The sequence below is a fragment of the Coturnix japonica genome, chromosome 3 (genome assembly GCF_054131305.1).
Source record: "Coturnix japonica strain WE chromosome 3, WE-NBRP24, whole genome shotgun sequence".
NCBI classification, from domain to species: Eukaryota; Metazoa; Chordata; class Aves; order Galliformes; family Phasianidae; genus Coturnix; species Coturnix japonica.
Genome location: NC_140665.1, coordinates 84,413,745 through 85,567,177, shown reverse-complemented (window position 1 = coordinate 85,567,177; position 1,153,433 = coordinate 84,413,745). Strand labels below are relative to the sequence as shown.

The 1,153,433-nt window shown below is 35.7% G+C and overlaps 1 protein-coding gene and 1 long non-coding RNA gene across 6 annotated transcripts; one reads left to right on the top strand and one right to left on the bottom strand.

Annotated features, from left to right (window-relative positions):
• Window positions 1–183,497: 183,497 nt before the first annotated feature.
• On the bottom strand, window positions 183,498–1,067,136 carry CSMD1 (CUB and Sushi multiple domains 1). 5 transcript variants are annotated; one of them, XM_015859302.3, is made up of 70 exons: window positions 1,066,595–1,067,136; window positions 862,175–862,391; window positions 759,108–759,220; window positions 579,163–579,357; window positions 566,419–566,626; window positions 468,891–469,003; window positions 453,732–453,809; window positions 420,271–420,358; window positions 416,500–416,624; window positions 412,283–412,404; window positions 394,975–395,078; window positions 390,440–390,552; window positions 376,669–376,851; window positions 374,469–374,795; window positions 372,653–372,847; window positions 368,379–368,517; window positions 362,193–362,380; window positions 358,351–358,539; window positions 354,667–354,783; window positions 354,063–354,278; window positions 352,518–352,706; window positions 338,391–338,560; window positions 333,396–333,552; window positions 329,173–329,364; window positions 326,181–326,307; window positions 324,588–324,790; window positions 317,113–317,304; window positions 315,340–315,478; window positions 310,678–310,865; window positions 308,503–308,697; window positions 301,011–301,127; window positions 298,543–298,656; window positions 296,483–296,578; window positions 288,585–288,788; window positions 287,317–287,441; window positions 286,611–286,707; window positions 283,691–283,795; window positions 274,814–274,932; window positions 270,676–270,745; window positions 268,427–268,543; window positions 266,443–266,652; window positions 259,800–259,988; window positions 258,187–258,364; window positions 255,963–256,108; window positions 254,177–254,257; window positions 253,872–253,985; window positions 250,316–250,504; window positions 245,933–246,079; window positions 237,543–237,731; window positions 233,660–233,845; window positions 231,337–231,531; window positions 230,296–230,469; window positions 227,109–227,282; window positions 223,918–224,091; window positions 216,279–216,467; window positions 214,726–214,899; window positions 212,348–212,530; window positions 209,686–209,862; window positions 209,072–209,251; window positions 207,520–207,693; window positions 206,841–207,014; window positions 204,971–205,044; window positions 201,606–201,717; window positions 200,622–200,801; window positions 198,980–199,024; window positions 196,058–196,219; window positions 193,952–194,064; window positions 192,883–192,970; window positions 188,139–188,271; window positions 183,498–185,294 (listed from the first exon to the last, which is right to left on the bottom strand). In XM_015859302.3, the coding sequence occupies exons 1-70, from the start codon at window positions 1,066,659–1,066,661 to the stop codon at window positions 185,135–185,137; spliced, it is 10,677 nt and encodes a 3,558-aa protein (XP_015714788.2). In that variant the 5' UTR covers window positions 1,066,662–1,067,136; the 3' UTR covers window positions 183,498–185,134. The 5 variants fall into 5 exon arrangements, 3 of the variants coding, with proteins under 3 accessions (XP_015714788.2, XP_085400028.1, XP_085400029.1); XM_085543902.1 differs by lacking the exon at window positions 198,980–199,024 and having other exon boundaries at window positions 1,066,595–1,067,135; XM_085543903.1 differs by lacking the exons at window positions 183,498–185,294; window positions 188,139–188,271; window positions 192,883–192,970; ... (17 more) ...; window positions 233,660–233,845; window positions 237,543–237,731 and adding an exon at window positions 240,108–240,246 and having other exon boundaries at window positions 1,066,595–1,067,135.
• LOC146761543 (uncharacterized) lies at window positions 872,704–877,253 on the top strand. The gene is made up of 2 exons (XR_014944903.1): window positions 872,704–872,754; window positions 877,012–877,253. It is a non-coding gene; the product is annotated as an uncharacterized LOC146761543 (long non-coding RNA).
• Window positions 1,067,137–1,153,433: the final 86,297 nt, after the last annotated feature.

The window sequence follows — 1,153,433 nt, the reverse complement described above, 5'->3', positions numbered from 1 at the left end:
CTGCCTCGGGTGTTAGGTTGGATGTGGAAAAATTATGATTCATTGTATTGTCAGTTCTTCTTCCAGAAAGTGAAATATCTGAATTCGATATCAAATTATCATGAGACTAAATTTCAGGAATGTTAAGCATCCTTCAAATATCATTTGATTGAACTAGTAGAAGCTGATGGAGCTCGGACTTCTTTGCATCTAGCTTAGATTTGTTCTTCTGAGCACTGAGCTTTGCTATTGATGTAACAATAGTTCATTCAAGCAAATCTATGGTTTGTAATATCTTTCATGTTTGAAGTCTGGGTTCATGCTTAATCTTAAATATAGGTGATGCCTATTGAGGTAAAGGAAGAGCTGAGTTTGATGTTTTTCTTCTCACTTTCAGATTCTCTTTAGGCAAAAAAAGAAAAAAATAAATAAAATTGTAATACTGCCACAAGAGTTTATCCGTCAAGTTGTGTGTATGACTGAACTGAAAGCACAATAATAAAAGACACACAGTTTAACTGTAGCTATTCTTACACTCATTACTATGTTGTAATAAATAAAATACAAAGAAAATAAACTCTGAACCAGCTGAAACCAAGGCACTTCCATGCTGCCTAGTTATTAAAAGAGAACATACATACATGTGTAAATTATTTTTCTTCGCGGCTGGTGGGATAAAATGCATAATGTATTTTCAGATTAGCTTTCAATTAACACCTGCATTTACAACTGGTTGGAAACAGACAAAGCAGGCGAGCTGTTATGCATTAAAGAAACAATGAACTGTCTGAGGTGTAACAGTGTGTCAAATAATACTAACTAGTATTCTGTAAATAATCATTACGTAGAAAACAATTCCTTTGCAATGGGAAGTAGTCAACTAGTTCATAATCTATAGGTTTTGGCAAACATTACTATTCCTGGACCTAGATTAAGATGGTATTCAAATAAAAGATCATTTTTCCACTGTGGCTTCATGCCATCTTTACTGGAGAGCTATTGCTGAAATAGTATCAATCTCTATCTGGAGGAATCCTACAGGAAAAAAAGCTTTGTAAAAATCATGACTATATAAATGGTACAGTTTATCTGAGAGTCACCAGAATTACTCTTTATATTAATAAAAACTTGAATGATCTTAAGTTATCACTGGCATTATAGGCTGGATTGATTTATTTATTGATTTTCCTGAGATTTGTAGGAATATGTTGGATATATCTTGATCATCTTGTTTCTTTTCAGTGAATGATTACATCATTGTGCATATAATTTATATATATACATACACACACATATATATACATAATTATTACTTTTTATGTTGTTGTATAGTAATGCAATAACCTTGAGGTAACTCTAATCCATGAATGAATATGCTCCAGAAAAGGGAAAAGGATTGGATCAGCTGCGTTGGAAGAACAAATAACTGTTCAAATGGGCAAACAACTTTAAGGTGCTGGCTCAGCTACAGTCCTGATTGCACAAGGTAGAATATGTTGACTAGGCTTCAGCTTCAGGTTATTTACTTAACTATGTGTCACAGGTTACTTAGATTTACCTATGCCCGTGACAAGGGAAGACACCCCGTAGGGCCCGCCCCCCCCCCTCCCCCCAGGGGCCCGGAAATGAGGGATAAAAGGGGAATGGGATAAAAACAGTGGCAATCTAAGGAGGGAAAACTTATTTTACTAAATATGATATCAAAATACAAGATAACACAATATAATATAATTGAGGCTAACAAATCGAACAAAACAGAGAGAGAGAGTCCCCGAAAACCGAGAGGCCTACTGTGAACTCTAGGCAACACAGCTGGAACGCTTCCCACTCTCCGAGAAGCTCGAGAGAAGAAGGAGGGCACTCCAGCCTGGGAACAAGGTTATATAGAGTCCTGGTCCCATTGACTTATCACTATCCGTGTTGTTCTTTGGGATATGTAGTCTTCTTCTGTGGACTGCACATTCAATAGAAGTATCCATGCTTTACATGATGTTATGAGGTGGAATACTGATAGCAAAATTACAAAATTACAAAACCATGACACTATGTAAGAGCTGAGGTATGTAACACTTAAAGTCAAGTTAGGGACGTAAATAGTTGCAACTGAAGTTTCTATATATATTCTATCTATCATTACAAAGAAGGATAAAGTGAAAACTTAGATTTATTGCTTAATGAGAAAGGTGCAATTGATTCAATCATATCTATTATGAATCATTAGTTCACATATTAGCTACCAAGGTTCAGAATAAAAGAAAAACAAAATAATAAAGACACAGCTGAGAAATTAGTAAATGAAATATGTAATTAATCTGAATATTATAAATCAGTGTGAATAGTTTAAATTCAATTTAAAGATCATAAGGAACTACCAGAAACAGCTAGACTTGTTAACAATTTCAAGAATGAATGCAGAATATACAGGATCACACAATGTAGAACAATTTTAGGAAAAATAGGTGTACCAAAAAAGAATAAATGAGTAGATTATTTTCAGCATGAGGAAAAGATACCAGAACATGTATTTTTTTTAATAGTGAATTTATAATAGAATTCAAAATGGATATGTAGAAAATTATGTCACAATATAAATTTTTCTTATTCACAGAGTTGCCAGCCTTGGGGATGAGACGTAAGCATTAGATGTGATATATCTTGACACAGCTTTTGAGACAAACTACTTGGTTATTCTAAAGAGCAAGCTGAGAATACATGCTCTAGAAAAAATTAGAAATAAATTTTAGACTTTATTAAAGACTATGCACCAATAACTCAATGTCAAACTGAGAAAGTACCTTAAGCAAGGTCTCACTGAGACTTTTCATGAGCACTGTTCAATAATTTCATTAATGGCTTGGATGATGGGATACATAGTATGCCTCTTTAATCTCTATGCAGTGTTACCTCGGGAAGAGTCACAAGGATGCTGGAAGACAGTATTGTGTCTTATAACACTACAAAAAAAAAAAAAAAAAATTCAATGAAGGTAATTTTGTTCTACATTTAGGAAAGAAAAGACCTAAAGTACTAGTATAAAATGTTTAAATAGCTAAGAAGCAGTAGTGCAAGGAAAAAAAAAAAAAATCTGAAACTATAATCAGCCACAAATAGAACAGGTGCCAGCAATCTGATGCTTTTAAAAAGGGTAGATAGAATTTTGAAATATTTTAGGTAAAAATGTTATAAATAAGGCTTGATGTAGCTATCCCACTCATTTTGAAACTGAGAAATCCATATGGAGAGTTTGATAACCACTTTTTGGGTCAAATACTTTAAGAAAGACGTAAAACAGATTGGAAAGTGAGAGAGAGAAAAAAATACCTTATTGTAATTTTCAGCAAGAGCGATATAGGTGGCAGATAAAATGCTTTAATTCCAAAGACAGTAAAACCAGAACTCAATAGATGGGGGGGATGTTGAGGGGGAAGGCTATGTACAATCTTTTTGTATTCAACTCTGTCTAATAACTGAGCTTTTTCTAAAGATAGATTAACAAAGAATCTAATTTCTGAAAGTGACAACAAATACATAGGAAAAAAATAAAAGTAAGAATGTAAATGTCTGACACCTATTTCCTCTGCTAACACTCCACGTTCTCATTTAGGAGATTTATTGTTTGTGTATTAAGTTACCACTACCACTGGATCTCTCTTCTATATTATTATCCAGACAAAATTTGAAGCTTTACTTAAGAACATGAGATATTAAAAAAATCTTTTCAGAAAAAAGGTAGTTTGATTCACTGCCATCCTTTCATTTTCAAGTGGGCAACAAATTATTTCTGAGTAGTGCACTACTCTTGTTTTGTAGCTAATGTGCCCTATTCCATATTGTAATGATGATCGTGTTTGAAAATTGGGAATGAATTTCTTGCTCGAACTCCTGTAGATATTTTAGAATTTCTCAGCAATAAAACAGATGAGCAGGCTAAATGTCTTCCCCTTCAGATTGACTAAGTCTGGATCAAAGGAGAAGGGGACAGACTAAAATGTCAGAATAGAATGGCACACTGCTCCTTCTCCACAGATGAAAGAGAAAAACAAGTCTGAATCCAAGGTATAACATCATTCAAAACATCAAAAAGCATGTTATTCATTTGTTTCTCTATTGTGAGAGGTATTAGCAGAGTCTTCCTTAAATTTCTGTGTGATGCAGGGTTTTAATTAAATATGCCTTTCTCTCCTTACCTATCAAATATTTATTGCTTTTTTTTCTTTTAATTATAGATTCCATATGTGTTTGTCTTATCCTTTCCTAAATCGTTTTTCAAAGCAGGCTCCATATTTGAACTATTTTTTGTGTCCTGCAGTTGCAAACCCAACACCAGATTTTCTCTGTAGTGATGTTTCCCTTCGTAATCCTGGAGGTTTTTCCTCTTTAGCCTACCTATAATGAAAAAGTAAAATTGAGTATCAGCTAAAACTGTACAAAATTCACATGAGAATATCACTATAATTTCCATCAGTTATAAAAGAAAAAATAATTTGTGTGTTCTACAAACGCTACTAAAAGAAATGGAATTTTTTTTCCTGTATCTGTATTACATTCCTGTTTTCCATGTTCTCCCTTTGTAGAAATAGATGGAAACATGATTTTCACCATAAATGTATCCAGATTGATAGTATAACTGATAATCTACGGCTTTCCTCAGAATGAAAATTATGAAACCTTGGGGTTTTATATACAAAGAACTGTTTATATCAACAACAACAACAAAAAAAAAAAAACAAAAACAAAAACAAAAAAAAACAACAAAAAAAAACCTGCCAGGTTTGTCATAGTGTCCATGACTGTCTTCTCTTCTGTTTAGCTACCTGGTAACAAATTTCACAGTTCTCCAATAAAATCCACTTGTATTTTTCTTTTTTTTTCTGCAGTCTTCTTCACTTCCTGAATGCATGTAAAATGGTTATTTTCTGGTTCTGACTTGTGTCTTTTCCTATCTCTTTGAACTGAACATGCATCTAGCTTATTTAGTGAGATATCACAATTCCTATGAGTGGGCCTTGAATTCACTAAATGTTCCATCTAGAAGTTTGATCACAGTTTGTAATTACTTACTTATGAAGACTTCTGGTATTAGATAGAACTGTAATCTATCATACAAAAGAATAAAATAAAAGTGGTTTTGAAGTTGCTTTATAAAACTCAAGAAGAAAATTCGTATTTTAAACTGTGAAGGTATTTAACCATTTGTCTCACTCCAATTTGTAGGAGGGAGGGGAGATTCTTTGATATATGTATACCCAGCATGGGATTAAGAAACAACAGTTTAAATGTAGGTCCAACCAGTTTATTACAAGTCCTAGCCAGGGAGGTGGGTAAGGGAAGATGGGCTATAGGAAAGATAGGAAATATAAGCAAGGAGTCTCTGTAGAGAGCAAGAGAGATAGTCATCACCCTGGGTCCAGTCTGTTGATCTCAGGAACTTGTCCGATCACCTCAAGGAATGGGAGAAAGCCAGGAAGTTCAAACATTTAAATTTTCTAATAGAAGAGAAGGTAAAGTGGCATTTCTTTTATTTCACTTTTAAATTATTACCAAAGGGCTGCCTTTTAGCACACTATTTTGTATTTTTTTTTCCTTTTGTCTCAGCCGTAAAGCCTACTTTGTTTTGACAACTGGTAACGAGGATCTGATGAGGAATTAGAAAAACTGCAAATTAGTTCGGTAAATGAGAGTGTTTGATTCAATGGCAAGAACATAAAGAAGCTCAAGTGAGTCTGTTTTAGTCCTTCCTTAATCTACAGATATTCCACTTTTCCACACCATAAATGTAGACATCAGATTTCCATGGCTGCATCATCACAGCATATTCCAGATGGCTTATAATTACTTAAGCTTTACTATGACTGCTTTCTCCCACACCACCAGAAACTCGAGAAAGCTGAGGTTTTATTTTCATTAGTAATTCTTTTCATGGGTAATACAGACATTATAAAATCCTTCTTTTGCACCTTCCTCTATTAAGTTTGGGTAAATGATTGATAATTCTTGCTTTATTTCCTAATACACATACCATGTTATTGCCATTTCCATGGCATTTAGGATGTATTTGTGCTATCACAGAAATATCAGTTTGACCTTTCCTTATGGTATTTCAAGTATATCTCAGATTTCTCTTATAAAGTTTTAGACTTCATTAGGCACAAGGACTATATTTGTGATTAACCTCATGTTCTTGTTGTCTTTTGCTCACAGAGTCAGCTCACACTTTATTGCTTAGTGGGTGTCCTTAATCGAGAATACATCTTTAAATATGGCCAGACATTATAGGTGGACATTATAGCACCTTTCCTTAAGAGTAGGCACTACAAGAAAAGCTGATCTGAAAAATGAAGCTGAAATAAGACTTCCAATTAGTGCAATGAGTGTTTTCATGTGTATGCAAATTCTGGAGAAAGGAATTTTATTTTTTAATATGTACATCTATGGTAAATAAAGGAACATTACAAGAGGGTTCAGACAAAGGACCACTAGTATCCATGCTGTTTCGCATAATAAATGTAGCATACAAATTAAACAGATCAGATAAACTCTGCACAATATCTAGGCATAAGACAAAAATAAATTATAAAGAAAAAAGAGTACTAATAAAAAAATCTTTCTTTGATATCTGCAGTTCTGAAAATATAGCTTTTTTTTTCTTTCTTTCAAATAAGAATGCATATCTGTGCAAAAATAAGCAGTCTGTTTGCCTAATTCTCATTACTATTTTTTCCTTTTAATGCAATCTGCAACCTGCAATAGAAGCAGCAAAGTTATTTGGGAAAGAAAAGGAGTTTGGAAGAACAGAGTTCTAAAATTGATTTATATCAACAATAGTTTAAAAGACAAATTTTAAACAGTGCTGAACACAAAGAGCAACATTACAAAATATATTAGTATATGTATATGAGTATTTATTTTCCTATGGAAAAACAAATTTTGAAACTGTGTTTTAGAAGACAAATGAAAAGATCAGATTTTTGAGTCAGTCAGGATTTTAATGCAAAAGCATCTTACATATTTAGGTACTGAAAACAAGTAGATCTGATATTCTGATGCTTTCACTTCAGTGTGAATAAATTAAGTCCAAAGCAGGTAATTGTCAGATAAAAACCCAGATGACTATTATATATGTAATTACTTGATACATAATCTTTTTACTGTAACATGAGGAAGTCTTTATAACTCATAATGGCAATGACATAGATTTGTCACTTGAACATCAATATATTACAGATCCATATAAGACATTTTTTATGAAATACTATGTTTTTTTGTTTTGTTTTGCTTTCTTCTCCTTAAGGCTGTTCATTTTTAATTAGACTCAATACCTCCAAGGGTGCTTTTTAAAACTTTTTGTCTTCTCTGTGATGTTTCAGTAAATGGGCTTTTCACTGAATATGAGAATTCTCTAAGTGAATTCCTAATACAAAATATTAATACAAAATAGAGACTGTATCCATAAATAATGGAAAGATGTAGGCTACTGATTTACAACAAAATAAATGACAGCACAAGATGTATTTTTTTCTCCCAGATTCATAATTGGGCCTGTTAGTAATGGATATTAAAATTAAATTAAGGATGGGTTACATAAATAATGTAAAAGTATATTAGAAAGAAGTGCAGTGAGATTTTATAACTGGAATTCCCATGTTCATAGAAGTTATTAATCTGCAGAATTGGGGATAAGATTGATGAGAAATTTGCGAAGTCACAGAAATCTGTGAGGCAGACACAGACAGAAGTCTCATTTCTAGATTCTGTGTCTTCAGTGCCTTTCTGCTCATGCCATAAGTTTTAAATTTTAATTTTCTATGACTTTCATTTTGCTGAATTTTTATTCCATGCTAGATTGGCAATGAACAGCGGAGAAGAACGTATGAAAAAATCACACTGATTATATTGTATATTATATTGAATGGCACGGGGATCTCTGTTCCTTTATAAATGTGGCCTTTGTGGACAGCATTCCCAGCATAAAAGCCTTTAGCTAAGACTGTTTTGCCTTTAGACAGACTAGGGAGCTCCTTACAGTTTAGAACGGTGTGGCAAGGATACTTTTCTAGACTGTAAGGAGACAAATAATAATAATCGTGTGTTTACTCATTTTTCATACTCTGTGGACTTTACCTTCCAGTCTTTCTCTGATTCAGTGTCGGTTTCTTGTGTCACCAGACGCTGCAGACCTTACAACAGCTCTGTAGCGTATAATCTTCATCCTGTGGAGGAAATCGTTGTTATTCAGAAGTAAGGCAAAGAAGTGATCAAAGGTCTTACATATCTTTTTCTTACATTCTCAGCTCCAGTTCTTTAGTCTGTGACAGCAAATATAAGTCACTGTTCAAAGAAAAGTGAGCTTTGTTTATTTGTGTGTGACTCTATTTGAACTCTGGCCCAGTACTTCTCCTGTGGGTGCATCCATGGGCTGACACTCCTTTGGTCCTCACCTGCTGCTGTACCCTGGGCTCCTCCATGGCTGAATGGGGAGACCTGCTCTGTGTGGTGCTGATGGACTGCAGGGGGATGGCTTGGTCCTCTGTGGAGCTCTGCTAGGCTGCAGGTAACTTCTGCTCTGACCTCTGTGCCTACAGGGCTTCATCTCTCCCATTTCTCACTCCCAGCTGCTGGCGCTCAGTAGTGTTTCCCCCTCTTCAGCCTGCTTTCCTAGAGCATACCCAGTGTTGCTCATGGCTCAGCTCTAGCAGAGGCAGATCCCTGTTGGAGCATCTGGAACTCTGCTCTGACATGGGGCAGCTCTGTTTACTGAGGCTCTCCCATCCATACAGCCCTGCCCCCATGATCAGCTAGAAGCTGATGTAGGAAGTGCAGCTACCCAGCACTAAACAGCTTGCCAAGTGATGTCATGATATGGAATAGTGATAAAGCCAGGACAGTGAGCCAAACTGCAAATTGGGGATATACAACTGGAAAAGTAAAATGGAAGTTATTTCATAGTCTATTCTAAAAAGTCTATTTCATGTTGTTCTATTTTACATATTTATAATTTCAAAGTTCTTGAAACCCTGTACATGAAAAATCAGCATTGTATTGCAGGCTGGGCTCCATTAATTAATTTATACTCTGTAATGGTGTTCATCCATCATATGTTTTCCTATAAAATCCTTTTGGACATTACCCATTGCTGTTGCCTTTTCCTAAGAATTTCAATATTTATTTATTTATTTCACATATTTATCCTTTCCTTTCCTTTTTTTTTTTTTTTTTTTTTCTCCTATCTTTTATCTTTCTTGTTTTCTTCAGAAAGGTGTTCAAAAGATGTATGTTAGCCAGCATTGGTTCCTTTCCATTCCCGAATTTTCATTTGCACTATAAAAGCAAAGAACAATGGGGTAATAAAACCAGAAAGAGTTGTTCGAGTGACCGATGTTAAAGGCAGAGGTTGTAAGGAAGAAAAATAATAGCAAACAATCATCTAATTGGGATTGGACCTCATGTTTTTCCTCACCTTTTGTCTACAAATCCAAATCTAGGAACAAATTCTCCCCTACCAATTTAACACAACTGAAATGCATTGACCTTGGAAGACACCAAAGTGAGAGTCAGAAGTTGACTATTTAAAAGGTCATTCAAGAACACTAATTATCAACACTGAAGAAGCAGGGAGTCTTGACAAAGTAACCTTCTGGAAGCTGGAAAGTTGTTTGAAAATAAACCATTAGAAGTATAAAACATTCAGGGAAAAAAAAAAAAAAAAAAAAAAAAAAAAAAAGTACAAAATATCTACCAATAAAATCAGGTAAGTGCATTAAAGTTTGTCTTCCCCTGAAAGCTAGCATATAGCCTGAACATACATGAAGAGTAGATAGCAGAGAATGTAGCCAACCTGGTAACTTTTCATCTAGCATATGTTACTCCCCAGATTATAGCTTTAAACATGGAAGGTTTTCTCCTCTTTACACATATGCTTGTATTTCACACAGAGGGTGGTGATGCACTGGAACAGGTTGCCCAAGGAGGCTATGGATGCCCCATAGCTGGAGGTATTCAAGGCCAGGCTGGATGTGGCTCTGGGAAGCCTGGTCTGGCGGTTGGTGACCCTGCACATAGCAGGGGTTTGAAACTACATGATCATCGTGGCCATTTTCAATTCAGGCCATTCTACAATTCTGTGATTCTATATATTGCTGTTTTCCTGGCATATGCGCTTGCTCTTGATTTATTTATTCTCCTAGTGTAGTCTGATGAGAAACAAAAGTTAAGATTCCATGTGTACAAAAGAAAAAAACAAAATATCTAATGCAGTATGTGCTACCTGCATCTAGAACATTATGCCATAGGCTGGGTGAGGATGAAGAAAATTAGTCCCAGTTTCTTAGGTACTATATTATATCTGTTCAATATTCAGGAGGAAAAATGTATATATATGTATATATACATATATATATGTGTGTGTGTGTATCAGTATATGTACTAACTAAATTTAAGATACTATTCAAGTAATATTATTGGCAGAGGGATTTGTCCCAGGAATGATAGGAATTACATAACTCAGTAAAAGTTATTCACCAAGCACTATTGGAAATTTTTTCTACTCTGGCATGAATCACAAGTAATATGCTTACAACTGTAAAGTTAGTTGCAGCATATTCTCAAAGTACAGAATCCATTAGAGGTGCATTATTTGTCATTTCAGACATTCATCTTAGATTTAGTTAAAATTGTGTGCTAGTTAGATAGGTGTTATACACTTAGGTTACAGAAAATACTATGCACGCATTTTTATGCTGTTGAAATTCAGAACAGTCACGTATTGATGCATTTGAATTTGTTCATATCCTTCTTCATCAGAAGGAAGAAAAACCTATTTCTTTCTTTCTTTCTTTCTTTCTTTCTTTCTTTCTTTCTTTCTTTCTTTCTTTCTTTCTTTCTTTCTTTCTTTCTTTCTTTCTTTCTTTCTTTCTTTCTTTCTTTCTTTCTTTCTTTCTTTCTTTCTTTCTTTCTTTCTTTCTTTCTTTCTTTCTTTCTTTCTTTCTTTCTTTCTTTCTTTCTTTCTTTCTTTCTTTCTTTCTTTCTTTCACAGCAACATAGGTATAGAAATTTCAGCCTAACAGGCACATAAATTCTTTAATGAAACTGCACTGATTCCATGCAGTTTCTTCTATGAAGTGCAGTTACTTCTATGTTTTGGAGTATTTAACTGTATTTTGCATGAGTATAACAGAGGCAGTAGCGGTGTCCTCTTAATGACGGTAAAACTGAAACTAGTACATATAGCAGGATTTATTTACAAAATTTCTGACTAGAAAATCCCAGAACTACTATGGAGTTTAACATACTACTGAAAGATTAGATTAAACATCATTCTCTAATTCAAAAGCAATAAAAACTGAAAATATTTATCTACAATTTACCTAGGTGTTTATATTGAATTAAAACAAAACTTTTCAGAAGTCTAGATCTTCCATGTGTGAATGATATTCAGCTCTGTGTGCTCACACTTATTAAAATATGTCACCCAGTGTCTGCCAACCTGAACCAGAGAATAATGAGAAGGATGTGTAATGAATGCTTATGAGTATAAATTGTATGCATAGTTTACTAGATTAATTATCTAACTGAACATATATTTTGTGACACTCCTATATCAAATATTGTACGTATAATGGTTTTTTTGTTCTTTGTTTTTGTTGTTGTTGTTGTTTTCACTAAGGATGTACTTGTTAATAAAACCATCCTAACTAGATTATGAAATAGTTCAGTATGAATAACAGCTGTTGTAGTCCATGAAAAATACATATCTATGAGATGGTGTAGAAGTTGCTCTCTGAGACAGGATGGGAAAGGTTATGAAGGCTAATGGGAAGGGTTTATTTGCAGTTTTTCTAAGAACTTTGCAAGCTGACCATCTGTCTGTAGGGCCAGTGTACTCCTTCTGGCCTACTCTGACCTGGTTTTTCACCCATAATCCTACTTGGGTGAGGAATGTGTATATGAATGTATGTAACGAGTGATGCACAAGCAATTGCTCACCAACCCCCAGGTGATGCCAAGCTAGCTCCTTGAGCAGTGAAAGATGATAAGCTGAACTGCTATCCTCTTAAAAACTCCTTCCATATGATGTAATATCTTAAGGAATGTCCCTGTGGCCAGTCAAATGTCCTGATTCTGTTCCCTTTCAGCTCCTTGTGCCTTTCACTGGGAATGACTTTGGCTCTGTACAATACTGCTTAACACTAACTATAAACATCTGTGTATTATCAACACTGTTTTTCTCCTAGAATCAAAACATAGCATTACACCAGACATTCTGAATAGAACAATTTTGTCTCAGATGAAACTAAGACATAGGTTTTCTTAAAACTCTCTTGGAGCCATAGCTCACTGGGTTCAGTCTTTAGCAGTACTTGGCATTACTTGGATAACTGGATGCTGAACACATTGTATCTCTGAAAAGTTACTATGCTGTGTACAATCTTATATAAACAGATAAGATATACAGGTCACATTCTCACATGAATTATTTTTATGTGACAAAACTGCAGGGAAAAAAAAAAAAAAAATGTAACAAGGCAATTAAAGCCAAAACCAGAATTTTGGCTACCTAATGACAGAGAGAAAATCTGTAGTGGAAAAGTGAAAATGTAGTGAAAAGGAGTTGCAGAGTCACAAATGTCCCACTCCACTGTTATTAGTGGCAGGATTAATGCACACTCAAGCCTTTGATGTAAGCTATTCAGAAAATATATACCGACAAGACATTCAAATTATTCATATGAAATATGTATGCTGCGCCTTTTGAAATAAATGCCAGTAGCGTCCTTGACTTAAGTGAATCTAAGAGTACTGTTACTCCTGTTTGATACACCTCAAATGTGTACATAAATATAAAGCATACAAGGAGCTGGTTAAGATAATTCTCCAAGTTATATAAAACAAACAAAAACAAGCAAACAAAACTCAATGGGAATGAAATAAAAAATAAAAGTTCAGAGAACATTTAGTTGTCTGCTATAGCTAAGGATGCTGAGTTTTTATGCACATTTTCAGCTTTATCAAATGAAAGACTGATGGTGTGAAGCTGATTGTTATTCTGGTCACCATTGTCCTTGTTGATTTTAGCTAGAACTCTCTTCTGCTGTCAAGATCAGTTTATATTCAAGTGTGTCATAGTATCTAGTGACAAGTACTGACAGCATTGAGATATGGTCACTATAATTTGCAAGTGATGACCTTGATTACTTATTTGTCAGACTCTAATTATTAATTTCCTTCACTATTGCCATTTCAAGTTAAAGGAATGGTTAATCCAACCAATACAGTCTCTGTGGATAAATATATAAAAAGGATTTATTCTAGTTTGCATATTGCTGTGAATTTATCTGCCTAAATTTATAAATAGTAGCAAAATGTCCTGGAGCAAAATGCTCCAGGTCTTCCGTACTGCCTTAATTTCCAAGTGCCCTATATATTTATGAAAGATTCAGGATTGACAGAGCTCTGAAATTAAATTTGCTATTTCTTTCCCAAACACTGAATTTCAAGTTGGACAGTGACAGTTAGAGGCTCTTCAAATAAGCCAGATGCTGTCTTAACTTTTCCTCCAAGGAATTGTCTCTACATCTGCAAGGATGTTTGTTCTGCAATCCATTTAATCTTCCTGTCTTTGTCTGGTCATGCCAACTGGTTTGTCAGTCACAAGTTCTGTAATGCTGACACCTCTCCATCAAACAAGGTGTTTGTTTACCATTCATAAACCACGTTAATTTACAAATATCATTTGTCTAATCAATAACAGCTATTTTTCAAGTTATATTTCATATATTTATAGTTAAATTGTTATGGCAGTGTGTTTAAACTTTGCAGTGTTCATACATATACATGCATACATGCATACTGCATACACAAGTATATGTATTTCCTCAGTATATCTATGTCTGTATGTACACGCATAAAGAAAACACGGGCAGGTAGTGTTAGCAAACAGATGGTGTTTGTTCCTGTGGATTTTTTATTTATTTATCATTATTTATTTATTTATTTAGGTGCAAAAATGAAACAGAGCATAAACTGTATTTTATGGAAGGTACTCATCACACTTTTGTTGCAGTTCATGTACAGGATGACATGAATTTTTTTATTTTTTTATTTATTTTTTTGTAAATTTGTTTATTTCCAGGGTAACATAGGCCAAGGAAATTTATAAGGGTATAATCACACATATGTTTGATTGAGGAAACTCTCAGCTACAAAGCACTATTTTTCAACATACTACCATTAGCAACTTGTGCATATGAGCTAGATGAGACTCTCTTCATATCAAGCTGTGAAAGCTGTGTGTGGCCATCTGGAATGTGGCATGTCTTTCATGTCACTGTAACTACTGCTGAACTGGACCATTCCCCACTTAACTCTGCTTACATCCACTTTTTGGTCCTTGTAAGCATTCTGTAAGCATCAATGAATGTCAGTGGGTGCCATTTTTTCCACATGGAGGAGTTCAATGACACACCTTTGCTTTACATACACTTCCATGTCAGATGCTGTTTTGTCAGACTGCCCCTCTGCTGCCATCTATCACACAGTAATGAAATGTAACCCTTCATTTTGTAAAGGCATTAGGTCATACAATATTAAAGACACATGCCCCGGTGTATTTTCCCAGAATTTGTATTTGACTACATTTTTGTTCATTACTTTAGATATTATGTGCACAGGGGGACATTATCTTTTCAAGAGAAGATGGAGTGAATCCTGCATGAAATATGAATGCATTAGTTCCATTTTAGCTTGATAGAGTCTGTAGAGATTCACAATACTGTCTATCATGGATATATCCAAGGAAATGATTTGTAGCAGTGGTAGAGCATATAAGGTCATGATTCAGGACAAAAAGTATAACTATAACACTACAGTTAATGAAGTCTTTGAAGAAAAAGCAAAGAAAGAAGCTATAATCTGAGTAATGGCAAAGGCTGTTATGTTTTTAGACAATATGAGATTAGAATGTTATATTTATGGGAAATAACTTCTTTCAAATTTTGGCTTTAAAATTTAGTCCAACTCTCCTGCAGTGAATAGGGGCATTCACAACTAGATCATGTTCCTCAGAGCCTGATCCATCCTGACCTTGAATGTCTCCAGGAACAGGGCATCCATCACATCTCTGGTCAACGTGTTCCAAACTTCCCTCACTGTAAAAGACTTCTTCCTTTTACCCAAACTTAACTTCCCCTCTTTAAGTCTGAAATGGTTTCCCCTTGTTCTGTCACAACAGATCTGGCTAAAGAGTATCCTCTTCCTTATAGTAACATACCCTCAGATACTGAAAGGCCGCTACCATGTCACCATGGAGTCTTACCTTCTGCAGGCTGAATAGTTCATCTCTTTCAGACTGTCCTTGAAAAGCAAGTGTTCCCTCCCATGGATCATTTTTTGTAGCCTTCCTCTGAATACACTTTTAAAGATTCTTACTTCACCTGTACTGAAGACTTGTATCTGGATCCATGTGAGATCTCACTAATTTAGAGTAAAGGACCTCCCTCAGCCTGCTGACAATGCTTCTTTTAATGCAACCCAGTATACAGTTGGCTTTCTGGGTTATAAGGGCAAATTGTTGTCTCGTGTTCAGTTTGCCATCTATCTCCCTGGGCAGTGCATTCCAGTACTTGATCACCCTTTCTGAGAAGTAATATTTCCTAATGTGCAGCTTGAATCTCCCCTGGTGCAGCTTGAAACCATTGCCCCTAATTCTATCACTGTCTACATGAGAGAAAAGGCTCTTTTCTCCCCCCAGCTCACTACAACCTCCCTTCAGGAAGTTATAGAGAGCAATAAGGTCTGCCCTGAGCCTCCTCTTCTCCAGGCTGAACAATCCCAGCTCTCTCAGCCACTCCTCATAAGGCCTGTGCTCCAGACCCCTCACCAGCTTCATAGCCCTCCTCTGAACGCGTTCCAGGGCCTCAATGTCTTTCTTGCAGTGAGTGGCCCAAAAGTAGTACCTAGACTGTAGTAGTACTAGACCTGTAGTGCTCATCAATCAAATATACCATTAGATTAAATTTGGCTCAAAAATTTAAAGTGAAAACTCTTCAAATTATTTTTCTTCTTCTGACTGCACTATCATGAAACAATCAGTTACAGGCAAATAACATCTTTTCTATAATATTTTTTAAAGTTTCGTTACCTTCCTCAATTGTTAATTTCATAAAGTAACGTCTGTTTAGAGTGTTACTATTGTATGAATAAACAAATGTTGCATATTTTTCCTTACAGTGGGTTTTGGGGGCTTTTTTATTTTCTTAGAAAGATTCACAAATGAAAAAATACATGGCCATATTATGATTGTTATGTAATCTTTTCTCTTACACATCTCAGGTTTTCATTGGACATCTGCCCAGATGCGAATAAACAGATAAGCACACCTCCATCCACTTCATTATACTTTCAATAAGCATCTATTCATTTGAATAATGATTCAAAAAGACTGCTGATTTGAATAGATAGAGTGCATTATTTACTTATCATAATGCCGGATTTCTAATGATTCTGTGAAGACTTTAATAGAGCAGCATGAGCAGGTGGTGTTAAATATTAACTTTGACAAACACTCTCTGCAGCTGGAAAACCAGAAAGAGCTTCTTCTGAGTTGTTTTCCTCAGAAGTGATATCTGAAGTCATATTGCAGAAATAGCATATGTCACATTTTGCCGTGCATGTTTAGATAGATAGCTAGAACTCAGGAGGAAAATAGTGATTCCATGTAGGCTTTTCTGGAAAACAACAACAACAAAAACCAAAAACAAACAAACACCACCTACTAATAATGAAAAACAGATAACTGCTTTTTAAAATCTCACATTGATGCTATTTTCACACCTTCTGAAATATAAGCATAGCTATTAATAATCATGCCTTTTCCTTGCTAAATAGCAGTGGCCTCTATCAGAAATAGTGGTATTTTTAGAGATTATCAACGATATTCAGAAAGTCAAACATCAACTTTTCCTTTAGAACCAATGTGAGATATCAACTACTGGCCTGTAAATATCACTTTCTCACAGGATAAAAAGTATTAGCAAATTAGCCCAGATACACTGATTTGAATTGCTTTACTGTCTTCTGATAAATATCTCCTAATGACTGAAAATATGCTCATCTATAAATGAGATAATCTGTACAATGCTGTAAACGTAACTACTGCTGTATTATTTAACTAGCACTGAATTTCTCCTGATGAAATTTGAAACTTTGTGTCCTACTGGTTTTCACCTGAGAAAAGAGGCTGACAACCTCCTCTCTGCAATCTTCTTTTAGGTTGTAGACTGGTGAGGTTCTCCCTCAATCTTGTTTTCCCTAGACTAACCATTCCTTGATCTGTCAGCCAATCCTCACATCCTGTTTAGTCCCTTACCAAATTTGTCTTCTCTGCTTGAGAAAATCAGTAGCTTTCTCATAGTGAGGGACCCAAAACTGCACAGAGTACTCAGTTGGTCTCACCTTTGCTAAGTACAGAGGGAAAATCCCTTTCCTTGTTATTTCTGATTCAGGGTAAGATGCTGTTGGCTTTTTCCATCACATTGGCACACTGCTGTCTCAAGTTTGGCTGACTGTTAACTTTCACCTTTGTATTCTTTTCTGCCAGGCAAAATTCCAGCCACTCTTCCCTGAGACTATACCCATGCATGGGGTTATTACAACCCCAGTGCAGAATCCTGTTCTGTTGAATGCTATAAAATTGGACAATAACTATCAGTCTATCCTAAATTCCTGTACAGAGCCTTGCTACCCTCAAATAAATCCCACCTACTTGATATTGTCTACAGACTCATTGAGGGTTCACTCAATCATCTCATTGTTTTCATGTAGGTCTCTGCTTGTCCCCACAGTGACTTAGGGGCTTCTCAAAGATAACTCTCTGCCTGCTGTCTCTGTCATCCTGCATGTTTTTGTTATCTGTCTCCTCAGGATTGGAAGCTTGCTTTTCTTCTGCCACTTGCTATGACTTGGTGCATCTGACACACCCTGTCCTGGTTGCTCACATTCCCTGGGGTCTGCTTATGTCCCTTTGTGAGCATTACCCTGCTGCTCCTGGCCTCACCCTGGCCACGCTTTCTACTTTGCTGAGGACTGGTGTCTCCAGGCAGCATTCTCTTCTCCCTGGCTTCTGTTTTCTGGAGCCCCTTGCACTTGGTGATCCAACGTTCTACAGTAAGACATGGCTGTGATATGATCACCTAAAAAAAACAAACAAAAAAACAGCAAGATTGAATTGGTCTGACAAAATCTAAAAGCTAAGCTGTGAATATTGTTCATAGTAAAATAAAATTATCTAAAATATTCTTCAGTTAATTGATCTTCTATGGAGTTTCCTCACAGTAATAAAGGAAAACAAGAGAATCAACCTTTAGTTGTAAATGTTGTGTGATCAGGTCTCCAAAACACTTCACTGAAACTGTTTGAGTGTCATTTTAATTGTTGAAGAGGCAGCTTGGACGTAATGAAAGAAGTTTAAGAAGCTATTGGCAGACAGTCAATTATCGTTTTTCCCTGCTTGTACAAAAACAACTCTTAAGGGATCTCCTCAAATTCTCATGGCTTGTAACTGCAGTTAAGATGCATTCATGCTTGCAGATACTCAGTGCTCTAAGTGGAAGCATGGGAATATTTTTTCCTTATTAAATTTTGAAGCAGGAGTTGACAGTAAACTTTTACATATATCCTTATAAGAAGCAGGCCATGAAACCTAGTGACAGCTATTTTGGTATGTCTTCATGATGTCCCTCACACTGTTAATACATAGCTTGATGAATGGTCATTGTCTTCAGTGTGATGTTTTTAGTCTTGTTACTATGATTTTCTGTTTGGCTCACTTAAAGTTGAGTATGAGGTGGTATTGGTTTTGGCTGAGATAGTTTTCTTCATAGTGGTTGATATGATGCTGTGCTTTGGATTTAGAAGAAAAATCTAAGTTCAACAGATGAAAATGTCAGTTTCTGCACCTGGGATGGAGTAATGCCTCAGAAAGATACAGACGATAGATAAGTGTCTGGAGAGCAGTTTAGCAGAAAGGAATCTGGGGGTATTGGATTATAGTAGGCTCAACGTGAGCCAGCCAGCCACAGGACCTGGCAGCCAAGAGTATGAGCTACAGTTTCAAATGCAACTTGTATGACTGCATATTCATGTATTATAGAAAAAAATATTTCAGCCAGTACTGATATCTTGATAGACAGTACTGATATCTTGACTTTAGCTAAGGCATATTTTGTGCTTGGAGGTAACATACTTGTGATAAATGTAGGAGAGACATTTCAGAGAAAAGATATAGTGATTGGAAACAGCAGAGAAATTTGTACATTGTGCATTTTTGCGAAACAAACAAATAAGAAAAAAAAGAGGGAATATTTAATACATTATTTTGGTTTCTACTTGAGTTTTTCCAAGGAATTTTCTATTTCATATTTACCTTTGAAAAAGATTATGATTTTCAGGCATATTGTTGGTTGTAAAAGAAATGAGATGTTGGAAAGGGGAATAATATAAACATTTAGACTACAGAGTAATATTTGTTCTGTAATTAATTACATCCACATTATTCCTTCTATTTTTTCATGTGTTTTGCTACGGCCTCAGTTTTGTAAACAGTATATATTTCCTCCAAATATCCATAATATGTATAGTTTTCTCCAAATTTTATGTCAAAAAGAAGGAGCTGCACCACATCAAAGTGCATGAGAAATTTTTAAGGAGTACATTACTTACCAACCTCTTATTAATTTTTCTGCTGATACTTGCATGCATAGCAAATGTTAATAATAAAAAAGTATGTATAAAATTATGGTTTTTTTCTCTCAAAATATTTTATAATACTCTGTAGAAGTCAGTACTAGCAATAAGAAGAACAGTGAATGTTTGCTGGATAACAATCTAAGTAATAAACTGACATTGCTGTCTTATTAAAAAGTTTGAGGCATACAGTAAGTATGTTGATAAACGTAAACAAGATTAAATCATATTAATATGGTATCATTAAATGTTCTAAGGGATGAAACTATGCTTGGAATCAAAAGATGAAGGAAAAGACAGAAAAGAGATCAGAAGAGAAATTTCATCTGAATTTTCTGACATTAGTCAGTTTATATGTAAAAATCTACATTCTATTAACAGTCTTTTGCACTATAATATGCTGTTTTATGGCTGTGAAAAATAGAGAAGTAAATGGCAGAATGAGAACAGCCAAATTTGGGCTATGTGACAATATTTCTTCCTTAACAGTGTTACTTTTCTTGTTAATTCTAGAAGCTTAAACTTTGTTTGAACTCTTGAGAGTGTACAAGAAAGGGAATGGGTGAATAAATTTAGGATCTACATTGTAAGCTACAGTATGTACATAAAAAATTAACTAGTGATGTAAGAGCAATTAATCAAATTTAATTCCTTGAGCTGTTTTCTGAGGTCTGAGTTAAAAGGAGTGTTTGACCTGAATGATTTATAACAGAGAAGTTATTGTCCTTGTTTGAATTACTGCTGGTGATAGTGAGTGGAGGTCATTATTGATTGGAAAGAACAAAATTTTCTTTATAGTATGAGGTAGGAATATTTCTTGCCTATCCTGTTTTCATCCCTCTACCTTGAATTGTTTTTATGACCAAGGTCTAATTTTAATTGTAAGAAAATGTTGCATTGCTAGAGATTACAGGACAAGAAGTCGTGTAACAAGAAGTTACCACAAGGAGGAGGTTGTTGGCAGTTATAGTATTTATTAAAGAACACATGAGGAATTTGTAATCCAAGCATAAATTTCTAGAGTATGATATAGCAAGAAAACACTATACTGTCATTTTCTAATACAATACACTTATTTTCTGAGGCATTTGTGGCATAATATTTTGCTATGTTCATTGTTTATTGGATCAAAGTTTGAGTGTTCATCTATGAAATTGTTATGTTATTTTTGTCAGTTACACATGAATAAAAATAATAATGAATAAATAGCTTCTTTTAAGTAGTAACTATATTTGGACAAATGTTAACTAGAAGGAGACAGACTGAAACTTTTCTGCTGTTATCATGTGTTGGGCATCTGTTGGACACAAACCTGCCTGAAAAATGATAACTCAAGCAGTGATGAGGACTAAAGCTGGTCAGTTGCACTTGTTGCTAAAGTCTTGTGAGGAGTGTACTTTCTCCAGAAAGGTTTATCTAATTCGGGGTAGACCATGTTAGTTGGAAAACAAAGGGAAAGAGAAAAGTTGAGCACAGGATATACAGACACAGTCTGATTAAAAAAAAAAAAAAAAAAAGTGGAGGCAGTGAAAAGAAATAAACTTCCTAGTTGTGTTAAATGATGGACTATCAAAAAAACTACAGGCATAATTTCCAGGAAGATCAGCCTGGATTTTGTGCCTGATAAGACTTTGAATAGGAGTGCTTCAGTCTGGCAGGGAGAAGAAACTTCAGAGCTCTGCAAACCAGTAGGGGTGTGCTGAATGGAGAAAGGGAGAGCAGGTGGAATGCAGAGAGGGGATGGATGAGAAGAATATAAACAAGCTAGCCATATGGAACAGAACTGGTCAGTATGTTTGTCTGGCTGAGCCCTGTATCTGACTGAATAAGTTTGCTCTATCTTGTATTACCTCATTAAATTTTTCTGTTTCTCATGCTGTGTATTCGTACTGTTTTCTGTGTGTGTGTTGTAAGAACTATGTATCAGCCACTGGTGACACGTGTCAGTGAGACAAGACTTGTGCCAGTGACAAGAACAGGCCTGAGGAGCTGCCATCTCTAGCCTGTGATGACAGCTATTAGAACAAGTGGGTTTGCAATGTCAGCTACTGCAGTGAAAGTGGGCCCTAGTGTCAGTAGTCCTGGGCTCAAGTAATCTCCTACCATCCAGAAAAACAGCTACAGATTGGTACCAGTGGTAGTAAGGTAAGTGGAAGGGTCCTTTCTGGTGCTTGGAGCAGGGCCTGTGTGCCTGGAGCTGTGTATGAATCTCACCCGAAACTGGTGTATATGGAGCGTGCATCTGCATTCCAGATCATGGTATCAGTCAAGTGGTAGGGTCCTTGGTGATACAACCAGAGGGACTATGAACGTTTATCTCCAAATTGGAGAGATGTGGATTTTAATGGGTGGACCACCCTGTGGATGAAGAATTGGTTGAAAGGCCACAGACAAAGGATTGTGATCAATGATTCATTGTCAAGGTGGAAGCTGGTAATGGGTTTGGAGATCATGATCCTTGAAGTCCCTTCCAATTCAGACCATTCTATGATTCTATGAATGCAGTGTATGTGTGGGATAAGTGTGCAAGTGCTGTGTGTTGGCACCAAACTGATCAAAGAGTAAAGCTGATGATATTGCACAAAAGTGTTCTTATAAGATCTTTTCAGTGTTCACAGCTTGGGGATTAAAGTGAAACAACTGTTTCATAATATCTTTGATAATTACTTATACCTAATTAAACCTGCTGTCATGTAAATCTTGATTTTGTGGAATAAAAACAGATCTATGGACGCCATGTAAAGTTATGTTCATCTCTTTGATTGCTTCTGACAATTTTTCTTTAAAAAATTGTTACACACTGAAGATAAGCTATTTTTCTTAAAGCTTGTGTTAACATTTTTCTCTATGAATCACAGCTTAGAGACTACAGGTTAAGAATCATCTATTTTTTTTGCTTATCAGTTTAACTTCAAAGAATTTTACTTAGCTGGTTCAGGAATTCAATAAACCTTTCCTGTTAGGAATTAGTTTCTTCTTCCAGAAAAGGTAAAGGCTCCAGGAAACTTTCACTTCAGTGCATCTGTTATTTTTTTGTTATTAGTTGACTATTGCCTTCAACTCTTTAGAGTGTGCCACACTGATGATACTATGATTTGTTCTGTTTTACTTGCCTGCCCTTTTCTGATACTTCATTATAAATAGTATCCTGGTTCTCTGTATAACATCAGTGTGTCTCTTATGCTCCCTCCCCCCCCCTTCCTTTTTTTTTTTTTTTCTCTTGATTTTTGAGTGTATTTATTATTACTACTATGAATGTGTATTCAAAGTTCTGGTTTCTGCTCATTTGTTAAACAGATCCCCACTGATTACTGATTTTTATTTTTATTTTGCTGTATATAATTACTGCCACATTATGGCTATTTCTTTCACTGCCTGATTTGATTCTGCCTTCTGATTTGACATTTTACCATTAATATATTCCTACAATTGAATTCTAGTAGATCATCACTGACAACAGTGCCAGTAGATTAGTAGGGTGGATGACTGTTGTTTACATAGGTAGGTACATAGGTAATGGTATGATATATTTCATATACTGCTCCCACTAGGTGGGAATCCCTAAATTTCTAGGATGAAATGATTTGTTTTCTTTTGATCTTCTGTCCCTGTCAGTGTAGTGGACAGATCTTTATAATGAGTATTTCTGCATGTGTTACATATTTATTTTTTATTATTTTGTGGGCTGCTCTGAAAGTAATGCTTCCTGTTTTATGGAATTGTCCAGTGACATCAGAGGTGGATGTTGGTGGTACAGCAGTAGAGGTTGAACCTTCCCATCAATATCTTTTTTCCTTCTGATGCTGTCTGTCACAGTACAACAAAATGTCAGTCTGACAAAATTGTATCTGACATGGAAGCGAGCATGAAGAAAACATGTGGCACTGAATCCCCCCACATGGAATGGGTTACATTCATTGGCATTCACTGACACTTGCTGAATGTTTATGAAGAACAAATAGTGGATAAGGATGAGCACAGTGAGGCAGTGGGTAGTATGTTTCAAAAGTGGTGACAGTGACAGCTGTCACCTACATTGGTTCAGTTTTACTAGTGTGACATGCGCACTTTCATCATTGGCAAAAACGAATAGCTAATGATGGTGACTGTGTTGAGAAAATGTTTTGTAGCTGCAACTTTTTTTTCTATCAAATAGCGTTATTGTACTCTTTGTACCTTTTGTAGTTTCAAAATACATATATATAGGAGGCATAAAGAGAAGGCTGCAAGGTGATCTGATAGCACCCTTTCTATCTCTGAAATGGGGCTTCAGAACAGATGGGACAGAGTCTTTAGCAGGGTTTGTGTAACAAAACAAGGGGAACTGGTTTCAAACTTTAAGGTGGTAAATTCAGGTTGCATATAAGGAAAAGGTATTTTACAGGGAGGGAGGTGAGGCAACAGGCTGCCCAGAAATGTGGTTGATGCCCTGTCCATGGAGACTTTTGAGCCTGAATCTGTCCCTGGGCAACCTGATCTACCTGTGGTGTCCCTGTTAATTTTCCTTGTTAAAAGTTCCTTCCAACTCTAAGGGTTCTATGATTCTATATATCACATAAATTATTCTGCATATCATTACTATATACTTATGTTTTATAATAGTAAAATACAGCTATATTTTTATGAAATATGCAAGTATATATTTGTATACAAGTGTACTTTTTTAACATTTATGAGTTGAAATGCCAGATCATAAAATATATTTTAAAAGATGGTCCAGATTTTTTAAAATTTTTTTTTATTTTTTTCTTCCCCTGGAGTTTAGTGTCTTTGTTTAATCAGTTTACAAGTGTCTCTACTAACCAGCAGTTACTATGGAAACCTGAAAAGACTGGAACTCCAATAAATGTATTTCTTAATAGTGTGATTCTGTAGACTGATATTCCAAGTGACAAGCCAGCACAACCACTGATGTAGAAAAACATCTAAATTAAAGAAAAAGCAATGAAATAATAATATTATTAATAGTAGTAGTAAAAATTAAAGCTGTAAGAGCTATACTATCTTCTGCCTCTTTTTTTTTTTTTTTCCTTAAAGACCAGATGGTCTGATGTCTTTCAGGAAGGAGCAATGTTACAATAAAGGAAACCAAATTGCAAGCAATATTCAACAGGGTATTTAGATATCAAGTGGCCGTTAACGTGCAAAACGTTTGACAGGGTTCTGGGAAAGTTTGACTTGGTTCCATGAATAATGGGACAAGGGTTCCCATGCCTCAGGAGAGAGGTGAAAGGCAGGGAGATGAGCTTAAAAACAAAACAACGTCAATGAGCTGAGGGAGAAAACTAATTTACTAAGTATGATAGCAGAATGTGAGATAACAACATAATACAATATAACTGGAACTGAAGCTAAGAAATCAAATAAAATGAGAGAAACTGTGACTAAAAGCAAAGGCCTTACTTTAATGCTGAAGGTGAGATGGCTAGGGAGCGCACACTCTGCAGAGATAAGCAGGAAAAAAACAAAAACAAACAAACAAACAGGGCAGTCTCATGACTCATGAGCAGTTTTATTTTTCCTTCTAAATGGAATAGTGAAGTCTCCTGGAATTTGTAGTTCTTCTCTTTTGAGAAAGGCATACCCAGAAATTGACAATTAATGGAAAAATTGGAGCATTAAGTGTTGAATTCCCAGTACACTATGGGATGATATGATGTGCAGTCCCAATAAGAATCATAAAACCATGAGAATGTTGCTCTTTGAAGAGTTGCAATGACAGTACAAAAGGGGAGAGATCTAAGTGCATCTATGTGTTCACTAGCAGAGATACTAACATAGCTTGTCTTATAGTGCTGGCTGTTCACTAATGACTTTAGATACTATTGCTCTTTTTCCACAGGAATGGCGTATATAGCTGTTTGATTTCGTGATTGGCTAAAACTGAGGTTAAAGTGGACATACAATCAATAAGTGTACAGAGGTTAGACTTATACAGATGTTTGGTTAAGTAAAATTATTGTGATGGAAAGATAATTGTCATGGTTTTGTAATTTTTGGTATTCCACATCATAACATCATGTGGAGCATGATCTAGATAACTCTGTGACAATAATTAATAATAAATGAAAATGCTCACCAGTGTTGAAGTCTCATGATAAAACTCCACAAATGAGCAACCACCAGCGAGATATCTTTCCCTAGTGGCAATGAGTCCTTAAGTGGAGCGTAGGAGAGGTGCAGCCAGGCTCCACCCCTTCTGGTAGCACAGCTGAATTGCCTTTACCTCTGCTCCTGCGGCTGACTCATTGCTTGCCTCAGGTGGTCAATCAGGGGTTCAGGCCATGATCAACAGTTCCCATACAAGCGGGCTATTGGTAGGAAATACAGTCCAGATAAGAAGTAGTATTGATATTATGTTGCATAAAGACATCTGAAGAGGTGGCATAGGCTTATTTCACTGAAGGATAAGAAAAACGTGATTGTGTCAGCTATGAATTTTTAATGTCTGGCATGTGCAATGTAACAGCTCAGATGCAACATGTAAAAGATTGTACTTTGAAAAGAATAAAATTTATGCAAACTATTATTTTTTTCTTCTGTTGAATAGTATGCTGAAAGATTGAGTTCCGGTGTTTCCTACTGTTCTTTCTCTTTATTTATTTATTTTTTATTTTTTTTTTTTTAATTTAGGGGGAAAAAAATAAAAAGGAAAAACAGCAACAAACAAAAAAGCAGCAGCAGCTACTTTGTCAGAAATCTCCTAGGCAAATTTGAGAAAATGATCTAATATGTATGGAGAGTTTCCAAAGCCACAGGAGCTTGACAATAGCTTCATGAAGAGGAGATACAACCCTTAAGATCCCAGATATATGCTCCTCTTTCATAACTGCTCAATTTATAACTCAGTTTTTGCAAACCTTCAACGTTCATTTGACATTTGAATTCTTTTCTCTGTAGATAGTCTTGCTTCTATACAATGATATCCTTTTTGTTTTAGATTAATGGATTGCTGCCTGGGGCAATGTTTAAATTCTTTAGGGTCTAAACATTAAGGAATAATTTCTTTCTTATGATCCCTCTTGAGAAGTGCTCTCTCATTTTCTTTATTATGTTAAATAATTCCATCTGGGAATGCTTATTCCAGATTTGAAAGGAGAACACATTCAGACAAGAAAGCGGGAGAATAACTGCTTAAATGATTTCATGATTTTTGATGTTAGTTTGTCATTTCATTTCAAAGAACGCTGGAAAGATGCTTGTTTTTCTGGATAAAACAGTTAGGAAAGTTTGGAAAAGGCATCCTATCTACAGATCTTAGTATGGTAATTTAAAGCTATAAAGGTGACTCCTTAAAATCTGTCTTGTTTGACAGATGAGGAATATAGTTCAGGAAAATTTCACCTCTCAACCCTGTATTAAATTAAATTTACATTGAAATTAATCTGTACAGGTACTGTATCCATTTTCTGCCATCATTATCCATTTAGTCTTGTACCTTTGACATGAGAAACAGACCTACTTTGCAATTTATCTATGTTGGGATAAAATCTGTGGCAGCTGTATTGCAGTTGAGAGCTGAATCTAATCCCTTCTACTATATCTTGTAATTCTTCTATATTTCACATGCCCTTTCATCTAAACAAATCAGAATTTTAGGTGTTAATCTTTCAAAAAGTCATAGGATAAACTGTTTTCTACATACTCATCCAGTGTATTTTATATCTTCACTATTCTTTTTGAAGTAGATAATCAACATGTGTTTTATTGTAACTTGATATCGATCTTAAAATATACCCTATATATGCACTATTAAAACTTCCTCTATTCTAAGTTGAAAATATAGAATCATAGAATTGCTCAGATCGGAGAAGACTTTAAAGATCACTGAGTCCATTGGGCAACCTAAGCATACTACCCTAACTCTAACAGCCTTTCACTATATCATGTTCCTGAGCACCACATCCAAACGATTTTTAAACACATCCAGGGATGGTGAATTAACCACCGCACTGGGGACCCTATTCCAGTGCTTAACCACCCTTTCTGTAAAGAAGAGTTTTCTGTTATCCAAACTAAACTTACCCTGGCACACCTTGAAACTATTTTCCCTTGTCCTGTCACCAGTGAGAAGAAACCAACCCTGTTCTCACTGTAAGCAAGGGAAAATAAATGAATGTAAGTGGAAGAAAGGATATTCCTTGCAAAACTGATTTTACTGTGGTTTCCTTTTTGCCTTACAAGAAATAATAGAATTATTTACGTTTGAAAAGAACTGTGAGGTCCCATTTCAGATAACTAGGAGGAAGCTCAACCATTATCTAGAGTCCCATCACTAAACCATGTTTGTTAGTGCCATGTCCACATGCCTCTTAATAAATCTCCGGGGACAGGACTCTACTACCTGCCTGAGCAGCCTATTCCAATATTTGACCACTCCCCCTGTGAAGAAATTCTTCCTAAAATCCATTCTAAATCCTAGAACAACCTGAGGCTGTTCCCTCACATCCTATCTCTTGTCACCTAAGAAAAAATACTGAACTTCCTCCTCCCTGCAACTTCTTTCAAGTAGTTGTAGAGCGTGATTAGGTCTCCCCCAGCTTCCACTTCTCCAGATATAACAGTATCTGTTCACTCAGCCACTTCTCACAGATTTTATTTTCTTGTCTGTCTACCAGCTTCATTTCTCTTCTCTACATATGCTGTAGAAGTTTAATTATCTTCTTGTAGTCAATGAAAGGCTGAAAACTGAGCACAGTATTCAAGGTGTGGTTTTACCAGTTCTATGTACAGAAGGGACCTCCAAGGAAAGGCCCGTGCTGAATTATGCAGTTGCATAATAAGCCACCTTGCTGTGGGATTTGCAGGACCTCACTGTCCAGGGGTAGCTATGTGTATTCAGTCTAGCAAAGCATGGAGTGAGCAGGTACCAGAAGCTACCAATCAGTGGCTCTTTTGGAAATTTTCATAATGGTTATAGTAAATAGCTAGGCATGATATGAAGCAGCAGTAGGTTCCTGAAAAGTCTGATGACTTGCTGGAGGACTTAATCTTTTGATGAGAAGTAGAGAAGGGAATATTATATAGTACTAATAGAGACACTGTGAACCATCAAAGAGCAAATAAGATTGCCCAATAACATTGGGATGCAGGTACAGACCCACACATTTACATGAATGACAGAGTTACAAGGACTGAAAAGATTAAAATGAATGAAAAGGATACTCAGCATCAACAAGCTACTCACTATCTGTTTTTCTCTGTGGTGGAAATGTATGCAGTTAAAATCATCTTTGTTAATATCAACTACATTTACATTAATAAAAGAAAATATACAAGTACTCTTGCTTTGATATCACATAGCATAGCATGATTTGTGTCCATAAAGATGAAAACTCTTCCTATACAAAACAGGGAGGCTGTATCTGTACAGAAATTTGGTAATGGTTCCTGGCACTTATTTACTCCTGAGCCATGAATGGAAAATGCCTAGAAAAGTCATCTGGCCCAACCCAAAAGAGCACAGGGAATGTTCTAACAATTGTAAAGCATAAGTAACTGTAGGTCACACACATGCCCTGAAATATTGGGCTAATTAGTATTGCCATAAGAATGAAAACAGTCTGCAGTTTACGATTACCTTTTGAAGGAGATAAAATCAAACACTTTTGAAGATTATAGTCTATTTAAAATAGATGGATTTAGTCTCCAACACTGGCTCTGTGAATCTGATAAGCCAATCTATACAAGAGAAATGCTATGCTGCATTCTGGTGCTTTTCAAAGGCGATGTGGTTTGCAGTTGTTTCCAACGCTTGCTGGAAAATATAGTATTAATTTATGGTGATAAATTCCTGTCTATTTTCTGAACATAACATGAAGCTCTCAAGGCTCCCAGATATTCTTTTTGATCAAGCTGCTCAGCTGTGGTTCATTCTTCTGTACTAAACTTGTTTCCAGAACAATATGTGGTATGGCTTAGTAAGTAAGTATACAGGGCATTGAAAATGTCCAAGTTGCAGGGCTAGATTTCAGTTGTTTATTTTCTCTTTTGTGCCATTTGGGAGAGTGTTAATACTCAGAAAAAATGACTAGTCTAAAGGCAGACATACTCCAGAATCAGAACCAGACCCCACTGTTACCCAGTAGACTTCAAAATCTTTGATTGTTTTGCTGCTTCTCTAAATGGGCATAATCTGTAGCAAACATGGCCAATTCCATGTATTCCCACTGGGAGCAATTAAACCATCTTCTTCATCAAAATATGAATTCTTTGTAACTGAGTACAGTGGGATGATACTAAGCTCCCAAATCTTCTTGAGAGTTCCATAGAATAGGGAACATTAATTTGTTATGTTTGGCTATTTACTGCTCAGCAGCTGCAGATGTTTGCTGTGATGTTCATTGCTGTCAGTCCCGATGCCTTTTTTCATGTTTATCACATTGTGTCCAAATGTCTACCAAATTTGGCCCAGCAGAGTGCATATTGGTATTCTGGTGATCCAACCTATCCAGGTGATGAATAGTAAAATAGTAATCCTGTAGATATGGCAGGCCTTTTCCAGTGTGACCCTCAGGACTGTAAGATTGAAAGCACAGCATGATTTAGAACAGTAAACTCCTGTGTAAAAGTATTGTACGAATGATGAAAAGTGTGGATTATGACCATGCCTTAGGTGATGCAGTATCTTCTTTCATGTAGTAACTGCTTGTTGTAAATACCAGTAATAGATTATTTGCTATTTCTGTCTAAAATTACACCACATCATTATTACAAATGAGAGGGAAAAAAAAATAACTCCAGGTCACAAAATCTGTCTCAGATCTGAATCACTGAGGGAACTTTAATAAAATAACCACTGCATTATAATATCCAGGCAAGACGTTGGCTTTTTATACTGTGGCAGCCTGATTTAAGAAAAAAAGCATTTATAATAGTCTATCCCTGGAGAAGTCATTATCAATTGTCCAAAAACAAAAACAAACAAACAAAAAAAACCAACCACAACAACCTGCAAACTAAACTGTAAATTCCGTAACAGAGCTGCTGCTTTTTTAAACTTCTTTCCAGAGTGATGTAAACGTTTAAAGTGGTAGTTTTTGTTCAATTGCTTTTCAGGTATGAAAGGTAGAATTGTGAGTCTTGTACGAAAATACTAAGTAATACTCTTCACGTAATCCATAAATTTATACATTTGTTTTATCTGGCATATTTTTGTTAATACATCCTAAATAATTTTCCTATTACATTTTTACAGACAGTATACCTTTTGCTGATTTCCAAGGAGAAAGTACTTGCTATTCTCTTTGTGGGTTTCATTCCATGTTCTTGATCCTTTTCATTATTTGTCCATGAGTCTGTTTTTGGTTCTTTCTACATTCAGCCACATACTTTACTATTCAGTAATAGGATTGTTAAATAGATAGACCTTACATCGCAAGTCCTGGTTTTTGTGCAGGTGAAATTCTTGGTACAGTTACTTCAATAAAGACACTAGCTGCCTAGAACATGACATTAGAACATAAAATTAGGTTTAAAAATGTTTGGAGAAGATGATTAATTTATATTTAGAGAAGAAAATAAGAAAAAAAACATGCATGGCAAATTGAACCATGTTATTTTTTTCTGTGAAAGTAATACTTGCTTGATTTCTGAATAAATAACAATAAGGCATAAAAAACTAATAAAATATTATTAAATCTTATCTGAACTTGAAAGAAATGTATTAATTCCAATTATGCTTATCAGACAAAGGCTTAAAAAATTATCTTTCTTTTAGAATACTAATTTTGGTACAGTGCACGCAATTTGAAAATGAATACAAATTAGAGATAATATTTTTTATTGAATTCAGCATTTACCAAATATAAGTTGAAGTCAACGGAGTACAGATCTCCCTTGACAAAATTAATCTTACTGAAATAAATATTCCCACATTCCATGTCCCCTTATCTGCTTTCTTCTCGTTACTTCCTCTCTTATTTGTCAGATCTATGTCTCTATATGTCCTTGTTTATGTCTACTTCCCTTTCTTATTAACCCTTCTCTGATTGAAAAAGGTCCTTTAGCAGATAGTATTAAAAGAGCAGACACTTTGTCCTTACTTTTACAGTATTATTGTGATAAGTTAAATCATTTGATTCCAATATGTTTTGTAAAATGCCATTGTATGAAGCCAGGACTAACCAATCAATTTGGTAACATATGACTACGTGGTATTAAAATTAGAAAAACGTTAAATTTCACAGTATATCTGTAGCTTATTACTCAACATGAAATCATAATTTTGCATGATTAAGTTGAAGTAGAACTATTCCTTTCAAAATCTGTGAGGTAACACCCATTACTTCTCCATAGTTGTAAAATCTGCTTGGCAAGAAGGAACCAGAGATACAGTTTTGGAAGAATTATGCTTTGCTTGAATTACACATCATTCCAAGTTAGCCACAGATTGACAGAACAGTTAGAAATGTGACCTGCAAAAATGTGATTATAACCATTAGATGAGCCATTGGATCTATGTTGCTGTCAGTAACTGTGGATCACTGACATACCAAGACATGTTTTTTTCCAATAAGAATGTTCTCTCTTCAACAACAATGCCTCTCGTTTTAACACTGAGGGAATGGATCAGCTGCCAATGTATATGCTGTCAAATGAATAGTGGCATAGAAGGAAAAAAACAGGTATAGGGCATAGTAATATTTTTATTTCTGAAAGATTTAATGGTGGAGGTTAAAAACTATCCCCCTACTTCTTATGTAATGCTGTATAGTTATGACTTCATGGAGATTTGTGGAAGAACATTTTCAAGAATATATCAAGTCTAAGAAGTCATTATATATATATATATTTTTTCCCTGTTAACATTGCTATGCAAGTTTTATTATATTTAATTCTTTCTTTATTTCAAAATAATACTTTATATTTATTATATAGTGAAGATTGCTGAAAACTAGTCATGATAAGGGGAAGAGCCAATTACATTTCAGTTCCCTCAGCTGTAATTCATCAGTTCCTATTAGCAGTATTTTCTGTATGAGTATGTGGATACGTCATTACCATTTTTGATAGTTTAATTATTCCTGAAGGTGATATAAGTCAAAGCAGAATATTAACAATAGATATCACTATCTTCAGGAACAGAAGAGTATCTTAAATGAAGAAGTAAACTAAACACTCAATAGCATTTATGTTTAAGGGAAAAATACTGCTAGAAAATTATAGTGGTGTTAAAATGAGGAAAACAGCTATGCTAAATCTAGTAAGGTGGTTTTTAACAATGAAAAAAATCAAAGAACCAGTAAAATATTTTGTGGTTGAAAACATAAATATTAAACATGACGTTTTAAAGCTTGTCTTCAACAACATATCTGTCCAACTGGGAAGTGAGTAAGACATAAATGGTAGCCAGTACTGTTCAGCACTGGAGGCAATGATAAGCAATTAGCACTGTCTTCTGGGAATATGTATAATAATTACAGTGATGGGACATTGAAGTAATGAGAGAATGTTTAAAAATTCTAATGTTTTTTAAACTGTTCTATAGTCTATGTTTTGTCTCAGAGCACAAACCTGAAGAATAGAACGATCTCCCAGATTAAATTCCTCCAGGCTGACATTTAACACTCATTTATCCAAACTGTGAGAAACGAAATATATTATCTGAGATGCCACCTCAGTTTACTCCACTGATTCTGATTTAATGATTTAAGTAAAAACAGGGAATAATAAAACAACAACAAAAAAGCCCAACATTTTCTCTCTGTGACTGCTATTTCTTCAACTCTGTCATCCTGTTGTTGATCAAGTTAAAAAAAACTTAGGAAAAGAAACAGACTAAAGCAACAACAACAACAATACAAGGAAATGTATAAATGTGTTATGCAAGCAGATATTTTGTTTAAGGGAAAACAAATTACTTTGTAAAGCCTGAATTCCAAAAACAGCATAGGCAGAAAAAAAAAAAAAATTCTATCCTAAACACTTTTCTGGCTCTCAATAGTATATAATGAGAATTAAATGGAATTTCTGTTCAAAACGAAATGTTAAGGACTGTACAAAATATGAAAAGAGATGACCAACTTATTGCTACAAAATTATCCAATTATTTCAATTAGCTACTAGTACTGAATCTTCAGGTTTACAGAAAGTTGTTTTCACTGCTTTTGCCTTGAAAGTTGTGTTCTATGGATAATCTTTCCTGGAAGTCCTGCCCAGAAAATACTGTTTAAATAAATAAATAAATGAAAAAACCAAACTCCTCTACAGAGTAAAAAATGTTTTAATTCTAATTGTCATCCCACATTTTGAATACACTTATGTGAAATTTCTCATTCATAATTCATAGTACTAATATATTCTTTTAAAATTACTGAATAATTTGTTTTTATACATTTGGGACAGTAAAATTCTGAAACTTTAAAAATCAAATTATTTTCTCAAAATTTGTATTTATTTCTTTTATGTCAGGAAATTTAGTCAGTGTGGAAATAAAAAATGTAGAAGAAAGATAATCACAGTAATACTGTGATTTTAAACTGGGATGATGGTACTACAGCACAGTTGTTTGTAGTTCAGTGACTGAGAATCTGATTGACAATCAATAACTATTGCCTCTCTAAACAGTATGAAGAGTGCTTTCACTGTGATACGACTGGAGAATAGCCATATGAGAAAGGGCCCAAAAGTTTGAAAAAAGCATTTTACCTTTTTTTCTTCTGTTTAATTGCTTTGATGTTTGAGGCTAAATTCTATTTTGAATTGTATCTGTTTTTCTTCACTGATGTAAGTGGGTTTGACTTTGCATAATGGAATTTGAAGAAGTAAACTGACTTTGCATGAATAATTAAAGCAGCATACTACATTTGAGTTGTATTTGCATTGTAGTCTAGCACCCAATCAAATGCAACTCTTTTCTGTAACAGTGCTTCAAATGGAGAAATTCTGCAAAAGTCAGTTCAAAGACACTGGGATCCAACTACGTTATATGTTTCATGACATTACAAGGCAAGCTCTTTTACCTTTCTCTAACTGCAGGAAAAGATACTTGATATCTGACAACAAATCTCTCAAGAAAGTCAGACTGTCATGAGAAAAAAATACCACTGAATCTTCTAAAAGCTCAGTTTGAAGTCACTGAACTGAAGCCCTAGGAACATTTGAATATTTGCCTAGATATGTCATTTGGAAATGACACAAAAATCAAAGTGAAAAAAAAAAGATCTTGAGCCACTAAAGAAATACCTTAAAAATAGTTTTAGATACTTGTAGAAAAATGACATCTTTCAAATAGGCCACTATTCAGTCCTGCAGCAAAGACGTGACTGTATGTCATACTTTCTGTGTCTGTCTTCCCTTTGATAAATTTCACAGTGGAACAGAAATGCAAGTCAACTAATCTAATTTCTACAAATTTCATAGAAGTTTATTTAATACTGTGTGAGGATTAAGTCCTCTACAGTGATGTTTTCACAGATCATCACAATTTTCACTAGAAGTGCATCCCTGTATGACGACCTAATTTCAATTTTGTTTAATAGCAAATTATCATTTCCTTTTGTTTATTCTTACAGTAGGTAATAATTTTCCTGTTGCCTGGTGCATATAAAAGTGAAATAGAATGGCACATTATACATTGCATGCTACTCTACTTTTGTTGATAATCTCGTAAATGTTTGCCAGCTTGCCCTTCATCCTTGGTTAGTAAACATTTTCTTCCATAATGAGTCATTAAGATCATCCTTCAGTGATCTTTTATTGACATACATTTTTATATTTTTTTTTACTTTTTTTTTTTTTTTTTTTTTTCCTCATGCTTTTGGCTGCATTTGCAACTGTTCCATTTGGAGCAATATTCCTTTATCTTTAATGTACTACATGTAACTCTTTATTTCTCCACACAGTGTTGTAAGTTCAGATAAACTACCTGTCAATTAAATACCTTTTTTTTTTTCATATTACTTCCTTCTAGTTTTCTGTTTTCCATTAAGATATTTTACATATTTTTGAGATGTTTCATTTCTGATTTGTATCGACTTCTTTTCATTAACATATACAGCAACCATATATAACAACATCTATGGCAGTATGTACAAAAAAGAAATTCCTACTGATGTAAAACCCAACCAATGCACAAGTACCTATTCTGAAAAAAAGTTTAAACAACAACTGACTAGTACAAAATTATAATCATGTCATTTTGTTCACTAGTAACAAACATTCACAATACGGTGAAAGAATACATACTTTTATAGTTATCAAAAATATTCCTTGTAGTTAAAATTGTCTCACAGTTTCAAAGGTTAAGGTCTTCAGATAAATTCTAAATAAGATATTAGTGCCCTAATTGTCACTAATGTTTGAATTCTGTGATGAAATAACAATTACTTATCAGAGTTTCACTGCTATTTTTAAGAAAAATGATAATATGTTAAAAATAAGGAAGAAAAGACACTTACTCTGTTAGTTATCTAAATAGTTGTATCATTGGTTATAAAACTATTACATTTTTTTTCAATCAAGAGATATATCCATAGCTGAATTCAGGAGGTCCTTGGTGCAGCATAGGTTTGATGATTAATTTTACTCTGGGCAAGATTCAGAACTACATTCCACATTCTATTTAGCTTATGAATTGTAGAGGATAATGCAGACTGAAAGCATTATGGTCAACACAAGATACTTGATTAATAAACTGGAGATCTGATATGAGTGATATCTGGTATTTAATCGAGAAGCAGAGACAAGACAGTTCAAATCCATTTTCAGACTTTAGTAATTCTAATGTGATTCTTTTAGTCTTCCTTGGAGAGTGTTACTGTTTACTCAATTACTAGATAAAATGAAAACTGTAGTCCTTCCAATATATCTTAAAATCAAAGAACCATAGGGTCATAGAATCCTTAGAGTTGGAAAGACCCTCTGAAGGCCATCTAGTCCAGCTCCTCTGCAATGAACAGATATCTACAGCTAGATCAGTTTGCCTGGGGCCTAATCTAGCCTTGCCTTGAAAGTCTACATGGACGAGGCATCCACCACATAACTGGGCAACCTGTTTCAGTCCCTCACCACCCTCTCTGTAACAGATTTTTTCCTTATACGTAACCTAAATCTACCCCCTTTAAGCTTGAAACCATTTCCTCTTGTTCCTCTTGTTCTATCGCCACAGTCCCTGATAAAGAATGTGTCTCCTTTCCTGTAGTTCCACTTTAGATATTGAAAGGCCATTATCAGATCACACTGGAGCCTTCTCTTCTCAAGGCTGAAGAGCTCCAGTTCTCTCATCCTGTCCTCATAGGAAAGGTGTTCCATTCTGCAGATCATTTTTGTAGCCCTTCTTTGGATGCGCTCCAACAAGTCTATATAATAATGAGCTCCTTTTTCACAGAACATTTCAGAATTGTCCAGATTGTGCATCTCATATGAGTAGAAGCTTCTAACATTTGTTTCTTATTTAGAAATTTGAGCTCAGGGACAGGAAAAAGTTGCAATACATTTCTGTGTTCTTAGTGTTTTCATTCACCTATTCCTGCTTATAACAGGAGACACTGGATAGAGACCCCAGACAGAGTTATGTTTTGGTCATCATTCAAAAAATTGTTATGTCTGTCGTTGCTGAGTTCCAACACACTGCACTATGCCATTGCAATTTTTTGTGGTGAATATGTTCATTAATTTACAAAATGAGTTTGTAGGTAGGATACTGTGCAAATATATCCAAGGATATTTCTAAATATTTTTTAAAAGTTAAATTATACTGAAGCTAAAACAATTCCATTTTTATGCTTGTAAGATGTTTTGGATCTTAGAAAAGCCATGATTTGATCTTATTCAAATCTTATTTTTCAGCTACTCAGTATCATTTGTGATTTTGAAATGTTGATTTTCCTTCCTGAATACATTTATACAGAATACATAACACTTTGGGCTTTCTTTTGTTTTCCAGTTGACATCACTGCAAGGTCATACAATGAAATAAAATGTCATATTCTTGCTGTTTTTGCCCTAATGAAGAATCTGGTGGATAGTGTTTCTAATCCAGATACAAGAAATAGGTGTTTTTTTTCTACATTATGCTTCAGAAAATTATTCCTTTTATGTTTGGACAGTCTATGGTTCACTGCAAAATATCTGCATGACATCAAAGGACCTATCAAAATGAAGGACACCTACTGAGATAAGTTCTTTCAATATACTTTTTTTAACACACATCTCTTTGAGGTTTTCTCATCCTGTCCCATTTGCATTATAAAAACACATAACTTAAAGAAAAGCATCCCACAGTATTATAAGTGAAACCTTTAAAAGGTATTCAAGTGGATATTTCAGAAATCATCATTTTAGTTGCTATTCAGAAAACACAATAGAAGTGCATTGGGGAAGAACATTGAAGGTCAAGAAAATAAAAGGGAAAAGAAAACCCAGAAAACATAATAATTTTGTTTGCCTCCTAAGCCAGGAAGTATTTCATAAATAGATGTATTCTGATTTATATTTCCTTAGATGCAAAAAGTAGATTCCCTTGAATTCCCTGGGGAACACAGAAGAGTATCAAACTGACTCAACTACTACACCAGATGAGGTGCAAAAATAGCTGCCATTGCTGCCTCTCCACATTCTCACCAAATGATTAACTTCTCATACTGTTATTTTGGTGGTCTTCTAAAATAGGAATGCAGTATTGGTGGATAAGGGAAGAGTAACTGTTGTCATCTACCAGGACTCATGAGAAGCATTTCACACTGTTGTGTTTGACACCCCTGAATTTAAATTGGAGAGTCGTAGATTTGATGGATGGATGACACGGTGGATAAGGAGCTGGCTGACTGATAGCACTTAAAAAGTTGTGGTTAATGGCTCAGTGTCCGGGAGAGGAATGGTGATGAGTAGCATTCCTCAGTGATTGGCATGGGGACTGGTGCTACTTGCCATCTTTATCAGTGACATAGATAACAGGATTGAGTGCATTCTCGGGAATTTTGCAGGCAACACCAAGCTGAGTGGTGCAGTCAACATGCAGGAGGAAGAGGAGAGGATATCATTCAGAGAGACCTTGACCTGATAGCACCTAATAAGTGAGCCCATGCAAATGCCATAAAGCTCAACAAGGCCAAATACAAATACAATACAAGCTGAAAAAGTGCACTTGCAACTCAGAAAGCTAACTGTAACCTGATTTTCATCAAAATAAACATGGCCAGGAGCCATCAGTGGTGATTCTGCTTTTCAAATGAGATCTCTCCTGGAGTGCACCTGCTCATTTCTGGGGTCTCCAACAGAAGAAGGACACTGACTTGTTGGAATGAGTCCAGAAGAGGGTTACAAGGGTAATCAGAGCATTGAAGCACCTCTCCTATGAAGAAAAGCTGAGAGAATTGAAGTTGTTCAGCCTGGGGAAGAGTCTAGGGAGCTAAAGAGCTCCCTGTCAAGAAGTTTAGTGATACAAGCAGTAATGGCTTTAAACTAAAGCAGGGCATAGATTAGATATAAGAAAGGTATTCTTTCCTCAGAAGGTGATGAGGTGCTGAAACAAGTTGTCCAGAGAATGTGTAGATGTCCCATCCCTGAAGGTGTTCAAGGCCAAGTTGGCAACCTGGTCTAGTGGAAGATGTTTTTGTCCATGGCAAGGGGCTTGGAACTAGATGATATTTAAGGTCCCTTTGAACCCAAATCATTATATTATACTATGATTTCATGATCCCAGATAGTTCCACTGAGAAAGGGTGGTGTTAAACAAAGAATTAGGAATGAGTTGTAGGAAGAAGAGTAGCTGAATCACCAGAACAAATTTCTTTCATAGAGAAAAACAAGTTATTAAGGAACAATTCCAGTCGCCAGTAAATGCTGGGGACCATCCAGCTGGAAAGAAGCTCTGCAGAAAATGACCCAGACATCTTGTTGAACACTAAGTTGAACTGGAGTCACTAAGAAGGCTAGTGGTGTTCTTGGCTGAATTAGGCAAACTATCCTCATCAGGTCAAGAGAGATGGTCCTTAACCTTCACTCAGTCTCCTTGAAATTCATACATTTCCACTAAATACAACAACTTTTTAGCCAGAAAAAAATCATCTATTTAAACCATTTTGCAAATCCTGGCATACAGTGATTTATTTTCTGTCTAGACTGGAGAAGCTTTGGAGAGGACAGATTAAATCTTTTCTCTCACCTGATGAAAATTTGAGGAATGCTTTTTCAGGTGGGAATAATTTTTATTTTTATTTTTTTTTAATGTCATCTAAATTATTTGTGGCAATTTAAAGTATCAGAATTATTATTTCCCATCATGATAATTTTAAATACACTTATTTTCTGAAATCTATAAGAAGGTACTGCAATTTTGGCCAGAAAGTTATAAAGAAATAGGGTGGAGAACAGGAGAAGAAACTGTATAGTTCACTGAGTCACCCACTCACAAAAGACAGCTATTTTAAAGTGAATTTTAATTATTCATTCTAAAGCAGCCATCCACTTCCTGAACGTAGCCATAAAATATTTAAAACCTGCTTTGAGGAATGAGAAATGAAAGTCCTGTACTGTACTTTTAAAAGTTCACTTCTAACTTCAGAGTTGGTATTAAAATGTTTCTCGATAGCATTATGAGATATAAGAATTTATACACGTCAGTTATGATGGAATTACAGTAAGTGCCTTAAATCTTGACAGCTTAAATATGATGTCACTCATTCAATTACTATCTGAAAGCAATTCTTTATTCTTCTCACAATACAGTAAATATGTATGTGCCACTCTGAGCATATGTAATTTCCTTTTTTTGTTTTGTTTTGTTTTGTTTTATTTTTGACATTGCTATCTCATTCTCCTACCTTCCTGAGATTTCTAATGATCTTACTTTCCTATATCTCTGGGATTTCCACAGGATTACTGCATTCCACTGATGTCAGTTGTGAATGTTGTGAAATGACACGTGGATTGTAATAACACAACCATTTTGCCTACTAGTAAATTCAATTCCTGAGCATAGGTTCTGAAATCCAGATATGTACGTTATTTTGAACATGTGGAATCTGGCTTTGGAGAAATCTTGCTGATGAATTCTGCCTAATCACAAAACAAGATATTTAATTAAGCTTGCATGTTCTCTTATATTTCATTTCAGATTTCACAGAAAAGTTATTGTATAAGAAGAAAATGATTCTGTTAAAGAAATAATGAAGTGAACAGAACATCTTACTATATTTAAATCCTCCTGATATGTAGAATTGAATTTTTTACGTTAATATGTATGTAATGAGACCCACATGAAATTATATTGATATATTTCTATATTTAAAAGACTAGCTGTAAAACTGCATTGTCATATCTGTCTACAAAATAATTTTTATAATTTTTGGAGTGGCAAAATACATTTACTTTGCTCTTTTGTGGTCTCTTTTGAACTTTTTTGACTTAGATTTCAGTTTTACATCAAGACATGTCTTTCACAAAAGCAAAGTGACATTTTTTTTCTTGAGAGTTATTTAACTTTTTTCTTGAGAATTACTTGACTTTTTTGGCAGTATACCACACTGTCCAAACTGTCATTATATGGCTATGTCAAGAGGAAAAAATCTTTTCCTTTCTGTCTCTGTCCGCAATGATGCAATGTCATATTTGAAACACTTATCTTTTATTACTCTTTCCTGCACTTGTTAAACAGTTGTTGTGTTTGGTCTAATTTTCTCATGCCAACATGAATGAAAAAATTTTTTAAAAGTACATTGTTAGGATGACAGTTTTGGAGATTATCTAATGATCTGTACCTCAACTCTGTCCTTTCATATTTGGAAGAGTGAGAACAAGTTTTACCTGTTTTACATATATCCTGCTTGCTAACTAGTTTTTTTCATTCTGCTCACTGCTTGTGTTGCTGCTGCTGAAGAGAGTTGAAAAATGCTCTTCAGCAGCTTTGGAGGAGTCCTATATGTTTTATTTTATTAAATATGTGTAAATCTAAAGAACACTTTTAAATATTGGACAAAAATTCCATATGTGAATAGATCCCCCCATAACTATGAATATTTTGTTTCATTGATAAAGTACAGATTTCTTGAAATCAGAGAGAAATCTTACAGACCATCAATTTTAATTCTTTTTTTGAATGAGGTGCTGATTTTCTGTTTTTCATTCTCACTCCTGGAATAAAAGACCTTTGGCAAAACTTTTCTAACTTTTCTGTAAGTGGGTGTTATGCTTCAGTCCCTAAGAAACATTAAGGTTGGTTTAAGATTTGCAAAGTGGAAAAGATAGCTTCCAGACTATCTATTTCCTTGACTTCAACAGAGGCACTAAGAAATGTGCCTGGGGTATTTAGGACTGCTCTGAAAGTAATACCTTTGGTTATATCATATTGATACAAGGTTGCCAGAGGCGGATGCTAAAATGTCAACAGAGGATGAATTTTCCTACGAATATTCTATTACATTTTGTTGCTGTGCAACAGATAGCCTGACATGGAAATGCATACAAATAAAAGACGTACCATTTAATTTCTCCATTGACATTCATTGACACTTGCTGAAAGTTTATGGAGACTAAATAGTGGATGTTTGCACAGTGAGGTGGTGGTGGGGTTATTTCAGTATTGGCAACAGTGACAGTGGGTTACCTCTACTGGCGCAGATTTTTGCGAGCAGAGCATGCAGGCTCTTGTTCACCACTGTCAAAAATGCATATATACTGGTGGTGAACATGTTGGAAAAAAAAAAATGTTTTGTAGCTGAGAATTTGCTCTCTCTGTGTTATTGTAATTGTAATTTTCACGAAACTAAATAAGATACATTACTTTCAGAGCAACCTAAGTAATTATAATGTAATATAGTTTTAAAGCTATCAATTTATTATCATTATTTATTATATTTATTTACTATTTATTGGTGCTGCAATGGAAGTGAAAAATATTAAAACTGTTTTTGTAATAGCAGCTCAGTGTTCTGACATGATAAATTTCATTTTTATTCACTTTTTTAATGCTATCAAGAAAGTTAAAAAAAAATCTTTGCTGTCACAGATTAAAAAACTTTGAAAATCTGGAAATTTGGAAACACTTGAGTATTTTCTTAAATGAGGAGGAAATTGTCAGTGTGATTGGAACATCTGCTCATTTTTTTATCCCTGCTAACCCGCGAAACTAGATAAACTATTGCTTTTCATGTCACTTGGTGACCGTAGTAGGTATAATGTTAAAAACTTGGAAAAACATCCTGAGAAGAATGAAGACTTCTCATTCTCTTGTCCTCACTTTCTCTATTGCTCCATTTCCTACTTCTGTGAACCTTCATTTCTCTCGTTTTAGTAACAAACTATGTCATTCTCTGTAAAACCCTGGAAATTATTATTTTATCCACCTAGATCGAGATCCTGAAAATATCCTCTGCTTTGGGAGCAGTGGACAATGTGTTTTATGAGCATCTGCAGGAGTCATAGGTTGTGTCTCACTTCAGAAATCATAAGAAAGTGCTGCACAGGAATGGCTTCCAGATAAAAACCACAACACTTTAAGATAGTCCTGTTACTTGTTGGCAGAAGAAATGTAAAATACATTACAAAAATGAAACCCAAAAGAACAAAAGATATATTGATAACATTTCTTTACTATTTTTTAATAGGTTACACCCATTTTCCCTGGTGAAAGTAATACAAGAACATAATTTATGATCCCTCAGGTTCTATTCTACATACTTTCATCTTTATTCAAGATCTCTTAGGAGTTTCCTTCTGAAAATCTGTACACTACTTTTTTAGCATGATCCTGCCTTGTGATGTGTTAGGCTTTTTTTTTTTTTTTTTTTTTTTTTTATGATCTGGAATTTTATCTATTGGGGTATTACATCATCTCTTTTACTGCACTGCAGTGCCTATTGCCTCTTTCACAGACACAGTCAATAAGGGCAAATTAAGTCAGTGAGGGGAACTTTTCTTGCACTCATTGCTAACATGAAGTGAACCAAGTATGCAATGATTCAGTGTAAAAAATAGAGACTTGTATTGTTTTTGTAAAAATTACACAAACTTTTCCACTTCTGAGTCATACAATGAGATTTCAAATGACAGTTGCAAAAAACCTAGATCCTTACAGTATCAATCTTCCTTGACTGTTTACTGCATGGATAATATTTTTACTAAGAGAAATAAATTATTAATAAAATAGATACAATTCAGAGAAAAATAGATATTACAGATTTCTTCACTGAACATTTCTAGAGGTCATCCAGAACTTCTGTCTGTTTTGGGTATGTTTCATTTGACTTTAGTGCAAAATAATCTCTCTTGGTGCTCCAGTACAAGCAGAGTTACTGAGAAGCCCAGAGCAAGGAGGAGATTTTAAATATTTTCAACCATATTTGAATGAAGGCTCTGTATTTTCTTTTCTCTGTTTTCTGTTTTTCCCTGCCATATTTGATCAGAAACAAATTAATCACATTGAAATCAAAATGCAGTTTATCCTCTTGTTAAGTCAACATTCTGACTGAAGCCAATAATTCTGCTGAAATCCTTTCATTTCAGTCACTTTCCTAACTTTTCATTCCCTTGTTTGCCTTTTAAACTCTTATTTTAATTAAATTACCTACCTCCAAAGCTATTTGCTCTCATTTAAAGTGTTAAATCATATTAATCCTATTGCATACAGCTTCATATCATGCCATTCCAGAAGCCAGCTTCTTGAGATTATTCAAGGCTTCTAATTCTCCTGTTTTCTGAATTCTGTGCCATTAAACTCAGATGACATTGAAAGTACACTGAGAATGACTGCATTTTAGCTGTCAAGACATTTACTTCTGCAGAGAACCAGTCTAAAAAAGCACATAATTTTAAATACTTTTCTACTTTGATATTATTATGAAATGTATGACTTGAATTTGAGAAATGTTGATAATCTGCTTATTTCAAACACCCGTCTCTGATGAATTACAATTGATTTATTAATACTTCTATTTCGTCGAGTCAAAACATTATTTTCTAAAAAAGTCTGATAACTTTTGGACTAATGTTCTACTTCTGTTTTTTTTGTTTGGGTTTTTTTTTTGTTTTTTTGTTTGTTTGTTTGTTTGTTTGTTTTTCCCTGTGCTCCAATATTTGAGCACAGAATAATATTTCTTGCTACCTGAAACATTAGCTTTATCTTTATTTTATGTGTGCCCCTGTGGCGCAAGTGGTAGAAGTGCCGCTCTGCTACACAAGGGCTTGAATCCCAGGGGTTGGACTGGATGATCTCTAAGGTCCCTTCCAACCCGATGAGACTATGAGGCTGTGATTTTATTTTATTTTATTTTATTTTATTTTATTTTATTTTATTTTATTTTATTTTATTTTATTTTATTTTATTTTATTTTATTTTATTTTATTTTATTTTACTTCAGTTACTTGCAAAATGAAAGTTAGCTTATGTTCGGGATCTTGTAAAACCAGATGTTAAGGTCTCCAGCTATAGAAATTCCACAACCTCAATGGGCAACTTTTCCAAATGTTTGATCACCGTCATGGTAAAAAACATATATTCTATCTAATTGGAATTTATCTTGTTCCAGCTTGTAGTCATTGCCCATGACTTTTCACTGAGAACCTCAAAGAAGAATCTGGATGCATTTGCTCTGTATCATCAGAGAGTTGAAATCAAGTTGAAATTTCAAATGACAATTATCAACAGATAAATTATATCATATTTATTTCTAATCTAGTTCTAAGAAATATTTATGTGAAAATAAAAATTAAGTTGCAATTTGAAATGAATGAAAACTTTCTCAAAATGTGGTATTGCCTTATTTTTTCTAAACCAAGTTCTGAGCTCCAGCAGCTTTAGTATTTATTTCTTCACATGTTACAGGAGTTATTTCATGTAGTTTAAAGGGAAACTGTGGATAAAATATAACAATTTTTCATGTTTCTTCTCCCAGTTTGTAAAAGTTTCTTTGAACTGTCATAAAGTTACAAATAACACCACTTAAGCTTTCTTGACAATAATTACTAAGAAAACAGATTAAGATTAGCTTTATGGCCACTGATATCTCACTTAGACTTCAAAGTTTTGTTGTAACAAATGAAATTTGAATGAAATTAAATTAATTAGCTTATTCTGATCTTAAGCACATTATACTGTGTGTTCAAAGTACGTAGTTGCCCAGGTAGAAGAAATCATACATCTAAACTCTTTTACAAATATCTTTTACAACTAATTCTAACAGAGACTTTCAGAGGGTTAAAATTATTTGTTTGTTTGTTTGTTTGTTTGTTTTTAATAATATGTTAGATTTACAACTTAAAATTAATTTCAGGACCAGCTACAGGGACTTCAAATGTAGGGAAAAAATACTTGAATATGTAAAACAAAGAAGCTAGTGTCTATTCATTTCACAGTAAGAAATTCTTGTAACATTAAAGTTTTTTGTTTCCAAATTTGCATCAATATATTTGGAAATATTTTTGCTGAACAATGATGTTAAAATACATGGGTGAAGAATTTAAAGCACTTGACTGTCACTTATTTTGTACCAATTTTGTAGAATAGAGAGACGTGTTTGTTATTTTTCAAAGTATGAAACCCTTCCTCTCTGAAAGATTCAGAAGACTCGGAAAATAAACTTGGATCTATACATTAGATGCTTATGATATAACTCAAAAAACAGTCAACAATATAACAATAACTGTAGAAAAGATATTTTTGATTGAGTACATCAGGACAAATTTCAAAAAGTCCTGTGATAAAATCTTTAGTCAAACAGTAGGATCGTATCTAATAACTGCACACTAATGCTGACTGTACATCTACTTCCTATTAAACCGATTTTGGGTGTGGAATCTGCATTCTGCTCGACCTAACCACTTTTCTTCAAGTTTTAGGATGTCAGGTTAACACTTCAGGGAAGAGCTAGTGTCTTCATTCTAATTCCCCTACTGAGAGATAACTACTGCTTTCAATTGTGCACATCATATTGAGAGTGGACAAGAGAATGTATTCACTTTAACCTATCAGGTTGCAAGAGTTGACAGTGCTTAAGTAGAGTTCAGTGAAACTATTAAGAGAAAACATGCCTGTATGTCAGGACTGAGGAGCAGAATATAGCAAATGTGTGAACTTTTCCCTATTTTTTTACTGCATTTTATAACTGCTGGAACACAACTAATATTATCATAATCACATAATTATATTCATATACAATCTCAAGCAGAAAAAGACTATTTTTCTCAGCAATTATCATCCCCTAATCTGCAGACATAATGCTGTTTTTAATACTGCCTGGTTCTTCAATTGAAAATGTAGTACAGCTTTATTGAGGTCTATTTGTACATTCAGTGAAACCAGTATGGTTTCCAAGAAGACCAGTATTCTATCAGTCTTGAAATCGTTAGCCATTGCATATTTCTTATAACTTTAAGAGCTTCATTTGCATGTATAGCTCACCAATACAGTATAACAAGTAAGACCCTAAAACTAGTCCAACATTCTATTAACAGAAATTCCCCAGCTTTGTGCAATGCAACTGAATAAAAAATTTACAGCTCAACTGTGCCTCTAGTTAGAACAGAGATCAGTCCAAGTAAATATTTGATATATGACTTCTTCTCAGCATTTTAATTATTTTAACAGCATTTGAACATTGTTTTTCCAAATATATGGATGGTTGAACAAATGTTTTTAGGGTGGCTTAACGATGTGCATATTTACTAATGTGCCAAATGCTTCTCCTTGAAACCAATTAGGACATTATTTACTAGGCGTATCTTATTTCCTAAAAAGTGCAAAAGATTTTTTCAAAATACATACTTAATATAAACAAAATAATAAGACTACTAAAAAAGAAGAGAAGAGAAGAGAAGAGAAGAGAAGAGAAGAGAAGAGAAGAGAAGAGAAGAGAAGAGAAGAGAAGAGAAGAGAAGAGAAGAGAAGAGAAGAGAAGAGAAGAGAAGAGAAGAGAAGAGAAGAGAAGAGAAGAGAAGAGAAGAGAAGAGAAGAGAAGAGAAGAGAAGAGAAGAGAAGAGAAGAGAAGAGAAAAGAAGAGGAGAAGAGAAAAGGAAAGGAAAGGAAAGGAAAGAAAAGAAAAGAAAAGAAAAGAAAAGAAAAGAAAAGAAAAGAAAAGAAAAGAAAAGAAAAGAAAAGAAAAGAAAAGAAAAGAAAAGAAAAGAAAAGAAAAGAAAAGAAAAGAAAAGAAAAGAAAAGAAAAGAAAAGAAAAGAAAAGAAAAGAAAAGAAAAGAAAAGAAAAGAAAAGAAAAGAAAAGAAAAGAAAAGAAAAGAAGAAAAATCAACTACCACACCATATGGAAAAGATCATACCCCTGTGAAGCTTATAAAAAGTCATATCAGGAAGATATTAATAAAGGGAATAATAGTATGCTTTTGAAAAACATCAAACTAAAAATCCACTTTACTGGGGTTTCTCATGCTTGATTCTTCTTTACATGTGAACAATAATATCATAAAATTATTTGAGGATTAGTGTATCCTAGATCTGTCCTTTTTTTAGGAAATATTCAAAGAATTTCATTTTATTGGAAGTGCTGTGTTGTTGAATATACGATGACACGTATAAGGATCCTGTAAAATATAATGATAAGCAAACACATGAGAAACTATGCAGGTAGAGAAAAAATTGTTTCAGTGATTTGTGTTAGATATTTGAAAATGTTTGAAGTAAACTATAGCTGCATCAGTTGAAGGGTTGACTTTAAATTTGATTTAAAAATGCAGTTTAGTCTATATTTTCTTTGTGTTGCTTTTGTTTGCTGTTTTCACAACAGCACATTTGTTTCAAAGCACAACTGCATTCAGTAATGAGATTTATCTTTTACTCACAGTCTGAATGTCAACTACAAAAGGTATTGTGATACTTTCTTAAACCTTTCACTGTTTTTCATGTGTGCTTCCGTTGCACTAATGATAGAAATTTTGAAAAGAATCACAATCTGACAGTGAAAGGAAAAGGGGGAATAGTTTTAAACTAAAAGAGAGGATATTTAGATTCTTCAGAGGGCTGTGAGGCACTGGCACTGCTGCCCGAAGAAGTTGTGGATGCCCATCCCTGGAGGTGATCAAGGTCAATTTGGATGAGACCCTGGGCAGCGTGATCTGGTGGGTGGCAGCTCTGCCCATTGCAGGGGGTTTGAAACTAGATGGTCTTTAAAGTCCTCTCCAGTGCAAACCATTCTGTGGTTCTATGATATCTCTCATTCCATGAATCAAAGCACTGGTGTAACATAAGAATTGACAACACCTTAACTGCAGTTTGGTCATGTCTTTAGCTATGGAACAAATTTTTCTAAATTAAAAGTCGTATTTCAACAGTGGTATCCTCAAGCAGCCTCTTTCCTTCCCAGCTTATGCTGACTTTTTTATCCAGGCAAAAACTGTGCCTGACACATATATTTGTGGATCAATATAAAATGCTGTGAAGTTGATAACTTTTTTTTTACATTGTGGCTTCTAATGAGGTAATGAGAATTTGGGAACCAAATGGGAAAGGAACTTGAAAATAACTGAGATTATATTTTTTAGTGCAACTTTGCAGCAGGCTAGAGAAAGTTTCAAAAGAGCAATTTCCCATTTACTTTTGTCAAAGTGATCAGGGAACAGTCCTTCTCCCACACTCTATTTGCCTGCCTTCTCGATCTCATTCTTCATGTTTTTCCTGTGGAAGCTGTGTTATTTCTTTTCATTTCTTCTCTGTCAGTCATTTTTCTTTCTTCTAATCAGTAATTTGTGTTCCATAAAGTCGTTTCCTTAAAGTGGATCTCTTCTGTGCAGGCTCTCCCTGTGTGCTTTGCTTAATACTCCCTTCTATCCCCATTTTCACTGTTGCCTTAGTACTTTCTATCTTTTTCCACTCACTCCTTCCTTTAGAACAATAAATATTGCTACTATTTTCAGTACTGTAATATTAATGTCTGTATTTGGTCTCTGTTCATCTATGATAAAGAATCCCTATATGGAAAAATCTGCAGATGTTTATCTCTTGTTACGCTAAAAATGAGGCTGAAACGTCCTCATGTTGGTACAGCTCAAACTATGCAGCTGAAAAAGCTCTCCTCTCTGTCCCTTCTTAGCTGTCAGAGGAAACACTCACTTCATTCCTCTTGCCAGAGCTGGCTTTCTACTCTCTCCTCAACTTTTTTTTCAGCAGTAAACTCTTTAATGCCTTCTAGAGGCAGCAGCTCAAAAGTACTTTGTCACCGAAGTAGGCAGTGTATATTACAGCTGATTAGAAAATAAGTGCATTCTATTGTTCAGATCATACTAAAGTGGGCGCCTATAAAAGATTGTGTTACTGAAGAAGACTGAATATTGTTAGAAATAAATTTAGTTATTTTGCACTTCATATCTATCTATTATGTTGCATAGACATGTTTTGTAAGCATGATGTTGGAAAGGACAGAGGTTACAGTTTGTCTAATGAACCTGAAAAACACTGAAACCAGTGTTAGTCAGCCTACTTTAAGGTGCTCAAATGTAGGAACTTCAATATACTCTGAAAAGAAAGCAGTAAATTTGTAGAATTTTAGCTGCTATCAATACATTGACAATCTCTCTTGAATTATGGAAACCACTGTCAGATATTGCTTGTTTTATAAACTACTCATATAGTAGAAGTGTCTTAGGAAGTGTCTTAGGAAGTCTTCTGATGTTGAGAAGATAAAAATTTTGTGATGAATACAAATCAAATGTAGCAAAAAACAATTATAGTCTACACACAATGCAGCACCAACAGAAATAATGAAGGGTAGCTTCTTTTTGAAAGTGTTCAAATTTCTGTGATTATGGTAGTAACTCTTAAACTTCCTTTACGGAGGATCATTACTTAATGCGCTCTCCTCCTTTTTTCCTAAGATCAAGGCAACTAGAGACAGGATGAGGAGAAATGGCTTTAAACTAGAAGAGGCCAGATTTAGACTAGATATTAGGAAGAAATTCTTTACTGTGAGGATGATGAGATGCTGGAACAGATTGCCTAGAGAGGCACTCTCCCTGGAATCATTCAAGGCCAGGCTGGACGGGGCTTTCAGCAACCTGGTCTAGAGTGTGGTGTCTGTATCCAGAGCAGGGGGGTTGGGATTAGAGGATCTTAAAAGTCCCTTCCAATCCAGCCCATTCTATGATTCTAACTAATGGCTACTCCATCTTCTAACAGAAAGAGTTTACACTATCAAGCAACTTCATGAAGAATGAGTAAATATAAACCTTTATTTGAATTATGAATGTTGTAAATGTTCTCTATTAAGGTAATAAACAGCTTTTTCAGATTTGTCAAATGTTGCAAATGCCTACTCTTATATCCTGTGATGTTTTAAGTGTTCTTGAATTCTAGTAATTATAAAGGTACATGAATTTCATTTTAGTTCAACAGGAACTGAAAATACCCTTCATCTTTTTGAGTTATCTTGAAAATGTGGTTTGCTGTTTTGTGAGGAAAAGCCACTAAATCCAGTAAAACAGTTTATAGAGTTGGCTTTCATTCATATAAATTGTTATTTGCAATGTAATTGATGAAGTGGTTCTAAGATATCTACTGTGAGAGTTGGCTGAAAAATATCTTTTAAAACAAACATTTTAAGAAAAAAATGTTCTGAAAATCAATCATCTAACAGTCAATCTCAGTTACATTCAAAATACAAAGTCTATAACACAGAGGGTTTCACAGAAATAAAATATATTGTACCCTCTCTGGAAAAAGCCCACTCATTGTAGCTTAAGTAACACAATGGAACTTTCTACCCCTCTTATAGTCTTCATAAATAGAATGCATGATTATCATATAGATTCATATATTCTTCCATTCCTTTCATTTTTTCTAATACTTAACTTGGTGTTTTCTTGTATTTTAATTAATCATGGTATCTAGAACAAGAATTATGTCCAAAATAGTTTCTAAATTTCTACTTGTCTTGTGTTTATAAAAATATAAAGAATAACATGCTTATCTTTCAACTGAAAAGAAACCAGACCAACTCCCTGAGACAGCATGAAATGGCTTATTGAAACTGAATAATAGCTTTTCATGAAAATAAGGGAATAATAAGCTTAAAAAGCTTGTTTAAGGAAAATAAGAAAATATCAGTTGAGGAGTATATGTGTCTGAATGATTTTCAGAGATACTACACAACTTGTTATTTTCCAATTTTATAAGGAAACACTTTTCTTTGCTTCTACAGTTTTCCAGCTTGAAAAAATATATATATATATATATATAGCTATGATGCTTTTGAAATACATCGCAGAACCTGCTAAAATTGTGAAGAATAGCTCACTTTAACAACAAATGTTTGCTCCATACTTTCAATTTAAACAAGTATTGTCACATGATAAGAATGCATGTAGAGCATCTGCAAAACATCATGTCAGCATACGCTAGGCATTCTTTGGATTTGGAAGTTGCAACAAGGCATCTGTATTCCAAGTTTTGCAGTTGAAATAGCTAAACCATGGAGATCATCATAAAGAATTAAATACACCTGATCTAGTTACTGAAATAATTTGCAGCTTCACTCTTTAGTTCCTTTTACCTGATCTATACATGTTATACTTTGTTGTTGTTAAATCTAGGAATCTGACAATACCACTGACAAAATCGTGGTGTAACAAGCTTCAGTGTTTATTAACTGAAATAAGGAAGAAACTATTTATAACATCTCTGCTTATTCATCATACATAGAGCATAGAACCACAAGGCAGATCTTAAAGCTGAACCAGTAAGCTTTGGGACTGAAAAACTTCGTAACTACTTTTCATACTCCATTGACCCAGCTAATTGGAACACATGTGTTGCCACACATATATCAGAGCTAAGAGAGTTAAAGTGCTATCAGAAATAGAATTAACTCTCCATGGAGCTGGGTTGTGACAACTAGTTCAGGATGCCCACCTTACACTACAAAAGTTTGGATTATAGGATTATAGGTCCAGTTGGGTGCATCAGGTTTTCTTTAAGAGACAATTGCAGATGGATCCCTACAGGATTTTGCCAGAGTGATGCCAGGTTTCTAGAACTCTTCAAGTGTGGGAAAATAAACACCTAATTGATAAACCTATTAGGAACAGTTTGGATCTAATGACTTCATGTTCTCTAAGACATAAACTTGAAGTCATTCTAGAGAATTTATAGGTTTCCGAAGTCTAGTTCTAACTGAAATTCTTGATCAAAACATTATGAAAATGTTTATCAGATATATGTAAAAAAACATTCACATATACAGGCATATCAAACAAAAACTGAAATGTTGATTTAATCTCATTCATTATTCTGCAAGTAGAGGTTTATATACTGGCATCTCCACTCTGCAATGCTGAGGACTTACCTTGAGTACTGCACCCGGATGTGGAGTCCTCAGTATAAGAGAGATATAGACCTATTGGAGTGGGCAGTCTAGAGAATCTGTGGGTGGATGCCATAAGCCTAAAAGAGTTTAAGTTCAGATTGGGTGGGGCTTCGAGCTGCCTGTTCTAGTGGATGATATCTCTGCCCTGACAAGTAGGTGTAACTAGATAATTTTTAAGTTCCCTTTCAACGCAAACCATTATATGATTCCACAATTCTACAAAGCATTTAGTGTGGAGAAAAGCACCCCTTTAGACTGCTGGGATAAGTGAAGACTTAGTGTAACCTCTAATAAATATAACATACAGAAATAACATCAGGTATTTCTATTCAGCATTGAGACAGATTTAGAAATTTTGTTTACTCTCCAACTATCACAATATGCTACTAAAATCTAATAGAACATTTATGAAGTTTTAACAATTTATTTATTTATTTATTTATTATTTTTCCTAAAATAATCCAGGACAGATTTTTGAAGACTGCAATCAGCCAACACCAAACTATTCTGAAATTGCTTCAGAAAGTCATGTGTTGTAGCTCTACTGCAGACTCATCTACTCAGCAAACAAGCTAAGGAAGTGTTTGAAGCTTACATAATTTATGCAGATCAGTGCTAGACAGAATGGTGAAGGAGAGTTTTAGCTAACAAGATTATTGCTAATGAGCTCATTATGCATATCTTTCACTTTGCAGAAACTGCTCTTCACTCTTGAAACTCTCAGATACATATGCACAGATACACTTTTCTACGCAAGCACAGAAAGACAGACACAAAGAGAACTGGTCTCTATTTACCAATTATGTGCCTGATTATTTTTGGTCAAGAGCTTAAACACTTTAACTCTTTCATACTTGAATGCCATCTTTATTTCTTTTTCTTTGGTCAAAAGACAGAAATTTCCTTCTATTTTTATTTGTACTGATGACAGCGTAAACTCTGTGATATATCTTTAAGATACATAAAGGATATCCGAGTCTCCATTAAGATTAAGCCTGGTTATTTAGTTATAAAGGAACAACCTAGTAACTGATCTATTATTAACTGGGAATAGTTTTACCAAACTTAATTAAAAAAAAAAAAAAAAAGAATTACATAAACATATATCCTTTCTTCACCATTCTATCTGAGAGATGAAAGTCTGAAGGGACAAATTTTCCTTCAGAAGGTCTTCAGTAGGCTATCTCCATTGGTTATGCAGGCAAAATATGCATTTACTGATGGAGTAATGGTTCAGTAAGTAAAACAGACTAGATAGATAACAGCCCCCTGTGGCTGCTGAAATGCCTCTCCAACCAGCAGGTGATCTTGCAGCAGCAGTAGCTTTTTACTCTGCTGTTTAGACTGAGCAGTTCCAATTAAGGAGCAGGATTATCCCCTGCATGGGAGCTGGCAATGGCTCTAATGTCAGAATAATCAGGCTGGTCATACAAAAAAATAAATTGTGATGATGAAAAACACTGGCCTGATTGCACTCCAGCCAAGAAAAAGAACATGGTAATCTAGGGTAACTAGTACAACTGGTTCTGCCTGCAGGTGGCTGGCACAGGAAATTGTTGGCAGGTCTTTTATATACACAGGTTGCTCTGAATGTTATGCCTCCTATTTATTTCCCTGGAAGCTACAACAGATTCAAATAGCAAAATCACATTTTTTGACAGAGCAAATTCTCAGCTAGAAAAGAGTGTTTTTCAACATAACCACCACTATTAGCTATGTATTTTCACTAATGCTGAATAAGAACCTTCATGTCATGATAGTAAATAGCTGCACAGCAACAGGAGCATGCCTTGTGTTTCAAGTCTGTTATGGAGTTATCTAGATCAATCTATGTCTGTGACAGGGGTGTAGTTCCCAAAAATGCGAAGGGGAAGGGGGAAGAGGTGGGGTGATGGGAGCTGAGCTCAAGGAAACAAATAGAGCAGAGGCAACAATCGAAGGAGAAAAACTTATTTTAGTAGCTATGATATCGGAATGAAAGATAACACAGTATAATACAATCTAATTGAAATCAAGGCTAATAAATAAAGTAAAATATAAGAGAGAGTTTTCTGAGGATTGAAATTGAAGGTACATGGCTTGGAAGCACGCCCATACCCGCTGCCAGTGAGCGTCACTTCTGTGATGTATTTTCCTCTTTGACTGTGATGTCCTCTGGGATGTGTAGTTCTTCTTCCCTGTGCTCCACACCATGTTATGATGTGGAATAACAATAGCAAAAATTACAAAATCATGACAATGTCAATGTCACCACTGTTGAAATGCACCACCCACTGCCTCACTGTGCTCATATCCACTGTTTGGTCTCCATAACCATTCAGCAAGCATCAGTGAATACTAATGGGAGCCAATTTTTCTGCATGATAGAATTCGGTGACACATCTTTGCTTCATGTGCATTTCTGTTAGATGCCATTTTGTCAGACTGTCCTTCTGCTACCATCTGTTGCACAACAACAAAATTGAAAAAAATATTAGTGGGAAGGTTCAGCCTCTACTGCCATACTATCAATATCTCTCCCTCTGAAATCACGAGCCAGCATAAACTAGGAAGCATTACTTACAGAACCGCCCCAATATATATCTGTTATGTCCCTACACATGGCGATTTTGCCCAGTCTCTCTATTTATTTAGCTGGAATGAACCACAGTACAATATACATCAGCCATTTTACTTGATTTCAAATATTCAATTAAGATACCTGCCCATTACTAAATATTTGTCTAAATTAATAATGAAAAGAGAGGTTCTTCAGAGAAATTTAGATGCCTTGGTGACTAAAATTATTATACTGAAACCAGGCCTAGCTAGATTGCTGTTACTACAATAAAATTACTGATCTACTGTGTCATTAACTTGGTTTTGCAAGAATCATAGAATGATGCAAAAAATGCATGGCTGGTTTCCAACAAATAAGGGTTTCTATGTGCACGTATTTTCTTTTGGAGTATTCAGTGGGCCCTGGTCTTTGGAATGAGTAAGCAAATATTTCTTTAACTGCATTGCAATGATCACCCCTTTTTTGTGTGATTTAGTTTTGTGTGATTTAGGACTAGTTATCTCTCACTGCCTTTCCTCACATCAGCAGAAGTGGATGGAGCTGTATTTTATTTTTTTTTTAATTACTTTTTTTGTCTGATTCACAACTGATATATATTTGTGGCTGAAATTTGTCTCTTACATGCTTATTGTTATGGAACACATGCACAGAGTATTTCTGAAAATGGAGTTAAACAAATAACAAGAACTTGAGAATATCTCCACCTTGGGGATCTCCTTAGTAGACTGCAAGGAAGAACTTGACTTCATAGCATGAATTTCTGTAAGACTGAAAATTGTGAATTATATGGGAAGAAAAAAGCAATTACAGATACGTACTTCTAGTTTCCTTTTCATAAGATGGCAGTGTGCACTGTGAGAGAAATGCTAATATAGGCCACAGATGACTTTTTCTAGTAATGAGGAAGAGTATTTTAGTGTCATGTTGGCATACTTATTAGTAGTTTGTAGAATTATTCAAACATAGTCCCTCTAAAAATGAGGCACAAAAATTGTTGAAACTGCCACCTACTGCACTTTAAAATAAATTCAAAAAATTATTTACTTTTCCTTTTTTAACATTTATTAGCTGATTGATACTGGTAACAAATTTATTGGCATTAAATGCTGTGAAATTGCGTGTTGATTGCATAAGTACCCAATGGTATAGGTAGGTGATAGTCTAACGACTCATTAGAAAACACTGCCCAGCTCAGTAGTATCTAAATGGCATTAACTCCTAAATTCCTACCGAAATTATGAGCAATGGAAGCACTTCAGGTAAACAAGCTATTTTGAATTTTGCATAGGAAATAATTAAACTTGTATGAGACTTTGGAGTTTTAATCTGTGTTGTGTAAATAGCTTCTTAAATACTAAAAATACTTGATATATATTGTGAATATGTTTCAGTTTTAGGTGTTGAAATATCCAATGTTTGATTACGTTAGAAATACCTTTTGCTTTATTTAACAGAAATCTATTCAAAATAGCCTCTGTATATTATGCTTGTACTTATTTCATATGAGTAAATCTACTTTTAAGGGTAAACTGAGTTACAGAATCATAACTCCATTTACTGATTAACATACATATCATAAATGTATACGACTGCCAAATAATTCATTATAGGGAATGATGTCTACATTAAATACTGTAACAGATATTGTTAGAATTGTTTCAATATTCTTAACTGAAAAAGAAAATATATAGCAAGTGAAAAATAGCAAACATTCACATATATATTCTACTATGTGAGTAATTCTATGAAACTCCAGAGGACTCCTGGTCATGTGTAATTAAGAACGTGTATTTGCAATTAAAAAATCCTGTTTGTAAGTGTGAGAGAAATGTTATTGTGGTGAGTCTGACACTGGAAATTGCTTCATTTCTCTAATTAATCAAACTTCACATTAGTCATTAAAGGATAGCATCCTGAGGGAAGATGTAGATGGCACAGAAGGCAAGGCTATTTGTGGGATTACTCAGTTCCATTTTACAAAACACAATGAGCGTGTGTAGAAATACCAGTCTAGTCTAATAGTTTGTAACCATAGCAACTGCTTCAGAAGCCAGAGGTGGAAACAGAATATTAGGGGTCTCCTTTGTTCAGGCCTTTGCAGTAGAAAATGAGCAAAGAGGAAAAGAAAAGCTCTATGCACTTTTTATTTTTGTCCCAGGAAGCTAACAATGTAAATTGGAGAAGTTACACTGTGCCATCCTCCTCTACTGAGACATTAAGAAGTTGTTGCTTTTTTTATTTTAAAGACTAAGTCCAAAATAATTGAAATATTCAGATGGAGGACATAAGATTAGAAGTGTCAAAGAATCTTCATTAAAGTGCTTCATTACAACCAGGCTTTATTCAGAAGTCATGTGGTTTTTCCTATCTTAGATATATTTAGCTAATTTAATCATAAGAAATATTTTTGTTTCACTCATGAGATATGAGTGATGTTAATGTTTTTATTTTCATGTGAAGGATGCAACCCTTAAAATGAGTACTGCAATATGCTTTCTTCTTGTGTGTATGAAGTCCAATCCTTCAAGTATTTTGAAGACTAATGGGAATTGCTTCTAATGAGAAAATCTGAATTTGTGGTCAGTTATTTTTCCAGTTAATTTTATTGCATACATTGATTTTTCTGTATGAAAGCCTTGTGGATCAAAGTATAACTTTGTTAACAAATCTTTTGTAGTATTCATAGGAATGCTTATATTATTCTTGACAGTTTTATGCCATGCTATTGGGTTGTTCAACCAGCCAAAACATATGGAACTCTATAATTAGAGAATTGTAGGCTCCTGGAGGTTGGAAGGAACCTCTTATCCAGATTTCTGCTCAAGCTGGATTGAGTGCAAATTAAATATATTATTAACTTTAGAGTTTTTATAATGCTCTGTAAATACTAACATTTCTTTGAATTTTCACCAGAGAGAAATACTTGAACTCTGTACTTCCAGTTTATCTACTTAAAGTGTCAATTACTATGTTCATGCCTGAAAAATGCAGATATGGAACATAATATTAGCAGACAAAAAGCTTAATGTAAACAACTGTAATATATCACATCTTACAATTACTGCTGTTGGGACTTGAAATTTCTAATAAAGCTTGTAACTTAAAAATTAAACTTAAATTCTTCGGTTTAAGCATGAATGTGATCTGTCAGTTTTGCCAAATTTTGCTTTGACTTTTTTTAATAGGGCTCTGATTTCAAATAGGGAATGTGAATTTTGGGTTATGTCTATGTAGCACAATGGATAAGCATTATTTTCTGCTAAATTTTTATCTGCTAACTTGAAGATGCACAGATATATTGTTTTTAGGACCTAAACTTGTTCTGGATTTAGTAATGTAGTTTTCTCCTGGAGAAAAAGAGATATTTCCATGAAAAATGGGAAATGACATTGAGATGAATTTTTCAGATCTAAAGATGAGAAGTGAATTGACACAATGCATTTGCTAAGGGAAGTGACAGCAAGAGAGATAATAGGGAATTTCTTGCATTTTTTTTTTTTTGGTATAAAATTCCACTTTGTTTTTCTTCATTTATATCTTTATTTCCTTTTATTATTTATTATTTTTTTTAATCTGAACAATACAAAAAATATGACAATGAAATTCCTCTTTCTACGTGAAAAATTATGATCCTTCAGTGGGAGAAAATACTCATCCAGATGGGATGGCATCCCTTCTACTGTGTCAGCTATACCACACAGCATCATCAGTAAAATTGCTGAAGGTAGGTTCAATTCCACTGTTTATGCTATTGCTAAAAGCACTGAAGAGCACCAAAACATATCACTGGGGACAACGCTCCTGACCAGCCTCTACCGGAACATGTCAGTAATCATAGTATCATAGTATCATAGTCTCGTGTGGGTTGGAAGGGACCTTAGAGATCATCGAGTCCAGCCCCCTGGGATTTGAGCCTCTGTGTAGCAGAGCGGCACTTCTACTACTTGCGCCACAGGGGGGATTCGAACCCAGGGCCTCCGGTGTTGCAACGCAGCATTCCTACCACTTGCGCCACCAGGGCACACAATATTTTCCTTAATACTATTATTTGATTTATTATTCTATTTTTGCCTCCATAATAGGAGCTCACAAGATGTTTTATTCAACCCCCCGGTCCACCTTACAATTCTTTCATGATTGCACATGCAATACTGCCATGGCTGTTCTCAGTACCTAGGTTTTTCCAGGTGGAGAATGGAGGCTCTGTCTCCATTTGTCTAAATATAGTAGATCAAGGGGAATATACAGCTGCTCATTTTTCAAATGTTGTACTTGTAAAACAAAACATTTTCTCCTGGCTGAAACCACTGTCTCTAACTCCAGTTTTTTTCCCATGATTTGCACTGAATAGTGTGAATGCTGATCTAAAAAAGAAATGCTTCAGATACTGAGAGATTAGGAATTTATTAGAAGATTATTAGAAGAAGTAGGATTGGATAAATAATACTTGCCTAGTGTGTATAATTCAAGTGAAGAACAGTGCTCTCTATCCTCAATAAATCATTTTTCATATGGAAAGTAACCTCAAATTCCCTACCTTGAAAGAAATGTTTACTTTTTTCATAACTCAAAAAAATTTCATAACTTCAAGTTATGAGAATTGCACTGCAATAATTTGACTTGACTAAGTAATGGAAGCACAACCATTCTGAAGAAAGTTGGGATTAATGAGTCTTAGATGTTTCTAGGAAAAGGCACAAGGAAGTTCTGTAACAAACTGAATTTTTCAGTTAAATTGCAAATATGGGTGGGGAATGTCTAAGTATAAGGGTGAAAGAAATTTCTTAAATTTAAATGTTTAATTACTATATATATATTAATAAGACAGAAAAAGTAGAGCAAGCAAAAGGCAAAATCTGAAATAGACACATTTGAATATGAGGACTGAGAACTTGAATTCATTGACTACAGTAGCTTGCAGGTTAAAGTCAGGCTAATTCATTTTTATTTAACAGAAGCTAAGAGGATATAATGTGTATTTTATGAGGAAAATATGATATAAATCTAAATGCATTAAAAGCACAGTAGAAGACTGAAAATTCCTGTATGCTTGAATAATTGAGGATGGTGGGACAAATTCAATTTAAAGAAGTAAATAAGTAGTTTGTATGTGATTGAATGCTTTATAATACTAATATTATTCACAGTCATTACAATCTGGGTAATATGGAGGAAACTGTGCACACAAACAGTTACATATGAATTCATTATTATTGTACATGGTTGATTACTTCAAGGTGGAAAGGGATAGGAAACTTATGAGTAGCTAGGCATACATGTAAGACAAATGGGAGGAGGAGGGGGTGGTGGAGGAAGACCTTTATTTTCTTTTTTCCTTCAGAATACCTAGTCTCTCTAAGCTTAGATCCCATCTCAGCACAGCATCCTACTGTCTGGGGTACATACTATAAGATGAAACTTAACCTCTTGTGTATTGGCATCTGTCTTATCAAAAGAGAGTGCCACAGCTTCCTGAGCACATTACTGGCAAGATGAATGAACTACATATGAACTGAAGGAGAGGCAGAAGAGGGTTAAAGTATCATGGTTTTGCTAAAAGAGATTCAGAGATCCCCTGCAGTCCCCTTCAAGTCTGGTGGACTTCATAACTGAAGCCCAAGGCAAAGGCAACACTGAGCTTCAGCCTTGTCTGTATCACTGAATGACCCCCTCAAATTCAGCAGTGGTGTCATTTTCCTTCTCATAATGATGTAACAGTAGAAGCTTTTCTTATTGTCTTTTATGTCCCTTGCAAGCAACAACTCATGTTGATGTTTTGTGATCCCAACCTTACATGCTTAGGTCATATTTCTAAGTTCTCTATTTTGTCACTTATCTCATTCTCCTTCCTATAGACTGCTGGTGTAAGTGAAGCATTTTCAAAGTGTCAGAAAAGTAACTTTTGCTACTTAAGTGTGAAGGCGGAGGGTTTTCATGATTACATCAAGAACTTAGGTAATGTTCCCCACCTGGAGTTGTAATGGGGACACATTACATAACTTATTTCCTTATTTTATTTTATTTTAAAATGTGGCTGTCAAGGAAGATAGAGAAGCTGATCATAACATTTGCATGGATTCAGGATATTAGATTCAGCTATGTGTTCTAGATAGATGAATAAGCAGCATTCTTTGCAACAATAATGAACAGTATTAATTTCAAATAACAAAGCATTGCAACTTATGCCTTAAGTTATTATGAAATCAACTTGTTAATTCCTTTTGTAATTTCAACATGACTGTTCACCTGGGTAAGCTTTGCAGAGTATCTATTGCCTGATTATTTTTGAATAGGCTGGCAGCAGAGTGGACACTAAAATGATAGTATTGTTGCTTAAGTTTTATATTTTAAGTAAATAAAATTGTAGTCAACTTTCTAATTTTTTTAGATTTAATCTAACACTAGTTCACATGTGAAACATCTTATTGCCAAGTGAAAATACAAGGCAGAGAAACAAAGAACTGAGAAAATACATGCAGTTTGAAACTGCTGATTGTTGTAATGACCTTGTCATTACCACACACACACACACACACAAAAAAAACAAAAAAAAAACAAAAAAAAAAAAACCTGCAAAAAGGTATGTAACCTGAATTAACCAGCCTAGGGATTCCTCTAATGTGCCTGTAATTCAAATAAGAACATAGAATGTCCTTTGCTATTTACAGTCCTAACACTCATCACAGCACTATAATGCTGATTCCAAGTATTTTAGAGATAAGCTTAGCCTCAGATGACTCAAAATTTGAGGTGTAATTGCCTTTCTAGAAAAATAAGTTGTCCCACGTTTCTACTATCTTTGCCTTTTTTTGTAATATGTCAATTGCTGTAACCAACACAGAGAATAACCACTTCTTGTCAGCTGTGAAAATTGATATAACTGGTGCAATTCCTACATCTGCACCTTATTGAAGAGACAATGAATTGTATACACATTTGAAGAGAATGTCACTTGGTAGCAGAGCTGACTGTTGTATATTTGCAGCTCTGCAGCATCTGCATCATGGATCAGATGGGCAGAGTGCAGTTATTCATAGAATTTATTGCCAGTAAGCCCTTCAGCACAGATCAGAGAGAGTAAACAGGGATTGCTGGGCTGCCAAGAGCCTATCCTATGATGGCAGGCTCAGACACTCTTTCTGAATACAGACTTTCTGCAGCAGACAGAAGTATTATAGGAAGTTTTATTTGCAAATGTGAGACTTCAACTTTAAAAAAATAAAAAAATAAAAAAATTAATTTTCAGTATTTAAATGTCTTGTACATACATGTTCAAGAATGTTCTTTTTTTATTCTAATAAAATTTAACTTTGCAGATTGTAAGCCTTCAATGTTAATTAAAAAAAAACGAAAAAACAAAAAAACAAAAAACAAACACTCAAGTTCAGTGTCATATTATCAATCACTTTTTTATATGGGAAGGTTACGCATAGGTACCACTCACCCAAGTCTTACATGTGTTTCTTTAAAGTGTCAGTTTGCTCAGCTCGGTAATAGAATAAAGTAGAATAAAAGATGATAAAGATATAACATGCAAAATATTACAATAGCAATGTGCACTGAAAAGCAAACAAAGGAGTATGACAACAGACATGGCAAAGTAGTAACTTTGGTCATCTCATAATCCTTAACCCAAAAAAGAAAATAATTTGATAAAGTAATTTCTCCCTCTCCAATCTTAGTCTCATTCTCCTAAGACCTTAAATACCTTTATGCTTCTGTTTCTACTATGAGCAGAATGTTGTATGTATCTCGAGCACATGTTTTGTTGTGGTTTTTTTTCTTTTTTTTTTTTTTTTTTTTTTTCTTTTTTTTTTTTTTTTTTTTTTTTTTTCCTCCTACCACTTTTTGTCATTTAAGTTTGGTTCAGTTTCAGGTTTTCATTTCTCTGATAAACAATTACACCATTTTCAGGTTATGTTTTTACCTTTGGGGCCTCTCGCACCAAAGAGTTTCTATTAAAGTTGCTGCTATCATGTTTCAATACTTCCCCCACCCCCCAGGAAAAAAAAAAAAAAAAAAAAAAAAAAGAGAGAAAAAGAAAAATAGACTACTTTCCTCTTTTCCCCTTACATAGTGTCCCATTACAGCAACTCAGCAGTATATTAACATACCAGGTTGCTATAATTTGGACTGATACATATTTTTTTTCTGCCTATTCACTGGAAACCGTAGTCATTTCCTTGTTCCTCTATCAGTGTTACACTGCTGATTAATTCTCCTTTTTACTTTGTAACTATGGTGAGGTCTCTGAGGATACATTTTATGCTTTGTCCTCTGTAGGGTTCACAGCTGTAATTTCAACTTCAGGGAACAGAAACTCCACTAATCCAATAATGATGTAATGTAATTCAAATGCTTTCCTAGGTAACAGCAAAACTAAATTTTCCTTTCTCATCTGTTGGAAAACTACTTAAAAATAAAAATAGCCCCACTGTGCTCTCCCAGTGGGCTAGTAGAGCCTGACACAATTACTTGGTTATGCCAGGGTCTTTTTCTAATTGTCAGAACTTGGACTCAAGCACTTTCAAATAGCTGTGTATACTCTAAAGTATCATCATGGTCTCATTAGAATTTCAGCTGGGATAGGCTAGCTACCTCTGTAGCAGTAAAATTTTACACAGTCCAGGAACATCTGGATGCATATGTATATCCTACTCAAGAGAGGAGCAGACTTCGGTTACCCAGACATAAAACATGCCATCTCCAGACCTAAAGAAAGCAAGCAGCCCAATTTATTTACTTATATAAAAATGGTTGATTAAACGCAACTTTGTTCAATAAGCAATTGTCCACAGATTGTTTTCGCTACTCCACTGGTCTTCTGTATTGCATTATCCTTTCTCTAAGAGGAATATTGTGTTGCTTCTTTTTCACTTTGTTTAAAACTCTTTTCACCTTGAAAACCTATTCTAGCTCTTATTTATTATTTTTTATTATGATTTCCTGTCATGTTGTAGAAATCTTAAATTGTTTTCATATTAAATATATTTTTATTATATCTTTGTCTGAATGTTGTACTTATTATTTCAATATGATTATGTTCATATATCAATTAGAACCAGGATCATGTATATTGTTCTGTTTGAAATCATCAGCATCTTCAGTACATGTTCTATCTTTATTTTTGCATATACGGTTTTGGTTGGAAAAGGACATTACTTGCCATCCAGATCCCTTGAATGTCATGCACAGTAGATTTTCATCCACTGTGTACAGCAATGCCATGTCTGCAGTTCTTTCTTAATGTTGTATGTATGTGTCTCGCTCCAATTTAGGAGTGAGGCAAAGGTTCTTTTGATATGTTATGCCTGGCGTGAGAATAAGAAGAAGAGCATTCAAATGTTAATCCGACCAGTTTATTAGAAATGATAGACAACTGAGGGGATGGGGAAGGGAGAGCGACCAATACCAAAATTAGGATGATGGGGACGGGAAAGTAGGAGATAGAAAAAGTAGGAAAAGAACAAGAATTACGTTAAAGCGGGGAATAGTCACCTCCTGGATGCAGCAGTGACCCGTAGCACGTTGTTACGTTGGTAGGGTAGAGCAGCAGCAGAGTAGCAGGCCGCAAGCAGCAGATCGGTGCAGCGCAGAGAAGGCGGTCAGAGTACCATGGTCTCAAGAAGCGGAGTCTCGGGCAGCGAGGTCTCATGGAGCAGAGTCTCGAGAAGCAATCCTAGGAGAGACAGTAGGCAGCAGTAAGATGATGGTGGAGAAATCTGAGGTCAGTTACCTAAAAGGTTCTTCAGCATGCAGGCATTGTCTTCAGCATGCAGGCGTTCACGTAGAGAGGCATCTGATGACAGAAAACCTCCTTGTTTCCGTAGTGAGGCATCTGGTGTCAGAAAACTTAAATTCAGGGTTTGTAAGTGCCCTTTTTATCCTACTTCTTCCCTGCCTTCGTGACATTTCTGGAAGGCTCCGGTCAGAGTCATGTGAATTCCTCGGAGATGGCCATCTTCCTTGAGATAGGCCCACACAAAAAGACCACTTTAGGGCCATTAATCAGCATCCTATCTCTCTTTCATAGCTCCCAGACTTGTCCATCTCTTGAACAAAGGGATTTCTCGAACCTTGGTTCCTGTGTGTCTCAGACAAAGGGAGTCCTGGAACCTTGGCCAGGACTTGACTGAACTTGTCCATTTCAGCAAACTTTGAGACAGTAATGTAAAAAGCATGGCCTCTTACAGTATGAAAAGGTGATTTATTGGGAAATAATAGGAAAGAAAGTACATTGCCTCTGATTTTTTTTCTTTCTTTAAAATCAGTCACCTGCAGTTTCTGTTTTTGTTATTAATTTTGAAATTATTCAACACTCAGTATCTTTCTTCCCTTACATTTTTGTTTAAATCAGAAAAAAAAAAAAATCTTTGTGGAATGTATTTTAATCTAAAGGACAATATGTTCAAATATTAGGTGGCCAAGGAAGCCAGTGGTATCTTGGCTTATATTAGAAATAGTGTTGCTAACAGTAGCATGATTGACCCTCTATACTCAGCTCTTTTGAGACTGCATTCTGAGTACTATTTTCAGCTTTGGGCTCGTTGCATCAAGAAGGATGACAAAGGATGCTCAGGGGAGACCATATTGCCCTCTGCAACTATCTGAAAGGAAGTTGTGGTGAGGTGGGGATCAGCCTGTTCTGTGTAACTAGACACAGAACTAGAGGGAGTCACCTCAAGTCACGTCAGTGGAGATTCAGGTTGTGTGCTAGGAAAAAATGTCTTCTCTGAAAGACTAGTCTGGCACTGGAATGGCTGCCCAGGGAACTGGTTGAGCCACAGTCCTGGGAGGCATTCAAGAAACATTCAGATTATGTACTGTGGGACATGGTTTAGTGGGGAAATATTGGTGGTAGGTGAAAGGTTGAACTGGATGATGTTGAAGGTCTTTACCAGCATTGGTGATTCTGTTCTTCTATATTTTTTATCTTTTTCAGATTTAAAAAATAAAAAATAATTACATAAATTTTACTTTTTTGTTTGTTTTTACCACAGTTGTGAATATTCCTGATAATGCTCATAAAATTATTTTGAAAATGAAAAGTAGAAAGTTCACTGCAACAAAAGCAAGATTTTGCTTATTACAAAAAATGTTAACAGTCAGAAAAGACTATAATAGTGGCAAAAGGAAGACTAATAAAAAAACGTGATGCAATAGAAAGGGCCTAAGTTGAACCAATGTCATAAATCTGAGAAATATGGGAGATATAATCAATGCATCTAAGAGTGATATGTTAAAAATTTTCCCCAGAATGCACTTTTAATAAAATGCTGAGATGCAGAGCTTTTAAATCTATTCCTCTCTCTTACAAAGTCTTTAAAAAGTGTCTTCATGGGGAAATACGGGAGCTAAACTCTCAGTTCTTTTGATCTCTATATACTCAACCAGAACATTTATTTGAAATTTACCATCCTTGGTCTTACAATCATCTTGAATAAAAGGAAAAAAAAACACTAGTCACATTATATTGCTGTCTTCCCTGGATTTGGCAAGATCTTGGAAATAATCTAGAACATAAAAATTGGCTCCATGATACAATATTTGTGTGTGCTTTCTTTCTCTGTTTTATTGTTTTCTTCTTTCCTGCCTCTGACTTTTTTGTCTGTGATAAAATCAGTTTAGTGAAGCAAGACTATCTTTATCAAAAACAGCTTTGAGTCACAGGGAAAGAGTAGCTGAAATGCAATGTGTAGCCTGATGTTTCTGTGAGTTTGGAGGGTCTTAGAGGAGCATCTCAAACTGCCTGTTGTGCACGCTGTTCTTTTCTCCAGCCTTTTGTGTAATTTGTCTTATTTCATCTTGAGCACAGGAAGATCTGAATTCAACAAGGACAGCAATAAAAGCAGCTTTTGACCTTCTCAGCTAACCACTGGGTAGAGCTGATTCTGCCTTAGGGCAGGAACAAGATGACCTTTACAGACCTATAGTCTAATATTGTCCACTTTAACATTTTCTTCTTTTCACAGAAGAGGAACTTATTACCATCTTTATTATCACATAAAAGATTGTCCAACAAGAAGCTTTCTTTAGAAAAATATTTAACAGCTAAAGAAAATGAAATAATGAATATTGTAAAACAAAATCCTTAGTGAATACTGAGAATTTTAAATATTTTAATGTCTTCTTGTTGTAGGTTACATAGGAATCTGAGCAGAACAATAAATTACTACCTAAAACATGTAAGCGATCTGAATTCACTGGTGTTCATCAGTGACACTGAAAGGACTTGCAAACTTCTTTTCCAGTACTCACCTAAAAAGGAGCCCTTGAACCTTCACAAAATGGAGGGAAAAAATGTACAAACTGAGCAGGCAACTACAGAAATTACTGTGCTTTTCTTTTACTTAAATCATTTCATTTCAATCTTATGTAGAGTATGAGATTAAAAAAAAAAAAAAAGTGTATTCATGAATCAACAAATATTTGTTCAAGTGTGCTGGGTCTGTCTGAGATGGAGTCAGCTTTCCTCGCAGCACTCCAGGCAGTGCTGAGCTTTGCACTTGTAGCAAAATACTACTAAACTGATATCAAACCAATGTTTTGTCTGTTGTTGATTACTGCTGGCATAACATTAGTGCTCTCTCCAACCCCTTACTAAAATATTGGGGCTACAGGCAGTCAAGACGTAGGAAGAAGACAATGTCAGGGCAGCTAACCTAAATTGGATGAGTGAACGAGGGGTATTCCTTACCATATGGTACAGCACTCAGCAGTAGAGCAGTAAAGATTGAGAAGGGGAAAGGAGAAGGTGCAGGACTCTCATGAGAGCATTTATTTTACTGAGAAAATGCTATGTGCATTGGCACCTTGCTTCCCAACATGTGACTGAAAATTACTTACAGATGGGAAACAGAATAATTATTTTCTTACTTGGATTCCATGTGGCCTTTTCTTCTTTCTTAATCAAACTGCTTCTTATCTCAACCCTTGATCCTTTTTTCACCATATTTTCTCTCCCTTTTCTTTGGAGGAGGTTGAGACTATAGGGTAATGGAGCTGAGCAGTCAACTATGGTGAAAGGAGCACATCAAAGTTGCGTACAAACTCACTGAAGTTAGTTATTATACAAAAATGTGCAGCAAATGTTGATACCACCACTCAGATTTTCATTTTTGTCCATCATAATCTGAAATTTTTGAGTGATCAGTATATAAGTATTATATATTTCAAAAACATTTCAGTTTTCCTATTTATTCTCATCAATCCTATTATTTGTATGCTTTATTTTAGCCATACTTGAATTTCCAATGAATAGTTTGATTTTCCCATCTATAGATATAATAGCTGTGTTTCTGTGTTTTTGTGCTTGCTTTTGTTTTTAATTGGAATTGCTTGGATTAAAAAAAGAAAGAAAAAATTTCAAATAAAATTTTCAGGAGGCAAAACCAAGCTCTTCATAGAGGTGTATGGTGGGAGGATAAAGGACACTGTCCACAAGCTGGGGGGGAAAAAATAATTAAAGAAATAATAATAATTAAAAGTCTGTATAAGTGACTACTTTTTTTTTTTTTGTTTGTTTTTTAACCATTACAACAGCCCATCAGTGGAGCAGGCTTCCCAGTGATGTGGTACATCCTTTGAAATTTCCAAGACTCTTTCTTGTGTTTAAATCCCTGAGCAACCTGGTCTTACTCCCTGCTTTGAGCTGGAGTCTGGAACAGAGACCTCTTAAAGTCCCTTCCAATCTGAATTATCCTACAATTCTGTGACTCTGTAGTTCCCACATACATAACATTTGTGCCTGCATCAGCTGAAGGAAACCTTAATCTTTTTCATATACTGAAGAATTTCTAGTTTGAGTCCTTCAGGGATTTTAATGACATTCAGTTTCAATACTATTTTAGTCTATCAAATGACAGGATAAAAATGTTCTTTTTTATTTATACTTTAAACATGTTCTGGGATTTTTTATCTAGGTTATGAGGAAATTAAAGACTGTTCTAACACTGTTCTTATTACCAAAGAGAGAATTAGCTTTTTTGTTGTTTTTTTGCTTTCACAGTTTCGTGTAAAAATAAAAATCTGAAAGAATGAATGCATGCAAAAGTTCATCTATATTAGCACTAGACTATCTTGTTCATTGAGGGTGAGCTCCCACTAAGGAATGCTGACTTCCAAGGATGAAGGTAAGTATGAGTTGAAATGTATGGTGTGCTGTTGTCTGAGTGTGGAAAATGTGGGCATTGTTTGAGGGTGAACTAAGTATTAAAGCCCCGTATAGTGTATAAGTCCAATGAAATATATTCCTCTTGGGAGAGTCTTTCGGTGTGAATTATCCTCTGAGTTCCTAGAGAGAGCTTGTTGGAGCAATACAGAGTAATTTAGCACAAACTAAAATTGAAGTAGTATGGAAGATCAAAGGTCAAATACTACAAAAATGTCACGAGTTCCATCTCTTCAGTTCAGCTGTGATAGAGAGACAGAAACAATTTGTACAGTTGTACAAATGATACAACTTAAAATGAAGAATTCAGTTAACAATGTAACATTAAACTATAATTGGACAAACATACCATCATTATGAAGCTTTTCATAAGAACAGCAGTCTTGAAGTAAGTTAAATATGATTCAGCAATCATGAACTGATTCAGACAATATTAAACTTTGAGACAGATAGAAATAAAGCTTACTAGAAACAGTCCTTGGGATTTATAAATATAAATTTCAGGATCCTGACAAACAAATTTCTTAGGCTAATTGGTTTGATACAAGTTTTGAATAAGGAGAAGATATGGATGAACTTTTAAGTAATAAGTGTCAAACCAAATAGAACACATATTCACAGAGCTAACAAGATATTTGTATGACTTTCAGTATGAAAAATCATATGAAAAAGGATTTAATGGGAACAGAGACAAAACAAAGAAACAAAGGGAAGAGGGATGCATTAGGAAAAAGACGTTTCATAGTTAACCTCTGAAAGGAGGTAAAGTCTAAATATTTTGTAGAGTTTAGACTATCACTGGAACCTAAAATATGAAAACTGTTTTTCATGTTAATCCTTACACATTTTCTTTAGATAAATAAAAAGAGGAAATTAAAATAATGGAGGCTTCATTTTACTCGGAACAGAAAGTTAGCAAGGATGACCTAGAAATGGCAAAATAATAATAATAAAATAAAAATATAAAAATAAATAATAATAATAATAATAATAATAATAATAATAATAATAATAATAATAATAATAAATCATAACCTCTATGTTTTGTTTCTCTTTATTTTTTAATTTGAGGGTCATTGTGAGAGTACTATACATTGTCTGCTGTAAATGACACAAATTAGAATACAGAAATTGGAAGCAAAAATGTGATTTCTAAGTGTGAAAGATCTAAAAGACTTGGTATTCTCTATTCAAGCACACTAAATGAATTCATGCATGGTGTTGCAAATCTAGTAGAAACCATTTAAAAATAATCCATAAATCTGGTAATATTAAATTTGGAGAACAAATTTAGTAGCAAGATAAAAAGCAGTGAAGAAAGAATATTACCCAAGTACTTAGTGTCACTGTAATTCCATGCAAGGCATTAAAGCAGATTTTGAACAAGAACTAATTAAGGGCATGAAGGTAAAAGAAACTTACATTACAACAGGGCTTCATCTCATTCAGATTGTGTCAGATCAACTTAATATCTTTTTAGATAACTGACTTCCTAGATCATCTAATAAAATAAAGCTAATCTATTCCAACTTAAGCTAAGCACTTGATAAGACTCCTCAAAGAAAAATTAGTACTGAACATTGTGATGACTATGATCAATGCAAGGTGCAAAATAGACTTGTTAGAAGGGAGACTGTCTCTGGATGTACTCAAACAGCTAGACAAGCTAAAAATAAGTCTGCACAGGTATGTCTCAGCCTTGGCACTGACTGCATGTTTTAGACATAGAAATAAAAAATATTTGCAACCTTTGGAAACATCGAAGCAACAAGATGTTGAGACCAATTAAAAAGAGAAATGTCACAAATTGCATGAAACTCAGTGTTGCAATGTTCAGAGGTTCATTTCCAGTAATTAGTAACAAAACTTTTGCTGTAAAAGGGAATTTGTCAATCTACTATGAAGAATATGCTTCTTATTACAGCATATTTTAAAAGGAAGTGACAACATTAGCATGCATATTTACTCTCTAATAGAAATTAACTGTTACTTTCTCATAGAAATAAACTGTTTTATACTAAGATAAAAAAATACAACCATAGTGTAAAACTGAGAATACAGCATTTAAATACCATGCATAGCAAAACACCATGCTATCAGGTATCTGAAGCTTATTTTCCAATGTTTTGTCTTTGTAGATTAATCATATCATTGTAATCCTATTAAATATTTTGCATTTTCATTTAGTTTGTAGCTAATTTATCAATCTGTATAAATACAAAATAAAGCAACTTATTAGAACTGCAGAGAATATTTGTGATGATATGTAACCTAGAATCTTTGAACATCAAGAATCAAATTTATCAAAAATTTAAATCCAAATCTCACATTTTGTTGAATGAACATCCAGTTTAACAAACTGTAAAAATGGAAACACACAGAAAGATATCACATACGCATATATTAAAGTCTTGTCTTACAAGAATATAGGCTTCAAATGAATATTTACATATTTATATACCAGCTTAGATTATTATACAGGTTATCTGAGCTCTGCTCCTTTTTCCCAAAATTAATGATAATTATTGATACAGACAATTCACTCCCTTGCTTTCACTTTGTTTGACCTGTGTATCAGTGACACCCTAATAAATAATTAGTATAACTGCTGGTATGAGGAATGCGAATGCTAATTTGATTGCAGAGTGAGATGTTTAGTCATTTAGCAAAGAAAAAAATAGAAAATACAGAATTAATTTGGTTTAAATGTGTACATGCACATAGACACAAGGTTTGCTCAGAAAGTAATGCCTCCTATATTATTATGCTGTCCCACAACTTCAGGGCCAGATGTTGGTGGTATGGCAGTAGATGTTAAACCTTCCTGCTAATATTTCATTAAATAAATTCTTCTGCCATGTAACAGATGGCAGCAGGGAGGCAGTCTGTCAGAATGGTGTATCACATGAAAGTGAATATGAAGCAAAAGTGCTACTGAATTTCTCCACGTGGAAAAAATTTGCACCCACTGACATTTAATAATGTTTGCTGAATGTTTCTGGAGACCATACAGTGGATGTTAGAACAGTGAAGTGGTGGGTGGTATTTTTCAACAGTAGTGATAGTAGGTCGCTTCCAATGGTACAGATTTTTACAAGCATGGCATGAAGGTTCCCGTTCATTGTTCATGAAAAGGCCTATCTAATAGTGGTGACACTGCTGAAAAATAATACTTTGTAGCTGAGAATTTGCTCCAGAAAATATTGTTATTGTGCTCTTTGTATCTGTTGCAGTTTTCATGGAAATAAAATGGAGGCATAACTTCTGAAGTGATTTATGCATTTATGTGTGTTTATATACATATGTATATATAATCATATATCCATATGTGTGTGTGTGTGTGTATGTTTATAAACATATTTACATATGTATATACAAGTTACGATCAATTTGATCTGGTCTTACTGTGGCTGTAGTCATGACAGAATAAAGGACTTTCTTTACACTATCTGTATATCTAAGTATTTTCATTCCATCTAGTCCTTGTTTAAGTACAAAGAGGGCATATTCTGCTTTTCCATATCCTAGTATATATCATGACATTATCATAAAACATGATTATTTTTACATACGAAGTAGTATAAGAGGAAAAATATGTCCTTTAGACACCGATTTACAGAAACATTACTAGAATTTAAGATTTTTTTAACCTAGATTCAAATTCACTGTAAGCTCCCAATTTACTGTAATGCTTAATTACATCTGAATATATTTTTACACCTGACGTGCATTTTTACTGAATGAATGTACATTTTTTTCTGTATCCTATAAATACAAGTAATTTTATTCATGACATTCCCCAACTAATATTTTTTACCTGATAAGGATATTAGAGTTTTATTGTGCTTTATAGCTACCCTACACCTTCATATGGTTCTAAACATACTTTAATGAGATAAAATAAGTCTTGTTTGTAGTACAATGCTAGCAAGTTTTGTGTTCTTAATGTTTCTGTGCATAATATTAAGATAATGCATTGATTCCTAACTGTGGAGAACTGTGATTTTATTTCCATCAGAATTTGAGAATGATTTTTTTTTTTTCTAAATGCAAAAGTAATCTTGTGTAAATGTGTACATTTACAAGCCTGAAGTTGTTTATTTATGTGTATATCTAATAATGCTTTTTTGTTTGTTTTTTAGGATAAACATTGAGATAAATGGTTTTTTTTTGCAAATCTATGTCACATATTAAAGTGCTCAGAGTATTATTCCTCTGAATAATTTAAAAGATTATTGAAAAGTTATTCTTTTATTACTAATAACAATGTTCCCTTTTGTGAATCATTAGTAATTCAGATCTGTCAGTTAGTGGAACAAAGGTATTGAAATTGATGCAAATTATTTAATTTATTCACATTTTGTAAACATCTAATTTATTAAAGTCCAAGCAGCTTGATAATTTTCAGTTAAATACATCTGGAAGGGATTTTATTTGCTAGAAAGTCTTTGTAATGCCCTGAAAAACAGACGGGAGCTGTCAAGCCACATAAAGCTTGATTTGGTACCTATATTTGAAAGTAAAGATAAATATGTTTATTGAAAACTGAAGCATGCCTGATATTAAAGAGAAATATGCCAATAATTTCTCCATTATTTCAGTTACTGAAATGATACAGTACTTGGGGAACAGAGAAAACAAGAACTATGATGAAAACAGTCTTTGGAACAGATGGGAACAGAACAGAATATACTAGACTAGACTAGACTAAACTAGACTAGATTAGACTAGACTAGACTAGACTAGACTAGAATAATTTGCTCTGTCCCAGATGCAACTCCATGAATTTCCCTTGGTTGAACTTCATGCTGTTGCATATTGCCAGTGCTTCAAACTACCTAGGTTCCTCTGAGAAGCTTCTCATCCCTCTATGGAGTCAGCAGTACCTCCCAGTTTAGCATGCTTAGTAAACTTGCTGAGGATGCACTACACTTCTACATCCAGATCATTAAAAAAAACACTGAACAAAACCAGCCCTTGAGCTGAGCCCCAGGGAACACCAATTGTGACTGGACACCAGTCAGATGTAGCCTCATTTAATACAACTCTGAGTTCTGCCAGAGCATTTGTGCCACAAGTAGCAATTAAATTTGCTGCCTGTACACACAGAACCTTTTGGATGTTGATTTAAAGTGTATGCATCTACTTAAAATTCTTTGAAATGCGATTTCAATTTCTAGTCATTTTCTAATGAGTGGCTGACATGCCTCATTCTAAAATCGTAGTGTAGTACAGCCAGTCTAGTTCTGTATAAAATTCTGTACTTAAATATTGACAAATATAAATTCCTTCATAATTACCTGAATATTCTAAATGTACTTTTTAGAAACATGAATGAACAATATATTTTTTTTAATATTTAATATTTTGCATTAAAATCTAATTCGATAATCTGTAGGATGGAGAGACAAGATGCAGTCTTCCTCCAGCACTGTTGTGTACTTTCTCAAACACTTACTTAATATAATTAGCATCATGCATTTGGAAGATTTGAGATAAAAATGAAAAAAAGAGCTTGTCAAGTTGTTGTTGTCTAAGCTGCAGATCTAAAAATATTTCATGCAACTGCACAGTATATTTTAAAAGCATTGGAACATCCACCCCATACAGTTCATTCATTTGAAAAGAATAATGAAAAATATTCGTATACTGTCTTTAGTATACATGCCATGTTTTCACTATCATTATTAATCAAAGAATATGGAAAAATCATGATATACGTTTCTATTCTGAAGAAAAAGTAGTAAGCTGTCTCAATTCTCATTCTATGTCTAGCATAGTCTGAGATTCATTTAACAGCTCATCTTAGCCAGTCTAAGATTGGTCTTCTAAGCTTTCCTTACAATCTTTGGAGTTGCTACTCTCCTTTGAGCACTAAAACTCTCTGTATAGTAAGCAGCAGTAGCCAAGGGATAGAGAGACTATCATTTGCCCTTGTCTGCAGAAAGACTAGTTTGGATATGGATATTTTACTGTTTTCAGTAACTGGTGGAGCATAAGTCACATCTTCAGCGCTTTTAGGTTTGCTAATCTAGATTATTTAAAAGCTGTAGAGAGCAATAAGGTTTCCCCTGAGCCTCCTCTTCTCCAAACAATTCCAGCTCCCTCAGCCACTCCTCATAAGGTTCGTGCTCCAGACCCCTCACTAGTTTCATTACCCTTCTCTGGACATGCTTCAGGGCTTCAATGTCTCTCTTGTGAAGGGCACAAAACTGAACACAGTACTTGAGGTCTGAGTATGGAGGGATGATCACTTCCCTGCTCCTGCTCACAGTGCTATTTCTGATACAAGCCAGTATGCCACTGGTCTTCTTGGCCACATGGGCCCACTGCGGGCTCATATTCAGCCAAGCATTGACCAATACATGCAGATTTGTTTCCTCTACTCAGTCTTTCAGCTGCTACAAAACCTGCCCCAAGCCTGTGATATTGCCTGGTGTTGTGGCCAAAGTGCAGGACCTGGCACATGGCCTATTTGCACTTCATCTCACTGGCCTCAGCCCACCTATCCAGCCTGTGCAGATCCCTCTGTGGGGTCTTGCTACCTTGCTACCCTCAGGTAGATCAACACTTCCTCTCAACCTGGTGGCATCTGTAAAATGAGGGTAGACTCAATCCTTTCATCCAGGTCACTGATGAAGATATTTAAAAGGACAGGCCCCAGAATTGACCCCTGGAGGACACCACTCAGGATTGATCTCTAGCTGGATTTGATTTCATCTACCATCACTCTCTGGGCCCAGACATCCCGCAATTTCCTTAACCAACAGTGTACCTGTCCAAGCCATGGGCTGCGAGCTTCTCCAGGAGAATTCTGTGGGATACAGTGTCAAAGGCTTTGCTGAAGTCTAGGTAGACTATGTCAGCAGCCTCTCCCTCATCCACCATGTGGGTCACCCAATCATAAATGAAGATCAGAGATGAAGACTTCTTTCCAATTTAGAGTAGATCTGTGTCATTTTCCATGTCCTAATAGAAAATAAATAAATAAATAATAATAAAAAAAAATTTTAAAAATTGCTTTAATCCAAAGTGAGATGAGAAATTTTGAAACACAATATGGAATGATACTCTCATCTGCTTTCTTGCCCAAGTAGCAATTTAACAGTGGCTGCAAGCTCAAAGTGCTATCATGCAGTTACATGGAGTAGTAGATTAACTACCCCAGCTCTTCTGTGTGTGGCCATCACTAACAGATTTGATCTTCTAGGAGAGATTCATTTTTAGAATTTTAGTCACTAGAGCAAAATTTATTTACAATGAATTTCAATGATGTATTATACCTATAATTTAGAAATGTACATTGTTATTAAAATGCTTCTAACTGTGTATTCTGAATTGTCTTCCTTCCCTCCCTCTTCCAACTCCAAAGTAGCTTCAGTTTACCTCAGTTTATTACATACAAATTCTTTGAGCTTTCTTCCAGCAGAGATTAGTAGTGAACTGCTTAGGCTTTTTCTGTTAGTCAGTGGTATAAGAACCTTTTGAAATTCTTTACACAAAGGACACAGCTGGCTTGTTGATCAAGATTGTTACTTCGGATCTTCAGAGTGAACTTGATTAGACTTTCTTTCTCCTCTCTGATTATGTGATTTATTAATAACACTGCAATACCAAAATGTGCAACCATTTCTGGGAGAAGATTAACACAAAATAGCGTGCCCTCAAATGCTCATAACAAATGTTTGTAAAGTCCCAGTTGTTCTCCAGAAATCTGGTAGCCCTGTTGTCTGAGCCACTCATGGAAGAAATTTATATTGCCCTGGAAGTGCTTCAGATGAGCTTCACAAAAATTTCTGTACAGCTCATAACCTTTTATATCAGTTAAAGCTAAGGTAAAAAGGAGGTCTGAATTGAGAAGAAATGTAAAAGGCATTAACTCTTTGTTTGGCTGGCCTGAATTTTCCCAGCATTCCACCCACACTGTAGTTGTACACAAGCTATTTACATGCACAAGCCTTAATTCAAGTCATTGCAAGGCTTATGTCCGAATTTCTCCAACAGAAACTGAATTTCTCAACCAGTAAGTCAGACACTGGAAGATTAACATGAAAAATAGTGGGAAGGCAGAATGGATAAACATGTACTGAAGACAATAAAATATGGAGGAAAGAACTTAGAGAAGACAGAAATACCTATACACAAGTCTATTTTATTGTGGCTCCTGTGATGTTTCCGGTACTGGGTACTGGAAATATCTATCATCTCCTCATCTTTGAAATGTAAGTAACTGACACAATAAGACCCAATTTTATATAATATGAAAAGATAAACAAAGAAAATAGAATTATCTGTGTGAACACCAAAAAACTGGCATCAGGATCAAAACAGTGCATGCAATTAATTGAAATATTAACACAAAGCAGAATTGGTATTGAGTTGAAAAATGAACAAAATACTGCAATAAAAATAGTTTGGTTTGAATTCCTTCATTATTTGCCTAAATTGTGATATGACATAGTGACAGAAAATCAAGGGACTATTGAAGTACAGTATTATATTAGAAACGTACTCTGAGGAGACTTAACTCACTTTTGTTGGTTTCATTTTTTTTTTGTTGTTTTGCTTTGTTTTTTTCCATAATTTGTTAACCTTTTTTGAAGGTATTAGAATGAAGGCTGAAGAAGAAATAAGTAGTTCAAGGACAGTAAGAGGTGATCGGTGCTGAGGTACCAAGACAAAATTGTTTAAAAAAATAAGAAGAAAAAATAATTTTTCTGGACATTAATCCTGATCAGGCTATAAATATATTATAATAGAATATAGATATTAATATAGCATATTTTTATATATAGTCCATAAATCTATATATCTATACTATAAAGACTGATTTTCTTTCACTAGAGGCATATGACTGTGAAATATAGTACGTGTGTATATATGTATATAGCTCTAATATGTATTTAAATATAAAAAATATTCAAACTTCCAATTTTACCAAAATTCTTGACATGTTGCAAAGTATATGGACTACAGATTTGTGAGACGGGAATCAAATGCCTATTACAGAATTTGAAACCAAGTCATTCCAAATCCTAGGGACATATGAAGTGTGGATCCTAGGGGACAAAAGAAGCTCTCATTCAAGTGCTAAATTGTTCATCCAAAGCACATTTCTTTTTACAGAAGGAATTGTGCAGAAGGTCTAATTCAATTTTTCACTTTTCAACAAATCAATATTGTTTCATCTCACATATTTCCTGAAGCAGTAAATAAATAAATAAATGTATCTGCTGAGTTGTGAGTAATTACAGTGGTTAAGGCAATGGTGCACTTGTTTATTGAACAAAAAATGAAGAAATAAAGCAGTATAGTGATATTTACTTGTACATTAGTTGTTCTTTGCACATTGGCAACAATTACAGAAGAAATTAATTGAAAATCTGAAAGCTTATAACTGATTGGAATATTCTCTGAAAAGCAAGTTATTTATTATAAATTCAAGGAGAAATATTTTTTTTTTATGGAAAGTATCTTACTTAAGAGGTCATCTGATCCAACTCCTCGCTGAAAGCAAAAGCCATTTGCTTGCTCAGGATCTTCTCAAAGAGTCTCAGGAGGTTCCACAGTTCCCCTAGGCAAATTGTTCCACTACTCACATTGCGGTGTTTTGTTTGTTTGCTTTTTCCAAAGAGCTAACTGGAATTTTTGTTGATATAATTGTGTCTACTGCCTGTCATGTAGTACAACAATCAACCTTTCACCATCTTACCCACTAAGCTACATACCTAAGTGTCTCGTCTACCCTTTTCTTGAAAACCTCCAAGGATGGTGAATCCATCAACTCCCTGAGCAGAATATTCCAATGTCTCACCACTCTTTCTGAGAAGAAATTTTTCCTAACAATCAACTTGAAACAAAATAATGATAATATAGTATAATCAGAAATAAAGAGAATAATAAGTATTTTCCTGGAACTTCCTGACTACTAGCATTTGCTTCTTCAACTCATATAACTGATCATGCATGTTTTTATTATTTATTTTTCAGATCAATGCAGAAACAAACATTGCGTTAATGATAATATTAGAACTTTTATAGCTTGTGAACCCCTCTGTGAACTTTTCTTAAAAGTCCTTTATTGTCTAATGTGACTTCAAGAGCTATGTAACTCAGTATTTGATGTATTTCTATCAATACTATGTTACTTGAATAGGCTTTCATCTTTGGAATATGCATGGAATAACAGAATCTCCAAATGTATAAGTCCAGATCAAAAGGATAAACCCACAATTTGATTAACCTATTCAGATACATTGAAAAAGAAGATAGAGATATGTTACTTTTGATCTATATCGGTCTCCTCAGGAAATATGTGCTCAGTTTCACATGCTGTATAGGACAGGAAAAGTTAAAACCTGGGTAAGAATCAAAAAGGCCTAGGGAAGCTAAGAAGCTTATGCTGATTCCATTTTATACAGATAGGAAAAGTAACATATTTGATATTTAGGTTTTATTTTTATTTTTGTTGTTGTTGTTGTTTTTGTTGGTTTGTTGGTTGTTTTTTTTTAATCCATTTGTCTGTGTTCCACAAAATTCACTGAAAGTGAATTTAAAACATTTTTCACTATTTATTTTGGCTTGCTAATATTAAATTTTCTCTGTTAATTTTCCAGTAATTCTTTCCAGTTTACGTATCTTCCACCAGTCACAATACTGTTTGATCTTTATCTAGACGAAAGTTCTCTAAAAAAGATCAGCAATCATCTTACAATCCTCACAGGCCATCAAAAGAAAAATAGGGGCAGCTCACAACAGGCAGTCTTTTCACTATATATAAGATTTTCAGAGTCAGAAGCAGATAACAGTCAATGTTTCTAACTACAACTATAAATTTAAGAGAGTTAATATATAGATGTCTTCATTCATCATGAGTGTCAAACAAGTTGCCAGCACAGTCAGTGCTGTTTCCTTAGGGTAACTTGATTTAATGCCACATCATTTAAGGTCAAGGAAATTTGAAGTCCTGAAAATGACTGTGTTTACCTTCTAAAAAATTGCTGAAATGCAAAATTTGAGGCAGAAAATGAATATATATCCAATTGAGAGAAGGCAGTTGGTAAGAACTATTTAGATGTTGCTTTATTTATTGCTTATATTGGGTAAACGTATAACATTGTTTCAGTAAAAGAAGAATAAATCTTTTTGAGGGTAAACTAAAAGTTCATTAACACCTACAGTCTTTTAAAAGGTACCTCATAATCACTTGAGAAATTTGAAAGGCAGTTGATGTCCCGTGCTTGTCAATGTTCAAAAGCCATTTGCAATGCCCTTCCCTTCCATTCTCTACCCTTCAGGGGGAAAGGAATGACCCAAGGCATGACCTTGCTATGAAGATAAAGAATTATCTAAAGGCAGTTTCATATCATGTTTCTCATCTAATATGTTCTGCAGTTGCCACAAGCTATTAGGAACACACAGATTTTGGTGCTTGTTTTATTGGGTAAAGCCTATCCAAAAATACCACTGTATAAATCAACACCTATACGGAATGGTGTGGGTAGAAAGGGATAATCAGAAACAAATGGAAAATGCTCACCTGTGTAGGCTCACAGGGAAAACTCCAAGAGGAGCAATCTCCAGAAAGAGATCCTGCCCAAATAGCAGTCAGCCCTTACATGGGAGTCTCACCCCAATTTATAGGAAGGAAGGGAGGCTCTTTGGTATATGTACACCCAGTATGAGATTAAGAAACAACAGTTCAAATGTTGCTCCAACCAGTTTATTACAAGTGCTACCCGTTTAAGGAGATAAGGAAGGGAAGATGGGCAATAGGAAAGATATGCAAGGATATGCAAGGAGTCTCTGTAGAGAACAAAAGAGATAGTCACCACTGTGAGTCCAGTGAGGTACATAATAGGTCAGTTGATCTCAGGAACTCATCTGATCACCATGAGGGATGGGAGAAAGCCAGGAAGATCCACAGCAAGCAGGCCTTGGGCGGAGGGGTCCTTCCAAAGAGTTTTTCCCCTCAAGGAATTCTCCATTAAAGGTGTCTTTGGGAGTTTGTCTCCAAATCTCTAGTTTAGTGAGGACTTTTTATCCCGCATTCCAGTGTTGTTTTTTTTTTTTCTTCTTCTTTTCTCTCAGTTAGTGTGACATTCCTGACCCAACAGATAAGCCAGCATGAAGCGGAGCCTTCATTGCCATGCACAAGCATTATCACCTTTTGCAGTGGTCAGCTCCTTCAAGCTGCACCCCTGAAAAAAAACTGTTTATCTCACTTCTGCTTATCTTTACAACCATAAACAGAAATACTGTGGTAATGTGACACCCACCATTCACCACCCTAGATAACTAGCAGTTGCCAGTTATAGTCTTATCACCAGAAAGGCCTCACAAAGCAAGCTTTGAGACCAGAAAAGAAAACCAGTTTTGTCTTTCACAGTGGGGTCTAGGAGAGATGCAGCCAGGCTCCACACCTTCCAGTCACACAGCTGAATTGCCTTCACCTGTACTCCCAGGGCTGACTCATTGCTCACTTCAGGTGGTCAATCAAAAGTTCAGGCTGTGATTCAACAATTCCCATGCAACCACTTGAAGAAATAAGATTTCAAATAGCTCAATTTTCAATTATATTGTATTATATTGTGTTATCCTGTATTTTAATATAGTATTTAGTAAATAAGTGTGCCTCTTTAGATCGTTGCCGCTGTTTTCTTTTCCTAATTAACTTTTTACCTTTCGGCCTAGGGCCCCTGCGAGCCCACGGCCCCTGTCACGGACGCAGGTGGATTTTTCATTTAAACCGTGACAATCCTGTAGATAAAACGTGAAAATAATAGACAGAATTTATTTGTTTATTTATTTATTTAAATTCTTTCTATTTGGGAAGATAAGTTTTACAAGTGCATCTAAAAAGTTCTTGGAAATAAATGAATAACTTGTTTCCATTTCTGAAATGGTATTTAAGAAATATCATATAAAAAAATTTTCAATCTGTTCTCTATTGCCTGTCCCTCAAAAGATATATCAAGGTTTAGATAATAGTATAATAAAATCTGTTGCTCTTTTCTCTTTAATTCTAAAGCAATAATTTTCCTTATTCTTAAAAAAGTCTAGGAGTAGAAAACAGGTATCCCAAGCTCCTTAAATGGGAAATTATCATCAGCTGTGGTGTAATTGAAATATTCTTGTAGTCAAGGCTCCCCAGCAGTTACCAAAAGGTCATTCTTGGACTTGCTCTTGTTGCCAAGTACATATATATGCTCATTTATTAAAATGATGACTTGAGTATGATGAATTCAAGTTAATATCTTTGTAATATGCCATGCCAAGAAGAATTTTATTAAGAAATAATAGAAGTGTCCTCCAGGTCATTCTAACTTGGCCTTGATTAGAGCTGGGTGACCAAGAATCCGAGCTGCAGCAGACAGGTTAACACAAACAAGATCCAAATGCTGCAGGCTTTGGTAGGGCCTTGTAGTAATCAGTGGCAGCAGAAAACTGAGACTGTTTTGGATAGATACATAGAATCATAGAATGGTCTTGGTTGAAAAGGACCTCAAAATTCCACTAGTTTCAACCCCTCTGCCATGGGTAGGGTTGCCAACCACTGGACCAGACTGTCCTGAGCCTTGAATGCCTGCAGGAATGGGGCATCCACAACCTCTCCGGGCAACCTGTTGCAGCAAATCACCACCCTCAGAGTGAAAAACTTCTTCCTAATGTCTAAACTAAATTTCCCCTGTCTCATTTTGAAACTATTCTCCCTTGTCCTATCATGACCAGCACATGTAAATTGTCCATCCTTCTCCTGCTTATACACTCCCATCAAGTACTGGAAGTGCACAGTAAGGTCTCCCCAGAGACTTCTCTTCTCCAAGCTAACCAAGCCCAATTCCCTCAATCTTTCCTCATAGGAGAGGTGCTCCAGCCCTGTGATTAACTGTAACAACACCTAACTACGCTTTAACTTCAAAGGGTAGAGTCTACATATATCGCTGGCAATGAAATAGTTTCCTACAAAATACTGTAAACTAGAGAGTGATTAAAATCTAACAAAATAAAGGCAAGAAAAAAAGCATAGTTTGGCTACTGGGACTGTGAGTAAATTGCTTGTTTTAAAAAGAAAATGTTAATGTGTAACTTGGGGGAAATTGAACTGTTTGATAACTCAGTAGAGAACTGACCCACCTGTATCACAGAATTCCAACAATATGAACTAGTACCATAAATTACAAGAAATGCTTTGTGGGTGTGAAAGTTATAGCATTTATCCTTTAAAGCTGTTGTGTAAGCTAAGATATTTTAGTAATACTGTGAATTGTTTCCACAGATTGTGGAAACTGCATGAAATCATCTAGTACCTAAGCTGATGGTGGCTTTATAATGTTTCCATTATTTGTTTGTTTGTTTGTATGTTTGTTTTGGTAGTGCCTGAATAAAGTAAATTAACAGAGCACTTCCAGTTCAGTGAGCTTAAGTGATCCATTAAGGGACTAGTTAGTGCACGTGTGTACTGAAGGAAACAACCCAAAACTGGCTATTAAGTGAGGGTAATTTGACCCCACCAGATGGCCTAGAATTTCTGTATCAATAAAGAGAGCTACTAATGATATGATGCCAGGGGGACATATCTATATTACGGGATCTGTGGGACAAGCAGGAAACAGTACAACAGTATGCTCAGATGACGTGATTTTTTTTTTCATCATCTCATAATTCAAGTAATTGTCAATCAAGGGACAAAGTGCTATCAAAAGTACAGTAATGTGAAGCAAACAAAAGCAGGTTCTTTTAAAACATAATTTAATGAGACTATAGAAGAGTATATGTAAATTCATTGGTTTGTAAATTAGGATTGAATCATAGAGTCATAGAATAGCTTAGGTTGTAAGGGAGCACAAAGGTTATCAAGTTCTAACCACTCTTCCACTGGCTGACCACTAAATCAGGTGCTAGATCAAGGAAAAAAACAATGAAAATTCCTGTGATATAACTATTCTTGCAACTTACTAAAACATGAAACCTATGAGTCATGAATCCTAGTTCTATGAAAAGTAGTTGTAAATGGCTCTATGTAGAACAGAAGGGTTTAACAAAAGAGCAGAAACTTTGATGGTGTAAATCCACAACGCAACAGATGTATGTGGGTTTATAAAATTTCAGGTTATTGTCCATAGACTACTAGAAGACATTTTCTGGCACACAGTTACCTTCATTTCACAGTTAAATTAAATCTGCAATTATCAAAATCTTACTCATTCCTAAAAAGTCCTCATGATACCTATGCTGCTGTTTTGAAAGAAACACTGCAATATTATTCAGATGCTGGCTATTAAAAGAAAGAGCTCTTCTTTCTTTTGGTAGGAAGAGGTAAAATTTTTCAGATATCAGTGTGGGCCCCAGGTACTTAAGACCCCAGAAAATACAGCAATATATTAGTGAAATATATCAATAAATATAGATATGAAGCTATTAGAGCAATAAAGCAAGTAATTAACATTTCTAGCACATTTTTTCACTCTGGCAGTTTAGGTTGTAAAAATGTATCTATTACTGTGCTTTATTATTTGAGAAACTGTAACTTCTCATGCTCACATAAATGTTTAAAGAAAATCCCCATTAGACAGAGGATACAATTTCTGATATAGTGCTATTACGAAAATCGTGTTTATAACACGTCAATGTTTTAATTGATGGACTGTACTTTCACAGAGTTAAGAACACATCTATTTTTCATGCTACCCTGCTAGCAAGAAGACTGATATTTCAAAAGAAGTCAGAAAGGGACATTACTGGGACAGATGACCCAAATGTGGCAAAGGAACATATGCTATATAATCTCATGATGAGCAATAATAGATGGGAGAAAGAAGGAGGAAGAGATTATCAGAATTATGGCTTTTGTCTTCCCAAGTAACTGTTGGCTATAATGGAAACCGACTTTCTTGGAAATGACTAAACACGCCTGCTGATGGAAAGTCGTGAATGAATTCCTTATTTTGCTTTGCATGCAAACAAAGAATTTGCCTTACCTATTAAGCTGTCTTTATCTCGGTCTACAGATTTTCTCTTTTACTTTGGAAAAAAAAAAAAAAATTCAAGATGATCAAGTAAAACCATTAACCTCTCCTGTTTTGTCCTAGCACTAAGCCATGTCCTGTAGTGCCAAGTCCATTTCTCTCTTAAATACCCCCAGGGATGGAGATTCCAGTACTTCCATGGCAATCCATTCCAATGCTTAACCACTTGGTGTCTCCAGGATTGTTTCTCACATTTTCTCACTCCTCTCTTCCAGCTGCTGTTGGACAGATTTTTTTTCCCACTTTCTTCTCTTCTAGGGACATAAATATTTTAGTCCATGCATTACTTCTGGATATCAGCAGGTCTCGTTTGTAACTGGCTGGAGCTAGATCTTTTCTAAAATGGGAATGCTCCTGCTCTGTTGTTTCTCACAGAAACCACTCCTGCAGCTCTACTCACTCCTACCAAAATTTATTCATGTAAACTCATTAAAACACTCCAAGCGGGCAATATAGATGAGCACATCCTTTTTTTGCAGAATAGATTACCTGTATGCAAGTTCTGCTGCACAGTTTGCTATCAGAACCAGAGAACGGTCCCTGGAAGTGCTTATTGCTATAGACAAAACCCTGTTTGCTATTCAATGACTGCACTGATATAGTACTATAGTGCTAGCTGAATGAACAGAATATTTGCGAGACTGGTTCAAGTCTCATCTCAAGTATATACAGATAATTGGAAATGCTGGGTAGATATAAAGAGTGAGATCCATGTTACCGAATATATTTAATTTCCTTGTAGTCACTGGTTTGCAAGGAAGAAGTCTCCTTAATGTAGTTCCCATCCTGTCTTGTCAAAGGCAAGTGATAGGAGTCTTTCAGGGTCACAAGTAAGATTTTTTTTTTTTTTTCTTTTTTTCTTTTTTTTTTTTCCCCACTTGGGGCACCAAACTTAAGGAATAGATATAGATACAGAACAGATTTCTCTGGTTGCTTTCACAGCCTGCCTCTGAGTACTGTTTGATTCTTTATCAATGATTAAACATTCATCCTCAAAGCAGTTCTGTGAGTTGAAGAGATAGCCTCCATTTATAAGCGTATAACTGAGACAAGGATAGATTAAACAGACAAGTGTTGAAATCTAATAAAGGCTGCTATTGATTTGAATGAGAATTAGATAAGGTCATTTGTGAATTAACTTCCCAAGTGACTGTTAACATCTGTCTAAATCTATTTATAATACAGATACTTTAACACAAGCTTGTCTCTTAAATTCTGTATAGCCACAATTTCTAGGAAAAAAAATAATAAAATTTAAAGTGCTCTGCTATCTTTCAAACACAGGCGTACATTTACCTCTATATAGTAAAATATGTACTGTGTGGGATGTTTCAGTATCTGTTTTACTGGAAATAATCAAAACATTTTTAAAAAGTCTTACATTTTGTCAGACATTAACGCAAATATAGTTGAAGTGGTAATTTAATATTTTTACATTTGTTATATAACATCTATACAAAATTTAACAGTTAAAACAAAAGTTAACAACAGTCTCTTTAAATTTTGAATCTGTAAGTTCCTCTGAAGCAGTGAAAGAGAGGAAAAGGATTTTATATTCATTTTATATGAAATCTATGGCATCTATTCTTCATGTAAATTGTAGCAGCTTCAAGATCTAGAGATCACTGCAAAGCTCTGAAGACATCCCAGAGGAGAAGATGACAGAGCTTTGTGTGTATTTTTAAGTCACAAGTATATAGTAACATAATAAGAATTTCTTTGGGATTATTTTTGGGTGGTATGAAGACCAGTTTTGATGTTGTTAACATTCCACAGCACAGTAGACAAGTATTTCAGTGACTACAGGCATATGATTACTAGAAATAATACAGAAATGAGTATTGACTGTTACTTGTGGTATACAATTATATTGATTTCAAATGGAAAAAAAAAAAATTGGGGAAAAGAAGAGGTCTTATTTCCGTATGTTTAAGAAAAAGCATTTCAGGTGGGAAAAAAAAAAAAAAAAAAAAAAAAGTTCTTATCATAGAAAAAAAAAGGTGTTTTGATAGAAGGAGATGCATGTGAAAACAACATCAGAGTAAAAGGATTCTTTTAAGTCAGACTAAGACTAAATAATTCATTATTTAGTATGTGGTGTAATAGATTAGAATATCTTCATGGGGTGGAAAGACTGTTGCCTCCAGTCATTATATACTTTTGGTGATTTATTTATAAATATTATACTTTAATTTCTCAGTGAAATTATCAAAGATGTTGTTATTGTTACATCAGTAAAGTTTTAATGCAGTTAACAACAATAGATAATTTGTGTTCCAGACTGTTATTAAGCTCTAAGAAATACTAACTTACTTCAAAAGAAAGATGCCAAATCTAATAAGGATCAATCACTGCTCAAAAGCAGATTCTGATTTTATTCTTCCTCCAGCTGAAATCTTCTGTTGAGAGGGACCTGGGCGTCCTGGTGGATGACAGATTGACCATGAGCCAGCAGTGTGCCCTTGTAGCCAAAAAAGCCAATGGCACACTGGGGTCTATTAAAAAGAGCGTGTCAAGCAGGTCGAAGGAGGTGATCTTTCCCCTCTAGAGCATCTCCCCTATGAGGAGAGACTTAGGGAGCTGGGTCTGTTTAGCCTTGAGAAAAGAAGGCTGAGAGGAGACTTGATCCAGGTTTATAAATACCTGAGGTGTGGGAGCCATAGTGGTGAGGCTGGTCTCTTTTCAGTAGTGCTTGGGGATAGGACTAGGGGTAATGGGATGAAACTACAGCATAGGAAGTTCAGCATGAATGTGCGGAAGAACTTCTTTACAGTGCGGGTGATGGAGCACTGGAACAGGCTGCCCAGGGAGGTGGTGGAGTCTCCTTCTCTGGAGATATTCAAGACCCACCTGGACGCCTACCTGTGTGACGTGGTGTAGGGAGCCTGCTTTGGCAGGAGGGTTGGACTCGATGATCTCTAGAGGTCCCTTCCAACCCCTACAATTCTGTGATTCTGTGATTCTGGCCCAGTATTTAGGTATTGTTAGTGACAAGTTTAGATGAAGCTGTTGAGGGGAATGAGCACAGACTGAAACACCAATATCCATGAATTTAATATTAAAGTTGTATCATAGTTAGCATCCTACCTCAGTTCGTTTAGACCAACGCATGCAGTATTTATCAGCAACATGCAAATAATTAAACAAACAAACAAACAAACAAAAAACTCACTTCTGTTGTGCAATTTTTCATTTTTATTCTATGACGTCATATCTAAGACCTTGTCCCATAATGCTTTTTTGAGGTGAATATGTACAGTTACTTACTCCATTTTCGCAGCACTTGGAGAAACAGAAACGCTCTTAGACAAATACACAGTTACATAAATGAAATTTGTCTTCATTAAGAAGTGTATCCTATGTTTATAGGGACACTGGGAAAGTCTTCAGTCCTTCAGATATCTTTTTTCATACTTTTCTTGAGAAAAGAATCTTTTGATCTATCATATGTTACAAAAATTAAACAAAATTTATTGACATTTTACTGAAGGAAAATATATTTTTCGTATTGTATAAACTTTCAGCTTTAGAAAAATAGCTGATGACAAAAATAAAATGAAATGTACATCCCAGTTGGAAAGAGAATTTCAGTTTTTTCTTGTTATGTATATGATGGTAACAAACTAATGATTGAGTGGAATATGACATGAGATAGCTCAGTCTAAATTTCTAAATGTTCTATGGGAATAAGCCCTTTTCTTAAAACTTTATTTTCAAAATCTGCATTCTACTAAGAAACACTCTGTTAAGCAGTCTTTTGGATTGAGCAATTGAATTAAAAAATAAAATATAACAAGGGTTTGTTAGTTTTGGGTTGGTTTTTTTTTTGTTTTTTTTTTGTTTTTTTTTGTTTTTTTTTTTTTTTAGTGTGTCAGAAGAACTGGAAACAGCCTTTACTTTCACTGCAGTTTCATCCTGGAATGACTTATTCATTATTTACAATATCACCATTTGAATACACCAGTTCCTTAGGGAAAGAGAGATACTGCTGTATTTTCTAACTTCTACTTTGCTGCAGAACACTATTTATGCAGAGGTCATGTTTTATTGATTAAAATACATTTTAAAATTATTTACATTGGATTTATATAATGACAAAATCAAGTACATATCTTTAGTATATATCTTTCAGCTGTTTGGACAGTCTCTCTGTCATAATATTTGATTCATTAGCTTCAATTCTAATTATTTTGTATTATAGTGTGTTATCTTGCATTCTGATACCATATTTAGTAAATTAGTTTGTTTCTTCTCAGATTGTTGCCGCTGTTTTTAATTATTTTGGGGTCCCCTTTTTCCCTTTCCTGGAGGCATGGATTTTGTGAAATCCCTCCTCCCCACTAGTCACGGAACTCAGCAGGACCAGCCCATAAACCATTAATAACATCTCAAATCAGACTAGCTGAAGAGTACAGTAAGAGGTCTGAGTGCCAAAAACCGGAGGGAGAAACCATGAGAAGAAGGGACCTGGAGGTCTGGGAAGTCTGAATAGATTGAATATTTGAGGTGTGCTATGAGGTAGCACTTGTTACATGTCTGTGAACAGTGAACTCAGTCCTCATCAGCCAGAGAGAAGAAAGAGAATCAGGATATCTGTGATGCTCAGTGTTTATGTGTGTGGGGGGTGTACGTATATGGATGCTGGTGAAGACAGTGAGCTACATCCATTTGCATTGCATGATGGGTTGTGTTAATACTGTGCATGCGTATGTGTGTGTATGTATGTATGAGACTGACTACTGGCCAGCCTGGAGTCATAGCAGTGGAGCGACTTTGCACCTATGGAAATTGGACTGGGTTCTGAATCCTACCACATTCATAAAATATAACAAAGATGGTTAATTTTACACTTTTTATACATTATAAACTTTGCCTCAAACTAAGTTGAAGAGGTAGATAACATGGATTGGGCAGGCCACCTTCAAATTATTAAGTTATATAATTAGTATAATTAGTAATACAAGCAATAAAGGCAACAATTTCTACCTCAATTTCCTTGGCATCCCTTTGCCACTCGTGTGTATCCTTACATATCCATATAGAAATTTCTGTACCAGAGTCAGCATCAAAATGTTTTGACTGTGCTCACATAAGTATCTGCTCATGTAAGTTTTAAGAAGGTCTGCTTCCCTAAGCAATCCTAAGTATAATTCTCATTTAGGGTAAGAACTTATTGACCAACTTTATTAACTGAAGCATTCTCTCTAATGGATTTAACTGCCTAATTTTTCTATTGGACATATTATTTTAATATAATAATTCATTTTTATAATAATAATAACTTATTACTAAATTATCAAACGTGTTCAGTTTATTTTTAACATTTAATTTTATTTGAAATGAACAGAAGTATCAAGTTTTTCAGTCACTGTCTTTGTCTTGTATATATAAAATGTATATTTAGGCTTAAAATTATTCCAGTGAGAGAATACTTATGCTCTACCTTGCATGAGACATACTTTACTTAAATAGAAATAGCAATAAAGTCACTATCTTCATTAAGCTGCAAACTGTCATGAATATTAGAAGCCTGATTATTTGCCATCAAAAATGCAGTTGAACTTTGTTAATGGCTTGAAAATTATTTGAATATATATAAACACACAAAGATAACATGCTCAAATATATTTTAGTTCTTGAGGAAAGCTGGATAAAAATCAATTCATCAGGCATTCTCATTTCTACCATATCCCATTTAGTCACTCCATGCCAATAGAGTCAGCTGTTAGGCATACATCTGCAACAGCTCTTGCAGAATATCTCCAAGATAGATAGTTTTTCTTTCCTGTTCCCTTCATGAGAGCTACATGCAAAGCCCTTGTGTCCTACTTAACATTTTCACTAGGAGCTCAATATACACCACACTGGCAAAGCATTAAGATTTATTTTTACATTTTGTATTTATCCATGATTTTTTTTTTCTTATTTCACAGATTGACTTCAAGCATTTCAGTAGAATGCTTTATATTTGAATGCTGAAATTCCAGCACTTTGGAAAAGTGGCCTTACTTTCCACTGAAGTCAGTGGAAACTCTTGTTACTCATTAGTTCTAAAATAGACTTCCGCTTCAATAGAGGTGGTTAGATTATGATCAGAGAAAGGATTCTTAAGAGTGTCGAAGGGACAAAATAAAAATCCCATTGAAAGTCACAGGATTTTGAGAGCATAAGTGATTCACTTTCCTTTGAAAATCCTACTTTCAGTGTCTAAAATTAGAGCCACACTTTTAAAGTGAAGCATCTGCCATTTCAAGATTCTGTAATAATTTATTTCTTCCTCAATGAAAGTGATTAAATGGAAGCAGAAAAATGATAGAATTAAAATAAATATTAAAATTGTGAGAAAGCTTACTTAAACAGTAAACTCCTAAAAATGTTACTGGATTGATAGGTCCCAATAGCAATAAAAAACAACAAGCTTTATTTAAATAAATTCCATATGGAATTTTTATGTCCTAAACAGATTTTAAATCTTCTAAGGCTAAGGATCAAATTTAGACCATGTCTATGCATTGGATGTGCTCACACTGAGGGAATACTTTTCTATCCTCTTATTGTCTTTTAATTTAGATTGCTCTTATAAAATATCAGCGACCTGGATACTCTAAAGCAACCCCAGGCTAATCTTTTTGATCCTTTCCATATCTAAAGATGGATATTATTAGCAGTTATCACCTCTCTTCCTATCCCCTTTTGGGTTCCTGCTTTTTACAAGAATGTCATGTTTTAAATAGTTATTCTGGTCTTCATTGTTTCTCTCTTGTGCAACATTTATTATAGGGAAGCTAGGCCAGATGTTTTAGGTAAACATTTCCTATAGGAATTGCCTATTCTTTTTCCAGAGCTAAATGGAGTTGGACAGATGTAGTCCAGGTCTTCATTATTCTGAGTGGGTAGATTTTCCCTGTGACATTATATGCTTGAACAGCTCCACTTTAATTCCTTGATGAGAGAGGGAACACTAATCTTACCAGATAAGGTGCTACAAAACAGTATGCGCTTGTGATTAGATTTGAGGAGGTTACAATTTTCTTCCCCTGTATATCACTATCTTTATAAGCATCATCACGATTCAGAGAGAAATTAATATACTTGAACATTATTAATACTTGAACAGGCCCAGTTAAATTAAGTTCTGAGTATTTAAAAAACAAATAAACAAGCAAAACAAACAAACAAAAACATGGACAAATTTATTCAGCATAGCTCAAAAGTATAAATAGAAAATTTGAGGCACAAGTAAATATCTGTTGCAGAAGAGTCTCTTGTATCCAACATAAATAGTCCATTTCCCTCCTTAACTTTCCTCCTTAGCTCAAGATGCATTATGTCTAATTCACTGTTTAAGAGTCTTTGCGCATCCTTCACAGAATTTAGTTCACAGATGGCTTAACCAAATCCAGTCTAGTGATGGTATCAAATTTATATATTCTGAATGTTACTCCTGGGACCAACTATTTATCTTCTTGGGTACAGCCATGACTCCATTGGTAATATCTAAGTGGGACTTACATATCTCGTGAATATTTATATCAAACATTTTGTCAACAACAACAACAAATCCATAAAAATTCGACTCAGTATCTGATTAAATCCAAAAGATCCTATGAACAAAGATGGTTAGAAGTGATCTGAGTACACTAGAGTCAGAAAATTCTTGCTTTATCTTTTTGATCTCTGTACTGGAAACAAAATCACAAGTGCTTCCTAAAAACTACTTCAAAGACTAAAGCCATAAAAGATCACAACAAAGGTTCACACTATGTATGAATGTAGTTAATTTCATGACTTATTAACAGATTTTCCTCCTAAGAGCTGGGTACCTTCACAACAAAATACAAGCAATAATCATATTTCAAGTGTTTCTCCAGAATGACCAACCTAAAACTAATAATAAATATTGTCTACCATAGCAAGTCTACTTTTTTTGTTTGTTGTTCAATCAAAGGGAAAAATGACATACATTGCAGAATGCATTAGTATTATTTTATTTCTGTCAGTCATGTTAAAAATACTTACTACCCTTTGCTTGTCTACACGGAGCCTTGATTTTCATTGAACCTTTTGAGCATGTAATTGGTAGAGTTCAGTGATTCACAGCTTTATAATTCAACTGATATTTTGGCAAGTTATTAGCCAGCTGTTGTTCACTGAAGCAGATGTTTTGAACCATGAATAAAATTGTCAAGGTTATGCTTAGTACAAAGATGACTACATCCTTCTTTCATCAGAGTTTGTAGCAAAACTATGGACATCACAATGAGAATCAGCTTCAGAAACTTGGTGTTTCTCAAGTTCATCACCCATTGTTTCACATTTTTTCTGAATTTCTTCTTTCATTTTCTCCTTCTAATAGCCAACCTTGTTCAACTTTTCATTGTAGTGAAGCTTGTATTTTGTTTTCACACTCTCAGCTTCCAGGCATCTTTCAAGATGAGTTCTGCACTTAAAAAAAAAAAATCTCCTTCCCTTAGTGCTTTTCAGTCCTTCACCTGTTTTACTTTCTCTGTTATAAAACTGAATATTCAGTAGGGGCTATTTTTTTTTTCTGCCTTTTACAATGATCATTCCACATATCTTAATAAGTCATATAATGGTAGTTTGGAATAATGGACATACTCAAACCTAGACTTGCTACCTCTCTGGGGAAGAGAATGGGGTTTGTGTCTAATACTTTTTATTCATTATAAATAACAGTGTGAAATTGTACTTCTCCACTATAGAATATTATTGGGATTGAAAAAGAATACAACACTATTTCTCTAAAATCTGGGATTACCTATATTTCCTACCTAATACTTCTAATATCTCTGCCACTACCTGAAAGGAGGTTGTAGCAAAGTGTGTGTCAGCCTTTTCTCCCAGGTAACTGTGACAGGATGAGAGTTAAAGGCCTTAAGTTGCACCAGGGGAGATTCAGGTTGGTTATTAGGAGAAATTTCTTCTCAGAAAAAAAAAAAAAAAAGAAAAAAAAAAAAAGGTCAGTTGTTGGAACAGGTTGCCCAGGAGTCACCATAGGTTTTAAAGAAAAGTGTAGATGTGGGTTACTGGGCATGGTGGTGATGGGTCAGTGTTTAGTCTAGATGTTCTTAGCCTTTTCTAACCTTAATGATTTTATGATACTGTGATTTACTAGGAAATATAAGAGGACAATGACAATGCACAGGATAGATAGCAGGAGCTGAATTTAAGAATCGTAACATGAAAAATTTAAGCCAAATACATTTTACCTGCAATTTTTTTCTTTCAGCATCAATTATTCTTTCAACATTCTTACAATTTGCCAATAGAGTAATATAATATCAGTTTGAATGATTACATGGGAAAACAAACAAACAAAAAACACCTATTCTCTGTATCTACCATTTGCCTCAGGAATCCGTGATCCAGATCTACTTGTATAGCTGCTGCCTAAAGACTGCAAATGGTCACCCTTTTTAACTACTATGTTAATTTCAACTGTAATAACTAAGGTTTGAATTTGATTCTGGTGTCAATTTTTCCACACAGAATAGGAACAATATTTGAGATAAACATTGCATACTGTCATAATTAATAGATGAATTACCTTTATAGCATAGAAATGTATTGATATTCTTCACAACCCTGGTTGCTACTGTTATTATTTTATTAGTGTAATTTTAACTGCAGATCAATTCACAAAAACCAGGTAGTCTCTGCACAACAAAAAATCTTCCTCCTTACTCGTATTTTCAATAGATAAATTTTCTCATCTAACTCCTCATTTGTACATAACTAGGTATAATCAGTGCATACACTAATTGCATTCAAATGTCAGGAGTGCTATTATGATTACTCTTTTCCATGGCAATTTAGGAAGTCATAAAATGAATATATGATTCTTGTAGTGCAACAAAATGACCTTCTGCTAGGTTTTCTCATACAGTCACAGTACTAAAACAACCTAGCTTCCAAAGTCCCAGGTGAATGAGACAGAATAGCCATGACTTCTCTGGTGTTTTGTATGCATAAAGAAGTCAATCATAACACATTTTAAATTAAACCTTGAAGAAGTCACAATTTTATGTTCTAAAAATCAATATGATAATTTGGTAAGAGACAAAGTAAAGTCAGATGCTATTCTCAGATTAATTAAAAGCAAAACATCAACAGATAATGAATCTTCTGCTTCAAGTATAGAAATCCATATGTAAGATGCTTGGTGGAAAAGAAACAAATATTTTGAATGCATCTTTAAATTAGAAGAAATGTTAGAATACACCTATACATGCAGAGGCTGGCAGAAGCTAAAATTTACAAGTCACTTGACATAAGAACAATACTGAGATATTAGTTTCTTTGGGTCAGAAACACTGATGTGTCCTTTAAATTTATTAGTGTTTTGGTTTAACCTGGCAGGGATCTAAGTACCACAGACACATTTGCTCCCTCTCATCCCCAGTGGCTTGAGGAAGAGAACTGGAAACAAAATACCATGTGACATAATGTCACTTAACTTGGACTAAACCCCTGCCTAATTCAGAACATCTGTCCTGGCTGCACCTCATGCCACTGTGCCATAATGGGCAGCTCTTTCCTGCCAAGTGACCCAACCCCAAGCAAAACACCCATTGCTCGGTAACAACCTACACAAACCAGGACAGCATGAAAAGCCTGTAGCACAGTTCTTGGTAGTGGTCTTTGAACATGACTTAACAACAACAACTTCTAAAGCTAAACACAGAGTTACACTTCCACATTCTGTAATTAATACTGGAAGAAAATCTCTAGAAGTAAATTTCACACAGCATTGCATTATGCTATCTTCTAGATCTAATTATGAAAGTGAAACAATTTGAAACACAAAGTTTGTCTTGAAATCCCATGGAATTTTGTGTGACAGCTAAGGAATCAGTTACGTAATTTATTTTTGAAAGCTTCTACTTGCTATAGAACTATTCTGGCAATTGTTACGAAGTTTGGATCATCATGAAAAAGGTAAAAAAATAGCTATTTAAATAAATTACAACTTGCTATTTACCTTTTAGTACAATAAGCAGTTATATAACCAACATTTATTTGTTGCTTGAAAGTACTTTGAAAGTAGCAGGAGTATGAAAATGTTCAAAATAATTAAGATGGAAGTAAACGTTATTTTCTAGCTTTGTAAGCTATGACAATACGTAATTCTGGATCTCATTGACAGCTATGCACATAAACTCATTTTATTTCTTAACTTCCCTGTTCCATACTTCCATACTGAATGTGATGGTAAATGTACCCTCAAAGGTATGTAAGTGCTTCCTACTTTTTTGAAGTACAGTGCAGTAAATCACTACGTCCTTAATTCTTCTTTATTACAGAATGTTAAAATCTCTAAATATATTTTCCCTACACACTGATCAAAATGAATTTCACAGAACATTTATTCTATTTGCCAGATGTCCAGTTGCATCCATCTATGAAAGACATGGACTCCTTTATCAGGAAAAGTTTTCCTGAGTAGTTCTAAACTCCCATTGCTGCATCTGTGTTGCTGTTGATGTAGCTATTGTCTGCTTTTCCACACTGAATGATACAGCAAAGATGCAAGTTTGACTTGAATTTGAAAAACTGAAATAAGCATTGAGATTTACAGGTTAAACAGATCAATACCACTCATTTAGATTAATATGAATATATGTATGAAATAATTGTGCATAATTTGATATACTTTACTAATCTGTCAGTGTACTGCTAGCAAACAGCACAAGGCCAAGTATGTACAAATGGCGAACAAATCTATACATGTCCACATGCTTTACTCTCTGTATGTGCTATCATATATATCAACAAATCTTAATATATTCACAGTGAATCATAAATCTTATGACCACTACTCATCATAAAATGTTAATATGACAAAAAACAATTTGCTTGTGTTGATAATGATCAAATAAACTGTCTTATTTAAATAATATCTTGGACACTTCATAAACAAAGCTTTCCCAGTTTTAACAAAATCTTCTTTTCATACATTTTCTGTTACTAAGCACCAAATCAGAATTTTTCAACACAGTCATCACCATTAACTATGGTTTTATTGGTGTTTTTTTTTTGTTTTGTTTTGGTTTGGTTTGGTTTGGTTTGGTTTGGTTTTTTGCTCACTGATTAGCAAGAGTCTGCATCACACACTTGTGTGAATCTGCTTGGCAATCTGGAATGAGGTTTGTTGTCACTGCTGAAGCACAACCCCTATCACCTCACTATTCTAACATCCACTGTTTGGTCACCATAAGTGTTCAGCAAGTGGAAACAAATGTCAGTGGGTGCCCTCTTCTTCCTGTATGGAGATATTCAGTTACATGCCTTTTCTTAATATGCATGGAAATCAAATTGAATATAATATTGTTGGAAAGGTTCAACCCCTACTGCCATACTGCCAACACTTCTGACATCATGGACCAATATAATAAAATAGAAGGCATTGCTGTCAGAGAAGCCCTCATATATGTCTGTCAGCTTCGTCATGTAAACCTTACATACTGGTAGCAGACATAAATGTTTACACAAGGAAAACTATAAACATGACAGATGAATCAATTATTTTTGTTAAAAGCATTATAGACTACAATATATAATGAAATATTAAGGAAAATATAATACAGTAATAGTATTACAAAGGAAAATGAAGAGTAGTCTATTAATTTGATGTTTATATTTTACATAAATACATGCATGGCAAAGATGATTTTGCAATATATTGTGTAATTGATAACCATGATTTCCAACTAAAATGGGTGAGATACACACTTCTGTTTTCAATTTTAATATTTTACACTTACAGACTGCAAAATATTAATATTTAAGGAAAATATCATTTTGAATGTCATCCATTTTTGTGTATAACGATTTCTACTACAAAAGATCTTTAGTATGCTTCTAAACTGCCATTCTCTCCCAAATAAATGTAACAGAAAACAGAACATCAATCTTCAGTAAAATGTTGTTCCTGCAGTTAGAGCAACAGCTGTGAATCAATAGACATTTAAACCACAATATTCTCACTGTTTATTATGCATCACATAAAATTATAATGAAAGGCATTTTTATACATTATGAATACTCACTATAATTAACAATATATCAATTAATATGTAGCAATCTGCATGTCAAAAGTCTATTCAATCAATGATTAAATATACCTGGCATTTTAACAATACAATATTCTTATTGTCACAGTGATAAATGTGTACATTGCAAGGAAAATTTGTCCTGTGTATAAGCCTACTTACTTTTTTGATAAATGAAAAGCAAATTCAAAACAAAATCATTAATAAGTGTCATTTTGCCCGCTGTAGATATGTTTCAGTATAAAATGTGCAGTAAGAGTATGTTTCAAAGCATAAGACAAAGCTGTTAAAGGCTGGAGCTAAATGCAGTCAGCTTAACATTATAAAATGTGGGGGGAAATAATTTTTTATGAAGTGTAGTAATTGGACATCCAGTAAAGGCTATCAACTTAAAGAGAATAGATTTAGATTAGCAGCAAGGAGGGAACTTCAAAACTCTTCACTATGCGGGCAGTGGGAAGAAAAAAAACATTCAAGGCCAGGTTTGACAGTACATTGGCAAGCTCTTCTAGTGGAAGACATCCCTATCCATGATGGGACTCGGAAATGAATAACTTTTAAGCTCCCTTCTAACCCAGACCGTTCTATGGCTTTATGATCATCAGTTTGTCCTTAAATACTGGAGCTGATTAACTGCTTAAAACACTTTTGAAAAGGTATCTCAAGAATTATGTTGGATGCTCTTAATTTTCAAAAAACAAAATCTAAGTTCCAGAATAGCATGTTGCAAATTCAAAGCTTAAAGAGGTCTAGCCTACTAATCTATCATTTTTTAATCTATTCTCTTTCTTTAGAAGAACATCAATATTTACAAATCTAGCTAAAATAAATCTTTAAATCATAGCATGATTTGTTTCAGAAGAGACTGCAAAGATCCAAGCCCTCCACTGTGGGCAGCGCTACCACCCACCAAATCGAGCTGCCCAGGGCCCCATCCAACCTAACCTTGAACGTCACCAGAAATGGGGCATCTGCAGCCTCTCTGGGCAGACTGTCCTAGTGCCTCACCACTCTCTTAGTCAAAAATTCCCCCTAACACCTAATCTAATTCTCCCCTCTTCATTTAAAACCATTCCCCCTTGTCCTATTATTATCATCTGCCCTTATAAAAAGTTGAATTCCCTCTTGTTTATAAGATACAGTTAAGTATTGGAAGGCTGCAATGAGGTCTCCTCAGGGCCTTCTCTTCTCCAGGATTATAGAATCCTAGAATCATGAGATTGGAAAGGACCTACAAGATCATCCAGCCCAACCATACTCCCATTACCATTGCTACCACAAACCACTAAACCAGATCTTGTAACTCCTTATCCAGACACCTTTTGAGCACTGCCAGAGACAGTGACTCCACCACCTCCCTGGGCAGCCATTCCAGTGCCTGACCACTCTCTGAGACAAAAAGTTTTTCTTTATGTTTAATCTAAATATCTTCTGATCCAGCTTACAGTTATTTCCTCGGTATCTGCTTGCTGCCTGAGAGAAGTGGCCAAAACCCTTCTCATCATAGCCTCCCTTCAGGAAGTTGTGGAGTGCAATGAGGTCTCCTCTGAGCCTCCTCTTATCCAGGCTAAACAGTCCCAGCTCCCTCAGCTGCTCGTCATAAGACGCGTTTTCCTGAATAAGTCCAACTAGCTCAGCCTGTCCTCACAGGAGAGGAGAGATCCCTCCAAACATCTTTGCAGCCCTCCTCTGGATGTGCTCCAGCAGCTGTATGTAATTCTTGTGCTGCAGACCCCAGACCTGGACACAGACCTGGCGATAACACCTCTCACTCTGCTGGCCGTTCTTCTTTTGATACAGCTCAGAATAAAGTTAACCTTCTGGGCTAAGTGCTGGCTCATGTTAATTTTATCATCTTCCAGTATCCCCACGTCCTTCTCAGTAAGGCTATCCTCAAAGTGTTATTTTCTCAGTCTGAGCACATATCTGACATGGCCCCAACACAAATGCAACACCTTGCACTTGGAAATAATCCTCTGTATGTTTCATTTTGTTTTTAGTTAAGAAAAAAGATGAAGTTTCCTCAATGTATTTTCAAAAACATAGTCTAAAAAATGCACTTCTATGTTTAGGATACTGAAGTCAGTTATCATTCTACTGGACTCTATAAATACAGAAGTCACTAAGATCAATAAAAAGAAACAATTCCTCAAGGCAAATCACAGACATCACTATTTAAATGCATAACATCTTCATTATGCTTCACAGTTCTCCAGCATTAAATACTCACAAAATAATGACGCCTATTAACTGTGACTGCATTTTAATAGTACAACAGGGGAAAAAAAAAAAAAAAAAAGCAACAGAGCATGAAAGGTTAGCAGTAATCTCTGTCAGAGATTATATTTTACACTGTCTCTGTGAAGGACTTTCCTGAAAATTACACCATGAAGATTATGTCTAACTTTCAGTAACCAAGGTACTATATTTGAAAGAATAATAGTTTGTACTGTTAACCAAATCAGTAAGTAAAAGTAACGATGCTACAGATCTGCTTAAGACTCGCTTAATCCTCTCTGGCAGAAGATAAAGATACCAACAGCAATAACAATTATACTTCATTTATAAAAGCTTAACCCTTTGATGAAATCAAACCGTGTACATAAAAAGAAGCCATTCAACAAGTTCTGTTGAAAAACAACAACAACAACAACCACAAACCAATTCAGTGAATATTTATACCTTAAATCTAAACCAAATTCTGCTCTATCTTTCTATTAACTGTACGTCTATTCTTTCTATTCATGAATTTATAGTGCAAATGAAAATAAATGGAAGAATCTGCAAGCATCTTGAACTACAGCAGCATTTCAGTGGCTAACTAAAGAAAATACAAACAATAGTCATCAGAAGAACATCTAGTTTTATTCCACCAGCATATGCTGACTTTCTGGTGATGTTGCTATTCATTCTATTATTGTCAATTACTTTCTGTTCCTGTGAACCATCATAATGATGCTTGCTTTCTAGGAAAGTAAACTATAGTGAATTATATGAAACTAAAAATGAGATGAAAAACTGAAATATTTAAAGATTCCAAAAAAGAAAAAAAAATCCCTTAATATGTATAATAGTACATAATATAATAGTACTTGCATTCTAAAACCTAATTGTGAAAATAAGTTATAAAATTATTCTTAGAGTTATTACGTCTGAAAAAAATATAAAATGCCACATATATTTGAGGACTGTTGATGTGCAGTTTAATCAGTTTCCTGGGAGATAGTGCAGGGAGAATGTTATAGAAGGGACACATACAAGTTGACAGGAAACAGAATATGAATTTTCCTTATTTTGCTACTGCAGAAGGGTAAATGGAGAACATTAGATTGAGATTGGTCTGTAGAGCAAGATCAATGGGTGCCTGGTTTCTTGGTGTATTGCTCAGGGATCATTGCTGTGGTCAAAACTGTTTAATACCTTGATAATGAAAGGGAATGAATATTTAAAAGATAGTATCAAAGTGGGGGAAGCAGTTTCGTGGTGCTATTCACAAGAACATGAACGTGCCAGATAAATTGGCTGCTGGAAATTCAGTGAGCAGAGGGTTGTTACAGTTAAGGTACTATGGTTCGGCTGTGGTCGGACTTGATGATCACTGAGGTCTTTTCCAATCTGAGTAATTCTATGATACTATGATTATTTTTACCTAGAATGTGTAATAAGGAGGTATAAAGTACACAACAGACTCTCTTCAGCGTACACAGTGATAAGAGTGTGCCTGGTGATGACAAGAACTGCAACAACAAAAAGGTCTAAAGGAGGTGGAATCAAGCTCCAGCTCTTCTGTGAGTGCAGCTAAATTACTCTCACCTGTGCTACTATAGCTGACCCCAACATTCGCCTCAGCTGATTAATCAGAGGTTCAGGCTGTGATTACCAATTTCCCATACAGCCATCAAAGCCCCATTTTTTTTCTTTTTCTATAGCTATGCTGTACTTCCAAAATTAGTAACTCATGTTTTACATATTTTTTAAGTAGACAGCCATAAAAACTCAGAGGTAAAATTCTAAATATACATATATATATACATGTAATCTTCATTATAGTCTTCTTAAAGAATTCTGTAAAACATCACATTACTAATTACTTCAGAGTAGATATTTATAGGCAAAGTTTGAGACCTTTATATCAGATTTTAGGAACTTTTTTTTGTTTGTTTTTGTTTTTGTTTTTTTATGAGAGAATATTAAATGAAGAAGAACATAAGGTACTATTTTTTAACATACCATTACTGGTCACATCATTTACTTAGGCTGTCTATTTTGCTTTGAAATAGTTTCTGTACACAGAGCTTTGAAAACAAGTCTATTATTGTTGTAATAAATTCTGCAGTTTGAAATTCCTGTGATGAAGATCACTATAATTTTAAAAATGATTATTTTTAAAGAGATTATTTCCTAAATAGACATTCCATTTTCATTTAGCCTGGATAATTTATTATCTTTTACTTTTAAAGCAATGAAAAACTTCAGTAAAAACAATGAAAAGCACATCATCATTTTTATCTTCTTGGTCATCTAAAGAGTCATTCCAATAATCTCAGATTCAGAGTTACTTTGATAGTTTGAAAGAAGCAATAAAGTTTATGATTCAACTGGGTGTCATTGGTTAACGTAACTCATGTTGTAGTGTTTAAAATAAAAAACAAAACAAACAAAAAAAAAACCCAACAGCTCAGCATAATTGCATACTGAATATATTACAGTTTTACTATGTATGGTAAATTTATGCAAGAGTGCCAAATTAATATTATTCACTTCTAAAAATAAGGTGAAAACATTGCAAATGGTTCAATACACATAAAAATAAATCTAGTTCTACAGTAGTTTACTCTGGTCATCGCCATCTGTAATTTACTGTATTATTTATTTGTACCTGCAGAATTTTAATCTTTGACTGTGGGATTTGTGATTTCCCATTGCAGTATGCTTATGCTTCATGAGTTAGTGATAATGGCAGGACTGTAGATTTAGGAGTGCTAGATTAACTATCTACCTTCTCATATTGATCTGAGAATTAAAACCTGCTACCTTCGATACCTGAGAAGTACAGTAGGATTACGGGTCTTTCTCATTCTAAGCAGAATATCTGATAAACCACTGTGCTCACAGGAGTCTGCTCTGGCACATACATTTTCACAGACTACTTCACGTAAATTTTTCATTACATTTTTAGAAAGTTCCTCACTTCTTTCAGAGCTGCTTTTTTATTTTATTTTATTTCATTTTATTTTTTGTGAAATCTAGTGTATAGGTTAATGTATCTCTGGACACCCAGGTTCTTCTTTTAGTTAAGTGGCAAGTGAAGGAAAGAATCTGAAGATCAAAGCTCTGTATTTAGATGCATGATCTGTTCAGTCATTCTCTTAATCCTTTTGTTCTCAAATACTGAATATGAACTGTGGTCATATTGCAATCGTTTCAAAATTACCACTGTGTCAACAAAAAGGATATTTACTGAAATTTCTCTTTAATGATTTACTGAAATTGTTGCTTAAAGTACTTTAATATTTCATAGTCAAATATTTCATGAAATGGACTCAAAGCTAAAAGGAGGAGGAGGAGAAAAAGAAGGAGGAGAAGGAGAAAAAGAAGGGGAAGAAGGAAAACAGGGAAAAGGTAAAGGATTTAATGGCATTGACATTCACTGGAGACTTTTTGTTGTTATATAGAGTAAAAGTTTCAATGGATAAAATTTCTCATTTCATCATATAGTGATTTCATTGTACTCCAGTGAATAATTACCACATAGATCTAAGGAAAACAAAATTTTACAAAATAATTCTCTCTGAAAATAGCCTTTATACGATTTTAAGAAAATCAAAATAAAATAAAATAAAAATCTGTATTAACCATTAATCACAATACTGCACAAGGTGTTTTCACTGATGAGAATTATTTTTCTGGAGTTTTTCACTGTCTCTATACCAATAAGCCACACCAAGCAATAATGAAGAAACATCTGATATTCACCCCCAACACAGCTTGCTTTCACTCACTGTGGTTTATTGTACTCTGAAGTTATACCATATTTTATACAAGAAGGACTTGTGCTTTCTTACTGACCATGTATTGAAATGTTATAACAATCATTTGAAAATTAAAGTATTTCAGTTGTTCTTTTCCTTCCTCCATTCCATCCTTTTTTTTTTTTTTTATGCTGTTCCTTCACCTGACCCTTAAAATCCCTTTGTCACTCACAATGTAGCTTTTCTCTGATCCTCCACACACATCTTGTAGTAGTATACAGTATCTCATCTAAACAAAATATTTGAAGTATTTTCACCTGCAATATCCTTGGGGACCAGTAAATTGCAATCAATTTAACTATGCACTGGATGTCACTGTTGCTGTTTAATATGGGGGGGTAGGGGGGGGAAGGAAGAAAAAAATAAAATAAAATAAAATAAAAAAATTTGAAGTATAACCAGAAATAGGGTGTAGAAGATTCCTAACTGAATAATTCTGAACAGGTAGAAACTATCAGCATTCTATATCTTCATGCTTGGAAATATATGCTGGAATTAAAGAAACAGCTTTTCGTTAATGTTTTGTTTTTTATTAAGCACAAATATACAGGTGAAGTGAACACTTAAAGTAAATGGACATCATGGGTATCTGTCACAGGTCTTCCTACACTGTAATTAACATTCCACATTCTTTTTAATCAGAAGGAGGAATAGCACAGAATAAGAGTGATGTTATGGTTAATTTTGTACCCGGCTTTTTGAAAAAATGCAAAATCAACAAAATAACCTTAAAGGAGCTGTTTATTTTGATATCAGGATTTTATTGTTCAATGAGCTTTGAAAGGCATTTTAACATGATAATGAAGATCATAAGTATAATTGCATAAATAAAAGGCTAGACACTAAACAGAATCATCCACCCCCTACTGTCACTTTGAAGTAGTTTTTACCAAAGGCTGAATTTAAAGAACTGGACTTCAGAGTCAGGCACAGTCCCTTTGAGGTCTGCTGGAAATATTACTTTGCCTATGGCTTCAAGCCTCCCTGCAGAATAAACCCCAGTATTAGTATAAATGTAATCTCAAAGAGACAATACCCCATTTTATCATGAACACTTTTCAATTTATTCTGCTCCAAAAACAAATACTATTTAAGACAGTATGCTAGAAAAATTAAGTCCTTAGAAATCTTAACAAGGAATGAAAATTCCTCACTGTACAAGGAAATATTATTCAGTTGTCCTCAAGATGAATCTATCCAAGCAGCTAAGCAGAAGAGCTGAAAAGAGACAGTACGAAAAATGAATGTTTTTTTTTTCTTTTTTTTTTAAAGTTTTTGCAGGAACAACACGCATTGCCTTGCTTTACCCCCACCCCCCCCCCCCCCCCACCCTATTCTCTGAAAAAAAACACCACAACATCCAATCATCAAATATTATTACTGAATTGCCAGTTTACACTTCTTCATTTTAAAAATGAGCACATTCCACCAGATGGTAACCTGCAACAAACAGTAAGCATCCAGATCCACTATCAAACTGATGTGGATGAAGCAGAGCAAATAAATAATTTGATTTTCTAAATAACATCGCAGAAACTTCCCTGGAGAGGTTAAGTAAGTCAGAAATGAAAAGTTTCCATCAAGAAAACTTCAATAAGAGTTCATTATTATATCTCCAGAGAAGAAGGAAAAGAAGGGGAAAAAAAATAAAATAAAAAAAAAAAAAATAAGGATGGATGCAGAACAGCAGTGATCATTCTAAGGCTTTTATCACCCCAGTAATGCTGATTACTATCACTCCTGGTCTCAGCCCAAAGTTAGTAATGAGATACACACACTTATCCCTTTAGATGTCTAGATCAAATATTTTGGCAACACTGAAATTTCTGTAAAATATATTTCAGATATTTCACACTGAGCTGTTAAGGCAGTCACAAAGAAAAGGGAATATTATTTCTTAAGAAAAAATTAATGATGAATACATTTAATATAAGAGATGATCTCTGCTATCAACATTTATCTCCAAAGATATAAGACTGCTAAACCAAAGTGTCTAAAAGTGTCTCCCACATTAGTTAGAAATGTGTAAGTTTAAAGAAATGGGGAAGAGAAGAGGGGCGGAAGAGAGAGAAAACCACTTAGTGCTTCCTGGAGAACTAAAGAAATAAGATTAATTATAAAAGACATCAAATTTCACAGGCAAATGGTTTTGTCCTGTAAAAAGCTTCTTCTGTGAAGAAGATAGTGACTACTTCGTGATGATCTGCTACACATATTCAAGGGACAGAAGTATCAACAGGTATAACAGGAAAGACAGGAGATCTCACAGAAAAGGGAAATGAATTTGCAGAGCTATAGAAGATGTTTGGATGGCATTTAGAGCTGTTGCAGACATACTTGGGTATCAAAATATATATTAAAAAAATCAATTTTTCATACACATTGACTTAAAGCTGCATGGAGCCTGATACAACCCAAAAAGCTGCTGAAAGTTACTGGCAAGCATCTGGAAAGTGTCCCTTTCTTTGAGCCTTTAATTCACATTCAGTGTTACACTTAGTGCTTCTATGCTCCTCTGGGTTTTCTGGAATTGTTCTCTGACTGGCAGATGGGTGCTGAGATAGGTCTGGAGTCACTCTGGGTCAGGTGCTCTTTGGAGCAGACACAAAAATTTAAACTGAAGTTTAGGTCTATATTATGCGTTTATCAGAAATTTTATCTTGGGTTAAAAATGTCTTTACAAAGAAATTTTCTTTGCATTTATCATGATTCTACAAAATATAGTTTCTAGAAATATAACTTCCACCATTAAATCCCAAAGAAATGTTTTTATAGGGGCCAGGTTGTTAATCTTTTCTATTAGTGAATCATATTTGTTTATAATAAGAGTTTGATAATTAATCAATTATGGTCTCTTCAAATAACCTCATGGGCTTATCTTTTGGGCTACAGTAACTCTGTATGAGTTCTGTATCCCTTATATTGCGAAGAATCATACCAACCTATTTGCTGATATTTTCTATTTTACACTTAGAGCTGAATATCAAGATTTATGTGGGGACCAATAATAGCTCTATATGCTCTGCAAACCTGAGATGACTGAGTTGCTCTCAATTTAATCTGACAGCAAGATTTATACAAGAAAGAGTGAACCAATGAAACTTGTGTGTTTTTTTCTTTTCATACTGTCACGGTTTGAACGAAAAAATCCACCTGCGTCCGTGACAGGGGCCGTGGGCCCCGGAGGAGCCCTAGGCCGAAAGGAAAAAGTTAATTAGGAAAAGAAAACCGCGGCAACGATCTAAGGAGGCACACTTATTTACTAAATACTATATTGAAATACAGGATAACACAATATAATACAATATAATTGAAAATTGAGCTAACAAATCAAGCAAAATAGGAGAGAGAATGAGTCCCGTAACCGAGAGGCCTACTGTGAAATCTAGGCAAACGGCAAGGGCTCCCACATACTCCCCTGAACGCCAGAACTCGAAAGACATCAGTCTGTTGACTGATGTCCGACCAAGTTAATATAGAGTCCAGGTCCCGTGACCTATCGTGTTGTTCTCTGGAAGATGTAGTCTTCTTCTGTAAGTTGCAGATTCAGTAAAATTATTCATGCTTTATATGATGTTATGATGTGGAATACTGATAGCAAAATTACAAAATTATTAAACCATGACACATACTTTCTTCTCTACGTTGGGACTGCCATTTTTACTTGTACATGTTAACAACAGAAGAATTATGAAAATTTTCTCTACTGTAGATGCTGGCAAATATTTCCTGAAGTCTTTTTTTTTTTTTTTTTTAATTTTTTTTTTTTTTAATCCTCCATTATTTAAAACTGAAATCGAATGAAAAAAAAGAATATTATCTTGCACATATCTATATGGCTCCAGTATCCATGTGAACACTGGATGGAATAACAAAGGTTTTTGCAAAAAAAAAAATAAGTGCAATACGAGCCTACATTTTATTTATTTAGTGCCATAGTAAAACAATAATAATTGGCAAAAATATACATGTATCTGGAAAAGAGCTAAAAACTGACAGTACATACTTTCCCCTGCTGATCATATTTATCAACGCTTTCATACTTTTATTTTCAAATCAAAATTAAACTACTGTATTTGCAGTGATTCCCACTACTGACATTAGCACTTTTTGCCTCAAAATTATAACATCCTGTTTGTTTATAAAACTTCAGGGATTGAATGCTGACAGCTTGTCAAGTGAATTATTTATTATAGGCATGTGCAACTGCACATATTTTTCAATTCTATCGCAGACTCAGAATCAATCTGCTGAAGCCCTAATCCCTTTGGATTTCTACAGATCTCTTGTAAAGAAAAAAATCAAGAAATTGAGAGCTCGGGCCTCTATTCTCCAGAGCTGTTGCATCACACCACAGAACTAAATGCACCCTCAGCACTTCTGCAGACAACAAGCTGAGTGGTGTAGTTTATACAATAGAAGGAAGGGATGGCACACAGAGAGACCTGGAAAAACTTGAGAAGTGAGTTCATAAGAACCTAATAAGGTTTGACAAGTGCAAGGTAGTACACCTGGGTTGGGGCAATCCCATATATGTGTACTTCTCTGGCAGAAAGGCTGCTCTCAAGCCCTGCAGGGAAGGACTTGGGTGTCCTGGTGAAAAAAAAATCTGGACATGAGCTATCAGTCTGCTCCTGCAGCCCAGAAGGCCAACAGTATCCTGGGCTGCATCAGAAGAGGGGTGCACAGTAGAGAGAGAGGCGATTGCCCCCCTTCTGAGGCCTCATCTGAAGTATTCTGTCCAGGTGTAGGGCATCCTCCACAAAAAAAGTTGTGGAGCTTCTGAAGTGGGTCCAGAGGAGTGCCACAAAGACCACCTGAAAGAATATGTGGGTTACATGAGAAGCTATAGAAGACCACGTCTGAAAGAACAAGGAGATTAAGGGATTGATCAGAAGGGGTGAGTGGGGAAGAAGAAAGAAAATAAAAAATTAAAAATAAGTTTGGTATGACAGCAAACAGGTTTCAATCGGAAAACAAACAACAGGAGAAAAAAAAAAAAAAAAAAAAAAAGAGGACATAAGAGAACATCCTGTGCAAGTTCTCTGGTATGAGACAATGAACTCAGAACTCAGAAGGAAGATTAGTTGTGCTTTATTAGTGGCAGTGCAGATAGAGACAAAAATCACAGCCAGACAAAATGGTTATGGTCCTATGAAGAAGTGGGCTGGAACTGAAAGGACAAGGGGAAAAAAATAAATAAATAAAAAGCTTGGGAATAAGAAAGTGGGCAGATGGTAATAAAAGTTAATGAAAAAGGAAAACAGGACAAAAAATTTGACTACAACTGCAATAAAGATGTTTTTCTTTTCTGTTGGTCACTAATTATGTGTTTTCCGTTATCAAAGTATCTGACAGTGAACAGAGCCGAGGTCCCATAAAAAATACATTGTATTGCTGCACAAGGAAAATCTGTTTCTTAAACATATGGGCAGTAGAGTAAAACAGATTGCAAAAGCTTCTGTCTTCCTGGCATTTCCTGAAACTTTTCACTTATAAAGCTTGAAACAACATTCACAGCATGCAGCCATATACATGCATGAACACATGCACACAGAGACACGTGCATATATATAAAAATAAAACAAAACAAAAAATCACCATCAGAACCAGACATAAAACAAAATAATATATATTTTTTATGTTTTAAATTGAATAAATAAACAATAAATAAATCTGATGAAAGTATTTTACCTTATATTTTCTCTGTTACTTCTTCTCTCCTGGTATTTAAGAAAATCTAGCTCATATTCTATCCTGAAGTATTTTCCCACAACCAGAATAGAAATAAGAAAGAAAATTTTTCATGGCAAGGAGGTCACTAAACAGATGAAGTTTTTAATAAAATATCCAGCCATTTTGTTTCAAACTTAAGGCATTCACATCTCTTCTTTTTCATTCACATCACTTCTCAATAGAGAAGCTCTGAATTTTGTTTGGAAGAGAACCCTTGGTATCCCTGAGGTGTTACATTCTCTGATGAAAAAAAAAAAAAAAAAAAAAAAAAAAAAAAAACTTCTCAGATACAAAAAAAATTAATAATTTAAAAAAAATACTTTCTTAAATTACAGACATAGATACAAAATACTGCAAACTCAGTTAGAGATGTAGAATAATGTCAAGCATCATGTACGTCTGGTCACTGCCCCTCTGAGGAACATAGAGCTGAACACAAAACTCTCTCATAAATTTCATCTTAACAAATATTTTTACATAGTGTAATATGTTGCCAGGTTTTCAACCTAACAGAAACAAACACAAGAATCTAAAACAAAATTATCTGCAACGACAAGGCATGTTTTTTGCTGCTATAAACTGGCTGTTAGCAGTTGACTTATACCAAAGTGGACAAATTATTACAGTGCTTAGTCATAATGCAGTGAGTTTTAGTGGTATTAGTAGTGAATTGTAATACTTCATGATGCAAATCTAGGAGGTAAAGAGCTCTTTCCTGAAAAAAAACACTTAACTTCCTGGCAAAATATAGCCATCAGTAATGAGTAAATGACATTATTTCTAATTTTGGGAGAGAATAACAAGTAATTGAACACTGAGCAGCAGACAAAGAATACTTTGTACTTGATGAATTACCTTGCTAAAATATAGCACAAATCATTAAAATACTAGAGTAATTTGTAATGTAAGAGGATCCATTAAAGTTATCCAGATGCCAAACAAACAAACAAACAAACAAAAAACACTGTAAAAGAAAAATGGATAGATAATGAATAAACGAAAACTTACGGATTGTTTTGATTGTCTGTTCAATGGATGAAGAACTGGTTGCAATGCATACCCAAAGAGTTGTGGTCAATGTCCAGATGGAGATCAGCACTGAGTAGTGTCCCTCAGGGGTCAGTACTGGAACGGATGCTCTTTAATATCTTTATCAGTGACGCTGCCAGTAGGATTGTGTGCAACTTCAGCAAGTTTGTGAATGACAGCAAGCTGTGGGGTGAAGCCAACACACCTGAGGGATGTGATGCCATTCAGAGCGATCAAGGCAGTCTTGAGCAGTGGACACACGAGATCCTCATGAGGTTCAACAAAGCCAAGTGCAAGGTCTTGTGCCTGTGCCAAGGCAAGCTTCATTCACAATTTAAGCTAATGGAAAAAGAGCACAGCCTTGCCAAAAAGGAATTGGGAGTACTTGTGGGTAGCAAGCTGGACATGAGCCAGCAATGTGCACACACAACCCAGAAAGCCATCTATATCAGTTACATCAAAAGGAACATGGTGCTTATAATGCCTACATTTAGTTCCTACAGTAGATGATCTGAATTGAGATAAGCGTAAGACTCAGAAATCCTGGATGTGTGAAATAGAGTATAATCAGTAGGTCAAGGGAGGTTACATTTCCACTCTGTTCTTCCCTGGTGAAGGTACTTCTGGAGTACTGTGTTCAGTTCTGAACTCCCCAGTTCAAGAAAAACAGGAATTCCCTAGGGAGAGTCCAGCAGAGGTCCTTAAAGATGATGTTCCATAAAGATGATGACCCTCATCTTCTGTCCCTCTACTCTACTTTCATGAGAAACCACCTGGAGTATTGTGTCCAGTTCTGGAGCCCCCAGCATGAGAAGAACATGGAGTTGTTGGAGCAGGGCCAGAGAACAACACATGACCAGAGGGCTGGAGCAGCTCCCTTTCAGGCTGAGAGAGCTGGGGTTCATCAGAGAAGAGAAGGCTTTGAGGAGATGTTATAGTAGCCTTCCAGTACCTTAAAGGGGTCTAAAGGAACACTGGGGAGGGACTTTTTAGAAGCAATACAATGGGGGAAAATAGCATTAAACTGGAAAAGGGTAGATTTAAACTAGAAATCAGGAAGAAATTCTTCACTGTGAGGGTGGTGAGATACTGGAACAGGTTTCCCAGTGAGGATTGTGCATACTCCCACCCTGGAAGAATTCAAGGCCAAGTTCGATGGGGCTTTGATGAACCTGGTCCAGAGGGAGGTGTCCCTGCCTATAGCAGGAGGGTTGGAACTAGAAGCTTTTGAAGATCCCTTCCAACCCAAACCATTTTATGATTCTATAGTTCCATAATGAGGGGCCTGGGGCATCTCGCTTATGAGGAAATACTGTGAGATCTGGGACTATTCAGTCTGGGGACAAGAGGGGATCTCCTCAATGTTTATAAATATCTAGCAGGCAAGTGTTAACTGGATGGGCCCAGGTTATTTTTGGTGGCATCCAGTGACAGAACGAGAGGCAAAGGAAACAAATCAGAATGCAGGGGGTTATACACAAACATGAATAAACATTTATCAAAAATGCAACTCCCTTTTATTTGTTTGTTTTTACCTAGGCCATTTAACTACATTAAATTTTTTATATCTAAAGGAAATAAAGTGCAGGCTAATTATAAGCATCATGAAATAATAATAAAATTTTTTAGATAATATTTTAATTCATTTTAGCTTCTACCCACACATATAATTTGTCAGTTGTATAAATAGACAGCATGTTGTTTGAATCAAAATAATATTCTGACAAAATTAGTCTTACTTGGCTAATGTCCGTGCAGTTGATAGAATTTTTGTACGTGGAATAACACTGTTTTTCATTATCTTTGAGCCCCAGCTAAAGTTTTGAAGTAGATTTACTATATATAGTTTAAAATGAGATTGTTTCCTTGCAGCAAACTCTTTTAAATCTAGATTTGCAATATTCAACTATTTCTAGTTATTTTTTTGACTCTTCAGTTTTCAGTAACATGTTTGAAAATTGTATGAGCTTTTCCCATTCATTAACATAAGAAAAATGCATAACCCTGACAAGTGAAACCTATCAACACCACACAGTTAGAAAATATAAGAGTGAATATGTATTGACTATAGAACAGCAAAAATGATGCTGTTAAAATTCTGCAAGTCCTTGCAGAAAAATAATGGCATAGCCTGATTCAACTCACTCCCACACCAGTCTTCAATAGAATTCATTATAGAATGCAAAAGGCTATGAATGTTACCAAACTTTTTACCTTTTCTTTTTTTTCTTCTTCTTTTTTTAATACTATCTACATACCCTGAGTATATTTATTTGTATTGCTACTTACTTCCATTCATGCAGTTTAAAAAGTGAAGCAATACCTAGGTCACCTGCACTACTAGCATTTTGTAATGGAACACTGTAGTTCACCATTAGACCTACAAATGTGTCTAAAAGATAAATTAATCCAATTATACACTGCTTTTCTACAGATGCCCTCAATTTTGATTTCAAATCTGCATGTAAAATAATAATGTGCAATGGCTTCAGAGCAGTCTCTGTTAAAAACCCTTTGTATGCCTGATTCAAAGGCTGTTGAAGTCAATGGAAAAACAGCTTGATATATGCTCAGGATATTAGACAAGTAGCATAAAATGAAGGAAGCACAAACATATGTATTGGTCAAATATTTTGTCAGAAAAATGCATAATAAATTATTCAGAAATTATGACTGAAGTTTGGGTTAGTTTCCACAGAGACTAGATGAACAATAGCAGACCATACATAAAAGCTAGAATAATATTGAAAATGAGTTATATCAATTGTATTCTACACATCTTCACAAATTATTGGACTGAATTTTCAGAACTAGCGAACTGCTGCAACATTTTGATAAACAGTGCATTGTATTTTTTCATATATATTTTCAGAGAATATTATTCACAGAAAATATTGCTTGAAATATTTTTGCACAGGAGTTTGAACGAACCTTGGATAAATGCATGTTTAATTTATTAGACCAGCAGCACAAAATGATTGAATCACAGATATATATATTTGTCAAACATTTCATTAGAAATGTACATAATAAATTATTCAGAATCTGTGACTGAACTTGGTTTATGTCCAATCTCACACTCTACACAAAGCATGAAAGTGCAAACAGAAATAAATGTGATCTACAAAATGATGGAAATTTTAATTCCACAATAGTTATAAATATGTGCATTCTATTAAATAAAAATTAAATTAAAAACGAAGATGATACAAAACTCCCAACCAAACTGCTTGCTAAAACAACAGATTCTGAGTCTAGAAACTTTAACTTCCATATATTGTAGCCCATATAACTTCTCCCATTATGGCTCGCATGGAATTCATAATTTCTTGCTGAGGGAGAATCTCTCAGAAAGATGTCCTGCCTTGATTTTACTGAATTTACTGCCAGCAACAGTAAATTATTCCAGTCTATAATTAAATATATATATTTAATAATAAATATATATATACAATAAATATATATATATATATAATTAAATATATATATTTAATTATATATAAATATAATATATATATATATATATATATATTTAATTTTCACCTTGTGACCAAAAAGGGCTTTTTTCAGGAGCCAGAGAGATACTAAGTGTGTGCAGGAAACATTTACTGGTAAATATTTCAAAGAGTCAATTTTATTTTATACTGAAACAAACAAAACAAACAAAACAAACAAAAATTTAACAAATATATATGGAGCTTCTTAATTGAAAATGTCAATATTAGATTAAATCATAACATTTATTCATTGAAAAGCTAAAATTATAAAGCTCATCTTTGACTAAACTTTGAAGTATATTTTCTCACCTTAGAAGATCATCATCATCATCATAGTATCATAGTCTCGTGCGGGTTGGAAGGGACCTTATAGATCATCGAGTTGTTATTGTGATCTTTAGTTGTTATTAATTTGCCAGAAAGACAAGACAATTTCAGTTTCATATGAATACAGATAATATTAAAGATACATATAAAACACGAGATCTGCTCCAAAAGTAATGCCTCATATTTTATTATGTTGATCCATGGCATCAGGAGCACACATTGACAGCATTACAGTAGAATCTTTTCAGTTAATATGACATTACATTTTGTTGCCGTGAGAAAGATAGCGGTAGAGGGGTGGCCTGACAAAATGGCTTCTGACATGTAAGTGCAGATGAAGCAAAAGTGTATAACTGAATGCTTCCATGCAGAAAGAATGGCGTGCACTGGCATTAATTGATGCTTTCTGAGTGTTTGTGGAGACCAAACAGTGGTTGTGAGTGAGCATGGTGAAATGGTGGGTGGTATGTATGTGGCAACAGTAACAGCGAGTCACCTCCGCTGGAGCAGATTTTAACGAGTGTGGCATGCATGCTCCTGTTCATCACTGGCAAAAAATGCATAGGTAATGGCGGTGACTATGTTGAAACAGTGTATTGTAACTGAGAATTTTGTCTACCGAATAGTCTTATTGTAATCTTTGTATCTGTTTATTTTCCACTGGGAGGTTGGGGGGTGGGAAAGGAGGATGCAAGGATGCAAGAATGCATTAATTTCAGGGCAACCTATGTACTCTGTTCTTTACTGAGACCAATACACTAAAAATATTTTTTTTATTTATTTATTTTTTTTTCCTAAAAGTTACTTTTTAAAATTACTTTTTAACGTTCTGTATTGGCATGAGATAATCATATAGGGCAGTTGAGTACAGTTTGTCACTTACTTCATTTACACTGCAGCAAAGAGACAGCAAATCCTTGCATGTTGCAGTTAACAAATATGGCATCTTATTTTTTTCTTCACAATGTCTAGATAAGTTTATGAAATCTTCAGTTCACTCCATCATAGTAAACTTCCTAAATGAATAAACAAGATAGAGTTACCCCAACAACCATGTCATTTTGATTTTTTACACATTTCCATTTTGTATGTCCTGTATCTCAAAGAAGTTTCAACTCATTAGCTGACTGGCATAAGCTATCAGTCTGTAACACAGCTCAATCTTAAAAATACGTAAAGACAAATAGAAAAATTAAAAAAAAAAAAAAAAGAAAAAAAAAAAAAAGAAACAACACACAAAAGAGGAATTGCCTACAGTCAATTTAAGACTTTCTGTGTCTACAGGTCATCTTTATTCATTAACTTAAAGTACACTGAAAAGGAAGAACCCTCTCAGAAATAGAAGTATTGTGGAATCATTAAGGTTGGAAAAGACCCCTAAGATCATCTAGTCCAGCTGTTCACCTACCACCAATATTGCCCTTTACACCTTATCCCTAAGTAATACAGCTACTCTTTCCTTATACAGCCCTGGAGACGGTAACTCCACCACTTCCTTAGACAGTCTGTTTAAAACAATACTAAATCAAATAGCTATTTTTTAGTCTTAGTCTACCTTCTGTAATTACTCCCCCTCAACCATCCGGGGGAGAGAGACATAGTCATGCATGCCATGAGGTCTTCTCTCAATTTATTGCTGCATCACACTCCTTATATACCATCCTAATTCCTGCGCAGATGAGTAAACCTGATGCATGTGAGAGGACCTATACACACACCTACCTAAACCCCCTGCCCACTAACTCCCTAACCTACAGACTATAACTCAGCTATTCTAGAACTACTCAGAACTACTGTATGCACTCATAAATCCTTACAAAGACAACTTAGTACCCCAACAATTATAGAGTCATAGAATCATTTGATTTGGAAGGGACTCCCAAAGGGCATCTGGTCCAACTCCTCCATATCAAACAAACAAAAAATAAGAGTTTATTTTCAGAGTGCAAATCATTACAGTATCACAAAACAGCACGCGCGCGCACACACACACACACACACAAAACACAACAACCCACAATTCGTCTGCTCATTACACTTCACTAAACCAAACAAAATAACCTTGATGCATGCACTGTATACTGCCCAGGTGCTTTGATACCACAAAACTATGTATGTAGTCAGTTTCTGAAAGACTGTGTGTACTGATTTTGTTTGGTCTCAGCCAAAAACATACATAGTAACACTGTATTTTATAGTATCATTAAGTAGATAATTATTATTTTTAATTTCTAATACTTCTATTTTCATTATTTCAAAGTCATTTTGCTGTAAAATATTGTAAAGAAGCATTGTAATTATGACTGGTTTATTGTGTCAGAAGATTTTTTGTAATAATTGTTATTATTATACAGAGAATACTAAGAACATGTCAAAGGATGAAATAGCTTGGTTTGCTACGTTTTCACCAATTCCACTCCTTGCATACATGCTATTTTGCTCCCAGGTTCTAGTCTGGAGACACAACTACAAGTCTGTCAGCCAGGAATCTTGTACACAGAAGGATAATGTTCTCAAAAGTCTGCACCTTACAGGCAGTATAAGAAGGGAGTGTGACAGATTTTACTTTCTCTGCACAAAGCAATCTTGACATGAAAGTAATGACAGAAATGATTTGTTCAGGCTTGCTTCAAAAATACGTGCTGAACAGAATGCTGCAAATTCCTATAAAACATCCACTTAAACCTCCAGAATCAAGGCATCCTTACAGTTAATGCCATGTACATATGTTTCCATTCTCCAGGAGCACTTGGTCAAGATAGTGTCCCGAAAGAGTCATAATGTCTAGGTAACAAATTTCTGTCCTCACATAGAAGAAAAGTGCAAATTGACATTTCACTCTCAGAGTATGCCTGTCATCAGCTCAAGCAGGCACGCTGTATGTTTATTTTTTCTAGGCTGTCTTATCTTTCACATTCAGACCAGAATGACTGATCTGGTCATCAGTAGCCCAGTTGATTAAATTAGATTTTCAGATCTGGAAAGTATTTGATATTTGTGAGGATCTGATATTTTAATTTGGAGTTGCATGGATTTGTAGATTCCTTGGATTTTCTATTCCTTCCCTAAGCTGCCAGTGCATTCCACTGCCAGAGAGAGAGAAAAGATATTAGGGCTGCAGCAGACACATAAGTCAGTGGGAAGAATGCATGAATACTCAGAGAATATTTGACCAAAAGACACATATCTAAAGATGGCCTTCTCTCTTTCTTTCAGTATTTGCTTTTCCCTCTGGATTAAAAAAAAAAAAAAAAAAAAAAGAAAAGAAACAGTCACAGCAGTCATTCAAAGACCTTAAAATCACGTATCTGACTTTGTCCTCCTTGAGCGCCACTATTCCTCTGTGGCCATCTCCCAGTGCCAGGCCTTTAGAAGTGTGCTAATGTGACATCCCTCATATTGAATTTAATATTTACAGTTATCTGAGATGCTGCTGACAGCACATAAGAAACATGCAGCTTTCTCCTCCTTAGGACCTCTTCCTTCAGTGTTTGCAAGCCAAATGCATGATCTGCAGCCCATAAGGAGCTATACGCTTCATTCTCACATATACATGGGCTCTTTTCCCAGTGTTTATTAGCTTTCCTGATGCTACATACTTAGGACTTCTCTTAGTTGTGACTTCAAATATAGATTTTTATAAACCACCACCTAAGCACTGTACCCCTAAAAAAAAGCTCCACTTTAAAAAGAGCTATGTGGTTGAACTTGAAATCATTGGTCATTTGTAAGCAAAGTTATTTTGGAAAGCAGAAAACACCTTCTTCATAACAGTCATGTTATACATAATCTAGAAAGGCACAGATGTTGGATTTGTCAGTATTTGAGTGATTCACCCTGAGATGAGCAGAATTCATGAAAAGGACTGCTGTTTTTCTCCATCTGTTGTCATTGTAAGCTGCTGGACTGTAACATGCAGAATTAGGTAGCCTGCTTGCATTCATTTTCGAATATCTCCTGGCAACAGAATGACAAAACAACTTTGAAAATTGAAATAAATTGAGATACCAATATACCAGTATTTAGTTATTGAGTTATTGGCCAAGCACAAATACAGACTGGCTGGAGAATGGCTTGAAACCAGCCTTGAGGAGAAGGATTTAAGGGTGTCAGTTGATGAAAGACTCGATGTGAGCTGACAGTGTGTGCTTGCAGCCCAGAAGGCCAGTAGTATCCTGGGCTGAATCAAGAGAAGCGTGACCAGCAGGTCAAGGGAGAAGATCCTGATCCTCTGCTCACCTTTCATGAGACACCACTTGGAGTACTGTGTCCAGTTCTGGAGCACCCAGCATGAGAAGGACATGGAGCAGGGCCAGGGAACAAAGATCTCAGAGAACAAATAATCAGGGCTGAAGCACCTCCCCTTCAAGAACAGGCTGAGAGAGCTGGGACTTATCAGCCTGGAGAAGGCACTGAGGAAACATTATAGTGGCCTTCCAGTACCTGAAAGGGGCCTACAGGAAAGCTAGGGAGGGACTTTTTAGAAGGATGAATAGAGACAGAATGAGGAGAAATGGCTTTAAATTGGAGGAGGGTAGATTTAGACTAGACATTAGGAAGAAATTCTTTACTGTGAGAGTAGTGAGACACTGGAACAGGTTGCATGGAGAGACAGTGAATACCCCCTCCGTGGAGGCATTCGGGGTCAGGCTGGATGGTGCTTTGAGCAACCTATTCTAGTGGGAGGTGTCCCTACCTATAGCAAAGGGCTTGAAACTAGATCATCTTAAAGGTCCCTTCCAACCCAAACTGTTTTATGATTAGATAATTCTGTGACTCACAGAAACATGCCTTATCCATTAACAATATTCTGTGACAATGCAGGAAATATGCTAGTTTTACAGTTACATAGCTTTAGTACAACTTTCCTAAAATGTTTTATAGCATATTCACTTGTTCTACATATTGCTGACTCTTCCAAATACCACTTCTTATTTGCAATTTTTTATTTATTTATTTTTTTCTTTTTGTAGAATATAAATACATTTTACAGGTGCATATGTGAAATTATTTATGTAAGAAGAGTATTTAGGAAATTTTGACTCTGATTCTCTAATTTTGACAAGAGTTAGGTGCACAGTTAAACTGTTTATTTAACTAACTCTTCTGTAATGTTCTGCTTATGTTAAATATTCTGTTTCTATTCAGAATCTGTTATAGAATCCAGAACTGCTACTAGAGTTACAAATTTACAATATTAGGAAATGGAACAGAAAGTTAAAAAGAGAAAAAGTCACAACTTTCATAGTGCTGAGTACTCTAATGACCTTCTTGTATTTTTTAACATGCTGTGAATTCATGCTTTTACAGAAAAAGAAAAATGTAAAATTAGTATATGTGCTATTTCAATCATTTATCAGATAGAATTTACCATATAATTTCATTTGCTATGACTGTTAACATTACTACCAGAATGTACTGCTGTACCTTAGACATTCTGAAATTATCAAGTCACGTTTACATACCTGATAATGCTCTGTATAAAACATAATATTGTTAGTTATGTCTGTTTTTCCTTTGAAACTATGAAAACATAAAATAATAAATATACTTTTTATCATTAATATTTATTATTCTGAGGTTAAAAAAGAAAGGTATCTTTTTCCTTTCTGATTTGAAATAGCCATACTTTTATATAGCTGTCTCTTTCTTAGATGATGCAGTGAAAGCTGCTCCTCATCCCATGCGATGCTGGCACCTAATACATGTTCCATTAAAGAGTTAAGAATATTATTTAATCTGACTTTCAAGGTGGAGATGTATTGATCCATCTGGAGCATGTACATTTTTTTATTTAGTTAGTGTAGAATCCTAGAATTGAAGAAAGATCATAGAATCATAGAATTACTCAGGTTAGAAAAGACCTCAAAGATCATCAAGTCCAACCACAGCCTAACCATAGTACCCTAACTCTAACAACCCTCTGTTAAATCATATCCCTGAGCACCACATCCAAACGGCTCTTAAACACATCCAGGGATGGTGACTCAACCACCTCCCTGGGGAGCCTATTCCAGTGTTTAACTACCCTTTCTGTAAAGAAGCATTTCCTAACATCCAACCTAAACTTACCATGGCACAATTTGAGGCCATTTCCCCTGTTGATGCTGTGTTTTCAACAAATGTTAATATAACAAAGCACATTCTGTGTACAGCGCTTCCAGTGGTGACTCTTCTCCCAAATCTCTAATGGTTAGAGAGTCCAAAACTCTTCACTGTCTCCTCTAGTAAGGTGGTTACAGTTTCGCTTCTTGGTTTCACTCAGCACAAGGTACATGAGTAAACACTACAGTTTTGTCCAACCAGAACCACCAAGTCCAAGAACAAGTCAAACTGCCCCTCATGAGCAAGAAACACCTATTTTTGCCAGCTTTGCTAATCACCACCATAAATACAGCCTTCTGTTAGGGAAGAGGGAAACAGTGCATGCAGATAAGATCTTTTTGAGTTCTTTCCCCCCTACTCCAAGAAACTGAGTGAAATGTCCTCCAGAAGGTCCCTAGATGCTGCTCATATCAGCCTCAAAGGCAAAGCCTGTCTGGACAAACGCATGACTTTGGAGAAGCTGCTATTGATTTAGTCATATAAATTTTCACATGCCAGTGTTCAAATGTTTGCCCTGGTGCTGTTTATTTTACTAACCTGGACAAAGCCTCAGGATTTAATTCTGAATTGTGTGACCTGTTCATCACATTTATTCATTTATTTATTTATATTGTTTCCTCTCTGGACTTATCTGCATTTCTGCATTTTTCCTTGTTTGTTTGTTTGTTTGTTTGTTTGTTTGTTTTTCCTTTCCCTTTCTTCAGTGAGCTTGAACACAATTATTTCCACATTTTGGCCATCTTAAAACTCATGCTGACACAGTAAGTAGAAAATAGCCACCTGAGTTGTGTGTTGCATAACTATCCCTGTTAGACTGTGCTTCACAAAAGGTGAATCAGGAATCACCTGAAGGTGGTCTGTAAAGAGGAACTGATTTATGTAATGCTTCTTTGCCCTCATCTTTCTGCTTCCACATTGTGTAGCATTATTTTATTTGCCTTTTTAAAAGTGAATACTGTCTGGTAGCCAGAGGAGTGCTATGCAATCACAATTCTCATTGAGTCCAAAGAGTTATGAAAGAGTTGGTGCTCTATTCCTAGTCAGGTATCAGAGTAGAGAACATTTTAATATAACTGAAGACACAAAAAGAAAAAAACAAAAACAAAACAAAAAACAACAACAAGAAACGCACAGCTGCATATTAATATGCATATTAATATCTGAATGAAACAAGGTTCGTATTTTAACTCTAAAACTTAAGGTTTCAGGAAAGAAGAAGGCATAATGTTTCTGTGATACATATGTATAGAATTCAGACAGCATCTTTTTCTTGTACTTCAAGAATATCCAGTGTGCAGAGAATACTGGAATATCTAGAAGGTGGTGAAATTCAATCTGTTTCACATCTATATTTCAACAATAATATAAAAACTGTCATGTCTGGTAAATCAAAATAAAAGAGCCAACCCTAGCAAGCAAAAAGAGTTTACAAGGAAAAGTAGAAATTTTTAAAGCATAATAAAATACTGCTCTCTGAAAACAGATATGTTTCTCCTCTTGTCTGTATAGCCTCACCACTTTGACTTATCCTTATGCTCCTTAAAACATTTTTAACATATAGCTGAATTTCTTGGTTAAAGGGAGAGAAAATCCGTACAAAGCCATTAGTATCCTGTGTGTCTATATCCCTTTGGGCCTATACTGTTAATACATCTAATCCAGAATGGACAGAATATGCTTAGATAAAAGTTCAAGCAAATCATGTATTCAGTTAACCCATACTTTGTTCAGCTTTGATATGTATCTTATGAATCTGAGGGGGAACTATATAAAATGAAGATAAAGGATAAATGCAGTATTTAATTTTCATTTGTAACAGTAGAGTTGAAATGATGTCTTGACTCAGAGTTTCAAAGCAAGCTCTTGAAACAGAAACTACAGCACATATTTTCCAAAGATACTTAAGTGAGGGAAAAATAAATCATGCTCACTTCTCTTCCCCCTGCACTTATTCTTCTCGGCAATATAGATGTCTATTTCACTTTTTCCAACATCAATGTTTTTTTTGAGATTCCCTCCTACGTCTCCATGTGCTTACTCTTATGTGTCAGAAAATAGTGAATCTTACAATATCAGTCAATTTCAAATGCATTTTATTAGACATAAGAACAAATACAAAAATAATATCTCAAAGCCAATTCTCCTTTTCTATTTTACTGCTAAGAGAAGAATTCTAAGAAGTAAGAGTAGGGTGGTATTTATTTTTTAAATTGCTTGGAAGGATTACTGAGATTGCATAGCCCATCCATTGACCCATTGCCACCAGACCACTCAGTGATCCCTAGAATTCCCTTCCAACTTCTACAATTCTGTGATTACAATTTGGAAAAATCCATCTTTTTCATAAAGCCCTCTACTGTTGCACTTGTGACTTAAAAATGCAGCATATTATAGACTAGAAACAGATCTATGTAATTCTGTAAGCTATCTGTTACAGAAGTCAGTGAAGGGAGACATCTTTAGTCCCACCACTGAAGTCTACTCCAACCTGTTTCATGCAGAGTGAGCGTATACTCACTTATAAAATTATAAAATCACTACCATACAAGACTCTAAACATGAAGTTAGAAAACCACTCTCACTCCTTTATACAAAGTAAGTTTGCGTTTAAGGAGATGAGACTGCTGTAAAGATATAGCAGGGCTAAATTTCATCCTTATGAGGAAATTCATACTGTCAATGGTTTACGGGCTGGTTCAGCCCAGTTCTGTGACAAGTGGGGTGGAGGGATTTTGTAAAATCTGCATCTCCAGAAAAGAGAAATAAGGGACCCCAAAACAAATTTAAAAATTATTTTAAACAACAGCAGCAACGACTGAGGAGAAACAAAGTAATTTATTAAATATGGTATTGGAATGCAAGATAAAATACTATAATACAATATAATTAGAATAGAAGGTAATACATCAAATATTGTGAGTGTATCTGAAGGCTCTAAGCCTTACAGTCATACTGAAGTAATGCACTCAGGTGGGATGGGCAGCAGTGAGGAGAGGCAAAGGAGAAGAGCAACGAAGAGAAGAGCCTGGTCAGGTGACCTAGCCAGGAATTCTATCTCTTCTCTGACTGTAAAGCCCCCTGGAGAACGTAGTTCTCTTCCTGACAGGTCCTTGGAACTGGAGCATTAAAACTTAAACTCCCAGGGCACTACACGATGTCATGATGTGGAATACCAGTAACCAAAAATCATAAAACCATGACACATACACAGATCTGCCATATCTGTGGCAGGCTCTCTAATCAGAAAGAATAAAAAAAGGCATGAAATACAATCTTCTCCTCTGTGAGCATTTAGAACGTGTTCTCCACCCAAATCTGAAAGAAACATGCTAGATGATGACCCTCTGGGTAATTCTAGGCATGTCAGAGTCATACTGCCCTGAGAGAAAAAAAAAAAAAAAAAAAAAAAAGTTCTTTATATGAGACTGTAATAAAGAGAAAAATGAGACATGGTCTAATTAATAGCAGTTAACATAAATAAAATAGTGTCAAATTTAGACACTGCCCATTAACTTAATGTTTTAATCCTTGCTCCCAGAAATGTTTCATCTTTAACTAATTGATGACTGTGCAAAAGATGTGCAGTGGCGGCCATCAGAAGTTGGGACTAGAGCTCCTTCATTCTACTGTGATTCCATAACTTCTAAGCTATAAAATGATGCTTCTTGTCTACTCTGCTTCTCACATTTACAGTTGTATTACACCCATAGGTTGAAATAAATTATATTCATAGTAATCAGTTTTCTATAGTGTATTTTTAAACGTCCTTTACCAAAAAGAATATTGTTAAAAAGTCATAAGTACAGTTAAGTACCTTGAAAAAACATTGAAAAGCAAATTTACTAATTTTGAAAGGCTGTTGAAAACTTATTTAATCATAATCTACTGCTGTGTATTTGAGGAAGAGCAATATAATTTCAGTTAAATAGAGTAAGTTATAAAAGGATCTGATGTCATCAATTGATTTATGGTCTATATTCATACCGGTTATTTAAATATATGCAAGGACTTTTCTTTGTGGCTGGAATTCTATACCTAATTTGTCTACTTTTTGAATATGGAATGGTTATTGCTTGGCCCAGGTAGCATACTCCTAGACAAGAATGAATTTGAGGACAACCATTTTCATCAGATAATCTGAGTAAAAACATAAACAGTAGAAAGGTTTACAGAGGTTTTACAGCATTGTCTCTGATAAGACAAGAGGTTCACCAAGAAAGTGGAATCTTGACACAATTTATTATAACAAACACCGTCTCCTTCCCTAAGAAAATGGTGTGCATTTTTAGCAGTAACAATTACCAATCTTTAAGACCATAAAAATAATGGCATATGCTTAAACAGCAGTAGTTTTTAAATCAGGACTGGATTCTTTCTAAAAATACTCTTGTCCAAATATCCTATATGGAATAACATTTTATTTTTAGTGCATCATTCCCTTACTTCAATTTTTTTTCCATGAAGTTGTTGTGCTTTTTATTTTTATTTCTTTTTCCTTTGGTGTGATATTGTTACTTCTAGCACAGCTAGCTAGTCTGATTTGCAGATTTTGTAAGCAAGACTTACAGATCCTAAAATTAACAGAAAAATTGGAAACAGCTTTTCTGTGCAGGAAGTAAAAATGACTTGTGCAAAAATGACATCTGCAAAACAGAAGGGAATGGTATGACTATAATCTTTCCTCACGGAGTTATCTAATGTAGCTATTTTAATGCATCATTTATTTATGAAAATAAATAAATAAAAATTAAAGAAGAAAAAATTCTAATAATGAGTACAGAACTCCTTTTTCAGGAGGGGAAAGAAAAAAAAAAAAAGACAACACAAAAAAAATTCTCTGATGAAATAAAAATGTTTTTGGATTGCTTCAAAGCTTGAAAATCAATTTTATTTTGTAATTTAACCTAAAGTTTGCAAGGTAACAAACTATCAAAGGTTAGGCTTAGTCTTTGATCCAAGAAAGCAGTGTCTCTCATATCCAAATTAGTGCACTAAGATTAAAGATACTGTACTAGTCTACCCTAACTAAATGCAGTGAAGAATTAAAAAGCACATCAGGAATTCTGATGAATGGATTCATTTTGTAGTCAGGAATTTTTTCAATTCTTGCAATTATTGTGTCCAAGTTTTAAGCCACTGCAAATAATTCACTAAAAACCATGAGAAATTACATTAATAATACCAAAGGTAAGTGCAATAGTGAAAATGTGGACATCTGCAGTTTAATTGGGTATGATTAAATTGAATAAAATAATTGAATGAAAACCGGCAGAAACTGATTCCAGATCACTGGCTTTCAATGCTTACTGATTTAAAGACACCTAAAAATTTTCCTGTAAAGCTACAGACCACTGCATATTAAATTGGCAATGTTTGCTTTTGTTCATAGTTAACTTTTATAGGTACATCAGAAACAGTCCATGGAGCCTCAGACATTCAAAGACATTTTAAAAATAAATGCATCATAAAATATGCTTCTTTTTATACCTCATGTACATTGCCAAGTGTCTGAGTCAATCTGGTATGCTTTGATATTTCCAGTGACCCTACTCAATAAGGATCATTAGAAAAACACACTTTGAAAAGCAGCATTGCAAACACTCCTGATCCATTAAAGATGACACAAATTTGAGCATTTTGTTGGCTAGTGTCAGTATCTACTTCAGAACTGTCTGTTCCATTCTTTCAGATAAAAAGAACACTGTGACATTAAAGAGCTCCTTTTAATATGGTCACTTGCAAAAATAGCAGAAAAAAGTACCCCCCCAAAAAGTAAAATAGAAATGGTGTTTTTCACAGAAATAATGAAAGATGCACAAGTCTACTTTTCAAAGGAAACAAATTTAATGTCCGATTTTCAAAAAAGGATTATGTCATAGCTTCTCTTTTAAATGTCAAGACCACCACTGCCAGTTCCTATGACAGCATTAAACTCTTGTTTATCGTCTCTTTGACCAATTGATTTAAATTCATAGCTTTGTGCTGGTGCAGCATTCAGAGACAGGACTTTGGAAGATTTCCCAGTTAACAAAAAGTGACTCTGGTTCAAAATCAGGTACCCTACCTGCATATCCAAACTTGTGTATTAGAATTTTGGCTTTAGGCACTGAATTTCAGAAGTCAAGACAAAAGAGACAAAGCGTCTTCCTCAGCCACAAAAAGGAACTTTGCATTTTAGAATGGCAGACCTGAAAGATCAGGCACTTATTGCTGACAAGGTATTTTAATCAATTTATATAATTTAAGTTCATGGTACTAATTGAATTTATCAAAGTTTTCCCTAGAAATTATGTTGACCGAAAACTAGAAAATTTGCTTTTTAACGTACTTGTATGAAACCTCCTCCCTGCCTCGAATAAGGAGAAGTCTAGTCTAGCATTGATAAATTACTGCATGGATAATAGCTTGATGGTGTTAAACCATCCTTTCCCACCATATTTAACTTTAAAAGTTCTCCTCTTTGTGAACTGCAGAAAAAAAATTAAAATCTCAGCTTTTGTTAACTATTTTAGAAGACAGGATGATAATTTGACTTGAAAGAATACATTTCAAATATGAAACAAGAGTTACATATCTGTGTCTGACATGTTAGAGACCCTGACCTCTTCTCCCAGAGGCCGTCCTTGCAGCCCGCTGACACCAAAACTCTGCCATGTAAACACAATCCAAATACATCCAAAGATACTGCTTTTTCTTTTCTTTTTCTTTTTCTTTTTCTTTTTCTTTTTCTTTTTCTTTTTCTTTTTCTTTCTTTTTTTTCTTTTTCTTTTTTTTTTTTTTTTTAAAGATGGTCAACACTTCTAACTGCCATTTGTTACAGCATGGATTAGGGTTTCTGAAAAAATATATATTAATTTATATATATATATATATACATATATATATATATACTAGGTTAGGGAACTTTACTTCCTTGTTCTCTTTTTCTTTCACAAACACAAGTTCTTCTTTCTTATTTTCTATTGCTGTGTAGACTGTTCCAAATCCATTCTCTCAGCCACATCATTTATTTCTGCAGGCATCATTTCAATCTTATCTTTTGCAAAGGTCACTGACAGTAGCAGCTTATCATTTCTGGCATGAATTCATTTGCACACGTGTCTAATAGAGTGCTTGCCTTCTGCAAATTTCAGCGGAGAGTCCTCTGCAAACAGCGATCTCAGGAGTGACAATTCTGGTTGCAATGTGTTGGTTTGGTTTGAAAGCACTAGTTTTCTTCAGTTTTGATTGGTATTTCAGCATGATTCAGTCTGAATACACTATCAATGAACCAGCAAATTGTATTTCTGCAGCACCCAAAGTAAGCCAATCACTGTGCAGGACAGATAGAAAAACAGTGTTCATGATGGACAGGTTTGACTTTTTTTTTTTTTTTTTTTTTTTTTTTTTTGTGCAGAGTGAACAAATAGTAAAGTGTGATCAAGTGAGAAAAAAGTGTCATGGATTTTGGTTATCAGTATTCCACATCATAGCATCACACAGTGCACTAGGAGTTAAAAGCTAAAGCTCCATGTCTGGGTATCCATCCAGGAAGAGAAGAACTACATACCCCAGAGGACTGTTTGGTGTTCTGTTGTTCTGGGGCAGAAAATAAAGGTCCTTTGTAGGTCTCCTGATGTCCCTTTTTGTTTCTCATCATCTGGCTCACCTCTGTTGCTCGTCTTGTCACAGCATTAGTGTAAGACCTTCGGCTTTTGGACACTGTCTCTCACTCCATTTGATTTATTAGCTTCAATTCTAATTATATTTAAGTATATTGTATCATAGCGTGTTAGCTTGCAATCCAATATTTTATTTAATAAAATAGCTTGTTTCTCCTCAGATTGTTGCGACTGTCTTGTTTTTGGGCCTCTCTCTCTACCATTTTCCCTGTTTCCTCTTTCTGGGGTGTTGGTCCTCAGGTCCATCCACCCTGCTAGTCATGGAACTGGAATGAACCAGCCTGTAAACCATTGACAAAAAGAAATTCTATTAATAAGGCTACAAAATCCTCACACTTCAGATTTCTATATCTTTACGTTTGATATGCTGGGGGAGTTGCTTGTGTGTGTCTTCAGTGATACACACCTATGCAAACACACAGATGCACACAATTACACAACTCACCTGCTTCCTATGCACACACATATGTGCATATGTAAGCAGTGTATGTGTATATGTACATATATAAGTATATGCAGTGCATTTCATAGAACCACCAAAGCTGGAAAAGACCTCTAAGATCATCCAGCCCAACTGTTCACCAGTCACCAACATTTCCCACTAAACCGTGTTCCTCAGTACAACATCTAAATGGTTCTTGAACAGTTCTGGGGATGGGTGACTTCACCACCTCCCCGGACAGTCCATTTCAGTGTCTGATCACTCTCTCAGAGAAGCTTCTCCTAAGACCCAACCTGAATCTCCCCTGGTGCACCTTGAGGTCATTCCCTCTAGTCCTATTGCAAGTTACACGAGAGAAGAGGCTGACCCGCACCTCATCACAACCACCCTTCAAATAGTAGTAGAGAGTATGAACATTACATGAGTTGACTGAAAAACAAACAAAAGACTGTGTGCCATACAGAATATAAGGGGAACTTGAAGCTGTTCTCCAACATGGAGACATGTCCATCAGCTGTTTGATAATATGCCTCTGAAGAAGACAGTAATTTATGCAACTGTTAAATTCTGATTTAAAAATGGTATGATGGTTGCTCCTTAATTCATGCCTCCTATTTTATTATGTTTGCCCATTAGGTGGATGCTTGTGGCGTGCCAGTTGAGGTAAAAACCATTTCATATATTATATATCATAAATTTTGTTCCTGTGTAAAAGACAGCAGCAAAGAGGCAGAGAATTGAAGCTATGTAATTGAATCCTATGATGTGGAAAAACTTTTACTTCTTTAGCTGAGAAAATGCTCTATCAAATAGTGTGATTGTGCTCTTTGTATCTAGGAGGCATTACTTTTGGAGCAGCCTATGGACTTCATTTATTTAGAAAGTGACACCTCTTGAAGAAGCTTTCTCCATGATCTCCAAAGACAAGGAAGATGCTATTTTGAGAAATTACATGCTGCTTATTTAGCTGATAATGATGAGCGTGAGACTTTACACCAATGACTGAAACAGGGCGTGAATCACAGTCTGAGTCTGCTATCAGCTGATGGAGGAAGGTGGTGAGCACCTGAATTTTCACAAGTTGGTGTCTCTGGTGTGTATGTGTGTATCTGGTAGCCAACTTCCAGCTGGACTAGTGGAAACTTAAGTCAGGGCTTGAATAACAGGCAGGAAATAGGTTCATGCTGGCAGAAAAGGAGGCCTTGAGAGTGTGATGTACATGTGAGATGACTGTGAGCATGTGTAGCAAACTTTAAGAAGGACAAGATGGTGAGTAAGCAACCTGTGAAGCAGTAAAGAAGGCCTAGGATTAGACAGGGTGCCCTGCAGTTAAAAGGTTTATGACAGCACTTTGGGACTTGGATGAAGTGTGGACAGAGGAACTGTGCCAATATCTGTGGGATCCAGAGAGCTGCTGGAGGGAGAGTAGGGGCCACGCATGCCAGATGCTCAAAGCATCCCTTAATGTTTGTGTTCGTTAAACTACGGAATGCATGCCTATGCTAGTGAATTTCTATCTCTACCATCTTAAGAGAATGAACAGGTCTTGGCTATCTGTCTCTGGAGGCAGCTTGTATAAGCAGCTGTGTCAGTGTCCTGGTTCAAACTGTATGTCTCTGGGAGACATATTCAACTTTTCTATTGGCTGTGACTGCACAAGGGAAAGCCACGGTTACATACCCCAAGCCTGAGCAAAGACCCCAGATGCCTGGGCACTGAACTGGGCACCAGCAGCCAGATTAATTTAATTCATCACAATAATTTAATCCCTGAATTAATAAATGAAACTATTTTCAAAGAATCCTACTATCCTACTATGGCCTAGGTTGATAAGGACCTCATAGATCATATAGTTTCAAACCCCCTGCCACAGAGGCAGGGTCATCAACCACTAGACCAGGCTGCAAAGAATTTGTAGGACATAAATATTCTTGAATAGTGAGAGAGAAGCCAATACAGAATGGGCCATCACTAAGAAGTCTCAATAATGCTAGCTAGACCTGAAGTATGGTATATAAAACTAGTCTATTAATCTTAGTCATCTCTTCCCTTTATGTCATTCTGCAGTACTATATTTCATCTTGCTAAATGTTCATTCCAGCCAAGACAAGGAGGAATGAACACAAAACTAACCCTTAGGACAAGCTTATAGAAAATCTGAAATGTGTTATTAAAAACCCTGGTAGAATTAAACGTCCCAGATTATTTGAATATGGACCAAATTAACAACATAGATTTAAATGCTAGGAGAAGAGACAACTTTTAAGCATATACATTTTCTAGCTTTAATTCTGTGCATAATGATCGACTAATAGAATAAATCAGTTTCAGCAGTTCCTCAGTAATTGTAGAAGTATGAAAAATACTTATAAAAAATAAAAATATTCTGATTAGCTATCAAGACATGAAAATCTTCCACAAAGACATTATTTATACCAAATAAATGTCATTAATTTAAAACAATTCAGTTTTCTATCCCTTGACATTGTGCCAAAAATAGTGGTTCAAAATGCTTCATCCTACAGGATGCTGTCATAAGGAAAAAAAAAAAAATTAAATCCTCATGAAGTTCTTGTAATGCTGTTGCCTTATTATTCTCACAAATTCATTGTGACAGCACATGGAAAACCTATCAAATACGATGCATTTCTACATAATAACCAACCTGCTCCAATGCCACCATGAGATATGAACCTTCTAAACAGAACTCAAATATACCTCAGCAATACCTTACTTGCATGAAGTAGTAAAGGACAAGAACAAGAGAGAAGATGATTCATGAGACAGTGAAGGCTTGCTTAATACCTGAAGGTATCTTCAAATGTGTTCATCTGCCACAGACAGATAGCATATAATAGCAGCTACTTAGTTTGAAGATCTTTAAGAATGAAATGAATGAAATAAACCTCTGGGAATAATAGTAGATAACAAACTTAACACATTGATAACTGTACATTTATAGAAGTGGAAGCTGCCTGCATTGATCCAGTTCACACTATCTTTGAGTTCACTAGGATTTGCATGTCCTCAATTCTAGCTCTTAACCCCACCCAGCAGTCAATTGTATTAACTCTTTATTCTGTAGTAGGCAACTCCTGCCTTTTATTTGAAAAATGGAAAATACAAAGCATGCCAAGTGTTTAAATTTGTTTAAATCATAGAATGGTTTAGGTTGGAAAAAGTCCTTCAAAATCCTCTAGACCAGGCTGATCAAAGCCCCATCCAGTCTGGCCTTGAATGTTTCAAAGGAGGAGGCTTTTACAGCTTTCTTTTACAGCCTTTTCTTCTCCAGGATGACAAGCCCCAGCTCTCTCAATCTGTTCTTGTAGAGATAGTGCTCCAGACTTCTGATAAACTTATCTTCAGAACCTGTTCCAACAACTCCACATCCTTCTTGTGTTGGAGGCTTCAAAACTGGATGCGGTGTCTCATGAAAGCAGAGTTGAAGAGCATAGTCTCCTCCTGTGACCTGCTGGTCACACTTCTCCTGATGAAACCCATGACACAGTAGGAATTCTGGGCTAAAAGCACACAATACCAGGTCCTGCTGAATTTCATCAGCCAATACTCCCCAGTTCTCCTCAGGGCTCTTCTCTCAAGCCATCCTCTACCCAAACTTTACCTGAGTTTGTGAACTACAAACAACATCAGGTGTTATGTAGGTACTTGTCAAACTTGATCTCACAGCCTTTAGATTTGTGATTTGTCCAAGAAAGGGAAACTAAACAACTCAGTATGGAATAGTAGAAATCTAATTGTTGTGAGCTCTGCATATCTTTAAGACACCTTACAGACTTACAAATGCAATAGAACACTTAAAACGGGATTTAGAAATCTAAATTCACCTGTAAATCCACTCAGAGCATGGTATCAATTAAAAACAAAACAAAACAAAAAAAACAAACAAAAAAACCAAAACACAAAGGATATTATGGGAAAGAAAAACTGCTGAGAAAATCCTTAAACACTTTGCATTTCATATTCTTCATAACTCAAGCTATGAGTCAGAGAGGTTAACTAAAATGCATTTACTACTTTCTCTCAGAAATGGATGAGGCTATTGCTTACACTTTCTCAGTGTATAAGTACTTGTACCATATGGTAAGCTTTGCCCAATCTGTAATTTTGCTCTGTTCCTGCATTGGCAATTACCTCCTAAGCTCATTTCGTTCTCACAGTAGACTCTGGAAATGAAAAAACCCTACCAATTAGACAACACTGAGTGTAGCACCTCACTAGTAAGTCACTGGACTGTTCAAATCAAAGCAAATCTGATACACATATCAAATTACTTGAAGTTCTTTATGCAGTATACAACAGGTGCAGTTATATCTATTCCGTACCTATGTCTACAGCCTTAGAAGAAAACAAAACTCACTGTTTTCTCCCCGATTGCTACTTTTACTGTTTTTAGCATCTCCAGCACCTATTCTTGCTTTGTTCCCATACAATAGATCATCTGGTTTTTCTCTTACCTAAGGATCAGCTCTTACACAATTTCAGACTTAGACTCATACTGGCTGCTCTAAAGACATTCCACAGACTAGTTTATCTCACCCAAGCCTTTAAGATGCAAAAAGTGGATACAGATCAAAAACATCTAATTCTCAGAAGTTCTCAACTCACAGTTGTATGTATTTCAACTCAACAATGGGCCTTTGAGTTTTGTTCATGTTGCATAAGTTAATGTACTTGACACTGAGATTGGAAGTCTGAGCTGGAGATATCTAAGTATTTAAATGCTACATTCTGAAGTGCCAGATTATGGGATTAAAAAAAAAAAAAAAAAAAAAGGAATAAGGAATTTGATTTGATGAGAGAAGGCAGACTGCAGAAATAACTGAAGCAAAATGTCTGTGGGAAAAAAGAATATCTCTCGTCTCTTGAAGACACTGCTGAATACCCTGCAGTTTTTGTACTGTCTCAGAATCACCAGTGCACACTCATTATAGTCATAATAACAAGGAGAAATCTGTAAAGTACAAGAACTGATTTCCAGTAGAATATGGATAAGCTTTTTTCTCACCAATTAAATTAAACGCAAAAGCACATGACAAGAGGAGGTGACTAGTATAGTTCAGTAAATTACTTGTACATAATTTCTTCATAAAACTCAGAAATTCATTTCTACATATTTACAATGCAATGAATATCATTGTTGAGGTTCTTATATTAAAGATGAACTGTAAAATCCTTAAATAAACTTGGTGCCAGGCTGCATTGCACTAAGTGGCTAGAAAAAGAATAAAGAACTTACATTTCTCTGGTCTTTCTGTAGACCTCCTATTCTAAATAACATTTGTTATCATAAAGAAGAGAGTATCTAGCAGGATTCAATGGAAAAAGAAATTTATTTGGGGAGGAAGAAGCATGACAAGAACTGGTGTCTGACAAGGTGTTAGATTAATGCAGTTTTCACCAGCTTAAATTTACCAAAGGAAATGGGAAATATCTAATTTTAATCAGATTTGTCTTTATCTTAATTTCTGCTACAGTGAGCATAAACATATGGATAGAATTTAATTATATTTTCACTGTAAATTGAAGTAGCAATCTATTGTGCATAGTAACAATTACTAGAGACAATATATATCAGTTTTGTTACTTATACCTTTGTGAATACTTTATAGCTTTCAGTTTTGTTACTTATACCTTTGTGAATACTTTATAGCTTTAAGATAATTAAAGTCAATAGGAAAAAAAGATTCATTCTGCTGATTACCTTGTATATTTAATCAAATTTCTGAGTTTAGCTGTAGTCATTGTCATTCACAGATCACAACTCTTAGCGATCCAAGTTTTTGCAGCTTCAGAAGTAGATTTCAGGCAATGCTGAGAAACATTTGGATCTGGTGATAAATATGCTTAGTAAGCACTATATGCACCAGATTTTAATAAACAACAGGAAAAAAAAATAACAGCAGAATACTTACAAGGATTTTTTAAAGGTATTCAAGCAGACAGAACAATAGACTAATAAGGAAAAGATGCTGGCGACTGGTATTTTACTTCCATTTATTTTACTGTACCTGAAAAGATCATTATGATCTCATGATGGCTTCTTTAGCACCTTCTTCTTCATTCCTCATTGTTGCCACTTCAACTACTTGTGAGTATGTGAATATTGATTTCTGGAGAGTTTTTTTGTATTGGTCATAATTAACAATCAACATAAAAATATAAGCTTGAGTACAAGAAAAACCTTAAAGCATAATAAAGGAAAAGTTTTTTTGTTTGCTTGTTTGTTGTGTTTTCCTGTTTTTTTTTTTGTTTTTTTTTTTTTGGCATCTTAAATGCCTAATGTTTTCTTCTAAACTTCTTGAAAAGCACACCAAAGAACCAACTTACTGAAACTAAGATACCTCTTTCAGACACCGTACATCATAAAGTGATGTAAAATTCTCTACTCAGAACACAATAGAAAGCACAACAGTAACAATTCAATAAGATCTCAGACTGCAGTGAGTGATAACTCACCCAAGCACAAGAACAACAAGCACAAAAAAGAAGAAATCAGAAAAAGAAACTACTTACCTTCATGACAACCCATGTATGCAGAGATCTCCTACAAGATCTGCTTGCCTGCACTGCCAGCCCTTAAATTATGTGTGGGAACGGGTGGATCCTGGATCCATGCCTTCTGATCTCTCAGCTGCATTGCATACACCTGAGATCCCCTGGGTTGGCCCTGCCTTTGCACCAGGTGCTCCATCACTATTTTCAGGCCATGACTTAGCATTTCCACTACACCATCTATCTGTGATGTAATCAGTTGTGCTTACTTTTCAAATATGAGATAATACTTTAATGTTCTGTAATTGAAAGAGATTGCTCCGTACTTTCTACTGGTTGCTCTTCTTTTTTGTTGCTGTTGAAAGTGTTATAATAAATAAGTCAGTGTTAGTACATTAAAATACAGAATAACTATGAGGTGTAATTCAGATTTCTGTGACCTAGTGCACTCAGTATGAATTTAGTTTAAGATAGATTTATCTATTTCTATTATAGTAAATAGAGAAAAGATAACTCTAAATGCCATTTTGTATAAGTGTGCCCTCGAAGAGTTGTGTGAATGAACAGCAGAAGTGATTTATCTCCTTATTGACTATGAATAAATTTCTACTGATTATTAAAATGAGGTGAAACATATTCTTTTACATATTTGTTTTTCACTTCTAGCCTCCTATTTTTGTGTCTTACTTCAGAAAAAAAAATATTTTGTCCAACATCAAATGAACTTAAACATGAATTTTTAAAGCTGCATTTTACTCTGTCAAATAGGACTGCTAGATACATCCATATGAGAAAGAGCTTTCAGATGAAGGGATAGTTGATACAGTAGAAAGAAATATAAAAAGAGCTAGTAACTGGTTGCTGAAGAAAGATGACTTCCAACAACAGGAATAAAAAAAAAGAACTGTTTTAGAAGTATTCCTGTTGCAATCAATTACTATAATTCTTGCTGGGACAATTAATACAACTGTATTTAGACAGAAACTTTGAACTAAAGCATTTCTACATAGAGTTTGTAAACAGAAAGATCACTATGAAGGCATGCTCTGCAAGCAATAAAAAGCTGAGATCTAATTCTTAGATATATGCTGTGTCCAAAAAAGACAGAGACCTGTTAGAGTGCATCCAGAGGAAGGCCACAAAAATGATCCCAGGGACGGAACACCTCCCATGTGAGGACAGACTGAGAGTCTTTGGTCTGTACAGAGTTGAGAAGAGAGGGCTCTGGGGAGACTTGAGAACAGTCTGTCATTACATAGAGGGAGGCTATAAAAAAGAAGGGGCAGACTCTTTAGTACGGTCTGCTGTGATAGGACAACAGGAAATGGTTTCAAACTAAAGGATTGGATTTAAGAAGAAAGTGTTTTCGGATAAGGGTAGTGAAGCCCTTTAATAGGTTGTTCAGGGTTGTGTTGAATGTCCTGATCCTGGAGACAGAAGGTCAGGCTGTACAGGGCTCTGAGTAACCTAATCTAGCTGTAGGTGTCCCTGTTCATTGAAGGGACAAGCTGGCCTTTAAATGTCCCTTCCAAATCAAACAACTCTATGATTATATGAATCTATTAATATAGTAAACTTCTTCAATTTTTGTGAATGCCTTGATGTAACAATTGCAGAGTTCATCACTTTTATTGCTGATTTGTATTTTTTATTATTAAAGTTAGAAAATAAAAAGAAGTCTAACTTGAAGTATGAAAATCAAATCTGGAAAACAAATGCATAAATAAAATATTATAGAATAATAAGCTTGATGCAGACTATTCCTCATCCTCTATGTAGAGAAATGAGAATATCTGAGACAGAGGTTGCATAGGAATCTAAATGGATAATAAATATGAAAGGAAGAATATGAGGTTGCCAAAACTAGTTAGCAGTTATGTCATGGTTTAATAATTTCGTAATTTTGCTATCAGTATTCCACATCATAACATCATATAAAGCATGAATAATTTTACTGAATCTGCAACTTATAGAAGAAGACTACATCTCCCAGAGAACAACACGATAGGTCACGGGACCTGGACTCTATATTAACTTGGTCGCAGAACAGACTGACATCTTTCGAGTTCTGGCGTTCAGGGGAGTGTGTGGGAGCCTTCAGCCATTCGCCTAGATTCACAGTAGGCCTCTCGGTTACGGGACTCATTCTCTCTCCTATTTTGCTTGATTCGTTAGCTCAATTTTCAATTATATTGTATTATATTGTGTTATCCTGTATTTCGATATAGTATTTGGTATATAAGTGTGCCTCCTTAGATCGTTGCCGCTGTTTTCTTTTCCTAATTAACTTTTTCCTTTCGGCCTAGGGCCCCTCCAGGGCCCACGGCCCCTGTCACGGACGCAGGTGGATTGGTCCATATGTGTACCTTTATGTATGAGAGGCGTATAGGCACCAATGGGACTTGATTAGCATATTTGAACATTTCCATCTACTGGAGTGTAACATGAGAAGGAAACGTGTATCAGGAGCATCCTTTGTTCTGTAATCTCAGTGTGTTGTAGTAATGTACAGAATTGTAGAAGACTCAAAGGGGACAAATTGAAAGATGTAGGTAGGCTTTATGTCTTTTAAAATACATCTTCCTATCCCAAATTCTAGTTGAGTGATGTACTGCACTGGGAACACGGCACAACAAATATAGCTGTTCTAATTGCAGCTGTCTATAAACAGGACAAGAAGTAACACCATAAAACAAAGCAGATTGCAGTGCTTCAGATGTTGTTTTTATGAAAGGTACTATTCTGAAGTCCTCGGGCCAACAATGTAGCTAAGAATTATCATTTATTGCCATTCCAAAAGCCTCTTCCTTTGCGTCTTTTTCTTACTTCTGAGAGTAATAGTTGGTAAACATAATGAGTCTACAATATTGTTCATGAGGCTTTATGACCAATTAAGTTTTTGCCACTGCAAGTGAATGGCCAGATGTTGTTACAACCTAACTTGTAATATTCCATTTTGGTTTAAACTTAGCACAATATATATATATTGAAGCACAATATATATATATTAGCACTATATATATATATTAGCACTATATATATATATAAACCTTGAGGTTTCGTATTCTTTTCTGAAGGACAGTGTTTATTCAAAGACACAAGAACATTTAAAAAAAAAAAAGAAAAAGAAAAAAACAAACCTGATGCTGCGCAGATGCTTCTCTCTGCAAAATATGCAAGATGAGAATAGTTGGTTTTATCTGGAAAATCGTGTCTGTTTTTTTTAAATATGTTATGCTTAATGTCAAACTGGAAGTGAAAGAAAGCACTAATAACATATATGAACTTGTATTAGTTTACAATAACAGCAGCAAAAGTCAAGGCTGCATCTAAATTGTGGAGAACAATGAAGTAAAGTTAGAGTATAAATGTAAATTGTTCTGGCACTAGAAATGTATGGAAGATTGATCTGTTGATTAAGCTGAGGAAACCATTCAAGCAGCAATTCTTCCATTATAGAAAATAGGAAGGAATAATATACGCCTCATTGAGCAGTCTAGACCCTGGTTAAACTTCAAAGTCATTTGTCGCTTCTCAAAACCAGACAAGTGTTCACTCTGCCAAGAACATTACTTAGATGAAAAGTACTCAAGGACTTCTGAATCATTCTTTTCTAAACATCTCTCACAAGTTAGGATACTTCCTTTTGGACTTCTCTATGAGAGTTTGTGTTCTTCAGATGAAATATTAGTATTAATATTGGCTCGATTTCAGCTCCAAATTCGATATATAGCAGCATCAGAATATCAGTGAAAACTTTATTTGTATATCAATTAATCATCGAATCAATACAATGAATTTAATGTTAATAGACAATAATTGATTTAATAGGAATTTATAATGTACTATATTTTATTCAAGGTGATATGCTGTGATCCTTAAAAGGTTTTGTTAAGTGCAAAATAATTATTCAATTTTATTTTCTATTGACCTAATACATTAATAAACTTATGTTATGCTGACTACTGAACAGAAGTGATATATATCAGACCAGCAGAGCTATGGCCAGTGAACAGTGGAAGCGGGGAGTGGAATAAAGAAGAGAAAGGTAAAATGAGCAAGAGAGGAACAGAAAGGGAAAACACTTCAATCAGTTGTAATTTTTAAATATTTATGTTTCATATGTGATTTCAGATGCAACAAATAATTCTTAAATCCAATATTTAGTTGGCTCAAGTTCTTAGTGAGCAAGGAAAGGAAAAGATGACTTTGCCGAGCTTTCTTTTGCTATCAGAGACTGAAAAGGAACCTACAGTTCAGTTAGGTCTGAACTTGTGAGGCAGTGGACAGGGTGCCCAGTGGGGCTGTGGATACCCCTTCCGTGGAGGCATTCAAGGCCAGGTTGGATGGAGCTTTGTGCACCCTAGTCTAGTGGAATGTGTCCATGCCTATAGCAGGGGGTTGAAACTTGATGTTCTTAAAGGTCCCTTCCAACCCAAACCCTTCTATGATTCTAAGATAAGAATTATGAAAGGAATGCTTTTATGATTATCTGATCTGTTTGTTTCCTGAAGATAGGAAGCAAACTTCAACCATTATGTGGTTCAGTAAATAATAAGCACCATATATATTGAACTTTGATAACAATTGAAAAAAAATATAATAATAATTGGACATTGGGAATTTTAGGAAGCTCTGCAAATTCAGATACATGTCATGTGTTTAGGAAGGTACTAGTAAACATTTTGAAATGGAAGACTTTGTGCGCTACTTTAGTAATATAAGTAAATAATAGAAAAAGAGATATTTGAGCTAATAAAGTTTCTAGTAGGGTTAAAAAGTACCACAGGTATCAAAAGGATATTACATGTTTAAACTTCTGTCATAGTACTCTTTACCTTGTTCAAGGAGAAATAGATAATTGATAGCAAGTAGCTTTCAAAAACTTGCTTATTTTCCTCTTATTTTATTATCAATAGGAGAGAAAAATTGTATTTTTATATTACATATTCCAAAATTAATCTATATGTATCATATAGCAGAATTAAAATGAGTGTAATAGCTTAACAAATATGAAAAATCCATATTAAAAAAATAAATATTCTCTTCCAACACTTAGTTGGTTTAGAGTGGAAGATGACTTTTGGCTAGAGAAGAGATGAATCAGACTTTGGCTGGAAATCTGAATGTATTAACGTGAAATACTGAATAAAGATGTCTTCTGTCTAGAGCAAAACTTATGTTGAATTGTTGAATTTTAGAAAAAAGTTCTGTAGGTGTTCTAACTCTCAAAATGTTATCAAGCAGGCTACTTAACATGAAAAGAAAAAATCTTATTTCTTACTGTCTTGCATTATTGTTTATTACAAATCTCTCTGTTACTTATCTTTCACTTGACCATAACACTTTTATAATCTATGCATATTCTTGTCTTTTCAAAGTACTACATTTCATCAGTATGATGATAAGCATTAAATATTACTTTTTTTTTTTTTTTTTAATACCTAACTAGATACATATAGCTTTCAAATATAATAGACTAGCAGAAAATACTGTATGTACACAAATAGTCACTCTTATTTAGGACTTTGGTAAAAAAAACAAATGTACATAAATGTACATAAAAGGCTAGACCATGATAAAAATTAATAAAGAGACTTAAATGTATTTCTTTAAATGTAGATCACTAAGATTTGGATTTATTTGACCCTGTAAACCTAAGGAGAATATATTTAATTAAACCAAAGAGCAGACAGGAATGTAGGTAGTTCAGTAAAAACATTTAGTAGTAGTTAGGTAAAACTCTCCATAAATTTTGTCACAAAAGCCATTAGAAGTAAATAAATAATAGGTTGGCATTCTGACCTTTTGTCTGAGGAAATAGCTCAGAAGTGATCTCATACCTTTCAGATGAAAAAAACTGAGATAATTTCATCTTAAAAGAATGTGGTAACATTTCCTAGATTCACTCTCTTCATCTGAGTTGTTATTTAAATATCACCATCAGTAAGACCGTTTTGTCCTTTAAGCATTTCTTTATTCTCCATGTAAAACTGCATGGAAAAAATTGTCAGGAGCCCAGTCTCTAAAACAGCAAGAAAAAAAAGGCAGGCAGTACCATCAACGCATATGTAATAAGGTATTAAATTAACATTAGTGAGAACAAGCACAGTCATATCACATTCCATAGAATATTATTATTGTATCATTGTATGATAATTATTAGTGAAAAAGTCATTAGGACAGTTTTTATCTTCATTATTGTAGTAAAAAATATAATTGCTTTCCATCAAGATGTATTTCATGCAGTCTTCCTCTCTGATAGGTACTGGGGAAAAACCTTTTGTTACCCTCTGGCAATACTTCATTCATATGCAGAGAGTAGCATGCATTGCTCTTGAAGTAGTTCTCTTCTGAATCCCAAAGGGATAGGCTTAGCAACAGTATAGTTCAGGCATCACTTACATGGCTGTGCTTAGATATAATGAGAGCTGGCTGCTTCTTAACAAACTTTGACTATGCCTGCACTTCTTGCTTCTGTTTCAGTGCTGTAAATGTTGGACATGTCTGTTCTAATAAACGGATTTAAAAGTGTTGGGATATATAATTGATAACTGGATTTTATGTTTATATATTTTTAAAATCTGGATCTTCAAAGCTATGTCTCTGCTGTTTTGAAAATGTACTTCAGATCTTATCAGCCGCTGCACATCCTAAATCCCATCTACCTGCCATCAACAGTGTTACTCTGTAGGAATAGAAGAGGAAGGTATGAAACTGTAAAACTCATATTACTGCAAATAAATTTGTCTTAGGCTTATATATCACTTTCAAATCAAGACATAATTTTAAATCATATAGAAATAAAATTAAAATATGTAGATACAGTGTGTTTAGTCATAAATCTTTTAACCTGGAATATGGACCAGTTTTCATTCATTTCAGGAATGGCTAAAAAGATGTTATCTGAGGAAAAAAAAATAATAGAGCAATGAAGCATTGTTGCATCTAACTTAATCAAAGCATTATGACAAGCACACAGTAATTTCGTATTACTTTATTATATACAATATTTTCTGAAGAGACTAATACTGTAAATCCTATAGATCCGTTTCACCTATTCCCCCTATTTCTCTTATTAACTAGCTAGAGTGTTTGTTAATGCTTAAAGCAGTTCCTGTTACATTTCTCCTGTCACTTATATAGCACAAAGTTGCTGAGACTGACCTCAGAAGTCCTTGTAAAACATCACTGTTTTTTGCTGCTTTGTTGCAAACAGTCCAACAAACTCTAATCAATCTATTTTAATGTCATAGGAAACTTCCTTCCAGGTATACTCATGTAATTGTGAATATTATAACTTTTGACCTTTTCTTATCTCACACTGGTGCTTCTTCTTTCTTCTTTAGACTTTGCCCTTGTTGGCTTTGCTTTCTTTAGGATCTGTCAGCATTTCCAGCATGCTTCTACCTCTCCCTAAAACCCCAAAGGTTCTTTTCCAGAGAGTTATACTGTAACTGTCTGGCCTGATTTGCTCTTCTGTTAAATTTATTCTGAGTCAAGTTCTCTTTTTGTACAAGACTGTCAGGTTAGTGGAAAAAAATGTATTTCTGTTCTTTTCAAAAACCTGACCTGAATGATGCTTTCTCTAATTTGACAGGCAGTGCCAAAATAAAGATTGTTGGCTTTCCTTCCTCTTATTAAAAATGTACGTGCCTCTATCTTGTTCACACAGACATTTTCAATAAACTTAAGACTTCTGGAGCATCTGCAGTAGACTTACCATGGAGAAAATTTCTTTTGTGTCAATCTTCCTTTGTAATTCTGAATAGAGTTCACACATAGGAGCAGATTCCTCCTGGTATAGTTCCACTCCTTCAAGTATATCCTTACTGGTCTGATGATACAGACAGTGAGTGTCAAGAGGGCACATTAGAAAAAAAAGTCAATCCCAAATATGTTCTGGAACTGCACAACCTTACTCAGTAGTTCTGTCTAAAATAGAAATCATCACTGAAAGTCTGTAGCAGTACCAGTCTGAGGAAGTATCAAGGCAGTTGTGCCAGAATGAAAAAAAAACCCTTTTAGGTGACACACAGATAGTCTTATCTTTCATCATGATTATCATACTGATGGCTGTTTACATTGAGCTAACTGGACAGAATTGCTTGTGGTCAGCCAGGAGAATGAGGAATATGATTATAATTCATTTTTCAGGATACCTTAGAAATAAATCCTAAATTTTTAATTCTCTAATATCAGCTAAAATGGTAGGGAAAATAGGGAAATAGCAATCTTGGATATGCAGTTTTTCCTATGAATTTTGCAACCTAGCAAATTTTCAAGTTTTGTTGCAACAGGCACAGACTGATTAGGTTTCCTCTCCCACTCTTGTATACAATTTATTTGTTGAATGGAGTTGTACACAAATATACTTCTTTTTTTAATACACATCGTTGGGATTTAAATAGCTAATATGATAAGTACTCCATATTTCAGACACTGTTGCCAATTACATTTTCACTCATTTCTATAAATCACTGACAGCATAGATTTGTATTTCCATAAAAGTCTCATATATCTCCTTGCTAGAATCCAGTACGATCCAGCCAGCATGGAAAAAGTATGATTTTATCTCCACTGCTTGAATCTGAAGAATTATTTGATGCATAAAAGCATTAGGTAAAAATTAATGACTAAGTGAAAGAGCTGAAGAGTAACTGATCCTGCATTAATGACAGTGTTTGCTGTGAGGTCACTAAATTAATTTTGATTAGTAGCAGAAGTAAGGTCAGAACTCAAAATGCATAGCTAAATGCTTCAGTGATTGATGAATATAATACTTAAGCCAAGCTCCTTTAAACCAGACGCAATGGTGTTCATTTGTACATATTGAGGAATACATTATTACTGTGATATTTTCTTTTAAAATCAGGGAGACAAAAGGGAAAAATCAAGGGTTAAAAGGTGAAAGGGAAGAAGGAAGGGGGTAAAAACTCTCTAGTATGACTTTTGCAGTTACAGGATAAAAGCTACTATTTTTGCAGTCTTCTATATGGGTTTTAAGTTCTGTCTTTGAAACACTTTGAAGGTAATTCACAAATGTTGACATTTTATTGCTCTTATCTGAATCTTCTTGCTCTGCAAATATGTTTTTCTAGAATGTATATCATGCTCCAAAATGTTATTTAATGTATTCTTGCATTTTGAAAGTTTTGGTTTTTTTGTTTTGCTTTGTTTTGTTTCAGCTGTCTATTTCACAATTGATAGATGGGAATAATCTGTTTTCTTACCATATTCAGAATTTTCTTTTTTTATTATTATTTTGTATGTCTGTACTGTTTAATACTCTTACTTTCTAAAGAAGTAACACATCTCCTGGGGATCTATAATTCACAGTTGTGCAATTAGTGATGTTGTTCATGGTCAACTATAGTAAATTTGTACTAGTAAAGAGAATGAGACTCCCTTATGTATACATTATGTTCTTCAGTTTTCTGACTCCTAACTCACTTAGTTTTCCATTGCCTCCTTTTTTTTTTTTTTCCAAATTTAGACATACATTTTTTCTTATTACTGTTGTTTTAACTTATTTACCTTACATAGGTACTGTTACTGATTTACGATTTATGCCTTACTGTGTTTAGAAGATTTTTGGTTTTGCTTTTGTTTTCTGAAAAAGGAGACCATCAATAAACCAACACAACTCAAAGTACAAAACCTACGTAGTGCTTGCAAAGACTCTAATAATGATTTTTTCTTTAAAAGCAAGTTGATAAAAATATTCAAATATTCCAATAGGAAAAACTTACAACACTTAACACTAAATACCACTTAACACTAAAAACATAAATTAATTGATCTCATGTTTACTTTTAAGAAGTACTTGTATTACCAAGGGCTATTATTTCAAATGCCAGGACCCTGTGAGCTACTTCCCCTGACTCTGGCCAAGGTGCAGCACATTGTTTTGGGCACCCAGAAATATCCCCATAGTGTTTCTGGCTCAGGACCCCATTTCAGCCTCCAGAGTCTTCACCCCCTGCTCTATCAACACCGATCTCCAGCTGCCTACAATAGACCTGTCTGACCATAGACCCCACTCAGCTTTGTTGGGCCCACCTGTGGGCCCAAGATCCAGCTCAGCCTCAGGTAATTTCCATAGCTCTTTCAGGGTTGTTTCTCACATTGGTTTCCATCACCATGCCTGATTAGGAACCCCCTTGCATCCCCCATCCCCCGATTCTGTTTTCCTGGTCTGGTTTCCAATTTTCCTCATTATAACTGTCATATAAGTCTGTCGATTTGGATTGTTGACAAGAAATTACATGACCATAACCAGTCAAAAACATAAAACATATTTTGCCAACCCTTCATTTTCTAATCCATTGTATGCCCCTCTCAGAAGCAAAGTGGCTACATCAAAATGTCGTTTCACTCAGAGCTATTGCAGTTCATTCAAAGTGTTTGTGAAATACAACTTTGTAATTACGTCATCTCTGTCTGCTCAATAGAAATGCCCCAAAGCAAAATTAGGAACATCATAGCAGAGATACAGACCAGAATTTACATCTATTTGTGTGGAATTTTAAAAGGCATATAAAAAAGGTGAAAAACTTCCTTCTTGTCATCTGATTTCATAAATGAAAGAGTTGGCAAGATACTGGAATACATGCGAACAGATGGGCTTATGTGAAACGACAGGATAAGGACAGTTAGGTTCGGAGCTCCTCATCTTAAAAATATATGCACTAACAACCATAATAATGTCATGTCAGAGTAAGGATTAAAGAAATTAGATTTGTAAGTCTTACTTTAATAACATTGAGAAAGTTAAAATAAATAAATAAATAAATAAATAAAACACAACAAACCAAAAAACCCCATAACCTTATGGATTCCTGCTCATTCCTTCATCAAAGACCTCTAGCAGTTGGTCCTAAGAGACTTTTTGAAAGTGTAGAAAATAGTGAATATTATGTAGAATATTTTTCTCTCAATTTTAAGCTACTCATCATCAACTTCGGGGCAACAACAAAGAGGAAAATGATTTATTTCTTCTGTTTTTCTTTTGTGGGTTCTTCCCACTTTTCAAATGACAATGTCATTTCTGGGTCAAAAGTGTCTCAGTAAGTCTGAGCAGTAGTTGCAGTCTGATAGAATCATAACCATGAGTCACAGGGATTTTCAAAAGAAGTCTGCTGGAGTAGTAGGATACAGTCTAAAATTGCTGCTAAATTGCATGGGAAAAGATGACACTATAGGTCAGCATCTCATATATACTGGAACTATTTGTGTAAGATGAGATGTCATAGCAGATAGATAAAAATGATGATTTAAAACCATTCTTTTTATACAAGAGAAACTGCAAAGAGGTACAGCCAGAACACGGTACAAAGACTTGCATAGATCGGCTTCGTTTAGTAAAATTAGCTTATTACTTCAGGCATAGTTAGACTATCATAACCAGATTGTCATTTGCTTTTCTACCTCTTATAGGAAAAGTAGAGGGAACATTGTATTTACTGTACATCTGGCAATAAACTAATAATTGCAGTATCTGGAAAATAGTTACTGTATCGTAGATATTGCACTGTCCTGCAAAATTTCAGTTCTCTGTGTTTTCTACTTTCAATATTTAATATTTCTCTCTGCTTCAAGTAAATGAAGTCCGGGGCTTTTAACATTATCAGTGGTGTTTGTTCTTTCTTTCTTATGGAAAACATATCTAATGAAAGACTCAGAAAAGCATGATCTTAAGTGTTCCTTTGTTTAACTATGCTGTGGCTGTGAATCAAAGAATAAACTAAACATGAAAAAGAGTTTACTGTAGCAACAGAACTGATCATCTAACTTATATGTACACTAGAGTGGCCTGGATTTGATGGTGTCTAGATAGCTCTCAGCTACAAGGCAGCTTTGGTTAGAAACCACTCTTAAAATGTAATTTGGATACATCTTTTCTCCAGATTACAGGAGAATTCAATAACGTACAGATAGGTGTTCTGTATCTTTTGACCTTAATGCTGGAGAGTAGTAGTCCTACTTTTATTACATTTGCAACTTACATTTTCCATTATTTTTTTATATTTGGTACCTGAGTGTCCTCGACTCTTTCATTCCTTTGGATATTTCTGAGAAATTTTAATCTCTATAAAATATTTTAAGACTACCTTAAAGATATTTGCAACATTGTGTAAGCTTAAAAAATATAGCACAGGAGCACACACATTACCAATGCATTATTCTGAACTCCATATGGATGGAGTCACACTGTGTTAGCCAGGTTATGAGATGAATCAGATACTACATTGAAGAAAATCAGAACAAACTCTGCTCTCTGCAGCTGCAGTTGCATGACAGTAAGGAGTCATAGTGTCCTAATAAGTCACACCTGGAATCGTTGTGCTGCCACATGAACTGGGAGACAATTCTGTGACATTTGAAAAAGAATACATATGGCAGAGCAAATCAGGATTGCAACACAAGGCTATTCATGTGCACAGAAATACAGGGTTAAGCTTCAATGAAGCCTAAAAGATTACATAGCATTGCAGTTTTTGTATTGTTTCTTCATTTTTCTTTCTTGGTTTAGATTTTGTATTGGATTTCTTCACTTTTTTACACTTTTTTATTTCTTCTTCACTTGAAATGCAGTGAAAGATGTTCGATTAAAGACTTTGGTTTTCTTCTGGTATCTTCTGTAAGTCCTTAATGTAAGTAGTGTACATGATTGACTAGACAAGAAAATTTGTTACTTCCAGAGACAAAGATCAAATTTCTACTTGGGTAATAAAGGAATTAGTATTTATTGGAAATAAAACATTTTATCAGATAGCCAAAGGAAATGTTAGGTTGTCATGAAGTAGCTGCCAACACAGCAAGATATAAACACTCATCTTGATGTCACAAAAGCAAGATTGCTAAATATATATTCATAATTTTTCACTTTAATTAAAGCATTAACAGTCCCAGTTAACTTGTCTAAGTGTAAACATACCATTTAGATGTCTACTATGTTTTAAACAAGTTTCTTCTTAGAGATTTTAAGTGTTCCTATGTGCTTTGCAGATGATAAAAAAGAGTATTTCATTTAGTACATTCTGAGTGTAAGTACAAAAGTAAGTGTCATAATTTTACAAAAAACAAAACAAACAAAAAAACAAGCAAACAAAAAAACATGTCTAATGAAATCTGTCAACCACAGCATTATTGTTTAACCTTAACAGGAAATACAGCCTGATTTTCAGACAACAAATGACTACTCAGATATGTAAGTAAGGCATATATAGATCAATGTTCAAGGAACTTCCATAGGTGTCATAATACCAAAACAAAACAAAAAATGCATTTTAAAAACAAAATGTTTAAAATTGAATGAATAGTAAATATTGATTAGGAAAAATAATTGATTTAAGCAAGCATATGTGAATGTAATTTGGGATGAGGTTCTTTTGGTTTTTCTTTTGTTTGTTTATTTGGTCTTTTTTTCTTTAAACTCATTTCATTTTGGCCCAGTTTGCTGTAAAAGGTTGATCAAGATAAGTACACACAGCTTAAAACTCCTGTAATTTCACTGGTAACGTTTTTATGAAATATATTAGGAATGATGTGTTTAAATACAATCACTTGTAATGAAAATTAGTAACTTTATAAACAGCTCATTCAATTATATTAAATTCTCAGTGTGTACATAAGAACTAAGGACAAGATGAGGAGTACTTTTAAATCTACATGTACTCCCAGCCTGGACCGGAAGTAATTTTATTTTACATTACATGAAATATGCAATATCTCATCATTTTCTTTGTTCCTTCAGTCTCTCTGATTCCTTAGCTCTCAGCTCTCTAACATTCAACTACTGACCTCGAGGATATCTACCATCAGAAAACTACAGCTGCAAACTGCTTCTTCAGTGGAGTTCCATGGAAATTAATTTAGTTGAAATATACCCCTGCAAAGTTATCCAGAATTAATTTAATAGCGTTCAGCTAGGTTTAGGACATATTGAATCTCTAGTCATCTGTAGAATATCTGAGAAGACACTGACTAAAAATAGGACCTGAAAAAGCAAATAAATAAATAATAGAACCTGCCTCAGCTAATGGAAAATCCTGAACACTGTATTGAATTAAATCTCTCCCCACATCAGAGTGTCTGATTCAGTTACACAGAGGCACATGTTTCTAATTATGGTCATAAGTGCTATGTTTTGATTAAATTATTGCTTATACAATAAGAATGTGTAAGGATTCTCCCTAGATTTTACCTTCCATCCAGTGCTTGCTCAGGTAAATGTACTTTGGATTTCTATTCTGCTTGAGAGGACTTGAACCTACTCCTGACTTCTTGTCTCTGTCTACTGCACCTGAGGTTTAACACTTGAACTACAGGGTTGTTTTGTCCAACATCCTATTGCCCAGTGGCTGTGGATATGGAAGGTTTGGACTAAAGCCTTTGATGGCTTTAAAAAGAATTTAAATCCTTTCCCTCCTAAGTTCTGAACGTGCTGTCTACCACTAATGCAATCTTGTATGTACATAAGCATATATATAGCAAGGGCAGGTTTCTATTTTCAGAAACGGTTTTTAAGATAATAAAAAATTAATAAAGGTACATAAGCAACGTAAAATTTCAGAGCAGGTCTCATTAATTTATTTAGTTCCTTGATTAAAATAATCTCTCTTTACAACCTTCCATTGTACTGTTAGGTGCCAAATTCAAACTGCAAATGAAATTTACCAGTTTAGGCATATAAAATTATATATAGCTTTGTGGTACACTGTACTCTCAGTGTGAAAATATAAACACTGGGAGAACGGTGCCCATGGCATTTCTTAGAGTTAAGTCTACTGTAACCTTTACTACATGTTATTTCAAATGTCTCTCTTGATCCCAGGAAGTGCTTGAGGCCAGGCTGGATAGAGCCCTGGGCAGCCTGATCTGTTGGATAGAAGCCCTGCCCACAACAGGAATTTGAAGATTTACAGTCTTTAAGGTCCCTTCCAACCTGAACCATTCTATGATACTATAATTCTATAATTTAATTTGTGGGTGTTTTTTTGTTTGTTTGTTTTTGGTTTTTTTTTGTTTTTTTTTTTTTGCAGGCAACTTTCATTGCACAACATTACTAAGCTATAATGTGCATTGTTATCTTTTCACCTTTTCATTTAACAGTCACTCACCTTTCAATTTGTTTTGCTGTCTTTGGATTCATCATTCTGCAGTTACATATATCAAATGAACATTTGTCATTTCCCTCAGCTCTTTAAATATGTGTCTACAGCATGTTTGCTGGGTGTTTACTTTTTTGTCATTCAAAAGCTGAGCAGTCATTCTCAGAATCATTGGCTACGTAATGGGTACCAAAAGTTGCAAACAAAGAAAACCTGATCCCTCAAGTACGTAAAAAGGACACCGAAGTATTAGAGAGTGTCCAAAGGAGATCTGTGAAGATGCTGAAGGGTCTAGAGGGCAAGAAGTGTGAGGAGCAGCTGAAGTCACTGGGTTTGTTCATTCCAGAGGTAAGGAGAAGTGTCATGGTTGTCTACAGCTTCCTCACAATGGGAACAGATGGGAGGGTGTTAATCTCTGCTCTCTGGAGACAATAGGACCCAAAGGAAGGGCATGGAGACAAGAGAAGTGACGAGAGAAGTATAAAGAATCACAGAATCACAGAATTGCCTGTGTTGGAAGGGACCTCAAGGATCACGAATCTCCAGCCCCCCTACCACAGATGGGATCATCAACCTGCCCATTTAATACTAGACCATCTAGGAGAAACTTTTATATGCATATTTATGTATATTAAATTATTTCTACAGTTCTGCATATGCACAGGTACAGTTTAATCCTTCAGTTGCAACAAGAGAATATATTGCACATGCCATTTCCTTCAGAAGATATCCATTACTGTCTCTTTCTTTTATCATACTTCAAGTGACTGGAGCATGCTTTGGAATATTTCAGTGAATTTTTAAACTACAATCTTATGAGGTACATGCATATGTGCATTTACAGGAAATGCCCAGAGAAGAGCCCCAGCACAGAAGAACCTTACTTAAGGACATAAGTGAAATCATGAGCATCTCACCTTGAGTAAATTCTAAAGCGATATATCCCCAGGGCAATAAAATGTCTACTGTTTCTATTGAGAACAACTAAGTCTCCCAAGAAGAGCTAAGTCACGTCCCAGGTTGAGAGCACTTCCTTTTAACCAGCTTACTCTACTTCCCAGTTGTCAAGCAGATCCTTTAGATTTTATTGAGACATACTAAACCATTCCCAGAGAACAGACAAAATGAGGATAGCAAATTTCCACCACAGAAAATATACAGGCCATGAATTATACACGAAGAGACATAGTTAATATCTATTTTTACTTTTAATGACAAAAGTGTTATTTTCCCTAATACTTTTTTTACACCTGACAACAATCTAACTTATCAGAAAATCATTGAATGGCTTTATTTTGGAAGTGACATTAAATACCATCCAGTTCCAACCCCCTGCCATGGGCAGAGTTGTCACCCACTTAATAAGGCTGCCCAGGATCCCATCCAACCTGACCCTGAGATGGGGCATCCACAACTTCTATAGGCAGCCTGTGCCTGTGCCTCACCAGCCTCAGAGTAAAGAGAGTAAATTTCTGCACAAATTTCTTGCTTATTAGAAAGAAACAGTGATTCAGTATTTTCTTTTTTTCTAAAGGAAAATGTTCAGATTTGAGCATGTCAGTCACTTTTATTTCAAAAAGGTACTGTCTTTTTAGCAACAGTTCTAACTGAAATGCTTTAATTTATCATTTCATGAAGTGTTTTACAGGAAAAAAGGTATCTTGATTTCCTAAAAGCCCCTGACATAACTACTTTCCCTTTCCTTGCTTTGTCTGACTTTACACCAATTTGGCCTCCCTTACCCTCCCTCTTCCTTTCCATTCCCCAACTTGTGATCCCATTCTGAAAGTATTATACAATTTGAAAAGCACTATGCAGATTTCCAATATGTTTGGAATATAGCTGACTAATAAGACATACTTGTTCAACAGAAAAAAAATATGCCTTAGTTCTCACTGCAATGATATCATTTACACAATGTATCCTCCAGTCAGCACCAGCTACTAATATTCATAAAACTTTAAGAAATTAAACAATTTAACAAAGACTGGATTGATGTTTTTCCCTTTTCCTACATTCCCAAAGCAAAAATCTGAGACAATATTTATTCCCTTAGGAAACTGATCTATACAAGGAATTGTTCATGAAGGAGTGAATGAAAAACAACAAAAACAACCTAAACAAACAAACAAAATTAATATATATATATATTACTTTTAAAATACAGTTTCTGACTCTTAAAATCTATCAATTAAGCATACACAATTTAAATAAAATACATTGAATTAAAGCAACAAGAAAGTTTTTAAATTAAAAAAAAAAAAAAATACTTAGCACCATACTTATATATAAAGGAAAATGAACTGCTTAATGAACAAAGGGACAGCTGTCATTAAAATCATTGCCATTGCTTAATGAAATATAACATCTTACAAGCCAATTACATTTGTGATGCACAAAACTACATCCCAGGAAACACGAGATAATCAATCTCATTTATTACCCTAGGAAGTGCATTACAGTATAAAAAAGATCCCATAAATCATTCAATGAAATAATGCATGTGTTACAGTACATTATGAACCAGACATATTGTATTAACATTGCAAATGCAGCTCATTATCTGTATTCTCCAATGAGTACGCATTCACCTAGCTGTACAACCTTCATGTCATTATTACCAGCAGAAGAAAATGAAGGAAAAGCTATCACAGGCATTTATCATACAACCAGTGTGACCAACTTTTCTCTTTCGTTTTTTTTCCTGCTGTTAAGTGTCCTTGTACTCTATGTTTTGTGCAGTTCTGACAGATTTGAAGATCCAGGATGTAAACTTTGACAAGAAAGTCTGTTACATGTCATTTGAAAGTGACACATTGTAATCAGAGTTGCCACAGCCTATCATAAAAGGACAGAAGTAAGAATTACAGGGCTGTCTTTCAAATAAAGTCAAGAATCCTTGTAAACTCAATGCCTAGACAAGGGTTGTGAAAGAAAATATAATGAATATAAAATGACACCATGAATGTTTATCTTGTTCACAAATATAATAATCACTGTATTTCTTATCTTTTTTTTTAATGTAGAATATATTTTAAAAATAGATTATCTTTGAATTCACAGAACACATAATTATGTATATTCAAGGAAAATCATACCATGTTATCTTCAGCCCTGTATAATATTCTGTTTCTTTTATCCACATCTTATCTAAAACACTCATGCACCCAATAAAGGTGCCTGTAATTCATAGGTATAACTAAGTTTCAAATTCTCAAATAGACATCTGTCTGCTTCTTTAGTGATTTATGCCTATAATTTAGGAAGCATGAACGTTATCCAAGTCACTACTATCCTTTAGGAATCTGAGCCCCCTCGGAATTCTTTAAGTGTTGATAACACTAGATACTTATGAACTTGATCAAGGGAACAGCTCACAACAAATACAAATAAAATATAGCATTCTAGGCCTTCACACTGGTAAAATAAGATGAAGTTAAGAGTGTAGTCTGGGGGAGGCAGGAAAGTGAAACTTCTTGCCTGTCATATAGGGTGGTGCTGTGTCCCTCTGTTAAGTGCATCCCTCCATAATATAGTTTAGCAATATTCTGAGTACAATTCTATGCTTTGACATTAAAAATAATCTAAATTCAGTAATGTCAGCTGGATGAGACAGGCTTTTAATAGATGCCATAGCTACATGTAAGTGAAACACATAACAGAATAAGCTCTGTTTTTGGAGAAATTGTATAAATCCTGCCTAAAACTCCTGGAAATATGAAGCTAAAGAGGTGGCTGACGAACTTACTCACCAGGAATTATGCATTTCTGTGGAAAGGTGGAAAATAAAGTGGAAAACAAAACAAAACAAAACAAAACAAAACAAAAACCAACTCCCATTGCATTTACAAGGGAGAAAGTAGAGGCTGACCCAACAGGAAAATTTTACTAACCATATTAAGTATACTGACTGTATTAGGTAAGTAGAGCATTTAGTGGTATTAGACATAGTTGGTCAGCTAAGAAGATTTTTGTCAACTTTCTGTTGCCTTGGCTTCGCCAAAGTTAGGGAGGAAAATAGGAAGAAAGTTTTTCCATTTCACAGAGCAGCTCTGCAGACCAAGTACATTTCTCATTGAGGCTGAAAAAAACAGGCTACAAACATTTTAAAACTGCAACATGAAAAGTTCTAAACTCACATACTGAGCATGCAATTTATGTTTAACACAAGAATCCACATTTATTTTCTTCTTCACAGCTCAATGGAGAGATTTCTGTAAATGTATATATTCATAGGCACCAGTGAAGGAAGACCATGTGCAGTAGCTGTTCTTTAAACTCATTCTGGCCTCTGATCTTTTCAAAGAGAAATAACAAAGTCAGGCTCTAGCCTCTGATAATTTGGTACATCACATTCATAAATTTGCACTGTTGGTTGCTTGTTTGGTATTTGTTTTTTTTGTGGATGATACCTTCTGGTAAGATAAATCAGTCCCCAAAAGAACTTTGAATATTATGACAATACAGAGCTCTGTAAAAATTAAAGACTAACAGAGGCATACATTCTGTAACTCACTTCTATTTTTCAAACATTTGCAACATTCAATGTAAAATCAAGTAAAATAAAATAAAAAAGGAGATTTGCTATGGTTTTCTAAAGCAGTTTGTAGAAAAACACTCTGAAATTTTCAATATGTTAAATTAATGAATAATTCTTTCTATTCCATATTTTGGAAACACATTCTATCATCACATCAAGTGTGCTCAGGTCATACTGAGTAATGATGCACATACTGTAGGTGTGAATAGGCTTTCATTGCAATGATTTACAGTCTTACTGGGCATGTTATTATCACATGATAACACTTTGTTCAATGACTGTAAAAAGCTTTCATTAATGTTAATGTGGAAAATTGATCCCCTAATGTTTTTTAATTAGTGACCTGACAGTGACAGTTTTGTGCAGTATGTTTCTTTGAATCTGTTTATCTATGATAAATACGGGTGTTACTTTGGAAGCTTATTTTCTGTTTGGTCATAGAGAAAAACTTGAACTTGAGTACTGCAGTACTGACTGAATATTAAAGAAGACATGAAGTTGTGACTTCGCTGTCCTTTTCAACCTCAGTATTTTTCTCCTTATATTTGCAGTGTTTACAGTACAATTCTATGAGGGGTGAGGGGTCTGGAGCACAAGTCTTATGAAGAACAGCTGAGGGAGCTGGGATTGTTTAGTCTGGAGTAGAGGAGGCCCAGGGGAGACCTCATCATGCTCTACAACTTCCTGAAGGGAGGCTGGGATGCGGATGGTGTTGGCCTCTTCACTCAGACAACAAAAAGGACCCACGGAAATGGCCAAGAATTGTGTCAGAGGAGATTTAGACTAGAATCATAGAATCACAGAATCACAAGGTTGGAAAGGGCCTACAAGATCATCCAGTCCAACTGTCCTCCCTTTACCATAACTACAGAAAACCCCTAAAGCATACCTCCTATCTCCCTATCCAGATACCTCTTGAACACTGACAGAGAGGGCAACTCCACCACCTCCCTGGGCAGGCCATTCCGGTGCCTAACCACTCTCTGAGAGAAAAAGTTCCTTCTTATGTCCAGTCTAAACCTCATCTGATACAACTTGTGGCCATTTTCTCAGGTCTTGTTTGTTGCCTGGGAGCTAAGCAATGAGTGCAATGAGGTCTCCCCTGAGCCTCCTCTCCTCCAGGCTAAACAACCCCAGATCCCTGAGCCGCTCCTCATAACACTTGTGCTCCAGACCCCTCACAAGTTTTGTTGCCCTTCTCTGGACATGTTCCAGGGCCTCAATTTTTTTCTTGTAGTGAGGAGCCCAAAACTGAACACAATACTCAAGATGTGGCCTCACCAGAGCTGAGTACTGGGGGATGATTACCTCTCTGCTCCTGCTGGCCACACTGTTTCTTATACAGGCTAGGATGGTGTTGGCCCTCTAGGCCACCTGGGCACACTGTCGGCTCATGTTCAGCCGAGCATCAACCAACACCCCAAGGTCCCTTTCCTCTTCACAGTCGTTCAGCCACTCAGCCCCAAGCCTATAGCACTGCATGGGGTTATTGTGGCCAAAGTGCAGGACCCAGCACTTGGCCTTGTTGAATCTCATCCCATTAACCTCAGCCCAGCGATTCAGCCTATCCAGATCCTTCTGGAGGGCCTCCCTACCCTCAGGCAGATCAACACCACCTCACAACTTGGTGTCATCTGCAAACTTACTAAGGGCACACTCAGTTCCCTCATCCAGGTCATCAGTGAAGATGTTAAACAAGATGTGCCCTAGAACTGACCTCCTGGGGGATTCCACTTGTAACAGGTCACCAGCCAGACTTAACTCCATTAACCATTACCCTCTGGGCATGACCCTGTAGCCGAAGAAGAGTGTACCTGTCTAGGCCACAGGCAGCCAGTTTCCTCAGGAGAATACTGTGGGAGACCATATCAAAGGCTTTGATGAACTCTAGGTAGACTACATCAACTGCCTTACCCTCATCTACCAGCCTGGTCACCCAATCGTAGAAGGAGATGAGGTTGGTTAAGCACAACCTGCCTTTCATGAATCCATGCTGGCTGGGCCTGATCCCCTGGATGCCACACACATGCTGTGTGATCTCACCCAAGACGATTTGCTCCATAACTTTCCCTAATACCGAGGTCAGGCTGACAGGCCTGTAGTTGCTTGGATCCTCTTTAAACCCTTCTTGTAGATGGGAATCACATCAGCAAGTGTCCAGTCCTCTGGGACCTCTCCAGTTAACCAGGAGCGCTGGTAGATGGCAGACAGAGACTCAGCAATTACCCCTGCCAGCTCCCTCAGCACCTGAGGGTGGAGCTTGTCCGGTCCCATGGACTTGTTGCAGTCTGAGTGGAGGAGGAGTTCTCTGACTGTCTCCACCTGAATCACTGGGGGTGTATTCTGCATTCCATCCCTGACGTTCAGATCAGGTCATAAAGTGCCCTGAGGACAACTGTTCTGCCCGTTAAAGGCAGATATAAAGAAGGCATTGAAAACCTCAGCTTTCCCCTTATCCTCAGTAGTCATATTCCCTGCTGCATCAAGTAAGGGGTGGACATTTTCCTTGGTTCTTCTCTTGCCACTGATACATTTGTAAAAAGATTTCTTATTCTATTTTACAGTCGTGGCCAGTCTAAATTCTAGTTGGGCTTTTGCCTTCCTAACTTCATCCCTGCATACCTTAGCAACCTCCATGTAAGAAAAATAAGGAAAAACTTTTTCTCTCAGATACTGGTCAGGCACTGGAATGGCCTGCCCAGGGAGGTGGTGGAGTCACCATTCCTGGCGGTGTTCAGGAGGTGTCTGGATGAAGAGCTATGAGATATGGTGTAGTAGTAACAGTGATAGGAAGACGGTTGGATTGGATGATCTTGTAGGCCCTTTCCAAACTTGTGATTCTATGATTTTTTAAATCAGTACAAGTTTCTAAACATAACATTTCCTCAACTATCAAAGAAAATATGTGTGAAGGATTTCCCACTGACATTTTGACAACCTCACATGAAAATATAAATGTTAATCTGCATATTAGAAGTGCTAAACATATGTGTTATTTTTTTATATAGCAAATGAAACATTATTTGCATACAGGCATCATTCTTCATACATTCTCTATATTGTGTTCTGAAACAGAAATAATAATGAAAATTAGTAGATGGTACTTTGGAAAGACTGGAGATTCATGAGGAGAATAAATGGTAAAATTTTACAGTTTTCCTAATGACAAAACATTAAACCACAGGGGAGATTCTTTATAATCATAGTTGAAGAACTAATGATATTGCTATGAACAACACTTTCATAAACAGAGAGCATGCTGCTGTATCTTGTGCTTCCATATTTATAAAAATTACCCTCTATTCTTACGTATTTGGTAGAGTTTTCACTTCAAGTTTTCCTGTATCTTTACTACTGGTAACAACACCAGTAGACCAACTGTCAGTCATTGGCAAGAAGTTACAAGAAGTAATACTGTATCTGCATACAATATCAAGAGTATATTAACATGGACTCAGCCTTAATAACAAATGGGCTAGATCAGTAGATGAGCCCTTCCCACTCAAACACTTGCAAGTAAAGGACAAACCAAATTTACTGACCTCCTGAATAAAAATATTTCAAAGTAGCATAGAGAAAAGGAAAATGTGTGTTATTTTCATTTCTTTTGAGGAGAGGAAGCATGATTGGCAGATCACACCTGTGAAGGAGGTATAGCTGCAAAATGAGATTATTCAGATAAATATTCTTATTCATATAAATGAACTGAAAGTTAAAGTTAAGGGCTGAATTAATACTTTCAATTTGAACATGATACAATTTAGTGCAAAAAAAAAATGTTATTTAGTTTAAATTTATGTTAATATAAACTATATGCAAAGGTCACCTGGCATGAGATGCAATATCAGTTTATTCTTTAATGACATTCTTCCTTATGCTTGTGTATCAGTTGATTTGGATAGTGGTATTATCTAGCACAAAGCTTTGCTTTTAATGAAATGTCACACATCTGCTGCAATTTCCTCTAAAATTTATTTCAGTCTATATGCAAAATCCTGATTGACCAATCTAGTGGGCTTTCTAAACATAATGAGTTTGGAGAGCTATTCATGTATTTCAAGTTAAAGCACACTTAGTTTTCTGCATTTACTGCTCCACTAGCAGCAAATATTTCAATGGTTCTATACAAATAATAACACATTCCAAAAGCTAATTGAAATACGATGTAAAAGAAAGCAGTGTTAAAAATTACACTATATCATTAAGTAAAATTCTATTTTTAAAACAATAAAATTCTATTTTTACTACCAGATTTTTCACAGCTTTTCTATTTTCCTACTCATTTACTGTTGTCCTGGTCTTGATCTACTACATGCTTATGTTGTCTGTTCATTTTACTTCTGCTGCAATGCCAAACTATGCCAGTTCTTACATCCTTTTTGATCTGTACATCTCTACAGGGGATGCAAGCACCTGTGATTAAGTCTCAGCAAGCAAATAAACATGATTGTTTGCATTACTGATACAAATATGAATTAATAGGTAGTCCAAGATAGACTGCAGTGAAAGAACATTACACATTATTAGATCATTGACATGGATCTAAACTCTGTAAACCACTTAGAAAACTCAGAAATATGCATGGATACTCATGGAAATTGCAATGGAGTAATGCAAAAATACTTTAAAAAAACCCAAGATTTTGGCATGAAAAAGTAAATATTCAATCAGAATTTACGCATTTCTAATAAATAAAAGTGAACAACAAAAAATGGCAGTATTGGACCACTGTTTCCATTTTAAATTAAGAATAATCGCAGTTCCAAATTCTATCAATCTACAGCATCATCTCAGGTCTTGTGAGGCTGACAACATGAAAGGAAATTTTATAATCCTGTTTTGAAACCTCATGCATTCACACACACAGGCTCACTCCGATGGCTTATCACTGAACTATGAACAGGTATTTCAAGACATCCTGCTACAGCTGTAACAGCCTTTCAAGATCCAGGGCTGCTAGCTCCAGGAACCCTACTAGTCCTCACAGTTCAGTATTCTGTTTGACAGTCACGTAAAGATCATGCATAAATGACTTCTTGGATTGAAAACAGGTAATTTCATTTCACAGGACATATTTGTTAGCACTTTGTTGAGAGCCAAAGTTTTGAGATATGAGCTAATAGTTTGGAAAACAGTTCTGGTTTTGGCAGGAAAATTTCTCTCAGAATTGTTTCCACTCAAACGTATTTTTATTATCTTTCTGTAAAAATTCAGATTTCAAATTGCTATTTGATTTGCATTATTATTTCCACTGTTTATTCAGCCCTTAGATTGGCAAGACGATCATAAATCATTTTAGTTTAATCTTTTGTTCAAAAAAATGAGCATTCATAGTGAAATTCCTAAGTAAGACTTCTTATAGTCAGTACGGGTTGTTTAGCTCCAACCAAGAGAATTTCTGTATCTATGCAAAATTCTACTACGGAGGATGTGATCCTAACATTAATTTGCAACTGCATTTTTTGAGTACTGACAGAAGGACTTTTGTTACAGTATCTCAATTTGCATTTGTTAACCACATTAGGACTTCAGAAGTCTGTGTGTCTTAGAATTGTATGAATTCATTTTTATGGCCTGCCCAACTGGATGATTTTTTCTGACACTAAATTTCCAACAAGATAAGAGTTTCTGAAAGAAAAAGGTTTTATTAGTCACATGTTCTCTTATTATTGTTGTTGCTGTTAATATGGTACAAGAATATTTCAGAACAAAGGAAAAACTGCCGTATAACATAATATATAGACGTTCATGTAGAGGAGTCATAATAATTTCATGCTAACTATACTTGATATGAATGACAGGAAATTCAGTTAAACAATCAGTAAATTTTGTGAATATTTGAATTATTTTAATCTCAAATATATGGATGTTGTAATGAAATTAAAAATTTAACTTTCCTAGCAATAATAATAATAATAAAATAAAATAAATTATTGATTGAATGTTCTTTGTTGACAAAATAAGGAATTGTTTTCCACTTCATACAAATCCACCTAGATTACTGATTGTAATAAAAATAGCTATGCTCAAAACAATTACAGCAGCAGCAGCATCAGTAGACTATGTAAAAGACTAGAAGTATTTTAATACTCCATTTGAAGATCCCTTTTTTAGGCTACTTTTACCACTAGGAAAAGGAATCTGTAAACAAAGGGGATACACTCAATTTAACTGTACAAAGCAATCATTTAGAGACTAATGCTCAAATATGACAACTTAGGCTAATGAGTTAGTGTATTATTAATATACTCACAGCCCCTGAAGGGATACTCAATTACCCTTATCTGGTCACACATTCATGTTTTATTTTGTTGTTTATTTGTTTGTTTGTTTGTTTGTTTGTTTGTTTAGTGGGGGGAAGGGAGGTTGTGGGTTGTTGTTTGTTTTTTTTGTTGTTTTGTTTTCATTTTGTTTTTGAAGATGTGTTATTTTTGTGGAGTTAAAGAAAAAGTTTTGAAGATAGAATTTTAAGTCAGTCAGTAAGAACTCTAGACAATGTTTTTTCAATCTCTTGTGTTCAGTATTAAGTACAAGTTACCCAGATAGAAAGCCTCAGTAAGTTGAAAAATAGCTTCCCCACAAATACATGTTTTAAAGTACACCTTTCCCTTCATTTAAGGCCTAAGTCTTTGCTTTTGAACAGTCTGCACCCTGCATTTGAAAATTCTCTTTAGCATTATCTGATAAACACTGCACATACATTTTTTTCCACGTCATACTTTGAAATAGTGTCACAAAATCATGGAAGGCAGAAATTTGCAAATAATTTAAACCAAACAGTGAAGAGAACCAGCTTGTTTCTTGGGTGAAAAAATTCTAATTAAAATCATAGAAGTGCAGAAGAATAGTTAGAAACTGTTATTTACAAATCATTGAAAAATAAATATATAAAATAGGATATTCTGATGAACCACAATAACTGTATCTGCAACTTCTAATTTGAAATGTTACATATGGTAACAACCATTGTTAAATTACCCATAACTAATTGGCACTATAATTGTGTATAATCTGAAATAGACAATTAAACATGTTCTGGGCCGTTAACTGGTTCATATTCTATGTATTCAGCTAATACGATGTTTCCTAAACTGTTCATTTTGCATACGATCTTTTTTTCTTCACAATAATCTTGCAATAATGCATTGTTTTCATGTTTTCTGATTACTTGCACTATTGAAAAATTCCCTCAAGAAAGGGATATATATCATCTATATATAGCAATTAAATTAAGTCTTCATCTTATCTGTAAAAATTTAATAAAATTAATAGAATTTTCTTCTCTGAGTAGACTTTGCCTTTCACTTACATCCATGTTTTTTTCAGACTTCATAAGACCTGAAAACAAACAATGTATTTTGTAGAATTTTTTTTCTCATAAAATAGCTACATCATCAGGAAATTCAAAAGCAAGTTTTTTTTTGTTGTTGTTTTTTTTTTTTGTTTGTTTGTTTTTGTTGTTGTTGTTGTTGTTTTTATTTATTTTAATAGAAATTAAAATACTGTAACATACTATTCATGAAAGTTGCTAACTCAAGCAATCATCTGTGTCCTTCATCAGAAGGATTCAGAAAGTAAAAAATTTGAAAGCACTGTAGTCTGCACTAACACATTTGAAAAAATTTTACAAACAGCCTTCAATCAAAGTTAAAAGTGTTTTACACAGAAAATTCACTATGTGTCATGTATGTTTGGAGTCAAAAAGCAAGAAAACAATGTCTCAGAAAGAAACACTTTTAGGGTTGGAGGGAAGTCAGGTTTCAGAAAGAATCTATGTTGGGCAGGGAAGATCTCAAAATGGAGTGGTATGGAGGTAGGGAGAAGCTGTGGATAGCTTTCTGCTTTCAGAAACTATGCTTCTAGTCTCTGTGACTAGCTTTAAAGTTTCAGGTGGGATATTAGAACACAATGCTTTTCGGAGGGAAAGAAGTCTGAATAATAGATTCCCTCAGACATCTGAAGAAAATGACACCTGGAAAAGAAGAAAGCATGATGAAGTCTAATGAGAAGAAAGGAGGAATATCCATTAAAAAACAAACAAACAAACAAACAACAACAACAGAAAAGAAAGGTGGAAAATGAATCATAGAATCATAGATTCCTAGAATCACTCAAGTTGGGAAAGATCTTAAATATCAAGTCCAACCACAACCTAAGCATACTATCCTAACTAACAACCCTCCACTAAATCATGAGCACCTCCAAATGGTTTTTAATCACAACCAGGGATGGTGACTCAGCCACCTCCATGGGTGAGCCTATTCCAGTGCTTAGCTTTCTGTAAAGATTTTCCTGACATCCTACTTAAACCTCCCCTGTCACAGCTTGAGGCCATTTCCCCTCATCCTGTCACCTGTCACCAGTTAGAAGAGACTTGCCCCACTCTCACTGTAAGCACCTTTCAGATACTGGAAGAGAGCAATAAGGTCTCCCCTCAGCCTCCTTTTCCCCAGACTAAACAGCACCAGTTCCTTCACTCTCTTCTCTTAGGGAATATTCCCCCAGCCCTTCACAAGCCTTGCTGCCCTACTTTGGACCTGCTCCAGCACCTCAGTGTTCTTTTTGTACTGAACAGAGTGTCCAAAACTGAGCATAATACTCGAGGTGAGGCCTCACCAGTGCAGAGTACAGGGTCAGGATGACTACCCTAGTCCTGCTCACCACACCATTCCTGATACAAGCCAGGATGCCATTGGCCTTCTTGGCCACCTGGGCACACTGCTGGCTCATATTCAGCTGACTGTTCATCAGCACACGAAGGTCCCTTTCCATCAGGCAGCTTTCCATTCACACCTCCCCAAACCAGTAGGGTTGTCTGGGGTTGTTGTGACAAAAATGCAGAACCCAACACTTGGTCTTATTGAAACCTTTCTGCATCTACTCACTTTACAAACACTTGTACCTCTCTGCATCTGTTAATATTTCATTAGACAATTCAATAGACATTCAAATGCAAACATCCCTACATAAAATCTAGTCTTGTGTAAAAAGCATCAGCATTTTGAAGGCACAAGAATATCATTTTTATGCCATATACAGAAACCTCAGAATATCTAGCATTCAGTATAAACAGAAATGTTTAGAAAAAAACCCAGCTTTTTGAGGGTTAACAAAAAAAAAAAAAAATGGAAATCTGTATCCAAACCAGTTCCAATATCTGTTATATAGCATCAATTTTTCTTCAGTCTCTTTAAATACCATAAATTTAATAAGCCTTTCATACGACAAAGTCCATTTCTCCCTGATGCTCATAATTCTATCTGAATCTGTTGCCTCAGTATTCCCAGGCAATTTGTTTTCAGGAGGGAATATATGTAGAAGAGGTAGATAGATAATCTTTTCCCTTTGCGTACATTTAATTGAGTTACTCCTACTCTGCAAGATTATTTTATATTTTACCCCAACATTCCAATATGTTCTGATGCACAATCACAACCAGACTGCTTCTCTTTTAAAAGTACAATATAAAAACAGAATTTAGAATAACTTGTTCATAGATAAAGTGTTGCATACAGATGATAAAGAGGGGGGAGATGTTGCATACAGATGATAAAGAGGGGGGAGATGTTGCATACAGATGATAAAGATGGGGGAGATGTTGCATACAGATGATAATGAAGGGGGAGATGTTGCATATTGGGTAGGTGGTGCCTGCGTGCACCTGGGGTGGAGTCAGGGAGGTCACGAGTTTCTGCCAGAGGCGGTCACCTGTACCACTATATAGGGGTTGTTGCAAGGCATTAAACTTGTACTTTCGGCGTTACGCACTGTGTGTGTGTCCCGTATGTTCCCCGTGCACAGAGGCACAGTAAAGTCACTAGGCAGCCTTGACTTGTCGCTGGATCAGGAGGCGACAATAAAGTAATAAGTAACGTAACACCAGTGATGTAAATATAACATAGAAGTTTCAAGAATTGAAGTTAAGAGGTCTTAAAAGATAGAGGACTTAAAAAGCTAATATTGAGAGTTTGACTATGTATGAGGAGAAGACAAAGTCAGAGAAGAACAAAGAAAGCAGTAATTTAGGTAACATGAAATTCTTGCTTTCAGAAGAAAAGCTTGAAGAATATCTTGAGGTTATCAGGGATAATGTCATTATTTGGACCTCATGTTGAACCAGGCAAGACAATCAAATTTTGGCATTGACAGAAGACTGTGGCATTGGCAGGAAGAGTGAATGAAATGCAATGTATTAAGACTGAATGGATCTTTAGCAATAATCTTTCTGGCCCTACAAGATAAGGAGAAAACCAGATACTAATTAGCATATCAGGCTCCCAGATTCAACAGGAAATCTTGGATTATTGTTTCTTTTTTGTTCATTAATCTCTTATAATTTTAACAGATGTCCATTTGAGAATCAGCTCTAATGTTTTGAGTACATAATTTCCTGTGTTTAAGAAATTCAGAATCCCCCGAAGTACCAGTGACATTTGTTACAGTTTCCTGTTCCCATCGAAAATCACAACCAGAATACAAAACTGAATAAATATTACTAATTTACGTGAAAACAAGGAGAATACCATTCATGAGAATCCTTGCAATATGAAGATAGTGTTGCATATTCTAAGAAATCATTACTGTACCAGTTTGCCTCTATTACATACCGCTAATTATTCTTCTCCCAATTTGACTGCCCAGCCCCTTCAACACTTTCTGCTACTCTAAGTGACTTGTGAATTGAACCACTTGTTATAAACCATTTCCTCATTTCAGCTGATATGTTTAGACTTAGCAGATGACTGCAATGACGGTTTTCATTCCAGATGATAGAATATATTACAGCTCAAAAACTTCTTATGCCTTATTATAAGAGATTTTACTTGATAGTCTGAATCCATCTGGGATTTATGGTCAGGATAAACAACAACAACAAAAATAAAACAAAACAAAAATTTTCTCATTTTCTCACCTCTGAGCAGGAAAGATGATGGACCAGATCCCCTGGAAACTGCGCTAAGGCCCGTAGAAGACAGGGAGGAGAGAGAGAAGCTGTAAGCATACCACACTCCTTGGCCTCCTCTTTGAACAAACTAAGGGACCTCAGCTGTTTCTCAGACATCTTGCTCTCTAGGACCCTCCACCATCTTTGTAGCCCTCCTGTGGACACTCTCTAATAGTTTTATGTCTTTCTTATATTGTGGTGCCTAAAAATGCACACAGTGCTTGAAGTGAAGTTAGCACTCCGTCTGGAAAGGAGTGTTGTGTCTACTGTACCTGAGAATACAGCCAGCCCTTTTTTGCTGCCAGAGCTCACTGCTGACTCATACTGAACTTACCATCAGCCAGAATCTCCAGATTCTTTTCTTCAGGGCTTCTCTCCAGCATCTCATCCTCCAATCTGTATGTATAATCAGGGTTGTCCCATCCCAGATACAGAATCTTGAAGATGTTTTTGTGAAATTTCATGCAGCTGGTGACTATCCAGACAAATACTTTGTCAAAATATCTCTGTAAAGTCTCTCCATCCCTGAGGGTGAAGGATTACATCCTCTCACAGTTTTGCTCATGACCACTTCATAAGATTTTTACTATAAGCCACTGCATTTTCAAATAGCAAAAGATCTACCAGAAAACAATGCATCTCACTCAGTTAGTTCCTAACTGGCCAAAATATTCAATCTTCTTAATTGGCATGACAATTTTTTAAATTTACAGAAAATTGAAAAAAATCTAAATAAAAATTTTAACTAATTATGAGTTCATATTTATTTTCAGTAATAACTCTATTCATCCAGGACAAAATTATACATACTTCAGTAGGGGTGAGGTCTGACTCATTGCTTTCCAAGCATTCAACTTATTTAAAGCACAAGAAATCAAGGACACAAATTTTGCTATCTTTTTCATGCTGCCAAGACATATCTCTATTTTCTCTAACACTCGTGCTCCTGAAAATTGATTTGTGTCATCTTCTGCTCTTGTTACAAACTTAAGATTAAGAAGAATCACCAGAGAATTTTAACATCTAGTACAGAGAATAAAAAAAATGATTAATTTTGATATACTTGTATAAACAAGAACATTAACTCTGAAACTGTCAATCTTATCTGCTTGTCATTATTCAGTATCTTCATGTTGCTGTAGCTGTAAATATTTTCATTTCAATCTTAAAATTGTGATCAATTTGTTTGATGCTTTCAAAGGACTGTTTTGTGGAAACAACTAATATGGAAACAGATGTCTAAGGATAAATTGGCCATAAAAAGGTAAATGAAAAAGAAAAAGGAGGTAGGAATATGCCAGCTTGAACAAATGCAGGTCTTTAATCTATTTTCAAGAATTACCTTCTTTGATCAAAAAAGCAGTTTTCACATTTTGCATCCTCAATGCAACTTCATGATGCCCCTCAAAAGATGATGCCCCTCCTGTTCCATTCCATGTATGACTGAGATGTCATGACAGAATAATGTCTGCAAACTTGTACTACCAGTTCTGAGGGTAAATTCAGTTTCTAAAGTGTAATTCTTGAGGTTTTCAAATCAATGAGTAGTCACAAACTAATCCGAACCAAGAGAAGATATAGGTCATTTTGTCAGACTTACTTAGACTGTATCTGTACCTGTAACTGAAATTATATATATATATATTTAATTATATGTTTTCAGTGAATTTATTTTCCGATGTCAAATATAAATTCCCAATTTACCTAAGGCATGTTATGAAAAATATAATGGACTTTTGATACTTACCACAAATTGAAGTTTGCATGTCTTCTATATCGTATATGAGATAGAATGTAAAGTACCCCACTTCACTGGTACATATTTTAAATATTAATAATTATGTTGCCCAGATTTGCAGAAAGCATTTATTACTTCTGTGCTTAAGTTAATTTACATTTATTCAGAAAAACTAGAACATTCAGAATGACAGTGGCTGATAGCTTCAGCATTCACCTTGGTACAAATTGTACAGAGTCACTTAGCTGGATGACTGTCCCAGATTGCTTTAGTCTCAATTAAAACATCTGGCTATGTTTTTTATTTGGTGTTTTTCTCAAATCTCCTTGTGGGCTTTATTCACACTATTGACCAGTTCTCTGTACACGGAGCCTAGGTTCTCTTGCCTCTAAAACACAGTATGTTGAGACTTGCAAGATACAAACAGACATGCCATTTTTGCTAGCTATGCAAACTGGTAGGTTGTAGTTCCTACCCAGGTAGCCAGTAAAAAGTCATTGTTTGTTATAGAGAAACAACTTATCAGTTGCCAAATAAAAGCTCCTTTTATAAGCTTCTTATGACCTCTTTACTGTTCAAAATCCTTGTCTTCCCTCTTCTCGTTCAAGGTGAACATTTGTAAGAGTCCAAAACCTCAATTCTTCTTATTTTTTTGAGGAGTACAAGGATTTCAAACTTGCTTCCTTGTCATTGGTTCAATGCTTCCTTCTAGACTCATTTCCTATGCAATACAATTTTAAAAGCTTGTAATATTTACCATCACTTCATTGATAGGAATAAGTATTAATCATATTTTTTGCTGCATGTTTTAGTGAAGTCCGATAACTTTCATTGTTTGATTTCCCAGATTTGTGTATTTGTGTTACAGGGGATGTTTTCAGTTCATATTCAGTGAAGTTTTCTTGTTTCTAGTAGTTTCCTCTCCCTGAATGCAGTTTGGAGCAATGACTTTAGTCTTGCATCATAAATTTAGTGAATACTATCTTAAAATTTTAAGTACTGACACATCTTTGGTGTTGTTGTTCATCAGAAAATTAAATTCAAACCTACATAGAGAAATCTAGATCAAGGGACAGCTTTTTTGAGTTGCAGAGAAAAATCTGCAGTTGTCACTGATGATGAAAAAGGCTACTATTTCTGAAAAAAAAAAACCAAACCAAAACAAACAAACAAAAAAAAAACCCAAACTTTGCCACTTTTATTTATGTTGTGATGTAAATTGTATTTCTGTTCTGTACACATTAGAGAAGCTGTGCTTCATCCATGCTCTACAAGATAATATATATGGATGCTGGGGGAGGAAAACGTTTTCTTCAAGAAATGGAGAGAAGTACAAGCAAAGGCTGAAAAAAAGAGTGAAGAGAATATCATATGTAAAAGAGACTGTGGCACAGGATGTGGCATTTGACCACAGTGATGACATTGTAGAGTAGCTCAGGTCAAAATAGTTGTTAAGAAGGCAGTTATCGTGGCTGAAACAGTGTAGGAAAGAATTACTGCTAAGAAATTACAGGAAAATGGTGTAATAATACTTGAATAGATGATGAATGCAAACTGTCAGAACTAAGAAAAAAGCAAATAAATTCAACAGACCAATGATGGCACAGATATATTATCATGTAATTGAATACTAGGAAGAGAATGACAGCTGGCAAAAAATCATTATTCAGATACATCTCTGAAGTGAAAAAAATTCTAAAATTACCTAAAGGGACAGGAAAGGAAATAGATGGAGGGACAGTGTCTTGTTTTTCATTTTAAGTTCAGCAAAAAGGGACCATAATTTACTTCATACTTAAAGCAAGAAAGCCAACCTAATGGTATTTCATACTTTCAGGTGAGGTTCCAGTGGATGAAGTTCTGGAATACCAAGCAGTCAGCAGCTTGGAGGGAAAATATCTACCAATATAGCTTTATCATTTGCAAATGACACCTCTTCTTCTTCATTTTAAGTAGAAATAAACTGAAAAGACCAAAGGCAAATTTGTTTTCTCTTTAGTCATTCATATGAACAGACAGAGGACAAAAAGAAAACAACAAGGAAGTAGCTGCTCCACTGGTCACTGAAAGCAAGATCTGCAAGATCTCACTACTAAACATCAGAAATCTGGAGGTTATAGCATAGGAAACAATTAGCAAGGCATTTAACATGACAGCCTTATCTCTAAACTGGAGAGACTTTCAAGCCTTTCACCGTGTTTGATTCCCTTCTTGTTAAGGGACGAATTTTGAGGTACTTCCTAAGAATACATAAATGGCATGTAAAAGTAAACAAGACAATAGAAAAAATCATCACTCAGAAATTCATTTGTAGAGGAGAAAAGCATTCGCAACATTGACAGATGGAATACTGGAAGTCTCATATGTAAAGAATTTGTATCTAAACTAAAATAATTAATTGAGTATTATTGGAGAAATACATGCTAAGTTCTGTGACAAATCAAGCATGCCTCCAGAAATCACTGCTGTGGTGTGCCTACGCTTCAGACTGAATTGTTCACTTTGATACTTAATGACTTGTGAGAAAGTATTTGAATTTTATTTTAGATGTGTTTTATCCTTTGAAGGATAAGTAAGGAATAAAGAAGAATATAAACAGGGTGTTAGCTTAGCAATTGGCACAGGAATGCAAAGAGGAGGAAAAACTGGATACATTAAGGAACTAGTTATCAAAAATTGATTCTTCAGAGTTCCATACTGAATTCGCTTTAATTCAGTATTGAAAGCAGAAATAGAAATAGGCTTAATTTCACTAACTTTTTAATGTCAGACACAGGTTTTGAATGCCTTTTTTTGTGGGTTTTTTTTTTGTTTGTTTGTTTTTTGTTTGTTTGTTTGTTTGTTTCCCCTTGATGAGCTAAGAAATGTTTTTTTCAGTTTTGTTCTTAGTCTTTGTGCTTCAGACATTCTGGAGGGTGCCCTGGGCTGCTAATAATAACTAGAAAAAAAGATGCTATTTTTGCTGAAGTCCTGAGGGGGCTAATCTTCAAGGCATTATTAGAAAAATAAAAAAGAAACTATCCTCTTTTTCTTCACCCATCACATATGCAAAACTAAATAAATACATTTTGAAAAGGAATATTTTCTTGTCAAATATGGCAGGAAGCATTTGCCTTTATAACTGTGGGAGATGGAGAGGCCATCTCGACCTTGTCATTTACTGACTTGCTGATAATGAGACTCTGGAAAGGAGACAGAAGTTCTGAAACAAATAGGAATGTCTTGTACCTAGGCAATAGATAAACTCTCTTCTGATTATTAAGACTTGTTATGGAATTTGCTTGCTTTGGATTTGTCTTTTCTCTGTTGCAAAACCACACAAAACAAATGTCCACATGTGCAGGATTCATACACAGAAAAGGTCATTTTTTTGTTAGCTAAACCTCACACACGTTACCAAGCATTTGTAAGTCCAAGGTATAGACTGCTTCTGTTTCAAAAATAAGAGCTTGAATACTATTCATGAGTCAGAATGATGGAATTTAAAGACAGTGTTCACACACCTCTAATCACAAGTTCAGATTGTATTTCTGTAGCACAATGAAAGGAAGGTAAAACTGCCTCTGAAGCTGACACGTTGACAGACACGGGCACAGAAAGTTTGAAATTTCCACTAGGTCTTAAATTACACTTTCAGTACTGAAAGAATCGTGTCAGCACATTTAAATGTTTGCAAAGACATGCACCATTACCACTCTCCTCAACACAGTTGTTGCAAGAACTTTTCAGGTCTTAACACTTCCCCAGCCCTGGAATATGGGATGCTTCTTCAAAACCATTTAATTTATCTGGCACAACTTGTGGCCATTCCCTTAAGTCTTATCACCAGTTGTGAATGAGGCTGAACCCACCTCACCACTTTCAGGGATTTGTAGAGAGATGAAAGGTCTCCCCAGAGCATCCTCTTCTCCAGACTAAATAATCCAATTTCCCTCAGCTGCTCTTTCATAAGACTTGTGCCTTGGTATTCTCATTAGCTTCATTGACCTTCTCTGGAAATGCTTCAGGGCCTCAACGTCTTTCTTGTAGCAAAGGGCCTGACACTGAACACAATACTCAAAGCACAGCCTCACCAGTGTTGAGTACAGAGTGACAATCACTTCCCTGCTCCTGCTGGCAATGTTATTTATAATACAGTCCAGGGTGCCATTACCCTTCTTGACAACCTGGGCACACTGCTGACTCATGTTCAGTTGAGCATCTATCAACACAACAGGTCTTTTTTTTTTTCTTTTTTTTTCCCCCATAGTCTTCCAGTCATTCTGCCCAAGCATCCAATGTTGCCTGGGGTTGTTGTGTCCAAAGTGCAAGACCAGGCTCTTGATCTTGCTGAACTTCATCCCATCGACCTCAGCCCAGCTATCCAGCCTGCCCAGATTCCTCTGTAGGGCCTTACTACCCCCAGGCAGTTCAACGTTTTCTCCCAGTTTGGGGTCATCTGTAAATTTACTGACCAAATCTTAAAACTAACTCACAGGAACTCTGTGTTAGCCTGTGTGGACACAAAAAGTACACAATTCACTAAAATGAAATATTGTTGGTTAAGCATCCTCATTTCAAAATCATTTTCAGAAAGAGTACTGTCTAAATGTAGTTATATTTTTCTCCCCCACCCAACCAAAAAAAAAAAAAAAAAAAAAAAAAATTAAAAAAATCTAACATATTTGAAACAAACAAACAAACAAAAAACACAAGCCAAAACAAAACAAAAAAATACCTCAAAATGTATAATTTACCAGTTCTTTCAGGGACAGGTCAGTAAGTATTTTGAAGGTGAAAAACAGCTTGTGGGTCATTCCTGTGCTACTGGCATGTGAACCTTATGAATAACGTAAGGTAAAAAGAATCTTACTTCAGTCATAAGTAGCTCAGAATGACTGTCAGTAGTAAATTAAGTTGTCTGACATTTCTGCATACCAAGGCATGTCTCAAAATGCAACATAAAAATAAATGAATGTGTACTACAAAAAAAAAAGAGAAAGGATTAACTTTGGTCAAAAGTTCTCAAAATGAATTTCTTGAAGTGACTGGTAAGCTGACAGTATAATAGCTATGGAGGGCTTCTTGTATCCTGTCAAAACTGACTGACTTGGTGTAGAATTTCAACTAGGTACCAAGCTATTGCTAGTAACAGAAAATATTGTCTGATAAAAAGGCATAAAACAAAGTAAATTGTCCTCTGTGGACAAAATGAGGATAAAAACTTAGTATTTTGTCAAAAGTAAATGTAAGATTATACTGACTTAGCCAGTTCACCTTAATTAAAAAAAAAGAAAGGTGGAAGTATACTTATTTTACAGTATCCTCTTACTTTTAATACTCCCTTAAGATAGTGTGAAGATTTATTCCTTACACTGAGAGAAAGTTCAAATGAATCTAAAGGTGACGAACTTCTGCTACCAAATTTAGTAATTTTAAGTGGAGTCTATATAAAAAGGAGTGAGCACATGAAGAACTGAAGGAACTGGAAATTGAAACTTACAGAGTGTGAGTAAAAATAATTGCAAATGAAGAGAGCGTAAAGAGAGCTGTGCTCAAAAGATTACCACAATTGAAAGGGTTTACTATATTGCCTGTGAAGATGAGTACACATTACAATGTACACTACTTAAAGTAGCTTTTCTCTTTAAGAAATACAGAATTTAATGAAAACGCAGTACGCTATACTAGTGTTGATAACTATGGAAAAAAACTGAAAGAAAACACAGAAGGTGTGCTAAATATTAGACATTTCTGGGTTTGTGTTTATAGTTCAGCCCTACATGTCCTTTAAAATCAGGTTTGCTTTTGAATATAGAAATAGTACTGGCAAAAGATCTGTGGGAAATGGAGCAATGGATTCAACAGACACAAACTGGGAAAAAAACATACTGTAAGTAAAGTTGTGAAATGTTTTTGAATAATGAAGTCTCAAAGTATTATTACTTCTCAATAGCCCCTAGTTTACAAATGAGTTGGCATTAGCACTAAATTATTTTAATATTCTTGAAAACAATTCTGAAGTCGTTGTTATGCAATACAGCCTTTTCCCATCTTAGGCTCAAATTTGAATTTTTATTCTATGCTCTTTGGTATTTTGGTACTCAACAACTGTTGAGTTTAGTTTGGTAGCTATCTGGTGCATATCATACTTATCACTAGGAGCGTTCTCCGAGGCTCAAATCTAGAGCCAGTCCTGTGCAACATCTTTATCAGTGATCTGGATGCAGGAATGGGACGCATCCTCAGCAAGCTGACTGATGACACTGAACTGGGAGGTACTGCTGACTCCCTGGAGGGAGAAAAAGCCTTCCAGAAGGATCTAGGTATATTAGAGCACTGATCAGTTAACAACAGCATGAAGTTCAACAAAGGAAAATGCATAGTGTTCTGCACGCTGGACAGAAGCGCAGATGAGTGGTAGGATAGCTACTCAGCAGAAAGGGACCTGGGGTGCTCATAACTTGTGTGATCTAAAAAAATGCAAAGTAAATGTGCTTGTGTGCATATATATGTGATGGAGATTAAGAGCTGAGAAGTGCATGAGCATCTATTTGAATTAAAATTAATAAGTGAACGTCACTTAAATTGAGCAGGTTATTGGTGTGAAAAAGGAGCAGAGAAGGCGAAACTTAAGCAAATCTAAGATGAACAATTCTGAGGTACTCGGGAAATGGAAGACTCTAATTTTCCCATCATCTCTTAGACTTCAAAGAATTAAGGAATAAGTAAGATAAAGCTTAAGGCCTTGAGAGACCAAAGAAATGGTTATTATTACAGTGTTTTTCTACGACAACATCTAAACAGAATGACAGAACAATTGGATGGGAAAACTAATAGATGGAGCAACTAATCCTGTAAATTATTTCCAGGCACATGAAAAACTTCTGTGAATAGCCTGTATGGAATCACAGAGGCGAAATGCTTTACCAACCTGACAATCTTCTACCGTGAATCAGTGACAATACTTACAGGCACAATAGCTGCAATCCACCAAGCCTGCTACACCATAGTTGTAGCTTAAAAAAAAAACCAAAAAAACAAATAGGTAAAATTATTCATCTCCCCTTTCATTTCCTCATACATTAAACTTTTGCCAGCCTACTTGACTCCTTTTGCAATTTTTTTTCTTCATTCTTGCCTTCCAACACCAAGCTCTGTTCCCTTCCCCAGCTACATCTCTACATTTCCAACCTCTATCAGCCTTTGCTATTCCCCGACATGAAAAGCCACAAACAAAATTGTTATGAATTACACATTAGTTTATAAAGTCAGAGCAAAATGGAAGGGGAGTCATGGGAAACAGAGAGGGACCAAAAAAAAGGTAAACAAATAAAGAAACAAACAAACAAAAAAAAAAAAGATGAGGAATTTCTGTCTGGAGATCAGAAAGATCTAACTGTCAGAAAGCAAAAATCCATATACTGTGTAGTAGATAGTAGTGGTGGTGGGGAGAAGGTAGAGTGAACTGGTGTTTGTCCACTTCATTATTTCACCCATGATCAAGATGATCAGAATAAAGCTGGCATTTCTGGGGGATCTTGATTCTCCCTGAGGGATTCAGAAGCTCCTGGAGATTCTGTATCTATCCCTTCCAAAATCAAAGACTTCCTGAAGAATTTATCAACGAAGACCATCAGGAGTGACAACTGACACCTTGTCACCTCCTGCAAATTGTTCCACATCTGGAAGGCTATAAACAGGGCCATTTGGCCCTTCATAAGCCTTTTTAGTTATCTGACCAGTGGCTGAGAAAATAACCTGTCTCTGTATAGTTCCCCAGGTCATCCCCTTCTTTTGACCAAGACAAACGTCTTCTCCAGGTGTCTCTGTGAAATAAACACATCAGACAAAACATGTTAGTGCCCTTTCTCTTTCATTGCAAGTTGTATGAGCAGAGATCTGGCATCTTGTGTTACCTCAGGTCCCTTTCAGGTGGATGGAGTGCAGTTTCTCACCTAGCATATACCCAAGCTTGATTATCCTACTGAAATTAGGACATGTTCTTATGTTAAAGGTTTGGAAAATTTCAGTCTGATGGACTCATTCTACACATGCTTTTCACACAATGAGGAAAGAGTTTGTCATAAAACTCACAGCATCTATTCTATCTTAATTCCAGCTGCTAAATGTGATGTTTATTAGCCTTTATAACAGGATTATGTTTGAGCTCAGTTTGATGAGCACTCCTAATGACAATCCAGCATTTAGAGTCTCTCGAGTCTGCAAGACTCTATTTATCCCAGAAAATTTAGCAAAGAATTCTCCTAAGCATTGGAGTTTATGCTCCAGATCATTTATGGTATTGAATCATACAGTTTGTGTTAACCAGTACTCTCCCAAATATTTCTCAATGTGAGACAATAATTCTTCCTAGTCACTACAGTTAATGTTATCATGTTGTTTTGAAGTCTAAAATAGCATAGATGTAGGCCTGGCTAAGGTAATGGCCTTCAATACAGGGGTATTTAATTTGCTGGCACTGGTATAACCAGTGACAAATACATAGTTCAGATCCTTGTAACTAGGCTCCTGAAGTACAAATTGAAAGACTTATATTTTATAGATTCCAGGTTGAGGCTTTTTCACTTGTTTACTTTTGCTTTGGCATGCTATTTATTATTTTTTTATTACAATAAATGAAAGAACTACTAGATCTGTAAGGCAGAAGTAATGTCTATCTTACATGAAAACATCCAGGAATGGAGAGACAACAAACACATAATTTCTTCTGATAAATATCTTCAAAGGATTATTTTATACAATGGCAAAAGCATTTGCCTAATTTTCCCTTTTAATTCATGTCTACAATTTCAAGTCTACCATTTCTGTTGTGCTTTCTGAGATTAAAAAGCACTTTAGTATTCTCATGAATATACTGTAGTAGAACATAATGAGGTTACTCATTATATACATCTTCAATCAAATAGGCTTAGTTTTTTTTCTTTTTTTTTGGGTAAAGTTATTTCTTCTGGTCCTTAAATCACATTTGTGAAAATTTTCTGACTTCCTATTTCCAAAATGGACTGCTGAAATATTTGCAGAATTTAATACAGTTTCATGTATGGTGAGGCTTTCCTGTTCAGTACCCTAGTTTTATATCTACTAGGTATCAGTACATCATATTTTACCACAGCATCACAGTTAACATTTCTTTTCAGGATTAATTTCTTCTTTCCAGGAGTATTATGTTTTAGGATCTAATACCTCATTTTATAAAGATGGCCTGTATGTCCCATATTTCATTTTCAATTATTTCTGAAGTTATGTTTAAAGTAATAAGTATTACATCAGACAAAAGTCATCATAGAAATATAGAATGGTTTGGGTGGAAGGGACCTTTAAAATCATCTAGTTCCAACCCCCCTGCTACAGGCAGGAACAACTCATGTCCTACTAGACCTGGTTGCTCAAAGCCCCATCCAGCCTGGCTTGAATGGCTCCAGGGTGGGGGCATCCACAACCTCTTTGGGCAACTTGTTCCAGTGTCTCACCACCCTAAAGAATTTCTTCCTCATATCTAGTCTACATCTATCCTCTTCCAGTTCAAAACCATTTCTATTTGTCCTATCACTAAATCTGTTTGTTATCAGACAGAACAAATTGCTGCTTGTTCTCCTGCTGTCACCTGTATTAAATGTATTTTATTTCTTTTCAGATAAAATGTAATTCTCATTTTTGCATTGATGTTGAGTAGCATCAAGCCTACTAGCAGTAGCCCCACGGATATTTTCCACCATCACTCTATCAGAGATAATTCCTCACTATCAGATTGAGAATCAACACTCAAACAACTCATGTAATTGCTGAGGTTATCTATTTGTTAGTTATTGTGTGCAACTCAATCAGTTGCTTTTTTTCATAGAGTCACAAAATTGTAAGGATTGGAAGGGACCTCGAGTTCACCTAGTCCAACCTCCCTGATAAAGCAGGTAGTACAGTAGGCTACACAGGAAAGAATCCAGGCAGATTTAGAATGTCTCCAGAGAAAGATACTCCATAGCCTGTTCTCGTGCTCTGTCAGCTTCACATTCAATTAGTTTTTTTTTTTTTCTATGTTCATATATAACTTTGTCTGTTCCATTTTGTTCCCATTATCACTTGTCCTGTTTCTGGGCACCACCAAGAGCCTGGCCCCACCCACCCAAGTCCCACCAATTAGATACTTATAAGCACATTATTACCTCTTTCCAATCACAAACTTAAGGGTGAAAAATTTAGATGAGGATGAAATATGTTAGTCTTGTTCACTAGTTGTATCTTTAATCATTGCACTTTACAAGTATTTCTTTGCTAAAGCATCTTCTATTCATTACCTTTCTTACAAAATTTCATCATCATCCTAAAAATGTAGCTATGCTATTTTTCTGAAATATTTAGCTTCCTTATTGAAAACTATGTATATAATCAAAGTCAACCCTTTCAGCTGATATATTTTCTCAATCTTTAATTACTTTGAATTTACTTCTAAGGTTTACTACCTCATTTCATCGCTAAAGCAGTTTGCTGTTTGAGTTTTTAAATTCTAGAAGATATTAAATTCTTCTCAAAGGTACTCAGATGAGATATTTTTATATATATATTTCTATTTATTTTCATTACTGTTTAATCTTTCCCTCTAACCAAACTTTAGCTATGATTTTTCACAGCATGAGTAAACTCAAACATTTTGTACATTAAGATATAAAAAAGACTGGTTTTTATTTGACATGAGGTTTTTTGTGGTCAAGGATCATATCCTCAAAACCTTCCTCCAGATGCTATCTGATCTTCAAATCAATTAACTACCATTGTTTCTTCCTGTTAAGTCTACCAGGCACATAAATTCATATTGTGTGGCAAGTTACCCATTTCTTGGGTAGTAGAAGCTTTATCAGGCTAGGACAGATCTCTGTATAATTTGTCTGCAGTGCATAACCCAGGAGTTCTTAGAAATTTTTACCAGGTCAAAAACTGCACTGCAAAGAGGGAGAGGTAAAAACAATTCTTCATCATCTACTTTCAAGAGCCAATTGCCTGTTGTAACTTTCTTGATGATTTGTTAACATCCCCAGGCTAAGGAAACTATTTGAGCTGAGCATATCCAGCTCTATTTGATGTAAGAGGGAAAATAACCACTATCCATTATGTTTTGGGGACTTCTTGGTGAAAATTAAGCATTTAAAAAGGAGCTGATATAAATAATCTGCACAGCTTCCCAAGATTTCTCTTATGAAACCTAATAGAAGTATTTATGTTCTTCAGGACAAAAGTAAGATGCTTAAGTATTTATCTTGCCTTAGTGTTTCTTAGGGATTAAAGAGGGCTCTACTTATCTTGCTGCACCCCATGGATCTTAATAGCAAATTCTTACCTATCCTACCTTATCTTCATGGGCTGTGAGCACACAACTTGATGATGAATTTTCCACCAACCAGTAGAACACATCTGAAAGTTAAGCACCATGAAACTGAGCCCAAGTTGACCCTCCAAGTACATTCACATTTCTATATTATTACTACACACGGCTATATTTAAAAAATTATACACTTGTACAAACATACATGTTTAGGAGTATCTTCTGCTTCGCTACATCATATACACAATCACTTACCCAGAACTAACCACAAGGAACATGTCAGCCAGCAGTTGGCTTTTTGTCTGTCACAGTGAGGTCCAAACTGCAACACTGCTCTTTGGTCAAACACATTTTGTGTTAAGTCTGTGATCTACGAGTTTTCAAAACTCTAATACTAGTTTACTGTTGACTATACGACACAGAAAGTCTTATGAAATAGATCCATAAAACACTTATTGTGTAAATTCTTTTTTCATGTGCGTGCATTACAGACACATGCTTAAAACTAATTTATTTTCCTTGTTATAAGGCAGTGTTCTGCAGAAAACCTCCTTCTCTGACCCCTGTTCTCTCAAGCTTTAAACCATATACATTCAGGCTCCTGTGCTTTCAAGTTAGTAATCACCCTAAAGCATGTACAGTGTATTTGGTGTAGTTTCTTGGAGTTTGAAATTAAAATCAGCTTTAAAAAATGAATTTTCCATCTTTAGCAAGAAAGATGGATAGGAAGCTCTCACATGTGGTACTGTTCATGAGAGCTAGCAGATGCCAGCTGGAAGACAAATACTTTTGTTGCTTATGGGAGCAGCTGAATGTGGCTCTTAAATGATTTTGTGTCCTCAACAACCAGAAAATATTTTATATCAAAATTAAATACATTGTGTTACTTTTCTGAATAGGGGGGAAAAAAACAATTTTCAAAAGCTGACATTGCAGCTTGGCAATACTGAAAAAGCAAACAATAGTTCACTTGTGTGGTGCATACAGAAGATGGTTTGGAATAAGAGGTTAAATTCATGATTCCCTGTCAAATAATGCCTCAATATCTCCTTTGATAATGTCAGTGATTGTACCTTATTTTAGTGTCAGAATGAAAGTCAGATCATTCTGAGAGACGCAAACTTTTAACAACAAAGTATATTACAAAATATTACCTGAAGGATAGGTTGTGAAAATGAGAAAGAAAGCAAGGACATACACATATCTTAAGTTTCTTCCAAAAGCAAATGGCAGACATAATTCTACCACACACTTGAAACCTGAATCACTATTTCCTAAGCTGCCAACAAGGAAATCAAATACTTAAATCCTTTGCATTAGTATATAGTAAAGTAAATAAATGAAATTATTTCAAATTTCAGGTTTTGATTACGAAAACAATACAGATTGTTATGTACGTAAGCATTTTCATGTCAGTAGCACTAAGTACATCTAGGTGCTTTCAGAACCAGCCCTCAGACATCAGAACCGGAAATACCTCTGGTTCCATGTGATCCATCACTCACACAGAGGATGCAAGCTTGTGGGCAAATAAGTTATTTTCTTATAAAATAACTAAAAGATCTGGGATATGAAGTACTATTTTAAAATCTGAATGATAAGTGTAGGATAACAGGAGGTAGGTCCTATACCGCCGCACAACATCCAAAAATTTTTGCCAGGTTACATCATGCTTGGAAACCCAGAGTGGCCCGATGAAGATTCTGCTGAACAATCCAAAGTAATGAAAAATCACCACCTGAAATTATGAAGTGTAAAATCAAACAGAAGGAGAACGTTTGGAAGAACAGGTCACACAAAAGCTGAAAATCTAAAATTAAATATTTAATTAGAACTCTGAGTTTGCTTTCAAGGTAGGTGGAATTGCACAGGCTATATTACAATCTCTTATAGTTTCTTCTCTCTCTCTTTTTTTTTTTTCTTTTTTTTTTTTTTTCCCCCCAAAGAGAATACTGTTTATTTTTAACAGGCCACTTTAATATTAATACATGTGTAATAGGATCCAAACTGAAAATCTGCTAAAGATGGTAAATTTTACATTATTGGGAAAATTACAATTTGTTTTGTATTGTAAAAACATTTATTTTTAACAATTTACCTACATTAATCAAAAAAGTACAGCATATTTAATAATTTTACAAATCCTTCATAAAAAATATATCTCTGTACAAAAAGTTCTTTTGCACCTACTTCATGTCACAGCAGCATGTAGTGAAATGCAGGATGAAATACTGGGAATGAAAATTAGATTGACTTGATCATAATGCCAGCGTTCTTTCCCAATCCCCCCCGCCCTCACCCTCCCACCTATTTGTTGTGTTGTTTTTTTCTCTCTCTTTTTTTTTTTTTTTTTTTTTTTTTTTAATAATAACAGCCTTTATTTGTTTACAAAATATTTTACACAAGAAAAAAAATTATTGCAGCTAGCCTGGAGAAAGGCAAGATGTGTGATACAAGCAGCAGTTTTTAACAGCTTTGAAGCACATAACCTGTTTTTTAAAAAAAAATAGATAGCATGTCTTATTAGCCCATCTTAATGATCTAGTCAACACTTGGGGAAAAGTCTTCTGCATATATCTCAGATTTCCTGGCTGACATTATCTGGCCACCATACAACATGTTAAGAGTCTTATTCTGATGAAGCACCATACACAGCCCTCTGTAAAACAACTTCAGGAGTAAGAGTTCCAACCCGAACAGAAGACTCAAACACATGGAGAAGGAGAGGTATTTGAGGGTAGTGGATAGAACTGATAGAACCATGAGACCTTTCCTTTTACAGGTTCAAGTCTAAAGCTTCTGTTTAAGCAATGCTCCCAACAGACTGCTTGGAATGATTTGTCAGTGTGCTCCGATTCTGAGCATCTCTTATCAGAGAACACTCAGTTAGGAAAAAACATTCTGGAATAACTTCCTAAAAATGTAACACCGGGTAAAGAATGCAGAGAATCTGAGAATGCAAAGAATAAAAAAAGAAAAAAGGAAAAACCAAACCAAAGAATTTAACAGCTATCTTTCTGTGAACTTTCCTTCAATGCATTCCTCAGTGGTTATAATGACATAGTTCACTTAAGAATACATTTACAGAAAATATCAATAGGTAGAATTTTGCACCTCTTTTCAATATTCCCTTTTTTTTTTCCTTTTACTTTTTTCCTTTTTGTCTTCTGCCATCACTACTGCAGAAAGACTTCCAAAGCAGCAGCAATGATTTTGAACACCTGCCAAAAACTTTAATCTCTCAGCAGCTTCCCTCCCTGGCCCGTTGTTTCTAAGGAAGATAATCGTTTGCAGAGTAGCTCCCTGTACATAGGGTGAGATCACAACAATTTTGATATGATTACTTTGTTCTTTCTCAAGAAAGGTGAAGGGGTCTGAGATATGACAGATAAATGAAACTTACTTCAGAAACAAACAAAAAAGAAAGCCAAAAACTATTATAAAATGAAGAAGGAACTTACTGAAAAGGATTATTTATTAAATTCACTTTAAAACTTCTTGCTCATAAGAAGAACATAATATCTGGAGGTCCTACAATGCTGTGTTATATTGCTGGTATTTTTCATCTAACAGATGTAGAGTCGTTGAACTGACCAAGGGTTGGTTATCCTTGGATGTTTCTTTCTGTTCCGCAAATTACTTGAAAATCAGTTATTAGACTTGCACTTCCTTTTTTGTTTGTGTAACAGCCAGAACCACACACACATGGAGTTCACAAATATTTGTCTCCATTTTTACAGAGCAACAGGAATTAAGACACTTTGAAATTTAGAAAATTTAAAAAAAAAAAAAACAACTTAAACTTGAATTTAATAGAAAAGCAACGCAACTTCCTTTTTCCAAACTCAGTGTGTAGGAATAAAATCAAATTTTAGTTCGCTGTCTTCTGTAACTTCCTAAGTTTAAGATTTAATTAATTTTCTCATTGGCGTCTTTTTTTGTATGTTTTCATTCAGTACAACTTCTAAGAAAATGTTAATGATTTACTTAACCATCTCTATTTAGAAATTAAGAAATGTTAAACTTTCTCTGTCAAACTGAGTATAAAAGCAATAAGCAATAATCAAGAAAACAAACAAACAAACAAACAAACAACAAAATCCAGAATGCAAAGAGATGGTTGCACGCTTCTTTGCTCAAAGTAGAAACTGAATAACAGCTTGATATAGATAGTTTACGCTGGGTATACATATGCTACTATAATGTGTTTTAGTTCCATGTAACATGAGAAAATGATGTCATTCTTTCAGGAAAAGAATGAAAAAAAAATGCAAAAGGGAAGACTGTATTATGAGCACTGGCTCATAGGCTTTATGAGCTATCTAAAATAAATTACTATTCACATTTTTACATGGCAAGCAGCAATAGCTGCTAACCCCCCTGCTGTTAAATAGTGTAACACTGACAATTGGTAATTGATGATGGATTTCAGAAGGAAACAATCATACTGCCAATGAAAATTTCCTAGAAATGGGCTCTTGTTCTGGCTGAAAGTCTCCATTGACTTGTAATCATGGTTAGAAATAAATTTAGTTGAACTTTGACAAAAGGTACATTATCCTCTTTTGCACAAGATTTTAACTGGTGCTAAGCATGGGGCTAATAATTTAACATTCCAAGAAAATTTACTGTGGAACGTTTTTGCTTGACAAAAGGTGAGTGAATGTCTATATACAATGAACAGTAGAAACCCTGTATATTTTTACCAGTATCTTAATCAGTCATCCACAACGCTCTAGTGCAAAAAAATTGTGCATTAACATTTTGCAATATAACGGCTGATTGGGAAATTGGCAAACTGCCCTATGTATGAGACACACTGTAAGTTTCTTTGCTTTTCGCAAGATTTCAATGGTAAAGCATTTGCAGGTGTATGCAACCTCAAGGAAGGTTGTCTTCTCCTTCAAGAGAGCTTTATTTCTTCATTTATTCCTGTTCTTGGGGAAAATCTGTGGTGCTATCATTAGTCACAGTACTCAAAGGATTTATCCAGGTGCCCAGAAGAATGCATTGAAAGGCATCCAGCCACATACAAATATGGAAGTCTGAGGCATTAAATATGACTAATTGACGTGACTTGGCAGTCTTCCTTAAAGTGTGCCTTGAGTTGAAGCAGACGCAGCCAGGCATTTTATTCCAACTTCAGGTGAAAAAATATTCCTTCTCTGATCCCCAGAAGACTGACACATTTTTACCAGAAAATTTAGCTGCATGTAGGCTCACAGAAGATGTTAAAGATTACAGCAGCAAAGCCAAGAGAAGAAGGGAAACTGGTATATGGCACCAAAGGAATTACTGCTTGTCCATCAGAGGTATGGCTATGAATCAGTCATATTGGGCACTGTAGGCTATACCACTGTACAAACTGTGTTCAGAGTCGTATCAAACCTCACAGCCTTTGCCTCTGTGGGTTTTAAGTTTGTGTCATACATAGGATTTTCAAATGAAGCCTGTCCATTGCTGTTTTCATGTCCAGCATATCCATTGTACTGTACTTTTGGTCTTGTTCTGGAAAGAAAGGCAAGAAATGGCCATTAGTAAACAATAAAAATTCTACTATTACTGCAGGTTTTATCTTTAATGTTTTCATCCTTTCAATATAAGCTGCACAGCTCTGTCTAGCATAGATAAAGAGAGATCTATAAAGGATGTTATCAAGACTTAAAAAGTAAGATAAATCTGTCAGGAAGTTGTTCTTAGAACATGAAGAATACAAATCCTTAATGGGCACACCAATACCACCAAAGCACTGAGACAGCACAGGCATAATACAGGTATGCATTTTCCCTATATAAAATCTGTCAACAGAATGACAACTTGATAGCCCGTTAGTGCCAAAATTGGCAGGCAGAAAGAAAGCAATGTGCAGCAAGAGAAAAAAGTACCTTGTGAACTGATAACATTTAGAATGTTTTTGTTTTTTGTCAGTAGCAACAATTATGATGGTTTCTGATGACATTTTCATTTTTAGAGTGCTATACTCTGACCATAAAAGAATCTTTCCATAAGTGGAAACATTTATTCCAATCAGTGCAAAGTCATTCTGCGCAGCTTCAGTGAGGCAACAATAGACAGTAAACATACAGAAAAATGCATGCTGTTAGTGGTAGTACCCTTCAGATAAGGGATGCTAATTTTGGTTATTCCATTTCTCTGGCATAGTATACGTGCTTAGCTCCACACATACGTCCAGCAACAAACAGTACTAGACACCTCAGCAAAGACCGTATATATCCGAACATCTGTAATCTGACTGGCCAAATTCTGTCTAATGTTTATAGTTATTTTGATACTTATAGACTGAAGGATTCAAATAATTATCTACTCTTCCATTCTTAATTTTATTTTACCACTATGTAGAACATATCAGAACTTCAGGGATGTTCATATTTTTATGCAAAGTTTTGTTAGAATATATCAAGCCAATAATTAAATAAAAAAATGAAGTAGAATTATTCAGATTTCCCAATTTTATCATTTCAGTAACTGAAATAGGGCCAGAAAATCAATGAAGGAGGAAAAAAAAAAAAAAAAAAGAAAGAAAGAAAAAAGAAAAAAGGATGCTTATTGCTTAATTAATGTTAAACAATTTAGCAAAGAATCTCAAGATAAAACTCCTCAAGAGGGTTTTGAAAATCAGACTCTTCTACAAAATGATTCTGTTTTGGGTAGCAGATAGGGAAAATTCTCACTGGAAATATGTTGGTAATGGAAGTTGACAACTCACAAATAGTTCTAGTAGTTAAACTTTTTTTTTTTTTTAACCCAACATCTTAATTTTAGGAGTAACAGAACATGGTTAGAAATCTTAACATAGGACCTTTCCTAACTGTAAATAATTACTAGTATTTTCATTTTGTTTAGAGAGACCGAGATAGTCTCTACTGAGACACACCCTGTCTGATAGACAAAAGGTATTGAAACTATGTAAAAAAGCTCTAACACCTCTGACTCTAATTAGTTGCTATTAATCTGACATATACACAACAGAAATAAAAGTAAAAATTTTCCATAAGAAAATGCTTTCAAATTCATGGATACAGATAGATTCTAGGGGCATAATTGCTTCTACATCACTTTGCAAAATTCATTTAAAAAAGTCACAGATTCTGTTCTTTACTTTGCAACATCCTTTCTTTCAGAGAAAGAAATCTGCTACTCCCATCCAACATAAAACACTTCACAGAACAACTGCAAAATATACCTATAGGTCATATTACAGTCTTATTAAATTTCACTTAGTTTTCCTCCCCTTTCTAAGAGGAAAGTGTTAGCAATGTTCCCTTTATGTTCCATTTCTTTACCCTACTTGAATAAATATGCCTATTCTTCTGTGGTTCTGTATAAGCTTCCCTCTTTTCAGGGAAGGAGCTAGCTGAGAATGCAGGAATCAAAAAGATATCTTTCAATACCTTTGTCCTGAGGCACAATTCTTAGTTTTTCCTGATCAGTTTTCTTTTTCCCTTTTTTTTTTTTTTTTTTTTTTTCTTTGCTAAGTAATATTTCATTTCTGGACGTGTATTGTTTTAACTGGCGCTAACAAGTTCATGTTTCCTTGCAAAAAAATTAATCACTGATCATCTAATAATTTGAAGTAGGCAGACTGCCAAGTCCATCACAACCCAACAGTGGACATCACTTTGTCCCCTTTTCAAAACCACAGAATACTCCTGTTATCATAATAAATAGGGGTTTATGAGTGTGTTGTTTAAATCAGTATTTCTGTTAAGCAGCATTTTGCAGACTGCTGATAATGCAAGGCAGTCAGAGAATATTGTAACTCAATACAAAACAAAACAAAACAAAAATTGCCCCAGAAAGCTCTAGCCAATAAACATATCAGCTGTATACATCTGCTTTTAAACCTGACTTGATACAAAATGACCACATTTATTCTATTATCTGTTGATATATAGAAGTTTCATACAAGCTGAAGTCTTGCCAATATTAGTAGTATCTGCTAACTTATTCAGCATGCACTGCAAGTAGTCTCATTATTTTTTGGAAAAAAAACAAAACAAAACAACAACAACAACAAAAAACACCTAGCATATATTTAATTTAATAGAACATTAAAATGAAAGAATAAAGCATGATGTGAGATTTCCAGCTGACATTCAAACAAAACAAGATTTATAGGTTTTTGCTTCACAACACATTGACTCATATTTCTAATTCAACTTTAAGAACTTCTCTGCACTGAACCCCTTTGGTGGAATGTTTAGTAATGTCTGCCTTTCTAGAGCAAAGATATTCTTTAAAGCTTCAGTGTTGCATATTCTAGTTACTCATGGTTTTCAAAATTAAGACAAACAGTATATTCAGATCCCAAATATATAAGATTTACAATACCTGTGTTTGTAGAGGTAAAATGCAAACCCTGATAATATTAGAGCAAAAAAAGGTACCAGGATAGCAGCTGCAACAGAACTGCTGTTTGTACCATAGTAGTGATTCGATAGGTCTGTGTCTGCACTTAAGGGACCTAAACAGAAGCAAAGAAGAAAACAAAACAACAACAACAAAAAACAGAAATAAAATTATTAGTTTTTCTACCACAAAATTCTCTTTCTATTCAAAAAGAAAGAAAATGCTGACTTGACAAAATCATTCCTTTTAAAAATACTCTGTATATGACATTCAGTATCACACATATATATTGTTAATGCCACTGAACAATGTATAATTAAAAATTATGAAAACGATTCGAAAAGGGTATTCAGCAGATGATACCTGTTTCAATTTAATTTCATAGTCGTAAACTACATCTATTGGAAATTGAATAAAATGAAGCCCTACATCCTTCTATAACAAATGATTAATTATTTTATGGAAGTATCCTTAATATTAGCTTAGAAGCAACTTGCTACGAGTGACTACATAAAATATGGAAAAGGACAGGAGAACTGAGGTAACTGCAATAAATCACATTGATTCTCCAAAGTTCAGCAGTGCTTGAGCACCACTGTATGTATTCTGACTGTATCACAGTCTCCTTCAAGAGGTGAGACATGAGGTTTAGAGCATCCAGCAGCAGCTTTTGCACTGGTATAAAATTCACGAGCAGAGACTGGAAAGGCATTTACCTGCATCATGACCTCTCTTAGTGTGGACTTACTCCTGCACTTGGGTCATAACAACTCCATGCAGCTATATAGGCTTGGAGAAGAGTGTCTGGAAAGCCACTCTCTTGGAGCGCTGGTTGATAGCCAGCTGAATATAAGCTGGCAACATGCCCAGGGGACCAAGAAAATTGATGGCATCAGAAATATCACGGCCAGCGGAACCAAACAAGGGATTGTCTCTCTCTATATTCACCACTGGTGAGGCTGTACCTCAAGTACTGTTCTCAGTTTTAGGTTCCACAATACAAGAAGGATAATGAGTTGCTTGAGCATGTACAGAGAAGAGCAACAGAGCTGGTGAAGGGACAGAAAATAAAACATACAAAGGAGTAGATGAGGGAACTGAAGCTGTTTAGTCTGGAGAAGAGACTGAGTGGAGACTCATTGCACTCTACAATTACCTGAAAGGTTTCAGCAAGAAGGGTATTGGTCACTTTTTTTCAGGTGACAAGTGATAGTATATACACACAACAAACAAACAAACAAACATTCTCAAGTTGTGCCAGGAAAGTTTTAGATTAGATAAGAGAAAGGGTGTATTCATGGGGAGGATGACCAAGCATCAGAACAGGCTGCCCGGAGCAGTGGTGAGGTCCCCATCTCTGGAGATACTTCAGAGATGTACAGATGTGTCATTATGACACATGGTTTAGTGATGGGAATCTGTAGTTCAGGTTGATTATTGGACTTGATGATGCTGAAAGCATTTTCCTACCTAGATGATATTATGATCCTATGATATTTCAGATTGGAATGGAAATAGCCAACATTTTAGAATACAAATCTATAACTGATTGCATAGGCCATCAGCAATTAAAAAAACAGAAACTAGCAGTGGACTTGCAGGCCTTACAGAACAAGATATTAAAAGATAACAGACAAAAAAAAAATAAAGAAAAATGTTCACAGTAGCAGCAAAACACCCTAAATCACTGAAAGTTCTAATTCTTTTGGCAGATAGATAACAGAGATCTGTTTTCTCACTAAGCTATTCTCTAAGGCTAGAAACAAAAAAAAAAAAAAAACGATTCTGAAAGAGAATAAACAGTACTACAATTAATTTAGTTTTTTTTTCCCCCCCACTTCTCATGATATTCCAAGAATACCATACCCACTAAGCCTGGTCTTTCCCTAGAAATGCGTGATAGGGAATTCTTCAAAGAGTTTAGTCTTTCATACTTAACCAAGTACTTCTCAGCAAATGCTGCTCTTTGAAGTATGCTTGCAGGTGACACATTTTATATTACATTTTATATGCACCAGTGAGTGTGCATACAGAGTTTATGCACAGTTCTGGTTTAGTTTTAAAGGCAGCAAGTAATTTGAAATATGTTAAGTCTTCAGCTTGAGGACATACGAGATCATTACCTCAGCAGAATATTCATGAACACAACACTTTAAATAAATAAATAAATAAATAAATAAATAAATAAATAAATAAATAAATACTTCTGAGTATGACAGTATATGAACAGATGTTATTACCAACGTTGGTCTGAAATTTATTGTGTCCTCTTAACTGTAAGTTCTTCAATGGAGAATAAGCAACCTATAGACATCAGTGTCTAGTAAATCATCACACTAAGAAATCCAACTATATCAATATTTAAAGATAGTATCTGCATTATTAAAAACCTCACTTCTGAGATGTCAAAGCTAAAGTAAAGAAGTCCTCAGCCTAAGAGTGCATGTGTAAAAATAACACTTCAGCTCCTTACTAGCCTTTGGAATACACTGACTGAGCTCTCATGCTACATATTACAGCTCTCAAGGCTGATATTTTTCAGCTATCATAGAATACAGCAATCAGAAAATACTGTAACTGTTGAATTGTCATTCTGCTTCTTCTTCCCTTTTCCTCACTTGTTACTGATTTCACTGCTAAAGCAAATGTATCCAAGCTCTTTTTAGGTTAACTACATCATTGAAGAAGAAATTTGTCTTAGCTGTATATGATTCTTCCCTGCAGGAAACTGCACATCCAATTTGCTGAGCTGAACCTCTTCATAGAGAAGTCTATTGTCTTCCTGGGGCTGGGATGACATCAGGAAAGTACCTCGCCTGGTACAGCCAACAGACCACAACCTCTTACTGCTTTTCAATATAGGGAGAGATGAAGCAGCTAACATGCATGTCCAGGGTTATCAAAAGCGAGTTCAGGGACTTGGGATGATGGCTGAAGGATCTGCATACAAACTCCAAATGTGGAGTCCTCAGTACAAGAGAGATATAGACCTGCTGGAGCATGTCTAGATGCTCAAAAAATGATCCAAGTGATGGAACACCTCTCCTACAAGGACAGCCTAAGAGAGTTTGGGCTGTTCACCCTGGAGAAGAGAAGAAGGCTGAGGTGCCTTGATAGTGATCTTTCAGTATTTAAAGGGGAGCTACAGGCAAGAAGGAGACAGAGACTTTAGCAGGGTCTGCGATGTTGGAGAAGTGTTTTCAAGCTCAGAGTGGGGAGATTTAGGTTACATATATGGAAAAAGCATTTTACAGCAAGGGTGATAAGAAAAGCATTTTACAGCAAGGGTGATGATGCATTGGAACAGGTTGCCTAGTGATGTGGTGGGTTCTCTGTCCCTAGTGACCTTCAAGGTGAGGCTGGATAAGGCCTTAGGCCACTTGATCTAGCTGTGGATGTCCCTGTTCATTGCAGGGGAGTTGGGTTAGATGAACTTTAAAGGTCCCTTCCAACTCTAAAGATTCTATGATTCTAACTGGAGAAGTAGGGATCATTTTTCTGGCCTGGCTCAAGAAAAGGTAAAGACAAGAAGAAAACCCAGCAAACCACAGCCCCACTGTTTAGAGGTATCAAAGGCTTTTTAACAAGATATATGCTTGAATGGATCCTTGTGCTCTACTTTCATATTGTGATTGCTAGTATCAGAAATAAAAAGCAGTTTAGATACAATGACGTGGATTATACAAAAGTACAGGCACATAATCTGTGCAGATTCAGTAACTGGCAGTTCTTAGGGTGAGAATTTGAAGAGTAAGATCTTTTCTCCTTGTGATTAAACACACGTGGCACTATGAAAGTAGTCAAGATGAGAAGATCCTTAGCGTAACTGATTTTACACCAGGTAACAGAATGAAGAAATAGCAGGGAGTTTTGGGAGAACTTTGAAGGCCAGTTGGTACCGCACCGGTGATGTTAGTAAAACTGTGATAATTTGTAAAATGCAGATTCATGCTGGTGTAGAGATGTGTTGGCTAGGCTGCCTATTCCTGCTAGCCCAATACTTTACTGCATAAATACTGTCTTATGTATATGCTGCTCAAGCATCAGAAAATGCAGATGCCTATGGCTGGTATTTCCCAAAAATATTTTATGAATAAATATTTAGGATAAATATTAATATATTTATATTAAATATAAATGTTATACTAATTTTTATGAGAAAAAAAAAATACAGTAATAGTAACTAGTTTTTCACCAGCTCCTGGAGTACTTGTATCCATGGGTGCAATATTTATCCCAGTCATTAATTTCATATTTTTGACAGTGAAGTACACATCTACCCAAATAAATACATATTCTGAAATAAGTCATTTCCTAATGAAACTGTTAAAATCAGTGTTTCTGTCTTTTCAATTTCCTTTATGATTCTGATTTCATTTTATGTATTTGAACCAAATAAAAGCTTTGCATTATGTGACACATCTGTTACATTCAAAAAACCCTTGACTGACAAGGGAACAGTTGTAATTTGGCTTTTTTTAGGAACATCTTATAATCATCATATTACTTTGCTACAGAAGATTAAGTGATAACATATTAAGCAGAATTAACTTAGTATTTGAACTGTAAATTCCAAATACACATACTTTATTATATATTTTATAATAGCAATGGCATGAAATAAACATGCTTACTTTGGCTAGAAAGTTGACAGAGTCATTTGTTGAATTCACTCTTGCAAGACTTAAAAATATTATACGCAATAAAACTCTATGAATGCATTTACCTTGTCTTTGGAGCATAAATTTTCCAAAGTCTTTTCCATGTATGTCACCTTGATAAGTAAAAACACCTCTTTCAAGCCCTGATGACACCTACAATAAATAGAAATAGAAAAAAGAAAATAATCTTGGAAATAAATAAGCTTATTTATGCACTTTTTTTTTTTCTGATTTAAATATCCAGATTTATTACAAATATTTTTTTCCTTAAAATGTTAATGAATTTGTTTATAGAACATTTATAATTTTAAATTTGCAACACTATTAATGTTTATAAAAAACATGGAATGACTTTAAAATATCTGATGTAAATATTGGGCTTTAAAGTTCTTTGACTTATATTCACATAATTGATGAAGTATACAGTTAAATTCACTGAATTTTCTGTCCATTTAAAAAATATTTTATATAGAGAGTATCACAAGGCACAAAGAAGTGCAAAGATGAAAATAAACTCTTTTTCTTCAAGATTAAATACCAGTGCTTGGAATCAGCATTTGTTAAATGACTAGACAAGAAAATATCCTGTGAGTGCAAATTTGAAGCTAGATTAAATAATCTGTTAAAATACTACATCTCTACCCTTCCCTTTATACTGAAACTGTACTGTGTAAATAGCTAAGACTGAACATGTGACAGAACTGTATTGTATATCAATATGGGAAAACAGTTGCAATAACAAATACAACATGGCTCATCCTCACTTTCTGTGTGGCATTTTCTGTTACACATCCATTCCTCAACTGAGAATTCTTTTGAACTAAGACTTTCAGGACAGTGAACTGTTTCACAAAGTACAAATTCCCACTCATATGCAACAAAACAAGGCAAAATCATAGCAAAATATAATTATTAACTCCATTCTTAATTTAATAAACTAGAAATTCTAATGGGAGTGTGGAAGATAGAAGACTGTATACACACTTGGGAAAATAAAAACATTGATTTCTACGTTTATATCTAGAGTGACGTATGTAATATTTATCATATAAAAAGACAGAGTTATACAGAAGGTCACAAATTACTAAAGTATTACACTCAGCAAGGCTTATCAATATCATTCTGGTTACTTACATAACCATCTAGTGCCCAGTTGCCATTTTCAAACTTGTTTATGAAAATGTCATTAGATCCTTTTATCTGAAAAATTTTCAGTAGCAAATGGGCTTCTTCCTTCTTGTAAACACCTATTAACATAAAGGAGGTAACATATGCCTTTTAAGAAATTTTTGAATCAGTTTGTTCAGATTTGCTTTCAATGTCAAATACAATATTTTGTAGAAATCATACTGTATTAACATAGTTTTATAAAAGGTGGGTTTACAGTGCTGTAAAAACAGGATCTTATTTTAATGATCTTTCCCTTTATCATATTTGATAGCAGTATGCAGAGATGTTTTCGCACTGCTTGGTTTTATAGATAAATGCTCAAGAATATCTGTCTTTTCATGCACTAATTCAACACTATTCACAACAATACATATACAATTATTTCCTCTCTAAAATAACTGTCAATTAGAACTGTAATATTAGTTAAAATTAATTTAAAATTAAAAAACTGTGAAATTAGACAAATACTTACATCATAATATATTGCTATGATAAATATCAGAGGTACAGTGAAAGAAAATGTGTTCTATGATAGTGAAATTCTCTCTGAACTCTGTACTGAGTGCATTGATCATTGAGTGATTGATCTTAGAAGGTACTGACCTCTGATGGCCATCTTTACAAATGTAACTGTGATCAGAGGGTGTAAGATTATTTTTTGCACCATTGTCTCAAAACTTGCTGAGGAACACTGATGGACATGTCCTAAGCAAAGGCTGAGAGATCCTCTGAAGGACATAGATGGAAGATGGACATGTCTTGGGCAAGTCCTGGTCAAAGTTGGCAAAATCTTTTGTCTGAAGATTTGCAGGCCAGGGACAATGAGAGAGACATGCTGCAGCTTAATGGCTGGGAAGCAGCTGTTTGTGTGGGCTTATCTCAAGGGAGATGGCCATCTCAGGAGGTGCTGCACATGGCTCTTACCCAAGCACCCAGGAATGCTGCATTGGCAGAAGAAGGATATAAAAGGGACCAAGCAATCCTGAGGTTAGGTGTCTGACATCAGAAGCCTCACAACTTGATGCCTGCATGCAGACAGACTCTCCTGGACCTGCTGCCCGAGACCTGTCTCTTCCTCCTGGACTTGCTCTGCGCTGTACTTTCTTGCTGCTTAAAGCTGGCCACACTGCTGCTGCTCTCCCTCTGTGCTTTTGCCTTGGACTATAGGAACGGCATGCAATGGCTGCTGAATCTTGGTGGTGACTATCCCTACTTTATGCAATTCTTGCTTCTTTCTTACCTTTCCTATCTCTTGCTTTCCTTTCCCCATCACCCTAATACATAATAGTCACCAGTCTCCCCCTCCCCATCTCCCTGATTGATTAAGATTCATAATAAACTTGTTGGACGAACACTTGAACTGTTCTTAATCTCACGTTGGGTATGCATGCATCAAAGAACCTCCTCTCCCTCCTATAAATTGGAGTGAGACAGAGGCTATATCAGAACATGAGTTAGACTTGCTGAAAGAAATACAGGATGTTGATTAAAATGTATGCATAATTTATTTAGCTATTTAATTTATCTGCACCTACTGTACATCACATGAGTTTGAAGACCAAGTTGTTTAAATGCAGCCATTAATCACTGTTGAATAATGGAGCCTCACAGTATGACAAATCTTAAAATGAATTCTTAAAATTCTTAAAATACACTTTGCCTGCCACTTCAATATTACCCATGAGTTCAAAGATCAATACTACCCAGAAGTCCAAGATTAAAAAAAAAAAAAAAAAAAAGCAAACAACAAACATCTCATTACTTATTTGAAATGTAAGGGGAAAAAAAATGTTGAGTAACCACATAAAAATTGACCGAAATCTCTGCTAAAGTGACTGCTATATTTATCAACTCTCCTTTTGCAAAATAAGCAGTAAAAAGTTTGTAGAGAAAAAAAAGGTTTTGCTTCATTTCTGTAAAAGAGAAAATAAAACAAATCTGGACAGGAAAAATAAAAAACAAACAAACAAATAACAACAACAACAACAACAAAAAACAAACAAACAAAAAAACCCAAAATGGACTGCTTTTTTTCTTCTTGTAATATTGAATTCTGAACCTAGAACCTACCTGATAGTTTGATTTGTAGACTGGATGCTTCAGTGAATGTGGCGTTCACTTTGCTGCTTGTAGTGTTAAACCAATCAATGGTAAGAGTAGCAGGCTGTCTTTTTCCTAGATATTCATAAAATCCTTTCCACAGTGAATTTACAAAAAAAACATCTGAAGGAACTGAATGGGCCAGGAAAAAGCAAAAAAAAAAGAGAGAAAGAGAGAGAAAACACACAGAACAGTAAATTACAACAAAGAAATGATCTTTCCATACATAACTATTCTCTTCAGTTCTTCAGTTTATCTGTTACAAAACCAATCTGCTATTCTAAGGAGGTATTACAGTAACAAGTTTACAATCTTAAAGACAGCCAATTTAATGACCTTTCCACACAACAGTCTGCACTATATTATACTCATCCACTTCCACTACAATATATGTTCTTCAGTAATGTTGTATTTCATAGCTTGAGTGCTTCAGCGCATGTCCACAAGACTATGAAAAATAATGAACGATTCCCCTAAAACCTTTAGTATATCATGAAAAAAATAGGTCATTCTCAAGGAAAGAGACAGACTTAGGCCACCTTGCTTGTTTCATGAATAATGCAACACTGTGTGTAATACTCAACTGTTTTCACTGAACTCCAGATAGAGTTTACTGCAAGGTTGTACCATTCTTTTTTAGACCACACATATTTTCTCCACTCATTAATGATAATTCTTATTTCTTTTTTTTTTTCTTTTTTTTTTTTTTTTCCCATGGATCTCAGTTCATAAAAATTATTTGATTACTTCAAAGTTCTTTCAGACTTATTTTCCTAAATATTTGTCATTGCTTAGCTACAACGGTGACTTTCAGTGGATCTGAAACCCAACGTTTTAAAAGTATGTTTGTCTTTTATTCATCATCAATTAAAAATATGTGTCTCAGTTCATTCCTGTGGAGGTGAAGGTCAAGCATTACTGACATGAAACTGCTAACAGCATTGATAGTTAGTATGTAGGACTTTGTTACAAAGGAGCTGACACCACACTTCTATTGTCACATTTAACATCTTCAATATCTGGCATCTCTGGACCCTTTAACTGCCAATAACAGCTGTTAATCTATACTCTGTGAAAACTGCTGTGGAATCACAGTGGCTTTGATCCCATTCTGCTCGGCTCCTGCAACACCCGTGCCTCCCCCACACACTACACAAATACAGAATGAGAAAAATGAAATGGGTTTTGTTATACAAACAGTGAATCAACTATGGATCCCTCTCAGAATGTGAAAAATGGGAAAATCCTGCCTGCTAATTAAAACAGCATCCTAACAAGTTTTGCAAATGCTCAAAACAATGAGAACCATGGGAACCACATACATATTTTAGATCTTAAGCTTCATATAAGTATTGAGAGAACTAGTTATTTAGAACTTGTATTTCATTACAATTCACTGTTAAAATATTACTATTTCACATAAAATCATTAACTGGGAAAACAGCAATTTAACAATAAACTACAATTTCTTTTCAAATATTAAAAGGTGGAAATCGGAAAATTAATCTATTGTGTTATTAAAACTTTAGCTGAGAAATATTAGCTTAAAACCATTAAGACTACAGATAGCAGCAAACAGAATTCTATCAAAAGACAGACTGCATGCTAACATTCCAAAATATATGTTCTATACAAAATAAAATCCATAATTAGGAAAAAAACAAAAACAAAAAACAAAAAACTTAAAAACTTTTACTTGTTAATTACAGTTATTATCACTCAATTTAAAATCCTTGCTTACCACTGTTGGCATGTTCAAAAGTAATAGTCAACATTTTTACAAACATACCTTTCGAATATCACTTATTTATCAAAACAGGTCACAAACAACATGACATGGTGGGATACTGAAGCTCTGCAAAGTGAATGCATTTGATTTGGTCTGTATTTTAATTTGGCACTGAACTTCAAAACCTGTGTGGCAGCAGATTGATGGATACCTTAGCTGTTGAGCAGGGTGAAATCTCCAATAAGTAAAGACTGGTTTTTAATTATAGTGAATACACACTATGGCTTGAATTACTGCAAATCTGTAGAATTGATGTATTTGGAAACAACTAAGCTCAGGTTTCACCTGACACTCTTAATATTAATATCCTTGGGGCAAGTTAATTACTAGCAGAAGTACCATTTCATTTCATATGTTTTACAGAGTCCTTCTGTGAATTGCTGAGACTGTTAAACATTCTTTTTTTCCCGATAGTTTACCAAAATTCAGAATTTACAATTGCAAGCTCCTTTATTTGGTGGGCAAAAAAAAATAAATCTGTTCATAGTTAAATTAAAGCAGTAAAAAGAAAATGTCTCTCATTTTCTGAAAATGATTGGAAGATCTACATAAAGATGCTACCATATGTATTATTATTTTGTCCTTGGCAGGACAAAATTGACTGTGCAAATCTTCCTATTGCCCACACAGTTTAGGAAACCTGGCACAGACTATCTAAGAAATCAAGAGTTTCTATGAATTGAATGTCAAGAAAATGTCTAAAACTGTTTTTTGGTTTGTTTTTTTTTTTGTTTTTTTTTGTTTTTTTTTTCCCCCTAGTAAATTTATAGTCTGTGCTCATTATAAGGCTCTCAGTTATAGCAATCCCTCTGATATAAAACTCATTCAGATGTACTTCTTGTTTATATGATTTATCCTCCTGCCTTGACATTTTTTTCTGTATACATAGTTAACAGAATTGCTAAATTATTGTTTGGGAAAGAATTTGATAGAGTAGGTTAAATGTGGTACTTGCAATTATGAATGACCTCAACATTTGTATTCATTTTGAAATGAGATATAAAATACTTATTTTAAGTATTGGAAGTAGTTTTATCATCCATAGCAATCTAGGGTGTGAATGATTTATTTATTTAGATCTAAAACTCTTCTTGTATACAAACCTGGAGTTTTAGTTATTGTTTCATTAACTTCTCTCACTCCTTTACCTACAAGTAAAAAGACAAATTATCATTTTCATGAACATATTTGTTATTTTTTTAATAGAATGTTAAAACAATGCCTGATTGATGCAATTATCCCTTATGCAATAAAGTTATATTTAAAACAGAAGTAACTGACGTCTTGAATACGTAACATGTTCAAACCTATGCATTTAAACAAAAGCCACCAGAAAATAATTCAGGAAAGCAAAATTTTTACTGTAGAAAGTTGTCTAGTTATATAATTATTTTATAGACTTAGGCCTATAATTTTATATCAGTCTCTGCTATAAAAGAGAGCCTTATGTAGGGGATAAGTACTATATCTAATTATGCATAATATTATGTTAAATATAAATAATTACATTAGTAAGATTTACTGCAGATTAGCAAAAAAACATCTGGATTAAAAGGACAGGATCAGATATCATAGGAAAGAATCACAAGAGATAACATTTGCTTTACTTCTGATGTTCTCACCAGTTATGTCTATTGATTTCAGCTAAAGCTGTGGCTTCACATTATTAGACACTTAAAAATCACTGTCTGGTAGTAGATTTTGTCTAAAATAATTTTTTGTTCTTTTTCCTTCTCTTTAGGAGCAGACATACACAGATTAGAGTGTATAATAGACAAAACAGGACAAAAAGCATGGAGTGCACAAAGAGAATTCTATCTATAGACTGCATGCCAATAAAAAAGAAAATCAACTAAAAGCATACAAGAACTCTTACCTCATTGCACTAATATTACCCATAAAAAATCATCCTTTACTCATCTAGAGTAAGATTAATTTTTATGTGCAGATTTTACTTCTCTAGTTGAAACAAAGAACTTCAAAATGAACTCCAGTTCCAACCTCAAATCTATTCAGAGTTCTTTGACACATTAGAATTACATATAGTGTTGCAACTGTCTTTCCCATGGCATCTGATTGCCTTTGTTTTGAAAATTAGCTACTGAGGTTTGCTGGATTAGGTACCTATTCATGTTTATTCACATGTAGAGGCCAAATTTAGCCCCCAAAATTACATACTCAGAGTTATTCTAAGAAAATGATAGGAAATCTACATGGACATAAATAAAAGTGTAATGAGGTGCAAACATTTAATTTATCTATTTATTAGTTTGCAGTTCTTTTTTATTATGGATGTTTTTATTAGACAAAAAGCATCCCTGGATGAATCTAAAAGTCAACTGTAGGGAAATAATTTTTTTTCATAATTCTAGAAAATCATATATTAATACTGAAGACATTGAAATACTGTTTAATACTATCCCATAAGCATTAGGAGAACTATAGTTAAGAGTAATACTTTGTATTGTGTTGGTCTTTGTTGTTTGCTGGTAAGGAGTAAAATCATGTATCTGTGCATACATATATATAAATACACATACCTCTATGATCTGTTTGATTAATTGTAGATGCTGTGCTTACTTTTAACTTTTAAAATGGTTTATTTCACAAAATAAAAAACTTTTGTGTCATTTGTGTTTTAAAATAGTAATCCAGAAAATTCAGTCCTAGTATGTAAAAGGCAAATATCGGGGAAAATGAAATTCATCCAAATAGGGCACAACATATCACACAATAATGACTTACTTTTACAAATAGGTGATTTTCCTGTCCATTTCATATCTGGCTTACATGTCCGATGCTCTGATCCTCCAGCAAGAAAAAATCCTGGCTGACAGGTGTACACCAAAGTATACCCTAATGTAGGAAGATCTATTGCTTTCACATCTACATGTGCTGGTGTCTCTGGCTGCCTGCATGCATGAGCTGCAAAGGGTTTGTAAGAGTTAGAAAATGATACCAAACAGCATCCACAGGATTAGCTTACTTAACTGAAAAGAAATGCATTCCAACATATTCCCTGTCATTAGGTAAACTTTGTACACCTTTTAGAAACATCAATACCTTGTATTTGTAACAGTCTGTGTGGGCTTGTGGGAAGATGAAAATGATGTTTTTGAGCAATATGCCAAATCATGATAGCAAGGCTGGAAATAATTAGAGAGGGGAAGCACAAGTGACTGCATGCCCTTTGAATATTGTACTGTCACAGCTTCAGGTATCACTTCCATTTTAAAGAAGCTTAATATAGAGTGGTTACCGTGATAAATAAATTTATTATGACTTTCAAACAAACTGAAGTTTCCATATGAAGACTTTATGTTTCTTCGTCTGTTGTACATGGTGTTGGTTTATAAATATCCAAAGTTAATTTGAAATGGGATAAGAAGATAAAAGATTAATCTAAAACAACCAATGCAGGTATGTCACTGAGGAAAAACACTTTTTTTAAAGGAGTAAAGAATTGTGCATTGTGTATTCAAGAAGAAAACAAACAATATCTGTAAAATCTTACTTAAAAGTAATATCCTAAATACATATTTGTTCTTAGAATAGGATGAAAAAGCAAAAGCAAAATTAAAAAAAAAAAAAAAAAAGCATACAGAATACTGTTAAATAAAATTGACTTCTTTGTAGCATACTATTTAATATGATTTCCTCATGCATTAATTTGTAACTCTTTCAAAACTGCACAGTGTACAGACTCATTAGATAGGAAACCGCACTTACGGATACATTCAGACTGTATGCCACTCCAAGTTAAGTTTGCAAGACAAGAACGGGTTGTAGATCCCTGAATATGGTAACCTTTTCTGCATCTGAAAAAGACTGTACTTCCAACCTAAGGATCAAAACAGAATATTAGATGAAAAAAGTAGCCATCATATGTAATTGGACATCAAGACAGTGATAAGCTAATAGAGATATTTCTTTTTTCAAAAGTGCATCCTCTAGTTACTGTTTTTAAGCTTTCTTTTCTTTCTTTTTTTTTTTTTTAAAAAAAGCACTAAGTATTTTATTTCATTTGAAAGCACTAAGTAGAAAAATGTTGAGACATTGAGAATAATAGCATTTCCTCTTATAGTTTCTCAGTGTGACAAACTAAATGAGAAATACGAATCTGTTTGTTGTACCCCACTACACATATTCCAACAGAACTTTTAAAGTCTACTTTAAATGTTTCTCATTGTGTTACTTTATCAAAAATACCTGAAGGGTAAAAAGAAAAAACTGTAAGCAGCTTCATCCATAACTAAATTCAGGAAAATTCCAGGCCACAATTCCTATTACTGCAATTCATTACTATAAAATACCCGTTTTACCTGGGATGTTCAACCAGTAAAGTAACATTACAGATTGACTTTTCAGAGTAAATTGTGACATGGTCTTTACAGTAGAACATGTAAAATAATTGAGAAAGCTCTCTGTAGACTTGCATTGACAGAAGTGTGAAATATGAATAAACATATTTCCATAACATAAGAGACTGTGTGAAAGTTCTTGTAAAACATATTTATTGACAGTAATGACAAAAGAAACCAGAATATAACTCTAGGCCAACGTATCTGAGGATGTGGATAAAACCCATGTTCTCAAAACCATTGTTTTGGTTTTACATAAAATACCTAGGCAGTACAGATCAGGTGAAATGAAAAGGAAAAAAAAAAAAAAAAAAGAAAAGTTAGTACTATATGTAATTATACACTTTATTAATAAAGTAACATCACATGGAAAAATGAAAGTAAGTTAACAATAAGCATTAACCAATGCATACTGATAAAACAGTTTGTACATATATAAATGCTGACACATCTACAATGCAAAACATACTGAAGAACTTCAATGGATAAAAAATAATTGGCAGTACCTTCAACAGAACTGGCTACCTAACTACACAATCAGTTACTTAAAACAGATTATCATGATATATGTTCAGCAAATGTAGCACTGGATCTTCCTGAAGTGACCTGGGAAATCAACTGATGCTTTTAAAGGTCAAATTGATACTGCTTTGCAGGCTTATCCATTTCTAACTGTTTTTAAACAGATTAATCTCTGTGTCTTGCCAAGGACACACAGCATGTCTAGCAGAAACCAGAAGAGCTTATAGCTAGTCTTGACTGTCATTCTGACTCTTTTGAAATTGTCACTTATGATACAGTAAGTAATGATGAGCTGCAAATATTTCCTCACTGATCCAAAAGATGAAGGAATACTTCAAGGTCTAGGTTCAGGGTAGTTACAAATTTCTATTTATTTTTTTTTTTTCATTTTTACAGGAAAAAAAAAAAAATCTATCCCTCTATCTATCTATAAAATTATAATACCCAGATTATAATACCCTCACCACCAAACTGTGCTAACTTCCAGTGTTTGGTCTCCATAAATATTTAGCAAGGATCAGTGAATGTCAGTCTGTGCCATTTTTTTCTGCATGGAGGAATTAAATTCCTCTCCATTGCTTCACTGCTTCAACAGATACTCATGGAAGCTACATGAAGGCACACAGAAGGCAAGGAGTTGATATGGCAGAACCAGCATGGCTTCACCAAGGGCAAATCCTGCTTGACCAAACACGTGGCCTTTTACAATAGTGTCGTTGCATCAGTGCACAAGGGAAGAGACGCTGATGTCATCTATCTGGACTTCACTAAGGCCTTTGACATAGTACCTCACATCGTTCTCTCTAAAGTGGAATGATTTGGATTTGCTGAGTGGACTGCTGGATGAAGAACTGGCTGCAGGATTGAGTCCAGAGATTAGTTATCAACAGCACCATGTCTAGATAGAGATTAGTGACAAAGAGGTGCCCACAGAGGTCAGTGCTGGGGCCAATACTCTGAAATATCTTCATCAGTGACATTGACAGTGGGTTCAAGTGCACCCTCAGCAAGTTTGCTGATGACGTCAAGCTGTGGGGTGCTGTTAACACTCCAGAGGGATGGGATACCACCCAGAGGGACCTAGACAGGCTTGAATAGAGGGCCCAGCTGAACACCAAGAGATTCAACAAATCCAAATGCAAGGTATTGTACCTAGAGGTAACATCCACTACCAGTACAAACTGGGGGATAAAAGGACTGAGTGGAAGGAAAGAAAAGGACAGACTCTAGCAGAACAAGAGAAAGTGTTTTCAAGCTTAAAGAGGATTTAGGTTAAATATAAGGAAAAAAAAAAATAAATCGGTAACATTGAGGGTGGTGAGACATTTGCTTATTGATGTGGTTGATGCTCCATCACTGGAGATTTTCAAGGTGAGGCTGGCTCAGGCCCTGGATTACCTGAACTAGCTGTGATGTCCCTGTTCATTGCAAGGCAGTTGGACTAGATGGCCTTCAGAGGTCCCTTCCAGCTCTAAGGATTCTATGATTCATATGCACTTCCATGTCTGACAGTCCTTCTACTGCCATGTGTCACAAGGCAAAAAAAGGTTATGGAATATAGATGGGAAGATTCAGTCTCTACTGCCATACCCAACCCTCAACAGCTGCTTCTGATATTGCGGCCAACACTGTAAAATAGGAGGCATTACTTTTGGTGCAGCCTTGTAAATAACGATTGTGCACTGCTGTTTGCACCCAGGTTTGTTTCCTCAGTCACTGTTATGAGGTCACTTGAAAAACAAATAATATTTGAGAATCCTAGAAAAGTAGAGTACCTGCATCTACCACACAGAACAACTTTATATTCCTTGACTTTCATTATAATGTAACATTAACTGATAAATGAGTATGGACACTGACTTTTTTGTCAAGGACTTCACAAAAGATCAGACAGATCTTCAGTTGTTAGGTATTTACTGACTATTCATCAGTGTAAGACAGAATTATTATCAAAAAGTGAAGTAATTATATCATGTCATATCAAATTAGGTAATCAATTTATAAATAGTCCTCCTTGTTGAAGTCTCCTAGAGAATACATGATGTATTGCAAGGTTAAAAGTTCTTTCTTCAAACTATATGTTAAAAAAGAAAAGGGTTGAAATTCATGAAAGTTTACATTAGACAATTAAGCCTACAGATAAGTCAATGTATTTGTGATTATTAAATGCATCTTCATTTTAAGAAGCTAATAAATAAGAGAAAGAATTACCTCATAACCTCTGGAACTGTTTTGTATTCCAAAATGCGGAGTGCCGGGGTCTGTACATGTGTTGTGAGCTGGATCTATTGTAATATATAAAACATTTACAGATATTACTAATGCGCAGAAAGAATAGGCTAAAACTGATTGCAAAGATTAATTCATTAATGTACAGTAATAACAACCACATATTTAATACATGTGTTGTTTCAATATACAATGTAATACAGTGGTGAATCCAATAAAGAGATCAATGTTTAATTCAGATTTATAACAACAACAACAACAAATCTGATTTCTTATAGCAAGTAAAATACTTCCATTTTATTGAATTTGTTCTATGTCATCATGAAAATAAATGTTTCATAAGGATATTATCTCAGGTTTTGGTTGAGAACAAAAATAGAACCCTCTACCAACCCCCCCCCCCCCCCCCCAAAAAAAAAAAAAAAAAAAGACACACCAATAGAGTTTGGCTAATTAAATGATAATAAAAATAAATGATCATTTTCATAAGTATAAATTAACACACTCTAAAATCAATTTCGATTCACTTATGCCCACTTCACATTCTGATGGTATATTTTCTCCGGGAGTGCCAAAGAAACAGGTATGATGGATGTCTCTGCTATATGATTCATTCTTGGCAATCAAGTCTGCATTTGTGCAGAATGCAATTTGAAGAACAGAATTTAGGCCAACATTTTATCTGTAAAAATTCGTAATTTTCTATAGAAGAAAAACTGACACATATAACACATGCTATTGCACTCTCAGTCAACATCCCCTTTAGTTGGGGATGATGTAATGCTCTTACTATCTTACTATCATAAGAGCATTACAGTTCAACTATGCTGGCATTACTAAAATCTTCAAAAGAAATATGGAACTGAATTTTCATATACATCTATATTATGCTATATAAAGCATGAACAGAATTGACACGATACCATTTCAAAATTTGATTCACTTTACAGTTTGTTTTTGTAAACCTTCTTGCATCTATTAAAAAAGCATGGATATAACAGTTTGCTCAGCTTATAAAATCCATGGACAGAAGAAGGTTTGAACTCAGTTCAAAGAACTGTACTGAATGCTTATTTCCTAATTTACAAATACAGGCTGGTTTTAATAATCATGAATTTCATCTCTCTGAGTACTCAGTCTGGCTCTTTCCCAAACCTGATATCTCAGACACAGGAAAACACATAACTGGGCTACAGGCTATATTGGAATGAATTTATTTAGAAATATGAGAGTCTTTTCCTATGATCACACCAAAATCATTTTTTATTTTTTTTTTAAAAATCAAGTCACTGGACCAATTGCTGATGCCAGTGGGAGTTACAGGTGTCCAGCATTTCTCACAGTTAAGCTGATTATGTATCATGCTAAAAGCCTATCACTTGTACATCAGTCAATGAGAAATGTGTAGCGCTTGGCAGTTTACCAGAATTTCAAATGATCAGACCCTGCACACTTCACTGTTTTGAACTGTACCGGCCACATTCATAAGGTCCAAACATTTTTTGATCTAGGATTGATGCTGACAAGTGCCTTTAACTTTTCAGTGACAGAATCCAGTCTTTAATCTGCCAAAATCTTCTGTGTATTTAAAAGACTCCATAAATAGATGGAACTAATTTATTGACACTGCATTTCCAGTAGACAAGCAATCATATGAATTTATGAATGACTTCATAAGTGATTGTGTATATCCTATCTTTTTAAACTCAAAATATAACCTTATTTACCCGATTCTTTTTGTTTTACACAGAATTTTTCTGCATTTTGAAAGCTAATTGCTAAACTCATGACATTGTAATACTGTATCAAGAATATTCTAAACAGAAACAGCATAAGTAAAAGTAATTAATACCAATGCATGTTGGTTGTATTCCACTCCAAGTACCATCTGCTTGGCAAAATCTTCTTGAAGAGCCTATCAGAATAAAAGGAGGTCTGCACTGAAAGCTAACTTCAGATCTGTAGGTGAAGCTTTTTCCATTCAAGCGTCCTTCTGCTGGAGTACCAGGGTCACCACAGAACACCGCTAATACATGAAAAAAAAGAAAAGTTCAAGTCAGGAATACTTAATATGAGAAGAAATGCTATCTTATTCATTTATCTGTGTAGTTCAAGTAAATTATTGACAGCAATTTAAAAATAATTGTCACTCTTACAGTTAATATAAGCTTCAATATAAACCTGTAAAAGTAGATCTTTTAATTGACACACTTAAATGCTTATTAGATTTGGTTCACAAAGTAATCTCAAAGTAGTCAGTGCTAAATGCCTGCAGTTTTCACATCATTCACCCCCAGGTGAGCTGAGCTTAACATTTTTGAATTAACTAAGTAAAGGGAAAAATGTTTGCCAGGGTCTTGACAAATTTCAAGTATTGAAGGACAGAATATGACAGCTTATAAAGAATCTGGAAAACAAATGACAAACAGTATGTGATCAAGCCAAATGCTTTTTAAACTGTTAGGAAAAAAGCTGATTGTAAGTTTGAGGCAGTTTGGTGAATCCCAATACAGTGAACCCTGAAAACTTACGCAAACATTGTGGGATGTCTCCCCGCCATATTCCTTGACCCTCACAGGAAAGAATAGCTGTATTAGATAGCTGATAGCCTTCCGCACAGCTGTAACTCACACTAGCACCCCAGCGATAATCAGATCCTTCCACTTTTCCATAGAGTACTGGTGGAGGAGGGCCACAGGTGATAGCTAGATCATAAAAAGAAAAGTTGGAATGTTAATATTTTATATGGTTTAGGAGAATGTAACACAATATCTTGTTATACTTTAGTAACTAATAAAAAAATAAATATATGCTGTTCAGGTCTAAAAAGAAACACAAGTGTCAACACAGCAAACTGTAATAAATAGAAAAGTAATTTAAATACAAAAATACCACCTCTAGGCCTAGGAAGTTCCTGAGCTCTAAGTTGCTGGAAGCTAGAAGACTATACACCTTACCTAGTTCTGAGTCTCCTCTCAACAAATTCACTGGTGATCACTGTTAGTAACAAGCTACCGAGCTAGGTATAATTATTGTTCATACACATTTTAAAAACATATTTACATTTTATTTTAAAGCTCCTTGTATGGCCTTTTCTTGCTTTTTTTTTTTTTTTTTTTTTTTTTTCAGCTGACAATGGACACTGGCTTCATCCATAATTACATGCCTAAGAAAGAATCTTTAGAGCTACTCTGATGTATTCCAGATTCTGAAAAAGCATATAAAACTATGAAATCTGGAGTGATCAAATTTGCACTCATGCATCAGCTCCTCCAATAAAGCACACATCTTTAAATTCACTCACCCAAAGTTTTCTACAACAGAAAATACGGTCTGTCAACTGCGTATGTCAAAATTTAATTATAAGGCTAGACTTAGACACCACTTTGAAGTGGTATTAGATGTGGTAGCATTCTATAGTCAGCAAATGCCCTGAGCTGTTGAATCTACTCTCAGATCTTTGGCAATAGCGCTTAGAATTCTCACCATACTGCCTCACTTGCCTTTCAGCTCCATATCCACTATGACCATTATGTTAGCACTTGGAATCAGCTATTTATCCTAATGATTATTTATGATTAATGCAATACTGGTACACAGGATTCTTTAATGATAAGCTTGGTTTGGTGACTCCCCTTGTGGAATATTGGCCATTTAATTCAAGACAAAAGAGCCAAAAATGTAAATGGATACTTCGTTCTTGAGAATTTTCAGCCAAACGTTTTGGTAACCTTCACTGAAGTCTGTTTTTTGTCCTACTTCAGCCATTAATATCAGTATTATAACTTATTTTTATGCTGTGACATTTACAGAATATAAATATTATACTAATATTTATCCATATGTTTTAATTGCATTTGCACGTTTATCATCCCAGAGATGATATTTACAGAATATAAATATTATACTAATATTTATCCATATGTTTTAATTGCATTTGCACGTTTATCATCCCAGAGAAAACACTGACAATTTTAGTATAAATATACAGATAAATAATCATATATAAACATAGATTTATACTTATTTTAGATATTAATATACAGTATACAAATTGTATTTATCTATTTTTCAAATGCACACCTTTGCAAATTGGTTTACTCTGGTTCCAAGTGCTGTCTTTTATACAGCGCATGGTAGATGAACTGGCAGGCTCCATCACATATCCTGGATTGCACTGATAGCGGACTGTCTTATTAAAGGTGAAATCATTTCCAAACTGAATGCCATTTGCTAACGCACCTGGATCTCCACAGCTGATCACTAGTGAGGAAAAGAAAAAGAAGGAATTTCTTTCAGTAAACATTATGAAACATTAAGCTATATGTAGCTAATGGTTTTTGGTTTTGTTTCTTTTTGACACAGGGAAAGTAAGAGTATTTTGAACATATTTCACACAAAATCAAAGAATTTGTGTTTTTTCCCTAGCTAAAAGTCAAATTTTGATGGATTGCAATAACCTGAGAAAAATTTTGAGTTCAAATATTCTTTGAACCAATGATTTTAAAATCTACAGAATCACAGAAAAGCTTTGGTTGGAAGGGACCTTAAAAATCATAGTGGAATAAATTAGCTTAAACTAGCATGTTCTACTGACACATAAGACTTATGTTAGTGGTAGTTTTGATTGAGACATTTGTAACAATATATCTTATGTAGGTCACTTAATGTAATTTTAGCAGTTATGAAATTCTGACCTGTGCAGTCTGGAGCAGTGCCAGTCCATGTCCCATTAGCAGTACAATGTCGAGTTGTTAGCCCTGAAGTTTTGTAACCTTCCCAGCAGGCATAAATAACTGAGCTGGAGAATAATATTCCATCACTGTATACTATCATACCATTGGCTGGAGTGCCAGGGTTTCCACAAGATACAGCTATGAAGAAAAGGTTAAAAAAAAATAAGTATTTCCTTGATAGGTGATTAGCTGGGAAAAAAAACAGAAAAATTAAAAAAAAAAAGTGATCAACTACTTTTAATCAGCTTGGCTCCAACCTCCTTGCACTCTCCTTTCAAGAGGGAATATGTAAAGAATATATGTACACTGACCTACTCATATCAAACTTTCCTGCAACAATACTGTAAACAACTTTTGCTTTTATGAGCAGGGAGAGAACCACAAATCTTACAATCTCTGCTGATCATGATGCAGTGGATAATGGTTTCATATGGCCCAACAAAGCCTCAACAGAGGAAATAAAAATATAATGTAATCTGGAATAATCCAGTTTTCAGATGAAATATGAAGCGTATCAGTTAATCCAAACAGAAACAGCCACAAATGCTTTCCTTTTACTGGTGAATAGCTGACCATTAACATGCACTTTGAGTCTACCAAATGTTGACTGCAAAATGGTTACTATGTGGCACAGATAAAATTGGTACAACAAAGATAAAAGTGAAACAAACAAAAGAGAGAAAATGAAATTAAGAGTACTGGTGCTCATCCACTATTCCCAGCTTTCTGCTGCAAATATTAGGACGAGGGATCACGATGTGATGGTTAGAGCTCCTGTCTCTTTCTGGACATGAGTGAAATCAATCTACAAACAGAACCCTAATATAATGAACTCCAATTAAATAATAATAACAATAACAATAATAGTAATAGTAATAATAATAATAATAATAATAATAATAATAATAGTAATAACAAAAATAAAAAAAAAACAACACCTCACGCATCCGTTAAAGGTCTATTACAGATCTTCATCTTAAAGCCTGAATATAGCAGAGATTACTAAAACACTATGTTTTACACTGCACTGCAAACTTCTGTTTTAGTTATGAAGAACTTCATGGTTCCGTGCATGATATTCAGTGCAGGTGTTAATGCAAATCTTACACACACTCTTCCTAGTAGGGAACCTTAATATCTTCAAGAAGAAACAGCAGTTCTCAGATTCATACATGAAGGGATGTTTATAGTGCTTCTGAAAATACCTCGGATTCTCACTGTTGTCTTTAGATCTCAAATTTTCTCAAGTATTTGTGTGTGAAAACATTTAACATCAAGACCTTCAGTGGAAAGGATAATGAGGACTAACAACATTTTTTTCGAAGATAGACAAATGTTAGAACTGATATGGAGCCAGGGTTAACAATTCTGAAGTAAAGTCCACTAATTCTGCCTATGAGAAATATGCACTGGCAGGAAGCCTTTAAAATATTCTTGGGTTTTATCAGCATTTTGGGGGTCTTTGATGTTCTGTATTAATTACTCTAGCAAAAATCACCTCATTTTTAAGATCAAACAAAGGGATTAACATACTAAAATTTTATACAGTATGTGACTTCTGGATAGGTGGAATAAATACCAGCTGTGTTTAATGACAGGCTGAGATAAAACCAGTTATAAACTCAGAGGATTTGGCACTGTGACATACTTTACACAGTATACACAGAGCTGAAAAAATGGTTCTCTCATAATCTCATTGTTACTTACGCTGAACAAAAAAACAATGCAAGCAAAAGAGAAAAAATGAAAGAAAGGTGGTTTTTTTGTTGTTGTTGTTTTGTTGTTTTTTTTTTCTCTTTTTCTGGAAACATAAGGATTAAGGAAAAAAAAAAAAAAAAGATACAAAACTCAGCTGCATTTCACAAACCACTGATCGCTGCCATATTTAACATCTCCAAGACAGAAAACAATAAAACATGCTGAAGAACTTCAACTTTCTCCTACAAATATTGATTCTGTGCCTACTGCCATTTTTATATAGTTAGAAAATGAATCTGTACTGAGGAATACCGCAAAAGAATAATTGTTAGATGCTAATAAAATATCATTAATTATCATATTTTATACCACCTTCCAGTTTATAGACTAATATAGCAGACATGAAATACTATAGAATCCATGAGCTATTTTTCTCATTTCACTCTTACGTGTGTTTTCCAGAAATACTCTTTGCTGTTTTTCTTCTGAAAAACCTAACACTGTCTCTCATAATAGCCTCTCATAAAATAAAGTCTCTAATAAAAAATAACTTATGTGGAAAAATATTTATTAATTTGTTCTTAGTTAAAAAATCAACCCCATTTTCTTTTATGTTCAGTCCTTGATGTCTAGACACTACACAGAAAGAGATGAAGATGGATGACGGCTTTACTTTTACATTACTGTTTATATTTACTTTTATATTACTGTTATCATATATTCAATCAGTAGCATTTTTTTTTAAATTTCACATGTTTCTTAGGTATCTCTTCTCTTTTTCCAGTCTCATTAGTTGTTGAACTAGAGTTTCCTCCCAGTATGAAAGCATATTTTTGTGACATATTTCTTTTTAACTAAATAATACAATTCCATTTATAAAGGTATTCAATGGTGTCATAAATACTGTGGCATCATCGATACTTACCCTCACACACAGGCTGTATACCTGACCAAGACCCATTAAGCAGGCACGTTCGTTCTGAAGAGCCTCTTAGTTGATAACCCATTTCACAGGAGAATCGAAGCAAACTTTTTATTTTAAACTCATCTCCTAGTCTAGACCCATGGGCTGGTATTCCTGGATCATCACAGTAACCAGGATTATTTCCTGTAACAATATATCACAGCAGAATTATTGGTACAGATAATACAGGTAATTAGAGTGCAGTACAGATTCTATCTTGTGAATATTACTTCTAGCTAGATTATTTCTACCTCACAGGTCTGATTAACCAGTCAATTGCCTTATCATAAAAAGTGGCTGATACAATAAGAGAACACAAAGTTGTCAAGGAGGTATAGTCTCATTACGAACAATTTATTATTAGTTTCATTAAATTTTTTTTATCATCTATATTTCCTTTGAGAACTATACCTCTTTACCCGTGGCAGTCCTTAAATGGGATCTAGGAGAGGTGCAGACAGGCTCTACCCCTTCTGGTCACACAGGTGAACTGCCCTCACCTATGCTCCCATGGTGGACTCATTGCTCTTCTCAGGTGATCAATCAGTGGATCAGGCTGTGACTCAACAGTTCCCATACACCAAGCAAATACAAGTTTCAAGCATTATACTAGGACTCTTTTTCCTACTCCCTTAACATAAACCTAATCAGCTGTCTCATTTGTCCATGCCTCAAGCATTCTTTGACATTATGAATATATATTTAATGGATATTTAATGGAGTCAGCTTCTGAGTACCTAATAAGAAAAGTGTATTTACTAACAGAATTCTAAATGCTTTAGAGGAGTGAGAAACTTTTAGAAAATTATCACAGCTTTTTAATCAACAGAGATTGGTCTCTCCTTTTCCTACAAAATTCCCTTGCTCACTAGATGGTTTCAGACCCAATTCAAAATTAGATAAATAAATTCTACATCAGTAACAATGTTTTAGTTGCCCTAAATACATCTTTGCCACCGAAGAACATGTTTTTATGGTTTAAAAAGCTATATTCTAATCATATAGATAGAAGTTTCTAAAAATATTATCACACTGACGACTATTATCTGAAGAGTTTCAATTTCTTTCCACCAAAATCAGAATTTCCCTTGTGGTGGGAAACATTAGATAACAACAGTTGAGGGCTCTGACATTTAAAATGTTCAAGTCTTGATGCAATCTCAGATCTGGCAACCTTTACTGAACAAAAAGGTGGTGGGCATAAACCTGAGCTTAAGATAAGTAAGAAAAGGCCAATTCTGTGTGGAAATGATCCAAATGATTGTCCTGCAGAGAATATTTTCAGGTCTAGACCATGACAGCAGTGAGTCCCACAGCTGTGAGAAGATTCTAATTAAACCTTCCTCTTTAAGCAGCAGAGAACAGAAAGGAAACATGATTGATTAAAATTTATTTCCTTTCCCACAGTGCTTCAAATCCTATTCAGCATCCTTAGAGAATCAGTTCATAAATGGACAATTGTCAATTAACTCTTATTTAGAGTTCTCAATTTAAATATCTCACACCTATTTGAATTAATAAGTAAATCAAATCTTAATTGAATCATATCAGTTCAACAGTGAGCATGTTCAAAGGCCTAGGAGACAATATAAGATTCCATAATAAACAAAAATGGAACACTTTTCTCATTAGAAAATTTTCTTCCTCAGCTTCATAGGTAATTGGCTGTTTGTTTCTTTTTTGTTTGTTTGTTTGTTTGTTTGTTTTTCCCTTGGTTTGATTCTCTGATAAAACATTAATACACTAGGAATATCACTAATAGTTACACCAACAACACTAAGTAATGTTCTATGGCTCGTTCTAAATGTGGGAGAAGGAATGAGAATAAACTATACTTACACTTCTTGAAAGCACATAAAAATTGCAGAGGTTTTTCATATTTGCATATTGCATTATTGCTACTAATGAATATTTCTGTTTGTGAAAAGCAATTCATAAGGTAAGAAGTTTCTCAGCTAGTATCTTTGCTGTGATGTTTTATAACTAATCATTTTTACATGTGACAATCTTTGTTTAGTTAGCAGTGAATAAATGCATACACATAAGTCAGAACTCTTAACAGTTTTAAACAGTGTTTTGTGGTGTCTATTTACTGCAATATCCAACAGTATCATCTAACTAAAGAAGAATGTACCAAAGTAACAACGGAGAGAATGAGAGCAAATGTTATTAAATATTTCAATAACCGATTATAATTCATGATAAGTGGCTTTTTGTGAAATTAAAATATACCTGGAAAAGAATCTCAATAAGTATGTGACTACAGTTAAAAATTGCTTGAGAATACTATTATTCATGTAATTCCAAGGTGACATTCAGGTGACAGTGGTTACACCGACCTGAACAGTGAGGGAGAGTCCCACTCCAATGGCTATCTTCTTGGCACTCCCTCGTAGAATTTCCTATGAGTCTTCGACCCGCTGTGCAAGAATAGTGGATTACAGAGCCATATGTAAATTTGTCTCCAGAAAGAAATGCATTGGCAGGTACCCCAGGATGTCCACAAGAAATGGCTAGTGGAGGAAATAGCACAATATTTACAATGTTTTTATGACACAGAAAAAACCTTTTATAACCTTTATGTGTAAAATTGGTACATAAAGTATACTTCTTTCTGGATCTCTGTAACTTCTCAAGTTTCATTGTAACTAAAGATAACATACTGGTCATTTTTAATACTAAGCATAAAAAACTACATTTAAAATAAGTTATCCATCTTCCCCTGTTGTTATACACAGTGTTCTTCCTTCTTTTGTTTCCAGTAATTCTCCTAATGTAGAAACTACACATTTTATATGTTAAGGATGGGAAAGAAGAACAGAAGGTCATTGTTGCAACGTGCTTCTTTATTATAGGTAAAATAACAGTAAGTAGTTTTATCATGCCTATAAAATAACTAGAGGCAATTTGCACAGTACAGAGAAATAAATATATAAATACAATTGTAGAATTATTTTAAAATGTATTACACTAAGTAAGCAAGAAGAAAATATGTTATTGATCATTCAGGTAAATTAAGAATCATATTAAGCAAATGCTTAATCAAGCTTAAGTTAATGCACAGTTTTCATTTGAGAAAAAAAATCCTATACAGTTTGAGTAATTTGATAATAATCTGAAAACTAGATGATCTGTTACATGAGGAAACATTCATAAACTACAGGGGAGGTGGAAATAAAATTCTGAATGCATTTTGTATAAAATTTAGGTTACCCAGTGGAGAAAGGAAAGCAGAGAAATTACATTTTTTCATAACCCTACTAAACAGTCTCTCAACCTAAACAGGTTGAAACACTCAACCCTAACAGGAAGCACGCAAACAAAAGGAACTGAACTTGAGCAGCTATATCAGTTACTGGATCTATGGGTAAAACATATCTACAGAAGAAAAAAAAAAAAAAAAAAAAAAAGATAGTCTCTAAAGTCCATTAAAGTTATTGCTTATTATTTGTGTGATACTGGCTCCAGTGGCAAGATCAAACTCACAGCATGATGGATTTCTACCAAAAGGCATGGTCTTGATCACCTCTCTTTCACAGTTACATGTTTCTGCCTCTTTCCTTGAGCTGACACAAGCATTCATGCGGCAAATGGTAATACTTTTAGATTTCTCTGGTTGTTTTCAGGTATGCACCAAGAGGGAAAACCAATCACTTGAAATCACATCTGGTATTTGAAAGATATGTTTCACTGTTTCCTCTCAAATCACTTTCACATGCATAATAGAATTTACATGGCATCTCACCTTAATGGTTTTTTTATTGAACTGTGAAATTTGCAGTATGTTCCTCAGTACAACTACACTTGTTTTTTCCCAACTATAACTAAAATTCACAAACCATTCTCAAATGTTAAATTTGAATGAATACTGTTAGACTGAAAAAATACTTACACAAACACTTTGGCAGTGATCTGTCCCATAAGCCATTAGATTTACAGGTCAAAGCAGATGAGCCCAACAGATAAAAGCCCTTCTTGCAGTGATAAGCCACACTTGTCCCAAATTTGAAACTTTCAGGATAATTCTGTTGGCCATGACGAATAGCATTTTCAACAAAACCAGGATCGGAACAGTTCACCACTGTAAGACAAGCAGTATTCATCATCATTTTTATCTGGTGAAAACCAAACGGAAATGAGACCGGTACATGGTCTAACAGTTAAAAAGAGAATAAAAATTAGATATCATGAAGATGTACATAAAGCATTTAGTATAACATTATCTAGACTGATGAAGAGGCATGGTTCATATGGAAGAGACCTTTTTCTGAAGTGTAGTAAAGCTATGTAAATCTACAGTCTTAAGTGAAATCATTTGAATTTTGATTAAGAGTGTAATGCTTACATTACAATCTTTATTTCACTTAAATTTTCTACTGCTCACATTTGTGTAAATTTAGTATTATAACCTTATAAATGTTAAAAAATATCAAACTGATTTAAGGTTTTATGAATAGACAAAATAAATATTGTTTAAACTGGAAGTTATTGACAGAAGCCAATAACTTTTATCTCCTGATTATTATTTTTTTCTGTCCCTTACAACAGACAAAAAACAAAACAACAACAACAAAAAACAAACAAACAAAAAAACAACAAACAAAAAAACCCCAAAACAAAGTCCCAAAGCCCTAAAATCTCATGGTCTCATGAAGCTACAAAAGACTAAGCTGTAGAATCTTTTCCACTTGCTGTGAAGAACTCTGAAATTTCACGTTTCTAAAGATATCTAAGTTGATGTATATTTTCAAAATAAGGTGTTCTTTTTAGATTACATTATTTCCTATTGAGTTACATTTTTCGGTTACATAATTTCTTATTGTTTTTTTTGTTGTTGTTGTTTTGTTTTGTTTTGTTTTCCCCCCCCCCCTCCCCCCCCCCCTCCCCCCCCCCCACTGTGACCACTGTCAACTAAGTCTAATTCTGGCACAGACAATAAACCTTTAATTAAAATAGAGATATATGAGGAAGTTTGTCAAACAAACAACCCAATCTCATGAAGTCCTGCTAAGATATTGAGTTAGATCTGCATGAGATCATCTGTCTAAATTAACAGTGCAATTCTTTATTACGGAAACTAGCACAGCTCTCAGAAGCAATGCACGCTGTATCCTAATTAACCCTGTTTCTTAGGCAATTAGTCATCGTGTAGGACTGTGTAGATGCTGCTGTAAAGCCTCCACTTTTGGAACTAATCTGTTTTCTCAGCCTCTTAAAGTTGACTCATACTAACATATCATTAAACTCTCTAGGCATAGATTCTAGATATCTACATATTTATATGCTTTCTTAACACTTGAATTTACAACTTTAAAGCCTTACAAGTTAGCTTCTGCAAAGCCAGTAATAGAAATTAAGAAAAAAGATCATTGTCTCATGAAAGTACGTTGGCCTAAATCTAACAGAAGACCTAATTCTAACTGAATTACCTTTGAAACACAATAGGGAAAACAAAATAAAATAAAATTTAAAAAAAAAAAATCATTTTTCATGCAGATCTGAAATATACAAAGTTTAGGTATTATATTACAGTCCCAAAGAATCAATTTGTCTGTGCATTACTGGTCTCATTCCTGTACCAGTAATGGCTGTTTAGCTAATTCAGTGATAAAATATAGAATAATCACCGAATGCATAATTTAAATACGTGCTCTGTGCAACAACAAAAAAAAAAAAAACAAAAACATCATCATACATGAAGATTTTTATCAAGTAATTATGAAAAGAATCCTACACCCTGTGCTAAAAAAGAAAATATTAAAAAAATAAAAAACACATTGGTGTTATTTGATAACATTTATAGATTTAAAATATATATATTTGTTAGTGTGATGTGGTGAACAAAAGCTCCAGTAAGAAGTAGTTTAGAAAATAATTTAAGTTGGCTGGCATACAGAGCTAAGGCAGTAGTTTCCCTGATTGTTTTTCACCCTGGGGACCCAGTTCTAAATCATAGTGAGAGTAGAAGGAGATTGCTTTCTCTCAATGACAGCTGTCAAGGGTTACATGGGAAATGAATTCTGGCACTCTCAATTTATTCTGTTGAGAAAAGTAGGAGAATGCTTTAAGTCTGCCCTGATGACTTCAAAACCTCATACTGAAAAGATTCAAACCCTTGAGTACAAAGAAGTGAAAAGACCGTGCCAGAGTCCTTTAGGCAGTTTTCTGTTAAAAAGTTGAATGATCACAAAAAAAAAACCAAAAAAACCCCCCAAAAAAACCAACCAAAAAAACCCACATCATTCATAGTATTTCATTTCTTTTTTTTTTTTTTTTTTTTTGTATTGACTGAAACAATGTTAAGCTACTTTTTTTTTAAACTTTTCTCTGTTTGAAAACTACTGCATTAATGTTGCTATCTAGAACATGAATAGGGAATGCCACTCAGAATGAATAAAAGTAGAGAACTCACTTTGAATTTCTGACAAATTCTAAGAACTCCTATCTTTGGAAAAGTGAACACCATTACAGTATTTCCAGTCTATGGAATTTCAGTAAAGTTCAGAGTAAAGTCAACAACACATAAAAATGGCAACTGCTCAACAAGGGAAAGAGAATTTATTTATTTATTTTTAAGCAGCTGTCTCAACTTCACTTTGAAGTACCAGAAACACAGGAATCATTTTATTGCTACTTTTTTGTTCAGTGGGAGCCATCTGGAGAATAAAGTTTTCATACTGATTCTGATCATGTTAACCAAAAATCTGAAGTATTAATTTAGGAAGCAGAGTGCTTTGTGAATAATATTTTTGCATACATTATTAAGATCTGTAAGAAATCATATGTCTTGGCATTGTGTCTTTGATGAACCCAGACCAGAGAAATGTATTACTGTAGTATAACTAAGGTGGGTAATAGTGCAAATTAACATTAATCTGCAGATGAAGATTGGAAGAAAAAAATAGTTTGTATTGCCTTGTGCAACAAAAGCTAAAACACAGCTCATTTGAATTGCATGTCAAAATATTTTGCCATCGATATGAATCTTCCATTGCAAATGCCCACTCTCCCTGGAAGTATTGAAGGCCAAGCTGGATGGGACTTTGAGCAACCTGGTGTAGAGGGAGGTGTTCCTGCCTATAGCACAGGAGTTGGATGACACAGGGGTGAAGCTGCTGGCAAACACTGCTGTGCAGGGCAAAGAATCCCAGGCCATATCCCTGTGCTCTCCTGACTGGCACTCTGATCTTCTCCACAACCCAAACCATTCCATGATTCTATGAAGTGTTCTCTCATTATTAGAAAATAATAATAATAATAATAAATAAAATACTATATTTCCTAAGGGAAAGTTTCTGCCTGTTATGATAACTAGATAGCTAACTCACTTGATACTGACATAAAACTGATGTAAAAAGTACATTAAAAAAATCAATAAATTAACAGTTACTATTCTTAGCTTTGTACAGAGTAGTTTTAATGTTACAAAATTAGTTTAATTCAAAAAAGCTTTTTTTTTTTTTTTTTTTTTTTCTCTTGGATACATAGTAAAGCTCTTCTTTTTAGAAGTTCTGGCTGTATGTCCATTTATCTGTGGGCATATATGTGCAAGTTTTACCAATTTGGTAATTTCTATCAGGATAATACCATCTCAGGAAGAATGTCTTAAAATCTTTCTCTCTAGGTTTTTCCTAATCAGAGCACTGTTTTCCACATGCGAGAAGAACTCTTTGGTTGTACCTAAAAGATGTTTCTGTTACTACATTTTGAGGTGTCTCTGCCAGATCTCCAGGTACGTAACACTCTACAGATGAGTCAACTTAAGTCCTGTGCAATCTCTGCTGCCTTCAGGTAAATAGCTCAGAAAATTTATGGCATCTTTCATTGCACCTCAACTCTTTATTTAGAAATTTTAACAAGCTCTAATTGATAGTAATTAATATTCCTCTTAATATTATCAATACAGCATCAACATGAAGAAATTAAGATCACTTAATATTCAAAGTCTCAACAACAGCCTCTGGCTTCAGAATCACAGAATTATCAAGGTTGGAAAAGACCTAGAAGATCATCTAGTCCAACCATTACCAATACTTCCTGGCTAAATCATATTCCTCAACACCACATCCAAACATTTCTTGAACACTCCCATGGTCAGTGACTCCACCACCTCCCTGGGCAGTGCATTCCAATGCCTGACTACCCTTTCTGAGAAGTAATACTTCCTAATGTCCAGCCTGAATCTCCCCTGGTGCAGCTTAAAACCATTCCCTCTAGTTCAATCACTGATTACACAAGAGAAGAGGCCAAATCCCAGCTCACTACAACATCCCTTCAGGAAGTTATAGAGAGCTATAAGGTCTCCCCTGAGCCTTCTCTTCTCCAGGCTGAACAATCCAAGCTCCCTCAGCTGCTCCTCGTAAGGCCTGTACTCCAGACCCCTCACCAGCTTTGTAGCCCTCCTCAGAAAAATAATACAGAACAAGAGACATCATTTTCTCAGTTTACACGAATCCTTGATATCATAGTTGAAAAACTTATCAAATTCAGAGTTGCTTTATCTTTAGATAACAAGAATCAGTCAACTATTTCAATCTGTCCCAGCCTTCTATCAGCTGTCATCAGAAAGTTAATTTGCCTTGTCAGTAAAAGAGAGGAACACATCATCGTTGATTCAAAAGATTTTTCTTTGTACATACCCAATTTTTGATAAGATAAAAAGTCTGATTAAGCTCTTCAAAAACATATTGTTAATGAGATTTTTATTTAAAAAAAAAAAAGAAAAAAGAAAAAAATTCAAATTAGAAATTCAGTACAGAGGCAGAATATATGAATAAACAGCGATCTAAATCTTTTATTACTAACAAATTTCCTGGAGTTGCTGATACAGTCATTAATATTAAAAAATGTGAGCCCAAACCTCTGTAACATAGCCAAATCCGTTAAAAGTTTTCTGATTTCAAGAAATACATTTTTAATGGGTGAAAAGCTCTTGAATCTCATTTCCAAGAACATAAAACATTTTGGAGATAACAATAGCAAAAAATAACCATATAAATGTTTCCTGAAATGTCAAACCAAAGATCCCAGAGTAAGATAAGCTCCTTCTTGCAAGTCCTTGCACTCCAGATTTGACAAAGAGTGGCATTTAATAGAACAGTTCTTACTTCAAGCATAATATATGGAAAAATGACCTACAGTGCAATCAGAAGTGCAGAGGCCTGACAGGGCCATCTGATTCTTTTCTCATTTCAGTGGCTCTCCATTTTGTCACGTGATGTCATAAAGTATGGACCACGCCTTTGACCAGCTTAGATCAGTTGTCCTGGCTCTGTCCCCAACCAGCTCTGTCTACCCTTCCAGTCCCCATTGCTGGCAGGACAGTATGAAAAACCAAAAAGCTGAAATGTCCTTGACTCTGTATAGTACTGCTCAGCAACAACTACAATATCAGAGCGTTATCACCATTCTTTTTCTCCTAAGACCAAAACATAGTCTCATACCATGCATTAAGAAAAAAATCAACTCTTTTCTAGCTGAAACTAGGACAATATCTGAGTAACTTTCTTTGTAACTGGGGTTTATCTTAAACAAACCATGCAGTCTCTGCTTCTGACTGTCAAACAGAACAGATCTGAACTGAATCTGCAGGATATGTGAAAAAGTATATATTTTCAATAGAAACTCAAATACCTTACAGATAAGATAAAGGACTGTTTTCACCAAGGTCTAGTGCCGCAAAGTAGTACAGAAGGAAAAAAGAAGTAGACAAGTCTAAATATGAACAGCTGACTGGTTCCTGTTTCTCCTTTTACATAATTAAATTGCTCTGCTGGTTAAGTCACTTGAATAAACTCTTCAAGTAGTGACTAAGGGAACTGCCATTTATTCATTGTTTTAATGAGAATGAAAGTTCTAATTCCACACAGACTGAGCTTGAAATTGCATAAGCTATCTATCAAATAATATGATGAGCTAATTACCAAAGACAATTATTATTCTTAGGAACAACTACTGTAATAAAATATGAGTTTTAATAAGTCAACTGAACTTACATCATTTTTAGTCCCAGTGTTACCTGAGCACAGCTTTAATGACTGCAATTTTCTTTAGCACATTAAAGCCAAGTTACAGAAGATAACTGTGACAGAGAAGCAGACAGTGTCCACCTCCACTATTAAAATAAGTGCAACCTTTAGGGAAGATGGTAGTTTCTGGCACTATGTGGAAGTCATAGGCAGAAGCAATTCAGGAATTTCCTAGAATGCAGTGATGATAACTTCTTCATCAAAGTGATAAAGATGCCAAAGAATAGTGCTCTGGTGGACAACTCCATTTGTATGAAAGGAATATGACTAGGTATAACATTTCAAAATTATACTTATTAAAGTTTATGTCCTTCTGTAGAGTTCACAAGAAGATCACTAAATTATATCTAATATCTGAGAACTTTTTCTCAAGGCTTTTGAGATCTTTCAATATATCTTACATGTTTCACTGCATTTTCTGCCTTTCACCTAATTGCATAGTTTGCAGTGAGAAGGTATTTTTCTGCCTTAATGATTCAAAACAAAACATTCCATAGTATTATTTACTATTATAATCAACTTGCTGGACTCAGCACTGAGAAAGTATTTTCTATAGTACAAACTCTTTTGGGAGCTCGTTACTGCTCTCATCAAGACCTTGATATAAGTCTGACATTAACCTCATATTCTACAACTGAGTAAATCAAATAAAAACAGTGGCCATAAACAGAAAGAGTATGAAAGGATAATTTAATAGCATAATATTTTAATTTTATATAAAATTATATAAATATATTATATTATTATTATTATTATTATTATTTAATTTTTAGAATTAAAATATAATTTTAATTCTAATTATGTTACTGAAATCTGAATACATAAATAAAAAAGATGTGATTAAGTATGAGAACTTTTCATTTTCTTAGGTTACAGTGTTACTAAAATGGCTTATTTTCCTTTTTCTCTAGTATGTATATTTTACACAGTTTTTTTTTTTTGTTTGTTTGTTTGTTTGTTTTTAACACACAAACTCTTGCTTCATTCTAAGCTTTCAAAAATTTCAATGTTACACAGAGCATACTAAGGATCAAAACAATAAGAATGAAATCTTCATCAGTTTGTTCTGGGGAAAGAATATTGAGGTTTCAAAAATCTTTTCAGCCATCACAAGGAAATAACAGAAGCAATGTTGTTTAAATGCATGAATATTCACTTGCATAACAATGTTTTAACAGGAGTAATTGGCAATTTAGGAAACTTCCAGAGCACCTATGTCAGGATAGACAGTCACCTGTGATCTAGTAATGTAACATTACTTTTGTGATATCAAGTATACCTTATGTGTCTCTAAACTAAATGCTAGAGATTGCAATCTGAAAACATTGAGCTCAAATACTGAAAAATCAAGACTAGATCTTGTCTCCAATATAGAAATGCAAAAATTCATATAAATAAGGCGATAATGCCATAAATCTTCTTCCAGAATTTTGAAAGCAGAGAAAAGGATCACACATGAAACAAGACCTTAAAGAACAGCAGAATTACAGGGAAGTTTCTTACCTCGGCAGTTTGGTAAAGGGCTACTCCACTGCCCATTGCTACGGCACTGCGCTTGAGAAGCACCCTGAAGTAAGTACCCAGTGTTGCAAGTAAAATTTACAACGTCATTCAAATTAAACTCACTGCCATTAGTCATTCCATGAGCAGGATTCCCTGGATGTCCACACGTGATTGCTGTTAAAAGAAAAATAGACACGCTAGCAACTAAATCAACTAAATGAAAGGCACTGTTTCATGGAATTACTTTCAGGTTGTAGCTGTTTTTCTTTCTGAATATGTCTTTCATATTTATGCAGGAAGTTTAGAAAATAATGGAATACATTTATTCATAGTTCTTAACTGCTATGGGGGGAAAATGTTAATTTTTCACTAAGACATGTAGATTCTACTTTTTTACCTCATGTGGAACTTTTAATATAAATTAATTACATGCACATGCATTTTGATAATACATTGGTATGGATTATACCTTTAAAATATTGGAACATAACTATATTTCCTACTTCTTATTTTTCCTTTAAAATTCAAAATATAGTAGTGAAAAACAAACTGAACTTAATGCACTGCTTCAGAGCACTGCTAAATTCTGAACGTTCCTGTTCCAAATTTCTTGAGTTGCTCTGCTGAAATACTACTGATCCTTTTAATCAGATTTTCTTAAGGCAGTAGAAAAATCACTGTTGACATTAAATCTTTTATATTACGTGTGTGTTAATGTGCTTACATGACACTTAAAAACATTTTATAGTAGTTTAACTATACACTTCTACATAACAAGACACTAAAGTAGTATAGAAAAAAATACAGAAAAAACAGACTGTGGTGATATAAAATAAGAAAGTCATATATATATATACATGTATATGTATATACAGCTTTTCAACATTGCTCTGGTGATAATGATAATACTAAATTGATTTAACAAGTTATCAACAAGTATATTGTTGATAAATTATAGGGTTTCTTTTTCTGTAATGAGCAGATAGGTGGAAAAAAAAAAAAGTGTTTCCTCTTATTTTATCACAGAGTTCAATTACAAAATATTATTTTCAACAATACTGGATCTTTGCAAATCAAATAGGATGCCTTCCTGTATGCACGTTTAAGTATTTAGACCTTAAATTGTATAAATAGATGCACTCTAATCACCTGCATCCCTTTCTGCACTAGCCTTTTTTCAGCATTTGAAAAAGAACCCTTAAACCATAGAATAAAATTTAAGTCTATATGCAGGATCTACCTGTTGCATTTTATAAACTGTTACTAATAAGTATGTTTTGATAACTGGAATAATTTCTGTAGTCACCATCATCACAGTCACCATCTTTCTTATTTAACAGGATATTAAACTAAACATTGCTATTACCTTAGACTTTATGAAGCCTCATGAACAAAATCTATGATACAGAATTTATTACACAAAATTTAGGTATTTTATTTATAAGAAATTGATACCAAATTCTGTTCAGCTGCCCTTTTCAACAAATACATAACATGGTAGCTCAGCGTTAGAATTCACTATTCCTGACAGATGCTATATTTAATATTTTTAAACATAGGTAATTTTGGCACAATAGTGTTTCAAATCACCACTAGGCTTTAATGCAGACAAATTAATATTACTTATCTAAGGACTAGCCAAGACATTTCATCTCAAGGTTATCATCTAAGTGGTGAATAACAAATCTTCTTTTTCCTCCTGAGATAAGGAACTGCCTTATGCATGTACGTGATTATCCAGTACTGAGGTAGAGAAATACCTATGTATCAAAAAACTGCAAAATGAAGGAACCTGGAACACGAAACTAAGAAGATAAAATAGTCATGGGTGGAATACTTTGAATGCTTTATTTTATAATTGGTATCTACTATTAACAAGTATGAAAATTCTTTGAAAGCCAATGATGAACATAAAAGGATATTCTGTGAAAATCATACAAAATGTACCACAGTTTGTCATTAATTTTCAGGGGCAAAGTTCCTGATCCACAATCCTTAATCAGAAGTCCTTTTCAGTATTACATTAGGGAGACGTTTTCTAAGCACTATTACACAGGATATTTTCACTCTCCTTCTCAGAAAGAGCTGAGCCATTTTTACTGTTTCTATTGAATAAATAAAAGGGGGGAACTCATTTGAAGTTTGGTTGCTGCCATTTCAGGAACTACAGTCAGTTCTCAGAACAGTGATAATAATATCAGTTTAACAATATCTCACCGTCCCCTCAGCACTGCCCCTTTCTTTTGAAGGGATTTTATTCACTGCACAGTAAAATTAATCCAGTAGCAGTAATAACACAAGGCGATGGTATTTCTCCTTTGAGGATCGTAAATCATTTGAAGATATAATAGGATATTAAAAGGACAATAACATTTGGCAGATATTTCTTATAGCTTTTTACAAGTAGATTTTTTATTTTATCCACTAAAAAAGTAAATACTGAACATTTTGAAATCCAATGACTTACCAGCAGTATATTTTCTTAAAAACAAAACAAACATACTTATTAAACAGAAAAGATGACTGTTTCAGTAACTATATCTCTGTGTGGATGAAAATATTTCTGTCTGATTTACAGACATCTTAAGAACGTAAATGCTCCATGAAAAATAACAAAATTCTATAGAAATTGTAAGTTTATTATAACAAAAATAAATAAATAAATAAATGTTAGTGCTCTGCAAAATAGAATAATGTTCAGAGAAATTAGATCTGATTAAATGCCTGATGCTTCAGAGAATGTCAGGAAACTTGCCGCACAATTGAGAAAGGAACTGGAACTAGGAACACCTCAAAAATTAAATAAATAAAATAAAATAAAATAAAATAAATAAAATAAATAAAATAAAATAAAATAAAATAAAATAAAATAAAATAAAATAAAATAAAATTAATTGTCAATTTTTAAAAGCAAATGAATTCAGAAAAAAAAAAAAGTTAAAGAGAATAAAAATGTTAATATTTTTCTAACATATGTCATATAATCCCGTGTAATGACTGGGATTGCATTGATAAATATTGGGAGAAGTAGATTATTGTAATGACCTTTACCACTGAAAATACGTTCAATAGATATGTTTTGAACACCTCATTGAATACCTCATTTGAACACCTTTTAACATCCCATACACTGTGAATGTTCAATTACATTAAAAATAATAACATTTAACTGTATAATAAATGATACTTACGGACACAAACAGGAGTTTGTCCAGACCATCTGTGATCCTGTAGGCAAATTCTGACAGATGTACCAACAAGTCGAAAGCCAGGATTACACTGATAGACTACAGTATCACGATAACTGAAGCCATCCCCACTAATATGACCATTTACTATTGGATCTGGAGAACCACAGTGACCAGCTACAATTGAAGAACAACACATCAAATATATAAATCCTTACAAACATTGTCAACATTTACAAGAGTGCTGATTTGAAGAAAATAAGTGATTTGTATATTTAAAATTTTCATATATGTATAGATTCTGCAGATTATGTTCTAGAAATGATGAATTTGTCAGAAAAAAGTATGTTGCGTATAAATTACATATATCTGAAACTACAAACCATACACACCATATATATATATATATATATATACACACATACATATATATATATATATTTCACCTTTTCTTGAACAAAGTTGTCTTTTTCCTCAGAGAAGTGTGAACTACAAATAAAAATTACTGAAAATACCAAACCCACATTATTTCTCCATACTAGTCTGATTCCTCATTTTCATCATTTGCCTTGTTTTTTTTGTGAGTAGACCATTTTGCGTCAGAGTTCAGCCAGCACAGAGCACTCTGTATTCATAAAATGAAAGCATCTTGTCTCCTTGACCAGTAGAGTTGCTAGCAAAAACACACTACCAAGGCTAGTACTGGTTTAAACTACATTGGAGCTGGGGACAATCACAGATTCTGGGAAAGGAAATCTAAGAAATGATTAAAGATATGAAAAGAGCAGCATTTGTTTTATTTTTCTAGACCTAATGTGCAAAATTAAAAACCAGTTCCCTAGTTGTATGCCTTCACAGGCTTTAAATAAGTCCTAAAGGCACTTCTGGAATAAATGTGGTGCATGCTGTCCTTAAAATTTAGAAATACACAACCAGTGGCATTCACATAATTTAGCTTTAAGACTGAAATTTATCTTTCCTAAATTGCTCTCTGGAACAGCCTGCATAGTTCCACTGACCTTGCTGGGAATTTAGGATCTTAGATTGCACACTAAACTGAACCTAAATTAGGTGCATGGTGTTAATATCCCTTATGTGAGAGGATGTAGAGAGGTAGGAAATACAATCTTCTGCAGAAATACAATCTTCTGCAGCATGAATTTGATAACAGACTTTAGACTTCCACATTCAGAACTGTGCAGTATTTTTGGTATTACAGAGCTTGTCTGATTTTGAAATTGCAAAGAATAAATTGTGATTAATAACTGTCAAGACCTAAATGTGATCCTTTCTGTCCAGTAAAGCAGATGCACGTATTTAACATCACTAAGCATTGGCTGCATTCAGCAACGCAATCAATCTGACAAATAGAAACCAAAGTTCATCAAATTCTAAAGAAAAATAAAGTATCATAAAACAATCTTCACTTGTATAGTACTAAAGTTTTCTGCAAGAGCTATTGTGCTCGTGACAGATGGAAACACCTCTGAAGGAATATACAATCTAAAATCATCTTCACAGAAAACTGAGTCCCTCTTCATTTTCCTTACTGCTATCATTTATTATTTGAATTGAAAGAAGAAAAGGCAATCAGTACAACAATAGTAAACCAAGATTCAGGACACAAGTTCATGTCTCTGACAGAAAGTTTCCCACATTTATGCATTTCACTGATACCCCATAACATTTTCTGTGAAACTGCTTATGAAGAGCACCAGTAACATGCAGCTGATAACTTCACATTCTTCTTTCCATCAAGGGTAAATTATTATGCTTTTGATGTTAGAACAATACCGTCTCATTGCCTGCAACACATTTCAAAATAATTTCTCTAATAGCATTTCCAGGCATTAATGATCTCCAGAAATTCAGGATGTCATCCCTCGTACTCTGGTAAGAATCATATTAGTCTGATGATAGTTGTTATTCTTTTTTTTCACAATTACCAGCTATGACAAAGTGGGTGATAACAGAAAATTCTTTTTGGAAGATTAGATTGAGTGTTACGTGGTACCATCAAACCTCGTTACCATGTTGAAGATAGACATTTTTTAATGTTATATTAAAGAAAGGAGAACGTTGTGTTTTCAAAAGCAGCTCTCCATGCTTTGCTCACAGGAACTCTACCTGCTTTGAAATACAATGAAGAATAGTATGGACTACTTATTTACCACTTATTTGTATAGGAAAATGAGCATCAACAACCTGCTGTGCCAAAGACCATCTGTTCATCTATCTGCACACTGAAACACAGTGACCCTATTAACACTGAGGAAGTTGAGTCCCAGCTCCAGTTCCAAATATCTTAGAATGCTCAGCAGCTTTCATTATCACTTTGTTAAGTATGCTGCAATTACAGCTTCCTTCCCATACATCCATACTGACATTGACTGGTTGGAAACGTAGACCAAAATGCTAATTTTGACTCACTTCATAGAAAAGATAACATCTGGGACTCTTCAGCCAGCAAAAACATTTGAGAAAGTAAGGATTAGTAAAAGAGTTTTTTTAATTTTATCTTCTGTTCATTTATTCAGGTGGACAAAAGACTGTGGTTCTTCTTGACATGCTATGAAACATACCCATTCCTAGTTTTTTTTGCTCGTTTTGTTTTGAAGCTCATTATAAACCAACATAAGCAAAACTGAAGATTAAAATAGCTGGCATAAGAACTTAAGGCCCACACTACATACATCTCAGGACTGTGAGGAGACAGAATGGGGTGCTGGTTGTATTTATTTTGGATTATCTCTTGTCTAATCCCCTTGCCTAAATTTTCAGTATGTTGAACATATACTTGTAGTTTGAATGCACTATGCATGCTTCTTTACTGAAGCTCATTTTCCAGCTTAGTTTCTTCATGCCCTCTGGGACTGCTCCATGAATCAAATCAAAGTATTGTAAATGTGGATAACCAAGTAAGTCACAAAAAAATCCTTCTGGCCCAGAAAGCCTTCCAACAACATCAAATAGAATTTGAGAAAAACAACAAAAGCAAATAACAACAACAGCAAAATACCAAAACTATATGTCAATAGAGCATTATAAATCAAATGCAGCATACAATACATTTTATATTTGGGAATAATTTATTTTTCATTGTGTAAAAGTATTGTTGTTTGATATGAGGTGAATTCCAATAATTAATACCACTTTTACTTAAAAAAACAAAATAGAAATAAGCTTTTACCTAGACACTGGGTTTCAGCACCACTCCAAAGACCATTTGCCAAGCATTCTCTCACATGAGAACCAACTAACGTGTATCCAGTGTTACAGGTGAATATTGCAGTGGCTCCATACACTGTTAAGGTTCCAATCTTATTTCCATTTGGTGGAGATGGAAGACCACCACAGGAAATAACTGGGGGAAAAAAACAACAAAATAAACTGAAATTTGAAAATGCTTTTCATAATTCCTTAGACTGGAAAAAAAATAGATCACATTTTCTTAAAAAGTAAATGTAAAACGAATAAATATAAAAGCTCTATTCAACAGTAATACTATGCATTAGTCTTAAAATTATGCTTGGTTTGGAAATGCATGTCCTAAATCAGAAAACTCGGATGACTTCACATCTTGAAAACAGTTTAAATGTAATCTAAATGTCATGCTCGGAAGCAAGACATGAATGTCTGGGAAGGTTGCCATTATATTCCATGCATACGTATTACTGGACATAAGGGTATGGAGAAAGAAGGTATCTACTTTCAGGTTATCTGATCAAGGACTGTTTCCAGTGTAACAAGGGGTAATAGGAAGCCAGTGATGGAAACCAAGTCTGGTCATTCACACCATGAGAGCCTGTAAGAATTCCAGCAGGGTTATCTGATTAACTTTAATCTAGGAGACAATCACAAGAAACAAAACTCTCAATCACACTAACTGATCAGCTAAGAAGCTACAGGTGCTATTTTCAGAAAGGATAAACCACACTGCTGATAGGCAGAAAAGGGTGAAAGAAGATGATTGTTTGCAAACAAGGCTAATCAGTAGCACTTGTCTAGCCAAGTCCTCCAGACGATCACCACAGTCAGTCCTATCTTCCTATATTTTCTCCCTAAATCTTTTCTTAACTATCTTCCAGTGTATTCACACTCCTTACACTTGTTCAAGGACTATGTGCCAGCTCTGACATGTATATATAAATATATATTAAATATATATTTATGAATTAAAATATATGTATTAAAAACCATAGTATATTCTGTAAACAAGTGCGCTGCTTACCCTTACAGATTGGCCTTTCATTGCCTACACTCCAGGTTCCATTAGTCCTGCACTGTATGAGTCTTCGACCCAATAAATAATACCCAGGACTGCAGCTGAGCATGACTTGAGCTCCGTACTCATTCAGTGACCCGGAAATCAGTCTCCAGACAACATGTTCTGAAAGCAGAGTCTCTATGTTGGGGCAAGTTACAGCTGTGAATAAAGGACACATAAATATTAGCATACTGCCACTAATTTTTTTAACAGAAAATATGTCTTGCCATACTGGCAGAAGTCTTTCAATGAAAAACTGAGTGTACAATGTGCAGTTCTGAAATACAAGTTCTAGGAAAAAATAATATTATACAGCAAACACTGCAAATGAGCAAAAATACGTAGTTCAGTTTCATTTAGAGAGATGAGGTGGACAATGATGGACGTGCTCTAACTTTATTTATTTAAACATTTCAGAGACAAAAAAGGCTCCAGAGATGTAAAGAAAAAGCAAATATTATTATGTAATTCTTGCAAAGACTCCATTTATTCAAATGAGTGTTTGGCCAGATTTAAAGTATTGTTTGAGAAAGGTTTTCAAATGGCTATTCAGAGACTCAAGCTTTACATTATAAGAGAAACATTGTAAAACAAAACTGTACTGATTTCAGCCTTCATTTTAATAGACCTGAGGATATAATGAATTCATTCATTACCACTTACTTTTTTTGTGCTGTGTTTGTTGCTCATCAGTCTCAGATGATTCTATCTCTGGAGACTAAACAAATATATCCTTACAGTACTGCAACTTTAAAGAAAGGTTGTTATGAAGATTATCTAAGGTTTTTAGAACTTGCAGGTAAGTAATCTGGAGTAACAAATGTGTCCTGGAAGAGCAATCCATGTTGAAAACACTGACTGTATAATTGCCATGTGTATCATTAGTCTTTTATACTTCAGCATTTGTCACTTTACTAAGTAATGGGAATATTTTAAAAACTGAATAAACTTTTAGAAAGGGTAAAAAAAATTTAAAAGTATTAAACTCACTTAGGACTTACAAATATTAAATTAAACTTCATAATGTAGAAAGCAAAGCAAAACATTAGTAATTTGCTCAGTTTATACAACAGTCACTGTCTGGTAAGGTTCAATAGTTGCAAAAACACTGGCTGTTGTTTTCATTTTTATTTAAATCCAAGTTAATTTGTTTTTCCCTCCAGAAATAAATAAATAAATAAATAAATAAATGAAGTTGATATTTGAGCTCATTAATTATAGAAGTTATGTGCTTTATAACCTGTCAATTTTTATTTTATTTTTTTCTAAGAGAATAAAGTGTAGATCAATGTATGAGACTACTGCTTTCCCTCTGCAGATGGTTCTGAATACAGAGCATGTTTGTGTGATCACAGATGACTTCAAATAATCCTTATGCACTCAGTGGAACTGCTTATTTAGGCATTGTCCTTCAAGAAGGATGTAGATCAACTGGAGGTTGTCCAGAGAACAGTAATAAGAATCACCAGGCCAAACACCGTGAAGTAACAACAAGAATGAATTACAGCAAGACTGTTAACTCTATAGAAGACTTGTATGAGTGTATTCAGTATTGATAGCAGTGTTGGAATGAGTGGAGATGGGATGGCTTCTGTGGAAAGAGGCCAAGGGTTGCCCTTGCCAGATATGCTGATTTCCAGCTGGTTCTGCAAAGGATCCACCACAGGACATAGCTGAACCCATCAGCAAATCTGGTGGCACCTCTGGGAAATGATTTTTAGGAGAAGGAAAGGGGATTTTTTTTTTTAATTTTTTTTTAATTATTTTTTATTTTTATTTTTTTTTAAAGAGTGAGAAGCAGCAGTGTCTAAACCAACGTGAGAAAAAAATAAATAAAAATAAAAATGGAAGAAGTGCTCCAGGAACTGAAGTAGAGAATCTCATGAAGAAGACCATGGCAGAATGAAGGTAGCATTCACTGTTTTGAATCAGTACAAAGACAGATGGAGGTAACCCAATGCCCATGAGATGCCATGTCTCATAGCAAAGGAACCTCCATTATACTTCCCAGTTCTGACAGAAAATTAAGATAAAGACTGAATAACTCTTACCCTGGCTAGTTGTGTACACTATCAGTGTTTCAAAAATAGCTTCTACAATTGATGTTTGTAACTTTACACAGTGAAAACAGAGATAAGAACATTAGCCACAGTGAGATTTTAAGACATGATATGTTACTAAGTGACCGGTCCAGCAGATAGGTACACAGAAAACCTAAACTTCATCGCAGAAGCTATTCCTGTATCAGTTTAAGGGAAATATGCTTGAGAAACACATGCCTACTTACATTTGCAGACAGGTGGCCTCCCTTTGTTGCTCCATAATCCATCTTCTTGACACACTGCTGTTGCTTGTTGACTAGATTCTAGCTTGAAGCCTTCATTACATTCATATATCAATCTACTGCCCAAAGTGAATTCATTACCTATAACTGAACCATTCCCAGGAGAATCAGGAATACCACAAGATACAGCTAGAAAGAAAGGAAGTAAAAGAAAAGATAAAGGCATTTTCTCATGCTGTGTTATTTTATGTTTGCTTAATATTAGCACAACACTGAAATAAGAAATAGAGATTAGTGATTTTCACATAACTCATTCATAGTAGTACTACAAGTTTCTCGTTTCATGACATTCCAATGAATGCAAGAGTATCTGAAACACTGATAAGTATTTTGGAGTGTATCTCACATATATGGTAATTTTATCAAATATTATTTTAGTTAATCCTGTTACTGTATTGGCTGTTTAAACACAGGCAGAAATTTCAACATGGTATACAGGAAGTAGTTGTTTTGATATTCCAAATTATTTTAACCTTTGTTGCTCCTTCAGGTTTTTTCTCCAGATAATTAGTTATTCTTTTAACATTTTAACATTCACTTTGTTTTCCACTCACTAAAGTTTGAGTTGCATCTAGGTGCTGCATTTGTTGTTGTTAGTTTTTTTTTTGCTTATTCATGCTTATTTTTCTTAGATATATTTTTACCACAGTGCAATATGCTTCATTTAACAGTATCTCACAATATACAATCCTAGCGAAGAATATAATTACAAAAATATCAATTTCAGTCACTTTTAGGAAAGGTACCCAAGGCAGGACTTCCTTTTGTGAAACATCTCTGCTCCCTTGATTCTCATAATGAAAAGAAGAAAGGCAACCCTTTGTTACCCCTATTTTTTTTAAAGCTATGTGACTTGTGGCACTGGTAAGGGATAATTCATGGCATCATTTGCTCTGAAAGGGTATTTTCTGTGAAACAGCAACTTGTAGTTAAGAAGATATCACATTGTTGGAATGAATCTACTTAAAGGTATCATAAAAACCAGTGTTTGTGTGTACAGGATCATTACCTTGACTGTGGCACACAGTCTTAGTAAATACACTGAATAAAACACAGCTTTAAAGGCTTCTTCCTAAATATTTATCAATAAAAGGAGTAGTTTTGCAAATTAATGTCTGTTACATATACACTGTAAGGAGCAATTCAACATTTTAGCAGTTAAAATGCCCTATGGATAATTTTCACCCTTCCTCTTGTTACTGTTTTGTTGTTTGTTTGTTCTTAATAAAATCTATATTCCAAAAGAAGAAATGACAGACTTTGTCTGAAATCTGTTTGAGATGAAAATAAACATAAAAAAAAAAAAAAAGAATTGGTTTTCCTTACTGTCTACCCAGTTCAGTGTAAATGACTAATTTCACAACACATTGTAATGGTACCATAAAAAAAAGTCTAAAATTTGTTTTCAATATTTAAAAGTTGTCACATTTGATGCATTTAAATTAAACACAACAGAATGCTTTGCATATAATTATAATGAGGAGAGGTAAGCATTATAAAATGATGAATGGTTAGTTCATTTCTCTTGTTTGCCTCCATCTGGAATCTGTCAAATTGCTAATAGAAATAGAACAGAAGGAACGGAGCAAAATAAACTGCTTCCTTTGTAACACTGTTATCTTGGCACTTTTTGCATTCTAAACAGGACTGCTTCTCTGAAAACTGAGTATTTCAAGTGATAAGAGCTGACCCCCTGCCACCAGAAATAGTAGCAAAGGGACAGCAAATGTGTGGAACTGTGGTAAGTAAGGGGTGCTGGAGACACCCACTTTCTGCTTTTAATTTTGTTAGAGAAAATGGAAAAGCAGAGGAGTAAAAGCAAGCCCTGCTGTGCCCAGGACCAAGTAATTCTATTAGTAGCTTTTTCCCCAGATCTGATGACAACAGTAGTGACCATGGCTCTTCATGGTTCTGATGCATTTAAATTAAGTGTCTGTTTTAATTCTCCATCTACTCCCCTAATGACTAACTTGATTGCTTACCTGCAACTAGAACACTGAGCCTTAGTCATGTAAATAGAATTTTACACTTAAAAAATGTTTATTTGCATGCTGAACTGACAGAAAGCTAAACTGTCACTCCTTCTTCCTACCTCACAACCTAATGATAACCACATCAACCTAATTACATTGTACATCAAGCAGAACAACTCTCAAAATTGACTAGATTAATTACAACAGAGCTTAGGTAGACAGCGATTGACTTTTTTATTTTTCCATTTTTCTAGATACTTGAGATATTCTTAGGTTTCCAAGACAAGTTCAGTGGATAACATAGGAGCTTGTGCCTTTTTGGACTGGTAGCGGGAGAAAAGGCAAAATAACTCTGGACACATCAAATGACACTAGACTTCTGTGTCTAAATGAACTGACCAAAATTTTGGCTCACATACAGATGCTTACATTTAGTCTTAATCTTGAACAGAATTGCAACCTCTACTTTCCACACCTTCTGGCCAAGCTGTAGGGCTAGTCAGTGTTCTAGGTTTTTTAAGTGCAGGAGCTTCCAGCTCCTATACCCAGCATCAGTTTCTTAATCTAAATTACCTTTTCAGTAAACCCAAACGCAGCACGTGCTCTTGAACTAACCTCACATATCCCCCACACAGATTCTTCCATAATGTGGTGACCCTTCAGACAGGTAAAATAATGCCATATGCTATTAAATTGTATGGGATTCCAGATTTCCTGGAATCTGGAAACATGGACATACAGATACTGCTCATAGCACATTGGAAGTCTGAGCTGCTTTCTGGCGTGGTATGAGTGAAGCCCCATGGCTCACTCAGGCATGAAAATGTTCATCCTGAAGAAATAAGTATGAAGAAATAAGCTGCAACAAATCACTATGCATTAAAAATGTCAACTGTACTCCTTCAAGTTCTTTAGTTTTAGCCAAGTAGAACACTCCAAACAGAATAACAAACAGCATATCAAGTGTCAAGTGGAAAATACAGCTGATGTTGCTTGTAGAAACAGCAGAGTCATTCTTGCTAGGAAGCTTGCTAGAAACAAAAACATCTGCCTTGAAGGAGACATGAAGCACTTCTGTTAACATCCTACAAACTGAAAACAGGTTTTAATTAAAGAAGTTCTGACAAGCTGTAAGTATGGATGTTACAGCCATCTGTTTATATAAACAAAGTGATCTATAGGCATGCAGAATTGAAAACATTTTTGAACAGGCAGTATATGTATCATATGACTACAATTATAGCCTTTCTCTTGTCCCCCACATTCTTGACCTTGTTTGATCTACAACTCTTTAGACTCTAATAGCTGTTTACCATTCACTGAATAATTTGTGAAATAGTATTTGTTACAAAACAGAACTGTGCTTATCTGCTTCATGTTATTTTATGTTACTCCTCATCTGTAATTTTTGACAAACATTAATGAATTTTAAGAGATAAAGTAGGCACAGTCTACATCCAGAACACAATTAAAATAAAATAACAAACAAACCAACAAAAAGTCCCAACCAAAATCATCAGTTACAAATTTAAAGCACTACTGAAAACTACTGGATTTGTATGGAATCACAGAATCAAAGAATCATCTATCAAAATGTTCTGTTACGCAATAATATGATGAGTATTAAAAATGAACTTTTCATTTGGGCTGGTTCTGATTGCACCCATCTATTTGTTACTACTTCAGGTCTGCTCACCTTAAGAATGCAATTAGATATGCACCTGGATAAACACCTGATGTCAATGTGTCAATGTTTGACACACAGTAGTACTTATAATGCTGGATCACTATTCTGTGAAATATTACTTGCAATTAAATTATAGAAGCATGCTCGACAAGGAAACATATCTTACCTCGGCAGATTGGTACAGGAGAATCCCACTGATACATGCCATTTTGGTGACGTCTACACGTTGCATTGTTCTGACCAATCATTCTGTATCCTGGCTTGCAGTAATAATGAACTTTACTTCCAGCAGGGCCGCCTGTTTTATTTACAATTCCACCATTCCTCAAGGTAGGGTTTAGGCTGCAATAGGGAGCTAAATGCAAATAAATAAATAAATAAATAAATAAAATAAAATAAAACATATAAAATATATTTGCAAATTTCACATTACTGAAGACAGATATAAATAAACAGTAATATAAATAAATAATAACAATAAAATTAGCACAAAATGCTTTACATTAATTTTGGAATTCTAATAGTACAGTCAGATTTCAGATGAAGTATTCTGAAGTTCAGACACTCACTTTATACCTGCAAAACTCTTTATGCTTTTGTAAAAGGGAAGCTACAACCAGGAAATATATAGTTTATTCAGGAAGTCATTCAAACTTAGTAAATAAACTAGTTTGAATATGATACATTTATAAATATAAATTTATTCATTGAGCAAATAAACATAAAAGTACTTTTGAACTATTTTATTTAAAGAACAACAGCACAGCCATTTAAGTCAAAAATAAACAGTTTTCTTAATATGTTTAAAAAATTAATTATCAAAGTACAACAGAAGAAATAAACAGATGTATTTTTCTCAACTTAAAACTTATGTAAATTTGGTATACAAGTTGCCCCACAGTTATTACACAACAACTGAAAATAATAATAATTCCAAAATAATCTCATTTAGGTGAGTGTAGCTTTTGAAATACTGAATTTGCAGACATGAGACAGCAGTGTATACTTGCAACCCAGAAGGCCAACCATATCCTGGGCTGCAGTAAAAATGGGGCGGCCAGCAAGGAAATAGAGGTGAATGCCCCCCCTCTACTCAGCTCTTGTGAGGCCCCATCTGCAGTACTGTGTCCAGGCCTGGGGATCCCAGTACATGAAAGATGCAGAGCTTTTGGGGCGGGTCCAGAGGAGGGCCATTAAGATGACCAGAGGGCTGAAGCACCTCTCCTATGAGGAAAGGTTAAGGGAACTGGAATTGTTTAGCTTGGGGAAGAGAAGGCTCCAGGGAGACCTCATTGTGGCCTTCCAGTACTTGAAAGAGTGTATAAACAGGATGGGGAATGGCTGATTACATGGGTGGATAGTAATAGGACAAGGGGAAGTTGTTTAAACTGAGACAGAGGAGGTTTAGGTTAGATATTAGGAGGAAGCTTTTTTACACAGAGGGTGGTGATGCACTGGAACAGGTTGCCCAAGGAGGTTGTGGATGCCCCATCCCTGGAGGCATTCAAGGCCAGGCTGGATATGGCTCTCGGCAGCGTGATCTGGTAGTTGGTGACCCTGCACATAGCAGTGGGGGTTGAAACCAGATGATCATTACAGTCCTTTTCAACCCAGACGATTCTATGACTTCTCAAGCGCTAATTAATCTTAAATATTCCAGAAAAGCATAAAAATAGCTGCTGAGGCCTAATCATAATTTTCTACTTATACAATGGGAAACTATGCTAAAAATAACCTCTCAATGCTGCAGTTCTAAACAGAAAATATTTGCTGTATGTTCAACAACCTTAATGTTATATATTGAAACACAATCTACAATAATTTTATTTGCAGTAGTATATTCGTAATATTTTCAAAATTTAAAACTATGATACCAGGTACATAAACTCAATTCCAATTTCTGAGCATTCTGTAATATAAATCATATATATTTGGGTAATTTAAGTTTAAAGAAGTTACTTAATGTAACACATCTCCCACTCTTATAAAGTCTTTGCCAATGACATTTCAAGTATTGCCTGTGGGTGGCTAGTACATCAGTAAGAAATGATAATGCTTAAAGCAGTGCCTGTAGACCTCATCCATACAAAAAGTCCTACCAAAACTAATAGTATTCTGTGCTGTAAAGGCAATGAAATAGAAACAGGAAAAAAACATAGAATCATAGAATCACAGGGTTGGAAATGACCTCCAAGATCATCTAGTCCAACCGAGAGGTTGATAGGCAAACAGTAAGCCTAATTATGTCTTAGTATGTCTAAACTACATATACTTTGAAAAAAAGGAAAGCTTTTGAATTTTTTTTAATCAATTTCCTTCTTAATATATAGATAAGGAATTATTTCCTCCAACTGAACTCCCTTTGGAGTCCAGCATAAAGCATATAGAACACCTTCTAAGAATAGAAATTGATGTACTAACTAAAGAACCACAGACAAGGTAATAAATAAAAAGTACCCAAAGATCTGGAGGGCAAACGAATGCTTGAACAATGTCAGATTGAAAACTCCAACCACTGTCAGCTGAGTTAAAATTCTTAAACAGGATTCTCTACAGTGTGTTCATAAAATACTGAAGTCTTGTGTCAGGGGCCACAAGGATAAAATGTTTTTCCTTCCAGACAGTTTTTGAGAGAGGATCTTCTCTGGAACTTCAGGCTTAGGTGATAATATGTGTAGTAATATAACATTGTCCTCATCTAGGAATTACAGTTCATTTTAACTGCATCATAGAGACAATGTAAATTTTCAAGGTAGCAAGTGAAGAACCCTTCTTCTCAATCACCATCTCTCTGGCAGGCATGTCAAGTACTGAACAAAAGTGTAGGAATTACGGCTGTATTTCTCTTTAATTCATTCATTTCACTGCAACTTAAAAAAAAAAAAAAATCACTGACCTCTTCATCATCATCATCATTATTATTATTATTATTATTATTATTATTATTATTATTATTATTATTATTTACACTGCTTATTTTAGGTTCCTTATTTAGGAATCTGTATGAGAGCTTATAAATTAGTGAGGCAAAAAAAAAGTCCAAAGGTTATGCAAGTAGCATTTAAAGCAATTTTGATGGTTCAGCTCATGTAGTTTCCTAGAAAGTGTTCAGTTCAAACTTATAGAATCACAGATTTTCCCCATTTATAGCTAAATAAGCTATTTCAGTTATATCCAGCTTTGCCAGGAAGTCAACTTCCAGCACCGTCAGAGAAAACTATAACTATTAAAAAAAAAAAAAAAAAAAATTTTTTTTTTTGCATTTGCTTTCAGTGATTTTATTATCATATCTCTCTTACAAAGAAAAAAGTAATTTCTTCCCTACAGCTGCATAAAATTTTAACTGATGCTTCCTCTCCTTGTCAGTTCAATGTAGAAAAGTATTATATAGATTAAGGTTATGCTAATAACTTAGCAATATGTCGAAGCCCTAAAAATAATACACCTCTGCTGTAATAGTACAGCTCTACTCTACAACTATTTAGCAAAAAGTCTGGAACCACAATACAGAACACATACAAGTAACTTTAGACAAATAGTTTACATATGCAAAGCTGTACACTATAGTATATATTAAATATTCTTCTGAAAATTCCTGCACTTTAAAGAAGCATTTGTGACAAAAGTGCAATTTGCAAAATTTTGTGCACACGCATAGCTGGAAAAAAAAAAAAAAAAAAAAAGGAGAGGGCTTTCAGAGAGCAGTAATTCATTTCAATAGGTTCTTCATTATAAGAAAGCTTTCTGGCTCAGACACAGCTGCCATGGTACCAACAGCCTTTTTATGATCTAGTATTTTTCCTTCCCTCATTAAGATTCAAATCCAATTGTTTATGCTGCCACTCACTGTTACTCTTCTTTCATGCTGATTATTTTCATTGAATCTCATTTGAAATATACAGAAGTTTAGAGGAGGAAAAAAAAAAAAAAAAAAAAAAGGCTGCTACTGTTTCTTCCTAAAGCATTGCCATAAGGACTGCATATTTCCCGATGTCCTTCATTTCCCAAATGTTATTATTAGCTGAGGCTAATGCCATAATAATTGATGAACTAAATGTAGAGAAACATATTTTTGTTACACATAAAGTTGTAAAATACTTTCTCATTCCTTAAAAGTCAATCACCTACAGAATTTGATATTTACAAAATAAATTCATGACATGATCTCTATTCTTGTAACACTCATATTACTTTCTTGCTGTAAATTCATAATAGAAGGCCCACTACCTTCCCTTTGTTAAGCTATGCAGGGAGGAAGTTAGGAAGGCAAAAGCCCAACTTGAATTTAGATTGGTCACTACAGTTAAAGAGAATAAGAAATCCTACCACTGGAGAACCAAGGAAAGTGTCCACACCTTACTTGATGCAGTGAGGAATGTAACCACTGAGGATAAGGAGAAGGCTGAGATCCTCAGTGCCTTCTTTACATCCACCTTTAATGGACAGACCAATTATCCTCAGGACATTTTATGAGATGGAATGCAAAATATACCCCCAGAGATTCAGGTGGAGACAATTAGAGAACTCCTCCTCCACATGGACTGTCACAAGTCAATGGAACCTGACATTCTCCACCCTTGGATGCTGAGGGAACTGGCAGAAGTGACTGCTGAGCCACTCTCTGCCATCTACCAGCGCTCCTGGTTATCTGGAGAGGTCCTGGAGGATTGGAGACTTGCTGATGTGATTCCCATCTACAGGAAGGGCCATAAGGAGGATACAGGGAACTACAGGCCTGTCAGCCTGACCTTGGTACTGGGGAAATTTATGGAACAAATCATCACATAGCATTTGAGTGGCACCCAGGGGATCAGGCCCAGCCAACACAGGTTCATGAAAGGTAGGTCATGCTTGACCGAACTTATTTCCTTCTACAACTGGGTGACCAGACTGGTGGATGAGGGAAAGTGTGTTGATGCAGTCTACTAAGATTTCAGCAAAGCCTTAGACACGGTCTCTCACAGTATTCTCCTGGGGAAACTGGCTGCCTGTGGCCTGGACAGATATACCCTCTTTTGGGTAAGGAACTGGCTAGTGGGCCATGCCCAGAGGTTAATGGTTAATGGAGTTAAGTCTGGCTGGCAAACCATTACAAGTGCTGTCCCCCAGGGGTTGGTACTGGGGCCCATCTTCATTGATGACCTAGATGAGGGGACTTAGTACCCCACCCACTAAGTTTGCAGATGACACAAAGTTGGGGGGTGTTGTCCATCTGCCTGAGGATAGGGAGGCCCTACAGAAGGATCTTGATCACTGGGCTGAGGAGAATGGGATGAGGGTCATCAAGGCCAAGTGCTGGGTCCTGCACTTTGGCCACAATAACCCCATGCAATGCTATAGGCTTGGGGCTGAGTGGCTGGATGACTGTGAAGAGGAAAGGGACCTGGGGGTGTTGGTGGATGATCAGCTGGACATGAGCCGACAGGGTGCCCTGGTTGCCAAGAAGGCCGCAGCATCCTGGCCTGTATAAGAAATAGTGTGGCCAGCAGGAGCAGAGAGGTGATCATTCCCCTGTACTCAGCTCTGGTGAGGCCACATCTTGAGTATTGTGTTCAGTTTTGGGCTCCTCACTACAAGAAAGACATCAAGGCCCTGGAACATGTCCAGAGAAGGACAATGAAACTGGTGAGGTATCTGGAACACAAGACTTATGAGGAGCGGTCAGATATCTGGGACTGTTTAGCCTGAAGAAGAGGAGGCTTAGGGTAGACTTCATTGCACTCTACAACTTCCTGAAGGGAGGCTGTGATGAGGAGGAGCTTGGCCTCTTCTCCCACGCAACAAACAGAACCCGAGGAAATGGCTGCAAATTGTACCAGAGGAGGTTTAGATTAGACATAAGAAGGAACTTTTTCTCTCAGATAGTGGTCAGGCACTGGAATGGCTGCCCAGGGAGGTGGCGGAGTTGCTGTCCCTGGCAGTGTTCAAGAGGCATCTGGATGAGGAGCTACAAGATATGGTTTAGTGGTTTTCTGTAGGTATGGTAACAGGAGGATGGTTGGACTTGATGGTAGTAGGTCCATTCCAACTATGTGATTTTATGATTCTATGGATTTTATGATTCACTGGCACATATCTAATGGCTATTATGTGACAAATTCTCTTTGTTTCTTCTTCCACATCCTGATTTCATCTATTAGGTCCTGGATTTACCCTTTTCAATGAAAAGCTAACAGAATCACCTTAGAATCATTACAGTTGAAGAAGACCTCCAAGATCATCCAGTCCAACAATGCCTACCAATACCTACCACTAATATTTCCTCAATAAACCATGTTCCTTAGTACAACTTTTAACATTCCTTGAACACCTTCACCACAACCCTGAGCAGCTCATTCTAGCACCTAACCACTTCTTTAGAGAAGAAATTTCTCCTAACATCCAACCTGATGGGGAGCCTAGTGCAAACTGAGGCCATTCTCTCTAGTCCTATCACTAGTTGCAAGGGAGAAGAGTATGACCCCCACCGCATCACAACTTCTTTTTGGGTAGCTGTAGAGAATGATAAATTCTCCCCTGAGTCTCCTCTTGTCCCAGCTCACTCAGTCACACCCCACAAGACTTCTGCTCCAGTCCCCTCTCCAGCTTTATTGCCCTTCTCTGGACACACTCCAGGGTCTCAATGTCTTTTTTGTAGTGAGGGGCCCAGAACTGAACACAGTACTCAAAGTGTGGCCTCACCAGCGCTGAGTACAGAAGATTGATCATCTTCTTGCTCCTGCTGGGAACACTATTTCTGATACAAGCCAAGATGCCATTGGCCTTCTTGGACACTTGGGCAACCTGCTAGCTTATGTTCAACCAAGCATCAACCAATGTGCTTGAAAACAACTTCCTTTCCTGCAGTCCCTTAGTTTTAGTTTGTTTTTCATAATTCTCCAGATGCTTCTTGCAAGATGAAGATAAAGCTTTCCATAACTAGTTCTATTTTTCTGACCATTTACTGACTGTTCATTGACCTTAAGTTCACAGAATCACAGATTTGCAGAGTTGGAAGGGACCTCAAGAGTTCATTGACTCCAACTCCCCTGCTAAAGCAGGTTCCCTATGATAGACTACAGAAGTTTCCAGAATAATGATCTCTTCTTTCAGCAACATGAGGAATTTTCCAGAGATGAGGTTGAAAGTGTATGGATGATACAGGAGAGAATTATGTGTGAATCATCTCCTTATATAGTGTGCCATTTAATATTTATTTAGCATGTCTGAATGGGATATATTTGGTACTTGGAAAAATATTCTTATAAAATATTCACAGAATTCTTCTCTCTACTTTATTTATATTGACAATTTTTAGCCACCAAATTAACACTTACCAACTCACACATTGTTAATCAAGTCTGAACACAGAAAAAAGCAAATGTTAACAACAGAGAGAGGGTAATTATCACTCTCTATCTACATCATGTTAAGTGATGACTAAACCAAGCCTCCTAGGAGCAGTATTTTGAATGGGTATGTGTGACAACATGTTAAAAAAAGATGCAAGCAGATTAAGAACCAACATCTCCACATGTATATTATAACCACAGAATCACAGAGGCTGGAAGGTACTTCTGGAGACCATCTAGTCCAGCTATTGCTAAAGCAGGTTCCTAGAAGTAGATTGCACAGGAAAATTTGAAGGTGCGTTTTGATAATCTCCAGAGAAAGAGATTCCAAAACCTCACTAAACAGCCTGTTCCAATGTTCTGTCACCACACAGTAAAGAAGTTTTTCCTCATGCTCAGACAGAACTTACTGTGTTCCAATTTGAGCACATTGCCCCTTGTCATTTCACTGGACACCACCATAAAGTGTCTGGAATCATCCGCTTGACACCTACTTTTTAGTTACTTATGAGCACCGATAAGATTCCCTCTGTCTTCTCCTCTCCAGATCCAACAGTCACAGGTCTCTCAGCCTTTTCTCAAAAGGGAGACAGATGCTTAAGGCATGTAATTATCTTTGTCTCTCTTCATTGGACTCCTTCTAGGACATCCCTGTCTTTCAACTGAGGAGCCCAGAACTAGACACCATATTCCAAACGTTGCCTCACCAGGGGAGAGTAGAGGAGGGGAGGGATAACCTTCCTTGACCTCAGCCTGCTGGCCACGTTTTTTAATGCACCAAAGGATCACACTGGCCTTCTTGGTCACAGCCGCACACTGCTGCCTCACGGTCAAACTTTTGTCCACCAAGAATGCCAGGTCCTTCTCCACAGAGTTCTCCTCCATCAGGTCAGCCCCCAGCCTGAAATGATGTATGTGGTTCCTTCTCCTCAGGTTCATCATGCTATACTTCCCTTTGTTGAATCTCGTGAAGTTCCTTTCTGCCCAGCTATGTAGGCTAAGGGCTGCCATTGTACATCTGTGGCTCTTACACTCCTTGCACCATACACATCTCACCAGCCACTCTCTCATGAGGGCTGGAGGCTCCTGGCAGCTCTCTCCTCACTCTGGAGTCTCCTCAGCTTTAGGATCACATGGCACACCATGATCCCTTGCACTGCTGCAGAACATGCTTGCATTGGAGTTGATCACAAAATATAATTTAATGTAAATCATTAACAGTTACCTGAGTAACGGATCTTGAATCCTTTCTTGCTGGTTGCATGATCAGTTGACCAGCGAAGGTATAGCTGATTCATTTTGCTTGTAAAGTTCAGTTGTCCAGTATGATTTCCACTTAAAGCAACCAATAAAGGGCTTTGTCCAGAAGAACCTTCAGAGGTCAAAAATATGGAAGTTTTAAAGCAATACCAATGTAACTGGTGAGTGTGAATATACAAGGAAAGAACAGGAAACCTCATGGCACATTTTGTCAGTAAAATAATTAACAGATCTCTATTTATCTTTCCAGTTTTAGGTTTTCACTGGAGAGCACTATAGGAAATCCTAATACAAACAAATTGACATATAAAGCACTGAGTGTTTCTGCCATAAAGAGTGAAAAATCATTGGAAATGTTTTTGTAATTTACTTCTATTTGCAGAAATTGCTTTGTATGATGTTACAGTTCTACTTATTTTCTCCTTTTCAACTACTGAGTGGTGCTAAATCTGTACATTTCTTGACATTGTGCAGCTAGTACAATTTAGAGCACCACCATATTATACAGCAAAAATATTACTGAAAAAATGTCCTATCACATTTAAAATAATCACATCACTGTGGAATACAGACATTCACAAGTGTTAGTACCTTACAGTACATATATACTAGAGCTCCATACTATTAAAAGATAATTTGTTTACTATAGCATCCATTTAAGTGTAAAAAAGATTTCTTCATGTTGCCATAAAGTAACATACAGGATGCTAAAAAAAATAAAAATTAAAAAAAAAAAAAAAAAAAAAAAAGTGCCCTGGCACCAAACTGCTATCTTCACCACAATAAAACCCTATATGCAGTAAGAATGATTTGGGGGTTGATTACATAACACAACAATACAAAGTATGGAAGCAAAAAATGTGTCAAGCTATTCTCCTTTTGAATGCTTTCTAAAACATGAAATGACACCTTTCTCCATACAAAATTATTTCTCCAGCTGAGCTTCTTTTAGTTTCCTCACTATGTTGTTTACTCTGTATTTTGTCATGTTTTGGAAGTTCAACTAACACAATCTTAGTCACAACAAACTTTTCAAATAAATAGATTGCTTCTTTTCATTTTTGCTGAGCTTTATTAGCTGCAGCCTGATAAGTTCTTCACAGAATCAGAGATTTGTAGTGATTGGAAGGGAACTCTGGAGATGACCTAGTCCATCCACCTGCTGAAGTGGATTCCCTGAAGCAGGTTGCACAAGAAAGCATCCAGGCAGTTTGAGAGTATCTCCAGAGGAGACCCTCCAACATCTCTGGGCAACCTGTTCCAGCACCTTGTTGTTCCCATGTTGGGTGAAAGCACAAAAATAAAACTGATTTATAGGAGGCCTAGAAATTGAATGCAATGTCAGCCTTCTATCCCTCCAATATAAGAAAAAATTTCTGGTTGGGACAATTCAGGTATGAAAGGAAGGATATAAGAGCCACAGAAAACCATAAAGATTTAGACAGCTTACCAGTCCTTTAGAACTGAATTTCGGTTACCATTATGGCAATGATATAGTGCAGGTTCCCTAGTACACCCTCATTTAAATGTTTTGATATTTTGTTTATTATGTGAGGCAGTGTCTGATGATTGCATTGTTGGATAGACAACAAGGACTGCTAAGGTTAATTCCTATTTTTGATGGAGAGAATGATTTAGAACATGACAATTCATTTATTTCTTCTGTGCCTCACCCTCAACAGTAAAATCTGTTTAATACAATTTAATCAGTTCATGAGGTGCTATTACAGCTCTGAAATTCTCAAATAAAGAGTATTACAGCAAATAAAAATCTACCACATATGAATAAGTGAGACTCCTTCCTTGCTAGTGATGGTGAAATTAAATTGTAGCATTACATGCTGAGTAGTCATACGACATTCTTCAGACACTGGAAGATCAGAAGAGTGGAGCTTAACTTTTACTGGAGTTAATTTTCACTTTCTGGACCTTGCCAGAAGGCAGATTTTCAGTTGACATCTGGGAATTAAGCATCAGGTATTCCTGAGTTTGATTTGTTATTATTTTTTCTGAATTTGTCTATAGAAAAATCATATACTCAATTTCTAGGGGGCTGACATGACATATGATGTTCTCCCGCGTGTTAGGTAAAAGTTGACACTACTGTCTAACTGCAGTGATAGAATTACGTTGGTTTATTTGGGGAAAAAAATATCAAAGAATATTTGCTGTATTAAATAATTCCTACTCAATACAAGTAGCCTTAATGCAGTGTTTTCAAGTTAAAAAGTCTTTGGTAATTATCTTCATGGTACATTTATGACTTCTCTGCCTTAGAATATAGAAAGGATTTCCTAGAGTCTTGACTGATAATGGGGAGAGGAAATGGCTAATGGTCATATTGCTCCCAGCTGACCAGACTGGCCTCATTAATGGGATGTGTACTCTGCTAAAGAACTGTAATTCACAATATAGTGAGTCAGGCATACTCACCATTTTCTTTTGCATTCCAAAGTTGCCTTATAAAGTCATCAGAAGTCTGTACCTTAGTGAATGTTATTTCTCTAACATTTTTTCCTGTCAATCTTTATGCCATTTCTATGTAAAGTTTGATTATATATCTTCACGTGAGTTAGAAAAAACAGTTCAGTTACACTAATTTAAACAAAACTATGGTGTTCTGGACCACATACAGTACTAGGATATGATCTATATTTACAGCAAAATCTAGCAATACATAGAAACAGCTAAGCCAGCTTTGGATGAGCTCGTCAGAGTTATATCCATAACTGTAAATGGTATAACCACATCAGCATTGCCTTCTGCCCCAACTAACCCATCATGCTGTGATGTAGAACTAATTAGCCCAGCAAAGCACATTGCTAATGTGGCCAAAGGGACACAAACAAGTATCTCTGCAAGGCACTGCAATGAGCCATATTTAAATATCAACTTGTTGAGAGCGAGCTTAGGGATCTCTACATGGCACTGCATTAAGAGGTTATAAATATGCCATTATCACTCTCATTTAAGTTTGCCGGTAGGTGGTAGAAAAAAATGGTTTCAGTAGAGCTGCACTAGAGATAAGTATATAACAATAAGATTGCATGTCATGAAATGACAATGCTTAAAAATGTAGCAACTATGTTAATTCTTCTCTCAGATGTGTTATTGACAATCTGATTTCATTAAATTTAAATGCAAAAGAAAGAAAAAGAAAATATTCATCAGGATCATTAAGCAGTCTAAGCAGACTTTTCCAAAAGAAAACAAAGTGATTAGATCACTACAAAATTCTCAAGCATGCCATATATTGTCTCAACACTAAATATAAAATAGAGTGGAGAAAAAATATTCTTTTAAGAGACTTTTCAGATGATTTTCTCTGCAAGCCTGACACAGACCAGTACACACATTGTGGCAGAAAAAAAAAAAAAAAAAAAAAAAAAAAAAGAAGAAGAGGAAAAGGACATCCAATGAATCAGAATATTTAAAAGAATGAAAAATATTCTGTGCTTTTCTTTTGAATATTGTTATCAAGAAGTGAAAGTATTTTAATAAGATTTTAGATACTAAAAGCCTTCTATCTAAGCAAAGCAGATACCATATGACCATTTAATATTTTTCATTTTATTGAACTCGCATGGTGATTAATAATTGGTTGTGTAATAGTTATCATATAGTCTTGATTAATGGGGGAAGATATGTTAACGATCTCAAAATGAATAAAAATATATTAAAGAACAATCAGGGACCAGACTTTCTCATCTATCAGTGAGAGAAGAAGTGGTAATAAACTCAGAATTCAAAAGAAACATAAGAATGGGCTGTTAATTAAACATTGCCATCTGAGAGGCTACTGCCATGAATTACATTCTAGAAAATTAGTTTTTGTCATTAACCCTAAAACCAAGGAGCAAATTCCTTAGTACGAGCATTTTTAAACAAGATATAGCAGCAGTTCTGCTATAGCAGGTGGAAGTAGACTGGGTGGACTGGGTGTTTGGACTCAAATTTGAGTATATGGATTCAAATTATTTTATGAAATTGGACTATATGAAATTATACCCCGCAAGTATTTCTGTAGTAGAAATGATCCATTACAAAAGAGCATGTTAACTTCTTTCTGACACCTCCATGCATTTATTTCTCAGCAAACAGAAAAACTGCATGACAATTACTTTTAACAGGAGAGCTGCAGCTGCTCTTCTTCTGAAAATACCAAGTAAAATAAAAAACTTTTTTGACTACATCTATAAAAACTGTCATTAATTCACAGATTTAGATTTAAGGCACTACTCTGTAGATTTTGTTATATATCTCAATATTACAAAACCAATATTTGAAATCAAAGTACTCTCTAAGCTACTGTTCTTTCACAGAAAGATAGAATTCAATTTTTTCTTACCATCAAATACCTCCAGCTCATCAAACTGCTTTTCACTTTGAAACATTTCTACAAATATGGAGATGTTATATCCTGGATCAACCTTTATAGTCCAAGAACAAGTCTGAGAATTGGGATATGTGCCTGGGTAACCTGGACTGAGGATTACTCCTGATGATTCTGTACGGATTTCATTTGCTGGACATTGTGCTAGAAAGGATACAACAAGAAGAACAGTAAGAATAACAACAAAATAAAGTGTTTCTCTTTCATAAAAAGGTTGTATTTTTTTTTCTTTTCAGATATATATATGCTTCACATCCAGTTTTCAATTGAAAACACGTTAAAACATACTATAGATGGAATGAAAAACAAAGTTCCCTTGAGCACTAAAAGAAAACAAGGAACAGCTTTGTAAACCTAGCTTTTATAAAAGAGAATACCAATTACAGTGAATCATCCAAAAGCCTGTCAGAAACCAAGTTGTTTACAGTCAGGAGATCTATAGATGCTGGTGCGATTAGTCACATATAAAAGCTTTACGGCTTTAGGAATCAAATCTGTTACAAAACATGACAATACTTTGGAACTTTTAGGCATATTAGATCATTTGAAAACACGTTTTGTGCAAAGAGTTTATACTGCAAGCTGTCCAAGTCAACCAAGTAAGACCTTTCTGGTTATTATTTTGCCTGTTAGAGGTGTATGAGATGACTGCATATGACTATAGTAAGGAAGTGTATATCACACTAAAATGTCACAAATTTTATATTCTAAATATTGACTTGGATTAAAATATTATTTTTTGGCCATTTTTTTCTTTTAATATTTTGCATCTCATGAAGAACAGCTGCCTTAATGTCTACTTGCATTAAAAAAAACCCACACATCTGCAAAAGCAAGAACATTTGGGAAAAAGATGTAGGACATCTATGGGAAAATATTTACAGGTCATTCAGATCTGGTGCCTGCAAATAAAAACTGGATGTTACACAGGTAGTGTTCAGATAAAACAACAGTCAAGTAACCTTAAAAGATGGAATGTATGATGCTAAGTACTTCTGGACCTTATAGCTGGGTTAATCTAAAAGTTTATTTTCACTGCCATTTATATGGATGCTCTTTCAGTTTCCAAAGACGAGCACTTGAAGTATTTTCTTAATAATTGGTTGTATTAATTTGTGTTTACTTCTATGAAAAATTTGGAATCTGGCACGGAGGATTTTCAAATAAGAAAGATGGAACATTATAGTTTGAAAAATCTTAGATGAGTTTGCTGAAAATGGTCATAAAATGATTGTTGAGATATTCTTCACTGACCCAAGAATATCTGTCATAAGTGTATGACAGAAATGGAACCAGCGAAGGAAATGCAGAGATAAGAAAGTAAAAAAAGAAAAAGACATAGAGGTATTTTCACAATTCCTGAGAAGAATAAATTGCTAGCTTCCTGTTGGGAAAAAAATAAAGAGAAAAAAAAAAATAAAAAATGAGGAAGAAGAAAGAAAGAAAAAAAAAAATAGGTGAGAGGACTAGGGAATTGCAGTGGAAAAGTCATTTTTAAAAAACATGAAGTGTATGTTCTGCCTTTGTCTTTCACTTGCTTTGCTCAATTAATTCTGTCAAATAAAGAACATAAAAGAAAAGAAGATAAAAGGATAAGGAAGGAAAGCTTGTTTGCTAGATTTGAAAATATAACAGTGAAAAATCGTTTCACAAAAAATATTTTTTTGGTGGGATAATATTACAAATCAATAGCGTAAAGTGCATACAAGTCTTAGCCCTGACTAAGCTTCTTGACTTACCTGTCTTATCTTATGTTTGCTACGGAAGGAATTTGACAGTGCCCTAATACCTGAAGTCACATCAAAGGCTCAGCATCTTTCTGGAAAACTAATTTATGCACAATGATAATATTTTCTGTAGGGTGCTTGGGGCTCTGTACTTTAGACAATACTTAGAATGTCATCATGGCATAATCATAATAAGAAAGCCTGTCATCAGACAGTCATCAGACAGTGCTCTGGCTTCTCTTTAAACAGGAGAGGAAAGGGAGCTATAAGAAAAGTATGGCATGATACAATTACAGATGCTCTGAAAGTCATGAATTCAGACTGATGTAGATGTGGTCACTGAGACTGATTTTTCTTGTCTTTTAGGTAAGTCAGAAAACATGTTTTTCACATAATTTCCTGGAATCTGGTTTTCTATCATATAAATGTATTTGTCTACTACAATCTAGTGATATGGCTCAGGAAAATGAAATATATTCTGACATCTTACAAATATGTGAATCTAATCCAAATCACAAACTACAACAGATAAAATGCAGAAATACAAGAAAGCATTCTGAAAACTGTTTGAAAAACAATGTGAATTGCTTAGCAAGTATCAATTTTTCCAAGTCTATTAGGATCAGGTAGCACTCCAATTCCATAACCCACTTCCTCAAAAGAAACATGGTAAAACTGGAGAAAGTATTGAGAAGGATGATAAAAATTATTAATGGTAATATATTCCAGACTGTAGATTCATACCATTAATATGGTGAATAGAGAATAACTCAGTACTCTTTCTTTCCCTGCAAGTACTAAAGAACATGAAGTGAAAATGGAAAGTGGCAGCTTCAAATAAAACGTAAGTGTAAACTTCCTCAAGCACTACATAATTTAAACCCATAAACCTTTATGAATTTAAAACATTTGCATGGGTTTAAAGTGAGATTGAATAAATCCATGGAAGAAATCTCTGCAAGAATCAAATCAGCCTGAGCAGCTTAGCTACAGTTTGTTGGAGGTCTTAATTCATTTTATGCTTGCAATAATCTTTTGACTGCCACTAAATCATTACTGGACAGTGCCATATATGGATCATGACATACATGGATTTCTGGTCTGATCTAGTGTATCTGTTCTTAACAATTGCAGGTTCCCTTTTCTGTTGGTATTTGGTACGAAGTGCAGACTGTCCTTAAATCACTTTTAAATTATCATTTCATTGTTACCGGTTGCATATTTGGATGTTGTTACTTCAAAATATGAAATATGTTCCATTGTTACTAACACATTATATTTAAAAAATAATCACAGTGCACTATGATAATCTTTTATCACATTTTGACTTACTCAGAATAAAACTACCTTACAATTTCAATAATGGCATCACATCAATAAAGTTTTCCCCCCACAAATTTTGTTGCACTTCACTTTTTAAAGCTCTTCAGAGACTGAAGAAAAATCTTTGCTTCGTTGTGAAATACTATTAAGTCATTTAAATGAATTTTAAAATGCAGAGTTTCTATGGTAATGCAGTTAAATGAGACTATTTTTCAATATGCATGTGATAGTGCCTTTGAAAGGCAAAATTCTTTTGATTCTAAAGCATTGGATATCTATCAGAAAATTTTAGAGAGCATTTTGAAATTGATATGTACTTCTAATATACTGAGGAAATAAATGGAAACTTTTATTTTAAAAATTAATGAAAACACAGTGACATAGAGTTTCATATGTAATATTTAGGAAGATAAAATAGAACACATTCCAATCATTTAAAGTCCACAGAAGCAATTATTTACCTTCACAAATTGGAGAAGATCCTTCAAATTGCAATTGTGTATTCAGTTTGCAGGTTAATATATCTTGTCCAACAAGAGTAAAACCAGGCTGGCATTTGTACTTAACAAAATCTCCTGAAAGAGTTATTAACAAAAATAATAATAATAATAAATAAATAAAAAAGTTAAAAATGAAAAAGAAAACTTCAAACTGAAGTATACAAACATCTCAGTTGAAGGGTGAAATATATTAATAGTTTTGTTGAAATTAAGGTGAAAACATGAGAAAGCAGGGAGACACAACACTATTGACACTGTATTATCACCTATTCCAAAGTCGTCATCTTCTGTAAACAAATCTGCATGAGGAACTATTGGTGGAGGCTGGCACTTCTTCAGCTGATAAGCTGCAAATTTAAATGAAAATAAGATTAAGTAATGGTGTGTTATTTTACAGAAACATCACTCATATTTACACCTGCCAAATTACCAAAGCTACACTAGAAATTACAGTCTCTCAGTTAAAATATTTTCCAGTTTAAATGTCATGACATTACACACACAAAGACACATATATATGGAGAGAGAGATAATATATATTTACTTTCAGTATAGACAGTATAGACTCTGCCTACATAGTTATAGATAGATCCACTGTTGGAGTGAATGCAGTTGTGATGCTTATGAGGACATATTTGCAACTATAAGGCTGCTCTTTTACGTGGCTGCCTTTACATGATAAAGCTAATCACAGATTACTTCAATTTCCTGGAAAATCTGTAAATATCAGTTACATTTCTGGCTTGTCATATGAATTCTTCATTTAAGCACACTGGAGAAACTAAGGTTTCACAGGTGTATATCTTTGTGTTAAAAAGAAACAGTAATATTAACAACAACGATCATATTGCTTACAGGTTAAACAAAACAAAAGAACAGCAATGCCTTTAACAAAATGCTTTCTCTACTCTTCAAATGTTTAAAAAAAAATTGTGAGGGAATATGACCAGCTCAGTAGTAGACACTGACCATTCCCTGTAGTTTCCTGTGCAGACACCATCCTGGAATGTGCAAGTCCCCTGCATGATGCCTAAAGGCTGGTACTTCAGCCTTTGCTCCTAAGATAAATAGAGTCTAGACATTAGGCTACATCACATCCTCCTCTTGTGAGAAAAGGGAAGAAAAGACTGCAGAATCTGAGTACTACTTCTGTGAAAACTACTCTATGCAGATTGATATCTTCAGATACACTCTTCCTATGTTTCTGCTTCCTATTCTTGTGAATTAATTCACTCTATCTTTTTGAATTTCAATCCAAAGCATGAACAAATTAATATACAAAATCTGAATGAATTCAGAATTAGAATTCAGAGTTAGAAGTAAAACAGAAATGCTACATTTCATATCTGAGTTACAGACCTGATTTGCCTAGTTCACAAGTGAGAGGCCTAGTTTGCAGGGCCATGGCTACAGCCATGACTTTGAATACAGTACGTTACAGTGTGTGCCCCGGTGGCGCAGTGGCAGGAATGCCTCTTTGCAACACCTGAGGCCCGGGTTCAAATCCCCCCTGTGGCGCAAGTGGTAGAAGTGCTGCTCTGCTACACAGGGGCTCGAATCCCAGGGGTTGGACTCGATGATCTCTAAGGCCCCTTCCAACCCGCACGAGACTGTGATACTGTGTGACACTGTGTGAAACCACATATTAAACTTAAAGCTGCTGTTCAATGCTATTACATCATCCCATCAAGATTTCAGTACACCATCTCTAAATTAATGAGCTGGTGAGGATTTTTGCTATAGCAATATAAATTAATTGATAAACAAATAGGACAAATAAATTAAACAACTCAAAGAATGATACTGGATAGCTGTGACTAATATTAGCAACAGATCATTGCTTATTCAAAGTAAAAATGAATTTTCAGATATTTTTAATGTGTTGTTTTAAAAACTAATCTGTACTGTTATTTTTTAAGAAGCAGCAAACTTACGGAGCCCTGGTAAGCCCTGTAAGTAGATTTAATCAGTACCTCCCACAGTAAAGAATTCTTTTTAAAATTCACCTATTGATTGTGGTAATTAGACATCGATCATAGAAAACAAGCTGACCATGAAAATTGAGAACAAAGAATCCTCCCGTTGAAAAATCACTGTGAAATTTGAGGAGGACTTGATTGGTGGAACTGTATGCTGTTTCCAGAGCTGTGTTCCCACTGAACACACCCAGCTGAGGTGAATTATGGTCAGGACCATCCCTAGAAATGCAAACATGAAAAATCAGCTAAAGAAACACAGTAGTTCACTTTTAAATAAACAGTCTCTTTTCTTTGTAATGTATATATAAATATCTATATATTTGATGAATGCCTTTTCTAATGATTTAGAACACATTTAATTCTACCAATATAATCTTCTTTCTGTCTTTCAAACCTACTATTTGAGAAACCAAGAGTAGTTTATAACTTTGTATTTCCAGGGGGTAAAAAAATGATTGATGGACTTTTTAACATTTGAATTTTTCTGTTTTTTGTTTTTTTTTTTTTTGTTTGTTTGTTTTTTGTTTTTTTTTTTTCCTGCCAATGTTTTCATATATATCAGCAGTGGAAAACAAAACAAAACAAAAAACAAAAGTATCTGAAAAAGTCTTATGATCTTATTGTTCAACTGGATCCTTCAAGACTGTACCCATGGCTTGTATATATAGAAATGTGCAAGTCCATTCTGTTGTTTCAATTCATTCCTAAGAGTCTTTTTAACATAACATCTAGGGAAGTAGATGAAAAGGGGTGGAAAAATGCTGAAGGAAAGGTTAAGTGCTTCTGAACAATAGGATTGATAATGAAAGAGAGCTAGCACAATGAAAGCATGCTGCTTTCATTTTCATTATCATCACGTACAACATTTAGCTCTGAACTTCTAGAGTAAATAAATAAAAACACTGCTTTAATCACTGAAGAATTTTTGGAGCTCTGTGACATTGTCTGTGGCCTTGTACATTACATGCACAGAATCTAAACAGAATCAAAAACCTTTTATGATATGTGTTTTAGATGGCTGGATATTACCTAGAAGCTCGCAGGAAGCATTTAGCTTTTGACCTTTCACTGTCTTTAAGCTAGAGGGATATTAGTTCACCTACAGCTGCACCGTTGAAAAGCCAAGCATTAACTGATTTTTTCTGTTTCAATTCTATCAAGATAATCTGGTTATAAAAAGAAATATCCATTGTATGGAGTAACTGGTTCAAGATTTATGAAAGGATATGTCATGTATACAGCTTTCAATACCATTTGAATTTTTAAAAAATATAATTTAAAGAAATTATTGTTTTCTTATTCAATGAATCAAGATTATCCACGCCTTCTGCCACCTATTTCAGCTCTAGTATCACTGATGGTATGTAAAAATGAAGTACTGCAGACTTCAAATAAAAATGAATTTTCAGCTTCTTCTTGCCTTGTAAATAATTGTCAGAGTAATGAGTATTGAATAAGAACTGGACAATTTACTTGAAGAAAACAGAAAGTTTAATCTTTTATTCAGAAGTGAATGTCAATTACACTAAACAGCCTACTCCCATCACTGATATATCAGAAAATAACTTAAGTTGTAAAAAAGCATGCTTGTGAGTTATGGGCAAACAGGAACTATGATAAATAAGATCTAACATAATTATTTTTAAATCTGACTGAAATAATATTCAGCATATTGTACAGCTAAATATGTTCAAAAAGTTGGCATGATTTTATGATTTAATAGAAAAAGAAAATCATCAATAGAGCATTTTTAATTAATTTATTTATTTGTCTACCACATCAGAGAGGACAGAACAACCTAGGATGCATTTTTGGCATGTTAATGCAAGTACACAATAAAAAATAATGTCAATTTTTTTTTTTTCTTTCTTTTTTTTTTCTTTCTTTTTTTTTTTTTTTTTCTGAAAGTAACAGATATTGCCTTCTATATTCATGGAATGCATACTTTAATATGATGGAGCTTTTTTACATCACTTTGACCTCTCTTTCTTATTTGGAAAACAGGTTACACATAGCTACTGCAAAGTATAACTTGTATTATGCACATTGAGAAGCTCAAAGAAGAAGTGAATGATGAGTATGTTTCCAAGTACTTTCAGAACAATAATATTATGCATTCATACCATGATATACCATGTTAATTATTTACATGTAGAGCTTCTCGTATATGCGATTCTTGGGCATACGTGACAGTCTAAAGGGTAAACTAAGCAAACACCAAAGCTCAGCACAGTAAGCATTCAAGAAATGACTGAAAAAGATGTAACATTTAAATAAATAGATAAATAATCACATACCAAACAGCAATGTAGTCATTCACAGGTTCAGTTTGGAGTAAAGTAAAATTGATATAAATCCCATGGCCTGGAGGAACAACAATCAACCAAGTACAATCCTTGGAATTCGGGTATTCATCTGGAAATCCTGGGGAATAAACCGTACCATTCTGAGCAGACACATTATAGCCACAAGGAGCTGAAAAGGAAACAGATGAAAAGTTAATAAATTCTTTTTTGTGTTAAAAGTAATATATCAAAATGCTTCCAGATTCTAACAGCTCCACTGAACAATCCTATCTAGGTCTTGAAGGCAGCATTTTTTCCTTGGTTGCTAGCTTCTCTGAGATAAAAAGTATTGATATTTCTAATAAGGAAGTTTTCCTGGTGTGTTTCAGATTTTATTGCTTAGAATCCATCAAAATCTACTAGAGATGCTGCTTCTATTGAAATAGTTAAGACATATTTAAAAAGTGGCATCTTCAGTTTGCATTCAGGACGAAGAACAAATAAGCAAAAAAAATCTACCATGTTTCCATAAAACTGAACTCTAACTGAACTCAAATCAGTTCTGAATAAATGGCTGACTGTGCTTCCATTGTCCCAAATACCATCTAAACTTTTTTGACAGCTTTTAGCCACATTTGTGAGTACTTCAGTAGCAGTCTGCATGCTGATAATTCTTTTTGGCAAGTGAAATGAAGATAGAGGCACAAATTAGAATATTCTTGCTGAATGAAATCTGTAGACAAGTCTGAGGTAGGAAAAAGTGGTTGACTCAATTCAAAGGTAGAAAACATATAATAGTATCTTAGAATGACAAAATCATCAAGATTGCAAAAGACCTCCATGATCATCAAGACCAGCTGCCCACCTACCACTATTATTGCCCACTAAATCATGTCTTCAGCTACCACATCTCCACAATTCTTGACCACCACCAGGGACAGTGACTCCACAACCTACCTGGACTGCTTGTTCCAATGCCTGACATCTTTCTGAGAAGAATTTTTTCCTAATATTCAATCTGAGTCCCCTCTGGCAAAATTTAAGGTTATTCCCTCTTGTCCTGGGAAGTTGTCTCTGTGTTTTGGGACCCTGGTAACCACATCAGCTTTCTAGATACACAAAGTCTCTATCTGAGAGTGAGAGCTCAAGAAGGTGGGCTTGTTCTGTACCTCAGATCTGAATCCCAATGGCCAAAACCACCCTTGGACCCAGTTTCTGTCCCTCAGCTAGGAATCTGTGATTTGAACATGTTCCTGGCATCTGTGTGATGTTTTCTCACTGTACATAGCAAGTGATTTTCTCACGCTCTTCAGGGGCCCTCCTAGAAATTTCAAATGCTACACAGCACGTTGCCCTACTTAAAAGAAATAAAGACAATCACACACATTAAAAAATCCTTGAAAAAAATTAGTTGTCATAATCAATAAAAAAACTGAAAGATACCATTTAGAACTATAAATTACTGCTAAGGAAGGTGACTGACAGAAAATTATCTGGGCTTTAGCTTTTTACATTACAGAGTAGCATAAAAGTACAGTTCTTCAGCATGAGCTACATTACAAATAATTTATCAGTAGTCTTTAAGTATTATCACTTCTGAAGTAAGCAAACTCTCAGAAGCTTACCTTCGCATCTGGGGAAATGATAGTTCCAATTCCTGTTGATCCCATGTTGGCATGTGAGAACAGGCTGCCCCCTCAAAACATATCCAGGATAGCATTCAAATGACACTGACTGACCTACACTGTAATCAGAGTTGACTATATATCCATTCAAAAAAGGAGGAGGATCTGGGCAGTTCTGTAACTCGTAAGCTGGAAGACAAAAGTACTTTTTAATGCTTAGTCAGCTCTTAAGAAGTAGTCATTAATATAAATTCCATACTGCAAGTCAACACTGTAATGCCAAAATTCAGCACCAGAATGAATATCACACATATCAATAAGTAAAAAAGTCATCCATATGAATCATTCACATCTTGATAGTGGAATCAAAGAATCAGCTTGAGACAAAGCAAAGGAAAAATCACAATCTGGAATAGAATGCATTACTATTTTAGAAATGAACAGAATAATAAATTTGAAAGAGATCCTCGAAGATAATCAAATCCAACTGTGAAACCACAATGTCACATTTGTTTTGGACTTCCTCTATTGTCAACAGAGAGAAACAGAACATGAAAACTACTGCCTTTTAGGAGTAATAGAAGAAAGAAATGGAATAGAATAGCAAAGCATAGAATAACATAGCATCAAATATCAAAACATAGAATAGAATGAGAAAAGTTCAGTTGTAAAGGACATTCAAAGAACGCATAGTCTGATAAATTTCTAGGCTCAGATCTGGTGCCCATGTTCTGGGAAATAATAGTTTTATAATAGGATATCCAAGAGACATGGAACTAATACCTTTAATAAATCAGAAGGTTATAATTATAGAGGGCATCACTGTGATAGAATTTCTTGAGTAGATCAAGCATTTTCTTAAACTTTATTTCTCCTCCATTTAAATTTGTCAAGTCTGAAATCTAAACTTTTTTTTTTTCCTTTTTTTTTTTTTTTCCTAGGTGCAACAACACTGAATTCAAAAGCTTCACAGAATTAAACTAATAATAAATTTGATCAAAATCAGTAAGTGGCCACTTTTGCACTACTACTGTCAAGATTAAAATTTACCATGTATCAAGGTAAGTGTTCCTTATAGAGTTATGTCCATGCAAAAAAAGTCATGCTAACAATTCATCATCTATATCGTTAGAGTTTACATTTTCAAAGGCCTCAAATAATAATAATTATACTTAATTAATAAAAAATAACATGATGAACATTCAGAGAGAGCCTTTATTAATAACAGTCACTGAGATACAAAGACAGTGTGAAAGCACATTTTTGAGTATTGGAGATATATTCCTTCAAATACTTAAATAATAGGTAATTTTACAGGAACCAAAAAAGATGAGTTTGTTTAGAAATGGTACACAGAATCATTCATAGATAAGCAATTTCATATAGATAGGATAAGCAAGTAACTGCTAAGTACTATTATTGAAAAAATGAATGTCTTGAACCCTGTGTAGTCAATTTACAGTTGTGAATTACTGTAAGAAGAGAGGGAAGTTCAAATGCACAGTAACTGCAGTTATTATATAAATATATAGTAAATATGAGCATACATACAGTCCATGCTCTAAATGTACAGTAAGAAATATGAAGATATGTTTGAAGTATTTTGTTATTTTTTCAAAGCTAATCATGACAATACAACAATATCAAACTTCAGTATGAAAATATTTACTAACTACTGTCTATTAGAATATTTGAACAAGCCATTTCAGCGTAACGAGACAAAACATTAAGTGTATTGTGGTTAAGTGCCTACTTAAAGTAAAGCTTGTACATAGTTGCTTCACTAAAGTATAGGTACTGTCGTGTTGCAGAACTATTCCAAAATCATCAAAGAAATCAGACACTCCTTCCACCAAAAAAAAAAAAAAAAAAAAAAAAAAGTTTTTTTTAAATAATTAAAACTTAACAATCAGAATTAATTGCTACTAGAGAGAAGATACAAAAATCTTTATTCTACTCTAAATACAGTTCATTAAAATCTTGTGTTAAATCTCATTAACTTTTAATAGCATGATTACTCTTGCTATCATTATTCAGATAGAACTATTAAAGCCAATATCATGAACATCATTATGAATTCATTATCAACATCTTTCAACAAAACAGAAGACTAGAAAGATTATTTAAAGAACTTACTAAGATTAATGTATAGAATTATGTAAAGATCTACTTTGAAAATAAAATTAAAAATATATATATTTAATAAACAAATACTTCGGCTCTTATGAAAGGCAGAATGGAAGATGTGGGCAACTACACACCAGTGAGCCTCACCTCTGTGACTGGGAAGATCATGAAACAGATCCTCCTGGAAGCTATGATGAGGTACATGCAAGATGAGGACATGATCTGTGACAGCTAGGACAGTTTCACCCAGGGCAGACTGACCAATCTATTGGCCTTCTATTCTGGAATGGTGACTTCAGTAGACAACGTAACAGTAACTGATGTCATCAACCAGACTTCTGCAAGGCCTTACATACAGTTCCACAATTGTATAAAATTCTGTATATATTTTTACAGCAGAAACAAACAAATGAACAAACAAACAGCAACCTCTAAAGCCTGAAAGGAAGCCTAATATAAAGGAAATCTGTGAGAAAGGTTGTCAAATATTTGAATTTTAAAATGATCTCTTGCGTTGGCATTTGGCATTTCTTTGTGCAATATATTTTCCACTGGTGAGAAATGAATGTAAATTGCTCAAGGAGTATAACTGATTCTCTGCTACCTTGCTTTTATGATTTAAATATATTGCTTTTATGATTTATATGTTTTTTTCTATGTTACACTAGCATCAGGCTGACTTATTTTGCAAATGCTCTTTTACATTCCAATGTGGAAATAATTATTTTACATAAGAATTGCGGACAACTGAGAACAGATGAGAAGCAGATGTTAAGTAATCTCAAAATTAGGACTTCTTAACAATCTTTCTGAATATTGAATGTAACAGCAATAAAATTATAAAACATGCCTTAATTTTGTCATGAGTTAAAAAATAATTTTCTGTGAGCCCCCCCAAGTTAGTGTTCACATCCATTAGTATTTCCTTCTTAGGACAACTTCTGAAATCGTATTTAGAAAAAAAGCAATTTTCCAACAGATCCCTTTTTCCTTCTCAGATTCTCCTGTCTCAAAAACTTCATTATAATTATCCTTTTGCTAGACAGAGTTTGTAAGATTGAATATATTTAAATCATATCGTGTATGTGCATGAATGTGCTCATGCTGTATTTCCTGGAATGCACTGCCTTCCAGATGTAACAAGGTGAGAGATTCTCACCTCATACTCAGCTTTACAGGATACTGAAATTCAGAATAGAATAATTCCAGTCATACAACCTATGATTCACTCAGGAAAGATTATGTAAATAAAATATTTACCTGTTTTCAATAAAGAAGCCTTAGTCCAAATGAGAAAGTTATGTAGAAAAAGTTATGTTCCAGAAATATTAAAAGACTGGAATAACAAACTATAGCCAGAGATTAAAAGTCACAACAATTTCTTTCAACCATTAGACTAACTGTATTATTCTGTGTCCTAAATTCTGTAGTTAATTTCTCAGAGGCCATAATGTTTATTTCTCCTGACCTAGCAAATATCAAGAGTCATTCCAACTACAACTCACAAAACTTCAAGAACATCTTATTCTTACATTATGAATACTTTGAATCAAAACTACACATTCTACATTGTGGCAGGAAAGTTATTTGTGTTTTATATGAATTATAAAATATGATAATTTTTTGAAGAATTACAAAAGAAGAAATAATAGCAACAGAGAGAGCCAGTGCAATCTGAAAGCACAGAAACAACAGTGTGAATTAGTGTTATGTAAAGAAAAACAAGCACATTCAAGAGATTTCATTTTGAAAGAGCAGAAGACCAAAATCTGCTTGTAGAATGCAGAAAAGGAAATAGATGGAAGAGAGAAGATATTTAGAGTGAGTTTATTTGATATATCCTAATCACTTAGAAATAGAATGCGGCAGTGTTAGCAAAAATTCTCATTAGGAAAAGGATCAATAATTACCTTGTAAAATAAATCAATATTAATTCTAGAATATTTAATATGTGTGTATTTTGTTGTGCATGTTCTTTTTTCAAGCTTTGAATTAAGTATGTTTGTCTTAATCCATAGACTAAAAAACCGCATTCTCAAAAAAGCATTCAGGAATGAGTCACCACAGGCTTTCAGAAGTGATGAGTACTGCATGCTACTGAACTGAATGATTGTCCTAACTGCAGAAATTGTTTTGTTTATCACTTATGGAGATGCATTCGGTAATACAAATACATCTAGAAATTAGCATTTTAAGAAACAAAGTATTGAATGCTGATTTTATTTTATATTTGAAATATGAATGATTCAAATGTCAGTTAATTTAACTGTGTCTCTTGGCTCTAAATTTTCTATCTTCTACAGACTATCAGGATAGTTGCTAAAGTCAGTATATTCTCATCAAATTATTATTACTTTTGAGAGCTTCATGATTTTTTCCTGTATTTGATGCACAATTCTGACATTGTAAAATACACAAGCTTCCAAATTTTTATGAAATATTTTTGATGGTTTTCCTTTACACCAGAAGTACTACAACAATTTTCTCCTTCACCTAAGAAGTATTTCATGTTATGCCTATCTAATTATTTTTTTTAATATTTCATAAGCATTGTTCAGGTTTTACATGCATCTCTGTTTATCTATTTAAACGAGGGCAAGTTTTCAATGAATTGATTATGAGTCCTGATAACACTTCTGTCATTAGCTGACAAGTTTCAGACATCAAGAAGAGGGAGAATTTGCCCCAGGCACTGGAGCAGAGATTCCCCTGTATTCAGTGGAGAAAACAACAGTGAAGCAGGTGAATGTAACCTGAAGGAAAATGTGTTCTGTGGAGAGCCTCAAAGGAGAAGGTTCCTGGTCAGAACTGCAGCCCATGGAGGACCCATGCAGACCATTCCTGGAAAACATAACCTGTTGTACAGACCAATGTTGCAGCGCTTCTTAAGGAACTGCAGTCTGTTGGAAGCCCACACTGGATCATTTCATGAAGGACATCACAAGGGAACTTGTGATGGAGTGGGTGAAAAAGCACAGGGAGGAAGGAGAAGCAGATGATGAAGTGTTATTGACTTGCACCATGTGGAGAGCAGAGATAGAATGAGGGGAATGGGAATTGGGTGTTTTTCATTTACCTTTCATTCTCACTGCTCTATACTGTTATTAATTGGCAATAAATTAATTAAATCTTCCCCAAGCTCAGTCTGTTTTGCCTGCAATGGTAAATGGTGAGTGATCTCCCTGTCCTTATCTCTACACATGAGATGTTTGATTGTAATTTCTCCTCCCATCCAGGAAGAAGAGAGAACTGTTTGGCAGTCATCTGATCTCTAGCAAAGGTTAACCCACCGCAGTGCTAATTTGTACTTTGATATGAACTATTGTTTCCATAATCATCATAATCCATGTACAGTAAGTCCATTTTCGTCAAGATACATGAGAAGACATAGAGATACATAAGATATTTTGACTAGAAAGCACACAAATTATTTTATTGTACCCTTGTTTAAAGTGTCATAAAGAAGTGACCACAAGAACATGAACATATGCTTTCTGTGGAAGGGGATAGAAAACTTAGCTGAGCAAAATGGAATGTTACCTACAAATCTGGCAGTACTACACAAACAATTTAAGGTTTAACTCTTAATTTCATGATACGAATTCCTGCCAGTTAGGAGATATTTATACAAGCTTATAACGATCCATTGATTTTCTAGATATGATCTAACGTTTACTATATATCTGTATGTATATGCAAATATCTGCATATTTATATTAATATAGGCTTATATAGATACATATTAAAATCTTAGTTAGGAAATTGGTAGCCTAAAACAAAGTGAACTAGTCATAACATTTTGTTAATCTATTTAAATCCTGCAATGAAATTTAATAGCTTTCAGTAAGATTGCTTCAAAATTTTTGAAATATGCACAGTCATGAAATTTTCATGCCCTTAATGGGGAGGAAAAAAAAAAAAAAAAAAAAAAAAAAAAAAAAAAGAGGCCATGCAGATGAATAAAACATCCAAGAGAAGAAGATCATAAAAATGTCACATGTTCAAATACCAAATATAGCATTTGATAAAACAGGTGAAGAGCAGTTTTCATTTTTTGTTATTTTTTCTATATCTATACTGCCAAAATATAATTTCATCAACATTTTTAAAACAACTCATACTTTACTTCAAAATCCTTATTCATTATACCAAGCATAGTAAGGATATATAAATTCAAAAACAAGACAGCACATCATCTGGTATTATGCCAGAATAGACAGCATTGTCTATTAACAGTAGACTAAAACAGGATGGAAGAGGGCATTTACTACGTGACTTTTCAGCAAATGCCATGACATTGGTTTCAGGCTTTAACATCAGTAAAAGCAATATTTCAATTCATTAGTGAAAGTGTTTAACCTATAGATGAGACAAAATAGAGATTTAGTTTCTTCAATCTATGCATTTTAAAATGTTACAAAATATTAGTAAATCATATAAGTAAATTAAAAAATATCTTGTAAAGTTTTGGTTTTCATTTTTTACCTCAAATTTCACTGCTATATTTCCAGCTTACCTTGGTATGTCAACTTAAATCCTTGCCTGTTTTCTGAGTGGTCACTGTAGAAATGGACAAGTGTTTCATGTGTAGTACTTAGTAAAGGTGATGGGAGTTCCATTCCACTAAACTGGCCAATCATAGAGCTGGTGTGGTAAGGCCCATTCTGAATTTCAAGAAAATCATGATTTGCTTCAGTAGAGAAATTTAGAAATTGAATATGTGCACCTTCAGCAAAAAGAAAAGAAATAAAGGAAGAAAGAGGGAAAGAGAAAAAGTGCAAAAGAAAGGGAGGTGGAAAAAGGAAAGAAGAAAAATTAAAAATATTTATTTCTACAGCATTTAAATACACATACACAAAAAAAAAAGTCAAAATAATTACTATTAGCAGTATGTTTATTTACCAGTCATACTAAAAGTAGGATAATTAAATTTATGAAAAAGCAGTTGTCCCACGTGAATGAAAGCTTCTATTTAATTTTTATTTGTTTGTTTGTTTCTATCTATCGTATTATAAACTTCTAAATAATAATCACACATTAAAGGTCCAGCGAAAGGAAACTGCAAAGGCAGCAACTTGTTATTTGTCACATTCATAAACCAGCCCATGGAAGAACTCAGGAAAGGAACACATCACAAATCCTATTGCACTACAAAATAATCAGATACTGCTGAAATAGCATTTCTCTACAGCAGGATTGGCCTCTGAAGACAAAAACAAAATGATTGAGTTAAAGTGATGTGAAATACTAAATGTCTTAAATTTCTCAATGACTCTCTTATTTAGCAGTAGAGATATATTCTTCATTTCAGAAGAAGATTGTGTAGACCAATTATAAAGGGCAATTAATTCATTACTTTATAAATAAGTTATTGAATTATAATTATTGATTATTATGAATTTTCATAGTTTTTTCTTTCCCACTATCAGTATATTTTCACATAATGAAGAGAGAAGTATGCTCTAGGAGACTTTTAGCTCCTGCAATTTCATTGTTAGACTTTGTTTAAGCACACCAGTGTATTTGTACTAAGTCAATAAATCACATGCTTCACCCAGTTACAAAGTCTGAATAAATATCAGAAAAATTGATGGAAATAAAGGAATGTTTACTGTGAGATGAAGTCACCATGAGGTTAATTATTTCAGAAGAATTTGAACAAGTCAGTACATGATCATGCAAGTTCTCCTGCTCACTTTGTGCACAGTGCCCCTAACTCAGTATCTTATTCAAGTTAAATGAACATAATGTACTTGATGTAGGTAGTAGATTTTACTGCGTAAATACCTGTTGTAAAGCAAATGAAAAGCACAGAAAATAAACCCATTTGCAGAGACGGGTGTAGTGAATTGAATATGAGCATTTAAAAATAATTTTCCTATTTGAGAGAACTAGCATTGAATTTACACTATGGGGGATAACACTTCACAGCAAGAAAACTTATGCAGCTTTTATTTCTGATAATAATAGAAGGATGTTTTATATTTGAAGTTATAGATCACATTATTCTTGATTATCTTCTCAACACAATTATTATTCTTTTTCAAAGATATTTTTGACAATGTTTACAAGGCAAAACTTTTTTCTATTTGGCCACTGTTACCTGGGAGATGGACTAAAACTTTTGAATGCTTTTAAATTCAATGTGCTAGAAATGAAGTTTTGTCAATTTTCTTATAATAAATATCATTAAAAGATCACTTGAAGAACTATGAATGGATATTAACAGAATAACTCAATTTAAATTAGAAGTTAAATTATATGTTTCATCTGAGATATTCCTGTGCAGCATATTTCATTTGCTTTTAAATCAGATTCTGAGACACATTGAGTTTTACAAATAACAAGTTGCTTTGCTAGACACACATTTCTAAACTGCGAAACATTTCCAACTCAAAATGGGTTGACAATACATTCAACTGGATATTATCTGTGTCATAACAGAAATTCTACACAGATTTACACATATACGAAGGCTATCCAAATGTAAGTTTGCTTACCATATCCAATAGGCAATAAAATTTTCCATGTACAATCCAAGTTACTAGGGTAATTTCCTGGAAAACCTGGGCTTAGGATCACACCACCCATGTTTGTCAGAGTTCCACCACATTTAGCTATTAAAACAAAAAAAAAAAAGTCACCATTCACTTTAGTAATATTGATTCTTAATATCTGGAACACTGTTACTTCAAATAAATAAATAAATAAATAAATAAATAAATTTGTATTTTATCCTTGTAATCCCCATACAGCAAAATGTATCACGTCTCATGAAAGAGAAAACCAAAAAAGAATTCGAGTAAAATGCTTAATCTATGCAATATATTAACTGTGATTTTACTGTAACTCTGTAGGTTCATCTGTAGAACGGAAAAGCCATTTTCTCAGGCTTACAGTTGTGCTTAATAATGTCTGATGCTATGTTGAGATAGACTTCATATTCGGAGGACCAGATCTGAATTATGATCAAGATCCATGATGCAGATCTATGACTTGAGTGAAAAAGAAAAAAAACAACAAAACAAGCAGTGAAGTTCTCCAGTTCAGAAATGATGGTCTAATTACATAAAACATCTGCCTTGCTTAGTGTTTGTGTATGTTTTCTTTAACAAGTTCATGTGCATTGAGATTGAAAAGACATTTTCCTTATTCAGGATGAGCTTAAGAAATCTAAATAAAATCTTGTAGTTTATTATTATTTGAGGCAATTTAACACTACTCAGGCCTATGAGCCTTCCTGCCAGCTATTACAGTGATGTACCATCTGGTAACACAACTGTGATACTGTGAATTGTGGCCATTGAACTGAACATCTGAGAATGGTCTACCAGATAAACCACAAAAGAAATTGAATTTAAATTGGAAAACTCCATCAAAAAGATGAAAAATCAGTCTCAAAAAATCTATAATCTCTCTATCTCTCTGTGATGTTAAATACAGCATCAACTAGAAAAACAAATAATAAAAACTCACCAACAATTTTGTTTTGCATTTCTAGAAAAAATAAATAAAATAAATATGTGTATATATATATACACACATATATATATATATATATTATATATATATATATATAAGGTTGATGGGTTTGTTCTAAGAGTTTATTTGTTTTTGTGGAACTTTTAACACCTCCAAGAGAATACTATTCCATGAACTGTTTGAAAATAGGAATTACATTTAATCTTCATTTAAATGAGGATGCTCTCTTTCACACACACACACAAACACACATAAAGCCAACTTACTAAAGAAAATGTCTTTTCCTTCAACTGATTTGAAGGAACTGACCTGCTTTCATGTTAACTGAAAGTGACTGCTTCTGCAGAAGCTGAAAACTCAATTACTATGTAAGTAGGTTCAACTATGATAAGAAATCTTTAAAACCATTTCACATTGATTTTGCTGGATATCATATCCATCTTTTAAATAATATTAAAAAGAGCAGCCCTTGCTAACTGAATGTTAAAGTTAAAAACATTCACGATGAATATATTTCAATACTGCAGTGATAAAATATGATGATGGAATTGTGCTTCTCTTCCCTTAATTTCTGATTTTTATTGAAACGAGCATGCCAAGATATATCAGAATGTTGACTCTCTTAAACTTTGCTTAATCAAGAACCAGTCAATAGAACAACACTGTTACTTACAAAGGGAAAACACAGATCTGCTGAATAAGATCTTTGTGTGCTTAAAGAGGAAGTTAAAATCTTTTAGCAACTTTCTCATATGAAAAGAGCTAGACTCTTTTTCACTCCTGCAACTCTTTGTCATTTCACTATGTCTGATGGCTTGGCTTCTGCACCGCTCTCTATTGCAGGCAAACTGCCTGCTTCTCTGAGAAGTCTCCTAGGCTTTTCCTGACCAGCCTTATGATTTAGAAGGTTCTTCAGTCTCTTTGCTCTGCGAAGAGTAAATGCTGACTTCTCCTTTCTGAAGAAGATTCAGCTCAATTCAACATAGAATATTTATGACAAACAGTTGATGTCTAGGTTTCCTCTACGTATTTTCACAATTATTTTTTTAAACAATATATACATTAAATATAAAATCAATTTTCATGGCTATTTCCCATTTTTCACAGATATAAACAGAAACTTAGCATGTGAAACAGAATTATGTGATGGAACAATAACACAGAAAAAAAACCACAAAACAAACAAAAAATCAGCAACAACAACAACAAAAAGCCAGATGTATTTTCAGATGTTCAGAACACACAGAAAACAAGTATGCATCCATACCAATGCAGAGAGGAGATGGATAGTTCCAGCGTCGAACTGTTCCTGGCATACAAGAGATATGAGAACGGCCCTGTTTGGAAAAAGAAAATATTCATAATGGGACCTTCCAGCAAAGAGATCTACAAAGGATTTCCTTATCTTCCCCACTTCTTTTCATGTATCACCCAACTGTATTATAATCACTTCCATGTAAACTATTTTCAAATACATCAGTTTTCATAATCTTTTTTTACTGTAAAAGTGTTGTAAAATGCTCATCATTTCAACAACTTGAAAATCTCTTCAAATTTTCGGGCTAAATATAAAAGGTATTACAAGAAAGAACCCGCTAACTATGCACATTCATATGGACAAATCAGTTTGCTCTCCACTTCATTCCAAGGTCCTGGTTCACAGTGTAAGCATAATAGTTCACTTTCAGCCTGAAATTTGAAATATGGACTGAGAAATTTGTTCCACATCTGCTGCTACAGATGGTATGGATGTGGATCATGCCAAAACAGTCATCCACAATTACCAGCAGGGCTTGAACTCTCACATGCCCTTACAATATGACAAGCTGCATACATGTAATATCTTGGCAGAGAGCTATAGAAGTACAAATGCCTTTTTATTTAGCTGTCATTTTTAATTTATCCTGCCTATCTTTAAGAAATATCATGTATATCAAACAGAATCACATGGTAGCTTGTAGTGAGAAAATGACATGGCTGTAATCTGCAGAATTTATTCCTATGTATGTCAGGGCGGCTGCCCTGAAATGACTACAGAACACTTCCAGTTTTACTTGCACCAGGAACAGTTCAAGCAGAAAACTCAAGAGTTTGGTTTTTTTGGGGGTTTTTTTTTTTTTGGTTTTTGTTTTCTTTTTGTTTTGTCAGCCCTGTCCTCTGTGGAACTCACTTTATGGTATCTGCTGTTGGAATAGAAAAGCTGAATAAACTGGCAGGAATGAAAGTCTGATGTAATGACTGAGACATGGAACTGAGAGCTAGGTACTGTTATGGTGTTACTCATTTTGATATGTGAAATTTGGGGAAGTTGCATCTTTTCTCATTTTTTCCTATTTAGTTTAGTGAGGTAGCATATTTTGGCAATTTAATATTAAATTTTATTTGAATATTATTTGTCCAAAGCACTCAACTTTAGGAAAAAAAAAAAGGATTCAGTTAGAATGAACAAACTAGTAAAAGAAAATTCATTTGTTGAACTTGCGTTCATTCAGTATGATTACTATAAATTAGGTAACAATAAGGTTCACACAGAGTTGTATCAAATTATAGCAAAAAAACCCAAAACCTGCACATTTAGTTAAATCTGTTTTGACAATCTCTAAAATACAAACTGAAGCACTTCAGAAAAAATGTGTTTGCACGTAAAATTTTGATTTTCACTAAAACTGACAGTAAATCTTTTTCTTATAAACATTTTTAATTTAAAGGAAAAGAGGAAAAGTAGCCACGTACTTATTGTATCTTTTTAGTTACTTTCAAAATGGATAAGTTCTTGAATAATTTACTTAATTAAATATTTCCTGTTTTATTTTATCGTCTCTTCCCATTTTTCTATGATTGCACATTTCTGCTGGGGTTGAGGGGGAGAGCAGTAATTTAACTACCACAGTCAGGAAAACATAAAATGGACCATAAAAGATCTTCTGAAAAATAAAGTGAAATTATTCCTTTGGTTTCAAGCTTCTTTCCAACAAGAGAACACTCTGATTTCAGTCTTTTAAAGTTCCCTCCTGGGGGAAGACACTTAATCCTACAGCTAGCAATTACCTTTCTTATGCATCTCCAGGTGGTAGTTTAAGCTCTATGACTTTTCTGGTAAGTCTCAATTATAAACTAATCCACACCTGATTGTTATTGCTAGCTGTGAATAAGTTCACTAAAGACTGAGGGTAAATCCATACCTAGAGTGAAGAAAAAAACAAAACACCGCCAACAAAAAAACAATTTACACACAAAAGGAACTGCAAATTTATGCTGATCTACAGTCATTGAATAGCAAACATGCTGTATCTTATAGAACTTAATTTCCATTATTTATATATTGTTTTACTTGGAGACATTTTTACTCATCCTGGCTGAAGAACATATTCTACATAAGTGTCTATGAACTTTATTATAGAAAAGTCCATACGGCATACAAATATTCATCATTATTTTGAAAAGGCTTAAAGTCTTTCCTATTTATTTATTTATGAATTTGGTTATTGCAGGCTCTTTGTTTTACACTTAAAACAAGATAATGAAACTATTTTTTGTAAGTCTGTCAGATTCCACAGTTAGGATTAAATTTGTATGTGTGCGGAAATTCAGTTAAGTCATGTCTAATTTAATGAACAATATGCAATGAAATTTTAAAGAGGAATTTCACTGTAGGATCCCTGCAGATATAAAAACATGAGTGCAGTTAGGCATATTCAAGGGCTACAGAAAAGACATGCATATGTGCAAAGGATATCTTGTGAGATTGTGACACGTACACTAAAACTTACCATTACCACACAGATCAATTTCTTATGTCAAAACCTATTCTATACAAACATATTATTGTTGTTTTTTTTTAAATTAATAGTACATTCACAAATTCAGATTATTGTACTTCCTTTAAGTAAAAATTGATCCAAAACCCAAGACATAGCTAACACAATGCGTGTCTTCAAAATATTTCCCATACAAACTCCTACCATTTCTGAAGTATGCACATTCTAATGTTACCACTCCAAATCAACATTTAAGCATTACTATTTTCAGTTCAGTCAGAAAGTACAATGAGGCTGTATCTCAAAGGTTTGCCTACATATAATATATGCAATAAAAAACGGAACCATTCCTTTTTTCATACTCAAAACTCAGATGTCTCATAGCTGAAAACTTAAGGAGAGAATATGCAATGATGGGCAATACAAATAGAAGTCACCCCATCAAATCTAATCAGTGTGAAGTTAGAAAGTTTACCACAAGCAGGTACTTGTCTTAATGCATAATATTAAGGTGAGTCAGCTTTTGGAGACGGGTAACTATTTCTAATGTCTAAAGTTGAATTTAAACAGACATTTCAGGTTAGATAGCTGGTTTTTAGATGGAATAAACTGGATTATATGTAATTTCATCTCAGTAGGAATCAGCATAAGGTAAGTTTCTCACTTTGTTCTATCAGATCACTGGCACTGGCTACACACAATAGTTGGATATTTGTCTATATAAATTTCAAACTTAATGACTCAGAAGCAGTGGAATGGCTCATGGTGAGGAGGTGCTAAGCACCTATCCCAAACTACAAAAACAGCAAATATCTGCCAGTATCATCAGTGATGCTTTCACAATAGCCTGGAACTGAATAAAAGTACTTCAAGAACACAACATACCTTCTCTACAAATATACTAAGGAGGAATTTTTCTAGAAGTAGGCAGAAAGTGTTTACTTTTGTCTTAGTATGACACATTTTACAATAACATTAAATTCACTGTTGTTGAATCAAGTTTATTACAGGCTAATTTCAAGGTAGATTCTTTATTGAAATAGAATGTTCTGTGTCTAGGCATTAAAAATCATACAATGTTCTTAACGCATACAAAAAAGAACTATGAAAACACCTGTACTGGTGGAAGTATCTGGAGCTGTTCTGTAGCCTTGAGACCAAATAATGTTCTTTTGCAATCATCTACATCGTTTTATTCCCCTCGAAAATCATCTCCAAACCATACTGTCATTGCTCAAACTGCTAATTAGGAATAGTCTTTCGTTTGCGATAATTACTGAACTGTGATATATAAACTAGGACAAAACCATGATAGCAAACAAATAGGATCACAAACAAATAACACTGATTATCAAATTTCAACACTCATACCTTTGTTTTGGCTGTAGTAATACAGATGCATCTGTAGAGTATTGCATTTCATCATATACTTAGTTCAGTGATACTTCAAAATGGAAAGAGGTTAATGGTCTTTAAAAGGAAGTCATAATAGAGTTTGGAATCAACATTTAATGGCAGCCAGAGTTTTTGAAAGAACCATAAAATTAAAATACAGTTTCAAAGTTTGTAAAAGAAAGAAAGAAAAACAAACAAACAAATAAACAAACAATAACAGAAAGAAGGAAAGAAAGTAAAAGAAAGAAGTACCTGTAATGTATATCCTGGTTCACACTGAAATGACAAAACATCATTCACCATGTATCTATCTCCTGATTTGATCCCATTGCTAGGAATTACAGGTTCTGGACAGGCAGTAAGTCCTACAGCTGAGCAAAGTAAAAACAAATATTGGAAAATCATAAATAACAGATTCTCACTGATATTTTCTAATGAACTTTCTCCACACCACTGTAGGTTTTGTTTGTATGTTTGTTTTTTTTTAACACAACATTAATTAAAAATGTACTTTGACATTAAACTGAAATGTTGCTTAAAACATGGAAATTTTCAGATCTGTCAGAGCATGACTGAAACACAAATATATACACTATGACCGTAACAATTACTATGTCATGTTGTTTCGAGATATTATGCCTTTGCGTTGTCTTTAACCAGTATGGTAATTCTAGTATATTAAACAGCATGCTTTTTTCTTGTGAGGGAAATAGAGAAAGAATGAATACACTTTATGTATATTCTACCTTTTCAGTGACACAACTACTGAAATTACCTGGTAGAACATTTTGGAACAATATCTAGATACAAAGGCCAAATTTAGTCAACTTGATCTCATCCATTAACTGCAAAGAAGTTCAAACATCTGAAAACAACAATAACAACTGACTGAATGCTATGAATATCTTCCTTATGGAATCCAACCTCTTTGGAGACACAAAATGCAACTTCACACTGTTAAGTACAGAAATCACAGGATATTTGGCTGTACTCTAACCTCAAATGCTTGAGTGTTGCTTAAGATCATGAAACAGTACCTGAGACGCTAATCCTAATGAAAAAAAACACAATTTAATTTGAGATCATGCAATTTATAAATTTGATACAGACAAGGTTTTAACTTGATGCAAATTTATGCATCTACATTTCATTATTGCCTTACAAATTTTAAATATGCATTTAAGAATGTGTGTTGTTTTTTTTTCCTCACTTCATCTAATTTTGTTTGTTTGTAGTTCAAGGTATAGTTGAAATGAAAACATTTTACAAAATGAAGGATACAGGAGTGTGAAGTAGTTTTTATGCATTCTCCAGAAAGTGTTGCCCCCGAGCCATTTCCTGGAGAGAGGTTCCATGTAAGGTCCATACATAAGGTCCAAGGTCTACGCACATTCTTTCTATGCTGTGTGACAGTTATCAAGCTATGAATTTCAGACTTCATAACAACTGCTGCATGAATTATCCACCTAAACATTTTCTAATTTGCACAATGAGAATTATTTAAGAATTAAAAGCTACAGGATCTCCCTGAAGTACTTCTGCAATGCAAGGTTTAATTTAGGAAAATAACTCACTTTAAAGACTTTCAATAATTTTTACCACAGAATTCACAAATAATAGTATTCTACAATACCACAATCTCCCAATTCATGTTACAGTGACTTCACGTGGCCACTAGGGACTTCAAAGTCATTATGAACTGTAATGTTTATACATAGGTATGAGAAAACATCATTAACCCAGTGGTATTCTTTAGCTGCAGTTTTCTAGCATAATGCCTTTTTTCAGTCACTCTGTGTTTAATAATACCATAAATATATTCACATCTGGAAATTTTGTTTGTGTATAGGCACTAAATAGCTGTGATCTTCACCCACACAAACTCATTTTTTGCTCCAGTATTAAGAGAAAGGTAGCATCTAGTTTCAAAAACTACTGTAGCATATAGGCTATCATTAACTAACTTGAGAATCAGTATACAGACACAACTCGAATTGTCATGGTTTTGTAATTTTTGCTATTGGTATTCCACATCATGACATCATGTGGAGAACAGAGAAGAATTACACGCCCCAGAGGACCTCACAGTCAGAGAGGGAAATACGTCACAGAAGGGACAGTCTCTCTCTCTCTCACTGCCTGGCAGTGGGTGTGGATGTGCTTCCAAGCTGTGGCGCCTTCTATTTCAAAGTAAGCTTCTCGGTCTCTCTCATTTTATTTGATTTATTAGACACAATTTCAATTAGATTGTATTATGTTGTGTTATCTTGCACTCTGATATCATAGTTAGTAAAACAATTTTTCCTCCTTAGATCGTTACCTCTGCTCTATTTGTTTCCTTGAGCTCAGCTCCCATCTCCCTACCTCTTCTCCTTTTCCTTTCCCATTTTTTGCATTCAGGGGGTCCATGGGCCTACTGCCTCCCTGTCATGGACATAGATTGATCTAGATAACTCTGTGACATGAATTAAGCTGCATTTTTTAATTTCATCAAATTTCTCACTCTTTATTAGGAAAGTAAAAAAAAAAAAATGTGCTGAAAACTCACCATTCTTAAAGAAATCAGCCCATAGCAAATACTATGATACAAAATTGCTTACAGATAGTGATAATTTGAAGTCTGTGAAAAGAAATTTGAGGCTTACTTCCTGTCTTCAAAAAAGTTCACGTGATTAATCTCAGCTCTCTTTTGCATTGTATTTACAGGCCTGCAACCTAAAGCTGTATCAATAAAACTACTATTGCAGATTTTACTGAGTTACCTGAATAGTTTTGTAACAGTGACGCCATGGCAATGCTAATAATAACATGCTCCTTATCTAGCTCTTTCTATCATTAGTTTAACAGCATATAGAATTTAAATAGACTACGATCAAAAGAAAATCTTCAAAGTAATTTTCAATGCAACTGTTATATAAGGTAGGATACTACATATTTTATCATTAACAGATTTTCATAACTTGCAAAAACTTTCTGCTCTTCGCTTATACTTCGTATTGTTGTCAGTTCCCCCTTTGATGATATAATTTATAATGTAGATATTCTAATAGCATATCAAAAACCAGTATGCAAAACCCACTCATAATATATTTTATTTAACTTACATTAAGAAGCAAAACTACTTCCTCAAAAGCAAAGAGAGATTTGAAAGCAGAAAAAAATATCCCGAGTCCTTCTAATCATAAATTAATACTTGCCTATAATATTTATTTTTGAATAGGTGAACCAAAATAATATGTTCTGTCTTGTTCTTTTCTGCAAAACAATATTTATGTGGAACAGCTGAATTAAATTTTAATTAAATTTATCATAGAGTTCTGGAAAAATCCATGGTACAAGATGCATCATATTTTCAAACTTACATGAATTCAAAACATTTTGATTATCACTCATCCAAAAATCAAATGAATATTTGAGAGAAATCAAACAAATTCTAGTATTTGGGAACAAATGAAAGAACTTGCACATCCATTGACCCTGAAATACATTAAACTAGATTGTGAGCAGTCAGTAATAAAGGGAAAACATGTAATATGTCAAATCCAAGCAATCAAAAAAAGACAAGGATTGCTTAGTGCATTCTCTTCAGAGCTCTGATTCAGCTATACAGTACAAGAGAGAGCAACACATCAATGTCAAGAATTATAACCTTCTCCCTGACCTTCTTCCACTTACTGCCTGATAAATACCTTCTTGGCCTCTGCAGTGGCATAAGATAAACATGCCTTACTTCCACAATTATATACATGCCTACAATCACCTCAAATTCTGTTGAAACATCACTGCCATTGCTGGCAGAAAGAAAAATCCTTGTTGGCATATCTGACAATGTGAATGCCCATTAGTGTCCATTTCAGAAAGCTGCAAACTGAGCAATGTAAGAATTTCTTGACAGCTTGACCGAAAGTCATTGGGGGATTCTCTTTTGATTTCCTTCCTCCCATCGTACATGGCTAACTGAAACACACCGGTTTTTACTACACTACAAATGTTAAGGTGGAGTGAATCATTTCTATTTTAGTGCTGGTGTGTAGCAAAACTCAAGCTGTTGTTCCTCTCAGAACTGCATTCCTCAGATCAGTCTCGAAAATGGATTTATCTCAATGTATTGCTGCATCAGCTTTTACTACAGTGAAACTGACTTTAACTGAGAGGTTCAAACAGCATGCTGCATGAGCAAATATTCATTATTTTCTTATATTTATTACATCACCTTTGTTCATGCATTAAAGGAAATATTGAAACTACTACTGAATCAATAAATGAGATTTTAGGACTACGCTTACATATCGGTGCCCATAAACACAAATGAATGTTTGGATAGTTGATTCCTTTGCTCATTTACATTAAAATTAATTTTATTAAATAGAAGAAATATTTATTCTTTCTAATGTTGTTAATATAAGAAATACAATAATGCATTTTTACTGGACTTGATGGAAGTTGTGAAAATAAATAAGTTATGTATCCTATTACAGTTAGTGAAAAAAGGTCTGCATAGGAAAGATTAGCTTGAATGATTAATTCTTGTCTTTCTTATAGTTACGGGTTGCATACCACTTTATTTCTCACCACAGATACTGCAACCAGCTTAACACCTACAACCCTTCTGAAATAACAAGAAACAATGTCACACAGCGGCTCTCAACAGTACTTACAATTATGTTATAACCAGAATGTTTTTTTCCTAAGGCAATGACCAATTCCTTCCCTTAATTTGAATGAGTTCATGTATCTGACCTACTTAAATAATGAACTAATGAACAAAGAACCTGTCATTGGATGCCCTAGCATACAAAATGGGTAATGCCACTCAACTGGGACAATGAACTTGTATTCTTATGCCTAATTTATATACTTATACTGAACCTAAAAACATCCTAAAGTATGAAGGCTCATTTGCTATCTGCAAATGAGGAGGGCAACAGTAAGACAATGAAGAAAAGAATACAAAGTTCCAAGAAATAAAACAAGACTTATTAAATTATTTAAATTAATTTGGAATATTTAACATTAAAATAAGCTTTGATCAGAGGCTGAAGCATTTATAAAGTATTTATGAAGTTTTTTAACATTACTGTAAAACAGTAAAGCAGAATGTAGTGTGGAATATATGTAAAGAAACAGCAAATTAAGTATATTTTACTGAGTTAAAGCTATTTTCCGTAACACACAAACTTAAAAATCTTGCATCATCTACACTGAAGAATATACATTTTTTAAATAGAAATTCCCTTCCACTGATTCTAAGATACAAATGGGATATTTAATTTCTATTCTAGATAAATAATTTCAGTCCTGAACAAATAATTTAACAGTTGCTTAAGCACACTACTCCATTTATCTTGCTCCTTGAAATTTCTTCTGGGATTAAGAGAATGTTTCTAAATGATCCTCCTTCCTAGTGTCTTAATGAAAACTTCTTTCTTATAAATTTCTGAAAATTTGTCCTTCACCTCTCAAACATTTTTTCCATACATCATTCAATTTCCTCTTACCATGACTGCATGAATTAAACTACAAGCCCTATGAACTGAAGAACTGATAAATGGGAACAGTAGTGTTCAAAATCCATTGTTTTTCTGCTGTCCTCAAAAAATACAAATTGAAACAAAACAACATAGTACAGTCCTGCAAAACAGCTACTGATAACTTATAAAAAGAGGCCTTTTGTTACAGAATCACAGAATCATAGGGGTTATAAGGGATCTCCAGAGATCATCGAGTCCAAGCCCTCTGCCAAAGCAGGGTCCCTACACCAGGTTGCACAGGCAGGCATCCAGGTGGGTCTTGAATATCTCCAGAGAAGGAGACTCCAGAAACCCCCTGGGCAGTCTGTTCCAGTGCTCTGCCACCCTCACCATAAAGAAATTCTTGCACACATTCGTGCAGAACTTCCTATGCTCTGTCTCTTACCCGCAAAGGTTTGGAACCACCTTGCCACTTTTCAAGGAAATATCCTTGTAATAAAAGCATACAAAGAATTTCATCAAAGAAGACAGATTTTCAAGCTCTCTTTTATAATTGCATTCCATAAAATTTTGAGAAGTACTGTAACAAAAACCAAAAACCATGTACTCCATCACCCATTTAAGTATCCCAACCAACAGCCTATATCCAAGAAAAAAACAAATCCACCTCTGTCCTTAAAATGAATACATTAAGTGCAGGTCTCCGACTTCACAATGGGGCATCCTAAATATCACTGATTTACTTAGTTTTATACATCTGATTTTGAGTTATACAGTATTTCTGAGTATATTTTTAAATATAAGCTAAATGATTGATCCCTTCACCTAGTATTTAGAATGCTATTCAAAATTCTGCTACAGCTGTTCAGTTAGTCTTATTAAATCGAACAGGCTTAGATATTGAGCTCCCATACTATGACTACTCAAACATTCAAATTTTTGCAAGAGGATGAAAGAATGTAACTAACAGGTGAATTTCATATCTGTAGAGCATCTTATAAAAAACATTTTGAATCTAGTCCTCCTTTTCTCTTGGTTTAATAGAAAAATATCTGATGTTCTAATACAGCATTTCATGTTGAAAAATGTTTCCAGACATCAGACATTTTTGTGCTTTTTTTTTTTTTTAGTAAGACAATCTATCAAAAAGCAATTCAATCAGAAAGACATTCTAAATTTTAAATTGATTTCTTAACTAAAGCTATTTATTTTTCTAAAGCTACTTCGAACAGTACATGTCTGAATGATCACAGGCTTCAGATTTCATAACCAAACAATAGCAACAATTGCACCTTGTTGCACTGAAATAATATTTTCCTGTTCTGCCTCTTGGTCTAAAAAGGAGACTGTTCAGTACAAAGCAGTAACTTCTTGCCATGGTGATGTGCTCATTTTTTGTATTCACAGACACATACATACAGTTATACTGTACTCCAGTTATCCCTGCAGGGACCATATAACCACACACAAAAGCAAATTATTCTTTCCTGTCAGATTGTCAACAGAATAGTTAACTAAGCTCTGAATGTTGCATTTTGTTACCTTGACCTGCACTGAGCTGCATTTCTAAAAAGCCCAGCATTTAAATATTGGCACTGCTGAAGTCAGTAGATGCTTTAGCAGTGTAAAGTTGAGGGACTGGCAATTAGGAGATCAAAACACTTTTTTATAGAATGATAATAATAAAACTCATATGATAATAATGATAATAATAAAACTCATACAATAAAAGATATGAAATTAACTTCTAAATGTTAATTGTAGAGTAATTTTCTAAAATAAATGTTTACAGTCCAAACAAAATTGTGTGTTTATTACAGGATAAATGAAAGGCTTGAGCAGGTAAGTTTTCAAAATCTTATCAGCTGGGGAGGTAGGCTTTATCATGGGAATGATGAGAAGAAGAGTATAACCGGCACGTCTTTGAGGACATATAGAATACAATATTAATGTGAACAGAGAGACCTCATAAAACATGACAACAGGATGGAAGGGCACTTGCCTCTAATATGTACACAAATACACCCAGACCAGGGATTAAGCAGGATGAAGCTCTATATGTTGTCAGAGAACTGTAACATCACCAAAATGAATTTGCTGTGATAGGACAACTTGCATGTCAGGTGTGCTGGACAGCTTTTCAGGAAAAAAGACAGGGATAGTCTTCTATGTGAAGAAGCTGGGATGTATGGTGCTCCATATGGAATGGTCAACAGACTGGGGGAGAGTTCATTGGTCAGGATCATAAGAAATAAGAATGACTTTGTGGTGGGAATGTGTACTCAACTACTGTTGTACACAGTGAGTACTCAATAGCGATAGGACAAGAAGGAATGGTTTTAAACTGAGACAGGGGAGTTTTAGGATAGATATTAGGAGAAGGTTTTTCACTCAGAGTGTGGTTGCCCAGGGAGGCTGTGGATGCCCCATTCCTGGAAGCATTCAACGCCAGGCTGGTTGTGGCTCTGGGCAGCCTGGTCTGGTGGTTGGTGACCCTGCCTGTGGCAGAGGGGTTAAAATTAGATGATCTTTGAGGTCCTTTTCAACCCAGGCCATTCCATGATTCTATTGGTTCTATGATCTGATACTCACAGACAAGAAATAAATGGTTAGTGATGCATTAGTCAGTGGAAGCCTTATCTGCACTGACAATGCACAGTGCATGTTAAGATCCTAAAGGGACTGAAGAAGGCAAATAGCTGATTGCAGACCCTAGATTTTATGCAGAGACTTTGCTTTAGTCTGGGAGCTGGTGGGCAGATGACATGGCATCCCAGCCTCAGGGGGTCCTCAAAGTAGTTCAGAGACAGGAAACTGTACAGGGCTTTACGTACTGTATCCTTCAAGCACAGGAGTGGCCCTTATACTCAGGAAAGCTCACTGCAAAGCTCCTGTGCATAAAAGCAATATGGAGAAGCAGGGAGAGATTGACAGGGATAAAATTTGGAACCATTAACCAGTTACATATCTCAGCTGGAGCTGGGATTTACAAGGGACATAACTGCCTCAGAGTTCACCATCAGGAACTCTCAAGCTTCTCTGTTTAGAGGCAATGGTTTGAGAGCAGAACTAGAAGTGGATGAGGAGCAACTCTGAGACTAATTAACACTCAATCCATGGGATAATGAACATACAGACTGCATCCTATGGTGCTGAAAAAAATTTGTTTGCATGTTTGGCAATTGCATCAATTTACTGAAAGGAATTTGAAGGAAAGAATAATACAGCAGGGGAGAAAAAAACAAAAAACAAAAAACAAAAACAAACAAACAAACAAAAAAACACAAAAACAAGGTGTTATCAGTTTGGTTTATGCAAATTGGCCAATGGTGAAATAATTTGTGGCTACCTATATTTTGGAATAAGATGAAACAAGTCAAAACACATATACATTAAAGCCCACATTTTTAGAATCTCATTCTGAATTTCTAGCTTGATTGATTATATGCTGCTAATCTGTGAATGCTGATTTCTGTCACTTCCTTTAAAATTTTGATTTAATAAATATCACTCATGTCAGGATCATGCTGAGTAGAGGCTGATAGTCTGAGAAGGAAAAATGAAGAACACCTAGCACAAAACAAACAATAGAAGCAATCTCTCTATCTACACACATGCTTTTTTTCCTGAGAATTTTTTAATGAGCAAGTAGTCTTACTTTTGTATTCCAGGTGGAAACCAGCTGCAGCCACACTAATATCAGAGTGAAAATGTAGATAAAGCTGATTGGAAGTGCTGTTCAACAATGCTGGCACAGTTGTACCTGGAAAAATAAAAGTTATGAAATAAACTGTAACATGCTGTTCTGCCATAGGTTTTTATTGAAAAGACATAACCAGCCTCATTTTCTTCTCATCATGTGCATGGAAATCTCAAGTTATGATACTAAGTGGCTATGAAAATACAATCAAACTGGATTCTATCGTGACTGAATGAAACCTTACTCATTCAGGTAAAAATAAATAAATAAATAAATAAACAAATAAATAACCCCAGAACATCAGTGTAGGTTTTGATTACAAGATCAAGCTCAGCAGCCTTTTTTTTCTGTGTGCTACACAGAAAGCTTATCTCTAATCTTGGACACATCATCATTAGCACTGATAAGTGTGACAGCACATTTTCTTTGTTTCCATACGACTGCTACGTCAATCAAATCATATAGTCCAATGCTGGCAAATCTGTTCTGCTAAGAATTACATCCTTTCTTCTGCATACCCTCAAAAACAGCATAATAAATGGTGGTCATATGAAAAATATTTTCATTTCTTATGGGCATTTGCTGTTTCTATAGCAACTGAGAGCAGCCTAAGTATGATCTTTAAATTCACTCTTAAAAGAAATACTAGAAAGAACTATCCTCAAATTTCTACAATATAAAATAAGAAAAGTAAAATCTTTTGAATCTAAAACTGTAGTAAGCAAAACCTTGATATAACAGTTAAAAAGATGGTTGGTCTTCATACATTGTAGCCCTTTAAAGGAGGCTTTACTGTCTCACATAGAAGCTCCAAGCATAGAATTTCACAAGCAGTACAGAGCATTTATGTCACACAGTAATTACAGTAGAACACAGAAAACAAGGAAACATCTTCTAAAAGAGGAATTTTCATGGTATCCACACAAAATATTTAGCTAAGGTGTCTGCTCAGTAAAGCTGAGAAGACTATTGTAAAAGACTCATAAATGTGGTCTTTTACAATATTTACAGAGACAGATATACCTGCTGAGTTTTACTACTTATGAAATTATGTCACATTGCTGGCACAATTTCGAGAACAGCAGATTTTATCCTATGTTAATATATTCTTTATTACTTTACTCCTACACTACACATTTCTGTTATTTCTATTAAGTCTTATGTTCATGACATGAAAAATAGAAGTCTACAGTAAAGCAGTGCTACTCCATCTCCAGTGAAATATTTTCTATTTTCCTGGAAATTAGGAAAACTTTTAAGTTAAATCAAGATGATATGCTTTTACAGTAGAAAAAGAAATTCTTTTGAGTCTTAAGTGCTGTTAAATAGGATGTTGCTAAATGGATCATTTAATCAGATTTTTATCTACCAGGTCGAAAGCATGTGCTGTACATTTCAATTGGCAAAGAATGATTATATTTCATAATCTCTTTCTTACTTAAAATTTAATTTACAACATAATTATTAGTCTTTGTTACAAAGGCTGCTTCAAAAGTAATGCTTGCTTTTGTTACATAGGCCCACAACATCAGAAGCAGATGTAAGTAGAAGTTAAAATTTCCCACCAATATTTTGTTACATTTTGTTGCTGTGTGGTGGCAGAATAGTAGCCTGAAAAAGTGCACACAAAGTGAAGGTATGTGGAAAAAATGGCACATGCTGACATTCACTGATGCTTGCTGAATGTTTATGGAGACCAAACAGTGGAGGTGAGCACAGTGAGGCAGTGGGTGGTGCATTTCAGTAGCGGCAACAGCAATTTGAAAGACAAACCACGTTCCAGATGATGATGCAGATTTTTACAAGCACAGCATGCAGGCTCTTGCTCACTGGTGCTGAAAACATGAAGCTAATGGTGGTGACTATTGTGAAAAACAGCTTTTTGTAGCTGAGAATTTTCTTTATCAAACACTTTTGTTGTGCTGTTTCTATCTGTTGTAGTTTCCATAGAAATAAATAGGAGACATTACTTGCAGAACAACCTATGTATAAAAATATTTTAATATGTAGACTTTAATGCATGACAATTTATTACATAAATTTTGAAATGCAACATTAAATTGTTCAACTAAATATACAAATAAATATATTGTGTTTATTTTATTTGATCATTAATCTGCACACACAATCCAGTGTGAATCTATTCTTTCAAAGTTTCCGAAGTCAGAAGAGAAGGAATGTTCCACCATTTGGCTACACCAGAAATAGATCAGGCAGTGTACATGATACAATCCATGACATAATCTCATTTTTTTTTTTTTTTTTTTCTTGGCTTGGTTTATAGAACACACTCTTTTGATAAAATTTGTTTAATAAAAGTAGAATAAAATCATATGTGTCTAATGTACTTGTGAAACAAGAAAAGACATCGTTTACTATGTCTCAATCACAATGATTTGTTTTGTTGGGGTTTTTGTTTGTTTGTTTGTTTTTTTGTTTTTTAGTCCAGTGAATTTGGGTAAATGGTGGATGCTTCATCTTTTTCTTGAGAAAGGAGAGCTAAAATGAATAAGCTAAGTCAAAGTTATAGTGGAAATTCCATGAATGTCAGTACCATTTTGCATCACTGTATACTCTCTATAGGAGATATGGATTAAATAAATCACAATTTTTCAAAGTTACTGTCAACTAAATCCCACTAATGAAAGCTAAACAATTTTGCATATGTGCTCCTGAAAATCTCTCTTTCAATACTGATACAAATTTATAACACCCGAAGAACACTCCTCCTTATAATGAGTTTCATAATATCGTAAAATATACCATACAAATATACTCCTTGTGTATGTGTGAACATGCTTCTTGGGCATACACGGGAACCAATGATGGCTTCTCATGCACCTACAGTCTGTATGCTTAGATCAAAGCACATCCTTACCTGAAAAACTCCCAAGACGTGGTGCTGTCATATCTCCACCATCATATATTTCAAGAGAGTCCCAGTTATGTTCAGTGGCAAAGCTAATGACTTGGATCTGCAAAATGCCACCAAAAAACTTCTTTAAACAAACAGGCCTTGTGTATTTTTTAAATGTTCTAAAAACAGCAAAATGAAAGGTGAACATGTACTAAGGAGAATATAACTAAAGAGGTCCTAACAATAATAACTATTTAAAGAAGTAAACAAAACATTAACTGTTACTTTTTAAGTTGTCTTAACTTTTAGAAAATGTGAGTACAACAGTAGGTGACTAAGAAGGATTTTGCCCATATGTTGTATGATTTTAAATAATTACTCAAAGTGCAAATAAGATGATAATGAAGGCCTCACAAGTCCTTTAGTAATATTCTAGCAGATAGAAAGGATTGGCATTCACATATCACATTGAAGAGTTTGCGTTCAGTAGTTTACATAGTTGAAAGAGAAAACTGCTTGTTAACTATTTTTCATGTCATCTGTACAGAAATTAAATCAAGCTAAGCAAAGAACAACAGTGAGATAAACAAAGCACAAATATTTGAAGCAACCCCAAAATGATGCAGCTGGTAACTGTTTTCTGACACTTACAAAGAAATAAACATTTATTTTTTAAACTGAAATAAATATAACTTAGTATTCCATGCTTGACAGAATATAGACTTGCCTGAATACCTGATCCCTCAGTCACTATGATTTTCCACACACAGTTCAAGCTGTTACCATAAGGTTCAGGGTAACCTGGTGATAGAATAGTACCTCTCCGCTCAGTAAAATTCCCACTACATGGCACTGAAAGAAAGCATTATAATGAATTATTACAAAATTGTAATTATTTCAGAGAAAAGTAATGATAATATTATTAATACATTATCATAATTATCTTTCTTAATATAAACTTGCAAACATTAAATAATGAGTTGAACTCAGAAAGTAATGCTATCTAAAACATATTAACAATATGCAGTATTCAGATACACCTTGCATGAATGAATCATTTCAAAGTTACCTTAATCTTGAAAAAGCTAGAAAAACCTAGCAGCTCAACTTAGTTAAGTCTTACCAGCAGATAACAGCAAACAACTGTTAAATCAGAACATTAAACCCAAACTTGATTCACAGAAATCCTGTGAACCTACCTACAGCTTAGGATAGATTTAACGTTGCACCTGGCTGGTAAAACGATGTGGAATATAACATATATTTTTAGCATATGTGGAATTGCTTCTTTATAGTTCAAAAGACCAGAACTAAGCTAAGCAGAAACAGAATGCACAGAAAACAGGACACCTACATTTATTTTTACAACACTCCAATTAATTGTATGGTAGATTCCTATGAATATCAGTGAGCTTTGGATACAAATCCAATGAAGGGTGAAGAAAATCTTTCAACATTTACAAGGACAAATATTATCCCATTGGAGGCCTGTTGATAAACTAGAAAATTAGCTAAGCTTAATAGAGCTGTCATTTCTCATTGTGTATTATGCTTCACTTGAAGGAAAAAAACAAAAAAAAAACAAAAAGAAACCAAAAACAAAACAACAACAACAACAAAAAAAAAACATTTTATGGGTGATAGAAACATCCAACAAATACTGAATAATAAAACAGGTTAAGACACTTTTGGAGAATTAAAATCTGTCCTGTATTTCAAGCTGTGGATGAGTCATGAAAATAATGAATGTTCAAGAAAATGTGCATCTCACTTGTTCATATAATCTAAGTCATTACATGAAACACTATACTGCCTACCAGCCAGCTGGTTCTCAATTACTTTTTGATATGGAACACTGCTCTTTTAAATTGGGCATGACTGATATTAATCGAAGAAGAGTGAATGTCTGTTAAATACTATTTTCTGATATAGTTCCTGAATTCTAATTCAAAGACATACATGACAAAACAGATGAGTTTAAATGTAATTACTTACCTACACAGCTTGGTACTGTGTCATTCCACTGAGCTAAGGCATTAGGTACAGAATGACATCGAATAGCTTTTGAGCCTTGCAGCAGATATCCAGGACTACATTCAAATCGAACAACAGAGCCTGCTGAAAACTCAGACCCAATTCTCCTTCCATACCTAGGCTCTGGAACTGAGCTGCATTGTGTATCACTTGTGCGTGGAACAGCTGCATCAAAAGAAAAAGAAAAAAAAAAAAAAAAGCTATGAACCCAAATGACAATCATCATCTAAAACATAAACAGACTGCTAAATATGCATATTGTTTCTTGTTGAAAATAGTTACATTCTATTTGTTCCTTTTGTTAGCTTTGTAAATGTCATATCAAAGACTAGACAGCGTTTCCATGTCTGCTATCCAAATTCAGGTTTGTTTAGGTTGGGAAAGAGAAGCATGGGGAGACCTCATTGCAACCTCCTGGTACTTGAAGGGAGCTCACAAATGGGAGGGGGAATTGAATTTTTACATGGTCTGATAGTGATAGGACAGGAGAAGGTATTTAGGTTAAATGTTATGATGAAATTTTTTATTCAGAGGCTGGGGAGATGCTGGAGCACGTTTCCCAGAGAGGTTACAGATGCCCCATACCTGCAGGCATTCAGGGCAAAGTTGGGCAGCTTATGCAGGGCAGTTGTAACTGGATGACATTTAAGGTACCCTCCAACGTAGACCACTCTACAATTCTATCAGTTTGGGCTGTGATAGCACTTCATCTGTGAGAGCACTTCATCACATGTGAGTGCCGTGTCAGCTCAGAGGGCAAGAGATGTGGAAATTAAAACCTCAGATACAAGATAACAATAGATATTTCATTCGCCTTCTTCACTTAAACAAACACTGATCCCTATCATCTAATTTATTTATTAAATGAGGAAACTTAGACTTCTCACTAGAGGCCAAGAGAAATAATATACTGTATCAGATATGAAAACTATGCAATATTATATCAGTATTTGATTTGTCATATTGGACAACATTCAGATGACAAACCTTAGAGTAATTACTTTTACAAATAATTTCTGAGAATTCACAAACCTGTTGTAATGATTAAACAGTTAAAGCCTATAGACAACATTTAAACAGCAAAATAATAAAAATAATTAGAAACTCATGCCTTTATTTATTTATTTTCCCTTTTATACTTACTTATAACTGTTTCCTTATAGCAAGCATTTTTTGTACTTCTGGACTTTCGTCACTATGCATGTGTTTGTGTACCAAACTTATTCTGCGTTTTATTTTGCAGTTAGCTAATAGCTGCTACAATTTAAAAATCAATAAATGTATTTACAGAAAAAGTATAACTGTGTGTAATATCATATTTAGACTTTGATAAAATCACGTACATAAAAATAATCTCATTAATATATACACAAATATGTACTCTGAGTGAGTGACATCTTCAGAAGATTTATTTGATCAGTTTAGTATTGCCAAGAATTAATTTCAGGGAATCATCACCAGGGTTGGAAAAAATCTTCAAGATCATCCAGTCCAACAATCCTCCTACCCGTCAGTACAACATAACATATAAATGTTTCTTGAACACCTCCAGGGGTGGTGATTCAACCACCTCCCTGAGCAGCCTGTTCACCTCTCTTTGATAAACTATTCCTAACATCCAACCTGCATCTCCCTTGGCACAACATTCCCTCTAGTCCTATTCCTAGTTACACGGAAAGAGAGGCAAACTCTCACTTAGCCACAGCCTCCTTTCATGTAGTTTCAGAGTGCAATGAGGTCTCCCCTGAGCCTCCTTTTCTCCAGGCTGAACAATCCCAGCTCCCTCAGCTGCTCCTCATAAGGCTTGTGCTCCAGACCCCTCACCAGCTTCCTTGCCCTTATCACTGCATCTAGATACGCACAAAGTAATGCATATAAAAAGTTTTAAATGGGGCTGAGACTTTATTCCTGATAGATTCTCAAATGCAGTGTTTCTCATTCACTAACCTATTTTAAAAACAGCATAAACAGAATAATTTTATTTTACATACCTAAATATATATATTTTTGCTGGCCCTTAATTGAAGAACAATATTCCTTTCTATTCATTAACATACCTGAAATATTTTTTCAGCTACCCTGGCCACTAAGTAACAGACAAATTATGTGGAACCAATATATACATATTTTCATCTTGTCTTTATTTCTTGCACTGTCATTTGTTCTAATCACAATAACAATTATTGAAGTGTAATCATTTCAAGTGCTGGTATTTTCTCTGAAAATTAACATTTATTTTCAATTGGACATAGAACATGAACTGAAATCTATCCCATCTTTCCCATCTTAAATCTAGCATGAAACATGTAACATTTCAGTAGAACTTTGGAAGTTCTCATTTGTGTTTATCTAACATGATTTGGTATCAGTTTTCCATACTTCACTGAGAATAACATTTACATTTACACAAGTACTACTAAGTGCAGATAAAAGCTTGTTAAAAGATTATTTCAATATACTTGGTCTTATTAATAATAACAGTAGAACACATGCTCCCTTTATGAATATGCAATAGGATGATTTGTAAGGCAAGGTCATACAGACACATATATAGATGCCCCCAAGACTGCACCAATGAGAATTTTGCTCAAGACAGATTATTCCTAATCATGCCATGAATAAGCAAGTTTTTTTTCCTCATTTATTTTATTTATTTTTTTCAAGAAACTTCAACTGGATTCTTTTCATTACCAGTTAACACAAACCTCTGACCACTGATTCAAGTGTTCAGGAAAAGGACACAAAAAGTCAACTAGTCACCTAAGTGGACAGTTTTCCCTCCATTTCCCCAGGTTCAACTTCAGTCAAATGCCTACCATCCTCCTTCCTTATAGTCATCCTTGTTTCTCCACTGAGGTGAAAAGCAGCATAGAATGTTGGAGTCATGTGCTCTTTTCTCTTCTTGCTTTTCCTTTGCAGCACTTTGCTTATGTTCTTTCATATGCTTTGTGTCTTCAGGTGTTCCTGTCACTTTTTTTAAGCATGGGTCATCCATCCATCTACCATACTTTTTCAGAAACATTATTTCAGTGCACAGTAAGTCTTCCATAGGATGAGAAACACTCAGAAATATTCTCAGCCCACTGTGAGACAGGCTACAGTATCTTTACAGGTGCGACTCATATGGCATGGAGTGCTTCCTTGCTAGCAACTTCTCCAGCTTATCTCTAAGCTTAGGCCTGACATGCTACATGATTGGTGGAAGCTTGGCACAGTTGTTTATGTAAGTTTCATAGGACGCTGTATCTTAGCATCACATAATAGTTCACGACCACCTTCCACAAAGATCTGCTAGGTAAAATTTCAGCATGACATTTGTCTCCCCTTGCCTGTCATCCTTAAGGGGCTCTAATGAACTGTCCTGACTGTATCTCAGCATCGTTCCTAGATTACTTTTCACTGACTAAAGAGAAATGTAATATAAGCCAGACATAACTTCTTAGAATTGAGTTTTAATTTAATTATGCAGATATAAGTAATCTATGGCAAAATGCAATATTGTTTCAGATATCTTTAAAACACATTGTAAACCAGAACAAAATAGTCTGTGGCAAACCCTTAGGGAACTCCAACAGTCATAACTCTGTTCCCTAATTACACACAGCAGTAAGTATGTGCGTAGATATTTTATTCTAGTCGCAGATCAGGTCAATTTAATAGTTAAAGTTATATTCCTATTTTATTCTTGTTCGGCTTTATCATTCTTCCATAGTTCTTTCTTATTCTAGAATGCTAGTTTTCTTACTAGCTTTCTTTAAAATCTCTGTTGAACTCATAGACTATTTCATGCATCTGTACAGTGGAGCAAGTAAAAGAGATAAGGTTTTTGACGCAAATCATAAGTGACAGCACAGGTAGAAAGTTCATTACCTTGCTTTTTAGGGAAATAACTCTATTTCCGCAGCATAAGCAATATAAAAATACATACTACTGTTTCTCAGATTACATTTTAACAGAAAAACAAGCATAATATAAAGCACCTACTTCCTTGTGCCTCCTCCAAAATAATCCATTCTTAAATGAATTGTTCTTAGTATCACATTTCCACATGTGTGACCCTAATATTATGAAAGAATGGATATTCAGTCTGCTATTACAGACACTCTTTACCTGCTTTATGAAACACCAGCAAACTTCCTCTGAGAAAAAGAACAACATGAGTAGATGTGATATACAACTAAAAAGAAGTTTCTGATACAGTAGCATTGCAAAAGCTATTAAACTGAATCAAATCTCATCTGATGCTAGCTCAAAACAGAAAGTGAAATAATTCAAGATACAATGTTTCCCCTTCTAACCTTCCTTCTACCTTTCTACCTTTTGCCTGTAGCACTGGTAACACAGACTTTTCAAGCTTCATCACAGACTTTTTTTTTTTTTTTTTTTTTTTTCCCTACAGTAATTATCCTTCATCTTTCAGTAAACGTTTCATGCTACTGTGAAACAAAATTGAAATCAGCCCAGTGGAAATGTGAGAAGGGAAGAAGGTCAACCTGAAACAGAGGGCGATAAATAAAGTGACTGACTTTGCAGACCAGATTACTCTGTTCAGTGTGAGAGTGGATGTCCTTCTCTGGAGTATTTAAAATGCTAGGAATTAGACAGTAGTGGAAATATGATTATGATGAAGGACTTAAAAAGAAGATTAAAAAACAAATTAAAAAAAAAAAACAAAAAAATCTCAAAAGAAATTTTATTAAACATCACTAAATTGTTATCATATTAAATATCATTAAGTCATTGACCAATATATATGTGTGTGTATTAAATAAAGCTCCTAAGATACAATTCAAATAAATATAAAAATCAGACTATATAAATATAAAAATATTAAAATATATATAAAAATATAAGAATCAGATAAAAAGAGTGGCTTTACATGACTCATTTTCTGACACTGAAGAGAATATTTCTTTTGTTATGTCTTTTGTTAAGATCTATTCCTTCAAGTTATTAAAAATAAGCATAGTTGAAATTAGTAACTTTATGCTCAACAGGCAACTTATTGTTCCACAGCAATATACATGTAATTTCAAACAAAGTAACTCAAACTAGAAGTGACAAATTAAGTTGAAGCACAATTGTATTGTTTCAAAAACATTATGCTGCATGTACCCACCCAGAGAACAAATTTTTATGAGTACTTCAATATTTTTTATTTTTATTCATGTCATGAGAAACCTGAAACGGACAATACTTGTAGGGAATGATTGATTAGGTGAATGTAACAAAGATTTTCATAACAGCATAAGCTCTGAGACTCTGCTTAGTGACCTGTGCCCTCTCAGTATAAAACAAAACCAAAATATCATACTTTCTCATGATTTTGCTAGAAAATGAACCATTTTTAATACTGTAACCAAAATTGGATGGGAAAACTGTTTCCTGGCACAAAAATCAAGTGCAAATGCATACAATTTACCTTCTGTTTAATTAACTTTCTGTTTTTCAGTCTTTAGAAACCACAGATCTCTTCATCCTAACCACAGGACCTATTTTCTGTGTCTGTTATAATAATGTCTGAATATAAACCAGGTACTGTGTAGAAAATTCACTGGTTGTATTTTTAAGTATTCATTACACTCTAACGTGCAATTAACATTTGTAGGTCAGATTTCCAGTGTTCATTTAATATGCGAGCCAGTGGCATATTTTCTCTTTCATCTCTTGTTCTTAACATAGACAAAATATGCGCCCCATCTGGAGCACAGCAATCTAGTTAATTACATCTAACACAATACTGTTGGAAGATATATATATATATATACAATATGTCATAGTGCTTTCATGAAAAACAGTTCTATAGTCTTGTCCCTACTAATTTTAGTCAAGTAAAATACTGGCTAGATTTATTAGGTACTTCTAGTAGACAGATAAATAACTACAACCTGGCTAGCCACGCACAAATGAAGGTAAGCTGTTCAGGTATGTGCATACAGATGGCATTGTAGGCTGTACGAACCACACAAGATGAAGGTGAGAAATTAGTAGAATGTTGTAATTGAAGTGAGCAGACTTCTGCATAAACACTAATTGAATATGTGAACTTTCCTCAAAACACTAGTGATATTTTTAGAGAGATATGAGTGGCTAGGAACAAATGATCCCATTGAGAGGGAAGAGTCGGAATTAACTCAGAAAACCAATGTAACTTTCCAAAATATTTAAATACAAAAAAGGAGCACACCAAAAATGGAAGCAAGAACTGGCAATAAACCAGGAATAGCTATGTTCCTTTAACTATATATTCCTTTAACAGAGAGAATTTCCCCAATTACTCAGAGAATATCAATATCAAAGAGTAATGAAACTCTTTAAATTACATTGAAACTCTCCTAAATACTAGGTCTGTATAACAAAACAAAGAACCAACAACAAAAATATACAGCTGTGCAAAAATATTTTTTATATTATCCCCTTGAAATGAACATAGTCATTAAATATGCAAAGACAGAAATTTTGACCAGGCTGTAACTTACATAGGTTTAATAATCAGTTTAATTACAGCATTTCTCAGATACTTGGGGGAAAATAAATAAATAAATAAATAAATAAATAAATAAAATTAAAAAAGGGGGAAAATCTAAGCCCAGGGGCAGCAAAAGCCAGCAAGGGACTTTAGAGGAAATGTCCATAGGTATGCTAATATGGTTAAGTTGATGCTTAAGGAGAGTTGAACAGCTTAAGTGATAAATTATACAGAAAAGATTGTCTTCAGAGTTCGTATCATGTGCTGTGTGTGTAGTCTGATATGTGTGAGAACCCTTCTTTGTTTTCTGGCTCAACGCTTGCTTCCTGAGGTATTTCTCATGATAAGACTCTCACTGATTTATAGAGGAGGCAAGTGATGGATGCTACCATGTGACAATCAACATCACTTTGTGGACATTTGCAAACACCTTCCTCCAGAGCTGTCTGCCTCCAGAAGAGAGTGCTCAGGAAGTGCTAGTAGAAGATCTGTCCTGTGACAAAATAGCCTCATCTCAGTATGGGAAAATTAGGGAATGATACCATCGTGTCTTGTGAAAGGATGCAGGTGGGCATCCCTGCTCCCTCTTATCTTCTGGCAAGGCCTGGAAGATGGGAACAAAGGAGTTTCTGCTAAGATCCCAGAGCCAGAAGTTGCCATTCCAAAGAGACCTGACTCAAACACTTTGGATTCGAGCTATCACTTCAAAGAAAGCTGACTCGACCACTTTGGACCTATAAGTTGTCACTACCACTGGAAATTGTCACTGTGGTCACTGTCATCGTCAACAGAACATCGTGTGACTACCCACCACTACTGAATATCAACGACTGAACTATAAAACCACTCTGGATCCATGGTGGTGACTATCTCCCTCTTGCTTCCTGCAAAGACTCCTTGCTACTATTTCCCATCTTTACTATTGTCTGCCTGCCCTTCCTCATCACCCTACATCATAATAGTGTTTGTCCTCCCCTTCCCCATCTTCCTGATTAAGAATTGTAATAAACTGGTCAGACCAATATTTGAACTAGTGTTTCTTAATCTCATGCCGGGTATACATATATGAAAGAAACTACTCTCCCTCCTATAAACCGGAGAGGGACAACATGACAGCAGTTAAGGGAACAACACACAATGGATTCCTGAGAAAGCCTAGACCATACTCAAATCCATGGTACCAGAGAGGATTAACCATAAGGTTACTGCCATTATGAAGCCAGTCTATTCTCACTGGTTCAGAAGAAGTTCCCGATGTCTGGAAAAAGGTTAGGACTACACTTGTGTTCAAACAAATAAGATCTAAGAATCTAAGATCTAAGTTTTCAGAATTATATATACTTGGAAAGACTTGTACCAGTATCTTCCACCAACAGAAGACATAAATTACCTTGGTAAACAAAATGGAACCCCCTTGCTGATGCTCCACTCTTAGCACTGAATCGCAAAAGAATTTGATTAGATGTTGCCAAAGGCAATGTCTCTCCTATGAAGGGAAACAAAAGAAATGAGGTGAAATAGAAACAAATTCTAACTCTTTACTATGTAAACAAATACACTGTTAATACAGTTTATATTTTCTTTTTCCTTTAAAGAAAATGTAAGTCAGAATGCACAAAATGAAATTTACTATTCAAGGTTTAAAAATTGATATGATTAAAAAGACTTTATCATTCACTAACAAACTTTCTGACATTTATTGCAACTCTTGAAAGTAGATCTACAAACTATTTGTTCTGCTGTCTGTCATTGCCAGTAGGAGATAAAATCATTAGAAAAAGTTTTGGTCAAATTTTTCTGTTACTGACAGCTTACTTCAATTTCCAAAACACATTAAACAATGAAAAGGATTTTAAAGGTGTAACAACAGATACTTATGTGATGTCTATCATTTAAAAACTAAAACTAACAAGAGAGAGAATGAATTTATGACTCTTTATACAGTTGCTTCAATAAAAATATGGCCACATATTAAATTACAGTAATAATTTTTTAAAATCATTTCAAATTTCACATACTGAATTGACAATTAATAAAGATGTTTAATATTCTTTGTTTCTCTCCTTCTCTATATGCCTCTAGTCATGATAAATGCTCACTAATGAAGCACTACGTAAATAATTGAATTACTTTTACACTGTAGAGATGCCATTACAAATGACAAATGTTTTATTTGTGTTGGGTTATATCAACACCAATTTTGAGATACTGAAATGAATGATAATTTAGTAAATATATCTCAAAGAGTTGTCCAAATAAGACTGATGATTATTTTATATTATTGCAGCTCTACTGATTTCAGTTAACAGAATCCAATCCTAAACCAATGTAAATCACATGTCATGAAGAAAAAGTACAAATAACAAGTTTAAACTACCTTCAATTATTTTCAAATGTCTGCTGTGGATATATACATTAATTTTGACTTTTTAAAAATGTGTATAATGCAGTAAAATTGGGTGCCTAAATGAGTTCTCTCAAATTTTAAAATTTATAAGTAAATGCATTTTTCTGTTGAAATATTACCAGTAAATACATAAATTTGAAAGTAAATAGCAAGATTCACTACAAGAAAAGGATGAGCTGAATTTTTCAAATAATAAAATCTTTCCTATAAATTGAATAGATATGTTCCTTTAACTATATATTCACTTAAAAGGGAGAATTTTCCTAATTACTCACAGAGAATATCAAGAAGCAACGAAAATCTTAAAACTATATAGAAATTCTCTAAATATTAGATTTGTATTACAAAAAAAAAAAAAAAAAAAAAAAAAAGTTAAAAAAATCATAGAATCATAAAATCTCAAGGTTGGAAAGGACCTACAAGATCATCCAGTCCAACCATCACCCCATAATCATTGCTACCACAAGCCACTAAATCATTTATTGTAGCTCCTCAAACTACATACGCCTCTGCAGAAGTATTTTTATATTATCACCTCGAAAAGAATGTCATCATTAAATACGTAGAGACAGAAATTTTGGCCATGCTGAAATCTGTGTAAGTTCAATTATCATTTCATGAGGTCAAAATTTGGGTATAGTTACCTAAACAGAACAGGTACTCCTTTTTGTCTAAGTGCATGTTTGAGTTCAGATAATTGTATTCTGTGAATCCAAGTTATTTGTGTTCAAATTAGACATTTTGAAAACGTCAATGTTTGGGGGCAGAGAACAACTGTATCATGGAGTAGGGCCTCTTACAGAAAGATCAGAATATTTCATTCAATTATTTCTCCAGCCATCCTAGTGATCAATTCTTGCCTAAAACATATGTTTCAGAAGAATGCCATATTCCAAAGTCTTAGACAGCTCATCCAATTCCCGTGAGATCTTCTTCTACTGACTTTATTATTATATTCCCAAATGAAATTCATAATGTTCTCATAAATTCTTTCTTCCAGAAAAACTGTGCAAGAATCATATGTTCTTTTCCTTATTTCTTACCTGAGTGGGATCCAGACAGTGAACTAAGAAGTCGAGATTGAGAGTTATCTCCATCAAATAATTCTGCCACATCATTCAGAGCTGTTTGGAAATAGGCAAATTGTCCAAACACAACTATATTAAAAAATAAAGAAGAGAGTGAGAAAGAGAGAGAACGTCAGAGAAGATTTATTTTTAAAACTCAAATGTAATTGGATATTATTGCTTGTGTTAGTTATCACTAGATTCCTCCAAATTTCAGGCAAGGTGAAAAGCTTAATATTATCTATCATTATAAAATGTTGCTTTAATCTTCAGTGGTATGAATCTAATATGCTCTTCAGTATTTTCTTATATTTTAAACAAACAAAACAAACAAAGAAACAAACAAAAAAAACCCACTAAAACATTCTTTTGAATAGAAAGTGTGCTTTTGGGAATAAAGTCTTATTCCTTATGGCATAACTACCTATATAAATTATAAAAATAAAATAAAATAAAATTGAAAAAGGATTATAATTTTAACAATCTTATTAACAACCTTAGCAATTATTTGTGAGCATCTACCGTCACACAGGATTAGCTGCTTAACCACCATTAGTATGAGGAAGATAGTTTAAACATTGAATTGGCTGTTTTTGTATCTTTTTGTTAAACTCATTTTATTAAAACAAACACGAACACTGACCAAGTAGTAAAAACAACAGTGCATTACTGTTCTTGACATATTGCTACATTCAATTTGATGCAATTTTAAGTGCATTAAAAAATAAATCAAATAATTATCCAACATTTTTTATTAGTAAATATCAAATGGTTGTAAATATTAGTGAATATCAAATGAATTCAAGTATCAGTCAGCAATACAAACATGAAGTCATTAACTAGTAAAATGAAACCAATAAGAATGTTATTTCATCACAACAGCTATCCATACTTCCTTGATAAAGGAGGAACCTGCTTTAAAGTTACTCCTATTCCAGATTCTCTCTAAAAAGAAAATAAAAATAAAAAAAAAAATCACAGAACTTTGATGCAGCACTTATGTATTATTTTACGTACAGCTTGTATCAGACAGTACTTTCTAGCCATTTTGTAAAGTTTAAATTTTATTTTTTTTTCTTAAACCATGTTTTCCAGCCTCCTAATTTTTAAAAGCAGGGCTAACTTAGAAGGCAGGTCAGAATTGTTGAAGCCTTTTTCTGATAAAGTTTTGAAAACTGACAAAACTTGAGAATCCTAATCTTATTCAATCTACCTTTACTTTAGTCACTACCATGATGAAGAATATTTTCTTTATGTCCAGTTGGAATTTGCTGTGCTCAGCTTGTGACTATTTCCACTTATTCTTTTACTTCTGGAAGAATGTCCTCCTTCACTTAGAACACGTGATCAAGAACACTGTACAATCAAGTCTACGATCAGATAAATTTGCCAATAAGATCTACTAACATTTCCTTTGGAGCACTGCCCCAAGAACCTAAATGACTGAGATGAACCCTTTTGTGTCTTACAACAACTTTCTGGTTATTTTCTCACATCCTATAAAATTCTAAAAACAAAAACAAATCAAACACTTATCTTCATCCAAAAACAGGTCTGTCAACCTTCCCATTTGAAAGTTTTTGTGACAAACTTATTTTTGATAAACTTGTTATTGTGAACTTACTTGTTTACAACATTGTATCAGCACATCTGCAAACACAGCAGGCAAAAAAGAATTCCTGATTTTTTTTTTCTGTATGCATTTTGCTGTTTACCTTGACCTCTGGACAAGCACTCACACCCCTTCCCATCCCTTCTCTGACTCTAGCGGGCCAATGCTAGAACTCCTTAGACTGATCTCTTTTCTTTGTCTCATTCTTTCGTTTACTCTCTTCCTCTTTTTTCTCTCAACCTTTTACTCATTTCAATTGGTAGCCATTGCTCTGGAGACCGCTGTTGAGCAGGGAGTGCCCTATTCAGGAGATTCCAAAGATTCACTTTACTCACAACCCACTGAATGGGATGAGACAACTCTATCAAATTTCACTTTTTCTTAAAGGAAAGTCAAAGCTAAAATAAAGAAAACCATTTTTAAACATTTCTGTAATACAAATTGCAAAGATATTGTTACTTCCATCCCTAAAACATTCATAAGCAAATTTATATGATACATGGAGTCAGTTGTTTTTTTGTTTGATGTTATGATACAACACTAAAATACATTTTAAATACAATACAAACTACTATTATTTGACACTAGTTATTGCAAGTATCTCCTGTGTAACATATTTTTGGCCACTGCCTGCTTAGTTGAAGTCTACTGATTACCCAAGGGAGAAATTAACGTGAAAATTCTAGAAACAATTTATTTGTTGAGAACCCTTTATCTTTTCGATACCCAGTCTACAACATATTTCAAATCTAGAGTCACTGTTTCAAATAAAGGACATCTGAACTCTAGAACAATAATTAGTGATTGCTAAGTCAGTAGAATATATTCTTACCAAATTCTTTAGGTACTGTTATTGAATAATGGCAAGTCTGTCCAGCAGTATAATTATGAGGATAACTTGGTGATAGAACCACCCCCTCTGATCCTGTGTACTGTCCTCCACATGGTGCTGGAAAGAAAACAGAAAAAAAAAAGTGACATGAATTACATCCTACCTATATTAATTCAATCTGAAAATGAAAGAAAACCTACATTAGAAAGCAACAACTCAGTGCTTTTTGCTTGTTTCTCATATAAAGACTGATTTAATCGCTCTTTTCAAGAATAGAATTTTTATAAAAATTGCTTTAAAATTAGAGTTAAAATGTTGAATTTAAAAAATACAGTAGTAGTTACTACTGCATATGTAAGTGGTGTAGTGCAGTCTCCTTGGGTCTCAGAGAAATACATAGATATGTTAACCTGTTTCCTTAAAAAAACTTCAAGTAAATACTAAGAGATGGAGATGATCTTTCTCAGTACTTACAATGAAGTTAGCTTGCATAATTTTCCCCAACCACACAGAATTTGAATCAGGATCCCGCAGTTAATTATTTCACATTACTGGCAACTATCCTTAGGAAATCTTGATTTAAGTATAATTAACATAGCTGCTACTATGGTGACTTTTGCTTTCTCATCCATTGGTCAGGATTAAACAGTACACAACACTTCATAATCATTTCAGTAGTTTTGATCTAATCTAGACATGTCCAACCTGTTGCCTACAGGCCACATGCACCTTGTCAACAAGGCCTGGCATCTCCCCCATGCCATCTGCCCCTCACTGATGCTCTGCCCACCAAGCAGACTGGCCCAGCCCCAAGAGCACAACAATTGCACATCAGTAGTCAAACATCAATGCATTATTAACACTGTCTGGGATGCAACAAGGACATAGGAAGAGCACAGTGCTGAGCTGACTCGAGTTCTAGAAGTAATTGTATGCATTTCGATTCATTGGCTAGAGAGTAAAAAAGCAAAAAATATGCAGCCTTGCTTTTTGTTTTGACAAAGGAATTTGAGAACATGGTTCAAGACTGAAAAAAGAAAAAGTCATCCTTTTTTTTTTGGTGTATTTCAGCTCCGTTTTCGGTCAACATAAGTATATTACCTGGTATTTTCAAACTGAGTGTATAGAGTAGGAATCAGATATTCAATTCAGAAATCTGACTGTGCCTTTTACAAGCACTGTTTTATCAGAGAAAAAACATTCCACACTTCACAACTGCACCTTATTCATGTCATCATTTTTTGACACTAAGTACATTTGTGACTATTTTCAAGGCTGAAGCACAGAAGAACATTTCATTAAAAATCCCTGACAAACACTTTGAGAACTCACTGAGAATTGCAGCCACTGACATCAAACCCAGTACTGATGCATTCGTTTCACAAAAACAAGGCCACATATCCCACTAGTTTTTTTGCTGCTTTTTGTTCAAATAAAAAAAATATTAAAGATTAAAATATGTTTTCTTACTTATATACCTGAGTTATATCATATATTTTACGAGGGTTGTTCTTAAAATAATGCCTCCTAGTTTATTATGTTGGCCCAGAAAATCAGAGGTGGTATTGCAATAGAGGTTGAACCTCCTGGCAATATTCCGTTCCATTTGTTGTCACAGGACAGGTGCCAGCAGAGGGGCAGTATGACAGAATGCCATCTGACATGGAAGCAAGTATAAAGCAAAGGTGTGGAAATTGATTCCTCCATGCAGAAAAAAATACACCCACTGACATCCATCAATGCTTTCTGAACATTTATGAAGACCAAGCAGTGGCTGTGACTATAGTAAGGGAGGGGGTTGTGCATTTCTGCAGCAGTGATAGCAACAGTGGCTCACCTCCACTGCTGTAGATTTTTAATGAGGGCAGCATGCAGGCTCTTGTTCACTGTTGGTGAAAGCTCAGAGTTAAGAGTGATGACTATGTCAAAAGACAACATTTTGTAACTGAGAATTTGCTCTATCAAATAGTGTTGTTGCGTTCTTGCATTTAGTTTCCACAGAAATAAAAGGAGGCATTACTTTCAGAGTGACGTTTGTATTTGAGGCCCAAGACAGTTTCTCTTCAAGGGGGAGGCCCAGGCAAGCCAAAAGGTTGGACATCCATGATCTAAACCATTACAGTGCCTACCTCAAATGCAAGAGCAAGCTCAAACCAGAAAGAAAATATATTTTTGGGTTGTTTTTTTTTTTTTTCCTTATCAGAACATATAGAGAATATAAAAGGATATATCATCTAATAGTCAAACGAAATATTTAAACAATCTTGCTTTCAGTATGCATAACAAAACTCTTTTCCATCTTTTCAGTATAATCAATTCAATTTAGTACAGTAATTTCCCTTCTTTAAGAACATTTTAGAATATTATTACTGCATATGCAATGCTGCATATTTGATATTGATTATTTTTGTAAAGATACAAATAGTAGATTCCTATGTGATACTAATTTAAGTTAAACAATTTGGGCTGCATATTTTCCAGTTTATAGTTTCACTTAGATATAAGAACATCAAGATATATCTGATCATTCACTTTTTAATTTCTGTTTCTTTAGACATAACAATAAAATTTAAAATAGACATCACAATACCCCAGTTGTCACCATGGAATAAGAATTTTATTCACTGAGGCAGAAAGTTGATGTTATGTCTCAGAACTATGCATAACTAATTCATCTTCTAACCTTTGCTTCAGTATTTACACCATAGAAACAGAGAACAATTCTAAGAAATCAAAAGGATTAGTTGTCAAGACAGTTCAGGATTATTTAATTAGGTTGAAAACCAACGTTAAATAAATGTTATGTTTTAGTTATCTATGGTACAATCCTTAAAAAGAGTGCTGTATAAGACATAGCTGTCTATTTTGCTAAAATACTGGTATTTTAGGAGATCCTTCTGTCCAACGCAGAACTTCAGTTAAGTGTAAAAAACAAAGGATTCAAATCTATTCAAATCTAAATATACATATTTCCCTTAATTTTTAATTTTATCTCTTATATACTATTGTAATAAATTATTTTAACAGCAAATTCTTTCTTAATAAATAGGATGTTGTTTAGCCTATGAAGCACTGAAACTGCTTCTGACAAGTTCTTCACAATACCAGGCAAAACATCGTTAGGAATACCTAAAATCACATATGTAGTAAACAACAACAACAACAACAACTTGACTCATCCAGCTGGTGATAAGGGTCTCTAGCTATGGAACACTTCTAAGGAAACAGCCTTCATCCAGGAGATATTCTCCCATCAGCGGCTAGCCATTAAATGAACCCAGGAAGGGGACAGGACCCTGGGTCAATGCTTTCTGGTCAGGTGGGAAGCATGTGTAAATTGTACCTGTGCTTCCTGAGCCAGCCATACCCCTTTACTAGGTGCTCAATCATCAGTTCAGGCCATGACCTATCAGTTCCCTCACATATGCCTAATCCCTAACATATTCTGGTTATAAAATTAAGCAAAATAAACATTGATATGTAAATGTGATTTTTTTAGTTAAACAAGAAATAAGAAAAGTATAAAAATTCAGGAGAGGAATCACAGGTTATTTTTTTTTGTTGTTGCTCTACATTACAGTTCAGTGTTTTTATTACCATTTCGGAAGACAAGGTTAGGGAATACTTAAACTGGACAAATATAAGTTCATCAGGACTGTTAAGACTGCTCCCACAAGTGCTGAGAAAACTGAAGGATGTCACTGGAAGGCCCCTCTCAATTATTACTGAAATGTCATGAAAATCAGGAGAGGTCTCTGAAGACTGAAAAAAAGCAAATGTAGTTCTATCTTCAAGAAATGAAAGAAGGACTCTCCAGGGAATTTGATTAGCTTCACCCTCAATCCCTGGGAAGATCATGGCAAGATTAATCTTATAAACCATTTCCAGACATGTGAAAGACAAGGCAATCAGGGATACTCAGCATGGATTTACAACGGGGAATTCATACTTAACCAACATGATGGCTTTCTAATGAGAGGTGACTAGCTTGGATGAGGGGAAAACAGTGGATGTAGTTTACCTTCAGTAACACTTTGAACAGTTTGCCATAACATCCTCATAGACAAGCTAACCAGTTAAAGGCTAGATACATGGACAGTGAGGTGGATTGAAAACAGTTCAAACAGTGAGACCCAGAGGATGGGAACTGTGGCAAAAAAATCCACCTGGAGACTAGTAACTAGTGCTATACTTCCAGGGACTGATACGAGGCCGGTAACATCTGCATTAATGATCTGAACAATGAAGCACAGAATATGTTCGGGATATTTGCAGGCAAAAATAAATAAATAAATAAAATAAAAAAATAAAAAATAATTGAGAGGAGTGACTGATGCACTATGTGGTTGCACTGCCTCCCAGGAGCACTTGGATAGACTGGAGAACTGAGCAGACAGGAATCTTGTGAAACTGAACAAAAAGAAATGCCATATCATGCACTGAGGGAAGAATAACGGGAAGCTCCAGTATAGGCTGGGACCCTGGTGGACAAAGAGCTGAACAAGATCCAGCAGTGTGCACTCAGGGAAAATGTGTCGATCAGCCTCTTGGGGAGAGCACTAAGTAGAGCATTTGCCACTTAACATAAGCACTCTTTCCTCTCTGTTGAGCACTGATGAGGCCACATTTTCAGTGCTGTGTCCAGTTCTGGGCACCTCAATACCATAAATACATGGACTTAATGGAGAAATTCAATTGAAAAGCTAGAGAAATGATTGGTCCAGGAGATGCAGGAAATGCTAACAGACCTAAGGTTGCTTATCTTAGCAAAAAGGAACCTTGAAGAAATCCCATCAAACTGTAGAAATACCTGAATTGAGAGAATGATGATGAAGGAAGAACCAGACTCCTATTAGTGCCCACCAACAGTAGTGCCAAGGACGGAAAACAGCTTTTCTAAGTTCAAATGTACATGATGCTCTGTCTGAACACAAGCAAATGCTGTTTTATATTTTGTATAATCTAATGCTAACACAGATTAACCAGAAAACTGTCGAATCTCCATCCATCTAGATATTTAAAACCTAACTGGATATAGTGCTTGGCAACCTGCTTTAGATAAACCTGCTTGAGCAAGGGGGTTGGATTAGGTGACATTAAGAGGTCCCTTCCACCTTCAGTGCTGATATGTACAGGGTGAGATCCAGAAGACCACTACAGCATTAGTTTAGACCATCCGGAAGACAGAAAAAAGAACAGAATATAAGCCTAGTACATATAACACAGGTCAGTCAGAGTGTGAAGTCCTAGCACTGAGTTTAATAAGGTCTCCTATGCCTTTAAGGAGAGGGTGTAAGTGGAGATCCCAGCTGATGCTACTAAAGGCAAATAAGACCTATTTGTATTCTCAGAGCCACAACTGCAGGTGTTAAATCAAAATCCACACAAACTGATACTATGTAATTCAAGTGCATAATAATACTAATTAGTTATAGGTGTAATAGTAATAATAAAAATATATACTAATGATAGGCATATACAGTAATGATAGGTATACAATCAGAATTACATAAATAGTAAAAGTAATTTCATTTCTTGTAGGAAATTCTGCTTAGTTTCCAGCTATTAACCTATTTCTCTTGTCTAAAATGCTTGAAAATAAAGTTGCATACTTCTTCATTATTCTGGGTTCTCTATTGATGTTTTTCTGTTTTGCTTACAAAATAATTCCACAGCCTCCATGCCTTTTCCTTTTTGTGGTTTAATCCAGCAGGCAGCTAACACAACCGTCTGTTCACTCCTCCCACCCGCAGTGGGATAGTGGACAAAACTGAAGAATGCAAGTACTCATTGTAAGAGGCCATGCTTTTTATACTATTGCCTCAAAAGTTTGCTGAAATGGACAAGTTCAGGCAAGTCCTGACAAAAGTTCCAGAAATCCCTTTCTCTGAGACACTCAGAAGGACGAGCCCTGGGCAGGGGATGAGAAATCCTTTGTCAGAGGGTAACAGATGGACAAGTCCAGGGGCAACTAGAGAGAGATAAGTAGCAGATGAATGGCCCTAAAGTGGTCTTTTTGTGTGGGCTTATCTCAAGGAAGATGGCAATCACTGAGGTACTCACATGACTCTGACCAGGAATGTCTCGTAGGCTGGAAAAAAGAGCATGGATGAACCACAAAATTAGGTTTTCTGACATCAGTTGCCTCACTATGTAAACGCCTGCATGCTGAAGAACTTTTTGGTTTTTCTGACCTCAGATTCCTCAGTTGTCCTCCTACTGCCACCAACAGACTCTCCTGGGCCTACTGATCGAGACTCTGCTTCGTGAGACCTCGCTACTTTGTGAGACCTCACTACTCCATGAGACCCCGCTGCTCCTTTCCACCAATATGCTGTTTTCGGCTCGCCACTCTGCTGCTGCTCTCCCCTGTGCCTCTTTTGCCCTGGACCAATGAAACTACGTGCAACGGGACACTGCTGCATCCAGGTGGTGACTATTCCCCACTTTTACACAATTCTTGCCCTTTTCCAACTATTCTATTGCCCACTTTCCTGTACCCATCACCCTAATTATGACATTCACCGCTCTCCCTTCCTCATCCCCTCAGCTGTCCACAATTATTTCTAATAAACTGGTCGGATCAACATTTGAATGTTTTTTCTTCTTAATCTCATGCTGGGCATAACATATCAAAAAGAACCTTGCCTCCCTCCTAAATTGGAGTGAGACACTCATGTGTTGAAATAAGGACAGATTAATAAGAAAGAAAAAGAGGAAAAGAAGAAAGATGAATAAATAAAGAAAAGGAAACAAAAAGAAAGAAGAAGAAAAAAATAAAATAATAAATGAAATGAGTGATGCACAATGCAATTGCTCCCCACTAGCCAACCAATGCCCAGTCTCTGAGAAACAGCCTCCTCAGCCAGCTCCCCTAGTTTTTATAGTTGAATGTGGTTGATTCCATATTTTGTGGAAAATCTCTTTCATATGGTTGAGCCAGCTCTTCTTGTCATGTCCCTTCCCTGCTTTCTCTGCATGCCCAGACTCCTTTCTGGTAGGCAGTATAAGAAGTACAAGTCACTGACTTAGTGCAAACACTGCCCAGTAATAACTAAAACATCAGAATGTTAACAATATTATTTTCATAAGAAATCTATAACAGCACCATGTTATCTACTGTGAAGATGATTAATTCTATTGCAGCTGAAATGATCACATCCTTAAGTTGACATAATCCATAATTTTGTAAATATTCTGCTTGCATCTTAAAAGACAAGTTTAGATTATACATGGATGTGTGTATGTGTGAATGTATGTATATATATCTCTGTATGTAATGTCTTCTGTACCTTCGTGCCCATGATGGAAGGACATTAAGTAAGAATGTGCATTAGGTTTTATCTTTCTCTGCTATACACAACCATCAATGTATCTATAATTCTATCCCCCAAATAACTGCACAAGCCACTGTACCTTGTCCAAAAAGACATGTAATGCACTCTTGGTAACACTGTGGAGACAAGAGAAATGGTAAAATAACAGTAGATACCATTACAAGATGGCAGTGCTCTGTTCCATGCTGGCTTTCCATCTGCACCAATTACACATGTAATAGTTGAAGGATCAACAATTTTATATCCAGAGTCACACTGGTAAGTAATAGTTGAACCAAGCTTAAAGTCTGTTCCAGTTCTTGTTCCATTCATGATGTTTCCAGGATCAAAACAAGCTTCCCGTGGTTTTTCTGTTAAAGTGAATAAAAATAAATCTTCCATGCAGTATAGCAGTGCAGAAGCTAATTTAATTTCTAGAATCTACACCTTAATGCTATGAAAACAAAATGGCATACTTGGTATCAGTAAGGTCTGGTTAGAAAGCTGTCATACTATGGAATAACTAAAAATTTTAAAATGTGTTCTTAATTTATTTCTCATACTTAAGAAGGTCTAATACCTGGAGCTTGGAGGGTAATGAAGTAAACACAGAAGTTACTTAAGGATATGAAATCCTTAAATCAAAGTGAGTGCTGACATTGATGTTAACAGTGTTTTTTCATTCATACGCCATATTAAGATACAAAGAAAAGAGAAAGGAGAAAAAATTATATATTACAAACAACTGTTTAAAGAGTATGATTGAGATGATCTTAAAAATGGTAGGATTAAGGGGAAGAATGTTATAAGTAAATAAATGAAAACAAAATATCAGTATTATTATACTATTGATGTCATACATTTTGTTAACAGTGACTTAAATACAACTCAGTTACTTTAAAACCTATGAAAAATATGTCGGATAACTTCTGAAAAAATATTTTGATAAAAATATTTTTGATAAAAATAACTGAACACTAGGAGCGAGGGATGAACCTAGTACAAATGGAATGCAAAGTCTTTTTACTGAAATGTTCAAGGGTGCAATTCATTGTCAGAATTTACACCGTGCCTCTTTCCTTTATTAAATGTTAATATAGATAGTTTTAAAAAATAAATCACTCAAAGGAAATTTTCCAAAAGCCATTCTGGATGTCAATAAGCAGAAATGAAATTAGATACATTTTAAAATAAAATATTAATTAACATAATTATAGTGAAGAAGGATTATGCAGAAACTGCTTATTTATTATAACAACTTCTCAAAATATGTTGTTTTGACAACGTATTTTCTTTTTCTTCCATTCTGACTGCATAAAGACAAGAAAATCAGACTATGCTGTGAACAGAAAATACACGTCAAGCTAGAATATGGAAGTACTTAGTGTGCTTTATCTATGTTAGTAGAGAGTTTCTTTTATCTCTTAATCTCCTTCTGCTCAACTTTCAATTTTCTATCTTTGTAGGCCAGGACTTACAGAACAAGACATTTCATATTTAAAAATATATTTTTTTCTTTAAGTTTAGATAGGGAAAAATACATGAGAATTTCATAATCTATGGCAGTGTGATAACTGCTTTGGGAAGAAAAGGCTTGCCAATACTCAGGATAACGTGTAGCAATGGATAAAAGATGCAGAATAAATATTATGTAACATTTGTTTTTAATCTCCTTCTGCTTCATTGTCATTTCTATTCTCTTCAGTGTTTTGTTTTGGTTTTTTGTTCTAACTTTTTTGACATGTACATTATATATTTTACTTCCATTGTCAAGAATAAGAAGCTGAGGCAGCATCTTTGCTCATGAAAAACAGCTTGACTGAATCTGTGCAGAGATGACATTTAAGTCAAAGACAGCATCTGGACCAGAAACAAGACAGCTTTTAACTTGTGTGTTTATGTGTATGTCTTTAATTAAAAGAAAATATAACCTATTCTATTCTGCAAAGGGTCTCCTGCAATGGTTACTCAAATGCTGATTTTAAAGCACTGTGAAAAGGAAACTGCACTGGTATGCATCAGCAAAGAAACAGCAGCAGTCATGTCTTGCAGTTCAGTGAGACAATTCTTTTGCAAATGCTACTTTTTATGTGCATCTCCTATTTTTATTTTTATTTTTTTTTCTGGAATCTGAAAATGCACACAGTAATGTGAAAGATTTCATGAAAGAGGGCTTCTGTGCTCCTCAACACATTTACAGAAAACTAATTTTAGAACTTGTGTCAATATAAAGGGGTATCTGACAGTTCAATATGAGTACATCTTGAATTAAATAGATTTGAGTCTTAGTAAATCCGAGTTAACACTTCTTGCTTTTCATATGTTACCACAGATTAGGATGAGAACAATACCTTTATAGTCAATAGCAAATCCTGACATTCCAACAGAAGCATCACTGCGAAAAGCCAGAAACAGACTGTTACCGCTGCTCTCTATTCTTTCAGGAGCCTGTGAGCCTTGAAAACTGCCAATTAGAGGACTGTTGGAATCCTCCCCTTCATAAATATGTAGAAAATCATAACTGGGTTCCATATTGAAACTGAAAAGAAAAAGAGAATTAAGTCTTAGATTATTTTCTATGAATTAAACAAGACTGTAATTGTGGCTGCCAATCTTCCACCTAACATGTCTTCTTTTCCAGAAATAAAAGCCTTTTAAGCATGATTCATAGTGAAAATGTATTGTCTTTCGATGGAGTCCTCCTTACCATTGATATGGACAAACTGAGCTTTCCAAAAGATCTACTATAAGGCCAAAGATCTACTACAGCAGGCTCTATCCACAGTCAATATAAAAGAAACATATACTCTCTCCTATCAAAAATACTTTTCTCAAGATGGGATGAAACACCTGCTGCAGAAGGCTGCATTTTACCACTGATGACAGGAATGATCCAGGCAACTTGCTGCAATTTAAGCAATTTAAGTCAAAATTTTAGTTCACTATACTAGATTGTATTAATCCACTAATCACAGACATAAATTCACCACCCTAGAAACTAGAACTGGAAACAGTACTTCAGGTTGGGTCTCATGAGAGCAGAGCAGAGGGGCAGAATCACCTCCCATGACCTGCTGGTCATGCTTCTCTTGATGCATTCCAGGATATGGTTGGCATTCTGGGCTGCAAGCTCATGTTGAGTCTTTCATCAACTGACACTCCCAAATCCTTCTCCTCAGAGCTGCTTTCAAGCCATTTTCTGCCCACCCTGTTCCTGTGCTTGGGATTGCTTGACCCAGGTGCAGGATCTTGAACTTAGCCTTGTTGAACTTCATGAAGCTGGCATAGTCCCACCTCTCAAGTCTGTTCAGTTCTCTCTGGGTGGCATCCCTTCCCCTCTAGAGCATCAACTGCACCACTCAACTTGGTGTCATCTGTAAATTTGCTGAGAGTGCACTCCACCCTCACCTACAAAGACGTTAAAAAGCACCAATCCCAATCCCTAAACCAATACCTGAGGGATGCCATTTACTACCTATCTCCACTTGGACAATGAACTGTTGACCACAGCTCTCTGAGTGTGACCATCCAGTCAGTTTCTTATGCAGTGAGTGGTCCATCCATGAAATCTATTATTCTTCAGTTGGTTGACCAGGATGTCATGCAGAACAGAGTGAAATGCTTTGCACAAGACCAGTTAGACAGTGTCAGTTCTATTTCTCCACCATAAAAGGCCACCAAGTTTGTAAGGCATGACTTGCCACTGATGAAGCCAAGTTGTTGACCACCAATCAACTCATCTTTATTTTCCATGTCCCTTAGCAGGTCCTTCAGGAGCATCAGTTCAATGATCTTGCCAGGAACAGAGGTGAGACTGATTGGCCTGTACTTTCTTGGATCTTCCTTTTCTTTTTTTCCCCTTCTTGAAAATAGGGGTTATGTTTCCCCATTTCCAATTAATGGAAGCCTCACCAGATTGCCATGACCTTTCAGAAATGAGGGACAGCAGCCTGGTAACTTCATCCAGCAGTTCCCTCAGAACCCATGGATGGATCTTGTCGAATCCCAAGGATTTGTGAACCTTCAGGTTTTTTAAGATGGTCTCAAACCCGATCTTCACCTACAGCAGTTTCTTTCCAGAGAGGGTCCACATCCTCCCTCGCCTTTTATCATTGATATGCTTGTAGAATTTCTTCTTGTTTTCCTTATGTCATTAGCTAGATTTAATTCTATGTGGATTTTAGCTTTCCTAACCTGAGCTCTGGCTGCTTGAACATCTACTTAGTAGTCTTCCCAGGTAACCCGTTCCTGCTTCTGCACCATATGGACTTCCTTTTTGTACTTAATTAAGTCCAGGAGCTCCTTGCTAATCCATGGAGGCCTGCAGGCATTCTTGCCAGACTTCCTTTTTCTCAGGATGTGCTGCTTCCAAGCATGGAGGAGATGGTCCTTGAATACCCACCAGCTTCCTTGGGACCCTCTTCCCTCCAGGTCCTTATCCCATGTTACCCTTTTCCTAAGTAATGGCAAATGCAAGTGTCTTCACATAATAAATATTTTATGCTCTATTTTAAATAGCTAGGAGAAGCCACAAAAGAATGTTTGGAAGCTTCAGATAAAACAGAGAAATTTTAGTTGGGAGTAAGAAGAATGAAAAGAAAAAAGAAGTCTAGAGATTGGGAACAAGGAAAAGCAATTTTACTATTCTGTTCTACAGATAAATACTTTTCAGTCTTTCTGTAGACAAAAGACACTTGATAAAATGCACTGCATCTCTGTGTTCTTAGTTCACATTCTCATCCTATGTAGACACTGTTGTCTTCTCAAAGCCATTTCCTTGAGAATAACTCAGGACTCAGCTGTGGCATATTGCCTGAGAATAATAATAATAAAAAAGTTCGATAAAATGAAGACAAACTCACATGTTAAGAATGAGGATTTTGCAGATGTCAAAGAAAATTCAAACAAGTTATTGAAAGGATTGCAGAGAGTTATTTCTTCACTGACATTTTATATAAAACTAGAGGTATTTTGTGATAGTGTAGTGAGTTCCAACACTAAATATATTTCTATTTCAATTTAATTCTCTAGTACAAGGTTACCAGTGTGTACTCAAACACCTTTTCATTAGATAGAAATCTGTATTACTCTTCCCACCCATTTACACTGTAAGTATCTTATTTGTTAAAAATGAAAAATAGTTAAAGCTTTCATTTTAAGTCTGTTTGGTAACCATATATATATAGATGAGAGTGTTAATAAGTTGTATTCCAACTTTATTTTCTTTTTTTTCTTTTTTTTTTTTTTTTTTCTTTTTTTTCTTTTTTTTTCTTTTTTTTTCTTTTTTCTTTTTTTTTTTTTTTTTTTTGTCCAGATTTATGAAAACATTTACAAACGCTGTAATCTGAAGCTTAAAATGATCTATATAACAACCAGCCACCAGAAGACACGATAGTATCCAAGATATTCTACAGCATTACGTAGTTTTGTAAAATGTAGCACCAAAGGACAGGGAAGCTATAGCATAACTTTTTCTTTTACATTTCTAAGGAAAACTTATTCAGAACTGAAAATCTAAGAACTTCTTGTGCAGAATATCAAATTTATGAAAGACTTAAGACAGTCAAGTGTGACTATCAGAATGCAATTACTTGTAACATGTAATGGAATTATAGTATTATTCCATTATGCTTCTCAGATCTGTATTCCCTAAAATATAATTTACAAACAAATCTGAATACTGAGTAACTCTAAATTTATTTCATCTTACTTCAAATGGGACATCCTTTGACAGTCCTAGCTAGCTGGGGATGTCCCATTGAACTAGAGACTGACAAATGTGACACCCATCTTCAAAAAGGGCTGGAAAGATGGCCCTGGCAGCTATGGACCTATCAGTCTCATGTCAGTGCTGCAGAAGGTTATGGACAGCCATCATGGACCATTTAAAGGTCAACCAGGGGATCAGGCCCAGTCAGCATGGGTTTACAAATGGTAGATCTTCTTTGACAAACCTGATTTAATTCTATGACAAGGTGACCTGCTTAATAGATGAATGTAAGGCTGTTGATGCTGTCTATGTGAACTTCAGTAAGGCCTTTGACACTGTCACCCACAACATTCTCATGGAGAAACTGGCTGCCCATGGTTTGGATGGGCATACGCTCTGCTGGGTGAAACACTGGCTGGATGGCCAGGCCCCAAGTTTGCGGTCAATGGAGTTAAATCCAGTTGGAATCAGTGTTCCCCAGGGCTCGGTACTGGGGCTGCTTCTATTTAACATCTTTATTAACAATCTTGATGAGGGGATTTAGTGCACCCTCAGTATGTTTGCAGATGACACTGAGTTGGGAGAGAGTGTTGATCTGCCTGAAAGAAGCGGGGTACTACAGAGGCACCTGGATAGACTGGAGTGATGGGCCAAAGTTAACTGTATGATTTTCAATAGGGCCAAGCATTGGGTCTGCAATTTGGTCACAACAACTCCAGGCAACACAACAGGCTTGGGGAGGAGTGGCTGTAAAGCTGCTTGATGGAAAGGGACCTTGGTGAACTGATGGACAGCCTGCTGAACACAAGACAGCATTGTGCCCAGCATTTGTACTTCTTTTTCTAAAAGAATCATAATTAATCTACAACTATTGAAGCAGAAACCAATATTACTCTCATATTAAAGATCAAATTTAGAATACAAAATGAAACATGAAAAAAAAAAAAAAATCACTTGCCAAGATGATCACATAAATCTAATTCAAATATAAATGACAATCTGGTAATATGAATTTGAATACATTCCTGAATTTCAATTTGCGTTAAAAACATATGCAATGGACCATTTTTCAAAGCTACTTTTTCAGAGGTTACAGCCATTTTTATTACTCAGGTATGTATTTGATATCAAAAGTACATATAACTATGCTAATTTATGTTATTTTGAAGCAACACTAGAGCACATAGATTCAACACATAGCCATAAGATAAGATTTGAAGCTGTAAGAACTGATAATTGATGCCACTTTAAAATGAGAGATTTGAAATTTTGTTAAACAGAGACATTAATCTAGAAATAGTACCTTTTGAATATCAAGGCAATGACAAAGTCAGGGTTTACTTTTATTCTCCAGTCACATTCTTTCCCAGGAGGATATGGCTGTGGATAGTTAGGTGATAAAATAACTCCTGCTGGGCCTGTCAGGTTACCTCCACATGCAGCTGTCACAATGTAAAAAAAAATATATAAATAAATTAAAAAAAAAAAAAAAATCACAAGTTTATGTTAGCTGTTAAATAGAAGTTAATTGATTTCTACATTTAATAACAAAAATACTTTGAACATAGCTTTCCCACTTCCACCTAGAAAAATGTTTGTATTTTCCAGAAATAAAATGAGCTCTTTTCATATTTAAAGTAAGTACAAGAAAAGCTCTTCCTAAAGGAACAAAAATATTTAAGCTTAATAGGAATTGCTGTATATTCTTGCTAGTACTTGATCCCATCTCAGTCAAACTGAAGTTCTTATGTATAGGAAGTACTTTAATGGTTTAACAGTGGAATTCACAATGCAGACCCTTTTGGTCAAAGATATAACAGAAAGCAGTACTGATTCAGTCAGTAAAATTATTTTAAGTAATAATAATAATTTACTTACCATAAATTAAGCTTTACTTTTAAGCACATAAGAAGTCCAGCTTTCAAAGGCAATGATTTCACAGAAGCCTACCTCAGAAGCACAGTAGTCAGCATGGTTGCACATATATTACCAAGTCATGCAGCCTGAACACATCTGTGGAATCAAGCTGTTGGTACTAGGGATTGGGCATCTGTACTAATCTGATTTACTCAACCACTTTTTGACTGAATGCCCATTTGTGCTTGGAATACACTCATGGAACAAATGTTTCACTTTAGGTTCATTCAAAAGCTCCAAGACAATTGTAAATCATAAGCAAAATATTTACTTTGAAAGAATATTCCTAACTTAAATGAAAATGTTCATGAAAATACACCTTCTATTTATTATTATTATTATTATTATTATTATTATTATTATTATTATTATTATTATTATTATTATTATTATTATTATTATTATTATCAATTCAATCTATCTTTCTATAGTTTTGATATTTTAATCATTACTTTTGGTCTATTTTTTCCCATTTGTTAGATTTATTTCTGTTTCTCTTCATTCATAAACAACCATTACAGGAAACGATTTACATGTTGTAAGATCTTGTGATAACTCAGCCTGAGAAAACCATGATCAACATTATTAGATATGAATGGAGCAGGAAACATTATATCAGGAACAGGAGTCTCACAGTGTTCAGAGATAAGCACACTTATTCAACAGAAGTAATCAGCAGCATACTGACTTAACTCTATGGTAACTTTAAAACTGATATATAGCGTCTTCAAGAGAACACCTAAGGTTTCTAATATTTTCATGTCTACAGTAAAGACTCTTTTAATCTGCTTTCCTCTTCAAGGTCACGTTAAGTATAAGGAAAAATAACAATTTGTTCAAGCCTTTTCTCCCAAATAAATCTTGGTCTCTTTTCTCTTTTCCCTTTCCTTTTCCTTCTTGCTTTCCCTTTTGTCTTCTTTATTTTCACCAGATAGGGAGAAATAGAATTTGCAGATCAGAGAAAGTGCATGAATCATCCAGACCTTTAAACACCAGATGTGTTTTGATTTTTATTTAAAGATTTTTAATTTACAGATAGCCCAAGCAAACACTTAGTTTACTAAACACTTTCTATTATTATTTACACATCACCCACTAGTTGAATAAGAAATATAATCTGTATTTTATTCTTAAATGGAGAATAACATCATCTCATTACCTATGCATGTAGGAGGATCAGGTTGCCAGAAGAATCGGTTATTCAGTTGCACGCACGTAATTTTAGCTTGTCCTTGAAGTTGATAACCAGGGTCACATTGAAAGGTAGTAGTATCCCCAGGTTCTCTGCTGTCTCCATATCTGGTACCATTTTGTGGTGTTCCAGGATCATTACAGGTTGATGCTATAGAAGCTTTAAGGGAATCATGAAATTAAAGCTTAAAGATGTAGACACTAAATATTTTTAATTAAAAGCACAACATTTTTACAAGAGCATTCCAAACAAGGCAGTAGTATTAATTCATTGGCTATCATGGAAATGCATTTTGTTTTGTTTTGTTTTGTTTTCTTATGTGAATTTGCCCATTGAAATGCATCACAGTTATTCTGGCTTCCTGACAGTTTCCTCAGTATAAAATATGGCCCAAGCCAAGCAAACACAAGCTTTTTTTCTTTTTCTTTTTTTTTTTTTTCATCCACTTAATGCAACAGTAACTTTTTTTTTTTTTTTTTTTTTTTTTTTTTTTTTACAGGGACATGCAATAACGTTTTCAAAGTATCCTTACATTAACCAATTTCTGTTCTAGTTGTTACCCAAAGTTCTATTCTTAGCAAAGAAATTCCAATGGGTGCAATAAAAAGAAAATAATAATATTCCTCTTATCTTTTATCATTCTATGCAAAACACTTATTGAGTTTGGATATATATTTTGCTTTGTTAAAATAATTAAATAAATACATTCAAAAAGTACAATGGTAAACTGAGCAGAACCATCGTTATGGTATGACTTAAAGCAACTACCTACTAACAACCCTATATCAGAATTCATGTGTTATAATTACTAAAATAGTATATAATAATACTAAATAATAATAATAATAATAAAATACTATAAATAGATATATTTTATTTTTCATTTTATTATTAATCATTTTTTCTCTTTTTTCACCAGAATTTATAAGCATCAGTCTGAGAACTGAAGTAATGGCTATTCCTACTGCTGAGTATCATCTAAGCACTCCCCAGGAATCACCCCGACAATTTAAGTAACATCCCATGTTAGTGAAGTTTACAAAATGTACATATGACCACAGGGAAAGGAAAGCACTGTCATGGTCTCAGAGAAGTTATTTTCTATTTGACAGATAACAACAGCTTAAAAAGTGGATCACTAGTGCACAACTGTTAAAAAAAGCTGATTGTTTTGAAGTGTATTAGTGTAAGTCAATCTCTTCAACAAGTACCTTTTTAAAAGAAATCTTTTAATATCTTCTTCTTTTTTTTTTTTTTTTTTCTCCTTAAAAATCTTCAGCAATCAACAAGTGTTCCCAGTCTGACTGAGTCAAGTATGCACCAATTACTAAGGACTGGTGCCTTTTGAAATTTCTGTCACTCTTAATTGTCATTTATTTCGCAAAAGAGAAGCACCGAAACATTCTAAACATTTTTGTTCTTGCAGCCTCTGAGGCTATTTTCTGTATTTGAAAACATTTTTATTTATCAATCCAAGTACACTTGATCCTAATTAAATTAAACATCAGATATGTAAGCACTGATGTGTCATCTAGAAAAGTGAACATTTAGACAGGCTGTCAACTCTTCAACACATCTCATTTTCAAGTTATTTTACATCATAAAATTGCCAAGAGGTTCTGTAACTGCGCAAAAACTACAAGTCTACCATTACTTCATTTGGTATTGAGAAAGTATCTAGAGGTCATAGTTAAGAATCACTAATTCTTCTGTCATCTATCTCACTTCATAAGTGACTCTTCTCAAACCAGACTGATAAAAAGGCTTGTAATTTAAAGCTGTCATATGTAAGTATGGAAATGGGGATTTTCACACTGTGATGTAACGTTACCATATAAAAATTTTTTAAAAAACTGAGAAATATGGAGACTTGAAGCTGAACACAGCAAGAATCAAATAAGTATATATTTCGGAAAATAACATTAAGATCATTAATAACATTAAGTCCAACCATCAGTCTGACCTACCATATCCTATCATTAAAACAAACATGCTTGGTCATGATCAGCTGGCTGTTAATCAGCATCCCTAGATTCTTTTCTGCACAGTAACTTTCCATTCACCTTCCTCAGGGCTTGTTGTTGCGATCCAAGTGCAAGACCTGGCACTCACTCCTGCTGAGTATCACATGAGGGGATGTAGATCATTTACCCAGTCTATCCAGATCTCTCTGCAAGGCTTGCTGGACCTTAAGCAGATAAGCACGGCTGTCTAACTTGGTATGAACTGAGAACATACTGAAGGTGCACCTAAACACCTCAACCAGAAACTGATAAAAATGTTTAACAAAATTGGCCCCAAGACTGAGCCCTGGGGAGTACCATTTCTGACCAGTCACCAAATGGATTGAACACTATCCGCTATGACTCATTACTGTGGGTATTCACCCAGTTCATCACCCAGCAAATCATACACCTGTCCAAGCCCTGAGTAGCCAATCTCACCAGTAGAACTCTGGGAAATTAAGCATCAATTTAAAACAGAATTAAATTAAAATACATGTGATAAAAATCAGGAAATAAATAACTACATATTTGACTGAAGGATGCTAAATCTAATCAAAATACCATAGCAAGACTTAATTTTTAGAAATGATTGAGAAGAATTATGGTCTTTTAGAACCTCAATGATCCATTGATTCTGAAATAACACAACCAGGAGAAAGTAATTTAATTCTGCTCACTGGCAAAGAACTCGTTTGGTGCTTACCAGCTCTTGTCCACATGTTCTATGCAGTAAACTACAAAAACTCAGTGTTAATAGAATCTTGATCTGTACAGACTTCCCTTCTCCTCCCTAACTCATCTGCTCAGATTAAGACATGCATGTGTATACAGATGATAGAATTAGTGTAAGAAGAATGAGAAGCTGGAAAAAACAAAGGTATCTAGGGAATCATCAGACCTTCATGTGTTGTCAGGCACTGTGTTAAACCTGTCTATTTTTAATTTAATAATCTTACAGAATCTCATTTTGGATTTTATTTTGGATTCAGTCCCCAAACTGCCTTTTCAAAGTTGAATTAAAATGCCACTGAAAATCAATAGCATACTGTTTGAGAACATGATTCACTGTATATCTGTAGCCTAGTGATCAATATGATAGAGTTGAGCCTAATTTATCTTTCACCTGAAGGACATTTCATCTTTAATCAGTTTGTTTAGCTTGTAATGTATTGTACAATAAATAATTAAATAACTAAATTTTAAAAATCACCTTTATCAGTATTGTTTGTATTCTACCTGCGGTATACAATCATGTGAGCATTTGTTTCAGTGTTTTGCTACTGACTCTGCCTTTATCTTTTTACTTCACATAGTTATAGTAATTATGAAGACCTTTCAATAGTTAGGATTGGAAGCTGCAGGCAATGCACAGTCTTCACATGTTTTGACAACAGATTTGAGAAGGATTTTAGCGTATCAAATGCAAGACATTGTACAGAGATGCAATGGAGCAGCTCTTGCCTGACATGGCATCGTTCCTTTATTATCTATCTATATGGTCTATGATTCTGGGAAGCGTTATCACAACATAATTTGTCTTTTATCTGCAGATTGTGTTGGAGCATAACAATGTATCATCCCTCTGTTATCCATACATACAGTGGGACAATCAGGTCTCCCTTGGCCATAGTCAGAGCTCCTGTAACATGGCTAACTGTCAAAGGGAAGAATATGTGCCAAGAGGGAAAGAGGAAGGAGTAGTACCACTGAATCAAAGCCCCCAAAAAACAACAGAAAAAGACTCAAATCAAAGAAAATTACTGACAAGAGTGAATAACGCCATGTTCCTATAAAAAGCAATCCTAAACGAGAACCTTTTGAGCTCTTCAGAACACCAACAGTCTGTGATCCCTGATCTCCCCAGGCTGCAGTGTCTCCCAGGGTAGATTTCTAAAGATTCACCTCTGACAGACATTAACAAAGAGGAGCCTTCTTTAGGTCAGACACTGTTGAAAGGGAAGGTGAGCAGCAGCTCAATACTGGAGGAAATGTTTATCAAACAAGCAGCTGAGTTTAGAAACCTCCCCCTTTCTGGAATCTAACTAAGCCATTGTGTATGATTATAGTAAATTCTTTCAAACAATTGTGATAAATTGTTTGATGATTAAGTGCTGATTGAGTGCTACTAAGAATCACACAGTCTACTCTCACAACTTATCATAAAAGTATCAACAAAAACTAAATTGCTGGTAAATCAGACTTGTGTGAAAATCAGTTCCTGACAATAGGATTTGCAGTAATTTCAGACTAGTCACCACTTCCATAGATAAAAGAATAGCATTTGGACCCAAACAAGAATAATTTTAACTCTTTTATTAAGTCTGAAATAAGAAAGTCCACAAGTTTGAAGTGGACAACTAAAGCAACCAAAGCTTCATTTCGTTTTAGCCCTACAGGAACCAAATGAAGATCTACTTTTCATAAGATTCAGGATGCCTTAACCAGGCTACAGATAAGATTATGGATAAGAAGTATTTTCCATACTAATTAAACTAGCTTATTGTAAGCATGTAATGCAACATTTAGAGTACCAGAGAAAGCAAAAAAAAAAATAAAGAATGATTGGGCTACAGACTTAAAAAAAGAGAACCTTGAAATATGTATTTTAACTATAGTTGTCTTAATGTTTTTTGTTGGTTTTTTTTTTTTTTTTCCTTTGAACTCAAAATTCCATAAGCACATTGGGAGGCACACGTGAATTTCTTTTAAAATGGATTTTTCTGCTAACTCCCTTTTCTCAGTAATACATGTCATGCATCAACCTGAAACAATCACGTAGTGAAGCCCAGAAATGAAAATTCTGTCACTGAACTGTTTACACTTAACTATAACAACTCAAAACTATTAGGTGAGTAATTAAGATCTGTCTCAGCAGTCAATGAACCACATAGAAGATAAAAATACTCTGCAGAGTATGGAAATTTAAAATTTAATTTTAATTTGGAATTTAATCAACAGTTTACACGGGTAGGTAGTGATAGGAAAGGGGGAATGGCTTTAAACTGAAAGCAGGGGTATTTAAATTGGATGCCAGGGAGAAATTTTTTTACTGAGAGTGTGCAGATGTGCTAGAACAGGCTGCTCAGAGAAATTGTGGATGCCCCATGAAGGTGTTGAAGGCCAGCTTACATAGGGTCCTGGGCAACCTGATCTAGCGCCTCATTTAGTAGCTGATAAGCCTGTTTGAAGAAGGGATTTGAAACTAGATGATCTGAGTTTCCTTCCAATCAAAACCATTCTATGTTTCTATGATAAGTAAGTGTTAACTTTCTAAATAAGATACAAGAGAACATGGTTGCTTCTAATATGGCAGATTTCTAGTGAATTAGATTTACAGCTGACGGAAAGATCAAGCAATTTCCAACCAAAGTTTATCCTCTTTACTTTAGACACTTAGAAGAGAATTAATGCAGTTTAGAAAACTTCATTTTCACAATTAACTTAGGTGGGCAGTTTTTTGCTACTAGTACCTGTGTGTCCTCAGAAAAAGCACTCCAATTAACAAATGTCTATACTCTTCTAGTGTTCACTTTCTGTATCATGACAAGAAAGCTGGTTTACATCCCTAGCTTGTAATATGTAGTTTTAATGTACTTAACCCCTAGAGTATAGGTCAGCTTTGTACAGTGAACTTTTATTTTTTATTTTTTAATTTTTGTCTTTTTATGCGTGATTAAATGGTAATTAAGTTTTAATGAAAAGCATTAGACTGATTACAATTAACATAATCACTCTTGTCATTTCATGTCTGCATGCTCTGCATACTGAGCTGAGTGGGCAAGACAAAGGCACTTTTAATAGCATTCAAATGTTTTGTGAGCTTTTTCCATTTATATTTTTTTCATTAAAAACATATATAACTACATATACAATCAACATAAGTAATTCATAGGTAACTATTTTCTGATCTATTTCATACTATACTTTCATTGAACATTTTTTTAGGCAGATGCTATAATAGTATTCTCAAATGTATAGTATGAAAGTAATCAGCATGCACGTAGCACTGTGAAAGAAATTCCCTGCTGAAGACTAGCAATCCAATGCTTTGTTTTTAAGCTGCTTGTTTGACTTGATACTCTCATATGTATATCCTTCATATGATGCTGTAACTGGATTTGACTGACACAGACACTTATCCCAGTTGCATAATCTGATACTGATTTTGCATGCATTAGAATTCTAGATTCTTGCAGGTTTTCCAAGGCTATGGAATTATTAATTTGAAGATAACTTTTTACTTGGTAATTTATGTTTAAATACAATATGCTCATTAATTAAAGTGTCACCTGAAAATCCATCATACAAGTAACAAAGAGACATGAAACTCAAGCAGTTACCACCACAGAAACTTGTAAATTAAACATCTACATCATCTGAAATCACCAGAAAGAAAAAAAAAGAAAAAAAAAAAAGAAAAAAAAAAGTTTAAGTAATAGAAGATTACTTTCTGCATAATGTTAGGAACTACTACTGCAGTGAATTTTCAACATTCTTTGCAGTTTTGTGATTAGCAGACAGCTGAACACACGAATACTAAAGCATGAAAAGATTCTCACATATTCATAGATTAATCAGTTTGAATATTTTACATATCAAGACTGCAGTGGTCTGCTTATGGCCCCAAGGAGACTAAATAAATTAAGCTCTCAGTTTTAGATGAAATATTTTAACACTTACATTATATATTCTTTAAACCCTACTTTTTATTCCTTTAAAAATAAATAAATAAATAAATAAATAAATAAATAAATAAATAAATAGAAAGTTCTTCTTGCCAAGCATTCTACTACCCCAAGCAGGGTGAATGAAATTTTAATATCATTTTCCCATTACTTGAGATGAGACATTCAGTTCTTCATCACTAATCTCAGTTAACTCCAGTAAGATACACGCTGCAATTCCTAGCAAAATCACTGAGTACAGCCATCAGGTATACTAAGATGACAAACTCAGTTCTTCACCCTTAAGTCCTCAAACCGTCTCAGATTCACTAGAAGTATTACTGAAGGTCAAAAGAATTTGATTTGGCAACATGTCAGCAAAAAGTTTAAATATTTTCCTTCTTTGAATATATAAATATATACATGAAATTATACCTTTTTCTTTTTGTATAAAGTAACATAAAATATTTGCTAACACAAATTAAAACAAACAAACAAACAAACCACATTTAATTTCTACAAATGTGGAAAACAACAAGAAATTGCTTGAAGAAGTTACATTTTACATATGGTAAAAAAAAAAAATACAAACAATGGACCCTAATTGTACTTTCTGAATAAGGATGTAGAATTATATAATTTTATATAATTTTGTTTTTTTTCCCAAAGACTGAGGAAGCTGTAAAATGAGAAAAAATTCAAGTATATAAGGATAATACATACAAATGTTGTAAATAATGATTGATATTAAGATGCAAAAGTATTTACATACTTGAAAACTGGATGGAGAAGCCTGATTTGCTGATGAAGAAGTCACTGTCAAACTGTAATGTCAATGAATTGAAGGTGCTGTGAATATCCTCTGGAAGGGATGAGCCGCTCCATTCTTTAAGCAATATGTTGCTCTCAGTGGGCCCATCCCATACCTTCAAGATGTCATGAGCAACTTCAGTGTCAAAAACAATAAAATGCAGACTGCAAAGAAAAAGTAAAAGCCCTGTACATTACTCATTACATGTAATTACAAAAAACTCAAAGCAATCATTCCCAAATTTTTCTTGGTTTAGAGATTCTGTTTATGTTTCAAGACTGTAGAAGGTCTGGTTATCCTAGAATATTTTGTCTATTTTTCCTGTTGTGTGAGCTGATTGAGAAAGATTTTCAAGAACGCTATGGCACTTGGAAGAATCTTTGTATTAACTTCAAGTTCTGACTGTGTACTTTTACATTGAAGGAATTAAATAGCTAAACAACAAAACCAGGTTTTGTTTGTTTTAGACAGTTGTATGTTGATATTCCTTCATTGCATTTGATGTCAATTGGAAATTACTAATTTGTCATTTAAATGTAAATGGTATATAAAAATTGCCTGTGATAGGCTGAATTAATTATATGGCTTAATGAAATGGGATTATTAAAAATCAAAAAGGAAACACAGAAAAATACTTTCCAGTTGATATTTTTTTGTTTACTTCTAGTGTTTTGTTGACTTAATTTTAAAACAAATTATTTTCATTTAAAATATTGTCCATAGAAAATGAATAATGAAACACCTTACTATTTGTGAGCTTTCTGCACAAAATAAAACACAGTTAACACTGTGAAGAAATATATCTCAGCTGAATATCATTAATTATGTCAGTCTCTAAAATTATTTTAATTACAACAATCGCTATTATATTCATTAGGTGTTAAAAAGTTTCTAGATTTTAGGAGCAGAGCAGGAATAGGAAATGAAAACCCTGCCGAGTTGTTTAGAAAGCACTATAGAGCTCCTATTCTCTGATACTCTTGTTAATTGTAAAAAACTCATCAAATATCATGAGAATTCCTAACGTAATCAACAAGAACCAAGAAGCCTGATATCCAAGAATTCCTGACAGAGACTCAGGCACTTTAAGATTGCTAGAGGTAATTTACTTGTGAAAGAAAGCCTTGAATAATTATATTATATTCACAACAAATTATTTCATTGAATATGACAGTAAGATTAAAAAAAAAATAAAAAAATGTGACATTACAGTGACTTATGGGAAGAATTTTGAAAGCACAGCTGACACTTCAGCTTGTTTACTGTTACAAAAAGGCATAACAGCTCTGCCATACCAATGATTTATAACCCATGCTATTCAAAGGAATTCACAGATAAGTGTCAGAATCCCAGGTATTCCCAGTACAGTTCCGGTATTGAGATTCCCTGGAGGAATGGTGCTCTTAAAATGCCAGAATAACAAGGTAACAAAGGAGTTAATAAACAAACGAACAAACAACAACAAAAAGAACTGTAAAAGATCAAGAAAATGTATGGCGTAAAGTATAATTAACAAAATACAGAAATAATTAATGCTGAAAATTAAGCATATACCTTATTGTCTTTCCTGGATCTGCTTCGACTACCCAGGTACAATGAAGATTATTGTCATACGGTGCTGGGTAACCTGGGGACAAAATGCGCCCCGATGTAGCAGCATGAATTCGACCACCACATTCAGCTACAAAATAAATAAGGATTGGTATTATTATTTGAAGATCACAGCATTTTGCACTTTCATTTTTCATTTTTCTTTCCACATTTCTATATCTTCTAAAAAGTAACAGGTAATAACATCTCTAAAGAAGTATTATAGGGCATATAATAAACTAGGACACGTACACAAATTAAAAACACACATATAATGATTTTATTCCTTCCCAGATGCAAAGCAATAAATCACACTTCTGCAATTAAGATGCTTTACTAAAAAGATACTTTAAAATGAAGATTACAAAATCACAATTTTAGTATCAGTAAAACAGCAGAAAACATAACATTTGAAGGTTTCAGAAATGTCTCACCAAATATGTTTGTGTTTTCTAAGTAACACTGAGTGCTGAAATACAGATTTTACACAGTTTCATTATGTATTTAAAATCATTTTTTTCCTTGTACTAACATGAAATTGCTTTCAGCTTAATGGTTTCATGTTACTTCTCCGTACCTTTAGGTTTAATTACATCATAAAGGAGTTAGATATTGCCTCGTAATTTACTTAGATATTTGCGAATTTAAATGCCATATTCCCAGCAAGCAAGAGAATAAATCAGAAATCTATGATTTGTGAGTATAAAGTGTCTGGTTGTAAGCATTTTTATTATCACAGCTATCTGAAATTTGTGGAGAGACTTATTGCTGTGCAAAATATCCAGAATTAAATGTTTACATTGCTTATTTAGAGCATTGTGTCATTGTGTGGCCACTATAAAGCTGTGCACTAATGAAACAGGAAAACTCTGTAACAGTAAGGTACTTTGTAAAGAAAAAGAATTAGCGTCTCCCCTGTTAAGAAAAGTAATGCCTCTGATGTCCTATCTTATTTACCCTAAACAGAGCAGATTCACAAGTAGTGGCACTAAAAAACATAAGGCAGAACAACTGAAGCATAACTGTCTATCACAATGTAAAGACACAGAATTAAACCGATTTTACAGGGGGACCAAATAATTTGTCAGCAACAACTCCCAACAAATAGAAAGTCCAGTGCATGCCACTGAGCCACTGCTGCCAACCAAATTGCTAAAGGGCAGAAAAATAAACTTAGAGGAAAAGGTGAGTGATTTACTTACCTACCCTGCTGTTTCGGTCACTCACAACACAGCATATTTTGAGGAGCACCACAGCAGAAAGCTACTCTAAAACATTTTTTTCTTATTTTTTTATTTTTTTATTTTTTTCAAATATAACAATTCTGTAAGGTTTCAAGTAATTTTAATTATATGACCTCAGAATGTAATATTTGCCATGACAGCAATTGGCAAGTAAAGAAATAATTGATACACTTCTTTACCAAACAACTTCTTTGGAAGATAAACAAGTGAAATCAGAATTATTTAAACTTGATAGTTTAACTGGAAAATAAATAAATAAATAACAAAAGAACAACAAAAGTCCAACCAACACTTACAAGCAAATGAAAAACAAATTTTCTACAGCAATTCTGAACAAAAGTACAGAAAGGTAATGAGTATGCAGTAAAATCACATCAAAGAATATGCTGCATTATATAAAGAACTAAAACTAATAGAATTGAACTAGCACTCAAAAAAATAAGAAGTCCTAGAGTAGGGATTACAGGATTTTATTTTATTTTTTCCCCTTTTCTCTTAGAAAATAAATTGAATGCTAAATCAATGTAGCAGTGCATTATCAAAGATGAAAAGGTGTGGAATATGTTGACTATGTACAAAGGCTGGAATGACTGTAAAGACAATGATAAATGTAAAGGTTACTGAATTTGTTGTCATTTTGCTTGGACATATTGTATGATTGAGATTTCAACATCCCGAATTTAGATCAGAAGACAAATAATCAGTCTAAGGAAGGAAATTGGGTAGACTTTTGAATTTATTTGCTTAATAAATTTGAAACTGATTCAAGTTCTTAGTTGTTGGTGAAAATAAACACAAGAAAAGACTCCAGAAAATGAACTTAACAATTTTATTTAAATTAAATGGGGAGATAGGCAATGGTAGGGCAAATTAAGAGTTCTCTCTTAAAAAGGGCAAACACTGATGAAAAGAACTATACTCAAGCTGAAAAGCTTGAGAATGTATAAGAACACCTGCAACGTCTATTGATTCAAACCTGAAAGTTATTTTGAACTGTCACACACACACACACGTGTATATATATATAATGAAAGAAAGCCTGCACTTTTTCAGACTGCAGGTCTGTGAATGTATCTAGAAGGAAGCAGCTCCTGGAACAGAAAATGCTGGAAAAGGGCAACAAGTAAGGATTCTGCAAGTCGGATGAATTTGCTGGAACTAGTCAGTAGCTTACCAATATCACGTATCAGATTCAAAAGGTAAGCATTAGAAAGCACACAAAAATAAAGACTTTCTCAAGGACTCATGGCAACATCATCTGGAAACCTGAACTCAGAAAGCCACTGGTAATTGGTAGACTGGAAATGGAAAACTGCCTAACAAAGGTACTAATGGACAACAGCCATACTGATGTTCAGATGTTTTCTATGTCTCACTCAGTACTTCCCTAATGTTTGTGATAGTTGTAATGAAACAGTTTTAGAGACCTGTTTCAGCACTGCACAGCCTCATCATAAAAAGCAGCAGTCTTTCTTTAAAAACTGGCCTAGTGACAGATGTATTGCCCAACAGTTTTCTGCCATTACTATATAGCAATCCATTAAAGAACCAGAAAAATTACATTTGGCTACCCATGGTAAATTGTTACTTGAAACTTAAAGTATTTATTGTATATGTCATTATCATATAAAATATAGAAAGTTATTTGTGGTTTTTTTTTTTTTTTTTCCTGAAGCACCAGATATATCTTTCACTACAACAAACCATATTACCTATGCATGTAGGCAGAGGTTTGTCCCAGACTCTCCTGTCTCCACTTAAGCAAGTCATAATGCCACTGCCGTGCATTGTATAGCCAGGATTACAGCTGTATAAAATGACGGTGTCTACGAAATGTCCTTCATCTCGGATCTTGTAGCCATAATTTGGTATGCCAGGATCTTCACACTTGACTAGGTCAAAACCTGAAAACAGAAGGGGGAAAGGAAAAAGAAGAAAAAATAACACACAAATATAAAATACCAAATAAAATATAATTCCAGTTAATTGTTTTCTCATCTTGATTCAAATTATTCTCTCATGATTCAGTTAGATTACATAAATCCAGAGCAACCAAAGATAAATTACATGTAACTTGAAGAAAATAGAAACTGAGACACCAAGAATTATTCATGTTATTATGACTTTTTTTTCATTGAAGAAATTTTCTAATTTGCACAGTCCCAAAAGAGATCAGTAATAAATTATTTTATGTCATTTCTATTATTACAATATTTATTTATTTATTTATTTCTTTATTTTATTCAGAGGAAAGGGAGCAGTATCAATTCTTTACTTGATAGAGAGTGAGAACTTCACTTCCTTATCTAACCTCTACAGAAACATCAGCAGACCATAGTGGAAATTCAGGAAGCAAATGCAAAATAGATTTATTTATTCTAGCATCCAGACAGCATAGCTTTAGCTTTTCCTCTGCCGCAAATAAATAACTAATACTCTTCTTTTTGACGAGCAGCCCCATTTTTGAGCTATTAACTTGAGGAACGAACAGTTTCCTCTGTTCTTTGCATGAACAGTTTTACTTTGGGCATCTGCAATTATTTACATACTTCTATTGTATCTTCTCTGTATAGTAGTGATAAGATTTAAAGATGTTCTGAACTGATGCCCAGCTTTTGGAGCTTTTTATGAAGAGTCGTTCCAAACTCATTTTTCTCAACTACTGACAGGTTAGTGGATTTTTCTTTTATTACTGTCTTGTCCCCAGCCTGACTCTACAAATTATTTCTCATCTGTGGTCTGTATTTTACTAAACAGTTGCTGTTATAACTCATTATGGAGTTCTTAATCTGGCAACTGATATTCCCTTCAATTTGTTGTTGTTGCCAATTCCCTACATGAGGTCCTTCACTAATAAGGATGTATCAGACATCTTTATGGTAAATAACATATCAATACATAAGCCTTTAAATTTCACTGCTTAATCTGCAAATACTGCCTTGGGATGAAATGAAAAAATACTGTGAAAACTCAAAGCATAATTGTTAAATGTAGAGTATAACAAATGCAAATAGGGCACTAACAATTATTAACAAAAAAAAAAAAAAAAAAAAAAAAAAAAGGCACACATTACATAATTGTAGGGGTTGGAAGGGACCTCCAGACATCATTGAGTCCAACCCCCCTACCAAAGCAGATTCCCTATACCAGGTCACACAGGTAGGTGTCCAGGTGAGTCAGAGAAGAAGACTCCACAACCCCCCTGGGCAGTCTGTTCCAGTGCTCTGTAACCCTCATCATAAAGAAGTCCTTGCTCACATTCATGTGGAACTCCCTATGCTCAGTTTCTGGCCGTTTCCCCTTGTCCTGTCTCCATACACTGCTGAAAAGAGTCTGGCCTCGCCACTTTGCCCCTCACACCTTAGATACTTATAGACCTGGATCAGGTCCCTCTCAGTCTTCTCAAGGCTAAACAATTCTTAAAGTCTGTTTTCCTCTAGGGAAACTAGATAGAATGCAAATCCTATGGAGGTGAACATCATTCACAGGCCTGAATCTTGCACATTCTTTGGCAGAAAAGACATTCTCCCAGAGTGCTGCATTTAGTGAGAGAAATGGTCATGAATCCAAAACTGATGGACATTAACATTTTGTTATGACCAGAGCGTACACTCAGAATGCTATTTTGTGAAGAAGAGGAAACCATATTGATTTCTGTTTTTTGGCTGTCATCTCCATATTAGAACAGAACTGCAGGAAAACATCTAATTTCACAAAATGAGAAAAAGGAGGACACAAAAAAATGTCGAGTGTTCAGGAACTAACATAACACTTCATTTTTAATCCATACTACATTTTCTGGAAGAGAGAAATGAAAAGCCTTTAGAAAGTTAAAACCTAGGTACAGATTGTATGGCAAATAATGGAATGGTTTTCAGAGTTTTATATTAAAGTCTGGAATTAATTTTGCACCTTTCTTTAATATGCAGGAGTCTGCTGTGAGGTAAAACATACTGCTCAGTGATCCAGTGCAGCTACGCACATTCCTAAAGATCATATCTGTATGTATTCCAGGATCCTTCCACTGACTCAGTACAGTGAGCTCCAAGGCTTATTTTGCAGATATTCTGCTTCTATTATATCCTGCACAGGACTGGGGAACCATGAAATTGTTATTGAGAGATAGATAAGTTGCTTCTTAGAAAACAGATGTTTGAATAAGAACAGAGATCAACTTTATGTGATCTCAGAAAGGCTACTGTCGATGCACAGAACTTGGTAAAACCCTTCAGGACTGCAGAAAGTCAAAAGAGAAGTTCTACATGGGGGTACTGTTTCTTACAGTTCACAGCTCAGAGGTACTTCTGAGTAGACTGGATGAATAGTATCATGGAAATAAACATCTGGCACAACAAAAATAAATGAATGTTAAGAGTTCCAGCCAATGCTATGAAGAGAAAGAGCCTTTTCTCCTCAACTCTGGGAAAAGAGAAAAAAAAAAAAAAAAAGTGTTTTACTGAAGAAAGAAAGCAATGATGGGCAGGGATTTGAAGCAGAGTCAGACACTGTCTTTGCTGCAGTCTTCCCTTTGAGACACAGAGGTTGTCTTAATGTTTTAATTACTTGCTAAGAATTTTGGACATATACGTAAGACAAAAGTGTCTTCAAATGATAACCAACAACACAGCAACTGATAAACAGAAATTGTGTACAGCTGAATGTGATACAAGTGAAATTACTGTACAAGTTATCTTTGCAGGAACAATGAGTGATCAGTGCAGAAGTATAGTGCTGAGTTTTTTGTGAACTGTAAAACACCATACAGGACAGAGAGCAGTCAGCATTATACAGAACTCAGTGTCAAAGTACATGTGTACAGTACGTACAATAAAGTGTGGAAAGGCTGTATTTGTTTTCCCCAGTAGCCAAGAAAAGGCAAGACTCAGTAAGTGAACGAGAATTAAACAGCAGTAGTAAGGAAGCACAACTGACAAAAGCTTCCTTGTCTTAAGCTCTCCACATGATGAGTGAACACAGTGTTAAAATTCCTCGAGAGAGCTGTGACAGTGGAGAGGTTAAACCCTGCAGGGAGACCATCCTGCTTGTTATACAGAGACTGCACTGCATCGGTCCTTATTTAAAATTGCAGCCTGGTATTTCTCCTATGGCAATCTTCAAAATATTTTATGGACTGGATTTCCCAAAGAATAGGAGTCATCAATACAGCCAATTCTCAAAGAATCTCAAAATATTCAATCTTCTGTTTGTATTATATATAAATGGTGAAAATAGCTACAGTGCTAGGAAATAACATTAAATTGTCTTTACACTCAATATAAACACCCAGTTAGATATTTGCTATCTTACAAATGTATTGTCTTGAATTTGGCATCCTGAAAATACACATGAAAATTAAGAAACTACATGGTATTTACAAATGGGATCCTCTCATATTAGAGCAGATAGGAATAAATCTCATTATAGCTAACCACTGCAATATGAATTTCTGCAAAATGAACACATAATATATAAATGAGATATTTGGCTTAAAAAAAAATAAAAATAAAAATAAAAAAAATCATAGCTGAAGTAACCTTTTCCTTCCCAGTTCTGACAAAAATAATTAAATCAATACTTAAGAGTAGAATTATAAGATTTACCAGGCAAAGCAGAAAAACAAAAGTGGAAGTGAATGATTTCTGCTTATTGTTCAACTGACTCTAATTCAAAGGGAAGCCACTTTTATATCTTATATAAAAAGCTATGATTCCATTTCTGTGCCAGCAGCTTATGAAAGACAATAATTTGAAGGTAAAGGGTACTTAGAGATTCATACAAGTGAATCATTCAGTGGAGTCAGTGGATTTAGTGGAGTTTCAACAAAGTTTATGTACTGGAAACAAGCTACTTCTTAATTACATTCAAACTGTCGGGTAAGTGCACTATGCAAATGTACAGACACGTGTCAATCAGACTACCTTTGTTAGCTACTTACTTGTATAAGTGAGCTGAAATCCTTGATCAGTTTCAGATCCATTGGTATTAAACTCAATCCACAGGTGATTAGAGGTGCTGTTAAGGATAACTCCCATCATTTCATTCTTGGTGAAGGCTCCCAGAGAACGAGAAGAACTGTCTTTTCCATCATACACCTTGTAGGAACAAAATAATAGCATGAAAATAGATATTTGAGTAAGTGAATCTGCATATCTGAAAAACTTTATACGCTTCCAAAGTTAGCTATGCACTGCAAATTTCTTGTGGAGTTATGTACCACTCTAAAAATACTATTTCTTAGTTATAACGTTCAGTAAAATAATTAAAAAAAAAATAAATATTGTCACCCTTTCAGATGTTTTCAAACTTTTTTCTTCTACAGTTTTGTGAGTTCATCGTGAAGAAAACACATTACTCTATCTTCCAGGGCTTCATAACTAAAGATTCTATTTTCGTGATCATGAACAAAGTCTAATAGAAGTAGAATTTCAGGAATCAGCCTTGAAGTAAAGCTGAAAGAGACAAATTCCATTCTACTCTGTTTTTTCCCCTCTTATATCAAGAAGCAGAAATGATGTATTTAAGACAGTATATCACTTTTACTTCAGACACTGAATCACAATATTTTTTTATTTACCCTAGATTTTAAAAAAAAAGTAATTCTCGTCTTAAAAGGAATTTGTGAGTCTGTTTCCAAAGTGTAGAGATGTTTTACTTACTATGTTATTTTACCTAAAAGTTTCAGTGGAAAACAAAATTAGTAACATTAAACTGTCATCTTTCAAACTATAAATTGAGTGTTCATAAATACACGACAAATATGAAGGGCAAGAATTTGCTAGCAGGTAGAAAATTACTTTTGATTACTGTGAAATCTTGAAAGATATGAAGTCCCAAGTAGTCTTCTGTCATTTTAGTTTGTTTGTTTGTTTTGTTGTTTTTTTGTTTTTGTCTAAAGTATATACACATCTATATATAAATAAATTCCTCTTGAATTAAAAAAAACAAAAACAACTTTTTGCAGATATAAAGTGTTTCACACTTCCCAAATTCATCATGTGGACATTTTAACAAAAGTAATTAATTTGATCCTCTCGTTTCTAAGAGAAAGACAATTCACCCTAAATGCCCATTTCCTTTAGTAACCACACTAATCCAGTGCAAAAGCCGCAACAAATATCTCAAGCTCTTGGTCTTCTTTTCTTCATTCTCACACCTTGTGGTATAATGAGCATTTATCCTGATTCCAGCCAGAAGGAGGTGGTGACTGATTTAGAAACCTAAATTCCCACATCTCAGTTACAGAACATATTTTCCTATTTGAATGTACAAAATTTATGTATGAACAAAATTTAGAAATGCATCTTTTGAGCGGATGGACCATTGAAACAGCATTTACAGATGATTACCAATATTCAGAAGCAGAGCTACTTTCCCAGTAAAAAAACATTATACCTTCAATAAGTCAATTTTTTCAAAGTAGTACATTCATATGTGCTGCTATATATAATAACAAAAAATTACATATAAAAATGTTTTTTAAGATAAAACAAAAAAAAAACCTGTTTCATAAATATACATAAATAAGAACTTTCTCTTAAAGAAGATTTTGTACAATAATATATTACACTATTCATTCCTAGAACAGAACGTCTTTAGAACTCATGCAAAAACTGTCCTATATTAGGGCACGTAGATAAGCCATTGCCATTCACAGCTGTGCTACTAATAACAATATAATGCCTCCAAACTTCTACTATTGTTCAGAGCCAGAATTACAGAATTCTTTCACTGCCTGATTATGCTTTATCAGAGATGGAAATTTACTATATGAAAAAGAAGCCCAATACACTCACTCCAAGATTACTCATCGGCATTCTCATCATATATTCAAAAAATACAGATATATTTTACTCGGTTTCATAGATTCATGTATTAGTTTGAATGAAAAGATGGATTTCTAATTGACTTTAACAGTAAGTTCTCTTTAAAAGAAATAAATAGTGCTTACATAAACAGGACTTTTATTCATCTTTAAAAGAAAAATAATTTAATAACTACAATCGTTGTTTGATGTCTTGCTCTAGTTATTTCCTATGTTACTGACTTTGCAGATGCTCTTGCTACCTAATGATAAGCAAGTTAAATCATATTCTTTGTCAAGATTAATCAAGATACAAATGAAAATACCAAATTATGAAACAAAAATGAGATATTAGCAGTTGCATGAAAGTGGCTGCTGTTAACATTACAGACATAATGTGGTACATCTCTGGTCTAGTGAGACCAGTGGTCAAAAAATATAAGGATCAAATCTCAACCATCCACGGAAACAATTAATTTATTAATTATTATTAATTTATTAATTTATAATTTGTTTTTTTTTTTAAATAATAATTTATTCAAATTGCCCCAGAAAAGGTTTAATCCAAGCCAGACAGATAATCCCAAACAATTCTTGGCCATGGTTTGGCAACTAGCATGAGTTAAGGACTACTCCCAGCAGGTGTCTTGTGCGTAACCTCTGCATAACGTTTGAAGGGCATCTGCCATGTGTGTAACCTCTGGAGCCAGGAACACATTACCACATTTTTATTAACATTGTTACTGTGGTTCATATGCCTTACTCATGAAGGATAAGCTATTTCAAATATAATTCCCACACTCTAATTGCCAAGTACTCTTTTCCCCTGTCATGAAGCAAAAAGGAAGATATCTGGCCAAAGAGCAGAAAGACATGAAATTATACTCAGAACAAATTCACAGTGAGATAGAAATCCTACCGTCAGTTTAAAGAATTAAGAATTTCAAGAGGTTGATAAAACAGAGAGACCAGGAGGCTTAGGTGTCAGCAAGTAAAAAAGGGTAAGCTTTAAAATAATCAGCTGATCTAAATACAGTTTAATTATAAACTTCAAAATTGTCCCTATGTCTTTACTTGAGCTCTGATGTTTATCCCTGTAACTCAAGTTCAAATTTTGCTACATTTATAGAAAGCTTTGCCCGTGACTTACAGTCATTAACTTTGCAGTATATTCTCCTTGAAATCACTCATCTTTACCCCTTCTCATGCATGCAATCTTCCTCATGTCAGAAACACTTTGCAAATTATTTTTTATTCCCTGTGTACTGCTTAACGTCAATATTCGGGTGACTTTTAGATTTCGTACTTGTGCCAACAGCAAACCCAGTCAAACACATGCAGTTCATGCTAGTTTTATGTTTTAAAAGCAAGTAAAGAGTGCCAGAGTACAGGCACAACCTGACTGTCCACACAATATTTATGGTTAAGACATCCTTGGCGAACAGTAAATGCAGACCTACTGACACCTTCACAATTTTTTTTCTGACGGTACAGAAGAGATGCAGAGGCCAGGGACTGTTTCCAAGAGGAGGTTTAAGTGAGCCACCTAGTTTTGTGTTTAATTTAATGGATGTATTCAGACTGCAGAACTTGGCCTTGGGGACAGTAGAGAATGATCACAGCATTGTTTAGTGCTCTAAGATAAATGTATCCAGGACATTCAAGGAAGCTTTATTTCTCCTAAATATTTGTGAGCAGCTGAGAGAGAAATGCTTGCAGCTGCTAGGGTGAAAACACACAGGGAAGAGGATCGTGCTTACTGTTGTTTGTGAAGAAAATTCTCACCATAATAGTGCTAATGTGTGTGCATCTGCTGCCAGAATGCAAAAACACCTCAAAGAAAACTAAATGCTGACTGGATATTCCTAAACCGTAGTTTCACATTCTGATAGAAGAAATATTTACAATTAAACTTTGATATTTTCCTGAGCTTGCTTTGACTGCTTGATCACTTTGACCACGCTTATTATAAAAAACTTCTTCTCCAGGCTGAACAGACAGCTCTCTCAGCCTGTTCTCTCAGGGGAAGAGCTCCATACCTGGGAACATCTTTGTGGCCTTCCCTTGGATGCACTCCAGGAGAACCTCTCAAAGAACAAATTTGTTCTTTTAAAGAACAAATACATAACAAAGATATGCATGCCTGTAAAGACAATACTTAAACAGACAATGCAGAAAATGTATAATTAATATTACCATACATTTACATAAGGAGATAGAATAATAAATAAAAGTATGCCAAGAAAAAATTTGCTTTATGACAAACTTATCTTGAAATATTTGTGGAAAGTACAAATGAATAGAAAGATCAGGTTAGAAACAAAATGCTAAATAAGTTGCTGTGATATCCTGATATCTTCAGTCATCAAGCTACTAACTGAATTGACAGCATTCAGTAATTGAGTATCAATTAAATATGAAAAATTAGAGACATAAACTTGAAAAAGTAATATGTTCAACATTCCAGATGAATGTCATGATTTTCATTACATAAAAGGATATGGCAGCCATTATTTAATTTAAAAAGATTATTATTAAACTGTAGAAAAGTACATTTTCAAAATTTGTAGTTATTTAGGATGTTTCAAAGGTTACCTACAAAGTAAGCCACCTACTGTAATTATAGTTTTAGTCAGTATTAGAGTATCATAGAATCAGACCAACTCCCTGCTCAGGAAATGACATCTAGAGAAATACAATGTATGTAGAGCAACTACAGTAACATATATTGGCTGGCTTCTTTTTATCCAAATGATGAAAATTGAATTATTTTTTCAAAATTGCCTATTATGCACTAGACAAACAAAAAAATAAGAGTATTCTATCAACTATTAAAAACGATCCTTTTTCAAAGCAATCTCAGAGCTACATTTACAAATATCACCATGCACAGCAAAGTAACAGACACACTAGCTTTCAAAATCCAAGTACACATTTTTGGTTTTCCATTCAGATTTATATCCAGTGTAAATATTTCCATACATACAATTGAATATTTAATATCCCCTAAATTCAGATAGAACTTAAATCTAGAGAAACAAACAAAAAAAAAAATGTAACAAAGGACAAAATGAGTAGTACGGAAAGTGCAGTTATTCATATTATGTGAATGTTGAGCACAATATTTACCTTAACTATGTCTCCCTCATGCAGCTGAAAGCTCCTTGCTCTAAGATGGATCCCTTTTCCAGCCTCTGTTTCAATTTTATAGATACATTCATGGTTGTTGTCATAGTTAGATGGAAAATTTGGAGATAACAATGTTCCTTCATTTCCAGAGACAGTTGCTCCACATTCAGCTAAAGAAAACAGACACACACACACAAAAGTGAATTATCCATTTCAAGAAAATACAGGCAGTTTTCAGAAATATTTAGCCTCTAAAATAACTAACTTGCTAAGGATACCTAGGAGAAGTATATTTCTGTAGGAGTTCACTTAGAGGACAAACACCTACCATAGTTGCTAACCCCAGCACTTTACTAGGTTAACATGCACATAAGAGCTTTTATCTAGCACACAATTGTCACTAGGTCCCCCCATATTAGGCTGATCTGTAATTCAGCTCAGCTGAATTTCATAAAAAATTCATAAAATTATTCTGTTAAAATAAGAACTAGAAAAAACAGAGAGATAAAGTAGTTTGGCAATAAATCAAAAGTATTCAAATAGCATTTTACTAGACATAACACACACAGAAATAAATAAATAAATAAACAAATCAATCAATCAATCAATCAATCAATAAACTGTTATTGATATTAGGCAGTGCCAAACAGCTCCCTTCTTTTATTAGGTAAACAGTGGGAGAGTCCTTTTCAGAACCACCTGTAGCATAAACTTAAAGACACTTTTAGCAGAGTTTAAGTTACTGTTAAATAAAGAAGAGTAAAGTATAAGAAGAATGATGTGTTTCAGCCAGTTGGCACAGGTTGTGCTCTAAATAAAGTCTATTCCAAATCTGAAATGTATATTTCATCACAGAAATGAAAACATTCAAAGAAATAAACAAGAATAGCAATACAGTGTCCAAAAAATATTCAAAGTGATTAAAAATGGCCTAAATACACTTCATAAAGGTCTCAGTCAAGGTAACAGTTAAGTTTAATGGTTGGACTGGATGATCTTTTAGGTGTTTTTCAACCTCGGTGATTCTATGATTCTATGAATTTTATTATTTATGCCTCATTTTTCAGTCTAAGGATAAAATATATCATAATGAATCCAGGTTTTGACTTAATCGTCATTCAGACTTTATTGAGAGTTTTGCATACATAATTCAAGTAGGATGACATTAATATATAATCATAAATCAACCGATTTTTTTAGAGAAAAAGAGGTGATTGTTTAAAAATGTCTCTTTCTTTATTTTTTACTGCAAATTTTAAAAAGATCCTTAAGGCTTATAGGACACTATGATATTCATTTTTGGAAGTGTGGATTTACAATTTTAGGTGAACATGAGTATAGTGTAAAGAATCATTCTGAAAATACAGTATGAAAAAACACAAGAAAGATATTTCTGAAAATAAATAAATTATTTTAAACTTATTCAGGGAATTATGCATGCTTCATATTTACATATCAAATATCTAAAAAGCTTGGATTTGAATGTCAGAGGCCTTGACACACATGATCAAAGTTATGTGTTTTTCACTTTTGAAGAGACTGAAGCCAATGAATTATTCTGTACTTTCTCTCTTCAGTAAAAGCAAAGAAAAACAGGAAGGAAAAAGATGAAGTAGAAGGAGGCTGCGAGGAATGCATGAAAAGGTGGAAAGAAAGAGGAAAGGTATAAAGAAGGAAAAAAGCCAGTCTTGGAGTATTTATCCTCTATGTTCTCTTATGTGAGATGAAGAAGGAAATTTACTGTAAAGTGGCTCAGTGTTCTTGATTTAACAGATAAGTCAGAAATCAGTTTCTAATTTAAAGGAGAGATTCATATTCTCCTTTCTTAATAGAAAGCAGAGTGATGTAAGTTAGCCAACCACCAAACCTCAGATAGCTGTACTGTTCAAATTTCAATACTATGGCAGTTTGTATCTGTGAGTAATGATGCTGATAGACAAATCAAGGATAATAAAGGTTAGAATATATATTAATGTAATATTACTACCCTTCTAAAGTATGTTACTTTCTGCAGATATGCTGCTTTCAGTTGCAATCAAGTAGTTATTTATTGAAATTCAGTTACAGTGCAAAATTCTTTTAAATTAAGTCAGCACTCATATGGACAACCTTTCCTATCCAAGTGCATTCTCTAAAAAGTGCATTTTACTTTTTCTCAGATAACCTGAAAATATCATAACCTGACATTTCCTTCTTAATCACACCAAGAGGTTGTTCTGGTTAAGCTTCTCAACACATTTCATATCTGCCAGTAAATCACCAACTTGATCTCCCAATTTCTTTGTCTGGAGGAGGTTTAAAGGATTTATTTATTTATTAGTTTATTTTCAGATAAATGTTAGCCCAATCCATGGAGGATTCACTTCACTCCAGACCTTCAGATCTTTTAGTCTTTGTCTGGAACTTCACAAGATCTTGTGCCCCAAAACCTAAAATATCTTTCATTCATGATCAATGCCCAGATACTCAAAGCATCTTATGCTATAGGGACATCAGCTTGACCTTTCCTTCACAAAGCAATATAGAAATGCATAAGAGTTTAGAAACTTAGAACAGCAACCATGAACAACAATATGCAGCATGAGTGTTCATCAACATGAAAACCCTTGTTTATGAACTAGAATTTTACTCAGTGGTACAGGAATTGCCATGTTATTTATTCTAATAAATTATCTACAGTAAATAGTACCAATAAACGTTTTTCACTGAGTAATTAACACAAGCAACCAAAATATGTGTCACCTAAAATCAATTATTTCTCTTCTGTTGGAATTTTAAGCAAATTTTGTCTTGTTGAAATATTAAACTATGAAATCTTTAAGTAAGGAAGAGATTCAACTAACCCACTTTCAGTAACTGAAAAATAATAATAATAAAAAAAAACAAAAACAACAACAAAAAAAAAACAACCTCTAGTTCAACAGACAAATCTTATTAAGTGATCCTTAAAGATGTCTGTATTCAGCTACAGAGAACTTCATTTGTCATTCACATCTCTACTGTGTACAACACCTTCCAGATTTCCTCTAATTACACCTTTGCTTTTGCAAGATGCAAAATAAATTGAAATATATATTTTCCTATCAACATGGTCAGTGTCCCTTAAATCTTCAAAAAGAAAAAAACACTTGTCACTTTAATTTATATGACATGCATTTTAGGTTATATATTTTAAACACATTATTTGTCAAAACAAAACAAACAGCAACAACAACAACAAAAACAGTAATCCAGAGATTTAGCCTGTTTTGAGCAAAATTATACAAGGGGAAGATACAGGACAACTGTCAAAACTCACAGAAAATGTTTTTTGAGGCTGAGATAAAGAAAGAAGCATATGTTCTGGTAGAAAAAAACATAAAACAGTACCTGATATTGCTCTAACAAGATACACAAAATTAAGAGGTTGTTTTGGTATTAAAGGGGCCTGAGTAACTGAAAAAAGACTATAAGTAAAAAGTTAGAATGATTTAAATATGAATCATTGTTTAAACTATAAAGGAATTAGATTCTAAACACTGAAATAGCACTGAACGATTATGTTCTCTCATGTGAGATACCTAAAGTGCCAACTCACATTAAGTATCCCAGGTAATACAGTTCTCAAATTTGAATGAGAATTATAAAACAACCATTAAAACATTTTAAAGAAAGAAATATGTATGATTATTCCCATTATTATACATTAGATTTTAAATATCTGTATTTTAGGAACAGAAGATGCCTTTCTGATGTTTTCAGTGCATTCTTAGCTGAGCATGAAGAGCCTGAGATAATGACCTTCTTTAAGAACACACTCTTATTTGTGCAGCTAAACTGTGTTCCAACTGAATTGTAATGGATACTAATTCCATTTAACTAACTTTTGGAAAGATGTGCTCATATTGTGACAGAAGTTTGTGCTTTTTGTTTCTGAGGAACAAATAGTTAATCTAAAATCTGAAGTTCCCAACTCCCTGCATAGATTTGTTAGTAGTAGTTTTAAAAGTTAATGTCATCTATGTGGCTTGTAACAGAGCTTAAGCAAGCAAATATGTAAACTAAATTTGCTTTGCATTTATCAGTGCTATGTCTCTAATTTAGACTCAAAATTTGGTAAACCCTGAAAGTTTACAAACTGCAGCATCTAAATGGAAAGGTCATTTGTCTGATGTTGAGTCTATTTTTCAAAATGTGACAAGCAGATAAAAGCAGATTAACCTAATTCCTTATTACAACTTTTGAGCCTCGAGTCTCTTTCAAAGTTAATTTTATTATTTGTTATGGAATAAAAAATATCTACCTCTGAATTCCATGGATAATACTACTAGTGTGTAAGACCTAAACCCACAAGTAAGAAGTTTTAGAGGACATATGCTTTATTTTCAGTAGTTTCTGATTAGCTTGTATAACATTGTTGAGGTTATATGTCAAGGACCAGAAAAATGATGCCTTATTAAACTATTCTTTCATTGTATTGAAGGCAGAGACATCGGTCTGGAACAGGCGCTTGACTCCATTCTTTGTTCTTTTGCTTAATAAAGTCACTTAAATTCTATTTACATAAATAACTTTATTTTTCTTCTTTCATTGTTTCACTTATAGTAGGATAAAAAGGAGACTGTGGAAGGCAGATCTTTTGAAGATCATCAAACACTTCCTGAATATGAACACAGGTGCTATAAAGCAAAAATAAATCCATATTCTTGAAAGGCTTTGAAATACAGTTCATGTAAAAATGTAACAATAACTCTGTTTAATGCAAAAGTTTACTACTTTTTCATACACCTTGCTAAAAGATTCGACAGGATTTTAAACAGATCTTCAATGCAGAGATCAAATAAAAGTAGTATGTTGTCAGTTTAAAGGCTTCCATGTTGCAAAGCCCTTCTACTGAGTACAGAATATCTTTGTTTTTACAAAATAATGCAGCAGGTCATAAAACATGAGAACAAGTTGATTTCAGACAGTTGGTAATTAAACTAATTGACTGATTGAGAAGGCTCTAAAGCCCATGCCTATGCATACGGTTTTAGTATTGCACATACAGTATGATTGCTTTCAAGCACACCTTCATCTACAAACCCAGAAGCAATGCAAGGAGATGAAGATTCCTATTCAGATGAATGCCACATAAAACCAAAGCATATGTGAAATTTGCAAAGCACCTCTGTTGAACTATGCCTTAACCTTTATAATGCTTCATCTCCAATTCTTCAGGCAGACTTTCACCTCTGAGCCCCATACCTTCTATCTGCACATTGCTAGGCTGTGTCAGTGTCTTCATTCTGGTATCACAAATGCTCTTGTTTTCAACATGCACTGGCAAATTCTAAATCACTTTTGTACTGGGTTTCTCCCAAAAAGTGTGCATCATGGATGACTAAATTGTACTGATTTCCCCTACTTCTCACTTTTTGTCCCATTGGTTTTAGCCTACAAAAAAACACCAAGTTTACCTCACTGCAAACCTGCTGGATCAAGCTTTTAAATTCATATCAGAATAAAGTTAGCAACTTTTTACTATAAAGAATAATAGGCATGCACAAACTTAACAAGTCAGCCTGGAACACTCACACTATTGCCCTCTGCTGTTTTCAGTGCTAATAGCATCAAAGACAGCCTGTGAGGAGATTGAGCAGATCCGCTTAGAAACAGAAACATACTACAGAGAAAGCAAGAAGTTGGCTTTGCTGTCATTACTGAAATCATCATTGTTGCCACCACTCTTATTGGAGAAATATTTGTTTGCCCACAGTATTCTTCCTCTTACCAGCTGGTGCTCAGAAATGACTTTTTTTTTTTTTTTTTTCCCCTCTATTTTTTCAGCAAGATAGATTTCAAATCAAGGGATGTCATCAGCAATAGATCACACTAATAAAACATTTACAAATAAGTCTCTCCTTATGTTCCTTAAGCAACACCAGTATCATGGCAGTGAGATTAGAAAATCTTACTTACTGAAACATTGCATTGCAAACAAATGTCTTCACATTTTTCTGTGCCATCCCATTATGAAGAATAATGGAGTTAGAAAGGAAAGACTAAAGAGCACTAAAGTTCTTTCTGAGGTCTGCATATTAAGTTTTCAATCCATATTTCACTGACATAAGACAAAACCCAGGTTCTCAGAATGAATCCTATTATGATAATTGGGGATTAGAGGCAGAATCAAAGACAAAGACTCCCTTTTTTTTTATTATTATTTTTTTTGTTTGCTTGTTTGTTTTTTTGTTAGTCTTTTGTTTTCTGTCTCTCTCTTTCCGGTACTATCTAATAATGGAATATGGAAATACCATCTCTACAGTATTTATCTTATCAGAAGGAAAAAAATTAGCAGTATCCACAACCTCAAAACAAAGAAAGAAGGTAAAAGAAAGACTTAGAACAGTTCTCGTACCTTATGACTACAGACAATTAAAATTTCATGTCCAGGTCACATATTAAGGTGAGTATGCTTCATATCCAAACAACTCCTTCATTTTGAAAATAGATTCAGAATGGCCACTATGCACCAGCTGATATTAGATTCTCAGATTTATACAGACACCTAAAATCTGTAAGTACTAATTTGCACCTTATTTTGAAGATTGACAGTAACACTCAAAATGCTAACTTGAACACATGTCCAGTTTTCTGACAGCGACAGAAAACTCTATTGCACCTGTAAAAGCACAACATCATAAAATGAATAAGCAGGAATTTTCAATGTTATTAAATAACAAATAAAATGCTATTAAATAACTTTACTAAATATGTTCGATGCTATAAGAAATTTAACAAATTAAATGTGACAGCAGTTAAATATGAAGTTCATACAGTGGATCCTGCATACAAGAACATCCTTAGTGCAATCTGAGGACTTATACATTCAATTACAAATGTTAAAATATCTACTTGAGTGGCCCCATGTAGTGTGTTCTCTGCATTAACCACCTAAATATGAATAGCAATTCTTAAGCTTAGTTTGATGCCTCAAAAGCAAACTTCAGATTTAAATTTTATGCTACAGCAAATTTAAAGAAAACAGTGCATGCCAAATCTCAAGGGTCTCAAAGGAATCTCCCAAGCTATTCAGGCTAACAAGGTTCCTACTTATGTTCCAGTCTCCATGGAAATTAAATCAACATTACAGTATTTTAATTGCAATTGGTGGTTTTGCAATGAATACTAACAAAATTGTTAAAGAGAAACAACTTCTTAAGTGTCAGCAATTTATTTTAGCACCCTATCATTAATTATTCATGTATTATTTACTATAACAACTGAACGTGATAAATTAATGATATTAATGTAAGTGTCAGTGAACGATACCACAGTGAGAAATTTACTCACTGTAAGTATTAATGCAGCATTAAAAAGCAAGAGACATGTAAAATGTAATAAAAGAGCAGTGACACTTTTGTATGAAATGAAAACATTTAGTAATTGTTGTTTTCAGCTTTATTCTTGTTTTTCACAGCTTATTATTGAACATTCCATAAAAAAAAAAAAAAGAAAAGAAAAAGAAAAAAAACAAAACAAACAAAAAAAAAACAGAACAATCTCAAAGCCAATTTTATCTTATAAGTAATTTACGCTTTATGATGTGTATACCATACAAGGCTACTTTGAAATGAATAAATCACTGTAAAGATAATATTTTCAAGACTTATTATCCTGGAACAAAATTTAACACAGTTTCTTAGGGAGACACTGAACAAAGAAAATCCAGGCAAACAGACAGAAGCAGCATGCATATTAGGCAACAAAATGGAAATTCAAGTTAAGGAACAGGGAGATGAAAAGCATAGTCAAATTCCCCTTCCAATTCCTATATGATGTCCTAATGCCTAAGAAGAGATCATCAAAGTTCTGCATCTTTACAGACAAAACCAAACTTCTTCTGGTAAGAAGGATAGCATTTTTTGCCACAGTGCTAAGTAGAGAGGGTAAAGACCACTGACATTAGCCAAGGTATTAAGCAGGAAAAATGAAAATTAGTAGTAAATAACATCATTTTTTCTCAATAATTTCTACTGATTCAATTTTGCAGTTAATGTTACTGAATATGATGGAACAAAATAAATTTACCATTTTTTTTTTTACCTAAACTTGTCTTACAGCAAAATACATATTCTGTGATCTAATAAATGTACACTTATTGTATTGTGCCCCTCAGAGGTTGAATTATAAAGTAATTGGGCACTGTACTTCTCACTGTAAAGGTCTTGACAATCAATTTTCGAAACATTTCCTTCAATAATTAGTGACCTTGTCATCTTTGGCAAGTGGGTAGGCAGGGCTGAAATCTTTCAGCTCTGCTCAGAAATATGATTTAGCAGAGGGTTGTTAGAGCACTATGGTTAGGCTGTGGTTGGACTTGATCTTTGAGGTCTTTTCCAACCTGAGTAATTCTGTGATTCAGAATTTTATCAGTACTAAATCTAAACAACACATTCTTACCCATCAGAGGATCATTGTAAATGTTGAAATGATGTTTTATTTCAAAACATATTTAGGTGATGATTTATATTTACATCTGATATATACATTCAAAACTGCCCCTACTTGCCAACCACCTATCTATGAAAATGTGTATATATTCATTCATTTTGTTACATTTCTGCTTTTGCTCACATCTTACCCTTTTGTCACATCAGAGAAGATACCTGCCATTGGTATCCAAAAAAAAAAATAAATCATTTAAATAGTAAGAACTCCAATAAAGCTTTCAGATAATGTAGAAGGAAATGGGAAGTTCATAAGGGCAAGGACAGAGCTCTTCACTGCAGCATGACAGTGAGACCTGTGAACTATGGCACTGAGCTGGAAGGATGTATTTTGTAGAGGGAGGTCAGGGGAGAGTTGCAGAATAGAACAGGGAGTGTTTTCTGCATTCTAGATCTATTGCCAGTCTTGATGGTTCACTGAATGGTTATTTTCAAATGAAAATAATAATAATAATAATAAATCATTTACAGAAATGTTTCTTTTAATTTAGAACTCTTCTGTTTTTTAACCAAAGCACAACTTTACAATATAGAGTGGTAGAAAGCTCCTGACTAAGCTGACATAAAACAAACAGAAATGTAGGAAATATATGTTTAAATAAATAGATTATTTACTTATTTATTTTTAAATATGAGATGTAGGGTATCTGCCTTTATAACAGATTTTCCAAATAAATGGTGTGATTAACATTTAAAAATTCAGTGCAGATGAGAAGACAGAAATACAATTGCAAGTCTCCTTTAGACAGACTTTAACTTTGGAATGGACAGCACTTGCACCTCATTTCTGGACCCCAAAATTCATTAAGCTCCTGAGGCTGGCATAGTTCTGGAGATACGTAAAACTGCATAACCGCCTATAGGCATTGCTCTTGGATCTGTAATCTAGGGGAACCAATTCAGCAAAAGCTGGGTTTTGTCTGCATGAAAAAGTAGTCAACTGTGAAATAAAAGTGAAACTGTAATAGAATTGCATAATTATAGGTAGAGAAAAAATGAGCTATTACTGGAAGAGTAATTTGGGCAATTTTGTTCACAGAAAATTAGTATAAATGTACATAAACATTTTAAACTACTTAAAAGCAAGTGGTAAAATAGGAATAAATTATATATGTGGATGCAGTGTCAATAACAATTCTTAACCACAATTAGTAATCAAATGAGTGTTTTCGAAAAATATACATGCGTTTCTAAAAAACACTGGAATACTAATTGAAGCTATCATAACAATAAAACAATGAATAATACAGGATAAGATGTCAATGAAGGAGGAAAGCAAGATCGTTGTTTTCTCTTTCTAAATCTCAACTAGACAAAAGACAATCAGGAGAAGCTTGTGTGTATTCCAGTAGATTGTTTTTAGCTAAAAACCATAAAAAGCCTACTTACAAAGACAAAAAGCAATTCTATATGGTAATCAAATTATTCAGAAGTAAATCTGGAAAATGAATCCCACAACACATAGACAAGCACACTTATTACAGCTATGTGCCAGATGGCTATGCTGACAAACATATAGGTGACAAGCTGTTTCAGTACAAAACCCTATTTTGCTTAGTACCTAAGGTTACGGATTAGTTCAGTGACATTTTCTTTTCAAGACACCATGCATATATATTTTCCTGGTAGTCTTGTACCAGGTTTGCTAGGAGGGTATCTTTATTGTGACTGTATTCCATTCTGAGCATCACAACAAAATTGAAGTGATGCAGAGTGTTTCTCTCTCTCAGTTCCTCCTCTCAACCCTCACTGTCAATTCCACTAAATTTTGAGGAGCAGAGTGGAAGAGGACACTGTGAATACGCTTTTAAAAAAACACATACTGAAGAACAGTTCCAGAAAAGTAGGCAGCCATTTTTTTTTTTCCTTGAAAAGATCATGTGTGCGATTTTTATACTGTTGGTAGTGCAGACAGTTCTCACTGTAGGATGTATAAGGCAGTTTTGACAGAATCACTAGTTAAAACCACAGAAAAGCTCTTCCAAACGCAGGAGAATGGTAGGTCCAGTTGGTATAGAGAGTTGAAGGAAAAGGATCCTTCCAAAAGGATGCATCATGGAGGATTCAACAGATAGCTGAAGTATGGAGAATTGTTTCCACAGGAGAAAGCGTTGTACATATCTACTGTTTTGGGCTAGGATAAAGTCAGTTTCATTCATAGTAACTCATATCGTGCTATTAGTTTGGATCTAAGAAAAAAAAAAGTGTTGATAACACACTGATGTTCACAGAATCACAGAATTATCAAGGTTGGAAAAGACCTAGAAGATCATCTAGTCCAATCATTACCAATACTTCCTGGCTAAATCATATTCCTCAGCACCACATCCAAGCGTTTCTTGAACACTCCCATGGTCGGTGACTCCACCACCTCCCTGGGCAGTGCATTCCAATGCCTGACTACTTTTACCGAAAATACACCCTAATGTCCAGACTGAATCTCCCCTGACGCAGTTTAAAACCATTCCCTCTAGTTCTATCACTGATTACACGAGAGAAGAGGCCAACCCCCAGCTCACTACAACCCCCCTTCAGGAAGTTACAGAGAGCTATTAAGGTCTCCCCTGAGCCTCCTCTTCTCCAGGCTGAACAATCCTAGCTCCCTCAGCCGCTCCTCGTAAGGCCTGTGCTCCAGACCCCCTCACCAGCTTTGTAGCCCTCCTCTGAACACGTTCCAGGGCCACAATGTCTTTCTTGCAGTGAGGGGCCCAAAACTGAACACAGTACTCAAGGTGCAGCTGCACCAATGCTGAGTACAGGGGGACAATTACCTCCCTGTTCCCGCTAGTAACACTGTTTTTGATGCAAGCCAGGATGCCGTTGGCCTTCTTGGCCGCCGGGCACACTGTCACAGAATCACAGAATTGTAGGGTTTGGAAGGGACCTCTAGAGATCATCGAGTCCAACCCCCCTGCCAAAGCAGGTTCCCTACACCATGTCACACAGGTAGGCGTCCAGGCGGGTCTTAAATATCTCCAGAGAAGGAGACTCCACCACCTCCCTGGGCAGCCTGTTCCAGTGCTCCGTCACCCTCACTATAAAGAAGTTCTTACGCACATTCGTGTGGAACTTCCTATGCTGTACTTTCATCCCATTACCCCTAGTCCTATCCCCACGCACTACTGAAAAGAGACCAGACTCACCACTATGGCTCCCACACCTCAGGTATTTATAAACCTGGATCAAGTCCCCTCTCAACCTTCTTTTTTCAAGGCTAAACAGACCCAGTTCCCTAAGTCTCTCCTCATAGGGGAGATGCTCCAGGCCCTTCACTATCTTAGTGGCCCTCCTTTGTACTGGGGAGCCCAAAACTGGACACAATATTCCAGATGAGGCCTCACCAGGGCAGAGTAGAGGGGGAGGATCACCTCCTTTGACCTGCTGGACACACTCTTCTTAATACACCCCAGTATGCCATTGGCTTTTTTGGCTACAAGGGCACACTGCTGGCTCATGGTCAATCTGTTGTCCACCAGGACACCCAGGTACCTCTCAGCAGAGCTCCTCTCCAGCAGATCTTCCCCCAGCCTGTACTGTTGCATGCAATTATTTCTACCATGTTCAGCTGAGCATCAATCAGTACCCCCAGATCCGTTTCCTCCACACAGTCCTCTAGCCACTCTGCCCCAAGCCTATAGCACTGCCTGGGGTTGTTGTGGCCAAAGTGCAGAAGATGTTTTAACTATCGATGAACAGTGTTAATGTAGCATCATCACCTCTGCTTCTCAAGCTGCCATGTCAGCAAGTAGAGGGTTCTAGCACAGTTCCTAGTCTATATCTTCTTCCTAACTAAGCCATATTGATTAAATTGTACTCCATAAATTTTCCCTATTCTAACAAATGTCTGTACTAATAAGTAATATTTTTGGAAGCAGACAATTTTCCAAATAAATAATATTATTACTTAAAAATTAGTAGCAAATATATCAGGAAAAAAAAAAAAAAGGAAGCTTACATAAAACAAAAACGTACTGACAGGTTCGTGGAGTTTTAAATTCCAGTACAAGTAATACCTTTATTTAGGCATCTAAAGGATGTCTGGAGACTGATTTATCTCACTGTAAAGCAGACACTGAAATCTAGGCTTTCAGTACTCACATTACTGAGAGTTATCAATAACTGGAACTCGTACACATCTAACATGAAAACAGTTCTCAAATTATATCAGTGTTTTTCTTAGAAAAAATAGTCTGTATTAATGCTCTTAATAGGTTGATTGCATCAGAATCAGCTATTTCAAAGAATGGTACTAATTAGCAGTCATAACAATAAACATGCAGTAGGGATAGTTTTATTTTTAGTTTTAAATGCACATGGATATATCCTGATGCTATCTTGATCAAGCTTACTTATTAAGAATCACTTTATTGTATAATTAGCAGTAATATTTTCTTAAAGAAAAAATAAGTAGCTAATTTCCTATTCATACACATGGAAAGCTATGGAACAGTTGAGCAGACATAAAAATTGGGAAAAATAGAATGCTAGGTTCACATAGGAAATGTTGGTATCCTTGTACTGAAATATGCACACTTTAAATTGATCTATGATGACGTGCACTTGGCTATTCAACATTCATGGTCAAACAGCATTAAGAAGCCAGTTATTTTTATAAAAATAATCTAGTTGTTAATAGGCTAGAATGTAAAATTTCAATTTAAGAAAAAATGGAAAATTTTGTATGATACTGATTCCTCTTTCATAAACCCAGGTCATTAAAACATAATTACATATACTCTTTTTTTTGTTTGTTTGTTTTGCCATTTAAAAAAAATAAAAAAATAAAAAAAAAAGTTTGTATTTTATGACTATATACAGTGTATGAGTTACAACATTTTCCAGATGTATATACTACGTATCACTATACATCTCTATATAAGAAACAAGCCTAAGGGGAGTGTCTTTTTTAATGAAATGAAAATTTGTTTAAAACAACTGTCTTAAGACAATTCATTTAGAGGCCGGTGTGTGGAATTATTTGACATTTCAGAAACCTTATGTCAATAGTAGCTGATCAGGTACACTTCAAGTAGTGATGATAAAATGATCTCATCAAATCATATAAGTACTGTACTTTTTTTTTTTTTTTTTTTTAATCCAATCCATGTGTTTCTCACAAAAAAAAATTAAAAAATAATAAAATAAAAATTGCCATTTTACTCAACCAGAGCATATATTTACTGATTTTCAACAACAGCACATTTAAAAATACAGTTTACAATACTATATTGCAGTTTACAGCTTATAAATCATTAAAAAAAAAAAAAAAAAAAAAATTAAAAAAAAAAAAAAAAAAACCCTTAAAACCATTTGGAGTACTCTTACTCCAGCTGTTTTCACTCAAGAGTTCTAAATGCTGGTTTTTTTTATCCTGACAGGCTAAGCATGAAGTTTGTATCTTAATAAGGGCAAGTATACAGTTCAATTACTATATTTACATTTTTTCTCACAAGACTTTCTGATCCTATTTTCTACCACCATTCTAAATATTCTATCTTATTGTTGTTCTCTAAGTAGAAGAAACATGCTTTACTTATATTTTCAACATAGGTTGAACCCTTTCAACCCAAGTGCTTTCTTCTCTTCCCAGTATTCTGAAACATGCCATGTGCTAATAACGACTTGATGAATGAAATGAAAGCATGTGACCACCTACCCACACACCTTGGCAGAGGTGCACTCCATACACGCCGACCACCACCCAGGCAGGTAAGTTTATTAGCACCTTCTAAGCGATATCCAGGGAAACAAGAAAAGATCAAGGAGTCTCCAACACCAAACTGAAAGCCAATTCGCCTGCTGAAGGCAGGAACACCAGGATCATCACACGGCTCTAGATCGTATTCTGCAGACAACAAAACAGACTATATATAAATGGGACAAGTTTTCCAGATAGGGTGAAGCGGGGAAGCTTGCCAAATTAGTTGCAGTATATCATTACACGCTGCTTCAAAAACATGTATTTCAGACTCATTTTCTCTACTAAAGCCAACGCTATATTTCTGTTATGGCAATATATACAGTAATTATGTATCTATTGCATTCCACCCACACTAGATTTATTTTTCTAATTTCAAAGAGTTGTAATCAGCTTGTACTGTAAGTGTTTTCCTGTAATTTTGTTTAATTACATCTCCAGTATATTATTCTTGGTTCATTTGGTCTGAACTCCTGTATAGCTTTTGAAGGGAGACAGTTTAAAAATTCATTGTGTAATGAAGAAAATCTAACAAAACAAACAAAAAATAAAACAATTAAAAAAAAATCAAACGTAAGGTCATGAGAATTGAAAGACGCGTGGCCAGATTTTCAATAAATGTGCTTCGCTTTCCTAAGTAAAACTGTCTTCTAACCTAGCAAACTATATGTGTGCTTTTTTGAAATAAAACAGGCATCACCTAACTGGAAACAAACATATATGTACATTTTTCAAAATAATTCTATAAGTGTCTGAATTTGTGTCTCTTTTGTAACTATGAATCAGGAATAATGGGCAAATCTATGGGAACTTAAAATTATTAGAAGTAGTAAGAGTGAAGCTCTCAAATGCCCACCAAGTTGTGCAATTATTTCTTCACTGTTACTAAAATGTACATAGCACACGTTTACACAAAATATGTCCCATAATTCTTGTTATACTCGGAATGATACTCTTGGATTAGAAGTACAGTACAGATGTGTTAAGTCATACATTTCCAGAACATCGAATTTTACCTGTACGACCTGGTAGGATTTATACTTCCTTTCTACTACTCAGGATTGTCCAAAATGAGAGAAATTAAATGGAAAGATGCTTTATTTTGTTCAATAAAGTCAGCTTGTTAGTATAAATATATCTCTTTTCTTTTTTAAAAAAAAATTCGAATATCAGCCTTTGATTAAAACGTGTGTGTGATCTTGAGTTAGCACACTACTGCTTATTTACAGTCTCTTTCCTTTCACTGAAACAGTTCCAATTAGTTTCCTTTTTCTGAGGAATTACTGCTCATATTTTTTTCCTCTATTTTCTTCCAAACCACTTTTTCTCAATAGTTCTCTGGAAATAGGGAAAATTCCTTAAAATAATTCACCACTGAATTCACTGATCTTCTAAGATATAGGCTACACATAGTAGTAGTATAGTAATATAGCAATATATAGTAATATAGTAATATATATATGGAAACAATTTTTGGGTATTTAGCATGATAGAATATCTTACCTGAAAATGTTATGTTGAAACCTTCATAAGAAATTGAAAAATCAGATATGAATCGGAGTTGGGCAGTAAAGTTTCCGAAGAGGCCAGCTTTAATAGTAGGGGGTAAGACTGAGCCAGTTAACCTGGCTACTGGCTCTGTGAAGCTGCCATCTTCAGTGATGAGCAAATAGTCATGAGAGCTCTCGAGATGAAAAGTATGAAATAACAGCCGCACACCTATAAAATTATTAAAAAGAGTGGAAAATAAATAAATAAATAAAACACAGGAAGTTATTCTGTTTCGTTATTCATAGGTAGCACAGAAAGTAAAAAGTAAATGATATGGCAAGTTCATTAGGAAAAGTCATTCGTGAAATCAAAATCTGAAATTCATTAAAATGAACTTAGATTCAACTGTTAAAAGAATATTGCTTTTTCAAAATAAAGACAAAATAGAAACATTTCAACATTTGGATGCATTTATTTTGGGAAGTTAAACTTCAAAAGAATAGCCAATAATAAGATTTAAATGTATTCAAAACCAAAATGTTGTGTTCATTAAACACAGATATTACATATACATATGCAGTTCTTATTAGGTTCATATATCATATTAGATTCTTACCCTTGCCATGTGACACTTCAATAGTCCAAGTGCAGTTTAAAGAGTTTGGATAAAAATCCGGAAAACCAGGAGAAAGAATGGTTCCACTCCTGCCTTGAATGTATCCACCACACAATGCTTAAAAGAAAAAAATAATGGAAATGAAAGGGAAAGTCACACAGTATGTCCTATTCTTTATTAAAAAATAAATAAATAAATAAATAAAATCTGTTCAGTTTTTTAACAACTCTAATAACTGAAAAATAGGGCTAAGTATGAATCTCTATAGTTAATTTGTCTGACAGAAAGAAAATAAAATTTGACAAATATTTATTTATTCTTAAAATAGTCTTTTACAGAGAGTTTAATTTTCATCTACAACCTCTTCTCTTAAATAAATATCAGTGTTTCTAAATATTGAGAGTATGAATTCCTATTTTAACAGCATTTAAGACAAGCATTTAAGATGAAGAATTAATCTTCTTTTGTTTGTGTTTAAACTAACTAACAAATCAATATCTTACAGCTAACTTTCTTGGACAATACACAAAGGCATTTTATGCTATTTGCATATATTTTATATTAAAAAAAAAAAAAAAAGAAAAAGAAGAAGAAAAAATAAAAAAAAGAAGAAAAAAAGAGTACTTTCTACTCTTTCAGATGTTCTGAATGTACCTTCATGGGTATTCTTAAAGACACAAAAAATGTGCCAGAAAACATTTCATGCGTTCTGCCAGTTTGCTAAAGCAAAGCCACTCAAATTTGCATGGGAAATTAATTAAAGTTTAAGATTTGCTTTGCTGAATTGCTCACTGATCTCATAAATACAGCATGACTATGCTTTTACCTCATTTGTTGCTGTCCAGTTTTTTTGTATGTTTCTTTTCCAATATTTAAAAAAATAAATATTTTAAAATACAACAACAAAGCAATAGGCTGCTTTTAGTTTTCCTCCTCATACAGAGCAATAAACTTTGTCATGAACTAGATGGAAATATATATAACGTTGAAACAAATTATAAAGACATAAAGGTATAAAGTTGGCATTATAGCTAAAGTTGTTTTCATTTCTTACTAGACTAAGCTAATTATTAAAGCTTTTCAAATTATTTGAAATTACGTATTTTTTCAATATACTAAGGCTCCTATTTTATTTTGGTGCCCTACAGCATCAGAGACAGATGGTGGTGGTATGGCTAAATTTTTCCACCAGTATTCACAGAATCACAGAACTCTAGGGGCTGGAAGGGATCTGTAAACATTTATCAAGTCCAGCCCCCTGCTAAAGCAGGTTCCTTACTCCAGATCACAGATGTAGGTGTCCAGGTAGCTCTTGAACAACTTCAGAGAATGAGACTCCACAGTCTCTCCAGGCAGCCTGTACCCGTGCTCCATGACTCTGACACAGAAGTTCTTCCCTGTGTTAGTAGGGAACTCCATAAGGTCCACTATCTGCTCCTTGTTATACTACTGCATCCCACCAAAAAGAGTCTGCCCCCAATGACTCAACTCCCTCACTTTAGAAGTTTATAAACAGTGATAATATCCTCTCTCAGCCATTTCTTCAGGCTGATGAGCCTAAGGTCTCCCAGCCTTTCCTCACAAGGGAGGTACTTGGGGCCCTTAATCATCTTTATTGCCCTCTGCTAGACTCATTCTAGGAAAATAATGTCTTTTAAGAACAGGGAGCTCAGAACTTGACAAAGAATTCTGATGTGGTCTTACCAGGGCAGAGAAGAGGGGAAGGATCTCTGTCAACTGTCTCTTTGTATCACACCCCAGGATAACACTGGCTTTCTTGGCCACAAGGGCACACTGATGACTCATGGCCAACCTGCTGCCCACCAGGACACCCAGGTCCTTCTCTTCAGAGCTCCTTTTCAGTAGATCAGCCCCTATCTGGTACCGATGCATATGATTATTCCTCCCTAGGTTCAAGACTCAACACTTCATCTGGCTAAACCTCATCAGATTTCCCTCTGCCCAGCTCTCAAGTCTGTCAAGTAAACAACTAGTTTTAGGCCTCCAAGCTAGACTCAACATAATACACCAAGCTCTGCCAGTCAGCTAGTTCTCAGTCCACCTCACCATCCACTCATCAATCTCATACTTTCTTAACTTCTTTACACAGACATCGTGGAAGACAGTGTCAAATGCCTTGCTGAAGTCAAGGTACATAACATTCACTGCTCTCCCTAGCTGATCATGACATCATAGGAGGCATCATAGAAGGCTAACATGTTGGTGGGGCATGATTTCCCCTTGGTGAATCCACAATGACTTCTCCCGAAAACCTTCTTCTCTTCCACATGCTTAGAGATGACATCCAGAACACATTGTTTTATCAATTTTTCCAGGACAATAGATGCTTGGATCATCCTTTTTGCCTTTTTTGAAGCCCAGTGCAATGTTGGCTATCCTCCAGTTCTCAGACACCCCTCCTGTTCTCTGTGACATTTCAAAGATGATAGAGTGTGGCTCAGCAACCATAGAATCAACAAGGTAGGAAAAGAACTACAAGATTATCCAGTCCAACCATCCACCTCTCACCAACATTTCTCACTAAAACATGTCCCTTAATACAACGTCTAACCATTCCCTGAATACCTCCAGAGTCAGTGGCTCCACCATCTTTCCATGTAGCCCATTTCAGCACTTGACCACTCATTCAGAAAAGTAGTATTTCCTAAAATCCAGCCTGAATCTTCCCAGAGATTCAACTCCATCAGTAGTCATGGGTACATCCCAAAAGGGTTTATGGTTTTATGTCTATTTTGGCTAGACAAATTCATTTTGACCAAGGTAAAGACTTCCATTCCCCAGACTCTCTCATTTCCAGAGTCTAGAATTCCTGAGCAGCAGTCATAGCAGGAAAAAAAAAAAAAAAAAAAAAAAAGACCAGCTCTCTTCAGTCCCCTTATCTTCCAATATGCTAGCCCAGATAAGTTCTCAAAGAGGTTAAAATTAGCCCTCCTAAAGTCCAGGTTTATAATCCTACTTGTTGCTTTACTTCTTCCATACAAGATCCTGAATTCCACCACCAAGCTGCCCCCAACCTTTACATCCTCAACTACTCCTTCCTTGTTAGTAAGAACAAGGTCCAGCCGTAAAACTGTATTTGTTGGCTGCTCCATGATCTGGGTCAGAAAGTTATCTTCAATGCACTGCAGGAACCTCCTGGACCATGTGTGCATGGCTGTTTTGCCAAAGATGTGGATGACTGAAGTCTCCTGTAAGAACCAGTGCCTGGGTTACAAGGCTACTTCCAACTCTCTGTAGAAGACTTCATCAACTTTCTCTTCTGCAGCTCGGGGCCTGAAGGACACTCCCACAGTGGTGTTACCCATATTAGCTTGCCTCTTAATTCTCACCCACAAGTTCTCCATTCATTCATCATTCAACCCCACGTGGAGCTTCTTTTTTATTGTTCCCCAACTTCACCATGTCTTGCCTTTTCTGAAGTTACCGAAATGCAGATTTCTAATGTAATGAATATATAGATCTGTAAATTTCACTATTCCTTAGAGTTATTACTGACTGAAAGTTAATACAGAGATATGAAATAAAACCTTTATTAACAATAAAATTAATTTTTAAAAGTACGGATCTTGAAGGTAGGTAGCAGCAATGATAAGTTTAATTAGATCTTGAAAATAAGAGATTAATTTCCTTGGAATTCTGCCATCTGATGAACATGACACTTACCATCACAGCTGGGTAATGCATGATTCCACTGATGGTTTCTTTCACATATTAGGGGCTCTTCATCACTCAGTGTGTATCCTGGATCACAGCTGAAAGTTACTGTAGAGCGGATATTAAAGTTGTTTCCATGGCGATGGCCATTCACAGGAATCCCTGGGTCAAGACAGGAATCCGATTCCAGAGTAACACCTGAAAAAACACAAAATGTTATGTGTTTCCCCCTTTTTGAGACAGTAAACAGAAAAGACATAAGAATTTAGCACTTACATCTATTGAAATATGTTATGTTTAAAGTATTAACATAAAATTCAGAATCACAGAATATCCCAACTTGAAAGGGACTGAAATGGTTTATTGAGTGCAACACCTGCCTCCGAGCAGGACTACAGGCAAATCAAATCCTACTGTCTGAGAATGTTGTGCATAAGCTTCTTGAACTCCAGCAGATTGGCACCGTGACCATTGATCTGGGGAGACTGCTTAAGTGACTAACCACTCTTTTAGTGGTCATATCATATCAAATCTAGTATATAAATTGCTCAATATAGTCCATTTCATCTATTCCATTTTTGTTACAGAGGGGCAAGTCAACCTTCTTATGTAGAAGTAGTCGTTTCTCACCTTAGCAAACAGTACAGTATAACCACATACTTGAACAAAGAAAAACTTGTAAATTTGTGAAATTATACAGATACCAACTAATGCATCAGAAATAGAAAGTAATGAGAGCTTATACAGTTGTATAATGCTTATCTGAAAGAATGAGTATGTAGTAATTCTACTGGGTAGAAGAGTCTATATATTATATGGCAAATAAACCTGGAGCTACACACTGAACAAGGGAGGGGGTGGGAACTCATTATTTAGAGTGAAGGTCGCTATTTATCCAGGGCTACAACATAACATTAGGAATTAAGTAAAAGTAGTTTCAAACAAAGGAAAAGATTGACTCACAAGGGCATAAAGACTTTAGAGTGGATAGGAGGATTAGAATCTGGACTACAACAGAAAACATCAAAAATAATGATTTTATCTTACTCAGAGAAGTATTACCCAAACCCTCCACCTATTTTTCCGTTAAGGATTCTGCCATAAGGTACCTACTTAAATTCTAGATGAGTAAATTCTTCTAAATATGACTACATGTTCTTAATGCATACAGCACATTACAGAAAGGGAAGCCAAATTCCCTTTGTTTGGCTTAAATAGATTAACATAGACTCAAAAAAACATTTAAGTACACCGTATTCATAGAATTACAGAATCATAGAATTACTCAGGTTAGAAAAGACCTCAAAGATTATCAAGTCTAATCTCAGCCTAACCACAGTAAGCTAACTCTAACAACACTCTGCTAAATCATATCCCTGAGCATCACATCCAAACGGTTCTTAAACACATCCAGGAATGGTGACTCAACCACCTCCCTGGGGAGCCTAATCCAGTGTTTAACTATCCTTTCTGTAAAGAAGTGTTCCTAATGTACAACCTAAACTTACATTGAGGGCCATTTCCCCTCATCCTGTCACCAGTGAGAAGAGACTTGCCCTGCTCTTACTGTAAGCACCTTTCAGATACTGGAAGAGAGCAATCAGGTAACCCCTCAGCCTCCTTTTCCAAAGACTAAACAGCCCCAGCTCCCTCAGCCTCTCCTCGTAGGGCTGATTTTCCAAGACCTTCACAAGCCTCTTTGCCCTTCTCTGGACCTTCATTACTCAAAGTGGCATAAATAAATACCAATACACTATTTTTTTTATTTTTATTTTTTTCACAAACTATATACTGTGTTTTGAGACATGTTACAGTAAATGGAGATCCATGTCAGGGAGTTTAAAATTCTTTCCTCTTTAAGCACACCTTCACCCGTTTCACAACACATACACAGTTTTGGGATTCTGAATCATATATAATAATTAAAATTGTATTAATTTCATTTTGAAATAATAAAGTATGACTTTCCAGGTATTTTCAAGGACAACAGAGAATGTGGTAACCCTTGCAACTTCCAGCTTTGTAATTGAAATAGTGGTGCTGTATTAAAAAAAAAAAAAAAAAAAAAAAAAAAAATCAGGGTGGGAAAAAGGACTTCAGTTTAAAAGGAAAACATTCAGATGTGATGTTTAGCAAACATACACAGCGCTGAAAGGAAGTACTTCATATTGCTTCTTTGAACATAGAATTTTTTTTTCTTTCTCAATGGGAGATAACTTAAGACAAGCTTAATGGTAATCTTGAGAGTCCTGATTCTAAAAAGACAGCATTAAAGTATACATGAGAAATTTTGGCACCAAGTGATGTATTGTGTGTCCAGGGTTTGAAAAATTATACTATTTATAACAAGTGGTTGAATAAATATAAGATTAAAGTCTAGATGAAACCTGCATCCTTCCTCTCCCACTCTCCCTAATGCAGTATTTCCTAAGAAGAGCAGGGAATCGGTAGCTTCTCTAAAAAAAATAAGTCTTTTACTTGGCTGCACAGCAGCGAGAATATATTATTCTCGTATATATAAAAATACAATTTTATCCTATAATCAATAGTATTCTTTTTAGAAGAACATAACACACAATCCAAAGTGAAGTGCAAATTTGCAAACAAAACAGATGTGGTGCACCGCTGCATAATTGAAATATATGGATAGGCATTCTTAAAATTTTACTGTCAATAATGACACTTCATCAAAATTCATCAAGTTTCTGATATGCCAGCTGTATTAGATTCTTCATTTATTATTAAAATGCATATTTTGCAAAGGGAACAGTAAGAAATTTTTGGAAACTGGTTAAATAGCTAGATTTCATTAGATCTCAAAAGAAGAACTGAATCTGTTGATACATACAATGAATGAAGCATTCAACAGACATACAGTTTCATTAACTATATATTTATATATAACAGTTCAAATAGTTAAAATCATTAGAAAAAAAATGGGATATCAAGGTAAGATTGTTAAGAGATTGTTTAAGTCATGCTCTTTCTATGAAACAGATGAAGAAAATAAGTCTGGTTAGACAAGTAGAAACCAGGTATCCTACACCTAAAAAAAAAAATAAAAATCTAATGCTCTAATGCTCTCTGCTTAGGCAACTCAATACAGCCCCTACACTTTATTTCATGGTGAACTGAATTGCCTCCTGGACTCTATGGATTGCTTATGCTAGATCTCCATGGACCAAAATGGAAATTTGTTTGCCTTTACATGAATCAGTGGCCTTGCCACCTTGGCTACATTAAATCTAAAGCATTCACAACCTCCAAGTTTTGATGCAGCTATAAAATAAGAGTTTGGGAAATCATTACACATGCAACATGACAGCAAATTTACTGCAGTCAGGTTAGTCTGCAGATAAGACTGGAACAACTGAAAAAAGCAATGTTATTTGTGTAGCCTAACTACACTAAACAAATGTGTTCTATTCATTATCTACACGAATACCTACACTATCATGTAAAGTTCAGTAACTCCTGAGAGTCTAACATATGTAATTCTATGTATCTAATTTTAAAGAAACTAGTGTTATAATGATTCTGGAGTTCACAGGAAAATCAACATATTTTTACCCTGAAGGGTGAGTTTCTAAAATGGCTTTCCATTTGGCTAAACACCAAGGGCCAAAAGCAGTCTGCATAACATGCAGTAACTCATGAAGTAATATTTTCCAAAATGAACTAATGGTTTCATAGTTATCGGTCACTACAGAATAGAGTAAATATAATTTGCCCTTATACCCTCATACGAATATAAATACTGCCATTTATTTGTTAATTTTTCTTTGCTCATTTTCAAAATGAATGTTATTTTCAAAATTAAATGAAAAGATGTAGAGAAATATCAGACTTACTCTCATAGTGAATTAGGAAGCCAACACTGGAACGACTGTTGTCTGTAGTGAACAGCAGATACATGTAATTTCCAGTACTGATAAGGAACTGAGGTGCTTGCGTTCCATGGTATTCCCCAATTAATGGTGATGAGTTAGCTGGTCCATCTCTGACTTCCAAAGTATCATAATTAACCTCAGTCTGAAATCTGAAAAGAAATATGTAAGTCTGATAGGCATAAAAACGCTGCTTGAAATTTAACTCATGTAACTGAGTAACAAAATCATATATATAAAAATCTGCATAATTTCAGAGGATTACCTGCAATTCATTAATGAGAATAACAATTTAGGAAGATCTTACATATTTTTCTTGTTTTGTTTTTTTCTATCATATAAGTATGGATTAAAATTAACAACATAGTCATATAATATACTTCAGATCAACCATATGACTGGGTTTCAAAATCACATCTGCAAATTGTCTCAGAAATCTTTACAGAGAAATTTCTTGTTATCATATTAAGAAGAAACATTTTGACATTACAGGAACACCTTCAATGATCTTATTTCAACAATTTCATTATTTGATATTTGTTGTTTGGGAAAAGATGTTTTAAATATTCAAGTGCTTAATATTTTATCCAAACATTCTTTTCCAACACAGTTCTCTATCTATAAATAATTTACTTCTCCCATGCAGTTAAAAAGTACTAAACTGAATTTAAGCCTTCATTCTGAAATTTATTACAGAATTCCTTGTCTATCTAAATGTAGAAAATAATGGGAAAAGAGAACACTAACAAGAAAAATGATTTACAAGAATAAAAAAAATTAAAATCAAAGCTCAAAGTCTTTTTCAATCACTAAACCACATCAGATTTCCCCAGTTCAGAAAGTATGTTTGAATGTGCAATCATCCACTACTAGATGTTTTTAAATCAGTGCCTCAGATTTGCTCTTTCTGTAGATGAAAATTTGACTGACATTTCTTCACATCAAATTCATTTCAAGACAGTTTGTGATTATATTAAATATTCTTGTGAACTGAAAAATCTAAACCTTTGCACATCAATTTTCTTATTAAAAAAGTATATACAGGTACAAGGATATCCATGTCTGCATACATCTACAGGTATGTAAGAGGCCATGCTTTTTCACAACGTTCTTATTTTTATAAAATGTTTATTTTTCAGATCAAGTATAAGAAAAGCATATGTTCTTCTGAGACTGTTCTGAATTTTCCCAGAGCTTATTAGAGTTCAACTGTTTGGAGCAACCAAAACCAAAAACCTGTGTCTCTGTGCACTTGTTTCAAAATTAATGTTCTTAAGTTGTCTATCCAATATGAGTCAGATGTTTAGTGGGTCTGGAAGTAAAGAACTACGCCCTTGTAATTAACAACAATATCAAATTACCAAACATTTGAAAAAGGAGAGATACATACTACATAGGCAGCAATGACAGAATGAACATCTTTTCCCATTAAGGACATTACATTTTACAATCAAATTTGCATTAAATCCAGCTGTGATTGTTAAATAAACATCAGTGCAACTAATACAAAGTAGTTACTTCCATAGTTCCTGCTCTCTCAAGACCGTAAAAACAAAAGCACATTCAGAAATTTGAAAGTATCTGCCTAACTAATGACTATTTGGAAACTCTGATTTGTGCTTTTCATGTGGTTCTTTCCTCCCTACCTAAAAAACTCTAGATTTGCAGTACTTTCAACAAAATCACATGCTTTGGGTACGCTGGCAAAAAACAAGATGGCTGCTCTCACTGTTATCTGCCTACTCTGAAAGTGGAAAACAATGGTTGTGCACATGTTAATGCATTAAGCATGCTCAGGACTTATCTCTGACACTTAAGACAGCAAATATAGAATGACCTACATCCATATTTTTACATACTCTGGCCTTTCAAACACGAAGATATTATTCAAATTTCTTATTATGAATGGCTGCCTGCCCACAGTAGCTCCTGAACCATGCCTGACCTAGCTGGCAAGTGAAGTAGAAACTACTTAAAAAAACTGTGTAAATACTAAGTTTATTAATCTAGAAGGTTTTCTGGTACTGTTTAGATTACCAAAATAGACAGAGGGCATCACTCAAGTACTTAACAATTATTCAGTACCTTTCCATAATTTTAAAGTTATATATATTGATGTACCTTGAAGCAGAATAGAGAAAACAGACACATACTACTAGTCTGGTTTTAATACTCTATTTGTACTCGTTATGAGCAGACTCAAAATCAATACTTCAGTATTTCAATTACTTTAACAGTTGTACTTGTGAGGGCTAATTAGAAATAAAGTGCTTTTAGCCACCCACTGCAGTTTTCTTAGCAGGGTGGTGTGACAATGATAGGTTAGAGACTTTCTGGAAACATAAATCTTAAACTAACTCCTACAAGAATTGCTGCCCATAAAAGTCTAGTTCATCTCAAACCTTGACACTTATTTCTAGTTTACTTTTCTGTTTTTAAGGGTAGGTGTATTATAGCCACCTTTGCACTATCACTGGAAAAAAAAGAAAGAAAAAAAAAAAAAAAGGCTTAAGAGTAACTTAAACAATTTGTAAATTTCTATTAGCATAATTATGTTGGTAAAAAGAAATAGGAAATTCTCCAAACGTCAAAAGAGAACTTTTAAAAGTCTTAAAAATGTTATATTAAACTAATTGTATTTAGGCAGATTTTGAAGAGGCTTGTTTTAACAGCTACCCAATGAGTTTTCATCAATATTCAAAACAACAAAAATCTTCCATTCAGCATTTACCCTTCTAAGTTCTTTCCTTCTGACTCAAATCAATCAGACGTTATTCTTTTGTTGCCCTTCCAGGCATTAGCTGTGACCTGAAATGCAGAATGTTTGAATGTAAAACATTCATGGGGTTATTTTATAATCTGCTGCTATTTCTGGAGAGTTTCTAAGTACTCTACTAAGGGATATTTGTCTAACAATATTGAAGTCTCATTAGATTAAGAGGGAGCTCATTTACATTATGAATATCACATGTACGGTGCAAAATTTCATTCTGGCAACTGCATCTGTGATAGCAAGACATGCAGTGAAATATAAGAGGATTTCATTTTCCCTAGACTAAACAGAATACATGGAAAATATTGATTAACTGATTATTGATACTGATTTTGCATAAAGGTTTATAATTTAATAACATTACATCAATCAGGAGAGTTAGTTTCTTTTAAATTATAAACAGGTTTTCTATTCAAGTTTTAATCTGGGTAGCAAAGCTGTCATGTTAGGAGAAAGTAACTTTTAAGCAAAGGGATATTATTTTTTTAATCATCAGCTTCCTAAAGCATAACATTCTTAAAGATATTTATTTTATGAAACAGTAAAGCCATACAATTTTCAAAACTTATCAGGAACACTGGCATAACGTTCCAATGGGAGCTTTCCTGTCTACCAAATCCATTGTACTTAATAGTATGAATAATGTGCAATTTAAATTTTTAGATAAAGACCACCAAAGTCTTGTTTTAATAATGCTGAATCTTAAAACTTTTGTTTAATTTCATCACCGTTTGATTTGTACACAAATCTGTAGAATTCTGTGAAAGAAATGTAAGTTCATGTGCTGAAAATTCAGTATATGTAGTCCTTCAACTCAACCATATGGCACGGGAAACTGTGCTTTCTATTAATTTCCTGAGAAGTATAGTGGTCATATTGTTAAAGTATGCAACTACATGCAACCTGTTTCCTCTTATAAAATTAAAATGCTCCATTTTAAAACTAAGATGTTTCTTCGCTTTCACTACATTTGGAAAGAAATCTGAAACTGAAAGGGCAAAACTAACAAATTAAGCTTGCAATTTACATAGAAAGATTTTAAGAAGGGCAAATTAAATAAATACAAATAAAAATCAGTGTCTTAAATTCTGGAACTTCCTACTGAATGGAGTGAATATAAGCCAGTAGTGTGCCCAGGTGGCCAAGAAGGAGCAAAGGCCTTAGAGGAACAGCTGAGGGAGCTGGGATTGTTTAGTCTGGAGAAGAGGTGGCTCAGGGGAGAACTCATTGCACTCTACAATAACCTGAGAGGTTGTTGTGAGTTGGGGGTCAGCCTCTTCCTTTCATGTAACTAGTGACAGGATGAGAGGGAATGGCCTCAAGCTGTGTCAGGGGAGATTCAGGTTGGATATTAAAAAATACAGGCTGCCCAGGGATGTGGTGGAGACACTGATATGGGAGGTATTAAAGAAATGTTTAGATGCTGTACTGAGGGGCATGGTTTAGTGGGAAATATTGGAGATAGGTGGATAGTTGGACTGGATGATTTATGAGGTATTTTTCAACTTTGGTGACTCTGATTGTATGATTCTATAAAAGAATTCTATAAAAGCAAACATCCATTATGGAGGTGACATAACAATTAATGAAATACCAGTTTCCATTCTTCGCTGTTGTCACTCTCTCTCTTTGTTACTGACTTTAATGAAGTTATAAAAAGAAAGTAAAACAGGAGAGGAAAAGAGTTTCAATAAACTAAATATATAATTTATGTTAATCTTTTACCCTACAATAGTTTTATCACCATAGACATGATCCTCATACTCCTATGAATGTATTATAAGTTGTCATTCATATTTCTTTATAAAGAGTGATCAGAAATGTAACTGTTCAGTGGTTAGTGCAAGCTCTCAAACTCCATCATTTTATATATTAAGGTAGAATACATTTTCTTACATGATTCATTTTGCAGTTACTGAATCTAACTGCAATTTCCTTGCCTACATATCCAGCCCAGTAAGATTCTTCAGCATTTCCTCAGTCATCTCTGTTTTCTAATACCCTGAATGATTTGGTATCATCAGTCCATTTTTTTCCTTTTTAAGATAATTTCTGAACATAACAAGCCATTGAACACAGACCACTATACAAAACATTTTACTGTGATATTATTAACCCCTGTTAACTATGTTTTTTATCATGCAGTTTCCTCCCTTGTATTAAAATGGTGCTTTTTAATAGACATCTACAGGTTGAGGTGCAAAATAAAAACTTACATTTTGGAAACTCAGGTAAATTATATCCAATGTATTTCTATGCTTTCTGATGTCAACAAGCAAAATCTTTTAGAAATGCCATACTTCTCTTTCCTTGGTATTTCATATACACTGCATTCAAGCATTCAGCTGTTTCAAACTTTGTACTCATTCAGGACTCCTGAGAGAGGAAGGCTGTCAGTTCTGTTCACTTGCTGTTCAACTTTTTCCTAGTAGCCTTGCTTACTTTAGTTGGTTCCTAGTGGCCCTGATAAGTAATTAACACTTCAATCTGCAATAAATACTTTTCTTTTTTTCCATAGGAAAAAGAAAAATCATAAACGTAATAGATTCTAGCATGACTGGGGAGCAGATCTAACTGAGGTCACAATCATCTCAGAAAGATGAAATATATTGCAGTTCACATTCCTGGTGCCAAAATGCAGTCTCATTACTTCCTGACTCCACGTAAGACAAAACTGAAAATAATTCACCTTCAAAAACAGTAGTTATTCCAAAGGAATCTGCACATTACACAGGGAAATAATCACTGTATGTTCCAGCAGAGCTAATTTCAGTCCACATTAAGACAACATTTTTTACAAATTAATTGGTTTGATTGTTTTAGTTAGATAATACTTTAAAATGAACTTTAAGACTGTGCCTTTAACAGTACTCTGATGTCTGGACATCTTTGTTTAATCTCTATGCCAGTACACATGGTGAAATCTGAAGTATCCAAATAAAATATTGAAACCCATGACACATTGAAGTTATGCATGTTGTAATACTATACATATAATAAGTTTAATTCAGAACTTCTTGCACAATTTCTTTTTTTCCCTAGGACAGTCATACTCTGACTTGATCATCATCATGGACAATACACAGTTGTTCATAAATATAAAAGTAGTGCAGAGTAGAAAAAGCATCCCTACCGATGTACTAGCAGAAGGGCATTTATTGCATATTGTTTAAACCATACATTCAGAAAATATAAATGAAACTTTAACCTTCAATTTTTCTGGAAGGACAAGAATAACTAAGCAGTGTCACATGGCAAACACTTCTTATTCTGGTTTGGGTTCTTAAATATTTTTCTTCTTCATTGTTATAAAAAAAAAAAAAAAAAAGAAAAATTGTGTTTATATATTACTTGATTTTTGCCTTTATGATCCTCACCTGTCAAAGGTAATCTTAATGGAATGTCCTGGTCTTGCTTCAATCACCCATTCGCAGTTAAGTGAATCCTTATAATATCCTGGCCACCCTGGTGGCAGGATCACACCACTCGATGCTGTCAAATGCCCACCACAGGGTGCTGCAAGAATAAAAAACACACACTATTTCTAATGCACTATTTTATATTCAAATAATGCTACAAATAATAATAATAAACAATTCAAAGTATAGAAAACAGTTTAATACGCAGTACTATTTCTTTAATTATTCTGTAGTATTACAAGCAGCTTCTCTCAGTCCCTTAAGTCTTTTAGTGTATTTCATCACAGCTTATCACTCTATACATACACAGAGAGTGGCATTTGAAATTGCAAGCATTCCTTAAAATTAAGGAATAACAAACTGTTGTTTTTAGTTCTAGTACGACTCCGTATTTGTGTGCAAACTGTTCCAAGTAATTTATAGCTTTTTTTTTTTTTTTTTTTCTTTACACTCTGACATCAAGTACCCTTTTGAGTAATGACTCAACTCAGTGAAAACGATTGTTGTGAATACCCTCTGAACTACAGTTGGAAGGGGCCTCTGGAGAACATCTATTCCTGCTCTAAGCAAGGTCACTTACAGGAAATTACACAGAACCATGTCCAGTCAGGGTCATGCTCTCTCTCCAAACTCAAAGACTCTACAACCTCTCTGGGTACTGCGTTCCAGTGTTTGATCACTCTTTACTATGAAAAGGTTTTCCTTATGTTTAAAACTAATATCTTAAATTTCAGTTTGTGTCCGTTGCCACTTGTCCTCTCAACAGGCAATCCCCTTTACAACATGGAATCAGGTACTTATACACTTTGAAGAAATCTCTCCAGAGCCCTGAGTGTTCCCTTTTTTAGTCCAGATGACTGCAGTTATGTCAGCCTCTTCTTGTATGATGATTTCTCCAAGCTTTTAATCATCTTTGTGACACCAGCTTACTCACTGCTGTATGGCCTATATCTCGTTTCTGCTGGGAACCCAGGTCTCTAAACGCAGACACAGACTCAACAGATGAATAAAGGAGAAGGCACCTTCTTTTTCTTGAACTTCAACTCAGTCCAATTCTCCAGCCTGTCACGGCCTGTTTGAACAGCAGGACAACCACATCACTTATCAGCCACTGCTCCCAAGTTTCTGTCATCTGCTGGCTTGTTGTTCAAGGTGTATTCTGTCCCAGTATTCAAGTCATTACTGAAGATTTTCAACAGTATTGGACTCAATATTTACTCCTGTGGAATACCACCCACTAGGGGCTGTTTTCCAGCCATTGACTTTATACCATTCACTGATCACAACTCTCTCACAGCCCAATAGGTCAGCTATTCATTTTCCATTTTCCATATTCAGTTTCCATTCACCTTGTAGTTCATTATCTAACGAATATTTAATCTATTTTCCCATAATAATCTAATATGATATAGTGTCAAACACATTGCTAAAACTGAGATAAAAAATATCTATTACTCTCCCCTCATCCATCAGGCCAGTCATCTCACTGTACAGGGCTGCCAGTTCAGTCAGACATAATTTCCCCTTCATAAATCCATGCTGACTGCTCCCAGTCATCTTCTTATTCTTCAGCATTTGGAAATGATTTCCAGGATTACTGGTGCATCACCTTCCCCAGTGATCTAGGTGAGACCCGGAATTCCTCCTGTCCTCCTTCTTTCCTTTCTTGAAGATAGGATTCGAGACCTCTGGAACCTCCCTCAGTCACACAGTCTTTTCAGGGCAATTGCGAACAGACTTCATATGCCCCTTGCTAAATTCCTCAGCACTCACTGTATTCCATCAGGCCCTTTCTCACATGCCAAGTCTGATTAATCTGATCTTCTTCCATAAAATGGCAAAAAGAATTGCAAAAGGGCTATGAAAATAACATGGTGAGGCAGGGAACATTTTTCAGAGAACTTTGGTGAAGGATTAAACAACATCAGTGGATAATGAACACAATTTGAGAAATGTTAAGTCCATCTTAAAATTAAGCTCTTATAGAACAGGGCTTTGGGATGATATTTTCTACCAAAGGCTGTTTAGCAGTCTAAAATGGGAAAGCTTTCAAGGTCAGCTAAATTTATCTTAGTATCATTTGTATTACACTCAAGTAGTCAGTGGTATCATTATCAGCAAATTCCATACTGCAGTGCAGGAAATATTGTTATTTCTCTTCTGTTTCTTGAAGTAGTGACAAGCAAACCTATTATGCCATATGGAAATTAATGTTAACATGAATCTGTGAGTAGTAAATTAATATTCCTAGTTTTGATTCAATGCTTCTAACAGAAATTGAACCAAGATACTTCATTTTTATTTCATTCACAACTCACACTTATCTCTGAGAAGTTTTTCCAGATTTAAGAAAGTCAGGGGAGTGGAGAGGGAAGAGGAAGCATCTCACAAAAATGAAGTATACACACTTAATTGTCTCTAGGGTAAAGCAATCAGCCAAGAAAATGGATAATTAAATGTATTCCATGGCTTTTATTTTTAATTAAAACTGGTAATATTAAAACACAAACCAGAAGACTGCTGACCCTCACCTGATTCTAACACATCACATACTTCACGTATTGCAGGTATTGCTTATTACAGAGACATTTAATTATAAAGCAATACAAAGCAACAAAAAAACAACAGCAGTTGCTCAGAAATCTCTGACAACCAGAAGCATACTAAATCATCCCTAAACAAACTAGCAAGGATGCTTGCTCCATATTGTAATTTAAAACCAGACACTCCTATGCGAATACACAGCAAAATGGAATACATCTTGAATGTAACTTTAGTGATCTACATTTCCTTCTATAACAAAACATACAATGGACAAAATTGATATGAAGTTGAATCCTTTTGCCATTAATAAATAGCTATTGCCCAACATGGCTCAGAGAAAGGATAATTGAGGAATATCTATGTATTTTTTTAAACAGTTATTTCATTTATTTTCTCTACCTTTTTTTTTTTTTTTTTTCTTTTTTTTTTTTTCCCCTCAAAGCAGTACTTTTACCTACATGTTTGCAGAACAAAACTGCACAAAGATTACACTGAATATTTTATCAATTGTTTTCATAAAGTTTGAAAATCAGGAAACACCTTTTGATGAAGAAACTCCCCTACATTCTTTGCTTTAGAGTGAGTTGGTTTTTCTTTAAGCAAAAAAGGAAATCTTGCTGCACAGCATAACTCATTATGTGGTTTAATCAGGATAAGAAATCTTGCAAGCATACGTAGGTTTGCATGCACAAGTATCAGACTACTAGCATTCTTGCCAGTATCTCTAAATTTTCTTGGAAATACAAAGTCTGGATTGAGTTGCCAAATCATTCAAATAATGAAAAAGTCTAAGAAAGGGTTAAAAAAAAAAAAATATACAACAACTACAACAAAAAAAGAAAGGGGAAGAGGTGCTCAGGCGCTGATGCACAGATTCCACTGCAGCTCTCATCTCATTAGACACCTGAGTATATAACTATTGTTTACAAGAAGATATACAGCTTTCTGAATATTACTCTTTATTACTTTATTTCTATATGCTTATAACACAAGCACGCTAGATGTATGTTAAATGTATTCATATGTCTTGCCTTAGGACCTTTGGAGAGCCATAATTGTTAAGCACCAAGAAATCAGCCTATTTTCTCTTTTTTGCTCTTACTCTACTTCATCTCACAGAACAATACAATTTTATTCTCCTTCTTCATTTAAGCAAGAACAAACAAATAAACCTGGAAATTTTTGATTAAATATTTTAGGGTGTGTAAGGTATATCAAATATAGCTTTAGTTCTCACAGTATTTCTAAGGAGAAATTACCGCGCATTAGTACGCTAAATAAAGAATTTGAGGTATGCCTTTGCTCTGAGAAAATTAAAGGTGCTAATTTTTAAAAAGAATTTTAAATAGAAACTTACCTCACTTTTCTATGTTCTAGATAATAACATTCTTCAATATGCTACAGACAAAAGTGTTATAATAGCTATAACTTACAAGCAGGTAATTATGGTGATAGGTAGAGCTTGAAAAGAATAACAACCAGATTTTTAGAATGCTAATTTATTCCAAGAATATAAAAGCAAGCTTGTTTCTATTACTGCACTCTCATTTGACTGGAAAAGTGTTAAAATAAGACAAATGAATAACTTCAGCTAAAACAGCCTTAGTGTATGAAAGCTGAAAAATAAGCTAAATTAAAATAGTTTCATTATCTGCACTGTAGGAGCAAAGCAAAGACTGATTTCTTACCTTCACAGCGTGGGACAGTTGAGCTCCATACTACATTTCCATCTTGCATAATGCATGTTATGGATTCAGAACCTTGTGTCTTTACAAAGCCATCATCACAGTGAAAAGAAACAGAACTTCCAAGAAGGAACCTGTCTCCAAAACGTCTCCCATTTATAGGAATACCTGGATCATGGCACTCATTCTGACCAAAAGCTTTTATAAAATACATAATAATAGTAATTAATAATAATAACCATCACCATTCAAGTCTTCTAAACTTTGTCTCGTTTTTAGGCAGGCACTGGATATAACCATTATAAAGCAACAACATTACAATGCAAGTGAAATTACAGAAAATAGAAGACAGAGACAGGCTCTTCTCAGTCATGTCCAATGATGGGACAAGAAGAAATGGGCAGAAACTGGACCACAGTAGCTTCCCTCTGAGCACCAAGACCTGCTTTTGTTCTGTGTGGGTGACAGACCACTGGTACTTGTTGCCAAATAGTTTGTGAAGATCTCCAAAAGCCACTTGGATGCGGTTCTGGGCACCCTTTCTTGGGTGTTCTTGCTTGAGCAGGGGACGGGGTAGATGGATCAGGAGGTTTCTGCTAACTTCAATTATTTTGGAATTCTGTGATTCTGAATCTACAGCTCACAGACTGTCCATTATGTTTCATTAATGAGTAAAGTGCTTTGATCCTAACTTGATTTAAGCTATGTGAGTAGAGCATTTTTTCCCAGCAACAGAGAGAAGGTCCAGAAGTTCTAGCATTTTGAATGAAATTAGGGCTTACGCTTTCCTATGAACATGAATGAAACATAAATAAGGAATATTCCCATTACTTATTTCTCTTTCCCACTGTAGTAGATATCTGTGCTCTTGGACAGTTCTAACACATAGTGTATGAACTAAGCACTAAATGTGGTGGAAAGATCACATGATGAGAACTCTTGCAGAATTTGATGCATTAGTATTATATTCTTAACCATGTGATTCTCCAGCTGATTGTTCTTATTACTGTCTGCTTTAACTTTGGTAGAATGACATATGGAAAAAGGGATCTGAATAACTTCAGACAGAAGCAGACCTAAGCTTCAGGCCTCACATTTTATGGCAAATCTGTTAATCACTACACTTATACAAGTGCAGTGATCTCCTCCTGCCACTTTACAAAGGACAATAATCATCTTCCTTTCTCTGAAAACAAGGTACTGATTTAGACATCTATGACTTAAAAAGGTGCATTTTCCTAAGTATCTCAAGTAAACACCTTGTCCCTGCAAAAGTACTGCAAGTAGATTATCTTCCCTCACACAAGATGGAAGCAGTTTTGATAAGATGGAAACATTTTGCAAGTTAATTTCTTTTTGTACTTCTGTGGTTTTCAGATGAACTCTAAGGAATAATAATAATAAATCTCTGCATTTAGGACCTAAGCTTAACACCTTCATGAACTTATTTCTGCTGGTTCCATTGAGAAAGTATATTAAATCACTTACACTGGATGCTTTGGTATGAATTATCTGGGCATTTACAGCAGTTTTGACCAAAAAAAAAAGGTCATCAAATAAAGTCCATTCCTCAGCACCATCACAATATAAATACATATTACAAATAAACATTATTAAAAATGATAAAGCTCCAGATAATCTAATGAAAGAAGTACCAGGAAAACAACAAAAAGTAATGCATTTATACAAGTGTTACAATTTTGTATTGTCCCCTTTTCTGAGGCAATTTATCTCTTCATTATAAATAAAAACAAGTTTGTTTTTCATTACTTTGACGAAAGATATTTTGGCTAAACAAAATAAAAATAGAGATTCTTACTTGTGTAAGTGATGTTAAATCCTCTTCCAGTTGTAGAGTGATCTGACTGAAATTCAAGTCTTACTATGTGCCCACTGCTAGCTAGTTGAGAAGGGACTTCATTGCCAGAAAATGTGCCAAGAGGTGGCAAATCTGAAATCCCATCGTCTTTCACAGTAAGGTAGTCAAACTGAGGTTCAACATCAAAGTCATTGAAAATCAGATGGATTCTGCTTCCCGGCTCTGAGATAATCAACCAAACACAGTTCATGTTGTTCCCATACTCCTCAGGATAATTTGGTGAAAGAATAATTCCAGATGGTGTGGTGAAGTTGAAGAAGCATGAGACTAAAGAAAACAAGGATACAAGGATAGACTCTCAGAATATTCTCCTCGAACACAAAAAAATGCTCGTCTTTCTATTCTTGTGAAATATGGTATCTTTGAAGCCTAGATGTGGCAGCTACTACACATGCAGCCTGGAGATGTTTATGATTGTTGTAACATTTACAATATAGTTCTGCAGCCTTTCAAGTCCCCCAGTGAGGCTATCTGACTGCAGCTGTGCTTGGAAGATATTATAAAGACTAAATAGCAAATGCCAAGAAAACCAAAGTACTGCCTGATTTGTCAGAGTTTGGAATGAATCAGTAAGTTGGCTTGTTCTGAAATGAAAATGCAAAATCCAAATTTGAATGATTTTATTTTATTTTTTCCTAAACTAAAAAGTCCAGGGTTGGACTCAATGATCTTTAAGGTCTTTTTCAACCTTAGTGATTCTATGATTCTGTGACAAAGGAATGTCTTTGAAAATATACTTAGAAATCCAAAGCAATCAAGCAGAAGGGCCAATCTCTGTCGGCGGCAAACAAAGTTCATGTTGATGCACAGATCAGTATAATTTTAGCTATGCCTCAGTCAACTACGTAGTTTCCCTTTGATAGAAGAGGATGATTAAACACAGCTGTTAGTTTTGTAAGATAAATAAATAAAATAACAAAACAGAATATTCAGAAAGAGCAAGGCTTACTGCATAGTAATTAACACGAAGAATAAATGTTACTCGACTCTTCAAGTGCATCAAACCAAACTCACTGTTTGCAAATGCCCTAAGTTTGAGTTCCATTATATTTTATAGGACATGTAGCATGTGCACATCAAACAATGAAGGCTCAGTAAAATATTCCACGTTGTTGCCAACATAAACTACTAAACTGAGCCAACACAGCATAGTACTGGTCCACAACAGAACTTCAGTCTTCAAGAACATTACAGCCTCATCATCTCATGCCCAGGCATTATGTGCTTAGACACCTCTCCCCTTTACACAGGCATATCAAGGCTGCTCCCAGTCACAGAGAAAGCTCACTCAGCTTGGTCAACCTCATATCAGTATAGCTGCAAAACACGTATATTGTACAAGTCGGACACCTCACTATGTTTTGAAAATCCAATATTGAATTATAAGACTCCTTTTGTAGAAAAATGTGATACTATCTGGAAAGCTGAAGTGAATAGTGTACTGTACACTAGAAAGATTTACACTGTTTTACATTAAAAGGAAAAAAAAATAACAAAGTATATCTACACCAATTACAAGTCTACCTACAAAAATATTTCATCTTTTCAAACAAAAAGCACATCTAATAAGCTCAGTTATCCTTCTTCCATGTTACGTATACACATATTTCTTAAATGCATTCATATATTTTTAGGATAATATGGGGGAAAAAATAAAAGGAAAAAAAAATCCACCAACCAGCACTCTTACTTTACTGTACAGTCTGCAGACTACTTTGCACTGCCAGAATCAATGTGCATATGCTGCTGAGTTCCTTAAAACACTTATGTGCTCCTATGAGGAGTTCAACTAGACTCTTCAACACAATTATTTATTAAAAGTGTTAAATGATAAAATTAAGTATAAAATGAGAGCATGAGCATTCTAAAATAGTCTTATGTGATAAAACCCACATGTGAGTTAGTACGAAGCCAACTAAGAAAAAATAAAATAAAATAAAAATAATAAAAATAAAAAAATAAAAAAATAAAAAAATAAAAACAAATAAAAACAAAAATATAAAAAATAAAAAATAAAATGATGTTTCACAGTTCCTCAAGGTACTTTGAAATTTTTTTCTTTTTGGCTAGTCAAAAATGTTAATAACAGTGAGAGGAAAGGTCAGGAAATAATTACAGAAGAAATAAGAATAACTCGTACAAACACAGCTGGGTTTGTTGCCAGACCACTGGTTGTTTTGTTGACATGTAATCGTTCTCTCTCCCACCAGTTCAAAAGCTGCTTGACATTCAAAGGTAAGTGTATCTCCATGCAGAAAACTACTGCCAGTCCTCTTCCCGTACGATGGAATCCCAGGGTCACCACAGCCTCCTTTCTCAATTTCTGAATATAAAACAAACAAACACAGAAAGTAGGGAGAATATATTTGCCATGAATTTATGTGTCAACATAAGAAGTGCCTTCAAAATATTCAGTGTAATACTTTAAAAAATATTTACATTTTAAAGTGAACTAGACATGCGTGCTTTAAAAAATGCCTATAAGATGACTTAGGATCCTAAGTCTTTTCATAGGTGAGTAACTTTCTTACCTGCATTGCTGGTAAGAAAATTACAACTGCACTCAAATCTTATTGCAACATAAAATTATGAAGCCATAAATAGTCTCCATTATAAATGTGGAGACATATTAACACATACATCTTACTTCAGTAATAATGTACTAAGGAACCTGTTTCAATTCTCAAATTCATTACGAAAAGTTATTACCAACATCTTTATAGCAATTAAAAGTTATTGGTAAGTTCAGTGGATTTTATTTTAAGCACCAAAATATAATAAACACGAAACTGTGAAAATAAGTTTAAATCCCATATTTCAAATTAGAGGCATAATTTTTCCTAGTTGCATTCAGTTATACTGAAAAGCAGCCAACATTTAAGATTATATACTTCCTAGATATTCTCCAGGAAATCTGCTATTTAAATAATATTTATTTTGTCAATATTGAATATAAATATACAAGATAAGAATAAAGATATCTGGTCTCATTAAACTTATAAATAATAAGAATATTAAAGATAGGAAATAAAAATATTAACTGCTTATAATAGAAACTCTGTATTACCTGGCAAACTACTATACAGTTAACTGCCCATTGAAACCATGGGATACAGTTCTTTGCCATGACATTTTAAGCACATTTGATATTAATGTTCATTTGAGCAACAACACTAAGAAAGCACTTCTGGTTTGATAAAGTGTATTTCTAAATTGGTAGTAAAATGATGTACACCTCATTCAATTGAACTCGATAAACTTTTCGAAGTTACTTTAATGTAAGACTAAGCTACAAAGTCTGAAACATTCAAGATAGCAAAATATAATTTAATACAATTAAAAAAAATAATAATAAACCTGCTTTCAAATATTGTCAGAGCTACTTCTATTAAGATTTAACATGGGTAAGTACCTTGACATGCAAACTCGAACAAAAAGTTTAATATGCAGGACAGAATTATTACAGTGCATGCAGTTATCTACCTTGATAATCTTAAACTTTGAAAAGAAAATTAGTTTTCCATCCAGATATGAACTTGGAGAAGTTCCAGAGTCAGCTGTTCTATTTAATGACTCTCTCTTATCAGAAAGCCAGAATGTACAGAATGAATAAAAACTCCTTCCAGAAGTTCATTGCACAAAAATATTAAAACAGGAGTAGAAAAATATCACTTACAATTAAGGATTACCAAAATCACAAGAGCTTTAAGGTAGTTTCACCCAGCTGATCCTACTTACACAATGATTCCTACAATATAGCACTGGAAATTTGTATGCCCTTGGTTCTCCACAGTTACACACGCTACTTGAAAGCATCCAGAGCTACAGAAAATCAGAACCCTTATTTTAATTACATTTTCAAAAATTATCTCCAATGTTGGCAACAAGTCTATATCTAAACCAGCATGTGTAAATGGACTTTCAAAAAAAAAAAAAATCTTGCACCTTGAAGATCAGGGTGAAACTATTTCACACTGGAGTGCTAGGATGCACACTGTCTTTGAGGTTTTACAAAGTCACTGATAGAAACTGACCCCTTAGGAGAAAACAAGGGTTTATTTCAATAGTCTCCAGAGGAAATATCACCATATCTTTAATTAATGAATTTGCTGAAGTAGAAGACAGATCAGAATGCAATCTGACCCTCAGGAGATACACCAAGCTCAGGGAGTGAGCCATGGATCAAGGAACCAAAGCTTTTAAGAGAAATTAACTGCAATTAAGCTTTCAGAGAGGTTCAAAATTCATTTTTGATGAGAAGTTAGTATGCTATGTCTTCAGAAAAAAATGAACTGAAAAAAATGAATTGAGTGAATGCTTAATGAATGTTAACATATTACCCTTCTCATTCAAGAAAACTCAATCTTAATTAGGGTAGAAATAAAATTTACACTTATAAATTTCTGACTTGCAATCACAAATAAGGCACTAAAAATGTTAAAATAAAAATCTCAGGTTAATATATATATATATTAAGTATAACACAAAGAAAGAAACAATCTAGCAAAGAAGGAAAAGAGAGAACATAAAAATAGTATAGCAAAATATCATAGCCAAATATCATATTTTAGCAAAAGCTAAAATAAAGACAAAGTAACGAGCATGACAGGATGAGAACAGGTTAACAATTGCTCAGAATATGTAGACATTTTCAAGAGAATAGGTCCTAATTAAATTTACACTGAATTACATAAACTGAAGTAGTCTATAAACAACTAGGAATTATCTTCAAGAACTCACAAAGGACAAGGGAGATCACAGCTTATTGAAGAAGGGCACCTGCAAAGTGGCAGAGAAGAGGGCCCAAGGAATGATATGTCAATTTCCCTTAATCTAAAATTATATTGGAACAATTTCCTGAAGAATTTTTAGCAAGCACGCAATGCTGTAAAGCAAAACCAGAACAAAACCCCACACAACAAGAACTTAGGAAACTGTTAGGAAACTATGACAAAACAGCTGGCTTTCTGAGTAAGAATAAAGACCTAATGTATTTTGAATTCTATCTCATTTCTGTCAGCTTCACATAGTGTTTCATAAACAAATAAGAACATATTATCATTTCTACGTAGTTTCACAGCAGATTGAAAGAAATGCACGTAAATAAAAATGATTAGTCATTATACTATTGGAGTAACACATGAAATACATGAAAAACATAGACAGTATGTTTTTAGATGAAATGGAAGTTGAATAGAATGTGGAATACTGGATCAGACATCAAAACACCACCTTAAACTGGACCACAATAAATAAATAAATAAATAAACTGTTCTGAGAAGAAAAATAAGAAATTGATTAAACTTAAAATTTACTAACTTACTAACCAAGCTTGGGGTCTTTTCTTTAGTACTGAGATTAGCTGTTGTGTTTGGACCCTGTTCTGTGTTTTTGAAACATGACACCTACCATCCATACTCCTTAGAAGATACTTGTGGCACAGTATCTTAAAAGCTAGTTATCCTTTTGTTCAGTCCCCTCACAAAACTTTTGGAATGGGAAATAGTAGCTGAGATGTAATAACTGCAGGTTTCCTTCTCAGAGGCAATGAAAATGCTTCTCCCAGATCAGGGAACTGCAAACAGAGGTTTTGCTTTAAAGTGGTTCCTGAACCTTAAAACCAGGACTACCAAAGTAAGTGGGTTGTCTTCTTACAAAAAAACTGATCAACAAACTGGAGAGATGGCAACTGATCTCTACTGAGAGTAGAGGCTGAAGCACCTGGGCTTTCTCAGAAACAACTTCAAGGGAACCTGACAGCAGCCTGCCAGTAGCCACAGGATGCTGCAAAAACAGATGCAGGTCTTTCATAGCACCGTGTGGTGGAAAGTTGAGAGGAATGGAAATAACAATATGAGGAAAATGTCATACAGGAAAATCTGTTCTCCATGAGAACAACCAAGCAGTGGAGCAGGCTGCCTGATAGGTCTGTACAGTCTGTGTCCTTGGAGGTTCTCAATTGTTAATCTTAGTGGCAGCATCCTGAAAGAACTCAAATCTGACTTTGCTTTGAGGAGGAAGTTGGACTAGACTCTACTCCTTCAGCCTGAAATATCCTATAAACAAAGCCATCTCTAAGCTGATTAATCAAATCAATCAATATTTAGGAAAGATAATTTCTCAAAATGTGGTTCTTTGAGGACAATCGCTGAACATCTAATGTTCAGAACACAGTTGGGACACTAAATAATATTTTTGTACATAAGCTAGTTTCTTATATAGGCAAGATTTTACCTTCCCCAGTGAACTGCACATTGTAAATAAGTTTGGTTAAAAATACAATGTATTTTATCTTTCTTAAACCATTTAAATTAGCAACACGTGGCATTCTAATTAAGAACTGGCATCAGAAGAAGGTAAGAGCTTTAGACTCACCTGTTTCCTGTCAGATTAAAGAATGGAAGCAGAATAAGTAGCTGTAATTGACCAAATTGTTGATTTTGTAAATTGAACCAGAGGAGATAATCTTTGGGATTTCAAGCAACTTTGGACAGAAACATTCACAGTTGAAAACTTAGAAACCTTGTTTTTGGAATCTAGCTAGACTTGGGTGGAAATGATTAAGAGGATGGAGGAACTGCCTGAATAGAAAAGACTGGAACTCTTCATGTGGGAAATGTTTGGGTTCGAATCCCCCCTGTGACACAAGTGGTAGAAGTGCCGCTCTGATACACAGGAGGCTCGAATCCCGGGGGTTGGACTTGATGATCTCTAAGGTCCCTTCCAACCCGCACGAGACTGTGATACTGTGATCATGGAAAATCAATTTAGCACATATATTAAGTGGATGAAAATTAGATAATGATAACATCTCAAAGTGCAAGAGTGACTAAGGATTATTAGGAGGCAATAAAAATGTTTAAAGTAGCTTAGCATATACTTTTCCTGTCCATTACTAATAATTTATTACGTAATATTTACATATTTACAATACTACTGAATAACAGCTGATGAATAGTAGTCGTGATATAAAAGGGTATATAAAAAAGGGTATAAAAGCACTCAGTCTTCAAATGAAAAAAAAATAATAATAATAATAATTTAGGAGGCCAGAGGCTTCCCAACCACCTGAAAAAAATGTTTGTTTGCTTTTTTAAAGGAATAAGCTGAAAAGGAATCACCTCTTTCCTTATGAAATATTATATAAAGAAGTCCAGAAAACAGTCTTTGATTCATTACCATCTGGAAATGAGTTAACTTCTAGTAGAAACTGTGTTGATAGGCAGCAAAAAAAGATGGAAGTGAACAGAGAAGATAAAAAACAAGAAAATCCTGTGACAGTAAGAACTTACAATGGATTTCAGAAAAAAACCCTATCATAAATACTGCCACCTTTAACAACCAAACTGCTCTACATTTCCCAAGGACATACAAGTTAAAGGCTGAGAGAATGCACTAAAAATATTAACAGTTACATATTATAAGTTTTAAGGTAGTATAAGTAAGCTTAGGCTTATATGTTATGCTTATAACTTTCTTAATTGGTTATAATTCCAGAAAAAAAAAGATAGTAGATTTTATGTACATTTTTTATTCTTCAATGATTCATCTATATTTTATTTGGTTTCTAAAAAACCCTCAAAGATCAGCAGAGATTTTAAAATGTTTGGGTTTCTTTTGTTGATTTGGTGATCAAAAAAGAAAAACCCCAAATCTTCTATAAGGATGTTCCGTGCCTGTTACAATTACATATAATCAGCATTTAATACAGCTTTCAGACAGACAACAGGACACAAAATACTTTTCCAGTTCATTACAGAAATGGCTGCCTAAAACAAAATATTAGTGACTCTAAGCTGCTTGACAAACAAACTGTATACCCTTTATTTCCTTGCACACTGGAAAAGATCATGATTTTACACGGTAGGAAACAACAACACTAAAACTTACCCTAACCTGTAATTTTGATAGCTTAGAGCAGTTTTGAAGTTATACTTCAGTAATTTCAAAGTTACTCATAAGCATTATTGAAACTTATCATTTTATTTCAAATGCTACAGTGAACTCTAGGAACATAAAGATATTAAAGAACACTTTCTGACAACTATCCACATATTGTAAAACCTGCCATGCAACAGACTACTGTCTTGAGTTCTTGAGAAAAAAATTCAGATTTCTACATACTTTTACAATTAGCTACAGAAGATAAACACAGAAATGGCAGACTGATATTAGCGTTCAGATCGGAAAGTTCTGAATGCGTGCTTAGGTGATGCCCACCATGCCTTTCTATATTATATTTTGTTGTATACAATGACACGTTTCTCTGTGTAACACTCCCCATGGTATCTTTATGTATCTTTAGTTAAGAAACAAGCAGGGGAGTGTGATAAAGAACTTTTTCATCACATTCATATAGAAGTTCCTACATTCTAGTTTGTTTTATTGCCCCTTGTTCAGTCACTGCACACAACTGCAAAGAGCCTGGCTCAATCCACTCTACTTTCACCCTTCTATAAGCATTGATAAGATCTCCTCTCAGACATCTCTTTTTCAGGCTGAAAAGTCTCAGCTCCATCAGCCTTTCCTCTTAAGGGAGATGCCCCAGGCCCCCAGTAACCTTTTTAGCCCTCTACTGGACTCTATAGGAGTTCCTTGTCTTTTTTGAATTGAGGAGCCCCAAACTGTAAACAATACTCCAGATGTGGTCTCATCATGGCAGTGCAGAGGGAAATTTATCAACTCCCTTGACCTCCTGAACACACACTTTTTAAAGCCTTTCTTTCTCTCTGCTAACTACTTCATCTAGAGGTAATATAAGCATTAGGAAAAAAAGCCAATAAATTTAAGATGCTGGAAATGGCACAGAGAGTGCTGCACATGATAGGAAAACTCCTGAGGTTTTATGTCCCCTTTGTTCTATGAGGATGGTGATGCAAATGCACACATGCTGATACCACCCTATGACATCTAATGAAACCCAAATATACTCACTTCCTGTGGGAAATCATTCAATTATTTTTTCTTTCAAAAGAGAAGACAGTCAGATGAACAGGCATATCACGAGACATTGGCTAAAACAAATTTAAATCTGTATCTGCAAGGAGTTTTATACTCCATTTACTTATTTTATATAATACAAATGATACTGCTAGTACAGTTGAAAAATATTTATTATGTGCTCTAACTGTAATGATTTTGTTTCAAAGTAAATAGTACTCTGTTTTCTAAAAGTTCTTTAACCACAAAGGGATTTGTTAGGACAAGACAATGAAAAAAGAAAAAGTCTTTAAAAGCCTTATGCCAAATCTGCAAGCAAACTGGAAAGAAACTGCTGCTTTAAAATCTTGCTGGGAAGAGTACACCATTTCCTACTCAGAAAAGAACTGCCCATGGATATGCTTGCCTGGAAGGGTCATCATAAAGGAGGAGGAACAAAGAAGCAGAGGACTGATCTGTAAATAAATCTGTAATTAGCACAAATGCCGTGATTTCTTTGTTCCATGTTTGCTTATTACAGACTGAAACTGTGGGCAATGCAGGTTATTTGTACTGCTCTCCAAATTTTATTCCTATTTAAAACTATACTGTGCTAGTTAATGTGTTAATATAATTTCCACTCACAGTCAGCACATACTATATGGCCTTAAATGTACAAACACCACATTTAATGTAGTTCCTTAATCTTTGCTATTAAAAATCATCTCCGTGCGATGTTATTTAAGATATGCTCAGAATTCACCAACAGTACAGATATTAGAAAAAACATTTTCTACTAAACATAATGAATTCTTCATGATTGAAATAAAACTGAATATTTCTATACACTCAGAAAAGTGTTTTAATGCAGAATTAGTATGCAAACATACACAGTATGCTCCTAATTAGGAGCCATTATATCTTTTTGTTAGCATAATTCAGAATTCTGCTTATTTATTAAGGAGTCTGAATGGGTCTTATTTCTACATAACCCATACATAACAAATTAATTCTATGAAAAAAACTAGAAATTGTTCTTTGTACTGTGAAATTTTATTATTATTATTTTTCAAATTACATAGAAAATATAAATGATGATTCCATTATTAATAATAATTACCTGCATTCATTTGAATTGCTAATGAAACTAAAGAAGATTGTAAAATGACTGCTCTGGAGGATATGCTGACTTTGTAACAGGTGGAGATGTTTGCATGTCAAATCAATTTCAGTCAAAGTGTGAAAATAATGACTGTTTATGAGCTGAATGGATAAATCACACAGCTGGTGAAAAGACTTTGAAAGAATAAAGTATTGAAGAACTTTGAGGCAACTTTGAATATTATATAGGAATCTGGAAGAATTGATGTAGGAACTATTTAACAACCAAATATATCTATGTATTTTTCGTGGTTAAAAAAGCGAAGAAAAATAAAACACGCCTCAAAACAGATACAGAAATAGAGCCATATCATAATAGGAGTAATTAATATATATATATATATATACACTTAGGAAGTATAAGAATTAATCTGCTATTTGGTAAATACTACAAATACTACAATACTACTTGTTATTGAATAAACAAAATTTGAAAACATGTAATAAGCTTCTGCAAACAAAATACCGAATGAAACAGATTTCTTTAGAAGAGACAGTATGGAGCTATTGGAAATGTGTTCAAAACAAACAAACAAAAACAATTTGTTCACCATTCTTGCCCTTCCCACCACAACCTGGCTACATGAGTGTTTTCATTCAAGGTTGTTTTTACACCAGCCACTGCTAAATATAGCAAGAATGAGGGTGAGCCAGAACACTGAATCTCCAAGCATCCACACTGCACAAGCTCTAGCATGCTTCCTGACAATGTGTACCAGAGTTCAGGAGACAGTTAAGACCAGGGACCAATCCAAATATAACTGGGCAACAGGTCAGAGAAGACTGCACCACGTTTTCATCCCTCTACTGCATTACAATCATTTAGCACCGCTCCACAGGCTTTATATCTTCAGACATGCCTCATCACATCCCAAAGTGTGCAACATATATTCTCAATTTCACACTATGAAAACACAAATTGTAGCCTGCAATACAGCATGCATTAACACACTGAAGTAACAAACTCTCCTCAACCTCATGAGACACATAAATTCACTCAGACACACAGTTTGTCTGCGGATAAACAAGAATTCTCCATAGGATGATGTTATGTGGATGTATCCTCAGGGCAAGAACACAGCCCCTGGCCACCCACTATTTTAAAAAAATACAATTGCACTCTCAGTTTTTGGGTTTTCATAAGCTCCATATAATCTCCTCTGGTTCTTAAAGGAGGCAAACAAACAAACAAACAAAAGCTTTCTACAAAGGTTCCCCTTCTCTGTATGCTGTAAGGCTATTTCCAGCTCTCCCTGAACTAGTCCAGACCAGAAGTTTATCACAGAAAGGGATGCTCATTGACGCTGTTACCTGTCCTTTCTTACAGATCCCATTTAAAACTATTAGAAAAATCACTTCTAACACAATCATCATGAAAGTCAGAGGCAATTCTTCTGATACTGATACATATTACTTATTGTATCAAAACACAGATTTCTAGTTTTAAAAGTATACACACTCTTTGACAACTCTGGAATTAGAAACATTAGTGTGTTATGGATTAATGTGCGCAGCAACGGAAGAAGGGGCAATGGACACAAACAATAACTGAATGAATTCCATATGGACATGAGGAAAAACTTTAAGTTGAGGGTGACAGAGCACTGGAACAGGGTGGCCAAAAAGGTTGTGGAACCTCCTTCTCTGGAAATAATGAAAACTCATCTTTACAACCTACTGTAGAGAACCTAATTTAGCAGGTTTAGGTTGAACTAGATGCTCCCTAAAAGTCCCTTCCAACCCCACAATTATGTGATATATATATATATTTTTTTAACCATACAGAAAGTGGAAAAACTAAAACAAAACATTATATTTTTCTTTTAATAGGTAAAGAAGCAACTTAAAATTATTAATATAAAATTAAAGACAAAAATATGAATTCATGCCAGTACTTACTTGTGTTCCAAACGCAAATACAAACAGTAATGATACTAATTATGTGATTAATAGTTTAGTCAATATAATAAAATGAGAATCTGATTTATAGAAGCTTCTCCTGCTGCTTCCTGAAGTACTGCTGTTATTTTAAATATTGATTTACTTACAAATGATGAAAGACATTTCTACACTACATCACATGGAAAACTTCTTTAAGCTGATGCCTATCATGAGAGAAGCATTATTTTAAAGTTGGAGATATTTAGTTATTTATTTAGTAGGGGCGGGACATATTTTCATGAAAAAAATAAGAGAAAATCTCCTGTGAATAATACTTGGACTTTTTTTCTATAAGCAGAGGCTGAGTGAGCACAGAGTTATATAAGCACATACATGAACGTGTACATACTTACATGAATATTTGTATTTAGATAGAATATTTGTAGAATAGTTAATAGAATACAAATAGAATATTTGTATTTAGTTTTGTAAATAACACAATCACTGTATTGTTAAACTTCCAAATAACATTATGCCCTGAGAGCTCACTGAAAAAATACATATACATTATTATTATTTATTGTTATTATTAGTTTTTTGTTTGTTTGTTTGTTTTTTCAGGAGAATTATTTCATTAGGTATGATAACCATCACTTTATCATGGCATTTAGGAGTGGCAATCAACTGAAGTCACAAGAGCATGTCAGAACTCCTGTTTTTACATGGATTTCCCATTCAGTTGTACCTTTGTCCTCAGATTACTGGACTTTAATCCTCCCCGGAGGATTCTTTCAAAGCAGATTAACCTGCATGTACAGAGGGTCATAATGTAACTGAAGAAGAGCCCCTTTACAGGGATTTTAGGAAGCTCGCTGAGATAAATCTGTAGTTTAAATTTATTATACATTGTTAATATAACTGCCCTGCGTATTTCCTTGCAGACATAACCTCATATGTATTTGCTTTTTAAAAGTAACTCATATTACCAAAGACTGTTAAATAAGCAAATGTAACTTCAGGATATGCCTTTCATAGATAATAATTAAGTTAAACTAATTTCTTTTTACAAAAGTTGTTCAGAATGAATTCTGCAGTATGCAGTGTATTCCAATATACACATAAGAGCAACGTAGGGCAAACTTTGAGAACCAGAGCCTTTGTGATTATGGAGATATTATTATTTTTTAAAATAATATATGAATAATGCTTCTACAGATGCAGAATATGAAAAACACGCAGGTAATGGTGACTTTAAAAGAAATGCAGCAAAGGGATACATAAGGAACATATATATATATATATATATTTTTTTTTTTTTCATCTCAGTAAAACTATTAGGTGAAATAGAGTTTAAATATTTATAAATGCATAAATATGTATATTCAAATTTTTAAACCTTGACACCACCAAGACTTTACTGTAATATTATGTGTGTGTTATCTTTTTTGGGAAATCTGTCAAAAAACATCAGCATGTCATGTGAGTTAAGGTTTAATGATTTCTGAAATATTAAATTATTCTTCATTGTTTTGTTAAAAGAAGTAGTGTTATGCAAAATCATGCATATATATATATGCATTTGCACAAAATTATTTGAATTGTAAAAGCAGTGTTTTACTCCTTTTTAGAATTCTTATATTCTTGTATTCTTATATCATATTATATATAAATGAATATATATAATTTGTATATATATGTATACACACACTTTATATATGTGTGTGTATGTGTGTGTATATATGTTTTTCACTAAAAGGAATGCTTCCTCTTGTCCACCCTACCCCCACCTCCCACCCCCCCCACCCTTCTTTTTTGACTGGTAAACAGCATACTGCATTTCCTCCTATAGAAAGAAATATTTGGCAAGATTTTTAGCATAACTTGATTGACTTCATTGACAATAAATTGATAAGAAATCACCTTTATTGGCTAGCTCACAACTTCCTCCAGGAGCAAATGTAAATATTTGAATATAATCCAAAGTGTTTCAGCTATAACAACACTTAAGCAAAATCAATTGTTAACTGTGGATTGTTACTTAAAGAAATACAAACAGAAAAATGAAAATACAAACAGGAAATTGAAAACAACGTCAAATGGCACCACTGGAGGAGCAAAATGAAAGCTTGATGCATTGCTGATTTGAAATCTAATTGTTGGTTTTCAAACTAAAGGGCAGTATAATTCATATGGCTTGACCCTACAGGAAAGGGAGGGAAATAAGTAAATAAGTAAACAAATGATGGGGAAACAAACAAACAAACAAACAAAAACAGCAAAAGAACTAGAAAAAATGTCACAAAAATCAGATACTATTATAATAGTTCACCATAGTAATACTCAAAATAAAAAAAATCTCATGATAGCTGCTGCTGTCTAGCTGTGATGTACCATCCTTTTGGACTACAATTTGCAGAAACTCTAGAAATAATGAAGAGCAGTCAAGAATGCAAACCAATCTTGGTAGATTTTAAAGTCACAATTCACTCCTTTTTGGAATACGTGAACATACTAGTAAAATATTAAAACAAGTTCAAAAAAGTGAAAGGACTATCTTTATATGTAATGTAGCTGAACAGCTACGGTGCGGAACACAATCTGTGCCATTTTCTGTAATTAAACATAAAAAAAAAAAAAAAAAAAAAAAAAAAAAAAAAAAAAAAAAAAAGTTGAAAGCAGTAAGAAGCTACTGCATATTTTAATTCCCATAGAAAAAGGAAGTTGTTCTATGAAATAAACTGCAGGAGCCGCACAGAAAGCTAAAAATGCAGGGCTCCTTAGTGTATTTGATTGTGTGTATTAGACAAAATGTAATAGACAATTTCCTACATTTCTATCAACAAATTTCCAAACCATAGGAGATTACAAGGAAATCTGTCTAAATCTAATAAACAGTAGAACTATATGTGCAGTGAAAGGAACAGAGTACCAACAAATGAATGTATGTACGCATACATCTAAATATATATATATATATATATATGAATGCACACACATATATATATAAATCAAATAATGCTTACATTTAATTATCATTTCAATCTTTCCAGTCTTTTATATATATATATATATATATATATATATATATATATATATATATATGTATATATATATATATATATATATATAAATGGTAATGTTTTGAAAAAATATGGATATGGTAAGCCATATCCATATCTTTAATTAACCATTAATTGGAATTTGGAAGTAGCATTCATCTTAAAATCAAATATTAAGTACTACATACCCAATTATTAACCCGAATGAAAACCTATGTAACATTTGGCTTTTCTACAATTCAGTAAAAACATCTCAGCTATTTTAAATATGGAATATTTTTAATTATGATGTAAAAACACTTTCCAGAAAAGCTCAACTAAAATAATAATCTTCACTGGCTCAGCTACTCTTGATAAGTTTTATCTTGTTGAGTGTCACACTGCAAAGATATCAACACAGATAGGCTAAATCAGCCAAAACACAGCTGCTCCGCAAAGGGGAAGAGAGAGGGAAGTTTCCCATTAACAGTCATTATTTCATATTAATTTTGACTTAGATCTGTGAAGATTCTCAGCAATGCATAAAACTTCAGTTTTGTAATTACATCAGTAAATTCAGAGAAAACTAACCATACTTTTCAAATAGTATCTGCAATAAAGAATTTCAAAGATTAGCAGCACATAACATTTTAGATTTTCCAAAAATAATAAAAATCTGTTTGTTTTTTTTTTTCTGTTTGTATTGAGCTTCAAGAAAACTCATTAGCACTCAAAGTTCCACTTTTTCTTCAGAACCTTTTAAATTATTTTATACATCTCCATTATCAACAACAGAGGAAAAAAACAAAACAAAACAAAAAAACCACAAATCTGTGAAATGACTAAAGACATATCTGAAGATTTATTGCAATGTATGAAGTTACAGTTTAAAGTGGTTAACTTTGTTTGTACCTTGATAAACTGCTTTGAATCCTGGTGAGCCAATGCTGTCATCAGATTGTAAATGAAGCCACATCTGGTTGCTCATGCTTACAATAAGGTCAGGAACACTAGATCCAGTGAGGCTGCATGTAGGATAAATTAAAAAGTCATTTGCTGAAGCAAAAAATTAAAAAGAAGTAAACAAACAAAGCAAGCTTTTAAATCATTAATAAAATATTTATGACTGTTCACAATACAAAAACATTGTGCTGTGTGCTTTTTGTTTTGTTTTGTGTTTTTTTTTTTTTTTTTTTTGCTTTAATAAAACTAATTATTTTATATGAATGAGAATGATTTGAAGTCTTTGGAAAAAAAAACCTTGAAAAAGAAAAGCCATTCAAATTAACAATGTTAAACATTTTTAATAAAATTAGGAAATCTAAATATTTCAATAAGTAATTACCAAATAGATAAATGAATGACTATATCAGATGAATTATTTTCAGGTTTTGATTAGCTTTTTATTTATTTATTTCAAAACAAAGGAAATTAGATTTTGGTAACTCAGAATTTAGAATGCTTTCAAGTAGTCTACTGACTGAGTCCAAATCAGAGTGCATGTGTACCCATCGATACTCAGGTCTAATAAAAGAGAAAGAATTCTGAATAGATATTTACATTAATAACTTAAGTCTTAGCAAATACAGACACACTGACAATACAAAGAAAATGCTGCTGAGTCTGAAATCAAAAACACTGACATTAATAACTAGTAATGTTACAGTGAATAGTTGGGAGTTCTAGATCTGTGACCAAGTAATAATAATAAAAAAAAATAATAATCACTGAGAAGATTATGTACAATGTGAACTGAGGAATAAACACCCTGAACAAGCATCTCAAAATAATGAAGATGATGAATAGATCACTCAAACCCTTTTATCTGTCCACTCACTGTTTGGAAGGAATTAAAGTCCCTTTATTCTGAATGCTGACAAGTCTTGCTCATTCATGTGAGCTGTATTAAGAAATTTATCTTTTCTTCCAGAATTCTGATGCATGGAAGGCTCTCATACAAAAAGTGGGAATGAAAAAATGTTAAAGGAAAAACTTTCTACATTACTTACTTCCGCATAATCTGTGAATCTTAGATAAAGAAAACAGCAGTTTCGGTTTTGCTGTAGTTCGGGTTTTTTGTTTGTTTGTTTTGTTTTTTTAATTTATTTATTTATTTGGTTTTTTTTAATTTTTTAAATTATTTTATTAAGGGATTCCTGAGAATAGGACTTATCTACACATAAAACAACTTTCTTCAACTAGGAAACTGGCAAAATAGAGCATGATATGAGAATGCCGACCTGACCAACAGCACACTGTTGCTAATTCAGTTCATGCCAGGCCATACCCATCTGAAGACCAGACTGTTTAGCAAGTTCAGTAACAGAAACTTGGAGAACTGCCATTCAGGCAGACTGGCTTGTGCTAAACACACTTCATTGTGGGTATGTGTAATCATACCTTAACTCACCACATGAAAGAAGTTTAAAATATGACAACAGATGCAACAAATGGAGTAACGGAAGATAAATTTGAGCCAGCTTTCTCAGTACTCTGAACAGACTCATGGGATATAAAAAGACAGCTTTCAGAAAAGACGATAATGAGTGAAAGCAATTTCTGCACTACCGGCTCTCTAATCTTAAGTGTCCAAAAAAATTTCAAAAAGTTTAGGCATGGTATTCAGGATCAGAAATTCTGCATGTTTCTATCTGATTTAGAATATGTAAGCAGCATATTTTATTGCTCTTTCAAACAAACAACCTACATACATTCACTTACAATAACTGTGATAAGCTGAGAAAGAGAAGCTTGATTTTGATACAAGAGATGTAAAAGTTTGAATTTGAGGTTTGAGATGCAATTGTCAAGGGCCAGAAGTCAATCTTTAAAGTAACATCTTAACAACTGTGTTCTCAGCATTCTTTTTTCATCTACATCTTTGTCATAGAAAACAGGAAATTCCAGTGTGCAGTTTTCAGTATTAAAAGAAGTGAGGATTTTTTCATTTTTTGTTTCTTCAAAGAAGTAAAATAAAATACTTTTCGAAGAGTAGGTTGGTTTTCAAGCTCCCAATAAATATTCAAGTCGTGTGTGAAAAGAAAAGGATCAGAGTTTACTAAAGCACATCTCTTCATCATGGACAACTGACATAAATGGAAGGGTTCTGTCATGGTTTTGTAATTTATATTTTTATATTTCTTCTTTGTGTCAATTGAAGTGCTACAAAAAAATATAATTTCAATGTAAAGTAGACTAAAGCAGCATTACTTAAATTTACAAGAGTTTACAAACACACACTAAGGAATATCAGGAGAAATTTTGATAGATGGTCTTTACCTCACACATGATTATCACTACTGAATTAACTTGTCAAAAAAGTAATTAGTTCCTAGCCAGATGCTGTTAAATAACAGAAATAACTGTAGCGAGAACTTTACAGCCTAAATTTATTTAGATTAATTTTTAGTAAGTTATATCAGTCTATTTCCAGAGCGAATGTCTTAAACAAACATATATTGTAATATCGGTAATTTTTTCAAGAAATTATGGTTACGTAGGGGAAAAAATGTTAAAAATAATAAAATTCACTGGCATACCCCCTTTTTACCGTTTTTAATTAAAAATCTAATATAGATCATAAAACTATATAGCTTTAATGAAACAAACTAAGGCATATATATGTGTAAATTTTTACCTCCCCTATTGAAAATATTGACAACACTGCCATAGAAATCAATTAAATTGATTTGATACAACATGCTTTCTATCAAAGTATATTGTTAAATATAACACCTTGATGTATACGTATACCATGCTCTTAAAACATTTCTTATAATTATGATTGCTTTTTTTATTTTTTTCCCCCACCACAGAACAGACTGAATATCCTATATTTTGATAGCCTTTGACTTTCATTTTCTCTCTTTTTTGAAAAAGGATATCCCTCCTTATTCCCATCTAGATGAACCAGTACACCTCTGAGATAATAAGGATAACTGCTAATGTTGAAAGGCTATACGCTATAGAAGGCTTCTTCTGCAAGGACTGAGAATTTCAATACAGTTACCCCGATATATTCTGTAAGCCTTCCCATCACATTTTTGAATCACCACTGTTTTTGTTCTTCTGTCATCCCATTTCCAATATTAATTCCTCATTTTCCTGACTTAAAAATAATAATAATAAAATAACAGTAGTCCTTGAAAACCTGAGCTTTCTTCTTAGTAAGGTTTCAATATTATGTTTGTGATAAAGCAACCACAATTAAGATCTCAAGGTTTGTAGCTGCTAAGATCTTAAAGCAAAGACTTATGTACAGTCAGACTGGATGGTACTATTCAAAGGGAAAATATTCAAATCACTTACATCACTTTGTTGATATATCTTTATATATTTATATTTAGTTTAAAGTAATGTAAAAAGTCTGTGATTTACTTGAATCAAATACATGCATTATCAGGGTGATTTTTCCCCACCCAACCTTTTTATTTAAATTATTACTATTATTTAATTATTCTTAAATACAATTACAACTATTCAGATAGCACTTTTTTGTTTTGTTTTGTTTTTTTGTTGGTGGTTTTTGTTTTTCTTTTTTTCCTATAATGCCAAGGCACTAATCTGAGCTCTCCATAGTATTTGGTCTTTCATACTTTGATCTATCAATAACAATGCTGTTAACATGTGAGGGAAATTTTTTAATGACTTACTATCTTTGACAGTATTTGAATTTTAAGCTTTTGTCCTGATGGACGTGAGAGTGTGCTCATGCAGCATAGAAGACCAGCACTATCCTGGGCTGTTGGAACCCTCAAAAGAGGGTTGGCAAGAAGGGCAAGGAAGGTGATTATCACTCTCTCCTCTGCCCTTGTAAGGGTAACCTGGAATATTGCGTCCAGGCCTGGGAATCCCAGCACTAGAAAAATATGAAGATTTGGACAGGGTCCAGAAGAGAGCCATGAAGATGATAGGTTAGAGCACATCTCCTATGAGGAAAGGTTGAGGCAGTTGGGCTTGTTTCACTTGGAGAAGACAGACATTATTACAGGCTTCTTGTACTTGAGGGAAACTTTATAAACATGAAGGAGAACTATTTTTTATCTGAGCAGATTGTGACAGAACAAGGGAGAAGGGAGATTTAAGTTCGATTTTAGGAAGAAGGAAATTCTTTACTCAGCAGGTGTTGAGACACCAGAACAGGCTGCCCAGAGAGGCTGTGGATGCCCCATTCCTGGAGGCGTTCAAGGCCAGGCTGGATGGGGCTGTGGAGAAGCCAGTCTAGCACCTAGTTCAGTGGTCAGCAGCACTAAATGCAGTAGGGGAACTGGAGCTCAATAGTCTCTTAAGTCCTTTCCAATCCAAGCCATTGTATGATTATACACTTTATATAAGCTTACACTATACAAACAAATTTTATAAATGATAATTATAAATAGATACATTATGATGCAGAACAACATGCAGCAGCAAAATTCCAATGGAAACTGTTGAAGTTCTATACTTACACATACAACACTGTTCTGGTATCACCAACCTTCCCAGCATCTCCAACAGTGAGAGTATCATATCCTCTTTCTAGTTCAAACTCTTCAAAAGCAAGCTTTATAACCTGTTTCAATGAAATTTCATATATTTCAAAACATAGCACAGGTAATCTGAACTGTTCTAATCTTAAAATAATTAGTTTGACTACCATCAGTAAAGCCAGAAGCACTCATTTCTACTGTTTGGTTACCCTTATCTAATTTGACAATGACAAATATAAACAAAGTGAAGAACCTTCCATTTTCCTCCTCGTATCAACTGGCAAGTCCTTGCCACAAACTTTTTAAGTCATCAATCACTAAGGATGCTAGGCACTTAACAAAAAAACAAAACAAAAACCACTTTAATTTTAATAGCTGAACAAGAAATACATAATTCAGGAAGTACATGAAGTACATGAATTGATTCCAGGGGAGAAAAAAAACAAAAAAACAAAAAAAAAACCAAAAAACCAATTTTGTGTTTTGAAACAAATTTTATAGGAATGTAATAAAAGAAACAGTGAAAAGCTTAAAGAATATTCTTGCCATTGTTTTGCCAATAGATCAGAATCACAGGTTAGTTATCAAAAAAACAAACTGGTAGGCCTACCAGATTTTGAAATAAAGTATATTTCATTATCTACAATATTTTTCAACAGTAACAAGAATTTCAGGCAATATGCTGTAGACTTAATCAAGAGCAAGTGAAAATATGTATCTTCTAACACACCTGAATTATAACAAGTATTAACTCATCAGTAAATAGTGACCAATAAAGAAAAGATAGGCAAAAAGAATACACAGAAGAATAAAAACAGATGTGTTTTTTTTTCTCTGTTTGTTTTCCCAGCAATAAAATTAACTATGCAAATAAGGCTATTTTTATTTTTTTGTAGAATTAAAGAAACTAACAAAATATTCCACTAGAAAATATGGTAACACTGTACTTAAATTTTCTCAAGTTGGTTAGATTTATTTTTTATTACGATTTAAAAAAAATATGAATGCTCATCTTTAATAATAAGATAAGTTGCAATCAAAAAATTAGATATAAACTGTAAATTAAATATTTAAAGATCTGGCAAGGAGTAAAGAAACTATCATAAGAAATGTTGCTTTATGGAAATACATTGTTTGTGAAGACATGTATAGGGCTACCAAAAAAAAAGAAAACAAACAAACAAACAAAAAAACCCAACAACATCATGCAATTTAACTTTTCTGGTGTTATTTTATGGTTGCACAACAAAACACACTGGAAACATTCAAGTTGTCAAAGGTTAAAAGACATGCATTAAAATCCTTTGATCTAATCTGTAAAACCTAAACTTAACATACATAATAAGCACCCGGTCTACTGTCTCCTGCGGTTGGTAAAAAGAAAATGGTGACATAGTATTTCATATGAAGTGTCTTATGATGGACCAAAATGCCATTTAGAACTGCACTTTCCATAGACTATAAGAGGAGTTTGGATAACCATGGCAGACTACTGCTTACACAGATATGTTTAGATAAAATCTAGATAGAACTCTGAATCCTCAGAGGGATATTTCAGACTTTTCTTGGATTTTTCTTGGTTGTTTCTGACAAATAATGCAAGACATTTTTCTGTGCATATGGACATGAATTTAGCACAGAACAACGTTAAAACAATTGATTCAGTATTCAGAAAAAAAGGAAAATACATCTATAATAATGATAAAAAACAACAGAGAAAGGTCTTAGAAGGATATAATATAAAAAAAAAAATATACCTATAATATTTTTAAAAATAAGTAAAAGATAACATTAGTATATATTGAAAAAAGGCAACTTTAATACACTTATCCAAGTTCATTGCTGTTTTCTATTTAAAATAAAAAACCAAAAACAACAAACATATATTAATCTAATCATAATTAATTATGCTTACAATTCAAATGAAGAAAATAATCCATTTTTATTAGAAAAACTGGAAACACAAAAATTACTTCCAAACCTATTATGGTTGTTTATGGATGAACAATTATAACTATCTCAGAAGAATTGTCTGGTTTGTTTTCTGAAATATAGGAGACATAATTCCCATATAAACAATTCAGCATGATTATTTATGATTAGATAAATAGACTGTGAAACAAATAACGTTTTAAAAAGGATAAGACACCTAAGGTGGTGTTTGATAGAAGATCTGCAAGTGAATTTCCTGTCATAATTACTTTTTACATAGGACATTAGCTGTCCTATGACATTTCAGTGAGGACAATCTTACTAGAAGATTCAGTAGGGAACACCACAAGGTGACACTTCAAAAATGCCTAGATCTATGTGTTCTTTTCACTGCTGATATTTCATTATTTTTTAAGTACGTTAGAAATTAATATAAGCCCTATAGTAAAGACAAAGTCAAAAGTGGAAGCAAATAAGCTTTATTTTAAGATTCAATCAGACAATGGAGTTATATGTATTGTATTAGTAATGAGGGATCTTATTTAAAAAAAAAAAAAATAAAAAAAAATAAGGCCTTTTTGATGGAGCTTCTCTTAAAGACAGAAAATGAAGTGACAGAAAAACATACAGACAAGACAACTGAGGATCTCTATTTTAAAGTTTTGAAATTGTAAGTAGAAGATATAAAGCTTTTTACAACTTACTCCCTTTTTTTGACATATTAATTCAAATATAATAGTATATAACAGATCTTGCTTGTCCTACCTGATGCTATGTGAAATCTGAAAGTAACATAATCATGTGAATGCAATTCATTGCAATTTCCTTTGCAGACACCCCCTGCTCAAAGGGATTTTGAAACAAAAAAATTCAAAAATGGAAATATAACTACATTATTACAAATTTCTCAATCTCCTTAAAATTTCAAGAAGAACCATATGCTTCAAACACATTTAAATGGTTTTGAATATCTACTTTACTTTAAGAACATGATAATACAGAAGCAATATGAAAGGATGATACAAGAATTAAGGAGTACATATCTGGTTCCACTACCCCATAAAGCTTTTAAAAACCATTCTATTTCCCTAGCCTACACTGGTCTGACATGAAGTCTTAAGAATTAGTATCTATGCCCAAAACAGAAGAGGAAACAGATCACTGGCTAGAAATAGCAATAAAACTAGGTAGATCTTCCACACAAATTATATCAATTACCTTATTAGAAGTATAGAGAACTCCTTTTCACCATCTAAATAACTAAATAAACTAAAAAACAAACACAAAAACCCCAGGACTGACAATATCAAATCAGTGACACTGTAAGATAAGCAGCATCTTGGGGTACAAACCATAAATGAAGAGGAATGTTGGATAGAAATATGATCACAATTCTGAAACCATGGCAACAAAAAAAATCAAAAGGTTAATAAATAGGAAATTTTTTTGAAATATCATGGAGTTCCTTAAACACGGCTGTAATGACATTTTAGGTTTGTTCATTTGTTTTTTGTTTTGAAGAAAGAAATAGCATTACTGTCTCTTTTCAGGAGTTCATGAATGCAGAATGTTTTAAATAATGGGAATTTATTATAAATATAGTTCAGCAGAATTCCTTTTTGGAGAAAAAAAAAAAAAAGAAAAAGTAACCAGGTATCAGTTCAGTCACAAATCAAAAGAATTAAGAACTGTTGAAACATAAACAAAACATTAAAAAAAACCAAAAAAAAACAAAAAAAACCCACATATATATAAATAAAGCTTAAACTACTTGAAGAAAATAAAATTTAAAAAAAAAATAAAATTTAAAAAAAAAAAAAAAAAAAAGCCTCTCATACTGTATTTGTGAAAGGAACTCATGCATTCCCAACCATGACAGAGCTCACATGTTAGCAAAAGTGAGAAGAGACTAACCAATCCAAAGACTTAATTATCCATGTTCAAAAGTTGTGAAACTTCTCAGAAGTACACTGATCTCTGTTTTTAGCTCTTAGCTACCCAATTGTGAGAATTTCCACTCTGAGATGAGAATCTGTTCCTTCATATTTTGTTCATGAAAGAGAATACATGGCTCCACATTACGGGATATTATTGTGTTCATCTATTTCCATTAACCATGAGATTATTATTTCATTTTGATATAGAATAAGAATTAAGAGGCGACATTCAAGAAAGTCAGTATGTCAATACAAACAAAAACAGGAATAAATACTTCCAATTCACAAGTTATTGATATATCGTTGAATCATAATAACTGATTTCTTAGTCTCCTGCATTTGGTAAGTAAACATTTAGCTCAAATGCTCTGCAGGGTGGTAATCCAGCCAAATTACATTTTTAATAGTACTTTTTCACTTGGATGATTTGGACAGATATATTATTTTAAATGTCATACAAAACATAACAATACAATCTGTTTAGTGATTACTGTTAATGTGTTTTAAAGCACTGTTTTCAACCCTTAATTAAACCAATAATAATTCTACATAATATGCACTCAGAATAAGGTCCTGACTGTGCTTGATTTTTCAGTTTTACTAACTTAAGATACCAATATTTTTTTCCATAAACACAATTCTGGTTTGAGTTTTGCTCTAAAAATGGCTTCATACTGCCTATAATTTTTTTCCCCTTAGTTACAGTGTTTTAAATAATAATAATAATAATAATAATAATAAAATCTATGTGCCACATAGGACAATTCTCTTAACACTTTGAAACATTAAAATTACTTTGAATAAAAACACTTACTCATGTATTTTCATTAAACTAAATTCAATATTATTTTTTGTGTGGATGATCACAGAAAACAAAGTACATTATCCCAAAAGCTATGAAAGTGACAGTGATGACAGCATATGCATTTTGAGCCTTGTTCAGCAACGCTTCATATGCATAGCTTCAAATTCCCACACAAAGATGAATTATATATTTAATGTATTTGATAATAAATTTCTACCTACTCCCTCAGCTATAAAATCTAATCTCTCACACATGAATAGATATTGTTAAGTACTATACCTATGATAAAAAATTCTATTGTCATCCAGTGATAATATAGATTATATATTTATTTTCATCTTGTGACATCCTCTAAAATTCATGTTAAGAGAAAGTGGTAAATAGGATTGATGTAAGGATTACAGGCTTCACTCTTATTTTATTTACATCAACTTCACATCTTTGCATCTTTGAGCACTGAGTAGAGCTATGCATGATCTATACTGACAAAAAGTCATATCAGAACCGGAAAAGAAAATTGCTGGACATTGGTCTAGAAAACATAGGTGAGCTGCATAAATATGCAGATAACAGTGCACTGTAAGAACACTCTGGGGCACAAGTCATTACTTGGATCTAATTCCAATTATATATGGGTAAACAGAACAGCCTCTGTCTGTTCACTTAGGCAACATTTGTAATGAATATTCAATGGCCAGAATCTATAAAAATTCCACTAAAACTAAAAATAATAGTAAAAAGGGTAGCTGCAGTTTTTCCTCTACAGTACTCTGTGACTTATAAATAGTAGCTTATATGCTACAAATAAATTACTCTGGGAAAACTATTTTAGTTTTACCTAATAACATAATGTTCCATAAACAAATAAAATTAAAAAAACAAAAAAACCACACAAACAAAAAAACAACAAACAAACAAACAAACACACCTGTATATATAAACTCTTTTATAGAGGTTTAAATACTCTATCTTGTTTACAAAGACAACATGCACAACATGCACTTCATGATTATTTAGTTGAAATTCTTAAAATCACTTTAAAATTTGAGAATATAGGCTAGAAAACTTAAATGAACTGGGCCAAGGAACAAGTGAAGCAGATTTTACAAGACTGATGATTGTGTTTGTTAATTTGACCTACTTGCCAATAAAACATCTACAAAAAGCTGGTATGGTAGATTAACAGTGATGACTACTTGCAATTTTACAAGTTTTATAACTTTACAACTATGGTTTCATAGCTTTCACAGTTAAGAACCATAAAATCATCTGCAAATAACAATACTTGTAATAATGCAGTATCATTTTTTTAGTAAAATATCCTGTTATCTCCTTATATAAAACAGATTTCATTCTTAGATCTGATGTGACCAGTCATCAAACAGTCTTAGTTACTCAAATTTATGCTTCATTTAGTCATTAAATTGCTTTTCCTCATTCAAGTGCCTTAACAAATACACGCTTGGGTGTACCTGTTAAGCAGCTACATTTAAAACAGATATAAATGCTTTGGTTCTTTTTATTACAGTGGTTTTTTCTTTTTTTTTTTTCTTTTTTTTTTTTTTTTTTTTTTATATTACGCATAGATGAGATAGTAGTACACACACAGGAACATGATCTACTGCATTTTTGAGAATAAAAGAAATTTTAACAAGAAAACAGCTGCCAGCTACATCACATCTAATAATAACAGCTGGCAAATTTAGCTTTTCTGATGAGTTGATAGCAAAATTCATAAGCAATAATATTTCCGCTAATATATCTACTGCTGTCTATCAGGAAAACTGACTTAATATAACAGACTTTCAATCATGTCTTCCTTGATGTTGCAAATGCAAATCAATTAAAGTTCCACCAGATTCAAAACAAAATCTGATTAGTCATTGGATTTATTTTGTATGCTTCCTTTGCACTTAGTGAAAGGCTTATTGTTGTCTTCCTTAGTGGTCCTAACAGATGGAACTATTTTATCCCTTTGGATATTGAATTTATAAATAAATAGGAATTTTGGCAATCTGTCTTATCAGATCTTGAGAGTTCTCTCCCCTCTTCCTGCTGTACCTCCTACCTGTGCACTGTTCATGAAATTAAATTAGTCATACTACTAAGCAAATACACCTGTTAGCAAATGCAACAGATAAGACATTAGCTAAGCAGTTTAAATTATCAAAACATAATGATTTTATCTTTACATTTTAAGTCTAGCTGGAACATTTGCCATTCCTTGTTTCAGTCACAGCTGTGAAGAGGTCCAGTTATACACAGAATAAACTATTTAATAATTGATTACGCAAATTGTTAATATTCAGGAAAAAAAAAAAGAAAAAAAAGAAGACTGCATAAATATCAGAATGGTATGCGCAAAGCCACCCGTGCACCCTGCTCTGGGTGTCCCTGCTTGAGAGGGGTTAGACCAGATGGATTCAGATCTCTGCCAACTTCAATCACTCTGTGATTTTGTGACTCAGGCAGTGAGAAGAAAACCAAAAAAAGCTTTCTCTGATACCTTGTGCGTTATGTAATAGCAGCCAAAGGAAGCATAACTTGTCTGCTGGAGAAATATTTGAGAATACTGAGATTCTTTGAAGTTTTTTAAAACATCATGATTGTTTAAGCGAATCCTAAACAGACAGACTGAGCTTTATGGTTGTGATTACATGGGATATAAATCAGAATTAAAACTAGTAAACTTATCTAAGTAATTAAAACAGATTTGAATCTGGTTCAAGGAAGAAAAACTTCCACTGATTAAAAAGGAAACAACACAAGTTTCTTATTAAGTCTTAGAATGGAGTCACAAGTGACATCTGCGTGGCCAGATGTGAAGCATCACCTAAAAACAGTCACCATACAAATTTCTACTTTTGTGATGCATGAGAATTGTTTCACAGAGGTGAGTGCCTATGTTAACCCAACTGGACTTTTAAAAAAGAACTCAGAAAAAGACTGATCATATAGTGGGATGAAGCAACAAATTATTTGCATCACAAATCAAATAGCTCAAGCACAGATACCTTGAGCTATTTCTCTTCAATATGTTATCCAGTTTGATCCCAAATGGAAATACAGTCAGAAAGTAAGAGAAAAAAGGTCTACAGAGCAACTGCATATTCAAAGTTTCAAATACAATCTAGGAAAATAATTATTTGTAAATCCAGTATTCAGTGCTGGCCAAAGTAAAAACTATTACTACAGAATTAGTGGATGGTGACTATATAAATAAAAGAATGGAAGGATCAGTAGGGTGAGAATGTCTGCTAACAACAGATCTTCAAAGCAGTAAAGACAAAGGCCTGCTGTGAAAAATAACTTGTAGCACAGACTAACTGGAAGTTGAAATGTGATGCATTAAATGATGCAGAAGACAAAAATAATGAGCTGCAAACTGATAAGTGTAATAATTTGATGTTACGAAAAATAATTTTAAAAAAAAAGTACAGTCAAGAAGTGAGCTAAACATTAAGAATAAAATAGAGAACATTTTGTTAGTGCATAAACTTTCATTTAAAATATATAAAGTATTCAAGAAAAAATGAAAATCTAATGAGCCTGTCACTTGTGAAAAATGCTTAAAGCGTGAATAAAATGGAAACTGAAGTACATCTGAGTAGCAAATGGTTTGTGCTTTAGATTTGATTTTATTTCTGCTTATAGATCATAGTATCATAGTCTCATGTGGGTTGGAAGGGACCTTAGAGATCATTGAGTCCCACCCCCCGGGATTCAAGCCTCCTGTGTAGCAGAGCAGCACTTCTACCACTTGCACCACAGGGGGATTCGAACCCAGGGCCTCCGGTGTTGCAATGCGGCATTCCTACCACTTGCACCACCGGGGCACACACATGAATGTAATATCTCTGAGTCTCAACAGACTCAGTAGTTCTATACTTAACCATTCTTTGCTTCTTAAGTTAACCAGCAATAGCTCTATTTCCAGGTACAGCACTTAAAATTGCTTGTTAAATTAACAGAATAATTCAGGTTCAAAGGGATCTTCCTAGATTGCTAGTTGTTCTTGTCACTCAAAATAGGATCAACAATGGAGTACTGTGTCCCAGTCTGGGCTCCACAGAATAAAGTTGACATGGATATGCAGGAGAGAGCCCAGTGATGGGCCAGAAAGATTTTTAAGACCTGTACTAGTCTACTTGTACCTAGTAGGTATATATATATTTAACCTCTAAGTCTTATAATCCAGGCAGATTATACTGTTGTGTGTTTGTTTTTTACCCATCCATTTGTCTTCAAATATAAAACATCATATCATAACTTGATCAACATAATGCTGTGGGAGATAGTGCCAGAAGCCTTACACACATCAAATTAGAAGACATCCTTTCCTCTCCTTTAAGTAAGAAATCTACTCTTCTTATGATGGAACATAGTGAGATTAGTCAGTGATGCTTTATCTTTGTTAATTTATTGCTTACTATTCTCAATAGTTTCTTCTTTTTTTTTCTTTTTTTTTTGTTTTGTTTTGTTTTGTTTTTTTAAATCCCCTTCTCACAATGAGATGTAAATTTTGAGACTGAGTATGACAAGGCAGCATAGCTGTGTTGTGACCAATAAATGTCGTTAAACTAAAACGATCCATTTGCTTTAGTAAGAACATCTGTCCTCTCAAGTATTTCAGCAGTTTGGCCAATAGATATACAAAGGTAAGTGATAGGTTTCAGGAAATGCAGAAATAGCAATTAAGTCTGAAAATTGGCAGATGACAAGACCTGCCATGGATTTTGATGCTGTTGTATACTGATGGTATAGCTACAGTTGACCAAGAAACTGAACAGAAAGCAATTCCTGTAGTCTGCCCTGCAAAGCATCGACGACCTCTCTTAATTATATGTCTTACATGCTGAATAGAAAACGTGACAACCTAAGGCATTAATATGAATATGAAGGCTCTGGCTTTCTGTTTGAAAATAAAGCAATATCCATTCTTGAGAAGTAAATAAAGGACCCATACAAATTAAAATGTAGCCAATCTAAAAATGACAATACTGGTAAAAATAATAGATTAGAATCTGTGTATGACTTCAACAAAGCAATAATGAGTCCAAAACAAACAAAGCACACAGTCTTTTTATCTTTCTAAAACTGGATGAAAAATAAACTATAAACACACAGATCACTGGTAAAAGCGAATCACTGTGTACTCACTGGTCCTTGTAAAAAAGATGATAGTAGAAAGCAAAAGAACAGAAATAGATGAAGTTGCTAATGTAACTGCCAATATTATATATTAACTGTCAATAGCATGTACAACGTCTTCCTAATGAGTAATTCTTTTTTGCCTGTTGGTTAAGAAACATGAGCTGTCAGTATGACTTCATCAAACTTTTAAAAAAAGTGTATAAGCTTGACATAGAGTAAAAGCTCAGTATTTGCTTTTGTACAATAAAAAAGGTATTTTCACAACTGGAACTTAATAAAGGAGATCAATTTTGCTTATACTCCTATTAATCATATTAAAAAGAAAAATACAATATAAAACTAGAAAACACTAACATCTAAATACTTTTGAGACTACCCGAATATGTTTCATTCTAAACATGCATCTCAATGTCATTTCTGAACAACTGTACTCTCTTTATCACAATCAGTGTCTATTTCATGGCCATTTTTATTAACTAAATTAAAGAAATAAAAAATGCTTACATCACATCCATAGATATACTGAGCCTCCATAAAAAGGTTATAGATATGTTTAAAGACTAAGATTTTTTCTAATGACTCCAATAAAGACTGCAATAAAGGCTTTAATAGCATATTAATTCCTTAAGGATTGTGCACAGTATTTAGGATGAAAAATATATTTGAATCAGGTGATGATCTGGTAGTCGCACAAAAGACTTTCTGTCATTTTTATACTAAAATTCAGGATTCCTCATTTAAACTAAACAGTCTTCAAAGGAAAACAAAACAAAACAAAAACATTAGAAAAAAATATGTATCACAGAGAACAGTTTGTGAAATAATGGTATAAAGCACTCCTTATTTTCTTAGTATATTCAGTATGATCTAGAAGATCACAGTGCAAGCAAACGTCTTTATTATTACCAGTTGTCCATTGCTATAAAACATTGTTCAGAAGAGCTACTACCAAAACATTTATTGCAGAATTTTCTCTTTGTGTTTCTCTACAGAACAGAGATTCTCTCTTTTTATTAAACACATTTTTCATTCTGTGATTGCAAAGTTAATCTAAGATGTGAAGCTAGGGCAAACATGAATATGTAGAAAGTCTCAGGATAAAAGCTTATGGTGATGAATTCTGCCTACTATACCTCACCAGAGACTTCTGGACTGTGACACCAGCATTTTCATGTAGCACCAAAAATGTTAAACCTTTAATAGAGAACTCCGTGTTTTGAACGTCAGTAACACTCCCTATCATTTTTTGTTTCTGATTCACTGTAATTGATTCAGTATGTGCACATAATGTTCTATAGCTGTCAACAAGAGAATTCAGTGAATTACAAAGCTTATATTGATCGATCAGTTTTCTGTCAGACCACACACATGGAGGCAAAATACAGTTTACAACCATTCCCAGCTGCAGAAAGAAGGAACATGAGTTTTCAGAGTTTCAGAATGTAGAAGATACACTTTTAAAAATAACTATAGGGTCTCTAACTTCTAAATAATGCAAAGTTAAGAAGTAGGGAAATAAATACATAAAATCTGTATGATCCCACATTTTCAGCTTCTAAAGTCCACAGAGCTCTATAAAGAATAACATAAAGCACAGTAAGAAAGAAACAAACAATATCACTTTTCTAATTGTTGAAAGCCACTATTATACACTACTGCAAATTTAACCTTACTTAAGAATAAAAAGGCAAAGTATTTCATGAGGGTGAACAACATTAATTATGCATCAATCTGACATGTAGCTGTTCACAATAAAGCAATATACTGGAACAATATTATAGGGGTCAAAAAATACCACAAGTCTTTGCTGTTAACATGATGAAACTGCCCAGTACTGAACTGAAAAACAAAGCTAAAGACAATGCATATTTAAATTGTATATCTAAATATTAGTCATGTCTACTGAGGCTTTCATTTTTCTCAAAAAGAAACTATATTTATTGCATCTGTATTTTGGAAGACCATTTAAACGTTTCTGTAATGTTTTGTTGTTGTTTTTTCTTTTTTTTGAGGAAAAAAAGTATTCTAAATACATTTTTGGTTTTAGACACTCATTTCTTAATGAGTGCATTGAAGTACAAATTCAAGAGGAAAACCAACTTGTTGTGAGTTTATTTACCAGGTAAGCATCACAATTCCTCAATAATGTCACATTTTTATTACTTAGTATATTTTTTTAAATGCACCCTTATAATCTTTTATGGCATTTAATTCATGAAATAGTGTTTATGTAATCAACTGCCTTTAGGAATTAAAATTAACACTGCACAAGGCTTACATGAAAATCCATATACTCTTTAAAATTGTCTAAAATCTGCTTTAATTAAAATGTCACAAAAATAAAGTCGGTAACTCTCAGGTCTGTAAGTACAGAAAGGAATGGCTACTAACAGAAAAATCTGTGAAATACTTATGCTAACATGTTAAACATTTTACACATTGAAGTCACTTGACTAGTCACAAATTCATTTAGATTCTAAGGGATCTGCAGAAGTCATTTAGCCCATCCTCTGACTCACAACTCCAGTTAGATTATGAATTTTAACAATTCAAACGGTTATGCTAAATTACTAAAAATCTAGTACTTCAATAAAGATACCAGCTCCCTCATAATTCTTCCATATTACAGTAAATGCAATTCATGCATTGGATTTTGATTGGCCTTATTAAAAGAACATAAATTGAAAATCATTTTGCAGAAAATGGTCTGTTACCAACAGTTATAATTACAAAGAAAAAAAAGCTTATGTGGTCACAGAACTTTATGGAAGAATTCTTCAGTGAATACCTTTGAAAGTCCTATCAAGTGACACTTCACATAGTTAAAAAAAACAAAAAAACAAAAACAAAAACAAAACCCACAAACTTTTAAAGTGATATAAAGAAGCAAGAAAACATACAAAACATACAAAACTGACTAAAATGCATTGCAGAATCATGTGTATACTGTTCAACTCAACATATTCCAGAGCACAAATCAGATACACCAGAAATATCTAAACTGTAATATTTTTAATTCATTTCAGTGGGGGCAAGGAGGGGGAAGGGAAGTAACCATAACATTGTTTCAGTAATGAAAATGGCATTCAGTATAAACCCAAATCCAAACACTGTCTAAAGACATAAACACAACTTTTAGAAGAAGCAGCTGGAGGCCAGGAAGGATTTCTTAACACATCTCAAATTTTACAAGAATTTTATGTATGAAGTACATGAAATGCACTCTTAAACACTTGAATTTAGATGTTTATCCATTTCTGTTCAAAAGGTGTTTTTATATAACTAATCTCTCACTACAGCATATAAAGCTAGGTCTGACTAGCAGTAAGGTGCTTACTTCAGGCTGAAATGAATTGCTTTGCAGCCTCCCCTGGTTATAACTGAAGCTTAATTCAGACAGTTCAGTAAGCTTCCCCAGAATTAAACATCTAGTGTGCTGAGATGGCTTATGGACATATATTCCTGGTCTGACAGACAGAACAGAAATCTATACCTTTCTAGATCCACAACTGGAGACAAAACAAAAGTTTGAGAATCTCCAAAGACCCTCGAGATTACTCTGATGGAAATCAGCCTGTGGGCTGCCTACACACGTGATTATACTTTATCAGTCTTAAAATAAGTCACATACGGACAGTTCTTTTTTAAAAAATTTCAACCAGGAGAATTTTATTCTATAAAGTGTATCTCAAGCACAAATTCGGTCTCATATCTTTATTTGTACTTCTGTGGAATGAAGAAGTGGAAGTTAATATGCTCTGTAGAATGAGGTAACTGTGACTTTTGAGAAGCCAAATTATTATATTGGAAACTGAATTCCACTGGTCCCTTCAAGCAGAAGTTATTACCTTATTTACTTTATTTATTTTTTTAACATAATTAAATGGTCACTAATAAAATAAAGGATCCAGGACAAATATAGAATATACTGTTAGATTAGAAATAATCAATATGTATTTCCCTTCCTTTGATAAGAAGGTTACTGATTCTAAAGAGGTAAACAGCTATATGTATATTTGTAAGTGTGCGTAATTCTATGTGTATAAATCTGAGTATGTAGTAGCAAGCATGAAATGCCTTCTTTTGAGAGACACTACAAAGAAAAAGGGTTTACCAGTAAGAAAGTTGAAAATCAGGAGAGCAAAAAAAGAACCTGGTTACAAAAAAAAACACAAAAAACAAAAACAAAACAAACAAACAACAAAAAACAACAATGCAGACAACAAAATGTTTCAAAATACCTACGATGCAATTAAAAAGAATGACGACCTGAACTCTTAACTTGGCATTCTAATAACACAGACCAGTGTTAATAATTAGATTATTACATGAAAGATTGAATGAAAGCTTGTACAGTGCACAACATCCTCTATGCCTTTGAAAATAACTTAATACATATCAAGAATATATTAATTACAAGTGATATCCCAACTGATAAACACCCTTTCAAACTACCTTACTGGGTGAAATACAAATTAAATGTTTAATTTTGAGCAAATAAATTATTTTTCTTTTCTGGAGTTGCATTTTGTTGCCAGGTATTTATACTAATAAACAAAAATGACAACTCTTGCTTAAGAAGATCTGCTTCTGCAGAGAAGCTAAAAATCTGCATAAAAGAAATCCTCTACTCAGATGGTCTGTGAAGTCTATGACAAGAGTTTCTGTGTCATCCATAGCAGAATGCCACAAGAGAACAGTAATGAAATTAATGAAGTTCTGAGATAATTTAAACTTTATATTTCCATGGCTTATATTTCATACACGTTCAGCTTCCCTTTTTTAATAGGAAATTTTAAACAAGGAATGATTAGTAATGTATGAAATCCTCCTGCTTTTCTCCTTAGGCAGAAGTAAGAGCTTCCGCTATAATGAATTGGTCTCCATTTTCACCTTTCACAGGAACCATAGCTACACATTTTTCTTGCTGTGAGGCTTCTGTTTACATATCACTTCATTTCTGAATGCTTTATGATGGTGCACAAATGAGATCTATGCTTATAGATATTTCAGAAGGATTAGTACACAAATTATGTTTTAGTGTTGACTTATTTAAATGACTAAACTCTTCCCTTAACTCAAAATATTTTCTTTTATCATAATGATTAAGATTACCACCTACATGGAAGGAGAGGAAAATCATGCTGGGAAACCTCATTCTACTTACCTCCCATCTGGAAAGAAACGGGATGATCATTCTAATTTTTTTTTTTTTTTTTTTTTTTTCTCTTTAAAAGGCATACCAAACTCACAGGCATGACTGTTACAATCTAAATCATAAGTAACAGATTGAGAAGAAGTGAAATGCCAGGAATAAAAGCATCTTCACCATCCTTCCTTCTCAGGGTGGGAGCCTGCTGTCTTGCTTGTTTCTGGGTACAAGCATCAGCTGAATTACTACAGAGTTAATAAGCCTTCTTTCTTTAATACAGGAGTTACTATTGTAGGAATCACATGTTATTTCTGCATTAGAACAGGATAAGAATTTTATTTCATGGTCTCCACTGCCATAGTTCTTTCTGCAGGTATTTCCACTTTACTAGGGAGAGTGTAGGGGTCTCTGATATCTGTAATTGCTTATTCTCTAGAGGAACCTTCCCCAGGAAGGCTTGCTCAGTATTATAGGTGAAGTAATTCACAGTCATAGAGATCAGGTAAATGGACTAAGTTTATAGGCACAAAGACTGCAGCTGCTGTCTGTCCAGCCTGCTGAAATACCTCTGACCCTTACTACTATTTGGTGCTGGACAGACAAGACCCAAATAATAGAGAATTTAAGGAAGAGAACTTACATAATTAGCAATACACACGTATAGCTAGCAACAATTATGTCTAGTCAGCATGAATATATATGTAATATTTTGTCATACACACTGCAAGAATATCCTGCATGAGACTGATCAAACCAGAGAACAAGTCATGACATTCCCAAGGAAGCACCTGAAGAGGCATTGGAAGGGTCTGGCATCCCCCCATGTGGTGCTCTTTGTTTAACAAAGGAAGCATCCTTTGGACAGAATGGAAGAAGCCTTCGAGAGAATCACCATATCAATGTGATAAGGAGAGTACGGAGACATCTTGGAAACAGCAGGATGGCAATTGACTGACACAAGACAACACATGAATCAACAAGCATCAGAAGGTAAATAACAAATGCAAATCTTTGATAATCTTATGAACATAGTGTACCCAGCCAACAGGATAACATGGGAGAGGGGTACACATGGGGAAGACAAGGTACAAAAGCTGTACTACTGCAACCACAGGTGCGCTCTTGCTTGTGGGACGCCCGCCATTGCTATTGCAAATTAAAGCGACTTTTATCACAGGTATCATCCTGACAAAATTATTTGTATATTTCCAACACTATACATCTGGAATGGGATGGAAGGCATAAAGAGAGGATGTTTGAGAATGGAAATGTTTATAAAGTGTACCTACATTAACCCCTTAAAAACTTTACAACTGTTTATCAGCAAGAGACTGTTCCACATTGTTATTCTCAAGAGACCAAAACTCTATATTTTTTCATGATTTCAATGCTGATTAAAATCTGTAAACATGAATAAGTAGGGAATTCTTAAACTGGGAAATAATTGAGTTTTATGTTACAAAGTCTGATTGCAACTGATAAAAAACAAACAAACAAAAAAAAACCAACATAAAACATGTAAATGAATTAAATATTATTTCAGCTCTAGATCACTACAGTCTATAACATGGAAGGTAATTGAAAATGAACACCAATAATGAAAGAAGAGGTGACAAAGTTCATTCACAGTCACATCTGATTTCCACACTAAATAAAAAACAATAGTTCAGTTTGCTTCTATTGCTAGTTTCCTCTTTAAAGAGAAGCTCATCTGCAGTAAAATGGCTCACATGAGTATTATACTTTTGCCTGCTTTTCATAATACATATCATTGTACATTCTATTGTAATAACAACACTGAATTAAAATATTACTACTATTTTATGCATAATAATTTATGTCCTATATTCTAGAACTTATTCTTGGAAAACAATGGCTTGAAAAAAGAAATAAGGCATTTTAGTAAAACAGTTAAGAACACTTGACAACCTAATAAAATATATGTTTACTCTTTACAATTAGATTGAAAGACAGTAAGCATCAAGAAACAACTTGAAAAATCTCCAATTGATTCATTTAGAAATATGTGATTTTGAACGTGATCTTATGAATTTCACATAAGAATATATAATTTGGAAATGGTCATTGTGACTAATTATTCCAAGTGGAAATTTCACAGATGTTAATGAATTTATTTTTTTCCTACAGTCTAATATATATACTAATATTTATAGTCTGATTATTTCCAAGTCAATGAATACATACAGTCATACATATATGTTTGCAGATTTTCTTTCAAATATGCATGAAATAATTTTAACACAGATTCATAACTCTACAGTTTAAATTAAGACAGAAAAAGCATACCTTTTCTGGATCTACTGTTGTAATGACCCACACACAGTGTGCATTGTCTTCGTATTGAACTGGATAATTTGGTGATGTTATAATTCCACTTGGTCCACGTAAATTAGAACCACACGTTCTAGCTAAAATGACAAACAGTAAATAAGATTATTTTTGACAAGTTGCTTCACTTAAACTAAACTTCATAGAATTGTCATATCATTAATTAAAACTTGCTGCAAAAGAATTACCAAATTGTAATATTATACATGAAGACATTCAGTCCTGTCAAAAACAAACACAACCAAAATTAGAGTATTTTACATTTTTTTATTCTCACTTCAGCCAAGTAAACCTCAATTAACATACAAGTACTCTGTTTTGAGTGAACTAAACAACAAACACTGAATCTCCCTCAGCAGTTGAGAGGAGTCTTTGTGTAAAGAGTGTATTTATGCTCTCCTTTGTGAATTCTCTGCAGTTACAGAAAGCCTAGATAGTTTGCAGATCTATATAACAGTACATCCTTACCCCAACGTGAACTTCTGTAGCATTTTAGCTCTTTACAGTAGAGAAATTAGAAAGAAATATGAAATGTTTTTGGCTAGTAGCCTTTAGTAAAACATAATTTAAACCATCATATTTCCTCACAGTCATAGTCATCAAAATAATTCCGAAAATAAATGTTATGAATTAAGTTACTTCCCAAACAGAGTTAAGAATAGATTTTCTAAAACGTTAAAATACTCTAAGAAGCTCAAATATCACAAGTTATTTTAAAAATCTTTATATTTCCATTGAAATCAAACAGAGTTTTGTAACCCAGAGCACTCGAGAATTCAACTCTTTTTTTTTTTTTTTTTTTTTTTTTGGCCCTACAATACTTTGGTAACACACAAGAGCATAAAATTTTGAATGCTTTGTTAGATACTGTATATCTTCAAATAATTGAATTCCAGAACTTACCTATACTAACTTTTAAGGTAATTTCGATTTCATTCCTTAAAATGCAGTCAGCCCTTAAATGTGGTTGAAAAGAGGTGCAGCCAGGTTCTACCCCTTTCCATCACACAGCTGAATTGTCTTCACCTGTGCTCTCTGGGCTGACCTGGTCCTTTCCCCAGGTGCTCAATCAGTGGTTTGGGCCATGACTCAACAGTTACCATACAGTATCCCACTATGTGTTTAAGAGCCATTTGGATGTGGTGCTCAGGGACATGATTTAGCAGAGGGTTGTTAGAGTTAGGGTACAATGGTTAGGCTGCAGTTGGACTTGATGATCTTCAAGGTCTTTTCCAACCTGGGTAATTCTATAATTCTGTGTAATCACTACCTGTTCTTTACCCATAGCACCTGGGCTAATGTACAATTAGTATTGATCAATTTAATTTTAATTTATCCTGCACAAAGTAAAGTAGAAACTAACTTGCACGTCTGCTTGGGAAATGTAGTTACTGCAAAATACTACAAAAAAATTGTAGAGAGCCTTATGAGTCAGTTACAGAATATAAGAATAAATTACTGGCAGCTCTCTGTGAGGAATTTAAGAAAATGGGAACATTTATATCCAGCACCATTTGGTTCCTGAGGGTATTAACAAACATAAACTGGCATGATTAGCTTCTCCTGGGCTTATTACTGTATCTTGCTTTGGGCCTGGGAATTCATTTCAGGATAGAATTCAATTATGTCCCTGTTTGAGCAATGCCTGAAATGCATCAATCTGCACTTCTGCCACAACCACACCCACATCTGTTGACAGACTTTGCTAATCTCATCTCCTGATCCACAAGCCCTCTACCAGACCTTGCCTAGGCTCAGCCCTCAGAAGGTGTTCGGGGCTGGTGCTTAGGCTGCCTTGGTATTCCCTGTTCTGCTCTTGTCTGAGCTGGTCAGATGGGCACTGGCTGCTAGGCTGCACGTCTGCCCCTGAAAGCCTCTGCTCATCCTTGGCCACCAAGGAGTTACGGATCATCTCTGTCTGTTCAATGGTAGCTGCTCCGGCTGTACAGTCCTTGCATGGCTACTTTTTAGTATAAATAATGGAGGTACTTGTCAATGGTAAGAGAGCTCCTATGATTTCTGGGTGGTGAAATTTTTTATTCACTAATGCAGGGTAAATGTTTTAGGGTGAGAGTATTGTGAGAGGCTTGCAATAGTCCCATTTAGTTTATAAGCTATTCCACTCCGAGTTGACGATAAGTTGCAAAATGCAGCAGAGTTCTTTTTACGACAAATTTTATTATTAGATGTTTGGTATGAACATCAGGAATACAAGCATCTTGAAAGTTATCAGGGAGACTGGGAATAATAGAGACTGCAAATAAAACTATCTTTCACATCTCACCATCCACAAACATGTACCAGGTACAATGTTGTAATCCTGAACCAGAATTATATATCACTCAGGGTAAGCATGTGACTCACAGAGACAGTGTAATGTCTAATTATTATTGTGTTTAGAAAACATAGATGTGACTCACAGAGACAATCTAATATGACATGCAGGCAGCTGTGAAATTTTAGCTCCCAGTTCAGATGTATGTTTGAGAAAAGTATCTTATTTTCGGGACTAAGTTTTTAATGGAGGTATAGGACTAATTTATTCAATTTTGTTAGAAGTTTACTAGAGGGAATAAAGCATAATAGAGATATTTGCAGATAACAATTGGAAGTAGCAGCAAATGCAAGTAAGAACGTCCAGATAATTCAAAAGCAAATAGACCCTTTCTTCTGAGTGTTACTCTTGCCATGCATAAATTACTTCAGCTCATTTCGACAGTGTATTTGCAAACAGGAGCAAATTTGAGAGAGGAGAAAAACAACACAAGAATGAACAGTGGAATTGCACGGATGCATTATTCTATATTAGCATGAAATAAAGTACTAAGTGAATATATTTTTCATTTACGCATAACTGAATAAGACTGAAATGCACAAGCATGTATGAACCAAGCTACAGATAGACTGAGCTCAAGAAGCACCTGGCATATTATTTTTCTAAGTCAAACTTTCAAAACTGTAGAAAGAACATGAAAAAAATAGTTTACAGATAGATGAAGTAGATCTTGTTTTGAGATAAATCATATCAAACATTTTCAGAGATTACTGTTTCTTTTGTAGCATAATCATAAAGCAATCCCCATCTGAAGGCTGACCAAGGAATGAGCCTTATCAGAACTCCTATCTGGTGGAAGCTTTGCTGTTGTTGCTGATGAATTTGTTTGCTTGCCTCCAATTACAGGAGATTAATGTGACCGATACAGCTTTTTAATTCTTGAACATGAAGTTCTGGGCAACTCTCCTCCCTCTGCAGCTGCTCAGTCATTTGCTGGCCTGATAACTTTCATTCAACATAAGATTTTGTGAAGTACAAGAAGTACTACCTCAGAGCAGAAAATCAAACATTTTGTATGTTGGAATTTTTTTTTTTTTAATTAATGGTGCCACTTATCTCTAAATTATCTGGTGCTGAGAACATGAAAGAAGCAAATTACCAGGAATAAGACCTTTCCTTAATGTGTACATTCCAAATGTGTGATCCAAGTTAACATTTCTACTAAGAAACAGGAAAAGTTACATAGAAACAAAAATAATTGTTAATATTTCTAATTATCTATTTTCTGGATTATTTTGACCGCATTTACATCCTTTTCTCCTGTTTTATTCCACTAGATTAAAATAGGAAAAACATAAAATAAAATAAAAACAACCACATCACTAGACAGACAAAACAAAAAGCCTCCCCCACAAACAAAAGAGTGAAGAGGTAGAGAACTTGGAAGTCAGAAAATAAAACAGAGAAATTCCAAAAAAAAAAGTAGACTTTTTAAGTATCTGGTAACGACAGGAAAACAAAATGATTGTGATGTTCTCATATTCAGGACTTCAATTAGAAAACTGTAACCTAAACCTAGCGGATTAAACTGAATGTTCTATTTAAAATGTTTTATATAACAAAAAGAAAATAAAAGGAAATTTAATTTTGGATATATATAATTATGTATATAATGTGTAATTCCACATAGAATAATAGAATTACCCAGGTTGGAAAAGACTTCAAAGATCATCAAGTCCAACCACAGCCTAACCATAGTACCCTAAATAAATGTATATAATACACATATATACCCACACGATTTCTGCTATCTTTCAAATATCATTCCATTGCGTTTCAAAACATAAATGATGAATTACCCTTCCAAACTTCAGGAAAAATTCCCAGGAACAGTTCCTACCTCGGCAAATTGGCCTGTGATCACTCCAGGCAGCCAGTGTATCTGTTACTCTCTGACAGGTGATGCTCTTAGAACCTTGCAGCACATAGTTATCTTCACAGGAAAACTGCACACTTGCACCCACCCTAGGAGAAAAATGGGGGGGGGAAAGGAAATAATTACTGTATATTTTAAATCACACACACACACACACATATAAATCAATTACAGCTTTTCTAGGTCCAAATGAAGACATCAAGGTGGGAAATTTTACTTCATCATTATGTGCCCTGGTGGCGCAGTGGTAGGAATGCCGCTTTGCAACACTGGGGCCCAGGTTCAAATCCCCTGTGGCACAAGTAGTAGAAGTGCCGCTCTGCTACACAGGTGGCTCGAATCCCGGAGGTTGGACTCAATGATCTCTAAGGTCCCTTCCAACCCGCACGAGGCTATGATACTATGATACTATGATTATTATTACCTACATAAAAAGATATCCTAAACTATTTGGAAAAAGTACACTGTGTTCATTTTGTCCACTATTTTAAGAAATAGTATCAGAAATATAATGCAACTGTGATATTAATTTTTATGCTCTTATTAATGACTTCAAAGTAAGCATCAAAAATATGTAATTGGTGTTCTTTCAAGTGCGATTTACTCCATGAATAATTTCAACTTGACATTCTCTGAAATCCAAAGCAGTTACATACAGGAATTTGCCAACATGTACTTAAAATAAATATTTATTTCATTCAATTCCATATTTTGTTATAATTACCTCCTAAAAACTTTGCAAAATGATAGGATTTCAGTACTGCTACTACACTTGTGACTTTGAAATACAGTAGCTTTTTTGGAACTTTTTTGAAGAATGATGACCAACATTTATGTACAGTTTATATCCAGTTGCTGCATGTCAGTGAGTTTTCCAAATGAGAATTAAAATTTCTGCTTCCATTAATTTCTTTCTGCCTCAAAGCATTTCAATTATTTGTGATATTCTTTGTTCACAACCATAAAAAAAATAAAAAAAACAACCAAAAACAACAACAACAAAAAACAATTCTGTTGCTAACTTTTTTGCTCCTGAAAATTCTTATTTGTTAATTTCATTTTGTGAACCAAGGTGTCTTGATAAAACAGATTTTTCTCTCTGGTCTTTCTAAGTCATTGAGTACTACACACCAGGGGATCGCAGGACAGCAATCAGAAAGCTCAGCAGCTAACACTGTATTATAGAAAGAAGTCAATACAGTCTCATTGATCAGCATTCATCCTGTCTCCACCCTTCAAGAGCAAGAGTAGATGTAGCGTACAGGCACATGGTTTAGCCAGCAGTAATGGTGGTAGGTGGATAATTGAACCAGATGTTCTGGAAGATCTTTTCCAATCCTAATGATTCTATGTTTGCAACACTGACTATGCTGAAGGCTCAAACTTCTAGAGTCAGTCCAGAGAAGACAACAACCTTTTCCTTGCAACACTATAATACCAGGTGCCAGGACATGGAGTATGTTGCCAGTCTTGGCTGGACTTTTCGACCACACCCACTGTACACTCTGGTTATGGCTCCTTCTGACTTGTCTCCCTGTTTGGACTAAATGAAATATGGACTGTGTGGGCAACATTTTCCCAGCAATGCCACTACCTTAGCAGCTGTGAAACACTGGGTAACTTCCACTGCTGCAGATCTTTACAAGCATAGCATGCAGGCTTTTGTTTGTTACTGGCGAAAATGCATATAATCACAGTGGTGACTATGTTGAAAAGTACTGTTTTGTAGGTGATAATTTGCTCCATCAAATAGCATTTTCAGATCTTCCACAAAAATTAAATGGGAATTTATAGTCTTCAAAATTGCATTTATTATGCACTCATTCATCTTGCAAAGTCCTCAGGGACTTTTCTTCCTCGAATCCAAATAACCAAGTCACTAAAAATCACTCCCCCTGAAAAAGAATGAAACTGAAAAGAATGAAACCCTTTTCAAAAAACTTGTAATCACTGCATCAGTTGAGTATCAGGCTGACTTGGAAATAAACCCTCTGCCTTTCCATCAGTGCCACTGACAACACGTCCTTCAGTAGACTGGAAAATATTTTGAGTAACATTCATTTTCATATGTATTTACATATATATATGCGAGAAGAAATTTCCTATGTCCCAGCTTGTGTCCATTGCCTTTGCTTTCTGAGAAGAATCCAGCTTTCTCTCCCTTACGTCCTCATGGAAAGTAGCTTGTAGACAGCAGTGAGATTTTCCATATTCTCTGAGAGTGAGCAAAACCAGCTCTGTGATCCACCTGATGTGTTATGTACTCAGGTATCCTCAGCCTCCTGACCTGCTGAAATCATTCTTGTGTCTGTAGTTAATGGAGTGGGAATTCACCTCCAGTGCAAATTAATTTTGCATTAAACACTTAGGGGGTTACATCTTTATCTTTGCTTTTTTTTCTTTCCACTTATAACAGCTGATTTCTATTCTCTCCACTAAGTACCTTATTTAGAGGATTTCAGAAGAATTTTAAAACTGTAAATTGCATTGCAATTGAAAATGTACACTTTACATACTGAGGAGAGCACTGAAGCAGAGGAGATAAAGTAATATTACCTAGTACAGATACTAAAGCAAAATGTTCTCCAAAATAACTGTATATGTACAAGTTTTGTTCAGCTGAATATGCACAAACATGCACAACATATATTGAGAAAGAGTTGTATTTTAGTATCTCATTTTTACCTAGTCATCTACCAACTGTTGCTTCCCTCCTCAAAGCATTAGTTAACATGAAAAACCTGCATATGTTTTAGTAAAACAGCGGATATTCAGAGAGGAAATGAATAATATATCTTTTTAGCATGCAGTTTCCTTTGCAGCAACTGTATATCCCAATCTGAATCATAATACACAGAACACTTACACAATAAATATTTTTCTGGAAAGCTTATTTTATTGAAAATCTTATTTCAGTTTGTTCTTTCTTAAAAAATCATTTAGCCAGGATCAAGTTGGTAATGAAATTATGACTGTGTACAACTGATTCTCCCAGTATTCTTATTGTTCATGACCTCTCAGTTTCATCTGATGGTAAACAGAGAAAAATCTAGAGAAGGGTAATCAGAAATACATTTTAAAATTAATCTTCACCTTTCCATTATGCCATTTCTTTGAAAAGCAAAGTCTGACTACATTTTCTGCAGTTACAAAAAACTTTTCAAAATTGCTTCTAATCTCTATAAAATTTTCATTTCCATTCTTTCTGAGGGATTATGCATTTGTGCAAGAACTGGCAATTTAATTGCCTTGCTTGAGGGTTCTTGTCTTTTCCCCTCCAGAAAATGAAACTTTCCTCTTCCCCCCACAGTAGTCCATCTGACTTCAACTTTTTTTGGTTTTAGATGAATGTAACAGCAAAAAACAACAACAACTAAAAAGTATTGGACACAATATTGTTTCTCAAGACTTCCAGCATCTCTAAGCAGTGGGAAAACAAACAATTCTCGCACCACACATTTCATGCTGTGCAGAGAGTTCTGCTTTTCATATATAGAAAAGAGTATCAGGATCCAAAATGTACTATTTAAAACACAAAACAGAAAAAAAAAAAAAAAAAAAAGAAAAAAAAAAAAAAAAAAAAAGAGTGAAAACAATCAGGACCTGCAATGGACTGGAACTATACTGACAAAGACTCAATACATTAAAAAATTGGGAAACTGCATGTCTGTGGATGCATATTCTGTAGTTATGAATACCTTCCCCTAGGTCATATATAAAACTAAATGTACCTACCTGAAGTCAGAGCCCACTCTTTTCCCATTTTCAGGAATTCCAGGATCAGGACATGTATCAGATGCAACTGCATCCCCACCCTGTGTCACTGAAAAGTTAAGAAAAAAAAAAAATATATATATATATATATATTCATGTAGATTTTAAGATGACTCTTCACCTTTCCCATATATTAACTTATATGGCCACAGGCATATTCCTATTTTCTTTCCTGGAGGAATATCGATTTTGACAGAAAAAGTCCCACAGAATTGATTTACTGGGTGTACTCTTTAGTTTTTGTTATGATGAAAAAAAAAAAACACAACAAAATACCACCAACAAACATATTCTACTTCTGAGAATAATAAATGACTGATTTTCTGTAGTCAGTCATCTTTTTATGGACACCCTAACATCCATGGCATTTCTCAGAAAGGAAAAACAACATTTCCAAAGTCATTTTCTGAAATACTTGCAGTGTACCACTCTGTGATTGTAGTCCAAAAAAATTTAAAAAAGACTAGAAATATACAAATTTAAGGTCCAAACTGTAATAAACAAATAATTTGAAGATGATAGAATATATTTCAAAAATGTACAGAAAAATCCAATAAACAAAACAATGCATTTATACCCAGCTGAATATCCACACATGAAAATAAGATTTAACATCCTTTGGGATTTGAAGGGATGGGAGAGGGGAGAGGGGAGGGGGGAGGGGGGAGGGGGAAAAGAAAGAAAAGGAAAAGGAAAAGGAAAAGGAAAAGGAAAAGGAAAAGGAAAAGGAAAAGGAAAAGGAAAAGGAAACGGAAACGGAAAAGGAAACGGAAAAGGAAACGGAAAAGGAAACGGAAAAGGAAACGGAAAAGGAAACGGAAAAGGAAACGGAAAAGGAAACGGAAAAGGAAACGGAAAAGGAAACGGAAATGGAAAAGGAAACGGAAAAGGAAACGGAAAAGGAAAAGGCCTATATTCTTCCATTCTCTGTTCTCCATTCTTTCTTCTTCCAGGTTGTCAGACATTTCATTTAATACTAGATACACAGTACTCTCAATGTTAAAACAAAACCAACACCAACAAAAAAATTTTCTTAATTTGCAAAAGGCATTTAATGAATAAGCAGAGTTGGAACACAAAACAAACAAGCAAATAAAAACAAAACAAAACAAACAAACAAAAAACAAACAAAACAAAAAACCAACCAAACCACAACAACAAAACAGTTGTAATATTTTAGTTTCATAAAATAAACTCTACAAACCTGAATGGATTACAGGTGAAGGGTAATGAGAGATCAGACATAAAATCCGTCTGGTTCTCCTACACAGTGACATACTTTCAAACTGAATACAATGGCAGAAAGAATAGTCACATGCACAATATGTACTATAAAATGATAATAAGGTCTTCAGCAGCATCAGGGACCATTAACTTACATGAAATCCAAAGTTTTACAAGATATTAAAATAAAAAAGAAAGATGCATTGCAGTCCTATAAAAATATAACAGCCAAAGCTGTTATAATTACCAAAATGCTTGATTTGAGCTTTTACTTTGAGGAACTGCAACAATTAATGTTTTAACATTTAGGTTTTTTGTTTGTTTTTATTATTATTATCATTATTATTTTGGCACATAAATAGTTTTGTACCATATATGGTCCCAGAATTCTTTCTCTGTGATAGGTGATGAAATATTGTGATAATCAGAAAATGAATTTTCAGACAAAATTAGAAACTTATTTTACATGACAAAAAAAAAAATGTTTCCTGATAAATAGGTTTAAAGAAATGCATGAAAAAAAAAACCAAAAAAACCCAAAAAAAACAGTTCAGCTGAAAAACAAAACAAAGCAAAACAAAACCCTATAAATTTGTCATCTTGAAAGCACTCCAGAATGAGAACCTAATCTTGGTAGTTCCCCTAATACAAGTTGGATTAATAGATTTTTGTGTGTGTTAATAAGGTTGTCAAAACAAATTTCTCCTGGCTAGTAAACATGCATTTTAATCCGAGAACCTAATTTTGTAGTTTCTTAGGAAGTGTCAGTATTGAAATGTTGCTACAGTCAAAAAACAATCTTGCTAAATAAGCAGCCTACTTGAACACTTATGCACTTTAAAATAAACTTCACACTTCTTCAATTTTCCATGAAAATAAACAAACAACAACAAAAACAATAGAAGTATTTACAACTTCCTGGCGCAGAAATGTGGCTGTGTTAGTGAAAGTGCAGTTCAAATTACAGTATAAAATCACCAAAAAATGAAAATAAGCTATTTAATAGTTATTGAACATATCAACTTCACTAAACTTGAGCCTTATAACAGCTGTAATACAAGGTAGAGAACACTACATTTTTTATAATGTTTTAAATACAAAAGCATTGTAATGCAATACAGATACATACATATATATATACATATATATATATATACATATATATATATATATATATGTATATATATATATATATATACATATACACATACACACACAAATTGCATGAGAATTTTACTTTGGGCACCAGCAAATGTTGACTGAAACATTATTCATAGCACACAGTTTCTGATCTCCCCAGATGGAAATTCATCTTTGCAAAATTTTTCTCTCTGCTACTCTTTTCCCCTGTCAATACATTCACACATCACTATCACACTACCATTTGAACAGAGAAATACTTCTTGAAATAGAGCAGGTTTCATATGCCTGGAACTCAGCACATCTTCCTAGATGTCTGCTGTCCTCACTAAACATGGCCTAACTTTTACCTTGTGCTTTCTTCAATGAACTGTCAAGTATTTTTTTTAAGAGATGGTGGTTGCATGACATACTGTCATAACAAAATAAATCAAATTCCTTGTAAAAGGAGCCTGTCTGTTTTTTATCTTTCCATACAGAAGAAAATAAATAAATAAATAGATTTCACAAATTAATGAAATTATTAACTAATTTCAGAATGTTTACTGGTGTTCAGAAACACAAGGGTCTTTAGTGCATATATGGGGTTGTTATTATACTTAGAACCCTTATCTGTCAGTATTTTTACTTTTATCATTCAAACATAAAGCAGATGAAAAGATGCTGAAGCAAATCCCAGTCGGTGTCAGAGACCTTTTCCTTCCTGTTTTCAAATCCTGTCTGATTTCCCCTTTTCCACAGCTTTTGAGCATTATCCACTGCTACTGACATGTAGAAGAAAGTACCATCTTTCATTTGATTATCTCAGATCCAGAATATATTTCATCACTGCAGTCCTTCTCAGAAATTATCTCTAAAACACTTCCAAATTCATTCCATTGCATGCCCACACTTTTGTAGAATCACGGAATCATTAAGGTTGGAAAACACCTCCAAGATCATCGAATCCAACCATCAACCCATCAGCACCATGCTCACTAAACCATGTCCCTCAGTGCTGCATATGCCTTTTCTTGAAAGCTTCCATGCTCCACTAGTTCCCTGAACAGCCTGTTTCAATCTCTGACCACTCTTTCAAATAATACGTTTTTCCTTGTATGACAACTTGAGGTCATTCCCTCTAGTCCTGTCGCTAGTTATGTGAGAGAAGAGGCCAGCCCTCACCTCACCACAACCTCCTTTTGGGTTGCAGTAGAGAGCAATGAGGTCTCCCCTGAGTCTATTCTTCAGACTACACAATTCCAGTTCCCTCAGTCTCTTTCCATCAGACCTGTGCTCCACACCCCACACCAGGTTCACTGCTCTTGGTCAGGCACTGAAATGGACTGCCCAGGGAGGTGGTGGAGTCACCTGGGGGTGTTCAAGGAACAACTGGATGCTGTGTTGAGGGACATGGTTTAGTGTGAGCTATTGGTGACAGGTGAACAGTTGGACTGGATGATCTTTTAGGTCTTTTAAAATCTGGGTGATTCTATGATTCTAGGGATACTGGCAATCCATAGCAATATTCAGGGTTTAAACTAAACAGATCATACAAACTCAGGTACACACATTCCTTCAGTAATTTGTTTTGAATACTTTTCAAATTAAACCAAAAATTACCAGGATCACCTTCAAGATGGCCTTGTCAAATAGTGCTTGGAGGTTAGAGAAAAGACCCCAAAAAAATGCACTGTGGAAAGATATAATAAGAAATGGCAGTTTTTCCGGCAGAGACTGACAAGCCTGTTAACTGAACAAGACTTCACAAAGAACGGGTACTTTATCTTCCTATTATGATGCAAATAAAAGCTGACATGTAAATAGCAGCCTCTTTCCAGCCAAGAAATCACCCATAAGTGCAATGACTCTGTGTCAATGAAACAAGATAAGAACTGCACTAATTGAGACACATCTTTATTATTCACAAGCCCTGTAGATTTACATTTATTTACATTTTAATTTTTGCAAAGCTTGATGTGTAATCTAAAAAAATAAGAACATATTAAACAAATTAAACAATTCTAGATGTAATATTGGTCATTAAAATTTCTGCTTCAAAAGTGAACACAAAACATTTCAATTATTCTTTATCAAATGCCCTTGATATTATTTGTGCATAACGCTGAAAAATGTGGCTGCTGGAAAAGACAAATGTATATACTTAATGTATATTCTTATAACAACAGATGGAGAAAAGGTATAGAATATTATAATTGTATGGAATGGCTGAATACACTGTATGTTTTTATCTGGACATTTAGAATTAATAGATGAACATGAAGACCTTCGGATAGAAAACTTCATTTTTCAAGTACAATCACAGAGAGATTAAATGAAAGTTTTCGCAATAAGTTATGCTATGCATGTTTGAAATTTTCAATTATCCCTCTCTTGAGTACAGTTTCAAGCTTTCAAATTTATTACTTATGCAGATCAAAATGAATGATTTTATTATTATTATTATTTTCCAAATAAACTAGGACACTTCCAATGTGGTGCATTTATAAGCAGAACATAGGCATTAGCACAATATTGTGTCTTAATACAAATAATAGAGCAGCAAGTAAAAGTCATGAGTAAACTTACTTATAAAGAATATTTTTACATGCACCAAATAATCTCTATTTCATTTTATTTATTAGGTTTATTGCAAGAAAAGATATAGTCATATAAGGGGAAACAGTTTTATATGAAACAATCATAAAAATTCATTTTGGCCTACATAATTTTGACTACATAACGAAGTTCTTGTTCTGTCTCTCGAACACTTCACTGAATGAGGACACAAAATGGATTGAACTGTTTTTTGTTTTTTGTTTTTTTTTCTTTTTCTCTCTTATGTCTTTTGCAGAAAACATACATGAAAATTACTAAGTATGTACCCTAACTTATACGGTTACATAAAGGAGATCAGAGCTTTGCTTATCAATAGATATTGCCTTATAATTAAATAAAAACATATATGTTTTAGAGAGTACAGATTTAAGTAAAAATAAAACCTGAAAACAAAATACTGTGACATTTTTTATATATTTATTTACTACAAATTTATCCAATCTTCTAGAAGAAAGAATAACTACTGTGAGCAGTAACTGATGGTGCAACATACTTAAAGGCAATTCTCATAGACTTTAAGTAAAGCTTTTCGGAGAAACAGAAAAACACCAGTCCGCTGGAGACAACAGCACTTGCATGAGAATAATTCTAATGAAGAACTGGCAGATTAATAAAACTCAGGAAGACCAAAAAGAAGGAAAAGACAAGCAAGGAAGGGCAGGCAATGAAAATGTTGTAGTTCAACAGTTTAACTACTTTCAAGAAGCCACTTCAAACTGCTTCTGTAATTTACCTATGAATTGATCAATGCTATGAGCAATCCGGTCTAGCTGTATACATCCCCACTCATTGAGGGGAGTTGGACGAGCAGACCATTAAAGGTCCTTTCCAGCTCCACACAATTCTATGATTTTTTCATTCACTGATTTACATTAATTGTGAACACTATGTTGACACTTGCTGACATAGCTGCATAAAGGCTATGCCAGGAGAAAAAAGCTATCCAAAAGTGGGCCCCAAACACACATTCAGATGTTACTGTTATTTCTTCAAAAGTTGTGTTCTGTTCATTCTTCAACACATAAAAAGCTACTAGATTTCATTTTAAACTGCAGTTTGCTGTTTTCACCTGTAAGAATGTTTTTGCTTGAAGAATTTGTCAGGAAAGTTTAACAATTCTTCTAGTTTTAAAGGTCAGATCAAACATATGCATTCATGGAGTAGAAATTAGAAAAAAGAAATTATTTTCATACACTAAATGACGTATTCACCAATTAACCCGACTTATCCCGGGACCTCAACTGTCTGGGGGAGAGAGACACAAACATGGATGCCATAATGTCTTCTCTCAATTTATTGGTGCTTCACACACTTTATATGCCATCCTAAATCCTGTGCAATGCATACACTTACTACGCAAAACCCGATGCACGCGAGAGAACCTATATACACACCTACCTAAACCCCCCGCCCACTAACTCTTAACCTACAGGCCTAACTCAGCTATTTTAGAACACTCCATCTACTCAGAACTAATGTATGAACTCATAAATCCTTGCAAAGAGAACTTAGCACCCCAACAACTAAAGATTATGATTCTAGCTGTTTTGAATAAGCTTTAGCACCTCAGAAACACATATCATAATTCCACTAGACTGCTGCTGTCAACAAATGCTTAAAATAAAGAATCTGGATAATTTACTGATATATTCACAGCACTCTGCTCTCCAGCTGCTACCTGTAATCTAGGCTGTAGCTAAGCTGTTAAGTCCTACTTACCCACTATTCTTGAGAGAACATAAGATCTGACAATAAATTGCCCTTACATAAATCCAATAGTGGTCTTGTCCATAAATATGTAAATAAAAACCTTACTTTATTTTGTTCTGTTTTGATTTCCCAATGGAATTTGACTAATTCTCCCTTGAATGAACCCTACTCCCTTTTCAGAAGCTGAAGTCAGGATTTAATCCATCTTAATGAAGCAACTTAAGGCTGGCCAGATGCACAGCTCTCAGTCTGCGTGCTTATTAGTACAGCTTTTCTTGAACTCATGAAGAGACTTCTCACTCAAAAAAATAAATAAATAAATAAATATTTTATATTTACCCCTGGATAAATGAGAAAGCCTAAACAAATGTATTTTCACATAGCTGAGAAATTTCACATTTGGGAGCTGAGGAGAGAAAAATCTAATATTTATTATTAGATTAGGTTAATTTATTTAATGCCTTTTTATTAAATATGTATTTTATTTAATGTATTTAGGTTAATAGATTAGATAATATTATTTATCTTTATATTCATATTTATAGCATAAGCAAATATCTGTATTCTTGCCTAATTAAAATATTATTTGAAGTGACAAGATGATTTTAGTTTTAGCAATAATTTGTAATTAAACCATATTTTACCTAAGAAATAGAACATACAGAGAATAGAAATTATATTTTATTTTCCACATTGTCATGGCAGAATTGCTGAGCCACAGGTAATAGCAGGACAAGGTGAAAAAACAAGGGGTAGATAATAGCTGGGCAAAGGGAAATGGTTTCAAGGTGAAGGAAGGAAGATTTAGGTTGGATATCAGGGTGAAGTTCTACTATGAGAGTGGTGAGGAGCTGGAACAGGCTGCCCAGAGAGGTTGTGATTGCCCCATCCCTGGAGGTGTTCAAGGCCAGGCTGGATGGGGCATTGGGCAGCCTGGTCTAATACTAAATGTGGAGATTGGCAGCCCTGGAAAATCCTAACCTCATGGAATCCTAACTTCAGTGAAGTCACTAGATAAAATGTCAGTAGTAATAAGAAGGCAGGATTCTATCTGATAGGCAAAGTATACAAATATTTGTATTTTAAAAATAAACATACTACCATTTATTTTGTGTGCCACATAACATAAAGGAACAGCGTAAACCTGACATGAAAATGAAATTACCACTATACCCTTTTCCTCTGCAAACCACACATGCTACTGCAAGGCTTAAAACACATATCTAAGATTAGAGTTGTTTTTCCAGTTCCACTTCATTCAGAAATGTAAGAAAATTGGTAATTTACTTTGAAAAGACAAAGCTGATGGAGAGTCAGTAGAAAAGAGAATTTTACAGGATATCCAGAAGCACTCTTTTCAAAAGAAATAAACACAGCCTGCTTTTCTGACTTCAGCGTCTTAAAACTTGGGAAAATTCAATTTTTCACCAGTGTCAGGTTATAAAGTCACCTCATAAAGCTATTTACTTGTAAATATACTGCCACCCTATAACATACTTTCTTGATTCACAAGACAGTCTTCCTTCTTTACCTCAAAAATAGCTACACAGCATCTAACTGAATGCTGCCATTTTATCAGTAATCCTGAAAGTGACTATAAACTATAATTTTACACATCAATTAGGTTTAAGGTGATGGTATTTAAGAAATTCTTAATTTTTATTTCATTAGTATGTAGTGCTAATAATAATGCAGTGCATTTAATATCTCTTACATGCATATACATTCAAACATTTATAGACATTGATCAGATCACCTCTCAGTCTGTTTTTCTCAAGGCTGAACAGACCCAGGTCACTCAGCCTATCCTTAGAAAAGAGGTGCTCCAGGTCCTTTATCATCTTTGTGGCCCTCCAGGAGATCCCTGTCTTTTTTGAACTGGGAACACCAGAACTGGATATAGTACTCCAGGTGAGGTATTACCAAGGCAGAGTAAAGGGGGAGGATCACCTCCCTTGACCTGATGGCTGTGCTGTTTTTAATGCAGCCTAGGATGCCACCGGTGGTCTTGGTCACAAGGGCTCACTGCTGGCTCAACGGCCAAACTGACATCCACTGGACCACCAGGCCCTTCTGCTCAGAGCTGCTCTCCAGCAGGTCATCCCTTAACCTGTACTGGTGCATGTTGTTATACCTTCCCAGGTGCAAGACTCTACACACGTTCTTGTTAAACCTCATCTGGTTCCTCTCTGCCTAGCTTTCCAGTCTGTCCAGGTCTTGCTAAATGACAGCACAGCCTTTGGGTATGACAGTCATTCTTCCCAGCTTTGTCTCTTCAGTGTACTTTCTGAGAGTAGACACTATCCCCTCATCAAGTTTATTGATAATGGTGTTGAATAAGACCAGACCCAGAACCAACCTGATGAACACTGCTAAATACAGGCCTCCAACTGGACTCTGCACCACCAATCCCAACCCTCTGAGCTCTGCCAGTCAGACAGTTCTCAACCCAGCTTGCTGTCCACTCATCTATTCCATACTTTCTCAGCTTCATTATAAGGACGTTGTGAGAGACAGTGACAAAATGCCTTGCTGAAATCAAGGTAGACTACATCTGCTGATTTCCACCCATCTACCCAGCCAGTAGGTAGGTACATCAGAAGGCTACCTGGTTGGTTGAGCATGACCACCCCAAGCTGACTACTCCCAATAACCTTCTTTTCCAAATACCTCTTCTCTTCCAAAATGCTCAGGTCATAAGCCTACAGGAACAGTGATACAGTTACTTCTCTCTTACTGAATTTAAAAAAGAATATGAATATGGATGCATAGTATGACACAGATAATCAAACAGTGAAATACCAAATACTGAGGCAGGCATTTGTTTTAAGTCACAATGGTAAACGTTCATAGATGGAAGCTTTTATTTTTTAACTCAGAGATCTGAAAAGAAAAATAAAAAAATGTTCTGATAGCAAAAAATAAAAGATCAGAGAAATTGTGCTGATTGGTATATGGCAGTTTTAGTACATACGATCACAATGAAATGCATGTAATGTGTGGCCAAATATGCCTACTGGGGCAACAGGAGAGCATTCTAGTGAGTATCTTAAATGGCAGGATCATTAACATTTGTCTTTCCACTGATTATGTTTATGGATGAAATGGAGCAAATCCAGTATAAGATCAGTCTTTACCTTTACCTGCTTCAGAAAAATAACCACATTAAAATCATAAACAGGAAGAAAATGAATCTATTAATAAACATAGCTTTCCAAAGTCATAACATTTAACAGAGCAAAGCAGTTAATTTTTAAGGTGTGATTTCACTGTTTACTTCTTCAACTGAATAGTTTGAGTAGCGTGCTTTTCAGTACAATATAAATTTTATTCAGTTATAAAGTAATTAATCTCATAGATAAATCAGTATTGAATTTCTTCAGATATATTTGCACTGTTTGGAAGTGCCTGTGATTGAAGTGCAGCACAGGCATGCTCATATTTAACTGGCAAGATTGTAAGGGATGCACAGTGCTCCCAAAATATAAATTATGTCCCATCTAAACTTCCTATTATTGAAGTTAAATACCTATAAATTAAATCTGCAAGTAAGATGTATGTGGGCACACAAGAAGTAGAATTACAGTTCCCAAGAACTCCCAGTTTAATATTTAACATGCATCCACTGTTGATGATTTCTCTAATGGCCGTTTTGATTATTTAAGTCCCCAAACAATTTTGTGTTTAAACGAACATTTATGTTGCTAAATCCAAATGTAGATAATGACCATTTACTTCTGCAAACATCTAAAATTCAGACAGCATTTTTCTCTTTTTATACTCATAAACACACTGCAAAAGACATCCATTCAGAAGAGACTATTTCTTACGTTGATCAGCCCACATCTATTAAAAGAAAACAATGACTTCTGCTTCCTTTTTGATAGACTGCTCCAGAATGAACATAGGAATTGTGAGTCTTTAGTACACTGAAACACTTACTGTCAACATAGTGTGAAATACTTTACCTCAGGGATAGGACTCATTACATGTATTTTTAATAGTAATTACATTACAGAGGCTCTCTCTGGGCTCCTACTCAAGGAAAACAAGGCTAGTTTGCCTCACTCACCTTGAAAAAATATATCAGACAGCTAAATTACCTAGATTGACATTAAAATAACAAAAATATGTAGGGTAGATATTTTATGACACTACTTGAAAAGACAGAATTTGTGTGGAAGTGGAAGAACTAGAATAGCAGCTGTACATTATTTGTACTGATGTTTTACAGAGTAGCTCAGAGTATACTTGACATAAGACTATAATGCCTTGTGACCTTAATTGTCTGTAAGTGCTGTAATTAGGGACAGTATTCCGAAGGAGAAAAACACCATATCATGGAAAAATAAGCAATTTCAGAGTGTAACATTTCTTCAAATATGTATTCCTTTCTTTTTTCTCTTATTCCATACATTCTAAGTTTCAAGTTTTAGAGAAATGAAGTAAACCCCAAAGTAAGTGTTTTTCTTTTGTACATAATGATGTGCAGCTGTATACAATGCATCACACTCTGTTTATCCTTGAAACATACAGCACAAACATTTAAAATGCTATTTCAGCTTGGCACTTTTCCCCTCTTCATTATGATTAGAAGGGCAGATGTCAGCTGCAACATCTGTTTTGGCTTTTCCCTCCCCCTTTTTTCACTATTACAATAGCAAATTAAAAAAAAAAAAAAAAAGTATTAAAAAAATACTAAAAACAAAACAACAACAACAAAAAACAAAACCTCCTAAGCAATCACAATTTTCAATGGCATCTATGCATCATATATACAATTCTATCCTGAATATATAACCTCAATCATTCTGGTAGGTCTATTTATTCAGGTGAAATACCAAACCGGTAATTCATAATTCTTATTCCTTCTACTTCCACAGAATCTGCACCTTATTCATATCAACCTGTTAAGTCCTAAAGGGGCAAAGAGGTTATACTGGCTCCTCAAATACATTCTGCTGCCCAAACGGTAACTAAACTGAGACAATCTTTGAATAAGGATTGTTTTTGGTCCCAATACAAAAAGAGAAAAGCAAAAACTTTCTCTGAGGGGTTTTATCTATTAATTCACCCTTTAAAAATCACCATACCACTACTCATTTGAAAGAGTAAATCATCACAGAAAACTGAGTTATTGTTGATTAGAACATTTTCCCCAACTGAAGTGAAAGATAAGGCTGTTTGCACTCAGAAGTGAAGGTATTGTTAAGATAATTTGTTGTATTTCTTTTTAATCACAAGTAAAATACATGATTTTATGAATAAATTCATGAGGGCTGCTCTGAAAGTAGTGCTTCCAATTTTATTGAGTTGGCCCATAATGTCTGAGGAGGATGTTCGTGGTGTGGTAGTAGAGGCTGAAACTTTCCATCAGCATTCTGTTACATTTTGTTAACATGAAACAGGTGGGGACAAAGGGGCAGTCTTACAAAACAGCACTCAACATGGAAGAGTGCATGAAGCAAAAGCATGGAATTGAATTTCTCCGTGGGGAAAAAGTTCCACCCACTCACATTCGTAAATGCTTGCTCAACATTTATGGAGACCAAACAATAGATAGGCACAAAAGGCACAGTGAGGAAGCAGGTGATACAAAGCAAGCAAAGGTGACAACAACAGTGGGTCATTTTCATTGGTCCAGGTGTTTATCTGCATGGCAAGCAGGGTCTTATCCATTGTCAGTGAGAAAGTTTTAGCTAACAGTTGCATTGAGAAATAGTGTTTTCTAACTGAAAATTTGGTCTATCAAATAGTGTTTCTGTGTTCTTTGTATCTGTTAGAGCTTCCATGGAAATAAAAACAAGGCATTACTTTCAGAGCTACCTATGCATATTCTGTTCTTGTTTGTAATATGAAGGTGCCAGTAATTCAACCAGGAATTCAGGTAAATTTTGATAAATTTTAAATAGTTCTTCTTGAGAACCTGCGTTAGTCAGATCATCTACAGTATTCGAATCTGATGTAAGAATGTCCTTTATCCCCTCTAAACCAGACCAATATATATTTTATCAGTGTCCCCTTTCCAGCAAATATCAGAACAGTTCAGATTTATGTCTTGATAAAACAGAACACATAGTAATTGAATGAAATGATCAAATACTGTGCATGAGCCTTTTGAAGACAGCTCAGCATGAAAATGTACTCAAAAGTCATTATACTTTTCCCTAGATAACTCAAAACAGATATTCTATAATCTTGTTGCCACTCCCAAAGTTCCTTAAAAATGAAAATTTCACTTTGAGATCAGTTTAGAGATGAATGCTTGCTACTTTTTCCGAGGCTGACAAGTCTCATTTCACTCATGACAGCCTCCAGCTGTTAAAATAGAACTATGAATTGAACGTGGTTTACTGATGTGAGAAGCCAATTCCACTGCTTTGACAAAAGAAGCAAGTAAGATCTACTTAGGTTGTGATTGCAGCAATCGTACTACATTACTGCATTAAGATTTTTTAGGTCACTGGCACCCACGCTGATAAGCAAAAATACTTGATGTGAAGCTATGCCAGCTGACATGTGTAAATAAAAATGTCAGCCAGGCTCTAATTAAACTGAGGCATATGAAACAACATGCTACAACATTCCAGATCCCTATGACAATTTCAATTCCTCCAAACTGAAACGTAGTTACTTAGAGATATTTTATGCCCTTCATATCCTTATTAACTTTGTACAAAAGATGAATTATTATTCTGCCAGCAATATTCACCATCAGATTTGTCCCTAGTACAGAGAGAAGCACTGTAACTAGATTTGGTGCATCGCCCCATGATTGTTCTATATAGTCTTCACAGACCTCTGCCAACAGGTGAAAGAACACAACTCACATGTTTATTTAACCTCAGTAGAGGATAAAATAACCACAATTGATTGCAACACGCTTCCTAAATTGCCCCTCTTGATCATCATCATCATATTATTATTATTTTTCCTTCCTGCCAAAAACTAAGTTTTGTGCTTTGTGATATACCACACATACTCTGATGCCCTAAAATCTGGAGTGGTAGGAGACCAACAGAAGAGCAGCTGCAGAAACAAAGCAGCACATCACCTTGTATCTATTTTCAGATTATATCTGGAGATCTCCAAGGAGATTTGAAAGTAAACTCTTTTTCCTTGCAGTAGTACAGCCAGATCCAGTATTTCATCTCAGAACACACTGTACTGTCCTACCCCCAGATACAGTTTTCTGTTCAACATGAAATGCTGAGTGTTTTAGTTATTATAAGGATATACAAGTCAAGGGGAAAACTCTCCTGCAGATCATAAAAATGAGAGGCGTTACACTGCAAAAACAGTACATGTATGTCAGCCATGGTAAAACTGAAAACTAAACACAGCATGAAGTAATTAAACATGTCACATTCTGTATGTGTGGTTTAAGAAATGCACTGTGTATCCAGGACACAGCACAGGCAGCGGGTCTGCAGGGTGCTCTGTGAGGTGAGGCCTCAGGCTACCCTGTGCTGCACAGTCAGTTCCTGTTGCATGAACGCCAAGATGGTGCCGCTGGGAAACATATTAGAAGAGTAGAAAACACTACACAGCAGTGTGTGAGAGGAGAGTGAGGGAAGAAGAGGTATGAGAAACAATCCTGTAGACAGCAAGGTCAGGAAAAAAAAGGAGGGGGAAGAGGTGCTATCGGCATCAGAATAGAGATTGCCCTACAGCCTATGGAGGAGACAATGACCGAGCAGGTTTATCCTGAAGAACTGCAGCCTCTGTGAAGGACCCATGCTGGAGCAGACAAACAGCAAGAGAGGGAAGGAGCAGTAGAGAGACACAGCTGCATATTGACTACGCGTCCTCCTACATACTCCCTGGGTTGCTGAAGGAGGGCAAGTGCTTGTTACAAATTCTAGAAATACTAGATGAATAATTGTCATGTAAGCTAAAACAAACTATATATATATATATATATATATATATATATATATATATATATATATACACATTTTATATAAAACAATCTATTCTAGTCCCAAATTTCTGTTTTGCTGTTTCTGAGTTTGTCTAGCTGAAATGAGTTGACAATGCTTGGTGCATGTGTAAAAAGAAAAGGAAAAAAAGAATGAAATCTAATTCTTCCTCTCACAGTTTCTCTTCCTGAGAGTTAAATCGTGCAATATAGAATGTACAGTAATGTATTACCTGGTCATAGAACTCCACTAATGAGCTTCCTATTACATAGAACCAGTTCTGACAACTGGGATTGCCAATTTAGAATCACCAAAAAGGTTTTTGGCCCATAATTCTTGTTATATTCTATATATGACGGTGGGAATGTGAGAATCTTTCTGGTATGACCACTTTCTTTCATAAGAGATATTTGGGATAACTACATTTGCTTAAGTAATGAAAATGAATTTAGATCTTAAGTTTCTTTAAATTACTCTTCCTTCTGTTAATTCTGTCCTGATATTTTTGTCCTGAGAAAGCTCCATAGTCTACGTAAAACAAACACAACCAACCTAGTAAACAAAAACACAACTGCTTTTCATGTGTTCTTACTTCTAGACAGAATATTATGCCACTAGTAAACTGTTTTTTAGACAAAGAATGTCAAACCAGAAACTAATTTAGATGACTGATAGATAATATTTCACAAAAAGAACACACTTAAATGCAAAGTCCTAAAACAGACATGCAATACACTTAATTTGGATCTCTGTTTGGAATAAGAGGAATTTGTTCTTATTAAATAATACCTAATGCATTCTTAAACATACACACATCAAAATTAAATGTATTCAAAGAATCTGAAATCCACCTTAAAACTATAAACTTGATTAAAAAAAAAAAAAAAAGTTGAACTTATCTTTTGTGTGTGTGCACTAAAATCACAAATTTTACCAAACATAATAAACTACAAATATTCTGAAACACTGATAGCACTGATAGAAATAACTGGAAGTATACCGTGAATGTTTTAGTTAACAAAAAAAAAAATATATACATTCAGACTAAACAAAGCAAGTAAAAGGAGTAGCAAATCATAGAGAGAGAGAAAAAGAGAGGAGATGGTCCAGAACTGGAATGGTGTTACCAAAAATCCACTCCATTTCATGCAATTTATCTGGTAAGCTTGCACAAAGGCCTTTGGCCTGTATCCGACCCATCTAATTTTAAGAATTTAAATGAGAGCCTTATTAAGAAGTGCCACAAACCTTATGAATAACATTCTTCACAGCTACCTACAAAGTGCCTCTCTCTCTACATAAAGAAAGAACAATATTTTTTCTAATTCAATAAACCAGTACCTAAAATTAGTTAGGACCAACCCAGAAAACCTTCCTCAATTTTTAAAGGAAAAAAAGAAAAAAAACCAAAACATTTAGATACTCTTGATAGATAGGTCTTCGCCTTCTGTACAAATTTATACTTCCCCATTCTAAGTATTAAATACTAAATGGAAACACTCCCTCCCCCCATTAGCACTCACTAACCTCTTTGGATGCATTCCTGTCCAATGTTTATCATGTAGCATAGCAAACACTGGTGAAGATTTATTATCATCAAGTTCAAATTGGTACCTGCCAGGCATTGAGAAATTCTTGCTGCTAGTTAGTAATCGTTTTTATTACAGTACTTTGTCCTGCCAAAAAGGAAAACATCAATATGCTATTCATTATCATACAAATGCTTTTTTATCTTGGTAATTCTCATTTAAAATAACCCAAAATTGAATCTTCAAGTTCACTTTTACTGGTCCAAGCAATTTGAGCATTTCAGAGCTTTATGTATGCAGTAGCACAGCTACATATATATATTTGAATATCTTTCTCTCATTAGACTTTCTGGAACAGCACTAAGTTTCATTTAATATTTTCTAATTAAAGGACTGTCAGTACTGCTTAGCCAAAAATGCTGGTCCAGCTGGTTGACTGCCATCCATACTGAATCCCAGTATAGTACTATCTGCTTTTAAACAGCTTTTAAGCCACTACTTGAGAACATCTGCACAGACTCAGACTCTTTCAGTCCATTGGTGCTTAAACATATTTTATTTGTTCCAAAAATAATGCCTCGTATTTCTTTCCGTGGATACTATAACAGATACAAGGAACCAAATATTGCTATTTAACGTAGCACATTCTCAACTACAATACTATTTTTCAGTTAGTCAACTCACACAGATGAATAAGCTGATTAAGCTGCTCTTCTTTTCATGGTCAAACAGCTGTGCATGGGTGTCTGGAGCGGGGCTTGTCTTTCACATCATTGTCTCCACTACTGAAACACACCACTTAGTACCTCGCTGTGCACACATCCACTGTTTGGTCTCCATAAAAGTGTCTCAACCTACTTACCTCTAAGCCTATTTCGTAAACAATTTATGAGAAGAATTTTAAAAGAAATCAAACCTTATGGGTAACGGAAGTGATACAGTTCTATCTGCTTATGGAAGTATTTCCCCATGTCTTATTTAAAGTTTTTAAACACTCATAGCATTGCCTTGGTTACCAGAAAGGATGCATGTTGTTTTAAACAAGCCTCTGTTGTGGTGTTTTTTTTTGTAAGCTATGCTAATATCTTTGATTTCTAAGTAAATATACTTTATCTTTGTATAATGATTTTAGAAGTACTTCAGTGAGAGATAACTTCTAAGTAATATCTATTTGCTATTTGATTTTATAGACTAGTATTCAGGGATATTCAGTTTGCACTACCATAGATTCCTGTTTCATTAATCTGCTGCTTCTCCCCTCCAGACATATGGTGTATGGCAAAGAGGAAAAGGGAAAAGCTCTCTGGTCATTCTCATGGCACTATAGACTTGGTCCAACAACTCCAAAAAATCCATTTGTGTAAATGGAGCAATTGACTTTTAAAACAGAACATTATTTGTTTTAGATCCAGCATTAAGAAATCAAAACTGACTACTATTTCACAGTAGGTATTAGCACAACACAGCACAATAGCATTAAGGTTTTTTCCCCATCTTTTTTGAGAAATCAAGTAGAAAAATCTTAAGATTATTATCTCACTCAACTTCAATAATCTAGTCAAAAGTAAAGGCAGAAGCAAATACATCCTGTACCTCGCTACATGACATCTAATTGAGGAGTAGCTTACATAGGTGCAATACCTATAATTTTAAGGAAACAACAGTAAATGCCATTTCTCTGACCCTGCCTTCATAACAGCAACCAAAAAAAGATACTAGGTGTGAGAATGTGCTATCCTACTCTTCTATTCAAAGAAGAAAGAGTTTTATGCTGTCCTTTTCAAGAAGGCTTGAGATTTGGTCATCAAAGGCAGCAGCAAATTATGCTAACAGCCCATTATTTGAGAATACTTTTACTCTGCTGGTTTGTCAGCACTGCTTCAGCTTAAAAAGCATTACTGCTGTTTCTTTCCAGCACACATCCTTATCTTTACCTGAAAATATCACTGACCACAAAATGGGAGAATGTTGTGACCTTCACTTAATGTTATACACAGATTCACAATTTCACAACTGTATCCTTTTTAATTCAACACCTCAAGAACATATCTTTCAGAAGAGCAATGTTACCGAGTTAACACACAAGTAGCAGACATTTTATTACCCGCTCTGGTCTCATTTTATTGTGGTTTCTCTTCATTAATTGCAAAAACATAACAGAAACAGTTCTGCACCATAGAAACTCACTAAACCTCCCACAGAGCATTATGATTTTATGTCATTTTGACATTATGGCAGTTACACGTTTTTCTGTAATAAAATGTGAATGAATTTGGCACTCAAGGGCAAAGAAAAACTACTACTGAGTAATTCTAGATCAGAATAGAGACAGAATAAGAAGGCTGAAGCCAATAACTCTTACGTGCACCTTGACAAAGATAGTTTATGAAACAAAAAGAACCAGCCTACTGGATATTTCTTAGTACAAATATTTAAGACAGTTAAATGGAGGAATACCAAAATGTAAGCAATTTCAAAATTCAACTTTAAAAGATGCACTTCTTCAAAAAAGTCTATTTAAAGTTATACCTGTAATGAAAAGAAATGTGTCATGTTCTTGCAACTCAATTAGAATACCTTTATGAGGTTACAGCCAGGAAGAAAAAAAAAAAAAAGAAAAGGAAAAAAAAAAAAAAGCAGCTCATTATTAACCTCTAGATCCATTTCAGTTGAGGCCTATTCAGAGTACATAAAAGCCTTCTTGATAAAGATAACTGAGTATTAAATGGATTCTTACAACGTATGGCAAGATTTAAAATGAGTTTCTGTTTCTTTGACATTGAAAGATATCTATGCTGCTATAGTTTTTTGCAATAGAGCTTAGACCTCACCCTAATTGTCTGTTTTATGACCCGGAGGGCTCAGCACTGTTGTCTACAACAGTTCTACGAATCATTTCTCATCAGCACAAAGAGCTTGTGTTTCCCACCAATATTTATTACTAAATTTTTAGGACACAGAACAAGGTAACAAGGTTGCCTAGAGACTTAACACAAAGATATTTATGATACACACCAACTACCTAAACTATAAACATGCTGTAGCAATTAGAGAGATTAATACAATGGGAAAGGCATTACAACAAAGGTGCAATGATGAAAGGACTAGGACAATAGAGAGGCGCTATAAAGGAAAGGAAGAACATTGCTCACCCATTTCAGAAGATTAAGGTTCACAGGGGAAAAAATCACTAAGGAGGAAACTCCAAAAAGAAACCCTTCCCCAGTGGCAGTCAGCCCCTAAAATGAGGTCTAAGAGAGGTGCAGTCAGGCTCCACCCCTTCCAGTCACACACCTGAATTGTCTTCACCTGTGCTCCCAGGGCTGACCGGGTCCATTCCCCAGGTACTCAGTCAGTCCATGACTCAACAGTTCCTATGTACTTATACATTCTAATGCAGACTTTAGTGCTGGAGTATACTTCCTGCCTTGCTTCAGTACAGTCCAAAATGTTGCATCTCATACTTCATCAGATTGCAAACAGCTTTCAGAGGATCTGAAAACTCTCAGATTATAACAAGTTCAGTGATAGTTCATACCATCTTACTATTTGCTTAAGACATTAACAAACTTTCATTTAAGGGTGAATCGTGGCCAAAGTAATAATGATCAAGCAAGAGCGATACTTCTCCAGAATCTACAGATATTCAGAAGACTGTGTTTGAGCTCCACAATTCCACTTCTGTGAAAGAGATTAATGAAAGATAACAAGTACTGTGGATGCTAAGATTGTGGAAATTATTCATGTTTAAATGCAAATCTGAATCAATAAGGTGTTTTTGTGTGTGCGTGTTTTGTGTTTTTGTTTTTGTTTTTTAAATTTTGTTTTGTTTTGTTTTTTACAAAATCAATCATAAAATTGTTAAAGGTGAAATTGTGATATAAATAAAATGGGTTTTTATTGTTCATAATACATAGCAGAAGGTAGTATTGCTCAGTTACTGTACGGTTGACCTAGACAGACTAGAGAGTTTAGCAGCAAGGAACCTGATGAGATTTAGCAAAACCAAGCTGAAGAGTCTCGTACCTAGGCAGGAATAACTGCATGCACCAGTACAGGTTAGGGAATGACCTGCTGGAGAGGGGCTCTGGAGAAGGACCTCGGGGTCATGATGGACAACAGATTGGCCACGAGCCAGACGTGTGTCTTTGTGGCTAATAAGGCCAATGGTATGCTAGGCTGCATTAAAAAGAGCATGACAAGCAGGTCAAGGGAGGTACCTTCCTCCTCTAGTCTATACTGGTGAGACCACATTTAGAACACTGCGTCCAATTCTTGGATCTACAGTTCAAAATAGACTGGGATCAACTAGAAAGCATCCAGTGGAGAGCCACAAAGATGATTAAGGGCTTGGAGCATTTTCCATATGAAGAAAACTGAGTAACCTGGGTCTGTTCAGCCTGGAGAAAAGAAGAATGAGAGGGGATCTGATTAATGTTTATAAATATCCAAAGGAAGATAGGAGGCAAATAGATGAGGTGATGATCTTTTTGGTGTTTTGTAGTGATAAGACAGGGAGCAATGGCCCGAAACTTCAACACAGAAAATTCCATATTAACTTGCAGAAGAACCTATTTATGATAAAGACAATGGGGCATTGGAACAGAGGGCTTGTGGAGTCTTTGCCTATGGAAATATTCAAGACCCATCCAGACACCAACCTGTGCAACTTATTGTAGGGTATCTGCTTTAGCAGATGTTCTTCATCTGACTTGTTCAGATACCTTTAATTATTTCTGTAACATAACTGCCTTAGCTATTAGGCTAATAGCGATTCTGGAATAGGATTCTGCAAATCTTTTCCTATTTCTTACTTCTAGGTCTGAAAATTATGGCTATGGCTTACTGGTTTGGGCATTCTTCCATGAGGAAGGGCACCTAAGTATTTCCTCTTGTCTCTAGAATATCGTTAAATATGTTGAAACAACTGGAACAGATTATTCAAGTAATAGATCCAATATTCAAGGTGCAACCAGAAGTGGGAAATTTCAGTTTGATAAAAAGTAATGAAACGTAACTGTTGTACACAGCATTACAGGCATTCAAGCTCTACAGTCATTATATGGCATCAGAGACCTTAGCAACTCCAATTCATCACAAATTTAAATTATCATTATGCAAAGTCCTCTTTTAAATCGAAACGTCATTAATAAGAAAGATTTTAAATCACCTTTGTCCTTTTAAATTCTGTGAAAGGAATCTAATACTAGGCATTTCCACCTCTTTTTTATAATATTTATTATCCCTTATATATTTAAAATAAGGAACCACTATATGATTGTCATAAAATATTAATCACTTTCTTTTTCCCTGTTGAATAGATCTTTTGTTTGCTGATTATAATTGTACAATTAATACAATAAAATTTGCTGACCTTTTTCTTTTCCAAAAGAAGAATCAACAGACTTTTCTAAGGAACTCTCAAAAATGTGAATTTAGACACAATATTGTTGTGTTTTTTTTTTTTGTTTTAACCTCTTAATTAGTATTTTTCTTCTCTTATGCCATCCTTCTCAGAAGAAATGTTATACCTTGAGAAGAATACAGACATGCAAATTTAAAGAGGGAATTCTTGATGTAAGTGATATTTTCTTTAAAATATAATTTCTCTGTTTTCTTGCTCTGTTGCAAACAAGCTATGCATCTTTGATGGAACTGCCACTGGATTAAAAGTCTGAGCCTGTTCTTCTTTGGTTTGCTACAGTGAGGGCACCAATGGTGAGAAGCAAGGATCATATATTTTGCTCATATATTGTTTCATGAGGTCTCAAATGCCCTGTTTCTTTTGGATAGAAAGTTGTTACCTTTCCTCAGTTAAGCAGTTACAAGTAATGGTGTGAAACCCTTTATCTACAGGGAATTCTAAAGAGCTGTACAACCATTTAAGCCTTTATAATTAAGTTTTTATGTCAGTTGTTTTTTTTCCCCAGTTTAAAGAATGTGAAATGGAATCTGACAAGGGTTTTTTTTTGTTTGTTTTTGTTTTTGTTTTTTCTTTTTTAAGACACAAGCTTAAAAACTTTAATAATTAATTTCTAAAATGTATATGTAACTAACACATCTATTTACTTTTATCTGAAAAATACTGTGCAAATTAGAGATGGTTACAATTCCACAGATAGGGCTATTCACCACTGTCCAGACTAAGCTCCCCCTAGGGTGGCTGTGACTCATGTGGCACTCATGGAATCTAGTTGAGATATTATTAATTAAAAGTATTTCAACAAGAGGGAACATGCTGATAGTTTTTATTGTTCAGGCAGGAGGAGAAATATACTGCTGAGGTAGAGCAAGATGATCTGTTTTGCTCAATATATAGTTTAACTTGCATGGTAACACATAACTACTTCAGCAAAACCTTCATTCTGGCTCTAGAAGATCTGAACTAGAAGAGTGAAATATAAAATATAAGCTGGAATTTTACAGTCCTGCTTAACCCACTCTCTCTACATCAATAGGTAGGACTAGTCACAGACATGGGAAACACATTACTAGCAATATGATGAATCAGGACTCTTTTATACATTTGTATGTAAATATAATTCAGTGAGAACTGTGAAATGGTTTTATATGTCTATGGCAATAACAGAACCACGTTACTTACTGAGGTGTAATTCCTTCTTTGTCAGAAGCTGATATGCCTTATTTCTTTTTTTTTCACCCATCATTATCATGCTGTCATTACTTCGCATATAAAATGCCCTGTGATAAATTGAATTTAAATCTTTCCAGCTAGATAAGATTAGACATTTCAGATAATTATCCAATTATCTAAATAATTTAATAGGATTAGTGCATATGTTTTCAGCACACATAATCTTTAATACAAAATGCAAAATGGTTAGTACAATATTGGAAAATTCCAATTCTGTAATCCAATTCCAGCTAACAGGATATATTTGTCTCTTGTTCTGCCAAGCATTTTTTGCTTGCAAGTTTGGTCACCTATTGTGTGAGTAGCATGTGGACACATTTCATTAGTTGGTACAGAATAGCATTTAAAGCCTAAAATGTTAATAATCATATTGTTAGAAAAAAACATGACATGTCTATGTATGCAAACATGTCTAGTTAACGTCTCTTTTTCTCCAAATTTCATCCAAAAACTCTTGTCAACTTTAACCTGATTTATCATCACTTTTCCTCTTTTTACATTTTTCCACATTAATTTCTTCATCAAGAGAGATTTCCTCTCTGTTCTCTTTTTTTTTATTATTATACACTCTCTGTCAATTCCAGCTGCTCAGAAAGCTTTTCAATGCTTATCCCATATTGAGTCAGCAGGAAGCAGAAAAAAAAAACTGAAGGGAGAAATTGTCATCAGGATTCTAGGATGTAGGCAAATTTTGGCTATCAAAATGGGTGCTTACGAAAAGCAATGTATTTACCAAAGGGCTTATCAATGAATCTGCAACAATGAGAAAATGGCATAGAAATAAGCTGCAAAGTAATCAAAATGAAGTGTGCTATGTTCTCCATACCAGCTTAAATAGCCTAAATAACTGTTTACTAGGGAGAATGAAGGCTGTTTAAGAGCTTGTAGAAATGGTTGCATTTGTTATACTCATTGAAAATGAGTATGAAATTAAGTTTTACATTTATGTGTATTTATTTAAAATGGAGAATTTATGTAAACACAATCTTTGTCTTTTAAACAGCAAAATAAAAAACTAAAAACACTGATTACATAGAATCATAGGATCACCAGGGTTGGGGAAGGCCTCTACACTCATGCAGTCCATCCATCCCATCACCAATATTTCACATTAAACCATGTCCCTCAGTACAACATTTAAATGTTTCCTGAACATCTCCAGGGATGGTGGCTCCACCACCTCCCTTGGCAGCCCATGTTTCATTTTGTTCTGTCTTTAGTCTTGTAATTTATATGCTGAGCTTACCTTTTCATTTCTTATGTTCCAAAGAAAAATATTCAAAGAAATATTCAGTCCTTCCTTTGTTCCTCAGTCTACAATTAATCAGTTTTCTCAAAAAAGTGAACTTGGAGTATCCACAGCTTTACCTGATGAATGTGTCACTCTTACATTGAATTTTTCAGCATTTCATCAGTGAGGTTGTAGAATATATCTCCAAAGCCTGAATTAGTAATATTTAATTATAAATGTTATGGAAGGAATTTATGTGGAACATAAATCTATATTATAGGTAGAGCTACTGCTTTCAACTATTTTTCAGTTGCTAAGCACTGTCATTTTAAAATTCTTCCTTCTTTCCTATGTATCTTTATCAAACAGTGGCTGTTAGAGTTCAGATTATTTTCTTTTCACAAAAATAACTTGGATTTATTAATTTGTGCTTAAATGTAATTAAATAGGAATTATTGTTCTCCATTCAGCTCCTTCAGCTCTGGTAGAGCCATGGGAACAATTCAACTTCCCACATCAAAAAAATGAAGATGACTTTTTTCATGGAATGCATTAGTATACCCATAATTTGAAAGAAAAACTTGTATTTGTTGCAAAAGTGACCTTTATATCAATGACATGACTTTTCCTCTACAAATCTACTAGAAATTGCCAAATGGGAGGCCTTTGGGAAACAGTAATTCAAGGAGATCTGCAGAAACATTTTTTAGGCAAGTACATCCCAAATAAATGTCAAATTTAACAAAACATAAAAGATTCTGAGGAGTGCTTTCCCTGCAGCACTTGCCACTTGTAGATACAATCGGACTGAGTACTAAGCTGAGAGCTGCTCTGTCCTGCACAACCACTGACTATCTCTCAGGCCCATCCTGAGAGGAAAATTAAGCTGCCTCATACAAATATCAGGAGAACAAAACCAGATTTAAAGGCATCTGTCAGAAAGTTTGAAAGTAAAATCGAAATTTGACAAGAGAGAGAAAAAACAAACAACCAAATAAACAACCAAATAAACAACAAAAAAAAAAACCACAAAACGGGGGGTGGGGGGGTGGGGAGATGTTAGAAAAGAAAGACACAAGATACTACCTATGGATAACATGGTAGGGAGATAAATAGGGAACAGAATAGCAATCACAGTACAGAGGGAGGGATAATCATAAATGAGAGCTTGAGAGAGAAAAGCAGGAAGGATACTAATCAATTGGAGTAATGAAGGAATAAGAGATAGAGAGATTGGCACTCACTGGGCAGAATCTGGGGCTGAGAAATGACTGGGTAATGACTTAATGGGGAAAAAAAAAAAAAAAAAAAAAAAGTGATGAGATAAATACATGTTAGTTGCTTAATTTTAAGTGATTTTTAACTTGCATCTAATTCATAGATACAACACCGTCAAGTCCAAGCAGGTGGCGATGCTTCATGCTGTATTTGAATCTTAATGTAAGTACTTGGGGTTTATGACAAAGAATTTTATTTTAATACTTGCTGTTCTGTACTTCAGGTGCGTTTTTAGACTTCTGAAACTAGGCCTGGCTAAATCATGATCCTTCATGATTGTAACTTTTCAATATGAAACGGGTTCTCCATTTGACTACAAAAACATGAAGGAAAAGCTGATGTAGCAATAAAAAGCATGCTGAATAAAATAATACATGCCATAAGAAATGTCAGTTTTAAGAAAACATACTGTTTTTTTGCTAGTGTTAATTTGATAATTCACTGAATTTATAGCTCCTCTAGCAGAAATGTCGAGCATCAGAAGTTCAGTTCAAAAGCATTAAACTGGGGAAGATATGCGTATATTTTTTTCACACATCCCTTTTGCTTATGCAGTAGGATTTCTTTCATGTCAGGAGCCCGAAGCAGAAAATGTTGTGACAGTGAGATGACAGAAATCAAATGAATGCATGCATTAGCAGAACACCATGGACTTATGGAAATGCAATTATTCTGTTACATTAAAACTTTTTAGAATGAAACATATTTGATAACCATCATGTGCATTAAAACTTGCATTACTTTGATACGTGTGAAAGTAATTTCATCCCCAAGGAGTTTAGTTTATATGACAGAGGCATACATCCAAGCCAGAGCATAACAGTCCCTTCTTCTTCAAGTATGCAGAGATATAACAGAAAATGGGGGGAATTTGGCATTTTTCTGGGTTGTTCTTTATATTGAACTGAAAGAAATGAACAATCTGATGCATTGACATTTCAGTGGAAGGGTACTGCATGTTGAATAATTTTCTCCCCCTAAATCAACAAATAGTCCTTTTCTTCCAAGTAGAACTCAACGTGTTTACTTATGCCTCAATTCTGTCCTAGGTTGAGTTATTCTTGGAGCCTTTCAAAAAATATTTCAAGTCCTTTAAGGTAATCTAGGAAACTGATACATTCTTCAAGCACCAGGTAAGTTTTGTTACTTCCAAGTGAAGAAGGAACAGCTGACTCAAGCTGGCCTGAAACTGATAAATTAGCTGTCACCTAATAAAACTCCCTAGTTCCAAACATATCTGACACTGACGCTTTGCAGGTCTGCTCATACGACCTGCAGGAGTAGACTGCACTGTGACAGGCTAACAATGAAGTGCTATGCCAGCACTGCTGAAATAATTTTCCATCATCTCACAATATGAAGAACAGATTTTGTAGAAGTAAAGTAGCTCAAGACCTTCTGTCAGATTTGGTAGATTTTCTCCCCTAGCCTGGTTTAGAAAACTGGGATCTGTATACACATTCAATATACATGGAATATACAGCTAGTATTAACAACTGCAGTGTTAGCCTTGGTGGAAAGGCAAGAAGTGGAGAGTCCCTGACTCTTCCAAAGAACCTGGAAATGAAGGACAACCACTGTCATACTTCTTTCCTCAATTAAAAATGTTTAAACTTTTTTATTTTCCAGAAGTCTGAATTCAACAATCTACAACTTCTGAATGCCTTAATAATTTGAAAAATTATCTGAATCTATGGAGATTTCCTTTTACCAGCCTATTTACTGCCTACATCTTTATTTATAACAGAGATGTGCACAGGAGTTAAGCCAAAAAAGCCATATAAAAGTATTAAGTTTTATATTTAAATTTCATATGAGTAGTTAATTTATACAGAATTATACTTTGCTAAAAGCAGGTTACTGGCTCTTAAGTCTTTGACTTTGAAAATAACAGAATTCAATGTCAACTTACCCTACAGTATGAACACTCAATATAATCTATAATGTATTATAATTCCATGAAAATTATTTTATGGCAGTTCCAGCTTCCTAGCTGGATAACGATTCATTTTAACCATCCATAATTCAGTCAGATTACATTTTGTTTTATATATTTTAATGGATGCTTTCTTCTGGTTATTTTACAAATTATATATGCAAATGATGTATTAAATAATTGATGAAGTATCTTGTTTTGCTTGTAGCTACAAGTGATGCTTTTCTTCACAAACATACTTAGGCAGTAGCTCTCTTCACAGCAAGATTTTTTTGCAGAGTATTTTAAAAGATATTTAAACTCCTGTGGTGATGAAGGCTTACTTAGAAAGACCAAGTATAATTTATTAAACTGATTTATGAAGTGATTTATACAATCTAGTAAAATAGCACTGCAGAATTTCCTTGCATAGGGATACTCCTCCAAAGAGTCTAAGTTCTTTGCCACTTGGGCAACTCTGCATTATTTTATTTAATGACAGAATGAAATGTATCCATGTAATTATCATTCCTGTTTTAATAAAGCTTTGTAAGACTGCTAGAGGATAACACAGTAGTGCTGAAGTCAAATTTTATCCTATAATATTTAGTAAAAAGAGAAATGGGATCATTATGTGCTTCTTACATATGCAACAAATGGTGTAATGGAGTATTATGGGCTCTTTATTTGCAATCATGTACACCTATATAACAGACATTTTTAACCTTAAAAATTTCAGGATCTCTCCCTTTATCTAATGTATACAACTGCCAGTGTTTTATGTATTACTTCCCTCTTTCTTTACTTTTAACTGAACATTCATCTTAGCATTCCTGTAAAGAGGCCTTTTGAAACAAAATGGGATATCTGCACACATTAGGCTCACAAGATCTTAATTTTTAAGACTCATGTTTCCTAACCTTGTAATTAATACATCAATAGTTATTTTTTTCCTCATTTGCAGAGAAAAATGTTCTCCTTTTCAACTCGTAGGATTTGAAGGTGTGTAAAAATAGCTTTAATGATTGAAAGGGTTGAAGAGTTCAGAATACTTTGCAGGTATTTAGGAAGTTTCAGTCTGTGCGTTCACAAATATTAACATTTTCAGGATGCACAATCTAATACACTGTATATGCAGATAGCAACTTCTTTTGACAACACCAAGAATGTCACACAGAACTCCTATAGAAACAAATGGGAATGAGACACCTCCATATTAATAATAAGGCTTCACTGTCTTCTGGTTTAGGATCCTTCTAAGGAATCTTACTCTCAAGCTTATTTTTTAGAAAACCTTTTCTTGGTGTCTCAGTTTTCTTCACAACAGAGGTGGTGTATCTGCCACCAGATATAGATACTGTACAGATGGATGTGCAGGAACAGTCAGAAAATAACTACTGATGAATCCTGCAACTTTTTGCCATTATGCTGCAGTGTTTAATACAGAATCCGGAAAACTGTAGTTTTTAAAGGAAAGTGCTATTTACAGAAAGAAAATGGCATTTAGAAAAGGGTAAGAAACACATTTCAAAATTTCTTTATGAAAGACTCATAGAAGATAATACTATAGAGTAAAACACTGGTTTACTTCCCTCCAAAATGGTTAGGTAAAGTAACACTCTTGATACGCTTTCCTTTTCTCATTCTTGTTTCATATTTCAGAAGTATGACAAACTGATCAGCCAAGTGTCAGAAATGGCTAAGCAACTCCTCCTTCCACCACATCAAGGACTTGTTCAGAAAACTTACAAACACTACTGCATGCCCCAGAATGGAAAGCATGCCTGAAAGCTGCCAACATTTCGATAATTGCTTTACTTATTTTAGCTGAAAGTGAGACCCATCAAGGATATTTATTTAAGGTTTATTTCTCCAGCACTTTAAAGTTAGCTCTTGACTGACAGTGTATGTGCCTAAGGAATTTTCAGCTGATGAAATCTACATGCTATCAGGATCTTTTTTAACAAAAAAAAAAAAAAAAAAAACCAAAAAAAAAACCTTCAAATATTTCTGTATTTTATCTTTGCCTATAGCTTTTTCAAAATATCGTTTCATGTAATATTTGGAACAATTTCAGTGAAAAACAGATTGTATACAGAGAACTCTTGATCAGACAACATCCAAAGCACTGGATTTTGATATACAAAATCTACAGCCACTTGTATAGTTTATTATGCATCTTGTTTATTACCAGGCCTCAAACCACCAATGTGATATTTATTATGATATGGATAAAGCATTACATGATGTGTTTGATTGCTTTTCCTCCTCTCTATAAAGCTTCTTCAAAGTGACATCCTGAAAGTCCATTCATGTTCTCTTAATTAATATAGTCCACATAGTTCCAAATACAGTAAACTTATATTCAGGTGCTAAATTGAAAACCACATGCCCAGAACAGTTACTTCCTCCTGTGAGAAATCAGAAAAATAGTTTTCTGGTTTTAGCTAATTGTTACCAACACAATTTATCATATTAAGAACTGGAATGCAGATCTTAAAAAGTGGCAAAAATTAATCTCTCTTTTTCTTTTCAATAAGGTACAATATCTACATCCACTAATCTTCTGTCTCAATGGAGAGCTAAACTTATTTTTGATTCTCATTTACTCTAAACAGAGCAGTTCATAGGACAACACATTTAGCCAAAAGTTCCTCTCTCTTTTCACAGTACTTGAGTATAAAAGATTACAGTAAGTCTAAACTTCAATAGAATAGCAGTATAACTTTAGAAAGTGACCTTGCTTTTGTTTGTGGGGTTGGGTTTCTTTGAAGAATGTTTTTTATAAATTGGAGACTAAATCTCCTCTGGTACAACTTGTGGCCATTTCCTCAGGTCCTGTTTTTTGCCTGGGAGAAGAGGCCAAGCCCCTGTTCATCACAACCTCCCTTCAGGAAGTTGTAAAGCACAATGAGGTCTCCACTGAGCCTCCTGTTTTCCAGACTAAACAATCCCAGCACCCTCAGACCTTCCTCATAAGTCCTGTGCTCCCTTCATCACTTTTGTTGCCCTTCTCTGGCCTTGAAGTCTTTCCTGTAGAGAGAAGCCCAAAACTGAACACAATACTCAAAGTGGGGCCTCACCAGAGCTGAGTACAGGGAGATGATTACCTCTCTGCTCCTGATGGCCACACTATTTCCAACAAAGGCCAGGATAGCACTGGACTTCTTGGCCACCTGGGCAAACTGTTGGCTCATGTTCAGCTGAGCATCAACCAACACCCTCAGGCCCCTTTCTTCTTCACAGTCATCCAGCCACTCATCCCCAAGCCTATAGTGCTGCATGGAGTTATTATGGCCAAAGTGCAGGACCCACCACTTGGCCTTATGGAACCTCATCCCATTCACCTCAGCCCAGCAATCCAGCCTATCCAGATCTCTCTGAAGAGCCTCCCTACCCTCAGGCAGATTGACACCACCTCCCAACTTGGTGTCATCTGCAAACTTACTGAGGGTATGCTCAATCCCATTGCTTTATGAAGGCTCTTCTTTCTGCATACACAGGCTGCCCCTGTACAATCGTTCTATTGTAATGCTAGTACTCAGATGTCTAGAGGTAATAAATAACCTCTGACAGAGTTGGTGGACAGGAATATTGCCATGAAAACATATTGGCACAAGAGATAACATCACATTTATATTTTTCATTCAATCGGTTACAATATCAGCTATAGTAAGAGTAGCTTTAAGAAAAGTCTGCAATCATTATGGGGATAGCCTGCAGGGTTATTCTGTGTTAGAATATAAATGAGTGACATCAGCAAGATGGATCAAGTATTTCCTCAGAGAATATTATCCATATATATAAGAATGATAAGTAAGGAAACAAAAGTGAGTAGGCTAAGACTACAACTAAACCGATCAATGATAAACCAGATGGAAAATAATTTGCTTCCTCTACACAGATTCATAAACTAAAACTCTCTCATTGCTCCTCTTGAGAGGTCAGCTTAGATGACTAAAGAAATGGGATTTGGTCAGTGTTTGTGACAGCCTAATTACAAATGAGGAACAAGTGTGAGAAAGAATCTATCAAAGCTGCTCATTTACTTTTTAGGGCATTTACTTTTTTGCAGTTTACTGTTCCAGAAATCTGCCAAATGTACTTAAGCCCCCAGTAAGCCAGTTCATATTGGGTGAGCTGGGACAATATTTTACTTCAAATATCTTTCCAATTTCTTTGCACAAATTAATCATTATTCAAATACATCTGCCTCAATGCTTGATGTGTTTCCTTAAGGGGTACTGAAATAAAAAAGAAGCAACAAAGCAAAACCATTTTCTTTCCCTAGGGAAGGACACATAATGTAACACTTTCTGCCAAAGAACCTGTATCCCAAGGCCATGCTTTGCTACTTGACTTTCAAAAGAGGTGACAGAACAGCTGAAATAAAGCATCCAGAAATTTGGGCAAGTTTGGGATGGAAGGTGTTAGATGCTTTCTGCTTATATCTATACAGGGAATGTTAAAAATATTAAAATATTAAAATGCGGAGATGGGTAGTTTTTAATTTACTTTTCTAGAAATCTGCTAATTAGAATCAAAAGGAAATATTGATTGCTAATTAGGAATTCATAATTGAATTCATAATTGAATTCCTAATTACTTTTTCTTTCTACGTGATTTTTAACAAGAAAAATAGTTAAATACCAAGGGCATGAATTACATAGAACACAAATATATCTGAATTCAACTCTTTGTATTTTAATCTAATCATTTATGTTTGTTTCATGTACATGAAACTATAGTAAATTGAGATTCATGTAGAAAAGTCAGATGTGATATAAAGCTTCACAAATCAAAACACAAATAAATAAAAACAAAGAACATTATATTTGAAGTCAATAGCAAAATGCCTTATAACATTTTTTCCACAGCTTCACTTCCACTTTCTATAATTAAACAGTGTCTGACAGCATGTATTCTGAGAGTGTAAGTAGAGATCTTGCAGCTCCTGGAAATAACTTATAAATAATGAAATCATCACTTAGACACAAACACCAAAGAGAAGTAACAACTTTTTTTCTGCTACAACTTGCACAGATAGTTCCTTTGTAATGCCACATCATCAATGTGCAATATTTAAAGCAGAAAAATATCATGCCTCTTTTGTTCCATAGAGCATACCAATATACTCATTTTGCATTAAACTATATACTGCAAAGCACAGATACCAAATTGTATCCCCAAGACATTACCCTTCAAGACACTCATTCTCTCTGTACTTGCAGAATAGCATGCAATGAGGCAAATATTGCCTGGGTTTCACTCCATTGAGTTCAGTGTTATTACAAAAAGAATTAACTTATTTGAATATGTGTTAGTCATTGTACAAGCACTCTTAATTAGTTGTGGGTGCTTACCCTCCAGCTTTTTTTAGGCAAAGGGACTCTCTGCTTTCAAAAATATAACAAATATATCTTTTTTTCTCTTGTTTCAAGACTGTCCTGATTAAAGGAGAAATAGCTCTCAAGACTTGTCAGATTGCCAGTCATTCAGGGAAAATACAACATATACAATAATAAATAAATAAATAAATAAGCTTACAGTCTTATTGATTATTTCTTATTTTTATCCTCACACTACATATGGGGAAAATGGTTCAGAATTGTACTAAACAGACAACATTCCAGAGTGCATTAAGCATACAGTGAAGGGAAGGTGATGCTGTGATTTCCAACCCCTTGAGAAGCTGGGAACTGCAGCAGTTCTTAAACTCTGCAGTGCTGCATCACAGGACTATAAGAGGCAGTCAGTAGGGTATACAAAGTCATAAGGAGAGGGAAGAATTAGATCTGTACCACTGAGGAGAAAAAAAAAGTTATGTGCAATCCTCAGTCTATAAAATGCTATGTTGATTTCATGGCCCCACTGTACTGAACTGACAAAGTCAGTATGGCACTGTTCTTCCCAGACTGATCATTTGTCGTCTGAATATCCAAACTCTAAATATCCCAAAACATAAAAAGGATTTCTTTATTACATGTTTGTATTTTTTGGGGGGTTTTTTTTTGTTTGTTTTTTGTTTTTAGGCATTGCCACTTGATATTCTGCATTCTACATCTTTGTATTAACAGCAGAGTTCTAAATTCAATGACATTTGATAACAAAATGACCATTTTATGAACCACCACTTCTCAACATTTCTCTTACTGTATATTCTTTATAGCTCTAAAATATATATATTCAGACACTGAAGATAATGGTATAAACAACTTACAGACAGAATTTTTGTGATTACTGTCTTTGTTGGGCAACATCTTGACTCCTCTCGATTTCAGTTCGATCGCTTTTTTCACTGAGAAAACAAGCAAAGAGAAAGAAAATAATTTATTATTAAACCCTATAGGAAGGAAATGCCGCAGCCAAATCAGATACTGCAACAACAAAAATGCAATGTCTAAATAAAACAGACTGAAATATCTGTACTGTCTTTGATAATTCAGATGCACTTTTACAAAAATATAAATACTAAATATATTTTTGAACATTTTGTTGTTAAGAGACATTATCAGGTTTTAGAATATTTTGCATTTGAATGTCCTTAGGATCAAGGAGAAGAAAAATCTGTCCTACTGACATGTACGAATTTTCATTGTTTGCCACTGCATATTGGCATATCAGAAACATTTTGAATTTGCTTATTTGGAATGTACAGTACATTATATGAGATATCCAAAGACCACTAGCTTTAAATATGATAGTCAAACACTTGCATCTGATTCATTCTTCAGCAGTAACCATATTTTTAATTCTCTCTCCTGAAATGATTGAGGTTACAGTATGGCTCAACCAAACACTTCTGAATGTACAGGAAGATCTGAACTGAATTAGAAAAAGAGCTCTCAGAGAGTCAAGTTTTGAGAGAAAGGACAGATGCAGTAGAGTTTTTCACTGTTTAGACAGTCTGAATGGATGATAAACTCCCCAGTTTTCCCTAAGAGGTTGTTAGGACAGGATAGGAAGGATCAGAAGTAGAGGAGGAGGAAGAGAAGAAATCTGTGCAGCTATGTGCCAAGGAAAAGTGTGAGGTCGAATCTGAATTAAAATGCTAGGGGAAGAGAGTAAAAGTGGAGGACACGTTCACAGAAAAATCATTAGTTCTGAGGCAATTGAAAATAAAATCAGATACATAGAAGAAAAAAAACATATGCACCAACCCTGGAAAACTCAAAGCAAAACAGACAGTGACTGATTTACAATGTGTATAAGAATGCTAAAGATAACATCACAATGCACATCTGTCAGTTACAAAAACAAACAAACAAACAAACAAACAAGTAGTTCTTTCCCAATTCATATTAGGTAACTTCTTTGAGAGCAGGCAGTGGTTTATAATCTTAGAATTCACACATTTATCCCAGGTACAAACATAAACAAAACAAACATTAAAAAAAAAAAAAAAAAGGGATTTGTACTTTGTGCCGTACAGATACAAAATAAACATTAAAACTAATACAAGAAATTACATTATATGTTTTTTGTCTATATATGGGACAAAATTTATGTTTGCTACAGAATATATTGATCTCTGTGTAAATATTTCTGGAACGTGAAGTAATGTCTTCATATATCACATCAGAAGAGTGACTCATTTGTGGGGTTTTTTCTCTTTGTTTTCATTTGTTGGGTTTTTTTTTTATTTTTATTTTTTTTTTCTGTAATGCATTTTGGCAGCTTTTACAACCTCAGAGTGAAGTAGGGTTTTCTTAAGCCCTGAAATTGGGCAAGCAATTCAGAACAAACTTTCTGTGCAATGTACATCACAAGATGTTACACTGTGCAGAAATTTCCACATCTAATCCTGAAAAAACAGATGCTGAAATAATGAAAAATGATAGAAATACAACTGCAGCAACATGGGATGAAATGGATATGGTAGAAACACACTCTTGTTTTAAGACATATTATACTGAGATATTAATGCACGTAGTAAAGCTGATATGCACAAAAGCTTCTTGAAGTCTAAACCTCCCATGTATGTTTTTCTTTCTCGAATTTACTAGGATTATTTTCTAGAATTCAGATGCTAAAATTTCCCTCAGGACCTACTTTATGTTCCATTCTCTTAGGCTGCATAACCAGTCTCTTAAATTTTTTCATGTTTAGCTTTTCAACAGAATAGCTGGGAGCTTGTCTGGAGTTATGGTCATATTTTATTATAACCTGTCTCATGAAAAAGAACTATTCTTTGAGCATTCAAAATCCAAATTGCTTAAGTCCATGTATGAATAGTAAAACCACTGACTCATTAGACAGCAGAAAGAGAAAAAGCACCCTATTCTTCCTTTTCTCTTTGTTCTGTGACCCTACTTTAGGATGAAAGGGGCAACAATCACTCCATTTCTCATGGAAGTTCAGTCTTGATTTAGACAAATTTGAAATATGCTTCCCAGGAATGGGGATAAATGATATCCATTGGTTTTAGTTTGAAATACAGTGGACAGCTGGCTAAATTGAAACAAGAGGGGTTCTGACTTGATATAAGGAAGCTTTTTCATTATTAGGATAGTTGAGCATTTCAACAAGTTCTGCACTTTAAATCCTTGGAGATTTTTCATGTCAATAAAAAGGCATTCTATATCTCTGAAAGAACATTAGATAAGGGATTTACAATACTTAAGATCAGTGATCTAAAATGTATGTTTTATGAAAAGAAATAGCTACCTCAAGGGGGCAATTCATCTCCTTCTAAGACAGGCACAATGAATCATCCTCTGAAGATGCCTTTTCATCTCCATGAAATGTAACAGAAACATATACCACTTATTCAAGCTAGATCCCTACACTGCAGACAGTAACATTAGATGACAAGCTTTTCTGTCTGGAGGACTTAAACAGACAAATGTATCTGTCAGATGCAGGGATCCACAAGGTTAAATGAGATAGCTCAAGACGTAAATACCAAACTTCTTGTGTATGTTTTTTGCCCTTGGACTTTAAATAGTATATTTTTAAATAAAATTAAGGTAGCATAACATATAAAATATACACTCATCAATTACTGAAAATCAAAAATGAGATTTGAGGTAACAAACTCAACACCTTCCATAACACTGAAGCAATACTCTAAATTGCCCTTTCTAGAACCATTTAAATCCATTTTCAATATAATTCTTGAAATACTTCTTTTCTACTTCCTGATTGCTTTTTCTTTAAAAACATTTTCCTGAATTTGAATATGATTTGCCATTTATTAGTACAAAAAGAGGAACAGGTTTAAGTTAATAATGTCAAATATGAACCCTTCAAATGATTACTCTTTAAAATTTGTATAGCTTTCTGCAGTCATCACTTAAACATTCAGCTAAGCTGACTGAATTAACTCAGTTAACCTTCCTGTTTGATTTTTAAATTTGAGACTCTACAAGATGGTAGACCCATTTAGAGAAGATGGCAGAATTCAACATGAAGCCGAAGACAGTCTTATCAGACTACTTTAATTCACCTGTGATATTCCTTAACATTTTGTTAGAGCTCCATTAGACATGAAAAGAACAAATGCCTGCTATTCTTTGAATGGATTATGAAAGTCAAAAGTAAAATGTAGAAGTTGTAAAACTCCTTTTAAACCTATATGATTAGCATGAAATTCTCAGTTTCCAATCTACTTGAACCTGTGTGAAGAAAATACATTTTAGTCCAAGCAAAATTACCTTGCTGAACACATTATGACCATTTAGTAGAAACACACTATAAGGAAGAATGAACCAATGAGAAAAATAAAAACTTCAGCTACAGTAAGGAGGAAAATAATTGAGGTACTAAAATGAAACTAGTTCTGGGACAGTCCTTGCATATTTTGAGGATATAAAAAAGTTACCTCCAGTCAGAGAAAATTCTGTTCATATTTATATGTTTAGAGCACAGGCACATACTACATGAATATTTGTTGTTCATGAAAAGTACTTCCACAAAACTAATATGCAAATATTCACAAATCTGTGTTCAAATAACTGAGTAAAAGTGTTACTTTAAATTTTAAAATAAGTTTGAGACCTGCTGTCATTCTACCATTGAAATAAGTGAACATTCCAAGTTATGTATTGTTAAGTTTTTCTGACACTCAAAGAACTAGAAAGATAAAAATGTTTTAGAATTTACATACTTCTAGTGGGAATTTCTATACAGACTGCACATTAAGTGAACCATAATAAAGGACCCTTGAATTTCTTATTCTTGAAACTGAAAAAGTCACTGATTATAAGTCATTGGTTGTATTAGCTTTACCATCTAGAACCATAAGGCACTTCAGAACACTATGATTTCTCTAGATTTCTCTTATTCTATTATTATCTTTATAATTCAGCAGGAAAATATTCTTCATTTTATTCTGCTTACATTCATTTCCACAAGTGACTAACGCAGAAAGCAATTGCTCTACTGTTGCTACTTTTGTGGAAGCATATTATACACTGCAGTTCATTACGGCAAGGATGGCTTCTTACAATACATACAACAATATACAGGTAGGTATACTCCAAATTGCTCTATAATTTGCTCAAGAAAGTTAAATCTGATTGCTTGATTAATTATAGTTTTAAACAGAGTTTTGGGTTTTTTTGTTTGTTTTTTGTTAGGTGTTATTTTTGGGGTTTTTTTTTTGTTTCTTTGTTTTGGTTTTTTGTTTTTTTGGTTTTCGGTTTTTCGTTTTTTGTTTTTTGTTTCTATAACAATTGCATACAAATAAATAAAAGAATGTAAAGTCCGTCTTTCAAGTATGTTCTGCACATATAGATTTTATGGGAACTATTAATATATGGGAACAGCCTGAACCACTGATTGATCACCCGGGGCAAACACTGAGTCAGACATGGGAGAACAAGTGAAGGCAATTCAGCTGTGTGACTAGAAGGGGTGGAGCCTTGCTGCACCTCTTTTAGACCCCATTTAAGTGCTGACTGCCACTAAGAAAGGATCTCTCTCTGGAGATTGCTCCCTTTGGAGTTTTTCTGTGAACCTAGGACACGGGAAAATTTTCATTTACATTCAATTATCCCCTTCCACCACAATAATCCTTCCAGTTATAGGACTGTAAAATACTACCCTAAACAGTTACTCTGCTAATTGTATATTCATTGATTGTACATACTTGTCTGTTTTTTCACACATATAAATAATGTACAAAGTGGTAGAGAATCAGGCTGTAGGTATATAGGTAGTTCTGGAAACACTCCAAGCAAATGTTTAACTTTAGGAGAATTAATATCTTTTCAAGAGTGATATCAATAATTTATATCTTAATCTTTAATGACACTTTCCTTTTAATTCTTCCTAAATCCACTCAAACTTGAAGACTGTGATAACCTGAAACTGCACAAAGCCTAGAGTTGAAATTACAATGGATTTACATATATATATATATATTTTTTTTTTCTCTGGCACTGGAAGGTGCTTTTGAATGGAACCTGTAATCTAACAAAAATATTTTTAACATATGCAAGTATAATTTCAACAGGATAAATCTATTTTTCTATGGTATTTATTAATATATTATGAATGACTTCTTACTGTGGTTTATTATGGTTTTGTATTCTATGGAACAATTCAATCTTATCTGAAGTTACATTTGAAAATACACTGGGAGAGGCCGCACAATGTTGCCAGCACTGCATCCTCTTAGATGTAAGAAAAAGCTCTAGTTTTCTCAGAGAATGCTGCCTGCTGGGACTGCAAGGGAAAGTCTGTAATATGTTTTTATATGGTACAAGCCTGTGCTAGCCCAAAAAAAATTATAAATAAAAATTAAAATAAAATAATATAAAATAAAATAAAATAATGTAATCCATTAAATAAATACACTGAATATCCACATGTACTTCCAACAAATCCATAATTAATTATTTAAAGGTAGATCTAACTAGAAAATAAACTGAACTTCATTTATTCGAAGACATATCTAATAAAAAATTCCTCACAAAATTGAATTAATCAAGAAATAACATCAAAGCAAATAAACTCAAAAGAGCTTTAAGTACAAATAATATTTTGAAGTAAAATAGTCCTAGTAAATATTGTCATTTCCATTGTGTTCCCAAAAGGAAATTAGAGCAGCTTCCAAGTGATTCCTGATCCTAGTGAAGTGAACTGAAAGTGAAGATGGTATAGAACGTAAGTAGGTGCCTATTTGCAGGGCATAACTGAGGAATAATTTCGTCCAGAGATGGTTTGGATGAGTTATGATCCACTTTAAACATAAAAACAAAATAAAACAAAACAAAAATCATGAAGAGGAAATACATTTTTCTCAGAGATTGTGGAGAGTGTTACTATGATTTCTAGAGTATGAAACTGATTGATTACTATATTTTACTTCATGAGAGAAAATAAGGTAGGTAGAGTGCAGAACATGGCTCATATTAAAGTCAGATTAAACTCTAGAAGCATGCAGTTCAGTTAACATAATCTTGTGCTTGATTCAATTTACCTATGTTTAGATCTAATACAGCTATAGCCTGAGAATATGTATGGTACTGTAGGATAGGACTCTGCAACAAAAAATGTGATGTTTGCTGGTTGTTAGAATGTTCATTGTGATAGTCCTTGTATGCATTTTTGATCACACACTGCTTTTGATCTGTTACCCAAATACTTGGTTATATTGCCAAGTTTTTCTCCTGTACGAGATGACCTGCAAAGCCTCAAAAGCTGGCTCTCACTCAGACCTAAAATATTCTGACATCATTGTCTAGTACTTACACAAGCTGCTTCTGCTGCTGCACTGCTGAGTTCAACTCTTGGCTGCCTTTCACTGTAGGTTTTTCCTAAGTGCAGATCTTTGAAGGTGAACAGTTCCTAATGATCTCAGGCAAAGCTTTTGCTTACCATCAACAAGCCCACTAACACTATATAGAATATATCTGAAAAGTTCTCTGTTTTTAGGGAAGGTAGGATTCATTTTAAGTAAAAAATCTCAGATGAATAAGCAGAAATTGAGACTAATAAGCATCTGCCTTTTTTTCTTTCTTTCTCTAGCATGCCAGCCTTCTTCTTTCAAGAAGAAGAAAGTACTTAATTGTCTCTCAGTACTCTGTATGTTGAGAGAGAGTGAAAGAGAGATTTATATTACAGCAATTTGCTTTACATGAGTTTGCAGAGTTCAGGGAACAACCAAAATAACACTGATAGGGTTATTCCTAGAGAGAATTAGCACATTTATCTTAGCATATTTCAGGAATTCTTAAATTTCTTTTCAGCTCGATTATTCTGATCTTCTTGTAGCTGAATACACCTTCTTCTGAAACAAAGTATTTTCTTAGTTCAGGTTGGACTGCAGATTCTAATTAAGTGCTATGTTTGCCCTGTTCTAGTACCACATTCTTTCTGGAATCTCCTCCAAACGTGTGATTACAGTAGTACTACCATTTTTCAGCTTGGAGAAAATGATCTATAATTCACGCTGTTGGCAGTTTTGGTGTTCTTTCTCCAGTCTGCTTATAGATCAAGTATTTCTTTATCACTCAAAGTCTTCGGTGACACGTAAATTGATTGTGAACGATCTCTAGAATTTATTCTGCTTCATTATTGTCTGTCACAACTTGAGTTCTTTCTGAAAGTTCAGTATTTATGAGAATGAGGGGAAAAAAAAAAAAAAAAAAAGAGCCATAGTCAGTCTTCCCATTCACACTGCATTTGCTCAGCTTTATTTTTTAGAGACTATGGTGTGGTTTCTTTCTTTGTTTGTTTTATGCATTTTTGCCAGCCTTAGGGTAGCTTCGCACAACTCATCAAGCTAGGGGAAAATCATCTGCTTAGTCTTGTTATGGGAAGCCAAATTAACACGCAGTTCTTCAGAGTGAGTCAATTTATCAGTGAGAGAGCAAGCTTCAAAAAGTTTTTTTCCTACATACAGTGTATACTCTACCATTTTACAAGTTCAGCATTAGAAATGCTAAAGCTTCTTCTCTTTACAGATAAGCATTCCTTCTTGGCAAATCTCTGCTCACTCAATATATCAACAGAAGCATTCCAAAAGGGAAAAATTCCCACATATCTGTGTTATTTCAGCAACACCTGATAACACCATTCAAATGACTTTAGTTATAAGTCATTACTCAATGAGTTCTCTGCCACAGTTTTCATTGGCAAGGGCTCTAGCTGCACTGACCTAGTTGCACAAAGCAAAGGTAAGAACTGGAAGAAGGAAAATCTGTCCACTGTAAGAATGACACAGTTTAAAGAAGTCCATGGGACCCAACAAGATCCATCCACAGGTTCTGAGGGAGAGATGAAGCCGGGCTGCAAGTGCAAGTTCCTGCACCTGGGCTGGGGCAATTCCAAGAACAAATGCAGGGTGGGCAGAAAAGAGCAGCCCTAAGGAGTAGGATTTAGGGATGCTGGCTAACGAAAGACTCATTGTGAATCATTAATGCACTTGCAGCCCAGAAGGCCAACCATATCCTGGGCTGCATCAAGAGAAGTGTGACCAGCAGGTTAAGGGAGGTCCCATATTCTGCTCTCATGAGACCCCACCTGGAGCAGTGCATCCAGTTGTGATGTCCCCAAAACAAGAAGAACATTGAGCTGTAGGAGGTTGAGAGCAGGACCACAAAGATGATCAGAGGACTGGAACACCTACCCTACAAGAACAGGCTGAGAGAGATGGAGCTCTTCAGCCTGGAGAAAGCTCCGGGGAAACCATATAGCAATGTTCCAGTAGCTGAAGGAATCCTACAGTAAAGACAGAGAAGGTCTTTTTATAAGGGTGTGTAGCAACAGGATAAGAGGAAATGGCTTTAAACTGTAAGAGGACAGATTTATACTAGATATTAGGAAGAAATTATTTGCTGTGAGGATGGTGAAACAGTAGAACAGATGGTCCAGAGGGGTTGTGGATGCTCCCACCCTGGAGGCTTTCAAGGCCTGACTGGATGGGGCTTTGGTAAACTTGGTCTAGTGGGAGTTGTCCCTGCTTATAACAGGGGTGTTATATTGATGTTGTTAAGTGATGTTAAAGATCACTTCCAACACAAGCTATTCAATGATTCTACAATTAATTTGCACTCTTTTCACTACACTTGTTTTGTTTTTTGTTTTTTTTGTTTGTTTTGTTTTGTTTTGTTTTCTCCCTTCCCAATACATTTCTTATGTGCAGTATTTGATATTTTGGGGAAACTGGACTTGGTGTTCTGATATATCCATTACACTTCTACAGACCTCTTCAAAGAATATGAAATACTCTTCAGCAATCACCTTGAAAACAGCATGTTTTGTTTGTTTGCTTGTTTTGTTTAAACAAATTTGTAAATTTATGTAAGGAATTCTGAAATACATTCTTCAATAAAACAAGACTCCAGACGCAATAACCTAAGGGTTAACCTTGTAAGCTTTGCTGCTCAGCTACCTACTTTCTGACTTTCCCAGGCATCCTATTTTTCCATTCCACCTGTAGTTTAAACTAACTGACTCCCTGAAATAATCCAAACCTAGTTTCTGTCTAATAGGCTATCCTACTGTTCTCACTAACAGCTTTCAAAATCTTCCCCTACTAATCAGAGTTATAACTCTGGAGAGCTTCACAGCAGGAATAGATGTTTCTCCTTTATGGCTACCTGTAAAAGCTGTAGGCTCATGATCAGTTTGCTTCCTTGTTCCATCAATCCAGCAAAGTGCTGCCTGTCATTACCAGACCTTCCACATTCTCCCTTTGCTGGAAATCTCCACATGAAGTTCTAGCGAACAAAAGATACAGACCCAAGAAAAACTGGTGCCACAATAGATTTTTACACTAATCTTTCTTATTGTATGTGTATAAGGTGACACCGGCTCTGCAAATTTAAAAAGAAGCACTGCCATTTGTTTTCCTTTAACCTTCTGTATGTCACTTGACTGGCCAGTTGGTTTGGCAGACTGCTTTATCACTGCTGTGCTATCAATACAAAATATATCATAATAAAAGAAGTTCAGCAAGCATTAAGCATTCAGTGCCTGCAGGTGTCCTCCACAGTTCTGGAAAACAGTATTGATACAGTTTGCACAATGAACATATACCATCACTAAACATACGGAGTAGAATTACATCCTTGCTTGACTGCCACTTCCACACTGTTTCAACTATAGCATCAAAAACTCATTTATGTTTCTCAATAAATATCTATCTCCATAGTATCACCCATGATGACCAAAATGTTTGTCAGAAAATCCCATTTTAAATTCAGTATTTCACCATCTTCTCATGTTCTCATGTCATCAGAAAACATCTCCAAAAACAGACCTCTTATACTGATCCATCACACGGCTAAACATGAACAGACCTTTCTCTTGCCTAATAGATAATGAAGAATCTGCAGGTGTAGTAAAACTGACACTACTATTTTATGACTATAATCTCTTCTGATGCAGAAACTGCATGAATGTTTTCATACTGCAGTAAATACAAAATAATGAACCTGTTTTTTGTGTTTGCATGTTAATTACGCATACTTCCTTGAAACCTGTAATTAAATTTGCTTATGTCCATCACTCACATATATGCTCTGATTTTAAATTCTTACACCCATATTTTACCATTCTCTTTGTATTGCGAATTGCTAGTCTTAAAAATTAGCGAGCACCAGTTTCTTCAAAATGTTCCAAATACATATCTCTGCAAGGACAACAACAAAATGAAACAAATCAGAACAAGCAACAGTGATGTATAAAAATGTGTACCAAACCGATACATGTCTTTTCAACTATGAATGCAGTGTTATGAACTGAGTTTCAGTGAGGACAAAATCACAGTAAGCAAGAGCAGAAGAATGAATAGCTGTTACTGTATCAGCATTTGCTTAGTGGTGACATGCAGCAACTAAACCTTGAGCACTTTTAGATACATGATGTTTTTCTTTTGTTACTCTTTTACTGTTTTTGTTGTTATTGTTGTTGTTGTTGTTGTTTTATTTTTTTTGCTTGTTTGTTGTTTTTTTCTGTTTTTCTTTTGTTACTGACTTTTAAAAGTTAACTTTTGGACTTTGTTTTGTATTTCTAAGAAAATACATATTACATATCAAAACATACATGAGAGCTAATCTCTCTAGTGAAAGTGTACTGCCTTCATGAACTAGTTTAAAGAACAATAAAACTAAAGATTATTTCTAACATCCAATACTGACAAAGATTCAGAGCTCTAGAAATTGAGGCAACAGAGGGAGCTTTAATTTAAAGATGTGACAACTTGGTAAATAAACAAAAACAATCTGTTTAAAAAAATTTAAAATACATTAACAGAAGAAATATTTTAAGCAGCTCCCCCTTAGAAGTTACATATGCCACATTAACAAGAAACAGACAATGTTTCTTTCCTTTACTTATCAGATGGCATTCAATAGTAATTGAGATAATAAGGGGAATCTTGCAATTTTAGTACAGGGACAAAAGCACAGAGAAAAAAAAAAAAAAAAAAAGAAAAAAAGAAAAAAAGAAAAAAAAAATCTGTTTCCAGAGAGGCTAAATGTGTATTCAGTCTGTGGGAAGATAAGATGTACAATATTGATTTCATTACTAAATTTTTAATAGTGTTAAGTATCTTCCATTCTTAAACTCTGGTGCCTACATTAAGGGACTCAAGTTTTGAGGAAGAATAAAAACAGTCTTTGAACAGTATGTTTAATGCTTATTTCTAAAAAGAAGATTATTCAGAATCAATAGTCTCATCTGAAACGTAGGCCAAAAGAATCTTACTTTTGATAGAAGACAGATTAATTCCTTCCTATTTAATAAAAGAACATCTGCTGAGAACTTACCACATTGTAGACTTGCACAGATTTTAACATGGCTGAATAAAACATAAATCAATTAAACAAAATTGTGTGAAAATTGTTTGATACACTGTTAATAAAATCTAAATAAATAAAACTAATAAACTTACAAAATAAATGACTATCTGATACTATAGCGTTAAGATGTTGGGAAATATGCTGTTACAGTACTGAAGAGGAGAAAAATTATGCACTGAAAAAGAATAAAAAACAAGGGTAGAATAAGATAAATGAACAAATGTAGCCTATCTACAGCAGCCATGACAGACTCACGGACACAGAAAAAAATATTACCTCGAACCACATGTTCCACAGGTTAGCTGACTTAGCTAACTGATTTCCTAGGTGCTCATAATTTGGTTTTTTTTGGTATTGTTGTTTTGTGGGGTTTTTTTTTGTTTGTTTGTTTTTGTTTTTTGTTTTTATAAGTAGCAGTAGAAGGAAAAGAAACACAAGCAAAAAACGTGAAACATAGTAGATCCAGATAATGAAAGATAAACAAAATCAATTAAGCATTCATTGCAGGTTTAAAATACCACCAATTGACTATGAAGTAAATGAAAACAGTGCCAAAAACAATTGACAGATTTAAAGAGCTCAGTCTCCTTAGTTTATCTGAGAGTTCAAGAGGTGAACTATAAGGTTAACAAATATGAGAATTGTAAGGCTAATAAAAGACTTGTTCCCAGTGACTGAAAAAAGGGAAACATTACTCCCATTTTTAAGGGAGAAATAAGATGACCTGGGGATCTACAGGCCAATGAGTCTCACCTCTGTGCCTGGGAAGACCATGGAGCAGATGCTCCTGGTTGCCACATTACGGCACATACAAGATGAAGAGATGACCCAAGACAGCCAGCATAGCTTCACCAAGGGCAGATCTTGCCTGACCAATCTGGTGGCTTCCTATGATGGAGTGATAACACTGGTGGACAAGTGAAGAGATAAATGTCATCTACTTGGACTTCTGCAAAGCCTTTGACATGGTTCCTCACCACGTCCCTCTCTCTAAATTGGAGAGGTATGAATTTAAAAGATGGACTGTTTGATGGATTAAGAACTGGCTGGTCTCAGCCAAAGAGTTGTAATCAATGGTTTCATGCAAGGGTGGAGGCTGGTCACAAGCAGTATCCCTCAGGGGATGGTCTTGGGACTAGTGCTCTTCAACATCTTCATCAGTGACACAGATGATGGCATTAAGTGCACCTCAGCAAGTTTGCTGAGTTCAACAAGGCTAAGTGCAAGGTGTAGCACTTGGTCTGGGGCAATCCCAGATATTTATACAAACTGGGGAAAGATCTTGAGAGCAGCCCTGCAGAGAAGGACTTTGGGGGTCCTGGTGGATGAGAAGCTGGACATGAGCCAGCAGTGTACACCTGAAGCTTGGACAGCCAACTGTGTTCTGGGTTGCATTAAAAACGGGTGGCCAGCAGGGAGAGGGAAGTCATTGTACCCCCCTACTCAGCTCTTGTGAGGCCCCATCAGCAGTACTGCATCCAGGCCTGGGGCCCCCAGCACAAAAAAAAAAAAGAAATGCAGAGCTCTTGTAATGGTTCCAGAGTGCAGGAGCACTTCACCAATGAGGAAAGGTTGAGGGAACTGGGATTGTTTAGCTTGGAAAAAACTCCACAAAACTCATTGTGGCCTTCCAATAACCAGGAGGGGGAATGGCTGTTTACATGGGTGGACAGTAATAGGTCAAAGGGAATGGTTTTAAACTGAGACAGGGGAGGTTTAGATATTTGGAAGACGTTTTTCACAGAGGGTGGTGACGCACTGGAACAGGTTGCCCAAGGAGGTTGTTGGTTGCCCCATCCCTGGAGGGATTCAAGGTCAGGTGGGATGTGGCTCTGGGCAGCCTAGTCTGGTGGTTGGTGACCCTGCACATAGCAGGGGATATAAACTAGATGATAATTTTGGTCCTTTTCAACCCAGGCCATTCTATGATATGATAGGACTTTTTACTCTACTGAAGAAAAATATAACATCTCTTACCAGGCAGAGAAGGATCAAACAAGACTAGTACAACTGAGAAGTCAGGCCTACATTTTTAAGAATGGTAGAGTTAACCAGAAAAAAGAATGGTCAAGACAGATGGTGTATTGATGGACACTTTTTGTTATTCTCTATCAAGATTGGATTAATTTCCTGTTGATGATATTTAATGAAACACAAGTTATTGTTCCAGTACTACTTAGTAAGAAATGATGTTCAGTATCACTTAAGGAACAGGAAATAATAGATTTAATCTACTTTCTCATTTTACTAATTTCTTTCACTAATTTTCTTTCCTAAATTTACTTTGAGTGACAACTTTCATAGGAAAATCTGGATAAAGTACCCAGTATGCATGTATTGAGAAAGCACTGTGAATTATTCTAACATACTTCAAACACAATATTGAGTTTTTAAACAATGTAGATGAAGGACAGATATTGACTTATATGAATTACAGAAATTCACTGAAAATGATTAATTTAGCTAGCAATTTTTTTTAACATCATTCGCTCATGGTTTTCCATTAGTACAAAATCATTTCAGCAGTATCTGTTATATTCATTGTTTGACTTCAGAATTATCTATTTGTTAAATCCTGCATAATTCAAAGTAGGCAAACACAACAACAGATGACCTTTGGCACAAAATGATAAAATGACATCATACTTTCTTGGACCTTTCTGACAGCCTGCCAAAAATAACATGCTCAATTTGAAACACTCTAGAAGTGAGATTTCATTTTTGCTGTAAAGTGGAACATATTCATTAAACACCAGAACATACAATTGTGGCAGCACATTTGTCATTTTTAACACATGATGCAGGCCCTATGATTCTGAGAAAAAGGGAAGTTCTAAACTCATAAATTATTTGACAGTGTGGAGGGTAAAATTAAAAGCATGGATAAATTAAATAGCTTAATGATTTTCTGAGTTATAGAGCTCCTGTTTTCATTATAACTACACTGTCTTTGATCTCGAATGATAATTTATGAAGTACAGAAATCAATAAAGATTCCATGCTAAAAAATTGCATTTTAACCACTGTCTAGGTGAACATAAACAACAACTGACAACAACAATGATGTTTGCTTGTCTTCCTTTAAAGCTGTATATGCAACCTTGTGTAGGAGCCTGAAATACAATTTGTGCTTTGTCAAGGAGGAGCTAAATTTCCAAATGATGAAAGTAACTTCTGGATAAGAGTTTCATTTTGAGTAATGAAGGAAGACAGTGTTTAGTTGGGGACATGCCTTGTACAGAATTAACTTAGAAGTCAATTGTAAGTTGCATTCCAAGCATGTTTTTAAAGCAAAGACCAGATCGAATAAAAAACAAAACTACAACAACAACAAAAAAAACCTTATTGTAGAAAATGAGATCAAGCAGATACTTAAAAGAAACCGCGATGTTACTGCACACAGGTGATTTTTTTTTTTTCTTTTTCTTTTTTTTTTTTTTCTTAAAATAAATCCATGGAGGTGCCCAAACACAAAATGGTAACAGTTACTCAGAGTAAGAGTAGTCGAAACACGAGTCAGCTCTTTACTGTCCCTGATACTTAATGAGAAATTTCTACCACCACTATTTTAGTGAGGTTTAAAGGTAAAGGGAGCTTTCTGCTGAAGCTTTTCTATTTCCTACCTTGAAACTGTGCATTAAATCCCTTTCGTCGGTGGTTGCTGTCAGATGTAAAATGTAGTCGTAACCAGTTCTTACTGCTGATAACAGGAGAAGGTAGATTCATACCAGTCAGCCTGGAAAAATAAAGAAAACTCTAATGTCAAGGGTGCCAAAAATAACATGCAGAGAACTATACAGACAGTAAAGAAGACAAGAACAAAATCCAAAACACACAGCTCTTCCATTCACTTTCCTGAATTTGAAAGTGCAAGAAAGAATTGAATTAAATGAAATTAGTGAGTTTTGAAGTTTATTTTGTCAATTCATTTACAATTATTCTTCTTTTTTAGCTGTTTTCACCATTTTGTGTTCAGCCCGATAGTAACGTATACTTAGAAATTTGTTACTTGCACCAAAATACAAAAAAACAATAAATAAAATAATGAATTAAGTGTAAATAAGATGTGATTTGAAAAGAAGTTCTGTATAATTAATTAATTAATAAATATATATATTAAACTATATTATACTTCTGAGCTTCTATATCAAGTCTCTGAGTCAAGAGGTGAAGAGAAATACCAGGATTCTATTTTCAATTTGGAAGCGCCTTTCATTTCAAAATCCTTTCAGCTAAAATATTTAAAAGAGCAGCTATGCCAGTAATTGTCATAATGAAAACTTTCAACAGTCTTCCCTTGCTTCTACAGTTATAGAGCAGTTTAACACATAGCTGAGATGATCTAACAACTGGCTGGTGTACTAAAAAAAATGTGTGACACTCTCTTCTGCTCTCCCTCTTTCTGCATGTCCTCCATCCTTTGCCCTTCTTCCCTTGTATCAACTTTGATTCCTGCTGAATATTTCTATCATCTCTTTAAAATAGCAGATTCGTATTTCCTAGATAAGAACTAAAAAGTTTCACAGAAAAAGTTTAAATTATGTCTTCTCCACATGGAACATGAGACAACAGTATTTGTAATAAATAGCTAACATCTACCAGGGTTCAGAATTGGAGAGAGGGAGCAGGGGAGAACAAGATGTTTCTCATTCTGGCAATTAAAATAATTAGGTCATGACTGAATTTTCTCTTTTTATTACCCAACTGTTTTCACAGCAATATGTACATGGTTGTTTATTTGGTTGCTGTGAAAGAATACTTTCTATCTTAGCATTATTTGGCGGTAGGATTGAAATCAAATTAGTACATATTTTTTTGGGTGAAATATATTTAGTTCTAAGGAGCATGTTAAAAAGTCATAAAGTTCTCCATGCTATTATCATGAGATTTTTTCAGGATAACAGGACATGCTCCTGGGAAGATGAAAGAGACTGACAGTTGCTATTAGACAAATGAAGAAAACCACTGATCGAGTGATCCATATCGTTCTTGCTGTACTGGAAAATTCTTAAAAACACTGAGGACCAGAAGAGTTTACCACTGAACTTTGCGTCAATATATTTTGTCAACTTGGGTCTGAGAATATATGCTTGAATGAAATCAAGCATTCATAAGTATAAAAAGGATGGAAGAAAGAAAAGCAAACATTGAGAAGTCGCGAGACAAGCCCAAAACCGAAGTCTTAAGTAGAGTTCAACATTTTAACAGATTAAGACTCTTTCAATTGAGTAGATAAGAAGGCTACATTTTAATTACTCAGTTTTTCTACATAGCATTTCCTACATCTTGAGAGGAGAATGTTTAAACATTGACAGATAGCAGCATGCTGTGATAGTTTCTCTTCACAGTGAAATGCTCACACACTCAATAAAAGACTGTTTTCCCTAATAATTACCATACATTGCTTTGTACACAGCACTGGGGACATTCAGGTTGGACAACCGAAAAATTTCGTCTCCAAGAGTGGACAGGTATTGGAATGAGCTGCCCAGAGAGGTGGCCTTCTCAGTTTTTAATTACTCTAATTTTGTGCCCAAATAAATAAATAAATAAAAATCTAGAATGCTTTAGTTTGGAAGAGACCCTTAAGATCATCTAGTTCCAACCTCCCTGCTATCAGCAGGGACACCCCCCACTAGACCATGACACTCAAAGCCCCATCCAGCCTGGCCTTGTACATCTCACTGGGCAGCCTGTTCCAGTGTCTCACCACCCTCACAGTAAAGAATTTATTCCTAGAGCCTAGCCTAAAATACCATGTTCCATTTTCAAGCAATGGAATGAGGGGAAATTGCTACATACCACTTACAAAGAGTACAAAATCAGTCTGAACATATTTCATGTTTGGCTGCAGGATAAGATAAAGCCAATTTTTAATTTTAATTTTTATTATTACTTTTTATCTATTGTTTTGCAGGGGAGGGAAGGAAAAAAAAACAAAAAAGAAAAAGAAAAAAAAAGAAAAAAAGAAAAAAAATCTCTATTAAGAACACTCCAGTTTATAATTTCAATAGTATTAGCAAATATTTTTCCCTGTTATTGATCTGATATTTGACAAACATAACTGGGACAATGTTCCATGGCACGCTGTATAGCGTATACTTAATCTGGAATATTATCAGTGCTTTCAAGCTGATGAATAAAATCATAATTCCTTGTATGTCTAGGTTTTTGCTTATATATGGCTTTCATTGTCCAGCAAAAGAGGAACATTAAGTTCTAGGACACAGTAATCAATTCGACTTTATTGTTCAATGCAGTGATATTCAGCCCAGGTCCTAAATACTGCAGGTCATCCTTTTAAGGCTTTGCAAGGAATCTGTACATCCAGATCCAGAGAAGATCCATTCAGCCCTAAAGTTAATGTGGCAGTTGTCCTGAAGGTAAATTAACATTTAAAACAAACTCATAATTGAACAAAGAAAACTAAATAGTTGGCTTTTCTAATTGCAACTAATATGCAGTAATTAAGTACTGGGAGACCAATATTTTGCTTTAATAATTCTTCCCTTGTTTACTGTCATTATTAATAGCTGAAATGATAAAATGTAGGTCTTATAGTGCACAATATTCTGTTTATGGATGCTGCAGCTAATGTGTTTTTTCTGCCATTCCCAGATGAATATTTTTTGTTAACATTCTGAAAACTGCACAATTTTTCTTCTCTTCATATTAGTTTCCAAACAAATTCCCCAGGGAGAAATTTGTATTTCATTAATAACTTTACAAATTAATATTTTTTTAAAAAAAATATTAAAATTTTAAAATAAATTTTAAAAAATACTATTTTAAATTATTTAAATAATTAAATGAATAATAAATAATACATAATAATATTATTCAAAATATTTATTTTAATAAATTTACTCATCTGACACCACCAAATTACTTCTGTAGTTGTTTTCGTTTTTTGTTTTTGTTGTTGTTGCTTATCATTTCTTAAACCTTTGGATAGCATTTCTAGTACAGGACTAAAATCTAACAGTATAAATTGGAAAAGCAGACAACTAAAACAATGTTCAGTAATCACTAATCTCATTATGAAATATTTATTATCTGCCACAGTCACCAATATTTTTCATGCACACCCTACTTTCCCAGAGTTGTTCCTTTTTAGTCACAAAAGCTATGGAAAATAATAATAATAACAACAACAACAACAAAAATAATAATAATTATTATTATTACTATTATTATTATTATAAATTTTATATATATATATATATATATATATATATATATATATATATATATATATATATATATATATATAATAGAATGAGCATTTTTAAGGACTCGATGATCTCTAAGGTCCCTTCCAACCCGCACGAAACTATGAAACTATGAAACTATGAAACATTAGGGATACAGATTTGCACTGAAAAAGTCTGCTTTGGTACCTTAAAATACAAACTTATGACAAATAAGATTATATTCTCAGCATAGATTTTGGTGTCAGCAGGTACATTAGGTTTGCAGTAATCACATGAAGTCCTTTCATTCGTATCTGCCTCTGTGAGATTTTCAAAACAAGTTATAAAATTCCATTTTATGAGGATGGATAGTGATAGGACAAGGGAGAATGGTCTTAAACTAAGACAGGGGAGGTTTAGGTCAGATATGAGGAGGAAGTTTTTCCATACAGAGGGTGGTGACTCTCTGGAACAGGTTGCCCAAGGAGGTTGTGGATGCCCCATCCCTGGAGGCATTCAAGGCCAGGATGGAAGTGGCTCTGGGCACCCTGGTTTAGTGGTTGGAGGTCCTGCATATGGTGGGGGGACTTGAAACTAGGTGATCATTATGGTCCTTTTCAACCCAGACCATTCTATGAGTCTATGAAGATATGACAATGAACTGAAACATGTTTTTCAGTAACTGATTTCCATTAATGACATTTTTTCCATTATGCATTTCATATTGGATGAGTTTCTTAAACAAAAGATTTTAAGTGTCCCATTTGGATTTTGAACAAAATAATTAAATAAAACAAACAAACAAACAAACAAAAAAACAAAAAAACAAAGAAAAAATAATTATTTTTTAAAAATGTCACTGAAAGGAATATTTCACAAAATGAGTTTCTTTCACTTCACAAAATGAGGATTTTCACTTGCAGAATTTATATTGGCTCTTTTGACTTTAAATAAATAAATAAATAAATCCCATATTTTTCTGCATTAAAAATAAATAAATAAATAAATAAATAAATAAATAAATAAATAAATAAATAAAAGGCTGACTTCAGATAAAGGAGATTTAGGATTTAGCCCCCTACAGGGCAAATTTTAGAATATACTTCCATATTGTGCCTCACTGTTGTGAATTATATTAGGATCTACCTAACAGACATACAATATATTGGCTATTAAAACATGAAATAAAACATCTTGTTTCTCTATCTTCCTTTATAATCCTTTATTATTGTTCTCTCAGACCATAAACTGATGAAATACTGTTATCTTACCATACAGATAAACAATACCTGATAAATTAACTCACTGGTTACCATTCATAGACTAAGGGAGTAATAGGTAGCAGGTAAAGTTTTTCAAGGATACAATTGTGCATTTTTCAGAAAATCATTTATTTATATTTAATCTTGTAACTTTATGAAACTATCTTTATGTTTTCCATAATGTCCCATATTTGTGAAACTTGTTAAGAATCTATGAAATAAAATAATACTTATCAAAAGGAAAGGATAAATGTCAAATATTACACCACCTATTATCTTCTGCATTGTAAGAACTGGAACACTTTCCTTTATAACCTAACTTCCACCTATTCTAACATCATATATGCTTCTGTATATATATTTACAAAATGCTACCATTTTTACTCATTTTTGACAGTATGTGAAGAAATTCATTCCAGTCTAAAAGAAAGCAGCAGCTTACCTAGTGCTCATAGAGATTACAAAGCCCTAAAACACAGCGCTCAGTGATCCTCTGACACCTCTAGTTCAAATCAGGTCAGACAGATTTGTGGAATGAGTAACATGTACAACCATTTTTCATACATGAAAACTAGACTGTATATAAAAGTGGCTTTATACTTCCAGGAGGTAATGCAATCCTATGAGTAACCTATCGCAGTACAAGAGCCTGACTGCTGTAACCAAGCATTATGTCCAATAGGACTGGCCTACAGCACAGAACAACTTTACTCACAGCTGTCACATCACTCAAAGCACAAAGCAATCTTTTTAAAATACGTTCTCTCCTGTTTTTGTGTGACACCTTATCCTATGAGTCCAAAACCTTTTTTGTATGGGGACAATCTTTATACACCACAAATTTCTGCATCTCTGCATCTGTATATTTCAATCCCTCACATTAGCATTCAGCAATCCACATCATAACTAAAGTGGTCCACTCTTACCAAACAGCAGTTTCTAGACAGCAATATTCAGACTGATACATTTATCCCACAGTATTAATCCGATTTATAACTAATACAGCATGGCTACTTATAACATTAAAAGGAATAGGCTCCTATTAACCAAGACTCTCTTCCAGCTCCCCTTCATGTAAAATTGCTCTAAGAACTGTCAACTGAGAAGGGCTTTTGGAAGAAAAGGTAGCATGATTAATATGTATAACTGATTGATTGAAAACTGCATTACACAGAGGAAAAAGATCAATCTCAGGTTAAATCAATTTTTGATTCCCCAGTTTTCACTGAAATGTATTAAACATTATATGGTAGCATTATATACCATATAATCAATTTTCTTTGGGGTATTTCCCTTTTGTCTTCATTATTGTGGATGTGAAATTCAGCCTAGTTTGATGATACAAAGAATGTTCATATTGTCAGTTATTTACAACTATGTATATTGCCTCTGAACATGTTTTCATATAGTAGAAATCAAGTTATATAACAGAAGCTCAACACTAATGGAAATAACAATATATTTCTAGGTGCATCTTTACGTTTGACTTGAGAAAGAAAGATTCCAGACTGACTGAATAGAACAGAAAAAAGCAGCTGAGGTGTTGCTGTTGTTTATGGACCAATTTTAACAATGTAAGATCCAGTTCTAAAAGTCTCTAGTCTATACTTAATTCATATTAAAATCTATGGGAAGTCCAAGTGCAATGAGCTTTCAACGTTAGCTCTAACTGGTATTAGGAATGTCTTCATATTTATAAAAAGGACTGTAAGAAGTTTCTGTTTGAAAACATCAAAAATAGAATTTTAATGATATTACTAAAAATATTTTAATTATTTAATATATAGCATGATGTGGTTGCTGAAATGTGAAAACTTAGTATCTCTGAAAGTCCTATCATTTAATATCTTCATGTGGACAAAACTTCATAAGCTGAGTAATAACATTTCATAATTTCAGTTAATCAGCAAATATAATACTTGCATAAAACATCAGCATAACTGTACCTAAGCAGTGATCATATTTTAACAGGTAAACCGTCTTCTTACTCAGTATCTTCACAAGAGAAAAGAGAAAAACAAAGGAAGCCAACTCACCATATAGGTATAGCCCTAAACATATGTTCAAGCCATGTTCTTCTCATTTCTAAAAAGCATTTTTTCCCTAGGAATGGAAGCTTTATGAACAGTGTATTTACTCATTTCAGTGATGGTATGCACTGCACTGATATTTGCAAGTGATAAAATCAGCCTTGTTCAATTTCGTTGCTACCTGGCTTAACCATTAAGCATAAAGCTTATCCTGCTATTTCTAAAGCTAGCCTTGGCATAGACCTAAGGCAAATATTTACATTCTTAGTACGTTTTGTCAAGCTGACTTATCTACATTTTTTATACATTTTCCTTGCATTGACTATGTTATTTTGTTCTTACAGATCTACAGTTAAGTACATATTAACAAACAAGAAGCTTCACCAAGCAAGCATAGCTATACACATCCTGTTGTATACAGATGCAATATACAGTATCAGTTAAAAATGGGCAACAAATGCACTCCTTCAGGATGGGAGACCACCATTATGAGACTGAGACATTAATAATTTTGTAATTTTGCTATCAGTATTCCACATCATAACATCATATAAAGCATGAATAATTTTACTGAATCTGCAAGTTACAGAAGAAGACTATATCTCCCAGGGAACATTATGGTCAGAGATGGGTCACGGGACTTTGACACTATATTATCTCTCTGGCAGGCTGGACTGACACCTTTCAAGTTCTGGCGTTCAGGGGAGTGTGTGGGAGCCTTCACCATTTTGCCTAGAGTTTTACAGTAGGCCTCTCAGTTTCGGGACTCATTCTCTCTCCTATTTTGCTTGATTTGTTAGCTTAATTTCAATTATATTATATTGTGTTATCCTGTATTTCAATATAGTATTTAGTAAATAAGTGTACCTCCTTAGATCGTTGCCACTGTTTTCTTTTCCTAATTAACTTTTCCTTTCGGCCTAGCAGCCCTGTGGGGCCTGCGGCCCCCCTGTCATGGATGCAGGTAGATTTTCATTTAAACTGTGACACCCAGAAGCCAAAATAATGGCAGCCAGGATTCAGTCCTTCAGCATAAGCATCACTGTCAGACATGGATATATTTTCATACTTCTTAGATAGTGATTTTTACACAGTAAACATTCAAGTTTCTGATAATGTCTTGAGATTACCTTATATTTAACTGAAATACTATCACATGATATTGTGCCAGTACAACTAAACTCCAGTTGACACTGCCATTGAAAGCTCTGCATCAATATGCTGTCCTGCCACAAGAACTACTGTTTCCCAATAACTGGATATTTATTTCTCCATCACTGAATAATAATGATGCTAATCAGACAGCCATGCAATCTAATCTTTACTGAATAAATTCTCTATAGATCAATTAAACATAATGCAAGTTCAGTGCTTTGTCTAACTCATTTTAGTATTTCAGCACTGAGTCCATTTATTGTAGACATCTCTTCCTGGAAACAACTATATTTCAATTCTCAGCAAGATCAACCAGTTAAGACTTTATTCTACAGTAGAATATATTTTCTGTGGTTCATTACATTAAAGCTTGTAAAAGATTACAACACTTCAAGAGGCCCTATGATGTTTAATTATCTACTTTAAGTACATTTTACAAAACACTGCTGACACACCAGTAAAATGTGGATTTGTTACCTTTTATGACTGTAAATTACATCCCAAAGCTGATATCAGGCTACTACTCTCTTAAGTCAATTTCTTTAATAATATTCAATTGCAGTGGTAATGAACACTAACAAAATACCATTATCAAGTCTCCAAATCCTAAAATGCCTTTAAAAATTCACTGATATTTAACTTATAATGAACCATTTCCCAGATGCTAAGGATAATGATAACGTACCTTATCCATTACTAACCAACCATCTGAGATGAAATGAGGAAGAATACAGGATCATGACAGAAACATAGAATCTTTAGAGTTGGAAGGGATCTCTAAAGGTCATCTAGTCTATCTCTCCAGCAATCAACAGACACCTGCACCTAGATCAGGCTGCTCTGAACCCTGTCTAGCCCTGCCCACCTGTCCTTGAAAGTCTCCGAAGGACAGTACCTTTACTGTCTCTTCGGACAACCTGTTCCAGTCCCTCACTACACTTATCATAAAAATAAATAAATAAATAAATAAATCTTATATTCAATCTTTGTCTCCCCTCATTTATTTTGAAACCATTTCTCCTTGTCCTGTCACAACAGATCCTGCAAGTCTGTCTCCTTCCTTCATATCACCTACTTTATATACTGAAAGGCTGCTATCAGGTAACCGCAGAGCCTTTTCTTCTCCAGGCTGAACAGCCCCAGCTCTCTCAGACTATCCCTGTTAGGAGAGGTGTTCACACCTTGGATAATTTCAAAGCCTTCCTCCAGATGCACTGTAGCAGGTCCACATGTCTCCTGGACTGAGGACTCCAAGTGAGATCTCACCAGCTTGGAGCAGAGGGACAGAATCATCTCCCTTGAACTGCTGGCCACATTTCTTTAAATGCAGCCCAGGACACAGTTGGCCTTCTGGGCTTTAAGGGCACATTTTTGGTTCATGTCCAGCTTAACATCCACCAGTACTCAGTGCTCTATCCTTACATTTCCCAGCTTGTACTGATACAAGGGGTTACCACAATATAGGCAGCTAGGAGATATGGTTTAGTAGTTTTTCTGTAGGTATGGTAAAGGATGGTCGGACTAGATGATCTTGTAGGTCCTTTCCAACCTTGTGATTCTATGATTCTAATATGGCAGTAGAGGTGCAGGACCTAGCACCTGGCTTTGTTAAACTTCATGAGGTTCACCTGGGCCCATTGCTCAAGCTTGTCTAGGTCTCACTGAGTGGCATGTCAACTGCACCACACAGCTTGGTGTCATCCTCTAACTTGTTGAGTGTACACTCAATCCTGCTACTGATGGCACTGATTACATTCAAGATCTCACAAAACAGGGTAGATCAGGAGCTTTTTCAAAGGACCCAGAAGAGGGCAAGAAGGATGATTCAAATGCTATGAAGACGGACAAAGAATTGGTTTGTTCAGCCTGGAAAAGAGAAAGCTACGGGGCGATCTCATTGCAGTCTTCCAACATACAAAGGGAGATTTATAAACATGAGAGAGTAGATAGTAATAGGACAAGGAGGAACAGTTTTAAACCAAAGAGGGGAGATTTAAATTAGATGTTGGAGGAAGTTTTTAACTGAGGGAGAAGTGAGGTGCTGGATCAGGCTGCCCAGAGAGGCTGTGGATGCCTCATCTCTGGAGGTGTTTAAGGCTAGGCTGGATGGGGCTCAGGACAACCTGATCTAGTATTTGATCAAGCAGTTGGCAGCCTTGCCTGTGGAATAAAGCCTGGAACCTGAAGACAATTGAGGTTTCTTCCAACCCAAACCATTCTATGCTTCTATAGGAACACTGCCTCAACAGAAAGAAAGCACATATCACTTTCAGCTCTGAACATATTTGTGATGACTTCATCATAAGCCCTTGTATTTCTCCTGTTAATGATTTACTACTTAATCTAGATTCACAGAATCACAGGACTTGGAAGGGACCTCAAGAGATCTAGTCCAACAACCCTTTTAAAGCAGGTACAAAGCAGATTCTTCTAATGTGTGAAAAACAGCTGAAGTAAACAAAATACCTTTTCACAGATTTTAATGAATAACAGTTCAATACATTCATATCGAATGTAATCTTATGATACAACTTCCACTATAATTTGCTATAATTTTTGAAATAATCAATTACATAAGTCGTGAAAACACTGACTCCTATTTGTTTCCATGAACGCTAAAACCAGCAGCAAAATCACATTATATGACAGATCAAATTCTCACTATTTTTTAATGCAACCACCACTGTGACCTGTGCATTTTCATCAGCAATGAACTAGAGCCTGCATGCTGCATTCTAGAATCTACACCAGCAGAGGTGGCTCGTAGCCACTACAGAAATGCATCACCTCCCACCTCACTGAACTAACATACAGCATTTGGTCTCCATAAGTGTTCAGCAAGTATCAGTGAATGCCAATAGATGTCATTATTTTGCCATGAAGGCACTCAGTTCTATTCCTTTGCTTCATACACACTTTCACATCAGACACCATTTTGTCAGGCTGCTCCACTACTGCCATCTGTTGCACAGCAACAAAATGCAATGGAATATTAGTGGGAAGGTTTAACCTCTATTGCCATATTGCCAACATCAGACTTCACAGGCTGACATAAAAAGTAGGAGGAATTATTTTTGGACCAGCTCTCATAAATGTAAAAAGATTAACAAATACTTAGCTTTTTCCCCAATGCTTACAAAACTAAATGGCACTAAACACATAACAGACAAAAAAGAAACAAAGACCAGTATGATGCTCACATTGCGTTTTAAAGAAGTCAAACACAGAGACACATTAATGGGATGATCTTTAAGGATGAAGAACAACAGAAGTGAGGATCTCTACTAAGTCCTAACAGAGAAGCTTCTAATAAGTGGTAATACAAAGGCTGCAGTTTTTTCCATATGCAGTGCTATTTTTGGCTATAGTTTTCTCATATTCTTTAGCTAATTAGGAAACAGAATTGTGATCCAAAACAGAATGCCACAAAAGTGAGGACAACACGTCTACCTAGAAAAGCTCTGTATAAGTGAGTAGTTTTAGAGAATAAACTGTCTATAATGAGGGAAGATGCCAAAAACCTGCAGAAGGCTTCAGTTTACATATAGGATTTCTCAAGTTATCAGGCTACATCACACTGCCAAAAAACAAACAACTTGCATCTTGGAAAATCAGCCCAATTGAGATGATAACAATTGTTCTGCTCATGAAGAAGAAAAATAGCTTCTAAGAGGTTCTTAGCAATACTGGGCAAATATTCACAGGTGGACCAATAGTTATACACAGAAGAGTTGAACTCACCTTCATATCAGAGCCCAGGCTAGTTCCATTAATTCTGGTCACACAGGAAGCATAGGTGCTAGAATTGTGCCTGTGTTCCCTGGGCTGGCCACACCCCTTCAACAGGTGCTCAATCACCAGTCCAAGCCCTGACCTAACAGTTCCAATACAACACTAAGCAGGAAAAAGGACAGGAAGGGTTGAATTTCTCATTCAAAAGGCAATGTCAGATGGGGATGGAATGTATACAAACATTTCTTGACTGTGATGAGGAGAACTGCTAGCTCAGAGGTTAAGACAGTTACAAAGACTTCCTCCCCAACACAGTTGTCAATTAACCATTTCTGGTTGGCTTCTTCAGCATGTGGCTCTTGGGCTTCCTATCTGAAGTAACCTTTCACCTCAGAAATAAAACAATCCTTCTTCAAAACACTGCAAAGTAACACATGCTTCTTCTGTAATAGCAGACAGATTATTAGTAAATTTTCACTGTCCAAGAGAGATGACCTATAACTTTTTAACTCTTGGCTATGCTCATGATAGAGCGTACTTAGATACGGAAAAAAATATATATATTTTCAGTTTGCTGAGCAGGTATCTAAGGAAAGAAAGTACTTCTAGAAAAATCTTGTGTTTGACAGGGATACTGCAGAACTGAATATTAAAAATGAATTTATATTAAAAAAAAAAAAAAGTATTAAATGTAAATAACCAGCAACAAATCTAGAAGTAATATGCAGTGGGAAACATTCCTACTGCCAGTGGGAGGTGATTACTGAACCACTTAATCATCTTTGAGAGGTCTTGGAGAATAGGAAAGGTGCCTGAAGACTGGAGGATAGCCAGCACCACTCCAGTCTTCAAAAAAGGCAAGAAGGAGGATCTGGGAAATTACAGGCCAGTCACCCTCACCTCTGTCCCTGGAAAGGTGACAGAACAGCTTGTTCTAGATGCCATCTCCAGGAAATTGGAAGAGAAGAAGGGAATCAGGAGTAGTCAGCATGGGTTCCCCAGCAGCTGGTCATGCTCAACCAACCTGGTAACCTTCTATGATGTCATAAGCAGCTGGGTGGATAGGGGAGATCTACCACAAAGTAGCACACATAGCAGAGTAGTCCACCTGTATTTAGTCGTGTTCCTCAGGGGTTGGTGCTGGGTTTGGTCTTGTTCATTATTTTCATCAATGACCTTGATGAGGGAATAGCATCTACCCTCAGCAAGTACACTGATGAGACAAAGTTGGGATGAGTGGCTGACACACCTGAAAGTTGTGCTGCCATTCAGCAAGACCTAGACAGGCTGGAGAGTTGGGCAGATAGGAACCAGATGGGGTTTAACAAGAGAAAATATAGAGTCTTGCACCTAGGGAGGAACAGCCACATGCACTAGTACAGGTAAAAGAAAAACCTGTAGAAGAGGAGCTGCCCAGAGAAGAACTTGAGTGTCCTGGGGGACAACAGTCGGCCATGAGCCAGCAGTACTGCCCTTTTGGCCAAAAAGGGCAATGGTATCCAGGGTTGCATTAAAGAGTGCAGGCAGTAGGTCAAGCGAGGTGATCTTCCCCCTCTACTCTGCCCTGGCAATGCCTCACCTGGAGTACTGTGTCCAGCTCTGGACTCCCCAGTTCAAAGAAGATAGGGATCTCTTGGAAAGAGTCCATTGGAGTGCCACAAAGACACTTGGAGTATCTCTCTAATGAGGAAAGGCTGAGTGACCTGGGTCTGTTGAGCCCTGAGAAAAAAAGACTGAGAGGGTATGTAATCAAAGTCTATAAATATCTAAGGTGCAGGAGGCAATGGGATCAGCCCTCTTCAGCACTGCATGGTAATAGGACAAGGGGAAATGGTCACAAACAAAGCACAGGAAGTTCCTCACAAATGTGCATAGGAACTTCTTCATGGTAAGGGTGATGGAGCACTATAACAGGCTGCCCACAGAGGTTGTGGAGTCCCCTTCTCTGGAGACATTCAAGACCTGCCTGGTTGCCTACCTGTGCAGCCTTGTCTAGGAAGCCTGCTTTGGCGGGGGGGGTGAACTAGATGATCTCTGGAGGTCCCTTCCAGCCCCTACAGTTCTGTGATTCTGTGATTCCAGGTCACTTTTGAGTTTTCTAAACAAGTACTGATCATATATATATGTGTGTGTGTGCGTATAAAAATATATACGTATATACATATTGTTTCAATCACTCTTTTCTGAATAATATAGGCCTAGTCTTAGAAAATGTGATATTCTGGAAACTGACAGAATACTCAAAGAACTGTGAGGTAACAGTAATCATTTCCCCTGTACATTTTACTCAGTTGGGAACTGCTGTTTAGTTTCAATAGGTAAGGAAAAAGCTGCTCTGAATTTCTCAGTCTTGCACAATATCCTCTTCTAGGGCTGGAGGAGAAATAACAGGGAATGGATTAGGGTAAATAATAGCAACATGAGTTAGAACATCTATAGAAAGGAAAATTCAGAGGTTTCTCTCTGATTCCTAGTGCAGTGTACTTGTTTATGTAAAGATACTGTCTCATGTTTGATTCAAGTCTCTTTGCTTAGCTCAGGTCTCCTCTAAAGGGACCAAACACTAGTACTGCTTCTTTCTGCTAGAGCATAAAAAAAGCATAATGCATTTAATTCCATACATTTTAACTTGTAAATAAATACTCTCATTATTTTCATGTTAAACCAGTGTATTTGTAGTTACAAGTCATTACTATGTGGATATGTAATTTCCTTCTTTATTAAAAATGATTCTCAAGGGAAAGATATTTTCAGGGTCTCATACTCCTGCCAGTGCACTAGTCAATCTGTCATGAAGTGCTAATTTTTAAGGAATTTCAGTTGCTTGTTTCAGTCCAACAGGTATTCTGACAACTACTGCCCACTTGTACTAAGAAACACATGAACAACAGAATTTGACAAAGTGCTCTGGAAATAATCAGCTATCTGGCTCTAAGAAAATCTTTACTTCATCAAACTAAAGTATTTCTTTCATACATGTTAGCTGAAGACAGAACTTAGTAACTGTACCTTTAGCATCTGGCAAACATCTTCTACTTTCCTTTATGTCTATGTAAACAGATGTTCTATACAGCAAATCAAATGAAGCAGATCTATTACATGCCTAACAGTCTGTTTTAAATAAAAAAAATGGTGTATGGGGTGCAGGTGACCATGTGCTGGCAGAGAGGCCCCATGCTTCACACAGCCTATTCCAGCCACCCAGGGCACCGATGGATGTGCTGCCAAGATGGTGGCACTTCTGGGACTCACACTGGACAAGGTTTATCCTGAAGGACTGCAGCCTGTAGGAAGTACCTATGCTGGAACAAAGGAAAAGTGAGAAACAGACAGCTAATGTTATAGCTCTGCCATTGCGATTCCCTGTGCTACTTAGGGTTGGAAAGTGAGGCAGAAGTCAAAAATGAAGGAGTGAGGCTGAGCCTGACAAGTTTCTGTCCTTCTTTCTCACCATCTCACTCTGTTTTTCACTGTCAGTGAAGAAATCGTCCCCAAGGTAAGTCTGTTCTGCCTGTGTCAGTAAATGGTAAGTGATCTCTCTCCCTGTTTCTATCCCGCACATGAGTCTTTCCATTTTTATGGAAAACAGAGATCTTTATGTTCAGATACAGGAGATACATGGACCTGCTGGAACACATCCAGAGAAGAGACACCAAAATGATCCAAGGGATGGAACACCTCTCCTACAAAGACAGTCGAGAGAGCTGGGGCTGTTCAGCCTGGCAAAGACGGGGCTGTTCAGCCTGGCAAAGACAAGGCTGTAAGTTGACCTGATAGTGGACTTTATATAAGGAAGAGCTATATGAAAGAAGGGGACAGACTTTTTAGCAGGGTCAGTTGTGACAGAACAAGGTGAAATGGTTTCAAACTCAAAGAGGGGAGATTAAGTTAGATATAAGGAAAAAATTATTTACAGTAAAATTGGTGAGGAACTGGAACAGGTTGTTCAGAGATGTGGCTGATGCCCTGTTCCTGGAGACTTTTCAAGGGAAGTCTGGATAAGGCCCTGGGCCACCAGATCTGTGGTGCCCCGAGATGAGCTTATGATGAGTACTTATGTTGCAAGGAACATTTTTATTATTTTATTTATTATTATTTATATTTATTTATTATTTATTTTTATATATAATATTTATTATTTATTAACTAAAAATTACTTGTATTTTCTCAACAGTTTAACTTCAGTTTATTCATTTTCCTTCAAAAGCCAAACAAATATCTCTCATCTTTCTTCTGTGAGTATTCCATTCAATGAAACATAGGAGTATAGTGACATTTAGATCTTATGATAGTTCACCTGTTGCTGCAGAATGGCAGAATTTTTTATGTATGTCTTATGAATCAGGTTTGCCAATCATATGTTTGAGTTACTTGTATTACCCAGAACATCTTAAATGGCTCTGAACACTGAATTGCTGAATTCAGCCCTAACTCTGTGCAGAAAACCAATATAGGACTATAGCACCTAAACTGTACACGTGCAAACAGCCTACCTGCCTGATTCAGTTAATCCTCTTGATCCAGGAGTGTATATCACTAGATCTTTTTATCATCTGGCTATTCAAATTTTAAATAACCCTCTTAAGCAAGGGAATTTCATTGCCAGTGCCCATATAAGAGGCAAAATGGATTCACAGGTTATGTTAACTGTATTGGCTGGCATTTATTGGCTCAGACACCTTCCTAACATGCATGCATTAACATACAGGCATTTGATTAAGGTGCTTTATTCTCTGCCCATATTCTGCTCAAACACAGTACTGCAGCTAACATGTAGGCTAATCAACTATTTAGCGTATACTTTAGGAAGCTACAGGAAGATATGTAATTTCTATTTTTAAATAATTAGAAGAAGATTAAATATATTTATGGATCCATATACTCAGAGAGACTGTGTATAGTTATACATAGCTACGTATTTATTTCATTTTTCAATATGTCAAAGCAATTAAATTTAAACTCTGAATTCTAATAAAGTGAAATTGATTACAATTTCTATCTAATAAAAAGAAAACAAAACAGCAAAAAAAAAAAAAAAAAAGTTTGTGACAATCCCTGCGTCAATATAAAAATGGACACATTTTATTTCAAATGACTAATTTTTTTTTTCCCAAATTGCTTTAAATTTTTAAACATCTAACAGAACCAGAAGTAATCCCTCATTTATCAAGTTATCATAAAGAAAAAAATAAGACATATTAATTTTGCATCACTCAGGCAGCTCCTATAAGCTTTCAGATAAGATATGCAATCCTGTTCCCTTGTGAATTGAAAGTGTTCTGTAATGAAAAATTCAAGCTGTATTCTTAAATTGCCTTTCATGCGGAAGTTATAGCTGGCCTTAAGAGAAAATTATTTGAGAGCTGCTTTCACTGTGTGACTGGAGCCCACTTGAAATAAAGCTGTAATTAGAAAAAAATCATGATTTTTGCATATTGGTTTGGGTCACTGAAGAGTTAAGAAAGCTATGGAAATAGAAAGCTCCCTAGCATGGGAATCTTCAGTAAGTATGATAAGTAGACAGAGTGTTTTGCATCTGCATAGGCCTGGAGTAATAAATAAAACTTTAAAGCAACATATTATCATTAGGAAAAAAAGAAAAATATATAAATAAATAAATCACTGTAATTGTATTTCTGCCCTCAGTTTGAATTAAGAAAAAAGAGCCTCTTGATTTCCTTAGGTTATAAAACAGTCTTTAAGTACTTTTGAACTCCCGCTGACTCCAGTGATAGTTTTCAATGTGTAAAATCTGCAGGGGTGTAGCTACAGTATCTGAAGAAAGGAAACCCCTAAAAGAAAAAAATCTCGACCTTAAGCATCCCCCAAAACCTTACACCATAGTATGGAAATACTCACTTGAGAGAGTAAACACACACACACACACACAAATTAAAAAACAAAAAAAACAAAAAAAACCCACAACCAACAGGATAGGCACTCACAAAGTATCACATCTGTATAATTATATAGATGAGAAAGCATTGCAGATAGGGAGATTGGCATGAAAATGACAATATAAAAGCTTCTTATTATCTCAGTAGGCTCTATAAAATGGTACACCTGATCATTATTGCCTATTCCAATTAGTCATGAGTCCATCAGCAGTAGCTGTAGAATTAACTTTCCTTCCTTTGAGGTGAAAAAGAGTTTTGTAGCATTTATTCAATCAGTTCTCAAATTAGCTGATGAGGAGCAGTTTAATGGCATGCCAGGTCTATTGTGCCCATGATAATGTGTTTTGTCCTTTCTGATAACGTCAGGTATCTATCATTATAAAAGGAAGAGGCAGTGCAATTTCTTCAGTGGAAACACTGAATTAACTCTTAGGTTACTTAACAGGTTATTTCAGTGGTGCTAGAAGAAACAAGAAGCTTCTAATTCAATTTATGGTTATGTGCATACCGGTTTTTATACAGGAAACTGCAATACAATCAGTGGAAAATAAGCATTTAAAATAGACTCACATTGTGGGCAATTTATTCTCATATATGTGTCATGAATGCATATGTATCTTCCATAATTACATTGTCAAATAACTTGGGGGAAAAAAAAAAAAAAAAAAAAAAAAAAAAGGTAAGATGGTTAAAAATATATTATGTTAAAATAGCAGTTTTGATCAGCAATCTCAAATGACCAGATAATGCTGCATTCTGATCTCACCTTCAATTTCTTCAATTTATGTTTCTGAATACTGATATATTTCATTCAGGCTATGATGAAGAACCCTGAATGTTTGTGAGTCACAAGAATAAAGAGCTGTTAACTACCACATCTCCAAAAAATATCAATAGTAATTGCATTTCTTGAGTACTTTTCAGAGAGTCATGAGGTTTGTAGAACATGTAATTGCCTGTATTGCCTCATTGTACACCTATAATTCTTACCAGATATTTTGCTTTGTCAGGAATATATGGAATATGTTTTATAATAAATGTATTTTAGCCTACTGAATAAATAGAAGGAAAATAATTATTATTTATTTGCATTGAGTTTAACTACATACCTTCTAAGTGTATTTTATCATATATCTTCTTTGGCTGATGAATTGTCTATGTGCCATATAAAAAACAAGATGATACCAAAACTAAATAATAATAATAATAATTTTATATATATATATATACGTATAAAAATATATATATAATTAAGGAAACAGCTTTAGAAAGTGGATGAGTGGTGGATATTGTATGTTAGTGATTCTTGAAATTGGATGGCAACAAAGGTGGTGAAATGGATGAGGAGAAGTTCTATGAGGAAAAGCTGAGGACAGCCGAACACTTGGGCTGTCTATTTTGGAGATTAAAAGGCTGAGAGGTGACCTCAATGTGCTCTGCAGCTTACTGAGAAGGGGAAGTGGAGAGGGAGTTGATGGTCTCTTCTGCCTGGTAGCCAATGACAGAACACCAGGTAACAACACACAGACACATCAGAACAGGTTCAGGTTGGACATTGGGAAATATTTTTTTCTTTTGTTTTCTTTTCCCAAGGTGGTCCAATAGTGGAACAGGCTTCCTAAGTGCATCTAATTGTTCAAAAGGCGTCTGGACAATACCATTATTAATGTGTTTTAGCTTTTGGTTAGCTTTCAAGTGTAAGGCAACTGAAGTAGATGATTTTTTAATGTTCCTTTCACTGAACCATTCTATTCTACTCTATTTCATTTCATTTCATTCCATTCCATTCTCTCTTTATAAGTTAAAAGGACAGGATCTTTAATGCCAAATGGCATCACATCTGGAAGACATAAAAACATAAAAGCCTATATGATTTTGCTCTATACAAAAAACAAAACAAAACAAACAAAAACATCTGGAGAGTTATGATTCTGAGGAGGACAAAAGACTCCCTCGCATGAAATTAACCATTTTCACAGAAGTTGAAAGAGCGGTATTTTTAGTTAATTGTATTATTGAGGTCGCATAATTTATTTACGTGATTCAATTTTTAAAATCTTATTTTTTCTTCCCAAGTTTGTGTATATTACTATCAAAGGTTCTGCTTGTATTTTAATTTACTAATTCTATTTTCATGCCATCAAGCAGATAATTATGAGTAGAAACAGGTTTTGCTTACAAAGAGGTCAACAATCATGTATTAAACATTTGTTTCTTTTTGTAATGGATGAAAACTCATGTTATTGCAGTCAACCACTTCGGCCTCAGTAGATTTTTCTTTCCTAACAGTAACATAGCTTTCTCATCTGATCAAAGTCACTAATTAATTAATTAATGGAATATACTCCTAAATAAAGATAATATTTGATACCAACCAACCAACAACAAACAACAATAAATAATCAACACGTAAATTCTATTGAATTTTCGGTAGACATTACTCTAAGACCTGATACATTTGATGTAAAAGCAAGGTCAAATACTCATAAAGTCCATGGAAATAAAGTAAAAGACCTTAGCTAAAAAAACATCCACCTTGAAATTACTTCTTTCATGTATATGAAACATCGAGAGTTTTTACTTCTCCATTCTGTATTCTCCCACTTTTTCACATATATGTTGCTATGTCCATTTTGTCTCTCAGGTTGTTGAGATAACAGTTAAGAATCTCTGTGTTATATATATGTACATATCCCAGGACAGTGGACAAACAGCCTGTAATCTGAACACCAGCATGCTACTGCAATACAAATAAATAGAGAAAACAACTGCAAAATGCATGGCTCAAAATAATGTTCTTATATATAGAAAAGAGATCTCAAAATAATAGGATTGAAATACTGCAGAATGTACAGCACTTTGTGCCCTCAAGATGCTACATTAAATACTGATACAGGTTATACTTAAATAAGATGACAGATTTGGAACTCTGTTTTGCTGTATCAAAGTTTGAATGTATGCTTGTTTATATGCATAGTAAATGGTGTTGAAAATATCATTTTCAGGAAGAACTCTGTTCAGAAATATTACTATTCACTGTTCTATGTGGTGCTTGTATCGTTTAACAAAATTTTTGAAAGACATATATAGGGAACTTGCTTTGGCAGGGGGGATGGACTCAATGATCTCCAGAGGACCCTTCCAACCCCTGTGATTCTGTGATATTAACTAAGAACATAAGAATACTTCTGAGTTTTAATAACCTCAGCGTTCTGAAGTCTATCTGTATCAATTATTCAGATGCCAGAAAATACGTATAACAGTGAAAAGGGTCAACAGACAGCTTGTGATTGAGATATCCTCTGCAGCTGATCTTTGGTAATGGGAGTGCCAAATAAGGAAAAAGTCTATTAACGGAACAACAAAAAAATCATGTTTAGATATTCTACAACTAGAATTTCTGCACAGGGAATTCCTTATTATCTTATTATTAGTGTGTTCAATAGAAATTTTTGAAGAGGGAAATTCTTGGAAGTATAATGAAAACCTGCTGAAAGTATGAAAACCTATCTTCTGGCTCTGCAGTCAGACAAAAGATTTATGAAGCTATTAACAAGAGTCTGTTTTCTAAATAGAAGCCTAATTTTGCATTAAGCTCCTTTTACTTCTGTGTTCGCAAGCCCCATACTAAAATGTTTCAAGCAAAAATAGAGCCTTTGGAAACAGATATCATGTAAAGGCTTCCATATCTTTAATTGGATAGTGCACTTCATGATGCAATAAATCAAGAAGTCTTTGTAAAACACAGGAGTCTTTTTCAAGTAGAACATAGCTCAAGCTTGATCCAAAGCTTTCTTTATCCTTTTTTGAACATGGAGATTCCTATGCAAAAGTTAGATGGGGACTTTCTTTGTCACCAAATTCCCAAAATAAAAACGGATCACAGGTATGATTCCTTTGATCTATGGCAACTAGTTAGTTTGACCAAGCTTGAGAGACAAATTTTAGCCCTTGATAATCAGCACGTTACACAAAAATTAAAGCAAATTTTATCTAATTCCAATTAAATTAAATCATCATCATAAATGAATAGGTGAGGAGAAAATCAAATAATTTACCCATTACAAATTCATTTTTTTCTCCACTACGTTTGCTTGCTAAGAATACTGTGCAGTATATCAAAATAAAGCATGAAATCTCATTAGTATTCTCTGTGATTTGATCCCAGTATCTAATCCCTTTCTCTCATAAGAGATACAAATTCTAGCATATTGTAGGGCCCAGTCCCACACTAAAATGATGAAAGCTGAACCTTTGAATCACAGTTTTGTTGCTCCAAAATTGATAGAATCAGGGAAAGCTGATATGTTTAAATTGTTCTGTGTTACTTTGAAATTGCTGATCATCTGCTTATGGTACAGTAAGCCTGACTACTAACACTAGAAAGCCTTTGTCTCCATCTGTATAAGGGGAATAATATTTGCCCTTTTTTGGGGGTACTATCAGAAGTATTGATAACAAATATCGCATAAGACCCAGAACTATTCATAGTCTTCATTTCTACCTGAGAAATTCTATCCTTACACAAGTTTCTCTCTTACATCAAATTCTCTCTTTCCCAGATCTTCTCAGTAGTCTTGTGTTGAATGTTTGATTGAATACTATTCCCTTATTACTGTTTAATTAATCTTTTAAAGGCATAGAACAACAACTATTTATATTATATAATGATACTGTACAGAGTGAGTCAGAGTCAGCATAGGGGCCTGATTGAAATGGCAAATTTCAACTGATTTCCAGAGAAAAAGGAAATGAGGAAGTTAGTTATTTTTGTCACTGAACATGAGGACCTCTGAAAAGCTAAGCAGTAAATGGATTCGTTGTAGAGCTCCAAAAAAGAATATTTTTCTTTAAAGGTACTGAAAGCTGTTCTTCCTGACAGGTAGTGGATTGTTCACTAAATGGAACTGGATGGATTGGAAAATAAAGAACGGTCAGTACACTCCAGGGATCACTATTTCCACAGCATATACTGTACTATGTACTTTCTAGCAGTTGCTCTTATCAGAGTTGTTTAATAGAGTTTGTTATTCACTAAATCAAGAATGAAGAAAAATGCTGAAGTGCTTTTGACAATTACATCTATTTTACTCTTGAACGAGAACAGCTTTTGTGATTATAAATACTCATTCTAATTCTTTTTAATTGCTTCTAGAATTAATGAAGTTTTCTCCAACATGCCTTCAATAATAGCCTACAGAAAATAATTCATGCCCATAGCAGATACAGTTCTGGCTTTCAGAATTTCAGAGGCCACCTGTATGCTTCCACATATAGGCGACAATAAGCAATTTAGCCATACCTGATTGCATTCTAAGGCATTAAAACAAGCAAACAAACAAACTGATAAGGAAAATAGAAATATTTTCTTTGAACTTAACTGAAAATAGAAAAATAATAATAATAATAATAATAAAGAAAGATGAACAACAAAACAGAACAACGAATACATGTAAGATACAGAGTGGAAGTAGCATTAAAAAAAAAAAAAAAAAAAAAAAAAAACATTATCATTTTTTTTCTCACCACTTCATGCCCACTCTCCTACAATACAGATAAAGTGATTGTCTTTATAGGATTTACATTCCTTAGTATCTATTACCATCTGTGACAAAAGTTAAACACTAGTATCAGAACATGAATAAAAATCTGTCAGTTCTGTATCCCATTCAGAGATCCATTTCAATCTTAACTACTGTACGATTCTGTGAAAATTACATATTTGTGGGCCTAATTGTTCCCATAGGACCTCTCTGCAATTATCACTGGCCTTAAAAGGTTAGTTTCAGACCATAATCTTTCATTCCAAGAAGACACATCACTTTCAGCACTATGTGAATTCAGTCAGAGAACTGAGCTCTGAAATTCATGGGAGATTTTCTTAAACAATGAAGCCAACATTTCAAATTTACCAGATTTTTGATGAAAAACATCTTTTCTTACTATTTCAAGGATTTTTGTTTTTTTTTTTTTATTTCTTTATTTTATTATTATTATTTTGTTACTCGGTAGATAACATTATTTCATCAGTTTAAAGAAGTGGCAGAAGACAGGTTAAGAGTGACATTGACAAACATACTGACAGTAGATTTTCTAGGAGTTAAAATAATTGTGAAGGTTTTTATACAAATCAGTAGAATATAAATAGAAATTCCTAAACATATTTCTTAAGTATAGATATTTAGGAAATATAGAAATGACTCCAGGACTGATCATTCTTAGCTACATAGTCAACTCTGGAAGTCAAAATATATAATAGCAGTGGTTCAAATGGCTTAAATGGATAAAAATAAAATGCTTATTTTCAATCAAAATAACAATTTAAAGATCTGCAAAAACACATTAACAACTGTAATGTGTTTTTCACTGTAAAGTTTCTACAGAATGTTTATTACTATCTATTTCATATAGTGTGTTTCTTCTAATCTACTAACGTGAGTCAAAGTAACGTAGTATAAAGTCAACTTAACTTAATGGTTTGCTGATAGCCAAAATTATTTATGTAAGTAATTTGCTCTGAAAGTAATACCTCCTATATATATCCATGAAAACAATAGATACAAAGATCACAAAAACACTATTTAATAGAGCAAATTCTCAGCTACAAAAAACTGCTTTTCATCATAGCAATTGGCATTAACTAAGTGTTTTTGCCAACAAGAAGGAGGAGCCTGTATATCATGAGCATAAGAATCTGCATGACAATCCACAATGCAGCTTGTCTTTCACAAGGATGTCTCCACTGCTGAAATGTATCACCCACAGCCTCACGGTGCTAACGCCCACTGTTTAGCATCCATAAACATTCAGAACACACCAATTAATGTCAGTGGGTATATTTTTTTCATCATGGAGGAATCCAGTTCCACACCTCTGCTCCATACATATATCCATATCAAATGTTAATTTGTAAGACTGCCCCTCTGCTGCCATCTATCACACAGCAACAAAACATAATAGAATATTGCAGGGAAGGTCCAACGTCTGCCGTCATATCACCAACGTCTGCTTCTAGCACCGTGGGCAAACATAATGAAATAGGAAGCATTACTTTTGAAGCAGACTTTAGATTATTCTGTATAATAAATAAATAAATAAATAATGATAATATTAATTGTAGTTAAAAAAAAAAAACAAACAACAAAAAAAACTGTTTCATTATGTAATAACAATTTGATAAGTACATATAAAATACTTGAAAACTTTTACCCAACCCATCAAACCTCTACTAGCATACAAGCACACTTGTTTCTCCTAGGAAACGATCCTGATTTGTAGCATCTCCATGACTTTAGATTCCCCCAAAATATTGCCATTTTTAGGTAGATTTCTGATTGATCAAAAGTACAAGATAAAAGTGAAATTAAACCAATGAAATGAACTATTCACATGGAACTAATCTTTCTAGGAGATATAGATATAGATATAGATATATACATATTTAAAATCTCTAAAAAACTATGCTGTCAATACACTATGATGAATGCAAAAATATGACTAAACTTTTATATGTAGTATATGTGTATAGGACCTTAAATTCTTACACATAATTATCTCTACTACCTATCTGTGCAGATAACTGGAAAAATTATGTTGCTGTGTAGGCTCAGTAAAGAAAACAATAACAACAACAATAATAATAAACAAACAAAAACAGTGCTGCCAGAACTCTTCAAGGTAAACCTCCAGGTTTTTGCTTTCATTATGAAATTGAGGTGCTATTATCTTTATTCACCATGTTTTTTGTTGTTGTTGTTTGTTTTGCTGTTTGTTGTTGTTGTTGTTTGTTTGGTTTTTTTTTTTTTTTTTTTTTTTTTTTTAAACATCTCATAGCAAGATGCAGTAATACTGGGTGGAACATGGTAAATTTCTAGATTTTTGATTAAGAGAGTGGGCAGAACCGGGACCAAAAGCTGGGATAAAGAATGAGAAATGGGTATAACTGAGTTTGCATTTGTCTTCCCATGAAACCATAATACATGATGACTCCTGGTTTTCTGGGAGTGGTGGCACATCTGCCTGCCAGTGAGAGCTGTTAAATCAATTCCTTGGTTTGCTCTACTTGCATATGCAGCTTTCGCTTTCCCTAGCAAACTGTCTTTATCTCAATCCACGAGTTCTTCTGCTTTTATCTTCCCGATCCTCTTCCGTAAGCCACCTGGGGTGACTAGGTCAGCAACCAGGTGGTGCTGAGCATCCCGAGGGAGTTAAACTACAATAAAATATGGTAAGTTTTAATGCTCCCTATGATGCATTTTTCACAAAAGTAAACAGGAAAACCTGGCATTTTAATTTCATTGAAAAGGCCTGGTAATGCATCCATATGGCAACACTCCAAAACATTCAGGTGTCAGTCATTTCACAATTTAACTGTACACTGATTTTGAGATTATGCTCCAACAGTGCTGATACCATTTGATAACAAAGGATTACTCGTTTTTATTAAAATTAAAATTACCTCTAACCACTTTTGTCTTACATTAGATATGCAACAAAACTATTGCTAGTCTTGCTGATTAAATTTTGTATAAGCTTTTACAAACAACAGTATTTTACATCATTCTTTTCAGAAAAAAACAATACTAAGGTTTCCATTGCAAGCTCAATACTTCAAACTGTGGCGAGATCAGACTTGGAACACAAGCTGTTAGCTCAGTCAGGAACTAACAGGTGTTCTGACTATGTTTTCTTCATTAAAGTTAGTAAGACTTAGAAACAGTATGGATGGTTCTAAAAACAGTCTTGGATCATATGGATAGCTGCATAGTGTTCACGAGCAAGCTTAAGTGGTCAAAAAGTATTATAAAAATAGACTGCTGCGGGAGATAGTGCCAAAGGTTTTGCTGATGTAGTCTACGTAGATTTCAGTGACCATTCGCTTATCCACCAGGTGGGTCATTTGATCATAGACAGAAATGAGAATGCATTTTATAATTGATACACTTGAGTACAACCTGAGGCTCCAAATAATCCCATGAAGTGCATGAGATTTACAGTGTTCAGTATGTTAAGTAGTAATTTCTGGTTGAATCTGCTGATTCTTATTCATTAATTCACACACACAGCAGATCCTCACCTTTCAAGTATCTTCAATGACCATTGGGCATAAAAGAAAAGTTGCCCTTCCCTTTGATTAGTGATGTCTAGCAAAAGCAATAGGCTAAAAATTGTCCTGCCTCCAAACCTTACCTGCTTGTAGTTCTTCAGGAGTGACTTGCAAAACTATATACTTCTGGTTTCATTTTTTTTTTGTTTTGTTTTTTTTGTTTTGTTTTTTTCCCCCCTCCAGTCAGTGCAGTTTCTCTGTTAACAAAGCTAACTGAGAGTATGCCAAAGGTAAAACACAGTCCCGTTGCTGAATAAACCTGCCAAGACTACATAAAGACATATCAAAACTCTTGCTCTGGCTGCAGGGTTAGATCTTGCAAAAACCTTTAACTGGAACCACCCTAGGATTTGCCTGCCTCCTACCGAACCAGCCAAATAGTTCACCTCTCTACCATACAGCATGAAAACCTGTCTCAATTTCAAGTATCACAAATGTCCTTTCCCCACAGCTAACCCCATAATGAAGGATAATTTTACTTGCTTGTCTAGTCAAGCAATGAGATCAGAACTGTATATATCATTGTCAGAATTTATAACATGTACCGTGGGACACTATGGATGAGTTTCAATTTCAGATTAAGATGCCAGAATTTCTGTGACTTAGATGACTAACTCTGAGACAGTTTCTAAACTGCCATTATGATAAAGGATGATTTATCATCCTAGGGAGAGATTCAGCTCAGTTTGCAGTACACACTTTAGGTGGGATTCATTATTAAAAAATAGGTATATATTGCCATTGAGACACTGCTGCGTGTCACAAATGTCCACAAAGAGCTGACACAAACTCTTGCTATATATTGGAGAGCCCAAGAAAATTATGACAACGTTGTCTACTACAGCCTCAGCATAGTACCTGAATTGGTTTGCTTGTAGTCAGTTATCAGCTTACCGTGCCTGTAACTATTTTTATCGAGGATAATGGCTCACAAAGGGTCACCAGCTGATGAATCATCAGCAAGTGTTCAGTTTGCACAACTGCTTGAGACTATTAGCAGTCTACAGGAAGATCTCCTGAGCATGTAAAAGTCTTGAAACAGCTGACAAAGCTCTACACAGTGCAGTGCTCCTGAATCTCTTGATGCTGTTGTTTCTCTTTGTGTCCTTATACCTTAATCTAATCCCAATAGCATTTGATTGCATGAATATGCAAATTTTCTAACATTCATCTCCACCTTTCTCCATGCTCTGTCTTCTTTACATACCTTCAGAATTTCCTAGCTACTGCTGCTTCCTTAGAGTCTACCTAGAGACACATTTAAACAATCCATGTAGGCACACACAGTATTGTTGGTGTTTTGTTTTTCGATTATTTTTATTCATTTATTTATTTTTAAACAGCATGAAGAAAGAAAGCATCACAGATATCTCTACCTGTAAAATCCTACATTAGCATCTGAAAATGCATAATCTAGCCTTGAGATGCAACAGGACAAGGCAGGTAGACTGAGCTAAAACAACCAGCAAAGAGAATAACTACTTTACTACCTTTTATGCTTTTGAAATGATGGCTGATCACTGACTTTCTGGTGACTCTGTTTACATATTCTGATGTGTAAGATTGCTTTAAGGACAACATCAGCAAAAATGTCTTTAATCTGCACAAAATACATTGAGCATTTTTAGAATATCTACAATTAGCCTCTCAGGTCTTTAGTTATTAAAACTTTTTTAAATATTGTACATGTGCAAACATTTTCTACACTGAATTGTAGGGCATAAAAAAGCCCTTCTGGAAACCATTCTTCTTTCAGCAGAGACAGTAATAACAAAGATTACTTTGTTTTCTGATTTGTTTACAGTTTAGAAAACTGCCATTTTCCTCCCACAGTCTTCCTGTACACACAGTTGGAAGTTTCTCTTTCTGAACAGGAGTCCATCAGCAGCACAACATAATATAATACAGATACACAGACAAAGTTGAAGAGCTCATTAGTCAGCTGTCCTACACACAGTCAACTGTCACTGTCCCATCTCTTCCTGAAACACATCAGATATTAGATTAAAAATAAATGCACTTTGCCTCTATTTTCTTATCACCCTCAGCAAATGAGACTGTTCGTGAAACCTGCTTTCCCAAAGCCTGTCTATTTTCAGAGTAAACATATCATTACTTAAGCCAAGTTCATTTTTATTCTTTCTGTTCATTTCAAGTGATGTCAAATACATGTCAATTAAAAGACACATAACAGGGAGATTAATGCTCAAGATGTTTTCAAATGGTTCTCAGATCACATTTTGAAGTTGCTACGGTGAATGCTCATATGCAATGCAAAGAAAACAATTCAGCATTCCCCTTATGAAAAAGGATGTATTTTAAAACAGAAATGACAATGCTTGCCTCTTAATTTTCATAAACACAAAGCATATTTTTGATACTTGTGCAAAGTTTCTGCTAAATTCAATCCAACAATGTAACTGTAGCAAACAAAATGCCACTGCACTTTACTTGATTTTTTCCCTTAACGATAAACTGAATTTTCATAACCTTGCTCAGTTACTATTTGTGTAAAGGCATGTGCAAGATGAGCAGCATTGATTCAACATTTAAAGTTATTGCATTTTCTTTCCATTTTTTGCTATTAGACAATGCTATACAATTCATATTTCTCAACCAACACAGTAGCTAAAAAACCCCACACTTAAACTTGAAACTTTTCTTCTGGTGCCTCTAAAATTAAGCATTTCAATTAGGTACAATTATTATTATCCCTTTGAAAGATGAAGTTTCAGTTTTTGCAGAATATATTTACCATTTATGGATAACATTCTGTTCACTTTTATTCACAGTTAAGTATTATAGTTCAGTAAATGCATCCTTAAGTGTCTAAGCAGTGATATTAAAAAAATAACTAAAAAAAATAAATCAGTGAACAGCTATGTAATTAAAAATGCTTCTTCAACCTGGTGTGCATGCAGTGCTGAATAACATACCTGCTTTATAACTATTTTGAGGATATAGAGTTTGATTCCACAACTCAATCCTGTATTCTGGAGTTACGTTCCATGAATAATATCAACCTAATTATTCCTCTGGAAGTAGAAAAGGTAAGAAAACTATGGCTTAAATTAAAATTTAATTAAAAAAAAAGTCTCAAAATAATTCACTGTTTGAGTTGCCTGTCCAACTATTTGCTTATTGTAGATAATGAGGCATAAGGTGCTCTTTCTGATGCTCTTCTGTGGCTTTGGTCAACCCTGCTGGATTGTAGTCTTCATGGTAGAGTTTATTTTTGTATGTTGGATGTTGACTGATACAGAATAGCCTAAAAAGTAACCTTCTATTGCAAATATATACTTTCACTGCAAGTTATATACATTTATCATTAGGCTACTATAATACAATCTGTGTACATATCAGCTAGTCATTATTTCCCATAGGCATTCCACCAGTCTTTTATCATTCAGTTATTGTTTCAAATGCAGGGCATAAGACCAGCATTCATAAAACTCATATAGACATGTGAAATCACCTTATCCACACTGTCAGGTAAAAGCATCTTACAAAAAGAACATAACAGAAGGTGAGCATACGTGTTATTTGGAAGTCACGCACCTCCTATATACGGTTTGACAATACCTTTGGAATTTATGTAATCATGAACAGATATGTTACGTTTGGCCTGAAAAAGTGTCCACTGATGCTTAGATTATTTTCTGTGGGAACATCGAAGGTGATCTATAAAAGTCTGTGAATAGCAGCCCTCCGAGATCCTCCTTCCAAACATTCATGCAAATCCTTTGTTGGATACAAGACCTAAAGATGAACAGTAGCTCAGGAATCACTGGGGATACAATGCAAGCCAAACATATATGGTTCCAACAGTGATATGGGGATTTCAGGATTTTTTTTTTTATTTTTTTTTAAATTTTTTTTAAGTAAAAATCACTGTGTATTAATGCTCATAACTTACTCTTGTAAGACATACACTTTTCACTTTGGTGATAGGGGAGAAAAAGGGGCAGAATTTCTTTTTTGAGAAGAAGATAATGCAGAATTGTGTTTTTAATAAATATTTGAATTTTAAAAAAATCACTTGCTGAATAAAAAAAAATAAATCAGTGAAACAATGGCTGAAAATTTTAATTATACTGAAGTGAAAATAAATTACTCAAACCATTATTTTAAAAAGCTGCTGACAGAAGATGTACCAATTTATCTGCTAATATGAACAAAAAAATAATATCTAAAGCAGACACTCATTTAATACATACCTATTTAAAGAAGTGAATTCTACAAAATAGAGCAAAACACAAATGCAAGTGACATGCATTTATATACTGATAGAGACTTATACAATGTATTTAGAAGTGTAAAAGAAAAATACATGGCCATTTAATGCTATCAGTTTTGTACTACTGGAAGACAGGTAAAGTTTATATTATTTTATACTGCTTCTGATACTGAACTAAGCTTCTAAAAGCAGACAGAAAATGAAGAAAAACAATATAAATTAAGGATCTTATTGGATATCAAAAACATTATGCTAATTTTCCAAAAAAGAAAGATAGAAGATTGTGCCAGACCAAAAACATCAGTTCAAATAAATGACTGTACTGACACATAAAACTTAAGGCAAAATTCATGACTAAGAGAGGATGGTTAAGGAGTAATGATACTCACATAAGATTTAGAAAGCCCTAGGTGAACTTTCTTTTCTGAAAGATTGCATTAGTAGGACAGCTACATAAATTTGAAGCTCAATTTAAAAATGAAAGCAAAAAACAAGTACCAGGAGTTTGAATTTAGCAGCGTTAACATATTCACTACACAAACCACATAATTAGAATTGTCATGCAAATGAAAGATGAAAGTGCTAAGACTCTTAATAGCAGGGATGTTTTGGGTTTTTTTTGTGTGTTTGTTTGTTTTTTAATAATTATTTTATTATTCATGTAAGTCTGCTTCTGCCCCCAGTGCTGAAAACCAATTAAGAACTTGGCATTCAGACCATCCAGAATGCACCAAGGATTCAGGAGCCAGTTTTCCTATCATTTAGGCCTCACTTGCACAGAAACTACAGATACAACCCATAGCTTTATTTCAAATCATATGTAGAGGAAGACAACTGTTTTAATGCAACAACACTGATGTAGCAAATGTGTATAAATTTCATTACACTTGAAGGATACCTACATTCCCAGGGTATTTTAACTGTTTTGATATTGGGATACCTCCAGCCTGACTAAATGTTTATGATCCCGTACAAAGCAATCCAAATTTTATTTAATTAAAAATAGACATAGAGCAAGACCTAGCACAGTCAGAATTGGGTCTGGTTTCTGCATTGCCTCTCAATAGGCTGGTTAGTCATTCTGCAAGAGACAGTCATTGAAATACATTAGTAGGCCTGAAAACAGTGTCTAGAAATCTCTTCAGAAAGTAACATAACTGTGAACCATTTCTTTTAGGTTCAAGACAAGTATCAGAATAAAGCTAGCCTACTTTGTAGGTTAAATTAGATTTTCTAGGAATAAATCTACTAAGATGCTTTTCTTAATAGCCTACTTGGTCAATATGATTAATTATATGAATGGGAAAAGTAAGAGGAAGAGTCATTTGTCTGGGGTATGGAACAGCGGCCACTGGAAAAGTAATCTTCTAAAAAATTAATAATATATACTTAAAGTCTAATTATAACAAACAGGATTAATTGTATATTTTGACTGCCTTAGTAGATTTCAACAATTCAAAACAAAAAGCTCGGGGTTCCTCGTTTACGAATATACACTATATATACACAAACAAATATATGGAATATTTATACACGCTGTTCTCAAACTCTCATCCAACTCCATGAAAAAAACATAAGTAAAAATCTACTGTGTAAACATATATTACTACTGAAATCTGAATCTAACTAGAATAACAATCATCCTTAGAGAACCCCCCAAACAAGATACTTCTTCCTATGTTTTAGCAATACCCAAAACAGAAGAAAAAATACTTCAACAGCTATAAACTCCTACAAAGTTCTGTAAAATAAACCTAGTTTTCTCTAGATAACTTCCTTGCATGTACACATCAACAATTTTATAAGATAAATAGTGTATAAGTTTTTGGGGTCATCTTTCCATAAAGTTTTGAATGAGGATATATTGCTTGCATTCCTTCAACCTCTATAGTATCAACCCATTTCTTCCAGTGGTTTTGCTTGTCCTTTTTTCAGAAGGCAATCTGCGAGTTCCTGAATAAACTTGTATAGCCTCCTGGACTTCCTGCGTATATACTGGAGGAAAACATCCTAGGTGCATCCTCACACAGTATTGAGCAAACAAAGAAAATGGCAGAACTACGTATGGCTGTTCTGCAGTAATTATATGAGAAAAGTGAAAACTATTAGAACAGATTTATTGTTATCAAGAAAGTTAACTAGAAACCCATTAGCATTTGTAGTAGAGCAAAAGATTAAAATATTTTTTTTCTGTTATAGAAGTATAATGAAATATCTCATGAAGATTCCATTCTTTCCTGCCACAGTATTTCCTCCACTACTCTCAGAAGACGTTTAACTGTTTCTGTTTCAAGGCCTACTTTGGTACTGAGCTTAAACTTTCTGAAAAGATGTGAAGTTGTAAGAAAGATCTAGGATAGAGCATATAGACCACAGCCATGGAAGAAAACAGATAAAGCTGCAGACAGGAGATAAGTTTGTTGAAATGGGGACAGCTGGCATGTCAAGAATTTATGACAAGTAACAAGTTTAAAACTCTTGTTAAAAACAGGGAACCAGAACATAGCAACTGAGCAACAGCAAATATAATGTCCTTCCTCTATGTGTTTATAGACCTAAAAGGCAAAACAAAACCCCAAAATACCAAGGGACAAAAAACTAAATTTCAACAGTCTGTTGTGAAAAATTTCTTGACAAAATGAAAAAGCCTATTTTTGTCTTTACAGAAACATTACACATGTAATACAATTGTGTAAAACTGCATTTTAAACAAAAAAGGAACAATTTACAAGCATATTTCAAATGCACATGCCCAGTACACATCTACAACAGAAGTACACAGAACATAACAGTAAAATATAGTGATAGATGAGAAACAGTCACATCTCAGGAGCTGGGTTTTCCACATATTATTTCCTTTGAGTTATCTGCAGAGAGCTACAAACAGGAAAACAAACAAACAAACAAAAAAGCCAGAAGCAAACAAAAGTATATCCGGATAGCTATGAAAATAAATCAGTTATTTAACATTTCACACACCACCTAAATATGCTGAATAGGTCAGACTTTCTAATATAAAACAAATAAGATCCTATTTGAAATTCTAGAGATAACCTTAATCTAAAAGAATAATTACAAAAAAGATCTGTAAAATTATTTTAGTGCTCCTATTCCTAGAGAGAAATCTTAATTGAAAGTAATTTTCTTCCTCATATATGTGCCAAAGATCATTTACTCTGTACATATTAAAAAATACCCAATATTCTGCTGCAGAGAGCTTACTTATCCTGTAGTTAAGGCTATTTCAACATGTCCTTTTCTTCTATTGCAATGTAACCAATAATTTTAAAATGGTGTATAAAACCAATATTTAAATTAATAAAAGATAACACCAAGTCACATATAATAAAACTGAAGCCAGAACAGGTATTAGTAAATTGTCATTGCACTGTTCAGTGTAATTGAACTTTAATATTATTCATTCTTTTTCTCTACCTGCACAATTTTAAAAACCACTAGAAACTTTTCAATCACATTTGAAACATCTTTTTTTGTTTTTTTTTTTTCTTTGTGTGTGTGTGTGTGTGACCATAAGCATCTTTAAGATAGATTTCTGCCAAAATTAGTTAATTCTACTTCTTACTACTTCCTACTTCTACTGGAAGAAGATAATGTATTTGCCCGGATATTCCCACACAACTGCTTTAGGAAAATCAACCATCCTTATTTACATTTGAGATTTAGGCAACTAAACGCAGCTTTCTCCATGCACAAGGTCTATGGAAACGTCTTTTAGATTTAAAGAAGATCTATAGTTCATGTCAGCTTCCTAAGTAGGTTTGAACACATGGGACCATTTTAGATACTCTGGTCTCTCCAAAATATCCACACACAGAAGACACGGGAACCATGGGAGCCCCCATGGCTTACTGGGGTGGCAGCCTACCTCCAGCTATGTGTTGGAAAGTAAAAATCAAGCTATTAGGGATGTTTGCAGTAGTTTGAGGATCCTTGACAGCCTGCAGCAGCAGCTCCAGAAAGCTGGATGCTCTTCCATAAGCCTTGGCAATATACACAGGAAATAAAATTCCAGCAGATGGCATTATATCCCAAGATCTAATATAGCACTTCACATTAATAAATATGAGAGTTAAGCATTCAGTGAAGCACTTAGTAACTGAAAGTATGATATGAATGGAATTTTAGTTGCCTATATTCAGGAGAATTATTCAAGAAACTATTAGCTGAGATACTATAATTGCTGGGGAAACAATTTTAATAAATAAAACAAACAGTTCAGGATACAATACCAAATATGCTTCATAATGTTTTCAGCTTCTTGGCTCTCTGGTCACCTGCTTCACAGTTCAGCCTGCCCTGAATTCAGAAAACTGACACCTGACATAGAAACTGCTTTGATCGATATTCTGAGATCATCCTGTATCCACTTAAAACCAGACACATATGCCTTAGGTTATATACTTCAGCTTCACATAGGCAACTGGCATAAAGGGGGACAGAATAAAGACCTAAATTCAGGTCAGAGATTTTCCTGTTCCTTAACTTGTCCTATTCAAGGATTGTGATGTGTGGAGTTCATTACTGATCTGAGTTAGGCTCAGTGTCAAGATTTCCTACCAGTTGTTTCTAGATATCTGGAATAGGCCTTGCAAATCTCACTCCAGAAGCCCAGTGCTTAAATACAGAAATCTGCAATATCAAGAGTACTCAGGATGACTGTTCTATCCTTTTTGTAACGGAAAACCATTAATTCCAAAAATTAGAGCGCAGTCCTGAGCTTGACAGGACTGATTAAGTTTGTCTCTAATAAACACAGCTCACAGTATATGACCTTGTCTACACAGAATTTCCTTGGAAGCTGTTAACTCTAGTCCCAGCAGATATCCTGCCCTCTCCCACAAAATGGGCAGAAAAAGCTTTTAAAAATAAAAATAAGGGAAAAGCAGAAGCTCTGTAAACAGGAAAATGGAGAAAAAAAAATACTTGAAGTTATATATTCTACATATTGAAATTTTAACTATTTCTTGACAAAATGAGAAGTATTTCCAAGTGATTTACTATGTATACCACAAAAATCATTGATACCTAATGTATAAATAAAGAAGCATATAAAGTGAGATAATAATCTTACTTAACCAAACAGCCTGTTCTTGAAGGGAGCTTATAAAAAAGAGGGAGATGTACTTTTAAAGTGGTCTCATGGTTACATGACAAGGAAGAATGGTTTTAAACTAAAGGAGGGGAGTTACAGGTCCATTACTGAGATAAAACATTTTCCTCACAGGGTAGTGAGGCCCCAGCACAGGCTGCCCAGACAAACTATGGATGTTCTATCCCTGGAGGCATTCAAGGCCAGGTTAGATAACGGCTTGGGTAGCATGATCTAGTTGTGTCAACCCTGTCTGCAGCAGAAGGACTGGAGCCAGATAGTCTCTAATGTCCCTTTCAATTCATGCCATCCTACAATTCTACATTAATGAAACATAACACACACAAATGGATCTTATTGTCCACACTGCTAAAGTCCAAATAAATTAATTTCCTAAAAATAACCTGCATGCTAATAGATAACTCTAAATACACTATAAAAAGTACAAATAAATCCAACTGACTTCGATAACTTCCTGTCATTACAATACAGTTCATTTTTTACTTAAAAAGACGTACTTTTTTTATTTTTAGCATGTATGGGTACAGGTATAATTCAATAAATAAATAAATTTGAATAGAATTGAATTGAATTTCAAATAGAATTTGAAAGAATAAAGATTGATGTTAGGCATTACTGTCGTTCCTTAATGCACTAGTGGCACTTTAAGTAAGTATACTGAATATAAGAATTTGTATAGACTACTAAGCAACATGAAAAATAAGCATCTAAGCAAAAATTGAGTGCGTTGAAAGAGGAAAATTTGTGCAGCGTTAAAATCTCTGAAGAATTAAAAATGAAAACAATCTGTACATTTTTCACAGTTTTTCCACAGTTTCCACCATGAACACTAATCATTATACAATAAATGCATTTTTATTGAAATCAGACTCAATGAGATAACTACTACTCTGCTGACGGAGCTCTGTTCTTTACTTTTATGACATATGGAATTAGTGGAAACATTTGAAGAAAATGAATCCCAGTTAGTTACTTTGCTAGTTTGTTAATGAGATAATTAAGCAAAGTAAAGTATTTAACAACCCCTTTCATAAACATAGATTTCAAATATGTCCTTTAACATAAAAAATAAATAAAAATAAATAAATAAATTCAGTTGATTCTCTGCTGCCTTTCCTGGGTGAAGCCAGAATCCAATCTATGTTATTTAACGCAAGACATCAACAGGAAGCAAGCCAACGTTCTATAGTGGTGTCTCAGTCACACATTCTTGTTTAGACTTTCCTCTTCCCTGGTTGTTTGGAGATGTTTCTCCATGGTCTCTTTCTTCTTACCCAAGATCTTCACTCCTTTGTCCCCCATTATTGGAATTACTTTCCCTCCCGTTCTTAATTTGCTTATTCCTCTCTGTCATTTAGTGCTCTGTCCTGCCTTATACAGCATTTGTTTGACCAAGGAAGAGAAGGTGTAGTGGGTGAGCATCAGCTTTCAGATAATGGTTACAACACAAAGGTGAAGTGAGCCTCCTATAATCTACTGTTAAGCTGAAAAGCTTTCAAAATATTTTTGGAAGCGATTAACGTACATATTTAAATGATTCTTAAGCAATTTACTAAGAAGGAAATGATGCTGCTTTCATAATGAATAGTAATCAAAATCCATCACCACAAACAACCACTGTAGAGAATGTTTTGAAACAATAAGTAATTATCTAACTGGACAACTTTAATTTAAAACAGACAAGATAATTTTATGGTTGAACTATATATATATATGTGTGTGTGTGTGTGTGTGTGTGTGTGTGTGTATGTGTACACACACAATAAAGGCTAACAAAAAATTCAGGAAAATACCTAAAGATGAAAGCAGATTACACTGAAATATCATTTCTAACAGTGTGTGTTTTCTAATTAAACTACTTATACTAAATGTTATCTTTCTATACAGATTATTTTTAAATAAAGTTACATAGAAGAATCTGTTTAAACAACACATCCCTCAGCTTTTGAAACAGAAATATATTTAAAGATAAGATCTTGTAGTAAAACTGTTTTATTTCATGCACTTCAAATATACCTTCAGTTAACTACTAGGAACATCTTGGAGCTAAAATTCCTGGTCACATTGGAGAGGGCAGGGCACCTCCATGTGACCAAATGCACCCAAAGGACAGGGAGAGTCAAAGTGAATGGAGAGAGAAAGAGTGGCATCACCCTGATTTGTGTGCACACACGCACTCCATGCTGACTTAAATCCCTTGTAAGCCTACAGTTTGCAAGTAGTTGTAAGACAATTTGTTCTCAGCAGCAGGCTTCGTTGGGAATCAAAAGCGTTTGGCATCTTGCAGATGTGGGCACTGAAGCTGGTTTTGTTGAAACAGAACATACAGAAGGGTGACAAACTACTCACAGTACTTTACCATAAAATACACACACACAAAAAAAAAAAAAAAGTGATTTCATTTGTAGCAGGGATGGCCTAAATTAAAAATCACAGATGTATATGGGTGTCTAAAGCGTCAGCATTTCATTACTGCCAGATGTTAATAGATCAACTGGGTTTGTGTGTTTCCTAAAAAAATACTATAGAATTATTTTAGTTAGAATCTGTTGACATAGCATGATATCATAAAACTAATAGAGAGTGAAGCCATAACAATTTCTAGAGCTAGCCAAAGGTGAACCAAAGAACAGCAAGTCAGTGCAGGACTACAACACAGAAAATAAAAGTAGTATCTTCTCTACAAACATGACATTATTTTGTTACATCTGGAATTTACTTTTACCTCTATTATAAGAAATTATACATAAACTTGACAACTTCAGAAGTGTGTAAGATAATGCTCCGAACTGTCTGTGTTTACCCATTTATTTTGCGAATGGCAAAAAGGCTTAAGATATTTCAATTGCAAGACCCGCTTCACACTCTTTTCATGGGAGTCTATGTTATAACTGAACCTCTTATGTAATCATTACTATTACAAAGAAAGAACACAAATGCAAAAGCAGGCTTAAAGGAAGCAACAGGAAAAGGGGAGGTTAAAACTTGGCTGTGGATGGAGAGGGGAGCAAGAGTTGCACATCCCCCCTCCAGTGTCACAGACCCCTCAGCATGGACTGCAGCCACCTCCAGTGGTCTTCTCTGCCAGCTCAGTCCCATCAGTAGCTGGCTCCTCTCCAGAAGACAGGAAATGTTTCTGGCAGAGCCTCCTCACAAACAGATACTGGGACCCAACAGCGACACCTTAATATAGGTATTTCCTGATTAATGCTGTTCATTAAAAATTTCCCAGGAATTCTGCTAGGGACCATTCCCTAGCACAACTAACATTGTAATAGCATATTAAGATGCAAGTTTGGAGTCCCTCATCCTGGAAATGTGCAACCTCTCACTAAACTCCACACGGAACCTCTCTCACTACCTTGATGTCCTAAATGCAGTTTTATCTATAGCCAGTAAACATACACTTAGTTAGTAGGAAATTAATCACAGATGCTTTGTTACACCACATGTGATTTAAGTCTATTCATTCTGATTACAGCACATAGGGAAACAGAAGGAAAACTAAATTGATTGCCAGATTATTGGTATATGGAAGACAAGCATTTTAAGATATTTAAGTGATGAAGATAAACAAACTTGAACTTTGTAATGAAAGAAAAGCATTTTAACACATGGTAATCTTCACCATCTACTGATTGAAAATGGGAGTAGCACAAATTTGTCTAGCTTAACTGGTATTCAAAACAAAATAGTAAATAAGATATACAGCTGCTTAGAGCAATTATGCAAATAAGAAACAATGTTCTCAGCTGTACTCTTTAGACCCCTCTTATCAAGAATTAACATATATAATAACATTAATTAGGAAATGTCAGAATACTGTAATGCTAACAAAGATGAAATCATATAACAGAATCATACTGTACTATAAATAACATCACTAGGGTGTTTTCATTTTTGTTTGTGTCATTTTTCTGATTGAACTACATAGAGGGCAAGTATCTTATGTCTTTCCTATAGACTTGTCTTTCAGGACTGCACAACCATAGATATCTGAAAAATTAGTAATTATAAGTAGGCAAAAAAGTTACCAAAATGGTTCACTAAGAAGCAGAGTCTTCTCTATTTCAATTTAAAATGTCTGTTACCATTTTTTATTATTTTTTTTCCAATACAAGAGGTAAAGAGACATTCTCCTTACCTTCATATCTACTAAATGCATGCATTTGATAAGTAATCTCAGTCCATGAAGAAGAATAAATACATCTTCAATTTTTAATAGAATTTTTCATTATTGCATGTATAAAAATACATATGCGGTAGCAAACAAGGGCAAATTTTATTATAGCATGTTACATATTCCTAACTCGTTGAAATGAGAGTATATAAGAGTATATTGCTTAGACATTAACTAGAATTTCTTCTCACCCTACCTCAAAAAATGATACCAAAACCACAGAAGAAAAATAATAATAATAAATAAATAAATAAAATCAAACATTGTTTGATTCACATTTGATTCCATGTGTATTATACGAAATTAGAGGACTAAACTGCCTACTTATAATATAGGAAGTACTTTCACATGGAGAAGTAGTGAACTAATCACTACCAGCTCTTGAACATATTAGGAAATTCAGATGGAGAAGGAGAAAGTAGATTTCTGTGCTTTTGATCCACAACAGTTTGCTACCAAACATCATTACCAGTATGGTTAGGGCTATGATACACTAAGGTTGTAAATCATAGAATCATAGAATTACCCAGGTTGGAAAAGACCTCAAAGAACATCAAGTCCAACCACAGCCTAACCATAGTACATTATCAACCCTCTGCTAAATCATCTCTGCTAAATATTCTCTCTCTATAAATCATATCTTTATCAAATCATGATAAATATGTACAGAATATACATCCTTTGTGCCAGAGTATTTACAAATGGATTTTTTTTTTTTTAATTTTTCCTTCAAAACAATAAATTTGTAATTACAAGTTACAAACAACCAACCTGCCTTTAACAATGCTGTGTCAAGTGGTTTGACAACAGGAAATCAGGGAAAATAGAAATGAAATGAAAGAAATTAACAAAGCAGTCAGGTAATTGTTCCTGAAAGACAGAATGAGATAAAAGCTAGCTGCTAAAATCCGAGATAAATTTTCACTGGAAAAGTACATGAAACGTAGTTATTAGTTACATTAAAAACTGTAGTGTGAGCACATTAAAGCTTGCCATCTCAATTCATACTACTAACTGAGATGTTAAGCTATACCTGGGAAAGCCAAATTTATACTTGTTTGCTTACTAAAAAACACACATTTAAACACACAGACCACTACATAAATTATAAATTTAGATAAATACTGTACAAGTTCACTAATTGTCCCACATGGCCATTCAGCTGCCTGATCATTCTAATCTGCCATTTTACTGTGGAATTCATAATGATTCTGACATTTGTAATCAAAATGAAAGCACTTAACACCTGTATAATTGGCTTATGGAAATCTAAGGGGCAGGGAGGAAGATAAATTGCTTGCCCATATGAACAGCCAGAAAAAACAAATTACCTTATTGAATGTTGATCTGTGAAACTATTTTGTTAAATTAGAAATCTTATACCTTCCATTATTAGATCATTCAAATTATTAAATCTATAAAATTGTAAATGTTAATTGCTTAATTTACCATTTTGATTTTGAAAATCATCTGTCTTTTGTGCCAAGAGCATCACAAAAAAAACATCATTTTGAACTAGTTTTGTTTTTAAACAATTCACAAAACAGTAGTTTCAGTGCTTTCAAAAGGAGAGAGCCCAAAGACTATTTTCTACAGTGTTTATAACATTTATATACTAATTCTTTTGCTAGCCATATTACACAGTAAAACAGTTTGAAAAAATATGAAATTCTAAAAAAAGCTCAAATTTCCTTCATTCTGTATATATTGTTCAAATGAAAGACAGCAAATGAAGAAATCTTGATACAATCCAGCTATTTTTAAGAAATGAAATCTAGTTTATTATTATTTTTTTAAACAACTGCAACACAAAAGCACAGTAGAAAACAGTATGAGATATCTGCACCTATGAGATTCCTCAAACTCGCAGGAACTACCATCAGTACTTGAACATTCATGCAGCTGTAAGAAAAGTCAATACAAAATATAGTTGCAGAATGGTTCCATCTACTGAAAAAAGTAAAATAAATAAATAAAAATAAATAAATAAATAAAAATCAACAAGCCCAGCTCTCTCAGCCTGTTTTTGCAGGGGAGGTACTCTCAGCCTCCTCTGAACCCACTCCAACCGCTACCTGTACTCCAAACAGGGACTCACAGGGGCAGAGTACAGAGGACAATCAACTCCCTATCCCTGCTGACCACCCCTCTTCTGAGGCAGCCTAGAATACCATTTGCTTTCTGAGCTGCAAGAGCACACTGCTGGCTCATGTTAATTTTTTCATCTGCCAGGACCCCCACTTCCTTCTCTGCAGGGCTGCACTCAAGGACTGCTTCATCAAGATGTACGTATGCCCAGAATTCCTACAGCCCAAGTGCAGCACTCTTGCACTTTGCTGTGTTGGGCCCAGGTATATCTAATGTGGTTCACCTTTTCAAGTCTGTTGAGGTCCTTCTGAATGGCATCCCTTCCTTTCACTGTGTCATCAACTCAACTAGTGTCATCAGCAAACTTGCCGAGGGTGCAATAAATTCCATCACAGATGTCACTGATAAAGATGTTTAAGGGACTTTTCAGAGGCATGGCATCGATATGACACTACAGACAATCTATGAAAAAGCCAGCATATGGTGGAGTAGCACTTCGAGACCATGAGGGATTATTCTAGTGCAATTCAAATGGTTGAGAACAAGTAGATCAAGTCATATATTTCTGTAACATATGGAAATTATAGCTCTACCATGTTTATAAAATACAATGGGTAAACAGACATATTTTAGGAACCTTGATTCTAGAAACCTACACAGTTTGATAGATAATCCAAATATTTCCCTTTGTATGGTTGTTTCTGGTTTTCACCCTATAACTAAGGAAGTGTATGACCTTAAGTATTTATTATTAAAACTATTCCATTCCTATTGGAACAGATCTCATCTAATTCTTCCTCTCCATTCTTTTTGCTATTATTATGCTTTAACACACCTCCTAACTTTCAGCAGTAACAGATTTCAATAACATAGCATAACACTGTAATGCAATGTAGAGTACAGCAATAAAAGCAGAGAGGCAAAGCCTCAAGCTGCAGTAAATGAGGACAAGCCCAAATGTAGCAAACACAATCACAGAAACAAAGGGAAAAAAGCTACTCACCTTCAGAAAGTCACAGAGGCAGGAATCTCAACAGATATACCCTTGCCTGTGATGCCAGCCCTTAAATGAGGTCTGGGAAGGGGTGGATCCTGACTTCACACCCTCCCATCACTCAGAAGCATTGCATGCATCTGAGTTCTCCTGGATTGGCCCCACCTTACCACCAGTTGCTCAATCACTGCTTCAAGCCCTGACTTAGCATTTCGACTACAAAGTGATATATTTTTTCCTAAGTCAACACTGAATCACATTAGCAAGATCAGGCTTAAATTCTTTGAGGAATTTCACAAGCCATACATCTTCATCTAGATAGTTTCATTTTAAAGGCACAGATTTCATCAATCTAGTATGCATAAGCATGTATCTATGGTGTTGGGTCAACAGTTAAAATCAGAATTGAAATAATTAACAGCCTATAGCTCAGGTACGGTCAAGGTAAGGTCAGAGCAATGGTTTGAGACAATAGTCAAAATAATTTCCATTTGCAAATTTTGGATATACAATCTACATTTGTCCCCATACTTAGTGTCACAAGAAATGGAAAAATATTATTCAAAGCTGGATGTGGTTCTGGGAAGCCTGATCTAGTGGTCATCTAGTTTCAACCCTCCTCTCATGGAAGGAGGGTTGAAACTAGATGAAATCTGAGGTCCTTTTTAACCCAAGCTATTCTGTGATTCTACAAATCTCATAAGTGATACATAAATTATCTACAAGATCCTTACTGAAGATGGATTTTTTATTCTTTCTCATCTTTTAATTACTTTAGTTATACAGATGAAATAATCTTCCATGAGTTTTGCTAATTTGCATCTTGATTCTTTCCAACCTCAATACCATCTAATACCATATGGAGCACAGACAATTAAAAATACTACAATTTGTGTTCAAAGAGCACAGTAGTTGAAATCAATGGAAATAAAAATACCTTTCTCCTCTATTCCTGATGTGTTTTCAGGATAACTGAAGGAGTTTACTTCTGTGTGAGAATAATTGAAAACATCTACCTACCTTCATCAATTTTTAAACTAAACTTGATCAACCATTTTGTTTGCCTTTAATAAGCCTCTCTCTCTTTTTGTTCCATGTTGTATTAGGTGAAATATGGGGATCTTATTGGGATGTGACATGACAGGCCCTTCCCCATATTCTGGAAAAATCTTAGTGATGTGTAATACAGTGGGTGTAGATGAAAAGGTGTAGGTTATATAAGGATGTGTCTGTTTCAATAAATCGCCATTTTGCCACTTCATCACCTTGGTGTCACTTGGTAATTGGCCTAGCTGCTGCTTCAGTTGAAGGCGAGAGATCTTAAAGCCATTAACAATCATAAAGCCTTCAGTTCCACCCTCTTTTTCAGAAACAGTTAGGAGGTTTACTCTACCTGTGGTTATGCTGAATATCTACTTCCACAGATAATTTCAAAATAATGATTTCACTACACTTGTTCAGGTAATATAAAAATTTCATAGATTATATAACCCTTCTTAACATAAGAAGCATTTTACACAGTAAGATTTATACCACCATTCTACTCAAAAAGAAAATAATACAGGTCCTACATTCTGTTAGTAGGGTTTCAAAGAGAAAGCACATCATATTTAGCTAATGTAAACTTTTTTCTTTTTTCATAAGTAGAATCAAAGTGAAGAATTATAGCATAAAATAAACACAAAGTAAATACCAATTTGTTACATAACACTACAGTACTACAGTAGAAAACTTAGTTTATGATAACTGTCAACTACAAAGTGTTATTATTGTACTGTACTGCTACTTCTATTACCAGCATATATATTTTTTGTGTGATTTTGTAAACACTGAGCACTGAATTGTCAAAACTACATCTGTCCTAATACTTCAAAGATAACAATATGAGGCTTTGGATTACACAAGCACATTCAGCCTCTTCAACTGACTGAGGTCTTACTCCTATTTCTCATTCTTTCTGTATTTCCTTACATTTAATTAAGAATTTAGTCTTTATAATTAACTCATTTACAAACTTTGCATTTGATCACACAAATCTTAATTAATGAATTATTTCACTGATGAAAACCATTTCTGTATCAATGTGGCTTCTCCCTTATAATTTTGCTTTTAGTTATGCTGTAGAACATTGTTGTACAGTGACTTATTCTTTTGGAAACAGAATGGATGTGAATAAAGGATAGCATTATAATTATTTTACTGTAGTTGCAGTACAGCTTTCTTAATTCATTCCAAATTGTAATAAAAAGCAACAGGATCAAGCGAAAAAGCAATCTTGTACAATTTTTTTTTTTTTTTTTTTTTTTTTCAAACAGCTTTTATCTTTGTTTCAAAACATAAACTTCACACTTCATGTTAAGTAACAAGATCTGGTCTTTCTTGACAATTAGAGATCTACTTTTTAACACGTGCTTTCTAATTTGTGCTGTGTAGGTTGTAAAAGTTAGCTTTAAACTTTCTTTAAGGAAAGCATATTCCACAGAGCTGATGAAATCCAATTTTATAAGCGTATATACATACACATATGCTTATATAAGTAAATAGAAGAATATTTTAATCGCTTACCTGAGGTTACTTTTAGTATTCTATATAATTCCATCAATCCTAAAACAAGATCTCTATATAATTCCATCAAACCTAAAACCACCTCTTCTATTCCATCACATAGGAAAGTGTATAGAAGATCAATGAGCCTAACAGAGCTTGAAATGAGTTTGACTTTCTGGTTTAATTCCATATTCTTTCTATAGAAATTCTCGATGCAGACTGTTAAAATAAAGACACAGCTATTTACTGTGTTAAGATTTTATTTATTTATTTATTTATTTATTTATTTATTTATTTATTCCTAGATAGCACAAAATCAATTCAAAGAGATTATAAATGTGTTGATAAAACACTTGACAGGTTACAGCTTCATTTAGTTTATCCTTTTCTGGACTCCTGTCTTCTACAGAGTTGTAGTGGTAGGCAGGACTGAGCCGAGAAAAACAGTATATGGCCAATGTTAGAAGTGAAAAAAGTTCAGTAAGATCTTAATTGCAGTGCAGGTACTGTCTATTGCATGTTCTACTAAATAGTTTGCCAGGTGAAAAAGGCAGAGTAGAAAGCTACACATTCTTCATGTGTGAATACATTGTCACAGATGCAGACAAGTTAAGTTTTCCAAAGGAAAACTTAGAGCGTCTGGTGTGGTTGATGCAGACCACACAGAAATAGAGAAGTATTAGGAAAAGTAGCACAGCTGCCTGTCACAGGAAGAAGTCCCATGGCCAGACTTCAAGGGTAATGGAAAATTTTTCTTTTCTGCAATTGAATCAAAGCAATCACTGAACAATGCCAGAAAGAAGTAATGTAAGTATGGATGACTTCATATGAAGAGAGGGAGTAGACATATTCTCTTTCTCACTCAGAAGTTTCTTGTTATATTTTATGATTTTGTATTTAAAAATAATTAAATAAATCAAAAGTTTTAGAAATAGTAAATATTTAGTGTAATTTGATACGTAGTTTGGAAAGAGAGGAAAGAGTACAGCTAACCTCAATGCTCGTTCTGATGCAAAATATTTTCATTCTCAGTTTCTAGTTTTCTAGGATAGTGTGCTTAGCTCAGGAGGAATTCAATGCTGTTTCCGTTCACTTTTACAATATTTACTGAACATTTCATCATATTTCTTTGCTAAAAGAAATAAAAAATAACTGATACTTCCTCTGCTATACTTTCAAAGTTCCCTATTCATGAATTAGGAAAACAATCATTAAAAATAAAGTAACTCCAGGAGGAAGGGGTGTTTGTTATAACATATTTAAAATGTTTACAGTGGGTTTATATTTATATAGTGCATAGATATAGATTTTTTTGTTGTTGTTGCTAAAGACTGTGTTTTTCAGCAGTTCATAACTGCTATCTGACACACCAGGAGAAGAAAGTTCACTGCAAATAATTCAAGCACTGACACCTCTTGAACATCTATTCTGTAGGATTTCCTGCCAGATTCAGACCTGAGCACTTCATATTCAAATGTAGTGAGAGAGTACGTTTTCAAGGTAAGTTTCAGAAAATTCCCGACAAAACAAAGTATAATCACGTAAGACTTATAATACTCTCTGCCTTCTCCAGGCATAAGAGATAGATGACAACTATCACAACCACCAGTTTCAACTACAACATGGTTAAAATAAATATCCACACCTCTGCTCAGTACATTAAATAGAATTCTCAGAATGTATTAGAAAAACACACATTCTTCAGATTTTCTACAGCTTCCAAATCAAAAGATTCTAAAATAATTAATCAGCCATTTTATATGTATTTTAAACACAGTACTGTTCTTTAAACCAGACTAACATTTTAGCATGCTAAGCTTTCTTTAAAGGAAATGAAACACATAATTACAGAATTGCCTGGGGTTGTAAGGGACCTCAAAAGATCAGCAAGTCTGACTCCCATTCTAAAGCAGGTACCCTACAGTAGGTCACACAAATAGGTGTGCAGATGAGACTTGAATATCTCCAGAGAAGAAGACTCCACAACATCTCTGGTCTACCTGTTCCAGTGCTCAGCCATCCTTACCATAAAGAAGTCCTTCCATGTGATTGTTTCCTTTGTTCAAGTTCTAGGCCATTACTCCTTGCTCTATCACTTCATAAAGGGAAACAGTGTCAAATGCCTTACTGAAGTCAAGGTAAACATTCACTGCTCTCCGTGCATCTGGATACCACTGAGTAGCCAACAATGACATCATAAAAGGCTACTGAGTTGGTCAAGCATGATGTCCTCTTGGTGCATCCATGCTGACTATTCCCGATAACCTTCTTCTGTTCCAACTACTTGGAGACACCAGACAGAACAAGTTGTTCCATCACCTTTCCAGGGACTGAGGTGAGGCTGACTGGCCTGTCAATTTCCCAGATTATCCTCACCCTATTTGAAGAATGGTGTGATATTGGCTATCCTCCAGTCTTCAGATACCTCTCCTGTTTGCCGAAGATGATAGAAATTTGGCTGATAGAGAGTGGTTCAGCAATCACTTCTGCCAGTTCTATCAGCACATGATCCACATAATCCATCAGGGCCCATGGATTTGTGCGCACTGACTTTGGCTAGATTGTCTCTGACCAGATCCTCCTCAACCAAAAAGCATTCCTTTCCCAAGGCTCCTTCTCTTACCTCCAGTATCTGGGATTCCTGAGGGCAAGTCTTAGCAATAAAGACTAAAGCCAACAGGGCATTCAGGATCTCTGTCTTCTCAGTATCCCATCAGGAACAGAATGATGCATTCACTTTTCTACATTACAACTTAACTCAAATTCATGCATTCAGAATTTACAGGTTTTGACTTTTAAAAGCTGGACAATTTACTAATACAACTTTTCAAATAATATTTCTTATGTTTGTAACTTAGACAAAGAAAGATTCCATCAAGCTCAGCTCTGCTAGGATTGAATTAAAATTAGGTGGCTTCAAGGTTAATACAAGTGCTGGTAAGAACCACTTCAGGGACATCTTTTTCACATTTATTTGTATACACTAGTAATTTAGCAGTACCAGACATCAACTCTTCTTTTTTCAGACACTTTTCATCAGAAAGATGGATTTTCCATTCAAAAAAAAAAAAAAAAAAAAAAAAAAAAAGTCTACTAAAATCAATATAATGGATGTGTTATTATTTTACATGAACAACTGATACTGCAATTAAAAATATATATATAAAAACTGTCATTTTCTTTTTAGTTACTAAACCCGATACATATTTTTTCTTTTTCTTAAGGAACACAAACTTTCACTTTTCTACTCCCCTTCAATAAACACAAAAAAGGTAAAAAGGTAATAACAATATGATTATTAAAAAACATAAACCAACATATATTCTAGGTTTATTTCTGTGAAGCTATAACTTCAAATAAAAGATCAGAGTATATATATATATATATATATATATATATATATATATATATAATTTCTTCTTCTTAATATATATCTTAATGCAATCTTCTTAATATATATAATTATATCAGGAAAACAAAGCAGTTGCTTCACACAGCTAGAAAGCTATTCAAAATACATGGATTGCCTTTTAGCAACATTTTGTAGAACAACATTGTAGTCACAAGGACATAACGGTAATTGATAATCTTACATTTAACTAAGGGAAATTTAATAGTAAGTAGGAAATTAAATTTAGACAGAACAAAGATAATAGTCGGCTTTCTGAATACTAATTTTTACATTGCTGTTATGATACTGTCTGATTAGTATTCTTCAATAATTCTTTCTTTCAAGCAGTAATGCAGTTTTATAATCCAAGTAAGAACATTAAGAAACACTTCAGCAATTTTGTATTGTGATACATTGTTAGCTGAATGAAAATGTATATGAAAGGTGACTATCCACACAAACCATTTCAACATGATTAGAAAATAATTTGACATTTCAAGACATATGTATACTTCTCAAAGAACAAAGCTGTATTTTCCTTCCTATTTCCTGTGAAGAAATGGAGTTCCTATGCTACGGTATTTTATAACACATTGTTAAAATGAACAGATTTTAGAGAAAAAGACAATAGGAAAATCAAGCCAAGTACTAGAAAGTATAAACAAACTGTAGGACATTATTCTTTGGCACCAAAGAGCAATGCATAGCCTCATGAAAGGTTATTACTCCTGCACTGACTTAAGTACCACAATGTGGTTCTCAGGAAATCCGTTTCTACACATTATATCTCAAAATTGCATAGACGAAAAGAGCAATAGTAACTGTCAGCAAGTTGTTGTAGTCTAGATGATTAGATTTAAAAAATGAGTTTTGCCACTGAGCAGGTCATCATTCAGGTGTTGTGAACAGGGCTGATTCAGGCAGATTGGCAAGGTAGTAACAAACAGTGTTTGCCCCGCATGTAATAGGCAAAGCTGATTTTATCTTTTCATTTTTCTTTTCCACCTCGCTGCTCCTAAAGCTCAGGAGTACAAGATTTCACTTGGATTTTCCCTTTTTTTTTTTTTTTTTCTTTTTTTTTCATTCCAGATTTTAGTAGTTTCATTATTAAATGATATCTTTTACAAAGTAATGGGTACAAGAAGAGAGATTTCCAGCTATTGCAGTAACAGCTTCTGAAATAGCCTTGGTTGTTTGTTTTAGCAGGATTTTTCTTTTAGCTTTTCACAAAACAATCTTGGGCTGTAAATGTAGAAATAACTGATTACACTGAAATCTGGCATCAGTATAGGCTTTTAACCCTGAAAGAGAATAACAGAAAAATAAAAAAGCTCATAATTATACTGTACATCTACTCAACACTGCTATTTAAATGCACACATTGAATTAACTGAAGTACAAATAAGAATGAAATTACCAAATTATGATATTTCAAACTTAAATATACATTCAGCACATTATAATTCCCTAATGCCACTAGGAAAGCAAGATAACTATTTTCAGCCACCCTAATGGATTTTCATCGTAAAACCTGAGCTGAACTATTCTGATCTGAAGAGAGAGAGAGACCTTTGCTCATTCTATAAAGAAATGCCAATGTTTTATTTGTTTTTTAATCTGAATATATTTATCTATGGACAAGGAAAACCTAAGGTAATTTTACTGAGAAAAAATAATTAATAATGCCTTTTCAGTTCTTGATACTTGGACCCTTCTGGAGACAATTTTAATCTGTAAGCTTAATCAAACAGAAAAATGTTCACTGAACCCTGTTGAAACATCAGCTGAGATTGAGAAAATCCTTGTTCAACTGTTTTTTAATGCCTGTTTCTTGTTTTTTTTTTTTCCATTTTCCAAGTTTTCTTAAAGGTGATTTGTAACTTGCAGTAACAATTCAAAAATTGATTTTTGCAAGATAACAAAGAAAAGCATATCCCAGATTCACAGTCTACATAGAAAGGAAAGCATAAGAAAAATGGGAAGAAAGAAGGAAAACTCCATTGCTCTGAACCTGCCTTATTTCATTCCTTTCTCTCCCACTGTAGTGACATGAAAAATGCATACTTTAGTACATACCAGTTTCAAAGCTGCCATTCTCTAGCTGTGTCAAAAATTTGTGTACTTGCAAAGCTAACTACACTAATCAACTTCTAAACACAATTCATATTTCAAGTTTTGTTGTTGTTGTTGTTTGTTTGTTTGTTTTATATTTTAACATATAATTTAAAATTGAATGCTTACCAGATCTTTACAATAGATATCACCTTATCTGCTTGGATTAGAAAAAGGAGGACACAAGTGCACTACGGTTGATGCAATAGTTACCCATCATGTTAGAAGTCTACAATTGTCTTTAAACAAAATTAAATCACTGTTGTCTTTCCATTTCCTATAGCTGTCATGAGGATGAACAATAAAAGCCAGAAGGCTGAAATGGCATTAGATGGAAAGTCACACTATAAGATCATGATAAACCTATTTATTCCAAATTACAAGGAGCTCCAAAATTTACTATGCTACACATTTGCTTTCAGTGTGACTATTTCCATTCTCCTTCAAAAGTAGCAACTGGACAGCAAGAATTTTCCCATTTCAGAACGTGATTATTTAAGCAGTTTTCAATGATGTACATATGCCAGCTTATACCTGACTCTGACTCAGATCCTGAGTACTGGGTGAGCACGTGCAACTCCTAGTAATGACGGAATCCAATGTTCATTGTATACCTGCAGTTCAGATCATAAAGGGATGCCTTTAAACACCAAATCCACTGTCTAGGTTCTGTCCATCTGATTGAAATTGTCCACTTTAGTCTGTAATTTGGCCAAATGTGGTTTTAAATTGTTACATTTATAATATTAAAAAGCCAGTCAATCCCTATTTGCAATGTTCTGAAGAATGAATCTTGAATATATGCTATCAAACTAGACTGAAAATGAATCATCATAATATTGACACAATGACAAAAACAAGCCAGAAACATACGTATAATTTTGTCAAAATTTCAACATGTTTGGGGTTTTATTTATTTATTTTTCCACAGTTTCAGTAAAAAAGAAAAGTACCTTGAAATATCCTCATGAGCAGTTTGGTATTTCCTTTTCCAACTGAAATTTTGTAAATGGCTATTAGAAATTCCACAGACCCTCGGGGTCAAACAAAATCCTATATATTTTTAAGTCTGTGTAGGAAAATATTTTTTTTTTCTTGTACAAACATTTGTATTGCTTTTATAGCTGAAACTGAGAATAATCAACACAATGCAACAATAAGAACCTGTCTGATTAGTTATTTAGTCTTTTGAAGTGATGAGTCTTTACTATGTATTCACAGGTTAAATTCAATAAAAATTACCAAGTTAATATAAACAATCTATTTATTTTGGTCTAGTAAATTCTATGATAATATGATTGTAATCTCCTTATAAATAGTCCAAAAGAAGTATATTTCAAAAAAGAATCGACAACAACAAAAAACTAGTTTTGGAATTGTGTTAAGGTTGGTGGCTTAGTTTCTAATAAAGGTTTAGGTTCCCAGTGTAATTATAAACTAACTAAAAACTATTTTCATATACTATTTTAGAAGCTCACCTGGGACAGGCAAGAAACACTGCACATAACAGGGTAATAGAAGCTAGATGGTCCTTTTCAACCCAGGCCATTCTATGATTCTATGAAAAGCCAGGAGAATTTTGTGTCTGCTGGTTTTAGGCAATTTATATATCTAATACATATATACATTTATAATGATATATTTAATACATGTAACATACATTTAATGTGCCTTAATGTCTGATAATTCCCTTCCAAAAAAAATAAAAAATAAAAAATATAATTTACAATTGCAGAGTCAAAATAATATTTCTACTTTAAACACAAACACCATAGAAGTAAAAACTGTGCAAGGACTAATGTGAAACTAGGAGGAACGAATGAATTTATATTAGAAACAATTAGAGCAGGCTGACTGGATGTGTAACTTTTTAGTTTCTATTTTGATAGCTTAGCATTTTTCTATATTTTTCCAGCTCTTAATGTTTGTTTTTTTTTAAATACAGTGATCTTGTGTAATAATCATTTTAAATCTGGAAAGCAATATCTTTTAAATATACTAATACATATATAAAAAAGGGAGAAGCATATGTAAAATTAAATGTATACATTGCAGAATTCTGAAGCCCAGAAGGCTGTTTATTTTCAAGTGTTCATACAAAACCTTGAGAAGCCATTAGCATCAGACAGGTATTTGAGTTATAGAACCAATCTGACCTTTTCAAGTATTTGCCAGTATTTATTGGCACTACAAGTGACGTTTATATTGCTAAATGAAAAGCTAAATGCCTGAAGCTGCCAATGGAGTAGTTATGAGGACAACACCTGAACACAGAATACCATAAATTACTTAGTCACAGCTAAAACTGCAGAATTCGATTTCATAATGATCACACTAAAAACTTATTCCATTCCTGCTGTTAATCCTCTTCATAGAAAATATCTTTATGCAACTAATTATTTAATTCATTTGTTGAACACTATAAAAACCTTAATGATACTCAATGAACTTCTGATAAAAGTACTAGTGTCCTCAACTGATTATCTGATTCACTTATTTTCCAACTCAAAGCATTAGAGATTCAGAGTGTTTAGAGGTCTGAGTAACAGAATTCTATAAATAGATAAAAATGTAGCCAAGCTCTGGCAGTCAAATCCAGTATTAAAGATAGCCCTGACTGCATGTCCCTTCCCCCCCCCCCCCCCCCACCCAGTTTAACAATTAGTGCAATAAAAGTTCTCTCTCCTTAAGTAAAGCAAAATATGATGATTCTATGTTCTATTCTGTATATTCTGTATGTCTATATTAATCCTAAATTACTGAATAAACTCTTAATGAATCAAATAAGGCAGACTTCTACCTACGTTTTTTTTTTTCTTTCCCTTTTTTCCCAAATGCTAGCATATTGAGGTGATATACAGTACTTGTTCTGTTAAGAGTTTTGCTTGGAACAAATATATATATATATATATATATATATATATATATATATATATATATATGCTTTACTTTGTCCAAACAGATGAAAAAGAAATATAGCTGATGATAGAGGCAGTAAGAATGAGCAATGAATGTTGATGCACACATTTGTTATCAGCTAACTGATTTCATCAAGGAATAATAATGAAAACAAAGAAGAGAAAGTTCATTATCAAAGTAATAATGGAAAAAATGTTCATAAAGGCAATCTCATGCATTAGCAAGAGGATAAACTTCCTTCACATAAAAGGCTTGTCATATAACTGAGTTAGAACAATCTTTTGCTTTTAAAAAAGGCACATGCAATCACTAACTGATAATGTTCAGTCCAGTATTGTTGATTTTGTTTTGCATTTTTCTGGAACTACCCATAATTGATATGGGAAAAACAACATAACACCCATGTGAAACACTCCTGCTGATTAAATAATATTCCATGATTACAAGCTGTCAGATTTCTAGATAACTCAGAAAGAAACCACAGGGAAAGCTGTTTACACATTCTTTCTCCATAGGGATCCTAAAAAGAAAACACCTACAATAGGAACAACAGATACAACAAAGTGTAAAGTCAGCTGCGACAGACAATTTCCTGAGTGTGCTGCATTTACAGAATTGTGCAACGTCAGGGATTGGAAAGATTATCTAATGCAATCTTGAAAGATCATCTAGTCCAATCTCTCTGGAACAAGAACTTAGATTAGGTCATCCAGGAATGCGTCCAGGTGGGTTTTGAATTTCTCCAGAGAAGGAGACTCCATAACCAGCTTGTTTCAGTGTTTTGTGACCCTTATCACAAAGAAGCTTTTTCTCATATTTACATGGAACCTCCTATATTCCAGTTTGCACCTACTGCTTTTTGTAGTATCACTGGATGTCACTGAGAAGAGCCTGGCTCCATCCACCATGTGACTTACCAAAGATAATGAAGAGTGTCCTACCAATGACTTCTGCCAGCCCCCATGAGTACATCCCATCAGGGCCCATGGACTTACGGATTTCCAGACCTGTAGAATAATGTTTTGCTGCCTTTATTTCTCTGCAGGTTAAAATCCAAATGGTCTTTGTTCTTCTTAACCCAATCCCTGCACACTCAGATAATACCTCCTCGGTCCTCCTTTACTCACTGAGGGTTGCATCTTGAACCTTTTCTTCAATGGGGAATTCACATCACCGCTGCATGGACAGCCATTATGACTTTGGCTCATAGTGGTGACACGATGTCTGATTGCTACTGGTACTGTGATTCGGAAAACTGCCATCTTCATCCTCATATTAGTTGAGTATGTTCTGACAAACTTGCATACACTGTACTTTCTGTTCCTGTTGGAGCATTTGTGGGACTCACCTGCTGCAAACTTTGCAATACTCAGACACTGCCACCATTGTTTCCAATGATATGAAACTTTCACTCATCTCTAAATACAGCTCTCCGGTTGTGAACTGCCAATTCACATGAATGAGCTGATTGAGACCATCTTCATTTAGTGGTGTGACAGCTATGCATGGCCACCCAGGACTTGTATTTTCTTTCATGTCCCTATGCTGAAATACACTATGCATTGCCTCACTGTGCTCATATTTGATGTTTGATCTTCTTCAGTGTTCAGGCTACAAATCTTTCCACCTGAAGGAATTCAATGATACACCTTTGCTTTGTATGCATTTCTACATCAGATGCCACTTAGTCAAACTGCCCCTCTACTGCCATCTGTCACATGGCAACAAAATGAACAGCATATTGGCAGGAAGGCTCAGCCTCTGCTTTCCTACCACCAACTTTCACCTGCTATGTCATGAACCAGTATAATAAAATAGGAGGTATTACTTTAAGAGCAGCCTTAGTATATTTGAAAAAGAGGAAAACAGAGAACTATGTTGTTGTGTTACAACTAGCCCAATTCATAAAAGGAATACACTCTGTTTGACAATGTATTTAAAGTAGTATTAAAATTCTAATGAATTTTCAAAACAAAAATTAACATCAAATGCTTTCAGCAAAGCATCAATATTGATTCTGATGATGGCACTACAAGCACTAAAAGGCTTCACAGAAAATTTTCAGGTCTGAAAGACACAATAGGATCTAATATCACAGGATGAGGATCAGTCCATGCCTACATATGAAACTGATGACTGTGCAGGAGAGGACAGAAGAAAGTTAAAAAATGTGGTCCTTGAGGGGAAAAACAAACAAACAAACAAACAAAAAACTTTAAAATCTAAAATAGTGGACAGTATTAACCCACAAAATTTATATTTTTTCTTGTTCATTAATTTAAAATGTCCCTGGAATGGTCATTAAAGATAAATAAATAAACAAATATAACCACAGCAGTTGGAAAAGAAAAAGAAAAAAAATAGAAAATAAAAAATAACAAATTAATTTAGAACCTTAATATTACCCAGTGTTTTAGGGAGATACAGAAGATTCTTTTTCCTGTAAATTGACCCAAAAATGGGAGGTGAATGACATGATCATAGTTTTCTAGGATAGAAAAAAGTTTTTTCCACGTGAGTCAGCAAAACTCCTGGTTTGTGCCTCCATTAGGAAAGACCAACTATCATCCCAAGCTTGAATTTGCAGTATTTGTAAGGAATTTTTAACAATGCAAAGTAAAGCAGCACTGGTTTAGCTTAGATGATATTTTTAGAAAACATCTACAGTGGCACTTTATAATTGAACTTAGAAACCTGGAAATACAATTATGTGACTCCTCTAGTCATTGGAGAAGAAAAGTGTGTACTGACATTTAGATACCTACTCACAAAAGTATCAGTACAGGAAACAAACCAGCTACATGTATTTTTTAAAGAAAATCACCATTAACCCTTTTTTTCTTTTTTTTTTTTTTTTTAACTTTCTTCTCTTTATACTTAGATTTTAGATTTTAAAAGGGAAACCACATACATAATTAATGCTTAAAAGTAGTCTTTGTTACAAATTAATCTACACATTTGAAACAGTTATTTAAAACAAAACAATATAAAAAACACCCTATGAACAAATTACGCTTTTAATAGGGAATGGATAAGACTCAGATACTTCAAGGACAAGTAATAACTGTAACAAGCTTAGTTACATTATTTCCTGCCATGCCACATTGATTTGTTGCCAGACCTGCACTATTTACAAGAAAATAAATATTTATTGCTCTACCAAAAATAAATGTTCAGTGCCACGGCTAACAAGAGAGGGTAATTGAGAGAAAAAGAATACATTGATCTTATTTGTACGTTTCCAACCATAGGAATTACATTCTTGACAAAGAACAAGGGAAAGCATTTCCTACGTCAAATGAGCCAATCCAAAGTTCAGAAAACAGTAAATAGGGTTGAAGGATGAACTCTGATATACTCATTTCTAATCACAACACAACACAGTATTTTTAAACTTGACTTTGTTTTTCAAATGGTTTAAAGTGCCTAGAGATGGGATTCTAAAGTGCATAAAAAATGATTTCCAACTAAGAAAAGAGAACTCTTAGTTAAGTCAACCAGCAAACCAGCTTCAGACTTCAAACTATATAGACAGAGAACGTCACTGGTTTAATACTCTATTTTGAACTGTTTTCAGGTGAACAGTCAACATCATATTTACCTATTAAGAATCTTCTTACTACTTGTTTGGTTATAGGAATAAGAGCTAAGAGTTAACCACCACCACCACAACCACAAAGGCCTGTTGAGATGCAAATACCACAGAGACATCTCAATAGCTGAGGTCAAAGGTAAAAGAAAATCCTCTTTGAGGATGTCTCTGTAGAGGCCTCAGTCCTAGGAACCAGAGGACAACAAACAAGAAGTATGCTAGGGCATCTCTTAGGCTATGGGTCCCTGTCCAGTTCATTGTGGTGCTGAGAAAGATTGCTGGATGACTGCAAAAGACTGCAATAGGAAGTTTGAAGAAGGACTAAAGAGGAGAAAAGGGAAAAGTCAAGATGATCTGTGGAGAATAAAGCACAGGAAGACTGATGAATAAGGGGATCAACTGGTCCTATCTCTTGTACGCAAGTGACTGGTCATTATGCCTGTGCTTGATTACAGTGTTTGTCTGTTTTTCCTAGATGAGGGACTCACTACGCAGTGTGCATATGGTTTGTGCTGAGTGCTTTCTTCCTGTAGTGGCTTATGGGCCAGCTGTATGCACACACGTACATGTTAAACCTCACTCCTGGTTGAACCTTGGAGCTGCATCAGACTCACATTTACCAACCTACAATTAGATAATTCTATCATTAATTACAGCTACAAGTAATTTGAACTGCAGTTGCACACATTCCAATATCTAAAACATTATAACATATTCCAAAATCTAAAGCACCAACATTAAAAAATATATATTTTTTAAATCATTGATCATTAGTGTTGCCAATATGTATTGCAGATCTAATCATCTGGGTTTGATTTTGTTTAATGCCATTTAGAGACTTCATCAATGATTGCTGGAGAGATGACAAATGTTTCAAATTAACAAATATGACTTAACAGTTGTGATGGAAATTCCTTATGTGGACACACGATATACATACATGAACTGTAATAAAAGGAACTATCAGATAATTAAAAAACAAAAAGGAGTGTTAATGAAAATCTTGTAGTTTTGTAGAACTATATGATGACTTTCTTATATTTTTACACAATATTTCTAAAGCATTTTTTTCAAAACCTTCATTTTTAAGCACATCAAATAATACCCATATGAAGCATTAAATATGTTTATTAATTTTATATTTTATTTAAATGAATTTTAAGTATTCTCTCAACCAATTAAAGCTGTGATTTTGCAGTTTAGGGAACCTCAGCATACAATCAACTGCAAGGACTGAGTCATAAATTCACTGAAACCCCATTCTGTTTTAATTCTTGTAGTGACACCAAGTTCTGGGGGAAATATATATATATGCATTATATATATATATATATATATATATATATATATATATATATATATATATCCTTTTGTAATTACTGTAAAGTATATATATATACTTTATAGTGTATAAATATATATATATGTAAATATGTATATATTAATAGTGTATTATAGTATGTATACTATAAAGTATACATACTTTATAGTATGTATAGTATAGTATAGTGTATAGTATAGTATATATATATAGTGTATATATATATACCTTATAGTATATATATATATATACTATATATATACTATAGTATATATATACTTTACAGGAATTACAAAAGGCAGCACTGGAACTAATTTTGTGGTGAAGTAAAAATAGGTTTTACCTTGGGTATTACTGAGTCTTCATCAGAACTTAAGAAAACTCAGCAGAACTTTTCTGTATCTTGTTTTAATCTAATAGTAAACAAATAATGTGGTTATACTGAGATCAGGCTGGCAGCACAACAAACTGACACAAAACACTTTGCACTGTATATTAACCCTAAAAGGGGACTTCCCTACCTATACCCAAGTCACACAGGAGACACAATAATATATACTGTATAGTCTATGTAATGTATAATATATAATAAAAATAATGTATAATATATAATATAAGAATATATAATATATAATATATAGTTTATATAATATACACTATATAGTCTTCTATAGTCTACAGTCTTCCATTGTATATTGTATTGTAATTTTGTTTAATTTTACAGTGTATAACAGTGCAGTTTCATTGTCATCTTCCTGATAATGAATAACCTATGCTGATCTTGTTCCATAAGATATTGCTTTCTTCATTGTACTGTACCTCACTGGCTTGTATATGTACATGCCCGCACATATTTTATTCGAATACTTGGAGTTTATATTCTGGATAGGCACAGGACTGGCATTAAAAAAGTACTCTTCCTCCTGAGTCCCTTGACAGGTCTGATTAAAAAGTTATTCTGAGAACATGCCACAGCTGGGATAAAGTTGTTACCACTTAGTGTTTCTATTGATTGCATATTAGTTAAACCTATGTTTAGCATAAGATTGCTGTAAACACCAGCAGCTGGAACACAATGCAGTCTCAAACACAGTAAGCTGAACAGTAAGGATATAAAAAGGACCCTTGTACCTTCTAATTCTCATCTCACTTTTTACTCATCAACTTAAGTTTTAATCCGTATTTTTTCCTAATGTACAATCTGAACCTCCCCTGGTGCAGCTTTGTGTTGTTCTCTCACATCACACCATTAGCACCCAAGAGCAAAGCCTGGCACTTCCCTCTGCAAATCCTCTCCTCTGAGAGCTGTAGAGAACAACAAAGTCAACTTTTGGCCTCCTCCAGACTAGACACCTCATGCATCTTCCAGCCCTTTCATCAGCTCTGTTGCCCTCTCCCGGATGCTTACAAGGACCCTTAGCATCCTTTTTATATCACTGCACACAGTACTTGAAGTGAGACTCTGCCCTTTTGACAGCCATTCCGTTGACGCATGCTGAGCCTGTTTTCACCAGCATTCTCAAGATCCCTTCTCCTGAACTGCTCTCCAGCCACTTGTCTCTCATCAGTGCCTGCGCACTATTCTGTTCCAGGTGCAGAACCCAACATTCACCCCTGCTATTTTATGTTGTTGCCAATTGTCCACTGACCTATTTAGATCCCTCTGCAAGGACTCTCTTCCCTCCAGATAGTCAACACCAGCACATTTTATGAACTCGCTCATATTATTAAAAGAAGACCTCACTAAAAAAAAAAAAAAAAAAAAAAAAAAAAACGGAAAAAAACCCCAAATAAATAAATAAATAAAAGAATAATCGAATAATCACATATTATTATGACATTATGTATCAAAAAAAAAAAAATTTAAAAAAAAAAAAAAAAAAAAAGATGAGTAAGATTTTTAGATTCATTTCTGTGAACTAAAATTCTGGCATTTTAAACAAAAGATTAAATCAGAAATGTTAGCTATGCTATGCAAAAGATGTTGTTTTTGCTGTAAACCCATGTTTCACCCATGTGAAATCAACTGATGCATCATGGCATACCAGAACATATGAAAAGTCAGTATGGACCAAAAATTCAGTATCCTGACTGCAATCAGTATTTTGCCAATACAGGGATATGAGGTAATTTTTAAAGGTTATTTTTAGGGGGATTATCAACCTATCCATCTACCTTTCCATAGGAAAACCACCACGATATGTACCAGGCTAACACATATACCAATTATATCAAAGCATTTAAGCAACTACCAAAAGTACACTAGGAAGGCTCATACACTCCCTATGTTATAGACCATGTACTGAAGGAGACAGAGAACAGGATATTGAATGGCTTGCCCAAGGTTGCATAGGAAGCTTGTGATCACTAAATCCAGACCTTGCTGAAATTTTTTTGTCTACGTTGTGACAAATTAATTCACAAATTATCTGGAAGACAGAACTACTCTTTCAGAGATCTAACCTACCTTCTGTCTCTCCATACCGGCAGAACTGACTAGATTCAGGAGTCAGTACACCTCCTGTGAGACAAAATGCTTGCAGGATTTGCATTTTTTCCAGCTCTATCAGAGTTAGAGTTAATGTGAATTAATGTGAAATAAAAATGTGATCTGTTGGTCAGCATGCATACTTAACTCTCATAAATGAGGGTATATGTTTTCTAATCTTAAAAGCTTGGTAACTTCCTTATTGCTCCATGTCAACTTTGACAGATGATAGGAAATAAAAGCATAATCATAAAACACTTATCTCATATAAATAAGTATATGATATACATCTGAACAGGGAAATTTTTTTAGGATTCACAGTTTTATAAACTGATCCATAACACCTTTTCAACAGACATTTTCAAAACTCTTTATTACTAACCCTTTGAATTCTGGATATATTTCATTATGAATGTGCAAAGACACCTTATGATCTGTATTCCAACACAAAGGATTTTTGTTACACTAAATACCTTCCCAATACTCAAAAATGCAATATTTCTGGTGAACAATCCAGGGTAAATTCTATTTTCAAGACATGTTTGAGGAGTTAACATATGTGGAGGAATATACAATGGCTGGACACTGGAGAATCACCTCTTTATACTTCAGCACTGAATATGGTGAAAAGTGGATCTATGCTCTGTGAATCAGAAATCTAACAGTAAAGTGAAAACAAAAAGAATTGCTATAAAGGAAACTCTAGCTAACATGTAAACACAGCAGCTGCAAACGTCATGTTGTGTGATATTAAAAAAATAATAATAAAAATGAAAAGGAAAAAGCAAACAGAATCAATCTTAAAAGTAAATGCAACTGTAGACTACCACATTGATAAGAACACAGAATATAATGATAGGCATACAAAGTATATTTTGTTCCACTTGTATTTCCCATCAGAGGCTGGAATGAATTGAAGTACTTGAAAATGTTGTTCTTAATTGTACTGAAAATCATCAGAGGCACTTCTACTTGACTCACAAAAATACAATAACACATGAAACAAATGAAACACACAAGAAAATCTATATATAGGAAACCATCCAAATTATAACACTTCAGTCACCTCACTGTAACATGAAACAGTCAATATGATCCAGAGAGATCCCATTGGAAAACTGCAGGCTTTCTATTGGACACACGTGGCTTGGAATACTATAAAATTGGTGGGTAGATACCCAGAGCAGCAAAGAACAAACAGAGAACAAGAACAAAGAATACAGAGCATTGCAAACATCAGAATAAAAACAAACAGAATGAAACCTGCTTTTTTTTCCTTTGCAAATCCAACTACTTTGTTGTTCCAGAACAGCACTGTGATTTTTATTATTTAAGGAAACAGTTTGCTACAACCACAGGCTCATACTGGAGAAAACTGTAAAGGATTTCAGTCTCACTGGAATCCTCAGAGCTTCAATCTGAGCATACATTGATTTGTGCAAATTGACTCAAGAAAAGGAAATGAGTCAATATTACAGAACTGTCCATATAACAAGTAATAATTTGATCACTATTCTATAAGACTTATTTACTGAGATAGGTCATTTAACTGTATTGAATGGGTACAGACTCCACATGCCCAGCAATAAATCTTTTTCTGCTGATGTTTATTCATTATTATCCCTATCTCCTGATATTTTAACTACTCCTTTCCTCTCAACAAATTTATCCCCATACATTCTTATATATAATTATATTTATAAAATTTTGGTTTCTGACAACCTTTCATATTTTATTCCTTTAAGGAACTCATTTTTCAAACCCTTGGTACTATGTCTTATTCCCTAGAAGTTGTATAACTTCTACCTCTATTATTTTCTGATTTTGCTCTGGCAGGAACTTCACCAATGTTCCCAATAAAATTATAAAACTATAGTACAACATGAATAAGCTGTGGCTCATTCTGTACTTGGCTCACTCAAAAATACATATATATGTAATTAATTATTGTGGTAGTCTGCAACAAAGTTTTGTAGGAATTATACCGACTATACTAGTGCATTAGTTTTAGTTCAGAGAAAGACAAATTATTTTAATATACTACTACTATGGTTAGAAGGAAGCAGTTCAATGTTGCCAATTAAGCTGTTTGTCAGAACCTCTGTTTTAGTGCTATTATATACATGGGCATTTTGTTGTGTGTTTTGAGTTTGTTTGTTTTTCTTTCCTCTGAACCATTAGATATAATATAAAATCAAATCAGGTAATGTTCTGTTAGCACACTATTTACCCCTGGAGTATACTATTATGATTGCAGTTAGCTCAGCACAGGGTACTAAATAATTCATTTTTAAATGTAATTTAATCTAAATGTGTTCACGCATGTAGCTTTTATTTGAGTATTACTTTGAAGCAGAGTGTGGTTCGAAGGTATATGAACTGTGTCATCCCAAAAGTAATGTCTCCTATTTGTTTCCATGGAAATTACAACAGATAAAAAAGAGAACCGGAACACTGCTAGAGCTACAAAAGATTTTTTTCTTTGTTTGTTTGTTTGTTTGTTTTTTTGTTAGTCATCATTGTTAACTATGTGTTTTAGCCAGATTAACAGGAGAATGCATATCATGCTCTTGTAAAAAGCTGTGCCAGCACAGGAGGTTCAATATCTACTGCCATAACACAATAGAATAAAATGACAGAAGATACTTGAGTATTCTGGTAAATCATTAAACAAATGAAATGGAAAACTCACAGTTTACTCTGAAAGTAATGCCTCCTATTTATTTTCATATAAACTACAACAGATATAAAAAGTTCAATATCACTATTTGATAGAGCAAATTCTCAGTTACAAAATGTTATTTTTCAACACAGTCACCACCATTAGTTGCTGTGCATATATGAACTGACTGAGACACTTCATTTCATGGAGTGACTGAGGTGCACTGAGACATCTTGCATCACTGACTGACATAGTATGGAATACTTTGGCATTTCATTTCTATTTCAATTCTGAACATGCAATCTCAGTTTCTTTATATTTAATAGTAACAATCCTCCAAAAACATAGCAAAGGTATACGTTCATGTTACTATGAACCCTCAAACAATGCGTTAATCCAAGAAAAACAGTTTCATAGGAAAGCCCCTAAAATATTCAGTTTATCCAATAAGGCATCAAATATTTGTTTTCTTGAAAATCTAGTAGTAAAAAACAAAAACAAACAAGCAAAAAAAAAAAAACCAACCAACCAAACAAACAAAAAAAAAAACCCTTCATATAGTGCACAGACCCATTCTGCCATCTGCCTTTCTGATCTTGGATGCCAAGATGACAAATGCATCTTACAGACCCTCTGTTATTCACAGCCTTAAGGATGTCAACAAACCCAGGTAAAAAATGAATTTCCAAAAAGATACTGATCTCTGTCAATGACATATCTTCAGCTATGTTAAATCTTTTTCTATCTTTTAGCATCATAGAATGCACTAAACATTAAATGAGTGACTGGACTTACAGGGACACATTTAACAACATAGCATGAATGTATTCCAGTGGTGAGGATATTCTTAGCTGATGCTAAAAGGCCGCTTTGAGGACTTCATGATTCCAATAATGAGGGCTGCTCCAAAAGTAATGCCTCCTATTTTATTATGTTAGACCTACAACATCAGGGACAAATGTTGGTGGTATGGTAGAAGACACTGAACCTTCTTTTAGTATTCATTACATTTTACTGATGTGTGTCAGATGGCAGCAGAGAGGGAGACTGACACAATGGGATCTACAAAATGCCATACAAAGCAGAAATGTGAAATTGAATTCCTTCATGTAGAAAAAATTGCACCCACTGAAATTCATCAGTGCTTGCTGAATGTTTACGGAGACCAAACAGTGGATGTGAGCACAGTGAGGCAGTGGTTGGTGCCTTTCAGCAGCTGCCGATTTTTTAAGAGCAGGGCATGATAGCTCTTGCTCATTGCTAGCAGAAATGCATAGCTAGTAGTGGCAAGTACACTGAAAAATAGTGCTTCTTAGCTCAGTTTTTGCTATGTTAAACAGTGTTATTTGTTCCCTTTGTTGTAATTTCCAAAGAAATAAACAGGAATCATTACTTTTGGAGCAACCTATGCATTTATATATTTATTCCCCTAGTTTACTGATATAAGAATCAGATAAGCAGATGATTCTCCTGTCTCTTGAAAAGAGAGAACAGGAACAGGAATAACATAGTTCAAATAAATCTGCTTAGCTTATTATAGTACCATCATCATTCTCTTTATTTTTCCTGTATTTGAGTTCATATAGGAAGAGTCCACAGGATGAAGATTTCTAATAGCCACCATTATAAGCAAAAATAAAATCACTGTGAGCTATTAACAAAGCAATATAATATTTACAGTCTTCATTTAAATGACTGGAAAATACTACACTTTCTCTACATTGGTAAGAAGCAATTTGCACAGCTGTTGTTAATCATTGTGAGAGATTGGTTGTTTCATCCATAGAAGACTTTATTCCCTGTTTCCATATTATAACTCTAAATTATATACTATTCAGTTCCATTTACATATGTTCTACTGTGGCTTTTTAGTGTATTTTTCCACTGAGGCATGTTCTATTTATCCAAGCTAATTTCCACAGTTAGTCCCAATGATTAATTTACATGCCAGCCACTGGAATTTTATTCATTTATTGTGAATATTATTAACCTCTTTATTAACCACTCCCATTTGTTAAAATCTACCTTTGTTCTAATTCAGCTTCAATGATTTGAATGTGGATTAGCTTTCATAACATTTAATCACCTAATTAAGGTACCAGCTTAACTACAGTGAAGTATCCTTCAAAAATATCCAAATTACTTTGTGCAAAGTTTGCTACCAGAAGTACTGATGAAGCATTATTTAAGTGTTTAACCTCCATTCTAAAATTATAAACTTGTAAGGTCCTCAGTATTTATTTCATTAAATATTATCACTTAATTCTAAATGTTTTTTTTTTGTTGTTGTTGTTATTTTGTATTCTATAAATATTGCCACCACCACAGAAACTGATTGTACCTGAGTAGTTCAATGACTTCAGTATCAATGATGAGATGTACAGTTCGCCCAAGTACGTACACATTCCACCAGTCAGACATCAAATCAGATATCTTAGAAGCTGTAATTTGAGAATGGGGAACTTCCTAAAACAAAGGTAGCTTCTTCGTATTTAACAAAAGGCTACATTATAAACAAAAAATTAATAGTTGTCCAAGGCTCCAAAAAAGCCTAAATTCTTGTTTCCCCTTGATCATGCAACTAATTATAGTTATAGTTACAATAGCAGCACTGGTCTCTCTCTGCATTTGCAACAGACAATTTAGCATGCAACGGCTCCTTATAATTGAACACTAATAATATATTTTACAGGGCATGAAATTGAGTAATGTTCACCAGAAATAGAAAGAATAAGTAATATACTAGAGAGCAAGTATCATATAGCTTTCCCTCAGAAATATCTTTTCGCTCTGTGAAGTAAAGTATTGTTTTATATTTAACATATGACTGATAAAACAAGTGTTGGGATAAATAAATAAATAAATAAATAAATAAATAAATAAATAAATAAATAAATCAGGAAAAGTGAGAAAAACTGAAAGAACTCAGAAAAATCTCATGATAAAAATGAATCTCATTGCTACCTCATAAAACAGATCTGTGCATTTTTAGATTGATTCACACATGCATACTTGGCTGTCAGATATAGAAAACGCTGTGGCAACTGCAAAAAAGCAATATGCTTTGAGTGTTTAAGACGTGTTATCTCTATAAAAAGCATTTGAAAAGATCATTTAAAAATATTTCCTTTATAATGGAGAAGTGAGAGAATCCAGGCAGTTAGTATAGCAATCCAATACAGTTTGAAAAGGTCTGGTTCTGTAATAAATTACTTCAAATCTAACTAATGCCAAATAAATAATGTACAAATGAAGGATGAATATAATAGACAGAATATAGTGCAAATGAAAAATGTATTTGTGAACATAGACTTTATGAAGTACCTAAAAGACGTACATAATCTATTACAAGACTCCAAACATTTCACCATGCATTTCAACAGGCATTTCAATAAAATAACTTTAAAATTTTAATATTGAGACACAGATAGTATAGATTTTAGAGTTTGATAGATAATATTTTTCCAATTTCATTGCTTACTATATTTATAATGTTCAACGAGTAATTGGTTGCTACAGTAGACAATAGTGAAGAAGGTTTTGTATCCTGGGAATTACACAGTCTATTTTTGTATAAATTTATGTCATAATGAGATATAATTTGCCTTTGTGCTCAGGCAATTTGTTCTTAAATCAAACTGACACTTAAAACATTATCTTATAAATCTTTTTTTTTTTTTTTTTTTTTTTTTTTTTCCCTGCTTTCTGAGCTAACCCTGAGACAAGAAGCTTATAGACTGAAATAAAACAACTTTATGTGAAGGAGGCTTCTTTGTGTTAGTTTTACATGCTACTGAGCTTGTAGGAGGTGAGGGAAGGTTTCTAGAATTAGACTATTTATACTGTTTGAATGTTATCATTTTCAAAAGATAGTGAGCACATTTACAGAACTTAACAAAAGGTACCTCTTTGTCCCAGAAAGTATAAAATCATAGAATAACAGCATTGTTAAGGTTGGAAAAGACCACTAAGATAATCTAGTCCAAGCACTAACTCATCACCACCAGATTCACTAATCATGTCTCCCAGAGCCACATCCACCCTTTTCTCAAATACTTCCAGGAACGTTGACACCACTACCTCCCTGGGCAGCCTGTTCCAATGCGTCATCACTGTTTCTGAGAACATTTTTTTCCTCATCCCCCCTCACTGCAAGAAAGACACCGAGGCCCTGGAGTGTGTCTATAGAAGGGCAACAAAGCTGGTGAGGGGTCTGGAGCACAGGCCATATGAGGAGCAGCTGAGGGAGCTGGGATAGTTCAGTCTGGAGAAGAGAAGGCTCAGGGGAGACTTTATTACTCTCTATAACTACCTGAAAGGAGGCTGTAGTGAGCTGGGGGTCGGCCTCTTCTCTCATGTAACTGGTGACAGGACTATAGGGAATGGCTTCAAGCTGTGCTGGGGGAGGTTCAAGCTAGACATTAGGAAATACTACTTCTCTGAAAGAGTGGTCAGGCAGTGGAATGGGCTGCCCAGGGAGGTGGTGGAGTCACTGACCTGGGAGGTGTTCAGGAAATGTTTGGACATTGTGTTGAAGGACATGGTTTAAGGAGAACTACTGATGATTGGTCGATGGTTGAACTGGATTATCTTGTAGTTCTTTTCAACCTCGGTGATTCTATGATTCTGTGATTCTTTTCAGGTAGTTGCAGAGAGTAAATATGTATAGGAATACACAGTCTATTGAACTGCCTTATCCACAAATATCTCTGAAATTACTCTTATAGGTTACCATTACCTTTAGCAAGGGGAATCTCTAACTACTGCTAGAAAATATAAAAAAGCTTCTTATTAGATTATTGTATCGCCATCTGTCAGTATACCCATATATCAGAATACTTAAATAATATAGATCTAGAGAAGATGACCAAGAAGACATGAGATATTACCACAAAGTGAGTAAAGATACTTTGAAAAAGAAAGTAACTGCGAAATGGCCACATCATGCATATTATAGACCTTACTTTGCATGAATCTCCTCCACTCTTGAAATAAATCCTTTTAAAATGCAGTGTGTTTTTTGCTTTTTGTTTTGTTTTGTTTTGCTGATAGACAAAGGTGTTAAGAAAGCTGCATAATAATTTGTGTTAAAATAACTGTAGGTCATCTTGGCCCAGAGTTCTTGTATTGGAAGTTCTCTGGTTCTTGATTAAGAGAAAACTTAAAAATATCACACATTCGTGTAATATCCAGCACCTTAAGTAAAGACAAATAACATAATTTGTAATTTTTCTTTTATGTACTTGAAACAGATGCCAAAGACATTGACATTTCCTGTTGGTATTTCTCACTAGCAACTAATCTTCAGACTGGCAACAATATCTTGATATGTAGTGTCTTACTGCTAAACATGTTGAAAGTGACAGATGTTAACCTTATTAAATCAGTCAGTACATATAGTTACAGTTCTGCTTACTGCAGCTTCATTATCACTCTGTCTATTGTCACTGAAAACTTAGGCTGACATTTTGTAAATTAAGGAAGTAATTGCAGTAAAATTGCTACAACATGTAATTGGTTTTACTGATGCTTACTGTATAATCTCAAATAGAAAAGAGACAACAAATTGGAAATAATATATATTTTACTGTTACGTTATTCTGATGCTTTTCTGCAAATGAGAGCTAGTTTTTTTAGTGATGATCATTTCTGAAGATTTTTTTAAATTTTTTTTTTCTTTGAAGAAAAGAAAAAAGGGTTAATACTGATCTGTGTTTTAAATACAGTGCTGCTTAATATATTTGGAAAACATTCACTTAATTGTATTTAACTTTGGAAATGTTATTTAAACTACATCAGTATTACTAGGTATGGAAATAAAACCCCCAAAACATAACATTCAAAGCTGGCATAGGTATGTTAAATTTAAGCGTGCTATTTACTGAAAACAAAGCTAGAAAATTTAGAGAAGGAACCTCCCTAAACATATCTAATTAAATAAAAAAAAATCCTAAGCCTTATAGTCAAGAAAAATCTGATGCAACTATATTTACACTTAAGAGGTCTAATTAAAGTCTCTTTAGAATGTTAGTCAGTGTTATCCTAAAAGGATAACAAACATTAGCATTAGATTGGCAAAATTTAAAATATATACTAAATACCTAAAAACAAAAAAAAAATGTTATCAGCTGGATTTTCAAGATACTATTGTTCTAAGTTTGTGAAACATTTTTACTGTTAATATTACTGTTTGATTATTAGGATCACTATGAACAGATCTCTATATATTAAAATAGTTTTGTATTGCCTTCTTGTAATCACATCCCAAGCACAATTCATTCCTCCATGTAAAACTGCAGATTTTACTACAAGATTTTAGTACTTCGATCTGCAATGAAATGTTAAAGAATAAAGAAAGGAGATAAATACCATTCAGGTTCAGAGGTTTTAGTAATTTCATTACATTGAAGATTCTCATATATGAAAAATGCTTTTTCAAAGTATAATTCCTGGAGGAATATTACATCTCTAACTGCAGCAGGACAGTTTAATGCTTTCATATCTGAAGCGTTGTGTAATCAATCATTTTCTTCATGGAAGCTCAAATGATTAACATTCTCTACATTTTATAAAGTTGATGATTTCTTCTTTTTTAAAGATTATGAATCTTCTAAACAATGATGAAAAAGCATAATCTATAACAAATTTACTTAAAGCAATAAGAAGGATATGTGGTAAAATTTGAAGACAATTTCAGTTAGAGATTCATGAGGCACAGCACATCCATTTTTGAATCAGCTTTTTGAAATTTCTTTTTTTTCTTTTTTTTTTTTTTTTCCTTATTTTCCAAATGCAAATGATACATTTGATATTCTCTCACTCATGTTCTTTGTCAAGAATTAATGCTAAGGCATAGCTCCCACCATTTTCCTTTTTATGAAAGTAAGGCAGATGCTATTATTAAAAGTTACTCTGGAGATGGAGAAAAATTAATAGGTATATTAATGCCACCTTCTCCTAATGAGAGCTTTGATGCTTTTAGTCCATAGTCATACATTAAAGACTAGAAAAAGTCTAGTCGTTTTCTAGACTAGAGAAAGTCTAGAGAGAATTTTCAATTCACTCACATGAGAACCACATCTGTCTGTCTGATCTCTTTTCCAGTTCCCATAATAAGAGGTCTCTGTCTGAACTGACACAATTCATTTGACATCATCTTCCATTCTCACCTGCTGTACACACAAAGTATGCCTAATTAAAATCTGAGATGCCTTTAATGTCTTCTACCACTGTAGAATGATGAGAGAAAGAAAAAAGAAAAAAAAGAAAAAAAAAAGAAAAAAAAAAAAAAAAAGTTAATCACACCTTCCTGTGGTTGGCGAGGAGCTACGAATCATGACAAAAGCCTTGATTATGAACCAGCACACAAGAGTGCAGAAAAACACTGAAATTCATCAAACTATTCATGAGTCTCACAGCTACTGTTTAAGATACATTCAACATCATGAAGTCTTTACAGTCAGTTGTGATTATCATGCTTCTTGTATGGAATAGAGGAATACCTGGCACTCCTCCCAAATAACTTATGCTTACCTTTCCATCTATAGACTGATCTTAAGAGACATGTAGAAAAGAGACAGTTGTATCACTCTCTCACAGCACTTCTCAGACAATCAGATAACAAGTTGATTACTTGAGTTAGAAAGAAACACGGTGTAAATAAGACTGAATATTTCAGTATTTGAAATAGTAAAGGTCATGAGGAAGAGGTAAATGGAGGGAGGAGGACTATATGAGGCAGAATTAGAAATATGTATTGAACTAACTTCCGAAGCAAGTGTTAAACTGGGATGTGGCAGACAGAGAGTAAACCAGCCATATTGGTGCACTCTGGGCCAAAGTTTGGTTTAGTCCCACCCTATTACAGAAGTAAAATAGACACAGTCATGCCTAGGACAAAGGCAGGACTAGCTACATTTGAGAAGTCACTGTCTCCATCCTTCAGTACTCCGAAGCAGGAGTAGCAGGGTCAGAACTTTACAGAGCTGCTTTTAATAATATATATTAACTTAATACCATCCTTTAGCCTGATGCATTGCATCAGTCATGCTAGCTAAACACTACCTAAATTACTTTCAAGTACACTGATATCTTCAGAAGTCCCAGTATTGAAAACTGGCTTGACACCAAATAATTTGATATATATTAATGCTCTTGAATGGCTGATGTAATTTGAAAAGGAATGTAAGGCTTCAATTCTTTTTTAATTAATTATATATTATTTATTATTATTATTAATTAAAACATATATATGAAAATGAGGAAATAGTCTTTTTGAAAATATAAACACATGATACTGCCTGCCTTCACATAACTTCCCACAGGAGAAACTAGTCCTCACTATTCCTCAAAGCTACAAATACTTATGCTGAAGTGCATATAAATATATATATATATTTTGTTATCCAGAATATTCTGAGTGTGTTTTAGAATCTCTGGTATTCTGCATTTACTTTTTCTACTAATCTAATTAAAAAGACACATGGAAATACTGACAGAGACAAAATTAACAGGAACAATTTAGTATTCATTAGAGCAGTACTGCTTGTATTTTTAATTAGAGGATAAGAAAATATCACATGATGTCTTAATTTGTCTTTATTATAAAATCACATGTCTATTCACTGTTAACTACCATAGTTGAATCACTGCCACTTGCTGTAAAGTGCTGCCAAATTGGTGTTCCCCTTCTGCCCACATAGTTTTCTTTTAATGAAAATATTTTTTATGTCTCAGTAAATGGAAAAATAGCAGATTCAGTGAAGGATCAACATGATAATGATCAAAGACAAGGAAAATTATACTAATTTTGATGAGCCTAATTTCATCAATGCATAAAACTAAACACCTGTGTCTGAGATAAAAATAAACCAACAGTAAACAGAACACATTCTCTAGTTTTGCATAATGTTCTTCTGTTGTGATATAAGAGAATCAAAAATTAACATGTGTACTTTGTCAGGGAAGAAAAAGAAGACAATGTAACCCCAGTCAGGTTACTCATCTTTGAAATCATTAAAAAACGGGAAAAATGAAGCTTTTCTAAAAATGAAGCTATTTTCTTGAGAGAATTATTAGGAATTATGATAATAATCTATTAATTCAATACAAGACTCATTCAGATAAACTTCCCATAGTAAAAATTCTTGTGAGAGATTTTAATCTTATTTTATTGCTCCAAAGATATTATAATAGTTTCAACATTATATAAATGTTATTTGATTAAGTGATACTAAAATTCTGTAAAAATAATATAGTACCTTAATTTCAAATATTATTTTTTCTTTGCACGCTACTCTTCAGTTTTCTAAGCTCTCACATGTATCAACAGCTCAAATAAAAACACGTGCCTTTTACAGATGTGAGACAAGACTAGTAAAGCATCTGTTTGCATATTAATTTTGATTGCATAATTATAGCCTTAAAAAATAGGAAAGTAGAAAGAAAACTAACAAAATAAGAAGAAGAAGAAGAAGAAAAAAAAAACAAAAAATTGACATAAATATTCCAAATTTCAATTAAAGTAGAGAATTTGAAAATACCGTGTTTAGAATGAAAAATGTGTGAAGTTAGTGTGAATTTATATTCTACTTCTTTTTGTAACTGTTAGAGGAAAACTGTGCCATACTAATAGAGCCAGCAGAATATTCTGAGATGTTCTAAAGAACTTCATTCAAAAAACTTGTGATGATAGTTTAGTCCTAAATCTTAATTAATACAGAAATTAGAATTAAAAATGGAAGTGTTTCTTTGGTTTATAGCTGTCAAAAACATACACTTTGGTTTTATTGTTGCATCCACAAATAGAAGTCAACACAGTTGTATTTGTTTCCAAATGCATTTAAAGTAGAAGAGTGTTTGCTCTTTCTTAAAGTACGTATATCTCTGCCATGTCCTGAGTGCATTGCTTCTCTCTCTCAACTATAATCACCTGAAAAAATAATTTCATGTATTCATCTGAGATAGCTGTTTTATTAAACTCATCTTGAAGTACTATAACTTGAAGCCTCCCAAACCATATATTTGCACATTTTAATATGCATGTTTTAAATTCATTATGCCATCTGAATTATATTATGTTTGTCTCCATTACAACTTTCCTTTACATATCTTTTCTTTTTCTTTGATTATGAGAAAGAATGTTTAAAACTTGAGACTTGTCCAGTCCCAAAACTCTTGCACTGTCTTGCCACAGCCACACCAAAGTATGTAGTTATCCCATGTGGCTTACTGAAGAAACAGTTATTTCACGGTTGAATGTGAGCGCTTAGGGCTTGTCAGAGGAATGGAATGTCTGTGGCTTATCAGCCTCTCTCAAATTATCTTTGAAACTAAAACAGTATTAAAGTAGAATTACAAAATATTTATTATTATTATTATTATTATTATTATTATTATTATTATTATTATTATTATTATTATTATTATTATTATTCCAACAATGCTATGTTGCTTTAAAATGCTGTTGAGAGTCATAACTATTGTGAACAAGAAAGAAAATGTTTATGGACTTCATCATATATTGAAAATTGTCTATTCCATAACATTAGTAAACTTTCAATTACACAGTTTATGTGTTAGGATTCATTTCCAAGAATGCTTTGTTTAGCCTCAGGTATTTCTTTCATTCTAGAGGATATATTTGAAGATAAACCTGCCATTGTGTACCCATTTGTCCTTGGGTGTTTCATTCATATTTAAATTTCAATTCAGAAACTCAATATTTACTATCAATATTGAACAGTGTCTCCAAAGAATTAATGACTGTCATAACCTTTCTTTAGAAATCCTAATATTATTCTGGTGTAGATAAACAGTATTTCCTTTGCCTATCTAGTACAGAATTCTGGAATAAATTATGTAAGATATATAAAAAGTATTCTTTGATTGAAAATAAAATACTTTGCAGGCATTCATGGAAGATTTGAAGCCTCAGGAGAGAAAACCTATAAATTTAAGATTATATTTCAAATCAGTGTACACTGATAATTTTAATTAAACTTGAAACCTACTGATATTAGATATATAAGAGATATAATGGCTTATTATTTACAGTGCATTTGCTTTGAGTATGAAGAATCACACTAATAAGCTTTTAATATTTCTGAAGAAAAATGAGAAAAGTTTAAGGCTTTCCACTGCATTTTCTTATCTTTTAAAACACATCAAACATATATAGGCACACAAACATGTTTGTAACACTTAAGTTTCAAATAACTAAGTCATAGTACATATTTAAACAGAAATATTCATGATATGTTTGTAGCTGTCTCAAATCAAGGAAGAATTCAGAAAATAGCACTGGAAAACACAGGTGTATGCAAGGGAAAGGTGGATGCAAAATTTCATATCTGGGAGACAATCACTCATTGACTTGAATGTTCTTTTCTCTGATTAAAAAGAGGTGTCAGTGAAAAGTATATTTCTCATTCAATAATACAGTTTTCAAATATGTTCATAACTATCTTCTAGAGAGATAACCAAATTAAACATTACTAGATATTTTCTTAAAATACTGTCACACTATAGATTTTATTTTTAAAGAATCAGAAAGCTACACTATATTCTTCTACATTAGCTTCTACAGCATACACTGTTTACAGAATAAACAAGAAAAGAATAATAGTGGTGCAATTCAGCTGTGCAGGTGGTAATACATAATTTAGCATTTTGTTTATTAATAATACACTTTAAAATGATATAGACAGACAGTCAGGTGGAAGTATTGGTATAACTCTTTGTACTAGAAGTATTTCTATGTTTTTAACAGCAGTGCTTCAAAGACAAATATTCCTGTGTCTCCTTTTATAGCTACTGTTGGTTTAAAGACAAAATCATACCAGGGACACTTCACATCATATCATTATTTCACAAAAACAAAACAAAGTATGCAGACGCTTATGTTTTATTTCATCACAGCATAAAAGCAGAAAGTTTAGTTTGAGGAATAGATTTACATTTTTATTTCATGCTCGAGTTTCTATTTGACATTGTGTTTTCTTCCCTTCTTGGAAAAGAGTGGAATTTAACAAACATTCATTCACACTAGAGGACTTGAAATGCTGACAAATCACACAAAAGAATTCATGATTCACATAGATTATTTTTGTCAGTAGCACAGTATGTGGTGCTTGGTTGAGTAATTTTTGCCAATACCACAGAGAAAGAAATTTTATGAAGTTGTACATGGAAGCACAAGAAAAGCCTAACGGAATTTTCTTCAATAACATTAGTGGGGAGATTTGTAAGAAAGAATTCTATGTACCCTAAATAACATCCGCATCCTAACATACAATTATTTCATACTTGGTTACTGTGGTTATTTTCCACCTAAGCACTTACTGAATGATTAGTGAGCTGAAGTACTGGAAATGCTATCACTAAACATTTATCAATTTTGAAGTGTTCTAGTTTTTATATTTTATGCATTATTTGACAATTGGGGACAGCAGTTTTAAACATATGCTCAATTTCCATTTCAGACTTGTGTTTTTCTGGTTTGTATGCAGGCAAGAGGAAGTCTGTGTAAGACACTGATGTAATGTAAATGTGACTCTTGCTGCCTCATAGATAAATTCCAGACTGGACTGACCCAAAACATCCATTATTGATAGAAATGCCACGGTCGTATTGTAGACACTATGAAACTTCCAAGCAAATGTGTGATCCAATACCTTCAATTGCTTTTGCTGTATGGTTGAGTTCATGCTCTGGAGTGATATGAGAAAGGCAAAGAGTAAAACGTCAGTTGATGTCTGGATGGAGAACAGTGATGAGTGGTGTCCCACAGAAGACAGTGCTGGGACCAATACTCTTTAATTTCTTGATCAGTGACATTGATAGTGGGGTCGAGTGTACCCTCAGTAAGTTTGATGGCCACACAGTGGGACCTATGCAGGCTTGAGCATTGGGCCCAGGTGAACCTCACGAGATTCAACAAATCCAAATGCAAGGTTCTGCACCTGGGTTAAGGCAACCTTCATCATCAATTCAAGCTAGGGGATGAAAGGATTATACAAAGCCCTGCCAAAAAAGACCTGAGAGTACTGGTGGATGACTAGCTGGATGACCATTGTGTCTGGGCTGCAAGGCCAGCAGGTGACCCATCATTGGTGAGGTCTCAACTGGAGTACTGCGTCCAGATGTGGAGTCGTCAGTGTAGGAGAGATGTAGACCTGTTGGAATGCATCCAGAGGGGAGCCACAAAAATGATCCAAGGGATGAAACACCACCCCTACAAGGACAGGCTGAGAGAGCTGGGGCTTGGAGAAGGCTCCAGGTAGACCTGATAGCAGCCCTTCAATACCTAAATGGAAGCTACAAGAAGGAAGGAGATAGACTTAAGCAGGGTTCGTTGTGATAAGACAAGAGGAAATGATTTTGAAATAAACACAGGGGATTTTCACTGTATATAAAGAAGTATTTTACTATAAAAATAGTGAGGCACAGAAACAAGTTGCCCAGAGAGGTAGTGGATGCCCTCCCAGTTCTTGGAGACACTTGAAGTCACAGAATCACACAGAATCACAGAATTACCCGGGTTGGAAGGGACCTCAAGGATCATGTAGCTCCAACCCCCCTGCCCAGCAGGGCCACCAAACATACACCTTTACTAGATCAGGTTGCCCAGGGCCCCGTCCAACCTGGCCTTGAACACCTCCAAGGACGGGGCATCCACAACCTCCCTGGGCAGCCTGTTCCAGGACCTAACCACTCTTCTAGTAAAGAACTCAGGCCAGAGGAAGCTCTGAGCAACCTGATCTAGCTGCAGATGTCATAGAATCATAGAATCACCAAAGTTGGAAAAGACCTAAAAGATCATCCAGTCCAACCATTCACCTATTACCAATAGCTCCCACTAAACCATGTCTCTCAACACAACATCCAATCATTCCTTGAACACCCCCAGGTTCAGTGACTTCACCACCTCTCTGGGCAGTCCATTCCAGTGCCTGACCACCTTTTCTGAGAAGAAATACTTCCTAATGTCCCTGTTCACTGTAGGGGAGTTGGACTAGACTTAAAGGTCCCCTTCAATTCAAATTTTATGACTCTACAAATTAGTGTTAACTAGTCACATACAATGTGCATTTAATATCATTTTACTACAAACATTATCAATAATTAACCCTGTTTCTTTTAAATCTTCTCACAATTTAAATCTATTCTTGCTCTGCTAAGCTTGAGAGTACAGTCTGTAAGAACTAGAATAGTTTTACTTGCTCATCTACTATTCAACAGTTTGAAATATGGGCAGTATATTTTATTTAATAATAATAGCCTAATTAAGGATGCTAAGTCCCTCTCACCAAAAGCAACTAATGTTGATGTTTCATGTATTAGGAAAGAATTAGAAACACAAGACGAAGAACTACAAACCTTATTTCATTCAGAGAACTAAGCTGAACAGAACTGTACTAAAATATAATAATTATGTAGCAATAGTAATTCAAAAGTCCATTTTCATGGAAAGTGATAAGGAAATACTTTTTTCTCAGTTAAGTGGAAATTTACTGTCATTTACAGAGAGCTCTGCAAAACTGTCACAGCCTAAAATTCCTCCCATATACATTTGTTTTTCTTATGTTCACTGTTTGTTTATTTATTTATTTATTCAAATCACTTTTTTTGCTTAAATGTAGAAGGTCTTTAGCTACACAGATATATTTCCTACAATGTGTTATTATTATTATTATTATTATTATTATTATTATTATTATTATTATTATTATTATTATTATTATTATTAAAGTTTTATGTGTATTGTATACCCAAAACAAGTTGCAGGGTTGCAGTCTTTTTCTATTTGAAAATACTGTACACACAGTAGGATAAAATGCAAGGTAAGTGTCACATTTTATGTTTCGAATCTAGCTGCAGCTGCTGCAGAAATTATGTCTAAAATGCTACATGGTACTATATACCCTAGCTGCTGTTCCAGCCTCTGCTACATCAAGTTACACAGATACTGCTGGGTATAATACAGCTTGGAAATCATTAATATGCTATTACCAGAAAGAGGACACAATATGGGTCTGCACTTTCACAGCACTGTAAAGTCTCAGTTCAGCTTTACAACTAATAAAACTAATGACAAGTAATTATCATTGCTTACAAGGAATTAAATTTGTTTTGAATCAGATTTGATGGACTGGACTTTTTTGTTTGTTTCCCATCACTTTAGAAAAAAACTTGTCAGTAATTAAGTTTGAATATAATCCGGTTCTTCAGAAGAGATACACAAGCAATCCTACTATCTTTAAGTACTCTGTCAGTTGGTATTGTTAGATAGATATTTTAAAGTTAAATAACTATCTTCAAAAATTAGTGGTGATCCATAGAACTTAGGTACATTGCTAATTAGTAACCTCCATGTATCTGATATCCCCTTTCTGAGGTTTTCATAAATATTTTTTTTTTATTATTAATATTATTATTAGGGCGCCTCCGGTGGCGCAGTGGTAGGAATGCCGCTTGCAACACCGGAGGCCCAGGTGCGAATCCCCTGTGGCGCAAGTGGAAGAATTGCCGCTCTGCTACACAGGAGGCTCAGATTCTGGTGTTTGGACTCGATGATCTCTAAGGTCCCTTCTAACCCGCACCAGACTGTGATACTGTGACTGTGATACTGTGATTATTTTTTAATTTAGTGAAGAATCCTACATTTTTTTGAATGATTGAAAATCTCACAATGAAGAGATGAATTCACAGCATAGCTGTGCTGGAAATTTAAATGTCAAAAGGCTCCATAACTGTGTATGGTGGAAACCAGACAGACTACAAGACAGACTTAAGACTTCACATCAGTGATGTTAGCAGCTAACTGCTGCTGACACTGGCTAGCTTAAGCCTAGTTTCATAAGACTGATACAATTACATCAGAATGAAAACTGTAATTATCAGTGACTGAACTTAAATCTTGTGGCTTACATTCATATTTAGGTTTTAAAATAGAAAGACGGGAAGGAAATTTGGAAGAATGGAAACTTTTTGGGCGATTTTCGTATGAGCCATACCCAAGTTCTATGACTGACTCTCATTTCAGTGGTTGGGATTGTTTCATCAGGCTCTCTTAGAAACCTGAAAGACTAGATAAAATGCTGTAGATCTTCCTACCTCCGTGTGCAAAATAAAATAAAATAAAACACAGAAGTCAGGAATGGGAGAACAGCACCAGGCTGAGGCATGCCTCCATCATGGCATGAACTACTGCTTAAAAAGATGTTGTTCTCTGCATATATCAGATCATATCAGCTGGACGGCTGGATCTCTTTTGTGCAAATTGTACTGACCTGAAAGATTAAGAGCATATTGAAAATAAAAAAAACTGCTTATTTTTTTTTCTGATTTATATAACTGTCTTCTTTTAAATGCCTTAATTTAAATGTAATTTGATTGATTCACAATTGAAGCTCATTATCATAGAATCATAGAATCCCCAGAGTTGGAGGGCGTGTAAAAAGATCATGTAGTCCAACTCCCCTGCAATCAAAAGGGACATACACAGCTACATCAGGTTGCTGAGAGCCCGCACCAGCCTGGCCTTGAAAGTCTCCAGGGTTGGGACATCCACCACATATCTGGGCAACATGTTCCAGTGTTTCACAACCCTCACTGTAAAAGACTTTTTTCTTATATCTAAAATAAGTCTACCCTCTTTCAGTTTTCAACTATTTTCCATTGTTCTATCACTACAGACCCTGCTAAAAAGTGTGTCCCATTTTTTTCCATATCTCCCCTTAAGATACTGAAAGGCCACTACCAGTTCATCTAAGCCTTCTGTTCTCCAGGCTGGACAGCTCCCAGGTCTTCAATCCTGTCCTCACAGGGAAGTTGTTCCATCCCTTGAATCATCTTTGTGGCCCTCCTCTGAACACACTCTAACAGGTCCATGTCTCTCCTGCGTGAAGGACTCTACAGCTGGATGCAATCCTCCAGGTGAGGCCTCATCAGCAGAGAGCAGAAGGGCAGAATCACCTCCCTCAACCTGCTGGCCTGTTTCTTTTGATGTAGCCCAGGATATGATTGGCTTCTTAGGCTGCAAGGGCACATTGCTAGCTCAGGTCCAGCTGGTAATCCACCAGTACCCCCACGTCCTTTTTAGTAGGATTGTGCTCAAATATTTCATCCCACAGCTTGTATTGGTAGTGGAGGTTGCCTCAACCCAAGTCCAAAATCTTGCATTTGGATTTGTAGCATCCTGGTCTTTGTCTATTGAACAGTCCACCCAAAAATTTGTATCTTTCCAAATTGGAGAGAATGATACCGTGGGGTCAAAGGCCTTACAAAAATCCAGATAGATGACATCACTGGCTCTTCCCTTGTCCATTGATGCAGTGACACTATCACAGAAGGCCACTAGGTTGGTCAAACAGGATTTGCCCTTGGTGAAGCCATGCTGCTTGTCCTGTATCCCCTTCCTGTTTTCCATGTGCCTTAGCATAGCTTCCAGAGGAAATGCTCTATGATCATTCCTGGCAAAGGGGTAAGACTGACAAGTCAGTAGTTCCGAAGTCATCCTTTTAACCCTTCTTAAAGATGGATGCGATGTTGCCTTTTTTCCAGACAACACATTCTTCACCTGATAGCCACAACTTTTCAAATATCATTGAATGTGGCCTGGTGACTACATCAGCCAATTCCATCAGGACTCTGGGATGCAACTCATCAGGACCCATAAACTTATAGATGTTCATATGAACTTGATATTTGCTTGCAGTGAGAGGAATATTGTTTCCCCAGCTTCCTCCTTCCCAAACATTTGCTTGAGGGTTGTGTGATGATCATTTAAAAGAGAATCCCTTCTCCTTGACTGTCATTACCAGCTTGACTGTGTCACTCACTGAGGTGTGAGGGGGAAGAGGGCAGGAAACCTTCACAGACTTTCCTTTTCTGGTTGAGGTACCTGAAGAAGCCTTTCTTTTTCTTCTTGCCAAGTTTAGTTCAAGCTGCACAATGGCTTTCCTAACCCCACACCTACACACACTACTTAACAGGGCTCATTTGTTACTTATTTTGAGGTACAAACATTGAAACAAAATGTGTCTATACAATTGAAGAATTACGAATGATTAACATGGCTTTACAAAACACTCAATAGAACATAAGACTGTTACAATTTCATGTTTGATCTGATAGAAGGAATGTTCATGCAGAAGCATACTCTAATTAAAAGTTATAGAAAAAAATCAACAACCAAGATAGCAAACATCTTTGAAATATTCTTCATAAATAAATTAATCAGCAGTTAAAATACGGACAGCCAGCAGTATTTTACTCTGGTGGAGCTAAAACTAATTATTAGATACAATGATTAGAAAGTGAATGGGGATCTCACCATTATATGAAAAAAAAAATAATAATAATTTGAAAGAGTACTGTTAAGGGAACACTTTCAAAGACAATAAACACTAATAGTGTAATAGTAATAGTGAATGTGAACATTTAGTTCTGAATAAAAATTGAAATGAGTTGTGTGATCACTTCCTGGCAGTAATACTGTTTGGTGAGAGTAGGGAATGCAAAAATAATAGAAATAAAGTAAGAAAAGTTCATGGTACATTTGTTTTTCAAATAATTACCTTCACCACAATTGAATAAAGAATTACTTATTTTCTCTCTGGATTTAGAATCCTAGAATCACAAAGGTTAGAAAAGACTTCCATGATCATTCAGTCCAACAATCCACCTACACCACTACTTTCCCACTAAACCATATATTTTAGTACAACATTTTAACATTTCTTTAACATCTCCAGGGATGGGGACTCAAGCATCCCCTTGGGCAGGCTATTCCAGCTCTTGACCTCTCTTTTGAGAAGAATTTTTTCTTAATATCCAACCTGAACCTCCCCTGCTGCAACTTGAGGCCCATCCCTCTGGTCCTATCGCTTGTTACACGGCAGAAGAGGCCAACCTAAAACTCATCACAACCTCCTTTCAAGTAATTGTAGAGAGCTACAAGGCCTCCCCTGAGCCCCCTCTTCTTTAGACTAAACAATCCCAGTTCCCTCAGCTGCTTCTTATAAGACTTTAAAATGAACAAACAAACAAACAACAACAACAACAACAACAACAACAAAATACCCTTTACTGGAAAAGCCCTTAAGACAAAATAATAATACAAGTGTATCTACTCTGAAAATACTATACACACTTTCTACATTGAACTTTCCACATAACAATATACAAAAAAATAAATAAATAAAATAATTAATTTATAAAATCTACACATTTTCAGCTTCCATTATTTTTGTAATAATGGAATTGAAAGTTCCCACATTCTTTTATTTTGATATATTTCACTTATTTACTGAGTATATTTGTGTCTGTTTTTTTACTGTTTAAACTGTGATTTACATTCCCCTTACCTCCACAAGCATTTTCAGAAGGTTTTTTGTGATGCAGCTGCTGGGTGGGACAGGTGCACTCTATTTCTTGTAAAATACTGGACATAAAAGATACTATTTCATCATTCATTTTTCATGTCCTGTATTTAAAAATCACTTTCTTCACACTTTCTGACCTTTTTGGATCTTGTACAGCTTGTCCAATAAATCAGACAGTACCTTCAGAATCACAGAATCATCAAGGTTAGATAAGACTTCTAAGATCATCTAGTCCAACCACTCACCTACCACTGGTACTGCCCAATAAACTATATCCATAAGTACCATATTTTTTGAACACTTCCAAGGACGGTGAATTCACCACTTCCCTGGGCATCATGTTCAAATGCGTCACCACTCTTTCTTAGAATAATTTTTTCCTAACATCCAACTTGAACCTCCCCCGATGCATCTTGAGTCCATTACCTCTCATTCTATCAATAGTTACTGGGAGATGAGGCCAAACCCCACTTCGTTGCAACCTGCTTTCAGGTAGTTGCAGAGAGCAAGAGCTTAAGCCCTCCTAGTGGCAACTAATTGGCTGTATTCTTTACATGAATCACTATTATATCATATTTTATTATTATTATTATTATTATTATTATTATTATTATTATTATTATTATTATTATTATTATTATTGTTATTATTATTATTATTATTATTATTATTTTAATAGTAATAGAAAACAGGATGAACTATTTCATTCCTCTTATTTACAATTAAAGCTAGGTAAATGGATATTGATTATATATATTAAATGAAAAAGAATCCTTGTTTTACAGTGTTATGCACCAAAATTAGCAATTAAAACTTTCAAAAGGATTTTCTAGCTGCAGGTAACAAACTTCAGTAGAAGTAAGCACACCTACGGTAAATGTCACATGATCGCTTTTGTCAGGTTAAATATTCTTACAGCAAGTAGCATGTGAATACAATAAGTTACTGGCACTGTTCTGCCCTGGTGAGGCCTCATCTGGAATATTTTGTCCAGTTCTGGGCTCCCCAGTACAAAAAAGACAGGAATGTCTTGGAAAGAGTCCAGTGAAGGGCCACTAAGATGGTGAAGGGCCTGTAGCATGACCCCTATGAAGAAAGGCTAAGTGAACTGGGTCTGTTTAGCCTCGAGAAAAGAAGGCTGAGAGGGCACATGATCCAGGTTTATAAATACTTGAGGTGTGGGAGCCATAGTGGTGAGGCTGGTCTCTTTTCAGTAGTGCATGGGGACAGGACTAGGGGTAATGGGATGAAACTTCAGCATAGGAAGTTCCGCACGAATGTGTGGAAGAACTTCTTTACAGTGAGGGTGACGGAGCACTGGAACAGGCTGCCCAGGGAGGTGGTGGAGTTTCCATCTCTGGAGATACTCAAGACCCGCCTGGACGCCTACCTGAGTGATGTGCTGTAGGGAGTCTGCTCTAGCAGGGGAGTTGGACTCAATGATCTCTAGAGGTTCCTTCCAACCCCTACAATTCTGTGATTCTGTAAAGAAACACACATACCTTTTTCAATTGGTCAATGCCTATCTGTACAGATCTGGATGTCAGCATGTAACATAAATGTTTGAATTTATCTCTGCAGTCAACACAATGAAGGGACAACCACTTGCTATATACACAGGGCCATCAACTACTAGCTTTATGCAAAGAATTGTTGTGTTACTGCTGCACAAACAGCCAAATGTTTCCAAAGCATAATATGCTCCTTTGAACTCAGCAAGTGCTGACAGAAATTTGCGCTGATGTTTATATTTAAGCTACATGTAGAAGATCTGTCAGTTTTGGTCAGTCAGAGAATGGTCTGGAGCTGCGGCCGCTGGCATCCTATTCCAGTAATCTAATGTAGAAAGCTATAACCTAGAAAATACCCCTCAGGGGAGAATACACACATTAAATACAACATATAGAAAACTGCCTGCATAATGGAAGACAGAAACTGGGACAGAAGCAGACCTGACATCTCTAGCAGCTGTCTCCCTGTGTCCAGAGGGCCGAGCTGAAGTGTACCAGAAGGGCTATGTCTCAATCGGTGTGAGAATGTGGAGTGTGTGTATCTGTGTCAGGGGAAAGACATCACTATCCTCCCACTTGTACAGAAATGAATATACATATATAGGATGCTCCGAAAGTAATGCTTCCTATTTATTTCCATAGAAATAACAACGGAGAATACAGTAATACTATCTGACAGAGCAAATTCTCAGCTGCAAAACACTATTTTTCAGCATAGTCACCACCACCATTAGCAATTTGGGAATTGAGCTATCTCCCAAGACATATCTGCAACACAAAACAAGCTAACAAATGAAAAGCACCTCGACAACTGACATGCAGACAAATGCATAAGCTGCTTAATATGAATTTGTGTGTTTCAATGGACAGTAAATAACAAGGAAATACCTGCTGTGGTATTTGCTCCTTTCTGTTACTCAAGTATAGTTTGCAATTGGAGAAGATACTGCAATTTACAGAGGGTTTAAGAAAATTCAAAATTTTAAATTAGAGATCATTTTGTGAAATACACAAAAAAACCCACAACAAACAAACAAACAAAAACAACAACAACAAAAAACAATTTATATTAGTAAAGAGAAATTTGTGGGGCTCCAGTTTGATAACAGCTCTTCAGTCTCATAGTGGAAGATAGAAGACCATGTTATGACTGACACGTGAAACTATCTGTACACAAGCTTATAAATGTTTGATATTGAAAATAAGGACAACTAACCACTGAAACATATTACAAAATAGATAAACACTGTATTTTGAAAGGGAAATATGCCCAGACAATTTTAAAGTTTACTCTACATGTGTCCTAGTTGATTAACAGAATGGAGACATCTTGTTTCTCACTTTGATTTTCATATCTATTGCCTGCATTTGTCAGATCAAATATATAAATATATATTTTTATATATATATATATATATATATATATATATATATATATATATATATATATATAGTGTGTGTGTGTATATATATATATATATAATATTGTATATATTTATATTTATAAGCTTTATATATAAATATATATTTTATAAGCTTTATATATATAAATATATACTAGTTCTGCATCAGAAACTTGGGAAAAAAGTGGATTGTTTGGTTTGTTAATATTTGCAGGCATAAGTCTAGAATAATGACAGAAGATAACTTGTGCGTGTTCTTATCAGTAGTTGTTATATTTCATTTGCAAGGGTCTTAAGAAGAAAATCCCATGGAAAAAAAAAAAAAAAAAGTAAAAACCAGCTGCATAAAGATTTTTATATGATGGACAAATTCTACTATTTTTTATACCTTTGAACAAAAAGGAAACCATTCTAATTTCTACAAAGTAAAAAATTACTGAAAAAAATATCAAATTTCTGAGCAAACAGGAACTACAAAATATTCAACACAGTTTAGTATTAAAAACAACAAACAATCTTTTGAAAAATATATTAATGTAATTATTTTATAGACTGATCCTCTTTTGCTACAAATGGTCTAGAACTAGACAATAACTTTAGATTTTCCCAGTATGGAAGATCACAACTTCTTTACTACAAATCATTTTGGTGTCTCCTATAAAGTTGATGGCACCATTCAAAACGTGGTTAAATCCCAATTATACATAAAACTATTAATTCAGCTTTCAAATCCACAGTTGAACAAAAGAGCAATGTAAAGTAGGAATACTGTGAAAAATGGCAGTGGATAGCACATCCTAACATTGAAGTGAAAAATATCAAAACAACATTTTAACATCCTTTAACTGGTCTAAAATATAGAATAACAGAATCATAAAATTTCTCAGGTTGGAAGAGACCTTGAAGATCATCAAGTCCAACCACAACCTAACCATACTACCCTAATTAACAACCCTCTGCTAAATCATGTCCCTGAGCACCACATCGAAACAGTTTTTAAACACATTCAATGATTGTGACCCAATCACTTCCCTGGGGAGCCTATTCCATTGTTTAAATGCCCTTTTTGTAATGAAGTTTTTCTTGCTATTTAACCTAGACCTCCCCTGGCACAACTTGAGGCCATATAGCAAGCATAGTCTTGCTATACATGTTAAATTCCAACGTGGGTGTCAGAAACACAGCATGCTAACGGTGATTTTAATCTTTTTTATTTTTGTAATTTATTTTTTCTAAAATTAAATATACATTTTTAGAAGCTTCCACAGGAAAACTGCTGACAGTTATTTACTTTTTAATTTATCGAGACAGTTAATTAGAAATGACAGTTTTCTGAAGGTACATAAAATTAGGATTATTTATTTTCCTTAGGCATGAAAATGAGTAAATAGGGATATTTCTGGTCTAAAATGCTACATCCATAGAAGATTAGAATGATTTGGGTTGGAAGGGACCCTTAAGGTGATCTTGTTTTAACCCCGTTCTATGGGTAAGGACATCTACCTCTAGACCAGGCTTCTCAAAGCCCCATCCAGCCTGGCCCTGAATGCTTCCATAGAGGGGGCATTCACAACCTCATTGGGTAACCAGTTCCAGTGTCTCACCAACCTCACAGTAAATAACTACTTCCAAGTATTCTAGTATTTACTCTAAATCTATTCTCTTCCAGTTCAGATGCATTTTCCCTCATCCTGTCACTACCTGCCCTTAAAAAAGTCTCTCCTCAGATTTCCTGTAGGCCCCCTTTCATTGGGCTGCTAAAGGGTCTCCCCGGATCCTCTCTTCTCCAGGCTGAAGAGCCCCAGCTCTTCATGGCCCTTTCATCAACTTTCATCAACTGACACTCCCAAATCCGTCTCAAGGGCTGCTCTCAAGTCATTCTTCTCTCAGCCTCAATTTCTGCTTGGGATTGCCCTGATCCATGACAAAGTTCTAGATAAATATGGTTTACAGTCTGTGAAACTAAGATATTGCCCTCAATCACCTGGGGAAATTGCTAACGTTATGTGGTTAAAAGGTCTTCAATGATTCCCATGATACAACTACCAGAAAAACATTTTACTGGGGTTTTAAGTAACAATTATTCAACATATGTATTTTATTAAGGTTGGGGAAGACTAAAACTATTTTATTTTTTATTTTATTTTTTATTTTTTTTTAAATATTCATAAATAATTGCTGAAGTATTAATTTCTATGTCTTTAAATGTGCTCTCTTACAATACCTAAGAACATCCAATAATGTTTTTCTTTATATCTGCACTATGTTGCAAAAATTTACTGTTGTGCTGCTAATAATACTATTGCTATTACTTCTACAACTGCTATTTCTTCCTCACATCAGAAGAAAGTAAAACTAGAAAAAGACATAGTACTAAGTTAATGTTCATTTGAGGCAACTAATGTAAGTTCTTGACTGATTGTATATCTTTTCTGCCATTTCCACATGGTACATTGTAAGATGCAAAAATCAGAACGCTAAATAAGTAGTTCATTCACTATAATAAAAAATAATTTCTGTTTTCAAGTTTTATATTTGATATTCATTCTCTTTAATGTAGTTGGCAAGATTGGCTAAACTGTCTAACTAGGGAAAAAGAAAAGAAAAAAAAGAAAAGAAAAACAAAAAAAAAAAGAAAAAGAAAAAAGAAAAAAAAAGAAAAAAAAGAAAAAGAAAAAAGAAAAAAAATGAAAAAAAATGTGTATTTTCTTTTTTTTTTTTTCCCAGCAAATTCTCTTCATCACGTCTTGTCCTCCCCTTTCCATACTTAGCTAAGAGGGAAAACATACATGATATTTCCAAGATTGCTACATCTCCTATCTAAATTTCTTGTTAACTAATTCTGCAAAACATCTGAGATACAATGTAGCTCAGCATTCTCTAGGTACAGTCCTCTGCAGAAAACACATTAAGTCCAAGCAGTGGCCTACTACATACACATTAAAAAAAAAGAAGTGACCATCAATAAACACATTATTTAAATTCAATTTAGCATTCTCTTAAAGAAGTAATTGATGCATTCTGTGTGCTAAGTAAACAAAGATACAAGCAGCCAAGGTATTTTCTTAACATTATTGTAAGAATAGCTTATTGATGGGTTTACTCTGAACCAAGGTATACAACAGCATTGGTTTTAGTAGAAGAGTCGTGAAATTAAAGGATGACTAGTAAAGGAATCAGTTCTTGTTTTCTGGGGGAGTATGCCCACTTTGGAGAGTTTTCTTGAGGGGGAAAATAAAACAATCCATGTTATTAAATGTTATGCTGTTGTGTTTTATATTTTAACAGAAGTTATCAAAATATTCTTGTCCAAAATACATTCTGGCAATTTTTGTGTTCTAAAATTCTACTGTTAAAAAATTCACTGTTAAAAAAAACAAAACAAAAAAACAGAAACAGCAACAAAAACAGCTAACAATGATTGATGAGATCACTTAGATAATTTTATTTGCTGTTAAACTTGCTGAAAAGTAGGAGTTAATAGAAAATCTTTCATTCTCACTTAAGGCCACTACTCATGCCAGCGTAACTTTGATATTCCAGGACTGTTTGTCTTTCTGATTTTCCCAGAATTTAATTATATTACTTCTTCATATTTGTAACCTTTCTTCACAGTTATACGCATACACACCCCTTAACATTTTTTTTTTTTTTCCATTAATCTCCATTATTTTTAAGGATCAATGTAATTATAAGCAGTTTTTGAATTTCAACTAGGGATGTTTGACAAACACAGAAAAGAGGTTTTAACCTCAACTTCAACAAGATAAAATCATCTGTGGATTTTGTCTTACTGGGATGATACACTTGAGTCTGACAGTAAAGGGGTAGGTACTGTGTAAAGGGAAGAAAAAAACTGAGTCATAAATAGCTCTAAGAAAAGCTTCTAACAATTCCCGAATACACTGACATAAGCGGTTTCACTGTTAGAATATATTTTCCTGACTCTATTGTCAAGGACTTTGTGAGAAAACTAGGCCAAATACATACATATTTTAGAACAATGCAATTGCACTAGTATAAAGAAATAGTAAGCTCATATTGAATCCCCAGGATTTGACAGCCAGTTTAGAAAGATAGTAATGTTAGTGGCATTTTTCAGGTAAGCAATCCAGGCTTCCTTTTAATGTATTTAAACTTTGTTCATATGCTTAATTTTAAGAATTTAGTGCTTTTCATGTTATCGTAAATGTGGTGGAAAATTATACTGTAGGTCACAGTGCTTTCTTAAGACAGTTCTCTCACTGTAATGTTCCTGTCAGTTTGTGATGTGCTATGAATTAAGACTTTATACTTCTTCAGCACAGTAGGCTGTAAATTAATAGGTGCAAAGAAAGCAATAGTGTTCTGTAAATTAAGCATCAATTTACTGCTTCTGTACTTCTCACTTTATACATTGTTCACAGGCTGACACTGTTAGCAGCTAAGTGGTCTCTGCTTCCATACAGATAACACAAGCAAGAGATACTAGTTTATGGTCACTATTACTAGCATGAAATTAACTTATCAACCTATTTTTTAGGGTAAAAGACTTCTGTTCATACAGTTATACATGTATGCAGTATATCATTTAGGGTAAAAGGATGTGATTGTTCCTCCCTGATGTGATGTTGCGTGTTGTCAGGCCAGGGGCTCCCAGCACAAGAAGGATGTAGAGCTGTCAGAATGGGTCACAAAGTGAACCAAAAGATGATCTGCAGAGGGCTGCAGCATCCTAGGCTGCTTAACCTAGAGAAGATAAGTCGCAGGTGACATCATTGCTTAAATAAAGCATATAAGCAAGAGAGAGATAATTTTTTTCATAGTCCAATAGTGATAGGACAAAGCGGAATGGTTTTAAACTAAAAGAGGACAGATTCGGATTAGATGTTAGGAACACTGGAATAGATTGTCCAGAGAAGCTGTGGATGGCCACATCCCTGGAGGTGTTCAAGGCCAGACTGGATGAGGTCCTGGGCAGACCATTGGATGGTAACTCTGCCCATGTCATGGCAGAGGGCACTAGCTGAACCCCCTTCCAAACAACTTTCTTTAATTCTACGATTACAAGAGAGAAAATAATGCATTTCAGATTTGTTTTCTTTAAATGCAAACATCAGACTTTTCTCAAGATTTCTATTATGTAATTATCTATATAATTTTTTATTACACAATTACACCTTTTTTTCTTTTCCTTCCCCCTCCCCCCTTTTTTTTTAAGTTGATTATTTCAATCAATCTGCATCTCTGAACACAAGATCAAAACATAATCCTAAGGAAAGCTGTTGCCTCTAAGTAAGTTAGCATTTTCTTACATCACCACCCAATGATTAGAAGAACTGGATATGTCTTTTAGCGCTTGCCATCACTATGTGAGCCAGCACCCATTGAAAAGAAACACACAGAATGCTGATAAGGCCACCATATCTCTAACAAGAAAAAAGATGACTAGCCAGGTTTCACTGCTGTCCTATGAAGGAGATGAAAATGTACCAAGATAGTGCTTTTGGGGTAGAGAAAAGAAGATAGGCCTACCATACAAATATGGTAACATCAGTGATGATGGTTTTCCTAAGGGTTTGAGATGTTTTATTCCACTCTATGTGGGAGGTAGCAGTGACCTGAATACATCTCCCAGGCATATTTGGAATGACACGCTGTAAAATCTGGTCTGACTTATAGCTCAAAACTCTCACTATGGCTACTCTGAAGATCAAAATTCCCAGACAGAAACCAAATGCACTCTACCATCCTGAAGATGGTAAAATGGTAAAAAGATGGTTTCCAAAACTTTACCAGCTCCTTAAAATCTGTCAAGGTATCCTCCAATCTGTCCCCCAAAATTTCTTCATATCTTAGATTCACCATGTCCCCAACTCAAAGCTCTGACTGCCTCCATGATCCAGTTTCTTTCAGTGCAGTGCCAGAAATTCAGAGATCACATGCAAACTCAGACAATACATTTCTGTTTATTTGTCAAACTATTTATCATATTCTTTGGCTTTGTCTTCATCACATAATTAGAATCTGAATCTGTCTCACCATGACCAGCAAAACTCATCTGCTCATAAAATACATTTAATACAATAGCAAGAGAACCATATACCAGCATCTTCAACAACAACAACAAAAGACCTGGCAGATTTTCAGCAAAGATCCATGGTGAAAAACAAGGATGACCAGCAGCATGTCTCTAAACAGGCTAAAATAAATAAATTGTTACAAATAAATAATTTAATAGTTTTCTAAAGTGAAAAGGTTGGGATCTAATTGCTTCCATCTCACTGCATGGACATGGCACTATGTTTTACATTTGATGGAAAAGGAAAATAAAATAAAAACATCTTTATACTGTCAAAGCTATATCCACAATTTTTCTGGTATATAACAGCAACTTTATTGAAAGTGCGTTCACATGCAATACACCTTTTCACAGTAAGCCAATAGATGGTGCTCTTCAGCTGTATAATCATGTAATTCTGAGATAATCAGTTCATATATATGGATCTATTTCCATAGTTGTCTATTAAAAAAGGCAGTTTATACAGCTCAGCATTCTCATGCCAGAGGTAATACTAAGATTTCTAGAAAGAAATTAAATAAATAGATCTGGATGCTACTAATTAGAATAATATCTAAGAGCTTGCACTGGTATATGAAAGTACACAAATTTATCTAAGAAACACAAATAGTCATTATGACTCAATTGCTGTAAGAGTTAATTAATTAACACAGAACCAGGAGGAGGGTTTCAGATAACTGCAGTTACTTATGTCAAAATGCATGCCAAGAACATAGCAATTCATTACTGTTGTTTCCAAAACACTCACATTCACATAAAATTTCCATGTTCCTTCACTCGGGTATGGAGAGTATTTATAAGGAAATCTGAATAACTCTAAAGATATTTAAAAATAGTATTAGGAAGTTTCTTTGAGTAAAATTAGATATGAAGTTCAGTTCATTCCCTTATACTGGCAAAAACTGGGGGAAAAACAAACAAAAAGAAAAAAGAAAAAAAAAAGAAAAAAAAAAAGAGGAAGATCATTTTAGATCTAAATGGAAGCAGTCAGATGATGTTAATATTATAAAGAAAGGTTGAAAAGAATAAGAACAAGATATGATCAATATTAAGATTTCAAGCTAAAACATAGTAATAGTAGAATTATTCTTAACATCACCTTTCATTCATATAGTAATGTTTTGTTTTTTATTAATGTTTTATTTTTTGCAAATATTATGGCCAAAACACATACTTGCAATAAAAAGCCTGAGTCTGACTTGCCTACAGCCATGTGAATTGTTCAGCTTTACCTCACCTGAAAATAGCTAAATAGTCCAAATCAATAGATAGATAGATAGATAGATAGATAGATAGATAGATAGGTAGATAGATAGATAGATATGCATGTGCATGTGCATGTGCATGTCCATGTCCATGTCAAGGGGTAGTCTTTGGGAACAAAGAGATTTTCAAAAGGATGTTTTCCCCAAGATATATATTACTGACTTAAAAAGTATCACATTCATGCTGGACTTCCAGATACTTCCCCATGCCATCTCTAGATCCAAACTGGCTTAAATTTTAAATACAACATAACTTTAGCTGAAATATAAAAAGACATATCTAGAATCATATAAAATGAGATTTAACATAGAGAAATTATGTTAATGAAAAATCTGACTTCTAATAATTCACCACACAGGAGCTCTTCAGGATCTTTAAAAATACTGACACATGGTGGACTTCAAGATGGACTCCAAACAGAGGAAGGTTTTCCAATAAGCTCCCAGAAGTACTGTTCTTGGTATGGTGAAAAAGAGCGTACGAGTTCCACATAAATGTATCTTATGCTCTAGGTTTCTTTGTGTAATAACTGATTAAGCAAATGATTCAAATTCAGAAAGGTTTCTTGCATCTACAGTATAACTAATAATAATTTTACTTCCCTTACTGACTAAAAAATGTACTCTACCTTAACATATTCAATTTGCTAGTGCTAGCATACATCTTTTTATGCCCACTGACACTCATGCTGATTCAAAGAAAAAAGTACATTCACCTATATATGAACATCCATTCAAGACCCGGACCTACATAACTTCCCCTTACTTAGGCAAAATATGTCAATAACTTTGAACACTCTAATCGTATTGTGGTCATAAAATGAATAGTGAAGTAATGTCACTTGAATCTTGAATAATCCTTTGTAAATAAGAAAGAACTAAAAGAAAGGGGGGGGGGGGGGGGGGGGGGGGGGCGGGAGGGGGGTGAATGCTTTTTTCCTTTTCAGTGCATTGAGAAACAAACCTAGAGCCAGGTAGATAAAATTAAAACTGACTACTCATCCTAAAGAAGGTTTAGAAACATGTGCAGCATATAGAAAAAACAGAATAGAATGTAGAGGACTGGAATAGAACATTATAGAACATCTCACACACAGATTTTATATACACATAAGATTATTTTTCTCAGCATGTAAATTCTATTTGTTCTAGCATTTCTATCACTTATACTTAATTGTTTCTAAAAGGTTCATCCAGTTTTTTACTGTAATTGTCATGGAACAGTTTATAATCTTGCATATATTTCTGAGAGGGGAGGTCAATCTAGAGCTACTGCACCATACACTAAAATCACAAGAGAATGACCAATTTGAAATTATTTTCTTTATTCTCATTCTTTCTAAGTTTTCCAATGCTAGCATGTCTGTCTTTCTGGGCTTTTCAGTAGGAAAATATTTGGCTTATTCTACAGCAAATATTCCTTTAAGGGGAAGAACCATCATAATTACCACTTCACACTAATGCCATATATGTCTTCTAACACAGAATTATTGATGCCAGATACAATAAAAAGACAGCAATTAAAAATAAAGTCACATTTGAGGGTGACACACCTCTAGACCATTAATTTTAAGTACCGAATAAATTCACATCTAAGCACAGCTGATTTTAGTAGATTACAGCACGCACCACATTTAGCATGGCTCTAATGTCACCATGGCAACTGTTCTGGTTTAAATATAGCTGAATGTGTAGCATCATTACAATTTATCCAATAATCCTTTAAACATTTCTTATAAAACTTCCCATAGCTTCTGCAAACTTTTAGTAGTGACCACAGGAACATATCATAAATTATATTTATTTATTTAAATAAGATTAAGCATGCTAATAAAAATACCTCCACAAAACCAAAAACAAAACCAAAAACAGAGGGGGGGGGGGGAAAAAAAAAAAAAAAAAAAAGTTCAGTTTAAATTCTAGGAGAAAGAAGGTTCTTACGATATTTCTGATTTCAAGCTCTACCAGTGCTGAATACCCTACCAGATCAATGCAAAATATGTATCCTTTGCTTTATACATATTCTTCTACATCACCTATTCTGACAAATCTTCTGGAGAATGTGCATGTATATGTAAATGTTATTGTCTGTAAACCACACAACTATAGAAACACAGCATGCAAAACAATTCCTATATTTGCATGTTAAAGTTCAGTAGCAAGTGGATTTCTTCAAATAAAGCTGCAAATATATATCATATATACTATCCATATGCTCATGTAGCTATTAGAGCCTATCACATAACAATGAATGGACAGATTTGAATGTCCTGTAATAAGATTCCATTAGCTCTTCTCTTTCCAGATTTCACCATCAGCTTCTCAGAACCCAAAATAATAAAACATCTGAACTGATGGATGTTGTGCATGTTTCTGCCTGACAGTGAGACAAGTGGGGTATTCACACACTGTATTTCAGACAGTAAAATATGAGCACTTAATTTATACAAAGCTCTTTCAGTGGCTGCTGTTATACAAGTTGTGGTCACTTGGAAAAATGGTGATCTTATAACAAAATCCAATAGTATCCCCAGAGCACATTTTCATTAGAGCAGTTTTATTTAACACATCAGATGCTACCTAGAACTTCACAAAATATATTTAATTGTTCAGCATGTTATGGCATAAAAATAAAAGAAAAATTCATCAGATCTCCAGAAAGAACATTCTGAAGATAATATCCATCGACCACTTGTGAGCAGCAGATTTATGTTGGTTTTACTTGTTTGTTGTTGTGTTGATTTTTTTTCCCCAGGGCTACATTTTATAGCAATGGCACATATGCCAAACACAAGGCATTCTTCTCAAGGATGAAAACAATATAAAGCCTCTATATGTTGCTTGTAGAAAAATCCTAATACAAATTGTTCTGTAATTTAATCAGTTAAAGTAACTCATAAGAAGAACTATCATCTTTCACTTGGTTCAGAGAGAAGTTTGAGTATCACAGTTGCTAATCCTGAATTAATTAAGCTCTAATATTGCTAAGCCCTAATATTCCTAAGCAAAAATTTTTAACGAGTCAACAAAAAATAAAAATACATGCATGCATGAGTACAGAAATAGAACTGAATTACAGCCTGTTTAGAATAAGATGACATCTATTTGCTCTCTGTGTTCCTGTTTTTCTAAGAGGATGAATTTTGCTCAAAAAGTACAATATCACGATAAGCCAGCCATTCAAGATAAAGCATCTGCTAACATGCTTGTACAAAGTTCAAATGTATTACACCAATGAATGCTCATTGCTAAGACACTTTACCAATATAACTCTTGAAGACGGAGGAAAATGAAGACTTGGAAAGTACTAGAAACAGACTACTTTATTGTTTTCTTCCCTGGAGGATGAAAGAGACCAAAGGAAAATATCTAACAAAGTGGCTATTACTCACAGATTGAAAACATGGTTGCTTTTAAATATATTTTAAAAATATTCACCAACAAAGGAAAGCAGAAACATGGTTCTTTACAAAATCTTTCACTTACCATATCGAGGGTGCTTCTGTTCCACTGATCTCTAAGAAGTCATATCCTTCTTCTAACTGGAAGTCAGTAAAGATCAAAGCAATAGTATCTCCTGGTTCAGCCAATATGGTCCAGGTGCAATCAGCATTATTTTCATACTCTGAAGGGAAGTGAGGACTTGAAATAGTTCCACTTGTCCCACGTAGTGTCCCTCCACATGCTCCTTCAGCTGATGAACAGGATAGTGATTACTAATGCAACTTCATTTTAAATAAGTGAAGCATCATCCTGTTTCTGACATACTGAATCAAGCCTTTCTCTATTATGTACAGCACCCACAAATATATAAATACAGAGAAATAAAATTCTCACTTTCTGAACAAAACAGAACATTTCCTGGCCTGAAATCTATAGATTTTTGGTTTCTGTTCTTTTTTTAGTCTTTTCTTTGTTTGTATGGTGTTTTATTTCTTTTCCTCAGCTTCAGGACATAAAAGGATAAATTCATCAGAGAATTCTAGTACAATCTGATTTTAAGAAACCATAGTTTGGTCCTATGAAAGTAGCCGAAGAAGCAGCTGAGCAGAGAATCACAAAAATTCAGTTTGGCTCTATGGCATGAATTTAACAATAATTCTAATGTGCTATGCAAATTTAAAGAATTGAAGGGGAAAATATTCCTATAGAGTAAAACTCCTAATCTAAGAAGCATTAATAAAATCATGTAATTTATTCTACAGTTATTTGTTCTTAATTGGGATGTTTACAGATGGCAAAATAAATAAATAAATAAATAAATAATAACAATAAAAAAATTAAAAATCCAGAATGCTTTGTTTCCAGAATGCTTTGTTTCCAGATGGACTTTCTAAGGTTCACATATCAACAGCTAATAATACTTTTTTATGGTTATTAACTAAACTTTAAAAATACAGAGCAGAAGAATGTTTTGTTCAGTCTGGACCGCTGTTCAATATACTAACAATACAGACTGACCAGACTTTTGTGCTTTTGCTTTTCCCCTATGATTATATTGAAAGCTTTGAAAATATTCCAAGTGTTACTAACACTGAAGATTAAAACACAATTAAATAGACCAAAACAAAAAAACAAAAAAACAACAACAACAACAAAAAAAAAATTAAAAGAATTACATGTTACCCATGCAATTCATAGATATAGAAGGTTAAAAACTCATCAAGTACCTTTCAGTGTGTTACAATGTGGCTATGGGAGCCATAGTAGCAGCAATTAAAATATTTCTGTATAGGTGAATGATCAGAAGATAAATGTTTCATTTTTACCCATTTTATCATCTCTACTTACTGTTATTTCATTAGGCATTATTTACATAATATAAGTGCATGTGGAGATTTCAAAACAAATAGAATGACAAGGTGCATGACACAAGGAACTTACAGTCTAATTAGAATAATAATTGAATAGCTAATTAAGGTAACATAAGGGTAGGAGTAGAACTGCTCCTTTCAATCACAGTTGAAAGCCTGTCAATGAAAGTGAGTTATAAGGGAAGATTTAAAAGGAAAAGGATTCATTTGAATCAAAGGATGAAGAAGACGGGCTGGACATTTCAAAAAGGAGACTATTGAAAAAGGATAAATAGATAATAAGGGAGTAAAATTAAAGGGAGAACCAGAAGCAAAGCAGAAACAGAATATTTCTTTTAATACTAAAGCACTCTACAGGTCATTGGTGTGACTATAAAGAGGAATAAATGATGCTGAAGAGATTCAAATAATCAACTTTTTTTTTTTTTTTCCATTTGGCATAAATCAAGAGAATCATGGAATCATAATGTGGCATGGGTTGGAAGCAAACTTAAAGACCATCTAGTTCCAACCCTTGACATGTACAGGGCTGCCACCTATCTGATCAGGCTGCCCAGGGCCCCATCCAACCTATCTTTGAGCACCTCCAGGTATGGGGCATCCACAGCTCCTCTGGGCAGATGTGCCAGCACCTCACTACCTGCTGAGTGAAAAATCTTTTCCTAACATCTAATTTATATCTTCCTTCATTTAGCTTAAAAACATTCCTCCTTGTCCTAACACAATATATTGTTTATAAAGGTGGTATTTCTCCTGTTGATAAGTTCACTTAAGTACTGTACTTCCCTTAAGTTCCCTTAAGGCCACAATGAGATCTCCTCAGTCTTCTCTCCTCCAAGCAGAATAAGTCCAGATCCCTCACCTGTTCTCATAAGAGAGGTGCTCCAGTCCTCTGATGACCTTTGTAGCGCTCCTCTGGACCTAGTCCAGAAGCACTATATGGTGGGAGCCCTAGACCTGCATGCAGATGGGGCCTCACAAGGACAGACTGGGTGGGGGGGAAATATCATCTGTTACCCTGATGACCACTGCCCTTTTGATGCTGCTCAGGATACAGATGGCCTTCTAGGCTGCAAGCACACAATATTATTAGCTTGTGTCAAGATTTTCACTCATTTTTCATTTATTCCAACCCTGAAATCCTTCTCAAAAGAGCTGCTCTCAGTGGCTTCTTCTCCCAGTCTGTACACCTATTTAAGATTGCCCCCACCTTGCTCTTGGCCTTGCTGAATGTCATTAGATTCACAATGGCCTATTTTTAAAGCCTGTCTAGGTCCCTTCAGATGGCATGCCTTCCTTCTGTTGTACCAACTGCATGATTTAGCCTAGTATAGTCAGCAAACATGCTGAAGGTGCACTCAATCCTAGGTCACTGATAAATCTGTTAATAATCAGCGATCCCAAGACTGATCTTTGGGTGATACCACCTGTTATCAACCTCCGCATGGACACAGAGCCATTGACTAAAACCCTCTGGCTGCACACATCCAGCCAATTATTTATCTACCCAATAGACCAGCCTTCAAATACATGTATTTCTGATCTAGAGATGAGAATGTGGTGTGTGCGTCTATATTTCCTTAGCTACCACAGACTTTATAGAAGCTTCATAATTTGTTGGAACACAAACAGAGGACAGCAGTTCTTTTCAGTAAATGTAATGTTGTCTTGACTGGGCCCTGTTATTTTTGTTCTCACTCAGTATCTGGCCTGCAATTCAGTGCATACTGAAAGAGTCATTGTGCCTCTGATGGGAAAGGCAAATGGGAAATTTAATGAACTCAAGTCAGGGATCAGAGTCAAATTTCTGATGCACAATACAATTAAAGAAATAATTTTAAAATTATATAATACATAATAAGAAAGGAGAATCATGATTTGTTATCCAGTAATATCTAATGTGATTTTTTCTTCCCTTTTTATTTTAAATTATATAGTTTTCAAGCACTTCTTGTAAGATCATCAACTAACAGCAGAGAAGAACAAATTAACTTGATACAACTTCTGCCAATATTTCAGTATAGAAAGTAACAGCTAGTTATTGATTTCCATTCTGGTCATCATCTGTATTAGAGTTTGAGTGAACCACTAAACAACATTAACTGCTGATTTCCACCTCTATTTTTCAAGCTTTACACTTGCTCATGTTTTGCCATAACTGTGTATATTTTTGTATTTAGTAAGCTACATATTTTAGGAATCAAAAGAATAAATACCATAGGGGTTTCAGTTAATAAAAGTGTATAGATTTATATATAGATTCAACCTGTTCATTTGAAAGACAGAAAGGATCCTTTTGTCATCCATATACTTACTAGGTCGTCCGGAATGCTTTGGTACTGGCTACTTGCTATTATGTTTTGTTATGACAACATTCTCAATGACACCATCTCCCATTGTGCTTAAACTGGTATTAAGTAACATATGAGTGGGAATTTCAGTGCTACCCAATATTTATGCTGAAGAGCATTGTACTAAGCTTTGAGCTATAAAGCTTTGACTTGACAAGGAAGGCTATGTAGCTAATTATTTCTGGTAGTCACACACAGCAGTCTAAATTTATACACTGTACACAATCAACAAAAAAATGGGGGATCTCACATTACTCCACCTATCAGTCCTGGAGTGATGTGCAGCTTTCTAATCAATTCAAGAACAGCATTTCTATAAGAACTGCAAAAAAACAAATTAGCTCAGAAAAGCTGGAATATCTGAAAAGCAGATATTACTCAGGTAGGAACACATAGATCTCTATTGCCTCTGACATATGTTTTATGTTCCAAAAGCCTGTGGTTTGCAGGCTTCCTCACCCAGAGACAGTGCCCACTCTAAAGCAACCAAACTGTTGAATGCTGTAATATAATAAATCACATAAGAGTTAGCATAGGCAAGCAGGATGTGCTCACACTACTTTTGGGTAGCGTTTAGCCTTGTGGGCCTAAATTGTGTTTCACCATCAGGCCTATTAGACCCTCTTGGCTTGGTCACTCTCCTTGGCCACAGTTTTCTCTATTTGATGCATCTGAGAAGCCAGGACACTGCATGAAAATCTTAATGCATCACTGTGCTTGGAGCAATTTTATAGGAGATATTTCCTCAGGCTTCAACAATTCAAACTCTTAAGTGATTAACAAATTGGTTGTTAAAACATGCAAGTAATTAATTCTAAGCACTCATGATTATTTTGAAGTTGTGAGCAACTTCAGTACAACTTGCTGTTTCTATCAGTGTAAATGACTACTTGAAGAGTAAAACTACAAATATTTGGATCTCTCAGTAGTAAGATTTAGGTACTCAAAACTGAGAAAACATGAATATTAGATCAAGTATGCATGCAAACACATATGGCTTGCACCACTTGAAAAAATATATATATATTAAAAAAATACAGGAAATACAAGTAGTCTAGATAAAATAGTAACAAATATACCACAGAATCATCAAATCATAGAATGGCATGGGTATTATGCCATAACTCTCTCTTCATTTAATTTAAAACCATTCCTCCTTGTCCTATCACTACCTACTGTTTAAAATGATTGTCTTTCTTGTGTTGATAAGTTCCCTTAAGTACTGGAAGGCCACAATGAGATCTCCTCAGAATCTTCTCCAGGCTGAAAAGCCCAGATCCCTCACCCTGTCCTCATAAGAGAGGTGCTCCAGTCCTCTGATCATCTTTGCAGCCGCCTGTGGATCTGCTCCAACAGTTCTACATCTTTTTGTGCTGGGGGCCCCCAGCTGAGACACACTGCTCCAAGCGGGACCTCACAACAGTGGTTCAGAGAGGAACAATCACCTCCTTTGACCTGCTGGCCATAACTCTTTTGAGGGTGCCCAATATTCAGTTGGCATTCCAGGCTGCAAGTGCATACTGTTGGCTTGTGAAGATGTATATACAAATGCAAAGAATCACTATGTAATCATTGCAGATATTGCAAAATCATGTCATGTTCTGGACAGAAATTCACAGCTGTCACACCATGAAATGCATCTCAATCAGTTATGTCACATGAATCAGCAGATTATGACCAGGGAACTCTGCAAAGAGTCAGCTTCAGAGTGCTGGAAATGACGACAGCAACAATGTAATACTGCAAAGTTTGCACCACGTGGATCACACCAGTGCTCACATAGGAACAGAAAGAACACCATATGCAAGTTTATCAGGTGCTACCAAACAAATACAAAGCCGAAGGTGACAGATTCCTGGATCATATCATTAGCAGCGACAAGCTATGTTATCACCACTACAAGCTGGAGTCAAAATAGCAGTCCATGGAGCAGCAACGTGAATGCCTCATTGAATAAAAAGTTATGATGCAGTCTCAGTAATGTGATGTGTTTTTTGGGGTAGGAAAGGCGTGATACTTCTAGATTTCCTGGAAACCTGGACAAACCTTCAACTCTAACAGCTACATCACAATGCTGACTAAGCTGAAGGCTTGAACTTCCAGAGTCAGGCAAGAGAAGATCCAGCAACTTGGTAACACCAGGCCCCACACTAATGTAAAGACCCTGGAGAATACTGACAATCATATCTGGTCTGTCCCACTACACTCACCAACATCACACCTTCCGACTTCCATTTGTTTATGCCAATGAAAGACAGACTGTGTGGGCAACATTTTCACAGTAATGATGTCACAACCATCAGTGCACATTTTTATGGGCATGGCATACAAGCTCTTGTTCATCACTGGCATAAATAAAAATCTAATTGTGATGACTGTGTTGAAAAATAGTGTTTTGTAGCTGAGAATTTGTGGTATCAAATGGTTGTAGTAGCTTTTGTAGTCCCCGTGGAAATAAATAGGAGGCATTACTTTTGGAGCAACCGACATCACAATCTGTTAACTTTGGCAAACTATTCTGCATAAATTAGATTTTGCTACAAGTAAGTACTGCTAAGCAGATACTCAAGGATTGGCTAGGAACAGAAAATTATGTTAGCAAAGTTCGTTATTTAATTTGCTAAGCTATTTTTTTCAAACATTTAATCACTTTTATTGGATTTCCCTTTCCTTCCACCTCAAACACCTTCAAGATTACAGCATACTGTATTCTACATGCTCTTTTTTAACAAAAAGTAATAATACTAATTCAAGTGACAAACGATAATCTGTTGCATAACAATCTTTTAAAAGTAATTTGGAATCTAAATTAAAATGATTACTCAGCTTCTGTTTATATTTTAAGATCTTTGTGTGGAAGATAATTTTAATGCATTACTGTTGTAACAGATCTGATAAAAATAATTATGAATTAAAATACAAAATCCATAGTAATAAAGTTTTGTGTTTTTGTGTTCTTGTTACATCACTTGTAGTCACTTCCCCTTTTTCACGTGCAACAGAACAGATGCACTTAAAACCTTAAGTGACGTTTTATAAATTCTCATTCAATGACATGTTGTCATCTCAAGTCACATTTTGTAAGACCTATCAATTAAAGAAAACTGCAGCTTTAGACAGTTCTAAATGAACCATGGACACAAATTATTTAGTATGGCTTACTGAAATCATCACTGAAGCAGTTCTTTATATGATTCCTTATTTAACGGCATTTTTCTGTAGCTCATCTATGAAAAAGTACAAAATTGTGCCTCAATAAATTTCTTCAGTACAGAAAAGACAGCTATGAAATAATCACCATCAGTTACTTTCACAGATGCATGATTGTATATTTAAAATATTTTTAATATATGGGGTTAGTAAAATCAATTTTTGGAATAAGACTTTAAAACAACTGTTTTAAAAAGTCTTACCGATAAAAAACTAAAAACAAGCAATAGAAAACCAATGCCAAGTTTAGAAATAAATCTTAGCATGTCACTGCCAACTGTCAAGCTGCTGAGCAGACAGATTCATAAAGAACAAAATCATGGGTAAGCGTTAAAATGGCTTTGCAACAAACATTCATCAAACAACTCACTGATCTTTTCTAAATCTAATCTAGGTCAAACAACTATTTAACCATCAAAAGATACAGCTCCACTTGCTCACATTCTATCATGTTTTAGTCTTGCATAGACCCTTATTTGGAAACATAATTGATCGGATCCTGATTTGTTTTTTCCCCTCCTCTTTAAACTTACAAAATCGTCCTGGCTTGATCTTCAGAGTCTGAATAGAGATTTCAAGGACATGAGGGAATCACTTGATAGTCTGTAAATTTTAACAGTGCAATGAACTTCAATTTCAACTTGGGAAGTGTTTAAAAATATATCTTCTGAAACCCTGTATTCAATTTTCTAACTCCATAGTTGATCACAAAATGTTCTTCTCTTTTTTTTATCTTTCTAACACCTTAATTATAGATTATTCACAAAACATTTCTCCAATAATTGACTTAAATCTGAAACCTATTACTTGATCCTTGTATACATTTCTAACAGGTAGTTTACATTACTTGTTCATTTTATTCTTATAAAATATGTAATATAATGTATTAGATCCTCTTCTCATAGCTATTTTCATTATTTGAAAAAAGCTTATAATTAAAATGTCACTAATCCAAATTGTATTCCTAATGTTAGCCTCTTAAAAATCAAGTCTCATAACTATAATAAACTAGAGATTCTCGGAATTACTGAGAATTGAGAACCTAATACAAGTACTTCTCAGAAATAGCCACATATCATAAAGCGGCTATTAGTGAAGTTACTGCCAAGAACAAAATTGTTTTTCAAAATACTTCAAAATTTACTGCGTAATAACTGCAACCCCATGATGAAAGAAGACACTGTGACAGCAGCTAACATAGAGACGACAACGAGCTTTTCACTTTGCAAGGCAAAAAAAGTAGAATTATATGCATGAAACACTGAATGATGCACCTTGTCAATTGTTTTAAGACAACAAATTTGTAATCCATTAGCCTGCCCAGGGAGGTGGTGGAGTCAATCTGGTTTAGTGGCTTGTGGTAGCAACAGTAATGGGAGGATGGTTGGACTAGATGATCTTGTAGGTCCTTTCCAACCTTGTGATTCTATGATTCTGTGATTTTTGTCCCATAAACTCTTGGTAAAATTATTGCCTAATTTCTAGTAAGAGCAATGTGAATGATTTTTAATAACAGTTTTAACCTTTCCAGAATTTGAACTTTTCATTTGTTGTTGTTTTGGGGCTTTTTTCAGTTTGGAAACTGCCATAATTTTAGACACAAAAATCATATATATATATGTAAATATCTATATGCATATATATAATTATACTTATATATAATTATAATTATAATGGAATGGAATGATTCTATGATTTTAATTTAAATGTGTTTTCATGAAAATTACTTGAAGAAAATGGCAGCATTCCTGTCCTGAAGCCAGGGAGAATAGAAAGGACTGGCCCCTCTTATGTCTGTGTGTTCCAGAGTGATAAGATTAAATAAATAAGGAATGCCAGAAATCCATCATAAATTTTACACCCCACATGAATTCGAAAAAGAATCCACTAAGGCAATGTTTCAATGTACAGAACTCAATTGTTAAGGAATTAACAACTCAATTAAGGAATAGTTAACTAACTATTGTGCAACAATTTGCATTTCTCAGCAGAAGCTACACAAAAGTCTTTGCTTTCACCGAAGTTGTATATCAGATGGAGATCTCCATTTGAGTTTCTATTAACAGGTTAAATTCATAAAATTACAAACTGTGAGCAAAAATTCATTCTTGCTAGAGACATTTGTATGTACAGGGTCAGATTTCCTGTACTTACAGCAGCAAATACTACCAAATAGGGCATCGTCTGCAGAGAGATGTTTTGTAGACACTGATGATACTATGAACTTTCAATCTTTTTTTTGTTCCTGAAACCTGCTCACTGCATCTCACTATAAGGATAAAGACACATTTAGGATCAGACAGCCAAAAGGTTGGAAAAAATGTTTTCTTATATCATCCAAAGCATTGATTAAAAACATTATTTGTTGCAAACTGGTTGAAATTGAATACAAGCAGCAGACATGGCCCAAATCTCTGTTTCTTTCACGGTTATTACCTCTTCTATTTTCTTTTTATCACAAATGTTAAAAAATAGTTATTTGCTGTGAGGAACTGTATTATCAGCCAATTCAGTTGCAATAAACCTTCACAAATTATTACAGGAGACAACTGCTATCCTTTGTTGCTCAACCACATACCTACAGTAATACTGCCAAAGGAGCATATGAGCAATAAAGGTTGTTGACATGGCTCTGGGATAAGGCTGACAGGTGCAGAAGCCCACAGGGGTTCTTAATGCAAGAGGAAAAGCTCAAGCTAGAGTGTCATATTCCCGCAGAACACTTGACCAAGCAAATTGCTCAGCAACAGGGCTTTGAGCTATTTGATCACAGGATCTTCTTCAAAAAATGAGGTCTACAGAAGAGATGTAAATGTCTGCCTGGCAAAATAATGAGGAGAGCTCCAAACTAAGTTGCTCATGGATACAGGTCAAAATCTAGTGGTGAATGGGAGAACAGGCCCAGATAATACCACATGGGGAAGAGCAAAGTTCGTCTATTTCTTTTCTCCTTGGACAGCAACATGACTGGAAGCTCAGTTCATGTGACTGCGCACAGAAATTTCTTACATAGGAAGGAACCACACTGGACAAACTGAAAGTACACACAAAACTGGAGTCATTGATATTACAGAGAGTTAGTAGGAAAGCTCATCTGCCTGAAGTGCTGTGATGGATGGACACAGGCTTTTAGGAAAAGTGGAAAGAAAAGGAGAAGCTGTACCCCATGCAAAGTAGGACCTTGAATGAACAAAGGTTTGTGTACAGAGAAGGAGAAGACAAAAGGGAAGTAATGCTGAATGTCTACTACAGTCATTAAATGTTAAAAAGATCAAGAAGAAATGATTAAAAACTATAAAATACTAAGCTCAATCATATATTCAGTTTCTTACTGGCAAATTTAATCACCCCAATATCTCTATGGATGGTAGCACCTAAAATGGCCAGCAATTCACTAGATTCCTGAGTTCACTGGGAAGAATTTTCTTTTTAATGCAGGCACTAGACAAAGCAATTTGGTGTAGAAACAAAGAAGTGATACTCAATTCCAGCTGCAGTTCTAATAACTACAAGCTGAAAATCCTGAGAGGTGTGAAGAAGGCAAGTAATATTATAAACTCCTCGGAGTTCAGCAGAACAGATTTTAACTTGCTTGTGAAGTGTAGACAGGCTCTCATGGGATAACGCCTCGAAGAGCTAGAGGGCCCAGGGGAGCTTGTTTGACTTCAAGGGCAGCTTCCTCAAAGCTCAAGAGTGATCCATCTCTTTCTGCACATAAATGAGTAGTCATAGAAGGAAGCTTCTTAGAGCTGAATAGGGAATTCCTGACTGAGGTACTTTATCTCAAATGCAAAATAGTAGCATACAAAAGGTGAAAGAAGGGACAAGCTACTCAACAGGAACATAGAAGTACCGCTCAGAAATATGGAGATAAAAGGAGAAAGGTCAAAACTTAGAAAAAATGAAACCAGTGAGGAATGTGAAGAGTAGGCATTCTAGAAATCATTCTACATGTATTTCTACTTCAAAAGGAAACTGGGGGACATGGCAAAGGCTGCACTCAGGCTTCCAAATTCACAATAAAACCCAGAAGCTTTGGGAAGAAAACTAGCAACCAAAACAGCAAGATCAATTTAGAGACTATACATATAAATAGGATGTGTGCAATTTCATGCTATTTAACAGTATGCATCTAGGGACTCTTGGCCTGCCACAGTATAAAGCTGTTCAAAAGCAGTGAAGATCAAGTGCGATTCACAATGACTGGAGAAAAGATACATTTTTATTTCTCATTTTCAAAAAAGGCAAGAACGTATCTAGCAACTGCAGATCTCTCAAGCTTACATCAGATCGCCAGAAGATTATGAAGAATGTCTTTATGAAAATCCTTCCCAAAGGAGGAAGCAACTGACAGAGAAAATACAGCTATTGTCAGTGCAAAACTTCAGTAGAATGAACTTCAGGTTAAGGAATTGTTGGGCGAGATCTCATTGGAAGAAGCTCTTAGAGACAAAGGAGTGTGATAAAGATGCCTTTCTGAGAAATAGAAGCTCTCAATCTTTCAGAACAAGAAAGCGGGCAGGGAAAGCAGGAAATCAGCATGCCTTGGCAAGGACCTCCTTGTCAAACCGAGGGATAAGGAGGGAGAGCACACACAGTGGAAGTAAGGACATGTCACCAGGGGAGGATACAGGAATGCTGTCTGAACATATAGAGACGGAGTTAGGACAGCCAAGGCACAGAATGAACTGAACTTAGCGAGAGGTGTTAAAAACAAGAAGAGGGATTCTATAGGTGCATTGATCAGAAGAGACAGGCCAAAGAGAGCATGCCTCCTCTGATAAATGAAAAAGGAAAACTAGCTACAACTGATACAGAAAAGGCTGAGGTACTTAATGACTTATTTGCCTCGGTCTTCACTGGCAGCCAGGATTCTCACATCTCTGATTTTGAACCTCTAGGAGAGAACTGGGGAAGCAAACTCTCCCATAGTGTAAGGGTAGAACAAGTCTGAGACTGCCTCATGAGACTGTATGTGTACAAGCTCATGGGCTTGGACAACAAGCACATACAGGACCTAAAGGAGCTGGCTGATGTCGTTCCTAATGATGTCGTTACAGCCTCCATCATATCTGAAAAGCCATGACTGTCTGGCAAAGTCACTGGGGTCTGGAAAAAATAGAAACATCATTCCAATTTAACATATATGGACAATGGGAGATCCAGGGATATATAGGCTGGTGAACCTCACCTCTTTGCCTGGGAAGATCATGGAACAGATCCTCCTGGAAGACATGTTTAGGCACATTGAGGGATTAGCATCCCTCAATTATGGGATTATGGGGGAGAATCAGAGAAAAATGTTAAACTCGGGGATTGAGATAAAATTGTGTATAGGGCAGAAAATGAAGGGAAAATAATAAAAATAAAATAATATACAAAACAAGTGATGCACAATGAAAGTATGGAACAGCTGCTGAATGATGACAGTCACACCCTGAGTAGAGACACCTCCACCCCCCCACCCCTCCCCCTCTAGTCAACTTCCTCAGTTAAACATGATGACATATGCTATGAGACAATTCTCTGGCCAGTTTATGACATTTGTTCTCTTTCTTTCCCCTCCCACCTCTTGGTGATCCCACAGCTCCTCACTGGCAAGTCAATATGAGAAGCTGAAACATCCTTGACTTTAGTGTAAGACTGCTCTGCAACAACTAAAACATCATTGTGCTGTAAGTGTTATCCTCATCCTAAATCCAAAACACAGCACCATACCAGTTACTAGGAAGAAAATTAACTCATGAAAAAACAGGAGGGTTAAACAAACTAACAATATATCTAAAAATAAATTTACTTTGCTTGCTGTTTAATAGATACTTGATATTTTAAAGATCTCATGACTTATATTTTACCTCTGCAGAAAGGAACTGGAAAATCCCACGATGCACCATTTCCAGGACTCACAATACATGTCAGCATGGCATGGCCTTCTAAGATGTAACCAGAGATACAGCTATATCGGATTTTATCTCCAATGTTGAATCTTGTTCCATGAAGTACTCCTTTAGGTATTTCCCCTGGGTTGCCACACGTATGACTCGGTAATACTGTTTAAGAAAAAAGGAAAATAGTTATTGATAAAATTTGCAGAAAGAAGGAATACATTCTAGTCAAACAACTATCACTAAATAATTGCTTTTTGTATTATTTTAAGCAGCATTCTTTACACAAATAAAGTGAAACGTATTCTGCTTTTGAACAAAGAGTAAACAGCTTCATTTACATCATTCTTTCATGAGATAAATCTCAAAATCTTGTATAAATATTAACCACATAACAAAAGCTATATAACACACCAATTAAAGATGAGATAGATGAATGTTCTAACAATGCAGTAGCTTGAAAAAGTAATATTTCAATGTGTTATGGGAACTACTTAGGGCTGAGTGAGTACCTACCAAGGCTAGAAACAAACAATATTATACTCAACTTCTTTTCTGCTGTTTCAGCAGCCTTTAGAGAATAGGATATTTATTTGGATTATGTTCAACCACACTGAAGAGAAAGCTGAAGTTCATTTCAAGTATATGAGAATGAATACATATATAATTCCTTACACTAAAGGAAGGTGATTTTACGACGCAGGGATAATTGGAAGAACACAGAGAGTAACTTGCCTTCTAAAAAGTTGGCACCAATGATCCATTATATTCTACAGCTATGTTTTATAAACCTATATACTACTCTCTCTTTGCAATTTTTCCCCTTTATGCTCTTCTAGTCATGGTAGGTTAATAGAGGTAATTTTGCAAAACAAGTCAAAATTTTTTGCATGGTTTGGGCACAGGAGAATACCTACATTTGAGACAAAAGTTTATTTTGCCTTTATATTCAAGTCAAAACATTTTTTAAAAACACTACAAAATGAGGTAGTTTCGTCCTTACGCAGCAAAATTTACACAACATAGAGCTCAGCAGTTTTTATTATTATGAGTGTGCTACCAAAAAAACACCACTTTAGTCAAAAATAATATATCTAATAAAATACAGTCCCAGTGAAGGACTATCAAGACAAACCTGCATCGTTCTTACACATGACAACTGACAGTGTCTAACTGTTGTAACTGTACTGCAACAAGTTAGGCTTCTGTCTCTGTACAGGTAAGGTTTTTCTTCTTCCTTTTCTTACCACTGCCCCTGTCAAGTCCACCCAGAAAAAAAATATGGAATTGGGCATCCTGAATCTAGCATGCATTTTACCATAACCTCCTAAGAAACAGTAGAAGATGAGTGATCTGAGAATGACAGCCATGTTCAATAATACATGTAATAGTTCACAGGATTTCACCACTTGTAAAGATCAAGCATTTAACTACATTATTTATGTGCTTTTCTAAAATTTTCATTGAAGTATACTGAGGTAGCTGCAGTATTCCCTCTGCATATATTTAACTACTTCTAGTCTGTGCCTAAAATGAATTGACTTTTGCAGGTTTGTAACTAACAAAAAAAAAAAAACAAAAAAAACTTTAGATAATGACAGTACTAGCTGAGCCAAGTTATTGTATGCAAAGGTTACATAAATTCATTATTGCCAGGTTTTCAACAAAAAAAGACTATTTTTTGTAAGGTTAATGGAGTTTACTTTCAACAGGATTGAGAATTTGCAGTCTCTTCTTTAAGGAAGCCAGGTGAATCGCTAATTTAATCGTGTCTTTGGTTATTAAGATGTTTCAACTATGAAATCATTTGACATTAACTGCTCACTGAGAACAATTTCAAAATATACTGCATTAAAATATACTGAGGCTACTCGCAGAATAGCTAAGCAGATCCACCTCTTAAGATTTCTTCCTCATGAGTCTGCATTGACCAGTAAGGCAGGTGTAAGAACCTGTGTTGACTTCATTTTCCAATATACATCAATGGAGCCCTGTGCAGTAAGAATAATTCATGAAAGTAATTCTAAAACACCGGTAATGTATAAGGAAAGATTCTCTCTTCCTAGACTGCACAAACCTTTTACTTGGGCCACTGCCTGTATCTATATGAAGAAAGAGCTTAAAATTGAACTGTTTAACAAAGGCATATGATCAAAATGTAATGTAATCTACTAATTTGCTAATATATCCTATTAAAATAAGCACATGTAATTTTTTAAGCACATTACATGTGCTTATAAAATAAGCACATGTAATTTTCTGATATATATATATCAGATTTTGAGGTCTCTGGCATCCCAACTTCTATAATTAGGTATCTAGACTTGAAATCAGTTATACAACTATTAAAATTAATTTCCTAATTGTTGCTGAAAATACTGGTTGGAGACAATCTGGCAATGACTTCAGGAGAGCAATAATTAGGGTTTTTTTTTGTTGTTTTTGTTGTTGTTGTTTCTGTCACTGTTTTTACAGATATCACAATCAACTGCTATATTGCAATAACTGCCCAGAGGCCTTAATATCAAAAAGCTCGGACTGCCATTCTCACTTATAAGATATTGGATTTATCCTTTTGTGAGCCAGTTGGTAAGCTTTTACAAGACAATAATACAAATGGTAGTCAGGACTTGAAAACAACTATGGAAGTTTTTAATTCAAATTAGAAATAAAATAATATAAAATAAAAAGAAAAAGGAGCAAGGTTTCTTTCTTATTTCTATAGCTTTATTAGACTTTAAGTGATATATGTATAGTTCCTGTTGTTTCATAACACCTCTGTTACATTCTTCTATACCCATTACAATCTTATACTGTGGATTCAAAGGAAAAAAATAAAATAAAATAAAATAAAAAAAACAACAAAAAAAACCACACACACACAAAGGAAAAAAACATAAGAAGGGGAAGGAAAAAGAAAAAAAAACAAAAACAAAAAACAAACAAACAAAACAAAACAAAACAAAACAAAAAAAACCAAAAACAAACAAACAAACAAACAAACAAAAAAAAAACATAAGGGAGAAGCCAGAGTCTCTTGAGAGCAGCTTTGGAATTGCAAAGCTCGTAGGAATTTTAGAAGTAGAGAGAAAATTAGATACATAGAAAAATTCAGGACTGATGTCAGGTTGTTTCACTGATGTGATAAAGAACACATGATTTCCTGTCCATGTGACTTACATATTGGACTTCGGTTTTGTGCATAAACTTAACATGAATGTAGAACTATTATTCCAAAGTCACAGACAAAGAAAACAATTTGTAAGGAAAGTGATAACTGTACTCATTGTGCAAAGAAAAGATGCTAGCGAAGAGGAGAGGAAAATAATGCTGGATTTTCTTACATGAAAAAATTGAAACAAAAATCTATATTTCAACTCAGAAAAGCAGCCTAATTTCAAAAGTAATGTAGAGAAAAGAAATAATAGCCTTTCAATCTACAAAACTACAAGGGCTATACTGAAGAAAATATGGATTTAAATATGTTTTATGATTATATGTATATGTATGTGTATATATATATATATATATATATATATATATATATATATACACGCAACCATAAACATATGCACTCCCTTTAAACAATCTGTTCTGAAAGTACTATAAATAACTGTTCCAAAGTATAGGTAGTGAAATTTGCTTTGAAACATTAATTCTGAAGAAGACTAGACAACTGTGCTTGCCATTTCTACCTAGGTAATGACTACAAAGTCAATATATTGTTTTTTTTTTCTTTTAACTTCTATTGCCTTATATTAAACTCCATTACAGTACATTTTGACCTTTCTTTTTTAAATAATTATTCCTGTTGAATCAAATGAAAAGCATGTAATATTTCACTGTCCATTTATTAATATATATATTTTTTTTTTCTTCTTCCCCCAGAAGCTATGTACAATTAATAGGTAATTGATCCATCAGTTCTGACTTCTGCATCGGTATATATATACAGCAAATGGATGCCAGTCATTTGTTACAGAATTACGCAGTAACAGAAATAGCACAGTCCTATCCATTACAAAATTCCCACGGACCAACTCTTTGGTGAAGAGCCTTTTCCTAACACAAAACCTGACCTTCCCCTGATGCAGCTACATGTCAGCCTCAGATCCTGTCCTCATCACCAAAGAGAAGAGTTCAGTGCTGTCTAAGCAGTACCAGGGAAGGTTACAGAACAGACCATCTTGAACAAGATCACAAGGCATGTGCAGGACAAGCAGGGGATCAGACCCAGCTAGCATGGGTCCATGAAAGGCAGGTCCTGCCTGACCAGTCTCATCAGGCGGGTTGTATCATCAACGAATCAACTGGTAACTGGTTGCCAGTTGAGCTTTTCATTGGTGGCCACAACACTCCGAACCTTGCAGTCCAGTCAATTTTCTCTCTGCTTCAGAATTAATTTACCCATTTCATGCTCCACTGGCTCTCTTACTACAATGCTACTGAGAGCTCTGTCAAAGTTTTTTGTTGAAATCATGGTTAAACGTCTGCCATATGCTGTTCGTCCTCTATGACATATTTGCTCTTGTAAAACTAATGCATCAGCATCTGGTTTGATGGAAGTGGTTGAAATTCTTAGTGAGCTCTCACTGCCTGTGGCAGAGATTTTGATAAAATTTTATTCTTTTTGATCCATTTAGGAAAGAGACAATCAGATTAGTGAGTTGAATGTCTGATTGCAGGTATTTACATCAACAGGAAATGAATCAGTGAATATACCCCAACTTTGATTATTTATTTTACAACCTTGATAGCTCAGATTCCTTTATCAGATTAGAAAGTGAGACTGCATATTTTCAGTTGTTAAACTGTGCTGTGTTTAACTGTGTTTTAAGTTAGCACTGCACTGCATCCTCCCCATCTCGTGGTTTCAGCTCCGACAGTGCCAATCACACACTGATGGTTTGGTTGCTGTTCAGGGATAGGTACATGCATGGGGCCAGGTCAAGCTACTCAGTGGGGATCTACTCTACAATGATGTGATGCAGGGTGGGGGGGAGGGAGGTTGCATATGACCCATGGGCCGCAGGTTGGATATGCCTGGTAAAAGCTATTAATCTGACTCAGTTTCAACATTGTTGAGGGGCAGTAATCTCTGGGAAAAATATAGTGAAGGGGAGTGAGTAAGTATATGGATTTTTATCTCATGGCTTCTGTTAATAAACCTCAGTGTTCCAGTCATGTCTTGTTGTATAATGGTTTAGAACAGCTATAATCTTACTTAAGCACTGTCAGTGGAAACATACTTTTTTCTGTTGAACTCAAATTCATAATTGACAGTTCTGCTCTTTCACTTCAAAATAATTTTGACAACTACATGTTTTCATAACCTTAAATTAAAATGCCATTGATTTTGACAGCAGTGAAATTGTAATATTTATGTCAGGATGAAGGCTTTCCAAAAACCACAAGCACTTACAGAAAGATTTCTTTTTTTTCTTTTTTTTTTTTTTTTTTTTTCTTATATATGCAATAGTACAGAATCTCTATATCCATACAGCCTAACAATATGCCTTCAGCATTTTAAATAACAGAACAAACTGATGGATACTGTAGCAGCTTGACTTTGAATCTCTACCCTTAAGCCTGGAATAGTGTTTCAGTAACGGCAACTAAGCCATTGTTAGCCTGTTGCATAAATATTTTTTGAAGAGTTGTAAACACAATTCAGCTTACATATTTAATGAATAGATTGACACAATTTGTTCTATATATCTCTTGAAGTAGCCTTTCAACATACAGTATCAAAAATCTGCTAATAAAATTGCAATACCAAGCTTTTTACAATTGGTACATGTGCATATACATACTCACACATATAAAACTAGCTTACAGAATAAAGCATACAAAGCTACCTAGCTTGGGATACTTATACTTTTCAAAATCATTTTATCAAAATGTAATGGATATAATTTAGCTTACTCTAGAAGAAGAAAGAGTCCACTGTAAGAAGTAGAATTAAAAAAAAAAAAAATGCAAATTGCAAATTCATTCAATACCCTGTAATAAAGCCATACACTTAAAGACCTCAAATATAGCACCTGAAGAAACTACATGCAATTGCAATTTACACAGTGAAGCATTAAGTACGTTTGAGTAGTTATCTGCTGGCAACTTACTTGTTGAAACTAGCAGAGATATAAAAAATAACCTTATTGGCTTACAGAAATAAAGCCTGTCTATTGTTTGCTTGCCACATAGAATTCTGTATTTTCATACAATCAAAGGAAAACAGGAAATCTATTTTCCTTTATATGTACATTTCAGTATTTGTGCACTCAAATCTTTGCAACATTTTCCAAATAAAATACTAGATATCACTTTTGAAATCTACAGTTTTCTTGTCTTACAAACATTTACCCAATTGTGTCTGTCAGTCTCTAATGATGTGCAAAATTGTACCGGATTGCACAGCTTTGAAAATCATTTGGGAGTATTCAGCAACTTTCAAACTCTAATACATCTTCCACATTGAGATTGATATTTTAATTTTCTTGTACAGGTAATAACAAAAGATTGATGGATTTTATTTTTAGTGTGTTTACTTTTATTATGAAGTATGTAATAAATGTCTTGCCGTTGGTTATAAGACCATAAAAGTCAATACTGTACAAACAACGCCAGAAAACTCTCAGGAAACAAAATAAAATAAAAAAATATATATCTGAAATTAAAGCTAAAACTTTGTTTCCTTATACTTGTTTTGCCTCAGATGTCCCACTCACTTTCCTCCATGAGCTGAGATTAGTGAGCAATATTTCTTGAATACAGTTTTCTCTTCTTGAGCGAGGACAAGAAAGAACAAGTTGAGTGTAAAAGTCCAGGGAGAGGCTATAAAAAGCATTTGATACTGTACAAGATTTATAAATGGTAACTTTCCCAGCTACCGGAGATCAAAAGTCATTACTCATTTTTCATAAATACCAAAATTATGCTTTTCCACCCCCTTGAAAAAGTTCCGTTTTCTATGGTCTTCCTGTTTGTCAGAATAATAATTACAAGCATGTGCAACATTTGCTTCCTGACCTTCTCGTTATGTCATAGATCATCCTGACTTTTTGGCAACAAAGGAACTTCTGCTTTCCCAACTATCCTTCAGCAGAATTACTTCCAAACAATCAACAACAAAAACATAATCATAAAATGACTTCTGCCTCACCACCTCACTTATAAAACAAGCAATTTATTATTATTATTATTTATTTTAAATCAGACTTCTGTGTATTTCATTAGGCAATGGAGTGGCACTCATTAAAAATAAATAAATCACATTCGTCCTTTGCTTGAAGTCACATACAATATGAAGGCAAAAACAGTATCTCTATGTATTAAATGAAGGATCAAAGAAAGATAAGAATCTGCTAAGACTCCATATGGAGTTCTAAATACAAATCTGATTAATCCTTGTTCAAATAAGAGCAATTCAATCTGAAAGAAATGCAGAGCAGAGCTACTGAAGTGATCAAGGGACTGAAGAGCATTTATGGCGATACTGGAAGACTTACAGATTTCATGTGGGGAGAAAAGACAACCCCAAAAAAAACCTAAAATATGAAGGCTATTAAGACTCTGGGAGGCAAACATCAAGGTCACATATATAAATACAAGCTGATGGCAGGGCTGGGACAAAAACAAAACTATGAACTAATCACAATTGTGAGTAGGTTGAAAACAATAAGCATTCTTAATGTGTTTACACAAAATTTACAGGGCAGTTTCCATGCACTAACAGGGAGGAGAGTAGAGGGAGTAGAACTAGGTCAGACCTGAATCTAGTCTATAAACCAGTTTTAAGTAAAAGTAACTTCATATTATTTAAGGAGTTTGAGCAAGGAATGCAGAAGCTTCCTCATCCATCCTGCCCAAGTAGAGACAATTTCTAACTAGTCAGCATCCCAGCACACGGAACTTTGTGACATTTATGTTTCATGCAGACACTTGAAGTTGATTTTGCAAAAAGAATAAAAATGAGTTCTTATTTTATGAGAAAAAGCACAATTATCTGAAGATGGAAGACAGGAATGTACCAAGGCACAATCCTGATGTAGTTACAGGATTAAACAAAATATCTCTCTCAATCAAGATTTGTATTTTCTTGTAACTATTCCAAAAAAATTTCAAAAGGAACAGAAAATTTAAGGATTCATAAATATGTTACCTAACTATTCATAGATGTTATATATCCTACAGTTTGAAACCTTTTTTTCTGTACAGGTGAATTGTGAAATAGTTGAAGACAGACGACACAGAAAGCAATAGAGGGGTATCACTCTGCAACAATTGGTAATAAATTGTACTGAATTTTTAAACTATTAAGACCTGCTCTACTATGTAAGAATTATGATTTTAACAGAATAAAGTAGGAAGGTGCTCCCTTTTCACTTAAGAAGCTATAAACACTCTATATACAAATAATCTTATAAATACTACAGACTGTGTCTGATTAATTTGCCCACTTTGGGCAATCTGATCTAGTACTTGATCTAGCACTTGGCAGCCCTGCCTGTGGCAAGGAGGTTGGAACTTGATCCTTGAGATCCCTTCCAACCCAAGCCATTCTAAGATTCTGAGATTAAAGAGAAGTGAAATACTTTCTCTACCAGCAAAACACATTCATGATTTTTTATTTTTTTTTTTATTAATGAACAGATAAAACTTCATGCTAAGTACCAAATGAAAAGCATAAACTGAAAATGTGGAACAGCTTTTTTGTTCCACTGTATCGTTCTCAAGGCTAAGTATTCACAGGTCAGGGACAATACTACAAGACTGAAAAAGAGGTAAGTGAAAATAACAAACTGAATTTGAAAAAAACAACTTAGTAGAAATGCTGATGTTTATTTAAAGAGATCAGGTCTCCTTTGCTTTTGCAACTCAATACTAAATAAGACAATATTCATTCACAGTACACTTTATTACTTTGCATTCCCTTTATTTCTTATAGCCTGGTTTACTGTCTCCTGAGACCACAGCAAAGACTGGAAAACTAATAAAGCACTACGAGGGATGCTATTTCAACCCAGGCACACCCCTGTTAATGCGGTGGGAGACTCACAAGCTTCCCTCAACTCTTCTTTTTCCCCCAGTGTTTTGGTAAGTAGTGTTCCACAGATAGCAGACACTTTATTTTGTTATTGTTGTTGTTTAAAGCACACACAAGGCAAATTTTTAGTGAGAATTCAGTATGACATGCAGGCATCCTGGTAACACCTGGTATTGAAAATAAGAAGAACTGAGACTCAGGTCCTAAAGCTGAGTGGCACACACAAGTCGTATCATGCAAGTTTACCCTCACATCTTATCAAGCATGGTTGACTCACACATTTGATGTCTGGAGAAAAAAAAAAAAAAAAAAGTCTCTGTGCTGTCTTACTCCCTGATAAATAGTATTACTAGATAGGATTTGTCTTGGACAGAGGCTAGAAACATACCAGAAGCATGTAATGTTAAACAGAACGGGATATATTACAGTTCTCAAGCCCCTGAAGTTCTTTTTCATTTTTCATTTTCCAACAGGAATATGGTTGTTTATTGTTTTTTGTTTTTGTTTTTGTTTTTGTTTTTTTCCTCAGCTAATTTAATATTTCACTTTGATTTGTTGTGGGAATTCCTTGAGATAACAAAAATGCAGTAGTACATTTTAAACCTTTTACCCATTTGTTCTTAAAAATGGCATCAGATTATTTGATTTATGAAGTCTTTCGCATGCTCATCATTTACAGTCTCTCACTTCAACAGGTGTCAGATAACTCACTGCCTACTTCAGTAACACAGAAAAACTGCTGTATAAAAGCAGGAGTGTAATTTACTGTTGCCAATGCTTTTGCTATAGGAGAATAATTACACTTTTATATAGTTTGCTACCTGGGGAATCCCCAGGTAACATACAGTTCAATGTGCTGAGTTTCACAGACTTAAATAAACCATAGAACCATCTGTGCTTGGTATGTATGAAGTCTGAGAAAATTAAAGTAGCAATGATAACTATGATAAATATCATTCAATATGATTTCTATTAAGATCTGAGCTTATAACATTTTGTGAGGCAGCTGACTTCATAGAGAAAAAAAGGATTCCCGAGTTAACTATTTTCATTTAGCAACAGGACAAGGGGAAAGGGCATTCAACTGGAAGAGGGTAGATTTAGAACAGATCTTAGAAATAAATTATTGTGAATCTGATGAGATACTGTCACAGGTAGCCCAGTGAGGTTGTGGAAGCCCCCTCCCTGGAAGCATTCAAGGCAAGGTTGGGTGGAGTTTTGAGCAACCTGGTCTAGTGGGAGGTGTCCCTGCCTATAGCAAGGAGGTGGAAGCAGATGATCTTGTGGTAAGGTGCTGGAACAGAGAGGTTGTGGATGCCCCATCCCTGGAGTTGTTCCAAAGCTAGGCTAGATGGGTCCCTGGGCAGCCTGGTCTAGTATTAAATGTAGAGGTTAATGGACTCATGATCCCTGAGGTCCCTTCCAATCTCGGCCATTCTGTGCTTCTAAAGCACTTCCATTCTCAGCCTTCAATTCTTGTTTGCTTTGGGTGTACAAGAATTCTTAACAAGTTATTTCCTATGTTATGATATGCACCACAAGCTTCCCTCTTTTTCGTAAAACTGACTCTGATTGTTTTTTTTTTGTTTGTTTGTTTGTTTGTTTTTTCACAACTGGCATTTTAGAGTCCACTTGAGCAATACAACCCATTCCACAGGGCTCTGTACTAACCCAGTTTCTTGCTCCTGCATTCCATAAAGGTCTGATCAATACTGAATCTGTGCAGGACTGCTCTCAGGATCCTTCTGATGTGGAGATGATGCTGGGTCTTTTTGTAAGATTGTAGCTGTAAGTGACATTTGCAGCCAGACAATTTTAAACAATTCCCACATATCCTCCAACTTCATAATTCTTTCTAACAACACCGATGTGGTAAAAGATGAAACAAACAGAAAATCTACTAATGGTTGTTAATGTTTTTATGTAATATGACATTCTGTCCACTGTGGATGCAGTTGTCTATTTTAACCTTAAGCTCAAAACAGCATATGGAACACCAGAAGGTATTTTTATCCTCCTCAATTTTATCACAATCTTGACAGCAAAACTAGTATTGTGGCTATTTGAACAATGAAGCCATCTGTGAGGTTGATGCCCTATCAAAGGAAAAGTTTACTGTAATATTTCTTCAACGTGCAGTTAAAGGAGAATGTCTGCTATTATTTGTCTCAAAGATTTACTGGAAGTAATAGAAGAGTTTAAATTGTCTCAAAATTCATAAATTCCCTGTTTGTTTCTGTACCACATCTGTACAAAAGGGTAAAGGTGATCTTCAAAGCTGAAAAAACAAAACACCCAAGTCTCATCTACTCAAAGAACCAGAAGACTGAGCTGTTCCCTGGACACTGTGCTCAACTTCTAGAGACGCTACATCTCTGTGAGTCACCAGACCAGGATAAGGAAAAGTGCCGCCTGCGCTGTGCACAAGAACTGAACAGCTCTGAGGCCACCTGGCATGTTGTTATTATTATACTTCCTGAGCCTGCAAAACAGGATGGCTGTATCCAGATTGCCTGTTCAGAACAATTACTAATTTCTGAATTATTCCCAAGAACCATTTGGAAAGTGCTGCTTGGCCCAAACAAAATGCATGCTGCAATCCATCAAACAACAGCATAGATGGCTGTTAGTGCCATCAGCCCACGTCCCGATACAATTTAATACACTGGATGAGCACACCAAGATGGTATTGATTTCTCATTCATCCCAGACAAGGAAGAGAAAAAGCAACAGAAGCTTCTATGGCAGCTGAAATTTGGATGACTCCATGAACACTGTCCAAAGCATTTGCCGTCCCCTCAGAGAGCATTTCACACTAGCACTGCTCTTATGCAATTCTATGGAACACTTCACAGAAAATAAACAATCAGTAAAAATCCCAGAAAATCCCAGTTTTCAAGGCTGATTTGAAAGTCGCTCCATTGCAGCAGTGCTAGATGCAACAAAATGTGGGGGTGGTTTTTTTTGGTTTTTTTTTCTGTGGTTACAAAGAAGTGCTGAAAGCAGCTAACCCTTTACAATTATATTTTTAGTGGAGAGATCAGGCAGCTATCTTCACTGACACCTCTGATTGAACGGAACAACCTTCTCACATATAACCAACATAATTTTTTGGCTTTGACTCAGCATCTCTAACCTCACCTGCTTGGATGTACAATGAAAAGACAACTAAAAACCATTTAAAATTACAGCTCTGTTAGATCTGAAAGAATGAAGCAAGGTTAAAATCTGCACTGTAGTGATAGCAAGGATCACACCTGTAAAGATTCAGAAGTCTTAAATAGATCAAATAGCCTTTTTTTTATTTTAGGCTTTTGTACAACTGTGTTACAAGGAGATTTTAGCTTGTTGAACTGCTGTCTGTGCCTTTTTTCAAGTTTCTGAAGTTTTAAATGCTCCAGTCCAATGCTGCACTGTCACTCTAAGGTGCAACTTAGAACTTCAATTTGCTTCACACAAAGCCCGTGGGTAAAGGGATTTTGTGCATCATTGTGATAATATGAACCAATTTTCTCACCATAAAAAACCCCAAAACCATACAGTTCTATCATCTGCCACTCGTTAAATGACAGAGCTGAAAGCTTTATTTTCATTCAGTAATCACAGCAACTCCTTTTCACTAAATAGGTTTTCTGTCTGTATAGAGCTTGTCAAGGTTAGGAGTAATATCAAGAGACAAACACATTCTGCTTTCATTACTCACTCACATATTTAAAGTGGTTCTAAGGCTGGCTATGAAATACCTCCCATCTGTGTAATGTCTTTTCTTGTTCTTTATGAAACCAGTAGGAAACTTGAAATATTAAATACTACTTCAGTACATCCAATACAATCTCTAAATATATAATCTGCAGATATTAAAGATCTTCATGATTTCTCCTGGTTCAAAAATTAAGTTTAGAAGTTTGTTCGAAGATACTTTAGACTAATGAAGAAGCACATGTGGTATAATAATGTTGAAATAACTACCATGCACTGAATCTGTCCCTAAATAAGATCACTATCAGAATTAATTATTTTCCACTAAGAGGTATGAAAATAGTTTATTAAATGCCTTCCATACAAGATATTCCTGTAAAACATTACCAGTGTGGCAGAGAGTTTGAAAAATATTTATCTGACACAAGTAGAATCATAGAATCATGGAATCACCCAGGTTGGAAAAGACCTTGAAGATCATCAAGTCCAACTGCAGCCTAACCATCGTATCCTAACTCTAAAAATCCTCTGCTAAATCATATCCCTGAGCACTACATCCAAGTAGGTAGCATTTGATTATGTTCTATATGATACACAAAATACAAAGGGAAATTCCAGAATTTCAAAAATACCACGACATTCTGGCAAAATTGGAAATTACAACCATCTTCTTTCTAGCTGTAGTTAAGTTCTTTGGCAGATACTGTTAACCTTCTGTTTTAAATGCTTCCCAAATTCCATTTTACATCATGAGTGGGCTACAAATGACAAAACCATAGCATGCACCAGCACTTCATTTCAGAACCCTTCCTTTCTGTATCTCCACTTCCTACTTCAACAGTACTTCACTCCCAGATTCATTCTCAGAGCTACAGGTGATGCTTTTGAAAATCACCACAGCATCCCGAGGCTGCTGGCATCTGCAACTTCCAGCAAACTGTTCAGCAGACTAAAATAATACTCAGTCAGAAAATAAAGCGTTAAGAAAGAGGTTATGAAAGAACTCACATCTACAACACTTTTTCTTAAAATGGTGATCCATGACATTAGAAACACACATCTAATAGGATGAGATTCAGAAAAAAGTGTTGTTATAGTTTTGCTAATCCTTCTTTGAAGCAAGTAGGTCGCAATCTAGTCGCATACGTCTTCCTATACATGGTTATAGAACAGGAATAAAACAGGAACAGAATAGCAGTAGTTAGAAGGCACCACCATTGAGTCTCACTGCCTGACCACTTATCTTTAGTTGTAAGTGCTGATTCAAAAGATTCAGTGCCAGGAATTCAGATAAATGCTTCATACATTATTTAAGTTCAGGGGAAATAATATCCCTTGGAAATATCCAAAGGAAATAAAATTGTTTTGTTTTAAATCAAAGGGAAACTTTTTCTTCACACTATCTCAGATGGTCTTCAACAGCACTGTACAACACAGGTCTCCTTGTGAAAGATACAGACTACTTTTAAGCACAGTATTTCTGATTCACTCATGTGTAAATGAAATATGACTGGACAGAGAAGCTGGTCACAGAAGTTGCACTGGAATCAGTGTACTTCAGAGCAGAATGATGCAGTCAAAGTATTTTCTTGCATTGACTGCCTCTCTTGTTTACAAAGCTGATTTGACACTACAGAGAAAAAGATCTGTTGTAATGGAATTCTGACATTTGCAATAAAGAGGTTTATTCAAAACTCCTACACAAACAGCTAAATTCAGCTATGTGCATGGGCATAACCTTTGCAATAGACAAGCTGACCAATGGCTGACACAAAGTCCAAGAGCCCATGCAGGCAGGATCTGGCCCCTGATGCTCCCCCAGACCCACCCTCATTCCTGAGGTGTCCTTCCCCAAGCTATCACATACTGTACCTAGTTCCCTTGTCCCTTTCTCATATCACAGCCTGTGCTGCTACTTTATATTCACAGTCAACATCTTAGGAATACATATAATCTCCTTGATTTAACTTCTATAAATTGAAAATGTTAATTCTATTTCAAGATAGAGTAGGTTGCTTCTTGCAGCCAGGGTGATGGCTTACATGTAACACCAAGATAATGGCATCAGTTCAATGTTTAACTTTGTTTCACACCTGAAAAACTCTGAAGATGCAAGTTATATAATACAAATTTAAAGAAAAAGCTGTGGTTTATAGAGCTTAAATTCTTGCCACACACAGTTTGCATGGATAAGGAGGATGGAAACTCTTGTGGGGAAGAAGAAAAGCAAAAGAAAACAAAACCCATACTTGTAGTCACTATTGCCAGCTTCTAGCAATTTCTGTGTCATCTGTCAGAACATAACACAAGGCATTCAGTATTTTCCACATACTGAAGTGAGAAAAGCATCATTTTAGTATTAGAGAGGCAAGGCGCACAGGTACATGTAACATTTAACTTGAACTTCAGCTAATAAAAACATAGAGCATATTTAAAAATATCCTGATCTGCAAAATGGCTTCATACTCAAAAGTTATGCTGCCAATCTATTGTAACTTGACTTAATTGGGAAATGCTATTTCTGACCATAAATACTACCTAGTTTATATTCTTACAACACCACAACAACAGCTACTGCTTGTACTGTAAAATATTTGATATTGTCATTAGGAAACAGGCGATGTATTAACCTACTTCCCCCTCCTCCCCACACTGGCAGCATGAAACACTGAATCAAGTTGGTATGTTAAACAGAATGAGAAAAATTATTCCTAATGAAGCGATGAAAGCTTTGACAAAACTGTCAAATGGAACCTGAAATGACGTAGTATTAGAATATTTCACTAAAACACAAGTACTACATATCAATTGTAATGATATGGAGTAAGGTGATGACTGTACTTAAAATTGTAGAAATAGTGAAAATTATCATAAATGTTTAAATGGTTGATGTGTAAATAGTTTGAAGTTTTCTTAACATTAAGAACAATTAGCTTCCCCCAATTCTAATCTCACCATGCTTCTGAGATGCCTTTTTTGCATGTCTGCCAGTTTACTAACAGCTATGGAGGATCTAGGCAAATAGAAGATTTTACTTAACCACTGCAGCAAATAAAATACAATAGAACCAGCTTCTATCTCATAAACTAAGATTCATTTTGTAAAATTCAAGTATTTTTAAGACTACTCCTGTCAAGGAACAGCAGTGAATGAATCATAGAGAAAGCATCAGCCACCTAAGAAGCTGCCCTCAAAGGACCGTGATGGTCATCGCTGTAATGAACTCAGTATGGCTCAGGATGCTTTCACAAATGTAAATCAGGACCTCTGTTTTTCTTTAAAATCCAAAAAACCAATAAGTTGATTTATTATGCATCAGTCTCACTACAAGCTGGGGAAAAACATTTTACATATATATATACGTATACACACACACATATATGTATATGGAAATATACACACACTGCCACAGTGATGAGAGAAGTGTTTTGCTTCCCTTTTCAAATGTAATGTGTAGAATCTTCTTTTCCTGAAAGAGAAACACTGGAGATCACAGATACTCTTAATAAAACACAGAACTTAATTTAGCTCTTCCTCTGTTTCACATGGTATTAAGTAACCTAGGAAACTCAGGACTTCTTGTAGCACTACACAAAGCAACCTCACTGTCTTAAAACACACTGTAAAGTTTAAAATGCATTTGATGGCTTAAACATTCAGAGGAACTTCGTGCTGTAGATCACAGGAGGAAAGCTCATTTACCCATCAGCTTTACAGCTCCAAGCAAGGCAGCACTGCATAAAAGATACTTTGTCATTCCCTTGCCCTTCATACCAGGCTGATTCTCCTGCTGTTGGGGGACAAAGACATATGAGCTTTCTCAGTGGACAAGGCCACTGACAGTTTTACATAGATTGAAACCTGTGGATAGTTTCCTGTCCTATTTACTGAACATTGTTTATGTGTTTTTAATTACAGGATGTCACATTGGTAATCACATCCAGTCTGTGATATACCTGCTTATCTAAAGTGTCAGTATTTTTTTTTTTTTTTCCTTATGTGCTTTTTAACTGACACACCTTTTTTCTTGGAAGACCTCTCACCTCTCAAGTAAAGAAATAATTATACAAACAAAAAGAAAAACAATAAGAAAAACAACCTCAAAAGACGTACAATAGTCCCTGTAAAGGATGTAAGCACAAACCTGAAGATCTTTTAAAAGGTCCCTTTGAAACACCTCTGCTGTAATTTAATAATTCTAGAAAATGGCTATACATTACATTTCATTAGAATCAGGGTAGAATAGGCCGAAGTACCTATGCCATAAGAGGACTCAGCTGTGCCTCAGCCATGGTCACACATTCCTGAAGGCATCATTAGCTTCCTGACCCCATAAGCTAGGGAGCTGGGAGTTAAAGCATGTTGCATACTACTCATTTTTTCCTGTCTACTGTGGGGTCAGCAATGCACATGGTTATGATTCCAAGGAAGGAGAAAAGGGCAGGAGAAATATTCTCCCTTCTAGCTTAGTTAAAACCTTCAAATCACACTTTCCTGCCAGTTTTATAGCTCCAAGCAACGCAGCGTGCTTAAGAAACCTTTAATACTCCTCTGCTTTATCATCTGCCTTCTAAGGATAATGCACCAGTGGGGGCAAAAGTTTATCTAACGTCACTACAATTAATTAAAATCTACACATGTGAAAAAATGGGAGAAGTCTAAGCAAAATTAGATGCATCTTGGCCAACGGTAAGACTACCTTAATGAGCTGGAAACGTCTGTTCTAGCACTTCTATCAGTTAATAGCCCCTATAACAGATTGTTTCAGCATAGTCTTATGTAGAGGATCTACATACTCCCCATGACACCATCAGAGTTTAGAACACATCCTGATTCTCCACCGGGTTTGTTTAAAATAGAATAAAAACAAGAACAGAAACAACCCACACAACTCTTTCTGGCTGTGAAAGTTACGAGCTCCTAAAAAACTGCAGATCTTTAATTTTATCAGGAAAACATGGGCTCAATTTACATAATGCTTACACAATTTTTAAACCCTTCAGAAAACAGAAAAAATGTAACCAATAGGGCTACAATGGAAAATAAGGAAACTTGTATTATTTTTACATTAACTGCAGTAGGTGATATTAATACATTGTTCAGAACTGGATAGTAGGATAGAACAAGCATCGAGATGAAGAGTGAGCAAAGCCTCAGAATGGTGGTAAGGTAACACTTTGCTATAGAAAGGGAAAGGGGAACTTCACAGAAACCAAGACAAAGGGTAACTGTACATTTAAAAGTGCAGGGAAAGGGGGAATTGCAGACACTTAGTCAAAATAAAGCCAGAGAAGAGGGCAATAAAGATAAGAAGAAACTGTCCGGAGACCTCTGACAAGAAAGATTAGATCCCCCCCCGGGCAAGATGATGCCGACATGGGAGAACAATAACAGCAGATAACACCAAGAAGAAAACAGAAGAAGAATTTCACCCCAAAACATCGGCAAGGGTCGCGGGGAATGGGGTCAGGGGGAATGAGGGAATGGGGTTGCGGGGAACGGGGCCATAGGGAATGTAATGAATATGTAATCAAACTGAGGAGGAGACTATTGATTATGTATTAGCTTAACCTATATCTGTAACACACTTTTCTCCTTACGGGGTGCAAGTTTGGAGGAGCTATCCCCCTTGCACCCGGCGCTGCGCAACGCTGGAATAAACATACCTGCTTTATAACCCATCTCTGGATTATAGAGTTTGATTCCGCAAGTCAGAGAGACATGTTATCAAGAGGCACTAAGCACTGCTGTTTCATCTGATTTTGTACCAGTATTTTTAGTTATATTTTTCAACTATTGTTTCTTGTTCAGTTTCTGCTTGACTAAAAATTCTCAGTTTCTTTTTTCCTACTTCTGTGAAGGTATTTGTACTTTCTAATCAAATCTTTCCACCAGCTACATCAGCACTTGATGGGAAGGGATTGACAAATGATTTCCTGCAAGTTCAATGCAGCAATAAAATACTATTTCTCACTTTCAATTTTTGGTGTCATCCTCTTTCCTCCTTCCAATTCCTAAGTTTCATCTTCAAAAAGAAACAAAAGGAGAGAGGGAAAGCTTTAGTACTTTTCTTTCACAGGATATTCACATACTGTGCATTCAGAACTGTTTACTTAATAAAGATACATTTTTTGGTTAAATAAACATAAGCATAAAAGGTAGAGGAAGACTGAATAAAAATTATCAGATTTCTTACAATTGCAAATTTGCACTCTACTCAAATAGGCACATATTTTTCTTTGATAATTTTGTAATTCATACAGGAGAAAATGCAAACTGCTCAACTGCAACCACAAGGGACTAATCTTTGGTTTTCTTGGAGTTCAAAAAGGAGCATAACATAGACTACAATATGGTATTGCTAACAAAGAATTTGAAACAAGTATGGATGGAATGTGCAATTCTCAATAAAGCTAGTAAGACTGAATCATAAGCTTATTGTTATTCACAAGTAAAGATGCTGAAGGTGTTTTAAAGTCAGAACAAAGTCAATAAGACATTCTGATACAGCTGACTGAAGTAACTTTAGAGATGTATTAGAGCAGAAGGACAGACATAATCCATGTCTGTTTTCTACCTTCACCAACAGTCTGGACCCATTAAACGACTCTGACTCGAATCAGGATGATTTAATTCAGGGTATTCCACTCCTCAACAGCGTTATTTGACAGTTCTACCATCTGCAAAAAAGTTCCCTATGCATCCTTGTACATAAAAGCCAATTAAGCTGTGAAGAACAAAAAGTTCCAGAGTATTTCTTGTTATCTTAAGGAGTTGATTAATTAACTTGTAAGCCATATAGAGATACAAATTAGCAGAACAAAAAGAAGGCTAAAGTTATAAAGATATAGTGAAAGATTCGTACTCTGCAAAGATTTGCTCTAATTTCAAAACAGATAATTATGGTTAAAAAAAAATCATACACAATGAAATATTGTAAACCTTAGAGTAACACAAAAACCTACTGTAGAAAGAAAAAAAGTAATTAAAGAGCCACTCCACACACATAGTTCCACTTTTGAATCATTTCAAAATAAGAGAACTAAAGATACGGCTAGAAAAAGTAACCATCTGTAAAGTGTTTTTCCCTCATGCTCATGAAGAGATAACGTAATGAACTGAAAATCTGGGTGTAACATACAAAGTTCAATATGGATTCACAATGACTACTTATCCACTAAACCCAAAAAAATGGAGTTGGCCCAACCCAGATACGTTTCCCTGTGCACACACTGAAAATTTCCCATAAAAAAAACAAAATTAATTTCTCGTAATGACATTTCTAATTAGCACACAGCGCTGCATTGTTTTTGATCTCTCAAAGCATCACCTAAGCCTCCCTTAACTTCACTGCATCGCAATTAACCCATGAACAAACAGGCAGATTCAAAGGATATCTCTCACCAAGGAAGCATTAAAAAACAGAAGCCAGGCTTGGAGTAATTACATGGAAGGAGCAGGCTACATTCAAAACTAAAGAGAAATCCAAGTGGAATTACACACGTTTTTAGAGTGGAAAGAAAATCATATTCTAAGATGCATCTAACTATACCAATTTGTTTAGGGATTACTAGAGGGTTAGCTACATCAACTTTGTTCTCTTTGTGAATATAGTCATAGTTATGATTAAACAATTCTAATAAAGAACTAATAACCTTTCACAGTCTTACATGAGCTTTGAGAAAAATATTTTATACCCATACACACATCTTCCTCTGCCAATGCGAGAAGCAGCAAAGAACTGAAGAAGGAATAACCATTTATTGAGCCTGCCTGCATTAAAGACTTAATTTTAGTGTCCTATTTTCATTTGTATTAAAATCTACTGCCAAGCATTTCCTTTTATATAAGCATAATGTAATCTAAAGAAGTCTTCAATGTTCTGTTGTCTTACGTTCATAAGTAAACTCTATGAACATGTAAGAAGTGGGATTTGCTTACCATATTCACCTTTAAGTTCACAACATAAACCTGCTAGAAGTATTTGAACTGCACTTGGAGATAAACAACTCAGAAGAAGTATCTTGCAGCTTTAACTCACTTCTCAGCAAATGCATCTGAAGTTTATAATGCTCTCAAACCAGAAATGAGGTACATTGAGTTCTTCTGGGCCCTTCTGGAACAGGGTTAAGACTACTGCAAAGTATCAGGGTAAAAATCAACTTCTGAAACACCTTATTTTGGAGATTAAAAATTTAATTAGTTAATTCCATAACTGATTTTAATGTCCTACACTGTTAAATTTTTACTTCCATATACATACCGAACTGTTCTTTCTTAAGCAGCATGGTGTCTTTCTCCTTCATTTGCTGCATCTGATGTGGAAACCAAACATTCCTAAAGCTTGGAGAAGGCTACAAATGCTCTAGCAATGTCATAACAAGAGTAGGCTCCAAATAAAATGTGTATTAAATAGAAGACTCCTGTCAGCCTTAGAAGACATTGTGTAACAACATAACTTCATCCAACCTGGAGAAAAAGACTATTTCAGGAACTTAAGCTGCCTTATTACAAGTGCCTCCTGAATTTGAGTGAAATCATTTTTATTGCCTTACTTACTCATTTAGCCATCTTTAGGATAAAGATAATTGTAAAAGATCTGGTGAATAACAGAAAAGAAAGCAGAAGTCATACAGGAATAAATGACAGAACACCAGCAGAGTGTCCATAAAACACACCCACTGCAGACTCTCCTTTGCTTTTAGTTTGTGTTTAAGCTAATCTTTAGAGCTAGAAAAAATTTTGCACTTAGTCACAGCAGAGATGAATACCAGCTAATTGTGAAAAATAAACAGAAGAGTTTCGGACCTATTCAACAATAAATGAACTATATATATATTTAGGTAGTAATAAAGAATATAAGTGAAACCACTTCCATTTCAAACAAACAAACAGAAATTGTCAATCACATTTTATAAAGATTTTTTTTTTCCTTCAGAGATGATTGTGCCTATCCTGATTTCCAGTGTCTTAGCCACCTTTAAGGGCTTGGTTTCAGACGTGAGATATTTTCTCAGGGCTTTCCAGGGGCCTATTTTAGCCATGTGTACAGGTAGTATGTACCTTAAATCTCATGGTGACATGTTCAGTTTTCATTTGCTCCACGTGGAGTCTAGAATCCAAAAGTTTTCCACAACACAATCTGAAACTCAGTTTGAACACACAACTAATAGGATGTAACCGCAGGCTCAAAAGCAGACCCACCATAGGCACATTTTAGAGAAGCCTTACACTATTACCACAGATAAATGCTGCACCTTAAGCTTAAGGCATTTTCTTTTGGCTACTGCTTACCAATACTACTATTGACTCAAACTCTTTTCAAGATTTAGTACTGTTTTTCAATATGCATATCACCAAAAACATCCTTCCTGAAGGAATTTACTCTGGTTTGTTTGGTGTTAATTCCCGGTAGGTACTTTACGCCCTTCCATTTTAAGGAAAAATTAAATGATATACAAGATTGAATCACAGTATAACCAAGGTTGGAAAAGACCTCCGTGATCATCCAGTTCAACAACCCACCTAACACTAATGTTTCCCCACTAAGCCATGTCACCTGCTACAACATTTAAAGGTTTTTTGAACACCTCCAGGGACTGTGACTCACCTAATTCCTTGGGAAGCACCTGATGACTCTTTAGGAGAAACTTCTAATATCCAGCCTGAACCTACTCTGGTACAACTTGAGGTCATTCCCTCTCGTCCTATCACTAGTTATGTGTGAAAAAAGGCCATCCCCTTCCTCACCACAACCTCCTGTCGGGCAGTTGTGGAGAGGAATAAGGTCTCCCCTGATCATCCTCTTCTCCAGACTAAGCAATCCCAATTACTCAGTTGCTCCCTGTAAGTCTTGTGCTCCAGGCCCCCCACAGATTCATTCTTCTCCAGACACACTCCAGAAATTTGTCTCACTAGGCAAAGGACCCATATATTTTTTGTATTGTTACTTGTACTTTGAAATCCAAATCTTATATTCACAGAATTCTATTTATCAAAAAAAAACGAAGAGCAGCAGCAAAAATATGTTTTCTTCATTTCCTCTCTCAATATGGGGCTCAAACAAGATCATTATGCTTTCTTATGTACCCACTGTTGAGATGTGACATTGCTAATTTAACGTGCTAACCCTGCTGAAGCAGACTCAGATTGTTTCTGTCACAACATGTTTAAAGAGTTCCTTGGTCAGTCCTGAGCTGATACAAAAACTGTCACTCACCAAAGAGGGATTCTCTGCCCAACAGATGACTGACACTGAAAAGTTTAACTGCTGAAAGTGTCAGCTCATCAGGAAACTACAGTGCAGTCTTGGCCAGCATACAGATTATTTCAATGCTTACATTTTTATCATACAGATTTTTGTTTTGTTTTGTTTTGTTTTTTCCCCCTTTTTAAGCAGGCAATATAACACCAAATTGAAGTATTTTGTCCTCGTTTTAGGAGAAGAAAACAAAACATAAAATCTGTAAAAAGTCGTCAGTATTTTCAGTACTTTTCAGTGCTCTAAAGAACAAGACTGAACATTTAAATTCTAATGTAGCTTAATGTCATCATTGTAGTAAATAAAGGTTTTTAATCATTCCAAATAATTGAAATCTATTGCCTAGTACCAACTTGGATTCCACAGCTTGCATCAAAGTAGTACATAGAAATAGATACTTTCTAACTTCCCCATTTTTAAACAGATATTTAACTGGAATGAGCCTGAACATTTTTTGTCCTATTTTTCTTCTTACTTTTAGCAGTATATAACATGTGCAGTGTTAAAGGATGCTACAATGTGCCACATCCCCCAGAAGATCCTGGAGCTTCCTCCAGCCCAGTGCACAAATGCTCTCAATTCCACAGCAAAGGACATGGTTGCCCCTCTCTTCTTGCAAGTCTGGCCAAGCCAAGAGCACGTTCCAAGTCACATACAAAGGATGCCAGCAGGGTCTGCCACTTGATGTCACTGCCACCCATGCTCCCAGGACTCACACCAGACACAACCAACTTGACTTCCCTATCAGTGGTTGCTGGTGGCTAAAGATCCTGCAAGCTCTGGCTACTGGTACCGCAGGCCAGGGCACCCACAGCACAACCTGACTTCAGAAGCTGGCACTCAGCCTGCACATGCTGCTCCCCCACTATCTGGTGCTTAGGACCTGCAGCATTCCCACAAAAATGAGATGGAGGGCAAATTTATACAGAGAGGTAGTTAAGTTTATAGGTTGGTTTGGCCCAGTTCCGGGATTAGTGGGAGGAGAGATTTGCAAAATCCACACCTCTGGAGAAGGGAAACAGGGGACCCCAAAATAATTTGCAAAAAAACAAACAAACAAACAAACAAACAAAAAAAACCCACAAAAACCAACCAACCAAACAAACAAAAAAAACAAAAAAAAAAAACAGTGGCAATGATCTGAGGAGAAACAAACTAATTTACTAAATATGGTATCGGTATACAAGATAATTAGAATTGAAGCTAATAAATCAGATATAATGAGAGAGTATTTGAAAGCTGTAGGCCTTACAGTACTTGCACAGTCAGGATGGGCAGCAGCAAAGGAGAAAAGCAGCAAAGAGAAAAGGTCAAGGAAAGCAAGAGAATGTCAGATGACACAACACCACCTTATCATTCCTGCACAGAAGGAATGCATATATCAGCACAGCAGTCTTTTGAGGAACATAGTTTCTTCTCTTTGCTCTGTGGACCTGGAGCATTAACACTTTAATTCCCAGTACACTACATGATATGATGATGTGGAATACTGATGATCATAAAAACATGATGTTAAGGAAGGATTTAATTAGAAAAATAGACAAACAGTACAAAGTGTTGTGATCAGTCATTGGACTCAAGTCAGACACCTGTGCTAACAGGATCCATTTCACACATCAGCAGCCCTTTCTATCTTACTCATTTTGTTCCTTTTGAATTTTTATCTCATAACTATTTTGTAAATTCTCTTTTCAAGTCACCTCTGAATATCCCAATGCCTCATGTTTGTCATTTCTCCCTTCCTATTAGTTACATCCACCTGGCCCTCTCCAATGCTCTATCTGAAGTTTCTTGATGGCCCACTAATTAGTAGCTGGAGTCATCCAGTCTCTGGTATTGTCTGCAGCATCACTTACATTCTCAGTTCATGTCTGTGCATTTTTGTTTGTAACTTACTCCATCAGCTTCAAAAAGGTCCTTTCTGACCTCTCCCCACAACTAGGGCATACCACCTCCTGCCATGTGATGCAGTTATGTTAGTACACCTGCTATATTTAAAGCAGTAATATATTCAGAACAATAGATACCTGGACCAAAACTGGGAAACAATTTCAATGCATAATGCCATTCTATAAAGAATATTTCCAGGAATCACAAATTTAGCTTACCTGAAGCTAGTTATTGAAATGTCTGCCTACAGCTTCAATCAGCCATGCAAAAGCTTTTCAGCTTTAACGTAGGCATAGGTAAATCATTCACTTAAAAAAAAACAGTACAAACTGCAGTAATAGAAATGATTATTAGAGCAATAATATACTGTTTTCAAGAGGCCTCTGCCAGTGCCTACTAATACATCATGACCAATTACCACACAGTAACTCCACTGCCGTTCTTAATCATTTTTTGCTGTCACAGCCTAAAAGCCTTATCACTGCTAGGAAGTTCAGAATAAGCACAATGCAATCACATGCAACCTTTTTGAGTACTCACCTCCCTGTCTCTAAAGGCATTAAACCATGTGCTGTAAAGAGAAACAGGTACGAGCTCAGCACCGTTCTCATTGTCTGCCTATGGACTCCATACTGAATACATAACATCAAATTAGAATGCCTCTTTCCCTTCACTGTGTCATCTTTTATGCAAATTCAGATTTTTTTTCACCTCTGGCTCAGCTATGCCTAAGAAACAGGGGCCAAGGCAGACTAAACGGAGGTCATACTCCTGTAACAACTATTTCTAATCATCTGTCAGCTATATTCTGGGGCATAGCACAGAATGGTGACTGTTCTCATAACTTTTATTCAGACAAAGATATTTTTAGTAGTTATTTATAATCAAAACATAAGGAGAAATATGGCAGAAATAGATCAGTCAGCAGATAGTGCTTTGTTTGAGCTACATTTATTTATTTATTAAGAATTTAAATTACTAGTTTCACAAGATAGTCATTGCAAGTTACTACATTAGCCATCCTAGGATGAATAAGTTATAACGTAATCAGTATTGATAGTTTTAGAATCAAGATAGCACCAGCTGAATTTTAATTATGGACAGAGATCTTCAGCAAGTTGGTATAAGAAACGCACAATTTAGTAGCGTATATAATGAACAAATATTGAAAGCTTATTCGAAGCAGTAATCCATCATCAGTGTCAAATACAATGGTGCAGTCATGCAGTAAATGCATGTTGTCTCAGATGCTACTGATTAAAGAGACATGACTGCTGCTGAATCATGCAACTGCATTCCTCAGCATCCCATCTGCTATTAATAACAGATGCAAATGTGTAAGAATAGAAGTAATGAAGAACTGCAGTAAACACAAGAATAGATGAGTAAGCACACAAAAATAAAGTGTCAGCATCAATGTCAGCATGAAAAGAAAATATAACTAAGAAAAACTGATATTTTTATAGTGGGGACTGAGCTATATTATTGGGAAAAAAAATAACATAGAAATCTGCACTGTAAACTCATTTCTATCGCTTTTCCCCCTACTTGCTCAACTGATGTTCCTTGTTCACATCGGACCTGCTCATTAAAATATAATTTAAGGTTCATATCTGGCTAACAAAACACAGAAGCAGAGATTTCAGCATCAAAATCCTCCAATTAAAAAAAAAAAAAAAAGTTTCAGCTAATCCAACTTGTGCAAAGCCTGCTAAAACAGCTTACAGTACTATGAATCCTTGCTCAAATTGGCAACTGTTTCTAAAATACAGTAAACATCTGAACAAAAAAGTGACCTTTAGCTACATGTTCTCAGTCCTAATTTTGTCCTTTTTCAGTTGATGAGAAGGAAGAAGTTAGATATTGCAGTCCTAAGCCTCTCAACTCAACTCATTCTCACAGCATAGATTTATAGTCAGTCTCCATTCTGTCCCATACAAAGAGAACAAACTATTCTTTTGATCATACTTGCTCTAAATACACTGAATTACACATCAGGCTTCCACGCTAGGAGTAGCATTAGCTTCTCCATTTAGTTTCATTTTTGGAGAAAATATAAGGCAGACAAGAGAGCATCATAGAAATCCCAGAGAAAGCCTGTTGTTTGTCAAATCCCAATTTGCTTACAGTGAGCACAGGAACAAAAGTAAAAACAAATCTATTTTAAAGTGCTTCTGGATGCCACCATAATGCTGGGTACTGTTTGACATTATCAGGTTACATTTTCAAAGAATAATCAAAACCCTTAGTTTTAAATGTTGTTTTTCTGTACAGGGCTGATATTTCTGAGATCACGATGTTCACAGAAATAATTTAGGCTTGTTTGTGGCCTCACATTTTTTTCCTCATCTATGTCTGTACTATGAACATAGGTTGCCTAGTGTTCACTTAACATTCTCTGTGATCTACTAGATCATTGAGTTTGAGACAACTATCACCAGAACATTCTGTATCCTCTGGTAGGCAGTAACACAGCATTTGCAAGCAGTCACTTAAAATCTGTCTGTGCCCATGTGGAATAGAAGGGAATACCTGTCTATGGTGTCACATGCTAATACAGCCAAGGAAATAAATTGGAGTCACACAATAACAAAACAAGAGCAGAATATGGATAATTCATTTTAAAAAAATGGTTCATACATCAGGCTTTTATTATATATTTAAAAATCAAATAAATACTGTTTTCAATAGAAGACAACATATGTTTATAACAGCATTTACCACTCTTACTCAAGATAAAGACAGCAATGTTTAGAAAAACTTAGCTAGTTTGTGACAGTGCTACAGGTGAATGTCTTTGAAATGGAGGGTATTGTAGTCCATCTGTACAGAGTTGTCACTTTAATGGAAACAGCCTCAAAATTACCAGACATTGTGACAGAACATATTGCATCACCTTTGAAAATTGCACAGTTGATGTACAATTTGGAACCAATTAGATGGAAAATGTAGTTTTCAATCGGAGGAATTTTCATCTGAGAAACCTTGTTGCATAATAGTAGCACATATAGTGGTACTGACCTAGCAAATAAATAACATGTTCCAGATCTAAGATGCAACTTCACACTGGAATTTAATTTTTATGTGAACCACTCAATAAAATCAAATTGTCATATCTCAGGCAAATTGTGGAAATGATTTGTGATAATGATTCAATTTCAGTTCATCACAGAGAGCTTGAAGCTGCTCAGTGGAGATAAATACAGCCCCAGAGAAATGTCACTCTAGACTGCTTGTTTGAATTAAGAACTTTCTAAAAAGCCCCTTAAGGGATTTATTTTAGATGTTCTTTGTCTTTCCATAGAGATTTGTGAGGTCCAGTACTCCTCATTTTCATACAAATGTAATCTAATCTAGTCTAGTCTGGTATTAGTTTAGTGCTAGATCTGGAGGTTGATGTCCCTGCCATGGTAGGGCGTCAAGTCTCTTCTAACCCAAGCCATTCCACTATTCTGAAGCGACTTGTGAAACTGAATTAAAAAAGACTGCAGCCCAACATGTACACAAACTGAAAACAGAATAAGAATGAACTTCAAGAAATTTTACAGGTTTCTTCAATTGCTTGGAGTAGTATAGTGGCCATTTAGTCTGGAACAGTACACAGAACAGTTCCTGGAACAAAACTGAAATCTGAAGTATCTGAAAGTATAAAAGCTGAAATCTGAAGTATAAAACAACTGCAGTGATAAATATGTGTAGCATGCCACAGAGAGAACAGAGAATATCAGTTATTTTGCTAATATCTTTAAGGTGCGTGTTCAGGCAAATTTACTCATGATGCTAGGAAAACAATTCTATCATGTTACAGGAAAGGATACATAATTTCAGTATTATCAGTTCCTGCCTATCCCACTACAGCATTAGCTGTACTTCCCTGAGCGTAAAACAAGCTAGCTGTGCGCTTGATGGGTTTTGCAACTGCACAAGAAGCACCAAACATCCAATTTTCAGCTCTCTACAGTCTATGGGGCTTCAAGTAGAGTAGGGAAACACAAACAACAACAAGAAAAGATTAGAAAAAAGATTATGTTAGAAAAGGAAAGTGTTCTGGTGTCAGCAGGTGAGGAGAAAAAGCCCTGGAGTAGTTTCAGTACTTTCTAGTAGCAAACCACGACACTAATGTTTAGGCAAAACTTCTCCCATGTTTACAAAATGCCACTGCACTACAAAGTTCAATTTATCAACAGCATTGTACTGATCTTGTCACAACAAACTAAATTTACAATTTGGTATCTGTTCCAGATAGTACCTCTGCCTTTAATTGCTGATCCTTTCATAGGATAACCCATGTATCTTCTAAAGTGTGTGCTATCCCCTATCCATGATCAGACACTATGTCTGCTCTTTCAGTCTGTCATTCCAAAGGCTCTTCCTAGGAGTTTATGTCAGCATATTACTCCATATTTCCCTCTCCTTTCCACTCTTCATCATCAAGTATTTATTCAATGTGCAAAAAAAAAAAAACAAAAAAAAACACATATTTTCCCTCCAATTACACTCATATATTTACCCTAGCTAAAATAACTCAGTTAATAAATACAGTCTGCATAGAGTGTAGACTTGCAGTTTCTTCAGGAGAATAAATACATGTCCTACCACACACAGGATAATTCCGGAATACCTGAACAACCACATCAAAGACAGAAATCAAGAACAGAAGAGAGAAAAAACCTTATACTGGTTATCCTTTTCAGAAAAGAAACTCCTTCAGAATTTCCTCTCAGAACTAGTGGGAAGATAAAGTATTTCAGAATCAAATATTACTCTCCCCAAACCCTCTATTGTGTATTTAAAGCTACCCAGCTTATTTATATGTTTGGTACTGCTAAGAGCTCTAGTATGTCTTAAATCAATACATCCCAAGCCCTCCAGGATTTCAGATTCTCCTTACTCAGCTTCATAGATTAAAAACCTTCCTTTTCAGTCTTCAAAAAGCAGGCAGGGATTCTGGCTGCAGAATCTACAGATTAGGAGACTGAACACAAATCCAGGGTGTTTATCATGCACCCAAGTGTGCAAAAAAAATGCAGACATCAGGCTTTCAAAATTCTCTATGGGAGCTTGCGAAAATCTATTTGTTTTCTATATATTAACCACATTAGAAAACAAACTTCATCCAAGGTCACCAAAGGAATTTATGTTGGGTTTCTCCTATGTCTGGTACTGAAGGTTTTAATCTTTCGCTCCCAAATATTGTATTAGTTAAACCCAGCAGCAGAGAAATATTCTGTTCTCTGTTGGTGCTCCCTGCTTCAAGTTTCATCTTTGAAACAGAAATGGGGGTCAAGGAGGAGGAGGGTATATATATTAAAGACCTTGTATAATGAGTCCTGGCATAGAACAAAAATAAATGCTTAAATGGATACAGACTTGGGGGCTGTTGTGAGGAATGGAAGACATCTACTCCTGTTCTCAAAGCTCTTTTCTCTTTTTTAGACACTCTAAATAGTGAGTTCCAATCTTTTCTCAAACTGTTCCTTGTAAACTGTTTCCCATTTACTCCAGTCCCACCACTACAACATATTTTAAAGTGACTCTAAACTGAAAAAGGTTCCCTGATCACTATGTCTTTACCAACAAGAAAATAAATGAAAGCAGGAACAATGTTCTATAATGTCAGTATTATGAAAGTTTTAATAAATGATGCACTTAGAACAGTATAAATCATTTTCACCTGAATGGTTCTCATGGCAACCCATTACAATACTCACTGATTGTAGCAACTAATAGCAGCGTTAGCACACAGCTATTTGTACAATGAGCTAGCATGGTTTCATACTTTCCGCTTGTATAATGGTTATCAAATGATCAGTGGTCACATTTGGTGACTTCAGTTGTGAATTATGAATAATTTAAATAGGATTTGTGCTGAGAACTCATTGAGAACAAATGGAAAGCAGCAATCCTGAGAGGCAAAATGTCATAGCTGTCCATTTAGCATTACTAATAAATCACTCCTTGGAAAAAAGAGTCCATGCACTACTAGGCACCAGGCATGGCACTAATAGTCCCTGAGGACAAACCCCTGTCCAGCCACAGAATCGTGGCCAGCCGAGGTCAGAGTTCCACAGCTGTTCCCTGACAACAAGCTTTACCAATCTTAAAAGATCTCTCTAGCCAGCTTATTAACTCCAGCATGAGATGACTATGAGGTTCAGGCAATCATTAAGCTATTTTTTCATTAAGCAGTCCTAATAACATTCTGATGTCATCATCCATTAACACAAAGTATTCTTTGGTTCTGTTGAGAGTTAAAACATATTATTTCTAATGCTATGACAATTTAAAAGGCTTCTTACTATATTTTGCTTCTGCAATTATATATATATTTCACATTGCTGTCTATAGTTATGTTGTAAATATAGTGATGCGCACAAGTAAAAAAATTTACACAGCTACTTATGCTAAAGTAATTTAATTATTCCAATACTTATGAGTACTACTTCTAACAGGTTATATGTGTTTGTTTTAAGAAATTTACCTTTATATGATGCAATTTGTTTTTACACCTTACTGCACATCCTCCAAAGATAACAGTACAGTTTATTATGATTTCCATGGGAAAAATAAAATAAATCTATAATCCCCATCCTATCATTTATGTTTACTTGACTCACTATGCCTCGTGGCTTAACTTCAAAGTTCTCAGAAGAACATTAAAACAATGGTCATAAGTATGCATTATGCAGATTTGAAAACAGAGGAAACCAGGGAAAATTTTATTTGTTGCTGAACTGAAATGTGACAGAAATGACTGTGAACCACATAATAAAGAATTTCATAAAAGTTCAACATTAAACGATAAAGAAACCAATGGCCAGAATAAGTCACTCTAAGAGCACTTCCCTACCTCCCATTTTTGTCAAACATTTCTTAAAAATGAAATAAATGTTTTCATCCTCCACCGTTTTTTTTTTAATCTTAATCGTCTATGAAAAGAGCAAGAAGTTTCCTTCATTAAAACACTTGTGTGACAGACAGCATTATAATCAGAAAGGTCAACACGGTGGAAGGGCAATACAGGAATGTAGTAGCAGAGGGACTAGCATGTCAAGTACGGTGTTACAAAGGACAAGTGCTCACCAATCACCAAAAATTTAGGTTCATAGGGAAAAGTCCACAAGGAAGAAGATCTCCAAAAAGAAATCCATTTCCATGTACAGTCAGCCCTTAAATGTGGTCTAAGAGAGGTGCAGCCAGGTTTTACCCCTTCCAGTCACACAGCTGAATTGCCTTCACCTGTGCTCCCAGGGCTGACACGGTCCTTTCCCCAGGTGCTCAATCGGTGGTTCAAGCTATGACTCAACAGTTACTATACTGATGATGATATTTAAGGATTTCTGAAAATCATATAAATAACAAAACAGCTTTGTGTCACATCCAGTGGCTCTAAAGATGGACAAGAAATACATTCTGAGTCTAGGCATCATAACAAATCTGGAGTACTATAGTAATTACAACTTTCAAGTTATAATTTCAAGCTACACCAATGTTTTGGAAAACAATCCTTAATTTTACACCCTTCTTCTCAGTTCTGTTTTCACAGTTCTGTAAGATGTTTTCAGTATCAATTAAGACAGATAAGTATAGTGTTAGAGGGAACATAAAAGATCTTTCTTGGTTCACAACACCACTATGATGTTCTTTTAATGTGCTGGCCTGGAGCATCAAGCTACTTAGTATTCAAGTTTAAACAAAATACTACTTTAAGAATTTAAAAGAAAGCTCTTCTGTAACATCAATGGCTATACATAATGCAAAAAACTTGGACTGTTTGTACACTAAAATGTATATCAAATAATAAACGCACATTGCATATATATACAAAGATGATTAGATAGATAGATAGATAGATAGATAGATAGATAGATAGATAGATAGATAGATATAGATAGATACATGAAAATGTTTTATTGCCTCCCCAATTATATGCATTAAGATCTACTCTGAATTTGCCCATAAATACTTAACAGCATTTAAGAAGATAATTGGCATCTCAAGCCTAAACCTGAGTAGGACCTAAAGCTTACACTGTCCTCATTTACCCTCCCACATGGAAAAAGGTTCTATTACATTATGTTTAAGTGAGATACATGAATCAAGCATAACCAAGAATAGGAAAATGCACAGGCAGTAGAAAGAGTAAAACTTATGGGAGGAGTATAGGGATGCTGCTAGTCTGCATAGGGACGGGGTCAGGAAGGCCAAAGCCTAACTGGAACTGTACTTGGCAAGAGGTGAAAAAGACAAGAAAGGCTTCTACAGGAACCTCAAACAGAAAAGGAAAGCCCAAGAAAGTGTACACACCCTAGTGCGCAAGACTGGCAGGCTGTTAACAATGGACAAGGAGAAGGCTGTGGTATGCAACAGATGTTTGCCTCAGGTTTCACTGGTAACTGCTCTTCATTCACCCTTTGTGTGGATGGGTTGGAAGGTGGGGACTGAGGGAGCAATGTCACTCCTGCTCTAAGTAAAATTCGGGTTCATGAACACATTAGGAACCTGAACATCCATAAATCTATGGGTCTTGATGAGATGCACACTTTGTCCTGAGGAAATTGGCTGATGTAGTTACAAAGCCACTCTCAAAGATATTTCATTAGTAAGGACACTCAGGTGAAGTCTCTGGTGACAGGAGAAAAGGGCAACGTCATGACCATTTTTAAGAAAAGTAAAAAAAATGACACCTGCAACTACTGACCTGTTAGCCTCACCTCAGTACCAATGAAAATTACAGGACAAATGCTCATGGAAGAGTTCTTTGAAGGATGCTGTGTTAAGAAAAATGGAGGACAGGGAGGTGATATGGGACAATCAGCATGGCTTCACCAACAGCAGTCCTGACTAGTGAACCTAGAGGCCTTCTATGATGACATAATTGCATCACAGTGGACAAGGGAAGAGCCAGTGAGTGAATCTATCTGGACTTCAGTAAGACCTTTGACATTGTCCCCCACAACAACCTTCTCTCCAAATTGGAATGGCAGATCCTCCTGGATGACATGTTAGATCACAGGAGGAATGAGAATGTGATCCAAGACAGCCAGCATGGCTTCATAAGGGGAAGGTCATGCCTAACTGATCTGGAGGCCGACTGATGGCATTTACCCAGAAATGTGCAAGGCCTTTGGCATGGCTCCCCACCACATCCATATTTACAAATTGGTGAGATGTGGATTTGATGAGTGGACCACTGGATGGATAAGGAATTGGTTGAAAGGCCACAGTCAAAAGGTGGTGATTAATGGTTCTAAGTACAGGTGGAGGCCAGTAATGAGCAGTATCCCCCAGGGGACTGTTTTGAGACCAGTGCTCTTTAACACCTGTATCAATGACGTTGATGATGGAATTGAGTGCACCCTCAGCAAGTTTGCTGATGAGACAAAGCTGAGTGGTGCAGTTGACCCAGTGTAAGGAAGTAATGCCATTCAGAGGGACCTCAACAGACTCGAAAGGTGGGCCCAGGTGAATCTAATAAGTTTCAGCACAGCAAATGGCAAGGTTTTGCTCTTGGGCTGGAGGAATCTGGGGCCCCCAGTGCAAGAGAGACAGAGAGCTGTTGGAGAGGGTTCAGAAGAGGGCCACAAAGATGATCAGAGGGCTGGAGAACCTCCTCTATGAAGACAGGCTGAGAGAGCTGTTCAGCCTAGAGAACAGAAGTCTGCTAGGTGACCACACTGCAGCCTTCCAGTACATAAAGGGAGCCTACAAACAGGAGGGGAGCCAACTCTTTGAAAGGGTAGATAATAGCAAGACAAGAGGAAATGGTTTTAAGTTGAGGGAGGGAAGATTTAGGTTGGATATCAGGGGGAAGTTCTTTACTGTGAGAGTGGCGAGGTGTTGGAATAGGCTGCCTGGAGAGGGTGTAGATGTCCCATGTCTGGAGGTGTTCAAGGCCATGTTGGATGGGGCCCTGGGTAGCCTTGGTCTAGTATCAGATATGGAGGCTGATGGCCCTGCATGCAGACGTTGGTGCTTGATGATCCTTGAGATCCCTTCCAACGTAAGTCATTCTTATGACTTCTATGATGGGTGAAGTGCATTTGATGAACAAGGAATTGGTTGCAGATTGGACCCAGAGAGCAGTGAAGACTGGTGTTCCCCAGGGGTCAGTGTTCGGACCAATACCCTTTAATATCTTCATCAGTGAAACTGCTATGGCAGGAGTGTTGGAACTAGATGATCTTAAAAGTCCCTTTCAACACAAACATCTGTGTGATTCTCTGATTCTGATTGTTCAGTATGAAGAAGGCTTCAGGAAATCCTGATAGGAGCCTTTCAGTATCTAAAGCAGGGCTATAAGAAGGAAATGAACAGACCCTTAATCAGGGCTGTTGTGACAGGACAAGAGGAAATGGTTTCAAATTAAAAGAGGGGAGATTTAAATTGGATAAAATAAAAAGATTTTTGTCTGTTTGCTTATTGTTGTTGTTGTTGTTTTGGTTTGTTTTTTAATGGTAAGGGTACTGAAGCACTGGAACAGGTTTCCCAGAGAAGTGATAAATGTCCCATCCCTGGAGACATACAAGGCCAGGATGGACAGAGGTCTGAGCAACCTGAATCAGCTGTAGATGTCCCTGTTAATTGAAGGGGTGTTGGACTAGACTTTGATGGTGCCTTTCATCTCAAATGGTTCTATTTTTTCTGATTCTATGATAACAGATCAATCTCTTCGTTTTCAGTAATAAATTAAAGACATCATCTTTCCCAAAGTTTCTCAGTAAACATTAGTTATAGCTAATGCTACTTCATTCTTGGATCAGGATCCAAATTCTTAAGTGATTTATTACCCTGGCAGCTAGGAACAATTTGTCAGTTTGGCAACAATAAAAGTTTTGCCACTATCTTCAGAAGTGGCAGAATATCAACTTTGTTTTCAGCTTCAACATTTAAGCACACAAGAAACCAAGTCAAAAATTCTAATAGCTTAGAAAACAAAATACCTTTCCCTGAAAGTAAAAAAAAAAACAAAAAAAACACTTTGCTTTATTTGCAAATAATTCCTACTGCTACTTCGTATACATGTGACTAAATCACACCAAAAAAATATCAGAATCAATATTCCTTATTTGTTCACCAATTTGTATCAGTTTAAAAACTGCAAGTGAACCAGAGCAACCATAAATTGGAGATATTTACACAGTGTGATAAGTAATAAAATGATCAATTTTTAAAAGCACAAATGTAATTTACAAGTTCTGATTCTATAGTAAATAAAATAAATCCTTGTCTGACAATAATTTTCACTAACATAATATTAACAAATATAACACTACGGAAAGTTCATTCACACATAAGTACTAATAAGGGAGTTTCATGAACTACGAAAAGTTTTAAAAGGGTCTCTATTTAATTGAATCTGCTTTGAACTTTCAGTCAACTCAGAACAGTAATTTCTTCACTCTACAGATCACAAAGGATCAGAAACTCTAAAATGCTTCCTCTACCTGAGAACGAACAAAGCAGCATATCGATAAACTAAGGAAGTTAATTGAAATGAATTACATGACAAGTTGGTTCTCAGCAAGATTTTCATTTCAAAGAATTGCCTATTTATGTGCATCCCAGCCAGTTAATTCTACCATAGTAGTTTCCAAAGTCTGTTTCTCTGCATGTTACTTTAATGATTTAGCTTTACTTTTCAGCAAAACTGCACACTGCAACACACTGCAAACACACAGAAACTTTTCAATATTAATACTGAGAAACTGAGAAAATAGTTTTGTTGTTGTGCTTTACAAGAATATGCTTTTTTGTAAAGTGTTGTGGTTTTCAGCCATATAAAGTATTCCAATAAAAACTAAACAAAAAGATCTTAGAAGCAATAAGCAACCCTTCATTTTAGAACGTAAATACAGGAAGCAGTTGAATTTCTTATATAATATGAAAATATATACAATCCTATGTATCTTTTACATATAGTCCTTAATATAGCCTTCCTGTAGGCTATATTCCAGGCCAGGCCGGAGTTAAACTCAGAAATTAGGAAAGACAGAAGAAACTCCGTGTAAACTTAAGAAGGTACTAAGAAAATTCTTGAGAAGAGATCTGACTGCAAATTCACTTGGATGTGTGAGCAAAGACAAGACAAAATTAAACTTCTTTGTAAAGGAGTAGAGAGAAATGCTCCTCAGATAAATATCTGATTCATCTCTTCCATTTCTTCTTCCACCAACAACAGTTTGCCAGTCCTCCAGTACTGCTGTTTCTTTAAGTCACACATTTGAATAAACATTAGAATATTATGTTCTGGCCAGTCATCTTGAAGCACAATTCCAGAATAACATGCAAAGCATTGAAATCCATTTAGGACATAATTTGTTTATACTTTTTTAGTGATTGTCTGCCATATGATCCTATTTTGCGGCTCTGTCATTTCATCCTCATTTCTTCTCAAGTAAATTGCTTATTCTCATGCTGTAATCATAGCTTCTGCCTGAGATCAGAGCTAACATTCAGCTGAAGCACATTTCCATTGAATGATTTTTACTTCTTTCTCTTACACTGCTTTAATATTTTTCTTCTTTGAATTTCTCTCTGTTAACCAATTCCCTCTTTTGCTTCTGTCAACAGCACAAGATTAGGACCATACACTTCCTTGCTCTTTGCAAAATCCTCTTTGCAAAAGAGCTGTTTCTTGGGTGATTCACAGAAGTGCTGTGAAGCAGCAGTAAGCTGTATTGCCCCACTCTCGCTACTCTTCATCAAGTCTCCGCTGCAGAGCAGCGCCTCATGCAGTCCTATTTGCCAAAAAGAATGGCACAAGAAGAATTCTGCAGAAGGATCCAGCATTTACTTTCATGAAATCCTCTCAAATTTTATCCCATGAGAAAAGGTTTACAATGAGCTTTGGGGAAGAAAAAGAAAAAGAAAATGCTTTACTGCAAGAGACATTGCAAAGAATGGCTTCATCTAGAAGTTCATTAATTTCATATTTTCCCCTTTGACAAAATGGGAAATCATACCATCAATTCTCACAAATCTCAGGAACTAGAATTTGCTGCATTGCCAAATTTAAATAAAGAAACAAAAAAGAAAAGATGGGCAAATAATTGAGTCCAGGAAAGATAATTACACTTTAGGATTATTTTAATCAAGAAATCAATGCCTGTTTAGTTCTGCAAATTATTTCCTGGCATATTTCTTATTTGGAAATTAACTCAGGCTATCACTATATTTTACCAACAAAGCAGATTTTGTAAATCCACTGCAAAATGATTTAGTTATGATAAATCCATATTTAAGCTAAAGCAAAAGAAAATCTCCCATATGTACCTCTTTCACCAAACCCTGGAAAGGTGGTATGTGAAAGAAACAAAGGGCTTTAGGACTCCAGTTATTGAAATCAGAACAGCAAAGAAACCGTATGGGTCCTAATGTGATTATATAGCCATTTATAGTTGTCATGACAGCCCTTGATTCCTTCATTTTTTTTATTACTGGAGTGCTCAGTAATGTAAATAGAATGTGGGAATTCAAATGTCAACATCACTTTTGAAAATGTTATTTAGCCCTCTGCAAATAAAGAGCATTAACTAAAATGTGGATGTCTAGTATAGGAGCATATGGAATCTGGGAAACTAATATCCTAATTTTGACCCTGAAAACTTTCTGCAGAGATGCTGTTTAACAAACAGCATCCAACTCTGCAGGAGGTTCAGCAGCTCAGGCCTGGGTAGTGCTGCACAACCTGGTTCTGCATCCATAAACTATTCTATATTCAACTACTAAGAAGCCTGAACCAAATGATAGCAGAGAGGTTGTTGTTATGCTCCCTCTCTGATATTCAGGAGCTAATGATGTGTGCACTCCGCAGGATATGGAAAACACAACTTCATTCTATCCTGTGTGTGACAGAATTGAAAGAATTTCCATAATATTCAACAGTGACCTCATAACTGAGCTGTAGGCAGTTTTTTTTTTCCATCCATGGAAGATGTATCACTGCAGGAAAAATGTACGACTCATTCACAACCATTTGACTTGTTTTGTTGTCTTTAGTCAGGTCATCATGTCATGCCCACTGACTGATGTTAGAAAGACAAGGCCATTGGCAATTATAAAGTTTCTGTGCCTACAAGCAGCACAATAGTTGCTATGTTTTTACACGCAGACCATGCACGAGAAAGTATTGCTAAAGAAATGTTTCCTAAATTAGTTCAGGGAATCATAAAGCAATATTATCTAATTGCCATTTGTCAAAACTGTACTACTATCAGTGAATATTTTTAATTATATTAAGAAAGGGAAGATGTCAACTCATAATTTCATATGTCAGAGAGTCCACAGAAAGGATTTTATGATTTATCATTTCAAAGTGTGCTTGTGGCAGCAAACACTGCTTGCTGTTGAAAATTGCCATCAGATTTAAACAAAAAAAATAAAGCAGCTGTTGCTTTATGAGTTATTGTTTTGTTATTTATTACTGGTTACTATTATTATCGGCTTAAATACAACAATTTTTCTCTCTGTTGAATTGTAAACAATAGAGATAGCTAGCTTTACTGTAGCTAGACTGACATTTTATAGTTTAGTAAAACTGAGATGAATTGCATGAAGGCTAAGCATCATCAGCACCCAGTTTTTCAAGTCTGTTTTGAAAGAAAAATGCTGCAACCAAAATTTGCGTCCTGTTCACTGTTGGAAATCTCCATGGATCAAGTTGGGACCCTCAGGGATTTGGGCAGAGAAATGCATTTTCTGGATTATGATCAAGCAAATAGGAACGATAGGCATCAGGCAGAAAAAGATAATAAAGTACACAAAACTCACGCATTTCAGAATCCACTGCTGACCTTAAAACATATTTCCCTGACACTTGTTCTGACCTCCTGTCAATGGAGGTGTCAACTATGACACCTTCATATTCCTAATCAAATTGTAGGTTTTTGAGAGGAATTGACTCACTGATTGATAATTCATACACAGCTGTGCACTGAGATACTGCACAGTTTTATCTTTTAGCATTACACACTACTGAAATAACACTACACTCTAGTAAAATTTTCTAGAAACAGTTTTCACAGACATCATGGCTAACCTTTAGCATATGTATTATAATATGTAGAGAAGAAAGTTTGTACTAAACCCTTTCAACTTCTCTGTGGTGGAGTAGCTTCATTATCCAAGAGAATCTTATACACTGTGTCTTCCAGAATGGCAGCACTATATGTCTCCCAGCAGAGGAGATCATTTCTGACACCAGGATAGAATGAGTATCACTGCAGACAGGGATCCACTTGGCTTCGGTTCTGACATGGCATGCTGTTTACTCACATACCCTGATCTAGAAGCGTGCACAGTCCTGCTGATCCTGTGCCTCAGTATCTTGTTGGTACTGCTTTGCTTTGTCATTATGCAGATGTTTTGACTGTCCTGGGAAATGCCTGGCCAGGTGCTGCTCACAAAGACTGTCCTACATCCCCAGTCATGCACCTCCCCATCCCATGTTCCTTTGGCTTAGAATAGTATCTGAGCAGAGGCAGACAAACTCTTTCTCAATCAAATCAAGTGGTTTTGCATGACCAAATTTTAGATTTGCAGTTTATTCCATTTCCCCTCCATTTCCATTAGAGCTCTCCAACATGCAGAAACAGAATCTGTTCAGTCCTTTTATCATTTATCTACAGGCAGGAGTACACTTTTAATGTAACTGCTGAGTAACAGGAGAGACATCAAAGCTGTACCTTCACTCTCAATTGCACTTTTGAGGCACTTGTTAGCTTAAACACCATCCTTGATATTTATTGACTACTGGATGCTAATAATTCGGTAAAACGGATCTCTGGCACACAGTAGGTTGTGAGTGTTGTTTTTGGTTTCTTTTCCAGCTTTCTAGAATAAATTATTTTATCTCAAAGTTGGAGAGAACATAACATTTCACCAGATAACTGCATGGGAAAGGACAGAGATGCTAACCAAAGAATTTCCTTAATATGCTGTTGCTGTTGCTTTTCGTTACAGAATGTGGCTTTCTAATTCATTATGTTTTGTTTTGCTGCATGTCCATCAAGTCCATTCATATTAACATATTAGCAATATTTATTTACTTATTTATTTATTTTTTTTCCCCTACAAGGAGAGCACAGAACACTTAATTCTCCCTAAGGAGAATTAAGGGAGAAAACACAGACAAGAATGACAACAAAATTAAACACAAGATGTATTTCACTTCACTTCTTCAAGTACTCTAGGATGGAAAACAGAAATCATAATTCCTACTGAAAATGTTTCTGTTTCACTCAAGTCTACCATCTTGCAGTTCACAGAGATTACTGAAATTAAGCTATGCCAGATACCAGCTAACTCTTTAAGGAAACCCAATTGAAATGGTCTCAGCAAGCAAAACTGTAATTGAGTGAAATTAAAGCAATTTCTATTAAAAAGGCATCCTACTAGAGACAAAAATACAACCCTGTCCTATGCAGACACTAAAGAAGGAGTCAGCCTCCTCCTGTGAGTCCATATGAAAGTGAACTGCCTTCCTTCCTGCCTCCAAAACCATGTCATAGTCTTTTTTGTCTTATGTTCAGTATCTTCATTCTCTGTCCTACTTTTCTATTTTGCTTTATGCTCCTATATTTTCTTATACTCCTTCATCGGCCCTGGAGGCTGAATTTCTTTCACCTTCACTTTCCTTTTAGTTTATTTTTAAGGCTATCTCCTCCTTTTTTCTTCCCTTCCCTCTTTCCACATGCCTTTCAGACTATCCTTCCCCTCTCAGGAACCCATTTTTGGAATGGGTCAGGAATGGGTCAGGAACTCTATTGCATTTGAGCATGGCTCTATGAAATGATTTTTAGTTTTTCTAGCAACCAAGAGAGTATTGCTTTAATGATCTTTCAAGTGAGCCAGATTAAAAGCCTCAAGCACAGGGGATCCTGTAGTCCAGAACAAGCCTTATTACAGTTACACTCTACACCTCAGCTTATCCTTTACATACACAGAGTGGTACATACAGATGACACACAGTGTATCACTTTACACTAAATCTGAAGCTCGATATGTAATCCTTGCACATACCAAACTGATGCTCTTTAGGAGTTTGGTTTCATGGAGCACAGTCAAGAGCTTATCAACTTCTTTCAAAGGAAACAGTATTATGTCATTTTTCTGTTTCTGAGGGCACATTACCTGCTCACAGTTCCCAGTGGGCATTCCTAGCAATAATGGATTTTGCAGCAGTCTAACAGAACCGGAAGTAACCATGCCACATTATTTACTTGTAAATGTGCATTTAAGTTTTCTCAGCTGATACATCAAAGGATTTACAGAGCAGAGAACAACATAACTCCAGTTGCAAGCATTCCCCTAAGGACTGAATCACCATGTGTTAGCAGACACGAGATATTTAAACAAATGTTAAAAAAAGATAATGTTGCATAAAATCATAATAACTCAAGATAAGCGGCAAATTAACACAAATCTTTTTTAAACTAGCTATCGTTATAAAAGCACACCATTTACTAGCAGCTCAGCGTCTGTTTCCCATTTCTGATGCTGAACAATGGTTTTATGTTCCCAGGAGCATGCTGACTCTATCTGTACTGTTCTGCAGGACACCTTGGCACCTCCAGCCCACTGGGGTGATGTCATTCACGGTCAGTCACACAGCAGAAACCGAAGCAAGAGAACTATTTTCAACAGGTAAATATTGCTATGTGTATATATGTGGTTCTAATCGCCTTTTCCCAACAGCATTAATCATTCTTGTTATTTGCTAAATTTGCAAGGAAAGCAGCCACAAAAGAAAAGCTAAATTTAGCAATATTTTCAGACAGTTAGATAATCATTTTTATAAGGTAGAAAATTGCTTTCTTCCGATGATTTTCCTAATAGTGCTGTAGTTAATTTTAAATGAGGAATGTGGCTGATTTTGATCCCACTTCCTTACACTTAATTGGTTGGCAGAGGCTAAGAATATTCCCAATGGTCAGCGTTGCCACAGAATAAGATTTCATTAAATATGCCAGTCACTGGGTTCACACAGAAGAGCAAAAAGAGCAATGGAGCTTAAGCAATGTTCTGTTATTAATGCTAAACTATCACACCAGAATAGCAATATTCCATGAACTGCGTGAAATAAAATTGCTTGAAATAATAATGCATTTCCTAATATGAACACTTCTTATTAATATGATTAGGAGCTGATGAAGTACAAAGTAATGCTCAAAGTGAATTCATGATCAGATCCTGTTCTAAGCCCCAAGTGAAAAATTAATGTTTATAAACTAATTAGACATCCTGTTCCAAAAACATTGCTTTCTTAATACATTCCATGCAAACAAACATACACAAATAACATACAAACATCTATTTAAGCATTTCTTACTCAGTTTTGAAAACAGCTTGGTAAATACATCTATTAAGAATTTGCTTTATATCAGAGATTTATGAAAACACATATAGACAAAAGCTATTTCAAATTTCTGTACTGTTAACAGAGAAATGCATGTCTCTCATTTGCTTCTCAGAAAGGGTGGTCAGGCACTGGAATGGACTGCCCAGGGAGGTGGTGGAGTCACTGACCCTGGGGGTGTTCAAGGAAAGACTGGATGTTGTGTTGAGGGACATGGTTTAGTGGGAGCGAGTGGTAATAGGTGAACGGTTGGACTGGGTGATCTTTTAGGTCTTTTCCAACCTTGGTGATTCTATGATTCTATGAAAGCAGTTAGTTTTTCTAATACTATATATTCTTCTAATGTGAAGGGAGTGGCTGACTAGAGGACTGTGCTGACATCCAAAGGGCTGTCAGAAACCTCATGGAGATCAGCAAGGAGAAATGCAAAGTCCTGCAACCGAGGAGGAACAACTCCAGAACATGCTGGGAGCACCCAGCTGGAAAGCAACTCTGAGGGAAAGGACCTAGGGTTCTGGTCGACACCAAATTGATCAAGAGCCAACAATGTGCCCTTGCTGCAAAGTAGATTAATAGTGTTCTGGGCTACACTGGGGGAAGAATCACTAGCAAGTCAAGAGAGGTGGTCCTTCCCCTCTATTCTGTGTTGGTGATGCTGCATTTGGTGTATTGTGTCAGATTATGGATCCTCCCATACAAGAGAGATATAGACATACAGGGAAAAGTCCAACCAAGATGCTGAAGAGACTGGAGCACCCTCCTATGAGGAGAAGAGAGAGCTAGGACTGTTCAGCCTAGAGAATAGGAAGCTTTAGGGAATCTTATAAATATGTATGTAAATAACTGAAGGGAGGGTGCAGAGGATGGAGCCAGGCTCTGCCAGTGGTGTCCAGTGTCAGAACAAGAGACAGTGGGCACAAACTAGAACACAGGAGGTTCCCTCTGAACATTAGGAAGCACTTCTGCACTATGCAGTAATGGAGCACTAGCACAGGTTGCCCAGGTTGGAGGTCTTTGAAACCCACCTTGATGTGGTCCTGGGCACATGGCTCTGAGTGTCCCTGCTTGAGCAGCAGTTAGACCAAACAAACCCAGAGATCCCTTCCAACCTCAACCAGTCTTATTCTATAAAGAACATTCCACACATTAGTTTCATCTCTTAGCATACTGATAGTACTTACAGATAGCATACAGAATAAGTTGCTGTACTGCTGAAAACAACAATGTAGCTTACTAAGAAACTTCAGATTGTACTTCAAGCTTTCCCTTCACCATTACTTCTATACTATAGTGAAGATCCATTCATTGTAGCTTTTCTCCATTCAGAACAAAGTAACTCAGATTGTTAAAAAATGGATATATAAATTGTGTTCTCCTCCTGATCATTTCAAGACACATTATTGCATTTCTCTGATATATAATTAACTGTTTGACTTCCGTAAGCAAACTGGAAGACTACTGCTAGGTCTGTGGCTTTTCATTACAGATCATCATTAACAAATGCACAGCTGCCTGGGGATATAAAATCAGAATACAGAAATATTAACCTGTGGGCTGAAAGACTCAACTAATACTTGTTCATTCCTATTCATGATTTCACATTTACAATAAATTACATGTTCTGCATTATATATATGTGTGTGTGTGTGTGTGCAAAAAGACAAAACAAAACAAAATACAAAACAAACAAACAAACAAACAAAAACAATATCAGAATCTTCGTTCTGACTATTATTCAGACTGAGACATAAATGTCAGCATAGTAAGTCTGACTGGGATCATTTAGTTATAGCTAAGCAGTTCTTACATAGCATCAAGACCTCCTCTGTCTCTTACACTGTCCAGCCAACAAATAGGATGCCATGGGCATGAGGATGGGAGGGGACATAGCAATGGACAGACCTCTTTTTTTTTTTTTTTTTTTTTTTTTTTGTCTAAGGATGTATTGTGGAAAATAGCAGATGTTATTTCTTTTTCTAATTCAGTGAAGAAAACAGTGCATAGGTAAATTGTCTCCAAAAAAAGAATAAACAGAAATAGGAGGTTCATGCTACTTTGAAACAACATAATTGAAAACCACAGGAAATATGTTAATTGTCAAAATTGATAAAATAAAACTATGCTCTGTGCACCTTTCCTCTGCTAAGTCACACCATGCTGAGAAGCACCAACTAGCTGATCATCACAAAGATCCCTGGAGCACTTTAAAAATGAGCATGTCCCAGTAGGAAGCAGTGGAATAAGAGTTCTTTATTCTAAAGCTGATAAAACTGTAAGCTACAGACCCTAATCTCAGCCGCATGTTCAGACTATTTCTTGCTCATCATCTTCATCAATGACCTTGATGAAGGGATATTGTCCACCCTCAGCAAGTTTGCTGATAATGTGAAGCTGGAAGGAATGGCTGACACATCAGAAGGCTTTGCTGGCATTCAGTGAGACCTGAACAGGCTGGAGAGTTGGGCACAGAGGAGCCAGATGGGGTTTAACAAAACCAAGTGAAGAGTCTTGCACATGGGGAGGAATAACCACATACACCAGTATAGGCTGGAGGGTGACCTGCTGGAGAATAACTCCCCAGAAAAGAACCAGAATGTCCTGATGGACAACAGGTTGACTAGCACTGCTGCCCTGATAGCCAAGAAAGCCAATGGGATCCTGGGCTGGTTTAAAAAAAGTGTGGTCAACCAGTCAAGGGGGGTGATTGTCCCCCTCTACTCTGCACTGGTCAGGCCTTGCCTGCAGTACAGCATCCACTTCTGCATTCCGCAGTTCAAAAAAGACAGGCATCTCCTAGAAGGAGTCCTACAGAGGGCCATAAAGATGATAAAGGATCTTCGCTCCAAAGAGGAAAGGCTGAGTGACCTGGGTCTGTTCAGCCTTGAGAAAAGAAGACTCAGATGTGATTTGAACAGTGTCTATAAATATCTAAAGTGCAGAAGGCAAAAGGATGAGACCAGATTCTTTTCAGCAGTGTGGGGCAGTAGGACAAGGGGAAATGGCCACAAACTGAAGCATAGAAAGTTTTGCACACATGTGCATAAGAACTTCTTAGCTGATCTTTTAAACTGTTACATATTCAGCTATTCAAAGTTCTGCTCATTTAAATTGTGTTCAATTTGTTGAGTGGGCAATTGCTATTTGTCATTATTTTATGATAGGAGAATATATGATAAAAATTTACTAATTTTATAATACGTTGTTATACCTAATTATGTTTAAATTAAGTGAGAATTGTACAGTAATAACTGGAAGTCATACATATGTATCATATATACCACATAACATGCTTTCAATTGTATGTGAGGCAGTTTCAATTTATTGCATACTTTTTACAACATTTATTTTTAATTGTGTATATTTCATTTGAAATAATTTTAAAAGATGTCTATCAAAATCTCCAAGCAGCCTAACATACAATAACAATACTATGGGAGTTCTGCAGCACACAAATAATCTAATCTAACAAATAAAATTTATTGGATTGTAAAGGCTCATCTAAAAATGCCAGGTAAATCACCCTTCCTGATATATCCAATGTAACAAGGCCTGCCTTCCCCTAAGAGGTAACACTGAAATAAATTCTAGTTTAGAATGAAATTGACTGCACTTTTACTGCAGCTCCTATCGGCACAGTATCTGGGCAACATTTGTCAAGCCAGTTTGCCAAAACCGACAAACTCTTGTCATCCCCTCCTCATAACTACCATAGTTAACACAAGACCAATCATGCTGGATCAGACCAAACATCCGCTATTTCAGTATGCTGTCTGAGACAGCAACAGATAATGGGTATCTAGGGAGTAGTTTGGGGATGGAAGAAGTATTCAGTGATAAAACTTCCTTCATAATCTTTTAGCTTTCAACAACTGCAGTTCAGGGACTCCCTAATTGATGGGTAGTTTCTGAAAATTTCATAGCCATCGGGTTCCATTCTCATAAGTTTGTTCTAGGGATTTAAAATCCTCTCTCATGAAGTTTCATGGACAAAGTGCATTTTTATACAGATTATGACTTGACAAGACACTGGAAAATACTTGATGAGAGCCTTTTTTTGTCAATTATTAAATATGTTGAATATGGATTGCAAGCTGCCTCTTGTTGCTGTCTAATAGTCTGGTAGTGTGGAACTAATGATCACGGTCTGCTTCTTAAAGGTAGCCTGCACTGGGAGGTTTGTGCAAAGTGCACTCATTTGAGTTACAATTTGCTACCAATTGTATGATAACTCCCTCTTCAAGTACTGCTATTTAGGCATTAGCATCCCCGAAACCTTTATTAGTAAAGCAAGAGAAGAAAAAGCAACTTCAAAGATTGTTTGCTGGCAAGTGATTACCCAGCATGCAGAATTCAAAGCCAGGAGCTCTGAACTGCCTTATGCTTTTCTACATAGGTAAACAAGCTAAGCCTCTCGCTTTCAGAGCAGTGTGAGTTTGGAGTCTAAACAAGGTAGTATGAGCATCTCATTGGAGAGTTCAAAAGGCTCTGGACAATGCTGTTTTCTTCTCTTTCAAAGTCTGAAAGTACACCATCCAACATTTACTGTAGACTAACAGCATCATCAAATGCATTCAATGAGATGTATGTTCACCTTGAATTAATATATCCATACAAACAAATTCTCTTTAGTAAATCTGTATCTACACAATTAAAATTGGTATTTCATTTACCAGAATTGAGACTTAATTAATCTCCCATTTATTAAAGGACTGAAGAAAGTTATAGAGACAGTAAACAGCTGCTAACACTATGGATTTTCCCCATGGTCAAGTTAAGATACAATCACTCCAGAGATATCAGTCAAACACCATTTGTAGACATTCCAGTCATTCCTGAACCCTTTTTATTATAAAAATAATATTCAATGTGAAAAACTCTAAAAAAGTATTGAACTGATTGTTTTAATTAGAAGCACTGAAGACTAAAAAGTCAGATGTGAAAATTTTACCATCCTGTTAAAACAGTTTTGTTAGACTGGAAGGAGAAATGACAACAGGAAGGAGACAAAGACTAGGAAATAGGCTGTCAAAATGATTTCTCAGAGCTAGCTATAATTCAAGAAAGATACAGAAATACTTAAAAGAGTAATAAAAAATTGATCCTTTTGATGTTTTGCTGAATACTGAAATAACAGCATAGTGGACTGAAAATTCATTGCAGCTATATATCTCCTTACAAATTCTCCACTCCTTCAGTAACAGTTTCTATAGTAAGCTGTGAAATATATTAAGTAGAGTGGATTGAGTTGCAGATTTTTTGTTTTTATTTGTTTGTTCCGATTGATCGGGCATTTTAACTTTCGTTTCCCTGGGGGAATAATTTTATTTCCAGATTGAAGTCATGATCCTTTCAGACTTGCTGTCTCATTTTTAAGTCTCATCTCAATGATGAACCTTATCCTTGCTACTTTACCTCACTGCACTTGCTCTATACCCAGACCAGCTTTGCACGTTAAAAGGAAAGAAAAGTAAGGTAAATGTTTCTGAATATTCTCCTACGGTTAATAAGACTCTTCAATATAGTTTTTCATATTCAATTATTGTAAGATATTAGCCTGCATTATATTTCTAGTATTTTTCTATACACATGAAGTTAGAAAGAATTAACATGCATTCATACTTCTGTTTACACAAATAGTTTTTACCCACAGTTATTTCTTTTATAATGGCAGAGAGCCTTGGTCACTTAAACACAGAACACTCTTAGTTTGATAGGAAATATGATGTTTACCTTTGTAGGAGAGTGAAGTCACCTATTTCCGTTCAGAAAATAAATATGAGTGAGTATACAAGCAATTTCAGTTAGATTCTGAAGCTTTTTTTTTTGTGTGTGTGGGCTTTTTTATTCCTAGATAATACAGTTTAAATAAGAAAGACTTCTAGCAAAGTACAGCCATTACTCTAGGAACTTGACAGTAAAAGTCAGAGATGATCAAAACCCTATTTCTCAAAGAGTACAGTCAAAATGTTACTTTGTGGGGGAAAATAAATTTAGAGGGTTTTTTTGTTTGTTTGTTTGTTTGTTTTTTGTACACAAATTTAAACATTCCTCAGACTGTTGAATCTTAAATTTATTGTGTGGTTTCTTAATCTTAATTTTGTTGTTTAAAATTTGTGCACCATTATTTTGACTGTTTTCATTTCTATGTAGTTATGGCATAGCATGTAATTATAATGACATGTCCAGATGATACAGGTGAATGGTGAAATATAGATGAAAACTGTAAATGTGCAATTCAGTCTTGCTCCTTGATGAGTAGCATGAAACACATTTATTTTTACTTGTATTTTGTCCTTCACTTAAAGCCTTTTTCTGTCACCCTCAGCACTTCTTCAGATCATAGGTTCTGCTGTGGTGGAGTCAAACTACCCCTGCAGCCCAGAGCAATAGCAATAGCTTCATCCCCTCAGGCATAAAGGAAGTTATACCCAAAACATGTTCCACATCTTTTCAACAGACAACTTTTACACTATAAATATCAATCTTTGGAATTTTTATCCCATAATAGTGAAAAATAAAATAAAATAAAATAAAATAAAATAAAATAAAATAAAATAAAATAAAATAAAATAAAATACTCTTAAAGTATTGCTCGTTTGTTTGCTTTTTAATTGAAATAGCCAGTGTTGCTATTCAATGAATGTATGAACATTTACTCTATTCTGTCGTATTCACGGATAATTAAGAGATGTGAAGGAAAACTACTGTAGCTTTCTCCATGTAGTGATTTCTGATTTGAAAACAAAGCAATTAGGAAATGATTACATTACTTGAAAACACCAGAGACTAAAGAGAAAAAAGGTGTTAGTTCCACAGGGGTATGAAATAAGATGCAATTTACCAAACTCTGTTTTCTATCTGATGACAAGTGTGACCAAAGGGAGTTCCCATAACCTTTTAAAAATTAATTGAAAATTAGCATGTATTACTAAAAGAGCTTTTATTTCTTGTTAAAGTAATAAAAAGTGTCTGTGGCTGAATTTTTGGAAATCGAAAGCCAATTAGAGATGATGCCATGGGACAAAATGATGATTATGGGATAAAGTAATAAAAAAGCTTCCTCTTAATATAAATAAATAAATAAATAAATAAATAAATAAATAGATAGATAGATAGATAGATAGATAGATAGATAGATAGATAGATAGATAGATAGTTTAAAATTTTGAGCAATGAATAATTTCATACAGCCAACACAATAATAAGCCAATTTCTATGTAAATCAATTCCTAATTATTAATATATTTTCTCTCCTGAGTAAAATCTTGCAGAAAACATGTTTTCCAAAACAGCAAAGGGGAAAAAAGGAGTTATTAATGAGTAGCTCTCTTAACCTCTTTTGTTAAATTAAATAAATCAAGGGAAATTAAAATATGTAAGGAAATATAAAATCAAGGGGAAAAAAAAAAAAAGTAACAGTGTAACAGTCTGACAAAGAAAGCAAACAGCTCTGATACTGAATTAAAAGTACTCTGACAAAGCATAGAGCACTGTGATTTTCTTTTTTCCACGGTCAGAAAACTGACCATACAGAAAACTGACCCTTCAGATAGAATGCATCTGTAATGTTCCTTCAATAATTTTGTGACAGGTAATATTAATGCATTTTAGTGCATTGCTCTGTTCTAATTATTGAATAATGCCCTACCCTGTAATTCTTATTCTCTGGACTTCATGTATGAGCTATTCTACTAGAGGCAATGGTACATTTCATAATGTAAAACATTAAATCCCATGTCACTGTATAAATTTATGCTTCTTATTTGTGCAGCACAAGTCTCTCTACTTATCCTGAAGCACACACAGTGTTTTAGCTGAATACAACTCAGATCTGACTGAAATATTTCATATTTCCTACAATATGAATTTGAAATATACATTTCACACTTTTTATTTGACTTCATTGATTAGCATCTGTATATCTTGTCTTGGATAGCACCTAGTCCCAGAGACCAAGAAAAGTACTCCTTATCTTGAATGCAATTAGAGATAGGATAAATCTGATGAAAGGCTGTTGGGTACAGTGTAAATTAATCTAAATCTAAATGTCATGGGTTTGGAGAGATACTTTCATACTACAACTTCTCTCAAACTGAGGCAAACAACTTAGAAAGATTGGATGAACTTTTTTCCTACTGACAAAACATAAAGGGATTCTAAGATAATGGAGATGTTTTCACTGCAAATGTGTAAGATAACATGATGTTAATTCTAATTGGAAGATTGGCAGGTCAATTAAAAAAAAAAGTTTTTATCATGCTCCAGGATGGCAAATAGAAAAGACAGCACTGCCATTCTCTTAAATTCCATCTTTATACCAAAATCAGGACTATCCATCTCTTAAAAACTTTGGACTAGAGAACAACGTCAGTCATAAATACCTTTCAGTGCTCCTTGCATCATAATTTTAAACTGAAAAATGCATGAAGATTATAAGGTTTTATGATTAAAAATAATAATTATAATTTAAAATAAAGAGAAGCATATGGTGCTCCTCTTTTTGAAACTATATAACCATATTAGGAGGTGGGGGGAGAGGATGTGAAAGAGGTAGGAATATAGTGAGAGAGGGGGGGAGGAAGGACGAAAGGAAGGAAGCAAAGAACACTGAAACAAGTATTACATGCACAGTCATACTCAGTTTCTGTAATTTCTGTTCTAGACCACATGGATGAGACCTCAGATGGCTATACACACTATAACAAATCTTTAAAAAAGAATACTGAGTGAATGAGGAAATGAGAGATATCTGAGGTAGTACCAAACAAGCCAACCAGCATGCCAGAATAAAGAAATACAGCACAACAGAGCTGACTGTGGTAGCAGGCTCTGAAATCAGTCTATGTTGTCATACAGCTCACTGCAAGAAAGAAAAATGTACCCAGCTTCTGAGTAGTGGGGCTTTTATGTAAGTATTGCAGAGTACGAAACATACACCATAAACCTAAGAGAATTAAGATATTAATATTACCTTGGAAAATAACCTTGATAGGATGTTGATAAACTGGATTTCTGGAAATGCTGGTTGTAATGTGTTAGCATAAAAGTATTCTACAGCTTTGAAGCAGAACATTAAATTCATTTTTACTCATACCAGAAAGAGAGTGGAAGTTAAATACATATTTCACAAAATCACAGAACCACAGATGTGTTGGAAGGGGTTGGAAGCAACCTCGAGAAATCAGAGTTCAACCCTCCTGCTAGGGCAGGTACCTACCAGTAGGTCACAAAGGTTAGCATCCAGGTGGGTCTTAAATATCTCCATAGAAGGAAACCCCAGAATCTCTCTGGGCAACCTGTTCCAGTGCCCAACACTCTTAACATAAATAAAGTTCTTCCACATGTTTGGTTGGAACTTCCCATGTTAAGTTCCAGGCCATTACTACTTGCGCTATTGCTACACCTCACTGGAAAAAAAATAAAATAAAATAAAATAAAATCTGGCCTCATCCATTTGCCTCCCATAACTCTTTAGATATTTAAAAACATTAATCAGCCTTCTTTTCCCCAGGCTGAATAAACTCAGGTTAATCAATCTTTCCTCATAGAGGAGATGCTTCAGACCCTTAATCATCTTAGTAGCCCTCCACTGGACTCTTTCTAGGAGATCCTTGACTTTTTTGAACTGTGGAGCAAGTGGATGCCACTAGGATGCAATAATAATTTTTCTACTAAGAAATCAGTGGAATATGAGGGTAAGAAAACAACTCCAGAATTTTCCAATTTTCTCTAGGGAAAAAAAGTGGTTGAGTTTACTGCCTGTGCTGCACATAAAATGTTAATTGCCACATAGCCTTCAGAATATGTCCTCTGTTGTACAAAAATGGATCAAAGGACCCTACAGCAGCTAACGACCCAGCTCATATCAAATGGCAAACAAACTGGTGACAGAAATGTCTTCCAAAGGCATGGAGATATATTCAATCTCTACATAGAACTTTGAGCATTTTGCAAAGAGTGACACTATTTCAATTAACAGGAAGTTGACTCGTTTTTAGAAGTGGTTTACATCCCTGAGGGTGGTCTGGTAAACTAGTAGAGAAAATACTAAACAGATTAATTAGAAAATGATTACTGAGAATTCAAATATGATGATGCTTAGACATTTTTCTAGTACAGCAGGGGATCCCTGGGACATGAAGTTATGCTTATCACAAACATATTGGTCTTTCACAAAAAGAAAAATTGGTAAATCACAGCTGCCTGAGTTTACACAACTCTGACCAGCACATTTAATACCTCTGGATTATTGTTATTGGCTAAATATTCTTGTTGAATATTTATCTGGAATAGCTATTAGAAATTAGTTATTTGGGACAAATTGTAGTTAAAAAAATAATAGTCAGGACATGGCTCAATGAGTTAACAGTAAATGGGGTTACACTAGCAGGGTCCTTCAGAGCTGAGGGACTGAGCAGTCACCAACCACATGAAGTTAAACAAGAGCAAGTGCCAGGTATGGTAAATTTTTGGATACTAACTGCCCTGATAATACAAACAGCTAGTAATTCCATAAGAAACTAACACTGATTTAATTATATTAAGTATTTCACTTTAATATTTTTACACAATCTATTACACGTTCTTTTAACAATCAGTAGCAATGGCATGATATATATTTTTTCTGGAAATTAATTCCATCAAAATAAAATGTTGTCTCGTTTATGACTAACCACTCTCCATTCTATCTTTTCATTAAGTATCAACATCTAGTTTTGTTGAAGCAAGTCTTCAATTTTAATCTATTTCTACGTCAGTTTCATTGCATTCACTTCCTAAGGAGTGAGAGAGGTGATCTGAAGATTTATATTGAGAACATTTGTCAGACTTCATTACAGTAGAATAAGAATGCCAGTGGGGAAAGACCGGTATGTGCCTTATTTTATTATGTAGTAGAGAAATATTTTAAGACTCATATTCAGCCACAACACCTGTAGGTATATTCTTCTACGATTTTAATGAGAGGGTAACCAATTATACGGCAAATTATTTCCAGAGCCTTTATTTATTTTTGGTTACAAAAAGACAGACTATATGTTAAAACTGAGTAGGCTGACAGAGAAAAATATTAGTCTTCATGTCTGAAAAGATATATGTGTTGGACTACTTTGCTTCAGGCTACATTGCTGAACATGAATAAAGTAACACCTTCAAACTAAAAAAAAACTGTTTGAATATTAAACGTTGGTTTTCTAGTTTGTTCGTTTGTTGGTTTTGTTGTTGTTGTTGTTGTTGTTGTTGTTGTTTTTTAACATAAAATGGGTATAAAAAAATGAAAATGTAAAATGCACCCAGAAAACAAACAAACAAACAAACAAACAAAACCTCATGAACTGTTCTTCAGGAAGTAGTTTAGCATTTTTAGAAAGTACTGTAAGTTTGATAGTCTGAAAAATTGGGTAATCCTAAAGTATGACGAGACATAACAGAATTAATTAAATCCTGTATTTTGGAATGCCTTTATACATGTCTAAAAAAAACTACTGCCTGTAATACAACATTTTTAGTTTTCAGGTCTGGGAAAATACTAAAGTAATCTTACTCCTGTAGCTAATGATGGCCAGTTATAAGACAAGTGAGTTGGAAATGTGTAAGAGAGGAAAAGGGTATCATGACTGGAACATTTTTGAAGCCTACACTGAAACAAAACATGGCTAAACTCTGCTAATAAAACCTGTCAAGTATCTATTTGAGGTGTGTCAACTTGAAACACAGGAGACAAGACTGTAGAGAAGTTTTCCTTTTGAAGTGGGGGACCAGGCAAACATAGAACAGCAGAAGTAGTCAGAGAAAAATCAGTGTTTTATCCAAAGAAGATGAGTCACTGAGATTATCCTTAAAATCTTTAGAAGTATGAAGGCAAGGAGTTTTTTACAGAAGAGAAAAAAATAAATGGGAAAATATGACTTTAAAGTCATAAAATGTAGAATATAAATTCAAGAGCAGGAGACAAATTTCTTTAAACGATATATATATATATAATTTCTTTGCAGGAGATGTATTTATAGTATAAATAAATTGAAGATGTCACACTAATGAAGAATGGTCTTGGTAAAATACAACCAAATCTATGATTTACAGTCTTACAAACATGATTGTTGTAACTGTAACTGCGAGAACTCTAAGAGTGAAGCTGTGATGAACTATCTAGTTTGTTTGAATTGTCTTTAAAATTGTGGTTCTTTGTGGTCTTTAATTAAATATATACAAATCTAAATTGGAAGTGAAATAGCTGCTCTAAAATTGAGAAATGTAAATTAATTTTTAAGAAGTTATTTTCTTCCATGGACACACATTTTCTGCCTTAATACTGCTTAGCACTGCTTTTGAAGATATTTGTGATGAATCTCAACTTTTAAGACAATATCATCATGGCAGCATGCATTAGCAGTAGAGTATAATCAGTATTCAGAATTCTTCATAGATCTAATGCCATTCATTGGGTATCTGCTATTTAAAAGCCAGATTAATAACGACAGCATCAATTATGTGTAATTTCTACAGACACTGTGGCCCAAGCAACATCTTATCTATTATTAAAGAGAATACTCTTTTTTACTCACATGTATTCACATCAAAAAGCTGAAGTCCATGTAAACAAAAATCTGAAAAATCCTTGTGCTGATGAAACATCCAGAAAGGAAAACATGCTGAAAAGTGATCTCATAAATTCAACTACCAGTATAATATCTAGTCTAGTATTAGATATGGAGGTTGGTGGGCCTGCATGCAGCAGGGAGGCTGAAGCTTAATGATCCTTCAGGTCCCTTCCAACCCAAGCCATACTATGATTCTATGATAATACAATGTCTGCTTAAAGATGCTACCTAAAATCAGGTCATCTATAGGTGTAGCAACTAAAGTCAGCAAACTATTATGTACCTCCCAAAGCACCCCTCAGGCAGCCATTCTGTTTCAAAGTACAATTATCAAAAAGAAACTCATTAGAGTCTGAAAACTACTTTTCCAGGATGAAGTAGTGATCTGAAGCAACCTGAAAGAAATGTGCTTGATAACATTATCACAAAATTATCAATGAAAATTATAAAATAAAATAAATTTAATAAAATAAAAGTTGCATGTATACTGGACATTCATTTTCTGTTTCATTTACTAATAAAAATATCATTTATTCATTATTCAATATTTTATTAAGATTTTTTAATTAAGTTTTATTAAGTTTTGAGTTTATTTATTTATTGAAAATAATAAAACATGATCCTCTGTTTTAATACTTCATGGAATAGCAACTCAAAGTTGTTGTCACAAATGCATCTGTTTAAGTAAACTAGATCTGGCATATAAAGACTCTAATCTGATGACAGTTACATGAGAACAGATGAAGCCTTGAAAATAAGTTCTCTTTTAATAATATCCCTTAGCTGTTTCCCCTTTCCTGTCAAGACGGTTATTTCTCTTTAATAAGTTCCCTGACTTTATGTCCTTCAAATTAGTTCAACATTACTCTAGGGTGATGAGAAAAATGAATAAACAATGATACTGAGAGAATGGTTGCTGAAATGGCATCCACAATCTAATTTTTGTTTTTGAAAACAAGACACACGTTAAGAGAAAATACTGAAAGTTCCACTTAACAATTGCACCAATTGCAGTGGAGATGACATAGAATCATAAAATGACCAAATTTAGAAAAGACCTACATGATTATCCAGTCCAACTGTTCACCTGTCACCAACAGCTCTCACTAAACCATGACCATCAACACAAGACTGAACAGCTCCAGGGCCAGTGACTCCACCACCTCCCTGGGCAGCCTGACCACTCTTTCAGAGAGGCAGTATTTCCTAACGACCAGACTGAACCTCCCCTGTCACAACTTGAGGCCATTCCCTATAGTCCTATCACCTGTTACATAAGAGAAGAGGCTGACCCCCAGCTCACAACAACCTTCCTTCAGGCAGTTACAGAGAGCAGTAAGGTCTCTCCTGACAGAGGTCTCCCCTTCTCCAGACTAAACAATCCCAGCTCCCTCAGCTGCTCCTCATAAGACTTGTGCTCCAGACCCCTCACCTGTTTCATTACCCTTCTATGGACATGCTCCAGGGCTTCAATGTCTTTCTTGCAGTGAGGGGCCCAAAACTGAGCACAGTATGTGAGGTGCAACATACAACAACTCAGATCACTTATTCATCATAATTTTCAAAAAAGAAAAATAAAGTAAATGTTTTAAAGAAAGAAGGTATTAATAGTATTATATATTATTATACATGTAAGTCAAAAATAATGTATGTGACAACAAATATATGTATGTCTCTTGTACAACAGAGTATGAAAGCCAAACAACTAACAAAATGAACTCTGAAGATTGCAATGGGCTCAAGCTAGCTTCCTTCCTAGTCTTTAGGGACCTCTGGTCCCATGACAGTGAGCATATTACAGAGTATAGTGAAGAGATTTGTATGTTTGCAGCGAATCAGCTGTCTCCTGCAATATACTATGCTAAATGGACTTACACTGTGATTGAACTGCATTACTGCATCATTTTGCTAAATCAAAATCCTGTGTGATGCCAAATAATTATATTTGGTGGTAACAATTAAACCCTCCATGTGTGGAATGTTTTAAAGAAATTGGTCAGAGTATACTGAGTATACACTGTCATACTAATGGGAGTCACAGACAGGATATTCCTGAGGGTTAGTATGTGGAAGTTATCAAATATATTACTAGTTATTCAGCAATAATAGGATTTCTGATTTAATGTTACAGTCATGAATGTATGCTAAGGGTAGGGACAAGATTGGCTATGGCCAGGACGGCTGCCAATCCGTCAATACAATCTGCCAAATACAAAAGGCTGGAAAATGTTGGCTAATAAATTTGAAGAGTGTTGAAAAAATCCAAACTGTGATGTTTTCTTGTAGAAGAATACTGCATTAACCATAGTGATATCTGGGATTAATTTGCAAAATAGAAAAGTTATAACAAATTGAAGAGCAGAAAAAGGAAAAAGAAGTATTTTCTGACTACTAGAAAGTTGCTTAAGAGCAGTAGGGAGAAGATAGAAAACATGCCAAAATTAGAAAAATAAACTATTATAATGGACAATGTGATGTATAAAACATGATGTGCACAGTTATAAAATCAGATTAAATCCTTGGAATCAGTCACAGGATTAAAGAGGCAACCACTGTGTGAGATGCCCACCAACGTGCTGGGAAAGTTAATGGACAGAACCAAGAAAAGGCAGCAGGGGACAAATCTGTCCCCTACATTCCACTGTTGGTTGAGTGATAAGACACAGTGAGCAAAGCCATTGAAATCTGAAATCACTGAAACCAGGATATAGCTCATCCTTTGCTGTTATTTCAATAAGCTGTGAAGTGAATATGGTCTGTGACAAAAGCTTTGTCAAAACTAACAGTAGATTGATGCAGATCTCAAGCATTAGAACAGTTTCTTTACTGTGAGGATGCTGGAACAAGCTTCCCAGAGAGGTGATTGATAACTCTGTACCTATGTTCAAGATGCAGTTGGACAGTGCCCTTAACAATACACTTTAACTTTTGCTGAAGTGGTCAGGCAGCTGGACTCACTCATCATTGAACGTTTTCTCAAACTGAACTTTTCTAACTCTAAACCCATGTGTGGAATATCTAAGAGCCTGCAAAGAGAACACTGGACACTAATATACGACATGAAAGACAAAGATTATTTATAACTAACTCTTTCAGAAGTGTACCCACAGCTTCTAGATAGTTTGGTGTTATGAAAAACTGAACAAGGTGATGGAGTTTTCCTTCGTGACCTATTCTAGGCAATCTTTCAAAATGACGATGATTAAGTGTGAACAACATTATAGTAAATTTGAAAGTTTCAGAAGAGAGCATAGTTAGAAGACAAGATGATAAATCCTTCAAGTTTGTTTTTACCTCATATCAGTGCCAAATTGTAATGTCTTATCAGGTCTTTAATTGTCCTTTAAAATGGAATGACAGTAGAATTGTCTTCATCTCATTACTCATACACCATAGAAGACCCAGAATCCTCTTACTAACCAGACAAGAATTCTTCGTGAGCTTTACATTCCAACAATCCTTTTCAGTCTTTCCTTTTTAATAGACTTTCCTAACTCTTGAAGAAAATCTTGTATAATAAGCTAAATTTAGGTCTTATTATTTTGAACAACTTGCTCCAAGGACAGCACGTTGGAAGAATAACAAACATGTTCTCAACCATATGATCAGGGAAAGCTAATAACCGTCTTGGAAGCATTTAGAATGTACTCTAAGGCTGTATTTGTGGTGTTTTATCTCTGTCTGATGACTCAATTATATTTATCAATAAAACATGGAAGAAAATTTCATGTTAATTTCTCTCTGTATTATTATAAATAAATTTTATTATTAGCAACTACCTTTCTGTTTCAGCATGAAACTGTAGATGATGTTTCATTCATCTTACTGATTAGTGCTGCTAATGAAGCTGTCCTGTGTATGAATTCATTTAAATGAGAGGATCTTTGGAAATCACTTTACAGAAACACAACATTCCTTAGTGTTCATTTGTTCTTTAAGAAATATAAACACAGATTTCTGTAGGAGAATGGATGCATTAAGTCAGTGTCATAAACCTGCACCGAGGATAGAAACTGATGACAGCAGGGCTCTGTAGCTGAAGGAGTTCTGCGAGAGATCTAAAGCTCTCTTTAGTTTTTGTAGAAGATTAAATGTAAAGATTTTATCATTTCTCTCACATAACCTATTGGGGTCCCTATCCTCATCAGGCAATAGAAGCATGAAAAATTTATTGAAATAGAGGAAAAAAAGAAAGAATGTGGAAAGGTGCAGTAGTTATCAAATTACTTAGCAGTACTGCTGAGAAACAAGGGTTTATTTTGATTAAACACTGACTTGCAAGAATATCATCATTTATAAAGACCGTAAGACTGAGAAATATTAGCTATGTGAAAGATTAGGACAACCACAGAATTTCCTGTTTATAATTTCTTTTCCAAACATGTCTAAATAACATTCTAAGCAGTTTAAATGACACATACAACACAAGTTTACAGGACAATATAGTTCTTTCAACCTAACATTTTCAAATCCTCATAAATAAGTTCATTCATGAATCAACTTCAGTTTTATGTGTTTCTCTCACTGTTTTAAATGGATTTTCACAAATCAGGTGATATCACAGCACATAACCAATATCACAGGGGAATGTTCATAGTCACATGTGAAACAGAAAACATAAGAGAGTTTAAATCTTTATACTGAATAGAAAATTGACATACTGATTCTGGTGTTCATCTTCAAATCATTAGAGATCTGTTTCCATAAGTGTCATTAGGATAGTAGGTACTTCATTTTTGCATTTTTGACATGAAATGTCTGTTACTGCTCTTCTAGAACTATCTTGAGAATGTCAAAAGTTCAAGTGTTTTTTAAAAGATGGACTGCAAAGGCTTCTAAAAATAATGAAAATGGGAAAACACATGGTAGCAAAAAAACAACAAAAAGAAAAAAACAAAAAAAAAACCCCACAAACAAACAAATATAAAAACAAACAAACAAAAAAAAAACCAAACAAAACCCAGACATCATAATGTATGGCCTATTATTATTATTACACAAATGGCTAAAGACAAAAAGGTAAGTATTTCCAAGAGAATTTTATATTTGCTTTTAAAGAAAGTTCAGATGTATATTTTTGGTTCTTTTAAGCCAAAACTACATGAAAGATGTTGAAGCCCAGGAGTGAGTCCGGAGAAGGGCAACAAAGCTGGTGAAGGCTCTGAAGCACGAGTCTTGCGAGGAGCATCTGAGAGAACTGAGATTGTCTAGCCTAAAGCAGATGAGGTTCAGGGGAAACCTCTCTACACCTGTACCTGAAAGTCGGTTGTAGGAAGTATGGGGTCAGCCTCTTTTCCCAGGTAAGAATGATAGGGCTAGAAGGAATGGTCTCAGGTTGTACAAGGGGAGGTTCGAGTTGAATAATACAAAGAATTGCTTCTCAGAGAGAGTGGTGAGGCATTGGACTGGGGTTCTCAAGGATGTGGTGGGCTCAGCATTCCTGAATGCTTTCAAGAGAAGAGTAGGTGTGGTAGTGAGGCACATGGTTTAGAGTAGTTACACGCATGGGTTGATGGCTGGACTAGATGATCTTAGTAGCCTTTCCAGATGTAATGATTCTATGATTCTATTATACACCAGAGAAGTAGAAGGCTACATAAACCTTCATAACTCAAAACTGCCATATTTTCAAATGTTGCCCTGTTTTTTTTTCTGTAGTAGAGTTAATTTTCTTCAGAGTATTTCATATCAAATTGCATTTTGTATTTGTGATTAAAATATCATTGATAACATCAATGTTTTAGTTGTTGCTGAGCAGGGCTTACACAGAGCCAAGGACTTTTCAGTTTATACTGCCCTGCCAACAAGAAGCCTCCCTGCATGGGAGGGGGTGTCCCTGCACACAAGGGGACACAGACAGGACTGCATTCCATCCCCACATATAGATCACTGATACAAACGTTGAACAGGACTGGTGTTAAAATTAAGCCAAACTAGCGACCAGCCTCCAGTCAGATGTACCCTCATTCACTACAATCTTTGAGCTCTACTATTGAGTCATTTTATCATCAGTGTATCAAGAACCCATTTATCTCACAGTTGGACAATTTGTACAGAAGGTTGATGTGAGGGATGGTATCAAAAAGACTTAATGAAATCCAGAAAGATTATGTGCACCCTGAGCAAGTTTGCAGATGACACTAAGCTGTGTGGTTTGGTCAACACGCCTCAGAGACAGGATTCAATTCAGAGAGACCTACATAGGCTCAAGAAGTGTGCCCAGGATAAACTAATGTGGTTCAACAAATCTAATGTAAAGTCCTGCACCTGGGTCATGTCAATCCCCACTATCAGTACAAGCTGAGGGATGTACAGATGGAGAGCAACCCAGCTGAAAAGTACCTGAGGGTACTGTTGAATGCTAACCTGGACATGAGACAGTAATATGCTCTCACAGTCCAGAAACCCAACCGTATGAAGAAGCATGGCCAGCAGTTCAAGGGAGGTGATCCTGCCCCTCTACTCTCAGCTGACGAGACCACATATGGAGTCCTGAATTCAGATATGGAGTATCCGGATATGGAGGCGTATGTTTTTAGCGTGGTCTTCTGATTGGTTTAACCAATAACTAATTCACATGTTGAATACTCTGATATTAATTTCTGTAATACGCAAAATCTTTTTCACTCTATAGGGAAGCAAATTTCCAAACATACATTCATGATTTGATACTTAACAGTGTAGTATGCAATGCTTATTCATCATAAAGTTTGATATCATAGTATTTAGTTTCTTCATAAATCAGATAAAAATCTTAATGAAGTCAGAAAAATCTCTCCATTGTTATGAAAAGATTTGGTTTTGACTTGGGACAAGTTTTCAGCCCCTCACAGACAACTGCCAAATGCAGCTAGTTACAGTAAACAGCACTGCACTACAAGGTCTTTCCCAAACATCCTTTATTTTTCATTTCATATCTGAGATCCTCCAATCATTCAACTTTCCTTTCTGGACAGTAAGAATAGAAGATTTACTACCATCTATTTCCTGCTGTTCTTTATTAGACTGCAGAATAACTCAGACTTCTGAAAGAGAATGGTACTGTCCACAGTTATTCAGGCTTTCTTTAAACATGATTACTGGGTCATACTGTAGGTAGAGTTTAGTATTGTACAATGTAGAACACATTTTAAATTGTAAATAAATGACCTTTCCCATCAGAGATTAAAGGACCACCAAAAATGCTTACAGCTAAACAGCAAGTTTCCCTTTCCTAGACTTCCCTGATAATCACTTTCTTTTTTTCTGTACTATTAAGTTATCTATTATCTTTAAATAAGCACACAGCCTAGCTGACAGGTGGTAACATAATTTCACAACTGGTTAAAAATAATAATAATAAAAACCGACTGTCTCATACCCTTTAGCTTTGGCTGTAATAGACATGACGTATACTATTCCTGAGCACTTAAATAAGATATCACAGAATCACAGAATCACAGAATTGTAGGGGTTGGAAGGGACCTCTAGAGATCATCGAGTCCAACCCCCCTGCCAAAGCAGGTTCCCTACACCATGTCACACAGGAAGGCGTCCAGGAGGGTCTTAAATATCTCCAGAGAAGGAGACTCCACCACTTCCCTGGGCAGCCTGTTCCAGTGCTCCGTCACCCTCACTGTAACGGGTAAAATAGGCACAGCTACCACATAAGCTCTGGCACTGAAAATCACTCAATATTACACATAGCCATACAATTTCTGTTCTAAATCAGTTTTCAATGCAAAGTCAAACCAATCAAAACTGGAATCAACCCTCCTTAAAAGACCAAAATGTTAATGTGATAGCATAAACGGGTAAATATGCTAGAAAAAAACGTAGTTCTGGCAGACTGTGCAGAGAATCAATCAAGTATGGAATAGATGTGTTCAGACAATGAATGAAGCAATAAATCAAGCTCATTCCCAGTACTACTTGGAAGTAGGTAAGTACTTCCAAAGAACTCAATTTCTTTATGGCCAGTGTTTTGAATTACTAACTGTTTAGATTTAACACTTCAGATTTTACATACTCTACTTCATTATTGCACTGTGTTCCGAAGTGCTGAGTTGAGACTATCACAAAGCTGATTCCCACTCCAGAATTAATCACAAATTTCTGGAAAAATTGTGAATGACTCCTTTTTGTGTTCTGTGCATTTCACTGAAGCATAGCATGGAAGCACTGAAAGGTTGCTCCTGAAAAGATTCTGTAATTGGAATAGAGAGTGCAGCATTTTCTTAACAGTTTCTAACTGAAGATTCCCAGAAATATGCTTTCCACTTTACTCGTAACAAAATATTCTAGAGAGATTAGTTCAGAGGATTACGGGGTGAAAACAACTCCAGTCTTTACACTCTTCAGCATGAGGGATTTGGGGGAGGTTCAACAGCATGAGAAATATTAGAAGTTGGCATCCATTGCTTAAGTAGTTTAGCATACATAGCATTGCCCCTACAAAGCACATGCAGCGCTGCCAAGCAGCTGCATTATATGAAAAATCTGAGATTATTGATACCCTTTATAAAAGGCTATAAGGCAGATTAGATTTTTTGTTTGTGTAAGAAAAATGGAAGTGAGAAGGAGTATTTCAAAGTTCTTAAATAGTTCCTCGGCGTACACATCTGCAACAGAATGCTCACACACATAAGTAGTTTCAAATCTATCATACACTACAAAATGAAGATGTACTTTTTGCATACAATACACCGTAGCTTGGTAACTGACAAAATAATGTATCAAATATTTCCTGCTCTCAAGCAATTTCCTTTTAGATCAGGTCCCACAGATCAGAACTTCAAATATAATGAAGTATACTGATTTCTGCATTTAAAGACTTGATACCATAGATTTCTGTTGTGAATATCTTTATTCATTTTGGAACATGGCTAAGTTCAGTGAAATCATTTCCCAGAAACAGAGTTACTCACATAAGCTTCTGTCAAATGCCTTGAAATAGCCTTATTATAGCAAAGCAGTGACTGACATCCCATTGAGAATGAAGGCAAAATTTCCGCAAGGGCCTTTCTAACCGTTTCAGTAAGCTACGTCCCTTTTTCTGCAGTCTATCTACTTTAGTAAATTTTATTAAAAGGTGAAGTTGACAGATGGCCCTGCTTCACTTCCCAAAATAAAGAATGTTGTTTTATTGACCTTCTTATGACCAATGATTCAGGCTTGGCTGCCTCTAACACAGGAAACAAATGGGATGTACTCTACTAAAATTCTTCACTTTGCAGTTTCTGAACTTCTGAAAGTGTAATTTCATACAGAATGCCCTTAGGTTGCTTTTTTAAAAATTGTTGTCTGTAAATTGAATTTCCTAATAATTTGACTCTATCACAATCCTGTAGGAAATCCCTGAAATGAGAAATAAACAATAAAGCAGGGAAAAAAAAAAAAAAAAAAAGATCATGAGGCACAGAGAATATCAGCGTATCATAGGTTTCTAGAGACATAAAAAAGAAAGACAGAAAAATAATCTTTTTTATAGTTCTCAGAGTTGCCAAAGGAAAATGTTGAAGGAACTCTCCTAGAATAAAGATGACAAAATGAGCTCCTTACTCTTTTTGCTTGAAATTTAACAACTCTGGTAATTGAAATACAAAGAAAGATACTCTATATCCATCAAACAAAAGTTCATTACACAGCAGCTCAGGATTTGTTTTCCTGAAATTGCCTGTAAATAGTCTACTAACATTAATGAATATTAAATAATCACTGAGGAGTAAAATAGTCTCTACAAAGAAATTTGTCACAATATAAGTCCAAACAAATAATTTCCATTTATATTAACGTATTTTAAGGCAACTTCACCTCTACAGGCAAGCTATTCACCTCTGCAGGCAAGTGCTATTCAGGAAAGCGATGTTCGATCTTGTTTTGAAACTTCATTTGTCATTCAAGAATTTCAAAACACAGTTGCAGCTACAAAGACAGGATTTATTGAGGACCTAGCAGTCTTCTAGTTAAAAGCTGATGAGGCTTTATGTAGTGGGCAATAGCAAGTAGCCATCTTCAAGAGAAGTAATACTTCCTGAAATAAAGCTGCCATGTGTTGTGCGCTTACGTTTTGCTTTGCTTTTAAAATAAGTTAGAAAAATACTCACAACATTTATTATACTATTATGATTTTCTACTGTTAGTGGTTGCATAAATGTTGCTATGGAAGGGAAGAAGCCAAAGAGATGAAATAAGAATGTGAGTATCCATTTTTCTGACGATCTTTGGACAAGATTTTGTTTATATGCTAATGCAGACGAGAGATAACACATTTTATCTTGAAACTGATATATATAACTATAACTATAACTATATAACTATATAACTATGTATATATATATATATATATATATAAATCTCTCTCTCTCTATATATATATATATATAATATAACTAGGAATAATATGAATATACTTTGTATTCACATTTTTGGAAGTCTTCTCTGGTTCATCTAAAAATTGGTGTTCCTAGTATCTACCTCAGATGAGTGTCTGCAAGCACAGAGTTCTTAATGTTCTTTCTTCAAATAGATAGTAAGCAGTTGAATTTGCAAAATATCAGAAGCAATGAAAAGCACATTTAAAACGTCCTTCTAAATCCATTTCACTTCTCAGCTTCCAAGTTTGAATTTTCTGTAGTCAAAATTACACCTGCATACTTAAATCCATAGGGTGTGTCTGTACTACAAATTACACTCTCCTCCAAAACACTCACCAGACACCTCAAAATGTAACTAACAGCTCCTAAAAGGTACTAAATAAGTAATTATGAAGTGTTTTAGGGAACTCGAGGAACACACAGAAAAAAAAAAGGATCGATGTGCCTGTTCTGAGAACACTTCCAGGTAGGCACAGCTACCACATAAGCTCTGGCACTGGAAATCACTCAATATTACACATAGCCATACAATTTCTGTTCTAAATCAGTTTTCAATGCAAAGTCAAACCAATCAAAGCTGGAATCAACCCTCCCTAAAAGACCAAAATGTTAACGTGATAGATCAAAATAGATTTAAGAGATGAGTCATGACTTTTGCATAGAACCAGGCAGTTTTCACCCCTGAATGATGCCTCCACACAGCTCGAGGGCTTACAAAGGCCAAGAAGCATTCCTACAAAATGCTTTAGATGTGTACATCCTGCTTTGGGGATATGAGAGTGTTTAGCATCCTGGAAGAAGCCAGATATTGCCAGTTTCAGAATTCAGGCACACAAATTAATATAGAGGCAATTACAGATAATAAGAAAGTCCAGTAATTATGAGACAGCAAAGGAAGATGCTGGGTCCGTTGCTTCCTCTTTTTGAGTCATTATAACTAAGCAATAATACAGATTTAGTTAAAGATTTCTTGACGTGCACCGTCAAATGTTTAACATAGTTTTTAAGCTACTTCAGATTTTAAAATCTGACTGGTCAGCTTCTTTTCTTTCTATATAAAGAGGCGAAAGACTATAGTGGAACTGTGCAGAAGAGATAGTTCTCTGTTATAACTAAGGTCAACTCCATCTTGGATTTATACTTCAAAACAGTCATCTTAAGCTTCACTCAGAAATAAACTGGAGCACAGAAAAGAGGAGTAATGTGATCTTGGATTTATACTTCAAAACAGTCATCTTAAGCTTCACTCAGAAATAAACTGGAGCACAGAAAAGAGGAGTAATGTGATTTCTATAAAACATCTATTTAATTAGCATATTCAATATACTTTTAAACACTTATGAATTTTATTTAAATGCAGCATCTCAGAAGACTAGAATACATTAAGCAAGGCTTGAAAGGCTTGAGGGATGTTAACGTATAGCTCCAAATACGTTTTGCAAATGCACTAAGCAGATCCTCCTTGATGTTCTCTGTATGTTCACTAGGACAGGACCTGGACTCTGCTCTGTGGGAATTCTGCCCAAAATACTGTCAGCAAAATGGGAAATGACAGCAGCAAACAAAGTGCCCTTTTGGCAGGTAATGTCGAGGCTTTTGACGACCAGGTAAATGCCACAGTGCTGCTCGGTCAGGTCAGCAGATCCACACAAGCAAGCACAAGACAACTTATGCTGGTTTCCTCTGCCATTTCCTGAGCCTGACTGGACTTCCCTTTACTATGACTGGCAGCACAGCCTTCAGGAGAAGCAGCAAGCTTACAGGTACAGCTTCCTTCGAATTTAACCTCTTTTCCCATTTACCTGATTAAAGAGGATTTTGACTACCATCATGTTGCTTCAGAATTACAATGCACTGCACTTTTTTCCTTGAATTTGAATATATTGTACAGATTGGTATGATAATTCTGAGTTCCCAAAGTATGCTGAGTTTAAAACTGGAATTAACAGTGCTGTTAATTCAACAAGACATACATGTGAAAATAAACATTAAAAGTGTTTCTTCCAGTTCTTAATTTATGATCAATACACTTTCATTTACCAAAGCACTGCAAAAGTGAATTACCACTGGTATTCACCATAAATTGATTTCTCCAACAGTGATGTATATCCTGCACAATAAAGAAGAGGCAATAAATGACAAGGCAAAAGTGCTCTAGGAACTGAAGTGAATTGCTTGTTTCACAGAAAACTGGAATATCATGCACACAAAGAGCTCCATAATTAACTATCTAATTGAAAGTCTTTGTCAAGAAAAAAATTCATTTTGTTCTGTCTGTAGGAAAGATAAACGGGTCCATATGAATCATTAAAGCACAGTATGATGTAGTGTTGCTGGGTTCAAGTTGATATTCATCATAAATCAACAACAGAAACCTTATTCATATACATTCAGCGTAGTTGAATCCAGTGGATACAATATTTCAGTGTAGGATACACAGGATTTGTTATGCAAGTATTCTAAACAAAACTGATCTATTTTCTTTGCATTCTGTTGAATTCCAGGGAAGACATATAACTGCGATCAATAAAGTAAGATTAGCTCTACTCAGTACCAAGAAATTTTCAATACAACTGTCCAGAAGATTAATATCTGGAGATTATTCCAGTAGGATGACAAAACCCAAGCACCAGATGCCAAGTTATCAATAAGAACAGCAGTATGCTTTCTGAACTATTGCTTTCATTCTTATTGATTCCTGTGAATGAGAAACTTTCACAAATTCATTTAGTTTCATTGCATGTGTGCACTTGGAACAGATTTATTAACATATCTGTATCTGTTTGAATTGCTTTGTGTATTTTTAGTCATTCACAATACTTCACTTTGTAGTCTTCAAAAAATATTGATCATCTCCTACTTTTTCTAACAAACAATTCCCCACATTCAGTGTATTAAAAAATACTTATATATCAACAGTAGAAAGCAGACTGCAAACTTACTTGCATGTTATGCCATGATTAAGCAGGCAGATAACTTGTTCCTCAGTTAAGAAAAAAAAATGCTTAGTCTCTTCCACAGTTCCACATCAAGCAAAGTGTTTTTATTTAAAGAATATAAAATTAAATAATCTGCATCCTTGGCCTTCATGGCATTACTTACTGATTGAATGGAAATGGAATTTACTTATCAAAGTTTATGTTTAAAATAAATAAATAAATAAATAAATAAATAAATAAATTAAATAGGAATTATCCACTTTCTCAAGAAAATGATTATCTGGTTTACAAGCCACCAAGCTATTTACACTTGAGATAATACTTCAGTTCACATCAGTGACTTTGATTTTTGGCACTTAACCTATTTATGCACCAGAGATATAGAAAACAGATTAATTTTGATTTTCATTTATATTTTTAGTACATTTTTTCTTTTTGCTTTCTTCAGGGAAAAAAGCAACAACAACAAAAAACACAAAGACTAAGTGTGCTTATTCTCTTTATAGTAGTCTCTAAGTAATTATATACATACGGCATGCATTTTGAAAGCTGATTGCTTCAGTGTACTGTATTAATGCTTACTCTAGCAATCCTTAGTCAGTAGTATTTGATTAGTAGTAAGTAAACAGTGTGTAAACAACTTGAGGGAAGACCTCCCAGGAACCAAAAGTTTATTAAAAGAATTTACAACAAGACATTTAACAAGAAGAAACCACCACCAGCAGCCCCAGGATGTGTTTTATTTGGCGTTCAATGCAATCTGTGTAAAATCCAAGAAAATTTGATTCAAAAGAAATAAATAGAATCACTTACTTAAAAAAAAATATTATTCTGCACTTACTGGCAAACATTACCCAGAGAAATTTAAAAATTACTCTTCACAGAAATATTTATTTCATGAAAATTTCTGTATTTACATTTTTTACTATTTTGATAGTGTTCTGTGTGAAGCATTTATGCAGCAAGATATTATGTATCTCAGTAATGCATAAGAATATCTTCACATATCTAGTATACAAAGAAACTATTTCTGTAGACTTTACATTTATATATTTCAATTATGTAAAAAAGTCCTGCTGACAGGACTGTTTATAAGCACAGGAAGAAAAGAAAAGAAAAGAAAAGAAAAAAAGAAAAGAAAAGAAAAGAAAAGAAAAGAAAAGAAAAGAAAAGAAAAGAAAAGAAAAGAAAAGAAAAGAAAAGAAAAGAAAAGAAAAGAAAAGAAAAGAAAAGAAAAGAAAAGAAAAGAAAAGAAAAGAAAAGAAAAGAAAAGAAAAGAAAAGAAAAGGGCAAGATAAGAATTTTATTCAAGTATTAAGGAAGCAACATGACATCTTAGAACTAAAAAGACCTATAAAGCCTATTTCTTACTTATCCAGGCATCTACAGTCTGACAGCACAGAAAATGGAATGCAGTAGGACAGAACAGAACTGCTTGACTTCTTCATGGCTAACCAAAATTCAGAGAATATTATTGAGGGCACTACAGAAATGCACCTTGGACACCAACAAACACGGGACAATAGCAACCTCTCCAGGAAGTCTCTTACAGTGTTCAAACACTTCTGGAGTAAATAAATGTTTCCTAATGTCCATAGCCTGACACAGCTTTGTGCTGTTCCTTTGTGTCCCACCATCAGTAACCAAAAGCAGAACCCAACACTTCCCTCAGCTTCCCCTGCTCTGGGAGCTGAAGAGATCAGGTATTGATATATTGACTGTCTTTCTGCTGCCTCTAAAAAACCCTTTACTTTTCTGTCTCACTGACTGATGCACAAAAATATCAAATCCCTTGACACACACAGAAAACAAATATATCAACAGTTCTTGGAAATAGCATCAATTTTAAATCATAACTTAAATATATTGTTGCTAGCACATAGCAACATTGTTCTGTTTAGACAACGACGGAAAATAATTTGAAATCTTACAGAGTTCAATGAAGTTGTTTTTGAATAACGTCCAAAAGATGAAATCTACAAGCAGGCTGACGGAAGGATATTTTTTATCAAAATACAATTTCTTTTCTTCCTATTATCCTACTATAATACAAGAATTATTATACCTCATCACTCTGACTTAAAGCAGATAGGACATACCACTAACTTTTATTAAGGGTTTAGTTCTCCCCCCAGATAATTAAGAAACATGCAAGTATAACCAGACCTAATTTTTTAAAGCACAGATTTTAAGGTATGTAGCTTTATTGCTTCTGCTTAAGTTTCAGTAAAGCTTTAAATTACCCCTCTAATGCAAGCAGAACAAAAAAATAGATCTAAGTGCCTCCACGATGAGGGAACTGTTCAGCTGTGGATAGTTTTCTCTCTTAAAGTCTTGATAATGACTTGATAATGTCTTCTTGTAAAGATACAATAATTATGGTGCTTACTGAAAAAAACAGTGTGTGGAATACTAGTTGTTCTGTATTATTCCTGGTCTCTTGCAATAAGAAAATCTACTGCAGTGTAACACTACCCTTTCCAGTCTGCTTTGCTTACAAGACCAATATAATGATTTCTTTCAGTCACTGCACCACAATAGCAGTTTCATTTTGAAGACGGAGGACTATTCATTTTCTCTCAGTAAAAATAAGGCTATGACAGTGTCCATGCTTAAGTGTGAAGAGACAAAGGATGTGGAGAGAGCAGCTTTTCTGTCCATCTTCATTCCAGATACAAGCTGTCAATGGCAAGTGTCTAACTGGAATGGGAAATTGTAACTACTTCTCTCTCAAGTTCTTCACCAACTTCTACTCAATCCAGCCCTTTCATCAGAAAGACCTAACATTTCCTGAAGACCAAATCAATGAAATTACACCTCCACTTGGAAATTTCTGACATATAAATAAACCAATAAATCATCATTAAAAATAAATGAATAAATAAATAAATAAATAAATAAATAGGAAATATTGTCTATGTCTGTTGCAGTCTAGTCTGCATGCACTACATAGTAGAATTGTATTTGAATGAGTAACAGAAGCTGTTTAACTTTTTTCTGGAGAAAGAATATTTACTCTGTGGACAGATGTTTCAGGAAGGCTCCAGTCACTGCTGCAGATACTGGGCACAAGCAACATTAGCTACTAAAAAGCAAAACCATATCTCCACTTATGGACCACAGAATAATAGTAAGAAGAATCAGAATTACAGAATGGCTCGAGTTGTAATGGACCTCAAGGATCACCTACAACAATATTTCTGGGGCAGTTTAGGATTGACCTTGTAAAATACAAATCTAGACCATAATGTTTACAGCACTGCGTACTGGAAAAGATTAAATATATTGCTTTAGTTAAAAAAAAAAAAAAAAAAGTCATCAGATGTTCTATCTCTTTTAAAGTATTTTAAAAACCAACTATAAAGATGAAAAAAGAAAATCTAACAGATGAGCAGATTATTGAATTAGCTGAGAATTCAGATATTTTTCAGTATTTTTGTTGAAGGCAGATGATACTTAATTTGCCATTTTCATCTTAAACTACTTAAATTTAAGTAAAAAAAGAATATATATCACATAGATTACTTAAAATTCTGGCTGTAAACTATGAAAAAATAAATCTCTGAAACAAGAAAATGAATGGATTAACCTTAACCCTTATTTTTTAGCAACTAAGCAACTTTATTTCAGCATGTGTGAGAAAGGGTAGTTTTGTCATTTGGACAATAAGAAATAGTAAGATTCTTGCATACAAGTTTCATGTATGGACTGAAAGATTTAACAGAGGCATTTGATATTGTTTAACTAATCCAGCCATAAGATCTGGAGCACTATATCTACCATAGGAAGAAAAAATATATTCTAATCAGAAGAAATAGTCACCCACTAGGATTCAGCTCATATCATCAGAAAGAATGCTTTTACAATAATAGGTTGTAGTGAGACAATTATATCACATAGCACACTTGGCTAAGTTTCATATATATTTTCATATTAAAATATGCACTAGTTGCAGTGTTTTGATATATGCAGTCCCTTGGCACTTCTTCAGTGTATATTCCACAGACTGTCAAGCACCACATCAAGCTTTTGATTTGCTTCAGGCATTGGCTCATAGCAAATGACCGCGAAAGTAAAGAGAAAAACGTCAGCAACATTTTTATCTAAATCTGAAACAGGAAGGGTTATGAAATATGTATTGTCACTGATGTAAACCGGGAGAATCTCCATGAACTTGATTTCCAAAGAGAAAAGAATATACAGCTTGCAAAACTGATGACTGGGAAGACAAAGTCTATTTAAAATTCATGTCCCACTCAGTCAATCAAGTCATTGCCCTCAAAAGAGGGCAATACTCTCTCTCTCTCTCTCTCTCTCTCTTTTTTTTTTTTTTTAAATTTTTATTTTATTTTATTTTTTTTTAAGCAGGAAAATGAATTTTTAGAGCATCACTGAACTGTGAATTTCATTTTTTCCTTGTCTGAGGTATCCCAACAGGCTCCAGAATTGAACTATGCAGTACAAAACCTATGCATGCATACATACATTCATCCGTCTCCTGTGTTACATATTGGAATGTCTGAGAGTCTGAATAAATTGATTCTTCCTCAGCATCTCATTTTCCCTACTTGTTTGACTAGGGTCATAATGAATGTTCACCTGAGTGTACTACAGCTCACATTTATTAAGCAGTAAAGTAAATAGTTTTTAAAATATTGATATATCAAAGAATTAGAAATGTTTTGAAAAAGATTTTGGAAGGATGACATGTATTTCTCTTCAAGGAAATAGAGAAAAAAAAAAAAAAAAGAAAAAAAAAAAAAAAAGATACTCCTGTTGAATGAAGCAGTTTTATTAACAAAATAAAAGTTGTTTGTTATTTGGTAAAATTAATAAGCATGAACAATACCCATTCTGTTCTTTTCTTGTTTGTTTGTTTTTTAATAAACTGGAATGTATAATTTCCATTACACCTGTACTGAATGGTTCAGTCCTGCTGTTGGCTGCAAACTGGATGAATATCACCAATCTTTAAATGAAGCAGTTCATTATTTTAGCCATGAACCACATAACATGACCCTTGAAACTTAATCACTGTGTTTGTTTTCCTATTTGTGCTTACATTTGTGAAGGCAAAAATGCATAACGTTAATTCAAAATGCACCATTATTCGAAGCACAAATGCTTGTGTAGGTTAGGAAGAACGTGTCCCTTTAAAAAGCACTCACCCACTTTGTATACCACTTTTTCTACATTGTAACTTTAGCTTTCGTATCCTTAAAAATACATTTACATGTTCATGAAAATACATAAATGTCTTTACACACTTACAGTTTACAGCCAATAAAAAGATACTCAATTCCAAATCCATCCAGATTTGTTTAGACTTTACTTAGAAATCACATCTCATTCTGTGATTACAAGGAGAATGTAATCACTGCCTCAGTGTCGTTTGAGACATAATACAACATGTAATGAAGACTTTCACTAAGAGAAATCAGTAAAACTCTGATGCATTGTAATTTAATGTGACATTTTTTATAATATATACTGATGAAATTAGTATTTCAACAAGAGGACTACTTCGCATTATAGTTAAAAGACTGTAACTTCACAAAAGTTAGGATAAAACCAGATCTGAATGGAAGACAAACAGGCCACAATAAATGTGTCCTTCATTTTGGTTTTTGCAGCCAAAGCATGGCTTACATATTATCATTTTATTTCAATAATAATTTAGATAGAAGATGGCGTTTAAAAAAGCAAGCTGATACATACTTAAAGTTAGACCCTTTTGAAACATGTAGACTCTAGGACCAGAGGGAATTGTTTCAAACTATGGCAGGGGAGATTCAAGCTGGAGATTAGGAAGTATTACTTCTCATAGAGGGTGGTCAGGCACTGGAATGGACTGCCCAGGGAAGTGTTGGAGTTACCGACCCTGGGGGTGTTCAAGGAATGATTGGATGTTGTGTTGAGGGACATGGTTTAGTGGGAGCTATTAGTCATAGGTAAACGGTTGGACTGGATGATCTTTTAGGTCTTTTCCAACCTTGGTCATTCTATGATTCTATAAATGTACAAGAGTCTAATTAAAGTGGGATAAATAATAATATATGCAGCCTTAATGCTCCGTTAATGAAAGCTGCTCCAGCTGATGTACTACTGCAGGATTACCATATCAGTTCATTGCAAATTAATAATAAAAAAAAATAGGTATAAATAGCATGGGCTTATGAAAGAAAATCAGAAACATACATTTTCCACTAAATAATATTTGAAAGGTTACTTTAATAAAACAGCTTTACATGACAAAAAACAGCTGTCTGCTCTCATTATGGCAGGTCTGTCTGTGCAAGGTAGGGGTAAGAGGAAGGAACAAATTGTGGGAAGAAGGCTCTCCATAGACTTGAGAAAAGATCTGCAATATATTTTTACCACCATTTTAGGCTTTTAGAGAGAATTCCTCCACATCTAATTTGGTGGGCTGAATACTTATGAACAGCTATAAAGAAGTAGCATCTGAAAATTGCTTGCATGCTTTAGGACTGCTCTGAAAGGTAAAAGATTGTGTACATCTATTATGATGTGAGAGTCACCTCAGAAATACCTTCCCGACCTAAACTGCCATGCTCACGTGTACCTGAAATCCCTCTCAGAAAACAAAGCAGAATTTACTCTAAGTACAATATTAAAAAAAAAAAAAAAAGTAGTTGAACTGATGTGTTTAAAAAATATCTGATTTGTCTTTCTACCATGAGCCTCCCAAGTCCAACAAAACTGTCATATGCATCTCACTGAAGAGAAGTATTTGATTTTCAGTAGATATTGTAATCAATAAACAATTTTCCATAGAATTTCATATCTACTACCTTTACATTTTAATAAGGGCTGACAAGAGGTTTTTGTACTATTTTTCTATCTCTCTGTTAAGAAGAAATTACCCAAAATCCGTTTCCTGTTTGTTTTTTTTTTTTTGTTTGTTTTGTTTTGTTTTGTTTTGTTTTATTCAAGTGTTTCTGATCATTCAGATTCAAACAATGTAAGCTTAACAGTTCCAAAATATTCAAGCTCATCATATTATTCTAGAGTAATCAGCATAAGTTTTCATCTACTGTTAGAAAGAAAAAGTAAGTCAACTTTATTCTAAGAATGATAAATTCATGACTAAAACACATTCTGTTCTTCACCCATACTATATCATTTTTCATACATTTATCCTTTACCCTTGTTCTTCATAAGGGTTGGCAGAATCAGAACAACTTAATCATAAGAATAAAAATCATAATGGAGAACCTAAAAGACTAATATTCCAAATTGTTCACCTTTAGAAAGATATATGTTTAATCTGTATTTAGAAAGAAAAGTGAAAAATGGAAAAAATATGCCTTTAAAATTTAAAACCACAAGACACATCCACAGTACCACACACAGACTTACTAGAGAGTATGTCAACAACTCAGACTACTTTAGAGAGGAAGCTGAGGTAGTTTGAGTTCGTGAATTTAGTCGACAGTACTGCCGATGTCTTCAGACATTCTGGAGTGGATAGGTCATGTTTATGCTGTACTTCATCCTGAAAACCCCCTATCATAACAGTTATCCTATACTGCTTAGCATTCCCCAAACCACTAGCACCTGTAAAATTATTCCTTATCTGTATATGCTGTTATATTGGCAAGCAATCAGTCTTGGCTTCTCTCCATTGAATTCTAGTCCTAGATCTCACTACAGAAAAGGACTGGAAAATATATTCTATCTCCCCAGCTGGCCTAGCCTGAAGTAGGATAAATCAGGAACTCCTCCATAACCCTCCACAGATACCAGACCAGTGTCGTTTCTTGACAGCAGGCCTGGCTGTTGCTAATCAACCTCCAAAAGCTTGCCTGCATTTTCTTTAAAAAGTCATATTAATGGGAGTGAAAACAGCAAATATACTCCCTTGCTATTATCTAGAGATGCTCAATATCCTCAGCTCCTTGGGAAAACACTCTTATCAAAATGTCGTACAGCCATTATTCACATCAAGGGCACAAGAGCCTTCTAAGTGAGCAATGTCTTCTCAGTAGGCCACAATCTGGGCTGCAGCTGGAAGGGTTCTAAAAAGAATGAGCAAGGAGAGTCAAAGGAAGAGGGTTAGTGGAGCTGCTGCAAAAGACACATTACTGCTGGCACCTCCCTGACACGTCTTAATAGCTTTTTTTGACCAAATAATCATCCCTTTTCCAACTGTGGAGATTTCCTGAAACCATTTTGGAAGCTGTAATTGTATTACACTTAAAAAGCAATCCATATTATTCACAGGCAGGATGCTGAATTTAGAGATATGTACCTACAGTGTTTGAAATTTTTTAGAACAGTAAATAAACAGAACTGTCCATGTGTTGCGAGTTCATAAGTACACCTCTTTTTTTTTTTTTTTTTGAGGGGGGAATGAATACACAAGTACTGCTCTTGCTTCTGTTCACACCTGGAATGATCCATCCAGTCCTTCCTCTTAATTCTTTTCTATGTTTTCTCCATTAATTTAGTGTGCATTAAAGTATAAGACTAGCAGTACTGACTGAGCTAAACAGAGTACCCAGGCTCCACTTGTTTCTCACTCCAACTTTATTGAATCACTTTTTTATCTTGACCTGCAAGCTACCTTGTTATTCCAGTACTTGGCCTCTCCTGTGCAGAAGCTGCCAATCATATAACATTTGCAGTGTTTCTTATAAGCTGTGGAAAAAAATAAAAAAAAAAAAAAAAAAATCAAGATGAAGGTGAGGCCAAGCAACTAATTTTTGCCACTCAATCTCCTGAGTAAAGGAGAATTTCTTTTTAATTGGCTCTACACACTTGGGAAATGATAACAATTCCCTGTGACTTTCCTGTTCAAATTGCAGATTTCTTCCATACAACATACTTTCTCCTAAAACTAAACCAAATGAAACTCTTGATAGTGTCTTTCAAAGAAAATACAGGCCTTTTGTGATACTTACTTCTTTCACAGGGCTTTTTAGTCACCTAATCATTCAGTAGCAGGGAAAGAGCTGTTTGATTCTCAGAGCTTTCAGGCAGTAGCATGATGATAGCATGTTTATGCATATTTGCATACTACACACACTTATTGGTATGTAAGAAAAGGAGTGAATTTACCTAAAATGTCATAGAACAGAATCCTTAAAACAAAATCTGTTATCCATTCTGCTATACCCAACTATTTAAGTGCTGAGTGATACAGTTCTACTCTTGAAGCCCCCCTACTGAATACTACCATGACAAGGGTGGCCCTGCCAGGCAGGGGGGTTGGAACTTCATGATCCTTGAGGTCCCTTCCAACTCAGGTCATTCTGTGATTCTGTGAAGGGATTAGTTTTCACCTCTTTTGATTCAGCTGCAGTACTGGCAATTCTTGTTTTCAGCTCATAGCAGAGTCAAGGCTTATCTTTTGTTTCTTCCATTCACCAAGACAGATTAAGGAAACTATTCAACCCAGTCAAGAAAGCTTCTGTACAAAGCACAAAACCAGATGGGTCCCTCACCACTTGATTAGATCTCATCTATTCAGCACTCCTACTCATGTCAGAATTGTATCCACCAACATGTGCTTACAGGTACATCTATTATTTGAAACACTGGATGTGAACTTTTTAAGCATCTTCATTAATGACCCAGATGATGGGGCAGGTGCACCCTCAACAAGTCTGCACATGACACAGAACTGGGAGCAGTGGCTGATTCACCAGAGAACTGGTGCTGCCATCCATTGGGACCGTGACAGGCTGGAGAAATGGGCAGACAGTAACCTCATGAAGGTCAACAAGAGAAAGTTCTGTGCATGGGAAGGAGTGACCACATGCACAAGGATGTGCTGAGTGTCAATTCACTAAAAACAGCTTTGTAAAAAAGGATGAAATACCTAAGCTGGCTCTAATGTCTGAAATACAAAACATAATAGTACAGTAATTCATAATTATTCTTCCAATCACTGGGAAGTAAGTGGTTGGGGTAAAGTGCCCTTAAATAAAGGAGACATGCAACCATTAGATGCTTATCTCTGATTCATCAATCAGTTTCAGAAAGTCAGAAAAATAAGTCAAATTAAAACCAGAATTAGTGAAAGTGATTCAACATAACAAAACAGTGGCATCTGGTATTTGAGTTGGAGATTTCTGTTCTTGAGTAAGTGTTGCATGTCTGCCAGTATCCGACTTCCCTTACAATTATACTGCAGTCAGGTCCCCTGTTGGTTTAGAGCTGATTAGCTTTGAATTGTAGTGGCTTGAACTTACACATGGCCAGGACTTTTGAGGCTTGAGCATTACCATCTTAAATTACAAATGAGATGAGTTCTTTGTGGCCACATGGTCTTATTATATCACTATCACACAGCACAGAAAAACAACTGTCAGTTCATATATTAAAAGAAATAGAAACAATAGAAAGATAAACAAATATATTCCTGGTCAAGGATGGCAGAGCTATTTAAGAAATAATACATTGATACAGAGATACATTGGCAGAGCTATTTAAGAAATGCTTTCAAGATTAGATGATGCAAATAAAGGTACTTCAGCCATTGCTAATGACTGTAACACTTCAGGAAAAATTTAAGTACAGATTAAAATGTATTTGAAGCTAGTCAAATCTGGCACGCATGCATTCTTTGTATTAGTACATACATTGCAAAGAAATTCTGTGAATAACCTGAAAATGAAGCAATTCCTTTTAGTCTTCTTTGATGTGTATAAAATATCATGAGAATTTAATAGAAGATGCAAGATAACACAATGAGCTCAGTGTCTCTCCTGTCTCCCACATTGACTTGCCTCCAAACAAAATCAAGTAACATCTGCCAAATGCCAGCCTGTTCAGCTTGCTAATGAGTTTAAAAATTCACAGTATGACTGTTGCTCAGCAACTGATAAAGAATACAAGTCACGTGGTGCTACAGTTAATATACATGAGACTTCTACTCCTCATTTTCTAAAATCCTATGAAGAAAAAAGGATTATTGAAAACACTATTGACACTCAGGAATTTCACTGGCTGCCTTTTTAGCATGGTACTGTAATTTGTTCTGAGGCTTGTGAACACCAGCATTCAGGTGACTGAAAGGGTGCTTAAGTTTTTCAATCACATACCTTTTAGTTCATGAATTTGGATGGTGGTGTAATTGTATTCAATTCAGTTGTTTGCTGACCATTTCAATAGATAACAAGAGCCAAAAGCTGTAAGTGCTTTAAGCCTTCAGAACATGCCAGTGAATTTGGCTGACAGGCTGTTAAGCTGAAACTAAATTGAAAACTATAATCAGAAGTGGAAAAGGGGGATCAGAGGACTCAGAAACTGTGGTTTGTGCAGTACAGATGTAATCAATCTCAGAGAGAAAAAGACAGGAGGGTATCTGCCACCCTGTCAAGACTGTTTCCTCATCTCATCTGTTCCATCAGAAAAATCTCAAATTGACCGTTAATCAATCCATCAATCAATCATCTTGTAATCAGCAGTGACATGACGTTATAATGGAAAAAAATAAAAAAATAAAAAAAAAGAGGCACAAGAGAATTTTATTCCACCTGACACATGAAAGAAGGACTGTAGTTATGGAATTGCTCTGTGAGAGATGACTCCAGCATGCAACAGTTGCATAATTAGCAATACTGCTATTAATGAATAGTGTTTATGCAGAGACATTGTTGTTGCCAACATAAAGTGTAAATAGCTCTACTCTGACATATTCAGATACAGGTATTTTTAACAGATGAAGGCCAAAGAAAAAAAAAAAAAATCATGATTGCATTTAATTTCAGAAAGAGACAAGCCTAAAAAAGAGAAAGCTTGTCAAAAAGAAGCTGAAAGGGGCAACCTGGAGAATTAAATCTTTACTAAGAGTATAAAGCCTCCATAAAGGAACCACACTGGAAATACAGTGCCAAGGTACAGTACCTCTTAAGAATCGACTGAAAAGGCACAAAAGAGCTGAAAACTTAGCTCAGTAGTGGGGTAAAGGAGGTTATTAGAATCAGGAAGGAATTTCTAAAAAGATTAATGAAAAAAAGAACTCTGATAGATAAGGCAGACAGAAAAAAAAAGTAAGTCTGAGAAGTAAAAGAGATTTAGAGACAATAATAACTCTCTTCTTCCCCCCCCCTACTCTCCCCCCAACCAAATGAAGATCAGAAAGCCTGTGGGTCCTCTTAATGATCAAGGTATAAAGGAGACATTTAGGAAAGACATGCAATTGCATAGGAGTTAAAGGACTTCCTGGCAAAAGCATTTGCTTTGATAACTCTGGGGAGATTCCCAGCTCAATATCTCTGAGCATGGAGATTCATCAGAGGATTTATCTAAAGATAAAGCAGCTGTAGAAGAGATCATAGAATAAATTAAAGAAATTAACAGTAGAAAATCACAAGGATTAAATAGCATTTACCCCCTTGGGTTCTAATAGATGAAATAACAGAATAACCAAGTGTGGTAAATGCCAGCCCATTTTAAGAAAAGGGAGCTGAGGAAGATGAAGGGAATAGCTAGTCTGTAAGCCTGGTACTGATATTAGACAGAATAGTAGAAACAGTGTTAAATAATAGGGTTAATAGACATTTGCATACATATTATGAAGAGTCACAAAGGAATTAATAAAAGAAAATCTCCCTTTTGAGAAACACAATTTTGGAGGTCTGTTTATTTGTTTGCTGAGGAGGTTAACAGAATCTCACTAATGAACTGTGTTCCTTCTGGATCAGCAGGTATTCCCTAAAAGCTTGAAGTACTGCAATTTGTAAAGGAAAACGGTGTTTGAAACAGAAGTAATGTAGAGATACAGAGGATGGTTCCACATGCCCTCAGCAAGATTCTGTACTTGATTTGCCCCATATGGCTGTAAAAATCAAAGTTTAATAGTGTGACTTTGCAGTATTGTGTACAGTAATGTTGGTTTCACTATTTTTATACTTTCTTACATTTTATCTAAACACTCTTCTAAATGCTTAGAAAATAAAATCAGGATAACTGTGCCAGGTAACCTGAGCAAAACGGGTTTTGCAGGCAGATTAAGGCTCATGGAAATTGCAAAGTGGATATATTGTAAGAAGATTTTCTTAAAATAATCTATAATTTGACTGCTGCTTTTCATTAAATGAATCTCAAACCTGAGAACAGAAACTGAAATCTGAAATCCAAGACAGCATTATATTTCACTTCTCATATTAAATTCTCACATTTTTTACCCATCACCTTCTGGATATAAAGCTGAACATATTGAAACTTGAAAAGATCACCTGTCAAAAAAAAAAAAAAAAAAGTAATTCTAAACAGCCTAAAGAGAACTTAGGAGTACTGCAAAGTATGACTTATAGTCCTGAAAAACCAGTTGCCATAATACATTTTGACAGGTCACAGGCAAAATTCTAGTATTTTTTTTTATTTTTATTTCTTATTTTCTTATTTTTTATTTTTTTTCTGAGGTGAAGGTGATAAAGTTCCATATCTATTGCATGTATCTGGAAGTTCTTAACTCATTGCCTCTTGCATTGCACTGGCACCACACTGTCCTCAGGCTGAGATTTCACCCACAGACACTAACTGCCTCACACCTACTTTGCAGCTCAGTAGCAGCTGGCATCTTCCCTATTGCCCTCTAGCGAACTGAAGACAAAAGCTGCTAAAATATCCCTAAGCCATAAATACCACTGCCAAAAGGAAACAGAAAAAAAATGGATATATTTTATCATTAATATTATCACACACATACACATAACAGCTAGCAAAATAACAACCAAATAAAGTTTTTTTTTTACTTTAAGAGACACAGTAGAAATTCCACAGTACAGAAGTATTTGGTCATTTGGAAATATGATTAATCTTACATAATTTTAGTCATGTGTCAAATCTAAAAGTGTAGACTGTTAGTCAGTGCAAGGAAATAAATACATATAGAGGTTTTGCCTATTTTAGACATCTGATTTACCTTGTAGGAGCTCATGATGACTAGATTAGACTTAGATGTCCTCAATTTCAGCTACATTAAATAAAATAATAAATAAAACAAACAAACAAAAACCTGAATTTGCAGACTCTTGTATCAACACAGCAAGTTTTGGTTGTTGGCTTCATCAAGCTTTAGTCTGAGCAAACAGCCTTCCTCCAACCAATTTAATGTTATATTTCGTCTGTTCACAGTATTTTTCATTCTCTAACTTAAAATTAATTAGGAAAAGCCATTGGCTGGTAATAAACAGGCTCTTTCCTTCCACTTGTGAGTGGCTGCTGTGGACAAGTGAGAAATACCTGTATAGGAAATGGAAAGGACTTGGCAAACATCATTTGTCGCACATGTTCAGGGAAAACCAATGAACAATAACAAAATAAAACTGAGAGCTCCCATAGGAAGTCGTTTAACACTTATATTTCAGTTTTTGTTTTTTTGTTTGTTTGTTTGTTTTTTACTGTGGAAGATTTTCACATTTCCTTATAACAGCTGCAAAAATGCAGCAAAATAAGCAGCAGTGTGTTCCCCCATGAGTAAAAATTCTGCAGTGAATTGGCTTCAGAAAGTTTATCAGTACTCAGATATTTCAGAGAAACATTCAACACTACCCTCCAGAAGCTGGTATCAAATTAACAACCACAAAGAAACCTATGAAGATACATTATAAATATATGAAAAAAAATATGTTCTTTCTTTTTTCTTTCCCCCCAGCATTTTAACATAACTTCTCAAGCTGGCAATTTTTTACAGCTGTACTCTTACACAATTATTTATAAAAATACTTGTTACATGGAGCACTACATCTGCTACAAATTATCTATTTTTAGAGGTTGTATCTATTTAGCACTGAGAATTTCACAGCAATTCAGACACTTCCAAGTATCTGTCCAGAAACTGTGTATGCATCTTTGCGAACAGTATGAAGAAATTGTGGAAAACTAAAATGAGCTCCCTGCACCCAAGGCCTGCTTGGAATACATTGTGTTTTCTCTCTGAGGACTGACTCTCTTTCCCCACTCCTTTTAAGCACAAACCAGCAATACTTCAAGTGCAGCTTAATAGACAGGGCCCACTCTGTCAGGATTACTGAGGAAGCCAAATGTAATTCTGATTCAGTTCTGTAGCTTTCTGGGAAAACCAAGAAGGCAGCAATAAAACAATGCTGCTGTTCCAGAGATGTGAATAGGAGCTCAGTTCTATGGATTCAAACCTCCCTGTGAGCGCTGGGAGAGCTGAGCAGCATCCAAAGTGGGAAGAACAGAAACAGCGTGCCAGTAGTCCAGCAGGACCAGCCTCACGGGGGACCCCTCTTCTCATGGAATTTGTCACCTCGTAGGTTTTCGGTCACGTTTTCCATATGCTTCACGTACAGAATATGTTTTTTAAGATCAAAATTAATTCTCTGTACCATGCAGATGGAGGGCATATCTCAGCCATAATTTCTTTTAATGGAAATACATACATTTCTTGATTGTAGTATTGGCAATAGTTCTCATCTCAGTTTTGATCTTCCTCATTTCCTGCTGTTAGAAATGATTTATGAGGTGAAGACTCTGATTAGAACTGGTTTTTGTTTGTTTGTTTGTTTTTGCATTTCCACACATAATACTGTTTCAGATTATTTAGATTTTTTAAATTATTATTATTATTTTATTTTATTTTTTTTTTTTATTTTTTTTTTTAAATTGAGTAGTTAGAAACCTTCAGGTGTGGGGGAGACATGTTTATTGGTTTTATTTTTATATACAAGTATGCAAATGTTCCACTAAGGCACATACCAGCCTACTCTCCCCCATGTCTTAGTTTGCTGTCCCTGATCTCACAGCTGCATTCTGCATTCATTATTCCATGAAAAGTTTGACTGCTGGTTGGGGGGGGGGGGGGGGGGGGTGAAGTTTCTTATACTCCACAAAGACTACAGGGGAACAATTTGAAAACCTGACATCATTTAATCACTTTTGGGATCATGAGAGAGGTAAGTATATTGAAAAGTTTCCAGGCACACAAGCAATGAAAAGTTACATCTCTCATGGCGGCACAGTCCGAAAATCTTTCAAGAAATGCTCAGTTGCAAAATTAACATTAGAGTTTGAGGGTGAAAGACGGGTAATTTGGTTATGGTCACCTGAAGCATTTTTCTGAGCCTGCATACTGACTACATGAGACAGCATTAGTGATTAGGGAGCTTCTCCTCCATGTCCATAAGTCAATTTTTTATATTTATCTTCTAGCTGGATTTAAAAGACACAAATCCTCTGTTTTAAAACCATTACCGAGAACTGCATCAGGGATGTTGTAAAAGATCACTGAAATATCCTCTGACCAGGCAAATATATGGGAGAAAAGAAGAAAGAATTATAGTCTTGGAAAGAAACTGCAGGGACAGCTAGACCACAGGCAGCCTGGAAATGATGAGGGTAATCTGAAAAGATACACCCATCATCGTGTGTACTGCAGTCATAATGCAAGCTTCCAAAACATTGTATCCAGCCAAAAACAGAAGCTGTAAAGCCGAGAAACCCCTCTCCTGCCAAGTAATTTCCAAGTTCTCATTGTAACTCACAGCATTATTATGATAGCATTTCTTCTTCAATTTTAATTTTCTGCTGTCCAACTTCTTTCCTGGACTCTAAAGCATACACTTGGCTTCCAGACAGAAACAGGTAGTAGCTGGGACATGGAAAATATGAGATTGTATGGCAACATAAACTCTCACAGGAATGGTGCTTACTCTCATCTAGACTATCAAGGTTCCTAGTAGTTAAAAACATCAACATTAAATTACACTTTATTAAGGATTTTAACATTTTCCATTTCCAACACATGTGTACTCTATCACAAAACATCTGGATTGGACAACATACATACATGGTTTCCTCCATTAACCTGAACTTAAAATCCAAATGTGGGATAATTCTTGGCTTTAAAACATAGAAGTTCCTAAATAAGTTATCTTCCCTTTCTTTATGGAGAAAAAAACTGGTCAGTGAATACAAGTCTTTCTCAGCATTGTTGTCTCTTTTGGCCTTAAATCCCCCCAAATGAATATGTTTGCTACACACAACTGCTAACTCACTTTTCTCTTTTGGTAATTCAGGATGTGCTTTCTTAAGTTTGAAATCATTGCTGATTGTTTTTTTGATCTTTGTTTTGAATGTCCTGCAATGCTGCTACTCCTTCTTCCTTACCATGATGGGTATTTTGTTTATAAGGTTACTTTATTTATTTGGAGTGCTTTTCAGCTCAACTTCATTAGTTTTCATCTCTATTCATGTACAGATTTATTTATTTTTTTAATTTTTTTCTTGAGCTGTTTAGAAAATCTGTATAAATGCTTTATTATTACACTTTCAAGTAAGTAAATTTATAAAATATATATTATTCACATTTAAAATCACAGTACACAACAACCCTACTCGAAATATTAATGGAGAATGCTTATCTAGCAGCATTCACCCCCTATATATGCTTGCCATTCTATTATGTTTAACTGAGATCCACATACCTGCTGAAATCTATGCAGTTATTTGATGCTGTACTGATGACAAAAAAAGCCATTTAGTACCTAAGTCTCTTGAGGACAGGACTGGGTGACATGTGCTTTTACTACTCATCAATATCGTTGTCAACACAAACTCATGTCAATAAAACTTTGTGCTGCTCTCAGTAAAACTATTCTGATAAGGTACTAGTAATCTCAGAATGAGACATCCAGTGGTTAATAAAGAAATTCATGTGTTTCTAACAGGCTTAAATCCTTAACTATTACTTGTAAGATGACTTTGTAATCAAATTGCCAATAGATATTCAGAAGCATTTTCAGATATACTACATAAAATATTAGTTTAAGTGCCAGGTGCCAATAACTAAAATAGTCCACAACCGCAAAACAAGGCTTTACTAACAAGGAAAGAACTATTGATATTTGCATCGCACACATGATTCATCTTATTACATATTTAATACATAGCAAGGATGATCTAGTTACTTCAGGTTCCTAACACATTTGACATTTAAATATCAAAGCTAGATATTCAAGTTATCCATAGATTACTTTGCACTGAGATTTGAGTTTTTATATTTTTCTTTAATTTTAATCAGTTCATGTCTTCTTAAGTAAGCTTCACAAACACTGTCACAGAAGGAATTACTGTGCAACTGTGGAATAAATCTTTTCACTTTCTAAAGTAATGAAATTTCAATGGGTAGTTGCTAGTATCCTAATTACTATATTGAATATTCAGGAATTTTCACAGCACATATGAACATACATAATGTATATGTATGCATGAGTTTAGAGCATATGAGTACATGGACATATAAAATATGCATAAATGCACACAAGATGAAACCTGTGTGAAGATTCTGTCATTTTTAATTATATTTAAATGCTTTTCTGATGAGCTAGCTTTATTACTTCTGATATTAACATTCATCAGAACTAATTGTATTTGCAAAAATGAGTCAAATTTCTGTTCTGTGATTAACAATAGTATTTTCAGTTCACATAATTTTAAATTAGATGGAGCAGATGAGTCAAAACTCCTGGAAAAGTGATCATTTACTTTGAAATAAGAGCAACCAATTATTTGATCATGTTTTAAACATATCAGTGAATCATCAACGCCAAGAATTCAATATTTTGGAATCTGCCTACTAGTGAGTAACACAGCTCAGTTATTCCAGACGATCAGAGGAATGTCAGACCTATTTAAAAGTTCCTATCTCCAGGCTCTTTTCAGAAAAACAGATGTATAATCTTACATGAATAAAGGTCAAGCTTTAGTGCTTTTAAATGTCTGTTTCACATTTAATTGAATGACCCGAATAACATTTATATATAAATAAAGACTGTTTTTAAAGCAGGTAAATGCTGTCTTGAATGCTGTCTTGGCTAACATTAATGATATTGCTTTTATTTTCTTATATCTTCTTTCACATATATCCATAAGGTATCATTATTTGCAGGTGAAGGAAAGTTAAAGAAAACAGTTAAGCACTTAACCTCGGGCAATCGGCTCCGTGTCTGAATAGCCGCTAGATGGCAATGTTTCAGAAAATTATCTTCATAAATCTAGAGGCAGCTATAGATATACATTATTTAAAGGTTCACTGAGTCTTCTAAATGGATCTGTCAGTCAGTAAGGAGACCACTCGTTTGCATTTTGTGCAGTCTCCACAAGTTTCTGCAGAAGTCACACTGTCGGAGGACCTGAGGAGGTCGAGCAACTCCTAAAGCCAAACAAAGAGCTGCAGGAGAGAGATGAGGTCAAAATGCTCATGCAAGGCAGGGCAGACCCAGACTGCTCCCAAAAGTAAGATGCATCCTCAGGGATTTTGCAGCTGCTGGATGCTGCGCAATTATGAAAATGATTCTCAGCTGTGAAGAACTGAGACCCACCCACTGCTGCAGGGGATAATTTTAACTAAATCAGGCTCTAAGTATCCATATTCTCAGCCCTTTAATTTGCCGAGATGAGGAGTATGTTCTGGGAATCTGACATGTACATACTGTAGATGAATTTAAAAAGTCTTTTGTAAATTACAAAGTCGTTATAAAATATTTTGCTCCCACAGACACTAATTTTAGAAAAAAAAAAATATTGAGATAAAATATATGTGGTGAATATTTTCTTTGGTGTAAAATAAAAGTGTGTATAAAAATACATAAAATAAGACTTAACACTTCTGAATACTGAGATAACCAGAATCATACTAGGTATATCCTAGACTGCTCCTATTCAGTTTGCAAAGTGTTTTCCATCTATTTGTATAGAATAAAAGAAACTAAAATCAAAGCCTCTGACAGTAATGTTTTTTTCTTTAGCACTTATGCTTCTTGTATCACTAGGAAAGTTCATCACAGTGGAAAGCAAAGGAAGAAAATGTCCTGACAGCTAGTTCTCTGAGGGCAGTGAGGCAAAACAGCCTGACTGATGTTTCAAAATGGCACTGCAAGGTGACCCCCACCCAACATGGCCCCCTGAGGGCATGGGCTTTCCCCAGTCGTTCTTGTTCCACAGTTTGTGTCCCATGATAATCCCTTTAAAAGCCCACAGCAAGGGAAACCCACTCCAAATTGTATGTTGACTTTGAGTCAACATACAGAAAACACTTCAGTTACACATAGCTAACTTATTTAAAAGCAGTCTCAAATGTATTCAATTGTGGTCAAGATAAGAGGGATTAATCCTAAGATACACACACAAACATATACTAAAAAAACATGTATCAAGTGCATATACTGTATAGTATAAAGAGCATACTCTTGCATTTTGAGTGACTTGAGTATATTGCTGTTCTTTAAGAATCCTTTACTAGTTACTCAGCTAATATTAACATACTTTCTCAATAAAACCATCACTGTATATGTTGCAAATGCCATCTCAGTTACCAAAAATATTCACTATAGAATCCCTGAATAATAATAATAATAATAATAATAATAATAATAATAATAATAATAATAATAATAATAATAACAACAACAACAACAACAATAATAATAATAATAAGTATAGGTATAGGTATATGCATATGTATATGTATCTACACGTATATATATTCAGTGTTCCTTCTTCATTAGGATCATCAATTAATGAAAAGAACATTATCAGGAGTCCAAACTGGCCATCTCTGTAGTGAATAAAAAGGCTACCACTGAATTTAAGAGGAAAACAAACAAACAAACAAACAAAAAAACGTTGCAGTAGCATTTGCAATGGATTTTGACATCAGGTAGCCTGAAGTGTTCTCCCTCATGTTGAAGACAGCATTCAAGCAATCACTCCTATCCATTCAGAACAAGATTAGTGGTCTTTCTCAGTGCTTCCTATTTCCATGTCTGAGAGCAGAGGCTTTGTCACCAAAAATTAATCTGCTTTTTTTTTTTTTTTTTTTTTTTTTTTGGCTCTGCACAGCTTTGGACATTCTCGAGAATTATTCCTACTCAACAGCCATTCTGCCCTCATCTGTCTTGCCAGCCACTCACTGCAGGGTCTTCTGAAGTGATCCACATTCAGCTCGCAGACATCACAGGTTACTACACTGTTCTTGAGTGAAGCCAACCTTGCAGTTCACTTTAAAATTACATTGTGAATTGCAAGAATTCAAGAGGTGACCAGTGAATAGCACATGCAGTCATTAAGAGAAGACAGACCATGCTGGAGACAGTGGCTATTGTCCCACTTGTCTCACATCCTTCATTCAGAATCCTATAACCCACGTCAGCAAAAAGGGAACATCTTTGTATCACCACAAGGGTCAGCACCTTGTTCTCTCTCAAGTAGTGCTCACTCCATGAACTGAGCTCTGAATGCAGTCGGTTTAAGAGACCCAAAACCACAAGTTTCCCTGTAAAAAGTGCTTGAACATGAAAACACTGTGATGCTAAAGCAATGCTACAAAATAGCAAGCATGAGAATGCTCACCTCTCTATTTCATATTTTGCTGAACTCAATGTTATCAACGCAGTAAGTATAACCCAGATAAGCTTAATAGATTGGCAACCTATGTAGAGGTTGTGCCTCTCACTACCCTGTTTCTAAATTGGAGAGAGGTAGGAGGAACTGCCACTTTCCTGAAGCAGAGCATCTGCACATGCAGATTTAGATGTTCTGACTACAGAATCACAGGATGATTGAATATATATTGAATTAACCAATTATTGTCACAGAAACACAGTTCAGGATGTGAATGACACAAAGTGCTACCAGAGTAGGCACTGCCTAAGGACATGCTTCTGAATTCCGGTCTATTTGCCTGCCTTGATCCCAATTCTAGCAGAGTATAGGCAGGCTGAATTTCAAAGTATTCATTGAGGAGTTTTTATATAATTGTATTAAATGTATTAAACTATGGTAACTTGGCCTTTGTCAGAGGTCACATCTAACTTTGCCAGATGGTAAAAATAATTATATTAAAGATCCTCAAACAATTTACTATTCTGAAAACTGCATTGGTCATAGAACCTGTAAATAACTTTACAAGCAGAAATATAATGATTTTCAAGCATTTCAAACTAAATATAAGTAATCTCATACTAAGTTACACATAATGAAAAAGCAAAGTGTGCATTTAACCACAGAGAACAGTCAAAGCAGACTTCATGCTGGATTCCACTGCTAACAGTAAAAATCACCCCATTTGCATTTATTTTTTCTTAATCTCTATGCAATTGTTTGTAATGCCAAGATTTCTAAACTAACTGAGCTTATTAGAAGCAATTTTCACATTTGTTTTCTATTCCATCCAAAAATTTACAGGTAACAGCAAGCCAACTAAAATTAGATTCCTTAAAATAGCAACTTAGTAGTGCATGCAAGCAGCCAGATGGAAATTATTCTTAAAAAAATATATATATATTTCAACAGGTCAGTAAAATGTAACTGTTGAAAAAGTCCCTCACATAACAATCACTGGGTTTTTAAACCTATATTTCTCACATCTTGTTTGGGTGATATTACTGATGTGTTTCATTTCAAGCAGTGTTTATGATACTGTGTTTTGAGAAATCCATTGCCATTTGTTGCAGTGAAAACAATTAACTCCCAGACTAAAAGCTGCTATTGAAAATGCCATGTCTGACAAAACATCTGCTGTAAGAAATGGATGTAAGAAAGTAAGTCAATATGACCAAAATTCAGAATGACATGTAAGATGTAAACTTTCACAGAAGCATAAGTTGATAACTTAATTTTTTTTCAGATTTTACTCTTTTAATCTGTCTGTTGTGGTTATGAGATGTTACTGTACTAGATAATACCAGTCCTACAGCTCCTTCAGAGTCATCAGTGATGTTAAGTCAGCAATTGTATAAGGAAGTTTCAGAAGAGCCAACAGAAACAGATTTTCATCGCTAATCCACTCAGAAGTTACTAGTTCACCTAATGTCACTTTTCCCACATGGAAGACCTGCACACCTCCATAGACCTGTGAGTCTTCTTGAAAGTAAAAACTGAACAGTGATTACAGATTCACAGGATCATTAAGGAAGAGATCTCTAAGACCACCTTCACCAACCATCCACCTAACTCGAATATTACCAACTAAAACATGTCCCTAGAACTGTCCTTTCCTTCAACACCTCCACAGATGATGACTTTACCACTTCCCTGTGCAATCTGTTCCAATGTCTAACCACACTTTCTGAAGATGATGCGTGGTTTATAAATGCAGACAGAAGAAAAGTTTTGCCCAGCTTTTTCACAAATGGTATTTCCTTCAACAAACATTGTTATATATAGCAATGCCAACTGCAAATGTAGAATCCTTCCAATCTGCAAGAACTAGCATTTCACATCAAAATGTCATGTAGGAAAAAGAAAATCTAACTGGGGTAGCCATTAAAACCCAGGTGATATCCTCTGCATGAATTTGTGTTGCCAGTTTCGACACCAGAAAATTGTAGTGGGATATTGGGATATTTGAAGGCCAGCAATGAACATCAGACAGGAAAAATATCTCATAACATATTTCCATTTGTAACGGGAAAATATCTTAAGAAATAGACAAGAAATAAATCCTGTCCCTTAGACACTTAAACAGACACATGAGCAGCAGGACACAACACCAGCAACCTTCTCTGCAGTCTTGCTCATTCAAGTAGCCAACCTCACTTGTGCTTCAGTGCATGCATGCTGGGAGCCACAAAGCAAGGCAGTCACAAAGGCAGCACACTCAGAATGAACCTGAGCAAAAAAAAGAAGCAAGCATATATATATATATATATATATATATATATATATATATATATATATATACACACATACACATACATACATATACATACACACACACACACATATATGTTTATATTTATATTTATATTTTATTTATTTATTTATTTATTTATTTATTTATTTATTTATCTCTGAAATTCTCCCAACATTCATTATGTCAGGTGATTATAGAATCATAGAATTACTCAGGTTGGAAAAGACATCAAAGATCATCAAGTCCAACTGCAGATGTGAGAAAATGCTTCAACTATCTAGCCTGTATGTATATCTTGCCAGCCTGCAAGGGGAGGATGCTGTAGCCTGCACTTTCCTGTCCTATTCCCACACTGGCACCAGCTATGGGGTCACTGAATGTGCTGTGACTGAAGTAAAACCATGTAACTGTGGCCCAGGGAAGAAAGTGAAGGTGCTCCAGACTACATCAGCTGGCAGGGATGCTGAAAGGTGAGATCATCATTGGGTCTTTTTGCTAGGATTTGTTTGTTTGTTACAGGTAGGGTCATCAGAAATCACTGCTGGGCAGTAAAGCTACAGAAAAAGAAAACAAAACAGAAAGTATTGACAGAGCACCCGAAAGGTCACAGTTAAGTGTTTGTTTTCCTTTGAGCTCAGCAGAAATGGAGAAGAAGGAAACAAAGACAAACATCTGAAGAATCCATAATGTGTGTAAAAAAGAATAAATAAATCAGGACAATTTCTAAAAGCTGTCACCTCTAATGCAGACAAATCTGTGTCCTTTTAATTTTTCATAGCATGTATATGATAAAAACTTGCTTTGGCTTCAGAAGATGAAATGCTTGTTTGGATGTTAACTTCTTATTTTTAAAACTTTTCAGATCGTGGCTTTTATTTATTATACAAGGCACTTTCCCACATTTTGGGAAGCAGAGACATGAGCTTGCTTGAATTCCAACTGCTTTTTTTAAACCAAAAATAAAAGCCACAAGTAGTTTATTCCCTGGAACAGTCAGAAAGGATATTATTCATTTACTATAGATTAATTCAACCATTAACTGGATTTTACGACCACGACAGACAATGCCATCTGCGAGTGCATTCATCATGTGCTGTAAACACAATGGCCCTGAATGTTCAGGGGATGCAGTTATAAACAATCAATAGCTCCACACTTTATGCTGGTGTTATTAATGGCAGGCTAAGGGAATTTTCTCATGAGATCCATTTTTAAGCGTTTGAGACATGTGACCAAAAGAGCCAGTGAAGGTGGGCAGGGGGAGCTCACAACACATTCATAGAACATTTTACTAAGTAGAAATAAAACGACAGTTTAGAAAGTGTTGATGTACAAGACAGATAAATGTCATTAAAACATTAAGAGGGAAATAAATATGCTGTACAGTTAAAAGGCAATAACCTGTTTTCATTTTGGAATTTCTTTCTTGCCACTTTCAAATCACTGAATTAAGCGTCCATTTCTGCCAGTTAATTCCATACCTAAATTTTCAGTAGAAAGAAATAATAATTAATAGAGACTGATGGTGCGATGCATCTGTTAAAATATGTGTATTTAGATAACACACAGGCATTTCTAAATTAGTCAATATTAAAAGAGTACTATGGGGAAACAGGATTTTCTAAGGAGTTGTTATATACTTTAAAATACATGTCTGAATTAGATAAAATGAATGGCTATGTGGAAGTGCCCACTTTTCTCCACTGTCTATAGAAGTGTTGGGAAACATCAGCTATAGTTGGCTGTACTGTAAATACCTTAAATGAGGTAAGATGCATTGAAACCTGATGGTATAATTTTATTTTTTGAAGATCTATCATTGGTGATGTAGTCTCTTACTCAACAAAACTCTCCTTTTTCACTATGAAGTTAGTGACAGCGAGTTTAATGTAAAACTACCATGCAAATATTGAATTATAACTGGGATGGTCCCTTCCTACAGTACAGTACATTAGGAAAAAGTTATAAGCAATACATATTGTATGAGTACAGAGCATCTTTCTACTACTGGTAGTATGGTTGAGTGATATCGAGGGTTGTGGATATTCTTAGTCTTTGTGGAGAAAAGAAGAAAATCTTTTTTTTTTTTTTTTTTACATCTAGAGACGTCCATCGCTTTCTCTCAACACAAGTGAACCTTCTTCCATACGTTTTCAATTGTAGCTGACCCTTAGCTGTCTCTTATAGTTCAGAAGCCTGCCACCACCCCTTTCTGAGGAAAGCATATGATATAAACCAGGAATTTAACATCTCTGGTCAACTTCGGACCCATATGTATTTCTACAAAAATCTCCTACAAAAGACTAAAAGCAGTTCCTCTGGAGACAGTCCTGTCCATATCCTCTGTTTGAGAAAACTCTAAGTAGTACAAAAGAATGGAATAATTTTGCCTGATCTATAAAGAAACATTCTACTATGTTTTCTGAAAATCTGTGCATGTGTTTACTCATGAGCATTTTTTACACCTCACAACATTCCTGACATAAAGCAGCACTGCATAGAGAACTTAGCACTGTTGTCATTTAAATTAATTAGGAATATAGTATTTATTAATATGTCCAGATTTAAACACCTATGGTTTAGATTTTCAGGTACAAGATAGTTTACGTAATTTACCCTGGAGAAAGAAATAGAGGCTTTTAGAATGCTTCCAGAAAATAAAATGCATCTTGGCAGAGACTCAGTTCAAAATTAAGACACCTATGTTTAGCTAAATATCTTCTGTAATCCATAAGGTTTCTTTTCATAATCAATAGAAAAACACAATACTGTCATGAGACTGTAAAGAGTAATTTAACTGACAAGTCTGTAGATGTCTATTTTAACGTAAGCTTAGTAATTATTTTCTTTGTCTAGCATACTGCTGTGTTGGTACAGTTCAGAATTGAATTTGACTAATGTATCTTTCACAACAGAATTATGTTTGGCTTTGGACTACATGTGAGCTAACTGTACAGCTCATCAAGATAATAAAGCTATGCTTCAGAAACACAACCAAGACAACTGTTGTAAATGCAGTTAGGTAACAACACACTGTTTAGCATTAATATAGACAAAATATATTTTTGTGAGAATAATCTTATATCAAAACATAGCTGAACTATCTTAAAGACTGTTTGACTACTGATATGAAATGTGGAATATCCTCTACATCGTGTGCTGATCCATTGTCACTTCATATTTTGCTAAAGTGAGATAATGCATAAAACTCATCCCTGTACCATACTTTAAAACAGCAGTATCCAATCATCAACACAAATACCCATATGTAGAAATATTCTCATTTAAGATATATTTTATGATATATATGATATGAAGAGTTTGTCGCATAGTTGTCTTCCTTAAATTGGACATCCTACCATACATGAAATACAATCATAAATTAGTTTTGGATTTAGGAATGTAAGAATTACATCAACTATTTTGACTATAATATTGAAACAAATTAAGAAGCAATCCCTTCTGACTACACTATTAGGGTTCTTATACACATAAATTTTAATAGGCACAGATAATTATCTTAGCAGTAATTCATCTAAATAAACTGTTATACAGATGAGAGATGATTCATATAACTTAACTTTAACCATCCAATAAAATCCATTTTCCAAATGACAGTATGAAGAGCATGGTCCACAAGTTTAAATTTGATGCACAACTTTTCGGTGACCAAAATATTTTTATCTGCTTAATTTTGATTGAAGCCTCACTGTTGGAATTTTAAACATATGCAGCCAATGCCTAGGCTTACTCTTAAGCTTCAGCAGACAATGAACAAGAAAACAAGCCTCAGTAGACACAGAAATAAACATAAATGTGTTTCTCAAAACCTTCTGTTTTCAGGCCACAGAATGACAGATGAGTTGAGATTGGAAGGGACCTCTGGTCTTTCTGGCCCAACTCCTGCTCAAGCAGAGACACCCAGAGAAGGGTGCCCAGAATGACATCTAGGCAGCTTTGGAAGATCTCCAAGGAAGAGATCCTATAACTGTTCTCTTGCTGAATACCACTATCAGTTGGCCACATACAACCACCAGCTGGCCCTAAAATATCAGGACATAATTTGTTCTGATCAGTACAGAGCACACCTTTGATATAAATATATCAAGACTGATTTCAAAACAAAACATTCTTTTTCTCTTAGGAATGCATCTTCTATAAACACATCTTCAGTTTACTTTGCACGTTTAGGAGAAGTAAAACAGCCACAGACCTATACAGTTAGAGTTTGCTTTTGACTACTAGCAAGTATGGTAAGTAGAAAATGAAACATTCATGGATTGTTTATTTATTTATTTATTTTCCCTCAGGGACTTTTATATCAAATGCATATTAATAATAATAATAGTAATAATAAATTAAGAAAATAAAAAAGGGAAAAAAGAACAAACCACATTCTAGTCATGATAAAGATGTGAGAAGTCAGATCTACATATTCTTATTATTTGACAGTAGTAAATGGGTATTTTGTACATAAGAGGTTAAAAACTGATGAAATGATTAATAACATGTTTGAGAATAAATCAGTGTACACTTTACATCTGTAGTGTAACCAGACCATCTTTTTTTGCAGAAATAAATATAGTCTGTCCAGATTTAATTATACTTAAAAGAAGAAAGCATCTCTGAGTTGAGAAAAGCTTAATTGTGACTGCCCACTAAATTCCATACACATTATCTCATCAGTTCATAAAAATTTATTTCTTTAACATTTCATTTTGTAGTTTCTTATACAAATCCATCTATCAATCAATAGTACTTGTAACTGGCTACATACCCACTAGAGAGGTTAATGGGGCTACCAACAAAATCTGCACAGAGATTAGAGGATGTGATGAAAACTCATGTGATGAAAACAACATGTAGCATTTCTATTAAAAGCTTTAAGAATTCCTTTTCAGCTAAAATGCAACACAGAAAACATCAACAAACCAAAGTGAACTACCTGAACACTGATGAAATTTTACAGACCTGAGTCCAGCACATTCTCCAAAGGAAGAGAGAAAATAAGTGGAAAATTAAAGCTGAACCGATGTATTGTGAAGAAAGAAGTGAAAGGATACAGGCAGTTAGTACTGAGCAGAGGATTTCCCAGTCTTGTAATTAAAGCGGCAAGAAATTCTCTTGGCATCTAAATACCTTTTCTCTTTCCTTTGCTCTATTCCTCCTTTACAACAATCTCTGGTTGGCCAAAATTGCTGTTAGTTTGACAACTCCAAATTAACAACTGCATGGCTGTGGAATCAATGTGCCATTTTGCTGTTATCACAGTGTTCACTATATCTCTCTGTTGTCAGCCAGGTGTATGTTCAGCCTTTCAGAGTCTAAACTCTCACTCAAGCTTAAAGTATAGCTCTTCTTGTCACTGCTATCTTAAAATATTCTTACAAATATTTTCTTATTTTGCTAAAGATTCAAGTGATCGTGTATTTGCTAAGCACATGTTAAAAACTGTCTCCTCAAGTGCAGCTTTTTTCCTTTTTTTTTTTTGTTATTTCACAGAGAGTTTTGTAATTAGTGGAATGACTAGACCTGTATAGTCCTTCCTGTGCCATGGTTGCTTTAATGAATTGCAGTGCTCCCAGTCCTGCACAGACTGGAGTGCTACTACAACTTCTTCAGCAAGATTTGAGAAAACCTTCACTGAATTCATTAGTAAGTTATCTGAATGTCTAAAGAACCACAATAGCTTGAAAACATCTTAATGTAAGCAAAACATTTGCAAACCCAATGGGAACAAGTTTTATAATGATATGCTTGTGATTATAATAACTGCTTTAAATGGCAAACTAACACACATTTTCCTGCTCTCTTTGATCACATCTCAAGTGTCTCTTGTTTTTCTTTTTCTGTTGTGTTGCAATTCTTTGTTCATGTACTGGCTGACTCTGGGAAGCTCAGATATTTCAAAACAGACATAAAAAGTATCATGTAGTAGGATAGGGAATTGAGGGCTATTTATTTATAACCATTAAACATATTGTCTTTAGCTCAAAGAAATACCATGCAGTTTTTTTTATCCAAACACATTTTTCTTGTCTTTATATAGGAAATATATATTAAGTTACACTGTGTTTACACTACCTCAGCACAGGACCAGGGCAGAAATCTAAGTGGCCTAATTTGCTTGGCCAAATTATTTACTGATTCCAAAGAAAGTTCTATACCCAGGTATGAAGGGCTATTTTACAGAGATGTTGTACTTATGTTCTGCAGAGAGCTCTCCTGTGACCCTAAATGAAGCAGCAAGAACCTACGTATGTCCCTCAAGGAAGCCTAATGAACCAGATGAGTTCAGACCTTCAACAGACATGATACTGCAGTTATTTTGGTGGATGTGGTATTGCCTATCCTGTATGGATCAGATTCCTCACTCAGAGAGAAAACTTATCTATTGGTCCTTATCAGCATCAAAGATTTTAAGACACATCTCTAGCATTTTCCATCTCTCTCTCTTTCTCTCCCTTCTGGAAAATAAAACAAGACAGGCAGGAAACCAGAATGTAAAAGCCAGAGACAGAATACAGGGATTCTGCTGCTCTCAGACTAAGAATGATCAAATACTACTTTAGGTGTGCTCTAGACTTTAGACTGTTATACCACTGAGAATTATCACTCCTACAGATTTATCCTGAGCAGAGTGCAAGCTATGTAGCTGGACATATGGAGTACTTCTTATATTCTCCATAGGAGTGACAGACAAGAGAATTAACTGAAACAACTTGTCAGACAAGTCTGCTATTTTTCACCCATAACATTACCTTTTGCATCAGAACTATCTGTGTCAATATTAAACAGGTATTACAGGTTCTAAAATGCTTGCTTTTTCTAGAAATCCTGTCTCAACTCCTTTTTTTTCAAAGTTTACGTTTTGTAAAAAATATGTTATTTCTCTTATTATTATTATTTGTATAGCCATCATTACTATTGGAGACTCCTTACAGAGAGGTACTGCCACTTGGATAATGTCCCTGGAGAATAAAATAAAATAAAATAAAATAACTTCAGAAATAAAGATTACATAAAATAGGAAGCATTTGTTCAAAAATCACTTTTGAAAGGATGTATGACAGACTGAAAGACATGAAATTGGGAAAGACTGATCTGTAGGAGATTTCCAAGGTCTTGTGTACAGTAAGATGGGAAAATTGAAACAAGGATATACTTTGGAACAATTTAAGATGTTGGCAATACAGAGAAGGAGATATCACATCTATGACATCAAGCTGAATTCTAACGGGACTGAATTCCCATTTGAGCTTGGAACAAGCTTCAGGGCTACAGACACAAACACAGCTCTCCAAAAACAAAGTAAATTATTTCAAAGGCACTAGAAGAGGCTGTAACTTGTAATGACTAATGTGAATGAAGACAGTAATGAATGGACACTCTACGAAATGGATGGATCACCTTGTCTAGTAAGCAACATGTGGAATTTCTGACAGATAATATTAGATGCACTCCTGTTGCCTAGTCCTGTATTACACTGAGATGGAAGTTTCGTGCTGGAGTCATCAGTGTCCTAAAAAAGAACAAGGCTGTTGTGTACATCATTAAAAGTATGTTGAATAGTTATATATAAGTATATATAATATATAATATACAATATATAATATATATAATTTTATATATTAATATATATCACATTATATATATATATAATATATTTTTTATATATTTTATATATATATATATATATATATAAAACAGGTAATAGTAGTAGTAACTAGTGCATAAATGATGTACTGACTTGTGCCTAACATTTAACAGGTTGTTATGCTCCATATCTGAATATCTGAATAATGTTTACTGACAGTATTCATTAACACTTACCAAAATGTAATTCAAATGACAATACTTCTTCCGTGCAAGCTGATTTATGCAGTATATTTGTCCTTCATTGAATTTTACTTTTTCTACATTGTCTTCTATTTTTAAATCATAATGCAGGGTTGCATCTCACCCTGATTATGGGTGCTAATAAGCTGATTTTTAGTACTGTCATAATCAGTCATAAATGATAAATGAGTGCTGACTGCTTCTCACTTTCTTACTTAGAAAAAAGTAAGTAAATACATTATTATTTTCAACATATGTCATGCATGTATTAAATATTTGCATGTGTCTTCTGAAATATGGCTGGGATTACTGTCCACTGCAATACCAAGTTGCACATTATCTTCTGTGACAGACAGATTACTAACTCATATTAACATAGTTAGCAAAAATGAATACAGTCTGAGAACATGTTACTGAGAACATGAATATAGTCTGAGAACACGTTACTGTTTAAGTACTGAACTGTACTTTACTGTATCAGACTATTCAAATACATTCTATTCTCTAGACATCGGTAGCCTGTGGGAAAGTCATCTTCCAGCAATACTGGATTGAGAGATTTCAAATATTTCTACAGTTTGCCTCAACATGAAGCCATTTATTTTATGTTATTTATTGTGTGTGTGTGTGTTCTGTAGGGAAATAAGAGGAAAACTCAGAATAACCCAGTCTAGTGGTGAGGCAAGGAATTCTGACATTACATCTGCGTAGCCCACCTGAGCCATTGGAAAAAACTCCTCTAAGCAATTGCAATTTTGAGTTGACAAACCTTTTGTTTATCATTTTTTTTCCATTTTTGTTATGACTTTTCTAGCACACTCCCCTCTGTTCTTCCCAATTGCTTTCTACCATTCCTTCCAAGATTGCTGGTGTTAGAACAATTTTCTAGAGTTTCAATGGAGAATCTAGCTCATTCAATCTGTTTAAGTCATCTTGCTCTGTTCAAAAGAGAAACCGTTCATGGACACATTTCCCAGTCAGTTGAGATTTTTAAGGGCCCTATCACAGAAAATCAATGTTTGTAAAAATATGGCATTACCAACCGAATACAAATCAATGTCTGCAAGAATATAGCATTACCAATCTAATATAATATTCCTTCACTTTCTTGGGTTTTCTAAGCATTTTAAATCCCAAAGTCTACAAACTTTAACGATCAAACAAATCTCTTTTCTTACTATAGTTAGTCAACAGAGCTAATTTAACTAGTTACACTATATAATATATAGTTATTATACACTATATAATATATAGTTATTATATGAGAAGTGACTCAAACATAGTACACAAGGTATGAAAAATAAATTATATATGTATTCAATAAATAATACATTAAAGAATTTGCAGCTAACACTATCCAACTTTGGCCTGAAGTACCACTAGAAATTGCCCATCACACAACCCATTTTCATTAGCATAGCAGTTTGGTAACTGCTTTCTTATCACCTGAGTTAAAGACACCACCTACTGCTTGGTAGGTGAATGGGAGAAGTCTGTCCAAACTCATACACCTGCTTTTTGAAGGAAACACACCTACAGATGAGATTCTTCACAGATCAAATTCTTCTTTAATTGCTATGTATAGACAGCTAACAATGGTAATTTCTATGACAGGAAATGAGCATCATGCTGACTACGTGGTTAGGCAAGAGACAGAGCATGCATTGTTTCTTGAGTACCAGCCGGTAAAGAGAAAGACCACAAAAAAACTAGGTTCATTTTGTTTTCTACTAGTTCACGTTCTGTGTGCCACTGAACTGAATAAAATGGTACTATGTTCTAAAACAAATTCCATAAATTAACTAAGGAATGGTACAAATCACTTATGCCAGCTTTTTAGTTCACAGTCTAAAAGCCCTGTTTTATTTTTTCTCTTCTGATATGTGAAAATGGTGCTGCTGTTGTTTTGGGGAGGTTGTTTTGTTTTTGAAGCAGGAAATAATCTAGCTTAGAAAACATTTTTAGAGCTGATTAAAAAGAGGCAGTCTTAGAGCTACTGGTATTTTCAGTCTAGCTTACAGAATGTAACCCTGATGATGAAGGGAAAGCAATACCACAAATGTTCAAACACCCTATAGCCCAGCACCTGCATTTGTCAGCTGCTCATCATTTTCCATGCATTTTTACAGCAGGTGACTGCTCCTCAGTAAGGCAAAATCATGTTAAAATTCAGCAACTGGAGTCGTAACAGCAGGAGGAAGTAGCATTCAAACAACCTATTAAATGCACACAGATGTTACAACAGCTTCAGCTAAGGTATATCTTCCCGGTAGCATTAAGCATATTAGCAAGGTTATGCCTCTAGTCCAGACCTCATTCACAAGTTAAAATCCTCTGGCCTATTTTCGGAGACAGTTACAGCTTACGGTTGTTCATTTAAAAAAAATGGATCCTGTCTGATTTGCACCACTGGTGGTGCTAAAGCCAGATGAAGAGATGCTGATCCTGCAACTTCTTCTCAGGAAAACACACAAAATCAAAATGGGAACATCCCTATTTATTACAACAGCACTTTGAAGTTATTTCATGGGCCATTGCCCAGGCAAAAATAGCACAGTGAAGAACAAAAAAGGGTTAAGTCCACCTGGTCATAACAAACCATACACACAACTGATGGGTATCAGGATTCTGTGAGAATTAAATCATTTCCTTTTCTTTTGGTGTGTGATAATCAAAACGTTAGTAAATCTGAGTGAGCACAGTAGTTATTGGTCAGGTGCTGGGTTGTTGGGTTTTTATTTGCAGAAATTGGTTACAGAGGGAATTAAAATGTAGAGATGACCAATCTGTCATAGCACACCTAACAAAAAACAGAACAGATGAGAAAAAAATATCTCATCATTGAAAGCTCATCACTTGCCTTTATTACTAAACCTGACTGAATTTCTTCCCAAACACATTTTAATCAATGCTTATAAACTGAGAAATATGTTGCAAAGTGAGATTTATGATACACAAGTTGAATTAATAATTTTAAATCACCAGATAACTTATTTTTAGAAGAAAACTATTATGTTATCTGATTTCCATATCTCTTTTATATTGCAATAACCAGGTTTTCAATAAATGTTGCCACATGAGCTCAATTGGTGTCTGTGCTACTTTCACATTATCCAGATTTTCTTCCACATTCTTCAAATATTCTTCAAATAGATGAGGGATAAAGAACACTCCAAGCTATTACCAAAGACCCAGTATTGCTCACTATTTGCAGGATGTACTTTGTGTGGTGAAGAAGAGTCACTCTCAACACTGAGGTCATAATCACTGCTCTTTTCTTTAGCTGCCTTCATTTCTCTCAGGGTTGCAGGCTGCATTGATTATACACTGATAGCTCTTAAATCACAGCTAATGGCAAGTGTATTTTTAGCAATTGGAATAAAATTCACACCAGGAAAGTGCAGGTGGTTGTGAGATTCTGTTTGAACAATTTCTCTGCCAAATTTTCTAGGCCTGAGGCTAATTTTAACATATGCATGCTAGGTTTGAGCCTTCTGAAAAAGAAAACACATCAAGGGAAATTGCAATAATTTTAAACACCCTTTGCTGTTATCGAATAACAAAGTTGTTAAAAATACACAACATTAATATACAGTACATTTATTTTTATTTTCAATGACTGTTTTTCCTTTGAAACTACAGGAAATATAAATGAAAGGAGGGACAATGAACTCAAACATCTGATTTGTACACAGAGATAAGATGCAAATAAGCTGATACAAGAAGATTAGGAATTATAAAACACACTCTCAATAGACTCTCCCTTTTCTCTCCAGATACAAATGAGGAGTAGCAAGTCCATCAGGCTGATTGTGAATACTCTTTATTTACGTAAGATCTAAACGTTTGTTTGATAGCCAAATTATGCAACTCAAATGAGTAATCACTTACTAATACAAATAACAAGAAATAAAACAAATATACCCGAATGAATGAAGACTGGACCTCTACTTCTTCAATTCCAAATGTACATCATGGTTTGTTGAAGTGTAGTGCATAGGATGTATTTAAATTTACAGTGATGGAATAACAAACATATTGTCTAGTCTGCCCTGCTGCCTCAAAACAAGAGGGCAGATATGCCCATCTTGTCTGTAGTAAGTGCTAACAAATAATTTATAAAACTTGTTACAAACAAACATAGCACCTGCCAAATACAGCAAAAGTATCAACTGGTAGCAGAAGCAAAGGACCATATCCTGTATTCCAAGGCCAGAGCAATCTATAGACATGACATAATGCACACATATTGCAGGTATAAAGGAATAAAGGTGTGATACAACTTTGTCTTACAAGTTTTCATTTACAAGATAAGAGGTTATGATTATTTTAATATGATCCTACTGTTACTCCTCACTATCTGCTTATGAAAAGATACACAAAAAATATGAAAAGATAATCAAGAAAAAATAAACAAAACATGTTTGAGAATTCTTATTTTCTGTTCTCCGTAAGTACCAATTTCAATTTCTGTCTACTACAGAAGAATGAAAATGCTTACAACTGATGACTTTTCAGGTTTACTGTATCTGTGCAGATAAATGCTACTGTTTGCATTGTATTTCCCATGTAGAAAATAATAAGAAGAAAGTGACATTTTCAAATTATTTTCTTGAATTTACAACATTGATATTAAAAACTAACAATAACATTTTATTATTTTGCATTTACTATACTGCAATGATAATAAACTACTCAGTGATGTGGTAACCATATTATACTTACCTTATTTTTTGGGAAGCACTCTGGTTGTTTTGATTTTTTAATTTGAAAACTTTTTTTCTATTATCAATTATTTTCCTGTTTTTTAACTCAAAATCACACATGACTGTATAGTATATAGAGATTTTTATTTATTTATTTATTTTTATTATTGTATTATTACACTCATTTTTCAAGTTGCTATGATATTTAATTTGATCTTTTTTTGTCTTAAAGATGACATCACTCTGGAAATCAAACCATGAATCCTGGTCCACTTGATTTTCTTTCTTCCAAATAAAATAAAATTAAGACAGTTCCTGTCATGCCTTATAAAAATGTAATTTTGACCATGTGACAAAAAATTAAAAGGTGTCTTATAAAGGTTATGATGCCCTGAATTTCTTTTTTTTCCCCCTGTATTCATTAAATCATTAAGACAAAATTGTCAGCTTTATGCTTAGCACAGTTTTAACATGCATACAGTCTGTCCCAGGGACAAATGAGAGAGGATATCCCTTGTGAATGAGATTCAGCTGATACAAAAAGTTTCAAAGAATAAAATTATCCTTTTTATTACAAACCTTCAGGGAGGGTAAACTTCCACAACCAAGTAATGTCTCACACTTCAAGCTCGAATATGTACAGTAAGTATTTCTACAAGTAAACTGAATATTTGAATTATTTTAGTGTATTTTAATACCCTAACATCACTTAGCTCCAAGAATACTGGAGTTAGGACTGCAGAACAGCAATAGTGGCTGCAATTTGCAACACTGAAAAGTTTCCAAACCTTGTGGTTTATATTTCTGAACTAACAACAACACCACTGTCTGAATAATTATATTCTGTCATTTCTCTTTCACTCCATTCTGTAACAAAGGTTAAATTCTAATCAAAAATTTGAGCTCTGTTATAACTGATGAGATTAGATGTTATAACTCTTAGATTCCTCTAAAGATCTGCATAGATAATCTTCATTTAAACTTGAGTCTGCAAAAACTTGTGCCTGTGTTTAACAAAAATTATGTAACTAATTGATATATATCTCAAGATTATCTCTCCTTTAAGTTGCTGCATTAAGCAAACTCTCACATTGATAGTGGAATTGTTAGCAATAAGATAGCTCTTAATTTCTGTATGTCGAGAGATTAGAACCTAGTCTACATTTCTCTTTATTGCTATTTCCTACTAGTGAATAAAATAATGAATAGCTCCTGGTTTTGATGATATTATGGCTGTTTCTCTTCAGTCCTTTGTTTACTGATGTGATTATGTAAAGTTATAAAAAGGTACCACAGCCTCACAGTAAACTCAACATATTAGCATTTTTAAGCATCTATTGAAACAGCCTCAAATGTTGTCAGAGCTTTCAAACATGGCCTGCTAAAGTAATACTCATAACAAAGGCTGTTCCCAGGTGACAGACTTTTTAATAACAATTTATTGTACACTGTTCACTAAAAACACCAAATTAAAGTATCTATTAAAAATGCAATAATCAAAAAAAGCTCCAAAATATCACAATTTATGACTTCCACTTTTAATTTCATTAAGTGTCATCTGCAGTGTAGACTGCTTTAGCAGTCTGTGTAACATTATCATAGAAATCTTCAGGTACTTCCTCTAACCCAGAAATGTTTCCACACTTTCTACAAGGAATGCCAGTCTACATGTTTTTACTGGATTTCTTAACTATTTTCTCTATGCAACTTTCCTTAATGATTAATAATAATGATTAAATGAAAGAATTCTTATTTTATTTTCAGTGCTAGCATACATTTGGATCAGAAAAATCAGAACAGCCAAAGAACAAGGTTCAAAGATTCTTCAAATATACCTAAATCACACTTTCATTAGGTGGATAAACTAACTGAGCTTTCTTCACATTCACCAAACACAAACACATCAACTTTATACAAGCCTTGAAACATCTACATTAACTGGGAACCAGCAAGCAAGAGATGTCCATGAATCCTTCACATTTCTGCCTTTCAGTTCCTTTGTCCTAAAATAACATTTTTAAAATCAGATAAACTATACAAATATTTATTATAAAAGTACTTAATGTATCCTGCACTTGAGTGTTTATAAGTTACCAGATAACATCTTTGTACTTTTGAATTTGGAATTATCATTTCTTGACCTGCTGAGGATTTCAGCAAGTCAACAAAAAGAGCAGTCTACTAAAACATCTTCATGGAAGTAAGTAGGCCATGATAACGACAGACTTCACTAATATCTACTAAACTGCTTAGCATATCAAATTCAGGATGCAGGATGGAATTTTTTAAGAACAAGAAAGATTAATTCTTAATGAAGTCGTTGTAGACAATTCACTCATCCAGTGTTGAATTTTTATTTTTATGTTTGAACGTAGCACTCAAAAAAACAGCGCTCTCTAGTTAAAGCTTATTACTATTAATTAAACATATTGCAAATTTAAAACCATTTTCAGTCTAACATCTACAATTAAGTATGTATTCCCATATATTATCATCCTATGAATGATAAAAACTAAAAAAAGTATAAATTATGGGGGTATCTTCACTTATACAATCAAAGTCTAAAATATTTTTTTCCCAAATACTATACTACTGAATTTAATCAGCCTATGAATTACATTAGTTTCTTCTGTTGTAGAGAAGTTTGCTAAGATGGTAGGGATTACTGACTAGTAACTGTTCTCAGTTTAGTTATGATACTGAGTTTTCAGTGAAGCCACTTATGGGCCACTTTGGTCAACTGCCTGTAAAACCACTTATGAGACACGAATATTTGACAAAAAGATTAGAGGTTATTTTCTATCTACACTCACTTCTAAAGAAGCACCAATAGTTACAATAAAACTTGCTTTATGTCTGTATGCTTCATATGTTGTACAAATAACCAAACAATTATTATCTGCATAATTTCTTCCATGGTGAAAAAATGTATTTTCAAAACTCACTTGATAAGCAGAGTTTGATGTTGCCTGTATGTAGATGAAATAACATATAAATACTGAAGAAGTGGTGATGTGAATGCAATAATGACTTTCTCTGAGGCAAGAATTTCACCAATAGTGTCACTGGATCCCCATCTTCAGGGTCAAGGGTCAGGGACAGGGTTTGCCACAGAAAGGATAGTGTGCTATATCCAAGAGTCACTGGAACTGTAGTTCAGATAATAATGATCAGTGAGCTAGGAACAGTGAGATATTCCTTCTGGTGACTTAAGCTGTTATCAAACAATTCAGATCCATCAACATTCACTTAATCATGAAGAGAAAGCATCGATGATACCTGATACAAACCTATGAATTTATATGATATCCAAGGACAACCTAAATAAAAAAGAAATTTCCCATCTTAACATGTAAAGAAAGAATGGGATTGGGTTTTTATGTTTCTTTTTTTTTCTCCACTATATAGCCTCCTTCCTCAACCCCTGGATGCCACTCCTCTCATCCAACATGGAGTACATACAGTTGTCCAACATCTCCCACAAAAAAAGTACATACTTCAAATCCTAATCTTCCTTTCATTTGACTTTGCATACAGTAAAACCTTGTTATTATGAGGTAAGTTTATTCCAATCTATGAATTATTTTAATATGCTTTGTACTGCATAACAGAAAGGGCTAATTTGTTTCACTACATTACTGCTTTCTTTAATGGGTGTAAATGAGAACCAAGTCCTTTACCTACTTGTATGTCATTTTGAATTGTTCTCTATCATAAATGAGTAAGAAAAGTACTTCTGGGATGTAGGACAAAGCACTCCACTTTTCTGACCTCACAATATAATATATAAGGTAAAATTCTAACTTTAGCTCTGAAAGATTTTCTTGGAAGTGCCTGACATAATTGTCTGATATATTATAAGCTTCTAATTCTATCATTAGTGCTAGTATTTCTTCTGCCATATTATGCTATAGTTCTTTAAATCAGAAATATTTTTAATAATAACTCTCAGATTTGACTAAACTCTTAAAAAAAAAAAAAAAAAATAGCCTATTACCACAGAAATTACTTGTTTGATATAACTCAGATTTCAAAGACCTGCCTTTTCATTAGTTTAGGATATCTGCTTCTTAATTTAAAACTATGGCACTGTACATTCTCTATTAATCTTGGAATTACAGAGATGTTAATAATTGATTACAACCTCACTAAGATTACAGCATTTTTTTACTTAGCTACCTCTTACCACAGAACACAGAATTCAATCTATTTAATCATACTTATTACACACACACAGCATAAATGCATCATTATTAAAAGTAGACATTATCTGTAGAATGCACTAAACCTATATATATATACCTTTTCTATGCAACTATGTTGTCCCTAACTAATGTTCAGCTCACCAGTGTCATTTTTTCAGATATGTTTTGCAAAATGAATGTTAAAATGTATGGTAGCTGTTAAATATCTGGGCTGAATCATCTGAATACAGCTCTAAATGCTGGTGAACATTTTTATTGGGATTATTTTTTCTTTCTTTTTTTTTTTTTTTTTTTTTTTGAGGGAAAAGCCCATTCTGAAAATACTACCTGGCACTTCCATTTGGCAATTGAAGTAGAGCTGCCATCAGGGAGCAGTATATACAAACAGCACAGTTTGTACATGGGTTTAGACTGAGAAATCTGCACACACGGAGGCTTTTGAGGCTTGTACTAAATGGCCCCATTTCACAGGGGAACCACAACCACCATCAGCCCATAGCTTGCAACAAAGCTCATTTGAAAGCCAAATCACTGAGTCTCTGAATAAGGGACTTAGATTTTAGAAGACCTTGAGGTCTGCAGCCATTAAAACACAAAAGTTAATGGCAATTCTAACATAATTTTATTTCTCTAAATAAAGCAAAAATTTGTCATTAGTTTGACATCATTATATCCTATGTAACATACAGTAGAATATTTATCTTCAAAGTAATGAACTAGAAGAATTAAGAACAGCTATCGAACTAGTTACCATTCATGAAAGAACAAGTGATCTTAATTAATAGATTTTTTTCAAGTACGTTCTTAATTCAGAACATTTCCAACATAAAAAAACATGAGAACTTACCATCTTCTCTTCAAGAACGTGAACAGCTGAGAACCTGCCCATAGGCTTTTAAGAATGACACTGCTTTTATTTCCAGTTCTCCCTTTTTAAAATGTCATCTTTTTCTGGGAAGTAAATTCATTTATACGGTTCACAGTATCATAAAATGGCCAGAGTTGAAGGGTACCTTAAAGGTCATGCTTCAAGGGGAGCTGCAGCTTCCCTTCCATATGCAGCGTTGCCATCCACCAGATCAGGCTGCCCAGAGCCACATCCAGCCTGGCCTTGAGCTCCTCCAGAAACGAGGCATTCACAGCCTCTCTGGGCAACCCATTCCAGTGCCTCACTATCCTCTGAGCAAATAAAATTTCTTCTAACATCTATGCTAAATTTTAAAGTCATTCCCCCAGGAAACGTAAGATACAATGGAAATACACTTATTTCTCATTCTTAAGCTTTGTGTAAATTCTACACAGCTTTTATTTTATTTTAAATTATTTTATTTTATTTTAAATTATTTTATTTTATTTTAAATTATTTTGTTTTATTTTATTTTATTTTAATTCCAGCACACTCTTTGAATGCTGGTATTTTTATTATTAATATCCATTATCATCTGAAAAATACTTTGGGATTTAAAACATCACTCTACCTTGTGGAATACAGAGAAGCTCATTCATACCTTTATCTCCTGCAGAGTAGAGTGCCCTAATACTCTGCTCAGTGATCTGACAAACAGACGGATTACTGAGCTTCTCAACTGTATATCACAGAGAAACACAAGCATGCTTCCTTGGTGATAGTGTCACTACACAGCCTTCCCATAAAACAAAGGGAGAAAGTTAACATTTTTATGTTAGACTGTAAAGGAAAAGACGGTGATAGTGAGGAACATCAGTAAATCTAGGAGTCTTTTTTTTTTTTTTTTTTTTTTTTTTTTTCAGTTATACAGTGACTGAACCTCCTTACAACCAGACTAAGTCCACACAATGAATTTCTAGAGTCTCATGATAGAATTACATGGTGGTTTTTTGTTTGTTTTTTTGTTTTGTTTTGTTTTGTTGTTTTTTTTTTAAAAAAAAAAACACTAAGACACCACTAAGATTTAAGTATTTGCAACACAATTATTTCCTATTAATGTTCTCTGCCAAGACAATTCTTTTTAAATTTAACAGTGACTCAAGAATGTTCATTATAATTACATTTCCACAAAGTGTTTGGCTAAGTCCATTAAACCTGTACTCCTATTAAGTAATTACAAGTTCCTGACCATGTAATCATTCTGAAGATAGGATCAGTCACACATAATTTCATATACAATCACTGTGCTTTAAATTCTTCTGTAAGTGAATTGTCATCTCATATTCTTTACTGACCTAATAGAGATGCTGGACAATTGCTTGAGAAAGCTCCCAAAAAGAAATAAATGCAACTTGCTCAAAATAGGTCTGCTAAATTCTAGTTATTTTTAAAAGTAAACTAGAATTACACAAGCTAAAGATTTTACCATAGGATTCATAGAACTACTCACATACAGATCCTTAAAATCAACAGTTCTAAAGCAAATTGAAAGTTTAAATTACTGTGGTTTCCCCCCTTTATTTCATTTCAGACACTGAGTTCAAAGAATCTCATCAACACCCTCTTCTTACAGCAGCAAAAGTCAAAAATATCACAATAGATTTGATGGTGAACCTTTTAAATGTAGCCACTGAACTACAGAGTGTACTTGGTCTTTCAGTGAAAGACAATCATTTCTTCTCTTCCAATCACTTTTTCAGTAAAATAATAAGTAAATAAAAGTATTATTTATAATTTTTTTTTTTCCATATTCTTTCTTTTTCCTTTATTACACACCATGTGCAATAAATAGCACAGTGGAATTTTATGGTTTTTTTTTTTTTTTTTGTTTTGTTTTTTTTTGCTGTTGCTGTTGTTTGTTTGTTTGTTTGTTTTAAATGAAATAAACTTAGGTCTAACTGTGTATTCGATACTCAGTTTATGAGTCACAAAATTTGAGACGTAAATAATATTTTTGCTTTAAAAGAAAAAGGTCTTCTTTTTTTCTCCCTTTTTAAAGATTTTTCAAACAAGGAACACTGTTTCCCAGTGGTAATCTTTGATTATAACCCAAGGGCACAAATCAACACATTAGTCCAGTTTACTTCTAATAGTTGGTGCTGGTGTAATTAAAAGAAAACTTTTGATTTGCATCTGTCACTGGTGCTGGGAAGAGAAGAAGGAAAACTGTAGAGGACATGAGGATGGTGCAGGAGAGACTTGGCCATCAAACATTCTTTGCTCTTAGAAATGTATAGATTTACATAAACCAATGAAAGATAACCCATTGAAATCAGATAGGATTCAACATGAAATTCAGTATTTCAAAGTTCAATCCACCAAAACAGGTCTTTATAATGGCAGTCCTACAATCTAATCTGAAATTCCTCTTCAGCTATGATGCTGGAGTAGAAAGGGGAGCACCTTAACTACTTGATTGCTTTAAGATATATTTTTTTCTGTTTGCTGTGACTTTTTTATGTATTGTAATTGATAAAGGAAAAGCAACACTGGAAAATTTAAATCAACGAGCCCAGGACGATGATGTAATTGAAAACAAAGCATCAGCCTCTTCTGCCCAAAAATCTTTTCACTAGAAAGAAACTGATAGGGAAGCTTATACACTGAACTAACTTAAATCCATTTGATAAGACGTAACAGTAAAAGCAATTGCAGTGCATGTCCATATCTTTATCAATAAATAGTAAGGTCCGACCTTGTACAATTTTAAACAACTACAATATATGAAAAGTCAGATTTAATAAAGAACTTGAGAAGGTAAAACTAGATATAACTGGCTTAAATTGGACATAAACTCTAAGATGTGATGATGGAAGCTCCTGCTGATATGCATGCTGAGTGACTTTGAAAATAGCATAATTCCAACAGTCATCTCCTTCACAGCTCTATAGAATCACATACAAGCATTTAAACTTGGACAAGCTTCAGATGCTTATGCTCAAATCCAACTAAAATCTACAAATCAAGTTCATGATTTCCTGAATTCTTCAAAAAGTTTGACTGGATAAATATTTTCTAACATACAAAATGTGTGGTGGGCCTAAACTGAGAATGCAACCTTCTTGTTTGCTTTTCTTTAACAGTGGTAGTAAGTGGGATTGAACCTGTTTTTTTGTTTGTTTGTTTGTTTGTTTGTTTTGTTTTGTTTTTGTTGTTTGTTTTTGTTGTTGTTGTTGTTGTTGTTCTAATCATAGAATCATAGAATCTTTAGAGTTGGAAGGGGTCTCTGAAGGCCATTTAGCTAAACTCCTCTGTAATGAACATGTACACCACATCTCTATCAGGTTGCCCAGAGCCTTATCCAGCCTCACCTTCAAGGTCTCCAGAAATGAGGCATCAACCTACAACACTAAATAACCTGTTTCAGTACCTCACCACCCTCACTGTAAAATATTTTTTCCTTGTACCTAACCTAAATCTACCCTCTTTGAGCTTGAAGCCATTACCCTAACACAACAGACCCCACTGAACGCTCTGTCCCCTTTCTTTCCTATAGCTCTCCCTTTTCCACACTTCCCATAATAACTTCTATCAGTCATACTTCCACTAATTCTGACCTCATATCAATGAAAAATCAAGATTTCCCAGTAAACCCTCCCTGACTGTTTTTAAGCCTTTTTATACAGATTTTTGCATTCCTATGTAGCGCTGTGCAGCACCCACAGATCATTACTTACACTCTTTTTTTCCCCCCAAGTCTTTTGAATCTCTCTGCGTGACAATTACTTGTTTCTTCCCCTGCAAAGGTCTAATTAGTGAAATGCTCTATATTTAGAAGAAATAATGGTTAGTTTTCCACTCATGTGAATTGCTGGTGCATTAGTCAGGTATCTCAGAATGGGATGACAATGTTAGTATGGACACACTGATGGTACAAGCATCTTATTTTCTTCTTCTAAGATATCTTAACAGGAACTGCAAGGAGGAGCCTGTACCCATTCATAGTATCATAGTCTCGTGCTGGTTGGAAGGGACCTTAGAGATCATCGAGTCCAACCCCCGGGATTTGCGCTTCTGTGTAGCAGAGCAGCACTTCTACCACTTGCGCCACAGAGGGATTCAAACCCAGGGCCTCCAGTGTTGCAAAGTGGTGTCCTTAACCACTGTGCCACCGGAGGCACACCATTATCCCATTACGTGCTTACAGCCTGAAACCCTTTCCTGAAATGCAAAGGCTGTGCTTTTAAAATAAATTTTAAATAATTCTTGTGAAATGCAATCCATCATGCTAGATGCATGTTTTGATGAAAGCACTTCATCCACAAAACAAGAATTACTCCATTACAAATTGGATGAACAGTAGTAGAGGCGGCATAGTAACTTGCTTGAACATTTTCAGCAAATCCAGTTACAGAAACTTCAACAGAAGTCTAGCAAATAAAAGTTTATGGAAATGATAGACATTCTGTATTATTCACTTTATATATTGCTTTTAATAGTAACTTAAGAATGCTTTGTTACTTTTTCCTGATTTTTGTTCTCTCGAATTTTGATGAGATTGTCAGATGTCATAAATTAGCTTTATTTCATTGATACAACTGAATCCTAAGAAATATCCCATGTATCATTACCGCTTAAATTATTTTATTTAATACATATCTATATTGCTGGATAACTGAGATTTTATACCTTTAAATGACTTCAAATGGATAATCAAGTCCCCTATTCCTACATTAAATCCTACACTTAATTTTCATTTCTTTTTGTTCTGTGCTATTTTCTTCTTGGTTATAAGCATGCAGAATGAAGAAATCCCCACATGCTTAATAGAATCAGCTTCAGTAAAGTTTCTCATTCTCCCTTTTAAGATTTTCTAAAATTTCACAGAATCACAGAATCACAGAATCACAGAATGACCCGGCTTGGAAGGGACCTCAAGGATCATGTAGTTCCAACCCCCCTGCCTGGCAGGGCCACCAAACATACACCTTTACTAGATCAGGTTGCCCAGAGCCCTGTCCAACCTGGTCTTGAACACCTCCAAGGACGGGGCATCCACAACCTCCCTGGGCAGCCTGTTCCAGGGCCTAACCACTCTCCTAGTAAAGAACTTCCCCCTAACATCCAACCTAAATCTTCCCTTCTTTTAACTTAAAACCATTTCCCCTAGTCCTGCTATTATCAGCCCTTTCAAAGAGTTTACTCTCCTTCTGGGAGTAAGTTCCCTTCAGGTATTGAGAGGCTGCAATGAAGTCACCCCACAATCTTCTCTTCTCCAAGCTGAACAAACCCAACTCCCTCAGCCTGTCCTCATAGGGGAGATGCTCCAGCCCCCTGATCATCTTTGTGGCCCTCCTCTGGACCCTTTCCAAAATCTCCATGTCTTTTTTGTACTGAGGGCTCCACACCTGGACACAGTACTCCAGATGGGGCCTCACAAGAGCAGAGTAGAGAGGGACAATCACCTCCCTATCCCTGCTGACCACCCCTCTCCTGATGGAGCCCAGGATCCCATTTGCTTTCCGGGCTGCCAGAGCGCACTTCTGGCTCATGTTAAGTTTCTCATCTATCAGGACCCCTAGGTCTTTCTCTGCCAAGCTGCTCTCAAGGACCACTCCTCCCAGTCTGTACAGGTGCCTGGGGTTCTTCTGGCCCAAGTGCAAAACCTTGCACTTTGCCGTGTTGAACCTCATTAGGTTCACCCGAGCCCAGCTTTCCAGCCTGTCAAGGTCCCTCTGAATGGCATCCATTCCCTCCACCATATTGACTGCAACACTCAGCTTGGTGTCATCAGCAAACATGCTGAGGGTGCACTCCATTCCCTCATCAATGTCATTAATAAAGATGTTAAAGAGCACTGGCCCCAAGACAGACCCTTGAGGGACACTGCTTGTTACCGGCCTCCACCTGGATACAGAGCCATTGACCACTACCCTCTGTCTGCGGCCTTTCAACCAATTGCTTATCCATCTAGTTGTCCACCCATCAAATCCACTTCCTCCAATTTGGAGATGAGGATGTGATGGGGGACCATGTCAAAGGCCTTGCTCAAGTCCAGGTAAATGACATCGGTCGCCTCCCCTTCATCCACCAACACCGTCACTCCATCATAGAAGGCCACAAGATTAGTTAAGCATGACCTTCCCCTGGTGAAGCCATGCTGGCTGTCTAGGATCACGTGCTCGTTCTTTATGTGATCAAGCATGTTGCCCAGGAGGATCTGTTCCATAATCTTCCCAGGCAGGGAGGTAAGACTCACCAGCCTGTAGTTACCCGGGTCCTCCCTGCTCCCCTTCTTGTAAATGGGAGTGATGTGACCCTTCCTCCAATCATCCGGGACCTCACCTGACAGCCACGACTTCTCAAATATGATGGAGAGTGGCTCAGCCACCACCTCAGCCAGCTCCTTCAGGACCCTGTGATGCACACCATCTGGCCCCATAGACTTATACTCATTCAGTCTAAGGAGGCACTCTCGGACTTGCTCTACCCTTACAGTGGGGAGGGATTTACCTCCTTGGTCCCCACATAGAGGTATGGGGGTGCAAGACTTAGGGACGTGAAAAAGACTAGAATCCTGGCCACCAGTGAAGACCGAGGTGAAGAATTCATTCAGCACCTCAGCTTTCTCTTCATCTGTTGAAGTCATTTCTCCTTTTAAATTTACCAAAGTAGGTACGCTCCTTTTGGCCTGTCTCTTCTGGCCAATGTACCTGTAGAAGGTTTACTTATTGTTTTTCACATCCCTCGCCAAGTTCAGTTCTGCCTGCGCCTTGGCTTTCCTGATCCCACGCCTGCAAGTCCGGACGGCATCCCTGTATTCTTCCCAGGTGACACAGCCTTGTTTCCAGAGCTTGTACACCCCTTTCTTCACCCTCAGTTCTCTTAGCAGGTCCTTGCTGAGCCATGCCGGTTTTCTACCTCTCCTGCCCACTTTCTTAATCAGGGGAATGGAGACCTCTTGTGCTGCCAGGAAGGCATCCTTGAAGAGCAGCCAGCTCTCCTCAACATCCTTTTCTTTGAGGGCAGCGCGCCAGGGGATCTTGGCCAGCATTCCATTGAGTAGATTGAAGTCAGCTCTTCTAAAGTTCAGCGTCCTGGTCCTGCCCTTTGCCAGGCCCACATTGCTTGAGATCACAAACTCAACCAGGGCATGATCGCTGGAGCCCAGACATCCTCCAACCTTGACACCTTTGATGATCTCCTCAGCGTTGGTAAGCAGCAGGTCCAGCAACGCTTGACCTCTGGTCGGTCTGTCCAATACCTGAACCAGAAAGCTATCATCAATGGATTCCAAGAGCCTTCTGGAGCTCTTGCAGCTCACCGTGTGGTTTTTCCAACAAATGTCCAGATGGTTGAAGTCCCCCACCAGGACAGGAGCCCGTGAGCCAGACGCCTCACGCATCTGGAGCAAGAAAGCCTCATCAGCAGCCTCCCCTTGATCAGGTGGCCTGTAGTATACCCCTAATATCAGCTGACCTTTATTAGTCCCATCTGTAATCCTAACCCACAGGCTCTCAACCTGTTCTTGACTGTTTCTCATGGGGAGCTCTTCACAGTTTATCCAGTCTCTGACATAGAGAGCGACTCCCCCACCCTTCCTACCTCGCCTATCTCTCCTAAATAGTCTATAGCCGTCCATGGTAGTATCCCAATTGTGGGAGTCATCCCAACATGTTTCTGTGATAGCAACAATGTTGTAACTTTCAGAGTGCATCACAGTTTCCAGTTCCTCCTGCTTGTTACTCAGGCTCCGTGCATTAGTATAAAGGCACTTCAGCCGGGCTGTCCGTCTCACCACCTTCATAAGCGATCCAGGATCTGCTAGAACAGCAGCATCCCCAGCATCCCCCTGCCCTACTCCCTCCTTTTGCACTCTGCCATCATTGCCCACGGAGTTTGGTACAATCCCTCAAATGAACCGTTCAACCTCTGTAGCCCTTATTTTGCCCCCTTCCCCCTTCGTTCCTAGTTTAAAGACCTGTCAATGAGTCCCTCTAATTCTTCAGCTAATAAAAAGCTAATGTTTCCTGGCACACAGCCCCACCTGCATGGCAAAAAGGACCCATATGTGGTCCATGAATTTGGACTCTCAACCAAAATTACCAATGAATCATGAAAAGGGTTTGAGACCTCAGTAGTGTCAGAGACTATTTCATAAAGGTTGTTAGTCTCTTCAAGGGCCATAGTGTTATTTGAAGGAGGGACATAAACATGAGGAAATAATACACAGACAAGGCACAAGCAGATATTTTCTGAGTACAAAAAATAGTTAGCAGAGGCCTAGTCAGAAGCAAATTATTTGGATGGGATTTCTGGATGCATTTTAGTTAACTAGGGAGATGAAGCATTTATATTGTGGTTAAAGAAAATCTGAATGTGTAGGATTATCTTCTAGAAGGCAAATGAGACAGGAAACAAAGCATTAAACAGCCCTAACTTCTTTAAGACATAACAAGACTTGATATGCACCAACCGACTCAGCATGAAGAGAAGCCTCTGATTCAGCTAGCATTTGATGGGAGCAAATTGTATGGTTTTTTTTTTGTTTGTTTGTTTGTGGGTTTTTTTTTTTTGTTTATTGTGTTGTGTTTTTTTTCTGGGGGAGGGGGGAAGTATACTACCAACTAATTATGGTTGTCATAACGGATTCTGCTGTTTTGCCACAGGAGTAATAACTCCCATGAGGACTGTGAACAGGTTGTTGAACAGTGGTGCTGCACCAGCTTTGCAGTTTCTACTCCAACATTTCTAGCCAAGACCAAAATTCTGTTGTCAAGAGAACATATCTCATGCCAAAATTCAGGTGCTTTTTCAAATTCTATTTTAGTAGTTGGTAAGATTACACTAAAACTGAGCTGTTATTCATATATTGGTCCACTGTATGCATTCTGTTGCTGTAGTGCCCAGTGTTCAGGGCATACTATGTGTACAATGTACATTATCTAGGAGAACAAATAATATCAGAAGAGTGGGAAAACGGGAAATAGTCCGTGTAGGATAACTTCAATTTGCATACTTCTCATCTCCATACACTGCTTTCAACCTATTGTTACTTATTTGCTGTTTTTATTCAGACATCATAAACTGAGCAATTCTTTAGACGGTATCAGAAAAACAGGGGAGAGAAGGGTTAATTCCAAAGGATCCTATCAAAAGGGAAAGCCTTCAGGCAATGGGGAAAACTTAGCTGCAATACCTTAATTCACACAGCAGAGGGACTGAGAAAGAACAATCATGGAACACTTGGAAAAACGCTTCCGACTCCTTCTGCAAACCCAAGACTAAACATACCTCCAACCACATGTGTATAGGTGTGGATGGCTTATGTGCATATTGGTATATGCGCGTACACAAGCATAATCACCCTTCTAGAGCGGTGGAAGAAAACAAAAGATACTGTAATACAAATAATGAATCACACTAATAACAATCAAATATTTATAAACTATTATTTCACTTTTATAATAAATGGCAAAGATGAACTATGCTATATCTATGCAGATGTGTGAAGATACTCTATAATCTATGAAACTGGATTAAAAGCTTAGATATTGCCATGGGTTACTTCACATTATTATGCTTGTTATGATAACTTCTCTATGAATCCTAGTATTGTTTAAAAATTATAATTAGGATAATTTAAATGTATATTCTCTAATGCTTGCCATCCATCACAGGTTTCAGTGCAGCCTGTCTGATAAAGATCTCTAGTGCAGAATATAAAGCAATGGCAGGAGTGCCAGTCTCTGTGTTTTTGATGATAAAAGGACAGAGTACTTGCCAGCAGCAGCTTGCTGTCAGTAAAAATGAATCTGAAACAGATGCCAACTGCATCAACAGCATGAGCCATATACATTTTTTATTAGACAAAGACATAAGTTGTGACCAAAAAACATAGGTGCAAGGCACATCAAAGAATACCACTAATATACTTTGAATTCAAACAAAGTTCTCTAGTACTCTATTTGACTATTAGACTATTCTATTAATATCTAGGGTGAAACGATATGATTAGACAAAAATGAGTTTAAAAACAGAAATTGGAATATGTATATAAATATATTATACTTCACCTATATAAAAAAATGGATATTTTTTTTTACTAACACCTGCACACAAGAAACTACATACTTTAAGTATAATTTTTCAGTATTTTGCAACCACTAATTGGTCTATATTCTATTTAGGGGTTATATCCAAGTAATTTGTATACAATTTGTATAGAGCACTGGATACTAATGGCTAGAAATTACTAAGCTCTTTCCCTCCTACTCGTCTCCCAAGGAGATCATAAGCCTCTAGATTTGTCTAATAATGAACAGGGAAAAAAATCCTTACAATTGATGAAACACAAACTTACTTGAAGTTTTGCTTTACTTTTGTTTTTAAAATTCAGTATTTTGTAACAAGACTTATTTCATCATGTTTCAATTCTTATCTATTTCAAACTGTAACCAAGAGTTTTACTTTCCATGTTATCACCCATTTACTGAGCTGTTCCATTTAACATGATACTCAAATCTCTTTAGAGATCTCCTAGAAAATGTATGATTCCATTTCAAAAGTATGTTGGGTTTTATGAAATTAATTTAAGTTTGAATGCGCTTCTTTATTTCATGTATTTCATTTCATACCAGGGTTTCATATTCCCAAAGTTTCCAGAGTACCTAGAAAAGAATGTATGGGACAGGACAGGACGAAAATGTTGAATCTAAACAAAAAACGTGGAAACAATGTTTGAATGAGAAAGCCAGTGCAATTGCTTGCATGCGTGTATTTGCATTTTCAAGGAGGTGTTAAGAAGTTTGTTTGTTTTTAGTATTCCCTCTACACCTAATCAGTTTTATCACGTAATTGCTACCTTTTGAGTATAGATGGAATAATTGATTCACATCTACCCCTTCTGTAGCCTGCAAAATGAGCTATACTCTCATTTGAAGAATATTCCTTTTCTGTTTTTCTTGAAATGCTACAGAAATGTTAAAAGAACTTCTAGCTGAACTACTTGTTGTGCACAGCTTATCTTGTCATACTGCATATTTTTTCATTTCAAGTTGTCTACTGATTTTTAAAATTATTCTAAGTATCCATTCAAAGTGACTGAATGACTACTAATTACAGATGTACTTGATTTGTTTCTTAAATTATTCAAAGGAAATATAGACTATTTTCTAACTACACTGCCTTACAAGTAGTTAGATTTATGTTACATATTTCCATCTCTTCCCCTGAAGTGGATGATCTACTTTTTATAAATATAGATAAAAAGTGTTAATCACATCAATACTTCCAACTCACCAAGTTTGTATATTTGTCATATACCAAAGTTTTAACTGACCATGAGTTATTTAAAACAGAAAGTCTCTCTCCAGACAGCCCAGTTCACACATTTATGCTAACACAAACACCTTGTTTCAAGGTACCTGTGAGCACTGGGCTTCCAAACTGGTTGAGACCCCTGGTAGGAATCAGAAGGGTGATAAAAAATCATTGAAGGATAAAGATATCCACAAAACAGGTTACTTCGTTGATTCATAATAAGTTGTCAATTCATAGAAAACTAAAAAATTACACTTAATTAGAATTAGATGAAGAAATCAAGGCTAAAGTAAAGTAACTCTTTCCAATAATAAACCTAATTAACATGAATCAGAAGCGAGTCTTGAGATGCAATGCTGACCTATTCCAGACAACTGAAACAGCAAACACTATACTGGGTTGAAATCACCTCAGTAACAGCACTGGAAACACTCAATTTCTGTGTGAATCTAAGAGAACTGGGAACACCAAGGAAAAAGTAATTAGGAATAAGTCACTTATTTAAATGGAATTTAAGCAGAGGAAAGGACATACAGGAGAGTCAAAAGGATGGCTTCAGGAAGAGAAGGAATGGGGAATGTGACACAAAAGAAGAGAAGGACTTGAGACCTGAAATTCACATGGTAATTTACCCTTTACATTTCAGAACAGGAAGATATTTTCTCTACAGTCCCTGCACACGTCAAAGAATTCCAACTAGAATCTTAGGCTGAATAGTTTAAGCAAGATATGAAAACCATTTTTAATAGAATTCTTAACAATTAATTATCTTATTTAATAATGTATTATCACTACCTGTGAAATGGTAAGCAAACACTGTGTAAGTGTTGTTGGCCATTGAAATGGGTTAGTATTCAATAGCACATATCTTTCACTGAGATTGGTTGTAGGTTGGATGTGGTCATAACCCAGAAGAGACATTAAAGTCTGTATTTGGCTGTCAGTAATGTCACTGTTTATCTGCTGACTGGAGAAATAATGCACCCTGAAAATATTACCAATCGCTACTGATAAAAACATCTCTAACTCTGTCATTTTAGTGGGAAATAAGAAGATACTTATTTAGTTGTTTTATCTAGACTAAAGATAAATTAGACAAATCTGAAACAACCTCCTTGAAATGATTAAATGATGATGTAGTTTGGAGATACTGCAAAACTAAAGGCAAAAAACTGTATGGTTCTAAGTCTATAAGTATCTAAGCAATGATTATGAAGACTTAATCTTCCACTAACTTGCAGCTACTTTTGCCTCTGACACAATTCATATAAAAACGTTCAGTAAAAAATTAAGATGATAAACTGATCTGACTGAAGAACTAATTACACAGAGATCAATTAAAATCCAAAGATATACTGAGATAAGTATATCCATTCAAATATATATTTTCCATTCAAAATGGGATGTAGCACATGTAAATTGCTTGGACATCTGCTTCTTTAAAGCTCACTTTTCAAAAGAAATGTACTGTCCTTTTGACAGATACAGATTATCCTAAATTGAAAAACACATGATATGTTTCTGAAATTATCTTTGTGGTGGAGAAATAAGATTAAATTGTAGGGAAGAAAGAATTTAGGGGAAAAAAAATAAAAATAAAAAATAATAATAAAAAAAAAATTCTATATTATTAAAATACTAGAGGAAGAAATTGATTGTCTATTTTGATTTCTCTTACGGTGACCCTGAAGAAATGCCTATAATTCCAGGGTCAGTTTTAATCATATTAATTTCAACACGCTGGGTAATGTAACTGTGAAGAATACAAGATTTCAGCTTGGTATTATTTCAGTTTGCACTGTCAGAAAATCTACATTGTTTTTCTTTTAAGGTAAAATAATCTTTTTAAGCTTCCAATATTTCTGTGCAATTAATTACCAGTAGTGAAATATTTAATCTGTGCCTGCTCTTGAAATCAGATATGAGCCTAACACCTATCATACTTCTAAAAGCATCAACTAAATTTTATGTGGTACATATTTCACAAACATACATACCTTGAACTGCTTTTCTACTGCTGAAGAGTATAAATGCGAAACTGTGGTGCTCTAATGCTGGCATACCATTAGGTATATATAATTCCTAACAGTACCTAACTGGTACATATACCAAGGTCTATGAAAAATACTACATGGTTTTCTTCACTACATAGCCACAAAAGGTTTCCTAAAAATTCTGTTTTCTGTGAAACTTGAACAGCTAATAAACATGGTCATTCACACAGCTTGTATTAGAATTTGAACTAAATGATAAATATACAACAGAAAAACCCGAGTCACAACAAATAGGACAGAAGTCATTTGTCAGTATACTTGTTCAGCTGATAAACTACTCACTTGTACAAAACATAAGATTCATTAAGGCTCCTCTTTTCCATTCCTACTCCTCTACAAGCCTGAGTCACAAGAACTATTTTGTCAAAAATTTGAATGAAATTGGCACATTCCTATGAAAAATAATAATAATAATAATAATAATAATAATAATAATAATAATAATAATAATAATAATAATAATAATAATAATAATAATAAATATTAATAAATAAAATCTGTTTTTGAGAAAGGCTGCATCCTTTTACTACACAGTCTATATACCCCAATTCCTTATTTCTCCTATCAGCATGAAATACATTTTATGGATAGCTGTTAGAGTAACTGAGACAATATGTTTGAAACAACATGTCATTGACTGAGTGATTCACTACATCAAAATTGTTGTCGCTTTCAACAGGCATACATATTCTGTCACAATCTGGATAAACTTAACTAAAAATCTGAAATTTCTTGAATGGGACTTTGTCACTTCAGCTCTTAATATTATCGCTAAAATGTGGTCTCTATGTAAGTTATTCCTAAAATCCAGAGCAGCATTTCTTCAAGCTCTTTACCATACCACTCAGCTTTGGGGGCCACTACATGAGAGAAGCCTTTAGGCAAGCTGAGGATGAAATCCGCTGTCATGTAACATAATGCTGAAGAAATATATTAGGTTTGTTACTTTTGCTTTCTGAATGAATAACTCAAGTCAAATATGCTCTTTTTTCAGTTTATATTTTCACTAAAAATTCAAGCGTTTTCATACGCCGCTACAAACAATTTGGTGTTGAAAGGTTTTCCCTTGAGGGAAATACAAAGCTCCAAGAAGACAGTCACATGGCTTCTCTGAAAGACATTTTGTATTTGTCTGCAGAACACTTTGGATGACAGAATTAAGTAGACAGTTCTACAGAGAAAGACAGAGAAAATAAAACTCCTCTGCCACATTCATTTTAAAACAACATTTATTTTTTTTTTTCCATCTGCACTGAACCAGAGCTACTTTTATGACTGGGAAACACTTAATATTTCCCTTGCTATTTAAGGCACAGAAAAGCTTCCCATTAAAATAAAATTAAAAAAAAAAAAAAAAACCCTAAAAAAACAAAAAAACAAAAAAACCACATCATTCCTGATCACTTTTTTTCCCCTTCATGAAAGCTGCTATGCCAATGATTTATTTGTTTGAAGTACTTAATACCTAATCCCTAGAGGTTGATGCATAATTTGATTTGACATCTATTTATTAAAATTAGGAGTCCTTCTGAGAAATAAAAGATGAAATACTTAATGGAAAAAAATCAGTACAGAGCAAAGATTGTGAATGTATTTTATAAAGACTTCCTGGTAATGGAATTTCACTTGGTTGTGATTTCATATTTTTGTCCCCTATTTTTCACATTAAATGTGCTGTGGCTTTCAGGTCAGATGGCACTGCTACGCAACTTAAGCAAAAGAGCTGGACGGTGATATTTGCAGAGCCATCTGTGAGAGATTAATCAGAAGTGAATTCTTTGGAGAGTTAATTTTGAACAGATCTTTGAACTCAGTATTGATCTCTGCGGCTTCTGAAATCAAATGTGGATTTTATCAGGTAAGATAAAGAATCTATTAGGTTTTGTGCTTGCACATAGGTAGATAAATGGAACATTTTGTTGTTATTTTAAGTTAGAAAATATATATTTAGAAAATAAAATCTCATAGTGATATCATTATTGTACTATAGGTTTGTTTTAGAAATAGATTGCTAAGTTTTAAGAAAAAAATATTCTGGCTAAAACTGGGCAACCTTCTACAAAGTGCAATAGGCAACAACACTCTATATTGGAGTATAGAAACTAATACATTTTCAAGTGTCTTGGTATTGGATTGGAGAGAGTTTGTTTTCTTTGTAATGGCTGACATGGTGCTGTGTTTTCAATTTTTGATGACAGCAGTGTTGATAGCAAACTGATGTTCTGGCTGGTTTTGAGCAGTGTTTCTAATAAGTCAAGCATGTTTCAGCTCCTGGGGCTGTCTTGTCAGGAAGGAGCTGAGGATGCACAAGAAGCCAGGATGGGGCAGAACTGGGAAACATGACTTCAACTGGCCAAAGAAATGTCTCATACCATGTGGAGTCATGTGGATCAATGCCAGGAGCTGATCCACTGGAGGTAGATGCTTTTTGGATACTGGCTGGGTACTCAGTTGGTGAGCAACTGAACCACGCATCACTTGTAAATCTTTATATATCATCACTATGATTTCCATTTTCCTTTTCTGTCCTATAAGACTGTTTATATCAATCTATGAGTTTTACCTTTTTCTAACTCTCTCACTCATCCCAAAGCAGGAGAATTAAGTGAACAGCTATGAGATGCTCAGAGGACTGCTGGACTAACCCATAAAAAGTAGACCACTTAGTAGAGCAATAACTGAGCCATTAAAAATCACAGACTTCAGCAATATAGTAATTAAGCTTTAAACATCACATCTAGTTTGAGAGCTTTAGAGTGCAACTGAAGGTCAGTTAATGTACTGGTAATAGTTGTACCACTTCCAGAATTACTTAAACATTTAAGATCTCTACATTTCCTAATACAGCACCAAACTGAAGTATTTATATCAGTCTGTTATGGAATATCTGAGGTAATTTGAACAGACAATTAAACAATTGTTTAAATAATAACTTCTATTTTCTGTAGCAATAATTATTCTGCCATTGTACAGAAACAGCACAAACACGATTTATTATAACAGGTCTTTTTGTTAGGAGTTAGAATGAGGCAAAGGATTTAACAGGAACATCTTGCCTATACAAGCCTGCCTTTCCCATGTGTTCACCCCTTTCCAAACAAATTAGCCAACAATTACACAAATCTATTGGGATTAAAAAAAAAACTTCATGTTTTCATGAGAAAATGTCAAAATAGCAGACAAGAGCTTTTGCAGTTTACCAACAGAAACCAATGATATAAGACACAGACACACTGCATGTACAGCTGCACACACAGGGAAAGCATTAACAGAGAACTCTTCACTATAATTGATTGTTCCCAGACCCAAAGTGATGTGAACTACTGTGAAATTCTAAGTAAGCCAAAAGAATAGTGAAGAAAAAGAAAAAACAAAACAAAAAAATTTCAGATGGAAAAAAAAGTTGTTTTTTGTTTGTTTGTTTGTTTTTTGTTTGTTTTTTTGTTTTTTCCCATTTGTAGTCTAATATACTGCTATTAGCATTGGCATATATGGGGGAACATGGTAAGCACCTGAACTGTGCAACTTTTTATGGATTTTCAGTAAAGAGCTATTTGACAGAAACCTAATTATTAAACATGTGAGACAATGGTGACAAAATATCACCAAAAAATGGATCTCTGCCTTAAGCACAAAAATCCATCCAGGACAGGGGTAGATGTCACTGCTAGCTTTACCTGCTCTTCATGTTTCCAGACAGTGATATACTTTGAGAGCACCCCTACACAGTGGCCAGCATCATCTTGATCCCTAAACAGTAACTAGAGACAACTGGTTGTAAATAAACCTCAGTTTGTCCTTGCAAACTATACCAGAAAGAACTGTAGAGTTCTGTGGGTTAGCTCTCCAGAAGCACAAAGATCAATGATCATATAGAGTTCTAATATGGACACTGAGTGTTAAAGTCTCTAGGCTGTTGTGGAATAGTACTGGAAAAGTTTTGTTCAGCTGTTGACTTAGATATATAACTTGCTTCAACATATCAGAAAGTCCTCTGATGATACAGAAAACAAATAATGTTCTACATATGAACTTAAAATATCTAAGTATCTGCTGCATCAATGTGAGTTGCACTGTATAATGACTTACTATTTATCTTAATCTCCATCATGTTTTCAGTCTCCACATCAGAAATTCTAACCTTTAGAGTTCTGCAAGGGTTAATGTCTTGACCAAAATGAAACAATCATGAAAATGTTCATGATTGGAAAGAAAAGTAAATTTGCATTTTTCACAGACTATGTTTTGTCAAATAAAACATTCTGCACTGTAGGAAAACATGTTTAACTTTACTAGATGTAAACAAGTCACCAACAATGAATGGGAACTTTAGTGAAGACCATGTGGCCGTACAATAGAAGTGACTCTTTCAAGAGCAAGTTATCCATAATGAAAATCTTAATTGTAGTTCTTGCTTAGCAGCAGTTGGTAAAGTGCAGTGAATTTTTGATGTGTTCTTTTTCAATTTCTTTCCCCAGATACGCAGTATAACCTGCATAAATAAAAACAGAATTTTACCTGTATTGACACAATGGGGCAATATAACTTCAGTTCAACTTAGGTAAATTAGAACTGAGTGGTTGCTAATCTTTGAAATTATAAGCATGCTCTTGCACTTTTTGTATTATTCTTCATGTACTTTATAATGGAAACCACAAATTCAGAGAGTTTTGTATTGATTTTCAAGTTGCTTCTGCATTGGCGAACAGTCAACTGAAGTTTACTTCTGTTATCATCCTCAGTTAACATAAATCAGGGGAAAAATAAATAATAATTCAGTGAAGAACAAAAACAACACATCTTGGGTTTAATTAGATGTAAATTAGGATAAATCTAAACAAACAAACAAACAAAAAGAACTATTTTATGGTGTCCTTTTGTTAACAGCATATTTTGAGTGTTATTGAACAATCCATTACACAGAAGAGTGGGATGGTCTAATCCACACTCTTAAGAAATTTCACTTATAATAACGTTTTCATTTTAACTATCTTGATTGTGAAGGTGTGATTTTATATATTTCACTAAACAGTCAGTTTAATAGCTTTAATGACAATTCATTGTGTTTCCATTCTTCTATTCTTCTCTATTTTTATAAACTCATCTGTATTTTAATACTGACAGTCATCAGTAAAGAACTGCTTCGGTTTCCCTGGAAGCCAGATCAGAAGATCTCATTCACTCCTTAAATAATGTAACTCTACCTCTCAGAGGAAAAGCAGCATAATTTGGACATAGCAAACAGTCTTCAGTCTGGAGAAGAAATGGGGAATTAATATAACTTGTTTATCTAGAAAACATATGCAAGGACCACAATAAACAGCTTACAATTCCCTGCATGTGAAAGTAAGTAAAAATCTGCTGGATGTTCAGAAGCCACTGACTCCAACTTTCCTGTCTTCACAGAAGTTAACAGAAAATGATACTATGAAAGGGAATCTAATCCCCATATTCTTCGGTGATATCAGCACATCTATAGTTAGGCATCTTTTCACTTCCTATAGTTAGAGAAGATGTTATCCATTTTGCAATAGAAAGAAAGTCTGAAAGGAACTGTGTCTAAACACTGACAAAGAGAAACATGCTTTGATTAATACAGCATTATATTTTCTGAAACTGTTTCAAAGAATCATTTTATAGGTAATTTCATTTTCAGCATGCAAAACCAACAACCAGCAATGATCACTTTGCACCTTTAGATACATATCTTTAAATCCTTCTCCTAAAACACATGAGCATCTTTTTAGCTCAAATTTTTCTGCCATTTATTTTAGATTTAAATTATGAAAGTTTTAGAATACAGTCATGTTATATATTTATATAAATATATAAATATACCTATATTCTATATATATAAATATATACCTTTACAATGTATATATACGTAATACCTTTAGATGCTTCAAACTTCAGAACAGGTGTGCTTCTCGCAAAACAAAGGAATCAGTTCAAGAAATTTAAAGACATGTCATGGTAAGGTCTCTCCATGAGGGAAAAGACAGTAAAGAATTAACATGTCTGTATTTTGAGGCTGCACATAATCACGAATTCTAAACATATCTAAATCTGTGTTTAGTATTCTGTAGCTTGAACGAATTTTCTTTCATATGAGAGCTACAACAAACTGCTCTGAATATGGATCCAACATAAGAAAGAAAACAATGATTTTTGGGGGAAATTTTGCTATTTACATAGCGCGTAAGAAAATGAAGTCCTAAGTAGATTTTTTCTAGTATTTTTCCTCTTACCTGTGCACAGAATTAGTATTTTAAGACTGTACAAACTCATGCACACATAAGTTGTGAGGAAAAAGGTTCATAATCAATTATGCAAATTCAAACATTTTTTAAAAAGTAGGACAATTTTGGTGCTGCAAGACTGTTCCTTTAATGTTTTAATGTTACATTATTCAAATACAACAACAACTGTGTTAGCTGCAGAATAATGGTCTAATGACATTTCCATTATAGCGTGTTCCTCTTAGGACATGGCCCAGATCTGGTGGGTAAGACCTCAACTTATCTTTATCATGCCATGGGGGAGATGCATGTGCCTGGTTTGCTCCACATCCTACCGCAACCACTTGGCAGGAAACCAGACTTCAGTGCTTTCATCAAGCCAAGAAATTCAACAGTCTCAATTCCAACAAGCACAGCAGTGGCTTGTATTCAAGAATACTATTTCACATGCCTCTAAATCTCCCTATGATCTTACTTCTCTGCTTCCCCAACTTAAATTAAAACATAAAGTGAAGCTAAAAACAAAATCCTAGACTGTATAATGTTTTCATCATGATATCAAGCATTTTTACAGTCCCTAGTTTCTATTGGATCATAAAGCCCAGGAAAAATTCAAAAACCTTCACAAATGTAAAACATTTTATACGCATCAAATATATAGCTACATATAAAGAGAAATATATCAATTATTTAATATTTTATATTAATACTGTGCTCATTTTATGACATGAAGAAAACAAGAAGGCCACATACCAAAAGAAAAATTAGGTGGTTGTCCACAGTGTGAACTGTTAAAATTGCAATCTGAAGAGAAGCACAGGCTCATCATTCTTCAGAAAACACTTAGGTCTCATTTAGAAGACCGAACAGGCTCTCAGGTCCACCCTGTCACAGTATCTTCAGATTAGTAAGGGACACATTTTCTTCTAGTGTCATGTCCTACATTTTCTACAGAAAGCAATTTGCCATCAAAGGATTTGCCAACTTTCTGAAATCTGAAGAAAGCAAAATGCTGGGCAAAAATGACAACAACATAAATATTCTGGTTCCACTAAAGACATCCGTTTCTGCTTAGAGGATTTGGCTTAAGTAACTCCTTTGAGAAAGAAAAAAAAAAAAAAAAAAAAAAAAGAAAAAAAAGAAAGAAAGAATTTAACTTCAGTCATCTTGCAGTGAGTCTATGTGCTGAAATGAAGGTCCTCTCCTTTCCAGAACTGTTTCAAGATTCCACCTCCCCTTTTCAGCTCTGGTCAGAGAAGTACTTTCACTGAGTATGTTTCTGTGAAATGCTGTCAACACCTCCCTGAGATTACAGCAGAGAATGAAGACAGAAGCAGGGCACATGGTAAAAGATGGAGCCTCAATAAGGATTCTTAGTATGCACCATACACGAATTGAGAGGAATCTCACAATCAAAACCTCTCTATGGGATTAAAGCTGATTATCCTGACACAGGGCAGTACAGCTCTCAGGTACCATGGGCTACCACCAGTTTCTGCTCTTGCACATTTCCTGCCTAAAGTTCTGTGCACAGCACCCTGGCTTGAGCCCTGCCCCAGTCACTTCTCAGCACTGTACCTTGTGCTGCTATCACAGCGATATGACAGCACTTTATCTCCAGAACATGCTTTGATTACTTCTCTATTTCCTGGGAAGAGTGCCCATTTTAAAAATCATGCTCTGCAGTGAGTGGAGGAGCATTCAGACTGGTGTTAAATATGATCTGTCTGCCAGAAGTCCCGTTTCCATGCTGCTCATCATCTTTTGCTCATTTGGCACCTTCAAAAACCAGATAACAAAACAGCGAGGTAGACTGCAAAATTATACTTTATATATTCTATATTTTTTGATTTGTTTCTCTATTTGTTATCTGATGTATTTTTCAGTGTTTCAGGTATACCACATTATTTTCCTGTTACCTGCTGTATTTCTAATCCACAAATTTTGGGAACTCATGAGCACAAAGAATATATTTCATGTTGTACCACTTTGTAAATTCCAATTGTTTTAAAGAAAAGAAAATGTTAAACTTGGAGCCATCAAAACAATACAACTGTTCCCTGACTAAAATAAAATAAAATAATGATTTTACTCGATTCCTGTAAACAGTATGATAGATCTCTCAATGATAAATTAATTCATCCAAAAGACATCTGTCCTTTGCTGCCTATGGAACAAACTGGGCAAGAAACCAGAAGAAGCCAGTGGTTGTCAGTCATTTCAGGAACTACCTTCCTAATCTTTGAGACTGGTGCAAACCACAGAACAGCTGGCTTTCAAAAAAATGAAAGCTCTTCTATATTTGGTTGCTGTAAGCACTGACACTCAAGTCTTAGATTACACTGTCAGAGTTTCAGCACTATGACTTTGCTCCAAGGAAAGAGAGGATGTGGTATGACAAAGGAAAACATTATTAAAGGAAATTTTTGGATTAATTTGTAGTTTCATTGTATGTTCTGTGCAGGGGCAAGGTTGCATAGTCCCGAAACATTACAGCTGATGTGTTTTTTCCACTGGAATAGTTGTTATATGAATCTAAAAAAATAAGAGTATTTGTTACTTCCCAAGTATTCAATAATTCAATTATGTAAATATGTGAAAAGATAGAAAATGAGTCTTTTTTCTAGTGTAACATACAGGAAATTGAAGCAGGAAAATATACTTACTTAAGTTGTACAGTGACGAACCAGAAGTATTTTTGATATCTGACATCAGATTTTTCTCTCTTTACTGATAAATTTAAATTTATTTGAAGAAACAAATGTTCATGCTAATTATAACATGCAATCTTAACACTGCTATTACATGACTGATAGCAAACTACTTTATTCAAACCCTTACTGATAGACAGTATCTATGAAACAAATGAAAGTATAACTTATGCAGGTCCCACGATGTAAAGCAGTTTGACCTACTTCATAGAACTCCTCAGTTTTACAGTTACTGACAACTCTGTTGCCATCTTTCAACACATATATATATATATATATATATATATATATATATATAAAGTCTTAATGACTCTACAAAAATCCTTCTGTCATTGCACTGTGAAAATTATAGATTTGTTTGGGTTTGGTTTTTTTGTAATCGTTAAGGTTGCTGGCAATGTCAACATCCCCACTTTGTTGGTAAGTGGCAATGAAATCATTCTACACTCCACCTGAACCACAGACCTTTGGCTTCCCAGTGATTCCCTACCTACCTAAACAGACTGAGTCATAGTGGAAGCGCATGACTATGCTACACCCTCAGCAGAGAAGGGGGAAAAATGATAAAGATGCTACAGGATTACAGCAATTTCTGCAAGTCAAGAAAAGCTGTGGCTGCACAGCCTTGGGTGTGTTAATTCTCTGATCACAACATTTATTTAGCATAACAAGAACATGTGCACATGTTCCAAGATTATTATATTTATTTCATCTATTTTGGGCATGGATAATTTGGATTCTTTGCTCTCCTGAACACAGTTTCTGACTTTTTATTCTTCACCCATGAGATCTAATTTTATCCAGCCAGAAAATTTTTAGAGATCTAGGAAAGAATTTCACACAGGATAACTTTTCAGCACCTAAGTTAGGAGGTTAGTCTCCTTAAGCCCCCTGGATCAGCAAAAGAGAGCTAGTTTTCTTTACAATGATTTTTATCATCATGTGCACACTGCAGAGGATCTAAATGTACATGCTTCAAATCACCCTCTGGAGGGATTCCTTTCTCTCTGTTGACAGCATGGAATGCCTGGAAAGACGGGCTCCCTGAACACAGAATCACAAAATGGCTTGGGCTGAAAGGGATCTCAAAGCTCATTTAGTTCCAACTCCCCTGCCATGGGCAGGGTTATCAACCATGGCCCAAGGTGGTTGTTGTACTTACCCTTTGAGCTCATTAATTTTTGCAACACACTGAAATTCTGAATTTTAAATATGTAACACTGAATTCAGCCTGGCTGGGATGTAGTTAACTTCCTTCCTGTTAGCTCCTATTGGGCTGTGCTTTGGATCAGTGACCAGAACCATGCTGATGTTGTGGCTGTTGCCAAGCAGTTTTTGCATGGATCAAGGCTTTCCTCACTTCTCACTGCACTCCTCCAGCAAGCGTGCTGAGGGTGGGATGAGGCTAGGAGAGACAGCTAATGAAAGAGATATTCCATACCACATAACATCATGCTCAACGATTAAATAGTGGAGGAGGAAGGGTTTTTCCAAAGGTGCAACTGGTTAGGGACTAGATGGGTACTGGTCTGCTGACGAGTGCTTGCTTTGGCATCAGTACTTATATATATATATATATATATATATATATATTCTCACTTTTACCCTCTGGATTCCTTGGTCCTGCTGGGGAGTGGTGTGACAAAGCAGCTGGGCAGGGCCTTCCCTGTTGGCCAAGATCAGCCTACCAGAAACACCTTCTCTCAACTTGACTGATATCATTCAATAGATTCAGAATCACTGAAGTAGAAGCCAGCAAGAAAAGTCTTGGTCTTAAGAATAACTCAGTTACACATCTCCACAGTTAATGTGAATACATTCATACAAATTGCTTTCCTCTAAATACTCGTGCAAAGAAATACAGAGAGACAATGATAATAAATTAAAAATCTACACCTGTGCATGTTCCTCTCCTATTATAACAAAGATTTCATCTGGCACTTTTAGATGCTGAGAACCAAATTCTATTTTTGCCTATTACAGATGCATTTCTACAGCATCTGAAGCCACAGTTGCAAGCCATCTTGAGCTAACATTATTTACTATTTTTGTAAGAGTCTTTCTTCACTTCAGAAAAGAAAATAAAACTGATAATGCAATTTTTCCCTGTAATAGCATTCAGAAACAGCATCGCTGCAGTTTTAGAAGTTAAAGCATTTTCCATACAAGCAATCAAAATTCTTGCTAGGTTCTGGAAGTCAACAATTTCTCAAGTATAGTTTTATTTTTTTATTACTGTCACGGTATTTGTGTTATAGCTTATCATAGCTTCACTCTGTGTTGACTGGCATTATAATGCACTGGGCAAACACCTGCATTATGACAGACACAGTTTGTTTGCAAATAACTGTTTGTACACTGACGTATTTTTAAATGTATGTAACAAAGAACTTCACTGATTCACAGAACATGGGTAAGTTCAGATGTGCCCCTGCGTCTATTCAAGTTAGGATTATTCAGGCACGTCACTAAGGGATAAAAGCCAAGCAGGAGGTTCTCACTAGGCGTATGCCTTTATCCCGATAAACACTAGCAGCTGTGCTTAAATAGAAGTTACAAATGGCTAACAGTGCTAAAAAGTTTTTCACATAAATGGAGGATTAATATGCATACAGTATGCCCACTGTAAGTGCAAATTGCATGTTATTACTTCAGTCATCATCTGTAGACAAGTAAATCACTCCTTCCTTTTTTCTGCTAAGTTTGGTTATTAATGTAATAGGGAAATGCTACACTGCAATGTCAGAAATTCAGTCAAAATTGTCATCATAATTGCAATAAATAAATCATAAGGCAATGAATAAATTGTGCTATTTTTGTGTATTTAATACTTTGAACTTACAACTTCGAGTCATCCAAAGTGATCTTGTGCTTTAATCTTCCACTCCAATATTATTTTTATACTACTGAAAACAGACATAATCGCTGCAGAATATCATTTTTTTCAGGTTTTGATCTCATCAGAAGCAAGATCTTAGTAACATTAAAGTATTTTAATGAAAAAATGTCATGCAAATGTGATTCTGTTCACTAAAATGGGGGCATTTTCACTCAGATCTGTAACATTCTCCATCCATTAATGTGAAATTTGAGTGAAAATGACAAAGTTTATCATAAATCATTTTGAATAATTAGTAGGTAATATTCTTCTGCTATGAAAAAGCACCATACATTTTCAATAGTTTAATTCCTACACATTCTTATTTGTGAAGTGAAGCATAAGTACCATTTAAGTCCTCATATCACTATTTATTAATGCAGAACTATATGGTTTTAGATACAATAAGCATATCTTTTACATATATTGAATCACTCATTGCTGTCTTTTAATCTCAACACTAAACTGAGAATGTATGGCTTGTTTTTTAGAAAGAAAAACCCAAAAAATTTATGACAGTGTTTGCCAGTTCCCAGTGTGCTAACTTTATACAGTACTTCTGAATGCAAAACACACGTATTGCATGTACTATATTCTAAAATAAGATACAGAAGTAAACAAAAAATAGATTTAAATGTATTTCTAATACTAGAACAGATTTCAATAATCTTGGCCATCAGTTGCAAGACTAGAAATAATATCTTCAGAAAAAAAGACTTCAATTTTGCTGCAGATAATTACTGTGAAAAAATAAATGTCTGGAAAAAATTGCTGTCCATACAGCAGAACTATACTTTATGAACATATAACAAATATAAAACTATATGTTTCACCAATATAAATCAGTAATAAGAAGTGTGACTAACCTATGGTCAGACTCCAGTATCCTGAATTACTGGATGCCTTTAAAATAAATGGTCATGAGGCAAGGAAAGATGGAAAGCAGGTAATATATAGCAAGTAAATACATAACAAGACATAGCATAATACTTTCTATTCTTAGGTAGGGGAAACAGTCTCTTTTTCTTTCCATTGTAATACAGATATTTATCCCTAAAAGTTATACAGACACTTAAGTAGAATGCCTAAGTGCTAGTAGGCAATTTTCTCTTTCAATTAGGAGAAGGAAAAAAAAAACACCTCCAGAACATGATTCAGGTGTTACAATTTAGTGATTCTGTATATTTTTACATCCAGTATGAAGGAGCACTGCAACCACGTTCCTAGTGTAGCAATTTCAGGTCTGTGCCTCTGGGATGAACAGTCTTATCTATACTGAACACATAGATAAATGCCATTGTCCTTAACCTTTGCAGGCCTGAAACAGCAGATGTGACTTCTTGTTCTTCAAAAGAACAAAATGAAAGTGGTGTGAAAAATTTTTGCTAAAAGTCACCATTCACAAAATGTCCCACAGACAAATTTGAAAAAAGTTTCCCTCTAGTAGTAAATAACATATCATAACATAAAAATACAATAGCATATAAATAGGGAAAGAACATAATCAAATTTATACACTCGGGTTCATACAAGGTTACTCAAAGTAAAGATATACAGGACTCTATTAAGCTAAATCAGCATGTTGTGCTTCCAATTCAGTGAATGTCTCCTGTGAACTCAGTATCTCTGAATGCATCTCAATAGTACAACAGAGCTCTGTGTGCAGACAACTGACCTATCTGTCTTCAAAACTGCCTAACAGAGTCGTATTTTTGCTGTAACATCACAGGCATCACAGTTATAACATTCTGATAACTCAATGGCACAGCCTCCAAAATGTCAACTAGCTCATTTTTACTTCTCTACTGTGTGAAGAACCTGCACCTCGAAACAACAGAAAAATAACGTTCCTACATATTTACTCTCTTTTTTTCCTCCCCCATCTTTTTTCTTCCCCTCCCCCACTTCTAAATAAATAAATAAATAAATAATGTATTTGCTCTTTATCCAGATTACTCATTTATTTCCATTATTTGTATAAGGTTTGCATGCATTGAAATCTATTTTTGCATGATGTCCTTCCAACCAGCAATATCCCTATTGTTTGCATCACCAGCCTGAGCTGTATCATTTATCCAGACAATAGTTCACAATGGTCAGGCGTAATGTTCCCATCTCACTGTAGAAGAATTCTTCAGATTTCTCTCTTTAATTTCCCTTTAACTTTTGATGCTGTACAAGTTAATTAGCAGTGTTATGAATTCTACAGAAAACAAATATCAAGTAAGTTTCAATTATTATAGTCCTCATCTAACTAAAAATTCTCGTAAAACCTTAATTTTTCTCAATATTATTGTTATTAATCATAAATCCAATGTTATCTTTATAGTTGCATATACAGTATCTCAAACACAAAAGGTGCTATCTAACAGTATGACAAAAATTACCAAATCACAGCTAACAGAATCATGGCAGCCTACAGACTGAAAAGAATGCCACTGGATGAATAAGCAAAAAGAAATGCAGAAGAAAATGTGAAGCACTGATTTACAACCTGTTATAAAACGATAATGGATGCTGGCACAATCCATGAACAGGACTTTCTAGACTCATTGTGAAGACTTATTTTAGGGGACACTGCCAACAAAAGCAAGTAATTGAAGCCAGAGAAATCTGTAAAAGACTGTAGGCTTCTTCCAATTAAAAGTCATTATCCATCAATGAATTTACATTTCAGTGGGCTTTCTACTTTTTCTTTATTATTATTATTTTATTTTTTTAAATTACCTCTATTACTAAAGCCACAGTTGGGCTTTTCTTTTAAATCCTATCAGAAAATAAATAAATAAATAAATAAATAAAAATAAAAAAAAATAAAAATGTATGCATGAAAGAAAGAACAATAAAAGATGAACTAGCAATTTCTCTGAAAAGAGAGGTATCTATTTGAATGCTGAGTTTGGACAACAGTGCAGCTACAAATCCTAACACATCATTCAGTCACCAAGATGTAATACAGAAAAGCAAACACAAGCTGTACATTAGAATAAAATAGATTTGTTTGTTATATTACAGCATGACAGGAAACAATTCTAAACAGTGACTTGTAAAACAAAGATGCTGACAGGATGCTATGTTATAATTACCAGCTACAACCACAGAAATTACTGTTACTCTCCCTAAGTTGCATTTGCAAAAAATATAATAAAATATGTTTAATTCTACTGTGTAGCTTCATTACTCCATTAAGTTTAGACACTTGCCTCAAAAGGAGAGAAGAAGCAGAAGAGCCTGAATCTTCCAACCTGTATGATGTTTTCTGTAAAAGCTGTGGAAGAAGTAGTTATTCTTTTATATAAGACAGCTTAATTTCCACAGCAGCAGAACATGATTGATGCTGAGTTAAAGAGGAAATCCCTCAGAAAGGGCTCACCACTCTTAGGTGTCTGCTCTACCAACCTGATTTATTGTAGCCATAGCCAGGCTCACACCAGATGCTTTGTAGTTATCCAATAAACTTCCTAGGATATACCTGAAAAAGTGCTGAAGAGGATATTCTCCATGGCCTCTAACTGCCCATGCCTGTAATTACTGCTAAAGACATTTCTGAGGAAACTTTTCTCTAGATACATACTATATTGGAAAGAGTTCTACGTTTCTGGCTGCTGAGAAATATAATGCTCTTCTCCTAATCTTAATTAATGTTTTTTGCGCCTAACAGTTTATTACTAAAACGTCTATGAAAATGGGAAAAAAAATGGGTGAATCAGTATTTTTAATATTCGGATTTTTAGCTACATGCGAATTTGGAAAAGTTATATACAATTGCCTTGAGATTAATTTTCAGATTATTTATATCTTACACTGGACTCCCTTTGTGAATATGATGTATAACCAGAGATGAGCTAGCAATGACAAAAGCAAAAAGGGTCATGCAAAGTAGTATAAGCACAGAAACAGTAATGCTACTTCTGTGAAACTACTGAACACAGATGTAAAGAGGAAGAAGTCACGGTCAGAATTCAGCCTTCCTTGAACATAGATTAGATCCATTAGATCTAAAAAGACACCTGATCCTTACAGAAGTTCCACTACCAAAAGAAACTTTGAGTTCCTTCAATAAATATTTGACATTTATTTGAATGTCAAATCTTTTTTACCTACAAAACTCACATTTAGCATTTGCATGTTTTGATCCTATGTTAAAATTATTAGGACAGCCAGTGTATTCCAATATGGTCTAGAACCAACTCTTAGAATACCATTACATTTCTGTCAATATCATTTTGAAAACTGAAGGAAGTTCTGCCTCACTGTTAAAAAGTATTTGCTTTTGAATGATCTAAAGAAAGAAAAAATGTAAACTTGCATTCTGGGGGAAGACTTGAACTGCGAGTGTGAATATGAAATTACAAAATTATCCTGATCAGAAATGACCTCTGGAGGTCATTCCATTCAATTCTCTACTAAAGTCTGCCTATTTAGATCAGATTACTCATTTTGTATCCCGTACAGTCCTGAGTATCTCCACTGATACACAAACATTTCAAGGAACTTGTCCCAGTAGTATTTGATCGTCCTCATGGTATTTTTTTTCCATACATCTGACTTGTGTTTGTCATCTTTCCTCCTGTTGCTGTACAGCTCCACTCATTCCACTTGGTCTTGTTGCATCTGGTCTGCATTCTCCAATCTGGTAGTTGTAGACAGCTTCCCTTTATCTTCTCACAGCTCAGCAGATACAACTTCCCCATCATCTTCTCATACATCATGTGTTCCCATACTTTCTTCTGCAGAACTTCTTCCAATACAGTCAGTATGCACCCCAAACTGCTGAACAGGGCTGCTCCAGTCATAATACAAGACTTTGTGTTTGCTTTTATTTAACTTCACAATGCACTTGTCAGTCATTTCTTCAAGCAATAGAAGAATAGCAACCCCTACACTGTTCCCCTTCCCTCTCCTGCCTCTAAAGTTAGATAACATCCATAAACTTGCTGAGCATACTCTATTCCTTCACGAATAACATTAAAAATTATATTTAGCTCCTTTAGTCACGGTGTTAATCCCCAACTCACAGTACTAGTTACTAATTACCAGCTTGACTTTGCATCACTGATCTCACTTCTCCGATTAACAGTTGTCCAAGTGGATAACAACTCATCTTACTGTTCACCTATCTATTCCACATATTGCAATTTTTTTAATAAAGAGACCATGGGAGATTGCAAATGCATTGCTTGTGTTAAGATATATAACATCCAGTGCTCTCCTCTTGTCCACAGCATCAGTTATCTCATAGAAACTAATGGAGTTATTCAGGCATGATACATCCTTAGTAAACCCATGCTAGCTACTCCCAATCACCTTCTTGTTCTTCATGCATAGGAGGATTTATTGTACAACCTTCCCGGGAACTATGGTGAAACTTAGAGTTCTGCAGTATCATTGGTCCTTCCTGTTGTCCCCATTGAAGCTAAAAGTTTTGCTGGTGGTTTTGGGTTTTGTTTTTTTACTTCTCCATTTGCCAAAAGCTTTCAGAAATGATAGAAGATAGAAGACATTCTTACAGTGACATCATCCAGCTCCTTCAGCACTCTTAGATGTATCTCAACTGGTTGCAAGGACTTATATGTGCCCAGCTGGCCTAAACAATCTCTATTATCCAGATGTCAGGAAAAAACACTGATACAAATAGGGCTTCCACACATCTTACTATTACAAGAGAATAATTTACAGTTTGATACAGATGCTATAGGAACAATGTTGAAATATCTTTACAAACCTGATGTCTTTAACCTCCAACTTTCATTATACTGTGAAACGATCTTAAGTGTGATGCAAAGTACATCAAAGATGCTTCATTCAGGAAAAATCTATATGCTCAAGTTGTATATCTCTAGAATCCCTAACAATAGCTATAATTGAATATTAAAGCTGAGGAAGCTTTTAAGGTTTATGTTGCTCATAGTAAGACATTAGTGACTCGTGTACCGTTATTACACATTTTTCCTGTATAGGATTCAGCACAAGGAAGAAAAAAAAAGTGTGATTGACACTCGTAAGTTAACTTGATCAGAAAATAAATGACTGAAACTATGCTATTAGTCTGATACATGACTTCATTAAAATAGGCCAAAAATGGGAGCTACATCCCAAATCACATCTGCTGCTGTATTGTCCTTCCTCTCTGCTTTTGTTAGAAATAAAAGTACATGAGAATTTATATCAACCTATAGATCACAAATTACTTTTTTCAAACTGGAGTTTTTTATGAGAGAAAATAAGCTGACAAATGATAATCAGGATGATACCCAGAGGTCAATAAAGATATTGATTGCTTCAGTAAAAAACAATTCACAACCTGCTAATCTGGAGGGAAAATATTCAATAAACTTCCTACAACATTTGTAAAAATGTACAGAACTACAAAGTTGCACAATACAGAGCATTTCTACATGCAACTTGCTCATAATTCTTCACTTTTTTTCCTTCAGTTAAAAACAAATGACAAAAGCCAAGCCTGATCAATGTACTGCCAAATTCAAATGACCCCCTACTGTGTGTACAACATTATCACGTGCTTAGAAAAACAAGTTTTTGTTTGAGAAGTGTCACAGTGGGGAGCAATGTTTTCTGCCAAGTGCCACTTTCTCAATATTGGTACAAGACAGAAGAGGGCATTGCTTCTGTGAAATGATCTCTGCATTAGCCTTCATTTCTTTTGTCTTACATAAATGTAGCAATGTGTTGTCCCTAGTGTTTCCTTGTATGCATGAAAAGTCCTTGTATTACCATTCAAATCTGTCTGCACAGCAACTCTCTGCAGCTTACTCACTGGGCTTGAAAGGATCAGAGGAGAAAGGCACTACTGCTAGCACCACAAGTTTTACAGCTATTAGAATACTTCAGAAAAAATTGATCATAAGAAACAAACTAAGTGTATAATCTAATCTCCCACATGGTATTAGTCCTATCTACTTTCAAGCAACTTCCTCAATCTCTTTAGGTAGAATTTGCTGATATAAATTTCAGCGTTACGAAGATTAAAGGCAGATTTAATTTCTGTTCGAAGTGAACTTCCAAATTCCAGAGACACAATTCAATGCTTTTTCTTCCAAAGCTTCAGAAATAAATAAGATTTAATGTCTCCTTCAGACCCACTGAAGAATAAACATCTTAAAGAGTTTTTTCTCATGTCAGCTAGTAACGAAGGCAAGCTGAAACACAAGATCAGTAGATGTAGATCTGTATCCTATGAAAGTTAAATTAGAATCTCCTCATGAAAGAACGAGACCTTTTTCTATTGTAGAAAGTCACCAGCAGGTCAGCTGTTCTAATGCTGACACAGACAAGAAAAAGGCTTTTTTATATTCATGTCTGAATTCCATTTGAACAAAAGGAAATCTTCATAAGTATGGAAACATAAACATGAATTTCCAATTCAGGACCCCAAAGATTGGGAAGGACAGCTAAATTTTGATGGATACTGGTGAAGAAGAAAAAAAGTCTTATTTTCTCCAGCATTTCAGAGTACTACTAGGGAAGTACAACAGTAGGGAAGTAGGGCAGGGCAGGGCAGGGAAGAGATAAGAGAAATAAATTACTTTATATTTCTCCTAAATCACCTGATGAAAAACTGAGGGGGTTGAAATACATACACAATACGACCTAAATCCATATGATTATAAAGACAAAACAAACAAAAGCACACACACAAAAAAAAAACATTAAAACACCCATTAAAGTGTGACCAGGACCATTCAACCTATTGCATTAGCAAGGCTTTGTGGTTTATTATGTTGTCAGAATTCTTTCCATGTATAACATGGGTTCTTTGCTAATCCCCATATTTATAACTAACAAAACACTATTACAGTCGATGCATTTGTCAACACAGATTTAAGAGCAATGTTGTAGTGAGGTCTTAACTTGATTTCATTACATTTGCAAAGTACATCACACCACAATACTTTATAATATACTAGTAGATGTAACATTAAAAACCTTGGTTGATAAGACTCAGCAACCAGCTGCAACATCAGAATTTAAAATTCACTTATAGTAATAATCGTTTTTCAACAGATGTTTATTTGAAAGTTGAACTGTGAAATCTAAACTTAGTACATGTAGTACCTTTGTTCAATAAAAGCTGGATCAAAGTCATTTTACATCCACCTTCACAAAAGTAGTTTGGTTTTATTACCGAAAGGGCTCAGATACCTCATGGTAACTGCAATCTTCAACCATAGTTTAAGACACTTAAATATCCTATGAAGTGCATCAGAAAGATTAGCATTTTAAGTATGAGAAGAAGGTAGCATACTAATCAGGAAGCTATGTAAGCTTGTAGACAGAAATCTTGAGAAGAATTTTAGGGTAAAGAAGACTGGAAAGAATCTTCTCCCTCTACTGGGGACTGTCACTCACAAATCATGTCTAGGAATGGTTGACTACACCAACCAGCTCCTCAGTGAACTTCTTCAAAAAACTGAAAAGCCCAGCAGCCCTGTGGGTAATCTATTCAGATATTGGGAAAAAAAATAATTAAAAAAATAATAATAATAAAAAAATCTTCACCCTTAGTACACGGAACACTTGAACTTCCAAAAGAATTCCCTAATTGTGTGCATTTAAGTGTTCCTACTCTATACTGCATTCTATTTAGGGACATGGTTTAGTGGGAGCTATTGGTAATAGGTGAACGGTTGGACTGGATGATCTTTTAGGTCTTTTCCAACCTTGGTCATTCTATGACTCTATCCTAGTTGTTGTGAAAACCTTGAAACCAAATCTTAACATGTAAGTCCTAATCCTGTTTGCCATACAGGTAGCTAGGTACTCTCTTCTCCATGAGGCAGGAAATATTCAGGTGTGAAAACTATAATGCACCCAGTGAAAAGATCTTAACCTTACATAAATATGGTTTAAAACACACCTGTGATGCATGATCTCAATTTTCATCTTCAATAAAAAATTTGGCAAGAAAAGGGTGTTAGACCGCACTCTATTGTCCAAGGAAATGTTTTAGTCAACGGGCTCAGAACACATCTAAACAGCCTCTCATAATTCAAACCATGCTGTGCTGATTTCAGTTAGCACATTCAGGGGACAACAGATTACACAAGAGATGGGGGACAAACACTAATTTATCTGACTTTCTGTCCTCTGTGTATGAACTACATATTTTTGTTCAGTGGAATGAAAACAACATTTGAAATGCTTCAGCTTTCTTCTGATTTGGTGTTGTTTGGCTCCTCCCTGTCTTTATACCATCTATAAAGACTGGGTTAAGAATAACAAGCACAAAGTACCTCTGATAGGTCACTGTGGCAGGCGAATGACTTAGCACAGCTTACAGAAGCGCTTGCATGATTCATATTTAATTTAATTTACTGGAGAATAGGAAAAAAATGAATGGAAAATTAGGCTGTGTCAAAGAGAGTACAAGCTGATGAAATATGAAGAGAGAACATGTCTGATTATAATTTTCTGCAGAATATGTCAGTGTCTACATTAAATTGCTGTTGCGATACAGTATTTAGCAGTAGAAGCTCAGTAGAATACAATTCACACATTTCATCAGATCAGCTTTAAGAACTATTACATTTTACATGCCTTCAAAAGGCGCTGATAGTAGTTTTATATTCCATAAATTCTTTGGTGGGAGTCACTGCCAGGATACAAATTCTTTGCATCAGATTCCATCAGCTAGCATTATAGTTGATAGATCTTCAAATGTACTGGATATGCAAATCTGTATGCAATGGGAGCATACTGTAGCTGTTTAATTGTTCAGGCCATACAACATTTCACACTAAACATTCACACATTTGCCTTTCACTTCCAACATCCAGGTTTACTAAATGAATTTATTAAGATTCTAAAAATAATTATTAAAAAAATAAAATCTTTTATTATGTGATAGATTCATTGATAAAGAGAATAAGAACATTTTTATTAAAATTCTGTAACGTTAATTCGTATTTTAATTTGTTGCTTATATTATGGTTTTATCTAAATCTCCATCTGCAACTGCTTGAAGTAAATTTTATAGGGTTTTCCATGCATAAAGCAGAAAAAATAGCTAAAACTGGCTTTTGTTCCAAAGTATATCGGTAGCTCCTTGTGGATGCAGAACTTTTTCTTATTATAAAACCATTTATTATGTCTTTACTTGCAGTGGGACGGAACACTCCTACAGCTCTCCCAGTGCAGGGCATGAGCTGGATGGGTACCATCTCAGTGCACATATCATCATTATGATGATAAGATCACAACTGTGGAATATGAATGTGATACAGACATTCCAGATGAACATGTGACTGAAAGGGAGCAGAGGGCAATCTTCCATCAGCTACGTTGGTTAAGGTACTGTGTGCAGAGTGACTCTACGCAATGCCAAAACTCAGAGAACAGCCTGACAAAAAAATGTCTTCATTTTACAACTAGCAACAAGTGTGTCTAAGGTAAAGTACTTGTAAGCAATTAAAGAAATATCTGAGGCTATATGCATTGAAGATGGGTCCTCCAGGTGCCTGTCTAACCTCCATGCTTATTCAGAAAGGACTGAGTGAATGCCAAAAAGTAATGACTGTTTTTTTGGTGTTTTTATTTTCTTTTTATAAAATTGTCAATTTTGTTGTTGTTGTTTTCTGACAAATATAATCAACACATCAGTTGCAAGGGTTTTCTTCTAGAGAGCTGAAGCAAACTTTTGATTAAAGAAGGTTCAGGTGGATCACATATTTTCAGATATAGTTAATTTTTGATGAGTTGGCACCTTACTTTTATTTATTTATTTATTTTTTTAATGTTCTTTATGCAGCATGTGGTGGTTTTTCACAGCTCGTGAGCCTCCACGTACATCCTTAAGGAATGAATTTACACATCTCTCATCAGATCCTTCGTTTCCACTGTCAATCCTTCCAAAATTCTCTGATTTGGAATATCATTGGGTTGCAACTGGTGAACACTGTGCAGTACTTTCACTCCACAGTCTCAAAGACTATGCAAATACCCTAAAGATACTGCATGGTTTTTATGTAATCTAAACACGTAACACCCTGTGCTGCTAGTGAAAATAAACAAACAAACAAACAAATAAATAAATAAAATTATGTTGGTAGGGTTTCTGTATGTCAAGTGCTATTATATCTCACTTTGAAAAAGTTGACTTTACAATTTCTCCTGTAGATTGGAAATGGTGGTTGATAGCAACCATGCTAGTAGCAAAATGGCAATAAAGCATTGGAAAATGAGAACTCCCTCACAGGACTGAACAGTCCAAAGAATGTGAATGAGATCAACTTCAATGTGCAGTAGCCTCACAGTAATGATATGCTTTGTAAAAAAAGTAACTGTTTCCTTTCAGCAGAGCACTTAATTGATTATATGTCTGCAGTTCACACAAAACTATTAAAGGGAAATGTTTATCAGATTCAGTCTGCTCTGAAAAGGTTTCACTTTTGCCCTTCACACAATAGCATTTGATTTACTAATTTGCACAAACATAAGCAGTATAATGATTAAAACCACTGTTTCTCTCCTTTGTGACCCAGTTTTAATTACAGCTCATCTGGTTTTCTCTGACACTGCCAGGAAAAAGGGCATGTTCAACAAGCCATTTGTAGACAATACTCATATATGGTATTATGATATAGTAGGGTACTTCATAAGTTTTATCCCATGATATAGCATCTTTCTTTTATTTTTCCTCCCAAGCACTTTGCTCATTATTCATTGTATTCCTTGCTAACTTAGAATCCTCACCATAGTAGTTAGAGGGTTACTTAAGTCATCTGTCTGCAAGGCAATTTTCTACATTATTGCCTACTTGCCAGTAAAATAGATCTTGCTTCTTCCACAACCAACTTTAGGATGTTCGTGTTTGCCAGTTAAATTAATCAGATTGTAGCACTCAGTCTCACTCTGATACAAAGCATTAAGTAGCCAGCACACTTAAGCAACTCAATCTCTCTTCATTTTGAAAAGCTGCCACTGATTGCTGGGTTGTCGCTTTTTTCTAATAATAGTTCATAACAAACACTACCTCTATAGAATGGTATGACCTGCTGCTGAGACCTGCATTTTTAGCTTGTCATTTTCTCTATTCCTTTAATAAGAATTTCAAATATTCAGAATGTTCTTTCACAGAAATTTCAAAACTCTAATTCTTGTTCTTGTATAGAATTTACAATGTTTTACTAATATATACTGGGATTTCCTACAGAAATTTTGGTCCTTTATAAGCAATCTGTAATGCAACCTTCTAACATAAAAATAAAAAAAAATGAATCTGCTATTTAGGACTCCTTTAAAACATTAAAAAATGGGTATGATACATGATGAGTTTTCTAGCTGCTAATGTTTGAAAACTTTCTAAAGCTGTACTTATACCAACAGTGCAAAGACATCAAAGCTAGCACCAATAAATCAGCTTAGATTCAAAAGCAGTATTACAGTTCAGTTTGATGTTCTCCTTTGATCCCTTCCTCTCTTCAGTACTCTGCAAGCACTTTTGAGCTGAGTTTTTCAGGAACTTTTGGGCCTAAATAGAGTTTACTGGCTTAGCCCTCCACTTGTTTGAGGATTTCTGCACTGTATGCCACAGCACTATGGAAGCACTCCTATGATCTTCTATTTCTTCTAGCCACTGGGGTTTAATTGAAGTAGTAATTCATAGATGGTGATAATATTATGTTATGTCAATTTATATACACATACCCAGCACACTTTTCTCAAAATAATCATACTGTTTATAGAAATTCATCACTACACAACAAAAAGACAAAGCAGCTCTCCAAATACCACCCATAAATTCCAGAGAAAATAGCCAGTCTATCATGTAAGTAACCCTCTGCGGAATTATCTCATACAATCTGCATGTTCACTTTTTTCTTGTCCTTATTTTTTTTTCATCCCTCCCAAATCACGTGGAGAATAACAGCCTGGCGAATGTTTCTCCTATGTAATTCAGAGGACTGACAGGAACAGCAGCCTTGCAGAACGTGAGTGATTCACTGTTTGTTAGTAAAGTCTTTTCCTTCTGACACATTCACAAGTTTGACAGAATTGTGATTTCCTAACTCTCAGTGAAGAATATCAGATTCATGATCCCAACAGCTCTAGAAATAAACACTACAGTTCTTTCCTCGCTGGTTTGTTTGCCAACATACACTGTCCAGTTTTGCTGTATAACAAGGCCAGACCCTGTCCTCCTTTGGCTAAATCGTTCAGTACATACCTTTGCACCAATATCTGAATTAGCATTAAGATATTGTAGATTAATGAGTAATCTCTTAAATATAAATTAGTCATCAAGTAGTAAAGTTTGCAGCTCTCTCAAGAGCTTCCTGAATTTGACTAGCATGATCTGTGTCCACTATGTCTCCCTCATCCTTATTGATAGAATCCAAATGATTCTATCACCATATCAGCATTTTATTATCTTTGTTGCTGAATACAGTAGCCAGGTGTTTGGCAATTCCTAATCATTTGACAAAACAAATCAAAAAACAAAAGTATTAATAGACCAACATATTTCTAGAAGCTTTTCTCTCTTAGAAATCTTCAGTACTCTCACCATGCACACAGAGAGCCCTGGGCAATGACACCTCATAAGTGACAGAGGCTGAAATATATTTTGTAACAAATTTCCTAAAACTCTTGTCCTTATCCCTGTCCTTTTCCTTTACACTGTCTGCCATACATTGCAGTATGTGAAAGGATAAGGACATAGACTACCCCCTATTACAACTCTTCCTGAAATTAAAATATCTTAATTATCTGATCTCTTCATATAGAACTTCTACAAAGAGTATTCAGAAAAACAAACAAATAAATAAAACTACCATCAAGTTTTTTATAGAAGTACAACATTTTTTATCATCATTTTTCTACATCTTCAGGTATCTAAATGTTGCTTTTGTATGTAGCCAAATCTTAAGTGGATGATCTGAAAACACAACCATTTGTGACAGACTTTGTTTTTTCCTTCAAGAGTACATACATATCACAGAACCAATGGTATCAATCTAGTTTAAACTCCCATTTTGGAACTGCACTCCTATAGGCATTTTTGCTGCCCATTTTGCTTAAAGATTCCCCACTGGACTCCTTCAACCCCCAGTAACTCTGTAACTGCCCTAACCACAGGTCACTGCAATGAGGTTGCTGCCTTGCTCTGACCACCTCTCATTATTCCAACAACAAAGGGGCTGACTGCTGTTTTGCACTTCTAGTTTCAACCAAGCAATGATTTCGGAACAGTACTTTTTAGGTGAAGTTCACTTGCTGGGGAGCACAGAAGGGCAGTTAAATGGTGAACTAAATAAAAACTGTTTGAAGTCCAAACCACTGTTATCTATCCCAACTGTGCAAACTGTTGCTCAAGTCTTTCGTCTTCAGGGTTTTAATTAAAAGACTATCATTAAAGATTTCTTAATGAATTAAAAAAAAAAAAAAACAAACAAAAAAAAAAAACAAAAAACAGTTTGTAGGAAGTCTATCAGAGTGGAATCTGCCATAACTATGTAATTTCTGATGGATAAGTCACCTGATCTGATCTGCTTTTAAAGACCAGCAAGATGCACAACCCAAACCTCCCATATGTGTTCCGTTCCAGAGCTGCTTTATGCATATTGTTCTTATGAGGCTTCTTCTGAAGTCTACCCTGATACTTTCCTGCTGTTGTTTGAGCATATTGCTGGTCTTCCCTGTGAGAACAACCTCACTGGGTTCTTTTGAGCAACTGAAATTCTATGAATTTTTTATGACCTTTTTCCCTCCTCAATCTCCCTCAATACCTTTCCCTTTCTAATTTTCTCTAAGCTAAAGTTCATTATTTTCTCTAAGCTAAAGTTCATATTGCATAGGTTTATGCAATATGAATTACAGAAGAAAAATACCTAGCTAAACTTACAGCAGTAACATGTCCCTCTTGGTGGTTTATCAATGCACATAAAATTGCAATATACAGAGGTTGTAATATAAATCTAAAATACATGCCTTCTGGCAAGTTACCATGTTCCAGTGTTCCCTCAGTATGATAAATTCATCAAAGCAAAAAAAGTGCCTGAGGTAAACTTGCTAATAACATGGCACAATGTTATCTCCCCAGAGGAAAAGGAAAAAGGATGGGAGCCTTTTCCTCTAATTTAATTAAAAATGAAAACTTTCATTAAACTAGGATATATCACACAGTATTTTAAGAAAAGTAATCTCTGTTGTGTTCATGAATCACTATTGTGTTTAAGAAAATTAAATAAGATAAAATTAAATGATAACAAATGGGTACTTCATGGAAGCACTCTGCAATAACTTAAGGTTTTCTTCTTAAGGTAGAAATAAGTTCATCAGACGGTTTCAATACTTATTTATTTATTTATTTATTCTTTCTTTCTTTTTTTTTAGAGGGATGAAAGGCAAAGCAAACATAAATCATTACAGAATTAGAGATGAAGGGATGAAAGACTTCATATTATATGCAAGTGGGAGCTCTCCAGCTACCACCGGTATAAACAATTTAGGAAGGTCAATTACTGGTGTCTTTCTCAACTTGTTTAGTCACAGTACTTAGCTATATGACACAGACCATATGCGCTTAACTGAAAGTGAAACAGTTTAAACAAACGAGCAAACAACAGCATTGTTTTATATAAGTAGTAAACTACTAGATGGTGTTCATTACATAAAGTTACTGTCTTTGTCAAAATAATGATATGTATTTCATAGATCTATGAATATTAGGCTGGAAAAGTACGTCAAGAAATACTCTAATCAGCCTTCCCTTTCTTGTAGCCTAAGTACTGATAACATGCTAGCTGCATGCATCCCGCTGACAAAACATTCAGTCAGTCTCTGTCCAAGAGAGGCCAGAGGCTGACCAGCCTGACAAACAAATTCATGTCCTGCTGCACTACTTCTTCCCTCTCAGCTGCCTACCTACTGCTGCTCAACTTAACACACAATTCTTTGTCTGATGTTGTTAGCTTAAGAAAATGTTACCTTTACATTTTTTTAATTAAAATACTAAGTTTAATTATTAAAATCAATGACTGCGTGAGTTTAAGAAACTATTTCTAATGACCTTCTTAGGCTTTAATCTTAAAAATGTTTACCCAAAAGCATTTCAATTGCATTCCTTATTAACCAACATATTACACAATGAATATGAGCTATTTTACCCATAGATCATATACAGAACAGCTAAGGCACAAGAAAATAAGTGTCACTACTGTAGTGAGATTATCATCTAGTTACCATTTCTTCCCCATTTTATGCAAGACTGTACTTTATTTTCAGTTAAAACTTTTATTTCCTATCATATACTTCTCTACAGCATTGCTTTTAATTTACCACATACTTACAGATAACACATCCAATGCTTGGAAGTACAGTTCTAAAAATGAAGAATGGCAGTAGCAGATGATCGTAAATCATTCTATTGACTACTGTCACTCTCAGACATGACATGAAAATAGATGCAGCTCAGGAACAGAAACCATTTCAGTACAATAGCAGATCAGTGTAGGAGGTGCAGAATTATCCTTTAGCTAAAAAGAGAACCTGTAAATTTGCCAGTCTTCTTAAAAAGGAACATAACAAGGTAGCAAAGAATTTGACAAGACAAAGTTGGAACAGTTTTAAAGTAAATTTATGTGAAAAAGTGTTACATTGCCGGAACACGTTTTTGTGGTGCTTTTTTCGTTCCCTGTCTTTATTTTTGTCTTAAGGAACTTTACTTGTTTCTCCTTCTCATTCGTTCCCACTCCCAGCACCCCTCTTCATTTTTATCAATCTAGAGAGGTGTTCACAGCTTCTAAACTTCAGTGAATATTAATTCCAAAACAAGTATGCAACAGGCAGGGAAAAGTCTGGTTAAGCACCAAAAAGAAAAGCTGGTAGTGTTTTGCATCTCTGCTAATGATTTCTAAGATAAACTGATCCTGATCACATCAGCAATGAATTTCCATAAATGATATCACCCCTTCTAAGAAGGATGGATTTTTAGTGTTTGCTGGCTGGGGCTACAATTTGTAATTTGTTAACATTCTGCTGATTCTGCATCTAAAGAAACAAAGTTAAGCTCACAAAGTCTTTATTCTACTCTCTTAATTAGAGTTATATGCTGCAATAAGTGGTTTTGTTACTGAAGTGAACAGTTAGTTAATGAGAAAATATGATGAGAAAATAGATCATTAGAAAAAAAAACCACATATTTTTAGAGTTATTTTTGTAAGTTATTTCACACTTAAAAGAAATGCAGAATGTACACTTGGGGTGGAATGTTTGCATAAAAGTTCTCACTATGGAATTGCTTGCAGACTATTTTGTTTTATTTTGCTGGAAATGAGATGATCAGATTCCATCCAACAACACCACTGAGGCTTTCTACTATAAATTATGTACTTTTACAGTTAGGTTTCTCGTAGGACAGTTGACAGTTATGTTAACAGTATTTAATGGGATCTAAGGAGTGGGACTCGATACAGATTGTTTGAGATCCAAAAAGCATCTGAACACATTTGTTGGGTCCAACATTTATTCTATTACAAGGGGATATACACAATCCCCTTACTAGCAGTTCTGAAAAGGAGCACTTTCACCCTTCTAAGTGATGCAGTAGTTCCCAGAATAAAACCCAGGAAATTATCCCCTTGCTGATCCCCAGCCATTTGCACCAGGCACGCTGCCAGCTGGGAAATAATCATCTACAAAGAAGCTCAGATCTCCGTACGGATTCAGCAGAAGCAGACTAACGATCTCTAACGGTGACTTTATAATCTGCTGTCTTCCTCAAAAGATATTTGTTTATACTACATCCCACCATATATCAGGTAAGATGGATTTCAATACTCCTAAATTCATCTCAGGCAGTTCAAGTCCAGACGGGACTCAATCATTGAAGTTCAAGTTCTTTTTCTTCTGAAAAACTGTTTGGATTTTGCTGTTGCTGATAGAGCAGTGATGACTGGCATCCTGCTTTCTAGACACACAAACAGCAGTCGACTGATTTGCACACAATCCTGAGCACTCCTTGCTGAGGGCAAAGCATCACTCAGTTTGGCAGTGCAAAGTTTTCTCACCCTGAAATCCCATCACACACATTGCTGATCAGTTGCAATAATCTTTTACAGTTGCTGCTTATGGAGTGGATGTCATAAAGCTCTAGAGGTTTTCTTTCATTAGTCACTGTATATGCAACCTTCGTTAATCTGTAGCACATATTTTGTGACATTACTTAATTTCCAGCAGAGGTGTTTTTGCTAGGCTTTGATTAGTAGTCTTATTTGCTCAGTAGGTTGCTGTAGATGTGTTATGTCATCTCTCAGAATATTACATACAGTATTAGGCTTATGCCACACTTCTGGACCTGTGTGGAACACAGAAGGTGTCAATTACAGACTCTTGAAAAAATAATCTATTGAATTTCATCAATACATGATGACAGTAAGACGAAGGCTAATTCAGAATCAGGAAAATTCCAAAGCATATGCTGAAGTGGATCTGTGGTGTTTTGAGGCCTGCTATATTTTTTTCACGGGCTGACAATAACACCAATAAAACATGAACAGCACTTTTTGTTTAAAACTGATTACTTAACAAGATTATTTTAGAAGTTTAAGAAGAATTGTCAGACATGTAGTAAATATGGACTAAAATTAGGAATGCCTTCAGGAATCAGTGTATTTTGGGGGGACTGGCCCAATAAAATGTTAGGACCAACCTGCTACAGACATTTTCGAAGTTTGATACCTTCAGCTGCAACTTAGACTTGTTTGGTCGTCTGATCTCAGACTCTCATACTGTATGAATATAACCTCTAGCATGGTCATATTATGAAATTTGCATCGCACACACATTTGCAGGCAAACGGAGTGGTACAGAAAAGACAACATTTTTATCTCCCTGCTGATTCAATGTATCAAACTGTTCTGGGATTTAACAGAAAAATTCTACTAGAATGCAAATTACTAAGAGAGAGGAAATGGAACTGGAATTGTATCTAATCCACAACAGTCTGTATGCAAAGAAGTATCTTGATCTTCTCCAGCAAAAAACAGCTCTTACATTCAGGCCTCTCTGGTTCATCTACACAAGTAAACTAAACCAGGCTGGGTAAAGGCAGAACATAAGCTTTCATACGCTGTCAGTACTGTTAAACTGAGTTAAATTAAGTTCCTGAAACAACACTGGCTTTTACTGGGAAGACTTTCAGAAATAACCACACAAGTCTTAAGGCATGAGGTACAGGTTGGCCATAAGCATGCACATCAAGTTTAAGCATTCCATTCAGTCTCTGAGACAGAAAATTGCCCCTACCATAGTCTTCACAAGTACAGATGTCTAAATGGCCTCAAAGCACTCTACAGGGGGTAAATTACAGGAACGGAGTAGCAGAGGAGGTTACTTGAACATTCATTAGTGTGATATATATACGTTCATAGCTGAAAACGTAAATCTAAATAACATTAACATTACTCGTAAGATAAAATGTTAACTGTGGTTTTCCCATACGTATAGCATAAAAGCATAACAAAATAAGTTCAGAAAAATTTGGATATTTTTTTCTGAATAGTACTCCCAGAATGTCAGTTGGCTTTAATGACTGCCATTTTAGACTACTGTAAACAATTGTTCTAAAGATCCTTTTTTTCCTGAAGTTACAGCTTGAGTGTTCATTCTCATTCTACCTCATTTTCTCGCAACGCTTGTTAAAAACATTCCCAAAACCCTGCCAGTCATTGACCACTTTCTCCTGAGGCATCACTGTTCCTGTATTTCTCAGCTGCCTGCACATGAAAATGGGTGACATTTCCTGAGCCTGGTTGAGGAATATGGGACTGTCAGCTGTCCAGACTGTAAGAAATTTCATGGGACAGCTGTCTACTGCCTCCCAGACTGCATCTCTTTTATTAGCAGGGAGTGAAAGGGTGGTTTGGTTTTCTGTGTGTACGTGTTTTGGGATTTTTCCCCCTCTTTTTTCACATGTTAGAAACGAGCTTAAAGATTGACTTTTTAAAGAACTTCCTTCAGGGAGGTAAACTGGAAAAGAATACACAAACAAAGAAAAATCAATGTGTGACAGAGACTGTGACTCTCCAGAGTCTAAATCAATGTAAACAAACCTCAAACAAACCCATTTCAGCTGACAAAAAAAAAAAAAAAGGCCTGTGAATTAAGAGCAGCCATCATCAGCCTCAACTATTTTCTCACATCAACCTCCTAAGCAAGTCATTTTATAGATAAAAATTTGTACTGAGAAAAGAGTCTCAATGCTATTATGTTGGCCAAGAAGGCCAACAGCAGCCATAAAGGCCAACAGCATCCTGGCCTGTATAAGAAATAGTGTGGCCAGCAGGAGCAGAGAGGTAATCATCCCTCACTACAAGAAAGACACTGAAGCCCCAGACTGTGTCCACAGAAGGGCAACAAAACTTGTGAAGGGTCTGGAGCACAGATCATACAAGGAGTGGCTCAAGGAGCTGGGATTGTTTAGCCTGGAGAAGAGGAGGCTCAATGGGGGCCTCGCCTCATTGCACTCTACAACTTCCTGAAGGGAGGTTGTGATGAGGAGGGGTTTGGCTTCTTCTCCCAAGCAACAAACAGGACCCGAGGAAATGGCCACAAGTTGTATGAGATGAAGTTTAGACTGGACATAAGAAGGAACTTTTTCTCTCAGAGAGTGGTCAGGCACTGGAGGTGGTGGAGTCGCCACCCCTAGCAGAGTTCAAGAGGTGTCTGAATGGGGAGCTAGGAGATATGGTTAAGTGGTTTTATGTAGGTATGGTAAAGGGAGGACGGTTGGACTAGATGATCTTGCAGGTTCTTTCCAACCTGGTGATTCTATGATTCTATGAAAAAGCTAAGTGTTAACTATTATAAACAAACTGGTAACATTTTAGGCAAAGTAAGACAAACCAACAGTGAGTACCAACATTACTGAAATTGTTTTTAGTGTAAGTTTAATCATTTCACAGATGCTTTTCATTCAATCAAAATAAAAAGCTTTAAACAGGAAATCCATGTATATATGTACATGCTTAACATCTAGTGTATTCCAATTATAAAGTCTCTTTAATAATGTTTTATATTTGTCAAGTCAAAAAAAAAAAAGTATTATCGAATAACAGAAATTTAACTAATTAATATAGGAAAACCACCACTTTTCACATAATGAAATACCACATACCACCATCTTTCCACATTTGACAACACATTTGCAAAGCCCTGCCTTTGAATCATCTATATCTAAAAATGTATGCCTTGAACACTCATCTTCATATATCTTTGCAGTATGATAACAAGCATTAAAAACTTTTCCCCTGGATAGACACTTTTATATCTCAGACAAGTACTAAAATTTGCAGAGGACACAACCTTGATTTTATCAATTTTTGAGCATAATTATCTTAAGTCATCTGGGACTGAGGGCACTTACTGGCTTGGAAGGTAAACTTCTACGTGACTCAGATTGTACCACAGTAAGTGGTTGTGTTTTAAACAAGGAGTTCAACACATGACACAAGGCCTACTGACCTGACCTTCAGTGTATGGCAACGAGTTCTATTACTGAATACATTTTCTTCTACAACAACAATAAAAAACAAAACAAAACAAAAAAAAAACCTGACAGATGATTTTTTCTTTTAATAGTGCACTGACACAATTACCAGTACAATAAAAGATTCAGCTTGACTTAGTAGTTGGCCTTAACTGTGCAAAGTAGCCCAAACTGAGATAATTGCTCAGCAAATCAAAGTAGTGAAGTGAAGCAAGTAATTATGTCACAAATTGCTGTGCTAAATCATTTTTTTTCACCCTCAATAAGTAACGCAAAGCAACTCAGCCCAAGACTTCATCTTCTACAAGAAATAGAAAAATGTCAAATTATTTTGTCTCCAGATTATACAACACTTATTTTCTATCCAAAACTTTAAAACTCATGGAACATGAAATTGTTCTAAGTATAGAAGCTATGTCTTCAGAGCAGAACAATTTTCTCCCAGATAGGTCAGACCCTGAGTAAGGCATTGAAAGTTAATCACCATGCAGTACTTCAATTCAAATGATAAAAGGTGTAGAAATAGTTCAACATATTCTGTAATATTTTTTTTCCTTAATAAGCATTAATTCTGCTTGGATTGCACACAATGGGAGCTTGATTTTTAGACAAATATTTTCAGAAAGTGAGGATCACCAATTTCCCATCAATAAGTGAAAAGTTAAAATTTCAACATTATTTTCCTTTTTTAAATATAGGCTTCGGGGATGGGGGGGGGGGAAACGGCAGTGATTCATCTCATCCTAAAATAGTTCTCAATAACTGAGATGAAAGCTCTTCAGAGGTGTCCGTTTCTCTCTCTTAGAAGAGGAAGTCCATATTCCCAGATTAGATCTGTTCTACTTTTAGAGACGAGACTCAGTTTAAGAAATTTTCATGAAGGCACCTACAGATGTACTTACTAATTTCTCTTTAAAGTCAAAAGAGATCTGATCCATTGCCAGTTGAGTGAAACAGCTTACTGCAAAGTTAACATCAGGGCACTTTAAATGCAACTAACCCCTTCCATACAAACTGTTCAATTCAGAAACTCTCCGAAAAACAATCACCAGCTCAGAGATGAGTCAACACTGAATTCAGATCCACTTGCTCACAACATTTTACATTCAGATCCTCAAGGACAGAGATACTAAAACTCAAGAAGGGTAACCAGCTCCAGTGTTAGACAGTCCTCAGATTTACTTTCATCCTCCCTATATCCAGCTGGAATATCCTCCCTTTGTTCTTTTTCTTAGTATTTCCCCAGAAAGCAGATAACAGCTCAACCCACCTTGTAACTTCCCCTTAAGGCACTAAGGGACTGTGCTGTTAGGTCCCCTTGCAGCCATCTCCCTGCAGGTGGAGGAAGTCCGTTCCCCTCAGCATCCCCTTATAATTAAGAGAATAGCTTGGTAACCTTGCCAAACTCATTCTAGTCTACTGAGGGAGAAAAAAATGGAAGTAGTATTCCCATGTGCCCCAAGTAAATGTGGCAGTGGGAACAGGAATGCCCCTCTATTTACTGCCTGTGTTCCTACTGATACAGCCTGCCATGCTGTTAGTCTTCATCACCATCAGGTCATACTGTTGGCTCACATTCAGTCAACTGCAACCTGAACCCCTAGTCCTACCCAGCAAACCTGTGACCTTGCATATTAGTCTCCCACCAGTACCAGGAAAGGAATTTACTACAGGTATAAGATTTTACATGCGTCCCTGTTGACTTTTGGACAATTTCTTAGGGTACCTCACAGCAGCCCTAAACTTTCACATATTCCCTTACTTTGGTTTCATCAAGCTTACTAATGGTACACTCTCTCTTCATCCACATCATGGAAAAAGAAAAGAAATAGGACAGGTCCCAAGATAGATGATACTGATCATACAGTCAGAGTTAAGACTCCATATGCAGATTAAGGCATGTATAGCCAGACAAGCATGTTTAGGTGTCAGTCTTGCACTGAAATGCAGTCTTGACGGTTAACTGTCAGCTGAAATGAGTCATGTTCTGCACCAACATTCAGACAAGCATTTTGTGTAAGTAAGGTATTATACCTTCCTTAGTAAAGATTTTTTCTTCCACACATAGGAAGGAGGAAAAAAAAAAAAATCCTCACTGCAACTTACAAATTGTTCCAAATAAGGCACACTTACTAAACTATTTCTAGTAACACAGACTCATAAATTGAGTGTAATACGGCATCATTAAGGACTTGAATGCGATGGAAGATGTATTGAAATTAGTCTACTAAAAGGCAACATAAATCAGAAAATCACAGCTGCAAAATTAACCTGCGTGTCTTATAAGAGAATTCATTCTTATACAAGGTGACACTGAGGAAGCCAAATAAAGGAAATAATTTTGATGTTTTTTTAAAGGGAATCAGAAGTTTTTGTGAAAAAGATTAACCTGAATCTGCTCAACTCGTAACAAAAGAATAAGCAACAAGTATTTCATACATACAGGAGGATGCCACTGCTTACAAGAAAACTAAGAAACTGTGTGGTAATCATGAAATTTTAGACATAACTTGTCATATAATCCCAAGTTACCAAGTTTCAGAGCAGTCAAAACAAATTTGCTAGTCTTTTATACAAGCTAAATTAACTCACTATATGAACACAACACACTTAAGAATTCTTTACATTTTTGCTTTCTGCCACACCATATACACAATACTGGGAAAGTAAAGGGTTGTTAATTTGTCTAAAGCCTCATGCCTCCCTCTGATGCAGACTTCATGGTCACATCACTGCATCACTTCTGCCAGCAAACCAGGGTCAAGTTCACAACTAAATTAACTACAGTATTTATTAAATATATATGAAAAGTGCAGCTGCAGAAGCAAGAGACATAACAGAGACAGATTTTAACACAAACTCAGATATTTTTCATATTTAAAATGAAGAATGTGGAAGAACTCATCATAGTTTACAAACACAGAAAAGCAGTATGCTATAGCAAACAGGTTCCTAAACATTTGCATCATTTAGAGAATAAGAAGAGGACAGTTGTTAAATCAAAGCATCACGTGAAGCTGATAGCAGAGCAAGGCAATTGAGATAGCAAAGGGTATTTTTAACCTTGAAAACACCTTTTATATCTCAGTTCATGACTGCTGCCGTAGTAATGCTTTAGCTGATGTATATATATAATTAACCTTTTCCTCTTAAACTTCAAAACAAGCATTTCTGTTGATCTTACTTATTAGCATTGCCATAATTCATTGGAAAAACAGTGTAAAAACCAATCGCAAGATAATCAATCTATGTCAGCTCTGGAATTTTTTCTTTGTTTTATTTTACCATTAAATCAAGTACATTCTGGAAAACTCTATTGATTAAAAAGTCCGTTTCTCTTAATTAAGCATGTTTACTAGACATATTAGAAAAAGTATGTGTGGGTTTATTTTAAGTGTTATTCTACCTTCATCATTAGAGTCCAAAGAACAATAAGACTAAGGAAGATTTTTCACTTCTTTGGAACTTTCTGGACAGTGTGAGAAAGCATTTTTGTTCTGCTGTCTCCTTTTATTCTATGATTATCTCACACAAAACGACAAAGTGTTATCATTAGCCAAACTGAAGTGAAAAAGTCCTAAAGAGAAAAAAGATTTTGCATTAGCAGGCACAATTTCCACCCCCATAACCTACATTTACTTATAAGTATCCATATGCATAGCAGCTACAGAAACAAAATAGCTGATTAAGAGTGTAAATTTCAAATAAGCTCAGTACAAGTGCTAACCATTATTCCCCATGAGAACTTTTACAGACATTAGTAGGAGCAAGATTAAGCTAATACTGCTTTTGAAAATTTAATACTTAATTGATCAACTTAGTAACAATGCAATTTGTCTCAAGTTTTTGGTACAGCTGTAGTGTATGAAGCTCAAAAAATTAGAACACTTTTCTGAACAGTTTGCTTTTTCCTAAAGTCTTTATCTATGTGGGTTTGCACATCTTTATTTCAGTTTAGATTCCTTGTGTCGCCTGAGCGACTGAAGCAAGTGGACTTCAATTAACAGCGCATTTCCACTTAATGTATCAGGAATATATGACCATAACACTTTGTTAAACTATATTTCAAGGAATTATCTCTGTTTAGTTACAGGAATTGGCACAAATTTCCTAAGAAAAATGAGTTTGAAGGATAAGATAAAAACAGTAAGAAGAAAAAAAAAAAAAGTAGAGTATGAAATGTCCAGTATTTAGGATAAAACATTCAGAATTCAGAATTGTACTAGTTGGTGTTTCTTACAGAAAATGATAGCAAAGAATCACAGCATTGTAGTGGTTCTACAATGAAGTGAGCTTCAGAGATCCAAGTCTAACGGCCCTACCAAAGCAGGCCTTGTACAGCAGGCTGTACAGGTAGGCATATAGACAGGTCTTGAATATCTCCATAGAAGGAGAGCAGTTCCTTCAGAGCTAAACACGATCTATCATTATTCAGGTTAATCTTCTTACTGCAACATGCAAATTGAAGTAGTGTTACTTTTGTGAAAGGTTAAATGCAAAGCATTTGATTTGATTTCCATTTTCTGAATTACAGATTCATAGAACGTCAAAGTGAGAGAGGCTGGCAGATAATTCTAGTCCTTCTGACCCAACCCATGCTCAAGCAGGGTGCCCAGGACAACGTACAGGCAGCTTTGGAAGATCTCCAAGAGAAGACTCCACAGCCTCAGGCAGCCTGTGCCACTGCTCAGTTACTTGAGTCCTCTCCTTCAGAAATAAAGCAAGAAGTTTTCTATGTTACTCTAACCAAGTAGAAGAGATTTTAAAATGAGGTTAGAATTTTACTTATTATTAAATATTGTTTGTAACTTCTGGATAATGTTTTCCTCACATAGCATCACCTTGTAGATTAAGGAAGTCCCTAGCAAAGATTTTACCCCATGCCATCTATGACATGCTACACTCAAGATAACAGGAACACATTCATAACACAGCTTTCAAAAATAAGTGTTCTAGATTTCTTTTTTTTTAAACAAAGAAAATATTTAGACATGGATATCACAGCTATTGTGTAAATTCAATGCCTAACAAGTTAGTTGTAATCACTCTGTCCTTAAGCTTAGCTTACAGCTATATCAATGATGAAACCGTAGAAAAACAACTCAACTGGAAATTAAAATTTCAGTACTTTTCAACTGAGAAGCTATAGTCATTCAAAGTGTTCATTATTCTATTCTGCATATGAAGCTTCATGTAACTAAGTCTTACTATAGTAATTAGAATTCACTGTTACAGTACAAACAAAGCACCAAATTGTGTAAGAAAATTCAAATAGGAACAGTGAATCATGAATTTAAAAGGTCTGATACCTCCATAAGCTTAAACTTGCTACAACTCAGTTCATATGCAGCACCTTTAGAATAACAGCTACTTAATGGTGAAGTTTTTCAGAATGAAGATATTTGTTTAAGAATCACAGTAATCAAAAGTAGAACTGTAAGGACCTTCACAACTAAATCTGCGCCAAATCTGAATCAAGCTTTCTATTCCCTGAAGATTTGCAACATAATTTCTTTCTTATTTTTATTTTTTTTTTCTTCTTATATCATTCTTGATTCTTCACTTGTCTGAATACATCAATTTCTTCTTCACAACCTTTGACTAGAAAAATATTTCCCTCAACATTTTTGCTTAAATCACTCTGTTTTTTTTTAATCTAAGTATTTATTCACGTGTTGTGCCGGAAGTGAGATGGAAAATTCAGCCTAAGCCCTTACTAGCATATAAAAGAAGAAGAAAAAAAAATAAAATCACAATGCTTGAAGTTATTCAACTTCGTACTGTTTGGTTTCTTACCTTACACACCCAGTAGAAGGAGGGGATGTTCACTTGTGATTTATCATAAGTTTCTAAGGTAACGCTTTCCAGGCAGTCTCCCTTCAAATGTGTACTACACATTACTTCTGTACCAGCAAGGAATTTTGCCACTGCCTTTCTTTGACCTTTATCCAGTTTATCTTAAGGGGTTTCCCTTCAAATCACTTTCCCTCTTTCTGATGATACCTTCCAATCTTACAACTACTTTAAAGTTATTTGCAACCACATACAATAGGTGCTTAAAAGCTAATGAATAGTGCTCAACCTACAACAGGGACTTCAGAACTTCACTCAGCCGATCACTTCTTCAGATGGCCAATTATTTAACCATTTTGAAAAGAGTACTCTGAGTATCTACCCATACTTGCCTAACAGTTGTTCTATCTAGCTCCTGCTTAGTATCTGTGTACAACAACATATCCAGTTCACCACAGCCTGTTTTGTTTTGTTGCTTTTCATTGACTTACAGAAGGGTAGAGAAGAGCCGTGAAATCTCTAGAGAAAGAAAACTGCCTAAAATTTAGGAATGATCTCTGTGTTATTTCAAGGGCAATTCTCCATTAGAGCAGAGGCATTCTCCTCCACTATGGTCTGATTTAGCTGTGCAAGCTACTGTAGAAGGAAAGGAGGATCATCATCTGCCTCATTACTTTTTGGCCTCTTTTATTGTGGAAGGGAACATAGAAAAGGTCTATTTATATTTCAGAATGCAAAGTGAACATTAACAGCTGCACAAGCATTTCCTTAGTGTTATTCAAACTGTAAGGGCCTCTCAGACTGCATGTAATACACTCTTAACTTTGCACTTTAAAGAAGAAACTGAACCACTACATTAATTATTACTAATCTCTTCTAACTACCAGGTTAGGTTTAATATGAAAGTACTATAACCAAACTAACCTTAGATTACTTTTTTTTTTTTTCCCCCCCCTCCAATTTCTGCTATTCTGAAGGGGCATTTGAACAACAACGACAAAAACTTAATTAAAAAAATACAGCATATTTATGAACAATTAACCTATTTCTAGCAGAGATGGAGCAGAAAATAACAGAAGGAAGAAACAGTGAGGACAAAGAATCTACAGTGATAACCACAGCATTACACTAATAGAGAACACATTCTTTCTAGACACACACATTTTGTAGGTAAGCACACAGTGTCCCCATAAAATGAATGGTCAAAACACACACAGGAGGGCTGTTTTCTTATTATTACAGTACACATTCATGAGAAGGCTTGTATAAATACAAATACCTGAATTATGGCTGTATGAAAAATATCTGAAGGCCTGAAGAACAATACAAAAAGAGATAGAAGTTTTGATCAAAACAAGACTTTTTGCAACAAGAATATTGTTCAAATAATCTGGCTTCATTTCTTTATTAATATAATGTTATCAGTGTTTTCTGATGGCTGCATACCACCTTTCTACTTCACATACAAGAGAAATAACAGAAGGGAGGAATGCATTTCAATCTACTTCTGTGGTTGTTTCCTAAATACAATTTATAATATATTACTCACTCCAAATGATCAGTGTTTGAGCATACCAGTAGAAGTCAGATACAATACAGACAATATCATACGTATGGAATTTAATGACATATTGAAGTACTAAACAGATCTCCAGTTTTCACGTTATGCAGCTGAAATAAGTGATCACAAATAACTTTGCTGAGTCATGTGCTTTTACTAATTTAGTCCTACGTTTATAATCTGAAAGGGCATCACTTATCCATTTAAACACTCATTTTAACTAATGGCCCATGCAATTGCTTACAGCAAGGCATCTTTACCTCCCTGCTTGTCTTTTCAACATCTTTGACAGTAGATGTAACCAGGAGAAAAAATATGAACTTTAAGACTAAAATAACTTCTTTATAGAAACACTACATTTTCAGTGTGATTTAATCTTGAACATATTCAAAATCAAATGTCATAAAAGATTTATAGATTTCTATGAAGCCTTTAAAGCTAATAAGAAATACATAAAATCATTGTAATTAAGTTTATATAAAATTTCAATGTACACAAAAGTCTATTTTTACAGTTAAATATTACTTATTAGTCTCCTTTCAAGGACAGTGCCTGTACCCATCAGATGGATATTAGTGATTATAAACAGAAACTTTTTTTTCTTCTATGTGAATGCATCAGGAGTAAGTGAACAGAGATAAGTAAGGATAAATAAGTCAAAAATAAAAAAGTGGTATAGAAACGCAGGCCCCAGTTTCTACATGTGGCCATTAACAAAATCAAAAGATAAAGGAGGTCATTGAGTGGCCCGAGGAAAAGGAGACTGTACCAATTAGAAACATCTACTACCTTTTTCCACCCAAATCTTTGAAGTTTCTGGTGTACCATCCTGTAATTCAGCTGCAAGATAAAAGGTCTCCACACGTCTAAATTAATATGTGTTACAGTTGAGTACTCCAATATATTTTACATAACAATAGGCTCCTTTGCTCCTGTGATGCTACTGAAAAGAATTTTGAAAAACTTTAATAAGAATCAATCTATTTATTCCCACTTCTATAGAGAAAGAGAATATGATGACAGAGCGAAGACTCTTAGAAGCTACTTTTGCAGATCCATAAGCAGCTGATTCATATTGCTACTCTAAAAGAATATTCACCAAAAGTCAGATTCAGTAAAGTAAGTAAACTCCTGTAAAGACCTTAACAGGACTTTCTAAAGCATGATAGGACATTACCATATCATATGTTATATTATATGTTTTAGGAAGTACTTCCTGCTTGAGAAAGTATTCAAAAGGAGTAACCTGCTCCTTTTTAACTATTTTCTTTTTAAGTAATATTTTACTGATTTTTATTACAGTAATATAGATTGTAATATATATATACACATACACACTGTTCAAAATGCTTCAAATTTTCAAGCCACACAACATTAAAAGGGAAAAAGGCAGCTACAACTTCAAGCAGGACAAGAAATCAGAATACAAGCAGTGCTTTGAATATGCATATGTACATGCTATTGCTATGTTTAGAAAGAAGTATGAAAGTGTTATGGCAGCAGTCAGCAGATGGTGCTGTTACACACAGTGACAATTTCTTTCCCCTGGAGCTCAGGGATAAATATGCTCTTGAAGTATTTTTTGTGGCTGCCACAATTTTTTCTCTCCACCTTGACCAGACTTCATTGTTAACAACTGACTTGTTTTGAGTTAACCTTTGAAGGAAGCCTTCCTGCTTCAATAACTTAATATCAAACAAAGCTTGTGTTTCTACAGTCACATAAGTAAACTGGCAATATGCAATGCTGGAGAATTTATATTAGAGAATGTTGAGATGAGAGGGGATTTGTTTTATGTCTGTGTGCATATTGCCTGATTCTCATTCACCAGAATTAAGGCTGCAGGTAAAGGTTGACAGCACAGGCACAGAGCTGATGTATGAGAACTGCAGTGAAATGGGAGATATTTTTTCTCTCCAGTTCTTCATACTTACAATTCACACTCATTTCATTATATTTAGTGCATCCAAGGAGCAGGCAATCTGTTGCAGACATTTGTTCCCTTTTTAACCTAAAATTCTGTGGCATAAGAAATTAAGGCTTCACTGGAAGTAACACATTCCAGCATTTGTCATCTTTCACCTGAAAATTACACTGAGTTATGCTCAGGTTAGATGTAGTTATAAGGGCAGTGGAAAGAGAACCTCAGTAGTAGAGCAACTTGTCTATCAGCAGACCCAAGCATACATGATTTTAAACAAAGCTTAACGTAGGGAGAACGAGTTTCAACCTTGTTTTATGCTGCTTACTTGTCCAGTCACACACTGACTTACATTACTGTGTGGGTCAAAGTAACATAAAAGTCAATTTAAAAACATAAAAGTCTCCTAGCAATTGCCTAAATTATTATGGAAAGCTCCACGGGCCTTGCTTATCAAATTTACTCTTGCTACATCTCACTATGCTAAAATATTTCAGACTTTAATATTAAATATTATGACTCTAAACAAGGTAGGATTTCAGAGAGTAAAAACTTTCAAATAACCTAAATGGGAAAAATAGTCTAAATTAAGTTCCCAGGTGTCATATTCTAGTGTTTCTCTCTTCTTCCCTTACTGATTTCCTCACTTGTAGTGGTTCATGCAGCAATTGCTTATCTTTTTGATGCGACTCATTTCAAATTGCTGTGCTGTATGTTAGGGTAACATAGCTTTGTAAATATATTTTTAAACATCCCACTGTACCAACATACTTTTAATTACTTTCCTCTTACTACCTGCAATGACAAAATCTTGTTTTCTTACTCTTTGTAACAGTAGGTGCTCTAAAATAATTATAAATATTAACATAGGATGATCTACTGTACCCACTTCTGGTAGCTCAGGTCAGCACAGGTAGAAGCCCGAGGTCTATCAAGCTTTATGGCACTGGGGAAATTAGCTGAGGGAGAAGAAGCTCAGATGTTCTCCTTTATCCCTTCAGCAGAAGGGAAAGATGAGAAAGAAATGAGAAGAAAAACCCACCTGATCAATAAATTCCTAAAAGACTGGTGCCACTGCAGAAATTACAGTTTCTATATTGTTTAAAATATGGGACAGTTCATCTTGTGTTAGGCCTGCTGGTGATGAATAAGAATCCACCCACCTCAAAAAGGATTCCAGCCCAGGAGTTGACAGGGCTTTACACTAGGTTTGAAGAAGGAAGAAAATCAAACCAGGCTCACCAGAGATGAGCCTAAGAGCAGTATGCCAAGGTTGGGAGTGAGACCAATAGCCCAGCTAAGTGCATCTACACCAATACATGCAACACAGGCAACAGACAGCAAGAACTAGAATCCACTGTGCAGCAGGAAAACTATCGCTGAGTCACCATCACAAAAATATGGTGGAATAACTCCCACAGCTGGAGTGCTATTGGCTCATTAGAAGGGATATGAAACAAAGAAGAGGCAGGGGGTGGCTTCCTACATTAGGGAACATTCTAACATTGTAAAGCTCAGTGCGGGCAATGGCAAGGTAAAGTCCTTGTGGGTGAGGACCAAAGGGAAGGCCAACAAGGCTAGTATCCTGGTGAGAGTCTATTACAGATCTCCCATCCAGAATGAAGTCACAGATGAAGCATTCTACAGGCAGGTGACAGAAGTCATGAAATCGCTAGCCCTTGTCCTTGTGGGAGACTTCAAATTATCCAGCACTTGCTGGAAATACAATCCAGCTCAGAGGAAGCAGTCTTAGATATTTATGGAGTGTGTGGAAGATAACTTCCTGACACAGCTGGTAAGAGAGCCTATAATGGGAAGCACCCCATTAGACCTGCTGTTTACAAACAGAAAAGGATGATGGGAGATGTGATGGTGAGATGCTGTCCTAGACGTAATGACAAAAGAACAGAATACTCTGGTTTTGGTGAAGTCCGGAGAGGTCAGGAAAACTGCTGCCTTGGACTTTGGGAGAGCAGTATGAATTGTTTAGGATGTTGGTTGGGAGAATCGTTTGGGAGTCAGAGCTGAAGTTCAAAGGGATCCAGGAAGGCTAACTATTCCTCAAGAAGAAAATATTAAAGGTACAGGAACAGGCTCTTCCTGTGAGCCATAAGGTGAACAGACAGGGAAAAAGAGTGGCCTGGCTGAGCAGGGAACTTTAGCTCAAACTCCAGGAAGGGATGGTGGGGAAAAACAGCTTACCATTTTTATAATAAATATCAGCCAATTCTGGAAGAGTACAAGGAAGTTGCTAGGACATGCAAAGAAAAAATGAGCCTGGCAAGAACTTAATCTGGCTGCCATTGCTAAAGATAAAAGATGGACAGTGTGGGCAATGTTTTCATAGCAACAACATTATCACTGCAACTGTGAAACAAGGGTCACCTAACCAATGCAGAATTTTCAAGAGCACAGCATACAAGTTCTTGATCATCACTGGCAAAAAAAAAAATAATAATAATAATAAAAAAATGCATAGCTAGTTGTGAAGAATGACCAAAAGGAATATTTTGAAGCTGATAATTTGTTCTATTCAACTGTGTTATTGCATTTTTTCTATCCATTATAGATTCCATAGAAATATATAGGAGGCATTACTTTTGGAACAGCCAACATACATCATGTATTCACTCCCTTTGCTTCAGTGAATTAGTGGGTTTTAGGATTTGTGATACCACTGCTACTTCTCACTTCTGAATGAACACTTTGCAGCATTCAAAGTTCAAAGGTCCCTGAGTGTGCTGGAAACAGAATTCATTTCATCACTTCTTAAAACAAAAACAGTAAATCTGTTCAGTATTTAAAGCTGTTGATAGTATTTCTGGAACAAGGAATAAATATCATATAATTGATTTCTAAATTGATAGCAAAATTCCATGAAGAAAAGCTTGAATTAGTAAGTGTACAAATAGTACTTTCTTTTCCCACTTACACTTCCTCATCTCTCACAAACAATAATAAAGAGAATCTAAAATGAACATCCAATTGCCTTTATAGCTCTTATCTTTAAATGAAACAATTTAGCCTTTATGTTAGTTACAAACTAACTCTTAAAAAACAATCAAGAAATTAGGGGCAGCTGAAGTGGCAGGAGGACTCTGAAGTTCTGGAGCATGAGTTAAGCACTGCAAAGAACAGTCATTCTTTGAAAAGTTGTTATGACATCTAATTTTGCAACACACATAGTAGCAGAGTAATATTATGGCTTTTGTTTCTTAATTTTATTTTAAAAGGTACATCTCAAGCATAAAAAAGCCTACTACCGATGAGAATGCAATGAGCATAGCAAAGCATTATCTTTAAAACTTGAAGTTATGATTGAATTCATGTAGAGAGTCTCACCACGCTGTACAATCTGCCTATAGATTGAATTCATTTCATATCTAAGGTTTCACACTCAGTTTAGAGGGTATCATCCGTGTTTGTTTTCTTCCCAACCTCCACCCGCCCCCCAGCCCCCTTTCTGTCTAACCCAGGGCTAAGAACATTAAAAACATAATGCTGGAAAAAGTGCTTTCTTGCCAAGGTGAAGCCTGATCACATGTGCAGTACTGAAATATGTTCCACTTTGGTTTTGTGCATTAATGTTGCCATTTACTAAACTCCTACAACTCCTACAGCAAAGCTGAAGTGACAGCATAGAGCTTCAGTATCCTACACACAACAGCTGTCCAATCACCCACTGCCTTACTCCTCCCTCCCTCCACAAATTGCAGCTTCTCAGTGCTTTCTTGCAATTGATGTTTTAACATAAAATCGGCAGGAGAAAATTTAAAAAATAAGGAAACTATTACTTAAAAAAATAATACTCTTTATGGCTGCATTGTATCAGAATAAAAGATGAATGCACTCTGTCCCATTATTTGTCAGTTTAAAAACTTACTTCACTTAACAGAATACAGGACAAAATTCAAATGCCTGCCTGCTGACACCTACTGTCATCTCACCAAGTCAAGGAGGCCACTTGGCCATATATTTCTCTGCTGACCATGGAGAGCTGCATGTACAGGGCACATTCCAGTTGGTGGCATTTTTTAATGAATAAGGCAAGTTTCTCACATTTAACAGCAGAAAGCTCCATTTTTTTCATAAGCTTCTTCTTCCAAAAACAGTTTTTCATCTCAGAAGAGAAGTGGGAGGGAGAAACTGCACCACTTTGTTTTAGAATATCTCATGACTTCGTGTCAGTCTCCAAAAATGAAAGATTTTTAAAGATTCAAAGAATACAAATATGCAGAATAACTAAAGATGATCTAAGAAAGTAACATTCTTAATTAAAACCACACTTGAAATCAGTGATTTCCATGGAGATGAGGCATGTTTTTCTACAAGATTTCTTATCAGTTTAAGCGCTGACTTTCTGCCAAGCGAGATATGCAATCTAAACCTTAGATTAAAATGCTCAACTTGAAGACAACTAAGTTAGCCTCTCCCCTCTCAGCATAAAGCTATCACAAGCAGACAGTCACCTCTGCTTCAACATGATTCACCTCATGCGAACACAGGCACCTCACATTAATTGCCTTCTGAAAGTACTTAATGATTAAAGCTAATGACTAGCTCTGCAGCTGACTACCAGGAAGACAGGGATTTACTCAGGTGAAGTCCACCCCAGCTGCCTGGCAAAATACTGAACAAATTTCATTTTATCACTCAAATCATGATAGAAGCTTTGACTGAATCACAAAAACTTTGCAAACCTTTATTAGGGGAAAAAACTGAGTTATGCACACAGTGTTTGTAACAATGAATCTGTGTGAATTGGTGCTTCTAATCAGGACTCAGGCTTCCTACAGTCAGTCTTGCACTGTCTAAAACTTCTCCCAACTTGTCTGTAGAATTATTTCATTTAGTTTAGCAGTGAGAGTAATTTCTTTAATTGACTAGATGTTTAAGGATAATATCCACCTCCCTCCCCACTCCACCCCATGGCACAACCATCATTTTATATAGATAGCTGCATCAAAAAATTATTCTGTGCAAAGTGAACACAGTTATAGTTAAAAGGAAATTAAAGGCCTTGTTTGACTACAGAGTCTTCAAGAAGTGTAGACACATAAGACAGCACTAGGAATCACAGGATCACAGAATTGTAGGGGTTAGAAAGGACTTCTAGAGATCATCGAGTCCAGCTCCCCTACCAAAGCAGGTTCCCTACACCATGTCACACAGGAAGGCGTCCAGGCGGGTCTTGAATATCTCCAGAGAAACAGACTCCACCACCTCCCTGGGCAGCCTGTTCCAGTGCTCCGTCACCCGCACTGTAAAGAAGTTCTTCTGCACATTCATGCGGAACTTCCTATGCTGTACTTTCATCCCATTACCCCTAGTCCTATCCCCACGCACTACTGAAAAGAGACCAGACTCACCACTATGGCTCCCACACCTCAGGAAGTACATGAAGAAAAGAAGAACAGACTTGGCACTGGAAACTCCACAGGTACAAACAACTTTGAGGAGGTTAAAGGAATACAGACCCCAACAAAATTGGTTTTAGGAGTATCAAAGAGAACACAGCAGCATCCAATGTGTGCGAGAGGCACTATATAAGATACAGACACAGCATGGAAACACAGAACTGAGAAAGGTATAAAATACTGCAAGTGCACAAAAATGACCTCAATTGCATCCTAAAATGAAGAAGAAGAAATTATCAACTAGTAGATCCAGAGGAGCAGAGAGGGTGAGCATAACACTAAAAGACAAGGCAGAATATAAGTAGTGCATGTGCACAACATTTTTTAACTGCACTGTTTGTCTTGTTTATTTTTCCTTTTCTTTAAAGTTTGATCTGGATCAATAATGATTAGGTATTTAAGATTAATTAGCAAATATTACTACTTGGGTTTACAAACGCACACTGCTTCACACACAAGATTCACTACAACCAAACCTGCTGCTTCAACATTCTTATGATTTTGCTTTTATAATCCACTGACACCACACAGATGTGCCTTGTCTTGTTAAACATGCATAAGAAAAGCAGAGATCTAAAAGTCAAGGAAATCGTGTAGCCTTCTATGCCTCTCAAGGCACTTTTCAGGTCAATCAAATAAGCCAGCTTCGAATAACCTTAAGGCAAGATCTCTTAGAAGTCTATCATGCATGAATAATGAAATATAGTTGTCAGAAAGTCTTTCGATATATACAGGATGAAAGATTTCAGAGTTTTTTAACTTGGTGGAAAAGGATGCCAATAGAAAATACATAATAACGAGAACTCAGGGCCATTTTGCCAACTCGTTTATAGCACTGAAGTATACTTAATGAAATTAATGACTTTCTTTGGATGAATAAATAATTGATATCCAGACAGGCAATATATACAGTAGTCCAGCAATATTGCATAACAGCTTTGGCTTCCAACATTCACAAGGTGAAGATTATGTGATGGTTTTAACAGTTCTTAAATAACAGTTAAAAAGCAGTGCTTACTTTAAGCGTTCTACAGCCAACAAAGTCCACTTCTTCACAATTCACAGGTACGTGACATACCAGCTATTTATTAATTACTGAACAAGAGCAGGACTTTAGACATGCTTGTTTTGAGTGTACTTTGTTGCGAAGTTCTAGATATGTGCTTTATTATTCCAATTACAGAAGGAAAACATGAAAGGTTATGCAAATGCAGCCCTCGGTATATGAGAAGGATATAAATAACAAAGTAATTTAAAGTACAGTTATTAATAGTTTAAAGCTTTACAACAGTAGATGAAAAGCAAGGTGTGTAGCTGTATTTATATGACTACCATCTACAGTAATAGACTATGCTACATTTAATTAATCAGGATAATGGCTGCTGGCTTCAGTAAGGTAACAAAGCCAAGGTTTTACTTACTGGCCTTCTAATCCAAAGGATTTGTTTTGAAAATAATTATTTCACCCTGCAAAAGTCTAAACGCTGTCAGCTGAAAAGGAATAAAAATTTGCAGGCAGAATTTCCAGATGAAACAGAGATGCTATTTTTTTTTTTTCTAAACAAGACACCAAAGCCATAAGCCATCTTTGCCACGCCAAGTAGGACTGTAGAGTAAGTATAAATAAGTACACAGTGGTCAGCAAAAGTAACTGTTATAGCACGCAGAGACTTTTCTTTTTTCAAGTCAGAAATTGCATCTAGAATTAATATAAAGAAGAAAAATAAGCTAAAAAGGGTCTCTGCTACAAACTAGAAATGAGATAACTATAGCTGAGAACATACTTATTTTCTGAGAAATTCCCAACACAACTGTTCCTACATTGTAGCAGCCAAAGAAACAACTTTCTTGACAAATAAATCCAGAAATCAAGTGAGCCACAGCATTAGACTTCCTTAAAAAAAAAAAAAAAAAAAAAAAAAAAAAAACCCACAAGGTGTCAGCTGCATTTCACTGAAGACATTCATATTAATGTAGATCACTCTGAAAATGACTAAACGCTATGGAATACATCTAATAATTAGAAAATGAAGTATAACTTTCAAAACAGAGACTGGGGGTAAACACATCAAGGATTGATTTTTCTCAATTTGGCAATTCACACCAAACACTAGGAATATATATCTTAGATACCTTTTTCTCTTTACTAATGTGGGAACATGCCTGGGACATAAATTTCAGGAAAAATTAAACATGAGCTGAATATAGGTTCCTTATGTAACCAGCACCCTTTCTTGATACTGACATCTTGGTATTTGGTAGAAGTCACTGTTTACAAGAAATCTGAGGTAAGGATTGGACTGAGACACAGGCTGCTTAACTGAAATCTTATTTCTAGTCAAATTATAAGGCTACGAACATGAAAAATTATTCCCCCAAATCTCAGTTGGCTGTGAAAGGGAAGAAACAAAAATGCCAGTTATGTTGAGTCATGCTGCATGACTTGTTTTAGAAAAGTATTGTGAGAAAACATGTATAAGTAATATACATTACTTATGTGGCTGAATTAAAAAAAAATAAAATCCAACACTATTTCAGAATTACAGGAGTTCTGACATTACTCCTCAGTGAACAGTTGCTCCAGTAAGTCCACTGTTCTTTCTGAAATCGTTTTGCTATTGTATTTGTGATCCCAAATAGGAGAATAAGTTTTGTGGAGAGAGGCTAAAAAATTACCATCAGCACCAAGCTTGTTGATGTCCTTTACTTAAGAACTACCTAACAGTAATTTTTATAAGGATCAGTAAGTCACTAGAAGGCACAACATAATCCCTTTCTCCAGAATCAGAGGCAGTAAAAAAGACAGTTCCAAAACCATCTTAAATAATGTAATCCCCTTTTCAACAGCTAATAGCAACACAAAGGCTGTCTTTACATTAGAGATTGAGCTACTCGAGCTGGAAAGCATAATACAGCTGACATAGCTCAACCATAGAATAACACAGCAGGCAAGCCTTTTACAGAATTCCTTTTTCCTTTACAAAAAAAAAAAAAAACAAACAAACAAACAAAAAAACACACCTTTGTTGATAGCAAGTTGTACAGAATTTGAGAATCACCAAATCAGGTTGGAAAAGACCTAAAAGATCATCCAGTCCAACCATTCACCTATTACCAATAGCTCCCACTAAACCATGTCCTTCAACACAACATCTAATTGTTCCTCCTCTTCTCCAGGCTGAACATTCCCAGCTCCTTCAGCCTCTCCTCATATGGCCTGTGCTCCAGACCCCTCACCAGCTTTAATGCCCTCCTTTGAACACTTTCCAGGGCCTTGACATCTTTCTTGCAGTGAGGGGCCCAAAAACTTACTGGAAAAAGTAAAAACCATTTAATTTTCTACCAATTCAACTAGGACTTATTCAATCATATAAAGTTTCATTACACACTTCTTTCTAGGAAAGAATTTCCTAAAACTTCCAGTTCTGAAGTTTCCAAAAAATATTTGTGTACTTGGGGAAAAGCAAACAAACCAACCAAGACTCCTACTGGAGACACTGAGCAAAGGAGGAATGTTAGCTTAAGCCCTGAGGCCTCTTACTTTGACTGCATCCTTGCTGATGGGGAAACCACAGTCTCAAGATAACTATCTGAACTCAGTGTCATTACAAGAGGCTGTTGTCTTCAACTTGGGCGTGGAAGAGTTTCATTGATTTTTAAAAAGTAATTTAGTATATTCACCCAAAATAATGAATAGAAAAAGAACATGGAGTGATAGACATTTAGGTAGAAGAAACAAGAGGGGAAAAAAATTCTTCTAAGAATTGACTGTGGAAGTGTATCACTACATTCTTCTGTTGATGCTGAAAAGAATTTAAAAAGAAGCTTCAGGGAAGATACACGAGGCAGGAAGAGGTGACTGACAGTATAAATGTTAATGCTGAGTGTGAGCAGAAAGCTTTGAGAATTCAAAGACCGAAAGAAAAAAGGCAGTATACCCTAAGGGCAGGTAAGATACAAGGAAATCCAAGAGTTCCTCCTTGGACAAAGAAAACCTGCTACTGTAGAACAGAGGTCAAAAGAAAGATACTAGCACACATTAAACAAACCAGATACACCAGAACTGAACTAACTACATTACAAAATGTATTTTGAAAACAAAAACAACAGTAGCAGCAACAGAAATCAAGATAGTCTAAAATGAGCCTATGATTGCTAAGGGCTATCTAGCGTTTAGTAGCAGAAGGCAGCATAGCCTGGAAGGTCAATGGTATCCTGGGTGGCGTCAAAAGAGAGACAGCCAGCAGGGAGACAGAGGCCACTGCTCCCCTCTGCTCTGTACTTGAAAGGCCCCATCTAGAGTACTGTGTCCAGGCCTAGGGCCCCTGGCATGTGAAGCTTTTGGAACGGGACTAACAGCATACCAAGAATTAAGTTTTTCCACCATTCAGAACATCATATTTTTCACAGCTGCATTCCCTGAACATGGGAATACATGGCAGAAAATAGTGTAAGAGAAAGATCATACAATCATTTTACCACTCATTATTTCAAGTATACTTGTGCAAAACATTTCAGATACTGCCCTCATTTACTGTTGCTTTATTTCCAAGCATATCCAAGTGTACTTCGTGGGAGGAATACTTTTGAATTATCCAGAGAGAATTTTATCCAGAGAAAACTTCTACAGCAATACAACAGTACTGAAATTTATTGCACCCAAAGCATCTTAAATATATAAATAGTTGGTTATTTCCATTCAAGAAACAGGAAATAAATTGATTTTTACAGAGAATTAAACAAAACTGCACCAGTTGCCAGAATATTACTGTTCTTTCCCTTTCCTACTGAAGACTAACTGGAATTTTCTTACAATGTAAGGCACAAGCAATAAAAAAAAAAACAAAAAACAAACACATTACAGAAAGAGAATTCAATTCCCAAATCCCAAACCTTTAGTCTTCCATTTAATTATTACTTATAAGTGACAATAATGGTCAATAGATTGTTTAGCTGATTAAGTTGAACTGAACTTACAAATTCTACAATGTATAAATATTTTGATGTTAATATGTCTCAAAATCCCATGGATGAAAGTTGCCAGAAAGTAAGACTGATTCAAGCACCCCCCATCTGCACTGCACTGAGGAAGACAGAAGTATTATTAATGTTGTAGTTAAAAATAGTAGTGTCACATAAGCAGACCTACAAACCTGATGAAGTAACAGTACAGTAAAGAAACCTCCATTTCTAAGATCCAGACAACTGCCTAGCTACATCAGTGTCTTGTTAACACTAGTAGATGGCTCTCGCTGGAGTACTGCTGCAAAAATCAGGTTTCGTTAAGTATAAATATTCATGTGGCATATGGATGACAGCAGGCAGAGTCAGATAGGTTCAAATAACGTTTGAGTGCTCAGAATACTAGTATGTGATTTCACTAGCTTCATTGTTTTTACATATTGTGAAAACACAAAGGACTCAAGTATTTCATTTCTGCACAGGAAGCAGGGAATTGGGAATATATTCACTAGAACACATAAAATTGAATCTCAGCTCAGGCAATGGCACACAATGCTCTCTCCCTGCAGTGGGTGCTGGCATATGTCCTCAGAGGCTGCTGAAAGGTGGTTGATGTACCTTCTTTCCTGGCTCAGTGCCCTAACCTCAGCCACTACAGCGCAAGTTCAAAAGAGCATCCTTCAGACAGTAATGCAGAAACCTCCCAACAGCACTGCCTCTGCTCTGAAAAGCATGAGCTCAGCATAGCAGAGAATCCTTCCTGGTTGTCAGGAAAGACTGTTGTCACGCTACCCAGAGTGATCACATTTAAAGTGCCGACTCTCAATAGCACAGCCAACCTTGAATACACTTATCAGTTATATTTTTTGAATGCATGAAGATAGCGATCCTAAGAAGATGAAGTTTTCTTATACTTGAGAAAGGGTGATCTATCAGAAGCTATTTTTAAAAAACACTACTTTTGAAGAGTCCCAGAATATGGGAAGTTTATGCAAAGTAATTAGTTTGAATTGTTCAGACCTGCTTCATCCACTGCCTTAAGACAAGTGATGCAAATCCAGGTTTCCCTTGCCTGCCTTTACATAGTGACAAAAAGGAATTTCCCTATCTCAATAATTACTTTTAAATCTTGTAGACTTTTCTACCTTCCATACAAAAATCTGTTACAAAATCACTCCCTTAGATATCATAATAAATATATATATTTATTAAACATGCTGTCTCTGCCAGCTGACATGCTGTTAAAACTTCCCTCCAATTAAGATGCTTAAAACTGCATTTCTCAAATTGTTACAACCACAGTGTCCCAAAATCTCAAATGGCAGGAATCAGTGGCTTCAGTCTTCCCAATGCTTCCAACTGAGCAGCAATTCATTTTCTCCAGAGAAGGATAAAGAGCAGGCTAGCACCAGGGACAACTAGATACTTTTACTAAAAGCAAACTAGCTTATGGATAGGTAGCCAGCAGAGTGGCTATTAAGACTTGCAGTGACTACTAACATCTGCATTGTATTCAGCTGTCTCAGAGAGGTCAATCACCTACCTACTTACAAAATTACATATGGCGTAGTAGCAAAAAAATAAAGAGCAGTCAGGGAGAGTTATAGGATTTTTTTTTTATTTTTAACTATAGGTTTTCAGTGAGTCTATTGTCCCTTACAGGAGTTAGGAGTTTGATACAGAAATCACTCCCAGTTTTCAGAAAATGAACACCTAACACCCCACTTCTTCTGCAAATCCCTCCCAAGTCACCCGCCCCCTCTGCCTGTCTATAAACTACAACATTCTGCTGAATGACCTCCACCATATTTTTGGGAGCCAGCTGTCATATTCTGAAGCCAATAAAAAGCTTGTGGACAGCGCCAGATTTACAGCATTAAATCTCAAAGGGGGCAGTGTTATTTAACCAGAGAGTGGTGCTATACGCCACTGTTAATTACAGATCTTCCTGCTGCAGTTTTTACAAGAAAGTAGGCCAGCAGGAAGTGTCATTATATTACAGTCTGTGGCTCTGTGCATGTGTTCCGAAGATGACAGTCAGGAGACATCTTTTAGCATTCTTCACCATCTTTTTCCATATGAAAAAAAACAACTGCTTAGCTTGCATAAAAGAATGCACTATGTTACCATACGCAACTGCTAGAAGAGAAAGACACATCTACGTAGAAAGCAACTTCAGACAGCAGTAGCAGTTTCTGGTGTTTGTGATGACCCATGTTCCTTCTCAACTTACCTAACAGAACTTGAAAAATATTAAACTTTCCTAGCTTTTCATCACAGTCATTCTTGCTATTCACCTGACAAAGCTTTAGAGGACAAGGCAAAAGGGAAAAAGCTATCAGGGAAAGACAAACTGATAAGCAACCCATCCATTTTTCCCAATAAGGAAAAAGCACCGAAAATTAAGCACAAACAACCTGACATTCACACACAACAGTTTAAATACAGTCCTGAAGGTACACTAAAACTATATGCACTACCCAAACAGAAGCAAACTGTCTTTATACCACTGCATCTGATCATTTTCCCAAAGTTTGCTGATCTCAAAACTTGTTGTACCAATCATCACATTGCAAAAACAGATCTAGTCCAATTTTATGAGATTGCCTCTTGGTTAACACTGGAAGATACAAAATGCTTGGACTTATTTTTTTCTCCCAGAACTGTGCAGTCATCACTGTACTCTAGTATACCTTCTGCAAAACTGGCTTTGAATTGCTTTGGTTTTGGAGAAGAATAACAGAATATAACATACATACATACACAAGTTTTCCCCACTATAAGATTATCTATTGATTTTCAGGACCAGTTAACATCCATCTCCATTTTTGTTTTTAATCATTAAAGCCCTCTAGCCAGGCAATGCCTAAGGAAGCTATCAAAAGAAATTCAGGAAATAACAAGAAACCCATTTAAATGTAAGCATTTCCTAATCCAGCTTTAGAAACTTGACAAATTTGATTAAAAATCCCAGCTGAAATTAAAGTATTAGTTTGATTGAATTAAATGTCAAAATGAAGACTTTGTCCATGATGTAGTAGCATTTAAATATGTCAGAAAAAAAGGTTATGCAATTGTCAATGATGATTCAAACCCAAAACAATGAAAATGGAAAAGTTTCAGCATCAAAAATGTATTCCAAGTAAAAGACCAGATAAGAAAATCATTCTTACCTTCATAGATAGCTTTGAATCCTTGAGCACTGACAGCAAAGTCTGTGGTGAAACAGAGCGTGAGGATAGAACCTGTACTCACAATAGATGATGGAAGCTGAAATCCAGATAACCTGTTCAATAAAAGAGGTACAAATAATTAAAACCTTTTAAAGAGATAAATTAAAGCTCTCCTCTCCCCAGCAGACATAGTTAGCCTTATAACTCACACCTCCAGAAGAAGAAGCATAAGTAATTAAATAAAACTTTGATATATTTTATTTTGGATAAGTAAAAGCCAGGCTGAAATTATATTTCAGACTACCTTTACCTCTCACATGTGAAAATGTCCAAGACAAAAATCTACACCTGAATTACACCAGTCAGCTGCTGCCTTGTCTTTCCAGTTTTGAGCTTTGGAAAACAAACAGCAACTTGGATGAGTCAGAGATCAGAATGAGTGAGAAGAGCTTTAATAAATAAAGATAAAGGCGTATAATCAAATCAACGTAAGTCATGAAACGCTTTCTGCAGTTTATTCCTCTTTAAATGTTGTATCCCATGCACTAATTAACAACTTTCTCTAATCTTTTTACCTTCTGTGTGCTCATCAACCTATTACTTCTATTTCTTTCCACCTCATTTACTCCAATTCTGGACCTAACCAATACAACTTTCTCCTCAAACCCAAAACTGCAGAACTACCATGCAGCTTGCCACATCTTACATTCAGGTTCTGTATTTTCTGTCACCTTCGCTATCTATTTAGATGTTACAGTTTTTACAGAAACATTCTTCTTGTCCTATTTAATAAATCATAGTGGTGATCACTACTGCCCTACATCTATATTGTACAGCTATGACAGTTCATTATTAATTTAGGATATGTATTTTCTGATCTTACATGCATGTTTTCTCTTTCTTTGAGTAGGGTTTCAAAGTACTCTGTTTTAGGAAACTGTTAAGGAGGAAAAGCAAACTGAAACGGAGAAAGATACAACTTAGCTTCAACGCTCCACAACACGTAAGCAAGGAGAGGAAAAAAGAAAGAAATAACTGAAAAAGAAATGATTATATAAAAGCAGAACTACGCAGCTTAGCTACGTCATTCCTGGTAAGTATTTTCTCTGCTTTGTAAGGCTTTGGTTCTTAATGACAACAAAATTGTAAGGGGTCTGGAGCACAGACCTCATGTCATAAGACATGAAGAACAGTGGAGGGAACTGGGATCGTTTAGCCTGGAGAAAAGAAGACCTTATTGTTCTATACAACTACATGAAAGGAGATTGAAGTAGGGTGGGTGCCTAACTAACAATAGAGGGAATGCCCTCAGGTTGTGCCAGGCTGGATATTAGAAAACACTTCTCTACAAGAGTGGTTACATGCATGAACAAGCTGCTCAGGGAGGTGTTTAAGTCACCACATTCAAGAAATGTCTACATGTTGTACTAAGGGACATGGTTTAGTGGGGAAATACTGGTGGTAGATGGATGGCTGAAATGGATCATCTTGGACGTCTTTTCCAACCTTGACATTTCTATGATTCTGTATATGAACCTACTAGAACCCATTTGAGCTGTTGTTTCTAGGGCATCCTGTTTTGATTCTATTATGGTAATAAGCATCACTCCTACAGTGTGGACTTGTAAAGACAAGCTCATTAACTAAAATAGCTTCTGTAGTATCCCCTTTGAAATACCAGATGACCTTTTCCTCTAATTGACATTGAAATTTACATTAAAGGAAGATAAATGTGTTCATTCACAGCTTTAATCACTACACCTAAACTTTTTGCAGTCCAAAGAATAGGTAGATATGTAACAGACTTGAAGAAAATAATACACTGGTTTAAAATATTTTTTTTTTCAGCATATTTATTGTTACTGCAATCCTAAAAAAGAAAAAAAATAAATAAATCTGTTTCTGTTGTTTAACAGATTATCTGAGTGCCTTTGCAGTACACTTGCTGACATAAAGTGACATCAGATGCCAAGAAACTGATAAAAACTAGATAGCAGATTAAAACCTTGATTGTTATTCACATACGTCAAAGTAATTTCCAGAAGGAAAACACTGTTAACATACCAAGTCTTTTTTTCTCCCCCTACTAACATTTTCACTGGGTAATTATACCTGATGAATCATTACTTGTTGTGCACGTTCATTTTATCATGCAGAAGAAATCACACACCTTCCAATGTTCCTTTATTCTGGAAATATATGTTGGCAATTAATTTTTAGGCCTTTACCGCAACCAGAATGGGAGCAGCAGTTCAAGAAGACAGTTCTGTGCTAAGAAAGCCCCACTAATAAAACTGCCATTCAATAAACTTGCACTGCTTCAAACTGAACACACAGAGAAACATTAAAATACTCTCATTTCCTTAACTTTCAATAACATGAGTCTGCACAAAGCACACACTAAAACACCTTTTATCCATAGATGGACTACAGTTGGCTGGTCCATAAAGAAGGAACAGAACCTATAATAGAAAACCCAATGATACACCAGTACTGAAGCTAGACTTTAACTGAAAAAAAGCATTTCTTTCTGCATTGTCACTTTGTAGATCTTGTAATTCAGACATTTCTAGTAAGGTCTACATACATACATTATATATGCATACATACATATATAAGATACAGCATAGCAATAGTATACTCAGCAGATCCACTGGCTCTGCTTACATCTCCACTTGTGAGGAAATATCTGGGGACACCCTGGTACAAAACAGGCATTAACAGGCTGCAGCAAGTGCGGTGCAAGGCTTCCAAGGTGCTGAGGGGCTTGGAGCACATAACGTACATACAAAGCACAGATGAGGGAATGGTCGTTGAGCCCTTACCAGACAGAAGCTAAGGGTAAAATTTACTGCTGTCTTCAGCTCCCTATTGGAAACGTATGGAGGTCAGTAAGTGTTACATGAAACACTAAAGAGCTGCCTGCCATCACTATCATAACCTTTCAGGATTTACACACTACTCCTAAATTTTTAATGTGAATGAAGGCAACCATAAATTCAAACTTCCCATGCCACACAAAAATGCAAAGCTACAGGAAGACACTACCTCAAAAGTTACACTGATAGCAAGTGATACAAATCAAACAGCACCCTTATTGCAGCTCCCTAGAAACTCCTTGCTACATCACTGAAGGCAAATACTAAATAAAATACACTGAAATATATTTAAAAGGTGCTATCTTAAATTTGGCTTAACTGGAAATTATCCCAGAACTACAATACCAAGAAAGAGTAAGAAAAACTCCACATTCTAGGTAGCCAACATCACAAAGTCAGTAAATACATATTCTATTAGGGGCCAGAGAAAGAGCAATCAAGATATGACTGCAGATCCCTGTCATTTATTACGGATATAGCTCATCAGTGTTTTTGTAGTGTGTTGGCCTTGGTGTACGGTTGAAATAATACAAGTATAGTGTACAATCAGAACAACACAAATATAGTTGGAAATAGCCAGAGGGTATCTAAGGAAAAGTAAGGAAAAGGACTCACCAACTCTAAGTCAGCCTTCAGTCAAGATGGGCACTCACTGATGTCGAGGCTTGCCACAAGAACTCCACAAAGGAGCAATCTCCAGAAAGAGATGCTACCTTAGTGGTGGTCAGCCCTAAAATGGGATCTAGGAGAGGTAAAAATCAAGCTCTACCCCTTCTTGGAGCACAGCTGAATTACCTTCACCTGTGCTCCCACAGCTGACTCATCACTTGCCTCAGATGGTTAATCAGAGGTTCAGGCTGTGATCAACAGTTTCCCTTACACCTTGGCCAGCTCCTAGACTCCCCACCAACCCCTGTTGGAGCCAGTTACCCTGAACCCTCCCCCTCCTGCAACCACAGCTGCCAGCACTCTTACTCAATACTTTTGTAGCATTCTCTGCTCACATCATCTCTTCAGGTGTGCTTCAATTGTATGTACTTTAAAGCCAAATTTTTAATATGCCATCCTTGTAATTTTAGCAATTAGTAGCCTGAATCAGTTTAAACTGCTTGAACTTAGCCAGAAGGGAAGCTAATGCAGTAATTTAAGATACAAAGGTAACTAAAGTTTTACAACAGAAAATAGCTGTCTTGCTATTTTGTGCTGACCTTCAAAAAACAAAATAACAACAACAAAAAAAAACCACCACCACCACCACCAACAAAAACACTGTACTATAGGCATGTGCATGGAATTGTGTTTGCAGCCTATTCTGTAGCACTGTGCAAATTTCATGCTTAAGGTTCTTTAACTTCTTTAAAGGAAAACAAAACAAAACCTTAAAATCAGGTATATTAGGTATATTTCACTCAGTATAATATTTTCATTGCATGCACTTATGCCCTATGAGCCTTTTAAAGATTTTTGCTTAAGAAAGCAAGTAATCCATGATATTCCTGGGATCCTCGTCACTTCCAGGTGCTGTGGGGTTCTGCAGAGGGGCAGCCATGTTCCCAATTTGTTTGCCAAGTTCTGTCAGAAACTTTGTAGCTTCTACAAAAGCCACAGCATTACAAACATAGTTGTAGGATATGTGTACATAATATGACCTTTTATGAAGGGTCACATCTACGATCCCTGAAGATTGAGGGAAGATTCAGAGGTATTATTTTAAAGCAAGTAAAAGTATCCTACAGAACAAATAGCTAAGAATAAAGCATGCAGCTTTGTCTGACTATGCACAGTACTGCAGTCCTATCATTTAATTAAGCCTTCTCCACAACCAACATCTTTGCATAGAGTCTGGAGTTGAAAGCTGATCATAAGTAAACAAGATCACTTCTCAAGGTTTATTGGTAGTATATACTTTATGGTGAATCTGTGCAGATCAAAATTAGAGTATATGATGTTATACAACTATTCTTAAGTAAATTTATACTCATGAATGAAGTCCACCAACAAGGTATAACCACTAAGAAACAAATGAATGCGGTATTATCTCCCATATCCTGGAGAACTTCCATCTCCCTTGTTCACTGCTTTAACTTGCTATTCTGGAGGAAAGCTCAGTCAGCGCTAATAATTAAGAAAGAAAAAAAAAAGTTTTTTGCTAGCTTTATTTTTGTTCACTCTTCTTAAAACAAACAAACAAAAAACTAGTAAAATAAGCTGTCCACAGTTGTTCCTAAGGGTCACGCTCTTACTGGCCTCCCCGTTTCATTAAACAGACCCTGAAGGAGCCCAAGGAGCATACTCCTAAAACATATATAGAGATTGCTCCTCATTTTATTCGTCATCAAAACATGGCATCCCTGGGGCCAGCTCCTGTCTCTACTGGCTACCAGCAGTTAGAAGAGTTACCACAGATGAAGGCACTTAATAGTACGTAATGCCAAGAAATAAGCCTATTTCATCAAACCAGGATGTAACTTGCCACATACAAAACCATGGAAGACTTATTTTAATAATTTACATCAATTCTGTTACAAGCAAAAAGTGAAAGATCATCTCATATATAAAAGCACAAGATACTATAAAATTAGTACAAGATCTACATTTTGTAAATGATTTACTAAGAGAGAAGAGAGGGGTTGGTGTATAAGTCCCACTACACCCCTCCTCAATGTTTTTCTTTAAATCAAATCACAGAAAGAGGAAAGACATATAAAGCAAATGGCCTAAAATCAGCTTTTTCATCCAGAAACTCTAATTTGGTGACTTTTATTAAATGCAAGTTAACCTTGACTCAATCCCCTTAAGAAATAGAGGAAATGACGCAGTTGATAGAACCACAGATCAGTCCTCCACAAAATAATTAATCTTTGCTTTCCACCTCTCCAGCATAAAGAAAATGCCCAGCAACAACTCTTTACATTGATCATCTTTCTTTCCTAAGAAAACAAACAAAAAAAAAAAGTGCCATACCTTTTTCCTTTCTCCAGCAATGCCAAATCTCCTGTACTATTCTCCACAAATACAGACTCCTACTTCAACTCCTCTCTCACATACCAGGCCTACACAGCAAAGACCTTATGTTGCTACTCTTCTAGTTCACAATATCCCACTCACTACTACTAATACAACTAGTCTCTCAAAGCTCACTTCACTCGTAGGAATCTCCCCACCTGTTCCCTCAATTTCTCATTTTAATAATTAAGATCAGGTGCTTCTCAGTCTTTCTAATTAGATTTAGTTAAGGTGTGCACAGTTCATAAGTGGGGCACTAGTCCATGCTCATATGAAGGTTATATTTAAACAACATGCAGTATGAAAAAGGCTTATTTCTTCTTTGGTGCTTTTGCTCCTGGAATTTTACATTTACTGTCTCAGTTCTGAATAGGCAAAAAAATAGTTTTTAATTCAAGCCTATCACATAACTATTTAACATGCACTTTTTCCACAATAAAGTGGAAACTCCTGGTATTTCCTATGAATTTGGCTTGGCTAGATAGTAATTGTAAAATTGCAAAATGTTCTCTTAGTAGGGGAAAGAAGGAAGCAACTAGAGCAAAAGGCTCATACAGTAAAGGCCAAGGAAATCCCTATAACCAAAACTCACTGCATTTAGGTAGAAAGCAGAAAGAAGATGCAGGGTTAACAATTTTGACAAACTTAAGAAAAAAAAGAAGCTAGCTTCTCTAGATAAGCACCATCACAGCAGCAGCACCTCCATCCACTGCAGAAAATCCTAAATCTGCAAAGCCTGTGACTGCAACTAGCAGATACTCCTATGCGAGCAGAAAAGCATGACCAGAATTTTCCAGCACCAAACAAACACAAATCTATGAGGGAACTGCGGGTGTCAAGAACGTGGTGGGAGTCAGGGCTCTGGCAGGGATAGCAGCTGCTGGAGGATACCTGGCAGGTTGCAATGCGACTTCGTGGACGGAACTGGGATCATGTGGAAGTTCTGATATGGCTCTCGCATGCTGAGAAGGTCTTGTACAATGGGAAGTGACATTATTAAAAAGAAGTTACTTCAGTTACTATAGAGCTAATGACTCTGAGCTTAAGAAAAGAACCCAAGGTTTTAATAAGATCGGGTGTTCGGGGTTAGCAATTATATGAGCAGACTGCTTTTCTGCCTCCCAGCTACAAACAGCTAACAACATTTCTAATTTAACAGCAAAACTTTTTTCCAGTGTAAGGCAGAAAAATTTTCTGATGTGGATTACATTCCATTTAAAATGCACATTTGCACAATAGTACACAGATATTAGACCAAAGACACTTTTGAAATATACTGGTATATGAACCCAAACACACACAGTAGAAGTTACACACACAAATAAGAATGTGATATTGTCCAATTAATTAACTAGTAATTATGCTCCAAATAGGTCTTATTTTAGCAAATCATGTAATCATCTTTCATGGATGGAAATATATCTTCTAGACCTAGAGCCCTACATGTTTTAGCTCAATAATAAAAGTCAGATGAAATTGGTAATAAAAATACAGCACTAAGACCATTGTTGTTAGTAGTTTACAGTTGGGAGTTGGAATGAGATGATCTTTAAGGTCCCCTACAACCTAAGCCATTCTGTTCCATGCCACCCACACTTTGTCAAACAATTTAAGATATAACTGTAGAAACTACTTGTGTTACTAAGTTTAAGCTTATATTTCCATGACTTTTGTCTGATTACGGTCACATGTAGGTGTCACTTTCAGTCTTCTTAAATGTAGATATGTTGCATTCATTCACCAAATGGTATACTGACCCACTATTTTATGCAACTTCAGTACTGAAGCTAGTTTTGTATTTCAGAGTCATGAGTCTTTAAAGAGAGAGATAAATAAGACTGGAAACAACTCTGCAGCAATCAACAGTTGATTCAACTTCAGAATAAATGAAGATGTAATTTATCTGAAACATTGCTTTATGAATCTACTCTATATCACTCATAATACTGTAGATTCCATTTATGCTACCACTTGTGACTGGTATGGAAATGAAAAATGTAAATAACATTTCATCTGAAAGGAAAGAAAAAATAAATAATGTAAAAAATAACCCCAAAGCTCAAAACCGTATCATAGGAACACAAATGGCTCTACTCTAAATGGAGTTTGTAAAGGAAAAGGTCTGTAAAGAGCACTCTTTTTTTCTTCACAGACCAGCCACTAATAACTAAAAAATCACCCACATTTCCAGTTCCCTGGGTTTTACAGGCTCACCTTTTATTACAGTATCAGAGCACCTCTACAAAAGTCAGTGAAATGAAGCCAGAGAAAATGGAAATGGAATGATAACAACTGGTTTAGAAGCCACACAACATACAAAAATAGCCTAAGGGTGTAAATAAATCAATTTCTGAAACTTTATTTTAACATTTTTACAAATTGGATTACAGTGGTATTGCCAGTTTAAATAATAATACTAATAATAACCCTATTCTAGCATTTTGGTGTCACTTTTTTAGCACAGATTTTGTGGCAAATAAAATATACCAGAAGCATTTGAATAGATTAGTTTTTATTACAAATAGCATGTTTTTCCTTTGCAGAAAGTAGGAAGTATCTAAAAAAACACTGTCCAAACATTAATGTATTTAACAACCAGCTTGGATAGAGCTCAGTGTAACTTCTGTAAATAAAACAGAAGATTTATGCCTAGCAATTTATTCCAGGAATGCGCACAGGTTCAAATGTGTTCTTTGTGACACAGTAAAATTTTGAATACTCACATGTAATGGTTTTGCAAATTTTCATTATCTCTTTTGCACAAGTTAACTGTTCAGATACATTCAAAATAGATAATAATGTCCTTATCATAGAATCATAGGATTTACTGATCTGCAATGAACTCCAGGGATCACAGAGTCCAGCTGCTGGCCTCACACAGGAGCACCCAAAATTCAAACCAAGTGTCTATGAGCACTGTCCAAACACCCCCTGTAGTCCAGCAGCTTGGGGATGTGCCCACTGCCCTGGGCAGCCTGTTCCATGTCCACCACCCTCTGGTGGAGAACCTTCTTCTGATATCCAGCCTAACCCACAACTCCATGCTATTCCCTCCCGTCCTGCTGCTGTCACCACAGAGAACAGATCAGCACCTCCCCTCCACTCCCCAAATGACTGAAGTAATTTCCAGACGACATTTTTTTCCCTCATGCTGCTGATTAGAATTTTTAAAAAAAGAGAAAGCAGAAAGTGATACAAAATTAAAAGCAACCTAACTAAATGTGTTTTTTGTTTGTTTGTTTGTTTGTTTTTTAATATCTCTTTTTAAAACAAACTTTAAAGCTGACCTCTATACAGGACTGATGTTTTACAGAGATTGATCAACCCTCAGTAGATCAACCATATCTAGAATATTCAAAATGGTATTACTCAACTTTCCACGTCTTATTTTCCCGTTTAGAAAACAAGGAGAAACAACCTAACAAAATCCTTTTGAAGACATGGAATTTGCAAACTGTAATGAGAATTAGGGGCATAACATCAGTATGTTCGGTACTTCAGATCAATAAGAAGTCCAAATAATTAGCTACTGTCTTGTTTTAGACAGCTCGTTATGGCCAATGAAACACAGATCTCCAGATAGTTAGGAATTTGACAGGAAGTGTTTGTCAGAGCTAAATGACAGAAGTCTGTACTCCAGAAAGCACCACCAGTGAAGTCATTCCAAAATCAAAAGCTTTCGAAGCAATCAAATGAGACCTTTCCATCACCTTCTCTGTCTTTTCAAACTACTCACATTTTCAGTGTAAAGAATCTTCTCCAAGCATTACTACATGTTATGTGTATTGTAAGTGTGCCCCTAGGACTCTTTTTCACTCAGTAAAAAAACACATTCTGTTTCAGAACTGAGGAAATGTGTTTTTTTTTTCACTATCACCTCATTATGACTTTCTTTTTTTCTGAAATTAATTGTTCTGACAGCTCTGTTTTAAAGGGGTCAGGCTTTGACAGTTTTAGACTGCAGAAAGCTCACTATTTTAACTTTCTCCTCCCATGTCTTACTCCCAAGAGTGTTATGACATTCTTTTTTTCTAAGCAAACCTTTGAAGTTTCTACACATCCTACTAGAATTTCTGTGCAGTGTACATCACTTAATACTCAAACACTTTCTGTCAAAATTGTCGCCTGGCTTGTTTGTCCTTTGTAGGAAAGAAATCTAGCGGGAATTTCCGTGGGTCATAAAATTCATTTTATCTAAATTTAACTTTTTAAGAAGTCTTCTACTGACAAGTAGCGTTGATGGTTTCAAATGGCACTTACAAGAAGTGCCTGCTGCTACTAGAACAGAATAATGGCCAGTTCTCAAAATGTCTGTAATTATGTGAGTGCTTTGGGATAACTTTTTTTATTGTGTCATATATCATTAGCTCATATTTTCTTCCAGTGTATCACTTATATTATTCAAAATCTTCCAGGAGGTAAGATTTGTAAGTTGTTGTTTGGGTAGTTCAGGGCTTCACTTCAGGTATCTTCTTTATGTATGAATACACCATAAAGGGAATGGGGGTAGCAATGCATATAGAAGAATATCTGACATGGGCAGTAAAGACAGAGACATGCTAATGATTAGTGTTTCACCACTGCATTCATTTCCAAAGCTAACAGGGGGGACTTAGGGGCAAAACAGAGATGCTATTTCTTGTTCTTCCCCTAACAAGGATGACATACTGCAGCAAAGATCCAGAATCCTAACCGTAATCCAGAAGCTGCACGTTTGATACCTCTGGGAAGTTGGAACTGGTTATTAGTATGTACTGAAGACCTTCACTTTATATCTGTGCTGATATGACCAGCACTACCAGTACTTAGCTATCACATTTTGAATGTCTTTATTATGCTACACTAGCTAGCATTCAATAGCCTTTGCATTTCTTTGGCATAGCAGTTAATGAATCTCAGAGTACACTGGCTTAATAACAAGCTTTACAGGTTGTGAGTTATTTTTCTTAATTTTGAGAGCAAAAATCATTGCAATTAAATATCAGTTTGCCATTATTTTTCAGAACATCCTTGCCTCATGCATAACCTGTTCCAGAATATGGTGTAGTTTATTGGACTGAATTCTTTTTATGGCGCCATCTTGTTGATGTACCTTCTAATCAATAGTTCAATATATTCAGAAGTGAAAAGCAGAACAATCTCATACAAAATTTAATAGTTAATAATTTTTGGTAGCTTCAACCTGAAATATTACATCCCAAAAGTAAGTTTTGAAATACATCTTACTGAGAGATATTTCATCTCTTTCTTTCTGATCATTTTCTGTGCTTATATGTTAAGTCACCTCAGCAGAGGGTTGCCCTCAGATGCATAATTTGATGGTTGAGCTCCTCCTATCAGAAAACTCTATCTTGTTCTCCTGTCCTTTAATCCCTACATATGTAATATATCATTTCAGGGCTTATGATCATCACTGACATTATCTATAGTAATATGATTTTGAGTTTGGAACAAATTGTTTCTCATGGATGACTTGCCTAACAACTGTGTTTAGGTGAGTCATATTTTGGTAGTTTAAAATGTTCTCATTCAAAGTATTTCTTCTAAGGAAAGGATGCATGCAAAGTCTTTCCTGCTCACATTTCTAACTTCCACAAACTTTCTTTTAAAATTGTATTATAATATTTAGACATTAGTCCCAAGCAATGGGCAGTATCTAATTAGCTGAAGCAATGTGAATACTGGGCAAACTCTGTCTATAATGTATATAAGATTTCTGCAGGAAAATGGTGAGCTAATACATTTCATAAATATTGTATTAATTTTGTAATATCCTGCAGACACTTTTGAGAGGGGTGCCCAAAATTGCCCTTACCCACACTTGTCCAGATTATGCAAGATGCTGAATATCTGAGCACAGGTAAGAGTTTTCGTTTTGTTTAACTTTAATACAGTATTTTATTATCATTGGCATCAGACGATGCTGACAGGTGACCTGCTTGTTTCTGACATGCATTTTTACAGGCAGCCTGCATTCTGCCTTACTTTTGTAAGTACCCACAAAACAAGAAGGGGAGAGCATAATAACTATTTAACATTGTGGAAACCAAGGATGTATGTTTGAAGTCAATACTGAAGTAATTATTGTTTTCAGTTTTATGTTTCCTGTTTTAACTCAGAACTTTACTCCTATTTATTTACTTATTTATTTTATTATTTTATTACTCCTATTTATTTACTCATTTACTTATTTTCTCATTAATTTTAATAGGTTTTTAAATCAAAATAATGCAGCTACATTGTTACCTGCTCCTAAACATAAAACTTATCTTTCATTGATTTTTTTATGGAATGCTATCATGTAATATTGCAGAATGAGAGCTCTTTCATCTTTTAATTTTCATATATTTGGTAGTATTGAAAGCTTTTATGTAGTCTTTGTCATTTTATCTGGGATGTATTATTTAATGTTGTATCACCACCTATCAAAATAATCCATATTTACTTGTGTATCAGTATCTATTCTGTATGAGCTTTTTTTGTTGTTGTTGCTTTAATGAACACCATGTTAAAACCGAGACCAAGTGGTATGGGAAAGAAAACCTCAGGGAACATTTATTTAGGAATAACTTCAGTGTATTTCTTATGACTCGATTTAATCTTTGTTTGTTGCATCTTGGCTGGTAATAGACCACTTACTGCAGTACTTTCTGAATATGTGCAACTGGAGTATGTTTCCCTTGTTCTATGAAAGCAGTGAGATGTAATTTTTCTTTAAAAAAACTTCAATTTTTCTTTTACTTCTTGAAAATAACATGAGTTCATGGGATGCCATCTTTTGACTGGGGCTTTGGAGTCTTTGACAAATAGTGAAGAGAAACGTGGACACATTTAACTCTCCTGAATCTCATGAGGTGATGCCTGGAAGATAGTAGCAGCTGCAGTAGTAATGTCTTTATTTCAAAATAATCCTGAATTTGCAAACTATAAATTCTACCAAATTTACTACATGCTTATAAAATGTTGATAAAATGGTAAATTTCCCATTGAAAAAGACTCCTCGGTGGAAGAGCCCTGAGTAATGATATCCATCATCTAGAACACAAATTATGTCATAAATGAATAGAAGTGTACATATAATTCTACAAGCTATAGCATCTGAGAGTTACATTAAGTGATTGAAAGATGAGAAACTTAAAGATCCAAAATAGATATTGAGAAGAAAACAAATCAGAAGTGAGAAGCTCTGAATTTTCTAAGGGTTGGATTATATTAAGGGGAATAGTTAGGAGAGAGACCACTGATAGTATATTCAAGTCCATGTTCTTGGATTATTCTCATCAGAAATGGTTAATGATAGCTTTAAAACAAAAAATAGAAGTAGGAAATTTATAGTAGGAACAGCAGAAAAAACAACAAAGTTGTCTAGACAAGAAGGAGGATTAGAACAATTTATAAATTGAAAAGCCTATAGACATCTCTTAAGATGAAGTGAATCATTTTTCTTTGATTGAATCTGTTGGAAGCTGACCTCATTTAGAAAGATAAAATTATGTGAAATTAATAATATGTCCAGGGACCAATAAAAAGGAATTTGGAGAAGAAATAAAAGAAAAAAGAAAAGAAAAAAAAGAAACAGCCATTAAGATGCTTGTGGGCATGAAGACACCTCATGTTAGGCAGAGGATGGGGAAGCTGGAGAAATGAAGGCAAACGTATGACTTGGAGCAGTAGTTTATTATTCATTCTGAGAGAAGGATTTATTGAAGAATAAGGATGTATTCTCCTTAGAGATGTCCAGTGAAAGGATGAGAAGATAATAATAATAATGATAATATATATATATATGGATTTAAAAGATGAAAAATCGAATATAGGAAAGAAATTCATGAAAAGTACTGAACTTGATCACATTTCAGTGCTGTATTACTATTCAAAAAGATTTTTTTCTTGGGAAAATAATTCGACTTACTACACAAGATTATACTACTCAAGCTTTATGCTATTGTTCATATGGTTAATTTCTCATACCACAAGCTGACAGAAGCAGCTTTTCCTGCTTGAATTACAGTGATATTTTTAGGGACATTTTCTCAGTTTGTCACACCTCAACACCTGTTTTTCTGAGAGGTACTAATCTTCAATTTTAGGCTAATTATATTGGTATTGTGGAATATTTGCATAGTAAAAAACATGTTTTGTGAGTAAACACTATGCTGCTAACACTGCAAATTTAGCACTAAAATAACAGTTGGAAATGCCATGGTGAATATCTTATCATAATGACAAGTCTGGACAAACCATTAACCTAAGCTACAATAACAGACTGAAAAAGAAATATCTTTGGCTGCTGCCTTGTCAAGAGAGGAATACAGGAAAGCTCATATGCTCATGCTCAAAGGAATAATTGGCTAATATGTTTTTAAAATACTGATATTAAACTAGACATGGTTATTTCCAGTAAAATCTTTAAAAATATTATGGTATTAAAATATCACCCTTTATACTTGATATATCTCTGAACAACACTATACTGTTAGCATGTAACTAAAACACAACTGACTGACCCTTCGTTTGCACCAAAGTTCTTTAAATATGTAATGATAGTACCCAACGTGTATAATCAGAATTGAAAATCATAAATAAATCTAGCTCAAAATAAAGTGCCAGATAAGCATGAAGCATTAGCATTCAAAAACAGTTTAGCCTGACAGAAGCACAAGCAAATCAAACCATGAATTAAAAGTTTACAAAAGAATAGTTAAGATTATTGTTTCAGCTTTGCATCTCACCAAGAAGCAAATAACCCAGACTAGGCACTCAGTTCACAGAAGCTACTGCAAAGGCTAATAAAAGTGAGAGAAAAAAAGAGGGCAGTGGTTTCCATTCTTCCATATTTTGCAGATTATTACTTCTCCACCATATTTTTCTATAGACACGGATCTATTTTAACAATTCCATACAAGCTAGATGTAAGTATTTTCTAATGTTTCCACTATTTCCTCCGGAATCTATTTGATGCAAAATTAGCATGTTTTAGTGTATAAGCCCACAGATTCAAATCACAGAAATTTTCAGTCTTTTTTTTTTTTTTTTTTTCCTCTGAAAAAAAGAGAAAAATGGGGTTAGAAATTAAAATAATGTTATCAATTTGCATTACTTTTTTTGTTGTTGTTGTTATTATTTGCTTAACCTGTTAATTCCTCCAAAAACTGAGGAATGTAAATGATTTTGTGTGAGTGTCTGGGGGTTTGGGGGTTGAACAGACAATTGTAGGACAGAAGGAAAGTGATGCATATAGCCAATTGCATGCTGATCTAGCAGAAAATGCAAATGTAACTATTTAAATTGACATTTATCAACTTCTGGATTTCTAAAAACAAATATCCTAACAAATTGCTTCTTCATATGTATGAAATGGAAAAAATATATTCCTTAACTACCTGCCTGTAACTAGGTAAAGAAAAAAGTGGAGGAATTCATTTCTTAAGATGTATTAAGATAGGAGAGTAACCAGGGTTTATGATTAAGGGTGTAGTGATTTGATTTTATTTTAACACAAGCACTAAAAAGCCACATCGCAAAGAATCATAGAATTGCTTAGGCTGGCCGGGACTTTTTGGATCCATCTAGTTCAAGCCCTGCTTAAGGAGGGACACCTGGGCCACATCCCGGAGGGACAGGTACATTAGTGAATGGTTTTGCAAAAAGAATAGAAGAAAGATTTTTCATTGGGATGTCCATTGAGAACAATGATCAGAACCATTCAGTAATATTTGAAAGATTCTGTATTTCTTCTAACTCGGAATATGAAATGTCTGACTAAGGCATTTCATACATGGATTACACTGTCATTTCCACTGTGGTCTTGTAGTACTGTGGGGGTCAGTCATTTGGAAATGTTCCTTGTTGTTTACTATAGAACATATTATTAGCTGGTCCTACTGTTATTTGAATAGAACACTATTTACTAACAAAACCAAGAACTTTTTTCTATCAGTAAAGCAATGCAACGATATTTGTCTAATCTTTCCAAGTTTCTAGAATCAACTATTCCACTACACACTTACCCATAATTTGCTGGAAGATAGTAATTTTCAAAATTGATAATGTTCTCTTCAGGTTGTTTTGCAGTTTTGTTAAATATTAATGCTCTTTGCTCTAATTTATTTTTCTTCCCCTTCTAGCCTTTCATTATGGTCTTTAAACTATTCCACGTCGGAGGCTGCTCTGCTGAATCTCAACTAATAATTATTCTGCAGGTAAGCTATCAGTACCATCAATTTTTTGTCCTTTGGGATCTTTCTGAGCTATCTTTTAGAATATTACTGCTTTATTATTTATGTAAGAAATGTAAAAGCATTTGCTGCTACTCGATAACCACTTCTCGCTTCAACAAGAGTTTAAGAACAAGTAGGCATTGGCACTATTACAACTGAACACTCATAACTTACCTCCACTGACAGTAACTTGTGACTAACGTGAACAAATGCACATATAATTTTCAAATCATGGTGACACAATCTATTAAGTTACAAACTGCAATAATATCAGAATATCAGATGCTTTGGAGTGAAACACTGTGGAAGTTGCCATGACTGTGACTAGTTCTGCTACACAGATATTACATCAAAATATATGTAGGAACAGCTAAATGGCCAGTTATATTTGCAGACTGTACAAAATCCACAAGCAAAGATAAGTTGATTTTTCAGAGTATAAGCAGGTTTCCCTAAAGATTATAAAGAACTTTTTCCCAGTACCTTTCTATGTATCCTTCCGCTCTGTGGACTTTTCTCTGAGGTAACAGCATCCCCATGATGAAGTTTTAAAAGCCAGTGCAAAGCTTACAGTGAAGACTGTGATGCTGCCCAGCTGTCTTTCATGTCACTAGTTGTATTAGCAAATTGGGTTATGCTGTGCAGTGTGGTTTTGTTGTGAGCCCATCAATGTATCCACTTGCCGTGTGCAGGCCTGGCTCTCCAAGAAGTTTTGATGAAGTTGAAGAAGATATTCCCAGTGTTTCAGAGGGGCATTAGTTTAAAAACCAACGCATTATCTGCTCCAACAATGAGTCATGCAGTGTGCATACTTTGTGAACATACAGTGTGAACTTTGCATCATATACAACGAAAGTGCTTTGCCCAGGAGCAAGACTTTATGCAATCTGAAGCAAAGCCTCTGACCCCACAAAATACAGATGTGCAGGAAGCTCAGCATCAGCCACTTCTGTCTTCCGATCTGTTCCTATTACACCTAATTGCTTGATAATGCATAAACAATCTTTTAGTGCTCTCAGTTTACTGAATCATTCACATCTAAACAGTTCTGCTATATTTTTTTAATGCAAATAAGGCATAAAGGAAGCAAAGTGCCTGAGGGAATTTTTAGGTAAAACACCAACTCAGCGAGGTAGGATTGCCTTTTCTACTTCAATCTTTTTTAGAAATGGCCTTTAGTTTCTTATTTTATGAGTAACCATGAAATATATGTTACGTACACACACATACATTGCAAGTACATTTACTTTGTTTACTATATATTTCTATTACACAATTTATGTTAATTATTTGTATCAATGTCAGGTAGCAGTATTTGGTTTCTGGGTCTATAGTGCTGCCTGCTGTGCATTCAGGAAATCTGTACCCTGGACATGTTTGCATGCCAGTAATGACTGGAGCAAAGCAACTAGTTGAAGGGATACTGGCTACCCTCCTGTCCTCCAAACAAATCATATCTACATAGGTTGCTCAGAACTGATGCCACCTATTTATTTTCTTAGAAACTACACAAAGAGCATGATAACACTATTCGATATCACCAATTCTTGGTTACAAAACACCATTTTTCAACATTGCTATCACCATTAGCCACGCATTTCTGTCAGCAGTGAGAAAGTGCTTGCACGTTGCTCTCATAAAAATCTTTGTGGCCGTCATTACATGGCTTGTCTTCCACTGCACTCACTGTAACCACTGCCTAACTATGCAAACAACCACTGCTTGGTGTCCATCAGTGTTCAGCAAATGTCAATAAATGCCAATCGGTGCATTTTTTCTGCATGGAGAATGTCAGTGAAAAACCTTTCCTTCATATGCACTTCCATAATCTTTGAGGTCCCTTCCAACCCAAGCCATTCTACTATTCTATGATTCTATGAAAACTTAACAAGGCTTTCATCTAAAATGATACTGGGACAGACATCACATCCATATTTTATGTAGCAACTCTAAGACTAGTACCCTAACCTGGCAGTGAACTGCTTAAAGTCAAAGCTTGAGAAATTCATCATTTATATCTTTGTATTGAAAGAGATACTAAAAAAAGAATAGTAGAAATCCTGAAGTAACTGGAAAAACAAAACAAAACTAAAAAATAAACAATAAAAAAAGTGAGTATTCCTGTACATCTACATTCAGGTAAAGATTATCATCTTCCAAGGCCCTTCCAAAGCAAATGACTTTTGTCATTGGCTGTAAATGGAGGCTGTTAATTTAGAACATCAGCATCTCAAGTTATACAAAAATGTGAATAATTTACATGGGCCAACTTCTGTTCAAGTTTTCTCATAACAACTACATTTCACAAAGTATTAGCATAAAACTAGCAATATCATTCTATTATTAGTTTTGTAATGCATAAGAAAAACATGATCATTTCATTGAAGTATAATATTCTTCATTTGAAGAATTCAGTTGCATGAATCTAGAAATTAAAATATGAAAACCTAAGAAATGCTTTTTTACACTGTGGCAAATTATGCTATGGAAGTCTGCAATATTGGTAGTGCAGTATTTTCCACAAGAGCAAGAGCAAGAACATAGAATCATAGAATCACGATGTTGTAAAACACCTCCAAGGTCATCCAGTCCAATAATCTACCATCAGTATTTCCCACTAAATTTCACCCCTTAATGCAACATCTAAGCCTGTTATGTATATATAGCCTGTTGAATGCAACATTCATCTTGTGGATTGCAGAAGCTGTAGCTCCTTTCATCAATTCTTAAATCTGTTGTGGGTACTTAGGCTGGCAAAATGCACTCCTGTTGTGAGATGATGATAGCTAGTAATATTAAGGATATGTGTTTGGATCTATTGTCAACAAGCTCTGTATATAAACAATTAAAAACAAATATATAAGTTAAGCACATTGTAGGAACAAAAAGTAAACTTAGTCAATATAGTAAAATAGTTATCATTAGCTGTCATCACTAAGGCATTGTGACATTAGGGTCAGTGAAAAATAGAAATGCAAAGGTGATGGTGAATAAAACAATTCAGGCTTTTAAATACAGCTCATTATTTTTTGTCCACGCTTCAATGAATGAAATTAAAGAGTTCCAGTAGCATAATAAAAAAGTCCATTTTACATTTCTCAGTAAGGTTTAATTTTCCTACCATATATACAGCACAACTAGATTCAGCAGGAAGCTGCGCCTTGAAGAAATCTTGATTTTATTAAGATTTCAAAATGCTTCCGTAACCTAAATTATGATAAATTTATTCAAATAATGTTGATAGAAAAGAAAAATGTTATAAAAATTGTTATAAAAAGCTTGATTACTTCTAACTAAACCTCGCAGAACTTGAATGCAATGTGAAAATTTCTTACTTACAGTGGAAATACACAATTTGAAATGAGCCTTTTCCATTGATTTGACTATTGTGATACTGCAGTTTTTGAATGGAAGAGGGGGAGACACAAGTATCCTTTATTTGAATATATGCCTGGCATAAAAGGTGTTCTTTAGAGCAGATTACTTTCAAAGATAAAATGGCAGTCAAAAATATATCAGCAAAACTGTTTGCTATTTGTTATTTGTTATTCTGGGAGAGGCTTATTGCAATGCTGATGATCTTAAGCAGGATGCTCCTGGGAAATGCTTTACCTTTAAATGTTGAAGGGCTAAATATTTGAATAATTATTTAACATATTACAGTAGTTCATCATGTGTACACTGCAGTTTAAGAAGAGAAACCATTGACAATGTGTAACTAATAGAAAGGAAGTGACTGATGTGAGGACTGTTTGGGTGGTGTCAGTTGTGCTGCCTCTGGCAGTGCTGAGGCTGTGGGTCCCAAATAAGCTTCCCACAGGCTCTGAATGCAGTGATCTTCAATTGACATGAACTACCTCTATAAAAAGACAAAAAAACATATTTTACTTCTGGACCCCCAATATCAATTTGCACCTTTGAATGGCAGTCAACATTATCAGAGGTCAACAAAATAGCTTTTGTTTCTAGAGGCTCGGCCTGCTTAAGCGTACAAGCTCTCCTTCTCCTGTCTTCCAAGCCTCTCTCACTTCCAAGCCTCTCCCATTTCCAAGCCTCTTTCAAGCCTCTCCATGGCCTTTATTCTGTGGTACTCTTCCTTATGTCCAGACAGAAGCTGCCTGGAATTTATGTCTCACCTAATGATGCATAAGCTAGGCTATTTGGAAATGGGTTTTCTTGATTTTCTGTATTTATGGGATGATGTAAGAGAAAATAAAAGCAGGGAGCTAAGACAGTTTCTTTAGATAAGCCAGTCAGATGAAGAGTATAGTATCTCAAAAAAATATTTTATTTGTCCAGATTTGAAAGACTTTGTTCTTCACAATCATAACTATAATCAGAAAAGAATTCTGAGCTGGCTTGCATGCTTCATTGCCTCTCAGTCATCTACTAATTGTCCTGAAGATTTGACATGAGGATGCTGTCTAGTCCATGCAAAAATGCTCTAAATTAATGCACCCTTTGGGAAAGCAGAATTAAGGTACTTGAATCAAAGAGTCAACACTCTGTCAACATCAAGAAAATCACCTCCACAAGCCGCTTTCTACTGAAGTCCTTAAATTAATTAGTCCCTCTACATAAAACAACAACGTCCAGGTTAAACAAACTCTGAATTACACAAAAGAAGCCAACAAATCACTTTGGTTTTGAATTAAGGACTGAGTGTTGCTCATTTGGGCACTGGAGGAGCAATCAGATGATAGAGAAAACAACTGATAGCCCACCTCTCACAAGGATCTGATCCACTAGTTTCACTGTGATTCCCGGAAGCAGATTTTCTATGGGCATGGATGTATGTGGAAGTCAAGGGATAGCAGACATAAGAAGTTGTGCAGGTAGTCTGATTTGTGACAGTATGGGAGAGGTAATGGGATACTGTCCAGCATTCTCCAGTGCGGGGAAGGACTATAAACTTTGAAACAATCTAGTCAGCTCTGAAGTCACTTTCTGATGTGTATAAATCTAGATTTGCCAATGCCTAGACCCAGAAATGGGTTTTGGTTTTCTGTTCAGTGTTGGCACTGTAAGTTGGAGAAAGAGGTTCAAGATCTCTGTAAGACTTATAATGCTGTACAAAAGCATAGGAAAAAAAAAATAAAATAAATGGCACACATAAAAAATGCCCTGGAACAAAATAAAGGGAACTATTTGGGTTTTCTTAATCAGAATGTTTTTAAGTATACTATTGATAAGATTTAGCAGCCTTTGAAAAGCAGTGCAGCCCCTATGAATGGCTGTTTTTGTCTGACAAGAGGGGACAGGGGAAGCAGCCTTGAAGAAGTACCAACTGCTCCTGCATATGGTATTCGACAAGAAAAATATTGAGGGCAAACACATCTGTGTTTTGTATTAGGCACTCTGTTATCAGCAGTTGCTGGCCCAGAAGTCAGTTCCATCTGATTTCTGCACCTGAATATCCTGGTCTGGTATAAACCAGACACAGGCAGGCCACCCAGAGAAGAAAGGATACGAGAACAAAGGCAAGTCTATGGTGTGGATTCCAGTCCACCAAGGAGACAATGCCAGAGAAATGGCTAGAGGCTGGCTGTAATCTGTGCAACAAAGGCCCAACCAGGACACAAACTTCCACCAGTTCAAGTCCTGGGGCAGCCTAGGAGATGGGGGCCATAGGAAAGGCTGGGGGCCAACACATACCCAATATAGATCAGGCAAGAAATGGTGGCTTGGAGATGAACTGAATCAGGGAACCTGCCCCTTGGCAGGGCTGCCGGAGGCCCTAGGAAAGAATGATCAGAAAGAATGAGACCTAATGAGGGGTGGAATTAGATAACTTTTAATGTTGCTTCCAACCCAAGACAGCCTATGATGACAATAGTGGAGCCTTCAGGGCCCTGGAAAATGCTTAATTAGACTTCAATTCTTAAAAAATAAAAAATAAATTAAAAAAAAAAAAACTACATTAAAATGGGATATCAAACAATTGTCTTTTAGTACAATACAATTACAATTGCAAATTGTTGAATCACAATGATTAAACTGTTCTGATTCTTCTTTAATGACTGTTTATTGATACACTGGAAAAAAAAAAAAAAAGTTGCAGTTATGTTCTTTGAACTACACAAAAATAGAAGGCTGAAATGATACTGTTGATCCTACTGAATATTTAATTTTCAGAAAAAACAGGTAGGAGGAATTAGGATCATGAGAGGCCTCCCTAATTAGGAGTTTTGCTATTTGTCATAAACAAGTGAATTATAGGTATACACCTTTTATCCGGAACAAGCTATAATTAACTGGGGAATTGAGCACTGAATGTATGGTAACTTGATTGTCTGGAAAATACAGACAAGCACCAGGAATTATTTAGTATTAAACATTTTGATGAGCCATTTGTGAGATTAAGTTGTAATAATAAAGTGGAATTAAATATACAAAAATCATCTGTACAGCCAGTAAGAAGTGCAAAAAAATATAATTCTGTAGCATCAAAGACAGATGAGAAATGCTCGGAAAATGAGCACAAAAAGAAAACTGTATTTGTGAGGTCTGACAAATAGGCTTACTGGAACTTCCTGGTTTGAAACACACGTCAGCCACAGTTGTTGTTCCACTGCTCTGAGGTATCTTGCTCTGTGGAAAACAACTACTTTGCTTTCAAGAATACAAAACCAGAAGCCTGAGTTTCTGTCAAAAGATACCCAGTGTGAGTGAAAAAATAAAACAGCAAAATTAAAGAATGTTTCTTATATCCTATCCAATGTGAATTAACGAGTCCTTTACCTGTGCTTATTTCAGTCTCTCTCTGTTTCTAGACATACAGAACTGAAACTGGCTCAGGAAAAAAAAAAAAAAAAAAAAGTAAGGAAATTATTTATTTGTTCTCCGTAGACTTGTTAAAAGAAAAACAAACAAACAAACAAAATTAGTCTGGAAACATCAGTAAGTATTCCTGAAAATTAGTCTGCATTTTCTCCATTGATCTTTTAATTATTGTAATGTTCATTTAATTTCATTTTGTTGTGCTCCCCTTTTTAAGTCTGAATAGAATTAATAAAATTTTATACTGCAAAAGTGAACCATTAATGTTTTTATGAAGATGAATGAAAATACTTGTTTCCCAAGACTCATCACTCTCAGTGAGATTTACTAAAGATAAATGGTTTCAGATCTGCAAATATTTTAGCAAAAGAATAACATAAGAGATTACATGAATGCATAATACCTACTCATCAGGCAGAAATGGAAGGCAGAGTTAGTAAGAAAAGAAATGAGAACAATATGATTAAGTTGGATTCATACGAATATGAGGCACCTACGATAGTCCTATCTGTTTTTCTGTCTGGAATTCACCTTTAGCTGACCCTGAGAAATGTCCCCTAAATCTGAAATCTCTGTATTTTAAAAAGGCTATGCGGGAAAAGGTATTAAGGTCCCACAAATTTCTTGGAAATTATTTTGGTTGCATGCTGTTAATGCCCTTTATATTTCTCTTGTAAAAACCTTCAGATTTTAGTGCCTGTGTGTGTCAGCAGCAGGAAATGACACTGACACAGCATGGCGGCAGATAGGAAATATCCTGAGGGAATAGCAGAAGAGAAGATCATGTCGATAAGAAAGATTAAGGACGGATTCAGTTCAAGGCTAAGATACCCAACTGTAAAATGTCTGAAGTTAGATTTCTACATTCTCACAGTAGTCCATGGTATGGTGTCAGTGGCGCAGAAGACGGGTTTGGTTCATCCTGTGTCAGGTCGCTGGACTCATCTCCGGCACAGGCTGTGGTGAATGTCTGTGGTGTACCCTTATTCAAAGACCTTGGTATTCAAACAGCATTTTAAATCTTTCAAGACCTTCCCTGAAGAATCATGATCATTCTGTTAGAATGAGACCTTTTGTGCAAGAATTTTGTGTCCTGACAATAAAGAAAAAAAGGTATACGGGCATAGAGCTTATAATTAGAATTATGCATCATTGGAGAATCCATTTTGTAAAACAATTTCTGCACTTACAGAGAGCTAACAAGTCCTCCTGAATATATATTCTGTTTCATAGCTTCAGTAATGAAACACAGCAGCATTTCTATCATTTTTTTAAACAAAAAGTATAGTCACCATCCTGTCTGAATAACTGGAGGCTACAGTCACACTTTCTTCAAACATCTCTGATTTTTAAATCTTGGATTAATAGTTCAGACCCTACACCATAATTAGAATCCCCTTAATGCCCCTCATTAATATAGAAGTTATGACATCTTGTTTTACAGACTAACCTTCTAGTGAAATTGCCCATAACTATGATGAAAAAATCCTCTAGGAATTGGTTCTGTTTTATCTGTAGTAATGAGTTTTCCATATTGCCTACATTTTTAGCAGCAGGTATAAAGCTTTTGACTGTGATTTCTATTGCCCTGGGGGTCTGTTTCTACGTATCAGCACAGAGGGATGAGCAAGTTTTCAAGGTAACATCTTCTGAGTATGAAAGTTCCACTGGCCAATGAACATTTGGACTAAGCTTTTCTTTATTTATTTTAATTATGGTAGCAAAACACAGTTTCAAATAAAAGGCTGAAAGATGTTAAGATAAAGAGCTGAAAATAGGGTTCAGCTTTCCTCTAACTCCTGTGAAATTATGCTGTCAATAAAATATACATTTTGCATATTTAGTTGTATTTAATACCACACATGCTACACTACATAAAATGATTGTTATCTTTCTGCTCATTAATGTGGCATTTCTATACTCTGTCACTGCCGTTTCAGCGGTGTGTCTATTCTTTTGTTGCTATGCAAACGAGCAATTGAAATAAGCAAGTTTGCAATAAGACTGTCCATTAACAAATAAGAAGACACTGCAGGTAAAGTCACCTGGATAAATATTATGCATGTGGTGTATTCATAGCAATCACACTATGGTCAGTACACCCCTGCAGACATAACTGAGTTAGCTGAAAAAACATCAACAATAAATGCTCTGAAGAATATGAGCTCTGATGGAATAGTAGTAATTGTAATAACAGAAAAACAACTTTATATAGTGTTAAGCAGAACACACTGCAATGTGCTGAATTTTCACTGACACAGAATTACAAAAGCAAGGTCCCAGATAAAATCCCCTAAATCCAGTATCTTTAATCCTCACAAATCTGCTGTAAAAAAAAAAAAAAAAAAAAAAAAAAAAAAAAAAAAAAAAAAAGTAATACAGCAGATCTGACAAGCAAGATGTGTACCTAGGTGGCATACAAGGGAGCTAACAGGACCAGCTGCCTCCTGGATTGAAAAACACACTTTGTGAGACTGAGATGGTGATGGTTTTGTCGCTGAACATCACTTTCAATCAGCTAAGAAAAGAAATGTAGTCAGTGATATTTAGCAAGGTACCAGCATCCTAGAGACTAGTTTAGGCCAATACAGGCCCTCCAGACAAAGGAGTAAAAGTTAAGTCTTTGAAAGCTTCAGGAAGTCTTCATGAATTGATTTCAACTGAGTTATAATAGCAGCAATTCCTGCCATCAGAGCATCAGAACACCTTCATCACTAGCTATAGATGAAAACAAATATTTTTATGCTATTCATCTTGCGTGGAAAATCACTTAGAAAAACACAGTAAATACCTTTCAAAGGCCAGGCATTCCTTTCATTTGTTTATTCAAACACTTAACATCTTGTCAAATATGACCTCTGTTTTCTTAAGCTATGATAAAAGCTAACATTTTCTTTTAAATCCATGTATTTCTATTCACTGCTTCATAAAGATGGACAACATAATGTTACTGTAAAATAGCTAAATACAAGCTAAATATGAATGGTAGCACAACTTGAAAATAAATCAAAGCAGCCTTGCATGGCAAATAAATGGGAGCAAAGATAAGCTGCAACTTTATGGTATGCTATGCACAAGAGTTCTGATAAAGAATTAGCATTTCCATGGCACAGCTCCTCTGAGATGTCTTTCAGAGTGAACCAAAGAGTGCATAGGCAAAGGTCTGCACATATTCCTTGTGTTTCTACATAGAGTAAAAACAAACAAACAAACAAACAAACAAACAAATAAATAAATAAGTTTATTTGGAAATTTAAGATGAAGAAATTAAGCTTAATCATTACCTAAAACTTCCCAAGAGAGAACATTTATTAAAATATATTTTGTAATTTAAATATAATTAGCATGGTATTAGCAATTCCAAAAACAAACTCATAAATTGGCGATTCAAAGTGCTGACTTGATTTCATTTTTGATCAGTGTGATTGTCTATCTTAGAAATGTTTCTCATTTTGTTTAACAAACTGATATATTATAATAGAGTTGTATATGTATTAGAGATGCTTGTCTACAAAGAAGAAGGAAGCTGAAGGTGTCAAACTGTTCTCAAAATGTATTGAGCATTTTACAACGGTTGGTCCTTACAATGCCACTTTTTGAGAGTAACTGATAGGAGGTTCTATAAACCCTTCTGGCACACCATTGCTGGGACTGGCCCCAGGGAGCAACCCCCACTGAGCACAGAGAGAGCAGCAAGGCTGCCCTTCAACACAGCTGCATCTAGGCTGGTGCTCAAAATGAAGAGCTCATGTGGCAGAACCAAATGAGGAAACAGCTATAAGCACTTCCATTTGAAATTTAGTGAAAGAGAATACGTTTAAAGTGCCAGAAACTTTCTCAGAAACAGAATCAATGAATCACCAAGGTAGGAAAAGACCTACAAGATCATCCAGTCTAACCACCCATCCATCACCAATAGTTCTCACTAAACCATGTCCCTCAACACAATGTCGAAACATTCCTTGAACACCTCCAGGGCTGGTGACTCCATCACCTCCTTGGGCAGCCCATTCCAATGCCTTTCAGAGAAGTAGTTTCCTAACGCCCAGCCTGAACCTCTCCTGGCACAGCTTGAAGCCATTACTAACCATTATTAACCATTAACCACATTCACCATCTATTACTTATTATCCCAAAGCTACCTAGCATTCAGAACAATATATGGGCAAGCTGTATAAACATACTGGTCCTTATTTACCTATTCTACTCTCTCAGCAGTCTGTGTGTTCCAGCAGATGCCTAGACTTGGAGCACACTGCTTGTCTGCAGTGCTGCAGCTGATTCACTATCCCATCCTGTCACTCACTTGCTGATTATGTGTGAGTGTCTTAGACTTTCTGGTCCAAGAAAAGCAGATGCAGCTCAGGAGGCCCACACTTTGCCAGCACGGACCAATAGCTTTCTGTCTTTCTGTTGTCTGTTTAGTGGATCTTTCACATTTCTTCTGATAACACTTCATCTCCACCCTTTTCTAATTCCCAATTACTTGCTTACAGTCATCTTCAAAGTTTTGACTTTTTTCTTTTTTTTAACTTCAGGAAAATTATTTCATATGCCAAAATTGATGGGTATTCCAGACATTTCTGTTTTTTTTTAATTTGCACATACACTCAAGAACTATCATAGTATCTTCCCCTTGACTTTCTCATCAAACTGAAGTTCTACAATTCCTACTGACTCCAGCTGCATAAGGTTACTCTTTAAGAGTCTATTAAAATATGACTGTAGAATCACAGAGTAGTACAACTAAATGATTTATAGAACACTTCATCTTACTTTTAAGGAAATATAATTTTTACGTTAAGTAAATTTGCAGTTTCTTTTTCATATGGAAATGGGTTTTTTCAAACAAATATTATGAATGTTGAGGTGTGCCAAAAGGGTAAGTGCGCTTTAAAAAGTAATTTTAAGCATTGGAAAGTCATGGTAAAACTTACTAGAATTAATCATAGCTTTATTATGGCAACATAAGATGAAAGATCTGTGGATATTTTTATATGACAAGCCCACCAACTTTACTTGGTGTTGAACAAGATTAAATAATCCATAAATCATTTTGATCTAAATTAGGAATATAAACAATTATATCTGTATTATTATGGGAAATTCTGTTGATTTGCCATCAGTGACATCTTTCCATTAATTAAGTCTCAATTAAGCACAACCATAACTCAAAGCTCTTGTTCCTTCAATAAAGCAATAGCAGCTTTGCAAAATAAGAACAGCCATGCTCAGTCATGTCACATCCAATGCATGTGAGCTGTATAAAGGCTCTTAACATTGTCAGAGCAGAGACTGACCTAATGCCCTGCATCAGACCACCTTGTGTTAATGCCACTGCACAACACACAGCAACATGGTACAAAGAAGCTGGGAGACACAGTGGATTGTGTCAAGGAACCGGATAGAGCAGCTTGAGGATGTCAGAGTACATTGAGTTTTTGTGAACTTCAAAATACCCAGAAGCAATATGAGATCATGACAGTATGAACTGAAAAGCAGTGGACTATAACAGCCACACCGAATGCAGTTTCATACAATGTAAGTAACTAGATTGCATCACATTCAGCCTATACCTCATCACTGTGGAATAGTTTTGGAAACATTTACATTATTCCTTAAAAACAAATTTTGTCACTTTTTGCTTCACAGTGCCCGCAGACATAACACTGTATGCCATTGCCCTAAGTAAGAAAATTCAGTAACAGGTAAAGCAATAAAACTGTACTTCTCATTTTACTGCAAGTGTTAAATATAGCTTGATTCACGAGGCTAGAAAATTGCTCCATTATTTTCCATGGGATTAAATACGAGCTCCTTTAAGCTGGTCATTGTTCTCAAGAAATGTTTGCCTGCTTTTTCCAATCTCTTCTGAGAGTCAAAAGGAGATATTTTCAAGTTTACTTAACAGTCTTTTCCTCTATGAATGGGAACAATGCTGTAAATAGAACGCTCGTGAGGAGGGTTATCTAGTATAAATGGGTATCACTAGATGTCACTATTTTGCAAATGGCCTCATGGTTCTACTTAGCCAAAAATGCCGGACATACATCTCAGAGAAAGTCCTGCTTTTAAAAGGTGCTTTCTGGCAGGCGAATGTCTTCTTTTTTAATTTGGAAGATGTCTCATGCATTTTGGTTGTTATAGTATCAGAACAGTCACAAAATGAGAACTTAATTTCATGCTTTATTTGTGCTTTACTTAGTGTGGATGCTATAAAATGCAGTGGCCAGACTACCTGGATGACAGCCATGCCTATGTTGGGCTATTCCCTGTGGCTATTTAATGCTGCCAGAGAAGTACATGGTCAGAAAAAAAAGCATGCATTTATGAGATGCAATGTTTTGAAACACTTAAATAATACCTGACTGAAAGATACCTTTATGATTTCAGCCTGAATTTCAAGTTGCTTTTCTCTTGTGGGGAATAAAACTCAACCTTATCTTCTTCAGAGAAGCTGCAACCCTTTTTTCGGTGGAGAGATCAAACTCTCTGATATCAAATGCAGTGCTATGTGTTATTTCTTGTTTAATACTTCAGGGTCAGGAATAAGAAGTAGGCCTCTGAGATTTATATCTTGAGTTTGCAATCAACCCTTTTTGTGAACTTCAACAAGCCAGTTATCTCTGTGTTTCAATTTCCTCATCCTCAGAGAAACAGAATTACAGAAGGGAGACATGACAGGACATCAATAGAGAGAGCCTGAATAAGTCTTTTTTTCCTGATTATTTTTTTTGTTTCAGGGGTTGTTGGTTTGTTTTATATTTTTAATGTAATTGCCATTTTAAATGTACAGTGTGAAATACAGCAATTTAACAAATTGAAGTGTTTCCTTTAAGCAATTTGTGTTATATGCAAGCTAGGAAATAAAAAACAACCTGATCATTAAAACATAAGAACAGTTCTGTAATTCACGTTGTATGGTTCAGAAATCAACACAAAAGAGTGCTAATAAACCACAGATATGCCCTGAGGAGGAGATCTATAAAAGTCAGAACTGTCGGTCATTGCACTGCTTATTATGTCTGTCATAACAGAAGAATAGTTTTCTTCAAAATTGCCACAAACTATTTTGTACAATGAACTTTACAAAGGCAAAGATATTTTTATTAGTTTGGACAGGAATCAGCTTTATTATATACACTGTTGATATTACATATATTGCTCTCTGGATATTATTTCATCATGTTTAGACTCAAATTTGACTTTGAAAATGATGTTGATAGAAGAGACTGTTCAGCAAAACATTAAGCCTACCTAATCACTGAGGAAAAAGACGATCAATATAAAAGACACAAGACAACTACTGATGATACTGGTCCTTTTCTATTATTTCTCTGTTAAAATACTATATTTCCACAGGCCAAAATCCAAGATATGTATGAAGAATAAAAAGGCCCTTTCTTCCCATTTCCATTACAGATCTTCTAAAACAGTACAACAAGGAAAGCTATCCAGAGGGACCAGGACAAGCCTGAGAAGAGGGTCCATGCAAACCTCATGAAGTTCAGTTAGGCCAGTTGTTCAGACTGGAGCAGATTAGGCTTCAGGGAAACTTCATTGTGGCCTTCCAGTACTTGGAGGAGAGCTACAGGAAATATGAAGAGGAACTCTTTATCAGAGAGAGTAAAGACAGTATAATGGGTAATGGCTTTAAATCAAAGTAGAGTCGACATGAGGAAGAAATTCTCTGCTCAGAGGGTGGTGAGGTGCTGGAACAAGCTGCCAGGAGAAGCTGTGGATGTCCAGTCTCTAGAGGCATTCAAGGCCAAGTTGGGCAGGACTTTGAGCAACCTGGTCTCATGGATGGTCTCCCTGCCCATAGAAGGGGGAGCAGAACTCACTACTCTGTAAGGTCACTTCCAACTCAATCCATTCTATGACTATATGAACAAATGTATAGCTAAACAACGAAATGTTTTCTATGACAAGATCAGTTATTAAAGAAAAAAGAGAGAAATGTTAAGATGTCCAATATTATCAACACATTATGTGTGCCCTGGTGGCGCAGTGGTAGAAGTGCTGCATTGCAACACTGGGGCCCGGGTGTTCAAATCCCCCCTGTGGTGCAAGTGGTAGAAGTGCCGCTCTGCTGCACGGAGGCTCGAATCCCGGGGGTTGGACTCAATGATCTCTAAGGTCCCTTCCAACCCGCACGAGACTATTACTATTACTATTACTATTACTATTACTATTACTATTACTATTACTATTACTATTACTATTACTATTACTATTACTATTACTATTATTGTAAACCCAGCTGAAGAAGTAAATGGACAATGAAATATCCCAGCAAATATAAAATGCAGTGCAACTACAAAGAGGCTGAAGTATGAACTCTTATTTTTTTTCTGCTGCTGAAATAATTTAAAATGCTTGAAGTTGTTGCTACTAATTATGAAATAATTACACCAGTTCACTCCTAAAACCTTCATAGTCAGTCTAGAGGGAGAACTAGAAATTATTTAATTAATGTACTCTAAATAGTCAAGCTTAAATTGTGTCTCATTATAAAGCCTCCCCCACTGCTGCTACTGGCTTCCAGAAATACAGTGTTTCCACTTACTTATGTGTCCAGGGCTACAGCTAAAATAAGAGGTAATTAAGGAAACATTAAACCATTGTTTACAACAAATTAAAGAAGTTTTATGGTGCAGGAACTACAGAATAAAGTGATTCTGCACATAAAGCAACACGATGGAAGAAGTTAACTGGAGTACCCCTAGAGCATCAACTTCAAAAGAGATATACAGCAGAACTGAATTAACGTGCAATATTCTGTTATCTGGATTAGGCATATCAGTTTGTCTAATTCTAGTTGTTTCAAGTATTAAATACATTTGATCATTCCTTTACCATGTTAAAGACTAATGGTAACATCCAGACAGTCTGGACCATACCAGAATGTAAATATCATTGAGGATGTAAAGTACTGTGTTACTTTATTGAGCTCCTGGATTTGATGAAACCAGTTGTTTTGAACTCCCTTTTTAAAGCTTGGAATATCTGGGAAAAATTCAGGACAAGCAGAAGAATATTCTAAAGTAATATATTCTATTAGTTTGAGGTTTTTTTTTTAATTGCACTTCTAAAAAGAAGACACCAGAAATCTCAATTATTTCCAACAAGAAAACCATCAAATCTTATCTACTTCTTTCTCTTGCTTTATCATAGAAACTAGAGCAGGAGAAGCTGACATCTTCCTGCACAGAAAGAATTTCAAATTAAATATTAATATATTTGAATATATATAAATATAATATATGATATATAATATATAATATATAATATATTTATTAATATGCATATAATATATTATATATTATATTTATATTATTTATATTTTATATACAAGATGCCATATGCATTACATATGTTAGTAAGTTCAAGAAGTATACAAGCAGTGAGAGAAAAAAAAGATGAGAATGTCTTTCAAACAGTCATGAACATCATAAGCTTTAACACCTCGGGTAAGGAAAATCATTTGCTTTTTCAAACCGCTCTGATAACAATTCATCCATTCTACCAGCTGTTGGAGTTCAAAACTGCAAAGCTGCAACAGACACAGCTGGCTGGGGATGCATGAGGTAACATTTCACTTATCTCGGCCTGTGGCAAAATAAAGGAAGAAATGGCGTATGTACCGATGTACTCCCTACCTATTCCAATAAGCACAACACTGATATCACGTAACTTTTTAAAAACAATGCCTAGTACAGGTTATGATTTTGATTTCAAAATATTCTTTCCTCCAAATCAACCATTTAATTATTTCATAATTCATGTTTTTCTTATCCATAACATGAATATTTCATATTGGCATTTTTCCTGCGAATAACAATCAAGACAAAGTTTTTGTTGCAGAGACACAGGAAGATCTTCCCACAGTAGCTGTCAGTGAAGATAAGTGTTCAAGCTCACTACGAACCTTGGAATAGTTGGCATTGGCCATGCTCAATCTATGGCCTTTTTACTGTCCACTTTCAAATTAATTTTACAAGACTGTCTCATCTGCCTAAAAGCAAAGCATAGTGAAGACTGAGCCCATGAAACATAAAAGCATACTTATTCAGGTGCTTTTCATCTTTAAATAAATAAACGTGTAAAAAGCCACTAACCAATAAATGTACATTCAACTCTTTCCTCTTGAAAGTTTAGTTTAAAACTATTCCTGAGTTTTTTAACTTCCGTTTCATAAATGTCAAGGGAAGGAATAGAAATAAAATCCTCAACCATTGCATTCCAAAAGGTCCAAAATGCATTAATCCTTTAGTCAATTATATTTACAAATATCAATTGCTGTTTGTAAAAATGACTAGCAGGATCGTAATGTTACACTTTCCATTTACATGCAAAAATACCTACTAACTTCAGCAGAAGAAATGCTTGAGTACTCTTTGACAGTGGATTTATACCCTTCGAATCAACTTAATAATATTGAGTTAATCATAGTCATTTACAATCACCTGGTATAAATCAAAGATTTATTTCAACAGGAATCAGAAGGATGATGAGACACCCAAGCTTCTCCTGTGCACAGTTCTCCTTGCATCTCATACATATCATGCACAGTCCTCACTGTCCAGTTATGGAAGCTCATTTTAGTATCTAATTTTCTGTACTGTAGTATCTATATTTCTGTACTAACAGCTATCTCTTTTCAGTGATTAAAACACTGTTTCTTCTCTTGCAATGAATTAAGAACAAATTAACTGTAGCATGAAGCTGACTGATATTAAGAATTTATTTTCATGCAGCTAGATATCAGCTTAGCAGCACTTGTAGTTTCAAGGTCAAACAACAGAAAAAAACTTGGAAAGTACTTTACAGCAATATCTAGTATCAGAGATCTGTAACTAATGTTTGCAAACACCAACCTAGTAAGTTCTTTACTATGTAAAGAAAACAAAAACAAGGCAAAACAAACAAACAAAAAATCATTAATGAGACATTATTTGTTTTTTTCATCACAGAACTGTAGCATCCTACAGTTCTGTGATGGGTTGAGTTGGAAGGAATCTTAAAGATCATTCAGTTCCAACCCTCTGCTGTGAGGAATTCCCAAACAGTCCATAAAGTTTATTCCCTTCAGGTTTTCCACATTAATTCCCAGGAATGCTACAGATACATTAAATATACTGTCAGCTGGATTGTCGTTTTCTTTAGCCAGTAACGTTGCTTTTATTCACAGCGACAGATCAAGCAAACACCAACCTATGTATAGGAACCATGTGATCATTACTGTAGAGGTAAATAGAACACTGTAGAGGTAAACAGATTACTGATGCTGCAGTTCTTTGGGCTACACATTTAACCACTTGTATCAAGCACATATCTTATAAAGTTTTATCCAGAGGCCTTTGCAATTGCATTTTCCTTCTTTCAGTTGTTAAATCATAGACACAGAATCACAGAGTATCATGTGGAAGGAACCCACAAGAATCACCCACACAAAATCACCCAAAATGCAAACCCTATGTCTGAGAGCACTGTCCAAACAATTCTTTAACTCCAGTGGGCCTGGGGCTGTGACCAATGTTCTGCAGAGCCTGTTCCTGTACTTATACTGACTTAAGAAATGTACTATTATCAAAACATTTTGATCAAACCTGGAATCTAAGATGTGTAATAACACTCCCAGTTTTCGTATTGTCATTCCAAAATTTTCCTTTTGACACACAGCAGTACTTAACTGTGAATGTACTTAGGCATATTTAAGTGGAGTTAAATTGTTAAAGGTATTTTTATTGCACCTGCATAGTTTCCTTTTTATCACTACAATAATTGATTTGTTTCCCTCAGAAAAGCAAAGACTTCCTGGATTTTTTCTTTCTGAAGTTTATTCAATTTTAAATAATTTAAGTTTAAAAATGCAGTTGTCACTTCTTGTGCATGAAACACTCCTTGCTTATATGAGATGGATTCAATGCCTCTTATCAGTTGTGTTTCCATACTGGCTTTATAATAACATTCTAAAGATCAGAATACAAAAGAAAAACAGTTATGACTGAGCAAGTGCTCAGGGATTTCTCAGCAAGAAATCCATAGTCTGATCTTAGTACATGTTATAAGTGGGCCTTATATGGATACCCAAGACAGCTAAATTCCCTTAAAATACTTATTACCAAAAATTGTCACCTAAAGATACAGTTGGGTACCTTAGTGATTAACAGTGAAATTACCTGCCATAATTATAGTTCTTTAAACTGTGTTAGAGGAGAGAGACACAAAGACAGTCTCTTCTACTTCTTTTTGAAGTTGACTACGAAGTGCTGTTCAGCATCCAGTGAAATGTGTTGATGCTGAGTGAAAACATAACACATACTGACTGTATGAGCATAAATCAGATGTTTTAATTTCACCATTCTCTTCTTGATGAGAGTAAGAGGGATTGACTTTAAGATGGGGAAGAGACAAGGGCTGCTCCCAAAGTAATGCCTCCCATTTTATTATGTTGGCCATGACATTAGAGGAGGATGCTCCTGGTATGGCAGTAGAGTTCATGCTGTTACATTTTGTTGCCATGTAACGGATGGCAGCAGAGGGGTAGTCTGATGAAATGGTGTCTGACATGGACGTGTGTATGAAGCAAAGGAGTGGAATGCAATTCCTCCATGAAGAAAAGGTGGTGCCCATTGATATTCACTAATGCATTGCTGCGCTAAAGGTTGAAAGAGACCAAACAGTGGATGTGAGAATTGTGAGGACATGGGTGGTGCGTCTCACACCAACAGCAACAATGGGTCACCCCCACTGGTGCAGTTTTCTAAGAACGCAGTATACAGGCTTTTGTTCACTGCTGGTGGAAAGGAATAGCTAATGGCGGTGACTATGTTGAAAAATAGTCTTTTGTAGCTGAGAATTTTCTCTGCCAAATGGTATTATTATGCTGTTTGTATCTGTTGCAGCTCCCACTGAAACAAGTAAGAAATCACTATTTTTGGAGTGACCTACATATTTCACCAAACCCAGCAATTACCAGGAAGGTAACTGTTTCAGAATCTCCCTACAGCAAGCCTGGCACTTTTATCATTATATAATATCAAGCTTATAAATGAAAATTCACTTCCTAGGTCACTTCACAATGAGATCCTCGACACTGTGAAGCTTCCTTGGATACAAAATATAATAAAAACCTTGCAACACTTTATAGGCCTCATGTTTGTCAAAATGCAGCTCTTAAGGACATACGTCCCAAATCTCCTATGTTAAAGATTTTTCAGAAAAATGATTTAGCAGATGAAAAAAGATTCTAAATACATGCTCAATGCACAGTGTGTTCAAGAAGCCCTGGAAGTGCCTTATCAAGAATGGAATCTCTCAGAGAAATTCTCAAAGAATACCACAAAGTTTCTTCCTTTCCAAACGCCAAAGATTTACACTGATAAAATCTTAATGTACTTCTACTGAAATTACTGAAAAAATGATTATCTTTAATACTCATTTAATCATTTTTAAGTATAAAAGTTTTGATCTGAACTGATATGCAACCTGATTAATTTAAAGCACAAATGATGCACTTTGGCACTTCACACAAGGAAATGTTTTTCAATAAATAATTTGCCAATAATTGTCTTGTTTGTCTACTCATTTTAGGGGAAAAGTTCAAGAGCAACAACACTTCAAATGAGCAAATACACAGTAGGGTTTTTGGTTTGTTTTGGTGGTTTTTTTTTCGATTTAACATGAATAACTACATCATTATTTTTAAGAGAAAGATTTATACAGCAACCTGTAACTTCTCGTGTCAAAATTTTATGTAATGGCTCCAAAGGAACCATTATGTTGTAAAGGAACGTGTTTTATTTATTTGTTTTTTAAATCTAAATGCATACTTTTCAATGGAAGTTTAGATTCTTCTGGTGCTACTCTGCTCTATTAGATAAACAGTATTCTAAAACAATACGCACACATATCTTTACCTACTCCTATTCCTATGTGTATTCAGCTGTGCACTGTTTTAAAATATATATACATACATGCATATGTATACACACTTAGGAGACCATAATAAGGTATTTTTAGCTTGTCACTTAACACAAATAGAACACGCTTTATCAATTTTTCAGTCACCTTATTAAAGTGTTAAACCAAATCAACTTTATAAGGAACTCAAAGCTCAGCCTGTTAACTTGTAAAAATTGCCTGTAAAGTGTGCTGCCATTGAACGATGCCAACAAAATTAACATAAATTGTGAAGTAAGAGCATTTGCAAAAAAAAAAAAAAAAAGAAAGAAACAAAGAAAAAACAGCTCCTGATTTCAAATCTCTGTGTTTATTCAAGTGCTATTTGAATTCTGATCAATAGGATGTCATCAGAAAGATTGTAGAGAATGAGTATAACCAAAGTTATACCAACCAGAGAGAGACAACTGCAAGTTCTTACAGAGCCAGCGAACTCAAGAGAAAAAAAAAGAAAAAAAAAAAAAGAAAGGCCTGATGATACTTCCAGCTTGTGTCAGGCATTTTTCTTATTAACAATACTTAGTGGCCTAATTACAAGCATTTTGCAAAGCTCACAAATGACTGATGCCAGACTTGTTGGGCCTAACAAAAACAATTATGTATCCATAATTCATATTTTATTTGTTGTGTTATTTCCTCTGTTTTGTGTTAACCACCATAAACAAAAGAAGGATCTGTTTTTGCCTCTGCTGGCATGTTAAGTTACAGGGAGTCTCAACTGTAGCTAGCTCCTGATAGAAAAATGATGTTTAACAAATGCAAGCACCAGGGGAGGAATAATTGCATGCACCAGTACAGGCTGGGGGTGACCTGCTGGAGAGGAGCTCTGCAGAGAAGAACCTGGGCGTCCTGTTGGACAACAGGTTGGCCATGAGCCAGCAGTGTGCCCTCATAGCCAAAAAGGCAATGGCATTTTGGGGTGCATTAAAAAGAGCGTGGCCATGAGGTTGAGGGAGGTGATCCTCCATCTCTACTCTGCCCTGGTAAGGCCTCATTTGGAATACTGTGTCCAGTTCTGGGTTCCCCAGTACAAAAAAAGACAGGGATCTCTTGGAAAGAGTCCAGCAGATGGCCACAAAGTTGGTGAAGGGCCTGGAGCATCTTCCCTATGAATAAAGGCTAAGTGAACTGGGTCTGTTTAGCCTTGAGAAAAGACTGAGAGGGGACCTGATCCAGGTCTATAAATATCTGAGGTGTGGGGGGCAAAGTGGCAAGGCCAGACTCTTTTCAGCAGTGTGTGGAGACAGGACAAGGGGAAACAGACAGAAACGGGAGCATAGGAAGTTCCGCTTGAATGCACGGAAGAACTTCTTTATGGTGAGGGTGACTGAGCACTGGAACAGGCTGCCAAGGGGGGTTGTGGAGTCTCCTTCTCCACATATATTCAAGACCCTCCTGGACGCCTACCTGTGTGACATGGTGCAGGGAACCTGCTTTGACAGGGGTGTTGACTCAATGATCTCTGGAGGTCTCTTCCAACCCCTACAATCCTATGAATCTGTGAAAGTTTGACTTTTTTTGTGCATGTCACAACTCAACAACTTACTGTTATATGGGGGCTCACATTCTACAGCAGAAATATTTTTTTGTTCTACCTAAAGAAAAAATGTTACTGTCAATGCCAGTCATTTGGGGCCATCTTTATGGCCAACTCAAACATGATCTACCAAGGAAGACGATAGCCACACAGCTGATCCCAAGCACTAAGCTACGAACAAACGTAAGTCAGTGGTGCCAACAGAGAGTCTAGCAGTTGGGTAAGCCCTCATCCCACCCTTAAATTGAGCTCAATTTTTAATGCCAACCTACAGGTCCTTAAACTTATTTATCTCTCTCCTTAAGCCTATAAATCACAAATTTTAAACTTGTTTAATCTCGAGTGCACTTATTCACAATTTTAAAACACCTGGGACTGAGATGTATGCAATTCCTTGAGGGCTAATGAAGTGTGAGCTGGGTCAGGAAGAAACACTGTAAGTCCATTACAGCAAGAAATAAGAAGTGAAGTGAAAAAGTGAGTTTAAAGAGAGAGAGTGCTTGACACACAGGGAGGAGGCTGCCATTCCTACATTGTGGAGCAGGACTATCAAAGGCAAAGTAGAAAGAGGGTTGGGGGTGAAACGAACAAACGGAGCACAGTGGAAAGGGGACTGGGCAGAGAACAGCACTTTAGCAGAAATCAGATGCACTGAAGAACCTGACTTTAAAGACAAGAATGCTAGTTCACTTTTCACACATAAGAACAAAGGTGAAGTCAGTGAAGAGATTCCAGGGGAAGCAGTGACACGCTAGAAAGAAGAGTGGAGACTTTACAAGGAGGGAAGCACAGCAGAAGAGAAGGTTACTTGCAGCCCTATTGGAAACATCAGGCCAGGATGACAGCCCTTTCCACTAACTCTGGAATAAAAAATACTTAGTCCAGGATAGAGATTTTCAGGACTAAATAAGTGCTGACTATTACTCATTGGGCTAAAACTATGATCCCGTCTGAGTACAGCCTATATACAAGCAGAGCAGGAAAGAGATTTCTTAGTAGCAGAGAGAATTGTACACTGTCAGGAATTGGAAGTGATGTGAATTTTCTGGAAGTGGAACAGTTATGATGCCACTAACAGACTGCTGTCTATTTAAGCATGTACTTAATTACCAGAAACCAAAGTTAGTGACCATGCCAGCATAACATTTAAAATAAAACAAAACTGTTTCATTTTGTTTTCTCAACAAAATAAAAACATCCATCACAGAGGAACATCTGGGGGTCATCAAATGCCTGTGCTCAAGAATGAAGACATTTCTTCAAATACCAACACGAAGCAATTATCATTTGTTATACGAATCATCCTTCATAATTATTCCTATGATTAAAACTTGGCATGCTCCCAGAAGTCCCAGTGAGGCACTGGTAACAAGAAATGTGTTACCATTCTCATATAAATGGGGGGCAACAGCATGACAACTGTGAAATTGGGGTGTTAACGCCACGGCATCAGATAACACAAATATTATATTTATATGCCACTTTGCGGTGTTGCTTGAAGTGGAAGTTGTGTAATTCTAGTTTGCCATTTGTGGATTCACTACTGCACCTGCTTGCAGCCTTTTTAGAATGCTAGTGCTCTTCTGCAAAACAGTGCTTTGGAGGATTTCAGTGCATTCCTTCAGGGCTGATGGCTGTATTGAAAGGACTCTAATAACTGGTAAACATTGAAAAATGAGGACTCTTGACATCAGGTGAAAGACACATAGCCTGTCTCCTGAGTCAACCATAAAATAAATGGAAACATTAACAACGTCCTTGGCCTCTAAGACATCTAGGATGGAACTGTTATAAACTATGTCTAATGCAGTTAAATAGGCTCCCGTAAAGGCACGTTATTAATAAAAGGAAATGTATGTCTTTGTAAAGGGAGGACATCTCCCTAAACTGAATACTAAACATGTCACATAAGAAAAAAATATTTATATATATATATACATATATATGTAGAGAGAGAGAGAGGAAGAGAGAAATAGAAACATTCCTACAGATGTAACTAGAAAAAAAAAGTTCTGCTGATCATCCTCTCCTAAGCCCCATTTGAAATTATTCATTTACACATTTGGATTTTTTTTTGTTTCTTGTTCACTGTTAGCATTTATAACTCCACATTACAGCTCTGGTTCTTAATACAGTAATTTATATGCAGTAAAAAGCTGGAAGTGGCTGATAGCCACTAAACAGAATCTTGTTTGGGACTAACAGCTTTGGGTGATGGCATCTGAGGCGGTGGGCCAGAAAGAAAAAAAAAAAGGACAGTGGCTTGAGGGGAGGGGAAGGAGGGGGGATGGTTTGGAGAGTGGATCTGAACATGACCATTCATCTAACATAAAAGGCAATCGATTGCCATGCAGCTCAATAGAACTGATTTGGAATTCATTCAAATACACAGCCCTGAACAGAATCCTTGAATGAGTAAACAGTTTGCTTTTGTTAAAGACACATGAGTTCTCTCATCATCTGACATTAGAAAACAATGCACAGTAAATATTCTCAGCTCAGGTTAATTACAAAAGAAACTTCTCATTCCATTTTAGAAACCTCTCTTTGAAAAAAACATTAGTTAATATTGAATTAAAAAGTATTCTCGATCAGTGTTAAGCATTCTCCAAAATATATGAATCGCTCCTTTTACAGATAGATGCTTCCAAATTTAAAGGCAGATATGGACACCATAAAAAAAAAAAAAAAAAAAAAAAAAAAAAAAAAAAAAAAAAAACACCAGTACAAAACACATATTTCATGACTATACAGATCTTAGTTTATAATACAGGAACTAAAAACAATCAATAAAAAGGGTTTTGCACTCTTTATAATGAGAAAAACCCATCCAAAGTGTATACATTAATCCAAACTAAAACCAATTTGGTTGCTCAAATGGATTTTTCAAGAAAATAAGGTAGACAATAACCTGTAACATGGTTAGACAAAACTACACAAAAAATAATAAAATGTAATTCAGATCTATGATCCTGTTATTCTATTATATAATTCAACTAAAAAAAAAAATAATAAAATTAAAAAAAAAAGGAATATAAATTTATATGGCAAAATCATGCCACTTTTCTCATCAGTTACCTCAGTTCAGTGCCATTTGTAGACATGTAAAATTTTGTTTCAGATATATATGATTTTTTCCAAGCAATGTAAAAAAAAGACAATGCTAAACCTGCTATTTTTAATTAAAAAAAAAAAAAAAAAAAAAAAAAAAGTTGAGATTTTAAGAATGTCAAAATGACTCCAAAACTGAAATAAATTGTTGTAACTCTGTAAGAAAAATTATACACTTCACCTTACAGTTTGCTAATATTCATCTGAGATCTCGTTTTCCAGGTTAATTTTGCTGCAAACACTACCTCTTCTTCTGGACCATTATTAGTAACTTTCTGTAAAAAGTACTAAAATGACAATAATTCTATAGAAATCATTTACCAATAAGTGTATGTTTAACTTAAGAAGCGTTTATTACAAGAATGGAAGAATGAGATTGTAATTTATGTCATATTTCTTCTTGATACAAGGAGAAATAATTTCACATCTTGTATCAAGAAGATACATGGCATAACAATATGCATGTTAATTTTAAAAAAGTGTTATATTTGTACTTGAAACTTGGTGTTTTTTAGAAATGTAAATCAATTCTATGATTCTATGATAGCACAGTTGATATAACTCTAAGATATGTTTTACATCATGTAACTTTTTAATTTGCAAAAAATATAGTAAAGATTTAGGCAACTGGAGTTGTTTAATTGGGAGACGAGGAGGCCTGGGGGGGACCTTATCATTCTCTACAGTGGTCTGAAAGGAGGCTATGGTGAAGTGGGGGTCAGCCTCTTCTCCCAGGTAACAGCAATAGGATGAGAGGGAATGGGAGCATGGGAGGCTCAGATTGGACATCAGGAAAAATTTCTTCTCAGAAAGATTGCTGAGATATTGGATCAGACTGCCCAGGGATGTGGTGGCCACACCATCCCTGGAGGTGTTCAAGAACAGCATAGATGTGATAGTGAGGGATATGGTTAGTGGGCACAGTGGGGATGGGTTCATAGTGGGCCTAGATGACCTCAGCAGGTTTTCCAACCTTAAATGATTCTATGATTCTGTGATCTTACGTGTAACTAGAATCTCAGTTTTACTCGGACTCATCAAACAATAAAATGGCCAGAGTATTTCTTTGTATCCCAATGTTAACACCACAGGTATTCAGATGGATCTGCACTTCTCTATATTTGTCTTGGCCTACATGGAGATTTGTTTTCACTTCTAGCTACAACTCTGTAATGACAAGGTAACTATTACCCACTTTCTTTAAAATATTGCTTGGCATTAGCAATTATGAGGTGTAACATATTGTTATATGTATTTTGTATACAACAGATGGTTACAGCACGTAGTTATTCTATGTTATTACAACTGCCTGTGATCCTAACCAAAAATACAAAATTGAAAAATAAAGTTTTTGTTTTAGCTCCACACTGGAGGATGCTTGTTGTACCTCCAATACCCTCTGTCAGACCACCTGGTACTTTAATTTAAATATCAGGTTCAGATGAGGCCATCTTCTTCTGTTCTTTGAAATACAAATTCAGATCAGTCGTGTGCAGAGTGAATGAATTTCCCTTCCTCGGGATTTCAGGTGTAGAAAAATGTTTGATGGTTCACCAGAAAAAGCAATTTCCCATGAACACAAAAATATTTTAATTCGAACTGTACATGAATGTTTCTGATTAACCAAAAAAAAAAAATATGCAAAAGGCAGCAAGTATTTCATGGGTTTTCATGGAACAAAATAAGAAAGGAGATTTTATCTTTGTGACAATAAGAGGAAACTGAAATTATCATGCGACATTGAAATTAATTTAAAATATACAGTTATTTTTTGTCTTTAGTTCTGACAGGTTCTCATCTGAAAATATGTCAGGCAATCAGAAAGGCTGTGTTTGAAATTACCATTCCTGAGGAGTAAACTTTGGCCAAGCCTGCAATAACTGAAGAATGCTGTGAACTTCAGTCTCAGATAAGATGGTTTGTCCTGGTCCTTCACTAGGCTGGAACTGTCACCTACAAATGCCATTTGTGTTTGATCAAGAAGCCAGTCTATCAGCAAATAATTTCCATTGAATATTTTTATCTTCATTAATTTAAGGAAACCCTATTGGTTAATATGCTTCTCTCTCTCTTTTTTTTTTTTTTTTTTTAACTTATTTCTTTTTTTTACAGTTAATTTTTGTTTTACACAGCTGTTTAACATGATAATTCCATTTCTTTAAATCAGGTGTTAAATGTTAGCGTCTCACCAACTGCTCCTTGGATGAAAATGTAAACAGCATTTCCACTTTTCAACACTGAAAAACAGCCACCTTTAGATGGCATGAGCAGGTGAATGGCGGATGAAACGCTTGGAGATGCTCAGAAAGAATTTAATGCTGTTCTCATTTTGTGCTTAGCTGAAGTCAATAGAAACAAAAACAATCCTATTGCATTTAAAAAATATACACTTTCTATATCTAATGCTGATAGAAATTATTCAAATTTTCCAAACAGAACCTGGAGCTGTAGTAAACTTTTATGAATTTTTCCTGTTTACATTTCATCTGAGGAGACCATGAGCGTAAAGAATCATGGAATCACAGAATTGCCTAGGTTGAAAAAGATCTTAAAACATCATCCAGTCCAACCTCACCCAGCCCTACCACCCTAACTCTAACAACTCTCCACTAAATCACATCCCTGAGTACCACATCCAAACAGCTTTTAAACACATCCTGGGATGGTGACTCAACCACCACCCTGGAATTAAGAGCTTTCCTTTGTTTATATGCCAGGGAGAAACAGTGGGACATTTCCTTTAGCACTGAGGTGGTTCATGTAAGCTCTCTGTATGTTACATCTCCCATTTTTCTAAAAGCTGTTTAGTTATTAGTCACTCTTGAAATATCCTCCACAGAAGTGACACTCTGAACTGCTCGCTGCTTGGAGTGAAAAAGGGGAAGAGAAAGTCTGTTTACATAATCTTAGAAAATATAAGAAGCAAAGAAAGTATTTGCCTGATCTCCCACTGACCTTGAAGTCTGTAGGGCAAACTACAAAAGTTACATAACAATTAAAGCAGACAAGAGGAAGGGAGGCTAATACTGGTGAATCCCCAAATATAGAAATGCTATATATGATTAGGCCACCACTGTTTAAAATCTGTCTGATGCATTTTGTGAGCTCACTCTTGTTTCAATTAATGAGGTTTAAAAAAAATAATATTCAACACTATTTTTAACGCAACAAAACATAACGTAAAGTAAGTGGGATCATTATTCCCAACACAGCCATTGTAAAATTTAATTAAAATTAAATCAATTCCTCCAATTTTAGCTTTCTCAGGTTAGGAAAAGTTTGAGTTTGGTAATAAACTTTAGAAAATAGTTCAGTCTTCCAATCACATTTGAAATATTTTACTCTGCATAATAATAGCTTTCTATTATGACAATACTCAGTAATGAAAAATAGGCAGTAAGATATTATATGCTTCATTATTTTGGATCATCTTGAAGCTATTTAAGTATTAAGCTGAGATAATCGTACTTGTGCTGACTTGGCCTAGAATGTATACAGTGGTCTAAGGAGACAGACACTGTACTGCAGCAATTAAGGTAGTGTGGAGAAGGCATCTAAAGTTTGGGTCTTTTTCTAAATCCAAAGATTACTACTCTCCACTTTGATCTGCCCTGAACAGTCTCAGGTAGAAATCAGTGGAGAACTTCCATAAAAGTGTTCCAAGATGACAGAGATTTCTCTCATGGTGGTTGTACACATTTCTCCTTTGTTCCTAAAAAGTCTATTCAGAAAAGAAGCCTTAACAGATCATTGTTAATTTATCAACAATGTACAGTATATGTGGGAAGAAGCACACTGCCTGCAGTCTCTTTAAAGGGAGAGAGTTGCACTCAGGATTGACAAAACCAGACAAATAAATTAAAAGATTAAAGAATGGCTGTTAGCAAGAGGTAAAAAGCAGATACTTGATGGATAGGAAGATACTGGCCTGAAAATAAAATGTCCTGTGAATTACCCAGGACTTTTGAAATACTATATTTTAAAGGAGAAAAAGAGAGCATAAGTAAAGCTAGGTGGCGACATGCTACAGCTGTAGAACATCATCTTCCAATGCACAACTTCAGAATGATTTACCTGTCAAGCATCACATCTCTAAAGACCTGACCTTGACCTGTCAGCCTGGATGCATTAAAATACTTTGCCTGGCCTCTAACACTAATAATGATAACAGGCTACAGCATAAAGAACTCTTCTGAATGCTCTACAAAGCACAAGTAAAAGAGGAAGAACGACACAAAATGCTTCACATCAGTTACAGCTAGCCCTGAACTTTTTGTTTGACAAAAAAAGGTCAGAGGGGGTAAAAAAGACAGATATTTGAGAAATAAAGGTGTCGTGTGTTTTGTTCTAACCATATAGAAGGATGCAACATAAAAAAGAAACATTGCTGTCATTAAGAACACAAACTTGGCACTCCACCTCCTTTCCCAGTACTTTCAGAGAGTACACAATTGTATGTGCAAAATTCTACAGACTGTGAGAAACAGGACTGAATAAGTTTAAGGAGATGATTCTAAATAGAATTCAGAGATTCTATACTGTGTATATTTTGACATGAGGTTCCCCTGACAATTACTTCCTTCTCTCAAAACCAGAGAGGAAAGAAAAAAAATGAAAGCCCACAGACATCTCTGTCTCTTATAGGAAATATTAGAAAAAAAATAGCAGCGCATTTTAAAACATTCCCATAATGAAAACACACTTGAGAGGGATTAAAGTTGGTAGAAGAATTAGTTTGAATTCTGTTCATCGATAACTTTTGTGCATGTTTTGCCCAAACCATTCTCAGTTCTACTTCTGGGTGAGATACAGACTAATTTCTTAAATGATACAACTTTGTGTATATAGGTGTCCTACAGGTAAAAGGCATTATGCAGGAGGGAAAAAGCCCATGGCACAAGCACTTGTGACCCTTTTGGCATATACAACCTCTGCCAAATGGCCCAGCTCCCTCTCATCCTACGATCTTAACAAACTTAATGCAACATGGCACATCAGAAACTTTGAACATTATTCCGGTATAAAAACTACGTACACTTTTCTTAATTCACTTGTAACCCTGAAGATCTGGTGTATACTGTATGTTGAAAAACTGGTACAAGAAACAGTATTTCAGAAGTGTTACTTCAATAAATATTTGAGGTATGAATGAATTTCTTATTTACTTAACTCACAATTAAGAATTAAATACAAACTGGACATGCTGAGGTCAGAACAGCTGTTTCACTGTGTTCACATGTAAGTGCTCAACTGCAGAGCAACCAGAACCAGAAATAAGCAGTTTGCGGCTGTGTTACCTTTATAAAAGCAGCTCACTAAATTAAGGAATATGTTACAAAAAGAAACTACAAAATGACACAGAAGGCACTTTTGTTTCTGCAGAAATGCCTGCACCAAAGATCACAGAATCATAGAATGGCCTGTGTTGAAAAGGTGCACAATGTTCACCTAGTTTCAACCCCCCTGCTATGTGCAGGATCACCTACCAGACCAGGCTGCCCAGAGCCACATCCAGCCTGGCCTTGAATGCCTCCTGGGATGGGGCATCCACAACCTCCCTGGGCAACCTGTTCCAGTGTATCACCACCCTCTGTGTGAAACACGTCTTCCAAATATCTAACCTAAACCTCCCGTGTCTCAGTTTAAAACAATTTTCCCTTGCCCTATCATTACCCACCCTCGTAAACAGCCATTCCCCCTCCTGCTGTTCCCCCTTTTCAAATGCTGGAGGGCCACTTAGTAGTGCTCCTCTGGACCTGCTCCAAGAGCTCCACAACCTTCATGTGCTGGGGGACCCAGGCCTGGACGCAGTGCTGCAGATGGGGCTTCACAAGAGCTGAGTAGAGGGATCAGTATTCAAAAATGAATGAATCTACTGCGTACTGAAAACATTTAAAACTGTCTCAGTTTTTACTATTACCTTCTCTGTTCATTATTTCTTATCAGTCCTAGGAAATGCTGGATTAACTTAATTAAAAACTATTAGATGAACATTCTGAGATCAAAAAATAATGAGAATTAGTCAATGAAAATTGCTGTATGATAGGATGACCAACATTTTTTAAAGTATTTAGATGATGTAACAATATTTAGTCAGTTGTTCTTCTACATAATGAAAGTTGTGAATCAAAATACAACTAGAAACAGATTTTGTTATTTCTGTTACGCTTGAAGAAAATCAGATGTTCTGAAATGCTGATGAAGCCCTAGAAGATGAGAGACTGCTAAAATTAGGAATTCAAAAAACATCCTATCAAGTTATTCTGAAGATATTCTTATTATTAAGAAACTAAGGAAAAGTACAAACAAAAGACTTTTCATTGAGAAGTAGAAAACATCAGTAAAAAATATAACAAAATCTCACTTTAACGTTTTGCATTAAAAAAAAAAAAAGTTTCAGATGTTTCCATCTAATTGAAATTTAGCACTGGTTTATTCAGATTAAATAGCACATTTCTAATTATTGCTGCAATATCTCTTGAGATTTTTAATCTTCTTTCCCTCCTATGGGGTCCTGAAGTCCCCATAGGGACTGCATCTTCTACTGTCAAGTATATGTAGAAAAGGGGTGTGAGAGAGATGTAATTTTGACCTTGCACTGCTATACTACATTAGGGAGCAACTCCATGTTTAAACTGCTCATCTGAGACACCACCATACTCATGTGGACTAGATCTTGTAGGTTGCATTTTTTAATATTTTTAACTTGATTCTACTCTCATGTTCAACATGGACCTACATTTTTTCCTAAGGTATACTGGTATGCAGAGTTCTGACAAATCAGCATATGTTCTGAACATAAGCAAACAGTCAAGAAAACTGTTTTGTTTTGCATGTATACACTTTCAACATTAATAGTGCATGAAAAAATAAAAATCTGTTAAATTCAGATGTACCCTTGATAGCAGTCTCCATTCCTTAACACCCATTGGAGATTTTATTGGGAATTAAGGGGAAAAAATAATAATAATAAAAAATAAAAATAAAAATAAATTAAAAAGTGAAATAATGCAATAACCAAATAATGTAATATTCTGAATTACACTGATGTTTGGTTTTTGGTTTTTTTTTGCTGCATAACATAACATAAACATAACCTGCCTTAAGACAAGAAGGCAAAATATGACATTAATGATATTCATGTGAATAGAATCAATGCATCATGTTGTCATAAAACTGGCATTTTCATTTCTCACTCCCGCAGACATAAAATAGCAGCATCCAATATGCTGTCAAGGTAATGCAAACCAGTGGTACAATGCATTCAGACTTTCAGATGCATAAAACATATGACTTTTTCAGAGTGTCTTAGAAATGCTCTAGAAGCATCCAGAAACATTTTAACTGTACTAAATAAATTACAGTTGAAGAAAATACACTGATGTGTATTGGCAGACTACTGTAGTCTACTTTAAGTAGTAAAGAAATCCTGTTGCGTGCTTGCTTTCTTGAGGCTAAGCATGATATGCAAATGAAGAACACCGCTAACTCTTACACAAATGTTACAAAACAGTTTACCTTTCTTGTTCTCTCAAATGCTAGATACAATACTGAAGTACAAGTTCTTTAAGAATCACTCAATTTAAAACGACAGGAACCCATTTAGCAAATTTCAATATGATCATAATAATTCTTCACTTGTTAACAAAAGTTGTCATTTGATTTAATCACGGGAGAACAGAAAATAATGTTGATATTAAGTCCAACAAAAAATGAAGAGGGCAGAAAATCAGAAAAATGTTTTGGTCAGTTTTAGTTCTTAGCTCTTCATTTGTGCACTGGATAGAAAACAGTGTTCCATAGCAAAAGAACCTCATGAATAGAAAAATAAAATAAAATAAAATAAAATAAAATAAAATAAAATAAAATAAAATAAAATAAAATAAAATAAAATAAAATAAAATAAAATAAAATTGAATTAGAAAGAAAGACAGAAAGAAAGAAAGAAAGAAAGAAAGAAAGAAAGAAAGAAAGAAAGAAAGAAAGAAAGAAAGAAAGAAAGAAAGAAAGAAAGGAAGAAAGAAAGGAAGGAAGAAAGAAAGAAAGAAAAAACAATAAATATCTGCTAATGCCAAATATTTTCAATGTCAATCATCATCAACAATTTTATTTCAGATCATTTTGTTGTGTTTTGTTTTTTTTTTTTTAAGAAGAAAAAACTTTTACTTGAACTGTGCCATACAGTTTCCCCCTATCTTTGACCTCAGCCAGCAAATTCAGAACATACTAATATAATTTATGGCACAAAACGTGACCAGCTCCACAGTTTGCATGATGCTACAATTACATCATCCATAGCTACATCCTTCTGTAAGGACAAGTTCAAAATCCTTGTTCTTGGCATTCAGTGACCCAAATTACTCAGCTTTAACCTATAACTTTGACCTTGTCTTCTTCTATGTACTAAGGACATGAGTTCAGCACCACTTTAATTTCCTTCATAAGTAGAATGCCTCCTTATTCCCTGTTTACAGACCTTATTCTTTCTCTTTGCAAATTACTTCTAAAACCTTTTTCCTGAAATCTACCATTAAAAGAATAATGTAATGCAATTGGAAATCAAAATTGCATGAATGTCTGACAGCTAATTGCAAAATCCTTACTAAAAATTATAGTCACATTTCCGTCCCTTTTTGTTTACTTTCTCCTTTTCTCTGTCACCTCTTAATCTGTAACCTCCTCATGATGGGGAGCTTTCCATTAGCTGCTCCATCATCACTTTTCTTTGCTCAAAGCAGTTTGTGTTTGCACATGACACTCCGCTATTTAGACACTATAAAAAAGAATGGATGATAAGGAGGATGTCAGAATAATAGAAGATGTACAGAGCAGTATTTTCCTTACAGTGGACACCTGGACTTATCAATCCACAGAAAATGAAATGAGTGGAATCTCTGCTGTCCCCCCGGAACAGCATTTATCCATAAAATACATCTTTCAAGCTCCAAAAAAAACCACCAATTATTAAGGTTTTGGGTTTTTTTTGTTTGTTTGTTTGTTTTTTAAAAAAAAAGCTCAAAAGCACAAATGATGGCATTTCAGAGATTCATTCCATCATCACCATCAGAACAACGCATTTTAGGGAAAGGAAATATTGCCGTACATATTTTCTCTCTTTTTGATGACTTCAGATGTTTAGTGTTCGTAATTCGGTGATAGCTATCTATATGCAAAATAAACAGGCAATAACATGATGATTTTTCATATACGAAAATATGCAAAAGATTTATTAGGTTTGTTCAGATTTTTAATGAAAGATGAAATGATAACAAATACTGTCTGCAAGGCAAATAAAGACGATTTTGTATTCCCTGGCTCACTGTTCTCTGATTTAAGAGAGATGAAGCTTAATTTGTGGACACAGAAGTGGCATAGCTACTTTTCATTATATACAATACATATTGGAATCAGTAAATGAAAATTACGAGTTACTCTTTGTTTCAATGAAGAGGAGACAAAAGCACAGCTACAGCCTTTATGAATTTATTTCAAACAGAATGTCCTCCTCAGTTCAATTCATACTAAGAGGAATATCTGAGGTGGTAAAGATCAAATTGTGTTTCCTTCACCTCCTGCAGGAATAAACCCCAGGAGATGGCAGCATAGAGACAGAGACTTGGACAGATGAAAACTCTTAGGCTCCATAAATGGAATTTGTTTGATTAGGAATCATATTAAATATTAAAAGACAAGCATAATCAGTATGCTTCTGCTGCAACTGTACTGTGGACAAAATTTCTTCTAACTCTTCTATAAGTTAAAAATGGCAAAACAGAAAAGAATATGCTGGTCTCTTTAAGACGTATTCTCAAAATTCACACTTCAAACCCAGACTACTGTGAGATATGCCACTAGTACTATAAACTGAGATAGTGGCCTGTTGTTCTGTATGTGTTCTTCAGATCTTCTTTCCTTCCTGCCTATCTATTTTTCTTTATTTTTCCTCAATGCCTCCCTCACTTCCTTTCTTCCACCCTTCTTCCTTATTCAGTCATTTCCATTTATTTCCCACTCTTAAGCACTGTACACTTTGGCCATGCAAACAGAAACATAGAAAAAGATCTGTTCCCACTCAGAGCTATCAAAAAACTAGCAGGACTTAAGAATGCAAATGATTACAAAGTTCATAGACTGAGTTATAAAACTTGTCTTTACTAGTTCTTGCACTTAGATAAACACAAATGATATGCCAAAATGGACAGATACAAGGACTACTCTGAAAGCAATGCTTCCAATTTTCTTGTCTTGGTGGTATGGCAGTGAACGCTGAACCTTCCCAATAATATCCCATTAAATTTTGTTGCTGTGTAACAGATGGCAGCAGAGGAGCTGTATGACGTCCAACATGGGACTGCATAAAAAGCAAAGATGTAGAACTGAATTCCTCCACGAGAAAGAGAATGCCCTTGACATTCATCAACACTTGCTGAACATTTATGGACATCAAATGGGATGTGAGCACAGTGAAGTGGGTGATGTGTTTCAGCAGTGGTGACAGTGAGGCACCATCTCTGGTGCAGATTTTTACAGGTGGGACACACAGGCTCCCATTCACTGCTGGTTAATATGCACAGTTGATGGTGGTGACTATGTTGAAAAACAGTAGTTTTGTAGCTGAGAATCTTCTCTATCAAAAAGTGTTATTGTGCTCTTTGTATCTGTTGTAGTTTCCACACAAATAATTAGGAGGCGTTACTTTCAAACCAACCTATATATAAAGAAGAAATGTTTTACTCGGGGAATGATATGACACTGAAACAGGTTGCCCAGAAAAGTCTTGTGTGTCTCATGCCTGGAAATGTTCACAGTCGAGTTAGATGGGAATTTGTTAACTTTCTAGTGAGAGGTGTCCCTGTCCATGGCAGGGAGGCTGGAACCAGATGACCTTTAAGAACCCAAGTTGCTCTGTGGTTCTATTTTATGATTCTATTCTAAACAAAAATATCTTCTCTTTCAAAACTAATTACACTTCTTAAATTGTTTCAATTTCATGTACTTTCATAATTAAAGCTGTTCACCCTGCATGTGTGTTTAAAGTATTAAGCAAGTCTCGTCTCCTCTTTTCTCTCCTCTACTATTTTCAGTTCATTTGAACATCTGTTGTAAAATTTCTGGGATTGCAAGATGTTTCAACCCCTACAGCAGAATTAGACATTGTTTAGGTAACCATCTGAAGTCAATGACTGTAAATCCAAACCACGTTCCATTTTCAAAATGTTTTCTCATCCCACATCATTGCTTTCTGCCAGCCAGTATCCTTCAGCACACTGATCACTGTTTTAGCAACGTGCTATAATTTTGTACATTGTGCTTTTGGAAATCATGTTAATCAGCACTTGGCCCAAGAATAAGTCAGTCAGATGGGAAAAGGAAAGAAAAGCAATTGAAAACTGCATGCTGTGTGGCTATTTATGTGATCCTTTAAAAATTCAGATGCGCAATGTACCACCACTTTTTCAGAAGTTCACAGCAGTTATCAATCTGGTTTTACTATTAAATAAAATGATAAAACTGCTTAAAATTAAAATAAAGGACTGTATCCTTAATCAGAACATTGAACATTCATATACAGCACCCTAATCACATTTATTTCTGAAATACTTATAGTGCTTAATTAGAGAATCACTTGAATTCTCGGGTTAAAGCTGAGTTTGCAACACATCTTCAAGGAAAGAGACAAAATAACAACAAACAGAATCCAAACAAAAAGGGAAAAAAAAGGAAAAAAAAAAAAACAAAAAACCTATCAGTGCCTGTTTTAACCACATTTTCAAACGCTGACCACAAAACTTCCGTCATTCAAATAGATATATAACACTAATAAGTACTACTAATCCAATGAATAGCCTGTGTATTTTTTTCAGATCAAAACCATTCCACTATAGATGGTACATGTTTATTTTTGTAATAGCCATTTTTTAGCCTGCATTAACCTAAGATACTTTTGTTTTACCAGAGTGCTTCTTCTCGGTGGGAGCTCAGTGTGAATCCAGGCAAAAGCCTTCTGGCTTTTGCACATCCGCATACACTGTCAAGGAACACTATATTGGGGTTTCACCTTTTCTGTTTGAATATAATCAGTTTTACCTAGTTTTCTCATCTTCTTTTCCTACAAAGCAGTGTCTGCTGACAAGGAAGCGTCACGGCTGTATCACCCATTAAAGCAAATTTTGGACTGATTTTTCATTTTCCCACTAATTACACATCAGGTGTGAATGGAGGTATAGTTAACTATCATGTCATGTTGTTAAAAAGACAGAAAACAGGTATAACTGTAATAATAACATAAAAACTCTTTGAAGTAACTTGTAAAAACATGCAAAATTTTCACAGAACATTGATTTTGGTCAGAAAAAATGATACTTCTTTAAGACGGTGATCACCAAAAGTCCAAAATACCAATCAGTTTGGAGTCCATTTCAAGCGATGTCCATGAAAGGAACATTTTCTTGACAACAGAGAAGGTCACAGCAGAAAGTAAGGAAGGGAAAAATGAGTTGTGCTAAAACAAGTCTATTACAAAGCTGAAATGTTCTAGGATGTTTTTCTAAATACAATTTCCTTGAAGGTAGTGCTACTTTCTCCATTCTAATAAAGGACACAGCAATCAGTTTCAGCTAAAATGCTGTGGGAAAGGGAATTCCTGAATTCAGCTGTAAGTCATTCCATACAAATAAATATGTAGAAATAAATACAGATATTATGATGAAACGATACAGCAATAGAGTTAAGTAAGAAATACAAACACAGATACAAGTATGTGCATGCATATGCATTTATATATTTTATATATGCTTATGTCTATATATATATATATATATATATATATATATATATAAAGTATTCTGTAGTTTAACTGTTGTGTTTCACAATCAAATTAAAACTGTAACATTTTAAAATACTTCAAATAAACAGAGGGAAAATAGTAAAAATAATCAGAGCAGGAGTTTGTATTCATGCAGACAGTATCTGTTAACAAGTATACTTTATAAAACAAACGTCAAAACTAGTACAATTTTGCATATTAATTGTACAAAAACTGTTTTTCATACCAAATCTCACCCTTGTTTGTATTTTATAGCAAAAAATAAGATATCATAGTTCCCATTCATTTTTGGATTAAAAGAGTAAAATGCAATTTCCTTCCTCAATTTAATCTGATACATCAGTCCAGCCTATTATTTAACATAATTTCATAGTTAACCTGCTAGAGAATCCTTCAGATAAACAAACATTTGTGGAACAAGGTATGCACACTTTCCAAAGCACAGTGAGGATCTAAATTTGGAAATAGTACGGAAGACTATGAATATAACAAATAGTTCTTGATTATTAACACGCAAATAGAGCTGAATGTATTTATGTTGTACACATTAGTGTGCATATATCTACATATATTAACATTAATAGTAAATGTTACAGCTGAAGAAGAGTTGTTGGAAGATGGTGTTTGTTTTAAGTACAGTTTTTCTTTACATCCCCAATGGCAAATGTAAAACAGAAGTATCCCACCAAACTGTCATAAATGCTCTCGCATTCTAGTTTTCATTCAGATTTCCTTCTCATCTTCAGCTGTGTCATGGTTTTGTAATTTTGTAATTTTGCTATCAGTATTCCACATCATAACATCATGTAAAGTATGGATACTTCTATTGAATGTGCAGTCCACAGAAGAAGACTACATATCCCAGAGAACAACAGGGTTAATGATAAGTCACGGGACCAGGACTCTATATAATCTCGTTCCCAGGCTGGAATGCCCGCCTTCTTCTCTCGAACTTCTCAGAGAGTGGGAAGCGTTCCAGCCGTGTTGCCTAGAGTTCACTGTAGGCCTCTCGGTTTTTGGGGACTCTCTCTCTCTCTGTTCAATTTGTTAGCCTCAATTATATTATATTGTGTTATCTTGTATTTTGATATCATATTTAGTAAAATAAGTTTTTCCTCCTTAGTTTGCTGCTGTTTTTATCCCATTGCCCTTTTCCCCCTCCTTTCCGGGCCCCGGGGAGGGGGGCATAGGGTGGCTTCCCCTGTCACGGGCATAAGTAAATCTAAGTAACCCGTGACAAAAAGCACATTGCAAACTACTTTTGTACAATATATTAGTTTTTAAGTGATCATCACATTAATATTAATACAATAAATAAATGTAAGAAAAAAAATTACCAGATATCATGCACATCTTTATTTGAGATTGTTGTGTTGCATTTTTTAATTTACAGAATATAAAATACATTATCTTTTTCAGATTTTTTATATGTGCTGCTTTCCTTTTAAAATATTAGAAACTTGTAGGGGAACTATATGTTTTTTTTCTGTTTTCTACTGAGAAGAAAATGAGATAATATTTCTGGACTGGAACCTGTTGCTGGCATGGGCTCACACCTGGAGATAAAACTAGAATAATACTGTTTAAAAATAAATAAATAAATAAATAAAATCAGGTTTATTGTTAGTATGTAATACAGCCAGAGCAAAAGCTGTAGACTATAAGAAGTTTGAATAATGAGAACTGTATACAGGCCTCTGCATATGTATATTTGGGTGTAATTCTAATTTCTTTGAGAAAGAGTTTTGCCTTCATTTGGTATTTGAAGTTCTAAGGTCTTTCTTTATAAAATGATATCTTTAAAATCCCAGTACCAAAGTGTATTTCAGTACTACCAACTCAGTACTACCAACAAGCACAACAAGATTTTTCTTTGGTTTCCTTGCACATCTGAAACAGTTACTGTTCCTGCTCATGGGACTTCAGAAAGCTACGGCCAAAACAAAGTGGTCCGCAAATGCTTGGCAGCCATCTCTTATGTTCACAGCTAGGTTTAAAAAAAAATACTTTTGAAAAGAAAAGGAATCAAAATGAAAGCCCACCAAAACAGCAAGAGATCCAGATGAGCTATACAGACTTTCCAGCACTTAGTATTGATTTTGATAAGTGACCTAAGCAACTTAAATGGATAAGGTGGATTTGGAAGACAAGTATTATTTTTTTCCAAGATATGAGATCTCTACTATCAACCCAAACAAAAAAAAATCCATATCAAATAACAGATAATTATTATTTGTAATGATATAAACAAGTGCAATTTATTGAAAAAGAAAATTGGAATTTCTGACTGCACTTACTTCTGGATACATTCAGTGTTAACCCATAGCACATAGCACATCAGATACTATACAGGGGATAGACCTCTGATCTTCTAATTTAACTGCAAGGAAAACAGGCCTGTACACAGCAGGGCTCTATGTTGCAAAGAATGTATTATTTAGAACAATGTCATACCCCTTCTACAAACTATTTCACTGACAATTTTGACAGATCTACTGCAGCTTACACAAATGAATGTATCCCTTTTTCCCATATAAATGGTTTAATAATAAATCCTAAGATCTACATCTTTAGATTTCAAAATGTCACATAAATTTCAACTCAAGATTTGGGGCATGGTAGCATTCATACATGCATCTGTACTTTAATCCACAAAGTCCTTAAAAAAAGACAAACACACACCCCTTTTTCAGGACAAAACATTTCCAGCCAGGATCACAGCGTTCAAATGGTGTGGGCACATCATCTTGGATTCAGAACACTCATTTTCTCATTAGCTATTCCATCTTTGTAAGAAAGGTCCTAAATTCAATAACTCTCACTGGCAGGCCAATTTGTTTTTAACAGCTACGCTCTTTGCAAGACACCTTGTACTGCAGTCATGGGGTTTTATTCATTTGAATCATATGGCTAAATATAATTATAGCCGTCAATTACTTTGTACTTTCAAAAAACACAGAAAATGTCTTACATTGTATATAAGGCACCATTAGTGGAATTGTTTCCTTCTTAATTGGCAGAGGCTGGAAATGTTCTCCAGGCTTTCTGTATTTTTCACATGCTTGCCCTCCCCCTCTCTCTTTTTCTTCAAAATGTCCAGAGTGCATTGTATCCAATGACTTTTATATGCAATTTTGACTCAACAGATCTTAGATTCTTGGTTTCAACAGAAAAGTTATCCCCACTCCCACCCAAATCATCATCTGAGCTAACACACCTGACTGGCATCTCACTGAGCAATACTCAACACCTGGTGTCTTATAAGACTTGACTTACAAAAATCTAGCCATTACTGAATTTCTTTCCTTCTCTCTCTTCAGGCAGAATGTCTGAATTCCTGTTCTGTTTTAAACAGCAAGGAATTATCAGCTTCCTGTGTGTTTCATTTTGTTTTTCTCTTTTTTGTTTGTTTGTTCTTTCATTTGCAGGTCTCTCCTTCTGAGACCAGATCTGAAACATTTCTATGAGTTTGGAATATTTGCCATGTTAGCCCTTGCCAGACTGTATGGCCAACCGTGTATAATTTCAATGGTTATTAAATATTTCCAACATATTCTCAGGTAACAATATCCTTAGGGAAAATTTTAGAACAAACTGACCTTCAGATTTCTTTCATACAACCTATGATTCAATAGTAACGATTTTATAACTCAGCTCTGTAGCAGTAATTTTATTTACTTGACTTTTTTTTTTTTAATATACTTCCTAGAAACTCACCTGGCAGTCATTGCAAAATTACATTAAAAATTATAAGCAGATGGTTTTCCCAACTTGCTGGCTATTAAATTTGTGTCATCACCTTCTCAGTGGCAGTTAACATAAAATAGAGATATAAAGCAGCCTTTAATAATCACGGGCTACACAAACTAGATCAATTATATCAAAACAGCTTTCAATAAATTGCATCATTACATTACAATGAAAAACATCAAGCTATTTGCAAACATACTCTGTATCTCCAAACTAAGAGACTCAACTATTTGCAGCATATTAAAAGTAGATTCACAAAATTTATAGGGAGTCAAAATGCTAAATGAAAATATGTTTCCTAAAGAAGATTGACACTGCAGTAAAGGCTAATATTTTATATCTTCATTCTTAATTGTTTTTATACTGTAAGAGTGGAATCAGGTATTACACACAGCAGTTCACACTGCTCTTGCATAGTTCCTTGGATTTCAGAAGTAATTTTCACGAATACATTTACGGCAGAATAGAAATCTCTATTCTTCTCTTATTATTTTAACCATCTAAAATATTACACATTTAAACTTTTCCATTTAAAAGTTAAATGCTGTAATGTTTAATACAAGCCAGGGCCCCATCCAGCCTGGCCTTTCACCAGGTTATGTGATCTCTATAGCATAATCAGTTATACCGTACTATACAAAAAAATAAGTTTTAATGCAGTTTCAAAAATGGTCTCTATAATCTGACTCAGCATCTCATGTACACAAGTTCCATTCAAGCTGAAGAAATATTAGCATCTAATCTCCCTAAATGGTGTGAACATCAAAAATACTTCTAATGAATCATTGTAGGATAAAAGTTGAACTTTCATCATGAACTATTTTAAGTATGTTTGTCATATTAGACATGTGCTTGAGATAAGAAATCAGTACATAAAGCATTACAATTCATAGATAAAGAAAATCTCATAGTTGATTAAAAGATTACAGGAAAGATCCATTTCTGTGTTTCTTACCCTCACTATTTCATCCATCTCACTTGCACATACTTATAAAAACAAAATAAAACTTGATGTATCTGCTTCAACATAACATTCTGTACTAAGAATAGGGACAGATACATTTGTATTTGCAGCTCTAATGTCTGTGCACAAGAAAAAAATATCTAAATTTTGTATTTTAAATACCCATTCCTTCTATACTCCACCACCTTATCCATGCTCACTCAAAGAGCACTGTGAAATGTAGGACTTCCTTACTGCAGAAACACAAGCAACTCATGTGTGTTCCACACATAATAACAATACTTTCATTTGTAATGTTACAGGGCTTTCTTCATTTCGTTTTTTTATACTTTGATAAATGAGAAGAAAGAATGGGCAACATTACCTTCCCAGTTCTTCTCTCCACCTGAACATTAATAAAAATCGCTGCAATGTGTTTAGATCTCTAGTATGCTATTATATATGAAAAAAAAACAAAAAAAAAATTGATTGACAAAGCCAGGTTTGTCATACTTCAAAGTTAACAATGTAAAATAAAAAGTTATACAGAAATAGGACAAGAATTGGTTTGAAAAAGAAATGCTGCCTGAAGAACCAAGAAATTGAGCAACCTAAGTTACGTGAAACAACCTTTGTAGCAGCTTCAGTAGCCCAAAACAATACAAGATTTTATGCAACTGGTCAGAGGCAAAAAAAGAATGTTGCTTGCCAGAGTGATATCCTGTACTTAAAAATTTCCCTTCTGATCACTGTTCATCAGGTGACTTCCATACAGATCTGTGGAGAAAAGGGGAGTGATGCCACCAAGAAAGTTTCTTGTGGGCCTTGAGTTATGAACAACTTGATTTAGACACCTTTATAAACTTCTGCCATTACACTACTGAGATAGTTGTCTTTGTAAAATGTTCTTAACCTGTGTTTGAAAATGGGAAAAGAACCCAAGTGAAAAGAAAGCTCAGTCTAAAGTACATGGATGCTCAGTCACAGCAAGGACCATCTCAGAGAATACCTAAGCACACACTTAGGCAGGATTTTTTTCTTCAGATAGGAACAGGTTTTCAGTACAAACAGAATTGGAATTACATTAACATTTGTCTCACTAAATGATTATAACATATAAAGTGAAATAGCAAATTGGAAAAATCAGCAATCATTTCTGATGGTAGCCTGAAAATTAAAAACTAATTAATAAAAGGTTTTAAAATAATTTTGTTTATTGATAGGAGGGAGGAAAAAGAGAAAAAATATATATGAATGTACTTTATTTGACATTTACAAATTTTTGTGTGGGCACACAAAACACCAAATTTCGAAGACAGAAAAAGATTAAACAATCACTTTAAATGATTTATGGCATGGAATTAAAACATAAAGCCAACTTCCCAATGCTTCTGTTGGGGCTACTTCTGCATACACAAGAAGCCCTGAGCAGAACAGGGCAGTTCTTCACTAGAACATGTGTTTCACACTAACTTGGGCAATATGCAGTAATAGATTTGCCACTCCTGAGATCCCCAGAGTTTTACAACTGTACATTTATCTGGGAAATTCTGTCTTACAAAATCTATAGAAAATCTCTGAGATGGCCATCTAATAGGCTTAACAAAGGCATCCGGTGCACTGTAGTAGAAAGGATGGAAGAAACGTTTAGGATCTAATTGAGGGTTTTCTGGGAATTGCCTGTCTCATTGGGCCATGCGAGTTGGCACTAAGCTCTGATCATCTCTTAGCATCAGCCTCTTGAACATCAATGTTCCTCCAGAACAATATGATTATGGGCATTCATTACAGCAAGGGCCATCAGCTGGGTCACTTGAGGCTGACCACAAATGAAAAAACATTCCTCTGCAGAACAAGCAAATACTTTGTGAATTGCTCACAACCCTTGAAACACACTCAGGGAATCCTGAAAAGGAGAATACATTGCTTGAAGGGATGGAAAATCATCTGAGGGTACAATAACATGAAGTAAAGGTATACCACATTCTTAAGAAAAATGCATCATTTAACTGATCCAAGCCAGTAGAGATGGCAGAGCTGGAACTCACAAACATTCCTATATCTTTGTTTTACACTGGATTCCAATTTGCTAATTAAAACTTATGCAATGATTCCAGTCATGGATTTAAACAAAACAAAGTACAACTTATTCTAGTTATTTCAGATGAATTTCTTAACTCAAGGCATTAGATCGCTCTTTTGAATCTGAGCACCCGGATTAATACTTCAGCAACAGTAAAGCAGATAGTATAAACATACCCTAGAGCTTCTTCCACAAATCAGACTTGGTTTTCTGATCTTAGCAGTATGAACAGCTTGTAAATGCTGCTCCCAAAAGACTGTAGCTGTCTTATGGCTGGATAACATTGCCTCTGGAAGTTTCAGTCTGCAACTGCTGACAGGGACTCTTGCCAGTACATTTCTTCAAGCTTAAATATCCACTTAACTGTGACTGACTAGTCAGGATACTGAATGACCACCAAGGCACCTTCCAAGTACTCTTCTCCACTTCTTATTTTAAATAAATGACTTTCTCCTGATGTGCCCCACAGAGAAACAAATAGGATAAGTTTTGAGATTTGAGTCTAGCTTTTGTTTCTTTCTTCAAGTTATCACCTCTTGAAAATAAGGGAGATACACCTTAAGGATTGATAGGAATGACAATGATCTCTTCTCCCATTTTAACTGATAGAGGGCAGATGTCATATAACCTCCCTGACACCACTGCAGAAATTGCTCCCACATGTCACTTACGTTAAGTAAGAGAACTGGATAACAGAAGTCAATAAATACAGCATTTCTGTAAACTGTTCACACATTGAAGCTGGCAGATGAGTCTAGCAATGAATGTCATAAAATAGACTATTATGTAATTGATAATCATTCAGAAGAAAATGGAAAAGGTATTGAAAAAGCAACAAAGTAGAAAGTGTTCATTATTCTCTGTATGCTCAGATTAAATAAACAACAAATGAAAGGAAATGAAAGAGGGTAGTCACAGCAAGATGTCATCAGAAACATGTAATGGTTAGATAAAAGACTCTTCTGAAAGATCATGAAGTCAAGTAGGAGAGTTGGAGGTTTGGGCTTGTTTATTTGCCCAGTTTTTAAAGAATTAAGGAAAAAATATGTATCTTTTTTCTAGAAGAAAAAAAAAAAAAGTAAAAAAAAACCACGTCCATCACTCAGTCTCTGAATAGCAGATAAAAAAATACAAGCAGACAAAAGATTTAAGTGGCACCGCAGACCAAAGGATAATATCAAATACTGGCAGTCATCAAAAGAAACAAATTGTGAAGTGAACTTGAACAGAAAAATCCTTAAAATGATGAACTACAACTAAAAGCAAGACGCACAGTCAGAGCCAAAAATCATTCATGATTAGTTACAACAAAAAAAGGGGGACAAATGCAAACACAAGCTGGAAACAAGCAAAGCTAACGAAATAAATAAGATTTAAAAGGACATGGAGCTTGGGTAATAATTAACGCAGTACAGAAAATGTGAGACTAATTTTAAATATCCTTCCACTGCAGAGCGGCTCTCAGTTCAGCTATGCTATAATTACAATTAGTAGGATAAAATCCATGCTAGAAAAATGTTTTGATTGCAAAATCAAACACTCAAACCGAGGAAGTCCCTGATTTACACACAGTTCTCTCATATGTGTCTATATTTCAGAAAACATATCAGGGAACATATTTAAACAAAAACAAAAACCCTACAACTATGAGAGTTGATTGAACACTGTATCAAGATGAATCCCATGAGTACTGGTGTGGGTGTGGGTTTGTGTTTGTGTGAGAATACAGAATTTTAGACAGATTTATTTTCGTAATTGTGAGCTTTAGGAGCTTGGTTTTCTCACACATGCTTTATGTGAGAAAGATTTGTTAGAATTTTCTTCTGTTCTCTCTTATTTGTGCCACACAACTTCTTAGCATTTTGTTTTCAGACAAACAATGAAGCCACTCTCAAAACAAATTATATGTTTATTTTTACATATGTAAATACACATATGCTAAAATTAACGCATTCGCCTTATGCTGAATTATTTCATATTAGCAGACTATTGACCATACTGGATATTGAGAGCATAGGAGAAATTAATACAAAACAGTAGGAAATGGGCCGCTGCAAGTACTGAGGAAAGGCACTTAGAATGATGAGCACAAATGAGATATTTTATATGTAAGAACTATTACTTTAATCCCATTCCAGCCACAGAATTCACTGAGTATTGAAATAGTAACATTACAACTACAGAAAATTTGCCCATCTTGTGGAAATTTCTTCTATTTCATATAACAGTCCTAATATCTACAATCTAACCTCCTTAGTCCATGCATATTTCTCCAGTTTTTTCATTTTTTCTTTCCAATTTATTCAGATATTTCTGGTACTGAGGTGCTTAGAACTGTACACAATAATGGATGTGTAGTCTAGCCAGTAAAATAGGATCTGTCATCTCTGAACAGTGACGTGATGCCCTTTTTGTGCAGGCAGCATTAATTATAAAATATTTTTCTGAACGCTCATGCAGCTTAGTGGAAAAAAACTCGTCATGCCATTTCTGCATCTCACCCTGAATACCACTGCAATCAGTACAGGGTGAAAAAAAAAAAAAAGAGCACCCAGCAAGAGCTGTATCATGGGGATATTTTAATATGTATTTATTAGTAAGCTGTTGATGATGCACACAAGTGGATACAGATGTCAGTTTCTCTGCGCTATATAAATTTGGGTGATGAATATATTTAATTTTGCTTTTGAAAGCTTTTATTCACAAGATGCCAGATCTTCCCCTAAAATGGAAATATTAATTGATATTAGCAAATTCTGTACAGATATCTTTGGTGTGCAGAGGTAATATTTCTGTCATGACTGAAGCACCTCATTAAGAATAAAGTATCAGGTCAAAAAATGTGTATAAATGTGCATTATGTGAATGGCTGCCTGAAGCCTGATCCAAAGCCCATGGACATGAATTTTAAGACTACTCTTGCCATCAAAAAGCTTAGATTTCATTTCATAGCATTTCCTTAGGTGCACTATAAGGTGCATGGCTTATATTATCTACTCAAATAAGAGTATTGCTAAGTTGCCATTCCACTATTACTAAGTAACTACTTATCCTAATCCATCCTTTCCCTCCCAAAAATAAAAATATTAGTTTGAGAAATCTCTTAATATTTGTAACAGTGCTCTGAAATATCATACCATATTTAAAAGCTCGAATATAAGCAACAAAACATTTTTGCCCTTTATTATACCTAAATAGATTCCATAATTCTAGCATTTATTCCACAATTTCTGTGTTGTATTGCATTATTTTTAATGATAACTTGCTTGTTATGCATTATTTTTAAATAGTGTTTAAGTGGCAATTGCAAGAAATTACTATCTTCACCATACTTTAGAATAAAACCATGTGTGAAAGATTACTAATTTATAATTTGTGAATGCTGACTCAGGAAGCAAGTTGTGATGCACTCCAGGTGAAAACGATTCTGAGTCAGTTAGCAGAGACTACCTTGACAGCAAGAAGAATAAACTTAAGTGCCTCTTCAGTCAGAAAACTGTTGAATCAATAAGCCTGAAGAAATCTTTCTGTTGTCACTAAATTCATGCTGCAGATGAATATATTAAAACTCAGAAACACATTTCCATATGTAAATTCAAACAGAGAAAGATGTCACTATGAAATATTCACTTACAGACTTCAGTGGACCTTTGCCAACATATTTCATCTGACTGTATGTCCCATGTGACTGTATGTCACAGAATCCCAGATTGGCTGAGATTGGCAGGGACCTCTGGGTCAACCTGGCCCAACCTCTGCTTGAGCAGGGACATCCAGAGCAATGTGCCCAGGCCTTGGAGATCCCTTGAGGTCTCCAAGGAAAAGCCTCTGTGGAGCCTGTGACACTGTTCTGTCACCTGCACAGCACCTAAGCTCCTGGTGCTCAGAGGGAACCACGGTGTTCCAGTTTGTTCCCACTGTCTCTCATCCTAGCACTGTGCAACACTGAGAAGAGCCTGAACTCTCTTTAAAGTCACCACTGAAAGGTACTGATTCTCTCACAAATTATTTCAAAGTTCACTAAAGTTCCAAAATACTGATTTTGGAAATCATTTTTTTTACAAGACATCACATCAGTTCTTGTCTCAGCACACACTGTTATGACTGGAAATGCACAGGGACCTGGAGTGAGGTAAATGCCTAAAAACAATAATTATACTCACATTTGATGCATTTGCTGATTGTTAATCTGTGAACAATCTATCAGTAAACAGTCCATCTGTAGAAAGAACAGGTTACCGAGAGATGTGCTTGATGCCCCACATGTGAAGGCAAGGCTGGAACAGATCCTGGGCAACCTGATCTATGGTGTCTCTGTTCACTGCAAAGGAGTTGGACTATATGGCCCTCAGAGGTTCCTTCCAACTCCATGACTTTATATAACATCTGCCTGCAGAGTTTATGAGACCTGCAAGAGTTTAAAGATTTATTTTTTTCTGACTTGAATAACATCTTTTCTAGGGTTTTCAAAATGTAGCCTAGTCTAGATTAACATAATATTAACATTAGATTAACATTAATAACATATTTTATCACTATTATTAGTTGTCCGAGATGTTATTTACAACATGTGGAACCATTAAAAAATGCAGTATTCCAGCAATAATAATGTGGAAGTTCTCATACTGCCAGTACATGAGTTTAAAGCATTACTCTGTGGCTGAAAGAATGAGCTTCATAATTTACGGCTTTCAGCAAGTGCAATTTCAGTTACAAAACAATTAATGGCATTCAATATTAAATTTTAACATAATAGCACTATTTTGCATTTTAAGTATTCTAGATTTGCCCCACATATTTGATCCTTTCAGATTTGGAAACAACTGCATCTGAAATGCACCCACACACTTTGGCAGCTTTATACATGCAGATTTTAGGTTAGAAATATTTCTGGACATGCAGAAGTGCATCTTGTTTGTAGGCCCTTCCATTTGGAAAGAGCTACACTTGCACTGAACTGTGGAAGAATCTCACCTTCTTTACTACATTGTAACAAATGAGAAACCGTTGAAAAGGACTCCGGAGAAATCAGTCAAAATATTTTACACAGTTATGATCAATTTATTTTAAGTGTCTAAAGTAGTTATTGTGTAATGTGCTCGGAGCAGAGCCCAGGAAAAAAGACTCTCTACAGAAAGCAAATATTCAATAAGCAGCCTATGTCATTTCTACCAGCACCATCCACATCATCAATACTGATGTTTCACTATAACAGGCATTTCATTTGTGCTCTACAAATTAAGTCCAAACATCTTGAATAAAAAGACACAATTTCATTATACAGATTGCTATCATGATTCAGTAAGCAATCTTTTTGCTTCTATGCTTTATTACTTATTTTCACAATTGTGCACACCTATGGTGATTTACCACAGATGTGCAAAAGGGAAAAGTGTTTCTAAGGAATATCACACAAGAACATCACAAATATAGTTTCAGAAGACATCAGCTATTGTCCATTCTCACCCAAATTATAGTATCATAGTGTCATGGGGCACTGGCACAGGTTACTCAGAGAGCATTGGATGTCCCATCCTTGGAAAAAAATGAAGGTAGGGCTGGACAGGACTCTGAGAAGTTGATTGCGCTGTAGGCGTACCTATTCATTGCAAGGGAATTGGACTAGATATCCTTATATAGATTCATATAAGGATTTATCAATATAGATATTGAGTTCCTTCCAACTCAAATGATTCTATAATTTTATGATTACACATTTTTTGCTTAAAATTCCCCAAACTGAGGATTTTAGTAGGAAGTTTTTCACACAGAGGGTGGTGACGCACTGAAAAAGGTTGCCCGAGGAGGTTGTGTATGCCCCATCCCTGGAGGCATTCAAGGCCAGGCTGGATGTGGCTCTGGGTAGCCTGGTCTGGTGGTTGGCGACCCTGCCTATAGCAGGGAGGTTGAAACTAGACGATCATTGTGCACCTTTTAAACTCAGGACATTCTATGATTCTATGAACTGACTCTAAAATTGGACAGATTTTGCCTCATTCTTATGAAAAGCTGTAAACAAAATTCTCACCAGACACAGCCTTGTCTATTTGTAGTGTATTCTACAGCTGCAAGAACTTTTACAGATTTCCTGATAAAAGCAATTTAAAATTGTTTTGTTTTGTTTTGCTTTTTTCAAGTGTAAGCAAAAGATTTCTAAGTTAAGATCCATAGGGCATAGTTTAAACTGGAGGATTTTCAAATAAATAAGCAGAACACTTCATCACATGGGAAGGAACCAGTCTTCAGCTTCAACTATTATTTATACATATATACACATCTATGATAAGATTGTTAGATACTGTATCAGACCTAGACATTTACAAATTCATATCCTAAACACTGCTACTGATACTGAAGAAGCAAAAGTAGAAGACAGAAATTTGTTTTACAGAATTACTGAAAATTAAAGGCAGAATTCAATCCCAGATGTCTCATTTAATGTACCGCAATGTAAGTAAAATTATACACAGAAAAATGCTATATTTATTGTCCCTCAAAGACCAGAATCTGAACTACATTTATCCCTGTCTTTAGGCATCTGAGTTTCCAAGGCAGAAGCTTAGGCTCCGTGCCTTGTTGTTTGGACACAGACACATATATCGGAAAGATTATTTGAAAGTATTGAGTGAACAAGAAATCACTCTAGTTTTGCTTTGACTTTTGTTTACTTTCTGTGTGCAGTGTGAAACCACTGTTGAGGGGACAGTCAACATAAAGTTATTTGTGCCAGGTCATACCATTCCCGTTAGATTCTGAAAGTGATCAATAGGAGGTAGCTAGAAAACAGTGCAAGACCAGGACAATTTAAAGTAGTATTTCCACATAAAACTCTCCCAGCCATTTAAGTTACTGCAACGTTTGCTGTCAAAATCATGCCATCTATATTTGATTGCTGCGCACACATTTTCCTTCCACAAATTTGTTTGCAGAGTCTTTGAATCCTTTACATTTTGGCATCCTTATGTCCTTTGAATAGGAGTTAAACATTTTAACTATGCACAATAATATGAAAAGATGCATATTTTCCCTGCATTGGGAATATTCCCTACATAATCTAATGTATTTAAGTGATATATTATTATTATTATTATTATTATTATTATTATTATTATTATTATTATTATTATTATTATTATTATTAATGTTGCTTTCTGTAACTAACTGAAAGAAGATTGTAGTGAACTGGGGGTCGGCATCTTCTCTCGTGTAACTGGTGACAGGACTAGAGGAAATGGCTTCAAGCTGCACCAGAAGTGGTTCAGGCTGGACATTAGGAAATACTATTTCTCTGAAAGAGTGGTCAGGCACTGGAATGGGCTGCCCAATGAGGTGGTGGAGTCACGAACCCTGGAGGTGTTCAAGAAACACTTTGACATTGTGTTGTGGGACATGGTTCAGTGAGAACTACTGGTGATGGGTGGATGGTTGGACTGGATGATCCTGTAGGTCTTTTCCAACCTTGGTGATTTGGTGATTCTGTGATTCTATATAGATGTGTGTGTCAGTTTGGGTCAGAATGCACCTCTAAAGAAAATCTGACCATCTCCATTTACCAGACTTGGATCTAGTACAGTACAGAGGTGTAAGTTGTCGCTGGATTTCTTTTGGACTAAACTGGTTTGGAATATGAACCCTGCTAAGCCAGTCAATGCACTCGACTCATAACGGTATTACCATCCACTTACAGGAACAGACCAGTGCCCCTTGCCCTCCCAGAAAGGGACCTGAAAAACAGCTCTCTCATTCTACATATCTGCCCCTGTTATGCCATGATAAATGTGCCATTTAAACACAGACTCCTTCAACTGGGAACCTGCAAATAATTGCAAAGGATTGACATGTCACAAAGTGCTGAATAGAGTGATAAATTGTATTTTAACATCTTTGCAAATGTCATTCAGAAATCTCCTCCCTCAGACAAAGATCAAGATCAAGGAAGATGAAATCATAGAAACTGTGAAATACATTAGAATAGCCCAGGTGGAGCATTTGGAATTAATCTAACATGAGGTCATTCAACACAGCCAGTTCCCTGAGAATATACAGAGTTTATACGTTCGTATTTTTAACATTCAGATTTCCATCACTTGCAAAGGAAAATCAAGCCAGTAGATAATTTAATAATAAGGTGATATTAGCCTACTAACTCTGAATACTAATAGTCATCTGGAATCTTTCATCTAAATTCCCATAGTACTACTGACTACCTAGTGTCTTTTTGATGCTGTCACGGAATATACAGTTTTGACATTGTATGGGTCTTTTAGAATTTCATTTCTTTTTTTTTTTTTTTTTTTTTTTTTCTTGACACTAGGTGCAAAAAAGATTACCTCAATGTCAATACTTTTTGTTTCACCATACCAATTTACTTCTTAACAGCTGTTCAGCGCCACCATCCATCTATAGACTGAGCTCCAGATGACTACCAAATTCCTTATTCTGGGAATATTACTGGTTAAGTCATCTCTATATATCAAGCCTAAAATCACTTTAGTTGAATCATCAAGTTCACTGTGTGTGACATCTTGCTGTTACCCAAATTACCTTTTAGAAAGTTGATATAATGACTATATTTTTGAGAATATTTGCATTGTTAATACATATATAATATATAGTATTGTCTTCAACAAATTTAAAATATTTAACAGAAAATACTAAATGCATACTATATATATAGAATAATACATACTAAAATTTTACTTTAACTTCAGTGTATTTCATAATTCCTCTTCTTGATCATCAAAAATAGCAGATTAAGTGGAGATTACTGTTAGGCAATTTAGATCAGTAACTTGCCTGTCTCTTGGAACAAAGACCTTTGTCATGAATATAGATTTCTCCTACATCATCGTGCATCTTTATCACGAGATTTTAATTAAGAAGGAAAGAAATAATCAGTACATGTCTCTTTGCAAGAGCTTCTAAAAGGTCAAAATGAAAAGAAGTGTTCCACACTTTTGAAAACCGTTCTTAGCACCTCGAAGATACTAACAATGCAGTTAATTATCACAGTCAGTCTCTCACATTAAATCTCTATATAATAACATATCAAGAAATAGAACACCCCACGGTCATATTCAGGAAAGAGCTGTGTATAGCAGCTCTCTGGCTTTCACACACAGTAAGTAGCAATTCTGTAATTTTGCAGTTTACTGCAGGCTAATCTGGCAGACAGGCAGATATTTTACTCTGGTATAAAATGAAAAAAATGTTTTCTGAAACCAAATATTAATACAAAACATTCTGGGAGGAAAAAGATCTAATATTTAAAGTGTACGTTATGCCTTCAGAGACCCAAAACTCACCTCTCTCCCCCACAGCACACTTTTGGTATGTTTAACCCTAAAGAACATTTACATACAGGTTTCTTCATGGTAAAACTTGGACTGCTCTACTTAAAACACGTAAGACGAACTAACTGGGTTTCCCTTAACTTAGAGCATTTGGGATCACACAATCTGATGAAAGAAAGGCCTGTGATATCTAGAAATGGCTGATGCTTGTTCTGCACATAAGTAAAAAAGATAATGAATTGCAGACTGCAAAATATACAAAACTTCCTCTCATATCTGATAAAGGAAAAGGAAATTAAAAAAAGCGTGAGAAAAAAGGTAAGTTGGTGATTAATGCTGATGATAGAGGCTACCAAAAAATGAGACAAAATGTCAAGAAGAAATGAAGGAAGAAAATATGAATTCAAGATAAGGTGAAGGAGAAGGATATGAAGTGAAAAATTCTGTTGAGTTAGTATCCCAGAATAGATAATATAAGAACCAGGGAAATGTGAAAAATAAACCAGTAACCAGACATTACTTAAGAATATTTTATGATAGGAACAAAATTTAGAATTTTGACAAGATTTTTATACTTCATGACTGTTCATTTTTCTCACTGATCTCTTAAAGAAACTCCAGAGTAAAAAGTATCTTCTATTACCTTTTGCTATAATCTTATTAGTTTATTGAAGCATTCAGAAAAATCACCTTCAGCTGACATGTGTAAATTGCAGTTTTAATTCATTTCCTGACCTGGAAATAGGATATACTGTTCTGTAATTCTAGTGTCTTTACTCATAGCTATTAATAGCCAGTTTTCTAACTTTCACCACCAGAATTAGTCACTGAAAACGTGGGGATCTCAAGTCTTCTGCATTCTGCTATGTATTTCTCTAGTTTTGATTATGGTTTTCTTGTATTATTGAATTACAAGCACCATTCCTCAATAGTCAGTCTTTCTCACAGAGATTTTTAAGTTAGATAAATTCATGAACTTTTTTACCATCTTGAGTCAAAGTTACCAAGCAGAGCATATGATATTCAGTGCTATAAATATTCAAAAAAGGTAACAGATAGCATTATATTTCATTCAGTGACTACACTTCTTCCAATATATTTCTTTCACAAATAAGGAAACAATCAAGGAACAGAACAGTAGCCTTCTAAAAACTGCACTTTAAGAATTTAGTTTAGGATCTTCCCACAGCTGGCCACTATAACACATTATTCCAGGATCTACCAATCAACAAATTATTTAGAGAGCCCAATTAACAGCGTTTGCTGTAATCCAGACAAGAAGCAACAGTACTGGTAACAACCATAAATCTGTCTGAGACTAGAGGTGGTTGAACGAACTGATACCAGGCATCTGGTTCAGCATGCAAAGGACCAGTTGAGCATGCACCTAAAAAGCAACCTATGACTATGATTCAACAATCTTACTTCACATATATATTTGGAGCCCAGGAGCCCCTGCACAGCAACTGGTTTCATTACAGGATTTTCGCTTGAGCAGGGACTAGAAGTGTATCCGGCAGCACCTAGGCTCCTTACCTACAGGGCTATCATCCGCTACACTTTCCTAGTTTGCTTTGGGCTACAGTTGTGAAAAACGTTTAAACTTTTAATGGCCTTGCAAAGCTCTTAAGGTCAGGATATGGCTGAGACAACCAAAAATGTTTCTGAACAACCTGTGATACAAAATTAAAACAGAGTGGGTTTTTTGTTTGTTTGTTTTTTGTTGTTGTTGGTTGTTTGTTTATGTCTGTTTGTTTGTTTTTTTGTTGTTGTTTTTAAATTTCACCCTAATACAGTAATTATATTCAACTATGCTGTCATAGCTTAAATATTTGTAATACAGTAAAATCCTCCCATAAACGGTCAGTTTGCATGCATACCCTTTATTTATAAGCTTCTGGAATTAATATAATACACATGATAAATCTTACTGATTGAAAATGAAACTAGAAAAGTGAGGAAAGTGATGAAATGCAAATAATCATACTTAAAGGTATAAATATATCGAGATTGTATTCTATTCTGTGCTCATCTCCATCAACAATATATTCTGTACTTCATATAAAACAAATCATAACTTGAGTACAGTGATGTTTCTTCTTGCCTCCTACAGAAACTTGTTTTGATCAGATACATCATCATTGCAATGTTAAGTGATCTTTCCAAATTTTGCCAAGCATGACAGTAAGGGAGAACTAGTGCAAATTCTAAGCTTTGGCACATCCTGCATAAGCCCCATCATTTTCAGTGCATAACTCAATATTACTCATTCCTTTACAAAGGAATTACAAAAAGATGTTGGAAATTGACATAAAATAAAACTGCTCTGCAAAGGAAAAAAATGGGAAAATACAGACCAGGTAAGCTATTAAAAAAATACCACAAAAATTGATTCCATATAAGTACAGTAACAGCTGATTGACTGAGTCAAGGGTTCAAAGACAGAACATTAGAAGAACATAATTTAGTAGTTAAAATTAATTAGCAACATCATTTTGTTGTCTTTCTCATTCATCCACCTGTCCTTGTAATTTGAAGAAACGGAGTTAACAACAACAACCCTGATATCAAATTTAATATGCATAGAAAATATTTAGGATAAGCATCATCCAAACACATTAGTTTGTGGGTTACTTCTTTTTCAGCTATTTTTCATCTAGTTGATGAGACATGCACCAGTGACACAGTCTTGGGAACATTTAGACATTTCACTGATCTTTTCTTTTTAGAACCATCCTGCCAATCTTACTCTTTGCAAGGCATTTCAAAGAGCAATCAGCTTAAAGATTATTTTAAAAACTCAGGTAAGAAATGAAGCTGTTCTAAAATATGTATTTCAATTAATACCTAATCATTTTACATCCAAAAAGCAACAGAGATACTAGAAAAAATAAAAAAAAATAATAATAAAAAAAACCAGAAATAGCTGACAAGGTTCCAAAAAATCCCAGATCTATTTCTTTATTTTTAGACTGTGTATTGCTGTAGATGAAATTCCCTTACATGAAATCAATAAGTATATGCTTTTAAATTAATTTTTCCACAGTTAGTCAAAAATATTGATTTTTAAAGCTTTATTTTCCTTTGATCTAAACATGTGTAGTAATCTTCTATAATTGTATCAATCTACAACAAGCTACATTTAGTACTCCATAATTTACTCTCTATTATGTGCTGCTGTTTATCCGTAAGAAGATATTTCATTGTATGTAATTAAGGGAGAGCATAAGCAAAACATCAAAATACAGCAGTCTAAAGCTATACCATTAGGTACAACATTACACTCTGTACAACATAAAAAATATTCATTTCCAAGATCAGGGGATAAAACTGGTAAAATGAAGTCTTTGATCACAGAGAGAGCTCTGATAAAAGTTTACTATAATCTTCATCTGAGGAATGAAAGTAGTAATGCCTAAAATAATTTATGAGAATTTTGAGATGCACGCATTAAAAACTACTTCCTATATGTCAGATTCACACCGTTTTAAAAGTACATGTCACAATAACAGAGGTGAGATGTATTTAGCAGCATCATTTGATGCTGTCTATGATTTGACAATTTCTCTTTGTACTCCTTCTCCTCATATTCTCAGTAATCAATCCAACGCAACTAATATTCATAATCTAATAATCATGCCAAACCAAAAAGGAGTTTTCCCTTAAATGAATAGGTTGAAGAGGTACATATTAGACTTACATAGCTAGATATAAAATAACTTTGGTTTTGAAGCTGATTTGATTCTTTAATTAAGGCTGAATTTAATTCTTGCTTCTAAATTGGACCAGGAAAAATGCAAGAGTTATACATAATTTATTTTCCCATTACTTTATTTCTATTCAAAGCTGTTCTTCATTAACTACTTAGCTATTGAATTAACCAGAATTGGACAACCCAAAAATACACAGATTGAATCTCTAATTTAGACCAAAATAATTCTCACTGACCTCAGAGTCAGATCTGAAATCATGTTAGAAAATATTCTAATCCATAAAGACAGCATATTTTGCTCTTAGGCAGTTTCAATTGAGATGTGATTTTATAATTAGGTTAAAAACTGGTATGCACTGCTTTAAGAAACATACTGATACTGTTATAAATAGCACCCTTTGCAAGTCCCAGTTTAAACACCCAGGTAAAATTAGCGACTGATTCAGAAGAATTCTCATGCAACAACTAATAATTTCTTTAATTGAGATATTAATTACTTCTTTGCAATTTCTCAGAGTAAGAAGACACAAATATTACATGACGAGTATCTACCAAGGGAAATTCTACCAACACCCATCTATGTTATTCTTCTTAGTTTTTAAACTATTTCTTAATACTGCATACAAAAATCACTTTCAGTCCAGGGTAAAGGCTTACATATTTTTCTTTAGTCTGTGTGCATTTATTAAATTGATAAATTTTCCCTGGCACAGTAACTGAGAGAAGATTCTTTACTCAGCATAACATTTTTTTATTTTTTTTTTTTCTCCTTAAGTGACTTCAGAAGAGAATGATTGCATTTGGAAGTTCTGTGAACTGGGGAGAGATTTTAAGACCACACCACAGTTCCCAATGGCTTGCACCCCAACTGCACGTGACTTCGGAGATAGCCACTGGAATTACAATGTTTGAGGAGCAGTTTGATGTCACAAAAAGAAGTAAAGATACTTCCCAAACTTTGTAGCTCAGTCGTTACCTTGAAATTATAACTGCAATTCATACTGCATATGGAGTAAGATTACACATTGGAAATAGAAACCCTCTTCAAGTAAACATAACAGTAGGTAGAGAAAACAAACCAAATAAAAAGATTTTCTAAATATTAACATATTCAGGTAAACTTCAAGCTATCTGAAGAAAAGTTGGTGTAAACTGATTGGAAAGTTGTTCAAAAGTTTATATGTATTGAGCTTTGTTACTATCAGATTAAAGGAATGTAAACTGTATGTTAGTTTTCTGCCTTTCCAATGAGAAGGAATGATAATTAGCATCTACCAAATTCCACAGAAGGTATACTTGAGATCAATTATGAAAACAATTTTAGAAAAGTTTTATATTGATAGATTAGCTCAAGGTTGTTCTGATACCACAGAACAACTGAGAAACAGGAATTGTAACTTCCTTTTCACAGGAAGAAATGGTTTTGATTTTTTTGTATGTGAATTGTTTGTGAGAAAAAAGCTAAGAAGTAGATCAATATAAACACGTTGTACAACTAAACATGTTCTAATTTAAAGTTTTATTCAACAGCTAATCTGTTAATGAACAGCTTTAAATATTCAAGATGGAGAAGAATGGAGAATAACTGAAACGAGATTTTAAGGACAAATCACAATGCTTGCAAAAGTAAACGGTCTACATTTTAGTTATGTCACAAATACAATAATTTATGTTTAGTTTTGTTGACATTGTTGCTATACGTGGTAACATATCAATGGCCATTCTCTATGATTAAATGCATAATATTTCATCTTCTTAGAAATTCAGAGAAATTCAGACCAGACTTTCACCCCTGAGAAACACTTTTTTTTTTGTAACATTGGTTTTCCATGAAAGAAAGGCTTTGTTCCCCTCCTAATAGCTCTCTGTCAAATTTCTGCCAATATTTTTATAAGCTAACAATTCTGAAAGATTAACGACCCAACTAAGAAGGAGATTTTGTCATGAATTTCAGTCATGCAGGATACTAAAAAAGAAGAGATGATGGCAAACACATAAATTCTACTGCCTTAGTCAGAACATGTCTCCTGCAGTACTAGAAGGTCAAAAAAAAAAAAAAAAAAAGAAAGAAAGAAGAAAGGTAGAAGTGTTCCCTGAGTTTCTGACTGCAAGAGGCTCTAACAAACCAATGCAATAGAGAGATCTCTACAAGGTCCTTAACTTGGAAAAAACTGAGGCTAATAAGTACTTGGAGACAAGGAAAATGATCAGTGATCAAAAGCTTTTCTTTACTGTACAAGAAGACCAGGAGAGCTCCAAATCTCCAGAATCTTATCTCTGCCCTACTAACACAGTATTTAAGACTCATCTGATTTGGAAATGTTGTTTGACTTCTAGTGACTTTTTTTGTCATAACCCTGATGGCCTCACACCCATTGCTTTTCACAGAAAAGTACTGGATTATTTCTATTCATGTGTTCTCCTGTGGAAACAGTGCCCATAGGACACTCATTTAATACCTGTATTATTAAATGTATTTAATGTATTATTAATGTATTATTAAATGTATTTAATACATTTAATACTCATTTAATTTAGTACCTGGGTTGCATTGACTGAGATCAACTGTCTTGCATATAAAATATATAATAAACTTAATGTATGCAAGTAACATTTTAAAATATATATTTAATTAAATTAAAACTTTAAAAAAAAAAAAAAAAAAAAAAAAAGAGGTCAGCAGAAACATAAATCCAGTGGGTTTAAAGACCTCTAGGAATCTTTTTCTTCTATCAGCTATCACTACCATAGAAGTAAATTCATTTTCAAAGAATCATAAGAACTCTGACCTAGCTGGTATTAAGCAATGCAAGAAGGAATGTTGGTTGTTAAAATCTGAGACTTCCAAATACTTTTTTTGTGGCCCAGTAAAAAGTGAGTAAAGTAAAAAATTTAGTGAGGTTGGCAAACCACTAAGGAAAAAAAAAAAAAAAAAAAAAAAAAAAAAAAAAAAAATTTGGTTGAAAATCTCTCTTTTTGTCTTGCAAGAGAATCAAGAGAATTATTTCTTAGAAAGAAATAACTGTATTTTTATTTTGATCAAGTGTTTTTGATCACGTTTTGGACAGCGATGAATTTCATCTCATTTGAAAAACTGATTTTTCTTCTTGACTTAAAAATAATGGAGCCATAAGAGAAGATTATAGAATGGGTTGTGTCGGAATGGACCTTAAAGACCACCTACTTCCAAACTCTGCCATTGGCAGGGACGCCTCCCTCTAGAGCAGGTTGTTCAGAACCCATTCCAACCTAGTCTTGAACACCAGCATACACAGTTTCTCTAACTTTCTGGTGCATCACCATCTTTTGATTAAATAATCTCTTCCTAATGTTTAATCTAAATGTACTCTACTATAGTTCAAAGACATTACTTCTTGTCCCAGCTCTACACTACATCTGATAGTCTCTCTCTGACTTTTCTGTAGGCCCTCTTTAGGTCCTGGAAGGCCACTATAAGGTCTCCCCAGAGGCTTCTTCAGGCTCAAGAAAGCCAGGTCTCCCAGCATCCCTCCACAATAGAAGTGCCCCAGCCCTCTGATCTTTAGAATAGCCCTGTTCTATACTCACAGCAATATGTCTATGTCCTCCTTTTACTGAAGGCCCCAGAGCTGAACACAGTACCTCAGGCAGGGTCTTAAAAGAGCAGAGTTGCCCCTGCCCTTGCCCTGCTGATCATGTTCTTTTTTTGCAGCCAAGGATATGGTCAGCCTTCCAGACTCTAAACACACACTGCTAACTCATGTTCAAGTTCCAGCTATGAATACCCCCAGATCTTTCTCTTGAGGGATGCTTTCAATCTATCTGCTCATCATCTAGCATGCATTCCCATCTGCAATTGGAAGCTAAGGTGAAAGGACCACTTCTTATGCCAGTCTGGATGACACCCCTTCCACTTGCTGAGGGTGTACTCAGTCCCACCATCTTTGTTACTAACAAAGATGTTAAACAACACAGTTTCCAATACTGAGACCTAAGGAATATTACACATCAGTCTCTACCAGGACACAGAGCTGCTGAGTGAAAATCTTCGAGTGCAACCATCCAACCAATTCCTTATCCATTGAGTGGCCCAGCCATCAAACACATGTCTATCATCACTGTTATGTGAGACAGTGTCAAATGCTTTTCATGTTTCCAAATAAATGACATTCATTGCTCTTCCTTGTAAACAATTAGGACTCATTGCAGAAGACCAAAATCCTGTTAGGAACACTTTGCTCTTAGTGAAGTCAAGATGAATATGCTCTTTCCATTACTTTCACTATCTTATCTAGCAAAAGGAATTTTTATTCTGAATAAAATTCCTACAGACATTAGCACCTAAATACAAAATAAATACTACTGTAATTCAGAAAAGCTATTTTCTTCCCTGAAATCAGCTAACTCACCTGGTCAGTTTCACACACAGTTATTTCTGTGCACATGTGCAGATACAAAACTCCTGTTTCAATATGAGTTCAACAGCTCCGAACTTGTATTCTCTAACTGCAGAGTTCACTTTACCTTGCTAGATTAAGTTAAACACTACCAGCACTGCCTGGCAGAACTGTCACCCTAAGCAATTAGATAATGTGCTTCTGTCTGAAACTGATACCATGGAGTTACACAAGAAAGCCAGGTAGCACACCACAATACACAAAGAGTTAGTCCCAAAGAATTTTGACACTAGATGAGTTTACCAAGGTCAAGAATGAATTCTGATTACTGAAACAAAACTGTAACATTTCTGCCAGCTACATAGCAAAGTGTTACTAAAAACCGTATTCATTATTCATTAACTGATTCTACAGCATGTTCATTGATGCAGTCAAATACACAAAATAAGTCACAATTAGAAATTAACTGCAATGCAAAGAATGTCCTCTCTGAATCAGTGCTCCATTGTCTGTGCTGTATTCTGTCTCTTCTTTGTTCTCTTCATCAAAACAAAAATACATCTCCATCTCTATGCATTGATTCTAGACCTGCACTGCAGACTGCAACCACTGACAAAGCAGTCAATCCATAGATACAGGCAGCATGAGGAAAAATATTCTCTTTAATACAGCTTGCTGTTAGAAAATCTCCATGCCGACAGCATTACACGAATATTTAAAAACTGGGCAGCCCTATTATCATCACTGAATGGCTTAGGTTGGAGTGGACCTTAAAGATCATCTAGTTTCAATCCCTCAGCCATAGGTAGATTTGCCAACTACTACCCCAGGCTGCCCAGGATCCTATCCAACCCAGCGTTGAATGCCTCTAGACATCGGTCATCCACAACCTCTCTCGGCAACAAGTTCCACCACCCTCTGAGTGAAAAACTTCTTCTTAACATCTAACCTAAAGCTATCCTATTTTAGTTTAAAGCTATTCCTCCTTATCCTATCACTATCAGATCATGTAAAAAGTTTGTCCCCCTCCTGCTTGTAAGCTGCCTTCAAGAACTGAGAGGCAGCAAAGAGGTCTCCCCCAAGCCTTTTCTTCCCCAAGCTAAATAATCCCAGTTTCCTCAACCTTTCATCACAGACGAGGTACTCCAGCCCCATATCATCTTTGTGGCCATCCTCTGGACCCCCCTCCAACAGATCCACATCCCCTCTGTAATGGGGTTCCCAGGCTTAGATGCAGTACTCCAGATGGGGCCTCACAAGGGCAGAGTAAAAGGAGACCGTAATTTTCTCTGTCTGCTAGTCACCCCTCTCTTGATGCAGCCCTGAGTACTGCTGGCATTCTGGGCTACAAGAGCACACTGCTGGTTCACATCCAGATTTTTGACCACCAGGGCTGTGCTCAAGGAGTTCTTCTTCCAGTCTGCATACATATCTGGGATTGCCTCAACCCAAGAACAGCAACTTGCAGTTGGCCTTGTTGAACCTCATTAAGTTCTCATGTGACTACTTTTTTGAGCATGTCCAGGTTCCTCTGAATGGCATTCCCCCTTTATGTTGTGTCAAATGCACCACTCAGCTTGGTGTCACTACCAAACTTGTCAACCTCCTGGGTGGGAATTACTCCACCAGTTTATCCTCTTATTCCACTCCCTAATGCTGATCTCCCTGTTGAAAGGAAGAATTTTACTATGAGCTTCTAATCCAGTCTTGCACTGGAGCACAAATTAGCAGCTGGAAGTGCACACAAAAACAAAGGCAAGTGAAAAAAAAAACACTTTAACTGGATACAGTTCCCTCTTTTTCAGTTCAGGCTACTAACAGAGACATACATGGCAGAGAGGTCTCTTTACCACTATCAGTAAGAATCTAATTTTCACTTCTGGGTATGATAGAGAAGGGGAGGCAATTTGTGGGAAGCATAAGACTTTCCCGGTAGGCTCTCCAGGGGATGTAAGATCGTGACTGTGTTCCAGCACATGTTGATGAAGTACCTTCTCTGGCTCACATAGCAGAAAAGGAAGCTGCTACACAGCTCTTTCCATGCCTACACATCAGGTCTCACTGCTCCCACTGAAACCCAAGATAAATGCCTAAATCACACAGGTTTTATTTTTGGAAAGAGCAAGGCTACAAACAGGTAGTGATCTAACTTTACTTCCCACGCTAAAAACCTAAATTCATGATCTGAGCTAATTTTACAGTCATAAATTCTTTAAAGAGCTATATTTTCTTTCTATGTTGTCTTTGTGGGAAAAGGTACTTGTAATAAAGTGCATTTATTGAATTTCTTTTCTTTTCAGCTTCAACTGTAGCAAGACTAAAAGTGGGACAAAAGCTACAAAGCAAACTCCCATTAGGAGTTAATAACATAGAAACTCAGTATTGTCCTCTTGGATCAACTTTTAATTCAATAAATTTATACCTACAAAACTATCAGTAAGCAGATTTCCTTTTTCAACATGGGAATTAGCAATCAAATAAGAACTTCCAAATAGTCTTATTTTTAACTAAGAACGGGAATTCAATTCAATACAGAAACTATCTTGGCTTCCATGGTAAAATTAAGATGTGACAGAAGACAGAACCTACATTGAATCTTTGACTGTCAGTGCTGGACCACATTTCAGAAATCTGCAGAAAGAAAACTGTTACTGTGATTCTTAAATCTCATCCATATTTTTATGTGTTATGGCACTGCTATCTTTAAGTAGCCTTCTTTTTCATTAAGCTAACACTTAATGGAACTTCTAGATGGGTAGTCTGGGATGATTTTTAGGCTGTCTGCTCAGAGGAGAGCATATAAAGCAGTAGTATGGAAAGGCTTTATCTTAAAGAATAGTCTTGTTCTTTTAAAAGGCTACAATAATTTTGGATTTTATAAACTTCTCTTTCTCTTCCACAAGTAATTGATTAATCTGCATAACCTTGAGAGAACCGTAAAGGTATTAAAAATGCAGGAAAACGAAGATTATTTTTGATCCAGAGGAGCTTTGGTAACATCTCTGCACTTCTCCATACGCCTCTTTTCTTGTTGTCACTTACTATCTCCTTCACTTTCTTGAGACCACAAACATTACAACTCCAACTATGCATCAGATTTTCAATAGTGAACTTTGCCCCTGCAGATCCTTTAGATACCTGTGCTTTATTTCAGCTGTACAGATACACTGACAAGATTAAATGACATCTATGCTACAGGTGTCTTTCAATACTAAGCTATTTTACAAAAAGTTAATTAATGTTTTAAATCCCGAAACCTCCTTTCAGTCAGTACTGACAGCTAATGAAAGCAGAAAACTTTGAAGTATCTTTGAAGACAAAAGATATTCAGCTAGAAGAAATTTTCTGCAAGTTTGTATTCCAAAGCACAATGGGCCACAAACAGACTATTACACTGATCACATTTCTCCCAGGTCTCCTTGGCAGATATGGGAGAGAAGAATACCAGATGGATATCCTACACATCTATAACTGGTCAAAAGCAAAGGAACTTCAGATTTTTAAACCATGAATAGCTGCAAAATTTCAATATAAAAGTAATGCAAATCAGCCTGAAATAAAATGCTTAAACTACAACACAGAGGATCACAGAATCATAGAATCACAATGACTTAAAAGATCATCCAATCCAACTGTCCTCCCATTACCGTCCGCAACCACAAGCCACTAAGCCAGATCTCATAGCTCCCCATCCAGCATCCAGACACCTCTTGAATACTGCCAGGAACGGCGACTCCACCATCTCCCTGGGTAGCCATTCCAGTGCCTGACCACTCACTGAGAGAATTTATTCTCCTTATGTCTAAAAAAAACAATGGCAGACTTCCCCATGCAGTGCCTCACTTGGATGTGTCTGCAGTCTTGGAAGCTTGACTACCCTACATTCTCCTACAAACGGACCTTGAGCTTGTTTGGAGGTTCTAGCAGGGGAGCGCAGCTACCATATACCCTTGACCGATGAACGGTACCGTCTCTATCGGGGAAGGTCGTCCTCTTCGACCGAGCGCGCAGCTTCGGGAGGGACGCACATGGAGCGGTGAGGGAGGAAGGGGACACCCGCCTAGCCAGCCAGATCAGCCGAATCAACCCTGGTGATCAATGGGGTGACAGTTGCAGCCAGATCACCCTCACATATGCAGGATGCCGACACAGGATTTGACAGATATTTTTCCTCCCTATTATGATGTCTTATGGAAATTAACAGTATTGTGAATGACTGATGTAGTAAATGGAAGAGTTGAAGAGTAAAAAAATATATATTTTTCAGGCATAGAAACTACTATCAGACATGAAAGATACCCATATAGGATATCTTCAGAACAGACATGAAATAAAAAGGGCATTAGGTATATGACACACTGCAAATCACTACTTCAGTGAGACTTGATAATCTTTTCTATATTGCTAATAAGAAAAACCAAAGCTTAGAAGATCTACCTATTATAAAGAGAAGATTTTAGCATTGCTTCAAAGCAGCTTTTGTTTATACTTCAAAGATTTGAAGTAAAACCAAATACCAAGGAAAGAAGGTGCCTCCCTTTACTCTTTCTTTCTGCACATGAAGAGTAGAGAACAAAAGTCTCCATGTCATATACAAGAAACTGAGAATGTAAAGATGGTTAGCAATTCATTTCTGTTCAAAGCACTTCACAGCGATGGATCTCAGACATCTGAGAGAACTCAGACAGGTTCCTCCACAAAAAAAAAAAAAAAAAAAAAAAAGAATGATTATTAACTGGGGCCTAACGGTAATTGAGAGAGCCTCACATTATCTACGCTCAGGTACAACTTGATAGTTTCCCTATCTCACTATAGCAAGATCTTTCTGTTTAATTGAACACCTTTTAGTCTACTTTCATATTTTTCGTTATCTTAGTCCACTATCACGTCTTATTTGACCTTGCTGCTTACAACTAACATTAATGTTTCAGAAATTTACTGAGTTGATACAATGCTTCACACTAAGGAAATTAAATATAAAAAGGAAAGATCACTAAAATGGCAAGTTTATAAGGTTGGGGGTTTTTTTGTTGTTTTTGTTTGTTTGTTTGTTTTTGTTTTTGTTTAAGAATGTGCTCTGCATTGCTCAACAGTGAAAAGCAATTATCACATATTTTTGAGCAAGAGAACTGGAACCGGTTTTGTAGCAGCAGTTAACCAAGCAGGCAAAAGAAGTTAATGTATTTTTGGTCTGCATTAAAAACATAAATTATCCAATTAGTTAAAAAAAAAAAAAAAAATCTGTAGAAATGAAGATTCAAAATAATTTTCTTTTCATTCTGCATGAAAATAGTTTCCTCTAAGACAAAGAAGCATGTCAGGGAAATAAAGAATACAATCTTTTCTATTATTTTATTTTACTTTATTTTTTTAATCACAATGTGCAAGTGGGATACCTTGTACAGAAGAGATTTAATGGGTGTGAAAATTTGCTCCTTTTGCTTACACAACACTCTTCTTCACAACCTCTGAACTTCTCCTAAACAATAAAAATTGCACCTATTTTCTAGTAGCTCTCCATCTAACGAAACAAACAAAAGCCTCCCTTAATCTTGTTACTGCTGAAAACTACATTTCCAATACCAATTTACTCACTTATTTACTCACTAATTTCATTTGGTAAGAGCTGTTTGAAAATTGAAGTATGTTGTTTGCCTCAGGTTGTCCTAAAACATTATTCTGTAAAGGCTTACTTGGAGCCACAATGAACTCCTAAGAAATGTCAGTTATTACTCTGCAATAGTGCAAACAATATATTTTAGTGTATTCCAATGTGTATCTGTTTGCTGAATAATTTCTGATACTTCTGTTCCTTATCATAATGTCACTTTTATGACTAAATACGAGAAATAATAATACTGAAAACAGAAGATACAGATTACATTATGATTGATCAACAAATCTACTCTTGATAAAGATGGAATTCCTCCATGTGGAAAAAAAGGACAACCTCTGACAGTTGTCAGTGCTTGCTGAACACTGATGGAGACCAAGCAGTGGTTGTTAGTATACTGAGACAGTGAGTGTTGCATTTCAGCAGTGACAGCAGTGACATGAAAGACAAACCACCTTCCGGACAGCCATAAGGATTTTTACAAGCACTGCATGCAAACTCTTGTCCATCACTGGTGAAATTGCTCAACTTGTGGTGATGACTGTCATTGTTGCTGAGAATTTTCTCTATCTCAAGTAGTGTTACTGTGCTCTTTAGCTACTCTAGCTAACACAGTAGTGTTACTGTGCACTGAAGCTACTCTTCAGTGATTTATCACTCTTACTACAACCCAAAAATGAAATAATAGTCCTGTTTTTTTCCAAAGTAGCATAAGATCCTTTGTCTAAAGGCACTCTGTGGTTATGCCTATAAAGATATTTTGCAGGCAGGTAAGACCTATTGCCTGCCCACACTCTGACCCAGCAGGAACCTTTGTAGTAGCATGCAGTGCCATGCTGAGCACAACCTAATTGACCTTACTGACAAGCACTGAAGAGCAGATTGGACTCTGCTTATCACATGGTGATGCCAGGGCTGAACTTATGCAGAACGAACTCATACATTTGAACTGATGTGAGCACACCAAGCATTCTTACACATTTAGTTCGTACAGACTGGTGAATAGTCTAAACTCACACTGATTTACCATGCCCTTATTTCTCTGGGTGGATGTCGGAATAAAATTACACATTTCTTTCTGGCTCAGACTCTGCGATAGCACTAAACAGAACTATAGCATTGTGAATTCCCACTCTCTTTCCAACTTGTGGATAACTGGAGGCTAGTGAAACAAAACTGTAATAATCTTGGGAAGGCTTCAGAGCAAAAAAAAAAAAACAAAAAAAAACTACAGCCGGTATGGCACACATGGCATGTGGTACTGGACATTTTCTGCCTAGCAACAGCTCCTGGCCAAATTGGAAGGGACCATCACACGGCACTGCCAACCCCACAGCCAGCAGCACACGCTTCACCACATCCTCAGCTACCTCAGTGACAGAAGGAGAGACTCTCAAGACATCATGGGATCCTTCCTTTCCCTTCCCTTCCCTTCCCTTCCCTTCCCTTCCCTTCCCTTCCCTTCCCTTCCCTTCCCTTCCCTTCCCTTCCCTTCCCTTCCCTTCCCTTCCCTTCCCTTCCCTTCCCTTCCCTTCCTTTCCCTTCCCTTTTCATTTTCCTCACTTTTAATAAATAAAAGCAGGCTCTTGCTTAATCGACACCTTGACTCTGTTCCGAGTCTTAATTCAGAGGGACTGGGATCAATATAATGAACCGCAAGCCACTTTGGATTGCAACAGTGGATGAACCCAAATACAATAAATCTCCACCTTTTTTGCCTTCTACATTTTGATGGTCCAGGGAGATTGTTTCCTTGAATCAGCAAAGTCTGAAATTTGTCCCAAGTAAGAGGAAAAGAGAAGTTAAATATAAAGTGACAAATAAATGCTTACTATGTACTTTAGGCTTTAGTTCAGACTCATGGTACTTAAAAAGCAATTTACATGTAAGAAAAGAAGAATTCAATTACAGTAGAAAGCAATAAGCAGACGACTGAATGAACAAGATTAAGGTAAAATGGGTAAAAGTGCGAAAGAAAGATTTGCTTTATTCCATAGATTCATTTGGGGGAAGGGAAGGGGAGCAGGGAGGGGTTCCTGCAGATAATTTTGCATAATAAAACTGAAGACTTTTAAACTGTAATTTATTTCATTATTATCTCACAGATGGATTTCACTAAAAAAGTAGGAAATGAGGACATAAGCCCTCTTTTTTCCTGTTTCATCCAGGAAACAGTTACCCATTAAAATGCTTGTAAAACACTTCATTCCAATTCAATATAAATTTAGTGGTAAGTTTATTGAATTCACAGACTTAACATATTAGCTATTTCACTCTCCTTGTGCACTTGTTTTCAGGTAAGGGGCTAATGTTTCAAATTTACATTGATTTTGTCTACTAGAAAAGGTAGCTTATGTGCTTAAAAGAAAAACACCAATTATGATGAGTTGAAAGGAACTACATGCTAACTTCTTGGCTACTTCTTGTATAAGTTTAATTGAGTTAAATTACTTTCCTTAGTCTGTAAATTAGAGAAAACTAGTGCACTTTCTTTTCAAACAGTAAATAAGTCTTAAATAACAAATCTCTAATGGAGTCATTATTTCGTTCTCCAATTTGACAGAGATTTTGAAAGGCTTTTATAGCAGCTGATTTATGTTAGCAGGTAAATCAAGTTTTGCTTTTCTAAGGATTTATCACATTTTATTTAATTTTTTAAACCAGAATGTAACAAAAAAAACAAAAACAAAACAAAACAAAACAAAACAAAACAAAAAACAAAAAAAAAAAAACAACAACAACAAAAAAAAAGAGGAATTAAACTATTTTGGACTTATAGTCCCTAGTTCCGATCCCCCTGCTATAGGCAGCGACACCTCCCTCTAGACCAGGCAGCTCACAGCCCCATCCAGCCTGGCTTTAAATGCTTCCAGGGAGGGGACATCCACAGCCTCCCTCAGGAACTTGTCCCAGATTCTTATCACCCTCAAAGTGAAGAATTTCTTCCTGATATCTAAACTAAATCTACTCTCTTCCGGTTTAAAGACATTTCACCTTGTCCTATCACTAAACACCCCTCTAAAAAGTCCCTCCCCAACTTTCCTGTAAGCCCCCATCAGGTACTGGAAGGCCACTATAAAGCCTCCTGAGAGCCTTCTCTTCTCCAGGCTGATAAGCCCCAGCCCACTCAGCCTGTCTTCACAGGAGAGGACTTCCAATCCTCTGATTATCTTCATGGTTCTTATCTAGATCTGCTCCAACAGCTCATTGTCCTTGTGTTGGGGGTCCCAGAGCTGGGTGCAATTCTTCAGATGGTGTCTCGTGAGAGCAGAGTAGAGGGGCAGAATCACCTACCTCAACCTCCTGGACACACTCCTCTTGATGCAACCCAATATACAGTTGGCCTTCTGGTCTGCAAGTTCACAATACCAGCTAATGTTAAATCTTTAATCGACCAGCACTTCCTTTTCCTCAGGGCTGCTCTCAAGTCATTCTCTACACAACCTCTATTTGTGCTTGGGATTCCCCGACCGTATTACTTACCACCAGTCACCTCATTTTAGTCTTCTCATTATCACAGCTCAAAAAATTTGTCTCTAAATTTGGTCTTCCTACTGCATAAAATTCATTGAAAATCTCAGTAGTACTGTCCCACATCTTCTGTGTAAATGCTGTCTTCCTGGCTCTAAACTCACATAAACTGACAGATTCTTAGCAAAATTTCCTTCAAAAACTGTTTTAAACAAATAAACATTGTCTTCAATTGTATCTATTTACTTTGCAGCCCTCCTCTGACCTTAGCTCTGAATAAACTTCATATAAATATCCTTAGCTCCAGGATAAACTTAAAAAAAATTAAAAAAACACAAAGATTTTGTTATTTTGGAATACAAAAAAAAAAAAAAAGGGGGTCACTCCCAAACATCAGGACTACATTCTACATAGAATTATAGAATCACCAAGGTTGGAAAAGACCTACAAGACCATTCAGTCCAACCATCTACCAATCACCAACAGTTCTCCCTAGACCACATCCCTCAACACAATGTCCAGACGTTCAGTGACTCCATCACCTCCTTGGGCAGCTCATTCCACTGCCTGACCACTCTTTCAGAGAAGTAGCATCTCCTAACATCCAGCCTAGATCTCCTCTGGTGCAGCTTGAAGCCATTCCCTCTAGTCCCATCACAAGTTACACAATTGAAGAGGCTGACCCCCAGCTCACTACAACTTCCCTTCGGGTAGTTATAGAGGGCTTGTTCATTCTTATAGTTTCTTTACTTCTAATTAGCTCTCTCAAGCTAGACTTAGGAAGCACAAACATTTGACATAGCTACAATGGAGGAAATGAAATACAAGTGTTGATAGGTCTTCTAAATTGACCAGATTCTATCTGAGATAAGGACTGTCTTTACTATGAAGTATTTCTTCTGCTGGCAACTTGGACACTGCCGATGCTGAGAGGTTTCAGGACAGAGAACATTACTCTGACACAGTCACACAATGGAGAGATACTTTCCTCTGCCTTGGCTGTCTCTTCATCATTCCTACATACAAGTCTATATTGCAGCCTGCACAAATGTCACTGTGGCATCCATTTGCTTGATGTGATGAAATTTACTCACTGCTCTACATCTGTTTTATTGCCATTTTTTGAAAATCCAAGAGAGAAAGGTGTTACGTAAAAAGTGTGTAGTTTATTGACCATAAATGTCACTTTACTGTTAGTGCAGCTGCCTTCATTGGCAATGTTTTCACAATTACAAACAAAAGACTTGATTTAGTACACACTAGGCTTCCTTACTGCTAAGCTGTGCATGCTCCGTGTGTGTTGGTAGCTGCCTTCCTTCAGATTATTGTACTAAGGCTCTACAAATCTTTAAGCATAAATGAAGTTAAGAGATGCTTAGAAAATACAGAGTTGAGGACATAACATTCCATAAAGAGCTTCTGAAAACAGGGAAGGAACATGAACAGTCAGGACAGAGGATCTCAAAGGAAACAATTCCAATTTAAAGACATGTTTAAGGAACCGTAAACATTGCTGTACTTCACCTGACTAAGAACATTCTGTACTTTTACAGCTTTCACCCAAAAACCTCCAAAAACATTATAAACATTCAATGTGAGCATTATTTTTCAACAACAATAAAACAGAGCTTATGTGGATATTTTAAAAATAAGAAAAATCGCTTATGCAAATCTTAGCCTTCTGAAAGCTGGTTGTCCAATTAATATTCTTACCTCAGCTCAATCGCATTAAATTCTGACAGAATAGTACAATATTTCATTTCCTTGAGGAAAACACAGAGTTTTGATGACCTCACCCAAATCTAGTCATGCAGTTTCGATTCACATTTCTGTTAAACATGGATTTTTAGGTAATATTTAATATATCGTAGGCCATATGCATTTTCCTAAAATTATATTGTCTTATAAACTACTGAAATATTTGACCAATTACATGATTCTGAATACAAAATTTGATGGGAAGTAATACGTCAAAAATTTAATTTGATTCTGAAATAAATAAACTATTAAATGTTCATATCAATAAAAACACCACATAAACAAAACCTGGGAGGGTTTCTAAAAAAGGCTATTCCCGCTAGTCCTATTGCTAGTTCAGTGGGAGGAAAGACCAAACCCCACCTCGCCTCAGCCTCCCTTCGAGAAGTTGTAGAGTGCAATGAGGTCTCCCCTGAGCCTACTCCTCTCCAAACTAAACAATCCCAGTTCCCTCTGCCACTCCTGATAAGACTTGTGCTCCAGACCCCACACCAGCTTCATTGCCTTTCTCTGGACACACTCCAGGGCCTCAATGTCTTTCCTGTAGTGAGGAGCCCACAACTGAATGCAGCACTCCAGGTGCAGCCTCACCAGTGCTGATTACAGAGGGATGATCAGTTCCCTGTTCCTGCTGGTAACACTATTTATTATACATGCCAGGACACCATTGGCCTTCTTGGCCACCTGGGCACACTGCTGGCTCATCAGGTCCAGTTAAGCCTCAACCAACATCACAGGTCTCCTTCTAAACAGAATTCCAGCCACACTGCCCCAAGCCTCTAATGTTGCATGGAGTTGTTATGGCCAAAGTGTTGTGGCCCAGCCAGTTCAGATCCCTTTGTAGGGTCATCCTACCCCAAGGCAGATAAACATCAAGCTTGTAGGAAATGTCATCTGTAGACTTACTGAGGGTGCACTCCATCCCCTCATACAGATAATCAATAAAGATACATAATAGGACAGGCCTCAATACCAACCTCAGGGGAACACCACTGCTGACTAGTTGCCAGCTGGACTTTTTTTCTAAAATGTGATGTTAAATGCCTTCTGATACATTAAGTAATTTTAAATATATAAATGGATCAGTAAAATATAATGATCATGAAACAAGATGGACAGAACACATGAGTAACACCCTTGAGCACGGGAAACTGGGAATCCTAAACATTATAGGCAAGAATGTCTTAAGGTATTTGTCTTTAGAGAAGAATACTAATAGCTCTATCTTGCATTTATTAGCTTGCAAAGACTTATTCAGACTGGGTAAAGAAAAGTCCTTTCTCTCCATCAGTAAGATACAGAATTTCAAGCATGAACAAAGAGAAAGTAGTGAAGTAGCACTAATAACTAAAAAAAAATGTATGTTTTTTGAATAACTTCTCTTTTCTGTGCTCTTTATGTTGAATGGATGAAGTCGACAAGATTTCCTTTTGGCTAAGCCTCTTCGAAAACAAAGAGAGAACCTATGATTAATGGTTGCAGCAATAAAAAATAAATGACGACAAGACTATACTGTGAAAGCAAGCTTGAACAGTCCATAAAATGCTGCCAAGTAATGCTGAATAGCTTTGAAAATTGGCTTTCGTAAAACAAATCACCATGCTCCTTATTATAATGTTAAAAATTAGTGCTTTATTTAAAAATTTAAAATATATAATTCAATAATTGCATAATTTACCTCAATCTATAGAAAATTCTCCTCTTTCTAGATTAGTTTTGATTGCATGTTTTTGGAGATCCGTGGTACAATGCAGTCTGACGATAACTACAACATTATTCTATACTCATTACTCTACACTCTGCTCTTTCTTACCTTAGGATAGGCAGAAGCACAGTATTTGAAACTGAGGACTTCAGCATTTTACGAAGTGTCAGAATTTCTGACCATTTAGGCTTTCTATTTTTCTCATGTAAACTTTCTCATGTGTGATTTTTTATTTCCTCCCAAGTGTCATAATTGGAGTAAACATTAGAAGAATGATTCTTAAGGCCTTCTTCTTCCCTTACACCTAGAAGGGCAAACCCTATGTTTCCACTGTGTTTGTCTGTTGGTGTTTTGGTTGGTAAATAACAGGCTTCTTGGATTAAAAAAAGAGCACAGATACAATTTTCAGAGTTTCACAGCTTCTGTTTGTTTCTACACAAATATATTTCCATTCTTTTCTAAGTCCAGTTGAATAAGTGCATGAAGCAAGCTTATTTTGGCAGATGTGGGAAGATCACAGGTGGGAAATAAGAAACAAGAACAGGGAAAAAAAAGATAGATAATACATAAAAAGGGGCCATCTAAGTCTCAAGTTGTGCCAAAAGCCATTTCTTCATCTAGTTGGAGACAAAAGCCTCTGGAAACCTTGGATATAAAAAGCCAGACAGAACAACTGTGAGCCCTCAGGAACATATAAATGTACTATTAGTCAAGGTGCTCTGTCTTCTTCATGTCTGTCAATGCAAGCCATGGGATGGCAAGACATAAGAGCACAGCAAAACTGGAGCAACTAAAAACTTTGGAGACAGAGTTTTCTACTCCTGCAGCAAGTCAGTATTCACCCTTTCATGACAGGCACCGAATACCCACTGTATCAGCCTGTGTAGTATGATGTTTAACTGATACTGAAGACTTAGTTTGCATGATTTTGCCTTCTGTTCACAAAGGTCTATGTACTCACTACTAGGTCACTGCACAATAAACACTGAGATCAACTGCCCTCATTAGAAGCAGAACACTCATACATTCTGACCTAAAGCATGATTCTTTTCAGACTGACAGACACTCATTCACTGCTGGAGTGTAATTTTTTTTTATTTTATAAGTAAATAACTTGTGTTTTTTTTTCCCCTCACTAGGGAATGCTGAGTTATTCATGGTAACATATTCTTTCATCATTTTTATGTTTTTTTCCTAGCTGCAACCTCTTCCAAGCTTGGAACATCTCACAGCAAGCAAAGAAACTAACATCTTTTTCACACAGCATGGCATCAGAATATTTGGCTAAAGGCCCTAAAACATTGAAAAAAATAAAGAAACCAACAAAAAAAATCTTATTCATGATCCCGTGTTTCCTTGTTACACTCAATTTACTTTCTCATGCTTGAAGCACATAACTAGCTTGGTGTTTTATCTTTATAAGGAAAGTAAGTTTATTCTATTTGGTTTCCATAATTTCTAGAGGAAAAAAAATACATGAAACTATGGAAGAAGGAGGAGAAATTTTCTTCTCAAATGGCAGACAGAGCCTCAAGATTTGTGTGCTGTGGAATGTTTACTAAAGGCTGTAAGTTTTCTTTTTAACTCCAAACCACAAACTCTTATTTTACTGCAATGAATATGGTAACCTTTTGCAGTGAATGCATTTGAAATCTCAAGGTTACTGTACAGATTATACAGTTTTTTAAGCTTTTTTTTCACTTTGTTTCAAGAAAAAGCAAAAACAGTTATAATTAGTACATAAAATGATGAACAACATAGAAGTGAATGCTGTAACATCTGATACATGCACAATTGTAGGACATATTACTATTTGATTTTACAGTTTTGTGTGTTAAATTTTCAGTCAAAAGTCAGCTATCTAATCAGTTCACCTTCTTATTTGCTGGCATTTATTAGCTTTTGAAAGTCATGACATAAAACTGAATCTGACAAACACAGATTATAAATTATCTTTCTCAATAATAAGGTTTGGCTAACTTGTAGGAACTGATGGTCTCTGTGCTGTTTCCTGTTGCATTCTCTAATTTAGTTGAATGTGTTTGTCTTTCATATCTAATATCACTCATGAATGACACTTATCCTAAACAAAGTCCTGAGAATTTCCAAAAGTAATAATACCCTGCACTTTACTTAAGCAATATTTCTCAATATCATTTCCATAGTCAGCACTTCTGCTATAATAAAAATGAGGAAATATTTACCTTTCAAACATTGCTCTATTTTATATATTTTAACTACATCCTATATGACTGCCTTCCGTGACACCCCTGTAACTCTTCCTCTTCCTACACAGTTAAGCTACTAATCAGATTTCCTCCTCCACCCTAAAGTAAATGAATCATATTTCTAACTTCTGCTGATACAACCATCCTGTATTAATTAAAATAAAATAAAATGAAATTAAATTAAATTAAAAAAAAAAAAACAACTGGTTATGTAAATGACTGACAGCTTAGATTTTAAAAACATAATAATAACATGCTGCATTTTTTAGTTGAAAGTTTTATCCTTTTTATGATGGTTAATTCATAAGCTATGAGACAAGAGGATGTCTCTTTTGGTGCCAGGAAATCCCATGTTCTTGGAAATCTTCTCCTCATTACTTCATCACCACAGAGGGAGAAAAAATCTGTTCTCTTTCTGAGAAATGTTCTGAGGGAAACTTTCAAAACTGTAATGCCAAGCTGTAATTATTTTGATTTAAGAATAGTCAGAGATAGTGTCAATAGTTCAGTTTCTTCCCGAGACTTTGTTCCCTAACGAGGTTTGTGCTAATCCACCACCAAATGCAAAACCTGCATTTCCATCTACATCCTCAAACAAGAATCCACCAATTGTAAGAATAGCAGTCTCACATTAGATTAACTATCATATGTTTCTTCTTCATTAAACACATTATGACATGCTGGGGGTGAATGTGACATTTAACAAAGTTGTCGGAAGACAAGAGCCTTGTCCTAAGAAGCTGATCTAATTTCGACAGCATCAGCAGATCTGGTATGACAGGAGGAGCAGAATCTCCTGGAAACAGCATAAATAATTTTTACACAGCGTTCTAATAAAATAAAATACAATGGAATTTAGGAAGGTGATTCACCTATCTGAAGTAATAATTTCATGTAACGTAGCCAAAATGAGAAGCAGAAGGATATAGATGCCTAGGTTAGAGTGCCACCTGCTTTCTGCTTCTGTAAGAGATCTTCAGAAAAGAAATGCAACACAAATGTAAAGTAAGAACAATTAATCCATTTCCTTAAGTAAAAAATGTATAAATATCTAAAATGTCTAGAGACTGCACTTGCTCAACTCTCTCTTGGTAAAGTGGAAAATGTTTCCAGAAAATGAAATGGAGGAAGAGAACAAACTTGCATGGCTCTGAATCTGACTATTAATGGCAGGACTCGCCTCCTTTGATTGTCTCTGTTAGCACTGTTTTTTTTTTCTTGGAAAGTTATAATAAATCTGTGGTGTTTTTGTGGAGGCCTTGCCTGAAGTGCCTCACAGTGCCTACAGCACATAGAATCCTATCTAATACTTGCACTGTGTATTTATGACTGTCTGTTTTACAGGATGAGGAGAAATAAATGCTTCATAAAATATTACAGATGTTTGAAAAAGTTCAATGAACTGGATGTACCAACCTATTTCAGAACCTGTAGAAAAACTCCTCATCCTTTCCAACACAGTAAACAAGGCATTGATCAAACAGTCCTATGTGATGATGAAGGGAAACAGAATGTAGGGAAGGAGCAAGAAGAAAAGAGCAGCTTATAAAATGGTTTTATTTGTTCACTAGTTGTCCACAGTATGGTTTAGAATAGTGACACAATGGAGTTTCTTAGATGAAAGACTGAGATATGAACAAAATCTATGTATGTTCTTCGCCATTACATACTGCTGTTGCTTTTTAAAATAAAGAGGAAAGCAAGATAAGTGCTCCATACTGACTGGAGGAAAATTTTCTAGAATTTCCAAAAAATCAAATCCTTGTGGTCTATGTAGAGAATACGCATTTCTGTGATATAATTTATCTCAAGCTAAAAAATGTGTGACAAAGTAGGTGAATCGTTCTTTAAATTGCCTGTTCCTCTGTATTGACTGCAAGGGAAGCTCTGGGCAATGAGGTAAGACACTCACTAAGAGTAGACTAAATTTGTCTGTTTCTGGGGAAAAGCACATCGATATGTAGAATAGGTAAGGTAAGACTTGTGAAGGCTTTACTACTCCAAAAGTTTGATAAAATCCTTTGGATATGAGTTGCTTAACTACCAGTGCTCATTTGGCGACCAGTAATAACAAACACACACAATGTCTTTAGAAGCTTCCATAAGTGTGAAAAAACATGACTGTCAAAACTCAGGGTCTCTGATAATGTCAGTAAATAATCTTTTGAATATGAAAAGGATGAAAACTGAGGGAAATCTCTAAGTAAAACTGAGAACTGTATATCTTTGTCAAGGATTGCTTGCACATTTTGTTTTACAAGCTGAACTGATTGTGACTGGCTAGCAGAAATGATGCTGCATTTCCACTGCATCAGCTTAGAAAAGACTGCGCCCTCATCTCAAATGCCTGAAAAACAGTAATACTGTAACTAACCCTATTATCACTACCTCCTGGTCCAGCACAGGGTGGCTCTCTTACCCAAAGACAGACTATGATCATACAGTCAGTAATCACAAGACTCAGTTAAGACAGGCAGGTAATTACCAGATGAGAGCGGAGAACATGATTCACAGTTTAACCTAATTACATGCATCAGAAATATGACGAATCAGTTATTACATTTCATAAAGCTTTTTTTAAAATTTAATTTGTCACCAAGTTAACAGATAAAGGATGTTTTTCCTCTGCAAAACAAGCAGTCAAAATTTCTTCAGAGGATCTATGTTATGTATGAATTTAAAAGTTACCTATAACAGTTATATAAAAACTGGCAAACCCTGCAATACAGTTGTGTTGTAACAATTCCCCAAATGGGCCAGATTTTAATGAGTGGATTTCTTCCTCGGTGAGGAGTTAGGCTGTAAATTTTCTAAAGGCTGTGCAAGGACATAGACAGATTGATCTCTGACCAAAAACTGGCATAAGAGTCATTATACAGGCAGAATTTGGAGACGCTGATCAGCAAGGCAGAAGCACAAGTACAGAATTCTATCAATTCAACTTGTAACTTCAAAAATAAGGAGGACTGTCTTTGAACATGATGGGAAGTGAAGAAAGACAAAGAACTGATTCAGATGCACTGCATGTGAAATCACAGAATCACAGAATTGTAGGGGTTGGAAGGGACCTCTAGAGATCATCGAGTCCAACCCCCTTGCCAAAGCAGGTTCCCTACACCACGTCGCACAGGTAGGCATCCAGGCGGGTTTTGAATATCTCCAGAGAAGGAGACTCCACTGCCTCCCTGGGCAGCGAGCAGATCCAGCAAGCACCTCCCTGGGCAACAATATATGATTATGTGCAAACAAAGTTAAGCAGGTGCCTCCACACCACAAAAATTAATGTATTTGAAGAGTAAACATTCCTTACAAACAACCATCAAGTCACCATTTTGTACCATTCTATCATCTAATTGGAAATGTGATTGAAATTGCTGGAGTCGACTGCATCACCAGTTTACCCCAAAGAGTTTTAAAGGTGTATCTAACATTTCAGAGCTGTAATTTCCCTAACTGCATTGATCTCATGGCCTCAAGTAGTGCCAAGGTAAGTTTAGGCTGGATGTTAAGAAACACTTATTTACAGAAAGGATAGTTAAGTACTGGAATAGGCTCCCCAGGGAGGTGGTTGAATAACCATCCTTGGATGTGTTTAAGAGCCATTTGGATGTGGTGCTCTGAGATATGATTTAGCAGAGGGTTGTTAGAGCTAGGGTACTATGGTTAGGCTGTGGTTGGATTTGATGATCTTCAAGGTCTTTTCCAACATGGGTAGTTCTATGATTCTATGATCTGTCTTCTTAATAGAATTTATTATCCCATTTCTAAGAAGTTACATCTTAACAGAATCTATCCTGCATCTAAATTCTAAGTGAAAAATTGCACAGTTCCTTAGGAGCTTAAGAAACAACCACAAACGTCTTTAATAGATCCATACCCACACTGGCAATGTGCAATCTTCTGTGGTTTTTTTTGTAGCTTTAAACACTTTTAATGGATAACCCAAGGTGATTTGTTATGTAAAATAACTTTCAATAATACAGAATCAAGGAATGTATAGTTGTTTGGACTAGTTCACACGTGTTTATTTCAAGCTGAATTAATAATTATTTGTAATATATTTGTATTCAACTGCAAATAACAAGGGAGGCAACGTGCACCTCTTATCTGAAATTAAAGATCTACTCAAAAATGTGGCAATGTGAAATACATAAAATTGTTCATAAAAACTATTCATAAAGAATATCCTGTCTTTCTCAGCTGGTTATAAGATGTCTTTAAATGTGTTGAGTAATGCTTCTTTATTAGAAAGGTGCTTATACAACTAATTTTTATTATCCTTTTAAGTCAAGTTTGATTGTTGCCATTAAGCAATACAGCTCCTCTCATTTTAGAAATTTTAGAATGCAAGAAATTGGTATTTTGTGGAGTCACATCCCAGTGCTTTCAACTAATACTTACAGTTGTGAAACACTATAAATAAATGCATCAAATCGTGACAGTAATTTACACAACTCCAGTTCAAGAAGTAGGGAAGAGGTGAAGACAGAACAAGTGTACATTCTCTTAAGAAACATATACTACAGCCAGTTTAATAAGGAAATTAAAAAAGCTATCTGCCTCTACAGAGGACAAAGAAATGGACCCTGATTACATCTTCATTATTGTGCCACATTTATTTTTTTCACAGAAAAAGCACTGACTGAAAAAATCACTTTAATATATTTGGTAACATAAATCCACGGGTTTCTCTGACCCATTAAATGAAATGCTTTTTTTTCCCACCTTGAGAAAACAGTAGGTCCGTATGAAAAATCCATGTTAAATGGATTTACTTAGTTGAGAGTTCAAACAACACTCCATGATCTGGGAGTAAAGAACAGTATTATTTTTTCATTTTAGTATGTATGTTTGCCATAAAGAAATTAATCTGCTTAGGATTTTGAATCGAGGAGTTAAAAACACTAGGAATAGGACTTTTGCGTTTTAAAAAAAGTTTTGAAAATAAACTGCCATATTGAAACTGCCACTATTGCACATATTTATTATGTTTCTTTCAACTGCATGCCCTTCATGATGCTGGTGGAAAGCTTATATCAGCATTTAGCTCATCAGACACATGGTTTAATTTTTAGGTAGTCCTGCATGGAGCCAGGAGCTGTACTCAATGATCCTTACAGGTCCCTTCCAGCTCAGGATATTCGATAACTCTGTGATAAAAAAATGAATCACTGTTAGCCTTCTGGCTAAAATCTGACTCTTTCTTCACAATACTATAATAGCTGAGAAAAGAAATGAAACAAATTTGTTGAAACATAAAAGGGAAGAACATTCAGTAACATCTTGACTGTCAGGAACTCCCTAATAAATGTCTGTAGCCATACAACCGTTCTATTTTTCTTACAGATATACAGCATAGCAGACTGTTCTGCTGGAATTATTCAATAATATTGCCTTTTCTTGTATTACCAAACTGAACAATAACTGTTTCTGTTACTTAGTGCCGTGATAAAGGAATATTTCAGTTGGAAAAATAAAAGTACTCTGTACTGTAGATAGAGGGAAACTGCGCTCATTTCTTCAATATCTCCTTCAGAGACTCACCAGCTCACAGACAAACACAAGTAAATAAACCAGCAAGCGGATAAACCAATTTGTAGGAAATATGTACAATACAGAAGTAATAATAAAGAGAACAACAACAAAAAAAAATCAGTAAATTTTCATGGAGAAGGCAAAAAAAAAAAAAAAAAAAAAAAAAAAAGTAAAAGAAACAAGGAATGGTAACCTGCACAAAGATCAAGTTGTTACCATGTCAGCAGCTCTATACAGAAGTCAGTCACTCTGACTTCTTTACCATTCTCCCAATCCCAGAGAAAAGAAAGATGGATGATCAGAGAAGAAATGAAAAGACAAAGCTCTGAAATACCGAACATGCTGGATACACGAAAAATTTTGGTTTAGGAAGATAAAAAATATTTAATGAAGAGAAGCCCAGACTTTTACTTCAGTGTGCTTTTTCTTTTTTTTATCTCCAGGCTTGGATCATGAAATTCAGAATTTGCATATGGTTTATTGCTTACTGACAACAGGCAAAAGCAGATACTGTTTATCTTTTCTTATTTCTGAATGAAAGAAGAAGACAGGAAGAACACAGAATCACAGAATCAAAGGTTGGAAAGGACCTACAAGATCATCTAGTCTGACCATCCTCCCTTTACCATACCTACCGAAAACCACTAAACCATATCTCCTAGCTCCCTATCCAGATGCCTCTCAAACACTGCCAGGGATGGCAACACCACCACCTCGCTGGGCAGGAGCATATTGCTATTTAGCATATATTGTGTATATGATGATCAGAAAATTTTTTATAAGTTTTATAGCTCCATTAGCAACTTCCATCTTCCACATTACTGCATCATTAAAACACAAATCTTTACTTCAACTAATGTAAGCAATAACAAGGAGCTTCTAATACATGACTACCTAGACTGCAGTATACTAAATAATGCATAGGAGGCCTCAGAATGAAGGTAAGCAGACATTTTAAAACCACATTCCAAGTAATATATATCACGTGTCCAAAAAGTATTGTTACTGATAGCTGTGTGTGCACACAAAATATTAATGTCTGTACATCTGTATCTTCCTATCAGCATATAGAGTTTAATTAGCAGCTTTTCTGAATAAGAAAACAATGACCACAATTGCCTGGAATTCATTTTTGAGAATTTTCCAGGTCTTTCTGAAAGATCAAAATGATGCATTGAAAAAGACAATTTCAAAGTGTATTTCACAGATCTTAAGGAATTCTGCAATAAACCAAGTGTGTGATGCTAAAAGAATTAATTTTTCACATAGGAAAAATACACTTCCACTCAGATGAATCAGCATTTGTTTCTTTCAGGCACAGGAAAATCAATATGAAGTATAAATAATCTCTGAATGACTTTTGAATTTGAGAAAAAACATTGAACTGCCTGGTTTGAATTCACGTGCTTCTGGAAGATAATATACCTACCAACAGTAGTAGAGAGGTCAACAGCTCAGCTTGAGCAGTTTACTTCTGCAAGTACATTGACCTACACTCTCCAGAGCCAGCCTTTGCCTCCGTGACACTATTCCTTATGTTCCATCACTACATTTACCATTTCCATCTACAAACTGATATAATCATACCTAAGTAGGGTATAAGAAGGAAAATATCAAAATAAATACTTCTTAGAACATCAGCTACTCCAAACTACTGAATGCAACTCTTAGTGAAATAAGTTCAAAGGACTACAACTTAGTAGTAAGAGACCGTGCCCAAAGTGTTTCACCTGCATCAATTCTGTTTGTTACTAGTTGTATACATATACTACCAGTATGCCGATGTATAACAAATGACAACTCCTTTGCAAATTAAAGTGCACATAAAGAATACATTTTACATCTTTCTTCAGCTTAATTGCATTTGGTCATATTTTGAAATCTCTTTTCCACTGATAATGAAGTATTTATGTTTTACTAGTTTTTTTGGTCCTCCACCCTCAGTAATGTAAGAGGTCTGAGACCTTCATTTTGGTTATTAAGACACGGTGATATTAATTATCTGATTTCATCTTTCTTTATCTAAAAAAAACTGTGGTACCCCAAAAAGCATTTCTATAACGGATAGCATTAGGGTTAAAAATTCACATTTCCTCAAATACATACATACATGCATGCATCAAAGTTTGCTCTTAGTTCAGTGAACTCTGGAATGATATAAAAATAAAGGAGTTGTGACATTATTTTAAAGAACAATCTTTTTGGCCACAGACTGTAATCATCACACAGAATGGAAAAGTGCTAGTCTGTTTTTTTCTACAGCAATAGGCAGGTGTGAAACAGTATTTTTAGTTCTTTAACTGTTGATAGCATCATTCTTCCTATTACAGCCTTACTTCTCAAACTCCTAGAAGCACAGCTTACAATAATCTATGATCACTACCATGTACAATTTGTCACTTTAAATGAGTGCACTTTAATAATGCAATAACATACAAAGTTCTTACACTCCTTACAACTACTTCTCTTTTCTTCCTCCACAACTTAAAATCACTTATTTCTTTACCATATCATTTCAATATATTATACATATGGTCCTACTTTCTTAGTTTTAGCCAAGATATTTAGTGAAAGTACCCTGTCGAATGCAAAAAGGTTCTTAAAGAAGTACAGTAACCTAGCTGTAACCTAACCTGTACAATTTTGTTCTACTCTATTTTGCTTTAACAGATACAAAAGGCAATATAAAGTCTTTGATGAACATTACTCAAATATTATAATTTGCTATATACAATTACACGACTATTTTTAAAGGAAAATCTCGACTTTCATTGTGACAGCTTAAGAAATATAATTATCAAAAATCTAGCAGAGTATTTCCACCTATGCAAAAACAATAATAATATGCATACTCTGAAAGGGAAGTTCCAAGAAGCTCTCTTGCACTTGAACACTGTCAGCTAAAATGCAAGACTATAATTTCCCAATATCTGCTGAGTGAACTGTCTTCAAATGTGCAATTGTAGACAGGCACGCCTGTGAATATGCTTTGTGCAACTAAGCTGAGGAAAATTTAAGTCACAGAGCACAAGTTACATCAATAACATCTTGTCATTCAAATTCTGCTTTTTTAACATTAGTGTCCTACAAGGTAAACTTTCTGTCTTCTGCATTCATAACCACAGAACACCAACTGGTGTTCTTCCTTTAAACAGTTTTCTACTAACAAATTAGTGTAACAGGAGCGTGTATGTTAGTTACTGATAATAACAGCATTTGACCTAAACATAAGTGTTCCTTGTATATAGGTGATACAAGTACTGAAAGTCAGTAAGGGCTGGAAATGAAGCACATATACTTTGCGGTAAAGCATGGGGAGCTTCACACTTTTCGAAACATTTTGCACTGAGTCAACAATCAATCAGAACATTATTTTTGTCAGAAATGTGATGACACTCACTAAAAATGCAGAACACGCTGGTGATGTTACAACATTTGTTTTAGCAGTATAATATAAATCAGAATCATGCAAAAGAGCAATCAGAAAACAGAACTGACAGTAGTGCTTTACAGTACTTCATAAATCTCACGCCTTTAGAGAAAATGACAGAGCAGCACCAACAGCAATGCTGATTTTTAATCGCTGCTGTCTAGATCCAGCAAATGGCTGAGGAAACACAAGTCACGTACCACAGAAATTAATGTTTCAAAATCTAAAAGTCGTGTTCTTGAAAAGCTTGAATATAAAAAAAAAAAATAAAAAAAATCTGTAAATCATCCTCCTAATTTTAGTAGTACTAAAAGATATAAGGCACCATAATTTCTGGCCTTTAGAGGTCCCTAATTGTTTAAAAATTGTATACACATGTAGATGCAAAAGAATTTCAATTCCAACAGAGTCAAAAAATTCACAGCTCAACTCCCTGGTATAAGCAATCATTTAATCTGGTATTTCCAGAGGTTGCCTAACACCCACTAATGAGATTGCCTCTCAAAGACTACTTTGCCTATGACACATTCAATGGGACTCTTTTAACAGTGTATTTAGCTGAAGCTTCACATACTGTAGGCACAGTATCACAAAAGTGTGATCTCAACAGGAGTACTTTCTAGGAATGAGGACAGGTGCCTACAGGAGAGGGTGCCTATGCCAAATCTAGATTCCATCATGTGGCAGATTTAAAAGAGCTACTTCAGCGCAGGATTTTCCTGTACTTGGGGATTCTTCTGGAACTACCCTTGAACTGATGAAATTTGCACTGAGATTGATGCTACATATAATCAGAGAGTGAGAGAGACATAAAACAAATGAAGAATGAAAAAGTACTTTACCTCACTTTTAAATTGCCTTGCTGTGGCTGTCCGTCATAAATTGACAGTATATCAAAATCTTCCTCGAGGGCAAAAGTATGAAACGACAATTGTATCCTGTTTCGTTCTCCTGTGATAATGATCCACGTGCAATTGGCGTAATTTGGATACCCATGAGGAAATCCAGGGCTTTCTATAGTACCGTTCGGTCCCTGTACTAAGCCTCCACAGTTTTGACCTGAAGAAGAAGAAAGCAAAACAAGCATTTTAGTGTATTTTTACATATTCTTACATGAATGACTATATGGAAATTCCATGTTATCATATTTTTTTCTGTATTTCAAGCACCATGTAAAATCGCATTTAAACTGCGCTTCTCTCTGAATTCAAAGCCCCATCATTGGCTTTTCTCAGACACCTACCTTCTTTTTATGCAATTAATCATTATTTGAGGTTACATAGCATTAATAACAAATGACATATTCATCCGAATGTGAAAATTAAGCATTAGTCTTGATGCCATAAATTCAACATCTGTCATGCTAGAAAGCTTTCAGAGCTTATTTGGTGGATGCCATTTACAATTTTTTTATATAAATATATATACATGTAATCATTTTTATATAGAAATTTTATAATATATAAAAGCATAAGGGCTTTTGGAGATCTGAAACATGCCTTCATCAAAAGCAAAATGCAGTCATGTTTATTATGCATTCTGTTGATACCAACAATAATACTGTCACACTTAAGAAATACCGCCAAATTTCAGTAATATAACACTGTTAGGGCTCTGATCAAGATAGATAGTGTGAACTTTGTTTTTAGGATTTTAGAACAACAGCATTAAGGATTTACTCAGCAGGTATTTCTGTCTGCCTGGTTTGTACATCCTACAGACTCTGTGAGGCTATAGCAGCTCGTTAACGGGAAGTCTTCAGCAAAAAGTGTCAGTTTACTGTGCACACTCACTAATTTACAACCCGATTTTGTTAATCCCACACACAGTGGTTGCACTGGCTCTGATCTAAAGTATTAATGAAATAGTTGAGGAGAGAAAAGTTTAAGGACATTCTCTGCACTGTAATGCTTGGATTATTAAATACATTTAAGCACTTCAGAACAAGTGTAATCCCAGTGTTTATTGTTATACCTAGACCAGGAAAGCATTTCAGGCTGCAATTTTATTTTTAACTTCACAGTAGTAGGTTTCTGAGACTGAATATTTCCGAGTGGTGCTGTCAAATGCTTGTGGGAGGTTTTCAAATCTTAATAAAATTCATCTAATAAAAGAGATTCACAGTTAAAGCTGAAGAACTAATAGGTAATCATTACTAAATTCAAATATAACAGAAACTCTCATGAATAGATAAAAAGGCTGCAGGGATTCAGGAGGTCTTTAAAGTAAAAATCTTCTCTAGCATATCTATCAATTGATTCATATTGCTTTAATAAAACACTGATGTTATTAAACGTTACTGGAGAAGGCACATATTACACCATGAACACAGTATGGAACTTCCAGCTATGCACCGTTCATTTTAATTTGTCAGTATCCTTGCAGATTCTTGGCACTGCATTCCTCTTCCTACAACCACAGCATAAATGTCACACAAATGTCAGGGACCAATTTTAAATAACTTAATTACAACAGAAATATTTTTTTCTGAAAATCAAGGAAGGAAAATTATAGTGACCACCCACTATCCTAAAACTGTAATAATGCATTTCATATCACCAACATCCACAAATCATTTTGTGTAAATCAAATAAGTATCTCCTGTAAGCTGTGCTCCCTTCCTACCACCCTGACATGAAAGGGTTGATTTGAAAGAGGAGATCAAGTGTAGATCAAGTGTGAGTTTGCAATTTGCCTAAAATCTACCACAGACAAAGTACCCTTTTAGGAGCAGAAATTGCATGAATAATGTAACAGAAACTTTAGCTACAGTTTGGACTTCTAGCCAGACAAACAAATTACCTCCCCAGTCTCTTAGCAAACACTTAAGGGAAATACAGGAAATTGCTGAGGCTAGCAAGTGAATTCTTCCACCCACAAAATGGTCCCAATCCTGCAGCTTCCTACATACCTAATTGCAGAAGTTCCTGCAGCCTTCAGTGACTATTCCTAACCACTGTGCCCTCTACCCATACCAAACCTCAGAAGCCCCACTAAGCCATCTCTGTTCCACCCCTCAACATATTTTGACAACTCTGATAGCCCACATTTTACCACCATCATGATAATTTTCTTTCTATTTGAGAAGAAAAAACTGAAACATTTTATTCTACACTACTGAAAAATCTCCAAAAGGGTAAGAAAATAAGAATGTGAGAATAGGAACTATGAGTAAAGAAACTAGAACAAGAACAATAAAGACAGAGTAGAATACTGAATACATTTACTTGAATTCTGCATAAGTGAAATCTGAATTTAATAGTTTAAACTGAAATGTTCCCACACTTCGGTTTTATTCCAAAACGTGCTTTACTAGTCCTTACCGTAGATTCCAGTTATGGTGCATTATTCTCTTGGAAAATAAACTAATGACAAATGTGACAGCCAACATTTTTATCTCCACTTAACTTAGTCATTTCTTACCATGTCTAGCCTTTTCTTTCTCCAGTTTGCTTTTGCTCTCTTCTATATATTTATACATATATATCCGCTGCCTATTTACTTTGTACTCGAGAAGCACAAAGCAAAAGAGATAAGAAAATGTTCTTTGTGCTAGTCAGCTTCAATCCTAATTTTACATACCTATATATACACATTTATTTAATGATCTGTTAAGTAAATACAAATAAGTGAATAAAAGCCCTGAATACATTTAATACATAGCCAACTCCTAGCAATCTCACTGCTCCACACTGGAAATTGCAAGGAGGATTACTTTCCAGAATTTAGCAATGCTCAGAGACTACACAAAATGTGCATCCTGAGAAAACTGGCAACCTTTTAGGTCCCTGCTTGGTTGTGACTCAAAATGTCAAGAGAAGGATATTGGGAAAGTAAAGGATCATCTGCTGTCGATATAATACCTATTTTGTCAATAAATGTAAGTCAAAATGCTCTAGAACTGTCAAATGTTACACTTCTGCTGAGGAGTAAATGAAGCACCAAATCACTTAAAATCCGAAAGTGAGATTCAGTAGGAGGATATACTTGGAGAGCAGGAATGAAGATGCTGACATGTGACGGGTGGCAGCAAATTAGATAACAGTTGGCAATGAAACATCATTCAAACCAATGCAGAGACACCATAGACCAGTAATAGGATACTGATTAGATTAATTACTAAGATTTTGTTTCTTATGGGTGCCTTAATAGCACATCATGTCCACAAATGCCAGGGAGCTCAGAAACAAAGAAAAAGAGAAATAAATTGAATGCACTTACAAGAAAATATTAGAAGAATACTCGTATTATCAGTTCTGTCAAGCTGAACATACACACAAAAGAAATACATGCTGAATACAAATGAACACACCTCATAGAAAAATCTCCTCGTGCCATTCACTTCAGCTCTGGCCCTTGTGCCAAGTATAGAGATTAAAAAATAAGTTATGCCATTTTTCATTGAGGAGAATATCACTACACTGAATTATTTTAATATTGAAGGTGCATCAAGTTGCCAATACTTCATTAGTCTGGTGCCACATCATTGTTTGTATGAACACAAACTGTATTATTAACATTCATTTTCTATTGAGGCTTGCCTCAAAGAAGGTAATTCAAACAGGAGTTTTAACAACACAGTATAAAAAGTGTAATATAATAAAATTGAAGCTCTTGCATCATAGTTTAAAATTATTGACACCAATTTCAGCTTTAGAAACTAAAGCTTACCTTACGAAGTATATTTGCTTATCACCTATTGATAGTAGCTTGATCCTACTCTGAATTATTCATATTAATAAGAATAATAATATTTCAGCTTTAAATAGATGCATCGAGGAATATTCCACAAATAAAAGTTTAGACAGGGAAGTTTGGTTTTTGTTTTGTTTTGTTTTGTTTTGCTATAACAAAATCTTCAGTCCTTTTATATTCTGAACTGCCCCCAGCAAGGCTCACTTATAGGCTCCTTGGCACCAGCTGTGTTCAAAAGTTGAACAGTTTTTCATTTTACCATGCTGTCCCTCAATGATCTCTGATACTGATGTTGTGTTTCCAGGCAAGTCTTCAGAGGGCCCAGGAGCACCAAAACCTTACTGGGATCTAGCCCCTAACTGTGCCTTCAGCTAGCTCACCTTAGGATTAGCTCCCTCTGGCAGTCTATATAAAACAGCATGGATCACTTTCTTGGAATAGATAGCAGCATGAGTCACTGAGTCCATCTTCTCTTTTTTCTCCTTATTTGTGAGATCTTAATTATGAGAGTAATTTTATATTCTGTCTCCTGCACAGAAAATTCAGATCTACATCTTTCACACACCAGGAGCACCTCACATTTGCAATTATGACTCCCCTAACTCATGCACATGTACGCTTGCAGGAACTTTGCCATTTTAAATAAGTATTAACCAAAACTTAAATGACTCTGAGCAAAGCTCATGACAGGAATAGTTTCACAAATGTCTTTTAATGAGAAAGGGGAAAAAAAGTTCCCTATGTAGTGCAAAGACACTATGCAAGTGTAAAAGAATGTACGACTTTCTCCTGAAGTACAAGTTAATACAGAATTAAATTGTTGTTGACATTAATTCATAGTCCAGTCTTGCCACAACTTGCTTTAAGTCACATTGAAAAATATTCTGAGGCTCTTACTCCAATTTCATGCAGGTTTTATTTCTCCTAAATTAAGTTAATGAGCTAAGTTGCTGACTATCACAACCGACAGCTTGATAAAACTGACTGCTGTTTCCTTACAGCAATACAGTATTTCAAGATTAGAAACAATCAGAAGCTATTGGGTCTGACCTCTCTGCTTTCTCCAGAGGCACAGGCACTGTCCCCTCCTGACATGCAGCCCTCTATGTACACCCATCTTGCTGTGCAGACAACCCCCTGCTGACCAGGCCAGGAAGCAAGGGGATCACTCTGGCCCTGCTTCAGGTTTGTCATCAGCCCAGCCCACATCCACACAGCCCCACGGCCTGACAGCAGTGTCAGCTGGGTACCACTTCTTAGGGGTGACTCTGTGAGGCAGCAACTTACTGCCATCAAATGGTCTGGCAGAGCAGTAGATAGGTGTGAGACCTCAGTAGGGGGCTGCACACCGAGTTGCTTTTCTCTGGCCTTTTCTTTTTAATAGCACATTTTGACATGCTACCTTTCTGTTTTCTATTCTGACTTCACCTGGAAGCCCCTCATATTTCCCTGCCTGCCACTGAGGACCTGCAGTTCATCAAAAACCTCATTGTGCACTATGTGCACTCCATTAGTGCTTTTCACCACTGAAGCTTCACCCTGAAGCTATCTACCCAAAGTGTTATTGCCCTATAAAATTGTCACCTCTTAAATTAACTTCAGTCAAGAACAGAACTGTCAAATGGCCAAAGATGCACAAGCGCAATTTTTTGAGGACTGTTCCAAACAGCATTTGGCTACTTCAAGTATCCTTTAAACATTAATTATTAAGTAACTCCCACAACACGATTAAAAGCTACTTTCTGAGGAACCTATAAAAGCAGAAAGTATCAAGTTCTTTTTAACTGAGCTATCACTGAAGATTTATTTGCAATGACAAGCCATGATCTTCACTGGCAGAAGTGAAATACCCCCAGCCAGCAGCGATGGGATGAGGAATTTACAGAGCACCCTCCTGGCTGCTTGGTGCCAGCTTCTCCTTGCTGGTTATCTGCCAACTTTCAAGGCCAGGAAGAGCTGATACTGCAAAGCTTCAACATCACCAGAATTTAAATGCATTTAAGATGGTCTCAGGCCAATGTGAAATGAGTAAAAATTTACTCACAGTGTGCTTGCAAAAATTTTTTATTTCAGTAAGTCTGGTAAGAAATCGTGTGCAATTTTATCTGAAATCAGTAAAAACAAGCTCATTGCTCATCTATGGTACACTCATATGATAAATATCTCATCCTTGCACCCACAAAGGAGCACAGACAACAAAAGGTGGGGGAGTCCAAACAGGCCCCAGCCCTGGCTCCTTCCAGGCCCATCAGAGAACACCTCAACCCATCACAGGCCCACCTCCACACACCCAGCAGAGCACAGGTATTCCAGGGCACAGAGAAGACTGTGTAGGATGCACAGTAAGAGACACCCTGCCTGGGCCTCTCCAAGCACCACACCAAAAGAGTCATAGCCCAGTGATCTGACATGAAACTCACCAAAATGGGGCAACAGGAGTAGCTCTCCCAAATGTCTTTCAAACAGAGGTGGAGGCCACTGTCTAAGGAAACACTGTGGGATGCAGGGGAAAAGCATTTTGGCATTGAATCATTTACTAGGGGTTATTTATGGGAGAAATCAACACAGAATAGAAAGGATTTGGTTTGTTTTTTAGCAATTATGAGTGAGCGTTTGTGCATTTGTGAAGACACAGCCAGAAGAGACCAGTGAGCAAGTAACCTGTGCTGGGAGCTGGGGGGAGTGTGTCAATGGGAGAGACTGCACAGCTCAGAGGTCTGAAGGGGCAAGATCTAAACTTTTGTGCCTCCATGCATGACACCACAGGAGAAGGGCTAATGGGGAACCAAAAGACTCCTGCCTAGCTCTGCATGTGTGCGAGCACAAATGTGACTGCATGAAGGTCTGAGCAACTGGAGCAAGGCTGTGCCCTTCGGCTCACATGCCTATAGCTGCCAACTACTCGGGAGAATGGGATCTAGGGGCAACTATGGGGACTCTGAGTACTTAAGACCATATGCTGGGGGGAATGTATGTCTGTAGTCTTGCTCCTAACAGACTTTCATCTGAACTAGCCAGAGGAGAAACAGGATGATGTCACTGGTGTTGTCCAAGTTCACGTGAGCACTGACTATGTCTGAGTCAATATTTCTGAACGCTAAGCCTGTAAGCTGTGATGTAAGCATGTGCTCTGTGGGTATGAGGTCTGCCATGATTAACTTCTTGTCATTGGCTAGGATGTAGAGTCAATGCTGTTGTAGCTCCATGATCTGTTGATTGCCACATTCAATCCTTCCTAGCACAATCAGTTGCTTCTGAATCATTCAATGTTCTTGAGTTTGGCAGCTAAAACTTAAATAGGGGGGAAAAAACAGCAACTATGTTGCAAAATTTAGATTGATTTCTTTTAAACACAGATCATTTCAATCCTACATTTGCTGGCTGTGCCTAGTCTAGTACCTTCACTGAGTCCGCCTTATGTGAGATGAACAGTCAGTAAATGTTAAAACAGATGCAGTAATTAAATTCTGATACAGGCATTCACAAAGTGATTGCAACTTCATCAGTCTATAAAGCATCTTAAATTCGAATCTTTTAGCCACAGGATATATACACATTGATTGTGTTGATTAAACAAAAATGCTGGTGTTTTCAAAGTCTTAGATCAGTACTCTGAGAATCAGGCAAGAGCTCCATGAACAATTATTTCCTATGTACATTTAAGCTTTGATTCAGCATCCAACTGAAATTAAATCATTGTGAAGGTTAAAGACAAATATTACTGTTCAGCAAGAAATTCTCAAACAACTCCTGCCATTACGGCAGCTTTGCTGTGTACCAGAGCAAAACATCTTAATTGCTGGGATGTGGAAGTTTTTCTCTATTTTAATGAAGTTCTCAATGCTGAAATACGCATTATACATCAGTTGAATTAGGTTGCCATTACAAATAAAGAAAAAGATATTTCATGTTCCCTTTCCAATACAGAAACGTTCCAAAGACCAATAAATCAGTATTCAAACAAGTTAACATAGAAATAAAATGTGGCAAAATATGTTTCTCTGCAGGAAAACATTTTTTGAAAGATTTTTAATGCTTTAAAAAAATAAAAATAAAAATAAAAATAAAAATAAAAATAAAAATAAAAATAAAAATAAAAATAAAAATAAAAATAAAAATAAAAATAAAAATAAAAATAAAAATAAAAATAAATCCTGTCTACATAACCATTTCAGTGCCAAAAATTTAATATACCATAATTGCTCTCTCAAGGCTACTAGATTATATGTAGGTAATTTTACTCCTTTATTCCTTTTCCTTCTAAATCAGCAGAAAGGCAGAGTTCTCAAACTCTTTATTCTTTCCTTGCATTTACTACAACTGTATTCAAGATCCATCAAAATGAAGGGGAAAAAAATGCATTAAGAGGAAAGGGAAACAATTTAAGTTGCATACAAGATATGAAATACATAAGAGGCGGTATTGAGAAAAGTTCTTTCAGAAAGCCTAAGATTCTACACTGTTAAAGCCTCAAGCTAAAGATAGATTTAGTGCCCTTTAAAACAAGACTATCTTCATAGTTGCAAACTCATTCTGCAGATGGAGATCATTGAGGACACAATGAATTTTATTACTTTGTTTACTTTTCTAAGGTAACGTAAAATAAATTGAGGCTTCAGGTAAACATCACTATTACTGTTACAGGTGCTTAGCAACAGCTAGTAAAGTGAGACAGAACCACGTGGCTAAGGTAAAGAGCTGATCTCATTGTGAAATAATAAGGTAATAATCTCAATTCTCTTCTGAGCTTCACCAGACTAAGAGCAACTCAGCCTTAAGCAAGATATGCAGGAAAGAGAGGTATTTTGGTAGGACTTGATGGATTTTGCTTCTGCCAGACTTCTGCAACGTGAAAGATAACTGCCTGCACTAAATCTGATTACTTCAGTTTTGTCACTTTCATTTTTTATTGATGCCACTCTCCCAGATCACTTCACTGAGAGTCCTGTTCACATACCAGGATCTTAGAACAGGTTCCTTATTACAATCTATGTCACTGGATGCCTAAATCATCAGGCTGGGAACTGTAAAACAGTTCAAGCGATGTGGTTTTATGCTAGAAAAGTATACTGCCAAGAAGCCCAGTTCTGAAAACTGGGAAAATCCATATGTCTCCTTAGAACTGTGCTATGAGCATCATCTGCTCTCTCTTCTTTTTGCCTATTACTACTTCCTTCCTGATTTCTCTTATCCTGTAGGCTTTCTAGCATTTTTCTCTCCTTAGACTGAGGCTGAGTACAGAAAGTTTCAGATTAGTTCATTATGCTACTTTAACTCAATCTTCTCTTCACACTTAAAGCAGAACCTCTTAAGTTTAGTGTTGTTTAATTATCAATGCAGTCAACTGACACCAACTGAAAAAGACAAATACGACCTTTCAAATTAGACTGCTACGTCCCATTTGCGGAAAGCATGGGTGGTAATAAATTCTTTTGCAGTAACTCAAAAATCTCATTTTAAAGGCAGAAGAGTTAGTTTCAGAACTGGATGTGGAAAGATCACATAGAGTCCTACACAGGCTCAAGCAATGGCCCAAGAGAACATCTTGAGATCCAATAAAGGTCTTGCACCTGGGTCTTAGTAACTCCCACTATCAATACAAGCTGTGGGATGAAAGAATAGAGCAAAGCCCTGCTGAAAACAGCCTGGGGGTACTGGTGGATAGCAAACTGGACATGAGCCAGCAATGTGCCCCCAAAGACCAAGAAGCCAACCATATCCTAGGCTTATGCTAGGCAACAAAAGAAGCATGGTCAGCAGATTGAGGGAGTTGATCTTGCCCCTCTACTTTGTGCTGCTGAGATCTTACCCGCCACTTTAAATTGTATTCATTTATATATTGATCATAATTTCAGAGCTCTAGGCATGCTGTTCAGTGGCACCACTGACACAAGTTCACACTGGATATCCGCTACTTTTTTTTCACAGTAAAAATCAAAGTAGCTTAATTTGCAAATCAGATAACAGCTTTACAGCTGTTTACAAGATCTTACAGGGTCACAAAACATATTAGTAAATAACAATGAATAAGACCGACAGTTCCTTCTGAAAAATGAACTCTTCTACAGTCTAGTTATTAGGGACTGTATGACTAAACCAATCTGCACATTGACCTTTACCTGGTAACATTTTTGGAGCTCCCCTAGAACATCTTCCCTTTAACATTTCCACTGAAGCATTCTTTAAATATTTCCACTGAGAAAGTAAAGACTTCTACTCAAGCAGGAACACTAATCACCTTAAAGTAATACTGAATTTCCATAAAGCACAAAGGAAAAAAGTCATGTACTTCTTAGGTGAAGTTTCATGCATTAATCACCATTTTTTAATCGTCCTAGACATAAAATAAAGAAATATTTTAAAACATATTTGTGACAGCAACATGATATCCACAACCTCTTAGATGCACCATAAATACAGGGTTAAATTCTATTATCAAAACACACCCGCTACCGCTTTAAAAACAAAAATCTCTGTGGTTTGGTGTCCTGCATCTTATTTTTCTGCAAAACTGAAGTAACAGGGCTTACCATGTGGATTCTAACCTTCCTTGTATCAGGAATGGTGTGAAGGACTAGGGAAGTCATCCTGCCCCTGTACTCGGCATTGGTGAGGTCTCACCTCGAGTACTGTGTTCAGTTTTGGGCACCTTACTACAGAAAGGACATGGAGGTGCTGGTGACTTGCGGAATCAAACTCTATAATCCAGAGATGGGTTATAAAGCAGGTATGTTTATTCCAGCGTTGCGCAGCGCCGGGTGCAAGGGGGATAGCTCCTCCAAACTTGCACACCGTAAAGAGAAAAGTGTGTTACAGATATAGGTTAAGCTAATACATAATCAATAGTCTCCTCCTCAGTTTGATTACATATTCATTACATTCCCTATGGCCCCGTTCCCTGCGACCCCATTCCCTCATTCCCCCTGACACCATTCCCCGTGACCCTTGCCGATGTTTTGGGGTGAAATTCTTCTTCTGTTTTCTTCTTGGTGTTATCTGCTGTTATTGTTCTCCCATGTCGGCATCATCTTGCCCGGGGGGGGGGGGGGGATCTAATCCTTCTTGTCAGAGGTCTCCGGACAGTTTCTTCTTATCTTTATTGCCCTCTTCTCTGGCTTTATTTTGACTAAGTGTCTGTAATTCCCCCTTTCCCTGCACTTTTAAATGTACAGTTACCCTTTGTCTTGGTTTCTGTGAAGTTCCCCTTTCCCTTTCTATAGCAAAATGTTACCTTACCACCATTTTGAGGCTTTGCTCACTCTTCAATTCCCCCCTTTTCTTTAATCTAGCAGTCTTTTACCTGCTAGATTCTTAATGGGTCTCAAAATAGGCTCCGCTCTCTACCTTTTGTCTCAGCTCATGTCTCTTCCAAACCTCGTATTCCCTTCCAGTACCTTGGTGCAGACGCAAAAGGCATCTTATAACAACACAAGTAAAACACACCAAGAATAGCAAGGTGACGCAGGCTAAGAAAAACTGTTTCAGTCATCCTAAATTTGGCAACTAGTAAGTTTATCCCATGGTCCAGAGAAAACTATTCCCCAATCGGTGTTATCCCTGCCTACTCCATGTTGCAATGCATCTTTCGATAAACAGGATACCTCCTTTTGGATTGTCCATCAGGCATCTGCAGCAGCATCCTCAATTGTTTCTAAGGTTACAGAAATTTTCATACAGCAATACCCCCCTTTTCTTGGGAGTTCTGTAAAATCAATTTGCCATTGTTGCCCTGGAAGGCCCTCTCCCGTGAGGCCCACTTGTGCCCTGTTCCTGGTACTGGGACTGTACTTTGTAGTGTTAGTTTGCCCAATATATTCTCTTATCTTCCTTTATAACCAATTTCCATAAAATACTAAAGGGCATAACAATGTCCATTTGGGCATGCACCCATCTGTCAACTTGCTCTATTCCTTTCTAAATCATTAATTGGACTCCTGTTCTCTTTAGAATATTTTACAGGTTTTGACTTGGCTTCAGAGATTTTAAGTTTACCGTCTGGAATTGAAGCCCTCTTCAACTGCCTGTTCTGCCACCTGATCTATTATCTTATTTTCTGTTTCCTGTACAGTGTTACATTTCTGATGTCTTTTACAACATATAATAACCATTGGTAGATTTAAATCAGGCTGTTTTCCTTGTGTGTGAGCAATCCTTGCTCTTTTCAGATGGTACTATGAGCGTGTGGCACATATTTAGCATCTGTCCATATGATTGAAGCTCTTGTCAAGGCAGTTATTTCAGCCTTCTGAGGGGAAGTCCCCGCAGCTGGTGGTTGTGCTTCGATTACCTGGTCAGTAGCAGTTACTGCATGTCCTGCCTTACAGTCTCCTTGTCTCATAAAACTGCAGCTGCTGGTAACCCAGGTGTCTTCTGCATCTTCTAAGGGTTCGTCCTTCAGGTTCGACTGACCGGCTGGAATGTGCAGCTTCAGTTGATTCAAAGCAGTCATGTAATACTGGTTCTCCGGGAGTTCCGCTAAGGAAAGATACTGGGTTGACAATATTAGTCACAATTATTTCTACATCATCTTGCTCTACCAGGATGGCCTGGTATTTCAGGAATCTTTGGGGTGAGAGCCAATGAACTAATGTCCCCCTTTTGCCTCCAATACAGTAAACACTGTATGAGATATTAAAACTGGTGTCCTTTGGCCCAGTGTAGATTTATAGGCTTCTTGAATATTGAACACCAGTGCAGCCACTGCCCTCAGGCACCATCCCTTACTCACTTCAAGCTGTTTGAGGTTTACCATCAGTCCGTAGCTGTGTATCCATGGTCAGCACCCTCCTGTCATTCCTGGGAACGTATGGAGTTCCTTGGCAGTTTGCAGCTCAGGGGCTTAGCAGATGGCTTCTTTCCTGGCAGTCCTTAAGGTCCAAAGTCCAGCTGTAATTTCTGAGTTATTTGTGCTTTCTGTAAACCAAGAAACTCAGCAAACTCTCAGTCTATTGTACACAGTCCTTTTGTTGCTGTGGCATCCACATGCTCCAGTAAAGTTCCACCCTAGGATGGAGGATCCCAGGTCTCAGGCTCATGAGTTGACCAGTTCTCAAAGATCATTAAGCTGTTCTCACAACCCTGGGTAACACTGTCCAGGTTAACTGAGTCTCTTCTCCCTCTATTAGGGTTTTCCTATTCAAAGGCAAATAACCTTAGGCTTCCTTTAGTCAAACCAGGCAGAAGAGACATCCCTCAAATCCAGAAGGCAAACTCCACCTATTCATTCCTTAACTTGGTTGATAAAGTGCATGGATTTTCCATCACTGAGTGTATCCATTCAACAATTCCATTACTTGTCCTCATGTCTTCTACCAAACTAAAGCACTTGCTATCCGAAAATCTAGCAAATTGGCAAAATTGGAGTTTTGTACTTGGATTCCCATTCAATTAGTAATTCAAACTCAAAAAATTATCTATTATTTCTTTTGTCCTTCTACAGTCACATATCCTCAAAGGGCACCACTTTACCCTGAGTGGGTGAGCTCTTGCTTTTAACTTATATTTAGGGCTTAATTTTTGGCCCTGATGCCCACACCCCTAAGTGTGTCTTAATTGAGATTGCTGTGGCTCCTGGGGGTATAACATTGTTTTTCCCAGTTTGTGTTAATAGTCAGACTTACAATTCTTAATCAGCCAATATTGTTTGACCCTTAGCTCCAGTTTTATTAAATTTCTTGCCAGGGTAACCTGACAGGTACAAGAATTTCTGTATTCCTACTTGTTTTCTTAGCTTATATTTAATTAATTCCAAAAGTAAGCCTTTTCTTGTTGGGCAGTAGCACCTACTACTGTTACAAAACCATCTATGGGTAGTAAGAAGCTCCCATATCCATCAGAAAATGAACTACTTTATCGTGCTTCCTTAGCTGCAGTTTCATCGGTGTATCTGCTAGGGTTAACTTCCCAAGTTCTCATTGTTCAGTTCTGCAATCAGAGGCAATTCCTTCTCACTCAGCTTGGTCGGATTTCTCTACCAGTGTCCCACTGCATTTGCACACTGCTTTCATTCCAGCGGGGCAGAGCCCTCCCTGGGCTCCTCAAGCCTCCCTCCCCCCCCTTTCCTCGTGGGGGATCCCTGGGTCCTATGGCCCTACTCTAGCACCACAACAGTAACAGCTGTTATTATTCTCAATTCCCTGAACATCTCTGATTCTCAATCAGGTGTTTGTTTTGTTATTTGTTGTTGTTGTTGTTGTTGTTTGTTTGTTTTCTTCTTATTGTACACCTCTCTTCAGACCTGACATCCCTGTTTTTATCTTTGCCTTCCTCAACTTTTGTCCTTCCCAAACTTTCTCACTTTCCAAACTCTAATCATTACATTTCACCTCCTCTCCAGAGCCATCCATTGCTGCCCAGATTTCAGATTTCCCAGATCTCTGCACATGAAGGCTATTCTCACTTCCAGTGCCCTGTCCTCTCCACCTTCCCCTTTGCTGTTTACAGCAGCAGTCTCTGACCCTGGCTCCCTCTCCCACTCTGAGAGTTCTGATTGCAGGGGAACGGTGCGGGGGGGTTGTTCTCATGCCAGCACAGATAAACTCACTTTCTCTTTAACCCTTTTTCCTCTGTACACTATTCCACTATTTGTACCCTCATTTACACTTCCACGTACCCTCAACAATACTTCCGTATGACATTAACAACTACACTTTCTTATACCAGCCAAACAGTTTGTCCCATTCCCTTCAAAACCCACAAATCAAACAACACAGTTCTTCAGTTTCCATAAACACTCTTACTACCTTATAACTTTCCCTTAGCAATCCATATCGTTCAGTTATACACCTCTCGCCACAGAGCCATCACTGACTGACCCACCTCCCTTACACCTCTTCGCAGGCAGAACACAGTATCACATAAATGGCTTGATGCTCATTCCACACAGACATTCCTCTATATGTTCATTGTCCCTGTCCTCTAGCTTATAAATCAACCACCACTGATTACAATATTTAATCAGAATTTTTTTTTTTTTTCGGCTCAGGGTTCCTCCTGGTTCCCCAGCGATATCTCGCCAATGTGCCAGTATACACCCCAGGGGTGAGCGCGCAGGGACCTCTTTGCTCTGTGATTTTCCCATTGTAACTTAATATAAACCACCGTATTCTTTTATAAGTAAAACCACTTCTGACACAACAGCATTGTTATGACTTATGACCACATACTTTACAAAAACCAGTAATTAATAATACAAAATAAACACGTATTAAAACATAGATAAACAAGTATTGGAGACAACTTTCGCTTCGTCCGTCCCCGGCCATTTCCCTCGCGGGAGGACGGAACCGCGGGTCGGGACTCCGCACTCGCCCCGCAGCTGTGCTGCATCTCACTCACACCACACTCACACGACAATTCAAACAGAATTACAATATATCATTTGTTAAGCTTAACCAAAGATGTTAAGAACACCGGTGCTAGTTGTTGACTTAGGTCACCTATATAAACAGTGCTGTACGATACCAATTATCCCAGGATTACCCAAATCACCCTGTACCAGAGAGCAGACAAGCTCTGCCCAATTAGCAATCACCTGAATGTGAGCAATAGCTCTTTTACCATGCGTACGACTTACTGGCCCCTTTGTAGGCACTCCCTAGGGAGTCCTAACCCAGCCGGCAACCTAACCTAACCCGTGAGCTCACGTCCCTTGGGGGGGAGCACGCCGACTCCACTGTGCCCTGCGTAGGACGTCTCCTCACGACTTACGGGTCCCCCATTTCACATACCTGGTCCGCAGATAGATGGTTCTTGTCTGCTCCTGCAGTGATCAGATGAGGGAGGGGAGTCCTTCCGAGAAATCTCGGGGCGCGCCAAAGGCGTCCCCCTTCTCAGCTGGTCCTGCAGCCGAACAGAGAGGGTCCCATCTGGGGTGCCAAATTGACTTGCGGAATCAAACTCTATAATCCAGAGATGGGTTATAAAGCAGGTATGTTTATTCCAGCGTTGCGCAGCGCCGGGTGCAAGGGGGATAGCTCCTCCAAACTTGCACACCGTAAAGAGAAAAGTGTGTTACAGATATAGGTTAAGCTAATACATAATCAATAGTCTCCTCCTCAGTTTGATTACATATTCATTACATTCCCTATGGCCCCGTTCCCTGCGACCCCATTCCCTCATTCCCCCTGACACCATTCCCCGTGACCCTTGCCGATGTTTTGGGGTGAAATTCTTCTTCTGTTTTCTTCTTGGTGTTATCTGCTGTTATTGTTCTCCCATGTCGGCATCATCTTGCCCGGGGGGGGGGGGGGGATCTAATCCTTCTTGTCAGAGGTCTCCGGACAGTTTCTTCTTATCTTTATTGCCCTCTTCTCTGGCTTTATTTTGACTAAGTGTCTGTAATTCCCCCTTTCCCTGCACTTTTAAATGTACAGTTACCCTTTGTCTTGGTTTCTGTGAAGTTCCCCTTTCCCTTTCTATAGCAAAATGTTACCTTACCACCATTTTGAGGCTTTGCTCACTCTTCACTGGAGCAGGTCCAAAGAAGGGCAACAAGGCTTGTGAAGGGCTTGAAGAATATGCTTTTAAGAGGAGAGGCTGAGGGAACTGGGGCTGTTTAGTCTGAGGAAAAGGAGGCAGAGGGGAGAGCTTATTGCTCTCTTCTAATATCTGCAAGGTGCTTACAGTGAGAGCGGGGTTGGTCTCTTCTCACTGTTGACAGAATGAGGGGAAATGGTCTCAAGTTGTGTCAGGGTGAGTTTAGGTTGGATATCAATAAACATTTCTTTACAGAAAGGGTTGTTAAGCACTACAATAGGCTCCCCAGGGAGGTGGTTGTCTCATCGCCCCTGGATGTGTTTAAAATCCATTTGGATGTGGTGCTCAGGGACATGAGTTAGCAGAGGGTTGTTAGTTAGAGTAGTATGGGTAGGTTGTTGTTGAACTCAATGATTTTTGAGGTCTTTTCCAACCTGAGTGATTCTATGATACTATGAAGGAAGAATTCTATGAAAAATAATCTCAACAGTGCAAACTGTATTATCTTATAGAATCACAGAATCACCAAGGTTAGAAAACATCTGCAAGATCATCCAGTCCAGCCATCCACCCATTATCAATATTTCCCACTAAACCATGTTCCTCAGTACAACATCTAAACGTTTCTTCAACATCTGCAGAGGGACTGTAACTTCAACACATCCTAGACCCCATCCCAGCTTCTTTGCCCTTCTCTGAACACTCTCCAAGGCCATTATAGAAGTTTTATATACCTAAAATGTAGTGAGCATTACAAAATATGGATGTGCAAAACATGATTTTCAGTGAATTTTTGATGTTAACTTTACAAACACATCTAAGAAAAAAATAAACAACCTATGACACCTTTTAGTTTTTAACATTACCAGAGTGGGAGTGATACAACAGACACAAACTCCCTGGTGATTATGAAGTACAGGTACTTGCGATTTACAGGGTTGGAGCTCAAGTGTATTCTAATAATCTTAACAAAACAGAACATAGTACCATGTATTTCTTATATTGCAGATTGGTTGCATACTATTAAAAGATAACTGAGGAGCCATAGGTTGGAAAGGAGGGTAACGAGCCTGAGACATGATGTCAGTAGCTTCCATAGACACAGCAGTAGTTAAAATACAGCAGCTAAACACTGTCTTGCAGTATCAATAGCAAACAAAACTGCATGAAAAATTATAGGTGTGATTCAGCATTGTTCTGAATCTTTTGGCTTTATCTACACTGATTAAATATGCGCCAAAACACTGCCATTCTGATTTGGTGCCCTCAGTTGGTACGGTAGTACATTACTAGAAAGATTTGCATATCTTTATATGCACCCATAAGATCAAGTTTTATTTCCCCCAGACTAAATATTTTTCAGGGTTTTTTTTGTTTTTTTTTTTTTGTTTTGTGTTTTTTTTTACTGTATATATCTCAATAATTTAGATTCATAAACAATGGCACATAAAATTGTGAACTCAAAGTGCCATTTGTGTTTGCTTTAAACTGCTGCTAATTAGGATAATACTAAAGACTGTTATCTATTTGTGTATCTATACGTATCTTCATGATACCCTATTTCTAATTACTAATTAAACAGCACATGCACATGATTGAGTTAGGTTGCAGAAAGAAAATGCATTCAATACAAATATATTAAGAAACTGAAATGACATTACAAATTGGAACTGTAAAAGACACAAGACTGTACGTTATTATCTACTTAGAGAAATAAATTCTTCTAACTGTGCAACACTTAATGAGATACTGCACTTTTTAAAGATTGTTTGCTCATACTATATAATTGTTTCTTGCAGAAGTAAGATGGATGCTATTTTCAAATACCAAATTGAAAAACCACCCAAACATTCAGCTATTTATGCAAGGTCAAGAACATGAAATTGCAGAAACTGCATTTATGTTCCTTTGGGAATTTTCATCTGTTTTCTGCCCTCACCTACTGCATCTACATGATAACACATAACATTAGAAGAGACTAGTTCCAAACTGGCTTGCTCAAAGCAATTTTTAATCCTTGATTAAGTCTCATTTGATGCATATTTGAAATAAGTATAGGAGATCTACTTTCTGCAGTAATATTACAAGCAATATGCTGTTATGTTCATCTTAGATTAAATACTATACAACAGAAAAAGCTGTCAGCATTGCTGACATCCTCAGGAGCCTCTATGATTGATGAGAAGCAGACAGCCAGTATAAGCACATCAAGAAGATGCTATTCACACTGGCACTGCAAAGGTTGGTTCTGCCAGGATCAGTGTCAGGTCAGTGCTGCAGAATGGCCCTTGGACCTGCAAGCGGTTCTGATGGTCACTGCTTCCACAAAATGACACAGAGACAGGTTTCTCTAGGACACATTCTATTTACTACCCATTGGATACAGATAAACTTATGGTCCTTTCTCCATAAGTATGTCAATTTCAGTAATTTTCTAGGCAAGATACAACAAAACAGATCACTGTTACTCTAGACCTGACATAAAAGCCTTGATAATTTTGATAATCAGGGTATATAATTTTAATTTAAATAGCTGAGACATGGGGGGGGTTGAATGGGATGATTTTGAGATCGTAGCCTCTTAGAACAGTAACACAGTCTCCATGACTAGAACTGTTCAGAAATGCAACCCACACTTCCGCTGAAGTCAATGACAAGGTGAAACTACTGGCATGGTTCAAGAGAAGTAAAGAAGACATGCCTTTGGGAGGCTGTGCATGGCCATCAGTATGTTCAGGGTAAGATTGCAAAACATTAGCTTTCATTCACGTTGCATCACACTGCATTATGTCATGCTGTCTTACATCTCATCTGACAGACACAATTCTGTTACAAACATAACAAAACAGAGAAAACAGAAAATGTTTAAGAAAAATGTTCACTCTAGTTGAGGCGACTAATCCATTAGCAACTACCATAAAACAAGCTTAAAGTAGTTTTAAATGTCTGACACAATTAAAAAGAAAAAGACAAAAAAAAAAAAAAAAAAAAAAAAAAAAAGGAGAAGAAAACTTGCCAGTGTTGCACTTTTTATACGGCCAACTATAAATTATTAATTCAACCCACATCATACTGGTTATTAGATTACAGCTGCACAATTTACTGTTGAAATTCAGAAAGTGCTCACCTCTAGCATGCCCCTAGCACACCTGTCTCTCAGCTTACCATGCTATTTAGAACTTTCCTTACTCTAGGGAAATGTAATCACACATATATAAAAACACTGAACATATGGCTCTTGTGGCAGAAACTGTAAAATTGAATTTTCCACACTTGTTTGCTGGACAGACAGCCAAATGCTGTTTCATGCTTCAGCTAAAATGCAGTAACTATAACATCCTCTCTGTGTCATTGTAGCCTGTACTTGAAAAGGCTGTATAATTTACAGTAGGCTTGTGAGCTGGAGTCATTCAGCCCATACAAACAATGTTCTTACAATGTCACAGGAAAGAACGAAGAATTAGCATGGCATAAACACATGGCATTCTACATTTTATAACAACAATTTGATGATGATAGTCACATTCATTATAAATAAAATGATTAAAAAGTTAAGCAGTTATCATTTGTGATTCTTGCCTTTTAATATAATAGGTATTTTTCCATATTTGCACTTACAAAGTGTTGATTCTTTAGGCTATTAAAATACCTAGAGCCAGTAAAGAGAATATCAAAGGGCACATATCAAAGAATATCCACATTACACTCACAGCACATGGAGAGCGAGACATCCTGCCACTTCCCAAATCTTCTTGAGGTCTTCAAGAAAACGTTATATACAAAACAGGTTTATTAAATATATTTATTACAGAGTTGCCCTCCTCAAGCCAAATGTCTTTGTGTCGTGCTCTGTGAATTTACAGTTGATGTAAGCTGACATGTTTTCATTAGCTACATCACATCAGATGATGAGATGATCAGCCACAACACTAGTTGAGTTCCCAACACAAACTGATCTTGCTGCCCATCATTTTTCTTACCCTCCTTCATTCCTTCCATTTTTCCCTTTCTTTCCTCTGCCTTCTCTCATTCCTTCCTTTCTTTAGTTTTCAAGTACTTATTTGCAACGGCATTTTATGATTTACTCACAAATTTGATCTTTTAATGAAGCTGTATTAATTGCCTTGATATTTCTGCGTCTCGAAGGCAAAATACTGCATATGCAATTAGTAATCAAAGAAAGTGCAAGGAAAAGGTCTAGCTGCCTACTGTACTTGTTAAGGTTTTTTCTAGATCTTCTGGTTGTTCAGTTGCATGATGAATGCTACAAACACTGAATTTCAGCTGCCATTTCACTTGCTTTGCTATACAGAAAAAAAAAAAAAAACAAACAACTGCATAACAGGGTTGCAGAAAGAAGTACTGAGAAATCCCAGGTAACAATGGTACAGGATCACTATGTCAAAGCAACATCCAAATTTACATGCAAAGCAATGGACTCTAGGTCACCTATTAGGAATCAGGTGAACTATTATAGTTGCTGCAGTGTTCATGAAGTTCTAAAATCCAGAAAAGTGAACAGAGTGTTTAAAATCATTACAGTTGAATAAAACAAACAGGAAGCGCCATTACATTACTACACTGGTAGTAGTACATTAGTAGTGATAGTAGTTACTGAATGTCCTGAGCAATGCATTTACAATAAACAGCACATCCAAACTTGCCATGAAGCATTCATACCATGGGGGCTTTGACAGAGAAAATATCTGGATAAGTTATATTTATCACCACCATTAGGCTATACTAAGCAGCAATTTATTACCAGTGAATCCTATCTGTAGGGTTAAAAAAAATAATAATAATAAAATTAATTTTAAAAACCCACAAAATTTGTGTTTCTAAGGTTCTAGGAAGTCTCTGCTTTTCATGGATACTGTTCACTAAACACCTATCATTTTTCAGGAGCACAGCAATTTCACAGAATCAGAGAACCACAGAATCATAGAATGGCCTGGGTTAAAAAAGACCACAACGATTATCTGTTTTCAACCCCCCTGCTATGTGTAGGGTCACCAACAACCAGACCAGGCTGCCCAGAGCCACATCCAGCCTGGCCGTGAATGCCTCCAGGGATGGGGCATCCGCAACCTCTCTGGGCAACCCATTCCAGTGTGCCACCACCCTCTGTGTGAAAAACTTCCTCCAAATATCTAACCTAAACCTCCCCTGTCAAACAGTAGTGCTGACTGTCCTAATAGTGCATATTTGATACACATGCAGACAACAAGAATTCACTCACTGAACTAGCTGAACTTGCAGTAAGTATGTTGCAGAACGCTGCAAAAGAAGATTCGTAAAATAACCGTGATTTACAGTAATTGTTCTGTTTTTTTTGTTTTTGTTTTTGTTTTGTGTGTGTGTGTGTGTGTGTGTGTGTGTCCAGAAAAACAAAAAGCCGTAATGCTCAGGGTACAGAACACACATTTTTTTCCTAAAGTACTGAAGCTTAACTCTTTGTCAATTAAGACACAGCAACTTACAAAATAATTGGATAATAGCCAACTGCACAGCAGGATAAAGTGTCTGAAACCTTGAAATGATGAGCTACCATGGTGGGAAGATATTCCTCGAAGCAAAACTAAGAGTAGATTGCTGTTTTCAAACATAATCTGCTCTAATGCATTTACCTTTCAGAAAGTGTAATGACTGAAAGGGTTGACAAAATCCTTCAACAAAACACAGATTTTCCTCACGCCGTATGTGTACAGAACCACAAAACTAAGCTATGCTCAACGCACAGACATTTTCCCCTTATAAATGTATTTGCACAGAAGGAAATGAGAGTAGATGCATCTTTCAAGCATTTCCCAATTGTGACGTATCTGTGCAATGAAAAATCTGACTGAATCAGATCTCAGTGACGTATTTACATAAGGTTGTTAATATATGTAATAACTAACAACCAATATAGGAAACCGAACACCTACAAGTTCTAGATTGAAGCACTTAGAACTACAGTGGGAAAGACTGAGGCAATGAAAGGCATAAGATATGTGAGAGCTTTTTGGCTTTTGCTTTCAATAAACTTGGGAAAACAAACAAACAAACAAACAAATCCAAGCCCAAGGCTGTTAAAAATGCAAACACAAGTACATGAAAACACAAACTGAAACAGTATCTCTTTATTTATGCACTTTAATGTGGTCTTTCAGAAGGTGATTAGATAAACACCATTTAAACATTCATACCCAATCTCCACCCATTCACAAACCACTCCTTTTTCTTCACACCATTCTCACAATGTTCTTAAAGTTCCTTCCTTAAAGACTGTAATAGTTCTTCTTTGCACCCATGAGCAGCATAAAAAAACAGCAGATTAGAATTAAATTCCATTATTTTTACCTCAGTAATAGCGACTTTACCACTTCAGGTCCTCCAAGCTGTAATCCTTACCATGATAAAATTTCAGACAAGTAGACTCAATACACATTCGCATTCTTTTAGAGAGGGAGGAAAATTTCCACACAAAGATGAATCTGCCTGGAATTAAGCACTCAGAAAATACTATGAGAAAGGACTGAACTATGTCTACCCCTATCTAGAATTCAAGCGCATGTCGCAGAGAAGCATTTCAGGTATAGCCAACTCAACTGAAATCTAAGCAGAGCTTGCATGTTTTTAAAATACTAAAATAAGGGGGGAAAATGCAGTATTTTATCTAATTTCACAACTGTCTAGACAGAAAAAAACAATGCTCAAATATATATCATTAAGGAGTAAATTTTATTCTCTTTTTTTCTCCTTGTGCACTTATCATCCATAATTTAGTTATTCTAAAATATGTCAAGTTTTTGCTCTTAATTATTTTTAATTATTATTTTATTTTTCTTTGTTTGATATAGAAGAAGATAATGTGCAATTATCCAGTACCGGATAGTATAAGAAGTCACCTCTGAAATGGAGCATCCAAGTTTTATTTCAGGAAATTTGAATTCTTCCATCGACAGTATTTTCTATCATGTATAATTTAACCTGCAAGTATCAGTTTGTCATCTGTATCAGCCTAAAGACATTCTTTAAAAATTACTTCAATCTACCTCAAGTTGAAAATTTTACACCTCACAGACCTATTGCCCACATTCTGCAACGTTATTTAAAGCCTTCCTGAATGTACAAATACATTCTATATATATTTTTTCCTATTATATCTTTGCAAAACATTCTTCTTAATTTACATACATCATTTTGCAGCACAGACTCAATTCGTTAGAACAGCTTACTAGAAAGCTCAGAGGCCACACATTCCTCCTGAATTTAAGAACACCGTGGATGGGATTCCTCTCACTTAACTTTAAGCACCCAAAGTTACTCATGTAATCTAAACTAGTAATCAAGCCTCCCATTTCAGAGATGGTTGAATATTTCAGTAGTGTGACTCACTTCATTTCAGCTTAGATATAAAATTTACTAAGATACGAATCACTTAGAAACAGCTTTCTCAATTTTATACCTAGCAAGCTAAGATTAAACTATATATTTAACTCTTAAACAGCTAATGTAAGGGAAATAGAGATATAACTTTCCAAATTAGCAATACATTTAACTGTGCATCAAATGTAGAAAACACAAGTAACTCCACTGCCTTCTCCAGATCTCACACATTTAATTTAGGCATGAGATTGATAAAATTGCTACTGATAAACATTTTAGCACTTGTTTGAAGCTGTTTAAAATTGATTCAAGGAATTCATTTGATCTAAAATAAGCCTACTTTCTATAATTCATATTCTTATTGTAAATTATGAAGATTTTGGCAAAATAAATTAATACCAGAAGATTATGCATTATTTTCCCAAATCCTGGGAACCAAAACGCTGCCTAGGTACATTACAACTGAAAGGAGAATCCTCCCAAGTCTTTAAATGCAGGAAAGCCAGTATTAATAGGATTTTGTTTAAGAGAAAATAAATATTTTTAATTTGGAATGCTATATTGTCTTCTTCTAGAAGACACAACAGAAAACAACATTTTTGAGAACTTCCTACAGGAATACATTCACAAATATTCTTTAATGTTGAGAAGAAGGAAGGAAATGATCATTTGATCATTCATCAGTTCTCACAAACTGTGATAAAATATACTAATCCTTACTCCTCAATGACACCTCACTATTACTAGTTTGAAAACTCTTCCATCCCTCAGAAAAAATCAGTCAAAATCCCTTCTCAGTTTTAAAGATATTAAGGAATATACATAAGATACCAAATACTGCTGCCCGCCCTTAGCGATTAAATGGTGCAGATGAGCTGTTGTGCTTGAAAAGCTCTTTGTTTCTTGCTATCCAAATTTCATAAACAGAGAGGACACCATTTGACAACTGTTACACACTGTGGAAAGTAAGAGATGATAGTGAAGTAGTGAAGTATTACATAGCACTCTTCACAGCAGATAAGAGCTATGGCTTTGCAGACTAAGTTAGCGTCCACATAATGAAAATTGTGGTGTCACGGGCTAAATTTTTACATAAGAATTACCATGCGTGTAAATTTCTTATATGGAAAGCAGCAGCGCAGGGTTTTCTTATCTACAGGAATGGGGACTTCTCTGTCTCACTGCCAGCAGATAATTCCTTTCTTCTACTGATAACCAAATGCTGCAGATGTTATCATGAGCGAACTCATGGGAGTGATTCACTTAAGCACAGGGCTATTCTTACTCCACATTAAATGCAGGAATACAATAAAAAAAGTCATAGACTTGCAGAAAATCATTTGAGTGGGACCATTATTGCACTTGTTAGTGGGCTTGCACAGTAAGAGAAAAAGAACTAAAGTCCCCTTTCACTCCACAGAATTCCAGTAGGATCCATTATAGAAAAGACTGTCTCATTCCACAAGTTTCAAGACCTTATTTTTCAATATCCTAAATAAAATATATTTCTACAGCATATATGGCTTACTGTAATGCAAGCTACGAAACTGTGATCAGATACACAGAAATTCACTGTTGGACTATAAACAGTGTAAACAGAAAAGAAAACACAAACACCCCCGCAAACTGAACGTCTGGATCAAGAACAAGTAAGGATGGGAGAATCCAAAACCTCAAATCAACCCCAGAACTTGCAAAAGGAAGTGGGGTACTGGTAGACCTCCGGGCTTAACGTTTCTGAAACTATATTATTTCTTTTATATCTGAACCAAACCATGTTACCTTTATTCAGCAAATACTTCCATACTCATTATAGCCAGAACATTTTTCTGGGAGATTACAGGGTGCTTTTTATTTACTGCAGAGGCTACTATTAACTCTACAGTCTTTATTATCACTTCTTGCTTGCTGAGCATATCTTTTCTCATCAGCCACACTACGCAGCTAGGTAAAATACTCAAAATCAAACACTCATTGACCTTTTATCAAGAACAAAATCTATAAGTTGGATACGAACAAAGTATTAACAAAAACAGTCTTATGAATTGTTTGTTATGTCATATATATACACCCTTGGGTCCTTCCTAAAATATTACTGTCTTCCTCTCTTGACACTCAGAATTTCCCCCCTCTCTCATAAACACATATATTTGTATTCTTTTCTCAAGGACATGAGTATGTCAAAGCTCACAAGTCAGATGAGATTTCTGCTGTAAGGAGAGCTATTCTTGAAGGCAGAAGTATCACCTATTTTATAATTAGTTACAGCTGGGAAGAACACACAAGCTTTGGACTCAAGTACTCCTTAAATGTAAGAGAAATCAAATTTATTAAACACACACACACACACATATATATATACACACATATATGGAGCTAAATACAGGTTGGAAACAATTGTTCTTCTCAGATGCAGAAGCGAACCTCCTCAACCACCTCCTCCATATGCTGTCTGCAGATAATTCTGTCTCATCAATCCAATTAAAAGGTGGCATTCTCCAGCCAGCTACACTAGGTCACAGGACAAATGAAATTCCAGCTACGGACCCTCGGTCACGAACAAAAGAAAGAGCAAAAGCTCTTACAGCGTGGCTATCAGAAGGATTGTATTGCACAAAACATGAAGTTGTTATAAGTACATTTAACTGAAAATACAACTTAGAGAACTAGGAGAAAAGAAATTAGAATTTATGAAGCAGGCAGAAAACTCTTAGGATCCCTAGTAGAATGTAAGGAGGACTGGTAAGGGAACAGGAAAAAAAAGAGGAGTTGTAAAGAGGACACAAAAATGACTCTAGAACAACTGTTGATTTGATTCTCTGAGAATTATGAATTTGGAGTTCCACAAATTTGAAATTAATTAGTAGATTTCACTCAAATTCAAGCGCCGAGAGGTTCGAGATGGCTCTTTCGTAAAATAATAATAGCTTCACACTTCTAAATCTGCATATCCACCCTTCTGCTTCTTATCACTATAAATTCCTTTTACTTGCTGTAATCGTCAAGTTCACATATATTTGCTTTATTCTATATATTTCTAATACTTTACTGGGTTCAAAAATCTTCTCTGGCAACTGAAGTCAGATCCCATATGGAACGGCATGAACTACTTTAATCTAAAGCTTCTATTTGAAACTTTTCCAAAATACATACATAAATAAGTCTGCAGCGTGTCAGATGAGAATGGAGACATCTTTTTGAAGAGCAGCACAGTTGGAATCATTTCAAGTCATCAAAAAAAAAAAAAAAAAAAAAAAAAAAAAAGCCATTCTAAAGATGAGGCACAGATGAGGCACTAACTCTCATTTATAGATAAGTTTTTACTCAAAAAATCTGATAAAAATGACAGACAGTAAGTACAAGGGATGCTCTGGAAGTAATGCCTCCCACTTTCTTATGTTGGCCCATAACATCAGAGATAGATGTCAGTGGTATGGCAGTAAAGACTGAAACTTCCCACAGTACACCATTTGTTCAGCTTATGAAGTACTAAAATTGCTTCTGACATGCTCTTCGCCATGCCAGGCAAAGCATTTGCAAACTGACCAATGGTAACATAGAAAGAAGAATAAAACTTCAACCAGCTGACAAACAAGCACTTTGGCTATACAACTCTCCTTCAAAAGAAGCAGCCTACATCCAAGAGAGACTCTTCCTTTGGCAGCAGGCCTTCAAATCAGCCCAGAGCAGCACCACCCTGGGCCCATTCCTTCTGGTCACATGGGATGCACAGGTGCAAACAGTTTCCCTGTCCTCCCTGAGCCAGCCACATCCCTTCAGCAAGTCCTCAATCACCCAAGAAAGATAGAGAACATCATCCAGTAATAAAGATGGAACTGCTTTCACCTTTCCAAAGATCAGGGCTAGAGAAACACCCCAAAGGAGGTGAACTCAGAGTAGTGAGTAACTTCCCTTGCAGTTGCCAGCCCTTAAAGGAGATTAGGGAGGGGTGCACACAGGGTCACACAAGTGAATGACGTGCCCCTGTGCTTCTAGGGCTAGTCATTCCCCTTCACCAGGTGCTCAATCATGCATCCATGCAGTCCTAAACCAACATACTGAACTCTGTTACATATTTCCAAAAGTATGGAAAAAGACACACAAATTGGAGTGTGAAAATACATTTATTTATATGAAAACAATATTGTGATCATAGGGGTGGAGAGTTTAACTGAGCTGTATGAATATAGGCATCAAAGAAAATATTTCTACTCCAAAACTCAGCTTTTAGTACAATGATTACAGTAGATACCACACGCCATGAATTAAAAACTGAGAATTTATGTTGTTAAGCTCTGCAAAGCACTGTTTCCTCTCTTAGCAAAATAAAATGAAACAGTATAAAATTTGCAGGTCTGAATTTTCTCCAGAGCTACCTGGACAATTTGGATAAGCCAATCTGTATTTTGGAAGACCATATGTCCATAAAATTATTATACTAAGCAATGGACCTAGATGTTACAGGATACATGCAAGTGTCAATGTAATGACCAGATGTTAACACACATTGTAGATACTTGTAAAAAACAACCAAGCTTTTAATACTGGAGAGAATCTAATTCTTTTCCTAGCACTTCCTGCCCAGCAAACACTGACTTTATTCCCTTTTAACCGGAGCTCTCTTCTTCAAAAGTTATGATTAAGAAGTGATTTCTTTGCTTTGTTCATACTCTTCAGATTGCTTTCACATCCACCTCCTATCCCAATTGCTTGGGATTGGAAGAGTAACCCCATTCTTGACCCAGTGGAACTTGTGTAAAGGATATTGGGCTCTACTGGAAAGCTCAACATATTCTGAAAACAAACCAACAAAACATGCACTGGGGTACTGAGGTTACTTTTCTGCCACAAATGGGGCTGCTAGTCTTGCTCAGAAACACTAAGAATAAAAATTCAACAACAACAAAAAACACACCATGGATTTTAAAGCTAACATTCACTAGCCTATTTAGTCAGGCTAATTTTTTTGACTAAGAAACAGTACTGAAGGCATGGTAATTTGAATAGCTGCCCAATTGGCAGCTCCTACCATTCTAGCAAATCCAGTTTCAAGCACTGAGTTTCTCCCCTACACTCTTATTTCAACCTGAACTGGTTAAGCTGATTCAGCCAACACCTGAGATATGCATTTCTCAAGACTTCGCTGAGGAATGCCACTACTATAACCTCAGCCTAGATACAGCCAGCTCCGTTTTACTGTTTGGTTTGTTGTTGTTGTTTTTTACAAACAAGAACAAATTTTAGCAAACCCCCACAATCCAAACAAAAAACACCCAACCCACAACCCGTTACTGAAAAAGGAAAAACAGGAATGGTACTGACAGAGGCTATGGAAGGGTTAATTTTTTGACAGAGAATCAAGGAGAGACTATGAAACAAAAGTATTTGACCTTTCGAATTGTTGCAAGGTAGGCATTCCAGGAAAAGAATCGCTCTCCCTTGCTTCCTTTCCATACTGCTTCCCTGGCAGGCCACCCTCAGGTATCCTCAGTCCGACTAGTACAACAGTTCTGACAAAGAAGATGTCTGCAGCAATCATAATCAACAGAAAGCCAGCTTTTTATACCAGGGCTACGCTTCGCTGTAGCTGAAATGAAAAATGTCTGCTATAGCAATCTATAAACTGCTAGGAACCACTGAGGTCCAAAAATAGATCCAATGAAGCAAACTAATGTAAAATCTACCAAGTTGAATTAGAGAACTGCTTTTAAAAAACCCTAACTATAATGCCCACAAGGTTGAAGGTGATTAAATTTTCATTGCCTCTCTTCACCTGGCACCAAAATGTTTATTAGCTTACTCCCTTAAGAACAGCTACCTTTACTGAAGACAGCATCCCAAGCTCTGGCTTTCTGAAATTTACTAACTAAACAACACTGTTGGACCAGATTTGCCTACTCAGAACATGCCTCCCACACACTGATAGCACTGAGATCAGCACAAAGCACACTAATCACAGTCACTTAAATCTCAGTGCCTTTGGGCATATGCATAATAACCTATTGGTTACAACACTCAGACTATGTAGGAGGCCTGGGTCCTATTCTTGCCTCCACTTGACAGGATTTAAATTCAGGTTTTTCATTCTGCAGCCACCATCCTCTCAAACGGCTATTCCAGTCTTGCTGAAAAAGGAAGACAGCTCACCCACTTCAGCCCATGGAGCCAGAAATCCAAGCAAGCCAGAGAGAACCACTGGAAACTCATCTCAAACATTCCCCTAACTATAGAGAAGCTCAGATTTGATTTTTCATTTTTGGGAATGTTTCATGTTTAGATGCTTCAGTGAATACTGAGTAAAAATCAAAATGAATAACAACATTTAAATGGAATGACAGAGACTGATGCATAAAACCTGCCCCACCATTAAATTCTTCACCACAGTTTTTAATCTGCAGATGAATAAAATCCTTGGAATAAAAGAATAATCTTACGGGCCTATATACAGGTATACAACTTTTCATCTACTTCATTTTCATCTACAACTTTTACATCTACTTTTCATTACTTCTCCTTCTATAGTGAACTGAAACTTACAGTATCCTTGACCGAGAGTCCAGTAACAAGCCAGAAATAAGAATCAGTTTTTTACAGACAATGTAAATTCTAATCATTTGAATGGCTATTAAAGTTTTATGGTTTTTGATTTTTCAATTATTTTTTTGCTTCATAAGCTACCTCAGGTGAATTTTTATATATACATGAACATGAGGATCAGGAAAAGAATAGGAATGGGGAAAATGCTGTAATTAGCAAAAAGTCCCATTTTTTTTTTCATTTTCATTATAAAGAGAACAGTAGGAAAAATCATCATTTCATGCAGTTCATAAATGCATTTAATGAGCTCCACCACAGATCTTGTGACTAATATGTTAAGTATCTTTCAGGTGACCTTGATTTAACTGTATAATTCACTATTATTCATAAGTTACCATAAACCAATATTCTTGATGAGTCAGAAATATCCTATAATAAATTCTAGGGTAAAATGTGGATCTGTAAATATTGAATCACTATTTATATGCAGGCTTATTCCAGATCTGCAGTTTGTGAATAGTTATCTCATAAAATCTTCAACTTTTAACTCATGGATTGATGAGTCTTTTTATAGCATCTTATCAGTAGGAATATCAAGAGTTCCATAAAAGTAGGTGCTTCGCACTTCTTTAGTACATTATGCGAGTCAAAACAGAGCTGAAAATACTGTCTCTCTGCAAGTGAATAAACGCTGATTTAATGGAGACAAAGAATGAAAAAGTCCAGTTTCTGATTTCTTAAATCTTGACAGAACCATCTTCTTATTCGCATCTGACTGATTTTGGAGCTGAACACCAACATGAGCTGAGACCAACTAAACGGAGACAAGCAGACATTCCAGGTCTTTATTTTATGTCTGTCACACTTAGGTTTAAGGGAAAACTTCCAATGGAATTTGTTCAAAGTATTGTTGTTTTTTTTACCTCCTCTGTAAGGTTACATCAGGAAATGTAGCTAAAATGTAAGGAAGCATTTTGTATTCCTAGTGAGAAAGGTTATCTGTGTAGGACCTCAGACTCCCATGTGGCTGAAGCCAAATGGACAAATGAAATTTACAAATACAATACACAATGTGTGGTGTAAGACTGACCGAAGGACAAGTTTCCCTGCCAGGTGTTTCTGCTTCTTAGCTGAAGTGAATCTGAAATATTATGTTATCCATTCCATAGGATACATACTATAACACTTGAGTTTCTTGTCCAGAACTCAACATGTGTGCAAAACTGGTGAATATAGTTTTTTCTTCCAAGTATCAGAACAAGGTTGCCATGCTTCTCTCTTTCAGGTGGAAGAAACTGATAAAGCCCTCTCCAAGAAAAGATTTGATAATGTTTTTCCAGTGCATCCCGTGGAAAAATTCAAATATGAGTTCCCTAAGCGGAAAACAGCAAGTGCCGGAACCTGATGTGTTGAAGAACTTCATTCAGTACTACAGAACTGAATTAGATACAGAGATACACAATAATGACTTCTGCTTTCTTAAAGACATGGTTTCTTACCCCCTACGTACCTGAGGAGATGCTTTACTCCTTTTGAAGTAAGAGGTGGTTGATTTTATTTGAGATAACAAGATGGTTGTGTGTTTAGTGATGATTCTTTATATTTAAGACAAAATTTGTGGTATCTCTCTGAGGTAGTACCAGATGGTTATTCATCTTTATTAAACATGCACTGAGTTATTAACTGTAATAAATGTTTTCATTAATTTCCTAAGCCATTTTACCTTATGTCTTTAAATTACACAGCAATATTTATCACAAGCTGCATTTTCATGGTTTTGTCATGCAGTTATATACAGGAATCTCTAGAAAATGGAAATTTAAACTTCATATTAACAAAAAATCCCAATGAATAAGGAATTATAGATAAATGTTAGAAGGATGAGAAATAACAGAACAGGCCCAGCAGAAAGTTCCTCTGCTTTTACCCTTTCTTCTTTTATAATACTCAAGATATCATCTTGCATTTTTCATGACATCGTATCTGCAGGGAGCATTCTGCTATTAGCATGTAGCCCCTCTTACGCCAAGGCCCTGGAAATGTGCTTTTGCTGCCCTTGTCAGCCTAGTTATATCTCACTCAAAACCAGTATCCTTCAGGCAGCAAACAGATGTCGCTCAAAGCTGTTCAGCAGAGAGGAAGGCAGAGAGAAATAAGACAGAAGCTAAGAAAGAGAAGCGGGAGAGAGAAAGTCTACTTCTGTTCTCAGTATGCTTCATGGTGTCTTCTCTCTGTGCTCGTAGGGAACAGAAGATGAAGCCAAAAGCCATCAACTGTATGACAAGAACTAGCACAGGAGTTACCAGCATATCTATTAGAAGTACCCCAAACATAACATATTCCAGGACACCAGCATCAAACAGCACTGTGCTGAGTGACACATCTTATTCTGCTTCTTTTCCCTTGGCTCAGCAGTGCTACAGGAGGTGACATTTTCTGCAATGCCAGTGCAATGCTAATCATCATCCCACTGAATTCCAATTGGTTTTTAATGGAAAAAGCTGTGGGCTCTCAGTTGCTGGCACTGTAGAAACTTCATCTAGACAGGTTATAGAGAGCCAAGGAGAAAAAAGCAATGTGACCAAAATAATGTTCTAAAAGCATGATGATTGCAAGCAACACCACCCTCTCCCTGTACTAAGTTCACTTCAAAAAACTTGAAAATGCTTTGGAAAGTGAACAGTAGGTATGAATTAAAAGTGTTGTCATGTATTAAGTATCCCAGGTCATTAGCAGTTATCTTGTCTGACAAATTCAAGGTTGACATTTTCATTCCAAAAAAAAAAAAACAACAAAGTAAACAGAAATATTCGACTATTTAAAAAAAATGAATTCTGAAAGTAGGATAGAAAATTATCTTCATCTTCAGTTAGCCTAAAGATGGCTGATGAAGAAGTTCAGCCATAATCTTACTGAGGATATTTCAGATATTCTTTCAAACATCATTTTTTGGGGTGGAAAATATGAATCACAGAATCATAGAATCACAAGGTTGGAAAGGACCTACAAGGTCATCCAGTCCAACCATCCTCCCATTACCGTTGCTACCACAAGCCACTAAACCAGATCTCATAGCTCCTCATCCAGACGCCTCTTGAACACTGCCAGGGACAGCAACTCCACCACCTCCCTGGGCAGCCATTCCAGTGCCTGACCACTCTCCAAAAGAAAAATGTCCTCCTTATGTCTAATCTAAACCTCCTCTGGTACAACCTGTAGCCATTTTCACGGGTCCTGTTTGTTGCCAGGGAGAAGAGGCCAAGCCCCTCCTCATCACAGCCTCCTTTCAGGAAACTGTAGAATGCAATGAGGTCTCCTCTGAGCCTCCTCCAGACTAAACAATCCCAGCCCCTTGACCAACCTATCACCAGTTTCACTGCCCTCCTGTGGACACATTCCAGGGCCTCAATGTCTTTCTTGTAGCAAGGGGTTCAATGCCATGATATTAGTCTTAAAATCTACATTACTAGTGAGTAGAAAATACTATTAGCCCAATTTATGTCAGATAAGTCTGCCCACATCTGCTAAACACAGACCATCCACACGCAACTCAATCGTAAGGACAGGAAAGCTGTCACTACTATCTGTGGTTAGGGCAAGATTTTATGTTCAATATGGAATTAGTCTGAATCCATACAGAAATGTGTACAGACTTAAGAATCACATGGAAGGAACATAAATAATGTTATGAATCTTTTCAATGTTAGTAATGTGTCTTCTGCAGCTTTTTCTGTGTTTCCAAGTTTTTAAATAAATTCTGCTGATGCAGACTGCAGATACAGCTCCCAAGTAAACAGCTTAAGGAAAAAATGAATTCATTCTTTTATGGGGAGGTTTTGTAGCACTGCCTCGCAATTTCAGCATTAGATTCAATTTCTGAAGTCTTGATCAGGAAGTGTGAAAATAAGGAATTCCATTGTTATAGATGATGTTCTGCCATTTTTGAATAAATACACTGTAAGTCTTTCCTTTGGCTCCAGGATCCCCATCCCTCTGTCTTTTTAATGAAGACAGCTACTTAATAAAATTAGGAAAATTAACTTGTTTTTCTGTGTGGCATTTCTATGAAACATTCAAAGATTCTCTGCACTTTAAGGGTTGCTAGGGAGCTATAATATTTATAACTAGTAAGTCAGACCTATAAAGAGAATTCGGGAAAGAATTTGTCTAGAATGAAGCCTAGGGGAAAAAAAGAAAAAGCAGCAGCTGCTTTCATATTTGCAACTTCACTGGCCCTTTTTTCTTTAAAATATAAAATATCTTTATCAGGACCGTATTTTTCTTTTTCATAATTGAGCATACATTTAGGGGGGAAAAAAAGTATCTAACTCAAAGGAATTTATAAAGGAAACTGAAATATGAAACTGAGGAGGAGAGTAAGAGCACCAAGATCTCTTATTGATTACATATTTTGTGCCCTCGGGAAGAAAAACAAAACAAAAACAAAAGCCTGACTTGGGAGAGATGCTGAACTCCAGACTCCCAAGCATAAGCAGAGAGGTTCGGTGCCTGTGTATGAAAAGGACTGTGAATAGCACACTCCAGATTCCTGCAAGTTCTTCACCCCTTTTACAGCCCAGCTGAGGGAGCTCCTGGCTCAGCACGCTGGTTACTCCCTGTTGTGGATGCACATTTCCAACCCTTGTCACGTCCCTGCTTGCCAGCACTCACATCTGGGTGCCTGGCAAAGGGTGCTAACTCGGGCAGCAAGGCTTCACTCCCATACAGTCTCTCATGCCTTGGCCTTCCCTGGCACCGAAAGCCCACCATCGCATGTATTATTTATCACTGGTTTATGCTTGAACCATTACAGAACAAATGCTGTTATGAATACCTATTTTCGTGTCACAAGGAGTTTAATTCCTAGTGTTTCACTTCAGTTGCAGCTGATAGGAAGCTTCCTTCCATTTCAGCAGGGCTGTGTCAGGCAGAATGGGAATAAGGATTGGAGACAGCCAACAGCAACCATCTCAGGAGATTAATGTTGAAAGATTAACACGTTGACAAAACCCTCCTACGGTTACCAAAAAGCTGTGTATGCCACTAATGACAATTCTCGTGAATAAACACTGGTTTCAGTAATGAACCCTGTGTCTTTTTTCCTGCTCTTTTGCCTCTCTGATATGAATATTTTCAAAATAACAAGTTCTATTAAACAATTTCTTCCATCAGTCAGTGTAACAATATCTCTGTGAATGGCAACTGACTTCCAACTTGTGCTTTCTAATTCAACTGCTGCAGTTACTCAGCTTTTGGTAAGATCTATGCTGTGCATGGTTGTGTGGAGGATTTGTGAGGGGAAACTCACAGTGGAAGCAATTCAAGACACACAGTTTAAGAGGTCTCAGGTCCCAAGTTAAAGCTGATTTCTCCTTCAGGTAAATACACTTAGGTATCAAACCAGGTAGAGCCCTACTGTTCCGCATGAAGAGACTGCTATAAACTGTATTTATTCCTGATTTAACAGCTAGCAAAAGAGGCAATCTAAAAAATATACATGAAAATATACATAGATTCTCTCAAAACTATCCCCAAAATAGCCTTACTAGCTTGAAGTCATACAGCCTACCAAGGACAAGAGTCACACAGAACAGAATGCTGTAAAGGATTATGTACTGAAACACGCAGTTAATCCACTGATGACTAACTCAGGAAAACTGAATTCTGCTGATCACTCTGACCCACTGTGATGTACCTAAAAAGCAGTTTCACCGCTTCTAATCACACATAAGAAAATGTGCTCCAAAAGCAGAACTTCAAGTGGCACTAAATACAAAGCAACATTGCACCAATAAACAAACAATAAAGCAGCACAGCTCTCTTGGAAATGATAATGGCAATCACTATGAAAAACAGATTTGGTTCAGCAGTGCTGCTGTCTGACAATACAGTTCTGATGGTCAGCAGACGGCATCTTACCCATTCTGAATCCAACAGCCAGTGTATTTGCATTGCTCTGTTCCACCACCAGCCACTGCCTCTATTCTACTAACTGCTTTGTAGGCATTAGTGAGGGCCATTCCTCTCCTCTGTGGGTGATGTGACACTAAAGTGGAGTGAAACTTCTACCCACAGGAAGAGAACTGTATGTGAATGCAAAGTTATTCAACTAAACTTTGGATTATGTAAATTTCCTGATTAGTTTTACGTGAAAAATGGTTTTCAAAGAACAAGGCTGAGCCTTTCTAAAAACCATTTGTGTTAAGGCCTTAATAAATAGACTGCAAGAAAATTCATGCAGAGCCAGGCTTTGTAATCAGTTCTTAAATCTATGAATTCTATGTAAATTAGCAGCAGAGTTTTCAGACTTCTTTTCTTAACTTTCACATCTTTATCTGAAGAAACCTTACCAAAATAAATTGTTGGGGATTCAATTCCTAGCGGCATTTTAATATTAAATTTTTAGTCTTAGGCATTGTATTAGAAATATATTATCTTTGTTCCATAATGCAGTATTCTAGATACATTTCCTTTCCAGGAAAAGGAAAAAGGAAATAAAGGAAAAAAAAAAAAAAAAAATCCACCACAAAACTCTATGAATAGAATAACAGATTCCCACTTATCTGGAAGAGGAAGAATTCATTAAATTAGAAATGCTGACATTGATGGATGCTGACAGTACAGAACCAAGTCCACTTGTCTGAAAGAAGACAAAGCATATCCAAGGCCCCCGTTTTCTTTTCTACACGGAAATAGCCATATCACATGTGGCATCACTTGCAGAATTATAACTCATTTGGATAAAACTGGTTTACTCAGCTATGGTTCTTCATTCTGCTGAGGGAGCATATAAAAAAAATAATCTCTTTTTGGTGGGAATCAAAGCATATCAAGTTTTATTCTGAGCATTTGATCATACGTTAAGCATACAGAAATAAATTAAAAGTCTTCGGTAGTGTGTCTCCTATATACATAAAATATGAAATCAATTTATGTTATGAAAGGCTGTAAATGAGTGAGTATGTATATAAAAACGATCCTTCTCAATTTTACTTCTATTTTACCTTCTATTCCTCCTTCCATAAATGGAAGGATAATTTTGACACACAGCATCAATACAGCTTGAGGATCAATATAACCTTGTAACGCTGTTTCAGATACGAACTGAATGTTTACCATTGTGAATTTCATTTCATGAAGACACGGTAAGACAATATACTGCAGAAATAGCCAAGCGTACACTAAAAATGTTTTAATACTGCTTTTAACTGTCACTTGTGAAGCTTCAAATGTACAGATGGAAATTTGTAAATGAGGAAATACAAGGGTGCACCTTGTACTTATCAAATAACACAGATCTTATCTGCATCATGAGCATGTACAGCTTTTCTAACAACATCAATCTGGAGAGTCTGATACACTTATAAGTCTGTCCAATCTCATTATTCATGTTGCTTAAAAAGATTATGTAACTGACCTTAGTAAGTGACATGAAGTTATGAAATTTAAGAGATAATACCATAAGACAAATTCCTCTCAGTATACAAAAATTATAATTTCTAACACTAAAATATAAATTACTTATTTGAATACAAGATTCCTACCTACATTTCTAAAGCAGATCTCCCTTTTCATGTAATGTGAAAAATACTGCACTATGTAACACAAAAGATTTAATAAGTGTTTTCTTTAATACTGGAAACAAATATTTTAAAATATTAATTTTATTTAATTTTTAAATTCACCACAGCCCAGTATTTCCAGCAAATTACTCATCCTCCTATGTAACCTGGACAAATGTTTCCTATTTTTTTGCTAACTTGTTAGTCTCATTGTCATAAAAGCACAACCTTAAAAAGCACCATTCTAAAAAATACCTGTAAGCAAACTGGTCTTTTTGAGTGGATTTTTGTTTTGTTTTGTTTTGTTTAGATACAAATATGTAGAACAGAATTCAGTTCAGAGGTTTTAAATCAACTCAAAATAGTTCAGCTTTGCATGGACCTTTCCTCGACATGAGTTACATCATGATATTTATGGCTACCCCTACATTTCAAAACACATCCTTAGAAAGTTTGATACAACTGCTGGATTTGATTTTACAAACATTTCTTCATTATTTACAATTTACATGATGTACATGCTGTTTTACCAAACAAAACAAAACCAAAAATTCAGGGTAAAACGACATAAAAAAGAACACTTTACATGTGCTTACTTTAGATGAAAAGGTGGCATTATAGCAGGGCAGAATAGTTCACAAATGTCTAACCGAACAGTTGAAATAAACATAGAATGGCTAAAGGAGCTTCTTCTAAAATGTACTTCAAAAACTCACTAGTGCAAAAAGAGCAAAAAAGGCTGTGAAGACAAAGATAAAAGATCTGTAGTTACATGCTTAAAGAAAAATTCTGCCTTTTTGTCCTATGACTAGAAGAGAATTCTCCACAGACATTTACATAAATAACCTTTCAAGCATATTAAAAAACCCCACTGCATTTTGTAGCAAATTTAATAGCTACCAGAAATTCCATGGGGGTGTATCAGAAACCACACGCCTGTTTTTTTTTTTTCATGTTGTCAGGTAAACTCAGTTTAGTGATCTCAGGCAGACACGTACTAACAGAGAACACTTCCAAGAATTCCCTGCTTGATTCTCTTTCTGCATAAAAGCAAGTTGAAGTGATTCCCACATCCATCTGCCAGTGTTGTGCCCAGCCATCATTTGCATTCACCTGGATCATTCAACTTTTTTTGACATTATCCTCTAAACAAACCAAGTGAAAGAAGAAGATGTGGTAAAAGTTCATTTTCCCTCACCTTCCTTTCAGAAGTTTTTATTCTATAGTTTAATGAATTGTTGTGAGTAACCTTAGGGGAAGAGAAAATAAAAAGAAATGGAAGAGCGGGGAGAAAAAAAACCAGTTTTTCTCTGTTCCTATAAACATGAAGGAAAAAAAAAGACAAAACCCACTTTGTGATTGATAAGCCATAATGTGGAACTGAATTTTAAGTGAAAAGGCAAAAGAAATAACTCATAAAGGAGTCAAAGTAATTTTATTCTTTCCTTAGAGTAATGTAATATTCTGTGCCTGACAAGACTCAAATGTAGTTCCATCTCTGATTAATCAACTGGTTCAGGGCATGAGGTGAATTCCTGAAGTAAGCATCACCTGAGTAGATGTTGAACTGGGCTCTTCATCATTGTTCAAGTACCAGAAAGAGCGAAGAAAAGAGGGGCGGAATATGTATATATATATAGCAGATATAGCTATATCTGCTGAATACACACAGATGCACATAGAGGTTTATGTATGGTTTTAACCAAACGAACAGCAAAACCAGTCTACAACAGTAAGATTCTATCTATAACTGACAACACTAGGAGTAAAAAGAAAGGGAAGAATCCTCTTATGATTGCAACTTCTCATTTTTAAAGTGAGATCTGAGCTGCAGATTTGCTATTTTTTGTGTTCATGTTACTCCTACCTTTGTACTTACAAGCACAGAGGCAATAGTTTGACCAACAGATGAGTAACACCATCAGATATGATTATTTTCTCTATTCAGAGGACAAATCAAAAGAAAACAAGAATGTGCAGTTCACAATTTTGTTAAAGGTGTGTTTAATAACTGAGAAGAAAACAGGAAAGAAATGGAATTTCCTTAGTTCAGTAGTGTCTATTGAAACTTCTTTAAAAGGTTCCAGTTGGATATATGCTTTTGTGACAAATCACAATTTAGACAAATACGAAATATATGGAAGACCTAAATACTCAAAAACCTGCATCATCTCACAGCTGAGAAACTACTGTGCACATAGACTGAACTAAAGCACAGAAAATACATCAATAGAAAGTTAACATAGGGAAAGAAATATCATTCAACAACAGTATTTTCTTCAGTGCTCAAGGAAAAGAAGAGTTTGAGAAAAGCAGGAAAGTATTAAGAATTCTGTAACCCAGATAAAGGATATTTGAATATAATAATACTGTGGCAAAGCTCTGTGGTCTTACAGTTTGACTGTGAGTAAAAAAATAGCTGAACTTGAAGTAAAAGATCTGATTCACTGATCTTCTACAGCTGATCTTCTGTGCGTTAATAAGAAAGCTGCTTATCCTATTTGTCCATTTCCTTGCTGGTGGGATGCAAATAATAACACGACATGTAATAATGAAAAGTTAGGTGCAGTAATAAACCATGATAAATATGGTGTGTGAATCCTGGCTTACTTCATAGTTATTTGTTAAAGTGGGAAAGTAAATGTTGGAATTTTTTTAACTGATTGAAGCCCACAGAGCTGTTTTTAAGCCTGATTAATTATCCAGCTCTAACACTCTGCTTCTTGCATCACAAAATACACTCAAAGTCAAGTACAGAAGATATAATAAAAGCTGCTGGTAATAATAGAAGGGTTTTGAAAAAGAACTTGCACATCAGCAATAGCAGACTAAGTAAATGAAACTGTGATGTACTGCTAAAATAAAATTAAACCGAAAACCCAAAACATCAGCAAAAATGAATGGGTTTACATTCTGAGCTTCTGTCTGGCATTTCAGCTGAGTTCTTCTCTCTGATAAAATTTAACACATATCATTATAGGGAAGTCAATGCTGGGTATCTATTCAGATGGACAGCAATTACCAAAAATGCTTCCTCTGCTCCATATGTTAAATAGCTCTATTTATCTTTATAATATTTGACAAGCTTATCACAAACAGAACTTTCTCAGTCTGTACAGATTATTTGGACTTCTTTCCCTTTTGACCTTCATCTCTGCCACAGACACTCCTGGGATCAAATGTAATTTATTATCTTCTGATACTGCCCCCACTGCCACAAGCCACCTTTAGGAAACAAAAGCATTATTTATTTTCCTTTCTCTTCTCTTTTTTTTTCCCCTTTTTTCCTAGGTTTTCTAAAACTATCAAATTGTGCTGCTATAGCAAACACAGAAACAGCTGTGCTCATTTTGTCTGTTCTTGAACAAACTGCACGACTGTGAATTCGGTCAATCTCTCCAAATCTTAACACCTGCCAGTAAGTGAACTGTGACCCAAGCAGGAAGTTGTCATAGCCTTTTAGCTTTCCAACAGCCTTCCTAAAATTATCTACTTTCTACTAGACAATGTCCTCATCAAAAGAATACTACTGAAGCTGTCAAGGTAATTGAACTAGTAAAGCTTCTAACAGTAAATATATATATAATATATATTTTTAATGAATCTATAAATTAGACCTATCTATCTGGAGGATTACTTTTGGAATCACCTACATACATTTTAGTCTTTAGTAATGCTTTCCATGTGATTTGTCACATTTCAGCAAATGCTGATTTTAAGAATCAATTGGAGTATTCTTTATACTTGCATGAAGCCATCTTCCACTTTGTTAGTTTAAAGAATGTTAAAAATGAAGCTGTGCTTTCAGCCTCAAATATTCCAACTCAGCTGTGGAAGTTACTAATGACATGGTTTAGAGAGGATGGTACTAGACAAGGCAAGAAGCTTCCAGTCACTCAAGCTCTTTTGTCAGAAGCAGCAGTGCGGCTCCATGATGTTAGTTCTAAAATTTGGGAAGAAGTTTTCTTTCATGCAGAGTCTTTATTGAATCTTATATCAGAAGATCCTCCAACTTCAAAGACAAAATAATTGATTTAGCAAATCCTTTTTTTTTTTTTTTTTTTTTCTGAGTCCTTCATTATTCCAAAGTACCCACAGAAACAGATCTTCTGTCTGGCTGCAGGATTTCTCACAGTCACCCCTTCCAAGTGCAGTGGAATCCACCAGCACCATGGGACTGCCTACTGCATATGCATCCATGATTCTTCCTGTTTGTTCTTAGAAAAGCATCTAAATTACCAATCTATTTTTCAGCATTATTTTTTGTTCGTTTCTTTGCTTGCTTGTATGTGCATTAGGTTATTTTTTGTTATTTGTTTGCTTTTTCTTTTTTGTTAATGCTTGTTTGTTTTGAGCTAATACAGATTAAATCTGGCCAAATTTTGTACAGATTTCTTTAGGGCAGGAACAGCTGCTTCAGCTGCCACTGCAGGTCTAGAACAAGTATGAATTAAGTCAAGTAGAAAACTAACTACTACAGGAGATACTATTATAATCCATTTAATGCTATTCCTTATGCTTGCATAAGTTTTCCCAGAGAATTTTTCTGTTGCATGTCTATTCAATAGACAGCAGAGCTTTGGCCTCCAGAAAATGGCAAAATATGACCACGTATTTGAGCCTTTTTCAGAATCAGCCACCTGACAAGCCCTTTGTTATGGTTCGTGATGCTATCAGGAAAAGTGCTAATATCATCAAAACATGCCAGAAATTAAAGTACAGGGTTCTGAAAACAATAATAAATGTGTGCAATGGTGAGATTCACAGAAGGTAATACAGAAATGGATGAACTTCCACAAGGTGGAATTTATCTATCCATAATATGGCTTTCTATTTAATGTGACATATTTCACAGGAATGTGAATTTGGAGAGGCACCACACCATGAACACCACATGTTCTTGTGGAATCAAACTTATGAGACAGACATTGGTCAGTATCAGAAATACAGTGTTTTCAGAGATTAATATAAGGCAGTGAGGAGGGGCATGTCAGCTCACAATCATTACTGCTTTATTTTTGTTCCCCAACAAGGACCTTAAATGAATTGTGGAGAGACATCCATCCATATATACTGTGGAAGTCATGCAACCATAGCACATCCCACAGAACTGCACTCATTTCTTCATCTAGGTCTATACTTCAAAACATCAGAGAAAAGACCTTTTCTACATGGGAGAACTATCTGACCAAGACATCAAACCCCACTCAGTCTTTACAAATCTAGATATCATCAAAGGAAATAGTGAATCAAATTCTGTACAAGAAAAGTTCAGGTGAATTGAAGAACAAGAGTAATAAGGTCAAACAGCCCCTTCCTAAGAAATATAGGATTTCCTGAACTTGAAATCTTGTCGGTTACCTCCACATTAGGTTTAATTTGGTTCTGCATGGTTGACTAAATTCACTGGTTGGGTTCATTAAAACAAGGAAGATGCTACTCTGTGCGAGCAGATGGACTATGTTATTTTTCCCCATAAGCCATGCTGGATATTGTATTCGTAAATCGATAAGGAAAACTCATTTATTCCCACTGCATGCAAGTGGAGATAAGACCTGCAAATTTAAATTTTAAATAAACAATGAATATAGTAGATGCACTTGTTTTTGGAAATGAACTACTTTCTTTGGTGTTGTCATAAAAGTCCTGATTGTATGCAGTTTCTTACTGTATAATCTGTGAAAAAGAAAAGGAGGAAGAAGAAGAAGCAGAAGGAACCTGGCAAAAAAATAATGTAAGACAGCCAATTGCTTATAGCAGTACCATGTCCTTGTCAGGAAAATAGTTATGTTTAAACCCTAACTATTCATTATAAATCTAGCATTTTGAGTACTCATTTGTTCCACACTTTTACTGTATGAACATACAGAACAAGGAGATTAATTATAAGATAGAAAGTTCTATTTTAACAAAAATATTGGGCAAAGTTCCAATTTAGTAAGCAAACCTCCCAAGTCATCAAAAATATACAATAAAGTTCAAACACTGGCAGATTTAAATAAGGAAATTTTAATCTGAATGTTCTCTTTTCCAGCAGCCTAACAGCTGTGTGGCTGCCAAGAACTTAATGTACTAAAAATATATTTTATCTATTTATTAATAAGATATTGTTAATGCAATCTATCAGCTAACGTGAGAAACACCAACTAAACCGTATACATCCAACGCTTAGGTTTTTAGTCTCCCATTTCTGCTAATACCTGGTCATTGTGTAGAAATAATACAAAACAAACACTCTTGCAGCATTAAACATTCTGACAATCGTTTTCTTCTTCTTTTTTTTTCTTTTTTTTTTCCCTAACACAAACCCCAAAACCACACAGTCCCCACTCCCCCCCCCCAATAAAAAGCCAACACAATAAACTGCTTCTACTCTGAAGAATTGTTATGAATTGCAGTCATGGGATTTTTTCCATCATTCTTCTCAGTTCCTCTGAAAAAAGTCATCTCCTCCTCCTCCATAAATATTAGACACTTTTTGAAAAGGAATTTATCTTGTTTACAATGTGATATTGGGTTTCAGTATTTTAACTGGAAGCTCTTTCTTCTTTAAGCAAATGACACGATACCCTGAAAATCCTCTTTTTTCTCTTTAAAATGGCTGAAATAAGGCTAGACAAACTTTGCAAACTTTTAGCTAGTATGTTAATTGAACTAAAACAGACAGGAAGGATATAAAGAAGCAAGGAAATGTTACTGCTTTCCAAACCTCAGAGTTAATTTAAGTTACAATGAATAAAAAGAAAGATGTGCCCATGAATTCAATACAAGGTCCCCAGTACCTGAATTAAATTAGGAGGCCGTAAGAAATCCTAGGAAAATGAAGAGTTGAGAGCATTCCATGAACGAATGATGCAGGCTGACACATCAACACATACACGATGATGCAAAAGGGCCACATCAGTCATGCAGTACAAAGTAATTACAGCAGAAAGGCAAATGACATCACATGTTTCATATCCCATGTTTAAATGTTCACTGTGGGAGAAGAGGAGAATTAGAGGAATGGAGGTTGCTTAGTGGGAACAAAAGTGCACATCTTGGATGAGAAGTACTGAATAAGCATGATGATTACACCTCCAGGAGCGCCATTAAGAAATAATAAAAAGCCATCAGAAAGTTAGTGCATTGTTCTAGCAATTAGGACATATGGTGGTGTCATTAGTGTTATACACTGCAAATGATGCTTGTGGCTGCATATGTACAACAGCACAATGTGATCCCGAATTGGCGTGGTCAGAATAAATGGACACGGGGATTCTGAATCCCAGAGAGTAACTCACATTTGTGTCACTTCAAATGTCATTGTAGCTCAGTGCAGTAATTCATTTATACAGCAGCCCTGAGGCTGCACGTGGGACCAAGTCCAAAATCTACTAAGGCCCAACAGTTTCAAAAGGAAAAAAGAAAACAAAAAACCAACCCACAACAAAACAGCTGAAACATTTAAGTAGTGGTTTTATATCTGAAATGCTATGACAGGCATCGTTATGCAGGAAATAAAGCTATTTGCTACCAGTAATTCATCACTTCCTTGAATATATTACATGATTAATGCAATTTATAGTTTTCTCTCTTCCCAATAGCTAGAATTCTGAATAGTGTCTAAAACTGATACATTCACATAAAAATATTCTGTAAGGATTTATTTATCTTCTTTTACATCCTGAAGCAAAGCTAGACTTCTAAGACTGTTCTAAGTTAAAGCAGACACCCGTAGATCCTTTTTAATATTGATAAAAAGTGTGGTTTCTGCTACTGTCAGTTGTCAAAACAGTATCCCTATGGAAATTTCAGCCTTCTGGTATATCCCTATTTCATCTGTTTCTGAAGAATAAATGACAGTACTGGTCTTTGAAACACGCAGATAAAACTTAGGGCCTAACATGCTTAATTTAACCACCAAGGAATCAATATTCTACCATCCCCTAATGGTTTTCCTTTTCACTAGTTATAATCATACATACTGAATATATTAAAATACATGGGATGAACTGTAAAATAAAGAAAAAAAGTTATGATTTTCTTGGAGCTCCCAGCAGCAAGGAAGAGCATAAAATGTACACTTATTTACTTACAACACATGTAGCTTTCTAGAATAATATATATATATATATATATATATATATATATGCTTCTACATGATATTTTTCTTGTTTGGTCATTGTTTGAAAGCAAATTTCACAGATGGCTTCACCTACAGTTGACTAGTGAAACTTTGGTTAGATGGTTGTAAGCCAGGGATCACTTTGAACATTTCCTGTCTTTATCTCTTCACACCTTCACCAACTGGACATGTGCTACATTTATCCATATCACTAAATGAAAAGATGAGATCAAGAACCATGCTGATGTACTAGTCCCACATTAAAAATGAAATAAATCCCTATTTAGCATTTGCTAATTATTTCCTACTAATGTGTAATTTAGCTTTCCTCTACAAATATGAGATCTATACCATTTTTATGATGAAAGCTAGCAGTATGAGGTAAATGCCTCATTCAGAAAAGTGTTAGAGGTTGACTGTAACAACAGAGAGCAAGAAAAGCTATATTAGAATTCTAAGAAATTGAAACACAGAATTTGTTTACTTTCTCTGTATTGTATTTTTTCCATAGCTTTCTTTCCAACAGAACAGCTACCCAGGCCCTGTCACATCTGGAGGTGTGAAAACGGATACTCGAACCAGTTTGTGGCTATGAGTTTTTCTGCTACACAAGAACTTTTATCAGTTTGGAGAAACTGAGAGATACAGAACTTTCTCTCTTCTGCAGTCTGTGTTATCTCCAATGAGCCTGGGCAAGAAACTCTACAATGGCAAAACTACTTGATAAATCCTCCATCTCCACCATCCATGAAAAATATATACACATCAAAATTGTTTTCCATTGTATTTCATCATCAAAATTAGTTAACTGAATCCATCTACTGGAATCTGAAAGTGTTCTTTCTTGCTCTAGAAGGAACCCCCAGTTCACAGTAATTGCCCGTGGCCTGTGGTAACATCTGAGCCCGCACTGACAAGGGTTACTGACACACTACTGTGAAAGAACGGAATGAAGCAGGACATATCACTTTTTAAATTAGACCCAATTACCACTCAGTTTCAAATAACTATCTGTGACAGATTATTATTTAGACTGTTTCTTTATTTTACTCATGCATGTAAGACTTCTAGACAGCACCTAGTAAAACTACTGCTACCCTGAAGAGCATAGATGACAACGCTTCCTCACACAGTCTCCAAAAAGATATATTCAGTCTCTTGCAGAATGTTTAAGAAATGCAGGAGAAGATCTTTTTAAGTATTACTAATAGGTTGCTCCATAAGCTGCAGTCTCACTTTCTGTGGGTGTTATGTCTGAACTGCAGATAAGCTGCATCACTGCTACTGAGAGCATACGGCTGGCTCTGACACAGGCCAGCATGGGTCCGAAAGGATTTATTAGCAAGGCATTTTCTGTGTATATGTCACCTTACAAATCTGGGGCCAGGCTCAGAAGCAGCTCAGCACTAGTTAGTAAGTCTGATAAATATCAGACAACCCCATGCAGAGCGAGTTCAGGATTCTCAGCAGTCAGCAGTCAGAATCAGGAGAGCTGGAAAGCATAACACACATTTATTTGCATAGCCCTTGACAGAAACAGTTTGGCTCAATGCATACAGTTTCTTATGGTATAAACTGAATATGGATCTCTAGAGATGTATCTTTCACCACTTGCCTCAGAGCTCCCAAATCCATTTGCTATCCTGGGATAGATCCAAATGCAGGTACGCTTCCAAAATACTCCCTTTGAACATGACAAGTTGTCTTTTAAGGGTAACACTGAGTGCACCGAGAGCATAATGACATTTTTTGCAGAACACAACCAAACTTTGTGAAGCTGTTCCAGCTGCGTTTTCACAACAAACTCCAATGATTTTCCTCCTGGAAAGACAGTGATGCCCTGCCTTCAACTCAGTGCAGATCAACCTCAAGTTTTTCCAAAAGAAGGCCCAAAAGGCTTGGTGTAAGTCTGATTGATGGCACGTGGGAGTCTAAATTCATAGTGTTTATAATTCAAATATCTGCTAATAATTTTCATTTGGGGATTTTACTGGTCAGACTATCCTAACATTAAGTGTTAACTGCATATGCCGGTGCAAAAGCCTGTAAGGAGCCACGTCTCAAGAAATCATACCATTCAAAATGATAGGTAAAATTCATTGTCAAAGTTGCCTCTTATGACTCCTCATTATGTTCCTCACTGAAGTAACTTGGCATTTAAAAGTGTCGATAAACAGTATGACTCTAACCTGCATATTTAGACTAAAATTAGTAGGAATATGTCTCCCTGAGTTTGAAAAATGCAACAGTGATTCAAAGTTAAAGCATATGCCCTGCTTCCCACTAGAGAATTTAGCTGACAGCAATGTGCACTTATACATGCTGACTCAATGCTGTAGACAAGTATTCAGGCAAGCTACTCCCATTCCTAACTTATCAAATTATGCAGCTGCATATTCCTAAACCTCAGATCTTCAATCTTTATCAATTATTGCAAAACTTCTTTTCAAAATAGTTTCCAAATGAAAAAAAAAAATAAAAAATCTGTGGTAGACAATTGCGTATTAGACTTGTATATATATACAACTGTATATAAATATTAGATTTGAGATGAAATATTTGGTAAAATTACACAGAAATAGTTTAGCAGAAAAAAAAATAGCAAAGGAAATGCAAAAATTATGGAAAATACTGTTATCAGTTGTGCAAAAAAAAAAAAAGATAATGCATTACAGTAACAAAGATAAAGGCTTTATTCATTGTTATTGAAGGGTGTCTCTATAGAAAATCTGTAAATCATTACAGGGCTGTATTTTATATTAGCCAGATTTCTTATTAGGAACACGGCTGAACAGTGTTAGTAAGTAGATCTCATTTGCTTGTTGTTTTGTGTTTTGTTTGGTTGTTTTTTTGTTTTTTTGTTTTTGTTTTTGTTTTCCAGATAACTCATAAACACTGATCCTAGGAGTACTGACAAGAAATCACACATCTGTTCCCCTTTTGTTTACACTCTAATGTTCATATGATTAACAAGTAAAATATCTACATGTTAATCAGCAACAACAGGATTCTCACACAGAAGGTTATAAGTAGAGAAATAACCAACCTGCCTACAAACATGTTGAAACTACAATCATTAATCACACGTGTGTTTCAGTATCGGTTTGCTCACTCAAGTTAATCCATCTTCTTTTTTGTATGTTGCTTTATTCTTCATTATATGGTCACAGAGTATATACAAGCATATGATAAACCAAGATATATTAAAACATAGTTAGTATCTGACAACAGGTGCCTGAAATTTACCTTTATTTCCAGATTACCCATTCACATTCTCCTTCAGTGTAACAAAAATATCTACTGCTGCTGTGAGTGATCAGTGTAAAAGGTTGTACCTTCTGAGTAGTCTCCAGCAAGAGTACAGAGGAATCAGGTAACAAAGTTCTGATACAAAAACCAAATGTCCAACATTCAGCCAAGTTATGCATTTCTCAGAACTCCAATGCAATTGAACACTACAAAAACTCATGAGAAAACAAAAAGCATCACCAATATATCACAAAAAAGGCAGTTAGCTCTACTTTTCTTGTCCAGATATGAGGAATTTGTTCACTGCTATACTGGAAAATTTTCTGACGTTCAAACCTTGCAATTGCCAAAGACTAATGCGGAAGTCAGGTTATCATCTACCTTGCCCTGGTGATCAGCTTCTGATGCAGCCCAGGCTATCATTGGCTTTCCTAGCTACAAGCACACACTGCTCAGTGATGCTACGTTTTTCATCAACCAGGATCCTTAAGTCCTTCTCAGCAGAGCTACTCTCAAGGAGTTCTTCTCTCAGTCTGTACACATAACTGGGACTATCCCAACCCAAGTGCAAAACCTTGTACTTGGCCTAGTTGAACCTCATTATTTCTACATGGGTTCACCTTTTGAGCTTATCAGTGTCCATCTGGATGGCATCCCCTCCTTCTGCAATATAACTGCACCACTCAGCTTGTGTCATCTGCAAACCTGCTGACGGTGCATTCCATCCTATCATCTATGTCACACATAAAGATGTTAAAGAGTATCACTCCAAAGACGGACCCCTTGCGGATGCCATTTGTCACTGCCCTCCTCCTGGACACACAGCCATTGATCACAACCTTCTGGTTGTGACCTTTCAAGCAATTCCTTATCCACCTAGTAGTCCACTCTTCAGATCCATATCTCCACATTTTAGAAATAAGGAGGTGGTGGGGGACCATGTCAAAAGCCTTGTGGAAGTCCAGGCACATAGGTGAGGCTCATCAGCCTGCAGTTCCCCAGGTCTGCCTTTCTCCCTTTCTAATTAATGGGAGTGATGTTTCTCTTTTGATCATCCGTAAGAGTGCAGGAATACTTCCACAGATTCATCTCCTTATGTTTCTAAGACTACAGTTACAGTTAGTACATGAATATTCATTAACTTCATTGACCATTGGATTTCTAAGAGGACAGAAACAACTTAATCTTTGATCATCTGATTAAAGGAATTATGAGATAATTACCTAGAAAAGCAATAGGCTAATCCTGATATTTTATTAGATAATCCCATAAACCATGACAAGATAAAACTTGTTATTTAAAAATAGTCTGTCATTAATCTTAGTTCTCCAAATTGTAGATATGAGTTATAAAACAAAAAGCAGTGATAAAAGCTGCATAGATTGCACAGATATTTATTCATTTTAAAAGTCACAGGCCAACTACTGTATCATTTAACATAAATCATTCATATTAGCTTTTTAAGGGAATATGTGCCAATAATTGCATCTCTGAGCTCCATTTTTCTTAACTCAGACTCTGACATTTAAACAATGTAGAATGATTTTCAAAGATACTGAGGTTGTTTTTTTTAATATTAGCCTACAGTTAGATATAGTCTATCACACTTTAGACACGTAGAACTAGCAGATGAGTCTGAAAACTAGCCTATTCTCACCCCCCCAAAAAAGTGAGTTTTCAAGCTCTAGGATCAAAGTTTCAAAGACAGGTGCTCAGAGCCAATTAAAAATCACATTAAAATAGTTTTCATTGATTATTTAAACAAATATCATATTACTGTATTGTATAAACATTGTACTAACTTTATAATGCATTTCAGCATTATCCATCCCCATATGAAAATATAAATTCACAGGTTGCTATGCCTAGTTCTCATGGAATACTAAAAATACACACCAAAGCAGCATAGCAGGTACTTACACCATATAATACACTGTCTCTTTGCACCTGAATAGTTACAGTTTCATTAACTCATTTTCTATGTTCATAAATTAATTGAATCCTTTCATTTATGTGTTAATGTTATTAATTTTAAGACGGCCCCTCAATTACGTGAAAGCTATAGCTTATACTTAAACCCTTTTAGCATCAATTCTTGGTTTACCTTAAATCTTTGATATACATTTATTTTTATTTTTTTTTAATCTGTTGCCACTTTTACTTTCCCATAAGCAAGGGTAAAAAGGCACATTATTTTTTACTAAACAACTTGTGCTTTAGGCAGCAAATCAACAACACTGTAGTATAAAAATGCAGACAGGAGTTTTGGTTTTCAATTGCCTTATAAGACAGGTGGTTTGCCCTATTCAGTTTGTCAGAGCTGATTACTAGATACAAGCTTTTATATATTTCATGCTTAGATGAAGATTTTTCAGATGACAACACCCAAGGTTAATCTCATAATGGTTAGTAGATAAGATTTGCCTACAGTGACACTTAGCTTAGAAGAATCCACCACACAATATTTAGTCACGTCAATCAAGCAGCGTTTGAATTCCAGTTCAATGCATCTTTTTTTTTTTTGTTGCTCTGTTTTACTTAGTTAATTAGTTACAAAAACATCAAATGTTCTAAGAAGTCCCTGAATACTTCCTAGAAAACAAAACATAACCTCAAAGATATGGGATTTTTTTTTTAAGATTTTTTAATTTAAGTTACATTTGTGCAAACTGAGGTTTCATACCAGGCACATACTCTCAAGTGCTAACAAAGGCTTTATTTATTAGTTACAGCACTTGTCTGTACAGTACTACAGTTAAAAAGCCTAAAATATGTTAAATAAGCTTTAAGAGATCACACGGGTGGCTTTCACTTGACAAGTTTCATTATTTCTACAAAACAAGCTACCAAAGAAATGACCTTTTTGACCCAAGAAGGATCCTTCAGGCATCCTCCCAGCACCAAAGAACTTCCTTCAGATTTTAACTGCTTCTGTCCAGCAGCCTCTTTGCCCTCCTCTCATTCCCCTGTCCCATGCATTCCCTTCTTCATCCACATTGACAACAGCACCCACTTTTAGCAAGCACTGCACTCACTTTTTAATTTCTAACCATTTTTAGCATGGGACGTTTTATGGAGCAGTCAAAACTGAAATCCTTCTGGTTGTGCCTGCGTAACAGCCATACTTATCAATATTTATTTTTCATTATTTCAACACATTTGGTGCTTTAAATTACTGATTTCAGCAGCACTCTTCAACAACACACTCTTGGAGCTCTCCTGTAAGATCACTGATGACTTTAAAATCCCTTTCATCTTCTCTACATTAAAAGCAAATGGCAATAGCTAGTAAGGGGAATCCAACTCTATATTTTTGACACAAAATTTTCTCCTTGCAACACAATTCAGAATATGCACCAGTATATTTGCACTGACTACAGTAAATCCTACACACTGATTCAGAATGAAAGCTAAGGTACAACCTCTATGATAGTAAATAACCTCATCGCTGACTACTATTTATATGTCCCCCAGAATTTTGTCACATGTTGAAAAAAAGCAAGCTGAAAATGAAACAAGTCAGACTGTTGAATTCTTTTGTTCAGGTAATTGTACAAATCCTACATTTTATCTTACTATTCACGAGTGCCTTTGCCATAGATTCTCCCATATTCTGAGTATTTTTCACACAGAGGGTGGTGACACACTGGAACAGGTTGGTCAAGGAGGTTGTGGATGCCCCATCCCTGGAGGCATTCAAGGCCAGGCTGGATGGGCAGCCTGGTCTGGTGGTTGGTGACCCTGCACATAGCAGGGGAGTTGAAACTAAGCGATCATTGTGGTCTATTTCAATCCAGGCCATTCTATGAGTCTATTACTTTATAGATAGAATGAGTTCCATATCATGTCAAGGGATGTTCAGCATGCAAACAAAAAGTCAGAGATCTCTGTAGACATAAAGACAGAACTATGTGATGTGAATACAGATGTTCCTGCAGTCTCATAATCCAACAGTGAAGTGCATTTTTTGTGTACATGCATTTCACAGCTTTTCTGTACCAAAATATAATAAACCTAATAAAACCTTTGGAAACAAAGCTACACAGAGATTTTTCATTTCTCTGATTGACCTTTTTTTTTTTTTTTTTGTGATTTGCTTCTATTTCTTTTATTTCATAAATTAAGTGTGGTAAAAGGTATGTGGGTAGACAGAAAATTTAAGCCTTTTGAACTTTTGAACTTTTTAAATCTGAAATATTATATGATGTGAATAAAGAGACAAAATTATCCTTTGTTACTTTCCTGATAAAAATCAGGTTTTTGATTTTTTTTACCATATTTCAAGAGCTGCACCAACTAACATGCAGACCATGACAGAGATTACTTGGACATCAAAACTTCTCCTAAATGTTAGGTGTTAGGTAAGGGCTTTCCCTAAATTCTTTCTGGCAGGCCCTGTTTCTGTCTCCTCACTCGTTCTCTTTGTTAGTCAGAGAATTTAAGCACCTGCTTTAGAAGTAACATTTCACCATTAAGAAAATCCTAAAGAAGTATGGGCTGGATATTATCTCAACATTTATTTTAAGTCTTTGAGTTCTAAAGTCTCATACAACTTTGCCTTAAATTGTGAAAACATACAGCTTATTTATTCAGTGCTAGTTTGTCTTTCTATTACAGCTAAGCTTTCAATCTAGATGCAAAGTATAAAAAATAAAGTCTATGTAAAAAATTGTTACATAACCTACGCATACCTAGTCTTTTTTTTTTTTTTTTTTTTTTTTTTTTTTTTTTTTTTGGTCTTTGCCTCAGGCTACCTTTCCTTTCAGCAACAAAGGGCGTTAGTGTCTTTTATCCTTTGAATTATACTTTTTAAACATCCGCCTGTACTGCCTGGAATACTTAAAGACTTCCAACTACTGGCTGAATGAAAAAACACACTTCTTCTTTGTTCACACCATTCCACAGTCCAAGAGCTAGTTTCCATGACTTCAGCACTGCTCTCATTTCTATATGCCTGTTACAGTCAGTGATAAAATTTGCACTGATTTCAGTGAAACTGAATTCACAGTGAACTTCTGTGAATGCCACTTTGGCTGCTAGAAGACATTAATGAAAATGTACGTGGACTCCTCAGTGATGTGGGGATTTTGTTCTGAAACTGGCAGATGAAGCTGGTTCCTGACTGACAGTCAAATACATCCGACGATATCCAACAGGATATACACGACAGGGGAGCTGGACAGTTAGTTCAAAATTAAATGATTTTCCAGTTAAACGTTTTACATTTTTCAAGTGGAAAAGTGGTAAAATGAAATGTTCAAATAAATAAAAAAGCACCTACTTTGCAGAGGGGACATAAAAACAGCAAGATATTTAAAATTTTGTTCTACTGGTTTGTTTCTTTTTTTGAAGTTGTACTGCAAAAATCATTGATGTATAGGAGAAATTCATTATGTTCATGCAAGAAATGTACCTAAAATATGTAATAACACAGTTTTGATTACTTTACACTCTTTTATTTATGCAGAACAGATAACACTGTAGTGGTTTCAACGAAGGTGCAAGACAAGAGTCAGAGGAGTTCTGGAGAAACCCTAAAAATAAAATAGAATGCAAAAAGATCTGAAGCGCACCATGCCAGTCAAACAGTAAAGTAATAGAAGAGTAGAAATAAAAGTCATAAAAGAACAAAAGCCTGCAGTAGTTAAAAACAAGCTGATTGCTTGCTTTATCTCAGGGTTATCTCTTCCTGTCTTGTCTCTGAGAGGTAAATACTGACTTTTCAAAACCCATGATCTTGAACTGTTCTCAGTACAGTTGAATATCACACCTGTTTCTGGGGAGGCCTAGATACCCAGTGAGAGTGAAGCTATGCTTACTTTATGCCGTACTAGATGTTTAACTTCAGACATTAGTTTTGTGCACTGCTTCAGATTACAGATGATTGTAGATGTATTGAGCCAGTTTTGAAGGTAGGGCTTGTGAAAAAAAAATTATATCTGAAATGAATGAAAAAATATTCGGTAATCAGCAGTTTTGTTTGAACCTAGATAACTGCTGGTTCTGAGAAATTCCCAGGAGAATTAAAATCCCAGTACTTAGACAGGAGATACACTATGAAACAGTAGGTCACATGAATGTCAGTGTTGTTCTAGGCATTCAATCAACCTCTGCTCTGTTTTCAGTATATTTCAAAAGGAAATGGGAACACTTCTAAAATTAATGGTAGCAGTATTCACTCTTAGGATGAATAGGCCTGTTTAGGATGGAGAGATTTAGTTTGAAAAGATACATATATAAATATATATCTTACCTTAATATATATATATATATATATATATATATATATATATATATATATATATATATTCATATCTTAATGCTTACAGTGTTTTGCTTGATTATTTATCATAACTGAATACGGGTACATTGCACTTCATTCCTTCATTCACTTAGTTTACAAATTAATGTCCAAAGCAACAGTGAATATTAAATAGTTCACTTATTTAGACTTCTTATTCAGATACTTGAAAATTATTTTATCTAGATAATATCTATCTCGGGATCTTCATATAAGGCTAAGATTGTAGGTTGGTCCCTTCCTACACAGAGGAATGTAGGTGTAAATAAGTCCTTGCATACATTAATTCCAGAAGTATTTGTGAACAGATGGTAAATTGTTGGCATTGGTAGATATCTGAGCAAGCATTAGTGACAAGGATAATAAAGTAGTTTTCTAATGAAAAATTCACTAATGAGCACCGGAAAGGTCCGGTCTTTCTCAGCACGACTAAAGAATATGTCTCTTCCATAAAAGATGAAAGTATAGATTATTTTCATTTTAAAGAGCTCTTATCCAATAAAGCAACAGATTATTTCTTCTCCTTTCCTTCATCTGCAGTAGAAGATAAGAGACTTCTCATTCTGTGAACCAGAGAGGGCATCTGCTTCAATGGAGTGGAGAGGATCTTGCTGAGCTGATCTGAACGTTGAGTCATAAGTTTTCAATTCCAAGTTCATTCAGTGTACTTACATCACACATCTGATCTCTGTTCTCTCCACCACACTGAGAACGATTTCTGGCAATTAGCTTCTCCTTCATATATATTAAACGAACTGCTCTATAAAACAACAGTCTTCTAAACTTTAGGACAGTAAGAATAAACATAATTCACCTATGCATCTATTTTTATGCTTTAATTTTGATACATCTTGGTTTATATCACTACTTTATGCAAGAGTAGTCATAAGATGTCAATGCATTCACCTTATACAGGTCTTCTGAATGGAAGACACTCTCAAAAAATGAAAGCACTTCAAAAACAGTCAAAACTCAGAGCACATAAACAAACAAACAAAAAAGAATGGTTTTAGAGAAGAAATGGGCAAAAGGTACATGGCTGCAGATTTCTTGCTATAGTTACAAATAATTAATTTCCTATCATTCCTATCATATATGTATCATCTGATGATAAATTTAATACTTCCACAAGCCACAGGAGCTTTAAATATTTGACAGAGCAGAGTGGATCTGCAAACAAAAAGGAAAACACACACAGGAACAAAATAAAATGAAGATATATTGTCTTACAAGTCTTCACAGAACAGTATTTCAAGTCATTTCTCTTGTTAAGGTTCTTATTTCCTATTTAGAAATAAAAGTGAAATGATAACAACATAACAAAAAGCAACAGAAATGCTTTCTAATAACGTTAGAGGATAGCAGCAGCCAACAACTCAACCAGTGAAAAGTAAAAAGCTAGGAACACATCATGGCATTTACCACAGATACTATTCCTTTGCTGCAACAAAGAACATTTTTTAGTAGAGAGATTCAAAAAAGGGACTACAAACATCTCTCAACCATAGTACAACTCATCAAAGCATTTGCAAACAATTCATCTTGATACTATTCCTAATAACTTCTCTCAACTAGAAGTATAAAATGCTACTTTCTGCTAATGTTACTTGCCATTTGTTCATTCAATGTTATTAGTCTTCTCAAGATAACCTCCTGCTTGTGTAATCCCTCTTTAGCACAATTTAATTTAGAAAATCACAGCAGAATTCTAAATGGTAATAGACACGAGAAGCTGGATTTACTTAGAAATGACATACGTACAATACACTGAGGTTTATATCAACTTTGATTCCCAGCAATGGTAGAACAATTTTCTCAAGATGTTTTAACTTTACTAAGTTTTGGAGTCAGTAGGTATGATAAAAAAACAATAGTATAGTGCATAGTGCATTTAGGAATATATTATAATCTACCTCGTCAATTATGCGTAAGTGCCTCATTGCATAAGGCTACAGTTAGCTCAATACATGCAGAAAACTGATGTGCATTTGAATCAACTTGAACTAGTTGCACTTTACACAACTTAATTAACTTTTCTCTTACTCTAGGCACTTAAAGACCCATTTCTGTCACCAAGTGTCAAATCAGCTACACCAGTCAGAAGCTGTCAACACATTCGTTGAACCCTTGTGAAACACAGCAGTTGATCTTCCTTTGCTTGTTCTGACAGACAGAATTTTCCTCTCAGTTCCATTTGTGGTGTCATTTTAGAAAGCTTTAACTATCTTGCCAGTCCTATTCTTCACAAAAGATTCCAACAAATATGATCCCAGAGTAAAACCTAAATACATATAGCCAAAGAAGGAATGTTTGCTATTTATTAAAAAAACAAAACAACTCGAGTATCATCTCAAGTCCCAGCCATCATCCTTCCATCAATGATTTACATTTCTGAACTGCAGTTAACTTGAAATTCACTCTCCACATGCCTCCACCATTTATAAACATGCAACCTTTCAAGAGACTGCTAAATATCAGGCTTATAGAAATCAGTCCTGCAGTCCATCCAGCAGTGGCAAGTGAAATGCTGCTGTGTCCTTTGGACATGCTCCTCCCACCTAGCTCATATGTCTATTACCATGTCTTTTCCTCTATGTACTCTGACTATTGTAGGGGTGCTTTCAGAGAAGATACAATACTGTGATAACAGGCTAAAATTACTCACAGTATTTGCATCCTTTCAGTGCAACTTAAACAGAACAGAATTGCACAAGTTAATATTGGGAAAAAACATATAGACATGGAGACAAAAACTAGTCTTTTAAACCACATATTTAAACACAAGAACATCCTAACAGTTGATTTTTACATTCATGTGGAACCTTTTCTCTAAAAACACCTCCAGAGTACTGTGAAACCATGACAAACAATCACTTCACTTACTTGAATAAGATTAGCTCCAGCAATAAGTTTCAGGCAACAAACTCACAGTAAACTGCATGTGCAGACTTTCATATCATACATGGGATTATGGATTTTGGTTTTGCTTCGACAGAATTGAACTATCAAAACATTTTTGTCCCAGATGGTGGTATGAAATCAATATCCTAAACAGAGAAATCCCCTAAAGAATGCAAACTACAGCATTCATTATCATTGCATTTCACCAACCAGCCTGATAGATGCTAAAAACAAACAGGAGAGCCAGCTTTCACTGCTGTATGCTGGTATCTGATAGGAAAATCACAGTGTATTCTTCTTCAGTAGTTCAGAAATGCATTGCATACTTCAAAGGAAAAACTGAAACTTCACAGAAGTTTTAAATCTGGCATTATATATCTGAATTGGAGCTGCCTTGAACTCCGTATCCAAACTATTTCACTTATGACTATTAAAATGCATTGAGATTAAAAGACTTACTTCAGACATATATCTAACAGGTAAGTATATATGAATCAGTGGTTTAATTCCACTGGAGTGAATGCTGAAGTAATTCTTGATCGTAATTGTCAAAAGACTTTAAATACACTTTTTCAGAATAAATATATATATACAAACTACAGTAAATTTGCTACCATGATCATAAGTATTGTTGGCAATATGACTGCTAATAATCACAGGTAGCAAACTAGAAGTTGTAGAAATGTTGGCACTTTAGGACTGAGAGCTTATGAACCCTTTTCCTCTCCTCTACACAGACACAGAACATCATCAATCAACCTGCTAGAGTAATGACACGTTCATTCTACATTTAGCTCCAAATCTTGTTAAGTTAAACATGAAAAAATATTTCACCTCCTGAAGTTTTTGTGTTGTTGTTTTTTCCCCTTGGTATAACGACATACGTAACCACTGTCTCCCTCAACAAACTTTGCTCACTTAAAATACTCAAACTTCTTTGAATGTGAAGTGAGAAATGTGGCATAACATTGAAGGGAAGAGCAAAATAAATAAATGGAAAAAGCAAGGAGAAAGCATCCAGATAAGGCACCCAGAATGGAAAAGCTGCACTGAAGTTGGACAGAAAGACTGAATTCAGACATGTCTCAACAAAAACTTCCCTACCAGTTGGCCTTATTGCCTATTTCCACCGTTTTGGAGGGCACTTCACAGCAGATGCTCCTGCCCCCAGTACAAATAACTTCAGATGCTTCTAGATTTGAGATACAAGAGGCTGCCCTCAGACACCCCTAGTTCTCATGGAAATTACACGAAGGAGCTATGAAGAATGAAGAACCATCACTTAGCTTTATCTTCAGATGCTACTGAGTGTCAAGGTGAAATTATTCAACAGGTCACGAATAAGTGAACAGTGAAAAGAAAAATGAGACAAAATGCTCAAAACCTTGAAGTTATTCTGTGAGGGTTATATGACAAGTGAGCCCTTCCTTTATTTGCCTTTTTTAATAACAAAATAGTGTTAATAAAATAAGAGCAACATATAACAAATATTTTGGTTTGGAGAAGCTGCAGACATCTGGAATCAAATTCTCACTTCCTTTGTGTCAAGCTGAGCAGAAACAAAGGAAGAATTTTCCATTAGGAACAACTACTGACCATGACATAACTTTTTCAGAACATTTGGAATATTCTGAAATACTGGATTCTTTTCTTTAAATAATAAGCATTTTGTTAGGTTTCTATTTTATTCACTTACCACGGTTAATATGCCCTTGGTAATTTCTGTGTTAAAAATGAGCAAAAGTAAGATGAAGACAGCACATAGCTTAAGTAATAACAAGTACAACTTTGTGTTACTAAGCACTGGGCAGCACATCAGAAGGCTATTCACTACTCAGTTCTTGCAAAACAGGAGCATAATCTTTCACTAGTCAAGTCTATGTCACATGAGTTGCATGCCTATCAACAAATGAGATGGTTTTGTTCAAGTTTCAGACTGATATGGGATAAAAGGAGGGAAGGATTTTGGACTTACATGCTGCTTCAGGTAAAACTCTTGCCTCTGAGAATCTATCCTCACCCTACCCCGAGATCTCAGGATACGAATTCACAAGAAATGGGAGTTACAAATGCATCATTGCAAGATTCTTCTCGGTAGACCCCTTTCATTACCATGTCTTCATTTGGGAAAGTATGCTATGAACTTTAGACAGTAAGAAGTATTTCATACTTTCATAAACAATCATAGTTTAACTTTCCTATGCTAACTTCTCTAAAATAAATCCTGATTTAGGCTTTCTTTTCAGCATCAGCATGAAGGGAGTGAGACGATTCAGAGCATGTGGTGTTGATCATACTACCCGTATCTATAGAGAAACAAGCCTTCCTGCACTATGCACCAGTATAAAAATGTACGGTTTTTAGAAGCATAGTTTTAAAACTACTACTAAGAATGCTCCAATAATGTGAGGAAACAGAATAAGAATTAAACTGTTGGAGCATTCTGCAATTGCAATGACATCAGAAAACAACAACCAAAAATCATTCACTGAAATCCTGAAGAAGCTACTTACAAAATGCTGGGCAAGCCTTTGCTTTTTTGAATTCTTACTGAGCTTCTACCTGTAAGGTAGTAAAGATCCGGATGTAATCTCACAAACTCTGTAGAATTATCTGTAATACTTAGAGGAAATTTCAGTGTAGAATGCAGTGCTGTGCATGATGCTTTTCTATGTGCACATTTATTCTGATTTTCAGACAGGCATCTTTCAAAAAAGCTCAAATTGAATGAACAGTGTTTGCAAGCATTCTCTCAACCAGCCTCCACATTAGTGCCTTGTTATCTTTGTAACACAGACAAGAGACATCCACTCTGTGGGAAAACATGGACTCGCTTTTACTAATTATATCATTCTCCTTCCTTATTTGCACATGGTAATCAGAGCCAGTTTTCTTTTTGAAATCACTTGGTAGTGCTGTCTAGTATTTAATACTTCTGTGGTGTTGCAAACAATATAAAACATTCATATTAAAAATAAAAATTAAAAAAAAGATAGTATATGTGAATATGCATATGAACTGGTACACAAATATAAGTGTAGCTGATAAAACTTTGTGTACATAAATTCAAAACTTACCCTTGAACTCAGTGGGTGAACAGCAGTATTTTTGTTCAGGCATGCTTGGATGAAAGCATTTTAGTGACCTATGTAGCAAGGTAGGCTGGCTACAGCTTCCAAACACAATTAAATCTAATCCACCTCTCTTTTGTTCTCATACATTTTCATTAGATTGAGAGTGTAGTAAGAAGATGTTAACTTATGTTCAGATAAACATGGTTGCCTCCTAACTACATAATGTTTTATTTGTATTTTTTGTATTTATGGCATCATTATTTGGATGATGATAGGAAAAGTAAGCAGCAAGGCTGTTTTCTGCTAATTAAAAATTATGCAATTTCCATTTCTTCTATTGGGAACCCAAGTACATTTGGGTATGCCCGAGCCTCATACTTGTACACACCCCAGCCACCTGCTGCCTGAGCTTGGACTCCAGGTGAGCAATGCATGGAGTTTGTCTCCAGCCCTGTCTCTGGACAACTGCTGTTACTCCAAACTTCCACACTGGACATATCTTGAATCTGGTTTGTAGCTATGGGCCCCTGGATCTGACCAAAAAGTTCAGGTGCAAGACACTGCACCTCACTGGCAAAAACATTGCCCATGCCTCGGTTCCCAGCTTGCTCCCATGTCTGAAGACAAGCTAACTGAATTACAGCACATGGAAAAAGTGCAACAATTCCCTTGCTAGATAATGTATATATGGCTTTTCCTTCACCATAGCCAGTACATCCACAGTTTAGGAGATCACCTGTGCTTTGCTCAAGCTTCTATATAATTTGATTCGTTAGAGTTAATAGTACTACACCAAGTGACAAGGAAGTTTTCACGATTATGTAACATTACATTTACATGGGATTTATTTTCCCTGTCAGACTACATTAAATCTGTCAGAAAATGCTACAAATACAGAAATTCCTGAGTTATGTAAGAATATATTGCTTAAACTTTCTGAAGAATAACAAATACCAATAAGGAGTCTGAAAAACAGGATGAAAAACCACTTTATAACCTGGAATTTAGAAAAATGCAAGATTCTCAGTAGAGTTAAGATTCAAAATAAATATAAAGCCAGACAAAATAGAATGAATAGTGGAATGGAATGGAATGGAATGGAATGGAATGGAATGGAATGGAATGGAATGGAATGGAATGGAATGGAATGGAATGGAATGGAAGATAATCATCAGCCTTTGGCTGTACGAGCACAATTAAACATCATCTCAATACATAACCAATTTGTAGAAAAAGCAAGTTCAGCTCCAAGAGTAAACACTAATGTTCTTTTCAGATTACTGTATTACTTTTGGTGTGTATATACAGCATAGTGTTTTATATACTAATAAAATTCAATTCTAGACCATTCTTATACTTGTTCTGACAGTAGAAGGCTACATGGGAAAATCTTGGAACCTGCTGTCCTCCAAGTATATGTGCACCTAAAAGAAATACCCCGTAGAAATCTAGCTTTGAAAAATCCAAGAGCTTTGAAACAGTTATTTCATGTGAACTGCTGGGAAAGTTTCTGCTGGTTCAAGTGCATGGTCTCTGATGCACTGTAACAGATGTCATACTAGTTCCATGAGGACATCAGAGACCACCACTCTGGAGCCTCAAAATCTCTGTTACACCTTGCCCCTTTTAGCACAGTTACGAGTCCTTGCAGATCACAGGCATGAATTAAGGATGAAAGATTTGTTGAACAAAATCTGTAAAATTCTTTTCTTTTTCTTTATTTTTTTCCTTTCCCTTTTTTTTTTTTTTTTTCCCTGAAAATGGCTCACACTGCTGTATTTTAGTTGCAGTTCTATTAAAAATCAAATCCCAAAACTTTGAATGAAAATACTTCTCCATCATCTCTGAAGTGATGTGGAATTTGATAATAACATATTACTAAAAAATTCCTTGAAATAGTTATGAATATATTCCTTATCCTATGCACTTCAGAACATAAATGGAATGGATATATATCTGGTTCCCTAAAACTTCAAAAATAGTCTCCTTATGCCACAACACTCATCAGCTTTCAGTATACTAGGACTCATAGCCTAGTCATATGTGAGTCAAAGATTTTCATCACTTCTGATGTCAAGTAAAGCCTCTAGAGAAGTAGCATGCTGCACAATCACAACATGAAACACTATCAAGTAAGTACAGAATGTCAAATTTCATTCCATAAACCTTTTATACTGCAATAGCCTGGCATTTGGTACCATTAGCCAAAATACCATAAATTTGATTTGGACAAATTGTGCAAATTGTGACCGATTGCTAAAACCTCATATTATTACTGGTTACTTGTATCTCCTCCTCTGCTTTCTGTAGGCACATGGCACAACCTTGCCTAGAAGCAAGCCTAAAACAGCCAATAATTCAGTCTGGTTCCTGCTGAAATTATTTTCTCTCCATGATGTGATTTTAATTCACTTATTTTATATCCAAGGACAGAAAGACAAAGGGTTGAAGAAGGTTGACATACTTGTCATTTTCACATTTCTTAAGACAAAGCCAAAATACTTGGGAACAAGAACTCCTCATACTGGCAGGTACTACCTCATTTCTTAGTTCTGGGTTTGATTTTTCACACCCTTCTACTCTCTACCTGCTTTTCTTTTCAGGGACAGGGCAATTCAAAGGATTCCCATCAGGAAGACTAACTTCCCTCTCTTGCTGTTTTCAACATGAATCAGAGCAGAAACCCTCCTTCGGCACTTAAAGCCAAGGCAGCTAAAAATACATGCCCTTCACACAACCCAGTCACCCAAATACATATCTACTTTCAAACCTACTTACCATGGAACTGAAATGAAGCTTTGTCTTAAAATACACCAGCAATACAGTAAAGAAAGAAATGTCAAATATATTTACTGCACGCTTTGCATTACCAGAAGACAGCAGCTAACACATGCTCTCTCCTTAACTGAGATCAAACCTCCTGGAGGCTAGGGCCAGGACACAACACCCCAGGAGCTGCCAAGCAGCTCCCAGAGTTGTGCGTGAGAGGTTGGCTGGCATCAGCTGTGATTACATAAAAGCTCACTTAAGATATATGAATCAGAATAAACTGTGAAGAAGCCATTCTCATAGCAAAAGGTCTTCCACCCTACCCATGTTGCAAACCAACAAGACAGTATGGGTTGAGGAACTGGCTCAAGCTAAACTTCTCCAGCTACTCAATGCTTAGAAGGCAGAGGGGAGATGGACAACACACTAAAAGAGGAGAATCACTGGGAATTTTTGCACTATTAACATACATGCACGTACAATTTCCTTAATTTCCTCTTGTCTACTTAAAATTTAATAATAATCCTTGTTTATCTTGGATGCTAAAGAGTTAAAGAAAAAGCACAATTAAGATGCCAAGTAGTAAACAAGACAAACACATTTTAAAGCAACTTTACTACTATTGCTAATGACAGCAACTTCAATTAGCTAGAATTTCATCTATGTAATAACATGTCTGTTTCACTTTTAACTCACTGAATCATTTTTATCACCGACTGACACAAAGAGACCAGGAGGTAGATCTGGTCTTTTAAATTATGTAATACATCTTTACTTATTTTACCTATTAACAATGCAGCCACAACAATTTGTTTTGTACTTCTAGCTGCCAAATACAAACTGCATTGTTTCAAAGCAAGTCAGAGCTCTTAAAAGTGTTAATTTTCCACTATCCATTTCAGATTATTCTAATTTGCCATAAAATATTTTAATAGAACATTAAAATTCTTCCTGCCAAAAAACATTACCACAGGGCCAACAAGGACTAAGCTAAAGAGGTCCACTGTCACTCAGGAACTGAGAAGCAGGACGTGCTCCAGCTCACATTAAGGTGAGTGAACAAATACGTATTGATTATAATGAGTTGGCCAAGTCCCCTCACTGAGTTGAGATTAATATTGCCCACTGCAGAAAAAGTTCATAGCTGAAAATTTTCTATGTCTAAACAGGATTTTCCTTGTAAATGGTCCATGCTGAAGCATTTCAATTAGCTCTTCATTTTACAATTTATATCTTATTTCATTAAATTTACGCAGAATTTTAAAAACAAGCATTGCTCCTGAAAATCTGTCATTGACTGACATACTAAACCGCAATTATTTACCTTATAACAAATAAACATAAAGCTTTGCAGGTCAATGGATTTACCAATGTAGAGCAATCAAAAACCACTAGATTTTAATGAAAGCTCTTAACAACTAAAGCAAAAAGTGTTGTGCCTCCAAAATAAAAAGAAGAAAAACTCACACATATCAAGTATGTAACTACTGCATATTCTTCTAAATTAAGGGTGAATAACTATTACTGAGTGGAAATAATACATTCCACATGGAAGCCTATTCCTGACAAATAAACCTACTTCCAATAGGAACACTTCTATCAAAGATTGATATACAATGGGATGCCAGCAGTTAGCTTCTGTTTAAGCACTGAAATCAATAAATGCAATAGCCTCCACTGTGTGTTTCAAGTTTATCATACAGTTAAGAACTTGAGTAAAAATGAGATTCTTTACATTTTTGTAGGAAAGCAGTTCACCTATACAAGTTGACAGCAAGAGTTTCCACAGATAAACAAACAGGCTACCAATAACCTGAAGCAAAAACTAAAAACCTAGTATTGAAATCATTACTGCGATATTCTCTATTAAAACGATGAAATAATCAAAACAATTGGAAGATACTTATCAGATTTTAGAAGTTCTCTTGAACAACCTGCATTAAAAAAATAAAGACATATTATATTCTTTATCTGTCCAATTAAGTAAAAGGTTAAACCTTCCTTCATGACTTCAAATATCCATTTCTTAAGGAATTCAGATCAATGTGTCTTTAAAATTTCACATATACTGAATTTATTGAAATAAAACTACAATAATCCAGGCTGAAATAAGTGAACAAGCAACAGCACACTCTGCACTGTAATTCACTTGTTTGCTAGATTTCATAACCAAATGCACACAAGAAAGAATGTGATGTACTGCAGGTCAGTAGAAAGAAACCCTTTAATCATTCAGTGCAAAAATACAACTCACCACTGGTACAAAAGAATAGAGTAACCACCATCCAACATTAAAACAAATTTCACTGTGCAAAGGTTTATGTGACAGTCCATTAAAACTGTCCCTGAGAAGAGAGAGAAAACATGAAGGTCACGGCACCAAAGGGTATTTTTATCTTCATAAAATGCCATGAGGATGTGACCTAGCAAACAAAGCAGAAGCCCAAGGCATTCTGGTAATAGAAGATAAAGTCTGAGAATTTCCAAATAGATGAATTGAGCCTGGACAATCCGAGTCATTCATATTTCTAAACTTTTCATTTTCAAAAATACTCTCTGAAAATACTGACTGCTTCAAGCACAGAAAGTTAGTCAAGTTCAGCCAATTAAATATATATATATATATATCAGATCACTGCCCATGATACAAGAGCCCTTTGTTGTCCATTGTATACTTGTAGTACTTGTAGCACAGCGCTTAGGTAGCTTATGTTTAATGCCAGGTGCTTGAAGCCGTGTCTACAAGAAGCCAAATAGGCAGAGTTTACAAAACTAAGACAAGGAAATATTTTTGTATGTAACCTTCAAGTTGAAGAGGAGAAATCAACTATTTCTGTCAGAGAAAGATGCAATTTACTCACAAACACCGGTAAACATAACTGGACTGCATCATTGAAAATGTTCTACCATCATTATTAATTCAGGAATATTAATCATTATTAAACCAATGATGATGTAGGCAAATGTTGCAAATTGCAGAGTAGGATGATTAAGTACATCCCAATACATTAAAATATTAATATTATAATGAATGTTGACAGAGGCAAATCAGCTACCTGTTTTGCTCAGCTTAAAACAGTACCTTTCAATAAAGCAGCCATGCAAGAAAAAGAAGTCAGATACACAGATAATAAATCCTATATGGGCATGATACAAATCCAAAAGAATTTTACAAAACTACAAAATTTTTATCCATTCAGTATAAATTTGAGTCTGCTGTTTGCAACGTACTTGGAACACAATATTAACTAACATCCATAAAGTGTCTTTAGTCAGCTTTTAGAAATGTTTTTTTATTGTGTGGTTTTTGTTTTTTTTTTTAATCTTTATTTTTTCTCATCCATTTATCCCTCACTCTTATCTTTCACTGTCCAACTGAGAATCATCCATTAGTGGTTAAAAATCTACACTGATTATAGTTAGAAGACTGCTTATAATAGCTTCCCAACTGGTACCTCATGGAGGGCCACACACCATTTCAAGTGAAGAGGATGGCAACATGCCTACTGACATTATTAGAACTAGAATTAATTTTATACATCCAAAACTTAATAAATCCATTGCTCCAATTCATTGAGATGTGATGTTTCTAAGCAGTATAACAGAGTACCCATGGGGAAATACTTAATAGTGTTCTCAAGAGTTTCTGAGCAACACATTTAGATCATAAAAGAAAGTCAAAGATGTCAAGTTGCTACTCACTCACCTGACACTAGTACTTCTCAGGCACATGAAGTGCTGTAGCTTCAAGTGCCGAAAAATAGAAATATTTTGAAGTAATACCATTCTCTCATAGTCCATAGAGTATTTGCTAAATCACAGAGAGCAGACAAACTTTTTATTCACAAAATTCTACATTAGTTAACAGAGTTATGCTTTAAAGTTTTCTGTACATGTGAAACTTTCACTGTCTAACTCTAGTACTGCAGTATTTTAATTCATAACATAGAAGTCACACATGGGTATTCATTGTGTGCCTCCGGTGGCGCAAGTGTTAGGAATGCCGCCTTGCAACATTGGAGGCCCGGGTTCGAATCCCCCCTGTGGCGCAAGTGGTAGAAGTGCCGCTCTGCTACACAGGAGGCTCGAATCCCGGGGGTTGGACTCGATGATCTCTAAGGTCCCTTCCAACCTGCACAAGACTGTGATACTGTGTGATTGTGAGGTTAAACCATTAACTGAATCAAAAACAAATAGAGGCATTGAGAAGTAAGTTGAGTTTTTGCAGTTCTAGCTGTATTAGCTGTAAATTCTTCTTTACGGGCCATCACAAATTCACGAAAATATCACGAGGCTGAAACATTAATAAGATACCAACCAAGATTTAATCAAGATCATTTGCTGGTTGAGGAAAAAAAAAACCAAAAACCAAAAAACAAAACTGCTCCAAAAGCATTTCTCAATGACAGGAAGAGGCTCCTCTTATTAACTCCACAGCTCTCAGAATATAAAATCTAGGCTTTGGATTTTGTGGTGTGTAGGTGGCTGTGTGTGTGGGTGTCTGCCAACTAAGTCAGAATGTCTATTGTTGCATTATTAGAAAGCTGTCATTAAGCAGATCTGCATACTATCATACTTACTGGAGCCCAAGAATAAAATTATACGCTCTCTGATTCCTAACATGGATGACTGTGTCAAGAGGAGATCACTAAAGCATTAAAGGATTAAGCACATGGCATTCAGAAAGCGCTATTTTTTCCAAATATGAGGGCTATCAGCATATTGTGTGAGAAATAAGAAAAGGTTAAGTGGTACCTTCTCCTTCTGCTAACTACTCTGAAAGAGGCTGCTTGGAAAATCTCTTTGCACACTTACAAAAGCTTAGCAGGCATTTCTAAATCACTGTTTTCCTTATTAAAGCATGAGCTATGATTTATAAGGTCTACATTCCAGCGGAAGCTTTATGCTGAATGTACATTCTTCCTTGCTTACACTTTGAGGTGGGAATCCAGCTACTGAACAGTATCACATTCTTGTAAATGCAAGCATCGTGAGGTTTACAACAAGGTAAAGCCACTTTTCATCAGAAGGAAAAGATTTGATACCAACATCTGTAACTATAATGTTTGGACAGTCATGCATTGGGAGGATGTAAGTAGCGCCACTGACACTGTTTTTCACCAAATTCTAGCTGGCAAAACTTATAGGACATGTGGATCTGCTACTTCTTATTGCTAACAATGTCTGGACTATACTAATACGATTCAAGTTCAAGGTGAAACAAGGTATCACTTTGCCCTCTGTTATGATACTCTAACTATAGCTTGAATTCAAGGTGTCCAAGGAGAATCATTCTACATTTTTATTAAGCAGTTCCTAGTCCATCCACGTTCCATCTAACGGAACTTAAAGTATTTCTTTATTAATGGGGACAATGATAGTTGAAATAAATAATAAATAACCTCTAAACCAAGGTTCTTAAACTGTCTGTGCACATACACACACACTTGGGGCAGCAGGCTGCTGGGTCTCTACTGGCCACCAGCAGCTTAAGCTACCTGTCCATTCCAGTCTTGCACTCATGCCACCTGCCAGCAGCGGTAATGGTGGTAGCATTGCCAGGCTTAGGAGGAAGAGACTTCAGGGTAAATAAATGAGTTAGTAAGTATTACAGAAACAGCAAACAAGCCAATGTAACAAGGAATCCATTTCAGATTCCTACTAAACTCTTGTGGCATGAGAATTCATCCAGCTGCACTTGAAGTATTTGAAGTAGTGACCTCCTAAGATAAAAGTGTGTGTTTATACACACACAACTGTCTACTACTTTTACATGCACTAAGAAAAGTTGCAAGACCATTGCTAAGTGGCTTTGTTCTTTTGTTTTACTAGCTTACTACTTAACCTTATCTTCCAAACTGAAGAAAAGGAAAGGAAATATCTTCATAGAGCAGAAGAGCTTACCTCATTCTGAATAAATTACAGCTGTATAATTAAATCCTGTATACTTAAGCTCACTTGTTGAAATAGTGGCCCGCTTGTTGAAACAGCTACGTTCGTACTCACTCTATGTCCTAGAAAGCTGTGTGTTCTGCTGCTGTGACTAAACAGTTGTTTCTTTCAGTCAGAAGATGACTGTATTTCAGAGAGCAATTTCTGCATTCATAAATCAAACTGGAAGGAAATATATTTAAAACAAAACAACAAACAAACAAACAAAACAAAACAAAACAAAAAGCAAAAAAACAAAAAACAAAAAAACAAAAAACAAAAAAAAAAACAGGAAAGGTTAATTATTATTCCTGCAGTCAACAGTTAATAAATGTAGCTCCTGTGCCAAAAGAGACAAGCACTTAGGCGGAATCAATTAATGAAAGGAAGAAATAGGTAAGCACAAAGAAAAGGCAAAGCTGGTCTTTCTGCAGAGCACAGTAGACTGGGATTTCCAGCATTGCCTGACAACCCACAGGTGATGCAGCAGGCTCCAAACAAGACCAAAAAGAGCACACAGAAATCTGTAGCTATGGCACAACGATCACTATGATGCACCTTCATTTTTGCAGCTAGGATAAACCATAAATACACTCTTGGCATATTTGCTGCTTTTAAAATGAAAATGAAGCAACAGAACTGGAGCAAACCTACAGGATTACATATTAAATATAGCTAAGTGAGATTCTGAATCTCTAGGTTAAAATGTCTTATTTTCCCATTTTTCTGAGCAAAAAAAATATAAAAAACTAAGCTTTAGTTTTCTCATGAAAATTCATGAAGAATTAATGAAAAGCTCATTGGTTTAAAAGACACTGCTGTAAAGTCCTTTCACTGGTACATTGCAGACAGTCATAGTTTTAAACCATGGAAATATGAATGTGAAAATCTTGAGGCATGTGGTGCTGTGTAGTTTTCACTGATGTCATTTGCTGTCATCCAGGATCAAGGACATGGATCAGAGAGCCTGAAACAATTTACTTTTCAGGAGCACCTTCATTTCAGAAATCAATTTTAGAGTCATAGATTATCTTGAGTTGAAAAGTACCCATAAGGATCACTGAGTCCAACTAAACGCCACCAAGGGGCTGTGCATGGCCAGGAGAGACTACGTGTGCCACACTGTGCTCTCATTTTATTTAAAAATTTAATTTGTGCAAATCATTTTATATGTTTATTTGGTTTTATATACCCATGATGAATGCCCTTCATGAATAAGAAAGGTTCCCCTTCTTAATGAGCTTCTCTGTTGACATCTGAACAATTATAGAAATCTAAAAAACTAACTCAGATTTAATGTAAATCTTAAAGGGTGGGAAGTAATATGCTTTCATAACTCCATAACCTGGCTAACAAAGGCTTGTCTCACCATTTAGCACTGAGGAGTTCACAGAAGACCTCAGACCGCATGCCAACTCTTCTGCAGCCTGAAGATACACAATGAAAACTTATGGCAGAGCAGAAGATCCTGAAGAGGAATGCAGTTTTGTTTTGCTTATTTGCTTCTCATACTTGGAGCTTACGGCAGCACGCAGAATAAGTTGTAAATAATTAAAAGGCAACATGGTAAATAGATGAAGTAAATTAATTTTTGAGTAACAAATGGATCTCTTACTGTCCATTGTTCTTCAGACACCAAGTCACCAAGTCAAGAGAGATTTCCGAAAGTAGCTTTATTCTGATCCTAATCATTTTGAAAAATTAATTCCCTCTTTACTATCCACCCAGAAGGAATGGGTACTCAGGATGTATCTTAAAATGAATGACACAAGTGCCATTTACTTTCCTCGGGTAATTAATCTGAAACAAGTCCCTCGTTCAAGACATTATTTCCTATTAGTACTATGTTCCCACAATGAATCATTAAATAACATGTCAGATATTAATGTAAATTAAACACTTTATGACATATAATGAGGCCAGGACTTCCTGATTTTTTTTTTGATCAGTTGAAAATTTTAATAACTTTTTTCACCTGAGTTAAAAATCTTTCAGCACTGACACCAATTACATAGAAATATATTCACCAGGACTTTTTAAATGTATGATTTTTTTTTAGTCTTTTTTTTTCTTTTGAATCATTCTAAGTACAAACACTTCACATTCTTTTATTTGCCTCTCACAACAAAGGAGGGTCTCAATAAGAAAACAATTTTTAGTCAGCAAGCATAAAGAACGGCGTTTCAAGGTATTATCCATGATACCATTCCTTATCTTACAGGTAATTAGATGTACTGTTTATAAGGTTCTAATAATCAAGCCATGGCAGATTAAATGTGTAAGAACAAGATTCCTTCTCTTTTGAAGCAGGTCATGTATACGTGAAGAGAAACAGAATTACAGTATAGCATCCTCTGGAATTCTGACTCTGTAGTCAATCACAATCACAAACCATTATTTCCCATGCACCTCTTCCAAAGTAAATGTATCTTACAGGATAAACTAAAGGCTCGATACATAAATCTAAACTACAGCACCTATGTTTTTTTTACAAATATAATTATGAATGATTTGTTAGATATGGAGTAAAAGATGGCTAAGTTTTCTTGCTGAGTTCCTATATTTTTACTGACCATTACTTGTTTTACATTCTTCCAGTTTACATTTTAAAATGCTCATCTGACTTCTCTGTTTCTTCTCTGCCTCTCCTCAGTTTCCCATAGTCTTCTTTTTAGCTAAAGCTAAAGCTAAAAAGAATACTTCCTATTCTGCTGCTAGGAGATGCTTAGAGAAGTCATGGAGAGTTAAGCAGTACGTTATACAAGCACATATTTTAATCCTATTTTTTCCAAACAAAGATTTGCAACTGCAGTAGTCTTTATAATGGACAGAGCAATGGAGCTGAAGGGATAAAAGCACCAGAACACATAAACAAATAATCGTATGAAATTTAGACAGAAATGTAACAGAAAAAGAGAAAGGTCAATTCCTTTAACTCTCTTTTTAAGAAAAGTGGTAATAGAAACAGTCTGACACTATCAATGTCAGAAAAGAGGCCTTAAGACTATTTTGTATTTGCTGACCAAGTTAGAGGAACGACTTCTGACATGTTCAGTATCCTCTGGAGAGCTGCATATCCTACGGGAGACCCAGAACTTACAGCTTTGTACTTCTATTCAAATATACACACTTGAGGGCACTCATTACATATCAGGAAGCACTAAGAAACTCTTCAGACAAGAACCAAAGATTTCACTCACTCTTTCACTTCCAGCGCTGTTACAGGAATTACAGAAGAACTGGAACTCCAAATAAATAATAGGCAGTTACAAACTATATTAAACTATTGTCCTGGTTGTATTTAAGACTGGAACCAGGATTTGCAAACCATTACTCTGCATTCCAGAGAAGCGATTATCCCCCTGTATGTATCACTGCTGAGACTGCACTTCAAATACTGTGTTCAGTTTTAGGCCCTTTGCTGCAAGAACTATATTAAGTTGCTTAAGTATGTGCAAAGAAGAGGAACAAAGCTGGTTGATGGAGGGACTGGAAAACAAAATTTATGAGGAGAGGCTGGAACTGTGCTTGTTTAGTCTGGACAAAAAGATACTGAGGAGAGCTCTCATTATTCTTCATCTACCTACAGCAAGATTAGTGGTCTCTATTCTCAGGTGACAAGTGATAGGACACAAAGAAGCAGTCTCACATTGTACCAGGAGAGGTTTAGATTGGATATCAGGAAGAATTTCTTCACAAAAATGGTGGTCGACCATTGGAACAGGCAGATGCCATCCCCATTCATGAACGTATTTAAGAGGTGTGTGGATGTGGCAGTAAGGGACACGGCTTAGTGATGGGACTCAGTAGGTCAGGTCCATGGTTAGACTTGATCATATTAAAGATCTTTTTCAACCTAAATGGTTTTATGATTCTGTTATTCCAAAAACACAGTAAAAAGTCATGTGCAAAAGTCCCCAGCTAGCTTGCATATACTATAAATGAAACTGCAATACACAGAAATTCATTACTCCTACTAAGATGCTCTCATTAAATGCCAGCTTCCTAGGTCATAAAGACCAAGGATCTGAAATGCCTGGAGTTCTCATCTGGGTTCTCATTTGGTGTATCTATATGATACTGTATTTCAGCAGATCATGGATTTAGGGTTTTTTTTGTAATAGGCAAGAAGGCTCTACATAAGAATGATGCATATTGTTTATGTTAGTCAGAGAAAGTGGCATATTTGAACTGTAGATGAGATATTAGTACCCTCATAAACAAAAACAAAACCCACACAATTTTTGTCAGCTATACAGTATCAGAGGTAACTTTTATGAAGTCACATATTTGTTGTGCATATATGTATGGCTCACAGATTCAGACTCCCTGAAGACTCCTTACAATTTAGACTTCGTCAGCTTTTTCAGAACAAAACCTAACATGATTTGTCACTGAAATGCAGATGCATACACAACTCCTTTCTCAATCGCTTATCATTAAAGCAGGTAAGAGACAACAGCAAACCCCAATCTTGTCAGCTTTCTCTAACCTAATTCACTGGTTTATTTTAGCCCATTTTTGATGTTTGAAATGTAAGCTAGTCTACACTAGATGACAAGTGGAAATTTATAAAATGAACATCTGACTAAACACACAGTAAATGTCAGTTTCTTTTAAAAGATTTCAGCTTAGTTCACAAATATCTGAGTTTGATTTAATGTGTGACCTCTGTATTGATCATAAGCTTTGATAAATCTGAATGCCAATTACCAGTGAGATTATTCCATTATTGATAGAGGCAGTTGTGTTTTATAAATACTGCTTTCTCTTATATAGGATATAATTGGATCTATTAGCCCTACTATAAATACAATGAATTTTATCAGTGATTAATGCATAATTCTTTCAACTCTTACCATATTTTTGCCAAAACGTAAGGAAGTGCTCGAACTATGTTACAAATATGCAAAGGATCACAGAATTGTTTTCTATTTCATTTAAATACATGTACATTGTTTTCCCTCCCAGCATCTCAGTCCTGGAGGCCTATTTCCCTTTGCATCCACTACTCATTTTGCCAATGAATGCAGAAATTCTCCCAGAATTACCTTAGCCTTTTCCTGAATATTTTCTATATTGCATATTTACCACAGCATAATTTCTTCAGCCACATGCCAAGGTTAACCTCAGTTCCTTCCTTTTTGCTTCCTAACATCCCTTCTCTCCCTATCCCATTAAATCATTGCCATCGCCAAATGCAAGATGCAAAACAACTATCATTTGATTATTTTTGGTGGATTCCTGAGTATCCTGCTGACACTTTTTATCAATATGGGGTATACCTACTTGGTTTTGGAAGTCTATCATTTACAACCAGATGACCCTTATTTATTTCAAATATTAGTTTAGTACAATTGCTCTTTATTTATTTATTTAAGCAAATTACAAAAGGGTCCATTTCAAGAGAAAGTTTCAGTCACATTGAAATACACCATATCTGAAATAATAATGATAATAATAAATTTACTGTATGACTTACTTATACTTCTCCCGTTTGTAGTGTTTTTTTTATTTCTAGGCAGCATGAAGATACTCAGTAGTATACATTTGCATTGGTATGCATTAGAACAAGACATTTTTCTCTCCCTTAGAGCCTGAACAATAAACAGTGGTCATTAGGATGGGTGAGAAACAGAACTCAGACATTCCTGACTTCACAGACTATCACATTTTTACATGGGCAAATGTGAGCTATTTAACATAGGCATAACTAAAGTATATTTGATGTGCATAGGAATTCTTTCTGCTTCTACAAAGAATATTTATGACTGTGCTCCGGGAAATTGTTCTTCTGTAATTTCTGAATCTAAAACTACTTCAGCAAATTTACATTTTGTAAATTGATAACATATGTTGTAATTTTATCTTCATAACTATTAAACAGCTTGACAAAGAGCACTTTGCCTCCATAACCACAGAGTCTCAACAACTGTTTTCATATATCTCATATATACTTCATATGCCTCTACTGTTTGGGATCATTTATTCTGCATCAGTCATGTTACTTGCTACAGGCTGTTTACCTGTGACTTTTGTTTCCTTTGGAATCACCTCTGAAATAAGAAATTTGTTTCAGGACAGTGTACAGGTTTCAGTGTTAGCATAGTGTGACTGAGTCACATTATTTTAATTGATATTAATGTGCACTACATTCCTCATGTGATATAATTATTGCTGCCTCTAGAAACACGTGAACAGCAGGGTACCTCTGAGCTGCCAGTTTTGTTCATGATGTTGAGTACTTTAGCTTAGTCTAGTCTAAGAATAAGATGGAATACCTTTCATTGGTTTATAGGGCTGCATAAAGTGGTGACATTCAGATATTACCTAGAAATATTTATTTCCAAAAGCCTCTTAACAGTAGACCCATAATATATATATATATATAAAAAACAAAAAAAAAACAAAAAAAAAACCTGCCAAGTTCTATACAGAGTTGTCCTAAGGCAGAATTTTTGCAGTAATTTGGAGAAGTATTAAACATTCTTATCCAAAAAGATGCTCTTTCACTCTAGAAGTGTAGCCGATGTCATGACAGGGTTAAGCATTCACGTAACAAAGGGATCTTAGCAGTTCTTGGAAGCCATGATCCTTTGTATAGTACAGCGTCTCTAAGATGTTTAGGAAACAAAAGTATACATCATGACAATGGCAATACTTGAACACATGCACACCAGTGTAAGATTCAGAATCTCTTGAAGTCATAGAATCTTGGAAAAACCACAATACTGTGACAAAGTCCCTCACCCCACCACCACACATTCTTCAGTCCACGATGCCACTGACATGCAAAACAGACAATAAACTAGAGGATCACACTTGTAGTCAACAAGCACTTGCAAGTGCCAGTTCTTTGTTCTGACAAGCCAGATCAATATGGAAGTATAAAGTGAGAAAAGTAAGACACTGGTGAATGAAATAAAAAAGGCTCCCACTGTAGGCAGGCTAGTTCTTACTTGCAGTAATCGAGTTTGGATCAATATAACTTTGTGGCTAGGGAAGAGAGTTTAAATCTGTTACAACCTGATGTTTTCATCATACCAGCCAACTCACAGCCTCTTTTTCATTCACTTTGCAGTATACAAGGATGCATATTGCAAGGATGCAAGGATACAACTGCTATCCACACTGATACTCTTTCACTCATCCATACATAGAGTGCAGCCCCCATACAATGAAAAAGCTGTTATTTTTCTAAATTTGCCAAATACTTTGCTTAATACTATGCTGTTACATGAAGAAATTGACATAACTTGACATCACTTGGAATTTACAACATTCTAGCTTGTGTCTATGTTGAAGTTAGCATATTGCATTGTAATGAAGGAAAAAATGTACTTATAGACTATCCAAGAAGATGCTATATTGACACTGAACAAAATATATTGCACAAATTCATAGTATTATGCTGCATTCTAAAGGATTATCTATTCCTAAAAACATCTGGTTTCAATGCATTTTAATTTTTCAGGGGGGGAGAAGGTGTGTGTGTGCAGAATACAATTAAAATTGCATCCAGTGTATTTTATAGAAGTTCAAAAGACATCAAACTGGAGTAAAAAAATCTGAAAAATTAGGTTAACTGCATTATGGAGTACCTGACCAAGTATGCAACAAAGAAAAAGCCTTACATGGATGCAGTAATTTCTGAAACACCGCAGATATATAGCACAAGTGGTAGGTATGAGAGCATGGCTGAAAGTTTATGAAACGTGACGATTATTGAAGATTGAAGTACGTGCACAAGCTGCCTAACTCCCAGGCTCTTTGCAGCTATAGCAGCTCAAGGAAATTTTAAGGAAGAATGTAAGGAGTGTAACCATTGTGGGTTTTCGTTTTGACATGGGGAACTTTCCAAGCAGAAAATAGATTGCCAGTTCCTTATTACATAAAGGGGTTTTACCCTGCCTTTTGTAAAGGAACAGGCACAGTTTAATGATGTCATTTTATCACAGCTAAGAAACTCAGGTATTCTAGTGCTAGCCCATATTAAAATGAACTGTGTGTACCTTACAAGTAATACTGATTTTGAACCGATCCTGTAATAGCCCCAGAAATTTCATTAAATGTGTAATACATTTATTTTCCACACTTTAACATGGAAAGCTTAGAAAAAGGATGGCATATTATATGGTCAAAAAACTGAGCTCATTGTCAGTTCCAGTTATGACAGGAAAGCACGTTGTATGGGATTCTGCCAGAGGTCTGTATGCTGTTTCAAAATTCAAATGGCTTCAGAAATTAATGAAGTGATAAAATCCAACTAAGAAAAGTAAATGGGTCACATTTAAAGAAGGAAAGCCAGAGGAAGCTTATGATCTATATCTATTGCCTGTCCATCAATCACCCAAACCTGATCAGGAGCAGTCACTGGGCAACTGATTTACAAAAGCTGTATGTATATAAGGAAAAGTCCAAAACAAGCAGAGAAAAAACTCTGGCTCTGCTATATAAAAGGAGGCTTAATATTAAGTAATGTAAATATGAGCATCCAGAGCCATTTAAGTCGCACTACATACCCAAATCTTCTGGCAGATATGTCAGAGGAAGGAAAGGAAGCCTCAGTCTTCCTAAGAATAAGATGTGGAATACTTTAGAGTATTTCAAATATCACTGAATGTCTGTGTTTATAAAACTGAGTTGGAGCTCAAATGCCTCCACCGTCTTCACTGAAGCTTTGATTCTTTGCCATCAATGACAGTTCACGGGGCAGCAGACCAAGAACAGGCTAGGCTTCACTTAGCAACTGCAGTGACTAAAAGTGACCTTCTTGTGACAAAGATGAATTGAATCTGTTATCTCCACCTTCCCTCTTAGCCTCTACTATGAGAAACACATTGTTCTTCCCATACTTAAAAACACTGAACCAGAAACTAAAGCTGGACAGTCAGAAAAACTATAAGATCTTCTACTTCTTCAGGACACTGGTTGTTCATCTGAACAGTCACCTGAGTGTATGTTTGTGGAGAACGCAACATCAAGGAATTAGAGAAGGCCAAGATTTGACTGGGTTTGCTCACTTAACTCAGTTTTCCTCAAGATACTTCCTCAGGCTGTTATTTCTGTTCAGCTGTGACAGAAACCCTAAATTCAGGTGGTAGGGTAGGTTGTTAATGCACGCCCCAGGCCTGCTGGCAGGAGCATCTCTTGTTTCTCAGAGCATAAGCATGATCTTTTCTTACAAAATGCTGAGTGTTTACCCGTTCTTGAACTATGCAAGTCCAAACTGGTTTTCCAAAAATGAGTCATCCAGAAGGAAGTCAAATAAACAGCATGGATGAAGTATCAGAAAGCTGAGTGACAGAAATTCAGCAACCCTTTAAGAAAGTAGCAAAAAAGATGTTTCTAGATGTAAGAATGGTGGAAACATACAAGGAAATTACAAGAACTAATCTCAGATCACTGCCATTGTTAGAACCGACTTGAGCATGACAGCTCCCAGAGCCGCTCTCTCCCCCACTTCAAGAGATGTTTAATGCAGTCTTACACATGACGTTCACAGTGTCCCTCCCAAAGCTACTTTGGGGGGACTGTAAAGTAACAATTCTGGAATGAAAAAAACCACCACCACCCTTAGACATATCTTAGCTGTATTAGTAAACACTATAAAAATCTTTCATTATAAATTATCACTGTTTAAAACAATGAGAAGGTTGCAGCTGTAAACACACTTCTGCACCAAATTCTACACCCTGTAATTATCTCACACAATATAGTCACTAACAGCGGGAATTAAAAACTGGCATTACAAATTCAATGTCTGCTTCTGGAGATAGAAAGAATCCCTTGAAAACAAAGATCAACAATATATTCCAGATAATACACTGTGTCTTCTACTGGAATAGCAGCATCACAAAATATGCTTTTCATTTAAAGATCTTTAAGCTTCATGGCTATGATCTTCTTCCAAGGCAGAATTTCCACAGAGGGTTCTGAGATATGTCTGCATAACAACTATATATTCACAATACTCTTAGGAAATTTCAATAAACTTATCTGTCAAGGAAACATTTTGTCATTTTCCTCTCAAAAAAAAAAAAAAAAAACAAACTAATTCCCAGCAAAAGCTCCAATTAATAAAAGCAATAAATATAATAAATAAGTAAATCTTAAAAAAAAAAAAAAAAAAAAAAAAAAAGATAAAAATACTCAGAAAAAATCCAACATTTTCTAAACTGGATTTTCGAAAGCTGATGTAGTAACTAAAAAAAATCAGACCTAAGGTAATAAATCTAGGGGACATACCCAATTAGCTGTAGCTATGCAAACAATAATGCATACGTAAATTGAGTTATATAACTGCACAGGTGTCTGCACAACTAGGATTACACAGAATAGTTAAAACTGGACAATAGTATAGATAAAGCAGATAAAACAGGTGCTGAAAAAGCCAGTTTTTCATGCTAACTCAGGAGGTTGGCAGCACCAGCAGTAATGTAAGTATTTACATTTCAGGAGCTGTAAGATTTTATGGCTTCATTCCTTGAATTCAACATTAATGCAGCTTCCATCTGTTTTCTCTTCAACTCCTAGTTCAAATTGCGTGACCCTCTTAGCTGTTAACACAGTTGGGTGTTCATGAGGAGTTTACATAAAGAAGCCATAATATTCACCTATTCCTATCTTGCTAAAAACACTCCCTAAGCTGTTAATAACTGCATGGCAAGATACAAACAGGTACTTATCCTTACCATTACAGACAAGACAGGAATAAATTCCATCATAGGAGCCCAGAACTCTCATTGCCCTTACATTCAGGTTGACTATCAGAGATTTGCAGTGTCATCCAATAAATGTGCAAGAAGGCCTGCAAACTTTTCTCCAAATGCAAGAGTATAGCTTAACTGTAAGAGCTATCAGTAGAAGAGTACTTGAAGAAGACGACTGAGGAGGTCTCTGCATTTAAATTCTGCAAAAACATTAGGTGTATACGTACCCAAACAAATCACAGCAAAGTGTTCTGGCATCAAGCTTCTTCTCAATAAATATTTTGAGAGAATCTAGCTGAATTTACTGACTTAAATTAACCTGTGTTCATCTCATTATGATTTTTTTATGCTTACAACATTTTCACCCAGTCCAACCATCAATCCATCAGTGACATCAAGTGTCCTTTGCATTATACGTCCAAGTTAGGACCTATGAATTATAAGAGCTACCATATTTCCATAGTTAAATGGAGGAGTAAGCATCTCTTCTCTGTAGAACAATCTGCTAGAGAAGATTAAACAAATCCAAGGTCTTAAAAAAAAATTATGCATAAACTTCCTTCTCTTGTGGAGACGTTGTTCCACTCTAGATGACATTTACCTTTTGAATACTATGAATACCGCTCACTGTCTCTAAGTTTTTGTTATCAGTAACCCAAAAAAATCCTTACCTACAGCAGTGCAAAGGAGGCGTGGGGAAAAGCCTATAGAACAACCTGCGAGCATTCACAGGTAACTTTCTTATACTACAGTAATATACCACATTGTAAACAGTAAGATTAGACGAAGACATATTCTGAAATCTTGTATTTGTCTCAACTTCCAAAATATTCTTTTTTATCTGGGAAGTAAAGTGTGACCTTTCAATTGAAGTAATTCATTTTTCATTTCATGCTTACTAAAAAAATACCATGAAGGGCTTATACATTGCTTCAGCTCTACTGAACAGCAGTATATTAATATAAAACCAGAAAGAACAGAAAGCAATAGAATCAGAGCTGTATGGAATCCTTCGAGAAAACATCAAACCAGGAAAATCTGAAGTGGAAGCACTGGAATTTTATGATTTCCTTGAAAAAACACCAGAACCACAGCTGTACTTCTTGGAGCAGAGGAGGAGGAAGTTCCCCCAGAAATGAATTTGGTAACAGCTGGAACAGCACACGTTTCTGGACTAGGACATACACTGCATTAAGGATAACCATAGAAGTCACTGCTGTGCCCAGTTATTCTTACCACATCACAGAAAAGGAAGTGTAAAGATGGACAGGACACACCGTTCAATATTTCAATATAACAAGACCTTAAAATCCATCTGTTAATTGCTGATTCAGATTCTGTAAAATGGACAGCTAAAATTCTCATTCATAAGACACAGAATACTGCAGATATTAAATATTAAAATTCTTCATCTTCTGCATCTACTCCAACTGAATATTCATCTACAAGCTGTCAAAACTAAACACATTTTTTAAAGTGTTTTTGTTTGTTTGTTTGTTTTGTTTTTTGGTGTATTTTTCTTTGTTTGTTTTTTAATATTTACCCTAAATTCTACACAAACAGATACAGTTCTCAAACTGATGATATCTATCCAATGCAAACTGCTACCTTTAAACAGTACAGAATCACTCTGGTAGATTATGTTAATTATTTCAAACAGCAGTTATCCTCTTGTATTTTACATTCTACTACCAAAAAAAAAACCCACAATAATCATAGGATCACAGAATAGCTTGGGTTGGAAGAGACCACTAGGATCACCTAGTGCCAACCCCACTGTGATAGGCAAGGTTGCCAAACACTAGATCAGACTACTCAGGAACTGACCCAGCCTAGCCTTCAACATCTCCAGGGATTAGGCCTCTGTAACCTCTCTGAGCAGCCTGTTCCTGTGCCTAACCACCTTCACTCACATCTGACTGAAGAATTTCTTCTGAACATCTAATCTAAACCTCTTCTCTGTCAGTTTAAATCCATTCTCCCTTGTCCTATCACTATCTACCTGTGTAAAAAGTCAGTCCCCCTCCCTGCTTGTAAGTTCCTTTCTAGTATTGGAAGATTGCAATAACACCTCAGTGGAGATTTCTCCAAGCTGAACAGTCCCAACTCTCTCAACTTTTTATCATAGGAGAGGAGCTCTAACTCTCTGATCACCTTCGTGGCCCTCCTCTGGACCCAGTCCAACAGCTCTGTATTCCCCATTGTGCTGGGGCCCTAGGCCTGGACACAGTATTCCAGATAGGCCCTCACAAGTGCACAGTTGTGCTCTCTGCTGGTCATCCCTCTTTTGATGCAGCCCAGGATACCACTGGCCTTCCAGACTGTAAGAGCACACTACTGGTTTCATCCATCAGGACCCCCAAGTCTTTCTTGGAAGGGCTACTCTTGAAGGTGTTCATCTCCCACTTATATCAGTGATTGTCTCGACCCAAGTTCAACAGTCTGTATGCAGCCTTACTGAACCTCGTTATATTCTCACAGGTCTACTTTTCAAGCCTTTCCAGGTCCCCCTTGATGGCAACCCTTCATTCCATTGCACTGACTGCACCAATCAGCTTAGTGCTGTGTAAGAGAACAAGAAAGATGAAAGAGGACTTGAGTTGGTTTATATACAAAGAGTCTGAGATCCTTGTACCATTATACTTTCAATGAAAACAAAAACAAAACAAAACAAAAAACAACAACAAACAAGACACTACTAGAATTTATCATGAAAACAGTTTAGTTTTCCATAAAAGTAACACTTGCACTGTATGCTGCCAAGACATATAAAGTACCAACCGCAGTGGAGGAGTCAGAATGATGTGTCCTGCTGAAAAACAGATGTTCATAAAGGCAATAGAAACTACAGATACCACAGTATCAAAATGTTTGTTACAACAAATAGAAATGGGACAGTTAGAGAAGCTTATTTCACTTAAGCCCCTTGTCCATGTGGCAGTCAAGGAGCAGGAACATGAGGACTAGATGCAATAAATAGGATCCTCCAATTATTGGACAGCTTTACTTAGCTGTTAATTATTTATCACTCTTACAAAGAAAGGTTAAGGATTGTTTAGTCAATGCTCACTTAAATAGATAAACTCTTCTACTTAGTAGAAAATTCTGGATTAAAAAATCTGTTTAACTCTTTTAAAACATACCCTTCCTGAAATTCAGTTAATGCCAAATACAAAGAGTCTGTATATTGAAGCTCCTATACACTGAATGGGAGTGAGCATTATTGGTAATGTATAAATCTTTCCAACATTCATTGAGTCAGTCAGTTGTTTAACATCTGTGCTTACAAACACTTTGAGGATTGTACTGTCTTGGTCTTACTGACACAGGAAATAATTCAATCATAGAAAGAAAGTTTTCTTCCAATTCCAGATATCTGACCTGTTCATTAATTTTAAAGTCAGAAGAAATCAATACCAGCCAATCTCATCTTTATATACAGTTCACCTACTCATGTCAGCCTGCAGCCCAGAAGCTCTGTTTAATGTCTCTAAGAAAGACTTCCAGTTGATTGCAATAAGAAATCTACTTACTGCTTGAAACACTGCTACCATGCTTAGCCCAACTGACATTTAAAAACTACTAAAAATAAGAAAACAGCATCGCCACATCTTGTCTTCACTTCTCAACTTCAAATCACTGCAATCCATCTTCCTTCCTCTAAAGGGGAATCTAGAGAACCACAACTTGACTACACGTAGGTACAGCTTGATCATTCTATCAAGAAATTTCAAATCTCTTCTTGGATAAAAGACACTGATTTAACTTAAGGCTTTCTGACGGACAAAAAAGTACATGTGGATCTCTTTGAAAGAAAAAAGTGTTCTTCCTTTCCCCTCTTTGAAACAGCTTCAAATCAACCCTCTATAAAGCAAATGTTTACGGTCCTATTTCCTCCATATATTTCTTTTCCTCAAAGCAAAACATAGCACTCATATTCTGAATGGCTCCTCATATATCTTAGGAATTCTTAACTTCATCCAGTCTTTTGTGCTTGGAAAAGCTCTGTGCTTCTAGTTCAGTACAGGTGTATTTATATTAGCAATTCAGTCCAAGTCAGAAAAGTACTTAAATTTGTTCTTGATTGTACATATAAGTTCACACACTGAAGCAGATTACATGAATGGGACTTCTTTTTCTATTTGCAACCCCTCAATTTTTTGTCAAGAAGGGAAAGAACAAGAAATGACACAAAGTTATATGGTTTTAAAGCTCACAGTTAATTTCATCATTCCAGCAGGAAATCACATTATTTATAAGACAAAAACAAGAACTATGGCTAACAGATACCTATCACTGTTGCAATTTTTAGCTACTCTGTTATATATGTATATATATATATATTAGAGAGAGAGAGAGAGAGAGAGAGCAGTATTCTTCTAAATTTTACTGAATATTTTACTCCCAAGAGAACTATTAGCAATGTAATGAATACCCAATAGAAATTATAGCTACCTATCCACATATTTCAATCATATCACTCAAATCTAATTCTGTTGTTTTATTTTTTCAAATCTACGAACCCACTTTCAGGCATATATGTTTAATTAAAACAATATGAACAAGTAACAAGTTAGATGCACATATTGAATTCAATTATGAAAGTTCCTTTATGAATCTGAATTTTGAATAACGAGTTATGTATTATGTAGTTGTCATATTATGACAAGACTTTGCATTTTAAAAATTCATTATACAGCTTGAAATAGATTCTTTTTTTCCTTTTAATAGGAATCTATTACTCTATCACAATCATAATCATCTCTTTACATGCCTTTAATTCATTCTTATATAGCCTCAAATTATGTCATGTATAAAAAGGTTGGATAGAAAAAATGTCAAGGTATCTACAGACTGTTATAAGTGCATTGGAATCTACCTGTTCATGCACACACAGAGCAGAAGGTTTTAAGGCTGTAAACACTATCCAGTGAAAATAAATGGTTTACATATATAGCAGTTAATTTTTTATGCTTATAACTGTACTGATATATGCATCACCACTGAAGCACAAAGGGAAATACTATTTGTGTGAGCAGAGTGTGTGCAGCCCCTGAAGAAAGGGGAAAAGAAAAAGGAAGAAATTTATCTAGATTTAAGTAGCAAAAAGCAGGAAGGAGCTTGAATGAGAGGTTAGAATTACATCACATTTGATGATGAAACAAAAATATATATTTTTTTTTTTCAATCTGTGGAAGAAGCCAAATGATATTTCATTTAGAATTGCAAAGTGAGAATATATCTTAGCATACCTTCTGTTATTATTCCACCAAACACAGAAGTTGGAGAATCTTGTAAGCATTTGAAAATTGTGAAGGAAATTAAAATGCAACATGTTGTAAAGCTTCAGAAAAAACAGTAACCACTAGGGTAACATTTGTACCAACTGTACCAAAGGTATTAAATGTACATGTATTTATGAAGTGTAAATAAGAAGCCAACATTTTTATCACTTTGAAAGGAACTGTATAATATGTGCACAGGTAGCGAACCCAAGGATTCTGAATGCAATTTCAGCTAGCACACAAAATTAACCTTTCATATTCATGTCTGCATTTCCCCAGAGACATATTTCCTGTCATATTTCACAAGCAATTTGGGCAATGCTCAGTGTTTTAGCCCATCTGAATTATGAATACACCTACACATTCCATAATGTAACTAAAGAATGTTTGCAATTCTTGGGCATGATGCAAATTTATTCTAAATAACTGTAAAATCCAACCAAGCATACAGGAATAAAGCATACTTAGTGAAGTTAATCCCACACATTCTTTCTTCCACTGTCTCAATACATCAAACAGTAATTATCTTGTATTTAACATAATAGGACCTAGAATATTTAGCCTGAGAGTACTCAAACCAGTTAAATATAGACAAACATCTATGATATGGAAGGAAAAATCAGCTTTCTTCTTTAAAGGTCATTGACTAGTAATTATTTCACTGATAGCAAAAAAGCAACAAACCAGAGTTACTACCATACGAATTATAACTGAACTTAACAGCATTGTCTTTGTGCTATTGCAAGTTGATCCATGCAATCACAGAACAGTTTGAATTGGAAGAGACCTTTAAGATGATCTAGTTTCAACCCCCACCCCCGCTACAGGCAGGGACATCTCCCACTAGACCAAATCCCCATCCAGCCAGGCCTTGAATGCTTCCAGTAAAGAATTTCACCCTAGTATCCAGTCTAAATGTACCCTCTTCCAGTTTAGAACCATTTCCTCTCGTCTTGTTGCTACATACCCTAACAAAAAGTCCCTCCCCAGCTTTCCTGTAGACCCTCTTCATGTACTGGAAGGCTACTATAAGGTGCCCCCAAAGCCTACTCATCTCCAGGCTGAAGAGCCTCAGTTCTATCATCCCCTCCCCATAGGGGAGGTGCTCAAGCCCTTTGATCATCTTCGTGGCCCTCCTTCAGACCTGCTCCAACAACGCCACATACTTCTTGTGCTGCAGGCCCCAGAGCTGGACACAGTACTCCAAGAGGTGTTCTCATGACAGCTGAGAGGCAGAATCACCTCCCTCGGCCTGCTGACCACACTCCTCTTGATGCAACCCAGGATTTGATTGGGCTTACGGGCTGCAAGCACATAGTGCCAGCTCGTGTTGAGTCTTTCATCACTTTCTCCTCTTTCAGTGCTTGGGATTTCCACTACCCAGGTGCAGGACCTTGCACTTGGTGTTGCTGACTTCTCAAGCCTGTCCAGGTACATCTGAATGACATCCCTTCCCTCTGGTGTGTTGACTGCACCACTATGCTTGTTGCTATCTGCAAACTTACAGTTCAAATTAAAAAGCTGATTCCTGGCTGATTCCTGCTGTTTTTAGGGAGATGGGGGGGAATTTTCTTTGCTTCATGAGAACAGAGGGGACCAAAGTGAGAATGGAGGAAAAGGAGACTGGGTATGATAACTGTATCACTAAAACAGGAATGCTATTAACCTTGGTCTGATATACTTATTTGGTTCCTACTGATTCATCGTGGTGATTTCCACTCCCTACACTATTCCACTATGCTACAAAGAGGAACAAGATGATCTTGGAAAGGAGGTGGAAAGATTCACTTCCCATAAATACTAAGACAGCATGCTAATCACTTTATTCCTCAGCCTCGTGTTAGTAAGTACTTCCAACTTCAGCCTACTTCCTCCTGAAAATGTCACTGAAAATGTTTATAAGCTTAGCACTGACTGTGAACTTTTGAGAGGGATTTAATGGCAGAGCACTAATGAAAAATTTACATGGAATTTCCATTCCGCAGACTTTTCTACCAGACTCTGACTGCACATATTTACTGTGAAAGCATGAAGTCATTCATGGAATGATGCTACTTGTTAGAATTAGGTAATTAAAACTGTCAAAAGATATAAATACCAGAATAGACATTCCTGAGCGTTACCAAATTGCTGTATTTAACATAATGGACGCACATACAAAATAATAATTAGTTCCTGAAAACATAAACTTTTATATACATATATAGATAGATAGATAGATATAAAAATAAAATATTTAAGATTTCCATTAATTCTAATTTGAAATATTTGATAATCAATACTGTTTATATTGTTATGGGTTGATATGCACACTTAAGACAAATTTTGTTTTTTAAGCAAACTAGTACATAAATAAAATGTTCTTTTTCATTAGTAAATATATCACCTGGATACTCAGCAACAAATAAGATACTTAATAAAGGTTATTAATAAAAATTACTCAAATAACTCATTCCATCAGCAGGATAACTGCCTTGCTTCCTCACATTGATTTGAGTTTTCTCCCAGTAGTGAGGTGCCTCAATACAAAGATTTTAGCAGAGCTGATTCTTTTTCCTCATCGTATCTGGAAGGTGATTTGGTCTCCCTGTCAAGCATTTTGTCACCCTCTAAAATGTTCAAAGCCAGATTTATAAAATCCTACCTCTCCTGGTCCACTGGGAGCTTTTGGTGGTGAAACAGAATATCATGCAATGCTTAAACTCCCTCTAAGATGTGATCATGTTGGCTATTCTGTCCAGTAAAACATCCAGAATTATCCTGTGGAGTACCAGGACTGTTCCAAGAATTGAGTCTTCATAACTTATTCTATTGAATGGATTGGACAAAGGACAAATCATTGTTCATTGGATGACCCTCAGTTCTAACCGAAACACTATTAAACTATTACTGAAAATACTGAACAGTGGCCTTGTATGCCCAATAAGCTTTTTTATTTTTATTAATCAATGTGAATGTCTGGAGCATTACAAGGCTTTTAAATGGTTGTATTCTGTATTCCACTCATTTCCACCAAGCCACAGTTCTAAGTCAGTGAGATCTGCAGCGTTAGGTATGTATCATTTGAGGTGGTGAGAGCTACTAAACAAGTGGCTAATAGAAATAAGAAGCTTGCCCAACGGTTAGAATTACACACCCTGTGCTTCAGGGCTGTGCACACCATTGCAGTTGAGTTAGAAATTCCCCAGTAATCCAGGAAGCCCCAGCTAGATAAGAAATGGACTGCTGTGCAGCATCATACCAACTAGAGCCAAGATGGCTGGCTGAGCTACTGGCCCTCTTTTCATCAGCACATGTAATTGGTGCAGAAATCTGTGGGTGAGAATTTCAGGCCTTCCCCAAAGGTGCTCCTCCTGTGTACAGCCACATTTGTATGCTTCAGTTGGAAATCCATGCCAGAAACTTCCTAGGCAGGTCCTGCTGCAAAACTGACCTAAGTATACAGATACTTTAAACAGTCAGCACAATTCTTTCCTAATAGTGCGGTCCCGTGTCTGACAGACTTCTGTACGCAGTTAAGAAAGGTTCTGCTAAACAGTGACCATTAGTTGCATATATACTAAAGGAGTTACATAGGAGCAAAAGCCAACTCTGTAACTGGAATTCTGTAGATCAAGTTCAGTCAGTCTTCTTTCTTAGTGCAGCTGGAGACATCCCTACAAGACTCCTCATGATGGAGACTCCTACTGCCAGCAACCAACCGCAGGGTTTAAGGGCTAATCTCCCACACGTGAACATTACCCAATGCTAAACTCCCACAACCTTGTCTGTTCTTAACAGTTTGTAAGTGTCCACGCAACAACAGTCAGGTACTCAGTGTGTATACAACAAAGCTACATTTTTCTTGTAAGAAAGATCTGTGTTTTGTCACCCTGAGCTAAATTTTCCTTTTTCAAAATATCTTATGAAGTACATCCTCCCACAGTGTTTCAGCAAGTAGGAAAGTGGTGCAGCAGCCTAGCATCTAGCGGTAACACAGCTATCAGAATATAATGTTCATAGTGCTGCTATGAAGTAAGCTCTGTAGGTTGTAATTATTGAAGAGCCAGGCAGCGTGTGCTATAGAGGTAAACACATTTCATAACTGATGGAAAGTTCCACTGGAAAGCACTAGTAGCTGATGAGCAAGTCAGACTCAGCAGGTTACCAGTCTTTCCTGTCTGCCTAGTGGTCTACTTACCACCTGGCACTGAAAAACTGCAAACTCCAGAGTCCTCACTGATTAACAAAGGCTATTTAAGTGAGTAAGGACTGAGAAGGTCAGGATCAGCCCAAAAATAGGTTACAACAGATTATTAAATATCATGAGTCAGATCTATAAACAGTTTTCCGCAAGAGCTGTAATGAAAACTCCCTTCGTGAACGCCTTTGGCATGTTAGACATGTATCTAAGGAGGGAAGTCTTATTGCTCTCACTGTTCTGTCTCATGCTCAGAATGCAACTGATCACCAGAGCTGCTATGGGGACTGAAACTTTCCTAGCATCTAACTAGAATTAGTTAGTGTTGGTGGGGAGGAAGGGAGCTCAGTGTCCTCAGCTTGTAACTAGGACTACATGATGCTATCAACTCATCTCAGTGATTTTTTGGGTCTTCAGTTACATCAGATACTTAACTCATATCTGTGTTCCCCTCTGGTATTCAGTATTCAATTGAAATAAAATTTAAATTTAATTTAAGTACAGGTGGAGAAGGCTTAACAATCTAGCATTACATAGATCTATGCCCACATATAACTATAAATACATCCACAAATATATACACACACATGCACAAACATGAACCAGTACCTTAAACTTTTTAAATGAACTTCAATATAGGGGGAAAGGACATTTTATGCCATGAATATCTTATCTTTAACCTTCTACACTGCACTCGAAACGTGCTGATTAGAGACACCCACTATCCATTTTACCCCGTTGCTAATGAAAACAAGCCCTGCATTCAAAGCTATTTTTACTCTTCAGATTTGCATAATATAGCTGTGCTCTGACTCAGATTTCTGCAGATGAAGTGACTTTTTCCTTCTTCATAAAATTTACTAATTTGAGGTCTAACCAGTAAGATGATTCAAAGTCAGTTTTCAGATCCCAGCTCAATTATTCCTCTTAGTTAGCAAAAATTAATACAACTACATTACAGAGCTGTAACTCTAGCCTGCTTCATAAGCACAAGGTACATTTCTATCGTGGGTTCTCATAAAACCCCCTTATGAAAGAGATCCAAAGAGAAGATGACTTGAATACACAATTTTTCAACAAAACTGACATTATAATTACTTTCTTTTAATTAAATCTCCTTATTCTTAAAGGCCCGTGAGAGATAAACTTCAAAGCATGATAACGCATCTGTTATTCTTCTGTACATACTTACATTAAAGTACTGAACACAGATAAGAACACTGCTTAGCAGATAAGATCCCAATTTGCAAAGACAGAGAAATCAAATCCCTCTTTTTATCTGCATAAGTTTTCTTGTGACTACACTCATATTCTTTTCTCTTTAATTCTATTAAAAACAGGACAGCAAGGAGGATGATCAAATACTATCTTAACAAAAATTGATATGGTAGAAAATTCACCCAGGAACATTCCATCTAAGGCTACTAAATTCAGAAACAGTATATTTGGCTCAAGAAGTCCTGTGAAAAAATAGCTGAATCATAAAATCTTTTGAGTTGGGAGGGACCCTCTATACGTCATCTAGTTCCAACTCTCCTGAAATGAACAGGGACACCTACAGCTCAATCAGGGTGCTCAGAGCCCCATCCAGCCTGACCCTGAGCGTCTACAGAGATGGGGTATCTGCCACATCTCTGGGCAATCTGTCCAGTCCCTCATCCCCCTTACTGTGAAAAATATTCTTCCTTATACCTAGTCTAAATCTCCTCTCTATTAGTTTGAAACCATTTCTCCTTGTCCTATCACTCTATAATACGAGCACTTGCAAGCTATCAGAAAAGTATGTATATGTGGTTTCCCAGTTCTGTGCTCTGAGTTAGTATTAAATCTTTGAACCAATATAACATCAATATCCTTTTTGTTTGATGATTTAGAGATACACACTCAAGCTCACAAAAAACAAGGAAAAAAAACAGGCTCTGACAGTTTTCAGAGTACCTTTTTTTCAAAGATTGAGGAGTGAAAGACTGAGTAAAAAGATTTTCAATACAGCTCAGAAAGCAGTATAAGAGAATTTGATTTAACTTACAATCAGCATTCAGCATCTTAACAGCAATTTCAATAACACTTGCATGTCATTGATCTGTTCATTAGAAAACTTGTGTTGTTTCAACATTGTATCATTTCTTAGAATCAGGAAATCACACAATATCCTGATCTAGAAGATACCCACAAGGATCAGTGATTCCAGCTCCTGGCTCCACACAGGACCACCCAAAATTCAAACCCTACATTTGAGGGCGTTGCTTCTTGACCTCTGGCAGCTCAGGGCTGTGACTGCTGCCATGCAGAGCCTGTTCCAATGCCCAACCACTGTTAATTTTAGATGAACCTTAAGATTAATCCAATTTCTTATGTTGATGTTGACAGAAATCAAAACACATTAGAAATACCTTGATAATATAATAAGTTTAATTGAATTAAGTTGTTTAATGATAGTTTTTCATTATTTAGTGTCTATCATGCTAATGTTACTTGGAGGACGAAAACATTTCATGATAAATAATGAAAAGGATTTGCTTCCAGCTAATAACTAAGCTGATATACTGCATAATATAGTGAAGTATACCATAGATTAGTTATCATTTGTTCATGTAGAAAACAACAGAAGTTTTCCATTACGGTAAAATACATAGCAGTTTTCTAGCTACCAGAAACATTTAATTTCCACCCCATTAAATTAAGGATACTGTTGAGGTATATCAGCCTAGGATTATCTTAGTGAGGTTGAAAGACTCTTTAATGTTTCCTAGCTATTAAAAGTCTAATATTAATGTCAAGTGAGACCAAAATTCTTAAGTTCTCTGAAGATGGTGGATTCACATCCAGTGCCTGAATAATAATTATATATGAATTAACAAAATTTAAGCCACATCTAAAATTTAACTTCAGGATGTCTTGTCAGAACATTACTTTGATCTGTACAAACCATACGATCATTAGAATTTAAGGTTGGCTTTACAAACTGCTCGAGTACTACTTTAATATATCCAACAAAAGCTGTTAAGCAGAAGTAAAAAGGATTAGGTCAAATGTCCTATTATTAACAATTTTGCATATTGCAACTTATTTCACAAAATAACACAGCTAATTTTATCAACAGTTCAAATTTTGCTAAATACTGATCCTCTAGCACAAAGTTTACCTTTAATAATGTAAACTACAGAGTACCTGTACAGTGGAAATATTAATATCAGAGTAAAAAGGCAATAATAAGCAGAAAACCAAATGGTCCCCTCTCTATGCTTTGTTTCCCTCTCATCTGTCTGGAAATAAGGCAGGCAGGGCTGCAGTGCAATCTTCTAATGACACTCTCTAGAACAGGGAATTTAGGTGGTTTTCCAGTATCCAGACAAATAGTTTATAGAAAATTTCATCAGTGCACCAGCTGAACACATCTCACAATATATTTTATTATAGTATCATTTTATGCACACATTTGTAATGTGAATTTTCTTTGCTTAGGACATTAGCAGATAACCCAGTAATCTGAAACAAAACTGTTTAGTAATATGATATCTCTGCAGAAGTGCAACATTTTGGATTACTGCATTACCATAACTAGAAGATAATGTCTTTACTGGGTGTCTGGAAGGAAAGAGGGATAAGAGCTAATCAAATGGACTAATGCTTAGTTACTGTCTGCATTAATTACTGGCACAACAGCATTCAATTTTAACTCTTTCCCTGTATAATATGTATTACAGTGCATATTTATTAGTTCTTATATTTATCCGTTAAACAATTTCCTATGAATGCAGCATTTTGAAGAGATAAGGATGCATGGGCTACCATAGTGGGAAACACAACTGCTGAAACAACAAAAAGAAAACAAAGGAAAAAAAGAACACTGAATTAAGCAAAGATGGATCTGTAACAAAAGCAGAACTATCACTTCACAAGTTGTCACTGACAACTTGTCCGCAACAACAAAAGCCCAGCACTGAGATTGTAACAGGAAATGAGGGCAGCTTTCATAGTTTTCAAAACACAGAGCAGACAAACAAAGGAAAGTGTATGGCAACTACTATCTGCTTCTTGATCACATGGAATGGGAATAACACAAAAAAAGAAATTGTTATTTTGTATATTTGTTATTGTATTTTGTATATTTGTTATTGTATATTACAATATTACATTTAGTTAAAGTCTTTGATTAGGCTGTATAATTTGTATCTTCATAAGGTTTTCCTTTTTAAGTAACATCTTAAACAAGCTTATATTACTTGAGTATCACAACATGTTCACAATGATATTTTTGGCCACGTCTCCAACAAAAGTATTAAGTGAACAGTCTATCAAGCTTAACTTTGTTTTCACAATCTATTTTTAAGGGAGGCCTTTTATTCTCATTATCCACAGCAGAATTACTGTAACTTCTAAGTTAACTCAGGGTACACTGAAATTAACAGAAGCAACAGAATCAGAATTCAAGCAGCTTAGTTTTCATTTAAGGAAAAAGCATTTACCATTGCAAAAAATTTGGTACAATATCTGCACAGTTGGTTATAATTTGTTTGGATTTCTTCAGAATTTTAGCATAGGATGAGCTTTTGTTCAGCTTTTTTGTTTGTGTCCTTGTATTTTTTTCAATCTGGCTACACCAGGAGCGAGGAAAGGCAACCAATCATACAGTACATCTGTAAGTTCACAAAACTACCACCAAATATAAAGTGTATTCCTCTCCTCTGTTTTGAAAGGTTAAGGAAAGTATTAATTTCAGGAGTTTAAGCCATGCATCATCAGGTATAGAAACAATTTACTTTTTGTAGCATGATGGGCTTCTAGACCTCCTGTCATACAGTTATCAGTCTGGAAGGGAGGCTGTTTGAGATACTTCTACTTTTTTCTGTGCCAGTGAAAGCTCAGTAAGAACCCAACAGCTTTACTACCAACTGCTACTAGATCAAGCTGAACATTAAACAGATGGAATCTATTACTAATAAAATTGTTTACCAGCTAGTTGCTCAAGGAGCCCTGTTGAATCCAACCATGTTGCAGGTTTGCTATAAATGATAATGAGAACAAAGAGCCCTCTCTTCAATAACAAAGTCTTCTAAATAAAAGTAAACCAAAGTTCAAAGGGGTACAAGGGCAGTATTGCTCAGTAAGACACCAGTGACTAAAGGTTTGAGTCATGCCCATGAATTAATAAGGTCTGTTCTGAAAACTGTAACTTCAAAATTAAAGAATTTGTGTATTTGAAATACCTCTTTAAATAAATCACGAATTGTTATATTTTGTATGGTATGGTAGCAAATCAACTTGTATTTCTGCTGACCAAATAAACTGAAATTTATAAAGAAGACACAATTCTGAATACATTTCAAGTTCTGCTGCATCTTTTGGTAATACATCGGTTTTTCACTGTCATCTTCTGGCTGTGCCATTTTTTACCATATTCCCAAGAAAATGTAAATACTTAAAATTTGGAAAACAGCAATTCCACTAAAAAACTAGTAAATATATCAATGTCTGAATATTGATTTTCTCCATAAAGAGAATATCAAATCCTTAAATGGTATTACGGCTCCAAATATGTTGACATAGTCGCTGAAGCCAGATATTAAATGAACACAATTTTATGTTCATGACTTGGACCTACAACTATAGGGTTTTTTTTAATTCTGTTGTTTGTGAGATATTCAAACATTATTAGAGAATTATACAAATGAGCAGCTATGACTGGTTGTCTAGAATACAGCAAAATAAACTGAACTAAAATGGAAAGACAGGCTGGTGGGAAAAGAAAGAGCTTAACTCGAACAGACATGTTGAATGTGAGGGGGAAAAAGAAACAAACAATCCCTTACGGAATAACTTGGTAATATTTAGATGGCACTAGATCTTCCTTTTTATGACAAGATAAACACAGTGCAGATGAGATTTAGCGAAATCACTCCTCCACAGAAGCAGTTGAGGAAAGGTTCCTTTGTACAAGCAGGGAGATGGAAGAATACCAAGAAACTGTACACAGAGATAAACTTATAGCTCTGTGTGAACTTAAGTTTTCCATTTCAAGGAGGCTTCAGAAATGAGAGCTGCTTTGTTTTCAGCATTGCTGCAGCCTTTGCAATTACAGCTAGCATAGTATGTTACTTCTTGAATGCCTGCATCAGCTGTTGTTTTGATTAGCATCAAAGGACTCTAAAGCTAAAAGCAGAACCTGCAGTACCTTGGCCAAGAGATACAAACCTCAAAAACAGCAGCAGAATTCAGTTTATTTTCTTACTGTTATTGAGGGGAAGTGATAATGTACATTTACTAAGGGGCAACATATGTACCTGTCTATGTCTTTCTCAACAGGATGTAGAGAGGTGCTCCATAGTGAGTATCAATGAGTCCCCTTAAGTACTGCCACAATGCCTTTTCTCAATCAGATGTGCTTTCCTCATCTAATTCACAGGGACTATCAGAAGAGGTAAAAGGAGGACACATTACCACATCAACTCAAGCTTTATATACTTATTTAATTGACTTGTTTTTTTGCCTTTGTGGTACGAAATAAGAAGAAAACTGCAAAATAATCTTTTCTACTCTCTTCTAAGAAAACTGCAAAATAATCTTTTCTACTTGAAAGTATATAACTGAATAAGCTTTATTTTCATAAATGCATGGAACCTTTTGGAATCACAAAGCACCAGAGAAGTAAACAGTATAAATCAGTTACTATATATATAACTCATCCAAATATTCATTTCATATTTTTAACTTACAACATCTTAACTCAAACCCCAAGTATTGCAACAAAGATAATTTAAAAAATAAATAAATAAATAATAAATTTAAAAAAGCCAAAAGATCAATCTCTCACATAAGCAAAAATTAGTTCCCAAAATAAGTTTACCTAGACAAACCAAGGATTCATTACATTTGGTTTTAGCTGTCTAAAAATTAGGATTTAGATCAAGGTGATTAATTCACGGAATGTAGTGGGAGTCCTGGTGACCATCTTGTTCTAAAAACTTCAGAAGATACCTAACAAAAGCACTGAAAATAGTCTGTGGAAAAAAATAGGAGAATGATTCATCACAATGTTGTTCATGACAAAGGTTTCTTCAAGACTACGTCCTAGTCTTAAGCTTTAGATGGTTAAAGATAGACTCATTAAAGCCTACTTAAATCATCATTTAAATCCCACCTGAAAGCTATGCAAATCCACATATATGCCCCTCACATGCACAAACCTGCACTGAAGAGTTGAAGAACTCAGAACAAGAAGTCAGCTGGCATCGCTGAAAGTTACAAATGCAGCCACGCAGACTGTTGATGAATTTGAACAACATAAATACATGTTAAATATGCTTCAAAACAAATGCAGTTGTGCTACTGAATTGTGATCTGACAGCTGGCAAGAAAAGCAAATCTATTTCAGATTCATGCTCTGAACTCACTGCTATTGAATGGCAATGAAACTTACTGGGCAGTTTCTTCTACTGTTACTACTACAATAAATTTCAGTGTTACTTAGATAACAGCCCCTGGACATTCTCAGAAAAGCTTAAAAACTGGTAAGTTTGTAAAAAGAAATGGGTTTGGATATCTCTTCTTGTACCAGGTATTGACTCTTCCCGACACCGAACAGCATGCTATGAAGTTCTCCTTCAGGCTAAATTCCCATTGAAACCAAAGTGACTGCCTTGATTGGACAATGCAGAGAGCTCGACACCAGCATAAGAAGCTTCTCACCTCCTCCCAGTTAACAGTTCTTTCACCATTTTCCTGTTTCATAATAGTAATTCCCTGACACTGTTCATGTTGCAGACCCCCAGACTGCTGTGATTGCATAAAATGATCAATGAGCTGAAACACAGGAGTTTCTATACCAGCCTAATTTTGAATGCCATTCTTTAGGTTCTGGGAATATCCACAAAAGCTAAAATGCCTGCTGACAATATTCATCATAAAACCATGCTTTTATCAAACGGACATTTCAGATTGTTCAGATCTACTGTAGTGCAAATTCTGCTTCCTCCATGGATCTGTGGAAACTTGTGACCTACAGGTAGCTAAAGCTAAAACTACACTGCAAGATACAGCTGGCATCAGCATCCTTCTCCAGAGCTTTGCCCAATTACTAAAGCATTACTGATGGAAGTTACCACTCAGATCTAACTAATGCAATAATACACATCTATGAAGAAATTTCAGAACAGTAATTTGGCACTAGAGAAATTCTTTTAAGCAATGATTTTTTTTTTATTTTTATAAAGGCAATCAGCATGTTTTCAAGTGTCTAATTTGCCTGTGGTTGTATAATCTGTGACTTTATTTTGCATAATCCTTCATCCCAGCCCCCTTTTAGATATAATCCTATAAACCACAAGAAAGGTTCGGCACACATAAAAAACGCATCAGTAATTTTATTCTCATGAGTAATGTCAAGATGAATAAACAGCAAAGTGAAACGCTCTGACAGTACACGTAATCTTCCAGCAGCACTGTTGTAGCACAACACATTTTAAACATTTCTAAGGGAACAATTACAGAGAAAACACACTTGAAAGGCTTCTGTTTATTAATCTCCCTGCCTTCCATCCCCTTGCACCTCCCCTCATTGCTTCCAACATACCTTCTACCTGCAAAACCCATCTTCCTCATAGATAACCACTTAAAAGTGCAATTCAAATGGTTCATTTGAAAAATCCTTCTCTTCCAACCATATGACAGGGCACTGCTTCTTTTCAAACAGCTACATGTGCAGAGGTTAGCTGCAGTGAAACATTACAGAAGAGGAACCCTGAGCTATGATTATCTGTTATCTTGTGACTCTCCCTCTCTCTCTCTTTCTCTCTTTCTCTCTCTTTCTCTCTCTCTCTATATATATACATATATTTTTTATTTTATTTTAATAGCAGAGGGTAATAACACCAATTTTGATGAACAAAAAATATGCTTTTCTTTATATTCCTCAGTAGCATAAATAACACTGCCTTGCTCTGTTTGGTCTGAAGAACCTTTCATACATTTCTAAACTGGCTGTCTGATATACTGAGTATAGTCAGGGACAAATTTGACTCTATACATTTTTAAATGTATTTCAATAGTTTGCTTCATTATTATGTAGAGGAACTCAACAAACAACAACAGAATTGCATGATGTTGTACCACATGGTGCCAGCTGCTGACTGATACTGGCTCACACCGTTACACAATATTATCAGATGGTTGTCTCTAATATGTAGTGGAAGTCATTCTGGCTCTAATCCAAACTTTAATAGGGACTTTAACCTTCCAGACAGCACTGACTGCTGTTAGCAAGAAAGAGCCTGCTGGAGTTCCTTTAATTTAGACACATAATGTTGTGTAGTCGCTTTTAGAGAGCGAAGATCCTAAGGCTATTTCTCATTTACAGAGAGTGCACAGACAATTAATATGGGAGTCAGAATGAAAAACACTCTAAGTCCTCCTCAGGATGGATTTGGATTATACATCGGATCCCAGAAGAACTACAAAATTGTCATTACCCAGAAGAAATCAGCACTGTTATTCAATAACAACATATAAATGATATGTGGAAATGGATTATTTTCCCCACTCTAACTAGTAAAGCAGTATGTTTGGATTCATACCATACTAATTACGAGACAAAACTCATTCAAAGGCTATGTACCTATAATAAAGCTCCATCTTTACTTCTGTGCTTTTTGGTGTCAACATGCCAGGGCTACAGACAGCTTGTTCTGTTCATGACAGTTGCCAGTTTCATTACAACGAGGTGTGAATTCCATTCACTATTTTTCCAACATATACTTTGTATGAAATGCAGTATCTTGGTTAACCATGATATCTAGTGATGCTTTAGCACATCAGCATGCCTGGGAATGTAACTCACTCATTAGCAAAATATCTTTGTAGCCAAGAACGAGGCTAGCCATTAAGTTTTTATTCCATATCTGAGAAAGAGTTGCTTCTACTCCCTCCATAGGAACTTAAGTCTCCTACAAATTGGTACAAAGCACTAAATAACAGTTCTGTGAATTTCAGGAAACTACTGGAATGAAGGTTGACACTGAATGGAGCCATCAGAGAACAGATAAATATAAAGCGACAGGTTTGTTTTCAAATCAGGGTACTACATCTAGAAAGGAACATCCATCATAGTAGAGATCTTAAATTTTGTCACAGCAATAAGGGCTGCACCAATACCTCAACAGTGAGCTGACTGACAAAATACAGACACAACATTTTACAACTCAACTACAGCATCAAAAGCAGCAAATGTTTAATGTTTGAGGGTTTACAGGAGGGTTTTTGTCACACTCACCTCTATTTAGAGTGATAATTTCAGTAATCTCGACATAAAAATTAAGCATACTCATTTTTCGTATTAACATTTGCCCAAAATTTAAAATATAGGTCTGTTTCTCTTACAGATTTGCTGAAAACTCCCCAAGAGACTGGAAACACCCAAATCAGAGCTCTGGGACACTCCCACTAGTAACACCCAAGAAAAGGAAGGCAGTAAGCTGCCTGTCCACTGCATCTGACTAGTCTGGGAGCAGCCAATGTATTCTGAGGGAAATGTTTGCCTTCAAAAACCTCAGGCCATGGTATTCTTGACATTCAACATGATTGTGAGGATCACTTTAAAGGTTTTAGGAAGAAGTTTTCTACAAATCCGCAAAAATACTACTGTATTGTTTTTAGCATTTTAGCATACAGTTTTCCTGGTGGGAATGAAGCTTTATTAGGTTAAAGAAAGCCCATCTAGTCGAGAGGTTACATCAGCATCAGACATCTGATGGAAAGAATGATGATCATAGGACCATAGAATCACAGAATCAGAGAATGGCCTGGGTTGAGAAGGACCACAATGATCACCTAGTTTCAAGCCCCTGCCACATGCAGGGTCACCAACCACCAGACCAGGCTGCCCAGAGCCACATCCAGTCTGGCCTCGAATGCCTCCAGGGATGGGGCCTCCATCACCTCCCTAGGCAACCTGTTCCATTGTGTCACCACCCTCTGTGTGAAAAACTTCCTCCTCATATCTAACCTAAACCTCCCTTGTCTCAGTTTAAAAACATTCCCCCTTGTCCTAACACTATCCACCCTCATAAACAGGTGTTCCCCCCTCCTGTTTAAATGCTCCCTTCAAGTACTGGAAGACCGCAATGAGGTCTCTGCGGAGCCTTCTCTTCTCAACCTTTCCTCATAGGAGAGGTGCTCCAACCCTCTATCATCTTAGTGGCTCTCCTCTGGACCTGCTCTAAGAGCTCCGCATCCTTCCTGTATTGGGGGCCGCTGGCCTGGACACAGTACTCCAGACGGGGCCTCACAAGTGCCAAGAAGAGGGGGACAATCACCTCCCTCTCCTTGCTGGCCACCCCTTTTTAATGCATCCCAAAACACAGTTGGCCTTCCGGGCTGCAAGCATGCACTGCTGGCTCATTATGCAGCTTCTTGTCCACCAAGACCCCCAGGTCCCTCTCCGCAGGGCTTCTCTCAAGTAGATCTCCCCCCAAGGGAAGATCTTCCCCTTCCTACACAAGGCTGCCTGGATTCCAGCCTTCAGGCTGGAAGCTCCTCAAGGCAAAGCCAGGCTGTTTTCTGTGTGCTTCTTATAGCACTGAGCACACTGAGTTTACGATAAAGAAAGAAATACATCAAATCATATCCTGCACAAAAACTCAGTCACATGCAATTCCACAGCACTGAAGAAACACATTCTGTTGCTACAAAATTATCTGATTTGAAACCTATATTGGCAACAAGGAGATAAACACGACAATATCACATATTTTGACCTCAAGCTATAGCCGAAGTCTTCAGAGCACAATATGATTGAAAGCAAAGCTGCAGCGTTTTACAGAGACTTCACGTTTGATAACTTAAATCATTGTAAAATTCCTACACAGCTGGACAAAATGTAGCGGATAAGAGCTGAAAATTTTCCAACTATGAAGCACACTTTCTCTTCCTAATGTGTAAATGAGATAAACACAGCCGTCTCTTCACTGGCTTTTATTTTATTTTACTTTTGCATTTTTGACTGTGGTGTTTATCTCATTTCAAGACTGAAATACACAGATGAGCAGCTCAGAAACTCCCCAAGGATTTACGTCTTTTTTAATTTTGGATTAGCTAATGCACTTGAGGTCATCTGGAGAAGGATGGCATGTGCCTGTTATCAGATATTTTAGGCTTATAGAAGGCTGTTCTAACACAATTTCTTATAAACCTTCAAACCTCATAATTCCAACTGTTCATACCATCCCAGATATGATTTTCTTAGGCCACTTATTCTGGGGTAAAAACAAAACAAGCCAAAGGAAGATCACTTCCTTAAAAACATAAACATAAAGAACACTTAAGATTAAAAAATACTTATTTTTGTCGTTTAACTGAATTTAATTTTTTAAAGAGGAAATTATGTCACAGGAAGATGCATATATATGGTGAGTATTCCAAAATTTTCAGTAGAGTGTCTGACAAGGATACTTCATAAGGTTATCTTATAAAACCACTGAGATACATACTTTTTTTAATCTCCTTAAAATAAAACCAGGTCTTTTATACAAAATAACTTGGTATTCTCAATTCCCATCTATAACAGCCCCTTTTGTTACCAAAACGTTAAAAAATAAAAAATACAAAAAATATTTAAGTACTCTTTTTCTCTCCCTATAGAAAAAAAGTGCAGGGGTTTATGCAGCTTTTGGATACCAAGGACATAAGCTCTGTTGTTTCAAAAAGTGAAACATTAAATCACAAAGAGAAAAAATTCCAGTGATTAACTCAAAATGGAAAATCTGGTGGTGTTAGAAATGTGACACTTTTCAAACAGCTGTTGGTACCTCAGACCTAGAATCATCACCTAGAAATGTTTCAAATCACTGTAACACAGAAGACGGCACCAAAAACACGAAGGTTACAGATTTATATATATATACACAAAACAAAGTCTGTCAATAAACAACATATTACATAAAAAATGAAAAATGTAATATGCTGACTTTATAAAGTTCAATAAGGCCAAGTGAAAAGTCCTGCACCTGGCCTGGGGCAATCCTACGCACAGATACAGGCTGGGTGGAGAATGGCTTGAGAGCAACCCTGAAGAGAAGGATTCGGGGGTGTCAGATGATGAAAGACTAACCATGAGCCAGCAACGCACACTTGCAGCCCATAAGGCCAACCGTATCCTGAGCTGCATCAAGAAAAGTGTGACCAGCCAGCTGGGGGAGGTGATTCTGCCCCTCCACTCTGCTCTCACCAGACCGCACCTGGAGTACTGTGTCCAGTTCTGGAGCCCTCAGCACAAGGACATGGATTTGTTGGAGATGGTCCAGAGATGGGACACAAAGATGAGGGCTGGAGAACCTCCTCTATAAGGACAGGATGAGTGAGCTGGGGCTCTTCAGCCTAAAGAAGACTCCAGGGGGACCTCATAGCAGCTTTCTAGTACCTGAAGAGGGTCTACAGAAAAGCTGGGGAGGGATTTCTTATAAGGGCATGTAGTGACAGAATGAGGAGAAATAGTTTTCAGCTAGAAGAAGATAGATTTAGACTAGGAAAAAATTCTTTAGTGTGAGGATGGTGAGACACTGGAACAGGTTGCCCAGTGGCTATGAATGCCCCTCCCCTAGAAGCATTTAAAGCCAGGGTGGATGGGGTTTTGAGCAACCTGGTCTAGAGGAAGGTGTCCCTGCCTACAGCAAGAGGATTGGAACTAGATCATCTTAAAGGTCCCCTTCAACCCAAACCTCTATATGATACGATTCTATAATCTGATTAAACATTTACTATACTCTCATCTATTAGGACTGCAGCTTCTATTTTAAAATATTAAGCTAAAGCTGGACAGAGAATAACCCAGTCACTAGACTGTCCGGAGACATTTTGTCAAGCATTTATTTCTTTTTCCATCTCTTCTTTTTGCATTTCAAGACTATCATGTAGTTGACCAAGTTTCTGCCTACTCCAGGCAGGGATAAATGCTGTACTGGGCCTGAATGGGATGAATTCACCTTATTCACTACACAAGAAGAGAAAAGCATTTTGGTTTTGATTTTTAACTCTCAGGCAGTCTGCTTTTGCTGATCCACAGGGTTTAAATGCATTTGTTGCCCCTAAGCAGTGCCAGAGTCCCATCCTCCCACCTTACCCACAGGGCACACATGACTCATAGCAGTCTCTATAGAGACACCTCAACACTTAGATAATTTAAAAGATCTAATTTAACTGTCTTAATACTTAGACATCATTATATTAAGCCAAATCCCTTCTTCCCAGTATTTTCTGCAGTGCTCAGTCTTTTTTCCTCTACAGTAGGAACTGTATTTTCAACCAGACTTAAGAACTTGTTTTCAGCTTTGGCCATTAAGTAGCAATCGTAACAGATGATATTCTCCTGTTTTCTCATAGTCTCATAGTCTTGTGCAGGTTGGAAGGGACCTTAGAGATCATCGAGTCCAACCCCCCGGGATTCAAGCCTCTGTGTAGCAGAGCGGCACTTCTACCACTTGCACCACAGGGGGGATTCGAACCCAGGGCCTCTGGTGTTGCAACGCGGCATTCCTACCACTTGCGCCACCGGGGCACACTATGCTATTACATAGGAAATCTTTCCAGTTGGAGAGAGCATTTTTGGTAATACAGAAAATTCCATAGACAAAAAGATAATATTGGTAAGAAGTCGATATGTTTGATATTGTTAACAGCATGAAGAATACAGCATGGAAAACTCTTCTTCAGCTTAGGAAAAAGACTGAAGTGTTAACACAGGAAACACCTCTTTCTTGGTGAGGTATATCTGTATTGAAGCCCTGCAATAACAATCACATATGCCTACTTCACTGACATTTGATTAAGGTAATGTTAACTCTGTTTCTTCCAAAATATTTTGTACTGTCTCAAACCTACATCACTTTCATCCTCTTAATTTTATATTAAAGGATTAGAAACAGGTCTCAAACTTTTCATTATACATTCTAAATACATTTGCATTTTTTCCTTCTTATCCTCAGTTAAAAAGCTGTGTCCCTGATTATAAATATTAATAAATTATATCCAAATAGGTAAATAGAAATGCATTCGCCACGTCTTCTAAATAAGCTTAGAACTTGTCAATCAGTATCCAAATCTCTGCAGAATAGTTCTCTGCAGCAGAAGAATATTCCTGGCACTTTATATTTTAGATTACCACATTGCAAAACAGAAGATAAATAACTGAGATTTCATATCAGATCTGTATCACATACTATGTGTTAATCCCATTCTATTTCTAATGAGCATGGTGAGATCAACAGTGAGCACCCATCTATCAGGGCCACAAATCAGTCCTAGCTCTTGTCTTCTACAAAATCCTACTTTACAGAGTCCTAGGAAGATTTTCATATAATGAACTTCTCCTCCACATTTCAGGAAGTTCACAGTGGTGAGCAAACATTACTTATCTTTTAATTTTCAAAGGAACTAAGATTTAGAAGGCTGCTAAACAGTTTGTCAAAGCTCACCTTTGCTAAGAATCACATCAAAGAGCGTCAAGGAAGAAGCCTTTATCTCCCGCGAGAATAAGAAGCACAGTCCCTTTCTTGAGTATGATCTATGAGTACCTGATGAACTTTGCAATACAAAGAGTAAGAAAAAAATATATTTAGCTGTGTTACTTAATTTGGCTTGGAAGTGTGCAAAAGAAAGAAAGGCAGAAGGAAGTTAGTCTTCTTAAGCAGACAGTTACTTATCTATTTTAGCAGACATACAGAGATTGAATGGCTCATACAAAGTATGTCTCAGTCCAGTTGCCAGTGAACAGACACCCAATTTTGCAAGCCTTTTCTCTCATTATGACAGTGCAAATGACTTACTTTCTTCAACTGGTGAGCTTAAATAATTGGTCTCAGCTTGCAGAATTGAGATAAATTTCATAAGGATAGTATAAGAGTGCTGCCGAAATACATCTGTAATTACAACACTTCATTCTACAAGGTAGTGTAACAATATAATTACCTTGAAAAGAAATGCAGTAATAAATAAGCTTACCAGGGATCTGTCTCACCAGTAAGTAAGCAGCAGTACTTACATCAGAAACACCTGTTCTAAGCATAGAGTCAAAGCTTCACCTTGAGAAATATTTCATAATAAAGGATCATTTTATTTTTTGAAGAGTGAAGATTTTTTTTCAATCTTCTTTTACCTTCATTTCTAAAACCATCCTATTTGTTGTGAAAAAAAAGTATTTTTATTTACAGTAACTTTCCTATAAATTTCTTCATAAATAACCATGCATAAACCACTGTACTGAAGAAATATGTTACCAGCAATACCTTTACAGTAACATGAAAAGTTCTTAGCCATTATGGGCTTCCAGCATATAATCAAAAGTAAAATTACAATCACAATACTGTGAGACTAGCTGAAATACTAACAAAAAGCCTCCTTACTTAGAGAGTTAATATTTATTAACATGACACTTCAGTAGTGGCCCAATGAATAATGCACATCTCTAAATGCTCTCTATCCATTGGGACACTTAAATGTAGATGAAAGAAAAGAGTTCCTAAGAGCCTGTATATTGCTTTTAAATTATAGGCAACTGTTTTGAGGCCTGAGTTAGAAACACCAGATGCCACTTAGAAATTTCACAAATAAAACTGATAGGTTTATTACTGTTATAAATAGTTATGCACACATAAATACAGTCAATTTTAATGTCAGTCGACAACAGCCATAAACACAGTCCAGAATCCAAAATACAATTAATAAGAAATGGAAATATCAGCACAACGGGCACTTAAGGTATAAAGAATTCTCTACTGCCCATCGTAGGAAATTCTCTCTCATCAGAAATAAGCTATATTCTGTTACCTTGAATATAGAAAGTAAAATCTTAATGTTGACTTCAGTAGGGCTGGAGCACATATGTGGATTCATATTTTCATTCACCAGTTCAATCATTTTTTAATTTCAATATTTACAGCCTTTGGCATTCCAGACTAATGACTTCAAGCTTCAGAAAACAGGCAATTGCTTTTCAGCAACTGCAGAGTTTAAAAGAACATTTAGGCTTTGAAAGATCATCTTTTAAGCACTTCTCTAAAACTACAAAGATGAATCTTTCCATGTGATGTAAGTTGAAAATACTACATAACAATGTGGGTTTTAGAAACAAAGGCTTTAAAACCACTAAATTTTGTGACTGAGCTTCAGAATTCCATAAAGTATGTCGTATTGGTATGATATGATAGGAATTATGACACAATTATATTCTGAAGACACTGATTAAAGTTAGAAAGAACCAACAGTCCCACACATTTAAAAACATAGAAATAAAAATGAAAAATTAGAGGACAGATGCCTTTCTCTTTGAAACAACTACAACAAACAAACAATGACTTAAAATCATGTACAAAAATAAAGGAAATAAATTATGTATTCTATATGTCTTACGATACCGGTCTTTTCATTTTCCTCCAATATTCAGATAATATTTGTTTCCCACTCTAGCAAATGTATATAACAGAATTCTCCTCATTACCTTGCAACTCTCTTGAACCCTTTTTCCAAAGAACAGATAATACACTCAACAGATATCAAAACCTTCCTTAAACCTGTCAATTCAGTCTCAGCTTCACCACCTCATCCAAGATGGCTGGAGGACAGCCACATGGCGATATCCTCTTCTTCCTTCCTGTTTTGCTCAGGACTGTGTCAGGAGGAAGATAAAAGGGCATTATACCAGCAGTTCTCATCAGGTTTGCTGGTAGGAAAAGAGCAGAAATTCTTCTGATTTTAATGCAGTGTAAGGGAGGAGTGGATCAGAACTGATTTACTTCAATAATTTGTCAAGCTTTGACACAAAAGGAGAGATGAGAAATGACTGGAAAGTACTCTGCCTGAGCAGGACCCACTAGGAAATCAGTTTAAGAGGTGGGCCAATGGGACAGCCATCTAAAGGCAGCACCCACCAGGCAGCAGGGAAATAGGTTAGCATTGCAGCTTTCTCAGCAATTGACAGACAGACAGGGATGTATGCATACCGGTGCATGCACAGAAAAATACTGAAATTAGTGAAAGACTGAATTATTGGATGTTTATAGAATGATAATGACTGATCTGAATTAGATCTTGCCTAGGAAACAAAGGTACAGGTAACAGAAGAAGAAAAAAAAAAGAAAAAAAAAAAAAAAAAAAAAGAAGTGGAATTTTAGTATAGTAGTAACACATGACTGGCATGTTGTGCAGAACACAAGCCAAGGCTGAAGAATGCTATTTCATCCATTGAATCCAAAATCTTGCATTCCCTTAAATGTGAGTTTTAACAGACTTAAGAGTACAGTATTAAAATAACAAGGTAATCCCTTTGCACTAACATATGAATCTTTGATATGACTACTTGCATAGCAAGAATTGAATAGCAGTATTTCACTACAAACAGCCATAGCAGGCATTCCAACAACAGCAACAAAAGTTGACATAATTGAAAGTAATCCAAAGCATTCAGAGCTTGGTCTATCGTCTCTCACATAAACAATAAGAAAGCGGCATCTAAAAATACACACTAAGATTTGATCCTCTGATGAATATGGATATTCTCACAATCCTTTCCTTTCTTTGAATTCAGAGTTACATAACTTCTATTCTACCAAATCAATGTGAAAATGATCATGGTAATTACGTGTAATTTCAGTACACTTTGTAAGTATTAATCTAATTGCGTTTGAATTTAAATTTTCCTCCTGAAAAAGAAACGGAATTTTATCTGTTTGTTCTTTTAGAAGATGTTCTCAGTACATAAAAAAAAAATAAAAAAATTTTAAAAATTTAAAAAATTTTAAAAAATTAAAAAGAGACAACAATTACATTATACAGAAGAAAATTCTGATTTTTACATTAGAAAACTAGGTCAGAGTAGGTTTCCTTTCCAATGTTTAGAGAGAATCCTATTTCCATTGAAATGATAACTCTGACCAAATAATTCAATAGATAAATCAATTGATTTTTGCCCAAGATAAATGCTAAAATTTGTTTGCTGACATTAAGCTATTTTTAGAGTTGCATGACTGTTTACACTGAGATCAGTACCATTTAATGTATTACACAGATTAGGCACTGTCAATATATGTACACTTAAATTACCAGAAATGGAGCACATTTTGTTCATGACTGTACTATCACCCAGTAAAAGTCTTTTAAGATGGATAATTCTTTTGCTTGCTTAGTCAGAGCATCAGGAACATGCTCATGACCTCAGTGTTCTATTGAAATTCTGGCAGCAAATGTTTTATGGCTGTTGTTTATACAAGATTAACGAATGTCATATTAGCACAGTCTCATTCCTCTTTGTACTCTATCCCAGCTTGCAAAAAGATTGAATTTGTTCTATAACTTTTAAAACGGAACAGTTTTCGTGACTGCAGAAAGGGACAACAAAAAGGAACATACTGTGCTAAATATGTTCGTGTTTTTCTGACCAAACAGGTGTTACAACTTCTATTGGAAGATGCACAATTTTTAGAATAATTCCTAGCATCCAAACTAACTGCTGTTCCTAAAACTAACAAAAATCAAGTACTGCATTTGATGGACTCATTCAAGAATGTCTGCTTAATTGCGCTGTTGGTGCACATGACTCCATCCTGCGTCCATGTACAATTCGAGCACCATCTCATAAAGTGCAGCCACACACTTTGAAGAATCATCTGAAATCTCATCTATGTGGGTCCCCAGACAGACTCGCTTGACTTTCTGAGTAAAGCCATCTTTGGAAGGTCAGGTTCAGGCAAAAATTTTGAAACTTTGGAAAAATCTGCTTTACCTAACTTTAAACAGCTCCTCTTATTCATCTTCACTTCTATTTTTATGTCAAAAGAAGGAAACAGAAACAACACAACTGTCCTGATTTGAACCTATGGTGCAAAATGTGGTGATTATTCACATAGTACCTAATTTTCCTCCTCACTTTACAAGGAGCTTAAGATTCAGAAACTAAGCTCTGTACTTAATCTGATCAATTCTCCCTCTTAGTCTTAAAATGGAGCAAATAATGCACGGAAAACTGACAAACAACTTCACTTTCAAGCTAAATAATGGTATCTCTTACCAAAACTAACATGGACAGGAAAATAAAGAGTATCTGTATTTTAATCTAGTATGGGTGTCATTTAGATTGATGCTTCAGGATCTACATTAGAAAGCCGTGTGAAAGGTTCAGAAACTTGGTGAGGAGATGTAGTATGTCATGTAAGAATAACTGAGCTTGTGTGAAATCAGTAAGGTATAAAAAGAACAAACCATCCTTCACTGGGTTCAGTTTTCTTTAGCAGGTTTTAAGAATGTTGTGAAAACATTATTTTATGGAGGTGATAAAAGCATTTGTCTTCATCATAATTCTAAGTGCCTTTACAGTGGCCCATGGAATAAGACCAGAAACCACCACAAGAATCCCTACAGTCCATTGCAATGGAGACAAGGCCAAAAAAGATCAAGAACTCTGTTACAAACCGGTTATTAATGAAATGACTTGAAAATCACTATGGGTAAGATCTAACTAGCACATTATAATACTCCAGTCATATTTAAAGTAGTAACTTGTTTATGATGAAGAGGAAAGTAATCTTTCAGAATATTAAAAATTTTAAATACTGAATACTTTTTTCTGAATAGTTTTTAATGTATCAACTAACACAGCTTTTATTTTCTTTAAGAATGAAAGCAAAGCTTAAAGGTCAGAATTTTCAGTCAAAAGAGTTATTTCCATCTTTTATCGGATATAGTATGAAATAAAAATAAATCTACATACTGAATTTATATCTTTTACTAAGCTATGGGGCACTGTAGAGTCAAAAATGATGCTAATAAATGATTTTAATACAGCTTTATTAGCTTCAAATGTAGTTGTCTTATTCTTTTTTAAATTTACATTTTTAATGTTGAGAACATCAAACAGAAAATCAAGTAGGTAGTCCTAAAGGATGAAAAGCAATTGGTCTCTGGGAATGTTTTTCTGCTGCTGCAGACAACGGAGAATGATGACAGTAAGTGATTATTGTGACAATAAAAGATAAATATTTTCATAATGCTTTTGTTACGACTCTTTCGAGCCATTATGATTGATTTTCTTGTAGCCACCAGATATTTTTGCTTCATCATCATTTTCCCATTCTCCAGCCTTCTTCTTGAGATGTTCTTGCAAGTGGAAATGCACAAGTCTCTTCCCTCTTTACATTATATATAATTTATGTACCCTATATACTTCCCTCTGCAAACTTGAACCTCTATTAGAAAGAAGTCAGGATTTTTGTTGCCTCTTTTGTTGTAGTTAGATAATTATTGTTTCATCTTTCTGTGCATTTAGCCATTATTGCAGATGTACGTTCAGAGAACAGGGCAAATAATTGTTTTTCATTACCTGCTATGACATGGAAAGAAACATTCATAGTTCTACAATGAGCTGTCATACTTAGCAAAACTCACCATATTTGAGATAGTGTTATTATGCAGTTTAATGTATGACGGGAAGTAGTTTCTCTTTATATATATCACAGTCAGAAAGACTTCACGACTGATCTGTGGTAGCTAATTTAATCTGAATTCCTCTCCAGTGGAACAAATTGCAAGTTTGTGAATTTGTTAAGTTCCTTATCATACATGTACATTCTATGAATGTATTTATAGTATTCCATTCACTGAGCATATTTTAATTGATGCCTTTCTAGGTATAAATGGGCTTTGGAAAATTCAGATACAGCCTGAATTAGCATGCATTGTATATTAGTCTGACTAGTGGTATTTTATACTTGATCAATACACCTGTAGCCTTACTAAAAATTAAATGAAATACAAGAAGTGAATGTCTACACAACCTAAAATTTCCAGATTTTCAAAATGTTCAAAAATATTCTCTCTTTAAAAAAAAAAAAAAAAAAAAAAAAAAAAGAAGAAGCTGTTCTTAAATGCTGCAGTTCATAAGAAAGTAGCACCATCTTAATAGAAGCATGGTCTAGACACTGTTGTTGTGCGCTAACATCAACACAAGCATCTTCCTGTTACCGTTCTCATAACAGCAGTTTATCAAGTCTCCAAAACATATTAGAACTGCTGAGGTCTGGATTTCCTGCTTTAGAACCAGATTCCATGATCTCAAAAGCGCTGTCTTTTTTACAGATATATTTTAGTCTTCCTGCTCATATCACAACATCTAAAACAAACATGCCATTGTTTTTCCTGAAGTGAGACAGGATGGACACAGAATCTCTAAGCACAAGAAAAAAATATCTTAGGAATTCTTACAGAAAAGCCACAGTAAGATAATAAACTCAACAGCTATAAAAGGACCTAAACCAAAGAAGTGTCCGTCTTTCTGTGAGAAGACTATGGAAGAGCTGAGATTCTATAGTTTTTTACTCCCTTTAATAGACAGTACAGATTCTCAGTATAACCTGCTTTGTATATTGTCTGGTGGGCCTTAAAGAGCTCCTAATTCATGATCTCATTGGCACATCTCCATGAGAAAAAATATTATGAAAAGCATTTTCTCCCTCATATAATTTCCCTTCAGAATAAAATTCTGCAATACTCTCTGTAATAGATTTTCTCCCCCTTCCCAAAAGCCAGCTATGTCACACACTCTGAGAAAAATCACTGCTATCTGGCAGATTCACACAACTTTGGGAAAGAACTCCAGCAAGTGCTCTCCAGAAACAGGAAACATTCTTCCCAATGCAAACAAGATCAAAATAAAGATGAATTTGGGAAAAATCACACATTTGGAAACAAAATTATCCTCTTACAAAGTGCTTCACCTTATGTATAGTTTTAAATTGAAAACCTCTCCTGAAGAAAACACAAAGAAATTCAATAGCTGAACATGTTGTCAAGCACCTTACAGAAGAATTAACAATAATACAGCCATCATGGTCAGAAAAATGGTTTCTACACTGTTGCTTTGCTAGCCATGACCAACAACACTGCTGCTTAATTTTACTGCTAAAGGAAGGACTGAGTCTTTCATTTAGACAAAGTATGGTTCCTTGCTGAAAATCTGAAAAATCATTTTTGAAGCTTTGTGGTGAACACCAGCTCTCCTACTCCAAGGTATCTGTAAAGCTAAAATACAACATATCAAATTCTGTGTTGGCGTTTCAGTCGTGTTCTTTTTCAGAGCCAGACTTCAAGCTGACTTCAGCTTTTCCAGTGGTGAATTTCTACTGAAATTCATAGTACTGTACATTGATACACAACAGCCATCCAAAAAGCAGTGATATGCACATTCAGGAGCTATAACTTTTTTTCTGTTTTCTTTCTTTCATTTCTTTAAATAGAAAAGACAGGCATATATATTGAATTAGTATATTAAGTCCTTAATAAGAAAAGCTTTTCCTTTCCAGGACTCCCTGAGATTCCTTATAAAAATGAACAGAAGACTTAACAATGTGGAATAGTTTGTATTAGCTATTGTGTACTACATTTCCCTTTCTAAACCTCTCCTTTCTTATTCTGTCTTTCCACTACTGTCTTTTAAAAGGACATTAGAAGGAATACCAGAGCTGTTGCACAGAAAGGGAGAAAACAGACCACATACAAGCAGAATTACCTTTGATTAGATTCATGTCAAAGTTTTCCCTGAAGCACCCTAAGCACTGAAGATTTTAGTGTCCCGTGTCATAGAAATCAGGTTTTGCTAAAAAAAAAATAAAAAAAAAATAGACTAAATCTCAAAATTATTTAGATCTGAAGAGTTAAGGTATAAATGACAGTGCTATTCATTATTAGGTCAGGAATATTGTGTAAGAAAAAATATTTCTGAGTTTTAAATGGAATAAATTCTTTCTTATGCTTTTTATTTTATATGACAACTTGGTGTTCTATTTGTAGGGCTTTGTTATAAGCATTTCAGAAATCTTTGAGCTTTCTTTGCTGAACAGGATTAGAGGCTGCTTTGTGACTTCTTGGATCTAGCATAAAGTTCATGTAATTCACAAGGTTCTTTTTTAAAAAAAACAAAGAGAAGCAGGAAGGCATTGTTTCAGTTATTGATTTATCTGACTTGCTGACTGAAGATCAGGTGGGAAGGCAAAGAGCTCCTGAAGGTGAGTCATAATGATGAGGTAAGTGGCTTTAAGAAAGATTTTTTTGTGGTGTGGTTGTTTTTTTTCAAAACTTTTCCTGAAAACAATAAGCCTAACAAGAATGAAAACAGGTCTATAACCTACTGAGTTTTCTCAAAATTCTTGGTTACATGAAGCAACTTCCTTCATCTTGTTCCTTTTTACCTGATGTAGGAGACAAACCTGAAAGCTTCTGAGAGAATCTGTATTGATTTCTTAAGGGTAGATTAGGAAAATGGGAGTCTTGAGGAAAATAGCTGCCATTTCTCTAGTGTGTACTTTAAAAGAAAAAAAAGAAAAAGAAGAAAAAACACATTGTGTCTATAATAATTGATTCCTGCATTAACAAGTAATTGCCACAAAATACTTCCCAAGAGTTAAAACTTAATGAGGCAAGAGACTCCCTTTGGTCATGCTGCTTATCTCTGTGTCCCTAGCACAGACCTATCCAAATGGTAGCAATGCTGATGTCAACAAATGCTGAAAGACATACACTATTGATGTTATGGATTACTTACTCAGTATCAGAAGAAGCTACCAATACCACCTTATGGAAATACTTGTATACTTTCTTGTTTTTCTTATCAAACATTTTTTGTCATGTTGTTTACGCAGGGTTTCAAAAATTGCCACTCTGAAAACAGTGAATGAGTTATTTTACTCATCTGGACCAGTCACTGACTGGAATTGGGATAGTTTTTTTTTTTTGTTTTTTTTTTAACGATCAATGTTGAGATGATAGCATCACAGTAGTAGCATCTACGTGCTATATAAAAATAACTGACATTTATCATTATGTAGCCGTTAGGGACATTACTATCTAGGTGAGAAATTGAGATAGAAATGCAATTTAGAGCTTAAACATCTGGTTTGAAATAACTCAATTCCCTGGAAATAAAGATTTCAAATCACTGCAAAGCAGCTTCAGATCTCAGGCTTTCAAAGTAGTCAAACTAAATACCATGCAATTTACTCTGTGGGGATAATTAGACTACTATTTAAGAATGAAGCTCAGTCTGCTGTGCAAGATTACTAAAGATCCAGTGATACTATTCATGGGAGAAGTCTCAACCATTCACATGGGTCCGCAGTGAAGCTTCTACATTAGTCAGGCTAATAGCCATACCAAACACAAATATGAATAAATTCAACTGTATGGTAGCAACAATGTTACTAACACATATTAGGTCCTATTACCTGAATGACTGTGTAAAAACATACAATTCTGTGAGACTTCAAAATCAAACTCTGCACTAGCGAGACTCAGAAGTGAACTATCAGAAGCAACTGTCTACAATAAAACTCTTAAACTTCTGGAGTACTTTCAGTTGGCCAGCGTCACAGGGGGAGTGTCATTCTATAGCTGAGACTCTATGGAGAGATTTGATAAGCCACTTCCTTAGTTATACTTTTATTACCTCCTTTTGCTCTTTTCCCCAAAAGGAGCAACATAATTTCATCCACAAGGAAGGGCTTTTAAATCCCCAGTTTCACATAGAAATTTCTAACTTAGGAGGAAGTTCTTCACTCAGAGGGTGGTCATGTACTGGAACAGGTTGCCCAAGGAGGTTGTGGATGCCCCATCCCTGGAGGCATTCAAAGCCAGGCTGGATGTGGCTCTGGGCAGCCTGATCTGGTGGTGGCTGGTGCTGCTGAGCATAGCACTGGGGTTGGAACTGATAATCATTGTGGTCGCTTTCAACCCAGGCCATTCTATGAATCTATGATTCCATGAACTTCCCAGTTGCATTAACCATTAACATAGAAACTGTCAAGTTTGTTTTTGAAATACTAACTATACACTCATCAGAGCTTCAAGGTGGGATGCTTTCCAGTTTTGAACACCCAGTAAGTGCAAAGCAAGAGTAATCTGGCTAAAAAAATACACCATCCCTTTCTTCCAGTATGTATTTAAAGTGTATAGCTAAGTGTTTCCAAAAATTAGCTTAAGAGAGATGTGCCACATCTAACTTCAGCATGTAAATTTCAACATGTAAATTTCAACACATAACCTTAGGCTATGTATAGTCAATACAGACACAGGTACCTCCATAAAGCAATTGGTCTGACCTTTCTTAGACATCTCTGCAGATACCTGCTTCCACCCATGATTATGAATGGAATCACAGTGATTTATGTAAGTACTGTCAAGCAATGAGAGGCAAATTCCATCTGAATGTACTTTCAATTCATTGTACAGTCTGTGCAAATTCCATGTCGTTTGCGTTGCACTTGAACATCAATATTATTTGATTTGGTGACTCTAATCTCTCTCCTTTAAATTGGATTTGAATTAGAGCTTGAATAGTGCAATTGTCTAGGACAGAATTTCATACTGTGTGCCATTTACATACACCCTTTAGATTGCTAAAAATAAAAAAGCTCAAGCATTTCCTTCTCTTTGGAAAATAAAATTCCATGCATTCCTACCTTAGTTATCTCGAATCACTTACTTCCTTGAATAGCTTGAATGCTGAATGAACATAATACTGAGCTGAGAGATACAGTAAGAGATGCATTCCCTTCAAAATCGAATATTTAATTAAAAATTGTTATTTCTAAAAACAGAACTATTACAGAAGTGCTGGAGGATTTGCTACAGGAACTAACAGAATACAAGGCAGAAGGTTTTCATTGCAGCAGAGAATGCCAACCACATCTTGGGCTGTATTAGCAATAATCCAGTCAGCTAGTTGAGGATGGTTATCAGCTCCTTCTCTTCTACACTCGAGAGAAAAATGTAAATCTTTTCCTGCAATGTGTAAGACTCTTCCTTACAAGACTAATGGATCTTTCTATAAATCCATCCACTGATTGTCATCTCTCCAGAAAGTAGAGCTCTTTTCAAGCAAGTTGAACAGGTAAACATAGTGTATCCTATTTTATGTAAAAACATAAGTAAACTTATGCTTTTAAAAACTTGTTATGTAGAAATACTAGAGAAAAGAGCAAGGAGAGATGGCAATAAAGGTCTGGAGAAAGCAAATCTCATCACATTTAAACAGATGGGGAAGCAGAAGGCCAAAGTTAAGTGATTTGCTGAAGGTCACACTGTTAACTAACGACAGGACCTCACAACAGTCACTCAACATGCAGGAGTATTCAGAACTCAGCAAGCCTCCTGCACTCACTCTTCTTCAAACTAAAATGTGTCTTCTGTCTCAATCAACCTTCTAAGGATGAAATTCAGACTAAATTTTATATGGAGAATTTTTTCCTTCAGAACCCTAACCAAGGTTAACATAGTGCAAAAATGTATTTAAAAATCGTTTTTTAAAAATAGTAATTTCATATTGCACGTATTCTATTCTCTCTGCATTCACATTCATTTTGCATTACTACGTGAAGTAGAAAAAAAACAAAGCAAAAAAAAAACAGCTTCTAGACCTTATATTCTGATATGCACTCTCAGAGGCAACACTCACTCTACAATAATACGTTACTTTCAGTAATTTTACTGTACATGAAAAAATAAAAATTAAAATAATCATTAAAAAAAGGCTGATCAACACCTCCTCCCAACTTGGTATCATCTGCAAACTTAGGGAGGATACACTCAATCACCTCATCTAGGTCATCAATAAAGACATTAAACAAGATGGACCCCAGTAACAACACCTGGGTGACATCACTTGTAACGAGTAGACAGTTGCACTTAACTCCATTAACCACTACCTGTTGGGCACGGCCCTCTAGCCAGTTTCTTACCCAAAGGAGGGTATACCCATCCAGGCCACAGTCAGCCAGTTCCCCCAGGAGAATACTGTGGGAGACCATGTCAAAGGCTTTGCTGAAGTCTAGGTAGACTGCATCAACACACTTTCCCTCATCTACCAGCCTGGTCACCCAGTTGTAGGAGGAAATGAGGTTGGTCCAGTACAACCTGCCCCTCATGAACCCACACTAGCTTGGCCCGATCCCCTGGACATCACTCACATGCCGTGTGATCTCACCCAAGATGATTTGCTCCATAACTTTCCCTGGTACCGAGGTCAAGCTGACAGGCCTGTAGTTCCCCAGATCCTCCTTACAGTCCTTCTTGTAAACGGGAGTCACATCAGCAAGCCTCCAATCCTCTGGAACCTCTCCAGATAGCCAGGAGCACTGATAGATGGTGGAGAGCAGCTCAGCAATCACCCCCACCAACTCCCTCAGCACCTGAGGGTGGAGCCTGTCCATGGACTTGTGACAGTCTAGATGCAGGAGGAGATTTTTAACTGTCTCCACCTGAATCACTGCGGGTGTATTCTGCATAACATCCCAGACATCCAGATCAGGGCCAAAAGTGCTTGATCTGCCTGTTAAAGGCAGATATAAAGAAAGCGTCGAGGACCTCAGCCTTCTCTTCAGTAGTCACATTCCCCACTGCATCAACTACAGGATGGAAATTTTCCTTGGTTCTTCTCTTATATTCTTCTAAAAGGATTTCTTCTTCTCCTTTACTGCAGTGGCCAGTCTGAGTTAAAGTTGGGCTTTTGCCTTCCTAACTTCCTCCCAGCATACCTTAGCAACTTTCTTGTAGTCTCCTCAAGTAGTCTGTTGCTTCTTCTAGAGGACACAGACTCTCTTTTCCTTCTGGAGTCTCAACGACAGTTCCCAGTTCCACCAAACAGGCCTTCTTCTCCTACAGCTCACCTTACAGCATTTAGGGACACCCTTTTCTTATGTCTTTAAGATTTCCATCTTGAAGATGGGAGATAAGATGTGAAGCAGGTGTATAACAGTGAGAGTGTTGCTGAACAGGACTGTATCTTATGTGTTACTCCATGGTTAACATACTGTCACATTTCCCAACTACTGTTTACCATCTTAGACAGAATTTAGTTATACAAAGTAAAATCCTAAAGCCATCACTAATGAAATTCTTTATTAATTAGAATGACAGTTTTCCCAGGAGAGGACAAACTGCAAATTTTAGATGACTGTGAGGATCAGACAGATTTATTATTTTTTTTTTTTATTCTATTTTTGGAATATTCATAACTGGGGAAATGTTTTTCTTCTCTGCTCCTCTCCCCATTGTGTTCTAATTGCTTGTAATTCAACAAAATGTCTCTGTGTTTGCTATTTCTTAATTTGCTCCTTCTGAAATTAATAAGAACTTATTTTTAAGGAGGGCACATTTCAGAAATGAATTTAAAGCAGATGGAGAAGACAGCAGGAGAGAAACACCAATAGGCAGCAGGTGAACAACACAGTAGGAGACATTTTGTTTCCTTGATTTTTGTTTCTTGCTACTGAAGAAGAAAAATTGTGCAAAGAAGATCTCTAAAGTCAAATTCCTATTAATCCTCCAGGTGTAATTTCCTTAGTTCTGGCTGCTCTTGGCATTCCCAGAGAGTTACTGAAAAGAACGATTGTTTCATAGGCTTGCCATAAATGTTTTTGTCTTATGACCATAGGAACTAAACAAGCTAATACCTCTAATACTATCATCTCCTATGTGGTTTATTTATTCGCTCTGAAACCCACTGGTTTTCAAGTTGGCAAGTTGTGGAGCTTCCTGTCCTCACAGCACTAGCTGACTTGACTTTCAAGTTTTACACAGTATTCCACAGAAAAATCATATTCTGTGCACTCTGCCCACTGCACTCCTGTTTTACAGCCTAGCTGTCTGGACAAGCTGTTTTTGATGGTACACTGTTTAGCTTAACAGAGCTGTGATATTGTTCTTTGCTTGTGTCAGCTTTTAAGCTCTGATTCCTCATTTGGACACAAAGCATTTTGGTTGCTCTCAGAGAGGAACTTCGGTACGGTGTCGGGTTTCTTTTTCTCTTTAGCTAAGTATGCTGTGGCAGATAATCCACACATGCTAAAATCTCCTAAAGAAATGTTTCTCCAAACCCGCTGTTTGAAATCAGCAGGGAATTTTTATGCATAAGCAAGCTGAATTAAGCCTACACCCCTGCAAGGTGAAGGTGTGTTCAGACTCTGAACAACAGTGCCTAACTCGATGTGAAAACTAAAGGTGTAAAATTGTTTATACCTCAAAGAATCCAAGGAGTTTGTGACGTTATTTGGGGGAAAAAAAATAAAAAATAAAAATAAAAAATCCTTGCTCCTTTGAAGAATTCTGCCAAACTCCTCTCTGCAGATTCAGCTAGCTAATGCATCAAAAGCATGTCCTTTGGCAAATGAGCTTTCACACACATGCCAGCAGTCCTGATTTACTGCTCCCATGACACTCAGAACACCAACAGTAAACAAGAATTTGCTGAACTTCTGTAGGCTTGAAGCACTGTGCGTGCATATCTATCTTAAAACCTTTCATTCCCATTCACCAGTCTTATAATGTAAAATTAATATGCAAATTAAAATGGTTACCCTATATGTTATCCGATATGTTTAGGATTTAGTCTCCTATTGAAGTTTGTACTTAGCCATTGAAAGCCAAAATTCAGTGTCAGCTGTAAGAAGACAATCACAATAATCTTTAGGCTGGCTGTTGTTGAATAAGACTTAGCTATATTTCTTTAAAAAACTGACTTTTTCCAGTTTGGTTTGATTCTTGGTTTTTCCATTTATCACTTAGCCATTCTTAATGATACTATGAAAGCTTCTGAAATGATGTTCTAATATTACTTGTCATCTTCTACTTAAAAATAACAAATGGAACATATTCCTTCCATATGTGCTGTTGGAACTATTAATTAAATGTTGTAAGAAATAGAAAATTTACTAGTTCTTAGCAAAGTTGCATCCTGTGCTCACATACACACTAGGCACTAAATTGGGGACCCCTGGGATGTAACTTAACTGTAAAACTAAATTTAAAAGGTTAATATTATGTCATAGTAGGTTGCTAAGTTTATGACACCTTAATGGTTCCCTGCCTGCAGGCATTATCAATAACAGTAATCTTACTGCCACCACTAATTCAAAGAGGCTGGAATTATGTCATACCAAACTGCTAGGTTTATGACATCAGCATAAGAGCTGTATGAGGGATGAAGTAATAATTTAAGAAAAGATGAAAAAGATGCATAGGAAACTCAGACAATAGGCTTGCTTTTCTTTCAACTTTATGAGGATGCCTACACATCCACAACTGACCAACCTTCTGATACAGTTACCACTTCTTCTTATTAATATTGAAGAACTCACTTCTAAAAGACCTGTGTTTCTTCTAATAATAGTAAAAATCATTGTTTGGCTTGAACAGACACTTAGCATAGACAAAAACAAACACCCAGCTTGGATTTAAAAGTAGGCTATATGCCTCCAAGTTGTATATAGCTTAAACACATCTGTTAGAAGTTTCATCCTATATGCAGTAGAAGCTTGGTATCAATGTCAGCATTTACACTTTCTCAGTTAAATGTACAGACATTCTATTCTACAATTCTGTATGTCTTTAGTTAAGGGTACAAATGAACCCTGAAACCTTTTTCAGAAGACATGCCTAGGAAATACGTCCAGACCTCTGCAGGAAAGCACTACTCAGCCTGAAGTCCCACTGTTACTTCTGCCAGGCAAATAACATTCACACTGCACAAGATCAAATCATCATTTAATTGAGTTTTTGTAAAATCAGTTTAAAAAGGACCCTGATGTTTCTTCAACCTCTCCTTTTTCAAGAGCACATATCTCGAACTGCAGGGAACAAATGAGGCCCCGGAACACAACACTAGTTTATTATGAGTGCATTAGCAGCAATGGCAGAGCTGTCTTTCAGAGGGAACTGTGTACTGCCATGTCCATTATGATTTCTCCCAGCACAACCTACTCGCAAAAGAACACAAAAGGCTATCAGAAAACCATCCTGATGGTTTTACACAACTGTAATCCAGATGTTGATATCATTTCTCAGCTGCTTTTATTCCTTCCTCCTGTATCGATATAGTACAGAAGCAGAAACATTTCATCTAATTTGTGGGCAGAGAAATTTTGTTAATTTCAAGAAAGAATGTCTCTCTTCTTGACGCTCAATGCTGAAGTAACTGTTTTAAGATAGCAACTATATAGTAATATAGTAACTACAAATTACTTGTGTGCTTTGAAAAACCTTAACACAGAGAAACCTCATCTGCAGCTGAAAAGACCAGGCTCAGTCAAGGGAAGGGTGGCACCATCAACTTCTCACTATGAATGCAGCCAGATGCTGAAAACAAGGAACGAATTATCTCCTTGACAGTCATTTGCAGATGTACCATAAATGTTTCTTATTAAAAATCCTAAACATTATTTGCAAACATTACACTGTTTAAGGAATGAGGTGACCTATGACATTACTGCAGTTAATTGGTTGATGATCAATGCTTTAAGAAACAGTTTTAAAGAGCTCTAGCTGCAACATTTTCTGAAGGGTCATTTATGTTAAAAGTCACAAATATTCTAGAACATTTCATTTCATACAAATACACCTCACAGCGGAGCCAGTTTAATTGGATTCAAATCTTTGCTGAAAAAAAGCAAACAAACTAGAAAAAAAAATAGAATAAATGCAAAAATAAAGTAGTATAACCTATTTATTTTTTTTCCATAATGAAAATGTTTTTCAGTGAAAAACCCTTTCTTTGGCATAACCATAATCCAAATATTTAAAAAGAATTAGGAAGAAGACTTTTTAAATGGAAATCAACACTTTATAGCCAAAAAAATGCAAACACACAACACGATGCTGAATGCCATGCTTTCTCCTACACATCGGTAACACAGTAACAAAGAGAAATGATCATCTCTGCAAAAATTCCCCAAATATGATCATTCTAAACTCACTTCAACAAACTGATTTTATAATATGCAGATCTATAGTGAGTGATATTAAAAACCTGATATTCAGAATGTTATTGTTATTAAACAAGGTTATTATTTTACAAGGTCCACAATAAACAATAAAAATCTATGTGCTAATTAAATCACTTTTTACATTCCCATTTAACATAAGTGAAAAGTGAGGTTTATGTATTATTATATATCTGCTTTGATGTCCTCCTGTTGTTAGAGGCTGAGCACTCAGAATTTCACACTGTTACTTCTGCTGACTTTGAGAGGTGGTATTGAAGCATATGCTGTGTGCCAGCTTCTATCTGTGGAAGGGGCTGATGCTGAGATCATACCTGAACAAATAATTGCTACTGAAGGAAGGTCCAGTGAAGCCAGACCTACTAAGACCTGTTCTATAGGCAATACTTAAAACACGTTTTAAAGCAGCATTGTGCTACTTTGTGCACAATCAAGGTCACACAGAGTGATTAAAAATGCCTGAACTCTGTCTATACTATAAGTTAGAAAAACATTACTACCAGAACAGCACTACTGGGAATTGCTGGTTCAAACAATCCTGGTCCAGGCTTGAATCATTTATCAACCTCTGTCTTGGGAGCTGCAGTACAGTGCTTGCATATAGATTCACAATAACAAATGTAATTTTATGGTCTACTCCATACACATTTTCAATCATTCTCTCAAGACATACTTTTTTTTCTTTTTTTTTTTGCCACCAGAAAGTGCTCAGCTCTTATAAAATCACGTCACAAGCCCTAGAGATTCCACAAAACAATAATTACAATGAATCTCATATTGTGCTGAGACTCCTAAGTATTTTATTATCTTTTAATGCATTAATATTTCAGTGCATGTTAGAAAGTCGTGTCATTGCAGTGTAGCACAGACGATGTGAGCAAGTTTTAAGTTATCTGCAGAAGGAACCAGTAAGGATCTGTTCATAACTGCATAAAACTCAGTGCTGAAGCTGGCCAAAGGAGACCAACCTGCATTTGACTGCCTGCAGGCATGTCTAAACTTTGCTTGGTTCTAAAGCAAACTGCTGCAGCACCACATCAGGTATGGTTCTAATAACATGCCCTTCCTGCACAAGGAAGTAATCAATCAGATCCTCAAACTGCTGGTTCTCATACAAACATTTATGGTCAGGTTTTCATACCTATCTCCCTTTACAATGCTGAATCAAAGAATTTTGTTTTCCACTTAAGTTCTTTTAATTTGCCCATGAGCATCCACTGATCTAAGTATAAAATACATTTTTCAGAGAAATCATCTTCCTTTCTTGTTAAGAAGCATGTCTAAAACATTAAATATTTCTCTGCAGACTTTATATAGTAAAGCATCTGTAAACCTGTACTCATGAACTGCAATAAAAAATAATTGATGGTAAGCAAGAGATGTATAACTTGAAAGGATATACTATTATAACAGACTCCATCTTCACCTACTGACGTGGAAAAAAAGAAAAGCAAAAATGAGTATCAGTGTGATATTAAGGATGAAATTTTGAGCACATTAAGTCAGGAAGCTGCATGTTACAGTTTCCATAGCAACCATAATTCAATCTCCTTTTGCATTTGTGGTAATTTTTAGCAAAGTATTTGATGTAATTGTCATGTGGGTACCAGTTTACTTGAAAAAAATAAAATGGTGTAATTGCACATTTGATTATCTTTATACACAGTACATAGCTCTGCAGTCTCCACTAGCACAAAACTCACAGGGGGTTCCTTTATGCTCGTGTTAATACATCTTGTGCTTGGGGGGGTGTCAGGTGAGCATTAGATGGGATTTGTGACTGTAGGGGATGTGCACCAAATTATAAACATTTCAAACATCTGACCTACCAAAGCTCACCCTAGAGAATGCTTCTATTGATTTTTCTGGAGACACCTACTCAGGTAAATGTGCTGTCACACAGCTACTGCTTGCACTTTTAATCCTTCGTCATTATTTCATAAAAGCATAGTCAAGAATGCAATTCTTCTGAAGAGAATTCCCAAGGAATTTTCTTGCTTGAAAATTACTTCCTAAACAAAATCACACTTGAACATTTTTTACTAAATAAAGCCAACATTCTGACAGCACAAGAATATTTTCTTCTTTCCAAGGAAAAGAAGCAAAAGGTTTGCAGGAGCACAAAAGGCACTGTCTTCTCTTCCTGGGCAATTATGAACAGTAAGCACTGCTTTTCAAAACTCAATAGCTCTATTGTTTTATCACTTACCAAAAATACATATCTGGATATATAAAAATAGCCAGAAGTGCACTACACACTAACAACCTCCAATTGTATATTAGATCTTTTTAAGCTATGGAGGAATTGCTCCTGAACCAGCACGTTAATAATTTGTACCTGTTTTACTTGAAAGCCGTCAACATATATGAACTAAAATGTATAATGAACATTAACAGTAATTCATCGTGATTTGGCAAGTATAATATCAAGTTTCAGCTCAGAGTAAAACTTGATGACTGAGCTTTACATTTTTTAAATGTGTAATTGTAGAAAAAATGTGATATTGCTATAAAGGAGGACGACACTATCTTAAAAACAATAACTTCTGACCATTCTTAAATATATTATGAAATAAGTGTCCAGACAGACTGCTGCAGCCCAGGAAGTATGGTTATGCTATTACCAGAAACAAACAAGAAGATCATCAATTTAAGCATCAATTTAATAGAGCTGACCTCTGTATCTTTCAGGCAGTTCTGGTTTCTCCTGGCTTTAGCTTCTTTAGTGTTAAAAGCAAATTGCTCAGAGATCAGGTGACTACTTTCTAATTTGGTTTTACCTTTAGTGCAATAATGTGATGTAATGACTAAAAACATGATATATTAATATAGTTCCTTAGCTAATAAGTAGTAGTTATTGACTGTGGAACAATCTGGAACCTTAGAATGATCAAATAGTTCATGGAGTATGTACACAGGATGACTGCAGAGCCCTTGAAGTTACAGGCACAGATTGACCCTACAGACCCAAGGGCTACAAACAAGTAATCAATCAGCAATTACTGTTCACTAAAGTATTCAACTTTGGCCACTAGTAAAAGCCATTTTAGGGATTTAACAACAAAGAACAAATATTCAGCATTTATAGTGACAATCTGGGGACAATGAAGCAAGAAAAAACTAAGTGGGTAATGTCAGCAAAAGTCCAAAAATAATACAAGCTGACCAAGAGCAAAGAGAAAGAAACCTCCACCATCAACATCACATTTGTTTGGAATGAACCTGAGATGCTGATGTTCTACCATAATAGCATATTCAAAAGAGAGCCTTGCAACAGGAAAAAGAAAGGGTAGAATAGTAAGAAGTGTATGTATAATAAGAAAACATAATAATATTATGAGGAGCCCAATTAATAATCAGATCATTTGGACTATGAGCCTGATTGTAAGTGGAAGTGTAATTGCTTTGTGATTAAACTGTTAAGATTTCAATTATACCAACATAATGTAACCACAACCACTACAAATTCCACACAACAGGAAGGTTTGCCTTGCCTACATAAACCTTGCAATGTAACACAACACTGTTAGCCTGGCATTAAAATAAATGAGAGGGAAAAAAGAATCTGAAAGTTTGCAGTAGTTAAACATTATTTTTCATACATTCCAGGGAACATACTCTAACAAGATGAGATCTCATAACCATGGTGGAATTGCACAAAAGACCCTCAAACTGAACATGTTTCACGTTGTTGTATTATCATACCTGGACTGCTGGATTTGCACTTTGCTTTAGTAAGACTAACAAAAGTATTCAAATTCTACATTCAAATCTTCTACACATGTTTATAAGAGCTGATCCAGAGAGGCTGGCAGAATTTTAAACCTAAGCAATGTTAAATCTGTAAACGCATCAAAATGAACCAAGTTGATTTTCTGACCTTTTTATCTTTCAAGTCTAGAGTCACTTGGAGATATTTCATGCATAAAAGGGAAGAATTATACACACAACTGAGAAAAGTGAAAGGGAAGTTTGAATCATTTTGTAACATGTTAAGCACCTTTCATTTTGAGCTTTGTTGGTTTACAAATAGGCCAGCATGCTCTAGAAAAGACTGATGATTTCTAGAAGAATACAGACAAAATTCACACAGTCAGCTTCCAAGAAGAGGATAAAAATTACATCGCACTTGACTGAAAGTGTGCTCAGATTTCCCTTGCAATCTAATTATGAAAAACAATAATGTTGCAGAATGAACAGAGGAAAACATGTATTCCCACACTGAAAAGAGAAGGAACAATGAAAAAAGGAAGGATTCTAGAATGAGAGATAGTAAGAGGAATCAGGAGACAATGGCTCTTTTCTTTCTTGTTCTGCAAAGTCTATCAGTCTTAAGAGAATATCCACACAGTCTACTACTAGCTTTAGTCTTAGTGAGAGCAGAACCTATGAGGTAGGAACAGGATAGAAGAGAATTTACTTTGTACATGGAAAAGTTACTTGAAGCATTACAAAGATGCTGTTCCCCTCTAGCAACAAGCTAGCTTGCCAGCTTACAGAATTGTGGAGAACAACATTCATCAGCATTTCAAAGCAACATCATCATTAATCAGGATACTTCATACACACATAGCACCTGCTAGTGTTTGCTTGCTCCAAGACATAGATCACCATAAGCAAAATCAAAATACTTGAATGCAAGTGCTGTACATACAACCTCTAGCTCTGGCTTCAGAGTTGTTCAGCAAAATGATTTGGTCAAAACAGACCATTTCAAGGTGGATATACAAAATGATCCTGCCTCACAGGATCATTTTCTCAACTGAAAGTAGCAAAGGTATGCATCTGGATTTGAGCCCAGAATCAACTCCCATATTCTGCAGCTTACTTAATAAACTTATTTTAGCAAACGTTGCTGTGTGAAACAAAGCAGGATTTTTTTCCCTTGCATAAAACTTCACAAGATTTTCAAATGACTCTAGCAGACTGCCTCTATCCAGTAACCACATACATAGAGGAAAAAATAGGGTTGCATTTCAGTTTGTAGATTACATCACAGTTTCTCCACCACTTCTCCAAAAGTCACATGCAATTGTAGATTAATGCAAATAAACATGGCAGTTTTGCATTTGACTGGAAGTATTCAGGGCAGTGTACAGACAAATAGAGAGTTCATCAACATCAATAGATCTTTGTTTTTCATGTAGCCAGTGCTTACAGAGACTGATTGAGGGCAAGCTTACTGAAAGAACACTGTAAATTCTGCAATGGTCATCCACTAAAGATACACAAATCTCTTGACACCCAGCAGGGCTGCTCAGTATTAAAAAAGACATAATTTTTGCCTCTCAAAACACGCAGAAATAATGTCACTAAAGGCATGTTTCCCTGGTGCTTTGAACAATTGGGCAAAAATACTGGTCATTTCTCATCCCTCTATCTTATTTTATTACAAACAACTCAACATATAAACAGTAAAGCACAAGTGAAAAGTTTTCATTGTAACTAAGCTCACATTTCTGAGGATCATTCTTTTTGTACAGTTTTCTCCTTTCAGAAGCAACTACTTGCATATCAATAAGAAATGACCATGGGGCCTGTCCACATACTTCTTTCTTACATCCTCTGTATCTCAGATTGGGAACTTGTAAAGAGTTTTTTCCCAGCTGGTAATCACCATTTAACATTTCAGGTGCTATTCCTCCTCAATCAGCCAATGGGTAAGGCACTCACTAGCTGCACTTGTGTCTTCCTATTGTTTTATTCAAGTGTATTTGATCTGCACTTTTCTTCAAGCATTCCCCACACAACTCATTGTGCTCTGTCCAGATGCTGAAGATGGGCCATACAGCCTCCCTAAAAATTAAAGCACATCAGCTGGGTATTATTAACACATTACATAAGACACTGTCATGCATACTTTTATGCCTGCTTAAACTGCTGTTGTAAGCCTTCAAGGCACAAGCCGTGTCTGAAACTACTGGATCTATTGAACCTAATGGATCTAGGGAAATACAACTTTCAGGGTTTCCCCATGCACACACACAAAAGTTAGAGCCTCTACCATTTTAATTACAATTTCTATTTGCTCAAATTGTAGCCAGGGTTAGGCTGCATCTTTTTAAGGACACATATTACAAGTCATCACATTAGTTTATCTACCTACTACCTTCAGAGGTAAAGTCCTAGTCCCCTTTCATAGTACACCTCTCTCCATTACAATACTTCACCTGCAATATAGGCACTTTTAAAGCTGTTTGGTAAGGGACCAGTCCATGAGGTAATGCTGACTGCTATGAGACTTGGCATTATTAGTACTAATAAAATAGTATCTTTCCCACAAAATAAATAAATAAATACAATCATATAATGCAGATTAGAATCACAACAAATCAGCATCTTAAAGAATATTAGTTTTATATCTATGACTTGATTTCTTTCTTCCTCTCCATTTTATAAGTAGTTTTCCTTTCTGATGAATGATTACTGAAATTATGTGGTTTTTTTCTCATAAATTGTGATCAATTCTTTTAAATATTTATTTCATATATTCTCAATGCCTTTCCCAAACAAATGAGTAGGATGTTGCAAGGCATTGCTGAGGAAGCCAAAAGCTGGAATAATTCTGCCCCAAAAGCAGGACAGATTAAGAAGCCTCATAGGCTATTCTCATGGGAGAAAGGTCAAGAAAGAAGAGCATAAATCACAGCCTAAGGATTCTTTCTGCCCAACATAATTTTTTACATTAACAAAGAGGAATCTCAAGTCAGTGCTACCTCTTGCACATCCTTCTTCCAAGCTGCCTTTCTGAATTTAAGAAATCTATCTTTTCCACTGCCAAGAATATTTTAAAAACCTTTCAAGATGTGGCCCTGAAAATGGAAGCTGCACAAAATTGCATGTTCGAACAGCATATACAAATACCGAGTACTGTAGGAATGATGTGTTCAACTACAGCTAGCCATGACCTTATTCTCACAGAGTCAGAGGACACATGGTTCTGCAGATGCCAAGTCATGTTTTAATTCACAATAACAGCTTTAAAACATGATGCAAAAAGCGACACATTCGAGTATTATAATGTATAACGGTTCGCTGTCTGAGGATTTTGAAACATGTCATGCCTATGTGCAATATCAGCTTACTTCTGCCAGACATCTTACTTCAAATAAAAGCATATGCAGGATTTCTTTTATTTTAGTATTTCTTATGCTTTTTAAAACATCCACTAGACTACAGAACAGTGCTCCTGTTTGGACTCAGCACAGTACCAGTCTAGAATTGCACTGGCTGTGGCAGTACTAGAAAGCCACAAAACTTGGGGAAATAATTAACTTGATACAAGATGAGATTTACTTTCATTTCATCTCTCAGTGTCCATAAGAGAATTGATTTTACAGGGGATGAACATGTTTATACGTGCAATAATGTAAGGAAACCTAAGATATTGCTTTGCCCATATACACTAAGTGTGGTGAAGCACTGGAATGGGTTGCCCGGGGATCTGATAGAAGCCCTGTCCCTGGAGGCTCTCAAGGCTAGATTAGATGGGGCTCTGAGGAACCTGATCTAGCTGTAGACGTCCCTGTTCATTGCAATGGGGTTGGGTTAGATGACCATTAAAGGTCCCTTCAAACTCCTAAGGATTCTACAATTCTATGATTCTGTGGCCCCTAATTTTATTGCTGAGGATGTGCAAACACTTTTGCTATTGCATCAAATATTTCTACCTTAATGAAGAGTGAAGGGGAAAACAAAAACACAAAAACAGGACCCACTTAAGCAAAAATACTATATAGATTTATTGTCTTCTGGATTTGTGCTACCAAGCAAGCAATAACTGGGATCACTGAGTTTTAAGGAATTCTTGCAGCTTTACTTCTAACTGACATGATTTCAATATATCTGCAGTTGTACACATTTGTGCTACATCATTTAATAAAGAAGTTGTTCTCTCCTGTTCCATTACGGCTGGCTAATTACAATCCACACTTTGTGTGCCTAACTTTCCTCCTATGCCAGCTGGGAGGTCTCACCCTCTCAAATGCCCTAAATTAATCAAGCAGGTTTCTGAAGACATATGCTTCAGTCACGCTCAGCAACAAAATCGATGGCACACGAGCTGACGGTGCTTTTTAGAACAAACCTGCTCGGAAGCAGGACTGCACATTCCTCTCCTTCCCTTTGTGAGTAGTGGCCTTGTTCCAAAGACACACCGCAGCACCCAGCGCTACCAAGGAGGTATTTGCAAAACGGCTGACACCCTGAACCCAGCGCCTGGCGCTCCGACCTTCACACCTCACCCAAAGCACCGCACCCGTTCGCCGCTGTACCCAGCAGGTAGGCGGAACACGGCCACCGCAGAGCCGGAGCCGCGGCCCCGAGGAGGGAGCGCCTTTCGCTTCTCGCCGAGCACCACCTGCCGGCCACGGCGGAGCGAGCAGCCGAGCCGTGCCGTGCTGTGCCGGGACGGGACGGGAAAATGGGCATCCGGGAGGCAGCCCCGTCTCCGAGCTCCTGACTCGCGTTAAGTGATCAACATCGGACGGTTATCCACATTCAGACCTTGTGCCAGAGACAAGGAGATCCTGCTCGAGCTCAAAGCCGCCAAGCGCTCGGCTTCCCTACTGGCACTCGGCATCTGTCACCTCTGATTAAGAGCTTTGTGATAATGATAACAGATGAGCTACAGAAATGCCACCCAGAGACGCTAAAATATTTCCTATGTGGTTTCACTAAACAGAAGATAAATGAGGCAAGAAGGTAAAAGGACAGAGGAAATTCTGTCTGCCTCAATCTGACAGCAATTGAGGAGTTACAGGTGGCTTTGGTGAGTCCTGCAGGTGGGCAGTGGCAAGGGGCTCACTGGGCACATGGCACGGTGCTTTCAGAAGCACTTCTACATCATCCATGACTGAGGTGTGGATCTGTATTCCTACAAAATGACAGAATCAATACTGGGACTGATGTTCTTTAATTTCCTGATCAATGAGTCGAGTGCACCCTCAAGCAAGTCAGCTGGTGACACCAAGCTGTGAAGTGTGGTCAACATGCAGGGATGGCATGCCATCTAGAGAGCCCTAGACAAGCTTCAGCAGGAGGCCCAGATGAATCATTGAGATGAACTGCACTAAAGTTCAACAAATCCAGCTGCAAGGTCATGCACCTAGGCTATGGTAATCTCAACTAGCAATACAGCTAGGGCATGAAAGAACAGAGCAGAGCCCTGCTCAAAGGAACTGGAGGGTACTGGTGGATGGTCAACTGGATGTGAGCCAGCAGTGTGCCCTTATAGTCCATAAAGACAGCTGTATTCTGGGCTGCATCAAAAGAAGCATGGCCAAGAGGGTAAGGGAGGTGATCCTGCCTCTCTGCTCTGTACTGATGTGGCCTCACCTTGAGTACTGCATCCAGATGTGGAGTCCTCAGTACAGGAGAGACATGGGCCTGTGGAATTCATCCAGAGGAAGGCCACAAAAATGATCCAGTGGAGGGAACACTTTCCCTGTGAGGACAGGCTGAGAGAGCAGGGGCTGTTCAGCCTGGAGAAGAGGAAGCTCCATGGAGACCTGAAAGCAGCCTTTCAGTATCTAAAGGGGGACTATCAGAAGGAAGAAGACCACATACCAGAGAAATCTTCAGAAAAAAAAAACAAACCAGAAAGCTTGAAAGTTACCACTGTAACAGGCAAAAAAATCAGTTGAGCCAAACGTGGCATACGATTTCACATTATGTATTGCTGCCAAACTCCCCTGTGCCCCTTTAACTTGTAAAGCTACAAAATTTCATGTAAACTGCAGTAATAAAACACACTCTTCTGAAAAATACAAAGAATGACAGGCTATCTGAAAAAATCACACTTGTTAAAATGACTTCTCAGCGGACTACTTGTATTACGAGTTGGTTCTCACTACTGGTAAAAAATCTTCAAAATAACCTACAAATGTTCAGAAACATAATTTGTTGATTGAAACGTATTAGTACAAACAGAATATTTCTACACAAAATAAAAAGTATTTTAAAAAATTTAGAAATTTGGTGATAGTACATTGACCAAAGTAAAACATGCACAACAAAAACGATCTTTGCTAAAGTTATGGAACAACAGTAATACATGAAGTAATTATGGTGAGTGTATAAACACTCGACATCCAAAAATAAAGGAAGTGACTAACAGATATGCTTGACATGAAAATGTGAGCAATCTTACACAAGTACCATTCTTGGGTCAAAGTAGTATTCTATTTAAACAACAAACCCTTTTATATTACTGAAGAAGCATCCAATTTCAACCAAAGGTGTTAAACCACATAAGAATTGTGGTTTATCTAGTAATAAACAGAATCAGAAGGTTAGACATTTTCAGTTACGACTAAATATTTAATCTTTGATTAGGAGTTGAACTTTGATGGCATTTGATAAAGAAAAGTTCCCATGAGAAATATCATTACACTGCAAACTGAAGACGCTGGGATACTGAAAGATAAGTATTGGAATTCTGCTCGTCCTTCATAAAATACCACTGCAAATCATAATACAGTGATGCAAAAGTAGTGCAAGTGCACCACAAAAAAGGCAAATATTCTAAGGCACTTGACAGAAAGATGGAATTAACAAACAGCAAATAAAAGTGCATTATGTGTGGAAAAAAAAAATTAATTATATATTCTTCTGTCTTTACTGTGCACTCAAATTTTGTCTATTACTTGGTTTTTATGCAGGTCATAGTAGGAGAAAAGCAATGCAATGACAACAAAGGAAAATCCATCAGTCCCTTCCTTCAGCCTTGAAATTTATTATTTACCAGTCTTGATTGAACTTAATGTCTACCTTCCTTCATGAATCATCATCAATTGATTGTTTCTTCAGGTGACCTGAGGGTCAAGAAGGGCTTCTAAATTCTTAATCATATTGTTCACATAAGAAATTTAGATCTTACGAAAGAGGAAAAGACGGAAGGAAAGGAATGGGAGATCAAAGAAAAGGAAAACATTGCTGGATGAATTATCTTAACTTCATATCCAAGCTAATTGTACCAGCTATTTCTATATCAATCAAAACAGTAATAATACTGGATATCAAGGAGCAACATGCTCAAGACCAGAAAGATGTCAAGAATGAGTCCATATTAGTGTTAGTTAATATATAACACTAAAAGGCAGTGTTAGATCCATCTGCCTTAAAAGAAGTGAAGAACAGATTTAATTTTGTCATAGTGTTCCATACTGCACAATGTTACCTAGTTTTTGTATTACACTATCATACCTATTCGCTCTAATGTAAAAATTGTATGATTTTTCCTGTCAGTAGAAAATGTATCTTCAGAAGAGGAAGTCTCAAATCAACCTCTAACAGTGTGATAGTCCACTAGAAACCACAATGTGGTCTAGCATGGAGAAGTATTGTTCCTCCTATCTCCCTGTTTCCCTGCTATAGAGTTAGAAGGCCATCTTCTATGTGGAGATAAAGAGGCTGTTGTAGAGTGTCTGTGTGCACTGTGGTTTGGTTCCTACACACCCGTAACTTATTTCTCACTGTCTTTCCCAGAGGTGAACACATTATGTTGCCACTTTGTGTTGTTGACAGTTAGGGTATGTCCAGGACAGCAAGAAGGCAGAGTGCAGGCTGCATTATCACTGCAGCAGATCTTTTACAGGAAAGCTGTTCGCAGGGGGAAGCCTCCATAAGGATCGTGACTACGGCATTCTGAGTTTTCTAAATGTAGCTCTGCAGCACAGCCTCTTCAATATCCCTATGAGTCCAGAATCTAAACATTACAAGGCACATTCATTGAGGGATTCCACCATTCCCATCTGAAGTGAAAAATAAGTGAAAGAGAGATATATTCAGGTAGAGATGGCACTAGCTGAATTACATTTGGTTTCTGAATAATAAAATATTGGAGAGGAGAGGGAAACTCATTTTGTTTCTTAAACAAAACCTGGTGCATGCAAAAATCATATCCTGAGCAGGTCAGTTTGCTTGAATTGTCTTTGCACGCATTTCCTGCGTAACACCTGCTTCTAAAACATATACAGTGCTACAGCCCGAGATGAAATCCACAGGTTTACCACCTGGCTAAGTAAAGGTTATCCCCCTTTCAGATGACCCAGCACTCGAAAGATGCCCCCCCACCCCCAACTATCTGATTTATTCCACCATTACAGATCATTCAGAACTCTCTGTACTGCTAGATGTGACTACCTCCGCGTGCTGCAGCTTCTCATACTTCACAGCTGCCTTTGAATGTCATCCGTTAATTTCTCCCCTCATCCTCTGCAGAACTCTTCCTACTGCTGTTAAACAGGCCATTTTGTTTTCTAATTTTAAATCAGTTATAAAACCTTCTCTCTCCACCCCCAGTGCATATGGGCAGGTTTTCTTTACTGCAGAGCTCTCAGATACCAAAGTTAGAGCATTATTTATTACTAACATTGTCTAATATCTCCACCACTACCTACACTGTGTAATTTATCAAGGGAAGAAAACAAACCAGTGCTTTCCCTCCTCCACTAGTTGAAACTGCTTAAAAGAAATCCAAATGTTTCCTCAAGGCATAAAGGAATTCCAGGATTGGACTCATAAAGAAACTCAAGTATCCAGTGCAGCTGGCACAATCTGTGTACTTGCACGGGGTACCCTGGATGACAAGTAACCCCCAGGGTTAGACATGTCCCAGTTCTTAATGAGCTACTGTGGGCACTGGTTCCAGTACTAACTGCTAAAATATCTCTCTCTTTTTCTGGTGCTTCCAAGTAACAGCATGAAACATTTTCTTAAAGGTACAGCAGACATTGTTTTGAAAATTTTCTAAGGCAGCAGCTGACAGAGGCTGTATGGTCCCCTTCCAAACAACAGCCTCATATCTACATCATTCAGGAACAGTATGGAAGGCACTGTATAGGAGACATGGATTTCATGTACCTTTCTGCCTGAGAGGATTAACAGTTTTTTCCCCTCTTCAATCCCCTTTAAGTGATTCAAATGAGTTTCCATCCTAAACTTTTACCACTCATTCAGCAGATGAAATGTCCACATAATCACTACATTTGCCTTGCATTATTCCTATCACTAGAATACAAGAAAAAAAAAAATAGTACTGCTCTCTAGTAGATACAGTTTCCAAAGGTTACACTAACACAAAAGAGGAACTCTTGTTCTGGACCAAACAACTGTCCATAAATAATTCAAGCAAAGAACAGAACCTTGATTTGCTCAATCAGAAATTCCCTGCATTTGCCATGTAGTAAAAGGCTAAAAAATCACATGCCTTATGTGGCAGGACACTTGGTTAAACAGATGAGACAGTAATGGTCCCTTCAAAATTTCAAAGCACTATGGATTTGGTAGATTTTCAGGCATACAATTAGCCCTATTGTTGCCTTTTTCAGAGTCCTGTTTTAAATGTCTACAGTTTCTGAGGGTCAAATCAGTAGTTTTTCAACACGTTTAACAAGAGGCATTCAAAAAGATTAACCTAGTCTATTCTCATCAAAGAAACATTTAGACTATACTAAAAACAACTTGCCCTTACTATGATCAGTCTCCAACACTGGTCATTTCTTATGCAATCAATGACCTTGATAAGAAGATGGGTAGACTGAATTCAAGCAGTTCTGTAGTGAATCTGTAGGATTATATGTTATGAATCTGTAGGATTCATAGCATGTAAGGTATTTCAATGTTAGATAGTATCTGATGGGTGGTCATCATGCCATCACATCTTTCTGAAAAGGAAGGAACTATGTAGTTGGGTTTCTACCAATCTATTAAATCATTTCACAGTATCACAGTATCACAGTCTCGTGCAGGTTGGAAGGGACCTTAGAGATCATCAAGTCCAACCCCCAGGATTCGAGCCCTGTGTAGCAGAGCGGCACTTCTACCACTTGTGCCACAGGGGGATTCGAACCCAGGCCCCGGTGTTGCAAAGCGGCATTCCTAACACTGCGCCACCGGGGCACACATTTGATCAATCTAAATCCACAGGTACACAAGAAGACTACCACATGCAATGCAAAGTACATCAACTTTGTATATAGTAAGTGTGCATCAAGCAGCTCTATTAAAGTAACATCATGCAATATGAAAAGTGACAACTGGAAGAGCATTTAGTCCATGGGAAGAACATTTCTCTTGTCCATTTCCAGTCCACATGGATGGTGCAACCTTATGTCTTAACACCTACTGTACAACACTCTGAATTTTGTGGCACTGATATTCAAATCTATTCTCTCCAGCTACAAATAGGTGCATGGATGAGCAAAGGTATGAGCTGTCTAAAAACTTGACACAGTTAAGCACAGAGCTTTCACTGGAGCAGAAGAAAAGCGGGAGTTTAAGCTAATGGAGATAATTCTCAACACATCCTGGAGACAAAATTTTTCTGTGATGTTTACCACATAAACTAACACTAATTCTGCTAAAAAAGAAAGAATAAATCCTGTTCTGTTTCATGAAGCATATATTATAAAATGTTATATGATGTAAATGAACAGCCACTGGAAACAATGAAACATAGAAAAAAAAAAAAAAATGTAGTGGGTAGGAAATTCCTGCCCACTTAATCTATAAATAGCACTTGAATGTTGAGGGTACTATGCAACAGGCTACCGACTCTTTCTTTTTTCTACCTTGCTTTCATAAATGCAGGCTAATAGAATATGTGTTCTTCTAAAACTGCTTTAGAGACAACTCAGGCATGTAACAAAAATAGCATTCAGCAGCAATTTAATCCAAATCGCTCTTAGGAAAATACTACTAATTGCCCCTTTTGCACACTACAGATTTAACATCTTCAAAAATATATCTTTGCTTTGGTTCATTCATCTTCTCCCTCTCACAATTAGCAGTTGCACACAGCATACAGATATATTCTTCTTTTCAGATCTTCCTAATTTATTTCCAAACAGTATGTCTAAAAAAAAAAAGATTATGAATCTTTCTGGTCCTCATGAAGAAGGGGCGTAAAGACACTCAGCGAAGATCCAACAGAATCTTAAATGTAAATCAAAATACAGTTTATTCAGCCATAGGATTCATTTCAGTTTTTCAATATCCATTCCAACTAGGCGACTTCTTCTTTTCCATTAATTTAGAAAAATCTTGCTTTCTAGTCTGAGCTGAATAGATTTTTCTTTTAGATATGTAGCTTGCCAGTGCAATAATATGCTAATACTCATTTTTATTTCAAGAGCAAGCATTTCTCTCTGGAAAAGATGATTATTATGTTTAGAATGAGTTGCTCTGCCCTCTAAAGCTAATGAGAACCATTGCCCTCCAGCTGTACTTTGAACAGTAACCCATACATGTGTAGCAAAGCTATTGTTACACCGTTAATCAGGCACGATGTTTATATTTTTACCTTAAACACATCAGATAGAATACCATGCACATAACAAATACCTTTTCAGAAGATACTATCTTTAAGTGTTTTCATCAGAATAACTGTTTCCTTCTCTTCAATATATACATATATTTCTGTGCAGAAAACAAGCTGGTCAAAATGTCATGAAATTTCTGATTTATTTTTTGCAGAACATTCTGTTGAAGGGGGAAAAAATTGAGGGTTTGCATCCTCTTAATCAAGTAGCGTAGCATACATTGTAAATGCTCACCATGTTAGTATGCAAAATGCATTTACCTAAACAAAGTAAATAATACATATCAATAATGGCACAGGTTCAAAACAACCCTTATTCAAAGACATAGGAGAAGTGGCTGAGCTCAGTGTGCTCAGCCCAGAGCAGAGGAGCTGAGGGGAGGCCTCGTGGCGGCTGCAGCTCCTCACAGGGAGCGGAGGGGCAGCGCTGAGCCCTGCTCTGTGTGACAGCGACAGGGCCCGAGGGATAGGTGAGGTGGGGGGTCAGGGACAGGTTCTGCACCAGAGGGTGGTGGTTGGCATGGATGAGGTAGCCAGAGTTCAGGACAGCACTCTCAGACTTGGGTTTGAATTTTGCTGTGTGGAGTCAGTATCTGGACTCAGTGATCTTTGTGGGTCCCTCCCAGCTTGGGATATTCTGTGAGACTGATTCTATGAACTTTCAGCTATATTAACTGTACCTTTCCTCAGCTCAGATTTCAGAGTCCACTGAGTCAGAGTGGCGGTAGTAATTCTCTTTTGCTGGCTTGAGAGCTTGAGCAGAAGACATAGTGAAAATCTTTTCTCCTCTCCCTATCAGCAGAGCAGAAGCATTTACTTTTACAACTCTGCCTCCTTTGTGCTACACAAGTGTTTATAACTACCAACATGTATCCTCCACTCCCTGACATGAAGACTAATGGGGTGGGTATGGCTTAAAGCAATGGTCACTAACACTTTCCAGCAGAATTACAGAAGAACATCACTAGCAGGTCAATATGTTTTCTAAAAAAGGAAGCTTTGAGAGTATAGACAACAGAAACGCAGGATATATTGATTGTCCCTGAATCACGTTAACGCTCTCAGCTCTCCTCTGTCCAAAATCTCTGTTCAAGCACAATTAAGCCCTAAATTAGCCAACTAATGATAAACAAATGATGATGGACACTAGAAAAAGGAGATAATTGGAAAAAGAAAACAACCTTAGTCAAGTTCTAACATTGCCGTATCAGATGCTTCCCTTCCACATCTTTTGTGCATATCTAGTCTTTTCTCCCTCAATATAGCCACTGCTGACATGGGAGGTGAGTTGCCAAAGGATGAAAATCAGCAACATAAGGCAAGCTAGAAGATGCAATTTCTAGAAAAAACTTTCTGAGGGTAGAGAGGCTGCCTTCAGCAAACCAAATAAGGAAGTCACATAACGAGAAGGATAGTAAGTTTACAAATGCCTTGCCAGGCAAAAGGGGGTGTTCTGAGCTACTACAGAGAACAGCAAGATAGGAAAGAAAGGGGTGAAAACTAAAATGAAACTTGTATCAGAACTGTTTAGGCACAGATAAAGATTGAATCCAAAGGTGAGAAAATGCATGGATGGACACTCAGGTGTCCTAAAGAAGGAAACTGAACTGACAGACTAGCAACAGGTGGTAATGATTTTTCCTGCTGTGTTGTATCTATTGATTAAAGCACATTTGTCCTCCCCGTGGGAATTTGCAGAGTCCGAACTGTATAAAGGAAATTAAAAAGTAGTTGCACTTGAAAGCATTAAAACTAATTGGCTGCAAGGCTGCAAACTTGATATTATTCATCCACAGTAGTCCTATGGTTTAAATACACTTAGGTGCTCTGTTAAAAACAAAATAAAACAAAACAAAACAACAAACACACATAAAAAGCAATAAGGAAGAACCTTTCTTTGGTAAAAGTGCAACTTTCCAAAAGGAGATCTGAGGCAGCAAAAATGGAAAGCAGCAAAGAAAAGTCATTCATAATCAATTCATTTTAGTAGTTGCAAACCCCTCTTATCAATCATGTTCTTCCAAATCAGCTGGTGCAGCATCTCAATAGAGAAAGATACTGCTCTGGGTTATGCTAAATTTATGTTGTGTGTATTGTAAGTCTTGCATGATGAAATCCCCAAGAGGCATTTGGATATAAAGTGTAGAAATACCCTTGGCCCCTTGGCAAGGAATGAGTGCTGCTACAGGGGAGATGGGCATTGGTTGCAGGGAAAAGTCACACACAGAATAAGCACATTTAGTGCTACAATAAGGAACCTGATAGTTATAAAGCCTGGTAAGAATTACTTTCACAAGAAGAGGATTCAAGGACAGGAAACATTTTCATCCTTTTCAAGGGCCTAGGGTCTCAAAGAGAGATGATTCTCAGGAAAAATACTATTATAAAATACAACATTTACTTAAAAAAATACAGGAGTTTCCACATGTGAAATGCATGTAAGACTCTTTTTCTGTTCGTACATAATGATTTTAACATTTGGGTACTTTGTTCCATGATAGAAAATGCACATGAAGGCCTATCAGACAAGGCAAAGATATCCTTTCTTTTACAGTACTCACTCATCTCTTTTCAGACACAGCCGGAGGGGAAGTGAGGTTGCTATGGGTCCCAATCCTGTTTCAAGGTCTATTTCTGCATTTTATGCAATGACTGTCTAATGTAAGGGATGAGAGCAGGAAGGATGAGATCCAGTATGCATGCTAACCATCAAGCTGCACAATCTTGCCTCTCTTTTTTCCTCTGAAAATATCTTAGAAGCTGAGAAATCCAAGTTTGAACCACTTCAGGCTGTAGATGAAACTGGCTCTTACAACCTCCACTTCTGTACTGGCAAAGATATAAAACGGAAGCTTATGGACTAGGTGTGCTTCATTTTAGAAGAAAGCAGTAGTTAAAAGCATAGTTGGCTTTGAACAGTCTTGTGACTGTGCAGTGAAGTTCCTCCTGCTCTTAAACAGAACCCTCTACATGAATTTTCTTGGTCTCAAATGGTGTTCCTACCACCCTGCTGAATCTATCTTCAGCAGCTGGGCTGAAGTCCTGAAAGACTTTCTATCAGGAGGAATCTGCAGCTTTCTAGGACTGGATGAACAGTGAGTGTCATGTTTTCAGTTCCAAACTTAGCTGCCAACATTTTATTTTATCCTATCCGTCTGGGAAGATTAAAAAACATATTTTGCAAACACAATGAATTACAATTCACACAAAGCAGCCACTGTTGTTGGGAGTTAAAGAAAAAGCTTAGGAGCAACAAGGATTTAAGTATGACTTAAAGAATGTCATTAAATACCAAGTTCAAGTTATTCATGTGATTGAACAACTTGAAGATGGCTGTTTAGTACTGTCTGATGTACCTAATGAACTCTGTAAACTCCAGGAACTACACACTTCTCTTGACTATTTTTCCTAACATGTACTTGAGACCTACAGCTTTCTTTTGATTTGTTCAGAGACAACCCACATAGCAGGTAATTTTAGTCAGTTCCAAACCACTTACTAATGATGATATAAAGCTGGTTGTTGGGTTTTTTCCTCTTTTTTTCTTTTAATTAGTTACCTCAAATTAAATAAATGTGTAACATATAGTGTCTTCCAACAGGCTACCCATAATTAAAAATAGTGATTAGATGATGCTGATGCATTTAAAACATAGTTTCATTTTGTTTTTCAATTAGTGAATTCTTAGAGATATTCACTGTCAGCAATAAAAAGATAAAAATACTTCCCGTAGATCTGAAATGATACTATAATAGGAGACTGAACACCAGATTCTGAAGATACATGGTGCACAAAGACTCAGATACCTGGCATGTTTTCAAAAGTGCCTAGATGCATAACTGCTGTAGTTTCCTGGAAACAGGCCTTGTCGAAAATTCTTTGATGAGATGACAGGCTTAGCTGGTAAAAGTAACAGTGTAGATGTAATAAACACTTGCAAAGCTTAGCACTACATGACACTCAAGAGTAAAATACTTGCACTATTTGATATCAGTAAAGCATGTGTCTAATGGACGCAGAGCCAGCTGACATGTCGTGAAGAGTCAGAGACAACATGAGCTCAGCAGTCAGCAGGGGCACTGTGAACACAATACTGCAGAGCCAGCGCAACAGAGCTGAGGAAGGGCAGCTCTCCTTGCTCGGAGGGGGGGCGGGGGGGGCTGTGATCCCCTCCTCCAGTGACTGCTGAGGAACAAATGCGTTACATTCTCCTCTGCTTTTGAGACTGTGAAGGCAACTCTGGTACCAGGGGCTCATGTCCACCCTGAGCACAAGAAGGAACAAGTCCGATGTGAGGATGGCCCAAGTGTGCTCATATAAAAGCTCTCCTAGGCTTAACAATACACAAAATACAACATGGGCAAAGTGGGACACGGTGACAAGGCAACCAGCCCTTTTGGCTGTATTACAAGTACTGACGCATTCATGCATAATACCTAAATAAATGCCTAAGTCACACACCCAGCAAGGCACACAGATAGAACAAGGGACACTGACCTAGGCCACCCGCCACTCTGTAGAGGATGATTCCTTGGGTGTAGCATTGGGATTGAGACTTTTCTGGAACAACCACTTTTGCTGGCCTCGCTTTTGGGCACCTGACATGCCTCACAGCAGCAATGCCACAGCCCATCACTCCTTAGGGTGACCGGGCTCCACCACCCTCAGTGGAAAGGCCCCTGGCAGGGAGTGCTGCTATGGGGGCCAGTCCGGCCCACTGCATCCAAATTTGGGCAGGGCCCTGCTCCACTGCATTTCCTCCCAGGCAGGACTGAATATAGCCTTTATGTTCTCATCTCCATGACAAAGCAATAATTCTATCTCAATTTTACAGACAGAATGATGAGAAACTTGTTTAAAAAGCCTGCAATCTGGAATGGAATTAGGAAAAGCATCTTAAATCCCAGTGCTATAACCCAAGAACCACAGCTCTTTTTATCGCCACATGCATGACGCGGTACAGTTGGCTGCCTTCAGAAATATTCACAGTCACATTTACTAACATTTGTATTCATTCTTTTTTTTTTTTTTTTTTTTTTTTTTAACACTTTAAATGAATCAAGCCATTCCCCCACAGTACGCATATTTTACTCGGTGCTCTCTAAATAAAAGAAGTGAATTTAATTGTTGAAGGCCCCCGGTGATGGGCAAGCCACTGCTGCAGAGCCCATACCCCAAGGATCAGCACCAACAGGAGCCTTGCCATCTCCTCTGCCATGAAAGCAGACCAAAGACACACAAAGGCATTATGAAATGGATTTCCTGTACTATTTTCACCTCTCTTGCCTAACATTCTAACACTGCGATATCTTCAGATGAACCTGAAGGGCTGAAAACCCTTTCTGGGTATGAAATACATGCCACTGTCAACTGAAACACAAGGAGGGAGATGACACATATCTAACATACGCTATGTGTGATACCAGAGGCTAAACTGCTCTTTCAAACCACTGGAGGTTCCTCCTAGGGACACGGCATTGCCTGTGTCTTAAGCGCAATAATTCCGCCACAGGATAGTATATATTACTATCTGAAGAGACATCACTAGCAGTAAGATGTTATTTTTACTTAGGTACTGTTCTTTGTAAGTCAAATCTTATTTTTCTTCATCTGTCTCACTACCTGGCTGCCAGAAAAAGCCAGTGGCAAGTAAAATTACAATGTTACCTTTGGACATTTATTAAATACAGCATTATAAAAAATGCATGATATGAACCTTATAAGCAACAAAGAAATTCAATTTACAGATAAGATACAGCTTTCCTGTGGAGACTTTATCTTCTGCATTTGCAGTAATATATCACACTTAGAGCAGCAAATGATAATGACAAATTGAGATCATATATAAAGTGAGTCCTTAGACATTATAAGTACATAAAGCAATAGCAGCAAGTGTGTGTGAACCCATAAAGATGAGAAGAATACGTGATAGTGCGTTAAGATGGAAAGGTGTGGACCAATAGAATTAATAAAATACATCAGAGAGAAAGCATTGCATACTCTTTTCAGAAGTAATCAGGTAAAGAGCATAAGTTTATACCTAACAATCTTGAATAAAAAGCTGAAATGTTGCTACTTTTCATGGAATCTTATTTCCTTTATCAATTTTTGCTGGAAACTAAATTATTTAAGAAACTCTTCTTAATTAAAACCATATTTTTAATAATTTTAAAAAGTGTATTATTTGTTACTCATCAGTTATTTATCTCCTCTTAAGAAGAAAGATCAACCCAGTTAGGAAAAAACAGCAGTCACCCACCATTAAAAATGGGCAGCAAACTATTGAAGTAAAAAAATTCACTTGCACTTTGTAGGCAACCAGTACAAAAAACTTCTACCTTAATCTGTTCCTAAATACTCAGAGCAGTCAACACAAATACGAAAGGGAATGTTTTGCCACTTATTTGTAAATCGAAGAGAGCCAACACTCCTATGGTGCAGTCCTGGTTCTATTAAAAATTTCCAGGAATTTTGCCAATTACATTAGTAGTTCAATGATATCACCCCTGAAATCTCATTTTTATTGATATGACTTAGCTACAGAGAGTAATGTTTCTTTTTTCATTAAGGCAGATTCTCAGTGTCTTTCACTAGGAGTTGATGCCTTCACACTCTGTGTGGCTATTCATGATGTCAAATGCCATCAAGCAGAGCTGCAAATGAAAGGTTGTGAACAGAAGTACTTACGATTTTCCTATAATCTCTATCATATTTTTAAAGGATAATCACTATGTCATAAGGTCATTCAAAATGAGGCAATCGAAGAAAATGCCTCTCCTTCTTGGCTTGGTTTCCTTAAGGAAAGAAAATTCTACAATCATTCTGCTAAAATTTATCCGTTCTTCTCCTCCCAGTAATTTTTGGGCCTACTGCATAATTTTAAGCAAATTCAACTAAGCAGGAGAGGAATCAAAGATATTAAGCCCCAACAAGTTTCTTTCAAACAGGTAAAGAGAGAGTAAGGTTGCATTAATTCCACCACTTACCCCGCACTCGGTCCTTATGAGATATCAAGGAATACATGGAAGTGACTATAGTTGAAGCATAAATCCAGACAAAGCCAACTGTCATTAATATTGATTCCCATTGAAACTGCTCATATTTATTAGCTGAGCTTCTGTGAACTAGGTAGATAGATCTGTTCTAAATGTAATGTATTTCCTCTCAATCTATATTTTTATGAATACTGTACTCATTTATGCAAAAGAAAATTAGAAAGTCTCCTGTCTAGACACTGTGCTCCAGTGTTATTAAAATGTATTTCTCAGTACAGGCATATTCAGAGTTTCAAGGAAGTTAGCTGCTTTCAAAAAGGCCAAGAGTTCTGTTTATTTTTACTGCAAGTAAAAGCATTAGTTTTCATAACTTTCTTATTGAACACTTTTGGTTAGAAATGTTGTGAGATCTTAAAATATACTTAGCTAAAGACTTCCAAAAGTCAATACATCTATAGCTCTTCTTTCAGACCTTGAAGACATCAGGTCAGTTTGTGGTGGATCCCAGCAGGCTGGGGAAGTACAACTCTCTGATCTCTTGAACAGTGAGTTCCTTTCTTGTCAAATGCTCATGTCTATGGATAAAACCAAGGGTATTAAAAGGAAAAGTGACACTGGATCAATTTGGAGAAAACAAATAAATCAATCCAGTATTTCTCCAACTGGAAAACACCGCCCTGACGAAACAGTAGGCAACAGACCATTGATTTGATTTCCTCACTTGGTTGTGAACATATGAAAACAGAAGAACAACCATGCTGGGCCAGAACAAGTCAGCATCCTTTCTCCTGTTACTAGCTGTAAGTAAGATGCCTATGGGGAAGTGAGAACAGAACACTGTTCTCTGTTTTTTACCTCATTTTTTCTTTTTCTTTTTTCTTTGAGAACTCAGTATCACCCTAGAGCCCAAGAATGCATGAAGACAAATTCTTCTATATAAATAATCACAAAATAAAACTTCTGAATGTAGAAGTACCTAAGTGTGACCTCAGCTAAATTTCTCACTGCCTCAACATGCTGTCAAAAGCTCATTGAGGAACCACTCCTCGCCATGATGCTACTCCCTGCTACTGTTGCTAGCTGCAGTATCACCTTAGATCGGGATGCTACTTCTACACGGCAACTCACTTCTGCTTAAGGATCTCTGTGCTTTTCCCACCAGGAACCATACCACTTATACAGTCATTTTATTTTGTTCTAAGTTACTATCAATCACCCATTAACTTCATCTCTCTATAGGTTAATTACAAAAAGTTTTTACTAAAATACACTTCTGTTACTTTCCTTTGCAACTTTAATGATTTAATACCATATTACCTCTTGCCAATGGACTTGACCAGGTTGTGATGCCCTCAGTTCTCATGATTTCCATTCCTTGAGCAATAACTAAAGGGAAATCATTCTAGAAACTAGTTGGGTTTCATTAATGATTCATCATGCAGCCTCCACCTCTCACAAATTATTTAATCTATTTTTGCACCTTGGATCTCATTCACAGAGGCCCCTTCACCACTGATTAGTTATTTCTTTCCAGAAACAAACAAAGAAACCTCAAAAGCTTGATAATGTTTACACTTCATTTTCCAGAATAAAGATTTTGATCATAGTAAATTATTCATTCTAGACAAAGTGGACATAATATTGTTGTTCTTCAGTTGTAGAGAAAGGACATCACACTTCATCATAAAGCACACCTCAGTTTAATCAATAAGATCAAACACACTGCACTGGCATTGCTGCACTACAGATGAGTTACAGTTTATTGAGTTTACTTCTGTTTATTAAGAAATGTCAGCAGATCTACCTTCTAACATCTCTAGTTGTAAGACCCTTCCTAAAAACTCTTCCTAAAAACTCATGGGATGTCTATACTACTTATAATCTGCACAATAAAAAAGTGTAGATATAGAATATGCATACTCCCCATTACAAATAGCATATGACTCCTATTCACAAATGTACCTTTTCAGCACTGAAAACAATATCAGAGCTATTATTCTTATGCAAAAATGCAACTATGTTTCAGTCAGAATTTTAACAACAATTAAGTAAATAATTGATGTATACACAGATGTGTAAATGAATATACATATGTGTCTACTGTATTTTAGTGAATTACTGGCATGTGTTGCTGTGTGCATTGTGACTCATGAATCACGAACCCAATTCACAGCTTATAATTTCCCATTAAATTAGTGCTTTCCATATGGTATCTCCAACGCAAAGCCTACAACCTATTTATTCTTCTTAAAAATCTTGCATCAAGAACACACTGTTCTGGGATTAAAAAAAATAAGTTTAGAATCAAATTATTCTATTATGCTTAATATTTTTAAAATATTTAAGTGACTTTTTGTCTTTTTGGGCTCTATATATTACAAGCTAGATGTTATTTCTTTCTACTACTGAACTAGCATAAACAGAAGCAATTATCATAAACAGGAGAGAAGTCCTACAGTACACTACAATATTTACTTCCAAAGAAACTACTAAATCAAATCACCTTTGTTCTTTTGCTGCAGCTATATTAGGATATGCCATGAGTACTGTAGGCAGTCTGCATTGTCTAAGACATACACAATAAAGACTCTTACTAACTTCAGTGGAAAATGTATGCATGAAATCCTGCCCCCAGGTACGTACTTGAAATCAGTTATCCACACCTCAAGTTTTAGAGGAAGTTATACTGTAAGTGGTTCATAATCAAATTTGTTTTAAAAAGAAGTAATTCTTATAAAAGTGAGTGTATTTTACATAAACTTGCTCTACTTCTGAAAAATACATGAACACTTTTACCAAAAAAAAGGATATTTTTGTATTATTATGGTTGTTTTATCTTTGCCTATGCATCACATACTATGAATTTTACCTACCCATCTGTGTGGGAACAATTTACATTCTTACTGAACAGACTCAGCACCTTTTTACAGACTTTGGACATAACTTCCAGAATTTCTTCTCTGGCCAAATAGCACATTAGGACAGTTTTGGGAAGTTCTCATTTTTAATGAAGATGGTTGACAGCTTGCCACAGTAAACAGGAATAGACTTGAGCAGCTTTGATCAGTAAGGTGGAACAAACAGCACTTGCACTGTTCTCAAAAGCCCTTTAGAACTATCTTCAGCTCATCTCCAAAGAGTTTATAGACTACAGCCAAGTAGATTTTATTCTTTAGGTGCTCTCAGTGCTCCTCTGTCTCATCTTTGTAACCAGACAGATAGCAAGAACGACCTGCAATGTCCTTCCAGGGCAATGGCTGTTGCAAATCTGACCATTTATCTGTGTTTTACGTTGTTGTTTTTTTTTTTTTCTTACTTCATCACTACTTCAGCCTTTGGTGTGGGCATTTTTCCCACACAAGTGACATCCTCACTATATTACTGAGCTTTGTTCACGAAACTGTTAAACAAAAGGAATATATTCTAAAATGTAGAAAATGGGGAATAAAACACTAAAAACAAACAACTCCACCATTACAATTTCTTTATTTCTAGGCACCAGCCTTCTGGCAGAGGAACACTGAATAAAATGTAAATTCCTAAGTAATGAAGAGTTATAACAGTCAGACCTAATAATAGAGTAAGGAGTTACATAAATCAATATAGATAATATAACCTATTTTGGAATAGTATGCTGATACATTTGGAAGTGATACACATAATTCATTTTATACTATTAGCCAACAAACACAGTACCAAATGTAGCTGGTGACTGTCATTGTTTTATGTAAGTAGTAAAAAAAAATAATGTATATACAATGTATATATTTAAATGCAAAGTGGCTAAGAGTTGTTTTCTACTTTCTAGTTCTTAGTATCCCTTTCAGCACCTGTCTTGGTAATTCTCCACTGCAGGTTGCTTCCAAGAGCCCTATGAGTTATTTCTGCTAGAAATCCGGTACATAAAACTAGCTGACAATGAGGATTTACTCTAGCAAATATATGGAAAAGCATGTGAGTTCAACAGCTAGTGGTTTAAAATCATTTTAACAGCTGAAAGCATTTAGTAGTGACTCTAGGAATCAAAATACCAGCAGAACAGCTTCCATCCTCTGCAATGATCCCTCAGCTATCCCTGTTTTGGGGAGGTTTTTTTCCAACAATGCTATGTCAATCTGCAGATAGCAAAATGCCATCCAGTTTGTTTTTGCTGCTGTGTGGCCTTGTAAAATCGTTTCTGATTTTCTTCTCACTGTCTGCTGAATGTCTCCTTTGACATTACTGTGTTTTAATTTTTCTTTCCTTCCCTCTCTATGTCTTATGTAAAAATCTCATTTTCCCCACATAAATTTTAAAATTCTACTTTCCCAGTATCCACGTGGGTCCCCAGCTTCCTTCAGATGATTTTTCAGTTTTCATTACACTACCTAATCTCTCAAAATAAATTTATTATTGTTTTGATTAAATTATGTAATTCTCTTCAATTTCAAATATAAATGCATTTCCTAAAATCTGATCTTCAGTATAAAAATGCTTACCTTTTTTCTTCTCCTGATAAGAACATAGGAATAAGATAATTTCTACTGACTAAACTATTTAAGGTAAGCTACTAAAATGGGAAAAAAGAATCTAGCCAGAAATAGGAAACAGAAACATGAAACAATTTCATGTCAAATATTATATGAGGGGAAAAAAATGGAAGAGTGGAGTTATTCTGCTGGTGAAAGTATCTCTACATTAGAGACAGAGAAAAATCTCATTTCTGCTGCATACTTTTTCAAGGAGTACTTCTTTCCCACAAAGCTAAAGAATATTCATGAGTGATAAAAGTATTCTGTCTTTTATGTTAAAGTTGACCCATTTTATGTACATAATTACCTCTTTGTTACCATCATAAGAACTTAAGAATGTCTGAGCATTTCAGATAAATGATGCATAATCGTCTGCCTTGGCTGTGGCCAGAAACAAAAGCAAAGGGAAGAGTTAACAACTAAGTATATGGACTCATTCTCCAATGCCTTCATGAATGGGGTTTTCCCAGCTTGAATATAGTTGGTTTACTTAATAGCTACCAATGCAGCTCTCTCACTTCAAAGAAGAGTTTGAATCCTGTTATTAATCAGGATATTCTAATTAATATAAAGCTACAGAAATAGAGTCAAGTTTCATCACTCTGTCATGAAAAACATTTTGTTAGTCACTGGCTCAGGATGTTAAAATGAAAACTTTTCTGTTATTAACTATGACTTCTCAGTTCGTAGCTCATGCAATGCTGAATGTCTTTTTGTTTGTTTTTTAAGCAAAACAAAATATCGTTAGGAGAAGAATACAGAACACTGTAGTTGTTAAGTGCTATCCCTTGAAAACACAGGCTTTAACCTTCCTAATAGGAAAAAAGAATTAAGACTGACACTTCTGCATCCTTGATGGTTGTTTACCTCCAAAGCCACTTGATAGGGCACCAAGTCAAGATTTTGTTTCATCTTGAAAGTAAGTTTTTCTACCAAAGCTTCATTTTAGATCACAGGAACTATTTCATGCTGACAAAAACATGCTTTAAGATACTAGTAAGATTTTACTCTTTAAAATCAGTTCAGTTCAAACTGAACCAATCTTCATGCCCCTTCTCTTAAGTCTGGCTGCAGAAAAAACACTATTAGTCCAAAAGGTCAGACTACACAGTGATTATGAACACATCTGAAACAACAGTAGAAACAATCCAGATGAACTAATTAGGTAAGTCTCATATATACACACAAATATACACTCCAATTCAAAATCAACTTTAATTTAGTATTAGCTAATAAACACATGAAAGGAAACAATCCCACAAGCCAAACTTGAAGAGAGTGCAAAAATAAACAGTGCAGGTCTCTATTAACAATCCTAATTACCTTCTTCTTGCTTTGGTTAAAAAAATAAATAGAAATGGTACTCTAATATGCATTAATGAAAATATTTTAAAACTTAATCTCTTAATTATATTTTGCAGTTATAATTATGTCAACTCAAAACCCCTAATCGCACCAGTACTATATGTTCTTCCTACTTCAATTACTGAAAAAAATAAAAATAAAATATAGTATTCAACAATACATGATCTTGTAGACCAGTGAAATTAAGTGACATCATAGAATGGCTTTGTTTGGAAGTGACCTCAAAGATCAACCTAGTTCCAATCTCCTTGCCCTGAGCAGAGTTAACAATCACTATTCAGGAACTCAATCAGGCTGCCCAGGGCCCCATCCATCCCGGCTTTGAACATCTCTGGGGACAGGGCATCTAAAACATCTCTGGGCAGCCTGCTCCACCATCTTCCCAATGAAAAATCTCCCCCAAATATCCAACTTAAGTCTCCTCTATTTATTTTAAAACCATTTCCCCTTATTCTATCTCTATCTGACCATGTAAATAGTTGATTTCCCTCCTGCTTATAAACTTTCTTTAAATACTGGGAACTGGGACTGTTTCGTCTGGGGAAAAGGAGGCTGAGGGGAGACCTTATCACTCTCTTCCGATATCTGAAAGGTGCTTACAGTGAGAGCAGAGTTGTTTTTTTCTTACTGGTGCCAGGGTAAGTTTACGTTGGATATTAGGAAATACAGAAAGGGTTGTTAAGCACTGGATTAGGCTCCCCAGGGAGGTGGTTGAGTCACCATCCTTGGATGTGTCTCTTTTCCAGACTTAACAAGCCCAAATCTCTCAGTGCATCTTTGCAGGAGGTGTTTCAGCCCTCTGATCATCTTCATAACCCTCCTGAGTACCCGTTCCAAAAGCTTTATTAAAATTCCTGACTATGTGACTTCTGTGGCCACTACATTGAAGCTAAATACTGTAACAGTGAAAGAATCTTAGTCACCTGGGGACTAGAAGAATAAATATAAAAAGAATTATTACAGGTTAAGTGTAAGTGTAAGCAACAGCCATAGACAAGTTATGATTGACAGTTTCCTTAACAGACTAACAAAAAAGAACTAAATGGTAATCAAAGTCTATATAATTTTTTATTTTTTTTTTTTATGATAGGAATCTCTAAAGAAATAAATAAAGAAAAAAAAAAAAAAAAAGAAAGAAAAAAGAAAAAAAAACAGTTATGTGAGGTAGATAGAAAAGAGGAAAAAAGTGAAAAAGGGAGAGTAACGGAAAAAAAGAAAACAAAACCAGAAATAAATAGAACACAAGCTGTAGCAATTTCTGTCATCCATAACTTGCCTTAATTGTCTACTCTCTTAAACTGCTGCTGTAATTTGAAATGCCTCCCTCCTGATCTGATCGGCAGACTAATGTAATGACTTGACTAAGAACCAGGAATGTAGACCTTGCCATTATGTCAGATTCACTTGGATTTTAATGCAGTATTCCCTCGGGAAGACTCACGATTTAATTAAAAACATTATGTTTCACTGTCCAGCACAGCACCTGCAGCTTCACTTAGCTTGTAAATCTTGATTCCTTAAGAGTGAATTGCAGCTGACCTTTTTGATTTCTATTTAGCAATCATTTTGCAGATAAAATTTCAGCTGTTTCCTATTTAGCTCCTAAATGCACTTCTGTGGCTCCACTTCTTGAAATTTTATGTTTATCAAGGCAGTATGTCAAATTTGCAGTGATTTCTCCCCTCAAAATACTGCTGCTACAACAAATACAAATAGCAGAAATCACAGTCACCTATGATTTAGAAAGTGATTCACTTTAAGAAATATAAACGCTTCTGAACAGAGCTGTATGAAGCAGCTTGCAGCTGAGTTGAAGCAATGTTCTCAAAGAAATTGTTACCAGTGGCGATGTATTCTAACATAACCTTAGATGATACAGTATTTTCTATTCTAAGCTTCATAATCAATAGATTGCTTTGTCCCAGTTCCTTTTTATGCGCAGGAAATAAGTCAAGGAGTTGGAAAGAAGCCCTCTCCAGGCAACATTCCAGATCATGAAAAGATGGCAATGTGGAGATGTTAAGATAGGTGGCTTTATGTAAATCATCACATTTTTAGTTACAAAGTTAATCATTCCGTCGCTTCTGATCATAGCAAAGCACGTAGAATTCTCCTGCAGACGACTTCTGCTTGACTTGGAAAGGCCACTAGTACAGAGACAAAAACTGAATCGTATTTGCCTCCATTCACTTGGGAACACAATGAGTTCTCTCTGTTAGCTGGTGATCAAACAGGAAACTTCTGTATGCTGTACAGTTTATTGTTATTTAATTGATGATCAACTAACATCATAAGCATACCTCATGGCCACACAACTGAATGTCAGATAAAATTAAGTGGCAGTTTAATTGTGGTTCTCCATTAAGACAAATCTGCACAATGACATATCAGGCAACAAAAAAGTAATTCCTGTAAAACTGAGGATATCTCCAGAATTTCCAAAGACCAGTAACTGCAGTGCTCCAAAAGCTCATATTTTCCTTCAGTAAGCACTTAGGAGGAACCTGAAAATAAGATCTGGGCCACTCAACTACTGGATTTTCACGTTTGTGTTTCTGGGTTGAAAACACTTCTACAGGCAAGCGTAACTTTCACTCCTACATAGTTTCCTAATCCACTGTCTCTTGCAGAATTAGATATTTAAAATTCTTCAGTACTAAAAGAAAGGACAAAACCTTTAATTTATGTTGAGAATAAAACTGCTAAGGCCTGGTTCACTACTGCCTACTCATCACAGCTGACCAGCTCAAGTGGATTTATGAATGTGTTGTACCACTGGACAGTCTCTGTAAACTCAGTTTGACTATAAACTCCAACTCTAATTTTTTAAAAAGCATTTTCAAAGAAAATCTTTTTTTCAAGAAGAGATCTCAAAATGCCAGTGTAATGCTCCCTATGTAGAAATTGGGCTTTTATTCTGACATAAGGTGTATGAGACGGGGGGGGGGAGGGGAGGAAACAAAACTCAGGGAAATTAAGCAGTAGGATTTTCAAAGGTGATTGATTCCGTGAAGTGAAAGTAAAAAATTAATCAGTGTAACCTATTTGTCCTTTACTCTCCCGTAAACTGTTTTTCTTTGATTCCTATAAAGCATGTAACATACTGTTCAGAAGATGCAAAGTAATTGAACAGCCTAGTGTTGGAATGGCGGTAATACATCTTTCCTGAACCTCTCCTGCCAAATTTCACATTTTTAATGGCTTACAAGTTCAGGATGAGTTGCTGAAATGCAATCTTATTTTTCTCTTTCATTTTGACTGCTCAGCGTACAGCGGATCCTGTGGCCAGACACTAAATATAGCTAAGCTGCAGCAGTGAAGAAAGCAATAAAGACTTCGGGCTGGCATGAGTGACATCATTTTCTTCAGTCTGTGTAGCCTGTTTAAACAGACATCTATACAAGGACAGTTTAAGAATCTCCTCATCTTTACTGTTTTCACCTAAGGGACTACCAATACAGTTATTACAACAGTAGCAATATTATAACACTACCACAATTACACCAAGTAATGATGGGATGAAAAAATGTAAAAATATGACAATAGCATAACCTTCCAACTCTTGCTATCAACTACTAACACAGCTCCATTATAAGAAGACAATTGTGCACATTTAGGGCTATGTAGGGTGCAGGGAGGATTCCATCCACTTTTTACATGGGTATTCCAGTAGCCCAGCTGACTGCTAGGGCTAACATGAGTCTGGTATGGTATACAGTGTAAAGTCTGGATCTCATCCAGTCTTGGCAGTCTGTACCACTGAGATGCCAACAATTAATACAAGTGTTTACGTGGGGATAGCTGTCTAGTTGCTTAGAATGAGAGATTAGCTGTAAGCAGATGTGATCACTAGCAGCATGATCTCTAAGTAGAGATGACTACTTGATAAATTAGGTATATTTTATATTATACTATTTATATATATAAATAGTATATAAATATATAATATATATATATTTATATAATATATATTTATATTATTACTAAATTAGGTATATTTTATAATTAGGTAAATTATAAAAAAGGTAAATTGATACAGATAATATAAATACTAATTCAAGTCATCCCACAAAATCTGAGACAAAACATACTTCTCTTCAGCTACCATTGTGGTCAATGGACTTAAAAACTACTCTTTATAGACTTTTGCACATCTGTGCTTCTTGGTTCTACCCCCAAAATGCACTTCACCATGTTGAAATACAATTATTAGAAGCCCAACCAGCTCCAGGAGGGGGAAAAAAGAAATTAAGAAAAAAATTGGTAGACAGAATGCTGGAGTGACCCTGCAAACATTCTGAAGTTCATATAAAATAAGCTTCTGCCACCTACGGTGCAAGAAATGTGTCAGTACTCATCAGTATTATGAGACTGTTCCTTTCACAATCCAGGCCTTAGAGAAACTTGTCACTGCAAACTAAAGCATTTGAACATACCCATCAGTGGAATACACCTATGGCTACAAGTCACCTTCCTGCTCCGCTCCAAAAGCTCTTTTCTCTTTTTTCCTAAGACACTACAATAGAGCTCCGGTCTAGCTTTCACGCATTCCATTAAACAAACATGTATAAATTCAAGACAAACAGTCATTTAGATATTGCTGGCTCACAAACAAATCCTTAGCAAACACACTTGGTGCGTAACTACCTGATGCCTTGGCTACCCTCCTGCCCATCTGTCAGGATGGCACCCTGCCTGCTTCCAAGTTGGTTGGACCCTTCTAGGGAAGCATAGGTGCCAGACAGCCCTGACTTCTGCAGAGCTGCCTTCTTACACCTGCAGGAGCCTCTGCCTCCATGCCAGAAATGAGGCATTGGCACAACAGCCTTCCCCACAATTGATCCCGCCTGTTGATACTTACGCAGTGAGAGAGGGGGAGAAAAGAATTAGGAAAGTGATGCAGACAGGATTTTCTTGCTGCCAAGAAAGCAGGTGGAGTAGCAGCAGGTGTCTGATCAACTCAGGAAGATAACAGGGTGTCAAAATGTTTCTAACGGGAAACTTGCAGGACTCCATCCAAAGACAATCAACATATCCATCAGTGACTTCAGGGGGCACCCTTTTGCATTCTTTGGTGATATATAAGAGAGAAAATAAGTCAACAGCATCAAAAAAACAATTCACATACTGGCTAAATACCAGCAATAAACCGTACCAATATCCTCTTCTCAGTGACAGAAGGGCAGTAATGTAAAGCAAGAAAGGGACATGAGGAAGGTGTGAAATTAGATATATATGAGACGGACCTTTTCAAACCCAGATTAGAAAGCACCTGAGTGAAACCCTGATCCCACAAAAGTCAACTAGGCCAGATGTTTATCTTTTGCTCTGAGTGATAAACAGGTACGGAGGTAAACCACTTTATGGATCCAAAATACAATCCACAGATTTCCTACTTTCAGCTATGCAGAAACTGAAACAGGGAAGGGACTGAAAGGATCCATGGAGAAAGAAAAAAAAAAAAAAAGAAAAAAAAAAAAAAAAGCCAATAAGCAAAGCTCACATTCCTTACAGAGATATCTAAAAACTGCCATCCAAAAATCTGTACAATTTGCAAGGCTGAAATGTCCTTTTGAGGTTAAAATTAGTAATGCATCTGTCTCTAAATAAATAAATGAATAGAAATCCTATCATTAATTATTATCTCTTCATCAGCGTCTGGGACAGCTTCCCAACTGGCTGAAATTCTTTTCTTTTTTCTCTTTCTTTAGAGAGCCATCATGCTGTGTGGTCAATCATGGCCGGCTATTACATGTGTGATTACTTCTCCTGACTGGGATAATCTTAATCCTACAATTTCTTCTCCTTTGAAATGTATATGAATTAAAAAGAAAATAAACATGTTGTCTTTCAAAACTAATGATGTGATAAATATACCTTTATGGCAGCAGTTTGGAACTTTCAAAGGAACCTGCCGTTCAAATAAAGAATTTACATCATAATAACCTGTTTCAATGTCTGGTGCCAAGAACAGAACTCAGAGCCTCTCTTAAGTTTCCTAGGCTTGTTTATAAACATATATCCAGTGACAATAAACTACCAACACAGAGCTGAAAGGCAAAATTTGTATCTAGGACTCCCCAGATATATACAGGTAACCAAAAGTAGAGTGACAGCCTCCCTTTTTCTTTGTTTGGAAGACTTAAACTTCTCACATAGAAAAACATGCTCAAATACTGTTTAGATGCCACTTTAGACTACTACACACTTCATCTGCTCTGGAAGTGAGTTTCTCTAGATTTAGCCTTGTTTTTTTAATTTACTCAGAGTAATTCTGATTTGACTTTTTAATTGTCTCTGGAAAGAAAAGGTAACAAGGACTGAATGAACTTTCATTAATCCACAAGGTTTAATAATAATGGCAGCACAAACAAACAGGCATGTTATTTGCTGCATTACTCCTACAGCAAAGAATGCAAATTCCCTGGCTCCCTCTATGGACTTAGTCAGTGTGAAGATTTTCAGGGTGTCTTTTGAAAATATAAACATAGGCATCTGTTTTTAGAACATGCTACCTGATTTAACGTTTCTGCTCCAGAAAGGCTTATCTGTCTGTGTCATTTCTGCCAGCCCATTCAGTTGTCTTGATGGATCCAAAGGCATTAAAATAACATTTCAAATGAACACCTACTGAACCTATCACTCCTCATATATCTTCATTATACGTACACATGGCTTATTTTTTTTTCTTTACCTTTGCCTTTAAATACAGCTATAATTCTACAATGGAGAAAAGGCGATCAAATAGCATCACGAAAAGCTAGCCTTACAGCCTGTTTCTCAGAGTGGTGAGCTCCCATTTATTTCTATAATGACAACACAATGCTGCTCCATTCATTTGTCTTTATGGACACACCTTTCAAACATCCATGTGTAAGGCAGTCCAAAGCTATGAAACAATTTTTGAGACAGTTGGACAAGCTGGGTAAAATTACAGATGAGGCCATAATACCAAATGTCAGGAATATCACTTTCCATACATCACACAGTTTATAACTGAAGCTTAGATTAAACACTGTTGCTGCCCAACCTGTAACAATTTTCACAGTGTTAAGTAATGAATGTACAAGAGTTTTGTTGTAGAAACTAAATTCCCAATCATTAGCACTGAAACTGAAATCTGTGAGTATATTTTCATAGAATGGCTTAGACTGGTAGTGATCTTAAAGATCACCTAGTTGCAAACTCCCTGACATGGGCTAGGTTGTCACCCACCAGATCAGGCTCCCTAGGGACCCATTTGGCCTAGTCTTAACACCTTCAGAGATGGGGCATTCACAGCTTCTCCAGAGAGCCCGTGCCAGGGCCTTACCACCCCAAGTAAAAATTTCCTCCTAATACCCAGTCTAAGTCTTCTCTCTTTTAGTTTAAAACCATTTTTTTCTTGTCCTGTCACCAAAAGACCATGTAAAAAGTCAATCTCCATTTCATTCACAAGTTCCCTTGAAGCACTCTAAGGTCACAACAAGGGCTTCCTGGAGCCTTCTCTTCTCCAAGCTAAACAAGCCCAACTCCCTCACACTGTCTTCACAGAGAGAGGTCCTCCAGTCCTCTGATCATCTTCACTGCCCTTCTCTGGACCTGCTCCAGCATTTCCACATCCTCCTTGCACTGGGGGCCCCCTTGGGGCTTGGACACAAGTGGAGCCTCATCAGGGCAGGACTGTTTTCACCTTATCAAACCTGTAACTTTGAGAAATAATTTCTGCTGGAAGAGACGGGAATGAAGATAATGTTTCCTTATTCTTGCAAAGACATTACTGCCATTTGCTTGCAGAAAAGCCTATGTGCACATTTTGTCAGATCTCACACCTAGAACCTTTTGATGTGATATGCAACAAGCCACTCTAGGTCTTTAGCTTTCTACATATAAAGAGATACCTTGGAATTAACCCAACCAACCCTTCACAGGTCCCCATTTCTGTATTTCTTACTCAAATCAAATAGATCATGTCATCACATGTAGATATTTTTATCAGATCATTCTCCCCACAAAACAGTTTCTATAAGATCTGCTGGAAGACTTCTTCTTTGTTAAAAACTGGATTTCTTAAACGCAACTTTTTTTCATAGTTTTTTCACTGTTATTTCAAATGGTACCTCAAATACCAGTTTTCTGAAAAGTTGATTTCAATCAAAACTGAAATACCTTTTCTGCGCGCCCAACCACATATTTTCTAACATACATCACAGGGACATCAAAATATGTACAAGAAAATTGCTTTCAGCTATCCAGCAAAAAGAGATGCCTCTACCTCAAGCATCCAGTGAGCTGTTTCACAATCTAAACATTTGTTTTCACCTGACTTATTGTAAGACTCAGTTTAAAAAATGGGATTTTAACAAAGAAGGAGGGCTCTACCTCTGAGAATTACAGCTGATTTTTGGAGATATGTTGGAAGTAAGACTGGATGCTTAAATTGTATAAGTCATAGTTCCAGACGTTTCACAACAAAAGATTTCAGTGGAAATCAGTCTACAGAATATAGGGATCTGGATCACAGATTGAGATCCAGCAACTACAGGAAACAGAAATAGAAGTGTTCAAAATAACCATCTCTTCAAAATAACGTTGTCTACTTTTCAGCTGAATTTCAAAGACAACTAAATCTGGTTCCATTATATGCAGCCTTAGGAGGAGTTTATCAGGAATTGTTTCTACACATAATAAAACCCATCTGAAAAGCAGCTCCTGTAAGAAAAAAATAGATGTGATGGAAACAGACAAGATTTTTGAAGTTCTGAGGCTTCTGAACGAAGGAACAGAGGCTTGTACATGCAAGAGGGCTGTTGCTCAAGTGTGTGTGCTTCTATTACACACACCAGGACAGGGAATTCCTACGTGGGTGGAGATATGTCAGAGCGGTAGCTTGCTTCCTATGACAGGAAATTATAGACCCAACCACCTCAAAGAATAAAGAATTGGTACAAGCAGAGTGGACTTAATGAACACGTTGAAGTACAGCTCAAAAGGCAGAAAGACTGGGTGCTAAGAATAGAAAAGTTACATGAAGTACTGCCTTGTGAACTGGAGTGTGTGAGGATACAGTACAAATAGGATGTCTCCTACTGTCTGCAAGCTTGCAGTGATACATTGCCTTTGTAAGAAGATGACAAAGTACGAGACAGAATTCAAATCTCACATAATAGAAAGCACCCAAATCGAACAGAATTTTACCTCCAAGAGACTTGAGTTATGCCTGTATCTAGGCCACAACTAGGGAAATAAGGAATACCATAACTAGGGAAGTTAACATATGTTTTCTTGAAAGTTTTCTCTGTTCTCTCTTTCACTTATCTCCTCTCACTGCTTCTTTCATCTTAACCCACTTCATGCTCTTTTTGAATGTTTTCATTCAGGTCCAGGCCCTTCTTTTCTAAAGGCAGATCTCAATTTCTTTTATCGCTCCTCCATACATCTCAACTGTAGTGGGTTTTTTTCCTGCTCCTTCAGGCTAATTCCTACTCACATCCTCAGATCCTTGTCTTCATGCTTCCTTCTTCCCTTGACTAACCTCCTCTCTGATCTTTTTTTACTGAATACTCTCACAGTGTTACTGTCTTTGTTCAAATACTGCTTTTAGGAGGGACCTTTTTCAGCTGACACATTTTTTAAGTGAATAAGAGTCATAGAATTGTAGAATCATAGAATCACAGCATCATAGAATGGCTTGGGTTGGAAGGGACCTCAAGGATCAGCAAGTTCTAACTCTCCTGCCACAGGCAGGGTTGCCATCACTGGCTCTAGTACCAGATCAGATTGCCCAGGGCCCCATCCAACCTGGCCTTAAACATATCTCCAGTGACAGGGTATCCACAGCCTCTCTGGGCAAGCTGTTCCAGCACCTGACCACTCAGTGAAAAAATTCCCCCTGACAATAAAGAGGATTCAATAAGAAAAAGAACCATATTCCATTCCCCATTTTGCTTCCAGTCTTCTTCCAAAGTAGTAAATACCTAACTCTGTGATTATTTACTTTATTCAGAAGGGAGGTACTTTCTCTTCTTGCTAGACACTGTCACTATAGCACAGCAGTACCACATGGACCATTTGGAAGAAGATGACATCCAGAAACATTCAGTGGGGAGTAAGACATCACATGGCACCCAAACAATTCAGAGAGAGACTCAAACTGGCCAGTATGCTGGACAGGAAACCTATCGTGTAGCTTGTTCAGTCAGCAGCTACCCTGAGGCAGTCAAATGGGAACAAAATGTTAGGAACCAACTATAAATCTAAGTCCCACCTGTCATTACAGTCATCCATCTCAGCCAACACAGACATTGTTCTGTAAGATTTTCTTCTAAACTTATCTATCCATAGAATTTTTTCCCAAAATATTCGTAGGGAGACATACACTTCTTCCAAATTATAGGTAAAAGCCAAATAAAAAGACCTGTAATAAAAAGTGGCTGCCAATTTGGAGTTGTTATTGAGGATGGCAAACTCAAGTTCACTTCTTTTCTTGGCCTAAGGCAACAAAAGCCACATACTATAATTTCAGAGATTGATGCCTCATTCCATACTTTTCATGTTGAAGTGATCTTGAATAAGTTAAGCATGCTTCAATGAGTCAAAATGCAGAATGAATTCATGGTTCAATGTTATGATGTGTTGGGAAAGTCTGAATTTTGTCCCTGTTTTGGGGAGTGTGTCTAAATTTTATTCGTTTCATTTTTCACTGCCACTTATTTTTAAGAAAGTTTAACAAAAACAGTGATTTGTAAACAAAAGTAAAAGAGTATCCACGATCATAAAATGCAAACAACGAGCAAGAAAATAGTGTTCAGAAAGGAAGAACTTGCAGTTATGCCCACCTCCTAAATAATTTCCATGTCCTCGTATTAAAACAAAGGAAGTAATCTCCCAGGGAGTGAGACAGAATTTTCCTTCAGGGAGAACTAGGACTGCACTGTTAAAGCTTTATCATTTCATTAGAGTAGATAATTAGGTAATTAGAAAGATTAAAAGTTGACAAAGCAACAGATTCAGATGAATTATAGCCCACAATCCTAAAAGTAGCAAAGGGAAAAGGGAAGGCTCAGGATTTAAACTGCTGATAATCCTTAAACAACAAAGGTTAACCGTAGAGGAGGTGAGGACAAATGTTATTGCTTATCTTCTGTTCAAAATACATTTCTTTAATCAGAACCTCTCAGGCTAACATAAGGAAGAGGGTATGGAAGGGAACATCACCCTTTCTGGAAAAGAGCCTGGAAACACTTCCTACAGACGGCAGCATGGTTTGTTCCAAACACCCTGTTCTTCAAAGCAGCTGAGAGCAAGGAAAAGTGATGGAGCTGTGTCTGGGACTCAATTGACCTTACTCAGAAAGAAGATCTTTGCACTGCCTTAATTGGAGAGTTTCAGAACAGATTTCTGGATTTTTTGTATTATTTTCCCATAATATAACAGATATTAATTACTTGATTTAATGTAATTTGGACCTTAATTTTATTTCTCTATGCGATGTAAGAAATATTTTCTCCCTGTTTGCATTTAACATTGTTATTTTGCAGTTCCAGTTTCTACCAGCATTTTGATACAAACCTACCAGTAATGGGGAAATGGCAGAATCAGCACGCTTACAACCATTGACTTACTCAGCCGCTGCAACCCTGACAGGATGGCTCTGAAGAGAAGATAAGACCCAAGAGCCTAATGGATGTGCTGAATTAGCATGTTCCCTCATCAGTCCTCATCACATAAGCAGCCTGAACAGCCAACAAAACAGCTGTCCCTTGGAAGAACCTCAGCAGGGGAAGAGTAAAAAAAAGAAGATAAAAATCACAGAACGTCATTTAGAGGTGAACTTTTATTACAGTGGCACCCAAAGGCTCCCTCCAGGATCAGAACCAGTTTCAATCAAAAAATTCAGGTTAATGCATGGTTTCAATCTTTATGAGTCATAACCTTCATACATCTAGAATATTACTGTTATTGCTATTGCCATAATTCATGTGGATTCAGAGACAATATGCATTTTCTAGAGCTACTTTTGCAACTTAGAAAGTAATTTATGCCTTGCAAAACAGCATCAGGACACCAGAAAAGTACATTCATAAGTGCATGCATCTACATATATAAATATATCAGTCTGTAAAACACTGTCCCTTCCAACTAAACAGTCAAAAAAGGACATAAAACTGGTTATGTTTTCCACACTTTTCATGGGATTACTTACTGATTTCTTGACCTGCATAGCCCTTTATATACAAACTCAAGTGTACACACACACGAACAAGGAAGTTCTGTTACTTCTGGGAAAGTCTATGGCTATACTTCAGCATGCATTTTCAAAAGAAAGCCAGTCCTTACTATATTATCATAGAGATAATACAATATCAAGTAGTGACTATACAGAATTTCTCTTCGCTTTTGAGAATAGACATGCTTGGCCAATGAAGTCGTGGTATGGAGCCAACACACACATTAGCAAGAATAAGTTGTCTGCGGTTCTATAAAAAGATATTTGAGTACTCTAAGTATTACTAAAACACGCTGAAATATGCGTGAATAAGATGAAAAGCACTCAGAGATGCAGATGCTAATTTGATCTTAGAGATGACTCTGATGTTCTAATTCTTTAAAACGCTTTTTCACATTTAAGATCTATGTGGTATGTCATAGTGAATATTACAGTCTCCCCACATCATTTCCCTGTGTATCTCCTTCATTTAATGGGAAAAAAAAACCCAAAAAACTAGGTTTTAAACCTGTCTCTTAATCTTTTATCATAAAGATCCTCTTTATTTCTGGTCTGTCATCTTTCTCAAGAAAAAGTAGAGGGCTATTTTTGCATAAGAAATGATTAAATTTATTCTTTTCTGTTAGCCTCAGTTTGCGTCCCAGCCTCTACCCTGATGAATACTGCTGTGAATTTCTGCGGAGAGCAGAAGGGTGGAACAAAGAGCAGAAGAAAGTTATATATAACGCCTGATGATCGAACTTTGACTAAATATTTAATTGAAACAGATTATTAGTTCTGAGCATGGGTCTGTTAATTCAAAATGTTGGAAATGGATGGGGGTTTTCTGGTGTGTGTTTTGTTTGCTTGTATTGTTTATTGTTTTGGAGGTATTTTTTGTAATTCCTTTTTTTTTTTTTTTTTTTTTTTTTTTTTTAAGAAAAGAGAGATGCTACAATTATTAGGATGTTATTATTAAGAACAGCAGAAACAGATTACATTGCTACTGGTACTGCTTTCTATTCTTGGGCAAAGGCCCAAGTTTACCACTGAGGGGCTAATGATATCTTCAAAATTCTTCTGCCAGAGCCTACTTCTCCATTTCTCATTATAATCAGTGCTGCTGACTGATGCTGCTGCTCAGTCATGAAAGTTGAGTTTCTGCCTGTACCAAATACAAGGCTAAGGAGCAGACAGCTGTCCCAAGCCCTCACAGAAAGCTCTTCCCCTGCAATGCATTCAGTAGGAGTAAACTGCCCAGCACTAACAGCTGGGAGCACTTCTGCAGGTATCCTTGCAGTCTGACCACTCATCACCGTCTTCCTATGTGTTACATATATGCACTACTATCTCCTTGCCTATTAAAAGTGACCGAGATATGCTGAAAACTGAAGAACTTAGATCGTACAGCCAGTAAGTTGGAATAAATAATACAGACTCTCAACAGCCTGCAAACACACAGTCCCCAGCATCTGACGGCATGTACGCATTGAGAATAGTGACGGTATTATCTTTCATCAGAGACTATGCATAGGTAGCACTGTTCATTTCATTTTTTTTCATAATCTTAAGGAGCAGAAAAGATCACTTTCCAAAATTACATTCTCCTATATTGATAAAGACAAATTATTGAGTTGGCATTTCCAGCTCTTATCATTCTGTCATGGCTGAGTGGAAAAGATATATTACCCCTGCCTACCTTACCATTTCTACATTTGCTAGAAGCGAACTCTATATATTTTTTGTTGGAAAGAAATACCTTAGTAGAATGGAATCTCAACGTGTATAAAGGATATGTGACGTATTTTATTGTGAACTTTCATGCATATATTCCCTTTTCAGTTCCTGTAGCAAATCAGAGGCTAAATCAGAAAGTGGAAGAAGTAAATCCAGCTAATAAAAAAAAAAAAAAAATTAAAAAAAAAAAAGATTTTAGTTGACTTAGGAAGTTTCTTTGCCTGTAGCAAAAGAGAAATACTATATTCCCAGGGAAACGTTATTATCAGGTGGATTCTTAACACAAAGACTCCTCAAGCCCCGAAGGCAGACAGTCTATAAAATTTGAAATCTTAGAAATACTGGTTGAGGTGATGACTGGTATCTTCATTTTTTTTCAAGAGGAAAGGAGAAAAATCTAGGTAAATCAGTTATTTTAAACCTCCATGTCTGACATTTCTCATAACAACAGATGCTCATTTTCATATTTCCACATTCAGGCTCTTCTCTTCAGATAACATTTCTTTAAGAAATAGAAAGCTGTACAGTTATTCATGTCCTCTTGCCCAGTCTTATTCATTAAACAAAAGTTCTAAGCCAATATTTTCTTCAAAAATCACTTTTACTTAGCTGTGGAATGCTCAGAGACACTATATACGACTAAATTCGTAGCAGATTATTTTTAACTTTATAAGCTGATCCTGACATAATTCTTCAAGCAACATTTTTATTTCAACTTTGATGTTCTGTATACGAGAAGGCTTGTGAGTTGGGGCTATTCAATCAAAGAAAAAGGATTTTTTCAGCATGTCCAAAGGCATGTTGTTAAGTGATAAATAATCATAAAAAATACCTATGCTATGTTTAAATATTGCAGCACTAGAGTATTTACTTTTCAAAGCGCACTGGCAGGAAATAGGCTCCTTCACATCCTATTTTTTGAATAACGCCACTCAGCACAGGGAAATTTTGAGAATAGTACTGTCCTTTTTCCAAGTCAAAACAAAAGTTAATACAGAAAGCAATGGAAATCTTAGTTGTTGAAAGTTCAGAGCAACAAAAAGCAGAGGTTTTACATTCATTTCTAGAAAATAGCTAGTAGATTCTCAATCAAACAAATTTATATTTATAGCTGTTTGCATTAATTTGCCTACAGGCTTTGTGATGCATTCTACATCCAAGCCTTCATAAAACTATACATTTCAAGGTAAGATCCTCTGATAACCTACAAATATACAAAGCTAAGTGTACAGTAAAGCAAAGCAAGACAAAATATAACCTATTTCTTCTTAATCTCAAAGAAAATGATGATCTGATATATCCCCTACTGATATAGCAATTTTGCTTACAAATGTCCTCAACGTAAGCGGTTAGTACAGGAAGCTATTCATAAAGAATAATTTGTACACAACATGAACAGCTCCATGTCTATCATTGCTCTGTAGAAATTCCTGGAAAGAAGAGTAGAAAAACATTCCTCGACAACGAAACATATAGGAGCAAGTCATATGGATGTAAATCTTCATGCAAATCAGAAGAACTTATTCTACATTTTCAATGTGCATCACGGATCAGACCACGAAACCTCACGAAACAGCGTTGACCACCTGGTTTCTGCTGCATGAAGACTTTTCTGTTTCCTGGTTTGCCTGTAGACTACGTTGTAAGAGTCGGGTTTAAAAGAAAACACATAAGAATAATGGTAGAAACTTTTTTCTTTTCTGTGAATATACTGATTGTATGTTTGTAACTAAAAGATAAAATATAAGGGGATTTTTGCATTATCATGATCCTGAATATCTACAAAGGTTCAGAGACAAGCTGGTTAACAAGGGTAGCATTTTGTGTTATATAGCAATTGGATTCCTAAAGATCCTACATTTTAGAAGCAGACAGGTCTATGAGATCCTGTAGTCACTCATGCAATGTATCATTATACTTTACTTCATCCTGTTCTTCTATTCATTATTAAATCAAATAGTATGAGTTCAGCTATTATTTAAGATTTTTGCTTTACTAAACCATATTGATGAGAAAGACTCAATGTTTTTAACTGAAAATATAAGAAATGGAGACTCAAATAATATCCTAAATACTTTGTCCCATAACACCATAAATTTAAAAATTGTAGCCTAGTTTTAATATGTCTTTTTCTTGGCTTCTACTTTATGACACTGGTTCTCATTATGCTTTTCTATTTCAAAATGAACATCCATTTAGCATAGCCTATGATACTGTAAAACACACCATTAATTATTTGTAATAACACATAGGTAGCTCTAAAAGTAATGCCTCCTATTTATTTCAATGGAAACTACAGTAGATGTCAAGAGCACAATACTGTTGTTTGATAGAGCAAATTCTCAGCTACAAAGCACTATTTTTCAACACAGCCACCACCATTGGCCATGCTTTTTTGGCAGTGATGAACAAGAGCCTCCATGCCATGCATGTGACAATCTGCACCAGCGGAGCTGACCCAGTGTTTCACTGCTGCTATGACAATACTATTGCTGAAACACACCATCCACCACTTCACTGTGCTAACATCAATTATTTGGTCTCCTTAAATGTTCCACAAGCATCAACAGCTATAAAGGGTGTAATTTTTTCTACATGGAGGAATTCAGTGACACGCCTTTGCCTCACACATGCTTCCATGTCAGATGCCATTTTGCTAAACTGTCCTTCTGCTGCCATCTGTCACATGGCAGTAAAACTGAATAGAATCTTGGAGGGACAGTTCAACCTCTACTGCTTTTGGGGTGGCCAACATAATAAAATAGGGGGCATTACTATCAAACAGACTTCATATATAGGCAGAGGTCACTTGGGCATTTCTTTAAGTCCTCAGAGAAGTTTTGTTATGATTACCCAGAACATTCTATCCATTTTGTATCATCTTTTTAAGTGAATAACCAAAATACATATTACATATCACTCCAGTACTGTCCCTTATAAATATCACTTGGGAAAATGACTTCTTTACTCCAATTCATTGGCCCTGAGCAACTAACCCTGAAGCTGTGGTCAATAGCCTTCTGTGTGGGAGCTCATCTGTTTTGGGACTAGCACATGCAATGGGATTCAAAATGAGCAAAAGCTTTGACGTAGATCCTAATAAGCCTTTTCCTATAGTGAACTCCTCAAAGAAGATCAAAAGGCTTATAAACGAAAAATAAGGCAAGTTTTAATATAACATGAACTAGAATCCAGAGTTTTTAAGCAGAGGAAAGTCAAAGAGACTAGAGAAAGCAGAATAGCCACATACAGAGCTTATGAGCAGCTTCATTACTCTGCTCCATTGCAGATGGGTTCTGGCATCTGAGCTTGGTTCTTCTCAACTCAGCGACCTTCCAAATGCCATCTGACTAAGCCCACTCTTTTCTGGTTGCAAAAAATTTCTTTCATCATCTCTAAGATCTGGGTTTTGCTCTATGCCCCTCACCACTATCACTCAGTTTTCCTTTCAGCTCCAGTCTCCCATCTCCACGCAGTCACCCTCACATCCCTCGTGTAAGTTTATTTTCCTGAGTGCTCAGCAGCTCCACAAAGAAAGGAGCAATCCCTGTTCAGTTTTTGTAAAGATATATTAACAAAATGGAGCCAGACACAGGAAGTCTCTATTGACTGTCTATCAACAGACACTATTGACTGTCAGTTCTTCATTCAGTAACTCTGCTTTTTTTCCCTTTATTCTGATGGGTAACTTTACATTTGGCTGATTTAGAACACCTTTTGTTTGGATTAGATCAAGTTTACAAAGTCATCTACTTAGATGTCTCCTAGGAGGATGAGCAACTGGATATAGCTTTCCAAAGTGATATGCTTAGCTCAGCTGAACCAGAGCAATATTACTCCAATGAGAACTTGTTACAGTATTAACCTTGAAATACTTTACCAGTATTGGATTTGATTTCTGTAAGCTTGTGCACAGACATTTATTGTTTACATTAATGTAGAAGTTCATGTAGACAGGGTTATCTATCTCCAGTCTACAAAAGCTGACAAATGCCTTATGTATGTGTAGCAACCATTAGAATGCCTGCCTGCCCATCAGACCAGTATAAGGTTTATAATTTCTACCTAGTCTAACTAACAAGTATATTTTTATTTATGCTAAAGACATTTTTTCTCTCTCTCTGATAAGATACAAAAAATAAGTGTGTTGTCGCTCTAAGTTAAAGTGCATTGAAAAGTCAATATTGCCACTGAAATAAGAGACCTTAGCAACTACAATGCATGACCTCTGCAAATGCACTGAGATCTACTGACAAGCAAAGCACATTAGCAATGTTACACAATACCACAGCTGAAATACATAAAGCAAATCTCAGCAATCACTTCATTCTCAAAACACCCAGACAAAACAAAACAAAGCAACAGCACTTCATTAGTATAATTAACCAATAAATACTAAGCAGAATTAAAAAAAAAAGAAAAACAAAAAACAAAAAACATAGTGCCATAGTCTACATTCTAATTAAATTAGGAGTATACAAAAAGTAATTTATTTAATGCAGCAAACCCATTTATAACAAACAAGTGGCCATTAACATTGATTATCATCATATTAATCCAACAATGTAATTTATAACTGTGTTAAAGGGGATTCTGACAATGCTCATTTTGGGTAAAAAATCCCTCTTTGGGAGGAATTGTTTGGAAGTTAATTTTGTCACTCACTAAGTATCCACAGTTATGTTTTGGGAAGCCAGTAAGCATCAGAACAGCATCAGTCTGCTACTGAATCTGACTGGATGAATGTCAGCTATGCAAAATAAAAAGGAAAGAATGATTAATTAGATTTGTAATTCTTCCACCTTCCCAAAAAATACAAAAATTCTGCTGTACAGGTGAGTCACTGCAGATGCTCTAAGAAGATAAATGCCACCTGTAGTTCTGTTTAGATAGGAGACTATAAGTTTGCATAACCACAGGTTAGATCTGAATACAGGATAATTTTAATGTTTCAGAATTTATAAACATGATAAGATTTAAGAACCGTTTATTCAAACACTTCAATTAACTACTTATAACTACTGAGACAGACTTGCTGTCAAATCCTTTTTCCTAAATTTTAATGAAGTTTAATGTCTCAAGATATATTTTTATTACAAATTAATGGAGCAGTTCATTTCTCACCTTTCAGTTTACTTTTTATTGGCTTATCTATATTTGAAGAACTGGAATAGGAAGATGTTGTTGTTTCTAGTTTGGTTTGGTTTTCAACCATAAGAAATCTCACTCTGCCCAGAGAAGAGTGGGCTCTGCCAGGGAATTACCTAATGTTAAAGCAGTAAAAGGGAAAAAATAAGAGCAGAGTCAATACTGGAGGTATCTTCAGTACAGCCCCGATTCTTCAGTACAGACCTATACTGATTTTTACATTACAGGTGGTGACAATAGAATGACCAAATTTCTGCTTCCTCATCTTGACGCAGTGATGCTGCAAAGTTGAGCCTGCAGTAGTCCATCTCCAGCACCGTTTAAGGCATGAGAATAGGTAAGCTTTGTCAGACCACCTGAGTGGCATCCTGACTGGATCAAGAAGCAGCCCATAGCAGAAAATATTTTATTATGAAGGACCATTAAGATACTATGAGTTTTTCAAGAATTGTAAATGTAAAACAAACATCTTGTTCCCATAAAAGTAAAGGGAAGGTGCAAGACAAGACAGACATGTTCCCAAAGTAGGTGTACTGAACTGCTGTAAAATGGTTATACCAAGGACCAGAGTCAAAGTACAGGAACACAGTGCACACAGACATATATTAACATTTAGAAATGTATCTAAGCTACTGTTCTTTCAGTCGATTTCTAGTCACCATATAGCACATTCATCTGTTCACTGCATACTAAGTAAAAACAAATTAATCATTCTTTCATCAAAATGATACATCTTAATGAACTTAATTAGTTTTGCAACATTTAAAACATGTAGATTTTTCTATAAAACCGCTGTGCTACAAAAGGAATTACAGTTTCAGAGACATTTCGAGTTCTTGCAATTTTGAAAAGGGATCGGACTCTTTTTCATGAATTATGCAATATTATATAATATTGACAATATTCATAAACACAGTATCTTCCTTTGGAACTGTTAAAGCCTGTTTATGTTTCCCATTGATTTTCAATTCAGCTGTTTGCATTTGGCACTTCTAGAAATCCCACTGGACAATCTCCTAAATGAAGGCATTTAGAGCCAGGAGGATGAAAACAGCTTTTTCAGATTTCTTCTAGATACAAAAGGAAGGCCCAAGGTAGACAAATGCATAATACACTTCTTAGAACACTTATTTCAGGTACTCCAAACCCCTGAATCCTCAACACACAGAATTTTTGATTTGGAAATCCTTCTGCTATTTATCTCATCAAGTGCAATCTTCATTAAAACGTAAATAGAAATTAAAAAGTAATTAGATATAACCTAAGATTAAATACCCCTGCTCATGATGCATCGTGTCTTTCAGAGGTCTAACAATGTATTTGGCTATATGGGCTAGCACTACTTTATCTGTTCGATAACTCATCCTTTTACTTCCTTTCAGTAATTACTTCAGTTTTAAGTACTTTCCTTTAACTGCTGCAGAACAGTGTGTTAACCAGCAGGTAAGTGATTATTCAGTTTGTGGACATGAGTTTGACAACAAAAGTACATAAGCATAAGCACCTAAGGAAAATTAGGAAAAGCAATGCTAAGCGAGGCAGTTAGTTTACCTGGTGCAAAATTAAGATGAAGGAGGTGCAGAATAATCCAAGATTTCTCCTTTCTCCTTCCTTCTCTGTCCCCTGGTACAGCAGCCCAAATGTGATTCCTAGACAGCAGTAGCAAGTCTCTCCCATTTTGTTTACCTATTCTACAAGATCACACTGGTTTGATACCATCATTACCATTTTTCAAAGCTCTTCCTACTGAAGTCATGAAATCAGTAAGCTGCTTGTATGCCACACTGTGCTGTACCATCTGTCCTATGCCATCCAGCTAACACAGCTGTGGAAGAACTTGAAAATATTTCCAGATTACATTGTTCTAAGTATTATTTCTAGGAACAAATAAACAGTAAAATCCTGCTCTCTTTTGAGGAGCTTTGAATGCCTGTTGCTATCCAGCCCTTTTCATCTGTTGAGGTCTCAGAACCTTTGCTGGTTTTGAGGAAAATCTGAACAGACGAATTAAAGCTTTATTTATAGACTACATGCACTTCTCACTTTGTTGACAGCACTTTCTTAACATACCTTCAAATGATTTCCTGTTTGTCTGTTTTGGCAATGAACTTGGCTGTCAAAGTCATGGTTAATCACTTTACATCTCATGATTTTATTTTATTTTTTTCCAGTATTTAGATCTTCTGGTATGAAGAGAAGTTACGCCAGTAAATATCTCTAAGGAATGAGATATTTACTATTTTTCACTGAGATAACCAGAAGGGCATAGCTACCTCAATCAGGATCAGCATTTTGATCTGTTATTGAGTATTTCCCTGTGTCATCTACCTGACTCATGTAACAGATCATGTATGTAGGTATAGAGGAAGAACTGCAAAATCAGTGATATCAGTCTAGTAATAGGTTTTTAAAGTTTGAAATATAAATATTATATATTATATATTGGTATAAATATTCCCCAGCAGTAAAATAAACATAGAGTAGCTTTATTCATCCACATTCTGGCAGAGTACATAAGCATATCTTAATTGTTTTGTAGATGAGGAAACTGATTAATAAGGCTATTCCCAGATGTCTGGCCTGATATGGATAAGCTTTGTTTTCAGAGTTTGGTATTTAACTGCTAAAACGGTGCCTCATACCTCAAAATCTGAAATAAGTCACCTAAAATCTGAAATGCAAAACTCACTGTGTGAGTAGGAATACACTGCCCAACAGGACTTCAGAGATAAGAAGTTTATAACAGAATGGAGAATGGTATCCTTGTCTCCCAATTTCTGGTTCTGCTTTCTATAAATGCAAGATCAGATAGTACTTGATTCAGTTTGAAGCTAAGCTTATTACTAATAAGAAGATGCAGCCTATCTCACATCTCAGCATGTGATACTCAATCTTGATCAGAGTTATCACATGCTGGGACCTGCTGCAAGCTTTGCTGATTAATCCTCTGTATTAAGATGAGGACAGCTGTAATATACTTCATTTTATTCATATCGTCCAGGCTCCTACAAAATTGCCAATTCAACCCACAGCTGGGCAAAGATCTGGCATTCTGACAATACCCCATCAGAAATACATAGGCATGCTGATACCACCCACAAATGAGAAGGCATATTTACAACATTCCTGTGAATATGTAACCGCTGGGGAAAAAGAGGAAGATCAAAAGTAAAGCTGCAGTACGAATACACATCTTCAGCTCAAACTCTGCTGAAAAGTAGAGCTGCAAACAAGAGCAAGTGGGAAAAGTCAGGGAACGGACCGTCACAGCTTTTAGGTACTGCAGGTGAGGAAAGAAGAAAGCTCCAAGATTCACTGTAACTTGATCAGTAAAGATCTGTGATTCTGAATTAAAAGAGACAATGAACAGAAGGAATTCCGCTGCCCAGTAATTTACAGATGTCTCTGTACACATCTACAGTTAACAACAACACTGTTGGCAGAAAGGAAACATGAAAGGAAATTAACAGAGATCTGAAGCAAAATTTTTACAGGAAGATCATTACTGTTGCGCTGTATAGGTTTTTCTCACTGCTGTGTTCGATGCTGCCTGTGTGCGTTTTTGTATGCAAATAAATAGGTTTTCTGGCACTATCAGGCGCTATCATACAGTAACTAATGTGCTTGTTTATAAAACAAGTCTCCCCCTGAAAAGTCAGTGTCCAAGTAAAATTTCTCTGGCTTATGTTTCAAAATATTTCACCTACTGAAAGTGAGCAACTGAAGCCTACAGATCGAAACATGCATGTTTACAATACTTTGTTTCAGTGCACTTGCAGAAAACGTGTTTTAATTGTCTAATACTTCTGTTCAGAAATGCATTATTGCAAATCATAAAGAAATAGCAACACTCACATAGATACTATACAAAACATGTGTTTGTATTTAAATGACAAACTTCTTCATCTTCCAGTCTTCCACAGACACAGGACGTTCACATGATATTTCATCAGTACGTTAATAACCAGTTTGCAAGTCCTAGGCCCTAGGAACTGAACTCGTATTGACAAAGCAATCATACATGCAGGTTTGCTGCCCTGACATTAGAGAACAAGCTCAATTTGGAGATGGAAGATGCCTCCAAATGATTGAACACATGAATCTCAAAGAGCTATTAGGAATTTACTTCTTTTATTTACTTCCTTTATACTCTTAGTCACCTAATAACAACATGGCACAAGAGAGTATAAGCTCTGAATTTGTATTAATTATGGTTGAATTAATTTACATATCTGAATTTTGAGAAATATTTTATCTCACTTTAGGACACTTTTATATGTTCCAAATGCCCTGAACTGTTTCCAGAAAAGCACTTAATTGATTAGTGATTTCAAACATCTCTTCTTTTGGATTTACAACTTGAGACAGTTTGAAGATCCTCATCATTCAGAAGGTCCTGAGCAATAACTAGAAATGGTTGGTGCTTCAGATAGCTTCATGTGATACAGCTCAAAACACAGATACTCAAAATCAAATCTCTGAAAATCCTGGCCTTACAGCCCACGTCAGCTTTACAGAGTGAAAAGGCTGCACAGTTTAAACCCCCAATCCATTTAAAAAATACTTCCAGTTTTTTGATGTAATTCTGTATTATTTTTGTATCATAGAATATTGTTGCTATTCTGAACATCTGAATACTATTGAATATTAAATTTGCATGTGGAATGCTCAATATTATTGCCAGACTTGCCATATGCTTAGCAATATATGAAAAAACCAAATTATTTGTGGAAAGGGGAAACAAAAATCTGGCTAAAGTCCTACATTTCAAGAAGAATGAGTTCAACCACCTCTTTCAGTGGAGTCAGGATCAATACACCTCAGAGCAATAAAAATGATACAACAAATGGACTGAGCACAATCTTTAGTAACACAGAAATGAACTGATTAATCTCTGTTCAGAATTTTATTTCAATGAAATAATCTATTCCCAATTCTTATTTTTTATGTGTTCAATGCAACAATTAAAAGAACAGAAATGAGTTAAATTAGGAAGATTATGTTGGAAGCAAAAAAAAAAATCTAATTATCAAGCCAAATTGTATACACCCAGTCAGACTTCAGTTGTTTGCCAAGCCCATTATGGTTAGTGAAATTGCCACGTGTGTTTGTGCAGCTGTAGTAGATGCACTTCGATGCAGTCTAGAAAATTACACTAATGAGCCTTGCAGTGATTTATTAAGGCAGCCTGGAAGGTGATTAAGTAATTTGCTTATAAAGAACTCCTCATACCACTTGTTTTACACATATTAAGAATGTTTCTAATAATGTACAATAAGGCACTTCTTTGAAATAAAGTTCATATTTAAAAACTACTGATCTTTACCAGAGCAACTGAATTAAATAGTATTTTGACTTTTTTCTTGCCTCATCCTCACAGGCAAAGTGGACACCTCAGAAAGATGGAAGCAGTTCCCCAGGTAGCTGACACACCCCCTTGTGTATGTAATCGAGTGGAAACACTGAAAATGCAATGCCCTTTGAAATTTGATTTGTAGCCACAGCTGTACCCTTTTAGGAATTGTAATCCTGCCATCCTGGATGCTTGCATAAGATTTGTTTAACTTTAGAGGCATTGACTAGCAGCACTGAAACATGGGGAATTCGTTACTAGATCACAGAGGCTTAGACTGAAATTTCTTTTGTTAAATTTTAATAAAACTGTTTCCTTTCTGCTAGAAAATTGGCAATAAGACAAAATATTAATCATCTTCAAGTTTTAACTGTATGCGTGTATTATTAAAAACTAATTATATGATAGTTTAAAATACCTATGGCACTTTTCATTAGTTGTTTTATCATCCTGTTTCTAGCAGCGTATTTCTTGAGTATAATATCTCCAAAGTTTCCTGCAATAAAGGATAATAAAATTGAGAAAAAGCCGAACACATGAGAGGTTATTTCAGCTGAATACAGTGTGCCAGCATCCATCTAAGCAGCTCAGGTAGGAAGTTTCTTGTGGGTACCAGTCATAGAATAAATAAGACGTGCTTCCTCAAGAAGAAAGAACTGTTTCATTTTGCTTTCACAGAATCACAGAATCACAAGGTTGGAAAGGCCCTGCAAGATCATCCAGTCCAACCATCCTCCCATTACCACTGCTACCACAAGCTACTAAACCAGATTTCATAGCTCCTCATCCAGACACCTCTTGAACACTGCCAGGGATGGCGACTCCACCACCTCCCTGGGCAGCCATTCCAGTGCCTGACCACACTGTGAGAGAAAAAGTTTTTCCTTATGTCCAGTCTTGTGGCCAAATCTCCACAACTTGTGGCCATTTCCTCAGGTCCTGTTTGTTGCCTGGGAGAAGAGGCCAAGCCCCTGCTTATCACAACCTCCCTTTAGGAAGTTGTAGAGTGCAATGAGGTCTCCCCTGAGCCTTCTCCAAGCTAAACAATCCCAGCTCCCTCAGCCACTCCTCATATGACTTGTGCTCGAGACCCCTCACCAGCTTTGCTCCCCTTCTCTGGGCACGTTCCAGGGCCTCAATGTCTTTCTTGTAGTGAGGGGACCAAAAGTGAACCCTCTGGCCATCTCAGGAATTACAACAGTTTCAGTCCCACTGACTGGAGTAATCAGTCAGCTCACCTGGATATGCATTTGTCAGAGGGTTGCACAAGGAAAGCAAATGATGATGATAAAAAGTAGATGTATTAGAAATAGATAAGGAAAGAAAAGAAGAAAGACAAAAGAACAACCTTTTCTGATGAAAAAAAAAAAAAAAGAAAAGAAAACAAAAAACGAGGGAGGAAACATAAGTAAAAGATTAGGGCAATTATGTCATTCTATACCAGAACACAACACTTCCTTCTCATTAATGGAAGAAGTAGCAATAAGATACTGGAAACAGCCAATGAAAATAATATTTTGTAGAGTACCTACTACAGTTACATGATTCTGGATAAACATGAAACAACCTTTCCTCCTCGCCAGAGGCAGTTATACAACATCAGCTATGAAGCCATAGAGGCAGTGGGCTCTTTTTTGAAGCCAGGCTCTGGAAGCAGCACAAGCCTGGCACGAGGTGAGGATTTCAGGGTTACAGAGGTGAAGATTTCAGGTACAGAGAATGAAGCAGAAGCTGAGATGTGTCGCCACCTGAGAGAAGCAGGACATTCTTTCCTTTTGCCAAAATCGTTAGTCACACAGAGCCTCATTCCTGAGTGGGATCTGCAGATATAATTAGTGCTCAAACTCTCATTTGCATTCCTGCTATAAAAGTTAATATTTTACATGTCAAATAACCCATATGGATTCACTTTTAATATTAAAAGCACTGCTGTTCATAATGCATATGCAGAAGGCTTTATTACATTTATTAATGTCTCATACCAGGTATCTTTTGTGTTAGGATAATGAAATATGACTTATTAATGCAGTTGTGAATCTTTTTGTTAATAGTCTGATTATAAATGTGTTTAATCTACACAATTTTAATGCATTCTGAATCACCATTAGTCAGAAAGACAACTTTTTTTCCTCCCTTTGCACAATTTAGTTTCACCTTTTTTTGGAAGTATCCTTTTCTGCCGCTGCAAGTGATGCCAAAAATATTTGTAACTGTTGAGTCTCTGCAAAAGCGTGACGACTATGTCTGAAAAGAGATCTCTGCTCCATGCAGCTCCATGGCTGATCAATTGCTAAACATACAGGGTTTGGAGCGCTAGAGTACTAGAAAATAACATGAAAATGAAACCTACTATTGTTAAGAGTTTGGTGTACATCTCTCTACACAATCTTTTGAGCACTACTTCTAAACAGCCAAAGCCAAATCAAGTCAGCTGGGAAATGGTAGGAGATCTTTTCCAAAGCAATCTTTGTGTAAGTATCCATTAAAGTATTCTAAAATTGCAGTTAGCATAAGTCCTGTGGAAACACCTGTGACATCCATATGAATAGCACATGAATTCTTTATGATCGGCGCTATTACAATGAATACTAACTGAATTTCTTACGTGCTGCTAAGAAGAATATCAAATAAAATCACAATGAAGCCATTCTTAAATTGAAGAGCTCCTTTCAAAGAGTCCACCTAGCATAAACTTGGGTATGGTAACAACAGCTAGGGGAACATTTATTGCATGTATAATATGTGCAGAAAAATCATCAGCCACCTGCTAATGTATTCAGGACAATGAAGGAAAAAAAGGCATGATCATTTCTTATTTCTTTTAAGAGACACTATAAACCTGGAGCATCATTACTACATGCTGCTTTTCTCACTGGCAGTCTTACATTTTCTACATCATTGTACTATGTGAAACTGTCAAAATCATCTCCCTCCCTCAATTCAAATGCACTTGTCAGAGTGATTGAAGGGTTAATACAGGAGAAGCACAAATGAATACAAGACGATCAGATAGAGCTGTTCACATCACAGGAGTGTTCGGTGAGTTAGTATCTCTACAATTCCTACTGGCTCTGCAAGCTAGAGGGCTAGCTTGTAGATATTAATGTACTCAAAAGACTGTAATTCATTCCTTGGCAGGGCTAGTATGGTCAGGAATTACAGATACAGTAATTAGCAGTGGGCGTGCAAGCCTCAGAGCACAGATCACAGTCACGTTCCTCAAGGCCATTGTTTCCTGGGATGGAGAGAGGAAATGAGGAAGACAGCCTCAATGATTTTTCTTTATAGAAGAAAGGCTGTACTGCAGGAAACTGGATTCAGTGTAGTGACAATGCATCTTTCCAGTATAAGGCAGTATAACAACTGGTGCCAAGAATCATAATGTGAAGAAACAAATACACACAAAACAACTAGAGAACAGATTTTTAACTATACTCCTATTTAAATCACATAATAACTTGTACTTTAGAAGCTAACATCTAACATTTTTGCTTAGGCTTTTTTTTTCCCTCTGCTGTATGTCTTGCTATAGGAGTGTCACCTACCATGGTAGGGCTTCCATGGGGCTGCATTAAAGCAACCTGTGATATTACAGTGTGCCTACAGAAACCTGCCTCTCTGCATTTAAGCATCTTCAGTAAAGAAATCAAATACAAAAATCAAAATCACAGCATGTGCTAAAATTATATGTTACTTCAGTTAATGATACTGTTACTAAATATGGATGATGCTTAGGAGAAGATAAGGGGATAAGTACATTGTCCTGATCAATTGAGTGACCTGACAAGCGAACACTTGATTAAGTTACAGTAACTTAACAAATTGTTCCCACATCAGACAGGTTATCACTATCCTACATGTACTCTCAGAGAGTCTTAGAGAAACTGATCTGTATTGATTTATGACTTTACTTCATATCTGGGATGAACTACTGCTATACGGTCATGTCAGCTTAGCTGAAGTGTTGTTTCTTTGCGTGCTGTGACTACTTACATTGCAAAACCATACTGCATACTTATAAACTAGAAATTCTATATTAAAAATCTAAAGATAATTCCTAGAATACTCACATTCAAAACTCAGATAATGCAGATGACATATACAGCAGGCTATTGTTGACTTATGATACTCTTCTACTGCCAACCAACATGATTATTCTCCATTACACACTGATTCTCAATATTAACAGTCATGAAAAGGACAGTAAAAATACACTATTTTGGCTTGGTAACTACTTATGCTGATGCTGTACTTAAGTGAATAAAAGCAGAATAAATAACAATATGTTACTGTATAAAAAATAGCCTTTAGTATGAGAAGCAATAAGGGAATCAAGACATAACGAGTAAAAGTTGGGGTTGGCCTCTTCTCTTGTGTAATCGGTGATAGAACTAGAGGGAATGGTTTTAAGCTGTGCCAGGGGAGATTCAGGCTGAACTTTAGGAAGTATTACTTCTCAGAAAGGGTAGTCAGGCATTGGAATGCACTGCCCAGGGAGGTGGTGGAGTCACCGACCATGGGAGTGTTCAAGAAACGTTTGGATGTTGTGTTGATGAATATGATTTAGCTGGGAAGTATTGGTAATGGTTGGACTAGATGATCTTCTAGATCTTTTCCAACCTTGATAATTCTGTGATTCTGTGATTCTGTAAGTAACTCAGTGTCAGAAAAATAGCTCTGAAAAGGGACTTAATTACCAGCACTAGGGCAAAGGGGGCTGTTACTGAAACCTCACCCCTAGGCACCATGTTTTCATCAGGAGCATAGCCTGCGCACATACTGGTTAGCTTCTGGACAAATTCAAAAGCTATTGTGAAGCCTAATAAACAAGAATACAGACAGATGATCTTTCTCCATCTGCGTTGTGTGAAAGATTTGATCTGATGACCGCTTCTAGAGCATTTCAACATATCAGACAGAGCACAAAATGAAGGCAAGTTCTTCCTTTTCAATCTACATTTGATTTAGGTACTGGTTGTGCTGATGCAGCATTCATCCAGGACACCAGCACTTTGACAGAGGTATCTAAATACACATCTTCTCATCTCATGGGGTATCCTAAAGGGGAGGTTCTCAGCCTCCTCTTTTGAAATTCTCTAATTCTGCATAACATACATAAACATTCCTCAGTTAAGAAAGTGCGTGATGTAAGGAACTTTAAACTGTTAGTCTGATTATATACACAGACTTGGAAAATCTAAGAATCAGTCATTCTGGCATGCTACTTTTTGGTACTTAGAGCCATGCTGTTTGTAAAGATAGAAAAGTCCCATGCCACATGGGTTTCCAAACTTCCCACCTCCAGATGTGCATCACTGACCCAGAGTCTCCTGAATATTTTTCTGTGCAGTAGAAACGTTTCAGCAGGAAACACAACCTGTGTGCCCCCGTTTAAGAGTTAGAACAACTTCTAGGTGAATAAGAAGCATAGGTACAGATCTCCTATTTGTGGCAAAAAGGAATGACATTTGGAGTTAGCTGCAAATAGACAGTGTACAAAGACCATCGTGCTATTCCCTCTTCTCTGGCACCATTCTTGAAAAAGTGCCCTTGAATCATTTTCTGTAAGAAAAAACCATCCAGGCACCCTGATTTAGGAAAGGTTTCCACAACTGACTTGTTATAAGGGATGTGTGATTCTTTGACATTCTAAGGGACCAAAATATTCTGACTGGTGCCCCTCAGACACTTCACAGTCAGCCTACTGCTGTATGGGATTTTGCTCCAAGGCATCTAACACTCCCTATACAAGCATAGGATGCCTGGTGCCTAGAGAGCTGGTTTTGATTCTAGTCACTGTAGCACCTGAATCCTTTAACAAGTCTTCCTCTAAATGTCACTTTGAAAATAAGATTCTGAATCCTAAATCACCCAGATGGATTAACATTTTAAAATATTAAATCCTACCTTTACTATGCTGTCCACTGAGCTCAACAGGACACTTGCTATTCTTCATTGAGAGAAGTCAGAAGGTTTTCCCTTCGACATCAAGTAGATCAAATTCTAAATGTGTATGAAAAAATAACCACTTATAAAATCATACTTTTTCCTGTATCTCTGCAATTCACTATATGTGTGCTCTGATTGTTGGTTGTCTATCCTAGTGTATAAAACTATCAAGTGGAGTCCTGGTATCTTAACAAAATCCATCACAGCAAATAGACAGGGCCATAGTAGTAAACTTAGAAAGCAAATAACAGCTCCACTTCAGGAATTTAGCCATTTTCTGTGGGTTTTTAATGTGTTTTTATATATATTTATTTTATAAATGCAAACTGCTAAGACAATTTGGAAATAATTCAAGTCATTTCTACAATCAGACTTCTTACGTGGAATGGGCCATGCAAAACACACAGCAAATACTTGTCAGTGATCCACAGTGTTCTGAAAATTATGGGAATTTTGATATGCTCAGATATGTATATGTCAGATTCTATTACCTTCTGGACACTGTACCAATCTGTGATGATATCTTTGTGCTTATCAGCTACTAAAACTTTATAACTTTGCCAAATAAAGTGCATTAATACTAGGATCCAAAACTTTTTTAACCTACCTTTTTCTGTAAGCATTTTAAAAGGGAAAAACAACACTGCCACAGAAACAATATACTTCTTCACTTGAAATCTGATTTAAAACTTATGATGTCTTTTCAGGGTAAACAATTTATCAGCTTTCTTATTTAAGTAAGTATGGTTTCGGAGCATGACCTGAAAATTGTTTGCCTGTTTTTATATAAATAGCTAAGGCAGATCTCTAAACTTGTGTGTTTTAAGCAGCATGTGATTAATAAGCTGTCTACTACAGGTGATATTCTCAAGACACTTATAAAGAAGAAAAATTTTTTTGCTCGACTCCAATGTTAACAGAGTAGATACACAGAGAAAGAAATGCTAAATAGAAAATACTGTGCCTCTTCTTTACTCAGTTGTAACAGCCAGTATCAAGTAAATCTTTTCATTTTCTTCTTTTCAAGAAACAGCTTTTGCTGTCAGTGTTTCATAAAAACTATTCTGCAAAATGTTAACCTGGAATCCTTTCTGGTTTAGAAAAAAAGGCTATTCATTATCTAATCAGAAAATGTACAATGCACTTCTTAATGCCTGAGAAAAATAACTTCAAAAATTCCTGCTGTGTTTATAGAGAAAACAAAATCAAAGTGGACTAATAGGAATCAGACCCTTAACTTTGACAGAAATCACACCTGCAGACCTCCCTCTAACCCTGTATCTCATAACAGAAAAGGAAGAATAGAGCCAGCAGTCCAACAAAAATATGGTTTTAGTCTACATGTGTTCTTCTAAGTTATTCTGGCATATCTGAATGGTGAAAGTAAAGACACAGAATGAGAAGGGTGGCTGGAGGGTCTGGCTGGAATAAGGAGCTAGGAGAGGAGCTGCTGGTTTTCTCCCAGTCAGCATCCCCACCAGTATCCTCCACAGCTGCTGGCCTCAGTGCGCCGCACAGCTGTGGCTTGCAGCACTGCCTCTGGAGGTGGAGGGGCAGTCGGGCCTTGCTTTGCACCCAGAGCCAGTTTCTTCCTAGCTGCAAGGTCAGATCTTTCACTGCCTGTCAATATGAGACCACTAGGAAGCCACTCAGGGCTTAACCACAACAGAAATCTCCAAATCACTACCCTAAAAGCTATTTCTGTCTGATCTTGGAAACACATATACTCTAAGATGCTTGTGATTTTTTCCAGTGACTTCCATATATTAAATGTAAAAACATCTTCATAAGATGCTCAGGTTTTGGTTCAGATTGATCCAGTTTTCTTTGAAGATGCCTGTATGATGCCGTGTTCTGGAATTTTTATGAAAATAGGGTTGATAACACACCTATTATTTAGCTGTTGATGAGCAGGGCTTATACAGAGACAAGGACTTTTCTGCTTCTCATACTGCCCTGCCAGCAATGAGCTGAGAGAGGACAAAACCAGTAGAGCTGATCTAAGCTGGCTAAAGAGATACCCCACATCATACAGCATCATGCTCAGCAACAAAAGCTGGAAAAAAGAAGGAAGAAGAGGGCAACATTCAGAGAGATAACATTTGTCTCCACGTGAAATCATCATGTGTGATGAGCCATTCTTTCCAGGAAATGGCGGAACATCTGCTGGCAAATTAGAAGCAGTAAATGATTTCTTTGTTTCACTCTGCTTACATGCTTGGCTTTTCCTTTACTGAATGGTCTGCATCTCAACCCATGAATTCTTACAATTTTACCTTTCCAGTACTCTCCTCCACTGGGGGGTGAGTGAGTGGGAGGCTGTGTGGTACACAGTTCCCTGATGGAGTTAAATCACAACAGATGTTTTAGAGCCCAAAACTTTCCAGGAAACTCCACCAGAGCACTAGGGAACCGTTGTTCCGTCCTGACTCCATATCAGTCTTGAATTGTTTTCATCTCAGTACAACAAGCCCTAATGGAAGACTCTGTGCCCTGTATCTGGCTAGATCAGGACTGACATAAGAGGAGAATGTCTCCTTGACCTAAGTTCCCATAGCTGCTCTCCTTTCAGCCTGCATTTTCTCCCAGTGAACTGTAAAAACATCAACACTGACTGCAAATCCAACAACAGATGAACTGATTCAGAACTGTCACCAAGCTGAGGCCACTTTGGAAAGCAATCTTTTCATTTAGTCAGGCTACCACTGCAAAGTTAGCACTGAGAGGGACAAGTTTGGACTGGAAGACCAGGAGTGTTTTCTGTGAGCCTAGACATATAAAGGATTAAAGTTCAGACACCACCAGACAGAATACCTGACTAAGGAATGAAAAGCCTTGAATCAGAGAATCACAGAACTGTTCAGGTTGGAAAAGACCTTAAAGATCATCAGGTCCTACCCTAACAACTCTCCTGACATGGAGTTATCACTAGATTTGCGTCCATGACAGGGGAACAGCAGGCCCACGGGTCCACCCGCCAGAAAAAAGGGAAAGAGAGAGAAAAAAAAAAAAAGAAAAATAAAGATGTGTTAATGTCTTAGGGGCCGCTGCGGCCTAGCCCGTGTCTAATGAAGCAGTTCAGGGAGAGGGAAGAAGGGGGAAGGGTGGGGAGACAGTAGATGGGCCTAAAAACAGAGCAGCAGCAGCGATGTGAGGAGGTAATATTAATTCACTAAACATGATCTCAGAATGCAAGACAACACAATATAAAACAGTACAACTGCAACTGTGGCCAACAAATCAAACAAAATGAGAGTCCAAAACCAAGGCCTTACCGTTTTAACTGCAGAGACACCACCTGCTTTACTGCTAGGAACAAAGAACCAGACCGCAGACCTGCGAGGACCTCCACCTCACCCCTCCAGGAGCAAAGTTCCCTGGGGAATGCTGCTCCTCCCCTCCCCATCCCAGAACCAAGAGCTGAGAAACAGCAGTCCACAGAACCAGAACATTAACTCTTTAACTCCCACTGTTTCACTTGATGTTATGATGTGAAATACCGACATCAAAAAGCACAAAACCATGATACCTCCGCTAAATCATGTCTCTGAGCACCGCATCCAAAACCAAGCTCTTCATGCTGCCTGTTGCATAGGGATATTAATTCCATGTAAGCTTTTCAAGGTATTCATTACTAAAAGTAGAAATGGTTTACTCAAGAGAATCAAAAGATATTGGCATAGTCTGCCCAGAGGAATGGTGGAGGCCTTGTCGCTGGAGGTGTTCAAGGCTAGGTTGGATGAGGCCCTAGACAACCTGATGCATATGGTGGCAACCCTGTCCTTGTCAGGGAAGTTGGAACTGCATGGTCTTTAGGTCACTTCTAACCATTCTAACCATTCTGTGATTATATGAGTCTATGAACTTTGTCTGTCGTTGTTTTGGATGATAAAGATATGCTACCAGAGGCAGTCATTCTGCACAAAACTGTAATGAGAGATGCAGGTATAGTGGCAAAGTGAAGGCCATAGGTATAACCGTACTGCACTGAAGAGTGTGGAAGAGGGATATTATTATATTCCAAATATCATGTTGTTATTTTGAGAATTAAAGAATGGTTTCTCTATTGGTTTAGCAATAGAAAAGGATTGCTTGTAAGATGGGTTGGGCTGCAGTCATCAGACCTGCTGCTCTGTACTCCTTGATCATGCCTATTGAAGATTCTATTTCAAGGTGTCTAGATATACCCACACAATAAGTAAGGCTTTTACACAGACTTCTGATTTAAAATTTGGGGAGCAGATATTTGGAAGTTGGGCACCGTGATCCTCGTATTTTAGCTGCAAAGTCACTTTTTGGGCATAGTCCTAACTAAAGGAATGAATGTGTATTTAAAGAAAAGACTGAATATATTAACTTCAAAGCTCTGAGTCATACAGCAAAGAACCCTTTCATAACTAGGGGAAAATGCTCATCTTCTGAGAATATTTTTCTTTCCTAGCAGACCTCAAAGTATAAGAAAGTCAGGAAGAAATGAAGTCTGTCTTAATTAACAAATAGCCATTCAATCAATTATACTTCATCATGTTCACCTCACTTTTCTCCCACAAAAGCAAATTATTGTCGTGTATACATATGTATATTATTTAATTTATTTCCTTTTCAGAATTGTATTTATTTCTTACTCCGAAGTGCAGATATTTTGGAAATAATACAAAGTTCCCTTTAGAACATAATCTAACTTTTACCAGATTTAAGCAGAGGTCTGTGAAATAATCGGTGTCTAGTTTAAAACTCATAAAAATGCAGTGTAAGTATTTCCTATTTCTGCTTTATGCGTTTGTGTACAGAAAACATATATAAATATATTCATCTAAGTTTTCTACCCCATATTAACAATAACCCTTACACCTATAAAAAAATAATGCAACTCATTATATAAAATATTGATTTGAGACTCATAAAATGAGAATCACAGATCACAATCCAAGCACAAATCTTATTTGGATAAATTACTGTGTCTTTTATGTGTTGTTGATTTTTGTTTTTCCCTTGTCTATATAATTAACTGTTTTATTATAAGCTTCTTGGCACAGGAAAGTTCTGTCTTCCATTTGCATGCGTAAACACAATAGGACCTTAATTTTGACTTGAATCCCTGGGTTGTACTACAATAAAAATGTCATATATTTACCTAGTTTACAATAAAGCAACTCAAAGTTCTTTAATATTCTTCACGGTTCATCTGTTGAAACCTTATATCCTTTGTTTCCTTAAAATGAATCCCAAGAAGGAAATATTATTTCCCTGAACAACTATTAGCAATATTGTAGACCATGTCCTATAGACACTTTTACTATAGTTTTGTGTAAGCTAACATCATTCTTTCATTCTTTGCTTTCTTCAATATGTGTTCTGTCTTCTAACGCACCTTTGCATTTTTTGACCTTGTAAAATATTGCTTTGCCCTGAGCTGATGGCTTCAATTTATTTCCTTAGTATTTCCCATTTTTATTCTTGCTCAATATAAATATAAATGCCAATAGTAAGATTATTGTTTTATTTAATGAGAATTTCTTAATATTGTTTCTAGCTTAAGTTTTGTGCATTTTCCTAACATTTTTTTTCTGATAGCAAATTTGTATCAGTGATATACACTTTTTGCATATGATCATAGTGCTCTGTGCTTTCTGCATTTCTTTTGTCCCCACATGAGCCATAAGTCTAATTACAAATTCTCAACCCATCATTTGCATCCAGATGTACATAATCATGAACAGCAGAGGTCCTAACACAGATTCCTTACAAACTCCATCCAGGCTTTCCCTTTGTGGCCTACATTTTCACTAGTTTTCCATCTAACAATTTCTTTGCCTTCATGATGATTCATCCTAGACATTAATCAGAGATGTGGTCCCTTGTCAAAGGCTGACGAGTAGACTGCATCCATTGAATTCCCCTTATCTACAGTGGCAGCAATGTCTTCAAAGAACTCCAGCCAGGTTAGTTAAGCATGACCTCTCCTGCCTGAATCTATGCTGGTTATCCTTAATCAAACTGAATTTCAAGCTGTTCTTTCACATTTCCTTATGGTAGTTTAATTTTTCCCACAACCCTTGTTAAATGCAGTCATCTAGAGTTTCTTGGATTGTTGTATCTTTTTTGAAGGCAGAAGATTTTCTTGCTTTCATTCAGTGGCAGAAGATGTTCCTAGACAGGTATGTTCTTAATTTGTCAGAAAATAGCCTTTCAGTCCCTCTGGGTCCCTCGCTAGCCGTTTAAAAATATATTTTCAAATCCAGATTTAGATTTGAAAGTGAAAATTACTAAAAATACTTCTTTCACACTGTTCTTTATTCTGTACCTGCAAGTGTGTTTTATCACACATAGTAAAAAAGAGGAAGATACGGCTGTCAATAGAGAGTGGTAAAACTGAAAATATTTTGTTCACTTCATAGTTATGGAGGATGGGAGGAGCTTTCCAGGCTGCTCTAAGCCATAGAAAGCTGGAATAGCCATCAAAAGCTGCTCCAAATGCACTCCTTCACTTACAAAGAGCCAAAATGCAGTGTGTCTCCTGAGGGAAATGGATTTTGCGATAAATTTACACATCTGGGACCTCCAGTCTCAATTACTGTGACTCCCTGTGCCTTGAGGTGAAAACCCATGTAATGTTGCAGCTGATAAGCAATGCAGTACACTGCCAGCACATCACTCCTGTATATCAGAACTCCCTGGTTGAAGTTCAAGGTCAGAGGCTTAAGCTGCTGCACTTCATTGGGTTGGGTTGAAGTATTTCAGACTTATCTTCCAGTGTGACAGCAGCTTGCAGTAAATCCTGCATTAATAAAACAAGGGAAATGTTTTTTACATGATTAGGAAAATGGACAAAACTTGAAGAATGATGGAAGGTTACTATGGGATTACCTCCACGGTAGATTCATATGGCTGCAATTATCTCTCTCAGACACAAGTACACATATGTATTTATGCTATATTAATTACTATGGTAACTGGGCACCTTAGGACAAATAAATGGGAGTATTCTATCTAGGCCTAAATTTCCTAAGCTCTCTGATATCACTGATGATGTCAGTGGAGATGTAGCAGATACTTCATTAGTCAAAATGTGTCGCAAGTGTGCGAGAATTGAAAAAAAGAAAAGCTTAGATCTTAGATAAATACAAACTGCAAGTCAATCCCACCATTAATACATACCAATCTGTAAGATTTATGTCACATTTTGTAGCTTTTTTTCAAAGAGTGTAACATGATGATTCTTAATGCCCCAATCATAAAAGCTTTTGGTTACTGCTTTAAATGGGATGCAATTAGATATTGCAGCACCTGCCTTTTACATGTTTCCTGGCAAATGAACTCCAGAGCAGAATTTTGGTTGGCCACTTACAGTTCCATTTTTCATAGAATTATTGAATATTCACCAAGCAAGACAGAAATCCAACTGGGAGCACAACTGATGTGATGAGTAACACTCTCTGTGTAAGAGGGAACTAGCAGGGGGCCAAGTACTGTTTCAGCAGCTTTTCTAATACTTTTATTGAGTTTCTTTAAATAAGGTTTGAAACCCAAACCTTCCACCTCCAAAGGAAACTTTTACAGGATACCATCACAAAGGCAACAGGGGAGCCAGGGCATCACAGTAGATGCTTGAAAAAAGGATGAGAAAGTAATTTTTTGAGGAAGCTGAATATAGATTTTCCACAATGTAGATAAGTGTTCCAACAGTTATATTACTCTCGCTATTTTGGGAAAATAAAAGGACAGTAGTTCCACACGATGAATATCTCATATAAGGCCCAAGTTGGCAAGTGCAATTAAGGAGAGTTCAATAGATTTATCAGTAAGGAAGAACAGCTGTATTGGAGATCCCAAGGACTGTTCAATAAAAGTACTACACAAATGTACAAAACACAAGCATTCTGGGAACGCTCAGCTACGCAATTTTAGCGCAACAACAAATATTTCTAATGAAAGAAAATACATGTATAAATCTAGGTTCTTCTGGAGTTAACATAGCTGTGTAGTGCTAATTCAGTAATCTAAGGATTAGATGAAAATATCTTCACAATAAAGGGATAGGGGCATCTTGATGCTTAAATTCTTCTGTGTGTTAATTTAGCTCTGAGTGTCCTCAACATCCATGAAATTAATAAGGAACTGAAGAGACTGACTCATCTTAGATCTAGCTCTTGAATTAAGAAGTTATATTATGTTGCATTGTTATAATCAGCAGGTATTTATTTTCTGAAATTTCCAGGTGATCATTTGTATACTCTACCTACATATTACTATGCTATACCAGATATTTCCAGGTCCATGTTGTTATAATAACCAAAGATGACTCTAGGCAGAAAGAAGAAACGACAGATTTTGAAAGATTAGCTACCCATAAACATAAGCAATGTTATAACTTATCAACAAAATCTCTTTACATAATCTTCTCTGAAGAAACACTATTGTGCTAAGTCACAAAATCAACTGCACAGAGCATCTGATCCTTCAATGAAAGTGGCTGAGGTATTTTATATGGCCCCTTTTCATACTGTAAAGAGAACAATTTTTAAAAGTGACAAGTTTATCTTAGAAACAAACAATTACATTCTTGTTTACAATTGACCTAAGTCTTCATTAAAATACTGTGACATAAAATGAGCAATTACTTTTTAATTAAAAACAGCACCTATCTGTAAACTTAATCTGCTTTTTATTGTAATCTTAAGGTATTCTTACATTTTAATAAATGTTTGATAACCAAGCAGGAAAAAAAAAAGCCACCATGCTTTACAATAGTTTTGGTATCCCATGAAAATGGTCCTCAAACTTTCCATTGTCTCACTGGAAATTTAGATCATAGTATATCAGTTCATTACATGCTTTTCCAGTCATCTATCTAAAGCCTGTGTTCTTATCAGCTCTCTAAAGCTAAAAAAAAAAAAAAAAAAAAGTTTTTGTTTGCACTGGACAGGAGGAATCAATGCCTTCTTTCATGAATACGCTCAATCAAGAAATATTCAGAAATTTCTCTTTTATGAAAATGAAACAGAGTCTTTCAGAAAGAAAGAGCAAGATCAGTCTTGGGAGATTTGTTAACATTAATGAAATTCTGTTTTCTTCTGCCTCATGAAATACTTTTTTAAAACACATTTATTTGTGTTGTTTTGGTTTGATTTTTATTTTATTTTAGTTTATTTTTTTTTCCTGATAATGTCTGCTTTTCTACAAACACATTTAGAGGAAGAGGGATTAGAATAAAGGGAGAAAGCAGAATCTGCACAACCCAGAGCCAGCTTACATGCTCGTAGGAAGGCTTCTGTCTTAGCAAGCAAGAGAAACAATTCTCTTCCAGATAGTGACAAACTAAAACCAGAAACCTAAGAATCAGAGAACAAAAAATATCTTGCATGTTTTTAGCGTTAAGATAAACCTCTAAATAGGGGGCAAATTCTACAGTGCTACTTTTTAATTTTGGAGATTTTTTTTATAAATCTAGCTCTTGAGGTAGGAGGACAAGTAGTTAACTCAGAAGAATGACACTATTTCAGGTATGCCAGTACAACAAGCCTCTTCCCAAACCTTTCCCAACATGGATATTGCAACGTTTTCCAGAGACAGTCTGTCCATTGCATTACCTAATTTCTGCAGAAATCAAATACTTCACCAGATCCCATCATTAGAGTTTGTCTTAACTTGCACCAGTTTTTACTAGAAAGAAAACATCATCAAGATGTGACATGTGACCACTGGTAAAACTGATGGGGACAGCCACACCAGGGGATGAATTATGGCATGTATGTAAGATGAAGCTTTTGCACAGTGCATTTTATATTGCCAATGAGCTACTAATACACTCCACCCCATGGAAGTAAAGTCAGTGGAAGAGCGGATCACCAATCAGCTGGTTTGCTGTAATGTCCTTGTTGGGACTTGATTTACTAAGTATTTTCTCTTCTGTCACTCCAGAAATATCTCATAAAGTAAAAAAGTGTTAAATGTCATTGCTATTTAGACGATCATAGTGTACTGCCTTTACTATCTATTGGAAGGCAAATAATCAAAATGTCATCGATGAGAATAAATCTAGGTAATAAGATGTTAGGATAAAGGAAAGAAGCTGTTTGTACTGAAATGCAGGCTATTATTCTTTTAAGTGCATCAGCAGCACTGGCTACAAAATCATTACCATTAAAAATTATGGGAAATGCATTTGGGAATCATACCTTTAGTATTACTTGGTGTCAGCTAAACATCAATATCCAGATGGAACTTTTAGGTGTAGCTGGGAAAAATATATAATTTAGTGATCCACATCACCCCTTCCTATTCATTAGACCCAAAGTTATAAGTGGGGTGAACCATTTCCAAATAGCTGGAAGCACTCAAGGAAATAATGAGGTACAAGCTTCAAAACAAGCAAAATACAGTGCTTTTCTGCACAGCAGGAATTAAATTGTAAAGCAGATTGTCAGAAAATAGTGTGGTATTCTGAATTAGGTTCAAGAAGAGTTTTGTGAAGTTTAGATTTGTTGATGGATGTTGAACATCATAGATGCAACCTTTGGCTAAGACTTCCCTAAACTGACCAGAAACTGCTACAATAGAAGGCTGCCTGTATATCCTCAGTCCTGTATGTTTTTCTATGCATTTGCTAATCGCCATTGTCAGAGAGAGAACATTCTGATCTGATTTGATGTGTTGCTTTTTTCACATTTGTAAATAATGAAACCTAAAGACTGAAACATTACCACCACCAGCAAATATAAATAAATAAATAAATAAATAAATAACCACAACCCTTCACTTCTTTTAAAGACTGAAACTTCAGCAAATTCATGGGACTTGCACACAGTCTGGGCACAGTTTATGTCTGTGACTTAGTCCTTCAGGACTTAGGAATGCCCTGTGGCGTCGTTCAGGCTCTGCACATGTTGCCCAGAGTGCACAAGTCAACACAGATCAGACCCTGGGTGCTTTTTTTCCTTTGAATGTCAGACAGCCACTATGGAGCACAACAAATCCTGCATCTTAACATTCCTTCAGCAGAGGAGGAGATTATAGAGTGACAAGAAAGATAAGGCCTACAGAAGGAAAATGTTAAGGAAACAGTAAGAGGAAACAAAAGACAAATAGTATTTAATGTTGCGAATCTGATGGTGCCAGTTCTGCCAAGCACTATGAGATGAAAGCATTATCATCAGCATGTCAGTGTAAAGCCTATGTACCAGCTCAGCAACGTGCCCAGTGTGAAGCTGCAGTGGACTGAATTTCCAAAGACATCTTATTGCTTGAATCTGGTCATGCTGGAAATAACATTCCCACAAGTTCACTTTGCTTTCACAATGCTGTCTATTTCTTTTCCTTCGCATACATGCAACACTTAATGGAATGAGACCTTGCATGCTGGGATTTATCATAAAATAGAGAAATAAATCACACTATGTGACTATGTCCTGGAATAACATACACTTGTTTAAAGAATAAATATAACAGTAGGCCAAATATCTTGGAAAACCGATGATTGGAGAACGAGAGCAAGGATTTATAAAAAAAATATAATAATCCTGACTGAAATCTCCATTACAGGTTTCATGCTTTTTCACATGCAACTTCTTTTTTGGGATAGCTAATCTTCCTTAGTGGTACCACTGGAGTGCACATCAATGAAATATAATTATTTCCATCAGCTGCCCATGTTGTCCTCTGCACTGAATGCCCATCCTTCACCTGACACAGTCACTGTCATCACTATAGCCTATTTTTTCACAGCAGGCAGTACAATATTTTTCCAGTGTCAAAGAGTAGTTTCTTTCTTAATTGATTTTTTCCCCTTGGGGGACATGATCCTTATGGACATCACTCTTTTGGGGAAGTACCTAAACAACAGCAGTGTCACCGAGTACATTTGAGAAGCAGACTGGTGTTGAGACTGTTGTATAAAATGCTTCTGCTTTACAAAGCTGTATATACCAACGCTGTGTGACAAAGTACATTCAAAACATTTGCACAAAGCAATGCATCCTGCAAATACAATCATCTGCAGAAAGATGCAGAGAGATACCAAATGGAGCTTGGTGCCTATCCTAATGTGCTGAAACAGGGGAAGCCTTTTTCCACCACAGCTGTAAAGTTCTGCATCATCCCTTATGAACAGCCTGCTTCTTAGCAAGACAAATGGAATCCCAAAGAACTGCAATTAGTTACCATCAATTTGGGATGAGCATATAAAATGATGAATACTTGCACAGGTAATAAAGTGGAGGTGGAACTGATTGGTTTTAATTTGGGGCGAAGACAACAGCCTCCATTAACCAATATAGCCAATAGTCCATGAGTTGGCTTCACTCCAAATTTTTATTTGCTGCAGCTTTTAACATTTGTTCTACAATCACAAATGTTTTGTTCCTGAGTACATCAGATCCAGGGTTTTTGTAGATACGGAATTGCTTAAGTACAATAGCTTTAAAGAAAAACAAACCACCACTTCCCCTGAGAAATTCTCATTGCTAAAAAAATAATACAATTCTAGGGAATTATTATTGAGAATCTTCACTTACTTCAGATGCTACCTGGAAGATAACAAAAGCTAATGCTGTGTACGCTGTTGTAAATCCATTCTTTTTATGGCACCATATTACCTTCAGATTATGGTGATTCTATGTGTAAAATTAAGTACGAAAGTGCTGAAACCTGCAGTCTTCTCTTAAAGTGGTGGGAGCTGCAGATACTCAGCACTCCTGAAAATAAAGTAAAAATAAAGATATCTGTAAATCTAGACTCTTGACAATAAACGCTACCTTCTGCTTCCTTTCCAGTTTCCTTGTACTTAAACTGGAATTTGGTTTTGAGGTAAAATGAGCTCAGTCAGACAGGTATTTTAATGGCAAGGTATGTACACATTCAACAAATGGGTATCTTCCTCCATCAGACGTTCCAGAAAAAAAGAGTGTTGTTTTTTCATGTGGAATGGGTATGATGAGATGTATCATAAGTGTATGCCATCTAGAAGTCTGTTTCTTTATCAAAAATTCATGTAGTACCACTTACCTTAACACTGTGGATACACTGCATTTTCAGTAAAGTGCAGTGATAAAGACAGTTATGAAGTAAAACAGATATAAAGACTTCTCTGCAACACAAAGCCTTGAGGTCCCACCCTATAGTCTTTACTCAAACAACTCACACTCTGAAAGAATGGGATAGAAAGACTTGCAAAAAAGAGCCATGCTCATTGAGGTTGAATTATTGTGGTCCAAAGTAGTCCAATAAGACAAGGGGGAATGGTTTTAAACTAAGACAGGGGAGGTTTAGGTTAGATATTAATAAAGTTCTTTTACCCAGAGGGTGGTGATGCACTGGAACAGGTTGCCCAAGGAGGTTGTGGATGCCCCATCCCTGGAGGCATTCAAGGCCAGGCTGGATCTGGGCAGCCTGGTCTGGTACTTGGCATCTCTGCATATGGCAGAGAGGTAGAAACTAGGTGATCATTGTGGTCCTTTTCAACCCAGGCCATTCTATGATTCTCCATGATTCTCTAAGTAGCTTGACAATGAACTAGTTACTACGTGAAAGAAGGCGCATGAAGCTATCTGAAAGGAGGCTATAACTTTGTCCCCTTCTCTGGCAGATAGAAATTAAAGATCTGAATATACAATTTCTAGCAACTGAAACTTGGATTTATGGACAAAATGAGAACCAACCCTAAAACAAGCAGTTAGGTGTCTCAGTTTAATAAATAAATAATAATATAACTAATTATTTAGTTATATATTAAATAAATCAATAAAGAGGAATACTGAATTACTTTGACACAACTTCTCAATTTTACTTCTAATGTGATATGACTCATCTCAAATCCATTGGAAAAGAAGTAAACAAACTACACCAACTCAGTTGCCATCATCTGCCAGGAACATCTTAAAAAGAAAACTACTACTGAGCTACTTTTCTTGTCTTCAGCAAAGATAAACTTATTTACCCCACGGAAGCACTTCTCACTTTATCTCCATTTCTATTACCATGTTTTCTTCATTGCTAACAGCAACCAATGAAACACCTCCTTAAGTCAAAAGATTACTTCCATAAGTAAATTAAAGTAACTTGGACTAGTTTTATATATTTTCAAAACAATTGATTTAACACAAGATAAACATAAAAATAATAAAAAGGGGGACTTCAGCTTGTTTAATAGCAACATGTTTTGTATGAGAAGTATCTTAAATAGCAATTTAAGCATATGGACAACAATCTTTTGATTATGTTCCTCATTCATTGAAGTAATATTATAATTGGAACTGTAAAAGAAATGAAATGATTAGTCCCACTTTGTTCTATAATCCCTCTCTAATCTAATTTCCTCAAAATAGCTGCAAGACAATATATTGTCTCGAAGATCGAAATGACAATTATAAGCTGGCCTATCCTCTCTTCATTACCTGTTACTGTTTCTATGATGACTAATGAATGGAATCTAAATCACTCAATAATGCATCTGAAGTCAGCTTCTCTGCTGATGTAAATCAACTGAGATCCATGGAGGGGATTTCAAAATGTTATATTTCCTAGATTAGTTCCTATTTGTAGATCTTAAAATCTGCTGGATCAGGCAGACCCTTTGCTGGGCTAAATGATACTAAAACTGAAAGAGAGAGCAACTTGATTTTCCAAAATATTCCCTGAATTACTGCTTTAAAGAAAGAATTTTGGAGCTTCTCAAGAGTTGACAGGAAAAATCTAAATTGTCATGGCAACATGAGTTGAAGAAATTCTTCTTTGCTGCTTGCAGAGATCATCTCCATGCTATCAGCCTGTTTGCTAGATGTTGCTAAAGAAAGCAATTAAAGGTTGATCTCTTCTCAGAAACAAATTTTACTATTGGGGAAAACTATTGGTGACTGAGATACACTTCAGCTGGGTCAGAGATTTTGAGGCACCACTCATCTCCAATACAAAAGATGTTTATGTGATTACTTGCATTTTATATTAATGACTAGGAACTCAAATTCTCTTTAGCATTATTAGATTTGTTCTGGCATCCCTGTTTTAATGCAAGGCCTCTCTTTGATATGTGGCTCTAGTAAAGGTCATACTCCAAGACCAGAAAGGTTAATAAGATTTACTTTTTTCTGTGCACGTGTGTGAGTTCCCCCACCTTTGTATCAGGTCAGAATCTGGTCAGAATCCAAAACATGAGCAACCCAAACTGTCCAAATGAGGACTAACGTTTATAGGACTTAATTATTTCTGCACAGCAGAATGCTTTATAAACTCTGTTTTAGCTACATTATGTACCTGGGGGGGTGGGGGGGGGGGTGGGGGGAAGGAAAATTTCAGTGTTTATATGTATTTCAATTAAATACTATGATAAAGCCTTCCCTATAAATGTTTTATACAGAAACAAGTTACATATGGCCAAGTACAGCACACAGTAAAAAAGCTACTATTGCTGCTACCACTGACTTTTAAAAATCTATTAGCATTACATTTTGTAGTTTGAGAGACATTGCAAACAATGGGTCAAGGTGTGTGATGGGGATATTTATGTGCTGGGATAAAGAAAATCAATTTCATTTCTCATGAGAGGCATCTACAAATGTAGAGGGTCAATGACTTCGATATTAGCAGTTGCTTGATTGTACAGAGGTCCTTAAAGTGAATGACAAAACAGCTCTTTCCCCCCAGATGCTTGGCATGACTCAATCCATGTATTATAAGAAATATCAGCAGGATGCCAATAGAGAATCTGGCTGCTGGGGCAAAGCTAAAACAGTATACTTAGTCACTTGGAAGCAGTCAGATTCTGCATTGATATCCCACAGACATGAGTGAGAACAGAGCGATTTGTCATAACTACTGGTTTCTCAACCAGAAGCATTTAAAATTAGCCCAAAATTAAGTGAAACTCTGTGCATTTGTCTTAATTTCATTAAAATGACCCCTTTGAAAATTTCACTTTTGTGTGGAAGCCTCTTCAGGAGAGACAAATAGCAACAATGGGTCAAAATGTTTCTTTTTACTGTTTACTTTCTTAAGTACTGCCTTGAAAAGCATCACTCTGTCCTGATTTCTTATTGCCACTATCACCCACACTTCTTTTCTGAAGTAAAGCGCAAGGCAGATTCCCTGATCTCAGATGGATTCCCATAACATCTAGCAGCTCTTTCCCTGAAAACATGACTGCTGGTTGTGCACCTTTAACTATGCTGCACAAAGCAAGTTGCTGGATCCTGGCTCCCATAGATGCTCGTTATGTGCATCACAAGGTCAGGCTGAGCCCTGAGCATTTCTAAAATGCAAGCTCTAGCCCAAACACAGCGCTCAGAGACATCATGTATTTTGGATACTCTCTGCTAAGAGAGTTGAGCTCCCCTGTCCATTTCAGAAGTAGACATTGCAGGAGCAGTGAAGATGCTTTAATCCAAACTTCAGCTGGACCAGTGCACCAAAAACATCCTGTTTGTGATCTCCATTTTGTTGAAGCCCACCCCTGGCCCCGAGCTTCACACATAGCCAAATGCTGGCTGCACTTTGATTCCCAGTGTGCTGCACAGTGTTGAAGTTTCAGCAGCTGTGTAACTGTTGTTTTCTCTGTGAATATGGCAGTGAGAATAACAAAGGTCAAAGAAAGAAAATCATGATTTATGAAGTGTTATAACTTGGTCACATTTGATCTGAAAACCAAACCATAGGATGAGGAAAAGAAACCTCTCCATACCCAGATTTGCCCTCAACCAAAGGGCTGCTGCAAACAGCAGAACTGTAAGTACATTAAAATTTAAAAAAATTAATAAATCAAATGCAGGTGTTGAAATATATTTCTGTGTTAAAAACAAGGAAGGCAGAAAAGAAATACTAAATATTTTATGTTTTGCAAGATTTGCATGGAAAAACTATCACCTTGAAACTGAGTAAGGCATGAAGGTGCTGCAAAAGGTATTTTTAAAATGCTGACAAAATGTGATGCAACAGTTTGCAAAACAAACACTGCACACATTGTTTTATTCTTTATTATTTATTCAGCTCTCTGTCAGCTGCACTGTGCAACGGAGACATGAATACGGAACATGATTCTGTACTTCAGTATCCATGGGATACTGTAGGAAAGACATAAAACACCCAAAGACTAAACTGATACAGGCTTCTCTGTACATTGCTCTCCATAATTTCTTAAAGGAAAATAAAAAATTAATGTAAACGCTGGAAAAATAAAGAGGAAGCAAGGTAAGGAACGGTTAAAGTCATACTCGGAGATACTAGAGATCTTGTTTAAAAACAAAATATTCTTATAAATAAATAAGCCTTTTAATACCAGCAATACTGTCTGTTTGGATTCACCCAATTTTCATTTGTCAGTCTTTCATGTGTGTAAACACTGTGAGAAGTGCTTGGCCACCAGAGCTCACATCAAATGGTATCTGGATCCACTGCTCATCTGCAGTACCTGCTGAGTCAGCCTTATTTGGAGCACCAACATTTTCAGCAGTGGTTGATCCAAATATTGCCAAAATCAATAGGAATTTCAATTTCAACTGCAGCAGGATAGAGCCCTTGTTACTGTCCAAAGGCTGGTTTTCCTCTTCAGAGATGACTTCAAAATGACATTGAAAGAGGTGGAATCACTATTTCAGTACCATATACTCTAATGTATTGCTAAAATGAAGAATCTAACAATTATAAAGTTGCAACAAAAGGTGATTTATTTTTGTACTGGAAATTAGAGCTTCACTATGATTGCAAAGAATCCACTTAACTTTTGGTAAAATCCAATCATTGATGATATTCTGATTCATCGAGAGGAATTCTTATTATTCATCAGTAATATAACAGTGTTTAGGTCTGTTAACTGAATGTGCCCTCCAGGTAAAAACTACAAGAAACTGTTGTTGCTTTCTCTCTCTCTCTCTCTCTTTCTCTCTCTCTTTAATGAGTAAGAAATGCAGAACAAAATGTTTCTCTCTAAGCAAGTCAGACTTGTTACTGGCAATAAGATGCAGTATTACTCTTGTAAGAGTTTTCACTGCATGCATGCCTCCACTTACTGTTCAATTTCTAAATGCAGGCAACTGATGAATGTTGCCTTTGTGTGTCAATATAACACTAGCAATAATCCAAGTAATTTGTTTAAGCAGTTATTCTGTACAGAAATACTGATAGCAAATACAGTGTAGATTTTCTTCAATGCGATAGAAGTGTCATAGAGCTGAATGAAATCTTTCATCCAGTCAGAACAAAGATGTGTGAGGACAAAGTAGCATCTCGCAGCTTTCCTCAGGCATCGATGACATTTTTCCCCATTTCAAAAGTTACTGGTTGATAAAAATGGCTTAAAGGAAACTGCATTTGACATCGAAAAGTAAAGTATCCAAGCAGAAGAAAGTGATTCGCATGCATTAGGAGAATTTCCATATGATTCTCATTCTTTGCTCACTGAGAAATTGGAAGAGTGTCCAATTAACTAATCCGAATCTCCTTAATTTTGCAGCCACATGGACAGCTAGAGGCCAGCTTCTGAATCAGAGACCCAGACTGAAAGCCAACTGCATCCTCAAGTTTTATCAGAACTCGTGTCCAATACTTCTGCTACTGCTTCAGTGCCTCAGTTCACCCGGCAGTTCCTCTTTCAGCGCTGCAGCCCCTGCCGGTGGCAGAAAGCCCAGCACCGTGCTGTGGGAGCTCCACGCACACTCACAGCTGTTCGCTAGCAGAATAATGTCAACATGTTCAGAGACACAGCAGGTCAATACGGATCCGAGCAAAACAAATTAAGTCGTATCCCTGAAGTCACTGGAAGTTTTCTTTATATGGTTGCACCACTCAGCAGTTACTTCTCTGAGGCAAGGTTGTGAGAGCAATGTCAGTATGAAGGTGTGCAGATAACACAGTTTCCAAAGGTTGGAATCAGCAGTCCCTGAGGTGTCTCAGACCTTCTGGGGAGCACAACACACCCTGAATGCACTGATTTCTGTTTTAAACATGGACTCAGTTTCAGACTGTTCCTAAGAATCTTTAATGTCTGTAAGTAGTACTGGGGCCAAAGTCCTATATAAATAACTTGTAAAAATGTGTGTGTATCAATGCATACACAATGATAGCACCATACTATGACTAACAGAGATGAAGAGCTGAATTTTATGTCTGTACAAGAAAAAATTAAAAAAAAAATTAAAAAAAAAAGAAAAAGAAAGAAAAAGAAAAAAAAAGAAAAAAAAGAAAAACCACTACAGGAAAAGAAAAGCACTCCACACCTGATCAAAATCACTCTTGTCTCTGTAAAGGGTCATGGGAGTGACAGTCAGTAGAATAAATGGGAAGAAGTCCACAATCGTGCTTCCTCGATCTATAGACCACTGAAGTGCCCACACAGACCTCACTGCATCCACATGTTCTGCTGCCTACCTGGTCTTGTACCACCAGCAGCTGCTCACAATATGCCCTGCTCCACCCGCTAGGAACGCCATGCTGGTGAGCAGTGGGACACCAGGTCTCACGAATGGCGTCTGCGAAAAGACTGCTTGGGGGAATCCTTGTTGAATTGCTATGTTCTGCACTGTATTATGTTCAATTTTTCCATACTTCCTATTCTTACACAGAGTTAAGGAGGTTGTATATGTATAACTCCATGCAATACTACAGATGTAGCTGGAGCTGGCTTCTGTTTTCTGCCCTTCCATGTCCAGTTCCCCACTGCTCTGGAGCTGGGGTGGAGAAGGTACCCACAGAGCACAGCATTGTGCAGTGGGTATCCAAAACCCAGCTTTTGTTTGTTTGTTTTTTTCCCAGCTCATTTTCACTCAAATTGTTTCAGCCTTCTCTGGAAAGGAATGGAGCCTCTCTAGAGAGGGCGGCTTCACAGCATGAGAAGCACAGCTTTGGAGAGAGAGAGAAAATACATGACTTTAAAAGAGAGAAACATTCTCAGTTCAACAAGAGGAGGCCTTAAACATAGCGGTAACTTTGTGTGATGTACCCACAGCAATTATTTTGACAAAGTGAGAGCAGCAAACAGAAGGTACATAAAATGTTTTGGTTTTTATTTCTTAAAAAAATAAATAAATAAAAGACAACAACAACAGAATGCTAAGCTATAGATGTGGGAGACCTTCCACTGCACGGATCTGATTTCAGACAGCAATGTGTTTCCTTTGCTATTTCAATTAATCTGAATGATACCTCTGAAGGTGCACCAGGAAATAAAGCCTTATGCACATTTTGTCAGAGGCAATTAGGTGGCGATGAAGGTGCTCTCGCTGGATATCTGAGCAAGCCCAGGAAATGATCTCAAAACCGTACATTCAAACATCTGAAGCAATACGTTGAAAACAGCAGTTCTCAGATCACAGCAGAAAGATATTTTAATCTTTAATCTTGAACTTCAGTCTGAGCTAAATCTATCATTTCCTCCCCAGCAGTTAGGTGTTGTTTTGTTTTGTTTTTTAACCAAAAACGGCATGGCCATATTGGGTATTTCAAGTACATCACGAGTTTTTATGTTTGCTTTTGCAAGGATATAGCCCTTTACAATTAGCAAATGGCTCTACACACATGGCCATCTGAGTGCAGAGCTGAGCGTCTGCTGCTGCTGTGTAGAGCATCACTGCTCCATGGGGCAGCTCTGGGTATGGGGCTCCCGCACAGCACCCCAGCTTGATTCCCAGCAATTTTTGAAGCATAACAGACAGGGAAGGTTCCCCCAAATGCTTTCCAAAATACTCAGACAAACGCCACCATGGAAATACGTATCGAGCTGTACCTCAGATCTACCACAGGGAACTATGACGTATGTTCATTTTCATCCTCTCTTATTCCTTTAAAAAGTTACAGACAACTGCACAGAGGCAGAGGGTTTGCATTTGGTTTCATAGCGAGGTACACTGGGGAAATCAGCCCACCTCCCCTATACTGACAGATAAAAGAAAGCATGTGGCAGCACCTCCAGAAACAGCACTTTGTGGCTTTTTTTTTTTAATCACAAAATCCCCAAATAAACCAAAGCCCACGTGATTTCCTATTGCAGCCCCTACGGAATTATTCTATTACCGTGGGGACAGTAAACAGGGAGTCCTGGGGACCGATTCTTTAAAGTGGTGTGTGCTCCAAGAAGCTGAGGCTCTCCGTGTTCCCAGGGAAGGAGTTCTTTCACTCTCTAAACTATAAATGCAATTTCAGCCTCAGGATTACATTTGACTAAATATAGATACCTGCGCTCAATTGCCTGGGAAGGTAAATGGGAAAGAATTATGTCAAATGTCCCCGCTGGTTCCCCTTCTACCTGTTGTTTGACTTCAATATTAAGTCAGTTTGTAGCCCTTAAGTAGGTGTATTGCTGCTCCACATTAAGCAGTGTATAATTACATTCTGCAGAGCGGCATCGGAGGCAGTGCCCAAATGTTCCTGGCAAAGCCTTTGTATGTAAGCAAAACACGTCGGATCTCCGCTGAATAACCATGATCCAGCCTCCAGCTTTTCATATGTGCTGTCAGCCATGAAAAGAAAACACTTAAATGTCAAACGACAGAACCAGCTACAGTGTATTTAACAAATGAGCCGCGGGTGTCGGCCCGCTGTGGTGCGTCCCGGGGCGGCGGGGCCGGAGGGGGGTCGGGGGCCGAAGTTCGGGCACGGCGCTGACACCGAATGTGGCCCCCCGGGCCGTGCAGGGACACCTCGCGAGGGAACAGCGGGCGGAGAGCGGAGGTAGCGGCGGGGCTCGGGCGGAGGCGCAGCTCCGGACCGGGCTCGGCTGCGGCGCTACCCGGGGATCGCGGCTCCGGGGGAAGGCTGCAGCCTCGCCTGTCTCCATGCGCCCTACCCACCCCCCACCCCAGCATCGTGCGAATAAAGCGTAACAGTGCTAAAAGCGGCGAGGAAAAATAAAATGGTGGGGACGACGCGAAGCGCCGCGGAAGGGGTAAGGGAGCCGCACGCAGCGCAGAGCGCGGGGGAACGAACCGTCCTCCCGGAGGCGGAGGGGAGGGATGCGGGGACGGTGCCGCTGCGGGATGCGCCGCCCGCGCCCTCACACGCGCGCCCGCACCCGCACGGGGCTAACGGGGCGAAGTGAATACCGAGCGGGGAAGTTGTCTCCTATGCTGAGGCAGAGATGGGGCTGAGGCCAGCCCTGAAGTTGTGTAACCCAGTTCTCTGCCGTCACCCCCACCCTCGTTTCCCCTCCCTCTCCGCAATGATTTTAAGGAGGACCCCAGACGGGGGTGGGAGACGACGCGCGGCCCGGAGCCCCCTCCCCTCGGCGTGCGGGGGGACCCCGGCCCCGCACACCTCCACAATCACAGAACTCGGGGGGAGAGGGGGTGGCCGGGGGCGGCTCTGCGCGACACCCACTCTGCGCTCCCCCTGAGCCGGGTAAAAGCGGGGCGGCGGAGAGAGAAAGCCCAACTTGCCGGCCCGGGGACTGTCTCTCTTCGCACGGTGGCGAGTGCCGCTCGGGCATGTGTGGGGAGCGAAGTGTAGGCAAACTCTGGCGCTGCCCAGGAGCCGATGCGCGCAGATCCACTCGCGGCGCAGAGGCGGCTGCTGCACGGCTCCCGGGGCTGAGGGTCCCCGCGGGGAGCGGCCGGCGGGCAGAGAGCGCTCGGGGAGCCGGGGGGCGGCGGGAGGGAGGGAAGGGAGCAGGGAGAAGGAGCCGGCGGCTGGGAGCGCGGAACGGAGCGCGGGGTAGGAGAGCTCATGCGAGCGGCTGAGCCGAGCCGAGCCGAGCCGAGCTGAGCTGAGGGGTAAAGCCGTGAGCACAGCCTGCGCGAATCCAGCCCCTAATGCAAGAAACCCAAATCTTACCCTGAGCCGCAGCGAGGAGCCCCGCGCAGAAAACCAGCAGAGCCTCAAATTTCCTCCACGCAGTCATGTCTGCGGTTATTCCACACGCACCCGCGCTCGCACCGAACCCCCAGCGGCTCTCCTGGGCTGCGACCGCGTCCTCGGAGCGGCGGTGGGGCTGCGGACGGCGCCGGCTCAGCACCGCGGGGCGAGGAGAGGCGGGGAGCGGCGGCGCGGCTCCCGGCGCCTCCTGCAGGACTGCGCGGGCGGCTGCCTGCGCGCTGCCCGCAGCATCAGCCCCGCTCGGCGCCCGCGGAGCCCCGGCGCCGCCGGCCCGCCGCCCGCCCAGGGGAGGGGAGGGGAGGCGCGCCCGGCGCGGCGGGCAGCGCGGCAGCCACGGCCGCCGGAGGGGACAGCCGGGCGGCGGCGGCGATGGGAGAAGGCTGCGGGGAGCGCGAGGGAAAGGAGGAGGAGGAGGAGGGGAGAGGGAGGGATCGAGCAGAGAGCGGCGCAGGCAGCGCGGCGGAGGGGCTGCCAGCCGCGCGAGGAGCCGCCGCCGCTGCCGGACTCAACCATCACTTCCCACGGAGAGGGGAAGGGGCCGGAGATGCGCAGCCGAACCCGCAGCCGCCCCGCGACACCTCGGGGCTGCCGCTGCCCCCCGCGGGCCTTTGAGGACCAAGGCTCCCTCGGTCCCACCGCTGTCCAGAGCCCCCCGGAGGTTCTACCGCACCCGCATTTCCCCGGGCAGCCCAGAGCGGGTGTGCGGGTATTGGGAGAACTGGTATGGGGATCCTTTCGAACTCTGTTCCCGTACTGGAGGGACGGAGGCTTTCGGGTCCAACGTGCCCGGCTGCTCACGTCCAAGTTTCTCATCAGAGCAAGGTGCACTACCTAAAGGAAGGTGAGGAGCCAGCTCAGCTCTCTCCTTGAGGAGCACGGCTTTGCCGTTACCTCACCATGCCCAACGGCTCCTGTGGCCAAGCGAAATTTCTGCCATTAAGTAACCTTTCAAAATATTAAGCCCTCCAAACCGAACCATCCCAGTACATAGCAGCATCGGACAGTGCCTTCTCCAGCACCACCTCAAACCCATGATGTTGGTTCCATGATCTTATGGGATGGGTTGGACCTCGTGGTGAACCGTTCAGAGTCACAGAGATTGCCACCGCCACCACCGCACACTGGGCCTAACGGCATAATTCACACTTGCCTGCCTCTGTAATTAAAATACAAAGGCTCACAGGAAGGAAAGAGCCACAAATACCTTTGGAAAGCTTGTTTCAAGGTTATAATTATTCACTTATGATGAGTTTTTCTTTCATGGTGAAATATGCAAAGTTGTTTTCTCATTGTGAGTTGCAAGAAGGTGGTGAATGGGCTCTGAACGAGGTAGGCTGACTCTGTAATAAGCCTGTATTTATGGATAAACGTTGCGGTTCTCAGTCAAAAAAGCCCTTCAGGCCCGGCGAACTGCCGAAATAGACGTGGCACTGCTGCCATCTCGTGGCCGCTTCTTCCTCCCTTCTGCCTCTCCTCCTCTTCCTCGCCTTTCCCGAGTTTTCCGTCAGCTCCAAGTGGCACCAGAACACTTTCACGGCACAGACAGGGCCTCCGCATCCATTCGGGTTTTAACAACGCCTCGCGTCTCACGTTAGCATTCGTGACAGTGATGCTATGCTGATAGGTGTTGTTAGTACCGGCATCACACAGCTAGGATGCTGCACAGTTCCCCATCAGTGCTGCTCTCCACGTACACCTCTCATTTACCTCTGATCAGGGGCAGGGGGAAGTCCTAACGATCCCTAGGGGAGAATCTAAAACAAAAAGTTCAAAAACCTTAAGCTGGGATTCTTTCTTATTGGCCTGCACTAATCTGAGGCTTACATTTCTGCAAAGATTCTGCTGCTGCTGCCGCAGCTGGTCCAAGTGCAGGTCATGCTTTTACTTTTGTTTTGTCATATTGTCTGTTGAGCTGGAGTAGTTTCAAAGTCCTAAACCCCCTTCCATGTATGGGTCAGGGTCTCGCTGCAAACAAATGCTTGTATGGTTTCTTGCTGCCCAGTTTAAGTAAACACTGAGGAGCTACTGTTTAACCCTTCTCACAGCTTGCTGGGCAGAAGCTCCAGCATGATACAGTGTGTTCTCTTTGGTCTCGTCTCATCCTTGTTAGATTTACCTTTTCCTGAGGCTTGCCATTCTTCTGAGGATTTTCTGGGCTTTATCGAGCTTTTGGGAACTGGTGCCTTCTTTATGGAGTTAAACAGTCAGTAATTTCTTCCCATCACAGCACACAGATAAGGCCAAATAACTGTGTACTATAGTCACTGTCACTACTAAAGGATCTCTTCTCTCCTTCCACATATTCTATAACAGTAAGCCATATAGGTAAACATTGGCCTTCAGCACATTATCCCTTGTCCCCTGCATTTTTGCTTAACCCCGATAAAGCAGTCACTGGCTGCTGCCTCAGGCTCCCTGCAGACTCAGGTAGAGCCACTATGAATTTCCCAACCCCTTTGGGTCTCAGGAGCTTTGCCAGACCCCACAGAGCCCAGTGACGACTGTGCATCTGAGGCTTTGCACTCAGTGTGGAGGAGCTCCACCAACCTGACTCTTGCATTACCTAAACACAGTAATTACAGCAGCTGATCTAACCTAATGACTGTAATCTCTATTGTATTTTAAGCACCTAACGTAGTACCATAAAATCCCCAAATTTATGAGTTTGAACAGAGGCAATATTTCTCTCTATTCCCTATAGACAGTATGGGGGAGTGTATATGTCAAGACTGTTTGTACTAATCGGAGTGATTTAAAGGGAACTTGACAGGGATTTATTTTTAATTGAGAGCTTGTCCTTTTGCTTTCCTATGCCATATATAAAAATGGCTAGATTTCCCTTTTTCATTTTTCAGCTTGTTACATTAATAATTTTGAATTCGATTTTCCCTGTTGTTACTTTCTGGGAAGAAGAAGCATCTTTCTGTGTGGTGCAGGAATATCTGTGCATATCTAAGCAGAACTACTGGTTTGGAACAGAGCTGAGGACACGTCATACACTGATTAAAAACGGATGCTTGGGGGAACCCATAACCAGACTTAGTTCTCACCATCTGAGACATAAGGCAGCAGCTTTGCAGCAGAAGGTTATTGTGAAGTCTCAAGTTTAAGAATCTGAAAGCTTTAAATTCAAAATAGGATGTAGGAAAAAAGGCCTTTAAGAAGAGCCTTCAGTGGAACACTGATCTAGGGCTAGCAGGATCATCACCTCCAGGATAAACTTCATCAGAATGTTGGTGGTTGCAAGTATTTTGTTTTTCTTTTGTTTGTTATACATGCTCTTTAGTTGTTAGTGAAAACAGAGTAGAGTTCTGAATGCTCTCACTTAGCACATTCTCTTGGTATCTATTTTCAGACTTGAAACATCTCGTGATCTTTTCTTTCCTAATAGATTCTTCCAAGCTAGAACAATGAAACTCTTGTGTATGTACATATCTTCTGAGCCCCAATTTATTACATGATAAGGAATAATAAAGATGCTATATCACTCACAAACTAGGTTTGAATTATTTTTTTTTTCTGAGATTCAGATATGGTTCTACATTCTTTTTTTGTAGTAACGTTCTGTCCATACTAGAAATTTATCTTGTAAGATTGACGATTATGATCTACATGAGCTACAGCTACATCATTACTTAATACACTGTACCAGAGACCAATAAATGTAAGTACTAGAAGTCTTCTAATCTGGAAACCATTGGAAAGAACAGGAAATTTTTGTAGAAAATAAGTATATTATGGACTGGCAGGCAGGACACATCAAGATAGCATTGGTCAGCAATTGGGGCTGCTACAGTACTCTTGTTCAAGAGGACCCCTGGGGCTAAATTAATTGCTCTGCTACATTATATTCCCTCTAGAGTGCTTAACTGAGGGGAAACAGTTGGTGAGGCTGTGGGGGGAGACCTATGCTATCTGTTTTAGAGTATGCAGAAGAACAACCTGTCTCCCCTGGGACAGACTTGAGCACAGCTTCTTGGCTGAGCACCTACACAGAGCTCATCTGTCCTTTGGGTGATTTTAATAATTGATGTTTGGAAGATGAGACTTGTGATGGATATTTCTGCCTTCAAGGGAAGGTGGGATTTGTAGTTTCTAGTGCTTCGGGTGCCTATAGGAGACAACACCAAGGACATTTATTCAGGTACAGTTGCTTAACCATGAGTTTCTTAAGGATTAACAGAACAAAAGGAAACTTTGTTGAAGCTGTTCCAGAAAAATAGTCAGGCTTTTTGTTTGCTTGTCTGTTCTAAGTTGCATATAAAGAGATCCTGCAAAGCACGAGTTGCACAAGGGTGGAAGTTTAAAGCAGACTCCTAACAGTAGAGTAAAAGTAGCCAGCATTATGATCTAAACAAACAAGCAAGGCAGCATCTTGACACTGAATAAAATGTGAGAGTGTCAGGAAGCTTTTGGAGTGCTAAGTGGTTATTTCTATCACACGGAAGAGAGAAGTAAGAACCAGTGGAGGGAGGCAAAGAATAGCTCAGGAAACAATCTTTATTGGCAGCAATCTTCATGGATTTGGGGAAGGAAAGTCTACTTTTGTCAGATATGGAAAGATACTGCTATTATTGGGCTAGCAGAATAGAAGTTTGATTGTGAGGAGACATTGATCTGACCTTTCTGGAGGGTTCCATACCCACATTTACTGAGAGTCTGAGGCAGTGATAGTGACTCCTATTTATTTCACTTGAGCTTGTCTTGTCTAAGAGTGCCATGGTGCTGGATGATGTACAGCTGTGCAGAGAGATTTAATTATGAACACATGCTGAGCATATTAAGAAAGTGCTCTTATTAGCATCTAGTTCACTAACTGCTGTAACGTGATCTACCGTGGCTCTTCTATACTATTTGTTTAAGCATCTGCAAGAGCCACGCTTCAGCCTAGCTCTCCTCCTATGCTTTCCTCTTGATAAGCCATACTAGTTTTTACGAGTTTTTAGTCTTAAAACTCACTTGCTTGAATCTAAAGATTTTTTTGTATATGGTGAAGATGTAAATTAGAATCTTGAATTACGCTTTGAACTAAGTGAGAAAGAAGGGTTTGGTGTAAGGCAAAAGACAAGCTATTCATTTTATCCATGATGAGTTGGAGCTGTTGGCCACATATACATGAGATATTGGAAAGGCAGGCTGAGTTTTCAATTTGGACATAAGGAGATTAGTCTGGAGTAGGCTAGTATACCTGTGAGTCATTGGCAAACAGATGATAGTTGATTCTGTATTTGCTGATGAGATCACACAGATAGAAGGTATAGAGAGAAGAAAGAAAGAAATCAAGGACAGAAAGCCCACACAGTAATGTGAAGAAGAGATGAGAAGTCAGCTTGGTAATCAGGTGAAGAGACAGTTGTTAGAGACCTGGACATACAGTATTCTAAGAAGAGGTGTGTGTCAGGTCAGAGTAGATGAAAACCATGTCCTCATGAAATTCAGCTGGAGTGTAGGGCTTTTACTGATAATGGTTTCATAAGGATCTGAAGAACGTAAAAACTGAAGTAGAGGAAACAGAGTTGGTTGGAAAGGAATTTCTGGGAGCCTCATAGTAAGACTATGAGAGAAGAATTAGCCGATAACTGGAAATTGCAAGTGAAATAACAGGAAATGTAGGTAAAACCATGACATTTCTAACATTGCCAAGGCTAACTCATAGAGAAATAGAGGAATAAATTGTCAGAAGACAGGAAAGAGGGCAGTGAGAGTACAGGTCATAGAAAAATGGTGAGAAATTATGAGACAGAACAGATGGCTGGAATGGATAAAGGCACTAAAAGAGCCTGTGGAGTCAAATGAGGTAAACAAAAAAGGAATATTTTGAGTCTGTAACAAAATAACAAGAAAATACAAGAAGAGAAGGAAACAGAAGAGGAAGGGGAAGGGGAAGGGGAAGGGGAAGAGGAAGACAAAAGGAAGAGGGAAGAGGGAAGGGGAGGCAAGGGGATGGGAGGGGAAGGGAGGGGAACGGAGGTGAGGGAAGGGAAGAAGGGATGGGAAGGGAAGGGAAGGGAAGGGAAGGGAAGGGAAGGGAAGGGAAGGGAAGGGAAGGGAAGGGAAGGGAAGGGAAGGGAAGGGAAGGGAAGGGAAGGGAAGGGAAGGGAAGGGAAGGGAAGGGAAGGGAAGGGAAGGGAAGGGAAGGGAAGGGAAGGGAAGGGAAGGGAAGGGAAGGGAAGGGAAGGGAAGGGAAGGGAAGGGAAGGGAAGGGAAGGGAAGAGGAGAGGAGAGGAGAGGAGAGGAGAGGAGAGGAGAGGAGAGGAGAGGAGAGGAGAGGAGAGGAGAGGAGAGGAGAGGAGAGGAGAGGAGAGGAGAGGAGAGGAGAGGAGAGGAGAGGAGAGGAGAGGAGAGGAGAGGAGAGGAGAGGAGAGGAGAGGAGAGGAGAGGAGAGGAGAGGAGAGGAGAGGAGAGGAGAGGAGAGGGGAAAGCTAGGAGTTAATGGAGGAAAAACTAATTCTGAGGCTTATTTTAAAATTGTCTATAAACATAACTTTTATTTGGTGGGAAGCAAAAAAGAGGTTTTTTGTGAGATTCTTATTTAAAAAATAATTCCTCAGCTCTGAAGGTGGGCTCATTGGGTGCGCTAACCTGTTAAGTAGTAATGGTAACAGTCTCAGTAGAACATCTGGAATATGAATAATCTTAAGAAGCCCACAGGCATCAACCTTGCAGAAATAACTTTTACCACACCTCAACATCTTTCTTGACAGTTCATGAATTTCACCCACAAATCTGAATCACCTGATTTATGCCAACCCACACTCCAGGAATCTTACGTCAGTTTCTCACAGTGGCCTATGAAAGTCTGCAGAGGGAAACTTTCAGTGCTTACTGGATTTCACATCTAATTACCTCTTTATTAACCGGAGAGAGAATCTGACCACTTGATTTGAGCAAACTGCTTTACAAAATTAGGATTTAAGGGACTGAATATCTCCAAATGGTGCTACTTTATGTGTTCTTTCATTTATGTATTAATCTGGTTCTAATTCCTGTTTCCACTTCATCATAAGGCTACACAGGTCAGTTACAGCAAGTTCTTGTGCACATTCATGCAGAACTTCCTATGCTCTAGTTTCTGCCCATTTCCCCTTCTCCTGTCTCCACACACTGCTGAAAAGAGTCTGGCCTCATCACCACTTTGTCCCCCACACCTCAGATATTTATAGACCTGCATCAGGTCCCCTCTCAATCTTCTTTTCTCAAGGCTAAACAGACCCAGTTCACATAGCTTTTCTTCATAGGGGAGATGCTTCAGGCCCTTCACTGCCAAGCCTTACTGCTGACTTTAGTGAGGAATGAATCTTGCCCCATGACTTACATGAATATCAAGACTAGAATCTTGAATGAGAAAGAAGTCTTAACATTAAAGCATCTGTTTCATTAATGTTTCAGTTGCAGTATAGCATCAAACATCTCATAACTTTACCCTTAACAGCTATCTATATTCTTATATAAAAACAAACTACTGTTGGAATTCTGCACTTGCAAAGGAAAATCTTAATATGTTCTTCCAGTGGCAGCCCCTTATCAAGTTAACATCTCCCTCCATAGGAAAAAATCCAAGGGGCCCATCAGTAGCATTTAGTGATTAGAGACCAATCATATATTCTCATTTCTCTACTTACATAGTGCCTAAGCCAGATGAGGACCAACCTAATATTTGAAATACAAAGTTTGCTAGAATTAACCTATCAACCTAACCTCAGATATTGGGTTGCCTGACATTGGGTTGTAATTGGCTTTAGTGGTATCATCCAAAAGCAGGGTTTTGATCAAGAGCCTTAGTATGGCTTAAGTAATGGTGGCAAAATGCCAATCTGAAGAGAAACATTTACGATATTCATCAACAATGGGCTTGTCTCTTGGCTTTCTTTAAACAGTCATGATTTTTTCATTTGGAAAAACAGAAAGAACACAGGACCACATTATGTTCTTCATGTATCAAACCAAGGGAGGTTAACTGAATGAATATGTTGTTCGTTGCCATCTCATTCCCTTTCTGAATGGCATTTTAACCTGGTATTCTTGAACTGTGAGTTGTAGGAAGTGATGATCTATCCTTTCTCCCTGGTCCTTTACAGTTCATTTAATTGCTGAGTTGGCATTTCCTTTTCTCTCTCAGTTTCTAACTAAGAATTCCTTTCCATCTCAAAAATATGCATAAGGTAGGCTTTTTTTTATTGAGAATCAGTAATTCAGTCTGTCCGCATGACTTATGTACTAAGAACTGAACTTACCATAGAAATAATCTGCTTATAGATCGACCTTCCATTTCCTGGTAGTTCCCATTCTTCTCTTTTAATAATTGCAACTCCCAGACTGTAGATCTGGAAGAAGAAGATGAAAAGCCAGTATTACTGTCATTTTTCACATGGACTACTTTCTGATTGAATTAGTTACCATCAATTTTTTTCAGCACATTCGTGCTGTATTTACTTGACATTGTGTAAATCTCTTTGTTTTGAGTGCTCAATAATATTGTTTGATATGATTGAATAGCAGAGTGGGGACTTTCACTAGCTTCTATTTTAAGCATGTAATAATATGCTTATACATTGAATATTATTATTCATATTAAATAAATTTAAATAATAAATAATAATATTTAATTTTATATGAATTTTAAGATCTTTGAAGGACTAGGTAACTGAGTAATGTAAAATTTTGTTAATTGGAAAATTATAATTGGAAAAAATGAAGAAGTATCTCGAAATTCTAAGTGTTTTGTTTTTTGTGTGTTTTTTTTTTTTTTTCCCTGCGATTCATTCTTCCTCAAGGGAACATGAGTTCCCTACTACAAATTCTTTGAAGATTTTGGGTAGGTGACCAAAATTCATTTGATCCTCACAGCACCCCACGTTTTCTCATAGTAATGTGGAAAACATTAATTAGTGCCTGCAATAGAACTGATACACTCTTAAGATTTTTTGAGCCCGTTAGATTGAAGTGGGTCAATTCATTAATAGAAGACGATACAAAAGAAAAGATCATTAAAAGGTAACAGAATATGGCCAGTTTAGGTATGCTGCAGCTTTAGAAAAACTTTCTGCCAATCTGGAAGACCACAGTGAAGCATCTGTGAAACAACCATTCTTCTTCTTCTTCTTCTTCTTCTTCTTCTTCTTCTTCTTCTTCTTCTTCTTCTTCTTCTTCTTCTTCTTCTTCTTCTTTATTATTATTATTATTATTATTATTATTATTATTATTATTATTATTATTATTATTATTATTATTATTATTATTTTCCCCAGGACTTTGGTTCTTGATCATTAATTATCATTTTGATTTATTTTTGCTTAGGATTAATTATCATAGTAGTTACCAGATAATAGCATTATGGGTAAGAAATCATTTCAGAAATTCTTCTGGTGTGTTGGAGTCTACAGAAATATGTGGTAAAGGTGTTGCTAGTTCCTAATACATTCCAGAGATATTCATATTACCACAGATCCCTAAGTTCAGATCTGGGACTGTCTTTGTTGCTAATGGAGAGATATAGAGACCAAAGACCCTTTTTTACCTAGTTTTAGGCATCTAACTGAGAGAGACAGAAAGCCCAGACAGTATCTGATCACTATATGGGAGTATTTTCTTCATTCTTTATGTAGATAGATGCAGAAATTACATTCCTAATATTAAGTAGATGGCTACAGTCCTGTTAAGTAAGTGGACGAGTGACTCTGCCTAGTCATCTATCACCAGTGCTGATGTGAGATTCTTCTTGGCTGGACTGATGTATTTTGCACAACAGAAATGAGGCAAAGCTCATCTTGGGAAGGATTGATGATATGATCCCTAGACCAAACGGAGAGAAACTTTTGGTGTCTTTTCCATTTTGCATGTTCACAGATGGCTCTGTCAGTCATTGCCATCAGATTTAAAATCAGGTCCACTGCAAAATAAGAAAATGTTGTGCTCTTTTAAGATACAGATGACTTGCTTAAGATTTGCAATGAAAACAAGAATACATAATACAGCGTCAGCACCAGGTTGATTTGTTATACTTCAAGCTTCTGGCAAAAATTTTCAAAGGTACGAGGGAGTAAGGAACCAAACTCCCTTTGGCATTCAGTGGGTGTTCAGCATCTATCTGACTATTTCTGCTTTTGATATATTCTCCTGTACCAGTAAGTGGTCGAACTATAATGGGTAAGCCCATAAAAATTGGAGCTGTCTGTCCTTTTCTGACTATTAAAATGATATCTCTTTGAAGAATGAAGTTCTTAAAACAGAAAAAGAAATATCAGTGAATCTCTTATCATTGTGGGCTTTATTCATGCCACGAAGCACATGCAGGGCATGCATTAATGTTAAGAAGATTTATTCAGACTTGTAAGGGATGTGTGATTGATAATATATTCTTGCTGTTACTTAGAATAGGTCTCCATAAGAATCAGGCTGTAGGTGGGGCTTCCATATGTTTCACTTTTAATTTCAGGACTCAGCTTTTTAAGGAGAATTCTGTTTATTATCAGGAGAGTGCAATCCTTTTTTAGTAGATGCCAGTGGTAGGCTGAGACCTCCCAGTGCAGTGCCACCAGCCAGCCTTCTTCAGAGGCATAACAGCATAGCTCTGAATGCAGCTCAGCACAGCTAATACACTGTCATCTCTTCATCCCCTAAATGCTGCAGAGACCCTATCCTGGAATGGAAGTGTGGTTTTCATTTCCCAGTCATTCTACCAAATGGTAATCACAACAGTGTACATAGTCACTAAAGATAGACTGCGCAAACTGTTACATTTCAGGCAGACCAAACATCAAGAACACTTAACCAGGCCAAATGTAGCTAACAAAACCTTGAACTAGATGCTAAGACACAGTTTGTTTTCACACTAATAGGGCAATACTTGCGCAGAGGTATGCTACAGGATAACACAGTGTCAGTTCGGGATACCTGATTTTGAAAAGTCAAGTCTTTTGCACTGCTCAGTCAGGTTTGCAACAGTTTGATATGCTGAGTTACATCATGTTATGTGCTATGAGCTATGGTTAATTCTGTTGATTACCCATTTGTTTAAATTATGTGACCCATATTCAAAATTAATTTATCCTTTAAATTTCATGAATAGATCTTTTCTGTAGACTCCCATTTAATGTGTGTTTCCACAGGTTCATCTTGTTCATTCTCTGGGTCATTCAGTCTCATGCAATCTCACTGTCCATTATGTACTTTTTAATAACCTGGGTATCTGCAAACTGTCCTCCTAGGCATGGTGATTTTTGTTGTTTGTTTGCTTGTTTCTTTGTTGTTGATTTGTTTTCTCCAGCTATTTTCAAATTCATGTTCTTTTAGGACATTGACCTTCAGCGATATTTTTCCACTTGAGATTCAGGAGAAATGTGACATATTCATGGAGGCAAACATTCTTACTTTAAACTTCTCAGAATTCTTGAGGCTCCTAGAAATTCATGATACCAAACACTGTAAAGGAATCCATATGTATGTATGTATAGTACTTTTCTCATGATTTGCAATTAGCATATCAAAATGTACATAGTGACTATAATGCTAACAGTAGCTGTCAAACTTGCTCACATTAGTTTGATCGTCTTCCATTTTCAAAGAAAACTTTCTCTAAGACATCTCTTTGGATGTTGCTCATCTGCTTTCCATAACAATATTCTTGACAGAATCAACTGCACTAGGTAAAGGTATAAGACTGAGCACATCCATTTTAACAGGAGAGAAATGTAGTCATTTGATATAAATCAGTTCTTTAACAAAAGCTGATGTGTACATTGATACCATGGAGTCATAGAATCACATAACCATTAAGGCTGGAAAAGGCTTCTAAGATCATCTAGTCTTGCCACCAGCCCATCACCACCATGCCCACTAAGTATGTTCTTTAGTGACCCATGCTTTTTAACACCTCCATGGTGACTCCACCACTTCCCTGAGCAGTCCTTTCCAGTGCCTCACTGCTTTTTCTGAGAAGTTTTTCCTATTATCAATCCTAAAAGAGTGGAGAATTCTACAAGGATTAAGAAGCGTTTTGACAGCCAAGGTGTTCAGACAGATTCTTCTTTGCTATATTTTTTCCTGAAGAGTTTAAATTCAAAAGGGGGAAAAAAAAAACAAAACAAAACAAAAAAACCAGACAAAGCAGCAGTATAATTAGCTGGCCAATTGTATTTGATCATCATTTGTTTCTGAAAATGTAAGATGTGTTTGTTCTGTTTTTCCCCACAAGTTTTCCCTGAATCTTTTTAGACAAAGAAAGGATAGTTAATGCTCCTGAAAAACAGAAACACTTTCTGTATTCAGTGGTGATTTTATTGATTATTAAATTAAGTTGATCGATATTATTATCATGCAGAAGTGACTTACATCCCTGCACCTTTATCAGTTTTCATCATCCTTATCAGAACTCATTTTGTGGATTTATCTTTCTATCTATTTATTTATTTATTTTCAGGAAATTGACATGGAATTGACATTGCAAGGCAGATCTGGAGGCACAAGGAGTAGGTGAATGGAAGGAAGATGAATTTTTTTCATGGGATTTTTACTACAATTAGTTAATTTTTGTAATTTCCACAAATTACTGTAAGATTCTCAAGTTCAAATCATGTCTGCATTATATGTAGAGATATGCAATTATTGCATTTGCAAAACCCAGTTGCTTTCATCTGTTTACATACTGGGACAGCTGCATGAAAGTAGATTAACACCTGTGAGACTGCAGTTATACCCAGTATATCAGTTTGTAGTCCTTCCATTTAAGATGACATCACAACTTAAAAGTATAGAATAAACTGATATTTTCTCACATACTCTGACACATATGACTGAAATTCAGTGTCCAGTCAAGGACAGATTTTTATCCACCCTGAGGATCTGAGACTGTTTTTGTTTTTACACATCTGTCTTCCAGGCCCTCCATAAACACAATTACTAAAGACTGAAGTAGAAGTTGTGCTCGAGGAATCTTCTGTGATAGAAATCCATGTCTGAAAATGTTAGTGTTACCTGCCTAAATCATTCTCATTATTACACAGCCCGTTTCTGTAGATTTCATTGCTATTCCCATGAGATCTACATGCAGATAAGAAGCTTTAAATGCATAATATTCAGATATTGCCTCCTCTTGTATTAGTGGAAGGCAGTGTGGTTCAGATGAATGGAGCCATGACTATTTACTCCTTGGAGAATTTATTTCTTGGGGATATAGCAAGAAAATATCTCAAGTTTTAAATCTGTTATTTCCCCAGTGCTCTTACTCTAAGAAAAATCAGCATCCATTTTTATATATTCTGTTTCCTGATTTGCATTTGTCATCAATGCAGAAACCAGAATTTTAGCTGACAGAAATTGATGTGGCTTCATTGATTTTTAAGGAACGATGCTGATTTACACAACTTGTGTCTCCTGTCCCAAAACACACATATTGAAACAATATTGATGCAATTCTGTGATTCTGCAGATATTTCCTATCCCTTGGCAATGGTTTATAACTGCATGGCTCATTGTATCACTGTCAGTTAATTCCTATTCACCTAAAATATGGCACGATACAAAACATTTATTTCTTCTACTCGAAAGGAATCAGCTCCTTTATGTCTAGATCTGGCTGTTCTTGAATGAAATGATCACCAGGTCTCCATTCTTGAAAGCACTTAAGCACTTGCTTATTTTTACTGGAGTGTCATTGAAGATGCTTACGTAATAGCACTGAAGTGTTTGCAAGGCCAGAGCTGTGGAAAACCTGCAAGATAATGTGCAAAATATGGAAATTGTACTGAGATAACACAGGGAATTCAAGCAGACAAATATTCCAGGGTAACGATTCTACTGGGTTTGCCTCAAAAGCATGAAAATAAAGAAAAATATTCCATATTAATTCATTTTCTTTCTGGAGTAGTTTCACTTATGAAGGAATTATTTCAAAAAACTATATTTTTTTGGAATGACAATAAAAATTATGTTCCTCATTTGAATGAAGCATGAGAAAACCCACCTGTGTGAGTAAAATATGCTAAACTATTCCTCTAAATTTAACTCTCTTTAGTATAGAGAGAGATCAGGGCTAAAGCTCCATTGCTCTGCAGGCACGCTTGCCAGTTCATGAACTGAAACATCCCTGAAAGCTATTCTCTTAAATTTTGACCTGCTGAATTAATTCTTGCTTAACTAACTACTCTAACTATTAAATCTGACTGGTACATTCAACTACTTCTGCTTGAAAGAAATAAATGCAAAATATATTAAATATTAATTTCTTAATGTGGAGCCCAAGTTAATGCTTCAAGATACATGTTGCCACAAATAACTCTTGATGTTCCTCTCAGTATCTTGCAGAGATGCGTTGGCACACCCACAGCACCTAAGAATGTTTATCCCTCTGGCTTGCACCTTGGCAGGCAGAAACTTGGGGCTGTGTGCATCTGTAGATATCTCTGAGAGCTGCCACTGATAGGACTGGGTCATGATTTTGTAATGGGAGGGAGAAGACTGCAGCCCCAGACAAAGCCATCAGGTTCTGTTACACTTTTACAGCACACAACCTGGGCTGCTGCTTTTCTCACTGTGGGAGTTGCACTATAACATTCTGGCACTGACTTCAGGGATTTGTACTGATTTACTGTGATATAAATCAGATTTTGCTATGAATGCAGCATCTTGGATTTATGAACAGGGTGCCAGTATTTTTTACCTTGTCAAATTCAGTACACCTCAGAGATTCTTCCCCCAAGATAATATTTTGAGGTCCCTCTGAACACAGCTAAAGCACTTCTATCTGTCTTGCAGAATTATAACCTATTATTTATGTTAATGGCAATATGAAACTAGTGCTGTTTCACCTTGTTTGATATAACGTGTGCATTATTCTGAATCACTGTTACAAAAATGTCACTAACAGAGACAATTCTAATAATTTGAAATGTTACCTCTGCAAAGCATCAGGCATGCTTTACATGCAACAATTCCTACTGCGATTTGTTTTTCTAAATAAATAAAGGGCTCTTGTTTGATCACTTTTTAGATCTTTTGTAGTTCTTCTGCCTGTGAATATCTGGAAAGTATTGTGTACAGAACTATGTGTAAAGTACATTTCTAATTTATATTCTTGGTCAAACTGCAGTTAAGGTTGCTATAGTGACTAATACCTTACACAGAACACATGGCAAGAACAAAACATTGAAAATAGCCTCAGCAATAGAAAACATGAAGGGAGACACTTAGGGCGTGGTAACCTTTGTGTCATAGATTTAAGAGCATTCCTGCCAGTGGAACTCAGAGGACAAAAGAACCGAGTTCGCTGAGGATCCTGAAGCATGGCTGAAGAGACACCTACTCTGTCAACAGCCTCATTCCTTCTTTGCAATACCTTCTGCTTTCTTTTTTGAGACTTACATATGATGACACTTCTCTGTTTGTCTGTCGTTGCCTACAAACAGAATGAGTTGTAGGCATCCATAAACAGCCTCCAGCATGACACAGCCTCCAATCACATCTCTGCCATTATCCTAAATGAGCTTGGCACCGTGAAAGATATATGCCCCAGAGAAAAATAAAAGATAACAATAAGGATGAGATGGGTGGAACAGCAGAAGTAGCAGAAAAATTATGAAGCTTTTTTTTTTTTTTTTTTTTTTTTTTTACAGTAAAATCTTGAAGAAGCAGAGAATGGGAGAACCCAGGGCAGGTGGGAGGAAGAAATAGGAACAGGAAAGAAGTAAAAGGCACACAGCTTGTAAAGTTATGGAAGCTGGGAGAAAAGAGAAGAAAAAGAATAAAGTATCGAAGATACATCACTAAGGAGGAAATAGTATGACAGAAAGCCTTTGGCTTGAAAAAAGCAGTGTCTCTCATGGGAAGGAGAGCTTGAAGGGCTCTCACAGAACCTGGCATGAGCATGAGTGTTCAGTGAGTTCCCAGAATAGATGGGAAGAACCACTTATATGCAGGAGAGCAATGGGAGACTGAGGGAAACATGTCACATGATTGGTCTACAAGCAGCAAAGGGAGTGACCCAGCAGCCTTTAGAAATTAGTAAGTGCAAAATCACCATGGTTTTCTTTTTCAATAGCTCCCTTTCAGTCCTGGCCTTCAATTCTTCCCTTTTAATGCTCTGAGCAGAAGTTGTCTCTGATATTTTCTCAAAGCCTATAGATCCCACACAGTTCTCTCACTGACTGTGAGAGAACATGAAAATTCCTCTCCTTGCTCCTCGTTCTTTCTTCTACTGCCTCTTTTTCTTCTTCCACACATTTTTTAAAAGAGATTCTTCTTTTAGCTGTCCAGGTCAATCATGTTCCTTCCACCCTTAGCTCCTTCTGCAGTCTGTGAAAGACAATATTATCATCTCTGTACCATAAGGGATCCACCAGCACACAGTTTTACAGCCCCAGACGGTTTGGAAGTGTGCCACTGGAGAAGAAGCTCTTCCCCAGTTGCTGCTGAGACCTGTCAGACTGCCTTTCTGCAGAGCCTGGAGTTGCTCAGGTTAGCAAACAGTTTGAAAAGTCTTGCCTATTCTCTGATAGCAAGCTAGCTTCTCAGTGCCTTACATTTGGAATGAGAAGAATGTAGAAACGTTGGCATCAGAGCTGTATATTTCACAGTTCAAGAGAAAAATAAATGCAAATAAACCTTTACAAACATAGCAAAACCCAATACATTTGGTTTAATATTATCAATTAATTATAATTATAATAACAATTATGATTATTAATTATAATATATATTATTAATTATAATCAATTAAAAATTATTATCTGGATATCCTATGTTTGGTTAAGGTAAATCTAACTGCAGTTTGAGGTACAAAAACATTTTTTTGTTTGAGGACCCCCAAACCCAATAATCACTATTGATACATTTATTAAAAAGAAGAGTACTAGAAAAATATGTGACAGATGGCAGCAGAATGGCAGTCTGATAAAATGGTGCCTGATGTGTAAGCAAAGGTGCAGAACTGAATTTCACCATGAAGAAAAAGTTGTACCCACTGGCATTCATTGTCACTTGCTGAAAAATTATGGAGACCAATCAGTGGACATGAGCATAGTCAAGCTGTAGGTGGTGCATATCAGCAGTGATGACGATGACACAAAAGACAAACCATGCTCCAGATAGCTATGTACAGCTGTCATATCATGAATGAACAGCATCTCAATCAGCTCATTCACCTGAATCAGAGGATTATGACCAGGGAACCGTATACAGAGCTGAATATTGGCTTCAATACATTGGAAACAATTGTGGCAACGTTGGAATATTGCAAAGTTTTTGCCAGATGGGTCCCATAAATGCTCACATAAGAACAGAAAAAAAAGCCTGTACTCATGTTTGTCAGGAAATATTGAACCAATATGAGGCTGAAGGTGACAGTTTCTTGGATTGCACAATTTCAGATGTGTAGTCACCACTAAGATCTGGAATTAAAACATCAGTCCACAGAGCAGGGACATGTGAATTCCAAATTGAAATAATTCATGACACAGCCCTCAGCAGGTAAAGATATGCCCACTGCCTTTTGGGTTAGGAAAGTGGTGATCCTTCCTGATTTCCCAGAGCCCAGACAAACCATCACCTCTGACTGCTACATCACAATACTGACTACGCTGAAGGCTTGAACTTCCAGAGTCAGGCCAGAGAAGAAGACCTTTCTCTTGCAACATGATGCTACAAGGCCCCATACTAGTTTGAAGACCATGAGGCACATTGCCAGTCTTGGCTAGACAGTCCTACTGCACCCACTGTGTTGTCCAGATTTAGCACCTTCTGAGTTTCTTCTGTTCAGGTCAATGAAAGATGGACTGTGTGGGCAAAATTTTCCTTGCAGTTATGCAGTCATGGTAGATATGAAATGGTGGGTCACCTCCTCTGATGCAGATTTTTATGAGCGCAATCTGAAGGCTCTTGTTCATTGCTGATGAAAATGTGTAACTACCGGGGGTGACAATGTTGAAAATAGTGTTTTCTAGCTGACAATTTGCTCAACCAAATGGTGTTATTGTGTTTTTTACACCTGTTGTAGGTTTCATGCAAGTAACTAGGAGATATTACTTCTGGAACGACCTATATACACGGAGCACCTATTGAGTTAGAACCAAACTGATAAAATGTGTGATTTGATTGTCTGCAATATGAATAATTAACAGTGAGATATGGAGTGTGAGGAGCTGGTATGTCTTCAAGATACATTATGAATTACTTATTTTTAGAAACTTTAAGGAAAGAGCCTTCGTAGATTTTTTTAGCTTCTGTGAAGTGCCACTAAACTTCTAGCACATTTCTAGAGGCGGATCAGAATGGGCTATCCATATATTCTACATCTAAAAACCTTTAGTTCTTTTGAACTTCTGTAAGTTTCTCCCTCAGGCCTACAATAAAACAAAATAAAAAACAAAATCTGTTATTTTCGTTCCTTTATTTCCTCCTTGTTCAGACCCTTTAAAGTAATTGCAAAGAATTTACCCATTTTTTAAAGCAGTCAATTAAGCATAAATGTATTATGTACAAGGAAAACATGAAACTCTTGGACTCTTTATAATTTCAGTTGTCATGATGAGAACATTTTTTGTACAGAAGGGAACTTTATGTCTGACTGCACTGAAGTAAAAGAACTTCAATTTCAATTTCAGCTGATCTTTAGCTACATCAGATCTCCTTGCAGTGTTTCTATATTAAAAGGTGTTTGTTTTTTGTCATGTATTTTGTATGAGTTCATGTAAGAGAGAATCATGCCAACACTGTTTATATTCCTCAGGATTGTTTTGAAATGAAAGGAAAAGTGAAGAAAATTTGAGTGTTTTTCGGTATACAACCTTTACAGTCACAGTCTGCAATGATACCAGGATAATAATTTAATTTCCCTAAAATACAGTCCCTTGATTCCCTCTTCTTCTGACTCTCCTTGTCCTTTTTGTATTGCACCCGACAGATAGAAAGCCGATACCAGATTATAATGTCTCATGTTAGCTACTTGTTCAAAATTCTGCTTTTCTGAGCCTCTCATTACTTTGAAGAAATGCTGTGTGGTGGCTGGAATTGGGATAACAGAAGCGTCTCAGTAGAGCAAATGAACTTCTGTAGAAAAAAAACTAGAAAGTTTTAGGATGGTAGAGGGATCAACTCAATAAAACTGGACTCAGGGGCCAGAATATCATCTTGGAACTTTAGAAAACAAACCTGTTTTTAAATTCTTTTAGGTCATAAGACTCATGACCATTTTTGTCTCCCATAGCCCCAACTCTCCCAGTACAAACTAGAGGCAGTGGCCTTTCTTTGACATACAGGAAAATAAGTTAAAGAATGTGAATGTGTGTACAGGGATAAGCAGGGTGGATGTGAGTTCACTCTCTCTGAAGACCAAACCAGTCATACTCAAGCCATCAGAGGTGCAAAAGCTGTGTAGCTCCATCAATTTAGTGCTGTCCCAGAGCAGAGTATTTCTGATAAGGCTCAAACTGTGCTAGTACACAGCAGTACACATCACAGGGCAGAAGAATTTATGAGATGGCTCTGAATAGCACAAGAGTAAGTAAAAGAGTCCATCCCTGCTCCCAGCCCCAGCTCCATTGGTACAGAGCTGTTCCTGGAGGTACCACCGCAGTGGGAGATGCAAATAACTGCAGTGGGAGATGCAAATATCTGCAGTTTCCCCTTAATGGGACCATAGGGGCGGGTATATCTCTTTGCATGGGTCTCCTGACATTATGGCTCTGAATCAGAATTACTGGATTGGCCTTTATGGCTCGTGTCTCTGGTTTATATCTCCAGTACAACCACAAACACCCGGGAATTTTCCTGTCTTTTGTTAAGCTAGCTTTTAGTTTGCACTGTTAGAAGAGAAGTGAAAGGACAACTTCGGAAATTAATCTTAACCATATTCATCTGGGTAGTAACTTCACAAGATTATCATTTAAAACAGATCTTGTTTATTAACTGATCGAACTGCAGAGCAAAACTAGTCGGACATTTTTCTAACTACTAGCTCACTTGAAATTCTCTCTCAAGATTTAATCCCTTGATGTCTAGATATTCTATTTACCAAACTAATTCTTTCTGCGATCAGATTTTCCCCTTTTGAGGACCATTTCATGTCAGAGATTTTTGCTTTCAGTTACTAAGTCGCAATCAGATTGCTTTAGTTCTCAGAGTGACCAGTTCTTCCTATATGATACTGCAGTCACTCTCCAGAGAGTGTGTCTTTTGTATAATATCTAGATTGCACATTCTCCTTTTTGTACTAAGGTCATGGATGACACTATTTAACAGTAGCAGTGTTTACAAGACTGATCTTTAGGTCCCTGCGGTCTCCCTCAGCAGCAGTGATGACAGCTGAGATCCCAATATTTTGCAAGTGAAGTCAGAGTGCATCACTTTGCATTTACTTGTACATCAAATCTATTTATTTTCACCTGCCATTTTATTGCTAGTCACTCAAATTCTTAAGGTTCTTTTCAGTATCTTCACAGAATTTGTGCACCATCTTTTCAAACTGATTAACTTGAGTAAATTTATCACCTCATTTTCAACCCTCTTTTCCAGACTAAATAGTCCAGAGACTACAGCACAGATCTTGTAGGTACACAGTGCTGTCCTCCTCTCACAAGGACAGAGTATTAATGCCCGCTCTCGATTTCCTGACTTTTAATCAATTATTTACCCCTTTCAACCCACACTTTCTTCCCATGGTTGTTTGGTTTCTTTAAGAGCCTTTGGTGTAAGGACTTGCTAATGCTTTCTTGAAATTCAAAAAGACTCTATCAACTGAATCTCCATCAGCAGCCTCACTATTAACTCCTCAAAAAAGCTCTGGCTTTGAGGTAAGAACTAATACTTGCCCCTCAGCACAACAGTTCTCCTTTCATCCAGACCTGATGTTATCTTCCCTTTCCATCATTCTTTAGGACTTTCATGGGGAATATTTTTTCTGCAGAAAAGCAATGATAATCTAAAAGTTGACCTAAATTTAAAAGGGAAATGTTAAACAGAGGTTTAAGGAATGCCAAAAGTAAAACAAAGCTTTTGTTTGAGGTTTTCTATAACTTGTTTGTGTCTTTTAAAATCATCTTTTTGATGTAAAAATATCAATATTACTTCACCAGTTCAGCAAAAAAATAACAGCAACAACAACAAAAAACAACAACAAGAAAACCCCACTTCTTTTGATTTGGCAATCAAACCAAATTAACTTTAATAATACATCCGATATTTCAACAATGAGTATAAAAGCACCTCTCATGAAAAACAGCCATTAAGGTGTTCTTTGTTTTATCAAAAAGAAATTGTTGAAATAAGAAAACTTTCAAATAAATAAAACACATTCTTTCTCCAAATAAAATTCTTCATTTTATATGTCACTGCTCTGATAGCGGTAGTATCCTCTACTTCCATATTTATGTCCTTGTGCCTCAGGACAGCCTTACTGTCCTCTCTGCATTTATTATTTCTTCGTATAGAAATCATTGACTCTAAATGCATTGCACTATTAGCCCCTAACTCTCTGGCCCAAAGTTTACATTTGGATGTTTTGTTATTCTATGACGGCTCATCCTCTAATTTTCAGAGATATTGGACATATTTTATTCCTTCTAGGGAGCTGTGTATTTTAGCTTTAATTTTCATTTGCCTGGTTTTGCTTCTGTATTTCTCAAGTTAGTATATTGACATTTATAGCTTTTACTCTTCACAGCAAGAGCTGTGGCAACAGCAAGCAAAACCTGGTATGCTGTGGTAATGCAGGCAAGACAGCACGCTGGACTTTGCACTGAGACATGTATGGTTGTGGGCAAAGCACATTTCCAAGAGAGCAAAAGGAGGAGAGAGAAGGTTGTCTTGGTGCACATGTACTACTGAGTTAGCTCACTTGCTGTGCAGCTCCATGACTAACAAAGACCCACATCTGACTTTCTGCTGGGCTACAGCCTAGGGCCAAGATGTTTTCTTGTTAAGGAATAATATTTATACCTGAGAAAATAGTTTGTGTCAGGCCTTGAATTTTAGGGACAGGTTGCAGAGTCTGAATTCCTTGGCCACGTTCCCTGATTAAGGTCACAAAGACTGTGTGGACATACCTATTACACTACAGGTAGATAAACACACACACAAAAGAATTACAAATTTTTACACTCACCAGTTTCTGATACATAAAACCATTTCTGGTATCAAAATGTAGGGAGTATAAAGTACAACATTTAATTAATCTATTCTGCTTAAAATCATTTATATTCTGCCTTTCACTGGAAGAACATATAAATTAGATCCAAATACGGACTGATAGCAAGCTAAAATCACTTCAGCTGTACAGAGCATTAATAACTGTAGACTCATAAAATACAAAGCAGACTTGGTATTTTACAGGAGGAAAAGTATGTAAAGATTCATATTTACTCAAAATATTGGTATTTAATTTTTGTAGCTCATTAAAAGTATCACATTTCCTAACTCATGTGCTTTTTTTTTCTCAGAGACCAGGAAAACTTGCATATATTTTCTGTATAATCCTAAAGGAAAAAATAAATTTTAAAAAACAAACAAACAAACAAACAAACAAAAAATGTTATTAGATTTGCATTTATAATGCATCACGTGTAGAAAAGAAAGGATTATTACAAGATCTTCCAGCACATTCATGCTGTTTGAGGCTTATCGGCTTTATTGTGGCAGATACGTTATCTCGTTCACAACAAATTTGTAGGGGTTTTGCAACACTCCATATATGGCAAAAAATGTAAACTCCCCCTGTCATCAGCAGATATAAGTAAAATATGTGGAATTATGATTTGTTTATTATTTACTCTTTGTGAGTTTAAAAGAAAACGAATGTTAGTTTTGCTATAGTTAGCAGACAAAAGATATTTAGATAAAATGTTGCAGAGCTCCATTTGTCTCTAGTTGATTTTATGACTCAGCTCCCAACAGTATGCATCTCGTTTTAATAAAACATTTTGTCATTTTAATAACTGTGGAAAGTCAGACAGCACTGGAACTCTGTCTAATGATTGCATTACCCATAAGAAAACTTGCGAGTATTATTAAAGGGAGTCTATTAAAACTCTGTTACCAAAATGTGAAAGGGACTGTAAACCCACACAGACCCTAGTGGCTTCAGTGCAATCTGATACAGGTGATATAGATACAAGATACCACTGACTTAGAAGGCTCCAGGGTGACCTCACTGTGGCCTTCCAATACTTGAAGGGAGCATATAAACAGGAGAGGAAATGGCTGTTTATGGGGGTGGATAGTGACAGGACAAGGGAGAACGTCTTTAATCTGAGACAGGGGAGGTTTTCTATACAAATAATGTTAAAAAACACCTATTTGGATCAGGAATGGAACTGTACAAAGCATTATAGAGTACAATAATAAATACACATAAGAGGACTAGAACCATGCAACTGATGGAGATAAGCAATTTTTACAATTTTGTCCAGACCTGTGGCCCTAATTCAGCAAATCACTGTAGCATGGGCTTAATTCCTGCTACACTAAATGAGACTTTTCATGTACATGAAGAGTACACATTCCTAAGCACTTTGCTCTTTATAGATACTTCTGTCCTTATCTCCCTTGCAAATACACGCATCCCATTCCTCCCTACAGCAAAATAAATAAATAAATAATAAAGAATTAACCTGACTCCTATTTACCATGATCCCCCAGGCAGTATGCTAATACAAGCACACAGTGCAATCTGAGCTAATGGAGACATATCTTTTACTATTACCAAACACCAGACTATTACAAATGCACTTACAGCTTATCAGCATTACTGAGGCATCTTGTTGTTGGTATTTTTTTTCATTATTATTTACTATTATTGCATGTAGACATTCCTACTGACTCAGTCTTTCCTGGGGCTTTCTGACAGAGGTAGCACTGCAAATCCAGTCTCTTGTTTTTGGATTACTGAAAATCTCATGCTGATATTGAGTTGTAGCAAGTATATATTGAAGATAAGAAATGGTCATTGTCAAGAAAATGCATGGCAGAGAGTATAGCTCAGAACAGATATCACCTTATTTAAGATTTCCATAATAATTTTAATTTATAGTGAATATCTCCCTGTTGATAGAAATATCTTTCAAACCATTGTAGAGATTAAAGGTATCTGTTGTTCCTGCTCCTAGAACAATTGATTCCTCTTCAAACTGTTGGATCTGTTCAGTATTAAAGCTCTCCTGTATTGCTGGAGTAAGGTAAAGAAACCAGGTAACACTTTCTATAAAAGGTTAATTGATCAAACTGTCCATAGAACAACCACAATTTTTGTAATTTCAGGAGAAATGGGGCTGCTAAACAGCACCTCAGTGTAAGAAGGTTTCTGTAACTGAAAAAGAAGGTACTTCTGGCTTGCTGGAAATTTTACTTTGTGTTACTTCATTATCATACTTTGTTGCTTTCTTTCCTTTCTCTTCCTATTAGAAGGAGACTTCTTTCTATTCAGCACTTCTGTGTGTGGTACGTGTGATACTTCCACCTGTGATTTCTCATCTGAGCCTATTCTGCTATGTAACTACTGTGACTCCAGTTAAGTCAGTGAGAAAATGACTAAGCTTCACTTTGAGCCAATTGTGCTAATTTCAGCAGTAGTGAACAACTGAAGGTTTGTCCCATCTAATTTCCCCTGTCTAAAGTTTTTTTGTTTTTTTTTTTTTTTGTCTAAACTTAGTCTACAGAAAATTGAGAGAAATGTGTAGACAGAAAACATTTCATGTCTCCCTGAGACACAAGACAGGAATCACCTTCTGAAGCTTGTCTTTTCAGCCACTAACTATAAAGTGGGATGAGGTGATCAGCTTTTCCTTAAATAAAGTCAAGTGATGTGCCTATAAATAGCTGTGAAGCTGAAAGTATATTGGAACATCAAGGTAACACTGACACATTGAAAACATTTAAACTTAAAGATTGGCATAGATCTTTAATAAGCTTGCTTTGGTTCACTAAATTTCCCTTTGAATTTGGCCCTAAATCAACTGCGACTAGTAGTTTGTGAATGAAATGAAGAACAGCTGTGCCTTCACAGAGTAAATCTCATAGGCAGGGGAAATCATTCAATCAAGTTAGTGGGAAAATTAGCATCTTTACTTTTCATTTCCTCTCTTGTCTCTCAGAGGAGTTTCATTAGGACTGACAGAACTGATGACACTGGATTTGCAGACCAGGGATATGGTGGTAGTTGATCTGTGGAATCATGTGTGTTCTTCAGACTTCATTTTGTTTGATAATGGAATCTGGTCTACCACTAAATTAATTATTTCAGGTTTTCTGTACATTGTGCACAGGTGATTAACAGAGACAGTATGCAGCAGTATACTTCCACTCATGTGGCAGACCACAAAAAGAACGGAGAAACCATGACCCCCTTCCTACTGCAAGTGGTTAATCAGCAAACTTCCATATTAACCACCTTGTTATGTGGCTCAGGTTGGAAAATGCATAACCTTGGCTTTCTTATTCCAAAACACTGTGCCATGAGATGCCAACCAGAAGCAAAATGGGGTGCTCTCTTGTGGGCCAGATCACCCTCCACAAGGGCATGCTCACAGTCCCTCTGAGCTGATACAAGCAGGCTGTTGTGTTATTGGTAGTAGCACTGCTGTTGTTATTCCAACCTGTGTTTATGGGGAAGGTTATGCTGTGACTCTTATGAGTTTCAATTATCTGGGAAGAGAACATTCCATTTTCAAATTGGTTATTTATAGGCTATAAAACACATATGCACATATTGTGGCATGATTTTACATTAGAAAACGTTAAATTGAATTTTTCCCATGTCCTTTCAAAGTGTGAAATGAAATGAATTTAACTTGCATGCTAATAAGATTCTGCTTATTTTCTTTATAGAAGTCATGTACTTTTAAAATGCTCTAATATTCATTTTCCACCCTCTAGGTCATTCCTTTTATTATCAGTGATTAAAACTAAGCCTCTGTGCTTGTAAACTTGCCCTGTCTCGATGAACACTCATGTCTTACTAATGATAGTTTGAAAAAACGCTATTGGGAAAACCTGGCCAACTGAAAATGGATTCATAGATGGACAGACAGAAAGAAAGATGAAATATATTACACATCTTCATCTCCGTAGCCATGAACATTAACAACCATTCTACAATTCAGGATTGAGTGCCCTAGAGCAAAACTAGAAATGTATTTGCAATTTAATATATTTTTTTTTCTTACTATCAAAGACATTCTGATATATCAGAAAAAATATAGCATATTATGTGATACATCCAGCAAGCTGCTCATATCTTTTGGCTGCAGTAGCGGTCCATATGTTTGACATCCTTTATGTAACCCAGTGATACATCATTAATTGTAACTTCATGCCAGGGCGATTGGCAGGCTCTGTGGACAATGACAACAACTACTGACTCCTAAAATTCTTTGATAAACTACAGGGAAATTTTCATCTCTTTCTATAATCTAAAAAAATATATAGTATTCTAGGAGTATCACATCCTTGTACTTTAAAATGAAAGCAGCCTGTGGGTAAAAAAAATTGTTTCATAGGGAGCTGCAGAAAGGATAGAGAAATACATCTCTTTAGAATCTGAGAATTATTTCCAGCAGTAAGTGGAACTGCTGTTCATTTAAAATTCAGTCTTCATTTATTAATTTGCAATATCCTGTAGGGGATTTTTTTATTTTTTTTTTTAAATCATCACCAGCATACATCAAAACCAAACCAAGCCAGGCTTTTTTATTTTCTCAGGTACCGAATTTTCTCAGGCACTTGAAAACTCTTAACTTTGACAAGGACTTGTTACTATCATATGTGTAAGGAAGCAATCAAAACCTTTATAGTACTGGATTCTACCCAGTTGGAACACACAAATTCTGCAGCACCAAGGATTTTCTGAATCCTTTGATATCTCAGAAAGCTGTTGTTTTTCTTTCTTTCTTGTGCATCTTGAATCTTTCAAAAGTTCGAATACAAATGTGTGTGAGAAGTCAGCAGACTAGGTGGCAGATGATTGAACCTGAGAAAAAAGAAAAGGGTTTGAGGTAAAGGGCAGCAGGATTTCGATTTGTGTGTGGCCCAATAGAATTTGCTTTCTGTTAAAGTTGAAAGGACTCATTCTTGCTTGATAGTTATAGTTGTGGTAATGACTATAAATATGCCAATTTTCACCTACCAATGATCTGTACTTTTGTTTTCAGACTTGTTTTCCAACTGTCATACTGGTCTTCATCAGAGAGTTCACCAGCTGTGTTCTCAGTGCCTCTCTTGTTTCAGAAGAAAACATTTGTTTCATTTCATGAAACCACCTTGCCACTAAGAGGAAAAAAATATTGCCAGGCACACAGAACAGCCTTAGCATGACTGTAAGGATGTATGAATTCAATTCAAATTAATGTGATACAGATGCTTGTCCAGTCCATGTCACTAGTTGTATGCCTGAAAGTATTATATGATTTCCAAGCAGATTTGTTAATTTACTAGCTATTAAGCTAACATGAAAGGCAAAGAAAACAAACTATTTTAGGTTTATGTATTGAATTAAGTCCAGAAAAAGCATGTCTGTTTTTTAATTGAGTGGCTGTGGGCTGAGATGTGACATACCTTTGGGAAAAACAAATCAAGGCTTATTTAAGTGGTTGTTTATTTCAAGAAATGCAAAACATGCATTTTCAGAAGCTGAATCATTAAAACAATTGCAATGGGACAGAGTGCTTTTCACACTGAGATGAAAATCTTTGCATAGATCATCTCATCTGCGTATGCTGTTTCTTCCAGCAGTGTTTTATCCTGTTGAGGTACTGACCTTGAATTCTATCAAAGTTGCTGGTTAGGTTGACCCACAGCTAGACATTTCACAAGCTTTTACAAAAAAAAATACTGTGTTAAATTACTCACTGCTATTATATGCTTGTACTTTATACTCCTGTCTTTCCAAGAACTGGGTGTATACAGAGGAGGTTTTTATTTACTCGCAATTATTTGTTTTATTCTGAAGAGCAGATTTCTGCAATTTGCATTGAAGAGGGGTGAGATTCATGATTGTTTCTATCCTCACATGGAAGAGTGCTCCAGAGCTCCTTCTGTCAACATAATTGCTTGCCCAGCTGATAGCTCCACTACCCTGGGGAGTGGATCCTTTCAGGAAGGCCTTTATCACAGTGAGAAATTATTATCCCCAAAGTAACCTGGATCTAGCCAATTTAGGGCTTTGAAGATTAGGATTAGAACAAGGAATATGATTTAGAATTCACAGAAGAGCCAGCATAGTGCTCACAGCCCTGGGATGATGTACCAAAATTGACTTATTTTGCTTAGCAAGCAGAGTGATGAGTTTTGATCAGCTGCCCATTGAAGGCTATCATTGGCACTGCCAGTGCAGAATATTACAACAATGCAGCCTGGGAGCCATGAATATGTACAAGGCTACTGCCAAGTCAGCATCTGAGAGGATGTTCATAGGAACAGCCTGCTGGCTCATTGTGGATGAGAGAATTTATTTTTGACAGATTTCATACCTTGGAGGACAGAAGCTAACCCTGGGGTTCTGAGCTCTTGTGATGGTGAGAAAACAGACCAATTGAGGACCTTATCATGGCTTTGGCTAGTTCTTCAAATTGTCACCCATTTCCTGATAACCTTGCTTCTGTCTTGTTCAGATATATTCTCAGCCAGCTGAATCTCTGTTCAGAAGCTGATCTCCTGTAGGCACTGAGGCAGATGGGAAGCAGTGCTGCTAGGGTATGATGCGAGAGATGGTTTGAACTGAGAGTCAGTAACATACTGTTCAGTGTGGTGGTTCAAAAATATCTCCTGGTAGGTTTACATGTATGGCTACCAGAATAAAACAGGAGACTGGAGAAGTTCACCAGCAAGGGGCCCGGATAAGAGGCACAGTTACCAGTCACAAACACTTTGGATCGCTCACAGTGGAAAGATTTGATCTGGCCTTGTTCAGTTCACTCTGCTGTGAGAAGCTGCATGCTATGGCTAGAATGGCAAAGGTGGCTGCAAGGCTCAGCAGAAGTAGAAGAGTTTTATCACACCCTGTGACTGTGTTTCTGTAAATGTAAAAACCAAGCAGAATTGTTCCCTAACGCTCCCTCTCCTTTAAATAAAACCGTACTTAAGACCTCATCAACAAATAATGTGATGGTGGTTTTATGTAAAATTAGTTAATTGCCCTTTGTCTCTGTTTCCTCTGGGACATGGTTTACAACAAAGGGAAAGTATAACAATCACATACAAAAAAAGCTGTTCTGCCATCTGTTGATTTTTACAATTCTGTATATTCAGGTTGCTGTCTGAAGAAAAAAACTATTAAAACTTGTCAAAGTTTTCATTTCTTCATCTATTTGCATTTCAAATAAATGCAGAATGATCTGAGAGATAGCATTGACAGTAATATAATTAAATGATCAAAATGAACAGGAAAGGATGTCTCAAAATATCAGTTTTATTTATAGATAGTCAATTTTCAGTCCTTGCAGACCTACAAGTCAAGAATAAATTGGTTGGGATAGAATTTTGTAAATATGTGAACTAAAGAAATTGCTTTCTGTGAGTGCTATTCTCTTCATTTCTGCATCTAGAACTATCACGGAGGAACTGCTGATTAAAAAAAAACAAAACAACAAGAAGTGATACTACATTTATGTAGAGTATCCTCTTCCATGGGAATAAGAAAAAATAGGAATTTTAGAAGTGTGCATAGAGAAAATAATTACTTCTTTTCTCAAAAATAAGATTTGGATTTCTGTGTGATAGAAGGAACAAAGATCCACTCAAAGGTGAGGAATCCTGTGAAATAATACAGTGTTGTAGATTCGGCGTGGTCTCATCAGATGGACTACATGTTGTTCTTATCACAGGATGATGAAAGTTAAAGTTCTATTAAGTCAGTAAAGCTGCTTGTGTAATCCCACAGTGAATGCCAAAAATCTTCACTTCAGGCACAAAATGGTTTATTCTGAATAGCGGGCAGTAGATCTGAAATGGCTGGGGCTAGCAAACAGACAGATTTGATGTAATCTCAGACAATTCCTCAGGACTATCTCATCCTGAGAAAGACCCAAACAAAAAGATCTAATCTACTAATCTGTAAAAGATAGATGGTCCAGAATTTTCTTTAACATCTCTGAAACTGGTGATGCTAAGGTTTTCTCATCCTTACCCTTCCCTAGTAAACCCTATCCCTAAAAGAACTTGCATCAGCTATAGTAAGTCTGTAGGCAATGCAGTTTTACCTAGCAAGTAATGATGTGTTTATTGTTTGCACTTCCGTTTCATGCCCAGTAGTGTTAGATAAAAGGACTGTTAACACTACAGAATAACAAGAAGCTGCTGCTACTACCTGAGACATTCTTCAAAGACTAAAAGCATGACCAGCTCAACCAGATACATAGTTTTATTAAAAAAAAAAAAAAGAGAAACAAAACCAAAAACTTTGTTCCACTGGACGGATCACTGCTGCTGCACACTGAGTAGACACACATCACACAGATCACAGTAGGACTTCACACTGGTAGAAAGGGAAGTATTTCTCAGATTAATAATTGAGAGCAAAAGCTACCCGCCCTGAAGCACTGGAAGGGCAAGACAAGGCTCACAGAATGAGGACAGATTACAGGGTTAACAGAGGCACTGTCACATGAAGGAATTGCTTATACTCTATGAAATAACTATAATAAATTTGAAGAGATATGAGGACAATTCTGTGAATTTATCACACCTTGAAAATAGGCCATGTATGTAATCATGGAAGATTAATGCACTCTAACTCTGGCCTTTGACTCTCCTTTTTTTTTCTCTGACATTATACTTTGGCACACTAGTAGAAATAGGTAACATTTTAGTGGCCTATTTCCAGTACAAGCAGGAAAAGGTAAACAGTAATCTGAATAGTTCTTTTGTGTAGAGATAATGCTTCTCATTCTGTCATAAAAATAACTTTTATATATTTCTGCTGCATATTTATAATCAGTTTGTTTTATTTTTTTGTATTTAAAAGAAACAACTGACTTAAGACCTGGTGTTAAAAAAAAATAAAAAAATTACAGGATGAGGGAACTCTATATCAGTGAATTTCATCCTGATAACCCACATGTGAGTAAGCATTGCGGAGTAGCTGAGAAAGCTGTTTGAAGTTGGTCTTTGCCTCGAGAGAAGACATCACACAATGATGGTCACTCTGATGCCACTTGAAGCAAATCTCCTTTGGGCTATTTACAGCTGACTGGTTCCTGAATCAGAATGCAGGTAGCTCTGAAAAGAAGTACAACACATTGAATGGTATAAAACTGGCCTTGACATCATTTAAGAGTTGGCTGAGGTCCAACTCACCTATTTTTAGTGCTGAGAACTTCACTTCCCCTTCATCAACTACAAAAGAAGCTCAAAACAACTGCAAACCTAACTCAATTAGGTACCTGCTATTACATTAGATCAGTTCTGGCTTTACAGCTTAACTCAGCACAGAAAAATTAGAGAGCTCTGTGGTTGAGGCTACACAAATAAAATGTAAGTTTTATGTAAGAACTGTAGTGTACTAAAAGTGAGCTCAGCAAATGGTGTAAGAGGCAGTGGACGCAAACAGCAGTAACATTACATTAGCAGCAACTTCAACTGGAAATACAAAGAAGAATAATCAGAAGTGGTTTTGTTCCCATGGATCCTCTGTAACTAGCACAGAGTACTCACTGTGAAGAGACAAGTTGTTCTTTTCTCAGTCCATTGGTAGGCAGTGATACACACACCATTATCAAGTGCATTACGTTTTCTTAGAAGTCAATATATTCTGACAAAAAATATGCACTTCTTATACATCAACTCTAGTGTGGAAGACGTCATTTTGTAACTAGGAAGTACGAGACTGAGGTGCTCATGTCCAAGAAGAGCCATCTGCCTGCTGACTAATCCTGGTTTAACCCCAAACTTTATGTCTCCACTTGGCTTCATAGTCTCTCCTTGCCTGGGGTAACACATCTCAGCAATGCCAAGTGTTGTGAATGCTTAAGATCAGTCAGAGATGATATATACTTCTAAGGTCCCTGGAGGGTTTGATCTACACATTTTATATGTGCACTGTGTTCTCTTTAGCAAGCAGGCTTTGAAAAGATCATAGTAATTCTGCTTCCTATATTAGTCAGCTACTGAATTAGTCACATAGAAGAGGAAAAACCTGTTTTCAATTGATTCCTCAACTTGAAGAAATCCAAACTGCTTGTTCCAAGAGACTGACCTGAGCACTCAGTATTCAGCTATAACAGATGTGGGAAAGTGAAGGCAGAGCTAAAGGTGAATGGGGGCTTTTCCTGTTGGAGCTGAGCCATTATGCAGCAGTGAATTTATGATTCATGTGGCAGGAAGTGCAAAAATGCAACTATGACTATCCAATACAATGTTTACATAGGAGAGTTTCACTCCCTTTTTCCATGACTCTTTTTTAAATATTGGATAAACATTTGTAAGGCCCAGATGAATACCCTATCTACCATGCCACACACTCAAGTACTCTCTAGCTCTATTCTTCTCTGCCACTCCCCAGTTTAATTTCATTAACAGGAATCCATTATGTAAATAAATTTTAGGGGTTACTATAAGTTTTTGTGTCTTATGTTGGTGTTCATCTACGTGCTAGAAGATAGTTCTAAAGAGGATAGAAAAACCTCTAATGAGAAGCAATAAACAAATACGGAGAAGGGAAAAAATCCAGTATTGATTTAAGACACACTGACATCTCAGATTTCAGTGGAGACCAGACTTTTAAGATCTGTTATCTGGGAATTCACTGTAAGAAAAATGATTGCGCTAAATAGTTATAGAGTCATATCATAATGCAGGCTGAAAAGGACCTCTGGGGAAGGTCCTGTACTTCAGTACAGGAGAGATGTGGACTTGCTGGAGCATGTCCACAAAAATGATACAAGGGATGGAACACCACCCGTCCCGCACTAGGACAGGCTGAGAGAGCTGGGGCTGTTCAGCCTAGAGAATATTCCAGGGCCACTTGAGAGTGGCTTTTCAGTAACTAAAAGGGGGCTATAGGAAAGAAGGGGGCAGACTCTTTAGCATGGTCTGTTGTGATAGGACAAGGGGAAGTGGTTTTAAACTAAAAGAGGGGAGATTTAAGTTGGATATAAGAAGAAAGTATTTTACAATAATGGTGGTGAAACACTGGAACTATTGTCCGCAGTGGTGGTGGATGCTCCATCCTGGGAGACATATGAGGTCAGATTGGACAGGGCTCTGAGCAACCTGATTTAGCTGTACTGTTCCTGTTCTTAGCAGGGGAGTTGGACAACATGACCTTTAAGTGTCTCTTCCAACTCAAGTGATTTTCAGATTCAAAACTGACTTGTTACTGAGTTTTTATAACAGCCCAGTCCATGATTAGCCTTCATTACTGCAAGAATGCATACTGACTCAAATTCCACTTACTCCTTAGGATCAACGTCTCTTCTGCACAGTTGGCTTGCCCAGCTGCTCAGTTCACAGTCAATACTGTGGCAAGGTTTCTAGAATTCTGAGTGCTGGACTGTGTTGTCTTTGTGGAATGTCATGTGATCTTTGTCAAGCTGCTCCTCCTGCTTGCTAAGTTCACTCTGAATGGCAGCATCACTCCCAGCATAATAAATGCTTATTACAGTCATCCAGACCTATTGGATCTTGTAGATTTATGCATAATTTGATACGTGAATTCTGATCATCTACACTATTAAATGGCATCTCTTGAACCGAAAAACTCACAGTATGTACTAATAAAATTAACACTAAAAATTTTTGATTGAAAGATAAAGTACATTCTATTGACCATTTTTGCGTAATAGAAAAGTGTTCAGAAAAAAAAATACGTATTTACTATGGAAAGGTTTGTTTAACTGATTTTATGGGAATGAAAGAACTTTCATTATCCTTAGGAATAGGCAGCAACACTCAGATGATTCTTTGATTTGGCTTCAGTGTAGGATTACATCTTGTCAGTATCTCTGCTTTTTTTATTTTAGTTCAGAATGTTTCTGACCTTTCCTTTGGGTTTCTTAGTTTCTAACAAGTCACACACTTCCCTCTTAACAGCTTTTCTGTGGTGCCTACTACTAAGAGATTCTCTGCGAACTTATAATAGAAGATAGATGGAAATATTTTCCAATACCAGAAAGTAGTTCTACATATCTTTGTAAGAGTTCCATCTTCAGAAGAAGCTCTGGTTCTTAATAAGTTCTGTTGAATAAGATGACTTAAAGTCAGATTGCATCAAGTATTGCCTAAGTCTAAATTTTTGTACCCTTCTTTTGAGAAATTTGAAAACAAAATTTCTATTAAATGAACAAATTTCATATTTAGCTGCCTGAAGACAGCTGCTTTATGCTGTTTTTCACACTGTGGAATGTCATTTCTAACTTTCAGCTCCTGTTCCAGAAAGGTATGAGTCTCATGTGGCATATCTTCTAGCTTTGGCACAATGATCTTAGATACATCCTCATACATCTGAAGGCACACTGCATATCTACCCAGGAAAAAGAATCAAGATCTGACTGTGTTGACTGTGTTTCCACTAGCTACAGTGGAAGCCTAGACTTCTAGCAGAGATTTAGATATTTATGTTGAAAATACCTTGAATGGAATTAACGTCTGGATTAGAATGTTAATGCAGGTGTTTGCAGATAGAAGCTTAAATGTGAGATGAGTTAGCTACTGTTGCAGACAATGGTGGTGAATCTAATTTTCTGCACACTAGATAACTGTTAGTTGTTGAATACCAAGCCTCTCTAGAAAACACAACTCTCCAGTATGTCCTGTGACATATCTAATTGCTCTGTGCATTTGTGTTGGATATCCTAAATCATCTCAGATGGTAACAGATGACATTTTTAAAGGTAGTTGAATCAAGCCTTTAAACCTTATAATAAATCTATACTAAAAATCTAACAAGCTGATCCTAAAATAGATACCTGTAGGCTTTCTGGGCACAATCTGACTTATAAAGTTAGGTGAACTGAATCTTACCAACTGAATCTTATCAATATCACAAACACAAACCAAGTGACCTCTCTTGGTACCTGTCACAACAAACACCTAATGTGCACAAATGTGGGACATATTTTTAAAGTTACTGTCTGTGTTGATCCCTCTGGCATACAATAATACTTTGCATGGAATTTACCTTATAGAATTTTTCTCCTTGCAGAGAACAGCATTGTCATTTCTGACACGTCTATTCTGTTCTTTTCAGTCTATGCAGAAATCTTTTCTTTTTTTTTCTTTTCTTTTCTTTTTTTCTTTCTTTTTTTTTTTTTTTTTTTTTTTTTTTTTTTTTTTTTAATATATACTGACCCATATACTGATCAACTATTTACCAATTTCTGCAGACTTCTCTATGCATCTTCTGTACACTGGCCTAATAAACCTACTAAGATCTTTTCATGCCCTCTGACTTAAAATAGGGCATACACTTCTAGGGTTATGATCTGGGGGTAACCTTGCTATATTTACTCTTCAGTGTATCTCTGAGATGCATGTTATATTATTACTGTTCTCTTTTGTGTGAACTTCCTTTTCAAGACCATTTACTTATGTTAAATCCTAGAAGGGTATACTTACTTATATCCAGCATCACTATAAATTGAAAAAAAATCATATTCATACCATAAAAGCTAAGAACTTCTTCCCTGTTTCAGAATATTGGATCAGATTTTTTGGGGGTTAAATGAGGAGAAATGTGTAATGTTCAATTAAGATAATATTCTGTTTTAGTTAGGGTAAGTTTTGTTTTGTTTTGGTCTTTTTTTCTGACCATGGGAAGTATAGAACTTCAGTGATTTATTTTCTGCCAAATGTATTTTTCTTACAGCAATGTTATTACCATTGCTTCCGGAAATGTGTAGAATTATATATCCCTATCCAGCCTGAAATTGGTATCTGTCATATTTGTTTTTATGAAGATACAGTCATGCAAGGCAATGTTGCCCATTACCCTTCCAAAGAATTCTGCTGAACAAGAAGTGATATTATCGCCTCTTGCACATGCAGTTCATGTTCTACTGGTGCCTTCAAACTCCTGCTGTGAAACATTATCTTTTGTAATTTTGATTTTTTTATTTATTATTTTTTTAAGGCACTGATGCATCCCATTTTAGTAGACTGTCATTTTAGTTCTGTCATTACCTTTAGCATTGTTCCACCATATTAGACGCTTTTGCAGCCACAACATAAATCCTCATCTAAATAAGCTTAGCTATATGACTGCTTTATTTCAAAGCAGGTAATTCCCATCTCTGTAGGGATTCCACATTTTTCTTTTTTCTGTTATTTTAGTGATCGTATTAATGTGGTTTAATCTCATGTCAAAAGGTGAAGAACCTCCAAAACTGACTTTCCTTTTATTTAATAATATTTTTTTCATCAATTTTGATTATGACTTTAACCATTTATTTGCTACTTTTTAGTTAAATTTATTTATTTAATATATATTTATTTATTTAATATAAATTTTAAACTAAATTTATTTATTTATTTAGTCAAATATTATATTTATTCAAATAAACATAGAATATTGTTTAAAAGCAATCCAAAAGTGAGTAGTTCAGACACCTAACTTTCTGATACCTGTGTCTGAGTGAGGCAAATCCTACTCCAGGCGTTTTGTCCAAACTAGTTATCTAGACTTCGTCCATAGTGAATGGAAAGTGCTCAGACTTCCCATAAGATAATTCATCTTAACTGTTTTGGACCTTGTTTTAGATGAATGTTAAATTCCTTTGACAACTTCAGAAGTAATGGTAAAATATATTTAGAGGTCTAATTGTCAGGGAGATTTATATCGTTCATCTTTCCAGTGTTGATTTAGCACAACATTGTGTATGGTAATAATATTTAAAAACAATATAACCATTACAAAATTCTGTAGAATGTGGATGTAAACTTATCACTCTTCTAAACTAATGAGGTTGACAAGCCTGTCGCATAATTGGGCAAGTAAAGTGTCTGTCTTCAAACACAATTCCATAACAGCTCTATGTAGGTGGATTTCTCTATCCCAATGTCTGCAGCATAGTCATAATTAGAGGGGCATATGTTAGTTTTGAATCTCACACTTGAAACTGAACACAGCATAACAACTAATCTCAGTGTATTTGAAAAATACCACACAGATCTTCAAGTATTACTAACTACTCTTCTGAGTGCTGAGGAAAGAACAGATGGTTTCTGCTAAAGACTAGGAACAGGTTTTTCCTAAAAGGTACTGTCATGGAGTTATCTAGATCAACTTATGTTCATGACAGGGGGGCAGTAGGCCCATGGACCCCCCAGATCCCAAAAATGGGAAGGGAAAAGGGGAAAGAGGTAGGGAGATGGAAGCTGGACTCAAGGAAACAAACAGAGCTGCAGCAGCAGTCTAAGGAGAAAGACTTATTTCACTAACTATGATAATGAAATACAAGGTAACACACTATAATACAATCTAATTGAAATTGAGGCTAATGAATCAAGTAAAAGAAGAGAGAGAGTATTCTGAAGACCAAGAAATATACTTTGAAATTGAAGGCGTACGGCTTGGAAGTACACCCACGCCCGCTGCCAGGCATTGAGAGAGAGACCAAGCATTGCTTCCGTGTTTCCCTCTATGACTGTGATGTCCTCTGGGATGTGCAGTTCTTCTCTGTACTCCACATGATGTTACGATGTGGAATATCAATAGCAAAAATTACAAAACCATGACAGGTACTTTACAAAACTCAATGCTTTTTTGTTTCGTTCACAGTAATTATCATACTTGCAGCAGCTGACTTGCTGAGGGTGTTATTACTGAATTAAGTGTCGTAAGATCCAACTTAGGTGATGATTCTCACTGGAAGCTGTGACTTCAGTATTATGGGCTACAGTTATGTCAACACTACTGTTTTTGAAACTGAAAAGAGAAAAGGAGGCAGAATACATCACAAAATATAAGCATAGTATTCTCAATTCTTGGTTTTCAATACAAGAATATAGAGTGGTTTAAGGAAAAAAAAAAATTGAAGTAAAAATTACATATAGTAAATTGTGATCATTGTTATAAAACTTGAGTGTTCTGTAATTCCCCGGTATTCTTTATTGTCTTTTCAGCAACAGACAAATCTTTTTATTATTATTTTTAAATATATGAAATATTTCAGAAATACATAAAATCTGAGAGAGTTTGTGAGTTAATTAATATCATGTTGAATGCTTAGTCACAGTTTGCACTACTGTCATCTTTTAAAAAGTAGTTGAATAGTATCTTGCAGAAGTAAAATTGGACTGTGTACTGGATTTGGCTGGATTGGATTCAATTATATTTTACATTTCTGACCAAAACAATGCAGAAAACACGACTTTGCACAGAAACAAAATTAACCATCAGAATGAGGAACTCTAACAATGAGCCTGAGCTGAAAGTCTGCCAACAATCTTCCAGCAAGTCTCAAGCAGAATTTCAGTGCTCTGTTTCACCAGGGAAGTCACACTTCAAGATATAACAACCACAAATGTGCTATGCCGTCAATATTATATGAAATCAGCAGATTGCAATACTGGTAGCCTTAAAATTGTTTTCCAAGTGAAACAATGTGGTTTAATTATTTTAAAATAATTCCTGATTTAATAGACAGTTAGAAATATTGGAGCAATCTGATTTAGTTTAAGGTTTTTTTAGGTTACGGTTTTAAGAGGACCAAGTTTCTGTTACTTTGCTGTTCATTCCTCTTCCCTAAATTAATACATCAATCCAAGAAATACTGGGTAGTTGAAAAGCATCTCAGGCTATGGCCTGGAATGAAGAATTGCAAGCGGGAAAAACACAGATGAAATTATAATGTAACTTTCTGTTTATCAAGTATTTCTCTGCTAGAGAAAATTGAAAAGAAATAGCATGTTGATCTTAATTCTCAGCTGGGTTGCCTTTGCTGAGTTTCTAACAGACTACTGTAGTATATATATGTACAGTGCAAATGATGGAACATACAAATATGAAGTATGCTCTGTCAGTAAGTGAATTCAAGCTGAGAAATTGATCTCATTACTGAGTAACAGATTAAGAAGAAAAAAAGTAATTAAAAAAGAGAAAAAAAAAAAAAAAAAAAAAAGCATGTGCAAGTTACCTCGTTTCTGTATAGCAGATGAAGTGAACATTTAGCTGAAAGCAGCTCAAAAAAAGCAGGTTACATTCTTCGGCCATATAGCCAAAATACATATTAGTTTCAGAGGCATTTTAAAAAATAAATCATTAACAAAACAATGCTACTGAAAACAGAGTTTGTATGAACTAGGTTCAGGTCTTTAACAGTCATCTATGTCAAAGCATTATAAAACATAAAGATCTACCTGATTAAAGACTGTAGGACTGATAACTTTCCTTTCTTTGTGACTATAACTCCTACAGAAATCTAACTTCCAGGGGTGCTGGTTTCCCTGGTGTGTACTCATGGCAGTGTCTCTGAAAATAACCACAAGGAAGTATGATTATCATCAGATAGAACTGCAGCAATCCTGGAACCCTTTAGGAACTGTTTGCACTTCTGAGCTACCCAGCCTGGAAAATATCAAGCAGCTCAAGCAGGGTCAAATGAAACTGTTTAAAAATTATAAATTGCTGCAACTCTTGCCTTCAGCTTTGATGATGCTTCAGTTTACTGCACTGCTACATAATAATTATTTTCAGAGACATTTACTTGACCGTATCTAGTTATTGCTGGTGAACACATTTCTACTGGCAACTAGATATCCCTAATGTTGCCTATCAATACTACACAGCTTTCTGCTGAACTATCCTTTGAATATGTTATTTGCTTAACAAAAAGTACTTTCTAAGTATTAATTCATTATTACTCAAATCTATGTGTTCAGGATTTCAAGAGAGGTTGACTACACATTTTAAGAACTCATTCAACAAAAATATGACAAGTTTGCATAGCGTTCATCCATTACCATATGGACTATCTTCCGTTAAAGCATTGTTGAATATTCTATCTTTTTTATATTTTACTCAGGAGTGATTGAAGATGCCTAATATCAGAATTTCTTAGTATTTTGGGTGTTGCTACTAGTAAATTGCCATCTCAACATCACTTTAGAGAATACATGTGCATGTGCCAAGTAAAATCTGATGTGCAGGTTATGGTGTGTTTAAGACTAAATTCAGGAAAAAGTGGTGCACTAGACACATAATTTTGGCATCATCATGAAACACTTTTATTCCAAAATACGTAAACAGAGTCACAGCATTTATTTTTATGCTGTTAATTTGGGAATGTTGTTTATTTAGATTTAGTTGGTACAAATCTGTTCTGCTGAAATGCTAAATTGAGGTCTACAGAAGTGGTTGGGAAATTAGATGTCATTATCTTCAGGTCTTGCTCTTTCTGCTCTGGAAATGCAACCATCTGCAAACAACAGCTTTCTAACAAAGACTCTGATGATGCACACAAACAAGACAGATTAAAAAGTTTGAATGAGTGGATTCTAATCTTCACTCCCAGGGTAGATCATGAACTCCATGATCTAATTTTAGTGTGAAGGAATCTTCATATACTGATGACACAATGAGTCATTTGACCAAACCACCATACTGTTGTCAGATAACACTGGTCTGCTTATTTAACTATTATTATTTTTCAGTAGACACTGAATACTAGAGCAACTGACAAGTTTGTACTGGGTTTATAAAAAGTAAGCACAAACTTCTGTTTTTATTAATTCAGTATGGAAAAAAGATTTTAGCAGTGTTGCAGTATTGTGACTGATTTATAGCCTGAATACAAAAAAGGATACAAGTATCACTTGCTTTTGCATCACTGCATGCCAAGCTTAGGTACAACTGACATTTTCCCAATCTGAGTAACCTAGATTTGAGTTACTCAAAAAAGGGCAAACTAGGCTTTACATTGTCACTTGCCAGAGAGATCTCAAGCCCACAAGTGCCTAATATTTCTCCAAAGAAATGTCTACCATGCGGCAATAAGGCTACTGGGCAGGTCTTGTCAACTCTGACTGTCAGTCTGAGACACTGGGTCAAAGAGAAGGCATGTTCTGGCTATCCTGCTGCTGACTCCAAGAGCAGTTCATACATTTTCCCCAGTTATTGCTTGTTATATATTTATATCTATATATTCACATATATACATAACATAAAATAAGGAGAGACATATAGATCCCCTTAAAGCCAACTCTTAAAAAAAGGATTAGTTAGTAGGATGAAACCTCTTCTAAGAACCCATAGATTGAGTTAATCAGTGGTTTTAAAAGAAACTATTCTGCTTCATAATAATCATTATTTATGTATGTCTGAAGGTGTTTATGTAGTTTATCTCATTATTTAACTAGGAACTGTTCTGAGCACAGGACAGTAATAGACACTTTTACAAATTCTTGAAGTTTGTCCCATCATGAGGTAACATTGGTAAATGCCATTTATTAAACTGTATCTCATTCTCATTTAAATTTTCTCCCTTCCTTCTCCCACATTAGCACATGTACCAAATTCATTAACTCTGTATGCATTTAATTTTAGCTATCCTTCAATACATAGTAGACACAGTGTATAGCATAAATTTATCATTTCTGCCTGTTGAGCAATCCCCATGGACTTGGAGTGTACCTGAAGCTCTGTATTCAGGGCTGTTATTTTTCAGATGCTGGTCTCATTCTGCTTGGTGTCTCCAGAAGGTTTCTTGGGCATTCAGTCTAGGCAGTAGCTTGCCCACAGACCCCAGTCTCCTCCAGCTGCTGGCTCCTTGACCTCCAGACCCCCAAGGCTTAAATCTTCTCACATCACTGGTTCTTATCCTCCTTGCCAGCTAGTCCAATCTACAGTCCACTAACGCTCAAACGTCTATTGAGAATGAGAGCACACTCTCAGAAAAGATAGTTACAAACAAGATGTAGGAATACAGGAGGAATCATGGTTATGATTCCCTAGATAACTGGATCCTTGTGTTTAATTTGATTATCCTTTAATCAGATCACAGTTTTCTTGTTGCTTGAAGTTCTTTGAATCAGTATGACACTATATACACACCAAAGTTAGTCTCTAACTTTTTTTCCCATTTTCAAAAGACAAAGTTGAGGTTCTGCATGCTGTCATCCTGTGCTGCCATGCTTAGGCTCACACAGCATGGAAGCTGCACTACTTGTACTGAAAGAAGGCAACTGAGAAGATGGATCAATTGCAAATGCAGGGCTCTTCAACCTCATTGATCATTGTGTGTTCAGTATTCCAAGTAGCACCACTTATGCACTTTTTAGGTTCTTACATGTCTATTCGTGTCTTTCCTTGGACAACTTTTTTTAGTTCTCCTTCATTGGAAGTTGAAATACATAAGAGATTTTCAGGATCCTTTGAAGTATCTACCAATAAGGCTGCCACTAACAGCAGGAGACTGACTTTTTTTACGCTAGTCTCCACTTGATGTTGGATATCACCTGAACAAGTTTATGCAGCAGGGTGAAGAATAAGTGCAAGATTTCAGTTCTCTATATTGTCACAGATAGATACTGTATGACCCCAGACTTCTTCCAAGCCAGTATAGTGAGTTGCAGAAGCAAGGAGTGTACAAAGATTTCTTTTTGACTTTCGGTGACAACCTAGATTGGCAGAGACATCCAGCCTTTAGGCTGGGGACAAAACACTGGTGCTTTCTGTGCTGCATTCTCTTCAAGCTCCTTGGGAATCCATTCAAATGTGAATGGATTCCAAGGCTCAGAAGAAAATTAAGATACAAACCTCACAAGAAGTCTACACTTTCATAGTTTCATAGTTTCGTGCGGGTTGGAAGGGACCTTAGAGATCATCGAGTCCAGCCCCCAGGATTCGAACCTCTGTGTAGCAGAGCGGCACTTCTACCACTTGCACCACAGGGGGGATTCGAACCCCGGGCCCTGGTGTTGCAAGGTGGCATTCCTACCACTTGCGCCACACATTATGAAGAGAACAAATATTTCTGAGGGTGATATTTTGGTACTAGCTACTTCTGCATACATCTGATATGAGTGTTTACTTTTGATCTAAAGGGGTGGATTTATAAGGGGATTTAGGCTGAGAGATGATGCAAGTAATAAGTCCTGTGAGGGTTTGGAAATTTGCTTCAATAAAGCTAGATTGTTTCCTTACATGTATAGGAAGAAAGTGATGCTGTTTACTATGCAGGCTGGATAGGGATTGTTATTCAAATAGAGCAATAGAACTCTCAATAAGATTTAACTAAACAACCTCTCCCTTTCAGCAATGGATTATTTATTTATTTGTTTGCTTATTTATTTATTTGGTGCATAGAGATGTGGTATCTTCTTTTGTCTGAATTTCAGCATATGCACACTGTGTAGTACCATTAACTGTAAGTTAACCTTCATTTGGTTGAGGTAAAATTGTTAAAGGTTTCAGAAATGTGCTGTCACTGTTTTAGTCGCATGATTGTAATAATGCTTGGCACAGTACAGGTTCAAAACCATGTATTGTCTTGACATATATTCAGTGTGCAGAGAGCAAATAGCATTATTGTAATATCACTGATGAGATACATTAAGAATTCTGAGTTACCTAAGAATCATATTTTTATTAGTATTAGTTGCTAATAATTATTATTTTGTTACACTGAATGATGTGTCTTCTTGATTTACATTATTACAAGTTATCATTGGGATTACGATCCAACCTGTTAGAGATGTGTTTATGTCCAAACATCACAGGTAAGCCCGTGTTCCCAGACGCCACTTCTGGATAGATTTAATCCTTCCTGATACTTAGCAACAAATGAGTTTAGTGCCACAAATCTCACTAAACAGCAAAATACCTAAGCACAGCCCCAGTACTTCCTGTTTAGCTTGCACTCTGTAATGAGTAGTTGACTCTTAAAATAATTGGTGTTGAATGTGCCTTGCAAAGGAATTTGGATTTCCTTCAGATTTTACCAGCAGCTGAGAAGCTGCAGTAAGCAAAAGCATAAGAGCATCTGGCAAATGTGTGCTATTCTATGTGTTGTTATTGTGAATAAGAAGAGCACGCACAGCTGCTTTGATCTGCAGGCTCTGTCCATTAAAGCCTTTGGTACTTCGGCCTTCCATGGATCTGTGCTCCATAGCAGTTCTGTCGCGCAATAGCTTGCTTATCTTCAGCAGGCATGAAATCCTGCCTCTGCACCTGTGCTCTGAGCAAGCCAAAAAAGAGGGCAGATTCAGCAAAAAATATGTTTTTTTACAAAAAGAACCTTCCTGACAGGGTATTGGTTGTACTTCTGACATTTATAGAGAAGTACATTTTAGTATTTACACTAATATTTAGAAAGTTCTCCTCCAAAAGGTTCTTGTCATTGCCAGACAGACATATGCATTGCCAACCGGTAAGGATACCTCTACAGAACTTGTCTGAAATACATCTTTGAAGTATTTTAATAGTCTATTGATTTTTTTTTTTCCCCATTAACATATCCTGAAAAGAAAGAACAAGAAGTGTTTTTTAAGGGGCAGACAAGACTCTGCTTTCTGTGCAGAATTTAGAAGTAATTCAATACCCACAGGTTTCTTACATTTCTGTTACCCTTCAAGCGTGTTCTCCAATGTTGCCATGACAGAATAGTGTTAGAATTTTTACCTTATTTTAGCTCTTATACCACAGAAAATCTTATGTGTTTTCTTCCTTCTCCCAGCTGGTGTACATTTGCATTCCCTCTGCTTCTTGCCATGTAGCATTGTGGGTCTCTATTTTTCATTATGACAGAGGGAAGCTGATCCCTCAAAGTCAGATTCTGCATTTGAGCAAAAAAAGCTGGCAATTGTCACACTTCCTCAAATTACCAGGTCTTTGGCATGGTGGCAGAGCAATTCTGAGCACTGCTTCGCAAACATACATTATTTCCCAGTGCCTCATCAGCTGGGACACACATAGAATACAAAATAATGGTAGATGCCAATCAACACCAGATTTATGGCTCCCTATGCTGCCATTGTTGTTCCCCTGTGCTCTCATCGGATTTTCATGTCCAACTGTATGTTCACCCACACTCTGCCTCATTCCCTTTGCATGAATGAGTAATGAAGCCACTTCTATTTTTGAATCTGGCAGCTCTGCTGTGCGCTGACTCCTGTGTAAAAGTTCCATAGGCAAAATTGAAGAGTGGCTATGTATGCCTTTTTATTAAAGTCCAACGCATAACTAGCTTATCCTGTGGACAAAATGTCATTTACTTAGGCAGAGCTAATGCACTGACTTGATTAAGTAAGTTTTGCCCCCAATCTATTACTATGAATTATATATTTAAATTCAAATCTATTTTCCCCCCTTCTTCAGGGTAACAGTAGAATCTCTGCATAAAAGAGAGATATTAAACCAGGTTAGTCAGCATTTTTTAAGGAAAAATAATCCCATCTGAGCTAGCCTTATTCTTTTAGAGACTTACTATCCAACCATTGTTTGTTAAATATGATAAAAAGTAGCTGAGCTAAGTTTTGTTTCATTCTGAGAACCATATAAATCTTTATCCGTTATACTGCATATCTCAGGAAGTGAAATGTACATTAAAAAGAAAAAGTTATTTTCTGATTCCCTTTAATGTCATCCTCTTGGATACTTCAGGTTACAATCAATGGTACTTTTCCCAACTCTTGACAATCTTACAGAAACTTCTGGCCTCCACATGACCAAACATCACTACAAAACACAGACTTCCCATGAATTTCTTTAAGTGACGTATGTTATTCCCCATTGTAAGGCTAAGTTCTGAGACAAAGTTTTAGTGATCATAGAAATCTTTATTATTAAAACAGACCAGACATTTGATGAGACACACATTGTCTTCTCGGGGTTTTGATCAGGATATGGATGACATATTTACTAATAAACAGCTTTTAAGCTATTGAACTGGGGAAATCTGCAGGAAAGCCAACAAGAGACAGGAAGCCTTACTTCTGAAGAGCTACTTTACATAGAAGTTGAAGCTAAGGAACATTGCTAAAGAGAGAGTAAATATTTCATGTAATGCATTGGTCATGGAGATCTGTTTCTATCCATCTATTTGAAACCTGCCTGGATTCCACTGGAAGAAATGTGGATTAGATGGGCAGCGTGTTATGAATCTTCATTGTTCCTTGTGAAAAACAAAAGATACAATGCAATTCCATAGCTTGCCATTTCCAGAGGTGTGAAGGCTACTCTTCTCAATGAGTATTGAATGTCAGCAGAGCTAATGGAATTGCGTTGAGAACAGAGAGAACTACTGTTCTTGTATAACACAAGACCTCAGCAGTGACCCCCCAGAAGCACAATCATCTCGGAGCAATGGTTCAAACATCATAACAAACCAATGCACATTTTCAGTTGTGAAAAACTAAGTTCTGAAGCACCAGGAAAATAGCTTTCCCCAATAACTGTTCTGGGAAAACCTGCAACCAAAGAGATCCTCATTTACAGCAACTGTTCAGTGTAGAACATAGTTAAATTGCCCACAAAGCAACTTTGCAGTCCTGGAGCTATACAAAAGTATTCAGCCCATTTTATCTTTAATTCTTTATCTCAAAGGCTTGCCCATTCTATTTTGAAATTATTTTTGTAGCTAAGGAGGAAAGAAGTTTTTTGGCTGAATCAGTAACTCAGATGATTTTTGCATGTGAGTGTTCAACATACATTTCTCTGATGCATGGTGCCCTAACCATTTCCAGGAACTGTGGCTGGAAACAGCCCTTTTATTGCTCGTTTCTCACTGCTAAAATTCAATGAAATTCAATTATCACAAAAACAGTCAGTAGGCTTCAATTTTGCGTGTCCTGTTACTTTTTAAATTTGGAGTGCCTCCCGATTGCTGTCACAGCTATTGCATTGTCTAAATCAATTGCTGTGGCATGCTCACTAAATTGAGAAATGCTGTTGTGAATGCATAAGAGGTCTCAAGTATCAACAGAACTAGATGCAAACAGGGAGAAAGTAAAAGGTAAGGGAATTTTTCATTTGCTACAAAACTTTATTCCTTTGTCTGATTTCCTCAGAGGATTCACCAAGGGACAAATAATACTTTGCCCCACCTGCCAGCACACTTGTTTCAAAGCTTCTTAAGCAGGCAAAAGTACTGCAGATGCAGTGGTTCAGAGAGATGGTTACAGGTGGAAATGTTACGGCTCCAGGCCTGAAAGTTCTCCTTCAAACACAAATTTTGTATTTCTTTTTCTGGACTATTATTACAGAGAGATTTAGTTAAGGCCAGATTGTATATCAATATGTTCAGATGCTATAGAAAAACACGAACTATGAGACTGGCCACATGCTCAAGGACCATTTCCTCTCTGTTAAAAAGATGTTGATTTAGCAGAAGAAAAAGCTTCATTCTTCCCAAACACTTATTTGAAAGAGGGGTAAAGCACTGACCTCACCAAGGACATTACACCTGAGTCTGGTGGCTGTGGAAATGCTCTCAGCTCCTTTGTTTTTATATTAGCAAAGCCAAGAGAGGACACAAACTACCTGGCTGAAGTCACAAGCTGTATTTTCTCTTTCTTAACTTTAATAGCACATTTGGGATTCCAGGAAGAAGCCTTGTGCATTTGAAACTAGAATCTATTCTCCACAGTTACACACATATGACTTTCATTCAGTCACTGAGTAAGTGGAAAGTGAACACAGACAGGCATTTATTGAAAGTTACAGAAGAAATGGGACTTGTGCATCTTGGAGAGAAGCATAGTGCAGCATGGAGAAAAACAAGCACAATTCCTATTATGTAAAAGTATAAACCTAGTGTAGATCAGACGGATCTTGCCCAGAGGTTCTTCTTTATTCATCTAGCTTAGAAAAATAAAGATGTAATGGTTCAGCAGACTAGACAAAGCAAGCAAACCCAAGAATGGGGGATTGTCTAAGAGAAACATTGGTATACTAATATTAAGACAAAATATTTCACAAGATATCAATATTGAATTGTTCATTTACCTAATTGAAACATTGCCACTCTTGATTTTGAGGTTTTATTGTCACATTAAAATACACAGATTGCAGTAGAACCTTTTTTTTCCAGATCAAAACTGTGTTCATCATGCACTGCTTCCTCTATGCATAATTCCTTTCACATGCGCCTCTTTTTCAAAAGAGCATCAAGCCTGCATACTTCGTATCTGTGAATTCCCAATGAAGGGTTTTCTTTGGAAAAATCCAGCATCTCCACAGATTAGAGAAAGGATCTGGCTAGGAAAATTAAGAGCAGAGATGCTGCAGTATCACACACCTGGCTGTAGTCTGCCATACATTTGATCATCTCAGTCTCTCAGTCGAACAAGTTCACTCTTGCTGGGTCAGTTGTATCACATCTGCAGTTTTGTATAACAAGGGGTCATATACTGGAATGTGCTTCATTCCTAATGTTTTCATTGCTTAGCAGGGTTTTCACTGTTGTTGCAACCATGGGCTGCTACAGGGAGGAGCAGAAACAACCACAACTAAGGACAAGGACATTCCCTTCCTTGTACTGTAAGCCATCTGCTTCTTGGGCTGCTGGCTTCAGGAGGATCCTGCCTGGTTTACATTCAAAGGGATGTGAGTAGGACTGGAGGAGGGTCAGAAGGGACAGATACTGTAGAAAGAAGGAGTAAAAATGAAAGCTGAGGATGTACAATGAGGCTGATGAAAGGGTGGATCCTGGTTTGTGGAGGTGTAGGGGGGTCAGCGATTGAGAAGTTGGATTGGAAAAGAGGAGGAATCAATACAAATGAGTGGTGGTGTATGAAAAAAGAAAAAGTAAACAGCAGCACAAAAATAAGAAGTGGTAAGACATCCTTTATTAGTGAAAGGAGACTTAAAAAGTAAATGATGACAATGGGAACATCACATCACATGTGATTTCTTCTTCAAGATTCTTGCATGACATCACTGTATTATGAGTGAGTAGAATTGCTCTGGTAACAATTGCAGTCATTGAAGGAGAGAGCAGTGTTTTCTGTAGAATCCTTTCTTCAGGAGATGAAATATTAAGGCATGGAATTTGGAGGATTAGACAAAAGGTGAGTAAAAGAGCGAACAGTTAAAGCGAGTAAAATCATTCAATGGAACTGCATACAGTCCATGATTCTGAAGGGTGGAGTCCTCGTCTCAGCCTGGAAAACTTGTGTAGGCCAGAATGAATTCTAGACTTCATTAACTGTCATTTTCTGAGATTCACTACTTAATATTAGAGATTTTAGTCTTAACACCTATATGTTTGTCTTCTCAGTGCTGATAGCCCCAAACCTCAGTTTGGGAAGTGGTACGTAAGAAACTGTATAATTGTCATTAGGCAGCATTGATTTTTGACCTCTGAAAAATATTGTATTAAAAGTGCAGTTTGTGTAGGAGTACTTAATAATAAGATAATGTAGTGTTACACTAGAATTTCTTCACTTTTCTAAGCTTGCAAACTTTGTAGTGTACTCCTAAATTTGTTATGTGATCTTCAAATGCTTACAACATTCACTTTTTAAATATTTCTTGTCTACTGTTCTTTACCTTCTTTTGCCAAAATCTCTTCTGGTGTTGCAAAAATAATGAAATCAATTATATTGTTTCCATGCAGGATTAATCCAGTATCTGGATTCATTTGCTTTTCCAATAAAAAGGTCAGGTTTAACACTGAACCAGTGCAAGTATTATTTTTAATGTTTGCAATAAGCCCCTTCATTTCAACACTGCATTTTATAGTACAGTATGAAAATACTCTGAACACATAAATTCTAATTTTAAACTACTTTCTTGAAAAAAAAAAGGAAATAGCCTCTCTCCAATCCTCTTTTTTAATTTATTTTTTTCAGTAACCTCCAGGTTTGCATTACAAAAGCCATGCCTCTACCATCATTAAGTATACAGCAGCAAAAAAATTTCAGGTAAGGTAGTTAAAACTCCTTCTGTAACTTCAGAATGACACAAAATAATAGTTTGTTTGGGGTACAATCTGTCTGTATACATTTGTGCAATTCCAGTCAATGAAAAGCCCACTGATTTTGCAAATACCGGGAAGAATTCATTGTGACTGCATAGGGTTTCAGCAGCAGTTCCTAAAGCCAGTGGTAAGCCCTGCAGTTGGGAACAAACTCTATTTCTCTTAAGTACTTCTAAATAACCTTAGTGGGTGTCCATGCAATGCCTTGTGTAATCAACTGTGAAGAAGTCTCAAGTTTTGTCTTCCAGTCCTTCTAGCTTTGCAGATGTTCAGGTTAGGGAAATTTATATAAACCTTCTCAGCAATTACACAGAGCAATAGATTTTGCCTGAGAGGCAGGTGGTGTAACGAGCATCGCTAGTCTATCATCTTCCAGAGGATCAAAAGGACAGAGATTCAGCCAAAATATTCCCTGTAGGACTAGCAGAGTTTAACAAATAGATTCCACCCTGTTCCCCCCACTCTTTCTTTTTTCTTCTCTTTCTTTTTATATTAAGAAATTAAGTGTGTGAGACTTACATAGGTGACTCTTACTAAAACTTTTAAAATAAAATCATCACTAGCTTTCAATCAGTAGAAAGATAAAAGATGGTGTTCGCTTCCCTGCCCTATCCCACGTTACTCTGGTGCTGTGGCAGCTCTGTGTCCATATCAGAGATGGAGCTGTAGCACTCTGTTCTACCTCCATATGGCCGTAGTATTAACAATTGCAAATGCTTTTCACAGAGTCATGAGAAAAAGGACAAGGGTCAGAGTGATGGATGGAGAGACTGTGAAGAAACAAAATTCCTTTAATGAACTGCAAATCTTTTTGGGCTAGTATCTGAAATAGGCATTGTTGCACATACTGGTTGGAAAATGTGACCTAAGTCATTTTTTTTTCACGAGACCCAATGTAATTATATCGGGAACAAATCACAGCAAGAGCCTTTTAATGTGTGCATACTTGCGTTCTTGTTTGAGTAACCACACACAAGACCCTGTCACTAAAAGTGCCTGGAAGCCTAAGATGTTGTGTGATATGTTTTTGTGAAGTGTAGTTAAGAGTGTGGAAGGTCTGGAAAACAAAGGTTATCAGCTGCTCAAAGTGAGCATGTTCTTTTGTGAAGAAATGACATTTTCCACCTAAACTCAGAGTATTCACTGTTGAGAGATTACTGCTGTAAAATGATCAGACTGTCAGTATTCTAAGGGAAGAATTCTTAGGTCTTATAAGTGGGGTTGTGTCTTCTTACTGATTTTACATCTTCAGGTGCTAGAATCCAAATAGCAAAGAAGGTGTACTGTGAGACTCTGCCACTAGTACTGTAAAAGGTCCACAAATGGGCAGCAGTTGTAGAAAAAAATCTCTCTAATCCATATCACATCAGCATCCAGTCCTAGGTAACTAAGCAAGTACAGCACTCACTTAACATCTGTATGTGGTCAAGAGCTTGTGACCTTTCTTTCAAACACAGTTGTAGCATCTATTATCCCTGCTTGAAACTAAACAGTTTTTGTTCTCTTGAAAGTTCAAAAACTAGAGTTCTACCCTTTAAAAAGTGCAGTTACAGGCATCTCTTTGCTAGCAGGTGCAAGATGCACTGAGTAATTGTTCTGAACTCATCTTCTTACACCTGCCCTGAGGGACATGCAGCAGTTCTGGCTGTCCCTTACACAGCTGTGAGAAGAATACAGTATAAACTAGGCTACAAGATCTTTTCTCAGTGCTGGAATTCATATACGTCAATGAAGATGTACAGATACAAGAATAGAATCTCACCACAAATACACCTCATTGAGACAGATTAAGTATTCAGCAAATAGATGTTGTCATCAAGGCCTGCACCTGCTGTGTTATTTCTACTAATCTGTATACATCACAAGGTAAGACAAAGGGTGGAAAAAAGATATTTTCACATCTTTTTCTTGAATTCTGAAGGTAAAACTTAGAGTAACTGCACATTTGTAGAAATAATAAAACATCTTACCTGAATTAGCATGATTCTTCTGTAGGCTAGTAAGCTTGATGTTGTGTGATATAAACCTTTTTAAACTGAGCCTTCACTTCAAATGGCCAGCTACAGTACTGAGACGTAAATAACCCTGAATGATTAGCAATAAAGTTCTGGAGAGCCCAAGGCAGAGGAGTCCCTGCCAGATAAATTAACTTCTAGCACTTACAGGCATGTGGCAGTTTGGAGAAAGTCTAATCCTTTTATCTGGCATGCTGGAGGGCAGCTGAAAGGAATCAGACCTCCTTTGTCAAGGATAAGTGCCCTGTTGTGCAAAACCAATGAGCTGAAAAGAAAAGAGCAAGAAGAACCAAGAAACACTGCAGAGTCCCTATTGTTAGCTGCTTGTCCATCCAGCGTTTTGAAAGGGCATCTAGGTAGAGGAATTATATGCGCTACTCAGACTTCAGGATTACATCACCCCATACGGCTTTTCTTTGTGTCCTAGTTGCCTTTCTCACCTTCATGACAATTCAGATCCTATTAAAAGGTGTACTCTTTTCCCCTTAGTCATGAATGTCTGCCTTGCTGCTTGTTAGGTAGCTACAAGATGCAAATATCAATACTTACAATGGAGTTTTTTTTCTGGTAAATTGTCCTATACAGAGTGTTCTTGTGCATCTGAAGTAAATGCACTTCACAGGTACTCTTGGAAGGGATTAATTTTATGAATGGATGATAATGGCGCTTAACTTGTGTGTTATCCCAAGGGTCTATAATATAACAAGAAAAGTGCTGATTGATGTAACTTCTTCTGACTCAAAACAACATCAGCTGTGTAGGTGCTGTCCTAAGCTCAGCAGAATTGCAAGAGATTCCAACGCAGCGTATACTGGCTTCAGTTCACTAGCTATAAGCATTTCTATTTTGCTCCCTAGCAAGAGCAGTGCAATAAAAATCCATTTTAGGATTTTTACAGCATTTATTTTTTCTTCTTGAAAATCATGGTAGATACATGGCTCACAGAGATTGTGTTATCTAGTGAAAATTTAAAATTAATTTATTCATTGAAGAGGAAAAGTCTTGTTCCTTTAGCTGTTTGATATAGGTAATAATTAGTAAGACTGCTAAAACCTCCAGAAGATACCATTGTTTTTCTCTGTAACAGGGTCATCTGGAAGCATTACTTTATGAACGAACTAAAAATTCTGAATAAAAAGTAGATATACGTATTGCTCTTAGACAATTTGAAAGAGACGAATGGAAAGAAAGTATGTGTCTCATTACTTGACCTGCAGGTAAAAATATTTGTCTTTGTGACCAGTCCTGTGATACCACCTGTCCGCTCCTGTCCCATCCAATAAGGAAGCTTTCTGTCAGAGGTTTCCTCTGCTCTGTCAAGCACTGCCAAGTACTGAGCTGCTCTCTTTCTAAACTTACGTTTGTGGGAAGACAAAATCTTTTTATTAGACCTGTTCTCTCTGATTTGCCTGTTCCACACTATGGAGAGAGATGCTTCAGTATACGCTTCTCCCTCATTTTCCCCTCATGCTCTTCAGAATTTTATTTTTGATCATTCAGGGTTTTTTACATCTCAGTTACTGTATCTGGCCATTAAAACTGGAGCCTTCTTTGAAAAAATAAAAGTTGATAACTTTATTGCCAACCTAGTGGCCTTTTATGAAGATGTCACTAGCTGGGTGGACAGGGAGAGGGCGGTAGATGTAGTCTACCTTGATTTCAGTAAGGCTTTTGATACTGTCCCCCATTACATCCTTATAACAAAGCTGAGGAAGTATGGAATAGATGAGTGGACAGTGAATTGGGTCGAGAATTGGCTGACCGGCAGAGTGCAGAGGGTTGTCATTGGCAGTGTGGTGTCTGGCTTGAGGCCTGTAACTAGCGGCATCCCCCAGGGGTCTGTACTGGGTCCAGTCTTGTTCAACATCTTCATCAACAACCTTGATGAGGGGATAGTGACCACCCTCAGCAAGTTTGCTGATGACACGAAGTTGGGAGGATTGGCTGACATGCCTGAAGGCTGTGCTGCCATTCAGCGAGACCTGGACAGGCTGGAGAGCTGGGCAGTAAGAAAGTGGATGAGGTTTAACAAAAGCAAGTGTAGAGTCTTGCACCTGGGTAGAAATAATTGCATGCACCAGTACAGGCTGGGGGAAGATCTGCTGGAGAGGAGCTCTGCAGAGAGGGACCTGGCCTTCCTGGTGGACGACAGATTGACCATAAACCAACAGTGTGCCCTTTTAGCCAAAAAAGCCAATGGCATACTGCGGTGTATTAAAAAGAGCGTGTCCAGTAGGTCGAAGAAGGTGATCCTCCCCCTCTACTCTGCCCTGGTGAGGCCTCATCTGGAATACTGTGTCCAGTTCTGGGCTCCCCAGTACAAAAAAGACAGGGATCTCTTGGAAAGAGTCCAGCGGAGGGCCACTAAGATGGTGAAGGACCTGGAGCATCTCCCCTATGAGGAGAGACTTAGGGAACTGGGTCTGTTTAGCCTTGAAAAAAGAAGGCTGAGAGGGGACTTGATCCAGGTTTATAAATACCTGAGGTGTGGGAGCCATAGTGGTGAGGCTGGTCTCTTTTCAGTAGTGCGTGGGGACAGGACTAGGGGTAAAGGGATGAAAGTACAGTATAGGAAGTTCCACACAAATGTGCGGAAGAACTTCTTTACAGTGAGGGTGACGGAGCACTGGAACAGGCTGCCCAGGGGGGTGGTGGAGTCTCCTTCTCTGGAGATATTCAAGACCCACATGGACGCCTACCTGTGCGATGTGGTTTGGGAGTCTGCTTTGGCAGGGGGGTTGGACTCGATGATCTCTGGAGGTCCCTTCCAACCCCTACAGTTCTGTGATTCTGTGATTACAAACCCCAAAAGGAGAGTGCCTCAGCAGACATCTTGTGCAAGATCTCAAACATAAAGAAATGTGAAATGAGCAATATAGCCTAATGAGTTCTTAGTACCTTGCTATGACAATGATTCCTGTACCTCCTACTCCGCTTTTTGAATCATCTTGCTTCAGACCCGAGACACAAACTGTGCTGGTGAAGCTAATGAAAAGAAAGTCAGAAAGATGCATGCTAAAGCTCTATAACCTTCTATTCTATACTTCCTAATAGACTTCTGTATACCACTAAAGAAGCTAAGCCAGGACTAAAATGTTAAGTGACAGAAAAGTCATCTATAATGGTGATGCCTTCTGTTCTGTGCTAAAGAAGATTGCAGACAGCAGTCATACAATGGTTAGCTGGCTTCTGAATAAATTGAAGTAGAAACGGTATTTCCATATTCAAGATGTGTTATCTTGTTCTTGACTAGTCAGTACTTATCTATCAGTATTAGAATTGCCTTTCCATTTATTTCTGGCTTTGCTTCCTAGAGTAATTTTATCAGTGAGATGCCATGCTAACCAAACTGCCTCCACTGGAAGACAGATCCTTTGGGGTACCTTGCTAAAATTTGGCAGCTCCTCTTGTTATAGTATCTTTTCAGCTGATAAACTGTTTCCTTGATTCACCTTGTTGTCAAAAACTGATTCTCAACAGCAAACAAACCACAAAAAACAGAAAACAAACAAACAAACCACTAAACAGTAAAGATTACAAGCACATCCCACTAAAGGAAAACAGTTTCAAATTCATCTGCAGTCTGATTTTAATGCTCCCACTTTTTGAACACATTTTTCCTATAACGAAGTCTTAGAAAGGTGAACAAATGGAAAGTTTACTGTCCTAATTCCCAATGAAAAGCAATCTAATCTGTTTTGTCCATTTCTGGGTGAATCGAGAGTTCCTGACTGTTTCTGCCAGTGGAAGATGTTTAAAAATACAGTTCAGCCTTCGATAATAATTAGTCATAACCAGTAAGTGTATGAACAGATGCAGTTGCAACTGTAATTGAAATACCTGTATTAGGTCCCGGAAGTCTGTATTCTAGAAACTAGTGCACACTGTATTTAGTATTACTAAATTTTGTTGATTGTGCTATCTCTGTTTTGATATCTAGACAGGCTAACCTCTGCTATGTTCTTGTTGTTTAATCTTGCACAAAGATGTACATTGTTCCTATTAATAAAATCCAGTAACCTAATCTGCAGAAGGTTTAGTCCTGGCTGTCTCTTCTGGATTCATCAAGGATTTAGCACAGACGGACTCTGGTCTCTGACTAGAGCATACAGTCACTCATGTGAAGAGGAAATACAAGTCTTTACTGTTCAACCATAATAATTCAGGACTGAAAAACAACCTAATTTAGCAGGAAAGAACACCTGCCTGAAGAACCAAGTTAAACTGTCTGGAAGCAGGTGTATCACAGGGGAAATGTAAACTCCTTGCTGATAGGATAAGAGATGTCACAATGTTGATTTATACTTGTACTTAAGCGTGAATGTGGACTTAATTCACCTCAAGGGGTACAACAAAAATTCTTCCTCAGTTTGATGTCAGAAATGAGATTGCTACTCATTGACAGAAGTTACTGGTCTGAAATTGGAGACCAGAGATGACACCACCATGAGACGTAAGATCCTGATTTAAAATTTCACTTGCATATCATCTCTATCTCTACACTGTCTCCTGTCTGGCCATCGCATTAGCAGTAAGTAAACCATACATCATTTTCATTTGAGCTTATAATGGAAAGATCAGGGTGAAATTAAGAGGATGAATCCTTTATATTTGTTAACTGAATACTGGCAAATTTTGTGTTCTGATTTCTGAGGATTTTTGAGAGTGCTGAAAGCTCAGATTGTGCTCTGGAATAATTTCTACTGGTAACAAGAAGTAGTCTCCTGTGAGAAGCCAGCCTAGTGAGAAAAAGCTTTTGTTTAGCCAAATAAGAGAAGTCTGGAAATTTTTCAGTTTGAGAAAATAAAGTGGAAGGTTTGTCATCTTGGGTATGCCCAAACTTCTACCCCTTTGTTGTGAATAGACCTTAGTTTTGTGTTCCTTTTCTAAACAGAGTCAAAAACAGATATGCAAAACAGATCAAGATTCCTCCTGTCTGAATCCAAAACACCATTAGGTTCCATATGTCATGATTTTAGTGTCTGTCTGGGAAAAGGGAAGGGGAGAAGCCATGGGTCCAGCCTTCCTATTAGTGGAATGGTTGTACCTGTGTCAAACCAGAACTTCAGTTTCTAAATGAGAGAACGTTTGACCAGAATAAATTCACTTAACATTCACCACTGCTTAGGAGATGGTCTTTCTTGGACATGATGGTGAACAATCACTGGCAGAATTCTGTTATAAGTAGCTGTCAGAATAACAATACAGAAATTGAACAACAGAACAAAAAGATTAAGTCAGGCAAAAATAAAAGTAAGGATCCCTCCAGAATTTCTGCTACAGCACCTAAATTTTAATATGCAAGTATGTAGTGCTACTGCACCAGACTTACTCTCATGTCTTGGTCCTCCAGAAGATCTCTTAGGCAGGTGTCTCCATAATTACAGTGGTGGTACAGGACAACTTACCTTATATATCTTGTGGTGTAAGCTTACAAGTAGATCTAGATTTAGGGGATTATAATGTCCCTCAAATTGATTCTTCAGTAAACTTGTTCATCAGTGATTCTCCTTCTCAAGGCTGTAATTGATATTGGAGCTTCTTTCTCAACTGCTCAGAGCTCAGAAAGCTGATCTGAAACATTCTTTTAAGATAACTAGTGCAGTGGGAGTGGGTGGAAGCATTATTCCCACCAGAGCCAACTCACTTGCAATTCAGCCCATGAAATGAGGAGCATGCCTTCATACCATACCCATCCAAGACTTCTATGGGAAATTTATGGGATTGGATACATACTTATGGTGTGTATTTGGATATTTCACGTCATCAGACTGGAACAGTCATGCTGCTAACAGCTGAGTTCAGCTCCATGGACTTGGAGACCCTTCCCAAGGTTCTGAACAGTTTACTTTCCATTCTAATGATATGGGAAGACTCTCAGCAGCTAAACTAGTAAAAATTAAATGTAAAATGAATCACACCTTCCCAGTGGTTTTCCTTTATCTCCTTTCTCAGTCAGCATCTGCCCTGACACTCTCTCCTGAAAGAAGAAAGGCATTTTAATGCCAACCAGGTCACTCTGTAATACTTGTATTTTGTCAGTTAGTGATGAGAGGAAAATAAACAAACAAGGGAGAGAAATCTGGAATTTTGCCCAAGATCTGTGAAAAATTAATGTTATCCCAAGTCATTCAGTTATTCCCAACCCTCTGACTATTCTTACCTCTATCCCACCAAGTCACCCATGTTGCTATTACTGAACTTCTGCCTTATTCTTTAACTCTCAACACCTCAATTCACAGTTTTATTTTGACTTTACAACTCAGGGACAACAGTACATGTGGACTAGACCTCCTCAGAGGTACTGTGAATTCTTTAGTGTTTTCTGTTAGTACTCAAAATGAGGACTAGATTCTATTACAGTTCTAAGTGTCTCAGTCTTCATACAGGATGGAGATGATTTTCTGGTAGCTTGTTCCATTTTGGAGGCTGGACAAGAAGCATTTCATCTTTCTTTTTTGCCTTAGCCAAGTAAGACCACAAAGCACTGCTAAATAAGGTGCTATTCTGTAAGCCATAGGCTGAGTACCTGGGTCATATAATTTCAGAAAAGAAACTCCAACCAACTCCAGAATCTCTGCTCATCAGTTTTGAATCATGACTACAAAGAAGCAGCTTTGCTTTTTGCTAAGAGCAGCTTTCCCTACTTTGAAATTGGAGCATGCTAAATCCCCAGCAAGGGGTACTTCTGATTTTGCTAGCTCTTTATTCTCTTTTGTAGTGAGACTGCTTGTGTTGCTTCTGCCATCCTATTCAAGACGTTGTGCAACTCCCATACACCTACTGCTTTCCTTTCTTACTTCTCTGGAGCCTCTTGCATCAGGTCTTCCTCTGTGCCTTTATGCTGTGTAATGTTACAATTAATATGTTCTTGAGAGTGTCATCACCTCGTGCTCTACATCTGATATTCCTCTATCTATTCCAGACATCCTAATCTTTACAGGTGGCTCTTATCTGAAGGATGATGTAGACAAACTAGTTGCAGATTACACTGTTTGTTCCCAGTTTGGAATCTGTGTTTTCCCTCCCTGCTGTTTCAAGTGTGCAACCTGCTGAGTTTGTTTTGCTCACTTAAGCATGAACCTTCACATTAGGAAAAAGTGTAAATGTCTATACATTCACGGTATGCAGTTCATGTTTCTCATTCTGCAGGTTAATTCTGTAAGCATCAAGGATTTGTTAACTCCTTTGGTTTCCTCATCTGGAGTTTCTCATGATCCTCAAATCTCAGAGTTACATTTTGCTCCATACTACTATCTCTGAGATGCATTTTTCTTCTCATACAGGTACATTAGATGAAGTAAGCCTTGGCAATGCAAGTGCTGATGCTGCTGCCAAGAGAGCTGACCTTGATGGGTCTCCAGTACATTTTTATATAAGGCAGTTCTTAACTCTGACCTTTCAATTTCTATTCAATATTTGGCCAAATAACAGGAGTTAATTTTAGAAGTCCTCAGGGTTTTGATGCGACTGTGCATTATGCTTGGATCATATAAGGAGATCTCATGACAGCAGAACATGGACAGTTTTTACAGCAAACAAAGAACTACTAAGGAAGGATGTATTGTAAGTATCTACTTTTGCCCCTTGCTTGAATGTATTATAACACAAAAAATATTTTCTACTTGTAAAAAATGGCATGGATTTAGGAGGAAATTCTTTCCTGTGAGGATGATGAAATATTGGAATAGATTCACTAGGAATCTGCGAATGTCTCATCATCTCTATAGCTCAGGCTGTGTGGCCTTGAGCAATATTATCTAGTGAAGTATTTGGTATTGGGCACTGGAATTTGATGAACTTAAGGGTGCCTTGCAACACAAATTATTCTATGAGTATTTAATATACTAGATGGACGAGGATTACTGGGAATCTTATGGGAATATATACCATATAATGTCTGCTTAGTGTTCCTAGGTCTTGTAGGATGGAGGTGGAACATTTCCCTCTGTCTAAGACTTATGTAAGGAAGCAGTAACTACTATGCTGGAATTAGTGTTAAATTTGGAAGTGCTTACATATTTGATGAGTGTCTAAATTTTCATATGGAGATGTAGTCAGTACGGTCACAATCCATATAGGCAGTAGATTCTGGAAAGACATGTTACCCCCAAAGTCCTAAAAAGAAGATGCAGTTTTCTAAGCATAGATGCCAATTGTCAATTAAGATATCATGAGTCTTTCAGCTACGATACAGAAGTTACTTACAAATACTGATTTTCTACTGAGGTCAGTTGAGGCAACCCATGCTACTTACAATGACACCAGGTCTCCAGTTAAAATAGTCAGTGGAAAATAGAGAGTGGACAGGCAGCTGAGAGTTTATTTAATTAGTTACAAGTTGACATAGAATTATTAATGTTGAGGGGAAAAAAACTCGAGGATTATCTAGTCCAGTTGCCCACCTACCACCATTATTACCCACTAAACAATGATCCTTAGTGCTACATCTATCCTTTCCTTAAATACCTCCAGGGACAGTAACTCTACCATATCCCTTGGCAGCCTGCTCCAGTGCCTAACAACTCTTTCTGAGAAGAAATTTTTCCTGTTATCCTACCTGAACTTCTGCTTCTGCAGCTTGAGGCCATTCCCTCTCATCTTGCCACAGTTACCTGGGAGAAAAAGCCAACACCCAACTTAAGTAGCTGTAGAGAGCTACAAGGTCTCCCTGAGTGTCCTCTTCTCCAGACTAAATAATACCAGTGCCCTCACTTGTGCTTTGGATCCCTCTTTGTTGCCCTTCTCTGGACAAGCTCCAGGCCCTTTATGTCTTTCTTATAGTGAGGGGCCCACAACGGAACACAGTACTCATAGTGTGGCCTCAGTACACCTCCCTGCTTCTGCTGACCATATTATTTCTGAAACAAGCTGGGATTCTATTGGCCTTCTTGGCTACCTAGGCACAATGCTGGCACTTGTGCAGCCAAGCATCAGACAACACTCCAGAATCTTTTTCCTCCACACACATTTCCAGACCACATTTCTGCTACAGACCTGTCTCATTGCATGTGGTTATTATGACTAAAGTGCAAGTTCTGGCACTTGGCCTTGTTGAATTTAATCCCATTGGTCTCATCCCATCAATCCAGCCTGTCCAGGTCTCTGTGTAGGACCTTACTACATACAAAAAAACATCTTGTAAAACATCTTGTGTTATTTAGGATATCTTGAGATATCATGCCCATTTAGACAAATGCAAGTCCAGATGAGAAAGTCTTCTGTATGTTTTGAACTGTGTCTACCACATCCAGCGAATATCTGGTAGTCCAGATGTCCTAAGTAAAACACTGGAAAAGGTTCTGCGTAACTGTGAGTGGGTATAATACTAGTCATTTATGTATATAAGTGTGTCAGTACTTTACAGATGATTTAAAAACATAAATCATTTAGTCACAGCTCTGTTTGGTAAAAACAGAGGACCCTAATATTGGCATCATGCACAGACAACTATATAGACACACTAATCCTTTTCTTCCAAATTTTATCTCCTAGCCCTCTTAAATAAAAAAAAAAAAAAAAAAAAAAAAAAAAAAAGACTTTTCAGGCCTCAGTATGAATAAAGCTTGTATAGGATAAATAATATTTCTGCCAATCTTACTCTAGTTCTTGGGATGATAGTAACATGGCTGTCTTCCCAGAATAATAGCATAATCATGGTAGACAGTATCAGAAAGATATTTCATGAAATTCAGTATCCAGCTTCAGCATGCCAGCAAGAAATTCTAGTCTGGTCAGAGACTGACACAGTAGTCAGATTCCTCCGATTTCATTTCGTTTTTTCAGTTGTCGTTTCTGGTGATTTATTTACACAGACTTGTTCTTTGACTCAGATATTTAATTTTACCATTTTAGTAGTATTTCTTATTTCCATGGCTGATGAAAAATCTTATATCATATTATTATCCTGCATCTTTAATTGATTTGATGGACCTACTTTTTTTGAAGAATTTCCTTTGTTGAAGATATATTGGTTGCAAGAATACAGTTTCATTCATCTGCTCCTCTCCAGACAGAGTCACAGAAGAGAAAGCTCATCCTTCAGAATGATTGCAATCTATTTAGCTCTACTGAATTTAAAATCTATTTAGTGTTTAAGCAATTTGAAATTCCTTCAAGACCAAGGCAGGAACATGTTTTAGAGTTTGCAGTCACGATGCATATTCTGACACTGACTTCCCTCATAGTCTTGCTCTCTGGCTATAGCAAAATATCAGGTGAAACAGTATTTCTATTTTTATTACTGTACATGTGTGCACTAATTGTGTAATTGGTAACAGATGGGAAAAAAAAAAAAATCAGTGGTAATGTCCTTTCATGCAACATTTTCTACACTGTGTGTCTCTCTCAGATGCTGCTGGTGGCAAAGGAAAGGAATTTTGCTAGGCAAAGTCCCTAACGTGGAAACAGTACCAACATTCCAGAAAAGGCTGTCAATCACACGTGCATTTTGTTCAAGTGCAGTATTAGATAGGATTCAAATCTCTCGTCTGTAAAACGGTGACGATGTACTTTGTCAGGATAAAATGTATTTGTCACAACTCAGGATTTTTCCTTATTATGTGTATGACTATACACAGCTTAGAAGCTTACCAACTTGGTAAGTCTTACCAATTTAATAGGTTGCTCCTATTTTAGATATTAATATCCTGCATTTCAGGAGATAAAGAACTTTTCTGATTTTTAATTCAAAACAATGTATTAAAAATTAATTATATTTGTCTCAAAAATCTTTATTACAAACATAAGATTGTCATCTAAGCATCACTTAAATTGCAATTCCAAGCTTTTTGTTTTTTTGTTTTATCTCTCAAGATATTATGATCTCTTATTTTTACCACTTAAACTGGGGGGAAACAGCATGAAGGTAAGGGGAACTGTTTTAAAATAACCTAAAAGCTTCTATTCTGTTTCTAGTATCTTACATTTTTTGTATTTCATTTAAAAGTTTCAGCACTGAATGTCACAGACATGAATGGCATCTTAGCTTTTAACGCAATATGAACTACAAGTCAAACACACACTTATTTTATTTGAAGTGTACACTGAAGAGAATAATGTTTTCTGAAAAATATCATTAAATCACCTATTTATGTCTTTCAGGTGAACTAATAATTATTTTTTTCCTCCCTTAATAGGGAATAAATAGCTGTTCAATATGGGTAAAACAGTATAAAGCATCTTAAAATTTTGTTACTTTTTTGTTACATTTAGATCTATCCATATCAGTGGCATACAACCACTTTAAATGAATTTGTAATACTACTACTCTACTGTTTTACATTTGCTAAATATTCACATAATGCTTTTTTCCCTAGAAAATTAGTATTTAATTTTTTAAAGTATTTAATTTTTAAATTTTTTTTTTTTTTTAAATTAAATTTTGATAGTCATTCTCATCATTTTCTACTACTGATACTGTCAAACCCCTTGTGAATATGCCTGTATTCAGTGAGCAAAAGTGGGGTAAGTGCTGAAAGGCTTAGAGGCTGCACAGTTACTGAGCTGGGTATGTGTGGGGGGGAGTCTGTGATCAGCACACTCCCCAGCCAGCATGCCTTGGGTGAAATGTGGCAGGTATTTCTAGCATGTTTCTGCCACAGTTAGTCTTGCACAATAAAGAGCTGGGGACTTACCTATGAGAAAGTGCATTAATGTAGATAGTAGACTGAATATTATCTGGTAAAGCAAAGTCAGAGCTCTATTTTTCTGAGTCTGTAGCAGCATCTTGATCACAAGCCTCCCTCAAATAATGAATGCCGTTTCCAATGGGGCTGCGTCCTGCTGTGAGTCTTGCTGCTTGAACCTGTTCTGCATTATATGAACAACTCTGCATTTCTTCAGACATGAGCACTGGAACTCTGCTCACATAGTCACTGTGGATGGAACAGGGGGAAAGAAGAGATTATATCCATACAGATGTAACATTTGATATAACCTGAGCAATAGCTAGAGAACAGTCCTTGGTCCATTTTAACAGTTATGACAAGTAGCACTGTGAAAAGTACTTCCCATAATTTCAGTGCAATGCAATGATAGCATGTTACAAATAGATTAAAAGCAGGAAACTAATTAAGAAAATTTAATTGGGTCTTCCAAAATCAACAAAAATAACTGGAAAATCAGTTGTTAGCTTGAGTTAAATAGCAGACTTCAAGAGAGAAGACATAGAGAAAAGAGGTGTGGGGAAGGGATTGGTTAAGATGATCTGCAGTCTGTTTTTAAACTAACTACTCATTTTTCTGTCACACTTCTGGCAAGTCACTTCTCCCTGAAAAAGCAGAAAAGGAGGATCAGAAGACTACTTTCAGCTGAACATCCGTGCTGTTTTGCTATTAGAATTGCATGCTTCATGAGAATTTTTGCTTTTCCTATTCTCCTTATTGTCCCTAGTCCTGTTTTGTCAAGCTTTGATACAACTTTAGTGTCTCATAAGAGTTGTGTGTCTCTAAAACCACTTATACTGGGCATATGGCAATTGTTAATGGTGACAGGAAGTGTAAAAAAACAACAAGAACAACATTTTAATAAGATGCTATAGAATGGTGTGCAACAGGAGACTAGAGATAAAAATCCTACGTCACTAAGCAGTTTCAATGACAGTAAGCTGTGATGTCTACGGAATCATGGGAAAAAAAGAAAAAACAAAAAGGAGATGTGGATGAAAGATGAAAGGCAACAGATCTTTTTGCTCTGCCCTTTGCTACTCATATAATGTGAAAAACCACCAGAAATTAGCATGCCTAGTAAAACAAATACAGAAGAAACCTCAGTCTTACATATAACATAACAGCTGGAGAGTTTCAAGAGAAAAAAGAAAAAAAAAAAAAAAAGAAAGAAAAAAAGAAATACAACTTTTCAGAATAAAATGTAAGGAGAGGGAGAGAATGCTTCAACTCAGTAGTTTAAAATGTATTCTTTTCATTAAAACAGTATGGTCTTTCAAAACTTCTCTTTCAGTAAAAGTCATCAGCTTCTGGTTTTGATCAGAAATAAATTTTGATAAGCAGAATCCTTATGGGGTTGAAATACAATATTTTAGACTAAAAAATTCATAAGAAATCAGTGATGTTTAAGTTATGTTGAGCTCTAAATCAGTCCCATTTTAGAACAGAAAGGTGAAGAAAATCTGCATAGCAGCACATTCTGTTATGCCAAAATTGTGCGTGTATTGCTCATATTTCTCAGATTCATATCCCTTGTCACTGAATAGCCAATATCTGACAGCTTTTAATGTATGTATTTTCATTGCAGAAAAATACATTTTTCTGGTCTTCAGATTTCAATGCTAACACCCTAACCTAATACTAGGTTTCCTAATACTAGAATTATCCCACCTTATTTTGTATCATTTAGGGAACTTGTTTTCTTTTACCTTTTTTTTTTTTTTTTTTTTTTTTTTTTTTTTTTTTTTTTTTTTTTTTGGGGCAGAGTACTGGAGAAAATAAACTAGATACATAATTTAATTTCATTTGAACCACACTTTCTTTCACACTGTCAAAAGGTGACATTTTACCATGTTACTGTGCAGCAGCTTCTCTGGACACATGTCTCTTCCTCATCTGTATTGTTATTTAGAACTGAGTTTGAAGCATGGCTCATATAACTATTCTGTGCTTCTAAGATTCAAATTTACTTGAAATGTAAATTTATGTGCAAACTAAGTTCTGCAAATAGATGTTAAGTAAGATAGGCATCTAAGATACTGAACATAGGAAATTTATACTAGATTTCTCATTCTAGGAATGAGTTCTTGTATAGTATATAATATTTGGGAATACTTTTAGTATTGCAGGCTCTCTGTAATAGCAAAGATCATTCTATTTCACTCTACAGGTCCAAAGTAGCTGGAGTTTTTCCTTATACAACCCTGTTTGGCTCTCAGCAGGAGAGAGAGGGTGGATTAATTCAACATAATGGAAGTAAAATGACATCTTTCAAGACACAGATACATTTCTGAGACTAGTGACAGTCAGTCCTGGAGGGTAATGCAAAGATTAATGTAGTGGGGTACCACACAAAATGCATTCTAAAAAAGGAAATTGTCGTTCAACACAATGCATCTTTGAAAGTATGCATTCAAGGAACTCTAGAAAAATCTCTGTTGTATGGCTGCAGAGTTTCTTTTAGCTGGGAAAGAAGCTTGGGACTTTTCTATGAACCCTTGTCTCTTGTTCTGTGTACTGGACTGCATGATGTAACCTTCATGACATGTTGTTTGATGGATAATTGTGCGAGCTGTGACTTGTACTGCCATAATGGATCATAGTATGCAGTAAGATTGTTGAGCTTACTTGGAGAGATATGTGTAGATTGTTCTTTGAAGTGTCTTAGCTGGGTTTCTCCCAGTTAACATCACACACCAGATAGAATGTTGCAGAGTGCTTCAAGTAAACTGAAAATTACAGACTCTTTTAAAACTACGTTTTATTGCTTGTGGAGCATGTTTCCAAAGCCCAACATAGTCCCTTGGTAATAGCACTTTGCTTTCAGCCTGTCTGTTTTCTGGAGTCATTTCCATCAGGGTACTCAGATTACACAACATTAATCCATAAATGTCATTTAGCATTAAACTCTACCCTGGTAAAATTGTAATTAAGAAAGATGACACTGGTTTGTCATTCTCAACTTGTCTGCAAGACAAATGATATTGTTGACTATTACTTACTGTTATCTGCTCAATAAGTAAAAATTCCAGTGATTTGCACAAAACCCACATATTAAGAAGATTAATATAACTTTTAAATCCAGGAGGAGAAAGGAGACTCCACTGGGAAAGTACAAAGAGGTATAATTATTAAAAACATTTTTTTTTTTTACTAAAGGTAAAGCATTTAGAGTGGGACTTCGACAGTTGCTAAATGAATTGACTCTTTTCTCGGAAATAATAATTTTCTTAGTTTGCAACTTCCTATTAAAATGCAAAGTTTTCATGCTGGTACTTGAATCATTGTTATCTTTAAATACTCTTTAAATACATTCAAAATATCTAAGGAAAGTTGTGGATCTTAATACATCTGTCTCAGGTAGAGGAAAAACAATGCTTCAAGCCACTTTACGTCCTTGTTCGTACTTCAAGGACAAAGCTAGCAATTTTAGCAACATTGTACCTATTTGCTGGTGTGTTTCCTATCTTGAACACACTCCGAGAGCACATTCACAGCTTTACTGCTTTCAGCCCGAGCCCAAGCATCAATGCTGTTGATTTAGCTGCAGTTATCTATATTAATAACAGAAGCCCAAATATAGTTCAGTCCTTCACATAAAAATGCATATATAAATATAGTTCAGAAATCTCTGAATAGTTGTTGATCAAATCACTCTCAAGCACAAAACACGAAGTTACATGGGCTATTTGATTAAAAGAGCTCCAAGGTTTCTGTTTTGAAGGACAGCATCATTACTTAAGTCCTAACAATCAGGAAACACTCATGCCATGCTTGGTTTGTTCCCATTAGCAGGGGGGAAAAAAGTGACATGATTAAATGCTTGGTGGGAGATCACTTCTTTTATTATCACTTCTTTAATGATCTTGGCAAACTTTAGGAGCAAAGCATAGCATGCTTCTTTGTCAACAGAACAGTTGCATTATCTTTCCAGCATACCTCCTAAACCCCAATCACGTTCTCTATCTCTTCATTTTACTGTCTCTTGACTTTTTTATTATGTTTCTGTATGTTACAGATCTCATAATCATGTTCTCATCCTTAGAATGAATCTCCATCCTCTGATGTCCAAATGCAACTGGTTTCCAGTGTGTGACTTGTGGGGTTGGCAACCTGAGGAGAAGAGTCAGAATTCTGTAACTTCTAGCAAGCAGCTGTTCTCTTTCCTGAACTGCAGCACATAATCAACATGAATGGGACAGATCAGAAGTTAAGCAATGTCTGGAATTTAGGTTAGATTTGTATTAGTAGATGAATCACTAGGTTATTGATATTCTGAGGGCTCAGGTTATGGGTATGAGCCACTGTCCATAATGCTGAAGTGTTAACACATACATTTTGGTTTGAGCCAAATTGTACTTTAGGCAGATAAAACCTTGTGCAAAATTATGGGATGAATAGGAACAGAGATGTTCCCATTTGGTAGTTTGGATGTTGATTAGAGAGTTACTGGATGGTTGTCACCTGTGTCAAAAAATAGTGCCTAGCCAATTTTATTTACAGGCACAGATCTCGCTAACGAGTCCCAGAAGAGAGCAGATCCAATGCAACATGTTGGCAGCTATCCTGTCCTTCCAAGCAAAAGATTTATAAGCATATACATAAGACACAAAAGCTGTTAGAAACCTGAGATCACCCTATACCAATGAAAGGGAAAATATATATATATATGTGAGTGTGTGTGTGTGTGTGATTAAAAGAAGAATTAAAACAGGCACAACATTGGAAAAAGGGAGTGGGAGATCTAGCTCCTGTTCAGGAATCTCTGTCTGACAGCTGGTATATCAAGTATGCCTTGCTTTTAGGCACTAAATTGAAGCCTGCTGTTTCAATGTTGTATTGTGTTGTAACAGCTAATCAGTCACTCAGCCTTTGTATTCACCACTGTCTTTACCCACATATCCCAGCATGGGTTAAGAGGCTAAGGAGGTATTAGCCTGTCCTACCTCAGCTACTCTGAAGCAAAACATTTTAATTTCTTCACCTTGCCTAAATTAATTGTGAATCCCCTGCTTGTCATTTTTAATGAGGTCTGTGATTGACCTTGTGATTGATAATAGTGGTTAGCATTTTCTGATAGAACAATACATTAAATTCTGCATAAGACATGCAAGCCACTAAATCTCATTCAATTTAGCCTGGATTTTAACTCATTTTTTTTCCATTTTAGAGATAATTTTTAGTTACTATAAAATATATTACTATTTCTTTTCTAATATGTTCCTCAAACTTAGGTATAAAACTTGGCTAAATGTTTATATTCTTTAATATATTTGTGTCACTCTGAAAGTAATACCTCCTATTTATTTCCATGAAAAATATAACAAAGAGCACAAGAACACTATTCGATAGAGCACATTCTCAGCTACAAAACTCCACTTTTCAACATAGTTATCATGATTAGCTATGTTATTTTGCCAGCGGTGTACAAGATGCTGCATTCTGTGCTCATAAAATTCTACCTGGCTGTCAGAATGTAGCTTGTCTTCATGACGCTGTCATTACGGCTGAAATGGCACCACTTGCCACCTCACTGTGTTGACATCCATTGTTTGTTCTCCAAAAACATGCAGTAAGAACAGAGAATGTAAATGGGTGCCATTTTTTTTTCCATTTGGAGGGATTCCATTCGACATCTTTTCTTCCTCTGCTCTTCCAAGTCAGAGGCCGTATTGTGAGACTGCCCTTCTGCTGCCATCTGTAGCATAGCAACAGTATGTAATGGAGTATTGATAGGAAGGTTCAACCTCTGCTGCCATTCCACTGACATACGCCTCTGGTGTGGACAAACATTATAAATTAAGAGGCATTTCTGTAGAAGCAGCCCTTGTATAATGTACACTATGATCTAAAACATATAATGTGTTCTGGAAAATATTTTATACTCTTTTTTGTTATTATCATTTCAATTAAGATCTAAATTAATATTTTTGTATTACACAGAAAATCCCTTTTGCTTTAAACATGCACTTCTACAATGCAGGCATGTCAGTAAGACACTTCATTCATTTTTCTTTTAATTATCACTCCTTTCAATATCACCTTTTTTGTTGGCTACCAGGGATGTACTCTCTTTAGTTCACAAAAGGTAGGAGGTCTAAATCAGGCTTTGTCCATCCATAATCAGTGGAGAAACACAGGCAACTCCAGAGAGTGATTCATTTACTTCTAAAATAAAGAAGATGAATCACCCTCTGGAGCTTCTTTCTCTTGATTGCAGGGGGAATCTAGATGATTGCTGTATAAAAAGAAATGATTATTGCAGTCATTTTAAATGAAATAAATTTAGGTTGTCAGAAGTGTGGTCCCACCTTGCTCCATTGTTTCTGCCCATTTCCATATCTGTTGTGGTGTCATGGAAGTGGGATTTGGTAGATGATTGATTTAAAATTGGCTATGGGTATGGATTATTTTTTTTTTTTTTTTACCATGTTAGGTTTCATCTAGTTATGCTCTCTTTGGTTCGCTCTGTAAATGCAATAACTTTGCACCAGTGTTTACATCTCTGCAAGCAGTAACCAGCAGAGCTTACTCTGAAGCTATAGAAAAGCATATTCCTAGATTAATGTGACTGTGTAACCACAGACTCAGATGCTCAGCTTTTACACAGATGTGCTCAGGTGAGATGAATTTTTGAATAGAAACTAAGTTTTGTTTCCTAAACTGAAGAGCCTAATGCCATTTGAGACTGTTTGTCTCAAACTTAAGACATTTTCTTTTGATTTGGGATTTAGAACTTGATCTATTCTTAAAGGTTCAATTGCATCTATGATTTTCAACAGGGAATCCGTGGGAGGTGAGTGTCCTGAACATTCCATCCTTTTGAGATATAGAAAAAGAGCTGATGGCAATCATATTTTCATTTACATATCCCACAGAAGGAATGAGCAGAAAGGCTCCTAAGGAACCCTTCCACAGTAGGTAGTGCAGCCTTGGCTCAGAGACCAATGTCTTTGAACTACTTACAAAGTACAAGCTCAGAGAGGCATACACATTTTTTCTTTCCTGTCCTTCTTGTTCATGAGATTTGTCTTCTGTCTCATTTGACAGTTAAACATAGCATCTTTTTAGAGGTTGACTTAAAATTTTTAAGAACTAAACTGAGAGGAAGGAATTGCCACAGCAAACACTTGGACCCCAGTAGTGTGGTGAATAGCTTATCCAAAAAGAGTAGCCCAGTCTTTTCTATAATTAAAACTCACTTATTTTTCAAAACAGGATTAACAGTTGCACATAACACTAACCCACTGGGAGATCCTACAGACTCTGAGCAGTGCTTTGTAATTGCTGCCCTGAGGCCAGAGACACAGACACCAGCCATAATTCTGACAATTAAAAGGTGTTGGTGATCCAGTGCCAGTGGCTGAACAGGGCACTCTTCCACTCAGCAGTAGTTTCAGAAACATTGGGTGAAAACCATTGGCCATGAAAAGGAAACATGAGATTTCAATATGCAAACTGTTCAATATGCAGTTCATATGTAGTTCAATATGCAAACTGCATTCTTGCTTTATTTTCTTTCATTATAGCAGCATTCTCCTTTCTTTAAGGTAATAATTTGATATATAAACAAGTTGCAGAGCTCTGAAGATTTGTAGCAATCCCAAAGTCAATCTGACATTTAGGAAATAAAAAAACAAAAACAAAAACAAAAACAAAAACAAAACCTTTGCATTGGAAGAAGGATATATTTTTTTCAGGAATATTCATTAAGAAAATTTTAAGAACTAAGAAGTGTAATTTTCATCTCAGGATCCTGATCTCCAGCATTACCTGCATCTACCTCTTTTTTGTTTGCTCAGAAGAGCAAATTTAAAAAGTGAAAATGCAAATCAAATTTATTTCTCTTTTCTTCACATATGCAAGCACAAAAAGACAAATCGGTTAGATTTAATTCTTTTTTTTTTTTTCTGAAAGTTAGACATCTTGCACTAAAACAAAATATAAATATTTTATACAGTTTGAAGTGTGATATCTCAGACCTGGTGTTTCTGTAATTGGGTGGATGAGATTTGAAAAAAACTCAAAAATCATTTGGATGATTGTCTCAGCACATGACCAGCTATGCCCTACTAATGAGGAGGAGCTCACCCCATGTAGTAATGCTTACTGATAAGCTGCTGTCTCATTTGAAATGTAAGCTGAAGAGCGATGGAGGTTCTGATGCAACAGAAGGCTGTCCATTCTGAAGTAGATCCAAAAGGTCTTTCTCTTTTTTGCACAGAGAGAGGCAAATCAAAGCAGTGATTGCAGAAAGGAAACACCTTTTTTCCCCTCTTTACATATCTTTTCTGCATTTGATTTTTACCTGTTTCACTTGTGAAAAGAAGGACACCCAGTAACAGAAATTTTCATGATGAAGCTTGAAAGAAAGGATCAAACAGTAGCTGAAGAGAGGACTTGGACTATGGTTCTAAGTGCAACACAGGCACTTCTTCCAGAACCTCCTGCTCACACTCATGCAAAAACACATAATGACAGTCACAGAATCACTGAATGGCTGAGGGTGGGAGGAACCTCTAACAGGAACACCCAGAGCGGGGTGCCCAGGACCATGCACATCATCACTTACCACACTCTTCACACTTATCACCACTTACCTGATTTATTCACAAAATCCTGCTCAGCAACTGTCAATTCTAACAGAGATTACAATCTCTTGGTATCTAACTTTGAGCTAGTAAAGTTCCCCTGGCATTTACCTTTTGCTGAATAATCAATTAGTAGCTAATTGTGTAGCTTATACCTTCGCCATTACAGGATTAATTAGACTAGCATCTCTATGCCTTTCTGACCTGTAAAACTGATGTAGTCATTATGTTGTCAACTCAGCTGAACAGAGATCCTATTAATTCTTAGAGCACAATTGTTTTGTGCAAACTCAGAGTGTAGAAAAAGTTATCACACCTGTCTTTTGATTGGAGACAATGTTGGTAAACTTGCCTGGGAGAGGTGAAAACTTCAAGAGCAAACAAGCAAAGAAAAGATTTGCAAACAAGCAAAAAAGTTTTTTTATTAAAACTACCAAATGCATAGAATGATAGCAAAAATACTTTGCCTATTGTAAAAATCAATTAACTTCTGTTCAGAAAAAACTCCTTTACCTTTTCAAAGATGCCAGCACAATTCTTGGATCAGATAAGAACAATAGAAGAGCAAGCCCCCTCTCATCTATTCTTATCTTCAAAGACAGATTATGGTAGCTACTCTTTCACATTTTAAAATGTTTTCCTTGGCAGCCTGAATACAGGGGGCCATTCTCAGAGTGGTGTCAGAGCAGTTTTGTCTGACAAAACTGCAGAGGTGTGCTGTGTTTGATGCAAATTCATTTTATTGGAAAGTTAATCTGAAAATAAAGTCCCATCAGAACATATTCTGTCCAAAGCCTGTTGAATTCCTTTTGGAAAGTGATGGGCAGAATTCCCTGTGCCCTGTGGGCAGTAATAGCATGAGGAGGCCAACCTGATGCATCTAAGACCTTTTCCCCAGTGGCCTGGGGATAGGATAGTTTAGCAGATGGTGAGAAAGTTTCTAGATTTGCAACCTGAACTCTGCCAATTGTTCTGCAAACATAACTTAGGCTGAACCAAACAATGTTCAGGAAAGTTTTGTATTTGACTTATGGCTTGCCACAAACTGGAGAAGGATGTAAACACATAAATTTTTGGTAGCTGGATACGCAAGCACTCAATATATATACCCTGTAGAGAGTTTAGGAACAGAGTGAGGTTGGTGCATAGAAGCAGACTTTGGGAAAAGTATCTCTAAAGTGCTGAGGAAAGAAACAGAGCTCTAGTGTCTGTAAACGACCTGTCAGCAATGGGCTGGAGACGAACACTGGAAAACAGAACGCTTAGTGGGAGCATTAAGATCTTTACCATAGGGAATACCACTACACAGTAATCACTCTATAAAATGAATTTTTATCGGATGTTGCTGGCATCTTGAACATTAAGGAACATAGACAGTCTCATAAGTAAAATTATTAGACTGTTTTATTGGGTTAGGAAACTGCTCTCTGCCAACCCAGTACTGCTGTGACAAATTATGATCATTTGGATCAGTCCGCTTTTTGTTCTTAATTAACTCAGTTTAAGTAACCACACAACAAGCAGGAGCATCGCCTATTCCTTATGTACGTTTGAAGTTAAAATTTGAATCATGCATATGAAAACCAATCATAATAATAATAACAATTTTCATTATTATTTCAGAAGCTGTTTCTAGGAGGATTTTATCTGTACCTCTCCAGGAAAAGAAAGGATAACGTTACAAAAGTATCTATTTCCCAGCTGGATGAAAGATGGAGAAAATAGGACTAAGAGTTACATAATTGAAATATTTGAAGACTAGAAAGTCCTGGCAGGGATATAATGATTACTTTTCACTAAAGGAAGCTGAAAAGCTTTGAGCAGATTTGGAAGGCTAAATTTAGCTACTATATGCACACATCTTACAGCAAGATCAGGACCTTTAATACTGGTGTCCCAAGAGGCTCAGAAAAGGGGAGATGCTAATGGCAGATTTTTTACAAAACCAATAACACAGTGCTGTGAGTGCTGTGAGTGCTATAATACTCTGTGCTCACCAATGTTGCACATTTTCAGTAATTGTTTATGGAATAAAGAATTCTGGACCTCGCACAAAGCTTACACTGTGATTTATTTTTAATTGCGATCTGAATGTCAACTCACATATATGTAAAATCAGCACTTTTTCACAAATGTCACAGTTGCTCTTGCAATCTGTCCTGCACTGCTACCAGTCTGGTCGGTGGAGCATCTCTGCATGTTTCAGGGGTGCCGCCACTCTTAACAGCCACATGAAAAGGATTATATCACTTTAAATTAACTTCCATAAAGTAATTATTTGATAACTGCAAAGCAGAGAAAAATTAATTCCTTATCTTTGGCTATTTTGGATCTCCAGGTATTGTAAAAATAATCTTTGACTATTGTTCACCACTATTTCCAGTAACAGTTACCACTAGAATTTCAGCTTTTAACAGTCACTGCTGAGGGATAGAAAGGAAATAACATGATACAGTTAGAGGAAGGCAACATTTGTACAGAGAAAAATGTGTGCTGCCACAAAGGAATCAGAGCTGTCTGCTAATCTCATAGTACATGCAGCATGGGAAATAGAGCTTCCCTAAATACACAAGTCCTTACCACTCTGGCTGAAGAAGACTTTCCATTAACTGTCAGTAGATTAGATTTTCTGGAGGAAATGGCCAGAAGTCCATTGATGTTGGCAGAACTAAATATGGCTCTTAAATACCTAGACAGAGCTCAGTCTACGTGGTCTATCTACTTTCCTAACTCATGCATAATTCACTGCATGGGCTGCACACTGACCAGCTCCCTTTTACAACTATGCTAGCAGGTATATCTCTGCTTAGCTGTTAAACTAATTTTCCTAAGGAAAAGAGGATTACTTAAATCACTGAGCTAATGTTTGTATTTCTCTGTTGTGTTCCTCTACTGAGTTTTGAATCTTTTGAACAATTTAGATGAATTTCAAAGAGAAGAGGTTTTTGGGATAATTATTTCCCATACATTACGTAAGAAGATAGGGAAAATAGTATTCGGGTGGAGAAATCTAGGTTAAATACAGCATGCCTTTCCCCATAGCGTGTATTTGAACTTCGGAAAACAGGGAGGAATCTTCTGAAATGTGAAAATGTGAGTGAATACTTCATCGGATGAAAATTAATTCCATTAATTTTCATTTACAAATAAATAGTATATCTGGATTTTAATTTTCTTTTAACAGTTAAGAACAGTCTTTTCAAATCATGTTTTCTCCCCCCAAAAATCTGTTTTTCTTTTTACATGCTATTAATCTACTCTCTGTATGACCTAAATCTATGTTCAGTCTTTCATAAATGTCATAATTTTCTCAATTTTTTATTCACCAAAAGAGACCACTAATTTATAGAATTAGAAAGATAGTATTTCTTCCATAAATCGAAGGACAAGCTCTTCTAACTGTATTGGCTAGCACTACAGTTAGCTAAGATCACAGAAATAATATATTTTCATTTCTGTGTTTTGTTCCATTTTTCCAATTTAATAGCTCTGGGATTTCATGTATCAATCTGATTTCCAGCAAAGTAACACTGAGGAGTTGAGGGAGTGTCAAAACTTTTTTCTGAGAGTCTGCAAATAGCCCCTTTGCCTCCATACTCACAGAAGGAAGTATTCTATTATACTGTTGTAATTATTACTAGATTATATTATTGTAATCATTGCTAGATTGCCTGACTTCCAAGATGCCACTTTTACACAGTTTTTTCACAAAATCATGTCTTACAGATTTTAAAGACTTTGAAAGTTTCATAGTAAATACAGCATTAACAATATAAATAACCAGACAATTTTATACAAATATCTTTTATATTGCCCTTGGTGAAATACTCTTCTCACAGATTAATTACGAAATTAAATGAAATTCTACCCAGATGATTAACAAGATATTTTTTTAACTGGATAGCATGTGAATAACTTCTCTTGTCCTGAACAACTATTGGAATTTAGAATGGTTTGTACGGTTACAGCACTGTTGTAAAAAAGCATCATATAAGACAAAACTAATGCTTGAATATATTATATCCATTAACTTGCATCAAATAAAACAGGCCCAGTATATCTATGATCATAAATTGTGGAAATTTCTTTGTGTTTTGAAAGTAGAACATCTATTCTTAAGCTGAAAACAATAACAGTGAGGAAGAAGACTGAACACCCCAGGCCCAAGTCAGCCTGAGTTCATCATTATCAGTTTCTTCATGCTTTGGCATAGTTATTTCCATCACACACATTTTTTAATTATTGGTTAAAACATACAGCTAGTGATGGTGACTATGCTGAAAAAGAGTATTTTGTAGCTGGGAATTTGCTCTACCAAATAGTGTTATTTTGCTCTTTGCATCATCTGTAGTTCCCATGGAAATAAAAAATGAAAAAATTAAAAATGGCATTACTTTCAGAGTGAACTAACATAGTAAAACAATCCTGGAACTCAGAATTAGAAGTGTTTCACTATTTGTTGATTCTCACAGATACTCATGGTTCTGTCATGAAATTATTACAACCTTTCTGATCCGTAAATGTTTGATAGAAAAGACAACCACTCAGTTTTAGAAAAAGTAATTTGAAACACAATGTCCATTAAAGTAATTCATTCATAAAAAATTAATGTTATTAAAAATATAAATACAAATACAGCAACTTTTTAATCATTAAGGTAGAGAAAAAGCATTTGTCCATGTAGTAGCAACAAGGTAAACTTATAAGTGCTTTTGATGGCATTTTAAAATATTGATAGTGGTATAGATTGAGGTGGTATATTTGAGGCGCCTTTCAGAAATAGACCAATTTTATATTCTCAGGTTCTTTTGTTGTGGATAAGCTAGTAGTATGAAGGAGTAAATGTTGCATTCTTTTCATATGGGTAGATATTGACTGCAGAAAGAATGAGTTTTATTGTCTCTGAGATGATCTAAAGTGACACACATCTATATTCTGCACTTGTTCAACTTTCCATGGAGCTCTGTGTGGTGTCCCAAAATACTACGTAGCACTGTGGTCTCTAGGAATATAAGAAATCATTGCTTTTGGAAATACCAAAAGGCACAGAGTTGCGAAAGGAACATCTCACCTTGTACTACAGAACTCAGAGTTAACAAAAGGTGCTGTGCTCTACAAATATTTCTGAGCTTAAGCTGATTGGAGCAGCCACAGGTTGAGGAATGAATTTGGTAAAACTTTTGTTCTGAAGTCCTTTAAAGTTGAGGTAGAGAAGAAAGGGACAGAGTGATTCAATTAGTGATGTTATCTGCAGCTTGTTGATTAGAAATCTCACATTAGAACTGGGAAACTGGAGGTCAAGTGTCTGACCTGAACTGAATAAGGCATAACTGATCTTGATATTTCCTGAATATGTTATTTCTACTATCAATTGACTGCTTTGAAATGAATTTCTAATTTTTGAGAAAGATTGTCTGTTGTCATGGTGCCTGGAAAAGTAGAAATTCATGAAGTCCGGTGGATGAAAAATCACTTCCAAATCTGTAACCCACATTTCTAAGGTAGAAGAAAATCACCAAGTTCTTCAGGAATATATTGTCTGTCTCAGAGAATTCAAATCCTGTATCTGTTCAGTCATATTAGCAACCAGCATTCAGTAAAAAAAGAAGTTTGGTCTACATTCTTTTTAGGGTGAAAAGAAGAACTATTACTTTGATTGTGTTATTTAATAGGAATATTTATTTTAGAACTGATCAGAACTCTCAGGTGGGCTAAAGCTAAATGGAAATTATAAGCTCACTATTTACAAATTTTAAACAAGGGGGTATTGTGTGAATGCTTAGTGCTTGTCTAAAACCTGCTAAAAATTCTATTGTATATTATTCAGTGTGATAATAACATTGAATGGTTTTTGCTATTAAAGTTTAAAATATGGTTTGTCAAAAGCAATCAGCAACCCAGTAGTTCCTGGTTTGATACCAATACGAGAAGGCAGACTGTCTGAAAAGTTCATTTCCATTTAAACGCATAAATGAACCAGAGAGATATTTAACTCTCAACATATCCCATTGAGAGGAATAGATCTATTGAATGCACACTCTTGAGAACAGAACCGCTTCATTTAGGTTTCTAAATGGGAGCTGAATTTTTTTACATTACTTCTGCATTAATAAGAAAGCCTCACAGATCAAAAAATTGCGCCAACATAAAGGAGCCGCAGTAATAAGATTCTCAGATCTGTACATTAATTTACTACATTGATATTTGCATCCCGCTTATGCAAAACAAACTGATAAAATATACAATAAAGAATAAAATATATATTTTTAGATCTTTTCAAAGGGCTTTTTTTCTGTTTCCAGTGAATTTCACTTCAGACTGACCCAATCTGCTGTGCCCAGTGGATGGATTTCTAACAGTATCTGCTGAAGATTGAGTTGTAAGCTCAGGGATATGAAGTATTTCCTTCTTCTTAAGATTTCACCTTCTGAGATTACTAAATATGTACATGCAATTTCCTACTGAACCTCACTGGATTTACTTGAAACTGTTTACTGCTCTGACTATACCTTCGCAGCTTTGTCAATTTCTACAGCAAAATGATACCAGCATAACTTGTGCAACACATACAAGCATTTCTCCAACTCTCTGCTGTCTTACACGTATTTATTTCCAGTTTCTTCCTGGCAGCAGCTCAGTGGCCCAGGGTCATGTTACATCTTTGTGCCTTTGAATCTAAAAGTGGTAGTAGCTCATCAACAGGAACAGAGGTATTATGTGCATGTGAGTGACAAAAAAAACAGGCTTAAAAGCTTTCTGTCTTTTTAGTAGAGAGAGGAGAGCAGAAGACCCTCAAAGAGTTTTAAGGATGTGGACAGGTTGCTGTTTTCCACATCTTCTGTCTTGGAAACATGTGAAAGCTTTCACTGTCTCTGAGAAACCTTTTTTATTATTCCCTAAACTGTGTCTAGAGCAATGGGATGCAGATTTTGCCTTGAGCATCTGCATTTGGATTGCCTCAGATGATGAGATAACCTGCAGTGAGTGACATAATTGATTTCTGCGTGTCCATTTTGCTTTGAGTTTTCTCAGTACAACTATCTTCCCTTATCAGGAAGGAATCGTTAACGAGCACTAATTGGATTTGGCTCTGGCCTGAACGGGAAGACAGACAAGTTGCGTCGGTATTCTGATTTATTTGGAACACTTTTAAATTGAGCTCAAAGAAAAAATTTGAAGTGCAGTACTACACTTACCGAGATCACCTCTTGCTTTGTTTCTTCAAGCATAAATCTCTATGGGTGAAAATGTGTATTTTAAATCACAGAGAACTACTCAAAACTTTTTAGAAAATTAGACATGAGCCATTATGGCAAGGAAAATCCTTATGAAAGTAAGGTTGAGAATGTATTTTTAAATTAAAAGTAAAAAAAGTTAAAAAAGGGAAATGGGAAAGAGTCCACTTATGCATGAATTTAAAACAGTTTCTTGCAGTTTACTGATTTTAATAAGTTTTAACTTGTCTTACCATTTCCCGATCAGAAAAAGGAGGAAAGTAGTGGGAAAAAATATTAAGATTAGACTCAGGTTTCACACCTAAAAATGGCTTCTTCCATATTTTCTTATACTTTGCTTTTTTATACAACAAACAGTGATGTAAAACATACACTACTGTATTAAAAGTAATGAAATTTAATCTGAAGCTGTACTGATATTCATTTCTTCAGGGCATCTTTCTTCTTGTTTTTTTTTTCCTACTTTATTTTTGGCACGGCATTAAGATTTTACTCAGAAACTCATGAACACATTTTGACTAGTTTCCTTCACAGAAACTCAAATGAAGTCTATGGTGTTTGGATCTCTTGCTTTTCTCTCATGCTTGTCTGCCTAAGGAGATGCATGATTTGTGCAATAACTTCCTAGACAGGCAAAAAAAAGCTTGCTTTTTCAATAAACATAGTGTTTCTTACTCTTATTTTTTCTTTTCCTTTGAAATTCATATCCTTTTACGATTTAATGACAAGACTATAACCCTGCAGAAAAGGGGACCTAAACCAACCAAAGGAATATCTGTTTTACAGAGCAGTAATCACGAAAAATATGGGTGATCCATTTGATAAGAGAGTACACTGAAAATATAGTGGAGAGAAACAAGAGCTAATAACAGCTGGCTAGCTGAATCCAGGGTAGCAGTACAGGCATTATGCTAGACTACACAGGCTGGCTTATTCAGAACCAGCTTCCATTGTCAGACTGGTTGATGGAGCAAAACTGAGTTATAGCCTATCTTATCCATCCACAAACAATTGAGATTGGATATATATATATACATATTATATATATATATATATATATATATATATATATATATATATATGAGTTGGTCTTTTTTTTTTTTTCTTTTTTTTTTTTTTTTTTAAATATAATAATGAAGAAAAGATAAAAACTGTAGGAAATCCACTAGTAAGTGAAGCAGAGGCTGTCTTCCCTAACCCCCTCCCATCACAAGTGGGAAGCACAAAATAGCAACAAATACTTAATACAGGACCATGGACAGTGCTCATTACCTAACTAAAGCTCATTTTCCAAGTCTTAATGGAGCCTGAGATTTTTCAGATTGACTTCAGTGAGCTTTGGGTCAGGGCCCACAATGTGCTTCTCTCCAAATTAGAAAGATGTGGATTTGATGGGTAGACTGCTCAATGGACAAAGAACTGGCTGCAGGATCAAGTCCAGAGAGTGATGGTCAATGGCTCAGTGTCTATATGGAGATTAGCGACAAGTGGTAACCCACAGGATTAGGTGCAAGGGCTGATACTCTGTAATATCTTTATCAGCAACACTGACAGTGGGGTCGAGTGCACCCTCAGCCAGTTTGCTGATGACACCAAGCTGTAGGGCACAGATGACATGTCAGATGAATAGGATGCCATCTAGAAGGATCTAGTTAGGCTTGAGCAGTGGGCCGGGGTGAATCTCATTAAGTTCAAAAAACTGAGGTGCAAAGTCTTGCATCTGGGTTGAGGAAATATTGACTATCGATATAATCTGGCAGATGAAATGATTGAGCACAGCTCTGCCAAATAAGACATGGGAGTACTGGTAGCTGGGAGGCTGGACATGAGCCAGCAATGTGCCCTCACAGCCCAGAAGGCTGACCATATCCTGGGCTGCATCAAAATAAGCATAAAGTTTCCATTTTGACTTTGTCAGTTCTGTCTGTCTTCTCTCGTACCTTTTCCTTGTGTTTCCAAAACTTTGCCTCTAAACTTTTTAGAATTTTCTCGTGGAACTTGACATTCATTTATGTTTATTTCTGATGACATGAAACTATTCAGCCAACACCTGTGTACTAGCTTGAGCAATTAATGACTCAGGATTAGAAGATACAGGTTGGCATGAGTATCAACTACACATGGAGTGTCAACCACACACGGAAAACTGTGCAGTCCTTCATTTTCTTGTCTGCATATTATTGCATATATACTCCTCAGAGTACCTGGTCTTAAAACCACTTCCCTCTCTCATAAACCCAATATCCTACCACATATTCATAGATAACAGTGTACAGATTTCCCCCCTTCCCCCCCCTCCCCGCACACACACACTTTTGCAAAGAAGAAAAGGCTATGTTTAAGGTGGTTGGATGTGGTCTTGTCTGTGTTCCTTGTTTGTTCTTCTGTACTATATATTTTTGCATCAGTATTGCTCCAGTGGTCTTAAAACAGTCCTGCTAAACTACAGAAAGAGAAACCCCAGGGCTATCACACTTCAATGACCTTGCCAAAGAGTAAGCACTTAATCCCACCTTGACTGTTTTCTTGGCAACAGCAACCATTCCCTTTGCTTGTAAGTGGCCATACTGCTGCTCTCTACCAATGTGATGATTTTTTTTCTGCTGGTTTGGGTAGCCTTAATCTGTCCTCCCTTCTCTTTTCCCTCTGGTGCCAATTACTTTGAGCATTTTTGGAATGGACTGTGTTGGAAAACATATGCCAGCCAGGCCAACAATAATGCTTCCAACCACTTTCCCCACATGCTTCTAATATAAGTAAGTATTTGTTCTACTCTTGTTCCTGGGTTGATCTGTGCTTGGCTCTGTTTGCATTGTCGTTAACAACTGCTTGACCACATGAGGCATTCAGCTAGGTAACAGCCAAGAGAGCTAATTTATTTGGAAAACACCAATTTATTCCTTAGGACCATTAGATGAAGCACAAAATTGTTTGAAAACCTATGGCATAATTCTTCTCCATGGAACTCGATCAAAGTATTATCATTGCAAGAAATAGATCAGGCTTAATAATTGCTCTCTGAAAGGTTTTCTGCATATGTATGCACTACATAAACCACATTCCTTTTATGCTGGCTTCCAAATTCTTGCACAGACTTTTTTTACTGAAGGATTTTTCTTTTATTACTTAGACATCTTTCTGTTTAGTTTGTGGAGCTATTACATACACTCTCTGCTTGTTGTCTTTTATACTTTTTTGAGATTTTTTAATTTTTTTTTGAGAATTGAGTCCTCCAACTGATTTCTTTACACGATACTTTGTATTCCAAGTCTTTTCATTATCTCCCCACTCCCTTCTTCCCCCCTGGAAATTAACAAAGAAAGCTGAAATACTTTTCAGTATGCGACTGAATCTTTTCAGGAATATGATATTTGCTTAGCATCCTCTTCATTAAAACAAGAGAGATGGAAACACATGCATCAGGCAGGTCAAGCCAAGATGCAGCTAAATTGCTTTTTTCTGTCTTTGCTCCTTGAATAAATTTCTTGCTCACATTCTTCTGTTCTAAGGAAATTGTACATTCCAGACACTCATACTTTTCATGCAGAGCTATCTAAGTATTTATCTACAAAGATAAATACTGAGAACATTTGGGATAGACTTGAAAAGAATACTTGCCCTCTGTGTTTGGTACAGAAATTGATCTATGCTGCTTGATGCTTTCATCTTTTCTCCTAGTCTAAAGCATCTTTCCAATTTATTCTACATTTTGAAAATATTTCCAGATCTGCTGTTTATTTTCAGAAGTAACTCTAAAGCATGGAACATTTAAGGGGCATTATGTATGAACTTTTAAACCACCCTAAGTTGCTTTGCTGCTGACACTACATTTGCCTTTATTATTCCCCAGTGTATTATTCTCTTATATATCTATATAAGGATATTATATCTCCATTTAGAGTAGACAGAGCCTCAGTAGGTATAACTTTCAATCACAAATGAAAAAATGCAGGATGGTGTCAGATAAGATGTTAAAGTTGAATCATTTCTTCTTTAATTCACATTTTTCTTCATCTATGCATATATATCATGAGATCTGTATTTGTGTCCATCCTTGATATCATAGCAAGAGAGAGGTTCTGTTGCTGCTGCCTGGCTTCTCACAACCAGCATAATTCCCTCTTCCCTGCATGTGTTGTTCAGGCACAATATATTTATTTCCTATTATGAGGACAAACTATATTGCACTTCCCTTGTGAATTTTCCTAACAAATGAAACTATTCTATCTGGTAAAAACTATGTGTGGAAGAAGGTTTACGCATCACACTTCAAAACAGCCAAGGATGTAGCATATAACACAAGGCTTTCCCACTGTCTTAAGGGAGTGGTATGTCAGGGTTACATATAAGAACAATACACTAACTGCCTAAACATACATCTCCTGTACTCTGAGGAAGAGATCTTCCATCCCTCCTTTTGAAATATGAATCATTGGTAACTGGAAGAGTACTTTATATAATACTTGGGCTAAAGATGGCATTGAATCCTTGTTGAATGTTATAGAATCTCTTGTTGTACAGAATGTTTATCTTCTCAGGATACTCCATGTGTATAATTATGAGCCATGCATCCATACTAAACAGCATTGTGAATGAACATTTGGGATGTGTTTTTGTTATCCTAGAAAAGGCACTTCTGAAAATGTGATCAAAGCTATAAACTGTGGTTATTCTTGATGCTGTGAAGAAAGGTGCCTGGTGCATTTATTGTTTTCAGATTAGGCAGTCCTGTAAAATAAATATATCAAATGCTTCTATGAAACATATGTGATTGTGAGTATCAGGAGCCACCCTCTGATTCAAACTTGGTAAACACAGACGTCAACTTTCTGTTTTCTTAGTAGCAATGTTTAGCTTTCATTAGAATCTGTGTGAACAGAGTAAAATTTGGAAGCTCTAGCAAATACGAGACACCTCTGATCTATGATGCTGATCCTCTGAACACTTAAATCTCTGCTGCAGAATTTCTCATGCTCATTAAAATAGTACACAGTGTTCAAAATATAGGAGAGCTATCGATTTATAAATAAATTAAATTATGTTCTTGTTAAATTCCTCCTAGATCCTCACTGGTATTGGAAGTTTTGAATGCTAAGTAAGAATGTGCTGTAGGGAAATGGAGAACAGGTAGAATCTGTAGGAACAGCTGGCAAAGCCCTAAAAACATATAAATGTATATAAATTTGAAAAATCTGATATTGTCTTGGAAAAGTATTTTAAAACCAATTTATTTATATGATAAGAAGCTGTAATAGGGCTTCAACAAAAATTTATTGATGAATAACAGTATTCTATCACAGAAAAGTTTGTTAGACTAAGCTCATTGTAAAATTTCACATACTTCAAAATAAATGTTACATAACTGAATTCTGGAAGAATAATCAGCAAGGAATGCAACAACTACCACCAAAAATAGCACCACCGCAAACAAAAAAACCCCTACAAATCTAAATGAACCCCAGCATTTTGTACTGATTTCAGTAGAACTCCCAGTTTAGACTGCTGTAAATGAAAGGCGAATTTGACAGTTTTGCACAGAATGATCTTTCAAACTGTATGCTAATAGTGACGGAGGACATGGCCTGGCTTATACTTCTCAGTTCTATCATTATCACTGTAGTATTACAGATGATGTTCATAAAGCCTTAATTAGCAAAATGCAATTTTATAAGCCTAATCACAAAAGCTAAACATCTGAACATTGGTAATGAGGTGGGGCATGGGGAAGAATGAGGCACTGATGCACTTCTGATAATTCTGTTTCTCTTATTTAGAGGACATAACTTAGAGGTAGATGAGTATTCAAATCACGTGGTAGTTACACATGATAGAATGTAAGAACTGCTTGGCTGAGTACATGAGCGGTTAAGCTGTACAACTATCTCTTAACTTTCCTAAATAGATTTGAATTCCTCTGGGGACGATATTTTTACTACAAATAACCACAAAAATGCATACTTCAGACTGCTTGTGTCATCATATTGATTATGGCTGTAACTGGGAGAGACAGATATGAAACAATGACAACATTAAAATTTAAGATAAAAGGGATAGTTATGTGTTTCTTCATTCAAGTAATACCTGATTAAGTTCAAAATAAAAATAACTGAGATGAAAATAAATAGTCAAGATGGTTTTAAAGCTTTTACTGTGATGTCTTCACCTTCTTCGTTTCATTTTATTTTTCATTTAGGCTCAGCATTATTTTATTCTCAAACACTAGGCATTTGGGTAAATAACCACTTTTAAAATATTTCTGAACAATATTTAACTTTGAAGAATAAACAATTAAGGAATCCCAGGACTAAAAAATGAAGGGAAAGTGGGGGAAAAAAAAGAAAAAGTACAGATAACATTGTGTTATGCTTCTATAAACCATGCATTTTTATGTATGTGTATGCACGCATAGAGGAATTCACTGAATGTGATGTGATACTCAATCAATAAATAAATCCTTAGCATACTGATCTTAGTTCAGGAACACCTGAAACTGGAGAAATGTTTTAAAAGGCATGAAGGAAACCATGGAGAAAATGCCATGCCAAATTCTTATTTAGTGCACTGTCTTAAACAGATCAGTGTTGGTTGATGTACAGTTTTAGTACTTGCATGAATTTGTGGTAAATCAAGTGAAAGATTATATCCATCACACAGACCAGAGGGAGGATTAGGGACAACATCAGGGATTCCCTCCTTGCTCTATGGTATACTGTTAATACATGTTTCTTCTAGCAGCACTCTCTGTGAGTGGCCAATCAGTTTGACAGGAATCACAGAGCATCATGCTGAGCCTTTGAGGGTACTGTCACCAACACAGCACAGAAGCGTTTCCTACTGTTCGGGGAAACCTCCTGTGTTCCAGTTTGTGTTGATTGCTGCTTGTTCTAGCACTGTGCACCACTGAACAGAGCCTAGCTCAGTCTTCTTTCCATCTTTCCTTCAGGTATTTATAGATATTGATATGAACTCCTGAGAATCTGTATTTCCAAGCTGATCTGTCCCAGCTTTCACAGTCTTTCCTTAAGAAAAATGTTCCAAGAAGGTACAAGAGAGTACAAATTCTCTCTGTCTGATCCATTTTATATCTTCTAGTTTGTACACAGACTTCTCGGGTGTTGTTCTAGCAATTTTTTTAAAAGCGAATCAGTTTCTTCAAATTAAAGTTGTTGCTGGAATGCAACTGACTTCAAGTCCTTCACTTCTGTAGACTTCATCATTTCATCTCAAATCCTATGAAACTGCTAACTCTTTCCTTTAAACATCAATCATTTTCTTCTGGATAACTTATAGACCTATGGATTCCTGCAAGGTGTTACTAGTCTCTAGGAGATGGATTATGATTTAACACTTCCAGGAAGAGTTCCTTTACTTCTTGGAGTCCCTTAACCTTTAACTCTGTTTTCTCAATGCCTTATCAGACCCTAACCTCTCTAAGATGCCTTCCTTGCCATTCTCATTTAACCC

What these genes read in the sequence shown, in the direction of transcription:
- CSMD1 (XM_015859302.3), bottom strand. Translation starts at nt 1,066,661, where the DNA reads ATGACTGCGTGGAGGAAATTTGAGGCTCTGCTGGTTTTCTGCGCGGGG. An exon ending in TTTATTGCCTATTGGATATG is followed by an intron (nt 266,653 to 268,426) that starts GTAAGCAAACTT and finishes TTTTTGCTGAAG; the next exon opens with GTGCACATATTCAATTTCTA. An exon ending in CACTGCTCCAGACTGCACAG is followed by an intron (nt 209,252 to 209,685) that starts GTCAGAATTTCA and finishes TTTCCTCACTAG; the next exon opens with TGATCAGCTGTGGAGATCCA.